We start from the raw sequence: 1,153,433 nt of genomic DNA on the forward strand, positions 1-1,153,433 counted from the left end.
GTATACGAGTGGCGAACCTGTAACTATTGACACATCCCTATGAAGCCCTTAACGACATGGCTGTACTAAATACACTCCTGGAAATGGAAAAAAGAACACATTGACACCGGTGTGTCAGACCCACCATACTTGCTCCGGACACTGCGAGAGGGCTGTACAAGCAATGATCACACGCACGGCACAGCGGACACACCAGGAACCGCGGTGTTGGCCGTCGAATGGCGCTAGCTGCGCAGCATTTGTGCACCGCCGCCGTCAGTGTCAGCCAGTTTGCCGTGGCATACGGAGCTCCATCGCAGTCTTTAACACTGGTAGCATGCCGCGACAGCGTGGACGTGAACCGTATGTGCAGTTGACGGACTTTGAGCGAGGGCGTATAGTGGGCATGCGGGAGGCCGGGTGGACGTACCGCCGAATTGCTCAACACGTGGGGCGTGAGGTCTCCACAGTACATCGATGTTGTCGCCAGTGGTCGGCGGTAGGTGCACGTGCCCGTCGACCTGGGACCGGACCGCAGCGACGCATGGATGCACGCCAAGACCGTAGGATCCTACGCAGTGCCGTAGGGGACCGCACCGCCACTTCCCAGCAAATTAGGGACACTGTTGCTCCTGGGGTATCGGCGAGGACCATTCGCAACCGTCTCCATGAAGCTGGGCTACGGTCCCGCACACCTTTAGGCCGTCTTCCGCTCACGCCCCAACATCGTGCAGCCCGCCTCCAGTGGTGTCGCGACAGGCGTGAATGGAGGGACGAATGGAGACGTGTCGTCTTCAACGATAAGAGTCGCTTCTGCCTTGGTGCCAATGATGGTCGTATGCGTGTTTGGCGCCGTGCAGGTGAGCGCCACAATCAGGACTGCATACGACCGAGGCACACAGGGCCAACACCCGGCATCATGGTGTGGGAAGCGATCTCCTACACTGGCCGTACACCACTGGTGATCGTCGAGGGGACACTGAATAGTGCACGGTACATCCAAACCGTCATCGAACCCATCGTTCTACCATTCCTATACCGGCAAGGGAACTTGCTGTTCCAACAGGACAATGCACGTCCGCATGTATCCCGTGCCACCCAACGTGCTCTAGAAGGTGTAAGTCAACTACCCTGGCCAGCAAGATCTCCGGATCTGTCCCCCATTGAGCATGTTTGGGACTGGATGAAGCGTCGTCTCACGCGGTCTGCACGTCCAGCACGAACGCTGGTCCAACTGAGGCGCCAGGTGGAAATGGCATGGCAAGCCGTTCCACAGGATTACATCCAGCATCTCTACGATCGTCTCCATGGGAGAATAGCAGCCTGCATTGCTGCGAAAGGTGGATATACACTGTACTAGTGCCGACATTGTGCATGCTCTGTTGCCTGTGTCTATGTGCCTGTGGTTCTGTCAGTGTGATCATGTGATGTATCTGACCCCAGGAATGTGTCAATAAAGTTTCCCCTTACTGGGACAATGAATTCACGGTGTTCTTATTTCAATATCCCGGAGTGTATGATGCACAGGCATTGAAGTTACTGCCTATGTTGAAATATCCTGATGACTTTTTCCGTCGATGCGTCGTCAACTGATATTTAATTATAAGAGACCCTACCATTGGTGTTCCCGGCAGAGGTTCGAGTACTCCCTCGGGCATGGGTGTGTGCGTGTTTGTCCTTAGGATAATTTAGGTTAAGTAGTGTGTAAGCTTAGGGACTGATGACCTTAGCAGTTAAGTCCCATAAGATTTCACACACACTTGAACCTACCAATGGTGATATATTTGTGATAAATCTTCAATACGCCAAAACAACTTTAGTAAGAAAGCGAATATAAACCTGCACGGGGGTGAAACACAGCATTTTCCAATTGGCTTTCCAGTTCTGACTTTTCAATGGTCGCTTGGTTATAGCTGGTACGACGTGGTGTGGATAGTGCGACACTCCGTGTCGTTTCAGTTCTCACTACACGGAGCGGAAAGGGTAAAGGAAACTAAGGACCAGGAGACGCCTGCCTTCACCTTCGCCACCAAACCGACACTCCCAGCAACCAACAACCATGTCACTACAGTCACAGAGAGTCAAACAGTGCATAACATCCAGTGGAGGCAGCATGTCATGATGGACGATGTCTGCGGCAGAATACTTCAGCGGTGTGCGGACATTTGCCACCCCGGGCATTTGCCACGCAGGATATTTGCCACGGTTTTACCTGCTCCAAAGGGTTGGGTCCCTTGTCTCCCCCTCCTCCTCCTTCTCCTCCTCCTCACCTGCCGCCCAACCCGCAGTAAAGGTACTTACTGATCCTTTCCTCTGGTTTACTTAACATAGAACCAGACTCTGTTTGTATTTTCCGCCACATGTCTAGAGAGAGTTCCGTTGTGAAAACTATTAAATGCATCTCGCATTGAAATCCGCACCAACTTTCGAGCCTCAGTAAAACTTCGCCAATCTTGGAGATTTTGCGTTCGTCTAAATTATACTTGCCTTTTTCGATGCTCCTGCAGCAGCTTTCTGTCGTGTTTTGTGTACCATGAGGGATCAGTTCTGTCTCTTATTAATTTATTTGGTACGAATCTCTCGAGTGCTGTCGATACTATTTCTTTGAACTTAAGCTACATATGGTCTTCACTTACATAGTTTGGAAGGATTGGAGTCTGTCTCTTAGAAACACGTCAACCGAATTTTTAATTGCTTTTATAAATAGATATATTTCACGATTAGTTTTTGTGAATTTCTTTGTTATGGAATTGAGCCTCGCTACGACTGTGTGTTCACTAATCCCTGTATCCGTCGTGATGCTCAGGATTATTTGTGACTAAGAGGTCAAGTGTGCTTTCATAACCATTTACAATTTGAATGACCTCATGAACTAATTCTTCAAAATAATTTTAAAAAAGCATTTAGAACAATTACGGAAGTTTTTTCTAGCTACAATAGGGTCTGAAAATGTATTTCTGACAACATACGGAAGGTAGATTGAAGTCACTGCCAACTATAATTGTATGAGTCGAGTACCTATTTGTGATGACACTCAAGTTTTCTTTAAACTGTTCAGCAACTGTTTCTTCCGAGACCGGCGGTTGGTAAAAGGAGCCAATTATTAATTTATTCCGGTTGTCGAATATAACCTCTGCCCATACTAAGTCACAGGAACTATCTGCTTCAATGTCGCTTGTGAGCTGGAACACACATTACATTATTTTTCCTTAAGTTGTGCTTCTTGTTTCTGTTGTAGTGCAGATCATTGCAATTACGGCTCTTCTCTCCAAAACCTAGAATGCTTTCTCTGTGACCCTGTAAATACCAGAGCTAAACAATGTAGAACAACAACGTACGTTACTAGCATAGCATTCTGTATTACTTCATTTCCTTATTTCTAACATTTTAAAATTGTATGTCGACTTTAGGTGACATGTCAATCATAAATATTCTTATCTCTATTTAGTGAACGTATTTTCAGTCATGTTTTGAGCATTGTCCCGCTACACTTTACTAACTAATGTTTCAACGCAAGGGATATCGCATTTTAGAGAGTAAATTAATATGGAGTATGTCGTTCTTCTTTTCAAACATTCCCATACCCATTTCTTCTTTCCTTGTCTTTTGGGCATGCAGTTGTAGTAACTAAAGTAGGCACAAATGCAGTGATCAAAAAGAAATGATCAGCGTACATTCGCATTCTGTTTACATCGTTCCTTTCTTGTTGCTCCCATGGCGATGGACTGTTTCTATCACAATCAGTAAGGGTGAAAGGAAGCTACCGTACAGACAGAGGTATCTACACTCCTGGAAATTGAAATAAGAACACCGTGAATTCATTGTCCCAGGAAGGGGAAACTTTATTGACACATTCCTGGGGTCAGATACATCACATGATCACACTGACAGAACCACAGGCACATAGACACAGGCAACAGAGCATGCACAATGTCGGCACTAGTACAGTGTATATCCACCTTTCGCAGCAATGCAGGCTGCTATTCTCCCATGGAGACGATCGTAGAGATGCTGGATGTAGTCCTGTGGAACAGCTTGCCATGCCATTTCCACCTGGCGCCTCAGTTGGACCAGCGTTTGTGCTGGACGTGCAGACCGCGTGAGACGACGCTTCATCCAGTCCCAAACATGCTCAATGGGGGGCAGATCCGAAGATCTTGCTGGCCAGGGTAGTTGACTTACACCTTCTAGAGCACGTTGGGTGGCACGGGATACATGCGGACGTGCATTGTCCTGTTGGAACAGCAAGTTCCCTTGCCGGTCTAGGAATGGTAGAACGATGGGTTCGATGACGGTTTGGATGTACCGTGCACTATTCAGTGTCCCCTCGACGATCACCAGTGGTGTACGGCCAGTGTAGGAGATCGCTCCCCACACCATGATGCCGGGTGTTGGCCCTGTGTGCCTCGGTCGTATGCAGTCCTGATTGTGGCGCTCACCTGCACGGCGCCAAACACGCATACGACCATCATTGGCACCAAGGCAGAAGCGACTCTCATCGCTGAAGACGACACGTCTCCATTCGTCCCTCCATTCACGCCTGTCGCGACACCACTGGAGGCGGGCTGCACGATGTTGGGGCGTGAGCGGAAGACGGCCTAACGGTGTGCGGGACCGTAGCCCAGCTTCATGGAGACGGTTGCGAATGGTCCTCGCCGATACCCCAGGAGCAACAGTGTCCCTAATTTGCTGGGAAGTGGCGGTGCGGTCCCCTACGGCACTGCGTAGGATCCTACGGTCTTGGCGTGCATCCGTGCGTCGCTGCGGTCCGGTCCCAGGTCGACGGGCACGTGCACCTTCCGCCGACCACTGGCGACAACATCGATGTACAGTGGAGACCTCACGCCCCACGTGTTGAGCAATTCGGCGGTACGTCCACCCGGCCTCCCGCATGCCCACTATACGCCCTCGCTCAAAGTCCCTCAACTGCACATACGGTTCACGTCCACGCTGTCGCGGCATGCTACCAGTGTTAAAGACTGCGATGGAGCTCCGTATACCACGGCAAACTGGCTGACACTGACGGCGGCGGTGCACAAATGCTGCGCAGCTAGCGCCATTCGACGGCCAACACCGCGGTTCCTGGTGTGTCCTCTGTGCCGTGCGTGTGATCATTGCTTGTACAGCCCTCTCGCAGTGTCCGGAGCAAGTATGGTGGATCTGACACAACGGTGTCAATGTGTTCTTTTATCCATTTCCAGGAGTGTATATACTTGGCTGAACTAATTACATACTGACATAATCGTTGGTATTGCTATCGTTTCCCAAAAGTTATAAATATTTCGATTTCGGAAAAGAAGCTCTACATTTGGCCAAGATGTCGAAGAAGAAGGTCCCTTACGTAATGGTTGTATCGAGTAAGATGTGGAGACGGCAGTTTGAAAGCGGACAGAAGAAGTACGAGGAAGGGCGTCCCTTACCTGAGGGATCGCTACCTCGTGCAGGGGCAAGTGTGGCAAATGTCCGGCGTGGCAAATATCCGGCATTCACTCCGGCACGTCGAACAGTCGCCCAAGGTGCCGTCTCGGAAGGATGCCGACCCACTCCAACGGAGTTCCCCCACCAAATCGGCCGCCAGCGACGGAAGGGGAGCTACAACCAACCTAGGCCTGTTGCTGTGCCCGGTCAACACTGACAAAGCACAGCACGAAGGCCACCAAGTAGGCCAAAAAAATTACAGTTCTGCCTTCCAGAATTTAGTGGAATTTTGGAAACTGTTTTATTCACTCAAGGAGGCCTCTGTTATTAATAATCAGAGTTTGCCACGATTTCTGAGCGGAGCTTTAGCCGTGATGAAAAGAAAACTACAATATTTTCAGACTTTTTGCGGCTTTCTCCAAATTCTACCGAAACTAAGCATTTAATTGGGAAAGCAAAGGCAGAGCATTAAATTTTGCATAGATTACCAAAACTTTGTATTTGATTATATTTTCCTGCAGAAAATCTGTGTCATAAAACGATAATTTTTCACACTCATTTCGAAAAATACTTGTTTCGTAGCTATAAAGCATGCAGCATTTGACACTTGGCCATTTTAAAGTATAAATTCTTAGGAGAAAAGTTGCAGAGCAAACAAAAGTCAAAGAAAGTGACAAAAAAACCTAGCTGGTAAGTAAATGTGGTTCTGAGCTAAGTAACATATTAAGCTATCTGTGTAACCAGTCATTTATCAGTGGAATATTTCATGAATGGCTGAAATATGCTGAAGTTAAGCCGCTGTTAAAGAAGTGAGATAAAGAAATAGCATCAAATTTCCGTCCAGTTTTACTGTTGCCAGCATTCTCAAAAATTTTCGAAAAAGTAACATACAGTCGGCTTTATAACCATCTTATCTCAAATAACATACTGTGAAAGTCACAGTTTGGATTTCTAAAAGGTTCTGATATTGAGAAGGCTATCTACACATACAGTGAAAATGTGCTTAATCCATTAGACAAAACATTGCAGGAAACTGGTATATTTTGTGATCTGTCAAAGGCATTTGACTGTGTAAATCACAATACCCTTTCAAGTAAATTAGAGTATTATAGTATAACAGGAAATGCTGCAAAATGGTTCAAATCTTATATCTCTGGCAGGACACAAAGGGTGTTATTAGGAAAGAGACATGTATCAAGCTGTCAGGCATCATCCAACTGGGAACTAATTACATGTGGGGTCCCACAAGGTTCCATTTTGTGGCCCTTACTTTTTCTTGTGTATATCAATGACCTTTCATCAGTAACATTACCAGTTGCCAAGTTCGTTTTGTTTGCCGATGATACAAACATTGCAATAAATAGCAAATCAAGCGTAGTCTTAGAAAGATCAGATAATAAAATATTTGTGGACATTAATCACTGGTTCCTAGCCAATTCTTTGTCACTAAACTTTGCAAAAACACACGACATGCAGTTCAGAACTTGTAAGGGGTGTCCCACGAGTATAGGTCTAACATACGGTGACAAGAAGATAGAAGAAGTGGACAGCTTGATAATAAATTAATAAATTCAACTGGAAGGAGCACACCACAGAACTGCTGAAGCGCCTTAACAAATCTCTGTTTGCAATGCGAATTTTGTCAGACATAGGGGATATAAAAATGAAAAAGCTGGCATACTACGCTTACTTTCATTCCATAATGTCATATGGGATTACTTTTGTGGTAATTCATCAAGCCAAGCTAAAGTTTTCTGGGCACAAAAACGTGCAGTAAGAGTTATATGTGGTGTGAACTCAAGAACATCCTGCAGAAGCCTGTTTAGGGAAGTAGGGATACTAACTACTGCTTCCCAATATATTTATTCCTTAATGAATTTGTCATTAAAAATATATCACTTTTTCAAAACAACAGCCCAATTCATGGAATCAATACTAGAAATAAGAATAATCTTCACAAGGATTTAAAGTCTTGTACAAAAAGGTGTGCATTATTCAGGAACACACGTTTTCAATAACTTGCCAGCAGCCATAAAAAGCTTAACAACCAATGAAATTCAGTTTAAGAGAAGCCTAAAGGATATATTGGTGGTCAACTCCTTCTACTCCATTGATGAATTTCTCAGTAAAACCAACTGATTTGTGTATATATATATATATATATATATATATATATATATATATATATATATATATGAATATGATAGAGGGAAACATTCCTCGTGGGAAAAATATATCTAAAAACAAAGATGATGAGACTTACCAAACAAAAGCGCTGGCAGGTCGATAGACACACAAACAAACACAAACATACACACAAAATTCAAGCTTTCGCAACAAACAGTTGCTTCGTCAGGAAAGAGGGAAGGAGAGGGAAAGACGAAAGGATGTGGGTTTTAAGGGAGAGGGTAAGGAGTCATTCCAATCCCGGTAGCGGAAAGACTTACCTTAGGGGGAAAAAAGGACAGGTATACACTCGCACACACACACGTATCCATCCGCACATAAACAGACACAAGCAAAATGTCTGCTTGTGTCTGTTTATGTGTGGATGGATATGTGTGTGTGTGCGAGTGTATACCTGTCCTTTTTTCCCCCTAAGGTAAGTCTTTCCACTCCCGGGATTGGAATGACTCCTTACCCTCTCCATTAAAACCCACATCCTTTCGTCTTTCCCTCTCCTTCCCTCTTTCCTGACGAAGCAACTGTTTGTTGCGAAAGCTTGAATTTTGGGTGTATGTTTGTGTTTGTTTGTGTGTCTATCGACCTGCCAGCGCTTTTGTTTGGTAAGTCTCATCATCTTTGTTTATATATATATATATATATATATATATATATATATATATATATATATATACAAGTACAATATAACTTCTGCACCATTTCAGTGCAGTAATGTGTTCATTGTAAATAAGTATTATAGTAGTTGTATTACATGTTTATTACCTTATAAATAAATAAAAAACTTTTTTATTTTAAATTCAGTGCATTAGTATTTGTAAAATGACTTTCATATAGTGTTCATTAAAAAATGATGATCATTCCACTTGGGACCTGTGGAATGGTACATTAGCTTATTTGTATTAGTTGTAAATATTTGTCATGTATTGTTGTTTTTCTGACATGTTCCACATCCTGGGGGACCTCCTCACTACGGATCAACTGGAATGAAAGTAAATCTAATCTAAATAACGCCGTTATTCATTTATATGTAAATCTCCTGGTTAACGACTTACTTCAGCTTTTTGTTTTCTATTCAATGGCTTTTTCCAATATTCACTTTCTTTTATTTTTGTTAATGGTGTATGATTCCTGTCCTACACATTATCAAGATAACAGTTTGGAAAACTGTGAAATTAGCAAGACAATAAAGGACAAAAGATTTGTTTACTGAGGTATTGGTGAAAAGAAATGTGTCACGTTTATTATTGTTTTATTAAGAGTAAAGAAACGGAATTCAAATAACTTGTTCTTGAGTTACTTACGATTATATAAAATTGCATTAAAGTAACACAATAGAAGTATATTGACTCAGCCTAAAATTAATTTTCGGCTATGTACAATGTTCTTTTCAATTTTACAGTATCCCCTCTTTACATACTTGGAGGATGAGGATCCAAATAACACAACTGTAGTTCTTTAATTTCTTCTGTGTCCACATCCTTTGTGTGATCTCTTCTTCCTTCTTCCAAAACGCCATCATCTATGTCACAGTCATCAGTGTTAGTAACACGGGCTTTCAGCTGAAACATTGGTACAGCATTAGCCTTTGCATGTTTTGCAAATGATATTACACTTAATGCCGTTTTTACTTCAGGAACAACCTCCATTGTATCCTGTCCCATACGTGCAGTAAACAATTTCCAAAGAGTTCCACTGGTGCAGCTTGTATAGACAGTAGTAGATTTGCAAAAGGCCGTATTTTTAAGTCTTCCAGCTCCATTATAGTAGGTTATTTTTCCAAGCTTGCACTTGAAATACGTCCTCACGGAATGCTCCCGGGCAGGTGCTTATGTAGGTGGCAAAAAGGCGATGCCGAATGATGATTTTGAAATACATTTTTCAAAGATGTGATAGCGATGCACATTTAATGGTTTCGTTTATCTTCGCAGCGTCATCAGTCTCATCGGCGGTAACACTGGAATTGCTGAATATCTCTGCTGCTCTGTGGATTGTTTTTCGTCCCCAATGCCATGAAGAGCTGCAGTTTTCCTTTGCTGAAAAACGTCGTAGGAACAGAATGTTGCCTTTCGAAACTCGAGGAAACTTGAAATTTAGGAGGCTGTGAACAACGTCGCGTTATCTGCCTTTTCCTGACCTCAGCAGAAAAATGTTGAGGGACAATGAGGCTACTTTTCCTCGTGCACATTAAGGTTTGTTCAGTTGTCATGTCAGACCAAATTCCTGCTCAAACGGACATGAGTGAACACTGAAAAAAAAAAAAAAAACTGAAAGTAAAAAATTGTTATTGGTGAAACTTCCTGGCAGATTAAAACTGTGTGCCGGACCGAGACTCGAACTCGGGACCTTCAAGTGCTCTACAACTAGAGCACTTGCCCGCGAAAGGCAAAGTTCCCGAGTTCGAGTCTCGTTCCGGCACACAGTTTTAATCTGCCAGGAAGATTCATATCAGTGCACACTCCGCTATAGAGTGAAAATTTCATTCTGGAAATTGTTGTTGGTCTTTAACCATGTGATTTACATATAAATGAATAAGGAAAAATTAATTTCCAGCTAGGTTTTTTGTCACTTTTTTTAACTTAGTGAAAATACAGTTTGAAGTTCTACAATTTTTATGTTGAAATTTTGCATTAAATTAGCCAACTGTCAGGTACTGCTCATTTAATAGCGACAAACGAGTATACGAGGTGCATTCAAGTTCTAAGGCCTCTGATTTTTTTTCTAATTAACTACTCACCCGAAATCGATGGTTCAAATGTTCCTGAGTACTATGGGACTCAACTGCTGAGGTCATTAGTCCCCTAGAACTTAGAACTAGTTAAACCTAACTAACCTAAGGACATCACAAATATCCATGCCCGAGGCAGGATTCGAACCTGCGACCGTAGCGGTCTTGCGGTTCCAGACTGCAGCGCCTTTAACCGCACGGCCACTTCGGCCGGCCCCGAAATCGATGAAACTGGCATTACTTCTCGACGTAATCGCCCTGTAGACTTACACATTTTTCACAACGCTGACGCCGTAATTCCATGGCAGCGGCGAAGGCTTCCTTAGGAGTCTGTTTTGACCACTGGAAAATCGCTGAGGCAATAACAGCACGCCTGGTGAATGTGCGGCCACGGAGAGTGTCTTTCATTGTTGGAAAACGCTAAAAGTCACTAGGAGCCAGGTCAGGTGAGTAGGGAGCATGAGGAATCACTTCAAAGTTGTTATCACGAAGAAACTGTTGCGTAACGTTAGCTCGATGTGCGGGTGCGTTGTCTTGGTGAAACAGCACACGTGCAGCCCTTCCCGGACGTTTTTGTTGCAGTGCAGGAAGGAATTTGTTCTTCAAACCATTTTCGTAGAATGCACCTGTTACTGTAGTGCCCTTTGGAACGCAATGGGTAAGGATTACGCCCTCGCTGTCCCAGAGCATGGACACCATCATTTTTTCAGCACTGGTGGTTACCCAAAATTTTTTTGGTGGCGGTGAATCTGTGTGCTTCCATTGAGCTGACTGGCGCTTTGTTTCTGGATTGAAAAATGGCATCTACGTCTCATCCATTGTCACAACCGACGAAAAGAAAGTCCCATTCATGCTGTCGTTGCATGTCAACATTGCTTGGCAACATGCCACACGGGCAGCCATGTGGCCGTCCGTCAGCATTCATGGCACCCACCTGGATGACACTTTTCGCATTTTTAGGTCGTCATGCAGGATTGTGTGCACAGAACCCACAGAAATGCCAACTCTGGAGGCGATCTGTTCAACAGTCATTCAGCGATCTCCCAAAACACTTCTCTCCACTTTCTCGATCATGTTGTCCGACCGGCTTGTGCGAGCCCGAGGTTGTTTCGGTTTGTTGTCACACGATGTTCTGCTTTCATTAAACTGTCACACCCACGAACGCACTTTCGACACATCCATAACTCCATCACCACATGTCTCCTTCAACTGCCGATGAATTTCAATTGGTTTCACGCAACGAAAATTCAGAAAACGAATGATTTCACGCTGTTAAAGTAAGGAAAACGTCGCCATTTTAAGTATTTAAAACAGTTCTCATTCTCGGCGCTGGCGGTAAAATTCCATCTGCCATACGGTGCTGCCATCTCTGGGACGTATTGACAATGAACGTGGCCTCATTTTAAAACAATGTGCATGTTTCTATCTCTTTCCAGTCCGGAGAAAAAAAATCGGAGGCCTTAGAACTTGAATGCAGCTCGTATTTCGAAAAGTGTGAAAAATACCGTTTTTGATGTAGCTTTTTTATAGGAAAATTTAATGAAACAGCAAAAGTTTGCTACTCAATCGATGGAGGATTTAACGCTGTACATTTTCGGTAAGCTCGTTTTTTTTCAGTTAAACGCTTGGTTTCGGAGAAATTTGAAAAAGGCCAAGAATTTTGTGGTTTCTTGTTATCACTGTTGAAGCTCTACTCAGAAATCGAGGCAAACTTAGTTTATTCGTAACAGAGGCCTGCTTGGGTGATTAAAATAGTTTCCAGGATTCCACTAATTTTTACAAGGCGACTCCCTTTTTGGAGGTAATTTTACTGGCCTAATAGCGGGGCATAGAGCTGCCACATCGATTCGAACTGTCATCTTTATGATGAACGCGGTCAATGACACTGACATCCGTCAATTGCGCGACACCTGCTACTAACATAACCCTATCCTTGCATGATGTCACAGACGGCGAGCAAATCTTCCAACACGCCCTGACAGTGGCAGACGGTTTTTCTTTCCTCGGCGCTTGCCATGATACTTTTTTCCTTCTATCCTTAAACCACTATCCTTCAAATTCTATCTGCTATCTCTCGATGAACCAACATTAGTGGATGATCTCACCCAGACGTACGGACAAAGTCACAGACCCTCATTCTGCAACTCCTCGATTGAAACACCATACTAACACCTTTTTCAGAGGTGACAGAAGAAATTTTTGCTATGGTCACAACACTACTGTGGTCTTGGGAAGACTCCTTTCTTTCCTTCTCTCCAAGTGATCAGTTCGTAAGAGCTCCTGAAGATCAACGTGGTCGCTTACCAGTAACTGTGCCTGTTCACGCGTGAACTGTTCCATCATGAAGTACGCTAGGAGAGGCTAAGGAATCACAAAGAGTACTTCTACATCTACATCTACATTTATACTCCGCAAGCCACCCAACAGTGTGTGGCGGAGGGCACTTTACATGCCACTGTCATTACCTCCCTTTTCTGTTCCAGTCGCGTATGGTTCACGAGAAGAACGACTGCCGGAAAGCCTCCGTGTGCGCTCGAATCTCTCTGATTTTACATTCGTCATCTCCTCGGGAGGTATAAGTAGGGGGAAGCCATATATACGATACCTCATCCAGAAACGCACCCTCTCGAAACCTGGACAGCAAGCTACACCGCAATGCAGAGCGCCTCTCTTCCAGAGTCGGCCACTTGAGTTTGCTAAACATCTCTGTAACGCTAGCACACTTACCAAATAACCCTGTGACGAAACGCGCCGCTCTTCTTTGGATCTTCTCTATCTCCTCTGCCAACCCGACCTGGTACGGATCCCACACTGATGAGCAATACTCAAGTATAGGTCGAACGAGTGTTTTGTGAGCCACCTACTTCGTTGATGGACTACATTTTCTAAATACTCTCCCGATGAATCTCAACCTGGCACCCGCCTTACCAACAATTAATTTTATATGATCACTCCACTTCTAATCGTTGCGTTCGCTACTCCCAGATATTTTACAGAAGTAACTGCTACCAGTGTTTGTTCTGCTATCATATAATCATATAATAAAGGATCCTTCTTTCTATGTATTCGCAGTACATTACATTTGTCTATGTTAAGGGTCAGTTGCCACTCCCTGCACCAAGTGCCTATCCGCTGCTGATCTTCCTGCATTTCGCTGCAATTTTCTAATGCTGCAACTTCTCTGTATAATACAGCATCATCCGTGAAAAGCCGCATGGAACTTCCGACACTATCTACTAGGTCATTTATATATATTGTGAAAAGCAATGGTCCCATAACACTCCCCTGTGGCACGCCAGAGGTTACTTTAACGTCTGTAGACGTCTCTCCATTGAGAACAACATGCTGTGTTCTGTTTGCTAAAAACTCTTCAATCCAGTCACACAGCTGGTCTGATATCCCGTAGGCTCTTACTTTGTTTATCAGGCGACAATGCGGAACTGTATCGAACGCCTTCCGGAAGTCAAGGAAAATGGCATCTACCTGTGAGCCTGAATCTAATATTTTCTGGGTCTCATGAACAAATAAAGCGAGTTGGCTCTCACACGATCGCTGTTTCCGGAATCCATGTTGATTCCTACAGAGTAGATTCTGGGTTTCCAGAAATGACATGATACGCGAGCAAAAAATATGTTCTAAAATTCTACAACAGATCGATGTCAGATATATAGGCCTATAGTTTTGCGCATCTTCTCGACGACCCTTCTTGAAAATTGGAACTACCTGTGCTCTTTTCCAATCATTTGGAACCTTCCGTTCCTCTAGAGACTTGCGGTACACGGCTGTTAGAAGAGGGGCAAGTTCTTTCGCGTACTCTGTATAGAATCGAATTGTTATCCCTTCAGGTCCAGTGAACTTTCCTCTGTTGAGTGATTTCAGTTGCTTTTCTATTCCTTGGACACTTATTTCGATGTCAGCCATTTTTTCGTTCGTGCGAGGATTTAGAGAAGGAACTGCAGTGTGGTCTTCCTCTGTGAAACAGCTTTGGAAAAAGGTGTTTGATACGCGTATAAAGGTGTTTACTTGTGTCTTATACCTTCTTTGTTTCGTTATACCATTTACTTTCTGAGAGTGTTTTACATTTTGTAACAGTACGCATGTCATTTTAAATTGCGGGCAACCGCAGTCAAACTTCCACGATTTTGATGAAACGATCCGCAGTGGCTGCAAAATATTTTTATTAAAAAGTCACGACCGGGTTCGCGTCAATTGAAGACGCATCATCAGGTGATAGAGATTCTATTTAACAACTCATATTGTAATGGCAACTGCCTTACAGCCACTCGCTATCATTCACGTCCAATTATAAAAACAAGAACGCTAAAATCGATAGTCCATACTTAAAATGCAGGGAACGGCCTGGAACTGTACCATGAGCAGAAACGTGGCTGAGTGGTGGTAGGCAAGGTAGTTCTGACCGTTCTGTATGTTTTACTGGTGGCGTCAGAGGCGATGGAAACAAAACCGCCGCTGTAGAAAGCCTGAAGGGTGGGGGGCGGCTGAAGATGAATTAAAATACTTAAAACATATGTAATTTTTATGGAATATTCCGTCGTTTCTTGAAGGAACAAAGACATGTTAATAACTTGAAGGCACACAATAATATTTATTAAACAGTTTCTTATCAGCTGCCTTTCGGCTTCTTAGGCCATCGCCAGTTAACTCAATATTAAACAGACAGTTCACACAACTTTAGCGAGAATTCGTAGCTGTATAAAGAACGTTGTGTACAGATATATGACATTTTATGACTATATCGATACAAAACACAAGCATAATGTAGAACCTAAGGAGAAAGTGAAAAAATAAATTTTATATTATAGTATATTCAAATGTTAAAACTATAACACCTTTGTAGAAAATTACTAGACTGACTGATCATGAAAAAATGGTTCAAATGGCTCTGAGCATTACGGGACTTAGCATCTGAGGTCATCAGTCCCCTAGAACTTAGAACTACTTAAACCTAACTAACCTAAGGACATAACACACATCCATGCCCCAGGCAGGGTTCGAACCTGCGACCGTAGCAGTCACGTGGTTCAGGACTGAAGCGCCTAGAACAGCACGGCCACCGCGGCCGGCTGAGCATGAAAGGAATTGGAGACTCTGAAAGAAAGATTCCACCTTTGCTGAACATGCTCTGATATTCATATGATGTGAAATGTGATGTTCTCTATAAAGGCAGAAGACTAACATTACTTGAAATTCTGGCCATTAATAAACACCAATCAAAGAATCCTGACCTAGTCCTTAATTACCAAACACAGTTCCATTACTCACCTTTATTAGAGCAGCAGCAGCCAGTCATTATTTCTCTCAACACTGGATATAACTGTTCCACACCCACATTCCTTAGACTCCCCCCCCCCCCCCCCATCAGTTTGTCGATATGACATAGCAGCCTGTGCCATTACTCACTAGTACAACAATGTTTGCCTATACATTCATATAGTTTTAATATTTGAATATACTGTAATATAATATTTATTTGTCCAGAGTCTATTCAGGTATATGAATTCTCGCTGAAGTTGTGTGGTCTATCTGTTTAGCATTAAGTTATCTGATGATGGCCTAAGATGCCGAAAGTCGGTTCATTACGAACCAGTACATAAATATTATTGTGTACCATTAATACTGTGTGTATAAGTTGTTAAGATCATGTAACAGTATAGAACAAACTGAGACCCGTTTATAGCACTGGAAGTGGATATTTAAATTGTAAAATATTAATGAAGCCTGAGTGGTAATTCAAATTCCGTCTTTCACAGATATAATACCATGTTAGTGGAAAGACGCAACAGGATAGTCTGGGAAGCTAAAGACCTATGATAATAAAATAGTGCCTATTCTACTTAAACAGTCAAACTTCGCTAAAAGACCCTTGCGTAGCAGGTCTGTCTGCGCATTCAGGGTAGAATAAGGGGATCTTTTTAGAGCACGACAAATCTCAACCTCCTCCAAAACAAGTGAAGTGCCTTTGCTTTCGAAATGTGGTACGTGTATATTCTTTCGGATGTCGGTGATCAGGTGGCCAGTTTCGCGGAAATATTGTTATTATCCGAGAACAAACTGATTTCAGTAACGGTGTCACAAAAGGCTCATTCAAAACGCGCCAATGAAATCGGCTTACAGCAGAAACCAGTTTTGTTGTTCTATTCTTGAAATGTTGCTCACCACTCTTACCTCAGACTGCACTGAACTTTTTTTTTTTTTTTTTGAGAAATTTTAATTTGTTAAGAAATGTTAAGAAATTGGAACCAGATACCTTCTAATCTGTTATTGTGCTGATACTGGGTCATGTCATCAAAGCTTTTGGGCTGAAGGAATCGGTTTCACTTGGAGCCTTGTCTTCCCTTCAAATCGGAAGTGCACGTCAGAAGCAAGTACTGAACATAGAGTGTAGCGATTGCTGATTATTAAATGCTCTTAGAAATTGTTCCCTATATTTTCGGATTCTTGTGCACATTTGGAAGAGGAACAATTTTAAAACTGCAACGTGGACCTGAAGTTTAATTTCTCATAACTCTGGTACGTCATTGGCTTCCCAGTAAAAGTTAGTTAGTTGCTCCCCCCCCCCCCCCCCCCCATACTATAATTGCAGTCACATACAACATTAAGCTTTAAAACACAAAAAAATTATATTGTATATTCGTATCTTATTGTTAGAAATGTCTTACGATACACAGTCCTTACACTGCCTTCTAAGGATTTATGCCACAACATACGGAAAGTACGAACTTCTTCGGTGAATAAATTCTTTGTCTATAACGTGAAACAATAAATTATTGCGTCTAGCCAGGAGCAGCTACCGTTACGGCCATACGAGAAAAATTACACATTGCATTCTGAAACCAGTTTACATCGTACATCCAGCTTTTTTTTTTTTTTTTCTACCGAAATGAATAGACTGGTCGGAACTAACAACAGGACTTCAGGATTGTGTCAGCTTGTTTCGCACATTAAATAGCGTATGTCTAATGAAATTCGCTATCGCTGTATGCTGCCCGCTGTGTACCTCGACTTATCACAACAAGACATTACGGCAAAAATCAGTAGTCAAGCAGTTAAATCGACTGGTAATCTAAAATTCCATTCATGAAATCTTACAGGATTTTTTTTAAGCGTTAGTGCTACTCGAGAGATCTTGACGAGATAAGCAGAACAACTAAATGACATTGGACGAAAACCTTTAAAGCAGAATAGGTTAACAGATTCTAGTAATGCAGGACGTACTGTAGATGACCCGATAATTTGATGGGCAGTGGGTCTAAGGATTTTAACGTCAACGTTAATAAAATTGCTGCCGTTTTCCGTCCGCGGTGTTGGCAACCCTATCCCTGCTCTGTGACGTCAATAGCGGCCGTATTTCGTCAGATTTGAAGAGCAAGCCGTCTCAGTGATCCGGGGAGCGCAAGCCAAGGCGGTTGTGCGTTAACGCCGCAGTTGGTTATTGTGAATCTATAGTGGTCTGTTGAACAGGAATGGCAACTGAAATGGAATCTGCTTCTGATATGAATGATGCTGGCACACAGCTTTTGGAAGAAGAAAAACGTCCTACAGTTTTGCCGTTAGAAACAGCAAAAAAAGCGAAACCAGCTGGCGCTGAGCAAGAAGATGGAGCGACGGAAAAGCTAGTCTCGAATGAAAAAATTAACTCCAATAAAGATGCTTCCGAAGTAAAGTTCTTGTCGGCAGATTCACAGAATGGAGACGCGAAGATTGACATTGAAAATCTAAAGCTAGCTTTCACTGGGATGACGAAGGAAGAATTAATGAAATTTGCAAATGACCCTTTTTGGATCCGTTTGAGATGGCTGCTTTTCGTCCTGTTTTGGCTTTTATGGGTAGCTATGCTAGCAGGTGCGATTGCGATTATTGTGATGGCCCCGAAGTGTGCACCACCGGCTCCACTGAAATGGTGGGAAGAAGGTCCGCTGTATGAAATTTACGTCAGGTCATACAAAGACGGTGGCGTGGACCAGGATGGTATAGGGGACCTCAAAGGTAAGTAAAAAAATTGAAATAAATTCCTGAGGACTAACGACTTCTATTGCATATCATATGTTAGAATAGGGGCGTGTCCCCAGGCTTTTAATGGTTGGATTTAGTAAATGTTTGTGCCTAATGAACACCTGTATCACATTGCAGGTGTGACTTCAGAAGTAAAGTACGTTGACGAACTGGATAGCACAGGCATAATTTTATCATCTATTTTAAAGTCAGATAATCAGGATCCCGATGCTGTTGAAAGTTTCACAGAAGTAGATCCAATATATGGGTCACTGGAAGATTTTAAAGAACTCCTATCAGCGGTTAAGAACAGGAGTGAGTACTAGATTTATGGTAGATTTCTTTTGTAATATAAAAGACTACTTTCATAATGTGCCACTCCACTGACTAATTGATTTTTTCAGGTTTGCACTTGGTACTAAATTTTATACCAAATCACACCAGCAAGAAACATCCTTGGTTTATTGCATCAGAAAATGGTAGTGACATCTACAGTGATTATTACGTGTGGGCTCCAAGCAAAGGACAGAATGATGATGGAGAAATACCACCTAATAATTGGGTTAGTATCAGAAGTTGTTATCTAGTTGTGTGCAAATGATTTAAGTGTGATTCATGGCTTTCCAAAATTTTACATTAGTTCCTTACCTGTAATATTTACATCCCTTTTACATTGCTGTTGGAAATTAGAAGTAACTTACATTAACTGATGATCCTGTAATATTTTATTTTGTGTCCAAAAGCTGAAATGTTTCACACGGTTCTTTGTGTGATGTGTAGCTACAAGCAGCACATAGTTTCAGATATTGCCCTATAATCATGGGTGAGATTTTTCTTAGTGTACTATAAAAATTACTCTAAATTACAGATAAAATGGTAGATCTCTTCTTAATGACATACTTTGTAGTAGTACAACAATATTTGTTTACGGATAGGTCAGTGTTAATGGTGGATCAGCATGGGAGTGGAGCAGCAAACGAGGGATGTTTTACTTGCATCAGTTTGATAAAGATGAGCCGGATCTAAACATGAGGAATCCGAAAGTTGTTGCTGAAATAAAGGTAAGGTCTAAATGGAGTAAAGTAGGCTATATTTTGTACAATACTTAAATTACACAACTTTGCCTTCTTGCCTTGCTTAGGGCCCAGTACAAATGTTTGCATTTGTGGGAGTGAGTGAGGGTGGCTACTTTTTAAGTAAGTTCTTTCATCAGTTACATATGGTGAACAGGCAACACAGAAAATTGTCGTGTGAAATGTTTTATAAATAACACTTCAGTCATTCCCAAGGATGCTCATTATGTTATTGTACAGATGTTTTTCAGCTGTAGTTTATATACAGCTTCCTGCCCCCCCCCCCTTTTTTTTCTCCTCTCCTTCCTTTCTAAGCAGATAAGTGCCCCCCCTCTCCCCCCTCCCTTCCCCCCTCTCTTCCCCCCCCCTCCCCCCCCCCCTCTCTCTCTCTCTCTCTCTCTCTCTCTCTCTCTCTCTCTCTCTCTCTCTCTCTCTCTCTCCTCTCTCATGTGCCCCCATTTTGTTGTTTGTGATTAATTTTTGTTCTTACGGTATGATGATTCCATCTCTGTTAATTCACCCGTGCCTCTTATCCCTCCTCTGTTTTCGCTTTTATGCATTTACATCACTAATTTTATTTGGATCTCACGTTTCTTCAGTGTAGTTCCACTTTTACTTGTGTGTCATAACAGCTAAGGGTTGGTATCATTCTATAATTTGGATATTTGCTTATAGCTGCATATTTCTCTGCAACTTGTATCTTGCTGTTGATCTAAACTATGGTACTCTTAATGATTGTTACTCATAGAATCACTGTGAAAGTTGTTACTTTGAAGCCACAAATTGTTTTTTTTTCCCAGAAAGTGCTGCAGTTCTGGTTGGAACTTGGTGTTAGTGGATTCCAGTTAGAAAAGGTGGAGTTCTTGCTAGAAGATGAAGAGCTGAAAAATGAAACTCCATTACCTGTTCCAAGTGATGCCACCCATTTAGATTGGGACTTCTACACACATCTCCATACAACTAATCTTCCTGGGATAGTAGATATACTCACTCAATGGAAGGAAGTCATTACAAGTTATGGTGATGACAGGTATTTATTACGCCTGTTTTGATTTCTGTGCCCTTGTTCATTGTTAACCTATTATAAGATTGTTCCCATTTTTACAATGCTGCTGTTCACTCAGTTTCACTTTATGCATTTTTCTTTGAAACTAGTAACATGTGGTGGTGGTGGTAGTGGTGGTGGTGGTGGTGGTGGTGGTGGTGGTGGTGGTATTGTTGTTGTATAAGGATTAATGTACAAAAGATACCTGGGAATTGCAGTGAGCATGGCATAGTTGTTTTGCACATCTACCTCAACCAATCGCGTATCACAATTTTGTATATATGGTATGGCAACAGTTTATTTGCACTTCTAAAGACAAGTATGGTATTGTTTTTGCCCATAGCTGTTAGCACTTGATAGTTGAAAGCTGAAAATCTAGTTAGGGGGGAACACTGGGGACTGAAACCTGAATCGTTAGTCTGTAGTGTGTGTTGGTGTATTTTAAAGTTGAGTAATCTTGGGTATTATATCCTTACTGAGTCTGTTAGATCAGCAGTCCAAAACTGAAGCACCCCCCCAGATGGTAGGTATAATATGCAGTATTATTGTGGTTCAGAATATTGGACATTAAAGATCCTTCTGCTATGGTAATTGATGTTTCATTGCAAGCAGAAAAAATTTGATTGAAAAATTGGTTCAAGGAGCGACAAACATTACCCACATAAACTTGAGAGAATTAAAACTAAAGAAAGACTTCCATAATTTTTACACTGATCTGTAGTGTAGGCCTTATTCAATTTCACTTTGCCATATTTAATGCACTTCATATCCCAAAACCTAAAACTACATGGGAAATTCAGAAAATTTATATTAGATAAGTGCCAAAAACAGATAATTAAGAAAAGGCAATCCATGGAATAAGTCATTTGTATTTAAAATAAGGGAAATGCAACAACTCACATATAGTGGACTGATGTGTGGAGTAGAGAGAAACAAAATGGGAAACAACATTCACACTAGCTTTACAACTCTTGCTCTTTTCCAAGCAAAAGTTGCTCTACTCTCACACTGAGCAATTCTCTTCAGTTGTCATTGGTTCCATTCCTGCTGGATCTCTTTCCGTCCACAGCGATGTCGAAGCTCTGATGTTTTACTGGATTCCTGATGTTCACAGTACACTCATGAAATGGTCGTACAGGAAAAAGTTGTCTTATGTAAGCGTTGCCAACCACAGTGCCATATCTGCCTGTTTACATATCTCTGTATTTGAATAAATACTAACAAAGAGACAGAGGGGCTGGCCAGTACTTAGCTCAGTACAGCCGATAGATACACAAAACAGAACAGAAAATTTACGTATCATAGCTTTCAGAACTTTGGGGGAGAGAGGGGGGGAAAAGGGGAGGAAGGGAAAGTGGATTCAGTTACTCACAACCCAGGTTATGAAGCAACAGGGAAAGGTAAACAAAGAGGGTAGTAAAGATGGAGGCATGGGTGTCAGAGGGAAGCCAAAGATATTCTACTGGAACTACTGTGCCAGATTCAAACCAAAGAGGATGCATACAGAAGTAAAGAGGTATATAGTATAAAGATAAATACAACTATGTAGGATGAAAAGTAGTGTGAATGGCTGAAGAGAAAAGGGAAAGAAGAGAAGACTGAAGAGTAATGGGAGTGAGGTTGGTTAACGTAGGTTCAGTCCAGGGGGATGGCGGGATGAAAGGATGTGTTGGAGTGCAAGTGCCCATCTCCGCAGTTCCAAGGGACTGGTGTTGGGTTGGAGAAGCCAAATGGCACATACGGTGTAGTAGGTTCCTAGAATTATGCTGGAGGGCATGCTCCGCTACTGGGTATTGGACATTTCCTAGGCGGACAGTTCGTCTGTGCCCGTTCATGCGCTCAGCCAGTTTAGTTGTCGTCGTACCAATGTAAAAGGCTGTGCAGTGCAGGCATGTCAGCTGATAAATGACATGTCTTGTTTCACATGTGGCCCTGCCTTGAATTATGTATGTTTTAACAGTAGTGGGGCTGGAGTAGGTGGTTGTGGGGGGGGGGGGGGGGGGGATGCATGGGGCAGGTTTTGCAGCAGGGTCGGTTACAAGGGTAGGAACCGCTGGGTAGAGAAGGTGTTCTGGGAATATTGTAGGGTTTGACAAGGATGTTATGGAGGTTGGGGGGGGGGGGGGCGGCAACGAAAGGTGTTGGGAGAATATTGTCAAGGGATGATCTCATTTCAGGGCTTGACTTGAGAAAATCATATCCCTGGTGGAGTAATTTGTTGATGTATTCGGGGCCAGGATAATATTAGGTGACAAGGGGGATGCTTCTGTGTTGTCTGGGGGTAAGAACATTGTTGTTGTACAGGGAGGAATGTATTGCTCGGGAGATCTGTTTGTGGACAAGGTCTGTAGGATAGTTGAGAGAGAGGAAAGCACTGGTCAGGTTATTGGTGTAATTGTTGAGGGATTCGTCACTGGAGCAGATACGTTTGCCACAAATACCTAGGCTGTAGGGAAGGGAGCATTTGATGTGGAATGGATGGCAGCTATCAAAATGAAGGTACTGTTGTTTGTTTGTGGGTTTGATGTGGACAAGGTGTGGATGTGAACTTCAACAAGATTAAGGTCAACATCCAGGAAGGTGGTTTGGGTTTTGGAGAAGGACCAGGTGAAATTCAGATTCGAAAAGGAGTTGAGGTTATGGAGGAAATTCAGGAGTGTTTCTTCGCCATGAGTCCAGACCACAAAGATGTCATCTATAAACCTATACCAGGCCAGGGGAAGCAGTTGTTGGGTCTTCAGGAAAGCCTCTTCCATGCAGCCCATGAAGAGGTTGGCATAGGATGGAGCCATCCTGGTTCCCATGGCTGTTCCCCTGATTTGTTTGTAGGTCTGGCCTTCAAAAGTGAAGTAATTATGGGTGAGGATGAAGTTGGTAAGTGTGATAAGGAACTAGGTTTTTGGAAGATCTTCGGGTGGGCATTGGGAGAGGTAGTGTTCAAGGGCAGAGAGACCATGGGTATGTGGGATGTTTGTGTAAAGGGATATTGCATCCATGGCGACAAGAAAGGTTTCAGGTGGGAGGGGAGTGGGGATGGATTTGAGGCGTTCTAGGAAGTGGTTTGTGTCTTTGATGTAGGATGGGAGTCTGCGGGTGATGGTTGGAGGTGTTGGTCTACCAGAGCTGAGATACATTCTGTTGGGGCTTTGAAGCTTGTCACAGTGGGACAGCCGGAATGGTTCTGTTCGTGGATTTTGGGAAATAGGTAGAAGATAGGGGTACGTGTCTCAGGTGGAGTGAGGAGGATTGTAGAAGCTGTTGTGAGGCCTTGTTAGGGACCTTGGATTTTTAGGATTTTCTGCAGCTCAGTCTGCTTGGAGGGAATGGGATCCTGGGTGCAGCTTTGTAGGTGGAGGTGTCAGAGAGTTGACGCAGTCCTTCTGCCACATACTCCACACGGTCAAGTATCACAGTTGTGGAGCCTTTATCCGGCAGGAGGATGACAATAGAGCAGTCTGTTTTCAGCTCCGTAATGGCACGGGATTCAACTGGGGTAATATTGGGGGTTGTCGGGATGTTCTTCAAGAGTCCATCTCCCCCCCCCTGCCCCCCCAACCTCTCTCTCTCTCTCTCTCTCACACACACACACACACACACACACACACACACACACACACACACACACACCTTTTATATGTTCCCCAAAATCCAACAATCCTGGACAGCCCATTGTACATCTACGTGGATACTCTGCAAATCACATTTAAGTGCCTGACAGAGGGTTCATCAAACCACCTTCACAATTCTCCATTACTCCAGTCTCGTATACCATGCTTCCATACAAGCTGATTTCCATTATTTTATCATAGTGATCATTCCTCCCTATTTAGGTCAGTGTCAACAAAATATTTTCGCATTCGGAGCAGAGAGTTGGTGATAGGAATTTCGTGAGAAGATTCCGTTGCAACAAAAAACGCCTTTCTTGTAATGATTTCCAACCCAAATCCTGTATCATTTCTGTGACACTCGTCCCGTATTTCGTGATAATACAAAACATGTTTGAACTTTTTCGATGTACTCAGTCAGTCCTTTCTGGTAAGGATTCCACACCCCGCAGCATATTCTAAAAGAGGACGGACAAGCCTAGTGGAGCGAGTCTCCTAAGTAGATCTGTTGCATTTTCTAAGTGTCCTGCCACTAAAACGCAGTCTTTGGTTAGCCTTCCCCACAACATTTTCTTTGTGTTCCTTTCAATTTAAGTTGTTCGTAATGGTAATACCTAGGTATTTAGTTGAATTTACGGCTTTTAGATTAGACTGATTTATCATGTAACCGAAGTTTGAGTTCCTTTTAGCAGTCATATGGATGACCTTACACTTTTCGTTATTTAGGGTCAACTGCCACTTTTGGCACCATTCCGATATTTCTTCTAAATTGTTTTGCAGTTGTTTTGATCTTCTGATGATTTATTAGTCGATAAACGACAGCATCAATAGCAAACAACCATAGATGGCTGCTCAATTGTTTCCCAAATCGTTTATGTAGATAAGGAACAGCAAAGGGTCTATAACACTACCTTGGGGAATGCCAGAAACCACTTCTGTTTTACACGATGACTTTCCGCCAATTACTACGTACTGTGACCTCTCTGACATGAAATCGCAAATCCAGTAACATAACTGAGACGATATTCAATAAGCACGCAGTTTCACAACGAGCCGCTTATGTGGTACGGTGTCAAAAGCCTTCTGGAAATCAAGAAATATGAAATCGAGCTTAAATCCCTTGTCAATAGCACTCAACACTTCATGTGAATAGAGCTAGTTCTCCAGAATGAGATTTTCACTCTGCAGCGGAGTGTGCGCTGATATGAAACTTCCTGGCAGATTAAAACTGTGTGCCCGACCGAGACTCGAACTCAGGACCTTTGCCTTTCGCGGGCAAGTGCTCTACCATCTGAGTTACCGAAGCACGTCTCACGCCCGGTACTCACAGCTTTCCTTCTGCCAGAACTAGCAAGTTCTGCAAGGTTCGCAGGAGAGCTTCTGTAAAGTTTGGAACGTAGGTGACGAGGTACTGGCAGAAGGAAAGCTGTGAGTACCGGGTGTGAGTCGTGCTTCAGTAGCTCAGATGGTAGAGCACTTGCCCGCGAAAGGCAAAGGTCCTGAGTTCGAGTCTCGGTCGGGCACACAGTTTTAATCTGCCAGGAAGTTTCAGAGCTATTTCTGTTTCACAGGAACGATGTTTTCTAAACCCATGTTGACTGTGTGTCAGTAGACCATTTTCTTCAAGGTAATTCATAATGTTCGAACTCAAAATATGTTCTAAAGTCCTGCTGCATATCGACGTTAACGATATGGGGCTATAATTTAGTGGATTACTACTACTACTACTACTACTACTAATCTTCTTGAATATTGGAGTAACCTGTGCAACTTTCCAGTCTTTGGGTATGGATCTTTCGTCGAGCAAACAGTTGTATATGATTGTTAAGTATGGAGCTAATGCATCAGCATAGTCCGCAAGGAGTCTAATCGGTATACAGTGTGGACCAGAAGACTTGCTTTTCTTAAGTGATTTAAGTTGCTTCACTACTCAGAGGATATTTACTGTAGCTGGCTATTGTGCTCCCACTCAAAGAATTTCCACCTTGCTGACAAACACCCCCATTCAGCTACCCAAAACCTAGTCTTGCACTTCAAAGATATTAATCATTTCGCTGTGAAACTGTAGCTCTCCCAGTGCCCTTTCAACTCCAAAGCCACTATTTCTTTCCTTACACAACTTAGCAACTATCTCCAGACACACAACTACTTTTACTTTGAAAGGTAGTTATGGAAACAAACCCACAGCACAGCCATGGGCACCCACAAGGCACCCTGTTTATGGGCCATGTAGAGATAACCTTCCTAGCCTTCCAAAAATCCCAGCCCATAAGCCCGGTCCACACGCAACGATCTGTCTACGCAGACATTGGCGCAGATGTCTGTACATGCAAAAGATCGCTGCAAATGTGGTGTGTTCACAAGACACGAACCCCAATCTACTACTCGCCCGCCATGTGTCGGTGTAGAAAAGAAAAATCCGTGGCAAGTGACTACGCTCCCTGTAAACATCAAAAATTTATTTCAGTTATTTTGAAATATAGAAATGGAGGAAGTTCTGTTGTGGTCTGTGTTCGCAACTTGTGTTGCAAAAAACATTCAGACCAACCGCAAGAAACAGAGAAGGCGGTCAAAATGGTGTAGACAGTGGTTGCTAAAGCGAAAGCAGTTTTCTCACGTACATTTACTGCGAGAGTTGCAGGGCGAACCTCGTGTTCCATTTCCTGGCACATTGACACTCCAATTTCATCTTCAATTGTACCCCTGCTTGGTCTCGGCATTTCTTGATCACTAAGAAAGCCAAGCAGATCAAAATACCATAACGTTGGCTGGTACACTTGATCTAATCTTACACCATATCTTCTAGATTTCTGAACTTTGGATAACTCTTTTTGGTAAACAGTTCGCTGACAGACTTAATTTACTTAGCTTGCCTTCATGAACTCATCCTTCAGGACAGCGTAAATAGCTTCACATGTGTTGGGTATTATTTTACTCAACGCTTGTTTCGATATTGCAGTTGAAAATTCCAAATCCTTGTAGCTCCTTCCTGTTGCTAGGAATCTTAATGTTACCGCCAGCCGTTCATGAGGAGAAATTGCCCTTCTCATACAAGTATTTTTTCTCATAATATGAGGGGTTACAAGCTTTAAGAGATAATTATAAGTTTCGACATCCATCCGCAAATAATTTCACCAGTTCGCAACAAATAATTTTTTTATATTTTTTTTTAATTTTTTTTTTATTTATTTTATTTTTTTTAACTGTTTCTCTGTTTGCCGAGGTGTCAACTGCCCGCAATTTTTCAATTAGAGCATTGTATGCTGCTGCCTTTTTGTCTCTGTCACTATATTCTTTACTTTTAATCTTCCACAAACATGGGTGGTTTCTATATATTTCAATGAATTCACTTACAAACTCTCGAACACTGACGAGTATCAGCCATTTTAATACCCTAAGCGCACAAATACAAACACTAGACTGAGCAAACAGCTGTTTCGTGCCAGATTTGCGGCGCTCTCCTGTCCACACGCTCCAACTTGTCTGCGCAGATGTGGTTTGAACCCACAGATTTGAGAAGTTTCGCTCAAACCTCCAACTCCAACTTCCAGGTTTGCACACACCTCAGGTTGGTGCAAATCTTCTGTCCACACGCAACGATCTGTCTGTGCAGATGTGATGTGCGCAGACACTTGCGCAGACAGATCGTTGCATGTGGACGGGCCTATAGTCTGGCTCAGGTTCATTGATGATATCTTTGTCATCTGGACTTGAAGCCAAGAGATCCTATCCTCATTCCTTCACAATTTCAACACATCTCCCATTCTTTTCACCTGGTCCTCCTCAATCCAACGGGCCACCTTCCTGGATGTTGGCCTCACACAACTCAGTCCTCCGACCACCCCCCAGAATCAGCTACAAAGGAGCTCTCTTGTGCTACCCATTATCACCCTGGACTAGAACAACTGAATCATATCCTTTATCAGGGCTTTGATGGTCTCTAATCATGCCCTGATATGAGGGGAAACCCTACCCAAAATCCTTCTCACCCCTTCCTAAAGTGGTGTTAGTTGCCCACCCAATCTGCACAACATCCTAGTCCTTCCCTAAACCTCTCCCATTCCCAACCCCTTGCCACAGGGATCATATTTCTGTGAAGACAGTTACAAGACCTGCACAACCCACTCAAGCATTTCCTGTTCCACTCCTATCACAGGCTTATCCATCCTACCCCATCAGAGGCTGAACCACTTGCAAATGCAGCCATGTCGTATTCCAACTCTGCTGCAAATGTTGCACATCTCTTTAGGTCTGTACGACTATCATCCATCTGTCCACCAGGATGAATGGTCATCCACCAGACTGTTGCCAAGAACAAAACTGACCACCCTGTGGCACAACGGTAGCTGAGTGTAACATGCTCCATTTCAATAGCTGCTTCACAACTTGGGTCATCTGGATCCTTCCTTCCACCACCAGCTTCTCTGAAGTACACAGAGTTCTCCATGGAACGTATCATTCACTCCCATAATCGTCGTGGCCTCAATCTCCAGTAGCCCCGTGTCTCCACCCCTTCCAGTCAAGTTTCCCCTTCTTCCAACCTGTCACCCCCTCCCAAATTCATGTCACAGTGCCACCTTCAGCATGCACTGCTTACGAAGGTTCCGACAACCATGCATCACATGCTTAGCCTGTGCACGTGGCACCCCTCCCTTCCCGCATTCCTAGCCAGAAATCTGGCCTCCTGCTAGCCACCCAGGACTCCTCACCGGTGACTGCAGAGACGGTAACCTCACTTGACACAACGTATTTCACCTGCCAAAATGCCTCAAAGGGTGTGTGTGTGTGTGTGTGTGTGTGTGTGTGTGTGTGTGTTATGCCTTTCAGTGAGTGGTCTCCAGTAATCCAAAAGTATGTATGCAATTTTTTTTATTTTTATTTCGTAGTTTGTTTGGATAACAGAAAGTAAAATATTCTCGCTAATTTTTTTGCTATTGTAGGTTATGTATGCTTGTATATTGATTTATCAAGTCAGAATCTGATAATACAGCTAGATTCTCAAAATATTGAAACAAGTAGATACCAGAAACAGAATCAAACACCTCATTTTGGTCTTAATATGTATTTAATAAGCAACAGTACGTTGTATAACTTTTTTTATTGGACAGTACAGTGCAGCGTCGCTCGTTGCCTACTATAAAAATTCATCACTACAATTTGCCATCTGTTCTTCTTAATTATGTTCAGTAGGTGACATATGCTGTACCTGGTTTTCCATTGGGTTATTGGACAAAGATTGAGTATAACCATCTCAACTGTGGGTTTTTCATAAAGTGTGATATTGCCCCTCCCCTCTCCTGAAGCCTAGAATGTGGCGACACTGAAATATTACATAGAAAAGTACTAGATTTGTCATTGCCAATGTTCACTCTGGTATTAGTTATTTTCTTTTCTTTACCTTGCAATTTTAGTTATTTGTAAATTCAGGAATGTTATGTTATATAAGAGGAAATTTGGGTGTTTTGATCACTGTTACGTGTATATACTATATGCCAAAGTATGAAACATACTAGGACTAGAGGAAACTATAATGTAACCATTTAGAGCTTTCAATGGTAGCTTCCTGAATAATATATGAATGCCATAGTAGTTCTATAATTGATCTGTTGTCATTAGTGAGTTGACAGTAATCTTATTTAACTGTTATTGTTGTCGAGAATTTGTAACACAAAGTAGTGTATCACAGATTTGTATATCCAGTCTCTTTCAAACACTATCTTTTAACAGGATTCTTATGGTCAAAGGAAATGCGTCAAAGAATGCACTGCATCAATACGCTAAAAATAATGGCACAGATTTAGTGGATTTGGTACAGCCGACAGAAACTTTCACTCTTCTGAAGGAAGGATTTACTGCTGATGATTTGAATGACATTGTGAAGAAAGTTTTGGATAGCAGTAACACCGGAAATACCGGACGTCCTGTCTGGCAGGTACTGATAATTACTTTATAGATGGTTATTTTTTTCTCTGAAGTTAATAATCTGAAAGATATCTGCATGAATATAATAAAGCATAATATCTGTGTTTCTCAAGTCAAATACTGCTGCAGCTTTAATGTAATATTATCAAAGCATATATGAAACATCATCTATGACATAGCTAATTATAAGGTTTTTCTCAGCTCATAAGATGTCGGCAACAAGTTGTTTACTTGAGATAGTACTATACGACAGGATACACCCTTCCATTTCTTTGACTTGAAGTTACCAGTCAGCTATTGGAAGACCTACTGTTTCACGTGAACTTAAGTCCATTATGCTCCTTGGCATTTTTTACATGCACAATACAGCAAAAAATTCTGAAGTGACAGGAAAAATTAGAAAAACAAATCATGTGGTGTATACCAAATCTAAATTACTGTTAACCATATAGCCAATTCATGAAGAGCAAGGAATTTTATAATAGGCAGAAATGTTAAAAATATTTACTGTCAAAAACAGTCTTGATCACAATTTATTTATTACGGTGACCGGTTTTGCCACTATTGCGGTCATCTTCAGACCACAGTAGTGGTTGAAACCGGTCCCCATGATAAATTATCAAGACTGTTTTTGATAGTAAATACTTGTAACACATTGATCATTGTTCGCTCCCACAATGTGTTTAAAAGTAAGAAATGTTAAACCTTTTTTCGTGGTGAAGGATGTGGGTGCTACTATTCGGTGTGACAGTGGTCCAGAGGTATCCTGTTTGTTTTATTGTTAAATATCATGTTTATCTTTTGGTAATTTTCTATTTGTGTGAAGGCTTCAATATTCATCTTGTATTTAAATCTTGTCTAAAGTGAGGTGATAACTATCATTTAATTGTAACCTCACAATGGAACTGTCTAGTCACACGTCAAAACCTGCCCTGAAATTAATATATTTATTTGTTGTAAATATTTGCCAAGATCATAGTTTGTCAGGCAGCTGGATAACTGTACACCCGCGCCATAGCTGTAGCAGACAATGCATTCGCAACTCGGTGGGCACATATCTTTGGTTGATGGCATATCGGGAAGCAGATAACATGGCAAAATGTGATGCTAATTTATAAAGTGGATTTCAGTTTCTTTTAGTACTTCTTGTCTTGGGCAAGTACAGAAAGGGCAACAGCCTCAACGGGTGCGGGGCAAAGTCAGGACATGCGGGGACCAAGCAGCAATCGGTATTGTAATTGTCAACTGTCGAAGCTGCGTTGGTAAAGTACCAGAACTTCAAGCGCTGATAGATAGCACCGAAGCTGAAATCGTTATAGGTACAGAAAGCTGGCTTAAGCCAGAGATAAATTCTGCCGAAATTTTTACAAAGGTACAGACGGTGTTTAGAAAGGATAGATTGCATGCAACCGGTGGTGGAGTGTTCGTCGCTGTTAGTAGTAGTTTATCCTGTAGTGAAGTAGAAGTGGATAGTTCCTGTGAATTATTATGGGTGGAGGTTACACTCAACAACCGAACTAGGTTAATAATTGGCTCCTTTTACCGACCTCCCGACTCAGCAGCATTAGTGGCAGAACAACTGAGAGAAAATTTGGAATACATTTCACATAAATTTTCTCAGCATGTTATAGTCTTAGGTGGAGATTTCAATTTACCAGATATAAACTGGGACACTCAGATGTTTAGGACGGGTGGTAGGGACAGAGCATCGAGTGACATTATACTGAGTGCACTATCCGAAAATTACCTCGAGCAATTAAACAGAGAACCGACTCGTGGAGATAACATCTTGGACCTACTGATAACAAACAGACCCGAACTTTTCGACTCTGTATGTACAGAACAGGGAATCAGTGATCATAAGGCCGTTGCAGCATCCCTGAATATGGAAGTTAATAGGAATATAAAAAAAGGGAGGAAGGTTTATCTGTTTAGCAAGAGTAATAGAAGGCAGATTTCAGACTACCTAACAGATCAAAACGAAAATTTCTGTTCCGACACTGACAATGTTGAGTGTTTATGGAAAAAGTTCAAGGCAATCGTAAAATGCGTTTTAGACAGGTACGTGCCGAGTAAAACTGTGAGGGACGGGAAAAACCCACCGTGGTACAACAACAAAGTTAGGAAACTACTGCGAAAGCAAAGAGAGCTCCACTCAAAGTTTAAACGCAGCCAAAACCTCTCAGACAAACAGTAGCTAAACGATGTCAAAGTTAGCGTAAGGAGGGCTATGCGTGAAGCGTTCAGTGAATTCGAAAGTAAAATTCTATGTACCGACTTGACAGAAAATCCTAGGAAGTTCTGGTCTTACGTTAAATCAGTAAGTGGCTCGAAACAGCATATCCAGACACTACGGGATGATGATGGCATTGAAACAGAGGATGACATGCGTAAAGCTGAAATACTAAACACCTTTTTCCAAAGCTGTTTCACAGAGGAAGACCGCACTGCAGTTCCTTCTCTAAATCCTCGCACAAACGAAAAAATGGTTGACATCGAAATAAGTGTCCAAGGAATAGAAAAGCAACTGGAATCACTCAATAGAAGAAAGTCCACTGGACCTGATGGGATACCAATTCGATTCTACACAGAGTACGCGAAAGAACTTGCCCCCCTTCTAACAGCCGTGTACCGCAAGTCTCTAGAGGAACGGAGGGTTCCAAATGATTGGAAAAGAGCACAGATAGTCCCAGTCTTCAAGAAGGGTCATCGAGCAGATGCGCAAAACTATAGACCTATATCTCTGACGTCGATTTGTTGTAGAATTTTAGAACATGTTTTTTGCTCGAGTATCATGTAGTTTTTGGAAACCCAGAATCTACTATGTAGGAATCGACATGGATTCCGGAAACAGCGATCGTGTGAGACCCAACTCGCTTTATTTGTTCATGAGACCCAGAAAATATTAGATACAGGCTCCCAGGTAGATGCTATTTTTCTTGACTTCCGGAAGGCGTTCGATACAGTTCCGCACTGTCGCCTGATAAACAAAGTAAGAGCCTACGGAATATCAGACCAGCTGTGTGGCTGGATTGAAGAGTTTATAGCAAACAGAACACAGCATGTTGTTATCAATGGAGAGACGTCTGCAGACATTAAAGTAACCTCTGGCGTGCCACAGGGGAGTGTTATGGGACCATTGCTTTTCACAATATATATAAATGACCTAGTAGATAGTGTCAGAAGTTCCATGCGGCTTTTCACGGATGATGCTGTAGTATACAGAGAAGTTGCAGCATTAGAAAATTGTAGCGAAATGCAGGAAGATCTGCAGCAGATAGGCACTTGGTGCAGGGAGTGGCAACTGACCCTTAACATAGACAAATGTAATGTATTGCGAATACATAGAAAGAAGGATCCTTTATTGTATGATTATATGATAGCGGAACAAACACTGGTAGCAGTTACTTCTGTAAAATATCTGGGAGTATGTGTGCGGAACGATTTGAAGTGGAATGATCATATAAAATTAATTGTTGGTAAGGCGGGTACCAGGTTGAGATTCATTGGGAGAGTGCTTAGAAAATGTAGTCCATCAACAAAGGAGGTGGCTTACAAAACACTCGTTCGACCTATACTTGAGTATTGCTCATCAGTGTGGGATCCGTAGCAGATCGGGTTGACGGAGGAGATAGAGAAGATCCAAAGAAGAGCGGTGCGTTTCGTCACAGGGTTATTTGGTAACCGTGATAGCGTTACGGAGATGTTTAATAAACTCAAGTGGCAGACTCTGCAAGAGAGGCGCTCTGCATCGTGGTGTAGCTTGCTCGCCAGGTTTCGAGAGGGTGCGTTTCTGGATGAGGTATCGAATATATTGCTTCACCCTACTTATACCTCCCGAGGAGATCACGAATGTAAAATTAGAGAGATTAGAGCTCGCACGGAGGCTTTCAGACAGTCGTTCTTCCCGCAAACCATACGCAACTGGAACAGGAAAGGGAGGTAATGACAGTGGCACGTAAAGTGCCCTCCGCCACACACCGTTGGGTGGCTTGCGGAGTATAAATGTAGATGTAGATAAAATTGTTCGGTTACAATTTGCTCTAATATGCTACTCATTAAATGTCAGTAATAATTAGCAGTTGCCTTTGCAGTATTGCAAAGTGTTAGCACATGGGATTCACATTCAGGAGGCTGACAGTTCAAATCCCTGTCCCACCATGCAGATTTAAATTTTCTGTGATTTTCCTAAATTGCTCCTGGCAAATGCCAGGATGGTTCCTTTGAAACAGGCACAGCTGATTTTTCTTCACCATCCTTTTCTAATCTAAGCTTCTGATCAGTCTGCAATGATCTGGTTGTTGACAGGAAATTAAACTCCAATCTTTCTTCCTTTAATTTTGTTTCTGTTCCCGTCGTTTATGCTTCATAATAGCATCTGTCTTTGTGCAAGTTCCAAAGTTTCACAATAATCTGGGATCCAATAATGTTTTCAACCTTGCAAAGATGAAATACAATGAAACATGGTATGCAATTGAAATTGCTTAATTTTCCATAAGACTTATATATGTGTTCTTTACTAGTTAAGTTCTTGGACATTCATTCCAATGAGGTTAACAATTTCATTAGAAATTGTAGAAATGTTAGAAGAAACAGGAAATAATTCAGATGATTCCATGAGTTGTGATCTCTACAATGATTGTTGTGCTAATTAAAGTCAGGAACAACAATACAATACCTTCTTAGCCAAAGAAAACATGTACATTAATAACTTTCTGTGAGAAAAAAGATTGTAACGTTTCGGTTAAATGAAGAAGAGAGAAAGCACTTAAATGTGCAAAGCCAGTTACATTTAATAAAATCTGAATGTTTACATGAAGTAAAAATATGTGCCATAATGAAACTTGAAAAAAAAAAAAAAAAAAAATGTGAAAGAAAAACTATTCAAAAGCTTTATAAGTGCTTGTGATAGTAAATGCACCATACCGAGGGAGATCTAGGAGACTACATGATCTGAATTGTATGTGATATTACCATTTCCAGGCTTCCTCGACCTCATTAAAGAGATTCAGGAAATTATCGAGAAATTCGTAGCTGACATAAAGCTGAAGCTTCTTATCTTCTAAAAGCTGTGTATAAAACCAATCAGTCAGCTTTTGTGCAGTTCACACTTTTATGATTACGAAATAAGTCAGCTGCTTTGCAGTCGAATCCTGTGACTCATTGGTATACATGAATGCCACTGATAAACATCCCTGGATTACTGTTTCTGCAGCACTCTCTCTCTCTCTCTCTCTCTCTCTCTCTCTCTCTCTCTCTCTCTCTCTCTCTCTCTCTCTCTCTCCAGGAACATCAAGGTAAATTAGAAGCAAAAATTAAAACAAAGGATGTTTGTACTTGCAAAAATTGTGTAACTGATGCAGCAAAACCTGGAAAAATAGGATAAAATGATTGTCAATGTTACATCCAAAGGTCTTCATTAAATTTTTCAGCAGTGTAAGGCATTTTTCAGAAAATTGTCAGTACAGTTTCCAATAGCTCTTTCTCATTTCAGTTTATAGCAGAACAGTATTTTTAGATTTTAGTCATTTCTGATTTGTCAGTTTGCATCACCACATTTTATAAAATTGATAAAGTATGCTTAGTACACAGCACAATATGCAGAACAGTGACCATTGTCATTCGTAACTGCATTCATGATCTCTCTAAATAAAACTTAGTTACTGTGAAGTGCCTGAATGCATTAATTTTTCTTTTATCAGATGTGCCTGACACAAGGAAAATGTTTGTTTTTATCACTCAATAAACGCGTAGCATTTTTGTGGTGACTACTGGGAATAAACAAGAAACTTCTTCATTGTTAGTAAAATATACATTAGTGAAAAATTATCATAAGAACAGTGCTACAGGAACTGTTATGAAATATTTAATGTCCCCAACTTAGTCCTGACTGATGGAAGTCGTTTGTAATGAAACATCATAACTGCCTTGATTTTCTTTCTTTCTTTCCCCTGCTATTCACATGTATAACAATTACATCTGCTGCAGTTTAGCTGTTGATATGAAGTGAAAGTTATTCTAAAAATTAATGATTTGAGACATTTTCTGTATGGTTTAAGTGCCTAAAATCCACATGTGTGCACTTGGGACTTTATGCTACATGGCATATGCCCTCTTGTCATGCCTGCATCTGCTTATTCGCTGATTTATGTCCTAGGCAGGAACGGCTGTACAAGCAATTGCTATAACTGATCCTTCATGCAGCAAAAACTAGTAACTTTAACATCTTTTCTTAACAGCTAAAATGTTGACACTGTATTTCTTTCGGTGCATTCGTCCTGTGTGAAAAATTTCTGGATAGGTTTCGACATATGGGATTGAACCATTCTCTTGTCAGACTTTAGCAGAAGATGCAGTTATCTGTATAAAGTGCTATCTGAAAAAAGCTGCACAGATATTAAGTCAGAACTTGATAAGATTTCAAACTGATTGAAAGAGTTGCAACTTCCTTTAAATGTACAATAATTAAAAATTGTGCTCTTCACAAAATAGAAATCCTATGATGGCAAGGTGGGAATTTAAGGAGATGGGACCTGGATAAACTAAAAGAACCAGAGATTGTACAGAGATTCAGGGAGAGCATAAGGGAGCAATTGACAGGAATGGGGGAAATAAATACAGTAGAAGAAGAATGGGTAGCTTTGAGGGATGAAGTAGTGAAGGCAGCAGAGGATCAAGTAGGTAAAAAGACGAGGGCTAGTAGAAATCCTTGGGTAACAGAAGAAATATTGAATTTAATTGATGAAAGGAGAAAATATAAAAATGCAGTAAGTGAAACAGGCAAAAAGGAATACAAACGTCTCAAAAATGAGATCGACAGGAAGTGCAAAATGGCTAAGCAGGGATGGCTAGAGGACAAATGTAAGGATGTAGAGGCCTATCTCACTAGGGGTAAGATAGATACCGCCTACAGGAAAACTAAAGAGACCTTTGGAGATAAGAGAACGACTTGTATGAATATCAAGAGCTCAGATGGAAACCCAGTTCTAAGCAAAGAAGGGAAAGCAGAAAGGTGGAAGGAGTATATAGAGGGTCTATACAAGGGCAATGTACTTGAGGACAATATTATGGAAATGGAAGAGGATGTAGATGAAGATGAAATGGGAGATATGATACTGTGTGAAGAGTTTGACAGAGCACTGAAAGACCTGAGTCGAAACAAGGCCCCCGGAGTAGACAATATTCCATTGGAACTACTGACGGCCGTGGGAGAGCCAGTCCTGACAAAACTCTACCATCTGGTGAGCAAGATGTATGAAACAGGCGAAATACCCTCAGACTTCAAGAAGAATATAATAATTCCAATCCCAAAGAAAGCAGGTGTTGACAGATGTGAAAATTACCGAACTATCAGTTTAATAAGTCACAGCTGCAAAATACTAACACGAATTCTTTACAGACGAATGGAAAAACTAGTAGAAGCCAACCTCGGGGAAGATCAGTTTGGATTCCGTAGAAACACTGGAACACGTGAGGCAATACTGACCTTACGACTTATCTTAGAAGAAAGATTAAGGAAAGGCAAACCTACGTTTCTAGCATTTGTAGACTTAGAGAAAGCTTTTGACAATGTTGACTGGAATACTCTCTTTCAAATTCTAAAGGTGGCAGGGGTAAAATACAGGGAGCGAAAGGCTATTTACAATTTGTACAGAAACCAGATGGCAGTTATAAGAGTCGAGGGACATGAAAGGGAAGCAGTGGTTGGGAAGGGAGTAAGACAGGGTTGTAGCCTCTCCCCGATGTTGTTCAATCTGTATATTGAGCAAGCAGTAAAGGAAACAAAAGAAAAATTCGGAGTAGGTATTAAAATCCATGGAGAAGAAATAAAAACTTTGAGGTTCGCTGATGACATTGTAATTCTGTCAGAGACAGCAAAGGACTTGGAAGAGCAGTTGAATGGAATGGACAGTGTCTTGAAAGGAGGATATAAGATGAACATCAACAAAAGCAAAACGAGGATAATGGAATGTAGTCTAATTAAGTCGGGTGATGCTGAGGGAATTAGATTAGGAAATGAGGCACTTAAAGTAGTGAAGGAGTTTTGCTATTTGGGGAGCAAAATAACTGATGATGGTCGAAGTAGAGAGGATATAAAATGTAGGCTGGCAATTGCAAGGAAAGCGTTTCTGAAGAAGAGAAATTTGTTAACATCCTGTATTTATTTAAGTGTCAGGAAGTCATTTCTGAAAGTATTCGTATGGAGTGTAGCCATGTATGGAAGTGAAACATGGACGATAAATAGTTTGGACAAGAAGAGAATAGAAGCTTTCGAAATGTGGTGCTACAGAAGAATGCTGAAGATTAGATGGGTAGATCACATAACTAATGAGGAAGTTTTGAATAGGATTGGGGAGAAGAGAAGTTTGTGGCACAACTTGACCAGAAGAAGGGATCGGTTGGTAGGACATGTTCTGAGGCATCAAGGGATCACCAATTTAGTATTGGAGGGCAGCGTGGAGGGTAAAAATCGTAGAGGGAGACCAAGAGATGAATACACTAAGCAGATTCAGAAGGATGTAGGTTGCAGTAGGTACTGGGAGATGAAAAAGCTTGCACAGGATAGAGTAGCATGGAGAGCTGCATCAAACCAGTCTCAGGACTGAAGACCACAACAACAACATGATGGCAAGATCAGTGAGTCGCAGTTGGATATAGGCAACACATATGACGTCATGCTGAAAAGTACTGCCTCCAAATGTTTTATTGAAAACTCGTACAGCTTTTCAAATAAATGAGTTAACATTCTGCACATTCATTCTTCAAGTCCACATATTTGCATGCAGCCCTCTGCCACTCTGAATTGTAGCATATAACATGGCAATGCGTAATACATGAAATAGCATCTACATCTACCTCTACACTCTGAAAACCACCGTGAGCTGCATGGCAGAGGGTACGTCCCACTGTACCAGTTATTAGGGTTTCTTCCTGTTCCATTCACATATGAAGTGCGGGAAGGATGATTGTTTGACTACTGCGTCTGCGTGTGTGTGTGTGTGTGTGTGTGTGTGTGTGTGTGTGTGTGTGTGTGTGTGTGTGTGTGTGTGTGTGTGTGTGGGCGCGCGCGCGCGCGCGCGCGGTAATAATTATAATCTCATTCTTACACTCGCTATGTGCACGATATGTAGGGGATTTTATTATATTCCTAGAGTCATCATTTAAAGGTGGTTCTTGAAACATTGTTGATAGACTTTCTTGGGATAGGTTGTCTATCTCAAAGTGTCTTCCAGTTCAGTTCCTTCAGTATGTTGTGACACTCTGCCATGAGTTAAACAAACTTGTGACCATCCGTGCTGCCCTTCTCTATATACGCTCAGTATCCCCTGTTAGTCGTATTTGGCACTGGTCCCACACACTTGAGCAACATTCTAGGATAGATCGCACAAGTGATTTGTACACTGATTGCCCTTCTCCAGTATTCTACCAATAAATCGAAGTCTACCACCTTCTTAACCCATGACTGAGCCTGGGTGCTCATTCCATTTCATATCTCTACTGTGCGTAACACCCAGGTATTTATGAGTTGACCAATTCCAACAGTGAGTTATTAATATAATAATCATAGGATACCTTACATATATAATGTACAATTTTATGTTTTTGAGCATCTAAAGCAAGTTACCGGTCTTCGCACAACTTTCAGATCTTATCAAGATCTGACCAAGTATTTATGCAGCTTGTTTCAGATATTACTTCATTATAGGTAACTGCATAATCTGCAAAAATCCTGATGTTACTACTGATATTGTCTGCAAGGGTTACTTCTGATATTGTCTGCAAGGTCATTAACATACAGCATGAACAGCAAGGGTATACCCGAAGTTGCTTCTACATCTAACAATGACTCTCCATCCAAGATAACATGCTATATTCTCCCTTCCAAAAAATTGTCAAAACAGTAACAAATATCACTTGATACCCCGTATGACTGAACTTTTGACAATAAGCATAGATGTGGTGCTGAGTCAAATACTTCTTGGAAATCAAAAATACTGATTGTCTTGATCGAAAGCTTTTAGTATGTCATGTGAGAAAAGTGCAAGTTGGGTTTCACGTGTTCGATGTTTTCAGAATCAGAGCTGATTGGCACTGGTATCGTGTAGTTAAAGATATCTCATTATGTTTGAGCTCAGAGAATGTTCTAAGATTGTACAACAAATAAATGTCAAAAAGATTGGACAGTAGTTTTGTCGATCACTTCTACTACCCTTCTTGTAGACAGGTGTAACCTGAACTTTTTTCCAAAAACTGGACACTCCCCCCCCCCCCCCCCCTCCCAAGGGATCTAAGATAGACTATTGTTAAAAGAGGGGCTAACTCAGCCACAAATTCAGTATAGAAGCTGACAGGGGTTCCATCTGGCCCTGGAGCTGTGTTCAGTTTTAATGATTTCAGTTTTAATGATTTCAGCTGTTTCTCAACAATACTGACACCAATACTTATTTCATTCATCTTTTCAGTGGTACAAGGATTAAATTGGTACACTTCTGCTGGGTTTTCCTTTGTAAAGGAATATATTTGAAAATGGAGTTTAACATTTCAGCTTTTGCTTTGCTACCTTCAATTTCAATTCCTGTCTCACTTGCTTGGGACTGGTCACTGACTTTGGTGCCACTAACAGTTTTTAAATATGGTTAGAATTTCTTTGGGTTAAATGGAAGATAATTTGACAGTGTTCCACTACACTTGATCATGCACTTTAGTGGTTTGTAGAGTATAGACATAGATTTATTGGTCAGTAAGACTAAAATGTTAGAAAAATCAAACCTTGCGCCTTTCATCAAAACAAAAATTTAAATATATCATTGGTAAAGACATAGACAAATTTATTAACAATTTTTTCTCATATTTTTGAGTGTGTCACTCATTTAAGTTGCTATAAGTTTGTGTTAGCTCCATGCTGCAATTACTAGTTGCAAGGCATTTCTTTCTATTGAACTTGCTCCTCTGTTAGGGACTGTAAAATAAATATAATAACCAATGTGTAGGGGCAGGAAAATTCTATGAAAATGATACCCATGAAATTAATGATTTTTAGCAAAATAACACAAAATCAGATTTCTGTCACAGTGCTCCACATAACACACTTCATCTTTCATAACAACTACTGACTATACCCTGATGTGGACTTGCTCAAAATAGCCTGCACATCATTTCAAACAATTTTTTTGTTTCAGTTTTAGGCTTCTGTAAGATGTGGCGAGGCCATTTGCCGTAGCTTAATTGTCGCTAGTTGTTTCCAAATGTCCTTGTTTCACTTAGCTCATCCTGATATGGCTGAATATGGAATAGATTCAGTACTAATAACCAGGTCAGTTTCCCCTCTCCAGAGACTGTTAATATGAAATTGTAAAGGCATGTTGTCATGTATCCAACTAGAAAAAATGGCTCTGAGCACTATGGGACTTAACATCTGAGGTCATCAGTCCCCTAGAACTTAGAACTACTTAAACCTAACCAACCTAAGGACATCACACACATCCATGCCCGAGGCAGGATTTGAACCTATGACTATAGCGGTCACGCGGTTCCAGACTGAAGCGCCTAGAACCGCTCGGCCACACCGGCTGGCTATCCAACTAGAGCTCCCTTCCTCTGATGACTAACACATGAAGGTAAATCATTAGCACATGCTTATGGATTATGGATTCTCAATAATACACAATTAATAACAAGTAAAAATTCAAAAACATAGTGTTCAGATCTTGATGCATCTGGCATTTAGAAAATTACCTGCAGCCAATCCAACAAGTGTTATGTAGGTTAAACAGTCAAAGATTTCAGAACTCTGTATAAAGAACACATGGACTGGATAAATGTAACAAATCAGCAGTAGCAGAATACAATAGACGCAGGCCATCCTTTGAAAATCGATGACAACCTGGAAATTTTGCACAAAATCAGAAGTAAAACAGTGGATGTCATGGAAAAAATGGAAATATTTTTTAATAATAAATAATATTCTTAACGTGATAATGGAATTCAAAAACTCAGAAATCTTCAGCAGTCTTAAGCCAGTTCTAATGCTGTATATTTAATGTACCAGTGCAAAATTTCACTGTAAAATGCAACAGTCGATACTCGTGCACATGCTGCAAGGCGACTGACCACCAGGTTAGCCGAGAGCGCTAATGCACTGCTTCCTGGATTCGGATCGAATCTGCCCAGCGGATTAACGACGAGGGCCTGGATGTAGTTTTTAGGCGGTTTTCCACATCCCACTAGGTGAATTCTGGGCTGGTCCCCACGTCCTGCCTCAGTATATGACTCTGTCATTTGAAACACGTTCGCACTATTTCATGATTTGCACTAGATGCAGACAGCTGGGGTACATTGATTCCGTGCTGGGGGAGGGGGGGGGGGGAGGGGGTTCCGGGTTGGTGGCGCAGGAAGGGCATCCTGCCACCCATTCTAATTAACCATGCCAAATCAGATTGTAACCATGCCGACCCTGCGAAAACTGGGGGACTAAGGCACAAGCGAAAGAATGCTGCAAGGCGACCATTTTGTGTTAAGTGTATAGTGTTTACATGCATGTAGAAAAATTTGTGCAGTGAATTACATCAAAAAACAATACCAAATTTAATAGTGCTGTCTTACACAACAGCTCCATCTGTGTACGTATGCCATAAACAGAACTATGTTATGCCAAAATCTTGAGGAAAAACCATCATGTATATAAAAAGTGTATTGCACAATTTTCACATCAAGTGATGTAAAGCTATCTGCACCCCATACAGGATGAGGTGTCAATCATTATAGAAAACAAAAGGCAGATTCACACCAACAGAAGACATAAATTTCTCAGTAACTTGTTGCAGAAAATAGAAACAAATAATAATATTCAGTATTCACAAATCACAAATGTATGAAATATGAAAGAGAGATTTAACATAAGAAAGTGTTTATCCTTTAACATAATTGAGAAATTAATTTCTCTTTGTCTCTTGAATTGGTAGAATCTGTTATAGCAGTTTTATCTCCCAATTAGATATTGTCTGTGAAGGGGCGGTGATTGTTTCTCTGTATTTTGAGGCAGACCTAATGGGTCATTTTTGATCAATTCCACAGGTTATCCTTAGGGGGAAAGTGTTCTGGAATGTCACTGCCCGACCATCATTTATTTTATCTCCACTTATTTGCACCGAGATGCCAACATGTGCTGAATAGTAAGGTTTTTTGGGAAATGATTTGTAACATTCTAAGTTTTATAGGCAATGTAGCTATAATGAGTAGCTGCACAGTGATACCATCTCTCAACTGTTTCTCACACTCTCTAGTTTTCACTAGAAAAGGGACAACTGCAAAAAGTACAAACTAAACCAATACTACTTAGAGACAGCAGCTAGTGATGGAAGCAACAGAGTGAAAACAGATTGTCGGTTGTAGTTTTACTTATAGTTCATTCATTTCTTTCAAGTGAAAATGGTAGACACTTTCTTCTTGAGTGAAACCAGTCTGTAGGTCTTCTGTCAGTTGAACCATGTACTGTTTGCCCTTTAAGCCGATACCATTCTTTAGTGCTGTACTGTAGCAATTCCATTAGCTGTTGGTATACAGCTGGGGTTCATGTACCCTAGAGGTTAGTTAGAAAAACACACACACACACACACACACAGGCATCTGTGGGGGTATGATAAAGTTAGTATAAGCATATTCATTTGATTATGTACTGAATATAATAGTTGTTCTTGTCATCAGTTAAAGCTGATTAATATATTGCTGTGGATTATGTTGTTCCAGGTGCAATTAAAATGTATCTAATTCAGCTGATGTATCAATGGGAGTATGAAGTTGATCAAAAAGTTTCCTTAGGAATATGTGAAAAAGAAAGGAACAGTGCCAACTTTTTGTGATTAATTTTACTGAAAAGCTGTGATGATGCCCCTTAATTAAAAATCATTTAATTTAGCCCTTGAACACTTACTCAGCCTTTTTGTGTGTGTGTGTGTGTGTGTGTGTGTGTGTGTGTGTGTGTGTGTGTGGAAGGTAAATATGGTGCAGAAAATTGCATTACCAGCTACATTCGCACAATTCATACCCGTGCGCATGAATCTGTTTATGTTTCAGAGCCTTTGAAAACTATCACATATAGTATTTACCAGTCATGAAGAAGTACTATTCTCCTTCACACACTGATACTCAAATTTCACAATTAAGCCTATCTCTAGCCATCACTGTAAGCAGTATGTAGCCACATTTTCATCCCTCAGGACAGCTGGGAGGACAATTGTAGTTGACTGGCCCCTGTTGCATTCAGTTCTGTGCAGAAGTATTTCGTTGTTTAGGCATTGTTAATTCATTATTGCTGACTGCCCGCTGTTATCGCCTGTTGCCACTGCTATTGTCATTTGGATATTTGCTTTCTTATTTAGTTCCAATAAGTGTCTTTCAGTTCAGTTATTGTCCATGTTTATAATTAGCATTTACTTAACAAAGAACTTTGTGTCTGGATCAAAATGCTAACAAGTGTAAGAATAGAAAAGAGAATGTGACTGAATAACGATTTATCCTAAAGAGAAATTCAATGTGGTGTACAGTATCTGCAAGGGTGATTCACAGTATGAAAATACATTAATTACAGAGCAAATAAAATTAATGAATGATGAAAAATATTTCTTGGGAGAAAAAAATTGTGACAAGTGACAGTACATGCTTAAAAAGCAAGTGATTTAAATCACCAAAAAATTAAGAAAGTTTATCTGATAATCTTTATGTTCACATCACTGAGTGTTTACCAAAAGAGAACCATTGGTGATGGATGCAAACCAGTGGGAAGAGAAAGATGGAGCTTCAATAAATTTAAATAAATAAGTTTTTTCAACAGTTCAAATGTGTTACAAAATAATTTGTTTAAAAGTAAGAAATAACATTCAACACACATTTAAATGAAGCAAGAAATCTTGTACAGCAAATGAGGTGCCATTTGAGAATTTATAGTTCAGTATGAAAGAATGCATGATCTCAGTTGGCACCTTATTTTCCTTAGATGGTTTTGAGCATCATTCTTACTTTTATACAAATGATTCCAAAAAACATTTACCATCTTTCAAAACAAGTTTTGTTCTTGAGCTTAACACTTGATTCGAAGGAATCAATTTTAGAAATCTAATGTCACAAGAGTGTAACTTTTTATGCACAAAATGTGTAGGCCTTGAAAGGAGACTCTTTGACACTTCATTTACATAGCTATCACCAGCTGTTGGTAGAAAGATTTCAGTTTTTCCTCAAATTACTCGTTAAGTTTTTCTTAATTACCCTGATTACTTCAAGCAAATCCCCCCCACACACACACAAAAAAGGAAAAAGAAACTAGACATCACGCAGGTCAATTTGACTCGCCTGTTAGTCCATTTCCCACTCTTCATGTGGCTATGAAAATTCAGGCAAAAACCCATTGTGTAATTTATAGGAAGTCATGTTTTTGTTATGCTCAAACACTTGATCAAAAATTGTTTGATCATTTATTTAAATATAAACTTATATGTAGCATCAGTTATTAACCTTTTAGAAACAACTGATTATCCGTCTTATTGCCAGAAGTACAAAAATTCTTATTTAAATAAATAAATACTTCGACAGTATTTACTTTATTTAGAAATATACTTTTTTGTACCTTTCCTTGAAATAATATATGTTGTTCATCTCTAAAAAAGTTCGGCAACCCTAATTACGGTTTATGTGTAACATAAAGGCTGATGAAGTATGCAAGTGAAATCTATTAAACCCAAAGTGAGCTTGAAAAACTGTCATGATTGAAGAGACTAGGTTAATTTGATTATTACATTTAACTGGAAAAACAGACTGAATGAAAAAACAATTGTCTGGCCAATCAGTTATTAAAACCAGTTGGTTGTCCCATCACTAACTGCAGCACTATGTCTCCTCAGTCCTGGCTGACAGTTTCGTGTGCAGTCTTGAGATACTATCCCCTCCCCTTCTCTCCCCACTTAGATTAAAATTACTTTGTGATTGATGTTTCAGTAAATCAAGTGGTACGGGCCACCCATCACCCATGTGCTCGTTGTTACCTGTTCTGTACGTACACGCAGTGCCTTATGAAGCATGGCTGCCCTCCATGCCAGCAACATTGCTCCCCACCACTCCAATCTGCCAATCATATTGTAATTTTAACTGGACTACAAGCAAGGGAAACTTTCTGATTACTTTTATGGAACATTGGTTGGTGTTATATTAGCATTTAATGTTAGGAGCTGAACTGCAAAAACAGCATGCTCTTTGCTTAAGGCACACACATTCACAAGTCAAAGATACAGTATAGCAAAAGTTAAATCTGACTAACTTTTTATTCAGTGTCAGAGTAAAACCATATGTTGATATTGATAGTTAACATTGTCATAATATTACACGCTCACACATTTAGAATAACTCTCAAAAATTACTATAGTAAATATATTGCTGCTTTGAGTATTTATTCTCAGCTCAGGAACATATACTGTAGATACACAAGCTGATGATCAAATTATGGAATCGATAATTTACACTGATGAAATGCTATGCATGTGGCAAATTTGTACCTTAGGCACACACATACAGAATTTTGCAGTCTCTAAGCTACTCAGGGTGGCTTAAATATCATTCTGTGTTTAGGATGTTGGGTACAAATTACTCTAAAACACACAATAAAATAGTATAATTACATGTATGTTAAGAAATAAATACTCAGAATAAGAAGAAACACCTAAATTCTTAACATACAATATATTTGAATTGATTGATTGATATGTAGTTGTGCACTTCGAGCAAAGCAATTAGTTTTTTTGAAGTGGAGTACTGAACATTACATGCCGATATAATGTGAAGGAATATTCCTCTCAGCTGTGCTGGTAAGTCTCTCTTGCTTGCTCATGTTAGTCTTCTTTCTGTTTCCTTTTATTCAAGAGTTTAAAATTTACTTAATACTTAACATTCTTGTAACAAGAATGCAGTTCTGACAACCTCAACTAGTTAAAGTGCAAGAGAATCAATATACAAATAAAGTTACACCTCATCATGAGTGCCACAGGGACCTAAATAGATTAGATAACTTAAAAAGAAAAAATAATTGTGACTAAAAGGGTTATTTATTATATTTCCTGTGCATCCAATAACCATGTATGCAATTGTGAATTATGGATAGTATTCTTTTGGAGGAAATTGTTGGATTTTATTCCTTGTAACATACTGCTCTGTAGTCTACAAACTACTGTAGAATCTTTCAAATTTGCAAAATACTGCTTTCTTCAAAAGCTGTAATATATTGTTCTTGTAGCCTTTTTAGGCCAAAGACAAAGGGTATTTACTTTTGAGTAAAGCCTAATAATTTTTCAAATATTTCTTCAGGCTATGAATATAATAGATGTTAGCAGGTGTTTGTTTGTTGCCCTCAGAACTGGATTTTACATACTGCTGATAACATTGTTTAAAATGTATGAAAATGAAAATTTCTTTGGCAGTTATCGGGTGGACACAGCGAACGTATTGCTACACGTGTTTCGAGAGAAGCTGTGGATGGCCTTACCATGCTTGTTATGCTATTGCCGGGAACACCAATTACCCTGTATGGAGATGAATTAGCAATTGAAGGAGCAAGTAACGTATCAATGCCCTGGAACAACTCGTCACAAACCGGTAAAATTACAAATAATGTATATTTTTAATTTTATCTTTGCGGTGTTTCATAATTAAATCCTTCCTTTGTATACCAAATAATACACACAACAATTATTGTGAAATTCTTATTTGCTGGTTAAATTTCTATGCTATCTTCTTTAACCCAAAAGTTACGAAACTCAGTCCCCACTAGTCAGTCTTATTTTATCATCTCATTTGGTAAGTCTCTCCTGACATGGGGTTCTGGGCAAGTTTTCCATAAGTCTCCTTATTTTCTAAAAGTTCCTTCTGCTTCAACCTTTCTGCTCATAAAGCTTGCCCATTTCCTTAACTCTTAGGTGTTTTCTCCTGCCATTGCTTGATGAGTAGATTTTTTATCCATCCAATTATATTTTCAAAAATTGATTACTTTTGCTGATAAACTGCACTTTTGGCTGAGTACACCAAGACAGAGTGACTTGGCTTCACAAAGCATTTGTTGAAGTGGGCTGGGCAAATACTGTGCTGAGTCTATTCCACTGTGTGTGGTCAGTAGTGAACAAAGAATCTAAATCTGAACTGTAGTATCTTTACTTTGATAATATGACCAATGAAATTTTAGACAGGCATTATACACCACATGAAACACACATTGCAGTAATTGTAAAATATTTGTCTCCTCTTTAAATATTGCAGAAGTAGCTCAAGTCAGTAGCAGCCAAAGACATTTTGCAAAAAACGTTAAAAGCACTGTGCTTTGTGCCATACAGTTCTGTTTGCAATGAAATTATTTAAATTGTTATTGCTGGATTGTTGTTAAATACATAAATACTTTCCTTCACACAGGGTCTTCACAGGCACCTTCTGCAGGTGATACTGGTAGCATTAGTTTTGATACCATTGCATCATCTCAGCTGACTGATAGAAGTCACTTGAACCTGTATAAAGACTTAGTGAAGCAGCGTGAGTCACCATCTATAATGTATGGCTCCTGTGACACGTCAGTCATAAATGGCACAGTGTTTGTCATGACAAGGTATGTTAACTTATTTTCACCCTTTTGATCTGAAAAGCATTTATTTAACTTGAACTATATTAACATAGGTGTTTCTTTCATTTGTTGCTGCATTAGGATACGGTACGTACTATAATTTTTGAAAGTTTATATTTGCTTTCACTTCATAAGATAAAGCTGCTCAAATTTTAAATGCCAGTTAAAGCAGGGCCAAAATTATATTTAAATTGAGAAAGATAACTGCTTGAGTTGTGTAAATGATATTACTTAGATATCTACTCATCATATAGAGAAGACATTGAGGCGCAGACAGGCACAAAAAGCCCTTTGTGCCTTTTAGCTTTCAGTCCAGAGACCTCTTCTGAACAATTTGCATGCAGATGACCACAGTCTCTGCCCATTGTGGCCAGAGTCATAACTGTGCTTAATGGGAGCAACAATCAGATTTTGGGGACAAAGAGGCAGCTTGAATCAGGGGGGGTGGGCGGGGGGGTGGGGGGGAAGGGGTAGTATTGCTTCTCAGAGCATGCAGGGATGAAGTGGGACAGCATAGGGACTGCTAGGTACTTTCAGGAGGTTGGGGAGCAGATCAGAAAAGGAAGGGGAAAAGGACTAGAGGGTGCGTTGGTGGAATAGAAGGCTGTGTTCTGCTGGAATGGGAGCAGGAAAGGGGATAGGTAAGCAGAGGACAGGGACTAGCGAAGGTTGAAACCAGGGGGATTATGGGAATGTAGGATATATTGCAGTAGAATAATGACAATAAACAATATGTACAAAGAACTCACAGAATCCACAGGAATGACTTTTTCTCCTTAAAACAGTAATTACATCTCACAATTTAATACATGGCTGGATCGAGAAATCGTTCGACAGTAACTAAACAAGAGATACAATTCTTGTGAATCTATTGACAACCAAGGGATAAACAACAGTCCTTAACTTGTGGGAAAGTGGGTTTATGAACCATAATATTGGTATGGTATTAATTTTACAAATGGTAGGTCCTTCAGTGCACTTGGTGGCTTTCTCTTTGTAATAGCCCATATTTTGACCCTTCTGCTTCGTATAACTTAAGATACTTGCAACATGAACCTGATAGCACAGGCCCATCAGTGAATTAAGCCAATAGATAGTTACTCCCTCTCATACCAAATTAACAACTTGAATAACTTCGACACTCCAAGAAAAAAGTAACTATTTGACTAGTGCAAATAAGAGCTTGACTTTATGAAACAGTTCTGGATTAACAGCAGTACTAACAGTTTAAGCCAGGTACTCATATTCAACATGCGCTCAGTATGTCAACAGCTAGTTCACAAACACCTTAGTTCAAGAGAAACAACAGGGTCAGCCTTTTACTCATACTAGAATTATAAACAATTCAGTGATCATCCACCCAACTAATCTTTACATAATGGTAGAGTAAAAGAAACTCTGATTAAATCTCAAAATATCTAAATACTGTAACCCAGCTGTAGTTCACACGTATGCTTCAAACAGCCTTTGCTGGCCGAAGTGGCCGTGCAGTTAAAGGCGCTGCAGTCTGGAACTGCAAGACCGCTACGGTCGCAGGTTCGAATCCTGCCTCGGGCATGGATGTTTGTGATGTCCTTAGGTTAGTTAGGTTTAACTAGTTCTAAGTTCTAGGGGACTAATGACCTCAGCAGTTGAGTCCCACAGTGCTCAGAGCCAAACAGCCTTTTAGCCACCAAACTAAAAACAGTCACCACTGTTTGTGAATACCAGTGCAAATAGGTCCCTCAGACTCATACTCGGTGACCAAGCTGGCTCCACACAATCACTATGGACAACACGTTCTATGCCAGTGTGTGAAATCTTAACAATTCAAAGTTTTACAGTTCTGAGGGAAAGTATACTGTTGCTTAACACAGAAAAAGTGTGTTTCAGCAGGGGAAGAGTGTATTTTTAACTAGGAAATCTGAGGGCAGGAATTTTTTTCCTTGTCTGTGTATACAACCTGCAGTGGTTGTGTATGTGATTTGTGCTAGTGTGAATGAGTTTTGTACTTCAGGAGGAGGCCTTTTCGCAGGAAGCTAAAATGTACAGCAGTCTTTCCATTGTGCAGGTCTAAGACTCAATGTCTCCTCTATATGGTGTGTAGCAATCTATCCTTTTATGATATTGTTGTTTTTCTGTCCTGTACTTTCCATTGTTTAATATGACTTAGTGTGCTAATGGAAACCAAACACAACTAAAATATTGCAAAGTTTGAGCTGGAGGAGAGGTATGAGCAGCGGAAGGGGACAGTTAACAGCTTCACAGCATTTCTGCCCATAGCAAAAGAATGTTTAAAAACTATATGCTATGATTTTGAGTGTTCAAATGAAGTTACTGTAATTTGATACTGGTTGGTAGATTTATTTTTAACATATGATTATGCAGTAATTCAACTGTTAACAGTATGCTTGATTTGTTTCTATGTTTTTGCTGTTTCAGAATTAAAAGTGGCAACCCGGGAATCTTGGTTGCCTTCAACCCCAGCAGTAACAATGTTACTGTCAATTTGAACAGTATTGATAACATATCAGAAGAATTGACTGTGCAGTTACAAAGCTCTAATTTTGTGCATGATACCGTCAGACTGAAGTAAGTAACGCCTTGTCATTATCTTAAAGTTATCATTTTACTAATGAGGATGTGTCTGTCCATGGTTGGGATGTAAATGTTCCTCCAGTCACTGTAGGACTGCCTTATATTTGGATTAAAATAACATTGACTGCAGCTCCAGTGAGTCAAGTAGTATGGATTAGCCATCAGCTAGTAAGCTGTAAAATTTGAAATTTTCCTGGCGAATCAGCTGTTCAAAAAGATTTCAGGCTTGCAGCAAGTCGTCGTAAACTTCATTGCGTGATATTTTGGCTGGACAACTGCCAGCCATCTTCAGGTGAGCCGAACAAGGATTGAGGAAGACGTTCTCCGCTCCGTCGTATGTAGTGCGCTGATGGTACTGCCGCACATGCGTTGCAGTCGCGGAGACAGAAGGACCACACCGCCCAGTGACAGCGCACTTGCTGGTGGAACTGGAAGACTCAGCTGCTGTCGGTATTGTTGCTGGTTGCAGCTATCTAAGTCTTCTGGTGTCTTCGTCTCAGCAAATTTCAGAGATGACGGGATTCCACGCGTTATCCAATTGGTAACAACTGTCACGGTTCATTAGATTTCCCGTGATGCATATTTCAACGGATTCTTTGATAATGGAGTCCCAAAAAGTTGTTGCTGTGGCCAAAATTGAAGTTTTGTCGTACTCCGTTGAATGTCTGTCGGAAATAAAATGTTCCGCAACTGCAAACTAACTGGGTTGTAGTAGGGGAGTGCAATGTTGATGTTCCGTAAAACGCTCTTCCACTGTACATGTTGTCTGTCCTATATAGGCCATACCACATTGGCACGGTATTTTGTAAATTCCCGCCTTCCGCAGTAACAAATCATCCTTCACCGATCCCAGCAAATCCTAAATCTTAGAAGGTGGACGAAAAACCACTTTCACATGAAAATTATTAAGAATCCTCACTATTTTGAAGGAGATATTTCCAAGGAAGGGAAGAAAAGCTAGGGACTTGGCTGGCGTGTTCTCCTCTTTATCCACTTCCCGGTTCCTGGCTCTAGTTGAGAAGGCCCTGTTAATTTGCTGGGTCGAGTATCCATTGTCTCTGTACACTGTCCTTAAATGGGGAAGTTCCTTAAGCAAATTCTCTGTATCAGACACAGTATGTGCCCTTTGCATAAGGCTTTTAAGTACACTCATGGTTTGGGATGGGTGATGGAACCTTGAAGAATGCAAGTACAGATCAGTGTGAGTGGGCTTACGAAAAACAAAATGTCCCACTGAGCCATCACTCTTCCTTTTAACTGAAACATCCAGAAAAGGAAGGCAACTATCTTTCCCTAGTTCCATAGTAAATAGAATATTCTCATGGATTGAGTTAAGATGATGAAAAAACTCCATTACCTTTTCTTCTCCATGGGGCCACATTAGGAAAGTATCTTCGACACATCTCCAAAAAACAGTTGGTTTACAGACCGCTGATTCAAGTGCTCTCTCCTCAAAATCCTCCATAAAAAGGTTAGCCACCAGAGGAGACAGAGGGCTGCTCGTGGCGACACTGTCAGACTGTTCAAAATATTCCTGGTTAAACATAAAATAAGTTCAGGAAAGAGCATGCCAAAACAAAGCAGTGATGTCTGATTCGAACTGTTGACCAATTAGTGTCAAGAAATCCGCAAGAGGTACTTCTGTGAAAAGGGAAACTACATCAAAACTCACTAAGAGATCCGAACTACTTACGTGGAGAGCCCCCAGTCTGTTGATAAAATCAGCGAAGTTCCATATATGATGTGAACATTTGCCAACAAATGGTCTCAGCAAAGAAGCTAGATGTTTGGCTAAATCGTATGTGGTTGTATCAATATTACTCACTACAGGTCGTGAAGGCAGACCTTCTTTATGTACTTCAGGAGAATATTCGATTTACCATGGAACTAGAGAAAGATGGTTGCCTCTCATTCCTGGATGTTTTGGTTAAACGGAAGCATGATAGCTCAGTGGGACATCCTGTTTGTCATAAGCCCACTCACACTGATTTGTACTTGCATTCTTCAAGGTTCAGTCACCCATCCAAAACCATAAGTGTACTTAAAACCCTTGTGCAAAGGGCACATACGGTGTCAGATGCAGAGAATTTACCAAAGGAACTTGCACATTTAAGGACAGTGTTCAGAGACAATGGATACGCGACCCAGCAAATTAACAGGGCCTTCTCAACTAGAGCCAGGAACTGGGAAGCAGACAGAACGTGTCAGCCAAGTCCCTAGCTATTCTTCCCTTAGTTGGAAATATCTCCTTCAAAATAGCAAGGATTCTTAATAATTTTCATGTGAAAGTGGTTTTTCGTCCACCTTCTAAGATTTTGGATTTGCTGGGATCGGTGAAGGATTATTTGTTACTGCGGAAGGCAGGAATTTACAAAATACCATGCCAATGTGGTATTGGCTATGTAGGACAGACACGCGTACAGTGGAATAGTGTTGTACGGAACATCAACATTGCACTCGCCTACTACAACGCAATAAGTCTGCAGTTGTGGAAAATTGTATTTCCGATGGACATTCAACAGAGTACGACAAAACTTCAATTTTGGCCATGGCAACAACTTTTTGGGACTCCATTATCAAAGAATCCGTTGAAATACGCATCACTGAAAATGTAATGAACGGTGACAGTGGTTACCAATTGAATAATGCGTGGAATCCCGTCATCTCTGAAATTTGCTTGAGACAAAGACACCAGAAGACTTAGATAGCTGCAGCCAGCGACAATATTGACAGCAGCTGAGTCTCGAAGTTCCACCAGCGAGGGCGCTGTCGCTGGGCAGTGTGGTCCTTCTGTCTCTATGACTGCAACTTATGTGCGGTAGTATCATCAGCGCACTATATAAGACGAAGCGGAGAACGTCTTCGTCAGTCCTCATTCGGTTCACCTGAAGATGGCTGGCAGTTGTCCAGCACGAAATATCATGCAATGAAGTTTACAATGACCGGCTGCAAGCCCGAAATCTTTTTGAACAGCTAGTAAGTTATTTCTCAAGTGAGCTATGCCCACTGTGTTGCCTGTTCTTTTAGTTTCACCCAAAGACTGGTCAGGTGTGGCTAGTTTAACAATGGCCCCCACCTCATCCCATCCTCAACCACTGCAATCTGTCAGTCCCAAAGTTATTTTATTCAAACTGTAATGAGTAACTTCTACATCCGAATGTTTGTAATTTATTGAAACTGAACTGACAGATGCGAATTAAAACAAACTTGCAACATTTCCATATGATAGGGCAGCAAGAACATGTTTATTTTAAAAGAATGAAAGTGTGAAATAATTATAACCAACTCTAGAATACATTAGCTATAGTGCAATGGTTGCTGCAGTGTATAACTAAATGACAAGTGGGAATTTTAATAATGTCATAAAGAGCGTTTGATACCATTTTTGCCTGTAGCTGTTATCAATAATGTTCACTGTATACTAAGCAAACAAGTTAGAAATTTAAATTCCATTTAATGCACTAGCACCAAATGTATGGTGTCCTGAGGTAGGCATGTTCCACAAAGATTATCGCAGGTATATATCCAGGTTAAAAAATGCCATAAAAAGAACCAATGGTAATAATGTGTGGATTTGGCTGCATTGGTGTTTGTCTTCTATTGGATAAAACTTGTCATTAGGAGGAAGAATTGTTTGCAAATTAAATGTTGAGTTCACCTTCAGGCGCAGATTTTTTTTAATTTTATTTTTTTTAAATTAGTGCAGAATGCATTTGAAACCACATGGTGATGCTTAATCACAGCATATTCTTGCATTAGCCTTCTGGTAAATTTATTTTTAGGCTTTCTTAAAGCATTTACTGTGGGTTCAGAGCTGTTTGTTTCAATTTATATAAAGGCAACAAGAGCAGTTTAATGGACGTTTTGGTACAGCAGCAAAAGAGTAAAGGTAATTTCCAAAGTGAATTCTCTTTGTAAAAGTTGATGGCAACATAAGATCTGAATCAAGAGTGACTGTATGTACCTGCAACAACTTGTTGCTACGTAAATCTGACACCTTTTCTCAGTGTTGCTTGTTACTGCGAATATGTATATATAATCTCTAGCCAATAAGAGTGCACAAAAATGTAGCTGTCAGTCTTTGCAGTAAGTGTTGCATTCTGATATTCTTCTAACTTAATTTTAAATCCATGTGAAAAAAAACAGTAATTTATGAATATTTTTATGTCCGGTACAAAAATGACCAGAGAAGTTAATGTTTTGTGCTACAACTGAAGCAGCACACGAAAGTAGAACCCAGCATTTTAAATGTATAGTACAGTGTGTTCCCAAAAAAAGTGTATATTTATGAAACTTGGGAGACACATTTAAGAATCTCTCCCGTTTCAATTACAGATGTTCAGTATGTTCTCCACTAGCAACACGAACAATATCACATCGATACTCGAATTCCTTATGGTAGAGTTAGTGCATAAATCTTATCCTTAATGAAACTGCGCAGAAAAGAGTCAAATCCGGTGATGGTAGAGGCCAGCTGAGAAGTACTAAGTCACCAGCTGTTTGATGACCAATCCTATGGCTCGGCAGTGTTTCGTTCAGCTATTCATGCACATGACAACTCCAGTGAGGTGGTACCCCAATCTTGTAGAAAAATGAAGTTGTCCTTGTTCAGGCTAGGAAACGAAAAGTTTTGTAACATAGCAAGATACTGTTGACCGTTAACTGTGTGGAGTAGCTACTTTGCTGCAGGTGGCAGTAACCAAGCAAACAGAAGTCAGTGACATCTAGTGGCAATGAATATAAACTAGACAATGTACAGGGCTATTACAAATGATTGAAGCGATTTCATAAATTCACTGTAGCTCCATTCATTGACATATGGTCATGACACACTACAGATACGCAGAAAAACTCAGTTTTTTTTCGGCTGAAGCCGCACTTCAGGTTTCTGCCGCCAGAGTGCTCGAGAGCGCAGTGAGACAAAATGGCGACAGGAGACGAGAAAGCGTATATTGTGCTTGAAATGCACTCACATCAGTCATAACAGTGCAACAACACTTCAGGATGAAGTTCAACAAAGATCCACCAACTGCTAACTCCATTCGGCGATGGTATGTGAGGTTTAAAGCCTCTGGATGCCTCCGTAAGTTTCACACGTAGCCCGCGGAAGTCGACGAATAAAGCAAGCAGGGAGCTAAACGTACCACAGCCGACGGTTTGGAAAATCTTACGGGAAAGGCTAAAGCAGAAGCCTTACCGTTTCGAACTCATTGATGTGGAGATGCTGCGCCGAGTGTGGGAGGAACTTGATTATCGGCTTGATGTCTGCCGAATCACTAAAGGGGCACATATCGAACATTTGTGAATGCCTAAAAAAACTTTTTGAGTTTTTGTATGTGTGTGCAAAGCATTGTGAAAATATCTCAAATAATAAAGTTATTGTAGAGCTGTGAAATCACTTCAATCATTTGTAATAACCCTGTATTTGTTCCTCCAATAACCAAGCTGTGGTGCAGCAATCTAAGTTTTGCCAATATAATACTCTGTAATACATATATTCCTTTTGAAACACCCTGTCTATTAGTACACATTTTTTTGTTTTGCTAAGATACACATGTACAGAACAGTAAGTATTGTGAGAAATTGTGCATTTTTTTGGTAGTACAATTCAAACAAATTAATTTTATGGCCACAAAAACTGGTTCTAAAGACACTCCAGTGACTCTTTGTCCAACTCAGGTAATGTTCTAATATTGTGGTGGTTTCAAATGAAGTTGTGAAGAAAATTTCTGGAGTATCCTGATCAGCTAAATGAGATCTTTTTCTTTTTCAGGTCAAAGATAGATACTGATGAAGTTCCATTGCCTGCAAAAGCTGCATTGGTTCTCAGTTTTGTTCCGAAGCTGACCTCCTAAATGCACCCTGACAACTGTCATTAAAACAGTGGATTTTAATTTATTTGTACGCTAGCATAGTATTTAAAATTTGACCTGCTCTCAGTATTTTAATAACTGTAACACACATGGTGAATGATTTCATGTAGGCACTTGAGATTATCCATAAACATTGGCATTTTTCAGCTTGGCAAACTAATACAAGACTGCAGTTGTTTTTTATTTCACAAATCATTTATGAAGTTGAGGCAAAGCAAGGTGGAATACGAAATAATAATGACCTACGTCTAATTATTTTCAACATCCATCTTTTGACTAAGATAATGCCATTAGTGTAGGTTGCTGCAAACAAAACTTGATTTTAACAGGGCACTGTGAGGGGGTCCTCTGTTGGCTGTTGGAGATATCCATTCAAAGCTGTGGATCAAGGGGTTCCATTTACCATCAGTAGTGACAATGCATTGGCTGAATGAGTAATGTGTGCTTCCTTTCTAATGTCTGATCAGTTGTTGTTGATGTGCATTTAGTGCACACTTCAACATTCACACATCAAGTCCTGTTCTGACTTTCAATTGTTTTGTGGGTGGGCACACTCAGGTAAACTGGAAATGAACAAAGGAGGCTTCTTTACCATGGCCCTGAGGCTGCAAAACATTGGAGCAGTTATTTCTGCAATCACCTCTGAGTTTGGAATACAAGGATGCAGTTGATCGAAGCTTTCTGAGCGTAAAGGTGCACTAGGATGCAGCTGATAAAGGCTTTCTGATCATTCTAAGAGATGAATTGACCATCCGAGTTTCTACCCATATAAATTGTCTGTGATGGGCAAGAACTCGGTGAAAGAGATTTTATTGCTCGGCAAAATACATGTGAATAGCAGATTGAAAGTTGTATCATGACACACTGGTGTTATTCAGTGCTAAGGCACATTATCTGTCTGACTGTGTGAATATACAAAACTTGTTGTACTGGTGTGCTAGAACACCACAAGAGGCCTCTGTGTACCAGCTGGGTGTGGATTGTGAAGAGTGTGAATCATTGGTCCTCAGCCATGTGCCAACATGATTGAGAACTTTCTTCCCCCAATATTGAACAAATTGATGTTGAGGATGTATAGCATCAACAAGATGGGGTCACGACACACAGTGTGAACAGCAATGAGTATTCGGTAGAAAAGTTCCCAGCATACCTGATCTTGAGGGGTGAATGGAACACCCACCCAATTTAGCTACGTGTTACTTTTTTCTGTATGAGTATTCTAAAATCGAGTGTTTATACTGATTGTCCAAAGATCCTTTACACTTGACGGTGTATTCAGCACCAGTCATGCAGAAACAGTAAGGAATTAAAATGATAAATAAGAGATTTTGTTTTATTGACTTTTGACATCAGCAGTTTCAGTTGCCATATCTGAATCCTACTTGATAACGCTGGATGGAATGCAAACTACTAAATGTGTAAAGGTATGTGCTCGTGCACAAACTTAACTCTTCTGGTGCTGTGGCTTTATTTTTTTTTTATGAGCAAGGGTCAAAGACTGGATCTGGAATGGATTCTTCTGTTGTGGAGTGCAACTAGGGATGAACACTGGAGATGAGGCCCAGAAATAAATTGATTAATTAATTAGATCACCATATAAGTAAACTGATGATTGGTGAACAACATTTTAAAGGAAGAAAGAAATTGAAAACTTTCTTTTGATAGTATGGAGATAGGATCCTAATGCTTTCTCTTTGAAAATATTTTGTAGTGCACCGCACCTGCAAAAATCCATCACTGTATGCCACCACTATACAGTGAGTGGTTGTCTGTATCACTTTCATCCCATTTTTGAACCTTGCGAAAGACATTCCTGCTGTGGAGAGTGAGTCACTGTCATTGCTGAAAGCACAGAAGCTGCAGGTAATACAGTGGACAAAGTGTTGTGTGCAGACAAGCACCTTTTGATACACTAGTCAGAATATGACAGTATTGATGAGAAAGCATGATCTTCCTACCATAATATGATAAATGCTGTTCACATGTGGGTGTAAGGCTACCAAAAGGGGCCTATCATAGCATAGCCTTAAGGATATTAGCATAGCTTAAGCCATGGACATTTAGTGTGATGTGGATGATCAGCAATCTATCACATAATACCAAGCTATCTGGATTCCTTACTAAGTAATATCTTGTGGATGTGGATATATCAGAATTCAGGGTAAGGAGCCAGGGATGGAACAGTATCTCATCTGCTCTGACTTGTGGCCTGCAATCTGTACAACAAATGTATCCAGTATAAATAATTATAATTGTCTAAAATTACTTAGAGTAGACCAAAGGTAAAGCAAATATGTGATATTCTGGCAGGTACCAGGACATGATACGGGGAAAAGATGTAGCAGATGAAGTAGCCTAGGAAGCATGTAGAAGAGGAAATGGGATTTGGTGTGCTGTTACACCTCATTTGTGCATGACTATTGAGTGAACACATTTTTCTCTTGATGGTCATTAAAAGTTAATGGGACTTACTGATAAAACAGCTACTCCCAGGGAAGAGGGAGGATCACTAGTGAGTACAAACACACCAGAAATTCAGACAAGAAAGCAGGAGTAACAGGACACAAGTGTCTCAAATGTATTTTTTGCTATAAAGTGAGTGAGAGAGTCATATCTGGATAGGTTCAGAGGTATTTGATGGGAATCTGGGAGACCCCAAGGAACTCCTATTTTGCATAAATTGCTCTAGTCATTGCTCAGTGTAGAGCAAGGATCATCCTATTTGTACAGTTAAAATAGAAGTAAGATTTCAAATGAATAGTGTGTACCGAAATCCTCGATGTTTGTCTCTGCCCTCAACATCAACCATCAAAAGTAGTACATAGTGGTACACAGACACAAGGAAATACTACAAATTACAAAAAAAGTTACTCAAATAATAAAAGTATCTTGCATAGAACATTCATCAAATTACAGCAGTATGTCACCACTTCAACTGTTCTCCAACAAAAGGAGAGTGTAGACTAAAGAACTGAGAGTATGGAAGAAGAAATCTATATCGAGCAGATGCATCCCCGAAGTGGAGTTACGTATATGTGATTTGGAAACATTGTCTCATAGGACACTTTCCAACAGCCTGGACTTGCCATAAAGAATGGATAAAGACAAATCTTGCAGCTATAATACACTGATAAGCCGAAACAATATAACCAACTGCTTGATAGTGTGTCACTTCACCCTTGGAACACAATACAGCAGCAATTCTGTGCAGCATGAATTCAGGTCTTTGGTAGGTTTCAGGAGGTCCGTGGCACCAGATGTCTGCGCACACATCACACACATTTCCTATAAATTACAGGATGATGGTTTTGGGGTGGCAGACATGGCATCTGACTGCATCCCCAATGTTGTGCCTTAGATTACTAACACACATCCCATGGAAGCCCAGGTGAATGTCCCACATTGTGTAATACTGTCCCCCACCAGCCTGAGTTTGTGACATGTTGCACATTTTGAGCAGCTTTTTGCCAGTATGACTGTATCCAGACATAATCATGGACCTGATGTAACAAGAAACGTGCCTAATCTGACCAGGCAACACATTTCCATTGATTCACAGTCCAGTCTTGATAATCGTATGCCAACTGCAATCACAATTTACTGTTGCTTTTTTTTTTAAGCACCTTCTTAACATCACTGCTTCACGCAAATACACTCTTAGTGTTGCATAATGTGTACAAGATCCAGAGTGGAGAGGTTTTAATTGCTAATTGAAGAATGAGGAAACGTGTAACCACTTTTTCTCCATGAAATATGATCTGTTCGTGGCATGAGAAACAGTCCCTGGACCATAACAAATAGATTGTGGCATACATGCTCAAGTACTAACAATCTTTTTTAATTGTTACAATAAAATCCCACTTCAGGAACAGTATCGTGACCCTTGAAGAGACATCATGACTTTTCTACTGCAACCTGCACAGATAGTCCCAAATTAAAGTTACCAGAGTGCAACCAGGTATAAAGACTTGAGCAAATGGTCAACCACTGTTTCAATATAGGTTCACAAATCCATTAACATCCTGAGCCCATACCAATGTGGATTCGAATGGTATCCCTCAAACCTCATTAATGTAATCTTACTAGTGATGATCTTAAAAGTGTTTCCTATGTTATCATTTGGCAGGTGTTTTTTCTCACTTGGAAAAGACGTACATCACCATTTGGATATACTGCATCCTTTGTCAACTTGCAAATTTGGTTTGAGAAGATGTCTGCATATTCTTATTAAGTCCTTCCTTGGAAGAATTTTTTCCACTACCTAGTCAGTCATTCCCTATCAAACTAGTTCATTCAGGAAAATCTGGTCCTCCAAGGCAATGTTCTAAGTATACTCAAATTTGCAACAGTGATCAACACAATTTCATATCCATAAGGATTTATTCTGCATGCATGGGTTAAATACCACAAGTTTCTTTTTATTCTGTTAATTAGTGCTTTACTAAAACAGGTTTTAGACTGTCTACCTCAGGTTAAAATGTGAGCATGAAAGTACTACTTTCAAATATTTGTAGACCATCGCAGTAACCAGTGCAACCCTAAAACTATTTGTATAGTAGTTACATTCTTTAATCTGACTTAAATCCATGAAACACACTTTTATTCCACTATGTTTATGTAGGTCAACAACAGGGGCGTGCCAAGCACCATACCTCACGGGGCACCGTTTTTAATGTTTCCCCTTCTGAATTTGTCTTGCTCCTGGTGTAAAATTTAGTGATGTAACCCTCTGATTTCTATTGTTGAGATCCCATCCATTGAAGGGAAATGCCATAGCATTTTAATTTCTCCAGTAAAACTTCATGATCTATACAGCAATGACAAGATCCCAAAAAATGCCAAAAGGGTTATTTTTACTATTTAGTTTACCTGAACAAAGCTTGAGAGGTAATAGGGTTGTTTGTTCATATGGAAGCTGTAATCAAAACCTGTCTGCTATCATAAAAGGCAATTCTTGGATAGCTGGATCAATATTCTGTTTTAGGTTACCTTCTCAAAACTTATGAGAGCACATGAAAGGGGTAAAGGAGATGATGCAGTTATCTGGAATGAGGGCAAACATTCCACGTGGGAAAAATATATATAAAAACAAAGATGACGAGACTTACCAAACAAAAGCGATGGTAGGTTGATACACACACACATACACACAAAATTCAAGCTTTCGCAACAAACGGTTGCTTCATCAGGAAAGAGGGAAGGAGAGGGAAAGACGAAAGGATGTGGGTTTTAAGGGAGAGGGTAAGGAGTCATTCCAATCCCGGGAGTGGAAAGACTTACCTTTGGGCGAAAAAAGGACAGGTATACACTCGCGCGCGCGCGCACACACAGACACAAGCAGACATTTGTAAAGGCAAAGAGTTTGGGCAGAGATGTCAGTCGAGGCGGAAGTAAAGAGGCAAAGATGTTGAAAGACAGGTGAGGTATGAGCGGCGGCAACTTTAAATTAGCGGAGGTTGAGGCCTGGCGGATAACGAGAAGAGAGGATATACTGAAGGGCAAGTTCCCATCTCCGGAGTTCTGACAGGTTGGTGGTAGTGGGAAGTATCCAGATAACCCGGACGGTGTAACACTGTGCCAAGATGTTCTGGCCGTGCACCAAGGCATGTTTAGCCACAGGGTGATCCTCATTACCAACAAACACTGTCTGCCTGTGTCCATTCATGTCAATGGACAGTTTGTTGCTGGTCATTCCCGGCCGCCCCATTGTAGCTGGTTACCAAGCCCCCACAGAACGTATCTCTGCCTACGTAGATCAACACCTTCAACCCATTACATGCAGTCTCCCATCTTTCATCAAAGACACCAATCACTTCCTCGAACGCCTAGAATCCTTAACCAGTCTGTTACCCCCTGAAACCATCCTTGTAACCATTGATGCCACTTCATTATACACAAATATTCCGCATGTCCAGGGCTTCGCTGCGATGGAGCACTTCCTTTCACGCCAATCACCTGCCACGCTACCTAAAACCTCTTTCCTCATTACCTTAGCCAGCTTCATCCTGACCCACAACTTCACTTTTGAAGGCCAGACATACCAACAATTAAAGGGAACAGCCATGGGTACCAGGATGGCTCCCTCGTACGCCAATCTATTCAAGGGTCGCTTACAGGAAGCCTTCTTGGTTGCCCAGGCCTGCAAACCCATAGTTTGGTACAGATTTATTGATGACATCTTCATGATCTGGACTCACAGTGAAGAACTCCAGAATTTCCTCTCCAACCTCAACTCCTTTGGTTCCATCAGATTCACCTAGTCCTACTCTAAATCCCATGCCACTTTCCTTGACGTTGACCTCCATCTGTCCAATGGCCAGCTTCACACGTCCGTCCACATCAAACCCACCAACAAGCAACAGTACCTCCATTATGACAGCTGCCACCCATTCCACATCAAACGGTCCCTTCCCTACAGCCTAGGTCTTTGTGGCAAACGAATCTGCTCCAGTCTGGAATCCCTGAACCATTACACCAACAACCTGACAACAGCTTTCGCATCCCGCAACTACCCTCATAACCTGGTACAGAGGCAAATAACCAGAGCCACTTCCTCATCCCTTCAAACCCAGAACTTCCCACAGAAGAACCCCAAAAGTGCCCCATTTGTGACAGGATACTTTCCGGGACTGGATCAGACTCTGAATGTGGCTCTCCAGCAGGGATACGACTTCCTCAAATCCTGCCCTGAAATGAGATCCATCCTTCATGAAATCCTCCCCACTCCACCAAGAGTGTCTTTCCGCCATCCACCTAACCTTCGTAACCTCTTAGTTCATCCCTATGAAATCCCCAAGCCACCTTCCCTACCCTCTGGCTCCTACCCTTGTAACCGCCCCCGGTGTAAAACCTGTCCCATGCACCCTCCCACCACCACCTACTCCAGTCCTGTAACCCGGAAGGTGTACACGATCAAAGGCAGAGCCACGTGTGAAAGCACCCACGTGATTTACCAACTGACCTGCCTACACTGTGAAGCTTTCTATGTGGGAATGACCAGCAACAAACTGTCCATTCGCATGAATGGACACAGGCAGACAGTGTTTGTTGATAATGAGGATCACCCTGTGGCTAAACATGCCTTGGTGCACGGCCAGCACATCTTGGCACAGTGTTACACCGTCCGGGTTATCTGGATACTTCCCACTACCACCAACCTGTCAGAACTCCGGAGATGGGAACTTGCCCTTCAGTATATCCTCTCTTTCTGTTATCCGCCAGGCCTCAACCTCCGCTAATTTAAAGTTGCCGCCGCTCATACCTCACCTGTCTTTCAACAACATCTTTGCCTCTTTACTTCCGCCTCGACTGACATCTCTGCCCAAACTCTTTGCCTTTACAAATGTCTGCTTTTATCTGTGTATGCGCGGATGGAAGTGTGTGTGTGTGTGTGTGTGTGTGTGTGTGTGTGTGTGTGTGTGTGTGTGTGTCTATATATATATATATATATATATATATATATATATATATATATATATATATATATATATATAAAATAGAGGGAAACATTCCACGTAGGAAAAATATATCTAAAAACAAAGATGATGTGACTTACCAAATGAAAGTGCTGGCAGGTCGACAGACACACAAACACAAACATACACACAAAATTCAATCTTTCGCAACAAACTGTTGCCTCATCAGGAAAGAGGGAAGGAGAGGGAAAGACAAAAGGATGTGGGTTTTAAGGGAGAGGGTAAGGAGTCATTCCAATCCCAGGAGCGGAAAGACTTACCTTAGGGGGAAAAAAGGACGGGTATGCACTCGTGCGCGCGCGCGCGCACACACACACACACACACACACACACACACACACACACACACACACACACACACACATATCCATCCACACATATACAGACACAAGCAGAGATATTTGAAGATCTGTAGGTGAAGGATTAGGTGGGTGAGGGCAATGGATTGTTCAGTTTGGAACTGGTATAGGGACTGATGGAAAGAAGGGTTGCAGCCAGAGATGGGAACTTTAAGTGTGAGGCCTTTGGGGGTAATGCCAAATGTCAGACAGGCCTGAGAAAATAGAATATGGGAGCATAATCTGGCTAGGGCGAAGGCATGTTTGCGGAGGGAATGTAAATAAAACTTAATGGGGTCGTTGTGGGGGTGTTGTGAGGGTGACATGGTATTAGAAGGTGGAAAGTGTAACACGAGACTGAAATGAAAATGAAAATAAAAATATATGGGGAGAGATAAAGGTGAACTAGAAAGCAACTGGAGATCTGGTATGAAAAAAGGCGAAAAAGTGTTGGTTAAGTTGATCCTGTGGTGAACTTGGGTTGGTAGATAGCGATGTGCATAAAGGTTAGGTGGTTGTGTTGCCGCTAAAACACGTTAAAGAACGGAGAAATTCGGGAAAATTTCGAAAAAAAACGTGTAAATGTATGAAAAGGAGTGGTGTTGTGGTGAAAGATTACGAAAATGGGGCTAACACTTGTCTGACGAAGAAATAATGAAGTTAAAACCTGTGGGGAGCGGCTAAAAATGATTAGTGATGCGCGAAAAATGGAAGTGGAAATAAAGTGAAAGTTATTAGAACTAGCCGAAATGGTTGTTAAATACGTGAAAGCAGCTGTTATTGAACTAGAAGCGATGGATTTTATGGCGGCAGTAGTGTTGAAAACGGAAAATGAAATTTTTTTGGTTATGGTTTGGAAGTAGGTTACGTATTATTGAGTATATATAGGCGGGATAAAATTGTATAGTAGATTACGGTAAAAAGGCGAAGGTGAATAAAAAGTGAGACTACTGGTAAAAACAGAAAGAGAAAATAAGACGACAGGAAAGATTTCGAAATGCAACAGCGACAATAACAAACGTGATTGTTGGGTTCAAATTAATGATATGATTATAATAGAGGGAAACATTCCACGTAGGAAAAATATATCTAAAAACAAAGATGATGTGACTTACCAAATGAAAGTGCTGGCAGGTCGACAGACACACAAACATACACACAAAATTCAAGCTTTCGCAACAAACTGTTGCCTCATCAGGAAAGAGGGAAGGAGAGGGAAAGACGAAAGGATGTGGGTTTTAAGGGAGAGGGTAAGGAGTCATTCCAATCCCGGGAGCGGAAAGACTTACCTTAGGGGGAAAAAAGGACGGGTATGCACTCGCGCGCGCACACACGCATGCGCGCGCGCACACACACACACACACACACACACACACACACACACACACACACATATACAGACACAAGCAGACATATGGTCTTTATATATATATATATATATATATATATATATATATATATATATATATATATATATATATATATATATATATATATATATAAAATGTTTAAGTATTCATAAATAGACAACTGAGCACTTCACAAAATACAAAAAAAAAGTTATGCTTAAAATAGAAACAAGTCACCATTTGAATCGGTCAGCCCATACAAATACATGGATTAGTGGGAATGGATATGAAATGATCACTTAAGACATTGGCTGTGACACACACAATGATTGATGTCAAATGTCAGGCCACGCCACAGCCTGAGAATCTGCAGTGGCCACTGCAGGCCATGTGACAGTCAATGTGTTAAGCTCAATTATAGGCAAAGTAGGTGGCACACTTTGGGTCACTGGTAATACACTAGGAAAACATTGTCAGATTACATAAAGAAATCACTTATAATGCACTCACATGGCCCATTGTATAATAGTGCTAAAGTGTGCAGGACCTATATCAGCTGTGCAGGATTAGCCGAGTGGTCTAAGGCGCTGCAGTCATGGACTGTGCGGCTGATCCCTCGGGCATGGGTGTGTGTGTGTGTGTGTGTTCATCCTTAGGATAATTTAGGTTAAGTAGTGTGTAAGTTTAGGGACTGATGACCTTAGCAGTCAAGTCCCATAAGATTTCACACACATTTGAACAACCTATATCAGAAAGAACTATTTCTTGATAGTGAGTGTATACAAAGAAGAGTGGCACAGCTGGTCTCGGGTTTATTTGATTTGCAGCAAAGTGTAAAGGAAATTCTGAGACATCTAAACTGGTAGATAGTTAAAAGATGTCATCTTAAGAGAGTCTATTTAAAAGTCTTAACCAGTATTAAGTGACAAATATTCTAAAGCCTCCTACTTATTGCTTACATTGGGATTGGAGACAATAATAGACTGATTGAGCACATACATAGGCTTTTAAGCAGTCTGCCACCATCGGTGCAAAACAGTTAGTGGATTAATAAAAAAGGAGTTAAGATGGTGACTTTAATTCTTCAGTTGTTCTACATAGTCTCCCACACCCACCAACTTGAGTGGAATGCACAGAACATTCATACAACCATGTGAAACAGTCAGAAAAGTCCTTTGGGATGATATTAAACTCGCACGTCACATTGGCTTGAATGCCCAGTTAAGTCATCAGTGTGTTGACCCTTCATGTGAATTTCTGCACCTTTGACGTTTTTAAGGTAGGTTCTCATTGATAATACCAAGTCTGTCAGGAGTCACAAGTGTGCGGGACAAACATTTTTCTCCTCTTCGAAATATTCTGGTGAGTGTCCCTAACAGTTGATTTAGAAATTTTGTGATGATGTGGAACAACAACATTGATTCACTGCAGCTGCATGTCCACTACCAAACATTCTCGTCACAACTTACTTGGCTGCTGTTAGTTCAAGCTGCCTCTATAGTCACTGCGCTGATGTCTCCTATACACCACGAATAAAATGAGTTTTGGAACTTTTGGGATTGGTAGGTATTCTTTGCACACTCCATACGAGCTACATGGGAAGAAATCCAAATATATGGTACTATGGGAAGTTCTCTATCCCATGCACTTCGTCTACACATGTACTCAAGCAAGCCATCATATGGTGCAGGGCAGATGGTTCCTTGTACTACTGTTAGTTGCTCCCTTTCTTATTCTACTTGCAATGGAGCAAGAGAGAAATTACTGTCCATATGCCTCCATACAAACCCTAATTGCTTTTGTCTTGCATTCACTCGTTTAGCAAGATGTCATTTGTGATCGGAGGCTTTCCCGGCATATGTGTTGCTTCCAGGGCTCTCGGGTGTCCAGCCAGATGCGATCGTTGAAGTCCCACGATATTTCGGCAAATAACCTTTCTGCCATCATCAGGTGGTTCTGATGGAATGGTCTGTCTGCTCTTTCTCAGTGTTATTTATGTCCGTCAGTCGGGCTTTGACTCCCTGTGCTGACAGTCCGATTGCGGCTGCCGACATTCCGTTTTCGTGCGCCGACACTCAGATTGTGGCCGCCGACCAAGGTCTGCGCGCACCCCGGCATTGCTCCAGGTGGAGGAAGATGCAGAATCCCGTGGAGTGTCTTCTGTGGCCATCATAGAAGGGTCTTGTGTCCGCTTGTGGCGTGACTCCTTGATGGAGTTAAGTAATGGTTGCCATGCCTTACTTAGTTGAAAACCTGTGTCTCGGTTTATGAGACTGTCCATTATGTAAATTTCAATGGCCTCCTTGAAGATGCTGTCCCAGTAGAAACTGGTAGGGGCCAGAATCTTAATCTCTTCGTATTTCGCGTTGTGTCCAGTTTCCAAGCAGTGTTCTGCCTGTGCCGATTTAGTGGGCTGGCCTAGGTGCGTGTGGCGTTGGTGTTCTTTGCGGCGGTCTTCAGCTGTTCGAATTGTTTGACTGATGTAGGATTTGCCGCAACCACATGGAATATTATATACGCCTGCTTTCTTGAGGCCAAACGCAAAATACGAAGAGACCAAGATTCTGGTCCCTACCAGTTTCTACTGGGACAGCATCTTCAAGGAGGCCATTGAAATTCGTGTAACGGTCAGTCTCATAAACAGAGACACAGGTTTTCAACTAAGCAAGGCATGGCAACCATTACTCAACTCCATCAAGGAGTCACGCCACAAGCGGACACGAAACCCTTCTACGACGGCCGCAGAGGACACTCCACGGGATTCTGCATCTTCCACCACTTAGCGCGACGCTGGGGTAGGTGCGGACCTGGGTCGGCAGTTGCAGTTTAAGTGTTGGCACTCGCAAACTGAATGTCGGCGGATGTGACAGGAAGTTTGGCAGCTGCAATTGAACCGTTGCCGCAGGGATTCGAAGCCCAACTGATGGACATAAATAACATTGACAATGAGCAGACAGACCATTCCACCTGAACCACCTAATGATGGCGGAAAGGTTATTCGCCGAAATATCGTGGGACTTAAACGATCGCATCCGGCTGGACACCCGAGAGCCCGAAGATGTACATTGGTGGTAGAATCATTCTGTAATCAGTTAGAAATGCCAATTCTCTAAACTCGCTCAATAGCATTTCATGAAAAGAACATCTCCATCCAGTGATTCCCATCTGAGTTCATGAAACATTTCCAAAAGATTTTCATATCGATTGAACATACCAGTAACAAATCTAGCAGCGTGTCTCCAACTTTCTACAATGTATTTCCTACTCTGACTTGTTGAGAATCCCAAACACTCAAGTTGTGTTCAAGAATATGCAGTCTCCTTTATAGATAACTGCACTTTCATAAAATACTCCAAATAAACTGAAGTTGGCCATTCACCTTTCCTAACCAAATCTTATGTGCTGGTTTTATTTTGTATTGCTTTGCAACATTATTCCAAGGTAATTGATGTGACTGTACTGAATTATTCCAGGATTCCTTTTTCCACTCATCTGCATTAGCTTACATTTTTCTACATTTAAAACAACCTGCCATTCATCACACCAAACGGAAATCCTGTTTCCTCCTGTGGTCACTCAATAACAAAGCTATCCTGTCCACTACAGCATCATCAGCTAACAGCTGCAAATTTCATTGGAAATTGCTGGGCTGATAGGCTGTGATCGATGTCTAAAACCTTCTCCTAACGCTTCATCTCCAACTGTGGGAGACATCTTCAGAGGTAAAGTGACAAACTGTAAATAGATCTTGAGGGAGCACCAAATATACAGGGTGGTCCATTGATGCCAAATATCTCACGAAATAAGTGTCAAACGAGAAAACTACAAAGAACGAAACTTGTTCAACTTGAAGTGGGAAAACAGATGGTGCTACGGTTGGCCCGCTAGATAGTGTGGCCATAGGTCAAACGGATATCAACTAGGTTTTTTTAAAATGGGAACCCCCATTTTTTATTATATTTTTGTGTAGTACGTAAAGAAATATGAATGTTTTAGTTGGACCACTTTTTTCGCTTTGTGATACATGGCGCTGTAATAGTCAAACGTAAGTACTTGGTATCACGTAACATTCCGCTAGTAATTGTGGAAAAGGTCCATATCGTGTTGATGTATGGCAGTCAAATTGCGCAAGAATCAGGAATCTCAAAAACACTGGTGTCTAGAATGCTACATCAACATCAATTGCACCCGTACAATATTTCTATGCACCAGGAATTGCATGGCGACGACTTTGAACATCGTGTAAAGTTCTGCCACTGGGCACAAGATAAATTACGAGATGATGACAGATTTTTTTGCACGCATTCTATTTAGTGACAAAGTGTCATTCACCAACAGCGGTAACATAAACCAGGATAATATTCACTATTGGGCAACGGAAAATCCATGATGGCTGCAACAAGTGGAACATCAGCGACCTAGGCGGGTTAATGTATGGTGCAGCATTATGGGTGGAAAGATAACTGGCCTCCATTTTATCGATGGCAATCTAAACGGTGCAATGTATACTGATTTCCTACGTAATGTTCTACTAATGTTACTACAACATGTTTCACTGCATGACAGAATGGCGATGTACTTCCATCATGATGGATGTCCTGCACATAGCTCACATGTGGTTAAAGTGGTATTGAATAGCACATTTCATGACAGGTGGATTGGTCATCAAAGCACCATACCATGACCCGCACGTTCACCGGATATGACATCCCCAGATTTCTTTCCGTGGGGAATGTTGAAGGATATTTGCTATCGTGATCCACCGACAACACCTGATAACATGCGTCAGCGCATTGTCAATGCAAGTGCGAACATTACAGAAGCCGAACTACTTACTGTTGAGAGGAATGTCGTTACACGTATTGCCGAATGCATTGAGGTTCACAGACATCATTTTGAGCATTTATTGCATTAATGTATTTACAGGTAATTACGCTGTAACAGCATGTGTTCTCAGAAATAAGTTCACTAAGGTACATGTATCACATTGGAACAACCGAAATAAAATGTTCAAACCTGCCTAAGTTCTGTATTTTAATTTAAAAAACCTACCTGTTACCAACTGTTCGTCTAAAATTGTGAGCCATATGTTTGTGACTATTACAGCGCCATCACAAAGCTAAAAAAGTGGTCCAACTAAAACATTCATATTTCTTTACATACTACACGAACATGTAATAAAAATGGGGGTGCCCACTTAAAACAACGCAGCTGATATCAGTTTGACCTATGGCAGCGCAATCTAGCGGGCCAACCATAGCCAACCATCTGGTGTCCCCCTTCAAGCTAGAAAAGTTTTGTTCTTTGTAGTTTTTTGTTTGACGCTCATTTCGTGAGATATTTGGCCCGGTCACGATCAATGGACCACCCTGTATAGGTGGTGTAGGGGGCACCACATTCCATGACATTATCTCTGTTAATGCCAGCATTCTTACTTGAAAGAAATTATCATTCTTAAAGTGCAACACTGACATCCAAATTTTATCTAATGTCACAAGTTCCTCTTTTCTCTTCAAACTATTGTGGTGTTTACAAATCTCTGTAGCTTCTTTATACATCAATACATGCATGCATAATAATGCAATGTTTTTGAGAATACACTCCTCTCGCTGAATTTTATTTCATGAACACCCTCTTAGTAAACATGTTACACTACAGCCGATTTATCCAGTACCAGTATGAGCCAGTCCACAACTACAAGGAATATTATCTACACTCACCGTTACCAAAGGGTGTTTTATATCTTTTGCTGATGTTGAACATTCTTTTATCTTGGTGGGGGGTCTGAAGGTAGTTTCCACACATACTTGCTCAACGCTTTCCCAATGCGCTCTATAATCGTACTAGCGAATGGAAGGAAAACTTTCCCTTTGGGCAGCCATTATTCTTTATTGATTCTTATTTTGACTGTAGGGCACAGTGCTCGCCAGGCATCGACCGTCTTTTGTCAGCCCAGAAGTTTCAAGTGAAGTCAGTGCTAGCTGTGAAAGCTCATATTGTATGATTGGTCAAAAACTGCTGCTTGTCCTATCAGTCAGATCGTTCATGTGTGTAGAGTAAAAGACTGATCCTATCACACTTCCCTGGGGTACTCCTGATGATATCTTATTCATGCTGATATGCAGAAAGAAGCCTAATATTTGAACTTAGAATGTGTGCAATAATTCTGCACAAAACTGAGTGTTATTGCTTCGTAATTTTGTAGGTCTGTTCTTTTACCCTGCTATACATGGGACACACTTGCACCTTTTTTCCAGTTGCTTGGGACCCTGTGCTGAACAGGACACACATGATACAAACAAGTTAAGTAGGGGGCCAGTGTCAGTGTACTCTGTTTAAAATTGGGATTCCAAATCTTTTAATCACTCCTCAACATAAGCAATGCCTATTTCTATGTCCTCCATATGTGTGTCTGTGTAATGGTCAAACAATGGTGTGTGTACAATTGTTCTGCATGAGCAGTTTTTAATGCTGAATTTAAAACTTCAGCTTTTCTTTTGCTTTCTTCTATTGCCACTCCAGACAGGTTGCCAACTCACTGAATGAAAGCCTTTGACTTGCTTAGGGATTCTGCACAGGATCAGAAATTTTTGGTTTCTCAGAAAGATCTTTTGCTAACGCGTCATGTTGGAAGTTATGTATGGTTCATGTACCGATCTTTTATACACACATATTTCTACTAACTTTTGCATTTCAGCATTTCTGTACTTGCTTTTTGTAAATAGAAAATGCAACTCTCATTTCCTCGGTATTTTCTGAATTTTTTTAGTAAGTCACAGTGGGTATTTTCTGTGCTTAATCCACTTACTCAGCACATACTTCTCCAGAATGGACTTAAAATAGTTTAAACTCTGTCCTCAATTTCAATACACCCATCATACTGAAACTCAATTATCTCCATAAAAATTCTCCTAGCCTTATTGATGCATTTATTACTCTAGTAACCAATGCTGCTATGGTTTGCAGAATATGGACTTATGATGTAGATATAAGCACTATGAATAAGTTTTTGTTCTTTAGCAGTAAAATTGTTAGTCCTGAGATACGATGTAAGTAAAAGACTGCAAAGCTGGGTACAAATTATTGACAAGTTAAGTCAGCTAAAAAGTGGGTAACCTTTACATACTGACAGCTAGCAATGAGACAATTTTGCTTGTCTCCGGTATTTATTTCGCATTTCAACTGTTTCTAGATCTAAGATAATTCCTGCTGTTTGCAGTGCCATAAATGAAGCTTTCTAAGCTTTCATTAAGGTAAATATAAGAAATAATATCAATAAAAATTACTGATGTAATGTAAAAATTTATAAGACCTCTGTTATAGCAAATGGAAGATCCAGGTTCTGGCTCAGACAACCCAATCAGGGGCTACTAACCGCCATGTCATTCTCTGCCAATGGTGTCATTTGGATGTATTATGGAGGGTCATGGGGTCAGCACACTGCTCTCCCAGCTGCTGCTGGATTTCTTGACTTTGGAACCATTACTTATCAATCAAGTAACTCCTCAACTGGCATCACAAAGCTTAGTGCATGTTGTCCCTGTCCTCCCACCAAGGAAATATCCCTGGCAGTACTGGTGATCAATCCCAGGTCTTCCGCAAGACAGCCAGATGCACCGAGTTGTGGAGGCACATCGTCTTACAGGTTATTTGATATCACGTGCTTTACAGTTTGTTAGATGGGTGGTAGCACAATGGAGGGAATGATTTTTATTCATTTCATTAGTATAATGAAGTCTCATAAAATGATAGCAAAAATGTGACATAATTACAAACACTTGAAACATATGTCATGATGATGATCAGATCTTTAACATATTCTAATTTCGTATTAATCAATATTACCTGTTTACTCTCAAAGACATTTATTTTCTGTCTTCTCTTAAATAAATTAAATATTGAGTATATGAAAATATCTATAGTTGGAAATAAAAACTATAGCAAAAGTGTGTGTACCACAGTATTGGAATGTTTTGTATCGTTTGTGTCAATAGTTACGGCGGAAGAAGATGGAGAGGGCTGAATAATTTCAGTTTGCTGGTTTGTTGTGGTAGAGGGGCTGTCAAAATTGCCCATATCTGCCTGGAAGAACACTTCATGAATTTTAAACTGCACTATGTTCTGTACATGGTTATTGTAGGTTTTCAATTTAAATGCCACATAATCAGAAAATATGTCACGTGGTGACTTTTTTTCTTGTTTCTTGTTGTTTGTAGCTTGTTTTTTGTTTCTGATGGTGTCAATTATATTTATGATCATGTTCAGATCAGCAGCAGCTTCATCATATGCATCTCCTTTTCTACACTTATTCTTCTTTCTTGGAGGTTCTTCTACATCCCCTACTTGTACTTCATCTGATGCAGGATATTCTGTTTGTAGGACAATGTCATTACTTGTTCCCTCATCTTCAGACCCTTCCAAACTTGTCACATCTATATCAACCTCTTCAACTGTGTTCTCCTGAGAATGAAAAGAAAAAAAAGCTTACAAAATCTGTGTAATTTAAAGCTAGAAGCATTATTTTCTACATAATATTAACATACCCATAATATGATGCAGCTGTGGCACCCCACAATTAGTGGATCGCTTTGCTAGAACATATTTAAGATTTGTAAAGAATTTACCTAGTCATTTATTTAGAGTAACATTAACAAATATACCTTGTTCCTTCAGTTTCCCTAACATGCAAATAAACCACTAAAAATTGCACATGGCACTGCAGAACTTCCCAAAATGCCTTGGAGTTGTGACGGGAAGCACTGTGGAACAAATCTGTGGTATTATGAATTAAGTTTTCCACAACAGTGCTATTACGGGTTGCCAGTGCTTTTTATCGTTTTCTGTACACAATTGTTGGTTTGAAAAAAACTAATTTCAGATGGTAGGGATGAAAAACAAATCTTTTTGGAAACCCATAGAGTGCTACATTTTAGGTATATTACATGGAGGCCTGACTGAAAAGAAAAGGTAATTTACCCGATGTATTCATCAGCGAGCACTCATTTGATTTCTGCTAACATTTATCAACTCCATACCCTGGAGAACATCAGTGAAGTTGTGACGAGTGTGTGTTCAGCTATGGAATGAGAAGAGTGAGCACAGTGATAGAGGAACATTTAGGAAACAGGAGATGGAAGATGGAGAAAATCTGGTTTCCAGTAGCTGTCAGGAAGGAAGATGCTCTAATGGATCATTCTTGCCTTCAAGATCTGTGCCTCACAGTAATGAAAAAATGAAAGCATTCACATCCCATTGTTCATGTAGAATAACTGTATTTAATAGAACTGAATACCACAACCAGAGATGTTATTTGGTAAACAAACAATATGGGGTGTCCTTCCTAAACTATATGTATAAAAGGATTGACTACATTACCCTTCTCCAAAAAGCAAAGAAATATTCTGTACTGGTTGGGGTCACACAGATGGCAATAAGTTCTAATACATACAAAGAAAATTATAATGTACATTGTTATAAAGACAACATTAGTACTTTGTAGGGATTCCTCCTCTATGTAATGCTTCTGTTAACCTCTTTGGAATAGTGTTTAAGCTGTTTTGGTAGTCTGAGGTAATATTCTGCCATTCATGGTGTAGACAATATTTCACAGAATTCTTACTTCATGTTGTCTGACCATTTGCAGGTGTATTCCAAAGGTATTCAAGTGGATTAAGGCCTGCATTCTGTGCTGGAAATTTGAGAATATGAGGAGTATGGTACAACAACCACAGATGCTGTATGCTTAGGGCCACTGGCTTGCTGAAAGTAGAAATAAGTGACTAAAACCAAGGTAGCAACGCTATTTTTTGCAGATTTGCCTTTAGGATATTTAAATACTGACATGTTACCTTCAACAAAAACAAGTTGTCCGCCACCAGATGCAGCCATACATCCCCATACCGTAATTCCTCACCCATCATTCTTTTCTGTGGGTTGATTGTGTATGGGATCCTCCTCCACCGTTCTTTACTGTGTGTGGGATCCAGCTCAGTATATGGTCATCTTCCCACCAAAAGTCTGCCATCATTTGTTGGTAAACGATGCAGACTTCGGTGTGGAGACGATCAAGTACTGAGCTGTAACCCAAACACATCCAACCCACAGTAGCACACGATGATGGAGGGATATGATATGGCTACATCCGATGAGTTGGCCAACTTGTTTTTGTTTAAGGTAATATAAATTGATATCAATATTTAAATATCCCAGCAAATCTACAAAAAAGTGTTTTAGCTTGGACTTAGCCGCGCTTACTATTTTCAACAAGACACTGGCACTAAGCATACAGCTCGAATTTTTCGTCTATGGTTGTTGTACAGAATGCCCCATGTTTTCACCTTCCAGCTCAGAGAACAGACCTTGATCCACTTGAAGATCTCTGTAATAAGATAGAAAGACTGGTCAGAAAACATAAAATACGAAGTATGACCGGCCTGAAATAACGACACCACAAACGCAAAGTTATGTAATGGGAAAATACTACCTCCGAGACCGCTAAACAGGTTTAACTCATTCCAAAGAGGATAATAAAAGTGACACATAGAGGAATAATACTTTCAGAGTACAAACATCGTCTTTATACTTTTTATGTGCGGTGTATTTTTCTTTGTATAATGAATACTTTTTTGCCCACTGTTTGACCAAGAATATTTAATTACTTGGTGCAGAAGGCTAATTTAGTTAATCCTTTTACATGTGCAGATTGGGAAGGAAACCCCATACTGTTAGTTTGCCAAATAACATCTCTGGTTGTACACTTTAGCTCGAAAAATAGTTATTCTAAGTGAACAACAGAGTATCAACTTTTTTTTTCTCCACGACTGTATATCGTCGAAGACATTTGCTGTGATAACTAATTCACACACTGCTTTAACTCGTACAATGGGCGGGTCAAATGACAATGGAAGTACTGCTGAGCATATACTCTGCTGCTGACGTTTTAAATGCATTTATAATTCTGTAATTAAAGAAAATAAACACTAGAGTACTGTTCGTACAGATTAATGAATTCCCTCACCTCTGAGCATCTGCCTTTTGTCCATCCAACTTTATCAAGCAGGAATGACATCGATTTGAAGGCAAACCAGCCGGAACGGTATTTCTTGCCTGCAGGCATTCCCGAGGTTGTGGCCTCTTTCCTTCTTTCTCTCCTAAAGGAAGCAAGTAGGGAGTTAATTTTCTTCTTCACTTCCTCAGATGGCACTTTCAGTGCTTCCGCAATTTCTTGCCAAGCTTCATTTTTTCTGGTGTGCATTTTAAATTCTGGATCTCTTGGATCCCACAGGCATCTGTGGTGTCTGTACTCTTCAATTAATAGCATTACATCGTCTTCTAACCACTCCATCGCTAACATCACTCACGTTCAATAACGAAAACAAAGGAACACCATAGCACGCGCGAAAAACAACAGACTGCGAATGTTGTCAGTCGCAGCCGCCCGAGCGCCGAAGTGGAGGACGTGTAAACTTCCTGTTATGACTCCCTGAAAGACCGATAACTAGCCCTAACACGAGAGAGCACATCGAAATTCGAACCTAGCACGTCCGAAACTCCTAATGCCGTTTGTTCCAGCTCGCCTATTGTTTACACCCAAGAGAATGCTCGGATGTAAATGAGACATCAGTCTGACGGAATACCCGAACTTGTAATGTAACATTTCCATCTGCACAAATTCAGTTATCTGTGATATCTCATTCTGATGGCAAACATACTCGTAATAATGACGCGTTTTGCTTAACTTCTGAGCGCATGGACGTATAGCACATCGTCACATACAAGTCATTCACTGTCCTGACTTTTGGCAACATAGTATATTTTTGTATGCGAAATTTAGCCAGATCTGAAGCTGGATCGATAACTTACTTACAGGCAAAATATAGCACGTTAATGAGGACAAACTTACAAAAACGCACATGTAATTGCAGCTGTACTCCAGGGAATTTTGATAAGATTACGTTCCTCAGTATTGGATGTTAATGACTTGTCTGGTCCCCTGCCCATTCTTGGATTTTTGTAATTATTTACCACGCGTTCCACCACTGACAATATTTGTTAATGTGATAAATGCTGAGCCTCAATGTCGTCTGGACTTTACATTAAACTTTAGGTCCCCCTACGACTGGCAAGGTCAGTCAGTTAAAAGGTCAAAGGCTGGAAAAAGGCAAATGCATATCACTTGCAATGGGACTTCTCTTAATAAAGTACTAGGGCGCTAGAGCTATCTTGGTTGCGACTATAATTTAATCAAAGTCTCATCTTTTAAGATGATTCACACTAAAATAGTTCAAGAGAAATATATAGTTTTTGCCAGACAATTCTTTCTACAGTTTGTAATGCAAGTAGCCTCTTACTAGAAGCTTTTTTATGAAGATCTACTAGTATATCTACTAGTATAAGCAAAATCAAACTTTTTGTAAAAACAATCAATGAAAACTACAGATTGGAATATCAACAATATAAGGAAAAAGATAAATTGCTACTTGCTCCAAAGGTAACATGTTGAGTTCCAGACAGGCACAATGAAAATACTGTTACACATTTAGCTTTCACGGGAAACCTTCTTCACAAAAAGAAAAGACACACACATTCATTCAAAGAAGTAAGCATACTTGTTGTGCCTGTCTGCAACTAAATGTGTCATCTTTACAGTGAGTAGCAACCTGCCATTTTCCTTATAGGCCTATTGTTTTTATAAATACATTAATTTATAGACTGAACTTCGAGTCAGATCTCTAAATGCCACAAACGGACTGTTCACTTTTGTCACAGTGCCACAACAAAGCATAATTTCATTTGTAGTTTACAAGGAACGTTGTGTACATGCAAATACACTATCCGCCACTGCCCAGCAACACTTTTAACTGTTGTCAGCAGCAGTGGGCATTAAAGCATTTTGTCTCTACTGGGAAATCACTCTCGGCTGCGACATGCACAGCTGTCAATTGATGCGATAACACTTTAGTCATATGGTAAATGATAAAGAACAAGCTGCTTTAATCAGAATGTAGGTTTTGTCATACCATTCATAGAGGTGTGTTCTTTAAGCCAATATGAGGATCTTCCCATTTGTTGTACTTGATATCTTCATCAATTTCACAACAGAGATTGTGGTCCAAACTGAACTATTGTATAATGAGAAGTGACAGCTTTTAAATAAATGATGAAAATATTTGCACGGAGCACTAACAGGAAACAGAACAGGCAATGAGTCGGTGCATCATGCTGTGAACAGAATAGGAATTATGTACTAAATTTGAAAATACTGAGGCCAGAAAAGCTGCATTAGACATGCTGCTAAAAAGAACTGATCCATTGTTTCATGTATTGTACTGGATCGACAATGTGACAATACTGATGGGCTTCTCATATAGTTCACTGAAATTCAGTAGATGGTATTGTGTGCTTGTGGGGAAACTGGATAGTCCTTCCAAAGAATTGACCAACATGGATGTGAGGTGTTGGTGCTTGTGGTCCACTTGCTATTCGTCTTGGTTCCCAGCAACTGCAACATATAAATTCATGCCTGAGCCACTGCATCAGCATGCAGCAACTGTTGATTGGCAACTACAGCACAAATTAGGAACAATGCTGGGCACAGAGTGTTGACTTCTCCATTAGGAACTGTTTGCTAGACATGGTCTGCAACCAAGGGTACTATTCACTGTGCTTTTCCCCACAACACATCATACTGCAGCCACTGATGATATAGTGAAGGACATATCTTGAGAGCTGAATAAAGTAAAGTAGTGTTTAGTGATGAGAGCAACTTCTGCTCAGCATCAGTGATGGTTGTTTATGACTGCAGTGTCGGCTAAGAGTGAGTCAACTACTTACTTTTTTCAGGTGGCACCAGTCATTCCTGAGTCTGCATCACAGTACAGGTAGTTACACTCTACCCTCTTTCCTGAGGAAACTTTGCATGGTGGAGCTTATGCTCCAGAGCACCATCTATTCAACTCCATTGCCATTCTCACAACAGTGAGAAGTGTTCATGCATCCCAATAGCCTAAGGGGTGCTCATCAGTGTCCTTGGTCAGCATGGTCATTAGAGGTGTCCTCTATAGAGCATCTGCAGAACATGATGGAACAGCATATGTTCTAATCTTCTTCACTCTTGACGAAAGGCATAAGAATCTGTAAGCGCAAAAGATGATGTCATCAAACACTTCTATGATCCAGCTATATCTCTTGATCACTGATGATATCAGTCAACACTTTTGTGGTACTCTCTAAATACAGCTGGAAAAGTAGATTGTTGTTTGAGGAACCTTTATAAGATTTTGAAATTGTCGTCCAGTACAGTGGAATACAAATATGGGGATAATAAACTTATTATTTAAAGCACACACTCTTCTCTCTCTCTCTCTCTCTCTCTCTCTCTCTCTCTCTCTCTCTCTCTTTCGTAATTTTTCTCACGTGAAGTGTATGATACTTGAATAAAACTTCATATTTTACCATAATTTTAGGTTGTTCATTTTTATTTCTACTAGTTTTTTTCCCCTCAAATGATGTTCTTGCAGCATGATGTTTTGTATCAAATCAATTCCACTAGGTGTCTGAATCATTTGACATCACTGATCCCTCCACTTAAAATGTTTTACCTTTCATTCACTACATCTGCAGGTTTGTATGAAATCTGTCATGCTATTTCAATGATTGCCACTTAATGGTAACATATTTTTGGTCTCCTAATTGTTTATTTAATGACTCTTAACATACTTTGTATTTATTACCAGACTGCTTTTGATTTTGATAGGGTGGCTGTTCACTTTTAGGCAGCCTCATGGAATTTAAATTATTTGTGCTTTCAAGACCAAAGTTAGATTTCTAGTGCCTTCTATATGTTTTTGTTGATCCAAAAGCCTTACTTCAGTCCAGTCATAGGATCAAGTTCTAAGGTGAATGCTGCAACTTACAGCCTTCACTTTCATTAATTGTTTGTGTGGAATCAGCTTGAAATCCTAAGATTAACCACACATTTCTGTAATAGCATAGTGATATTGGAGATGACTGATGGGGAACAATAAAGGCAGTATCAAAAAATATCACTCTCTCTATTCTTAATAAAGAACTTTCAAATATAGCATTTGCCCGTACTCGGTGTTATTAACTAAACTAGACTGTATCTGGTTATTTTCAGCTGAGAGTATTGGGTGTATCATACAATTTTACAAGTAGACAGATTAAGACTGATGCAACATCTTTGTTCTGACTGCGTTTATCCTATTACATTATATCAGGACTTAAATACTACATACATACTGATTGGTTATAATTAAAGTGCAGCTACTCACAGAGATCCAGTGTAGCTGCAACTATCATATGACAGCGGAACTTTGCAGATTTTCTATGCGTTAAAGGGACCAATTTATGCTGGCAAAAAAATCATTCCAATTTTGTCCACCAGGTGCAAATTTGGCACTGTGAATGCAAGAAAGACGTATATAAATGTTTCCATATTAGGACTAGGACATGGGCAGAAAATGTCAAACAAATGAGAAAGGCATAATGTTGATTCTATTATTAACCACCACTTACATAATTTGTTCAGTACGAGCACCAGAGATGTCGGCGAGATTCTGCACCCGTGAAACGATGTGAGCAGCAGTTGCTCGCAGCAATTCTAGTGGAATCTGAGCAATGTTTTCCCATATACTGGCCTTCATATCAGGTGGAAATCAAATGTGTCCCCAGTAAATGCATTCTTTCAGATTTTACCAGAGCCAAAAGCTTCATGTGTTCAGATCAGGTGATCTTGTGGGCCATGCATCTATAAAACCTCTGGAGATAACACGTTTGTGGAAGGTTGCATTAATCAGATCTTTCATTGGGCGAACAACATGAGGTATTGCCTCATTTTGCATGAAAACAGTGGTTTCTACACAGTTGCCCTCTTCAAAAGCAGGAATCGCATCCCGCATCTCGATAATGTGCAGATGTCATGGTACACCAGGGCCTCTGTTTGTATTTTCTTCAAAGAAGAACAGACCAACAATAAAGGTGCTTGTGAATCCACACCACACAGTCATATATGGCGAGTACAGAGACTCTTTGTGCACAACACGTGGTTGAATAGTCCAGCAAATTTGGCAGTTCTGTGCCTTCATTGCCTCTGAAGTGTAAAATGTGCCTTGTCACTCCATAGAATATCATCCAGCCCCATGTCATCAACCTCACCCCATGCCAGAAGCTGAAGAATAATTTCAGAACATTGGTGTGGATCGTGAGATATCAGTTGCAGCATGTCTAGATCTTGTATAGATATCAATATAAAACAGAATGAAAACTTTCAGTACTGTTGACCAAGGAATGGAAAATTCTCGTGACATTGCACAAATGCTAGCATTACCCAGTACACATGCTTCATGGTCAGTTCAGCAACTTCGTCAGTAACTTCCGCTGAGATAGGATGCCTTCCTCTTCCAGATGCCACACCCAGCTCATATGTTTTCAAGTTTCCCTATCATAATCTTTAAACTGTTTAATGACATCGGGTCTCTCCTAAGATCTTCCAGTTGGTGATATTCTCTCAATGCAGCACTATAATTGCTGATGCTCACATATAACAGTTTCGTTAACAATGTCCAGTCTCTCTTCTCGATAGCCATGCTGTTCACCCATGTTATGGCTTGCCAAATGACAGTGTGGATGCAATACCATCATGCAGGCAGTGTACACTGCCAGATTTGCACATGCTGGCCAAAACTTGAACTAATTTTTTTTCAGCACAAATTGGTTACACATTAATGCATTAAAATATTACCAAGTTTATCTCCCATACAACAATTATGGCCAGCATTGGATGCTGTGAGTAACTATACTTTAATAGCCATCTGGTACAGTAAATGCACCACAAAAGATAACAGCATACGCTTTACAGGTACATAAGAGTGCATTATACAGGGTGAAGCAGCTAAGTCATAACACCCCTTGTATCTCCCCAACTGTAATAGATACAAAGATGACATTTGGACAGTGAATTGTAGGGACAGGGGCTACTTGAATACATCACATTTCATGTATGTGCTATTTTTTATTACAGAGATATGAGGCCATCTTTGTTTTTTTAAATGGAACCCTATGTTAAATTTTAGCATAACATGATGGGCTTAAAAATACTGTTTCAAATATGTGTATCATAATACACTCCTGGAAATTGAAATAAGAACACCGTGAATTCATTGTCCCAGGAAGGGGAAACTTTATTGACACATTCCTGGGGTCAGATACATCACATGATCACACTGCCAGAACCACAGGCACACAGACACAGGCAACAAAGCATGCACAATGTCGGCACTAGTACAGTGTATATCCACCTTTCGCAGCAATGCAGGCTGCTATTCTCCCATGGAGACGATCGTAGAGATGCTGGATGTAGTCCTGTGGAACGGCTTGCCATGCCATTTCCACCTGGGGCCTCAGTTGGACCAGCGTTCGTGCTGGACGTGCAGACCGCGTGAGCTGACGCTTCATCCAGTCCCAAACATGCTCAATGGGGGACAGATCCGGAGATCTTGCTGGCCAGGGTAGTTGACTTACACCTTCTAGAGCACGTTGGGTGGCACGGGATACATGCGGACGTGCATTGTCCTGTTGGAACAGCAAGTTCCCTTGCCAGTCTAGGAATGGTAGAACGATGGGTTCGATGACGGTTTGGATGTACCGTGCACTATTCAGTGTCCCCTCGACGATCACCAGTGGTGTACGGCCAGTGTAGGAGATCGCTCCCCACACCATGATGCTGGGTGTTGGCCCTGTGTGCCTCGGTCGTATGCAGTCCTGATTGTGGCGCTCACCTGCACGGCGCCAAACACGCATACGACCATCATTGGCACCAAGGCAGAAGCGACTCTCATCGCTGAAGACGACACTTCACCATTCGTCCCTCCATTCACGCCTGTCGCGACACCACTGGAGGCGGGCTGCACGATGTTGGGGTGTGAGCGGAAGACGGCCTAACGGTGTGCGGGACCGTAGCCCAGCTTCATGGAGACGGTTGCGAATGGTCCTTGCCGATACCCCAGGAGCAACAGTGTCCCTAATTTGCTGGGAAGTGGCGGTGCGGTCCCCTACGGCACTGCGTAGGATCCTATGGTCTTGGCGTGCATCTGTGCGTCGCTGCGGTCCGATCCCAGGTCGACGGGCACATGCACCTTCCGCCGACCACTGGCGACAACATCAATGTACTATGGAGACCTCACGCCCCACGTGTTGAACAATTCGGCGGTACGTCCACCCGGCCTCCCGCATGCCCACTATACGCCCTCGCTCAAAGTCCGTCAACTGCACATACAGTTCACGTCCACGCTGTCGCGGCATGCTACCAGTGTTAAAGACTGCGATGGAGCTCCGTATGCCACGGCAAACTGGCTGACACTGACGGCGGCGGTGCACAAATGCTGCGCAGCTAGCGCCATTCGACGGCCAACACCGCGGTTCCTGGTGTGTCCGCTGTGCCGTGCGTGTGATCATTGCTTGTACAGCCCTCTCGCAGTGTCCGGAGCAAGTATGATGGGTCTGACACACCGGTGTCAATGTGTTCTTTTTTCCATTTCCAGGAGTGTATTTAGGCAAATAGTTTTTGAGACACAGATATGTTCTCGTATCGTGTTCATCCGTTGAAGTGGCGTTGTCCAATGCGACCTTTCCTGTTGTGCAGAGTCCATGATAAATGTTGCGAGTCTGTCCTTACACAAACACGGCCACTTACTCGACAATAGTAATATATACTGTGATATTTTGTGCAAAAGTTAACTGATGATGTCGGGCAAATATTATTCAGTTATTTGACAACTGTGATACCAAAATAGTAGACAACATATAGTATTAAAATACTACAAGATGTTAATATATTTTAAGTAACAGAAATACAAATGTAAATGAGGAGGCCCTTATTGGTCACAACTGTTTTGTACGAATTTGTTTTTTATTTGCAAATATTTACTATTGATCGCAATACGAATCAAATACACACAAAGATGCAAAATACATACTGTACACGATACAAAACTTTACTGAAGCATGTGCTGAAAATGCTTCCCCTCTGCTGCAATGCACATTTTTAGTCACTGTTCGAATGATTTGTGAACGGCTTTGAGGTTGTCATGTGAGATATCAGCACACGCTTCGATGATATGTTGCTTCATATCATCTGGTGTAGTTGGTATTTGAACATACACTTTATGTTTGATTGCTCCCCACAATAAAAAAATCAAGAGGGGTCAAATCAGGAGACCAGGATGGCCACTTTACTTCAGCATGTCGTCCTATCTAACAATCTGGGAACTTCTCATTTAACAGCTCTTTAGCCACACGGGAAGAGTGAGTAGGACAGCCATCATGTTGGAACCACAAGCACTGACGCGTAGTTAGTGGTACCTCTTCCAGCAAAATGGGCAGAACGTTTCGCAGGAACTGTGCATAGTTATTGCCATTTAGTATACCCGGAATGAATTACGGCCCCACAATGACATTTCTGATAATGCTGCACCACACATTAACACTCCACGGTTGCTGGTGCTGTAGCTGTCAAAGCCAATGAGGTTTCTCTATTGACCAGTAATGCATATTATACAAATTCACATTACTGTGGTTGGTGAAAGTCGCTTCATCAATAAAAAGCACCTGTTGAAAAAATGTTGGATCATCTTGTAGGCGCTGCAGAGCAAACCGGCAAAATTCCTGGTGCCATTCAAAATCCACACCGGAGAGTGCTCCATGTAATGAGAGGTGAAATAGGTGAAATCTATGCCGCTGCAATATGTGTAGAACACTTATCTGACTTATACCACATTTCGAGGCGATACGTCATGACGAAGCAGTAGGCTCATTATGCGCCAACACTAGAATGCCCTCTTCATGTACCTCACCAGTTGCAGTTTTCTGCCTTGTCCTCTGTATGGCATTCCATGATCCCGATTCAAGTAGTTTCTTGCAAATATGTGCAAGAAGCTGGCACATAGGGCACTCACGATCAGGATACAGCTCTCCATGTCGCTTTATTGCTCTAACAGCATTTCTTCTGCTTTCACCATACACTAGAAGCATATCTAACTTTTCTCCGTTGGTGTACATGTCTGCTCCAAGAAACTGTGATGGAAATGCAATGTCTCAGTACCCCAGCAGCACATCTATACCCTTCTCTCCAGCTACCTCGTGCGTCATCTTGTGGCGTTATCCAGAAGCAGGAAAACAATGCCTTCCCTGTTAAGTTCCTCAGTGGTCAACAGGAAAGGTTGCATTGAACAGCGCTGCTTCAAAGGATGAACACGATACGAGAACATATCTGTGTCTCAAAAACTATTTGCCTAAATATTATGATATACACATATTTGAAACCATCTTTTTAAGCCCATCATGTTGTGCTAAAATTTAACATAGGGATCCATTAAAAAAAAACAAAGATGGCCTCATATCTCTGTAATAAAAAATAGCACAAACGTGAAATGTGTGTATTCAAGTAGCCCCTGTCCCTGCAATTCACTGTCCAAACGGCATCTTTGTATCTACTACGGTTGGGGAGATACAAGGGATGTTATGACTTAGCTGCCTCACCCTGTACATTTTATGTTGCAATTTAACATCTAACAATACTATGAAAAGGGAAGTTGGTACTCACCCCAACTGTCACAGTATGTTAATCATCCACGCTCCACATCACTGGACATTCCACTCACAAAATCCCATATAAGAAGAGTCTGTGAGTGAGTGTGGCAGTACTTTCTGAATTTAGATGTAGCAGACCTGAAAAATCTTAAAAAGTGCATACAAGAGAAACTTTACCAGAGACTTGGCCACAATGTTTTGAGGAAACCCATATTAAGAGCACTGAGAAGATATTTACAGAGCAGAAAGTAATAATGAATAATTAAATCCTTTCTTAAATGTATTTCTTCAGCCTTCTAAGACCTGTTTCCCATAGAAACAAACAAGAACACTACTGAAGAAAAGTGGAGACAATGGACAGGTGTACATAAAAGACCAGATGTAACCAATAGTGTAACTCCATTATCACAGGTATTGTAGGTATAGCTCAAACAAAAACCTTAAAAGTGCAATAAAATTACTGAAAGTGGTACTATCAGTTTCTTAGTTGACAGGAGTTATCTTTGCGTTGCAACAAATGACCAATGGTTGGCAGCCTCTTGTTGCAGCACAGGAAAGGAAGTAGTGTCTGTGCAAAGATGCAGTCACTGATTTGTCGACTTGCACCGCATAGTAGCAGTGATAAGTGATACTTTTTTTTTGAGCAGTGGAGCTGTTGAACCTTTGGAAATGTATCACAGGATGAAAGCACAGTATATTGTTTCATGTGAGTCGCTGCACCAAGTGCATTAGTTGTCGAGATGCTCGGCACCTGAGCCAGGTACATCAACAGTGATGAACAAAACCAGTGCCACAGTGGAAGAGCTCGTGAAGGAAAACAGGCATATTACTGCAAACAAAAGAGCCACTGTTTTGGATACTGGTGTTGGTTCAGCACACAGTATTGCCCATGATGGGCTACAATTCAGTAAAGTGTCCTCAAGATGAGTGACATGTCAGCTGACTGTTGAATTAGTGTCCGAGAAGAACTTTTGCATCATTTCCAGGTTGAAGGTAATGGATTTCTGGACAGAACTGTTACAGGTGATGAAACCTGAGTGAAATATGACCAAACTGAAATGAAAAGATTGAGCAAGATGTGGCACCATAACTCTTTGCCCAGAAAAAAAAGTTTCACATTCAGCCATTGGAACAAAAAGTTAAGCTCATTCTCTTTTGGGATAAAAGATGGGGGTGGGGAGCCCTGGGGGAGGGGGAGGGGGAGTCCTAGACCTGGACGTACAGAGTACTTCTAATATTTTGGAAGATGAATAGCAATGTGTAAGTAGTCTTAAAAAAGTTCCAGTTCCAAGGCTGTTAAAAACCTGCATAGTACTGACTTTTAAATCTTTTCTTGAAAGAAAAACCCTGACAACACTATATTTTTTCCTTTCCCTGAGAGCTGGGGAGGGCAAGCATGGCACCTCCTTGCCCTGGAGCATGGGCACCCTTGCTTCTGACTGCAGCTGTTTTGTTGCAACATGACAATACTCATTCCCATACTGCCTATTCAGCCATAGTAATAATACTGGAGATGAAATATGACTGTTTCAAACACCCACCTTACTCATCAGCCTAGCCCCAGGTGACTTTTGTGTGTTGAGGTGGCTCAAATAAGTGCTATGAGGCAAGCATTTCAGAAGTAATGAATAAGTGAAAACTGCTTTGTACGAGTGGCTACATTTACACCCAAAAGAATTCTTCTCATGAGGTATTCATGCATTACACTTCATGGGGATAAATTATGTATCTATAATTTTTATAGATTGCCTAATTTCCATAATAATAAATAGTTAAAGTTTAATTTGAATAACTCTCTTACAAACATCCAGTCTGTTACATAAAAGGCAAAAGATATTTACCAAGCAAAAAGGAAAATAATCAAGAAAAAAGCAAAACAACACAGAACATTTCAACAAAGCAAATAGAATTGTGGTCTGAAATATCAGCAGTGGTAGAAGTGCTGACATGTGAAAATTATTGGCAGTCAGTTTCAAATACTATTCCCTCTCACTGATAGTAAACACTGCTTCTATCATTAAACAATCAAATTGGATTTACTCTGACCCTGATTACACCATCAACAAAAATATTGTTCTCAGAACTATAAGTCCTAAGGAGATTTAAAAAATCACTTTCAATTTAAATAAAATTGTAATTCTTTGGCTAGTATGATAGTGTTTCTAGATGACTGACATGTCAAATCTATCCTTGAGATATCTTTAAATGCAAACTTTATCCAGTGTGTCATCAGCCAGTCCCTGATTCTCAACAAAATCTACCAGAATGCTCAATTAATCTTCCAGAGAATCACCAACCAATTAGGATCTCAGTTAATCTTAGACAAACTAGTCACTCTTAATACAAGCATTGGGAATAAAGCAGAAGCTGAACCTATGGAGACTTTAAAAAGACTTACCTGCTTCAGGTGTATTGAATTTATTGGCCAATCATCTCAAAAGTGGAACTCTGGAAAACTAGTTCCCCAAGCAAGAATTTTGAATATGGGTATAAAAATTCTACAGTGGAATGTTATATCTCTCAATTCAAAAAGAGAACACTTTTGTGTGTGTTACATGACAAAAAATTTCCGTTGGCAGTAGTTTGCAAAATCAGGCTTACACTAGACGTGGATTATACAGGATGAAGAAAAAATGCAGCACTTGGAGGTTGGTATGCGATTCCTTATCCCAGTTCAAGACAGAAGTGTATGTAGCAAAACATAGTCCCACCAATAGGTTTAATAGGAATGCAATTTAAAAAAAGAGTCTATGGCAATGCTGTCACTGCATGGTCAAGAATAGGTAGCATGAAATCTGCACTATGCCAGAGGTGTCCCATTAGCCCAGAGAAACAAGGCAATGGTGTGGATAATGGATATACAATCTTGCTGATGTTCGCATCGTGTTCGTGGCAAACTGTTACCCCCCCCCCCCCCCCCTCCCTCTCTCCGCAGCATCAAATTATATACAATTCACACTTTCACAGTGCAGTATCTTGTGTATTTCTTTCTGTTACTGTTACCACTACTTAAACATTAAGACATAACATGAACTTCTTACGGATGTAAATGACTATTCATTTTGACTATGACACAAGTACAGTCATTAGGAAATGATAGTGTGTATAGTAACAATGTCCGTATCCATTGGGGTACAAAAAATGAAATAGGTAGGCTACACTTTTATTTCACATTATGCTGCGCACAATAATTCCATTCTCTATGTTTGATGTCCATGCTTAACTTCACAGAGCTGGTACACATATGTACGAGCAACGTTCAGTTTAGTGAAGATGTTCAAAGGGCCACCTTGCATTTGCAAACTCTTCACCACTTGTTGGATCACACTTTGCTAGACCCTATGCAACACACCTGCATCTACCATTGCATGCAAGCTATTAGGTTGTGTACGTTCATTGGTGGACTGCTATAACCTTGTTCACTTAAGTGTCTCAATAAATATAAATCTAGTGGATAAAGGTCCAGGGAATGTGGAGGCCAGAACATTGGATTTCCATGCTCAATCTATTTCCATTGAAATGGTTCATTTAAATAGCTACACATATTCATTACAAAGTTTGACAGTGTGCACCATGATGCTGAAACCATTGCTGTCATCAAAACTCCAAGTGAAATGTTTTCTAATGCGTCAGGCAATATATTGCAAAGAAACATAGGATGAAGGGGTGCATTCAACTTGTCTAGCAATAGGTAAGGGCCTAAAGGCACTCCTTCCGAGATTCCAGCCCATAGGTTTATACCAAAGTGTACCAGAGAGCCACATTCATGAGTGACATGTGGGTTGTGTTCCAAGCAATAATGGCTGTTGTGGAGGTTCAAAATATCTTTGCAAGTGAAGCTATATTCATCAGTCCGTATCACATTATTTATAAAATGTTCATTATATTCCACTTGATGCAAAAGCAAGTCACAAATCTGCATTTGTCAAATGCAGTCTTCTAGCTGCTGGTGTTGAATTAACATGTGATGACATGGATGCAGTTCCTCGTCATGCAACACTTCAGCAACTAGTTTTTAACACATCTGGAACTGACTTGCAATATTACAGGTACTTAGCTAAGGTAATTGGTGAATGGTTTCAAGAATCATGTCTTCTGTTTGTGGAGTTCGTCTAGTCCTTGGACATACTCTGTCCATTACTTGTGGAAGGTGTTGCTACAAGCATCAAAACCATTCTTATCAGTATGCCGTCTTTGAGGGTACCATGCAGCATATGCATGAGCAGCAGCAGCTTGGTTATCAGATGCACCCGGCAGCAAAGGTATATTGATGTATTCATTGTTTGTGTACTCCATCAGGAAGCCACCCTACATGAACTTGACGGTTAGTTGTGATTGTGCACTGTGTGGTTAGTAAACACATGCATGTATTTTACTGGATCCCACTGCCATGTGATAGGCTATTGTCATGTGACAAAATGAATCCTGCTTATAAACAATGAGAATTTGGGAATGATCGCCTAAAAAATAAAAAAGGAATCTGACAATGATTCATATATCCATGGCTGATGTGGGTTTGACGTCCCATCAGTCTACTGAGTGAGCTGCAATTACTGGTAAGGTAGTGCGGGATGATACACATTCCTCTGTACATTCCAATGCACTGCACGATGTGACAGTTTTGCCAGATCCTTGTTTTCATAGATTTTCCAAAATGCTTCTGATCTGACTTTGCTAGATAAACTTTTGTCTTTAATCTGGATGAGAAATCAGGAGCCGACCTCAAAGTGCGGCATTTTTTCTTCACCCTATACATATAAAGGAGATATGATTATTTGCCCCCCCATGAACCATGGACCTTGCCGTTGGTGGGGAGGCTTGCGTGCCTCAGCGATACAGATAGCCGTACCGTAGGTGCAACCACAACGGAGGGGTATCTGTTGAGAGGCCAGACAAACGTGTGGTTCCTGAAGAGGGGCAGCAGCCTTTTCAGTAGTTGCAAGGACAACAGTCTGGATGATTGACTGATCTGGCCTTGTAACAATAACCAAAATGGCCTTGCTGTGCTGGTACTGCGAACGGCTGAAAGCAAGGGGAAACTACAGCCGTAATTTTTCCCGAGGGCATGCAGCTTTACTGTATGATTACATGATGATGGCGTCCTCTTGGGTAAAATATTCCGGAGGTAAAATAGTCCCCCATTCGGATCTCTGGGTGGGGACTACTCAAGAGGATGTCGTTATCAGGAGAAAGAAAACTGGCGTTCTACGGATCGGAGCGTGGAATGTCAGATCCCTTAATCGGGCAGGTAGGTTAGAAAATTTAAAAAGGGAAATGGATAGGTTGAAGTTAGATATAGTGGGAATTAGTGAAGTTCGGTGGCAGGAGGAACAAGACTTCTGGTCAGGTGACTACAGGGTTATAAACACAAAATCAAATAGGGGTAATGCAGGAGTAGGTTTAATAATGAATAGGAAAATAGGAATGCGGGTAAGCTACTACAAACAGCATAGTGAACGCATTATTGTGGCCAAGATAGATACGAAGCCCACGCCTACTACAGTAGTACAAGTTTATATGCCAACTAGCTCTGCAGATGACGAAGAAATTGAAGAAATGTATAATGAAATAAAAGAAATTATTCAGATTGTGAAGGGAGACGAAAATTTAATAGTCATGGGTGACTGGAATTCGAGTGTAGGAAAAGGGAGAGAAGGAAACATAGTAGGTGAATATGGACTGGGGGACAGAAATGAAAGAGGAAGCCGCCTGGTCGAATTTTGCACAGAGCACAACATAATCATAACTAACACTTGGTTTAAGAATCATGAAAGAAGGTTGTATACATGGAAGAACCCTGGAGATACTAAAAGGTATCAGATAGATTATATAATGGTAAGACAGAGATTTAGGAACCAGGTTTTAAATTGTAAGACATTTCCAGGGGCAGATGTGGACTCTGACCACAATCTATTGGTTATGATCTGTAGATTAAAACTGAAGAAACTGCAAAAAGGTGGGAATTTAAGGAGATGGGACCTGGATAAACTAAAAGAACCAGAGGTTGTGCAGAGATTCAGGGAGAGCATAAGGGAGCAATTGACAGGAATGGGGGAAATAAATACAGTAGAAGAAGAATGGGTAGCTTTGAGGGATGAAGTAGTGAAGGCAGCAGAGGATCAAGTAGGTAAAAAGACGAGGGCTAGTAGAAATCCTTGGGTAACAGAAGAAATATTGAATTTAATTGATGAAAGGAGAAAATATAAAAATGCAGTAAGTGAAACAGGCAAAAAGGAATACAAACGTCTCAAAAATGAGATCGACAGGAAGTGCAAAATGGCTAAGCAGGGATGGCTAGAGGACAAATGTAAGGATGTAGAGGCCTATCTCACTAGGGGTAAGATAGATACCGCCTACAGGAAAATTAAAGAGACCTTTGGAGATAAGAGAAAGACTTGTATGAATATCAAGAGCTCAGATGGAAACCCAGTTCTAAGCAAAGAAGGGAAAGCAGAAAGGTGGAAGGGGTATATAGAGGGCCTATACAAGGGCGATGTACTTGAGGACAATATTATGGAAATGGAAGAGGATGTAAAAGAAGATGAAATGGGAGATATGATGCTGCGTGAAGAGTTTGACAGAGCACTGAAAGACCTGAGTCGAAACAAGGCCCCCGGAGTAGACAATATTCCATTGGAACTACTGACGGCCGTGGGAGAGCCAGTCCTGACAAAACTCTACCATCTGGTGAGCAAGATGTATGAAACAGGCGAAATACCCTCAGACTTCAAGAAGAATATAATAATTCCAATCCCAAAGAAAGCAGGTGTTGACAGATGTGAAAATTACCGAACTATCAGCTTAATAAGTCACAGCTGCAAAATACTAACACGAATTCTTTACAGACGAATGGAAAAACTAGTAGAAGCCAACCTCGGGGAAGATCAGTTTGCATTCCGTAGAAACACTGGAACACGTGAGGCAATACTGACCTTACGACTTATCTTAGAAGAAAGATTAAGGAAAGGCAAACCTACGTTTCTAGCATTTGTAGACTTAGAGAAAGCTTTTGACAATGTTGACTGGAATACTCTCTTTCAAATTCTAAAGGTGGCAGGGGTAAAATACAGGGAGCGAAAGGCTATTTACAATTTGTACAGAAACCAGATGGCAGTTATAAGAGTCGAGGGACATGAAAGGGAAGCAGTGGTTGGGAAGGGAGTAAGACAGGGTTGTAGCCTCTCCCCGATGTTGTTCAATCTGTATATTGAGCAAGCAGTAAAGGAAACAAAAGAAAAATTCGGAGTAGGTATTAAAATTCATGGAGAAGAAATAAAAACTTTGAGGTTCGCCGATGACATTGTAATTCTGTCAGAGACAGCAAAGGACTAGGAAGAGCAGTTGAATGGAATGGACAGTGTCTTGAAAGGAGGATATAAGATGAACATCAACAAAAGCAAAACAAGTATAATGGAATGTAGTCTAATTAAGTCGGGTGATACTGAGGGAATTAGATTAGGAAATGAGGCACTTAAAGTAGTAAAGGAGTTTTGCTATTTGGGGAGCAAAATAACTGATGATGGTCGAAGTAGAGAGGATATAAAATGTAGGCTGGCAATGGCAAGGAAAGCGTTTCTGAAGAAGAGAAATTTGTTAACATCGAGTATAGATTTAAGTGTCAGGAAGTCATTTCTGAAAGTATTCGTATGGAGTGTAGCCATGTATGGAAGTGAAACATGGACGATAAATAGTTTGGGCAAGAAGAGAATAGAAGCTTTCGAAATGTGGTGCTACAGAAGAATGCTGAAGATTAGATGGGTAGATCACATAACTAATGAGGAAGTATTGAATAGGATTGGGGAGGAGAGAAGTTTGTGGCACAACTTGACCAGAAGAAGGGATCGGTTGGTAGGACATGTTCTGAGGCATCAAGGGATCACCAATTTAGTATTGGAGGGCAGCGTGGAGGGTAAAAATCGTAGAGGGAGACCAAGAGATGAATACACTAAGCAGATTCAGAAGGATGTAGGTTGCAGTAGGTACTGGGAGATGAAAAAGCTTGCACAGGATAGAGTAGCATGGAGAGCTGCATCAAACCAGTCTCAGGACTGAAGACCACAACAACAACAACATGATTATTTGATCAGACAGATGGCAATTTCGTTCTTCTCATCTACAATTGGATCCGATAAAAGTATGTGCAGTTACAGAATTTAAACTATGCTGAGGGGTGACAGCTAATATTAAAATAAATAGAACTTTTTTCCCCTGTATCAGTCTAAAGACCACTGCATAGCCACCAATACTGTGAAGGTTTATGTGTTTTAATAAGTGTATTACCAAAACCAATCACCATATGTGATGACAGATGCTCATGCTACAGTGTGGGGATGTGTAACTTCAGATAAAGTTGTGTGCAGATGGATAAAAATCATGGATGACTGTAAACTGGTATTTCTTAACAATGGTTTCCCAACTTAACACATCAGCTCCCTGGAGGAGAAGACTTGCCACAGATGTTCCCTTTGGATCTGGCTGTTTCAGTTTAGTATCATTTTGTGCAGTTAAAAACAGTACTCTGGGATCAGATCATTGTGCTATAGATATTTTGTTAAAGCTAAAAACAGAAATTAGGGCCACTGTCTATATAAATACTATATGAAAAATTGACAGACCAGACAAGACAAAATACAAAAACATATAAGTAAATTAATTTAGAGTAATAGTCTCTGACCAACAGCTGACAGCTCTCTAAAAGTACATCACAAATGTTATCTACTATGCAGCAGAGGACTGTGTACTTAAACAAAAATCAGTCAAAGAAGTTAAAAAACTATCTTTTGTCTGATGGAATGAGGATCTACACCTATACTCTGCAAAGCACTGGCAAATTTATGGCAGGAGGTATCTCCCATCAGATCACATATCAGCTTCTTCTCATTCTATTTGCATATGGAGTGTGACAATAATAACTGCTTAAAAATCTCTTTGTACTCTGCAGTTAATCTAGTCTTGCCTTCGTAGTCCCTGTGGGAGGGATGCATAGGGCATTGCAATACATTCCTAAATTACTTACTTAATCCTGATTCTTGAAACTTTTTAAACAGTCTTTCACACGATAAATGGAATCTATTTTCAAGCATCTTATAGTTCAGGTTTTCCAACATCTAAGAGATACATCCTATGTATCAGACAAACCTCTGACCATACATGTTGTCCTTCTTTGTAGAAGTCCAAAGTCCTCTGATAGTCCTATTTACTATGGGTCATACACACATCCAAGGTGTGTCACACACGTATTTCATAAGGACTCTCCTTTATAAACTGGCTGCACTTTCCAATATGCTATCAATGAACTGAAGTCAGCCACCTGCTTTACCTATAGTTGAGTCATGTGATCACTTCATTTCATATCCTTGTATGAGTTGACTGAGTGTAATTGTGACTTATTGATTCAGTAGTCATAGCACACAATGTTGTTTTTTTCCCCTTTCATTTTCTGATGAGCACACTTTCGCTTTTCTGAACATCTAAAGCAGGTTGCCAATCATTGCACCACTCTGCTATCTCATCAAGATCTGACTGAATATTTGAGCAGGATTTTTTTGGACAGTTTTTCATTTTAAATAACAGCATCATCTGCAAAAAGATGTGAGGTTATTATGAGTGTCATTGCAAAGGTCATGGCAACTATTTTTTGTCTCAAAAATGGTAATGAATTAAAAAATTCTGTAATATGCAAATGGAAGGTCAGTTCATTTGTAAACATTACGTGTAGGGAGATGGATGCGCACCACCATAAAGATACAATACAGCTTGAGAAAAAAAAACGAAAAAATGCTTGTTGTTGCAAATGTGTTTTACTGACAATTGCAAGAGGACACAATAGCAAATTACAAACTATGCCCATTCCATGGCATCAGGAGTCTCCCCAAGAAGCCACAGTAACATGACATGGTGCTAGATGGCAGTCCTTTCCAGGAGAACAAAGCGTGAAGAGAGACAACAGTGTGAGTCGAGCAGCCATTCGGGATGGATGTTACCTGACTTGAACAGCAATGTTAGATAAAGACTGCAGTTCGTCATGAAAGGAATGTGCAACAATACCATGAGGAGCTTGTGGAAGCAGTAGGAAATACTGCTATACCATACCAAACAGTTACTCCCTGAGTGGATGCATTCAAGCGTGGCAGAGCTGCACCAACTAATGTGCACCGATCCGGGCAGCCTGTCAGTGTGTGTACGGTGTTTGCTCATACCCAGATCATCCAATGCTTGGAGAATGACAGAAGATGGATGCTGAAGGACTAAGTGGACATGTTATGAAACTTGTCATGTGAGAATCGTTGCCATAAATGAATTTTGGGCCAGGGCCTATGAGCCACAATTGAAATGCCAGTCCACGGAATGGTGTCATCCAGGTTCACCAAATAGGCAGAAATTTCATCACAATCCCTCTCTTGTCAATCTAATGGTCATCATAGCCTATGACATTAGAAGAGTGATTTTGTACAATTTCGTTTCACATGGACAAACTGTTGATGCACTGCACTGCTGTTGCACCTTCTTGCAACGACACCCACAACAGGCTATTTGGGAGAAATGTCCTGAACGTCTACAAATGCATTAATTCTTCAGGACAACATGAGAATGAATATGGCTGTGTTTGTGCAGAATCTGTTCGTGTGATGGGGATGGAAAGTATTGGAGCATCCACGATATTTGCCAGACTTTTCAGTTTGCAGCTTCGACCTCATACCAAAACTGAAAAAGCCATTGTATGAAATATGCTTTTGAACACATGAAGATAATGCCAGAGCAGTGACATGTGAGATTAGACAATTCACCTTCTACAATGTTGGTAGTGTGTGATGGATTTGTTAGGAAAGTATTTTGAGGGACTCTATGGTATCATAGGTTCATGTTGCTGCCCTGTACTATTGTCAACTGTTGCAGTCAACAGTAAAGCATTTTTGAAATGACAGAATTTGTTTCGTCTTTTTTCTTGTGCTATATCTTTATGGTGGTGTGTGTCTGTTCATCCATCTCTGTGCATGTAATTTATGCATATGAACCAACCTAGCATTTGCATATTGTTTAATTTTTTATTTGCAAGGGTCACAACATATTCTCTGGGCATGCCTTAAGTTACATCTACATCTCTCAATGACTTCCCATCAAAGATAATATGTTGTGTCCTTCTAACCAAGAAATCCTCAATCCAGTCACAAATTTCATTTGATTCCCTATATGACCTTACTTTCATGAATAAGTATTGGTATGGTAGTGAATCAAATATTTCAGAAATAAAAAACAAAATACTATACCTACTTTGACTGCCTTGATACAAGGCTTTCTGGATGTAATGTCAAAAAAGTATGCATTGGGTTCCTCATGACTGATGTTTACAGAATCCATGCTTGTTGGCATTGAGGAGATGTTACTGTTCAGATATATAATTAAATTTGAGTTCAGAACTGTACAACAAATGGATGTCAAAGATATTGGATGCTGCAGTTGTGATTGAGGAACAGAAAGCAGCACATATGGAAAACTGCCACCACTTGAACTTTACCTTTTGTATGCAATATGAGCAAAAAGCTGTGAAACCAAAAGGTGCTCACAAAAGTGTATAAAATCAGCTGAATCAACTTTTGCAGTTCCCTAGACAAGACAAGCTTTAATATGAAAATATGGAAAGAAGGTCAACAAATTCCTAAATTGGAATGGACTGGAGAGTTTGTGGATACTATCACTCCTAGTAGCATACAATCGAAGCCTTTATCATCTCTTCTGTTGTGTGGTGTCACCGCCAGACACCACACTTGCTAGGTGGTAGCTTTAAATCGGCCGCGGTCCACTAGTACATGTCGGACCCGCTTGTCGCCACTGTGTGATCGCAGACCGAGCGCCACCACAAGGCAGGTCTCGAGATACGGAATAGCACTCGCCCCAGTTGTACGGACGACGTAGCTAGCGACTACACTGACGAAGCCTCGCTCCTTTGCCGAGCAGATAGTTAGAATAGCCTTCAGCTAAGTCAATGGCTACGACCTAGCAAGGCGCCATTAGTATCATTGCATGTATTTAAAGAGTCTCACTTGTATCGCCACAATCTCCAGATGTACCAAAAGGATGGATTAAAGTTAAGTATTCCAGAAGCTACGAACTTTTCTTTATAGCATTCATTACGTACCCTGTTTCAGACCTCACGCACCCTGCTTTGGCTTAGCGCGTGCCTTTTCGGCTTCCTCTCATTGTGTCTAGGCTGTCTTGTCTAGACACAACATGTTGCTATAGGCTCTTTGTCATGTCCTACTAGTGCCTATTAAGATGTCACTTCTGTCTTGGATTTGCTTTTCTGACAGTGTTAGTTGTAATTTAACAGTGACACATAGGAGTACGGTATATGATTACTGATGTATGAGTTCACTTAATGCGATAACAAAGTGGCATGATTATGTTATGCCGAGTTGTCCTTGCAGTGACGGCAACATCACAGTACTGTTGCATCTGTACACAAATCTGTATTTTCTGTTTTATATTTTGAGAATTGCGTATTACAGGTTTTTTTCACTGCTACAAAACAATTTTCACAAAAACAATTGTAATTGGAGAAATAAACCAAATAAATCATAATTACATTATTACCCTGTAACAAGCAACTGGAGACCACAAGTCAATTACGCCAAAATACTCAGAAAATATCCCTGAACAATCTTCATACTTTGTCAGTGGAGATTGGGTTCACTGTATATGGTAATGCCAGAGTTTAAAAACTTGAAATGGTACACAGAATGCAGTTTCAGTGCATCAGAACATTGGTTAAGGCCATGAAATCCACTCCTGCCAAATTCCTATTAATGGAGGCATGTGACATGTCTTACACATTAAAAGAAATCAAACAAAGGAAAATGCGGGATGCAATGTAGCAATATTATGAAAAGGAAAGTGGCCATTCACCATATAATGGAGATGCTGAATCGCAGATAGGCACAACAAATGGGCTCTCACAAATAAAGCTTTTGGCCTGTAATCCATTCGTCAAAAATAGATGACAGACACACACTCATGCAAACACAACTAACACACGCATGACTGCAGTCTCAGGCAACATCAAAAGAAAGATGCTTATGGCATGTTGCATTCTAAAACAACTTTCATATAATAATCACCTTGTCTTCCAACTCTATCACTCTTTGCTGACAGTAAGTACACCAAACAAAATCTGTGATCTAATAATTTATGAAAACTGCAATAGTATAAACTCTTATGTCTATAGAACAAAACTAATGCCCATTTATGAATGCAACTATTTGCGCTTTTGCAGCCAATAGCCTTTTCTGAATCTAATATCTGTAATGCTCATGACATATTCAACTCCTGTCTCTATGATCTTCTTAGTTCAAAATGGGAACAGTCATGTCCTGAGCAAAACAAAGAAGCTAAAGCACAGATGAAAGAGACAGTCTCAAGAGTGGCCACCCTTAACATCGACCAACCCCTCTCAGAATGTTAGAAGATAAAAGTAACTTGTTCAGTCTGTACAAAGGTTGAGGCTACGCAAAAATACAGAACCAACTTTCAGTGTAAAGCAATTACCACTACCATCTGAGTAAGATTTAACCAGGGCAGGTTGAAAACTTATTTACATAAACTTCATCTAATAGATTCCCCATTCTGTGATTGCACTTGTATCTCAGAAGACATTAGCCACGTATACTCTCATGTTCCAAGCCACGTATACTCTCATGTTCCAAATACAAGGTGCTGTAAGAACTTTTCTTCAGAAGATGCTAAAGAATGACATTCTGCAATCAACCTCTATCAAAGCTCTCTGCAATATGTTCAACCTTTGAGTATATGGTGTGACTGAAGAATTTATAATGACTTGTCAATTAATCTAACTCTTCTCCACATTTATGCTGTTCTAGCAGAATGTAAATGATTAACATTTGTTACTTGTTAATGGAGCCCCCATCCAAAGCCAAATAATTAAAAGAGGAACAGTTCCAGACAATCTAAGCAATGGTTATACTGATAATTTTCACATTAAAAATGTAATTTGAATAAACACCAATAGTATCATTTCAGTTTTAACAGCTGTTTCATTTCTTATGTGTACTTTGACTCATTCCACATCCCTGAAGATTCTCCATCATGATTTGATGCACACAACACAGCGAATAAATGACTGAAGTTAATGCAGCTCTGAACTAAACCTTAGAACTAGTCATTATTCGTTGTCCCATAAGCTATTGAATCTGGTGACTTTCATAGGCCTTCTGCCTCTGTCAACAGAAAAGGAGATATTTGTTTTGGTACACAATTTGGCTGTAGCTTAATATTGGGCTACTCTTTCCATTATAGAAAAAGTCATGCTAAAAGGTAGATAATACTTTATAATAAAGTATATATATATATATATATGTTCACTGATGGATTAAGCAACTCAAGTTCTGTATCTTCCATTTTCTCTGATTATGCTTTTGTAATTCATTTTGTAAATGAATTCACTATGTGAGACATTACAATCTAGAAGATGAGCATGAAATATTAGTGTACAGAATTCGTACACCACCATTTCCCTCATACTATGTTTCATACAGCAAATGGGTTCACCCCTTACAATGTTCATATACAAGGAACCTTTCTCATTTTACAGTAGTATGAAGTAATAGTGCCCCTTTTCCACACTAAAGAACAGTGTAAGCTGAGAAAATAAGGATGGCTCCAGCCAATGTGCAGCTCTGTGCTAAAACAGTTGGGAGTTTTTGAAGCTCAAGGTTAATTTGGAGAGTAAGTCCTTGGGATGGGTAAGAAGATGTTAAAAATGAATCCTGTAAGAGAATTCTGTGATTATACAGTACATTTTCTGGGTTGGAATATTCCACATTGAGTTAAACTTGGAATACCCTCTGTTTTTCTTCCAGTAAGTCCCTATGGCAGGAGTTGTATGAGTTCCATAATTTTCTTCTGTGTGAGCAAATTCCTCCACATCCACGAAAATGGAAGGAGAGCCTAAAGCTCTTAGGGACAATAGATATATTGAACTTTATGTCACTGAGAACTTTCTTTTGTGGATCTATTTACCACATTCTTTCCTAAAATAATCCAAAGGAAAAATTGGGGGCACTTTCAATAATTAAAATTTTATTGTATGTGTTAATATTACTCTGGATTAACCTCTTCGGTTCCCAGGTACCATATATGATACCTCACTTTCAAAATTTTCCATATGCTCAGAGCACATATGTCACATATGTCTCAGGAACCAACAATGTCACAAGTGGTACTCCATGCAGAACTTGACTGATAATTGCTCCAAATGTTACCACTTTGCTGACAGATGTCAGCTCAGTGTAAAATGTAGCATGTGTGCTTCTGCCACGCTGCAAGGGGAAACGAAGGTACACAGAATGTTATTTCTTCAGTGAAGCTAAGTGAAATTTTGGCTCTAATAAAGTGGATACATCCAGAACTCTCTGATTTTGAGTTTGAAGATAGTGAAGACAAATTTGAAATAAATGTCAGATGTATTCAGGAAAATAGTAACGCTTCTTGGGGAACTCCAGATGCGAAACATCTTAGTCAGCTGCAGCAACATTTTAAACCACAAGGGAGAAGAAATGAATAAGCTTCTTGCAGGTAGTTTAGAACTCTTCCAACACTTTTTGTTTTAATAATGATGAACTACACTGTTGAGATAATAGACTGTAGAAATTAAGGATATTTTTTCTTTAACAGCTTTTCACAAACACAAGTTATTACAACACAGCCAATGCCTAATCATAACCTTTTGAAGCTATTTGAATACTTTTAAGACCATCTAAAAGACATTCTTTTGTGAAAGTAGTGAGTTTGCTAATTTAGGGTTGTAGAACATCGAGGAAAATCATTTGATACCGATTTGGGTGAATACATTCAATGCATGAGAATTCTGAAGGTAGCAGACGTTTCCAGAAACAGGTTCTTCCTTCTTCAAGCCATACATCGACATATACACTCTGCAAACCACTATGAGGTGCATGGTAGAGGGTACGTCCCATTGTACTGGTTATTAGGGTCTCTTCAAGTTCCATTCCCACATGGAGTGCAGGAAGAATGACTGCTTAAATGCCTTTGTATGTGCAGTAACTATTCTAATCATATCCTCACAATCCCTAAGAGAGCGATACATTGGGGGAATATTCTTACAGTCATCACTTGAAGCTGATTCTTGAAACTATTAATAGAATTTCTCAGGACAGTTTACGTCTACCTTCAAGAGCCTTTCAGTTCAGTTCCTTCAGTACCTCTGTGATGACTCTCCCACGGATTAAACAAACCTGTGAGCATTTGTGCAGACTTTCTCTGTACACGTTCAATATCCCTTGATAGTCTTTTTTGATAGGGGTCCAACACAATGAATAATATTCTAGAACCAGTCGCACAAGTGATTTGTAAGCAATCTCCTTTGTAGACAGATTGCACTTCTCCAGTATTCTACAAATAAACTGAACTCTGTCACCTGCTTTACCCACTACTGAGCCTATGTTATCATTCCATTTTACAGCCCTACAAAGTGTTACATCCGGGTAACCGTATGCGTTGGCCAATTCCAACAGGGAATCATTGATATTATAGTCGTAGGATACTACATTTTTTCATTCTATGAAGTGCACAATTTTACATTTCTGAACATTTAATGCAAGTTGCCAATCTTCAAGCAACTTTCAAATCTTATTGAGATCTGACTGAATATTTATGCAGCTTCTTCCAGATGGTACTCCATTTTAGATAACTGCATCATGTGGAATAAGTCTGATTTTACTATTAATGTTGTCTGCAAGGTCATTAATATACAATATGAACAGCAAGAGTCCCAACACACTTCCCTGGGGCATACCCAAAGTTACTTCTACATCTGACTATGACTCTCCATCTAAGATAACATGCTGTGTCCTCCCTACCAAGAGGTACTCTATCCAGTCATAAATTTCACTTGGTATCCTGTACGATTGTACGTTTGACAATAAACATAGGTGTGGTACAGTGTCAAATGCTTTTCAGAAATCAAGAAATAAGCATTTCAGCTTTTGCTTTGCTATGCTCAGTTACAGTTCCTGTCTCATTCACTAGGGACTAGACACTAACTTTGGTGCCACTAACAGCCTTTACATACAACCAAAATTTTTTTGGGTTTTCTGAAACATAATTTGACAATATTCTGCTACAGAAGTCATCGATTGCATCACACATTGCTCCAAACATGCTTCATTCAGCGTCTCTCTATCCACAGCCCTAAGCTTTGTTTTACACCTGCTATGCAGCAATGCTGACTCTCATACGGATAGGCAATATGATTGCTTCTGTAATGTGAGACCTATGCTAAATATTATTTGAGACTCTTCTTTGAAGACCCCCACGATCTATCTTCATTTGCACTGATGAACAAATTATAGCATGTCACCAGTTGGTTTCAGAGAAAAGGTGTTATGGACTACATTGTTTAGAGTAGATGTGAAGAACATCATCTTCATACAAAAGCTGATTCCTCAGTTCAGACTGATTCAGGGGAATAGACTATTCAAATGGAAGCTGCACAAATGCCAAGACAGAGAACAGTGGCCCCAATGCCACATATGGCTGCGAGAAAAGATTGCAAAGCATTTGCCTGCAGATATGTCAAAAAAGCAGAAAAACAGATGAAAGTGCTGACTCTCAGGCTGCAACTCAACTCACTGACACTTGTGAAATATTTCATTGTTTTAACAATGGTATAAATTGCTTCAGCAGATTTCACACACAGCTGTAATTGTGCATATGTATGGTAAAGTATCACATATGACACTTCCTATTAGGACCTTGTCACAATTAAGTTTTTTTTTTCTTTTTTAATACTGTACCTCATTTCTTGTATCTCTAAGACAATAAAATATGTTTTGTTTTCATGTGTACGTGTGTGCAACTATTGGTGTGAAGAGGTTAAAATCTGTCATTATTTACGCAGTGTGTTGGTAGCTATTTAATTTTCTAATAAAGTTTTTTAACCCACGAAGCAGCAAAACAATTGAGAAGGTAATTTGTGGTGAAATAATTCAACACAACACTAGTTTGAAACAAACAATTTTTGAGGTTCAAATGGCTCTGAGCACTATGCGACTTAACTTCTGAGGTCAGCAGTCGCCTAGAACTTAGAATTAATCAAACCTAACTAACCTAAGGACATCACACACATCCATGCCCGAGACAGGATTCGAACCTGCGACCGTAGCGGTCGCTCGGCTCCACACTGTAGCGCATAGAACCGCACGGCCACTCCGGCCGGCCAATTTTTGAGGAACACGGGCGGGGTTACGGTGTGAATTTTCTGAATAACTTTTGTGATGATTATCGTTTATTTACTTTCATTGTAAAGGACCGTACTGACACACAGGCAAAGAACATGTCATTCATCAAGTGAATAATTCGCTCTACATCAATTATTGGAGTTGTATAACTAAAGTAGTTCCATGTATTCCATTTCACAATGGAAGCCACTGTTTTATAATTTAAAGTTACGTAGAGTCAAAACAGACGAAGACACGAAGTCCTCGCTTTTCCGACCCTCCCCCCTTCTCCTGCTCCCACAGATGCAATGGCAGTCAGAGATGTACTTCACGAAGCGTCCGAAAGGAATTTATTTGTCTCTTTGGCTAAGAATCTGAAAAAAATGCATTTTCGTGTCTTGATAAATGTTTCTCGCACTACAAAATAATGTAAACAATTCACAACAATTTAATATCTGTGGTCACTGCCTTCTTGATAGGGCGAAGCAATTGTAATCATCTCGCGGGCAGTGATTTTTCGAATGCCGCTAAAAACGAATGGTTCGTCTGCCATGACGTCACATTGCAGCATGTCGTTTAGTGATGGCGGACGGATGCAGCGGAAAGGCGCATCTAAGTCCCCGAAAAAGTCGCGGAAAGTCGAGGAACGAACTGTGAAGCAAGACTATACATCTGTCCATAAAAGAAATTTATATTTTGTGTCTTTCCCTTTAATATTTTTATTCAACGTCGTCCGGTCGTTAATTTATCAGCTGTTCGTAATATTTAAGTACTTATATGTCAATACATCCAAACTAGTGCACCGTCCAAAGACAAATTCGAACTGCAAAGTAGAAATAGTTGTCGCGACAAGTGAAACAGAAGCACAAGACAACCCACAAGACATGTCGCAGCTTGCACATAAACATCCAACAGGACCGGGGCCTGGGCCAGGAGATCCTCTGTTAGCCAAGCAGAAGCATCATCATCGAAGAGCTTTCGAGTTCATCTCCAAAGCTCTGAAAATAGACGAGGAGAATGAAGGTAAGTGATAATTTTATAGCGTTTCTTAAAATCCCAGTATAGTGTTTAGTAATTTGCTCACTTTTGCCGCGAGTGTCAGAAAGTTAGGTTAAGTGTCGGTCAGTGTTTGTTTACGCTGAACATATGACAACTGTAAACGTCATGCCATGTCTTATCACATGGCAATCCAGACAGCGTACCTTCTCCCCCCTATTTATGCATGTCCAATACGGAGGTGTTTCTATTTATCCAATATTTGGAGTATAATTGTTTAATCGCACTTCGGTGTAGTTTTTAACTTCAGACTTGCGTAACGTTAGACTTATGGCAAAATATTGCTGATAATTGTCATTGGTGTTTCTGTGTTTGTTTACCTTGTAAAAATTCTTGTGCATGTTAAGGGATACCGTGCGATGTTTTTGGGGAAAAGTATTTGCACGAACAAGTACTGTAATTTTATAACTGTTTTGTGATATATCAAGTGCTTTTAAACGCTGTTTTATTTTATTTGTTTGTAGAGCAATGTATGTCCAGAGACAGGTTTATTATGGGGATCCTCTGTCCCGAATGAGACTCACATATATTTGACAATACAAATTTCGTTGTACATTGTTGATAACTACTGCCTTTAATGCAATGAATATACTATATAATTGACTGTAATAAACTTTTGGGATATATTCATATGGGCTACGAAGAGTAGCCACCGATTACGATGTTTCTATTGAAGTTGTGTATGTGTTTGTACATAAAAACGTTGCAGTACTTTGACATTGTCAACGAACTATGCCACTTCTTCCGCAAATTTTCTGTTTTTTAGCCCATAAAGTAATTCAGTAAGTCTGTAGAGACAGAGCGGTGTATTATTTCCTTCGGGAGTTTGACTGTAATCACACTAAGGATTTATATTGTGTATTAACGTACGCTGTACTGACAATGAGGTTCTTTCCTTGTTAGTTACATTCACTCGTGGTAGTTCCAGGTCATTTTTGATCATCTTGGCTTTCATCGTACTTCGTTTTTCTGCACGAAATGACACAAAGTAGGCACTGTAGAGTTGCGAGTGACGGTTCAAAAACAATATTTCGAGAATATGGTAGCCTTGGTAGGATTAAAAAGACAGCCGCGACTGGAATATAAATTTCCACGCAGTCTGTTGCGTACAGGTTTGAACAATCGTTAATTTTCAAATGATACGAGCGTGAAGCAGTGAAATGTAACCGTGAACGGCGAGGAAGCATTTTTGTGTGAACCAGAACATGGATAGCGAGCAAGTCCGCATTAAATGACTATCAAAAAGCTGTGTTTACTTCTAAATGTTTATTTTACAGTTGACCAACAGTTTTTTTTTCCACAAATTGCGTTACTGGTATACAGTAAGTCATATGATACAGAACTCGGACGAGGGCTTTCCAGAATACTTGTCCAACGTGCGCCGCAACTGTCATCACAGTTTATCTCGTTTTCTGCTTGTATCATTCACTCACTCACTTTCTTGAAGAACGCGTGGTTTGGAAATTCTGTTTTGAAAATCCAGTACTTGTGAGCTGCTTTTCATTGAGCCGCTATGAAGGCGTGCTTGGATCTTCGGATGCGAAAAGCAAACCGAATTGTTGCGCCAGAGTTAAGACTATGAGATTATACATAGAATTTATGATGCATCACACACATTCTGCGCTGAGAGACGAATTTGTATTGGCAGGTGCTTAAATGATACTTAAATGACAAGTGACATGTAGTTATAAATGTTTAAGTTAGTGTTTACTATAGGCTACAAACATCCTTTTTAATTTCTTGTACTTCACTAACTAAGGAAGAAAATGTATTTGAGAGAAGACAGTTTTTATATAAAATTACTTTGCCCGCGCCAAAGATTTCAGCGAGAATAGTAGAGGAAGAGGAAAATTGTTAGGCATTTGATATAGGTCTACGAATTGGCGAGGCATTAAATATTTGGGTGATTTTTAATGCATAAATGGGAAATAAAGAGCAGAATTGAGTATTGGAGTCCTTATTATTCAGTGCAATAGCCGATGGCAGCATCGTTTGATTCCCGAACTAGTCATAACAAGAAAACCAGTGGTTATCAGTCGAGGCTCGAATTTATTTTTGTTAAACCCGTTTCGTCGCTTAAATCATTCTCAATAGTTACATCACTGCTTGCCTGTGGCTGTGTCAGTATGCAGAAGGACCTGTTTGAGAATGGATTTAAAGTGTAGCAGCTGGTTCAGCGACTACAATGTACATGAGCTTTGATGGCCTCTGTTGTCAAATTAAGTGTGCTCACTTGTGCCAACAATATGGCAAATGTAAAGGTGCAGGATCAGACGCAGTCGTTAATGGGTTACATCAGCAGTTCATTGGAAAACAAACATGGTTAATTACGAAAATAAGCAGGTTTGTTGCAGTAGCATGATACTGTCAGTGTCAAATTCGTCGTGCTTATGGAACTGAATATACGCACGACAGTCAAGGTAACACTGCGGTAAGACAAAATTAATTAGTGACTAATTTCCGCGCTGACGGTGTCGTCAGAATGGTAAATCAATGTGAATGTACTCGCATATTCTGGAGCACGGCGGTTCATATATCTGTTCGACAGTTCAGATCTAGCTTTTCCGTGGTTTCCCCAAACCACTCAAGTAAAATGCCAAGTACTATCTGCTTTCTTCCCAGTTATAATTCGTTCTTAAACCTTGTCTTTTTGAAGTCTTAAAAATCAGAGTAGATTAAGAGATTCCGACTTTTTTGGCGATAATTAAATGCAATCTCATAAGCCATTTGGAACAATTTTCCAAACCATTGCAGTTTGTAAGGCAATGCTTGCAGCACCGTTCATTGTAACTCATTTGACAACTTCGTGAAAGAAGTTTCACCGATATTTATGACATAGACAGTAGAGCTGTGCTACGAAGTTTACTATTAGTTGGCTAACAAATATTTTTTTCTGAAAATGTATATGCCGGAACAAGTGACTTGTTTACACGTACTGCCCGCGCAAAACCAAATTGACACTGGTGAGGTGGCTGACGGGAGTAAACCTAAATGGGAAATGCCTTTACGATAGCTTCTATCAGCCACCGAGGTTTTGGTTTTAAGTAGTTTCTCTAAATTGGCGAAAGCAGAAGCAAAGATCATCTGCTTACTCTGTAAATGACATGGCAAGTTTCCTTCGCTATCCTTGTTCAAACCCAGCTTGTCAGCTATACGACCAGTCACGTTAATCTGACCACAGCTTCTAAAGAATGTCGTGGAGGGGGGGGGGGGGGTCTAACAGTACAGTTCTTGTAGGGATCGAAAAACCAGGTTTCGGGTTTTGGGTTTTTCAACGCCAGTTTAATCGGACTCTTAAAACCGCTCAAAATAACCGGTTTCTTAAATAATGGATTTTCGGTATTTTATTCCTATGATTTCCTGTAATAACGTAGAAATCGAGCAAAGATTGGAAAATTTTGATTGCTTCAGTTTAAAGATAAATAGAATCACAATATTAAATAAAATAAGCGAATAAAAGAAAATTTAGTCCATCCACGGTTCGCTGTTTTTTCCGAAAAGTAATAAGCCCTTTTCAGATGAATCACGTTTTATGCTCCATCGGACGGATCGCCGTTATCGTGTACGACGTGAAACATCTGAAAGCGTACCCTGCAACAATCGTCGGAAAGGTCCAAGATGGACGGCATTCCCTGAGTCATTTCGTCGTTCTTGAAGGCACCATAGAGTGACCCAAGTATGCAGCGCGGACAGATGAGAAGCGTGCAGGAAGTGTGGCAGTGAGGTTCTGGAAGGTACCAACAAGAGGGTGGAGCCATGACGACTCCGGCGCCGTGGCCAGCCGACCAAGGTTTCTCGGTTGAGAATCCATGGCGCGAACAGCTCGATCGAAGTGGTCACATAGATTTTCGATTGCGCTTAAATCCGCGGAGGTTGGTGGCCACAGGACTGCGACAAGTTCATCCTAGTACTCTTCGAATCACACATTTACACTGCAAGCTGTGTGTGACGTTGTATTGCCCTGTTGGTCGATGCCATTGTGCCGAGGAAAAACAAACCGCATGTAGCAGTGGACTTTGTCCCCAAGGAAGGCTGCATGCTTACGTTGATCCACTATGTATTCCAGAATGACGAAACCATTCAGGGAACGTTCTCCGGCCTGTATCCCTTTGACTATTGCTGCAGGGTTGTTTGCTTTCAGACTTTCACGCCGCAGACGCCAACGGTCATCTGTCCCATGTAGTATAAAATATGCTTCATATGAAAAGGCCACGTGACAACAAACAGTGGACGTCCACTTGCGGTACTGATGTACAAATTCCAGCCTTCGTCGCCGATGGACAGCAGTCACAGTCATGAGGCCTACGTTCGCGGAGCGGTTGTTGAGGAGACACTGTCGGTTCATCTGGACGGTCAGTTGCTCAACAGTTGCACGTTTATTCGCCAGTGCACATCTACGCAGCTGTCGTTCACCTCTGTCGTATATGGCCCTTGTTGCACCACATTTTCACCGGTTTTGGATTGCGCCATTTCGCCATGCGAGAACAGTTTACAAACTTATCCGTTTCGGAAGTGCTTCAACTCTTGGCTCGAAAGCCAGTGATCATGCCGTTTTGGACATAGAGAAATCGCTCCTTTTCCACATTAAGACAACGACTGCAGTGTTTTCTGCTTCCCAGCGCCACTGTTAATGCAGCCACCTGCTGTCTGTCACATTAATGTGACTGGACCGTGTAGTTCCTTCGAACAACGAATTGGGGGCAAAAAAGCAGGCCATTCTCGTTTTCAAAAAGGGTCGTCAGACATGCAAATACCTATCGGCTATCGTCGATGTCAGTTTGTGGCAGAATTGTGGAATAAGTTATATACTAAAGTGTCATGACTGTTTTGATAAATGAAGACCTCCGTGAAAATAAACATGGCTTTCCCAAACATATACAGGGTGTTACAAAAAGGTACGGCCAAACTTTCAGGAAACATTCCTCACAAAGAAAGAAAATATGTTATGTGGACTTGTTAGAGCTAATTTTATTAATTCTCTTCAAATCACATTAATCATGGAATGGAAACACACAGCAACAGAACGTACCAGCGTGACTTCAAACACTTTGTTACAGGAAATGTTCAAAATGCCCTCAGTTAGCGAGGATACATGCATCCACCCTCCGTCGCATGGAATCCCTGATGCGCTGATGCAGCCCTGGAGAATGGCGTATTGTATCACAGCCGTCCACAATACGAGCACGAAGAGTCTCTACGTTTGGTACCGGGGTTGCGTAGACAAGAGCTTTCAAATGCTCCCATAAATGAAAGTCAAGAGGGTTGAGGTCAGGAGAGCGTGGAGGCCATGGAATTGGTCCGCCTCTACCAATCCATCGGTAACCGAATCTGTTGTTGAGAAGCGTACGAACACTTCGACTGAAATGTGCAGGAGCTCCATCGTGCATGAACCACATGTTGTGTCGTACTTGTAAAGGCACATGTTCTGGCAGCACAGGTAGAGTATCCCGTATGAAATCATGACAACATGATCCATTGAGCGTAGGTGGACGAAACTAAAATGAGTTCTAACATGGAAATTAAGCGTTTCCGGACACATGTCCACATTACATATTTTCTTTATTTGTGTGTGAGGAATGTTTCCTGAAAGTTTGGCCGTACCTTTTTGTAACACCCTGTATATTGCAAACTCAGTCCGCTCTGTTCGTCCACAGAACTCAGATGAGGATAGACATCGGTGCCCAGTTTGATACCGTATTCCTTGACTTCCGAAAGGGCCTTGATACAGTTCCACACTATCGTTCAACGAATAAAATACGAACTTATTGAATGTCGGACCCAAGATGTGACAGGATGGGGGACTACCTCTCCGATAGGAACTAGTCGTTCTTAATAAGACTAAAGCAATACATGCAAAGATAATTTCAGCAATACCCCAAGGGAGTGTTATAGGACATTTACTGTTTAAAATTTGTATTGGTGATGTAGTGATCAGAAATGTAAGGACTGTGGTATGAAGATTAGCATCTCCAAAACAAAAGTAATGTCAGTGGGAAAGAGGTATAAACGGATTGAGTGCCAAATATGAGGAACAAAGTTAGAACAGGTGGACGGTTTCAAGTACTTAGGATGCATATTCTCACAGGATGGCAACATTGTGAAAGAACTGGAAGCGAGGTGTAGCAAAGCAAATGCAGTGAGCGCTCAGCTACGATCTGCTCTCTTCTGCAAGGAGAAAGTCAGTACCAAGACAAGTTATCTGTACACCGTTCAATCTTTCGACCAACTTTGTTGTATGGGAGCGAAAGCTGGGTAGATTCAGGTTACCTTATCAATAAGGTTGAGGTTACGGATATGAAAGTAGCTAGGATGCTTGCAGGTACTAGTAGATGGGAACAATGGCAGGAGGGTGTCCACAATGAGGAAATCAAAGAAAAACTGGGAATGAACTCTATAGATGTAGCAGTCAGGGCGAACAGACTTAGATTGTGGGGTCATGTTACACGCATGGGAGAAGCAAGGTTACCCAAGAGACTCATGGGTTCGGCAGTAGAGGGTAGGAGTCGGGGTAGGCCAAGGAGAAGGTACCTGAATTCGGTTAAGAATGATTTTGAAGTAATAGATTTAACATCAGAAGAGGCACCAATGTTAGCACTGAACAGGGGATCATGGAGGAATTTTATAAGGGGGACTATGCTCCAGATTGAACGCTGAAAGGCATAATCAGTCTTAGATGATGATGATGATGATGATGATGATGTAGTAACGAACGTGAGGATCTTAGTGAGACTTACCAGATGGTGCACTTGTCAATAAGTAGGTAGCAATGCCAGAAGACTAGCGAATTACAGGAAGCTCTGCGGAGGGTCGATGACTTGCAGGGACTGCCAGTTGACCCTGAACGTAAATCAATGTAATTTTTTTACACATGAATAGCCCAAGAAATCCGTTACTGTTATATTATGAAAGGATTCAACTGTAAAATACCTAGAAGGAACCCTAAGGAACGATATAAGGTTGAATTACCCAGTAAAACTACTAGTAGGCAATGGATATCACAAGCTGAGAGACAGAATGTCAATCCTAAGGGCCCGGGTTCGATTCCCGGCTGGGTCGGAGATTTTCTCCGCTCAGGGACTGGGTGTTGTATTGTCCTAATCACCATCATTTCATCCCCATCGACGCGCAAGTCGCCGAAGTGGCGTCAAAGCGAAAGACTTGCACCAGGCGAGCGGTCTACCCGACGGGAGGCCCTCGTCACACGACATTATTATTATTATTATTATTATTATTGTTATTATTATTACAAGCTGAGATTAATTGGAAAAATCGTAAGGAAATGTTATTCATCCATGAAAGAAATGCGTTACAAACAAATTGTAAAATTCTTGCGTATTGTTCACAAGGCTGCGACCGTTACCAGGTTGCTTCACTAGAAGACAGAGGTTCAATGAAGAGCGGCATGTTTAGTCACGGGATCGTTCAGCAAGTGCGAGAGCATTACAGAGATGATACAGTAAAAAAAATTGAAATAGACGTTGACATCACGGAGAAGTTCACTGTTGAAATACCAAGATTAGTCGATCAACATATTACGCCAGTGACCACTGCGAGGAAATCAGAAGTTATAGGCCTACGCAGGTTAATGGACGGTACTCCTTCCCACACACCATTCATGAGTGGAACAGAAATACCTACTGTCACAGTTCTCAAGGTGGCTTGCGGACTGTACATGTAACTGTGGTTGGTTGGTTTGGGAGATTAAAGGGACCAGACCATGTAACTGTGGTAATGTCTCTGATGTCAAACGCTCGTATCATTTTTATACTGTTTTTGTGGTGCTTGAATCAGGGATATTATTCCACCTCCCGTAAATTTTGTATTATCCACGCAAGGATGCCACCGTGACACATATTGGGCGCCTACGGTTTTTAGACACACTTGCACTCGTTCATGAACTTTTCTCATCATTGGCTTAAGACCTGTGGGTAGCAGAAATGAAGTCGATGATCCAGGATGATAAGACTGCTTACATATTTAGCATTGAGTGCCAAGTGACACATTTGACCGATGTTACAATTGGTTAGCTGACGATTATTTGCTATCCTCCCATAAATGACGTGGCAGACGCGTTATTTTGATATTCGAGACAGTGAAAAAAAGATGACTTTCAGTTGAAAAAAATTGTATCTTCGAATTTAAATTGTATTAGTCTAATTTAAAATGCCCTTGAAACTTCTTGACAGATTAAATCTTTAGTGCGGACCTAGACTCGGAACTCGGCTTTAAACTGCCAGGGAGTTTCATATCAGCGCATACTCCACTGCAGAGTGAAAAATCATTCAGGAAATATCTCCCAGGCTGTGGCTAAGCCATATCTCCGCAATATCCGTTCTTCCAGAAGTGCTGGTCTTGCAGGTTCGCACGTGAACTTCTGTGAAATTCGGAAGGTTGGAGATGAGGTACTGGTGAATCATAATGCAACGAACAAAATGAGATTAAAAAAAAGTCGGTAAATCGCTTGCTCGGAAAAGGCAAAGGTCCCGAGTTCGAGTCCGTCTGCACCCTGTTTTAATCTGCCAGGAAGTTTCGTATCAGCCCACACTCCACAGCAAAGAGAAAATTTCATTCTAAAATGCCATTGTTGACACCCTTGGTGACAGTGAATAAAATTTGTAGTTACTTACTTCCCTGGCATGGCTCTAAATGACTATTATCAAAGACCAAATAAATAGAGAAAAGGAAAAACAAAAACACATGGCGGAAAAATACTAGATCCGAGAAAGGCATGTTGAAAGCTGGTATTTTTTTTAATTCACAATCCTGGTTGTGCCCAGAATAGCCGCTGTCGCTACCATGAAATTAATAATTTAACATTTCTGAGCATTTAGAGCAAGTTGGCAGTCTTGACACTACTTCGAAATCCTGTCAAGATATGAATAAAAGTTTATAACAAATTGCAATAGTTCACGACGTCGTCATAAGATCACGTGAGACGATTATGTGAAATCTGACGAGGCGTAACAGGTGGGACGACGTTAACTGTACGAGTTTTGGTGTGTGGGCGCTGCTTTCCGTTACCTCATTGTTCTGGTGGTGGGACACGAACTACGAGCGGACATCCGGACGGCGGCTTTTATTTTCCGTTTCTGGGTTGATGACCGCTAGCAAAATTTGACTCGAAATTCAGATAACACACACAATGCTTGTAACACACAGTAATTTTCCCTTGCTGCAGCCATAAAAGGATTACTACAGGAAGTCACCAATATTAGTACAAGTAACCCTCCATTCCACCACCATGCACTATACTGTGACTTGCTTTGTTGTTGTTGTTGTTGTTGTTGTTGTTGTTGTTGTTAGGCTTATCTCTGTGTACAGAACTACTGCAGCCTACATTCATTTGAACTGTCTTACTATGGTTCAAGTGGTCTGAGCACTATGGGACTTAACATCTGAGGCCACCAGTCCCCTAGAACTTAGAACTACTTAAACCTAACTAACCTAAGGACATCACGTACATCCATGCCCGAGGCAGGATTCGAACCTGCGACCGTAGCGGTCGCGCGGTTCCAGATTGTAGCGCCTAGAACCGCTCGGCCACCCGGCCGGCTGTCTTACTATGATCAAGCATTGGTCTTCCTCTACAATTTTTACTCCCAGCACCTCCCTGCACTAAAAATTCATGAATATTTATTGTCCTAAGATGTGTCCAAACAAAATGGTTCCAATGCCTCTGAGCACTATGGGACTTAATATGCATCCAATCAACTGAAACCTTCTTTGAGAGGAGTGTCATACATTTCTTGTCTCTACTTATCCAATCCACACACCTAATCTTCAGCGTTATTTCTAAAGCTTCTATTCTCTTCTTTCTTGAGCTGTTTATCCGCGTTTTACTTCAGTACAAGGTTACACTCTAAAGAAATACTTTCGCAAAAGACTTCCTAATACTTAAATTTGTATTCGACAAATTTATCTTCTTCAGAAACTTTGTCTTGTTATTACCAGTCTACATTTTGTGTCCTCTCTACTTCGGCCATCGTCAGTTATTTTGCTGCCCAAATAGCAAAACCTATCTACTACTGTCTCGCTTCTTGATCTAATTCCCTCAGCACCAACTAATTTAATCCGAATACATTCCATTACCCTTGATGTTTGTCTTACACCATTATTTCAAGATAGTGTCCATTCTGTTCAGCTGCTCTTCCAGGTCATTTGCTGTCTCTGACAGAATTGCAGCGTTATTGGCAAACCTCAAACTTTTTATTTCTTCTCCTTGGACTTCAATTCGTGCTCCAAATTTTCTTTGGTTTCCTTCGCTGCTTGCTCAGTGTACGGAATGAATGACATCGGGGACAGGCTACAACAGTCTTACTCCCTTCTGAACCACAGCTTCCTTTTCATGCCCCACGATTCATAACCGCCGTCTGGCTTCCGTACAAGCTGTAAATAGCCTTTCACTACCTGTATTTGATTCCTGCTACCTTCAGAATTTCAAAGAGAGCATTCCAGCCAACATTGTCAAAGTTTTCCTCTAAAACTAAAAAGGGTATATAAGTATGTTTGCCTTTTCTTAACATATTCTCTAAGAGAAGTCATAGGGTCTGTATTGCTTCGCGTGTTCCTACATTTCTCCCGAACCCAAACTGACCTTCCTCGGGTCGGCTTTTACCAGTTGCTGAATTCTTCTGTAAATGAATCGTGTCAGTTACATATTAAACCAGTTCAATTAAAAACTCACTCATGTTCGCAACTGCCTTCTTTGAAGTAGGAAACGCTATAGTCTCCTCAAAGTCTGAGCGTATTTCAGTTGTCTTTTAGCAAGTGGAAAAGTTTTGTCAGTGTTGGTTCTCCCTAAGATCGTCATTAATTACCAGGGAATGCAGTCTCCAGTCTGCTACTCCTAGCGAGTACCCCATCCTGCCGATATATCGACAAGTTTTCTTGCTGTAGATACTCAGGTTTCCAGTCGATTAAGCAAACTGAATGCGTTCGGTGTTCAGTTAGCAGATCTTCCTTCTGGAGCGTTAGGTCCTGCGGGAAGCTCCATTGTTGGTGTTGTAGATAAAGTATTCGTTTCAGTAAGGTTCAAAGCACACAAATGGTTATACACTGAGCTGACAAGTCATGGGATATCTTCAAATATCGTGTCGGAACTCCTGTCTCCCGGCGTAGTGCAGCAGCGCGACGTGACATGGACTCATGAAGTCGTTACAAGTCCCCTGCAGAAATACTGAATCATACTGCCTCTATAGCTGGCCATAATTGCAAAAGTCTTAACCGGTGCAGGATTTTGTGCACGAACTGGCCTCTTGATTATTTCCCATAAATGTTGGATGCGATTCATGTCGTGCGATCTAGCTGGCCAGATCATTCTCTCAAATTGTCCACAATGTTCCTCAAACCAATCGCAAACAATTGTGGGATGATGACATGGCGCATTGTCACCCATAAAAAATTCATCGTTGTTTGGGATCATGAAGTCTGTGAATGGCTGCAAATGGTCTCCAGGTAACCGGACATAACCGTTTCCCGTCAGTTATCCGTTCAGGCGGACACGAGGACACAGTCCATTCCACGTTAACACAGTTCACACCATTATGGAGCCAGCACCAGTTTGCACAATATCTCGTTGACAACTTCGTGGTGTATGAGGCACACTCGAACCCTGCCATCAGCCCTTTCCAACAGAATTCGGGACTCATCTGACCAGACCACGGTTTTCCAGTCGTTTAAGGTCCAAGCACTATCGTCATGAGCCCAGGAGAGGCGCGCAGACTGTGTGCTGTTAGCAAAGGCAGTCGCGTCGATCTTCTGCTGCCATAGCTCATTAACGCCAAATTTTGCCTCAATGCCCTAACGGATATGTTCTTCGTACATCCGACATTGATTTCTGTGGTCATTTCACACATTGTTGCTTTATATCAGCAATGATAGCTCCACGCAAACGCCGCTGCTCTCGGTCGTTAAGTGAAGGCCGTCGACCACGACGTTGTCCGTGGTGAGAGATAATGCTGAAATTGGGTGTTATCGGCACAATCCTGACACTGTGGATCTCGGAATATTAAATTCCCAAACTATTTCCCAAAATGGAATGTCTCACTCCGACTACCATTCCGCGTTCAGAGTCTCTTAATTTCAGTCGTGCTGCTATGATTACATCGGAAACCTTTTCATATGAATCACCTGAGTACAGGTGACAGCTCCGCCACTGCACAATCATTTTATACCTCACGTACGCGATACTACGCCATCTGTATATGTGCATAATGCTGTCTCATGACTTCTGTCGAATCAGTGTATTATTACGCGGGAACCTCGTTGCGCTAGCGCTGACATCTGGTTGTGATTCCATGAACTTTCCAAATAGCTCTCTCACTTGTATTATTGCTTTAAACCTTTAACGTAAGATTATACATCTTAAAGAGTAGATTTCGACAGCATTTCATTTTTTTTAAAATTTCGTCAACAATTATATGAAATATTGAAAATAAAATTTTGGTTTACCTTTGAAGCCTTTAGATAGGCAGATGGACACGGGGACGTGCATTGTGCGCTGGGGTAACCGTTTGGTAATATGGATAGATGTCCACTGGGCGGCAGGGAAGTCTGATGTCTGAACAGTATATTTCCTGCTGTTGGCGGCCAAATACAGACGATGAAATTTTCGTCCTCTAACAAGATTCCAGGGCGGTTACCTCCTGAGTTGCGCGCCACCGCTCAAGTACGTTATCAGCGTGTGCTACGGAAGCTGGTGGCATAGTGATAAGACCGTGGGTCTGATTTAAATTAACTGGCGTTTGGCGTTTTAAGGCGACGAGTACTGTCTATAAGCAACCGTCGCAGCGCTCTACTCTTCGGGACGATAGAAAATCACAATCTCTATCTCCTACAACAATTACGTAAAATTTCTGAAATTTTACTTCCGTCGCCGTTTGTAAGGTACATGAAACTAAACGTTCCAGTATTGCAACTGCTTACTGGCAATTGGTAGGTACAGTGCTTTACGTAGCGTCGCTGACAACGCAGTGGACGTCGACAATGCTGGGCTTCCGTTGCTGTGTCGGTGTACGCACACACTAACTCTTAGTGACAGTGCATATTATGTTCGTAAACCACGACTGTGCCAGCGGAAAATAGTTATCATATGATGAAAAAGCAAAAATCGGAGCGTAGAACGAAATGAGACACTCTAATCTTCAACTAGCAAGAAGTTGAATCGTTCAAGTAGAGTGATTTATAGATTTGGCGCACGAACGGACAGAACGGAAAGTATCCGCTCGGTAGAAAATTATGTGAGACATCGAAACTGTTACTTTGGCGCAAAGCAAGGGCCACAAACTGTGTTTCGTGGTAACTTGTTCCTGGTTTACGGTTTCCAGTAACTGCGAGACGTGTACGACAATTTTTGTCAAATGACAGGTATCTTGCATTCGAGAAACAATTGCAGAAACTTGTTCTAACATATAAATAGGCTAAATTGGAATTTGCCGAAAATGTCATGGACTTGAGAAGAAGTTTAGTTTAGATGATTTCAGTATTATTGACATGAGCTCAGAAAAGAGGAGCAGGTAAGAACGAGCAGAAATTTGGTGGTGAAAGTGTTAAGATTTGGGCAGCCTTCTGCAGTATAGGTAAATCAGGCATTGCTTGGGGAAACGCTAGAATGAAATCTTAACACGCACACTGAGATATAATATACAGAATGGATTAGTATGTATGAGGACCTAGTGGACGAAAGTATGTTTCAACAAGATAATGCATCTGTTCATGTTTTTGCTACAACAAAAAAGTGATTTGAAGATAAATATATTGGTGTCTTGCCCTGGCCTCCACGTATCCTGGATTCAACTACGTGGAAAACCTTTGGGGAATACTTGCAAGGCAATGTAAAACCGTGTGTGAGCTGAAGAGCGCTGTACGAGAAAAGTGACAGCAATCGACAGAACGTTAAACTCGTCCTTTATTTGGTCTCGCTGTAGATTCTAATTTGATAATTTCTCACAGAAATCCATTTTGATAACCACCTTTTGGAGTTAATTGCCTAATTGACAGTGAAATAATGAGATGGCTCTTATGTTGACATATATACCTGAGGGTTTGATTACGAAAAGAGCACCTCGCAGCACATGACCTCCTGAGATTTCTAACAGCTGATGTGTGCCTTACAATCTGACTGGCTTTTCTTAGTATTTTTTATGGGCTCACTTAGCGCATTAGATTATATTGATGCTTAGTGAAAACCGGCACACGCGGTAGTGTCAGGGTCAGATGTAAGACAGGAAATCGCGAAATTTTTTGTTTTTTTTTTTTGGGCCGGGGGGGGGGGGGGGTTGGGGGTTGGAGGGGGTTGAACTGGCTACATTGGCGCAAATCTATAGCGCCTGTGGGAATTGGCAGTGTTTCCGTACTTCATTACAGGTCTGTAGTCTCCATGTGGTACAGGAGACAAATTGTGGTCAGTGAAGCTAGCGAGCTAGTCGGCCGTGTCATTCTCCCCTCCGGTCACTCAGCCGAGATGAAGTGCTTTTATGATGCGCCACAAGATAGAGCGCAGCCGTGTGCTGTATGCTTTCTTTCTCCGCTGGAAGGACTCACCAGTGTGCGTGCTTGTGCTGTACATATTTGTTATTCGTGTCTAAGTGGCTGGCTCATCCGTTTATTTTGCAACACATGGGCCAACCTCATTTCCTGGGATATCGATTTAGGTTTAGTGAGCCGGCTTTTCACAAACATATTTTAAAGCAAATACTGTATTAACAATTTTAGGATATTTGTGGCTGTGAGAAGAGTGTACGTGTGAACGCGAGACTGTTTATAAGGGAGCCTGTTGATTTTGTAACGAAAGTTTTCTATTATAAGTTACAGAAATTCCTATTTCAACATAATAAAGACTGGGTTTTTCTACACTCATGCTCTTAAATTAAGGATAATGCTAATACGTGGTGAAACAACGCTCAGGTGGGCGATTTGCGGGTTTAAATCACCTCGAGGTATGACCATGCGGTGCATTTGACCTGCGGTCGTCGCACGGTGGCGCTGGCAGCAGTCCACATACGCAGAGGTGTGTTGGTTCATGTCAGAGTACGGTGCAGCGAGTAAGTGAGCAGACGTTTTCAGACGTGCTAATGGTGACTATGTGTCGAAAGTGGCTCAAATAACACATATTTATGACGTTATGAGGGGTAGAATATTAGGGCGACTGGAGGTTGGTCAAACAGCAGGCCGTAGCACGGTCCCTCCGTGTGCCACAAAGTGTGATCTCAAGATTATGGCAACGATTCCATGGCAACGATTCCAGCAGACAGGAAACGTGTCCAGGCGCTACGGAACGGGATGTCCACAGTGTACAACACTACAAGAAGACCGATATCTCACCATCAGTGCCCGCAGACGGCCAGGGAGTACTGCAGGTAGCATTCCTCGGGACCTTATCGCAGCCACTGGAACAGTTGTCTCCTGACACACAGTCTACAGACGACTGAACAGACATGATTTATTCGCCCGGAGGCCTGCAAGGTGCATTCCACTGACCCCTGGTCACAGGAGAGACCGTAAAGCCTGGTGTCAAGAACACAGTACATGGTCAATGGAACAGTGGTCTCAGGTTATGTTCACGGACGAGTCCAGGTATAGTCCGAACAGCGATTCTCGCCGGGTTTTCATCTGGCGTGAACCAGGAACCTGATGCCAACCCCTTAATGTCTTTGAAAGGGACCTGTATGGAGGTCGTGTTTGATGGTGTGGGGTGGGATTATGATTGGTGCACGTCTTTGACAGAGGATCTGTAACGGGTCTGGTGTATCGGGACGTCATTTTGCTCCAGTATGTCCGCCTTTTCAGGGGTGCAGTGGGTCCCACCTTCCTCCTGATGGATGATAACGCGCAGAATGGCCTACCTGTTCTCCAGATCTAAACCCCTACGACGCTTCAGGAGATCCGACAGGCACTGGTGCAAGAATGGGAGGCTATACCCCAGCATCTGCTCGACCACCTGATCCAGTGTGTGCTAACCCGTTGTGTGGCCTGTGTACGTGTGCATGGTGATCATATTCCATATTGATGTCGGGGTACATGCGGAGGAAACAGTGGCGTTTTGTAGCACATGTGTATCGGGACGGTTTTTTCAAATTATCACCAATACCTTGGACTTACAGATCTGTTTCGTGTGTGTTCCCCATGTGCCTATGCTATTAATGCTTGTGTAGTGCCACGTTGTGTGGCACCACATTCTGCAGTTATCATTAATTCATGAGTGTAGTTACGAGTATGCGTTATGTAGTGCAAGACCGGTGGTGTGTAAGAGTTAGTTAAGACTGTCGAAAGTAGGGGCATATGATAAGAGGCCCTCCGTTACACTCACTTGGAAGGTACTATGTTCCTCATTCACCTGCTCCGTCCCACAACCCCCTTCCCCCAGTCCTCATCTAATTTTTTATGTAGTTTTTGTTGACTTAAGATGTAAAAGGAAGCAACATAATCGAAAACTCGATATGTGGTGACAAGATCTTAAGAGATATGAAAGTACTTAGTAGCTGAACCACGCAGGTTGTCGATTTTTATATCCAAGGGGGAAAAATTAGTATTAAACATTTTCGATGAAAATTTTTACTTTCACATGACTCGTTAACAGTGTAGCGAAGCATGAAGTGCCCTGAAACTTCACGACAAATTACAGCTGTTTGCCAAATCGCGACTCGAACGCACGAAGTCATTGTCAAGGACGATGCTTTAAAGTTGCGTGTACACTAGCGAACCAAGCGGTCCATGTTCCAATTGGCTATATGAAGTGTGTATTACGAAGTCTGTTCAAAAATTCCGGAACATTCGTAATTTTGTGTTTGAGCGCAATGCGGTTGGCATTCCTGCACACATCTGTTTTTAGTGTGTAACTGCCGGAAGTTTCATTGTCATATGTCTGTTACTTATTGTTCAGTGCTGTATTGAGTTGTGTCGCACAGTTTGCGAATTTCGAGATAAGAGTTACCGGAGGAGGAGGTAGAGGAGCAACGCGTTCGCATTAAATTCTGCGTGAAACTCCAGAAAATCTTTACAGGAACACACCAAATTATGCAGGAAGCCTACGGTGTTGAGCGCTTAAGCCGTACCAGATGTTGTTATAGGAATTGTTCACGCGGTTTAAAAATGGCCGGAGGGAAGTTAAAGATAACCACAGTTCAGGACGCCCTTCGTCGTCTATGGACGACACTCATGCCAGGAACGACAACGAAATTGTGCGTGCCAATCGAAGACTGACTGCCCGAGAGTGTCCACATCAATGTAACTTTTTTGCGGACTATGTCATGAAATCCTGACCCAACATCTTGGAGTGTGTCGTGTTGCCGTTAAGTTCGTCCCATGGCGCCTGAATCAAGACCAAAAAGACTTTCGCTCGCAATCTGTGAAGAGCTCTTGGATTTCGCAAGTGAGGACGAGATGTACCCCAAGAGCATCATAACTGGTGAGGAGGCATGGGTCTACGGTTATGATGTTGAGACCAAGGTTCAATCTTCACAACAGGTCGAGGAACGTTCTCTCTCAGGTCAGGTCAAAAGCCAAAGCCATGCTGATAGTTTTCTTTGACTTTGAAGGATTAGTTCATCGTGAATTTGTGACACAGGGACAAACTGATAATCGATTGTACCATCGGGACGTGTTGCGACGCCTGCGAGAAAATGTGGGAAGGGAACGGCCTGAAGTGTGGTGAGGCAATTCCTGCATGGCTCCTTGCATCACGATAACGCATCCGCATACTCATCCCTGTTGGGGCCTGACTACTGCACAAAAAGCTCCCGAGACCGGACCCCTTTTATTTCCAAAGTTGAAAACCCCTTTGGAAGGACGAAGATTTGCAACGATAGACGAGATCAAAAAAATTTTGCAGACGGCGCTTCGCGCGATCCACTAGCTACCGTACCAAAACTGCTTACGGAAGTGGAAACGGCTGTACGGTAGTTCCAGTTCTACGCGATCTCATAAGATCAGATTTACTCGATCGGTGTTTACATACTACACTACTGGCCGTTAAAATTGCTACACCGCAAAGATGACGTGCTACAGACGCGAAATTTAACCGACAGGAAGAAGATGCTGTCATATGCAAATGATTAGCTTTTCAGAGTATTCACACAAGGTTGGCGCCGGTGGCGACACCTACAGCGTGCCGACATGAGAAAAGTTTCCAACCGTTTTCTCATACACAAACAACCGTTGACCGGCGTTGCCTGGTGAAACGTTGTTGTGATGCCTCGTGTATGGAGGAGAAATGCTTACCATCACGTTTCCGACTTTGATAAAGGTCGGATTGTAGCCTTTCGCTATTGTGGTTTATCGTATCGCGACATTGCTGCTCGCGTTGGTCGAGATCCAATGACTGTTAGCAGAATATGGAATCGGTGGGTTCAGGAGGGTAATACGGAACGCCCTGATGGATCCCAACGGCCTCGTGTCACTAGCAGTCGAGATGACAGGCATCTTATCCACATGGCTGTAACGGATCGTGCAGCCACGTCTCGATCTCCGAGTCAACAGATGGGGACGTTTGCAACACACAACCATGTGCACGAACAGTTCGACGACGTTTGTAGCAGCATGGACTATCAGCTCGGAGACCGTGGCTGCGGTTACCCTGCATCATAGACAGGAGTGCCTGCGATGGTGTACTCAACGACGAACCTGGTTGCACAAATGTCAAAACGTCATTTTTTCGGATGAATCCAGGTTCTGTTTACAGCATCATGATGGTCGCATCCGTGTTTGGCGACATCGCGGTGAACGCTCATTGGAAGCGTGTATTCGTCATCGCCATACTGGCGTATCACCCAGCGTAATGATATGGGGTGCCATTGGTTACACGTCTCTGTCGCCTCTTGTTCGCATTGACGGCACTTTGAACAGTCGACGTTACGTTTCAGATGTGTTACGACCCGTGGCTCTACCCTTCATTCGATCCCTGCGAAACCCTACATTTCAGCAAGATAATGTACGACCGCATGTTGCAGGTCCTGTGCGGGCCTTTCTGGATACAAAAAATGTTAGACTGCTGCCCTGGCCAGCACATTCTCCAGATCTCTCACCAATCGAAAACGTCTGGTCAATGGTGGGCGAGCAACTGGCTCGTCACAATACGCCAGTCACTACTCTTGGTATCGTGTTGAGGCTGCGTGGGCAGCTGTACCTGTACATGCCATCCAAGCTCTGTTTGACTCAATGCCCAGGCGTATCAAGGCCGTTATTACGGCCAGAGGTGGTTGTTCTGGGTACTGAATTCTCAGGATCTATGCACCCAAATTGCGTGAAACTTTATCACATGTCAGTTCTAGTAGAATATATTTGTCCAATTAATACCCGTTTATCATCTGCATTTCTTCTTGGTGTAGCAATTTTGATGGCCAATAGTGTATGTTTGACGTCCTTGGCCGTAGTGTAAGGCCGCGGTTCTCAACCTTTTTTCCTGTGGTACATGCCATAGTGCGTTATAGATTTTTGCGACACCTACGTCTGATTTTTTCCTAGATGCAAAAAAAGGAAATATACACGTTTTTTATTATGGAACTACTATGAGATAGAGTTTTAAAACTTTATTACTCAAAGAAACTATTGCCGATAATTGTTTTGATATTTTATGTATGCAAGATAAGAAACACACCAATGTGTCGCGACACATTTAACGATGTCTGTGGTATGTATCTTTTCTGCTAGGGTATGTACCTTTTCTGCAGGAAAAGTCTTTCTCCACCACAACGCCATCGTCCCTCTGTCATTCCCCCACCACGCTCCTTCGACTCCTCCATAAAAAGTTTTTATCACCAAGGGTTCTTTGACTTTGGGTAAGTACTCAACTCTGAATTCATCTTTAAATGGTCGTAAAACGAAAACGTACTGTAGTAGTTGGTTTTAGACGCCATTTACTACAGGGCTAAGGCGCAGCAGATGGTAAAGTGCGATATCGGCGCACGTGTCCACTGCAAACGGGGCCTTGGCCCAAGTTGTCCACTTATCCTAATGACCCGTGACGTCGTCTGCAAGTAAAGCGCTCCCAGCGGTGGGCAGCGCTGAGCCTCTTCTGCGCTAGGGGCGTAGTCTGTTCAGGGTTAAAAACGGCGCGCGTAACTCAACGTACTCCATGTTGAAACACGATGGTTAGTGAAACCAGCTGCAAGAATGTTTCAAAAACTACTAAAGTATTTTTAAAGCTGCATCTATGAAAATTTGTGTTTGATTCACTGTTACAAATTTTAAAAAATGCGTTTCAGTGTTTCTGGAAATTCAACATCCGAGGGGTGAAGTTTTTTATGAAAAATTTCATTGTTAAAGCATTTTTAAAGCTAAACGTTTGAAAATTGGTATTTGGCATTTCGGCCACAGATGAAAACATACGTGTTTTTTGGAAATTCAGCTCCTAAGGAGGTATTTCACTGACTCATCATCGCCCAAGCCACATAGCTAAGGGCAGAAACTTGAAATTTAGTGTGTGTGTGTGTGTGTGTGTGTGTGTGTGTGTGTGTGTGTTGCTTTTATACTGTAGTCATAGTTTGACTCTTTATTGGAAGCGCGTGTTGATTTCTGTCCACGTGCGTGATTCATCGCATCCTGACGCACGCCACCTGCCATTGTTTACATTTTCAGTACCTCCCCCCACTCTTCACAGCAGCAAGCCATCAGTGTGTTTCCGTCGCCCTGCCAATCACCATCTCGTTATCTACATCTACGTGATTACTCTGCTATTCACAATAAAGTGCCTGGCAGAGGGTTCAATGAACCATCTTCAAGCTGTCTCTCTACCGTTCCACTCTCGAACGGCACGCGGGGAAAACGGGCATTTAAATTTTTTCTTTGCGAGCCCTGATTTCTCTTATTTTATCGTGATGATGGTTTCTCCCTATGTAGGTGGGTGCCAACCGAATGTTTTCACAATCGGAGGAGAAAACTGGTGATTGAAATTTCATGAGAAGATCCCGTCGCAACGAGAAAAGCCTTTGTTTTAATGATTCACGTATCATGTCTGTGACACTATCTCCCCTATTTCGCGATAATACAAAACGAGCTGCCCTTCTTTGTACTTTTTCGATGTCATCCGTCAGTCCCATCTGATGCGAATCCCACACCGCACAGCATTACTCCAGAATAGTGCGGACAAGCGTGGTGTAAGCAGTCTCTTTGGTAGACCTGTTGCACCTTCTAAGTGTTCTGCCAATGAATTGCAGTCTTTGGTTTGCTCTACTCACAATATTATTCATGTGATCGTTCCAATTTAGGTTATTTGTAATTGTAATCCCTAAGTATTTAGTTGAATTTACAGCCTTCAGATTTGTGTGACTTATCGCGTAATCGAAATGTAGCTGATTTCTTTTAGTACTCATGTGAATAACCTCACACTTTTCCTTATTTAGCGTGAATTGTGGGGCTCGCAAGACATTTTGACCCCACGCGCCTATCTAAGGGTCAGGTTAGAAAGGGAGTGTTCGTAATTCCACTCCTTAGGGGCTGATATAAAGGATGAAAGGCTTTCTGAAATATATATCGCTATTAAGACCATTTTGAAGCTAGAACAACGAAAATTGGTATTTAGTTTCTCAGGTAGAAATGAAAAAAAAATGTTTCTGCGTTTTTGGAAATTCGACCAATTAGCAGATAAAATAGCGAGTAAAGCTTTTTGAAAATAAATCCTTGTAAAAGAAGCACTAAAGTATTTTTAATGCTACTTCTATGAAAACTGGTGCTTGATTTCTCGATTAGATATTAAAAAAAAGACACATTTCACTGTTTCTGGAAATTCAACCCCTGGTGAAAAGTTTCATGAAAGCATATTCAAAGCTAAATCTGTGAAAGTTTGTATATGGCTTCTCTATTAGAAATTGAAAAAAGTGTTTCGCTGTTTTTGGAAATTCAACCCCCAAGAGGTTAAATATGGGATGGAAATTTTTAAGAAAATAATTCGTTATGTTAAAAGTTAAATCGATGAAAACTGTTATTTCATTTCTCCGTTAGATGTAAAGAAATATGTGTTAATATGATGAAAATTTCTTTGGAAATACCACAACAAGAACGTGAAAGGCAGAATTAACAAAAATCATGGACTCCAGTTACAAGAATCGCGTTTTGTTATAAGTGAGTTCGGAAAAGACTATTCTTCTATGGCCTTAATTGGCTGAAAAGTGTAGAATGTGTTGCGGTTTGTGAACAACATAAAAATTCGATTAAAGAGAAAAAGTCTGTGCAAACCATACAGTCCATGAGTTCATGTACGAGATCCAGTCTTGTGATATCGAACGGGACAACATTCCTTATTTCTGAATCATGTCTATAAATTTCGAAATTCAAGGTGAGCGCTGTTCTGCTGGCAAACTGTTTCCAAAACCTGGAGGTGTACTTTAGACCCCGTATCGTTAGAGTGACTACATTTTATTGAAATGAGTGTAAAAATAGAAATATGCTAATTATAAGTAAATACTTGGTATCTAATTGACTGTTGTGTTGTAGTAGTTGCAACTCGCTGGAATAAATGAAAAGCAACAGAGAAAAACGTTGCTGCCAGGGCAGTTCAGATTTGTTTTCCTGAACAACTATTGTTGTGCATAAAAAAATTCCATCGGAACAGACGTTGAAGGCCCAATGATACCGATGGGCGTGTCATGCTCAGCCCCTAGGCGTCATTGGGTACGGATATGGAGGGGCATATGGTCAGCACACCGCACTCCCCGCCGTTGTCAGTCCACGTGACCGAAGCCGATACTTCTGTCAAGTAGCTCTTCAGTTTGCCTCACAAGGGCTGAGTGTACCCCGGTTGCCAAGAGTGCTCGGCAGACGTGGACAGTCACTTCTCTACCCTTAGCCAAGCCAGACAGCACTTAATTTCGCTGATAAGACGGGAACCAGTGTTACCACTGCGGCAAAGCCATTGATTGGTTTGTATGATTCTTCCCACCTTACTCCCCGCAAAGGCGGAGATAGTTCCATAAAACGCTTACATTCCTTGCCAGTCATGAAGATGTGTATAAAAAGTAAGTAAAAGTTAATCGCGAATGTTTTGTCCTTGTCTTCAGTCTGAAGATCGGTTTGAAGCATCTCTCCACGCTCTTTTCTATTGTGCAGTACTACTGTAACTCTATCCCGATTTACTCTAGTCAACCCTTCGTCTCCTCCCATAATTTCTACCCTCCACGCTTCCCTCCATTTGCCAAGTTGCTGATTCCTCGATACCTCAGGACGTATCCCAACAACCGATCCCGCATTTTAATAACGTTGTACCATAAATTACTTCAGTGCCCAGTTGGATTCCATAGCACGGATCAGTTGTCCGATCACCCCTCTGATCTACGGCTTTCTTCGATTGCACGATATTTATCTTCTATTCTCTTCTTATCTGAACCGTTTACTGTACACGTTTCACCTCCGTACAAGACTACACTGCAGAAAAATACCTTCAGAAAAGACTTATTTTCGATGTTAACAAATGTATCTTTTTTAGAAATACTTTCCTAGCTATTTCTAATGTGCATTTTGTATCCTTTTTATATCAGCCACCGTCAGTTATTTTGCTGTCCAAATAGCAAAACTCATCTGCTATTGTGTCTCATTACCAAATTTAATTACCTCAGCATCGCCTGATTTGAGTCCTTCTCTTATTCTTCCAATGATACTCATCCCTTTCTAAGACGCTCTCCACTCCGTTCAACTAATTTTCCAGGTCCTTTCCCGGTTACAATATCAGCGGACCTCAATTTATTTCTTGTTTCTGAGTTTTAACTCCCATTCCAAATTTTCTTGGTTTTCATTACTGCTGTCTCAGTGTGCTGATGGAACATTTCAGTTATTGCTTCCCTTTCATTTCCACGAACTAATCGTTGCTACCTTCATAATCGCAAAGAGTGTATTCCACTCAACATTATCAAAAGCTTCGTTTAAAACCACTTTTACACTATCGAGAAACGAAATTGCGAATGCGTCAGTGACGTCAATGATCAACTGATAGTGCCGATTGTGGAGCTATAAAATACTTTGTATGATGAATACTGCACATGCCCAGAAAGAGGGGTGGGTGGCATAGTCTGCTAACATTGGAAGTTACGCAGTTCTCGCCGCGTTTACTCACGTTGTAGAGATGGACTTTATCACTTCTTAATATTTCTTTTGTTTGATTTTTTTCGTAACACATAGCGAAGGTTGCATGACGATTTGATACTTTTCCTGCTAGTTTTCTCCCATAGGAAAGACCAGATATCTGAGAACAAAAAGCTATTTCAGTTTTAAAATGCCTGGACGAGGAAAAAGCCAATACTGTGCATAGATGTGAAGATAAATAGATAAGATTTTAATGAAAGTTTGTTTAAAGTAGTGAAAAAGTCAGCTCATTTGAAGGAAAAAAATAGGTGGTTTCTGATGTTGTTTGGCACTTGCCAAGAAAATAAGACACCGACGATAAAATAAAAAGTAGCTTTATGTACTGCCTTGTAAATACGAGGCGTATTAAGGAAGTAGGTGTAGCATATTTTTATAGTTTCTAGAAAAAGAACATTTCGAAAAAAATTGATACTGTTCATACACTTAACGTCTTCCATATAATCGCCATCCACTTTATTGCATGTGGTGAGCCGTGGCTCAAACTTCTTTATGCTCTCCTGGAAGAATTCTCCCGCTAGTTCCTTCCCCCATTTTAGAACCACTCCTGTCTCTGCTCGTCTGTTCAAAATTTTAATTCCACTTGTGTGTGTCTTCAGGGAGGTGAATAGATGATAATCTGAAGGCGCAAACTCAGGGGAATACCGGGGGAGTGGGGGAGGTTTCAAAACATCCCAACCAAGCGAGTCCAAGAGTGCCCTAGTGGCCAAGACTTGTGTGAAGGCGGGAGCCGCTGTCGTGCAACAAACGTATCATTGTGCACTGATGGTCTCCCCTTGAGGCAGAAATTCGACCAGAATGATGCATTTTCGGTCCCAAAACACTGAGGCCATGACTTTTTTTTGCCAGAAATTGTGGTTTTGAATTTTTTGTCAGATGGGGAATTAACGTGACGCCATCTCTGACGACTGTCTTTTTGTGTCAGGCATATGACGAGCCACCCACGTGTCAACTCCTGTCACAATAGAGCCCAGAAAATCTTCAGCTTGTAGTTAGTCACTTAAGAAATTCGTGGGGGACTACCAACCCGATTTTTCTTGTGCTACTCTGCCAGCTGTTTTGGGAACCATCTTGCGCACGGTTTCCATTATCCCATTGGTTTTGGGAGTGTCTCGTATAAGTGTTCAAGAGAGTTGTGGAAACATCGCAGAAAACATACACTTGCAACCGGCGGTCTTCGAACAGATTTTTTGCACGAACTCATCTATCAAAAATGGTTGGTCTTCCACTCAGTTGTCCCTCCACTAAACTCCCTACGTCACCTACACATTAGTTCTGTTCATAACACCACTGTAGTCCGCCCCGATAGCTGAATGATAGCCGGCACGGTAGCTCAGCGTGTTCGGTCAGAGGGTTAGTTGCCCTCTGTAATAAAAAAACTGAGATAATGGATCAACTACGAACTGAAACGGGTATCTTGCGACGTCCGCACCGAGCAGATACAAAACGAAAACGAACAAAATGAGACTAAAAAAAAATAGTTAGCGTGACGGACTGCCGTCCGAAGGGGCCCGGGTTCGATTCCCGGCTGGGTCGGGGATTTTCTCCGCTCAGGGACTGGGTGTTGTGTTGTCTTCATCATAATTTCATCCCCATCCGGCGCGTATGTTGCCCATTGTGGCGTCGAAAGTAGTAAGACCTGCACCAAGGCGGCCGGACCTTCCCCGTAAGGGGCCTCCCGGCCAATGACGCAAAACGCTCATTTCCATAACACCACTGGAGACTGTTTTGATTCGCGAAAAAATTTCGGTGTTATTCCTTCTGCGAATAGGAAGCACTTGTCGGGATGATTACCGACATCTTTCATGCAACTGGACAATTACAACATGAGTTTCCGTACTACCGTATTCCTGTGGTGCTCGCTCTAATCAGGGGATCCCCTAATACCATTCATTGTTGCCAACCTTCAAAAAACAAATAACCACAGCCTTTTATGGTCATAGTAGTAGTATATTTCAGAATATGCCAAGTATAATTTGATGTGTTTCTGTATATTAACTTGAGAAATTAAATGTTTCGTAATATGACAGCCAGTTTCCCTATTCTTTCCATTTACAGCAATGAGGACGACTTACCATACGCCTATGTCAATAATGTCCACAATGAATGTGCCTTTGGTTGTTAACAAACTGTATTATCGCTGCTAATTCTTTAATGTTGTTAACTTATTGCAGCATTTGTATGAAACACGGTTATTCAGAACTTCATTTTAACTGCAAACAGCACTCCAATACAGCTCGATTTTGGGACCGATCTTTAAACCAAAACATTACTTGTATCCCCGTGTTCGATACTTTCAGAATTCCATTCATATCACCAATCAATCTGAGCAAAAGCTAACCAAGAAATGTTGGAACGAAATGAGGTTGAACGAAATAAATGAAAGAATGAAGCTCCCGTAGTCACCCGAGAACCGAAGATGATCTCGAAACTGGTTTGACTACGAAAGCTCTCCTTTCAAGATTTTCAGGTTCGTAAATGTACGAGTAACTCCTACCTATTAAAAATATGTGGAAGCACGGTAGGTGGTGGGTATTGAGAAAGACATTGATAAACATGCTTTATGCGAAAAGATCTGTGTGCTAAATGAAACTCTGGAACTGTTACAGAGTCAAGAGTTCTACATCCTCAAAAACATTTACGTGGAAAACGTTTTCAAACGGAGAAGTAATGCCTAACAAAAAATTATCCAAAGGGTAACGGCGCTTCCATGTCGAAAGAGTCTTGGTACATGAGTCATTTATGGGCTAACGCTGGAAACAAACCGATTGTGAATGTCGATACGGTGAACGCAGAAGTACTTTATGCCCGCCTTTTGAAAATATTGCAATCTAATCAGTTACTTTATATTTTAAAATTTTGAAAAAAATATTTGTTTATAATGAATTATTCTGCCAGATTAAATAAATGTTGTAAATTTTGCAGTTAAATTTAACGAAAAATTTAAGTCACAATAGTAGAGGGTACATTCCCCATTGTATGTCAAGTTCAAGGTTTCCAGGTTCAGAGCCTTACTTACACATCAATGTCTCTTTTAAACGCTAACGGCCTTGCCGCAGTGGTAACAACGGTTCCAATCATATCACCGAAGTTAGGCGCTGTCGGGCTAGGCAAGCTCTTGGATGGGTGACCATCCGGTCTGCCGAGCGCTGTTGGCAGGCGGGGTACAATCAGCCATTGTTAGGCAAACTGAGGAGCTACTTTATGACCCAGCTGATGTGGCCGAGCGGTTCTAGGCGCTTCAGTCTGGAACCGCGCGGTCGCAGGTTCGAATCCTGCCTCGGACATGTATGTTTGTGTTGTCATTAGGTTAGTTAGGTTTTTAAGTAGTTGGAAGTTCTAGGGGACTGATGACCCCAGATGTTAAGTCCCATAGTGCTCAGAGCCACATGAACCATTTTTGAGCTACTTGTTTGAGAAGCAGCGGCTCCGGCCTCGGAAACTGACCTACAGCCTTGAGAGCGGTGTGCTGACCACATGCCCCTCCATATCCGCATCCAGTGACGCCTGTGGCGTGAGGATGACACGGCGGCCGGTCGGTGCCGTTGGGCGTTCATGGCCTGTTCGGGAGGAGTTTAGTTTTAGTTTTTAACACACAACAGAGTAAACGTCAACATTAATTAGCTAAATTTCCTTTTTAAAATTTATTGCGGCTGTCAGAAATTCGGCAATATACGATATTGAAAGTGGGTTGATTGTGCTAAGTGCGTGCTGAAAGGTATTTTTAGGTTCTCGACTTAACTTACACATTAGTATCGCCTTAAAAAGTATGTTACTAATATAATTCACCAGCAATTTTTCTTTTACAATTTGTTTTCGTGTGGTCATAAATGCGCGTTATGAAAAACGCCTTGATATTACTGGAGTTAATACTTTGAAATTGCTGGAGTGTTGTTCGTCGTTGTTAACACCGCCCAATTCAGTGCAAGGCTTTGCTCTCCAGGCAAAGTGCCCAACCACACCATCAGGTGTTTATAATTAATAATGGCTCGTACGTCAGTTGGTGGCGTGCTGTAGGATGGAAACGCCGGCGTTAATGACATCACCGTCTGCACACCTGCGCTCCACACGACACTCACTCCTTCCTCCCGCGTCGGTTCGTTCCCTGCGGCGGCTTCCACGTGAGCATCGTGTGTTAATGAGAGCGCGTCGGCGGTAGGCTTCCCGGGAGGGCGGATCCGCAATTTGCGGAATTTGTTAGCCGCCCCCAGTGCGAAATCCCGCGTCGTATATCAGCGCGTGCGAACCTTTGTGCGGTCGCTGGAAATCTGCGTTGGGGCTGTGGTGTGGGAGCTGTTATTTCCGGGCCCTGCCGTGGTGGGGGCGCGCGCGCTAGCTAGCTAGTCGCTCGTTATACTTCTGTGGTGGCCGCCGGCGGCGCATCTGCACAGGGCGCCGCTCGCCGGAAATGGTGACCCGAAATTACCGAACGGAGAGCCCTGCGGCGGAGCGGAATAATTTGTGTGGCGTGGCCAGTTTCGCTGTCGAGAGGAGGCTACACGTATAGCATCCATTTAGATGCCCCTAATTTTATTACAAAACTATTTACATTACGAAATGTTATCTGTGTAATTAACATCACGAGTCGTGATGCTGCCTAGCCCATGTCCCAGTGCTTGTTTTAAATCCATTATTCAATTAATAGTTGTTTGGATGATAGCCGCCCGCTGTGGCCATGCTTTTCTAGGCGCTACAGTCTGGAACCGCGCGACCGCTACGGTCGCAGGTTCGAATCCTGCCTCGGGCATGGATGTGTGTGATGCCCTTTGGTTAGTTAGGTTTAAGTAGTTCTAAGTTCTAGGGGACTGATGACCAAAAGAAGTTAAGTCCCATAGCGCTCAGAGCCATTTGAACCATTTTGTTTGGATGATACACACTGAGGTGACAAAAGTCGTGGGATACCGATGTGCACTTACACAGATGGCTGTAGTACCGAATACACGAAGTATAAAAGGGCAGTGCGTTGGCAGATCTGCCATTTGTGCTCAGGTGATTCAAATGAAACGGTTTCCGACGTGATTGTGGCCACACGACAGGAATTGAGGCCTCGAACACGAAGAGGCAGTTGGAGCTAGAAGCATGGGACGTTCCGCATCGGAAAACGTAAGGGAATTCAATATTCCGAAATCCACAGGGTCAAGAGAGTGCCGACATCCTTCACTTAAGGGGAGGTTTACTATCTTTTGGTTCAAAAGATCTATTTTTAGTTGCATTTTTGAATCCATATAAGTGTTTAGAATCCACCCCTGAAACAGTTTGTCCGAATACGGAACGGAAATGTTTGTTATTCGCAGTTGAACAAAAAAATGCACCTGCCTGAAATCGACCTTTTTCACGCACAATTTTTTTGTATTTCTGGGGACGAGTTATTGTACTGGTGCTTGGGAGGAAACACACAAAATTCAAATGAAAGCTTGAACGCGTGTGTCTGGAAGTTAGCCCCAAAGCATTTGCATTCTGGTGCGAAGACTGTGGAGATTGTGATTTTCCTGGCAGTGAGCAGCTTCAACGAAGGGTATTCCAGCAATTCTGAAGACTATGACAACGATGGACGTCACCCCGGGACTCTATTCGACGCAGTTCGCCAAGCATTCGGACCACCGGATTCAAGGGGCCGAAAACCGCTTGTCACCGGCCGTACGAGCGGCTCTGGAGCAGCGCAGGATGGCCCAGATCGAGCAGAACGCCCTCTATGAGGAAGAGGAAGGACTAGTTTACGGATCCGGAACAGCAGATTGAACGTACGTTGCATAATATTGCATTTATATGCAGTCAAAACTTCAAATGCGTTTTTCTCGAAATGACATTTTTTTGTATCGCGCGGTATGGTAAATTCAAATCTACTGAACCGCCCGATTGGCATGATTCTTTGTTTCCGACGAAGCTAACTAAATTGTCTTGGAGTTGTCACTTTTCCGCTACGGTGGCAGGTTCGAATCCTGCCTCGGGCATGGATGTGTGTGATGTCCTTAGGTTAGTTAAGTTTAAGTAGTTCTAAGTTCTAGGGTACTGATGACCTTAGATGTTAAGTCCCATAATGCTCAGAGCCATTTGAACCATAAGCTCTCTCCCAGTGCCAGTATGCATGCATGATATGAAGGACCAGTTAGGGCAGTTACGGGCCAGCTTGTCTCAGAAGATACGGCTTCGACAGCCATCCCAGTCGACCCAGTACATGTACCAAGGGCAGGTGGGGCTGAAGAGTCAAATAAGTAGGCTCCTAATGCCAAATTTTTTGTAAATCTGACTGATTTTATAATCACTGGAATAATATCACATGCTTAATATAACACGCCATCTGAACCCATGAGGTTTCGTTTCATTTCCTCTTGCCCAAAAGGGTGTTTCACGTAGTTTGCCAAGCAGTTACGTTCATCCTCGTATGCGAGCTTGTACACGTTGTAGGCCTACGCTTGCAGTAAACATTTAGTATGTCATCCAAATATTTATCCCTTTTTTTATTGGTCCTTCAGTTAGATTAAAATTCTTTGCGTACTTTTTTTGTTATTAAAGTCGTCACACACTGCACTGCGCAAGCAGTTTGCGGCGTCTACAAATATACTTCAAATTATTTGCTCGCTAAAATCTTTCAAATATCACACGAGTTTCATAAAGTGGAACTTTTTATTTTTAGCGCTGGAATAATATTCGGAAATTTCTGTTACAGAGAAGTATCTGTGCGGTACTAATTCTGAAAGAAAAAAAAGACCATTTACACGGTCACTGGAAATAGACATATTTATGTAGGTCTTGCCAAGAACCCAAGGAAAGGCAACTAATGCCAGAGGACAGCGGGGGGGGGGGGGGGGGGACTAATGCGCCACTTGTGTGGAAAAAATGCTCTCGAACCGGCACTGGTGGTTGTGTGTCGGTCAGTTCAGAAGTCTGAGGTAGGCAAGGGTAAATAACGCTGTCAGATGGTTCTAGTAAACGATTACGGTGCATGTCCCAGTCTTTGGACTGAAGACAGTTTTCCCTTACCTAATATTAACCTATACACGTGGAGGTCGTTGTTCCTTAGAACTAACTGTTGTCCGAAGCAAAAAGAAAAACCTTACTTTGTCAGTTTGTTCATAGAATTCCGAAATATTCGCTATTAAGAGGAAAGTTTGTCTTTACTTTCACGTACACCGCTACTTCCATAATTAAGACCTGCACCAGTTGTGGCAGATACTTATATTGAATCTATTGTGCAGGAGTTACCATTTTATATTCCCCCGCCACATTCCCCTCTTTAACTGGGAAATGCTGCGCGATACGATTGTAATTCAGATCAGCGTCCGTCTTCGAGAAATGCTCGCAACTCACAAAGTTTCCCATTCTTCTGTGGCTGTCAAACTTTTGTTGAATTCAATTCACATTTCAGTAGACTTGCAATATTGGTTTATCTAGCCGGCCGAAGTGGCCGTGCGGTTAAAGGCGCTGCAGTCTGGAACCGCAAGACGGCTACGGTCGCAGGTTCGAATCCTGCCTCGGGCATGGATGTTTGTGATGTCCTTAGGTTAGTTAGGTTTAACTAGTTCTAAGTTCTAGGGGACTAATGACCTCAGCAGTTGAGTGCCATAGTGCTCAGAGCCATTTGAACCATTTTTTTATTGTTTATCTCACAAAGGCTGCTGAAGGCGCAGAGTGTACTACTCTGCAGACACGAAGTAGTTGGTTGGCGTAGGATATAGAAAGAAGACCCGTCATACGGATGGGAAGAGTAAACACAAAAGAACTGCATGTTTTGCATGCGATAAATGCAGTCTCTCTTTCTCTGAAAAACCGCTAATTTCGCAGGTAATATGTGCATTCTCTCTCCCTCTCCCTTCTTCCTCCCTATCTCCAATGGGAGACAGCAGAACTTTCAGGAACATACATTTAATTTTTGAAATTTGTCATTGGGGCCTCGACATCCATTTCAGTTTGGTTGAAACCAGCGCAGGACGTACGTTTTATAGGTTGTCTGGTGAATTATTCTGCCAGTGAGTGAACTTAGAAGATAGCATTGCTGGTGCCATAAATCTCAGTGTTTCTTATATACAGTTGCGTTAGAGATAAGTTGAATACTCGCAGCTTGTTATTCTAGCGTCAGCTGTAGGTGGGATTGCAAGATCTGCGCGACGTTTGCGATAATTTTCTAGGTCGTCTCAAGCGTATGAAGATAAAGGAGTCTATTTTGTTCTGTGTCGCGTTCATGTATTTTCGTTATATACTCGTTGCCTAGGGAATTTATGTGTTAACATTACAGTCTGTTGGAATCGCACGAGTTAGTGAAATTTTCAGGCGGCGTGATGTTACAGATATGAGAATTTATGTGAATACTTTAAAGGGAGGAAAGTTTTCAGCAGTGTAGTAGTTAGAAAAATGACTGTGTCTGGATTCTTTGATTACTTGTCGACACTGTGCTGTGAACCTATTAGGTCTACAACTTTGCTTCCGCCGTTTTGCAATAGACGGCAGTAGCGGCAAGTGGGGTTCAGGTGGTGGTTGGTCATAGGTGTGATACAATAAGCTTAGGCATCTGTAAACATAATGCCATAAAAATATTAGTCGATTTGTATTGCATCATAAGGTTATGCTCGATTAAGTACGTCAACTTAAGTACCCATTTCACGCCATTTACGGGAAGTTGTAATTTAACATGAAGAAATCTGCCGCTGTGGCTATTAAAATGCCGTGTAAGACCAATAGTGAGGGAACTATTAGTGGAAGAACGTGCAGAGAATGTTTTCAACGCCTTAAGAACGATGATTTTGATGTCGAAGACCGTCATGGCGGTGGAAGACAAAACGTTTTCGTAGCTACTGAAACAGACGAAGACAGTCACAGGACATCATTATCGAAAGGAATTGATGCGTTCGAGCCCAGTACTGAAATACAAACGGCCACAATACAGCGACATGCACGTGAAGGTAATTTTGCAGCAGGCCAGTACTCGACCCCATGTCGCAAAACGCGTCAAAATATACATAGAAACGTTGAAATGAGAAGTCCTATCCCTCCCGCCGTATTTTCCATACGTTGCTCTCTCTGACTACCACGTTTTTCGATCAGTGGCATACAGTCTGGCTGACCAGCACTTCCGATCATATGAACAAGTACAAAATTGAATCGATTCATGGATCCTCACAAAAGACGCCCAATTCTTCCGCCACGGGATTCATATGCTATCCGAAAGATGGGAGAATGTAGTGGCCAGCGATGGGCAATACTATGAATCATAATTTTTTTTGTAAGTTTTTCACAAAAAAGCTCCGAACTCCGAGGAAAAAAAAAAGGGCGGAAGCAAAGTTGTAGACCTAGTATACACGAAGGTCGGAACTTTAATAGTGGCAACTATTTATTTACAGCCCGTACAAAACAGATTCGTGTTTCAAACTTCACCAGCATTGTGTATAACCCGTTGCCAGCGATGTGGAAGTCGTAGGATACTCTTAGCAGTGCCAGTTGTGTTGACAGTTCGAGCGGCGCTGTCTATTGCTCGACGAATTTGTAGCAGTACTGAAGCGAATGCCGAGAAGTGTTTCCTTCACTTTAGAAATAGAGTTGAACGCACGAGGGCTTAAGCCAGGGGAGTGCTTTATTTAAATGGCATAGCACTTAGGAGCCCTACCAGTCAGACAAGTCAGTAACAGCTTGCAGTGTACGTGCTTCAGCATTGTCCTACAAAATTATGAGCAGGTCCTGCAGAAAGTGTCGTCACGTCTGTGTCTATGCTGTTAATTTTTGGAACACAACCTACGACGAATTAGGTGTGACAGTAAGCTGATCGTTAGTCAAACCATAGGGCGCTGTATGGGCACAGTACCAGCTTTCACGACATGCAGTTCCGCAGTATGTTGCTTTACGTAGTAATTAATGTCTTTAGTCGGCAACGTTTAGACGAAGCCTCCCAGCCATGTGCTACAGAGTCAGTGCAGAGCCCAGAGACTATCCAGAGCGGCCTCCAAGGCGGTCTGGATTCCGTTCTGGATTCGGCTATTCTAATTTAGGTATACCGCGATTTTCCTGAACAATGGCGAGCCACGCCCCATTCTTTTTCGAGGACGCCTCCCAATATAGCGCCGTCTCAAATTACCAAACTGTCTCACATCGTTGGATGCCATGATGAACAAGTAAAAAGAAGTATAAAACTATAAGCAAATGTCAGTTAATTGACGAGAGAGGTTGAGACATTCTGACAACGTCATGTTAGAAGCTTTAAGAAATTCTCGGAGGAACAATTCTGTACAGATAATTTTCAACAATGAAACTCGCTTCTTTCTCCAGTGCTAGGAAGGCCGATGCGGTTCTGGGTACTTCGGTTTCGGGACATAATACTGCGGGTATCATAAGAGTTTCGTCTTTTTCGTGTTTACAAACTAGTCATTGACGGCGCTATTCAGAGATGAAAATTCTATTGTTTTAAAATTCATTACATACTGACCCCACGACTATCTTAGAAGCCCGTCCCCGATGTTATTCAATCTGTATATTGAGCAAGCAGTAAAGGAAACAAAAGAAAAAATGGGAATAGGAATTAAAATCCACGGAGAAGAAATAAAAACTTTCAGGTTCGCCGATGACATTGTAATTCTGTCAGAGACAGCAAAGGATTTGGAAGAGCAGTTGAACGGAATAGACAGTGTCTTGAAAGGAGGGTATAAGATGAACATCAACAAAAGCAAAACGATGATAATGGAATGTAGTCGAATTAAATTGGGTGATGCTGCGGGAATTAGATCAGGAAATGAGACGCTTAAAGTAGTAAATGAGTTTTGCTATTTGGGGAGCAAAATAACATGATTGTCGAAGTAGAGAGGATATAAAATGTAGACTGGCAATGGCAAGGAAAGCGTTTCTTAAGAAGAGAAATTTGTTAACATCGAATATAGATTTAAGTGTCAGGAAGTCGTTTCTGAAAGTATTTGTATGGAGTGTAGCCATGTATGGAAGTGAAACGTGGGCGATAAATAGTTTGGACAAGAAGAGAATAGAAGCTTTCGAAATGTGGTGCTACAGAAGAATGCTGAAGATTAGATGGGTAGATCACGTAACTAATGAGGAGGTATTGAATAGAATTCGAGAGAAGAGAAATTTGTGGCACAACTTGACTAGAAGAAGGGATCGGTTGTTAGGGCATATTCTGAGGCATCAAGGGATCACCAATTTAATATTGGAGGGCAGCGTGGAGGGTAAAAATCGTAGAGGGAGACCAAGAGATGAATACACTGAACAGATTCAGAAGGATGTAGGTTGCAGTAGGTACTGGGAGATGAAGAAGCTTGCACAGGATAGAGTAGCATGAGAGCTGCATCAAACCAGTCTCTGGACTGAAGACGACAACAACAACAACGTATTGTTAAAACAATGACAGCTCAAAAATTGTCAGAGTAGTTCGTTAACAGCAAATGTTTAATCTTCAAAATTTTCGTTGAATAATTCTTTACGATTTTCGTAAGTGCGTAACTTAACAACACTGCCTTGAATCATTTTTTTCACCTTCGCTCCAGCGTTCAGGAGAGACAGTTCACAATTTGTTTGCAGAATGTTGTCGTGCTTTCGTTAAGAAAAACATAAATGCCATTCTCAACATGATCAAAAGGGCTTGAAAGTGGAAGAGATGCATCCTTAGGGATAACAGAGGCTACAGTTGTTTATTTTTCATGTACATTTAGTTCTGAAAAAGATCACTTGTTCGCGTAATCCAAGATCAATAGAAGCTAACAAGTGCTCGTTCGTGAAGCACTTCCCAGGCTAAACTGCCCGCTTCTTCGATTACAGATCGCAACTATTGCCTTAGAGGATGGAAGAAACTGTTAATAGTAAATGACATACAAAAATGTGCCTTAAGTCATTGATGAAAGCTAGAAAAACAACCTAAAAGGCGAACAGTAATCTACTTCTGTGGGTTAAGTAGTATCCTGCACTCTACGGGGTTTGATTGTGGTGAGTCCCCAAACCATCGGAAGCCTTTGACTTCGGTTGCCGCCGTCGAACCCCGTCATGTTGGTGACTGATTTTGGTGTGTGCTTTCGTCCAGCTGCCGTAATTCTTGCGCTGGCCGCTTCGTAGCTACCGGATGGACACAAATAACACAACCATTGTAATACGGTAAAATTTCCATGAAGTGATACTGACTTGCGCACCTGCGGATACATACACGTCCCCACCACGCGGCACGCCCCACTGAAGCGCCGGGGCCGGCCGTTGTGGCGGAGCGGTTCTAGGCGCTTCAGTCCGGAACCGTGCGACCGCTACGGTCGCAGGTTCGAATCCTGCCTCGGGCATGGATGTGAGTGATGTCCTTAGGTTAGTTAGGTTTAAAAAGTTCTACGTTCTAGGGGACTGATGACCTCAGAAGTTAAGTCCCATAGTGTTCAGAGCCATTTTTTTGAAGCGCCGGGGCCTTTATAAGCACGAACGCCGAACATCTCGGCACCACACCTCTTTGCAGCTTGTTCTGGACCAGCTGGCGTAATGGCTGTTGCATCTCTCGCAGGGAAGATCGAAATAATTTGAATTTATTGTGAGCCTGCAAGAAGCGCCCCAGTAGTGAGAGGCCAGGAGACGCACCCAAATCAAGCACCGCAATAGTGAGACGCAAGGAGATACAACGATATCAAACAGTCAGATGGGAACAGAAAACCATACATCCACGTCTTTGTTCATGAATCGCGCTAAACGTGGTTTCTCATCAGACACTGAAACAGCTAACCATGTACTGTACAATCAAATTTGTAACACTAAGAAAGATCCTTTATCATTTAGCTACAATATAGCAGGCCAGCAACTGGCAGCAGTTAATTCCATAAATTATTATCAGGGAGTAGGCATTAGGAGTGATCTAGAATGGTATGACCATATAAAATTAATCGTCGGTAAAGCAGATGTCAGACTGAGATTCATTGGAAGAATCGTAAGGAAATGCAATCCGAAAACAAAGGAAGTAGGTTACAGCACACTTGTTCGCCCACTGCTTGAATACTGCTCACCCGTGTGGGATCCGTACCAGATAGGGTCGATAGAAGAGATAGAGAAGATCCAACGGAGAGCAGCACGTTTCGTTACAGGATCATTTAGTAATCGCGAAAGCGTTACGGAGATGATAGATAAACTCCAGTGGAAGACTCTGCAAGAGACGCTCACTAGCTCGGTATGGGCTTCTGTTGAAGTTTCGAGAACATCCCTTCAGCGAGGAGTCAAGCAGTATATTGCTCCCTCCTACGTATGTCTCGCGAAGAGACCATGAGGATAAAATCAGAGAGATTGGAGCCCACACAGAGGCGTACCGACAATCTTTCTTTCCAAGAACAATACGAGACTGTAATAGAAGGGAGAACCGATAGAGGTACTCAAGGTACCCTCCGTCTCACACCGTCATGTGGCTTGCGGAATATAGATATAGATGTAGTGATGTCGCAGCCTTCGTTCATTGTAACGGAGAGATCAACCAGGCAATGGGCTAGAATGTCGCAATATACGTGAGGTAAAAGCTTCGGAGAATGCGCTGGTCACACGTCATTCCACCTTCCTTTTGGTCGAGTGTTATGGAAAAGTGCCAGTGTTTTTTTCTGTTGAAGGGAACTTGTCCGGAATGTTGGGCAACACTCCAGCGAGGAGTTTACGTGGGCATCGGCGACGCTGTGCTATGCTCCGCAATCTGCATACGTTAGCTCACGTTAACTGCCGCTGGTCCCGTGTGATTCTGGCAACTACTAAGTGAATTTGAGTCTCGGTGTCTGAAATATGTTCCTGCTTCAGGACTTTTTGCACAGCTTTGAAACTCGTAGATTTACGGGACGGAGCTGTGGCAGGATTTATTTGCACTCGGGCGTAAACTAGGGTAATTTTAATGACACGCCATTGTACAACTGCGCGCAGTGTTCAAAATTGCTACGTTCCTATCAGAGTAGAAATAAGTACGTGAGGAAACAGTGTTTACAAATTGAGATTTATTGCTTTAGCAGTGGTTTAATACATTAGTGGATCTTCTAAGCTAGGGAATGCAGAACACTGGAGCATGGAGAATTAATCTCCAAAGGGCTGTGTTGATTATTCAATTGAAACTAATTTCGGAATAAAATTACAACGAAATGAATACCCTTAGCTGCGTACAGGCGTTGATATGTCATCGGGGACAGTTGAAAATGTGTGCCCGACCGGGACTCGAACCCGGCATCTCCTGCTTTCATGGCAGACGCTCTATCCATCCCCCCCCCCCCCCCATTTTGTTCGGTATTGTTCGTTACTTTTAGTCTGGGCGGACGTCACAAGACATCAGCCAGGTTGATCGTTGATTCCTTCACTCACAAGGGGAGGCCGCCAATTGTGAAATTCAGATTCGATTCATACTGCGCATAATAAAAGCTCATGGCCAGAGGTGTAATGTGGCAAAGCACCAAGATGCACTTCTCAGCCGTTGTCGAGAAAATCGACAGTTAAAAGAAACCGTTGCGGTGAAATACTCTCTACGATTAATAATTTTCTACAGCGTCGTGGCGCAGCGGTAAGCGCTCGGGTTCGTAATCCGAAGGTCGCCGGATCGAATCTCGCGCCATGCAATTTTTTTATTATTAGGTTTTTGTAATTATATATATAAAGTATTAATGAATTGCTTATGCATGTTGGTGAAGGCGGATCGCTCTCCAATTGTACCGCCTCCATTTTTCCGTTTTTTTTAACAGGGTGTACCAAAGCTCTCCCGTCCGCACTGATTTTCGACAATGTTTTAAGTTGCGCTAGGGACCGCATCTATCTTCTTTCGAAGTTAGCAGGCAACTACGCTGTTATGCGGCGGCTCGTTTGGGCCCATTCAACATCTGTCATTCAAGTGTAACGAGCGAGTAACGGAGTTTATATTTCATACCTGCCACAGCAAATTTGTGTTCGTGGGGTCTCTATTCTAATTCGAACGTTTGACTTACGCTATACGTATTCGTTTCGGAATATCGTTTCTACGTCTTCCGTTAACTATACGTGGTTAACATTATGAAGACAATTAATAACATTTGTGAAATACAACTTTGTTTGCGGAAAACATAATGATGTCGCCAGTTTTTTCCACGACAAACGACTTTCAACAACTTATTATATGCATAATTGTTGCAACTGATTGCCGGGAATTTTTTATATATATATATATATATTCCGAAACGAATACGTATAGCGTAAGTCAAACGTTCGAATTAGAATAGAGACCCCACGAACACAAATTTGCTGTGGCAGGTATGAAATATAAACTCCGTTACTCGCTCGTTACACTTGAATGACAGATGTTGAATGGGCCCAAACGAGCCGCCGCATAACAGCGTAGTTGCCTGCTAACTTCGAAAGAAGATAGATGCGGTCCCTAGCGCAACTTAAAACATTGTCGAAAATCAGTGCGGATATATATATTTGAATTATGAAAAACAAATACTAAAAAAAAAAGTGGTTGCATAGCGCGAGATTCGATCCGGCGACTTTCGGATTACGAACCCGAGTGCTTACGCTGCGCCACGACGCTGTAGAGAATTATTAATCGTAGAGAGTATTTCACCGCAACGGTTTCTTTTAACTGTCGATTTTCTCGACAACGGCTGAGAAGTGCATCTTGGTGCTTTGCCACATTACACCTCTGGCCATGAGCTTTTATTATGCGCAGTATGAATCGAATCTGAATTTCACAATTGGCGGCCTCCCCTTGTCAGTTTCTTTTATTACAGAGGGTGAGCAGCCCTCTGACCGAACACCGAGGACACAGCGAATAGTGCGACTGCAGGGACTTATCCTTGGCACACCTCCCGTGATACCCACATTCGCAACTTATTGTCCCGCACTATATTCATAGTGCCTTTGCCCATTATATTCATTATTCGCGGTTTTACTGCCGATTCCCGTCAGCGTTTGGACCCTGTGCATCCGCACAGAAGGTGATGGTCAAATGGCCGGTGAGCCGTATGAAGATCGTATCTGTTCTTTTGGACACGTCCGAAAGAACAGATACCATCTTCATATAGATTTCGGAATGTGTAAAACAGCCATTTGCCTCTATCACTTATAGATTTGTCAAAGGGCTTTTGCTTTTTATTTTGAAAGAGAAATCGGAAAACCTCCAGTTGTACGTAGTTCATCTTTTTTGAGTCTGTATTAAGTAGCAGAGAAAGCAAAAGCAACTCTACCGGAGAAAATTTTTTTCATTAGTGTCCTGTTACTGCATGAATTTGACTTTCCTTTAAATAGTAGTATGGAGCCGCATCGTACACTGTGGTTCAAAGTGTTACGGAGAAATAGAAGTAGCCGATAGTGGGATGTCCTAGTAAAACTGATTTTGACTAGGAACTAATAGTGTAGGGCAGAGAGTGAAATTGAAAGAGTATTACTTGTTTGCATTTATCATTTTTGCGCGTTTATGGTACTAATTTGTGTTGTGTTCCACAGTACTGAGCATCCAACTGTATGCTCTAGCATAATATATGCTTCCTCTGTAACGAAGCAGTTGCGTTAACTGCATTTAGTGTACCGGAATACGGTGGACCAGTTTTTTAAAAGAAGACTGTATCTGATGTCGAAGTTCTTTGGGTTTTTCATTTAAGATCGAGGTAAAGTAATCTCGGAATTCAACAATACAAACTCTTAAATTTAATGACTTGTTAATGACATGAAAACCCTGATTCCACCTTAATACAATAAGTGAGTTGGAGGTATATTCAATTTTTTGGCATAGTTATTTCAGGATTAATAGGGAAAAGTATTTGACCCACCTATCACTTTTGCTATCTTTGATTAAAACGTGGGGCACAACCATGATAGAAGCTATAACACCACACGAAAAAATTGAAAGCAATATTATCATTTCTTGGGAGCTGAAGGGCCTATGAAGACCTCAAAAATGTTACCTGTACACATCTGCGATAAGGGAGTATCTCAGATTAATAAAAGCGTTGCCTTTATCTCCTGCAGTTGGTTCTGGTATAATATATCTTCTTCGTACAGGCCTGTTTGTGTATGACAGGATCAGGTACTTCGTCCGTGTATCGTTAAAAGTGCAGGCCTTCATATACTCTATTAAACTTTTCCTACAGTTTGTGACCGATTTGCTTCACATCGCACTACACAGTGCTGTTACAAAGATTGCCGTAGAACTTGAGCATTCTTGTACAATCCTGCAAATAATCGGTGCGCACACTCGAACATGAGCACATTTATACGCTTGCACAAGCTACAGACCGTCAAGCATGCTTGCACAAAGTATATGATGACACATACTTGACAGTCTTGCAGTTAGCTTTTTCCTATGAAACCGTTGACGGTTACAAGAGCCGACATGGTTGAGCTTCCCCCTTCCGGGCGAAGAAAAATCTTTCGGGAATAACGTTTGTCGTGAATCCTTATCTTTTTTAACAGTTTAATCATCACGTTTTCCAAAGATGATTAATCTGCCTCATTTTGCTGTCGGCAGTTAACTTTTCCGGAAGATTTCAGTATATGTTCCGAAAATTAATGAAACTGTACTGGACTTTGATATTCTCTGAAAGAAGGCCTTATTCGAGATTTATAGAGCCCCTAGGCTGGACTTGTGGTGCTGACGTTACCAGTTGATATTTTGTGGTAAATGACCGGAAAAAATAGCAGTTTATCAGTTTTCGAACTAAAAGTCTATGAAGCAACTGTTGTATTCACCATATGCACTTGACGTCAAACATATAAATGTGGCAGGAAGTAGTTGCTATTACGAAATGGCTAGCTTGAACGCAGCAGTTATAAAGCTCTGTCACAAGGTCAAAACAGATACAGGTAACATCGATGGCAACAAAGATTCACAATAGTTTACAGTGGTACACACTTAAATTTTCTCTTTGCAGAGTAGGGTCCGCTGATTTGAAACTTCCTGGTAGATTAAAACTGTGTGCTGCACCAGAACTCGAACCTAGGAGCTTTGCCTTGTGCGGGTAAATGCTCTCCCAACTCAGCTACCCGGACACGACTCATGAACCATCCTCACAGCTTTATTTCCGCCAATACCTCATCTCCTACCTTTCAAACTTCACAGGAGTTCTCCTGCCTGTCAGTAGGTAGAGCACTTGCCCACGAAGGGCATAGGTCCCGAGTTCGAATCCTAGTTACAACCTGCCTGGAAGTTTTACAATGATTAATTCTGTAATACTTAAGTGGAGTATGAAGATTATGTATGGCTATATAGACCATTATTCCCTTTCACTATTCTGTCCTTGAACACTAGTTTGATCGTAGGTCCAGTGAATGACGGCTACAATCACTTGTATGCTCTCCAGTTAGGTTCCTCTTGGTGGTGATTGTGGAAGAGTCCTGTGTTGAGGCACTGTCTGACAGATTGCTGAGTGAGTGGAGCTGTGTATCTGCTTATATTTATGTTTAAAGGTGGGTTGTCCACTGAGAACTACTTGGGTAACATCAGACAAATGCGTAACTTAAACTTGGAAATTCGACAGTTGTTTATGGTCATCTTCAATTTCGGAAATGCGAGTTGTCCATTGCTGTTCATGATCATAAGTGACACGTACGTTCTTAGAGCGACGTCAGTTTAGGAAAATGAAATGATCGTATGGCATTAATTGGCCGGGATACCCCTTCGGGGTTCGGCCGCCGTATTGCAAGTCTTTTTAGTTGACGCCACTTCGGCGACTTGCTTGTCAATGATGATGAAAATGATAACGATCTCTGGCGTTTTGTGTGTCCAGATTTGGATGAAATGAGGTATGCAAGAAATCGGTTTTCCGCGTAATCGTAGCCATTTCGAATTGCCGAAATCCCGTTAACTATTCATTTAAAAGTCATGGCAGTTTTGCCAACCGAAGTGCTACATGTTTGACCTGGTGTCACTGAGCTCGAGGTTTGAGATGTGGATGTTGACTAACTCTTGTCAGCTGTCCATTAAAAAGTTAAGCAGAATGAGTCCGTATTTAAATAATTACGTCTAAGTCTTTAACGATTATAAGGTGGCGCGGACCACAGCATTAAAACATGTTTAATTTTTAATTTTTCTGGTGCGGGATCTGTATAGACTGCAGCGTAGATAGCCTGCACGTAAATGCAGCCTTCCTCGTAAATAAAGCTAAATTACATGCCCTTAATTCCTTTTCGAAGCACTGAAGCGTAAGTCGGCCGAATGCGGAGTCCGTTTTACGATGAAACTGCCTGCAGCTGCTGAGGCAGTGCCAAGATGACTCAAGCTGTGCACTGGGAATATCTTCCTGTAAACAGATAGAGCAACAAGACTCTTTTACGCCACTGTCAGCAGAGGTGGTAGAGGATGCTTACACAACTGCATTTTCAATCTTGAATGGAGAAGTAGAGTGTAGGGTAGGAGTCAGTTTTTCATTAAGCTATGTACACATTAGTGCACACGTTTCTTTCCTAATTAAGACTGTTTCATTCTTAGACGCGACCTCGTAGCCCTAGATCTTGATTATGCTGCGACTCTTAACGTGCAGTCTGGCGCAATAGGTATTTGTCGCAGACGAATGTGCTGATCGGAAAACTCTCCAGTAAACGAAACTAATGCTTCTCGCTCTCCCTGACGCTCTTGCCTTTTTTTTTTTTTAAAAAAAAACTATGAACTAGTTCTCTCAAGTTACAAGAATTTGAAGGAGAAAGAAAATTAATGTTACAGGGGCAGTCAGAAAGTAATGCCTCCTTTTGTATTCTCCTTAATTAAGCTACATTCACAATAAAGACTTAGGCCCACTTCCGCAAAGATTCTTCTACAGCCCACTCCAGTGCAGCGTTCTATATCAGCAGATGGCAGCACTGCAACAAGTTTCGAAAATAGTCGACATTGTTGTCCATATAAGACAGCATCCCTTGCTTAAATTCCTTACCACTAAGGTGAAACGCTCAGCCGCATTCATGAAAGGGAGGAGTTTTTGGCGAAGTCTGTGACTGAATACGAGACTGTCATCTTTTTGAACTTGAATCCGAGAGGGGTCGATGGGTACCGTACGGATATACAGGGTGATTCAAAAAGAAAGAACAGATTTCAGTTGTTTATTACAGACAGACTGTGAAAGATAGAAACACACTGCACATGTCAGTGGATGGAGGAAGGTTCAAAATACACATCGTATGTTCGCACAGACACTATACTATATACTCAGCATGAGCAACTTGCGTTTCTGGAGAGAGATTGAACAGTAACCCATTTTATTCCACGCCCGAATCAACAGGTCCGTGTGTATTGAACCGACAGCTTCAGCAATTTACTTGGGAAGCCTAAAGCAATGAACAAGATCCTGTTCACTTCTTCGAATCCGAGGTTGTGGGATGGTGTTAAGATAAAACGCCGTACGGTGAAAGTGAGGCGCGGAGTCGCCATGCATAAAAATGAAATCATTGCAATCTTCGTAAAGTTGAGGAAACAGCCAGTTTTGCAGAATGTTCAGACATTCGTGCCGAAGAAAGCTCCATAACCTTTGTTAATAATAACGGCACAAAACACATTTAGTTTCGGTGGGTCACTTTCATGTTTGACAAAGACGCCGTGGTTTCATGACCCCAAATTCTTACATTATGGCGGCTTACTGTGTGGGATGGTGTTAAGATAAAACGCCGTACGGTGAAAGTGAGGCGCGGAGTCGCCATGCATAAAAATGAAATCATTGCAATCTTCGTAAAGTTGAGGAAGCAGCCAGTTTTGCAGAATGTTCAGACATTCGTGCCGAAGAAAGCTCCATAACCTTTGTTAATAATAACGGCACAAAACACATTTAGTTTCGGTGGGTCACTTTCGTGTTTGACAAAGACGCCGTGGTTTCATGACCCCAAATTCTTACATTATGGCGGCTTACTGTATGCGATAGACGATACGTGTCTTTCAGAAAAAGTGTCCTCTTTACTATCCTGGAGAGCTGAAGTGCAAAAACCATACCTTCTGTTACGGTCATCGGGACGCAATTGCTGCAGTAGCTACAGCTTGTAAGGCTTGATATGCAGGCGTCGTTTTAAAACACGTCACACCGTGGTTTGAGGATATTTTAAGTTCCTGGCCTAACCGTCGTGTGGACTTCCGGCGGCTCCATGTAATTGCATCTCGAATACGCTCGACATTTTAATCGGACGTGCGTGTTCGACCAGTGCTCTTAGTTTTGCACATGTAGTCAACTTCAAAAAACTTTTTATATGCCGGAAGTAAATCTCCCGGATGGCTTCTTGTTGAACCGACGGCGGAATGCACGTTGCACTTGAACAATGGATTGACTTCTCTCAAATTCCAACACACAAAATGATTTCTCTTGTGGTGTAGTTGCCATGTTGCTACAAACAACACCGCAGTTGTGTCAAAACTTTGAACCGACCTCTATCGAGTGACACGCGCAATTGTATTTGTTTTTTATAGTTTGTCTGCAATAAACAATTGAAATCTGCTCTTTCTTTTTCAATCACGAGGTACACGATCTTGTTTCAAGGTGGGAAAAAGTGGACAAAGTTAGTGATTATATTGAAAAGTGACAAATTAATGTTGAATGTTGTAACTGTTATCGTATGTAAATGGTATTTACTTGTACTGTAAAAAAAATAAAAAATGGGAGGCATTACTTTGTGACTGACTCTGAATTAGTAAGTGAACACTGCGCCGTGAAAAAGTTGCTTTGAATTATCGCTACATAAATCCGTAAGTCTGGAATTGAATCATCTGTGGGTGGCAGCATTCTTACTGTCAACTGTTACTTCTTTCACCTCTGGCATTGCATTCTGTGAAAAAGGCAATTACCACCACAATTCGGAGGTCTCGTTAAACCCTGTAACTGGCTGAATTAGTCAGTACAAGTTTCAGGAGGTGGCTAAGGCTGCCTCTTCAAATAGGACAATTTCCAGTCAAGACTGGAGATGTTCAAACCGGGACAAATTTTACATTTTTTTTTACGTTATCGTGGGAGTTCTCTTGCTGGTTCAGATAATGCGTGAAGCAGCAATCACAAAAAGGCGTACAGCTTCAGCGCCCACCTGTGGGCTTTTCTTGACTGCTACAGTCTTCCCAAGGCTGAAGCAGTACAAACGCCTTGGACTGGCCCGAGGTTGACGTTTATATTCTCATACAACTTGGCACTTTCCTATGTTTGCCATCCGGTTTGCGTAGCTCGGCGAAGGACAACTTGCATAACACTGGGTCCCAGTGTAAGCAGTTCTGACTCCAAGCTGGAGAGAGTTTCGGATGTTGTTAATGAACTATAGCTGAAGTTGAATCCATTTTTAACTGAAGGTACGTAAAGGGCGTAAAAATTAAATATGCAAAATTTTAATGTTATGAGGACATAACAAACATTTTATGTAACAAAACGGTTACAGGTGCACTGCCCATGAAGCTTTTGATGCTTGTCATATTCGAAAACAGTGTTCTGATTTCCGCTTGATGAATATTGTTTTATAGACGTTGCTGAAAATGTCCGTTTATACACTCCTGGAAATTGAAATAAGAACACCGTGAATTCATTGTCCCAGGAAGGGGAAACTTTATTGACACATTCCTGGGGTCAGATACATCACATGATCACACTGACAGAACCACAGGCACATAGACACAGACAACAGAGCATGCACAATGTCGGCACTAGTACAGTGTTTATCCACCTTTCGCAGCAATGCAGGCTGCTATTCCCCCATGGAGACGATCGTAGAGATGCTGGATGTAGTCCTGTGGAACGGCTTGCCATGCCATTTCCACCTGGCGCCTCAGTTGGACCAGCGTTCGTGCTGGACGTGCAGACCGCGTGAGACGACGCTTCATCCAGTCCCAAACATGCTCAATGGGCGACAGATCCGGAGATCTTGCTGGCCAGGGTAGTTGACTTACACCTTCTAGAGCACGTTGGGTGGCACGGGATACATGCGGACGTGCATTGTCCTGTTGGAACAGCAAGTTCCCTTGCCGGTCTAGGAATGGTAGAACGATGGGTTCGATGACGGTTTGGATGTACCGTGCACTATTCAGTGTCCCCTCGACGATCACCAGTGGTGTACAGCCAGTGTAGGAGATCGCTCCCCACACCATGATGCCGGGTGTTGGCCCTGTGTGCCTCGGTCGTATGCAGTCCTGATTGTGGCGCTCATCTGCACGGCGCCAAACACGCATACGACCATCATTGGCACCAAGGCAGAAGCGACTCTCATCGCTGAAGACGACACGTCTCCATTCGTCCCTCCATTCACGCCTGTCGCGACACCACTGGAGGCGGGCTGCACGATGTTGGGGCGTGAGCGGAAGACGGCCTAACGGTGTGCGGGACCGTAGCCCAGCTTCATGGAGACGGTTGCGAATGGTCCTCGCCGATACCCCATGAGCCACAGTGTCCCTAATTTGCTGGGAAGTGGCGGTGCGGTCCCCTACGGCACTGCGTAGGATCCTACGGTCTTTGCGTGCATCGGTGCGTCGCTGCGGTCCGGTTACAGGTCGACGGGCACGTGCACCTTCCGCCGACCACTGGCGACAACATCGATGTACTGTGGAGACCTCACGCCCCACGTGTTGAGCAATTCGGCGGTACGTCCACCCGGCCTCCCGCATGCCCACTATACGCCCTCGCTCAAAGTCCGTCAACTGCACATACGGTTCACGTCCACGCTGTCGCGGCATGCTACCAGTGTTAAAGACTGCGATGGAGCTCCGTATGCCACGGCAAACTGGCTGACACTGACGGCGGCGGTGCACAAATGCTGCGCAGCTAGCGCCATTCGACGGCCAACACCGCGGTTCCTGGTGTGTCCGCTGTGCCGTGCGTGTGATCATTGCTTGTACAGCCCTCTCGCAGTGTCCGGAGCAAGTATGGTGGGTCTGACACACCGGTGTCAATGTGTTCTTTTTTCCATTTCCAGGAGTGTATTACTGCACAACTGGAATCTATGTTAATGATGTCCAACACCCTCAAAATAACCAAATGTTACGAGAATGATGGCTGGAGCTTCATCCAAATGGGGGGGAACATGTCTTATGGTATGTCTATCGATGTAACGAGCACCAAACTCTTCATCTTCCGACACAAAAAGAATTGCATAGGAGAAAGTTCGCGAGATCGTGATGGCTGAGATACTAGACAACCCCTCACAATCCTAAAATGGCGGAAACGTTGTCTAAATGTTCTCCGAAATCAGCGGTATCATTTGATGGGGCCCAGTCATGCTGGAACTTCACGATCCAGTTACATTGTGAGCACCGCCTATGTTCGACGAAAACGTGCAAGAACCACCCAGATGGCAGATGGTAGCACTAGCAGTGGAGGGGTGTATAAAGCGTGTCGGGGGGACGCAGTTATTGTCGTAATACAGAAGCGAAGCTAGTTGCCCGACGTCCGAATGGGCATGATCATTGACTTTCAGTCAAAGGGTGGAAGCATTTCTGAAAATACTAAGTTTGTTAACCGTCCGCGTGTCGGAGTGTTTAAAGTACATGGCAAATTGGCGCTATCTAAAACTGGTGCCGAGGCAATAGTTTGCACCACGGGCCATAGATGACGGGGGCAAATGACGGCTGCAGAGACATACGCGATACGCGCGAATAGACGTGCAGCTGTTGAGCAACTGGCAGCCCAGATGAACCAAGCTGCTAACAACAGTGTCACGTCAACGACCGTTCAGCGAACGTTGCTGCGCATGGGCCTCCGTAGCAGGCACCTTGTTCATGCACCAATACTGACTGCTGTGCATACGCGACGAATTTCCACGTCAGCACCGCAGCTACAGGTCCACTGAGTGGCCTTTCCAGCTGAACCACGTTTCATGCTCCGTAGGACAGGAACGTCTGAAAGCAAACACCCTGCAACAGTCGTCGGAAGGGTTCACCCTGGAGTACGATGCCTTGTGGTCTGGGGAATGTTTCCGTGGCATTCCCTGGTGACCTCGTCATTCTGGAAGGCACATGGGACGGACACTGGTATGCATCTGTCCTTGAGGACCATGTCCACCCATTTTGCTGTTTGTTTTTCTTCAGCACTATGCCATCGACCAGCAAGGCAATGCAACATGTCACACGGGGCGCAGTGTCCGTGCATGGTTTGAAGAGCACCGGGATGAGTTTACCTTACTCCCCTGGCCACCAAACTTCTCAGATTTAAACCCAGTCGAGAGTCTTGTTGCCCTTCACAGCAAGCCAGGCTAGGCTTACATTTCAGCGAACGGCGAGAGTTTCTACTGCTTGTCTTCGTGCTTGCCAAACCCTACGTTGGCCAGCAAAGTCATCGAGTCTCCCTTCAATTGGGAACGTTTGAAGTATAATGGGCAGACCCCTCCAACCAGCTCCGGATTTTGACGATCTAACGCGTCAGTTAGACAAAATTTGGCACGATATACTTCAGGAGGACAAAATTGAAATTCAAATGGCTCTAAGCACTATGGGACTTAACATCTGAGGCCATCAGTCGCCTAGACTTAGAGAACTATTTATACCTAAATAACCTAAGAACATCACACACATCCATGCCCGCGGCAGGATTCGAACCTGCGACCGTAGCAGCAGAACGGTTCCGGGCTGAAGCGCCTAGAACCGCTCGGCCACAGCGGCCGGCTCAGGAGGACATCTAACAACTCTGTCAATCAATGCCTTGCCGAATAACTGCTTGCTTAAGTGCCAGAGGTGGACCAATGCGTTATTGACTTGTTCAGTCCGTGAAATTCTTTCTCTTGAATAAATCATCCAGTTTTTCTGAAGTTGTAATCATTTATATGACTGTAAATGTACGTTGCATTTATCGGTTTCTGTCGCTTCGGATATTTCCTTCGTGGTGCGTAGCTTTTTTGGGCCTTAGAGTGTTTGTGATTAACCGGAGGATAGTTATCCAAGTTTTCTTCCTCACCCATTTGGAAGATTATAGCAGCACTTAAGCATTTCTCCACTCTTCTGGATGCAAATGTATGTTCCAGTTTCATTAGTTTCTTCTCATAGTTACTTGCTGATGGCCATACCGCTCACACAAGATGATTGGGCGATATAAATCCCCTCTTGAACTTAAGTCTCACGAAACGAAAACTAGTGAAACGAACATCATTCATTGCTGTTTCGCGTATAAGTTGTAGAACGGTGTTGATAACCTGCTACATTGCTCTACAGTGCCAACAGATGAGATTTTCACTATTCAGGACATGGCGAAAGCATCAACTCCGTTTGGTATCGTCACTCCTGAAAATCGTCGTTTTGGAGTCTTTATTTGCCTCCAGAATATTTGTGGCGTCACAATAATGTGGGCTAAGAAAGGACTTTATGTGGAGGACATCAGCAACTGGGTAACATCTGCATGTACTTCTACATCTACATGGATACTCTGCAAATCACATTCAAGTGCATGGCAGAGGGTTCATCGAACCACCTTCACAATTCTCTATTATTCTAATTTCGTATAGCGCGCGGAAAGAACGAAAATCCTATATCTTTCCGTACGAGCTCTGATTTCCCTTATTTTATCGTGGTGATCGTTCCTCCCTATGGAGATCGGTATCAACAAAATATTTTCGCATTCGGAGGAGAAAGTTGGTGATTGGAATTTCGTGAGAAGATTCCGTCGCAACGAAAAACGCCTTTCTTTTAATGATTTCCAGCCCAAATCCTGTATCATTTCTGTGACAGTCTCTCCTATATTTCACGATAATACAAAACGTGCTGCCTTTCTTTGAATTTTTTCGATGTACTCCGTCAGTCCTATCTGGTAAGGATCCCACACCGCGCAGCAGTATTCTAAAAGAGGACGGACAAACGTAGTGTAGGCAGTCTCCTTAGTAGGTCTGTCACATTTTCTAAGTGTCCTGCCAGTAAAACGCAGTCATTGGTTAGCCTTCCCCACAAAATTTTGTGTGTGTTCCTTCCAGTTTAAGTTGTTCGTAATTGTAATACCTATGTATTTAGTAGAATTTACGGCTTTTAAATTAAACTGATTTATCGTGTAACCGAAGTTTGAGTTCCTGTTAGCACCCATGTGGATGACCTCACACTTTTCGTTATTTAGGGTCAACTGCTACTTTTCCCACCATTCCAATATTTTTTCTAAATCGTTTTGCAGTTTGTTTTGATCTTCTGATGACTTTTAGTCGATAAACGACAGCGTCATCTGCAAACAACCGAAGACGGCTGCTCAGATTGTCTCCAAAATCGTTTATATAGACGAGAAACAGCAAAGGACCTATAACACTACCTTGGGGAACGCCAGAAATCGCTTCTGTTTCACTCGATGATTGGTAGATTCGAAAAGTAAGAATCCGATTCAGCATGAATGAGAATCTATTAACTGCACGACCAATTTCGGAACCGCTTCTTCAGGTCCTAACGATTAACTAAAAACAATCAAACACGCGTGGCTGTCGGTGACGCGCTCCGCTGGCTTTTCGTAGCTATCTCACACACACAGCGACATGAGCTTCACTTTCCGTACTGACTGACCCGATTGCCAAGCATTTACGATTTTTTAAATTAATTGTTAGCTCCTTTGGATGGAGCTGTAATGCTCTGAAACCGGTGGTGCAGATAATAAGTAAATTCTCCTCACAACTGGTGCGGACTCTTACTTTAAGAATCCGAAGCATAACGTGAACACCCGGGGAACAGAAATTCAGCGCAATCCACCCCGATGATTCCCTTGTATGGCATTAATTTCTTAGATTTTATGGCCAACGATGTATACGACACGACTGGCAGTTGATGTGCACTCCTTGGTAGGTATTGTAGCAAAGTTTCACTGAACGAGAGATAAATTACAGTCAACGGATCTGGTTCGCCAGTAAACAGGAATTTCATGTTTGAGCACGAGACAGGTGATAGTGCTTGAGAATATCTCCTCTTTTGAAGTAAACTTCACGACTGCTGACAGGGGATCGTATCACGGGAAATGCGGCACCGGACACGGCACGGCACGGCAGGGCGTGTTGCCTGTCTCCCCCTCTCGCCATCCATTCGCTACACGTCTCACGTGCGGAGACACAACACGGCGTATTGATCTGCGCACGCACGCACGCCACGCGGGGGCCCGCACTGCCGCACCTGTTGGTCCCGCCACAATCGGAATCACGCGCTTGCTCGCAACAGCCATACGACGATCGAGTGATAAATATCGTGTAGACGTAAACCTGTGTATCACACTCCACTAAAGCCAACATCTGTGGCCCCTGTATCATTATGTTGTCAAATTACACTACTGGCCATTAAAATTGCTACACCAAGAAGAAATGCAGATGATAAACAAGTAATCATTGGACAAATATAATATACTAGAACTGACAAGTGATTACATTTTCACGCCGTTCGGGTGCATAGATCCTGAGAAATCAGTACCCAGAACAACCACCTCTGGCCGTAATAACGGCCTTGATACGCCTGGGCATTGAGTCAAACAGAGCTTGGATGGCGTGTACGGGTACAGCTGCCCATTCAGCTTCCACACGATACCACAGTTCATCAAGAGTAGTGACTGGCGTATTGTGACGAGCCAGTTGCTCGGCCACCATTGACCAGACGTTTTCAATTGGTGAGAGATCTGGAGAATGTGCTGCACAGGGCAGCAGTCGAACATTTTCTGTATCCAGAAAGGACCGTACAGGACCTGCAACATGCAGTCGTGCATTATCCTGCTGAAATGGAGGGTTTCGCAGGGATCGAATGAAGGGTAGAGCCACGGGTCGTAACACATCTGAAACGTAACGTCCACTCTTCAACGTGCCGTCAATGCGAACAAGAGGTGACCGAGACGTGTAACCAATGGCACCCCATACCATCACGCCGGGTGATACGCCAGTATGGCGATGACGAGTACACGCTTCCAATGTGCGTTCACTGCGATGTCGCCAAACATGGATGCGACCATAGTGATGCTGTAAACAGAACCTGGATTCATCTGAAAAAATGACGTTTTGCCATTCGTGCACTCAAGTTGGTCGTTGAATACGCCATCGCAGGCGCTCCTGTCTGTGATGCAGCGTCAAGGGTAACCGCAGCCGTGGTCTCAGAGCTGATAGTCCATGCTGCTGCAAACGTCGTCGAGCGTTCGTGCACATGGTTGTTGTCTTGCAAACGTCCCCGTCTGTTGATTCAAGGATCGAGACGTGGGTGCACGATCCGTTACAGCCATGCGGATAAGATGCCTGTCATCTCGACTGCTAGTGATACGAGGCCGTTGGGATCCAGCACGGCGTTCCGTATTACCCTCCTGATCCCACAGATTCTGTATTCTGCTAACACTAATTGGATCTCGACCAACGCAAGCAGCAATGTCGCTATACGATAAACCGCAATCGCGATAGGCTATAATCCGATCTTTATCAAAGTCGGAAACCTGATGGTACGCATTTCTCCTCATTACACGAGACATCACAACGACGTTTCACCAGGCAACGCCGGTCAACTGCTGTTTGTATATGAGAAATAGGTTGGAAACTTTCCCCATGTGAGCACGTTGTAGGTGTCGCCACCGGCGCCAACCTTGTGTGAATTCTCTGAAAGCTAATCATTTGCATGTCACATCATCTTCTATATATACGAAGACAGTAACTTGTTCTCGAAAGAAGTTACTGTTGATGACCGTGCAGCTTTTCCCTGGAATAAATGATGACTAACTGAAAACCTCAGCTGCCGACAGGTGTTGTTGATATACCTCGATGTGGACAGCTGAAAATGTGTGCCCCGACCGGGACTCGAACCCGGGATCTCCTGCTTACATGGCAGACGCTCTATCCATCTGAGCCACCGAGGACACAGATGAATAGCGCGACTGCAGGGACTTATCCCTTGCACGCTTCCCGTGAGACTCACATTCCCAGCTGTCCACAATTCTACATATGTAATGTACCTTATAGACATTTTCCCAACCACTCACCACGGGAGGCGTGCAAGGGATAAGTCCCTGCACACACTTTCAACTGTACACATCGAGGTATATCAACAACACCTGTCGGCAGCTGAGGTTTTCAGTTAGTTATCATTTACAACATCTTCCTGTCGGTTAAATTTCGCGTCTGTAGCACGTCATCTTTGTGGTAAAGCAATTTTAATGGCCAGTAGTGTAGTTTCTTGCAAAGGTTAATATTTGTAACGCATTATTATTTGAGTATTAATGGAGACATTTCGGAATATTTAGTGTCTACATCTACGTGATTACAGTTCACAGTTAAATGCGTGGCAGAGTGTACTTTGAACCACCTGCAGACTATTTCTATACCATTCCACCCTCGAAGAGCGCCTGTGAAAAATGTAAACTTACAGCTTCCTGTTCGAGCTCTGATGTCTCCGATTTTATTATTATCATCATTTTTCTCTATGTAGGTGGGCGTTAACAAAATAGTTTCGCTTTTGGAAGAGAACGTTGGAGACGATTTCCCGGTAACATCTCGCCTAACGAAAACCCATTTGTTTAAATGACTGCTACTCCACCTCGCTATCACATCTGTGACACACACAACCATGTTTCACGATAAAACGAGCTGCCCTTCTTTGGACTTTCCCTATGCCCTCCGTCAGCGCCGGCCGGATTGGCCGAGCGGTTCTAGGTGCTACAGTCTGGAACCGCGCGACCGCTACGGTCGCAGGTTCGAATCTTGCCTCGGGCATGGATGTGTATGATGTCCTTAGGTTACTTAGGTTTAAGTAGCTCTAAGTTCTAGGGGACTGATGACCTCAGAAGTTAAGACCCATAGTGCTCAGAGCCATTTTTTTTAAACCTAGAACTGCGTGCAATCGCTAACTGAGAGGCCACTGCCTAGCGAAATAATTACAGAAGAGGAACAGGCAGACAGTCAATGCTCCTTCGCCCCGCCCCCGGTTAATCCCCTCCGCTCTCATACCGTGCGCGTCGGCAACAATTAAACTACGCAAGCTGTTAGTCGCACGTCCTTTGTTTCAGCTTAGCTTTCTGTTTACTTGTACATAGCTGAACGTGTTTACGACATGTGTAGTGTGTAACGTGTTGTGTGCCATGCTGCCCGAAAAAAAGAAACGTCGTTTCGTGGATAGCTGACAATCCTCGAACATTTACATATGACGGAATTGTTTTATATTGTCGACTTCGCGAGAAAAACGTTTCGTGCAAAAAAAAAAAAAAGTTTCAAATAGACGAGGATGTCAAGCAAGTCTTCATATCGCAGGAATGCAGAAGAAGGGTCCACGACAACAACTTCTGACAACAGCTAGTTGGAGTAGCAGGGATTTGTCCAAAGGTAACCAAAAAAGTCGGTTTAACATGGGTATGGGTATATGTGAAGCATTCATTGCAAGCAATATTCCTCTTCACAAACTCACAAACCCTATCCTCAAAGGCTTCCTGCGCAAATATTGCTTAAATCAAAATATATCAGATGAATGAACATTGCGTAAAAATTACATAATGAGAATTTACGTACCTGTTCTGGAAGAAATACGCAGTGAACTCAAGAACATTATTTGGATTTCAGTTGATGAAACTACACACACTTGAGGCCATTACATTGCAAATTTAATTGTTGATGCTTTAAAAGAAGAGCATTTTTCTTCTTATTTAGCGGCCTACAAAGAACTTCAAAAAGTAAATTTTTCTACCATCGCCAGATTTGTGAATGAGGGTATAAGAAAAAATATTTCCTGAATCTTCTGCAGATGAAAGGGTGGTTGTGTTTATTTCGGGTGCTGCTCCCTATATGATCAAAGCAGGGAAAGCCCTCCAGTGTTTTATCCCAATCTGATTCATGTGACGTGGTTTGCTCTTGGAGTCCATCTTGCTGAAGTAGTACGTTCCATGTTTGTGACTGTAAATAAACTGATTTCATCCACAAAGAGAGTGTTTCTAAAGGCTCCTGCTCGCATCCAGACCTACAAAGAAAAACTACAAAATGTGCCTTTACGTCCCGAACTAGTGGTAACTCGTTGGGATACGTGGGTCGAAGCTGTGTTGTTTTACAATGAAAATTTCTAGGCCATTATAGGGCAAATAAACAGACTCTGGCCGGCCGAGCGGCTCTAGGCGCTACAGTCTGGAACGGCGCGACCGCTATGGTCGCAGTTTTGAATCCTGTCTCGGGCATGGATGTGTGTGATGTTCTTGGTTTAGTTAGGTTTAAGTAGTTATAAGTTCTAGGGGACTGATGACCTTAGAAGTTAAGTCCCATAGTGCTCAGAGCCATTTTTTTTAACAGACTCCTATAGTGCAGTGGCTTTGTCAGTTTGCCAGTGCAAGGAAGCTTTTAATGATTCCGGTGTTAAAAAGACATTGCTATGCTTAGCACTCATTTTCCCATGTCATTCTCAATGGAGAGAAGTCTTCTGAAGTAAGAGTGATTTCAGGTGTGCCGCAGGGGAGTGTCGTAGGACCGTTGCCATTATATACACTCCTGGAAATTGAAATAAGAACACCGTGAATTCATTGTCCCAGGAAGGGTAAACTTTATTGACACATTCCTGGGGTCAGATACATCACATGATCACACTGACAGAACCACAGGCACATAGACACAGGCAACAGAGCATGCACAATGTCGGCACTAGTACAGTGTATATCCATCTTTCGCAGCAATGCAGGCTGCTATTCTCCCATGGAGACGATCGTAGAGATGCTGGATGTAGTCCTGTGGAACGGCTTGCCATGCCATTTCCACCTGGCGCCTCAGTTGGACCAGCGTTCGTGCTGGACGTGCAGACCGCGTGAGACGACGCTTCATCCAGTCCCAAACATGCTCAATGGGGGACAGATCCGGAGATCTTGCTGGCCAGGGTAGTTGACTTACACCTTCTAGAGCACGTTGGGTGGCACGGGATACATGCGGACGTGCATTGTCCTGTTGGAACAGCAAGTTCCCTTGCCGGTCTAGGAATGGTAGAACGATGGGTTCGATGACGGTTTGGATGTACCGTGCACTATTCAGTGTCCCCTCGACGATCACCAGTGGTGTACGGCCAGTGTAGGAGATCGCTCCCCACACCATGATGCCGGGTGTTGGCTCTGTGTGCCTCGGTCGTATGCATTCCTGATTGTGGCGCTCACCTGCACGGCGCCAAACACGCATACGACCATCATTGGCACCAAGGCAGAAGCGACTCTCATCGCTGAAGACGACACGTCTCCATTCGTCCCTCCATTCACGCCTGTCGCGACACCACTGGAGGCGGGCTGCACGATGTTGGGGCGTGAGCGGAAGACGGCCTAACGGTGTGCGGGACCGTAGCCCAGCTTCATGGAGACGGTTGCGAATGGTCCTCGCCGATACCCCAGGAGCAACAGTGTCCCTAATTTGCTGGGAAGTGACGGTGCGGTCGCCTACGGCACTGCGTAGGATCCTACGGTCTTAGCGTGCATCCGTGCGTCGCTGCGGTCCGGTCCCAGGTCGACGGGCACGTGCACCTTCCGCCGACCACTGGCGACAACATCGATGTACTGTGGAGACCTCACGCCCCACGTGTTGAGCAATTCGGCGGTACGTCCACCCGGCCTCCCGCATGCCCACTATACGCCCTCGCTCAAAGTCCGTCAACTGCACATACGGTTCACGTCCACGCTGTCGCGGCATGCTACCAGTGTTAAAGACTGCGATGGAGCTCCGTATGCCACGGCAAACTGGCTGACACTGACGGCGGCGGTGCACAAATGCTGCGCAGCTAGCGCCATTCGACGGCCAACACCGCGGTTCCTGGTGTGTCCGCTGTGCCGTGCGTGTGATCATTGCTTGTACAGCCCTCTCGCAGTGTCCGGAGCAAGTATGGTGGGTCTGACACACCGGTGTCAATGTGTTCTTTTTTCCATTTCCAGGAGTATATGTGACCTTGTGGATAACATCGGAAGTTCACTGAGTCTTTTTGCGGATGATGCTGTAGTATATCGAGAGATTGTAACAAATGGAAAATTGTGAAAATTATGAAGTGCAGGTGGATCTGCAACGAATTGACGCATGGTGCAGGGAACAGCAATTGAATCTCAATATAGACAAGTGTAATGTGCTGCGAATACATAGAAAGAAAGATCCTTTATCATTTAGCTAAAATATAGCAGGTCAGCAACTGGAAGCAGTTAATTGCGTAAATTTTCTGGGAGTAGGCATTACGAGTGATTTAAAATGGAATGACCATATAAAATTAATCGTCGGTAAAAACAGATGCCAGACTGAGATTCATTGGAAGAATCCTAAGGAAATGCAGTCCGAAAACAAAGGAAGTAGGTTACAGTGCACTTGTTCGCCCACTGCTTGAATACTGCTCACCGGTTGCTTGAATACTGCTCACCGGTGTGGGATCCGTGCCTCTTTGATAGAAGAGATAGAGAAGATCCAACAGAGAGCAGCGCGCTTCGTTACAGGATCATTTAGTAATCGTGAAAGCGTTACGGAGATGACAGATAAACTCCAGTGGAAGACTCTGTAAGAGAGACGCTCAGTAGCTCGGTATGGGCTTTTGTTGAAGTTTGGAGAACGTACCTTCACAGAGACCATGAGGATAAAATCAGAGAGATTAGAGCCCACACAGATGCATACCGACAATCTTTTTTTCCATGAACAATACGAGACTGGAATAGAAGGGAGAACCGATAGAGGTACTCAAGGTACCCTCCGCCACACACCGTCAGGTGGCTTTCGAAGTATGGATGTAGATGTAGATAGCTGCAAGTATTAAAAAGCTTGAAACTCAGGGTTTGCTGTTGAATGAATCTGTTCAGATAATGAATAAAATTATTCTAGTTAACTCCTCATTGCTAGAGGTATTACAAAGAAAGGGTTTGAAAACATTTTAATCAGTAACCCAGGCTTTGAACCCTTGTGCCAAATTGATAGTTTTATTAATGGGACGAGTGAACTTCAACCAGAAACAATAAGTGCTAACATAGCACCCAAATTCAAATACTGCCCAGTTACCTCAGTTGATGTAGAACGGTCCTTTTCTGCTTACAAAAATGTTTAGAGTGATCGAACGCACAATCATACAACCGAACATTTGGAACAGTACGAGGTCGTTTATGTTTACAATAGTAGGAAATTGTAAAATTAATTGTAATGATGCTTTGGCCCAATAGTATTTAATTAAAGTTAATGCTGTTCAAAAAACTGATGTTTGTATGTTGTTTTTTAAATAAAATATTACAGATTTTTCCAGCATGGCCCTGTACGAGCGATACATCTCGAAGCTTGTCCTGTACATATCGATTGTTACGCTGTGACTCACTCGCAACGGGAGGACGACGGTTCAATCCCGCGTCCGGCCATTCCGATTTAGGTTTTCCGTGATTTTGCTAAATGGCTCCAGGCAAATGGCGTGATGGTTCCTTTGAAAAGGCACGGCCGACTTCCTTCCCTAATCGGATGATCTCACTGTTTGGTCTCTTCCCTCAAACAACCCAACCAACCCAAAAATGGCTCTGAGCACTATGGGACTCAACTGCTGAGGTCATTAGTCCCCTAGAACTTAGAACTAGTTAAACCTAACTAACCTAAGGACATCGCAAACATCCATGCCCGAGGCAGGATTCGAACCTGCGACCGTAGCGGTCTTGCGGTTCCAGACTGCAGCGCCTTTAACCGCACGGCCACTTCGGCCGGCCCCAACCAACCCACTCGCAACGCATGTTTGTTACCGACAACAACAGCAAAGAAGGAACAATTCTTGAAACACGATATGCGTCCCCATTTCGCAAATTTTTAGAAAATTATCCCAGAAAGGATCCCTTCTTAACATTTAGCAGAAAGTATTCAAAAAATTCTATCAACGTTCTGAATATACCGATTTTTCGCGTGGCCGGCGCTCTTCCTTTTAATTGACATGCACAGGTTCGACTTCAAGATATATTGCATGGTAACTGCAATGTTCATTTATCATTTGATCCTGCATATTTCGACACTTTTCCTGCATATTTTTAAGGTTTTTATGATGCATATAATCCGATCTCTACTCATCACTACATAGTTCAGAGTTTTTGTGTGTGTGTGTGTGTGTGTGTGTGTGTGTGTGTGTGTGTGTGTGTGTGTGGTGCGCATTCGTGATGCAAGGTTGTCTAATGACCAGGAAGGCGCTTCGCGTGCCGCTCGTGTGGTTTGATGCTGTTTGGCCGCGGGCGTGGCGGAAACCGCTACGCTGGCTGCATCCTGTCCGCGGGCGGGGCCCTGTGTGCGCATTCATCAGAGACGCCGCAGGCTGGTTCCCATCTCGTGGCGCCAGGACAGCTTCCTGCGCGAAAGAGGAAACCTTCCTGTGCGGCCGCGATCTCGCTGAGTGGTCGTGCGTGAAAGGGGGCGCGACGAGGCCGTCACGGGCGCTGCGTCTGTTTAGACCTTAGGCGCTCAGCTGTAGGAAGGAATGTTCCCCCCTCGTCGATATCTACACTACTGCCCATTATAATTGCTGCACCAAGAAGAAATGCAGATGATAAACGGGTATTCATTGGACAAATATATTATACTAGAACTGACAAGTGATTACATTTTCACGCAATTTGGGTTCATAGATCCTGAGAAATCAGTACCCAGAACAACCACCTCTGGCCGTAATAACGGCCTTGATACGCTTGGGCATTGAGTCAAACAGAGCTTGGATGGCGTGTACAGGTACAGCTGCCCATGCAGCTTCAACACGATACCACAGTTCATCAAGAGTAGTGACTGGCGTATTCTGACGAGCCAGTTGCTCGGTCACCATTGACCAGACGTTTTCAATTGGTGAGAGGTCTGGAGAATGTGCTGGCCAGGGCAGCAGTCGAACATTTTCTGTATCCAGAAAGGCCCGTACAGGACGTGCAACATGCGGTCGTGCATTATCCTGCTGAAATGTAGGGTTTCGCAGGGATCGAATGAGCCACGGGTCGTAACACATCTGAAATGTAACGTCCACTGTTCAACGTGCCGTCAATGCGAACAAGAGGTGACCGAGACGTGTAACCAATGGCACCACGCACCATCACGCCGGGTGATACGCCAGTATGGCGATGACGAATACACGCTTCCAATGTGCGTTCATCGCGTTGTCGCCAAACACGGATGCGACCATCATGATGCTGTAAACAGAACGTGGATTCATAAAAAAAAATGACATTTTGCCATACGCGCACCCAGGTTCGTCGTTGAGTACACCATCGTAGGCGCTCCTGCCTGTGATGCAGCGTCAAGGGTAACCGCAACCATGGTCTCCGAGCCGATGGTCCATGCTGCTGCAGACGTCGTCGAACTGTGCGCGCAGATGGTTGTTGTCTTGCAAACATCCCCATCTGTTGACTCAGGGATCGAGACGTGGCTGCACGATCCGTTACAGCCATGCGGATAAGATGCCTGACATCTCGCCTGCTAGTGATACCAGGCCGTTGGGATCCAGCCCTGCGATCCGTATTACTCTCCTGAACCCACCGATTCCATATTCTGCTGACAGTCATTGGATCTCGACCAACGCGAGCGGCAGTGTTGCGATACGATAAACCGCAATCGCGATAGGCTACAATCCAACCTTTATCAAAGTCGGAAACGTGATGGTCGCATTTCTCCTCCTTACAAGAGGCATCACAACAACGTTTCACCAGGCAACGCCGGTCAACAGCTATTTGTGTATGAGAAATCGGTTGGAAACTTTCCTCATGTGAGCACGTTGTAGGTGTCGCCACCGGCATCAACCTTGTGTGAATGCTCTGAAAAGCTAATCATTTGCATATCACAGCAGCTTCTTCCTGTCGGTTAAATTTCGCGTCTGTAGCCCGTCATCTTCGTGGTGTAGCAGTTTTAATGGCCAGTAGTGTACGTTATTAGAGGGCTACATTGGCTCAGTTGAAAAAGAATGGCGAAGCGAACTGAATTGCGACCCGTTGAAAGGAGCACTTGCACGAGGTGCTGTGCGGAAGTGACTGAGTACATATTATCTGCGTGGTTGCTCGCAGTTCGACGGAGCTATTCCTCATTTCTCTCTCTCTCTCTCTCTCTCTCTCTCTCTCTCTCTCTCTCTCTGCCTGCATCCCACGGACACTTACTGCGCAGCACTGCCGTGCAGCCGGCGTTGGTCGAGCACCGCGCTTTCCTCCAATTCGGTATTGTGACGTCGAGGTCAAGTGCAGGTTGACCACATGTACCTCTGCTGTAATTGCCGTAGTTGGCATGGGGCTTAGATCGCCACAGCAGCCCTACTGTCCTACTCGCATTGTGTTGTACTGCATGGAAACTACCGAAAACGATTTTCTAGCTCTGTAGGCATATACGTGCGAATTTTGAAAACCACTGTGAAGTGCGGGGCAGAGGGCACTTCCTATTGTAGTATATGTTAGGGTTCTTAAAGTGTGGAGCGTGGGAAGAATGACTGCGTAAATTGCTGTGCGTGCACAGTAATTTGCCTAATCTTGTCTTTACTGTACCTACGGAAGCCTGCGTTGGAACATAGCCTTCCACAGGGGTGGGGTACAAGAAAGGTCGCCTGACCTGCCCTGGAATCTGGGATACCGAGTTCTTAGACATTACAGAATTCTCACACACTTCGTGAAATGAATGGACAACGATCAAATTCCCCGAGATAAGAGTTTCTTGTGTCACTTAAAATATTTAGATCTTGTTACATGACACGTCTTAAAACTGAAATTCATTTATGTCAAACTAGCCTCTTCCCCACAGCTTGACAAGTGTACACTTTTGGCGCATATGTACCACAGATCCCTTTTCCCCCTCTGTGTACTCTCCTCGCCACCCCACTACCCCATCTCTCTGTCCACCTCCTCCTCCTACTTCAATCCGTCAATCTCCCCCCCCCCCCAGCCTGTATGTCCATATGCCCATCTCCTCCTCTCCCTCTCTGCAACTGTATCTCCCTTACACCTCTTCGTTTTCTACCTCTCCACTACCCCTCTACATCTCTGCCACTTGCATCTCCCCCTACGCCTTTCTCTCCGTGTCCATCTCCTCCATCTCATTCTCTCTCTTCATCAATCTTCTCCTCCCCTTTTTCACTCTTACTGTCAATCTCCTCCTGCACCGATGTCCATCTTTTCGTGCGCCCCCCCCCCCATTCATCTGCTCATGCCCTCTCCACTTAAATGTCATCCCCCCCACTATACCCTTTTCATCACCTCCTTTCTCCCCCCCCCCCTCCCGATCAATCTCTTCCTCCCTATCCATCTCATCCTCATCTATATCCCTCCTCTCCTCATCCTCGCTGTCTGTCGATCCACTCCTGCCACAGCTCCCTCACAACACGGCCATTTTATTGGGCAGTGTACACGTCAGGTTCTTGAATACAGTTTTTTCACTTTCGTGTAGACTGTACAGCGAAGTAAATCGATAGGACAGGCTGATATTACACTTAACACAGCGTGCCCGTCGAGAAGGGCAGCCTATATATTGGGTTGTAAAATGGTTTCTTCACCCTGACATGTAGGATGCCTGTCAAAGTAGGGTGGTGAGGCACATACTATTCCCACACAATCTGCCTGTCATACAGTGTTGCCTATATGTCAGGGACTGGGAAAGAAATACATTTTTGCACATATCTCTGCTCCTATTGGTGCTAGGAGGTTATAAACCCCACAGTGCTGACACTCGTGGGGCCTGCTGTTTCTGTGCTGTATTTGGTTGAAATAGGTACAGGGGTTTAGAAGGAGATCCTGTACACACACACACACACACACACACACACACACACACACACACACACACACACACACACCTACTTTTTGCAAATTAGGCTTTTGCGGGATAATTGGCCTCTGTTGTCAAGTGCATGCGATTCAAATTTTTCATTGTTTGTGTGACACACTGACAAACCTGTGACCATTTGTGCTGCCCTTATATTTGTACATTCAATATCCCTGTTAGTATTATTTGGTATGGATACCCATACCTGTGAGCTATATTTTAAGATCTGATGCGCAAGTGTTCTGTCAACAGTCTCCTGCATGTGCAGTGACTTTTCACGAGCTAGTTTCAGTGCAGGACACACTTACCTGCAGAGAGGAAGTTTAATTCTGGAAACAGCTCCTGCCTGTGGCTAGACCACTTCTCTGCGACATCCCTTTTCCCAGGAGTGTCATTTATTGTAAACGTGTACTCCACCGACAAAATTTCCCAGGTTATTCAGTTTCGTTTGTCAGGATTTCAGTGTAAATGACCCGTGGTCTCGTTGACTTGGTACTCCCTTGATTTTCTATTCTCGTTGATCTTTGCATGTGTATTGCACTGTATATACCTGCACAGGAATCTAAATCTCAACAGTATGTGAGTTTTCTATGGCAACAAACTTGTTCCATTCACTCCCAGTAGTTCGTGCTGGAACAGTAATGCCTATTTTGCTCTTCACCCTCAAGCTTGCCTCCAGTACTGCTTGGGGTTTAGCCGGCCGAAGTGGCCGTGCGGTTAAAGCCGCTGCAGTCTGGAACCGCAAGACCGCTACGGTCGCAGGTTCGAATCCTGCCTCGGGCATGGATGTTTGTGATGTCCTTAGGTTAGTTAGGTTTAACTAGTTCTAAGTTCTAGGGGACTAATGACCTCAGCAGTTGAGTCCCATAGTGCTCAGAGCCATTTTTTTTGCTTGGGGTTTGTTTTTCCACGTTGACAGTGATGACCAAGAGTTGGCCACAATGGGCCGCCTGTAGTGGGTTTACTGTACGTAGTGGAAGAGAGGCACAGGATTTTGTTATGAACTGTTACCGCAGTAACAGCAATCGCAATACAGTACTTTCACATTTGTCTGGTCGTTGTTGTACTGTTACAATATTTTGTGTTCTGCGAGGTACATTTTGGTGATTCCATATTAGACATTTTCAGTGTTGTGGAGGTATTATCACTGAAGCAATACTAAATGAGATTACACCATATAATTGTAATTAGATTATTATTTTGCAACGAGCCACCGGAGGTAACGGATCGTTTATATCAAAATAGTCAGAAAATAATCCTGAACAACCGCAAAAATTTTGTCACTGGAGCTCGAATTTACCCTGCGTATAAACACGGCATGTAGCAAATATTCAGGCATGAAAATATTTTGAATTCGATCCGGTTTCACTTTAAGTTGTTGTACCAAGAACTATTTAAACTGAGTATTTAAGTTACTATAGCCTTATTGATACTTCTTGGAAGACATAAATTATAAACAGAACGTCAGCCATTAAACATCCACTGCCTGTGTATTCTGTTTTATTATTATTATTATTATTATTATTATTATTATTATTTATTAATAAAGTCTGCTTTGGTCTTTTTCTTAGGTTCGTCAAATTTTTATGAGAGGACTAAAAAACAATTTAGCTAGAGATAGTCTGTGACTTTAAATAATAGTTAACCAATAGTTAACTGATGTAACTAGTCAGAAAATTCAAGTGATTTTTACCTCATCTTTTATTATACATCTCGCGTTGGCACACGTAGTATGTTGGTGCAAGTGTGTTGCGTCCTTTCTCCTCTAATGGCTGATGGGAAGTTAAATAAATAGTCTTCTTTCTCATGAGTAAGAAGACAGTTGCTAGAGGACAGTCAGAGATATTTATTACGTAATATGGTCGGTGATCGGAACTAAATTTATCTTTAATTGTAAATTTACTATTCAAATGGGAAAATTATTCCGAGGACGTAATACGGAACAATCATCGCTATTTATAAATTTCGTCACCATATAAAGGTCACCTCCAGGATTCTATGTGTCTAATGGTCTTAAGCTGTCACTTATCCACGAGAAATTGGGTCAACCATGTCAAGCAAGATAAGGAACATCATCTGAAGTGAAATGAGAAACTGATAAATCATTCAGTAGAGCAGGCATTTTTTTAAAATTAAGAACAGCCTACAATGGTGACGCTCGGATGGTGGAGGGGGGGGGGGGAGCGGAGAGAGAGAGAGAGAGAGAGAGAGAGAGAGAGAGAGAGAGAGAGAGAGAGAGAGAGAAGGTGGCAAGCGATTGCAATGCAAACAGCGAAAAACAGATAAGTGCCCAAGGGGCTAGTGGGAAAGCTGCCTCGATATCGTGAGAAACGTAAATTATAAAATTGTTGAAGTCGCTCAAGTGCGGGGAAGCAGCGTGATCCTGCGAATACCGTTGCCACCTTGAGAGTTTCTGAGAAATGGACAGAAAACTATCAATCTGTACTGATCTATAAAGACAAGTTGTAATTTAACGATGTAACCAAACATTTTGAAAAGTTCTTGATCGTTTTACTTCATATTTTTACACGATACTGTAATAAACGCTCGGACCAACACAGGCTACACATTATATATATATATATATATATATATATATATATATATATATATATATATATATGAACAGGCATAGGCTACATATTTTTAATGTATGTGGTACATAAATGTGTGATACATAGTGATAAAGTAGAAACCTTGTAAGTAAATACCAATATTTTCCTGTTTCTACACTATCACCAGTAAACTTTCAGATGGACGTAGGCTACATACTCTTTAAATATATGTGGTATATAAATGTATACGTAATACATAAAAGAGAAACGTTGTTTGTAAATGTCTCGATATTTATTGGCCAATTTATTTGAAATTTTTTCTTGACGCTCCAGACGGACATTGACTGGATCTGGAGACATACATCCAACCGATGTCCGTAAAAGGCGAAATGTTGTTAGCAAAAATAACGAGAAGTTCTTGGCCACTTTACGTCAAATTGGTATACGATACTCTACTAACATTCAGATGGACTTAAGTAGGTTACGTATATTTAACAACAGTACACAGACTTTCTCTTAAGACTATTGCGAGAAAGAAAGTGCTGTGCTTTGAAAGTATGTAATTACCTTTTCTTTCTCGCAATCAGTTTTAACTTAGATGTCAGGGCATTTAAACCATTAGACTGAGTGTTTTTTCCACATATAGATAACAAAATTTCTATCCCTCAGTTTTAAGAGGAAAAAGGAATGTTGTATTTATGGCTTATCGACTTTTAGAATGCTACTGTACTATGGAATCTGCATCACTAGAAATTTTGCAGTCCTACCCCTCCGCAGATTGAAACTATGAGAAATACAGTCATGGAAGCTACTGTCCCTACAGATTCACCAACTGGAGAGATCTCTACTGTGCCCCTTATATTAGTGATACCAATTTATCCATTTATTGGAAGTGAGTTAAATTTCCCAATCGAGGTTTCATTTGCAGTAACAAGGCTTAAGGGCAGATAAAGTGGGAAGAAGAGATGGACAGAGAGAGGCTAGAAGGTAAGGAGGGCGAAGGAGATTGGGGGAGTAAGAGGAGGAGGGCATGGGCAGAGAGAAGGGGGAGCAGGACATTGGGACGTATATACAATTCCCATATATAATATTCCCATATATAATTAGTAATTGCGAGCCATTGCTGGATTCACTAGTCTAATGTACACTGAAGAGCCAAAGTAACTGGTACACCTGCCTAACATCGTGTAGGGCCCTCGCGAGCACGCAGAACTGCCGCAACACGACGTGGCATGGACTCGACTAATGTCTGAAGTGTAGCTGGAGGGAATTGACACCATGAATCCTGCAGGGCTGACCATAAATCCGTAAGAGTACGAGGGGGTGGAGATCTCTTCTGAGTAGCACGTTGGAAGGCATCCCAGATATGATCAATAATGTTTACGCCTGAGGAATTTTGGTGGCCAGCAGATGTTTTTAAACTCAGTGTTCCTGGAGCCATTCTGCAGCAATTCTGGACAAGGGGTAGGAGGGTGGGGGGGGGGGGGGGCATTGTCTTGCTGGGATTTCCCAAGTCCGTTGGAATGGACATGAATAGATGCGTGTGATCAGACAGGATGCTTACGTACGAGTCACCTGCCAGAGTCGTATCAAGACGTGTCAGGGGTCCCACATCAGCCCAACTGCACACGCCCCACACCATTACAGAGTCTCCACCAGCTTGAATGGTACCCTGTTGACATGCAGGATCCATGGATTATGAGGTTGTCTTCATACAATTTGAAACGAGACTCGTACGACCAGACAGCATGTTTCCAGTCATCAGCAGTCCAATGTCGATGTTGACGGGCCCAGGCGAGGTGTAAAGCTTTGTGTCGTGCAGTCATCATGGGTACGCGAATAGGCCTTCGGCTCCGAAAGCCCATGTCGATGATGTTTCACTGAATGGTTCGCACACTGACACTTGTTGATAGCCCAGCATCTGCTGCAATTAGCGGAACGGTTAAACTTCTGTCACGTTGAACGACTCTCTTCAGTCGTTGTAAGCATCGTCCTTGCAAGATGTTTTTCCGGCCGCAGCGTTGTCGGAGATTTGATGTTTAACGAAATTCCTGATATTTACGGTACATTCGTGAAATGGTCGTACGAGAAAATCCCCACTTAATCGCTGCCCCGGAGATGCTGTGTACTATCACTCGTGCGCCGACTATAACACAACCTTGAAACTCACTGAAATCTTGATAACCTGCCACTGTAGCAGCATAACAGACCTAACAACTGCGCCAGAAGTTGTCTTATACAGGCGTTGCGACTGCAGCGCCGTATTGTGCCTGTTTACGTATCTCTGAATACGCATGCCTATACGAGTTTCTTTGGCGGTTCAGCGTAGAAGCTACACCTTCCAGTTCCTTGCCAACGTAGTCGTCGCTCCGGTATAGCACATGTGTCGTAGCGTTGTACCAAAATTTCCAATGCCCTCGTCATATAAGGCAGCCTCTTGTTCTTTCCAACAATTTTCGGTGCTGGACTGCAGCTCATTGTCTGTGCCAAAATGTTATTCTTCATAGCCAGCGGTTCTTGTGAGCAATGAAAACCAGAGAGAGCCAAGTCCGGGCTGATCAAACGCTTCCCATCGAAAACTCTGCAGGAGCGTCTTCATTACCCCTGCACTGTGCGGTCGAGAATAGTCATGAAGAAGGAAATGCATGACAGTAATGTTTGTGGGGTTGCATGAAATGGGCGAAATTGCTCGGCAGGCACACATCGTTGGCGGGAGACAGTATTTTGTAGTCACGTTTACGCGCTCACTGTGCGCTCAGAAATGGGAAAAGCGACGTGATGCTATCTTTGGACATACTGGTCACTACCCGCCACATCTGTACAAAACTCCATTGGACCGTGGTTTCCATTTCGCGACCGATCTTTCCTTACTTTCCGAACAAGCTTTTGGCGATCTTACGCCGAAGGTTTAACACAATAAGCAGCGAGTAAAATTCAATAACTGTATGACTTGATGCAGCATACTTAACGACGCGCAAGTTATCCAAACTGTATTCAGCCTATGTTTGAAAATGGGAGCATGTAGCTACTTCCAATAAACTTTGCATGTTTTTTCAAAACTTTTCGAAACATTTCTCGATGATAGCTGAACAAGTTAATGAAAGGAAAAGAAAAAAGATCGCTTGCTACATTTTTGCCGTTCATATAGTAAAACTTCGCCACCGGGATTGATGATTTAATTTATTCTCGTTACTGCAAACTAGCGACACATTTTGTAGACAGTATCAACATACACCACCGATTGCAGATGCCAAATTATATCATTTCCTTATACGTAGTTCAGGAGATGTGATGTCGTACACATTGAGATGTGTGAAAAACTTTTTCTTAAAACGGAGGGCGAGTATCCCAGACTATACCCATCCAGTCTGAAGGTGTTTCATACATGGGAGTTTAATTAATTAGAATCGGTGCTGGGGTTACTGGTTATCATTAATCAGATATTTAGGTTGTACGTGAAATTGCTCTCGTATTTAATTTTAATTTGGTTTTGGGGGAAAAAAGTTAGTTTTAATTTTTGCGTGCAGGAAACAGCTGGCGGTGCTGTTGGCCAGACTTGTCGGCAGCTGGTGTAAAATGAGACCGCTCCCGGTTTTTGCCGGGCTTTGCTCGAAATGCGCCACGTGCTCGCAGGGAATATGCGGGGGAGTGTTTCTGGCTGGGCCCCGGGCACTGTGTAATTACTGTGGGGTGGGGGGCAGCAGGGGGGGGAGTGATTTTGCGCCGGCTGGAAATGCACAGCGGAACGAGGCTGCTACCGCCTGTCCGTCACCTGCTACATTTCAAAATAGCGGCCTGAACGTTGTGGTAATCACCAGAGATGTGCTGCGAAGGCACTCCTTCTATGACCTGCTAAGAAGGGGATAGGCAAACAAAATGCTGCTGATCTCGGAACTAGCGATAGTACGAGCTCTTCTGGTGCACATCCGACACTAAGTTTTCGTCACGTGTGGACAGAAAGCATAGCGCACAGCTCTGTACAGCACCCCGTATGTATTTTATTCGGTTTTCCGTTGTCCTGTTGAGGCTAGGTTCTTGGTTCTGGAATGAGAAATTACATAATTGTGTGAATTTGTTTAAAAAAATTCTCTAAAACGAAAATAATGAATGCGATATTGTAAGAATTGCCATAGTATGTGACATGGCATTGAATTCTAATACGGGCTTGCTTTCCGATTTACTTAAATTTTTTACACTTTACTGTAATAAATCTGTAATAATATCTGGGTAGCAGAATAACAAAAGGGTCTAGCTTTTTCCTCCAAGTACGAAATCTAATCTGGGACAAGGAAGTCCCTCAAAGAGCCAAACAGACCATGTACAAAACTTACCTCCTGCCAATAATGATGTATAGTCTAGAGGCCTGTCATAAATAAGAGGGAAGAGAGTCAAGTACAAGCATGTGAAATGAAGTTCCTTAGGTCCGCTTTACAAAAACCTAGGAGAGACAGAGTCAGGAATGATTATATAAGGAGAGACCTGCAGGTGACATTGACTACAGAGGAGAGGATGAGTGCTTTGAGATTGAAGTGGTTCGGTTACGTGAAGCGAATGCACCCGACTCTGACTCCACGCCAGTATTTGGAGATGGAGGTACCAGGAAGAAGACCAATTGGGCTGCCTAGAAAGAGATGCACAGACCAGGTTAAGGAAGATCTCAAGAGGAGTAACATGGGATGTAGTGGAGAGGGAAAAGCTATACCAGGACAGAAACCAATGGAGGCATATCGTTCACAAAGTTCCTACCCGGCTCGCTGGAAGGAGATGATGATGATGATGATGATTGTAATAAAAATGTAGACACACTAGTTATACATTGTTAGCAAACAGGAAAGTTGTATGTATCGCTTATTTGTTTATGATTAGAATACTGCTACAGCATCCCTCAAGGTCAGAGAGAGAGGGTCATATTGATTGGATGAAATGGACAAAGAAAGGGAGAGGAGGAGATGAAGAGTAGGACGTATATCCAATTTCCATACATATTAGACACTTGTGCTTTCTTTTTTCTTTTTCATTTAAGCAGACGGACCCACAGCAAAGCGTGGCTGGGTACAGCTGGAAGACAAATACAACAATACAGCTAAAGTCAGATGTCAGGGTTAAAAGACTGCAGCAGTGTACACAGACATCAGTGAGTGGTCGCATGCGTTTCACTAAGACTAAAACATAATGCGCTGCGTAACATTTGGTAGCGCTAGACCCAGCCTACCGATTACAGTGCAAAGTCCACGGAACCAAATTACAAGGGGTTTAGTAGATTGAAATATCTAGGATCAGTATATGGTGGGAGCTTTAAACGAGGAAGTTACCCATCGGCTAACCGTATAACCATTGAATAAATCGCGGACGCTCACTGGAATCTTGTATGCTAGCTTTAGAAAAGTGCCTGTTTGAACCTAAGGCAAAGTATAAAAAGCCTTCATTAAGTAAACAGTGACAATGGCAGTGTGTTACGGCCTGGGAAGAAGACACATAATCAAAGAACCGCATTCAGTAGGGTTACGAATGTTGCGATTTTCGCGTGGAGTTACCGTTAATGACAGAATTGCCTGTTCTTTTTTATGTCAAATATTCACTAAGTGAACATTTCAGTAATTTTGAATGAGTTACAGGTTGTTAACCACAAGTTCCACGAGCGAGGACATGGTATGGACGGCAGTGCTCGACGTCACAGAAACTTTGACGCCGAATTCCGCAAAGTTTGCTAATTTACAGAGCAGATATAAAGGCTAGGAACAGTCGTTAAATACGCACAGCGTTATTCACAAATATACCATATAATAGTCAAAATTGGCAAAGTAAACAAGCTTTCGTATTGTAGTGTCAAAAAATGGTTCGAATGGCTCTGAGTACTATGAGACTTAACATCTGAGGTCATCAGTCCCCTAGAACTTAGAACTACTTAAACCTAGCTAACCTAAGGACATCACACACGTCCATGCCCGAGGCAGGATTCGAACCTGCGACCGTTGCGGTCGCGCTGTTCCAGACTGAAGCGCCTAGAACGGCTCGACCACACCGGCCGGCTATTGTACTGTCACTGAGCCTTGTGCACTAGGAGTTTGACCAATAAAAACATAAAGCTAATGTCTGTGACTGATTGTAGCTGCATGCATAAGCCGTCTGTAACCCCATTAAGTTTGATTTCCAAGTTTCGTGCATGAATTTATAATTTATGATAATCGCATTTTCCTAACGTGTACCAAAACGCGATTTACAGCGGTAGGAGCACATAAGGGACAGTTACAAGAAGACAGAATATATGCTGCGTCACAGGAATAAGGGAGAGAATTCATGTGGATGCTGCCTCTGTGTGCCTGACCCGGCCGCGCCACTGTACATTGATTTACCGAGGGGACTTATTCATTCCATTGTTTATGTTTTCACGCAGCTGTCGAAGAATACCACTGCCACTGTTTCAATGATGAAATTGTTTAGTTTTTAACAGTAACATCTCGGGGAAAAGATGCTTCTTTCGTGACACAAGCTGTGTCAAAACAATCATTTTTCATCTATCTGTAGACCGTCCGTGCGTTATTCAGTCGTTTTGCTGTGGTGTTTTCTTGCAATACAAGTGCTTCTTGCGTTTATCGTGAACTTCGTGTCTTAAGGTTACCAGTGAACTGATACTGAAAATCATCTGCAGTAGCCCAGCGGTAAGAGGCGCCTTGTCACAGTTCGCGCGGCTCCCCTCGTCCGTCCGGTCGGCCAGAGTGGCCGAGCGGTTCTAGGCGCTACAGTCAGGAACGGCGCGACCGCTATGGTCGCAGGTTCGAATCCTGCCTCTGGCATGGATGTGTGTGATGTCCCTAGGTTAGTTAGGTAGCTGTTTTTACGGATGGGTCGAAACAAGGGGATTCTGTTGGTTGCTCAGTTTTTCCATATCGTGTCCTCAAGGTCCGACTGCCTCAGACTTTTACTGTCTTTGATGCAGAATTGTTTGCGATCTTGCGGGCACTGGAGCACATGAGACATTCTTCCTCTCCTAAATTTCTTGTCTGTTCCGATTCACTCAGTGCCCTTCACTCATTGCAACGTTTGTATCCGGCAGACAAAATTGTCCAGACCATCCAGGATGCCCTCCTCCGACTACAGCGACTGGGGAAGGTTGTAGCTTTCTGCTGGGTTCCGGGGCATGTTGGCATTGCTGGGAATGAAAGGGCAGATCTCGCAGCCAAGGAGGCGTGTCTTGCCCGACAAGTATCTCAGTGTGCTATCCCCTTGCACGCACTCACCTCGCTGTTGAGCTCACGGGTCATGCGTCGGTGGGAGGATGAGTGGCTGGAAGTGACTGACAATAAGCTCCGTATAGTCAAGCCCACAACGCGTGTGTGGTGTACTTCCTTTCAGCCCCATCGACGGGACGAGGTTCTCCTCACTCGGCTTCGAATAGTCCACAGCCCTATGACGCACGGCTTCCTGCTCCGGCGAGAGGACCCTCCAATGTGTGGTGCTTGCGGCATCCAGGTCACTGTGCGCCACGTTTTATTGGATTGCGTTTCATTTTCTGACCAGCGGGTCGCGGCTGACTTGCCAGCGGACCTGCCATCTCTTTCAGGCGACACTCGGACGAATGTGATTAAAGTTTTAAAGTTCTGTGCCCTGTCAAATGTTTTTACAAAGATTTTAGGGAGAGGATTTTAATTTGCTCACTGTGTGACAAGCTCGCCCATATTTTATGTAAGTGGCCAGCCAATAACAATTTCCTGTCACATTCTTGTTGCTATGTTTCCCCTTTCCTTAGGTTTTACTTTCTTGTGTAGCATTTTCCTTCTTTTCCTGATTTCTTTGAGTGTGTGCTGTAGTTTTCTTAGGTCTGTCCACATTCGTTCCTTTTAATGTGTGTCAGGGCGCTGATGACCTCGATGTTGAGCGACCATAAGCCCCAACACACCACCACCACCAGGTTTAAGTAGCTCTAAGTTCTAGGGGACTGATGACCTCAGAAGTTAAGTCCCAAGTCGCATGAGCCATTTTCCCCTCGTTGGAGGTTCGAGACCTCCCTGGGGCATGGGTGTGTGTGTTGTCCTTAGCGTAAGTTAGTTTGAGTTAGATTAAGTAGTGTGTAAGCTTAGGGACCGATGACCTCAGCAGTTTGTAAAACAATAAACTGGTAGCCAAGATCGCAGTCCGGTATCATCTCATGCCGATGCTGCTACATAATTTCAAAGGTCTTTTTACGAATACATGGAGATGAAATTTCTTGGACATAATGCGCTACAGTTAATTCTTTGCTCTTGTTTCTGATTGGAAACTGGCAAAATGGTTACCCGGGCAGTGCCGGGTTTCTCATCTGTAGTTCATTTAAAATTACTTCATATTTGACGTCTTTCACTTGCTGCTGTGTTGCCACATCGGCTGTTAATGTGTCAAGCGGGGCATGCTGGAAGTGGCCACCGCAAGGTATGTCGGAAATGCGAGATGCTCTGTAGTTTTAAGTGACGAATGACTGAACTGAGGCAGGAGACGCATTTTGTAGCCCTGAATTTAAACTCGTGTCCTAAGTTAACCACAACCTCGTCGTGTGTTTTGTATCAGAGAAAGCGGTGGTCAAGAAACTGCTGCGGAACTAAAATCACGATTTCTTTGTCCACGGCTATTAAAGCTAACCTTTACGAGCGTACCCAAGACAGAAAAAGTTCAGTTTCAACGCTAAAAGCGAACTGTAATTTCTTGCTGTCATTGGTTACCTGAAATTATCCTCGCACAGGCTAAAAGAGCTGCCGCGTTACCAGCCGATGAGCAATTCTCGTTGGCACCTGGTTGCAGATTACAGGCGACAAAGGCAGATTCCAGACAAAAAAAGAGTGTTAGAAAAATAAGAGCAAATAAAAACTTGATACGATGATGAAAATGACGTGGCAATGAATTACAAACAAAAAGCTACGTTTAAACCAGTAAATTGAATAAAAATGATTATCAAACTCATTTGATTAGATTTAGAAATTAAATAAAAAAAAGTTCGCGACCTTAGACGAGCTTCGGACCTATGACTTTCAACATAGCTGGTTAATGCACTAAGCAGTGCGCTGAAGTATGGCGCTCAGCCGACTGTTTTTGACTATAATCACCCAGTCGCGGTGATAAATTGCAACCTTCAGTAATTCGTTTTCACGCAGTGTCGTGCGAAGCTTGCCTGACGTAAGCTGATCTCTGATATTTTGATAACCCCATATGTAACGCTGCAACGCGTCTTGTGCGGAAGTATTCCGTGGTATCTAGTTAGTGTGTGTGTGTGTGTGTGTGTGTGTGTGTGTGTGGTACGGTTATCACGTATTATGCAGTATGAAATAAAAGTGCTAGATCCATGGTTTGGGATTCAAACAAATCAAGAAATAATGCCGGACAGGGAACTAGTAATGAACTGTTCGATTCTTGTGGCAGTCTGGCATCGACGAACAGTTCGGGCATGACGGTGAGTGCTCTGATCGGAGGAAACTAGCTCCAACGCGGAAAATATCGACTATCAAGTAATTTTAATCAGACTTTAGTACCATATAAGATACTGAATAAAATAGCTTTTGTGCGATGTAAGACCTATGTAAGAAATCACGGACAAGTTGATAGCTTTCAAGGACACTTACCAATAATTCATGTAAGTGATTCAGGTTAGTTTTCGGTAAATTCTAAAATAAAGTTTTCCTCTTTTGTGTTTACATTCAGTATCCAAGCGTAAAGTTGTTGTTCCCCTAAGCTCACCATACCGTTTTTTATAGTGTCGTCTTGTTCAATGGATAACAGACTCCAGGAAATGTACCAAAATTATACGAGGGTGAGTCAAATGAAAACTTTAAATATTTTTTAAAATATTATTTATTGTGTAGAAGTGGTATAAAGCTGTATCACTTTTCAACATAATCTCCCCCACGCTGAATGCAAGTCCTCCAACGCTTACAAAGTGCATAAATTCCTTTATAAAAAAATTCTTTTGGTAGTCTGCGTACCTCTTCGTCAAACGGAACTTCTTTCCTCCCATTGCGTCTTTTAGTCGTCCAGACATAATGGAAATCACTTGGGGCAAGGTCTGGTGAGTATGGTGGATGAGGAAGACACTCAGAATGCAGGTCTCTGATTGTTGCAACTGTTGTACCGGCAGTGTGGGGCCTTGGATTGTCATGTTGCAAAAAGAACACCTGCTGACAGCAATCCACGTCGCTTTGATTTGATTGCAGGCCGCAGATGATTTTTTGTAGGTGAGCTGTGTATGATGCGCTGGTGACAGTGGTCCCTCGACGCGTTTTTCGTCCCAAAAGAGTCAGCATAACCTTCCCTGCTGATGGTTCTTTTCGAAACTTCTTTGCTTTTGGAGATAAGGAATGGCGCCATTCCTTGCTTGCTCTCTTCGTTTCCGGTTGGTGGAAATGAACCCAGTTTTCGTCCCCAGTAACGATTCTTGCAAGGAAGCCATCACCTTCTCGTTCAAAGCGCCGAAGAAGTTCTTCACAAGCGTAAACATGTCGTTCTCTCATTTCAGGAGTCAGCTGCCGTGGCACCCATCTTGCGGACACTTTGTGAAACTGGAGCACATCATGCACAATGCGGTGTGCTGATCCATGACTAATCTGTAAACATGCTCCAATGTCATTCAGTGTCACTCGGCGGTTTTCCTTCCCTATGGCTTCAACTGCTGCAGTGTTCTCTGGAGTCACAACTCGTTGTGCCTGACCTGGACGAGGAGCATCTTCCACTGAAGTCACACCATTTGCGAACTTCCTACTTCATTCGTAGACTTGCTGCTGTGACAAACATGTATCACCGTACTGAACCTTCATTCGTCGATGAATTTCAATAGGTTTCACACCTTCACTACGCAAAACCCGAATAACAGAACGATGTTCTGCCCTGGTGCAAGTCGCTAGTGGGGCGGTCATCTTTATACTGATACTGCGACTGTATGTGTGCATCTGCACTATGCTGCCACCTACAGGCCATTCTGCATGCTGTTTGTAGCACGCTTACCAACTTACAGGATAACGGCGCGAAATTTCGATTTGTTATTACAAATTTAAGGTTTTCATTTGACTCACCCTCGTATGTTCCGGAGGACAGCAGGTAATAGCAGCATGTAAAGAATTCCGCTACGTCTGGTAAGTGTTGCAGCTTTTGTGAAGGCTTACGAAGAAAAAACCATCCAGTGTTATTAAAATCATGCGGTTGGATTTGGAATTAAGCATTAGCGAATACGAATCGGAGCGACAGGCCATTTACTGCCGTCGCTGGCGTGCTGCAGCCTGGCTCGTAATGAACAGCGAGTCGATGAGATAGTCCGTGCCGATAGGCGGATTACGACCGGGGAAACGGCTTAATGTCTGCTGAATTTCAGTGGAAACAATGTTCGCAACTCTGGGTTATAACAGTTTAATTCCTGCGGCCGTTTACATGAAGACGGGGAGAACATGTAATGAAAGTCTGTCGGTTCCGACAGGATCAATATGAGAGTCAAGGTGAAGCTGTTACTTTAACTGGCCAATGTCGTTTGCAGGCATGGGACACAGTGCCGCTACTGAAGTCATAAATTTGCTAACAGTGTATGGAATGAAATTTCCTGCCACATTATAACTGTGCCGGACCTTTGCCTTTCGCAGGCAATGCCCTTACCGTCAGAGTTATCAAAGTAAGACTAAAGACTCGCCCTCACAGCACAGGTTTACTTCCTCCAGTCCCTCTCTCCTGCCTTCCAACGTGTCAGCAAGAGAGGGCACTTGCGTCACGCTCCCCCACCCCTTCCCCCCTTCCATACTGCGCTCTGCAAGATGACGATGACGACGACGATGTAGTAGTAGTCCCATACTCCGTGACAGAGCGTAGAGGAATAGTGTTTTTATTATTTTCAGAATACTCGCAAACTCCTAGAACTGCATTCGTAATTCTGTCAGAAAGAAGTAAAACAGAAGTGGTGACATCTGGCGCTTCCCAAGGAAATGTTATACACCTTTGGTGCCCCTGATGTACGTAAATGATTTAGGAGACAATCTCAGCAGCCCTCTAAGACTGTTTGCAGATGTTGCTGCCATTTACTGTCGAGTAAAGTCATCAGAAGATCAAAACGAACTGCTAAATGATTTAGACAAGCTAGCTATAGGCTGCGAAATATGGCAATTGATTTTAGATGGTGAACAATGTGAGGTCACTGTCATGAGTACCAAAAGGAATCCATTAAATTTCGATTATACCGATAAATCACACAAATTTAAAGGCTGTCAATTCGACTAAATGTTTAGAAATTAATGACGCACAACCTAAGTTGGAACGATTACATAGATAATGCCGTGGGGAGGGGGCGCCAAATTGTTTTCCGCGAACACTGGCGTTCTACCGGAAGTGAATAAGTGCTCCGCAAAAAAGTATTAACATGATTTTTTCTTCCTTTTGCCATTTCGAAGATTTAAAATTTTACTATGATTTCTTCGTTGTTAATCATGATATAAAATTGAACTAATCACTGAATAAAAGAAGTTTCCTTATTTTTGAAAATTTTACTAACATTCAGAATAAACAAGGTGTTACAGAAAAGTACCAGGATTCTGTGTTCCGCCAGAGGAAGCGTTTTGCAACCCCCTGCGGTCTAGATTATTGCAGTGCGGCATCGATCCTTACCAGGTAGGCCTGATTGAAGACATTCAAAAAGTTCAGAGAACTCCAGCGCGTTTTGGGGAGTGTGTGTCACGGATATGATACGCGAGTTGGAGTGGCAATCATTAAACAAAGGCGTTTTTTTCGGTGCGTCGAAATTTTTTCACGAAATTTCACCCGCCAAATATCTCTTTCGAATGCGGAAACACTTCGTTGGCGCGCATCTACATAGGGAGAAATGATCATCTTAATTAGAGAAATCAGGGCTACCACGGAAAGATTTAAGTGTTTGTTTTTCCTATGCTTTGCTAGAGAGTTGGACGGTAGAGAAATAGTGTGAAAGTGGCCCGAACCCTCAGTCAAGCAGATAGGTGTGAACAACAGAGTAGTCATGTAGATGCGGGTGTAAAAGTGAGCTGATTCCCATCAATTCTCAGTGATATAAGTGTTTTGACTGTACTATAAAATTTTTCCAAGTGCAACTCGAGGACGGCAGTTATGTAATGACGAGACACAGTATACACAGTGTTCCATTTACTTGCGTCAGATGAATCGCAAAAATGCCCCGTAACACAGTGCAGAATCATTACCCGGCTTCGACCATTTAACGAACGAAACGATAGGCCGGATTCGGGTTTAACGTCCCGTCGATGACGCTGTCATTAGAGACAGAACACAAGCTCCGATGTGGAAGAAAATCGGCCATGTCCTTTTGAAAGGAATCATTCCGGCATTTTCTTAAGCAGTGTAGAGAAACCACAGGAAACGCAAATCTCGGTGGTCGGGCGGGGATTTGAGCGGTAGACCTCCAGAATGCGACTATTGTCTTTCCACTGCGCCAGCTCGTTCCTAGTCACAGAGCGACTAGGAGACCGAATAATAAGCAACGAAGAACGCGGACTAGAACCTGTCCGGGTGTCCTCGATGAGGATTTCTATGTATTTCTGAATTATTCCTGACGAGTGCTGCTCTGTTTCTTAGTGTCCAGGCGTGATAATACCGAGAGACTTGTAAAACTTTATCGTACCTTCAACTACTGATGCTTCTTATATATTCAGTCGGTACTTCGCACCTACACTTGTTTATATTACATACTAAATTCGCCACGATATGCAGGTAGTAACCACGCCCCTTTGGAGTCACCAATCTGGTGACGGGTTTGATGCGGCCCAGCACGAATTCCTGTCTTGTGCCAATCTCTTCATCTCTGAGTTGCACTTGAACCGTGCGGTCTCGTTTATTTGTTGGATGTATTCCAATCTCCGTCGTCCCCTATAGTTTTTACCCTCTGCAGATCCCTCTAATATCATGGAAGTTATTCCGTGGTGTCTGACCACACATCCTGTCATCCCGTCCCTTCTTCTTGTCAGTGTGCTCCATATGTTCCGTTGCACGCCGAATCTGCGGAGAACCACCTCATTCCTTGCCACCCCATCTAATGTTCAACATCGTTCTATATAACCACACCTCAGACGCTTTATCATCTTTTCCGGTTTTCCCAAAGTTTACGACTCACTACCATACAGTACTCTGGTCCCAACTTACATGAATGTTGGAAATTTACTCCTTCGATGAAGCACGCAGACGTTTTCGACAAAGAATGCCCTCTTTGCCTATGCTTATTTGCGTTTAATGTATTTCTTACTTCGTCCGTCATGAGCTATTTCGTTTCCGAGGTAGCATAATCCATAACTTCACCTCTCTCTCGTGGTGCCCAATTGTGATTAATTTATCGCTAACCTCATTTCTGCTATCCTCGTTACTTTAGCCTTTCTTTGGTTTTTTCTCAATCCGTATTTACTCATTAGACTCTTCATTCACTTAACATAAGTCATATTCACTTTCACTTAAGATACCGATGTCATGAGTGAGACACACCTAGCGCGTGGAAATTTACATTCACAACGAGAGAGAAAAAAATACATTGTGTGGAGTATAAAGGCTTCGTTCAAATATACGGGGCGCGACCATTTTTGATGTCTAATTAAAGTAAGAATATTGAGGCCCATTTTCACCAGTTAGTCTCTAATGTCTTCGTCGCTATCAGTCGTTAAACCGAAATCTTCCTCGGCCCCCCCCCCCTTTCACTTTCAAGAAATAACCGACTAGGTCTGCTGCTCGTAGCGACCTTCCTTGCCCAACCTCCGCCTGTCCCATCACACCTTCCTTCCTGCGGATGGTGTATCATGTCGAAAGTTCTCTTGAGAAACCAACAATAAAAGCACTTTAATTCCAAAACTTGTAAGATTTTTCTTTTTATATGCCGTACTGACTACATAAGGCTGTGATACGCTAGAAGCCCATCATAGCGTATCGTTTGCACAGAGCCTTATTCACGAAGGCGTCTTTATTCTAAGACTGACGTAATTCACCCGTGTTGGTAAAAGTGAACTTGTTTTTCAAGAGTTTACAGTTTCTGCTTTACGAAAGTCACACGACTTTGAAGGTGATACATGTTGGCGAAATGGTCTGCCCTGCGCATCTAAACGTTCACTGCGAAGATATCTACCCTGTGGCTAATAAACTGGTAATGGTAACTGGCCGCGCAGAATAAAGTGGCACGGGTGCAGAAATGCATTCTCGGTGAGAGAGCAGGGCATTTGCTTCCTGATGTCCGGGAGGAACGGCCGCCTTGGTGGCTGTCGCTTAGCGACGCTCACACAAGGTAAATAACCGTAGTGATAACGTAATGCCGCAGACAATAATGAAACATAAAACTCTGCCTACCTTCTTATGCTTCCCCTCCCGTAGAGGAACACTGTGTAGCCATTTTTTGGAGAGTTCGACCCACCATTAATGAGAAGTGCATGCAAATTGTCTACAGTCCCCAATTCATCGAGATGCAGAATGAAGCTCGTCAACTGGAAATTCATTACGACTGATTAAATTAATTATCAGAAGATCTAGAGTTGTAAAAGATGTTTTTCTTGAATAATTAGACAGCGCATTCTCAAACACTGTTTGCGCGCGTCTTTGATAAGAATAAAATGAAACAGGAGTACAAAATAAAGCTTTTTTTACAGATAGTCCTAATTTTTAAATGCTATGCCCCACATTTCACTGCCTTTCCTGTGGTGTACGGTCAGAAATTACTCTTATTTCATGTTAGCAATGAATGATCTTATATTGTCAAGATTCAAGTCCCGATGTAGCCGAGGTTTAACTTTTTCAAAAATGATCTACAAAGCCTATGCTCCGCCCGCTAATAAAAAAAAAGGATTTCTTTGAGAGTTAATTTCCGGTCAGGTATAACAACTGGATAAAATTTCGAATCCAATTTAAGCGCAGTACTGTAATATATAGAGCACTTATGTATAAATGCGATTTTCGTTTATGAACAGCCTTATAAGATTCCCAACTCTTTCATTTGTTATTCGTGACGTTGTGTCCCACGTTTCGTACTGAAGCTACCTTCTGATCTTTAGACGAAGAGCGCAACCACAGGTCGATACCCGCAGTACCACATTTCTTCTTCGATGCATTATCTACAGCATCTACATCATAGTCCGCAAGCCACCTAATGGTGTCAGGCGGAGGGTACTTTTGGTACCACTATCTGTTCCCTCCAATCCTGTTCCACTCGCGAATAGTGCGTGGGAAGACTGACTGTCGGTAAGCCTCTGTATTGGCTCTAATTTCTCGAATTTTCTTCTCGTGGTCAATACGCGAGATGTAGATGGGGGGAAGTAATATATTGTCTGACTCCTCCTGAAAAGTGCTGTTCCGAAATTTCCGTAGTAAATCTCTCCGTGATGCACAACGTCTTTATTGTAACGCCTGCCAGTGAAGTTTGTTTAGCATCTCCGTAACGCTCTCTCGCCAGCTAAACGATCCTGTGACGAAACGCGCCGCTCTTCGTTGGATATTCTCTATGTCCTCTTAGTCCTACCTGACAGGGATACCACAAAGATGTACAATACTCAAGAATCAGGTGAACAAGCGCCTTATAAGCCACTTCTTTCGTGTTTGAGTTACATTTCATTAAGATTCTTTCAATGAACATGAGTTTTGTGTCTGCTTTTCCCAGTATCTGTTTTATATGGTCATTCCACTCTGGATAATTACGCCTAGATATTTTACGGAACAGAGGATTTCTTTTCATATGAATGGGAAATGCGTTACGTTTATTTACGTTCAGGATAAACTGCCAGAGTCTGCACCATTCATCAGTTCTCTGCAGGTCGTTCTGCAAATTCTTACTATCTTCTGGCCTTGCTACTTTGGTATAAACAACTGCATCATCTGCGAATAGGCTTGTAGAGCATCCAACGCTTTCTACTTGGTCATTTATATATACTGTGAACAGCAACGGTCCTACCACACTTCCCTGTGGTACTCCGGATATTACATTTACATCTGTCGATTTATTTCAGTTAGTTATCCCGTTAAGTGCCTCAGACTCCTGGTGAGTTTACACCTGCCATCTGTGCGGAGTGACATTCATGCAGATATGAAATGTGTTGACATTTATGCGGATCCCAAGAACACTTCCTGCATTTATTTGCTTTCACATTCGCTGGCATTGCCACCTCATTGCTTCCAACTGTCACTTTCCAACCCAACCTCTATCGGCATAACTAATTCCATAACTAAGCCGCTTGTCTCACCAAGAACTCAAAGTTCCGCAGAAGAGTCACTCCGCAAAAGTTTCTCAAAACTCCCCCCCCCCCCTCTTTCTCCTGGTTGTGTGCACGACGTAATTAAGGCGACTGCTCGTGGTAATCACGAAATCTGGATGCGAATACCTGTCTAGCCCACATTTTGTCAAACCGTCTTTATGCGATGAATACATACTTTTTTTAACTTATCTCTAAGTATTTATCACTTCTAAATGGGCATACGGGCTGAAATCAGCTGATTGTGGGAGACACACAGACTTCTGTCTCCTCTTACAGATACATTAAGGAAAACGGCGTAAACTGATGATTTTACTCCAGTGAATTTTAGTTGATAATCTTAACTACAACCTAAAATATTTGCGGATACATCAGGAGGGGAGAAATCGCGTGGGCATTAGCCAGGAAACGTGGCAAACCGTAGACAGGCTCCGCTTACGCCACAGGATGTACGCTCTGCTGGACGACATGAATGGAGCTTTTTACCAAAACGTACGCATTTCACTCCCGATTCAATGCGGATGCGGGAACAACGCACAAAATAAATGGTGGCGCAGTAGTGCAGAGGACAACCATAGTGGCGACAGCTCCGCTGTTGAACGACAATGGCATGGTGTAGTGGCGGTGCATATCGGCAGCCTGGAGCCTATGCACAAAAATTTTTCTCGTCTAACTTGTAAGCTACAGCGAATAATCCGATTAACAGGTTATGTCAGAATGACAAATAATTTGACAAATACAGACTTTCAAACACTACTGTTTCTCGCTACAGTACCTTCAAAGAGTCGCTCAAACAAAAGAGTACCCAAAGCAAAACAAGATCGATCACACACTGTACGATCGAAATAATACCTAAAAATAAAATTCTCCGCTCCTCCTCCTGGGTCTTCTCAAAGTAGTGAAAACTTGTAAAGTACTTATAGCTATGCTTTGTTATCTTTATTGACAACAACCGCAGCTACGGAAGTACATCTTGTGCAATGAAAACCGCAAATCGCTGTAAGATATTTCATTTGGGTACACAAATGGTTTCGTAGCTTAAAGCCACATCTTCAGGTTTGTTTAAACATGGTGTTGGTGGAGCTCATGCGGTGCGACGAGAGCTTGTCCATGAATTTTGAATCCAGTTCTGTTTTCGGGGGTTGTCGATGCCTACTTACAATTTGACAGTAAGCTCACTTGGCGTATTACTATTATTTGGACACTAATGCAGGGTCTTCTATCCATCTCCACATTTGGCTATCATCATCGTCATCATCATAGTAATTGTTGATACCTTCAGTCCAAACACTGGTTTGGTGCAAGGGCTAATCTATCCTGTGCAGGTCTCTTCATCTGCTACTGCGCCCTACACCATTGAAACCTACTTACTGTACGCATCTCTTTGTCTTCCTCTACAATTTTCGCCTCCCACGCTGCCCTCCAGTACCAAATTGGTGATTCTCTGATCTGACTGTGTCGTATCAATTTATTTTAGTCAAACTGTGCCACAAATTTCTTTTCTCCCCCTTTCCGTTCAAGCACCACCTTATTAGTTACGCGATTTAGCCACTTAACCTTCAGCGTTCTTCTGTAGCACCACATTTCGAAAGCTTCTATTCTCTTCTTGTTTTAACTGTTTATCGTCAAATTTCACTTCCACACAAGGTTACATCCCGGACAAATACCTGCAGAAAAGACCTGCTAATTCTTAAATTTATATTCACTGTCAACACAGTTATCTTCTTAAGAAACGCTTTTCTTTCCAAGTCTACATTTTATATCCTCTCCACTTTGGCCAACTTTTTTTGTTTATAGTGCCCATATACCAATACTTTCTGTAGTATTTTTTGTGTCTCATTTGCTAATCTAATTCTCTCAGCACCGTCTGATTTAATTCGATTACAGTGCATTACCCTTTCTTTGATTTTGTTGATGTTCACCTTTTATCCTCCTCTAAAGACACTGTCCATTCCATTCAACTACTGTTGTAAGTCCTTTGCTACCTGTTACAGAACTGCATTGCCATCTGCAAACCTCAAATCTTCTATGTATTCTCACTGACTTAATTCCCACTCCAAAGTATGTTTGTTTCCTTTACTGCTTGCTCAATGTACAGGCAGAATAACATCGGAGATAGACTACAGCCATCTTTCACTCCCTTCTCAACCACTACTTCCCTTTCGCGCCCCTAGACTCTTTATAAATGCCGTCTGGTTTCTATAAAAGTTGTAAATAGCCTCCCTGTATTTTACCCCCGCCGTATTTTACCCCTGAATTTCAAAGAGTGTGTTCCAGTCAACACTGCCAAAGCTTTCTCTAAGTAACAGATGCTGTAAACGTTTGTTTGACTTTCCTTAGCCTATATTAAAAAAGAAGTCGTAGGATCAGTATTTTCCCGCGTGATCCAAGATTTCTACGGAATCCAAACTGATCTTCTATGAGGTCGGCGTATACCAGTTTTTCCATTCTTATGTGAAAAATTCGTGTCAGTATTTTGCAGCCATAACTTATTTATGATAATTGGGCAACATTCACACCTGTCAGAATTTTTTGGAAATGGATTATTACATTCTTCTTGCAGTCTGAGGGTATTTCGCTGGTCTCATACATCTTGAACGTCAAATGGAATAAGTTTGTCTTGGATAGAACTCCCAAGGCTATCAATGTAGTCTACTCCCGGGGCCTTTTTTCCGACGTATTCTTCCCGCAGTATCATATCCCTCATCTCTTTTTTCATCTACGTCCTCTTCCATTTCTGTAATATTGTCTTAAAGTTCATTCCCTTTATGTAGACCTTCTATATACTTCTCTTAGCTTTCCTTTTTTTTTTCTTAGGGCTGGTTTTCCATCTAATCTTGATATTCGTACAGCTGCTTCCCCTGTTTGTAAAGGCATCTTTAATTTTCCTGTGGGCGGTCTCACATGACATAATTTATATACCCAACTGCAGATGTGGCTCTAAGCTACGAAACTAGTTGTAGACCCAAATAAAGGATCTTACTCACAGCTGTTTGCGGTTTACATTCCATAACATGTCTTCATAACTAAGCGACTGAAACAGGTAGTGGTTCGTGCAATCCACTTAACCTCAATTTTTAATGAGATTTTTGCTTCCTCATTTCCTTCTTACATGGCATTGGATGTAATCACTCGGGCCTGATTATGAATGGCTTTTCTTGTACTTGACGGTTCACGAAGTCCATGATGCCGCTCTGTGTAGAAAAGATAGCAACGAGATGAAAAAGTTAGCCATTGCGGGAGTCTCATTAAATCCCTATAAAATAAAAATAAAAAGTGAACTCTGTCCACAGACCCTGGCTGGCCAATCGGTACTGACAGCCGCCGTGACCGTCTCTGTTCAAAAATGGTTCAGATGGCTCTGAGCACTATGGGACTTATCATCTATGGTCATCAGGCCCCTATAACTTAGAACTACTTAAACCTAACTAACCTAAGGACATCACACACATCCATACCCGAAGCAGGATTCGAACCTGCGATCGTAACGGTCGCGCGGTTCCAGATTAAAGCGCCTAGAACCGCTCGGCCACATCGGCCGGCTCCGTCTCTGTTAATGGCGTTGCTGGATGCAGGACGGAGGAGCGCGGTGCCATCACACCGCCCTCCCGGCAGTTGTCAGTTTTCATGACTAAAGCCCCTACTTCTCAATCAAATAGCTTCTCAGTTGCACTCAGGAGGCGGAGTGGACCACGTTTTAGTCCTCCCACCAAGCAAAAATGTCTGGCGGTACTGGAAATCGAACCCGGGACCTCCGCACTGACTACTCAGCTGCCGCGGCGGACCATTTACTCACACTATGGCATAAGAAACAAAGATAACATGTTCCCCACCTCATGGCTGACGACTAACACCAATATTTCTGTAAACATTGGGGTCGAGTTGGCAGTTGATGCACCCGATTATCACAGTCGTCATAACAGACACTAAACATGATTTACGAGTTGTAAGTTTTTGTGGGTGCGTTTTTAAATGTTTTTATTTTACTTACCTCGACTGATAACGGATGCTTAATAATTCTCACTATCAACGATAATGGTGTAGGTCGAAACAATGATTTAAAATTTGTATCAGCATCAGGATTCGAACCTGAGTCTCCTGCGTACCAGGCGGATGCGCAAGCCATTATGCCACACTTTTTTTTCTGTGTTTGCTCGTTGCGGACGTCACATGACATCCGTTCAAGTTCGTTTTGTTAATCCTATTTAGGTTCAGAACTGATGACGGCAGTAGACGAAAGGTAGTAACGATAGTATACGATGCAGACAGCTTTATACACAAAGCTTAACAATGATAGCAGACTCGTTCGGGGAATTAACGTCCTTTATTGAGAAACTGCTGTGAGCTTGTTACAAATGATCATCAGTAGGTCAATTTTTTTCCCCAAACATTGCTTCCGCACGCACCGGAGATATTAGTTCATTGGTTTGCCCACAACTGACCAAGAGACCGTTAATTAGTTAAATTAACAAAGCTAACACGTCGAGTAACAGATAACTTTCAAGTTAATTTTAAAAAAAATATTATTGGACTTTTTAACTTCCGTTAACTTTCTTTGAGTGTGTTAATCGTTAATTAGGTGCCTATTACTGTATTTATGATAAAAATGACGCCGCGGAAATAATTTTCTGGCAAGTTCGGGCCATGTAGGTGTGTGGGGAATCAGAGATCCGCGATTGATGTGAACAATGGAATGCGAGCGATGATAATTAAGTGTTGGCTGTACTTGTTGATTGTTTACTGAGTTCGCATTAAGTGTGGTAAGTTCCTGTGGGATCAAACTACTGGGGTCATCGGTCCGTAGGACTACACACTACTTCATCCAACTTAAAATAACTCACCCAAAGGACACACACACACACACACACACACACACACACACACACACACACACACGCCGGAAGGACGACTCGAACCTTATACGGGGAGAGCCGCGTGAACCGTGGGAAGGCGAACCGCGCCGCTACTCATCGCGGCTCGCATTAAGTACGGCTTTCTTTTGGTGAATTGACTGTAGAAAATAAATCTTGGGAGTCTGATTGTAGCTATAACGACAGTCTAAAGAAAGTATAGTAGTAACACATGTGAAAAAATTAAAACTCATAGTCTAGTCAAAATATGGCTGGACATGAAATCACAAAAGTCATTAAACGATGCAGTATGTCGTGGAAAAAATGTTTTAGTTAATTCAATTATGAAATACAAATGCCCTCGAGTGCTGCATTCAAACAGCCCTTTTTCTGTACGTAGGTAAATTTGTCTCCTAAACGAGCCTCGCTCTCGGGTGGAAACTTTAACATGTTGATGTTCATCAAGGGAAATTGCATCTTGCGTCAGATACTGATCTCCTGTATTTTTATTCTTCCGTGATTTATCATTGATAACTACATGCTTATAAAACTAAATGATTAAACCATGTTTATTTATCTTCGATGTGCTACATAAATTTCTGCAAACAAAATATTTTTATATTTTATTCGTATTTTATTTGTTCCAGAGGCCTTTCGCTCTTTACTTTAATGCATCTTCAGTGGAATAGTTCTTCGCGTTTATGATTGGCATCTGCGTTTTCTCTCATCTGGTCACATGCTGGAGGTCGCACTGTAATTTCACTTCCGAAACATAAGCATTTTTTCATGCTACCAACTATTTCCTTCACAATTTTCATATTTTTTGTCTTCATTACTGTAGAGCACTGTTAGTCTTCTGTCAAATAGCTGTAGATATTTTACCGAACACTGTGATTTGAAGTCACTACCACCGTGTGTTCACTTTGTTTCATTCTCCTGCCAACCAAAAATGCGAACTGTTCCGCCGAAGATGCCTTAAAGTAAAAGCCGAAACGCTTCTGGAACAAATAAAATATCTTGCAGCAAGGAAAGGCGGTCTTTATTTATAAAACTAATATTTCTGTGCTTGCTGCGGATGATGCGCACGCAAACGAACTTGTTAAAACATTTTTTATCTAAGCAGCGGTAATACGTTTGATTCACGTCCTCATTTCACTAACCCACAATGTAAAATTTACTATTACGAGTTAACGATTAACTTCCGATAAATCTCGTGTAAAGTAAAGCTTTAAAGTTTAACGAAGTAAACTTTTGTAGCAACGGATTAACGATTAACGAAGTTGACTTTTTGATTAACGTTGCCCAGCTACGGTTTCACCGCTACTGTTATTGGTTTACCGCAGTGCTCAGAGACGGTTATTGAGAAACAAGGGCTTAGACGGCGCGGCGCAGTTGAATGGCGAGATAGCGATGTTACCGGAAGGCTTAGCCGGTGAGCAGCGAGTATGAAAGGAAGGTGGACACAAAGCGTTCCCTCGGCCAGGCAGCAGCCCCCCACCCCCCACACCGGGTCAGCAAACAGCGCGGCTGGGCCCCACCCCAGCCCCGCATCGATCCCAGGCCCCTGGCGCCGGCGCCGCCGCTATTTGCACACCGGAATGCGCTTTGCCCCGGGCGCTGCCTGCGCGGCCCGCCTCCGCGGTTTCGTTCGGCCCAGATGGTCGCACCGCAATTTCTATGATGAGCTTAACTTCATCACGTGGCTCCCTAGCGGTTCACTGAACATGTTGATAAACACTCCCCCCCGTCAGCCCATCTCTCTCGCACGCCTCTAGAGTGCGCACAAAATAACTCAGCCCGTACCTGCGCAGATGGTGCGGCAGGGGAAGGAGAGACGATAGTGGTGGGGGCTGCCTTGTGAACGGCCATTGCGCTGTAGGGGAAGTGCATGTTGACAGCTGAACCCTACACGCACACGCATGTCTTGCATAACTTGGGAGTTGCAGCTGACGAGTCTGCAAAAGATCATACCAGCGTTGCATGTAAGGAAAATTAGAGACCTTTGGAGAAAAGAGAACCACTTGTATGAATATCAAGAGCTCAGATGGAAAACCAGTTCTAAGCAAAGAAGGGAAAGCAGAAAGGTGGAAGGAGTATATAGAGGGTCTATACAAGGGCGATGTACTTGAGGACAGTATTATGGAAATGGAAGAGGATGTAGATGAAGATGAAATGGGAGATATGATACTGCGTGAAGTGTTTGACAGAACACTGAAAGACCTGAGTCGAAACAAGGCCCCGGGAGTAGACAACATTCCATTACAACTACTGAAAGCCTTGGGAGAGCCAGCCCTGATAAAACTCTACCATGTGGTGAGCAAGATGTATGAAACAGGCGAAATACCCTCAGACTTCATGAATAATATTATAATTCCAGTCCCAAAGAAAGCAGGTGTTGACAGATGTGAAGATTACCGAACAATCAGTTTAATAAGTCACGGCTGCAAAATACCAACACGAATTCTTTACCGACGAATGGAAAAACTCATAGAAGCCGACGTCGGGGAAGTGCAGTTTGGATTCCGTAGAAATATTGGAATACGTGAAGCAGTACTAACACTACGACTTATCTTAGAAGAAAGATTAAGGAAAGGCAAACTTACGTTTCTAGCATTTGTAGACTTAGAGAAAGCTTTTGACAATGTTGACTGGAATACTCTCTTTCAAATTCTAAAGGTGGCAGCGGTAAAATACAGGGAGCGAAAGGCTGTTTACAATTTGTACAGAAACCAGATGGGAGTTAAGAGTTGAGGGGCGTGAAAGGGAAGCAGTCGTTGGGAAGGGAGTGAGACAGGGTTGTAGCCTCTCCCCGATGTTATTCAATCTGTATATTGAGTAAGCAGTAAAGGAACCAAAAGAAAAATTCGGAGTAGGAATTAAAATCCATGGAGAAGAAATGAAAACTTTGAGGTTCTCCGATGACATTGTAATTCTGTCAGAGGCAGCAAAGGAGTTGGAAGAGCAGTAGAACGGAATGGACAGTGTCTTGAAAGGAGGATATAAGATGAACATCAACAAAAGCAAAACGAGGATCATGGAATGTAGTCGAATTAAGTCGGGTGATGCTGAAGGAATTAGATTAGGAAATGAGACACTTAAAGTAGTAAAGGAGTTTTGCTGTTTGGGGAGCAAAATAACTTATGATGGTCGAAATAGAGAGGATATAAAATGTAGACTAGCAATGGCAAGGAAAGCGTTTCTGAAGAAGAGAAATTTGTTAACATCGAGTATTGATTTGTCAGGAAGTCGTTTCTGAAAGTATTTGTGTGGAGTGTAGCCATGTATGGAAGTGAAACATGGACGATAAATAGTTTGGACAAGAAGAGAATAGAAGCTTTTGAAATGCGGTGCTACAGAACAATGCTCAAGATTAGATGGGTAGATCACATAACTAATGAGGAGGTATTGAATAGAATTGGGGAGAAGAGGAGTTTGTGGCACAACTTGACTAGAAGAAGGGATCGGTTGGTAGAACATGTTCTGAGGCATCAAGGAATCATTAATTTAGTACTGGAGGGCAGCGTGGAGGGTAAAAATCATAGAAGGAGACCGAGAGATGAATACACTAAGCAGATTCAGAAGGATGTAGGTTGCAATAGGTACTGGGAGATGAAGCAGCTTGCACAAGCTAGAGTAGCATGGAGAGCTGCATCAAACCAGTCTCAGGACTGAAGGCCACAACAACAACATGTAAGGACGACCACTGGTTTGATAAATAGTGACATCTACATAGATACTTCGCAAGCCACTGTACGTTCAAAGCCGGCAGTTTCTCACTGAAGTTCCTAAAAAGAAATAGTCATACTAACAAAGGATCAACTAAAACTAACAATTTCGACCATAATCTGGTAGAAGGAAAATATCACTAAAAATGGGTAAAAATGTTTCATAGCAGTTACAGCTTACAACGATACGGGTAGTGTAAGAATAAAGCTCATGTCAAACTTGAAAATTGGGTGTCAGTCGCCAGTCAACGTCTTCGTCAATTCTACCCAAATATCCAGGATCTCTCTCCTAAGACTTGTGACACACACGTTCTCTAGTCCTTTGGCAAATGTTTGCAGTGTTTCTGCAACATCCATGCCCGAGGCAGGATTCGAACCTGCGACCGTAGCAGTCACGCGGTTCCAGACTGAAGCGCCTAGAACCGCACGGCCACAACGGCCGGCTTTGATGCGACATCCACAGTCGATGGAATGTATCGGCTTGTTTCCCGTATAAAACAAAATAATTTTCAAAGTGGAATTTTATGTACCCATTCTACAGATCTGCCCAAAATGTGTCCAGTGTGATATTCGTTTTGCAGACGTGTATTAACGGGACCAGAGACGCGAAGAATAACTGCTACTTCATCAGTGACCGCACCGCCCTGACCGTCGCTGACTGCTGCCGCCAAGCGGAAGTGCGCTGCTCGGTCGCTATTGGAGTAGCAGTTATTCTTCGTGTCACTGTTCCCGTTAATGCATTACTGGCCATTAAAACTGCTACACCAAGAAGAAATGCAGATGATAAATGGGTATTCATTCGACAAATATATTGTACTAGAACTGACATGTGATTACATTTTCACGCAATTTGGGTGCGTAGATCCTGAGAAATCAGTACCCAGAACAACCACCTCTGGCCGTAATAACGGCCTTGATACGCCTGGGCATTGAGTCAAACAGAGCTTGGATGGCGTGTACAGGTACAGCTGCCCGTACAGGACCTGCAACATGCTGTCGTGCATTATCCTGCTGAAATGTAGGGTTTCGCAGGGATCGAATGAAGGGTAGAGCCACGGGTCGTAACACATCTGAAATGTAACGTCCACTATCCAAAGTGCCGTCAGTGCGAACAAGAGGTGACGGACACGTGTAACCAATGGCACCCCATACCATCAAGTCGGGTGATACACCAGTATGGCGATGACAAATACACGCTTCGAATGTGCGTTCACCGCGATGTCGCCAAACACGGATGCGACCATCATGATGCTGTAAACAGTACCTGGATTCATCCGAAAAAATGACGTTTTGCCCTTCGTGCACCCAGGTTCGTCGCTGAGTACACCATCGCAGGCGCTCCTGTCTGTGATGCAGCGTCAAGGGTAACCGCGGCCATGGTCTCCGAGCTGATAGTCCATGCTGCTGCAAACCTCGTCGAACTGTTCGTGGACATGGTTGTTGTCTTGCAAACGCCCCATCTGTTGACTCAGGGATCGAGACGTGGCTGCACGATCCGTTACAGCCATGCGGATAAGATGCCTCTCATCTCGACTGCTAGTGATACGAGGCCGTTGGGATCCAGCACGGCGTTCCGTATTACCCTCCTGAACCCACCGATTCTATATTCTGCTAACAGTCATTGGATCTCGACCAACGCGAGCAGCAATGTCGCTATACGATAAACCGCAATCGCGATAGGCTACAATCCGACCTTTATCAAAGTCGGAAATGTGATGGTCCGCATTTGTCCTCCTTACACGAGGCATCACAACAACGTTTCACCAGGCAACGCCGGTCAAGTGTTTGTGTATGAGAAATCGGTTGGAAACTTGCCTCATGTCAGCACGTTGTAGGTGTCGCCACCGGCGCCGACCTTGTGTGGATGCTCTGAAAAGCTGCTCATTTGTAAATCACAGCATCTTCTTCCTGTCGGCTAAATTTCGCGTCTGTAGCATGACATCTTCCTGGTGTACCAATTTTAATGGCCAGTAGTGTACATATCGAAAATGGAATATCGCACTAGAGACATTTGGGACAGCTCTGTCGAATGGGTACATAAAATTCGACTTTGAAAATTATTTTTTTTTCGAACGGGGAAACAAACGGACACATTTCGTCGACTGTGACTGTCGCATCAAAGACGTGATGAGCAGCATTTATTTGCGCTTACTCCAAATACAAGTTGCAGAAACGAAATTTCAAGTATCTACCGATACATTAGACACAAAGCGCCTGAGGACTTTCAGAGGGGACAGCCGGTATATTTTTTTCTCCTTTTTCTGCATCTTTCCTGAAATTGTATCCCTTTTTGAGATACATGTAGCAATTTTTTTCTCTCTTTCTTTATTCTCTTTACTGTGCGGTTGTAATAGCTAGTGGTTCCGTGAGAGACGAAAATTCAGACGGCAACTAATTGTAATCTAAATGAAAGTTACCTGTGTCCGGTTTTCAATGAGCCTCTCTTTCTTTCTGAGTTTTCGAACTCTTAACAACCGTGTAATATTTATCATGTCTAGATTTCATCCATTATCCACTTTCTCCGATTACTAGAGCTTCTCAATTCTACATTTTTAATACTGTATTTCGTATTAATCTTGATATGTCGGTTCATTACTCGTGTAGTGTTATTTGAGCAAATAACTTCCACCTTTTTTTTTTAAATAATGAACTTTTATTACGTGTATATGAGTAGAGGCATATGATACGAACAAGGGCTGTGCTTGAACCTCACTGTTTTGCATAAATTCAGATTTCATTTTCTTATTGTCATTCTTATTGAACACATGCATGGCATGTAGTATTGTGCGTATCTTACCGGACTGCTAATTAGAAGTATATTGCGGAGTACTGGGTAAGCCAGTCACAGGGTGGCCGATCGTGAGTCGTGTCAGGATAGCTCAGCCGGTAAGAACATGCCCACGAAAGTCAAGGTCCTGGTTTCTAGTCACGTTACAGCCCACACTATTAGTAGGCCTGGACTGCAGCATAAAGTTGTCAAAGTTTCCTAGACGTTGCCTGTTTCTTCAAACATTCGTTCCATATCATAACGCTTCTTTTCGGGTTCTTCTTAATTGCTGCATTCAGTGTAGGTTGGTCTCCAATGAAACGGCTTGGTATGATACTGCGTCGTTAATAATGTAACGAATTAGAAATACTCTCGTTTACTGACTGGCATGTAGTTACAGCGTATCTAATATAGGTAGCTGTATTTTCCGATAAGAAGAATGTGTATATTGGGCCGTAAGTTGCCTCTAGTTGATGTCTAACACTACTATAATTATCGGGCAAAAAGGTGTGGAAGTCTCGGGAACGCTGTTCAAAAGTTTGCCAGTTTTATTGACCTGCTCTTCAACCAGAGCGATATGCACTCCACAAATTATATTAGAAGTGTAACAGAGCCAAACACTCGGCGAAGTAAGGAACCAGAAAAAGAAATGTCGGGTACGGCCTTTCTGCCATACATTCCCAGAGTGACGGACAGAATCGGCCGTATATTGCGCAAACATGGCGTAAAGACGATTTTCAAACCGACAAGGAAGATCAAAGAGTGTCTTAGACCGGCGAAGGAGAAAAGAGACCCACTTGTAATGTCGGGAATATACCGTATACCATGCACATGCGGAAAAGTTTATGTCGGAATGACTGGACGATCCATCAACACCAGGATCAAAGAGCATAAGTGACATTGCAGGTTGGGGCAGGTGGAGAAATCGGCCGTGGCAGAGCACGCACTGAATGAGACCGACCACGTAATAAAATTCGCCGACACGGAAGTTCTGGCTGTAGAGAAGCACTATCACACGCGCTTGTTCAGAGAAGCTGTAGAAATACAGAAACACGCGAACAGTTTGAACAAGAAAGAGGAAAGCCTTAAGGTAAACGGATCCTGGCTTCCCGTACTGCAGCGAACGACCGTCGCAGGTAGCAAGAGTAGAACCGCACCGGAAATGACCGCAGAGAAACCCTCGGACGTTGGCGCGCCAGGTACATATAGTCTGCGCCCGCGAGCTCGGCTCCAGTTCACCACCGGCAATGGAGGGTGAAGCCTCGACAATGCCAGCCACTCGTGCTGGCGAAACATCAGAAAAATCATTAAATGAACATCGACTGAAGAAGCCAATAGGCAGTTTGTCAACTAGTGGCCACGAAAGTCTTAACAATTTTGAACTAAGGGTAATACTTAGGAAATGAAAATATTGGGGCTGAAGACAGAATATTATTAATAAAATATACCCGTAACATCAAAGTTACAGTCACATACAACCCACGACTTAATGTCCATTAGTAACCTAAAAATGAACTTAAATTGGCATGGCGTTACATTAAAGAAGGTCCATTTGTGAAGGGAAGAGAGATTTTCCTCAAAATTTTAAAGCACTGAGGATTAAATTTCGGTGACTTGACATAGCTACTTACAAGCTACTATCCCTTGCATATTCTCGAAAATTTGAAGAAAACTGAGAAGAGGATCTTTCCCATACTTTTGTAGAGATTTAGCGCTCTTGTTAGATTGTCATGAATACTACTGGAGCAAGAAAAGTGAAGGTGTCGTATCGCGACGGTTTCCCGATAAAGTAAACGTCCTGGATGTGCCTCGACACGTCATAACTTCAGTATTTTGCGGATAGTCGTATGGCATGCGGCATTTGGCGAAAGGTTTTTAGACACAGCTCATCGACATTCAGGACGTATCCGAGCTGGGGGCTGTAGCGAGTGTGGCCGTGCCATTGATTTCCCCCTTCTGGGAGAAAGTAGCGCGTAACCGATCGCTCCTGGGGGAGCGAAGTGGCCACCGGCTGGTCCCACAGGAGCGATCCGGGCAGGCGTCACAGGCGCAGGTAGCAGCCAGGCGACCCGCGAGCACTAAACACGGTTCTGTGGTGTCAGAGGGTGGCCGGACTGGTTTATTCAGCCGCTCCAACTAGACTAGGAAAGCAAAAGTACAATTATTACATTCTATATGAAGATAGTAACTGTTCCCGAAAGAACAGATACCATCGATGACCGTGCAGCTTCTCTAGAATAAATGATAATTAATTGAAACCCGGCGCTGCGGACAGGTGTTGTTGATATACCTCGATGGGGACAGCTGAAAATATGTACCCCGACAGGGCCTCGAACCCGGGATCTCCTGCTTACATGGTAGACGCTCTATCCATCTGAGCCACCGAGGACACAGATGAATAGCGCTATTCATCTGTGTCCTACTCCACACGTCTGAGTTCGGACCATACTTGGAAAATAATTCAGGATTCTGCTGCTTGGCTAGTAAGAGGAGGACACCATAACAGTCTCGGCTGTCAGAGTCTTTACTCTCCATGGCAAGCGAGAGCGATCGAAAGGTGACGGATTTTTTCGGTTTGATGCGGATAGAGAATCGACAGGGTTAAATGTGCTGATTTCCAGCCGAATGCCAATTATGTATTGGCGGGATGAGAAAAAGTTGAAAATTAAGAACTGGATTTGTTTCCTCTACAAGCGAAGACCTAGCCAGCAGTGTCATAAGATTTCGCTGTCCTATAAATACTGAGAAACCGAGAGGGGTTGTTTTAAGGCTTTTAGGTGACTGTGTGTGTGTGTGTGTGTGTGTGTGTGTGTGTGTGTTGTTAGGGGGGGGGGCGGGGTGTTACGCTGGTATATCTGTAAGAAAATCAAGCTGTATGTTGTTCTACAGACAGCCTCTCACTTGCTGTGTCCCAGTGTGCCTATTGCAACAACATAGCTGCCCAGCGGTAACAGTTAACAGTGTGTGACAGCTAGATAGCTAGTCTAAAGATGTTCTAGTCTGAACCACTTATCCGTAGATTCTGATCTAACCAAGGTGTGGGACGTAATCTACGAAAACATCCTTTGAAATTTTTTTTTCCCTACCTATGTGACGTACAGACCTCGACCGTAATTGTCTATCTGACTCTGTTTGATCACATTTCGAATGAATTTCATGTTTCCAAGGTAGACCTACCTTATTAACAGTAAGTAATTTCTAGTTCGATCTGTAACATGAATCTTCAATGCTGTCAACTCTTTTGTAAAAACGCTCTCGAAAGTTATAATTCTCAAGTAGTTTGTATATAATACTGTCCTGATTTTCCGGCCGCATTCAATATCTTCGCCTCAGTGTTCACCGTGGTGTGATCGCGTGAGGACTTGTTGGTAAGAGAGGAACTCTGAATATAGCAGTTGTAATGAAAATATGTTAGGAACTGTACTGTCATAATTCCCGAATTTGTGTACATGGTAAAAAAAGTTGGATGCCATTACGTAGACGAATAATTTCAATGAAGGTCAGTACCAGCTTCGCGCACAGAGCAGTATACACAATTTCGAGGGAACGAAAGCAAAGCCTAGAAGACTACGGCAAGCTCTACCCAGCCGCAGAGTTGACCTAGTTCGTAACACTTTTGCATACTAGCCTCACTCTATTATCGCATGACTTTCCTGTTCAAGTGGAATAACTGCCTTGGGACGTACTTCATTTTGAGAGAAATGTTTTAACTATATTTTTTTGTACTGTTACCTAACGGAAATTGTTGTTTTAAATGAGTAATTTTTTATGTCTTTTCTCCTTAAAATTGTCGGGAAATGTGGCTAGTTCGTAAGGAGGATCGGGGCCATTAAAGATGAAGCACAATGTCGGATAGGCAGCATTTTCAAAGCCATTAGTGATCTAGGGAAACCGCTTAAAACGTAAATGTGAATGGCCGAACAGGGTTTAGAACCGCCGTCATTCAGAGTGCTCCACGCTACACGGTTTTAACTTTTATATGTTCTCATAGTGCACAGGATCCCTGGGATGTCATTCATGCCACTTACTTGGGAGATAACGTCAAGTAGCCTGTTTGAGAATACTTAGCGTAAGACAGAATCAAGGCGTTCGTGTACAACGTAACTGCCGAGAAAAGAAGGATCTCAGAAGCAAAGATAAGAGGCGAACTTTATGATATTCGGAGTACGGGAGCTGAGGAGCACTAATACTTTGATGAGTAGTAAGATAGCTAGACCAGAGTTATGTGCCTGTTCGACTCCGCTCATAAGAAGGTAAAAGCAGAACATATATCATAGACTATTATTTAGAGACTGTAACTTGCAGCAGTGAACTGTTTTTGTGTCATAGTACATCAGGAGGCTGTTGTAATATACTTTCGATGTGAGCGTAATTCTCTTACATAAAATCTTTCCCCTTTTGCAAGATACCCTTTCTTCATACTTAATATTTACCAGGGGGTCGTTCCTCTCACCGGTTTGATTCATACTGATAGTATGTGTAGGACACGACTAGGACTTAATATGTAAACAGGGTCACGCAATTTGCAACCTTTTTCAAGAAAATAGTCACAAAACTTCAGACTTGCTTATATACGTCGTACGGTCGCTTGAATTCAAGGAGTTCCAGCGTAACCAGTAAGCGGTTAGTTTCATAATCGCGGTATCTCTGGAACGAATCTAGCTTCCGGTACTTTTTTTTCTTTCCCTGTAATACTAACAATAAATATGCACAGTACCCGACAGAATTACTTGACGATAGAGAACCGTTTGGGAATGTAAACCAAGTTTATTTTGCAATACACATATTGAAGAAAAAAACACATGCAAAAAATTCGGCCTTTATTACATGCGTTGTATGTCGCAATAATTATTGGTTGCCATATTTCTACGAACAGCATCAACCTGATTCGTGCAGTGCTCTATAGGTTACACATTATACTTTTCACAAACGTAGATAGAATAATATAAATAATATGGGTACACTGATGTAATTGAAAGTTATCGTGTATCTTACTTTTGTACCCAATTTTCTTACGAAAAATTTGTTTCTCCTTCTTCCAAGAGAAGGATTTTGAAAATTACAAACAAATCATTAAATATTGATCATCTGTACAGTCATAATAAAACTTCTTTTAGAATTACGTGGAAATGAAAAAAATATGTACTGGCAGTGAGATACGATCCAGAATTCTCACAGCCGCCTCTTGTGGCCGAGCGCGCTTCAGTCTGGAACCGCGCCACCGCTACGGCCGCAGGTTCGAATCCTGCCTCGGTCATGGATGTGTGTGATGTCCTTAGGTTAGTTAGATTTGAGTAGTTCTAAGTTCTAGGGGACTGATGACCTCAAATATTAAATCCCATAGTGCTCAGAGCCATTTGAGCCAGAATTCTCACGCTTATGAAAAATCGCTTACTTGATCGTGCGATCATACAAAGTACATAAGCACGCGTAAAATTTTCAAACTCGATTTTCTCAAAAACGGTTAAGAGTTGCGTTTTTCTGTTTCCTCGTGATGAAGTCGTAGTCCTGCTCTGCACACACAGTCAATATGAGTCAAATCGGTGAGGGGAAATTCGTACGATCCCCTTGTTAGCTACAATACTTCATTCAAATAATGATATACAGACGTACATAAAGTCCGGGAACACTTTAAATTATTTATTGCACAAGAACCAAACGTTGTACAGATATAATACATACGTCATTTTGAAGAGAAACCCTGAAAGGTCTTTTTTTCCCATGTGTACCGCCACAGCGTAGCTTGGTAATATACGTATAGTCAGCGCTAGTCGCAAACATGGCGAATTCAGGTGCGGAGCGAGCTTTCTGTGTGTTGGAGTTCGACAAAAACAAATGAAATGGCCTCCCCGATCATCTGTGGGGACACATTAAAGATCTGGTGTATGTAGCGCCTCTACCACGTGATGTAGCAGACCTCCAGGAGAGAATATGGGAAGTGACTGCCATATTCGACGATGGGTACGGCAAGAATTCGATTACCGTATTGACATCTGCCGGGTCACTCATGGCTCGCATATCGAAAGTTTCTATGACATCTGTAAAATGTTTAGTTCTTGTGCAATAAATATTTGAAAGTGTTCCTGGACTTTACGTACATCCTGTATTTTCTGTAGCCCATTAATTACAAGAAAATTACGGATGTCTTCTATTCGTAATTACGTAGTCTGTTCTGTCTAAAGTAGCATAAAAGGATAAAAGGAATGGTTTGGGTAAAGTCCTCTAAGGCTGTAATGTATGTGAGCGTGAGATTGCCACCTCGTCACAATTTGGACTGTGCTGAATACGCTTGTGAACCTTTGCGTGCGAAAGTTTCCAAGGCCCCCTACATCGTTAAACTTGGCGGTAGGCAAGAAGCGGAAAATTGTTGCTTGGAGGCATTCAAAAGAATAAACCGACATAGAGGACCTTGCTCACAGCTGCGACTGAACACTGGGTAACACGTAGACCTTAACATCATTTCTGCATTGTATCTAAGCAAAGTCATTGTTTCCTTAGCTGAGAAGGCAGTTTAACATGAAGCAGAACAAACGTGTTAAAGCAGCGTTTTTTCAAGCACGACATTGACTTTGTGGGGTACATTTTTAATGTTTGGCTCGTGGGCTCGTGAAACTGCTTCACAGTTAGAAAAGCTAAATTTGAAATTCCTTCTGGGCGACTCATCGTAATCCAGAGAAGATTGTTTTGTGTGTAACACTGTTGGGTATTATGTCTAAAACTACTGCACGTTTATTCCTCTTATTAAGGGGACCTAGGCGTCATGAAGGTCCAAAAACTGGAAATATTCTTTATTTAATAAAATTGCAATTTTTCGTAATTCTGTAAATATTTACTTTAATAAAAAAGTCAGTAGAAATTTGAAAACTGAATAAATCACGGAATAATGTAGATAGAGAGGTCCAAATTGACACACATGCTTGGAATGACATGGGGTTTTATTAGAACCAAAAAAATACAAAAGTTCAAAAATGTCCGACAGATGGCGTTTGATCTGATCAGAATAGCAATAATTAGCATAACAAAGTAAGACAAAGCAAAGATGATGTTCTTTACAGAAAATGCTCAATATGCCCACCATCATTCCTCAACAATAGCTGTAGTCGAGGAATAATGTTGTGAACAGCACTGTAAAGCATGTCCAAAGTTATGGTGAGGCATAGGCGTCGGATGTTGTCTTTCAGCATCGCTAGAGATGTCGGTCAATCACGATACACTTGCGACTTCAGGTAACCTCAAAGCCAATAATCGCACGGACTGAGGTCTGGGGACCTGGGAGGCCAAGCATGACGAAAGTGACCGCTGAGCACACGGTCATCACCAAACGACGCGCGCAAGAGATCTTTCACGCGTCTAGCAATATGAGGTGGAGCGCCATCTTGCATAAACATCGTACGTTCCAGCAGGTGTTTATGAAACAGGCTGGGGATGATGCGATTCTGTAACATACCAGCGTACCTCTCACCCGTCACGGTAGCAGTTGCTGATGTTTTGCTGCCCAGCGCCATCTGTCGGACATTTTGTGAAATTTTTTTTCTAATAAAATCCCATGTCATTCCAAGCATGAGAGTATTTTTACCCCTCTATCTACATTATTCCGTGGTTTATTAAGTTTTCAAATTTATACTGACTTTTTGATCACCCCATATATATTACCTCATCATTTTCACGTTTAAATGCCTCCCTAAAGCAGATGCGGCGCGTGAATGCCTAGTGCCACACTATTTTCAAACACAAAATCTTGCCTGCAATGTCTCAATATTTGATTTTGACACCTAATATTCCATAGCAACTCGTTTTTGTAATGTCCTTGAACATATTAACCATACTATGAGCAGGGATTTATTGTAATCGATCTTTCTGTCGGTAGAAGTAGATTACTTGAGTCTGCTTACGTTTTGTTGGCTTGTCAGCTTTTTAGATTGGTGCGATGGACGCCATAATACGTTTTAATGATGGAGTGGCAAGCAAATTGGAAGCCATAAGCAGACAAGGCATCAAAAATTAGGACAACATGAAAAGTGGGCTGCTACGACTAGACAGGCAACGTGTCGCTGAAGCTGAAAAAGCTGCTAAAAGCCTGAGAAGGGAGGCCAGAATAACAAAGAAAATAAAAAAAACTAAATAAGATAAAAAGGATACTCAGTCAACAGGATTATGGAGTTGGAATGTTTTGACATGTTATCATAGAGAAGTTTCAACTGCAAACCGGAAATGGTTACAGACAAAACGGTAAAGCTATGAAAAGGAGTTGCCATATGGACGTTTACAAAAAAATTTAAATACTGTACTTACGACATTTGTACGTTACGCATATTCCATTGTACGACTGTTTGATAATTTTAATGGTGCTTTCAGGAATGTGATGAAATAAATTTTTTCGATATTACCTTACAATCACTGTTCATGTTTTGTTTTCGTTTCCCAAAGAAAATCGGTAAAATAAAGACCCTGTCCGCTCGTAATTCAGTAAGAGCGCAAATGAAGTAATACTTAGCGATGTAAACATGTAATAAAAATTATTTTCTTCCAGATGAACGATCGTCTGCGGGTGATCGAAGGAAAGAAAAGAAAAACAAATAAGTTTCTTGTGGTTGACTAGAGCCTTGAAAATTGCATTGATTTGAAAACTGCATTGTAACGTAAGTTTGTCTGGTGGGTGGTATGCTGACAGTTGGGTGTATTTTTTCATGTTTATCGAAGCGACCGAATTTTTTGCCACGTCATTTTAATCATGCATTAACTTTTACATTTGCTTTCATTTCTTACTTCCTATTATTTCTTTTTCATTTGGAATCTTTGTGCATGTGATTGTAAACAAATTAATTTATTTATCAATATTTCAGCGTTTGAAGGTACCGACCTATCGAACATTATACGAAGGACGAAGTAATCTAGTTATATTGGCTGTGCATTGATGTCAAACATTTATCTTTCCTTACACGACGAAATATTTAAAACATAAATTTTCGCACCGTGGACAAAATAAGGAAGACGGAGTTTTAAACGAGGGTGTCATAAATAGATCAAAATTCAAGCAAAATGAGTAATACAATATAAATACCGAATAAAATAACGTGAACAAAAAGAAATCAAATCGAAGCTAGGAAAAAATTTTATTTAAATCAATTAATTAAACAGAAGTAATAATCGCCGTCGTTTCGATAAAAATGTAAAGAAACACAATCAGTGGGATTCGAATCCACAACCTTCAGCATATTAGACAAATAACTTAACCGTTGCGCTACAACTCCGTTTTGAAGGCACTAGTAGATCACAAATTTTGAATTTTTGTCGATTTTTCGCAAAACGAGGGTAAATGGCTGCAGGATGTGGCACCTGGGATCCTAACCTTCACCAAGGTATAGGTGGTTTTAAAAAATCGATCCTATCCTTGGGGAAACTGTCCTTGTTACTAGGCCATTAATAATACACTCCTGGAAATGGAAAAAAGAACACATTGACACCGGTGTGTCAGACCCACCATACTTGCTCCGGACACTGCGAGAGGGCTGTACAAGCAATGATCACACGCACGGCACAGCGGACACACCAGGAACCGCGGTGTTGGCCGTCGAATGGCGCTAGCTGCGCAGCATTTGTGCACCGCCGCCGTCAGTGTCAGCCAGTTTGCCGTGGCATACGGAGCTCCATCGTAGTCTTTAACACTGGTAGCATGCCGCGACAGCGTGGACGTGAACCGTATGTGCAGTTGACGGACTTTGAGCGAGGGCGTATAGTGGGCATGCGGGAGGCCGGGTGGACGTACCGCCGAATTGCTCAACACGTGGGGCGTGAGGTCTCCACAGTACATCGATGTTGTCGCCAGTGGTCGGCGGAAGGTGCACGTGCCCGTCGACCTGGGACCGCACCGCAGCGACGCACGGATGCACGCCAAGACCGTAGGATCCTACGCAGTGCCGTAGGGGACCGCACCGCCACTTCCCAGCAAATTAGGGACACTGTTGCTCCTGGGGTATCGGCGAGGACCATTCGCAACCGTCTCCATGAAGCTGGGCTACGGTCCCGCACACCGTTAGGCCGTCTTCCGCTCACGCCCCAACATCGTGCAGCCCGCCTCCAGTGGTGTCGCGACAGGCGTGAATGGAGGGGCGAATGGAGACGTGTCGTCTTCAGCGATGAGAGTCGCTTCTGCCTTGGTGCCAATGATGGTCGTATGCGTGTTTGGCGCCGTGCAGGTGAGCGCCACAATCAGGACTGCATACGACCGAGGCACACAGGGCCAACACCCGGCATCATGGTGTGGGGAGCGATCTCCTACACTGGCCGTACACCACTGGTGATCGTCGAGGGGACACTGATTAGTGCACGGTACATCCAAACCGTCATCGAACCCATCGTTCTACCATTCCTAGACCGGCAAGGGAACTTGCTGTTCCAACAGGACAATGCACGTCCACATGTATCCCGTGCCACCCAACGTGCTCTAGAAGGTGTAAGTCAACTACCCTGGCCAGCAAGATCTCCGGATCTGTCCCCCATTGAGCATGTTTGGGACTGGATGAAGCATCGTCTCACGCGGTCTGCACGTCCAGCACGAACGCTGGTCCAACTGAGGCGCCAGGTGGAAATGGCATGGCAAGCCGTTCCACAGGACTACATCCAGCATCTCTACGATCGTCTCCATGGGAGAATAGCAGCCTGCATTGCTGCGAAAGGTGGATATACACTGTACTAGTGCCGACATTGTGCATGCTCTGTTGCCTGTGTCTATGTGCCTGTGGTTCTGTCAGTGTGATCATGTGATGTATCTGACCCCAGGAATGTGTCAATAAAGTTTCCCCTTCCTGGGACAATGAATTCACGGTGTTCTTATTTCAATTTCCAGGAGTGTATTTATGTTTTTCTTGCAATTTTGTCGTTAGATTAACTGAAGAAAAGGTAAATAGTTCTGCTATGATTACCAGAGCGTGTGCTCGAGATTTACGTCGTTGCACCAGAAGCAATGTTCTCCGTTGTTGTGGGCTGTGAAGTGTATGACACTGAGTAACCACGGTTCGCCTACGCCGCGCCTAGCGTCGTCCTTGGTATGTGTCGTGTTATGAGTCTTCGCTGAGGTGCCATGACGCGCAAAAGCGCACTGCGGAAACGTAAAAGCACTTGTTACAGACTTACGCGCAGCTTACACTCATTTTTTATGTTTACTGCATGCTAGTAAAGAATCTTAAGTTTTGCGTCGAACATTCCGCTGTGTTACTACCTTTATCTGCTGTACAAGTACCAACAATGCTCCATTGTTTAACTACGTGTCAGCGCTCACATCGCGTGCATTTGAAGCATTTCTGGCGGACAAGTTGCTTTCTTTATTATTCTGTATTTATAAATTCCTGCGCACCCTATAATAAGGCAGTGCTATCACGAATTTCGTCGTGTTCCATTGTTGCTTTAGTATATTTATATATAGTATATATAAGTATATCGCTTTTTTAACGAAATTTTCAAAATTGCATTCGCTAACAATGAAAAATAGGAACGCTGTGGAATACAGTCGTTGAGGTAGCCTGTTGAATGAGATTATGATCCACGGCGTTTGTTAATTACATATCCTTGTAGCCCCCGATGCACTGTGTAATATGTCCAATGGAAGTATCAACAAGAAATTTTATTGATTCCCGTTAAGGCTGGCAGTTAAATTCTTACCTAAATGTTACTGTGAAATTGGAGTGCTATAAAATTCTCGTGATAATGGATTTTAAAGTGTATTAAAAGCTGGGTAGCAGACCAGTCCTTTGAATGAATACTTCTCCTCATTGCTTCGTAAGTAGTACGTTATTTACATAAATAGTAGCAACCGATTGTTTTGTTGATTGTGAATATGTTTCCGTGATATTTTTCAACCTCCACCCGCTCTGCTCTTTACCCATTTCTTGTCCGTTATCACGATGACTGAACAAAAGTACGACCCATTCTCGGACAAACTGATGCGTATTTCTAAATAACCGAAAATAATTAAAACTATTGGCATCCGGCGCAGAATGTCCGATCACTTTAAAGAACAATGGATGTATAGCAGGAAAGGTTTAGTTAAAAATATTGAAGAATCCAGCGCTGTGAGTTCGTGAACCTTGGCAATAGCTGTTGATGCTCCGACTCCGTGCCATTCGCGGACTCGACGTCAAGAATAATTACAGCAAAATACGCAGTGCGGCACAGGTGGTGGTCGGTTCAATGGACCTTGCTTCCTGCCATCGCCTGCCAGCACCAGTCGATACTCCCGTTTCTCATACTGCGAATTACTGGTTTCTTTTGCGTGGTTGTACCTTCTTTTCTTACATGCAGAAAACGTCATTGATGAACATCAGCCAACATTTGCTATCTATTTTAGCTCGCTTATTGATTGTCGACTCCCATTGTTGCAGCTGTGTTGGGTTAAATCTTCCGATATTGATATTCCTATCTATTTGACAAGAACAGAATGGCATCTCTCTCGTCATGTGACGCCTAAAGAAAACTCTTCACGGAAAAAAACTGCGAGGAGACTTGGTAAATTACACATCTCGTCCATCGCTAAGACCATTGCGTAAAAAGTGTGTTGCGTTGTCAGAAGAGATTCTGGATTTTCTGTAGACACAGTTCTGCCGCGGTACTGATACCATATACATAACAGTGTGGGAGTGAAATAGCGCAGCAACTGGAAACGTAATCACATGTTAGGGCACGTGGGACAGTAAGATTCTTCTGGAGAGGACGTCTAAATTCCATACAGGTTCACAGTGAAATTCGGGCCGTATATGGACCAAATGCTGTGTCGCCTCTTGCCGTAGCGAAATATTGCCAACAATTTGACGAAGAACAGATGTGGGTGATAGTGATTGCAAAGGAAAGACATAGACAGTGACCGCAGACGGAAATCTTCAGGCGATTTGTAGGAATCGCTGATTTTCGGATGACGACGACGTTCACACTGCGTTTCTCCAGTGCTTCAGTAGTCAAGTAGTGGGTTTCTGCTGTCGAGGGACTGAACGATTGGTAGAACGTTCAGACCGTAGTTTATGTAAATTTCCACATCTACACCTACGTAGATACTCCACAAGCCACCGAACAGTGCGTGGAGAAGGGTACCCTGCACCACTATTTCCTTTCCTGTTCCATTCGCAAACAGAACGAGGGGAAAACTACGGTTTATATGCCTTCGTATGAGCCCTAATTTCTCGTATCTTACCTTCGTAGCCCTCACGCGCAATGTACGTTGGCGAAGGTAGACTCGTTTGGCAGTCGGCTTCATATGTCGCTTCTCTAAATTTTCTCAATAATGTTTCTCGAAAAAGGACGTCGCTTTCCTTCCAAGGTTTCTCATTTCTGTTCCCAAAGCATCTCCGTAACACCATTTATGTGTCTCCGTAACACCACTTATGTGTCTCCGTAACACTTACGTGTTGTTCGAATCTTCCGATAACAAATCTAGCAGCCCGCGTATCAGTTGCTTCGATGTCTTCCTTCAATCCGACCTGGGACTGATCCCAAGCACTAGAGCAGTACTCAAGAATAGGTCACACCGGCGTCCTGTATGCGGTCTTCTTTACAGGTGAACCACGTTTCCCTAAAATTCTTCCAATAAACCGAAGTCGACTATTCGCCTTCCCTACCACAACTGTCATACGCTAGGTCCATTTCACATCACTTTGCAACGTTAAGCCCAGATATTCAAACGACTTGACTGTGTCAAGAGGACGCCAGCAATAATGTATCCAAACATTAAAAGTTTGATATTTCTATTCATTCGCATTAACTTACATTTTTTTTCTTTCCACTTGCAGGGCTACGTGCTATTCACATCAACTGAAAATTTTGTCTAAGTGGCTTTATATAGTCCTACAGTCACTCAACTTAGTGACCGTACCGTACACCAAAGACTGCTGCCCACTTCATGGCCAAATCATTTATGTATATACAGAACAGCGGCGGTCCTGTCACACTTCCCCGAGACACTCCCTCCACGATTCCCTTGTCTCTGATGATCACTTGCCGTCGGGGACAGTACCGGGTTCTGTTACTTAAGAGTCCGCAGCTCGTGGTCGTGCGGTAGCGTTCTCGCTTCCCGCGCCCGGGTTTCCGGGTTCGATTCCCGGCGGGGTCAGGGATTTTCTCTGCCTCGTGATGACTCGGTGTTGTGTGCTGTCCTTAGGTTAGTTAGGTTTAAGTAGTTAAAAGTTCTAGGGGACTGATGACCATCGATGTTAAGTCCCATAGTGCTCAGAGCCATTTTTTGCTACTTAAGAAGTCTTCGAGCCACTCGCATATCTGTGAAGTTTTCATATGCTCGTACCTTCATTAAAAGCCTTCAACGGGACACCGTTTCAAATGCTTTCCGGAAATGTAGAATCTGCCTGTTGCCCTCCATCCATGGTTCGCAATATATCATGTGAAGTATTGTATCTATATTTTAGATAGTGTCAGATGTGTGTCTGTCTGAACTGTAGCGTAGCAGTCAATAAATTACTCGGCCTGCCATAGTAATATTTGACTACGTTCCGTTTTTGAAGTCGCCTTGTAACAGTGAAGTGATTGAGAATTGTGTAAGTATATTTAAAAACACTGTTTCCACTCAAAGGAAGTAAAATATCTCAAAGCGACATTTTAGTTTGTAATGGGGTCGCGCTGTTAAATGTCGTAAATACTGTTCATTAAGAAATAAATACAGACCCACAAAAAGGGGCATGTAAGTGTACGGAAGATGTCTAGAGTTATGTCACATCTGTTGATGTGATTATTTTAATGCAGATTTCCTGCAGTTTCTCCAAAACCATTCCTTGAGAGTACTGCTGCCATGCTTGGCACAAGGCCACGACCGTCGCAGTGCGTCCTTTTCAGTACTGACCTATCTCACCCTACATGGTATTTTGAACCATCCATCACACGTTCCCCTCCAGAGAGGGGTCCAATGCCCTGGGGCTGAAGCAATGCACGTCCCATCTCCTCCCCCCCCCCACCCCCACTACTCCACCCTTTATCCAGTGGCGGAGAGGCAAGGAAGGGGGTGCTTCCCAATAGATTTATTGCATTGGACTACCTGATACAGTGAGACCGTTACGGATAACGGTTATTTTAATCTCGTAGCCAGGCAGGAGAGGAGCGAGAAGCGCTCAGCAGAGTAATGCCACTCAGTGCACAGGTCCATTCTGGCACATTTATAAGTAGTGCCGTTAATATTCTACATCTACATATATACTCTACTAGCCACCAGCTGTGTGTGGTGGAGGGCACTATTGCCCCCCCCCCTTCCCCGTCGGAGCTTAGAGTCCTCCCTCGGGCGTGTGCGCGCGCGCGCTCGTGTGTGTGTGTGTGTGTGTGTGTGTGTGTGTGTGTGTGTGTGTGTGTGTGTGTGTCGCCATCCATAACGTTTGAGGCATGAAGTTTTAATTGTTTACCGCTTTACTACTATCATGGGCGTGCGAATATTCTAAGAATCGGCGGTAGCGGAAGTATTGGTTGTTCACAGTACTGCAGAATTTGCTGTCGAACTGCTAATTTAAATATGCTCAACGAAATATTTATTTTTTGCGCTTGGCCACTTTCTGTTTGCAGTAGTTATTTAAAATCCCACCCCATTCAGTGTCGTGTCCCTCCCGCCGTAATTTGCACCCACTGGACGTACTCAGCTTTTAACATTTTGCCCCTTGCATGTTCCGTCAACTTCTTCGACAGCATTGTCACTCCATTGCTTTTCTCATCGTCAGGAAAGTTAATAGCGTTAACGTCCACCCTTCACTCTTGTCCGCTAAGGCAGTTTGCGTGATCACTTCAAATGCTTGACTTCGAGATAAGAACTGGCCCTACTTTCAGGTGTGATATGAGTGTTACTAGCGACGTGATGAAGTTAGTTCCCGGATCTATGATTCGCTTTGTCAAGTTGTTGTCGAAGTTGTCGAAGACAGTAAAAAAAATTGGGGGAGGGTTAGAGAGAGAGAGAGAGAGAGAGAGAGAGAGAGAGAGAGAGAGAGAGAGAGAGTGTTTTCGTTTCATGTCTATATTCCCTTCAATGTGGTGATAAGATTAGAATTTTATTTGATGCGTTGTCAGATTTATAAAGGATAACTAGATCACCTTTCAGCGTCAGTAGTCTGGACTGTAATGTATTCAGCATCGTTGAAGCAAACTGAAAACACGAAATACGCATCACAGAATCCGCATTTATCAGGACGCTGTAGATATTATCGTTCAGATGCTTTTTCGAAAATTGAAATCCATGAGTTGTGAAGTCCTTTGATGCGTAGTTGTATGCGAGTACATAATTCCGGTAATGTATGGACGTTCGGTACCCACAATTTGTTCCTCCCCTTTGCCGTTTGTCTTCTTCATCCCATAAAGTCCACGGAAGAAGGAGGGAGGGGGGGGGGGGGGAACTGCCTGCTCTGAAATACTGCTGTGCGAGAGTGGTTTTTACGGAAGAGTGCATCCGGGAATCCGCGCGGCTGGCTGCAGCTCATCCAGCGGATTGTGGCCAGAGCCTGGTCTACTTTTGGCGCCGCGCGGTCGCGCCATCTCAAATATTAACCTCTGCCTCTGGCGGCAATCGATGCGACTTTCAGCGCCGCCAGCTGCGAGCTATCTCCGCTGCCACCGCAGTTACCTGTCCTCAGTCGAACAAAAGCTTGCGGAAGCCAAAGCCGCCTCGGGAGGGAGGGCTGGGGAAAGGTCCAACAAGTCGTAAAAACTCTGCGAAATGTACAGAAGCACAAAGCGCGGGAACGTTTGAGGGCTCTCATTGTTTCACTGTGATTGTGAGACACTCTCCGGGCGTTACTCACGACCCTTAATTTGCTAACTGCTTTGTTCCTTTTCATACCTTCTTTTAATAAGTCATGTTTAAGTGGGAAGTTCGGGGGCCCAGAAATAACTATAGGCAGAGCAAGTTCTCGCATTCCTGGTCGGTTATCTTGTAATTTAGCTGCAGTACCCGTGGCCGAGCGGTTCTAGGCGCTAAAGTCTAGAACCACGCGACCGCTACGGCCGGAGGTTCGAATCCTGCCTCGGGCATGGATGTGTGTGTTGTCCTTAGGTTAGTTAGGTTTAAGTAGTTCTAAGTTCTAGGGTACTTTTGACCTCAGATGTCAAGTCCCATAATGCTTAGAGCCATTTGAACCATTAGCTGCGGCAAATAGTGGCGGGAAGCTCCTTTCACACGTGTGTTATAATAACAGCGTAAATGGAAAATGTTATTCCGCGATTCACCATCAGTTGTTTATCATACTTTGTGGAAATGTACATTTCCACAAATTTCATTCAGAACTGATGTCTGTCAACGGTACGAGATATGACCTTGAAAATCATGAACGCACTTTTGTAATATTTGTGACATGAAAAAAAGCAGTCTCCGAATGTCATTCTGAAGAATTTCGTGCCGTGCCTGACTTCAGGCATTCACCGACTCCCCAAGGTCTCATCCTAATTATTCTGACCCACTTCCACTTTTAAGCAGTTGGCCCCGCTGCCGTAACAAGTGTTGTTGTTGTTGTTGTTGTTGTTGTGGTCTTCCGCCCAGAGACTGGTTTGATGCAGCTCTCCATGCTACTCTATCCTGTGCTAGCTTCATCATCTCCCAGTACCTACTGCAACCTTCATCCTTCTGAATCTGCTTAGTGTATTCATCTCTTGGTCTCACTCTACGATTTTTACCCTCCACGCTGCCCTCCAGTGCTAAAATTGTGATCCCTTGATGCCTCAGAACATGTCCTACCAACCGATCCCTTCTTCTAGTCAAGTTGTGCCACAAACTCCTCTTCTCCCCAATTCTATTCAATACCTCCTCATTAGTTACGTGATCTACCCATCTAATCTTCAGCATTCTTCTGTAGCACCACATTTCGAAAGCTTCTATTCTCTTCTTGTACAAACTATTTATCGTCTATGTTTCATTTCCGTACATGGCTACACTCCATACAACTACTTTCAGAAACGACTTCTTGACACTTAAATCTATAGTCGATGTTAATAAATTTCTCTTGTTCAGAAACGCTTTCCTTGCCATTGCCAGTCTACGTTTTATATCCTCTCTACTTCGACCATCATCAGTTATTTTGCTCCCCAAACAGCAAAACTCATTTACTACTTTAATCGTCTCATTTGCTAATCTAATTCCCGCAGCATCACCCGATTTAATTCGACTACATTCCATTATCCCTGTTTTGCTTTTGTTTCCTTTCAAGACACTGTCCATTCCGTTCAACTGCTTTTCCAGGTCCTTTGCTGTCTCTGACAGTATTACAATGTCATCGGCGAACCTCAAAGTTTTTATTTCTTCTCCATGGATTTTAATTCCTACTCCGAATTTTTCTTTTGTTTCCCTTACTGCTTGCTCAATATGCAGATTGAATGCAGTATAATAGCGCAAGTGAGCCGAACTGTAGAAGGGTATATGACATCACGAACTATTTCGCAACAACACCTAAGCTCTAGTGGCTGAAGGTCTAGGGTTAGATCCCCAGCATATGCAAAAAATTTAATTTTCATGTAATTAATGGAAATTTCGCAACAGTGTAGGCAATTGCACGAGCTACTCTCGGCCTTAGGTTTCAGTTCCAAGGCCCCCTATTCCACAGGTCCCTCGTCCTAAGGCCTTAGGTTCAAGCCGCCTACCGCATGGCCTAGGTTCAAGCCTCCTACATCCAGGCCCTAGGTTCGACCCCTGCATATGTAAATATCGTAAATTTCACAACGACGCCTAGCCTCAGTTGCCACAAGTAACTATCATAATTTCTCGTAACAAAACGACATAATTGTCTCAATTTCACAACAGAGTTTAACCTTCACAACTCTGAGGCATGTAATAATAACGCTAAAGCTCGAGGTCTCCGAAGTTACCTAAGACATCATTCTGGTGCGGAGAGGTATATAAATCCTGCAGTGAGACCATGTAGTTCATTTCAAAATGCTGCTCCGTAACAGTAGGTACATGCTAAAAGCGTATGGTTGCTAAGTATAAATGTCGGTTTAGCTTCAGATAATGACTGCAAGGTAACACTGGGAATTGGAAATGTTCGTCGTAATACGTAAGTGCAATTTACCGAGATGGAGTGTGTTCAACTGTGCGGGGAAATGAAGTACATCAGTAAGTTCATAACAGAGTATGCTCCATCCATTCTTCCTCCAGATATCATCTTGGGCAAGGCGGCCACTATGATTGCCATCTAAGGACCTCCTATATTGAAGTCATCGTCAGAAGACCCATTGCTGTCTGTATAAAATTGATTTACGCTAATTTGTTGTAACATTTACATGAAATTACAATATTTACTTGCAGCATTAGAGCAGAAGCATTGTTGTGAAAATTGTGATATTTATATATGGAGGGGTAGAATCCATGACCTGGAGGGCAGATGGCCTGAGGTTAGGGGGTGTGACTCTAAGGCCTAAGAGGGGGCAGTGATGGGGGGGGGGGGGGGGGGAGGAGACTGGGGCCTCGAACCTAAGACTTGGGAGCTGTGAAGCTGAGAGTAACTCGCACAATTGCCAACATTAAAAGTTTCTGCGAAATTTCAGTTAAATTACGTGAAAATTAAAATATTCGGACATGCTCGGGGGTATAACCCCGAACCTTCAGGTTCCAGAGCTTAAGTGTTGTTGCGAAACAGTTTGTGATTTCATATGCCATCGGCCGTTTTGGGCTACTTCCGCTATTACATTACTTAACACTTGTTATGGCAGTGAGAGGGGGAGGGCAATGGAAGTGGGTCAGGGTAATTAGGATGTGACTTTGGGGAGTGGGTGAATGACCTTTCCTCCTAATCACGCTGAGTCAGCTCAAGAGATCGATGGCAGGAGGCTGCTGTTAAAGTATAAGTCTTCCCATCGCATCCAGGTCTTTATCTATGGTTGAAAAATCACGGGATAGCTCGTGCCAATCAAGAATCTGTAAATTCCACAAGATGTGTGTGGTGTGAACTCGAGTGTTAGGTCTTGCATTATGCTTCTGAAATATGCCATTTTGTAACCTGGTCATGAAGGGTATGACAACAGGAATTGGAGCGGTATGTGTTAAGAGGATTGCTACTTTCCGTGACCCACAACCAGGTGGTCTATGGACAAGTTAGCGTCGATCTAACCGCCACAGACAGGAGTGATACTCGTCACAGGAAACCAGAGTGCCACTCAGTATCCGTTGAGAGATTTTATGGAACATTGCACTGTTGTCTGTGCTGTGACTTCAGCGGTGAACTACAAATGGCAAGTCGAGGTAGCAACCTAGTTTCCAGCAATCCATACATGACGGTTTTGGAGACTCTCTGCCTGTAACCTCTACCCGGTTTTCAGCTGTTATCATACGTCAATTCGTCGTGTTGGAGGCCTTCTGGAAGTGCATATTGTCTAATCTTCTCGCACTTCTGTCATCGTCACTACTCGTCCTGCAGTCATAGAACTATAGTTAACTGCGTGTCCTTATGATACTCCCATGTCTCTCTCACTAGAGCTGTGACCTGTCTGAAGTTTCCGAAAGACAGCGATACGCTGCAAGTGCGCAGTGTTTCGGTTGTGTTGTTACCATGTCCACCTGAAAACTTCGATACTTCAGATGCATTGATTTGCTGTCATGTGTTGTAGAAATAGCGGTTTTCTGCACTAAAAATAAACTTCCATACGGATGAAATCCTAGTCAACGTACCCCACAGGCATTAGAATACTGGGTTATCGGTCTGGTGGAATTCGGCCAAGGGGTTCTTGATATACGACATTCAGTAAGTAATGCAACACACATTTTTTCCCGATCAATTTCGGATGAAAAATTGCGGAATTGGTAGTGGGACATTGGAGAATATTCCCGCTCCTGCCGCTATAGTTTCATGTAGTTTCAATATGTGGCGACCGAGCGAGGTGGCGCAGTGGCTAGCACACTGGACTCGCATTCGGGAGGACGACGGGTCAATCCCGCGTCCGGCCATCCTGATTTAGGTTTTCCGTGATTTCCCTAAATCGCTCCAGGCAAATGCCGGGATAGTTCCATTGAAAGGGCACGGCCTACTTCCTTCCCTAATCCGATGAGACCGATGACCTCGCTGTTTGGTCTCTTCCCCCAAAAAAACAACCCAATATGTGGCGGGCCTTACGTAGCCTTCAAAATGGCGCCTGTGACGGAGGTGCGTTCCACGCAGAGAGCTGTCATTGAGTTTCTTTCGACGGAAAACCAGAGCATCGCAGGTATTCATAAGCGCTTGCAGTGTGTCTACGGAGACCTGGCAGTCAACAAAAGCACGGTGAATAGTCGTGCGAGGCGTGTGTCTCCATTGCAAGAAGGTAGCGCTAATCTGTCCGATCTCCTGCGTGCCGGCCAGCCGGCCGCACACAGTTGTGACTGCTGCTATGTTAGAACGTGCGGACACTCTCATTCGAGGTGATTGATAGATTGCAGTAAAACATCTCGCTGCACAGCCTTACGCCTGGGTTACTAGTGCTGACACACCAATCGAAGGTGTACGCCCTCTGGGTTCCTTGCCGCATAACGGAAGACTAAAAGAGCATCGGAGGACCATGTGCGCGGAATAGCTTGCGCGTTACGAGGCTGATAGTGACAATTTTTTGTCGTATTTAGTCACAGACGATGATACATGAGTTCATAACTTCGAAAGAAAAGGCAATCAGTAGAGTGGTACCATACGGACATACAGGCCCTTGCAGTAAGGTGGCGAAAGGCCGTCGCATTGAACGGATATCATGTTGAAAACTGGGGTTTTATTACCAGAAGAACGGGGAATAATATAAAGTATGGAATTATGAATGAAAGAAACTAGCTTTCAGAAAGTCTTGCATTGTATTGTACTGCATTGCATTGTATGGAAGCGGGGGTCTAGAAACGACGGTGAGGCTTAGTCCCCGCCGTAGCCCCCACTGGTTCACAACCCAACACGCTACTGCAGTCCACTCACTCCACCGCCGCCCCACACCGAACCCAGGGTTATTGTGCGGTTTGGCCCCCAATGGACTCCCCCGGGAACGTCTCACACCAGCCGAGTGTAACCTCAATGTTTGCGTGGCAGGGTAATTACAGTGTACGCGTAAGTTTTGAAAGTTTTTGCGCAGCAATCGCCGACGTAGTGTAAATGACGCCGAATAAGGGGATCCAGCACGCATTCGCTGAGACAGATGGAAAATCGCCTTAAAAACCATCCACAGACTGTCCGGCCCCCCGGACCTCGACACTAATGCGCCGGCCAGGTTTGTGCCGGGGACCGGCACGCCTTCCCGCCCGGAAAGCAGTGCGTTAGACCGCACGGCTAACCGGGCGGGCTAAGTGTAGCTATGAGACTCCGTGAAGAAATAAATACGTGTTTTTTGTCGAAAATTGACTTAGTGAGATTTTGGCTGCGTAAAATAGGATTTAATTGTAACAAATTATAATAAAAACAATATTAACAGTGGCTGGTTGCTAAATAGGATTTAATTGTAACAAATTATAATAAAAACAATATCAACAGTGGCTGGTTGCTAAATAGGATTTAATTGTAACAAATTATAATAAAATGCAGTATCAACAGTGGCTGGTTGCTATTTTTACTTCTTTGTGAGACTTAACCAGCAAATATCAAAACAGAAGCTATCCAGCAACACACGGCACGGCCCGATTTGGTCACGTGTGTGCGTTTCTATGTGATAATTGAGTGTGCTACTTGGACACGTTTGCCGTTAAGAGCTTTATTGGTAAACAGCTTTTGGAGCATTGTGTTAACTGAGACGACTTAATTTGCGTCAGATTTCAGACGCCAAGGGCCATCAGAGACAGCTGCTGTCGCGTGGACGTCAATAAATGTGAGCAACAGTAGATATCAAGGCTATTCGGCAAGGCGTTGTAGCACGGAGCACTGGGCAGTAAGAAAGAAGGATCGTAAAAATGTAGCCGAAAAACTGACAGAAACGGTTGGGAGAGTAAAACTGGGTCTTTTTGCCGATCCCATTCACTCTCGATCTATTCAGAGCAGCTATCTATATTCATTCAGTTACTCATGCCACACTCGTACTTAAGGACTATCGTACAGCAAGACATTAAGGAAAGTTTCCTTCTTTTAAGATGCTGGAAAGTATTGAAGAGTCATTAAGGCGTGGAAGACCGACCTTAAAGCAGAGTAGACTCGAGGTTCGGCATTATCACGGGGAGTTATGCTAGTGACGTAGTCAAAGAGCTCGGCCTTAATTACCATGTCACCGTGATTAATTATCCCGAGAGAGAATTTATAATCCCACCTTTATACTGTTGTGTAAAATTTACGAGCTTTGACGTACTTTAGTTGGCTTTAATCAACCAACTTGTTAATATTCATAACATTACTTTTGTCGTGTCCCGCGGCTGTATTCAGTATGACTGTCAGGGGTGTGTGTGTGTGTGTGTGTGTGTGTGTGTGTGTGTGTGTGTGTGTGTGTGCGTGCGCTGTTGCTTTCGAATGTCCGTCGTTCTAATCGTTCTAGTGCAAACAGTGGCATTGTGCACACGATGGTACGCCCCTGACACACACACACACACACACACACACACACACACACACACACACACACACACACACACAATGTCATATTAACAAATGTAAATCTACCTGATGATGGAGGTTTAAACCTTTGAAACGCGTCGTGGAGATCAATAAACAGCGACTGGTAACAGTAAACTTGTTGTTTCATTTAATATCATTATATTATATGGAACAAGTTTTTAATTATTTAGCGCTCGAATAGACCCGCCAATTTGAAGCAGACTTCGTACATAGGCTTTCCATAAGGAGGAGGAAAAACACTCGTGGGCGAAAGACTTCTTCCACCTCTTTACATAGCTGTTAGTGTTCGAGCTCAAGGGATCTTAGAGCAGTTTCAATCAAAGTTAGTAGTGTAGGTTTAAGGGACGTCTTAAGGCGGAAAGGGGTGAAGTGCAAAAAATAATCTGAAAGGAGCAATATTAGTGACAAATGCACCGGAGTCGCTAGACTGATTACTAGTACCGATGAAATTTAAGCCAGTGGAACGAGAAGAACTTTTCAGAACTTGAGAGAAGCTAATACAAGCGACGAACAGCTCAAGTGTTGCTAACTGAAAGGTGTGTTCACACAAGATTGTATGTATTCTTGCTACTAAGAAGGGATAAAGTTTTGCGGTGATGAAGTATTTTACTTTGCTTCTCGTTACTGTATGTCAAAAAATGTTTGATTTTGCACTGCAGTATAAACAGGTCTCATTCATTTTCGTATGTAGTGGAAAATTGGGATAAACACCGCCAGCGTGCAAGGCACGGTAATCCACTAGTCGACTGTGAAAACCCTGATTTCCAACATAGCTGATTGCAGTAACATTGCATGTTGCCCCTACATTGTAACCTCCACTATCCTTTCGTTGTTTCGCCATGCAAACTTTGAGGGGAAAAGTAATAGTTTTCGCTGACGACCTCAGGGTGAAGAAGTAAACTCTCGAGTGTTTCTATCACTGAGCCTTTGCTGATTGCGGTACGATCTTTCTTCCAAAGGTGAAACTGTGAGCGAGCAGTCGTGAGAGGAAAATGCTGCGCTAATTGAAGAGGAAAATAAGCAGCAAATTGATGGAGAGAGTGAGAGTTGGCTGCAGTTAGGATCACGTGATCTGTAATGAGAAAAGTTTTTTAGATAGTTTCTCACGTGAAATGAGAACAGAATTTTGTTACACTAGTAATTGCACATTCACGAGAAACTGAAATGTTAATCGGCTAGGATTTTAACGATCCATGGAGACCTTACAGTTGGGCATGATAGTTAAAAAATCTGTTCCAGATGAGGACGCGTCGTCTTAAACACTAGAATTAGATAAACATTGTTCCATGTTTGATTCAAACCATTTTTCTCTGTCACTGGTGTTTCCATGTAGGTTCTTTCGATCAGCGCTATCAATGATGATTGCATTCCTTAAGGTAGCGTAAGCAACGGTCCCTCCCTTTACAGTCCGTTCTCCCAGGGGCAGTACTTCCACATCCCCTCGGCTGAAATTCTGGAAATGGTTCTCGGAAATCATACGTTGATATATCAGTAATGATGAAAATATGAGTTGGATCTAGAGACGTGCTCAGGCAGATCAAGAATCAACGCAACTGCTAGCGTTAAACGGAAACTTCAGGTCTGGATACACATCTGACACAGATTTTGTGTTACGGCTACAATCTAGGTTCAGTAACTCTGAACCGTGTGCACTGATATCATTTAATCTCTTTGCATTACTATTGATTGTATTACATTCAATCATTAATTTCATTTTATCGCATTTCTGTATTTGCTTAATGATACCAAAATTGCTGATACTGATAATTTATCTCGTCTTCGCTCTCGTACTTTAGAGTCTGTAACGACATCGAGTTTGTACAGATCATTAAGTTAAAAGAAAATCATTTTGGTATATGTTTTCTTCGAATGCAATTTCTCTGTAAACAAAAGACTGGTAAAGCATATGAGTGGGTGAAGCCGTATCCAGAGTTAACGCCAGCCACGACGGAAGGAACTACCCAATGTTCTCCTGCCGCCGCCATAACTACAGAATTTCTTAGCCTATTGTAATAAGTAGTTGTGTATTTAAGCCCGTGACAAGTAACAATTTTCGATTTAGATGCAGTTTGTGTTCTCATCTAGGACATTGATGGCTGGCTGCTGGCGTTAGACCAAGTGTTCAGGATGCCTAAATATCGTACATAATACCGTCTTTGCTCATAAATACTTGCAAAGCACCTCTTGTCTTTTCGTATATAATTTTTAAAAAAAATTGTTATTAGACTCTATGTTTGATACGCCGTGCACCAGCTTTGCTTGAATAGTCGTTTCTTTTCTGTTTCAGGTAATACACATGCAGACACCAAGTTGCTTAGTTTGTGACGGAAAGTTTTTTTTTTTTAAACAAAACCGTAAGTACTTAACATTTATGAAATTACACTCTTCATGTTTAACAGTTAAACTATGCAAATCACTATGCACTGCGGATAGTAGATACCCTACCCTCTTCTCATTATCATCGTTGTAATCATTTTAATTAGTCACCGTATGAAGACACCCTCATGACTACAACCGAGCGAGGTGGCGCAGTGGTTAGCACACTGGACTCGCATTCGGGAGGACGACGGTTCAATCCCGTCTCCGGCCATCCTGATTTAGGTTTTCCGTGATTTCCCTAAATCGTTTCAGGCAAATGCCGGGATGGTTCCTTTGAAAGGGCACGGCCGATTTCCATCCCAATCCTTCCCTAACCCGAGCTTGCGCTCCGTCGCTAATGACCTCGTTGTCGACGGGACGTTAAACACTAACCACCACCACCACTCATGACTACATCCTGATTTCTAGGGCGGCGACCCTTCGTTCTGTTAATACAGGTTTCTGATCCATTACGGTATTCATAAGCTAGCTCTCTCTCTCTCTCTGTCTCTCTCTCTCTCTCTCTCTCTCTCTCTCTCTCTCTCTCTCGCTCTCTCTCTTACCAAAATCTTAAAAGATTTCATTACTGGGAAGAATGATTCGCTGATATTAAACTCTGAAGAAAGTAGTCGCTGGAAGATAATACGTGAATGTACTGCTTCCAAGTAGTAAAGTCGGATATATAAAGTAAATATAAAAAATTGTTTGGCTTCCCAGGGCAAAGAAAGGTCTTCTTCGCACCTCTCTCTCTCTTTATTTTTACACTCCAGTAAATTGAAATCGATGTCTCGCTCAAGGAAAATGTTCTCATTAGTGGAATCGTAATTCAGTTTCGCAGGTCAAACAATTTTGCAGATGGTGAGACAATTGAGGTGCAAGTCTGGCGCATACTTTTCCCTTCTGCTTCGGTCTCCACGTTGTCGTCCACGTACACGTAACGCGGCTCTACAGCAGACAGTCAAATCATTTCTTTTTCGTTCCAACTCGATAATGAACACAGCAGGATTCTTTCGTCGAAGAAAACTTCCTTCAGTCGGACCAATTAAGTTACGATGCCCTCCTTACTGCAGTCCTTTTAAGTAATCATGCTTCTTAGTTAAGTCTTGCGCTTCTTATTCTATTGTGTCAGGGTCATTAAATAAATCAGTTTTGTCTTTCCTACTACTGTTCTCACTTTCTTCTTGATTTATTTTTTAACCCGGTGTATGATAGTCCGTGTCATTAGGCTAGAAAGAGAATGTTATCTGCTCCTCTTGCAATTTTATCTCTGTCTAGAATTTTTCTTTGTTTTATGCATATTTCGAAAAAGCAATGAACTAATTAGGTTTAGCTGCAGTCCTTCCTTAAGCGGTTCTTAACACCATCGTACGTTTTTTGATCTCCCCGTTCATTGCCGTCTCTTACTTACTGTGGAGGAGTAGATCTTCATGGTTCAAACATCTTAATCAGTTTTACGATCTGGACGACTTTCTAAAGGTCTGCAGATTACACGAAAGTATCCTCATCTTTCATTATTTTTGAAGCTATTACTAGTGCCTTTACTCTTTTTGAATTTCTCACATTTGTCCACCAAGCGAGATGGTTTTGTGGTTTAGGTAATAATGAATTCGGAAGGAGAGAGGTTCAGATCCCCGCCCATCTATACTCCTATGAGTTTTATACAAGAACTGTATTTGCAATTTAGTGAGAGTCCAGCTGCACAATGTATTGGTGACAATGAAAGTTGGGACCGGACCGGGACTCGAACCCGGATTTCCTGCTTTATGCGAGCGGTCGCCTTAACTTCTTTGCTATCTTATAGTCGCAGTTGTTCATATTCCTTCAGACATGCATTCATGCATGTATGTGCGGTATTTCACTCCTAAAGACAAGGGTGGGAGTTTAATCATACATCTGTACAAGAATCACATTATGTATGCGAGTATAGGATGTAGACATAAACGGTGACTTATGGAAATTGGGGTCTGTCTGGCGAGCTTGTTGGGATAGCTGAAGCTGCATGGATGCACACGGAAATGCTCTGGAACAATGTGCATTGCTTCGATCCTACTTCCTGAGTTGGACAGCAATGGTGACTGTGGATAAATTACAATGCTGCATAAAGGGTGGGTGTTAATAACACACAATTTATAATTGTGTCAGTGTGCGAAAGAATTCATGAACACAGCATCGTGGTAAAAGCTGTATGTATTCTTGACTAGTGGCCCACCCCACCCCGTATTCACATGTGTTGCACTAAGTATCTACAGGTTGACACCTTTTCTGGCATATCTGTAATTTTCTTTTCGGCCATTGCGTAGAGTTAGAATAAAATTCAGAGAACAACGTCAAGTAACCAACCACTTCAATAAACCTCAATCGATATCACACCCAGTAAACGTTAAACCCTTGCCAATAATGTGTTTTTATCAACCTAATGTGTGGTAAGTTCTGCATCATGAGTTGTTTAGGAAGTCTTTCCCCGTCCTCCCAGTAGCAGCAGCTCGCGCCAGCCTAGCGCTGCAGTTGGGAAGCGTGTGTATGGATGATTCCGAGGAGTTCTGCCAGTCACCACTAGATCGCAATGACATCGTTTTCACAGCGATGGGAGACATTAGTTCAACATAGTTCAGCCTTTTTACTCAAAATATTTGTAAATTATAAACACAACCCTTCGTCGTGAAACAGTGTCTGTTAGTATAAGGGGTGTTAAAAAAGAAACGAGCCGGAGTCTGGAATGCGCACACCGGTGACAGGAGGGCAATATCGTGGTGTGTGTAAGGTGTGTGGTTCTGACCAGAGCGTGGAAGTTCACAACCAGTCGCTAGAGGGCACGCGTGCACGTCACGTGACTATACAGAGCTAGCAGCAGCAGCAGCAACATGCATTAACAACGCTGCCTGTCGCATTGCGAACGTGTTTGTTCGCCAGAGAATATTGAAGCAGTATGATGGTCGAAGTAGAGAGGATATAAAATCTAGACTGGCAATGGCAAGGAAGGCGTTTCTGAAGAAAAATTTGTTAACATCGAGTATAGATTTAAATGTCAGGAACTCGTTTCTGAAAGTATTTGTTTGGAGTGTAGCCATGTATGGAAGTGAAACGTGGACGATAAATAGTTTAGACAAGAAGAGAATAGAAGCTTTCGAAATGTGGTGCTACAGAATAATGCTGAAGATTAGATGGGTAAATCACATAACTAATGAGGAGGTATTGAATAGAATTGGGGAGAAGAGGAGCTTGTGGCGCAACTTGACAAGAAGAAGGGATCGCTTGGTAGGACATGTTCTGAGACATCAAGGGATCACCAATTTAGTATTGGAGGGCAGCGTGGAGGGTAAAAATCGTAGAGGGAGACCAAGAGATGAATACACTAAGCAGATTCAGAAGGATGTAGGCTGCAGTGTAGGTACTGGGAGATGAAGCAGCTTGCGCAGGATAGAGTAGCATTGAGAGCTGCATCAAACCAGCCTCAGGACTGAAGACCACAACAAAAACAAACGAGTTGCTGTACAGAGAAGTCCCGGGAAATCGTGTAGAAAGGCAGCAGTGCAACTGGGAATATCCAGACGCTCCATTCAACGCATTCTTAAGTGACCTCCATACGTACCCATTCAAGATGACCTGTGTACAGAAGCTCACTGAAGAACACAAGCAGCAGAGACTACTGTTTCCTCAGTGGGCGGAGGATAGGGAAGAAACTCTCAACAACGATTGGTTTTCAGACGAGGCGCATTTTCATTTAGACGGTGTGGTTAACAAAAAAAAAGTACGCTTTTGGGCCACTGAAAACCCACAAGTGCTTCACGAACGACAACATTATGCTCCGAGGATTACAGCGCGGGCAGCAATTTCCAGTCACGGACTTATTGGACCCTTTTTCTTTGAAGAAACTATGAACAGCGGGCGTTATTTGAGCATGCTTCGCAATAGCTTCATTCCACCGCTTCTTGCCACTGCCTTGCCCTTCAACACGCAGTGGTTCATGCAAGATGGAGCAAGGCCACATACTGCAAACACTGTGTTGGAGTTTTTACACGAACATTTCGACATGCGGATCATTTCACTCGGGTTTCCAGGTCGCTTCAATGGCGGATAAAATTGGCCCCCCAATAGTCCAGACCTCAATCCATGTGACTTTTTTCTTTGGGGGTACCATTGGAGCTCAGAAGACTTATTCTTCAAGCTTGCCGTGAAATTACGGAAGACATATGCCGTAGGGTAACCACTAACTTCAGTGTTCGTTTGAAGGAAGTTAGGAAACGAAATGGTGGACATATTGAGCATGTGCTGAGTTAGAACAAAGCTCCATGGACGGTTCTGCATTGTAGTGTATGTTCCTTTCAGATTGTATTGACAATAAAGTTTATATTCAAAAACAAAATGCGCCACACTGTATTTGAAGCGTGGAGGGTGGCGTCGCAAGACGCCCATCTTTTGCACCATTACAGAGGAAGTTTGTAGGCATCTAGTAGACAAATTTCAGATTTCTGCGTCGGAGTCGATGACAGTGAGGTGATTTCGAAAAACTGATACTTTAATTCTGTTCCACAGCGGGGTTAGGTAGCTTGTGCAGGTTTTTGAATTTAACCGTGTCTCTCGAGTAAAAGCAAAACTGGCTAGCCTGATTTAGACCAGTTGATATTGTAGCAGAGCAGAGAATTAATGTAGGTCAGCCAAAATACGTTTACGATTAAATAAATGTTCTGATCAGTGTGTCGCGTAATTTGTCACGCGCGCTGCACAGCACCAACAGTGCGAGGATTCTGACATCGCGCCACTCGACGCCACGGAAGCTCTCAGGCGCACACTAAAGGAACGGTTCAGCGTGTTGCAGAAGGAATTGTGATTGCAGTGTAAGGTTATATAAATATAGGGGGAATAATTAGAATGTGCCGCGTAGGACGGGACGTTCTACTTACTTTAGTAATTCAGGCTAACGAAGAGAAATTTTCGGCAAATTATGGTACGCTAAGCGACACGTTATGTTATCAACCGAAATATTGAAACAGGTATGGTTTCTTTTAATGGAGCAACGTAAATTTGCAGTGATATTCGAGAGCTCTTGAAAATGCGAGTGCAGAGTTATAACGCTTGTTAACACTGGCTTTGCACAAAAAGTAGCGAAGTGTAGTTTGTCAAATAGCGATACGAATTATAAATGTCGTGTTTCTAATTAGCTTTTTATTGTTTCAAATGAAGTCTGGTCATAAGTAAACAACTTTGGTTACACGTGGTAGAAAATAAAGCAGAATGTGATTACTTCTGAGTGTAAAAAAATGTTGACGTTATAGCTCTTCGAGCATCTCCAGTCCTCTCCATCAGTAAACTACGTAAGGGGCCCCCCAGCAGTTCTTGGGCAAGTAGCGGAGTTGGGAGAGGGGGATTAGTGGATCCTCCACCATTTTATTTTCTAGGCGCAAATTTCACTGAGCACATTTTCTAGAATACCCGTGTAGACACTGTTCATCGCGGCTTCGCAGACACACAAGCCTAGAGTGCAATGGGAGAGCCATCTGACGGGGTATTATGTTCAAACACGCACTCGCGGTCACATACCTATTATACCCCGACTAGGTGACAAACCCGCCATTGCCTGGGTAATTACTCTGCCAGTTTTCCGTTAGAAAAGGAAACAAAACATGAACTGTATTTGTAGTGTAATGTCGAAAAAATTTCATTTCCATGTATTCGTGAAAAGACATCTGAAATTATGCAACAATCGTACAAACAAATACTCCTGATATACGGACGTATAACTACAGTATGCAAAATACAAATTCTCTGTAATGTTTACTCAACTCTGATCTAGATTATAAACAGTATTTCTACTTACATGTCAAGGCAGTTGGGCGCAGCTGCTTCACGTGCCCATAACGCGATTTTGTAAACGTATCTAAGACAATGACTCTTTATAGCTTGTAGAAGGCTGTTGTTTTCGCCTACTGCCTTTTGGGCTTCGCAGTTCAAAGCTACCAGAAGCGCTGCCAAGTGTCAGGGAATCCCTTAAGGTAACTCTAATATAGACGTGACTTAGTAGTAAAGAATAAATCTATTAAAACTTCACGCGTGATTGGTTGGTTGGTTTGGGGAAGGAGACCAGACAGCGTGGTCATCGGTCTCATCGGATTAGGGAAGGATGGGGAAGGAAGTCGGCCGTGCCCTTTCAGAGGAACCATCCCGGCATTTGCCTGGAGCGATTTAGGGAAATCACGGAAAACCTAAATCAGGATGGCCAGACGCGGGATTGAACCGTCGTCTTCCCGAATGCGAGTCCAGTGTCTAACCACTGCGCCACCCCGCTCGGTCTCACGCGTGATGGCGGCACTTTTCCACGCGTCTGTGTGTTTGTGACGTCATATCTTCTGAACTAGGGGACACTGGGGCACATTCAGTAATTGTTAATATGAAATTTTGGACTGCCATGATTCCGTCTAGTTCTGTACATGTAGCCTACACACCCTGAGCATTTAGAAGGCTGTGAAAACTAAATGGCTGATGATGCTGGAGTATTGAAATTGTGGCTCTTATATTTTACCAACGTCCTCTGCAAATTTTACCACGCCTTTAGTAAAGATTTGTACTTCTATCTGCAGTCTATCTGTGGATTTTTTATATTGTTGCTCACTGTGTCCCTTGCCAGTGCTCAGTTTTCCCCATGGGGGTGGCGGGGGGGTAGAGTGGGCATTTTCGCAATACTTTACTGTCAGTTATTCTGTTTGTGAAGTTTTTATCAGACGAGAACATAGAAACAATATAGACACTGTATGGTATATGCTTCCTACATCACAAAAAAGAATCTACAAATATTATCTAATTTCATCTTAAATTCTTCTAAAACAGGAAATGTGCCCACTATGCCCTAGTGCCCCCCTATGTGTCGTCCAATGATGCATTTTTGTCGGTATATTCAGCGGCATACGTGGATAATGTTTGCGAAATACGTTGCGAATAGAGTTAGTAGCAAAGAAGTAATAAATTCAAACGTCATGCGTGAATCGGCAGTTTTTCACGTATGTCAGTGTTCGTGACGTGTCTCCTGAAGCCTACACAGACGTAAGCACTTGGGCTGTGTTATGTCGGCAGTGTAATGTTCGTGGTGAGAGAAATACTTACTAAAGCCGCAGGCATACATCTGTCTGTATCAAAGCCCTTTAATCAATTCTTTGTCAGTGTAGTAGGGAATCTCTTAGGAAAATTTTTGATAAGTTAGAATGGAGCCATTGTTTATGTCGCTTCGCTTGCTTCAGTGCATTTAAGCTGTAAAATGATGAAGTAGAGGGTGGGACAAGTAAAACTGGCCTGTAGAACAGTTCCAGCGTACAAAGAAACACGGCAGAGGGAAGGAAACATAGTACTAACGCGACCATAGCAGATGTTGAAAGTGACTACCATTCATGTCTTGTCACGTTGGGCCCTGGTCAGCAGTTTGCTGAAGACGGATCGAAGCTGGACTGCTGGAATTGCTGCAGTCTCATCCGAAATATTCTCCTACAAACCATTGAGTTGCGAGACACGTTACAACCGAGGGCTCCCCACACCAAGCAATCGCTCACTGACAGATCAGGTGGCCAGTTAGCGCCGCCACCAGACTGATCTCCACTAACAGCCCTGCCAGGCGTGAAGATTGTGTAAATGTGCTCAAAGTTTCGGCCGTTCCACCCTGTTGGGACGTGGTTACATGCATACGCACACGTCCAATCATATTCACTCGTCCGGGCCACTTTTATTTGCCCCACTTCGTAATTTGGTGCGTGGCTACAACCACAGCGATTGTTGGAAAATACGAAAGAACGAAATTCTTCATACCACGAAGCACGCTGACTACAAAAACCATATTAAGTGGTTGCAATCGCACAAAACAGTAGCTGCAGCAATCAGCTGCATTCGAATTTGCTGCACTGTCGATGGTATTAAGCGGACATATAAAAAGAAAGGATGTGAAAGTAGATGGAGGTGTCTTCAGAGTGTACGTAAGTGAAATAAATGTTTATTTGTACTCCAAATAACTTTCATGAATTCCTCATTTGGGGATTTATGTAGTGGTTCACATGTTTCTGGAATAAAACGTAAAAGGGTACGATGTGGGATTAGAATACTATATTGAAAGCTGGAATTGGTCTCGCCTGTTACTAAACATCTTAAATCAGCCACGAGACCATCCTTAGCAGAAATAGAATTAATGAGTTAGAGTGAATACTGCACCAATTACGTATTTTTTCACGATTTGCACAATGCATTGCAAGAATTTATTTTTATGATTAAGTACAAATATTTACATTGGTATTCTGTGATGCTTCGGAAAACCGCGCAAAAAAAATCTGTCCGGTTGCAGTTGGCCATAATAACATAACCGCAGGGCACACATAACAAACACCACATAAAATACTTCTGTGCATATTTCCTTACGATAATGAGAATAAATTCTCTAAAAGCATCAAAAAATCATTAAAACGCGTAACTAGTGCAGTGTTTCATTATTTAAATCAAGACTAACACAGCTGCAGGCTTTCCAAAAACAACGATCGCGGTGAATGAAATTAAGAAATAACATTTCTTAAATGAGTATCGTGTTTACAAATATGAGGGGCGACTTTCATGGGGGTAGACTGAAATATTTGTTCGTTCCTTCTCAAATAATTTTCATTCTTCTCCGCGTCCTTGCACTGTAGCTCACGAAGCAAATTTTGGAGAACACTTTGAGCTTCTCCACTCACTATCCATGGATTCACCCACATTTCCGTTTCTCCCTTATCCGGCAGTGCGCTCGCCACCAACATACTAGGTTGTTAACTGTTAAGCATCCGCTCCCGAACAACTATGTCGAAAAATTTTATGATTGCGTAATAACTCTAGTGAAGTAGTTTGATCCAAGAAGTTTCACGAAATCTTTGACGAAGCACGCGTTTGTGTCTGCCAGCTGTTAACACTACATTGCTGACGTCATACACACGTGCGCTTAGGCCTGTATTTATCCTAGGCCACGTCCAGAACTTTGTTTGGTATCATGACATAATTTTGTAGGTGCATTTAGCAGCATATGTGGATACTTTTTGTGAAATTTATTGCGAGCAAAGCTAGCAGCACAGAAGTAACCAGTTTAAACGTCGTGTATGGCGCGGCAGTTTTTCAGGTGTCTCATTATTTATGACTTCATATCACCTGAACTATAAGTAAATGGTTCTTACATCCAAAGCGATTGTTGTCAGAGTGCGAGGGATGTCTGTACAAAGTTCCACTGAAATCCGCCGTCCAATCGTAGTTCTTTCTCGAGCGCCACTCGCACTACGTGTTGCCTGTTCAGTAGTACGTGCCGCACCTTGTGAAGCGTGGTCGGCTGCACGTCGGCGATATTGCATGCCGCCACTGCTGTCTGTTAATCAGGAAGGACTTCCAATCGTAGTATACCAATAGGATTTCGCAGACTACACTATTTGATACTTCTTTCGACTATTGCTTATGTTAAGAGTTTTTCTCGTATGGTATTCGCTCTGGACTGAATTTGCTTACCTACAAGGACCTTATTACACTGAAAATGCAGAACATTATGACCACCCACCTACTATCGATATATACCCGTCCAGGCGATGGCAGCGTCAACTGTCGAGGAATGACTGCTAGTCAGACATACGCACGGTGCATGCATCAGTGAGCTTGTTATCCGTGTATAGAATGGGGAAGGCGCGCGATCGATTTGATGTTGACTGAAGGCATATTGTGAGGCTCGGCACGAGCATTTCGGAAACTGCACGGCTTGTCGGGTGTTAGAGGAGTGCTGTGGTGTGTTAACACATGGCGAAACCAACGTGAAACGACGTCCAGACGTCGTGCGGCTGGGCAGCCACCCCTCATTGCAGGTGTCGGACGTTGTAGGCTGGGCAGAGTGGTAAAACAGGAAAGGCGGCGAACTGCGGCGGGATTAACATCACACTTTAATGCTGGGCACAGTACAAGTGTGTCCGAACACTCAGTGCACCGAACACTCCTTAACCATGGGCGTCCGCACCCGACGACCCATGGATGTCCCAAAGTTAAGACTAAGACATCGGCAACTACGACTGAAATGGGCACGTCACCATCGACGCTAAACGTCGATAAGTGTACGAGCCCAATGGCTGAACATTGGATGGCGTGATGAATCCCGCTACGTTCTTCTTCATGCCGATGGGAGAGCGCGAATCCGTCGTCTTCTAGAGTAACAGCTCCTTGAAACCTGTCACATGTACGAGGTGGATTCAAGTTCTAAGGCCTCCGATTTTTTTTTTCTAATTAACTACTCACCCGAAATCGATGAAACTGGCGTTACTTCTCGACGTAATCGCCCTGCAGACGTACACATTTTTCACAACGCTGACGCCATGATTCCATGGCAGCGGCGAAGGCTTCTTTAGGAGTCTGTTTTGACCACTGGAAAATCGCTGAGGCAATAGCAGCACGGCTGGTGAATGTGCGGCCACGGAGAGTGTCTTTCATTGTTGGAAAAAGCCAAAAGTCACTAGGAGCCAGGTCAGGTGAGTAGGGAGCATGAGGAATCACTTCAAAGTTGTTATCACGAAGAAACTGTTGCGTAACGTTAGCTCAATGTGCGGGTGCGTTGTCTTGGTGAAACAGCACATGCGCAGCCCTTCCTGGACGTTTTTGTTGCAGTGCAGGAAGGAATTTGTTCTTCAAAACATTTTCGTAGGATGCACCTGTTACCGTAGTGCCCTTTGGAACGCAATGGGTAAGGATTACGCCCTCGCTGTCCCAGAACATGGACACCATCATTTTTTCAGCACTGACGGTTACCCGAAATTTTTTTGGTGGCGGTGAATCTGTGCGCTTCCACTGAGCTGACTGGCGCTTTGTTTCTGGATTGAAAAATGGCATCCACGTCTCATCCATTGTCAGAACCGACGAAAAGAAAGTCCCATTTATGCTGTCGTTGCGCGTCAACATTGCTTGGCAACATGCCACACGGGCAGCCATGTGCTCGTCCGTCAGCATTCGTGGCACCCACCTGGATGACACTTTTCGCATTTTCAGGTCATCATGCAGGATTGTGTGCACAGAACCCACAGAAATGCCAACTCTGGAGGTGATCTGTTCAACAGTCATTCAGCGATCTCCCAAAACAATTCTCTCCACTTTCTCGATCATGTCGTCCGAACGGCTTATGCGAGCCCGAGGTTGTTTCGGTTTGTTGTCACACGATGTTCTGCTTTCATTAAACTGTCGCACCCACGAACGCACTTTCGACACATCCATAACTCCATCACCACATGTCTCCTTCAACTGTCGATGAATTTCAATTGGTTTCACACCACGCAAATTCAGAAAACGAATGATTGCACGTTGTTCAAGTAAGGAAAACGTCGCCATTTTAAGTATTTAAAACAGTTCTCATTCTCGCCGCTGGCGGTAAAATTCCATCTGCCGTACGGTGCTGCCATCTCTGGGACGTATTGACAATGAACGCAGCGTCATTTTAAAACAATGCGCATGTTTCTATCTCTTTCCAGTCCGGAGAAAAAAAATCGGGGGCCTTAGAACTTGAATGCACCTCGTACTGCGGGACAGAGACAAGCCGGCGTCGGCTCCATTATGCTCTGGGTAAAATTAACGAGGGCATCCATGGGTCCAATGGATCTCGCGCAAGGAACCACGGCGGCAGGGAGTATCGTACACTAGTTGCAGAATACGTACATCCTTCCATGACCCCCGCGTCCGGCCATCCTGATTTAGGTGTTCCGTGATTTCCCTAAATCGCTCCAGGCAAATGCCGGGATGGTTCCTTTGAACGGGCACGTCCGAGTTCCTTCCCCGTCCTTCCCCAATCCGATGAGACCGATGACCTCGCTGTCTGGTCTCCTCCCCCAAACAGTCCAATCCAATCCTTCCACGACGATCATGTTTCCCGACGGCAGTAGCTTTCGGCAGCAAGGTAATGCGCCATATCACAATGCCAGGAGTGTGATCGAATGGTTCGAGAAACACATTGGCGAGTTCCAGTTGATGTGCTGACCTCCCAAGTCGCCAGATCTGAAACAGGTCGAACACATATGGGATGTGACTGAACATGGCATTAGAGCCCATCGCCCCGTCCCTGGAATTAACGGGAATTACGTGACTTGTGTGAGCAGATGTGTGGGGGGCCAATTCCCTCCAGCGATCTACCAAGGCCTGATTGCTTCCATGCGACAATGCACCGCCGTTGTTACCCGTGCCAAAGTTGGACATACCAGCCATTAGGTAGGTGGTCATAATGTTCTGGCTGATAAGAGGACGAGTCAGCTGTACACGTGAACTTACTCGTTACCGACTCGCGTCGCTGCTGAGTGATGCTGTACTGGAGAGACAGAGGGAAGGGGGGGTCATTCACTGAGAAAGACTGCTCCGTTGCAAGCCTGCAGGCATTTCAGTTGCGTGAGGTGTGTACCCTTTCCTCCCTCCCTGGCGTGGTGAGAACATGAGAACCTGCACAGGCCATGGGTGGAGCGGTGCTCGGATAAAAGGCTTCTGCTTCACACGCGATCGCCCTGGCAGCGGAGGGTGCGCTCCCCACGTAGCGGTTCGCACCGGCTGCTGGGAACACCCGTCCACGTGGTGACAGCCGCCCGTTGCAGAACACAGAAATTTCGTCTAGTCTCAAAGTTCAGCCGATGTAACTGATTATACCGCGCAACCCGCATCGTTGTAAACGATTATCGTATTACTTTCCATCTTCCAAAATATACACAGGTTAGACACGTTGATACATCGTTTATAAAGAGGTATCCATGTCCCGCTTTTTTCAGAGAATGCTGCCAGTTAAAATTGTTCGTTAACTTGCTTAAATTATTTAATATTACAAGATGTCTCGACTCTGGGGTATCTGATGTGGTGTTTTATACATACACTACTGGCCATTAAAATTGCTACACCACGAAGATGACGTGCTACAAACGAGAAATTTAACCGGCAGGAAGAAGATGCTGTGATATGCAAATGATTAGCTTTTCAGAGCATTCACACAAGGTTTGCGCCGGTGGCGACACCTACAACGTGCTGACATGAGGAAAGTTTCCAACCGATTTCTCATACACAAACAGCAGTCGACCGGCGTTGCCTGGTGAAACGTTGTTGTGATGCCTCCTGTAAAGAGGAGAAATGCGTACCATCACGTTTCCTGCTTTCATAAAGGTCGGATTGTAGCATATCGCGATTGCGGTTTATCGTATCGCGACATAGCTCCTCCCATTGGTCGAGATACAATGACTGTTAGCAGAATGTGGAAACGGTGGGTTCAGGAGGGTAATACGAAACGCCATCCTGGATCCCAACGACATCGTATCGCTAGCAGTCGAGATGACAGGCATGGCTGTAACGGATCGTGCAGCCACGTCTCGATCCCTGAGTCAACAGATGGAGACGTTTGCAGGACAACAACCATCTGCACGAACAGTTCGACGACGTCTGCAGCAGCATGGACTATCGGCTCGGAGACAATGGCTGCGGTTACCCTTGACGCTGCATCAGACAGGAGCGCCTGCGATGGTGTACTCAACGACGAAACTGGGTGCACGAATGGCAAAACGTCATTTTTTCGGATGAATCCAGGTTCTGTTTACAGCATGATATGGTCGCATCCATGTTTGGCGACATCGCGGTGAACGCACGTTGGAAGCGTGTATTCGTCATCGCCATACTGGCGTATCACCCGGCGTGATGGTATGGGGTGTCACTGGTTATACGTCTCGGTCACCTCTTGTTTGCATTGACGGCACTTTGAACTGTGGACGTCACGTTTCAGATGTGTTACGGCCCGTGGCTCTACCCTTCATTCGATCCCTGTGAAACCCTACATTTCAACAGGATAATGCACGACCGCATGTTGCAGGTCCTGCACGGGCCTTTCTGGATACAGAAAATGTTGAACTGCTGCCCTGTGCCAGCACATTCTCCAGATCTCTCACCAATTGAAAACGTCTGGTCAATGGTGGCCGAGCAACTGGCTCGTCACAATACGCCAGTCACTACTCTTGATGAACTGTGGTATCGTGTTGAAGCTGAATGGGCAGCTGTACCTGTACACGCCACCCAAGCTCTGTTTGACTCAGTGGCCAGGCGTATGAAGGCCGTTATTACGGCCGGAGGTGGTTGTTCTGGGTACTGATTTCTGCACCCAAACTGCGTGAAAATGTAATCACATGCCAGTTCTAGTATAATATATTTGTCCAATGAATACCCGTTTATCATATGCATTTTTTATTGGTGTAGCAATTTTAATGGCCAGTAGTGTATATACAGGGTAAACCAGAACTCAGATGACAAACTATGAGAGGTTTTTCAGACTTACCTTCTGAGAACCACGGTCTATGGCTCTCGTTACATACTTATCGCATTTCGTTTGGTTTCTTGCCCCAGTTACCTTTGCATCTTGTCGTCTTGCTTGGGATTGCACTACAGGATTCAGGAAAAAGGAAGTAGTCGGCTGACCTAAGTGAGTAGGAGAGGCCACAAACAAGTAACAGAGGGGCAGAGAGGAAGTTATGTTTTGTGTGTATTAGCCTGCAAACACACACAAAATGTAAGAAAGCCTTCGCAAATCAGGGACGCACCTGTACATAATACTAGGCTGTTCATAGTAATCGCCTTTCCTCCACGGCATTATGAATTTATTAAGGAAGAAGATAAAGAACAAATAGAAGTTTCGTCGTTCAGCCGCTGTGGGTTCTTCTTCGTAAAAAGTGTGGGGAAACAGCCCTGAGAGAGAGGTGAAACATTGTTGTTCATGAAGGTGAATCAGATTAGAATACAAAGGGCAACGTGTTCAGCAGTTCTCACCGAAATAGTGTATGGTATGCAGCCGACACGCAGAAGGATCCGAAACCAAATAGCATTGAAGAGAGCCTGCGTCGTAGTACGCTGCAGAGTGTATCTACGTTAGTTTCATTGAATGGATGGTATGGCTTCACATATAAAAAAAAAAAATGATTCCTGCAGTCAACCTTACAGGGAAGGCTGCACAAACCTCTCCTCCTGCTTGATATTGTGGACTGGGGCGACTTCCACGCTCTTGGGTTGTCCACTCTGGCGCCACGATCAATTCTGTCTTGTGTCGTTTCTATAAACTATATGCTTGCGAGGCACAAACATTATATCGACTTTACCATCCGATGGTCCTGTGTTTCAGCAACGTATCGGTGCGTCAAGAATTGCGAACAGAATTGATTGTAAAAGGGGGATTTGCTTATTTAGCTTTCCAATTCATTAAAACTCCACGCAATCAATCCGTGATTGCGGTCATTGGATGCTTAACTCCCCTCCTATATGATTTTGTGATTGGATTTTGTATCAGTTGAATAACTCGGTACTCCTTCGTTGTAAAGGACGGATTAGTTTCCTATCCTGGCATGCGTTGTGGCGTTTCTACGGGGAGAAAGGTATAACCCATTTGGTAAAGCGTTTACTTAGTCTGCTCGTCTGCTGCTAACACACAGAAAGCGGTGTTTACTTCCAAATTTGAATAATTCACATAAGATTCTGGGATAAGCGGACGTAAATAGTAAGGGTACAGATATCGATATCGCTACGAGATAATTCAGTTTCACCCTACCCATCTGTGATGAATCCAAAATCACATGTGATGCGGCGACGCCCAGTCGCTAGCGAGTGGGGTTCGTTTTTGGCACGTAGCTAATAACTTGCAAGATCGGTCCATGGAGTGAGCTAGAACGAATCGGGTCGCGGTGCCTGGTGGCGCGAATAGGGGCACGAAGTATTTATTTCACGATGAATTTTGTGCAACGTAATATTAGCTTTGTGTTATTTCGATAAAAAATTTATTGACCCACATCGTTCTCTTCATAAGAGTGTCAAGCCCTGCTGTAGCGGGGAGAAGAAGGGAACCAGGAAAATGAGAATATGCTTCTGCTTATTAAAACACTCTGATTGGGTACTAGCTGCCCCATCCTACTTTCCCTAGCCCTTTTAAAAATTTTTCGAAAACTTTTGGTGTGCCGGAGTACCCTTAAAAATGATTCTAAAAATTTTGGCTTGCGAACATATTTGCGTTTTTTTTATACTGAGAGAGGAGGAGACAGTGGCAGACACAGTGGGAAAGGGACGGAAAAATAAGTACTGGACGATAGCAGAGTGTGGTTGTTGTATAGAAACATCGAAGGAGACAGTGACAGTGTGAGAGAAAGAGAGTGGTCACAGTGGCAGTGAATCATAATTGACAGTGACAGAACAGTGCTAGGAAGAGAATGAAGGAGACAATGCCAGTGGGAGAGGGGTAAAGATAAGGAGAAGTGGAAGAATGCCAGTGGGAGAGGAGTAAAGATAAGGAGAATTGGAAGTGAATGAGTGCCAGTGATAATGAGATACAGGCGAGGAAGAAAGGTATAGTGACAGTGAGAAGAAACTGCAGCTGTAGGAGGGAATGAATGAGGTGGTAGTAGTAGTAGGACAGAGCGAGAGAGACTGTGAGACAGGAGGCAGTGACATAAAGAGATGATGACATTGAGTTAGGCTAAACGAGTGAGAATGGACAAGTGGAAGTGGATGGGTATGAGCGACTTCCAGCGATGGAATAGTGGGCGTGATCGAGTTACAGTTAGGGGAGCTTGCATGTTAAAATTAGTGAGAATATGTTCGCATGCCAAAATTTTTGGAAATTTTTTTAAAGATGCTGGGAAAGTTAGAATAAGGCAGCTGGCACCTTACTTTTCAATATCATCCAAACAGGAACATATTTGCCTTCTTTGATAGGAGCATTTTCCGGTGGTTATCATATGCTTGTATGTCCTTGCCATTAGTAAATTGTGTCAGCGATTTTTCTTATTGGGTACTGTACACAGCATTAAATTGTGCTGGAAATTTTAATTCTGGACTTCATAGTAGTTTTAAACTGATCAACGCTTTGAGTCCACACAGGCTACATTTAGAATTCTCTCCCGCTTTCGTTTTTGTGGAACGCCTCCAGTTTTTAGGATCTACTAATTGCTGAAACAATTAGTCGTCTGCGAAAGGCAGGGTATGTGTGTAAACCTAATTACTGGAAGAGATCGAAGAAGTCTATTATAGGAAGGGGTCTCCTGACCTCACGTGTCTGGATTTCTTTCTCTGGGGGCATATGAAGCAGCTGGTGTCCGAAACCGTTGTGGAAACAGAAGACGTCCTCGTTACTAGAATTGCCATCGCTGGTACCTTTGCGGACATTCCCGGAATATTCGAACGGACGCGACAGCCAATGGTCCGACGATGTAGCGTTCGTTCATAGTCGCGCGTTCGAGCAGTTCCTGTGATCTCCACTGCTGTAATTAGCACATCAAACAACAGTCTCTGGAAATCGTTTCTAGCGCCATAAATTGACCTCAGGGACCATATATATCACAACGAAATATATTTGTTTTTTGATGCGTTCTGCCTCCTATATTAAATTGAACCAATAGTTTCGGAACACCATGTATATACACTCCGGATAGATTTTATAAGTGTCGATTGGCCCTTCATTGACTTGGGTAGCCTGGAAGATAAGACATTTGAAGACTTGATCTGTCAGGGTTGTGGCAGTCATTGACGTCTCACCGCTCTGAAGGTAGACGAAATTTAGTTCTGTAAAAAATAGCTCATCATTCATGAAACATACACACTCTTCGTAGGTCGTGCCCGTCGTTTCTTTTAGGAAAGCCATTTTCCTGCGTAGGGATCTCTTACATTTTTGAGTTAACACTCTGTTTCATAATTTAGGAACTACCTAATTTCTTTCCCTTGGATACTATCAAGCTACATCACAGTGTTGTGTTTATAGCGTGATATATTCCACAAATCCGTATGGGAAAACAACGTGCGATGGCGTCCCTAATAAATGTTTCGCACAAAAATAATAAATAAGAGTACAGTTTCATTAGTCGTGAGCTCTGTGTAAAAAGGAAAAAAACGCAAACATCACGCAACGCATCAAAATATGTGAAAGAAAGGAAAGTAACTAATAATGTGAAAACACACATGGCGTGTTTGTGCCAAACTGTTTATTAGGGATCCAATCACATATTCCTTCCCCCACCCCTACTCCCCAAGGATTTGTGGAATATATCGCGCTTTGTACATACCAATTTTTACAGTGGTGTAGCGTAACGACCAAGGGGATAAAATTAACTAATTGCTAATTATGAAGTAAAAGGTTTATTCCAAAGTAAAGCAACAGCCTACGCAGCGGCTGTTGGAGTACAAAAGACTGTTCTTACAAGGGAACATCCCCATCGCACCCCCCTCAGATTTAGTTATAAGTTGGCACAGTGGATAGGTCTTGAAAAACTGAACGCAGATCAATCGAGAAAACAGGAAGAAGTTGTGTGGAACTATGAAAAGAATTAGTAAAATATACAAACTGAGTAGTCCATTCGAAGATAAGCAACATCAAGGACAGTAGGAGTGAGGGAGCGACGTGATCCCGTGGTTAGCGAGAGCAGTTACGGAACGAGAGGTCCTAGGTTCAAGTCTTCCCTCGAGTGAATCGGTTTAATTTTTTTGTCAGTTTATGTGACAAACTCTTATGTTTTCATCACTCTTTTGGGAGTGATTATCACATCCACAAGAAAACCTAAATCGGGCAAGGTAGAAGAATCTTTTTACTCATTCGCTAAGTGTACAAGTTAGGTGGGCCGACAACATATTCCTGTCATGTGACGCACATGCCGTCACCAGTGTCGTATAGAATATTTCAGACGTGTTTTCCTGTGGAGGAATCGGTTGACCTATGACCTTGCGATCAAATGTTTTCGGTTCCCATTGGAGAGGCACGTCCTTTCGTCTACTAATCGCACTGTTTTGCGGTGCGGTCGCAAAACACAGACACTAAACTTATTACAGTGAACAGAGACGTCAGTGAACGAACGGACAAATCATAACTTTGCGAAAATAAAGTAAGTAAAATTTTCGGTCATGGGAGGACTTGAACCAAGGTCCTCTCGCTCCGCAGCTACTCACGCTAACCGCGGGACCACGACGCTCATGAGCTCATATTCTCCTTGATATTGCCTATGTTCGCATGGACTACTCAGTTTGTATATTTTATTAATTTTTTTCATAGTTCCACACAACTTCTTCCTGTTTTCTCGATTGATCAGTTTTTCAAGGCCTATCCACTGTGCCAACTTATAACTAAATCTGAGGGGGGTGCGATGGGGAGGTTCCCTTGTTAGTTTCCATTTCTGCCGCCGGTAAGGATTCGTCCGACTACGTACGTCAGATAGTCAGCTTACTTATTTGTCCTGCGACCTACTCCCAAAAACTTGCTGGTGTGACCTTGAACATGTTACTGTTGTACCGCTAACGAGTGTGGTGCTATATACAATACACCAAAATTACTTAGATTACTGTTGGCTTCGCCTCTGTGCTGCTACACGAGTGCGTGAGTAATAGGAGGTTTTATGTGCAACAGAAGTTCGCTCGTTCGGAATGCATCGGTGTTATCAAGAAATAACGATTCCCAGATGTTGCCAGATTCTGTGGCAGTGCTGAATTTATTTGGGGAAACTGCCAGCAAAGCTCCCGTGAAGCTTTTATTTTTAGTAATGACTGTGAAAAGGAAAATGGATCCATACAGTTTCGATGAGTTACTGTTTTAATATCTGGAAGCTCTGCACAGAAGGAGACGAATTTTTTCGGGAACTGTGGGACGATCGCCAGCATACGCTCATGTGTGACGTGGCAGCGTGATGAGTTGGCCCGGAAAGACCATCCTTTCCTGGAGAAGAGGTACGAACAGAATGGAAGAGGTGCGAACAGAAGGAAAGAGGAGACTACGCCTTGAATGCCCCGTGTCTGCTCGTCCGCCAAGCCGCAGTATCGACCTCCTCCGACGTGTGTGTGTGTGTGTGTGTGTGTGTGTGTGTGTGTGTGTCCCACTGCTGCTGCCCAGACGCTCAGCTGTTCGTTAGCGGCCGCGCAAGCCCAGACTTGCGTCTGACTCACCACATGCACGGTCAACAGCTGTTCACAAGAGACAGCGCCTAGGGTCAGTGTCGGGTGATTGCCCGATATTTCTGCATTCACTGCTGATAAACTTATATTATTTTCGTTCTTCCACTCTTCGGTTGCGCATTATTTAACATCTCCAGACAAAATACTGGGCGTTAGTTTCAAACCTCCCACATTTCGAAGGTCCAGGGCAGAAGCAAGAAAAGAAGAAAAAAAAAAGAACTACAGGCGAGATGTTCATGAAATTGCACCAAATGCCGCGGAAGAGCATGTGAAAGAATTTATATTCTGCATCAGACGTGTCAACTATTGCTGCCGTTCTCTATCCTGGAGGCAACATGTATTACGCGGAAGCCACCGCAGTTACAGAAGCAATAAAATATGGCGGATTCTCTAGACGAAACTGTATGCTGATATTAACAGATTACCTGAATATATTGTCCGCCTCCGTAGCGTAGCGGTAGCGTTACCGCCTACCACCCAGGGGGCCCGGGTTCGATTCCCGGCAGGGGACTGGGTGTTGTGTATCCATCATTTTCATCATGATTGACTCGCAAGTCCTAAAAAGGACTTGTAATACGGCGAACTACACCGAATGGGGCCTCTCGGCCAACAATGCCATACGATTATGGGTCTGCTGATTGGAATAGGAGCAGACGATTCGTAATGATTGCAGCCACGCTCTTAAAATCTTGGCTGATTCTCATCCTACCTGTTCAGAGTAGGATTGAAGAAATCTTATTTATGTAGTGAAGGAGGATAAGTGAATCATCTATTGTTCTCGTGTACCACATACAGTTCAAAAATCCTTCATCACCGCATTGGTTAACAGCAAAGATCCCTCTTGCAACGTCAGATGCAACGGTCTTGTCACTGATCCCGGTTGCGGGGAGCCTATCTAACAACTTTAAGAGCAAAAAATGTTTTTTTTTTAGTATTTCAGATAATTACTAACCGAATCTCAAAATTTTAAACGCTGTATAATCTATTCATTACATTAAAGTTTTGACAAAGCAAGTGAAGTATTAAAATTGATAACTATATATATGTTTTGACACAACGTAACTCACGACGCGCAAATTATCCACAATATATTCATCCAATACGTGAGAATGAGAGCACTAAATGACATGCAGCAAACATGATACACAATTTGAAACACCTTCGAAACTCCCCCCCCCCCCCCCAACCCGTCCCACACACACACATTAAAATGTTCAAACGAAAAGTGTTTGTCGCCTATATTTTCACTATTCAGGCAGCAAAACTTAAGAATGAGTCATGATCTTTTATTTTATGTCTTCTTCGCTACCAACTCCATTCGCCATACGTTTTGCAAACAGTATCCACATGTACCACCGAATGTACCTGCAAAATTGTAATTGTATGACAGCTCACGTGAGACCAGTTTTGGTATTGTCTTTTTCAGTAGTCTGTGGGCGAGTGAGCCGAAACTAATACAACCAACATAATTAAAGTTTTGCTTCTTCAATCGTAAATGCTTTACGCACTTAAAGCCGAATATTTAACACACTAACTCATTTTTTAAGTAATCAGACGTTCGAAGCTGTTGTGGGGATAAACGATTGTTTAAAGAAAGGAGTGGGAATTATTGGTCATTATTATAAATCAGATGCTCGTGTCTGAAAGTGGCGTTCTTTAAAAATGTGCTTGGTGCAAACCTAATGTTTTTTCATGCTTTAATGAAATGTTATTGACAAACCCGATATTGCTGGGTATTCATTTTGACCTTTGACCAAGACGGTCGTCTTCCTTTCGTTTATTACCACATTATATGCATTGCTGAAGCAGACTGGGTGTGAGATGAGTCCGAACAGTTCCTTTATTCTGGGTACATCTGCCTAGTGTGTCTACAAAGTGATTTTTTTAAACGTCTCTACGGCAACGGCTCTCAATAGCTCTACTGACGGCTACTGTTTTCGCCTACAGCCATTTGCGCTTCGCAGTTAAAAGCTGTCAGAAGCTCTGCTAAATGTAAGGGATTTCCATAGCTTGTTTCGTCTGTAAAGAGTATCTTAGTAATAAAAAAAATTATTCAAACGTCATACACGATGCACCATTTTCTCACGCATCTCAGTGTTTATGAAGTCATATCTCTTGAATTATATGCCGAACAATGATACATTTGTATAAATACGTTCAGCGGCACATGTGGCTACTATCTGCGAAATATATTGCGAATAGTTAGTAGCAAAGAAGCAATAAATTTAAATATCATGCATGAAGCGGTAGTTTTTAACGCATCTTGTTGATTGACGTCACATCTCCTGAATTATGATAGGTAGGTGTTTTACCCCCACAGCGATTGCTGCCTGACAGTAAGGGTTGTGTGTACCATGTTTGGTTGAGTTCGGTCCAGTAGGGTAGGAGGAGATGGGGAACGTAATGCACACATACATTTGTGTATTAAGTGTGGATGGATACGATCCCAAGTACAGTCGGCCAGTGAGTTACGACGAAAATTTAAACGTGTAGGCACTTCACTGCGTTAAGTTTTTAACACGTGCACCGATGCATCGATAAATAAACGTTTTATCTCGCTTCTTTATTATACTTCGCCACGATGTGTAAATTTCTGTGGTTGCGCGTTTTTGAAGAAACATGACTCCTTATAGCGACACAAACGTTTTCTAGAAGATCAGAAGAAAAGAAAATGACGAGACCCTAACGCAGTCGGGACTGCTCGGCTGCCGACGCTGTTATGATATTCAACAGGCTCTTAAAAATTTAAAACTCGGCTTCTCGAACACACTCCAAAATCGCATAGTACTAAAGCAAACATTTTTTACTTCTGCGTATGTACTATAATTGTGCGCATGTGTTGTTCGTTGCGTATATTTTTCCCTGTGGAGTGTCGGGCAGTTCTTGTTTCACTCTTGACCATTATCCACTAACCTGAATGTTATCATACACACTATTCCGCAACAACTGCGGAGGATTTGGTGCGAAAATAGGAAGAACAAATATGAAAGCGGCAGTCAAAACATTTTCTTTCTAGAAGATGTAAATAGTTCTGTTGTGTTCATCGTTTGCTACACTACTGGCCATTAAAATTGCTACACCAAGAAGAAATGCAGATGATAAACGCGTAATCATTGGACAAATATATTATACTAGAAATGACATGTGGTTACATTCTCACGCAGTTTGGGTGCATAGATCCTGAGAAATCAGTACCCAGAACAACCATCTCTGGCCGTAATAACGGCCTTGATATGCCTGGGCATTGAGTCAAACAGAGTTTGGATGGCGTGTACAGGTACAGCTGTCCATGCAGCTTCAACACGATACCACAGTTCATCGAGAGTAGTGACTGGCGTATTGTGACGAGCCAGTTGCTCGGCCACCTTTGACCAGACGTTTTCAATTGGTGAGAGATCTTGAGCAGCAGTCAAACATTTTCTGTATCCAGAAAGGCCCGCACACGACCTGCAACATGCGGTCGTGCATTATTCTTCTGAAATGTAGGTTTTCGCAGTGAATGAAGGGTAGAGCCACGGGTCGTAACACATCTGAAATGTAACGTCCATTGTTCAAATTGCCGTCAATGCGAACAAGAGGTGACCGAGACGTGTAACCAGTGGCACCCCATACCATCACGCCGGGTGATACGCCCGTATGGCGATGACGAATACACGCTTCCAATGTGCGTTCACCGCGATGTCGCCAAACACGGATGCGACCATCATGATGCTGTAAAAAGAATCCGGATTCATCAGAAAAATGACTTTTGCCATTCGTGCACCCAGGTTCGTCGTTGAGTACACCATCGCAGGCGCTCCTGTCTGTGATGCAGCGTCAAGGGTAACCGCAGCCATGGTCTCCGAGCTGATAGTCCATGCTGCTGCAGACGTCGTCGAACTGTTCGTGCAGATGGTTGTTGTCTTGCAAACGTCCCCATCTGTTGACTCAGGGATCGAGACGTGGCTGCACGATCCGTTACAGCCATGCGAATAAGATGCCTGTCATCTCGACTGCTGGTGATACGAGGCCGTTGGGATCCAGCACGGCGTTCCGTATTACCATCCTGAACTCACCGATTCCATATTCCGCTAACAGTCATTGGATCTCGACCAACGCGAGCAGAAATGTCGCTATACGATAAATCGCAATCGCGATAGGCTACATTTAGACCTTTATCAAAGTCGGAAACGTGATGGTACGTATTTCTCCTCCTTACACGAGACATCACAACAACGTTTCACCAGGCAAAGGCGGTCAATTGCTGTTTGTGTAGGAGAAATCGGTTGGAAACTTACCTCATGTCAGCACGTTGTAGGTGTCGCCACCGGCGCCAAACTTGTTTGAATGCTCTGAGAAGCTAATCATTTGCATATCACAGCATCTTCTTCCTGTCGGTTAAATTTCTCGTCTGTAGCACGTCGTCTCCGTGGTGTAGCAGTTTTAATGGCCGGTAGTGTATTAAAAGTTTGAATACAAATAACCGTACGGGCAGACAAGTTATTAGTGTGGAATATTAGCCGGCCTCCTCCTAGCAAACAGATCTGTGTTCTCCGGAGTCTATGAACTGTAGAAGCAGCAGTACACTTGAGCAGTCTGTGTGTTACCGGTAATGGGTTTCTGTCATGGTCACTTTCGCGAGGTGTGAAATGTCAGAGGGAGCTAATATTCCCCTCTGAAGAATTGTAGCGTTCATTTAGCCGGCGTGGGCGGAGCATCAGCCGCGCCCCTGAGCCGCGGTCCACTGCGGAATCGGATTACGTCGCTAACGAGCAGCTCCAGTGGCCAATCTCAGCCTGCCGCCGGCTGTCCGAGTTTGCGTCCCCCATTAGTCCTGCTCCCTGAGGCACACCTACCTAATGCACCCGTCCATATACCCCTCCCGCCGTTGAGCGTATGCACGGTCTGTATTACCACACGATTAAAACAATCACAGTTGCAGGTTCCCTGTCTGAATGCTTTCAGGAGCAACAAAAACGCGATTTTTCATTATATTATATGAGTGACGGGATTAAAAAATTTAAAAATCTGTCATCTACTCATCGGTAGGTATAATCTTCCGGTAAAGGTTTAACACCATTGCTATAGTTCGAAAATACCGGGTGATCAAAAAGTCAGTATAAATTTGAAAACTGAATAAATCACGGAATAATGTAGATAGAGAGGTACAAATTGACACACATGGTTGGAATGACATGGGGTTTTATTAGAACCAAAAAAATACAAATGTCCGACAGATGGCGCTTCATCCGTTCATAATAGCAATAATTAGCATAACAAAGTAAGACAAAGCAAAGATGATGTTCTTTACAGGAGATGCTCAATATGCCCACCATCATTCCTCAAAAATAGCTGTAGTCGAGGAATAATGTTGTGAACAGCACTGTAAAGCATGTCCGGAGTTATGGTGAGGCATAGGCGTCGGATGTTGTCTTTCAGCATCCCTAGAGATGTCGGTCGATCACGATGCACTTGCGACTTCAGGTAACCCCAAAGCCAATAATCGCACGGACTGAGGTCTGGGGACCTGGGAGTCCAAGCATGACGAAAGTGACGGCTGAGCACACCAGACGACTCGCGCAAGAGATCTTTCACGCGTCTAGCAATATGGGGTGGAGCGCCATCCTGCATAAACATCGTACGTTCCAACAGGTGTTTATCAGCCAGGCTGGGGATGATGCGATTTTGTATGATATCGCCGTACCTCTCACTCGTCACGGTAGCAGTTACAAAACCAGCATCACGCATTTCCTCGTAGAAAAAAGACCCGATAACGGTAGATGTGGTACATCCAACCCGTACCGTGACTTTCTCGTCGTGCAATGGAGTTTCCACGACAGTTCTAGGATTTTCGGTAGCCCAAATTCTGCAGTGTGGGCGTTGTCAGACCCTCGGAGCGTGAAATGAGCTTCGTCGGTCCACAACACGTTACTCAACCAATCGTCATCTTCCGCCATCTTTTGAAACGCCCACACCGCAAATGTCCTCCGCTTCACTAAATCGCCAGGTAACAGTTCATGATGCCGATGGATTTTGTACGGATAGCACCGGAGGGTACGCCTCAGTGCCAACCAAACAGTAGTGTGTGGAATGCCGGTGCGACGTGCGACTGCACGAGCGCTGACTTCCCCGTGCATAGACGAACCCTCTACAGTCTCCATTTCTTCCTGAACTGAACTGTCTCAGCAACATTACGCCTTGTGCTCGGTCGGCCACTACGGGATCTATCGGCTACACAGCGCGTGGCTTCGAACTCCGAAATCATTCTCGCCACAGCTGCATTTGTCAACGGACCTTTACCCGTTCGAATCCCCATCCTATGGCGATAGGATCGTAAAGCTGAACTAGCACATTCCCCATTCTGATAACACAGCTTCACTAAAAGCGCCTTCTCAGGTAACGGTAACGTTAACGTGCTGCGACTGCTGGCGCATCTGATTTTTCTCTCTCATTACAGCTCCTTTTATACACGATTGTCATGCGCAGTCACTGACGTTTCACTGTCCAGCGCTATCTGTCGGACATTTTGTGAACCTTTTTTTTTTGTTCTAATAAAACCCCATGTCATTCCAAGCATGCGTGTCAATTTCTACCTCACTATCTACATTATTCCGTGGTTTATTAAGTTTTCAAGTTTATATTGACTTTTTGATTACCCGGTATATACACGGTGGTCAGAAACAATCCGAAAATCTTGTAACGGTGTTGCTGGGTAGGTTGTGCTGAGAAATAATTGTTAAGGAAAGAATTAGATACATTGCGTCGTTTCCGAGTTTATTACTATTGAAGCTAGCCAATCAGGCTGTTGCACGCGCAAATTCAAGCGGCCCGCCATGTACAATTAGTGTCAGTTGCTCTCATAGCGTAGATGACAGCACACGAACCTTCTCAGCGTTTGGCTCGGGTTCGATCCTTACTACCATCCCATGTCCAATTTTTGTATCGTTCTCATTTTTGGTTTTAAGAAACCAAAAGAGGAACACGCCTTGCGACAATCTCTGGCGGGCCACTTGAATTCGCGCGAGCAATGGGCTGGTTGGCTAACTTCGGCGCTAATTAACTCCGAAACGGCGCAGTGTGTCGAATTTTTTTAACAGTTATTTCTCAGCACAGCCTAACCTCAAACTCCGTTACAAGCTTTTCAGACCGTTTCTGACTACCCTGTATGTGTCTCGAGGCAGCATAACCCACGACACACGAATTATACAAACTGTACTCACTTAGTATTTGAGAACTGAGAGCACTTAGCGACTTTCGACAAACTTAACACTGAATTTAAAATCTTATGGAAAAACTTTTTCTGGCCGACACAATCCACAAAATAATGAAAGAAAAGCTGTTTACCGTCTACTAAATTTTCGCTGTTCATGGAGTAAACTTCAGCATCAGGAGAGACGTTTCAGTTTATTACTTCGTTACTAATAAGTTTGCAACACATTTTCCAGATAGCATCCATGTATAGCACTGAATGTACCTGCAGAATTTTACTATTGTAAAACACACAGTTCCGGACATGTGAGGTCATAAACATGGCGATTTGTGACACTACACACTCGCATTTCATAAAACAGAGCTTCTATACTTGGATACATGGGACTCCGGTTCCTTTCTGATACGCACTAAGCTAGGCAATCATTCGTGTCAGCATAAATGGATTGGTATATCTTTATTGTAATTGCCTTCATCTTCTGTCTCCCTTTTCCCCTTCCATGTTATTTGCCATAAGTATCTTATCGTTTTTTCGTTCGTGTACATTTACATCCATACTTCGCAAGCCACCGTATGTTGCGTGGCGGAGAGTACATTGTACCACTACTAGCCATTTCCTTTTCTGTTCCACTCAGAAATAGAACGAGGGGGAAACGACTGTCTATTTGACTCTGTACGAGCCCTGATTTCTCTTATCTTCGTGGTCCTTAACACGCGAACAAAACTCAACAATGTGTCGGGCTACTGTCCTATATGTAACCTCCTGTACAGATGAACCACACGTTCCTAAAATTGCTCCAATAAACCGGAATGGACCATTCGCCTTCCCTACTACAGTTCTTACATGCTCATTCCATTTCATATCGCCCTCCAACGTTACGCCTTGATATTTGACGTGACTGTGTCAACCAGCACACTATTACTACTGTAGTCGAACATTGCAAGAGTGTTTTTCGTACTCGTGTGCATTAACTTACATTTATCTACGCTAACAAGGGGACCTTCCATACTGTACCATAAATAACGGATTTTGATGCGCTTCAAATATGTTGTAGATGCACTTACCCTGGGTACCTGGCTATCGTGTTTTTTAGCCACGGGCCATGATTTTTGAGAAAATCGATTTTGAAGTTCATTGCGCGCTTTGCGTACCCCTAACATTACATATATTCCGAGCAAGTCAGCGTAGCGCAGCGGTAAAGATTCACGGAGATACCGTGTTCGAATACTGCTCGAGGTTTTCTCTCTTTTTTTCCAAAATCGACCGAATTTTTCCATTTTATTTCAAAGAGTATCAATAAACAGTGTAAGGTGTGCGAAATTATAAAGATGTATTCAGTTATTAGTTTTTAGTGTCATACAGTATTACAAAATCTTAGTTTTCGTCGTCCACATTGCTTGATGTGCCAGAACAATATTGTGAGTGATACTTATCATAGAGACAACCGAAGCACAAATTTTCACAGTACCACGCCCATTTTATGAAAGCAATCGTCTTGCAGGCGCACGGTTTCTTCGTGAGCGATATCTGGAAACACAATTCTTTTGCATTCAAACAGTTTTCTCTTTCATCCGCTAATTTCGATGCGAAGCATGGGTATCTAATCATGCTTTCAAAATTAGGTGAGCTGAACTGATGTAGGATTAGCGAATGTAATTTTATCGAATCTTCCATAGAAGCGATCTCTCTATTGTCTTTCATCAGGTCGGAAGCATTCTGAATAATTTTCGTGAAGATTTTCACCTGTCTGTAAAAATAAACTACGTAGGGCTGGCAATAAGGAGTGCACTTTGGTGGGACCACTTTTAGGGCGCAGGTGCTCGCTTTCCTTTCATCAGTGAATAGATGATCGTATAAAGAGCAATCGGTTTTCCCTCACCAGGAAGCAATAATGTACAAAAAAAATTTCTGTCCCACCTATGGAAGAAATACAGAACGCAAAAATTCTTCGTACACCAGATTCGTGAACTTCCCGGATTTCGTGCAGGACACTACTACATTTTTGTATTTCCCAGTTAATTCGTCTACTCGTTTTTGAACGTTAGGGCCAAATTTTTCGGACAGTTCTTGCATAAATAAAAACATATGGGAGCAGGATTCGAACACGGTACCTCCACCGCGGTAGCCGTGAACCTTTACCGCTGCGCTACGCTGACTTGCACGGAATATATGTAATGTTACGGGTATACAGAGAGCGCAATGAACTTCAAAATCGATTTTCTCAAAAACCAAGGCCCGTCGCTAAAAAACTGTATAGCCAGGTAGGAACTCAGGGTTAAGTGCCTCTACAACATATTTGAAGCGCTTCAAAATCCGTGATTTACAGTATAGAGGGTCCTCTTATAAGAGCTAGCTGCCATTCATCACACCAAGTAGAACGAAATTTTATCGAAGTCGTCTCGTATTCTCCTACAGTTACTCAATGACAACATCTTCCCATAACCCTCAGGATCATTAGCAAGCAACTGCAGACTGCTGCTTTCACCGTCCGCCGGACCATTTATCTATGCAGAAAACGACAGTGGTCCTATTACAAATCCCTGGGGCACTCCTGACGATACCCTTGTCTCTGATGAACAGTTACCATTGAGGACACCACACTTTCATATGTTACTTAAAAGTCTACGAGCAACTCACATACCTGGGGAAACTATTCAAGAAAAACGCATTTGAAGGTAACTTTTGTACGTTTTCCATTTATAACTAGAAAACGGTGGCCTCCAGCAATATCGTGTCTCAGGACAGAATTTAACTACATTAAATTTCCTACAAAATGGTCCTGTTCATTTTTTCTGTAAGACTAATAGTTCGCATGTAGTGAGCGAGAGAATCTGAAAATCCTGCGCATGGTATTTGAAGGTGTTGCGGGTTGCATAAAACTCAGTAGTAGGGGCAGCTGAAATGCCATGTATATGACCTGTGGCTTGCTACAAGTACTATAATTCCATTCTGTTAGTCCTTACCTCCATTTATGTTTGGACCTGTATAACTGAAAATATTTGCAAATGCGGATAGCGTGTGTTGTGAGTGTTGTTTGGAAAGAAACTTGCTCTGTTCACTAGCAGTTCTTGGTGTTACCAACAGTCATGTCTACTTTACTCTTTACCTTCAGAATTCATTCAGCTCTGCTCGGTTCTGTTTCGGGTTTGTTTTGCCGGCGGTGTTATTATAGTTACACGTTGACTATGATACACAGCAGTGGAGACAGATTTACTGATGAACACTTGGAAAAGTTGCAGGCGAAAAGAACTGTAATGTGGTTGCAGTCAGCACAGTAACAGCGCAGCGTACAGACACTGTGCCGCTCCTTCATTGCAATCACTGAATCCATACAGGAGACTAATATCGGCCTATCCATACTGCTGTGTCTTATTATTAGCGTACAACAAAAACTGCCGGAAAAGTAGACTAGAGACTGGTCCGATCTTTAATGAATGCAAGCGTGAAGGCGAAGAGTAAAGTGAGAATTATTGTCTCCAGCAATTACCGTGAGCCAACGGCCTTGCTGCAGTGGTAACATCGGTTCCCGTTAGATCACCGAAGTTCAGCGCTGTCGGGCTGGGCTAGCACTTGGATGGGTGACCATCCGGTCTGCTGAGCGCTGTTGGCAAGCGGGGTGCATTCAGCCCTTGTGAGGCAGACTGAGGAGCTACTTGATTGCGAAGTAGCGGCTCCGGTCTCGTAAACTGACATAGGGCCGGGAGAGCGGTGTGCTGACCACAAGCCCCTTCATACCCGCATCCAGTGACGCCTGTGGTCTAAGGATGACACTGCTGCCGGTCGGTACCGTTGAGCCTTCCAAGGCTTGTTCGGACGGAGTTTAGTTTTTAGTTTTCTTTTAGCAATTACCGCGAGCGAATGAAACATTTATTTTCAAACAAGCCACACGAAGCACACCGTCGACATGTGAAATGCTATGTAGGTTTTGACCACTGCGCGAATTTAGTTAACTCTTTTGCAATCCTTTCCATATAGACTCAACATTTACATTTTCTGTGGATCCCTGCGGAGTCCGTAATTTCGCCCTTTGCAAACTTATTTAGTAGCACAATTTCGTAGAACAGGTGTGAGTTGAATCGGCAAGAATACGATGGCCAAAAACTTTATAGCACTAGCATTTTGGATGTGAAGAAAACGGGGTTTCCCACAAATGCCTTCAACCATCTTTCGATACGGCGGCCGTTAAAGGGCTTAATGTCGCCTCGATTGTTTAATACATGACAGACTTTTAAAATCTTAATGGTTTGGTTCGATCATTGCGTTCTCATCTTTTTTGATTTCCATAGTTATACATTATGACCAGTTTCTACCATTTGTTTCCTAGAAGATCGGAATCTACTCTGCATTTCCTCTATCATTAGTAGCGAGCACAGTATTTATTATACGTAAGGTATAGATGAAAAACAAGACGTTCCCATGACATCATTTAAACTTAAAACAACCCAAAGCATCGGCATCGGAAACATCACATCATCTGCCCCTCCTAAAAGCCATGACCTGTGTTTCTTTAGAGTTTCTAAAAAGTGTGCAGGTTGTTTGTATGTGATATGTTTCGTGAAATCAGTGCAGTCCGAGATTGCGTGTGCGGCGTGTCTTTCGGCGTCCATTGTCAGCGAAAAACTCGTTTTGGTCCTCGTTAAAGGCAAATGTTGTCGGTAATACGTCCCATATTCAAAGCGTAACCTCAAATTAGTCGGGTGCAACATTCATTTAAAATTTATTGGCGATTTGCTGTCAGTTGTTTAAATATTAACAGCGCGGCTATTTGGCAATAGTCGTAGCTGATGAAGACCTTCATTAGGTCTGATTTTCAGTTGAATACATCACCAGAGTAATTTGAAATTGCGCTATGGATTAGGAACATAAAATTAATATTTTGGCTCCATAGTTGTTTATAACGAGAACCAAAAAATTATCTGTTTCGAAACAGTTTTTCTTTTTCCTCTCACGCTTTCGAAACACTGGAATTATACGGCATTCTTACTTGCGCAGTAATCTTCGTATTTTGGAGGCTAAGCTGTAACTGCACCACACTTTTCGGTCACCTGCTTCATTTTTTCATCGTTGATGATTTTATCGTAGTACTTTCTCTTCAGGAGTGTGAAGAAAGGTCTCTGTTACCCTCTTACCCAGTAAAGCTGGAAAAAACTGCTTGCAATACATTCGTGATGTTTCAGTACACTTCTTCTTTTGTGTTTTCTTTCTTCATTTATTTTTATATTTCTGAAAATGTCTCTGAGCACTATGGGACTTAACTTCTGATGTTATCGGTCCCTTAGAACTACGTAAACCTAACTAACCTAAGGACATCACACACATCCATGCCCGAGGCGGGATTCGAACCTGCGACCGTAGCGGTCGCTCGGTTCCAGACTGTAGCGCCTAGAACCGCTCGGCCAATCCCGGACGGCTTGTAGTACTGACTGACTTGAATTTTCCCTGGGTGCAACTCGTTTTGATGGCTGCTGTATATTAATATATTCTTCATTTCTGTCTGCTTTATACAGGAATTGTCATAAATAATAACGAAAACTGCTACAAGCGAATGTATACCGTCAGATCCCTTAATCGGGCAGGTAGGTTAGAAAATTTAAAAAGGGAAATGGATAGGTTGAAGTTAGATATAGTGGGAATTAGTGAAGTTCGGTGGCAGGAGGAACAAGACTTCTGGTCAGGTGACTACAGGGTTATAAACACAAAATCAAATAGGGGTAATGCAGGAGTAGGTTTAATAATGAATAGGAAAATAGGAATGCGGGTAAGCTACCACAAACAGCATAGTGAACGCATTATTGTGGCCAAGATAGATACGAAGCCCACACCTACTACAGTAGTACAAGTTTATATGCCAACTAGCTCTGCAGATGACGAATAAATTGAAGAAATGTATGATGAAATAAAATAAATTATTCAGATTGTGAAGGGAGACGAAAATTTAATAGTCATGGGTGACTGGAATTCGAGTGTAGGAAAAGGGAGAGAAGGAAACATAGTAGGTGAATATGGATTGGGGGACAGAAATGAAAGAGGAAGCCGCCTGGTAGAATTTTGCACAGAGCACAACATAATCATAACTAACACTTGGTTTAAGAATCATGAAAGAAGGTTGTATACATGGAAGAACCCTGGAGATACTAAAAGGTATCAGATAGATTATATAATGGTAAGACAGAGATTTAGGAACCAGGTTTTAAATTGTAAGACATTTCCAGGGGCAGATGTGGACTCTGACCACAATCTATTGGTTATGACCTGTAGATTAAAACTGAAGAAACTGCAAAAAGGTGGGAATTTAAGGAGATGGGACCTGGATAAACTAAAAGAACCAGAGGTTGTACAGACATTCAGGGAGAGCATAAGGGAGCAATTGACAGGAATGGGGGAAAGAAATACAGTAGAAGAAGAATGGGTAGCTTTGAGGGATGAAGTAGTGAAGGCAGCAGAGGATCAAGTAGGTAAAAAGACGAGGGCTAGTAGAAATCCTTGGGTAACAGAAGAAATATTGAATTTAATTGATGAAAGGAGAAAATATAAAAATGCAGTAAATGAAGCAGGCAAAAAGGAATACAAACGTCTCAAAAATGAGATCGACAGGAAGTGCAAAATGGCTAAGCAGGGATGGCTAGAGGACAAATGTAAGGATGTAGAGGCCTATCTCACTAGGGGTAAGATAGATACCGCCTACAGGAAAATTAAAGAGACCTTTGGAGATAAGAGAACGACTTGTATGAATATCAAGAGCTCAGATGGAAACCCAGTTCTAAGCAAAGAAGGGAAAGCAGAAAGGTGGAAGGAGTATATAGAGGGTCTATACAAGGGCGATGTACTTGAGGACAATATTATGGAAATGGAAGAGAATGTAGATGAAGATGAAATGGGAGATACGATACTGCGTGAAGAGTTTGACAGAGCACTGAAAGACCTGAGTCGTAACAAGGCCCCCGGAATAGACAATATTCCATTGGAACTACTGACGGCCGTGGGAGAGCCAGTCCTGACCAAACTCTACCATCTGGTGAGCAAGATGTATGAAACAGGCGAAATACCCTCAGACTTCAAGAAGAATATAATAATTCCAATCCCAAAGAAAGCAGGTGTTGACAGATGTGAAAATTACCGAACTATCAGCTTAATAAGTCACAGCTGCAAAATACTAACACGAATTCTTTACAGACGAATGGAAATGCTAGTAGAAGCCAACCTCGGGGAAGATCAGTTTGGATTCCGTAGAAACACTGGAACATGTGAGGCAATACTGACCTTACGACTTATCTTAGAAGAAAGATTAAGGAAAGGCAAACCTACGTTTCTAGCATTTGTAGACTTAGAGAAAGCTTTTGACAATGTTGACTGGAATACTCTCTTTCAAATTCTAAAGGTGGCAGGGGTAAAATACAGGGAGCGAAAGGCTATTTACAATTTGTACAGAAACCAGATGGCAGTTATAAGAGTCGAGGGACATGAAAGGGAAGCAGTGGTTGGGAAGGGAGTAAGACAGGGTTGTAGCCTCTCCCCGATGTTGTTCAATCTGTATATTGAGCAAGCAGTAAAGGAAACAAAAGAAAAATTCGGAGTAGGTATTAAAATTCATGGAGAAGAAATAACAACTTTGAGGTTCGCCGATGACATTGTAATTCTGTCAGAGACAGCAAAGGACTTGGAAGAGCAGTTGAATGGAATGGACAGTGTCTTGAAAGGAGGATATAAGATGAACATCAACAAAAGCAAAACAAGGATAATGGAATGTAGTCTAATTAAGTCGGGTGATGCTGAGGGAATTAGATTAGGAAATGAGGCACTTAAAGTAGTAAAGGAGTTTTGCTATTTGGGGAGCAAAATAACTGATGATGGTCGAAGTAGAGAGGATATAAAATGTAGACTGGCAATGGCAAGGAAAGCGTTTCTGAAGAAGAGAAATTTGTTAACATCGAGCATAGATTTAAGTGTCAGGAAGTCATTTCTGAAGGTATTCGTATGGAGTGTAGCCATGTATGGAAGTGAAACATGGACGATAAATAGTTTGGACAAGAAGAGAATAGAAGCTTTTGAAATGTGGTGCTACAGAAGAATGCTGAAGATTAGATGGGTAGATCACATAACTAATGAGGAAGTATTGAATAGGATTGGGGAGAAGAGAAGTTTGTGGCACAACTTGACCAGAAGAAGGGATCGGTTGGTAGGACATGTTCTGAGGCATCAAGGGATCACCAATTTAGTATTGGAGGGCAGCGTGGAGGGTAAAAATCGTAGAGGGAGACCAAGAGATGAATACACTAAGCAGATTCAGAAGGATGTAGGTTGCAGTAGGTACTGGGAGATGAAAAAGCTTGCACAGGATAGAGTAGCATGGAGAGCTGCATCAAACCAGCCTCAGGACTGAAGGCCACAACAACAACACAATAGGAACAAGGACACATGTTCCGCAAACGAGCTGTTTGCGAGATAATTGCGAATAACTGCATATTAGCGACCACCGAAATATTGTCCTAGTTACTGCAGAAGTAATTGAAATTCAAACTTTTCGATTAAGTCTCCATTTAATTCGGCTCAAATTTCACAAATTGCCTGCGGTTGGGGAATGTGGATTGTGCCTGACGGGCGACACGCACATGCTACTGCTAAGGTAAGACGACATGGACATGTAACGCACGGTATGGTTCAAGGTGGTTGAACAGGTCTGTACCTTGACCCCCTAGATCATCTGATATTCGAATATTTCAGTCAGGGATCATTTCAAAAAATGTGGTGCTCAACACTCCGTTCTATATAATTGAAGAACTGGCGCAACGAATTATGTTGTCTTGTCAAGCTTTTCTAGATGATCCGGCTGTTGCAAAGAATACGTAACTGCAGAGACTAGTGTTAGTTGCATTGCGATGACAACACGTGGAACACCACCTTTAGCAGGTACGAGAGCACAGCAAATAGTAATGTGCTGAAGCAGTAGTATACTTCTTGTTAAGGTTGGCCATTTGATGTGAAATTAATCTAAAGGTTTACATCTCATTTAAAACTAAGACGATATTCCAAAGTGATATTACGGGGAGCTTGTAGCTATATATTAGCAACCATCTCCTTTCCGGTAGCTTGCTTGTGGACTCACATTTACTGGAACGTTTTTGCTTCTGCGAGGGCCGTTCGATAAGTGATACAACAGTTTTTTCCGCCAATTAAAAAAAAATTCAGAATTTTTTCTGGGGCATAGTGGAATATTCGCACTTCAGCCCCTGTTCTGTAATGAACTTCCGATAGGTGGCGGCAATATACGTAGCCTTCAGAATGACGCCTGTAACGATGGTGCGTTCCAAGCAGGGAGCCGTCAGTGACTTTCTTTTGACGCAAAACCAGAGCATCACAGATATTCATAGGCGCCTGCAGAATGCCTCCGGAGACCTGGCAGTGAACAAAAACACATAGAGCCGTTGGACGAGACGTCTATTATCGCAACAAGGTCGCACAAACCTGTTCGATCTCCTGTGTGCCAGCTGGCCACAGCCAGCAGTGACTCCCGCAATGTTTGAACGTGCGGACACTCTCGTTCGGATAATCAACGGATTACAATCAAACACTTCGCCGTTCAGCTGGACGTCTGACAAGTTTGCCCATCCGAGAGGAGCTCACAAAACTTCATTGGACTGTTCTTCCTCATCCACGCTGTAGCCCGGCTCTCGCACCTTCCGATTTCCACCTGTTTGGCGCAATGAAGGATGTATTCCGCGGGAAGCAGTACATGGATGATGCGGAGGTGATTGAGTCGCTGGCTCCGACGTTGACCAGTATAGTGACATGCGGGCATATAATCCCTCCCAGTAACGTGGTGTAAGTCCGTCGCAGTGGACGGAGAGTGTGTTGAAAAATAAGGCTTTGTAGCCTTATAAAATCTTGTATACAATCAACAACTTTCAGAAAAAAAGTTGCATTTCGTATTGAACGCTCCGTGTATTAAGGGGGGGTAGGACGTCAAACGGGCCGACTTAGAGCACGATAGGCACCACAGGACATTTTAATTTGCACTGTCTATACTTTTACAAATAATTTCATAAAACTTTGTCAGCATGACCAGGAAGGATTCAGAATTCACACTCAGCAGGTACACTTTTCTTCATAAGTAAGAGAAATTCTTCAATGAATTTTGCACAGCATACAAACCATACTTAAAGGTGTATGAAACTCTAGAATTTTCCAAATCTATTAAAAACTGTGGTAAAATTTGAGGTAATTAATTATAAAATTTGTGTTTTTCCTAAACATGAAGTTCAAAATATAACAGCTCATTCGTTTTTTCATATATTAAATAAATTCTAGAGTATGCTGTGCAAAATTCATCGAAGAATCACTCTAACTTACGAAGAAAAGTGTACCTATAGCAACAAATGCAGCCATTAGTAAATGAAACAATAATGAAATTTCGCACGTAAAAAAGAAAATTATTTTGTTATGTTTTCGAGCTTCCACTGCAATGAGTGTGAATCCCGAATCCTTCCTGCTGATGCCGACAAAGTTTCATGAACTTATTTGTAAAAGTATAGACACTGTAAAATGTCCTGTGATGCCTCTCCCGTTCCAAGTCGGCCCGTTTGACGTCCTACGCCCCTTAACATACACCGTTACTGGCGTCGTTCCTTTGCCTCGTTGTGTAAGAATTTTTAAGGAAAGAATCTACCCTTACAGTGCAACGCATGTTTCTCTTTTCTGGAATATTGTCTTTAAAAAATACTTCTTAGTAAAACTGGTTCACCTGCGACGTTTGCAGTGAAATGCTACCCTCTTTTTATGCTGTTAAGTTCTTTTATTTGATAACTATTGTGCAAATGAACACACGAATTAAATAAAAATTACCAGATAAACATTTTCTTCGGATTAGGCTCGTTCAGTGGTGACTAGAAATTTACGCGTCGCATCGGTTACCTTTACAGAATGGTTTGCTGCTGTCGATTCGAACGTAAGCATTTATTTGTGTTCGACACAGTGAACCAGTGGCCGAGTCGGAGACGGATGTATGACAGCGCAAGCAAGAAATGAGGAGCTACAGGATGCCGGTAGATGAAAGGCGGGCTCGCCGCTTTCAAGGCTTCGATCCCCTTCCACGTCCAGTTCGCTGACTCTATCTGGGCCAGGGCCACGTTTACTGGTCCACCGTGTCAATGACTTATTTTAAGTTTACAGTAACAGCTGCACATGATGCAATCATCATGTCTGATGACTGACTGCGACTGAACAGTGACATACGAGGGGCGTTGGAAAAGTGCAAAAATAAAAACTACTTACGTTTTTGGGGTAAACCTTTTTTTATTTTTCGACATAGTTTCCTTTTAGACTTATACACTTCGTCCAACACTGTTGTAATTTGTTGATCCCTCCCGAATAATAGGAACTGTCCAAGTCTTCAAAATAGCTGTTAGTTACTGCAGTCACCTCCTCGTTTGAATAAAGCCTTTGTCCCACCAGCCATTTCTTCAAATTGGGGAACAAATAGTAGTCCGAGGGAGCCAAGTCTGGAGAATAGGGGGGATGTGAAATGAGTTGGAATCTCATTTCCATTAAATTTGCGACCACAACTGCTGAGGTGTGTGCTTGTTAATTGTCGTGATGGAAAAGGACTTTTTTGCAGTCCAATCCCCGGCTTTTTTCTTGCAGCTCCGTTTTCAAACGGTCCAATAACGATGAATAATATGCACCTGTAATAGTTTTACCCTTTTCCAGATAGTTCATGAGGATTATCTCTTGCCGGCGGGGGTGGCCGTGCGGTTCTAGGCGCTACAGTCTGGAACCGCGTGACCGCTACGGTCGCACGTTCGAATCCTGCCTCGGGCATGGATTTGTGTGATGTCCTTAGGTTAGTTAGGTTCAAGTAGTTCTAAGTTCTAGAGGACTGATGACCATAGAAGTTAAGTCCCATAGTGCTCAGAGCCATTTGAACCATTTTTTGATTATCCTTTGCGAATCCCAAAACACAATCCCCATAACCTTTCCGGCCGCAGGAACGGACTTCGCCCTTTTTGTGCAGATTCTCCATTGGTATCCCATTGTTTAGATTGTTGTTTGATGTCAGGCGTAAGGTAATGTATCCATGTTTCATCCACAGTGACGAAACGATACTTGAAGTCCTGGGGATTCTTCCTGAACGGCTGCAAACCATCCTTGCAACACTTCACACGATTCCGTTTTTGGTCAAGCGTGAGCAATCGCAGAACCCATCTTGCGGATAGCTTTCTCATGTCCAAATGTTTACGCAAAAGATTATATACCCGTTCATTCGAGATGCCCATAGCGCTAGCAATCTCACGCACCTTAACTCTTCTGTCATCCAAACCATATCATAGATTTTATCAATGATTTCTGGAGTCGTAACGTCCATAGGGCGTCCAGAACGTTCAGCATCACTTGTGCCCATATGGCCTCTCCGAAAGTTTTGAAACCACTTATAAACCGTTCTAATCGAAGGTTCAGAGTCACCGTAATGTTTATCAAGCTTCTCTTTAGTCTCCTGAGACGTTTTGCCTTTCATAAAGTAATGTTTAATCACTACACAAAATTCTTTTTCGTCCATTTTTTGACACTCGATTTCCTTGATTCACACAAATGCCAAACACAAAGAAATAGACCAATATGGTTGAAACTTGCTGTGCGTTCTTTCCAAAGATACTACTAACTAAACATGACCTCGATACGCGCCGGTGGTGCCATCTCTCGGACTTTGCACGGACTTTTCAAACGCCCCTCGTCTACTATGTGATCAGAAGTATCCAGTCACCTGGCTGAAAATGACTTAAAAGTTCGTGGCGCCCTCCACCGGTAATGCTGGTTGGCCCACCTTTACCTTGATGACAGCTTCCACTCTCGCAGGCATACGTTCAGTCAGATGGTGGAAGGTTTCTTGGTGACTGGCAGTCCTTTCTTCACGGAGTGCTGCATTGAGGGGCGTATCGATGTCGGTCGGTGAGGTCTGGCACGAAGTCGGCCTTCCAAAACATCCCAAACGTGTTCTGTAGTATTCAGGTCAGGACTTGTGCAGGCCAGTCCATTACAGGGATCTTATTGCCGTGTAACAACTCCGCCACTGGCCGTGCATTATGAACAGGTGCTCGATCGTGTTGAAAGATGCAATCGCCATTCCCGAATTGTTGAACAGTAGGGGGCAAGAAGGTGCATAAAACATCAGTGTAGGCCTCTGCTGAGATAGTGCCACGCAAAACAACAAAGGGTGCAAGCCCCATCCATGAAAAACACGACCACACTAACACCCCGCCACCTACGAATTTTACTATTGACACTACACACGCTGGCAGAGACGTTCACCGGGCATTCGCCAGAACCACACCCTGCCATCAGATCGCCAGATTGTGTACCGTGATTCGTCACTCCACACAACGTTTTTCCACTGTTCAATCATTCAGTGTTTACGCTCCTTACACCAAGCGAGGCGCTTTTTGGCATTTACCGGCGTGGCTTATGAGCAGGCGCGCGACCATGAGATCCAAGTTTTCTCATCCATACTTGTAGTGGATCCTGAAGCAGTTTGGAATTCTTGTGTGATGGTCTGGACAGATGTCTGCCTATTACACATTACGATCCTCTTCAACTGTCGGCGGCCTCTTGCCAGTCAACTGACTAGGTCGGCCTGTACGCTTTTGTGCTGTATGTGTCCCTTCACGTTTCTACTTCACTATCATATCGGAAACAGTGGACCTAGGGATGTTTAGGAGGGTGGAAAACTGCCGTACAGGCGTCTGACACAAGTGACACCCAGTCACTTGACCACGTTCAAAATCCGTGAGTTCCGCGGAGCGCCCCCATTCTGCTCTCACGATGTCTAATGACTGCTGAGGTCGCTCATATGGAGTACCTGGCAGTAGGTGGCAACACAATGCACCTAATATGAAAAACGTATGTTTTTGGGGGTGTGCGCCTTTGATCACATAGTGTAACAGGAACTAAAATAAGACTGTTGAGTATATCTGTTTAAAGTATTATTTTACAGGGACGCATACACCAGATAACATTAAACTGTGAGGAGGACGCATACGCCAGACGCTGATTCTGCATAATTCCTGAACTACCTTATCACTGCAAGACTAAAAAGAAAGGGATCATTCAGTACGCTCTAGACTACAGAAAGTGAGAGTAATGTAAAAACGCAAATTAATATCTGAAAACAATCGTGCGTAACAATTAATTTTTCAAACACTTTGAATGACAGTCAGGCTTATGATACTTCAAGGTAAGAAAATTACACACTTAGGCGTGAAAAGCAAACAAACATAGTCTTGTTCAGCGATACGCATGTGTGCCCCAAGAGGAAAGGTCAATATTCTGGAATATGACAGGAAAGATCACTACAAGCAAAAAAGTTTAGTAAACATGGGACTTCAGTAAGGGAGATGTTTTGACAGTAGCGAATATGAAGAAGTGCTCCTAGCTCTTAAGGTATGCATTTTAAAGCCCACGATTAATAAAGTTTGTTTTGCCTCGAATGATCGTTCCTGTCTTATCCTTAAATATTGACAATTCCTTCTGGGACATGCTGTATGTTTATACCAACAAGTTTTCGCATAATTGTACCCTCATAGGGCAACAACTGACTAGCATTCACGAAGACGCTAGTATGAGAGGAAAATAAGGGCACCGTCTAACATTAACAATGCCAAATACTATAATAACCATGCCGGCCCTGTGTAGGTACGGTATGAACGCAAAAGATGAAGAGTCTTACCCTTTTCCCTATGGCTTGTTAACAACTCGAACTTGCTGCTAATAATGTCGTGCATGTTATAATAACAAGTTTGCTCTTGAGTATCACAGCAATACTCAAAGCAACTCAGTAAAACCCTCATATACCACGAAGCAGAAATCACTTCCACTCAAAATGGTTCTGCGCAGGACCACTACTGCGCACCGGAACTAATCTGAACTAAACCCGATCCAAATATTATTCTCTTCACAGCAATAAAGTTACATTCCAGTTGTTGTCAACAATTAGTTGAGTTAAGATCATTGGAGGTTTTACCAACCCAACATACTTCTTATACAGTAACCTTGAACTAACAAATAACTTGAATTCCTTTCATTATCAAATGGTAAACGAACAGTGTACGGCAGCAGCTTTAGGGAGCCGCAAAAACTTGATTTAGGTAACTTGTTTTAAACCAACCTGACGGCCTTTCAGTAGTAACCTGAAGCCGAAGTCACAGGCTTCTTCTTTTTTTCATGTTTTATTTACAAAGTGTATAAATAACAGGTGATTAAAAACAATTTATTTTAAACATGCCAACCCTGAGTAGTATTCTGGCAGACGACACACAGACAGAGGGTCAAAAAGACTTTGCGAAAATAGCTTTGACGGAGCCGTATCAAATTGACCTTTTATTGGTATGTTATATGCATTAAATTTTCATTGAACGTATACTTGCTTTGCATATGAAAGACAGCGTTCTTTCCAACTTCCTTTGAACGGTATGATTACGTAGCTTTTCACTATTTCGTCTTATCTGATCACTAAGAGAATTCTTGTCGGTGAGCTTCAGCGTAGCTTCTTCCAGAGTCAGCCAATATTTTGCTCGCACTTGTGTTTCGACTTGCCATGATACCGCTTAATATACTAATTGTAAAAGTTTTGATACAGATTCATGTCGAACATAACGTCGGCTTTGTACGCGTTGCAGAATATCACGACTCATTCCGGCACTCAAGTGATTTCGACCTGCGCAGCAGAGAATTCCTCGAATTAAATCTAACACTTGCACGGAACTTGTTCCAAATCGGGGAATCTCGAGCGTGTATACATGTAAAGTGTTGAATTCAGAGGGGCCATAACGATTGTTTTACACATTTAATAATGTCTATGCTCGGGATAATTGTACAAAACAATGTTCTCCATATTCTCTGAATTAAAAAGTTGACTTGATATCCACCCCCTTCCCTTTTAAACGAGTCCCATGAAATTTTGCTCTCCCCCCGCCCCCCCCCATTTTGAACTCACATAATTAATGGACGCCCCCCTTACGAGGCGCTTCTCAAGCTGACTTAACAAAACCTCGGTTGGGCAACTCGACTGTGCCGAGATAGAAACCGTACTGGTCTCGCTCCGGTAATTTGACTAAGCGTAGATCAAAACCTTGCTGCCTTAAGACCCGTACTAAAGATCGGGAACCATTAAAACTCGACAAACAAACAGTGCTTTATAGCAATTAATTCACTGCGTCCGACGCTATATGCTCTTGGCCGGAACAGAGTTTCAGCGCAGCTGTAATCAATTAGCACCAACAGCTCGCGGCATCCCCCCCCCCCCCTCCTCCTCCCCTTCTTTCTATCTGTAACAGTTTTGTACAATTACATCAAGAAATCACTAAGAAATTATATGAATCTTAAATCCGTATTCATATTCTTTTCTCCTTACAGTTGATCGGTAAATAAGATTGGGCGTGATCTGTTTCCTCTCCTGGTGACAAACGCTTTCTAGAATGAGATTTTCACTCTGCAGCGGAGTGTGCGCTGATATGAAACTTCCTGGCAGGTTAAAACTGTGTCGCAGGAGAGCTTCTGTAAAGTTTGGAAGGTAGGAGACGAGGTACTGGCAGAAGTAAAGCTGTGAGGACGGGGTGTGAGTCGTGCTTGGGTAGCTCAGTTGGTAGAGCACTTGCCCGCGAAAGGCAAAGGTCGCGAGTTCGAGTCTCGGTCCGGCACACTGTTTTAATCTGCCAGGAAGTTTCAAACGCTTTCTAAATTTTGGCATGTTACATGATCTTCAAAGTCCTTTGCCTTCTGTGAGAGAGATATGTCATCGGCAAACCGCAAGATTTTTATTTCTTCTCCTTGAACTTGATAATACATTATCCAAATTTCTCCTTGGTTTCCATCAGAGCTTACTCATTGTACTCATTGAATAATACTGAGGAACTCATGCAACACTGTTCTCAACTACAGCTTGCCTTACATGTCCTTAGACTTCCACGTAAGAGCAGTCTAGTTTTTGTACATTTTGATGATAACTTTCTGCTTCTTGTATTTTACTCCCTTGTTTTTCAGAATGTCTGAGAGTGTATTCCAGCCAGCATTGTCAACAGCTTTCTGTAAATCTACTAACGCTATGTACGTACGTTTGCATGTCTTCTAAGATAAGTCACAGAGTCAGTACTGTTTGGTGTGATCCTGCATTTCTCTGGAACCCGAAATGAGCTTCCCCGTGTTCGGCTTCTAGCTTTTTTAATTTTTTATTCTTCTGGAAAGTAATTATCTGCCCTTATTCCGCAAATGTAGTAATTATTTGGAAACCAATTTGGTTTTTTATTACCACTACTTGTTTGCGCCGCCAACGCCATTTTGAAACAATTACGAGATTGCTTCCCTTCACGACGCAAGCCTCATAGCCACTTAAAAATGTCCTTGGTGGTGGAAACCGGTCGAGGTATTAGAAAACAAAATTGAAACTGGCGCTGTTTTTGGTTTGAGTGTCTTAAATATCTTTTCCGTCTTCCCCTCTTCTCGTAGTAGTGGCCTGCCGCCTGAACTCTTAATATCCATAACGGATGCTTCTCTTTTCTCAAAAGGTTTCTTTAACTTCCTTACCGGCGGCATCTATATTCCAATAACCATGCCTGCTTCTACAGTTCAAACTTTTTACTCTAGCCTTCTCTGCCTTGCCATTTTACATTTTTTTGGTCACTCTCATGTTTATTTGCGCTTTATTTACTGCATTCTACAAATTTTATTCTTTCGTCAGTTCACCATCTGGCATGTTATCAAAAACTTTTACTAGCCTCTTCTATTTTTGATTGCTTGTCAGCTGCCTTCACTAATTTCTTATTGCATAATATGTGCCAGCGTAAGGAACAATGATTTCATTAATATAGGTGCCGCCACATTACACAATATCTAAAATGGAAAGGGCATTCTTTATGACAAATTATACGGAGTGCTCTAAAATTCCCCGAAACTTCTAGAACCTGTAGAGGTGACTGAGTAGCTAATATTTTCAATTGAAACCCCATCCGACGGCGATACAGAGCGTCAAAGTGATGTATGTATATACAGGTTGATTCCGTGTGACGTAACAAACATTCTACGATGATTGAGAAGGATGAATCTTATCAATTTGAGGTAGGGATCTCTGTACCGGGAACGAACGAGCCGGAAGTTAGAACCGGACATTGTTCTCATACCTCTGACAGTAGAATTCATGTACCAGTACGGTTGTTGCTAAGTTTGTAGGGTAGGCAGCTTTCGGAGGTGGTAGTATGGACCAAAACAAGAAAAAATGTCAAACATGGCCTCTAAAAACCAAAGATAGGTTTCACAGTAGCGAAGATGAAAAAGTGTTAATAGTTTTTTTTAAATCTCATTTTGTTTGTTTTTGTTCGTTGCATCTGCTCGGGGCGGACATCGTAAGACATCCGTTGAAGTTCGTTGTTGATCGATTACCTCAGTTTTTTTTATTACTGAGGGCAGCTAACCCTCTGACCGAACACGCTGAGCTACTGTGCCGGCTACGCTGAGCTACCGTGCCGGCAGAAAGGCATGCCTTTTAGAGCCAGTGTCTACTGGACGCTTTTCCCTTGTTTTGCCCCATACAACAAAGTCTGAAAGTTTCATAGCGTACTTTTAAGCAACGACAGGAACAATACATGTATTCCACACTCCGAGGTATCGGATCGGTTTTCACTTGTGGTGTTCGGCTCGATGGTTTCGGAAACAGGGAATCACGCTGATCAGCCAGAGCATTGTTACAACTGATGTAAATCCGTCCAGGCGATAGTAGCGTCGCCTGGCGAGGAATAACTGCTAGTCAGACACCTGAACAGTGTCTGTAGTATCAGTGGGCGCGCTCTTGGTAGGTTGTGATGGCCCAGAGATTAGACACAGCACAACTTGTCAGGCGTTCGAATAGTGCTGTGGTGAGTGTATTAAACACGTGGCGCAACCAAGGTGAAACCACGTCCAGAGGTCGTGTGGTTCGGCCGGCACCCCTCATTACAGATTGTAATGTCCCCACAGAAAATACCCTCTACCACGCACCAATTAATCATTGTCAATCAAACCATCCACATTCATTCACTTTGGAAAAGTATCTGATCTGATTTTCTCGTAATATATACGGCGACAACTCGTCGACGCCAAAGTATTTTCTAATACGTTTATTCTTTGAAATAACAGAGATGCATATATGCATTCTCCATGTTTGTTAGAGTGGTAACTAGGACAGCTTCTGGAATAGGGATTGAGGGATTGACGTATTTGTGAGAGATACATATTCTGATTTTCTTCTCGCTAAATCGAGCGAATTAACTTTTGTGCCACTAGCGGTTTGTTTGGATAGAAAGAGAGTGTAAACGGAAAATAATTAAGACGTGGAATCACCGGAGATCTGGGCATGTAACGGAGATGAATTTAATACACAATTTCCTTCATAAATAAGGTTTGTGACTTTTTGTTCCGGAATGAATGAACGAATGAGTTTTTTCTGAACCATTTGATGATCACGTTGGCCCTATAATTAGTCGGGAATTTTCAGCTGTGTCGAAGAGAGCCTGCAATCACTGAGTCTGTGTTAAATCGTCCAAAAAGGCTTCGTACACATCTGGAATTCGCAATCTTTCGTAAAAGGAACAAATTGTCCACACGATTGATTCTCCCGACTGAATACAGTGTTTAACAGTAATAATAAATGTAAAGATCTCTTACAGCAAGCCAGCCGCTGATTACCAAGACGAAGGACTCCACCAAAGATCCTATTTGGCTGATTTCACGTAATGAAATATTATATTAAAAACTGTACATAGATAAAGGAGAGAAAGAGAGAGAGCGAATGAAAATAAGAGATAATACTAATAATCCTCCATTAGTCTAACCTTTCGCCTGTCTTATCACGGATCAGCCAAGACACGGGAGGCCCTTACGGTACTGTATAGATTTATGTGTGAAGGTGAAAGGGTCTTAAAGGCAACAGATACACGTCTATACAGACAAGACATTACACAAAGTTAGCGGCTAGCTGCATTCATCATCTATTCATAGAGAAAGAGACGACAACTTATTATCTTGTTAAAAGATGTCGGACGTCGTAGGGTGGACAGATAGGTAAAACAGGCGAGGCGGTGAACTGTGGTGGAACTAGGATCAAACTTTTAAGGCTGGGCAGAGTACAGGTGCGTCTCAACACACAGTGCACCGAACACTCCTAACGGTGGGCCTCCGCAGCCGACGATCCATGGATGTGCCAATGTTAACCCCACGATATCGGCAACTACAACTAAAATGGGTACGTGCTCGTCGGCAGTGGACGTTGGCACAGTGGCAGAGCGTTGCGTGGTCTGATGAATCCCGACACCTTCTTCATCGTGCCGGTGGGAGGGCGTGAATCCGTCGTCTTCCAGGGAAACAGCTCCTTGGCACCTGCACAGCGGGAGGGAGACAAGCTGGCGGCGGCTCGATTGCGTTCTGGGGAACATTCACGTGGTCATCCATGGGGCCAGTGGAGCTCGCGCAAGACACCGTGTCGACCAAGGAGTACCGTACACTGGTTGCAGACCACGTACACCCCTTCATGACGATAATGTTTGCCATAGACAGTGGCATTTTTCAATAAGATAATTCGCCATCCGAGATCGCCAGGAGTGTGATGGAGTGGCTAGAGGAACACAGTGGCGAATTCGAATTGATATGTTGGCCGCCCAACTCGTCAGATCTGAACCCGATCGAACATATCTCGGATGTGATTGAACGTGGCGCAGAGCTCATCGCCCCCCCCCCCCCCCCCTGGAATTTACGGGAATTAGGTGTCTTGTATGTGCAAATGTGATGCCTTCGCCCTCCAGCGACCTACCAAAGCCTTACTAGTTCCATGTCACGAAGCGTCGCCGCTGTTATCCTCGCCTATTGTGGACATAGCAGCAATTAAATAGGCCGTCATAATGTTCTGGCTGATCAGTGTATATTTACAGGCGCATATGACTTTGACGCTCTGTAACATTGTTGGATGATGTTTCCAGACATTTGTCCAGTTTAAATCATAGCCTACTCAGTCCCCTCTACAAGCCCTAGAATTTTGTAAGGGGAATTTTAGAGCAACCTATGTAACAAAGATCTCTGTCTTAGAACACAAAACTAAGTCACTATCAAACTATGGTAGGACTCGAAACGTTGCATACAGCTGGTTCAAATAGCTCTGAGCACTATGGGACTTAACATCTGAGGTCATCAGTCACTTAGAACTACTTAAACCTAACTAACCGAAGGACACCACACACATCCATGCCCGTGGCAGGATTCGAACCTGCGTCCGTAGCGGGCGCGCGGTTCCAGACTGTAGCGCCTAGAACCGCTCGGCCACCCCGGCCGCCCTATACAGTAGCAACGCTTAAACTAACAAAATTTGGGAATCTTTGTAAAAGCTGGAAAAGTTGAAAGAAGAGCCCTAAGGAAAATATTGAGACCTAGAGCTCGAGAAGTAATAGCACTATTAAATACAAATCAAAGATCAAACAGAGCTCTATTTGAAAATGGAAAAGCTAAGTGGTGTAATGGGGAAAAGAAGACTACAGTTCGAAGGACAGACATACCGAACAGGTAGTAATATACTAACCAAATCAACTTACTAAACAGCTACAAATCCAAATCCACGAGGTTCACTGAAAATGGCAAAGATATGAGGAACTCTGGAATTAGAGTCGGCACAATACACAAGAGAATACTCCTTACAGAAGCAACACAACTGGCAGCATTTCAAGAAAGGAAGATGGGTGCAAAAGGAAGGGAGTAGATCTACCAAAAAGAAAAAGGAACGAGTCACACTGCGGAGGGAGGAAACTGGGAGCAGCGAAATTTAAACAGAAAGAAGCCAAGCCGAAGCTGATTTATCGTACCCTCCAAAAGGATTATACGACCCTCCAAAAGGATTATACGAATAAATGAATAAGTAAATAAATAAAAAATAAACCAATCAGCGCCACCTACGGGGTGTCTGAGAAAAGTAATGCGACTGGAAACACTGCTAGGATCTGGCAACACCTGTGTTCTACTTGTGTAGACCGGTGTGTTTATCACTTCCATATGATCAGCCCGAGTTTCAGCTACGTACAGCCGTCACGTGATTTTTGAGAACGATATCAGTGTAGTTGTATTTATGTTTTGTGTTAAGAAAAGGAAACAGCGGCATTTAGAGCAACGTTATACAATCATGTTTCGTATGAAACCTGGGGAATTCGCAAGTGTGTCCTTTGAAAAGTTGTAACAGGCCTATAGGGGATGTTCTTGACCAAGTGCACAATTTTTTCGCTGACACAATTCATTCTTGGAAGGCCGGGAACACGTTGAAACTGAACCTCGCTTAGGTAGACCTTCAACCTCAAAAGTTGACGAAAACGTCGAACGTGTGCGTGCTCTTTTTGAGATCAGAACGACGTTTAACAATACGGGTGATGGGTGACCTGTTAAATTCAAAACACTTCCACTGTACATTAAATTTTGCCGAAGATTTGCACATGCGAAAGGTTTGTATCAAAATGATGCCGAAAACTCTCACAACTAAGCAGAACGACAATCGAAGAAAATAGTACGTTGATCGTCTTGAGAGGATTGCAAATGACCGCGAATGGTTCAGTCGTGTCATCACAGGTGATGAAACCCAGATTTTTTTGTACAGTCCTGGGACGAAGTGAGGAATGGCATATTGAGACATCTCCTGCACCGAACAAAGCTCGAGTGAGCAAATTAAAAAATGTGTGTGAATTCCTAAGGGACTAAACTGCTTAGGTCATCGGTCCCTAGACTTACATACTACTTAAACTAACTTAATGCTAAGAACAACACACACACACACACACACACACACACACACACACACACACACACACACACACACACACAAGGGAGGACTCGAACCTCCGCCGGGAATGGCCGCGCAGTCCGTGACATCACGCCTCAAACCGCGCGGCTAACAAATTAAAGATCAAATCAATGCTGATTTGTTTTTTTGACTGTATAGGGATCGTGTATAAAGAATTTGTTCCTCCACGACAAACTGGATATAAAGTGTTTTACCAAGCTGCCCTTCAAAAGCTCAGGAAAAGGATAAATCTACTGAGAGCGGCAGGTGAATGTATGCTACATCATGACAACGCCTCATGTCATATGGCCACTTCCATCATTGAAGTTTTGACCTCAGAAGGCATTCCTGTTTTCCCAGTCCCCTTATTCATTTGATCTGAGTCTTTGTTACTAAATTGGAAAAAAAATCTTGAAAGGACGTCATTTTTGGACGCTTCAGAACATTCAAAAGAATTTGACCGACGTGTTAAAGGCCCTACCAGTGGAGCCATTCAGCGCTGCTACGAAGACTGGGGAACAAAGACTCCGCCGGTGTATAGCTGCCAAAGTGAACCACTTGGAAGGGGACAATATTGTTTTTTTTTTTTCCCACTTTGGTAGATAAAACATGTCTCATTACGTCTCTCGTACACTTTGTATGTGCCAGGCTGAGTAGGTTGTTTCGCTCTCAGGAGTACGTTTAACATCCGTATTAGTAGAATGGGAAGTGAGTAGTGCTATGAGGAGAAAGAGCCACTGCTACTGTGTCGTTAGGGGGCCGCGCTTTGTTAGCGAGAGTGAAAAAGGCGCTGCGCAGCGCGCTCGTGCGATGTGCCATCTCGGGCCCGCTTTTGAGGAGCCGGCACAAAGCGCGTCAGCTGGACAATGGCGCCCTCCAGTGTGCGGTGCCCGGGGCAGGCACCGCTCTGTCTTCCCGACGACTGATGACCACCAAGTGGCGTCCGCCCACAGCTCAGAGCTCTTTCTGCCTGAACCAGCTGCTGGAAGCACGTGCCGGCGCTTGATCTGAATGCCGGTCAATGAATGTTACCTGCAACCTCTAACAACGGCAGTAAATTAAGCAGGATTTCACGTAATACGTCAGCTTACCGGCAAAATATTGGGTACCATACTCAAATGAGCAAGCTGGACGCTTCGGAGTGCTGTAGATGGTGTACTTGGCGATCGTGTGATCCTCCACGTGGTTGGACAAAAATATGGAGGCACCGAAAACACATTACCATTACCGTCCTTAATACTGTGTAGGAAAACCGTTGACATTGAAAACAGCTTCCAGGCGTCTCGCAATCGATAAATACAGCTCCTGTATGGTTTTCAAGGTACTCTTTGTGGTGTCCGTAGAGCGAGGTGCCAAGGCAAGGTTGGGTACCTGTATCTACATCTACTGTACATAGGTACAACGCAAGCCACCGTACGGTGCGTGACGTAGGTTACCCTATACCACTACTAGTCATTTCCTTCCCTGTTCCACTCGCAAATTGCAACAGGAGAAGAGACTATCTATATGTCTGTCTATGAGCCCTAATTTCTCGCGGGGTAGCCGCGGAGTATGAGGCGCCTTGCCACGGTTAGGGCGGCTCCACCCGTCGGAGGTTAGAGTCCTCCCTCGGGCTTGGGTGTGTGTGTTCTCCTTGGCGTAGGTTAGTTTAAGCTGGATTAAGTAGTGTGTAAGCATAGGGACCGATGACCTCAGCACTTTGGTCCGATAGGAATTTACCACCTACCTACCAGTTTCTCATCTTATCTTCGTTGTCTTTACATGCAGTGTATGTTGCCGGAAGTAGAATCATTTGGCACTCAGCGTCAACTGCCGATCCCCTAAACTTTCTTTCTAATGTTTCTCGGAAAAAGAAGTCGCTTTCCTCCGGGGATTCCCATTTGAGTTCCCGAAGCATCTCTTTACACTTACGTGTTGTTCGAACCGACCTGTAACAAATGTAGCGGCTCGCCTCTGAATTATTTTCATGTCTTGCTTCAATCCGACTCGGTGCAGTTCCCAGACACTAGAGCAGTACTCAAGAATAGGTCGCAACGTCGTGCTATATGCAGTCTCCTTTACACATGAGCCATCCTTTCCTAAAATTCTCCCAATATACCGAAGTCGACCATTCGCCTTCCCTACCAGGTCCCCCTGCAATTACCTGCTTATGGAGCTCCCTTTGTGTTGTGCTGCTAACAGGGTTCGCGAGTGCTACATTCAGATCTCCAGTGACTTTTGCAGCTGTTGTCCTCTTACTTATCGTCACAATCCTCTTTTATGAGTGCCAGCCGGCCGATGTGACCGAGCGGTTCTAGGCGCTTTAGTCCAGAACCGCGCAGCTGCTATGGTCGCAGGTTCGAATCCTGCGTGGGGCATGGATGTGTGTGATGTCCTTAGGTTAGTTAGGTTTAAGTAATTCTAAGTCTAGGGGACTGGTGACCTCAGACGTTAAGTCCGATAGTGCTCAGAGCCATTTTTTTATGACTGCCCGTCATGATCACTCGGTACCTATTGTCGCCCGCGTTGTGACAGCGGTTGATGTTTTTCCACTTTCACTGTGTGCGGTACAAATCTTCGATATGGTGCCTCTTGAAAGACGACACACTTCAGCTACCTTCGCTACGGAAGCATCCACCTTATTAACGCCAGTAATTTTCTCACGTTCGAATTCGCTTAGATCCTACATAATACGCTCACAACTACAGAGAACAGCGTTATGATCACGACTGACACTTAAAGCATGTTAAGAACATCGTACAGCTGCCGTTCTTGGCCAAATGCAATATCGGCTCCTTACCTACTTGCAGGGGATCCTTGATTAATTAGGACATGGAAGGATATGGATAGCTGTTCGATTAAAAATGGGATATATTCTGAGAATAGCGCTACAAACGTAAGCCGACAGCAACCTTCATTTACAGTAAATCGAGCAAAACAAAGTATATCAATAGAGAACTGAACCAGAGATGTTAAGTCTCCACATAAACACTTAGAAAGAGGATTTTAACTAAACTTACATTAATACTGGGCCGCAGACAGTGTGTGCATAAATAGTTAGCCATACTAGAGAAAAAGAGAGTGCTGAACCCATGAGACCGTGATCGAGATGACAAAGAGGCTAAACAAACGTAAACGTAAAATGCCTGGAGGGCCCATCGGTAGCGACCTCCTCCTCTACCACCATTGGCGTCATTAGATGCGGTATGGAGGGGTGTGAGGTAGGCATACCATTTAGTTTCCTCTGTAAGTCGCGGTGGTAACCTCTCGTCTCGCATATTCCACAATTACCCATTCTCAATTGTCAGTCTAGTCCCATTTCACTGGGATCCGCCCGTCGGTCGGCTGTGTATGACCGTATGTGGCCGACTAGTTCGTGTGCTGTTGACGCTTGCCAGTTCCGCTATGTGTCTTGGGATTTGTCGTTAGCGTGTGGTCGTATACTGCCGTCCAGCTAGTCGGACTAATAAGGTTCCAGTGGACGCTTAGCCTGAGATGGTGACAGCTGTGCTCCAGACTTTAATGGCCTCAGAGACGCTGCGCTTAAATGACCTTTCGACCTCAAAAAGTAGTGGCATTGCCGACAACGGCGAGGAGCAGAGGACAAAGATTGTCTGTAGTGGCATAGCAAACTGACCACGGCTTTTGCAGACAGAGGTTTCTTTTTCATTTCTAATCGTGAAGACTGTTGTCCCTGTATTCCTGCGCTCCCACAGCGTGGAAACATGAGAGAATGGAAGAAAAAAGCTAATTGACCTATTTGTTAGTGTATAGATACTGTCCGACGTCACTACCGGAAATGGTGTACTATACTAGTCGCAACCCTGTAACGGAGTATAAGATCAGTGATCGTAAAAAGATCCCATGCGATAGAGGCGGGAGAAGAATGTCGCGGCGCGTCAGTGACAGTCGGCTTCAAACCTCAGGAGTGACTGCTGTCCATCTCAACCAGCCCGCGAGTAACATTTGTGAAGGGCACATAAATCTGCACTCTTCACTACGTAAAACAGCACAGAAAGTGGGCCGTAGCCAACTGGATGGATCTAGTGTGGTCCAACGTGTCTCGATTGTGTCTCAGTTCAAATGAAGCAGGGTGTCGACTGCAGCGATAGCCTAGTGAAGCGTTTATCCCATCGTGTGTGCAGTGTTTACTTCAGGCCAGGGATGGTTCTGTGATGTTTTGGTAGTGTTCTTCGCTGTTATTTCTACGTTCTCGGTGGCAAGGTGTTGCCCTTTTTCTACACTCCCCTTTTCAAATTTGAAAATAGCCGTGTTAACAGGGATGTATATGAATACTCGCGCATCCTATTAGACCTCAACTCAGCCACTAAATCCACTCTTGCCATAACCCCATGAAAAATGTTTGGAATACACTCATGCTCATAAATTAAAGATAATGCTGATACATGGTAAAACAACGCTCTGGTGGGCGGTTTGTGGGTTTAAATCACCTCGGGGTATGACCATGCGTTGCATTTGACCTGCGGTCGTTGCACGGTGGCGCTGGCAGCAGTCCACATACGCAGAGGTGTGTTGGTGCATGTCAGAGTACGGTGCAGCGAGTAAGTGTTCAGACGTGTTAATGGAGACTGTGTTGAAAATGGCTCAAAGAACACATATTTATGACGTTATGAGGGGTAGAATACTAGGGCGACTGGATGCTGGTCATACTCAGCAGGTCGTAGCACGGGCCCTCCGTGTTCCACAAAGTGTCATCTCAAGATTATGACAAAGATTCCAGCAGACGGGAAACTTGTATAGGCGCTACAGTACGGGACTTCCACAGTGTGCAAGACCACAGGAAGACCGATAACTCACCATCAGTGCCCGCAGACGGCCACGGAGTATTGCAGGTAGCCTTGTTCGGGCCTTAACGCAGCCAATGAAACAGCTGTCCCCAGACACACAGTCTACAGATGACTGAACAGACATGGTTTATTCGCCCGGAGACCTGCAAGGTGCATTCCACTGAGCCCGTAAAGCCTGGTGTCACGAATACAGTACAAGGTCATTGGAACAGTGGTCCCAGGTTATGCTCACGGACGAGTCCAGGTATAGTCTGAACAGGCCCCCTGCGGGTTCGGGGATCAGAATAGGCCCGCGGTATCCCTGCCTGTCGTAAGAGGCGACTAAAAGGAGTCTCAAATGTTTCGGCCTTATGTGATGGTCCCCTCTCGGGTTTGACCTCCGTCTTTCTAAATTATTCCGAAGAGCGAGCCAATTGGGGAAGGGCGCCTTACATGGTGCACTGTATCCGTCGTGCATTGAGACCTTTAGCCAACTTTTTCGTCGTTGCAATGGTGTCCCGCTCGTTTTCCGTCTCTTGGGCGGTGATACGTCACTGGGTGCGATTACCACGCTGCACTCTGCAGTGTTGCTTTTAACTGCGACGACGACCTTGGACGTTTTTGCACCTAAGATCCAGCACGGTAGCCAGTCCGTTGTGGTGGGGCCGCCATGTACCCTATTGGTTGTAGCCCCCTGACAACACAGGGATCGCTCTACTGATGCCTGCGCCGTTAACTCCCCACGTATGCCAAGGAGTAGATGCCCGTCTCCCTGGGGCATCAGGACTCCCGGCAATGGACATCCTGCCAGGTGGCTATTGCTGCGGCTGGGTGGCGCCCGTGGGGAGGGCCCTTGGTCGGAGTAGGTGGCATCAGGGCGGATGACCCGCAATGAAGCGTGGTACATCATCTCGCTGGCGGCCAGCCACCAGCAGTCTCTAAGCGTTCTCGGGCTCAATTTAATGCTCAAAAGTACGATCCGAAAACGTTCCCCTCTCTGGCCACGCCGTGGGAGGAGCGTAAGTCTCAGGATGGAGGTAATGGTTATTCGCCCCGATTCTTAGTCTGCACGAGAGCTGATGGGGAGTCTTTTCTATCCACAAAGCCTCAGTTCTTCGTCGAGCATTTAGAGGACAAGTTTGGGGAGGTGGAGGGCTTGTCCAAAATGCGCTCTGGGTCAGTACTGATACAAACGGCATCCTCCGCCCAGTCACTCAGGTTACTTGCTTGTGACAAGTTGGGGGATGTTCACGTTACCATTACACCACATAAGAGTTTAAATATGGTCCAGGGAGTTATTTTCCATAGGGACCTACTTTTGCAGTCTGACGACGAGCTGCGCGCCAACTTCTAACGTAGAGGTGTTCATTTCGTCCGGCGCGTTCATCGGGGTCCGAAGGACAATCAGGTTGCTACCGGTGCCTTCATCTTGGCCTTCGAGGGTGATACATTACCGGAGAAGGTCAAGGTGATGGTCTACCGTTGTGACGTCAAGCCCTACATCCCTCCCCCGATGCGGTGCTTTAAGTGCTGGAAGTTCGGGCATATGTCCTCTCGCTGTACTTCTAACCTCACATGTCGAGATTGTGGACGCCCATCTCATCCCGATACTTCATGTGCCCCGCCTCCCATCTGTGTCAACTGCGGAGAGCATCATTCCCCTTGCTCGCCTGACTGCAAAGTTTTTCAGAAAGAGCGCAAAATCATGGAATATAAGACCCTGGACCGGCTGACCTATACTGAGGCCAAAAGGAAATATGACAGACTCCATCCCGTGAGAATGACATCTTCTTATGCAGCTGCTACAACTGTGCTAGCCCCATCAGTTTCGAGACTTCCAGCCAGCTCGATAAGCAGTAAGACTCCTCCTGCCCCCTTGCCCGTGGGGGGCTCTACCCAACCGGTTGCTCCTGCACCACCTACCTCAGGAGCAACCTCCTCCCACCCGTCGGGGACGTCCGTCCCCGCTTCTCAGCCGGAGAAGCGTCTAACTTCTTCGGCTACTCTCGCCCGTAAGAGTTCCCTTGGGACCCTCCCTTCCCATGGTTCCACCAGCGGGAATGATGACGGCCGCCAGTGGCATAAGTCCTCACCAGCGGCCGGGCGTAGGGCTTCACAATCCTCCTCTCCCGGAGACTGAATCGGTGAAGCCTTCCCAGCCGGTGAAACCCAAGGTTCAACGAGAGAAGTCCAAGAGAAAGACCTCTAAGGCCAAAGAACTTGCGGTGGCACCAACCCCACCGCACCTTTCGCGCTCTGCGTCTGAGGTTGAAGTCGAGATTCTGGCGTCCGCTGAGGACCTTGATCTCGCTGGTCCCTCAGACGCCTTGGATGCCTCTCGTACGGGTACTGAATCGGTGGCAGTGAGTGAACAAGCGGCTTAAATTGCCTTCCCAGTCCTTTCACGCCTTTCTCAGCCATGGACATATCATCCTCCAGTGGAACTGCGGCGGTTTTTTCCACCATCTAGCTGAGCTCCAACAACTTATCAGCCTTCGCCCTTTCTTCTGCATTGCTCTTCAGGAAACTTGGTTTCCAGCAATGCGAACCCCTGCCCTCCGTGGCTATCGGGGTTATTATAAGAACCGGGCAGCATATGAAAGGGTGTCTGGTGGCGTCTGCCTCTATGTCCTTCACACTCTGCACAGCGAGTCTGTCCCTCTCCAAACACCTTTAGAGGCTGTCGCTGTTCGGGTGTGGACGCCCCAGGCCGTTACCGTCTGCAGTCTTTACCTTCCACCGGATGGTGATGTCTCGCAGCATGTCCTGGCTGCGCTGATAGCCCAATTGCCGCCACCTTTCTTGCTATTGGGCGACTTCAACGCCCATAACCCTCTGTGGGGTGGGTCAGTGGCAACAGGTCGAGGCGCCATCGTTGAGCATTTATTGTCGCAGCTCGATCTCTCGATTTTAAATGATGGTGCCTTCACACACTTCAGTGTGGCGCATGGCACATACTCCGCCATTGACCTTTCAATCTGTAGCCCTAGCCTCTTACCGTCTGTCCAATGGAGTGTGCATGACGACCTGTGTGGTAGTGACCACTTTCCGATCTTTCTGTCACTACCACAGCGTCACTCTTCTGGGCGCCCTAGCAGATGGGCTATGAATAAGGCTGACTGGGACTTGTTCTCCTCCACTGCCGCTCTTGAGCCTCTCTCTAATGACGACATTGATGTGGTGGTTCAATCGGTCACCACCGGCATCGTTACTGCCGCCGAATCTGCCATTCCCTGCTCCTCTGGGTCCCCTCTGCGGCGGACTGTGCCTTGGTGGTCGCCTGAGATCGCTACAGCGATTACAGATCGCCGGCGGGCGCTACAGCGTCACAAGCAACATCCCTGCATTGAACACCTGATCACCTTCAAACGGCTGCGTGCGCGGGCCCGCCGCCTTATCCGCCAAAGCAAGCAGGAGTGCTGGGAGCGGTACGCGTCCACCATTGGCCTCCATGTCACTCCATCGCAGGTCTGGGCCAAGATTCGACGCGTCTACGGCTATCGGCCACCTGTCAGCGTCCCTGCGCTCTCACTGAATGGAGCAGTTTGTACTGACTCCGACGTCATTGCAAACCACTTAGCAGAGCATTTTGCTATGAGTTCCGCTTCTGCGAATTACCCTAAGGCCTTCCGCTCCATTAAAGAGCAGATGGAACGTCGGAGCCTTTCGTTTCGCACCAACCGACCAAAATCGTACAATGTTCCATTCAGTGAGTGGGAATTCCGCAGTGCCATTGCCGCTTGTCCTGATACCGCTCCTGGACCAGATAGCATCCACTGCCAGATGCTGAAACACCTCTCAGTGGACTGCCAGCGACGGCTCCTCGACCTTTACAACCGTATTTGGGTCGAGGGTGAGTTTCCGTCGCAGTGGCGGGCAAGTATCGTTATCCCCATTCTGAAACCAGGCAAGAACCCTTTGGAGGTGGACAGCTACCGCCCCATTAGCCTCACCAACGTTCTTTGCAAGCTTCTCGAGCGGATGGTGAGCCGGCGCTTGACTTGGGTACTGGAGTCTCGGGGCCTTCTGGCTCCATCTTAGGGTGGGTTCCGTAAAGGCCGCTCCGCCGCCGACAATCTGGTGAGCCTGGAGTCGGCCATCCGTACTGCCTTTGCCCGCCGTCAGCACCTGGTCGCTGTCTTTTTCGACATGCGGAAGGCGTACGATACGACATGGCGTGATCACATCCTTTCTACGCTTCATGGATGGGGTCTTCGGGGCCCTCTGCCGATCTTTATCAGAAATTTTCTGTCGTATCGTACCTTCCGCGTGCAAGTCACAGCCTCATATAGTTCCACCCACGTCCGGGAGAACGGTGTGCCACAGGGTTCTGTTTTAAGTGTCTGCCTGTTTTTAATAGCCATTAACGGGCTCGCTGCGGTCATGGGAAATTCTGTCTCTGCTTCCCTGTATGCTGACGACTTCTGCCTTTATTACAGCTCTACTGGCATTGCAGCTGTTGAACGTCAGCTACAGGGTGCTATCCGCAAGGCGCAGTCTTGGGCTGTAGCTCATGGGTTCCAGTTTTCGGCAGCCAAGACCTGCGTAATGCATTTCTGCTGGCGACGCACTGTCCACCTGGAGCCGCGGCTGTATCTTGCCGGCGAACTTCTTTCAGTGGTGGAATCACACAGGTTTTTGGGGGTGGTTTTCGATGCCCGGTTGACTTGGCTGCCTCATATCCGGCAGCTTAAACAGGCGTGTTGGCGGCATCTAAACGCTCTGAGATGCTTCAGCCACACCCGCTGGGGCGCCGACCGATTTACCCTGTTGCGGCTCTACCAGGCGTTAATCCAATCCCGTCTGGATTATGGGAGCCTGGCTTACGGCTCGGCATCCCCCTCTGCGTTGCGGGTGCTGGACCCAATACTACACAGCGGGATCCGACTTGCCACTGGTGCCTTCTGCACCAGCCCTGTGGACAGCATCCTTGTTGAGGCAGGTGTCCCTCCACTGCGGGTACGACGCCAACAATTACTGGCTGCTTATGCTGCCCATGTTTTTAGCTTGCCCGGGCATCCAAATTACCGTGTCCTGTTCCCGCAGTCGGTCGTCCATCTGCCGGACCGTCGGCCCCGGTCGGGTTGTCCGATCGCCGTACGCGTCAAGGAGCTTCTCTGCGGGCTTGGGTTTTTCCCTGTTCCACCTCCTTTCCAGGCGCCTCTGCGTACACCCCCGTGGTGTGTTCCTCGCCCTTGCCTTCGGCTCGACTTGGCACAGGGCTCGAAGGACTCGGTCCCTCCAGAGGCCTTCCGCCGCCGCCTTTATTCCATCCTGGCCACGTATCAGGGCTCTGGAATTGTTTACACCGACGGTTCGATGGTTGCTGGTCGTGTCGGGTATGCGCTAACTCTAGGGGACCATTCCGAACAACGGTCCTTGGCGGCTGGCTGCAGTGTCTACACTGCTGAGCTAGTCGCCATCTTTCGAGCCCTAGAGTATATCCGCTCCTGCTCAGGTGAGTCCTTCGTGATCTTTAGCGATTCCCTGAGCGGTTTACGAGCTCTCGACCAGTGTTTTCCTCGTTCTCGTCTGGTGATGGCTATCCATGAGTCCCTGCATACTCTTGCGCGTTGCGGCCGCTCTGTGGTTTTTGTGTGGACCCCCGGTCATGTCGGTATCCCGGGCAATGAACATGTTGACCGCCTGGCGAAAGAGGCCACGTGTAAACCATCTCTGGATGTTGGCCTCCCGGAGACTGATTTGCGGGCAGTCCTCCGCCGAAAAGTTTTTGCGCTTTGGGACGCTGAATGGTGCGATCGGATCACACACAATAAACTCCGTGCCATTAAGGAGACGACGACTGTGTGGCGGTCATCCATGCGAGCCAACCGCAGGGACTCAGTCGTCCTTTGTCGGCTCCGCATTGGCCACTCCCGGCTAACACACAGTTATTTACTGCGCCGGGAGGACCCTCCTGTATGTCGCTGCGGGGTGGCTTTGACGGTGGCCCACATTCTGTTGGCCTGCCCCCTTTTAGCTGTGGTCAGGCAGACATTTGCACTGCCTGATACGCTCCCTGCCGTTTTATCTAATGACCCTGTTATGGCTGCCTTAGTTTTACGTTTTATCAGGGCAGGGAGTTTTTATTCTTTAATCTGAGTGTTTCTGTTTTATTTTATTGTTTTGTGTTGATTCTGGCCTTTGGCCTACGGTTTTAAACGAAGTTTTTAATGTGTTTTCGGTGGTTAGCTTTTCCATTTTTTTTGTTCCTATGGTCGGCCAACCACCGTCACACTCCGTGTGATTTTATTTCGTTTTGTCTGGGCCTTGTCTATGTTTCTTTTGTTCTGTGTCGTCTGTCTCCTATTCTGTTGAACATTTTTTATTCTCTGTGGGTATTTTTAGTATTTTGGAAAAAGGGACCGATGACCTCTGCAGTTTGCTCCCTTTAATCCTTAAACCAACCAACTATAGTCTGAACAGTGATTCTCGCCGGGTTTTCATCTGGCGTGAACCAGGAACGAGATACCAACCCCTTATTGTCCTTCAAAGGGACCTGTATGGAGGTCATGGTTTGATGGTGTGGGATGGGATTATGATTGGTGCACGTACACCCCTACGAGTCTTTGACAGAGGAACTGTAACAGGTCAGGTGTATCGGGACGTCATTTTGCACCGCCTTTTCAGGGGTGCAGTGGGTCCCACCTCCTGATGGATGATAACGCACGGCCCCACCGAGGTGCCATCGGCGATTAGTACCTTGAAGCAGAAGATATCAGGCGAATGGAGTGGACTGCCCGTTCTCCAGACCTAAACCCCATCGAGCACGTCTAGGATGCTCTCGGTCGACGTATTGCTACACGTCTTCAAACACCTAGGACACTTCACCGAAGCTCAGACAGGCACTGGTGCAAGAATGGGAGGCTATACCCCAGCAGCTGCTCGACCACCTGATTAAGAGTATGCTAACCCGTTGTGCGGCCTGTGTACGTGTGCGTGGTGATCGTATCCCGTATTGATATTGGGGTACATGCGCGGGAAACAGTGGCGTTTTGTAGCACATGTGTTTCGGGACTGTTTTCTCAACTTATCACCAATACCGTGGACTTCCAGATCTGTGTCGTGTGTGTTCCCTTGGTGCCTATGCCATTAGAGCCAGTTTTGTGTAGTGCCACGTTGTGTGGCACCACATTCTGCAATTATCCTTAATTTTTGAGCATGAGTGTATTTAAGGGGCAGAAGGTGAAATGTAGCCATGAACCTCTCTTCAGGATCTCATCATCGATGAGTGGCTGCAGCTGGATACGGCAAACCTCAAGAAACTTGTTGACTATTTCACACGGAATTGAGACCATTCTCAAGGCTAGATGTGGTCCTACATGGTATTCTTGTGGGTTGATAAAATTTTTAATCGGATGTGCTTAATAGCGCACATGATAGCGTACGTTGAAATTGTTGGCAAGACTATCTTCAGTGTGAAATGTGATGAATGTGGCGTGCGTTTTAAGATTTGATGTTGTCTGAGCTACCTAAACTGCGGCACAAGAGATCTTAATGTGCTGGAGGACATCTGGCTCATCAAGTATTATGAAAGTGATCAGCCAACCACCATTTTTGAACTTACTGTTTCGTGTTGTTTTCAGTCTGATATTCGTAATTTAATATTGACAGTTTAAGAGACATGATGCGTTAGAAGTCTTAAGTTTTGTTCACTTGAGAGTGACTGTGTATGCTAATCTGAGGAAGAGTGAGCAAACATGATGAAATCTCTCTTTTCCGGGTTTTCTGCATTTTATGTATTTTAACTACATCCAGCTCATAAATCAACTAAGTGCGCTGGTAATCGTGTTGAGCGCTTTAAGCTAATAAAACAAAAGCAGAAATGTTAATAACAAAGCTTATTAATATCCAGAAACAAACAATATCCTGACAATCTTACCCCTATCTTACTGCATACATTTTAACAAGTAAATAGTTATTGGCTACCTCAAGGATGGCCAAGCCTGTACTAATTGTGAGTACGTGTACTTTTTAAACTGCTGTGTCGTTGCTGTTTCATATGTAGATGAACTTGTAGTTATTGTTTTTCTTCTGTAGCGTCATATTGATATTGGGTGATGTGTAGAGCGCCCACTTCGCCGTGAATACAGGTGGTACAACTACTTCTTTGAAATGCGATTTTACACAATATTTATAGCAAATTTGTATCTACTTCAGCTGTTTGCAGATGCCGATCACTGGAAACTGGGACTGATCAGATCCACATGCCCTGGAGCACCTTCTCCTCCCCATTCGCAGATTGATATTTTCATTTATACCACTAGGCTGAGATATTGGGAAGTGGCCCCTATCAACGGAAGCACTGTATGTCATAATCGGTCGATATCACACTTGAAGAGTAGGTTCTAAGAGGAATAATACTGTAAACTTGCTTAACAGAGCTCCCAGGCGGACTATCTTTTTTTTGTTCTCCACATATGGAAGTGTCTGTCCTCACGTGGGTTCCAGTGATGTGCTATAGTCGACCATATTGTTCACGGCGTGACTAATGTCGCTAATCCGTAGATTTTCAGTATTTATCTATCGGATACAGCCTGAGGATCAGCATACCTAACATGTATTTTCCTGAAGACTCATGCTACCAAAGGAAAACAACAGAGTCGGAAAGGCTAATTTATTTAATATTTATCCACCAAACCACAGCAAAGTAAGTAATTATTTATCACACACCACACTAACAGACGCATAACTTGGGTAACGCATAATGATACATAGGTGAAAATGGTTCAAATGGCTCTAAGCACTATGGGACTTAACATCTGAGGTCATCAGTCCTCTAGTCTTAGAACTACTTAAACCTAACTAACCTAAGGACATCACACACATCCATGCCAGAGGCAGGATTTGAACCTGCGACCGCAGCAGCAGCGCGGTTCCGTACTGAAGCGCCTAGATCCGCTCGGCCACAGCGGCCGGCGATACATACTTGAAGCACGGAATATTGGTCAGAAATTGGTTATGGCGTGAATAAGAAAGAAATTATACACTCCTGGAAATTGAAATAAGAACACCGTGAATTCATTGTCCCAGGAAGGGGAAACTTTATTGACACATTCCTGGGGTCAGATACATCACATGATCACACTGACAGAACCACAGGCACATAGACACAGGCAACAGAGCATGCACAATGTCGGCACTAGTACAGTGTATATCTACCTTTCGCAGCAATGCAGGCTGCTATTCTCCCATGGAGACGATCGTAGAGATGCTGGATGTAGTCCTGTGGAACGGCTTGCCATGCCATTTCCACCTGGCGCCTCAGTTGGACCAGCGTTCGTGCTGGACGTGCAGACCGCGTGAGACGACGCTTCATCCAGTCCCAACATGCTCAATGGGGGACAGATCCGGAGATCTTGCTGGCCAGGGTAGTTGACTTACACTTTCTAGAGCACGTTGGGTGGTACGGGATACATGCGGACGTGCATTGTCCTGTTGGAACAGCAAGTTCCCTTGCCGGTCTAGGAATGGTAGAACGATGGGTTCGATGACGGTTTGGATGTACCGTGCACTATTCAGTGTCCCCTCGACGATCACCAGTGGTGTACGGCCAGTGTAGGAGATGGCTCCCCACACCATGATGCCGGGTGTTGGCCCTGTGTGCCTCGGTCGTATGCAGTCCTGATTGTGGCGCCCACCTGCACGGCGCCAAACACGCATACGATCATCATTGGCACCAAGGCAGAAGCGACTCTCATCGCTGAAGACGACACGTCTCCATTCGTCCCTCCATTCACGCCTGTCGCGACACCACTGGAGGCGGGCTGCACGATGTTGGGGCGTGAGCGGAAGACGGCCTAACGGTGTGCGGGACCGTAGCCCAGCTTCATGGAGACGGTTGCGAATGGTCCTCGCCGATACCCCAGGAGCAACAGTGTCCCTAATTTGCTGGGAAGTGGCGGTGCGGTCCCCTACGGCACTGCGTAGGATCCTACGGTCTTGGCGTGCATCCGTGCGTCGCTGCGGTCCGGTCCCAGGTCGACGGGCACGTGCACCTTCCGCCGACCACTGGCGACAACATCGATGTACTGTGGAGACCTCACGCCGCACGTGTTGAGCAATTCGGCGGTACGTCCACCCGGCCTCCCGCATGCCCACTATACGCCCTCGCTCAAAGTCCGTCAACTGCACATACGGTTCACGTCCACGCTGTCGCGGCATGCTACCAGTGTTAAAGACTGCGATGGAGCTCCGTATGCCACGGCAAACTGGCTGACACTGACGGCGGCGGTGCACAGATGCTGCGCAGCTAGCGCCATTCGACGGCCAACACCGCGGTTCCTGGTGTGTCCGCTGTGCCGTGCGTGTGATCATTGCTTGTACAGCCCTCTCGCAGTGTCCGGAGCAAGTATGGTGGGTCTGACACACCGGTGTCAATGTGTTCTTTTTTCCATTTCCAGGAGTGTATAATAGGACTGTTCCCGCTTTTTTTTTATCAACATACACGAGTACAGAAGTTACAGAAATTGGACATAACGAATCGTCGTCGTTTTGATATAAACTGCTGGATGCAGGCGTCGGGAATTCGTCTTTCCCCATACGTAAAGTTCATTTGTCTACAGCTGTCGTCTGCCCGTCTTCAATTAGGTCAACGATTCATTTCGTACTCGCCTCTTGGAAACCAGCAAAAAATAAGTAATAGTGTCTCGAGCTTCACAAATGTCAGTTGCAGTTACAGTAAAAGGACTGAAACCGCTACGAGGCTTTTGAACAATGCTACTTCCTTTCGTGTTATTTGCGGTTTCATTGCAAAGAGAAAGTCGGTGACATTTTGTCAGAGAAACCGGCGAAACCGAAACAAAGTTGCCTTTCCGTTGGCACTTACATTAATGTTTTTGTGTAGTTATTTTGCCTCGCTGTTTTTATAATTTCATCATCGAATGGAATTCGATAGATGGGTCACTCATATGAAACTGTGAGCTTGTGGCATATGTTTACTGTACCACCAAATATTTTACATTTTTGTGTGGATGCACGTAAATGCTACAGTAATGGAGATATTAAAGTTGGAACGGCAGTATAAATTTGTCTAAATGCGTCCTTACGCACGGTATTTCTGCCACAGATGACGGGAGCGCTGGTGATCTCCTGGACTCCAGCCTGACTCGACATGCTGTTAGCCTTATGCCACAATTTGATCGTGGCCTTTTATAACATTTAGTAATATTATCGATGAATTTTACTCAATAAAGAGCGGTTTGTCATAGACAAGAATCGTGTTTAAAATATCTTGAATCTTTCGTCACTATCTGGATAAGTTTCGCATTATTATTGTTTTTCAGTAGCAGAAATTGGACCCGATCTCTACGGTTGAGACGCGCGAAATTTATGCTCTCTCTCTCTCTCTCTCTCTCTCTCTCTGTGTGTGTGTGTGTGTGTGTGTGTGTGTGTGTGTGTGTGTGTGTGTGTGTGACGGAATCGTAATTACCTCAATGTCATTATTCATCTATTATGAGGGCTAGATGAAAAAGTTTTCATTTGAGTGCGTTGTTGTAGCGTATTATCAACCCAGCGCGACTCCGATTTGGGTGGGGGTGGGGGGTATACAACCATCGACATGCGGTCTTGGTGTTATTGTAGCCTTCGAACGGAAACTTTTGGATCGCGCCTTATATAAGAGAGGAAACGGCCTTGCTACAGTGATAACACCGGTTCCCGTCAGATCACCGAAGTTCCACGCTGTCGGGCTTGACTACCACTTAGATTAGTAACCGTCCTGAAACTTCCTGGCAGATTAAAACTGTGTGCCAGACCGAGACTCGAACTCGCAGTTTTAATCTGCCAGGAAGTTTCATAACAGCGCACACTCCGCTGCAGAGTGAAAATCTCATTCTAGTAACCGTCCTGTCCGCTGAGGGCTGTTGGCAAGCGTGGAGTATTCAGCCCTTGTGAGGGCAATTGAGGAGCTACTTGATTGGAAAGTAGCAGCTCCGGTCACGAAAACTGATAACCGCCGGGAGAGCGGTGTGCTGACCACATACGGCTCCATATCCGCATCCGGTGATGCCAGTTGTCAGAGGATTACCCGATGGTCGGTCGGTACTGTTGGGCCTCCAAGGCCTGTTCGGAGTTTAGTTCTTATATAAGGGAAGTGCTCATGCTATGTCAGAGCCTTTCTTGTCGTGTATGACAGCGACTGCATATATGCGCGGCGGGCTGTTTATTATCTGCTCGGGCGATCTGCTGTGAATGGCAGTTGAGGAGGATGATAACAGATAGCTGGCTTTGTTCATGCAAGGTAGTCTAAAAAGTTCGGTGAATTGTCTCTGAAAATTAAGGAAATAAGAGTTAGAAATAAAATTCTTTTACTGACTCCAAAGTAATCACTATTAGCTGCAACACACTTCTGATACCGGTTGTAAAGCTTTTTGGAACTGCCAGCAAACCATTCTTGTAGAATCGCGCGAAGCGCCGCGGATAACCGCAACGTTCTCGACTTCCCCGCTCAACGCTAGGTGACTGTTCACCACCCACCGTATTCTCCAGCTCTGGCGCCGGAAGACTTCTTTTTCAAGATTTTAGACATGGCTGAAACATCAACTGTTAAAATTCTTCACGGTAAATGATGACAGCCAAAACAGTTGCAGGATAAAGATTTATTAAAATTCTTGACCACGGTTTCGGTATATATAAATAGACCTTCATCAGAAGTAAAATATCTAAAATTACACCCTGCAATGGAGATTAATAAAACATTTGTGCCAAAGGCGTCGTCAGTAGTTAAAACATCATCTCCATACATATAAAACATTTGTGCCAAAGGCGTCGTCAGTAGTTAAAACATCATCTCCATACATACAACATGATTATGGATAGAGGGTCGGTGCGAACACAGTTTAGCAACAGTACTTCGCCTATGAACTATAGTTTTTTAAGTACTGACGATGCCTTTGGCACAAATGTTTCATTTATCTCCATTGCGGGATGTAAATTTAGATATTTTACTTCTGATGAAGGTATATTTATATATACCGAAACCGTGGTCAAGAATTTTAATAAATTTTTATCCTGCAACTGTTTTGGCTGTCATCATTTACCGTGAAGACTTCTTTTTATTTCTGAGCGTTAAATTAGCCCTGAAAGATCTGTGTTTCGCAGATGTTGCGCGAGCTCTTCGGCAGATTCGAACAGACTAGCAGAAGGGCTGATAGTGAGGTATGTTGGCCGCAGTATTTACTTCTGAAAATGTCTTCACTACTTCTGAAGATATTCAACAACATCAGAGGAAATCCGACCGAAGAATTTCAACAGATACTGGTTTGAAGCTTTCCAGCGCTCATACAATACTGAGAAGCAGTCTACAAAAGTCGTCATTCAAAATCGAGTCACCAGATTATACCGGTACATGATGTTCACTGCATCTGGTTCATAACTGAGGCACACTTCCAGCTGAACGAATTCGTGAATAAAAAAAAGCTGGCGATTTTGGGGATTCGAAAGTCCTCCTTTGTGTGAAGCGAAACCACTGGACTGTCCCAAAATTACAGTTTGGGCTGCGGTATGGAGCAGACACATCATGAGCCCTTTCTTAGGCTCCAATTTGTCGCCCCCCCCCCCCCCCCCCCAGCAGTTGTTGAAGAATCGGGCAGGCACATAGATTCATGGGAGATAGAGCCCGAACCAATTTACTGGCACAGGCGTTGGTTGGCTTCCATATTTACCCGATCTGGCTTCTTGAGGCTATTTTTTGTGGACACATTTAAATACACGCTGGACGGGATTGAATAGTTGAATAGTCAATCTGTGTGGCAACTGAATCCACCTTTTGAGTTGAGACGCCACAAGACGTAGTGGTAAATTTCACTGTTAGTATGCAGCACTCAAGGATAGTGAAGAGCAATAGCAGAGAACGACTTTTATGCTTGCTGATACGAGCTGCACAGCTTACGATACAGTATGTAAATCAGTAAGCAGCTGTTTCGAAACTCCTGTATAAAATTCTTACCGCTTTCGCAATATTCAAACCGTTTGTTGCATTCTTTTGTGAATCTTTCCACGTTATTTAATTTTAATATCACTAGGCATATATGGCTTTTTTTTTTTAATACGTTTACGCTGATTCATTCATAGCGATTTTGAATTCGAGCAATAACGGCATATTAATAGAAGCACTGGATGCAGCTAAGATTTTCCAACGGGTATGCAAAGCCCCTCGGAACATTAGTGAAGCATTTGCAGTGGGTGCTCGTAATTTTTAATTAAAGGCGGCAGCTGGGGATGCAAAGGGCTGTGCCGATATTGAAATTTAACTGAAGCAGATAGCTGCACCACGGCACTTGCTATTATTTAATAAGGTCTTTTCTGTCGAGGGGTATACAAGTTTCTGGCAGATCTGATAGAAGGAAAGACTGCCAGAGTGCCGCTGAATGTGTGCCCTTGAGACCAGCCTTTCCACCGCGTGGCTGTACTTTTGTCACAATATAACTGCCTCTCGACGAAACAGAAATCCCTGTCGGCACCCGCTCAGTTGCTTAGCTGTGTTCCCTGCTGAAGTTCAGTTGAATGAATTGCCAACGTGAAGCGAGCAATTGGCCAGGTGAAGTTGTAGCTCGTGTCACCGTCCGAGCAACACAAACCAAATCGACTTTGTGCGCAAGAATCCTCTAGAAAGGGATAAAAATATCAGAAGTCCTTAATTATCCTTCTTTCACGTTCACTATATTTAGCATACATGGTAACAAATCTGAAGCATGCTCACGTTTGTGCTCGAAGTTACTGACAAACCGCTGCGACCAGGTTCGTAGATATGTAGAGAAAGACCTTGGACACACTTATTAGTGCAAAAAAAAAAAAAAAAAAAAAAAAAAAAAAAAAACTCGAAACACTAGACGTTGAGAACTATTTCTGATACGTTGTATTAGGCACGTTTGTCACCTTGTCACTGGAATTAAACATTCTCTTCACATATGACAATGCCTGCCACTAATCGTTACTACATCTTATTGCAATTGGAAGCGCTTTTTCGAGATTTTTTGTAGGCACTCCTTTTATAAGAGGATCACTCCGTGCCATATCAACACAATTTTGATTGAAAATTTACATTGACCTCTTAAAATGCTCTTGACTATTCTGTTCTACCGGCAGCGGACATGATATACCTTTGTAGATGTATAATTCTGCTCTACTGTCTGTCTCCCCACTTACACTCGCAACTGGAGTGGCGCAACCGAGGATCCCACCCGGCTGTTACTTAGCCACCATAATTTTTTTTATTATTATTCCGATCTGTGGACACCTTCCAGCAAAGGAGCTCCCCCTCCCCCAGCTCTCACGAAAAGGAAAAAATACAGTGCGATAAGGCGTTTTTCTTTCAAGAAAACCATTTGAAAGCCGGTATTACGCTGGTTTTAACGGGGTCGTAACTGTAACATTTTATGGCTACTTACAAGTCGTCATTCTTCTTCCAAAATAATAGAAATACTGCATACCCCTGTTCTACCATACCTCCCCCTTCCCCGCCTCCTTACAAGCTATCGTATGGATGCACTGTTTTCCAGATGTACTGTTTACGTGACCCATCGCAAAAAACTAAATCCTTTGATCACTTAGTATTTACGGTAGAGTTCGATCTTTTGTGACTGCAATAAAGTACGTAATTGTAACAATTTTGTATTTGGTTGTGAGTCAGCGTGTCAACTGGGATTCCCACTGCATTAGAACACTTACTTCCGCGACTGCTGTTTATTAACAAAGCAGCAGTGGTCAACTACCATAGACTAAAACTTATCGCGTCTAACGCACGCTCAGAGAAAAACTGAACTGTACTTCCCGAATTGCTTCACATAAACTTGTAAGTAATAGTCCTTATTAATCGTTCGACTTTGTGCTAAGAATTCATGGCGTACTATGCCGCCGAGAGGTATATAATAAACATTGAGAGGCTACCCGTGCGTTGCAGAGCTAAGGCTAGCAGTAACATTTTGTAATGTCAGGTACACCAAACTATAACATACGTAGATGCAACAGATGCTGGAAAACCGTGTTTATCTGATAGAAATTAGGTCAAAAGATAAGCCATTGCAAATGTAAAATGCTGGTACACTAATAACCGGTGTAACCGTCAAAATGTTGAATGCAAACGTGCACGCATTGTATTGCACATGTGCCCAATGTCAGTATGTGGGGTGGAGTCCCATGCCTGTTGCAGCTGGACGGTCAGTAGAGGGACGGTTAATGCTGACGCTGGAGTTTTCTTCCAATGATGTCTCACATGTGCTCCATTCGAGACAGACCTGGTGATCGATCTGACCAAGGCAACGTGTCGACACTCTGTAGAGCATGTTAGGTTACAACAGCGGCATGTGGGCGAGCATTATCCTGTTGGAAAACACCCCCTGGAATGCTGTTCATGAATGGCATCACAAGAAGTCGAATCACCAGATTAACGTGCAGGGGTGCATGGGATAACCACGAAAGTGTTCCTGCTGTCATACGAAACCGGTATGGTAACAGGCATTCATCTGGCCTTCCTGTAACCAACACACGGCCATCACTGGCACAGAGGCAGGACAAGCTTTCATCAGAAACCACAGCAGACCTCCACCCTGCGATCCAGTGAGCTCTCGCTTGACACCACAGAAGTCGCAAATGGCGGTGGTTTGCCGCCAGTGAAATGCACGCTACAGGGTGTCTGGCTCGGAGCTGTCCTTTAAATAACCGATTTGGTACAGTTCGCTGTGTCACTGTGGTGCCAACTGCTGCTCATATTGCTGTTACAGATGCAGCATGATGTGCCCAATACGATGGTCTTCCCTCTCGGTAGCCCACGTAGCTGTCCAGAGCCCAGTCATCTTGCGACCGTGCATTCTCGTGACCACCTACCAGCAATCATGTACAGTGGCTACATTTCTGCCAATCTTTCTGAAGTATCGCAGATACGCATACAGCTTCTCGTAGCCCTGTTATCCGACCTCGTTTAAGCTAAGTGAGATGTTGATAATGGCGTCTTTGTTGCCTCAAAAGCATTTTTGCCTAACCGCATCTCAGAGGTAACTAACGCTGACGATCATTACGGCCTGTAATCAGAGTAAACCTGATTTGTTTCCTCAAAAGGCGCTACTAGCAACTGCCACGAAATTTTAATTGACGTAATCTTTCAGATTTAGAAACACACAAACCTACTTTCGTTTATGTGAAAAAGTAATAAATGACCAAATTAGTATAATTAATATAAATGACAACTCACTGATAGTCACTAAAACAACAAAAAACATAATCTCCTCATTACTGACATTTCCATTAAAAAAAGCTCCTCCACTACTATTCCCCCTTTCACCGCTGAACATCTCTCACCATACAGAATAACAGACGCACAGATATAACAGTCGAAAGAATATCGAATTGCATACAGACAGCTCAGCATACACAAGAAACGGCCGAAAAACATAGAGCGACAATTGGCAACAATGTCAACAGTAAATTACACGCAATCAGTACGGGTTTTTTGAAAATCTTATAGCGAAAGAAAAACATTCATGTGAAATTCGCAAACGCCGAAAATCGGACACCCTGGTGTACGCAGGGCGACGAGATACAATTGGAGGGGTACACCTATGTGATAACATCACAAAAAAAATCGCAAATAGAATTAAACTGTAATTTAACCTTACAAATCTTGTTTTCCAGAAAGTTCTTACCTAAGACTAAGAGAAAAATAAAGAAATTACAATGTGTTTCAAAAAGAATGACCTGATATCAAAACTCCACATTTATTGATAAAAGCATTCTACAATCACGGGATACTACAGTGTGTGGCCACCAGCAGGAGCGGCACCAACATCTAGACGATAGCTAAATTCGTCGTAAACTTTACACAAAGTATGTGCTTTTACCGAAGTCACGACGGCTGCTATTCTGTTCTTCACTTCTTTAATGTCACGAGGTAAAGGGGAGATGAACACACTTTCCATCAGATATCTCCAAAAGAAAAATGAAAAAAAAATCGCATCGGGTCTTGTATACCGATCTTAGAGGCTAAGAATGCAAAGTAGACCGTCATTGAGTAACTGATGTACGTTGTTATGCCCATGTAGTGGTGTACCATCCTGCTGGAAAATGAATTCACAGGAGTCCTCCTGTAGTTGTGGCAAAACCCAGTTCTTCAGCATCTGAACATACGTAGCTCATTCCACTCTCTGTGTTTTACTCAAAAAAAAAAAAAAAAAAGGGACCGTCCACTTCATCAGAAATGGCAAGAAAAACGTTGAAATTAGGCGAGTCTCTTTCATGCTCAAAATGTGACGAAAGTGCTGTAGTCCCCATATGCGCACGTTATGTCGGTTTACTTCACCGCTAGCATGAAATGTTGCTTCATCACTGGTTAACCGCGGTAAAAACGTACCGTCTTCCCCGTCCTCTAGTAAAGCATTGCTGAAGTCAACTCGTTTACTTTTGTCATCAATCTGAAGGACTTCCACTAATAGTGCCGGCCGCTGTGGCCGAGCGGTTCTAGGCGCTTCAGTCCGGAACCGCGCTGCCTCTACGGTCGCAGGTTCGAATCCTGCCTCGGGCGTGGATGTGTGTGATGTCCTTAGGTTAGTTAGGCTTAAGTAGTTCTAATTCTAGGGGACTGATGACCTCAGATGTTAAGTCCCATAGTCCTTCGAGCCATTTGAAGCATCTGATTTTGCACTAATAGTAGTCTGTATGATTTATAGACCAAAAGACGCCTTAACACTAGCCAGACAATCCTATGAGGCATTGCCAATTTTCTGCATGCGCGTCGAGTAGACTTTTGTGGCGTTGAAACATTTGCCAAGTTCCTTCCACCATGCCATCAAAAGTGCGGGGTCGACCTGGACTCCTACCTTGGATCCTGCCTCTTCAAATTGGAGATACCAGTGACGAATGTTGGTGGATGCAGGCGTATCCTTGCCAAAACTCCGTTGAAAAGTACGCTGGACCAAAATCACTGACCCACTGTTTACAACGTCTTCTGTTGAGCGGACGCCGTCTTACTTCTGAGTGACTCCGAACTGAGAAGGCGCCTTGACGGCGATTGTTTGAAACTCTAGGCTACGCCCATTCAAACAACACCATTTCCTTGTTGGCGGGTCCCATGTTCCGTAATTATTAGCATCCAGAATCAGGTCGTTCTTTCTGAAACATGCTGTACAGTGAAGTAATATATATTATATGCACACAACAAACATATACACTGAAACGTCCCCTTAGAGAAATTAATGAATTACTGTGCTAATAAACCTCTACGTTATTTGATTTTCAAACAGCTGAGCAAAACTGAACGTACTCGGACATTACTCTCTTTACTTATTCTGATCATCACTAAACTGACACACACTATTTTTAGCGCAACGCGATCTGACTTTCAAAAATCCCTACAGAAGAATGGCCCTGACTAACAATAACTTATACATTTCATGAATCACTTACCTCACAAAAATCTTCGTTACTCGAACTACTGCAGTACAGCGGGCGCCACTACTGCCAGCTAAATAAAAGATTCTAACTACTGGAGACACCAACTACTGATAGGCATAGTTAGCAAATGAAAGATTTTGATAGAGAACAAACAATGTATTTACCTTAATAGTGTTCAAAAGTCCCAATATATATATATATATATATATATATATATATATATATATATATATATATATATATATATATATATATATATAAAGTTCATGATATCCAGTCATTTATTTTCATTTTCCGTGTCCAGATCAAATTTTATTTTTCCAATAGTTAGCCACCGCTACGGCTTTGTCGTTGGCTTGTAGCAGGTCACTAAAACTGCAGGGCTCCGACAGTAGTCGGCACATGAGCAGATGTGCCTCGTCTTGTACCTCTCCACATCCGCAAAGAACGTCGTCATCGTTAGTCAGCAGTTCCCACTTGCACAGATTAGTTTTGCATCTGGATACACCAGCCCTCAGCCTATTTAGTGTTCTTCACACTGTATAAGGAAGTTTGTTTCCAGATGCCATTTGCTCTTTTGGTATTATCTGCAGTGCGGTTTGTTCATTCTCCCATTTACGGACTCTATTATCTTCCTGTGAACCGTCAAGGATCTTGGTTCTTGCAATAAAGCTATTTCTAGACTTAAGCCTCCGAGCCTGAGTGATGTGCCCATTCAGTTTGTGTCGGAATCTGTTTCTTTCTTTGTTCTCTCAGCGTCTGCTGCCACCTGCCTTCTGATCTTGGATGGGTCAATTCCAGCAAGTAGGTACAAATTAGCCGTTGGTGTGGGTCTGAGGCAGCCTGTAACAATTCGCATTGTCTCATTTATACTTACATCAACCTGTTTAGCATGTGCAGATGCTTCCCATACTGGCGCTGCATAGTCTGCTGCAGAAACACACAGAGCAAGTGCTGGTGTTCTCAGTACTGATGGTTGAGCTCCCCATCCATAGTTTGTCATCCTGCGGATGATGTTATTCCTGGAGCAGACTTTAGCCTTGGTGTTTTGGCAATGCTGCTTGAAGGAAAGCGTTCTGTCCAGTACAACCCCAAGGTATTTAGGTGTTGGACAGTGCTTTAGCTTCTTACCTTGCCATGTAACGTCGAGCTCAACTCCAGCATCTCTATTCCGCAAATGGAAAGCACATACTTGGGTTTTGTCAGGGTTTGGCTTTAGGTAAAATGGAAATGTCGTGTGGCTAGGGCCTCCCGTCGGGTAGACCGTTCGCCTGGTGCAGGTCTTTCGATTTGACGCCACTTCGGCGACCTGCGCGTCGATGGGGATGAAGTGATGATGATTAGGACAACACAACACCCAGTCCCTGAGCGGAGAAAATCTCCGACCCAGCCGGGAATCGAACCCGGGCCCTTAGGCTTGACAGTCTGTCACGCTGACCACTCAGCTACCGGGGCGGACTGGCTTTAGGTGATTGGCGTCGTAGTATTGAGCCAGTTCTTCAAGCGCTCTAGAGAGATTTCCAGATGTTGCATCAAAATTGGTCCCCTGGACCACCACAGCTGTGTCATCAGCATATACGAAGTCTTGCATCTTGAGGTATAGGTTGGTCATTAGTGTACACATTATAAAGGCTGGGAGAAAGTACACTTCCTTCTGGTAAGCCATTCTTCTGCAGTCGCCATCTACTGTTCTTACCATTTAGGGAGACATAAAATCTTTGATTCCGCAGAAGACTACCAACAACCATCGTCAACCTACAGTCCCCTGTGAGGCGATATAATTTACGCAAAAGCTTTCTGTGGTTTACCGTGTCGTATGCAGCAGTAAGATCTATGAAAGCTGCTCCAGTTATTAATTTTTTTTTTCAAACCCATCTTCTATATGTTGCGTCAGATTAAGTATTTGCCCACAACAAGATATTCCTGGTCTGAAACCGGCTTGTTCCTTTATGAGCTTTCCATCTATAGTTTCTGCCATCCGGTTGAGAATCATCCGCTCCAGTATCTTATAGAGATGGCATAGAAGTGACACTGGTCTGTAACTTTTGGGGTCCTTTATCTCCTTGCCAGGTTTTAGTAAAGCCACCACTCTCGCCTGCCGCCATAGTTTTGGAATATTCAGCTCTTTAATACAGGTGTTCATCATTTGTAGTAACCAGTCTTGAGCTTTGGACCCAAACTGTTTTATCTGATACGATATCCAGTATTACAAATTTACTATTTCTGGCGGACACACGTCCAGATCGTCCGCTCTTAAAATTCTGCCATCTCTCCCCCCCACATCCACCACTGCTGGCGGCTCACCTCTAACTGCGCAACGCTATGCGCTGTTCACATCCAACTGCCTAACAGTACAATAGCGAATATTTCAACAATGCCAAAACATATCAAGGATTACATACAGGATTTGTATCAATTGGATTACGATGAGGAATAATCCTATTTATTGCATCAGAAGTATTATTCTTTGTATTATTCTTCTGAGCCTTCTTTAGAACAAGACTAGCACCAACAATTGAGCTGGGAATATTAAGACTGTACACAGCACAGTCAGTGATTTTCATACAGAGCGCTACGTGGTGTTACCAACATAAAAACCTAAACAGCCGACTTACAACACGGTGAGCAAAACAAAACTGGCCCGAAAAATATTTCATGCACCTTAAAATAGGCAAAATAAATTCAAATGATCATTACCTGGGGCAGCCTATCTTATGGTACAAAAAATATTTTCTGGGTCCGTTTTATTTTTACCACATTGTAGTAGGGGCCACTGATGATGCTTCTTAAATAAAATGAAAGCGAAACGTAGGTGGCACAAAAACAAATATTTTATTTGCTTGCATACATAATACACTCCTGGAAATTGAAATAAGAACACCGTGAATTCATTGTCCCAGGAAGGGGAAACTTTATTGACACATTCCTGGGGTCAGATACATCACATGATCACACTGACAGAACCACAGGCACATAGACACAGGCAACAGAGCATGCACAATGTCGGCACTAGTACAGTGTATATCCACCTTTCGCAGCAATGCAGGCTGCTATTCTCCCATGGAGACGATCGTAGAGATGCTGGATGTAGTCCTGTGGAACGGCTTGCCATGCCATTTCCACCTGGCGCCTCAGTTGGACCAGCGTTCGTGCTGGACGTGCAGACTGCGTGAGACGACGCTTCATACAGAGCGCTACGTGGTGTTACGCTTCACGTCCCAAACATGCTCAATGGGGGACAGATCCGGAGATCTTGTTGGCCAGGGTAGTTGACTTACACCTTCTAGAGCACGTTGGGTGGCACGGGATACACGCGGACGTGCATTGTCCTGTTGGAACAGCAAGTTCCCTTGCCGGTCTAGGAATGGTAGAACGATGGGTTCGATGACGGTTTGGGTGTACCGTGCACTATTCAGTGTCCCCTCGACGATCACCAGTGGTGTACGGCCAGTGTAGGAGATCGCTCCCCACACCATGATGCCGGGTGTTGGCCCTGTGTGCCTCGGTCGTATGCAGTCCTGATTGTGGCGCTCACCTGCACGGCGCCAAACACGCATACGACCATCATTGGCACCAAGGCAGAAGCGACTCTCATCGCTGAAGACGACACGTCTCCATTCGTCCCTCCATTCACGCCTGTCGCGACACCACTGGAGGCGGGCTGCACGATGTTGGGGCGTGAGCGGAAGACGGCCTAACGGTGTGCGGGACCGTAGCCCAGCTTCATGGAGACGGTTGCGAATGGTCCTCGCCGATACCCCAGGAGCAACAGTGTCCCTAATTTGCTGGGAAGTGGCGGTGCGGTCCCCTACGGCACTGCGTAGGATCCTACGGTCTTGGCGTGCATCCGTGCGTCGCTGCGGTCCAGTCCCAGGTCGACGGGCACGTGTACCTTCCGCCGCCCACTGGCGACAACATCGATGTACGGTGGAGACCTCACGCCGCACGTGTTGAGCAATTCGGCGGTACGTCCACCCGGCCTCCCGCATGCCCACTATACGCCCTCGCTCAAAGTCCGTCTACTGCACATACGGTTCACGTCCACGCTGTCGCGGCATGCTACCAGTGTTAAAGACTGCGATGGAGCTCCGTATGCCACGGCAAACTGGCTGACACTGACGGCGGCGGTGCACAAATGCTGCGCAGCTAGCGCCATTCGACGGCCAACACCGCGGTTCCTGGTGTGTCCGCTGTGCCGTGCGTGTGATCATTGCTTGTACAGCCCTCTCGCAGTGTCCGGAGCAAGTATGGTGGGTCTGACACACCGGTGTCAATGTGTTCTTTTTTCCATTTCCAGGAGTGTAGTTGTGGTGGTGGTGGTGGTGGTGGTGGTGGTGGTGGTAGAATGTGCATGCTGATAACTAAGTGTTAAAGTACCTGTGCGCCTCGCTACGTGTAACGATCAGACAGAAAGGGAGGAAAGCCTTACCTGAGCGTGTGTGTATGCGCGTGTGTGTACTACAGAAGCAGCTACCGCTGCTGCATACCTCCGTCCTGCAGCGGTCCGGCCCTCTGTGTTGAGCCCCCATTAGCCAGAGCCGGGGGTATTCCTATGCGAGAGGCGGGAGCCCCGTCCTCCTCATTAATCGCAACCGACCGGGCGACCACCGTCGCTTGCGACTTCCGGATAATTAAACGCCACGATTTGTGCCTCTCCCTGCGGCCGAGTTCGCTTTGCGGACCAGGGAATCGCTTCGACGGCGATCCCATAAAGCCTGGATTATCTGACGGCGCTTTCTGAATATGCCGGTCGTTAGCATTGACGCCCCGCGTTTCTATCACTGCAGAGTTACTTCTGCTTGGGAAGTAGAGCAGTGAAAGAGACTAAAATCAGATTCACATGTATTTTGTACTGACAAGCCGCCTGACCTTAGCGGTTTACGCTTTTTTGCTAGTCCGTTTCGGTATTCTGCGTCCTTCTATACTGATGTTTTATCAAGGATACCTGTAGATCAGTTTTTCGTTAGTGAATGCTTTTAGGGAGGGTAGGACGTCAAACGGGCCGACTAGGAGCAGGAGAGGCATCACAGGACATTTTAATTTCCACTGCCTATACTTTTACAAATAAATTCATAAAACTTTGTCAGGTTGACCAGGAAGGATTCAGAATTTACACTCACAGCATTGGAAGTTCGAAAACATAATAAAATAATTTTTTTTTTACATGTGAAATTTCATCATTTTTGTTCCACTTACTAATGGCAGCATTTGTTGCTATAGGTCCCCCCTTTTCTTCATAAGTAAGAGAGATTCTTCGATGAATTTTGCACAGCATACAAACCATACTCAAAGGTGTATGAAACTCTAGAATTTTACAAATCTATTAAAACTGTGGTAAAAATTGAGGTAATTAACTAGAAAATTTGTGTTTCTTCTAAACACGAAGTTTAAAAGATAACAGCTCATTCGTTTTTTCATAAATTAAATAAATTCTAGAGTTTCATACGCCTGTAAGTATGGTTTGTATGCTGTGCAAAATTCATCGAAGAATCTGTCTAACTTACGAAGAAAAGTGTACCTATAGCAACAAATGCAGCCATTAGTAAGTGAAAGAATGATGAAATTTCACACGTTAAAAAAAATTATTTTGTTATGTTTTCGAACTTCCACTGCAATGAGTGTGAATCCTGAATCCTTCCTGGTGTTGCTGACAAAATTTTATGAATTTATTTGTAAAATTATAGACACTGGAAATTAAAATGTCCTGTGATGCCTCTCCTGCTCCACGTCGGCCCGTTTGACGTCCTACCTCTCTTAACTTTCCTAGTCCCACCCTGAACCGATCTATTCGTATCCACTTCTGCTTCAATTTATGACCCTTCGTTGACCATAGTTTACGTGCGTCGTTCGAAAAGTGAACAAAAATTGTTTCTCCAGAAAATTTTGATCACATTTCATTTCAATCAAGATAGTAAAAGAAAAGTATTTTGTAACACATTTTGGTATCTCAGCTATTGTTCTTCGTAGTTGACGTTCAGACTGAAATATTTATCTTATTGCTCCACAAACTTTCCTACGCATTCAGCAAACTCAGATTTGGACCAGCCACAAACGTTCTCTTTCAGTTCGTTGTCGTTTACATAACACTTCCCGACAAAAAAATCCTTCGATTTGGGAAAAACAGTGTGATCACTAAGGGACAAGTCCGCGCTATAAGTGGATGTTGAAAAAAATTGCCACTTAAACTGCCAAAGCAAATCCTTCGTCAACACAGCAGAAAAGGGCGAGCGTTGTCGTGAAGAAACAGAGCCACTGGTCAACAATCCACACCGTTTGGGCTTTGAACGGCACGACGCAGTTCGTGGGTCTGACACTACGTCGCTGCAATCATTGTCTCTACTGTAGGCATAAAATTTTGGGAAATTTGTGGTAAGATCTTTCGGGACCAAATTGCTGAGGTCATCGGTCCCTCGTACCCGAAAAACTGCGGCTATAACTTTTTTGGTGCTGACAGTTTTGTTTGGCTGCTTTGTTTTGTTGGGAGACGTGAATGATGCCAGCCATTCGCTGGCGTTTTGTTTCTGGACTTTCGTTAGGTGAAACCCCGTTCTCGTCACTTGTGACACTGTGATGAAGAACATCGCCAACCGTGTCGAATAGAGTGTGAAATGTCAGTGCAACTCCCATTCGTTGCTGTTTGTGTTCAACTATCAAAATTCGAGGTGCTTGGCACACACTTTACTGTAGCCCTATTCGCCACTAAAGCCTATCGTATACATGTCTGCACCAGCACCCCGAGCTTATAAGTGCGGAACTGTCAACTTTTTCGTTAGCGCTGTTACACGATGCACCTAACGTGTGCAAATCTCCATCCAGCGTCCCAAGGGAACAGCAGGCTTGTTTACGTCGCTGAGTGGAAAGTTGATATTTAGCTAAAGCTGCTATTTATTCAACCAACTTTCTCCTCCGAATGCGAAAATATTTTGTTGACACAGACCTACAGAGGGAGAAACGATCACCACGATAAAATAAGGAGCGGCCGATGTGGCCGTGCGGTTCTAGGCGCTTCAGTCTGGAACCGCAGGACCACTACGGTCGCAGGTTCGAATCCTGCCTCTTGGGCATGGATGTGTGTGATGTCCTTAGGTTAGTTAGATTAGATTAGTTTTTCGTTCCATAGATCCGTACTGAGGAGATCCTCGTGGATGAGGAACATGTCCCTTTTTTTTATACTGAAATAATACTAATAGTAGGAGTATATACAATACATCATTTGTTTCTATTAAAAAATTCGTCAGTGGATTAGGAGGAGTTGGCCACTAGTAAGTCTTTCGGGCTCCTTTTAAACTAATCTTTATTTGTAACTAAATTTTTTATGTTTGCTGGCAAATAATTGAAGATGAGTGTTCCTGAGTAGTGGACCACTTTTTGAACTAAAGTAAGTGCTTTTAAGTCCTTGTGCATATCATTTTTGTTCCTGGTATTGTATATTATTTAGGACAAATTTCCTTAAGGAGTAAATATACTGAGAGGCAGTAGTTAGTATATCCAGTTCTTTGAAGAGGTTTCTACAGGACGTCCGTGAATTTACAAATAATACATATTACACGCTTTTGGACTCTGAAGACTTTTGTTTGACTTGAAGAGTTACCCCAAAATATGATACCATATGACATTATGGAATGAAAGTATGCAAAGTATGCAAGCTTTTTCATTTTTATGTCGCCTATGTCTGCTAACACTCGAATTGCAAATAGAGATTTGTTAAGGCAGTTCTGTGGTGTGCTCCGCCAACTGAATTTATTATCAAGTTGTAATCCCAGGAATTTAAGACTGTCAACCTCTTCTATCTGCTCTTCTTCATACTTTATGCGTATGCTGAGTGGAAACCTCTTACAGGTTCTGAATTGCATATAGTGAGTCTTTTCGAAGTTTAACGTCAGTGAGTTGGCTTTAAGCCATTTATTAATATCCATGAAAATATCATTAGCAGATCTTTCTAGAACTACTCGACATACTATTTATTGCAATACTTGTGTCATCCGCAAACAAAACGAACTCTGCTTCTGGCAGTGTAACTGATGAGAGATAATTAATGTACACAAGAAAAAGCAATGGCCCTAAAATGGACCCTTGTGGGACACCACATGTAATTTCTTCCCATTCTGATGATGACTGATGACTTAATTCTAGTCCCTTGCACTGACAGCCTTTGTTTCCTGTTGGCGAGGTATGACTTGAACCATTTTGCAGCGCTGCCCGTGACACCATAGAATTCTAATGTATTTAAAAGGATGTTGTGGTTCATACAATCAAATGCCTTTGACAAATCACAGAAAATACCTGCTGCTTGTAATTTGTTATTTAATGAATTAAGTACTAGGTTTAAGTAGTTCTAAGTTCTAGCGGACTGATGACCTCAGATGTTAAGTCCCATAGTACTTAGGGCCATTTGAACCATTTTTTGTTAAAATGAGGGAAATCAGAGCTCGCACGGAAAGATTAGGTGTTCGTTCTTTCCGCGCGCTGTACGAGATTGGAATAATAGAGAATTGTGAAGGTGGTTCGATGAACCCTCTGCCAGGCACTTAAATGTGATTTGCAGAGTATCCATGTATATGTAGATGTTACACCTTCTGAGGTTTTCTAGTTTGATATTCAATAAGCAGTTAAAGCTCTCTTGTGAGCTGACATGAAATTATTTTTATGATTATACAGAATTATGGACTTCAGTGTTCGTTTTATGTCGTGCTGGTACAAGCAAAGGGTTGTCTTTGTTTACTTTTCACGGCATTGTGGATGTGGAGGACGCAGCTATCGAAGCTAGCACTTTCTGTGACACTGGCCGTCGTAATCGATACGAGAATGCCAGGGGAAGGAATTGGGTTCGATCCTGGCTGGGAAGCAGGGATTAAAGCAGGGACTTATACGCCGTGTTAATGAGGGGTTGAGGTCCGAAGATCTTTGTTTTGATAAAATGCTGTCGATTGTACATGACAGGATTCGACGTGACTCAGTAATGAGGGACCTAGCAAAAGCTCGGTTTATGCACTCTCATCATGCCTGTGCCACTTCTCTCTCTCTTTTATCTTTTTTCAACGTGGGAAAATAGTGCGACCGCGGAGATGAAAACGACTTTCACAGTCCTTACCGGTCGAACCGGTACAACAGCTGTTCGGACTCTTGTGACTAATCTCTCAACAGTATTATTCCTGGCAAGCTTAAATAATACAAAAGATACAGTCAAATCAAACAAATGCGGTACTAGCATCAGTTGAGGTGATGCGCGCACACATGGAAAGTAAAATTATATCCACATTTACATAAAACGTATAAACTCAGAATTAAAAGCTTGTAGACGTACATTTTTACGGCACAGAGTATTATACGATCATATACACACACATTTCTTTGCCGTTTCCCTCAATAGGCACTTTTTTTTTTTTTTTTTTTTTTTTTTTTTTCTCCATTTGTACTATAAGAAGCTGCCAGTAGACAAACGGCTATACAAAAAAGAGAATTTTCTTTTGTTATATTACTGAAAAAGTGTAGAAAATCTCGCATAATAGGCAAGAGCCCTCGAAAGCTCACGTATTGTCTCGTGTGCTGATCACAGGTGAAAACAATAACAAGCAGAAGTTCGAAAAGCTGCGTCCTGCGCATGCGCGTGTACTCCACCTCCATTGCATATGCACGAATTCACGCGGAAGAGAACGGCTATTTCTCCCCAGAAGATTAACTATGTGCTAAAATTGTACCTTTAACCGTTCTCCCCTATATGGCAGGCCGTCTGCAGCTGACTTGTACACTTTAGGTGCGCCCTGTAATATTGGTTTGACAATATGATAACGAGCTGATCCTGGAATTTAAGGAAAGCAAAAGCTCAATACACCACCAGAGGAGCATGTATACTCCTCAATTTTTCCCGCGAACCTTGGTCTGAGTTTGTCAGTCACAACTAAAGGTCGGCCGGATAGTCCATCATCATGAATATTCCTTCGTCCGCCAATGAAAGTGACTCATTTTCGAACTGAGCTTCGTACATCACATTTTCATAAACATAATATATGTACGTGTAAATTTCGATAGGGCGGAACTTTTGTTACATTCAGAAACTGTGTTACACGACGAACCTCATTCTTTCCGCGATCGTAAATTTCTTTTTAAAGTCGCACAGACAAACAGTAAGCGACCATCCCTGCTCGCTATTAGCGCCATTCTGGCGCCAACGATTAGAAAGGTCTATGAACGGCGGCGGCGGCGGCGGCGGAGGAGGAGGAGTGTGTAAGGGGAGTTTAGACGAGTCACTCGCATGATGATGATGATGATGAAATGATAACACTAACACCCAGTCCCCGGACAGAGTAAATCCCCAACCCGGCCTGAAATCGAACCAGAGACCCGAGATCCAAGGGCAGCAACGCTAGCCACTAGACCACGGGCTGCGGACTCGCATGACATTTGTCAAGTCGATATGATAATCATCACATCCGTCATTTTCATTAGCGTTATATATCGTATATAACAATTGGGCATCTTCGTTCAGTCGGTCATTTTCTTGCCTAGGCATTAACGTGTGCATGTACAGTGCTTGGCTTCCACGTCCGGTGTTTGCGTCCTGGGTGATTTCTGTTTTGTGGGCTTTAGGTCGTGGTGTAATGCATGTTCTGTGCGCTGCGTGCCATCTCCTAATGCTGAAGTCGCCCTAGAAGCTGTAATGACGTACTTACGTGAATTTCAAACTCACTTTTGTATAGTTACTTATAGAAACTTGGATTTGCTGTGCTTCTTTATTTTTGAAAACTAACTTATTGCGTCACCATAGCATCTAATACGTATCTCTTAAACACTGGAATACTAAATGATCCGCACATAAGCAAGCCTTAGAACAGAGTCCAATTCCCATAAAACAGAAAGCTGCAAGTGCGTCCTTACGATGCGTAATGCTAATTCTTCTAATGCGTAGTGGGCTTAATGAGTCTTACGTCGACGTGATATGGTTATGTGAGAGAAATTAAAGTTCTGTGATAGTCATGAAGCACTTGGTGGTTGTTCCAGCATGTCGAAGTTGTGTTGAAGTAATACCAATTTTCTGGTACTGAATTCTGACCTGCTGCCTGGGGACTGTTGCAGGTCGTGTTACATCTATTACTACCAATGTTTAAGTGAATGCAGATGTATTCTGTTCAACAAACTAAGGCTATTGTCGAGCTATCTTATGTTAGCATCTTAGTAAACAAATACGTTTCTAACGGTAATATGGTAGTATATTACAGGGTGTTGCAAAAAGGTACGGCCAAACTTTCAGGAAACATTCCTCACACACAAATAAAGAAAAGATGTTATGTGGACATGTGTCCGGAAACGCTTAATTTCCATGTTAGAGCTCATTTTAGTTTCGTCAGTATGTTCTTCCACCTCCAATGGAGCACGTTATCATGATTTCATACGGGATACTCTAGCTGTGCTGCTATAACATGTGCCTTTACAAGTACGACACAACATGTGGTTCATGCACGATGGAGCTCCTGCACATTTCAGTCGAAGTGTTCGTACGCTTCTCAACAACAGATTCGGTGACCGATGGATTGGTAGAGGCGGACCAATTCCATGGCCTCCACGCTCTCCTGACCTCAACCCTCTTGACTTTCATTTATGGGGGCGTTTGAAAGCTCTTGTCTACGCAACCCCGATACCAAATGTAGAGACTCTTCGTGCTCGTCGTATTGTGGACGGCTGTGATACAATACACCATTCTCCAGGGCTGCATCAGCGCATCAGGGATTCCATGCGGCGGAGGGTGGATGCATGTATCCTCGCTAACGGAGTACATTTTGAACATTTCCTGTTACAAAGTGTTTGAAGTCACGCTGGTACGTTCTGTTGCTGTGTGTTTCCATTCCATGATTAATGTGATTTGAAGAGAAGTAATAAAATGAGCTCTAACATGGAAAGTAAGCGTTTCCGGACACATGTCCACATAACATATTTTCTTTCTTTGTGTGTGAGGAATGTTTCCTGAAAGTTTGGCCGTACCTTTTTGTAACACCCTGTATAACTAAGTTACACTTACAATACAAATGAAACTTACATTAACGTAATAAAATCATCTGTTCCAGTTAATTATGTTTGCGACATTCGAAAAATTTTTGACGATTTGTTTCATATTATTTACTCTCTGACATTTCAAGATTTACGCGACAGTACCTCCCGCACGCGAGAGACGTGAAAAGATATACAGACAATTTCTTAGCCTCTCCCGGCGATTCGTTGTCGTCTCGTAGAACTGGGCGTACTTAGTGGTCCGCGTCTTCCCAGCGCTGTGTTGGGGGACCGCCTATAGTGTACCCAATTCTAAGAGATGACAAGGTATACAGTTGTACTACACCACTCAGATTGAGCTCCAAACCAGCTGATATGGACTTGGTCTCTATGCCATGAGACAGTTCTCACTGAACTGTGAAGCCATCAGATGAGGATGTCTACCTCTGGTGCAGAGCAAGGAATCTTCGTCCATACCTTCTATTCTTGCAGCACTTCAGTCCATTGCTAGTTCACCCCAAGCTACTTCTCCTTGTGGTTACGGTCTCGCTGAACTACTTGTGCTGGGAGTCCCAAACTCTGCAAGTGTAGGGACGGTTGAGAATACCAAAGGTATTGTTTCTCGTGGTACAAGGTCTGGTTTGGACAATGCGTGTGTGGCAACTTACGTTTATCTTGGTGTGATTATCTTCATGAGTTGTCTGCTGTACTTCAATAATATACTGTTACTGAATAATCGATTCAGCTGTTTTATTTTGGTATTCAATTAACATGATCGATTTAAAATTGTACAATTTTATCTTCAGACTTGCTAATGGGAGTCGAGTTCAAACGAAACATTTTAGTGGTGCAAAACGAAACTACGCCGAAAATTAGTAGGATTACTGTAAACCTAAAATATACCAACGCTTGTCTCTTCCTAGTGAGAAGAGCGCACACACACAGTGACCCAAGTTATGTCTTTCAAACAAAAACGTACATCGAGCTCAGCATATTCCTAGACTTGCAATTAGACCGCAGTAAGCAATGTATCCAAGTGGATGGGCCGACAAAGACAATCCTATCTTTCTCCCCGTTTTCTTACGGGTGGTGCAGGTTTAACTGTAATATATATTACCTTTGTAGCCCAAATGAGCGTTCCGTGTGGTAACGAACAGTCTTCCAGCGGCCCAGATGGGCACTGGCTCAGTGCTAGCGTGTCGTCATCTGGCCGCTTCCTCTTGCCGCCCAAGTCTTCGCGATAAGGACACGGTGCGCGCCGGCCGCGCCAGGATGAAAGGCCAACTCTGCCGACGGTTTCTTCCGCTCACGGCGAAACTTGAAGCTCAGAACTCGAAGTAGTTGTCGAAGTAAAAGTATCGGCGTTTTGTTCAATGTAACTGTGGAACCGAAACCGATTCACGTTGTCTCGATATTTTACACGTATTACTTTCAGCTAATACTGGCGTTTTGCAAATGATTGACGTAATCATGTGTAACCAAGGGTAATTTGTTAATTCACTCTCATACGCACTGTACGGAATACACAGTCGTTTAACGTAGAGAGAGAGAGACACCTCAGGAGCTGAACCATCTAACAACACTACATCGATGCATAACCTGAACGTACTGTGGAAGAGCCTGACAAAAAGTTCCGGTAGAAATCCCATGTTAATATTACGCAAACCGTAGCTATATACAAAACTGTCTGCATAGTTCACTCCCGAATTTGATGTCGATAGTTCTCGAACATCTTTCACGTAATAACTATTACATGTTTGGTATTCGATACCAGCTGTCGTGAATATCTGTTCCCAGCACCGTCCGCCAGTCTCAGAAACTCTGAATTCGGTTGAGTGTATTGATAAAATGCTGTTCCAGGGATAAAGATTACACTGCGCAGAACTTTCGCTGTCGCCACAGAACCATGACTTCAATTCTAGAACTTGTAAGGGTACCAATATCGATACTGTTGCACTTTATCGAATCTTAGAATTACCTGTCTCTTTTTGGTTCCGGTATCACCGGTGGCTGGAGTGTATGGGTGAGCGCCTGCAGTCTCAGAGATCCGGCTAATGGATTGAAGAAGAACGAATAGGGGCGAGGTCTCCGTTGGGACGAATAGAGGCGCGAAGTACACGACTACTTTGAATAATTCATTCGTTTTCGAAGTTACATATTTCCCAAAATATTAAATGTACAAATGATGGATGCATGAACAGAACCTAAGCACAGTGTTTTCATCGTGCTCATCAGTTGGCGTCCAGAAAGCAGTGCCTTGACGAAATGGCGACAAAGCAATAAAAAGAGATTTCGTATGTTGGAATATGACAGATATTTTTACAACAGTGCAGCGTGCATTCAGAAGGAATTATGGTAAAGAACCGACTTGTAAACAGATCATTTTGAGTTGGTATCGACAATAAACAGAAAAGTACCCGATCGATCAAGTGGACCGGAGGCAACTGTGGAAGGGGTGAGGGAAAGCGTCATACAGATTTAAAAAAAAAATAAAATAAAATAAAAAAAGGTGCGGTCCGCGCAAGCTACGGGCCTGAAATACCAAAGCAAAGTGTGTGCAAGATTTTGCTACGGCAGTTACATCTCAAACCATACCGTCTGCACCCCGTGCAACAATTAAAACAGGAAGATTATGGTCGGCACCTTTTACATCACAATGAAGGAAGCACTTAAAGGTTGAACATTTCGCGACGAAACTGAAAACTGCAGCCTTCCAGTTGTCTATAAAGGTTAATCACAATGTGAGTGCGTGCTGCACTGACCTTCCTCATGAAATTGCGGCACATGGACAAGATTCGCCGAAGGTTAATGTTTCCTGTGTGCAGGCAGGTCTCGTATGGGCCGTTTTTCTTCTGTGGCAAGACTATGACGGTTACTTTTTACCTTCATATGTTGCAATTGTGATTGTTTCCGCAACTGACTGCCAATTCCGAGAATTGCATCTTTCAACAAGACCGGAGAACCCCTTATTTGACAACAGATGTTCGTCGCTACCTAAACGACTAACGTCCGTATTGCTGGTTTGGGTGCAGTGGTCTCGATGATCCGGCTCTGTTCCGTTTTCTCCACAGGTCATATGACTTAACGCTTTGTGACTTTAACCTTTGGGGGCACATTAAAGACCGTGTTTACGTAGCCCCACGGCTAAGAGCACTGGAATACTTCGCAGAACGCATCAGTGCTGCTCTGATGACCATTAACAGGATGTTGCTACGTAAGGTATGGAACGAACTTCACTACAACTGACGTGTGTCGTGTAGCCAGAGGGCCACTCAAACGATTTGTGAAGTGCAAAATGCAAACTTGGTGTTTCCGATTCTATTCGTGTATCAGTCATATTTGTTCTCGTAATACTTTGGAGAACATATACTATGAAAACGAATGAATCATTTATAGTAGCTCTGTAAACGGCCACTGGATGGAGTTTTGGAGTACAGTGGATAGCTGCAGTGAAAATATGAACAGTGAGTGTTCATGTACTGTGAATGTGGATCTTAGATCGACATAGGGACATTTTCCTGAGCTTAAAATAGAATGAATCCTGCGCTAATTATAAACTGTTCAATTTCGAGGTCACTTTGTCAGCGCAGTGCATTTATTTGAGTTAATTACAGTGAAGAGTGGAAGTAATCGATAGAGAGGGCACCTGTCTCTTAGGCATAAGGTTATGGACTTCATCACAGTGATAGAGTACTTCGGGACTAAGTTGCCCGGATATGCAGTCTACCCATAATCCGATGCTGAATCAAATGGACAGCTAACAGGTCGAGCAATAGAACATTCCTTTGCAGTATATGGTAATGATGCAGCTAATAGTAGTGTCGGATGACGGATAAAGAGAGCTAAAGCATCGGGAAGTGCAGAAACTGAGCACCATGATCGGCCACACCCAGCCTCATACACCCAGCTCGGACCTGTCGCCCTCGCATTTCCGCCTGTTTGGGCCACTTAAGGATTCTGCATGTGAAGAGACACTTCGAGGATGAGAAGGGCGTAAATCATTCAGTTAGGACTTAGCAGCGAGCACAGAACAAGAGATTTTGCCAACAGGAATACATGCTTTTACACAACACTGACGTTAAGGTCATAAAACGTCATGGACACTACATAATAATAATAATAATAATAATAATAATAATAATAATAATAAATCCCGTGGAGGCCCGGGAAAAGAATATGCCTCCGGTATGTTCTGCCAGTCGTAAAAGGCGACGAAAAGAACAAACCACTAATAGGGCTAACCCCCCTTTTAGTGTGATGAGTTGGTTCAGGACAGAACTAAAGAAGCCTCGGGCAAGCGCCGTCATGGTCGGGGACGACACTTGAACCCTATGCCCGCCCACAATGGTAACAACACTGCTAGCCAACTGGAAAATGATTTAAATCCAAATAGAGGTGTTTTGTAGGATATGCTTCCTGCAACCACCCTAGAAGGAAAACAAAGACAGAGGATGAGATGGTCAGATGAAGTTAATCGACACCTCATGTTCTGTTATTACCAAGCAACAAAGCTAGGAACCAACACAACTGGATACAGATCACAAGTATACACAACATTTATTACCAGATACCCAGAATTAAAATTTTTAACAGAACAACGACTAGCTGATCAGATCCATGTAATAATCAAAAATAACAGGATACCTCAGTCAGAATTAGGAAACATCAAACAACAAGTACAACAAATACTGGAACAAAATAATGTGCAATCAGAAGAAGAAGAAGAAAATACAGTAATGGACTCAAACATCCCATAGCAAACAAACAAAGAACGACACGCATCAATTAAACAGTCAGAGGAAAACGAAATCTTAAGACAGCCCACAGAACAAGCACAAATAGAACACAAAGTGACACACATGTTAGATACAGAAGAAAAATTTCAGCTGACATATATAGAATACAAAGACACAAATACAGACATTAGACCATTCTTGCATAGACCGCCAAATAACCCACAAGTCGAAACAACAATAAAAACTATCAACACAATCATACACAACAAAATAAATGAAAACACAGCTATGGAAGAGTTACAACTACTGGTTTATATAGGAGCACTCCCTACACTAAATAACCAACCAACACACAGAAGAAACCCACAAAACCAGCATGGCAACCCAGGCTACAGATCAGAATAGAAAAACTGAGAAAAGACATCGGACAGCTAACACAATTTATAAGAAATGAAATGTCAGAAAAAAAACGAAAAAGGTTAGGTAAAATCTTACAACAAGAAGTGCAATTAGATGAAAAGAAGCAGAAATTACAAGCATTGGCTAAACGACTTAGAAGATACAAAAAAAGTGAAAATAGATGGAAACAAAACCAAACATTCAACACAAACCAAAAGAAATTTTACCAGACAATAGATAACACGCATTAAAATAGACAATTCACCAAACATAACAGACATGGAACATTTCTGGAGCAACATATGGTCAAACCCGGTACAACATAACAGGCATGCACGGTGGATACAAGCAGAAACAGACTCATACAAGATGATACCACAAATGCCTGAAGTGATAATTTTGCAACGTGAAGCCACCCAAGCAATTAATTCTACTCACAATTGGAAAGCCCCTGGAAAAGATAAAATAGCAAATTTCTGGCTAAAGAAATTCACATCAACACATTCACATCTAACTAAATTATTTAACAGTTACATTGCAGACCCATACACATTCCCTGATACACTTACACATGGAATAACTTATCTGAAACCTAAAGATCAAGCAGACACAGCAAACCCACCTAAATATCGCCCCATAACATGCCTACCAACAATATACAAAATATTAACTTCAGTCATTATTCAGAAATTAATGACACATACAACACAGAACAAAATTATAAATGAAGAACAAAACGGCTGTTGCAAAGGAGCACGAGGATGTAAAGAGCAACTGATAATAGATGCAGAGGTGATATATCAAGCTAAAACTAAACAAAGGCCGCTACACTATGCATACATTGATTACCAAAAAGCTTTTGATAGTGTACCCCACTCATGGTTACTGCAGATATTAGAAATATACAAAGTAGATCCTAAATTGATACAGTTCCTAAACATAGTAATGAAAAATTGGAAAACCACACTTGATATCCAAACAAATTCAAATAATATCACATCACAACCAATACAGATTAAGCGTGGAATATACCAAGGAGACTCATTAAGTCCTTTCTGGTTCTGCCGTGCTCTGAACCCACTATCCAACATGCTAAATAATACAGATTATGGATACAATATTACTGGAAGGTACCCACACAAAATCACACATCTGCTATACATGGATGATCTGAAACTACTGGCAGCAACAAATCAACCAATGACTAAAGATAACAGAAGTATTCAGCAATGATATAAATATGGCTTTTGGAACAGACAAATGTAAGAAAAATAGCATAGTCAAGGGAAAACACACTAAACAAGAAGATTACATATTGGATAACCACAGCGACTGCATAGAAGCGATGGAAAAAACAGATGCCTATAAATATCTAGGATACAGACAAAAAATAGGAATAGATAATACAAATATTAAAGAACTAAAAGAAAACTATAGACAAAGACTAACAAAAATACTGAAAACAGAATTGACAGCAAGAAACAAGACAATAGCTATAAATACTTATGCTATACCAATATTGACCTACTCATTTGGAGTAGTGAATTGGAGTAACACAGACCTAGAAGCACTCAATACACTTACATGATCACAATGCCACAAATATAGAATACATCACATACATTCAGCAACTGAAAGATTCACATTAAGCAGAAAGGAAGGAGGAAGGGGATTTATCGACATAAAAAACCTACATTATGGACAGGTAGACAATTTAAGAAAATTCTTTATAGAACGAGCAGAAACTAGCAAAATACACAAAGCAATTACTCATATAAATACATCGGCTACACCACTGCAATTTCATAACCACTTCTACAACTCTTTAGATCACATAACATCAACAGATACGAAGAAAGTAAATTGGAAAAAGAAAACACTACATGGCAAGCACCTGTATCATCTAACACAGCCACATATTGATCAAGACGCATCCAACACATTGCTAAGAAAAGGCAATATATACAGTGTGACGGAAGGATTCATGATTGCAATACAGGATCAAACAATAAACACCAGATATTACAGCAAGCATTTTATTAAAGATCCCAATACCACAACAGATAAATGCAGATTTTGCAAACAACAAATAGAAACAGTAGATCACATCACAAGTGGATGTACAATACTAGCAAATACAGAATACTCCAGAAGACATGACAATGTAGCAAAAATAATACATCAACAGCTTGCCTTACAACATAAACTTATAAAACAACATGTTCCCACATACAAGTATGCACCACAAAATGTACTGGAGAACGATGAATACAAATTATACTGGAACAGAACCATTATAACAGATAAAACAACACCACATAACAAACCTGACATCATACTCACCAATAAAAAGAAGAAATTAACACAACTAATCGAAATATCCATACCCAATACAACAAATATACAAAAGAAAACAGGAGAAAAAATTGAAAAATACATCCAACTGGCTGAGGAAGTCAAGGACATGTGGCATCAGGATAAAGTTGACATTATACCAATTATACTATCAACTACAGGAGTCATACCACACAATATCCACCAGTACATCAATGCAATACAGCTACATCCAAACTTATATATACAACTACAGAAATCTGTAATTATTGACACTTGTTCAATTACCCGAAAGTTCCTAAATGCAATGTAACATATACCGTACACTTAAAAGGAAGTCACGCTTGATCAAGGTCTGCGTCACCTTCCATTTTTAACCAGACATAACGTCTGAGACAAGAAAGAAATAATAATAATGTGTCCTGTCCTAGGGCGGGTAATGTAGTAGATGTAAAAGAAATATCGATTGATATCGTCACCAAACGCCAACTCTTAAGAATAAATACAGTTTGAGCGAAAGTAAATGAATTCAAAGCAGCCAACCAGTGGCAACGAAAGGTGGTTTTATCCAACCTTTTACCATGGTTTCGACGTTTATAAACACGTCTTCTTCAGAACGACATACAACAAAATTTCACATTGGAAGTTGAGATAATCAAGCGATCTGACAATGTTTTGACTATTTTCAGTTTGATGTCCATGTATTTAGAAGCAGCCTGAGAAAAATATTGCATGACATTATGTACTGAACGACCGCCGTAGAGCATCTGATAACACATCCAGTTCGGTACTCGAAATACTTCGGTCGATTAAGAAGTATTACTCAGTGCGTGCATGCAACGGAGATGGAACACCAGCTCTGTCTAGTTGTCAGTCTTCTCGTGTATAAGGAGACGAAAAAGTAGACAACTGTAAACATCGCGGACTCCGAACTTGTTAAAATACACACATCCCTATGTTACGTATACAGGATTGCTGTTACAGACGGTCTACAGGATGCCTTTAAAACCCATCGACCCTCCTGCACTGAACAGTTCCATCATAATTTTGCCGTCTAATCATACGAGCGTAAGAGACGCTGTTACTAATAGCCGCGATGTCTGGAAAGATACGAAGTTAACTACTGACATTTTTGTTGCTTAAATCATCATTGGCAAATTGAGGCCCGTCGTCGGAGTTTTAAATAAAGTGCGCTACTGGTTTTGGCGTAGGATGTTGTTCACATTTTATGCAAGGAATCCGCTATTTGCATTAGAGTTGGTATCACCTTTTAAACTCTTGTTTTTCGTGTGTTCCTGCTACACTGTCGGTGGCGGAGGCAGACAAGAGGTAACGCTTCTATCGATGTACCGTTGGCCAAGCGGATTTGTGGAGCGGCGATATCGACCCGAAGCGCTGCCCCAGGTCACGGTTGGTCAACTAGGCACGACAGGGCGCCGGTCCCCCTGTAACGTCACAGGGGGCGAGCAAGGGGTCGCCTCGTAGAACTCAACGAAATTGTGCAAATTTACTTGTTCCGCCAGTCCGGCCCGTAGGAGGATGGCAATCCCAGAGGCGGGGTTCAGGGGAAGCATGCGTGTCTGGGATATAGTCTCAAAGAGCAGTGCCAGCTCCACAGCTGCTGTATAGGAATAAAGTGCTGGTCTACCCTAGTGTCGAGAACTACTGGGATAATTGATGTGTGCTGCTCGAACTGCACCTGATGATAAGCATCTCGTTCTGTTTGAAAGCAGTCGTTAGGTTTGTGCATAAGTTCGTAGCGTTTTTGTTTTGCATGTTGGCATTCCAGTTGCTATGGGATAATTTATCGTTTATTTTTTATTTGTAGTTCACTGTTGCTGTCTGAGTTTACATATTGTAAATTTATCTACATCTACATGATTACTCTGCAATTTACATTTAAGTGCTTGGCGGTGGGTTCATCGAACCACAATCATACTATCTCCCTACCATTCTATTCCCGAACAGCGCGCGGGAAAAACGAACACCTAAACCTTTCTGTTAGAGCTCTGATTTCTCTTATTTTATTTTGATGATCATTCCTACCTATGTAGGTTGGGCTCAACAAAATATTTTCGCATTCGGAAGAGAAAGCTGGTGACTGAAATTTCGTAAATAGATCTCGCCGCGACGAAAAACGTCTTTGCTTTAATGACTTCCATCCCAACTCGCGTATCATATCTGCCACACTCTCTCCCCTATTACGTGATAATACGAAACGAGCTGCCCTTTTTTTTGCACCCTTTCGATGTCCTCCGTCAATCCCACCTGGTAAGGATCCCACACCGCGCAGCAATATTCTAACAGAGGACGAACGAGTGTAGTTTAAGCTGTCTCTTTACATCTACATCATCTACATCTATACTCCGCGAGCCACCTTACGGTGTGTGGCGGAGGGTACTTATTGTACCACTATCTGATCCCCCCTTCCCTGTTCCATTCACGAATTGTGCGTGGGAAGAACGACTGCTTGTAAGTCTCCGTATTTGCTCTAATTTCTCGGATCTTTTCGTTGTGATCATTACGCGAGATATATGTGGGCGGTAGTAATATGTTGCCCATCTCTTCCCGGAATGTGCTCTCTCGTAATTTCGATAATAAACCTCTCCGTATTGCGTAACGCCTTTCTTGAAGTGTCCGCCACTGGAGCTTGTTCAGCATCTCCGTAACGCTCTCGCGCTGACTAAATGTCCCCATGACGAATCGCGCTGCTTTTCGCTGGATCATGTCTATCTCTTCTATTAATCCAACCTGGTAAGGGTCCCATACTGATGAGCAATACTCAAGAATCGGACGAACAAGCGTTTTGTAAGCTACTTCTTTCGTCGATGAGTCACATTTTCTTAGAATTCTTCCTATGAATCTCAACCTGGCGCCTGCTTTTCCCACTATTTGTTTTATGTGATCATTCCACTTCAGATCGCTCCGGATAGTAACTCCTAAGTATTTTACGGTCGTTACCGCTTCCAATGATTTACCACCTATGGCATAATCGTACTGGAATGGATTTCTGCCCCTATGTATGCGCATTATATTACATTTATCAACGTTTAGGGAAAGCTGCCAGCTGTCGCACCATGCATTAATCCTCTGCAGGTCCTCCTGGAGTACGTACGAGTCTTCTGATGTTGCTACTTTCTTGTAGACAACCGTGTCATCTGCAAATAGCCTCACGGAGCTACCGATGTTGTCAACTAAGTCATTTATGTATATTGTAAACAATAAAGGTCCTATCACGCTTCCCTGCGGTACTCCCGAAATTACCTCTACATCTGCAGATTTTGAACCGTTAAGAATGACATGTTGTGTTCTTTCTTCTAGGAAATCCTGAATCCAATCACAAACCTGGTCCGATATTCCGTAAGCTCGTATTTTTTTCACTAAACGTAAGTGCGGAACCGTATCAAATGCCTTCCTGAAGTCCAGGAATACGGCATCAATCTGCTCGCCAGTGTCTACGGCACTGTGAATTTCTTGGGCAAATAGGGCGAGCTGAGTTTCACATGATCTCTGTTTGCGGAATCCATGTTGGTTATGATGAAGGAGATTTGTATTATCTAAGAACGTCATAATACGAGAACACAAAACATGTTCCATTATTCTACAACAGATTGACGTAAGCGAAATAGGCCTATAATTATTCGCATCTGATTTATGACCCTTCTTGAAAATGGGAACGACCTGCGCTTTCTTCCAGTCGCTAGGTACTTTACGTTCTTCCAGCGATCTACGATAAATTGCTGATAGAAAGGGGGCAAGTTCTTTAGCATAATCACTGTAGAACCTTAAGGGTATCTCGTCTGGTCCGGATGCTTTTCCGCTACTAAGTGATAGCAGTTGTTTTTCAATTCCGATATCGTTTATTTCAATATTTTCCATTTTGGCGTCCGTGCGACGGCTGAAGTCAGGGACCGTGTTACGATTTTCCGCAGTGAAACAGTTTCGGAACACTGAATTCAGTATTTCTGCCTTTCTTCGGTCGTCCTCTGTTTCGGTGCCATCGTGGTCAACGAGTGACTGAATAGGGGATTTAGATCCGCTTACCGATTTTACATATGACCAAAACTTTTTAGGGTTCTTGTTTAGATTGTTTGCCAATGTTTTATGTTCGAATTCGTTGAATGCTTCTCTCATTGCTCTCTTTACGCTCTTTTTCGCTTCGTTCAGCTTTTCCTTATCAGCTATGATTCGACTACTCTTAAACCTATGATGAAGCTTTCTTTGTTTCCGTAGTACCTTTCGTACATGATTGTTATACCACGGTGGATCTTTCCCCTCGCTTTGGACCTTAGTCGGTACGAACTTATCTAAGGCGTACTGGACGATGTTTCTGAATTTTTTCCATTTTTGTTCTACATTCTCTTCCTCAGAAATGAACGTTTGATGGTGGTCACTCAGATATTCTGCGATTTGTGCCCTATCACTCTTGTTAAGCAAATATATTTTCCTTCCTTTCTTGGCATTTCTTATTACACTTGTAGTCATTGATGCAACCACTGACTTATGATCACTGATACCCTCTTCTACATTCACGGAGTCGAAAAGTTCCGGTCTATTTGTTGCTATGAGGTCTAAAACGTTAGCTTCACGAGTTGGTTCTCTAACTATCTGCTCGAAGTAATTCTCGGACAAGGCAGTCAGGATAATGTCACAAGAGTCTCTGTCCCTGGCTCCAGTTCTGATTGTGTGACTATCCCATTCTATACCTGGTAGATTGAAGTCTCCCCCTATTACAATAGTATGATCACGAAACTTCTTCACGACGTTCTGCAGGTTCTCTCTGAGGCGCTCAACTACTACGGTTGCTGATGCAGGTGGTCTATAGAAGCATCCGACTATCATATCTGACCCACCTTTGATACTTAACCCAGATTATTTCACATTCGCATTTGCTAATAACTTCACTGGATATTATTGAATTCTTTACTGCTATAAATACTCCTCCACCATTGGCGTTTATCCTATCCTTGCGGTATATATTCCATTCTGTGTCTAGGATTTCGTTACTGTTCACTTCCGGTTTTAACCAACTTTCCGTTCCTAATACTATATGCGCACTATTTCCTTCAATAAGAGATACTAATTCAGGAACCTTGCCCTGGATACTCCTGCAGTTTACCAATATTACGTTAACTTTTCCTGTTTTTGGTCTCTGAGGACGGACGTTCTTTATCAACGATGATAATGCCCTCTCTGGTAAGCCGTCAGGTATTTTATCGTTTCGCCCAAGGGGGGGTCCCTCTAACCTAAAAAACCCCCGTGTGCACGCCACACGTACTCTGCTACCCTAGTAGCTGCTTCCGGTGTGTAGTGCACGCCTGACCTGTCTAGGGGGGCCCTACAGTTCTCCACCCAATAACGGAGGTCGATGAATTTGCAACCATTATAGTCGCAGAGTCGTCTGAGCCTCTGGTTTAGACCCTCCACACGGCTCCAAACCAGAGGACCGCGATCGACTCTGGGCACTATGCTGCAGATATTAAGCTCAGCTTGCACTCCGCGTGCGATGCTGGTTGTCTTCACCAAATCAGCCAGCCGCCGGAAGGAACCAAGGATGGCCTCAGAACCCAAGCGGCAGGCGTCATTCGTTCCGACATGTGCTACTATCTGCAGCCGGTCACACCCAGTGCGTTCAATAGCTGCCGGAAGGGCCTCCTCCACATTACGGACGAGACCCCCCGGCAAGCACACCGAGTGCACACTGGCATTCTTCCCCGACCTACCCGCTATTTTCCTGAGGGGCTCCATAACCCGCCTAACGTTGGAGCTCCCTATAACTAATAGGCCCGCCCTCTGTGACTGTCGGGACCTTGCCGGAGAATCGGCCACTGGCCCAACAGGCGAGGCATCCTGTGGTGGCTCGGAAACGATGTCATCACCACTAGGAAGCACCCCGTACCTGTTGGAAAGGGGTAAGGCAGCTGCCGCGCGGCCAGATCCCACCTTCGCCTTTCGGCCAGGCACGCGCGAGCCCACCACTGTCCGCCATTCACCCTGGAGTGATGGCTGACCGGTAAGATGCTCACTGCCGGAAGACGCAGCGACATCAGGGGTTCCATGTGATTCCAAGGCCACCGAAGTAGGCATAGGTCTCACCACAGTTGCCCCAACGCCACTACGAGCCGATGCCTGCGCCTCGAGCTCGATGAGCCTAACAGACAAAGCCTCCACCTGCCCCCGAAGAGTGGCCAATTCTCCTTGCGTCCGCTCACAACAACCACAGTCCCTACACATGACTGTGTTTACCCTACTCTATACGGTGACAAATTCCCAAGATAATCTTCTGATGAGCTACTCTGATAATCAAGAAACACTCACTGAAATACGAGACGCGAAAACTACGCTAGGTTTTCCCAGAAAAACTATTTAAAAGCTAAGCGCAGCAAATAAGTACAAAAACGCTTTATACAAACAGTACTCGCTGCTGCTGGTGCTCTCGCTCTGGCTGTCACAAGACAACTGCTGATTCAAGTGACTAGTGGCTAACGGCCGCGAAACAAACAAAAGACGGTTTTAGGGCGCTTTCTGTTTTACACGATCAAGAAAACACTAAGAAATCTAACACGAAAACTACGTAAAGTTTTATCAAGAACTGTTAGTTACTATGCAGAGCAGATAAACACAAATAGAATCCCTTCCTTAGTGGAAGGTCGTAAACAAAATGCAAAATAAACGCTTTATACAAACAGTACTCGCTGCTGCTGGTGCTCTCGCTCTGGCTGTCACAAGACAGTGGACTTGTTGCATCTTCTAAGTGTCCCTATGTGTCCTGCCAATGAAACGCAACCTTTGGCTCGCCTTCCCCACAATATTATCTATGTGGTCTTTCCAACTGAAGTTGTTCGTAATTTTAACACCCAGGTACTTAGTTGAATTGACAGCCTTGAGAATTGTACTATCGAGTAATAGAATTCCAACGGATTTCTTTTGGAACTCATGTAAATTTATCGTTTGGAGATTGTGAGTGGAGCTGTGAACACTAGAAAATCGAGTGCCAAGTAGAGAAATCGGAACATTTCCGACATGTTCATCTGTTTGAGTTCTGTAGAGCAGTGACAGCAGCGTAGGTAGCCAGAAGCATTTGCCATTGGACAGAGCACGGAAAAATCAATTGCTTTCGCGTTTTAAGTGGATCCTTTTGACATCAGTGACTCTCCGCGTTCAGGAAGACCTTCGGTTAAACTCGTTAATCAACATCGAAGCTCGTTTGTGTACTCGAGAACTGGCAAATGTGGTAAACTGTGATCATCCCACCATCGTGCGACATTTGCATTCAGTCGGGAATGTCCAAAAACCGGATGTATGGGTACCGCATGCTTTAAGCTAAAATCACAAAAATGGATTGTGGCCCCATGTGCATCTCTGCTGGCTCGTCATCAGCTGGCTCGTGAAAAACACCGACCATCCTATCCTGTATCGTTACTGGTTGTGAGAAACGGTATCCTTAATCTCTCTCTCTCTCTCTCTCTCTCTCTCTCTCTCTCTCTCTCTCTCTCTCTCTCTCTCTCTCTCTCTCTCTCCCCCTCCCTCCAAGCATTTATCCAGACTGCCGGGGTCTGCTGTAATGGTTAACCAGATTTGGCGTGTTAATTTTAATGGGTGGCCAGATACCATTCCTGTCGCCATCCCGTACCCCCTTGGGGCGGAATGTGTGCACCCCAACTGTCTGCGTCTAGTGTAATCCATGGAAGAGTGCAAACGTGTTTCAAATGTCTGCGAGTCGTGTAACTGAGGCGGAACATGGTGACCAGCCCGGTATTGACGTAGCGGGATGTGGAAAACCGCCTAAAAACCACATCCAGGCTGGCTGGAACACCGGCCCTCGTCGGTAATTTGCCGGGAGGATTCGATCCGGGGCCGGCGCGCCTACTCGAGTCCAGGAAGCAGCGTGTTAGCGCTCTCGGCTACCCTGGCGGGTAAATGGTGTCTTTATGCTGACACGTAAGGAGAATAAAGGAAAGATTGAGCCCATAAAAAGCAGCATTCCCCTTACAAAGACCTGCGCTGATCAACAAAAGATAAGTTATGCCTATGATGGAACGAGTTTGGTGTGGTGTGCTGCGAATTGTTTCGCCCGGGTGTCACCATCACTGCCGACGTTTATCATCAACAATTGGGACGTCTTGTAGACGCAATCCAATGACGTAATGTTGCTCCACAATAACGCTACTATGAGACTAACAAGAAACACAGTATAAGAGTTGGGTGGGAAAGTCATTCGGCACACGCCAAGTTACTTATCTAGCGCCCTCAGATTTTCACATTTCCACTTTCTATCGAACAATCTTGAAAGAAATCCGTTTCTGAATGAAAATGCGCTCCGCACATGGCTCGACAAGTTCTTCGACTCAAAACCACGCGATTTCTACAGTCGCTAAATCGGAACGGTGTTGGCAGACTGTCGTAAATAGTGAAGGAGAATATACTATTCGCGACCAAAGTCTCTGTTATATGTATCTGTTGTGTTTATTAAATTTATGGACCAACGCTACGAACTTAACGCAACAACCCAATATATTACTAAACAGCTGGTTTTCCATGACTTCCGTAAATCGCTTCAGGCAAATGCCGGGATGGTTCCTTTGAAAAGGGCACGGCTGACTTCCTTCCCTAATCCGATGACCTTGCTGTTTGGCCCCTTCTTCAAATCATTGCTGGCCGTTGTGGCTGAGTGGTTCTAGGCGCTTAAGTCCGGAACCGCGCTGCTGCTATGTCGCAGGTACGAATCCTGCCTCGGGCATGGATGTGTGTGATGTCCTTAGGTTGGTTAGGTTTAGGTAGTTCTAAGTCTAGGGGACTGATGACCTCAGATGTTATGTCCCATAGTGCTTAGAGCCATTCGAACCATTTTGAATCCAAATCAATCAACCAATCAGCCAAACAGCTAGAAGATGCACGGGCTCCGTTACAGGTTGCATATCCAGCGCCTCGTAGGGGCAACAAAAATTTGACTATCAGTGTATAATTATTGTCCGAAATTTAAAACTTAACCTGCTGTCACAGTGTATTCTTTAAGAGGTATAACCATACATTAAAGGTTTAACACAGTAAGTGAAGCAAAGAAATTAGAAAGTGTAAAAGTGTCTTCAGGCAGCGTAAGTCATTGTTCGCAAATTATACAGATTACATTCAACCTGTATTTTTCAAACCCACTTTTTTTTTGTGAACACCTTCACGTAATAATGAAGGAACAATGTTTATCACATATTATATTGTACTTTGTAGTGCAGTAAAACTTGAGCGTCGGGCATAACGTTTCGATTTAATGCTTTTTCACTACTAACTCTGTTCGCGACACATTTTGCAGATCGCATCCACATATACCACTGAATGCACTTGCAAAATTATATCCTTATACGACACATAGTTGTGAAGGTACGATCTTTTATTTGCGGGAATTCGATTCTGTAAAGAATCGGGGAGTGAGGGTTATTGGCATTGTTCAACAACTCACTTGTAAATTTCATGAACAAACGTACTCGCCCAATACGAAAATAGATGACGCTGACGTAATAAGTTGAGAGTGCAGTGTGTGTGTGTGTGTGTGGGGGGGGGGGGGGGGCATGTGTTTATCGCGCTGCAAGCACGGTCCCAAACAGGTATGTCGAAGTTAAATGCCAGTGTACACGCTAGTAACAGATTATACGTGATTGTGAGTGTTAAATTTCCTACCTACCATCAACGTATTAAGGATCTGTCTTGGTGTTTCAACTGAAAGATGTGATTTTTGTAGCACAAAACAGGTTGTCACGGTTGTTAAAGTTTTTGTGTTTGCTAAGTAATGGAAATCGTGGTCTGTCGATTATATTTTATCCAGTCTTGTCTTTGGTTTTCCCGTTCACCACGTACGCAGCACTTAGGTGAGACGAACAGTGGCTGTATCCTAGTAGACCATATTTTTAACTTACACTGACTTGGCCCTCTATTACAGAAGACGACAGGAAAATTATTAGTGTGCTTATTATGCTGACTGTTGGAGGACGATCTTGACATTTTATGCTGGCCAGTATTACATTGACAAACGTCAGAGGTGGGCTAGATTTACAGACCATGTCGCGTCATACGATGATGCGTCATACCATAGCGCGTAGAATAGCTTCTGTAGTTGTTGCTATCCTATAAGATTCCAGTTTGTTTTTGCTCTGTTGCATCGGTTTTGCTACCCAGCACTTAGTTGCGCTCCTCTTTTCTGCGACTCTCGCCTCATTTTTCTTTCTTTCTTTCTTTCTTTCTTTCTTTTACTCCGTTAGAGACGGGCTGCACCGGTAAGATACGTGAGAAGCAGCCCGTCAGTAAGCACCATCGCTCGTAGACAAACTTCAAGCAAAGATATGCTGCTTTCCCTGACTGACACAGTTGGTCCTCCGCGCGATGATCAGTGGCTATTGGTATGCAACGGCAGTTAGAGCGTGAATTTGTATTCCGCTGCCGTCCGGAACCATGACGACGACGACGACCATTTTTGCAAGTCACGTCTGCAGAGGTGTTCATTTCCCAGTTTTTGCTAGCATATTTCTCGCAGACAGCGAGTGCTTCAGTAGAGGCAGTGTTTTGTACACTGGCGTCGTTCACTTCACGTTTAGACTTCCCACAAAGTGAACAGTGTGACCTATTAGCCCTACTTACTTTCCATTTGTGCCAGTTGCAGATATGATGAAATAACGAGCACAAACTCTGGGGCGTTGCAGCTGCACATTTCGGTTGAACATAACATCTTTTATTAATTATATAATATTAGTCGTATTTATTTTTTGTATTTGTGTTAAAAGTTCAGCGCTCTATAGCTAAATCTGCTGATTCTTTGCCCGTTTCAGATGTTTCAAATTTTACTGCTCACGTAGAAATCGTCTGTTCAAATGGTTCAAATGGCTCTGAGCACTATGGGACTTCACATCTATGGTCATCAGTCCCCTAGAACTTAGAACTACTTAAACCTAACTAACCTAAGGACACATCACACAACACCCAGCCATCACGAGGCAGAGAAAATCCCTGACCCCGCCGGGAATCGAACCCGGGAACCCGGGCGTGGGAAGCGAGAACGCTACCGCACGACCACGAGATGCGGGCAAATCGTCTGTTGCAGGGGTATCTACACTGATAAGGTACTTAACGATGTAAACAACAACCAAGACACTCAGTGTTACTTCAGTTGTGCGCTACTTCTCTTAAAATATTATTTGAACTGTTCCGAAGTGCTACCGAGTTCCTTATTTACATCGGCCTTGTGTTACGGAAAAGTAACCAATTTATCCATAGTATAAAATGAGTTCTTAAGAAAAATTCCAGAGGCTTGCACAAAATCCTGTTCATTGTATTAAATGTTTGGAAGATCCTGGATTGAAATGCTCGGAAAGTCCAAAGAAGAATGAACTGCTCCGTCACAGATAGGTTTTGTAAGGGCGGGAAGGTCGCGGAGATGCTCTTGCAGACGCTACAAGGGAACGGTTATGCAAGGAGGCATGGTTCGACCGGCCGCGGTGCCCACGCGGTTCTAGGCGACTGCTACGGTCGCAGGTTCGAGTCCTGCCTCGGGCATGGATGTGTGTGATGTCCTTTGGTTAGTAAGGTTTTAAGTAGTTCTAAGTTATAGGGGACTGGTGACCTCAGATGTTAAATCCCATAGTGCTCAGAGCCATTTGGAGGCATGGTTCACTGTTAAAATTACGAGAGCGCACGTTCCTATAAGTGACAACCAATAAATAGGGTGTATCAAAAAGAATCATTCGATTTAAAAAAAATAACTATTATTTTACTTGAGATATGTGCGTGAACAACGTGCTGTTGGAAAGCACAAACTCTTAAGAGTTTACATGGTTCCTGTTAGGTAGCACCAGTGTGTCACCACTTCAATTCTAGGAAAAATGGTGTCGGGACAACAGAAAGCGTTTTGTGTTCCACGTTTTGCGCAGTGCGGATTAGTGATAACTGTTCAGCGTCACTTTCTTACTAAGTATGATGTGGATCCTCCTACAGCATAGAGCATTAGATGACGGCATAAACAATTCCAAGAAACAGATTGTTTCTGCAAAGGCAAGTCGCCGGGCCGTCGCCGAGTGTCTGAGACAGACGTCGAACGCATCTACCATGCTTCCACAAGGAATCCGCAGAAACACGTTCGCCGTGCAACTCGACAGTTCAACATGCCCCCGTTGTTCGTCTGGCGTGTGTTGCGTCGAAGTTCATACATGAAGTCATACAAAATTCAGCTACTGCAAGCTATTCATGAAGGTGACAAACAACAACGTGTGGAGTTCTGTAATGTCGTTCTTGGCAAGATGGAGGACGACAGTTTTCTTCAGTGTTTAGTGACGAAGCAACATTCCATTTAAATGGAAAAGTGAACCTTCATAATGTGTGAATATGGAGTACGGAGCGACTACATAAAGTTGTACAACATGAGAGGCAGTCTCCAAAACTTAATTTTATGTGTAGGTGTACGATCCATTTTTCTTTGCCGTCAACACTGTAACGGGAAGCACATATCTCGATATGCCTGAGAACTTTCTTTTCCCACAGTTGGAGATTGATTCGAACGACTTCATTTACCAACAGGATGGGGCACCGCCACACTGACATCTGGAAGTACGGGAATTTTTAAATCAAAGGATTACTGAAAGATGGATCGGTCGCACTGGAGCAAATGGTTCAACCTTACATTACTGGCCTCCAAAATCACCGTACCAGACTGTATGTGGTTATTGCTTGTGGGGATTTATTTTATGTATCTCCGTCACCACCGCCAACTACAACAACAACAACAACAACGAATGAACTGACACATTGCATAACAGCAGCTGTGTATGCTATAACTCCGGACATGCTCGCTGCAGTGTAGCAACAGTTTGAATGCCTCATTGACATATCTCTAGGGGGGGGCGGCCGTATTGAACGGCTATGAAAAGGTATGAAAAAAAACTTTTTGAGTTTCCCGTTCATCAAAAAACAAAATTAATTGTATATATTTATTAGTTTCAATATAGTCGAGCCAAATCTGATGATTCTTTTTGATACAGCCTGTATTATTTGGTCTTAAATATGTATCGCGTAAAGACACTGAAGTTAAAAATAGAGACTGGAGACTAGAGCCCGTAGGGAGGATAAGCAATAGTAGTCCTTTTCGCACTCTGTTCGTTATAGGAAGAGGAAAGGATTAAGTGACAGTTGTATTCGCTGTACCCTCCGCTAAACACCGTAAGGTGCCTTGCGGATTGTAGATGTGGAAGACTATTGCGGTCTAGTGATTCCTCTCGTCCTTACCATATTCAGTTCGACACAGTAAGTCAAACGCCTGCCTTACGTTAAGGTGTACTCGATCTAAGCTCTCTGCCTTCACGCCGGAGCTCACACATTCAGGATCAACACACATTCAATTGTGTGTGTTTACTGACGGATTACCTAGCATTGACCGGTTACTTACTCTCTTGATCTCGGCATTTATAAATGTCGGTGGTCGTATACGCATGAGGAAATGATTTCTTACAGCTTATGGTTCTAGAAGGTACTGCGTACTTCCATTTGTTTCAAATATTCCAGGAGTGTTTCAGAGACTATTTGTGTTCTATTTGAGTAAATTTGGACCTAAATGTTATCGGTACGCTGACAATTGTTGGTACACTCAACACCAAAACTATGTATTCGGAACCGTATCGGTCGTGCATGGTTATTATTCCATTCCGCGTCCTCGTCGTCGTCAAGCGCTTACAAGGACCTTTCGGATCCTGACCGAATGTTTAAACGGCCCTGACATGTCTAACGTTTTGAGCTGACCTTGTTGGTCGAACATGCAGTCCTTGCCCCAGTGGCGCGCAGTTGACACACAGATTCGCTTTCTGTCAACTTCGGGGTGTGCGAAGAGCCTTTTGACACGACGACCTTGTCATTTTCGCAGTCGAAGCAGATATTCCGAGTGTGCTAGAGCGGATGGGCGAGTGAATGCAAACAGGTGTGGGCGTTGCGCCACGGAAGGGACCTCTCCCTGGAAATTGCCGCCGCAGCTCGGTCCACAGTGGCGCGGTCAGCGTGTGCGCGTGATTTGGTGGCCTCACGGACTCGCAAGGCAGACGGCAAATATGAACAGGTATGGCGCGTCGCAAGGTGAAGCTCTTGCGGCAACAACCCACCTCTCCGTGCGGAGTTACGCAACGCCTTCATGGATATTGTAATTCAGACCGCCATTTGCAACTAAAATATTTTTTGAAACTTGAAACTTCCTGGCAGGTTAAAACTGTGTGCCGGACCGAGACTAGAACTCGGGACCTTTGCCTTTCGCAGACAAGTGCTCTACCAACTGAGCTATCCAAGCACGACTCACGACCCGTCGTCACAGCCCCACTTCTGACAATACCTCTTCTCCTCTCATTCTGAAAATATTTTTTATTATCAGTAAGTAATAAATTCCAAAACAAAACATTTTTAATTAGTAGTAAGTAAGAAAGTAGTTCACATAGCGGACAAAGCACGATACATGGAGGTAGTAGTAGTAGTAGTAGTAGTAGTAGTAGTAGGAATAGAAATATGCGCCTTCATTGGCCGATACAAGTTGTCTTTTCAGTGAACAAACTGAACTCTCACCCAAACTTCCAGATATCAGACACTCAGATCGGTATCAAATGTTGTGTGTCGATAGAGCGTCAATCAAAACTCCAATTTAGATCGTGCTGTGTGCTGTCATCCAGTAGAAGGAGCGTAAACTGCAATTAAAAGTGATATCAGAACTACAGAGTACAGGAGAAGCGTAATTGTGAGTCCTCAATGTAAAGATTTGTGGTGGGTGAGTTGGTAGAGCGTCAAACCGTCTACTGGCGATCTTTTTTAAGTTAACGCGTGCAATTGTTGTATAGGAGAATATTTTTCTGACATGCAAGAGGACGTTTTGGAGTTTGTTGCAATATTATTCTGGCAGCATGCTTTCGCTTCGTTAACTGAAAGTAGCAAAAATTTAGAGTACATTTGTATAGATAGTTGTGGTGTTATTCATACAAATATACGCTATAGGTTTGCTACCGCCAAACAGCGAAGCGAAAGCACGCTGCCAGACGAACATTGCTTCAAACTCCGAGACGTCCTCTTCATTGTCAGAAAAATATTCTCCCATACAACAATTTCACGCGTAAACTATTGAAAAGCATCACTTGTAGCGGATTTAGAACTCAGGACCTTTTGTACGACGATCTGACGCTCTACCATCTCATCTACCAGAGATGTATACATTCAGTGCTCACATACATGCTTTTGCTGTACTCCGTAATTCTGGCGTTACTTTTAATTACCGTTTACGCATCTTCTGTCCGCCGCATTAGCTGAATGGTCAGCGCGTTGGATTGCCACACACGGGGGCCCGGGTTCGATTCCCGGCTGGGGAGGGAGATTTTCTCTCCCCTCAAGGGCTGGGTGTTGTGCTGTCCTCATCATCATTTCATCCCCATTGTCGACGCCTAGGTCGCCCAATGTGGCGTCGCACTCAATATTTCAAATTTTTTTTTTTTTTTACGCATTTTCTACTGGGCGACCCACACAGCACTAACTAAAGCGGGGTTAAGGTTGGTACTCTATCGACACACAACATTTGGGACTGATCTGAATGTCTGACATCTTGAAGTTTGGATGTCAGAAACGAGAAATTCATAGAAAACTTCATCGGCTTTATAATACAGAGAAATTAATGAAATGAAATGTGACCTCTCCATAAAGTACGTTTAATGTAGCTGTTATCCGCTGCTGCTCTCGTATATCAGTAGTTCTGTTAGGACGACTGATGGTGAGTAAGCAAGCTAGTAATTTCACGAGATGTCAGTGCATATAGTGACGCAGAGATGTATGTATAAAAAATATATGCAGTGTAGGTATGTAAGTACATAATGAATGTGTTTCTATTATTTTGCTCCATGTAGAATCTGTTAGCACGCATTATATTTTTTTAAAAAAGCATCGATTCATTACATTCCTGCATAAATAGAGTTTTTAGGTATTGCTCTGGCTCACCTAGGACTGGATGCGTGATTTTGCCATCAGAGCAACACACACCAACCGTGTCTTCTTTCCATTTTAATTCATTACAATGCATACATTTTTGATCCATATCCTTATGATGACTAATTTATGATTAACATATGTTGTTGTTGTTGTTGTGGTCTTCAGTCCTGAGACGGTTTGATGCAGCGCTCCATGCTACTCTATCCTGTGCAAGCTTTTTCATCTCCCAGTACCTACTGCAACCTACATCCTTCTGAATCTGCTTAGTGTATTCATCTCTTGATCTCCTTCTACGATTTTTACCCTCCATGCTGCCGTCCAATACTAAATTGGTGATCCCTTGATGCCTCAGAACATGTCCTACCAACCAATCCCTTCTTCTGCTCAAGTTGTGCCACAAACTTCTCTTCTCCCCAATCCTATTCAATACTTCCTCATTAGTTATGTGATCTACCCATCTAATCTTCAGCATTCTTCTGTAGCACCACATTTCGAAAGCTTCTATTCTCTTCTTGTCCAAACTATTTATCGTCCATGTTTCACTTCCATACATGGCTACACTCCATACAAATACCTTCAGAAATGACTTCCCGACACTTAAATATATACTCGATGTTAACAAATTTCTCTTCTTCAGAAACGCTTTCCTTGCCATTGCCAGTCTACATTTTATATCCTCTCTACTTCGACCATCATCAGTTATTTTGCTCCCCAAATAGCAAAACTCCTTTACTACTTTAAGTGCCTCATTTCCTAATCTAATTCCCTCAGCATCACCCGACTTAATTCGACTACATTCCATTATCCTTGTTTTGCTTTTGTTGATGTTCATCTTATATCCTCCTTTCAAGACACTGTCCATTCTATTCAACTGCTCTTCCAAGTCCTTTGCTGTCTCTGACAGAATTACAATGTCATCGGCGAACCTCAAAGTTTTTATTTCTTCTCCATGAATTTTAATACCTACTCCGAATTTTTCTTTTGTTTCCTTTACTGCTTGCTCAATATACAGATTGAACAACATCGGGGAGAGGCTACAACCCTATCTTACTCCCTTCCCAACGACTGCTTCCCTTTCATGTCCCTCGACTCTTATAACTGCCATCTGGTTTCTGTACAAATTGTAAATAGCCTTTCGCTCCCTGTATTTTACCCCTGCCATCTTTAGAATTTGAAAGAGAGTATTCCAGTCAACATTGTCAAAAGCTTTCTCTAAGTCTACAAATGCTAGAAACGTATGTTTGCCTTTCCTTAATCTTTCTTCTAAGATAAGTCGTAAGGTCAGTATTGCCTCACGTGTTCCAGTGTTTCTACGGAATCCAAACTGATCTTCCCCGAGGTTGGCTTCTACTAGTTTTTCCATTCGTCTGTAAAAAATTCGTGTTAGTATTTTGCAGCTGTGACTTATTAAACTGATAGTTCGGTAATTTTCACATCTGTCAACACCTGCTTTCTTTGGGATTGGAATTATTATATTCTTCTTGAAGTCTGAGGGTATTTCGCCTGTTTCGTACATCTTGCTCACCAGATGGTAGAGTTTGGTCAGGACTGGCTCTCCCAAGGCCGTCAGTAGTTCCAATGGAATGTTGTCTACTCCGGGGGCCTTGTTTCGACTCAGGTCTTTCAGTGCTCTGTCAAACTCTTCACGCAGTATCATATCTCCCATTTCATCTTCATCTACATCCTCTTCCATTTCCATAATATTGTCCTCAAGTACATCGCCCTTGTATAGACCCTCTATATACTCCTTCCACCTTTCTGCTTTCCCTTCTTTTCTTAGAACTGGGATTCCATCTAAGCTCTTGATATTCATACAAGTCGTTCTCTTATCTCCAAAGGTCTCTTTAATTTTCCTGTAGGCAGTATCTATCTTACCCCTAGTGAGATAAGCCTCTACATCCTTACATTTGTCCTCTAGCCATCCCTGCTTAGCCATTTTGCACTTCCTGTCGATCTCATTTTTGAGACGTTTGTATTCCTTTTTGCCTGCTTCATTTACTGCATTTTTATATTTTCTCCATTCATCAGTTAAATTCAATATTTCTTCTGTTACCCAAGGATTTCTACTAGCCCTCGTCTTTTTACCTACTTGATCCTCTGCTGCCTTCGCTACTTCATCCCTCAAAGCTACCCATTCTTCTTCTACTGTATTTCTTTCCCCCATTCCTGTCAATTGTTCCCTTATGCTCTCCCTGAAACTCTGTACAACCTCTAATTCTTTCAGTTTATCCAGGTCAAAAATGGTTCAAATGGCTCTGAGCACTATGGGACTTAACAGCTGTGGTCATCAGTCCCCTAGAACTTAGAACTACTTAAACGTAACTAACCTAAGGACATCACACACATCCATGCCCGAGGCAGGATTCGAACCTGCGACCGTAGCTGTGGCGCGGTTCCGGACTGCGCGCCTAGAACCGCGAGACCACCGCGGCCGGCTTATCCAGGTCCCATCTCCTTAAATTCCCAGCTTTTTGCAGCTTCTTCAGTTTTAATCTACAGTTCATAACGAATAGATTGTGCTCAGAGTCCACATCTGCCCCTGGAAATGTCTTACAATTTAAAACCTGGTTCCTAAATCTCTGTCTTACCATTATATAATCTATCTGATACCTCTTAGTATCTCCAGGGTTCTTCCATGTATACAACCTTCTTTCATGATTCTTAAACGAAGTGTTAGCTATGATTATGTTGTGCTCTGTGCAAAATTCTACCAGGCGGCTTCCTCTTTCATTTCTTAGCCCCAATCCATATTCACCTACTATGTTTCCTTCTCTCCCTTTTCCTACACTCGAATTCCGGTCACCCATGACTATTAAATTTTCGTCTCCCTTCACAATCTGAATAATTTCTTTTATTTCATCATACATTTCTTCAATTTCTTCGTCATCTGCAGAGCTAGTTGGCGCATAAACTTGTACTACTGTAGTAGGTGTGAGCTTCGTATCTATCTTGGCCACAATAATGCGTTCACTACGCTGTTTGTAGTAGCTTACCCGCATTCCTATTTTCCTATTCATTATTAAACCTACTCCTGCATTACCCCTATTTGATTTTGTGTTTATAACCCTGTAGTCACCTGACCAGAAGTCTTGTTCCTCCTGCCACCGAACTTCACTAATTCCCACTATATCTAACTTCAACCTATCCATTTCCCTTTTTAAATTTTCTAACCTACCTGCCCGATTAAGGGATCTGACATTCCACGCTCCGATCCGTAGAACGCCAGTTTTCTTTCTCCTGATAACGACATCCTCTTGAGTAGTCCCCGCCCGGATATCCGAATGGGGGACTATTTTACCTCCGGAATATTTTACCCAAGAGGACGCCATCATCATTTAATCATACAGTAAAGCTTCATGCCCTCGGGAAAAATTACGGCTGTAGTTTCCCCTTGCTTTCAGCCGTTCGCAGTACCAGCACAGCAAAGCCGTTTTGTTTATTGTTACAATGCCAGATCGGTCAATCATCCAGACTGTTGCCCTTGCAACTACTGAAAAGGCTACTGCCCCTCTTCAGGAACCACACGTTTGTCTGGCCTCTCAACAGATACCCCTCCGTTGTGGTTGCACCTACGGTACGGCTATCTGTATCGCTGAGGCACGCAAGCCTCCCCACCAACGGCAAGGTCCATGGTTCATAGTAAGTCAATATTGTACGCCTCTTCGTTTGTTGTACAGCGTTTAAAAGATGCCGTCGTTGTGAATCTTAAAGTATCTTGGAAGCTTTGAGACAGTGACGCTCAGCGTCTAAAATGCGACGGGCATGTGAGAGTTCTAGTGTCTCTGTAGCTCTTAAGGGCACCTGACGTTCTGCGTCCAAGATCCGGCGGACGTGAAACAGCTGTGACGTTTGTTGCATTCTAGTAACTTTAACGCAGCCTGAGGTCTCATAGAACTATGCGTTAAATCTGGCTTAACGTGTGCGAGGTTTACTGTAACATTTTTAAATATGTTGTCGTATATCCACCAAAACGCTCCAGGTGGTATAGCAACTCAATATCATAAACCACGCGCACAATAATATTGGATTTGCACTGTTGCGGAATAATCCACAAAGACTAAGAGTCGCCGACCATCAGGACAGAGTCGTCTGTATTCCACTCACATACAACGTAGTTAAAAAATGTTAATACCCAAAAAGATATCAGTTTCTAAAGTTGCCTGTGCTGTTTTTCAGGATTGAAGCATCCACATTTAATCGGAGTCGGTTGAGCTGTACAGTTATGAAAATCCTATCAGGCAGAGCTACTTTCGCATTTATATCCGTATGGATACAATGGGTGGTTGTTTACAGGCCGCCACTAAAAAAATTTTTCAGAACCCATCGTAGGTTTTTATAAAGTTAGAGAAAATGTCTTTTCCGATTGTTCGTTTATTTTAATCACTTCACATTTTGTTTCTGTGACACATCTGAACAGAGCTAATTTTCAGAATGGCAGAAGTAAAGCTGTGAGGACGGGGCGTGAGTCGTGCTTGGGTAGCTCAGATGGTTAGAGCACTTGCCCGCGAAAGGCAAAGTCCCGAGTTCGAGTCTCGGTCCGGCACACAGTTGTAATCTGCCAGGAAGTTTCAGAGCTAATTTTGTTCTACACTTTTTTCAGTGATCATACTTCTGATTTATTTGATGTGCTCCGCCGCGAATTCCTCTCCTGCGCCAACCTCTTAAGTCTCACAAGGAACCCCTTGAGTGCGAGGTGGCAAAAGGGCAGTGATTTTTATGGCATTCGACGCCCCGCATATTGTCTACCATGCAGCCACAATATTGGTAATTAATGGTAACAGGTTTGCTGGACTGAAGGTATCCAATGGTGCACGCGGCTAGATGCTACGGAGCGCAGTTGAAATGCTTATTAGACGAGTAACTCGCAACAGTTCTAGTGGTGGTGATACAAAGCAGAACAGTGGCAACGATAAAAAAGTAAACATTGCATTATATCCATAAAAACAGTTGCCAAAGTTGACATTTCGTCAGAAAGTTAACCAAGGAATTTCGCAGAGTGAGAAAGTGGCAGATGAAATATTAGTGTTTCTATAAGATGAGTCAGTGGAATGTGTTGTCGTATACGCTCGACGGTGCGGACAATGTACGTGAGGAGTACAATGATGATGATGATGATGATGATGATGATGATGATGATGATGATGATGATGATGATACGTGTCCAACACGTGAAATTAATATTGAAACAGTTGCCGAGCCGTGTAGTTCATCATCCTTGTTGGACAGTGAACCATAAATCCGTCTCGTGTGAAACGTAGTAAATGACAGTCATTTTATAAGGAGCGGGTACTAAACGTAATTACGTACATGGAAGATCATTCGCAGCATGGTAAAAAAAAATTTCTCGCTTTTTTCGTGCCTATAAAACGTATTATCGCACTGTCTGCTGCTGCTACTTAAAGGAAGGCCATTTTCACGATAAGCTCCATGACAGACTGTTTCTCATTCAGTTGCATGCCATCACATTCCATCGGTTTTATCGCACCGTCACACCAGTATGTTTCCTATCAAGACTGTAAATACAGCACTTTCAAATTAGCTTTACTGAAGACTGAACTTACGACCTCGCACTCGAGGGGTTTCTTGTCAGTGTAGCACTTGCAACCTACATCCTCAGTTACTTGCTGAATGCATTCCAGTCTATTTCTTCCACTGCAGTTTTTACTCTCTACATCTCCCTCTCGTGGAAGTTATTCCCTGATGTCATAACGCAAGTCCTATCATCCTGTCCCTATTGCTTGTCAGTGCCTTCCATATGTTCCTTTGCCCGTCAGTTCTGTGGAGAACCACCTCATTTCTTACCTTATCAGTCCACCAAATTCTCAACATCTTCTATAGCACCACATCTCAAACGCTTCGATTCTCTTCTGTTCCGGTTTTCCCACTGTCTGTGATTCACTACCATACATTGCTGTGCTCCAAACGTACATACTCAGAAATTTCTTCCTCAAATTAAGGCTTGAATTTGTTACTTTTCCTGGCCAGGAGAAGTGCCTGTGCTGGTCTGCTTTTTATCATCACTTCTTCCGTCATGCGTAATTTTGCTTCTAAAATAGGAAAATCCTTTCACTTCTACTGCTTCATCATCCTCATGTTGATAACTTTATCACTAATCTCATTGCTGCCATTCCGTATCACTTTTGTCTTTCTTCGGTTTGCGTATATTTTGTGCTCAGCATAATGTTCATTTCGTTCTGTATGACCTGTAATTCTTTCTTTCTTTTGCTTGTGCCTTTTTTTTCCTGCGGATACGCGGGGTCGGCATGGTTAATCGGATGTGGCAATGTTAGTGGAAGGGGTGGCCGGATGCCCTTCATGCCGTCACCCCGTACCCTCCGGAACGGAATTAGTTTACCCCAACTGTCTGCGACTAGTGTAATCCATGGAATAGTGCGAAAGTGGTTAGATGTCTGCGAGCCGTGTAACTGAGACGGGACGTGGGGATCAGCCCGGTATTCACCTAGGGAGATGGGGAAAACCGCCTAAAAACACATCCTGGCTGGCCGGCATACCGGCCGTCGTCGTTAAGCCGCTGGGCGGATTCGGTCCGGGGCCGGCGCGCCTACCCGAGTCCAGAAAGCAGCGCGTTAGCGCTCTCGGCTAACCTGGCGGGTTACCTGTAATTCTTTCTCGCGTTCTCTAATTATGGCAACGTCATCACCTTATCTTATCGTTCATATTATTTCAACTTTAATTTTAATTGCGCTCTTGAAACTTTCTTTTATTTCCGTCATTGTTTCTTCTATGTACAGACTGAACAGTAAGAGCGAAAGACTGCAACTACCTCTTACACTATTTTTAATCGGATTACTTCGTTCTTTGCCTTCCTCCTTTTGTTCCTACGTGGTTCGTATGCATATTGTATAGTACCAGCCTTTCCGTATAGCTTACACCTATGTGTCTCAGAATTTCGAACACCTTGCTCCATTTCACATTGTCGAAAGCTTTTTCCGGTTCTATACATTGAACAACAAAGTTGTAAGCTGCAGTATTTGTAATACTGACTCGTGCTCGCTGTATGATACGCATATAGTACTGCCATCGCTTGATGTTTACCTCCGCTTATTTTAAGCTATGTGATTTTTATCAGCAAGTAGCTTTCAAATAGTGTGTAACACGTATTAATTCCCACTGTAAAAGATCATACGCTACGTTCTGTGACAGAGGTCGTATTACAATCTATAGGCAGTATCCTCTTTGAAATGCATGTGTTACTAACACCGTTGTCACTGCCCCCCAGGGGGTCCACAAGTCTTTCGTGGATACGTGCGTGGCGAGCACGGGGCCCCGAGCCATTGCAGCCTTCTTTCTCTCCCGGGCTGCATTTCCTTTCCTTTCCCTTCCCCTCCTTTCCCCTCCATACCCCTTTCCCCTCGCCCTCTCCTCTCTCTCTATTGGTGTCCTTGCTTATGTTGGCCCCCGCTATCCTCCTGGTTCTGTTGGTTCTACACTCCGGCTTTTTTTGCGTAATCATCTCCTCCTTTTGGCGTTCCTTGGTCCCCCTCTGGGGTTTGACCTCCATTCCAAAATTTCTCTTCCGTAGTGTGAGCCATTTGGGGAAGAGCACCTTACCTAGTGTCTCCGACGTGTGCCCTCATAGTACATTCCACCTTTTCTTTTACGTCGTTGTCTGATGCTAGGGTGCATAGCCAGCACGGTAGCCAGCCCGTGTGGTGGGGTCGCTATGTACCCTTTTGGTTGAGCCCCCTGAACACACAGGGATCACACTTCTGATACCTGAGCTGTGACCTCCTCATGCATGCCTTGGAGTGGTTGCTCGTCATCCTGGAGCATCGGAACTCCCGGCAATGGCCGCCGTGCCAGACGGCCCTTGCTGTGGCTGGGTGGCGCCCGTGAGGAGAGCCCCTGATCGGAGTGGGTGGTATCAGGGCGGACGCTATGCAGATGAAACGCATACGGGTCCAAAACTCTGGCCGCTCTTCTGCGGCCGTCTCTCTGCGTGGTACTGATTCCTCAAGTGCTGCTTCTCTTGCCCCTTCGGCCTTCCCTTCCGTGGCTACCCCCTGGGAGGAGGGTCAGGCGCGTCGTCTAGGGGCGAAACCTTTCCCCCGTTATCTAGTTTGCACCAGGACTGATGGAGATACTTTCACCAGTGTCAAACCTTTATTCTTTGTGGAACACATTGAAGACAAGTTCGGCGAAGTGGACTCCCTGAGCAAGATGCGGTCGGGTTCGTTACTGATAAAAACTGCTTCGGCTGCCCAATCTGCGGCCCTTCGTGCCTGTACCCATCTTGGCACAATTCCCGTGTCCATTACCCCTCACCAGTCTCTAAATATGGTACAAGGTGTGATTTTTCACAGAGACCTCATCCTTCAAACTGATGAGGAACTTCGGGACAATCTCGGACGGCGGGGTGTTCACTTTGTTCGGCGTGTTCAGAAGGGTCCTAAAGATAATCGTATTGATACTGGTGCCTTTATCCTGGCCTTTGAAGGGGATACCCTTCCTGAGAAAGTTAAGATTATGGTCTATCGCTGTGATGTGAAGCCGTACATCCCACCTCCTATGCGGTGTTTTAAGTGCTTGCGTTTTGGCCACATGTCTTCTCGCTGTACCCAGGACCCTCTCTGTGGTGACTGTGGACGTCCACTCCATGAGGGGAGTCCCTGTGTTCCCCCTCCTGTATGTGTAAATTGTCGTGGTAGTCATTCTCCTCGTTCAGCAGATTGCCCCGTCTATAAGAAAGAAAAAAAGATACAGGAGTATAAGTCTCTTGATCGTTTAAGCTACACAGAGGCCCGTAAGAAATACGCACGATTGCACCCTGTGTCCATGACATCTAGTTACGCCTTGGTTACATCTTCATCCCTTCCTCCCCCTTCCTTACCCCCATCCCGGACCCCTCTCCTTCCCCCCTCCCCTGCGGCTCCCACACCTTCTCCTCTGGGCGCTGCTCCCCCTCCCCAGCCGGAGAAGTGTCCCACTCCTTCGGCGTCTGCCGGTCAAGGGCGCCTCTCCCGGGATGCCCCTTCCCGGCACCTTCCAGGTCAAAGGTCTGCTGCAGCGCGGCGACCGCGAGAGCCGCGGTCTATCGGCCCCCCAGTCGCCCGGTCTCTTTCTGTTCCTGATCTTGCTGCAGCTGGCTCCATTATGCCACACAGCCCTCCTCGATCTCAGCCTGAAAAGAAGAAGAAGAAACATAAGTCCCGGGACAAAGAGCCTCTGGTGTCACCAGAGGTCCCTTCCCCGGCTTCACAACCGGATTCTGACCTGTCGTTTATGGATGTCGCCCCCTCCTTGTCGGTGACGGGTGGGGACCCGGCGGTATGACTGGATTTAGCGTGTTCAGCCCTCATTTAAACCATCGTTCTGTGGTTCTCCAGTGGAATTGTAATGGCTACTATCGTCACCTTCCGGAATTGAAATCCCTTCTTTCGTCCTACTCAGCAGCTTGTGTGGTTCTCCAGGAATCTCATTTTACTGATGCTCACTCACCGACCCTCCGTGGGTTCCGTGTTTTCTGTCGAAATCGGGTCGGACCCTTGCGGGCTTCTGGTGGCGTTTGTACGTTGGTCCGTACAGACATTGCTAGCACGTGGATTCCTCTCCACACTACATTGGAAGCGGTTGCTGTTAGGGTCCACTTAGACTCTGCAGTCACAGTATGCAATCTTTATCTCCCTCCTGACAGGACTCTTACACCTGCTGCCTTAACCACCCTTCTTCAGCAACTTCCTCCTCCCTTCCTCCTCCTTGGGGATTTTAATGCTCATCATCCTTTGTGGGGCAGTGCCTTTCCATCTAGACGAGGTCTTCTTATAGACCAATTTATTGCAGACCACGACCTATGCCTTCTTAATGATGGCTCCCCTACTCATTTCAGTGCTGGTCATGGTACCTTTTCTGCCATTGATCTTTCTCTTTCTTCTCCCTCTCTCCTCCCTTCATTACACTGGTCGCCACACGACGACCTTTGTGATAGTGACCATTTCCCGTTGATTATCACGCTCCCTTCCCGCTCCCCGATGGACAGGTTACCTCGTTGGTCTTTCCACCGCGCCGATTGGCCTCTATATACTGCACAGGTCGAGTTTTCTCCCTCTTTGTTGGGTTGTATTGATGACGTCCTACGTGACGTGTCTGCCGCGATTGTTCGCGCTGCTAACCTTGCTGTCCCGCGCTCATCTGGACAATTTCGTCGTCGGCAAGTCCCGTGGTGGAGTACGGCCATTGCCATTGCCATCCGTGATCGCCGTCGAGCTTTGCAACACTTTAAGAGGCACCCATCTGTAGCCAGCCTTTCTACCTTTAAGCGCCTTCGCGCTAAAGCCCGTTATTTAATTAAACAGAGCAAACGGATATGTTGGGAACGATTCGTTTCTTCCCTTGGTTCCACTGTCCGTCTGTCACGGGTATGGGCTACACTTCGCTCTCTCCAAGGTTGCCATCGGCAGTCCACCCTCCCAGGCCTTCACCTCCCAGATGGCATTTGTACGGACCCATTAGTTCTCGCAGAACATCTTGCGACCCATTTTGCAGTGGCATCAGCGTCGGCCTCCTATCCAGCTGCTTTCCTTCATCAAAAACAGCAGGCTGAAGCTGTCACCTTATGTTTCACCACTTGTGAGTCAGAATCTTACAACGAACCTTTCACTGAATGGGAATTTCTTTCTGCTCTATCTTCTTCTCATGATACGGCCCCTGGCCCAGATTCCATTCATAACCAGCTGCTTCAACATCTCAGTGCTCCACAACGGCACCATCTTCTTCGGGTGTTTAACCGTATCTGGCTCCAGGGTGACTTCCCTTCTCAGTGGAGGGATAGCATTGTGGTTCCTGTCCTTAAGCCTGGTCAGAACCCCCTATCTGTTGACAGCTATCGGCCAATTTTTTTGACCAATGTTGGTTGTAAGTTACTTGAACGGCTGGTAGCCCGTCGGCTCACTTGGGTCCTCGAATCTCGGGATCTATTGTCCCCTTACCAGTGTGGCTTTCGAGAGGGACGATCTCCAATCGATCATTTGCTTCGCTTGGAATCCGCAGTTCGGCAGGCTTTTTCCCAGCGCCGCCATTTGGTTGCAGTGTTTTTTGACCTTCGCAAGGCCTATGACACGGCCTGGCGCCATCACATCTTACTAACCCTTCATCAGTGGGGTCTTCGGGGCCCACTCCCGATTTTTATCCGCCAGTTCCTGATCCATCGGTCATTCAGAGTTCGAGTTGGTACGGCTTTTAGTTCTCCACGGACCCAGGAGACGGGCATCCCACAGGGTTCTGTCTTGAGTGTCCATCTTTTCCTCATTGCTATCGATGGACTTGTGGCCTCTGTCGGTCCCTTGGTCGCCCCTGCCCTGTATGTGGATGATTTCTGCATTTGGGTTAGTTCCTCCTCGATGCCATCTGCAGAACGGCAGCTCCAGGTGGCTATACGGCGTGCCTCTGCATGGACCCTCTCACACGGGTTTCAATTCTCTCCTTTAAAATCGCGGGTGGTCCACTTCTGTCGCCGTACTACGGTCCACCCTGATCCAGAGCTCTATCTCGCTGCACAAAGATTGCCTGTGGTTCCACAGTTTCGTTTCCTAGGTCTTCTTTTCGACAACAAGCTCACTTGGCTGCCCCATATCAGACTCCTGAAGGTAGGATGTTTCCGAAAACTCAATGTCCTTCGCTTCCTTGCCCACTCCTCTTGGGGTGCGGACCGTTCCCTCCTCCTCCGTCTTTATCGTGCTCTAGTTCTGTCACGTTTGGACTATGGTTGTCAAGTTTATGGTTCAGCTGCTCCTTCCACGCTGCACGTGCTGGATCCAGTCCACCATCGTGGTATCCGTTTGGCCACCGGTGCATTCCCTACGAGCCCTGTTGATAGTCTCTTGGTTGAAGCTGGGATCCCCCCCCTTTCTGTTCGGCGGTCCCAGCTTCTGGTGTCTTATGCCCTTACTATCCGTTCTTCTCCCGCTCATCCTTCCTATTCTATCCTATTCCCAGACCATGGACGTCGCCCGCCTGACTCCCGCCCTCGGGCGGGTTTACCGGTTGGGCTGCGCCTTGCGTCTCTTACCCGTGATTTTCGGCTTCCTTCTTTGTCCTGTCTTCCTCGCTCCCTCCCCTCCACCCCTCCTTGGTTAGTTCCTCGGCCTCGAATTCGGATGGATCTCCGCCGCGGTCCGAAAGATTCCATCCCCCCGGTGGTGTTCCGTTCCTTTTTCCGCCAAATTTTATGGGAGTTTCGGGATGCTGTTGTTTTTTACACTGATGGCTCTAAATCTGCTGATCATGTTGGGTATGCCTTCACGTCCTTTGTTGGAACGGAAAATCATCTACTGCCACCCTCATGTGGGGTGTTTACTGCGGAATTGATGGCAATTTCCCGGGCCCTTACCTTTATTAAACAATCCCAACACAACCGCGTTTTGTTATGTACGGACTCGTTGAGTGGCCTTGTTGCTATTGACCGGTGTTTTTCGCGCCATCCCTTGGTCTCTGCCATCCATGACCATCTCGCTGATCTTCACCGTGCTGCTTGTTCCATTGATTTCCTATGGGTCCCGGGCCATGTGGGTATCCCGGGTAATGAGCTCGCTGATCGTTTGGCTGGGGGAGCAGTTACTTACCCCCCGTTTTCTGTAACCCCTCCTGCAGCGGATTTACGGCTTCACATCAAATCCCACTTTGCACAGTCATGGGCCAATTCTTGGGAGGCTACTCCACTGTCTAATAAACTTCGTGCCATTAAGGTGAATCCAGGCCCATGGCGTTCTTCCTTTAGCCTCTCCCGCAAGGACTCGACCACACTGTGTCGTCTCCGCATTGGCCATACCAGGCTGACCCATGGTTTCCTTTTGCGTGATGAGCCACCCCCGCTATGTGGTTGTGGAGCCTTCCAGTCAGTGGCCCACATTTTGGTTGAATGCCCCCTTCTTTTGGCTCTGCGTGCTAAGTACAGACTCCCCCACACTTTACCTTTGATGTTGGCTGACGATTCCCGGATGGTCTCTCTGGTTCTAGGTTTCCTCCGGGAGAGTGGTTTTTATTCTCAGTTTTAAAGTTTTTAATCTCCCTCTGGTGTTGGGGCGGGGCGGTGAGTGTTTGGGTGTCTCCCACTGTAGGCAGTGTTCAGAGATTCCCGATTCACCTCCCTGACCGGAATCCTCTTTTCTTTCCCTTTTACTCTGTTTTTACCCCTTCTTTTTAAGGCTTGGTTAGTTTTTCTATTCCCATCCGTACTTTCTGCATTATAGCAGTTTTACCTTTTAAGACACAGGTGGTCTTGCCTATGCTGCTTCAGCATAGTGTTGGGTCCGTTCTCTTGCCAACTTCCTTCATTTGTTTTTACTAATGACAACGTGACTGCCCTTTTACGTTTCCCCTTTTTCTGTTTTCTTTTTCTGACTATACTGAGATGTCCCGTTAGCAGAATGGAGTCTATTTGAAACAAGGGACTGATGACCTTGCTGTTTGGTCCCTTTAACCTCAAACAACCAACCAACCAACCAACCGTTGTCACTGTTGACAGTACCGTTACGGATTTATTGCAGGACGCTAGCCGAGTGGATGTATGAATTTATGTGGATTCGTTTGCCTTGCATATGTGATGCAGTACATACATATGCCGGCATCCGAGCGGTGTTTTCTTTGAGATTTAGCTATAAATGACGAAGACAACTGTAAAGTTGAAGTGCCACTCTGCGTGACTCCAATCATCTAGTGATTCTTGTACTCTTAAACCATGCAACCGTTCGAGGTGGCACATGCAAATTGTGATATTAGAGTACAGAGCCTCATTCAGCTATTTGTATTCAGGTATTCCGTGCTTTCCGAAATCACTTCTTCCAGTATGTGCTTTCCGAATCACTTCTTCCAGTATTACGACTGCGTCTTAAGAAAGATTCCCGACCGCATCTTTGCCCAAATTTTCCCAAAGTAATTCGTTGTCGGTAGGGCAGTCTACTCTTATTTTCAGCCGGCCGGAGTGGCCGTGCGGTTCTAGGCGCTGCAGTCTGGAGTCGAGCGGCCGCTACGGTCGCAGGTTCGAATCCTGCCTCGGGCATGGATGTGTGTGATGTCCTTAGGTTGGTTAGATTCAATTAGTTCTAAGTTCTAGGCGACTGATGACCTCAGAAGTTCAGTCGCATAGTGCTCAGAGCCATTTTTTTCCATACCGCTCACATAGTTCAGACTGTACTTTTTCTGCCCCTGCATATCAGACCCTTCATGCAGACGCAACAGTTTGCAGATGGCAGTACTACCTCGTCTATGTAGGAGTAATTACACTGCTCCCACTAATGGGCTCGCCGTCGACATGATCCATTACGTGTGATTACGTTAAATCTTCCTTAATGAGATCGTCGCCTACGTGACGTTAACGACTAAGAGGGAGTGATATATTTGAACATCTCATTTCCTAGAGTGTCTGTGTGCTCTTCCTTCAGCCGTTGTCTACAGCAGGATCAGGTTCTCAGGTTCTTGGAGGCGGCGGCTTTCTTCAGCGCGGCGCTGATGAGCCTGTATTTCTCTAATCCTTCTAAATGGGTTGTGGCCGCGAGCCTACATGGCTGCCTTACGGGGCCATGAATTTCCACATGACAGCCGGTGTTCCCACCATCGAGACAGACAAGTTTCTTAAAGTCCTGCCAGGTGGCAGCGCCTTACAGAAGCGCTTTAAGCAGAAATGGGAAGTGGCCAACGAGAAATTCCACATTCTGGTCCTAATTCTGATTGGCTGGAATGTGTAGAGGTTAAATAATCCCGGGGATTGGTCTGGAGATCATAAAGTCGAGTAGTCGGCCGTAAGTTTAGGGTTGGTAATCCTTCGTGATCTCTAAAGCGCACACTCCGCTGTAGAGTGAAAATTGCATTCTAGAAACATCCCCCAGGCTGTGGCTAAGCCATGTCTCCGCAGTATCCTTTCTTCCAGGAGTGCTAGTTCTGCAAGGTTCGCAGGAGAGCTTCTGTGGAGTTTGGAAGGTAGGAGACGAGGTACTGGCGAAATTAAAGCTGTGAGGACGGGGCGTGAGTCGTGCTTGGGTAGCTCAGTTGGTAGAGCACTTTCCCGCGAAAGGCAAAGGTCCCGAGTTCTAGTCTCGGTCCGGCACACAGTTTTAATCTGCCAGGAAGTTTCATTTCAGCGCACAGTCCGCTGCAAAGTGAAAATCTCATTCTTATGGGACTTAACTGCTAAGGTCATCAGTCCCTAAGCTTACACACTACTTAACCTAAATTATCCTAAGGACAAACACGCACACCCATGCCCGAGGGAGGACTCGAACCTCCGCCGGGACCAGCCGCACAGTCCATGACTGCAGCGCCTTAGACCGCTCGGCTAAACCCTCGCGACCGTTTTCAATTGGTGAGAGATCTGGAGAATGTGCAGGCCAGGGCAGCAGTCAAACATTTTCTGTATGGGCTACAATCCGACCTTTATCAAAGCCGGAAACGTGAAGGTACGCATTTCTCCTCCTTACACGAGGCATCTCAACAACGTTTCACCAGGCAACGCCGGTGAACTGCTGTTTGTGTATGAGAAATCGGTTGGAAACTTTCCTCATGTCAGCACGTTGTAGGTTTCGCTACCGGCGCCAACCTTGTGTGAATGCTCCGAAAAGCTAATCATTTGCATATCACAGCATCTTCTTCCTGTCGGTTAAATTTCGCGTCTGTAGCACGTCATCTTCGTGGTGTAGCAATTTTAATGGCCAGTAGTGTATGATGAACTGTGATCATTCCACCATCGTGCGACATTTCCTTGCAGTGGGGGAAGTTCAAAAAGCGGGTGAATGAGTGCCGCATGCTCCAAGTCAAAATAAAAATTAGCTGTTGGCCATATGTGCACCTGCGCTCGTTCATCATCGATTGGTTCATGAACAACATCGACCATTCCTATCATGTATCGTTATTGGTGACGGGAAACGGTGTCTTTATGCTAACATAAGGAAAAGAAAGGAGTTGTTGAGCCAAAACACAGCAGCAACTCCCATACAAAGACTTGCGCGCATCCACAAAAGATAAAGTTATGCATCTGGTTCATTAGCGACGGTGTAGTGTACTATGAATTGCTTCCTTGAGTTGCAATCAGAGAAGACTGCCGTTAAGTGATGCTACTCCACGATAAGGCCCGCCCGCATTATGCTACAGAGACAAGAAAAAAAGTTGGTTTGGGAAGCTGTTCCGCACCCACCTTATTCACCTGATGTAGCGCCCTCAGATATTCACCTTTTCCCCTCTCTATCGAACAACCTTTAAGGATAAAAATACGCTCCTAACATAGCTCGATGTGTTCTTCGCCTCAAAACCACATGATTCGCTGGATCGAAAAGTTACCCCAGCGTTGACAGATTTTTCTAAATAGTGAAGGAGAATATTGTATTGATAATAAAGTCTCTGTTAAATGTATCTGTTGTGTTTATTAAACTTACGGGAAAACGCTACGAACGTATGCACCAACCCAGTAATATCGTTTCTCGCCGATGTGACGCGCCCTCTATGTAATCTGAAACCCCGATTCGTTAATGACTCGGTCCCACTTTGGAAATTATTTAGTGGGAAAGGTTTTCGTAACTTTTTAACTGCTCAGGGGCAATGAACTGACCGATCGGGCTGCCGAGGTGGCCTGCAGAGAGCAGGATGTGGTCCAGTGTCGTATTCGCTTGCAGTCTGTCATCTCTGCACTCCACAAGAAGTGCATGGAGTTGTGGGAGGAAGAATGGCTGGCGGTGACGGCCAATAAACTGCGGTTGGTGAAGTCAGCAACTCGGCCGTGGCGTTCCTCCTGTCGGTTGCTCAGGCGGGAAGAAGTGACCCTCACGCGTCTTCGGATTGGGCACTGTCCTCTCACACATAGCTTTCTATTACGGCAGGAGGATCCCCCGTTTTGTGATGCTTGTGGTGTGCACATCTCTGTCCGCCACATTTTAACAGACTGCATTTTATACCGTTATGCAAGGGCAGAAGCACAAGTTGAAGGGGATCTGCCCTGTGTTTTAGCTAATGATGAGGCGTGTGTGTCTAGTGTTTTAAAGTTTTGTGATGTGTGGACTCTGGCCTAATCTTTTAGGCTGGAGGTTTTAGTGTATTGCAAAGCGGTTGGCTCCTCTCTTTTTTCCTTGCGGTCAGCCAGCCACTTTCATCTGCTATATTGTTTTAGCTCCGTCTACCACTTTCTTCCTGTGTTGTTCATGTTTTACTGCCGGCGGCATGCTTCGTCCCACGCTTCGGTGTGGGTAGGCACATATTTTTCTAAGATTGTTACCTGTGTTTTACGTTCTCTTTTATCTTACTGTTCTGAGTCTTTTCTTGACACCCGTCTCAATCTGTTACTGAGCGGGCGCTGAAGACCTTGCGTCGTGCGCACATACAACCCTCTCCATCCATCCATCACGCATATAGCGGGCGTTACCATTTCTCGGCGACTGATGAGGATTAGCGAGCGTGAAATGTTTCGGTAAAAAAGAGGCCTCGTAGCAGGGCGCGGACCCTTCAGTTAGCCAGTGGTGGTGTTCGCTAAAAGTAACGGACTTGGCTGAGGTTAATCGAAACAAATAAATGTCATTTGTTTCTTTGCAAATTTGAGTGTAGTGTTTTTGTGTGACTTTCTCTCTATTGGCTTCGAACTGCGTTGTGTTGTTGTTGTTGTTGTTAATATCGGCGTCGGTTGCTAGTAATGACTTGGAGGCTGTGTATTGAGCTGTTAGGTGGACGGATCTCGGGGCTGTTCTGATAGTGGTTAGGTAGCTACAGGGCTCCTAATGATTGACTTTGGAGTTGCGTGTAGTTTAACCTTGTCCGCACTTCAAAGCGAAGCTGCCTACCCTTATTTAGACCGATTTGATAGCGCAGCATAACAGAGAATTAATTAGGGCCCGCTACTAAGCGTTTCTGGTTAACCGGCGTAGCAGTAAATCCCGGAATTTGGCCCTCGCGCCGCACGTTGCTAACAAGAAGACAGTACGAATTACCCCTCGCCGATTTCATTAATAGTGAAAAGTGTGTACGGAAGACTAAGACTTAATCGTGGTGTAAACAAAAAGACGCAACTCTCAACTGTTTTTGAGAAAATCGATAATGAAACTTTCAGGCTTGGTTATGCACTTTGTATGGTCACTTGCATTTAAGGAGTTCGCAACCGAGCGAGTAAGCACGTACTTACATAAGCGCGAGGTTTCTAGATCGAATCTTGCTTCTGGTACTCTTTTTTTGTAATTCTAGCAACAATTTTATTATTACTCTGCAAATTATCTTTCAATAATGATTCATTTATAATTTTCAAACTCTTTACAAAGAAAGAGGAGAAAGAAATTTTTTGTAAGTAGATTGGAAATAAAAACAAGTTGCTTGAAACGTTTAAATCAAATCAGTTTCCTCATTTCGTTTATATTATTGTATCTACATTTGTGACAAGTATAATTCGCAACTGCGCTGCACGAATAATAGAAACATCGAAAACAATAATTATTGCGACATACAGCTCATGTTTATGAACGTGTGCGTGGTCTTTTTCATGGGCCTGTTGTAAAACACACTCGTTTTACATTCGTAAACGGTTCTCGGTCATCGCAAAATTCTGCGGCTTATCACGCATATCGAAGCACATCAACGAATATTGGTGCAGACGACTGATGGTCTACAATTGATTGAATTTTTGTGCAGTATTCTGTACAAGCGATCTCTCTCTTCTGTTCGATGATGTAAGCGCAACTTTGTAGTCGTTTTATGAGCTACTTCACCTGGCTGCAAAAATAAACATCGCAGAGCTGCACCAGCGAATACCGGTTCCTTTTGGAGTTAGTGCTGCACATTTGCTGACCCTCTACATCTTAAAAAGTTCCGTGTTAGCTACACGGGTTCGTTTGACCTCCCAATGAATCGAAGAGCAAAACAAATTGTTCTTCTCCCACGTATGGGTTCAAGGCGTCGATTAAAAAATTCTTGCCGCGCGAGATTACCCGAGCGGTCTCATGCGCTGCAGTCATGGACTGTGCGGCTGATCCCGGCGGAGGTTCGAGTCCTCCCTCGAGCATGGATGTGTGTGTGTTTGTCCTTAGGATAATTTAGGTTAAGTAGTGTGTAAGCTTAGGGACTGATGACCTTAGGAGTTAAGTCCCATAAGATTTCACACACATTCGAACATTGTTTGAAAAAATTCTTAATGCTGTTGCCGGAGGATGTTCTGCCCAGTGTAGTGCAGCAGTTCGACCTGCTGTGGACTCAGTAAATCGTTGAAGCCCCTGCAGATATATTGAACGTTTGTAGCCTATATTGCGTAAGTCTTGCCGATGCAGGATTTTGTGCACGGACTGCCCTTTCGATTATGCCTCATGAATGCTCGACGGAATTCATGTCAAGGTGTCTTCGTGGCCAAGTCATTCGCTCGAATTGTCCAGAATCTTCTTCAAACCAGTCACGAACAATTGTGGCCCTGTGATATGGCGCACTGTCATTCATTAAATTTCCGTAGTTAAACTGCTGCAGATGATTCCCAAGTAGCCGAACATAAGCATTTCCAGTTGGACCAAAGGACTCAGTTCATATAATGGAAACTTAGCCTACAGTATTATGAAGGCCACCACCAGCTTGCACGGTGCCTTGTGCACAATCTGGGTCCATGGCTTCGTGGGGTCTGCCCCACGCTTGAACCCCGCCACCAGCTCTTATCAACCGAAATTGGTACTGATATGACCAAGCCGTGATTTTCTAGCCGTCAAGGGTCCGACCATTAAGGTCACGAGCCCAGGAGAAGCGCTGCAGGCGATGTCGTGCTGTTAGCAAAGGCACTCGCGTCTGTCTGCTAACGGATACGTTCGTCGACCGTCCCACATTAATTTATGCGGCGATTTCATGTAGTGTTTCTTGTCTGTTAGCACTGACGACTCTACGCAAGCGCCGTTTCTCTCGGTCGTTAAGTGAAGGCAGTCCGTGGTGACGGATGATGGCTGAAATTTAATGTTCTCGGCACACTCTTCACACGTTGGATCTCGGAATATTGAATTCCTTAACGATTTCCAAAATGGAGTGTCCCTTGTGTCTAGCTCCAACAACCGTACTGCGTTCGGAGCCTGTTAATTCTTGCCATGCGGCCGTAATCACGTCCGAAACCTTGTCACATGTCTCACCTGAGTAGAAATGATAGTTGTACCAGTACCCCGCGCTTTTGTTCCTTGCTTAGTCGATACTACCGCTATGTGCATATCGCTGTTCCATGAGAGTGTACACCCATAGCGCTTATGAAACTAAGTGCTTTCTCGCGCAGCTGCGGACTCGTCCCTAGAATGTTAGCTGTCGTACACAGTAACTTCTTTTTAAGTCTTCTGGCTGGTTTGATGCGGCCCGCCATGAATCTCTCTCCTGTGCCAACCTCCTCATCATCTGAGTAAAACTTGCAATCTACATCCTCAATTGAATCTGTTACTATGAAAAGGTCATAAAACATGATTTTGATATATTCAAAGAAAACTGTTTTATGCTTCAATGGTACAAGATGTGATGTACTTTGACTTTTGTACTCTGGTGTACCTGGAAACCATTAAATCTACATCTTCCAATCATCAATTTTTATTTCCACATTCTCCGAATTATTTATTTAATCTTAGACTCATGACCTTTTTGAACCAAATTAAAACAAATAATACTAAAACTATAGAATTTTGAGAATTTATTAATAAACACAAATTACAAATAGTATTTTAACATAATCACCATTTCAGATAAGCATTGTTGCAACATTTTCTGTAGGTTTCATACATTTTCATCATCTTCAGCTGTTGCAGGCCAAGTGAATATATCAATATAAAAGTTTTTGTGCTCCTCTGGGATGTACTGTTCATTTTTTTTTATATCGTTTACCTTAACTTTGTTTATAGGACATTTCACTCTGCGTGCTAAGGTTGTTGGGAGTCTGATATTTGCTACGGGTTTTAAAAGTCTGTAAGAGTTCTGAGTCAGTCTATCAGTGAATGATCGGGCTACTAATACCCCTAGGTTGTGGCTGTCATACTCAAACATATTGTTCTGTGAAACACCGACGGTGACTCTCATTGAAATGTCTTTTCCCATTGTTTCTATACTCTGGGAATTGCATTTAAAAAGATCTGGCCACCAGTCCTTATAGTTCTTAACAATGTTGTTATCCTCAAGCTGGTTGACAATGAAATAGTTCTTTTTATTGGCAGAATGAAGAATAAGTTCAATGTATTCTTGCACAGTGTAAACACTATCAGTTTGTAGTAACTTTCTTCTTGTACCCCCAAACACCATATCACAAGGTAGGAAAGAGTGCCCCTGGACAGGAAAGCATTGAAAAATTTTTTCAAACATACCAGTTGCAGGAATGTTTTGTCCTTTGTAGTCAATGTACGCTTCTCCTCATAATGTAGCCTTCTTTACTATGATTTGTGTTTGTATTTATCATAACACCGTATGCCTTTCGCCTTGTTATGGCTGTTACCTTCTTCATTTGAGTCCATGCTCTCTTTTCTGATTAAATTGCCACTACTAATGAAAGATTAGACAACAACCACACACGATTTGTCTTTCAGTGTGGTGCCAACAACAGATCATGAAATCGGTACTGGTATTTAGGAACATAAACCGTAGGCTACTTCCGGTGATTTAAAAAATATTGCATAAAGCTAATAAGAAAATGTAGTATGAAAACGTCATGAGTCCTGGACTCGTGACATTTTCATACCAACTACAAATTTTGGCAACGATTTTCTTGGCTTTAAAGGTAGAAATTCATGACGTTCTCGTCACAGATACATGCGTCTACACATGGAGAACGCAAAAGTACTGAAATCTGAATTTGTGAAAAATGGGACTCGTGACCTTTACGTAATAACTGATTCAATTACATGCATGCCTAAATTTTCAGACTCGACTTTCTTGAAAACGGTTGAGAGTTGCGTCTTCCTGGTTACATGGTGATGAAGTCATAGTAGTGCCCTATACACCCTGTCAATGTGAACCAAATCGATGAGGGGAAGTTCGTATGGTCCCCTTGTGAGAACGCATGGTTTCTAGCCGCGGACGCGAGTGTGACTTGGCTCGACGCTACGCAGGCTCCGAGGCACGGACGAAAGGAGCGACAGCTGGTAAGTGGACGGTCGTCTACTGCTGAAAGCGACCGTGCGTTGAAGATCTCTAATCATTAATGCGTGTCGTCGCGTGCTGGAAAAAGCGGTTACTCTCCTTGAGCGCCGAGGCTTGATAGTGGCACCCGCTGCGTCCAGAGAGACACTCGGTGATCTGATTTCTCATCACGAGCTGATAGTTTGGCAGCGCGGCGACCATGTCGTGCGTGGAGACCTGGATAGCCGCTGGAACACGCCACGTTGCGACTCCATGTCGGTCATACCGAGGAAATCTGGCAGCATTTCGATGAGGAGAAATTCAGTGCAATGTACGAGGGGGTTCGAAGAGTAAAACGTGTTCGGTCATAAAAAAATATATTTGTTAGAAAAATTTATTAAAAGGGCACCTTCTAAACACTATGAGCTGCACTTGAAATGTTTTGTTTGCAAAACCGGTATTAGAGTATACAACACACCGTCAATGGAGTCTGATACACAGGGAAAACAATTGAGTTGTTATATACACAGTTGTGTTGTAGAACCTGATGTACGTAAAGTTGTTTATCCGTTTGTATCAGATGCCACTGACAATGTGTTCTAAGCCTGACTACAAATGGCTCTGAGCACTATGGGACTTAACATCTGTGGTCATCAGTCCCCTAGAACTCAGAACTACTTGAACCTAAGTAACCTAAGGACATCACACACATCCATGCCCGAGGCAGGATTCGAACCTGCGACCGTAGCGGTCGCTCGGTTCCAGATTGCAGCGCCTAGAACTGCACGGCCACTCCGGCGGTCGCCTGACTACAGGTTTGGCAAATAATCGTTTGAATTGCGGCTCATGGTGTTCAAAAGTTGTTCTTTAATAAATACCTTTTAGAAAAATATTTTGTTGTTGTTGTTGTTGTTGTTGTGGTCTTCAGTCCAGAGACTGGTTTGATGCAGCTCTCCATGCTACTCTATCCTGTGTAGACTTCTTCATCTCCCAGTACCTACTGCAACCTACATCCTTCTGAATCTGCTTAGTGTATTCATCTCTTGGTCTCTCTCTACGATTTTTAACCTCAACGCTGCCCTCCAGTACTAAATTGATGATCCCTTGATGCCGCAGAACATGTCCTACCAACCGATCCCTTCTTCTAGTCAAGTTGTGCCACAAATTTCTCTTCTCTCCAGTTCTATTCAATATCTCCTCATTAGTTATATGATCTACCCATCTAATCTTCAGCATTCTTGTGTAGCACCACATTTCGAAAGCTTCTATTCTTATCTAAACTATTTATCGTCCATGTTTCACTTCCATACATGGCTACACTCCAAACAAATACTTTCAGAAACGACACCCTGACATGAAACTTCCTGGCAGATTAAAACTGTGTGCCGGACCGAGACTCGAACTCGGGACCTTTGCCTTCCGCGGGCAACTGCTCTACCAACTGAGCTACCCAAGCACGACTCACGCCCCGTCCTCACAGCTTTTCTTCTGCCAGGGGCGTGAGTCGTGCTTGGGTAGCTTAGTTGGTAGAGCACTTGCCCGCGACAGGCAAAGGTCCCGAGATCGATTCTCGGTCCGGCATACAGTTTTAATCTGCCAGGAAGTTTCATATCAGCGCACACTCCGCTGCAGAGTGAAAATCTCATTCTGGAGACTACCTGACACTTAAAATCTATACTCGATGCTAACAAATGTCTGTTCTTCAGAAACGCTTTCCTTGCCATTGCCAGTCTACATGTAATATCCTCTCTATTTTGACCTTCATCAGTTATTTTGCTCCCCAAATAGGAAGACTCATTTACTACTTCAAGCGTCTCATTACGTAATCTAATTCCCGCAGCATCACCTGATTTAGTTTGACTACATTCCATTATCCTCGTTTTGCTTTTATTGATGTCCATCTTATATCCTCCTTTCAAGACACTGTCCATTCCGTTCAGCTGCTCTTCCAGGTCCTTTGCTGTAGAGACAGATCAGCGAACCTCAAAGTTTTTATTTCTTCTCCATGGATTTTAATTCCAACTCCGAATTTTTCTTTTGTTTCCTTTACTGCTTGCTCAGTATATAGATTGAATAACATCGGGGATTGGCTACAACCATGTCTCACTCCCTTCCCTACCACTGCTTCCCTTTTATGCCCCTCGACTCTTATAAATGCCGTCTGGTTTCTGTACAAATTGTAAATAGCTTTTCGCTCCCGGTATTTTATCCCTGCCACCTTCAAAATTTGAATTTTGTTAGTGGTGTTAATTACTTAAAATACCGAACTCCTGGCCTAAACTCGCCACATTTTGACCTTCTTAGTCCTCCTGCCAGTTTCCCGATGTTCCCCATGTGAAGTCTTCCAGACGTTGTCTCGGGGCCATGTTGTTGTGAAGAACACCGCCACAGTTCACAGTAACTTCTCGCTGATTGGCACAACTGTGTCGTGTTGCGGGGCCAGCTCCATCAGGGGCTACAGTCGTGCTGAGCTCACGCCATTTGACGCCCAGATTTCGTGCTAGACTGCAAATCATATTGTGTCATTATCAACAGACAATAGAACGCAAAACAAAATAACTGACCAAGTTACTACAGCTAACAAAGAATAGACGTGATAGTTGCCATTGACTTTAATTCACAGGGACAAATCATGAAAAGAAAAGTTTGAAAACGTGTTAGGTAAGTGTCGAGGAAAGGACGGAGAAAGCTTTCGCACGTGACAAGGTATAATTTTAAGAAGCACTTTACAATTAATTGATTATATTTTTATGTAATTACGCGTGCTGTTTGAATTGGAGCAAAAACCGTGTTAAAAGTTGTCAAGGTTGAAATGCATAAAACTGGAGGCGGTGATTTCGTCAGACATACTGTTACGGAAAGTGGCTAGAAGCACCTGCACCCCTAAAGCCACAATTTATTCGTGTTTGCGACCCTGAGACGACGACGCAGATTTTCATTCCGAGATTCTGATATTACGTGCTGTGGCTTGTTTTTCAATACGTTCAGTTTTGGATACACATACGGGTTGCGTCCAAAGTGAGTAAATTCATCCCGACCACTACTCGTCAATCGATTAGATCGCATGCTTTGTTCGACTTGTGTCGTTCGTGTTCATTGATATGGATCGCAAGTGGATTCCTTTCCAATGAAATTCCAGAAGGCTTTTGATATCGTTCCTCACAAGCAGCTTGTAATCACAGTCCTTTGACTGGATTAGTGATTTTCTGTCAGAGTAATCACAGTTCGTTATAATTAACGGGAAGCCATCTAATAAACCAAAGTGATATCTGAGGTTGTCTAATGTCGTGGGGAAAGTGAACCAAAGACTGTACCTTCTTGGCAGACAGACATACTATGCAACAAATCTAGTAGACTGTTCAAAAAGATTTCGGGCTTGCAGCCGGTCTTCGTAAACTGCATAGCACGATATTTCGGCCGGACAACTGCCAGCTATCTTCAGGTGAGCCGAACGAGGACTGACGAAGACGTTCTCCGCTCCGTCTTATATAGTGCGCTGATAGTACTGCCGCGCATGCGTTGCAGTCGCGGAGACAGAAGGGCCACACCGCCCAGCGACAGCGCCCTCGCTGGTGGAACTGCCAGACTCAGATGCCGTCGGTATTGTCGATAGCTGCGGCCAGCTCGTGTATTTATACGTGGATGACCGTCGATATCACGTCACTGAACTTACGCTTCACGGCGATAATAAACTGCTGAAACATAAAATTCATACAAACATGTAATCAAGGATACAGGACAGGTATGTCTGAATAACATTAACTCACGATATGTGAATATTATAATTATAACATTGAATTGAAGACTACTGCAGTAATCATCTTACATGTTAAGCGTCCGAAGGAAGAAAGACGAGTCGGAAGGACTCGAAGTTTTGGTTATTTATCTTACTAGAAAAGACGATGAAATTCTATCAAAGGTACACAAGTTGTTCTCTGTGAAGTGAATCTACACAAAATCGATCTTTTACATTAGTCATGATAATGTGTCGTGTTTGTTATGTTTCCATTTTTTTGTCCACCGCCAGTACTGTTTCGTTGTCACTATTCCCTCTTCCAGCTAATGTTGATTTTTGGCCACCCACACGTCAGTGGTTTAGGTAATTGAATGCCTGTGTTGTCATTCGTCTATTACTTTCCTTTGCAAATAAAAGGGTTTAGTTGAGTTTACATAATTTATGTGAGACGGCGTTTGATGCAAGGCAAACAGTTATACTGATGTGTTTGTTTTCGTTCTGTTCCAGGTAATATACACATACGAAAACCCCACACACAGTTTGCTGTGCCTGGGACTGTAAATTTAGCGGGGTAAGTACTGAGCATTAATGAAACTAGTAAAAACGCCACACTTAGTGCACCAGAGGAAGGGGGAAAAAAAGAATTGAGCGAAACCTTTGTGCGTTATAGCAAAGAGAAGATTTTAGACGTAGACCATTCATTAATTCAACGAGAATTTTGCTGTAGGTACCACAGTTACGATAAATTGAACAGCTCTACAGAAGTCGTTGCAAATGGATTCTGCCCCTACTCTGCTGTCAGTTTCTAGATAATGACGTCAGGCGCGATCTATATCCTCCATGGTCCCATTCCAGATCTGTTTTACCAATGTTCCTACTCCCTTATACCGCATGAGAATATTAGAATCAGATAGCCTAATGGTTGAGAGAACTTCTGGCGATAACCAGGTTGAAGGCCCCCGTCTGGTACGAATTTTCAGTTTGTCACTACATATTCAACGGTAGATGAGCCTAAAAATAAAATATACAACCCCTACAAAAGACACAAATCGCGTTCAGAAGAATGTAAAGTTTACAATACGAAAAGAAAAAGAAAACACACTCAACTTTCTGGACATATGCATAAGAAAAGACAATCAAATTCATATTTGATATATACAGAAAATCCACAAGAAGTGACACAATCATAAATGCAACCTCAAATCACTCCGAGAATCAGATACATTTTAAACAGCTAAACACTCTTGAACCAAAAAGAGCTATTCATTATAAAACAAATAACATTAAAACTGTACACAAAGAAACACTGGTAGACAAACTAAACAGAAAAGTAAACACACAAACAGTGAAAAAAGTAACCAAACTACATCAGCACACACAACCTACACAACCATAAAAAAGTTATTCCGTCACCCAACATTACAAATTCACTCATAAAATATGTAACATATTCAAAAAACAAGGCATAAACATTAGTTAGAAAACAAACAACTCAATACAAAGGCAAATCACAAAACTGAACTCAGAACCAGACAGATACCAACAATGTGGTATCTATGACCTCAGTTGCAGAGACTGTGAGAAAATATACTTTGGAATGACTGGCAGGACAGTTGACACAAGATACAAAGAACACATCAGAGCATTGAAATACTACACGAACAATTCAACATTTGCGGATCATCTTAATCATGAACATCATAGACCGGACACCTGTGAAAAGATCTTCACATCATAAGAATCACCAGTAAAGACAGACGCCTCCTCACTTTTCAAGGAAATCTCTTTATACAGAAAGCATTAACACAAAATGAGGAGCTGCTCAAAGACTAAATAAATATTGGAAACCAGACACTATATAAAATAATTAAAGGAATTACGTGAAAAGGAAAAGGACATTTTCCATCCTTCACCCTCTCTCATTCAGTTTCTACACAACCCCCCCCCCCCCCCCCCAATTTCATTTCACTTCTTGCCCTCACCATTTTCATTCAATTCACTATCCATCAGACTACTAAGCACTTACGTCCGTCCACTCATCTTAATTCTCACTCGCCCACGTACTCACAGAAAGAACCTGTCACTATTGCTTCATAACTCCTGCTCAGTATATTCAGGGTTACAATTATTGAACTATATGAAATAAAATCGTCATAACTTCTGATCGCTTTGCGTTAGGACGTTCAAACTGCACGCTTGGCCGCGGGGCATGATGGGAATTAGTATGCGCATGAGCGCGCGTCTTTTTGTTGTTGGCCCATTTTCATTTGGAAAGCGGAAGTGGCGCATTTGGGGAACTGAGAATCCGCATTTCGCGATCGAGGAGTCTCTTCATCCTCAACGAGTGACACTGTGATATGCAGTTTCCAGTCACTGAATAATCGGTGCGATATTCCTCGATGGCACGGTCACTACCGAACGGTACGTGAAGATTTTGGAAGATGATTACATTCCCATTATCCAAGGTGACCCTGATTTCGACAAGATGTGGTTCAAGCAAGACGGAGCTTACCCAATCGAAGCAGCTGAGTGATGTCTTGGAGGAACACTTTGGGGACAGCATTCTGGCTTTGGGGTACCCAGAGACCACTAGCATATTATTAGCTGCCATATTCTCCGGATCTGAATACACGTGACACCTTTTTGTGGGGCTATATTAAAGACAATGTGTGCAGCAATAACCCAAAAACCATTGCTGAGCTGAAAACAGCCATTTAGGAGGTCATTGACAGCATCGACGTTCAAACACTAAGCGGGTCATGCAGAATTTCGTTATTCGTCTGCGCCATATCAACAACAATGATGGAAGGCGTATCGAACATGTCATAACCTAAATCCGAATATCTGTAGTGACGTTTATAAGTTGAATAAAGTGTGTGCACGCCGCAGTTTGTAACTAATTTATTTATTCATATTGTTGAATAATTGTCACCCTGTAAATACACAATTATCTACAGGGAAAGAAAAAAAAAATAGATCAAAGAACAACTAGTAGCAGTGTTGGCAACATTACAAAACACAGTACACCCACGGAAGTGAACAGTGGTGTACGAAACTGTGCTGTGAAAAAAAAAAAAAAAAAAAAAAAAAAAAAAAAAAAAAAAAAAAAAAAAAAAAAAGCGTAGTTCTGCAGATCAGCACAATTATCAGCGCGTAACGAAGAAAGAAACTAAAGATGTGCTAGCAGACGGAATTTCGTGACGTAGGTGGAAAACCAAGTAGAAATTACCCTAAGTAAAAACCAACAATTTGTTAAAGAACTGTTTTTCGATGTTGTTGTTGTGGTCTTCAGTCCTTAGACTTGTTTGATGCAGCTCTCCGTGTTACTCTATCCTGTGCAAGCTTCTTCATCTCCCAGTACCTACTGCAGCCTACGTCCTTCTGAATGTGCTTAGTGTATTCATCTCTTGGTCTCCCTCTACGATTTTTACCCTCCACGCTGCCCTCCAGTACTAAATTGGTGATCCCTTGATGCCTCAGAACATGTCCTACCAACCGATCCCTTCATCTAGTCAAGTTGTGCCACAAACTCCTCTTCTCCCCAATTCTATTCAATACCTCCTCATTAGTTCTGTGATCTACCCATCTAATCTTCAGTATTCTTCTGTAGCACCACATTTCGAAAGCTTCTATTCTCTTCTTGTCTAAAATATTTATCGTCCATGTTTCACTTCCATACATCGCGTTTTTCGATGTAGAAAACAAATCAAATTGTAAATATCTTTATTTACAGACGACTAATGATGCCTTATTTCAATAAAGCGAAACACATCTGGTGAGAAAAACATTCATTTTGTTGTAATTGTTACGACGGAACAAAAGCACCCCACGTATAAAGAAAACACAGAGAAGTAGGGCGGATGGGTCAAGACTTAAAAGGAGCCAGGTACGTAATACGGTAAAATCGAGGTGGTCCGTTGTTTACAGCGGAGTGTAGGTAGCCTCGTTGGAGCCGTTCACGGGCAAAAAGCGCGCGGCCAGACGGCGTGCGGCGGCTGACCTAGACTCTGCAGCCGACATTGGCGGCTGCCCTGACCGGCGCAGCATGGCGGCACGCGGACGTGACCCAGGTACAGCGGCGGCCACACTCGCTCATTAAACCGCGCGCTTCCCGCCGACACGGGCTCCTCATTAAACTCGCTGCGCTGCGCAGTGCCGCCGATGTAGGTCGATCACTGCGCTCGCTATCGTGCCCATCTCGAAATGGCTATTGTGCCCGAGATTGGTGTACTCCAGTGCAGGCGGACGGCGCGTTCAACTACAGTAATTGCCGTGGTTACTGTGAGGCTTAGATCGCTACTGCCGCCGTATTGTCCTGATCGTAAAGCACTGTACCACGTGGAAACTGTCACAAGTTTCGCCGTTTTTTCTGTTCTAAGGCTTCGTTCTCACTCGGCGAACCACTAACAAGGGAACCTCCCCATCGCACCCCCCTCAGATTTAGTTATAAGTTGGCACAGTGGATAGGCCTTGAAAAACTGAACACAGCTCAATCGAGAAAACAGGAAGAAGTTGTGTGGAACTATGAAAAAAAAAATAAGCAAAAATATACAAACTGAGTAGTCCATGCTCAAGATAGGCAACATAAAGGATAGTTTGAGCTCAGGGGCGCCGTGGTCCCGTGGTTAGCGTGAGCAGCTGCGTAACGAGAGGTCCTTGGTTCAAGTCTTCCTTCGAGTGAAAAATTTACTTTCTTTGTTTTCGCAAAGTTATGATCTGTCCGTTCGTTCATTGACGTCTCTGTTCACTGTAATAAGTTTAGTGTCTGTGTTTTGCGACCGCACCGCAAAACCGTGCGATTAGTAGACGAAAGGACGTGCCTCTCCAATGGTAACCGAAAACATTTGATCGCAAGGTCATAGGTCAACCGATTCCTCCACAGTAAAACACGTCTGATATAAAACTTCCTGGCAGATTAAAACTGTGTGCCGGACCGAGACTCGAACTCGGGACCTTTGCGTATTTCATTCTAGAGACGTCTGATATATTCTATACAACACTGGTGACTGCATGTGCGTCACATGACAGGAATATGTTGTCGACTCACCTAACTTGTACACTTGGCGAATGGGTAAAAAGATTCTTCTACCTTGCCCGATTTAGGTTTTCTTCTTTAGGTGTAGCGTCCACATACTACGACGCAGTTACCTCGCATCGGACGGACGGATAATAATTGTCTGAAAATAAAAAAATTAAACTTTTCACTCGAGGGAAGACTTGAACCAAGGACCTCTCGTTCCGCAGCTGCTCACGCTAACGCTCCTGAACTCACACTATCCTAGATGTTGCCTATCTTGCGCATGGACTACTCAGTTTGTATATTTTGCTTATTTTTTTCATAGTTCCACACAACTTCTTCCTGTTTTCTTGATTGATCTGTGTTCAGTTTTTCAAGGCCTATCCACTGTGCCAACATATAACTAAATCTGAGGGGGGTGCGATGGGGAGGTTTCCTTGTAAGAAGTGCGTAGCAAAGACTACGTAAAATTGTACAACACGTTAGGGTTTCGTCCCATTCCATTCGCGTCCCAAGAACGGGGACAATGACAGCTTAATTGGTTCTGTATGTGCTGTAATGTAAGAGTTTGTATATTCCTAGATTCCCCACTTAACAATTGGTTCTTGAAATTTTGTAACTAGTAGGCTTTTTGTCTTTAGGCGTTACAGCCAATTCAAATTTGTCAGCATTTCCATGACAACCTTCCATGAATCAAACAAACCTGCGACTACAGTTGTAAAACTACTGTAGGCTACTGTAAAATACCATAAATGGGCGCAGACTATGGTAGTTTACATAGTAGCTTTGGTCGTTTTTAAGGTCGTACCGGCGTTACCTGTACGTTAGGTGTGTTTCATACCTGTCGGGCGTTACCTCACAACGAATGCTTTCTTTATGCATGCAGTCAGTGTCTTACTAGGTTCCCATAAAAACCAGAAGCGATGATTTGTAGAGAAACTGAGGATATATAGAAGGGCCAGGTAACCTAAAAAACATTTTAGTTCTACATAGTTTTTCTCTTGTCTGTTACTGAAAAATAAACGGTAATTAAAGCAAAATTAAACTTGTCAATGTTTATTTCAGGTTTTATTCGCACATTGTCGATTTATAACGTGAAATAGAGGGATTATGCAGTAAAAATAAAGAAAACAGATTGATCATATAGTGCTGGAAAACGCAATTTCCTAGACAAAAAGGTAAAATAAAAAAATCGCAAAACCAAAATGTATCAATCACTTCAGTACTTCGTCGCACTGATGTAAAACAAGTTTCTGTCATTCATAAACAAATTTCGCATTTGTCAATCATAGCAGGAAACTCTTCTCTTGGATCACAATGAAGACAGTTCTATTCAGCAAAAAATAACTACAATATTTATATATATCTATTATATTTCTGCATGTAAACTATACTTGCATCAAAACGATATGCTTTGGGTTACATAGAAGTTCACAAGTGAAGTGATCAACTAATCATTATTACTTGTAAACTTATTGTAAGGACCTACAATACACAGTGAGCTAACACTGAACAATGTGTGCTTTTAATAATGTTCAAAATAAGCAAAAAACGAACAGAAGTTGTCGTCTCCCAGTTTCTCTCTTACACATTCATTTAACTTTCTTTCCCTACCAGTGTTACCAGTACTACAGGTAATCCTACCATTAATTAGGTCGTTCATGTAGTGTTCCGAAATTACGGAACTGTAATTTTGGTAGAGTGCAATTCCGCTTCTGATCGCCTGTTCTCTGTACACATTCAGTGTGCCCTCTTAGTCCAATTTCGTATAGGACCCACACACTTGGGCAATATTCTAGGACAAGACATCCAAGAGATTTTTAAACGGTTTTCTTTGGTTATTGACTACATTTTTCCAGTATCCTGCCAGTGGATTGTAGTCTGCTACCTGCTTCACCCACGTGATCATTCCTGCTCAAATATCTCTGCCTCGTGGTGACTGGGTGTTGTGTGATGACCTTAGGTTAGTTAGGTTTAAGTAGTTCTAAGTTCTAGGGGACTGATGACCTTAGATGTTAAGTCCCATAGTGCTCAGAGCCATTTGAACATTACTGTTCATACACCTACAGATGGTTGCTGCCATGTATTTGTACGAGTTGTATGATTCTAATGGTGACTTACTAAATGTTTAGTTATTGTACACACATTTTCTCTGTTACGAGAAACCAGGACTTCAGTCGCCTACACCTATTGACATAAATCAATGGTAAAGTTTGAAAATTTGTGCCGAACCCGGACTTTATCTCGGATACTCTGTTTCTCTAGAACGGATGTCTTCACCGCCTCGGCCATCTTGATACGCTTTCCGTCCAACCCAAATTCTCAACCTGTCGCGCAAGTAGCGCCCCCATCCGTTATCCTCAGAGCTCGTAGTATTCGTTGAGTCCCGCATGGCTTCGGAAGATACGGTGCATCCGCGCTGAAAGTACCTGGAGCCGTCCTTGCTCATACTGTATGTGTATGTGATGTTTGTGTTCTGCCGAACAGAACGGATACTACATATCACTGTAGATGTAGAGAGGATTTTGGTTCCAGCACGATGGAGCCCCAGCTGACTTCAGTCGAGAAGCCAGCAGTGGATAGGACTGGGCGGCCCAGTTCCCTGGCCACCGCGCTCACCCTATTTAACCTGCGTGGATTTTTTCTTTCGGGGTCATGTGAAAAGCCTGTGAGTCCCGTCACATCTGAAGAAGATCTAGTTGCCCACTTGTATGTTGCTGCTGGACGTGTGCTGGACATGTCTGACGTCATTTCTGATGTCATTTGTCTTTACATTCCTTTTCAGTTTCCTGTGATTCACACTGCTGTACAAGCTAGCGCTGTAATGTGTCATTACCGCATACACATTCCTATACGAAATGTACTTAGTTAGATCCCGTCTACTTGCCATTATATTTTTGACATATAGTTTAGGACCACCCTGCCTGCAGTCTTTCTTTTTGTAAAGTGCACAGTTTTACATTTCTGGACATTAAAGCAAGTTGATAACCATCACAGCACTTCGAAATCTTCCCAAGCACTGACTGGATATTTTCCAGACAGCATTTCGTTTTGGATAACCGTATCATCGACAAAAGTCCGACATTACACATAGCTGAGTTGAACGACTTCTCGTGTTGGTACTAACACACCTATGTATTAAAAAAAGTGTGTGGGGGGGAGGGGGGGATGCGAGCACTTTTCACGAGAAATTTTTAAAACAGCGCACATTTCACTGTCGAGTATAAGACTCATTCTCTAACCTTCGTTTTATGCTGTGGCTAAGCTTTTCTCCGCAACATTCCTTTTGCCAGGAGCGCTATGTCGTATAGCAAAGTATTCAAGACAGCTTCGGTGATGTTTGTGACGTATGGTACATGTAGAATTGAAGCTATGTCGAAGGGAGGTGAGCCATAGCATTGGTAGCTCAGCTGGTAAGACCATTATCTGCAAAGGCAAAGGTCTGAGCTATTCACGGTCCAGCACACAGTTTTGTCAGGTATTTTCAAAAACCTTTGCCTTTTTTCTATCTTCTCCATTCTACGAAGTTCCACGAAGTTTCGTGTTTCCGTGTTGAACAAACCGGACGTTCTGAGAAGAATAAGTCATTCAGGAACGATTGAAAGCGACAAAGAAAACAACAACAAAAAAATTACGATCCAAAATAGTCAAATAAATTACTAACGTAATTGTCACAGCCACTTTTGTGGTAAGCAGTTAACAAACAGTTGGCATGATGTACCTGTGCAGTCAGGTGAATGATCACGAAATACGAGTGTCAGAGCCCTATGAACGAAAGAGAACTCTGTTGGGAAACCAGTATGAAACAAACAAGGGAAAGTTGAGAGTTGAAAGGAATGAACAGAGGGGCTGTATAAGGGAAATTAACTTCGATGCAATATTATAGAAAGTGAAGAGGAAATAGATGATCATATCGAAGATATGATAGACACGGCCAGAATAATTCGACAGAGCGCTGATAGTCGTACGTAAGTCGAAACAAGGCCACCGGAGTAGACAATATTCCGTCAGAACTACTGATATCCTTGTAAGAGTCAGCAATGACAAATCTATTCCACCTGCTGTGCAAGATGTTTGGGACAGGCGAAACACCGGCAAATTGCAGGAAGAATGTAAGAATTCGACTCATAGATTCGTGCAGGAGGGAAAATTATATATCTGATGACTGAAGTCACGGATAGATTGCGTGAATATTTAAAAGAAATTGGAAAAATTAATATGCAGTTTTTAATAAAATCAATTTTTTTCGGTATTCTGCACCGCCTATGTGCTGCTGAGCTGCAGGAGCATTGGATAGAGGGGAAAGTAATTTTAATATCTGCCGATCATATTGTTTAAGAAAGTCACAAGATGACACTTCTCATGAAAGAAATGAGACGTTTCTTTCAGAACAACTTAGCAAACGCACTGCCATAGGGTTGTTTCCAAGAGGTGCCATCAGGGGACAGCTGACCCTAGTGCCAGCGGGTCTTCCCCCACCACTGCGCCTAAAAATACGGGAGTGGTCAACGCAGCCTCTCCAGTAAAGTTGGCTATAGATACTACGTTTTAATGGTATAGACACGTCATTGTATCTCCACGGGGGCAATAAAACCACGGAGACACGTTCTGCGGGCCCATTGTTATGCTGGGTGTCGATTGTTTCGTTTGGTTGTTGAATAGCTAGAAAGAATTATTGCGGAAGTCGCCGCAGTTTTTGCGCATTATGTGCTGACCTCGATTACGTTGTTCGTAGAACGACAGTGATTAAAAGTCCGGTCGTGCCGCGAGAGATTGCTTGCGTCCACAGCGATCGCAGTAATTACTCATGCACGCAGTTTTCTCTGGGAGCTGAATGCACACCACACAACGATGGTGCTTGGGTAGGAGTTGCCGTTCTTTGTACTAGAATCTCGTATCTCTCATAGCCAAAAATATCTCCTATCTTCTTTTCAGTGCGGTTTACAACGTTTCCAACATTATGTTTGTTAGTTCTCTCTGGGCGCTGGGTGAAAGTTTATTTCTGGTCTAATATTTTTCTCTTTTTGCTTCTAATTTCCGTACGAGTAATCCGGATTTGTTGTTCTGCGTAGTTTAATTCTGTGAGGGCTACCTCGCATTCTATTGTGTTTCAGTTGGTCAGCCGGCCGGAGTGGCCGAGCGGTTCTAGGCGCTACCTTTACGGTCGCAGATTCGAATCCTGCTTCGGGTATGGATGTGTGTGATGTCCTTAGGTTAGTTAGTTCTCTAAGTTCTAGGGGACTGATGACCTCAGAAGCTAGATCCCATAGTGCTCAGAGCCATTTGAACCATCAGTTGGTCGGTATTCAGCGTGAGCATTAATAAAGCCGACAAACTGCAGGAACAGAATCTTGAGTGGAAATGGAGGAGAAAAGGTACTGTGAACACATGTCTGGAAATGCATGGTTGCAAAGGTTCTTCCTGGCAGATTAAAACTGTGCCGGACCGAGACTCGAACTCGGGACCTTTGCCTTTCGCGGGCAAGTGCTCTATCGTCTGAGCTACCCAAGCACGACTCACACCCCGTCCTCACAGCTTTACTTCTGCCAGTACCTCGTCTCCTACCTTCCAAACTTTACAGAAGCTCTCCTGCGAACCTTGCAGAACTAACACTCCTGAAAGAAAGGATATTGCGGAGACATGGCTTAGCCACAGCTGGGGGATGTTTCCAGAATGAGATTTTCACTCTGCAGCGGAGTGTGCGCAGGAAAGCTTCTCTAAAGTTTGGAAGGTAGGAGACGAGGTACTGGCAGAAGTAAAGCTGTGAGTACGGGGCGTGAGTCGTGCTTGGGTAACTCAGATGGTAGACCACTTGCCCGCGAAAGGCAAAGGTCCCGAGTTCGAGTCTCGGTCCGGCACATTTTTAATCTGCCAGGAAGTTTCAAGCCAAGGTGGTGTTTGTGTACGGCCAAGTAGATGGAAACGGTCGAGAGGCAGCACGGCTATACCAAAACATGTACCCTCACAGACACCAAACATATCACACAATATTTCAAACCCGTTTCGGGCGTTTGTGTGATCACAGTATCCTTTCAGACAGACAATCGTGCAGGGAGCCGGCGAACTGTGCGTAGACCAGATTTTGAGGACCAGGTTCTACAGAATATTGGGACGAACCTTGTAACAAGCTCCAATTGGCCCGTCAACGTACACCGAAGTACGATTATGTGTATACTGCATGACAACCGCTACTATCCCTGTCACCTACAACTAAAGCAAGGATTATCAGCAGCCTATTTCCCTTTATGGGTAACAATTTTGTCGATGGTTTTTGCACCAGAACATCACAATTAAGGGATTTCTGTGATCAGGCCTCTTTGCCGATGAAGCTGCCTTTACCAGAACTGGCATCATCAATCTGCATAATCGTCATGTGTGGGCTACAGGCAATCCTCGGGGAATGATTCAGCATCGTTTCAGCATCAATGGGTGGACAGGGATTCTTCACGGCCACATATGTGGACCTGTTGTTATTCCACAACGCCTCGACGCAGGAGCGTACCTGGACCTCCTGGGGAATATTTTGCCTGCGTTGCTTAAAAGTGTGCCTTAGGCAATACGTGATATGTGGTTTCTGCCTAACGGAATACCGACCCACTTCCGCAGTACAGTTCGCTGAACCTCAATATCTTCCACGGATGTTGGATAGGACGCACAGGCCCTGTAGTATGGCTTGCTAGATCACCAGACTTCACCCATTGGATTTTTTCGTCTGGTGGCATCTGGAAAGCGCTGTGTATGCTGAACCGGTTCCTGATGTGCGGACCCTTCAAAAGCGTGGTTGCGACGCCTGTGACGCCATTCGGAGAGAGACCAGAACGTGCGAAAGAGCGCGACAATGATGGTGCGTCTGTTGTGATATGGATGCGATGCAGCTCTGTACTATGACCGGCAACGATTTGTCGTCGTTTCAAGCACACCTTCCATTTCCGGACACATGTTCATCACACCTTTTTTCCTCGTGTTCCAGTCGGCAATCTGTCCCTATCGGTTTTTTTAATGTCACCCTGTATATTCAGTTGCTTTTCTGCTTCATTTTATGGCCATCCATGTGACCCTTATTCTGTGACTTCATACGACTAAAGTACTTGCTGTAGGCTCGATCTCTGATACAGGCAAGGAGACAGAAAGCTAAATTTTATTTGGAAACGGGGAAGCAGTAACAGAAAGAGCTGCAGGTTTATTAAGTCTGTATTTGCCTCATCAGCGATGCAGGTCTAAGTGTACGGCGGACTTTCCAGGCAACGTTTCGAGGCCTTCCTGGGGTAGATATGCTTGCTTTTTTTTTCTGCAGCCTTATGCAGATTGGCTCGCCTTCCATTATCCAATTATAGTGAGCTGTATGTATGTATGTTGGCTATTGTTGTCGGAGGTCAGCTGAGTTTACTGAAAAGCCAGACTTTGGAGTGACTGCCGGAGTTATTCCAATAAAGTCACTGGGAAACAATAATGCGAGAAGTCCTCCCAGGAGGCAGCACTTACAGACAGGTGCCATTAGTGGGGAAAAAAGAATGACAAATGTGAATGCACGCGTTTAAAGCAAAACCACCCCCTCCACCGATATCTCTCTCTCTCTCTCTCTCTCTCTCTCTCTCTCTCTCTCTCTCTCCGGATGGCCCACAAATGTCTGCATGAATGAATCTTCATCGCATCACTAAACGTTCTTGTACGCCCATGTCTTCACATTTGGAGTTTTTAATCTAAAGATATCAACGGCGATGGCTCCGCTTGCCATGCGTTTCTATTTCCTGTATTTCTCTGCGTGCCTGCCTACTGTGCTGCAGTAGTTGACATCTCACACCGACAGGAAGAAAAGTCTACAATTTCTTGCTAGCGGCTTTGTGTTAATCGTTCTCGGAAAATCGATTGAACTGAAAGTTTTCTAAAGTTCAGGTAGTGGTTCATTGGTATTTGAAGAATATCATCATCTTGATGAGTGGGATAAATGAAGCAGCTGTTTTTATTGCAGTTATGGATATTGCGCGTTTTCTATCCTTTCCGCGTCCACGCAGCTAGACAGCTCGTTTCTCTTATTTTTTCAAATCGAAATTATCTTAGGATCCTGACATGTGTCGGCTGCAATCAATAGTGTTGTCTAATCGATCGAAACAGCAAAAACACCAGGAAAGGAGCGCAAAGGATTTACTGTCGCGAAACTTGGCTGATAGCCTCAAGTCCGTTCCTCCATCAGGGGTGATGGTATAAGTATAAAATTTGAAACATCCCACATTCTAACAAAATAAGCCATCTTTTGTGTCACCTTTCTTTCCACGGATCTTTCCATTAAATGTGCCAAATAAAATTTGATGTTTTTGCTGTGCATTTTGTGCCGATCATTGTGTAATATATGTATTGTGAGTATATGGTGTCTCCGAGCCTGAATAAAAATGAAGCTAACGTTACGTATATCAGGTCGGTTGTTATGAGTGAAATATTTCATTTCTCGCAACACAGGAAGGTATGAAACTAAATTAATGCTGTTAAGTGTTCTGTAGCCATTGGATCTGGGCGTACAGTGGCTGCGAGTTCTATTACTGCTGTTGCCAACTGCGGGTAGGTACTGATTTAACGCTTTGTTGCATAATTACGCGGAAGGCGGACCAGGACTGTGACAGCGTCCGCAGTTAGTGGCTTACCGAAACACTTTCTCTGTAACATTTCGCTTTTAAGTTCGTTCATAATTTTCTTTAATGGATCTTAATATTTCGCTTGGAATCTGCTGGCATACAACCATTACCTTTTGCAGCACATGCAGTGGATGTAGGACGCTTATATAGAACGCGAACAAATTTTTGCGTTGAACATTGATACGATCCAATGCACAAGCCAGGAGCTATTACAACTAGCCCTTTATCAACAGACACTCAAAATTACGGTAAAAATATGTGCTTGGAGGGGAATGGAATTTGCTGTCACATCTGTCTCATGCATATGTCGTGCCGTCGTATGATGCACTCATCTTCTGAAAAACCTTATTCCAAGCTAGTACTTAAAAACTTATGTCACAGTTTAAACAAGAACAAAAATAGTCACAAAACCTAACAGTGTTAAATTAATAGTGAATGTATAGGGTATAGAAATACATCGGCAGAAACACACAGATGACGAATTAGTGTTGATAAATGAAGCTAGGAAGAATACTTCATGTTTTCTGGGAGATTTTCCGGGTATGGACGCAGGTGTAAAGATAGTTTTCCGAAAGAACGGGTGGAAATAGGAACTGTTATATTCGCAGAATGATTTACTTTTTTATATTTCACATATATATTTAGATATGACATGGTTTTCTGATTACAAATAAAATGTTAAGCAGTGATTAGCTGAAAGAGGTTTTAGCGTGACACGGAAAAAGACAATTGATATAGGTTTGATTTGTCTTGCCACGAAGCAAAGCAAAACATGATTTCAGCGTGGAAATACATCTCTACTTGGGTGCGTTTTACGTGCAACGGTAACAACCTGAGAATGTTAAAAACTTATGCCTTGTAAGAAACTAAACTGCAAAACTTAGCGTTTTTCCAGTATACCAGTAACTGAGTCACCCAAACACGCGTCACAAACTGATTCAAATCTTCACAGAGATTTATCTCCATACTCGTTCCACAGGCTGTGTTCGTAAGATGGCTTAATGAAAAATCAGAGTAATCCCATGGAAACCTGTTACTTACATTCCATATCAGTGACGTACTGAGCGTCACTGAATTCGTTTTGGTGTATATGCACTGGAGCGTAATCTCGCTCCGATGGCAAAACAGCTGTGAGGTATACTACAGACGGGTGAACATTAGTGGTGCGCCAAGTCTCGAGTTGTAGCCTTGACCGACTCTAACCCAAAGGACATAACCACAGCAAGGCCGTATTTGCCATCTGTCCATCTGACAACTGTTGACAGACGTCTAGAGCTCTTAAAAGTTTGGGATGTTAAGGTAAAACAGCTGTCATATTATGACAGTAGACAAATGTCAACATGCTTTCAACTCGGGAGGTCGTGTGTAATAAAAAAAAATTAAAAAAAAAAACATTTTTGTCGAAATACCACAGTGTTTCAACGACATACTGCTGTAGGGCGCAAAGAGATATTTCGCCGCCGAAATCAGTTATTTTGTGACGAATTGTGGAATAATTAGCCATTTGTCGGTGTAGGATCTTATTAGATCAGCACACAAGGGATTCTGTCTGCGGCCTAGTATTGCTACTTCAGAAGATTTTACACTAAATCGAAAAAAAATACCTGTAACGTAGCGTTGTTTATAGTGGCTAGCGTGTGTTAACACTAATATGTTGAAGGCAGTTAATCAGGTAGCAACATGCTTTTCCCTTTTTATAGCGTGAGTTAAGTGAGACGAGAAGAAGGCAATATTGGCTATAGAATATCTGCACATACTTCCTTTGGACATGGACAGTCTCACCGTCCTGTTATGCTAATACTGAGTAAGATGTTGACAGTAGTAGTAGTAGTAGTAGTACGAATACGGGTTTGTCCCGCGCGCAGGCTCCTCATCTCTGTGTAAATATTTACTTAAGTTTCAACTTCCTTAATGTAGTCAAATCTTGCACTCCGCAGTTCTTACTCCTAATACTCCCTTCAAGTAACAAATTAACTATTCCGTGAAGCCTTAGAATGTGTCTTTATCAACTAATCTAGTCAAATCACGCCATAAATTCGTTTCTTCCCCAATTCGATTCAGCATTATCTGCTCCTCAGTTATGGCGACCTATTGCTACTTCTGTAGCATCATATTTCAAAAACTTCTATTCTCTGCTTGTCTGAACTGTTAATCTCTGCCGGCCGGAGTGACCGAGCGGTTCTAGGCGCTACAGTCTGGGACCGCGAGACCGCTACGATCGCAGGTTCGAATCCTGCCTCGGGCATGGATGTGTGTAATGTCCTTAGGTTAAAACTTCCTGGCAGATTAAAACTGTGTGCGGACCGAGACTCGGAACTCGGGACCTCTGCCTTTCGCGGGCAAGTGCTCTACCAACTGAGCTACCCAAGCACGACTCACGCCCCGTCCTCACAGCTTTACTTCTGCCAGTATCTCGTCTCCTACCTTCCAAACTTAACAGAAGCTCTCCTGCGAACCTTCTGGAAACGTCCTTAGGTTAGTTAGGTTTAAGTAGTTCTAAGTTCTAGGAGATGGGACCTGGATAAACTGAAAGAACAAGAGGTTGTAGAGAGTTTCAGGGAGAGCATAAGGGAACAATTGACAGGAATGGGGGAAAGAAATACAGTAGAAGAAGAATGGGTAGCTCTGAGGGATGAAGTAGTGAAGGCAGCAGAGGATCAAGTAGGTAAAAAGACGAGGGCTAATAGAAATCCTTGGGTAACAGAAGAAATATTGAATTTAATTGATGAAAGGAGAAAATATAAAAATGCAGTAAATGAAGCAGGCAAAAGGGAATACAAACGTCTCAAAAATGAGATCGACAGAAAGTGCAAAATGGCTAAGCAGGGATGGCTAGAGGACAAATGTAAGGATGTAGAGGCTTGTCTCACTAGGGGTAAGATAGATACTGCCTACAGGAAAATTAAAGAGACCTTTGGAGAGAAGAGAACCACTTGTATGAACATCAAGAGCTCAGATGGCAACCCAGTTCTAAGCAAAGAAGGGAAGGCAGAAAGGTGGAAGGAGTATATAGAGGGTTTATACAAGGGCGATGTACTTGTGGACAATATTATGGAAATGGAAGAGGATGTAGATGAAGATGAAATGGGAGATAAGATACTGCGTGAAGAGTTTGACAGAGCTCTGAAAGACCTGAGTCGAAACAAGGCCCCGGGAGTAGACAACATTCCATTAGAACTACTGATGGCCTTGGGAGAGCCAGTCATGACAAAACTCTACCATCTGGTGAGCAAGATGTATGAGACAGGCGAAATACCCACAGACTTCAAGAAGAATTTAATAATTCCAATACCAAAGAAAGTAGGTGTTGACAGATGTGAAAATTACCGAACTATCAGTTTAATAAGCCACAGCTGCAAAATACTAATGCGAATTCTTTATAGACGAATGGAAAAACTGGTAGAAGCGGACCTCGGGGAAGATCAGTTTGGATTCCGTAGAAATGTTGGAACACGTGAGGCAATACTAACCTTACGACTTATCTTAGAAGAAAGATTAAGAAAAGGCAAACCTACGTTTCTAGCATTTGTAGACTTAGAGAAAGCTTTTGACAACGTTAACTGGAATACTCTCTTTCAAATTCTGAAGGTGGCAGGGGTAAAATACAGGGAGCGAAAGGCTATTTACAATTTGTACAGAAACCAGATGGCAGTTATAAGAGTCGAGGGGCATGAAAGGGAAGCAGCGGTTGGGAAAGGAGTGAGACAGGGTTGTAGCCTCTCCCCGATGTTATTCAATCTGTATATTGAGCAAGCAGTAAAGGAAACAAAAGAAAAATTCGGAGTAGGTATTAAAATTCATGGAGAAGAAGTAAAAACTTTGAGGTTCGCCGATGACATTGTAATTCTGTCAGAGACAGCAAAGGACTTGGAAGAGCAGTTGAACGGAATGGACAGTGTCTTGAAAGGAGGATATAAGATGAACATCAACAAAAGCAAAACGAGGATAATGGAATGTAGTCAAATTAAATCGGGTGATGCTGAGGGGATTAGATTAGGAAATGAGACACTTAAAGTAGTAAAGGAGTTTTGCTATTTAGGGAGTAAAATAACTGATGATGGTCGAAGTAGAGAGGATATAAAATGTAGACTGGCAATGGCAAGGAAATCGTTTCTGAAGAAGAGAAATTTGTTAACATCGAGTATAGATTTAAGTGTCAGGAAGTCGTTTCTGAAAGTATTTGTATGGAGTGTAGCCATGTATGGAAGTGAAACATGGACGATAACCAGTTTGGACAAGAAGAGAATAGAAGCTTTCGAAATGTGGTGCTACAGAAGAATGCTGAAGATAAGGTGGGTAGATCACGTAACTAATGAGGAGGTATTGAATAGGATTGGGGAGAAGAGAAGTTTGTGGCACAACTTGACTAGAAGAAGGGATCGGTTGGTAGGACATGTTTTGAGGCATCAAGGGATCACAAATTTAGCATTGGAGGGCAGCGTGGAGGGTAAAAATCGTAGAGGGAGACCAAGAGATGAATACACTAAGCAGATTCAGAAGGATGTGGGTTGCAGTGGGTACTGGGAGATGAAGAAGCTTGCACAGGATAGAGTAGCATGGAGAGCTGCATCAAACCAGTCTCAGGACTGAAGACCACAACAACAACAACAAGTTCTAGGGGTCTGATGACCTCAGAATTTGAGTCCCATAGCGCTCAGAGCCATTTGAACCAATTTTTGTTAATCTCTGACATTTCACTACCGTACAAGGTTACACCGCATACAAATACCTTCAGAAAAGACTTCTCAACATTTAAATACATAGTCGATATATTTTTCAGAATCAGTTTTCTTGCTATTGTCAGTCCGTTTGTTATATCCATCTATCACCATAAGTTATTTTACGCCCAGTATCTCATTTCCTAATCTAATTCCCACACCATCAGTTAGCTACGGTACGAAGGTCGCAGTAATTAGTTGTGGGACATCTTGGAATTTCCCGCTTCAGCCCCTATAGTTTTATGAAGTTAAAATAGTTCCGGCACTATGCGTACTCCTAAACGGCCTTTTACTCCTAAACGGCCTTTGTAATGGAGGTGCGTTCCAAATAGAGATATTGTGTTCTTTTGATCGAAAACCAGAGCATCGCAGATATTTATAGGCGCTTGCAGAAGGTCTACGGAGACCTGTCAGTGAACAAGAGCACGGTGGCGATGTGTCTGTCATCATCGCAGCAAGCTCGCACAAACCTGTCAGATTTCTCACGTGCCAGCCGGCTGCACACAGATGTGACTCCTGCAATGTTGGAACGTGCGGACACTCTCATCACAATCAAGCAACTCGGTGCTTTGCCATGACACGAAAGTCGGCGCACCAGAGAGGAGCTCACAAAACTGCGCTGGACAGTTCTTCCTTATCCACCCTGCAGTTCGGATTTTGCACCTTCCGGCTTTCATCCATTTATCACTGTGAGGGATACACTTCACAGGAAGCAGTATGTGTCTGTTATGGGGATGTTATTGATGCAGCAAGACGTTGGCTCTTGCAACGACCAGTAGACTTGTACCATGCGGACATACAGGCCTGCCCAGTAAGGTGGCGTAAAATGTCGTTGCATTGAACCGAGATTGAAAATAGGATTTTGTAGCCAAAAAGAGCGGGGAATTATATGGTATATTGTAATTCCTGCTCTCAGGGAAAAATGTACTGTATTACAAATTGAACGTGCCTCGACCATTACCAATGCTTTACTTTTATTATTATGTTGATCTTGTAATTTCTTTTCAAGGCGATGTACATTCCATTCTATTGTTCTTCCATATCCTTTCCCGTCTCTAAGGGAATCAACTGGTCATGGGTAAACCTTAGAAAATTCTCCCAGAATTTCATTCCATTTCCAGATTTCTCTTCTGTATCCTTTATTGCTTGGTCAGCATGTAGACACGACAGGACCGTTAGAATAGTGCTCACACACTGTGCTGTAAGTTATTGCCTGCCTGTCTCGCTCATCGAGTCTTATGCCTGCAGTGTTGCTTGTGTACAATTTATAATCTTCTTCGTCTCCTGTTTTATTCGTGATAAGTTCAGAATTTCAAAGAGTTTATTCGCTTCACCATAGTGAGAAACGGATTGTAGCTCTTCTTTCATCTTGTTTAAAATATTTAATACAGGAGAGTCGTCCTTGTATCATCGCTTAGCGTAATTTCCTTTGTGTCACACGTAATTTACGTATATTTCTTGAGCACTTTAATTCAGCTGCTGTGTGACACCTGTCTGTCTGCCTGCCTGCCTGCCTGCCTGCAGAGTTACGTTGCCCTCATAAATGCTTTTAATAGTGGGTTGGAAATTATTCCTGTACGCATTATATGTGACGTACCCTTACACTCGTGGATAATGTTAAGATACTTGGCTTTACTTGGATTCCTTAAAGAGGGTATTGGAGAATTCCGTGCCGTAATTGCAGGAGATGCTCAAGACATCAAACGACGCTTGGTGCTATGTACGCTTGAAGTTTCCCTCAGTGAATATGAAAGCGCAACCTACTTGTATATTGATTCGTTTCCTAGACTTTGGAGGAGTCTTTCACGTCGCTGACTGTACGTCTTAGGAATGCAGACGGGAGAGCGGATCTGAACTATTAACGAAGGATAACGAGAAAGTTTTTTGCCACCATGCTGAAATGAATAGAAGCCTTATGTATGATAACTTGTACCCTACCGACACGCGAAAAGCGTACTTAAACTAATACGTATAAATCTTCGACGTTTAATGAAAATACCATGGAAGGCCGTTACTTAGAAAATGAACGGCAACTCTGTTATTTGTTATAAATGCGAATGGAGTTTTAATCCGAGCAACGAAATTAGCTCTGCGATAAGAACATACTATTACAGAAAAATAGAGAGATACGGCCATAGAGAAACCTTTTTTAAATAATTTTTATTTATTTATTTTTACTTTAGTGGCACCTACAGTTTTACTGAAGTCTGTTGTATCGTGTTATCTGGTAGAGGTAGCTTTTGTGATTTCAGGGGTCAAGTATCATCTATTATATCAAAGTTAGTACGTGCGATCTCCTGATTGACCTCGTATTTTATTCCTACTGTTAACGCGGCATTCAACTTGGAAGATACTCATCACATATGAAAGTCGAAGAACGGTTTGAATCAAAGTTAAACTGCAGGTCCTGGTAAGTTATCTGGTTCGTGTGGTTGGTTAAAGTGAAAAATGTACCATAGGACAGTCCTGCTAACGGCTTTGCGGCCATTACGCTCATGTTTGTTTGAACACCATCTAGATTACTTAACTTTTAAATTGGTCACAGTTTTAGGTGGCCTATCTAAGGGATTGCTCAGGCAACACAAATTTCATAGCCAGTATTTTATATAATTATTCATCAAATGTAAAAATTCAAAATTCCGTCATAATTTTCTCATAAAGAGATATGTTACGTTAAACGATTGACACAATAAGTATTAAAGTTAGAAACTGTGTATACGTCACGTGACAGCGTAACTAAAGGCGCGCAAATTACCCAGACTATAGTCATCCAGCATTTGAGAATGTGAGCACTCACCGACTGTTAGCTAACTCCATGTATAATTTCGAATGTTTTCTAAAAATTTTTCGCCTGTAGCCCCATAAAATGATGGAAGGATTATAGGTTATCGCTTACTAAATGTTCGTCGTTCATGGGGTAAAAATTCATCATGAAGGGTTGACTTTTAATTTGGTACTACCAATATTACAGACAGTATCATTATACAACACCCGTTTTACGAGAAACTGACTTTCAACAAAAATGTTAATAGTTCTCACTGTCTGAATAGAATTTTTTTTTCTAAAAAGGTGTGTTGTAGTCTTCATGTAAACGTATGGTGAAGGGGTTCGCACACTTTTGTTTTTGTCTCCTGCACTAGTCTAGGGATGATTAATCCGGAACTATGAACTAACATAATAACGAGAATAAAATTTTCACTCTACAGCGGAGTATGCACTGATATGAAACTTCCTGGCTAGTTAAAACTGTGTGTCGGACCGAGATTCGAACTCGGGACCTTTACCTTTCGCGGGCGAGTGCATTACCGACTTTTTGGCATTTTGTTTGGTATTGGTCGTTGTGTTTGGTCGTTGCGGACGTCGCAAGAAATCCTGTTCAAGTTCGGTGGTTGATCCTTCCACTCAGTTTTTTATTACGGAGGCCAACTGACACTCTGACCGAACACGCTGAGCTACCGTGCCGGCATCGACTGAGCTACTCAAGCACGATTTTCGACTCATCCTCACAAATTGATTTCCACCAGTACCTAATCTCCTGCGAAACCTGCAGGACCAGCTCTCTGGAAGAAAGATTATTGCGGAGACATGCCTTAACCATGTTTCCACAATGGAATTTTCTCCCTGCGAAAGGCAGAGGTCCCGAGTTAGTCTCGGTCCGGTTCACAGTTTTAATCTAATTACGGTTTTACATCTTCAGCTATAAAAGTTTTACATGCGTAACGTCTAATATTTGTATCAGTTGTAAAGTAATCAGACTTTTGATCCGTTTTATAGATTTGGTTTTATTGGAAGTAGCATGACTTCGCAGTCATCTGCGCTTCTTTTGTGATGAACATCTACTGTAAAGAATAGCCCTCTGGGAAGCCGTTTTGTGAAATTAATACTGTACCGGGAACAGAAAGCCGTACGTCCAATGCCTCCTATTGTAGGTAGACTCTGTATCTGAATATCTTAACACCGAACAAATAAAGCAGTACCAGACTTAGTATGGTCAAGCTGTAGAGAGCCTAAGTCACCTGCCACGACAACGCACAATTTCTTTAGACCTTTGACCCTAACATAGCGTAAATTTAATCAGGAAGCCTAACGAGCAAGGACGTATTTACGAATTGTTTTACAATCTCGAAGTAGGTGGGCATTCTTGCACACCGTAGAGATTCAAAGCAGAAAAGCACGCACAGAGGTCCCGAAGACTTAGACATTTCCGTAGCATTTGGTTCCATACTGACCACAAATGCTGAAATGCTGTTACGAGGAAACAAAACTAACAATGATGTTTGCGCTACGAAATATCTCAGTGGCTGTGAATGCTGTTATCGTTACAAGTTCATATTAAATTGCTCATCCACTGCAGTTGAGTTTAGTTAAAGATCTACACTTTCAGCGATTGATATTGAACACCGTGGAGGCGGCTTAAAAATGTTTAAAGTTGTTGTATTCAAACATGAAGCAAAATGAAAGGGAAACATGTACATGAAACTAGCGGAAATAGTATTTAACAGAAACAGATACAGGCAAGAATGAAATACCACAGAAATAAATGTTCTTACAAACGTCTTATATATTTCAAATTCTCTCTGTATGCTGACCATCACTCTCGGCGAAGAGTTGGAGGTTGAAAGGATTGTCTTTCACCCAGATATAAACATTTCGAGGTCGAGAACTAAGATACGCAAATCGAGAACTAAGATACACAACACGTTCATCTGTCATCACAACCTTACGGCAAGCCGCTAATGTTGGAAAAGCTGCTGATAACTTTTCGCACTAATCACTTCACTTCATTGATGCCGTCGGGTCGAAATGAACGGTAACCGTCTTTCTTCATCCAACTACGCATGGAGGTTGTGGATATGGTCATTTCCGCCGACGGCTTTTCTCTGTTGATTTTGCTGACGAACGATGCAATGATGCATTTAACCGTTCAGTGGCTTCGTTAACGTTGTCATGTTTCTTGGGTTTTCCACTCCGTGGTGCATCTGTCACAGATCCAGTTGCGAAGGCTTTTCTTTCCTGTATCCGAAGATTGAGTGACCTTTAGGGATTCTTTCTTGAAGCGATTAAAAAAAGGTTTTCCATGATTTCACTATATGTCTCCCCCGTTCGTTCCTTTCCGTGCGCCCATACGCTAAGAAGAGGTTCTTAAGTTGAGAATCTGCTTATGTCTGCCAGTAAACATGAATGTTTACAATGTACCACTTGGTAGAAACGCAGAGCACGATCACATGGTATAGTATTCGCTAGAACCACAAGAAAAACAACACAATCAGGTTCTGTACTTTTATAAAGTGACTCTTGCATTGTTGTAATTTGACGCATAGCAGTTATCGCATTTATTGTTGTAATTTGAGTGACCTCTACCAGAAGACAGACCTGCCACGGGCAGGGAACTGTTTTCAACCCAGAATACATTGCAAGATCCATGTAACTGCGAAACTGTACGTTAAGTTACTTGAATACTTTCCAGTCCTCACTTCTGGCCCGCCCTTTCCATGCTTGAATATGCAAATGACAAGCATTTGAGCGTACGCACACGAAATAGGTAGGAGCAACTTTATCTACATTCTGTATACAATCAAAGAGTAGACACAGCGATTCTCGTTCAGAAATGAGTCGTGGCCTGCCTCGATACCCAAGTTGTTAAGACAGTTGATCTGTTTAGCGCCATCTGTAGCATGCCACCGCTCACCAGTAAAGACGACTCATGGACTCTAGGGCAAACGTGAAGAAACTTGAAGCAGGGTGGAGTGACGTGCAATGTACGAGCACAAAAAGTAAAATTTAGTTATTTGTAGTCTTCCCGATATTGCAGTTTCCTTGGCCAGTAGTGTAAAAAGACACGTGCAGAAATACATCATGACAAATAGTATTACTGCCAGGTGCGAAGAACCCGTAACGATGTGGATGACAGCCCATCCTTTTTCGACCTTTGTTTGGTCGTGTTTGCAAACTGCGTTTTTGTATAAAAAGTGGAGTGGCACAGGGAATAAACTTCATTGTAATGTTTTCAAGGAACTCGCACAACACGAACAGATTTTCGGCTCATCAATGTTCAAATGTGGGTGAAATCTTATGGGACTTAACTGCTAAGGTCATCAGTCCCTAAGCTTACACACTACTTAACCTAAATTATCCTAAGGACAAACACACACACCGATGCCAAAGGGAGGACTCGAACCTCCGCCGGGACTAGTCGCACAGTCCATGACCGCAGCGCCTTAGACCGGTCGGGTAATTTTCCGCTCATGCTTTTAACGTATTTGTTGTGCGCTATCACTGTTCATATTTCACTAACCACCTACAGATTACAATTTCTTTTGCGCTGAGATAAAAGCGAAAGTCTTTCAATGGTTAACTCTAAACCTGCGCTTCGATTTGCGTACAGGCCGACGAACCGGATTGTTCTAAACAGTCGACATATATTTTCCTTAGAATTTCGAATAGAAAATAATAATCTCCCAATTCGCTAGGCCGAAACATCTGAACATCTTTGCATGAGTTCGCCCTTGCCGCGTGTAAGTTCGTCTCTGCTTGAGCGCGAATGGAGGAGGCCGTGGTTTTGACTCAATTTCTTCTTCTTCCCCCCCCCCCCCCACCCCCCCCCACCCTCGGTTCTCTCTTCGTCGACGGGGTGTTAAATGCTGATGTTCCTTCCTTCCTTGTCCTGGGTTCTCCACCTGTTGTTATGTTCGCTGAGCGGTGCTCGGTCTTCCCGAGTTGAAAGATAATCCGCGAGGTATTGTCAGCAGAAATTAGTACGGCACGGCGGCCGCAGAGTCAGCGCAGACAGGGCCCCATTAAACGGTCGCGCCGCGCCGAGTCTGCCCCACTCCACTCCATTCTACTTCGCGTCGCCAGCGGCAGCAGCGGGCGACAAGTGGCGACGCGCTGCAGCCGCGGGCCCCGGCCGCCGGCGCCGAATTGAATTTCCGGCCGCGGCGCCTACTCGGCTGGCCGCTAATAATTGCGCTAATTGCCGCGCGCCGCGGGTCGATCGCGTCGCCAGGGGGGCCGGCGCGTTTAACGGACACTCTACTGTCCCGCAGGCGCCGGTCACTCGTACGTAAAACAGATATTCGTCCCGTGTTTCCTTATCAAACTGGCCAACAAGAGGGTGTTTTCAAATTGTGTAACATATACCTGCCCAATCTTTTACGGAACACTGCCATGGTTACGATTTGTCATCCACACACTACAGGTTTTAGCCAACGCACCCCATAGTCTCGCAGCGTGTCCCAAACGGTACTTGGTCGGTAGCGTAACTTGTTGGCCAACCCGTTCTACTCGTGTCCATGGCACGTTGCGTCCCCTAGTCCGCCGAGTTGGGTTCTCGCCCAGCCAGCCTGTATAGGGTTGTCAGGTGTCCACCTTTAGCCGGACATGTACTGGTTTTTACGATCGTGCCCGGTCAAATATACAGGGTTATTGCAAATGATTGAAGCGATTTCACAGCTCTGCAATAACTTTATTATTTGAGATATTTTCACAATGCTTTGCACACACATACAAAAACTCAAAAAGTTTTTTTAGGCATTCACAAATGTTCGATATGTGCCCCTTTAGTGATTCGGCAGACATCAAGCCGATAATCAAGTTCCTCCCACACTCGCCGCAGCATGTCCCCATCAATGAGTTCGAGAGCATCGTTGATGCGAGCTCGCAGGTCTGTCACGTTTCTTGGTAGAGGAGGGTTAAACACTGAATCTTTCACATAACCCTACAGAAAAAAATCACATGGGGTTAAGTCGGGAGAGCGTAGAGGCTATGACATGAATTGCTGATCATGATCTCCACCACGACCATCGGTTTTCCAATCTCCTGTCTAAGAAATGCCGAACATCATGATGGAAGTGCGGTGGAGCACCATCGTGTTGAAAGATGAAGTCGGCGCTGTCGGTCTCCAGTTGTGGCATGAGCCAATTTTCCAGCATGTCCAGATACACGTGTCCTGTAACGTTTTTTTCGCAGAAGAAAAAGGGGCCGTAAACCTTAAACCGTGAGATTGCACAAAACACGTTAACTTCTGGTGAATTGCGAATTTGCTGTACGAATGCGTGAGGATTCTCTACCGCCCAGATTCGCACATTGTGTCTGTTCACTTCACCATTAAGAAAAAATGTTGCTTCATCACTGAAAACAAGTTTCGCACTAAACACATCCTCTTCCATGAGCTGTTGCAACCGCGCCGAAAATTCAAAGCGTTTGACTTTGTCATCGGGTGTCAGGGCTTGTAGCAATTGTAAACGGTAAGGCTTCTGCTTTAGCCTTTTCCGTAAGATTTTCCAAACCGTCGGCTGTGGTACGTTTAGCTCCCTGCTTGCTTTATTCGTCGACTTCCGCGGGCTACGCGTGAAACTTGCCCGCACGCGTTCAACCGTTTCTTCGCTCACTGCAGGCCGCCCCGTTGATTTCCCCTTACATAGGCATCCAGAAGCTTTAAACTGCGCATACCATCGCCGAATGGAGTTAGCATTTGGTGGATCTTGGTTGAACTTCGTCCTGAAGTGTCGTTGCACTGTTATGACGGACTGATGTGAGTGCATTTCAAGCACGACATACGCTTTCTCGGCTCCTGTCGCCATTTTGTCTCACTGCGCTCTCTAGCGCTCTGGTGGCAGAAACCTGAAGTGTGGCTTCAGCCGAACAAAACTTTGAGTTTTTCTACGTATCTGTAGAGTGTCGTGACCATATGTCAATGAATGGAGCTACAGTGAATTTATGAAATCGCTTCAATCATTTGTAATAACCCTGTATAAGCATAAATGTCCTGTCTGTCGGCGTTTGTTAGGCTCTCGACGAAATAGAAAACGCATAACTAAGGCTCGTTCCAAGTGAGGTTGCCAGGTTCAAGAATAGAAAAGCCGAATCAGATCTATATTTAACTGTAAATATTGCCCTAAAAGCTGGACTACCTACTTTAAATAATAAGTTGTGTATTTATAATCTTTTGTTAATTATCAGTTACAACTAGCTTTTTGCTAGAGATACCTTCAACGGGCCTAAACTTAAAATAATCGCTGGTCAGCCGAATAACGTGGCAGTAATGATAGCAGAGCAGCGCAGACTACCTGCGGTTCGCACTTGCGTGCCACCACAAGGGTAGGAGCGAAGCGCGAGCGCAGAGAAATGGCGGGTTGGCATCGGCTAATCGCCACACACTACTTCGCCTCGACCACCGTGCGCACAGCGTGATTATGCCATTGTGTGTTGAGCTAGTTCGGCCTACGAAGAAAAACATATGACACTGACATAAGAATAGCATTGTTTGGTATGGCTATATATCCATCTCCTTTTTCCTCAACACATTTATTCGTCGCGCTTACGTCATTGTTTGGGAACGTGTGTTAGTAGTGGATTTTTTATTTCATCGCTTAAAAGTCTAACAAAAGCCGAACAGGCCGGACTTGTATGTACTTGGATGGAAACGACTTTAAAAAGCCGGACGCTTGGCAAGCTTTGTTCCAAACTAATAACTAACGTGCGAGGAATATAGTTAGGATATATAGATTTATCTACCAACGCTATTCTTATGTGTTTCTCCTACGTTTTTCTTTGTAGACCGAACGAGCCTAATACACATGACAACCATGATACGCTTAGAGCCACCGAGGCAAAGCAGAATGTGGCGATTAGATGATGCCAGCTCGCCCTGCCCCAAGACGCTCGCGCTTCGCTGGTACTAGTATCAAGAGATTATCCAACCAAGAGCGCCACAAAATTATTTCCAAGAAAAATAACGTCCTTTATAAATTAGATTCATATGAGTAGTGTGAATACTTACCTTTACTAAAGATTATTTCTTTACAGTTGAAAGACGTTAAGTTTGGGAATATCTTTCGCCTTCCATACCAGGAGAATAGATAATTGTTTATTTCCCATTTAATGAAGAACTTTTAGTTTGATATAAGATAATCTTATGAAGAATGAACAATTAAGAAGACTGAGAACTTAGTTACTATTATGATTGCCAGATTATAAGGTTGTTTACTGATTGTGTTTTTAGTTAAAGCACGTTTATGGTTGATTTCGCTAAACCCTGACCAATTGGTTATTAATAATCGATAGAGAATAACCAACTGACTATCTCTGTTTAAAATAGGTAGTCCAGCTTTTAGGAGAAAATGTCCGGTTAAATATAAAGTTGCGACCGATTTTTCTATTTTTGTACCCGGTAACGGCCTGCACCTCTATTGAGTTCCGTTCCAGAAAACCGTGTATTTTGCCTCCATTACTGTCTTCCCGATTAACTCAAGGATTTCAATAATTTTTTCGAGCCTGCGTGCCTCATCGTACCGCTAGTTTATAGGTTCAGGTTTAACCTCCAGTCGGTTTTAGTACCCACATAGAAGCTTTGGTTATATTTAGAACTGCGTATGTGACAGCAGGTGCATAATACCTTTAGTCTGGATAGATTCTTCTAATTGTAGTCTTAATTTCCAGATAGCCCAAATCAAGCTCATATTGACGGGAGTCAATAGGATGGAATTAGTGATAATCAGAATATTACAATCCATTGACGATTAGTAGGCTTCGTGGAGGACACGACGTTATACTTTCTCCCCTTAACCTTAGCAATACTAACACATTTTCCATAACGCACGTTACCATGGGCAGGGAGGTACTAATACGCACTCTTAAAAATGTTAAAAAAATTGAGTAATTGTTGTTCACTTAAATTTACAACATAGCTTTTAACGAGGTACCGTGTATAAGTAAGGTCCTGAATCTTAAAAACATCAAATATGGTAACCATTGTCGGAGAAGTGACGTCTACTACTAAGAGTTAACCCAAAAATTTAAGTGAAAAATTCAAAACCCTTATGGAATCTAGCAGAAGAATTCATTGTATACAATATTTTTTTTTCGAAATTAGAAAATATAAAGTAATTGACTACAATGTTCTCACGTTGTGGAAATAAAACAAAACACACTTCGGTATTGCGAGGGCTAAAGGGCTTTGAAACGGACGGGAAAAGTCGCCACAGACAGCTTGTCAGTAGACTATTGTTCGCACAGTGCACTGTGATGGGGTCGAGTGCTAAAAGGAAGTCAGCAATTCTTGTTTTCTTTGCGCCGATGCATTATGTGCCATGGCCGTGAAGAAACGAAAAGAAGAAACCATTAATTATGGGCGAATAAAGCGGATGAGCAGATGGGAACCAATTACAAGTTTGACATGTATTTCTCGTCAGCGCTGTGAACAGAGTTTTTATTTTCTTTCATTTCCTCCACTGTTGTCTGCGTCATTCAGTTTTTTACCGTGCAGTTTATTTCGTTTAATGATGCATCACGTTTGTTTCTGTTGTGATATTCTTTACTTCTGGCATCATAAAGACGCATCTTCAGTTCTTATACTGCCAGTTACAACACTGAAGTGCTCTTTGCATCAGGTCGCCATAGTTTTGTTTCCACTCGAAAGGACTTTGTGAGAGGACCACGGACCTATGAAATGGAGACCTACAAACGTGTTGAAGGCACACGCGTTGTTAAGTGCGTCACAGCCAGACTTAACGAATTTTCCCTCGTATGAAGAGAAATAATTGCTAAATGACGGCGTCTAGTACACTGAAGTGAAGCAATATTTAATTTTTTTGATTCTAATATCTATGTCATGCAGTGATGGATGAACCTTGTAGTGGTAACGAGATAAAAAGTACGCGAAGATAACACTAGTAGAATATTATAAAAGGACATGTACGAGGGAAAAGATCTTTTGCGCTATTGTTCTCTTTTATTAGGTCTTGAATGGAATTGAGCTGCATTTGCGCGTGTAGACTGAATGCCCATCAAAACCGTAAAAAGTATTTTGTGGCATTAAGAGTACGTCATTTGAAGAACCTCTTCCATTATGGATAAAAAGAAAAGATAAATTTCATTCTATGTTAGTGAGACAACTAAATACGGAAGCTTTTTGTCTGACTCGTGATTATTTCAGAAGCCATTATGCGCCTAATTACTGGTTGAATAATACATTAATTAGAACCTGCAGTCATTTATTTTTCTCGAAGTCCGCATTGTCATCATTCGCAACTTTTACGAAAGTAACCGAGATCCAACAAAACATGAAGGCCACACTTACCATAACTTTACAGCCAAAGATGATTTTCAGAAAATATTACGTAACATTTGAGGCTCTGGATTATGAGATTCAGAACATAAAGTTAATTTCACGCTATCACAGGCGGTAATGTTATAAGTAACTGCTTCGGCTTTATCGGTGGAACATCGTATGCCCTTTCACGCACGGACATACTGTAGACTTCAATTTCGTGCAACATTAAGCAGCAGGGTGGGTGTGGCGAGTTCAGGCAGTCTGCGCAACTACGCGGACTCTTGCTGTGCGCCAAAACTAACGTGTAAATATGCATTTACTACCCGAGGTATGCTTTGCAGTTTCGACAGGTTCTGAATATGTTGTACTGTACAGCAAAAGAAGAGAGATTTTTATACATGCCCATACGGCCGTTACGTGGGCAAAACGTCCCCTTGAAGAAAAAAAAAGGTAAGTTTGATATCTATGAATGAATGATGAGACGGTAACAAATATATTTAAAAAAAAAACCACTTCGAATAAAATTTCTATGCTTTTTAATGTACTTTCGATCGGCGCACCAATATTTGTCGAAAAATTTATTTTTTCCGGAATGCCCATATATTTGTAAGCATCATAACTTAAAGTTTTAATTCCTATAGGTAAAGCTTTTTGTTTAAGATAAGATGTGAAGTTCTGCCCACCGTGTTAACACCATATTCGTATAAATGACGATACCCTCGGAGATTGGGTCAGTCGGTTGTCTCACAATAACTCAGACCTGCGTTCGTATAGCTGACGTGGCGTAGAGAATACATACAGTTGTTCCATTTGTCTAATCGACTGAATGAAATAAACAATCGAATGGCCAATAGGTTCTTCAAACCAGTCAGTTGTCCCACCACTAAGCAAAAGTAACCAATGAAACGAGGAAAAACGTATGAAAGTTTCCCATTATTCTTCGTATGACAGTCCTAGCTGTCACACAAAGTGTAACTGTTGCTGACAGTAGAATAGCTAATGGATACCGAAAAAAACATTAGATTAATATCTTCTTGCCCGTATTCACAAGATCAACCGTCAAATGACCCCTTTTAGTTCATTTACGTAAAAGGAAAATTCGACGACAGCAATTTTCATCAACGAAAGAAGCTGTTGAACCCTTAGGAAACCATTTTTTGAGGTACCAACAATAGAATGAAAAAATGCATGTAGAAATGCTTCGAAGTCATACAGAAGTGTATCATTTTAAAGGCAAATGTTTTGAGAGACAGTGAGAAACTTTTGTAAAAATGTTAAAAGCAATCTACGTAGTGTGTAGGTCAGCTGTTGGTCTTGTGGAATTGCTTTCTTTGGTTCATTTTTTATAAATTAGTTGTCTACACATCACTATTCACGAACTTAGCACTTTATTACAAAGCCTTTTTAATACGAAAGTTTTGAGTACGGTGAAAAATCTTCACTTACTGTTGGTGCCAGTATCTTTGTCACCTCTAGCGTTATATTTTAAAGAAATTATTTATTGTTCAGTTGGTATATCGTGTTTCTTGTTGCTGCTTTAATGTCTGAGCGGTATTCCTCAACAGAATTTCTTCTGTCATACTAATGGGAAATTCCAGAGAAACAGCATCGTCAGCATGTGAAGCGTTGGCGGGGAGAAGGCGACGTGGGTGTGGGGCGGAATTACGACTCGGCGGGATGCCCAACGTTGAAACACTGAGTCACTATTGTGTGAACCAAATTTATAGATAATATATTTGCTGCGCATGTTTGTACATTTGGTCAGAGGTGATCTTCCACAAATACTTAAACACTATATGGTACCGCTTTTCTCCGTGTAATTTGGCGTGATCAAGAAGCAGATCAGAAGTCAAACGAATCGATTAGGTAGCCTGGTTGTGTACAGACACTAAAGCGGTTTTGTTAGACTGACATTCTCTCTCTGTTAAACAAATGGAAATAGCGTATCAATATGTGTCTTTCTGCACCTGCCCCTTCTTTTAAGCACAGTAATAAATGTGTACTCCGTTGTAACATTTTGGCATGGCTCACTTTCATTGAATTCACATTTATGCACTACATTGAGATACCGGAGCTGGTCACGACCAGGTCGAAGGAGTACAAAACATCAGTATGAATCCTTGGTTGTGTGTTAATTGCATCTGTGTTTCTTCAGTCTTGGTTATTATGCAAACGTTATTAACGTAAAAATACGGTGGCTACGACATTCACAGCAGAGCCCTGAACGCTCTTTGGGTGTCGGAGAACGCGTGACGTAGATGCTCAGAATCAGCCTGAACACGGCAGCCATAGTTCCTGACTCGACTCCAACGATAACATCCGTCTGATCCAAATCACCACACCAGCTGCTGTTGCAGGTTGCCTATCTACTGTCTTCCAGGGGCAAAAAAAGTTTTATTTTCAGTATTTTATATAATTACTGAGCGATTTCAAACTTGTGAAGTGTTTCCAGAATGAGATTTCCACTCTGCAGCGGAGTGTGCGCTGATATGAAACCTCCTGGCAGATTAAAACTGTGTGCCGGACCGAGACTCGAAGTCGGGACCTTTGCCTTTCGCGGGCAAGTGCTCTACTTGCCCGCGAAAGGCAAAGGTCCCGAATTCGAGTCTCGTTCCGGCACACAGTTTTAATCTGCCAGGAAGTTTCATCTGAAGTGTTGCCATAAACTACTCATTTAAGAGTTAAAAATCTCTCGTTACAGTTTTAACAGAAGTAGTCACGTGTTACAGTTAGAAAACATGTATTACGGTAACGTAACTCGCGGCGCGCAAATTACCGAGACTATATTAATTCAGTAGTTAAGAATGAGAGCACTAAGCTACTTCCAGCGAGCTTGAAACTAGTTTAAAATCTTTTCGAAACTTTTTCTGCCGACACCCCTCACAAAATAATAAAAAGGGTAAACTTCATCGCTTACAAAATTTTCGCTGTTCATGCAGTAAAACTTGATCAGACGTAATAGTATATTTATGACTCTTTATTACTAACTCCATAAACAACACATTTTGCAGACTGTATCCAAATATACCACCGAACAGCATAAAGAATATCATTGAACAAAACATAGTTACGAAGATACGACGTGATAAACTTTTCTTCTCATCAGATATTTGAAGCTGTTTCATATGTGGAATTTCTAGGGTGGGCGGTGTTACTGGTTGTTAATACTAAAGGAGTTTTGCTATTTGGGGAGCAAAATAACTGATGATGGTCGAAGTAGAGAGGATATAAAATGTAGGCTGGCAATGGCAAGGAAAGCGTTTCTGAAGAAGAGAAATTTGTTAACATCCAGTATTGATTTAAGTGTCAGGAAGTCATTTCTGAAAGTATTCATATGGAGTGTAGCCATGTATGGAAGTGAAACATGGACGATAAATAGTTTGGACAAGAAGAGAATAGAAGCTTTCGAAATGTGGTGCTACAGAAGAATGCTGAAGATTAGATGGGTAGATCACATAACTAATGAGGAAGTATTGAATAGGATTGGGGAGAAGAGAAGGTTGTGGCACAACTTGACCAGAAGAAGGGATCGGTTGGTAGGACATGTTCTGAGGCATCAAGGGATCACCAATTTAGTATTGGAGGGCAGCGTGGAGGGTAAAAATCGTAGAGTGAAACCAAGAGATGAATACACTAAGCAGATTCAGAAGGATGTAGGTTGCAGTAGGTACTGGGAGATGAAAAAGCTTGCACAGGGTAGAGTAGCATGGAGAGCTGCATCAAACCAGTCTCAGGACTGAAGACAACAACAACAACAGTAGTATTGGGGAACACGAGCAAGCGTTGGTAGTTCAGGTTTCTTACACTCTTGCATCCATCGCGGTGTACCTACGAGGTACTCCTATAGTTTGTACGTGGTGGTCATCAGCTGATGGTGTTGACGATGCCCAACCACTAAGAGACAGATCTTCAGTCTCTGTGCCTGATGGTAGTGGATGAATGTTAGGATGACGCCGCTGTAGTGTCCGCCAATGCTTTGGTCAATCTCCAGTCCTGGCATAGCTTCTTGCCATAAGTGACAATGCGCGCGGACTGTTGGCTTGAAATGACCCTCCGAAGTCACACTGAACAGCCTACAGAAGCGGCGTAGTCCCGTTCACGAGTGAAAACACAGCGCTTTCTACGGAACTGCTTTCAGAATTCAGCTTGTATTTTACCTCGATAACACCAGTCGCCTTACATGGCGATTTCCTGTGGTCAAAACGATGTTGAGAAAGAGATTTGCGGTATAAAAAGCGCAGATACATTTGTTGGACGGTACTCACGCTCGGTACGTTTTTGTAGGTGGCAGCCCTTCATTTGTCCGTAGTTTCGTTAGCTATTCTGTTGACCTCCTCGCGTAGTTCAATGCGCAGCGCGCATGAGAAAGAGACGAGCCAGCCCTGTATCGGACCACTTTCGCGACTGGATTCCGTGCACAGAGAACTCAAAACGTCGCTCTTAACGGAACAAAATCTACAGATGTAATTTTCAGAGTACCCCAAGGGTACTACAAAATACTAACGCGAATTCTTTACAGACGAATGTACAAACTGGTAGAAGCCGACCTCGGGGAAGATCAGTTTGGATTCCGTAGAAATATTGGGACACGTGAGGCAATACTGACCCTACGGCTTATCTTAGAAGCTAGATTAAGGAAAGGCAAACCTACGTTTCTAGGATTTGTAGACTTACAGAAAGCTTTTGACAATGTTGACTGGAATACTTTCTTTCAAATTCTGAAGGTGGCAGGGGTAAAATATATGGAGCGAAAGGCTATTTACAATTTGTATAGAAACCAAATGGCAGTTATAAGAGTTGAGGGGCATGAAAGGGAAGCAGTGGTTGGGAAGGGAGTGAGACAGGGTTGTAGCCTCTCCCCGATGTTATTCAATCTGTATATTGAGCAAGCAGTGAAGGAAACAAAAGACAAATTCGGAGTAGGTATTAAAATCCATGGAGAAGAAATAAAAACTTTGAGGTTCGCCGATGACATCGTAATTCTGTCAGAGACAGCAAAGAACTTGGAAGAGCAGTTGAACGGAATGGAAAGTGTCTTGAAAGGAGGATATAAGATGAACATCAACAAAAGCAAAACGAGGATAATGGAATGTAGTCGAATTTAGTCGGGTGATGGTGAGGGAATTAGATTAGGAAATGAGACACTTAAAGTAGTAAAGGAGTTTTGCTATTTGGGGAGCAAAATAACTGATGATGGTCGAAGTAGAGAGGATATAAAATGGAGACTGGCAATGGGAAGGAAAGCGTTTCTGAAGAAGAGAAATTTGTTATCGAGTATTGATTTCAGTGTTAGGAAGTCAATTCTGAAAATATTTGTATGGAGTGTAGCCATGTATAGAAGTGAAACGTGGACGATAAATAGTTTAGACAAGAAGAGAATAGAAGCTTTCGAAATGTGGTGCTACAGAAGAATGCTGAAGATTAGATGGGTTGATCACATAACTAATGAGGAGGTACTGAATAGAATTGGGGAGAAGAGGAGCTTGTGGCACAACTTGACTAGAAGAAAGGATCGGTTGGTAGGACATGTTCTGAGACATCGAGGGATCACCAATTTAGTATTGGAGGGCAGCGTGGAGGGTAGAAATCGTAGAGGGAGACCAAGAGATGAATACACTAAGCAGATTCAGAAGGATGTAGGTTACAGTAGGTACTGGGAGATGAAGAAGCTTGCACAGGATAGAGTAGCATGGAGAGCTGCATCAAACCAGTCTCAGGACTGAAGACCACAACAACAACCCAAGGGAGTGTGATAGTTACGTTGCTGTTCACAGTGTATATACATGATGTACTAGAAAATGTAGGAAGCTGTACAAGATTGTTAGCGGAAGATGCGGTTTTCTGGAAGAAAGTAGCAGCGCTAGAAGACAGTATATATTTGGGGAATGAAGTGCAGAGAATTGATGAATGGTGCAGGCCCTGATAGTTAACCCTGAACGTAAATAAATGTAACACATTGCGCATACACGGGAAAAGAAACGCGCTACTGTACAACTACACTAACCATGACAAATTGCTGGAAACAGTAACTATAGCAAAATATTTAGGGGTATGTATGCAGAGCGACCTTAAGTGGAATGACCATGTAAAACAGGTGCTAGCCAGATTCATAGGAAGAGTCTTAAGAAAATATAATTCATCCACAAAAAAGTGGCTTACAAGGCGCGTGTTCGACAGATTCTTGAGTGTTGTTAATGTACACTGAAGCGCCAAAGAAATTGGTAAATACAGAGAGAGATATGTAAACAGGCAGAATACGGCGATGCGGGCGGGAACGCGTATATAAGACAACAAGTGTCCGGCGCAGTTGTTAGATCCGTTAATGCTGCTACAATGGCATGTTATCAATGTTTAAGTAAGTTCGAACGTTGTGTTATAGGAGGCGCCCGAGCGATGGGGGACATCATCTCGGAAGTACCGATGAAGTGGGGAATTTCCCGTACGACCATTTCACGAGTGCATTGTGAATATCAGGAATCCGGTAAAGAATCAAATCTCCGACATCGCTGCGGCTGGAAAACGATCTGCAAGAACGGGACCAACGACGACTGGAGAGAGTCGTTCCAAGTGCAACCCTTCTGCGATGAAACATCGTCGATATTGGTTTCCGGGGCCGAAGACCCTCTCGTGTATCCTTGATGACATCACGAAACAAAGTTCTACCCCTCGCCTGGGCCCGTCATCACCGACATTGGACTGTTGATTACTGGAAACATGTTGCCTGGTCGGACGAGTCTCGTTTTAAGTTGTATCGAGTGGACAGACGTGTACAGGTATCGAGACCACCTCATGAATCCATGGAGCCTGCATGTCAGCAGGGGACTGTTCAAGCTGGTGCAGGCTCTGTAATGGTGTGGGGCGTCTGCAGTTGGAGTGGCATGGGACCCCTGGTACATTTAGGTACGACTCTGACAGTTGAAACGTACGTAAGCATCCTGTCTGATCACCTGCATCCATTCATGTCCATTGTGCATTCCGACGGACTTTGGCAATTCCAGCAGGACAATGCGACACCTCACACGTCCAGAATTGCTACAGAGTGGCTCCAGGAGCACTCTTCCGAGTTTAAACACTTCCGCTGGCCACCAAACTTCCCAGACATGAACATTATTGAGCGTTACTGGGACGCCTTGCAACGTGCTGTTCAGCCCTCCGCCCCCTCTTACTCTTACAGATTTATGCACAGCCCAGCAGGATTCATGGTGTCGAGTCCCTCCAGCACTATCTGGGACATTAGTCGAGTCCATGCCATGTCGTGTTGAGTCATTTCTGCGTACTCGCTTAGGTCCTACACGATTTTAGACAGGTGTACCAGTTTCTGTGGCTCTTCAGTGTATCTAGTATATCGGACATCTACGGAGAAGGGAGCGGCAACCCCTCTAGCAGCTCGGACATGCGTATAGTCTATGTGATTCCTGCACGCCTCAGCATCACGAGCTGTCCATGTCGCAGACACGACTGGACATTAGGCGGCGGTAGCAACGCTGGCAGAGGCCGCCACTTCCGAGGGATCTATTCCTCATTAGTGAAGTGATCCATCCATCTAATATTCAGCATTCTTCTGTAGCACCACATTTCGAAAGCTTCTATTCTCTTCTTGTCTAAACTATTTATCGTCCACGTTTCACTTCCATACATGGCTACACTCCATACAAATACTTTCAGAGACGACTTCCTGACACTTAAATCCTTACTCGATGTTAACAAATTTCTCTTCTTCAGAAACGCTTTCCTTGCCATTGCCAGTCTACATTTTATATCCTCTCTACTTCAACCATCATCAGTTATTTTGCTCCCCAAATAGCAACACTCCTTTACTACTTTAAGTGTCTCATTTCTTAATCTAATTCCCTCAGCATCACCCGTGTTAACACAACTGCATTCCATGATTCTCGTTTTGCTTTTGTTGATGTTCATCTTATATCCTCCTTTCAAGACACTGTCCATTCCATTCAACTGCTCTTCCAAATCCTTTGCTGTCTCTGACAGAATTACAATGTCATCGGCGAACCTCAAAGTTTTTATTTCTTCTCCATGGATTTTAATACCTATTCCGAACTTTTCTTTGTTTCCTTTATTGCTCGCTCAATATACAGATTGAATAACATCGGGGACAGGCTAAAACCCTGTCTCACTCCCTTCCCAACCACTGCTTCCCTTTCATACTCCTCGACTCTTATAACTGCCATCTGGTTTCTGTACAAATTGTAAATAGCCTTTCGCTCCCGGTATTTTACCCCTGCCGCCTTCAGAATTTGAAAGAGAGTATTCCAATCAACATTGTCAAAAGCTTTCTCTAAGTCTATAAATGCTAGAAACGTAGGTTTGCCTTTCCTTAATCTTTCTTCTAAGATAAGATTAAAATTAAGCAAATATTTAAATGTTACTGTATCTGTATAAATTTTTGTTTGTTATTAGGCAGGAAAGCTGGTCTCTTCGGAAGCTCTTAACGTTAGTTTAAGATTTTGGGTTCGCTGTTAGGTGCTACATGCATATTATTATAAAACGAGACTGAACACGGCAGGCCGCAGGAACGCTTTATTTTGGCCGCAGTTTGACGACCACTGCTTTAAAAGAGATCGTAACCGCTTGCCTTCCAGATCCTTGTACCACATGCGTTATATGTCCCCCCCCCCCCCCCCCCCCCGCCTTTCCCTTCTTCTTCCCCGCTACTCATCTGTGTAGCGTAGGAGATTTTTTGCTTGACTGCAAGTGCGCAGGCTTATCGCGTGCCCTATTTGACACTGAACTGAGTGCAGAAGCGGGAACACCACACGTTGGGCCGCCAGCACCGCTGAGCTCGGCCCTGCTTGAGATGATAGCACGGCGACCGGGATGGCCTCTCGAGGAACGCCTTCTCGCCTCGGGAGTGGATTGCTGTTGCAGCACACGTCTCGTGGGCGGGCCACTACTGCGCAAGCGCCGACACGCGGCAGCGCAGGGCAGGGTTGGGTTGGGCTGTGCAGGGCAGAGCGGAGCCCCATGGGCTAGCCGCCGGGTTACACACGGCCAACTGGTTTATCGACCCACCTGTTGGCGGCGCGGGCGACTTGACGTCTGGACCGCACTGAACCAGCCTTCTTGAAACCCGGCATGTTGGCCGTTTCATGCTGCTTCGCCACAGGACAGTTTACTGCAACTGTTTTCCACGGCCGTAGTCGTCTGCGTGCGCAGCACGCGAACGGCTGCTCGCGAAGATTCACCTGTGGACGGCTTCGTCAAACCCTACCTGAAACAGCGAAGGAATCTGTGATGTCGACTGTAAACAGAAAGAAAATACTAAAACTGTAAGAGTACCATATGCTTCGCTGCCTTCCTCTAACCAGGACCGTTATTTGTTGTGTGATTCAAAGTTAATGGAGAAATTTGCGAATTCTGTTTTCTTTCTTTGCTGTTTAGAGCTCAGACTACAAAGTGCAACTTAAAATAAATAGTTATATACATTTTCGTGTTTTGTACCTCAATTTCAAGTACGTATTCAGTCGATTTTCCACTTCCTGCGTTTTGAAATGTTCCCGCTACCTTGGGGAAACATTCCAATTACTATCGATGTTAAAGATTGCATCGAATAGTAATATCGACACTTAACGAATTAAGCACACGGTTCTTTGTTGCTGGTTAAGGAATACTTAACCTAAATTGCTTTGGATGTAGGTTTCTCCAATAGGAAAGAGAATCCTTGAAATTACTGCAGCTAGTATTCCTATATGTGTATGTTGCAGTAATAAACTGCAGAATTATTGAGTCATCGATGTTCATTCACGAAAAATACAAAACTCTCTCATTGTCCAATCGTTCCATACGCACACGCCACGTGCATTCAACTGCCGTTAGAACTTCCCTCCAAAACCCATCTCCTCCAAAGAACAAACAATTTACAAAAACATAAACATCTCTGGAAATGGAACATTAATGATTTTGCCACTAAAATTAATATCGATAATTCTGTCACAATAGAAAATGCATAAGATTTGATTCACAATTGGCATAAAACAAAGTAGACACTAAGATCTGCACATAGTAATGGGAAGGTGGTTCCATTTCAGTTAGCAGCCAAGTTAACAGTGGAAAGAAAGTAATAACAATAACCTCAAAGATCAGCTCTTGAGTTCTTAACTCCTTTGGCCCTTCTCCATAGAAGTTTTTCCCTTTCTTTCAGGGAAGCACTTTTATGTGGACGAATGACTGAAAGTGGACAATTCATTGGATGGATCTTCAGTTATATCTTTTCTCCCTACACGGCCCAAGCACGTAAATTCCTATTCTGTTACAATACGGACCTCTTTCCAGGACTATCTATTATCTAGGTTCGCGTAAGGAGGTGCTTCGGTACCAGCTCCACGTCGCCGCTGCTGTTAGTTGCCAAGATGAATCGGGGCGCATGCATTCATACGCGGGGTCCACAACCCACGTTGCGCGCGTGGAACACCACTGCTAACCTTCAAAGTTGGCTTCCAGCTTCTCGCAGCCGATGTGCGATGGATTGAGTCGACCCGGAAGCGAGAGATTAGCAAGGGATCGGATTTTGTCAATTATATTCCTCTCAAGGTAGTTTTAAACCGGCTGAGGTGGCGAAGTGATTGCCACATTGGACCCGCATTCGGCAGGACAACGGTTCCTATCTCCGTCCGGCCATCCAGGTTTAGATTTTCCATATTTCCCTAAACAGCTCGAGGCAAATGCCGGGACGATTCTTTTGAAATATTCCAAGCTTGTGCTCCGTCTCTAATGACCTCGATTTCGACCGCACTTTAAACTGTAATCTTCCTCACTTCCTGAAAGTTTTAAGTCATCCCCAGTTTGCATAAATATACGAGATGCTCGATGACTTTCATAACATGAAATCTAACGAGGCAGTCAAAGATGACAGAAGGTGCACTAATCGGAGAGCCGTTCAACAATATGCCATTCAGATTTTTGGTGCAACACATTGTCAGGGCTGTAAAACTAATCGGCCTCCTTCGGCCATGCGTCCTGTTTCGTGCGGCGTTTATGTAGTGGTTCTGAATCGGAACAGGAGAAGTCTTCATCACTTTTAGTTTGCCGGCGAGGGGAGGAAAGGCATTAGGTGATCATCTGTCCAAGGTGAAATTCCAAAACTTTCCTCAGTGTTTGCGTGAGGGCATGGCAGGTATGGAAAGTGGTGCGTCGAGTGAATAGAAATGTTAAGCTATCGCCGTCCATCTTGGTGGAATTCGAGCAGGCTATTTTCCAAGCCTGGATTCCACTTTTTCCACAAACGCTATTAACTGTTAATTTATAAAAATTACTTTCCGGTTTGTTGATTTACAGTATAGTATTTATTCAATAATTCTTTCAAATTGACTTCACATTAGTTTTTAATGTTTATTTGCATTATCAATAGCAAAACGGAAGTGTTTTCTGCACGCTCCGCGTGTTCCTTCCTTTTTTCAGTTAGCGATTTGGACTAAATGTGTGGAGGATACGTACCGGTTGTTCCTGGGGCAATATTATCCGGCTAGCCAAGAGCCTTTACTAATGTTCTTGAGGGACTGCTGGGTCAGATTGCTTGACTCCTGTTGTTTGACTGTGTAGCGGTCGTAACTGTAATGAACTGTTGGAAAGTAGAGCGTTTTGTTTATTACAAGTGATCACGCAGCGAAAGAAAGGGAGATGGTGGAAGCCACTGCAGACCACACCCTGCGTCTAGGGACATGAAAGGTGCCGCTGGGGTTTACTCCCTCATACCACCACCCACCACCACCACCACCACCACCTCAGTTCCCTTGCTTAGAACAACATAGCTGACCGGCTTAGAATTCAAGCCACACACTTGCGCATAGGCCATTTTTGCTGACGATGTAGGAGACGAAAATTTCTTCTACGGGTCCATTTGAACAGGTCACCGCCGGTTCTGGTCACGAATTACTAGAATTTATTGCTGTGTGTCACGGATATAGGAAAGTATTGTCTTTTAATGCATGCATTAACACTACCTCCTCTGCTGTTAATAAAAGACAGTACTGGCCATTAAAATTGCTACACCACGAAGATGACGTGCTACAGACGCGAAATTTGACCGACAGGAAGAAGATGATGTGATATGCAAATGATTAACTTTTCAGAGAATTCACACAAGGTTGGTGCTAGTGGCGATACCTGTAACGTGCTGACATGAGGAAAGTTTCCAACCGATTTCTCATACACAAACGGCAGTTGACAGGCGTTGCCTGGTGAAACATTGTTGTGATGCCTCGTGTAAGGAGGAGAAATGCGTACCATCACGTTTCCGACTTTGATAAAGGTCGGATTGTAGCCTATCGCGATTGCGGTTTATCGTATCGCGACAGTGCTGCTCGCGTTGGTCGAGATCTAATGACTGTTAGCAGAATATGGAATCGGTGGTTTCAGGAGGGTAATACGGAACGCTGTGCTGGATCCCAACGGCAGTCGAGATAACAGGCATCCTATCCGCATGGCTGTAACGGATCGTGCAGCCACGTCTCGATCCCTGTGTCAACAGATGGGGACGTTTGCAAGACAACAGCCACCTGCACGGACAGTTCGATGACGTTTGCAGCAGCATGGACTATCAGCTCGGAGACCACGGCTGCGATTACCCTTGACGGCGCATCACAGACGGGAGCGCCTGCGAAGGTGTACTCAACGACGAACCTGGGTGAACGTCATATTTTCGGATGATTCCAGGATCTGTTTACAGCATCATGATGGTCGCATCCGTGTTTGGCGACATCGCGGTGAACGCACATTGGAAGCGTGTATTCGTCATCGCCATACTGGCGTACCACCCGGCGTGATGGTATGGGGGTGCCATTGGTTACACGTCTCGGTCACCTCTTGTTCGCACTGACGGCACTTTGAACAGTCGACGTTACATTTCAGATGTGTTACGACCCGTGGCTCTACCCTTCATTCAATCCCTGCGAAACCCTACATTTGAGCAGGATAATGCACGACCGCATGTTGCAGGTCCTGTACGGGCCTTTCTGGATACAGAAAATGTTCGACTGCTGTCCTGGCCAGCACATTCTCCAGATCTCTCGCCAATTGAAAACGTCTGGTCAATGGTGGCCGAGCAACTTGCTCGTCACAATACGCAAGTCAGTACTCCTGATGAACTGCGGTATCGTGTTGAAGCTGCATGGGCAGCTGTACCTGTACACGCCAGCCAAGCTTTGTTTGACTCGATGGCCAGGCGTATGAAGGCCGTTATTACGGCCAGAGGTGGTTGTTGTGGGTACTGATTTCTCAGGATCTGTGCACCCAAATTGCGTGAAAATGTAATCACATGTCAGTTCTAGTATAATATATTTGTCCAATGAATACCCGTTTATCATTTGAATTTCTTCTTGGTGTAGCAATTTTAATGGCCAGTAGTGTACTTTACTTTCTGCTAAAGGCTAAGTTCATGGAACATCCTCAGGTGACAGGTACCTAGAAGTTTGCGGAGTGCTTTGGTGCACATAAAGACAGACAACAGAAGCATAGGATCTTGCGGACTGCTTTGATGCATTGGTTCACATGAAAACATATAACAGTAGCATTCAGTTTTATGCTAGGTTACATGATAGAACACTGCCAAGTACAAATACCGCTGCAGCATAAAGAAGGGCTAAGCCTAAGGTAGCGTGTTACACCTCATACTGTCCACAAGCAAGTGTCGTACAAAACTTAAAGAGTTCGTGTACGTAGCGGAAAAGCTCACACAGGCGAAACTGTTTTCATGTGTACGAAAGTACTTTGCAACCTGATGGTGTCCAATAAACATAACCTATAATGGAAAAAAAAGCATTTCTTAACAGTAGCTGATAAGTTGTAGTTTACACATACATTAAAGAGTTAACAGCTGTGGCAGCACATGCACAACATTATTAAATATTTGAAATGTATTCGCAGTTTGCGAATATGAATAACTAACAGCTGCATAAGGAAACGGAGGCAGTGAAAATTTAGGCAGGCGGACTCGAACCCAGATTTCCCGCTTCATGCAAAAGGTCGCCTTTTCTTTGTCCCTGCACGAATCACGCCAGACCCAGATTTCCCATATGTATCATAACCTATACTTGTACCCTTGTTATGTAATTCCCGTACAGATGATGACATTTTAATTGAAAGGCGATGACCTGGCATCGGCGGGTAAAGGCGATATTGCAGTGCCTAGGCATGTACGTCCGAAGGAACATCGCATCGTTGTTCTAACGACACAGGCAGTGCAATATCGTAATTATTTAATACTGTTCGCAGCCGTCAGCGATAAGATTTTCGTGGTGTATTGATCAGTGAAAGATATTACGAATCTGTAGTCGATTTTAGATGATTTTTCTCCACTCAAAAATATTAGAAGCGAACTAAGTAGACATCGTCCAAGAGAGTATTAAGACTTCACTGTGAACTTTTCCGGTTATGCTTGTTAATCTTTCCACTGCATCAGTGAAACTAAATGCTCATGAATGAAGTGAGTAAGCCGGCCGGTGTGGCCGAGCGGTTCTAGGCGCTTCAGTCTGGAACCGCACGACTGCTACAGTAACAGGTACAAATCCTGCCTCGGGCATGGATGTGTGTGATGTCCTTAGGTTAGTTAGGTTTAAGTAGTTCTAAGTTCTAGGGGACTGATGACCTCAGATGTTAAGTCCCATAGTGTTCAGAGCTATTTTAGAAGGGAGTAAAATAGATTAAAATTGTTCCATTCTGTTACAGAGGACGTGGCGTCTTGAAACAACAATATATGAACTCAGTTTCATACTAGATGGGTTATATGCGGAGGAATACTTTGTTCAGCAACAGCAATAGAGACGCGAACATTAACTTCGAACTTACCAGGTCAGATTTAAAAAAGAAAAAAAAAATTACACAGGCTTGTTCAATTTCGTGGGCTGGTTTGTTTTGTTGTGCTCCTATTCTTGCCCATTTATAAGTTTGGTACTGACGAGTGATTCGAACGTAAAGTTTCTCTTTTGATATATTACACCGTTGAAAGTTAAGAGTATAGTAAGTTCTTGCCATCTAATATGGCCAAAAAAGGAATAATACTAAATTTTACATGAAGCAGTCCTGCGGAACGCCCGTAGGTATGTCAACAGCATTCACGGTAAGCCTATACCTTTTCGGCACTTTGTAGCTTGTTCGTGAAATTATAGCCTGTCCAAAACCATTAGGATTAACCAGCATCTACTAAATTCTCTCTACAAATCCTTGAAGTCTGTAATAGGAATATTGAAACACCCTGCGTAAATTTAATTAAATGTCCAGCGAAGTCAGTGTGACATTTGCTCCTGGAAATGTACCTAGTGAGACCGGTACAACAAACCAAGAAGTCACGCCATGGAGCAAATAACCATTTCACCGCCGAATGAGCTCATTACGGCGTCTCCTAAATTGTCTCCTGAGACCGAGGTAGTTTCCGGTTGTAGTTGGCCGGATAATTAAAGGTTCTGCGTTTGGTAATCGGGCGACTTTCACTGGTAGTGTAAACAAGTCGCGTCTGCTAATTAGAGACTAGTACGCTGCACTCCGTTCCTACAGAGTTGGGAAATTTCGCGAAGTTGGTTGTCGTAGTTTGCGTGTTTCTGCGGGCAGAACTCTCCCCACAATGTACGCCTTTGCGAAATAACGCTTTTATGACCCGTAAACCTGCCCTGTGTTAACTTCAGTTAGATGGAATACGTAAAGGCCATGCTGCCTCCCCAATGAAGCAAAGTTGGACAATACTTCGCAGCGTCTTATATATTTACAACAGTGGCGTAAACGAGGAAAGTATACGATGTGCTGTTTCGTCAAATACTGACGATATCGGAAAACTGCGGCTGTTATTTGATACAGAATGTTGATAGCATACGGCAGCGACCAACCGCAATTTGGATTTGGTTTACTTAATTGAAAAGGTTCCAACATCGATTCGAATTTATACGTTAATCATCAGACGCGTTACTCGCTTTTATAAAAGCACGTGGACGTTGGTTTAAAGGTGATTTGCCGGGAAATGATCGCCTGAAATATTGGTTTTTATCATTTTTGCGAACGATTATTCATGCTTTCGCTGACACTTGCTGTGATACTCGTTACTACTCACCTAGAGGTAATTTTATAAAAGATCTACGAAATAACATCGTATGATTATTTTTAGCCAGCATTGCCAGAAACGAAACTATACACTATGTGTGCCATGTTCTGTGACCTCCGTAAATTGTTTTCTCGTCCTCCATATAATGGAAAAAATTATTTGCAGGCATTCTTGCAAAGCGAGACAAGGATGCTGCTTTTTATCACGCACACTTCTCTTTGTTAGATTGACGACGCTGTTAGTGGGAAACAAAAGTTAAGCCGAGGCATTAAAATAACACCAGATAAATGGATAAACACTCTCATATTCGCTGACGACCAAATAATTTTACAAGAGAGCGAGGGCTATCTGCAAAGAGCGGATAGATACGTAAAGACTAAAGTTTTTAACATTTCTTACAAACACACAGAGATTATGAGTTTTGAAGGAAAAGAGCATGGGCTTTCCAGATGGTCATGTTTTTAGGAAAAGTTTTGCACGGTAATCTCTTCGGTTGTGACATATTTTATGTCGCCTCCAATCTGACAGCTTATAAGTTGCATAAATATTGGTGCAATACACAGAACACTGAGTAAGTGCGTATAGAAACAAAAATAAATTTTTATGGACATTCGTGGACATTACGAAACCAGGACGAAATACGTGTTCTGAAGTTAAGTCTACAGAGTGATTAGACATAGAGTGGGTTGTACATAGAAATAATTATTAAGAAAAAAACTCGATGCGCTCCGTCGTTTTCGAGTTAATTAGCATTGAAGTTAGCCAGTCAGGCCGTTGCGCATGCAAATTCAAGCGGCGCGCCTGAATCGGTGTCGCGTAACGTGTTCTTAGTTTGATTTCCTAAAAGTAAACAAGAAAGCGATATAAAATTGGACGTGAGACGGTAGTAAGGATCGAACCTGAGCGATCACGTGCGCTGTCGTCTACGCCATGAGAACAACTGATACTAGTTGTATCTGCCGGGCGCCCAGTGGTCTGATTGGCTAACTTCAACGCTAACTAACTCGGAAGCGGCACAACGCATCGGAATTTCTTGGCAGTTGTTTCTCAGCACAAACTACCCTGCAACAGCTTTACAAGCCTTTCAGACTGTTTTCTGACCACCAAGGCGCACGAAAGGTTGCAGCTTGAGGGATGAGCTGAGTTGCAAGTTCATTATATTAACCTGTTAGAAAAGAGTAAAATGGCAAGAACTTACCAACAGCATGTCAGACGGAAGATTAATAAAACAAGTATTGAACTACAATCCATAAGCAAGGTAGCTGTACGTGGTACGGCGAAAGAAGAGTCCTGGCAGTTGAGTGAATGCTTCGCGTCACCCACAACCAACCGCGCAACGCGATTTTGTTGACGTATCTATGGCAGCGCCTCGGTGTTACTGCAACTTTATGGACCACTACAGTCACGTAGCTTCCGTACTGTCGGCAGCATTTTGCTCTTCGCAGTTGAAATCTGGCAGGGCTCTTCTTTTGCTGTGCGAAATACAGACAGAGATCGGAACAGGGGAGGAGCCGACTCGTTGAGGTGAAAAAGAAAGAGGAGAAAGAAATAGATGCCACATTGGTAGTATCAGATCTGTAACGTTATGAGACAGTCAAATTCTTTTGAAATGAAGACTTCACTGACACCGAAATGCGTCGCTTCGTAACCGTAAAGTTGGGGCTGCCTCACACTGCTGTGTGTGTGGTGTGCTGTGCTGTGTTCGCTCTTAACAGTTCGACTCCACGTGTATCGTCCGTGTGCGCGTTTTGTTTAGCCAGTCCCGGGCTTGGGCGTCGAGGACGCCGGACGCTTTGGAGCCCAGTTGCCATATGTGACAACGGTCACCTCTGGAACTGGTCTCGCCATATTAGCTGGGAGCGGCACGGTTGAGAGTCAGCTAGCGCGGCACGGCATCTCCAGAAGTCCGCCGAGCTAGGTGGCATACTGAGTAAGACACTGGACTCGTATTCTGGAAGAGCGTTGATCTAACCCTGTCCTGCTTTCATAATGCTTGTTTACTTGGTTCCCATGTATCACACCACGCATCTGCCTGGGTTATTCATTCATGAAAGCTTCGACGGGTTTTACACTCTAACGATTTAGACGTCATTGGCGTCTTGGCGTATCGAGTACATTCCTTTCTGTTTCACAAAACATTCGCAACCTACAGGATCAGCCATACGCACATACCATAATAGGGCAATGCATCCCGAAACACCTCTTGCACCATCTCTACGAACTCTGCAACAATTGCAGCATACCTTTGAAATACAGTGAGCACATGTCCGGGGAGGTGGTTCGATGCTTTATCAGCAACATCTACGTGAAACTTATTGATTGTATGTGTGATTATACTTCTTACGAACTTTCGACTCCAGCATAATTGTTCTACTTGCCTCCTTAACAGACACTGAAAATGGGTGCTCACCCATGCGGTACCGAGTCCGAATGCTGACGTTGGTAATAGTTTTCATTACTAGAATTAGATCGGTAAGTAGAGTAGATGTGCTCTGATCATCTGATTGTGAGCATCGGCAGACTTGAATGAAATTTAAAACCTCACCACAGGTTATTAGGGTCGAAGGCATAATGTACTTGTTAAACCTATATTATCATTCCGTAGTTCAAGCTCAAGTGCTTGGGATAAACAGCACCTAAATACTTGTATTTCCACGATAGTTCTTACTTTTTCTTGTTTTATCACGTTCGTCCTCCTGTAAGTGGCAGGAAACAATTCGGATGTAACTCCCTGTTCCAGGGGAATCATTACGTATGCATCAGCAAAACAAACGCAACACTGCACAAAGTCGTGATTTTCGTATGGGGAATCTTGATTTAGTTATAACTGAACCATGCACTCTACTACTACATGATTACTCAGTTTCATTATAGGAATTATACAAAACTATTCCAAGTAGAGTTTAAAGACAGAACTTTTCTTCATAAAGCCACAGTCGGTTTCTTCCAATACCGTGCCAATGATAGATCTTCAATTCGACTTAAAGTTAGAACAGGAAAACAACCTTTACGCCCGCCTAGTTGCTTAACATCCCACCCCTGTACGATGCATAAAAAACATAGAAGGCTTTTTTCTTTCTGAAAAAGAAAAAGGCGAGGCGGAAATTGGAAACTGGCACTCACAATTCATGCGCATTGGACTGCGCATAAAACCGGTGCATGCCAGACATTCTGGTATCTTCGGTATGAAATACACGAAGCTATTCGCAGCGGATCTACAGGTATCCGGAGTAGCTATGTCTTCTCACAGTTGAATTCGTCTGAACTAACACGTAATATACTGGGTTATTCGAGTACAATGGCACAAAAATAAGCTGATTTATTTTTCGCTTGAAATGTAGCACACGCGTAAACAACAGTATGCCGCGATTGAGGACCATAAATCTTTTTCACTGCCCAAGACAGATAGTTGTTGCTTCGTGTGATGTAATGTGGTAGACAGAAGTTGGAATTGCCTGCTCGTTCTCCATTTTGCAGACCTATGAAGGAAGAAGTGACACAATCTGGCGACCTACCTTCCACCACGATTCTAACCTCCATTCCGCGTTTCCTTCCTTTAACACCCCAGAACACAATTTATCCCGTAATAAGGCTCTACTGCAGTTGCATGTAGTACATAGCTTTAATATCTGTTTTTAAAACATGTTAATCAATAATGTACATTACTGTTTTTAATAATCAGCCATTTTTCCGCCACCTGCAACGCGGGAATTGTTAGTCCTAGAGGAAAAATTAGTAGGACATTTTTGTAGGAATTAAAATTCATTTAATTCTATACCGGGAAATATTTTCGCAAGAAGCCGTGTTTTTGAAATGGTCAAGAAACACCCTAAAGGGTGACCTCTAACCGCCTCCACATTCTCACGTTCACAGACCACCGGTCACGATGTTTAGCATGTTGTTCATCACTCTCCCCTCTACCACAGTACAAAAATTTGCGGCTACACGTGTTTTTATCCTAGTTTTTCTTCGTTGACTGGTTGAGAAGCTGTTATGTGGGCATCGGCTCGGTGATTATGAATTCTGTATTGCTAGTTTTTTTGATAGAATTTATTTGTAATTTGTATGTGTAAAATTTCTGATTCATAATTTTGTTTGCTTTGCAAAATTTGTGATTTGGAACTTGCAGATCTTAGTTTGCTACACGACAAATAAAGAACTGGCACAGCAATGAAATGTTTCACAAAAATAACTGGTTTTAGCTGACATCTTCAGGTCATTGTGAGAAACGGTGCTAAGTTATACTTCAGTGTTAGATGTAAGTTGAAAGTGCGGTTAGTTATATGTAACATAGATATATGCCACAATGTCTCATCGCGATCTGAAGACGACGCATGACGGCTTCAAACGTTCATTCCTATGAAATGCCTCATTGTTACAGTAAATAAATATTTAAAAATTTTTTCAGTTGATTTTTGTCACCACTATAACAAGGTGAGGCGATGCACCATCTGACTACTGTTATGGAGCGTGAAATATCCTCACTAAAGAGGAATAAATTTGAATTTTTCTATCTTTTCGGTACCGCTACTGTCCATTTTCCCTGAAGATTGTTAGTTTCATCAGCACCTCTACAGCTGCATAAAACTCTGTGTTCCAGTCCATTACAACTTACTGGCTATCAGCCGTTTTCAAGGGGATTCAGTGGAAACAATTCAGTTCAACTCTAGTCAGTCATCTACCGCTATGCCAACACCCTACACGCGTCTGGTTATCTTGGATCGGTACCCAAGTGCGTTTCTGGAGGGAAGTCATTTGCCTGAGTAGGCTGTTGTTTTATTTTGAAATAAACACTTTATCTAGTCGCTGAATTATGAAATAATTTCGCCTCCTTGGGCACTGTCAAACATCATCAGAGTAAAAATAGTAATGCATAGAGCGTGACGTGTTCCACAAATCCTTGTGGAGAAAGTAACATACAGTAGCGTTCCTAATAAGATTTTCGCACAACCATAGAAGTTATGGGCTCGACTATCTAAGACGTAAAATCCATGTGTAGAACGAAAAAAGATGCGAACATTATGAGTATTTTGTCACTGTGCCTGCATACAACATACAAAAATATTAGTGTAACGGGGTGTATACGCCCCAAAAAAACGAGGGAATCTGGGAAAAACACCGGAAATTTTTTCATCTGGGAAAATTATGGGAATTTTTTTAGAATTCGGGGAATTTTTCATTGTTTTAGTTTCCAGTTAAATTTTTGTAATTTTGTCTGGTAAGAACTGATACTCTTAAGTATTGTACTTTAGGACGATACTGCAGCAATGAAACATAAACGAGAGAACAACAGCAATGTAAAATTATAATTGCAAAGAAAATGTGCCGTTTACAACAACAAAATACAGCGCAAACAATAGTCTGCGGACAACAAAACGTGTCTAAGGCTTTAAAACGAAGACTGTGCAATACTTAATAACAGTAAACTGCTGTCATTGAGCGTGACGTCATTACTTTATAAAGGGCCCCACACACGGGCGACGGATCACAGCGTGGAAATCCCACACAATCTGATGGATCGCAGTTTGGCTGCCTGGCTGGTTAGTAGAGGTGCGTGGCATAACGGCAATGACCTGTTTCTCTGTGGCTGTGCAGTTTTTCTTTTTTTTCGCTTTGCCCACTTTGAGTAAGAAACTTACGTTAGAATTTAAAGTTATGCAAGAACTACGAAGTAATCTGAGAAGTTCAGTGGAAGCCGAAGTTGCCATTTATATTAAGAAGTAATACAATATAGGCCCTCCGATTTTGCAGTGATTTAACATTTCGATGCTTTTGCTACAGAAGTAGAATTGATGGAAAGTTCATAGTCTTGATACAGTGGGTTCCCTCATGATTTTGAGAGTTATTTATGAAATAATTATATGCACTATTAAAGTTCAACTTCTAAAGAGAGTGACATAAGCATCTACTGTAATGTCAAGAGGATATTTTAATTTAAATGTTCAGAGAAAGTCTATTACGCAGTTATACTAAAATCCCTTGTCATTTCATACAAAAAAATCCTCCTGATATAGTTTATAACCAGAGTATCGGTAATCAGTAGTGCTGCTATTGACATCTCTATAGACACATCGAGTAAACTGTGTAAATACTTCCAGTTGAAATTATAAGACTAATGAATAAAAAGGTATTGGGGGCTAATAAACGTAAAACGAATTGTATTGGCGCACTGGAAAGATGTACACATACCATATGGCGTCAGTGAAGAAAGTAATATATTCCATAAAGCAACTTACAGTCGCCAAGAAAAGCGTTTCAAAACAAGTTTACGAAATTACGTTCATTTATAATAAATTTACACAGTGGCGATCATAATACTGATTGAAATTACTTGGCAAATTGCTCGTGTGTGGGGGTTTCAAGGCGATGTCGCATTCGATGGATCGCTGCCCATCAGTCGCTTGTCTGGGGGCCCGTAACAGGTTCGCGGAAAAAATTGTGAATGGTGGTTTGGGAAGCGTTACTTTCAAACTACCTTTCCGTTTACGAAAGATGAATTATATTACGCATCACGGAGCTTTTTACTCTCGTTGAAAACTTAACACTTTGAGGACTAACCATGTACGAAAAATTTCGGATCCAGAAGACCAGCCATTTATGCCATTATTTAAAATTTAACAGACACGCTTGTGTTTGATGTATCTTAAAGGGTAACACACGCTTGTATTAATTTAAACCATTAACGTTTCCTGTTTGTGTGTTTGCGAAGTTCAACAGTGAAGTTACTCGGCTGACGGTCATGTGTCCTACGCTCTCATTATTTGTTGTCATTGGCTGGCAAGCTCATGTGGCTCGATGTATGATTGTCTGACAAAAGCGCAACGCAATCTCTATATCAGTGCTTCAGAAGCTACCGTGCTGTATTTGGTGGGATTCGTATTTGTACTTTCGCAATACAAAAATACGCAGTTTACATGCTGCCACACATCAAAGGTCTTCCCAAAATGCCTTTGTTTTTTGGTGGGTTCCATTTCCTAAAGTGCCGGTCAGTTCCTTGCCGGTGTATAACACCTTTACTATGCACAGGATTGATAAGTTTTACAGCTCTGAGGGAACATGGAAAAATTTTCTTTCACTCTGGAAAAAGTGAATTTTCACCCGGGAAAGTGTACTTTTAACTGGAAAATACGGGAATTTTATCTTCTTGTCCACATATTCATCATGTGTAATTTAAATACAATTTCCAGTAACTCCTAAACGTTGTGTTTCTGTTATAATAATTACGCTAACGTATTGTAATGTGTAGTATGCTGGCACAGTGACATAATTCGCGTGAGGGTTGCATTTTGTTCCATTTTACTTTCGACTGAAGGTCTGAGGTGTAGCGCCCGACATTTTATACGAGATTTAGATCAGAGTATTCACAGCATACTTATCCTGAAGATGTAGACAGGATATGGTGGCCGATGAGCTGTGAGAGTTCGTTCATTTCTTTGGAAGGGCAGGCCATCACTGCCCGCCTTCGCTCGGTTGGCGACATGCTGCCGAGGACAGAGTCTAGGTGCATGCCCTACAGTATTTCTCAAACGATTTACAGAAACTATCCGGTAAAAAAAAAGAGTCAGCGTCATCATGACATGCCTATCATTCCGTTACTGTCATAGTTATTGAGATATTTGCAATCAAGTAAGCCACTACGCGAAGTTCGAAGAAGTTAGTAATGAAAAACAGGGGTCCCTGTGATTTTGCGTTTGTGCATATTATATATGTTGTTGCGTATGAAATTTAATGTGTTGAATTTTTCCTTAGATTTGGGTGGAGTTCTAGCTCTGTCACCAATATCGAGAAAACTGATCATATGTGGCACAGTCATTTGCGATTGCGTGCGCCAGCCATAAATCCAGCATGAAATATCCATAACGTTGCTCGTATTTCATTAGCGGTATGAGCTATAAAAACGAGGTTTTGCAAATAATAGCACACAGAGAGCAGTGTGTGTTGCCAATGGTTATTATTCATTATGCCTTACCTACCGTGTTATTCCATTAACTACAGACTTTTTCGGAGAATGTAACTTTTAAGGGTTATACATAGCTGGTGAAGCGAGAAGTGCTGAGGGTTTTAGAACAACATAAGTGAAGACATTAGACGTTTATTTTTGTACCGAGGATGTGTTTTTTCGTGAGCTTTTTACCTTACTTGTCCTCAGTTATTCACTTAATAAACCACTGTTTCAGAATTCTCTCACAGTTGCGTCTGGACACGATAGCGAGGTGACTTGTGTACACTCCACTGTGATTTGGCGAAAGAAGAAAGTTTTAATGTGGCAAAAAATAACCCTGGGTTAGGTGTGGGGCGGCGGAGGGGTGAAGTGGACTGCGGTAGTCGTCGTGGAGCTGTGGACCACTGCGGATGGGACGGGGACGGAGTCTCTCCGTCGTTTCTAGGTCCCTGGTTAACAGATAATACAATGTGGCAACAAGAGAAATCGAGGTTTAAAATAGACGAAAATAAATAACTGCTTTTGGTGGATTCTCAACAGAATTCTTTTTAGATGCTAACCAAAGCAGAGTTGACAATAGATCTTTATGGATGGTCGCCATGCAGGTTTGTCCATGGAGTGGGTCCACTTAATGTTTACAGAAAATACAATCGTAGGCTTCAGTATAGAACGGCACTTCCCCTTCAGCACCTGCCCACAACCCCCCACCGCTACCGCTCTCTCCAAGCTTACCCTGCCGACTGCGCGTCTACCGGTCACGTTGTTCTGAGCCCAATCTACCAATAATATTGAAATAAACACCTTGGTTCATGTTCATAGATACTTGAATATGGCTCAATTCGAAGAAGTTTGTAATGAAAAATAGGGGTCGACTTTGCGTTTGTGCATATTACATAATACGGTACTGCATATGAAATTTAATTAATATGTTGAATTTCACTTTAGACTTTGGTGGAGTTCTCGATCTGTCACCAGTCTCGAGAAACTGCTCTTATGTGGCACGAAAAACATCCCCGAAAATCAGACTCACATCCGGCGTGAACTACATCATCCAAACATTGCGGCCGGCTGTGCACTCGACACCTTGCATCACTGGAACAAGGCCGTATCGCGAGTGCTAGGACCACTCAACTCGCCTCCAATAATGTCAAGTTTCTGTGTTTGACCAATTGAAGGCATGCAGCTTCTATGTGCTACCCTGAGAAATGGACTTTTGCGAGGTATCTGAATACGAGTAACCATTGCGTGCATTTTCCTTCGCAATGTTCGCTCGGCAGCTGTCTGGCTGAGATAGAAATGGATTCACCGACGGGAGCAATTACTGTCCGCTTAGAAACCGATTGTCGTCGATTATGTGCGACAATCGTCTCCGATTCATACTAGTTAGAATCTTTTTACGACCGCTGTTATGACATGGTGTTATGTGGCCGCGAGCGGCACACCATTCGTTGTAGATACGTTGGACAGCGCACGTTGGTAAACCAACAAATCTGACAGCTTCATTCACGGTGTGGTCGTGGGCATGTTCAGACATGGGAACTCCTTGCCTCCTCAAACCATCTTATTGCCCCGATAGCGCAAAAAAAAAAGTGGCAGATCTGCACTAGCTAGCCGGCCGGTGTGGCCGTGCGGTTCTAGGCGCTTCAGTCTGGAACCGCGTGACCGCTACGGTCGCAGGTTCGAATCCTGCCTCGGGCATGGATGTGTGTGATGTCCTTAGGTTAGTTAGGTTTAAGTAGTTCTAAGTTCTGGGGGACTGATGGCCACAGATGTTAAGTCCCATAGTGCTCAGAGCCATTTTGCACTATCTACGGCGGCCAGTATTCTCTTTTAAGGGGCGCCAAATACACTCTAAGCCGAAAAGATGATGCACCACGGAAGAATTATCTGAATGGAACGGAAATCGGTCTTCAGTCGGGAACCTCATCGACTGGAGTAAGATTGTCTTCAGTGCTGAGCCCCACTTCGAATCTAACCCCAATGACCAGGAAAACGTATATGGAGGCTCCCCGGATAGCAGTGGCATACCAGTGTGATTGTTGCCTGCCATACGCACCGACAACCAGAACTGGTGGTCTGGTGTGCCATTTCATTTCTCAGCAGGACATCGTTGGTTGTGATCCGTGATACTCTTACAGTGCAGCGATGCGTCGACGATATTCTACGGCCCGTTTTGTTGCCTTTCATGACAAGCCATCATGGGCTTTCATTTCAGCAAGATAATGCCCACCCGCACCAGGCGAGAATGTAGGATGCTTGTCCTCGTCCGTGCCAAACTCTACCGTGGTCAGTGAGATCACAGGCTCTTTCCGCAGCTGAGAACGTTTGGTGCCTTATAGCCAGGGCGTTCCAACTAACTCGGGATCATGGCGATTTAATGCACCAGTTGGACAGAATTTGGCACGATATCCCTCAGGAGCGTATCCAACGACTCTATCAATGCCAAGCCGAATAACTGCTTGCATAAGGCCCAAAGGTGAACCAGCGCAAAGTGAATTTGCTCAATTTATGAAGCTCTTCCTCGTGAATAAATCACTGATTTTTTTCTGAAATTATAATCGTTTGTCTGTCTGCACATGTACGTAGCATCTACTGATTTCCGTCCCAGTAGGATAAATACTTCGTGGTTAAGTGTGTTTTGTCGTGTGAGCTTATGGAATACCTGTAATACCGAGATGTACTTCACCACTTTTGGGGTTAGTGCATGCCACACACAGTTGTCAGTGTCACGTAGCATTGCATATCGTAGCAGAGCGTGTACGTTATTTCTCAAAATAAATTGTTTGAACAACTCTGTACTTAAATTATTGAGCTGATATATCGATAGCAGCTGCTGCAGTAATAGTTGAAAGTTGAAGTTTGTCCGTGTCGATAACGAAAACTGTATAAACCTCACTTCACGGAACGTCGTCTAGGGTCCAGTGTCGTTGCATATATATAGTTTTTTTCTTCCTTTTTTTTTTACCGCGGTAGTTTTACAGTCAGACGTTAATCTCTGTACGTTTCACGTAACTGCTGTGTTGAAACACTTGGAACCTCTAGCATGGGGATAGAATTTCGTGCGACCTTGAAACAGCAGTGAACAGGAACCCTCCGTGTTGGAGCTAATTACATTACCCGGTGTGCGCCTCGTTTCGGTGCAACATCGACTCGCAACTAGCCTTGATTAAAGCAGTATTCGTCAGTATACGATTGAGCGGCTAATCTGCTGATTTGATCGTACCTCGACGATTACCGCGCAAACTTGTAATTACAGCGCTGACGATAGTAGTCGCTAAGCTGCAGCTACCAGTAATAGCAACACGTGTTTAGCATCGGTGGCAATTATTATTGCCAGTAATATGTGTATATACATATGTTTTTTATAGCCTTGAGTCAATCTTCATAAGTGCATAAGTGTAATGGCCCCATTGTGTAGAGTAATGTGGAAAGCGTACAAAGTTTGAAAAAGAAGTCGGTGATGGGCTAATACGAATCTTTTGAGGTACAGAAAAACGTCTGGAGTAAGTTTTATTGTGCAGTCATATCCCAATAAAACTTTTACAGCAAATCGGTTTTCAGCAGTTATGGCGCCTTGGGATGGTTCAATGGCTCTGAGCACTACGACGTCATCAGTCCCCTAGAACTTACAAGGGAACCTCCCCATCGCACCCCCCTCAGATTTAGTTATAACTTGGCACAGTGGATAGGCCTTGATAAACTGAACACAGATCAATTGAGAAAACAGGAAGAAGTTGTGTGGAACTGTGAAAAAATAAGCAAAATATACAAACCGGTCATCAGTCTTGGCCACATAGGCAACATAAAGGAGAACATAAGCTTAGGAGCGCCGTGGTCCCGTGGTAGAGTGAGCAGCTGCAGAAGGAGAGGTCCTTGGTTCAAGTCTTCCCACGAGCGAAAATTTTACTTTCTTTATTTTTGCATAGTTATTATCCCGTGGTAGAGTGAGCAGCTGCAGAAGGAGAGGTCCTTGGCTCAAGTCTTCCCACGAGCGAAAATTTCACTTTCTTTATTTTTGCATGGTTATTATCTGTCCGTTCGTTCATTGACGTCTCTGTACACTGTAATAAGTTTAGTGTCTGTGTTTTGCGACCGCATCGCAAAACCGTGCGATTAGTAGACGAAAGGACGTGCCTCTCCAATCGGAACCGAAAACATTTGATCGCAAGGTCATAGGTTAACCGATTCCTCCACAGGAAAACACATCTGATATATTCTATACGACACTGGTGACGGCATGTGCGTCATATGACAGGAATATGTTGTCGACCCACCTAACTTGTACGCTTGGCGAATGGGTAAAAAGATTCTTCTACCTTGCCCGATTTAGGTTTTCTTGTGGATGTGATGATCACTCCCAAAAAAGTGATGAAAACATAAGAGTTTGTCACATAAACTGAAAATAAAAAATTAAAGTTTTCACTCGATGGAAGATTTGAACCAAGGACCTTTCGTTCCGCAGCTGCTCACGTTACCACGAGACCACGGCGCTGCTGCGGTTCCAGTGTCCTTAATGTTGCCTATGTTGCCATGAACTACTCAGTTTGTATATTTTGCTTATTTTTTCACAGTTCCACACAACTTCTTCCTGTTTTCTCAATTGATCTGTGTTCAGTTTTTCAAGGCCTATCCACTGTGCCAACTTATAACTAAATCTGAGGGGGGTGCGATGGGGAGGTTCCCTTGTTAGAACTACTTAAACCTAACTAACCTAAGGACATCACACACATCCATGCCCGAGGCAAGATTCGAACCTGCGACCGTAGCAGTCGCTCGGTTCCGGCCTGGAGCGCCTGGAACCGCTCGGCCACCCCGATCGGCTTTTGTTGATCATTTTACCTTCATATTTTCTGTGATGTGAATATATCTCTAGTTTTTCTATAAAATCCATTTTGTGTCCTTCATTTTTTCGGTTGAGTACTTCGACATTTTGCTCTAATTTTCCAAGTAGGTGTTCTGTATTATGTATGTGTGTGGCTATTCCTGGTATCGTGTGCCTGTTACGTGTGTAGGCTTTAATGTGTTCTGCATACCTGGTGTTGCAATTTCGGCCTGTTTTTTCTGTGTAGAACATAGACACAATCTGTTGGTACATATCATTCACATAAATTGATGATGATGATGATGATGATGATGATGATGATGATGATGATGATGATGACAGTACAACACCCAGTCATCTCGAGGCAGGAAAAATCCCTGACCCCGCCGGGCATCGAACCCGGGACGCCGTGCGCGAGAGTTATGATGCTGATTTTAAGGTACTGGTACATATATTCGTTAACATAATTATTAAACAATCTACCAGATTTTGAAAGTAATAAGTTTAGTAAGCTTTGACAAAATGCTCCTCGTGTGATATTGTGTGTTCTAAAAGTATCCAGCAACATCCTGATCAAATTCTTGATATAATAATCGAAGAAAAAAATACAGATTATACCCAATAACATAATGACAAGAAGTTCAAAATTTGGTTCAGTTATTACTGAAACAGTAAAAGTTACAATCATCTTGTGGTGCAGTTCTTCTTGTTATGTCCGTGCTTGCTACGAAAATAGGATGAGAAGTTCCTCCCTATGCAAGACACTTTTTTCTGTTTTGTTTCACCCATACATATTTCAGCACTTTCGTGCCATCACCAGTGGGTTTAATTTTTATTTTTAACTTACATAATGCTATTGTCCATTTAGTCTGTTAGCTGTTCTGCTACACAATATACAACTTGTCATAGTTTTGAAGTTGTGGTGCGTTCGCCTGTGTTGTTGGCGAAGTAAATAGGCTTACTTCGTGACCTATGTTCGCTTGGCACTGCACTTTTCGATTTCTCAAAACATGGGTGGAGTTTTCGCTGCAACGCACCACAACTTCAAAACTATGACAAGTTGTATACTGTGTAGCAGAATAGCTACCAAAATAAATGGACAATAGCATCATGTAAGTTAAAAATAAAAATTAAGCCCACTGATGATGGCACGAAAGTGCTGAAATATGTATGGCTGAAGCAAAACAGAAAAAAGGTGTCTTGCATAAATGAAAACCTTAAATATTTTTTAAATATTATTTATTTTGCATAAGTGGTACAAAGCTGTATCACTTTTCAACATAATCTCCCCCATGCTCAATGCAAGTCCTCCAACGCTTACAAAGTGCATAAATTCCTCTAGAAAAAAATTCTTTTGGTAGTCCGCGCAACCACCCATGCACCGCGTGGCGTATTTCTTCATCAGAACGGAACTTCTTTCCTCCCATTGCGTCTTTGAGTGGTCCAAACATATGGAAATCACTTGGGGCAAGGTCTGGTGAGTATGGTGGATGAGGAAGACACTCAAAATACATCTCTGTGATTGCTGCAACTGTTGTACGGGCAGTGTGGGGCCTTGAATTGTCATGTTGCAAAAGGACACCTACCGACAGCAGTCCACGTCTGCAGGCCGCAGATGATTTTTTAGGAGATCTGTGTATGATGTACTGTTGAGAGTGGTCCCTCTAGCCACGTAATGCTCCAAAATGACGCCTTTTTCGTCCAAAAAGAGTGTCAGTATAACCTTCCCTGCTGATGGATCTGTTCGAAATTTCTTTTGTATTGGTGATGAGGAATAGCGCCATTCCTTGCTCGCTCTCTTCGTTTCCGGTTGGTGGAAGTGAACCCAGATTTCGTCCCCAGTAACGATTCTTGCAAGGAAGCAGTCACCTTCTCGTTCAAAGAGCCGAAGAAGTTCTTCACAAGCGTAAACATGTTGTTCTCTCATTTCAGGAGTCAGCTGCCGTAGCACCCATCTTCCAGACACTTTGTGAAACTGGAGCACATCATGCACAATGTGGTGTGCTGACCCATGACTGTGTAAACATGCTGAAATGTCATTCAGTGTCACTATGGCTTCAACTGCTGCAAAGTTTTGTGGAGTCACAACTCGTTGTGCCTGACCTAGACGAGGAGCATCTTCCACTGAAGTCACACCATTTGCGAAGTTCCTACTCCATTCGTAGATTTGCTGCTGTTGCAAACATGCATCACCGTACTGACCCTTCATTCGCCGATGAATTTCAATAGGTTGCACACATTCACTACGCAAAAACCGAACAACCGAACGCTGTTCTTCCCTGGTGCAAGTCGCAAGTGGGGCGGCCATCTTTATACTGATACTGCGGCGATATGTGTACATCTGCGCTATGCTGCCACCTATAGGCCATTCTGCACGCTGTTTGTAGCACGCTCACCAACTTACAGGATAACGGCGCGAAATTTCGATTTGTTATTGCAAATTTAAAGTTTTCATTTGAGTCAACCTCGTATATACCTACGTATTTCCTCATATGGCCACGCTTAAGGGGTAAGGCCGGTATTACACTATCAAATTTCTTTGTCAAAGTTTGATCAAAGATGTGATCAAATATTCCGTCAAATATATTTGACAAAGATCTTTGACATAGCGCTAGAAGGGGTGTTACACTGTTATCATATTTTTCGTCAAAGTTCAAGATGGCTGACAACAACAACTTGTTATTAACCGCAGCAATTGCATGTACCACAATTGCATTGTATGCACATGCGGAAGAGAAGCGGGGGAAAAAAGGAAACTTACCTGGGTGAAGCCGTGGGTTTTACGACGACACGATAAAAGCATTCAACAAAACTTGTTACGTGAGCTTATAGTGGCGGACGTCAAGTCGTACATCAATTACTTAAGAATGGATGAGAATACATTTCTGTATGTGCTCAATGAAGTGTATCCTCATATCACAAAGCACAATATTCACTTAAGAACTGCTACATCTGCAGAAGACAGGCTCACTGTAACACATTACAGGAGTGGCTTGGGTTAGGTTAGGTTCGGTCTCCAATCTTCGTAATCTTGTTGTAAAGCGCCTCATCCGCTTCATACATCTCTATTAATTTTGTAGTTGTCGGCACACACCAATTGTATTTACCGGCAATGTTTATAAAAACACTGCAGACGTCAGAATGCAGCGATGCTAGTGCTCCATGTGGTAACATGTCACGTTGCAGTCAACAGAAGACAAGCGACTTCTTTGATCAAATCTACAGCGAGGCTCTAGATTTGATCAAATATTGGACGACATTTGACAAAGTTCCCTATTACACCATCAAGTATCCTTGACAAAGATATTGGACAAAGAAATTTGGTAGTGTAATACCGGCCATACCTACGTATTTCCTGGTATGTCCACGCTTAAGGGGATAGGAACAGTAATAGCAGCCTCCCCGCGACAGAAAGACTGGTTGGAGTGCTGCAGGCGCGGGTAATGAAGCGCGACCGCTATGCTGCAGTCAACAATGGCGGGCCAGGCCCCCAAACCCGCGCCAATTAGCGGCCGGTCGTTAGCGAGCCGCCTTCTCTGACACCGGGGCTGACGGGCTGCCGCACACGCTCACGCCTCATCACCAAAGCCGCGGCCGCGGCCGCACAAAAGCCCCGCCCACACAACGGACTATTCACCACTGCAGAATGCCAGCTGGGAGTCACGGACCGGAAAACTGACGGCCAATTACCTCGCATGCTAAGGCCCGAGTTCCAGGCACAGTTGGAACAAAAATTACACGGCCGGCGTGATTACAGCTGCGCCAGAGGTTTCGAGTTTTGAATAGCACCAGTCTACCCTGAGTGGCAGACGTCATGTGATACCTCCTAATATCGTGTCTGACCTCCACTTGCCCGGTATAATGCAGCAGCTCGATGTGGCGTGAACTCATCAAGCCTTTGGAAGTCTCGTGCAGAAATAATGAGCTAAGTTGCCTCTACAGCTTTCCATAATTCTGAAAGTGTTCTCGGTGTAGAATATTGTGCATGAACTGGCCTCTCGATTATGTCTCATAAATGTTCGATAGGATTCATGTCGGGCGATCTGGGTGGCCAAATATCTGGGTGGCCAAATACACTACTGGCCATTAAAATTGCTACACCACGAAGTTGACGTGCTACAGACGCGAAATTTAACCAACAGGAAGAAGATGCTGTGATATGCAAATGATTAGCTTTTCAGAGCATTCACACAAGGTTGCCGCCGGTGGCGACACCTACAACGTGCTAACATGAGGAAAGTTTCCAACCGATTAGTCTTACACAAACAGGAATTGACCGGCGTTGCCTGGTGAAACGTTGTTGTGATGCCTCCTGTAAGCAGGAGAAATGCGTACCATCACGTTTCCGACCTTGATAAAGGTCGGATTGTAGCCTATCGCGATTGCGGTTTATCGTATCGCGATATTGCTGCTCGCGTTGGTCGAGATCCAATGACTGTTAGCAGAATATGGAATCGGTGGGTTCACGAGGGTAATACGGAACGCCGTCCTGGATCCCAACGACATCGTATCACTAGCACTCGAGATGACAGGCATCTTATCCGCATGGCTGTAACGGATCGTGCAGCCACGTCCCGATCCCTGAGTCAACAGGTGAGGACCTTTGCAAGACAACCATCTGCACGAACATTTCGACGACGTTTGGTGCAACATGGACTATCAGCTCGGAGACCATGGCTGCGGTTATCCTTGACGCTGCATCACAGACAGGAGCGCCTGCGATGTATGCTCGACGACGAACCTGGGTGCTGGGTGCACGAGTGGCAAAACGTCATATTTGTCGGATGAATCCAGGTTCTGTTTACAGCATCATGATGGTCGCATCCGTGTTTGGCGACATCGCTGTGAACGCACATCGGAAGCGTGTATTCGTCATCGCCATACTGGCGTAACACCCGGCGTGACGGTATGGGGTTCCATTGGTTACACGTCTCGGTCATCTCTTGTTCGCATTGACGGCACTTTGAACAGTGGACATTACATTTCAGATGTGTTACGACCCGTGGCTCTACCCTTCATTCGATCCCTGCGAAACCCTACATTTCAGCAGGATAATGCACGACCGCATGTTGCAGGTCCTGTACGGGCCTTTCTGGATACAGAAAATGTTCGACTGCTGATCTGACCAGCACATTCTCCACATCTCTCACCAATTGAAAACATCTGGTCAATGGTGGCCGAACAACTGGCTCGTCACAATACGCCAGTCACTGCCCTTGATGAACTATGTTATCGGGTTGAAGGTGCATAGGCAGCTGTACCTGTACACGCCATCCAAGCTCTGTTTGACTCAATGCCCAGGAGTATCAAGGCCGTTATTACGGCCAGAGGTGGTTGTTCTGGGTACTGATTTCTCAGGATTATGCACCCAAATTGCGTGAAAATGTAATCACATGTCAGTTCTAGTATAATATATTTGTCCAGTGAATACCCGTTTACCATCTGCATTTCTTCTCGGTGTATAAATTTTAATGGCCAATAGTGTAATTCGCGCGAATTGTCCAGAATGTTATTCAAACCAACTGCGTAGAATTGTGGCCCAATGACATGGTGGGGAACATGAATTCCATGAAAGGCTGCAAGTGGCCTCCAAGTAGACGAACATAAGATTCTACTAAGTGATCGGTTCAGTTGGACCAGAGGACGCAGTCCATTTCATGTAAGCGCAGCCTGCACCATCGTGGAGACACTACCAGCTTGCACAGCGCCTTGTCAGCAACTTGGGTCCATAGCTTCGTGGGGTCTGCGGCACACTCGAACCCTAACATCGGCTCTAACCACCTGAATTGGGGATTCGTCTGACCAGGCCACGGCTTTCCAGTCGTCTAATGTAGTGGTTCTCAAACTTATTCCTCTACACCCCTTTTCATGTAGAAAAATAGGATGAGGGCTCTCGAGGCTAAAAAAAAAAATGTTCAAATGTGCGTGAAATATTATGGGACTTAACTGCTAAGGTCATCAGTCCCTAAGCTTACACACTACTTAATCTAAATTATCCTGAGGACAAACACACACACACCCATGCCCGAGGGAGGACTCGAACCTCTGCCAGGACCAGCCTTGCTGTCAGCCTGTTACGTCGTGCGTCCCCATAAATGTGACACTTGTCACCGAAATAGGTTAGAGTGTAATCGGCCCATTTGTGAGCATCAGTAGAAACTTCATGCAGATGCGGTGTAATATTAACCGTAATAATAATAATGATGATGGAATTATTTAGCCACAGTCGTGGACACTGCTAACACTAATGAAAACTTATCGTTCCTAATAGTAAGATGTAGTTGTGTCGCAAGTCAGACTCCGATGCCACGTGTTGCGTAGAAGCAGTCATAACAACTGTAACCGTTGATTCTAAAGAAGACCAAAGCCAAACCCTTAAAGGAAAGCTAGTGGGGAAACGGTGTACCTGTGACACTTGAGTCACATAACGAAAGTGTTTCTTTTTACCACCTTTAATAACTTTACAAATTTACATTCGTAGTTTCTCATATGCAGTACACGCCGTTCGAAAAGATGCAGAAAGAAAATGGTTGCTTAAAGCTGAGAAGCAGAAGGCGCGTAAGTCAAGAGACTACCTTCATCTAGCAAGTGGATGGTGCTGTTGGTATTTTTTTATTATAACGCTGATATGCAATCTTATGCTTTCACGGTGTATTTATAACTTGGAGAATTCTTGTGAGTTTGCAAGGGGTATGTTGTAAGTTCTCCACGATATTCCGGCAAAAAAACTTGTTGCCATCTTCAGGTGGTTGCTGATGAGTGCTGTTCTCCTCGGATCAGTGTCCTGTATACGTTGGCCGTTACCCCTTAATCACTACGTGTAGGTCGCTCTCTGTGGTGGTGGTGGTGGTGGTGGTGGTGGTGGTGGTGGTTTGGCGACGCCCGGCTGCGAACAAGGGTCTCCAGTCTTCGCACTATCGCCATCGGGTATGGACCTCGCTGTACGGGAACTCTTCGCTTTTTCAAAAAATGGTTCAAATGGCTCTGAGCAGTATGGGACTTAACATCTATGGTCATCAGTCCCCTAGAACTTAGAACTACTTAAACCAAACTAACTTCAGGACATCAGACACACCCATGCCCGAGGCAGGATTCGAACCTGCAACCGTAGCAGTCGCGCGGTTCCGGACTGAGCGCCTAGAACCGCGAGACCACCGCGGCCGGCTTCGCTTTTTCTCCGCTCAGTGCAGGGTTCCAGGTGTAGGCAGCTATAGTTGTTAATGAGATCGTCTTGTACCCTAATTACAGTTGTCTTTAATCACGCAATTCTAGAAGGGGTAGCGTAATTCAGCGTTGCCTCTATGATCTCTGCACCTCTTATTCTATGATGCTTACAGTGTACTCAACATATGCCTTGCCTCATTGGCGGCACATTTGGTGGACCCATGGTTTGCGTAGGGTGTGCCAAGTATTGTGAAGATCTTATGGGGGTCATGGTATGTGTACGTGACAGTAACACTATAAACTTCCAGCACCAGTAAACATACGTAACTTAAGGTTTTCCCTCTTCAACACATTCATAGGGAGTACACGGAAACCCGCCAGGGTAGCAGATAGCGCTATCGCGCTGCTTCCTAGACTCGGGTAGGCGCGCCGGCCCCGGATCGAATCCGCCAGGCGGATTAACGACAAGGACCGGTGTGCCGGCCAGCCTGGATGTGGTTTTTTAGGCGGTTTTCCACATCCCGCTAGGTGAATACCGGGTTGGTCCCCACGTTCCGCCTCAGTTACACGCGGCGCAGACATTTGAATCACGTCCGCACTATTTCACGATTTACACTAGACGCAGACAGTTGGGTACACTGATTCCGTCCTGGGGGGTACGGGGTGGGGGCAGGAAGGGCATCCGGCCATCCCTAAAACTAACCTTGCCGAATCCGATATAACCACGCCGACCCTGCGATCGATGCGTGACTATGGCGAAAGCGAAAGAATATAGGGAGTACACGGAAAACCTCCTCAGTCCCAAATACGTATTTCCTTGCGATACGCTGCGCATTTGAGGTTCCGTGTGTAACATTTTCACGTACAATTTGCCTATTTACTACATGTTTCCTTGCTTGCGCCACGTTCCTACAAGGATCCTTCTGCGCATTACCGCACCCAGGGAGCTTCGCGCGTGAACAAATGATGTTAATGTAATCGCTGCTGAGCGGACATTGAGAAGTAGCAGCGCGGCCGCTTTGTAGCCGCTACGCTAGTGCGTGACGTGAGCGCTGCGGCGCATGCAGGTGTATCGTGTCAGCCAGCAGTAACGCGAGCCGCAGCCGTAGCGGACACGCGAGAAACCCGCATGCCTCCCCGTCGCCTTGCGTCACTCCTTAGCGACCTTCTCTAGACTTTTGCCAGAGGATGGCGCCTCACCCAACACACCTGTTCCACCTAAGCATTTCGAGTTTCACCATTTATTTTTTTAGCCAAATTCTTATAAAGTGAAGCGAGCATTTCGCCTTACACTGAGGTGACTAAATTCGTGGGACACCTAATATCGTTACGTACCTCATTTTACACAGCGTATTGCAGTAGCTCGACGTTGCATGGACTCAAGTCATTGGAAGTCCACTGCAGAAATATTGAACCATGCTGCCTCTGTAGCCGTCCATAATTGCGGGCGAGGTGGCGCAGTGGTTAGCACAGTGGACTCGCATTCGGGAGGACGACGGTTGAATCCCGCGACCGGCCATCCTGATTTAGGTTTTCCGTGATTTACCTAAATCGCTTCAGGCAAATGCTAGGATGTTTCCGATGATCTCGCTGTTTGGTTTCTTCCACCAAATCAACCCAATTGCGAAAGTTTTGCCGGTGCAGGATTTTGTTCCTTAACTGAAATTTCGGTTATATCCCGTAAATGTTCTATGGGTGGGCAAATCGTTTGTTGGAATTGCCCAGAATATTCCTCAAACCAGTCGCGAACAATTCTGGCCCGGTTACATGGCACATTGTCACCCATAAAAATTTCGTTGTTGTTATTTACGACCTCTGAATCGCTGCAAATGGTCTACAAGTAGCTGAACAAGACCATGTGCAGTCAGTGATCGTTTCAGTCCAGTCCATTCCATGAAAACACAGACCACACCATTATGGAGGCGCCACCAATTTGCACAGTGCCTTCACACTCGAACCCCACCATCAGCTCTTACCAACTGAAATCTGAACTCAGCGGACCAGCCACGGTTTTCCTGTCGTTTAGGATCCAACCGACATAGTCACGAGCCCTGGTGAGGCGTTGCAGGTGATGTGATGTTACAAAAACACTCGCGTCGGTCGCCTGCTGCCATAGCCCATTAACGCCAAATTTCGCCGCACTGCCCTAGTGGGTACATTCGTCGTACGTCCCACATTGATCTCGGCGGTTATTTCACGCAGTGTTGCTCGTCTGCTAACACTGACAAGTCTGCGCAAACGCAGCTGTTCTCGGTCGTTAAGTGAAGGCCGTCGGCCACTGCGTTGTCCGAGGGAGGTGAGAAGTAATGCCTGAAATTTGGTTTTGCCGGCACACACATGACACTGTGGACTCAGGATATTGAATTTGCTAAAGATTTCCGAAATGGAATTGCTCTTGCGCCTAGCTCTAACTATCGTTACGCGTTCAAAGTCTGTTAACTCTCGTCGAGCGGCCATTATGACGCCGGAAACCTCACGTGATTCACCTGAGCACAAATAACAGCTCCGCCAATGCACTGCCCTTTTATACCAAGTGCAAGCGATACTACAGACATCTGTATATGTGCGTATCGCTATACCATGAGTTTTGTCACCTCAATGTACGAATTTCCACTGTCGTCTGTCACCGAGCTCCTGCTTAGAGTAAAAATACTGTACGAGAGTCAATCAGTAAAAACTCAACCACAATTTTTTCTCGTAAGAGTTAGAATTTGGTGACAATATCAAGTCGACTTTTTTTTTTCATGTTGTGTTTTCCTTCGTAGTCTCCATCACCTTCTGTGGCCTTATGCCAACCTTATGTAAAAGTATATTTTCAATGCACGACTTCCGCTCTTATGCTTTTGAAAGCTTATCCCACGTAGAGAATCACTAAGTAACCCAAACAGATGGAAGTCGAGGGCGCCAAGTGTGGGCTGTGGGGTGGATGAGGCAATAATATTCAAAGGAATTTGACGTTGGGCTACCGGGTTCTAATACTAGTCGTGCTAGATCGAACACGTCGGAAAGTGTTCTTGAGTTGCTTCTTGGTCTTCACCTATGCCTTGGAATTGTTTTACCCTTTCGGCAACACATACAACAGACTGACACCGTCCCTTCCCCAAAATACTGTCCTCAAGACTTTGCCAGCTTAGTGAGTTGCCTTGAATTTTTTATTTTTTGGCGATTGCGGATGGTGCCGTTTATTGACAGTTGTTTTGTTTTCGACGCAAAGTGATGGAACCAGGTTTCGTCGTATCTAACGACCTATGAGAGAAAGGCATGTATTGACCTCAAACTACTCCCACAGTTGAAGTGTGTAAGGATACAGATATCGATAGTATACTCTTAAGGATCGAATCTGCCATTGCGCTTCCTTGCTACAGCGCCTGTGGATCGTATGGTGCGAAGGCGTGAAAGTTGAGCATGAGCAAGCCTGCTGGGAGGATCCCTGGAGCTCGTGCTCGGGGCATCGCACGTAGGAGTGAAGTGTTTTGTGGAAAAATTTTCTGGTAAGTTCGTATGGGACCAACCTGCTGAGATTATCAATCCCAAGGGTTACACACTACGTAATCTAAAACTACCTTACGCTAAGGAAAACACACACACACACACACACACTGTATTCACTAAAGCAATAAAATAGAGAGCCGGCTTACAGGCGAAACAGCTTTTCTTTGAATTTAGTGGTCTGTTCTAAGCTTTGGTGAAGCCCATTTTGAGCAAATTTTTCAGTATCCAAGGATCTGTCATTGTACACTCACTTCCTGTTGTCACGGAAGTCAGTTTTTGAGTCGTGACATACCTGTATGCACTAATAATGGCATCTGCGCGAACCACCAGGGTTTGAGACGACGTCCCGAACGTCGCCGGTCAGGGGACTCATTCTGCAAACTTCCTGACGCGTTAACACTGTCTAGCCAACGCCCAACACTACTGTAAACTGCGCACAGAATTTGTAGATGTTTACCACGCTTTCATTTTCGGCAAACAAACATTCAATTACAGCACGTTGTTTGTAACAACTGTTTGCGTAGACCCCATGTCGATAGTTCACTACGACTCTGCCATATGCTGGAAAGGTTCGAAGCCTCGTACACGTGCAGAAACAGCGTCCGTTTTGAAACACCTAAAATGAAGTTTCCCTGGGTATACAGGGTTTCCAAAAAGATGTTATCACTTGTATGGGATTGACACTTTAGTTTATTGTTTTTGTTATTTTGTATTCTTTTATTTTATTTTAATACAAAAATACGCGCTATGTACAGGAACCCGAATGAAGCTGGTGCACTTCTTTGATCTGTAGTCCTGCGTTGTCAATGCATATCTAAAGTCTTTTCACCTTACAGACCATAGCTCGTTCATACATTTCCGTAGCTGTAGAGCGGACAAATTGTGTTTCTCAGTTTTTAAGGTTATTAAGGTCATTAGGTCCTATAGCATACACGAGTTCTTTCACCATTCTCCACAGCCAGTAATCACATGGGCCAAATGGGATGACCGCGGTGGCCATGCCAAAGGTCCACGTATTACAATCCAGCGTCTACCAATTGTTTCATCCACATGGTGTCGAACCTTTAAATAATAATGTGATGGTGCACCACGTTGTTGGAATAACCTGGTGTTACAATACGGAAGGTTACCAACATCAAAATTCTGCAACATAGCTAGGTAAGACTCTCCCGTTACACGTACTAGTAGTAATAGAACAAAATAAATAAAAAATAGTAAAAAGATGGATCAAGTGCTTCAAACTTCGAAATAACGCAACACACCTTACGAGGGCCGTTAGAAAAGTCGGCTCGTATCGAGGTCATGTTTAGTCAGTAGTATCTTTGGAAAGAGCGCGCACAAAGTTTCAGCAATATTGGTCTATTTATTTGTGTTTGGCATTCGTGTGAATCAAGGAAGTCGAGTTCTTGTCTAAAAATTGACGAAAAAGAATTTCGTGTGGTGATTAAACATTACTTTATGAAAGGAAAAACGCCTCAATGAACATTACGGTTACACTGCACCTTATATTAGAACAGTTTATAAGTGGTTTCAAAATTTTCGGAGTGGCGATATTGGCACAAGTGATGCTGAACGTTCTGGACGCCCTGTGGAGGTTACGACTCTAGAAATCACTGATAAAATTCATCATATGGTGATGGATGACCGAAGAGTTAAGGTGCGTGAGATTGCTAGTGCTGTGGGCATCTCGAATGGGCAGGTACATAATATTTTGCATAAATATTTGGACATGAGGAAGCTATCCGCAAGATGGGTTCCGCGATTGCTCACGCTTGACCAAAAACGGAATCGTGTGAAGTGTTGCAAGGATGGTTTGCAGCTGTTCAGTAAGAATCCACAGTACTTTAAGCGTCGTTTCGTCACGGTGGATGAAATATGGATACATTACTATACTCCTGAGACTAAGCAACAATCTAAACAATGGATTACCTAGGGAGAATCTGTACGAAAAAAAAGCGAAGATCGTTCCTTCGGCCGGAAAGGTTATGGTGACTGACTTTTGGGATTCGCAAGGGGTAATCCTCATAGACTATCTGGAAAAGGGTAAAACTAGTGCAGGTGCATATTATCAATCGTTATTGGACCGCTTGAAAACCGAACTGCTAGAAAAACGCCGGCGATTGGACCGCAAGAAAGTCCTTTTCCATCACGACAATGCATTGGCACACACTTCAGCAGTTATGGACGCAAACTTAATAGAAATAGGATTCCAACTAGTTTCACATCCCTCCTATTCTCCAGACTTGGCTCTCTCTGACTAGTATTTGTTCCCCAATTTGAAGAAATAGCTGGTGGCACAAAGACGTTATTCAAATGAGGAGGTGATTGCAGCAACTAATAGCTATTTTGCAGACTTGGACAATTCCTATTATTCGGAATGGATCAACAAATTAGAACAGTGTTGGACGAAGTGTAGAAGTTTAAAAGGAGACTATGTCGAAAAATAAAAAAGGCTTACCCCAAAACACGTAAGTAGTTTTTATTTTTTCACGGACTTTTCAAACGCCCCTCGTAACTGCAGGAGAGGATCGAGTGTGCTGCCTTAGTTCATGGGGACGGTCTGTACTCCAAAAGACGCAATTGTGCTTGTTCACGTTGCCGCTGATATGAAATGCGGCTTCAACCGACGCAAACGACACAACACTAGGGTCTACGTGCGTCGTTTCTAAAAACAGTTCTGCAGCTCGTACACCAGCAGTTTTATCAGCATCAAATACGAGTAGAACCTGTATCACTTGAATGTAGTATGGCTTCATTCCCAGATCGAGGCGGAAAATTCTTAAGACGCTTCTCCGTGCGATTCCAGTTTCAAATGCTAATTTCGGAGTTGACTTTCTTGGGAACATAACCATTGTGCCTTGAACATTTATGATATCTTCCGTTCGAATACTACTTGGACATCCATTGTTGTCTTTACAGTCATTGGTCACAGATCCAGCGCGCACATATTTCTCATGCAGTCGACGGATAGTTAAACGGCTTGGAGGATCCTTATGAAACCACTGCTGAATTTTTTTGCCATTGAGGATGGCCGAGATACTTCCAGGCAAGTTGCTACAATCTCTCTCTCTTTTAAAGTAAGTCGAGTGGCCGTATCTAGTCTGCAACGGAAGTTGAAAACTACGTATATATGCCATATGAGTGGTAACATCCCTTTGGACAAGTCTGTATTAACGGCTGTAAAAAGAAAAGTCGGGGTCACTATTTAATGAAAGACCCTCATATTTTCATATTATTCATGTTGTATTGTATGTTAACCGAGGACCTAGAAACGACGGAGAGGCTCCGTCCCCGCCGCAGCCGCAGTGGTCCACAACCCCACGACGACTACCGCAGTCCACTTCAACCCTCCGCCGCCCCACACCGAACCCAGGGTTATCGTGCGATTCGGCCCCCGGTGGACCCCCCAGGGAACGTCTCACACCAGACGAGTGTAACCCCTATGTTTGCGTGGTAGAGTAATGGTAGTGCACGCGTACGTGGAGAACTTGTTTGCGCAGCAATCGCCGACATAGGATATCTGAGGCGGAATAAGGGGAACCAGCCCGCATTTGCCGAGGCAGATGGAAAACAGTCTAAAAACCGCCTAAAAACCATCCGAAGACTGGCCGGTTCACCGGACCTAGACACAAATCCGCCGGGCTGATTCGTGCCGGGGACCAGGCGCTCCTTCCCGCCCGGAAAGCCGTGCGTTAGACCGCACAGCCAAGCGGGCGGGCTATTATTCATGTTACGATGCCTATCCACCTGGATAATCAAATCCCTTTTCTCCATTTTTCATTTTCTGCACCGAGGGCAGGGCGGACTAGCCTCGTTTGCAGCCAAATCCCACCAAGCGGGACAGCGATAAGGGAAGGTTCCCACACGTAACAAAGGCCACCCTGTACATTGTACGGACGTTTACCACCTACATAAAAGCGGGATTTATATTGCTCAGAAATTTTTTTTCTTGACTCCCATTTTTGTACAGGTGGTTTGGCGTCCGTAGAAATTGCAAGGTGGTCTTTGTTACGTGTGGGAACCTCCCTTAATCGCTGTCTCAGGCTGCTGATGAGGCAGGTCTTGCACAATGCATTTAGATGTGTACCATCAAACAGTCCAACCCACATGGTATGGATGGGAAAAACCGGTCGATTTTTCTCATCCCTACACTGGACGTGTACTGGGGAGAACAGCAATTAAACTCCCCGACCAGCCTGTCAGATTTAGGTTTTGCGTGATTTCCCTATATCGCTTGACGCGAATAACGGTATCATTCCTTCGAAAGAGAACGGCTGAGTCTCTTCCCCACTCAGAGTTCGTAATTCCTCATTTGTGATGACCACGTATCATGGATGTACCAATATTAGTTGTAAAGATGTGTGTCATACTCTGATGTGCAACAGGACTCTAGATTAGAGTTCTTTTCGTTTCAGTTGATACATAGTGAGATCCTCCAGAATGTAGATATGTCAGAAAAACTAGAATGTACAACAAATAGTTACAGTGAAAAACAAATACGCTAATGCACCTTCCACAGATATCAAATGAAATTATCGTCATTGATGTGGAATGAGTCCAAAAATTTTAAAAGCCTTTTTATTTAAGAGGTGATAAACGCTAAATAGAAAAATAATTTGACACCACTTCTTTACAATAATCACATTATTGCGCTGAATTATTGCAGAAGTGAGATTGTCCTAGTAATAGAATTATTTGGTGTTATTAATAAAACTTCTACTAAGGAATTAATTGGTGGAGTAGGTTGTGGTGGCTACCAGTAAATCCTTTAAGCTCATCTTAAACTGAACTTTACTTGTAGCTAAACATTTATGGCTGCTGGCAAGTTACTGAAATGTGTTCCTGAAAATGGACACGTTTTTGGACCAAAGTAAGTGACTTTGAACCTTTGTGAAGATTATTCTTATTTCTAGTATTGATTCCATGAACTGTACTGTGGAAAGAGATATATTTTTATGAAAAAATTTCGTTAAGGAATAATATTATGAGTAAGCAGTAGTTAATATCCCAAGTTCACTAAACTTGCCTCTGCAGGATGTCCTCGAGTCCACAACACAAATGGTTCTTTTTGGACCGGCAAAACGTTAGTGTGGTTTGACGAACAACACCAAAAAATCCCATATGATGGAATGAAAGTAAGCATAATACGCCAGACTTTTCATTTTTACATCTCCTATGTCTGACGACATTTGTATAGCAAATACAGAATTTTTTGGCACTTCAGCAGCTCTGTGGTGTGCTTCTCCAAATTGGATTTATTAGCAAGCTGAAATTCCAAGAATTTAACTCTGTCCATTTTTGTCTGTCAGTCATCGTGTTTCAGGCATACGCTAGGGGCAAACCTCTCACAAGTTTTGAACTTCGTATAGTGTGTGTTTTCAAAGATTAGTGACAAAGAATCGGTTAGCAATCATTTGTCTATGCTCATGAAAATTTCATTAACCGATCTTTCTAAGATTAAACTTGACTTGCTGTTTAATGCAATGTTTGCATCATCTAAAAAACAAACTTGGCGTCTGTTAGTTTACTGATGAAAGATCATTAATACCCAAAAGAACAAGGTAAGGGCGCTAAGATGATACAGTGCGGGACACCACATGTAATTAGTTGCCGGTTGGAGGATGCCTGACTACTTAATACATTTATCTTTCGTAATGACACGCTTTGTTTTTTGTCAGAGATAAAGTATTTGACCATGTTGCAGCAATTCCTGTTACACGGTAATATTCTAATTTACTTAAAAGGATATTGTAATTTACACAGTCAAATGCCTTAGACACATCACAAAGTATCCCAGTAACCTGAAATTTATTGTCTAATGGAAATAAGTACATTTTCGGTTCGGGACGAGCAGGGTTCAAAACAGCTTCTTGGTATCCAGAGTTACCTTTTCTGTGTTTCTCTTGACACAGTTCGTACGAAAAGGACTGGATCGATTTTTTCCCGATTCTCAGCCAATCCGAACCATTCTTTTAATGACTTCGTTCTGGACAGGATGTTAATAAACTAATCTCTGACGTTACTTCTCAAAGTAAATTGAAAAAAAAATATAAAAAGAATTCACAAATATATTTTAATTGTAATTTCCCCCACTACTATTCTCAGAAAAGCAATATGCAGTAGTTGTTAATTTTACATTTATCTCTAGAGCTTTCGAAGCGAACTTTAAAAAAAAAATCAATATTTACGTGACCCCAGAGTATGAGTACACCAGTTCCCTTAGACCAGAAAATGGAACACTTTGATCTCATGTACACAGCTACACGCATCTCAGTTTTAAATTATGTAAATTTTCAGCGGTAAGTCCTGTGATGCGCGCTCCTGAATTACTCATTGCCTCAAAAGCTCGTAACAGGACCCTTGAGCTTATTGGCAGCCTTTGATATACTTTCCTGCGCTTCACGATCCGCCTTTGCTGCTGACAGCGTACGCCCTTAAAGACCGTGTCTCCCTCCACTCATAAATAAAGAGCGTAGTCGTATTACACGTAATCAATTATATCTGCAACTAACCAAAGCTATGAGAAAACGTATTTACATATACGAGGGCAATCCCAAAAGTAAGGTCTCCTTTTTTTATTTTTTTATAACTACATAGACCTGTTTATTTCTACAATGGTGAACATTTAGCTATTTTTAGACATAATCACCATTTCTGTCGATGCATTTTTGTAGACGCTGTGGTAGTTTTTGTATGCCCACGTCATACCAGCTCGCCGCGTTGGCGAAGAAGGATGACGCCACTGGCGTGATTGTTGCTTGGTCTCAGGTGTAAAGTGGTATGCCCAGGTTTCGTCACCCGTGACAATTGAGTCCAGAAAGTTGTCCTGTTCGGGTGCAAGACGGTGAATAAATGCGCGGGAAGCGTCAACTCGTTGCCGCATGTGGTCCTCAGTCAGCATGCGTGGCACCCATCTTGCGCACACCTTCCGGTTGTTCAATGATTCCGTTAAAATTCTGGGAGCGGTGCTGCGGGAAACCTGAGGAACCAACGTGCAGAGATCATACAGGGCGATCCGCTGGTCATCACGCATGCTTTGCTCAACCTTAAGCACCGTCTCCTCAGAAATTGACGGTCTCCCGCTTTGTTCGTCGTGAATTTCGGTCCGACCAGCTGCAAACACTTTACAGCACTTACGAACATTTTTGACATCCATGCACGACTCACCATACACTACCGTCAATCAGCGATGGTTTTCAGTCGGCGCAGTGGCCTTTGCATGTTCAAAAACCGAATAACTGCGCGCAATTCGCACTTGGCGGTAACATCCAACGGTAGCTCCATTCTGAACGGCTACCAACCCAAGATTGAGCCTCACCGCGACGTGTGCATGTTTACACACAGCGCGTGAAGCACTCTTCATTGACAGTGTGGCCAACTGCCACACAAACAGAGTTCTGTACTTATAAAAAAATAGGAGACCTTACTTGTGGGATTACTCTCTTATTATGATTATTTTATTACTATGAAGACAAAAACTAACACCACCACCACCACCACTGTCAATTACCATGGTCATATGTTGGAAGCAGGAACTGGCTGGATGAGCCGTATGCCACGAATTACAATATAGTACGTCATTCTTATTTAATTGTTTTTCTCCGTGCAGCGGCCTGTTTGACTGCACTTGGTGTCCTTTTGTTGCGTTACTGGACGTCCATTCTTTGTATTTCCTGGAACTTAGGTATGAATGCAGAAGTTCAGCTCCCTTCAACTGTTAAACGACGAGGATTTTGTCTAGGCCGTAATTGTTGCTGGCAGACAAGCGTTTCACAATAGCAACAGCGAGCGAATACTTTTTTGCGACATGTTTCTACGGTGTGAGAGTCGGTTTTTAGACTTCTATGTAGTTTTTATTTTTCCGTTGTACCTGGCTGAAGTAACAAAGTATTGATAGTCTTTAATTTGATTTATGGCGTATCATAAGTCATTGTCGACCAATATGCGTTGGTGGTTTTCTGTAATTATATGTTCTGCTCTTTTTTTTTCTTCTTTACGAATAAGTAGTGACGATACAAATTCGTATTCGAGTGAAGAAGCGTTCAGATCGACATCCACCAACATGATTAAGGTTTTCCGAAGGCCTTAAGCCCGGTAAAGGTTACGAATCAGTGGTTTCCTACTCCCTTTCCCATTCTTGTCCAACTGAACTAGCGTCCGGCCATGTGGATGTGACGATATGCTCTCGCCTTTCTTTCCTAATTCTCAGAACGTACACGCAACTCGTTCCAAGCTGTGGGCCACTGTCTTGTCACATTCACAGGTATCTGTAACTCCACTTCAGCTGACAGGCAGATTAGCGTGCATGTTTGCATTGCCCAGCTCTCTGGCCAAGCACATGTTTTATTTTGTTAATTATAGTAGACAGCAAATAAAGTAAGTGCGCAGTTCTATATTCACTCTGTGGCTGAATTGACAGCTATCGCAGATGACCCAACTTAGATTCAGTGCCTGAATTCATCTAGCGCAAATTATCTGCACTGGTGGTGATGAAATGTTGGAGTAATCGGTTACATGTTGACTTAGAAAGAGCGTTAATGTGCAGCACTGTACACACTATGTATTTATGCAGTCTCTCTTTCAATGATGTTGCATGTACCAGCTTCCCTGCGGTTGCTGACGGTTAAATACATTTCACTGAGAAAATGGACTGTTACTGTAAGAGACCTCATTATAATGACACACTAGTTATGTAATAGGGTGGAGATCTATTTCGGCAAAGCATGAAATAGTTTGGTATATCGGGAGGAAAGGTTAAGAAAGGTTGAACTAGGTATTCAATAGATGAAAAGTTCTTTAGAGAATGATCGCTGGCTGCTGTGGCCGGGCGTTTCTAGGCGCTTCAGCCCGGAACCGCGCGACTGCTAACGCAGGTCCGTATCCTGCCACGGGCATGGATGTGTGTGATATCCTTAGGTTAGTTATGTTTAAGTAGTTCTAAGTTCTAGGGGACTGATAACCTCAGATGTTAAGTCCCATAGTGCCCAGAACCATTTGAAGAGAGTGATCAGCAGCTTATTGGAGGAGAATTAGTTGAAAATAGCACTTAAAGCGATTGGTGTTCAAGGAACCAGCTCCTCATTCACCAGAAAGCAAACACACTCGATCTGAGGAGACAGTGGGAAGTCTTAACCATGATGACCATGTCTAATCATTCCGATAATTTTGCCATTGTGTTGACAACGGAGTCTTGTTACTAGGAGGACAGTATTTTCTTCCGTAGAGTTGATATTAGGTTTTCAGATGGGCTGTTTTTCGTTTTCTGTACATCATTACTTTTTTCTTTAAACAGTTATTTCAGATTACAATTAAATATAAGCGTCCGCAGTTGCGATGGCTGCTGAATCTATACCTGTGTGAAATTATCAATACTGCCGAATTACGCTTCACCAAATCTCAGAAGTGTGAGCATATTTTCGAAGTAAGAAAGCTGATGGAATGTGATACTAGCCGCGGGCTAAGTAATCTTGAAGCACAACAGTTACAAAGAAAACACCAGTTACCTACAAAAATTAGAATACACTTGTCGTACAGTGAGCTTAAAATGGCTTGTGTATGCATGATCATACAGCCAACTCATAATCTTAAATACATTTATTTGGATGACATATTCGTAACACAGATGTGACATTTGTTTTGTTTGTTACACTTAAGGGTAGAGTCCCTAACGGTGCAACTCAAAACCCACATTCATGGCCAAGGCAGGACACGAAACGAGCGATTTCTGGGTAGCGATGTACATACTAAGCTTTGGCGAGACAGAAAACAAAAGGAGCAGCACTTTAGGAAGTAGCGGTGTCCGGAAGCAATCAATGGATGAAAAGTTCTTTAGAGAGTGATCAGCAGCGTATTGGAGGAGAATTTGTTGAAAATAGCACTTGTAGCGATTAGTGTTAAAGGAAACAGCTCGTCATCCACCGAAGTTAAACTGGGTCTACGCTCGTAACAATAAAAACGCCAATACTGCCTATTGAGGTAAACGACCATTTAAATTTAGCAAAATTACATATGCCACGAGAATATGAAGTAGAAAAAAGTACACCAATTTATAGTCTTCAGTAATGAAATAGTAATTCACTTAATTTTAAGTTTTGGTTGTTTTCGTCACCAGCTTCAGTTTTTATCACTCAGCATATAGAGCACAGTCTGACTAGAAAATACTTAAATGAGACGTAACCTATAGTTACATTGTAGTTGATTGCTGCATGTAAGCACTGACATAATAAAAGTGCTAATACAGTAGACTTAATAAAAGTCTACGTCTAATCGTGTGATTTATCTGTAAAGTATGGGAAGCGTAGCTTACGGCAGCAGTAGCTTATCATATGACTAACAGCGAATTCAGCTTACATTTCTCTTATAGGCAAAGCTTGCGATATTGTGTTTTCGAACTTCTATTTACAATTTGTACAGAAACCAGATGGCAGTTATAAGAGTCGAGGGACATGAAAGGGAAGCAGTGGTTGGGAAGGGAGTAAGACAGGGTTGTAGCCTCTCCCCGATGTTGTTCAATCTGTATATTGAGCAAGCAGTAAAGGAAATAAAAGAAAAATTCGGGGTAGGTATTAAAATTCATGGAGAAGAAATAAAAACTTTGAGGTTCGCCGATGACATTGTAATTCTGTCAGAGACAGCAAAGGACTTGGAAGAGCAGTTGAATGGAATGGACAGTGTCTTGAAAGGAGGATATAAGATGAACATCAACAAAAGCAAAACAAGGATAATGGAATGTAGTCTAATTAAGTCGGGTGATGCTGAGGGAATTAGATTAGGAAATGAGGCACTTAAAGTAGTAAAGGAGTTTTGCTATTTGGGGAGCACAATAACTGATGATGGTCGAAGTAGAGAGGATATAAAATGTAGGCTGGCAATGGCAAGGAAAGCGTTTCTGAAGAAGAGAAATTTGTTAACATCCAGTATTGATTTAAGTGTCAGGAAGTCATTTCTGAAAGTATTCGTATGGAGTGTAGCCATGTATGGAAGTGAAACATGGACAATAAATAGTTTGGACAAGAAGAGAATAGAAGCTTTCGAAATGTGGTGCTACAGAAGATTGCTGAAGATTAGATGGGTAGATCACATAACTAATGAGGAAGTACTGAATAGGATTGGGGAGAAGAGAAGTTTGTGGCACAACTTGACCAGAAGAAGGGATCGGTTGGTAGGACATGTTCTGAGGCATCAAGGGATCACCAATTTAGTATTGGAGGGCAGCGTGGAGGGTAAAAATCGTAGAGGGAGACCAAGAGATGAATACACTAAGCAGATTCAGAAGGATGTAGGTTGCAGTAGGTACTGGGAGATGAAAAAGCTTGCACAGGATAGAGTAGCATGGAGAGCTGCATCAAACCAGTCTCAGGACTGAAGCCCACAACAACAACAACAATCCAATTTACTGGATCTAGTCATAGAACGCCGTTTTCTTAAAGTGAGTTGCTTCTGAATAACAAATTTTCCCTTTTAGAGGAAAACGCCAGTGCTGGCGGGGTATTTCTTTTTCCATTTACTCTGTTATTTTTTCCGTTACTAGCGCGACCTTCTGGAAGGCAGGGCTGCTATCTCATTCTTTCCGTTACGCTACTGAACTTTCGCGGGCGCTGTGTGGAGAGAAATCCAATACTTGAGTGGTTCGCGACGGGTTGGTGGCGCAGCTGCGGTGGGACGTGAGTAGCGATTGAGACTGGATCCGGAGACCACAACTTAGCGACGTAACGCCGCCCGCTCCAAAGACAAACAAAGATCTCGATACGGATGGCTGTCAGGGGCGCCTGGCTCTTATTTCTGGCCGTTAGGCGGAGGAGATTTCCGCTGTGTGGCCGCTGGGCCTGGCTAACACACCGGGGTCCCAGGAGACAAGCAGTATCGGAAAATAGCTTGTTGACGGAAATGGAAACGACGTTGCTAGGTACGTATCCCTTCTCTTGAAATTAACACAACATCCTCCCGTTGCATCTGTAATTCAGTAATGTATAAGGTAAGATATTTCATCATCAATAACAGTACAGTACGGGGGAAAGCTAATAGGTAAAACTGATGGTTCAAAATTTCTGTAAAAATATGACATTTCAGTCTTTGATAGCTATTTTTTATATACAGTGTGATCAGAAAGTCAGTATTAATTTGAAAACTTAATAAACCACGGAATAATGTAGATGGGTAAAAATTGACACCGACGCTTGGAATGACATGGGGGTTTTATTATAACAAAAAAAAGTTCACAAAATGTCCGACAGATGGCGCGTGAAAGATCTCTTGCGCGCGTCGTTTGGTGAAGATCGTGTGCTCAGCCGCCACTTTCGTCATGCTTGGCGTCCCAGGTCCCCAGACCTCAGTCCGTGCGATTATTGGCTTTGGGGTTACCTGAAGTCGTAAGTGTATCGTGATCGACCGACATCTCTAGGGACGCTGAAAGACAACATCCGACGCCAATGCCTCACCACAACTCCGGACATGCTTTACAGTGCTGTTCACAACATTATTCCTAGACTACAGCTATTGTTGAGAAATGATGGTGGACATATTGAGCATTTCCTGTAAAGAACATCATCTTTGCTTTGTCTTAATTTGTTATGCTAATTATTGCTATTCTGATCAGATGAAGCGCCATCTGTCGGACATTTGTATTTTTTTGGTTCTAATAAAATCCCATGTCCTTCCAAGCATGTGTGTCAATTTGTACCTCTCTATCTACATTATTCCGTGATTTATTCAGTTTTCAAATTTATACTGACTTTTTGATCACCTGGTATATAAAAAATAGCGATCAAAGACTGAAATGCCATTTTTATTTACCGTAAAGAACGATCGCGGCAATCCCATTAAGACAATCATATCTAGTTTTGACAAAATTTCTGTGTGTGCATATTGGTCAGAACATTAATTGGAAATAGCATATTATAAACTATCGAATAAAAAGTATCAGGAACTGAGCAAGGTGGCTCAGTGGATAGCACAAAGGATTCACATTCGGAAGGACCACGGTCCGGCCATGCAGATTTAGGTTTTCCGTGATCGCCCTAAATCGCCCTAGGCAATTGCCAAGACGGCTTCGTTGAAAGGACACTGTCGATATTCTTCCACAGCCCAAAAAAAGTGCTCCATCTCTAATGATCTCGTTGTTGACGGGACGTAAAGCCATAATCTTTCTTCCTTCAAAAGTATCCGAACACTTATTAGTGGAGATTTGTGTGGAGTGTGTCCACTCTCCGCCTTTATGACGGCTTAAACTCAGCCTCCGTGAGGTGTCTGAATGAGACAGCTCGTTCTTCCTGTAGACACGAAACTAGAGAAGGTCGTGATGTTAGTCGCTGGAATCTGGAGCGAATTCGGCGCTCTGGCTCATCCCAGAGGCGTCCCATTGGGTTCAGATTGGCTTTCTGTGCAGACCAGTCCGTTTCAGTAATGTTATTGCCCTCAAACAGTTGGCTCACAGATGCTGCTTTATGACAGGGTGCATTGTCATGCTGATAGAAATAATTAACAATTCCTCTGGTGCATGCACTACACATTGCTATAAAATGTGTTCCTATCCGTCTGTATTTAGCGTATTTTTAAGCACAATAAAGGGACCACATTGCAGCCACGGAAAACAGCCCCATACCGTAACACCACCTCCTCTCTATTTCACTGTTGGCTCTTCACATAATGCAGGAAACGTTCTCCAGGAATTCGTCAAACCCAAACCCTCCCATCGGATTGCCACAGGATATATCTTGATTCACCACTCCAAATCATTCACTTCGTCATCCACGGCCCAGTGGCGTCGCTCTTTGCACCACTTGAAGCGTCGCTTAGCAGTAACTGCAGAACCATCCGCTGATTTCGTGCCATTTCTTACAACTACCGTCCAAAGTCACCGATCTCTCTTGTCCCATCCATTCTCCTGTTACTGCTTATCTGCTAACAACACGATTCCCCCTGCCTCCTTTTATCCTGGCGATTCTGCTTCTTGTGAAATCTAGTGGCCAATTTCGACATTACGTATAAGTGCCAGCGTAGCTTTGAACAAATAATGTATTTGCCTAAGTGCTCGAGTACAGCATCATTTGCTTTACCAGTAACCGCTGATTTTACTACTAAAACCATCAGACGACTTAATATGCCTACTTCCATTGACTGATGCAATATGCAATTACTTTCTGGAGCAATTCGACTCCTAAACACAAAATATTCATCACACACAAACTTCTTGTACGGATAATAGAGTAATCAGCCAAAACATTATGACCACTTCCCACAGCGTGTTTCGATGCCGTCTGATGGTGTAGCGGGGGCGTGTTGAGGTAAACTCCTCCCGCTCAAGCCATGAAGGCTCAGGGGCACGACTGGCCGCCGTGTCATCCTCAGCCCCCGTGTGTCAGTTTCCGAGACCGGAGCCGCTACTTCCCAATCAAGTAGCTCCTCAGTTTGCCTCACAAGGGCTGAGTGCACCCCGCTTACCAACAGCGCTCGGCAGACCGGATGGTCACCCATCCAAGTGCTAGCCCAGCCCGACAGCTCTTAACTTCGATGATGTGCGGCAAGGCCGTTGGCCGTTTTGAACTAAGGAAAGTGTATAAGCGGAACGTAGACGAATGGTGAGTAATTCCAGCGACGATACGGCTCGCAAAAGAAAGAATCGGCAGACATAAGCGTTTTTGATAAAGGGCAGAGCTTTGCCCTTTTTCGCCTGGGAACAAGGATCTTAGAAACGGCGAAGATAGTTGGCAGTTTGCTTGGTACTCTGGTGAGCATCTATGGAGTGTGGTTGAATGACGGTGAAACGAGTAGGCGATAGGGTAATGGAAGTCTACGCCTCACAAAGAAGGTAGAGTTCGGAGGCTTGCTCAATCCGTAAAGTAGAACAGGCGGTGATCGGTCTGACAGTGCTGGTGTAGATGTCAGTGTTTCGGAGCACCTTATTGAGCAGGGCACACTGTAGCAGACCACGCCTATATCTTCCCCTGTCGATCCAACTACATCCTCAAATAAAATTGCAGTGGGCTCGGGATCATGAAGATTGGATCTTGGGTGAGTGGAAACGAGTCGCCTGGTCGGATGAATGTTGTTGCGCCAGGTAGATTGTCGTGTCCAGGTACGCCGTCAGCCAGGCGACAGCTACTCGAAACATACACCAAGTCTCGGACGTAGGTTGGCGGGGGCAGTATTACGTTACAAGTGACATTCACCTTAGCTCTCATGGTGTCTGGGTCAGCTATTGAAGCCGCCACGGCACTTTTGGACGGCGTGAACATTATTGCGCACCGCCTGCAACCATTCGTGCCTCATGTCTTCGCTGACAGTTGCATCTTCTAATAAGATTACTGCCTTTGTCACAAGGCTAAAATAACGATACAGTGGTTTGAGAGGCATGATAGATAATTGAGGTTAATGTCTTGGCCAGATAATGGGTCGTCAGCTCTGCACCCACAAATCATTGGCACGTAGAAGAGGCGTTCAAAAAGAAACGAGCAGTAGTCTGGAATGCGCAAACCGTTGACAGGAGGGTAATATCGTGGTGTGTGTAACGAAGTGTGGTTCCGACCAGATCGTGGATGTTCAGTCCGTCGCAAGAGGACAGGCGTGCACGTTACGTGACTTGGAAGAGCAGTTGAACGGAATGGACAGTGTATTGAAAGGAGGATATAAGATGAACATAAACAAAAGCAAAACGAGGATAATGGAATGTAGTCGAATTTAGTCGGGTGCCGCTGAGGGAATTAGATTACGAAATGAGACACTTAAAGTAGTAAAGGAGTTTTGCTATTTGGGGAGCAAAATAACTGATGATGGTCGAAGTAGAGAGGATATAAAATGTAGACTGGCAATTGCAACGAAAGCGTTTCTGAAGAAGAGAAATTTGTTAACATCCAGTATTGATTTAAGTGTCAGGAAGTCATGTCTGAAAGTATTCGTATGGAGTGTAGCCATGTATGGAAGTGAAACATGGACGATAACTAGTTTGGACAAGAAGAGAATAGAAGCTTTCGAAATGTGGTGCTACAGAAGAATGCTGAAGATTAAATGGGTTGATCACATAACTAATGAGGAGGTACTGAATAGGATTGGGGAGAAGAGAAGTTTGTGGCACAACTTGACTAGAAGAAGGGATCGGTTGGTAGGGCATATTCTGAGGCATCAAGGGATCACCAATTTAGTAATGGAGGGCAACGTGAGGGGCAAAAATAGTAGAGGGAGACCAAGAGATGAATACACTAAGCACATTCAGAAGGATGTAGGCTGCAGTAGGTACTGGGAGATGAAGAAGCTTGCACAGGATAGAGTATGATGGAGAGCTGCAACAAACCAGTCTCAGGACTGAAGACCACAACAACAACAACTACTACAATTATCGTCCAACGCTGCCAGTAGCATTGCAAACAGTGACACGGAGTCGTCAGACGAAGAGCAAAGAGGGGTTGTTCGTTTTCTGACAGCAGAAGTAAAGTCTGTCGGTAAACTGAAGAGCGAGCGAGCGAGTCCCCACTCTGGCAACCCAGCTACGTCACAGGGCGCTTCTACAGGCTGTTTCACAACGTTAGTACCGGTCCTGCCGCGGCGCGCGCTTTAAATACGTGGCGACGCCGTGTACAGACAGATACATCTCGGCTGCGTTTATTTTTATACAAATGCATTAAGACTATAAGGAATACAAAAAAACGATAGCTTCTTCCGAAACACAACATTGTAGAATAAATAATATTAACATAAGAACGAAAGTCAGGATCCTACTACAAACATTGAACCAAATGCCTGTTCATCTGAATGTATGTTCCTCTGCTGCTATTCGTAAAACGGACCCCATATATTGTAATCAGCCTGCAGAATTTAAGGCTTGTTCTTACTCTGTGTTCCTACTAAAAGGTAAAAGTTTTCTTGGAAGGACTGCATTGAAACATAACAATTCTTGCAACATGAAGAGTGCTCAAAAAGTAAGCAGAAATTTATAATTTTATGTGTTGTATTAGTCAGATTTCCACTACTTCTTTATCACTGTCTTCATAAACATGCCTCAAAAGTATGTTACAATGTTATCCATATTGAGTATTTACCCTGTTGTCAGCTGTCAGAAGGTTACATGTGTTTTGGTAGCATAAACGTTTATTGTTTTGTATAAAAATAAATTAAAGAATCTGTATTAAATTTTGTTATAAGAATGGAATAAAGTGTATGAAATTTTTAGAAATGTTAAATATTGCTTTTGGTGTGCCTGTTATGGGTAAATCAAGGAAAGACAAGTGGTACAAACATTTCAAAGCAGGCCTTTAAAGACAGCAGTTTTACAAGCATGCATGAGATTAAATGGACAGTTAAGAGACCTATAAACTATCCTGAAGAAACAGTTCCTAAAGTGTTTCGGGAATTGGAAAAAGCTCTGGCATAAGTGTACAGTATGTAATGAGGAATATTTTTAAGAGGATAATGTTGCTGTAGATTAACAAATAAAGTTCTTGCCAAAAAATAAAAATTAATATGCGAACGTACCTAGTATGTCAAGCTTTTTTATTAGAAGTTCAGAACCAGTGTACATGTTTAGTAGGAAATTTGGCCAGTGTTTAGAATAGCTATTGCGCACATGTTCTAAGCACTATGTCTTAGGATCAGGTGAATAGTGACCGAGATAGTGATTTAGTATTCTATAAGCATCAAAGGTTTAACGTGATTTTGAAACTGTATATAATGATGGGTTTCCTCCCAAAATTATTAGTTTTCCTTCGTGGCGATTCCAGTAAAGCATGCAGCTTATTTTTGCGTTCCTTCGTTATGCGTCCTATTGGGCGAGGCTGACGTTTGCATAAATTGCAGCTCTTTGATTGGGACTGGTAATATTAGCCTCTTTAATACACGTTATAATAATATTAGAGACGATCGAACGCTCGTTAGTCCGCAAATACGTCCTCTTCTTAGTATTCTGCACATTCTCTTGCAATGCTAGACTATTATTCACCACTTTCGGATATCGAAGTATATCAGTTAGTACACAAAGATTACTTACTGACACTGGCAACAAAGATCCCACGAACAGAAACGACGTATATCACTGCACGTCGATCTATAACGCTAGACAGATAACAGGCAACACATTTTGGGTGCCCCTGTACGCCGGTGGCAGGGCTCTTCCGGGAAAGGCCGCTTCCCCCACCAAAAGCGCTGCTCACTCTTGAGTTTACAGACAGACTATAGTAGGAGGGACGGATACTCATCGACGGATGTCACACGTGTACGGCGAACACTGCATGTCCCTTGCAAGGGTGAAGGCGTGTCACAAGCGCTTCAAGGGAGGGCGGGTGTCGTTAGCCGATGATGCACGGTTTGGAGCACCACACTGCATTACGGATGACACCGTCCAGCTGGTGGATGCACTCATTATCCAGGACCACCGTGTGGCAGTGAAAGCCATTATAACTTACGGGAATTGCACGATCTGTGCGTGGACAGTTGGTTCCACATGCTTTCGGAAACCTATCAGGGACTTGCCGAGGCCATGCCACGTAGAATCGATGTGCATTTCGTTCAAAGGTGGGCCAACATGCTATTAAGCAGGTGGTCGTAATGTTTTGGCTCATAAGTGTCACGGTGGCCACTCTAAGAACGCCATGTAGGCAACTGTTCAATACTTTACATTAGGTCGTGGTCCATGAAACTCTTCAGCTCCTAACGTTTCGTCCAGGGCTGCGCTGGACATCTTCAGAGGGGTGTTTCTCCTCCGGTGAGTCTTGCCGACAGTCGGCAAGACTCACCGGAGGAGAAACACCCCTCTGAAGATGTCCAGCGCAGCTCTGGACGAAACGTTAGGAGCTGAAGAGTTTCATGGACCACGACCTTACATCCCGGAAGGTTTACCAGAAGATATGTCATCCGGTCGTGAAAGCTTTCATACTATGACTTTATATTAGGTTGGTGCATAAATTCGTAGCGTTTTTGTTATGCAGTTTGGTACTCCTGTTGGTATGGGTTTATTTATCGATTGTCGTTATTCTATTTGTATTTCACTGTTGCTATTTGAGTTTACGTATTGTCATTTTATCATTTGGAGATTGTGATTAGAGCTGCAGATGCTAGAAAATGGAGCACCAAGTGGAGAAATCGAAACATTTCCGACATATCCTTCTGTTTTATTTCGATATAGGTGTGACAGTAGCGGAGGTAGCCAGAAACATTTGCACCATATGTGGAAATAGTGTCATTGGACAGAGCACGGCAAGAAAATGGTTTTCTCGTTTTAAGAAGGATTGTTTTGACATTCGTGACCCTCCACGTCCAGGAAGACATTCGGGGTTTGATGAAGATCGTTTAAACCCATTGAAGCACGATGATCCATATTTGTTTACTCGAGAGCTGGCAAGTGTGATGAACTGTGATCATTCCACCGTCGTGCGACATTTGCATGCAGCGGGGAAGGGTCAAAAACTGGGTGTAAGCATGCTCCAAGTCAGAATAACAAAAATCAGCGGGTGGCCATATGTGCTTATTCCGTTTTCTCATCTGTTGGCTTGTGAACAACACCGACCATTCCTATACTGTAACGTTACGGGTGACGAGAAATGGTGTCTTCACGCTAACATACGGAAAAGAAAGGAATGGTTGAGCTCAAACAAAACAGCAACTCCCCGTGAAATGACCTATGCGCATCCACAAAATATAATTTTATGCATCTGGTGGAACAGCGACGGTGTAGTGTACTACGAATTCTTTCTCCGAAGTGCAAGCATCACAGCTGACATTCACGTCAACCACTGAGGCGTCTTACAGACGCAACCCAAGAACGACGACAAAGAAAACTGCGTGAAGTGATGCTACTCCACGATAACGCCCGCCCGTATTCTGCTAAACTGACAAAAAGCACGATAGAGGAGTTAGGTTGGGAAGTCATTTCGCACCCTCCTTATTTAACTGATCTGACACCCTCAGATTTTTCACATTTTCCACTCTCTAACGAACAACCATCAAACAACTTCCTTTCCGGGTGAAAATGCGCTCCGAACGTGGCTCGACGAGTTCTTCGCCTCAAAACGACGTGATTTCTACAGTCGTGGTATCGGAAAGTTACCCCAGCGTTGGCAGACGGTTATCAATAGTCAAGAAAAATAAATTATTGATCACTAATGTCTCTGTTATGTGTGTGTCTCTTGTGTTTATTAAACTTCCGGAAAAACACTACGAACTTTTGCAGCAACCCAATACGTAGCCTACTAATAACAATATCAAAACACATTTTCTGTTTAACAATGCTTGTTGAGAATCACGCACAATTTGCAAATATAGTAGCATTCATCACTAGTATCGAAGATGTTCTCCACTGTCAGCAAGTTAATTTGGTCCTTGCACGGAAAGGAACAAAGCGTGCAGGCATAAAAATTTTTGGCCACTTCCAGCATGAATTAAACGTGCTGGCAAATAATTAAGGTTTTAAAAACTAATTGAAATAATTTATGCTTGACAGTTTGAAGTGCCGAGTAAATAAAAAATGCATTTCGTTTTGTGGATAGTGTTTTGTGGATAGTGTTTTGTGGATAGTGTTTTGTGGATAGTGTTTTGTGGATAGTGTTTTGTGGATAGTGTTTTGTGGATAGTGTTTTGTGGATATGGATATGGATAGTGTTTTGTGGATAGTGTTTTGTGGATAGTGTTTTGTGGATAGTGTTTTGTGAATAGTGTTTTGTGGATATGGATAGTGTTTTGTGGATAGTGTTTTGTGGATATGGCTAGTGTTTTGTGGATAGTGTTTTGTGGATAGTGTTTTGTGGATAGTGTTTTGTGGATAGTGTTTTGTGGATAGTGTTTTGTGGATAGTGTTTTGTGGATATGGCTAGTGTTTTATGGGTATCTTTAGTAGGAATAAGAATGAAGTACCCTTAAGTGATGTATTTTGTAATCATAGTGAATACATATGACATTTACACCGATATATACAGGGTGTTCTAAATGTCTTTCCCTGATTACATAAATTGATAACTCAGGCTAGAAGTAAGACATAAATATGGAAATGGTGTCTAACTGTTTACAAACTATCAAAGTTTTTTTCACACATCAGTAAACTTCCACAGGAGCACCCTTGGTAGCACGTAGCGCATCTAGGCGATATTCAATTTCCGTCCAGACATTAGCCGACATCACTGGAGGGATCGATTCAACGACTGTGGTTATCCGTTGCCGCAGGGTTTCAAGATCTGGTACACGTGTTCGGTAGACCTAGTCCTTGACATAACCCCATAAAAATAAGTCTAATGGGGTTATGTCAGGAGAGCGTGGAGGCCAAACAGTTGGCCCATCACGATCAATCCATCGTCCAGGAAAGGTCATATCGAGATAGGCACGGACGTCCAAACCCCAATGAGGCGGTGCACCGTCTTGCTGAAACAAGACATCAGGGTGATACTGAAGCAGCTGAGGAACAGCATACAGTTGCAATATGTCCAGATACACTGCAGATGTGATGGTAGCCTCAGCAAAGAAGAATGGTCCGATAATTCGAGCCGGCCGGAGTGGCCGGGAGGTTCTAGGCACTACAGTCCGGAACCGCGCGACAGCTACGGTCGCAGGTTCGAATCCTGCCTCGGGCATGGGCGTGTATGATGTCATTAGGTTAGTTAGGTTTAATTAGTTCTAAGTCCTAGGGGACTGATGACCTTAGAAGTTAAGTCCCATGGTGCTCAGAGCCATTTCAGCTTTTTTGATAATTCGATCGTGCAATAGCGCGCACCAAACATTCACCTTTGGACTGCCTCTGGTGCACTCCATGACCTCACCAGGGGGTTGTGAACCCCCAAATGCGCACATTATGGCGATTCACTACTCCACAGACAAAAAAGGTCGCTTCGTCGGAAAAGGCAATTCGCTTGAGATAACCATCATCGTCCTCAATACGTTATAGCATTTCGACCGCAAAGTCATATCGACGTGTACTGTCATTAGGCAACAAGGCCTGAACGGTTTGCACTTTGTATGCACGAAACAATAAACGTTTGTGTAAAATGTCATGGAGAGAGCTTTTTGGCATCTGTAATTCACGCGAGGCCCTACGCACCGATTTCTCCGGACTTCGCAGAAAAGACTGCCTTACAGCTTCCACCCTGTCTGCTGAGGTTCTTGGTCGACCAGACGTCGGAAGGTCAGCAACCAATCCTGTGTTCTTGAACTTCTCATACCAGGCTTTAATACTCTTTACATCAGGTGGATTGCTTCCAAATGTTGTCTGGAAGTGAGTCTGCACTGTGGTTGGTGATCGTGTCTCATGGTACCACAGGACACACTGTGCCTTCTCCTGATTGGTTAACATGGCTTCTTGGGCACTGCACCTCATCCACTACTTACGTATTGCAAACCTAAAACAGAAAAAAAACTTTGATAGTTGTAAACAATTCGACGCAAGTTTCATATTTGTATCTTACTTCTAGCCTGAGTTATCAATTTATGTAATCAGGGAAAGTCTTTTCGAACACCCTGTACATTAGCCCTCGTAATCGCGGATGGGGGAACGTGCTCACGTTAACGGCGGCGTCAGAGCCAGCGTGACGATTAATGATTGTCAAGTCGTTATCTTGCAATAAATCACCTTTAATTTATTGCTGGATTGTGGGTTCTTGATTACTCTCTACTTCCGTATGATTGTGGACAAGTGAAATTCACATCTTAATAAATACTACCACCAAAGATAATGTTCATAGACAATACTGCGTTGCTCGTTAATAATGGCACAATTTTGTGCAAATATTATAGATGCTTAATAATCTGTTCTCATTTTAAACAGGAACTTTATAACCTGCTTCTATTGATAGACGCAATAACATAAAAATATGATTACCAGTGAATCAAAGGAAAGATAGTAATATATTTATTACAACAGAGTTGGGCATTACAGTAACAAACGGTATATTTGTTAAAACAAGTAACTGAAGAATATAAACTTTCATTCGACTTTTGACATTAAACCAGATAGTCTCTTTGACCTATTCTAAGAAAGGGCAGGAAGACAGGAGTGCGCTAGCGTTCTCGCTTCCCACGCCCGGGTTCCCGGGTTCGATTCCCGGCGGGGTCAGGGATTTTCTCTACCTCGTGATGGCTGGGTGTTGTGTGCTGTCCTTAGGTTAGTTAGGTTTAAGTAGTTCTAAGTTCTAGGGGACTTATGACCACAGCAGTTGAGTCCCATAGTGCTCAGAGCCATTTTTGTAGGAAGACAGGAAACTTAAAGCTGCAGTGGAAAATGATCATACAGGTAACAGAGATGAAGAAATACAGTGTGATGGTTTCACTCACGGAATTTGGATGATCGAACCGTGCACAGATTCCGCAACTGTTAAATTCCCAACAAGTACCCACAGACGTGAGGAATTCCTCTGTGTTCATACCAGCTTCGGTAAACGCGGCAAATCAGGACACACATTGGTCAACGATCTACAGGTCTATGATTATGAAAGTATCAGCTTATGATGCACCTAACAGAATTACTCTCAAATCATTCAATGTCTTTTCGTTTAGATATATATTCAGAACTTACTTACAGAAAAACGTGGTTAAGTCAGTAACAATGTCAAGCAGAAGGATGACAGATATTCAAATAATTACTCTCAGAACAACGAGGACACTGTTCTTAAAAACCAAAATGGCAGACCGATTGCCACGTTTTTGTTTCGTTGTTCAATCTTTTAAATTCACAAAAGTTTGCTAAAAAATTTGTATGCGAAGTGATTCGCAGCGTACGATGTTCAAAATAGACGTCGCAAATTAAATTTCTGAATATATCAGTTTCTGAATGGACGATCTCTAAGTAATAGGGGTAAAAGTAGTCAGATTTCGTTGCAGATTGAAATTTTAAAAGAATTGAACGGTCAGAGTGTAGCCATTTTTTCACAGGCATGACTCCACGGAATATGTAAAAAAGTGAACTAACGTAGCGGATCACTTTTGTAATTTTAAAGCACTTTCTCGCATTGAGTTGAGACGATTTTATGGTCGTTACGCGTCCCAAGTTTTCATGTCTTTATATTAATTATACATTTGTGCTCGTTTGATGTAATTTTCGAGGCAGATAAAATCGAAAAATTAAAGAAAAAAACTGTTTTTACCGGTTTGTTTGTTACAGCGAAATGGCGTTTAGTGTTCATGTTGTTTGTAGAGCGTTTATGATAATGGTCAATCATAGTCCGCCTGCTTAGCTGGGTGGTTGCGTGCTTGCCTACCGTGCAGAGGGTCCAAGTTCGATTCCCGTCCGGATTGGAGATTTTCTCCGCTCGTGGCTGGGTGTTGTGTTGTCCTCATCATCATTTCATCCTCATCACCGACGCAGGTTGAAAATTATGTCCTACATTAAAGTTTACAGTCCCTCGGCAACGTAAAAAATTACTCCTAACTCAGTGCTATCGAGAGATACTGTCATTTCTGTCACATGTGTTGACATTAACGCACCCACTTATCAGACCCTACAGCGTACTTCCCGTTGGCGTAGAATCATGAAATTTGGGAAGAAGCAAGTTTTTCCACATTGCAAGTAAAGGGAAAAAAATCAGATAAGTGTTAACATGTAATAATGTCATGCGAAAAAATGTCATTTTGTTGGGACTTCAGATTTGAAATTAAAACACTCTCGAAAGTCGTGAAATTTCCGGGATCTATATCGTGCCAGTATCAATGACGATAATAGGCAAAAATCTTGAGATTCTCGATTGCTGAAATGGATGGACTGATCTGTCTGTGTACATAATTGTGTATGGAACCCTCAGAATGCGCGTTCTACTCGCACCTGTCCTGTTGTTTTAGTTACATTTTGTGTGTACCAGTAATGGCCTTATATTTAGATAAAGTCGACATTTCATTGCTATTTTAGTTTCCCCTCTCATAAGCTTAAAAACACACACACAGCGCAGCTAATACAGGCCCCCAAAATATATCCAGAATGACCCAATAGCTCGAGGTATGGACACACACACACACACACACACACACACACACACACACACACACACACACACACACACACTTTTTTACTATATACTTTTTCTGTCGCACAGGACAAGGTGTTATAATACGAGCGGAATTTGATTAAATAGGTGTAAGAGAACAGCACCGATACATGTTTTGGATTACAGCAGAAGCGTATGTCTTCCATTTACAAACAGTTCGCGATCGTCCCTCAGCATTGCACAGCAGTTTCAGTCTTCGATGAAATTCGTAATTCATGATGTAGAACTTTTCTTGACAACTGTACATCAGTGATTGTGTCGTGTTCAGTTTGCAGCTGGTGATGGGATCACACAGTGTTAGGATACGGTAGAATGTGTTAAAAGGTTGAGATAGGCGCCTCGCGTAGGCAGTCGCCTCTTATATTGGGTTTCGGCGGTCTCAGACAGGTCGTAGAAACGGCGGGCCGCGTTAGCGTCAGCTCCCGACTCTCGACAGCGCGGCGCGGCGTGCTCGTGAGGGAAGCCGATGATCCCGTCGGGAAATCCGCTGACTTGGAAATGGGCTCCCCAGCCAGGGATGCGCCGCCTAGAGGCGAGGTCTGGAGGATCTAGGCTCGCGGTGACACACCGCTGCTAGGGGGCGTAACTCGCGCACCGAACTACAGCGCATGTTCACCAAGCAGCAGAGGGATCCCATCAGTACATACTGTGATCTGGTGCTGCGACTACATCTGTTCTCTGCAAACTACTGTGAAGTACATGGCGGAGGGTACTTACCATTGTATCACTTCTTACGGCTTCTGCTCGTTCCATTCGTTCGTGGAGCACGGGAAGAATGATTGCTTAAGGGTTGTTTTTTTTTTTATCATAATTAGTCTAATCCTGTTTTTGTGATCGCTACAGGAGAGATTGGGAATTAGAGGAACAGAGGGAATTAGATTAGGAAATGAGACACTTAAAGTAGTAAAGGAGTTTTGGTATTTGGGGAGCAAAATAACTGATGATGGTCGAAGTAGAGAGGATATAAAATGTAGGCTGGCAATGGCAAGGAAAGCGTTTCTGAAGAAGAGAAATTTGTTAACATCGAGTATAGATTTAAGTGTCAGAAAGTCATTTCTGAAGGTATTTGTATGGAGTGTAGCCATGTATGGAAGTGAGACATGGACGATAAATAGTTTGGACAAGAAGAGAATAGAAGCTTTCGAAATGTGGTGCTACAGAAGAATGCTGAAGATTAGATGGGTAGATCACGATAACTAATGAGGAAGTATTGAATAGAATTGGGGAGAAGAGGAGTTTGTGGCACAACTTGACAAGAAGAAGAGACCAGTTGGTAGGACATGTTCTGAGGCATCAAGGGGTCACAAATTTACTATTGGAGGGCAGCGTAGAGGGTAAAAATCATAGAGGGAGACCAAGAGATGAATACACTAAGCAGATTCAGAAGGATGTAGGTTGCAGTAAGTACTGGGAGATGAAGAAGCTTGCACAGGATAGAGTAGCATGGAGAGCTGCATCAAACCAGTCTCAGGACTGAAGACAACAACAACAACAGGAGAGATAATAGGATAGCTGGAGTATATTGCCAGAGGTCTCACTTAAAGATCGTTGATACTTTGTAAATAGACTTTCACTGGATAGTTTCCATCTGTTTTCGTGCATGACCCAATTCACTTTTTCCAGTATCTCCATGATTTTCTCCCGTGGGTCAAACAAACATGTGACTATTCGTGCTCCTCTTTTTTTGTAAATGTTCAACATCCCTTCTCCTGTGCTGTACAGGTCACTCAAACTCGAGCTGTAAATTCCATCCTAGTCGTCAAATATTATGTCTCTGTGCTCGTTGTCAAATATGTGGAGTGTAGGAATCACACATACTCGGTTCGTTGGACAAACGATTCAAACAAATCGTATTAACGAGTTTTATTACAAAAAAGTAAATGACAATACTTAACTTTGACAATTACACTGATGTGTTGCATGCAAAGGGCGACATACAAAATAAGCAATCTCTTCAGTATAACAATTCCCAAGCCTGTTTTACGTAGAGTGTACAAGCGAAGTAACGAGAGTCGACGCTTCTATCCAACTCGCTAGTCTTGAAGCGGCTATTCAACTGGGACATCACCTATCGGTCGCGGCTCTTATTTCCTCTTCACATAGGGGCCGCTGCTGTCACGTTGTCGTCCTGGAGAACGGTCGGTCAGTGTGCCATTGGCTGACGTCTTATCACAGCTCTCCCTTCTCTATCGTTCTCGACTGGCGTGCCGGCGCTTGACTGTACGCCGTAACATGAGCAATATTTTATGACGGGTCGCACGAGATTTTTGTAAGTAATATCTCAGTGCTAACGGCGATTTTGACTGATAGGCTTACCGATTCTGGACTGTACGGCCTTTTTGGTTGTCATTTATAGTTAATGAAGAAACTAAGAGCTTTTTGTAACACTGGGTATGGTAAGTTGCGGTTGATCTTTACTATCTATAAATTCGCTCAAATCCAGATTCAGTGCAGAACATACGCCGTCTCCTCAAATCTTACTAATATTAATACAACGTAGCCTGCGGTTGGGTTTAGTTTTCAGTTATAATCCAGGATTACGAAAGGGAGAAGCATCAACTGTTTGACATCGGCATTGTTGCATGTGGTAAAAATTACAGTGATATAATGGTAAAATAGTTACTCATCCAATAATCTAGGACATAGATATAACAAGATTCTGTTAACTATTACATGTAGAAAAACTTTAGTTTTCTCCAATAACAACTCTGACCCTTATTCATCAACAGTCTGAATATCATCACTGATTACTACACGATCTCACATTGAAATTAAGTCCTTCAGATGAACAATAATAAAATCAACTTAGCACTCGTAATTACTTCGAAAAATAGTTAAGACCGTTGAACATTATTATTAATAACAAATCACTAATTGTCTTTAAAGTACGACTTCTGTCCGTTGTTTATCAAAGTCAGTTTGTATCGATCACTAGGAAGACTCTTTCGGTTTGCTACTGAAATAGGAGTATGTAAAACAGTTAAACATGTATTTTCATTGAACACAAGTTTCACATCTTTGATAATTCTTGTCAATCAGCTAGCCCATCATTCATATACAGTGAATAGCTGTAAGAGTATGCTCGCTAATACCATAGTATCAGCAACGTAATCAATACTGTCATCTGCTATTACTATCAGTCTGGACATTGATCTGCATAAGATTCCGATCAGCAAGGTAGCAAAGGAAACGAAGAAATGAAAAATAAACGCATTATAACAGTTTATTATATGCTAACACAGCTACTGTCGTTACGTTAACATTCTATCATAGAACTCGTGCCTCTATGTGGTACTTCTTTACCTACATTTACTTGTATTACATTTGAAAACGGTCATCATCGTGGTATCTAAATTGTTCACAAACGTTCTTGTAATTACTTATTTTTGTCGCAAGATATGCTACGAACATATACTAATAGTTTTTCAGATTACGTAAATGAGATCTGAAATAGATACAATTTTTGCAATGTTATTCTTTATAAGTTACTCCTCCATGTACGGTTTTCTTTCCTTTCTAATGTTAAAGGAAGGAAACTTCGCACAGAGGCGGCGTTCATAAAGAACAATATTGCACAGGTGTTTTCCATCTTAGGTCCCGCTGATAATAGAAACTCGCCTATCCTATGTATAGATTTTTCGTTACATCTGCTTCCTCTGTAAACTTGGATATAAAACTGCTCTGACTTGGAAGTTTTTCCTTCAGTGATGCCAGTAAAGTTTCCCTTTAACTACGAGCCAACAGAAAAATATTTGCGAAACCACTGTGCTTAGTGTACTGAAAGCGTTTTAGAATACTGGCGGTGCACTGTGACTGTCATTTGACTTAAGACACATACACAAAAACGAATCCGCTTGTTAATCATGCAGTAACTGTCAGGACACCAACAATGATAACAATTTTACTTGAATGTTACTGTACGGAAAACAAAGATACGGTACCCGCTCTGAAAATGTGCAAACGAGACAAGGTTACGTGTATAGTATTGATTTATCGAGATGAACTGTAGAGATCGCAGTCTTTGTCAAGTTTTATGTGAACAGATAGCTGGCTTCCGGTTTATCGCCATCATCATATACTGAATCTCCCCCTCCCCCCCCCCTCTCTCTCTCCCCCTCCCTCTCTCTCCCTGTGTGTGTGTGTGTGTGTGTGTGTGTGTGTGTGTGTGTGTGTGTGTGCGCGCGCGCGCGCGCGCGCGCGCGCGCGTGTCAACAACAGCCCCAAGATAAAATTTACTACAAGATACGTAAACTATACATTAAATAAAGAGTTGTACGTCTCACTATGTCAACAGATTCTGGGCAGAATGGTCATTTTTATAATGATAACTAAGTGCTCACCAAAATGGTCATTGTCTCCGAAAACATCTGACCGTGCAAGACGAGTAAATAAGATGGTATCAATGGCTTCACTTACTTCGTCCAAGCTGTCGATCCTGCTATTACGAAAATAGTACGTAAACTTTAGATACTAACGGAAGAAAGACTTTCTAAAGGCAGTGGAAGTAGTGTTACAGCGTCCCTCTCGTTAGCAAAGATTAGATAATATAAAACAGGTAACGTACCAGTTTCAATTTTCGGCTTGGAGTGTCTCCTTATGCAACTGCACAATAATGAGCATCTACACGTACATGAACAGTCTCCAGTACATAATATAATTGTGTACTTGTGAAGTGCACAATACATAAGTGTTTTTTAGTTCTGTGAATGAACCGAACTGGCTGCTTTATTAGCCCGAACGTCATAAAGTGTGTGTAAACTGTGGTATAGGCCAATCTCAGAGAGAAATTACCCCGGGGACCTAATAAACTTCTGCGGTAAGCAACTGTTTGCTAAACCCTTGTGCAATATTCATCTGCACACACGATCGACTAAACAGTTTCCCCTTATCCTGTATGCCTATATGGCACTTCAGTTGCATTTCATCATATATCAAGACTAAATAAATTGCAGCTTAACATCACATACTTACAAATTTACCTTCCAGAAATGCTGTTGGGATAGCAGGTGCGGATGCCCTCCGTCGATACACACGAAAAATGAATGGTGACGGAAAAACTCTTTCAAAATTTTTGTTTGCTCTTATATTTATTCTGAGTTTCGGCGCTGTTAAGGAAGACTGTCCTGTAGGTTTTCGTAAATCATCCCAGTCGAATGCCAAGATGGCTCCCTGAGGAAGATCTCGGCCAGTTTTCTTCCAGTTTCTTGTCAGTCTTGAGTTTCTCTTCTCAAATAATTGCACTGTCATTGTAATGTTAACATTTTTCTTCTTGCCAGGACAAAGACTGGTTTTAGCCGTAGCTCTATGTTGGGAACAGATTGTAATGTCGTGAAGTTGGCTTTCGTTCTTAAAACTTTGATTTTTTTAAAAGTCGCCTGAATATCTCTAGTTTCTAGGTTAGGTTAGTGTGTTTTAACGTCCCGTCGACAACGAGGTCATTAGAGACGGAGCGCAAGCTCAGATTAGGGAAGGATGGGGAAGGAAATCGGCCGTGCCCTTTCAAAGGAACCACCCCGGCATTTGCCTGAAACGATTTAGGGAAATCACGGAAAACCTAAATCAGGATGGCTGGAGACGGGATTGAACCGTCGTCCTCCCGAATGCGAGTACAGTGTGCTAACCACTCCGCCACCTCGCTCGGTCTCTAGTTTCTAGTAACTGTGAAATGAAGCTGTTTTGACACCACTCTCGGCGGATAATAGAATGTCATATAAACTTCACAGTGGCACGCCATTCTAACGACCCAACAACAGCTTGGAAATATCCCTATTCAATGTGTTTTTATTCCACCAATTTATTTTGAAATCTACAAAAGATTTACTCCACTCAACTTGTGTCATGTAGATATCTTAGTCTGGTGGCGCAAAAAAAAAACCTCTTTAAAAAATGTTCTCGGCATCATGAGAAGGTGGGATGTTCATCGGAATACACCCTTCGGAATATTAAGTTGTGAGGGATAAAATACGGGGAATGAAAGGTAGGTTAGATACTATTTGCGCTGAAAGCAGACTGTGAATGAAAGAGTTGAGAGAATGAGAAGTAGGCAGTAGTTTCGAGGCGAGCACATCAATGTTGTAGCCTATCCTCAATATTGTTCATTCAGTAAACTGAGCAAACAGTAAAGGAAAACAGTGAGAAATTTGGAAAGGGGAATTGCAGTTTAGAGAGAAGTAGAAACTTCGAGGATTTCCAGTGACATTGGAATACTGCCAGAAAAGGCGAAGGACTTGGGAGAGCAGTTGATTGGAATGGATAGTGTCTCGAAGAGAGATTGTAAGATCAATGGCAACAAAAATAAAACAGAGGTAGTAGAAAGTAGTCGAATCAGATCAGGCAATGTTGAGTGAAGTAGGGTAGGAAATGCCACTAAAATATCAGATGATTTTTGCTATTTGGACAGCGAAATGACTGGCGATGTCCAAAGTAGAGGGGGCATAAATGGTAAGAAAAGCTTTTCTGAAAATGAAAAATTTGTTGAGATCGAAAATAAATTGGTGCTAGGAAGTTTTTTATGAACGTTTTTTTTCTGGAGCGTAGTGTCGTACGAGAGAGAACAATACTTTTTGAAATATGGTGCTACAGACGAAATCCTGTGAAACGGTGGGATTAAAATGAAGAGGTACCGAAATGGAGAGAGAGTAGCTTCATGGTGCCACTGGGCTAAAAGAAAGGGCAGATTGATGGGATAAGTCTTGGGACATCAAGGAATTGACAGATTTGGCAATGGAGGGTAGTGTTTAGGGTGTAGGGGAGGGGGGGTTAAACATTGCAGAGGGAGAGCAAGGACTGAATACAGTAAGCGGGTTTAAGTGGGTGGGTGTTGCAGAGGCTTTTACAGGATAGAGTAGCGTGGAGAAACCAGTCTTTGGATTGCCGATTCCAACAACAAGCAGATGGGTGTTTAGAATCGATCAGTCATCGTGTGAACCGATTCCTTGTCACTTTAGAATTAAAGTAGCCATTGAAAAATCCAGAGCTACGTGGGGCAGCTTTTATTTGAATATGCTTCGGAGTTGCACTGTTCGTCCAGTGATGATGCAACGCAGTGTCGCGTGAGCATCGAACACCAGTCGCTTGTCAGTCTGACCCTTTATACTGCCTGTAGCTCGCCTACTGCCACACTTCCATCGCAATCTGCGTGGGACTCTCAAGCAACCAACTCCGATGTAACTGCTTTGGCTGTTGCGTCATGTCTCTGAAGCGACTCTGGCGCAACTCTCCTCGCGTTTTGTGTTGTTTCATAGTAATGTCTGATTAAGACCAAGTGGTTTGCGGCAGACTGGCTGAAGCAGTGGGGAGGCATTCGTGTTCGTATACTTCTTGGTGAAAAATTATCAAATGAACATAATCATCCAGAAATACTTCACATCAGCCATTCCCGCACATTATTACATCCCAGCCTACGCCTGTATTTCCCGACTTGAAGACCAGGTACACTGGGAGGAAGGTAACATTCCATTTGCAAGTATCTGCAGTCCACAAGGCTTTTATCGACTTCTGTAGTCAGCAGAGTATTGTCATAGAAGACAGTCGAAAGAAACATTTTTTATTAAGTCCGCTGCAAAATCGATAAATAATTTCGTCGGCTCAGAGGCGAAGTGCACCATTGTTTGATGGTACTCTAGAATCTTCCAACTCGCCAGTCATCACCGTGCCCACAGATAACTTCATATGCGACACCTCACACGTGAACGTGTAACCCTAATTAGGATGGCATTTCGCACAAATCATACATCTCCCAAGATTACCAACATTTATTAGTTAATTGATGCTGGCAGTCCTTACATCTGAGTACTCCCATCATTTTTCATTTTTTTAAATGTAAAAAGATGTTGAAATGCAGTAGAAATATTTATTATGTAATGAGTCTAAATTTGTTCTCTCTCTCTCCCCCACCCTCTTGCCATTTGCCTTTGTGGAAAAAGTTTAGATGAACGTCCTTAGGCAATGTTTATGTAAGAGCTACATGTACGTTGGCGTCTCACGGTTGTCAAAAGGGGTTTTCTTTCCACCTGCAAAATAGCGATATCTAGCGTCTGCCCCAAAAGTCACCTTTCTGCATCCAATTGACAGTGGTGCCTTTCGCTAAAAATTCTATGTCACTTGTAACGGAACCTATTAAAGGCTTTACTTTACCGAAGTATGCGATACCCTCCAAATTCAACCAGTTTAACGAGTATTTATGATTATAGAAAAGTTATTGTGTATGTTAACAATGATTGCATAACATGTCTCCATAAAAAGTTAACCCATTAAATTATAATGAATAACTGACCCACACAAAAGTTAATATCACTTGATCACTGATACAGCAAATGTCATCACGTAAAAACACTAAGTTCATCTTAAATAATTAATATGATGTACGAAAAATAGTGGCCAACTTAGGTATTTTGGATCTCCTTAAATAAAAATCATCAAGTGAAACCTATTTGTTCACTAGGACCGTTTTCACTCAGTATTCACGTAAGCACTCCTGTTTTAGACGAAAACCAATGTAATTCTTAATAATTCATGTTATTTACTTATTTATGCAAATTAGAGAAGTCAATTGACAAACTTCTAAAGTGTATGTGTGTTATTGTTCGAGGTGGATAAACATTGCAAAGAACATGTAAAATAAGTGCTACTTTGTGTTGTCATTGTCTTTGGTGGACAGTGGAATTAAGATGGCCACCAGAGTAATAAATATTTGAAGTTTAAATATTTGTTGGTTTCGCTCATTATTTATCATCAAAAGCACATCAAAAACACGGGACCTCATCTTTTTACCCCTAGACAACCAGATTTAGAGCCAGCATTAGCATCGAGACACAGCAGCGATCCAGCAAGCAGCAGCGATTACCACAATGCATTTTAATGGCGCCAACCTAACATCAAGTGCTAACAAGCTCCGTAAATGGGAGTGAAATAGTGCGATTATAGCAATATCTACGACTACGCGACCATTATACACTCGACCTCGTGAAAACATTTGTGCGAGCGGTCGCTGCAGGATATCGTAAAAACTGTCTCGTAACATACTCTGTGTGCGGACGGCCTTTGTGGACAAAGAACGTGCAACGCGGCCGGCATCCAGCTGCAACCAAAAGTCGCATCGCGTTGCGGTGGACCAGCGGACAACCAACCTTGGTGAAACCGGGCGTCATCCCCCCGGTAGCAAGCCGCTCATTGCTCGGTCGCTTTTTTAATTACGGCTGTGACGGTGACGCTGAGGTGTCGGGCGGCTCTGCTGAGTGGCGTCTCCTCTCGTGTTAAACAGACGCTCGCCCTCTTTCACGGCGTCCTCGAGACTCGGGCGATAGCCGTTTGGCTGAGTGCCTCTAGTGAGTGTGGAGACGAGGCGCGCTGGCACCCCACTCGTAGCCCCTGCACTAGAGATACGCAGACCCGCGCAGCACACAGCAAGAGGGCAGATCCTCTCCTCCACTACACTCCGCGCACGCCGCCTTCCGTCCTTGCTTCCGCTTTGTCCCGCCGAGCGCGGTTCGCGTTGCTATTGTGCTGCGGTGGCTCTCACAGAAAAAAAAAGACATACTAGAGAAACTCGCTGAAAATAAAAGGCCTTGTCGCATTCCCTTTTGTTACGGAGACGGGCCAATAAAGAACGCCAATGAAAATTGTATTAGCGTGGGCACACTACTTGCTGTGGCATGATTTTATGTAGCTGACATTTTACAGCTTAAGTGATAGATTTTGCCGCAACCAATACACCACTTGATGCCCAGCATTCTACTGTCATTACGACTTCCGCTGCGTAAAACATTGTGTCTTCAAGTAGGAACCTTTCCAATGGCAACATTTTTCTGTTTCAAGAAAAATGGGGCCGGCCGGAGTGGCGGAGCGGTTCTAGGCGCTACGGTCTGGAACCGCGCGACCGCTACGGTCGCAGGTTCGAATCCTGCCTCGGGCATGGATGTGTGTGATGTCCTTAGTTTAGTTAGGTTTAAGTAGTTCCAAGTCTACGGAACTGATGACCTCAGATGTTAAGTCCCGTAGTGCTCGGAGCCATTTGAACAACTTTTTTTGAAAAATGGGATCTCTAGCCTAATTAAAATAAAGACGAATTTACTGAGATGCTTAGAGACACTACAGATATCTATTTCATTTGCGAATTTTAGAATTTTTGTGGCAGATAGAGACATTAAACTCTGTACTTGTCACGATTTAATTATTCAGAAAATTATCAGAGTTTTAAAAACTAAGTTTTACGTGGCAAACGCAGTGTGATACGCAAGTTGGTAAAGATCCGTCGCCGAGTCAGGTATTTTATTTATCAACAATCGGAAACCATCACTCGTTATAAAAATAGCTCTGGTCCCAATTTTAAACAATGTTTTGACCTGCTCATGGACACCATAGAAAAGTACACTGTTTGGGAGCTTCACATTTCCCACGTGCTTTTTCATGAGCTACAGACACTTTAAAACATTTTTCTACCGCTACGGGAAGACAAACTTTGTGGCGGCTGTCTACAGACAGTACTTAGCACGTCAACGTCGCAACTTCGGACCTTTAACGTGAAATGCCAACTAATTTAAATCAGACTGTAAGAGAGTTCAAAGGCTGGCGTTTAACGCTGGTCTTATCTATATCATTATTCTGCAATACATACTTACGTGTTTGGCAGAGGGCTTATAGAACCACTTTGTTTCTCGACCCTTTTATTCTCCAATAGCACGTAGGAAAAATTAATTAAATCTTTGCGTGCGGGCTGTGATTTCTCTAATGTTATTACGAGAGTCATTTCTCCCTATGTAGGTGGGAGTAGTCATTTTCGCATCTGGATCAGGAACGCCTGTGCTTTAATGATTTCCACCACAATTCGCAGCTACTCGAATGACTTACTTGCAGCATAACTCTGCTAAATAAGAAAACTGTAAAGGGGTGAATTTGCATTCACGGAAAGTTTAGTTAATCAGTGTGGAGTGTGTGCACTGAAGACCATAGGAGAGCGAGCTTATCTTTGAAGAGATGGGGGAAGGATTAAAAACGTGTTATGGGCAGTTTCTTCAAGTTTTATTGTCATGGAGGTCTCTTCATCGCAGTGTGGATGGTGATCCTGACTCGTTGTCAAAGGATTTTTGTCAACAGAATTTTTTAGTAAGATTCATCTTATTTAACAAGACTATAACTTTCTTGTAAATCAAGGTACAGTCTTGGGGTATATTTTTAACTTACATGTGGGTCTGCAGATGCTTTAATTTCAAAACAACCTTTCCATTTTACTGGTTTATCTTCACCTTGGTTGCATACACAACATATAGTTGATTTTTAAAATTATGTTTAGGGCCAAAGTTTTCATTTACCTTCCACATATGCCCAATGTTCCCTCGACCGGCCGTACGACTTACAGCCAGGCGTCAGTCGAAGTCGTCCCATACATGTCTGACTTACTGCATTCATCGCTGATGCTGTGCGGCTTAAAGTTGATGCAAGCAGAGCCACATAGACAGTCTTAGAGAAATTTCCACAACGAAATAGCTGAGACAGCAAATTTTTTCAAAGAAATACTGTTATGTGTAGGCGTCAGTGCGTTTTTTGCTCCATCCTGTAGAAACACGAAATTTTCGACATTATCTTGCAATTGTGGAAAGCCAACACTGGGTAATGAACAAGCGACCGACCTAAAGTCTACATTACTGATGCATCATTTGTTCCTAAGTCTCTCAGTTATTCGTGTGCAAAACGTTGTGGAGTAGAAAGATGTTACAGTAGTTTTGTAATATATCAGTGTTGCAATATTCCTGTCGTATGAGCTATACATTACCGATAAAGCCACAAAAGACTGATACCAGATATATGTGCTTCAGAGAACAGAACCCATGTCTCAGGACAGGATTCTGTACGCCCCAATCCCATAGCGCGAGCGAGGGCGCGCGCGCGCGCGCGCGCACACACACACACACACACACACACACACACACACACACACACACAGAAGCGCGCGCGCGACGGTTGGCCATGAGTTAAACGCTCGCGTACTTGGAATTTCTCTTCAGGCACACATGCAGTACGAAGTTTAGGAGTTGGTTGTAAGGCAGTAGAACATAGGAAGAGATGATGGACGATGCAATTAAATCAGGGGAAACAGTGAAACTAATTTTAATTGATGCGCTTCGAAAATTAAAGCACGCGGCGATTTAGTAGAAGGCAGTGGAAACGCTATCCTCGCTGCCTCTTTGGAAGATCTGTGTAGCATTGCATTCTGCGTCTGGTGATTTCCGCGATGTCCTTAAATCACTTGTGAGACATTTATTTACCAACCATATCTAAAACAGTTCAAAAGTCTGATTACTACAGTTATGTCATAAACATCTTAATGTTAATGACATATCTCCTGAACTATTTGTCGTACAAAGATTTAATTGTGCTGGTACATCCAATGGTATATGTGGATACTGTCCGCAAAATGGGTTGCGAATAGAATTAGTAGTAAAGAAGTAATAAATTAAAACGCCATGCCTGATGCTTAAGTTTTACTGTTTGAACAGCAGAAAAGTATTCAGCAATAACGTTTTCCCTTTTATTTCTTTGTGTGTGGTGCCACAAGGTGTTTAAGGTTTCTTGAAGTCCCTGAGTGGTCCCATTCTTTAATACTGGCTGAATATAATGCGAATAATTTGCGCTCCTTGTGTTACGCAGTCGCACGACATACATACAGCTTCCCCTACTGATGTCGTTTTATGCAACCAGCACTACGTCTCCATCGGGAACATTCGCCAGACAGGCGACAGCCTCTTAATCCATGTAAGTTTCAAAACGTAACGCAACTTCACAATCGTTAAAAACATATGTTTTGGCAGACCACAGAGAGATTGTGTAATTGTGAAACTGTCGCGTTCATTTGTTGTAGCTTGTGTGGCAAACTACTGTGTGTTCGTCATTTCCGTGGGAGTGATCACATTCACATTCATACGAACACCTGAATTGGGCAAAGAGGCAAGTCTCGCTCACCAGGCGTACAAATTAGGTGCGTCGATAAGAGATTCCTATCATACGACACACGTACTGTCACTAATTCGGTGTACGACATACCAGACGTGTTTCTCGGTGGAGGATTCGGTTGGCTTGTCGCCTTGTCATCAAAGGTTTGCGGTTCCCACTCAAAAGCCACTTCCTTTCGGCTGCTAATGGAGTAGCTGTGCAGAATCAACTGTCCTTACACCTTCCTGTTGCAGATGGACGTTACTCCACAATACAGACACAAACTTGAATACAGCGAACTGCGAAAAAATAATAAAGATGGTGATGGTGGATGTTGATAAAGATGGTGATGGTGGATGTTGATAAAGATGGTGATGGTGGATGTTGATAAAGATGGTGATGGTGGATGTTGATAAAGATGGTGATGGTGGATGTTGATAAAGATGGTGATGTTGGATGTTGATAAAGATGGCGGTGATGGTGGATGATGATAAAGATGGCGGTGATGGTGGATGATGATTAAGATGGTGGATGATGATTAAGATGGTGGATGATGATTAAGATGGTGGATGATGATTAAGATGGTGGATGATGGTGATGGTGGATGATGATTAAGATGGTGGATGATGATTAAGATGGTGGATGGTGGTGATGATGGTGGATGGTGGTGATAGTCACGAGGGAAATTTGACAAGGCTCACCCATTTGGCAGTCCAAAACCATGACCACTTAACCAGAATGACGTACTGTTCCAGGCTGCTCTATATTGTACTTCTTGTTCTTGGAGTGTCCACTGTTCGTTTTGCTTTTTTTTTCCACAGTACAGTAGAGTACACCTTCTTCCGCTTTCATGCTTGATCTGTGTTCAGTTTTTGATGGGCTATCCACTGGGTCCCTCTTGCCACTAAATCTGAGCCGGCCGGTGTGGCCGAGCGGTTCTAGGCACTTCAGCCTGGAACGGCGCGACCGATACGGTCGCAGGTTCGAATCCTGCCTCGGGCATGGGTATGTGTGATGTCCTTAGGTCAGTTAGGTTTAAGTAGTTCCAAGTTCTAGGGGACTGATCGCCCCAGAAGTTGAGTCCCACAGTGCTCAGAGCCATTTGTACCACAAAATCTGTTGGGGAGTTTCCCTTGTCAGTATTCCTGTAGGGGACCTCCAACGACTTGTCGAGTCCGTGCCACGTCGAGTTGCTGCACTAAGCTGGGAAAAAAGGAGGACCGACACGATATTAGCACGTATGACTTGACTTCGTCACATCTTTGCATATGGCAGAACTGATTTGATGCTTTCAAGACCTGACTATCGACTTCACGGCAGGGCCGGTCTAAGATAAGTTGGAATAAAAATTTCTGATAACATATTTTCGCGCAGTGTAAATTGGTGGGAGGTTGCGAGGTCCATGACAACGTGGGACACACAGTGTTCTATAGTGATGAACTGTTTCTGATTTAGGAAGTTGCCCTTCTGTATCCTGATGGAAAATGTTGTAAAGAGCGAGACGGGAGCGAGGGATTTTTCCTTTAGGAGGGAGTAGCAGTAATGTGTTGGGTCCCTCCCTACCTGGGTGCGGCCGCTCTCCTAGGGGAGCGACCGGGCCGTGGCTGATTCAATAAGCGGCCCTACGCCGGTAGGAGCCGTGAATTATGCATGCACGCAGCGCCTGCTGTTTGTGCGCGCGCCGCCCCTACACCTGTTGTCGGAAGCACGCGGTGCTCACTGCTACGAGCCTCTTGTGCCCCACCGGTCCCTACCCATTGCTGCTACCAACCTAAACCACGCCCACATACGATACAGCATGGTGAAAACTCCCCAGCTTACATGTTATGTCAGAAACGATTTTGATACTCCGATCAATTATCGGTTTTTCGAACTTAACGTATTGTACACGAATACTCACTGTAAATCCGCTCTTCTGATTTCGTCAGGTCTCTAAGCGACATTATCAGTGCCTTCGAAATGTTTTAAATAGAGAGAGAATATTCAACAAGAGATTACACGTGATCAATAGCTGAACATTCTAACACTCCGACGTTTTTGAGAGATTTAATGACTACAATCCCTCCGAATGTATAATGACACGTTCCTATTTCTATGCACAGAATTAGGGAATATTTGATCATCTACCATAGATTACGTAGAAGAGCTTTTGCCAATAACAGTGTGAACCGAAGTTTGGGCTGTTGATAGTCGAGGGGGTGAGAAGCAATGTGGAACAAGTGATATTTCCCAGAAAAGCGAGATAAGTGCATCTACGATGCTTGGAACTTAAATAGTGGCAACTATTTATTCACAACCGATACAAAAGAGTTACATGATTGCATCTGTTAGTGTCCTTCGAAGTAGTCACCAGTGTTGTGGAGAACCCGTCGCCAGCGATGTGGAAGGCGTGGTATACCGTTAGCAGAGCCTGTTCTGCTGATGATGCGAATGGCGCGGTCTACTACCTGTCGAATCTCTGCAACAGTTCTGAAGCGAATGCTGCGAAGTGGTTCCTTCATTTTCGGAGTCAAATCAAGCATCACGATGGGTTCTGCATGATTTGACGGAAATGCAGAAATGGATGCGTTACGACGCTGCTCAGACGCACTTGGAGCGCTATGAGCGTGAAGGAGAGGCTTTCTTCCGCCGTATCGTAACACTGGATGAGACATGTTATAATGAATTCTACTCTGCTTTCGTAAATGATGAAAGTCTATGTGAATGCAGCTTGCCGCTAACTTGTTGTAATGTTTTGTCTGTACAGAAGTGTATCTGTCGCCTTTATCGCTCTTTCCCTCTCACACATAAATCGGTACAATAAAGTCAGGGCTTCGTGTTTTCTAGTTAGGCTGATCCGTGAAAAGACAGAGAAACAATTATGCTAATGGAGGATTCTCTCACTCTCTCTCTCTCTCTGTCCTTTATCTGTGTACAGTTTAAATATATTATTTACGTGAAATCAGCCTAGTAGAATCTCTGGTGGAGCCCTTCGTCTTAATATTCAGCGGCTGGCTTGCTAGAAAAGATCTTTACATTTGTTATTATTATTAGGCGCTGCATTCAGTTGGGAAAATCGATCGTTTGAACAATTCGTTCAGTTTACGACAGATCTAAAATTTCAGATGTGGAGGAAGCCTTTTTGGACGATTTCAAAAAACTCAGACATTGCAGGCTCTCTCCGTCACAGCTGAAACTTCCCAATTAATTACAGGGCCCAGACAATCATCAATGGTTCAGACAGAGAACTCATTCGTCATTCACTCTAGAATAAAATGGTCACAAACCTTATTTCTCAGGAAAATTGTATATTGAATCCATTTCCGTACATGTTCCGTTTTCTGTTGGTTCCAAGTCTCATGTAATTTTCTTTTACAGGTTTTTCTTTCTCTTTATCTATCACGCTAGCGGCACAAACTTTCCTAGCTCGCTTTAGCGCGAAGAAGAGTAAATAAATCTCCTTTAGCAATCCGACAATCTTCCAACCGATACTTCCGAAGCTGTTCCTCTCTCTCTCTCTCTCTCTCTATAATAACCATGGAGCATACATTTCTGTACCTCTTTTGTTCCAAAGAATAAACGTACTAGAAAAATACCTTGGCGTCGACGAGCTGTCGGCGCATATATTACTAGAAAATCTGATCAGATACTTTTCAAACGTAAATACATGTGGATGATTTGGTTGACCATTATTAATTATTGCGTGGTAGAGGGTAATTTTCCGTGGGGAGATTACAATGTGTCACATCGTACGAGCCACAACTGAAACGCCTGTCCGACGAATGGCGTCATTATGGGTCGCCGCGAAAGTCGAAAGTGCGTCAGAGCCCCAGTTATGATGATTCTCGTGATCGACAGTGATGGTGGTATCCTAACGCATTACGTTTCTCCGCAGCAGACCGTCAGTACACAGTATTACTTTTCGTTTTTGGAGCATCACGTGAGACTAACTTTGCGGAAGAGGCCACGACACTTTCTGCGCAACCCATCCATCATTTTGCACGACAATGCGTGGGCGCATACAGCGCAACCTGTTGTTGCTCTGTTCGGTCGATGGGACTGGAAGTACTGTACCATCATCCATCATACTCCCCGGACTGAGTCCTTGTGACTTTGATTTGATTCCGAAGATGAAGGAACCACTTCGTGGCATGCGCTTCAGAACTGTTCCAGAGATTCGACAGGCAGTAGACCGCTCCATTCGCACCATCAACAGAACAGGCTCTGCTAACTGTGTACTACGCCTTCCACGTCGGTGGCAACGGGCTCTACACAACGCTGGTGACTACTTTGCAGGGCAGTAACAGGTGCAAACATGTAACGCTTTTGTATCGGTTATGAATAAATAGTTGTCATTCCTTAAATTCCAACCCTCGTAGAACATGGTGAGACGTGTAAAATTGTTGTGCCGAAGGGACACAAGGGCAATATCATTCTATGGTGCCCCATGGTGAACGAAAGAAAAGTAGCTACAATATGTCGGTAAAAGCTAAGTTCATGTAGGCTTTGTTGTATATTGTCCAAATAATCTTTTTATGATTGATGAGAATAGGGAATTCACCCAGGTTGCGAAACATTTTCGGTAATGGGATAATGCATTAAACAGTATTCTTTCTTATGTTGTTTCACTATTGTAAGCCGCAAAAGGCATGGTGTCCATGCGGCAGAACATAAATGTTTTTTTATAGCTCTAAATAACAATTTTGTTGTAAATAAATTGACAACAACCAATAATAATGTATTATAGAAAAAATATAAATCACATTCTCCTTAACTCTCAATATTTTGTAAGCAAAGGGATACAAGAACATCCAGCCTTTTAGGAATTGTGGTATAAAACTGATACTAAGATTGTCCTGTTATTCCAGCATGCGAACAGAAAATGCTAAAAAGTATTTCTATGCCTTAATATACAGAAAAATAATTTGAAACTGCATTTTGCAAACCAAGTTACTTCTGAAACCTTGTGAACTTCAGTTTTCTCAAAATCACAAGAAGTGTACTTAAATCTCTTTGGTTCTGACCCGCCATTTTTTATTATAATTTACATTTGAATGCGGCATTTTCATAATGATTGAAGACACTGGGAGCACCAGTCGCAAGAACGAAGTTGGCCTGCCAGAATAATTAATTTTGGCAAATAAAATTATTTTGACAAACAGAAATATATGGGAACACAGCCACAAGTAACTGACAAATATTACAAACTCTAGATCTCTTTCTGTTGCTACCAATGAAATAAAGTACCGGGAGGTTATAATTAAAGTGCCGTTACCCACGGAGATCCAGTGTGGGCTGAAATTATCCTGTGACAGCAAAACTTGGTGGATACCATAATGCATTAATGCTGAACCTATTTACGCTGAAAAGAAATTCGTTCCAGTTTTGACCACCAGGTGCAAATCTGGCACTGTATACTGTTTACATGGCGGTATAACATCCACACTGCCATTTGATTGACAAACCATAACGTGGGTGAACTGTACGGCTTTCGAGGCGGGAGGCCGTGCATTGTTTGTCAAACTTGTATGTGAACGGCAGCAACCCAGTGCTGCTCTGAGCGAGTAGGACCGACCGAAAAACCTGAGAGGAGACTATGTCATTAAATGGTGTAAAGGAGATGATAATGAAATTCGAACACACGGTTGAGGTTGGTGTGGCAGTTGGAGGAGGAACGCGTCCTATCCCTGTGGAAGTTACTGTCAAGGTTGCAGCTGCTGTAACTGACCATGCAGCACATGCCCCATGGTTAAAAGTACGGAAATTTTGCGCTCTGTTTCACACTGGTACCTGTACAAGATCCAGACGGTGCAGCAACTGAAACCCCATGACATTATGAATTTGCTCCTTGGTTTCTAGCTGTGATCGAAGTTGATGACATGTAGCTGGGCAATATTCTGTGGTGCAATGACACCCATTTTACCCTGCAGGGTGCACTGAATACATAGAAATGCCGAATATAGGTTACTATTATTGTGCACGAAGAGCCAGTACAATCGCTGTGTATGACTGTTTGGTGCGGATCACAGGCAACTTTATGTTCTCGATCCTTTCTTCGTAAGAGAATACGCCCAGAGGGCCTGTCGTGTATACCGTGATATCTGCACGTTATTGAGACTTTCTGATACAGCACGTGATTCCTGCTTTGGAAGAACGGCAACTGCATGGAAACCACTGTTTACATGCAATGTGGATCAACAACATACGTCGCTTGCCCAGTGAAAGATCTGTTTAATACATCCTTCCACAAGCGTATTATCTCCAGGGTTTTCCAGATGAATCTGAATGCATGTGACTTTTTGCTCTGGGGATATCCTGAAACGCGTTTACCAGCGACACGTCCGGGCTCTACCCGATCTGAAGGCAATTATACAGGTACATGTTGCTCAGATTCCACTGGAACTGCCGCGGGCATTTGTTGATGACGTCATTTTACGGATGCATTATCTCGTCAACGTCCTCGGCGCCCATCTTGAACAAGTTGTATAAGGGCCGGTTTATAATAAAATCAACATTTTGTCTTTCTCAATCGTTCGAACGTTTCTGCTCAGTCCCGTTGCTAATACACTGCATATGGAAATACTTTTATACGTCTTTCTTGCATTCACAGCGCCAGATTTGCAGCTGGTTGCCAAAATGGGAATAAGTTTTTTTTCAGCGTAAATCGGTCCCGCATTAACGCATTAGCATATCTACTAAATTTCGGAGCCATAAGATCATTACAACTCACATTAAATTGTAACCACTCGATAGTAATCCTCTCTTCAAGCAGGGTTTTTCGCGAGTTGGAAAAGACGAGTAGACTTCGATGGGAGAGTTGTGGTGCAGTCATTTTACCGAATGATCGTCAGGCTTCTGGCGGCGCTGCCGAATGCGCTCTGCAGTCGTCCGGCAGCGTCTCCCGGCAGGATGGATACGGCGAGCGGTGAGTGTCCTTCGGCTGCAGAGATGGATATCCGGCGCTAGCGGCGGTGGCAGTAAGAAGTCGAGTCTCATGGCCATGTTTAATGTCGCTTCTCAGGTGAAGTGAATTCTCTACTATACAGTCTCACAGCGAAGTGTGTCCTCTGCTGTCTCAAAGTCAACTCTCTCTCTCTCTCTCTCTCTCTCTCTCTCTCTCTCTCTCTCTCTCACACACACACACACACACACACACACACACACACACACACACACACACAAAATCATGACGATCTCTCCTTGACCGAGACCATTCGGTCTGTAGGCGACGTACACATATCAAAACACATTTTGCATCACCTCGGTTCCGAGAATTCCGGAACCTGTACAGAAAACTGGAAAGAGATCAACATAAAAAAATTATTTCCTCCATTTTTATTGCTCATGAAAACCGTACATTGCATTTTGTACCACTATACAGCGAGACCTTCAGAGGTGGTGGCCCAGATTGCTGTACACACTGGTACCTCTAATACCCGGTAGCATGTGCTCTTGCATTGTTGCAGGCCTGTATTCGTCGTGGCATACATCCAAAAGTTCATCAAGGCACTGTTGGTCCAGATAGTCCCACTCATAACGACGATTCGGTGTAGATCCCTCAGAGTGGTTGGTGGGTCACGTTGTCCATAAACAACCCTTTTCAGTCTATCCCAGGCGTGGTCGATGGGGTTCATGTCTGGAGAACATGTTGGCCACTGTAGTCGAGCGTTGGGGGCGCGAATTGTCGTCCATGAAGACAAATGCCTCGCCGATATGGTTGCACTATAGGTCGGAAGATGGCATTCACGTATCGTACAGCTGTTAATCGGCGCCTTCCGTGGCAACCAGCGGTTACGTTGGCCCCACATAATGCTGCACTCGCTGCACATTGTGTCTAAGGCATTCTGCCTGACTGGGTTGCCTCCAAACACGTCTTCGACAATTGTATGGTTGAAGGCATATGCGACACTCTTCGGTGAAGAGAACGTGATGCCAGTCCTGAGCGGTCCATTCGGCATGTTGTTGGGCCCATCTGTACCGCGCTGCATGGTGTCGTGGTTGCAAAGATGGAAATCGCCATGGACGTCGGGAGTGAAGTTGCGCACAGTTTGCGTCGTAACACGACATCCTGTGGGTGCACGAAAAGCATTATTCAACGTGGTGTCCTTGATTTCAGGGTTCCTCCAAGCCATAATCCGTAGGTAGCGGTCATCCACTGCAGTAGTAGCCCTTGGGCGGCCTGAGCGAGGCATGTCATCTACAGTTCCTGTCTCTCTGTATCTCCTCCATGTCCAAACAACATCGCTTTGGTTCACTCCGAGACGCCTGGACACTTCCCTTTTGAGAGCCTTTCCTAACTCAAAGTAACAATGCGGACGAAATCGGACCGCGTTATTGACCGTCTAGGCACGGTGGAACTACAGACAACACGAGCCGTGTACCTCCTTCTTGGTGGAGTGACTGGAAATGATCGGCTGTCGGACCCCCTCCGTCTAATAGGCGTTGCTCAGGCATGGTTGTTTACATCTTTGGGAGGGTTAAGTGACGTCTCGGATCATTTAAAGGGATTGTGTGTGTGATACAATACCCACAGTCAACGTCCATCTTCTGAGTTCTGGGAACAGGGGTGATGCAGAACTTTTTTTGATGTGCGTGGTATTCAGTGTGTCAGTAGGGATTATGTCACAGAAATGGATAAGTGTTTTTCTCTGAAAGTACGTGTGACATATTGTGCAGGGGTGGAGTACAATGGATTTTTGAGGAGCAGTTCATGTAATGGCGCTATGTCTGATTGTTGAAGCACGCAGACTGGCAATTCGTCGGCTCAGATTCGATTTCTGCTGTTGCCATTATTTTCTTTATTCCTTGTAGTGTTAAATTATTAATTATAAAATTCAAATATACTTAAATCATGTGTTGGTTGTGCAGTTGTATACATGACTACAAGGTTTGTAAATAGAGGCTATAACATATGGCGTGTCCCATCCGTCGTTTTCACTGGATAAGCATGCACCCAGGATACAACACACTTAACACTGTCTCTAACCTTGACAACATGTCCACAAATTTCTTTAGTAACGGCTTATGCAGCTGAAGCAACTTGCTGATAATTACATTCTGTAGAGCTACCAAATTGCGGGGATGTTGATTTCTATGTTTGACTCACAGTTCCAAATAATACCAGACTTTTTCTGTTGGTTAGGATCGGACGATTCAGTGGACAGGTTGAGATGTGATTGATTACCTGAGTGTTCTTCGTAGCAGGAATCATAGTTGCAGCCCTGTGAACCCAGATGTTACCTTGGAAGACTTGATTGCACATCATTAAGTGCCACCGTGAGTAATGCTCTTCTGCGAGGTGCCAGTCTCCAGTTCCCTATTGCAAGCAGTTCCCTTCGCAATTAGTACTCAGAAATTGATTTGAGATGCGCCTGATTTCACTAACATCAACAGTTCTTGTCGGATTGGAAACCGATCGTCTTTGAGAAGGCCCATTTACGATCTGTTTTGCGTCTACTGTCCTCAGGCAGTGTTGCATTCTGCAAGTGGTACACTATTCCTTCTAGACACGTTGGACAGTCCCCACTGATACAAGGACAAATTCAGTTACATTGTGGTCAAGGGCACGTCAAAACAAGATTCCTCCTTGCTGCCATTCTGCCACGTCTCAACGTCGATCCATCTTACTACGCCGATGTGATACGTCTGACCTGCACATACAACTTCACTGCCATGACATCCATCGGCGGTGGAGGACCACGTGATTACCTGGTACCAGTTTGTCAAGATCTACAGATTATCAAGGCGACCAGAGTGCTGTTTTAAGAGGGGAGACTAATACACACATCAAAAAAAGTTTTGCATCACCCCGTTTCCCAGAACTCCTGAAGAAGATAGACGTTGATTGTGGATATTGTATCACAGACACATTCCCTTTGACTGTTCAGAGATGTCACTAAACCAGCCAAAAGATGTAAACAAAAATGTATGAGCAGCGCCTATTAGACGGAGGGGGTCAGACAGCCGATCAGTTCCAGTCATTCCACCATGAAGGAGGTACACGGCTCGTGTTGTCTGTAGTTAAACCTTGCCGGGGTTCGATCGCATTGTTACTTTGTGCTAGGAAGGGCTTTCAACAAGGGAAGTGTCCAGGCGTCTCTGAGAGAATCAAAGCGATGTTGTTCGGATATCGAAGAGATACAGAGAGACAGGAACTGTCGATGACATGCCTCGCTCAGGCCGCCCAAGGGCTTCTACTGCAATGGATGACCGCTATCTACGGATTATGGCTCGAAGGAATCCTGACAGCAACGCCACCAATCTGAATAACGCTTTTCGTGCAGCCACAGGATGTCGTGTTGCGACTAACTGTGCGCAATAGGTTGCAAGATGCGCAACTTCGGTCCCGACGTCCATGGCGAGGTCCATCTTTGCAACCCACGACACCATGGAGCGGGGGAGTGCTCAGGATTGGCATCACGTTCTCTTTACCGATGAGTGTCGCATATGCCTTCAACCAGACAATCGGCGGAGACGTGTTTAGAGGCAATCCGCTGCTGTTTTAGGGTGGCATTATCTGGGGCCGATTTGTGCCGCTGGTGGTCATGGAAGGCGCCGATTAACGGCTGTACGATACGTGAATGAATGCCATCATACGACCGATAGTACTACTATATCGGCAGCATATTGGCGAGGCATTTGTCTTCGTGGACGACAATTCGCGCCCCGATAGTGCCCATCTTGTGAATGGCTTCCTTCGGGATAACGAAAAATCTCGACTTGAGTGCAAGCATCTCCAGACATGAACCCTATCGAACATGACTGGAATCATTTGAAAAGGGCTGTTTATGGACGACGTGACCCACGAACCACTCTGAAGGATCTAGGTCGAATCGTTGTTGAGGAGTGAGACAATATGGACCAACAGTGCCTTGACGAATTTGTAGATACTATGCCACGACGAGTACAGGCAACCATCTCATCAATGCAAGAGGACGTGCTACTGGGTGTTAGTGTGACCGGTGTGTACAGCAATCTGGACCACCACTTCAGGACGTGTCGCTGTATGGTGGTACAACATGAAATGTGTGGTTTTCACGAGCAATAAAAATGGCGGAAATGATGTTTATGTTGATCTCTACTCTAGTTTTCTGTACAGGTTCCGGAAGTCTCGGAACCGAGGTGATGCAAAACTTTATTAGATGTGTGTATTTTGACCAGTGAACTTAGTATGAGGCAGGCAGAGCGCTGGCTAATAATGTCTTCACATCAGTCCCGAGCTGCCTAGTGCCCGATGAACCTATGTCGCCATACAGTCGGCGAGATACGGCCCACAACCATTGCGCTTTGTGCAGTCCACTACACATTTGCGAAAACTATCTGCGCCAGTACAGCAGAAAACCGTTCGCTACCTTGTATTTCTACTTCTGTCTCTGAACGTATGTATTGGTAGTGTTCTTTGTGTTTTGTCGTTTCGTTTGTAGTTCTCCAAAATCACCTTCATGATGGAGACAGTCTCATACAGTACAATTTCTTCATGAAAAGTCCAAGCCAGCTAGTGAAGCACGACATATAGATATCTATTGTATTAATGGGTGATAAAGATACTAGTGTCGTAAGGTGTTACAAATATTTGCAAAGATATTCCTTTATTTGTGTGTTCGAAAGAACAGAGACCACATACATAATAAAGGCAACGACGACCAGTGATCCCTTCGGTGCTGATACATACCAAGGTCGAACTTTTATGGGAATCGGCGAGATGCCGCGAGTAATGAAGTTAAAAAGCAGGGGCTCTGTATCAATAGTGTGTGGTATAAGTTGAGAATTTTGGTGCGCTAGGGTAGTCCGTGTGGTTCTGGCGACCACTGTATCTAGATGGTGTAGTGGGCAGCGCATCTGTCTAGTAAGCAGGAACCCTGGTCGGGCAAAAATTTTCAACTTGCCGCATTGATATAAATGAATGACCACCTACAGCTAATGTCTTTAATCATTTTAGTTCTTCATATGGCGTAAAAGAGGCGATACCTCTGTCGCGTGTTGTTGCTGCCTTTGCTTCTTACAAATTCTTAACACAGAATTTTTTGAACCATGACAAATTCAGAAGACAGGAATCGTTGAATTATGTACAATCAGAGGATTGTCTTCGTATTTCATGTACTGAATCCAAGCAAATATCAAAGACTTACTGGGAACGAAACTATGCCAAATATATTCACATAGTGTTAAGTGATCTCAGAAATTGAAGGTAGAAAAGAATCTGTAATTGTGGAACCAAGCACTGAAATGTGTGTCTGGAAAAGTAAACTTTACCAAGTGTAAATTATACTAATTTATTCTTGTGTAAGACTACATTGCTGTTAAAGCAAGGAATATTAATGCTGGAATGAAAATAGTGAACTGTTGTTGTACGTCGGAATTCTTTTTCAGGATGCTGTGTCCTGGGAGCACCATTTACTGTATTGAAGATTCCGTGCACAATGCGACTGAGTCAATATCGGTGTGCTTTTGTGCGGGTTTCCACACCCCTCCTTCCATTGTGCTCGCTAGCTGATCGATGCAGCCGCATCATGTCTCTTCTCCACCCCTCCCCCCACGTCAAGGAGCTGGGGATGAACGTTGCTTGTCTGCGGGGGCGGTTGGTGTTTCTGATAAGGAAAAATTCTTCAACCGGGAGAAACAACTTCAGTCTTTCCTCGAGGTCAGCGCTCCCCTTTATCCAATATAGGAGGATAGCATGCAGTTCCTCCTCCTCCTTTGGTCTAAAAATTGCGGCACACTGGAAAACCGTCCAGAGTACTCGGTTAGTAACATTTAGGTCACTTTTTTATTTTATTTCGTGTTGTGGCATTTGGAATACAACACACCTACTGCTACCACAACTGAAATATCTTTATTAACGCATTCGAATTTGGAATATGCTATTTCATGTTCAGGCGTAAACGCACTATTACAATATTTACCACATGGCACAACTCAGCTGTCTAAAAGTGTTGGCCACTCGCTCCATAAGTAAATCAGCTGCGGTCTTGTCTTTCCTGCTAAAGTAATTATCGTGTTTCAATCCACTTCTACCCGCGAAATAACTTGCAGCGAAGATAACAAATCTTGATTTCATAATGTTGCTACGCACAGCATGAATACTAATTGTTCAAACATTAAAAAAACTCAATCCTATATTTTTAGGTGCGCGTATTACACTGAAATTGTGAAATGTAACAATCGCCAAGTGCGTTGATAGGCGTACATTACATTTGTAACTTTAATATTTCTCGCATTTTTTAAAAATATTTTTCGCAGCATGATATTCAGTCTAACAACACCTTTTCATTTGATACTTCAGCAAATATTTCTTTCGTGCAGGTGTTGTAAAATCAGACACTTTTTCGATGTAACGTTTTTCCCACACCAACTTAAACATCTATGAGCAAGACCAGCTGTCGTAAGACAGGCGTTGAGATTTCGCGTCCACACCCACGTAAATATTTGTTTTGTAAACAGTTAACCGAAATTGTTTACATTATTAGAAAAGTAGTTGAAGTTACATCGTTACTTTAGGGAGATTTTTAGTAGTATCTCACAAACATTTGTTATATATCTTTTCGTAACTGATAATATTGCAATACCGTATAAATCCAACATTTTCTTACACAAATGCGATTTTTTTTGCATCAGTTACACATTACATTTCTCGCTCAACTTCCCTGCTTATATTGGAAATTTTTGTGGTAAGGTCTTGTGGGACCAAACTGCTCATATTGGGCTTATAGTAGATATCCACATGGATTAATTAAGTATCACAGTTCACTTAAGTTCAACCGTGTTTCTTTCAACAAATATTTTACATAATCACGGATTTACTATGCACAGAACAATATAGCATCTGCGTATAACAGTCATCCAAGATAACAAATTTGCGCATTGACGCATAGAACTTCCAAATTAAGCAAATAATATCTCATTTACATCCAGTAATGTCAACTTTCTACCAGTCAGCATATTGAAAAATTATGATTGAGATTACGAGAAATGCTGGTATTGTAGTCTCCATTAAATCATGGTATCAAATACTATACTATTCCCTTGTGAACTAAGTTACGTTTAAATATCTGTCACTTACTCAAAATGAAAAGCGTTTTTCTGTACGTTGTTCTTGTGTGTCCGTTGGGTTACGTTGGGTTGATTTGGGGGAAGAGACCACTGCGCCCTCGTGGTCGTGCGGTAGCGTTCTCGCTTCCCGCGCCCGGATTCCCGGGTTCGATTGCCGGCGGGGTCAGGGATTTTCTCTGCCTCGTGATGACTGGGTGTTGTGTGATGTCCTTAGATTAGTTAGGTTTAAAGTAGTTCTAAGTTCTAGGGGACTGATGACCATAGATGTTAAGTCCCATAGTGCTCAGAGCCATTTGAACCATTTTGAACCACTGCGCCACCTCGCACGGTTTATGTCGAACACGAATTCGTTTCTTCACAAAATGTTTTGATTGACGAGGGAATTTCTTAAATTTTTGGAGATTGTATGTAGCCAGAACACTTTGTGAAAAAACAGACTTCTGCCAAGCAAGAAGAACTCCGCATAAATAAAGGCTTTTCATTTTAGATACGTGATTGATATTTAAACGTAATTTAGTTAACAAGGGCGTAATATACTGATACCATAGTTTATTAAAGTGTACAATACCAGCGTTTCTCGTAATCTCAAGCGCTGAGTTGTTGGAAGAATAATTTTCCAATGCGCTGATTGGTAGAAAGTTGACGTAACTGGATGTGAAGGATAGACTATTTGTATATTTTGGAAGTCCTGTTTGTGATAGTGAAGTGCAAGCAAACAACGAAGTTAACTTTTATCAGTTCCCCAGTATGTATCTATGATGCTGTAAGAGGTTTGCTTAGTAAAACATGAGCGTCAGTTATTTGAGAAACCTTTTTACAAAAATCAGGACACCTATCCGATGAAAGCTAAAGACCTCTTGATTTGCTGTCGCAACACACGTCGACTATAATGGCAACGTATTCCTCGTAGCATACTCACAAAGAAGATGAGTTTTCTCCCTAAATGCGAGTATTCTGCGGGCGAACGAGAAACTGAATGCGTGCTTATTTACGCAGGGAACTACAGTAACCTGTGCTGATTTCTACATCTATATCTACACCGAGATGGCAAAAGTCATGGGATACCTCCTATTATCGTATCGGGCATCCTTTTGCCCGGTGTATTGCAGTAACTCGACGTGGCATGGACTCAAGTCATTTTGAAGTCCCCTGCAGAAATACTGAGCTATGCCGCCTCTGTAGCCTCTCGATTACGTCCCATAAATGTTCGATGGGATTCATGCCGGGCGATGTGGGTGGCCACATCATTCGCTCCAATTGTACAGAATGTGCTTCAAATTAATCTCGAATAATTGTGGCCCGATAACACGGCGCATTGTCATCTGTAAAAATTCTGTCGTTGTTTGGGAACATGAAGTTCATGAATGGCAGCAGATCTTCTCCTAGTAGTCGAAGTTAACCAGTTTGTAAGTGATCAGTTCAGTTGGACCAGAGGACGCAATCCATTCCATGAAACGTAGCCCACATCATTATGGAGGCAGTACCAGCTCGCACCTTGCCTTGTTGACAACTTGGATCCATTGCTGTTGTGTGGGCCACACTCGAACCATAGCATCAGCGCATACCAACTGAAACCGGTTTTCCAGTGTACAGGGTCCAGCCGCCATGCTCACGAGCCTAGGAGAGCTGCCGCAGGCGATGTGTTGTTAGCAAAGGCACCCTCGTCGATCTGCTGCCAGAGCCCGTTAACGTCGGATTTCGCCGCACTGTCCGAACGGATACGTTCGTCGTAGGTCCCACATAGATTTCTGAGGTTATTTCACCCAGTGTTGCTTGTCTGTTTGCACTGTCATCTCTGCGGAAACGCCGCTGATCTTGGTTGTTTATCCCTTCGGCTACTGCGTTGTACGTGGGACTTAATGCTTGAAATTTGGTATTCTCGGCGCATTCTTGACATTCTGACATCCTGGATCTCAAATTGTCGAATTCCCTAACTATATCCGAAATAGAATGCCCTATGTGTCTAGCTCCAACTACCACTGCGCTTTAGAAGTTGTTAATTCCCGTTGTGTGGCCATTACAACGTCGAAAACCCTTTCACACGAATCACATGAGTACAAATGACAGCCCTGCCAGTGCACTGCCTTGTTATACCTTGTATACGCGATACTAACGCCGTCTGTGTCTGTGCATGTCGCTGTCCCTTTACTTTTGTCTCCTCAGTGTATATTTATTTACGTTCGAGAGTGAGCTGCCGATCCCTGCACCAGTCACAGAGTCTGTGCAGGTCTTACTGCATTCCTTTGCAGTTTCTTCAGTTTTTTAACTTTCCTGCAGACAAAATTAAACAAGAGACCGAAACGCAAGATAATGTAATAGGCCCTCTGCTGTTCCTGATGTATATAAATGATCTAGGTGATAATCTGAGCAGCCTACTCAGATTGTTTGCAGATGACGCTGTAATTTACCGTCTAGTAAAATCATCAGACGATCAATTCCAATTACAAAATGATCTAGAGAGAATTTATGTATGGTGCGAAAAGTGGCGATCGCCACTAAACAAAGAAAAGTGCGTGGCCGTCCACACGGATACTAAAAGAAATCCGATAAATTTTGGAGCCGGCCGGAGTGGCCGTGCTGTTAAAGGCGCTACAGTCTGGAACCGCACGACCGCTACGGTCGCAGGTTCGAATCCTGCCTCGGGCATGGATGTGTGTGATGTCCTTAGGTTAGTTAGGTTTAAGTAGTTCTAAGTTCTTAGGGACTGATGACCTCAGATGTTAAGTCCCATAGTGCTCAGAGCCATTTGAACCATTTTTGATAAATTTTGGGTGTACGATAAATAGCACAAGTCTAAGAGCTGTCAATTCGACTAAATACCTAGGAATTACAATTACGAGCAACCTAAATTGGAAAGACCACATAGATAATATTGTGGGGAAGGCGAAACTGAGACTGCGCTTTGTTGGCACAACACTTAGAAGACGCGACAAACCCACTAAAGAGACAGCCAACATTGCACTTGTCCGTCCTCTGCTGGAATACTGCAGCGTGGTGTGGGATCCTTACCAGATAGGATTGACGGAGGACATCGAGAAAGTGCAAAGAAGGGCAGCTCGTTTCGTGTTATCGCGCAAAAGGGGTGAGAGTGTCACTGATATGATACGCGAGATGGGGTGGCAGTCACTGAAACAAAGGCGGTTTTCTTTGCGGCGAGATCTATTCATGAAATTTCAATCGCCCATTTTCTCTTCCGAATGTGAAAATAGTTTGTTGATACCCGCCTACGTAGGGAAAAAAGATCATAATAAAATAAGACAAATCAGATCTCGAACGGAATGATTTAGGTGTTCCTTTTTCCGACGCGCCATTCGAGAGTGGAATGGTAGAGTAGTAGTATGAAAATGGTTCGATGAACCCTCTGCCAGGCACTTAAGTGTGAATTGCAGAGTAACCATGTAGATGTAGAAAATTAGAATAGTACACTACTGGCCATTAAAATTGCTACACCACGAAGATGGCGTGCTACAGACGCGAAATTTAACCGACAGGAAGAAGATGATGTGATATGCAAATGATTAGCTTTTCAGAGCATTCACACAAGATTGGCGCCGGTGGCGACGCCCACAACGTGCTGACATGAAGAAAGTTGCCAACCGATTTCTCATACGCAAACAGCAGTTGAGCGGCGTTGCCTGGTGAAACGTTGTTATGATGCCTCGTGTAAGGAGGAGAAATGCGTATCATCGCGTTTCCAACTTTGATAAAGGTCGGATTGTAGCCTATTGCCATTGCGGTTTATCGTATCGCGGCACTGCTGCTCGCGTTGGTCGAGATCCAATGACTGTCGGCAGAATATGGAATCGGTGGGTTCAGGAGGGTAATACGGAACACCGTGCTGGATCCCAACGGCCTCGTATCACTAGCAGTCGAGATGACAGGAATCTTATCCGCATGGCTGTAACGGATCGTGCATCCACGTCTCGAACCCCGAGTCAACAGAATGGGACGTTTGCAAGAAAACAACCATCTGTACGAACAGTTCGACGACGTTTGCAGCAGCATGGACTATCAGCTCGGAGACCATGGCTGCGGTTACCCTTGACGCTGCATCAGACAGGAGCGCCTGCGATGGTGTACTCAACGACGAAACTGGGTGCACGAATGGCAAAACGTCATTTTTTTCGGATGAATCCTGGTTCTGTTTACAGCATCATGATGGTCGCATGCGTGTTTGGCGACATCGCTGTGAACGCACATTGGAAGCGTGTATTCGTCATCGCCATACTGGCGTATCACCCGGCGTGATGGTACGGGGTGCCATTGGTTACACGTCTTGGTCACCTCTTGTTCGCATTGACGGCACTTTGAACAGTGGACGTTACATTTCAGATGTGTTACGACCCGTGGCTCTACCCTTCATTCGATCCCTGCGAAACCCTACATTTTAGCAGGATAATGCACGACCGCATGTTGCAGGTCCTGTACGGGCCTTTCTGGATACAGAAAATGTTCCGAATGCTGCCCTGGCCAGCACATTCCCCAGATCTCTCCCCAATTGAAAACGTCTGGTCAATGGTGGCCGAGCAACTGGCTCGTCACAATACGCCAGTCACTACTCTTGATGAACTGTGGTATCGTGTTGAAGCTGCATGGGCAGCTGTACCTGTACACGCCATCCAAGCTCTGTTTGACTCAATGCCCAGGCGTATCAAGGCCGTTATTACGGTCAGAGGTGGTTGTTCTGGGTACTGACTTCTCAGGATCTATGCCCCCAAATTGCGTGAAAATGTAATCACATGTCAGTTCTTGTATAATATATTTGTCCAATGAATACCCATTTATCATCTGCATTTCTTCCTGGTGTAGTAATTTAGTGGCCAGTGGTGTATGTAAATTGCGCCAAATGCAAAATCATAGCGACACGCTGAGCTACCGTGCCGGCTCTTTTGTTCGTTGCATCTGCTGGGGGTGGACGTTGTAAGACATCCGTTTAAGTTCGTTGTTGATCGATTAACTCACTTTTTTTATTGCAGAGGGCAGCTAACCCTCCGACCGAACACGCTGAGCTACTGTGCCGGCTCCATCTGAGCCACCGAGGACACAGGTGAATAGCGCGACTGCAAGGACTTATTCCTTGCACGCTTCCCGTTAGACTCGCATTCCCAACTGTCCACAATCTGCATACGTAATATTCGTAATAGATATTTGCCCATCCACTCATTATTCGCGTACACTAAGGTGACGATTCCCGTGGGTCTCACGGGAAGCGTGCAGGGGTAAGTCCCTGCAGTCGCACTGCACTATTCATCTGTGTCCTCGGTGGCTCAGATGAATAGAGCGTCTGCCATGTAAGCAGGAGATCCGGGTTCGAGTCCCGGTCGGGACACACATTTTCAGCTGTCCCCATCGAGGTATATCAACAACACCTGTCGGCGGCTGAGGGTTTCAATTAATTATCATTTAATATGCGGTTATCTGCTTGTAGCCCTTGAAAATAGACAAACAAACATGAAAGACAATGTTATTCAACCTCAGTTTTCGCCCTTTACCACTGACCTTTCGTAGTGCCCAAATAGTAGTAATATTTCTGATTACAACATGATTTTTGAAGTGTTTCCAAAAATTAGAATCAATAGGAGAACACCGGCGATTTTTTGTAGCATTCAACCACTTGTCACTTTCCAAGAAAAGCAGCGTGCAATGAACGGAGTAAGTTTTCTTTTATTGCTCTATTAATTTAATATTCTGATTCTACTTATCGTGAAACGGACACAGTAAAATGTTTCAATTTTTGTTCTGTTTCTAACCTTATCACAGGAAATAACAGGAATAAAAAACCGAATATCCGTTATTTCAGAACCCGGTTATTTTAGGCGATTTTAACAGTAAGCTTAAACCGGCGTCGAAAAAAACGCATAATCGAAAGCCGTTTGTTACAGCCATAACCGCCATCCCTATTCGTGGGCCGCCGTAAAGTACAACAGCGGCCTTCGTCGTACAACGGACGCTCAGCTGTCGGGGTCCGTAGATCGAGCCCAGCCTTCCAGCATCGCCTGATATGGGCCTGAGCTATACTACAAACTACTGGAGGCAACAAAGGGTTTTACAGCTTCGGAATGGCTTCTGATTCACCGAAACCCAGCATCTTCCACCAGAACCCACCAACACCTTCTGCAGACCTGTTGTGTGATAGCTGGTACTGTCATGACAAATGGTGAGAAGTTTGCTGTTGTTTATCCTGATTTCATCGATTGCTCATTGCTAACAAATTGCTATAAATCGTTCAGAAGATCGGACGACGAGATCGGAGGCAATGTTGAGTTACACTGTAACGATGATCGAATCTTACGTGAAAAACTTCCAGGTGGAATTTCCATTTTTGCCACGTGAAATTGCCACTTAAAAAATTTTGAAACAGTAATACCTCCCCTCAAAAGCGCCGTCTAGTGTTCGTTTGTCAAAGCCTCGTACGTAAACAAAACGGCAAAGAACGAAAATACACTCCTGGAAATTGAAATAAGAACACCGTGAATTCATTGTCCCAGGAAGGGGAAACTTTATTGACACATTCCTGGGGTCAGATACATCACATGATCACACTGACAGAACCACAGGCACATAGACACAGGCAACAGAGCATGCACAATGTCGGCACTAGTACAGTGTATATCCATCTTTCGCAGCAATGCAGGCTGCTATTCTCCCATGGAGACGATCGTAGAGATGCTGGATGTAGTCCTGTGGAACGGCTTGCCATGCCATTTCCACCTGGCGCCTCAGTTGGACCAGCGTTCGTGCTGGACGTGCAGACCGCGTGAGACGACGCTTCATCCAGTCCCAAACATGCTCAATGGGGGACAGATCCGGAGATCTTGCTGGCCAGGGTAGTTGACTTACACCTTCTAGAGCACGTTGGGTGGCACGGGATACATGCGGACGTGCATTGTCCTGTTGGAACAGCAAGTTCCCTTGCCGGTCTAGGAATGGTAGAACGATGGGTTCGATGACGGTTTGGATGTACCGTGCACTGTTCAGTGTCCCCTCGACGATCACCAGGGGTATACGGCCAGTGTAGGAGATCGCTCCCCACACCATGATGCCGGGTGTTGGCCCTGTGTGCCTCGGTCGTATGCAGTCCTGATTGTGGCGCTCACCTGCACGGCGCCAAACACGCATACGACCATCATTGGCACCAAGGCAGAAGCGACTCTCATCGCTGAAGACGACACGTCTCCAATCGTCCCTCCATTCACGCCTGTCGCGACACCACTGGAGGCGGGCTGCACGATGTTGGTGCGTGAGCGGAAGACGGCCTAACGGTGTGCGGGACCGTAGCCCAGCTTCATGGAGACGGTTGCGAATGGTCTTCGCCGATACCCCAGGAGCAACAGTGTCCCTAATTTGCTGGGAAGTGGCGGTGCGGTCCCCTACGGCACTGCGTAAGACCCTACGGTCTTGGCGTGCATCCGTGCGTCGCTGCGGTCCGGTCCCAGGTCGACGGGCACGTGCACCTTCCGCCGACCACTGGCGACAACATCGATGTACTGTGGAGACCTCACGCCCCACGTGTTGAGCAATTCGGCGGTACGTCCACCCGGCCTCCCGCATGCCCACTATACGCCCTCGCTCAAAGTGCGTCAACTGCACATACGGTTCACGTCCACGCTGTCGCGGCATGCTACCAGTGTTTGCGATGGAGCTCCGTATGCCACGGCAAACTGGCTGACACTGACGGCGGCGGTGCACAAATGCTGCGCAGCTAGCGCCATTCGACGGCCAACACCGCGGTTCCTGGTGTGTCCGCTGCCGTGCGTGTGATCATTGCTTGTACAGTCCTCTCGCAGTGTCCGGAGCAAGTATGGTGGGTCTGACACACCGGTGTCAATGTGTTCTTTTTTCCATTTCCAGGAGTGTATTTTCCACCGGTATGGGTCATGACTGAAACTTCCCATTTGAAATTCTACCGAAAATTAAATCCGCGTGTGGTTGCTAAAAGCGCTATAGGCGCTTGGGATTCATTTTTGATCCTCGAAAACAAGATGTCATTCTTTGCAACAACGGCATTTCATGGCATAGTGGAATACTATTTACCAATAAAAATAAGTTAATATGTTTAATATTTGATGTTCAGCATATATAACCGTTGTAGTTGGAAACGCAAAACCTTAATACGTTTATCTTATTAGTCTCAGATTATTCATTCACAGACTAATGAAACAACCGTTATTAAGCTATAAAAAGCGATAAACCTTTCCTTTAAACGAGAATTATTAAACGATAAAATTTATCTTTCATTATGTGTAAAGCTTGTTGAAATTGACTAAGTGCCCTCACCCCTCAAATACTGCATGAATCAAGTTTGTGTAATTTCCGTCGCGTAACTTACGCTTGCGCAAGGCATAGACAGTTTCTAACTTCAATCCGTAACTCATTAGATCAAAACTGTAACGGAAGATTAGATTCTATCATTAACTACATGAAATACTATAAATCAAATATTTGTTGCCCCCCTAGAAACTGTTGGATAGGCAACTTGCAACTTTGTTTTTGCACTCTTTTAGGCATATAGTAATACGGACATGACACTGTGTGTGTGTGTGTGTGTGTGTGTGTGTGTGTGTGTGTGTGTGTGTGTGTCCCTTTCCCTTCTTCCCCACATTTGCACAGTACAATTAACGAGCTACAGCCGACATATTTGTCTTGTGAAACTCAGTAACTGTATTGATATAACGTAATTCTCATTCTTTGTTCGGTCTTCGTTGCACACTTTTTAATTGGATTACATGTTTCGATCATCTTCAGATCCAATACGAAGTAAAACTAAATGTGTACCATCTGATATTTACAAAAAGCAGAAAAAGGAATTGTACGTAAATGTAATATTTGCGTAAGTAATTTCATCGGCAGCCAGTCTTGTCTACTCACAATCGCATATTAGAATACTGTGTTTTACACAGATTATGTTGGAGGTAAGGAGGAGGGCCGAGGGGAGGGGAAGGGGAAATGAAGTGACGCTGATTAGGGAAAAGGAGAGTGAGGGGTGATGGGGATGCCCTGAGTTTCACGTAGGGGTTTTGCCGAAATTACAGACCATGTAATTACGTAAAAATCCTCGTTAAAATAATAACAGCGTAGAGAAACGATACGTCAAATTTAAGTGCCATAAAATAGTAAAATTATAAAATGGTGCGAGGCGGTTTCGGAGAGAGGAAAGAAGGCAGGGGAGGGGTGATACTGGTAGGAACTCTGTGGATTCGAAAAGGGAGGGCCTTATACTAAAAATTACAAAATGTCAAAAAAATGGCTCTGAGCACTATGTGACTTAATTTCTAAGGTCATCAATCGCCTAGAACTTAGAACTAATTAAACCTAACTAACCTAAGGACATCACACACATCCATGCCCGAGGCAGGATTCGAACCTGCGACCGTAGCGGTCGCGCGGTTCCAAACTGTAGCGCCTAGAACCGCTCGGCCACCTCGGCCGGCGCAAAATGTCAATTACGTAAAAAAAAAAAAAAAAAAAGAACCTTCTGATAAAATACCAGTTCCACTTTTATTTTTTATTGTTTCATACTTTATACGGTTTATATTTTCTATGTTTTTATATTTTTAAAATATTTAATGATACTCACGCAGTTCTAGATCCTGCACGTAATTCCACCTCTGTAGTTTTACGATCTTTATGTCTTTTAGTACTTATGGATCCATTGTTCTGGGCCTAAGCTTCAATATTTTAACGAAAAAAAAACTGTATGCTATTTTTAATACTCGCAGATTAAGAGATTATGGTTTTATACCTTCAAATTTTCCTACTTATTGTAAAATATTAGATGGTACATATTTAGTCTTCACGGGTTTGCCGCCGGATCATGTTGTGCGATTTCCACAACGTGACCCGGCGGCAAACCCGGGAAAGCTTGAAGAGTCGTATCTGGTACATATTTAGTTTTACTTAGTTTTAGATCTCAAGATTATTCTGAGTGATCGAAACATGTGCCGGCCGGTGTGGCCGAGCGGTTCTAGGTGCTTCAGTCTGGACCCGCTACGGTCGCAGGTTCGAAACCTGCCTCGGACATGGATGTGTGTGATGTCCTTAGGTTAGTTAGGTTTAAGTAGTTCTAAATTCTAGGGGACTGATGATCTCAGATATTGACTCCATAGTGCTCAGAGCCATTTTTGATCGAAACATGTAATTATGCATGTGTAACTGAGACTAAACAACGTATGAGATTTATCTTACAATTAACAAAATCTGTTTCTCAAGTAAAATTTGTCCGTTCGAAAGACGGAGTTACGTAAGTTTTTTCTGTAGTTTAGAGCAAAGAAGTAACCGGGAAAGAGGCATGTACGTAAGTTCCCCAGCCCCATTCACTCGCGAATGGATCTACTGTGTTGCAAACTTGAGGCAGCTGCTCGAAACTAAAGGTACTTCTGTGCGACGACTTACCCCTTAGTTGAGAACGGAGCTAGCAGGGCTCGCATGAGAAAACCCCTTCGAGTTGTAGAGCCCTTCAACTTCCCCGCAACACACTGGCGTCCCAAGGAGCTGGTGCCGCCTCATTACGCCAGCCAAGAAGCGACTGCGAGGCTACGGCAGCGGGTATATTATACGCCAGCTCGAGGAGCGCTCTTTATTCTGCGTGCAGATGAGCGTTACCTAACTTGATGGAGTAAGTTGTCACTTATATCGGCAATAAAGTAGCTCACTACAGCGGAACTACTTCAGTCAATAATATACACTACTGGCCGTTAAAATTGCTACACCAAGAAGAAATGCAGATGATAAACGGGTATTCATTGGACAAATATATTATACTACAACTGACATGTGATTACATTTTCAAGCAATTTGGCTGCAAAGATCCTGAGAAATCAGTACCCAGAACCACCACCTCTGGCCGTAATAACGGCCTTGATACGCCTGGGCATTGAGTCAAACAGAGCTTGGATTAATTTTTTACTGATACCATAATTTCGTTCCTATTCTATTATTTCATAGAAATGGCAGATAAATCTTTAATCTTTTAAGGAAATGAAGTATTGTACTTCATTGCTACGTCACTTGGTAAAAATATTTATAAACTAGGGTTGGTGCCATTCTGCAATACAACGGATGTTCGGCGACGACAGCGAGAAGCTAGCGTATAGACCACGTTGGGGCAGAGGCTTCTGTTACCTCAGATTCCAGGTGGTGGTCCTCCCTTGCGGACGCCTATGCCCGTGAGCGTCGTGGCGCAACGTTGGCTCAGCGTATCGCCATAAGCGGGTTTGCTTTGCGGCATCGAGCTCATCTGTCTAAGTTCGAGTCGTTGCAGACCAAACCATTGGAGTAGCCGCTCGGTCTTGGGCGTCTTGTCACGGTCCGCGCGGCTTCCCCCCCGTCGGAGGTTCGAATCCCCTTCCTCGGGCGCGTCGTCCTTAGCATAAGTTAGTTTGTTAGATTAGGTAGTGCGTAAGCTTAGGGACCGGTGACCTCAGCAGTTTGGTCCATACGTCCTTACCACAAATTTCCAGTTTTTCCAAACCATTGATTATTTGCCGGAGGAAACATCGACTCATCTTTCATCACCAGTTTTCACGTGATTTATCGCCTAACGACACCTTTTTGTTCCCTTACGTCAAGTAAAAATGCGTGGATAGAGATTTTCACAATCTCGAGAGGCTATGGAATCTTCCCAGAACTTTTTAAGGCACGATCATCAGAGCGGAAACAAAGTTTCTGGAGTAGACTCGAAAACATGCAAAGTGTACACATCAGTTTTAAGGCGAATATTTTGAAAAGCAATTTTTATGATTTTTATTTACAAAAATGGCTTTGTTTGTTCTTAACCTTAGGAGGCAGTGGGCATTCCTAGTATAGGCATGGATTTTTCGTTTAAAATTAGTCAATTTCTCCGAAATTTTCAAGTGTACCTTGTAGACAAGCGGCGATACTAGCCACAGAACTTCCCTGTGCAGTGGGCAAAACAAAAACATCTCAGGGGCAACGACGACGGGAGAAGGAAGAAAGGTCTTCCCTAAAACGATGCGAAATGATCGCAGTTTCCAATCCGAAGTATCAGCGCCGTTCCTTAATAAGCGTCAATTGGAGACTAAACGAGAGCACTAAGGGGCAAAGTTCCACAACGGGATCAAAGTTGGAGGGCTGCCCCTTACCCTTTTCTGCAGTTTATTACCCCGCACTCTGGAAAGGCGATACGTCTGCAGCCGTCTCCCTCACCCTTCCATCACGACCAACCTTCCGCAGCTCGTAAACGTGAGCAAGCTAAACTACTTCGCAGACCCACCTCTACGACAAACAAATAAAAATAATGAGACTGCCAGAAAATGACTCGTGCAGTAACCATTAATCCCTCGAAAGTTTTTTTATTTATTTATTTATTTTTTTTTCTCCGGAAACGATATTCTCTCCTCGTAAGGTAGTTTATGAAATAATTTCTGCGACATTGTTAAAGAAGATTGTGTTTTTCATTAATTATGTTGAAATTCTTTAATCTTTTGATAGTACGTAACGAACTACTAACTAAACCTGGTGTGGCATGAAATAGGAAGTGCCACAAGAACCTGTAATTTTTTTTATGTGCAGTGTCGTCGTAATAAAAATGATGTTGAAACTTCTCAATTAAATGAATTTTTTTTACTTAAATTACAATAACTGAGACGGTGAAACTTCTACATTATTTAATTCTGAAACTGCTGAGTGAAACTGAACATACCGAGCCTACTTTCTCTCTACATATTCGTATTTCAAGACTGACTCACAAAATTATTCCTGACAAATACAGCTCTAACGCAATCTGACTGCTCAAATAATTAACACAAAAGAATGGCCCTGAATAAGAAGAAATCCTAACAATAACCCATACATTTCATAAGCCACTTACCTCACAGAAAATCTTCATTACACGAACTACAGGAATGCAGCAAACACAATAAAACCAGCTAAATAAAAGATTCCAACTACTGTACGCTCTAACTACTAAAGGCGTGTGGTTAGCAAAGGAAAGATTTTGTTGCAGAGCAAACAATGTATTTAGCAGATATTATCCCAATCATGTGACAACCAGTTCAGCCGGCCAGAGTGGCCGAGCGGTTCTAGGCGCTGCAGTCTGGAACCGCGCGACCGCCACGGTCGCAGGTTCGAATTCTGCCTCGGGCATGGATGTGTGTGATGTTCTTAGGTTAGTTAGGTTTAATTAGTTCTAAGTTCTAGGCGACTGATGACCTCAGAAGTTAAGTCGCATAGTGCTCACAGCCATTTTAGATCGCTGCTACCTCTGGACCACAGGGTCCCGGGTTCGATCCCCGGCCGGGTTGTGGATTTTCTCTGCCCTCATCATTCGTGACAGTGAATAGATTGGACTACGTACAAAATTGGGACTCTGCACGGGCGCGGATGACCGCGCAGTTGAGCGCCTCACAAACCAATCATCATCATCATCACGATTTCAGAGCGCGTACTTCGTGCACGACATTGTCCATGGATCTTCGAATTTTTTCTGTAGCTACACACCACTCTGCTATGAAACCAGTGGTTAATAACGAGTTTCACACGCGGATCACTCAACAAAATAGGTTTTTTCTCTTGGATAACACTCAATTAAGCAAAAGTCAGAAATTCGGAAAGGCTTCCTTTCGACCGCTCCATTTATTTTGTAAAAAAGTTCCTCGCAGTAATTTCGAATTTTTGCTTTCATTTTTTATTTCTTTATATGTAGGCTACTATCGCTAACGTTCTATTTTTTAAACATTTTACAGTGTCTGTGGAACATAATAGAGGAGAAACTGGAGGAGGACAGTTTTCTTGCGACTGTGCAGTGGTACAAATACTCACAAATAACTTTCGTGTAGTATTTATAGACCAGCATACATTACTTTAACTACAGCATATAATTGTAAAGGACGCTGCTGCCCACTGACAATACGAACAAACGGGGAGCCACAGTAGTCAGCGACACTAGATATTCGTTTGAGGAAAGACGATTTCCAGTAGCCACATTAATATCCTGATCAAGGTTTCCCATGGTTTCCCTGAATAAATTCAGGACGACTAGCCCGGAGGTTCCCTAAAAGAGGGCGCGTCCATCCCAATTACGTTGAGCTAATGATCTCTCCCACTAACGTCCTTTTCGTAATAATGATTCAGTACCGGGAATCCGACAACACGATCATTAACACCAGCACTATTTTAAAGGCCCATTGTAAATCGAAACTGACGATAAAGCAGAATTATTATTAAATTATAAGAATTAATAGGAAAGTTTATGTGAACGTGTTGTAAATAGTAGAGCAAAATTTGGAAAGTGTTTGATACATTCCGCAACGCCACGCGACATATATGACGAATATCCACACTGATTAGCAAACTGCTGCCTTCTTCCAATCTACGGCGTACTCGCTGGAGTAATCCATGCGTCGGATGGTAGTGTCTAACAGCAGCGAAGTCACTGCATGCAAAGGGAAGTCGCAATTTTGCACGTTAGGTAGCAAATCATTCCACATTGATCTATCGAATTCAGAGAGCATAATTATATTCCAAGAACAGGCGGGCAACACTATACTTATCTCGCGAAATGATTAGAGAAATTAGAACCTCTACGGAAGATTTTCGACTGCCATTTTTTCGTTCATTCGGGAATGGAATAGCGAAGGGTTTAATAAGATGGTTATACCAAAAATACTTCCGCCACACACCGTAAAGTGGCTTTCGGTGTATATGCCTACGTATTAATGTAGATGAAACATAACAATCAGTATATTTAATATTACATTAACTCTTTGATACATTCAAGGAAACGTAACATGGCACTGCCGTGGCGTGATATTGCCCTTCCCATGTGCTCTTCAGTGCGTCAGTCAGTGCCCATCGATTAGCCAACGTGCGCCTCCACTTGGATCGTATTGGAATGTACCAGTCAGCGTCAGATACCACTTTGAAGCTTACAAAAACTTTCTCTAACGGAGGAGCTCCCTGTCTAGGAGTACCATCTGTTAGATATGTTCGGCGTGCCACGCCTACCCCAGCAGGCGGTGCCCACAGGGGTGTAGCAAGTCGAAGGGGGTCACGTTGCCTAGTGGCTACCCCCTGGCGCGGTGGTCGACAAGTTTTAATTACGGCTAACTCTCTCTCTCCCCAGGCCACACAGCGGGGGCGAGATCGACCGGCGGTCGCCAACCCTTGATACCCGAGCAACATCGCCAATGAGTTGGAAAATCGAACAACAGTTTCTTCTGTCTCAGCCACTAACTCGCACTGATTTACGACGCGCGGACAGAAACCTTGCTCTCGTTTCTTACTCCCCTGTTGTCCGAAACGGTCATTCGAAAACCGAGTACTCTAAATCACAGATACCAGCACACACTTTATCGCTGGGCTTCTTATACACTACTAAGCCAAAACCACTGGCAACTAGTACATTGACAGTACACGAACACATGTTGCACTCATTCGGTAAAGATGCACGCCGTTGAGTGACTGAATGTGAACTGCTGTAGCAAGTTCTCGTTGCAAGTGATTTACCATTCGATCTGTGAGTATTACATCACGCAGATGTTTGCGCAATGTAGAAACGAGAATGTGTATCCACGGACGGATGTTGACCTAGGTTTTTCAGGAGACACCAAATGAAGCCTGTTTTGCTACGTATGACACTGTCTGTCATCAATTTTAATGCATACATACATAATTTCAGTAATAACTAGAGTTGTGATCCACCGAAACTATGATTGAGTAGTTTTGGTGCAGTACATAAATGACGCAGTAAATGGCAGAATTACGGGTAGTATTAATAGGAAAAGAACAATGAGCTTATGAGAGAAAATGGGAGCAAACTTCTTTAATTTTTTTGTTTGTTTTGCACATACTTAGAACCACACATCATTCAGCATTAGTACATTGTATATTTTAAATCCTCACAAAATACAAGTAATAAAAATCAGCGTAACTTTTGCGGTCTTATGTAACCAAAGTAATTGCTTTTGATGCAAGTACAGCTGATACGCACAAACATAAAAAAATCTTTATTATTGTTTCTTTGTACTCAATAGAACATTTATAATCATGATCAAAGATAATAGTTTCTTGTTATTATTGATGAGTGCGAAAGCTGCTTCTGAATAACAGAAACACACAGTCAGCGAATTATTGGAGTAGTGTTCTATATGTTTTCGGGTTCTGTTACTGTAAATTATACTTTTTTTTGCGGAAATTGTGTTTTGTAATGGTTCAAATGGTTCTGAGCACTATGGGACTTAACATCTGAGGTCATCAGTCCCCTAGAACTTAGAACTACTTATACCTAGATAATCTAAGGACATCACATACAGCCAAGCCCGAGGCAGGATTCGAACCTGCCACCGTAGCGGTCGCGCGGTTCCAGACTGGTGGCCGTCTGTTTTCTAATGCTTATGATTAAAGTTTCATTGTTTTTTCCTTTTACTACTACATCACTCTATAGAACGTTACAAAACAACAGTTTTTGAATAAACCTTGAATTAAACATTGGCAATTTAAATTTTGGTGTAAGTACTGTTTATTTTCAAGTAACAGACAGGAAGATAACAATGTAGAACAAAAATTTTGTGTGGGGTACACAACCCTTCATATATCCTCACTCCGCTTCTAGATGGTTCACCACTTCCGGTTTGTAGTGGATTCTAGTAAGACACAGAACGCTTTCGTGAACAAGCGATCTAGCCGAGCGGTCTAAGGCGCTGCAGTCATGGACTGTGCGGCTGGTCCCGGCGGAGGTTCGAGTCCTCCCTCGGGCATGGGTGTGTGTGTTCGTCCTAGGATAATTTAGTCTAAGTACAGTGGAAACTCGATTAACCATCATCTTCGGGACCGTGGTCGTGACGGTTGAGCGAATAGACGGATAACAGAAACACTGTATTCCTCCAAAACATAACCTCGATCAATTATTTTATCTAAGACACATATCACTCTCACAGTAATATAATAATATTTCGGAGCGAAAACTAATTAAACACGATTGTAATAGCAAATAAAACTATTTATTACATGATAAAAACATCCGTACAGTAGCTACAAATGTTGCAAAAAAGGTAATGTACAGTACTGTAATGTACTATAAACTTACAGGTGAAATTGTTTATCTAGCTTGGAAATAGTCAGTCAGTTTCTTCTGCCTTTTTTGATGTTCGAGATTTCATCGCAGCAGTATTTCGTATTTTTCGGAGCAGTAGTGCCTGCGTTGCATTAGCCTCTTTTTTACTTTCAAACCATTCTATACACTTGGGTTGTATTGTTTCGGCCTCTGAATGTCTAATAGTTTGTTTTTCTTCATGGTTTGAACACTCGTCTTCATCAGCCCCTTCTTCTTCTTTGTTGGCACTTACGCTGGCAACAAGTTGTCATCACTCAAAATTTGAAAACCCCCGTCCACTTTGTCACACTCTAACCCATCTCGTCAACTGTCACACACTCAGGTTCCTCCGATTCTTCACCTCTAGGTTGAGGCCAAAGTTTCTTATGCTGTTACAGCAGTGACGGTTAACAGAAACTGACGGTTTAAAGAGTGGCGGTTAATCGAGTTTTTACTGTAGTGTGTAAGCTTAGGGACTGATGACCTTAGCAGTTAAGTCCCATAAGATTTCACACACATTTGAACATTTTTGAACAAGCGATCGAAATGAGGTAACGCCAGGTAGGTATGCAACACACCTAATATACAAGTAACGCTGTTACGATCTTAACTGACCGATAGGTACGCAACACACTTACTGTATAGGTAACGCAGTTACGACCTTAATTGACCAAGACTGCTGGGAAAACTACCTTAGTTTACGCTTACTTTTGATAGTCTACGGTAGTGCACGAAAAAGAAAAGCCCATAGGAGATACATTCCGAATGAATCCATTTACAGCAGTGAATTTGACGTGCAATTATAGCTACGGTGAAAACCAACATTAGTCACAAAAAAAAAGAAAGTTCGGCTGAGGATCGCTCTCCCGCCTCCCCATCCACACGCTATTTGGTACAAGTTGTCGGGTACTGAAATAACTATGTTATTGGTCACTTATAAAAGATGTTGTCGTTGTATATGCTTGCTTGTTTGTGCAGTTTCATCCTCGCAGTGCTAATTTAGTTTCAAGCGGGCGAGTATGTTCAAATAGCGGACTACAGTGTCGATGTCCCTCCTAGAGACATGCCGGCGTGTGCATGTAACTGCCACACCACCTGCTGGCCAGACAAAGAGCTGTGCTTACGATGCAATTACCTGCGCCATTAGGTTGCGTGTACAGGGTCGATAGGTCGCGAAATTACCTGGCGTGCTGCCGATAGTATTCGCCCTTTTGTTGCTTCACATTGGTACGCTGCCCTGGCTTGCATGGGTAGTGGGATTATTTCGCATGTCGCTTATCCTATTTGCCCTTCGTCCTTGGTGTTTTCCACGCTGAAAACCGGCATTGTCTTCCCAATCATTGATTCCATTTATTCGTTGAGCGTCTGAATGTAGTCTGGCTTGTGTCGTAAATCCCAGTAGCCGTTTCATTGGTGCCCGGCTTACTTTGAATTGTTTCCCGTGCGGCAGCAGCGTTAATCGTATTAGTAGACGGGTAACTGTGTGACTCTCTTTCGAATCCGTGTCATGTAGCTTATGCGATCTGGCATAAAAGTCTGACGCGCTTTGCATTCGTTGCTTAATTCTTCATCGCGCCGCAAAGTTTGATACTCGTTGCAACTGACAACAGTTCTTCGGTCATTTGACTTCGGTTACATTCTGCAAATGTATAGCGGAACAACAGCAATTTTTACGTTTGAAGAGATTAGTATCCCTTCAAAATGTGGAAATTACCTTTTTACGTTTTAGTATTAACTGAGCAACTTACCGCCTCACCTCCAGACTAGAGTTCGTGTGGTTTCAACTCGTTACTTCAAAGCCAAACTCAACGCACTTCGCCGTGAAGAAACATTTGAACCTTAGCGAGCTAGAGGGAATATAGTAGTCGTCACTCCCTCAGAGAAGATCCACAGAAACATTTGTGAACAGCCTAAACCATTAACCCTTAAGTACACGCACGTGGTCTATGACACCACGGAGAACATTTTCACGTTAACACAATGTCTGACAGTTGTTTTGAAAAAGCTACTTTGTCAGTACCTTTAAGCGATCATAATAGGAGTCGTTTGGTATAATGTGCGTGGTATTTTGACAAGACCATTTCCGGTTACCTTACAGCAAACAGTTTTAAGGTATCACGGACCAGCCGCGTACGCTGGAGTCACTTTGTTGTTAGTTCCGCAAATGTTATTCCCCTGTGTGTATGTGTACAGTAGTGGATTGGCTAGGGTTTGAACAGACGTTTTCTTGCTTGGTAACTTGTTGTATTATTTTGAGAGTCTTGTTACTACATCATGGCATATTCTTACAACCCAGAAGTGGAGAGAATTAGATGCCGCTGTGGCCGAGCGGTTCTAGGCGCTTAAGTCCGGAACCGCGCTGTTGCTACGTTCGCAGGTTCGAATCATGCCTCGGGCATGGATGTGTGTGATGTACTTAGGTTAGTTAGGTTTAAGTAATTCTAAGTCTAGGGGACTGATGACCTCAGATGGTGTCATAGTGCGTAGAGCCATTTGAACCATTTAGATGCCGCTATTATTTTGAACACAAATAAGAAAGAACAATTGAGAGGTAGACAATTCTTGAGGGAACTTTGTTTTGCGCTTCTGAAATACCATCGTCAACAAGGGCAACGTAAAAAACTTTGCCCAACAGGTTCTGAAGTGGAATCAACGGTGATCTCATGATGGTGCACGGACGGCAAAATCGAAAACGGAAACACCAGATATGTATTTAAAAACTGTGAGAAATAATTTTCATTGAAGATTCCTTTATTGTGTGCCAAGACTTTATCGACAAAAAGTCCCACTGAATACGTGTATTACTGTGATAGCAGCTCATATTTATGTAACTCCATTTTGTGTAAAAGCTTTTGACCAAAATATAAAATTTTTCGTCTAACTGGATGTATTAATCCGTTCACTTATCAACACTTCCCTCTACAACAATGGTTCCCAACCTTTCTTAGACCATTGTCCCTGAGTGCGACTGCGTTAGACGTTAGCTAACATCCCCGCCCCCCGCCCTTGATCCCCCCTCACCCCACCCACGCCCTCTGCATTACCCCTCTCCATTGCGGCACTTCCTTGACCTCCACATTGCCAAAAAAAAAAAAAAAAAAAAAAAAAAAAAAAAAAAAAAAAAAAAAAAAAAAAAGGTTCAAATGGCTCTGAGCACTATGGGACTTAACTTCTGAGGTCATCAGTCCCCTAGAACTTAGAACTACTTAAACCTAACTAACGTAAGGACATCACACACATCCATGCCTGAGACAGGATTCGAACCTGCGACCGTAGCGGTCGCGCGGTTCCAGACTGTAGCACCTAGAACCGCTCGGCCAACCCTGCACATTGCAACCTCATTTAAAATCAACCAAGTTAAAATGTGTGCATTATACTTACTGATGGTAAATTACTTGATTACTGCAATCCTTACTTCTGAACTGGCAGAAACTGGAAGACTTCAGACTGTAAATGCTTTGTGTCTGACCACAGACACTGGTGATACAACAACAATAATAGTATGTGCAGCACTGTGGAAGCCATTACATAGTTACTACTGTGTCGTGCTGTCAATTCATTAATCTGTTCTTAAGCGAGTAATGAAGCAATTTCTGAACTACTGGCAGTTACTATCTACAACTGGGAGAAGACGTTGTCTTGAGATATTTAAAATTTGTTATGTATTTGCCTTACTTTTATCATCAGCGATGGAAGGGGCAAAGCACAACGTATGTGTGTATTAGTTGGACTATGTTAGGAACTATAAACTCCTTCACACTAATGCTACGAATTGAGAAAAAGTAATTGTTGCTGACTTATATGATCAGTATAAGAGTCGCACAAAATTGCTCTAATAGTAACGATCTTTTGAAAATCTTTTAGTTTTTACCCCTCAGGCGGTAATTACCCGAGATTGTGAACCACTGCTCTACAATGTGTACAGCAATGCAAATTAAAAGCAGTGGAAACTGTAAGGGTCTACGATAGGGTGACCAAATTATTTTCGGTGAAAACCGGGACACATTCACCTGGGTGCCAATGGACACCTAATTCCACATGTACCCAGGTTTCTTAATTTTAAATATTAATGTTTTGTTGATACATTTTGTTAACCCGATTATTATAACTAATAAGAGGATACAAAAGATTGATATAATCTAGATTATCTGTATAATTAATGACATTTAATAAACGTATACAGTAATAAAGAAATGTATTACGATTTTACAAAATTTTACAGCCATTCAACTTTTAATCAATTAATATTAACATGAGCTTTAATATTACTGAGCACTTGTAGATGGAATTGACTGTCCTTGGAGAAAATCATTCCACTTGTGAAGACTTTCTTCAACAAAATTTGTCAGTATGCCGAAATGATCAAAGAGAATGGAATCATCAATTTCAATCTCTTTACTCTTCAAATAAGAAACTGTCTCTTCAACACTTTCCCATTTTGGCACTCTCTTCAGTAACATCCAATCAAACACCGGCGATGAGGGTAAATATGAGCCGCTCCACTTGCTGAGATATTCTACACAAGTGTCATAAAACTTGTTAACTTCTTCTCTAAAACTCCTTTCCGCTGCTTCTGATACTTCCGCTCTTTTAAGGACAGATTTAACATTAAAACAAATGAACTGCTGTTCTCTCCTCTTAGTAACAGTTTCCAGAGTATTTTTCAAAACATCATTTACCTCTATTACACTTTTCGTGCTTCCCTCAATTTCCTTTATCCCATGCTGCAATGTGCCAAGTTGACTGTGAATGAACCATAAGTAGGCTTCACTTAAAGGGTTACTGAAAAACTGAACCAATATTTTGGGGGCTTTGTCTTCATTTAGGAAAAAATCTTTTAACGGTTCAAACAGGCGGATTACTCTTCCAACTGCTGGAAACAGTGATACCCAGCAAGTTTTCGAGTGACACGTTATATTCATATATTCAGTTCCCACATAATCACAGAACTCCTTAAGCCTCTCTGTTCTAATAGTATATATGTAAAAGTGTGAGTATACCTTCATGACGATAGTTTCAACATCACAGCTTAAACTGTCAGCAGATGCCTGCACGCTATTGTGTAAAACATGTGCAGGGCACCCTATGCCTTCAATGTTTTCATGCAATGTTGCCTTTAATTTGGTAAATACGTTGCATTTGCCTTGTCTTTTTAAACCACCTAAGTTTGTGTTGGTGTTGTCTCCACAAAATGCCATACATTTATTTTTCTCAAGATCAGACATTTCGATAGTATTCATACAAAATCTTGAAATTTCGTCAGATGTTTCATTAGATAGGGAACTAACCTTCAAAAGTTTGGTCTGAATTCCCTGATTAATATCGAAAAACTGAACAACAAACGGAAATATTTTAGTGGTCTTATGATTGCTGGCATCAGTGGATATCCCGTAGAAAGAAGACTTTTTGATGTATTCAAGACTTTCCTTTACACTCAGGGGAGCAATAACTCCTTTCACTAAGGCTGACACTTTAGTTCTTGCTGAACTAAACTTTTTTGCAATGGAAGAATCATCAAACATAATGCTGTTAAGCTTATTAGTACAATCTCTAGATCTATAAGTTTGGTGATGTTTTACCGTGTGGTAGCCTAATGTAAGCTCGGCTGTTCGAACTTTCGTCTCTTCACTTGACTGATGTTTCACAAAATAATTTTGTAGAGTTTTACTGCAGCTCGGTGCACTGTATCTGTTAATGTGTTTCTTTGACCTGATGTGATCAACTATGTCGGAACGTCCACCATGACTTATACTAATAAAACAGTTACATACGGAACACTCTGCTTCGTAATCAAAACGACCTTTCTTATTGAAATTCCATTCCTTGGAATAACAGTCACTGAACTTGCAGGCACGTTTCGGCATTGCGTTTCACAGTACTGCAGCAATAATACCACTAACATGAGATAAAAACTATTGCAGTTCGACTGACAAAACAGCTACTACACTGTTCTGACAAAGAGTGTGTGAGTAAGTGGCGCGACAATCGGACGGTTTCATAGCTCTGTTACAATAATACAACTTACTACTTGTTGGCCAAAGTACTGCTCAAAGTAAATTATTGCCCGAGTGTATCAATACTGATACTGTGATCACTAGTATGGGACAATGGAGGTTTTAGACAAATAAGCTAAAGTATATTAATTTCTTGTGTTGTATTTCCTTTAATATAGCGAAATACCAAAAATTTGAGAAAGTTTCACGAAATGTATTTAAAAACTGAATTCCGGGACTTTTGAGCGTCCCGAAACAAATTTTCGGGACACCGGAACACAGAGATGAAAACCGGGACAATCCCGGTTTTCCGGGACGTTTGGTCACCCTAGTCTACGAGACCAGTTGTATGTACTGAGTTGAGATTCCAGGCGTGCGCGCACAGCGGGTTAGTAATACTGAGATGAAGGTACATATCCAGCATTTTTCCAAAGTACTTTTTATCTCATATTGTGCCGCTAATTTGGAAATTTTTCTGCCGCCCGTTGTGGTAGTAGTGATAGCGAACTTTTGATAACTAATAGAAAATAATTAGTTAACTGTATGCCATTTTAGGACGAATGGTTTTTGTGCGTATAATGGAGAGAAGATGGGAATTACGGGCCGTGCCCTTTCAAAGGAACCATTCTGACGTTCGCCTGAAGCGATTTAGGGAAGTCAGAAAACTTAGATCTGAATGGCAGCATGGGGATATGAACCGTCATCTTCCAGAATAAGAATCCAGAACCTACTGGTTCGGTTTGCTAGGTGTACAAGGCTGTATTTAAAAGATACCGTCAATGCTGCTAATATGCACAGGCTAAAAGTGAAGTTTACCCTTTCCTTTTTTCCATCCAGGGCCTCGTATGTCTTTGTGCGAGATTTTATTATTCTGTGAGTGTTACATGTCATCCGGAATTTTTTCCCCTGTTTACTGCGGCTATAACAGTTAAGAGAAATCTCGTTAATAGTATATAAGAGTCTCCCATTACTGTAGCCCAGCTAAGACATTTTCTGTGGCTCTTCTTTCCTCCCACTTTGGGCAATGATTAGTGTGTGGGAGTAAATATAACGTTCCATCGTTGTAAGCACATCCAATAGGACTTGTCTTATACCGGCATTACTACTTGTTCTGCTTTTAGTCCTCACTGGGCCACTTTAGTCAATCATTGTCTGGTCATCTTCTTCAGTAGGTTTTACTTCCGACCTGCCCAGTGTCTTTTCATTTTTTCTTATCTTTTTTGTTGTTCCTCGTTTTTAAATGCCCTTTATATTGTTGCTCATTTGTCCATTTTAGGTTTAAATCTTATTTTTGTGTTTCAGTTTCTCCAGATTTTGTATGTGTTTTCCAAGTAGTCCAGGATTGATTCTAGCTCTTTCATACCATTCCTGATTTCATTTATCCATCCTGCTTCTTTCTCTATAGTTTTTCGTCGTAATCGGTTTCTGATGTGCCCATAATCCTTTTTTGTATAGGAATGGGCTCCAGTTTGCTGTACACATCATCGTTTGGCACTGTCGATTATTGTCCAGCTTCTTGATATTTCTTGTTTATGCATATTCTATATATTCTTCTCTCTACTTTTAGGATTTCGTCGATTCTGTTCTTTTGGATGACATCTAGTTGAACCACCGTCTTGTAATGATTTAATTTTAACTGGTAGACATTTTTGTTTGTAGACCATGTTCATTTTTCAAGTGTTGTAATTTTGTTAGTTCTTTCTTGCCCTGGAGGTTACAAGTTCAAATTGTATGTTATAATTTTTCCTAGGTATTCAAATTGTTTCGCTTTTTTTTGCTTTCTTGTTTTTTACTGTTTTTATAAATTCCATGGAATTTATTGCTGTTTTGAAAACGAATTGCGCGAACTGTCCCACTTTGGAATTCACCTCTAAATATTGGCGGAGTCAGAAATAAATAACTATTTACCTATGTATAGTTGCCTACGTGACGCAACTCAACCATGCTACTCACATTTATAATTAAATCCTTTGCAATAGTTTATGCGGTCGCAGGCGATGCAGATTGTTTACTTCAGCTTCTGCAAACGTTAAATAAGTGTCAGAGTTCATAACTCACAAGCTGAGGGTTAGGTTCACACGTATTGGATTTTCAAAATGCAAGTACAGCAATCTGAAGTTACAGTATGTATAACAGTAACGTGCATTGTGTGACAATTGTAGACAGGGAAAGTTGAAGAATGCGAAAGCAGTCCTGTAGGAAGATATTTAAAAATATATTCGAAGAGTGAAATGGAAAAAGGCCAAGTTCAGGAGCCTCTTTTATTAGAAGAGGGAGATATTAATTCGGGTTAATTATTCCAAGATACCTTAGTGACTTTGGAAGCAGCAGTATGGAGAGGGAAACTACTGAGTCAGATGAAGATTAGAATAAGTAAGATAAACACAAATAATAGTAAGGCATGGCTAATTGAGTGTAGTGGATTTGAGTCAGCTGATGCTGAGGGAATTACATTAAGAAGTTACTCTGGGATTGGTAGACGAGTTTTGTTATTGGAGCGATAAAAGAGCTGACTACAGGAGAAGCAGGGAGGAGACATGTGCAAATTGGTAAAAGTAAGAAAAGCATTTTTTCCTTAAAAATGCAAATATATAACAAGTAATATAAAATTAAATCTTTGGAAGTGCCTTGGGAGAATATCTGCTTGGAGTGAGACCTACGAGGGCAGTTCAATAAGTAATGCAACACATTTTTTTTTCTGAAACAGGGGTTGCTTTATTCAGCATTGAAATACACCAGGTTATTCCCCAATCTTTTAGCTACACAACACTATTTTTCAACGTAATCTCCATTCAATGCTACCGCCTTACGCCACCTTGAAATGAGGGCCTGTATGCCTGAACGGTACCATTCCACTGGTCGATGTCGGAGCCAACGTCGTACTGCATCAATAACTTCTTCATCATCCGCGTAGTGCCTCCCACGGATTGCGTCCTTCATTGGGCCAAACATATGGAAATCCGACGGTGCGAGATCGGGACTGTAGGGTGCATGAGGAAGAACAGTCCACTGAAGTTTCGTGAGCTCCTCTCGGGTGCGAAGACTTGTGTGAGGTCTTGCGTTGTCATGAAGAAGGAGAAGTTCGTTCACATTTTTGTGCCTACGAACACGCTGAAGTCGTTTCTTCAATTTCTGAAGAGTAGCACAATACACTTCAGAGTTGATCGTTTGACCATGGGGAAGGACATCGAACAGAATAACACCTTCAGCGTCCCAGAAGACTGTAACCATGACTTTACCGGCTGAGGGTATGGCTTTAAACTTTTTCTTGGTAGGGGAGTGGGTGTGGCGCCACTCCATTGATTGCCGTTTTGTTTCAGGTTCGAAGTGATGAACCCATGTTTCATCGCGTGTAACAGTCTTTGACAAGAAATTGTCACCCTCAGCCACATCACGAGCAAGCAATTCCGCACAGATGGTTCTCCTTTGCTCTTTATGGCGTTCGGTTAGACAACGAGGGACCCAGCGGGAACAAACCTTTGAATATCCCAACTGGTGAACAATTGTGACAGCACTACCAACAGAGATGTCAAGTTGAGCACTGAGTTGTTTGATGGTGATCCGTCGATCATCTCGAACGAGTGTGTTTGCACGCTCCGCCATTGCAGGAGTCACAGCTGTGCACGGCCGGCCCGCACGCGGGAGATCAGACAGTCTTGCTTGACCTTGCGGCGATGATGACACACGCTTTGCCCAACGACTCACCGTGCTTTTGTCCACTGCCAGATCACCGTAGACATTCTGCAAGTGCCTATGAATATCTGAGATGCCCTGGTTTTCCGCCAAAAGAAACTCGATCACTGCCCGTTGTTTGCAACGCACATCCGTTACAGACTCCATTTTAACAGCTCCGTACAGCGCTGCCACCTGTCGGAAGTCAATGAAACTATACGAGACGAAGCGGGAATGTATGAAAATATTCCACAAGAAATTTCCGGTTTTTTCAACCAAAATTGGCCGAGAAAAAAAAAATGTGTTGCATTACTTATTGAACTGCCCTCGTATATGCAAGCGCAACAATGACGACAAGCAGTATAGACAAGAAAATACGACCTATTGAAACTGAGAAGAGCTGTCGTCGTCATTCTTGTCGTGGTCAACAGTCCGAAGACTGTTTTCATGCGGATCTCTGTGCTGATCTATTCTGTGCAAGCCTCTTCATCTCTGAATAACTACCGCAACCTACATCCATTTGAACCTTCTCATTGTGTTCAGGCCTTGGTCCCCCTCTACATGCCCCCATCCCCCTCCAAACATACACACTGCCCTCCATTACGTAGTTGACTATTTCATGATGCTTCAGGATGTGTCCTTGGCTTAGTCTAGTACGCAATAATTTTTTTTTCGCCAGTTCCATTCAGCACCTCATTATTCGTTACATGATCCACCAACTTATAACACTCTGTAAAAGAAGGAATCGATTGAGGTAGCAAGGACTCGTAAATTTATTAATGGCGGGAAACGTGGGAGTCACAATTGTGGCAGGTTTAAACGGTTGTAAGTTGCAGTAAGAATGCACATACAGTGGTCAGAATAAATATTCCGTATTGTCGAAACTTCAAGACTGGACGTTGAGATCCAGAAACACATAATGATATCAATACACTATTTTCTTTGCAATGTAATTCTGGGGGAAACAGTACGCGTCCCTACAGTGAGGGGCAGTATGTGCAGTCTATGGCAATTGTGTCACATGTAAAAGTTGAAGTACATGTGCTGTGTATGATCACGGAAACTGTGTTGCTTCAGCGTGGTTTGGACAATAACGTACGATCAGAGGCTCCGTATAGTCGCTCCAATGACGCAGCGAATGAGACAGGCGGACGTCGCAGCAAATGTCGTTGTAAACCACGATAATGTCTGTAGAATCTGGAACAAATTTCTAGCGACATGATGAGGTGTGCAGGACCAATGTGTGCGTGTAAGAGCAAATAGACACCCGCAACATAACGTGACAGGTCTACGGCGGCAGTTCCAAACAGCTACAGGTATGCAGTTGTCAACACAAATGATACGAAATAGGCTCCATATGCAGGAATTACGTGCCAGAAGACGTCTCAGAGCTCATCCCCGAAATAGTGTTCGGAGAGTGGCTCGTGTCATATCGACACGAAACCACTCTTTGTGGGCTAGGCAGCAGTGGAAAACAACACTCTTTTCCCGATGAGACCCGTATCAGTCTCCACCCTACTGATATTCGAGTGTGGAGGCAACGAGGCCAACGTTCACATCCCAAATGTATCGTAGACCGCCACCCGTATCGAGGCGTTTGTCATGTTTTGCGGTGAAACCATGTATGGCCTCGGGAAACCCCTTCTGCCAATACATGGGAAGATCGACATTCTTGCTCGCATTGTGGCTCCGTTTGGTGAACATATTCAAGTAGTATTTACGCTGATGGTCAACAGTGCACGCTCCCATCGTCACAACCTTGTTGATGATTGGTTTGTGGGACGCTGAACTGCGCAGTTATCAGCGCCCATACAAAGTCCCAATTAGTACACAGACCATTTAATTTTCAAAATCCAATCTCATCACTCTCACAAATGGTAGTGATGATGAAATGATGAGGAAAACAACCCGGCCGTGAATCGAACCCGGGACCCCGTGATCCAGAGGCAGCAACGGTAGCCCCTAGACCATGAGCTGCGAACATCACAACTTTTTGAATACCGTCCTAGTGAAGCATAACAACAATCTGATGGATTAGCCCCCATATTTTCCAGTTGCATTGAGAATGTATGGACGATGCTAAAACGAGCGGTTGACAACCGTCCTGTCCCACCAGAAACCACATAGAGGCCGCTGTGGAGGAATGAAATAATATCCCAAACGCTTACCCGGACAAGGAGTATGCCTAACCCCAATGAAAAGGGTCTCCAGTTACGAGTAGAGCCAATTGGTTCGTAAAAAATTAGGTATGCAAGATGACAGCGAGAAGAAGCCGTAAATGGCTCTGAGCACTATGGGACTTAACATCTGAGGTCATCAGTCCCCTAGAACGTAGAACTACTTAAACCTAACTAACCTAAGGACATCACACACATCCATGCCCGAGACAGGATTCAAACTTGCGACAGTAGCGGTCGCATGGTTCCAGGCTGAAGCGCCAAGAACCGCTCGGCCACACTGGCCGGCAAGAAGCCATAGTGTCTGCGGTGGGATCATTCGTAAAGTGGTTGTTGATTTTTGTGTTTACCGAGTGGAAATGTGTTTACCTTATTTTATTTTTATTGTGGCTGTATACAGGATGTTGATCCTTCTGGAAAACCAGGATTCTCAGGCAATTTCATTTTACCTGAAAAAATGGGGAAGCTCCTCGGAAACTTTGAAAAAAATTTGAGGGAATTCTGCATTTTTAATCTGTCACTGAAATTGAATTTTAGTGAGTTTTATTAATTACAAATTTTAAATACTTAATATTTCAAAGTGTGTTGATTATATTTGTGTATTCCATTTAAATGATCGATGTTTAAAAACTGCACGTAAACTGCTGCTTATGGCTGGTATATAGCTCAGCTGAGAGGAAAGAAGACTCATTATTGTGGTATACCTCCCTGCTCATCATTAATTTATCAGGGGACACCATCTTCCCCTTACACCTGGAATTCTCAGGTAATTTTTTTTTTTTTCACGTTTGAGCACCCACGAGGTATCTGACAGAACAAACCCAGTTTTCAGAATGAGATTTTCACTCTGCAGCGGAGTGTGCGCTGATATGAAACTTCCTGGCAGATTAAAACTGTGCCGGACCGAGACGCGAACTCGGGAACTTTGCCTTTCGCGGGCAAGTGCTCTACCAACTGAGCTACCCAAGCACGACTCACGCCCCGTCCTCACAGCTTTACTTCTGCCATTACCACATCTCCTGCCTTCCAAACTTAACAGATGCTCTCCTTTCTTTCAGGAGTGCTAGTTCTTCAAGGTTCGCAGGAGAGCTTCTGTAAAGTTTGGAAGGTAGGAGGCGAGGTACTGGCAGAAGTAAAGCTGTGAGTCTCGGTCCAGCACACAGTTTTAATCTGCCGGGAAGTTTCAAACCCAGTTTTGTTTCCAGTTATGTCCAATATTGACAATAATGAACATTCAACACTTATTTTGACTACTGTTTGAAAAGACCACCATTGAAGGCTGCTACATACCAGTCTTCGGGCTAAAGAGTACAACAGCAACGGTAAAAAATGAGCGTATTCGTTACTTAGAGATGAAGAGGTTGTCTCAGGAGAAGGAAAGTCAGATAACAGTTGGAAACCAGTAGTAACACTCCGGAATGTGCACTCTCTGCAGCTGCAAGTAATTGGTGCCACAGCAACTGCAGGACTGTAGAAAGAAATGGGTCATTCGGCGGGAACAAAGTGGAGGCGCCCACGGTCGAAAGTACCCTGTCGCGCTGGCAGATGGGCGCGTCGCCAAATGTTAGCGGATTCGAGAAGCGCGGAACTTGCACTCCCCCGGCGACGAGGGGCTCGGGTTTCGGCGCGGCCGTTGTCCCGGCAACTGCAGATCGATCCTGGCTGGCGGCCGACGGGCGTAGCGTCAAGTCGCGTCGCGCCGCGGCGTGGACACGTGACCGCGCCACCTGCTCCGCCCGCACTCTCCTTGTCTGGGACGGGGGAGCCTTTGTCTCGGCAAATTGCTACTCCCTCTACCCGGACACAGCTGAGCAACTTACTTAACACTGCCCCCTTCCTTAGAAGGGGTGGAACAAAAATACGGAAACACCGCGAGAAATGCATGCTTAAATATGGGGACATTTGTAGACTTGGAGAAAGCTTTTGACAATGTTGACTGGAATACTCGCTTTCAAATTCTAAAGGTGGCAGGGGTAAACTACAGGGAGCGAAAGGCTATTTACAATTTGTACAGTAAATTAGCTTACTACGCCTATTTTCACTCATTGCTTTCGTATGGCATCATATTTTGGGGTAATTCATGACTGAGGAATAAAGTATTTATTGCACAAAAGCGTGTAATGAGAATAATAGCTGGAGTCCACCCAAGATCATTCTGCAGACATTTATTTAAGGATCTAGGGATATTCACAGTAGCTTCTCAGTATATATACTCTCTTATGAAATTTGCTATTAACAACCAAACCCAATTCAAAAGTAATAGCAGTGTGCATAACTACAATACTAGGAGAAAGGATGATCTTCACTATTCAAGATCAAATCTAACTTTGGCACAGAAAGGGGTGAATTATACTGGCACTAAAGTCTTTGGTCACTTACCAAATGGTATCAAAAGTCTGACAGATAACCAACAAGTATTTAAGAAGAAATTAAAAGAATTTCTGAATGACAACTCCTTCTACTCCATAGAGGAATTTTTAGATATAAATTAAGAAAAAAAGAAAAAAAAAACAAAAAAATATTTAAAAAAACAAAAAATAAAAAAGTTGTTATATTAACTTAAGGATGTTGGTTCAAATGGCTCTGAGCACTATGGGACTCAACTGCTGAGGTCATTAGTCCCCTAGAACTTAGAACTAGTTAAACCTAACTAACCTAAGGACATCACAAACATCCATGCCCGAGGCAGGATTCGAACCTGCGACCGTAGCGCGGTTCCAGACTGCAGCGCCTTTAACCGCACGGCCACTTCGGCCGGCTTAAGGATGTTGTTAAATTAACTTAATTATGTAATGTATTGGAAAATTTGACTCGTTCCACATCATTACGAAATATCGCATTCATGATCCATGGAACTAGTATTAATCTAATCTAATCTAACAGAAACCAGGTGGCAGTTACAAGAGTCGTGGGACACGAAAGGGAAGCAGTGGTTGGGAAGGGAGTGAGACAGGGTTGTAGCCTCTCCCCGACGTTATTCAATCTGTATATTGAGCAAGCAGTAAAGGAAACAAAAGAAAAATTCGGAGTAGGAATTAAAATCCATGGAGAAGAAATAAAAACTTTGAGGTTCGCCGATGACATTGTAATTCTGACAGGGACAGCAAAGGACTTGGAAGAGCAGTTGAACAGAATGGACAGTGTCTTGAAAGGAGGATATAAGATGAACATCAACAAAAGCAAAACGAGGATAATGGAATTTAGTAGAATTAAATCGGGGGATGCTGAGGGAATTAGATTAGGAAATGAGACACTTAAAGTTGCAAAGGAGTTTTGCTGTTTGGGGAGCAAAATAACTGATGATGGTCGAAGTAGAGAGGATAGAAAATGTAGACTGGCAATGGCAAGGAAAGCGTTTCTGAAGAAGAGAAATTTGTTAACATCGAGTATAGATTTAAGTGCCAGGAAGTCGTTTCTGAAAGTATTTGTATGGAGTGTAGCCATGTATGGAAGTGAAACATGGACGATAAATAGTTTGGACAAGAAGGGAATATAAGCTTTCGAAATGTGGTGCTACAGAAGAATGCTAAAGATTAGATGGATAGATCACATAACTGATGAGGAGGTATTGAATAGGATTGGAGAGGAGTTTGTGGCACAACTTGACTAGAAGAAGGGATCGGTTGGTAGGACATGTTCTAAGGCATCAAGGGATCACCTATTTAGTATTGGAAGGCAGCGTGGAGGGTAAAAATCGTAGAGGCAGACCATGAGATGAATACACTAAGCAGATTCAGAAGGATGTAGGTTGCAGTACGTACTGGGAGATGAAGAAGCTTGCACAGGATAGAGTAGCATGGAGAGCTGCATCAAACCAGTCTCAGGACTGATGACCACAACAACAACATGCATGCTTGAACATAAATACAGTTGCTAGCGAAGCCTGCGGGTTGTGCTGTTGTACACTCCTGGAAATTGAAATAAGAACACCGTGAATTCATTGTCCCAGGAAGGGGAAACTTTATTGACACATTCCTGGGGTCAGATACATCACATGATCACACTGACAGAACCACAGGCACATAGACACAGGTAACAGAGCATGCACAATGTCGGCACTAGTACAGTGTATATCCACCTTTCGCAGCAATGCAGGCTGCTATTCTCCCATGGAGACGATCGTAGAGATGCTGGATGTAGTCCTGTGGAACGGCTTGCCATGCCATTTCCACCTGGCGCTTCAGTTGGACCAGCGTTCGTGCTGGACGTGCAGACCGCGTGAGACGACGCTTCATCCAGTCCCAAACATGCTCAATGGGGGACAGATCCGGAGATCTTGCTGGCCAGGGTAGTTGACTTACACCTTCTAGAGCACGTTGGGTGGCACGGGATACATGCGGACGTGCATTGTCCTGTTGGAACAGCAAGTTCCCTTGCCGGTCTAGGAATGGTAGAACGATGGGTTCGATGACGGTTTGGATGTACCGTGCACTATTCAGTGTCCCCTCGACGATCACCAGTGGTGTACGGCCAGTGTAGGAGATCGCTCCCCACACCATGATGCCGGGTGTTGGCCCTGTGTGCCTCGGTCGTATGCAGTCCTGATTGTGGCGCTCACCTGCACGGCGCCAAACACGCATACGACCATCATTGGCACCAAGGCAGAAGCGACTCTCATCGCTGAAGACGACACGTCTCCATTCGTCCCTCCATTCACGCCTGTCGCGACACCACTGGAGGCGGGCTGCACGATGTTGGGGCGTGAGCGGAAGACGGCCTAACGGTGTGCGGGACCGTAGCCCAGCTTCATGGAGACGGTTGCGAATGGTCCTCGCCGATACCCCAGGAGCAACAGTGTCCCTAATTTGCTGGGAAGTGGCGGTGCGGTCCCCTACGGCACTGCGTAGGATCCTACGGTCTTGGCGTGCATCCGTGCGTCGCTGCGGTCCGGTCCCAGGTCGACGGGCACGTGCACCTTCCGCCGACCACTGGCGACAACATCGATGTACTGTGGAGACATCACGCCCCACGTGTTGAGCAATTCGGCGGTACGTCCACCCGGCCTCCCGCATGCTCACTATACGCCCTCGCTCAAAGTCCGTCAACTGCACATACGGTTCACGTCCACGCTGTCGCGGCATGCTACCAGTGTTAAAGACTGCGATGGAGCTCCGTATGCCACGGCAAACTGGCTGACACTGACGGCGGCGGTGCACAAATGCTGCGCAGCTAGCGCCATTCGACGGCCAACACCGCGGTTCCTGGTGTGTCCGCTGTGCCGTGCGTGTGATCATTGCTTGTACAGCCCTTTCGCAGTGTCCGGAGCAAGTATGGTGGGTCTGACACACCGGTGTCAATGTGTTCTTTTTTCCATTTCCAGGAGTGTATTTAATCGCGAACGTCGCCTGTGCAATGTCCTCAGTACGTTCCAAGTGTTAGTCGCGAACAGAGCAGTGTCCTGTGTAATTCTGAGTCCATTATGCCAGAGCTCAATTGCTTCTTTAAAGTCAGTACCGCTATTAGACTGTTGTTTATTTGCAGTGTTACATTTACACTTACGCTATCATGATTTCGGTTTCAAAGTGCCATTACCAAGTGTTTTAAGTGTTATACAGTGCCTAAGATAGCATACTCTCGTATTTAAATTACAATCAAGATGGTATACTCAGCGTTGAAACAAAGCAGTAGGCTTTACCAGAAATATCGACCCTTAGACAATGTGTCTAATCGTGTATTTTAAATACGCGAGTATGCCATCTTAGACACTGTATAATACTTAAAACACTTGATAATGCCACTTTGAAGCTGAAATCATGATAGTGGATGTGTAAATGTAACACTGCAAATAAACAGTCTAATGGCGGTACTGACTTTAAAGAAATATATTTTGACTGTGGCCCCGCGTTATGAAAAAAATATTAAGAGCTCAGTGGATTCGAACGTGGGCAAATTATTGTTGCTCGTGTGGTAGGTGCTTCCGTAACCAAGGTAGTCCATATGTTTGGTGATTCAAGAGGCGTCTTACCGCAGATTTATACCGCATACAGGGAAACCGGGTTAATACCTTACGCCAAGTCACAACGCGGACGAAGGCGTGTTGAGTGATTCGTGACAGACGGACATTCAAGCGGGTTGTAACGAAAAACAGGACAATAGCTGCAGAAGGCACTGCAGAAGTGTGTGTCGCACTCGCGAAGCCTGTCATCACCAAATCGAACGGCCGGTCGGAGTGGCCGAGCGGTTCTAGGCGCTACAGTCTGGAACCACGCGACCGCTACGGTCGCAGGTTCGACTCCTGCCACGGGCATGGATGTGTGTGATGTCGTTGGGTTGGTTAGGTTTAAGTAGTTCTGAGTTCTAGGGGACTGATGACCTCAGCAGTTAAGTCCCATAGTGCTCGGAGCCATTTGAACCAAATCGAACACGAAGGGAGACCCGTAAGGAAGGAATTGCAGACCAAGCTGGAATTCCAAAACCACTCATCAGTGATGCAAATTCTTGTATTAGGAAAATGCGATGCCGAAGCCATAAAGCCTGGAATGTGAAGCAGTGTAAGAATTATTTTATCCATTTTGGTTGGAGAACACCGCAGCCGTTTTCGAAAATTACACTGTAGGAAACACTGCAACCAGCGATAAGTTCTTTTGAAATGATTTTTATTGTACCATTACTGGTATCGGACCGACCAAGCGTTAACTTGTTTGAGACTTACATTTGTGTCCTCAAATATAATTTTTTTTTTTTTGTGATGCATAGTTTACAAAAGATTTTATATTGGTGTTCTAAATTATAATAAAGTTTTTACGCTTGTGTATTCTCTATACATTGTACTAACTTCCTGAAAATACATCCTTTACGTATTACAGGAAAAACAGGATGATCGGTGTAAAGAAATGTGTCGACCATCTTGTGTTAGTTCAATTCATGGCGGTTACATCTCGGGGAGGCAATTCGTAGTACACAACATCGTCGCTGTTGCACCAGACGAATAAATTTGTGGATACCCGCAGGGCTTTATACGGGGAGTTGCTGTTTGTCTGGGCTATTTTAATTGTATCAGCATAACGACACAATTTCTCGTCGTCAGTAACGACTGAAGATAGGAATGGTCGGTGCTATTCACGAAGCAATGATGAGTAAGCAGAGGTGCACACATGGCCACCGGCTGATTTTTTTATGATTTTGGCTTAGAGCATGCGGTACCCATACACCCGATTTTAACCGGAAACATTGCATGTAAATGTGAGATGATAGTGAAATGATCACAGTTCATCACATTTGTCGAGTACACTGACGTGGATCATTGTGGATTAAGGCGCGTAAACGATCTTCATCAAACCCTGAAGGTATTCCTGGACGTGGGATCACTAATACCAAAACGATCCTTCGTCAAAGGAGAAAAGCATTTTCTTGTCGTGCTCTGTAAAGTGGCATTACCCCATACATGGCGCAAATGTTTCTGACTGCCTCCGCTGCCCCTCTATTAAATTCAAACCTAAGAATAAGTCGGTAATGTTCCTATTTCTCCACTCAGTTTTCCATTTCCTAGCGTCCACAGTGCCACTCTCTGTCTCCAAATGATAAGATGACCTAATCTGCTAATCTCAAGAGCTTTGAAACTTAAACTAGTCTCAATTGCAACGAGTCACACAATTAATTTGTAATTCCTCAAGCAGAAAAGAGCTATAAAGAAGTATAATTCTTCTATTTTTTGTGTCTGTTTGGACGTAGTATTTCGTCGGACCAATTTTCAAATGGTTCAAATGGCTCTGAGCACTATGGGACTCAACTGCTGAGGGCATTAGTCCCCTAGAACTTAGAACTAGTTAAACCTAACTAACCTAAGGACATCACAAACATCCATGCCCGAGGCAGGACCAATTTTCAGAGCTGCTTCGATGCACGATGAAGGTTTTCGAAGACGGACGTAATGGAGACACTACAGAGATCTATACCGTACGCGAATTTCAGGCTTTTTACTTGATTTTTTAGGAACCAGAGACATCATAGTATTTAAGAGTTAAATCTTGAAGAAAAAATGCAAAAGAAGTGATATTCCGAAGCTTAGACACATCTATCTCAAAGTAATACGTAATTATGGCTAGGTCCTGTGCCGATGCGAAGTATATTCATAATCAACGGAAGTGCGTTTAGTAGTTTTCTATATAGCTACACAGATGTGACGAAACTCGTGGGATAACGATAGGCACATACGCAGACTACGGTAGTATCGCGTACACAAGGTATAAAAGGGCAGTGTATTAGCCGCTGTCATTTGTACTCAGGTGGTCCATGTGAAAAAGTTTCCGACCTGGTAATGGCCGAACGACGGGAATTACGAACTTTGAACGCGGAATGGTAGTTGCAGCTAGACGCATGGACATTCCATTCCGGGAATCATTAGGGCATTTAATATTCCGAGATCCACAGTGCCTAGTGTGTGTCGAGAATACCAAATTTCTGGCATTACCTCTCACCACGGACGACGCAGTGGTCGACGGCCTTCACTTAACGACGACAGCAGAGGTATTTGAGCAGAGTTGTCAGTGCAAACAGACAAGCGACACTGTATGAAATAACAAATCTATTTGGGACGTACGACGAACGTATCAATTAGGATAGCGGGGAGTAATTTGGCGTTAATGGGCTAAGGCAGCTGACAACCATCGCTAATAGCATAACATAGCCTGCAGCGCCTTTCCTGAGCTCGTGATCATATCGGTTGGACCCTAGACTACTGGAAAACTGTGGCCAGGTCAGAGGAGTCACGGTTCCAGTTGGTAAAAGCTAATTGTAGCATTACAGCATGGTGCAGACCCCACGAAGCCATGGACCCAAGTTGTCAACAAGGCACTGTGCGAGCTGGTGGTGGCTTCATAATGGTGTTGGCTGGATTTACGTGGAATGGAGTGGGTCCTCTGGTCCATCCGAACCGGTCGTTCACTGGAAATGGTTATGTTCGGCTACTTCGAAACCATTTGCGTTCATGGCTTTCACGCTCTCAAACATGTCACAGGGACGCAATTTTCGGTGTTGTTGTGGTCTTCAGTCCTGAGACTGGTTTGATGCAGCTCTCCATGCTACTCTATCCTGTGCAAGCTTCTTCATCTCCCAGTACCCATTGTTCGGTCTTCACAGCTGAGCTCTTTGCCCTCTACCAGGCTGTTCTTTACATCTGCCGCCACCGACATTCTGCATATGTCATCTGCTCCGATTCCCTGAGCGCCATCCAGAGCCTCAGTGATCCGTACCCGGTTCACCCTTTCGTGCACCGGATCCAACGCTCTCTTCAGCAGCTGGTGGACGTCGGTTCTCCGGTTAGCTTTATGTGGGTTCCTGGCCATGTCGGTATCCCTGGGAACGAAGGTGCAGATGCCGCGGCCAAGGCTGCGGTCCTCCAGCCTCGGACAGCTTCTTGTTGTGTCCCTTCGTCAAATTGTAGCAGGGTCATTTGTCGGCGCATTTTATCGCTGTGGCATGCCGTTTGGGCTGCACTTACAGACAACAAGCTTCGGGCCTTGAAACCTCTTCCCGCGGCTTGGACGTCCTCCTCACGCCCTTCTCGGCGGGAGGAGGTAGTTTTGGCCCGGTTACGAATTGGACACTGCCGGTTCAGCCATCGCCATCTGCTGACGGCTGCGCCGGCGCCGTTCTGCCCATGTGGGCAATTGCTGACGGTCCGCTACATTTTAACGTCCTGTCCGGGTTTTAACACACTGCGTCTTGATCTTGGCCTGCCATGTACTCTAGATGCCATTTTAGCGGATGACCCACGAGCAGCTGCTCACGTTCTTCATTTTATCAACTTGACAACCCTCTCTAAGGACATTTGATAATGCTGTTTTTTTTTTTTTAATAATCTTATGCCAGTCTGTCTTTTATCGTGTTTTCCGTTTCGTTGCTGTTTTAAACTTGTGACTCGCGGTGCATTTCTAACGTAGTCTGGGCGCTAATGACCGTTGAAGTTGTGAGCCCTAAAACCACAAAAAAAAAAAAAAAAAAAAAAAAAAATCTCCCAGTACCTACTGCATAAGATTCTGGACAATTAGAGGGAATGATTTGGCCGCTCAGATCGCGCAACACGAGTCCCATCGAACATTTATGGGACATAATCGAGAAGTCAGTTCGTGCACAAACTCGTGCTACACTTTAGCAATTATGGACGGCTGTAGAGGCAGCATGGCTCGGTGTTTCTGCAGGGGACTTCAGACGACTTATTGAGTCCACCCTATGTCGAGTTGCTGCACTACGCCGCACAAAAGGAGGTCCGACATGACATTAGCAGGTACCCCATGACTTTTATCACCTTAGTGTACTGTTGTAAGCTTAAACCGTATTCCCTAATTAAAATTGGTAATTGCTTAGGGAAACAGCAAGGACGTATGCCGTAAGCGAATAATTTTTTACGACATTTTGTAGGAGGCAGAGACTTAAGGAATGACGACGGCACTGACCAGAAGAGGTTTAGGGAAGTGATGGAAAATCTAAATCTGAGGATGCACTGCCCCACTTTGCTCGTCGCCTGCGATGGAGAATGCTTTGCACGGCCTGGCTATAGCAGTCTCGTGTTTCTGTAAATACTCGCTTCAACTTAGTGACGAAATTATCACTGAAACAAGCGGTTTTCGGTTATGTCTGTTTTTTTCAACGCCAGTTTTTCTGGGGTGTTAAAACCGCTCAAAAATGGTTCAAATGGCTCTGAGCACTATGGGACTTCTGAGGTCATCAGTCCCCTAGAACTTAGAACTACTTAAACCTAACAAACGTAAGGACATCACACACATCCATGCCCGAGGCAGGATTCGAACCTGCGACCGTAGCGGTCGCGCGGCTCCAGACTGTAGCGCCTAGAACCGCTCGGCCATTCCGACCGGCCCGCTCAAAATAGCCGGTTTTTTAAATAAGCGAATTTCGCTATTTTATTACCCTTTTTTTTTAAAAAAAAGGAACGTTTATTTAAAAAGAAAAAAGATTTAACACTGCCGCAATGGCTAATTGATACTTCGGTTTTAAAACCTGATTATTAATAAAAAGTAAAAAGAAATTGTTATAACGGTGACCAAACAAGTACTGAAAAATACCAGTTATTCTGGAATAAAACACCGATATCAGTTTTAACCGGTCGTATTTTTCCCGTCCTTGCTTTAACTCCCACCCACCTTTCGTCTTTCTCAGTCGACGTGCATACGTAGACGCACTCAATTTGTTTGTTTGTTTATTTACAGAAATGGAGTAGTGAACAAAGAAGATAACAATGAATTTCATAAATGCGATGCGTCTACGCCCAAAGCTTGTAACATGCCATTCTCTAGCCGCCTGTTCGTTATTGCAGTTGCCTGGACCAGTATCTGGCTGTCTGGTGAGAGAGAGGGGGGGGGGGGGGGTGTTCTCTTTAGCCTTTAACTCATGGGCCTGTCTTTCCCTAATCCTCCGTGGGTTGTGGTTGGAGCCTACACTACTGTTTAAGCAGGACCAAGAAATGGCCAATGAGAATGGCTACATTCAGCGCCTGATCTTCATTGGCTGGGAGGCCTATAAGTTAAATAATTTCTTGGCGATGCTGTGGATCTCGAGAAATTAGGCAGTTGGCCGGCAGCCCTCAGGGGTTTTTCAGGAGTCGCCAGTGGGTGATTCTTACACATCGACAAAGTTACTGCGTGAGTGCAGTGCAGAAGACTGAGACAATCCGAAGTGCGTGCCTGAGCATAGGCGTGGATTTTTGCGTTGGCACTTCCTGATTTTCCTGCCAAATGTTTCGAATTAGTGAGCGTGGACTTGTTCGGTAACAAGAGGGACATCAGCATGGTACGTAGTCATTATCTAACTAGAAGTGATGTTGGATAAAAGGGACGTACCTCGGTAGGGTTAATTCATGCCACTAAATTTCATTTGTTTCCGTGCGAATTTGAGAGTGATGTTTTTATGTAACTCTATCGATATTCACTTTGAACTACTTTCCTGATTATATGGTGATGAGAGTTGCTAGGAGCCATTTGGAGGAGGTATAGGTCTGTTAGCGGTGAACGTGTTCCAGCCCTGGGTTGGATCTCGGAATCTTACCTGAAAGTGGTTATACAGTTACAGAGATCATAATTAACGAGTTTGGAGAATTAGAATTATGTCTCTGAGGTTAAAGCAAGGATGGCAACCGTTCTTTAGGTTGGTTTTTATATATTTAACAGGTTTCTGATTAAATGGAGAGCAGGGCGTCGCGGAATGTGTATGGCGCACCAAACATTGCCAGGAGTCTGTGTGATCTGGCCACGACTGTGATTTCGCGCGACGCCACAGAAACTTCGAGGACGGACGAAAGGAATGTTTCAAGTTATCGGACGTAGAAAATAACGTGTATAAAGACCTCAATGTGGGAAAGAATATTTTCGCCGATGACAGCGTGTAAGGTTATAATCTGCAGCAGCTAGCCATAATTAGGTTCTGTATAGGCTCCTAAGCATTCTAAATGTTTTGTAAGCTCCATCACACGCGTTACCATGCTGATTACCAACCACTTACGAACTGTCCTTTCTTTGTTATGGCCTTCATGTGTAAGTTACGCCACTTTTCATGTCCCATAGATGTATCGCACTGATGAAATTCGTAGTTCTGGTAAACCAAAATAAAATATTAACAAAACATTTATTTCAAACTAACCTTAATTAATTACTTGAGTCATTCTGCCAAAACACCAAGTTGCATATCGATGACAAATGTATTTCAAAAAGGTACATAAAACTTCCGTATGAACATTAGTTGCCAAAACCCGAAGGGTGATAGCCAGTATTGTTGTAAATAGTAAACAGTGTCACTTATTCTCGGATCAATTGCTTTTACTATATATTCAAAACCGCGTTTAGACATTCTGCTGAAATTCTGGAAAGCGCAAGGGAACGCGTTTGTAAGGACAGAGTTCTTTCCTACAAAAACGGGAGTGCCGCACTCAATTCAGTTAATTTACTTTCGTCCATTCAGCGACAATGCTATGGGACGGAAGAATACTGCCGCAGACATTGCCAGGCAGCACCAACTGGGAATGGCCTGTGGTTGCAATTCGTGTGGCCGGCAGTGGTGCCAGACAATATTGTGTGGCCATATTTTTTGTCGGTAATATTTCGGAGAGCCCGTACGTTGTGTGTTCAGTCACTCCCTAGTTTTAAATGTCCATATTAATGAATATTTGGACGCGGAACAAGTTGTCGACGGTTCTCAGGAGCAAGAGAATATGTGTAGTACACTACAGTTCAACATATGCGAACTTAGGCGAATATGAATCTTATCAGTTGATTTCTGCAGGAAAGACTCGGGTATATTTCCGAAGACAACTGTGATCCTCTCCTCGAATTCTTCCTGACTGCCTGGGTTTGTTCGGTACACCCGTTCTGTGGCCAACAGCACACGAGCAGATGACAACGTGTAAAGTCGGTACTTCTCGGAGGCCATTGATGGGGTCCTCGCCGTCCCAGCGAACGTTCTGGAAAGCGTTCGTTCAGCCAGTGACGAACGATGCCGTCAGAGTGAGGTAGTGTCAAGTCTTGATGAAAAAGAATGTCTGCAGCATTGTTCCAATGTGATATCGGTGGTCGCACACAATCATGCAGCATCTGACGATACCAGTCGCTGTTCACGGTGTCTCGCAATGTGAATGGACCAGTGAGGCAACCCGCGGTCAGACTGCCGGTTTGGTTGACTTTGTGATTTTTCAATTGTCATTCCTGGATTTGTTTCTGCCCAGTAGTGGCAGTTGCGTCGGTTGACGAATCGGAAGTTGTGTCGATTGACGAATACCCCATCATGAAACACCGCCTCATTGGTCTAAATAATGTTCTTGAACAAATCCGTCCAATCGTTATGCTATGACAGCATAATTTCCCCATATTTCATCCGCCTATCACAATCCTCCAACGATAACTCCTGCACATAATGAGGCTTCCAGGGTTTCCAGAGCAGGTACAACACGCACTGTGTGCATGTTGATTCCGCTCTCACGAGCTGCCTGGCAGGTTGCTTTACCAGAATTGCTCGTGAGGAGATCTCACTGCCGGTGCATTTTCTGGAGAACGCGCCACAAAAGGTCGTCGTCCTCGTGGTTTATTCACAACTGATCCAGTTGTCTTTACCTTGGTGTAACAATTCCTAATGGCTTTAGTATCATGTTGTGGCATGAGTGCAGTGAACTCCCCGCCACCATCGCTGAACAAGGGCTAAAGATCGCCAGACTTCAAACCGCTGTTGTAAAGCCTTTTGCCCCATCTCTTCTGTAAGAAGATGCTACGGTCGGTCCAGGTATTCTCAGGGATCCTGAAAACACAACAACATTCATTAATAAGTATCAACAATCGCAAAATTTACGAGCATTTACCACCATTCTGCAAAACAGACATATTTTTAATTTCAAATTTCTGTGCCTCAAAGCACTTAAAATAGTTTGAACAACAAAAAAGTTGGCATGTTATTTGGCATTTACAATTAGAAAAAAAACGAGACACGAAGCTTAAAGTAAAGAAGCTTAAAGTAAAAAGGCACCTGCGCAATATTGTTCCATATATTTCTTTGTACTCTCGAGTGAATTGTGTTCCTGAAAAATATGTCAGAACATCGTATTTTTCATTCTTTCAAAGTATAATAACATATGGAATTATTTTGTGGGGGAACTCTAGCTGTGTACATGACATATTAATACTGCAAAAAAAAAAGCTATTCGGATAATTATTGGTTCTGCATATAAGGCACACTGTAAACCATTGTTCTGTGAACAGAAAATCATGACTGTTATAAACTTGTACATATACTATGTTCTAATTTATACGAAAAAGAAATTACCAGAAACAAAAACCAGAGAAAATGTACATAGCCACAATACAAGAAGGAATAGGTGCCTCTATATTCCTTACCACAGATTGTCAAAGTCACTCAACAGCTACGAAATCATGGGGTACAAATTATTTAATAATCTTCCTCAATCTGTTCAAGAATTACCTGAACAATTATTCAAACAAACAATTCATGACTGGCTAGTCCTCCACCCATTCTATGACACAAGAGAATTTATCAACTGTAATATAATACTATAATGTTAACAACAAACCTGTTGTTTCTTTCAAACTATTAATTGTATTTTAGTATGTATATGACGTTGTCTATTGCTGTAATGGCCGAATGACAATAAAATTATTATTATTATTATGAATAAATATTTTCCGCAGTTTGGACGACACTTTTCCTATCATTTCAGTTTTCATACGTTCCTTGTGTTCGTTGTCAAGAACGATCCCTATGGATTTGGCTTTGGTTGTTAATAAGCAGTAGTCTCGATACAGGAATGATAAGCGAGGGATTGTGAATATGTCTTATCACTGGCATTTAGCTGGGACAAGAAAGCCGTAAAAATGGCTAAGTCTGGAAAGTAGACTGGGCCTCCGCAGATTGTCTGAAGCACTGGCCGTGCCATTTGTTGTTCACGACAGATATATAGCAGCAGTCGGCCTGATTCTGACGTGAGCTATCTGGACACGGGGCGCCGAATTAAGGTTTAGATAGAGAAAGACGAATTGAGCGCCAGCGCGGCACGCTGATACCTGTAGCGCTCCGTGGCCAGTCGGCGTACACGTTCCTCGTGGCGCCGCACGGCGGCGAAGAGAGGAACTTCGATTTCTCCAGCCTAATGTCAACAGATACCAAAAGTCTAATGTCCTCGACTACGGAAGCATGATGCATAAGGCGACATCGGGAACGATCATTATTTCGAAAATTAAATTGAAAATGTTGATACGACTGTTTAAATCAAGCGTCTACTCAGTGATGGTGAAACCATATAGTTCCTATTCTGTAAGAGGCGCGGCTGCTACATGTAATGACAACCATACGTACGGAGGAGACGTAAAACCACGCAAGAAGATTGAGTATGAAACAAAGTGTTGATTAGAACTTTACCTTAAACTGGAAATTGAGAGCTTCCAGCTCCGATCCTCGCGTCGTCGTTACGGGATTCGCATCTGCACTGACCGAGTACCTCGTCTTGGATGAAACACAGAGGTGTAATTCGAAAATTTCAACCAAGTTTCACAATCGGAAAAGACAATAATCTATTCTAACTTAAAACTTTTCATCTCATTGCTTTTCAGGAGCATATATTTGACAAGAGGAAAGGATGACATTTTCGCACTAAGGACCGATGCAAACTTAAAGCGTACGTATTTTCTGAAAACAGAAGGTTGTTGTGCTGGTAGTTAAGATCGTGAGACCTGTTTCGCCGGCAATGGCTTGAGGCGCCATCATAATTTTCTACTTGAAATCAATTATAAGAATGATGCTGAAGCTTGTACAACATCCGGCTTCGAATATTCAAACATTAATTGTTGGTAGGGATTTAGTGGAGTGATAGCAAATCGCGAAAACGGGTATCCAGTCCACCAGCGCATATATCAGTGCGGTTAACCGCCTGAAAAACAAATTGAAGTTGACCAGCAGAACCGATTCGGAACAGTATGGGTGTTCATCAAGACGGCAATCGCCTGCGATTCGGCAGTTATGCCACGTTACTGAATAGCCACCTGCCGGCCGGAGTGGCCGTGCGGTTCTAGGCGCTGCAGTCTGGAGCCGAGCGATAGCTACGGTCGCAGATTCGAATCCTGCCTCGGGCATGGATGTGTGTGATGTCCTTAGGTTAGTTGGGTTTAATTATTTCTAAGTTCTAGGCGACTGATGACCTCAGAAGTTAAGTCGCATAGTGCTCAGAGCCATTTTTTTTTTAATAGCCACCTCTGCGAGATACCAGCTTTCTTACAGGGAAAATATACAAAATATGCGGTAATATTTTACTATGTATTTGTCTAAAAAAAAAGTGGTTTTCCATGCTATATGAATGGTGCTAACAAAAGAAAATGGCTCTGAGCACTATGGGACTTAACATCTGAGGCCATCAGTCTCCTAGAACTTAGAACTACTTAAACCTAACTAACCTAAGGACATCACACACATCCATGCCCGAGGCAGGATTCGAACCTGCGACCGTAGCTGTCGCGCGGTTCCAGACTGTAGCGCCTAGAACAGCTCGGCCACACCGGCCGGCCACAAAAGAAAATCTTGACGGGTAGTTCTCAGTATGTTGTTCAGATAAGGTTTCGAAAATCGAGCTTAAAACAGCATCTGTATGTGCTAAAAATAAAATTTTATTGTACGTTCACTTCAGATGAAAGGTGACAGTTTTAAAAAATGAATGCATATGGCTAAAAAGGGACTCTGCGGTACGTCAGTACTGCCCGCGCAGAATACCGCCGTGGCCGTCAGATGTGCAGACGGCAGGGCATGCGTGGGAAGAGCGTTGTGATGGGGGCTGCGGGCAGGCGCTGTAGGGGAAGTGCCGAGTACTGGAAGAGAAGCGCCGTCCTAAACTAGAGCCTGCACTCGCGCATTTTGCAAACATTAAGTGGAGCCCCTCCACACTTGCATGGTGACCATTAAAAAAAAAGTCACCTTTGCTTTGGTTACTGTCTAAAAAGAATTCCACCGAAAGGGCAACGGTTTATTTTCGCCTGGCGTGTTAACCATTTATAACTTTCGGAGAAGTGTCGCGAGTGGCGAATTTCGAGTAAAACCTACACATTTCTTCTGTTTCCATGTTAAAATTGGCTTCTTCTGCCAAGACACAGCAGAGTTTACTCAGATCACCTCACTAACATATGTGCAGATGCAGTTGCGAGAGAATTCTGAAACAGTGGCTTATTAAATTTATTAAGTGAGGAACTGAGGAAAAGTAACATCAGTAGCTTATGAAAAAGCACATCCTCGGTACAAAATGAACGTGTAATGTCTTCACTAATGTTGTTCAAAAACCCATAGCATTTTTCTTTTCACCAGATATTGATGGCCCTTAATAATTAGCCTTTCATCGAAAATGTGTGTAGTTCTATACGGTGAATAGTGAAGTTTTGCATAATAAGCACACAGAAAAATATACTCTACTCTTCGCGCCCTGTCATTTGCCAAAACTTCATTTCGATATCTCAAACCGTTTATGAAACATGAGGAATCTTCGCAATAACATATTACACTACTGGCCATTAAAATTGCTACACCACGAAGATGACGTGCTACAGACGCAAAATTTAACCGACAGGAAGGAGATGCTGTGATAAGCAAATGATTAGCTTTTCAGAGGATTCACACAAGGATGACGCCGGTGGCGATACCTACAACTTGCTGACATGAGGAAAGTTTCCAACCGATTTCTCATACACAAACAGCAGTTGACCGGCGTTGCCTGGTGAAACGTTGTTGTGATGCCTCCTGTAAGGAGGAGAAATGCGTACCATCACGTTTTCGACTTTCATAAAGGTCGGATTGTAGCCTATCGCGATTGCGGTTTATCGTATCGCGACATTGCTGCTCGCGTTGGTCGAGATCCAGAGACTGTTTGCAGAATATGGAATCGGTGGGTTCAGGAGGGTAATACGGAACGCCGTGCTGGATCCCAACTGCCTCGTATCACTAGCAGTTGAGATGACAGGCATCTTATCCGCATGGCTGTAACGGATCGTGGAGCCACGTCTCGATCCCTGAGTCAACAGATGCGGACGTTTGGAAGACAACAACCATCTGCACAAATAGTTCGACGACATTTGCAGCAGCATGGACTATCATCTCGGAGACCGTGGCTGCGGTTACCCTTGATGCTGCATCACAGACAGGAGCGCCTGCGATGGTGTACTCAACGACGAACCTGGGTGCACGAATGGCAAAACGTCATTTTTTTCGGATGAATCCAGGTTCTATTTACAGCATCATGATGGTCGCATCCGTGTTTGGCGACATCGCGGTGAACGCACATTGGAAGCGTGTATTCGTCATCGCCATAGTGACGTATCACCCGGCGTGATAGTATTGGGTTCCACTGGTTACACGTCTCGGTCACCTCTTCTTCGCATTGACGGCACTTGGAACAGTGGACGTTACATTTCAGATGTGTTACGACCCGTGGCTCTACCCTTCATTCGATCCCTGCGAAACCCTACATTTCAGCAGGATAATGCACGACTGCATGTTGCAGGTCCTGTACGGGCCTTTCTGGATACAGAAAATGTTCGACTGCTGCCCTGGCCAGCACTTTCTCCAGATCTCTCACAAATTGAAAACGTCTGATCAATGGTGGCCGAGCAACTGGCTCGTCACAGTACGCCAATCACTACTCTTGATGAACTGTGGTATCGTGTTGAGGCTGCATGGGCAGCTGTACCTGTACACGCCATCCAAGCTCTGTTTGACTCAATGCCCAGGCGTATGAAGGCCGTTATTACGGCCAGAGTTGGTTGTTCTGGGTACTGAATTGTCAGGATCTATGCACCCAAATTGCGTGAAAATGTAATCACATGTCAGTTCTAGTATAATATCTGTGTACAATGAATACGCGTTTATCATCTGCATTTCTTCCTGGTGTAGCAATTTAGTGGGCAGTTGTGTATGTAGTTTGCACCAAATGCAAAATCATAGCGACACCTGGTCTTCGTTGCAAACTTTTTCGAATTTCGTGCAGTGTCAAATCGCACTGTAACTTAGACCGTTAACGAAATGATGGGCAGATTATAATGAATCAGTAATATAAAACTACAAGTAAAGCCAAAATGAATTTTTTAAGCGAATAGTTCCTGTAAAAATCTTTTGAGAAAGATGCAGGGCGTGCGCCTTGATTCTGGCATCGTCGACCGGCCAGGTGGCAGATAGTGTTGGCCTCCCTTTCCGAGAAAACGAATGAACTCGCCTGGTGTTTTGGACGAAAATCGGTCACTGCGCAACGGCCACCGTATACTGCGCAGACTGTACACTACGACAGTATCTTCAAAAACTGGAGGATATTTGATAGTAATTGGTATCGTGAGAATACCAGACACGAGAGATCTTAAAAAAGGATTACTTTCACAGGAGAGTGTAAGTGGATAGCCCTGTTCGTTATCATCATTCGTTCCCACCTCCATGTTCGAGTATAATGACTTTTCTGGAGACTAGAAATCTACTCAGTAGGAATCAGCATGGGTTTCGAAAAAGACGATCGTGTGAAACCCAGCTCGCGCTATTCGTCCACGAGACTCAGATGGCCATAGACACGGGTTCCCAGGTTGATGCCGTGTTTCTTGACTTCCGCAAGGCGTTCGACACAGTTCCCCACAGTCGTTTAATGAACAAAGTAAGAGCATATGGACCATCAGACCAATTCTGTGATTGGATTGAAAGTTCCTAGATAACAGAACGCAGCATGTCATTCTCAATGGAGAGAAGTCTTCCGAAGTAAGAGTGATTTCAGGTGTGCTGCAGGGGAGTGTAGTAGGACTCTTGCTATTCACAATATACATAAATGACGTAGTGGATGACATCGGAAGTTCACTGAGGCTTTTTGCGGATGATGCTGTGGTATATCGAGAGGTTGTAACAATGGAAAATTGTACTGAAATGCAGGAGGATCTGCTGCGAATTGACGCATGGTGCAGGGAATGGCAATTGAATCTCAATGTAGACAAGTGTAATGTGCTGTGAATACATAGAAAGAAAGATCCCTTATCATGTAGCTACAATATAGCAGGTCAGCAACTGGAAGTAGTTAATTCCATAAATTATCTGGGAGTAGGCATTAGGAGTGATTTAAAATGGAATGACCGTATAAAATTAATCGTCGGTAAAACAGATACCAGACTGAGATTCATTGGAAGAATCCCAAGGAAATGCAGTCCGAAAACAAAGGAAGTAGGTTACAGTACGCTTGTTCGCCCACTGCTTGAATACTGCTCAGCAGTGTGGGATCCGTACCAGATAGGGTTGATAGAAGATATAGAGAAGATCCAACGGAGAGCAGCGCGCTTCGTTACAGGATCATTTAGTAATCACGAAAGCGTTACGCAGGTGATAGATAAACTCCAGTGGAAGACTCTGCAGGAGAGACGCTCAGTAGCTCGGTACGGGCTTTTGTTGAAGTTTCGAGAACATACCTTCACCGAGGAGTCAAGCAGTATATTGCTCCCTCCTACGTATATCTCGCTAAGAGACTATGAAGATAAAATCAGTGAGATTAGAGCCCACACAGAGGCATACCGACAGTCCTGCTTTCCACGAACAATACGAGACTGGAATAGAAGGGAGAACCGATAGAGGTACTCAAGGTACCCTCCGCCACACACAGTCAGGTGGCTTGCGGAGTATGGATGTAGATGTGACAGGGCCTTCCATATTCGTACGCAATGTCCGCAGCGTTTCTTGCAATGTTTCCGCTTCGGTGGAACTGCACAGCTGCAGCTACAGTAGTTCCGGTGCAGTGCGAGATCTGACATGCGATTCGGCAGCCAGCCACCTGAGAGTGGTCGCTGGCAGGGTCGCACACAGCCTGGGCTACCGTTGCATTGCCACGGGGTCCCGAAGACGGGGTGCCTAAATCGCCCGAAAAAGAAAGAAAAATTTAAGATAAAAAATAGTAAAATCGACCAGTCAAATAATATCTTTCCCGTATAAAAATATTTTAGCACCCGCTGCTTCGCTAGCGTACACTGTATGGTCTGCACAAATTTTTATGTTCACAAATTGCAACGTCTAACTTTTCACACTAATTACGGCTTTAGGAACATGGTGTTTTCCGAACGTACTTCTGACCAAAAGGCGATTCTGGCAGCTATGGTCGGAGGAGGCTTCGTCAATCCTGTCTTTCTGAATTCTTTTGGTGGTGTTTCCATAAAGACTTTCATCCCCTGACACACATTTCTTTGGAAGTCAAATTTCATAGATTTACCTTTAAATATGTTTAAATATAACGAAATATTTTCATAAAATTTTTCGTCCCATATTTCATCCACTGGGTTAAATAAAAAAAACCTCGTGTTTTTTTTAATTTCTAACAAAGAAACGAAATAAAATTTTCAGAGATTTAGCTTTTAAAAACACTACCATAACGAAACCTTACCCTAAAAAAAATCATCCCCTATTTCACCCCCTGGGGGTTGAATTTTCAAAAACTCTGAACCACGTATTTTTTATTTCTAACCGAGAAGATGCAGCTTTAAAATATGCTTTAGTAGTCCTTTAATAAAGATTTATTTTCAAAATAACTTTCACCCACTCTTTCACTCCCATACAGGTTAAATTTCCAAACAATGTTAAAAACACTTATTTCTTCATTTATAACCGAGAAACGAAACACCAGTTTTCGTAGTTCTAACTTCAAAATTACCTCAATAGCGACATATCTTCAAAAAGCGTTTCATCCCCAGTGTCACCCTCTTAGGGGTGGAATTCCGAAAAATCCCTTCTTAAATGATGCCCACAGTACCTCTGTTTAATGCGCCGAATGACTCATACACGAAACGATCGTAATGCGGGGAGTTAAAGATCACAGAAATGTTCTATGTAATTAAATCTGAAATGATTTAAATTTATTGAATCGTTAAAGCTAAGTTGGTAGCGACAGGAAACAAGTGACTATAGTGAATGATTAATAACTTATCAGTTATAGAATGAAAATTTCACGCTACAGCGGAGCGTGCGCTGATATGAAACTTCCTGGCATATTAAAATTGTGTGCCGAGTTTGAGTCTCGGTCCGGCACACAGTTTTAGTCTGTCAGTTCTTGGGGGCACACATGCCGTGGGAAGTCATGTACGAAAGATACTGTTACAAATTTCTTATCACCGAATTGAACACAACATTAAACAATGAGGACTACAGTGTAATAATAGTACGATGCCACTTTATCGCCAAAGTTTCCAGCGAGAAGAATCAACATAATAGCAGCTCGAATTCCAGCTACTTCTACCGATTCAGTATTAGGAAGACGAGAAACCAAGAAAATAATGGTGCACTGCACTGGGATTGATGAGAATTGCAGTGGCACAAAGACGAAAGCTAACCCACATAATTTAATTATACATCAGCAGAGGCAAAGAATTCAAATAATAATTAGAACTTACTATAGAAATGTATTATTTCGTATTATGTGTGCATGGAAAACGTGTGTTTCAAGACACCACCGTGATACACTCTACTTGCCGAGCGGTGGCTAACGAGCGAATAGAGAGATCAGTTTACATGGAAGCTTCTCGTAGTGAATGTATAGTTTCTAGTGTTCCGATTTTCCCAAAATTACAAGATCTAGAAAATTCATACTCCTCGAAGGTTATCTGCCTCAGACAAACGTTGATATACAGACTGGGTGACTGGTTTACAAACCCAGATTACCATTAAATATACATAGACGTGAGAATTGATTATGCGTCCACAGAAACGTATAGTCGATTTGAAGCCTGAGTTTTGGGCGCCACTTTTTGGCGGAACTCAAGATGCATATTGATGACTTACCTTTTGCTCTGTGGTTGTTTCGTATTTCGCGGTTTTCTTAAGATTTTGCTAACGGGAGACGAATACATTCATGCTGATGGACTGTCGCTCTCTCTCTCTAAACTTATGCTGAGCAACGGCGTTGGCAACTTCAGAGAGAGAGAGAGAGAGAGAGAGAGAGAGAGAGAGAGAGACCCGTGTAGTGTTGAGGACTGCGTCACGTGGGGACAAGTTGTCGAATCTCAAGGAAATACGCAGAAAGCAATGACTGCAGAATTAAGGAAACAATCCAGCGACACTAGTAGGAGCGTATCGACACTGGGACGAACAGCGCACGAAGATAAAGTGCTGCTGGAATTATAAAAAGAATTGGCCAGGTGCGAGTAGAATTTTCGCACTGAGGGTTCTGTGCGAGCTGTATATGTAAACTGTTCATCCATTCCGGAAATCGAGGATTGCTACGATTTTTGCCGGTGTCGACAATGATACTGGCAAGATATTGGTCTCAGGAATTCCAAGACTTCGGAGAATGTTGTAATTTTAAATTTGAAGTCTCATGAAAAAGGCAAAATAAATATTTTTTCGTATAACTACAAATTAAAATTTTTCTGACTTTTTTTTTTCCCTGTACTTGGAAAGTGAAACCGTGCTTCCTGCTAAATTTCATGATTCTAGACGAACGGTTTTGATGAATGAATTTGCAAACATCAAAATATGTGGCATAAACAATCGGATATTTGATTGCTTTGACTTAGAAGCTTCACTTTTCTACATCGCCAGGGACCATAGACTTTAATATGTGACATAAATTTCAACATGATACACTCACCTGTTCCTCAGCAAAGGATTTTGAACACCGAGACAGACAGATGGACAACTTGTTGTTGTGGTCTTCAGTCCGAAGACTGGTTTGATGCATCTGTCCGCTACTCTATCCTGTGCGAGCCTCCTTATCTCTGAATAACGACTGAAACCTGCTGAATCCGGTTACTGGATTCATCTCTTCCGTCTTCCCCCTACTGTTTTCTCCCCCCCCCCCCCCCCCCCGTCCCTCCAGTGCTTAATTCGTGATCCTTCAATGTGTCCTATCAACCGATCCCTTATTTTAGTTGTGTCACTCCGAAATTTTATCCAGTACCTCCTCATTAGTTATGTAACCTACCCACCTCATCTTAAACATTCTCTGTCGCAAAACATTTAAAAAAACTTTTATTCTCTCTTTGTCTAAACTATTTATCATCTATGTTTCACTTCCATACATGGCTACATTCCAGGCAAATACCTTCAGAAAAGACTTCCTAATACTTAAATCTAACCGGCCGGTGTGGCCGAGCGGTTCTAGGCGCTACAGTCTGGAACCGCGCGACCGCTACGGTCGCAGATTCGAATCTTGCCTTGGGCATGGATGTGTGTGATGTCCTTAGGTTAGTTAGGTTTAAGTAGTTCTAAGTTCTAGGGGAGTTATGACCTCAGAACTTAAGTCCCATAGTGCTCAGAGCCATTTGAACCATTTGAACTTAATCTATATTCAATGTTAGCAAATTTATCTTCTTCAGAAATCCATTTCTTGCCATTGCCATTCTACAGCCATCGTCGGTTATTTTGCTGCCCAAATAGCAAAATTCCTCTACTACTTTAAATGTCTCATTTCCTAATCTAATTCCCTCAGCATTTGACTAAATTCCATAATTCCTTGTTTTGCCTTTGACAGTCATCTTATATCTTCCTTTCAAGACGCTGACCATTCTGTTCAACTGCTCTTTCAGATCCCTTGCTGTCTCTTGTCAGAACTAAAACGCCATCGGCAAACCTCAAAGTTTTTATTTGTTCTCCTTGAACTTTAATTCCTGCTCCAAATCTGTCTTTGGTTTCATTTACGGACAACTAAGTGATCCTATTGCGGTTCAGCTTTACCGATTGTGGTATTTGGGGTGGGGGTGGGGATTAAGTACGAAGGGAAAATGGAAAATTTGGTAAAATTTCACAGTCAGGAGAAAGATTGCTTTGAAAATCGTTCAGTTGTAAAAATAAGCTGTCGCAGATCAAAGATCAGTCTGTATTAGAATATAACCATGAGTTAATTGAGTATACCCAACGAAAGGGACTAAATGTGACTGTTTCGGCTAAAGCTAAGTCGGAGAATCAGTCGTAAGTGGCATATAGAATGGTTTGCAAAAGCGAATCAACTTGCAATTTAAATTTATTCCTTAAAGGTGCTGTAGAGACTGAAAGACTAACCAAGAAACTGGCCTGTGTTTTGAAACGGTTGAGAACATGTACAGATTTTTTTTGCTAGCAGCACACTTTGGTGGTATGGTTTTTCTTGTTACCTGAGTTGATCTAAGATAACATACAATCCAATGTGTTAGGCTGGCAGATAGAAACCATCTATACACTCAAGAGATTCATTAACGTTCTTAAGGCTCTGACAAACATAATTTTTAAGAATAAGAAATATAATAAACAAAGTGTGGCTGTAGGTCTTTAAACATGGCCTTCTCCTTTTTGAGATTCGATGTAAACCATTAGAAAGAAGTAATACACCACCTAAGGCCTTGCAGTCCGACATTATGGACATTTGCAGCTGCATATGGCATTTTTCAGGAATGGCTTTGACAGAAACAAAGATGGAAAATTGGGGTTTAACGCCCCGCCGTCGACAAGATCATTAGAGACATGTGTCAACTTGGATAGGAAAAGGATGGGTTAAGGAAATCGCCTGTGTGGATTCCAAAGCACTATCTCAGAAGTTACTTCACACCCAATTTTAGTGGAAATCTCAGAAGATCCCAATCTAGATGGTTGGATGGATGGCTGGAGATTCCAATTGCTGTCATCTGGGATGTGAAACCAGTGTCTTACCACTGTGACATACCACTCGGTTGCTCTCAGAAGAGACTAGCATCGAAGGATAGTGCAAAAAAGTACTTGACAAGGCTGCCAACATCTGTGAAAGATGGGCCTTTGAGTGCAAATTGCTTAACCAAGTAATTAAAGCAGTAGAGAAGCACTTTGACGAGCTTTGTGAGGACGAGCTGACAGAGCCCGTAATGGGATGTAAATTACTAGTAACACTTATTTGCAAAAACACTGAAGAGCCAAAGAAACTGGTACACCTGCCCAATATCATATAGGGCTCTTGCGAGCACGCAGAAGTGCCACAATGTGACGTGGCATGGATTTGACTAATGTCTGAAGTAGTGCTGGAGGGAGTTGACACATTGAATCCTGTCCATAAATTCGTAAGAGTACGAAGTGTTAGAGATCTCTTCTGAATATCACTTTGTAAGGCATCCCAGATATGCTCAATAATGTTCATGTCTGGGGAGTTTGGTGGCTAGTAGAAGTGTTTAAAGTGAGAAGAGTGTTCTGGAGCCACTTTGTACCAATTCTGGATGTGTGGAGTATCAAATTGTCTTGCTGGAATTGCCAAAGTCCATCAGAATTTGCAATGGACACAAATTGATGCAGGTGATCAGATGGGATGCTACAAAGTGTCACCTATCAGAATCGTGTCTAGACGTGTCAGGGGTCCCATATGAATCCAACTGCACACGCCCCAAACCAGTACAGAGCCTTAACCAGCTTGAACAGTCACCTGGTGACACGCAGGGTCCATGGATCATGAGGTTGTCTCCATGCTCAACACAATTTGAAATGAGACTCGTCCGACCAGACAACATGGTCCCAGTCATCAACAGTCCAATGTCAAGTGTTGACAGACCCAGGCGAAGCATAAATCTTTGTGTTGTGCAGTCATCAAGGGTTCACAAGTTGGCCTTCACCTCTGAAAGCTCATATCGATGACGTTTTGTTGAATGGTTCATACACTGACACTTGTTGATGAACCAGCATTGAAATCTGCAGCAGTTTGCGGAAGGGTTCCACGTCTGTCAAGTTGAATAATTCTCTTCAGTCGTCGTTGGTCCCTTCTTGCAGGATCTTTTTCCATCTGCAGAGATGTCGGAGATTTGATGTTTTACTGGTTTCCTGATATTAACGGTACACTCGTGAAATGGTCGTACGGGAAACTCCCCAATTCATCGCTATCTTGGAGACGCTGTTTCCCATCGTTCATGCGCTGACTGTAATACCACATTCAAACTCGCTTAAATCTTGACAACCTGCCATTGTAGTAGCAGTAACCTATTTAACAATTGAGCCTCTTTTTTTCCATTAATACACGCTCACCTGGAAATAGATCGGGTAGAAAGTTGAATGAAGGGTAGCGGTTTTAAGGGCAAAGGGAAAAAGTGCCAAGGCAAGAGCCAAGGGAAAAAAAAAACCGCTGTGATAGTTGGGTTGAATTGTAAGAGCAGTAGTGGTTTTCTTGCTGTCTGCGACAGGTCATGCAAGCATAGGCTTTGTTAGTAATTCGTGTAATGGGATTATGCGAACGGATACCTTCAACATTGTGCAGTAGTGTTATTCGGCGACTGCTGTTCGGTGCCGGTGTTGGCTTCTGTCAGTGTCAGCAAACCTGTAGCAGTTAGGTTCATTGTCGTTTAGTGTCTGATAGGTCACATATATCGGATTCGCAGTGTAGGGTAGTGTTGGTGGTTTGTTTGTGTGTTAGCGTGTGAGCTTGTCTGTTTTCCTGCTGTAGCCTGTTTGTCGGCTTCAATAACAGCTGACATGTTCAGTCAATGTAGCTGATATGCAGGGGCTTGCCTATGTTGTCGCTTGTGGGTATATGTTAGCTTGCCATAGGTAGTTATGCCCTAGCTAGTAGAGTCTGTGCCAGACATAGTCGTCTTATATAGGCGTTGTCGACCGCAATGTCGTATTCTGTCATTTATGTATCTCTGTATGTGAATACGCATGCCTATACCAGATTCTTTGGCGCTTCGGTGTAAATACCTGGTTTTAAGGAATCAAGTATGTTATCCACTCGTACGTAGCAATATAAACTTCTCTCATATCTGCCACCTGTGTTGAAGTTTTTAAAAATGAAGTACTAAAGTTTTCTTGCCAGCTTTATTTAAAGCCATCTTGATGTCTTAAACAGGATCTATGGCTGAGCATTCTTTTTCCAAGCTAAAAATATTTTTTAAAAAGTTATTTACATTCACCGGTGAGTCAGGAATGGTTGTCTAGTTTGGTAATACTCTCTGTAGGATAAATGTGCTGTGAATGATTACAGGCTTGTTTAATTGGCAGGAGAGTGTAACACAAATGTTGGAAAATGTTAACTGGCATAATTCGAAGCAGTATACCATGTCTCTCCATAAAACATGCTCTGAAAACTAACTCATCTTTCAATGTAGAAACCACAAATGTTCTTCAGCCTGCTACATGATATCCCGTAGAGATCGTGCTAATAAAATTATGGAAGACTGAATTGCACTCGGGTGCAGAAGCATTCAAGTTATGTAAAAAAAATGAAAGAGCAGTGACATTTATTTTTTATAAAATAATGGTCCATTTTGCACCTACAAGAATGAAGGAAAGCCCATTTAAGTAATATAAGAATTTGGATCATTAAGCAAATATTGTTTATTGGCAGTTTACTGCTTTACATGAACACTGAAACTTAAGTACTTCTTCGAAACCATCTATTCAGTATTGCTTTGTCTTCCAGTACTGCATTAGATATTATTTGACTTTCTGTGACATTATTCAGGTTTTTAATTAATTAGTTTTTTGTGGTTTTTTTTCTGAACATAATATTGCCATACTAGGTAAATAATGATTATCGTAAGAAGTAATTCGATTTGTATTTAATCACAATGTACCTTGGATAGTGTGAAGTATTTGTTATGTGCAATGATGTAATGACAAATAGCTATTTCACATAAGGATAAAGTGGGGAATTTTGTCAAATGTTACGTTTTGCTTCAACAAAGTATTTTTAAAAAAATAGTGCGTTTTAAATTTTTCTTTCGTATACCAGAATTTTGGTTTATGTCTCTGCTGACAGGCTTTCACGACTGTACTTATGGCCCTGATTGAAGAATGAGTGGTTTTGTGACAAGATGATCTACTGGGATCCACTTGAGTTATGGTACTGAGAAGTTCCCGTTGTAGCTTTACTTCCCAAAGCAAAAAGTCAATTCATACTTTACAGAAAACATTTCACAGAAAAAAGAGGAAAAAAAATTAAACTGAGAAGTTAAATGGAACATTAAAAAAGTTGGACTCAGATGTTAAACAGAGCATTAGCAGTTTGATTGGCTTTATCGTCAGTAGAACTGATGTACAATTTTTGAAGTAATTGTAAGAATGAAGGGAAAGGCAGGTAATATACAATATGTAAAAAGAGCCAAGAGGAAACCAATGCCTGGATTTAAAAGGAGTAAGGAAGGGTGCAGTCTTTTTTCTCTTCTGTTCGACCTGTACTTCAAAGAAGCAGTGACAGAAAGAAAAGAAAGGTTGGGGACTAGAATTAAAATTAAAGATGAAATAATATCAGTGATCAGGTTACCTATGGCATTGCCGTCATCAGTGAAAATGAGAAAGAATTACAGAAACTGTTGAATGTAATTAGCAATTTGCTGAGCACAGAGTAGGGATTGACGTTTAAGGAAAGAAAGAAAATAATGATAAGTAGCACAAATGAGATATGTGTCACCTTCAACATTAGAATTGGACCTTGAAGCAGGCTAAGCAAGAGGACTTTTTCTGCCTGGACTGTTACTAAATGTATTTACTCAACATGATCACGTCTGTCTGTTTATTATGCCATTCTCAAGTGATAAGTGTAATACACTCTGTTCTCAAAATATTGACAAAATGATTTTCAAAAGATCAATAGCAGCCCAGGGGGGAGAAATATTGTCCCAAATAATTGCAAGACTGAATGCAAGTAAATATAGTGGAGAAATTCTAGTCATAGACTAGCATTGATACTTAATGTATTCATTTATTTGTTTGCAATATTCAAAGTTCTATCTTCCCCTACAGTTTTTACCCTCTACAGCTCCCTCTAATAGCATGAATGTTAGTCCTTGTTGTCTTGACACTCGTCATATCTCCTGTCCCTTCTTCTCATGTTTTTCACGTTCCTTTCACAGCCAACCCATGAATCACTTCCAATCATGAATCACTGTCCTAAATCATAATAAATTAAGTCCATAAATTTCAGTATATTGTGCTTCACTAGTTAATGTCCTTTCTCTGTACATACGAACCGTAACTTCCCGTCTCAGACATTCCCACTGTATTTCTGAGTGTAGAATTGTCAGCAAAATAGCTGTAAACAAAGAACTACCACCTAAAGGTTCATACAGAGAGATGAGTAGTAATGACTGAAATCTTCAAATACCAAATGAAGCACAGGAATGTCTCGTTACAGTGTTTGAAAATGTACTATTCAAATGAGTAGAGGCCTGCCTATATTCAGTGCACCATCCACATTGAGACATTACACAGATTTGGTCCATATATTTCACCTCTCTTTGACAAATATGGTTTCTACATTCAAGAATTTGTCAAATGAAACATTCTCAGAAACACCCCTACAAACTCACCCATACCATACTATTGTGATGCCTCAAATAGCCATTAATGATCATATACTAAAATAAAGAGACTATATTTAGACTTAAAAAATGTTCACTAGAATAATTTCTTAGGAGGCTTGGTTTGGCATGTATTGAACTTGGAACAATCTCCTTGCACTGACGTGAAGACTAAGCCAGCCTCTTTAGCCGAATTTTTCTGCTGTCCTGTGGAAATATATTCTGTGATAATGCAGCTAATGGAAATGTTGTGCGATGCGTACAACACACTCACTTAAAAGTTACTGCTTAGTGGGACTAAATTGAAATGCAATTTATGGAGTAACAATATGAGATAAAAATATGATTTCTGCATAGATCTTACCTCATAATCTTGATCCAGAATTAGGCTCTGTTCCAGTTCAAATGATTTGAACAGGCTGCCAGCAGGCATTAACAAAGAAATATGTCTCCATCACTTCTTATCATGGCATATTTCAAGTTAATGTCAGTACCATTGAGCCTTTATGGCAGAAAATACACATCTGAAAGGCACTACTTGGATTTGAATGGCCATGTCAAGTAAATTGTTTTTTTCTGTAGTAAAGAATACATAACATAAACGAGTAATATGCACAGTAATGCCTTTCCATTTGGTGTAAGAAGCGAACTAAGACTTCATTCAATGAAATTGTTTTAGACAGTGGTTGTTACCCAATGTACTGCATTTGAAACTAACAAATGGTGAAAACACTTGAGAGTTGTAAGAGAATAAACACCCTCAATAATTTAAGAGTAGTGTTCATAGGAATATAAACTTTCAGGTTTTAATATGAATTCAATTTCAGTTGTATGTGCCTGTTGAATACTTCCAGTTGTTGCATGTGAATGAATTTAACGTATTGTGAAGAGCGTAATGTGGTATGATGAATATTGTGTAAATACTATATGTGCATGTCCACATTTTTTACATTCATGTTTCTCATGTTCTAGGTCAGAAGGAGGTAGCAATCGAGCTGTACAAGAAGGGCATATCTGAGTTGGAGAAAGGGATAGCAGTAGACTGTCTTGGAGGGAAGGGTGAAGTGTGGGAACGAGCACAGAGACTTCATGAAAAAATGAAGACCAACTTGGCTATGGCCAAAGATCGTCTTGATTTCCTGGGTATGTTTACAAACAAATGTTATGTTATATATATAACTGTGAAGTGACAAGTATTCAGTCCTCCTTAAGAATTGTGTGACACATACTGTTCCTGTCCATAGTGGAGTCTTTAAATGTAGTGTTCATTTAAAATTTTGAAAACGTTGTTATGTAAAACTACTGTTTTTTCCCTATCAGTGATTTTTATAACACAGCAGTGAGAAAATAAACGAACTCACTAAAATGGTTTTTTGTTGTTGTCTTTGTCAAATTTCGGCACCAAAAGGACTTATTTTTGATGTTGTATAGCCTTGCCAGTCCTGGACCAGTTTTGATTTGCCTTGTCCGCTTTGTGATATCAATATTTTGTTATATCTGTTCACCCATAATATTTAACTATTTGTTTCATGAAGTTCATCTTTTTAAATTGACAGTATAACATGTTTGTATTATTGTCTCCTGGTTGCTTCTTAGTTTGAATGGTTTCTCCCTGACTATCACTTGCAGAATTTTCATAAAATTTCTTTGTTCTCTGTTCCTTAAACTGATGTTGAACAGAAAGCCAGATGTGAAAATTACCTTTATGCACTACATTTTACTTACAATTTTTGTACCTAAGTTATTTTTTTGTCCCCAACCCTCACCCTTTTCTTTAAGTTGCCTCTCTGGAATAATTTCATAGGTTATTTACATTGTTTAACCTATAATATGATTTTACCGTGTGTGTGTGTGTGTGTGTGTGTGTGTGTGTGTGTGTGTGTGAGGGGGGGAGGGTGGTCCACCTTTTGTTGTAGGCATTGGAATGTCTCATTTTTTTAAGATTTTAAGTAAATCCCAGTGACCAAAGGTTTGTGCAGTTCCTTTTAACAGAGCAGTCTGTACAGGAAACTTAGCCAAACTGGGCTATCAGGAGTAATCTATGAATATTTTATCGACCATCTAAATTTTCTTTCATGTTTGAAGCTGCAACCAAGCTATCAATCCATGTTTCCAGTGGCATACATTCCTGATGGAGGCTGTAAGCGTTAGTATCATGCCACATTCCCTGTTGTTTGCTGAATGAACTAGTGTCATGCCATCGCTATGCTGGATTGGCCAGCCACATGTTTCCATAGGTCACCCATAGGAGCCATGGGGGGCGGGGGGGGGGGGGGGTGTCACATGTTGGTTACTGCTGGCCATGCTTCAGGGAGTAGAGGACAGTTTAGTCATTTTAGAAAGTGACTAAACCTAAGCTGTCCAGCTTTCAGACCAGGCAGACACATCATCGCCACCTCCTCCTGTTTCTACTCTCCTTGATTGGCCACCAAGTAGCTCAAACCACCTACTCTTCTTCATTTGTTCAGCTACCACCAAGATGGCAGATGCCTCCAAATTCTGGCCTCGACAAACCCTTACATAAGCCATAATATCAGAATAGGATCAAAGTTTACACGGGCTAAATTTCTTACGCCTGTGCAATTGGGTGTGACAATAATTTTTACAAAGAGTTTAATTTCATCGACTGACACTACCCATCTTTGTAATAGTGGAAAAACATATCTTGGAGATCAATTAATGTAAATTTAAGCGTGCAAGACATTTCTAGTCAAGTAAGGGAACTTAGGCATTGACATGGTGGCATTTTGCTGGTACAGTGTAACCAATTTTTACTTGCCTTCACATTCTCTTAAACACACAAAAACAATTATTCAAGTGTTCGTATGTATTTATTGGTACAGTGTGGTACTACACGACTCAAATGGAGCATTTTAGTGGGTATTCAAATTATTTGAATTTCATTTCTGTTTTTATAAAAGAATACTGAAATTTAAGAAGGAAAAAGCATGTGTTGAGCTGCATAATTAACGATTTAAGATGATTTCCAGAACAGTCAAATAAATGAGTCAGCTTATTTAATTTAATTAGAGTATCTTAGTATAATTCTGTTTTTATAATGTTTTATTTCTTTCCTTGTTTCTTCATAATCCTCAGAGTTTGTGATTTTTGGTTAGGAAGTTAGGTTTGTTCCTTCAAATTCTTCAGGCAGTAAACTGTTAACTCTGAGGAAGTTAAAGAGTTTCTTTTTGAGAGCCCCCTACATTTTTCTCCCCATACTGAAACAAAATTTTCAGTTTTTATTGTTTCTTTTCCCCCTCATTGTCGAGAGTCTTGACTTAAAAAGAAATTGTCGAATTTGTTTGGAAATGTAATTATTATACATTTTTAGTAGTCTGTAGACCACTCTGTTTGCGAGAGAGATCCTTTACAAATGTGTAAATATATATTTATAAACAAAAAAGATAATTTGAAGTTAATATATGCTAGAATGTATGTATTTTCAGTTACACTCTCCAAAGTACCTCTGTACAGAGTACTCGGATGTGTGGAAAGGGAGGCTGTCAATTTAAAATCAAATTGTGAGATTGTCTGCATCACTATTCAGACTCATCAACATTGTAGGTTCCTTTTCTTTCCCCTGTCCCAACCCCTCCCTCATCCATCCAAAATTACATTACTCCTATGTATGTCAACTCCTGCATACCGTTGTTGTTGTTGTGGTGGTATTCAGTCCTGAGACTGGTTTGATGCACATGCTGCATGCCCTCGGGAAAAATTACGGCTGTAGTTTCCCCTTGCTTTCAGCCGTTCGCAGTACCAGCACAGCAAGGCCGTTTTGGTTAGTGTTACAAGGCCAAATCGGTCAATCATCCAGACTGTTGCCTCTGCAACTACTGAAAAAGCTGCTGCCCCTCTTCAGGAACCACACGTTTGTCTGGCCTCTCGACAGATACCCCTCCGTTGTGGTTGCACCTACGGTACGGCCATCTGTATGGCTGAGACAGTCAAGCCTCCCCACCAACGGCAAGGTCCATGGTTCATGGGGTATACCGTCTGTTAGTTTATTTAAAAATGATTTTCTAGTACATGGAAAGATTTGGGTATAATAGTTCAGGGGATAATACTACAGTATGATAGAAATGATGACAATGACAACAACAAATTACTTATTGTTCAGCTACTTCTCACTCTGTGCACCAGCAAATTGTAACTTCTGTCGTCACATTTAGTTTTTGTCTCAGATGACCTACCAGCATTCTGCTACTCACTATAAATAGTGTTTATAATTTAATAATATGTCTGACAGTTTTTGCTGCTCACTTATTTTCAGCATCTAACCATGTAGTTGTCTTACAGTTACAGGCAACATAGCAAATATATATGGAATTTTGTTGTGAATACATTAAGTGATGATACATTATTACAGTGTATACTGTTATATATAAATTTTTTAAATTGTTCAGCATTGAATTAATATTGTCACTGGTACAATTAATATGCATAAAAAAGGCATGAATTATTTTCTTGACAAAATAAGTCAATGTTTGGCATACCTGTATGTTCTAGAAGAAGAAGATGAGAATTATGACCACCCTGCAAGTTGGTGCACTACAAGAAAGGTCAAGTATGGGCAGTTGTGTAACATATCATTGGGTGTTGCCCATAGGGCTCTGTTTAGTTTAGGAAATGACCATATAGATTAGTATAGTAAGTGGAATAGCTGATGATTTTTCAGGCATAACAACATTTCAACTGCTTAGTGATTAGTTTGCATAAGTGATGGTGTTTCAAGCTTTCTAGTTTAATACTTGCTTTTGTTGTTCATACTTTCCCCATTCCTGACATGCAATACACAGAGAATATGGTGTTTCAGTTAAGTTATAATCAGTTAATAATGTTTTAATCTGTGTTATAATATTTCTTTCAGAATGTTATGATGAAATGCATTTTTATACTCTTTGTAGAGGTAAGTAGGTGACATTTGTAAAGCAATTGGGTACTGTATGATTTTCAAAGAATTTAGCAGTTTTCTAGAAAGCTATGTTATTTCAGTCTCAATCCAGTTGGCTTATACCACACAATGCAAGTTTCAGTGATAAATCGGGATGCATGGAACAGCATGCATACCTAATATGTTAAAAAACGCGACATATAAAAATGCAATTTTCTGGTGCTCATACCTCGGGTTCTGTTGGTGATAAGAAAGTAGGGTCATATGTTTTGGGTAGCCCTTGGGCTAGGGACCATTTGTAAAACCAACAGAAGGATCATCTTTTTGTAAGTACCCTACATCACAGTGCAAAGTATGAATATTGCACACTTCCCCTAGCTTAGGTGAATCGAGCAAATCAGTTGGTTCTTTTTGTGTTTGATGTGGTCTTTGGGGCACCATTAGTTCATGGCCAGTTTGTTGGAAAATCCCAGGAAAGAGTTTGTACTATGTTTTTGCCTTCACCAGCGGGCAAAAAACACAGCTAAGAAGTCCAACAAGATTGCTGTGCAGCAGATGACCAAATTTTTTGTGATATATTCTTGAGAGCTCAGCCTCGAACAATATTGAAAATTTTCTTTATATCTCTACCCATTTCCAAGATAAAGAGGTTCAAATTTACCCTACTTGTACATATAAAATATTTGCCTAAAATCCAGTGTTGGGCAAAAATGTAGCTACAGGCTGATGTAGCACAAAGAAATCATCCGGGAACCCCATGCTGTAGTATGAAGCACATGCGTTTTGTTTTGTTGTTGTTGTTGTTGTTTTAGCATATAAAATCCAGTCTGAGAATAAAATTGATTTTGAGTGATTTCAATTTCACATGTATAAACTGCTAAATTTTAGTGATCAATGCAGTTTTTTTCATTATGAGTTACCTGCCTATCTGCAGCAAGGAAAATCAGGGAACCACCAAAAAATGCTCCTATCGAGCACAAAAATGTGAATATGTTCCTTTTTATTAAAAAAAACCTCGACTGAAAAGCGGGGTGCCAGCTGCCTCATTGTACCTACCTCAACACATTTAAAAATTTGCCCAAAAATTTTGGCATGCAAACATATTCACACTTTTTTATGCCAAGAGAGTGGCAGTGGCAAAGAGACAGGAATTTAATAGATACTGGAATATAGTAGACAATGGTTGTTTTATAGAAAGAATGAAGGAGACAATGAAAGTGTGAGAAAAAGAGATGGACACAGTGGCAGTGGAGTATAGTTCACAGTGAGAGAACAATGCTAGGAAAAGAGAGAGAGAGAGAGAGAGAGAGAGAGAGAGAGAGAGAGAGAGAGAAACACTGCCAGGGGGAGGGAAGAAAGAGGAAGTTGAAGTGGATGAAGCAAGTGATAATGAGATACAGAGTAGAGAAAGCAGCATTGGGAAGGGACGAATGAGATAGGAGTAAGAGAGAACAAGAGGGAGATAGTGAGAGATAGTAGAACAGATGTAGGGGATTGGGGCTATGACGTGGGAGACAGTTACAGAGATATATATAGAGAGATAAGACAATGAGTTCAGCTGAATGAGTAAATGAGAAGGGCAATTGGGAGTGGATGGGTATGGGAGACTTACAATGATGGACCAGTGGGTGTGAATGAATTATAGTTACGGGAGCTTGTGGAAGTTTGAGGTGAGTTTCATGTTTGAAAAAGTGTGAATATGTTTGCATGCCAAATTTTTTCGGAGAAATTTTAAGGGTGCTGAGGAAAGTAGGATGAGACAGCTTGTATACCACTTTTCAGTCAGTATTTTAAATAATAATAATAATAATAATAATAATAATAATCATCCAATTCAATCACTAAATGATGTGGCCTCTGCAAGTCGTGGATTCAGGTAGGCTTTCAGCAGTCCTCTCCAAGTGGAACGGTCTTTGGCAGTTCTCTGCCAGGTGCTACCAGTGATCTTCTTGATATCTTTGTCCCATCTATCCGGTGGTCTTCCTCTAGGCCTCCGATGCTCTCTTGGACTCCACTCCAGTACTAGCTTCATCCATCTGCTGTCTTTTCTTCTCACGACGTGGCCAGCACACTGCCATTTCAAGGAGCCTACTGTCTCTAAGACGTCCATAACCTTCATCACAGACCAGATGTCATCTGCCCTTTTCCTATCCTTTCTTGTATAGCCCAGCATTGATCTTTCCATGGCTCTCCGTGCTGTCCTAAGCTTCCTTTTTGTAAATGAGTTCAGTGTTCATGGCTTGCAAACATACGTCAGCACAGGAAGAATGCATTTATCAAATACTGTTTTCATCAGATTTACTGGCATTTTTTATCTGAATACTGTTGAGTTCCTTCCAAATGCTTGCCAGCCACGCTTGATGAGTCAATAGATTTCTGGCCTTACATCTCCCTTCATATTTTTCATATTTATAATCTGGCCAAGGTTGATATATTCACTGACTTCTTCTAATGGACTGTCCTTGACTTTCACATCTTATAAATAAATGGGAACATACTCACATTTTTTTGTGCTTCGGCAGCAGCATTTTCCCCGCAGGTTCTTTTAGACTCTCATCTTAGTTTGAATACTATTATAGCAGAGAAAATTTTCAGAATAATATGTTATAAAAATTTTCAATAACCATGTTAAATGGTTTTGTGTAGCTTTCACTGTTGCAGTATTTCATTATTTCCTATATAAGCACTTATTTGACTCTCTGCTCTGTTCTCATCATTGAGTCAGAATTGGAAGACTATGGTCTGTCGATGTAAATTACTATCACTCTTTGCAGTCGACCACTTAACAGTAGTTTAACACTAAAGCAGTTACAATGTCATTTCTAGTTTTCTTTTTTTTTTGGGGGGGGGGGGGATATCAATACTGAAGGAATATAAGCCGTTATGAGGCTCTGTCAATTTGTATACAAACCTGATCAATGATAGCTTGAAAATTTTCATGTATTTGTCAGTTCTTCAGTTATTTATCAGGAGTTGTACTGCGGAAAATTTATCGGTATTCTGATGACAACACAACATCAATAAAAATGGACATATTCTCTGTTTTTTTTCTCTTTGTTACACTCTTTGTAGGGTAGATGGAGGTTCATGACTCCATTGCCTAAACTTCCTTTTCAGAGAGGCAAAGAAAGGGTGTGTTGTTAGTCAAAACAGAAGATGCATTACCATTAATTTTTGTATGTATGTATGTATGCTACAGTTTGTTACCCAGAATTCGTATAGATCAGTGAAACACCTTGAGGCTTCCGGATTGTATATTTTTATCTGTTAAGGAGTCTTGACAGGTGTCTCTTTGGGCACATATGTGTACATTATGTATGAGAGTGTTTCTGTTCTGCTGAAATCCCATGTTACAGATCATTCATGTAAAGTACCTTCCAATGGTTTTTATTTTAATAACCTTGCCAAGCATGCAGAGTGAAGTGTATCTACAATGAAGGAAATTAAAAAGAAAGTGGAAAAGAATTGCTTTGTATAACACCAAAAAAAAAGAGGTGGTGCATTTCATCTGTTGGATGAGAAATATGTTGTACAAAAATTGGAAAAGATTGTTAACCGAAAAATCGCTAAAGATATTTCCTTTTGTAAATTAAGAAGCTGTACGAAGTTTCTTTCTGTAACTGAAATCACTTGCTGTGAAAGAATTACTTTGTGCTGTTTGGTTTTGAAGCATCACCCTCTAAAGTGTTCAAACTGTTGAGTTGCCTAACCAAACGTTGTTTTTATATTTTGTGCAAAGATGAGTCTGATGCAGCTCTCCATGCCAGTCCATTCTTACTGTGTCCAGCATCCACTTACCAACAAGGCTGACTGCCATGCGGAGGACCCAGGATGAATTCCCAGTACTTTAAGGGGCTAGTTGACTGAGTAGTAATGGCCTTGGTCACAAAAACTGACAGTAGCCAGGAGGGTGATGTGCTGACCCGTAGCCCCTCCATACTGTATCCATTGACACCATTGGCAGAGGATGACATGGCATTTGATCAATACTGCTGGACCTGCCAGGATCTGTGAACAGCTTGTGGTTACAGACACTGAAACCACTTCTGCAATCAAACCTGGGTCTCCCTCAACAGTTCCTTCCCCCCATCCTTCCGTCAATACCAATATTGACTAAGCATTAAATAATGAAGCTCTAATGATATTCTGTTATTAATATGGCCATGCTTCATGCATGTTCATTATTTTTAGATATTAACTTCACCAAAATACTTCTTTGCATACAGTAGTAATTCATTTCTATGTTTCATCTGCAGAATACATGGCACCTGTGTTAGTCAGTCAGCTAATTCCATTACCCTTGTAATAGTACCCATTGCAGATAAGATAGATTTTTATGTAAAACACTTTACCCAGTCACTATATGCAGGTGCATATATTAGGCTATGCAGATTACACAGAAATAATAGGTGACAATTTTTTAAAATTTACTCCAACATGATGCAAATTTTCTGTAATGTATCTCGTCTGTGGTCACTCGTAAGTATTAATGAGAAAAAAATGAGGTGTGTTTTTACTTTCTTAGGTTTGCTAGTTAAATTTTTCTCTCCGTTTTATTTATGCATGCCATTTTTATTTATCACCATAACTTTACAGACAGTGTCGATGATAACACTTTTTGATGTCACCAAACTCTTTTATTATCTTATTATTCTTATCACTAATCAATTATGTTATCATCTTAATTTTTTGTATTTCTTTATTTGCTGTTTGCATGTTTACAATAACATTTCAGTTTAAGTTTGATTTTCATTTGTCTTTTTAGTTGGGCTGGTACATCTGAAACAACTGGCAGTAACGCCAGCCACCACAGCTACCGAGAGGCCAGGTCGCAGTCCCCGAACACGGTTGGCCTCCCATCCTCCTACCACAGCTTTGGCCACTCCTGCCCTAGAGCCTCTTCTCAATGGAGGCCCTGGCATTGCCACAAGAGTCAAGCCCCCCATCGCCAGTCCCTCGCTGCCTCCCTCTTCTGGCAAGCCTGCCCCCTCTGAAGGTACACGTCTGACTGAGGCAGAGCACAGTTTTACCAGGGCCACACCTCACGCTAGTGGAAATGTATAACCATGCTTAATATGCTTGTGCCACTAACTCCTGCATAGCCTTTCGTACAGCAAAATTCATTTAATAAATACCCAAAAGTTGTTGCTGGGCTGTAAATAGTCACTTGAATGCAGCTAAGTCTGATGTGTCATTTGATATTATACAAATTAAAATGATACATTAGAACTTCTTTGAGATGGTACTCTGCTTGTCAGATACTCCAGTATAATTAGGCAGTGATGTAGCAAGGCAATACTTCATCTGGTTGGCAGCTGTCTTTTCCACCATTTTTGAATGCCCAAATCCTTTTTTATAATTTTTACTTTCATAATTTAATGTTGTGTAATAAAGTTCATTTTGTTTTTATTTTGGCATGTATTTATCTTCACACATGTGGCTAATAGTAACTTACAACAAAGTTGCATCAGTTGAGAATTTAGGATGAAATATAATATGCACATTAGGATATATCAATATGTCACCCAACAGAAGAGGTGCAGACAAACTGACAGGAGCATAGAAAGAAGGAATGTTGAATAACTTAGCTTTTAGATAGGCTCCTTCTGCAGAGAGTGCACCCCCCCCCCCCTCTCGCTGTCTTCTGGATTTGAATATATATAATCTCCCTCCCTCCCTCCCCACCCACCTCCCTAAAGTGTGTGTGTGTGTGTGTGGGGGGGGGGGGGGGAGGTGGGGGGGAGGCGTGCGCGCGCCTTCTCTACACACAATAATTTAGCATAGTCACTATGCTTTTGTGCCATATTTGAACCCAGGTATCAAAACCAGTGCGGAAATAAATCTGGGTTTTGCTTCTCGATTTTAAAGCTGTTTCAACCTCGTCCACGTGGAAAGAGTATTGGGTGAAGAAGTCTCATAATGAAGAAATGGACACAGTAGACAAACTGTGCAGTGTGTGGCAGACAACATCTGTCACAGATGCCAGTCTAGAATGTGCTGAGGAAGTGGTTTGAGGGGAGGCATGCTACAGTTCAGTCAACAATTTTAATCATTCTGAGAACAATGTGTCCAGAAGCAAGACCTTGCTTTTTTTCAAATTAGTTTTGATGCCAGGGTTCAGCTATGATGCAAATGTGCACAAATGCTTGGTGACTGTGTTGAACGATAATGTTGTATAGAGGACAGTTCAGCTAGGATCAGTACCAGTCTCTCTCTCTCTCTCTCTCTCTCTCTCTCTCTCTCTCTCTCTCTCTCTCACTCACACACACACACACACACACACACACACACACACACACACACACTGATAAAACAAAATAATAATTTTGTTTGTTACAGGGAAGCAAACTGATATGTTCTGTTGAAACTGGGTGTCCCATCATGAAAGATGTGATAAGAAGTATTTGTTTGGGCACATTCTTTTTTTTAAAAAAAAAGGGGGGGGGAGAGAAGAGAGAAGAGAGAGAGTGAAATACCAGAAAAATGTGTCTAACAACTTGTAGGAGGGGCCCTCAGTATATGTAGTACTCGGAAGGAGTTTCTGTTTCAAAGCTAGGCAATTTGTTTCTTTCTATGCACCTGTCCACTGCTTGGTGCCTTCTCTGTTTTGTGACCAATGAATTATCCTCACATATGTATTGTAACCAATGACTTATTTTGAAGCATAAAGTTTCACAATTTGCATGTATGAAACTTTGTTACCACTATACTTCTTTTTATTGGTGTTGATATTACTAATTATTTATTAATTTTTATTACTGTTGCTGTTAACTGCTATAAAACCATATCCTTCATGTAACTCAATATTTGTCACAGACAGAAATGCACTGAAAACAGTGCTCACTTATATTTTGTTGTAAAAACAGTCTTAGGTTTCAGATTTATAATTTATTACATTTCAACTTGGCAGAATTTCATTAGATAATCTGAAAGTGCACAGGGAGGACAAAATTATAGATACTATCAAGACAATGTAGCAGATAAATTCAGAAAAGAGAAAAAGTATAAAATCTTTGGTATTCACATTAAAACTAATGCCATCAGTATAAGTCACATTGATAGGAACACAAGAACATAATATTTTGGAAATTAACAATAAATAAACGTCATTTGGGTGATGAAAAAACAGAATGAAATAAATGTGTAAGAAATATGAGAGAGATGCAGTTCACTTAGCTACAATGACTAAAGCAGTCATAGTAGAAGAGAATACAATCATGCCTACGTGAAAATACGTGGGCCCCTCCATACAAGGCAGTGTCGCTGCTCCTTCTACTCTGGTAGATGTAGCTGTGTTGACTAAGAAGTTAGTTAGTGCAGAAGGAAGGAGAGGGCACTGCACAGTGTGGCATGATAAGCGGAGTTAGTGATTATGGTTGAACAGAGAGAAAAAAAGAACATAGTCAAACTAGCATACATCCAAATACCATAAAACTGGGTAACCAAATATCTAAACTATATGAATGTAATAAATCTAAATAAAAGAAATAAGTTGTACAGCAGATATAGTGAACTGAAAAGGGTGAAGGGTGGGACAATATTATCAGTATTGAGATATGGAAAAGTACAAATAGAGAGAGAATGTGGTCAAACTGTATGCACGGGAAAGTAAAGTTTCGCTAAAACAAGGCAAACAGAAGTAAAAGAAAGTAAGGGCATTTGAAAGAAAGGAATCATCTAATGGTAAAAACTAGACTCTGAAAGGTGGAGCACAGTTGTAATGTTCTAAATATATAAAATATATATAGGAACTTTGCTGTACTAGTCCGCCACCACATATGCTGTTGGCATAAATTTCAAAGTGACAGATGCACCAAGCATTAATTTTAACATGAGTACCTAGATTTCATACTTCATCTCTTTTCTGCACTTACACTGTTACATTGTCTTGGTCGTATGGAATATGACCATGCCAGTTATTTATAACTTTGTCCTCCCTGTGCACTGACAGATTATCTGATGAAGCCCTACCTGCGCAAAAACCATAATAAATAAAGTACAAATCTGCAACACTTGACTGTTTTTACAATCAGCTTATAAGAAGGTTGTTGTACCAATCTGTCACCATGGAACAGAATAGTCTTTATGCTTAAATATAGTCTTTGGCAAGTGTTCTTTCATCAGTAATTGGAGAAGGAAGGCAAGGGAAAGATTTTTCAAAATTTATACTTTTCCTCCATGTTAAGTTTACTTGGGCAATATATTCCTCCACTGCATTATATAATGCAGACATTTTATCTTTCACTTCATAGCATCTCCTGATTTCTCTATACCTACATCTAGAGCTACTCTTCGCAAGCCACCTTATCGTGTGGTGGAGAGTTCTTTGTGTACCACTTCTGCAGGTAGTTTTTTCTGTTTCGCCACTCTCCCCTCAAAGGATGTAGAGTTGCAGAACCGTCAAGTGAGATGACTAGGTTAAAAAAAGAAATTCACAAATTGACTTGCCATCATCACAGTCATAAGATGTGTTGCACCAAGGTTGTCCGTGAATTAACTTACCATAATGTTTGTCTTCCAAATTCCCACTCAGCTGGTCCTGTTATGAGTGAATGTGCTATTCTTTAATGAACATTAAATCTGGAAATAGTGAGGATGGTTCAACGTTGCCACATTGTGTGGTCAGTTGTGACAAATACAACCAGTCAGAATAATCATAAAAATGCATTCTATTGTTCATTGGTTCATTTTGTCACCTTGAATCTATCACCAGATAATTCTTCTCAAGTGATAATGCCACATGCAGACTTGATTGAGCATTGAAACACACTCTTAAAAGGAATATGGCAAACTGTTAATTGTTTAGTCCCCATGTTAGTTGTTAGATAGCACTAATTTGATTAAGTAACAAAACATTTGAACAGGTATTGGCTAGTTCAGATATGGTAGGCACCCAATGTTGATAGTGAATAAGCTGAAATACATATCTAAGGTACAGAGAGAAAATCGCTAATCTAAAACATCACATTGTTGTTCATAATGTACAGCTTAAAATAAAGCATAGAAATAGATATTTGGGAAATGGTTTTTTAATTAGATTGAGGTGAGTACATTTGGCTGGTGTTAAATCCACAGCTTGTTATTGATGTACTCATTTGGTTCTCCATTGATCACCAATTTATAGTTATCACTTCATTCATGTAGCTAGTTGTGCTAGCTGCAGCTCTATTCAGCATGAGAGTGTAAAAACTCATGTAAAGTATAGCATCAGAGTTGTGTCTGGGAGAAATTATAATTTTGATTGAGTGCCCGTATCACACTCCTTGGCGAAGTCTGCTGCTAGCTGCGAACGTACCATGCCATTCAGATGGCACTGGATGTAGATTTTCACTGACTTTTTAACCTGCAGAACCAAGCTTTTCTTTCAGAACATTCTAGTTGTACTAAATTGTCCAGTCACTATCATCCTCGAAACTTTATTAAAATTCATAATTCTGGTTTTAACTTATTTCACAGGTATCCAAACTTCCATTTTGCTGCAGTCTTTTACCAATTCGTAGTCGTTATGCACATAGTTTTGGTGTGTCAGTTGCTATTCAGTGTTCTGATAAATACATGTGCATCACAGATTTATGTGCTAGTATCCTTACTCATAACTGACCACTGTCTATCATTCTTTCTGTGTGCGATACAAACCTTTTGTTTTTCTCAGATCTAGCATTAATAATTTTATGTGAATGGCTGAACTTCTGAACTACTGGTTACACTACTACTAAATGAAACACTTGAAAATGTTGCATTAGTTAGTTGGTGACATGGGTGCCAGGTGAATACGACAGAGGTATGTTTAACACTTAAAGATCGGATTACCAAGGAAGTGTCCCTTCTTGACAAATCCAGGAAGTTAATTTGTGTGTTTACTAGATGTATATAAGCATGTTTGTTTTGTATCTCTATATGTTTGGGTTTAATTTTTTTGTTTACCCTATGTGTTTACTTCCATTCGCAAAACCTACACGCACCACTTACTAATGTTTCTGAAGGCTGTGGAAACATTACCTGACTCTTTAACATAATTATCTAATGCAGGTTGCGTGTTGATGCTTTTCGCGAAGAAGCTGATTCAAATCATGGTGGTGCAAGAAATACTGATGAACTGTGTTCTGCAAACAAGGCATGAAAAGATGGTGGTTACGAGTCAGTCCTTAATCACATAATTGTGAACCAACATTTTGGATTCAGTCCTAAACTTGTCAACTGTCTGTTATTGATTGAGATTACAAGACTCTTCTGGTGATCAGTTGTCATTTAAAGGGGGCATAAAGCCCGGTTGCCCTTTCAATTTTGCTAGAGAGCTGTGTGTTAAGAATAGCTTTTTCCCCTAGCTTCCATACATTATTATACTTGTCTACAACAACATAGAGTAAAGCTAAACTATAAAAAGAACTTGTCATGTGTGCTGCATGTAGGTCATTTTTAAAAAGTAACTCTGCTATTCTTTTTATAGCTGTGTCAGGGGACTTGAACTTGTTTATATGGTCATTCAAAAATAACTATGACATTCACTTTTTTAATACCATACAGGGAGGCAGAGTTAATGTTTAGTTGGATAACAGTTACTAACCATCAAGAGTTTAATTTTCAATGGGCTTCCAGCAGAACTGGAAAATCTGAAAGACAAATCTCAGATTTTAAAATTGCGAGGGAGAATTACTGTCCTATACTTACCTTCAGAAAGTAACTGACTGTCATGTGGTTGCTGCCCTCATTCTTACACAGCCATGTTGTGGCATCTCCAGTGCTCAGTCAGCAACTGTATAAGACAATGTTTCTGTCTTGCGACAGCCAGGTCAACTTCAACATCACAATAGTCATGTTCCACGCTATGTTCAGCTGCATCTTGTTAAAACACATTTTCATCTATATAGTGTCGTTGTTGTTATTAGGCTATCCCAAATCTGTTAGCCTTCGTGATCATAGAGGTGTCATTGAATGCCATTTTATATCCGTTTTCAAATGCATGTTTACCTACCACAAATTTCTCTGGGTAGCTTAGTTTCAGGCACCTCTGCTGTCGTGAAGTCTAATCTTTTCGTGGATAACGTAATTAAAGAAGCTATAGAGACAAAAACTGTGAAAGCTGCAAATCACTTTCATTCTTCTAGTGCTGAACACACTGTGGAACCTGATCATACTGAGGTTAAAGCTGGTGCAGCACATGAGAGAGGGAAACATTGCCTTATATGTTGGTGAATTGAGTCCTGATGATGTCATAGCCAGTACCGCAGCAGTCAGCCAAAATCTCATGGGTGTGTAACCAGTTGACGTGTCTGGAAGACCGAGGAGATTTTATTCACTTGTCTTCTTTAAAAGGATCTACACTGAGGTGCGAAAAGTCATGGAATAGCAATATGTGCATATACAGATAATGGTAGTATCACGTAAAAAAGTAATAAAAGAGCAGTGCATTGGTGGAACTGTTGTTTATACTCGGGTGATTCATGTGAAAGGATTTGTGATGTGATTATGACTGCACAACAGGAATTAATAGATTTTGAACACAAAATGGTAGCTGGAGCTTGATGCACGGGACATTTCATTTCTGAAATTTAGGGAATTCAATTTTCCAAGATCCACAGTGTGAAGAGTGTGCCAAGAATACCAAATTTCAGGCATTACCTCTCACCATGGACAGTGCAGTGGCTAATGGCCTTCACTTGTGACAGAGAGCAGCAGCATTTGTGTAGAGTTGTCAGCGCTAATAGACAAGCAACACTGCATGAAATAACTGCAGAAATGAATGTGGTGCATACAGTGAATGTATCAGTTATGACAGTGCGATGAAATTTGGCGTTAATGGGCTATGGCAGCAGATAACCCAACGCGGGTACCTTTGCCAACGGCACGACGTTGCCTCTCCGGTTCCTGTGACCATATCGGATGGACCCTAGATGACTGGAAAACTGTGGCCTAGGGTTGGATGAGTCCAGATTTCATTTAGTAAGAGCTGATAGGTTTAGAGTGTGGTGCAGACCCCACGAAGCCAAGGACGTAAGTTGTCAACAAGGCAGTGTGCAAGCTGGTGGTGTGGTATGGTCTTTTTGTTTACATCAAATAGACTGCGTCCTCTGGTCCAATTGACCCGGTCATTGACTGTAAATGTTTATCTTCAGCTAGTTTTTCCCAAACCACTATGGAATTTTTAAGGACAACAATGAACCATGTCACTGGGCCACAACTGCTTGCGTTTGTTTTGAAAAACATTCTGGACAATACAGACGAATGAGTTGGCCATCCAAATCGCCTGAAATGAATTCTATCAAACATTTATGAGACACAGTCAAGAGACCAATTCATACACAAAATCCTGCACCAGCAACACTTTTACAATTATGGACAGCTGTAGAGGAAGCATGCCTCAGTATTTCTGCAGGGAACCGCCAACAACTTGTTGAATTGATGCCATGTCGAGCTGCTGCCCTATGCTGGACGAAACAAGGTCCGACACTACGTTAGGAGGTGTTCCGTGACTTTTGTCAGCTCAGTATACAATCGGAAAAGTGTGTTTCTAATACTGCATCTCTTGGAATACATCAGATATAACCTTCCTTTAATTTATACAATGGCTAAGTACTGGAAAATGAAATCTGAATCCTGAATTTTGTGGAAAGGTATGCTAAGGAATGTAGATTGAAGGGAAGCTGGCAGACATGAAGATCAAAACACAAGAAGGCAGCAATAGGAAATTTGTTGAAACATGAACTTGGGAACTGGTAATGGAAGAAAACTGAGTTGTGGTTCATTGTCTGATTCCAAAAAGACTCACAATAAGTATACATAATTCCATCTAGTGTTGCAAGCTTCAACAATGTCAGCTTATTTAGAATAAGTGAAATTATTGTATTGCTCTGGCATTTAGTTCCTGTCAGCAACGAATGTGAAATGGTAGCATTTCAGTGCAGTCTCCCTGTGCCCCCAACCCCCCGCCGGCAAAGAAAAAAAAAATCCAAATGTGAATTTGATTTGGAATGTGGTGATTATTCTCATTCTGTTGCTATGAGCTGTTATTGGTTCAGTTAATTCAGACACTAAAGGAATCCTCCGAAGATGAAAAATGTTTCTGCCACACACAGTGGCTGCCCCTTCAGGAACCTATTAGTGTTTGAAGAGGACATCTGCATTATCTTGCACCACTTGTGAATTTTTGGGATTGGCCGGCCCCAAAGATACAAGGTGGTTATAGTTAAACTTTACCTATTTAACACTTTATAACGTGGAAAATAATTACCGTACAAGTACCCAACTTGGTAGCATTAATGTGCAGAGTGTGGGTTGCGTGATTTCCAAGCGTCACAGCACCACCGTCAAGTTCCAACTATGGCCACCAGGTGCTGTGATCAGTCATTGTGATTCTAAGTTTCACACATCTGACCAGTCGCAGTGCACTTGTTGACATGTCAACGTGAGCTTGGACAAAAGAAGCAGAAAATTATTGGTGCACACTGGACTCGCATTCAAGAGGACGACAGTTCAATCCTGCGTCCGGCCATCCTGATTTAGGTTTTCTTTGATTTACCTAAATCGCTCCAGGCAAATGCCGTGATGGTTCCTTTGAAAGGGCACGGCTGACTTCCTTCCCTAATCCGATGAGACTGATGACCTAGCTGTTTGCTCTCTTCCCCCAAACAACCCAACCCAACCCAACCATTATTGGTGAAGCTATATTATCAAAACAACAGTAATGCTGCAGATGCAATTCGAGAGTGTTGTCAACTGAAAGGATTACAGAAGGGTCCTCTTTCTCCACCTTCTGTGCGGAACATGATGAAGTTGTTTGAATCAGATGGAGAACTGTATGTCGCTCTGGGAAGAGGCCGACTACCAGTTGCACCACAGGTGGTTGATGAAATTGCTGTTGCTATAGCAAACAATGCTGTGTGCAATTCCCGATCGTCAGGCAATCCACGTACTGTGTCACGACAGTTGAACATCCTGTAGCACACTGAACGGAAGGTGCTTCAAACCGTTCTCAAATGGTATCTGTACAAGATGCATATCATACAGCAGATTGCAACACACGATGCACAACGATGTGTTGACTTCACTCTCCACATTCTCGCAAGGTTTGAAGTTGACGACTATCCTATGAACAGACAGAGCTAATTTTTCTCTGACAGGTGAGGGGAACACACAGACTTGCTGAGTTTGGGTATCCTCACCTCTAAGTCACTGTGCATGGAGCTACTCTGTATGGTGAACATATCACCGTATGTTGCGGCTTCATGGTTACGTTCAACATTAACCCATTGTTTTTTGAACAGGTTGGTGCTCAAGGACCACAGATGTACAGTGTGACTGGCCAGTGTTACTGTGATGTGCTTCACCAGCATGATGTCATACCCATCCTACAGGAGACACACATTGAACTCAACAGTTTTCATGCATGTTGGGGCCCCATAGCATATTGCTCGTGAAACTCACCTGCTTCTCCGAAACACATTTGAAAATGATTGAATTATTGGCCAGTCGTTTCCAAATGCTTGGCTAGCATGATCATGTGATCTCACTCCCTGTGATTTCTGGTTGTGGGGCTACCTGAAGGACAGGGTGTACCAGGGGAACATTCACACATGTACTGATCTGAAACTGAGCATATCAAGAGGGGTAGCCAGCATATCTACAGACATGCTTCCATCTGCTGTGCGGAATGCAATCTTGCACTTTCTGACTCTTCTGGACACTGATGGGTGCCATATTGAGCCCATTTTGTTGCAGGAGTGGCACCGGTATTTAATAGTATGAGCACCATAGTAGCACATCAAAAGTGTTTCAGTTGAATTGATTCTGCCTTATTTCTCTTCCTCATGTCCTTGACATTAATGCTTCCAAGTTTGGTACTCGTATGGTAATTATTTTCTGCATTATAACATGTTTAATAGGGAAAGTTTAATCATAACCATATGGTATTATGCACATTACCTTTATCTCAGAAAGGTAACACACATTCAACAGATACTTAATGGTTTTAATTTATACTGCCTAAATTTCTTGTTCACCATTGTGCTTGGTGATTAAATTTAGCTATGGCAATATAACTTGGAGACTTATGACTGGAGCTTTCAAGAAATGCTTGCTAAACATTGGTGAAGGAAACAGAAAGTACAGGCAATGCAATGATACACTCATCCTGCAGATACACCACAATCACTTGGAGAGGGTAGGAGTAAAATAGCAGATTGAGATACTGAAACATGACTATCAAAGCTCTTCATAAGAGTAGATGAGAAACAACTGAACACTGTAATAGCTGGTGCAGTTATTTGTGTTAGGTGGTTGTTATTCTTATGCAAACAAATATTGTTAAGCAGCTTTGGATACTGTAATAGCACAATATAGGTAGGCTACTGTTGTTTATAATAGAGTTTGTATGGTAACTCTCTACCTTTGAAGTGCATGTAATGTTAGGAAGTGGAAGGGAACAAAATTTAAAGAATACATCGTAGGACTACAGTCATAAAAAAAGGGCAATTGTGGATAAAATTTGCTGCTGTCTGAACTGTAAACAGAGCAGAGGATGGGGAAAGGTGAAAGTAGCTATCTAAACATGAATAATCAGCAAGTGGAATGATTGCCTTCACATATTGGTCTTAATTCAAAAGCTGTGAACAGCTATTTTTTTGTGCCAGACTGAGGCGATATGTGGGAGCCACCCACATCACTTGCTCCTTGTGACTACTGTTACAATGAAATGAGTGGTTCCAACACCACCTATGAGGTACCTCAGATGAAGTTAAAAATTGGTCACCATCTACATACTTGCAAATTGCAATTATGTTAACATTAGTGACACTCAACTATCATTGCTGTTTGTGAGGTTTGGTTGACGCATCATCATGGTCATGGCAAAATTGTTAGAGCAATTGAAACACTTCACCTTGTAGTCAGTTTATCCAGAATTTTACCAAGCTTGATATCCTCTTTGATGAGAAAATGAATAATAATGATTTGTGCAACAGGTGGCTGCACTTTGTACTCTTTTTTTTCTTTTCTTTTAAGAAACAACTGCTACAGAATGAAACTAATGCTTGCCACTTCCATATTTATCACATACCCACATCTGATGCATACCTACAGTGAGCACCCCCACACCATTATTGGCTCTTTCCATATCCATAGCATGCAGTTCTGGTCTAAATTCGAATGATATTTGTATGCTGTTATTCTGTTTATCATATCTTTGTAGCAAAATGTGTTAAAGATTTGTGTAAATGACTTATTGAATTAGGTTAACTGAAGTAGAATTAAAATGAGGTAAGACAACAACAGTTCTAATGCTACAAGCTTCTCGCCACCACTCTTCTTTTTATGGTTACCTGTTTTTAAGTCAATGAGTAATTACTGGTATTTAGATTGTTATCTTCAAAAGTCTGAAGGATGTTACCCCAGCCCCCTCCAACTTCAGTTTTGTTGAAATTTGATTTGTTACTAGCTGCTATTTTGCACCTAAATCATTAAAAATAGGTTTATTGAATGAGTTTTGAAATCGACAATTTTGTCATTCCTATTTTTTATAGTAATTTTATTTTGTATTTGTTTTATACTCAAGTTAACAATTTATAATAAAAGAAGAGGAAGAAATGAAGTAATAGATATTGCTGCTCAAGAAAGCTTATACTGTGTTACAGCTCTCGGGCGGAAGCTCACCATACCTGCACGGAGGACAATTGGGTCTTCAGCTAGTAAGAGTCAAACGTTACCCAGAAGTATGGGGTCACGTTCACAGACATCATTAGGTTCATCAAGACCTGGGAAGCCTCAATCCACACCACCTGTTGTCAAAAGACAACTTTCAGTAAGTATACAAATTAAAGAAATAAATTACTTTATATTCCATTGAATTTGATTCTTAATTGTGACTTTATGTTCTATGGCCAACAGCAAAGTGAAACATTGTGGATCAGCTTTTTTTCTGTCTATGCAATGCTGATAACTGTGACCAGTTATTTATTTACATGTGTGATGGATTATAATTGTGGTCTCCTGCTGAGATGTGGAACGACTCAGTTAGTTTACAGCTATAACTACAACGATAACAAATGGAATATGCTATCTGCTACGGAGTGAAACTTCATTTTGATGAAACCAGTAGATGCGTCTGATGTTATCTTTCAGCAGTGCAATAGCTTTTTCACGTGTCCAAGTATCAATTGTGCCTCACCTTGTTTGAATATATTTATATAAATTTTGCTTTGATGAAAACGCTTACCATAATATACTGGAAGATTTTCTTCAACATCAGCACCTGGACTTCAGAGGACACAGATTCTTAATTAGTGTGCACCACAAGTGGTGTAGAAATTGTAACTTGGATTTGATTAACATGGCACTGCAGTTGATCATTCAAAAAGTGCATTTTAATGGCTTCATAAAGGAAGCAAACATTCAAACAACCTAACTGATACAGTCAGTTGACTATTGTCACATCTTAAGCAGATGTCTACAAGATGATTGTGGGTGAGCACCACATAACATTCTTACAGTCTGTTTTTGAGCAACAAAGTCTTCTTTCTTAAATATAAGTTACCCGAGAACATTATTCCGTACAACATTATCGAATGAAAATATGCATAACATGTCAGTTTACTGATTTATCTCTTCCCAAGCTTTGCAGTGAGCAAATGTGGTTGAACTAAGTTTCCACTGTATTTATTATACCCTATCCAAGTGCTGCACTTCTCATTGGCGTAGTACTCGTAGATGTGCAGAACTGAATATGTTGTGAGTTTTTGAAACTGAGGGCGAGACCATTCACAAAAAAACCACCAGTGAAGATCTTTGTATACCATTTCTTCTGTTTCTTTATGTAGCCTTGGATTGATTACAACAGTAGTGGCATCTGCAAAAAGAACTAATTCTGCTTGTTGTATATTAGACAATAGATCATTTACATACATGAGGAACAATAGTGTAACTGAGATGAGACTGAGCCTTGGGAGCCCCATACGTGATAGCTCCCCATTCAGAATTATGTCGCCAGACTATATTGGTTGTATTATTAAGTACAACCTTCTGCATTCTTTTTGTTGGATATAACATTATCCATCTGTTGGCTGTACCATCAGTCCCATAATACACTGATTTGTATATGGGAGTAGTGTGATTCACTCAGTCATATGCCTTAGACAGTCACAGAAAATACCAACTGGTTCCATTTTATTATTTAATTCTTGTAAAATCTGGTGAGTGAACTTGTAAATGACATTCTCAGTAGTGCAACTCTATTGAAATAATAAATCACTTTCTCAAAAGTTTTGGAGAATATCAGCAATGAAACATATCGGTAGTTACTGATATCTGTTTTATGACATTTCTCGATCTTTCCAGAAGTGTTTTTTTTTTTTTTTTTTTTTTTTTTTAAAGGAAGGAAAATTTTTTATGCTCTGATGTCTATAGGTGATTTTTATATGATTTTAGAAGCATGATTTATACAAATATATGTAACCATTTTCAATAAATACTAGGAACATTTGGCTCCTTTTTATGGACTAAAATAAATAATTTTGAAGTCTTCACTGTTGTAATAAATCAACTAATAATTTAATAATTAACATGCAAAATAGCAATATTAACATTCAGTTATAAAGTAGAATATAACTAACCAACAACTTCCATGAATTCTGGTGGTCTCAGACTGCTGTGCACTGCTACATTCACTTGTTCATATTTTTACAGTGATGCTCAACAGTTGGGAGTGCTTGTGCGTGATGAAAAGATTGAACATTCACATATTGTATATGACTTTTCCATTGAGGAAAAATGTTTCTGTTGCAGCTAAATATTAATGTACACAATTGTAGCCAGAGGGTCTGAAAGTGTTAAAGAGGAGTTTAACGCTGGCATCTTTCAGTCTTTCTGGAAAAATGCCTTGAGTTAGTGATGCACAACATACCTCAGATAAGACTGAACTTACCATATGGGAACAAATCTTTAGTATTGCATTGGAAACACCATAGAAACTAAATGAGCTTTTATCTTTGAGACATTGCATAATTTTCTTAATTTCAGGAAAAGAAGTTGGTGATACAGTCATATGATTGAATTTTATGAGGATGTTCTTTCATTATTTGAAATATAGGGTCCAAGTAGCTCTCCAGTGCGACGATACAGTGGAAGTGGTAGCGGCCCATCAGGTGGAAAGAGCACTCCGTCACGTAAAACACCACCCCAATCCCTGAAGGGTGTTGACCCTAAATTAGCACAGATAGTGCTTGATGAAATTTTAGAAGGTGGTACATCCGTCCAGTGGGAAGATATTGCTGGTCAAGAGGTAAGATAAATGTTCTGAACCAAAATTTCCTTTTTTTCTAAAATTATGTACCGTTACATAAGAAATTGTGTCTCCAGGAAGTCTGTCTCTACTATTTTTTGTTGACGAGTTGTTTTGTTGCATGTTTAAATTGTGATAAAGAATGATGATTAAAAATTTCAGTCATACTTTTGTAGCCTGGATTTTTTTCTGTGTGTGTCATTTCTTTTTTGTCATTTTAGTATGTTGGAAATTGTTTTGTTATAAAAGAACCAATATAAACTGCTATTTTTCAAAACTAGATTGAGATTAATAATAATAATAATAATAAAAATAATAATAATAATAATAACAATAATAATAATAATAATAATAATAATAAACCCCGTGGAGGCCCCGGGAAAAGAATGGGCCTCCGGTATGTTCTGCCAGTCGTAAAAGGCGACGAAAAGAACAAACCACTAATAGGGCTAACCCCCCTTTTAGTGTGATGAGTTGGTTCAGGACAGAACTAAAGAAGCCTCGGACAAGCACCGTCATGGTCGGGGACGACGCTTGAACCCTATGCCCGCCCACAATGGTAACGACACTGCTAGCCAACTGGAAAATGATTTAAATCCAAATAGAGGTGTTTTGCAGGATATGCTTCATGCAACCACCCTAGAAGGAAAACAAAGACAGAGGATGAGATGGTCAGATGAAGTTAATCGACACCTCATGTTCTGTTATTACCAAGCAACAAACCTAGGAACCAACACAACTGGATACAGATCACAAGTATACACAACATTTATTACCAGATACCCAGAATTAAAATTTTTAACAGAACAACGACTAGCTGATCAGATCCGTGTAATAATAAAAAATAACAGGATACCCCAGTCAGAATTAGAAAACATCAAACAACAAGTACAACAAATACTGGAACAAAATAATGTGCAATCAGAAGAAGAAGAAGAAAATACAGTAATGGACTCAAACATCCCAGAGCAAACAAACAAAGAACAACACACATCAATTAAACAATCAGAGGAAAACGAAATCTTAAGACAGCCACCAGAACAGGCACAAATAGAACACGAAGTGACACACATGTTAGATATAGAAGAAAAATTTCAGCTGACATATATAGAATACAAAGACACAAATACAGACATTAGACCATTCTTGCAAAGACCGCCAAATAACCCACAAGTCGAAACAACAATAAAAACTATCAACACAATCATACACAACAAAATAAATGAAAACACAACTATGGAAGAGTTACAACTACTGGTTTATATAGGAGCACTCACTACACTAAATATACACAATAGGCAGAGATCAGAACCAACCAACACACAGAAGAAACCCACAAAACCAGCATGGCAACACAGGCTACAGATCAGAATAGAAAAACTGAGAAAGGACATCAGACAGCTAACACAATTTATAAGAAATGAAATGTCAGAAAAAAAAACGAAAAAGGTTAGGTAAAATCTCACAACAAGAAGTGATAGAGCAATTAGATGAAAAGAAACAGAAATTACAAGTATTGGCCAAACGACTTAGAAGATACAAAAAAAGTGAAAATAGAAGGAAACAAAACCAAACATTCAACACAAACCAAAAGAAATTTTACCAGACAATAGATAACACATACATTAAAATAGACAATCCACCAAACATAACAGACATGGAACACTTCTGGAGCAACATATGGTCAAACCCGGTACAACATAACAGGCATGCACGGTGGATACAAGCAGAAACACACACATACAAGATGATACCACAAATGCCTGAAGTGATAATTTTGCAACATGAAGTCACCCAAGCAATTAATTCTACTCACAATTGGAAAGCCCCTGGAAAAGATAAAATAGCAAATTTCTGGCTAAAGAAGTTCACCTCAACACATTCACATCTAACTAAATTATTTAACATATATCTAAAAACAAAGATGATGTGACTTACCAAATGAAAGTGCTGGCAGGTCGACAGACACACAAACAAACACAAACATACACACAAAATTCAAGCTTTCGCAACAAACTGTTGCCTCATCAGGAAAGAGGGAAGGAGAGGGAAAGACGAAAGGATGTGGGTTTTAAGGGAGAGGGTAAGGAGTCATTCCAATCCCGGGAGCGGAAAGACTTACCTTAGGGGGAAAAAAGGACGGGTATACACTCGCACACACACACATATCCATCCACACATATACAGACACAAGCAGACTGGGGTATCCTGTTATTTTTTATTATTACACGGATCTGATCAGCTAGTCGTTGTTCTGTTAAAAATTTTAATTCTGGGTATCTGGTAATAAATGTTGTGTATACTTGTGATCTGCTTGTGTCTGTATATGTGTGGATGGATATGTGTGTGTGTGCGAGTGTATACCCGTCCTTTTTTTCCCCCTAAGGTAAGTCTTTCCGCTCCCGGGATTGGAATGACTCCTTACCCTCTCCCTTAAAACCCACATCCTTTCGTCTTTCCCTCTCCTTCCCTCTTTCCTGATGAGGCAACAGTTTGTTGCGAAAGCTTGAATTTTGTGTGTATGTTTGTGTTTGTTTGTGTGTCTGTCGACCTGCCAGCACTTTCATTTGGTAAGTCACATCATCTTTGTTTTTAGATATATATTTCCTACGTGGAATGTTTCCCTCTATTATAACCTAAATTATTTAACAGTTACATTGCAGACCCATACACATTCCCTGATACACTTACACATGGAATAACTTATCTGAAACCTAAAGATCAAGCAGACACAGCAAACCCAGCAAAATATCGCCCCATAACATGCCTACCAACAATATACAAAATATTAACTTCAGTCATTACACAGAAATTAATGACACATACAACACAGAACAAAATTATAAATGAAGAACAAAGAGGCTGCTGCAAAGGAGCACGAGGATGTAAAGAGCAATTGATAATAGATGCAGAGGTGACATATCAAGCTAAAACTAAACAAAGGTCACTACAATATGCATACATTGATTACCAAAAAGCTTTTGATAGTGTGCCCCACTCATGGTTACTACAAATATTGGAAATATACAAAGTGGATCCTAAATTGATACAGTTCCTAAACATAGTAATGAAAAATTGGAAAACCACACTTAATATCCAAACAAATTCAAATAATATCACATACAGATTAAGCGTGGAATATACCAAGGAGACTCATTAAGTCCTTTCTGGTTCTGCCTTGCCCTGAACCCACTATCCAACATGCTAAATAATACAAATTATGGATACAAATATAATAGAAGGAAACATTCCACGTGGGAAAAATTATGGATACAATATTACTGGAACATACCCACACAAAATCACACATTTGCTATACATGGATGATCTAAAACTACTGGCAGCAACAAATCAACAACTCAACCAATTACTAAAGATAACAGAAGTATTCAGCAATGATATAAATATGGCTTTTGGAACAGACAAATGTAAGAAAAATAGCATAGTCAAGGGAAAACACACTAAACAAGAAGATTACATACTGGATAATCACAGCGACTGCATAGAAGCGATGGAAAAAACAGATGCCTATAAATATCTAGGATACAGACAAAAAATAGGAATAGATAATACAAATATTAAAGAAGAACTAAAAGAAAAATATAGACAAAGACTAACAAAAATACTGAAAACAGAATTGACAGCAAGAAACAAGACAAAAGCTATAAATTTGGAGTAGTGAAATGGAGTAACACAGACCTAGAAGCACTCAATACACTTACACGATCACTATGCCACAAATATAGAATACATCACATACATTCAGCAACAGAAAGATTCACATTAAGCAGAAAGGAAGGAGGAAGGGGATTTATCGACATAAAAAACCTACATTATGGACAGGTAGACAATTTAAGAAAATTCTTTATAGAACGAGCAGAAACTAGCAAAATACACAAAGCAATCACTCATATAAATACTTCGGCTACACCACTGCAACTTCATAACCACTTCTACAACCCTTTAGATCACATAACATCAACAGACACGAAGAAAATAAATTGGAAAAAGAAAACACTACATGGCAAGCACCCGTATCATCTAACACAGCCACACATCGATCAAGACGCATCCAACACATGGCTAAGAAAAGGCAATATATACAGTGAGACGGAAGGATTCATGATTGCAATACAGGATCAAACAATAAACACCAGATATTACAGCAAGCATATTATTAAAGATCCCAATACCACAACAGATAAATGCAGACTTTGCAAACAACAAATAGAAAAAGTGGATCACATCACAAGCGGATGTACAATACTAGCAAATACAGAATACCCCAGAAGACTTGACAATGTAGCAAAAATAATACATCAACAGCTTGCCTTACAACATAAACTTATAAAACAACATGTTCCCACATACAAGTATGCACCACAAAGTGTACTGGAGAATGATGAATTCAAATTATACTGGAACAGAACCATTATAACAGATAAAACAACACCACATAACAAACCGGACATCATGCTCACCAATAAAAAGAAGAAATTAACACAACTAATTGAAATATCCATACCCAATACAACAAATATACAAAAGAAAACAGGAGAAAAAATTGAAAAATACATCCAACTGGCTGAGGAAGTCAAGGACATGTGGCATCAGGATAAAGTTGACATTATACCAATTATACTATCAACTACAGGAGTCATACCACACAATATCCACCAGTACATCAATGCAATACAGCTACATCCAAACTTATATATACAACTACAGAAATCTGTAATTATTGATACATGTTCAGTTACCCGAAAGTTCCTAAATGCAATATAACACATACCGTACAGTTAAAAGGAAGTGACGCTTGATCAAGGTCCGTGTCACTCCATTTTTAACCGGACTTAACATCTGAGAAAGTGAAGGAAGTAATAATAATAATAATAATAATAATAATAATAATAATAATGTTAAATAGGAATTAATTTCTCCCTTTTGAATTTCAACCAATTTCTGAATGTGTGATAGAAACATCTCAGGAAAGAATTAATCCAGGAGGTGTCCTGAAAAGATGATCCCCTATCACTTTAGGCAACGCAGTTTGTTCTGCAGATTCCAATGAGCCCAAATCTACATGCAAAAGTGATTCTGGGCATTCTGAAAACCCCATCAAAATACGGACCCAAAAAGGAATGCTTTCTTGGAACACTGAACACACATTCCTTTTTAAAAACTGGAAAAATAAAACAACTGTCAAAAGCTTTAGATGAACAAACAATATCTGTTTCGCCATTACAGGAAACACTGTTTCCATATGACAATACTGTGGAATACAAGAACCATCACATCTTTAAAGGTAAACTTGTAAATAGTTACCAACAATGTATTCCACATCTAGGAATGGCATTTGCCATCAGTTGTTAAATGATGGACTCGGTGACAAATTTTTATTCTCTGTCAGAGAGACTGGCACTTCTATTATAGCAGTGTGGAAACAAAAATTACATGCTGATTAACTGCCATGCTCCCATAAATAAAGACAATAAAAAGAACCCAGATAAAGTGGAATATTTTTGGGAAACCTTACAAATTGAAGTATCCAAAATCCCAAATGAAAATGGAAAAATATTATTTGGAGAGCTTAAAGCTCAAATAGGGAAAGGCAAAAAGAATTTTGAAAAGTTGTGAGGCTACCCAGCACACGAAAGAACCAACAGAAATAGTGAAAGATTGTTTGCGCAAAACTTCAACTTAAAACTGACATCCACATATACCAGAAAGTTCCCCAGGAAAGAAAAAAAGCTTGGAGATCACCAGATACAGATTTAGGAGAGCTCCAAATTGATCATGGTAGGATTTCAAATAGGAACATTAAAGAAATGGTGTACGTCAAGGGGAAGAAAGGAGAAAATACTGAAATAGACTACTGCTTGAGGACAGTTAAGTTAAAATTTATAGCCAAACTCAAGTATAGGATACAGAGAAATAAAATATTTAAAACTGACAAAAAGAAATTACATATTTTCCATGACAAACTAAACAACTTACAAACTATAGATGGGACAAATGACAGTGCCAGAATAATAGATGCTGCCATGTAAAAACTCCAATGGAAAAGAACAAGAAACGTGGGTGGTAGACTAAGATTGAAAGCATGGAAAAGACGGCATTCCATAAAGAAATAAGTTCATTATTTGGAATTCATAAACCAAAGCAATCAAATGACAAAGATTTGGGATCTGCTAAGAGAAATTTTGAAAATTATCTTCTACATGATATTCAGGGCAACTTAAAAACAACACAAGAAATTTTAAAAACTAAATTAGTGAAGTATGGACTGTTAAGTCTTATCTTTTAAAAAAGGAAGCAGCTAACTTGGCATTAATAATACAGAAAACTGCGGATTATTAGCTGAGAAGATTAGGAAACCCCTCTATTGCAAGAAACCATTGATACCTTTTGACAAAGTAGAATCTGAAAATGTTTTTTTCTAAATTCAAAACCACCAGATAATACAGAAATTCAGAATATAATTAAAGCACTGAAAAGTAACAAGGCTTCTGGAAACGATTCAGTTGTGATGGAAATGTGAAAAAATGCCAGTGATTACATGATTTTAAGTTTTTCAAAGATTAGAGAAACTGAGAATATTCCAGAAGAATGAAAAAAATGCACTCTTACTTCCTTTACACAAGAAAGGAAATACGGTAGATGTCAACACTTAGAGGAATATGTTTAGTGGCTGTTACATATAAAATCTTATCCAAGACCCATCAAATCATTTGGAAGAGTAATTATGCAATCAGCTCAGTGAATAACAAGGGAGGGTTAGAAAGGATCGGTCTTGCGTGGAACGAATTATGAATTTGAAAGTGATTGTAAGGAATTATTGTCAAAGAAGCAAAAATCTTTTTATAACTTTGGTAGACTTCAAGAAAGCCTAAGACTGTGTAGGCAAAGAAACATTCTATACATTGGAAGAATTTGGTAGAGACAGAGGAACTGTGGAAATAGTTAGAGAAACATTGACAAAAATAAAAGCGTAAAATGAAATTCCGTGGGAAAATTTGAAACAAAAACTGGTGTAAGGCAAGCTGAGGCCTCTCATCATTGTTATTCAATTATGTTTTGGAAAAGGTAATAAGGGAATGGACTCTTAAGACTTAAGTAAAAAATAATTCAGAAAATCAAATTGGGATCCAGTAACTTAAATGTCAAACTCAACTTCCAATCTTTGCTGGTGATTTAGCAGAATTTTCCAAAAACTGTGATACAGCAACTCAGCAAGTAAACAATTTTGAAAGAAATGGCAGAACTTAAATTCCTGAGCACCAGATATGGTAGAATCAACAGAGTGAATATATTTATGTATTTAGGGGGAATAATGCAGACAAATGGTCTAGGTAAAGAAGCAAATATAAACAGTGTCCAGAAAATGGAAATGTCGTATCAATTAGCAAAGGACATTACAATAAAAAAATCACTCTTAGTAAAACAAAAATCCAACCCTACGACACTGCCTTTATGCAGTGGAATGTTCAGTCCTCAGGGAAAAGGGAGAAACCTAGGAGTTGGAGAAAAAGGAAATACGTGGTCCGAGCAAAGTTGGCAGTATGTGAATGAGAAGTAGTGAAGAAGTCTACTCTCACTATCTGCTGCTGTCGGGGGAAAGAGGAGGATTTAATTTGATGATCTTTCTGTTCAAATGAACCCGGAAAGGCGTACTAGTTACAAAAGCAGCAATTCTAGAAAGGCCAAGTTTCTCAAAAAAGGATTAGGAAGTTAAGGTATTTCCAGAAAAAGCTCAGAAAGCACATCAGGGTATGGGCAGATGAAAGCAGAAAAGAACACAGAGAGAATGAAGAGATACTGGAAAGATGGAAATTATTTCACAAGGTCCCTAGATGGCCAAAAGTGAAGAAGAAGAAGAAGAAGAAGAAGAAGAAGAAGAATATTAAATAGGTATTTTGTATGTCTTCATTGCATACTTTGACCTTGTCAATACTTTGTGTTTTTATCAGCAGAGAGTAAAATATATTTCTGGATTGAGAAAGTTTACAGTCATATTTTTGCTCAATAAATTGCATGTGGCAAGTTTATATTATCATAGATTTTCAAAATAACACTTTTTTCTGCATTGTCAACAGGTGGCAAAGCAGGCTTTGCAAGAAATGGTCATTCTTCCCTCGTTGAGGCCAGAATTGTTCACTGGACTGCGCACTCCAGCTCGAGGTCTGTTGTTGTTTGGGCCTCCAGGCAATGGGAAAACACTTCTAGCTCGAGCTGTTGCCAATGAATGCAGTGCAACATTTTTCAGCATCAGTGCTGCAAGCCTCACTTCTAAATATGTTGGAGAAGGAGAAAAGCTAGTGCGAGCCTTGTTTGCTGTAGCAAGAGAGCTTCAGGTATAAATATCAAAATATTCGTGCTTCAGATTAAATTACAAAATGTAATGCTGTGTAGTGATACTTCTATGACACTGTTTTATATATAAAACCGTCAGTTCTGGAATTAGGTTAAATACTTAATACTTATCATGAATCTATTGTTGGGCTGTTGTACACTTTGAAGTAAGCTTTATCAGAAGTTACAAAAAATTCAGTGGTACTCACTGTACTTGAGAAGTACTCAGTGAAAGATCAACTTAAAATTAACTTAGAATTCCACCTTCTTTAGAATTTGAAGATTATTGTACATAATTTCTTTCTCTAACTGTGCCTAGCTCTTTTCTTTACCCATTATCGACAAATATGAATGCAGTTGTTTACTAAATTGCTTGTTACAATCTGTTGGGCTCACCCTGATAATGAACAGTGTGGATGCTATTCACATTATCAGTTCATTCTCCCTCATACACCAGACTGTTTGATGTTTTACTGTGCAGGCTTAAGGATATTTAGCAATGATCTCATGGTTTATGGTAGGCGTATCAATTGGTTAACTTCTCCCAGCAGGCAACACTGCAGTTTCACCGTTGTGTTAATATTAGAATACAAATAAGAGCTCCAAATTGAATGGTACTTAGTATTTAAGTTTTAAATATTTGTGTAGAAATCTATTAAACGGAATCACTATTGTCTCGCAAAACTTTATCCTCTCCAACATTGTTTTGTTACTGGTCAATTTGCAACAGAAATTCTTTTATAATACTATATTAAATATCTTTTTCAAAGCTCTTTGCAGCACTTACTTGAGACATAGACTTCTAGCTCAGTTCATTAGCTAATGGGAGATTTTTGTCACCGTTCGATATGTTGGTCATATTGAAGTCGTACAAGCCAAAATATGCATGATGCTGTGGTCTATCCATTAGTTCACCACTGATTATATAGTTATTACCACAGAATAATTCCAAGGTGGTACCACAATGGACATCTTGTAGAGACTTTCCAAAAAGTCCCCTTGATGAATGTGGAAAGTGGTAGCGTCTGCCATCGTTAAACCAAAATAAGTCTTCCAGAATACCAAAATTGTTGGGAACTTGGAGTAAAGCAGTAGGTAATTTTAAATATGATAGTATTTAATGATGTCAAAAAATGTAGTTCATTAAAGGCTACACAAAATACCAAGTAAGTCAATAATCGTCCTAATATAGCAACTGTAGAAATGCTGTGTGCTTATTAACAATAAATTCACTTTGTGTGAAAAACCACTATTATCATCATCATCACCACCACCACCACCACCACCACCACCACCACCACCACCTTTTCTAGTGCAGTACCAGTAGATGGTCAGTTAGAAAGGCCATCACATTTTAAAAATGTTTTAAACAGCTATATCATATCTGCCAGTCCAGATTTCTAGGAAATTCAGCAGTGGGAAATAGTACCAACAAAAAAGATGTACTTTTATAATGAAGTCACTGAACATCATCACACAGAACAGCTTTCAGCAGTGCTGGACTGCATTTGTGCTTTTTAGTACAATTTTCTAGACAGGAACTGACTTTAACCTGCTGTAATTTTTTTTCTCGAAAGTTTTTAGTTTGTATTGCCAGATTTAAATAATCTATGATTTGCACTTCTTCCTTTCTTTTCTAAAGTATTTTAAGATTTTGGTATGTTCTAATAGAATATGTTGTTGTTGAATAGACAAAACTCCACCAACATCCCAGGATTATGAAGTAAAAGGTCACCACTGTGTAAAGATTTTCCACTTTTGTTTCATAGCAAGGATTGAGTTGATATAACCACTTCAATATGTTGAGATATAACTGCTTTGATTCTAGTATTAATTTTGGTGTTCGGTGATCTGTCTCAGTAATCACATAACCAAATGATAGGAGTTTTCTGTTTGTAAATGCTAAGAGGCTCTTTGGAAGCCTGTACTCATAATTGTGAATTTTTGGCTTCTACTGACACTTAAATGATGCGGAGACAGATTCTTGAGAATGGTGGCAATGTTGCTTGTATGGCACATAATCCTGCTTTTGGTTGCCATGACCCCATGAGTTTCAGCAAAGGTTGCTGTTGACTCTCTAAGGGAAATAAACAGCCATCTGGCTAATGGGCCAGCAGTTCGTATATTGTTACTGAAACCTCCCTATGCTTATTATTTTTCTTTATTTATTTTTATTCATCCAAGGATTATTTCACAATGATACAGGAATTGTGTTGGTAATACAATAACAATCAACAGCTCTAAACATAAACAGAATACATGAATTTTCTCTATAAGGATAGGTGGTTGGCTGTGGCCTTGATGAAGGAACCACTGAAGTGATTTAGGAGGGCAATGGAATACCCAAATCAGGATGGCCGGACAGAGCAAACCTCGTCCTCCTGAATATGAGGTCATTATCTTAACAGCTCGAGTGCTACATGTGATTGGTCTCTATTATGCAATTGCCACATGTGATTGGTCTCTTTTATATGACAGTTTACAAACAGTTTACTTCAGATGACTTGTAATGTAAAACATAGTTTTCTCTTCATTGCCAAACACACACACACACACAAAATAATGACACCCACTGATGACTTCAGGGCCATGAAGATGCTGCTGTGCTCCTTGCACTAAGCCCAGTCTGTTTGGAAAACTGACTGCAGGTTCACCAACATCCGTCTATGGTCCATTGGTCCATGTTTGTCTCCCTGTCCTTCCTGCTGTCCATCTGAAAAACTGAGTCTGCCCCCCCCCCCCCCCCCCCAACCCTCCCTTCATGATTAGTGAGATGAGATGTTGAACTCAGGAGAATGACAAGACATAACATGTAATTTTCTTGTAAGAGCAGTAAACATGTATTGAAATGTAACAAGGTGTTGCAATTAAACCCTTTCATTATTATCCACTACTCTGAGTCCTCAAAGTAATCTTTAACTGTGTAGTACGCACACTTACTAAGAAAGTTTTAGTTGCCTTTTTCAACAGATTTAGTTTAGCAATCAGTTTCATTTCCACAGACAGTCAATTACAGAATTTTATTACATGTTAGAAAATGCTATTGTGAGTCTTCTGTTTGTTTGTCTTGGTAAATGTAAGCCCAAACTCTCCGTCTTCCATGGTCATGTGTAGAACTATTACTGAAATACTTATACTGTAGTGTGATCAAAATTACTTGATAGTTGACATCTCTCACTTACTGCTACAGTGTTGCCACATCCACTGGTGGCAACTGCTTGGTTACAGGTGGAGCATTGTTAGAAGCGGCTACCAACGTATAGGAGCTGCTCTGTCGACAGCTGACTTTAAGTGACCAATGACTAAACTGCGGCAGACGATGTGTTTTAAAGCTACAAAATTAAACTCTTGTCCTATCCTAACCACAACTTTGTGATGTGTGGTGTATCTGTGAGAAAATGGCAATCAAAAGTCTACAGCGCAACTAAAATCATGATTGCTGTGTTTACGCCATTTAAGGCTAAACTCTACAAGCAAATGCAAAACACAAAAATTTCATAACATATTCATTTGCATAGCCATCTCCCACAGCAGTAAAATAAAACTGTACTTTCTCACTGTCATTGGTTACCTGAAACTATATCCACACTGGCTACACAGGACGCCACGTTACTAACTGATGAGTGCTCGTGGTTGACATTTGGCTGCAGATTATAGGTGACACAAGCAGATTCCAAATGAAAAAAGAATGATAAGAAGAAAAATAAGAGAAAGTAAAGTCAATATGAGGATGAAAATGATGTGGAAAAGTATTAGAAATGAAATAAAATAAAATAAATATTTACGTCAGTTGATTGAAGAAAAATAATAATCAAAGTCTTTCGATTAATTAAAATTTTAAAAAAATCCACTGACTCTGACAAGATTCAAACCTATGACCCTACACAAGCCAGGTTTATATCTCTTCAATAGGCTATGCCATAACTTTTCAGAAAGTAATTGTAGAATTCAAAAATTTAACTTCACGCAATGTCTTGCGAAGCTCATCTAACATATGCTGATCTCTGTGATCACAATAACTGTATGTGATTTGGCATCACATAATGTGTGGAAGGGTCCAGTAGTGTTTGGTTAGTGCTGTGTATGACGTCTTTGTATTTTGTTAGCTTTGTGTGTGTGTGTGTGTGTGTGTGTGTGTGTGTGTGTGTGTGTGTGTGTGTGATACAATAAGAAATATATTAGTCAGACCAAGAGTATTTGGGATCCAAAAACATCAAGAAATAGGCCAGAATAGGAATCTGAAGTGAACAGACTAATTGTTGTGGCAGTTTGGCAACAGCAAATTGTTCAGATGTGTAGTTGAGCACTCTGATTGGAAGAAACCAGCTACGACACGTGAAGTGTCAATTATCAAGTAATTTTAATCAAAGTATAGTAATGTTTTAAAAAAGATGCTGTTACTTACCAAACGGGAAAGCACTGGTAGACACACACAATGAAAACCCCACACACACACACACACACACACACACACACACACACACACACACACACATATCAAGCTTTCGCAACCCACAGCTGCCTCATCAGGAAAGAGGGAAGGAGAGGGAAAGACGAAAGGGTGTGAGTTTTAAGGGAGAGGGTAAGGAGTCATTCCAATCCCGGGAGCAGAAAGGGACAGGTATACACTCTCTCGCAGGTGGCCCCCCTCCCCCCCCCCTACCACACACACACACACACACACACACACACACACACACACACACACACGTTCATGCGAATGGACAGTTTGTTGCTGGTCATTCCCACATAGAAGGCTTCACAGTGTAGGCAGGTCAGTTGGTAAATCACGTGGGTGCTTTCACATGTGGCTCTGCCTTTGATGGTGCACACCTTCTGGGTTACAGGACTGGAGTAGGTGGTGGTGGGAGGGTGCATGGGACAGGTTTTACACCGGGTGCGGTTAAAAGGGTAGGAACCAGAGGGTAGGGAAGGTGGTTTGGGGATTTCATAGTGTTTTCCTTGATATGCATCACACTTTGGTAGATATATTCACTTGGTACAGTAAATATGCCCTGTTTTTTAAAATAGTTCTTTACAATGAGCCTGACTACTACTAAGCTTTGTCATTCTTACGGCCATGTCTTGTTGTTTAAAAACTGTATACATGTTTTGCGCCTTCAGTTCCCAGAAAAGAAACCCTTAGCTAAGAAGGGAGTATACATAATAATAGTACATCACAACAAGACAATGGCTGCTATGAACTGATGATTAAACCCGGAGAGCATAATGTGCTGATGGGATATTTTCTGCCAGTATCTTTGTGTGTTCATTCCATGTTAACCAACAATCAGTATTCATCCTTAAAAACTTCGTGCTTGTTATGCAATGTAGACTTACCCTATATGCTTACTGCAGCAGTTGTTTTCCCTCTTTACGTTGATGTGCTTACTGTTTGTTTTCCTTGTGTTCAGAGTTAATTTATTATTTACTGCCCAGTCATAAACATACTTGCAGATTTGTATTTTCTAATTTTCTGCTGTTTTATCAGTGACTATGATGTTGCTGTCATCAGCAAAGAGAACTTTTTCTCCATACTTATACTGTCTGGAAAGTCATTGATATACGTTGAGAATAGAATTGGACCCAATACACTACTCTGAAGAACACTTATGTTTGTGTTTCTTGCCTGACAGTTGCTTTACTAAAAATTTAACATCAGTAGATATGTGAACTATCTCTATCGTGTGCATCCTGTTGTTTAGATAAGAGTGAAACCACTTGTTCTTTATTCCTCCTACACCTAGTGCTTCTGGCTTCTTAAGCAGTATTTGAAGGTCAACGGTGTCAAAAACCTTGGGCAAGTCGAAGAATGTGCTTGTAACACAGTCTTTCTCTTCAAGAACTTGAAGAGCAACTTCTGTAAACTCTATAATGACTGATATTGTACCTCCCCACAACAGAAATCAAACTGTACTTCATTAAAAAGGTTATATTTATTAATGTAACTCATTAGTCTGTCATTTATGATGGACTCAATTATTTTTGAGAATGAAGATAGTTGTGAAACTGACCTTTAATCCTCAATATTTTCTGCACTGCCTTTATTTAGTAAAGGCACAACTTGTGCATGCTGTAGATACTATGGAAAAATAACTGAAGTGAATGGCACAATTATTATGTTTGTTAATGACGGCTTGTATGCTGTCTGTGCACCCTTTCAGAATAAACTGGAACCTCATCTATGCCTGCTGACTTCTTATTTTTTTGTGACAAATAAAGAAAAACACCTATTTTTTAATTTTTGTATGTCTTGCTGAACCCAAGCTCTTTTGTGGGGGAACATTATAATTGCACTCACTATGTAATAGATTGTAGGTGCTACATGTGTTTCCGGAAGATTTTGCTGCAACTTCTCCACAATACAAGAGAGGGGCATTTACAAATTTAGCTAATTCCTGAGAATTTCCTGTTCTTATGCTCCCATATTTGATGTTATTATATACGTGTCTATCTTTTTCCAGTTTATCATTTTATGACATTCCAAACTTCTTCGGCTTTATTTTCTGGAAAATATATATATATATACACACACACACACACACACACCTAAAAACAAAGATGTAGTGACTTACCAAATGAAAGTGCTGGCAGGTCGACAGACACACAAACAAACACAAACATACACACAAAATTCAAGCTTTCGCAACAAACTGTTGCCTCATCAGGAAAGAGGGAAGGAGAGGGAAAGATGAAAGGATGTGGGTTTTAAGGGAGAGGGTAAGGAGTCATTCCAATCCCGGGAGCGGAAAGACTTTCCTTAGGGGGAAAAAAGGACGGGTATACACTCGCACACACACACACATATCCATCTACACATATACAGACACAAGCAGACATATTTAAATAAGTCTTTCCGCTCCCGGGATTGGAATGACTCCTTACCCTCTCCCTTAAAACCCACATCCTTTCGTCTTTCCCTCTCCTTCCCTCTTTCCTGATGAGGCAACAGTTTGTTGCGAAAGCTTGAATTTTGTGTGTATGTTTGTGTTTGTTTGTGTGTCTATCGACCTGCCAGCGTTTTTGTTCGGTAAGTCATCTCATCTTTGTTTTTAGGTATCGTATTGCGCTCCTCCTCTTTTCTCTTCTGCCAATATGTCTTCATCCTCTCTGTGTGCTGCTCCCTTCGGTCTTCTGTCCACACTGTTCCTCCAGTTCTTCTCTTCTTCACTTCAAATCCTTCAAAATGTTGAATTTTGTCTCTCATTAAGTCTCTGTTGGTTATATCATCTTCTCCTATACCCATCTCCTCTAAGTCTGCTTTGACTTCTTTGAACCAGGTAATTTGGGTTCTGGGGTTCTTGTCAAAAAACATGAATATTTTCTTTGTCAGCCTTTCATCATTCGTTCTTTTCAAATGGGTGTAAAAGCTTACTCTTCTCTTCCTCATAGTATCTCCCACTTTCTCAATTTTGTCATACACTTCTCTATTACTTCTAAGCTTCCAAGTCCCATTCTCAAACCTCGGCCCAAGTACTCTTCTAATGATTTTTCGCTCCTTTTTTGCTATAGCTTCCATTTCATTGTTAGTGTTCATTGCTAAACAATCAGATGCATACAGACACTGGCTTAATCACAGTGTTGTAGTGCCTTATTTTTGCGTTAATTGATACTGACTTCTTGTTGTACACATTCTTTGTTAGCTGGAATGCCATTTCCATTTTTCTTGTTCTTGTTTTATTTCCTTCTTTATCTGAAGCATTGGGCTGGATGATTTCCCCTAAATATTTGAAATTAGAAACCTTCTTTATCTGGCCATACTTTGTAATCATATTGTTCGGTGCCTCTTTTACATTGGTTAGGTACTCTGTCTTTTCAAAGGAGATTTTCAGTCCTGCTTTTTCTGCTGTTTCATTCAGAATATTGATCTGTTTGACTGCTTCTTCCAAACTTCCTGCCAGAATCGCTAAGTCATCAGCAAAAGCAAGGCAATCTACTTCTAATCCATCCTTTATTCTTCCTAATCTGATTTTTTGTATTCCTTCTTCAGTCGTTTTCTTCCTCCACTCTCTAATAACTTTTTCTAACACACAGTTGAATAGGGTAGGTGACAACCCATCTCCTTGTCTTAATCCTGTTCTGATTTTGAATGGTCTGGATACCTCACCACGGAACTTTACTTTTGCATAGGTATCCGTAAGTGTTTCTTTGACGATTGCGACTGTTTTCTTGTCTGCTCCAAACTCCCTAAGGATGTTAACCAAGGTTGTTCTGTCAACGGAGTCGTACGCCTTCTTGAAGTCAACAAACGTGATAAAGATGTCTTTTCCTCTTAATCATCTATATTTAATAATTAACTTCAAGTTTAAAATTTGCTCCACACAAGATCTTCCCTTCCTAAAGCCTGCTTGGTATTCACCAATTTCTTGATCAAGTTGTTTCTCCAATCTGTTTTGTAGGGCCTTAGATAGAATTTTATACGTTACCGGAAGTAAAGATATCCCTCTGTAGTTATTTGCATCGGTTTTATCCCCTTTCTTGAAGATGGGGTGGATTAATGCAGTTTTCCATTCTTCCGGTATGCGTTCCGTTCTCCAAATCTCATTGATTATTCCCAGTAGTTTTTCTTGAGTTGTATTATCCACACTTTTCCACATTTCTGCAATTATCATGTCTTCCCCTGGTGCTTTATTGTTCTTAAGGTTTTTAATGATTTCTCTGATTTCTATGAGGCATGGGGGTTCAGAATTATTGTTTACTGTGTTTGGGGTGTTGGCTGGTAATTTTTCAATAGGTCCCTGACAGTTGAGGAGTTGTTCAAAATATTTTGCTAATATTTCACAATTTTCTTCATTATTCATTGCTAGTTTTCCACTGGTATCTTTAAAACACAGATTTGGTGCTACATATTTTTGTAGTTTCTGTCTGAACGTGCTGTAAAAGGATCTGTTATTGTTTCTCTTAAAATCTTTATCCATTTGTATAAGTTGGTTCTTTTCAAATAGTCTTTTTACTGATCTAATGAGTTTTGCTGTAGAAGATCTTTGCTGTTTGAACTCCAGGTAGTCCTTATCACTTTTGGTTGAGTGCCATTTCTTCCATGCCTTCATCCTTTGTTCGATTGCTTCCTCACATATCTCATCCCACCATTCGTGTTTCTTTTTCATTTTTGTGACTTCTTGAGCAGATCTTATCATTCCTTCTTTTATATCTTCCCATTTATCCGAACATATAACTATGTTTTGACAGAATTCTTCTCTTTTCTCTTTCAAGACGTTTGCGTCTATCTTTTGAGTTTTCCTGTTTTGTATTTGTTTCTTTCTTTGTGCTATGACATTTAATTTGATTGTCGATAAGTAGTGGTCAGTTACAATGTTTGCCCCTTTCCGAACTCTCACATTCGTTATTTCTTTTTGATTGTAGTGCGTGATGGCTATGTGATCTATCTGGAACTCTCCAATACTTGTGTTTGGTGATTTCCATGTTTTCTGTTTCTTAGGAGGTTTTTTGAAATTTGTAGACATTAATTTTAAGTTATGACCCTTGCATAGTTCTATTAATCTTTCTCCATTTCTGTTTGTCCTTTTGTGAGCCGGGTAGTTTCCTACTGTTTTTTTGTATTTTTTTTCTTGGCCTATTTATGCATTGAAGTCCCCAAACAGTATTTTCACATTTGATGTTGGGATTTTAGAAAGTTCGTGGTCTAGAGATTCCCAATATGTATCTACTTTCTGAGGGTTTTTCTTATTGTCATTGTTGATGGGTGCGTGGCAATTAATAAGTGTATAGGTTTTATTTAGGGCGCGGAATGTGAGAAAAGACAAGCGTTCATTAGGTGACTGGAAGTCGGTTATTGAGTTTACCCAGTTAGATTTCACGATGAAGCCTGTTCCAAGGTGGGGAAGGCCTCTTCCACATGGGTTCCAGCCTTTCTTTCCTTTAAATATCCTGTATCCTTCATAACCCATTAAATCTTCATCTGTAAATCTGGTTTCCTGCAGCGCACATATTTGGATTTTATATACCTTCAAGACTTTGGTGAGCTGCTTCAGTTTTCCCGGCTTCAAGAGCGAGTTAATATTTATGGTTCCAAAGAAATGTACGTTGTTTTTCTTCAGTTTAGAGGATTCTGAATTTCTTGAACGACATGATGCTTCAGGCTCTCCAGAATCCTTAGGCCTGATTGCGCTGCTGTTAGTGGTGGAGGATTGGTTACCTCCTGGAGTAGTTCTATCTAGAGAAATTGACATCATGCATAGTTGTTTGAAATTCAGGGGGGAGATGGCTTTCTGGGCCATTCCGAGGTTAAAACTGGGATTGTAAGTTCCAGAGTGTGTGTTCAGCCGCTCCTAACATGGAGAACAGACGCTGTTTGTAGCCGCTCCCCTAGGAGTTCAGACGCTACATTTCGTTAGTTTTTGGTCCGCCCTGGGTATTTGATTTCCCCAGTACCACCTATATCTAGGAGGCATTCCCCTATCCGCCACCTGGGGAGGCGCCCGATGGGGGTACTAACAACCCCACACGGGGTTTATCATTAAATGATTATTTTGCAGCAAGGTGCACCATCATCTATATTTTTATACCTGTGATAGTAATTTAGGAACTTTGAAGTGGTGTGTTGCTGGGAGAACTTTCTAATACCAGTAGCTACCCATTTACATTCCTTAGCTGCTGCTGTAGATGGTGACTATTTTTGAAAAGTCCCCTCAAAAATTATTTTAAACCATGTGTAGTATTTAAAGGACTTGGCATCTACATTGTTTCCCTACACATTTCATCCAAGTTTTGATTTGCCAGTTCTCTAAAAAAAGTATGTATTTTCCATTCTCAGAACATCCATTTTTAGGCCTGCATTTTGCTAGTTCTACAAAGCCCTTTTTAGCTTTGTTATGTGACAGTACTGAGCAGAAAAGCTAATTTATATTATAAATGCTTTACCATTTTCCATGCCAGTATCTGTAAGTAAATTATCTAAAATTGATGGTGAATTTTTTGATACCCTTGTAGCAGTGTTTATCATTTGTGCCACACCAAAGGTGTTTGAAATGTTTAGAAACTTATTATTCATTTCACACTCACCTTTGTTAATATTCATGTTCCCACATACTATTATGTTAGTTTTGGAAGCTGAGGTTCTTTCCAGGACTTCAGTTAATTTGGTACAGAAATTGTGTACGTTACCTCAGCTGCAAATCCAAAATGTTGATCGATACTAATTGTTACCAGATCATCTCTAGCACTAAAATATGTGCCACCTCTGATATAAATATGTCATACCCCACACTTAAAGGTAGTTCTACAACATTCATATGATGATAGCACTATATGCTGCAATTCATTATGTCTTCACAATGCTCCGCCACAGTGCTCACGGTTCTTTTGTGAGTTAATGCTTGGCGCTCGCACTATCCCAAGTTCTTGCAGCCCATTATTCCTTCCCGGGCCACATTTCCTTCATCGTGCCGCTCCCACCCCATCCTAACTCCTTCCCCACTCCCCCTCCTTCCCCTCTCTGTGTTCTGATTTATGTTGACCTCGCTATTGACCCTGTATTCCTTGCAATTTTGTTCCTCCTGCTATCCTCTTTCATCTTTTTTGGCGTTTTGGTCCCCCTTTGGGGTTTGACTCCCACTTCTAAATTTTCTGTAATTAGTGTCAGCCATTTGTGGAAGAACTCCATCCCTAGCATCTATGGCATGGATTCCTTCCCTCCCCCCCCTTCCTTACCCACTGTAGCCCCCCACCACCCCTCTAGATCCCCAGCACATATAGCCAGTCTGTGTGGTGGGGCTGTTATGTACCCATATGACTAAGCACCCTGACAACACAGGAATTGCACTACTGATACCTGAGCTGTTTCCTCCCCATGTACCGTATTTACTCGAATCTAAGCCGCACTCGGATCTAAGCCGCACCTGAAAAATGAGACTCGAAATAAAGGGAAAAAAGATTTCCCATAAGCCGCACCTGAAATCTGAGACTCGAAATTCAAGGGGAGAGAAAAGTTTTAGGCCGCACCTCCAAATCGAAACAAAGTTGGTCCATTCTAATATGAGACACAATTTAGGTATAATGAATGACGATACAGCTACAGTAGTTTGGTTCGAGTCGTAAGCTTAGCAGTTAAGCTTTACCACGTAGCCATTGCTATGCGTCAGGCGCTCCGTCCATATTTATACGGGTACCCTTCCTTTTTCACGTGCTTTGTCTGGTTTGGATCGATTGCTTATTTTGCTTTGATCTGATAAGTGCCGTTTTCTTTGTTATAGGTGTTTACATCACTCTAAGCTGAAAATGCATTACTGCACTGTGTCATACATTGTTTGTCGCATTCTGATTGTGCGTGTTTACGGCCTGTCGCCGCTCTCGGCATGGCTTACTTTTGCGCGCTACCGCCGCTTACAATTAAAAACAAGAGAGAGGAATCGTCTCATTAGCAAAACAATGGCAAGAGACTGCTATTTGTTGTTACTTACACTGCTGCTTTCTTTGATAATGATCAACAAGAACCAAATAATAGACTGCGTATGATAGAATATGTTCTGAACGAGAGTTAGGCGAAAATTTTTCCCCGTTTGAAAATCTTTGCGGCCGCTTCTTTAGTACGTCAAATTCTGCACAGAAATTAGAGTCGTCTTAGATTTAAAAATCTAGTCAGTTGCCGTGCTTCATTTCTGACGTATCACTATTAGGCATAAGCATAATATATAAACATGATACATATATTCTTCCGCGTTCGCTGTTGTCTCTAGTTTTGTAGTTTATTAGGCAGACAGGATTTAAATGAGATAGCAGGAAACACGAAAGAATACCTGGTAAAATGTTTATATTCGTATTACTCTTATGGTGAAGAGAATACTGCATGTGATTCACATTTCATCAGTTTCCTATTAGTAACCATCTCTTCTCACAGGTAGGAAAAAATTCAGAACTTAGAGTTGGCCATATTGACAAACATCTCAAACAATCTTGCCAGTCGGATTTTCGTAGTACATTGAAATTCTGCTACATTCGAAGATGAACAATTCGGAATTTGTATTATTTCGTTGGATAATGTATGAAAATGCAGTGGTCGAAACTCGGGGCGGAGGAAAAAAAGCTCGTCTTCCATCTTTTTTTTTTTTTTTTTTTTTTTTTAATTTATTTACTGACGCATTGGTTTTGGCGTCAGTATTTACCTTTGTGCCTACAAAGCATGCCTGTGTAGCGCTGCATATATTCGACGGCAGAAGTTAGTTGTGGTGGCACCTACCAACATTTTTCAGAACTTCTGCTTGCTTTGCACTCGATTCTAAGCCGCAGACAGTTTTTTGGATTACAAAAACCGGAAAAAAAGTGCGGCTCAGATTAGAGTAAATACGGTATGCTAAAGAGTGGGTGCTTGTCATTCTGAAGCACTGGAACTCCCAGCAATGGCCGCCATGCCAGACAGCCGTTGCTATGGCTTGCTGGTGCCCACGGGGGAACCCCTGACCAGAGCAGGTAGTATTAGGGCAGATGCTTGGCACATGAAGTGTATCACACTGCAAAAATCTGGCTGTTCCTAATTGGCTGGCTCTTTGATGGTAACATATCATTGAATGCTACTTTGTATGACCCTACTGCCTTCCCTTTCCTGGCTAAACACTGGGAGCCGGGCCAGGCTTGATGTCTTCAGATGAAACACTTTCCCTGCTACCTGGTCTGTACTAGGACAGATGGGGACACCCACTGCCACAAAACCATTGTTTTTCTTTTTTGTGGAGAATGTCAAGGTCAAGTCTGATAAAGTGGAGTCTCTCTTTAAGATGTGGTTGGGCTCACTGTTGATCAAAGCTTCTTCTACTGCCCCATCTTCAGCCCTTCATCCTTGTGATCACCTTGGAGATGTCCCAGTGTCTTATTACGCCTCACCAGTCTCTGAATATGGTCCAAAGAGTGATTTTTTATATGAGCCTCATCCTGCGAACTGTTGAAGAACTCCAGGCTAATCTGGAGTGATGTGGCATTAATTTTGTTTAACATATACAGAAGAGTCATGAAGACAACCACACTGATACTGGTGCCTTTACCCTGGCTTTCTCGGGGGATACACTGGTTGTGTGTTACCAATGTCTTCCCACCGTATAGCGGACCCTCTGTGTGGTGACTGTGGTCACTCACTCCATGAGGGAAGCCCCTGTGTTCCGCCACCTGTGTGTGTCAACTGTCACGACAGCCACTCTGCACACTTGCCAGGTTGCCCAATTTATATGAAAGAAAGCAAGATCCAAGAGTAAAAGTCCCTAGATCGTCTGTCTTATGCTGAGGCTTGCCAAAAATATGACTGTCTGCACATAGTGTAGATTTCTTCAACTTTTGCCTCTGTTACACCCTTGCACTTCCCGCCTCTTCCTAACCCCAGCCCCATTCCCCTCTCATATCCCCCTCACCTGCAGTTCCCATGCCCTCCCCTGCCAGGTGCCGCCACCCTCCTTGGCAGAAGAAGTGCCAAGTGCCCCCCTTCTTTGGCACCCTCCAGTGATGGGGCTCCCCCCCCCCCCCCTCCTCCTACCCTCCCAGCATCTCTCAGGCGGGAGGCCAGCTCCCACAACTCAATCACAGGTTGTTTGCTCTCTTACAGGTCTGGATCTTGCAGAAGACTGCTCTCCCTCTGTGTCCTGCCTTCCTCGACCTCTGAAAGGGAAGAAGAAGAAGAAGAAGAAGTCACAGGACATGGCCTCCCTGGTGCCCCTGGGGGTCCCATCTGTCCCTTTGCAAACAATGTCTGACATCTTATTTATGGATGTCACCCCATCCTCATCGGTGACGACCACTGACTCGGTGACATGACCTCCCCTCAGCTTGTTTACGTCTAACCTGGACTCTTACTGCATAATAATACAACAGTTTGTTTCCTCTTATTCTGCATTGTTTTATTCGTAAAAAAACACAGTTCTGTGATGAACACTCTCCAATGCGGTTACTAGATGTTCTTTCTGAACTTTGCCGGCCCTGGGATAGCACACCAATGTCACCTGTGACTGGATCCCCCTTCATACCAACCTAGAACAATAGCGGTATGAGTGCGAATGACACCATCAATCACCATTTGCCATGTCTGCCTCCCTCTAGGTAGGTCACTTCCTTACGTTTAGCTGCATACCTTAATTCAGCAACTCCTGCCCCCAAACCTCATCCTTGGGGACTTCAGTGCACACCATCCCTGTGTGGGAGAGTCACTTCAGCAGCTTGGGGTCTTCCAATTGCCAACTTTTTACAGTCTTCGATTTGTACCTCCTCAATGACAGTTCCCCTACCCACTTCAGTGCCACTCGTGGCACCTTTCCTGCTATCAATCTCATGATCTCCTCTGCTCTCAAGGCTTCCCTACGTTTGTCAGCCTATGGTGATCTTTGCGACAGCGACCACTTTCTGGTTATTCTGTAATTTCCCTGCTGCCACCAGGCAGACAGTCCCACCCCCTTTGGGCATTCCGCAGAGCCAATTGGGCTTTATGTATATCTGCTGTGCACTTAAACACCTCTCTCTCAGTCTGCATTGATACGGTCATGCAAGATGTCTCTGCCACTCTTCTTCATGCCACTGACTTTCCTGTCCTCCTATCCCCAGGTCATTGACCAGTACTATGGTGGACCAAGGACACAGCAGTCACTATCCAGGATTGCCAATGATTGCTGCAGTGATTTAAACGACACCCTTAACGGACCAACCTTATCGCTCTTAAGTGTCTCCGTGCTAAGGCTTGCTGCCTTATTGAGCAGATTAAAAGGAACGCTGGGATTGCTGTACTTCCTCCTTGGGGGTGTATGCCTCTTCATTGCAGATTTGGTCCAAGATCCATAGCCTTCTGGGCTGCCAGCAACAATCAGCTGACCAGAGTCTTGTCCTAAAGGGTGCTCTGGATTAATGATCCATCGGTCCTTGCAGAACACCTCACGACACACTTTGATCGGCATCCTCTTCCTATACTACTACCTTCCTTCAGCAGAAACGATGAGTTGATGAAACCCCTCTCTGTTTCAACCCCCACCAAGCTGAATCCTATAATGAAACCTTCAATGAATGGTTATTCTTGCAGGCTCTTACGTCTTCACATGACACTGTTCCAGGCCCAGATTTCATCCACGACCAGATGATCCGACACTTTGTTGTTACCCAGAGGCAACATCTACTCTGGATCATCATCGGCATTTGGCTCACATTTGCTTTCCCCTCTCAATTGTGAGACAGCATGGTTATCACCATCCTTAAGCCCAGGAAGAACCGAATGCCTGACCAACTACACGAGCAGATGGTTAGCTTCCGATTATGTTGGGTACTAGAATCTCAGGGCTTTATGGGCCTCTGCCTGGGCCCTCTCCCATAGCTTCCAGTTCTCTCCCTCTAAAACGTGGGGTATGCATTTTTGCTGTCGACCTGATCCAGAACTTTATTTGTTCTAGCGCAGGCCCATATCTTGTGCCTTATTTTTGATAAAAAGCTGACTTGGCTGCCCCATATTTGCCATTTGAAGACGGCACAGAAGCCTAATGTTCTGTGGCCCACACGTCTTGGGGTGCAGACCTTGCTGCTCTTCTCTATCGTTACCATGCTTTGGTTTTGCTCAGACTAGAGTATCATGTAGTGTGTTCACAACAGAGCTGTTAGCCATTAACAGAGGCCTCAATTTTGTTACTCAGCCTCCCTCCATCATATTTTAATGTGTACCGACTCAATAAGCAGCTTGCAGGCTATAGACCGATGATACTCTCGCCACCCTTTGGTCTCTGCGATCCATGGCCTTCTCTCTTCCCTCGGCCATGCCGCCAGCTCCATTGCCTTCCTCTGGGTTCTGAGTCATTGAGCAACCCGAGGAATGAACTGGCTGACTGTTTGGCTAGAGAGGCAGATACCTACCCCCATTCCATTTCATGATTCTAGCTGCAGATATGTGGATGCACATCAAATCTGTCTTTGCCCAAAAGTGAAATGGCATCTGATGCGCTTCTGTTCTCAGTAATAAACTCTGCACAATCAAAGAGACTACTGCAGTTTGGTGCTCTTCCTTCCACTCTGCTTGGAAAAAGTCCACTGTCTTACGTCGTCTACACATCAGTCATATTAGGTGACTCATCTGTTGTTCTCTCTTGCATAATGAGCCACCCTCACTGTGGGGCTGTGGAGCCAGACCGATGGTATCCTATATATTGATGGAATGTCCCGTTCTTTTGGCCCTCTGTACTAAGTATAGCCATCCAGATTCCTTGTCTTTAGTATCTGCAGACGATTCACTGGAGGTTGAACTTGTCCTCAGTTTCCTCTGTGAAAGAGGGTTTTATTTCAGTTATAATGTTTTGCTTTACTCCAGCAACAGGGGCAGGGAGGTTGTGGTTGGAACCTCTCTTTGTGTTTTCTAGGACTGGGACCCATGACCACTCCTCTGTCCAAAGACTGTTCTTTTATCCCTCTGTTTTTCCAGTTTTAGATTTTGCCTACCGTTTTATGCCTTCTACTGTGTGTGTTTTAATTTACTTGCTTTATAGTTTGACCCCTCTGACTGGATCCACCCACTTTTAGCGGACACACTATCTTATGCAAGTAACTTTTGTATCGCGGGACTGACAACCTTGCCATTTAGTCCCATAACCCCCTTCAATCAATCAGTCAGTCTTCACAAGCACTCTGTAATGCATAGCACCCCACTGTTCAAATACGGTAATTCAACTTCAGTCTGGTGTACTTTATTTTTAATGGACTGCACATTTTGAGGAATAATAGATAATTCTAAGCAAATTTCCATCAGAGTTTGTGCACTCTGATGTCGATCACTCAATATTCTGTGCACACAATCTCCAAACTGGTTGAGATACTTTAAATGGAGGGGAACCTGTTGTCACGGTTTAACCTGAAAAAGGTGTAGTTCTCCTACCCATGAAAACAGATATTTGACCTCGTGTAACTGTTACCTTGCTTCATGGACCTGAAATTCCAACTATCTGTGATTGTGTATTGCTATTTAAGATGATTCTAGTGTTCTTCATTGGTATTGATTTGAGTTCTGGTTATTTGCTACGGTAGTAATAAGTGCATTTTCGGTCATTGATTTAGTGGATTTGGTTCCCATTTGCTACATGATTCATAGCAGTGACCTGCTTAGATAGACAAAATCAATGGCATAAAACCTTGAAGACAATATTGTGAACTTGCAGTGTTATTATGTTACTGCATTAGTCCATACAATTTCTTCAGCCTAGTCAAACTTTGAAGCACAGTTGGTATTCAGAGATGTGCATACCTCCATGTATAGAAAGCAAATTAGGTTTGATTTTATTCTTGAGTACTGTGAGCACAGAAATCAAATTGAGTAGAAGATAAGTTTTTGCTTTGTGGTCTGTTCGAAATATCTGAGCTTCTGTTTCCACCTCATGTATTTTCATAGATCTTGTATCCTGAATTGCAGGAATGTTTGCTTTTATAATTACATTGGTTGATTGCTGTATTGTTCACAGCCCTCTATTATTTTTGTGGATGAGGTGGACTCACTTCTGTCTGAACGCCGGGAGAATGAACATGAAGCTAGCCGGAGATTAAAGACAGAGTTCTTAGTGGAATTTGATGGGCTGCCATCCAATCCTGAAGAAAGGGTTCTTGTTATGGCAGCCACCAATAGACCACAAGAGCTGGATGAAGCAGCTTTAAGGTAAATTCATTTAAACATATTAGTCATATAATTTTATCATGTGTCAAAGCATTTCAGTAGTTGTATACACAAGGGACTCTCATAAGACCATTCTATGCATATTTGATGATTAAGAAAGTGATTGCAATAAACATTATGTAGAATTATGTGGAATGATGTATTTTGGAAGAGATTCTTAAATGATGTAAGTGTTGAACTGAGGTCTTGTACACAGTGACAGGGTCCTAAGGCCATGACAAGCTGCCTGTTAAACTTCATAATTTTTTGAGTAGAGTATTAGCAACAAAACTTTAGCATCAAAGGCATTTGTGAAGATACGCAATTGGCAATAGCTTAAAACACCATATGCGATATGAGAACACAAAAATGGAAATAATATATGTGAGATGCAAAGGGCACATTGATGTGAGAGGGGTTGGGGGGTGGGGAAGGGGTGCGGGGGAACGGGAGGAAAATGGAAATAATATATGTGAGATGCAAAGGGCACATTGATGTGAGAGGGGTTGGGGGGTGGGGGAGGGGTGCGGGGGAACGGGAGGAAAGGGGTGTGGGTGTGAGCAGTAGTACTAGTAGAAATGAGAAACTGAAAACACCAGTAGCTTATAGTATAATGGTCTGGGAGATAAGACACACAGCTTTCTGAGTGTCTCTGTTCAATAAAGGTACAATTACATAGTGCAATAGTTATCAGAATACCACCAGATTAAGAACTGTATCGGGAATTAGGAAGAACATAATTTGTTGTTGTTATGCTTGTAACTAAAAAAGTAAGTTCACTCATCTGTTTGCTTCATCTGCTTCAGGAACTGGCAAATGAGCCAGATGCGTAGTCATCGTTCTTGGTATGTACACAAAGACTATCTGTGGAAGGTATGACAAGGCTGTCTATGGATCATAAATTACCTGTTTAGACATCACATACCTGCTATGACAGCTGAGAATTAACCAGTTTGGCAATTGTACTTTCCGAACGTTTAATGAAGAGAGAAATTTTGGAAACAGTCCTAAAAGATCCAGAATGAGATTTTTCACTCTGCAGCTGAGTGTGCGCTGATATGAAACTTCCTGGCAGATTAAAACTGTGTGCCGGACCGAGAATCGATCTCGGGACCTTTGCCTTTCGTGGGGCACTTGCCTGCGAAAGGCAAAGGTCTCGAGATCGATTCTCGGTCCGGCACCCAGTTTTAATCTGCCAGGAAGTTTCAGTCCTAAAAGATGTTGTCTGTAGGCGTTGCAATCTAATTTGCCCTTAAACTTGTGGATCTGTCCACAAAACCCTTGGTATATGTGGAGGCAATCAATGCAGCACTCAACACTTAGATTTGCAAATCCAAATTTAATGCTATACTTGACAGTTTTTTATTTATATGGTGTCTAATGAGCATAATTGCCCTTTTCTCCATTTTTTTTTTCATGCCTCGCTGTAGTTGAGTTGTTCTCTGTTGTGTATCTCATAGTATTCTCATATCTTTTGATATCCTCTCATAAACATATCTGACTAGTTTTTGTAGTTCACTTAATTTTATCTAACTTACATCATCATTTAGTTTTAGATCTTTTCCCTTCATCAGCTGTCTGGTGTTCTCTGAATTTTTTTCCTGTTTGTTCATCATTGGCCGTGCAAAAGCTCAAGCTGTTTACAGCATAAATTTGTAAAAGCCTGATTTCTCATTAAGTTGATAGTTACATCATTTGCTAGAACTTGAACACATTTGTTAATTTTAATTGGTATTAATTCTCTTGTACCGCAATTTTGTAGATAACTGGAACTGGATTCATGCCAAATAAGGTTTTTCTAAACTTATTATGGTAATCTCCCACTGGGATGTAGGCTTCCTAGGTGTGTAAAAGAACCACACGTATGAAATGATGAATATAGTGCGTCCTGAAAAAATGTATTTCCTGCCGGCAGTTTGTTCACTTCCGAGTACATACTCTGTGCATAATTTTTCTGAATGCAGATCGTCTTCATTTCTTTGTACCTCTGATACTCCAACAATTTCCCATTTATTATTATTTAGTTCTGCTTTCAGTTCCAGTAGCAAATCTACAGTACTAAGCATTCTATATGGGCTTTGGAGGAAGCATTTAAATGTTCATTATGATATTTGGTTCTAACCAAACTGAATTTACCAAGGTACCATACCCAGTGTGATGAATGCACAGCCAATGTTATTACAGTCCACTACTTCCAATATGCTTTAACCCAATTAGAGATACAGACATTCAAGAAACTGCAGCAAAGCATTAGAGCATCAGACAACCCTATCCATGACACACTAGCCTGTCGGGCCCAGGGTTTAGTGACACATTTGCCTCAGCTAAATCATGGCAGCATGGGGCCCATATTAGTTTATGCTTATCTGCAATTATTTCAAAATGTAAAAGGCAGATATCCACACAACCAGTTGAGACTGCGCTTGTGTTAGCAGTGGGTCAATATTAGTCAGTTTGTTTTGTGTTATAGAAAGTTTGCAGATGTCTACCATGTGGACTGCAGAGCTGCCTGTGTCTGATCACAAAACTGAAGTCCCCTTGGATTGCAGTTACTTGCATGATGGTGTGAAGAGTTAAGGTGCGCAGGATGGGACATGAAAGTGATGGCACATTGTGGGACTCACTTCATCTGGTTCATCTGCTGAGATCTGTCCTCCTTAGAAGGGCCTACCTAAGTCTTCCCCATTCTGATGTAGCTACAGCTTCATGAGATTATACAAACCTCTCTACATACAAATTAAGAGCTGTGATAAACTGAAGTCCACTGGAGAGGTATATGTGAAGACACAGTACTTGATGTTTGTTGGATGAAGGATAATAAAATTTCTAGTACAGTTTTCCCTATATGAACAGTTTGCTACAAACTTGACAGTACTCTATCAAATAGCTTTTTGCATGAGAACAGGGTACCTCTTAAGGGTGAAGAATAGTGTTAAAGCTACAGTAAGTAACCTAGGTAAAAACTCTTCATTTGTGGGCAACTTCTGAATTACCTGTTATCAATCTTCAGCTTCTGTGTTGAAGAGAGAGCAACAGTTTGCAGCAAAGATGAGTATAGATATTTACTTCTCAGCTTGAATATTTCTTTGAGGAACCGCATGACTGCTACGGTCGCAGGTTCGAATCCTGCCTCGGGCATGGATGTGTGTGATGTCCCTAGGTTAGTTAGGTTTAAGTAGTTCTAAGTTCTAGGGGACTGATGACCTCAGATGTTAAGTCCCATAGTGCTTAGAGCCATTTGAACCATTTTTTTTTTTTTAATTCTTTGATAGTAAATTAACATAGATGTCCCATCTGAAATAAAATAAAAGATGTCTAAGCACAGAACATCCTAAAGTGTCATACAAAAAGAGTGTGAATACAGGTTGACTACTTCACTTACTGCACTGAATGTAGTTTTACATTGTACAGATCAACAAAGCAGATTTGCTTAAAGTTATTAAATACTGTGTTCAGTGAGAGGATTAGTGTGTTGACTACTGCCTACTGAAATAGCTTCCAAAAGTTTGTGCTCATGGTACGGTAGTCTCTGAGGGTCCACATTATTGCCATGGAAGTTGACATTTTGTGTTATCCGTGCATCTCATGAGTGGCTATACACGTACAACAAAATAATTTTATTATGTGAGCTTGGAAAAGTATCATCTGCTTATGTGGCAGAGGTAAGATTTTCATTTGTCAAAAGAGGAAATCAACACCTAGGTTCAAATTGGTTTTACAGGGAAGAAGAGAGAATAAACTGTATGAATTGAAAAGGTGTTTTTAATAATAAAATTATATCATTGTATGAAATTTATGTTTTTGTTCTAGTAGTTGAATACAAGGGGTATACCCTTTGATGGTAACCTATTTTCACTAAGCTAGTCCCCATTTTTTTTATGTTCCATATGCATCTACCATGCATGATGGGGAACCTTTCTGTTACCCAGAAGACACTTGGCAGATTAGAAAACAGTAATTTGAGAATTCTTGCATCTGATATCCTTCTTCAGTGAACAATCTTTTAGCCACGGAGACAAAATTAATTATAAGACTTGGAGAAGCAATGATGTAGAATTACTTCCTATATTAAGAGGACCTCATACTTCCCAATATATGAGTTAAGAATTTATTTCCTAACAAAGAACTAGTTTTTAGATGTGCAGATCCTGCAGTCAGTTTCAGCTGATGACACTGTGTTGTATATGCTCTTGAAAGCTGGATTACACTCTACCATGAATGCTGTTGCTAAACCACACATAAATGGGAAATAGTTTTATAGTTTTCACAGAGTTACTATGTGAAGCTGCAGCTAATATGTTCCTACCATGTACTTAAAATTTTATCATATAAACAGCAGTTTTTTTTACTGTGCTGGTTTATAGATGAGTCAGAGTAAGGTGATCCCTGACAATTGCAGTGGGCTGGGTGCAGCAGCTTTGCAGGCCCACATCAGCCAATAATGTAATGTGATTTTATAAATGTTTCTATGACAACACCTCAATGCTGTCACTGCTTTGTAGACAGTTATTGATTTTTGCCTGCAACTGTCAGTGCTTCACAGTTGAAAGTTGGCAACAGTGCTGTGAGCTGTCGGGGATCATCTTATGCAGTCTCCACTATAGATGTAGTGCTTTCATAACATTGTAATGTACACAACAGAGTGTAATGTTCCAGACGTTTTACGAAGCGCATCTACGTGTGCCTGCCGGATCAGGAGACACGTGTTGTATTGCTGCGGAGGTTGCTTAGTAAGCACGGCAATCCACTGCGTGACGATGAGCTGCAACGATTGGCTACTATGACTGATGGCTATTCTGGAAGTGACCTTACTGGATTAGCAAAGGACGCTGCCCTTGGTCCAATAAGAGGTACAAATGTTATTACAACAGTTACAGTGCATATACACAGAGAGAGTCATGAAATTTATTCATACATCATAATTTTTGTAAATATTATCTTTAGTAGCCTGTGAGTGGATCAAGGTGAGAGCTGACACTGTTTCCCAGTTATGAAGTTGCCCATCCAACTCGTAATCCTGGTTCCTCAGAATACAAGTTGGATATTATCAGAAAAGAAACTCAGTGGAAAAGGACAAAGAACTCTGATAAATAACTGAGAGTGAAAAATTATGTAGAATAAGAAATTACTATTGAATCCCACAAGGTACTAACTGTATTTTGTGCAGTTGTGCATGTAACCTGTGCAGCTAAGTGCCATGAGAATATAAGTCCCGCACCTGCTGCAGAGTAATACAGCTCCAGCTTCTAGAAGCTTCCCTGTCACCAGTCACTTAGCCATACTACCATGACCCCGAAAACACATTCTCTCCCACTACATAGCATCCCAGCTGCCGTTAAGTTACTCTTTGAAGCACACACATTGTGCAGTGTTAAAACTCCAACTACTTGCTCTTAATACTCATGCAACTGATTCATGACATCTCCCTACCCGAGAGAAAATTTTGTGGTCTTTGTCCTTGGAGGCTGCAGAATTTTTCTGTCAGTTATGTTACTATGCTCCTCATGAATTTGTTTCTTTTTTTTTCCTCAATGAAATTAAGTACTCCATGTTTTCTTATTCTTAGTTCATGGTGTGCTAAATGTCCAATTAGACTTTGGGATTCTTCTATTTTATCCATGCATCGTCGTAATGCCTGTTCCACCCTCACACACTCTAAAACACTCATACTGAGTAGAATGAATTTTCTCTGACAGAATTCTACAGTGCTTGCAACTCGTACATCAGTGTCTTCGAATTTATTGTTTGAGCCTACTAATTTAAAATAACTTAAGATTTCTCATGTCACATTATAAAGACCTACATTCTCCATATTGTTTTAGTGTAATCCGGTGGATGATTGGAATTTCATAAGTTGTAGATCCAGATGATGTACCACTGTCTGAACTGAAGTAAACCCAAATATTAACATGGTAATTTGCATTACCATATGTGTTGTCACCATACTGTAACTAAAACAAACCTTTCAGGCTATTGGCGTGTACCATCATCCAATTATTCCCTTTTAAATATCCTTTGGTGTGTTGCAGTATACAGGTCTTGTCACGAACTTTTTCTCCCTGTTGGAACTCATTTGGAAGTTGGGTCTTATCATAGCTTTCCTCATTCTATGATTCAGACTGAGCACGAAAAGTTCTTGCACACTGGTGGAGAGGTCTCATTTGATCTTTCAAGTCGAGCACATAATCACAAATACAACTGCGGGGGTCTTTTTAAGATTCACAGTTTGTAACACACTCTCTCAAAGAACAGCTCATGATATGTTGGAATCGAAGTATATAAATCAATATGTGCTCTGTCTATGTGATACCAATGTTCCAGTTAAGGTTCTGTGTCTTTTTTCTTAAGTTCTATTAGTCTGCAGATGGTAGCTAGTTCTTTGAATTTTCTCTATATGTAGTGTGGATGGTATGCCAAATTTTAAAATAATATTTTCTTCTAGCACTGTTGGTACCGTTTCAGCATCTTATTCCATGATTAGAAACTTTGTCAGCATATCCTAAAAGGGAAAATTATATGTTTGTCTAAGGGGATGCATAATGTCTATATCACATCTTTGAAAGATATGTTTAGGAGTTGCCATTTTTTTGTGTAGTCATTGTAGTTTTACTTGTGTAATTTTATTCTTTGACAGATTTTTACCAGTGCTGGTGAATATACTGTTGTATTTCAGCTTTCATGCCTTCCAAAATGTAATATTTCTTTATTTCTACCATATGTTCTCCCTGTCTTGATGACCACCAATTGTTGAATCATGAACTGCTTCTGCTTTTTCTTTTGCCTTTGCTCCACTTCTGTGCATGGTTGTTACTAGGTTTTGGCATGGTTAATTTAAGGGGTGGCTGGATGCCCTTCCTGTTGTCACCCCATTATGCCCCTGGGAGGGAATACACATATCCCAAGTGTGTACAGTGTAATTGTGTGAAAGAGCGCGAAAATTTTCTGATTTTTTTTTTTTTTTTTTTTTTTTTGTGAATAGTGTAACTGAGGTGGGAATTATGTACCACTCCAGTAGTCACCTAGTCAGATATGGGAAACTGCCTAAAAACCATTTCCAGGCTGGCCGGCACATTGACCTTCATTGTTAATCCGCTGAGCCGATTTAATTTGGGGGTGGCTCAGCTCTTCATCCAGCATGACGTGCTTTAACACATACTACTATTTGGGTGGATTGAATCGTGAAACTGCTTCAAAATTGCTTTGTCTTCTAGACTCAAGCTAGCAGCTGGTTCCTGCACAGATGTGCATCCTGTTACTGCCCGTGCATCATGATCATGCAAATGGCCTAGGGAACTTGCTCGCCCACATCTTATCTCCCTTTTTCCAGTTGGTTTATTATCTCTGTCACATACAACATCAGGAGTGACTTTAATGAATACATTTTCCCTGGCTACCATAGCTGTTTCGGCGCTCTCTCTCTCTCTCTCTCTCTCTCTCTCTCTCTCTCTCTCTCTCGGGTCTTCTTCCTTCGTGTCTTTTTCCGCTGTTCTTCATTTCATTAGTAGTATTCCGAGGTTTCTTATTCTAGAGAAAGCACCTGAAACTTGATTTTTGAGTATACTGTGAAATTTCGGGCAAACAAATACAATCTGAAACTATGCTAGGTTTCTCACTTGAGGATCCATGGTCACTTGAGGATCCATGGCAGAACAGCTTAATCGAGATGGTCCCATAGATTCTTGATAGGGTTTAAATTCAAGAAGTGTGGTGGCTAGGGGAGTACAGTAAGGTTATCTGGTGCTCCTCGAACCATTCACATACGCTGCTGGCTGTGCAACATGTTGCATTATCCTGCTGGTAGATGCCATCTTGCTAAGGAAAAGCAAACTGCATGCAGGGGTGGATGTGGTCTCCGAGGATAGATACTCCTGGAATCCTGTCAAGGACTTGAAAAATCTACGTCAGGCAGAACCTCTCTTGTACTCGGTTTGAAAAGTGGAATAACTTGCTATTAAACAGGTGATTATAATTTTTGGCTCATCAGTGTATGTCATTGTATGTCATGCATATTTCCATTATTGCGTTTCTTTCTTCATTATCAACATGCTTAACTCTGAGGTGGTCGTTTAACTTACTGGCCCTGGATTTTCTCTTTCTGTACTGTCATCACTTGTTCCACTTCAGATTCCTTTGTGAGTGGCACTACTTCTGCTATCAGCACTTGACACTTTATCACTATACTTTCTTCTGTTATATTTAGCACACTCATTTTACAGGTGCAATTTTTTTAGCACTAGCAGTGCTTTGGGTACACAATTTCCTGGTCTTAGTTCTGTTTTGTAGTGATACCTTTCAACACTTTTCTTACATTTACACACACTCAAAAGTTTGTTCCTCTCTGAAACCCATTATCAGTCCTTGCTCTCTTCCCATTTAGTCTCTCTTGGTATTCCTCACACTACGATATTTCCATGGCTTCACAGCTCCAATGGCAACCAAATTAACATTGTCTGCCTGTGGCTCCTATTGCCATTGAACCGGCTCTTGTTTTTTCACAGCTCCTACCCCTTCCACATTAACATTTCACTTCTCAGCAACTACTACTGCACTTTCACTAAAATCTTTTTTTTTTATGAAATTCTCTTTCTGGGAGCTATTGTTACCATCCTGTGTGTAACTCAATTTGCTTCCCATGAATCCATAAGCTTTTTGCACCATAATCTATTTAGTTAGAAATCTCTTTGTAATGGACTCTCAAATGACAGATCTACATTTGCCCCAATAGTATGAACTCTGTGCTTCACTCCTTGCTACCTGCAGTTCAGTATCTACAGCACCTTACATCTTAGCAAAAGTATTAATGATTGCTGTTGCACTAAAACCTTCATGTGGACCACACATCCAAATGTTCTCCACAACTTTTTTTAAACTAGACTTATTAGTATTCCACTATCTATCAGAAACCTGATAGGATTCCATTTTCTATTTCTGCACTACAATTCTATTGTTCTTGTTCATGCAGTCAACAAGAAATACTTTGCCCAACAAGGCACGATGCGACTACCCCATTACGATCCCTTTCAGTTTTATGGCCTCTTATATTTCTTTTTTGCCGACAACCCACACTCGTTACATGGTCTTGCATAGTGGCCCCTCTTATTAAACATAAAACACGCACTTATGTGTCTTGACTCTGAGCACAGTGTGCTGCTCCCCAACAAGGTAGGTTGTGAGAATTTTACTGGTATTAGAAAGTCTGTTTCATTGTACCACCCTTCACATTCTCATTCTATCCATCTGCATTTTCTCATTCTTATTTTGATAGCCCATCCATTTTTTTTTCCAGGCACTGCTTCAAGACCCTGTTCCCATCAACATGTATGACAGTCATCACTACTTGCCCTAGCTTTCCACAGATATAACATTTTAGGCCATTTATAAAGGCTCACATTGATGCACCTCCCATGTGATCACATGTTGTCCTTCTGATGTTGGCTCTTTCTAGAAGCTTCTGTTATCAGTCACGTAGCCATGCTACCCTGACAACAAAAACACAGTCTCTCCTGCTTCCTAGTGTCCCTGCTGACATTGTCACTCTTACAGGTGCACATATTCTGCAGTTTTACAACTTCAGCTACTTGCTCTTAATACCTAAGGACTCATTCACTACAGCATGATGTATAAGAAGTTTCTGGAGAATTGCAAATTGTGTCTGTAAGTTACCAAGAAACATTCTTCTGGTTATAAACTTGTGTTTGGCAAGGTTTCATAAAAGGCTTTGTGTGCGTTGTGATTCATTCTTCTACGTAATTGTTATGAAAAAGGGAGAGGAGTGCCTCTCTCTAAATACTTAACTCTCGCAACACCGTGAGGTAGCGTTACTTTGTGCCCAACTTTTGAAAATATTATAACCTAGTCAGGTACTTTATATTTTAAAATTTTGAGAAAAAATATTTGTTGTTTTCAGTGAATTACTCTACCAGGTTCCATAAGTTTAAATTTTTTTAGCTAAACGTAACCCAAAAATTTGTCTTATTAATAGACGTCACTTTTCCCAGTGCATGTCGCATTCAATATTTTCAGGTTCAGGACATTATTTATACATTAACATATCTGTTAAAAATCAGACAGTGAAAACTCCAGGTAGGAATATCAACAATGCAGGAAAAGACAGATTGCTACTTACCGCAAAGAAGACATGTGAAGTTGCAGTCAGGCACACTTAAGACACAATGTCTTTTTTAATTGTGCTTGCCTGCAGCTTGACATTTCTCCTTTATGGTAAGTAGCAGTCTGTCTTTTGCTGTATTGTTGATATCTTTAAAAAGTATGTTCTGAGTAAATGTAAGCAAGAATTAACGAAATTTGCATTTTTAAAAATTTTTTGGTGGTGGTCATTGTACTACATGTTATTGAAAGTGTGATGATATTGCCAAGTGTGTGCTAAAAGATATTTTCATGTTCTGGACCATATTTACACATCACAACCGTCTTAAAAAGTATGTTGTTTATATAAGTTGACAACAATTAATGAATTTGTGGTGAGCGTAAACTGTGCATTATTGAAAATGTGTTGGTATTTCGAGGGTTAATGTCTGGGTTGTTAATTCCCGTTACAGTCTTTTTACCTTGAAATTTCATTCAAATACCAACACAAATCCTGTCTGCTTACAAAACAAGAACACCACCTTGCTGTGCTATTGTTCTCTTCCTAACCTAGAGCCACAATTATTTTTTATGTAATCTGCAAATAATCTTCTTCCCTCCATTTGTGAATAAAGAATGTCTTCTTCTTTCTTTGGTATATATTTTTTGGTACTCATATCCACATGAAAGTTGACAAGATCTGTATTTTATTAGGTTACATTCATTTTAGATATCCTCAGTCTTATAATATTTTCTGGCTGGTTCCTCTGTAATCAGTACTGAAATGTGCAATGTGTGCATATTTATTTCTTGTCTAATTATTGTAAGATCAATAATATGTTTCATCATTTATCAGTTTAAATGAAAATAAAGAATAGCAGTTAGGATTTACAAAATTTTGAATAATTTTTTTTTTCCAACCATATGATGTTTATTTATTTATGCATCCAAAATGAGATTTTCACACTGCAGTGGAGTGTGTACTGATATGAAACTTCCTGGGAGATTAAAGCTGTGACAGACTGTGACTCAAACTCAGGACCTTTGCCTTTTGCAGGCAAGTGCTCTAGCAATTGAGCTACCCAAGTACGACTCATGACCCATCCTCGCAGCTTTACTTGCCAGTACTGGCCTGCTGCCAGCAAAAGGTAAGTCCTGAGTTCGAGTCTCTGTCTAGCATATAGTTTTAATCTGCCAGGAAGTTTCACTGGATATGTATCTTACAGATTGTGCAGTTTTGTTGTGGGACTATAAAAGATTAAAATAGGTAACAGCATGAGAGTTATCCAAAGTGCCAAAATGTAGTAACTGCAATGCTGCCCAAATGTTGGAAGAATTCTTACAACTACTGATAAGGAATGAATTGTGGTAACTTAGGAAAATAACTAAATTGTGCAATACCTTTATTTCAGAACTTAACCCTGAGCAAGTCCGGTGTATGGACCCTAACAGTGTACGGAACATAAATTTTCAAGACTTTGTTGACTCTCTGAAGAGGATTCGACGCAGTGTTTCTCCTTTGAGTTTGTCAGCTTATGAACGATGGAATGCTGAGTACGGTGATGTTAGTCTGTAACAGATATATGCAATAAATGTAACATAGCTTGCTTTAAATGTCACTTGGGATTTTAAGAAATCTTGATTATACTGCAAGATGTACAGGTGCATCACTGAAAGCAAGTACACATTCACGTCAAAGAGTTCCATATGTTCATTCGTATATTGTTGTTGCTGCTATTAACTTAAACGTGAATGGTATGAAAAATGAGAATTGTTAAGAATACACTGCTTTGTGTTAAAAACTATTTGAAATACTGAGAACTTGCCTGTTTTGTGATTGCCTTTTTTTAAAAAAAGTGTAGATTTAAGTTTACAGTGAAGACATTCATTTATAAATCCGTTGTACATACCTATTCATTTGTATATTTCATTGTTTGTGTTTTATTGTTGCCCAAGGGGAATAGCATATTTCTGAGTGGTGAAATAGTTACATGATGATCTGATAGTTGATTCTATAATATACTCAGTTTTTCTGTACAGTATCAGTACACACTTAAAACATGTAAAACTTAAGATTTCATTTACATCTCAGTTCTGAGTACTGTGATCTTGAATGTAAGTCTGATAATTTTTATTTCTATAATGTTGCCAGTGCTGCAGTTTAAAACGCAATCCTTCCCAAGTCACATGAAAATTTTGTCATGTGACTGAAAAATGCTTTGGACATAACTGAAGGATAAGAGAGGGTCTTAGAAATTAACAGCATAATGTCTTAAATAACTTCTTTGTTTTACAGAAGTCTAATAAGTTATAGCAATAGCAGCTGAAATGTGAGGCCTTGATTATACAATGACAAAATGTTAACTTTTAATGTTGTTACAAATATAGACTGTGATTTTTGAATTCTAAATTTATGCACAAATTAATGTAATTTGTGTTAGTTGCAGTTTACTTAGTGTACAATTTTAGTTAGCTAGGTAATAGAAAATCAGAGTTTTAGTCATTAATAACTTACTAGGCAAATATAATCTTTTTATGTAGTTTTATATTTTTATGTTGTGTTTTGCAGTGATTACTACTAAATTTATCACTTGCTGTCCAAATTGTTGTTTTGGTAACTGTAACAGCGTTACATAATACTGAGTACAAATGTCCCCCATTTCCACTGTGAGAAACTACTGTTGCGCTGTCCATACAAAGCACCAAGTGTTCAATAACATATTTCCATATAATAATAATATTTTGGTGTAAATCACTTTGCCAGTCTTTCTTTCCCTTTCTTAAGTGAAGTGTAAATTTAAATAACAAGAAAATGCCATTTGTGGGTGGGTGGATGTATGAAATAGGTGAAGAAAAATGAAGATTACTAAGTTTTTGTGTAACATATTGGTACTTTACAATTTTGTTTCTACTGTTTCCGTTGCTTTTTTATACAGTAAAACAAATGGAACTAACGGACTGAGGAACTGTGTAGTTTTAGTGGTTATACTTATTGGAAAGAGTTCAGTTAAGGAAATTATTCATTGTTCTGACACTGATTAAACTAACCAGCCCTTTATGCCCCCCCCCCCCTCCAACCCCCCATCCCCTTACAGAAATGTATATTGTGGAGATGTTAACAGACATAAAAATAATCACTAAATAATGTTTATAGATGTAATTATTCTGTCAGTTGAAGATGATTGATTCTTTCTGTCACTGATTTGTTAAATTGTAACTTCTGTACATATGAGAACCTAATCCTTTGTGTTTCTGTACTGATGGAAGTAGTAGTTCACCACATTTCATGATATGTTAAGTGAAGGACTGACTAACTCAACCTCCTGCACACACCATGGTAACAAAAAAATTCAGTGGTTGTCAAAATGAAAAGTTCAACTTCATTAAAATTTTGTAGTACTTGTTCGTTTGTTAAGAGTGAGTCTGCAACTAAACATATTATGACAAATGTTGAGAACTGTATGTGTCACTGTTCTTTTGCAGTCAAGTTCACATCTCATACTGTTTCATTCTTTTACTGTGGTGTAATTGAACACAATTCACTTGCTCAATATATTAAATGTAGAATAGTGGTGCTTAAATAACTGAAGTGAAATAATGTCAAATACTTCAATTAAAATTGCATAGTTTTTCTATTGCAAGAAAATTGATAAAACATTAATTACTTCGATACATGGAATATACTTATGGATGTGACATTTACCTAAAAATGTGCAAGGAGATGCTGTGTGGAATCATTTGTCATACAGCCACTTCTTAAAATTTTTTGAAGTTCCAACTCTTAAAGTTACAGTGCAAGCCTCTTACGATGCTTATGGTGTACTCCCTTCGTAAAATTCTTAGGTTGATGAAGAAAGATAAAATAAATTGAAGCATATGTAAGATGATAATCAAACAAGAACTAATGGAATGAACCGGTACTTGGTTGAATATGTTCGTTAGATATTTTCAGTAAAAGACATAAATTTTTACGGGTACTTAAAAGATACTTTCACTTTGCATGTATTGCTAAATAATTTCCATGTATTCTTACAACTCTGTGATGCTGTGGTGCGCAACTACTAGATGCGCTATGCAGCCGTATATAACAAAATTGCCTGGGCCTGAAATTCTAGTTTTTTTGTTTCAAGGAAGACCTTTCTTTTGCAGTTTCACTATGCACAATGTCTGTCTTTGTGATGTTTCTCACATAAATGATAATTCTTCTGCTGCCAAAGAATTTGTAAGGCAATTGCATATTTGTTTAAAAATCTTCTGTACTGTCTGGTAATGATCTCAGACAAATCAGAAATATCCAATAATAGGTCTAAAAAGAATTGTAGAGCTTAATTTTTTTTATGCAACAGAATGAATGAAAGGAAACTTAAAATTTGAGAAACATAAGATTGGGATGGTTGTGCAATAAGGGAAAAAAGTAAAATCAGCCATTATGATATGCAGTGCACATGATATGCAGTGCACAGAGTTGCTAAGTGAGCCAAAGCTTTTCCCGTTTAGAACATGTTCTTAGATAAGAGTTGGGCATTGTTTTTACCCCACAGGTGAAAGGAAGATAAGTGACATGAAAAGTCAAGTCATTAGCAAGTTACGTGCTTGCAACTGTGAAATTTGTTACTATTTATATGTCTTTATCATGTTCTTTTCATCTGTAACTTTAGCCGTTCCATCCTGTAGTTATTTTTCTTCTGTGATGTAAAATGTCTTAAATTTTAATGTGTTTGTTAATACCAACCCTCACATAATGCTCCCTCACTAAGAAATGAGAAAAGTCATTGCATTGTTGTATGGATACTGTGAAGCTAAGTACTAACCTCAGTCTAATGTGCTCAATCTTTCTTCCAAATTGTTATGTAATGTACAGACTTCCCTCATTTGATCAGAATTGAAAGATAACATACACCTGGATAGAAATATACCTTACGGTGGAGAAACGAAAGTTAAATTAGTAAGCTTTTTTATGGCATAATATTTTAGTCAGTAGTAGGTGGGCATTTTTAAATGATTTTGTCACTGATGTTAACAGTGGATTCCGTATGCTCAGTCAAGAATCTATTCTCAAGGCTTTAATGGATGTCATACACATGCATATAGTTTATAACTGTATTTTGACGTCAATGGTGGATGTGCTGTGCTGGAATTCAGCATGTAAATATGTATTGTAATCATTTAACATTATTTTCACATGTTCTCCAGATGCATAAAAATGGAAAAAAAATAATTTGCTGTTTACAAAGAAAAATGTGTGTTTGTTCTTTTTGCCCAATTGATGTTAATATTGTCATAAGTATTTATATCATACAAGTATACATGACTTTATTGTTGAAAACCGAACAAAAAATTATAAATTTATTTTAATCAAGTTAGAAAATAATATGTCGTATTACTCAATTTTAAAATCACTCTGGTACTTTTCAATTTGGTCCTCTTCAATGCTGGGTAAGTCCATCATCACATATAAGGTAATACATAGCTACAGAAGTTTAAGGTAATCCAGTGAAATGTAGAGGTTTTGGGAGAGTAGGACCCTGGTTTAGCTGAAAATGACAGGAAGTCGTAAAGATTTCATAAATTAATGAAATACTTCAGGAGCAAAGACTTATAGGATCTACGAAAGACAAAGATTTGCTTTCAGATAAAAGAAAAATTCAGCGGCTCTCTGTTGTCGTTATAAAGCCTGAACAGAAATTCAAATCTACCAAAAAGTTATGCCTAAATATAGAAAGTTTAAGGAAAATATGGTATGACAAAGAGGTGTTTTAGTGAAGGGTTTTATTTTAAGAGATTTTCCTTAAAATTTTTACATTTTGGCATAGCCTTTCTGCAGTATGTGAATCTGTTGACTGTACTATTGTTTAACAGCACCAGAAGATAATCACTGAGGCAGCCTGCAGCTTACACCAGTCATAGTTTGGTTGAGCCCAAATATAGTGCAATGAAATCTGCATTTGATATGTACTTAATACAACCCGTGAGGCATTCGAAATACTGGAAAAACCCGCTGCAAATGGACAAACTTGTGAACCTGAAATTTTGACTGAAAGTCTGGATGATCACATGCTAGGTAAGGATTTTTAGCAAGTATTTAGGAAAGGCTCAGTGGGTAGTACAAGTAAACAACAGCACAGCAGTGCTACTAGATAACATTCATCAGTTTCATTAATATCTTGTTTTGTTCTGGAACATGCTGATTAGTTTATAAATTAAATGCAATTTCACAGTGAGGTTCTATTTACAGGGTGAATCCATACTCCGTCACTGAGGTAGAGGGTTTTTGGAAAGGAGGACCCTGACGTACCTGGCAAATGAGTCATAAAGATGTTGTAAATTAATGAAATACTTCCAGGAGGGAAGATTTTAATGGCATTATAGATCCTGTGAATGACTCGGATTTCCTTTGAGATATTTCTACATATTCTGGTATGAAAGGCACCTGGTATCTGGCACTCCTTACAGAGTAATTGCATATTGTTAGATTTCCTGGCCCTTATGACGCTGTGAAGCCAACTACACAGTGTTACTTTTGCATATGAGGGTTCTTACATTACTCTGTGTTTCGTGTTGTATTGGGGATTGCATATTAATAAAGTCTTTTTCACTGTTGTGAAGGTATTTTCACATTAATAAACATAATTCAGGTAAAACATCCAATCGTGATGTCGTTTGTAATGAGCCCCTGGAGACCAAGGGCCCCTTATACCAAAATTCTCAGAACTACTTCAGAAATTTTGTCAGTTGAGTTTGTCATGTTCGTTTATGACAGACTTAACCTCCTTGCTTAGTTATTGTTGTATGGAAATGTAATAGTGCTGCTTTACTTGTCTTCAATAATATAGGAACGTATTTATGAAAGAAGCAGAGATGCCGAGTTGAAATAGGCACAGCAAAAAGATTGTCACAAATAAAGTTTTTGGCCAGTAGGGCCTTCATCAAAAATATACACTCACAATATCTCTCTCTCTCTCTCTCTCTCTCTCTCTCTCTCTCTCTCTCTAGCGCAAATGCAAATTGCACACACGACTGCAGTCTCAGACAAATGAAGCCGCTCATTGCATCCTGGACTTTATTTTCCATAAACACATACAATTGAAATGGATATCGAATTTCTTTTTAAAATCTCTATGCAGACATATTTCAAAAGAATGAATAAATCTGAATGATACTTCATTAACATTTCATTTCTTTGAGTAAACATCGTAACTGTAGCCAACAAATACGTACTGTCAAAGGACTTCAGGCTTATCCAAAATAGGCCGTTGGTGCTAAGAGCACCTATATTTGTGTCTGTGCAAGGAAGCTGCTAAGAACATTGTGAAGACATGCACTGTCCCTCAGCACGGTTTTCAACATGCAAATGAAATAATGAATATGCACAATATTTATGCTTTCCTCTGTTATTAGTCATTTAAAGTTGTTTACCTGCAAGTATCATTGACTGGTAAGAATACATAAGGATTCACATCATTCCTTTGGAGTGGTATGTAACACCAAAAGTTTGGGCTCACCCTGTATATATATGGACACGACTGGCTTAATCTTAAATGCATATTTAGTTATTGGACTCTGTTGCTGGGGGTGTGAATTGCGAAGCAAAATTGACTTCAGTTTCTTTTTAAAACAATGGTTTAAAATTGAAACAGTTTCAGACTATTAATGTTGTGAGGGAATGAGATTTTCCAGCTGCTTTGTAGCCAAAATTTTTAGAAACAAATCATGTAATTGATTGAGCATGAAATCTTGTACAAATTTTGAATATAAATGAGCAAGCTCTATTAACAGAAGCCCTGTTCATTTGTTACCTAGGAAATCATCCAGAACATAAAAAAGTTTCTTTATTATAAGAGGACTTATTAAGGAGCAAGTCTTGTTTTGTATGTTTTTTTATTTGTCTGAGGTATTCAGGGTGGGCTCCATGCTGTCCCAAGAAAATTAAAGCTGTGCTTGGTGTCCTGATCTGCAAAGAAATCAGAGGTGGCAAAGACTCTTCTGAAAAAGCCACGGGGTCAAGGAATACCAATGACCATAAGACTATAACAATAATGATACTTAACATCTGATCAACTTTTATAATTAAATACACAATAAAAGCCTTCCTATAAATCAGATTTAATATGAACAACAGGAAGACTCTCAGAATTATAGTTTCTGTTAATTAAGGCCTTCGTCAACAATACACACACACTCACACTCACGCAAATGTGACTCGCACACACGACTGCAGTCTGTCGTGCCTGTCTTGTGACTCAGCATCTCCACTATATGGTGAGTAGCAACTGTCCTTCTCATAACATTGTTACATTCCATCCTGAATTTTCCATTGTTAGAATTAATATATTCTGGTTTTGGTAGAAGTTGAACTCTTCTACAGAATTATCAATGAGTCAGGGGTTCAGACTTCTTGCAGCTGAAGACCAGCTTCAAGGTAATTTATAAGTTAACTAGACCCTCACTTGCGGCAACCCCAGTGTGTGATCAACTGGCAGAAGTTTAAACAATACTGGTACATCAAACCAAAAACTGATAGCAAGATTTAGCATCAATGAGGAAGATTTAGGCATCAAAAGAACAGTACTATTACTGTAAGTCATAATGAACCAGGCAGGACTTAAATAGTTCAGGCTCTCCAGAAGTATTGATTTTAAAGAAGTAAGTTATAGTGCTGGCATTACTATTCAGTGCCCAAGACAAACAAATGTATGATGCTGAAACATAAGGAAGCTGTGCAACCAAAGGCACAAAAAGTGAAATGCAACAAATTTGAGTAATACGAGGGCGGTTCAGAAAGTAACCTCCGATTGGTCACAGTGCGGGTTGTGGGGGGAGTAGCGACGCCATCTGTGCGTTCACGCACTCAACAGGTCAGTTGGCATCAAGCCGTGGTCGAGTGAACGTCGTACCTGCGCTAGTTTAGTTTTTGTGGCAGTTTGAAATGTGTGCTGCAATAGAAAACCCCGCCAAATGTGAAGTGCGTGCTGTCATAAGGTTTTTTACAGCCAAAGGATATTCTGCAGCAGCTATTCGTGAGCTTTGTGCCGTGTACGGACCAAGAGTTATGAGTGAAGGAGTTGCCCATGAATGGGTACGTTTATTGAAAAGTGGACGAGAAAACGTTCATGATGAAGAGAGGAGTGGTAGACCATCATTGGTGACTGACGAACTCGTTCAGACAGTTGATGCAACAGTTCGTGAAAATCGACGTTTCTCAATGTCGGAGTTGTCTACTGGTTTTCCACAGATTTCTAAGACACTCTTGTACGAGATAGTGACAGCAAGATTGGGTTACCGTAAGTTCTGTGCACGATGGGTGCCCAAAATTCTAACCGACCACCACAAAACGCAAAGAATGGCCTCTGCATTAGACTTTCTGTCACGTTATGAGGACGAAGGAGAACCATTGTTAAACAGAATCGTGACCGGTGACGAAACCTGGATTAAGTACGTGAACCCTGAGACAAAAGAACAATCAAAGATGTGGGCACATTCAAATTCGCCTACCAAACCAAGAAAAGCCTCGCAAGATTTTTCTGCCAGATAACTGATGGCAACGGTGTTTTGGGATGCCAAAGGGGTGTCGTTGGTTGAATTCATGGAATGTGGTATGACCATTAATCAAGACGTGTACTGTGAAACAATAAAAAAGTTACGACGGGCTATACAGAACAAACGCCGTGGTATGCTGACTTCCGGTATCGTTTTTTTGCACGATAACGCCCGTCCTCACTCTGCTCGCAGAACAACGGCCCTTCTTGAGTCCTTCAAGTGGGACGTTATCAACCATCCACCTTACAGCCCAGACCTGGCTCCAAGTGATTATCACCTCTTCATGCATCTGAAGAAATGGCTCGGGTCACAGCGGTTTGATGACGACGAAGAGCTCAAAGATGCGGTCACAGGCTGGCTCCAGGCACAAGCGGGTGATTTTTATGCAGAAGGAATTTCAAAGCTTGTGAAGAGATACGATAAGTGCCTCAATCGCTATGGAGACTATGTAGAAAAATAGTGCAAAGATGTAGTTGCAAGATGTATATATTAAAATATTTTTATTTGACTTGGTGTATTTTTTTAAATCAACCGGAGGTTACTTTCTGAACGGCCCTCGTATATACTTTCAAGCTGACTTTTTCGTGTACTGTGATTTCTGTTCGTAAATAACTCTTCTTATAGCAACATCATTGGAATTTTGTTTCTAATGAACTAAGCAGCCATGGAATTATGAGATGACATTGTATAACCAGGGTTCATTTTATCAAAAGTAAAAACAGAATTTGAACCACAATGAGTAATACATATTCGCAGTGTTTATATTGAGAACTTCAACCGAGTTAGCAAGCGGCAATCAAGAATTTTGGCTACATCTACCAAGATACAATGGAAGCACCCTTGATGAACAATCCTATGTATCGTTTAGAAAATAGGTCGGCAACTGTCCGTACATATTACCATCTCATGTCCTGCAAGTAGGTATTTAAATTCCTTAGAGTTGAAGACCAGCAATGAGGTAATTTATAAATTAACTGAATTCTCACAATGTGTTATGCAGTTTTTAGCTTTTTAAAAATAGTTTCTAGATGAGATTCCATGGTGTATATCTGTTCAGCATACTTATACCACATTAACTGATCCTTCTGTCGCTTCATGGTTGAAAGCTCATAATTGTAAATGAAAAGCACAATACTGTGTATTAACCAGTTTTCGGGTCAAAAGGCCATCATCAGTATTTAAGTCTGGGATGCAGCAGCAAAAAAAGTTAAAATTACAGCTTAATCTTTGTGTTTCACTTTAGGTGAATGTTAATCCTTTTTGGTGTAATTCTGCCCACACTAATTACTGGATGTCTGAAACTTACACTGTGTGGTAAAGTCTACCATTTAGCTGGAATTGCCCCTCCAGACTTCAGGCATGAGATAGCTGCATGCAGAGATAGGTATAAGTCCTCTACATCCAATAAACACAACAGATAACTGATGTGTTCCTGATTATGTATGTGGAAGGTGAGGTCTGAATACCATTGGATGACACAATTGGAAAATACAGGTGTTGGTTTTACTCAAGAAAGGCCCATTTGAAGAAAACTAAACAGGCTCAGAGCTTGGGTCACAAGGACAAAAGACAATCTGTAGAAATGGGGTTATCTCACATTATCAGTTCAGCACACTACAGAGCAATTATATCACTGTAGAATATGTCCTGCAAGATGCTCCATTGATGACCTGATTACTGCATTGTGATTGCCAAATACTGGGTTAAAGCTGCTTAGATTGTCATCTGTGTCTTCATTTTTGTTTAAACAATGAAAAGTCCAGGTTGAGATAGGAACAGTATTCTGCATTCTGGCAGCAGTGGCCAGAGATAGCAGTTGTGTGTGCATGAAATGTTCCTGCTTCGTATGTGTGTTCTTTCCTGAAGAAGGCTTTGGCCAAAAGCTCATTGTGTAACACTTTTTTTCATTTTGCCTGTCTGCAACTCAATGTGTTTTCTTTTGTTTAACATTCTTTCAATGTATATTAACGTAAAATTAGCAATTGCTTTATAATTGTTGTTATGTATATATCTTGAATACTGAAGTTTGATGCTTTGACGAATGAATGAATAAATAGATAAATAAATAAATCAGTGTTTAAAATTTGACAACCATACATACAGACTTTAAAGCTGAAACTGGTTAACAGAGTAAATAGATACTGTAGAACAAACAAAGTATTGTGCTTTTGATTTATAACTTTCAGCATATTTGTGTGCAACGAATAATTCCAAGTAGCACTGAGTGAATGCACTCAGTAAGCTAGCACTGTTAAATTGCTGACTGCCGCACACATGGTGATGGGCATTTCACTGCCAGGACCGGCTAGGTCAGAAAAGGCCATAGCATACCAGTTGGTACACAATATCAGTCATAAGCTCTGCTGTGACCGGTGGCAGCCTTATCATAGTCAATGTGGTAATCTTTTCATCACCAAAATAGGTAGTTAGTTACAAAGCAAATGTTACTGGATCTTAGTATTCCCATTCAATTTAGTGATATTTTGAACACATCAGTATTTTGTTTCAGCCTTGCTCTGTGATTACTGATGATTATATCCTGCACTGAGTAGAAATGAATTAAATGTATTTTGCACAAGTGATACAAAATAGAGTTGTTAAGATTCTGTAAGTAAGAGGGGTTAGACCCATAGATTGACATTACTTTCATAACAGTTGAATTTCACCTTGAGCAACTTGTGACTTTGTTCAGAACAAAAGTGCAAAAAGAATTTATATTATGTATAATTGTTGGTTGGTGGTTTTGGGGAAGGAGACCAGACAGCGTGGTCATCGGTCTTATCGGATTAGGGAAGGATGGGGAAGGAAGTCGGCCGTGCCCTTTCAGAGGAACCATCCCGGCATTTGCCTGGAGTGATTTAGGGAAATCACGGAAAACCTAAATCAGGATGGCCGGACGCGGGATTGAACCGTCGTCCTCCCAAATGCGAGTCCAGTGTTGTGTATAATTAAATTCAGATAAACAATAATACCTGGTCATTTGTTAGATGAATAATGTGACTGTGTATCTATAACGCCTACTTTAAAGCAGTGAAACACTCATACGTAATTTCAATTCGCTATCAGCAGTAATTTTTCACAGATAAATAACACTTCAAAACTAGATGGCACACCCAGAAGAAAGGGTCAATATTCAGTGATATGACAGGAACAGTGCACATAAACTCTCTGAGGTATGCATTTCAGAGTCCCTGATTAAAATGATTGTTCCTGTCATATCCCTGTATATTGATCATTCCTTCTGGGGTACCCTGTATACAGAATGCGTTTACTCACTGAAAATCTTAAATATTGAGTTTGATTAAAATGAACACATCTGGGACAATTCTGAATCTCAGCTTTCGTGATCGAGGGCTTGTAGACAGATAAATACGCCCCTTCACAACTCCAAGTTCAAATCAAAATAAGATGTGTAATGTAGTGTCAGCTTGTGATTGTTGGCAGTTTACAGACGTGTAATGTAGCATCATCTTGTGATTCTTGGCACTTTACAGACCAGTATTCAACATTCTTGAGGATGGCTGTTCCAATATGCAGATGCTGAGGTGGTCACTAAATATAATTAGTATCTGCTAACTGGTAGTGAAACCAATTTATTTCATTAGTTGTTTTGATGCTTCCACATAAAGTATTGTTGTTACATTATATATTTTTATTTAACTTTCTGGTCAACTGAAAGTAACTGCATAACCCAAACAAAGCCAGTTGCACCTGGCTGACTGACAGCTATTTTTGTAGATGTACTGCTGGCTTTCACTTTACTTGTTGCATCATTATACACCAGTTTTTTGTGCTCTCTCTCTCTCTCTCTCTCTCTCTCTCTCTCTCTCTCTCTCTCTCTATATATATATATATATATATATATATATATATATATATATATATATAAAAATAAATTAATGATATGGTTATAATAGAGGGAAACATTCCACGTAGGAAATATATATCTAAAAACAAAGATGATGTGACTTACCAAATGAAAGTGCTGGCAGGTCGACAGACACACAAACGAACACAAACATACACACAAAATTCAAGCTTTCGCAACAAACTGTTGCCTCATCAGGAAAGAGGGAAGGAGAGGGGAAGACGAAGGGATGTGGGTTTTAAGGGAGAGGGTAAGGAGTCATTCCAATCCCGGGAGCGGAAAGACTTACCTTAGGGGGAAAAAAGGACGGGTATACACTCGCACACACACACACATATCCATCCACACATATACAGACACAAGCAGACATATTTAAAGACAAAGAGTTTGGGCAGAGATGTCAGTCGAGGCAGAAGTGCAGAGGCAAAGATGTTGTTGAATGACAGGTGAGGTATGAGTGGCGGCAACTTGAAATTAGCGGAGATTGAGGCCTGGTGGATAACGGGAAGAGAGGATATATTGAAGAGCAAGTTCCCATCTCCGGAGTTCGGATAGGTTGGTGTTAGTGGGAAGTATCCAGATAACCCGGACGGTGTAACACTGTGCCAAGATGTGCTGGCCATGCACCAAGGCATGTTTAGCCACAGGGTGATCCTCATTACCAACAAACACTGTCTGCCTGTGTCCATTCATGCGAATGGACAGTTTGTTGCTGGTCATTCCCACATAGAATGCGTCACAGTGTAGGCAGGTCAGTTGGTAGATCACGTGGGTGCTTTCACACGTGGCTCTGCCTTTGATCGTGTACACCTTCCGGGTTACAGGACTGGAGTAGGTGGTGGTGGGAGGGTGCATGGGACAGGTTTTACACCGGGGGCGGTTACAAGGGTAGGAGCCAGAGGGTAGGGAAGGTGGTTTGGGGATTTCATAGGGATGAACTAAGAGGTTACGAAGGTTAGGTGGACGGCGGAAAGACACTCTTGGTGGAGTGGGGAGGATTTCATGAAGGATGGATCTCATTTCTGGGCAGGATTTTAGGAAGTCGTATCCCTGCTGGAGAGCCACATTCAGAATCTGATCCAGTCCTGGAAAGTATCCTGTCACAAGTGGGGCACTTTTGTGGTTCTTCTGTGGGAGGTTCTGGGTTTGAGAGGATGAGGAAGTTGCTCTGGTTATTTGCTTCTGTACCAGGTCGGGAGGGTAGTTGCGGGATGCGAAAGCTGTTGTCAGGTTGTTGGTGTAATGCTTCAGGGATTCCGGACTGGAGCAGATTCGTTTGCCACGAAGACCTAGGCTGTAGGGAAGGGACCGTTTGATGTGGAATGGGTGGCAGCTGTCGTAATGGAGGTACTGTTGCTTGTTGGTGGGTTTGATGTGGACGGACGTGTGAAGTTGGCCATTGGACAGGTGGAGGTCAACATCAAGGAAAGTGGCATGGGATTTGGAGTAGGACCAGGTGAATCTGATGGAACCAAAGGAGTTGAGGTTGGAGAGGAAATTCTGGAGTTCTTCTTCACTGTGAGTCCAGATCATGAAGATGTCATCAATAAATCTGTACCAAACTTTGGGTTGGCAGGCCTGGGTAACCAAGAAGGCTTCCTCTAAGCGACCCATGAATAGGTTGGCGTACGAAGGGGCCATCCTGGTACCCATGGCTGTTCCCTTTAATTGCTGGTATGTCTGGCCTTCAAAAGTGAAGAAGTTGTGGGTCAGGATGAAGCTGGCTAAGGTAATGAGGAAAGAGGTTTTAGGTAGTGTGGCAGTGATCGGCGTGAAAGGAAGTGCTCCATTGCAGCGAAGCCCTGGACGTGCGGGATATTTGTGTATAAGGAAGTGGCATCAATGGTTACAAGGATGGTTTCTGGGGGTAACGGATTGGGTAAGGATTCCAGGCGTTCGAGAAAGTGGTTGGTGTCTTTGATGAAGGATGGGAGACTGCACGTAATGGGTTGAAGGTGTTGATCTACGTAGGCAGAGATACGTTCTGTGGGGGCTTGGTAACCAGCTACAATGGGACGGCCAGGATGATTGGGTTTGTGAATTTTAGGAAGAAGGTAGAAGGTAGGGGTGCGGGGTGTCGGTGGGGTCAGGAGGTTGATGGAGTCAGGTGAAAGGTTTTGTAGGGGGCCTAAGGTTCTGAGGATTCCCTGAAGCTCCGCCTGGACATCAGGAATGGGATTACCTTGGCAAACTTTGTATGTGGTGTTGTCTGAAAGCTGACGCAGTCCCTCAGCCACATACTCCCGACGATCAAGTACCACGGTCGTGGAACCCTTGTCCGCCGGAAGAATGATGATGGACCGGTCAGCCTTCAGATCACGGATAGCCTGTGCTTCAGCAGTGGTGATGTTGGGAGTAGGATTAAGGTTTTTTAAGAAGGATTGAGAGGCAAGGCTGGAAGTCAGAAATTCCTGGAAGGTTTGGAGAGGGTGATTTTGAGGAAGAGGAGGTGGGTCCCGCTGTGACGGAGGACGGAACTGTTCCAGGCAGGGTTCAATTTGGATAGTGTCTTGGGGAGTTGGATCATTAGGGGTAGGATTAGGGTCATTTTTCTTCGTGGCAAAGTGATACTTCCAGCAGAGAGTACGAGTGTAGGACAGTAAATCTTTGACGAGGGCTGTTTGGTTGAATCTGGGAGTGGGGCTGAAGGTGAGGCCTTTGGATAGGACAGAGGTTTCAGATTGGGAGAGAGGTTTGGAGGAAAGGTTAACTACTGAGTTAGGGTGTTGTGGTGCCAGATTGTGTTGCTTGGAATTTTGAGGTTTTGGAGGGAGTGGAGCTGGAAGTGGGAGACTGAGTAGATGGGAGAGACTGGGTTTGTGTGCAATGAGAGGTGGTTGAGGTTTGCTGGAAAGGTTGTGAAGGGTGAGTGAGTTGCCTTTCCGGAGGTGGGAAACCAGGAGATTGGATAGTTTTTTTAGGTGAAGGGTGGCATGCTGCTCTAATTTGCGGTTGGCCTGGAGGAGGATGCTCTGAATAGCCGGTGTGGATGTGGGAGAGGAAAGATTGAGTACTTTTATTAAGGATAGGAGTTGACGGGTGTGTTCATTGGCTGAGTTGATGTGTAGGTGAAGGAGTAGGTGGGTGAGGGCAATGGATTGTTCGGTTTGGAACTGGTATAGGGACTGATGGAAAGAAGGGTTGCAGCCAGAGATGGGAACTTTAAGTGTGAGGCCTTTGGGGGTTATGCCAAATGTCAGACAAGCCTGAGAAAATAAAATATGTGAGCGTAATCTGGCTAGGGTGAAGGCATGTTTGCGGAGGGAATGTAAATAAAACTTAATGGGGTCGTTGTAGGGGTGTTGTGAGGGTGACATGGTATTAGAAGGTGGAAAGTGTAACATGAGGTTGAAATGAAAATGAAAGATAAAAATATATGGGGAGAGATAAGGGTGAACTAGAAAATAACTGGAGATCTGGTATGAAAAAATGCGAAGGGTGAGTGCCCTCTCCCAATCTGAAACCTCTGTCCTATCCAAAGGCCTCACCTTCAGCCCCACTCCCAGATTCAACCAAACAGCCCTCGTCAAAGATTTACTGTCCTACACTCGTACTCTCTGCTGGAAGTATCACACAACCACCTAACCTTCATGCACATCGCTGTCTACCAACCCAAGTTCACCACAGGATCAACTTAACCAACACATTTTCGCATTTTTTCATACCAGATCTCCAGTTATTTTCTAGTTCACCCTTATCTCTCCCCATATATTTTTATCTTTCATTTTCATTTCAACCTCATGTTACACTTTCCACCTTCTAATACCATGTCACCCTCACAACACCCCTACAACGACCCCATTAAGTTTTATTTACATTCCCTCCGCAAACATGCCTTCACCCTAGCCAGATTACGCTCACATATTTTATTTTCTCAGGCTTGTCTGACATTTGGCATAACCCCCAAAGGCCTCACACTTAAAGTTCCCATCTCTGGCTGCAACCCTTCTTTCCATCAGTCCCTATACCAGTTCCAAACCGAACAATCCATTGCCCTCACCCACCTACTCCTTCACCTACACATCAACTCAGCCAATGAACACACCCGTCAACTCCTTTCCTTAATAAAAGTACTCAATCTTTCCTCTCCCACATCCACACCGGCTATTCAGAGCATCCTCCTCCAGGCCAACCGCAAATTAGAGCAGCATGCCACCCTTCACCTAAAAAAACTATCCAATCTCCTGGTTTCCCACCTCCGGAAAGGCAACTCACTCACCCTTCACAACCTTTCCAGCAAACCTCAACCACCTCTCATTGCACACAAACCCAGTCTCTCCCATCTACTCAGTCTCCCACTTCCAGCTCCACTCCCTCCAAAACCTCAAAATTCCAAGCAACACAATCTGGCACCACAACACCCTAACTCAGTAGTTAACCTTTCCTCCAAACCTCTCTCCCAATCTGAAACCTCTGTCCTATCCAAAGGCCTCACCTTCAGCCCCACTCCCAGATTCAACCAAACAGCCCTCGTCAAAGATTTACTGTCCTACACTCGTACTCTCTGCTGGAAGTATCACACAACCACCTAACCTTCATGCACATCGCTGTCTACCAACCCAAGTTCACCACAGGATCAACTTAACCAACACATTTTCGCATTTTTTCATACCAGATCTCCAGTTATTTTCTAGTTCACCCTTATCTCTCCCCATATATTTTTATCTTTCATTTTCATTTCAACCTCATGTTACACTTTCCACCTTCTAATACCATGTCACCCTCACAACACCCCTACAACGACCCCATTAAGTTTTATTTACATTCCCTCCGCAAACATGCCTTCACCCTAGCCAGATTACGCTCACATATTTTATTTTCTCAGGCTTGTCTGACATTTGGCATAACCCCCAAAGGCCTCACACTTAAAGTTCCCATCTCTGGCTGCAACCCTTCTTTCCATCAGTCCCTATACCAGTTCCAAACCGAACAATCCATTGCCCTCACCCACCTACTCCTTCACCTACACATCAACTCAGCCAATGAACACACCCGTCAACTCCTTTCCTTAATAAAAGTACTCAATCTTTCCTCTCCCACATCCACACCGGCTATTCAGAGCATCCTCCTCCAGGCCAACCGCAAATTAGAGCAGCATGCCACCCTTCACCTAAAAAAACTATCCAATCTCCTGGTTTCCCACCTCCGGAAAGGCAACTCACTCACCCTTCACAACCTTTCCAGCAAACCTCAACCACCTCTCATTGCACACAAACCCAGTCTCTCCCATCTACTCAGTCTCCCACTTCCAGCTCCACTCCCTCCAAAACCTCAAAATTCCAAGCAACACAATCTGGCACCACAACACCCTAACTCAGTAGTTAACCTTTCCTCCAAACCTCTCTCCCAATCTGAAACCTCTGTCCTATCCAAAGGCCTCACCTTCAGCCCCACTCCCAGATTCAACCAAACAGCCCTCGTCAAAGATTTACTGTCCTACACTCGTACTCTCTGCTGGAAGTATCACTTTGCCACGAAGAAAAATGACCCTAATCCCACCCCTAATGATCCAACTCCCCAAGACACTATCCAAATTGAACCCTGCCTGGAACAGTTCCGTCCTCCGTCACAGCGGGACCCACCTCCTCTTCCTCAAAATCACCCTCTCCAAACCTTCCAGGAATTTCTGACTTCCAGCCTTGCCTCTCAATCCTTCTTAAAAAACCTTAATCCTACTCCCAACATCACCACTGCTGAAGCACAGGCTATCCGTGATCTGAAGGCTGACCGGTCCATCATCATTCTTCCGGCGGACAAGGGTTCCACGACCGTGGTACTTGATCGTCGGGAGTATGTGGCTGAGGGACTGCGTCAGCTTTCAGACAACACCACATACAAAGTTTGCCAAGGTAATCCCATTCCTGATGTCCAGGCGGAGCTTCAGGGAATCCTCAGAACCTTAGGCCCCCTACAAAACCTTTCACCTGACTCCATCAACCTCCTGACCCCACCGACACCCCGCACCCCTACCTTCTACCTTCTTCCTAAAATTCACAAACCCAATCATCCTGGCCGTCCCATTATAGCTGGTTACCAAGCCCCCACAGAACGTATCTCTGCCTACGTAGATCAACACCTTCAACCCATTACGTGCAGTCTCCCATCCTTCATCAAAGACACCAACCACTTTCTCGAACGCCTGGAATCCTTACCCAATCCGTTACCCCCAGAAACCATCCTTGTAACCATTGATGCCACTTCCTTATACACAAATATCCCGCACGTCCACGGCCTCGCTGCGATGGAGCACTTCCTTTCACGCCGATCACCTGCCACCCTACCTAAAACCTCTTTCCTCATTACCTTAGCCAGCTTCATCCTGACCCACAACTTCTTCACTTTTGAAGGCCAGACATACCAGCAATTAAAGGGAACAGCCATGGGTACCAGGATGGCCCCTTCGTACGCCAACCTATTCATGGGTCGCTTAGAGGAAGCCTTCTTGGTTACCCAGGCCTGCCAACCCAAAGTTTGGTACAGATTTATTGATGACATCTTCATGATCTGGACTCACAGTGAAGAAGAACTCCAGAATTTCCTCTCCAACCTCAACTCCTTTGGTTCCATCAGATTCACCTGGTCCTACTCCAAATCCCATGCCACTTTCCTTGATGTTGACCTCCACCTGTCCAATGGCCAACTTCACACGTCCGTCCACATCAAACCCACCAACAAGCAACAGTACCTCCATTACGACAGCTGCCACCCATTCCACATCAAACGGTCCCTTCCCTACAGCCTAGGTCTTCGTGGCAAACGAATCTGCTCCAGTCCGGAATCCCTGAAGCATTACACCAACAACCTGACAACAGCTTTCGCATCCCGCAACTACCCTCCCGACCTGGTACAGAAGCAAATAACCAGAGCAACTTCCTCATCCTCTCAAACCCAGAACCTCCCACAGAAGAACCACAAAAGTGCCCCACTTGTGACAGGATACTTTCCAGGACTGGATCAGATTCTGAATGTGGCTCTCCAGCAGGGATACGACTTCCTAAAATCCTGCCCAGAAATGAGATCCATCCTTCATGAAATCCTCCCCACTCCACCAAGAGTGTCTTTCCGCCGTCCACCTAACCTTCGTAACCTCTTAGTTCATCCCTATGAAATCCCCAAACCACCTTCCCTACCCTCTGGCTCCTACCCTTGTAACCGCCCCCGGTGTAAAACCTGTCCCATGCACCCTCCCACCACCACCTACTCCAGTCCTGTAACCCGGAAGGTGTACACGATCAAAGGCAGAGCCACGTGTGAAAGCACCCACGTGATCTACCAACTGACCTGCCTACACTGTGACGCATTCTATGTGGGAATGACCAGCAACAAACTGTCCATTCGCATGAATGGACACAGGCAGACAGTGTTTGTTGGTAATGAGGATCACCCTGTGGCTAAACATGCCTTGGTGCATGGCCAGCACATCTTGGCACAGTGTTACACCGTCCGGGTTATCTGGATACTTCCCACTAACACCAACCTATCCGAACTCCGGAGATGGGAACTTGCTCTTCAATATATCCTCTCTTCCCGTTATCCACCAGGCCTCAATCTCCGCTAATTTCAAGTTGCCGCCACTCATACCTCACCTGTCATTCAACAACATCTTTGCCTCTGCACTTCTGCCTCGACTGACATCTCTGCCCAAACTCTTTGTCTTTAAATATGTCTGCTTGTGTCTGTATATGTGTGGATGGATATGTGTGTGTGTGTGCGAGTGTATACCCGTCCTTTTTTCCCCCTAAGGTAAGTCTTTCCGCTCCCGGGATTGGAATGACTCCTTACCCTCTCCCTTAAAACCCACATCCTTTCGTCTTTCCCTCTCCTTCCCTCTTTCCTGATGAGGCAACAGTTTGTTGCGAAAGCTTGAATTTTGTGTGTATGTTTGTGTTCGTTTGTGTGTCTGTCGACCTGCCAGCACTTTCATTTGGTAAGTCACATCATCTTTGTTTTTAGATATATATATATATAAAGTCATATTTCCTGTCCTGTTTTGTGTCTTGATCAACTGCTGATGAGTGCACTGTTTCCACTTTACTTTTTGTGGATATGCAATAAAATAGGAAGAATACTTTAGTATTTTCTACATGATTTAAGGGCTGTGATCAAAAAGTAATATGAAGTTTTTTAATTTTGCAGGTTTTATACATCTGATTTTCAAAAGTTTTTATCATGTTGGTGGCACACTTGTTTCTGATGTCTGTCTGCATTTTCAGCTGTTTTGAATATTTAGTCTATTTATTGTTGACAGTCAAAGATTACATGTGTTTGCTCGGCGAATTTATACTGCTGGAAAAGGTGGCTCAAAGAATGTGCATTAAGTATTGCTTGAAAAGTGGAATTAAGTGCAGGACCCATTTGAGATATTGATTGTGCTTTTTGGTGAATCTATTATGAGTAAGACAAGAGTTTACGAGTGGTATAAATGTTTCAAAGAGGGCCGAGAGATGATGACGACTGTCCCTGATGCCCTAGCACATCAGTTACTTATGACAATGTGGAAAATATCCGAATCACCATCAGAGAGGTTGCTGATCATGTTGGAATATCATTTGGCTCAGGCCAAGCAGTTTTTTTCAGATGTTTTGGACATGAAATGTGTAGCTTCAAAGTTTATTCCGAAACCATTGAATTTTGACCAAAAACGACATTGAGTAGACATCGCTCAGAACAGAATGATGCCAAAGAAGGTTCTATAACATGTGACAAAACGTGTGTTTGGGTATGACGTTGAAATCATGGCCCAGTTATCCTAATGGAAACTGCCTGAAGAGCCACAACCGTAAAAAATTCAAGTTTGGTAACTTCTGAAGGTCCTTCTCACTGTTTTTATCAATTACAATGGGATAATGCATCACGAATTCCTGGCTTATGGTCGTATGGTCAAAGAGCAGTCTGAAGTAAATGACCAGAACTGCTTCAAAATCACTCATGGAAACTGCATCCCGATAATACTCTTTCCCACACATCAACAATGCTTGTTTGAGATTTTTTGGCAAAATACAAAACCGTTATTTTGCCTCACTCACCATGTTCACCGGATGTGGCCTCCTCCTGACTTCTTTCTATTCCTGAGGCTGATCAGAACCATGAAAGCATATAATTTTGCCTCCGTTGATGAGATAAAAACAGAATCGCTGAAGGAACTGAACACCATAATGAAAAGTGAGTTCCAGAAGTGCTTCCAAGATTTGATACAGCACTGGCACAAACATGATCTGAGAGGAATTACATTGAAGGAGACAAAGTTGGAGTTGATGAGTAAATAAAGATTCTTTAAGAGAAACCCCTATTACTTTTTGAGCACCCCTCATTGAAAGTGTGAAAATTAGTACACAGATCTGTGGCAGCAACTAATGGCTTGAAGTCTTCTTAAGTAATAGAATCCAGTATGGTGTCCTTGATGGCAAGTGTTTCATCGGAGACAAGGTATCACCAGCAGTGCCCCAGGAAAGTGTTACAGGACCAGTCTTGTTCTGAATATACATAATGAACATATGGATAGGGTGAGCAGCAATCTGTGGCTGTTCACTGGTGATGAGTGTCTGGATTTTATGTAATATTAAATTGAGTAATATGTACATAAATACATAAGCAAAATTGGTGAAATATGAAATGAAGCAATTACATGCAAAATTCAAAATTTTATTTTTGTTTTATTTTTTTGCTAGAAAAGATATTTGACTAGCCTACCTATGACATTAGATATTTAATTCTTAATAAGTTCATATTTGTTACAAAATACTGAAGTACTAGCGTCTCCTATTCCAGCACTTAAGTCACATTGTAATGCAATGCACAGTTAATTATAATATACATGCTTTTCCAAATGTTCTTTCTATAAATAAACAAACATCACTCAACTTTGCAAGAAGTCATTGGTGCAAATTTATACAGAGGTGTTGTGCTAGGGATAATATTCTCAGTGGGTTCTACAATTTCATCATTAAATAAGCAAGACAAAATAACAAGATTTGAGTACCAGGAGTCTTATTTAGCACAAATCCCAGTGTGCTGGAAACTACAGCACCTACTTCATCTTGTACAATACTGATCTCCCGACCTGCATTTTTCATTATTCCCACAGCCGAGATACTTGAGATCTCCAGTTTTTTGATAATTTCGGGAAGCCAGCTGAAGTGACTAGCAGTGTATGAAACTGAATTGAGTACTTTAGAACTGTTGAATGCTGACAAGGATTCACTCATAGTCACTGCACAATCAAAAGAAAAGCCCTCCTTCACTGACTTCACAGCTTCAAAGTGCTTACTGTAAAAAATTGCAGCTTCACTCTATGTTGCCCACCTTGTTATCACAGGCTTCAGAGGCTGAGGTAAATCAGGTAGCTGCTACTGTTGCTTATAGTACTGTACACAGTAAGGACATTTCAGAAAAATCTTCTTCACTGCTGATATCATTGTATTTACTTCTTTGAATTGATGTCTGTCCCTGCCACTCATTGCAATGTGTGAGCCAAACATGTAACATGCACTAAGTTTGTATAAAATACATTAAGTGATGTCTTTGCTATCAACATGTATGGAGCTGCATTTGTGTACATCAGTAGGACCCTCTCTTCTTTTATGCCATCTGGCCATAGTTCCTAAAGTCCATCATCGATGAATCTACCAAATGTTGAACTGTTTGTTGCCTCCAAAAGTTTACAATACATTAAATAGAGTTCAGATGCAGTCTTAAGAGTCCAACTTGCCACAGTTAGATTAGTGATGAAACAGCCTGCAGCATCCATTGTCTCGTGATCAGAAATCCATGCAAGTGATTTGCCAATGTCAGCCCTAATTTTCTCTAAAATATCAACATAGCAAGAATCCACATAATTCACCTGGGTGGACTCTTCAGGAATTTTGAGGCTGCAGTATTCCTGTAAGAAATATTTAAGTTCAGGTCCTGAAGTCTGTCCCAGGGTATGTTCCCCGCAGCCATTGCAAAACACATTTACTGCAGCTGTGTAAGAACAACTGTTTCTTTGAAGAAATCTGTTGTTTATTCCTAATATGTTGATTGCTTCGTAAACATTCAATTTGAGATTTCACAGTATATCCTACATGTTTATCACAAGTTTGGCAAATGGCTATTTTACTGTTTGTGGTTGAAGAACTGGCAGTAGAAATCCATGTTTTCAGCTTTGATGACAAACTGTTGCCATTGTTAACTTAAATGCAGTTGACAGTTATACATTGTGAAGCATTTGAGAACAAAAAAGAAAATGGTTTAAAATGATCATTGTTGTCCACATCAAACTCGCGTAATTTATATTTGAGTGTATGGGGTTCAGAAGAGTATGACACACACAGAAACTTTCTCCCCTTTTTTGCTATGTAACAAAAAGTAAAATTAAAAAATGAAATTTACGTAGTGTAGTGTGAAATATGTATTATACCTCAAAATATGTAATTTAAAACTTTGAATAAGGTTTTTTTTTTTTCCAGTGTAATTTATCAATATTTTAGTTTTTCTTATAACTACACACAAAGGAATAGAATATGTAACTACATAAAATCCAGGCTTTACTGATGGCACTGTGATGTATGGGAAGATGTCCATGTTGAGTGACTGTAGGAGGACACAAAATTATTCGGACAAAATTTCTAGTTGTTGGGATGACTGGCAGATTGCTCTAAATGTAGAAAAATGTAACTTAATGCGGATGAGTAGGAAAAACAATCCCATAATGTTTGAATAAAGCATTAGTAGTCTGTCTGACACAGTCAAGTCGATTAAACATATGGGTGCAATGTTGCACAGTGATATGAAATGGAACAAGCATGAAAGGTTGGTAGTATGAAAGGCAAATGGACAACTTTGATTTATTGGGATTATAGCTCATCTGTAAGGGAGACTATGTATAGAAAACTAATGTGACATGTTCTTGAGTACTGCTTGAGAGGTCTGGGTAAAGGAAGACATCAAAGCAATTCAGAGGCAAGCGGTTAATTTCATTACTGTTAAGTTTGATCGACATGTTAGTATTACGGAGGTGCTTCGTGAACTTGAACAGGAATCCCTGAAGGGAAGATGACTTTCTTTTCATCAACAACTATTCAGAAAATGTAGAAAACTGGCATTTGGAGCTGACTGCAGAACAGTTCTATGGCTGCCAACATATATTTTGTATAAAGGCCAAGAAGATAAGATATGAGAAATTAGAGCTCTTGTGGACTCGCAATAAGTCATTTTTCCCTTGTTCTATTTGTGATTGTAACAGGAAAGGAAACAGCAAGTAGTGCACTGTACAATGGCTTGTAGAGTATGTACGTAGATGTAGAACCAACTAGGCACAAAGTCAGACTAAGCTTGGATGACGATAGGGGTTTGTCATTCCATATTTTCTCATGCCATATCATAAACTGTAAGTAGCTGGCAAGATGTGCATGCCAGTTTCTCGGCATCCTATGACCAGATGTTTTAAATGGGAGTGAGATATGAAGAACATGTTGGCTAGGACGATACTGAAAAATCCTCTGTATCGAAGTAGATCAGGACAGCATGACAACATCTGGTTTCGTATTATCTAGTTGAAAGATAAGATTGGGTGCAGCCACCATCCTTAACACGTGAGAAATGTAACAACTACAGTTCAAATTAGCGGCTATGTGAATAAGAAGTGATCATGGTGTGTACCCAAGAGCACACCATACCGTCACATAAGCCGCTGGGTACGTATCACAATGACTAATGCAATCTGGCAACATTTGTTCCCCTTGCAAACTCTATACACACTGACACATCCATCATGATGCTGTGTGCGGAACCAGGACTCGTCCAAAAATATGATGTGGTGCCACCTTTCTAGTGTTCTTGTTAGGCACACTAATTGGAGAGCCTCTTTCTGCTGCTGCATCGAGGGAAGCCACAACAATGTAATCTGTGCTGATAGATAGTGTCGTTCTAGACATTGTTGCACCATCTGTATGGATGCTTATCTGGTAGCTAATGTTCTGTACGACGTTGTACACAATGGTAAGGAGAGGTCAACTAGGAGAGTGGTGAACCAACTGTTCTCGCAAGAAAGCTGGACAGGAGCAGAAACGATTAGCGAACAAGTTAACACAACACACATAAGATTTACTAACTTGTATTTCTTCAAATGTATGAAGACTCATTGCAAATAATGCAACAAGTAATAAGAGTTTAGCTCGTACAATAGCAACAACAATAATGCCGAAGCCGTGATTATGTGGCGTCCTACAGCAAAATGGCTCCAAGCAAGTGTCGGCTGAGAGGCTGCCGCTGGCTGTTCTATATTGTGATGGCACAGGGCACTTGAAGTACAGAGCAGCAGAAGGTGTGTGGCTCAGTTGATGTGCACCACTGGGTCTGCAGGGTTCCGCACTACTGCTATTGGAGTTGGACGGAAACTTGTTATTCCATTGTCAACTAGATATGCCATGGATGGTATCGATACATGATACTGCACTGACAACCCAATTTCTTGATTCAAGGTACATGGCATGGTTTTACAATTCTGCACAGTGAACAATATGTCTGTCCTGTATGGCACAAGTATAGCCCTCCTAACCCATCAATTCCGTAACTGCACTACTAAATCAATTGCTAAATCTAAAATCACTTGATAATTAAATCAAATTACTGCAAAAAGAACATTTTGTGCTATCCAGATCAGTGCGAGCAGCACCATTGCACAATGATGATAGCAATTTCGATAGGCCATGATACAGCTGCCATTGGATTCTGACAGATGCTGGTAGAAATTTCCCATCATTAAAATAGGAACAGTTAAAATTCATATGCAGTTTATGAATGAGAAACCTGCTGCATAATCTTTCCTTAAATACAGAATGTAGACAATGATACTCCTGAAATGCCCATAATTTGATTTTCCAGGAATCCCAATCTGACATTCGTTGCATGCCACCTTCATGTTTGAGAAATTTAAATGGCCAGAAATGTAGATGTAACTTCAATACCCATCAGTAAAGCTCTAAGTAAGGGGTATACTGACACTTCACTTCGGTAAATGACTATTGAAATGAATGGTGGTAGTATCCATGTTGATCTGAGCTTCAGTGACCGAGAAACTGTCCATCAGTTCAGTTGTAGACGACTGTTTTCCTTGCATACGGGCAGTCTAATGTTAATGTAATTTTTATAAAGTTTATTTAGTCAATGCTCACATAAATTAATGCCTCTACCAGTTTACTCAGTATAAACAGGGCCAGTTTAAGACACAAGCAATATAAGCCGCTGGTTTGGGCACCAACTGAGAGGGGTGCCAGAGGCACCACAACTAAGATTTCTGTTCAGCATGTGTCACAATTAGTAGCAGCCACTTGGGGTGCCAAGCTGAAAGGGCCACCCAAGTGCAAGATTTGTATTCAGTGTGATACAAATTAGTAGCAAAAATGGACAAGGATGTGTGTGGTAAAATGATCTCAAACTGGCTCTGATTGTATATATTCCATAATGACTTTTGGCTGAAGGCTGTATCAGAAGTACTTATGGGTTTTTGATAATAACTAGCCAGCTGAAACCAATACACCCATTAAACAATGCCTGCCTGAGTGAAACGAACTTTTTGTTAGAAGTAATGTGCCAACTGATTCTTTCTGCCAACAACAGGGCTAATGGGACAATGTAATTTATGTTCCATCATGCACCAAAGCAAACATCATTCAACAATAATAATCACTTCATACTTTTAATACTTCACGTACCACTTTTATACTGATATCCAACATGGCAAAGAAAGAAGCATGAGAATACATTCATAAGCAGTCTGTGGCACATAATATTGTAGTCTTACTTCTCTAATGTTTAAGATCAACTGCTGTTGTACACAGGACTTGTTTAAGACCACAAGATGCCTCTACTCAGGTATATTTTTAAATTTATTTTACTATCATACAAATGTGAAGATAACATCTAATACAACTTTATTTGATTAATTGAAGCAGCAGCTTGCCTCATGCATGTAACGAATTTCTTCATCATAACAATGACATGAAATTTTTAGACCATAACATACTTAGCCCTTGTACACACTGAAACTGACGAAGTGCCCAGTGCATTCCATTGGTAGGGAAGAGCAAGGTAACCACTGCTCCATGTTTTGTACATGGCTTGGCATGCAGGATACTCGCATAAATTTCAGTTATCACATCGAAATAATCAAGTTGTGCTTGTGAACTGGTTATGGTGTTAGTTTTTCTCTAAACCTTCACCAATCAAAGTGACACATTTTTCCCAGCAATGCATAACTTGGCAGAATCTGTATTTTGAATTTGTAGATAATGTTTCACCGCCTACCATGCTATGGTTTCTTAATTTCTCCTAATTTTATATCCTCAGCACTAAATTTCAGCTATTTAGCATGATGCTTGATGTTGATCTTTCCCCAATACATTTTTTACCCTTTCTGCACACTGCACTTGCATCTCTCACATATGTACTTGACAAAGTAAAGACTATACTGAAAGAACTTAAGTCAATACATCAATTTATCAGAAGGTGGAAGAGGTGAACTGGATAATTTTTTTTTTAAAAAAAAATAAGTAAACTTGGCACATACTGCTTTTTAGGCCAAAAATGCTATTTGTGCAAGCAGAGGAACAAAATGCAGCAGGCATCCACCACAGGATAAATCTAGAATATGGTTACTACTTTGAGTGTGGTGCTGGAAATTTAGTGAACACTAAATGTATGCCATGAACACCATACAGAATTCAATGGAATGTGGGTCACGTTGTGCAAGATGAGCAGAGGAAAATGATTCTGAAGTCACAAATGATACATGGAAATTTCTAACACTCTTTGGCGTTGTTACAGTGTCTCAGATATTGGAAGCTTTGTGTATGTTGGGTACATTTTAATGAGGTCACATTAATATTTCTGCTGCATGTGGAGAAAGAAGGTGGGGACTTTAAGCATAAGTGCCACATGATTAAACATCAATTTACACCCTACAGAAACAAAATGGCATTACTACAAAGGAGAAACAACCACACAACCCAAACATGTTTAATATTCAGTCACACCGCAACAAAAAGTTTATAGCTTCTGCTGTTTGGGGCAGTGTCGTCTTACTCAATTTCTTGCACCTGAGACTTCTTGTGATATCACATTTTGCTACTCTGAGATTGTCGCAGGCTGCACCAAACCATAAGGATGCTGACTAGAAGAAAAATGTGAGGCATTATCAAGGCTATGAATTACATCCAAAACAGAGACATGCTGCCTCAGGTATCTCTCTGCTATGTGACAATATCCAATTGTGTCCTGTCAACTCTACAATTCAGATTAGAGAAGACCCTACAGTCTGAATGTCATGCCTTTTTTTTATTATTTTTTTTTTTTTTTTTTTTTTGGAGATAAAGAACTGGCTAAGAGGATGACATTTAATTTCAGATAAGAAGCCTAGGAAACTGACAACATGACACCACAGGCAGGCACCAGATATTCTTGTACAGGGGAACAGGAAACAAAGTACACTGTTCTGTCTCAACAGCCATGGAGATTTTGTTGAGAAACAATCAATGTAGCATCTGCACATAAATCTCTCTGATATTCAACTTGTTTCAATTCCTGGCTGTCATGGATGATGGGGGAAGGCAACACTTACGTCAACCGCTTGTAACCTGCTATCTGAATACAGAACTGCGAAGGACCAGCAGATTCCTGTCATGTGCCATGTTGTAGAAAGGAAAAACATTTCAATTGATCTATGAGTGCTTATAACCCTTGTATCATGGGCTATAGCACTGATTGAACCCGGTAATTATTAGATCAGCAAGAGATTGCAATACTTCATTATGAAATGTCTATATAAGCAGAATAATTGCTTCCTTTAAATAATCTATGAACTTTGCAATCTGTTCCATGGATTTGTTCCTGCAAATGTCAACAGGAAATTTATAGACTTGATAACTGGCGATATCCTGCAGGAAACTGACAAGCATTGTAACACTATTCCTGAAATTAATTATCTTCCATCTTGTACGTGTGTTTTCAAAATAGATGACCTGCAGCACCCATAAGTACATATAATTTCCCTGAAAACTTTATATTTAATGCTCTGTGGAAGGAAATACATCGTCACATATGCAGTATTGAAGACCTCCCTCAAAGAAGGTTGTATATCAGATTTTTGACAAAGCTGGGTTTTCAATACAAGATTAGCTATTTGTAGTTGTAAAGTTGACTATCCGGCAAGAATGATAGATATTAATAAATGTGATGGAAGTGGATGATGTACTTTTCACTCCAAAGGATACTGTATCATTAAAAGCATAGAAAGGAAAATAGGTCCATCAAATTGGTAGTAGAATGCCTAGGAAAGTAGGGGGAATGGAAAATCTTAGGTTTCTGCAACTGGTAAAAATTGCCTAAAAAAGAAAAAGCTACATTAAAGGTGATACATACATGAACATTGTATATAATGTTAATGTAAAAATTGTTCACTGGAATAAGTTGTTTGGTCTGGCCACTGATTTGGGCAAAACAACAACTCGACAATAATACTTTTGTTCAACTACCTGGTTTTGACAGAGTTTTTTTTACAACAACTGAACATAAGTTTATTCTTTCGAGGCATAGGTTTCTGTCTTGGGACCATACTTTTGCATTAATTGGAAAAAAAGAAGAGTAGAGATGTCGTGACTACATATGAATGGAAGTATGTAATATCTAACACTTGTTTAAGTCCACCTTTCATTACAATGGAAATGAGACAGAATGACTGTTGCTGTCAATGTTCTTGAAGGAATTATGGCATTTGATCCGAACTTGAAAAATAATAGTTACTTGCTTGTTAATCATAATGTCATCAGGTCTTGTTTAAAGACAGAAGAGAAATTCAGCTTAAAGTTAACATCCCTGTACCTGTTATTATGTTCCCTTTATTGCATAAAGAGCTTCTTCTTCACACAAAATGAGATACTTGAATATGTGTGATTATCTTGATGCACAATACAGGGAATTTTATGTGAACTTACCTTCTTAGTGAACAGTACAACTATTTTTTCCTCTGTTCACTTTTTTCTTTGTTATTGTTTCTTGTCCTTTGCAGAATTAGTTTTATTTTCAACTTGGGTATTAATTAAATAAATACTCTATTTTTTGTATGTCAGATAATATATTTTGTTAATACTTTCCACTTTTTTTTTGTCAATGTAACAGAAAATCAATTCTTTTTTGATATACAACATTATTTCATGATGTACTTTTACAGAATATGCATTGCTCTTACACAGACAGCTACAAAAAAAATTTAAGATAACTTTCTAAATATTGCAAAATATGCTAAATACATGTTACTGTTCTGTAACACATACTGCATCACTTGACCATACATAATAAAATTTATAAATAAATTGTATCAAAGGAAAACAACCATTATTTTTACTTTCTGGAAAATTATGAAATTGCGATATACAACCTTCTTTAATGGAGGTCTTCATACGTCCATAAAAGTGAGTCCCAACTTAACACAACACGTCCTTTCAAGAAGCAAGTATGTAAAATTGTGCATTGAGGTGTAGGTGGTGTTGAACATTTTAACATCAGTTTATGCTTAATAATTACCAGTTGGTTATAATTAAAGTGGAACTACTCGCAGGGATCCAGTGTGGGCTGTAATTATTGTATGACAGTGAAACTTGGCAGATATTCTAATGCATTAATGTGGAACCGATTTACAATGGAGGAAAAAAAAATTCCCAGTTTTGGCCACCACGTGAAAATCTGGTGCTGTGAATGCAAGAAATACATACAGAAACATTACCATATATAAGACATTAGGAACAGAGTGTGAGCAGAAAAGGTTACACATGTGAGAAAGATAATGTTTATTTGATTATTAACCACCACTTATACAGTTTGTTCAATATGAGCACTGGAGATGTTGATGAGGTTGTTTACAGTGCCAGATTTGTACCAGGTGGCCAAATCCGGAACTAACTTTTTTCTCGCTAACTTTTTTCTCGTGTACATCAGTTCTACATTAACACATTACAATATCTATCAAGTTTTGCTGTCACTTTGAGTAGCTTCATTTTAATTACAACTACCCAGTACTTGTTTGTCCATATGTAATATTTATCAGTAGTAACATACCTGAGCAAATGAAATCAACTTTATTTGGGAAGTATCTGCATTCTCTCAATTTTATAAATAATAACTATTTTAAAATTTGGCAAATATATTACCTAATTTATTGGTTTCTGCTGCATCTCATTTTGTTGCTCAGTATTGCAACAGGTATAAATGAAGTAATGCAGAACCAATATCTGGATCTCACAAGATCTTTGAAATTATACAACAGAATTATCACCATTTTCTGCAACAGTCTTGAAATAGTTATCTTCTTCAGAAATCTGGAACATACAATGTAACAGGCTAACATGAGTGTACAACTGAAAATTATTTTCTTTTGCAGTCTAATGACATTTCATGGCTGCCATTTAGTTGGGTAAGATACAAAGTAAGAGGATCTTTAGCTAGCACACTTAGAAAGCTAAAGCTGGATTTGATATCCAGTTTAGGTAGAGATCACTGGCTGCTATCATTATGTGGTATACACTTGCCAAATCATGAACGTAGTGTTTGATCCCAAACAATTATAACAGAAACTGCTATGACTGACATCTCTTTTACATATTTGTCTTGAGAGACCTTAATACAGCAAAATGAGGCATTAGCACTATTACCCTACCTATTACATTACATCAAAAGTTCTCTGGTTTCTAGCTGCATCAGGTCGTTAAAATTACATGAGATTTCGGCCAAGCACTTCTTGTCCATGGTCAAGTGATATGACTGCCAGAGGGCTGCTGATATGCCTCTTATATACATCAGCTCCTGACTGTGATGTCACTGGTGCTTACAGCATCTCCATATATACGTTGACATGGTGTTCGGTGTGCTTGCTTCAACTGCGTGATTGCTGGATTCCATGCTGTGGCTGCGGGCCACAGTCTCTATTTAGGGTGTGGCCTGCAGCTCAGCGCAGCATGGGACCCAGCAGCAAATGCGTGGCTGAAGCAGGCACAATGAACACTGAGCCAACATATGCCCATATAAGGAGATGCCGTGAGCACCACTGACATCACAACCGGCACTTACTTTATATAAGGGACATACTAGCCGCCCACTGCAGTTATATCACTTGACCATGGCCGGGGAGTGCTCGGCCAAAAGCTCATGTAATTTAAATCACTTGATGCAGATGGAAACCCAAGAACTTTTTATTCAATCCTACCGTGGCAATACTCTGCTTTCTTACAGTCCATTACAGTATATAAGCTAAGTATGTTAAGCAATACATTTTTGCATGGCTTGCTGACAATATATACGTGTTAAATACATTGCCTGATGTAAAAAATGAAACATTTAGGAGGGTTGATTATATAAAATGAAACTTTATTGGTTGAGAGGATATGTAAAGTTATTTCAGTGATTACAAAATCGAGCCAACTGTACAAAGAATTTGGCAGTATAAACCCACTTATCAGTATGTCATTGCACCTTTTCTGGCCTGGATGCATGCACAGGTTTGGTTGGGAAGGGTATCATAATGCCGTTGTCTCCTGTTCTGAGGCAAGCTGGTCCACAATTGTTGTAACTGGTCCTTTATACTCTGGATACTGGCACTGGGGCAGAGCTGACATCTGAGCTGGTCTCACTCACACGATCTGTTGGGGAGCAGGTCTAGGGATCTTGCTGGCTGTGGGAATGCCTCAACATCACACAGACAGTGCATACATACACACACATACTATGAGTGAATGAGCACGTCTTGTTGAAAAATGGCACCGTGATACTGTTGCATGAGATGTAACATATCAGAACACAGGATGTTTGTGAGGTACCATTGTGCTGCCTGATTTCCCTCAACAATTACCAACCATGACATGAAATCATGAACTCATACCCAATGGTTTTACAAAACCTAATGCCAGGAGTAACATCGCTGTCTCTCTCCAAAATGTTGGAAGAACGGGATATCTCCCCAGATCATTGCCGTACTTGCCGATGATGGTCATCTGGGGTAGTGCACAACCACAATTTATCACTGAAAACAATGCCACTCATCAGCAGGTCCTGTTTCCTGATCATAGCACCATTCCAAATGCAGCTGTTGGTGGTGTATGTTAATGACAATTTATGCATGGGATGGTAATTCCCTAGTCTGGCTGCTGCTTGTCTCCAAAAAACAGTGTGGTATGACACAGAATGGTGTGAGATGACAGAGAAAGTGGCAGTGTGTCCACTACTTACTCTTCGATGGCAGGCATATATGTGAAGGGGGTTGCAATGTGTGTGGTGCACAATAGGGTGGTCCTCTGTTGTGGCAGTCAGAATCTTGATGATGAGTATGCCTGCTCTCGCATTTCCATGCAGTCAAAAATAGGGCCACTTTCACACTAGAATGCCCCACAAATCAGAATGTGACATGATTCGACCAGCCGGTCAAATGAAGACCCACAATTGGGCCTCTTTCAAAATCTGTCACATGCTGACACTGCAGTCTCACACATAATCTCCTTGTCCTTCACAGTGATTACTCCACAAATGATGCTTTTCACATCCTTTACATATCCTAGCAGGTCTGATAACACAAAACACTAACAACTGTAAAACACTCTGGTTGCCATTGTACCTGTCTTTTACATACATACTGGTGATGTGTATGGTACTTGTATGAAATTACACTGACACCCAACGACAACTTCTGGATGCTTCACTTTTTTTTGTCAGGCAATGTATAATCAAAATATTTCAAGAAAAAAGTGGCATGTGCTAGTGTTCTTGTGGCTGACTTCCAAATAACAGACCAGTAATTCACAAAGCAGACCTATTGCACTACACTATGCAGCAGTTTTTCCAAGCACTCTATCTGTTTCTCTGTACTATTTGTATGTTCTGTATGTCATACATTTGGAACTGGGATTCTACAACTACTGTCATAATCATACAGTTAATGACTTAAACTCTAACAGATCTAGTGTAAAATAATGTTTAGAGAACATAAAATTTGCAAAACTTTTTTGCTTGTTATCAATAATATTGGCAGCAGGATAAAAGTTTACACAACTTTCATTTGATGAGGCTAACTGATTATTTTTATAACACAGGAGGTTTTATTGTTAGTGAGGACAAAAAGTAGCAGATCAATCCTGGCACACCCACTGTCTGACTGGGTCCAGAAAGTGAGGTTTTGGACTATTCAAGGAATAAAGGAAAAAACAGAGACCCAAGCTTTTGTCAATGAATTTTTGACTATTTTATAAAAAACAATGCTTACATTTACATCAGTGTCAACCAATTGTGTTGTCTGCATTTACAGTAGTTTACACATTTTAACATTTTCAAACTACACAGATTTCAATATGAGCAACTAATATATTTGTCTTTTATTGATTTTTATGATTATCAAAACTTAGAAGCTATCCATTTGGTTGTTTACAGCTCTGTTCTGTAAGCAATTTCTTTGTCGCCCAGACATGTTTTTGAGTATTTAATGTACATTCTGCTGTCCAGCTACGGATTGAATCTGCTTCACAGATTAATGATGAGGGTTGGTGAGCCAGCCATCCTGGCTGTGATGTTTAAGCAGTTTCCCTCATCTAACCAGTAGCGTATTTACATATACGGTAGGCCCACTAGGTATGGGCTTAGGGGTGGCGCCTTAAGTGGAGTGGCATTTTTTGCTCTGTACTCATTTTAACTTTTTACATTTTAAAATAATAGCACTTACAAATGACAAAAATTATTAATATTGTTAAATAACTTGCTACTTTCAATAAGCCTTAAGAACGAAATTTGACAATACAATCTTGGAAATATACATAGCTTACTTGGTGACTGAATGGAAATTTAACATTGGGTTTCTTCATGATTGTTGCAAATATTTTGAAGTAAGCTGTCAGGACAGCAATCTATAATACAATGCTTGAAATGTTGTTATTCCTAGATTTTTGTCAGCTTCTACTTAACCCTACCATATTTTCCCCGTGAAAATACCAGGACCCCTGAGAAGCTGTGATAAACTAATCAGCAGTTTCTTAAGTACTGTAACATGTGTGGGCCTCAGTATGTAATACCTGACTCTACTTAAATTTCTTGTAGAAATTACGGGTAAGTATAAGTCACCCCTCCATTACTGTAATTAATGTGAAAGCTCTGTGGTCTTCAACATATGAGCTTTGATTTAATGACACCTGTTTAACAAAACATGTTGATACTGAGAATGTTTTACATTTTTGAACACATTTATATGAAAAAAACATAAGCAGAATGTCTAATAATGTATGAAATACACTTCAAAACAGTTTAAAAATTTTATTTATTTATTTACTTAGTTATTTTTTTTGGCAAAAAAAGAAGAAGAACCATCTTTCCTTTGTCTCATTTACTGTGCTGCAGTCTGCACAATATCAAAGTTCCCACTCTGTGCAACTGAATAGTACGTGGCACTGAAAATTTCATATTCAACTTCTTAAATAAGCTTTTTTTCTTCGAGGGAATGTTATTTTTATTTTATGTTGGAAGAAAAGGTGCATTTGCACGTAGACATAACAGCAGTGTTCACACAAATGACCACACACCACATCAACTGCCAACAAGACTACTTAAACTTTGTAGTCTGTCTTCTCTGCCCACAGAAACCACTAAAATGTTATAAGAATAAGTAGGATAAGAGTCGATACAGCACACCTCACTGGAAGAAATTGCAAAAATTATTTGCTTTTTAAAATCAGAAAGACAGTGTTAAGAATATTCAGAACATATTTGCGTCCCAGCTAAAATTCTGGCGACATGGGAAACAGAAGCCGGAATATGGACTGTCCCGTTTCCTTTACGAGACGAATTCCAGCTGGCAGGTATGCTTCTACTATTCACTGACAACAGAGAAACAGGTGACAATGAAATCAAATTATTCTGCATTGTCGTTCTTTCATAGCACAGTTACGTCGAGTAATCCGAGCTGGTCAGTTCATCGCTCCATGTTTATCGATCTGTTGTAGAATTTTAGAACATGTTTTTTGCTCGAGTATCATGTCGTTTTTGGAAACCCAGAATCTACTATGTAGGAATCAACATGGATTCCGGAAACAGCGATCGTGTGAGACCCAACTCGCTTTATTTGTTCACGAGACCCAGAAAATATTATATACAGGCTCCCAGGTAGATGCTATTTTTCTTGACTTCCGGAAGGCGTTCGATACAGTTCCGCACTGTCGCCTGATAAACAAAGTAAGAGCCTACGGAATATCAGACCAGCTGTGTGGCTGGATTGAAGAGTTTTTATCAAACAGAACACAGCATGTTGTTATCAATGGAGAGACGTCTACAGGCATTAAAGTAACCTCTGGCGTGCCACAGGGGAGTGTTATGGGACCATTGCTTTTCACAATATATATAAATGACCTAGTAGATGGTGTCGGAAGTTCCATGCGGCTTTTTGCGGATGATGCTGTAGTATACAGAGAAGTTGCAGCATTAGAAAATTGTAGCAAAATGCAGGAAGATCTGCAGTGGATAGGCACTTGGTACAGGGAGTGGCAACTGACCCTTAACATAGACAAATGTAATCTATTGCGAATACATAGAAAGAAGGATCCTTTATTGTATGATTATATGATAGCGGAACAAACACTGGTAGCAGTTACTTCTGTAAAATATCTGGGAGTATGCATGCGGAACGATTTGAAGTGGAATGATCATATAAAATTAATTGTTGGTAAGGCGGGTACCAGGTTGAGATTCATTGGGAGAGTCCTTAGAAAATGTAGTCTATCAACAAAGGAGGTGGCTTACAAAACACTCGTTCGACCTATGCTTGAGTATTGCTCATCAGTGTGGGATCCGTAGCAGATCGGGTTGACGGAGGAGATAGAGAAGATCCAAAGAAGAGCGGTGCGTTTCGTCACAGGGTTATTTGGTAACCGTGATAGCGTTACGGAGATGTTTAACAAACTCAAGTGGCAGACACTGCAAGAGAGGCGCTCTGCATCGCGGTGTAGCTTGCTCGCCAGGTTTCGAGAGGGTGCGTTTCTGGATGAGGTATCGAGTATATTGCTTCCCCCTACTTATACCTCCCGAGGAGATCACGAATGTAAAATTAGAGAGATTAGAGCGCGCATGGAGGCTTTCAGACAGTCGTTCTTCCCGCGAACCATACGCGATTGGAACAGGAAAAGGAGGTAATGACAGTGGCACGTAAAGTGCCCTCCGCCACACACCGTTGGGTGGCTTGCGGAGTATAAATGTAAATGTAGATGTAGATGAAAGGAAAAACCTTTGTGCTCGTGTGCCACGTTTAAAGTAAAAAGCTTTGTGTTCATGTGCGGTGTAGCATGATTGGAACTGGATACAGTCTTTCTTTCTTTCTTTCTTTCTTTCCTTTTACATTTTTTTCCCTTTTGTTTTGACTGTTGGTTGACAATTTTATAAGTGCCTTAACATGAATAACAGTGAAAAAAGCAAACGTGCAAAATTAAATGGGGCGGCATTTCAGAAACTATCAAAGGAAAGGTTAGAACAAGAAGCCAATGTTCTAAAAACACTTGGCAGAGTAGATAAATTTTTTGCAAAAAATGTTGTTGGTTCGACTTCGAGTTCAAGTAGTATGGATGATATTTCTGTCACTGCAGCTGTTGTAAAAGAAGTAAATACAGACAAAACAAAAGTTAAAAATGAAGAAAAGCAAATTGTTCCAGATTTCGAGTTTCACAAAAACTAAGTGTTGAGTCAGACGTTAAAAAAAACAAATAATCTTGTTAGTATATGATCCTGCAGAACGGTGTGTCAATGAATCAACAGTCGACATTCTCTTACAATGTGGCATTAATCAAAATTGTAATGGTGATTTTTCTAATTCGAGAAGATCAAAAGGTGATAAAACCAGATATTTGTGCAAAAATGTATTTTACCTTAAACTTTTAAATGGTGAATCAACTTTGCGTGATTTTCTAGTATACTCCTGCAGCAACGGCACTGTTTTTTGTGCACCATGTAAATTGTTCAGAGGTAAGGCCCTGACTGCTTACTAATGGTATTGCAGATTGGAAAAATATTTCTAATATTTTATCTCATTATGAGAATTCACTTGAACACAAAAATTCTGAGTTATCACTCTTAACAAGAAAAAAGTCACTTGGAACAATAGATAACCATCACATGTTGAGGCAGAAAAAAATGTACTGGCACAGTGTGTTGAAAAGGGTGTTTGCAGTAATGAAGAAGCTAAGAAGTCGTGGACCTCTCCTACGTGGATACGTTGAACGATTCCATTCATTACATAATGGTCAATTTATGATGTCTCTTGAATTTATAGCTGAGTTTGATCCCTTTCTTGCAGTGCACATTGAACGATATGGAAATCCAGGACAGGTACATACAAGTTATCTTTCTTCAACAATCTGTGATTAAATAATAGAGCTTCTTTCTGAACGATTAAAAGGATTATCATAAGTGAAATAAAACAGGCCAAATATTTCTCTGTAATAGTAGATTCTGCTGCAGGCATTTCACATATTGGTCAATTATCTTTCATGTTAAGATATGTGAAACAGAATGGTGAACTTGTTGGACATTTCCTTCTGTTTTTACCAACCTGGAACACAAGTCCGAAAAGTTAGCTGTGGCCATACTAAAAGTCCTGTCTACAAATTCCACTGATATTACTGACTGTAGAGGCCAGTCATATGACAACACAAGCAATATGTCAAGAACCTACACTGGTTTGCAGGCACGCATTAAAGAACAAAATCCGAAAGCGCATTATGTGCCTTGTGCAGCACATTCTTTGAATTTAGTCGGCACTAGTGCTGCAAGCTGTTGCTGGGAAGCATGTTCATTTTTAAATGTAGTGCAAAACCTTCACAATTTTTTCTCTGCTTCTACACAGTGCTGGTATAAACTTCTTTCTTTCAAGAAACCAAGAAGCAAAATGGTAAAAAGTTTATAAAAAACACATTGGTCAGCAAGAGAGGTAGGGTGTGTAAGTCTATATGAAAACTGGGAGGGCATTATCAATGCCCTCGCACATATTGCCAATAATACACTTGAAAAACCACTTGTGCAATATGAGGTTTCAGCTTTATTGAATCAACTCAGTAGATTAGAAACAGTATTCATGACAACAGTTTGGAAGGACATACTCCAGAGATTTAATAGTGTAAATCTGAAATTGCTAAGTGTAAATATTGATACTAAAATAGTGCACGAATTATATGAATCTTGTAGGATTTATTGCATCTATTCGTGGCATGTTCAACTATTATGAAAATAAATTCATAGAGATTGTGACTGGTATAGACTATGAATGCACCTATGAAAGATCACAAAAATGCAAACTTCATGATGACGAAGAAGTGGACTCTGAAGAAGTTTTTCTGACTGGAAGGGAAAAATTTAAGAGTCGAAACATTTCTCCAAGTACTCGACAACTTGTACGCCGAATTAGTGAGGAGGAAGGGAAGCTATAGAACACTATTGGACTCCTTCACAGTTTTCAGTAACCTTACGAACAGTTCTCCTGATGATATTGCTGAATGTGCAGCAAAACTCCAAGCGACATATGACAGATTTAGAGCCTTCCTTCCCTAGTGAATTTGTACATTTCACAGAACTTTTGAAATCTTCTGAGCTTAGTAATATACCAGTCGAAATGAGTATATTTTTACGAAAACAAAGGTTACAGTCTGTGTTTCTGAATGTTGACATTGCTCTTAGAATATTTCTATGTGTGGCACTTACAAATTGTTCAGCAAAATACTTGTCTTCATCTCTTAAAAGACTGAAACCATACGTATGTTCTACGTTGTCCGAGGAGAGATTGAATGCCTTGTCCATTCTTCACATCAAAGCTGACCTCCAGCTGATAACCTTCTGAACTATGAAGAAAACCTATAAATCAGTGACTAAAGGAGATGCCATATCACAAAAAATGTAGCAACAAGCCGCATTCCAAATTTAGGAGGCTCTTATGTGCTATAGGATATCTTTGTGTGCTGTGAAGCATCTTACTTTCAAACACTTGGCAACAATAGTTGCCTCCGCTGGTGTGCTTAACCTCGATAGTGAAGGAGAGTCGGCCATTAAGTGAACTGCTGCAAGTGGCCGATAGAGCACATACCCTGTGCAACTCGCATGCTGTGTTGGCCGCTGCTGAATCCCACCAAAAAATGGCTGAATCCGGCTGACATGGTGGCCTTGGCCTGCGTTGCCAGACATGAATGAAAATCTCTTGACCCCACACGCACAATTTTGTCACACGATGCTGACCCCAAGGTGTTTAAAAAATGAAAATGATTATTGATATTTCCAAAAGCACTTTGACTCTCAAGCTACCAAGTGCAGGACACCATGTTTGTACCCAAAAGCCTCTCACAGCCTGGCTTAGGCACAGCCGACTGTGACGACCACCATCTGCTCCTAAACTCACAGAAGAGCAAGACACGCCTGTTTCAGTATGAGCCAATATTATGCAAATTGACTTCAACAGCTGTCAGACACACAGCTTCACAAAGGCTGTTCTTCTCTGATGGCTCTACAGGATGAACATTTCTAGTTGACACCAGATCAGAAGTCAGCATCCTCCCTGTTACTTCCTTCCCTTCAGACAATGCACAAACGAGGTTCAATTGAAAGTAGTCAACAACTCAGCCATTCAACATATGGATGAAAAACACTGGCGACTGACATTGGACTCGCAGAGAAATGTAGGCGTACCTTGGTGCTGGCCGTCATCGACCAACCTATATTGGATGTCGATTTCCAGAAGAAACACGCATTGACCAAGGAATTACACAACACATGCCTCATCCATTCCACCAACAGCAGCATTATCCACAGAGTACAGGGAACAGCTAACATCTCACACCTGCCCGAGCTCAGTGCACCTATCTTGAAGGGTGACAGAAGCTGGTGGGAGCATTGTCACTGCAACCTGCAAGTGACCATTCATAGTTTGGAGGAGGAGACTGATGCAAAAAGGAGCATCTCTAACAAGTTACGTACAGAAAATGGAAGGCTGAAGACTGCACACTGGAGGAGTCTGACCTGCAGACAGTTCAACTGATGTTAAAACAGCTGATGGTGCAGCAACAGCCCCCCCCCCCCCCCAGCACTTCCCCTGTTGTGGCAGCACCTGAGCCGAGCCACAGTGGTACAGAACAAAAAGAGGCATAGTTAGGCACTAGACGGTGCACCACATTCAAACACCAGGCACACCGGTCTCCCATGTTCGCAGACTCACACTTAATTGCCTACGTGAAATGGAGGATGTTTTCGACGAGAGGTTGCAAGGAGGTATCACTTGACCATACATGGTCCCCCCTGCAACACCACGTCTGTAGGAAAAACGGTTTGTGGCATTCGTGTGGTGGCTATCGGGCACTGAACACCTGAACTCTTCTGGACAGATATCCCATGCCACACATACCAGACTTCACTCATTTGCTGGTCAGGGGGACCATATTGAATATGTCAGATTGCCGTAAGGTTTACAAACAGATTCCCACGGCCAAACCAGACATATCTAAAATGGCAGTGACAGTCCCTTTTGGGCTGTTTGAAGTTTTGTTAATGCCATTTGGACTCAAAACTGCTGCTCAAACTTCGCACAGGTTTTTGGACATTGTAATGTGAGGGTTACCTTATTGTTTTGCATACCTAGATGATATTTTGGTGTAATGGAACTTTTCTTATTATTAGTCTTACTATATGTACCAAGAGCGAATTAGTAGTGCTTGGCCTTACATTAATTTCAATCGCAAACTACTGCATATTAATTTCTGTCTGGAACTATGGCTTATATTAATTTTCATCAAGAACTATTATTGTTTATTTTTGTGGACTAATAGATGAAACTGTCTGTTGTTACAGAAGTTTATCTGTTGTTGCATCTAAAGTGAGGATTACAACAGTTTTAGGTAGCATAATGACAGTGAGGAAGAGTTTCTGAAGTGGAGAGAACTCAAAAACCAATAAACAAGAACCAAGAGTCAAGAAAAAAGAAAGAAGAGCAAAGATATGATACAAAACTTCCCAAACTACGTTTTGTTCTCTTATTCATCTACACAATCTTGGCGTCATTAGTACCATTTTTGATCTGCAATGCAAACAAAGAGATTTTGCAGGGATGTCTGTATCTGACTGTGGCAACCCATAGATACACATCAACCCTAGCAGTCCCACACATTCCTAGATCGCTATGTCCATCCGCTAAGGCAGTGAGTTTTCCTCAGGGTTCTGCCGTGAAAATACAAAATAGAAAATCTGATTGGGTTTTGAATTTTGATGGAATAAGTTACGGATAAGGCGGACTTCGTATTATTGATTGAGATAGTGCTGTAATTTGACCGTGCATGGCAGACCGGGTCGGCAACACTACAAAAAGCAAATGTATGGAAACAGCATCAGAAACTAGTTGAAATTTACCTTATAATCTTGTTAGAAACACAATACTAATTACAATATAGTCTTCATGGCTGTCCTCCTAATTCTCTTGTAGGACGACCCGTCTTTCACTTTTCTCCGTCTGTTGAAAACTTCTTCAAGTTGTCAATGTCAGGATCAATTTACAAATTCGGCGATAACCATTTCGAATCACTATTAGTTTTAATTTCCACCCAAAAGCATATTTAACACAGCGCCGAAAAATACACGTCTTTTGTATGAAGACAAGAGAGAGAGTGTAATCAATTAGTTGTTAAAAACAAACACTACGCAAAAGTTAAAAAAAAAAAAAAAAAAAAAAAATCAGAATTATTTATAAAAATCGGTTGCTGGCGCAGCGCTCTTCCGCATGCGTGATCGTAAATTATATCTTTGTACTGGCAGGGGCGCGGTAGTCAAAGTACCACTACAATGCCGTTGACTCTGCCGTGTGACTGTATACCAGGATACTATGGTTGCTGGCTACTGTTTCAAAGAAGGTAGCTCGGGTTCCAGCACGGCTTCCCGCCAACCTAGCTTTGCTCTCAGTCTGGCTCATCTCCTAATGGCATCAACATTGGTTTGGTCCTGCACCTGCGCTGTGATGGATACAGCACATGGAAACATGCTTGATATCAAGACACTCAACGTTAAAAATTCACGCACATTGTTTCCACATCTGCTCTGGAGCCCAGTGACTTACTGAAAATTCTCACTGCAAACATTCTGACAGGCATGCGTTTTGCGCCCACGTGGGTACTATCCAAGTCTGCGTGTCACCACTGTTAACGTGTGTGGTGGCTGTGTGACCTTTGTTCCTGATCTTGCGTGTCAATATTTGCTGCGAGACAAAATTAATCCAACACCTCATTATTGTGTTGGTGGATAGTCTGGGATGAGGTGGCAACTTCTTGCAGTGACTCCCACTCTTACCACAAGCTCCTTTATTTTCCTTAAAAATCAGCAAGTGACTTTCTCCAAGAACCGTTAATTTTTGACACTAATTTATGTTCCTTTTGTGTGGCAATTCAGTGTTAAAAAGTGTCATTTTTTTCTAACCATGGTAGGCACTGTTCCTGCAGCACTTAACATGCCACATCTTGCTACCAAGTATTCAGTTTAGTAAATCAGGTAGGTAAACATTCCTACAAGATGAAGACCCAAGCTGATTCAGATCAGCCAGTGTCTACATGAACTTTTACACGAAAATTTCAATGCACATTCTATTAGATGATAGCACCTAGCACTTACATATAACTGCTACCAGAATATTCTGCATAGGTGACATGAGTCTTGCTTGGGCCAGAGCCAGAGTTTGATAGCAATTTCCATAACTGATGCTGCTACTAAAGTAATGACCAACCATATTCCTGGTATACCACCTAGTTAGCACAGTTGAAAGAGCATGTAACAGTAGTCAAAGCAACTTTGACATGTTTCAATCACACAATAGCTAGCCTTGCACGTAATGAGGGAATAATTAACAGAAATGTAAAACAGTTTCATAGATACATGACAGACTAGATAAGAGCTCTAATCACAAGAGACAGCACCCAACTACGATCACAACCATTAACAAACAGTAATACTTTTAGTATCAATATTTACAGGTTTAGAAAGAGAATATCAATTGTTAATTTTTGTCATAGTAAACGCACAGAAAGGAATACTGGAACCTCACATAATTAACCCAGTAGATTCAGTTAAACACTTAATTCAGGATGACATTAAAGATAAGAAGTTCCCAATGCTCTTGCAGAATGGAGAGGATATCAATTATTCTGCATAACTGATGTTGATGTGTTTATGTTGGGCCATATATTGAACTATGTATTAAATGTCCCATTGGCTGCAAACAAACTGTTTAATTTGTACAGAGTATCACCCCTAACTTCTTTAAAATGATGGAAGTTAAAAATTATTCATGTTGCAATGTAACCAAGCTAATGATACATTAGGAATCCTACATCATCAGTGGCATCGATCTCTTTGTTCACATAAAGAAAAATTCATAAAAAAGTGTGTCCACAAAAATCAATTATTTCATACCAAAGTTTGTAAATTCAGTTCTATTAATATTACTAAATATGTACCAGCAATTGTCTCTGACAACAAAGACATAAACTCTTCATTTTGTAAAGTACCTCTATTCTTCTTCATTGTGCAGAGGCATGGCAGCAAGTAGTGTTTTCAAGAAACACTGTTAAGAAAATTTAGAGAACTGGCATTTGAAACTGACAGCAGAATGATCCTACTGCTGCAAACATACAGTTCACGTAAGGCCCACAAAGATACGAGAAATTAGGGCTCATACAGAAGCATATAGACAGTCATTTTTCCCTTGCTCTATCTCCAATTGGAACAGGAAAGGAAATGATTAGTAGTTGTACAGGATACACTCCCCCACGCACCATACGCTGGCTTCTGGAGTATGGATGTAGCCATAAATGTAGATGTAAATGAAGCTGGATCGTTTTGCGCGGCTGCAGAAAGCAAATATATTTTTTGTTTTGTTTCTTCCAATTGCGGTGCCACAACACAAAAAATGTTGCAGAATACAAACATTTAAAAGTCCAGATACCATACTTCACTTAATATTTTGAGTGTGACGCAATTTTTACAACAATTCCATCAGTTAATTTTCTCCATACCAGAAGAAAACTTGCGGACATTATCATGCCTCCACAGAAGACAACGAAGCCAACATCAAGATCATCAGCTAAGCAAAACTTCATAATTTCATACGTGGATATGCCCTTTGATGCAACTCACGCCAATAATGACTCTTGGCCAGTCTGATAACAAGTCATTGACTCTGCAGCACAGAAGAGGCATATTACAGCACATGGCTGGATTTAGGGGAGGGCAAACCAGGGCTGCAGGCCTGGGACCTCCTAAAGAGAGAGGCTCCCCACAGCCCACAAATGAACTAATGATACCAAACAATATATAAAATTATATTTGGGTAAAAAATCTTAGTTCATTTGTCCTACATCACTGCATTAATACTGCACCTGCTTGACTGATTATTATATTAATATGAAATTTGTTTCAATTACATTTCCATTTTATAGTTTATAATAAGCATGGGCAAGTGAGATGGGGGCCAGATCAGGTGAAAAAACAATTTAATCATACTTCTCTAACTACTCCATAAGTCTTTACTATTTCAAGCAGCCCTGATAAGCATGTACCACCTTCCACTGACATTTTCGCGAGTATCCCAGTGGAAAGTTGGGGCAATATTCTACTCCCGTCTCTGGTGATGAATCCTGATATCATATTTAAAATCTGACTTTGAAAATACAGGGTGTGTCCGTAAGAGCGTGCAAAATGTAGGATGACATAGAGAATGCTCCAACGAACAATTTGAGGTAGGGAACCTGGGGTCAGAGAAGCCAGCTTAAGGAGATACGGAAGTAAACTTCTCTACCACTTTGTCTAGCATTGCTGTTTTTGCAGCTTATTTACAACTAAGATGTGTGCAAGTTTACACATACCATGCTGTTTATTTACATACACAGTCTTCACTTCCTGTAAGGAAACAAGGAGGACAAGCTGATTACTAGGAAGTTATGATGCAGGTTTTGTTTTCTTTATTTGTCCATAAGGTGGCTCTGTTGTATCATATTTACATTCTCCCACAACAGAATGCACTATGAATCAATGACAGACCCATTCGTTACTCAGTGCTATTCAGAGACATACAGTACAGTACGATGGAGCAGTACTGGTACAATTTGACGGAACTCAATGACATGCCCCTTGTGTATGGGGAAGTACGTTGCAACGCTCTCACTGCTTGAAATACTGTACAGGGAACAATTTCCTTGCAGGCATCATCCATCATGATGCGTGTTTATTTCTCTTGATCAATGAATGTGGGAGACTGGTTCATTGGAAAGAAGAAATGAGGGACCTGGCAACACGAAGACCACTCGCATAACCCGATTTTGAGGAGGAGGTGCTGGAACATTTTGCAGCAGACCCCACTACAAATACTCATCGCATTGCACGTGAAATGGGTGCTGCACATACTAGCATGCAGTGAGTACGTTGTGAACAACAATTACACCCATGACACCCACAACAAGTCCATGCGATGCTTGTGACTGAATTTGCACCAAGGCCGCATTGTATCAGTGGTTGCTGCAACAATAGACTAATCAACCAGATTTCTTCCAAATCGTGCTGTTTATTGACGAGGCCTCATCTGATAGTATGGTATTTCGAACAGCAAGAACACCTTTGTGTGGGATGAAAAAAACCCTCATGCTCTAGTAAAGTCACATAATCAAGTACATTTTGCTGTGGACATCTGGGCCAGCAATGTGGGCGACAATCTCAATGGGCAATATCTTCTACTTGGCCAGCTGAATGGCCACCTGTACTTGAGATTCATGAGTTGTTGGCGAATGTAGCCCTGGCTGTTTGTAAGAGGATGTGGATGCAACATTACGGTGCACCACCTCACTTCAGTGTGGATATCTGAAACCATTTCAATGCTGTATTTCCTGGTCACTGAACTGGAAGGGGAAGTCCTATTCCACAGCCTGAAAGGTCACCTGACCAGAATCCCCTTGATTATTTCCTATGGGAATCTCTAAAGTCACTTGTGCATGAGAGCCCAGTGGATATGGAGGTGGAATTAGTTGCCAGAATTGCAGCTGTCTTTGATGTGATTTGAAACACACCAGGGAAACCCGTCAGGGTGCGTCAGACTCTTGTTCACCAATGCCATGTTCCCACTGAGGTTTATGGCCGTCAGTTTCACCACATTTTGTAAGATACGGTATCAATGGTACATTCATGGTGTCAGTTGTGTCAATGATAGTATTTGCAGTTAATTGTAACTACTGTAAATTAAAAAGTAAACAGTAATGTGATTTTACTCCTATTATCTCCTTAAGCTGGCTTGTTTGTCCCCAGATTCCCTACCTCAAATTTTCAGTGGAGCATACTCTATGTCCTATTAAATTTTTGCATGCTTTTGTGGAAACACTCTGCATAATGTAACAGGATAGTTTAAAAAAGTCTACTCATCAAGTAGCGGCAGAACACAAACACAAAAAGGTGCTGCCACTTGGTGATGAGAAGATTTTTTAATCTATCTAGTTACAATAAATTTTCAAAAACTGAAAATTAAATTCTGCCTTGTAATACAAACCTATCATACAGTACAGAGCAATAGGTAAATATAAATACGGAACCATGTTAGCAAATAAAACACAATAAACTACAATGTTTCATTCTGACAGTGGTAAGTTGAACACAATAGATTCGTTGGTCCTGTTGCGAGATGGTACTGTGCATCAAAGGAAAGTAGCCTATTGAAAACTATCCAGCTTAAAAGTAAGAGAAGAACTTGATTGTGTTGTGGATCAAGAGACCTAGTTCCAGGGTTAACAGCTAAGATCAAGTCAGAGAGCCGCTAATTCTATGATCAGCTGTCTGCTGTTTGATTGAGGAGAGATCTGTTCATTTTCATGCCAGTTAAATCCTCACCATAGTAACTGGGAGACAAATCCTGATATCACAGAATATTTTGAAACCTGTCTTGCCCTTTCTAACTCACACCTAAAGGGTAGGACCTGTCTGTTTCCAACATACATCCACAGTAGAGGACCATTCCTACGTATATGTAGGGATGTGTTCTTTTTAGCAAGTAAAAGCTAAAAAATTAAAGAGCATTGTTTTGACAGTGGTATGCCACAAGCACCATGTACTGATTGGTCCTGTTGCCAGAGGAGGAAATAGTGCATCACCATAAGTTGCCTATTCCAAATCATCCAACATGCAAGTGGAAGAACAGTCTCAAGAAGATCTTTAGAGGCCTATTGCAATTGCAGTGTTGAGGTTGGTTTGATTTGGTGGAAGAGATCAAACAGCAGTCTCATTCAATCTGGGAAGGATGGGGAAGGAAGTCAGCCATGCCCTTTCAAAGGAACCATCCTGGCCTTGCTCGGTGCAGGGTTGAGTGGCAATACAAATGAAGTTCTACAACTGATTCTTGGCTCACAGACACATAGTGAAATTGTCATATTGGAATGTGAGGATCTTGCAGGAAAAGGCACCAATACAAATGCCGCTGCAGACCCGAGCAAATCCCTGTCTTAACAGGCGTCCAATATAAAACTTAAATCAGAACAAAAAGAGGTAGTGGACAAACAGCAGCCATACAGGGCCAGTGGTATTGCATTGGTTCAGTGATAGTGTCAAGGAAGTTCCACAGTTAATTCTTGGCTCATTCTCATCTAGCACAGAAGTCAAAACAGAAGATCAGAAAAGACTGGGTCATCAGGTTCAAAATGATCCAGTGGTGATCCATGGATTCAGAAAAATCTAAGACAATCAAGAGGTTACTTTGGTCAGAACTAAATGAAAATAGCATTTTTCATATTGAGCCGCGATAGGCTCAATAAAAAGATTCACACAATCATAGCTTTCAGCCATTAAACGCACACACATTTGCAGTCTCAGAGAGCTGAAACTACAGTTCTCTGAGACTACAGATGTGTGTGCAAGTTGCACTTGCACGAGTGTGTGTGTGTGTGTGTGTGTGTGTGTGTGTGTGTGTGTGTGTGTGTGTGTCTACTGCTGACAAAGGCCTTAATGGCCGAAAGCTATGATTGTGTGAATCTTTTTATTGTGCCTATCGTGGCTCAGCATCTCCACTATACAGTGAGTAGAAACTTTCCTTCTCTCATATTGTTACATTCCATCCTGGATTTTCCATTGTTTGATTTCTCATATTGGGGAGATAAACCATGGAGGCACTGCCTGATGAGTGTGATTTCCCCCCCCCCCCTTTTCCCCCTACACACACAATATGAATGTAGAAACATGTCTGGCTGACAAATAGAAAACAAATATTTTATTTAATTGATGCAGATCTGGAAGATCTTTCTTTTGCAAAGAGTTAAAAATGAAGCCAACAGACTATAGAAGTTCTGTTTTTCTTGTTATCACCTATACACTACACTGAAGAGCCAAAGAAACTGTTACATCTGCCAGATATTGTGTAGGGCCCCTGCAAGCACGCCGAAGTGGCGCAATACAATATGGTATGGACTCGACTAATGTCTGAAGTAGTGCTGGAGGGAACTGATGCCATGAATCCTGCAGGGCTGTCTATAAATGTGTAAGAGTACAAGGGGTGTTCTCTTCTGGACAGCACATTGCAAGGCATCCCTGATGTGCTCAATAATGTTCATATCTGGGGAGTTTAGTGGCCAGCGGAAGTGTTTAAACTTGGAAAAGTGTTCCTGGAGTCACCATGTCGCAAATCTAGGCGTATGGGTGTCGCATTGTCCTGCTGGAATTGCCAAGACCATCGGGATGGACAATGGATATGAATGGATGCACGTGATCAGACAGAATGCTTACGTACATGTCATCTGTCACACCAACTGCACATGCCCCACACCATTACAGAACTTCCACCAGCTTCAACAATCCCTGCTGACATGTGGGTCCATGGATTCCTGAGACTGTCTTTATAACCGTACACGTCTATCCACTTGTTACAATTTGAAACGAGACTAGTCTGACCAGGCAACACGTTTCCAGCCATCAACAATCCAATGTCGGTGTTGACGGGCTCAGATGAGGCTTGTGTCGTGCAGTCATCAAGGGTACATGACTGGGCGTTTGTCTCTGAGGCACCAAAAGCCCATATTGATGATGTTTCATTGAATGGTTCGCATGCTGACACTTGTTGATGGCCCACCATTTAAATCTGCAGCAATTTGCAGAAGGGTTGCGCTTCTGTTATGTTGAACAACTTTTTTCAGTCGTCACTGGCCCCATTCTTGCAGATTTTTTTCCATCTGCAGCGATGGTAGAGATTTGATGTTTTACTGGACCCCTAGTATTCATGGTACAATCGTGAAATGGTCGTACAGGAAAATCCCCACTTCACCACTACCCCAGAGATGCTGTGCCCCATTGCTCGTGCATAGACTGTAACACCACATTCAAACTCACTTAAATCTTGATAACCTGCCATTGTAGCAGCAGTAACTGATCTAACAACTGCACCAGACACTTATTGTCTTACATAAGCGTTTCCGATAGCAGCACCTTATTCTTCCTGTTTGAATATGCATGCCAATACCACTTTCTTTGGCGCTTCAGTGTAGTATCTAATACGCACAGTGTCTATATCAAGTCTGTCATAGTACTGCAGTTTAAATATTTCACAAAACTAGTTGATTACAGTTAAATTTAGAGTGACTTGTCTCCAATTTTAGAAAATTTGCAGTTTACACACAATAACTATGTGCTGGTCTGATGATCTCTCATGACATGTGAGCAGTGTATGACACTTCTGCTTTCTGTATCTTATATAGAAACAGAAGCAGATGCCATCATACTTGTATTTCTATTTTTTTAGTTTCAGGATATGAATTTGTACCATTTAAAAGAATAATTATGCATTTGTACTTTAGAAATCTTACTTTAGAAATGTGTCATTGCATTTCAAATAATGTACATTTCACATAAATTATTATTTACTTACATATCTAAAAGAGATAATTAATAAAATTCAGATTAAGCAAGGTAATAGATGCACCAGAATATTAACCACAGTGTTTCAGTCTACTGTTAACTTGGGCATCTTTCCTGCATCCTGTGTGTATTGATCTAGAATTTGTATTGCTTTCCTTCCTATCCATTCCTTAACATTTTAACTTACTTTTCCCATTCCAGATATTTCCTTTTTACTGACAAACTGCCTTACATTACACACTACTGCACCTATGTAGTCACTCTCATTACACTTCATTATTGAACACTTAATTGTAACACAATCGTCAAGTTTACCAGTCACTCTATGATATTAATAACTGTGAAGGTAAAAGTCCTGTAAAACTTCTAAAAAAATAACTAAATGGCTTCCTGTTCTCAATAAGGAAAAATAGCAAATAATTCAAATTGTAATATCAAAACATGGATAAAATTGCATCATATTTCTGATGCAGCAAGGAAAATAATTAATTTCACTCTCCCATACCAAGATTCTGTGCAGCAGCCAGAAGAACATCATGGATTTCCTTTGTATAACCAACTTGAGCTCGCACGGTTGCCAGATACTGTGGATATGTTAGGGAGCCAACATCCTGTGCTGGCAAAGGCTCTGTTCGTGCCGTAGCCACTGGTAAGGGAAGGTATCGCTGGCTACTGGACAGCTGGTTTAGGCATTCTATTGATGTCTTCTGTCAAACATAAACATTAATGTCTTTTACTAGCTAAAATTGAACAGTGCATTCATTAGAGAGTAGCAAATCTAGCAGCAATCTATTTCACAATATTCAGTACAAACTAGGTAGTCACTTTATCCATAATTTTCTTTCTCACAACATTTAAATAAAGTGAATATAATAGAGGCAAACATTCCACGTGGGAAAAATATATCTAAAAACAAAGAAGCTGTAACTTACCAAACGAAAGCGTTGGTACGTTGATAGAGACAATGAAAACAATAAAAAACACACACACAAATTTCAAGCTTTCGCAACCCAAGGTTGCTTCATCAGGAAAGAGAGGGAAAGACGAAAGGATGTGGGTTTTAAGGGAGAAGGTAAGGAGTCATTCCAATCCCGGGAGCGGAAAGACCTACCTTAGGGGGGAAAAAAGAACAGGTATACACTCACGCACACACACACACATCCATCCGCACATATACACACACAGGCAGACCCCCTAAGGTAAGTCTTTCCGCTCCCGGGATTGGAATGACTCCTTACCCTCTCCCTTAAAACCCACATCCTTTCGTCTTTTCCTCTCCTTCCCTCTTTCCTGATGAAGCAACCTTGGGTTGCGAAAGCTTGAAATTTGTGTGTGTGTTTTTTATTGTTTTCATTGTCTCTATCAACATACCAATGCTTTCGTTTGGTAAGTTACAGATTCTTTGTTTTTAGATACATTTAAATAAAGTTATATTTAATTTGTAAAAAAGATCAACATGCAATAAGTAATATAAGGTACGTACTGAATATGAAAAAACTGGAAAAAAGGCTCCACAGTCAATAGTACAAGCAGCACCAAGAACTGTATGTGTGAAAAATTAACCTACTTTACTACATACAGAAACAAGTTATATGAGTCATGCCCTATTCTGACAGCTCTGTCCTTTGTATACATACTATCACAGCTGCTTAGGGAATCTTCTGGTGCAGCACATAATTAGATATGAATCGTGTAAGTATTTCTGTATGTGAGAAGTCGGAAATGTATGATTCTTATGCTTGTTTCTACTGCTGATCAGTGCCTTTTTCCCTATGTTCACGATTGCTAGCTACCTTACTTACCTTATTTTCTCGTGTCACATATAGTGAACATAATTTGGAATGTACCATTCCATTTATGACACAATTTATTTCACATATTCTACAGCTTGCATGCCACCAGCAAGGAGCTGGGCAGGCTTGGTCACAGGTGGGCAGGGGTGAGCAAAGAGCTGACATGAGGGCAGTCTAGCAAATGGGTCATATTCTATGTGATACTATTGAATACACGTGGGCAGGGCTGTGCTGCCTGTGATTGAGCCACCTGGCAGATAGCTTATACCAGCTGCATCCAACTAAGGGTGAGCTGAGGGGTGCCCCCACCCTAGGAGGTATCACTGGAAAAGCCTCCTCCACAGTTTTGAGAATGTTTAACATATAGTGATATGATGTGTGATCAAAAAGTAATGATAATTTTTGTTTTTCTTAGAGAGTTTTTATTCATCCATCAACATCAACTTTGTCCCCTTCAAAGTAATACCCATACAATAAACTTGTGTCAGGACTTTTTCCAATGTCGGAAGCACTTTTGGAACTCATTTTTTGTATGGCGTTCAGCTCCTTCAACAACCGTTTTTATCTCATCAATGATGGCAAAACGTCCTTTGAAGGTTCTTTTCAGCCTCAGTAACAGAAAGAAATCGCAGGGGGCTGAGTCCAGTGAATAAGGTGACTGAGGCACATAACAGTTTTGTTTTTTGCCAAAAAATCATTGGGACGTGAACAGGAGCATTATTGTGACACAATTTCTACAAGTGGTTTTGCCATAGTTTTGGTCATTTTCTACAGATTGCTTCATGCAACTGGTGCATAACTTCTAGGTAGCATTTCTTATTGACTGTATAAGCATAAGGCAATCGTAAAATGCGTTTTAGACAGGTACGTGCCGAGTAAAACTGTGAGGGACGGGAAAAACCCACCGTGGTACAACAACAAAGTTAGGAAACTACTGCGAAAGCAAAGAGAGCTTCACTCCAAGTTTAAACGCAGCCAAAACCTCTCAGACAAACAGAAGCTAAACGATGTCAAAGTTAGCGTAAGGAGGGCTATGCGTGAAGCGTTCAGTGAATTCGAAAGTAAAATTCTATGTACCGACTTGACAGAAAATCCTAGGAAGTTCTGGTCTTACGTTAAATCAGTAAGTGGCTCGTAACAGCATATCCAGACACTCCGGGATGATGATGGCATTGAAACAGAGGATGACACGCGTAAAGCTGAAATACTAAACACCTTTTTCCAAAGCTGTTTCACAGAGGAAGACCGCACTGCAATTCCTTCTCTAAATCCTCGCACAAACGAAAAAATGGCTGACATCGAAATAAGTGTCCAAGGAATAGAAAAGCAACTGGAATCACTCAATAGAGGAAAGTCCACTGGACCTGACGGGATACCAATTCGATTCTACACAGAGTACGCGAAAGAACTTGCCCCCCTTCTAACAGCCGTGTACCGCAAGTCTCTAGAGGAACGGAGGGTTCCAAATGATTGGAAAAGAGCACAGGTAGTCCCAGTCTTCAAGAAGGGTCGTCGAGCAGTTGCGCAAAACTATAGACCTATATCTCTGACGTTGATCTGTTGTAGAATTTTGGAACATGTTTTTTGCTCGAGTATCATGTCGTTTCTCGAAACCCAGAATCTACTATGTAGGAATCAACATGGATTCTGGAAACAGCGATCGTGTGAGACCCAACTCGCTTTATTTGTTCATGAGACCCAGAAAATATTAGATACAGGCTCCCAGGTAGATGCTATTTTTCTTGACTTCCGGAAGGCGTTCGATACAGTTCCGCACTGTCGCCTGATAAACAAAGTAAGAGCCTACGGAATATCAGACCAGCTGTGTGGCTGGATTGAAGAGTTTTTAGCAAACAGAACACAGCATGTTGTTATCAATGGAGAGACGTCTGCATCGCGGTGTAGATTGCTCGCCAGGTTTCGAGAGGGTGCGTTTCTGGATGAGGTATCGAATATATTGCTTCCCCCTACTTATACCTCCCGAGGAGATCACGAATGTAAAATTAGAGAGATTAGAGTGTGCGGAGGCTTTCAGACAGTCGTTCTTCCCGCGAACCATACGCGACTGGAACAGGAAAGGGAGGTAATGACAGTGGCACGTAAAATGCCCTCCGCCACACACCTTTGGGTGGCTTGCGGAGTATAAATGTAGATGTAGAACTCATTATGCACTATCCCATTGTAAGTGAATAAAACAGTGAGAAGAACCTTCACATGTGATCGAACTTTACTTTTTTTTTTTTTTTTTTGCCTTGGCTCTTCTGGTTGTTTCCATTGGGACGAGTGGGCCTTTGTTTCGATGTCATACCTATATACACATGTTCCATAATGTTATAATCATTTTTAGAAGTTCTGGATCATTGTTGATTTCATACAGTAATTGTTGAGCGATGTCCACACTATGTCATTTTTTGGCCAAAACGCAACAATATCGTAGAAAAATACATGTTTCATGCCCAACACATCTGAAAAAATTGCTTGGCATGACCCAAAGGATATGCCAACATCATTAGTAACCTCTCAACCTCTCTGATGGTGAATCAGTAATTTCCTAGAACCATTCTCTCTCCTTCTTCCACATTGTAATCAGTAATTGTTGCGCTAGGGCCTCCAGGGCAGTCACTGTCTTCCGCGCCCTCTTGACCCTCTTTGAAACAACTCTTGTCTTACTCACAGTAAATTCATCAAAAGCCCCAGCCAACATTTCAAATGCATTACTGCACTTTATTCCACTTGTCAAGTAAAATTTAATGCAAATTCTTTGATCCATCTTTTTTGAAAGTAATAATTTGCTGAGTATAATCTCTGTATCTGTCAACAATAAACCATTTAAAACAGCTGGAACATGGGAACCAACACAATATTGTTTTTTTAAAATCGGATGTATAAAGCCCATTAAATTAAAAAATTCCTGTTATATTTTGATCGCGTTTCTTACATAATGGGCCATCACATGAAAATGAGACAGATGGAAATAGCTTAGTAAGCTGTTTATTATTTCAAACGTAATTGTTAATACACTCCTGGAAATGGAAAAAAGAACACATTGACACCGCTGTGTCAGACCCACCATACTTGCTCCGGACACTGCGAGAGGGCTGTACAAGCAATGATCACACGCACGGCACAGCGGACACACCAGGAACCGCGGTGTTGGCCGTCGAATGGCGCTAGCTGCGCAGCATTTGTGCACCGCCGCCGTCAGTGTCAGCCAATTTGCCGTGGCATACGGAGCTCCATCGCAGTCTTTAACACTGGTAGCATGCCGCGACAGCGTGGACGTGAACCGTATGTGCAGTTGACGGACTTTGAGCAAGGGCGTATAGTGGGCATGCGGGAGGACGGGTGGACGTACCGCCGAATTGCTCAACACGTGGGGCGTGAGGTCTCCACAGTACATCGATGTTGTCGCCAGTGGTCGGCGGAAGGTGCACGTGCCCGTCGACCTGGGACCGGACCGCAGCGACGCACGGATGCACGCCAAGACCGTAGGATCCTACGCAGTGCCGTACGGGACCGCACCGCCACTTCCCAGCAAATTAGGGACACTGTTGCTCCTGGGGTATCGGCGAGGACCATTCGCAACCGTCTCCATGAAGCTGGGCTACGGTCCCGCACACCGTTAGGCCGTCTTCCGCTCACGCCCCAACATCGTGCAGCCCGCCTCCAGTGGTGTCGCGACAGGCGTGAATGGAGGGACGAATGGAGACGTGTCGTCTTCAGCGATGAGAATCGCTTCTGCCTTGGTGCCAATGATGGTCGTATGCGTGTTTGGCGCCGTGCAGGTGAGCGCCACAATCAGGACTGCATACGACCGAGGCACACAGGGCCAACACCCGGCATCATGGTGTGGGGAGCGATCTCCTACACTGGCCGTACACCACTGGTGATCGTCGAGGGGACACTGAATAGTGCACGGTACATCCAAATCGTCATCGAACCCATCGTTCTACCATTCCTAGACCGGCAAGGGAACTTACTGTTCCAACAGGACAATGCACGTCCGCATGTATCCCGAGCCACCCAACGTGCTCTAGAAGGTGTAAGTCAACTACCCTGGCCAGCAAGATCTCCGGATCTGTCCCCCATTGAGCATGTTTGGGACTGGATGAAGCGTCGTCTCACGCGGTCTGCACGTCCAGCACAAACGCTGGTCCAACTGAGGCGCCAGGTGGAAATGGCATGGCAAGCCGTTCCACAGGACTACATCCAGCATCTCTACGATCGTCTCCATGGGAGAATAGCAGCCTGCATTGCTGCGAAAGGTGGATATACACTGTACTAGTGCCGACATTGTGCATGCTCTGTTGCCTGTGTCTATGTGCCTGTGGTTCTGTCAGTGTGATCATGTGATGTATCTGACCCCAGGAATGTGTCAATAAAGTTTCCCCTTCCTGGGACAATGAATTCACGGTGTTCTTATTTCAATTTCCAGGAGTGTATATTTAGCTCACTGTGCAACAAGATGGAACCAAGACTGTACCCATGTGTACACCTCTTCATCCTAAGCAAATCAACGCCCATGAATGTCTTTCTTCTGGGCTCTGAAAATATGGAAATTGCATGGGAAGAGACTGGGACTGTATGGAGGATGTGTAATGGCTTCCCCAACAGAACCACTGCAATATAGTTTAAACAACCTTGGCAATACATGGGCCTGTCTATATTTGTGGCTGCCGATTTGCTTCAGACTCCCAAGCCCTCACCACAGTGATCATATACTGTAGATGAACCATGTGCATGACCTGTCCAATCCAGCCACTCAACACTTCCTAGAACAGTCCCATCAAGGGCTTATCATATCCCACCAGAGGCAGGGTCACCTGTGGAAGTTCATATTCCATATATCAACTCTGTTGCAGTAACTCCACGGCTTTTCATGTAAGTACAACAACAAATCTGCTGTCCACAAGAATGAATGGCCACTACCAAACTATGGCCAAGAACAAAGTTGAACACTCAGTAGCGTAATAAGCAATTACTGGTAGGTGCAACACGTTCGATTTCAAAGACTGCTTCACATCAAGGGCCACCTGGCTCCTTTCCTGTGGTACCAGGTTTTATGAGCTGCGTTGATGGGAGTTGAGCATGCACCATGACAGTTTTAGACTATTAACAGCAAATACTGTGAATTTGTAAATGTATTGTGCAAGATTAAAAAAAGGGTTGTAATCTGTGTAACGGGCATAATTTTAGAAATGAAGGCACAGCAGAAGTACCTATCAGATAACATCACAGTGTGCTCTAGAAATGCATATTACATATTTCTTTCCCTGTTGGCAAAACAAGTTAAAGGTAACAGAGAGCCAGTAATGTTGGAGGAACAGATGTTATGATGTGACAGTAACAACAGAACAACAAAGTTTCTGCCAAATTAGTGGATCGTAGTGATAAATTGGATTATACACTACCCAACCAGTTTCGGTTGTTATGAATCAGTAACCCCTGTCCTCCATTAATGGTTTTGTGTACTATCAACTTTCTATGGCACTTAGATACTACAGTAAATTCTGATAAGTTACACAAGCCTTTGTGTCTAAAATAACTCATAGTTCACATGTACACTGTGTACACCAATGTAGGCCTGCAAATACTGCGAGGTCACACTCCAATATTGGAAACTAAAGACAAACATGATGTGTCACAAGTAATGTCTGATATTCTGCTTGTGTGCCTGTCTCACACAAAAATATAAAGATACTTAACACCTTCACCACAATTGGTACGTGTTGTATTTAGTTGTCTAACTGAGATATTCACTAGAGCTTAAATTTGCCCACCCTGACAGTATTTTAATTGTTCATTTAAATTATCCTTTATAAATTACAAAATCTTATCAATTCAGAAAGGGATCTTCAAATTCAAAAATTCAAATATAGCAGGAGAAAAAAGGTGAAAGCATTCAGAATTGAAGGTTCCTCAATCCTCCAAAGATTGGAAACAGTTCAGGAAAACAATGCTGAATCTGGACTGTTGTACAAGAGTGATGTGGTGAGAGAGGAGGAGAAAACAAATCTGTGCTACAAGTACATCTCAAACAAAATTCACTGTTATATTAGAAAACTTTCAACATTAAAGAAACAAAACATTATATCTTTTAACTAATTAGTCACATAATAACAAACATACCAAGTGGAGTTCCATCTGATCACATATGGAATAAAATTCTTCTATACTCTTATCAAATCTTGGGGGCTGAACATCCACAGCTTTCCTGAAAGGATACAATATATTACAAAAATGTGTTAACACTACTAATAATAATTCTTTATTATTATATTCTACACTTACTGTGGCCCAACATCCACCAAATAATTCTGATGAAGAATTTGTGCTGCACTCTTTATTGTGAGCTGTGATAAACAGAAAAAAATCAGATGATTATGACTCTTGCCATATGAAGCAGTAACAGATTTTAACATTTTAATTAAAGTAGTTGATTTTGCAAGTTCTACTAACCAGTATCTATCTACATAAGCTACACACCTGTGAACTGATATTTTACTGCTTCAGATGATTGTTTGAGAAATTATAAATAGTAGAACATGTCATGGTGCAAGAAATGAGACACACCGTGAATAGGCAATCCATTAATTTTTATGAATGATGTTGAAACAGTTTTATTGTATAAGACCAGGAGATAAATAGTATGCATATATGAACCTTTGAGAATGGCGAACAGGAGTCATGTCAGTTTAACAACAACAAAAAAATTTGTTTGTTTATGGACATAACATAGTTACCAATCACAACACCAGACATTATGTATGCCCTTATCAATTTAGAAAGGTGAGGGGAGGTGCTTATCAATTATGTGAACTTGAACAACTCACTAAATAGTGGAGATACTCAGTTGTAAATAGACACACAGCAAGATTGAGAATATTTTTACTTTGGGGTCCTGTGCAATGAAAACCTGGAGGACTAACACAAAAAAGTAACCCAAACTTTTCCTGCACTCTAAAAATCAGTGGACGGTATAACAAAACTGTCACCAACTATTCTTCCCAATGTAGCTGCTCTCCTAAGTGCACTACCCAAACAATTAACAGAAGAACTGATGTAGGGATTAGTACAGTGAAAGAGCGTTACTAGCATCGACAATACAGTCAGCTGGTAGGGTAATATTCACAAAATCTGGAGATCTTGGTTTCAACCCCTAACAGTGTACAAATTTGGAAGTCAAAAGTGATGTCACAACACAGGCAAATGCAGAATGATTTACACCTTCTACAGTGAATCTGCGTAACATCTTCTCAGTTATCATGCAGCATTGGGTTGAGTAATATATTTTAGGAATCAACAGCTACTACCACTAAAAAGCAAACTGCTTACTAATAGGATTTGTTTAGTGTCTTCATTTTATGGGGGAGTTTGCTGGAAAACTAGGCATATGACAGGAGGTACAATGACTCCAAAAAAGCAACTTATAACAGGAGTCAGAGGGGTCGGCATCATGCTTGGCAATTCAGTTCCCAGATATTTTGTTTCCAGTGAAGACAGTGTTTACAACAGACAGGAGTGCAGACAAAAGTGATAGTATTTTCATTGTCCTGACTGCTTCAAAATGTGGGAGATTTTATCTATATCAAGTGCCATGAGTCAGTAATGAAGAGACATTATAATGTACCTCTCTGGAAATAAATTTCTGAGCACAGCTGCAAGTAAAGGAAGTGTTGCTGAAAAAGATGACCAGAAAACTATGAAACACACAAAGTAAAGAGTGTAACACTGCATCAATGACAAGGACATTTGATACTGAAAATTAACTATGGAAGAAAACTAGCCACAGACTACTCAGGCACTTAGCAGAATCTGTTTACACTGGACACACATTGCCATATACACTGCTCTGCCCAGTACTGCTACTTATACACAAATGTTCAACAAGGCCCTTAGATATTACTTCATGCCACGCTGTGGCAATGAAGTGTTATTTCAGACTGACTACAAATCAGTTGTGTGTGACAAATCTGCTTGTATCACTCTTACAAGGAAATGATGCCTCTGCTAAAAATCATGCTCCACTGCAACAACCATTATTGAGATACTGTTAGGACTATCAGACGAGGGGATTTCAAGCTAGAAGATGCCCTGCATCAAGGCACATGCCTCATCTGTTACAGACTACCCTACAGCTACTGTCACCATGATGCTCAGAAAAGACAGGCTTGTCTCCCATCTAAAAGGCGGGAAAATTTTCGTACTCTTGTGCAGACATTTTAGGGCATCCGACATAAGAAAATGACTAACCTCTCACTGCCTCAGGGTGTACCTTATGAGAATATGACATTAAGTGCTGAAATGAGTTTTTTTGCAACACTGTCATGATTTGCAATTGCTATTTCTTTTTAATTTTGTTAATTATTTTTCAGAAACCGCATCATAGAACCTCTTACTACCACAGAAAAGTGCAAGTACTGCCATCTATGTAACAAAAGTAAAAAGTAAACCTGCAGTGTCATGGTAGTTCAGTCTGACATGTCAGATGGTTCATTTCATTATTACAGCAAGAAGGGGTGTTACTTTGGAACGTTGCCCACTGCAAACAACTGTGAGGCCATTGGAACATTCAGTATTTACTGTGAGACATAAGACCTTGAAGATCAGATGTGCAGTGATCGATCACAGTCGTCCACACCAGCTGATGATCACTATCTGCAAATTACTGCTGGCAGTCACCCAAAGGAGAATGCAACAGAACTGTATGCTACTGTTTTACAGTCAACTGAGAAGGCTGTGTTTGGTCTCTCAAGCCAACAACATACAAGACCAGCACCATTTTGTATGAAATAGGTGGAAAACCAGAACTGGAACTTCGATCAGTGACAACAGGTTCTCTTCACCAGCAACTGTAGGATTTGCCTGACAACTGATGATCACAGCAGAGGACCACTGAGATGCTGAGGTACTAATATGTGTCTCATAGGGTAATCAGAGATGTGAATCCAGAAATGGTCTTACGTGTGGATGCTGGACACTGAACAGTATTGAGGGCACTTTTAAGGCTGCTCCATGTCAGCATTAAATTTACTGTGGAGGTAGAAAAAGATCAACAGCCGCTCTTTCTAGATGTGGTGGTTATGACGAACGGTGAGAGTCTGGCCCACAGAATGTATTGAAAACTGACACACATGGGCCAATACCTGCACAAACTTTCAAATCATCAGCCACGTAAGAAATGAGGTATGATTAACACACCTATAATGTGTGTAAAATGAGCATGAAAGCCACAGCACAATGGATGTAACACCTGGAATTCGTTCTAAAGACCAATGGGTACTCCACCAGTTGCATATGAAGAGTCATGAAATCTAACATACAATGAAGTGACACATTAGAAGAAATGTGGAGTGTGGCCTTTCTACATCCCACAGGTAACAGACCTCACACTGTGTGCACGTGGAAAATTCTATGTTGGAATGATCAGATAATCCATCAAACATAAAAGATATTGCAGACTAGGACAGGTGGAGAAATTGAGTCAATGGAAGCATCTGATTCCACCCATTGGCTTTGACCCGTAATGTAATGGTGTTGTGGTGTGTGACGTCACTAGGGTGCAGAGTTTTTGAGCTGGTTGCGTTTGTAGATGTCATGTTGATTTTGATGGTGCCCTTGGGTGGTGCACAAGTACATGTTGAGTTTAATGTGTCATACTGGGTTCCCTTGAGATTTGGTTGTGATTTTATTAACGTGGTTTTGAGTTTACATAGTTGGTGCAGTAACGTGGGTTGTGGAAGTGTTTTCAGTGAGTTATTAACGTTTTTTTGTTTATATGTTTGGCCTTTTTGTTAGGTCTAATTAGTTTGGTGTCTAATTTGTTTTACTGCATTTTTGTTAGGTATGGATATGACAGTGAAGTTCACAAGTGTATCATTAAGTTTTGAGATAGGTGGTGATATGATGTCTCTCATAAACTTTCTGCAGATGTTTGGTCTCATGTTAGGTGTCACATTTGTGTCGACAACATGAGAATGGCAAGAGTTTGAGCAGCTTGGACCAGGGACGTGTATATGTGGCACTGTTTTGCGATAATATCTGGCAGGTGATAAGATGTGGTAAGTGAATCACGAAATCTGGGTTGGCCACAAGGAATATTGTCTAGCTCACTTATTATTTTTGTTTTCAGTCCTCTGTAAGCTTTTGTGCGTAAGAGATTGGTGTGAGTGAGAGAACTGTTTTGGATTGGTTTATTTTTGTCAAGAGATTTGTTCAGGTTATGCCAAGTATAGGGGGAAGTTGGGTGGGCTGGGGGTGGTTGCTGAAATTGATGAGTTACAGTTTGGTAGGAGGAAGTAAGGGAGGGGCAGAGCTTTGGTTTGTAGATATGGGAGGCTGTTATTTCAAGGGGTGGGGTATGCTGATTGAGTGACATTATTGTGTAATTTTTATTTCTTTCTGCATTTGTTGGCAGATGTATGTAGTGATATTATTGTTGCCATTTTGTATACACTGGAAGTAGTCATTTCCACCATGTTAATGATGTATGGGTCAAAGCAGATGAGTGGAATCAGACGCTTCTTTAATGCCGTGAAATTAGACATGGTAGAGAGTGCGCAATGGGAGGCAGACCACATAATGAAACTCACTAACATGTATGTTCTAATTATGGAGAAGAACTACAATGCTTCTTTGTTCAGGGAAACCAGAGAAAATTGTAACTGTGATGATAATGTTAACAAGAAAAAAGAATGCCTCAATGTAAATGGATCCTGGATTCCTGTGCTGAAGCAAGTGGCCATTTCATGTAACAAGGAGAACCACAGTGTGATCCTGGAAGGCCAGCAGGCATTGATGTGACAGTTAGATATAATCTCCAACTGTGAGCTCAACTTCAGTCCATCACCAGCAACAGGGAGTGAATTTTTGGTATTGGCACCCACTCATGCTGGCAAAACCTCAGAAAAATCAAAAAACATTGACTGAAAATCCTAAGACAAATGCCAACAGGCAATGCATCATGTGATCCCGAAAGCCTCTGCAGCTTTGTAAGAGCACATATTTCTGGAATTATTTTCCATTCTTCCCTGAAATGCAACAAACTAGAAAGAGGTTTGTCTGGCAGGTTCAGTCTTTCGCTGGCACTTAAACCACTCTGACGTAATATGTTTGTTGTTTACAGTAGCGAACGTACAAAAACAATTGGTAAAGAGTAGGTAAAGAAAGTGGCTGCATTTTTGGACTTGGTATGCCTATGAGGGCATACAGAGCATATGAAAAAAATGGTATATTACACAGATTGTACACCTAGCAGTTTGATTGAAATAGTTGTTTTGCAATGTTTCTCTAGGATCTTATAAAGAATGAACATAAAGGGAATTCCATTTCAAAAAGGGTGTACAGGTAATGGGAGAGAAACATACTGGTTAAAGACCATCTCTGTACAATGCATGAAGTACAAACGTTTCTGCTAATACTGTGCTTCTATTGCCCAAAACAATGGCTTTAAGCAGAATCCACACACAAATAATTCCATGACTGCCCTGTGCAAAGAAATACGATTCTAACTGGAGCAGATTAAGAATTGTGGGTTCTCATTTAGATAAAACAACAAACTGCACACTTCTGTATGAAATAGAATTTGGATTATGTAGGATGTGTATTATGCAGGGACGACAGACACTGCAGTTTCTACTAAGCAAACAAAACTGATACAATGAACCACCACAGAAAAGGAAAACTGTAGTTTGATTAAGAATGTCTGTTTGCATGTACTAAAATTTCATTTATCCAATTTACACCATGACTAAATGAATGAAACCTAAAATCTCAGGTATGTTGTTTTGATCAAAAATACAGTATTGTATTTCAAGGTATCTTTCAATATACGAAGTACTTGTTAGTTCTGTTACACCCTACATACCTTCACATTTAATGAAAAATAAATAAATACAAAAATAAAACATTGAGATGCCCACTAATGGAATTCATATTTGATACAGCTACATGTACGTGAAATTATGTGAACACTGACATGCTCATATCTTTGGCAATACCTGAAAATTAATGAAGCATTAAGGGTAGCTAATGTAATTTCCTTCACAAAAAGCTCAAGAATTTGAGAATCACCTAACAATAATAGTGTTTATTGTATGAAACATGATGTGATAAGAACGAATTCAGCACCTTAAGTAGTAAGCAAATGTACTTATAATCAATTATAGCACAGACAAAAGAGTTTGGTAGTCATAAAAGAATTACACGCACTCCTTGTAGATTCTACCAATTTTCGTAATACAATACATAAACTTTAAGATGTTCCAAAGGCAAATCGATTTTCATTTACTCTGCAGTGTTTAGAGTACAGGTGTCCTTTTTGTACATATAACAGTACCAAATGCAAGTGCTGATCTCGAGAAGCCATGTGATATTATAGTGTTCCATATGATTTTTTTATCATTTAGCTGTTCATGATCTAACAGCAGCTACGTTAATTGCATACTCCGGCGGAAACCAATTCCTGTAACATATATTTGTGACTGCGATGTAATACTTTATGCTGCTTTTTATTATAGTAAATAATGACAGTTTCACTAGTAACACAAGTCCGTTAACAACGGAGAAAAACTTACGGCTAGAAGTGTTTTTGAATACCTGTGCGGTTACAATACCTCCACAACATAATCATAATATTAAAACATAATAAGCTTTACACGATGGGGAAAACGTCTGAATGAGTCTGTAACTATAGATATTATACAGTTGCCTTACCGAAAGTGAATCTCTTAGAGGACCGATTAACATTTTCACTTTGGAAATATTATCTAGCCTTTCCTGGGGTTGTGTCAAAGATTGGGGTATTTGCTGTACTACTTGTGGATTCCCAGGCTGCTGTGGTCCCATCTGAGACATAGCTCCTGGCATCTGTGGTTGCATTGGTTGCATAGGCTGCATTTCTATTTTGAAAATATTTACTAATGGTTAGCAAGATTTCCTTCCTCAATATCTGTAGTATTACTAGTGGCAACAGCTGAACATCCACATTCACCGCTTCGAATAACGAAAACAAACACACCAAAGATATTGTTAGCAATTATAACCAGTGATCACTGCTTATAATGGATGATAACAAAGATGATTTTGTTCAACCCAAAACAAGGACGTTGACCCAAACACGATGTCTTGTTCTCGAACATGATTCCGTGAAAGAATATTTCGATAGCATTTCTTGTATGTTCCATCCACTTTTAGAATTTTGCTTTCATTATAAGTAAACTTAAAAATTTAAGTACCATTCTTAATTCCTTATAGATGAATTTACGGTATTTCGCAGCACAGAGAGCGTTTACTTTTAATTTTTGGTCAAGTGTGAGAGGAAAATAAAAGAGAGAACACCTGCTAATGGAAATAATTTTGATTACGTTGAGTCGTGTTTCTGGAACAGCACAACTATCTAACGACAAAGCTATCCAATACGAATTGTAATGAGTAAAAGTAAATTATAACTACGGATTTGTATGAAAAGTTACTCAGGTACAGATGGTTGTTGCTACTCTTATTAGTTAGAGTGCAGGATGTTTTTACAGTATTTTATTTTAACTGAATCTGAGAAGAATATTACAAAACCAAAAAATGCCATTTGACAGTATTATTAACACGTTCATAGAAAAAAAAATTAGTGAAATTCTGGTTTGTCTTTTCCACTTACAAAAATTATGTAGTAATTGTGGTCGATTCATTTGTCCTTTGCTTATTTTTCACTTTAGTACTAAACACATTATGCCACTAGAACAAAATCTGGATACAATATGAAAGATAAGTCACAGAAGTGTAAATCAGGCTCATTCTAATAATTTAAAAGATTTAATTTTTACACAAATAAGTACTATAGCTCGAATAAAGTAACTTAGTGGTTGACAGATTGCAGTCCTGGTGTACAATTTTGCCAATGTGTTGCCAATCACACTTGCCAAGACTCTACATGTTCCCCCAAAATAGGCAACACACGAACGATTTGCTGGCTGCTGGTCCCTACTACTTGAGTTGCTGAAACGTCAATCAGTAAGTTATCAAAATGAAGTATAATAACCATAATCAAATACATACCACCATATAGACATCGACACAAGCACATAAATAAGTTTTTGCGCTTAAGACACATTACATAAAATCTAAAGTAAATCTGGAATAACTTAGGTTACTAATTTTTGAAACTGATAGATACCAAAAGACAACAGCCAAATTAAAGCAGCTTTTCTTCGAACTATATGTTTGTAATCAAGCTGATACCTGTCACTGCTCTTCCTCCTTAAACGCACTTTCAACTGGATGGCAGTTTCGATTGCTACTTTAAACTTATATATGTGACTGAAACCAGTAGGAATAGTCTCGAGCAGAAACAAAGAGCATGAGTAGATATTTTGATAAGGAAATGAATTTCTTGTAATTTTCTGTAAGAAGTGTGATACACAAAATACAATCTGCATTTATAGGGATGTATCAATTAAATGAAGTCTTTTTGTGTAGGCCTATGGAAATATTTCTTTCATTTTACATTATGGTTATATATCTCCCTGTTTAAAAAAGCTGCACAACAATTTTATATGTAGGTGTGAGGAAATAGATAATATATTTCATTATGTAAACAATCTTCTGCAAAAATCTCTCACTGGTTCATTTGGAATGTTCCTAATCACACTCAGGCGTATCTTCACAACAATTTTTTATTTGTACTTATTCTTAAGAAGCTTTTATCATCATCAAAACAATAAAAATTTGTAACAGTTTAACTCAGTTATATATAAATAAATGTTCAGTTTTAATGCAGATGCTATTTGACTTACCTATGTGATTGCTTTGCATGTATGTTTTTCTTTAACATGTATACATAACTATATTATTTTCACTGAAGTATACATTTGCACAATTTATATTTCGAAAATTCTCTCTTTTATATATTTAGTTGGATCAGTGTTTACTACACAGAGTGCCACCTGTGTACAGTATTATATTGTTTGTAACTGCAGGAGGCATATCGTTTACTTATGAGATCAGCAGAAGTGGGCTCACAACTGATCCATTTGGAACACTGTGCTTCTCTAGGTTAAAATTAGAGCACACACTCATGACTTTATTGTAAATATTATTCTTCATCTATAAACACTGCTCTATTTTTCACATACGGTTTTACAATGTCAGGAGGTTTGTATCTCATACTATTGTTCCAAGCTGTTGTAAAAAGTTGTTATGAAATGAACAGTCAAACACCTTAACAAGATCCAGAAATAATGTTGCTACTATATAATCTATAAGGTTTGTTATTGTTGTGTTGATAGATGTGAACTTCTACAGCGATTCTGTGCCTTAAAACAGACTGACACTTCAATATATGAAACTTCCTGGCAGATTAAAACTGTGTGTCCGACCGAGACTCGAACTTGGGGCCTTTGCCTTTCGCGGGCAAGTGCTCTACCATCTGAGCTACCGAAGCACGACTCACGCCCGGTACTCACAGCTTTACTTCTGCCAGTATCTCGTCTCCTACCTTCCAAACTTTACAGAAGCTCTCCTGCGAACCTTGCAGAACTAGCACTCCTGAAAGAAAGGATATTGCGGAGACATGGCTTAGCCACAGCCTGGGGGATGTTTCCAGAATGAGACGAGATACTGGCAGAAGTAAAGCTGTGAGTACCGGGCATGAGTCGTGCTTCTGTAGCTCAGATGGTAGAGCACTTGCCCACGAAAGGCAAAGGTCCCGAGTTCGAGTCTCGGTCGGGCACACAGTTTTAATCTGCCAGGAAGTTTCATATCAGTGCACACTCCGCTGCAGAATGAAAATCTCATTCTGACTTCAATATATATTTTATCACCAGCTGAGGGAGACTTTCGAGCTGTTTCCCAGTAGTAGTAGTGCTCTGTTTGAGAAAGACCTGAACTGCTTGAGTAGTTTTCGTCACAGTTCGAGAAATCTCAGGCTCTGCTTAATTTTTCAATGACCCCACGATCTAGGGACTTCTGTTGATACCATCCTTATGATTTGACTTACGCCCAATTGTACAAACGTTGCTGAATTTGACATTAGTTCAGAAACTGAACTCTCTTCAGGGCTCCGCTCTCTTGTATAACACTAACCTTGGATCCACCAAAGGCAGATCAGTGTTGATCTAAGACAGAAAGAAACTTGCTTGGCAACACCACAGAAATTGGGCATTGACACGGTTATCATGCTTCGAATGCAGACATTAATTGTACATTGTAGATACCTAGTATGTATTATCGATAGTGTCGTATTTTGAAGATGGAGGACAGTAAACAGAAAAAGAACCAATCTTTGAAATTCTCCTCATACAAAATAGATTTTTTACTGTAAACCGTATTGAGCCAGTATAATGACAATAAAAAAATCGATGAATTCACTACAGCCAACAAGAATAAGGTGTAGCTGTATTTTTATAAATACATTGTTAATAAATTCTGCACTCATTGCACTGTAACTCCTGTTAGCTTCATTTTCAGTTGGCTTTGAACTTTCTTTATAGCAAGATTTTCATCCCAAAGTTATGTCGGATTCGTTAACACATTTTAATTCACTTTGGTTAAGCTTAGAATCTGAGACTGCTTGCACATTTAATGAAAACCTTCAGTGAAGATTCTTAAATATCTCTGCACTTTTGCCACCAGGAGATATAATAAGGATATGGGTACAGTTCACAATGCCCAAAATACCAGGAAAATGTGATATTTGATAAAATCCACACTGCATTTTCGGCACGTTATTTTCTTCTATAGGTATTTCGATGAATACTTTCTTCAGTTAGGCAAAGCAGGTCGGTACTGTGAGGACAACTGTGCAAGCTGTTGCTACATATGTTTGAAGAAATCGCCAATCACCATCTGAAAGCTTTCTGTAGCACAAAAGACCGGCCAGTGTGGCCGTGTGGTTCTAGGCGCTTCAGTCTGGAACCGCGTGACCGCTATGGTCGCAGGTTCGAATCCTGCCTCGGGCATGGATGTGTGTGATGTCCTTAGGTTAGTTAGGTTTAATTAGTTCTAAGTTCTAGGCGACTGATGACCTCAGAAGTTAAGTCGCTTAGTGCTCAGAATCATTTGAACCATTTTGTAGCACAAAATCTTTGTGTTAAAAGTAGCATGCATATTAGAGTCAGTGGCTGGTTTCTTTTCATGGTTTCAGCAGATTTGTATTCTTGTAACCTTAGTTATAAAGGCTACACAGTATTTTTTTTTCAAGCTTAGATGATTTATTACTTAACGTCAAGAATTAGTTCGCCCTTTGTTGTCTTCAGCAGACACATTGGAATACTCAGATATCTAGATATCTGCAAAGTAAATGAAAGAAAGCAATATACTGTAATTTACACCATGTAAGTTTCTTGCACAGAGAATGCTGCCAAACACAATGGCCCCGAACACTCGGAAAATGGAAAGAGTGATGTTGTTTCAAAGTGTATCGTTGTTATAATTATCTTTATGGCCCATAGAGCGGAGAAAGTAGTATCAAATGGAAAAAAATTCCTAGTATTGACCTGGATTTGATCATGAGTACCTTTATACAGGAGACCAAAATGCAAGCTTTGAGCTACCAACACAGTTGCACAAATTGCACATAATGAATGACAGCTTGCTGAACAACTTACATATCCTTGCTTATTTCTCCTTCATTCATCAGTGCTCATGCAGTTGCCATAGCAGTTTAGTCACTTGTTCGATATTTCAAAAATTAATAAGCGTTGTGTGGTTATTGCTACTAAAGCCAAGAGAGCATATTAATAAGAGACTTCAGTCATTATTGGTGATTGTCAGAATCAACATAATAATTCTTCATAGCAAATATTTCGAATTATCCTTCCTTACTCTGCTGCTGAGTGTCTGTAAAATGCCTCGAAATTAATCACATGAATTGAGAGACGTCTCTATGAATTTATTGTGAGATAAATTGTTATCTGCACTCATTATGTATATAGCCAATAAGTTTTTTAACCTAACCTTATAGATAAAAGAAAATATTTCGCGCTTCAGCAGTGTGAGAATGGTGCAGCTACACATTTATGCGTTAATAACGACTTCTTCAGTATATCCATTTGTATTTATGCATAACAAAAGCGTTGTTTTGTAATGCCACTACATTGTAAACTGACGACACAGTCAGTTGTATCTTCTACGACGGTACGGCATGGCTGTGTGCTTCGTGCGGCTGCCTCGAGTCGAATAAACATGCTGCTGCCTCTCGACACAGTTATCAAGCACCATAACGTCAGAACTTCCGGCCCCCACTCGCGCTCACAGAGCCAGCGCGCCTTATCAGTGTTGCACAATCTTGATTTTCCAGCAACACGGGCCTAGTAATACTAGGGCCCGTGTTGCCCGACAGCCTCGCTCAGCGGCTAAGTCCGCCTCAAGGTCACACGCCTTACACAGCGGCATAAGGCATATTCACACAGCCATGAAAAAAACCCACCCACCTTCCCAGGGGTCGTAACCCCTGCAACCCACACAAGAGAAAGATGCTTCAGTAGCTGATAAGATATTTTTTTAGGATAAGGATCTTTATTAGGAATGGTAATACAAAGTGATATCTCCTTGTACAAGAATATATTTAGTTAAAACATGTTATCAACATGTTAAAACAGAGTGCCCCAGAGAGCATCCAGAGTCACACAGACAGCATCGCAGAGTGCCCCAGAGAGCATCCCAGAGTGACACAGCCATGGCTGTGTGAATATGCCTTATGCCGCTGTGTAAGGCGTGTGACCTTGAAGCGGACTTAGCCGCTGAGCGAGGCTGTCGGGCAACACAGGCCCTAGTATTACTAGGCCCGTGTTGCTGGAAAATCAAGATTGCGCAACACTGATAAGGCGCGCTGGCTCTGTGCGCGCGAGTGGGGGCCGGAAGTTCTGACGTTATGGTGCTTGATAACTGTGTCGAGAGGCAGCAGCATGTTTATTCGACTCGAGGCAGCCGCACGAAGCACACAGCCAGCCTACAATGAGAGGGACATTATTTCTTATCGCACTTTTTTCATGGCTGTGTGAATATGCCTTATGTCGCTGTGTAAGGCGTGTGACCTTGAAGCGGACTTAGCCGCTGAGCGAGGCTGTCGGGCAACACGGGCCCTAGTATTACTAGGCCCGTGTTGCTGGAAAATCAAGATTGCGCAACACTGATAAGGCGCGCAGGCGCTGCGCGCACGGGTGGGGGGCAGGAAGTACATCCTGTTCTGAGGCAGCAGCAGGCTCATTCGACTCGAGGCAGCCGCACGAAGCACACAGCCATGCCGTACCGTCGTAGATGATACAGGAGGAGGAGCACACTTCCAGTGTGCAAGACAGTGGATACATTTTCAATTACACCAAATGAGACTGGTCAACAGGAGTTATTGCAAGGACCTATTACTTTTGTTGGTTGCAAGATTCAATTTTCTTGTACTACAACCTGACTTCGATTCGTGAATTTTCGCCATTTGAATTTGATCCTGCTTCACTGTGATGTAATCTGGGATTAACTTTTGTGCAATGCATGTTTCTGAGTTAAGCTAGATATGAGGTCATTTCCTGTGTTAATGCAGTGTTCTAATATACTATAGATTGTAATAATAAAAATAGCTGTGAGAAACAGACTGCAGTAACTAATAAGTAAATAAAATAGTGCAGTCACAGTTTAGTCCTATACTCAAAGTTTTCGCTATCCCTATGATCCAGTGACATCCATTGGCACTATCTCCACGATGGGTCTTGCCAGATTAATTGATTCTCATGCTAGCAATTCCAGTCAGCTTAAAACGATTTATTTCATTTATTAGGTATTTAATACTTGATTAACTTCCTTTCTTGTTTCATCTGAATTTTATAGTCTTAAAAGCTGGTAAAATTTTGATGTGTTATTTTGAGATGTAAACAGGGACTGTTTAAGCTAGATATGAGGTCATTTCCTGTGTTAATGCAGTGTTCTAATATACTATAGATTGTAATAATAAAAATAGCTGTGAGAAACAGACTGCAGTAACTAATAAGTAAATAAAATAGTGCAGTCACAGTTTAGTCCTATACTCAAAGTTTTCGCTATCCCTATGATCCAGTGACATCCATTGGCACTATCTCCACGATGGGTCTTGCCAGTTTAATTGATTCTCATGCTAGCAATTCCAGTCAGCTTAAAACGATTTATTTCATTTATTAGGCATTTAATACTTGATTAACTTCCTTTCTTGTTTCATCTGAATTTTATAGTCTTAAAAGCTGGTAAAATTTTGATGTGTTATTTTGAGATGTAAACAGGGACTGAAATGCTCATTTGCAATATCCTTGGCAAATCATCACAGTCAATTACTGTCCAGCTTGAGAGTCAAGTAATCATTTTTAGGATAACATTTTCGCCTTTGATGGTTCGCTTTACTTAGTTATCACCACAAATGTATATATATATATATATATATATATATATATATATATATATACACATGCTGGCAGTGTGTGAGAACTCTTATTGGAAATTTGTTCAAATACAATAAGAGTTTGTATGATGGTGGCATTTGATGCTATTTCCTCCTGTGTTTCATGTCACTGTTAAGTTTTAACCAGAGTTACATCTCATTGTTGTGCCTAGTTTCTTGCATATCTCATTCATTCACACTGTGTGATTCAAATTTTGCATCATAATTCAAGCAGGCTCAATACTGTATTGCGCACTATGGCACCATGTCATATCAGGAAATCTTGAGTGCATTTGATTCTGAGTATCATTTGTCCAGCCCTTCTTTGAGACTAGTACTTACAAAGAACAGTGAGTATGAACAACATGATTCTTATCAACTAATTCTGAAGCTTCAGTGTAGTACAACAGTTATGAGGGTCTTGTCCCTTTGGAAAAATACCATACCTCAGAATCAGTTCTAAGACAAATGTGAAGCTCAGAAGCAAGTAGTATGGTATGCTGGGTTAGAATACTAAGAGCACAACAGACTGAAGGAGATAATTATGTTTGTGAGGCAGTGAGTGCATACCACATCAACTGAAAATCAATAATAACAATAATTTCTTTGTTTTTCATGTGGTTTCGTTTCTTTCATTCTCCATCTATAAAATGGTGCCATTTTCATTTCAGATAGCATAAAATTTGTACTATTTGTCTTTTTAATATTGAGAGATAAATTATTGGAGTTTTCAATCCGTGAACAACATTTAATAATGCAATTTTATTTTTGTGAAACATTTAGCCCCTGTATGGGTTCTGCTTAAACCAATGCCCACATATAGACTATCAGTTGCGAATAACCCCCATTGGCCTTTGTATATTTCCCACACATCTTCAGAGATGTTCCTATAGTTAGCCTATTCCATGACAAGCTATTCTTGGCTTTATCTGGTGGTTAAACAACTGCCTCTAATAAGATAATCTTCAGTGCAGCACAGTGCTAAGACAATAATTTTTTAACAAGAATACATCTGAATTTTTTGTGCAATACCAAAACAACTGTATTACTATGTTGCACAGAAGCTTATCGTATATGAGCCAGTTGTTTATGTTGTGTCTAGACAAGACAGCCTAGACACAATGAGAGGAAGCCGAAAGGTACGCGCTTAAACTCATGCAGGCTGGAATGAGGTCTGCAACAGGATACGTAATGAATGCTATAAAGAAAAGTACGTAGCTTCTGGAATACTTAACTTTAATCCACAATCGGTGTACATCGCTCTTGTACAGATATAATCTCCATTTCACTATACAATGGTACGGCGCCTTGCTAGGTCGTAGCAAATGTAGCTGAAGGCTATGCTAACTATCGTCTCGGCAAATGAGAGCGTATTTGTCAGTGAACCTTTCCTTGCAAAGTCGGCTGTACAACTGGGGCGAGTGCTAGTACGTCTCTCTAGACCTGCCGTGTGGTGGTGGCGCTCGGTCTGCGATCACTGACAGTGGCGACACGCGGGTCCGACGTATACTAATGGACTGCGGCCGATTTAAAGGCTACCACCTAGCAAGTGTGGTGTCTGGCGGTGACACCACAGTTTAAGCACCAGATAAAGCCAGGAATAGCTTGTCATGGAATAGGCTAACTATAGGATAACTGTATATACTGTGTGACACCATTTTATTGCCCAATTATTTATTACTGTATAGCATTCCTACTCCAAGAGGCCTGTGACATATTGTCAAAAATCTTTGATAAATGCATAATAAGAGATGGGACCACATTCTAACTTTTATAAAAGACGTATTAAAAGTACTCTAGGACATCAGAAAAGATTCATAAAACGTTTTATATAAAATATATTTGATTGAATTGTAATATGGGCCTTAGCTTTGACCATACTAGTCGAGCTTTGGGAGTATTTTTACATGTGAAAGTCACAGTATTTAACTGAATTTGGTGTCTCTTGAAGAAACATTTAGAAATATGACTGAGAAGCATTCAAAGTGTCAGAATTACACCCTTGAAGACACTGTGAGACTAATGGGAATCGTGGTAGGCCTCAAGAACATAGTCATATCTACCATAGCGAAAACGATTAATGAGAAATATTTTACCAAACTTGAAATGTTATGCCCATCAAATTTAACAGAGGTTGCAAACTGGTGGTAGTCCATATGTGGAGCATAAATTGCATATAATGTGTAGCAGAGAATGGCAGATGATGAAGTTTCAAGGTAAGTAAACAAGCATTGTGTGGCATGATGCAACAGCTTCTGTAATTATTATAATTCTTCATAACACAATAGTGATACTGAAATGGTAATTACTTTGATAAAAAGTAATTATGTGTTATGGATGGCACTCACGAGTTATATGATATTGTCCTGCAGTCTCTGTCAACATAGAGATCAGTGAGCAAAATGTATAGCTTTTAATTTTGGGATACTGGTCACTGGTTAACTTGTTGTACTGCTGTAGACTAAAATCATTGAATGATTAAATAATGGAGGTAGTAATGGCTGGTTTAAAGGAAGAAAACATATAAAATCTTGGCTTATGTTTGTATACCTAAGCTACATCCATTTTTGCAGTTCTTTCACTTATACAGATCGAATTTTTATTATATGGTTGCTATTAATAATTACATCGAGACATATGTATATGGAGAAGAGTAACTGATGACATTATTTGCAGTGAACAACCATTATTATTTTTAAATTTCTGTGGTAGAATTACATATTGTCACCGCATAACCATAAACAAGTGAAAATCCTAAAGCAGGACCGTCAATGAAGTACAGCTCTTACCACTGAAAGCACTTTTATTATGAACAGCCAGAAGAGAACTGAACACCTGGATGCAGAGTGCTGTTATTTATACAAATACTGAATATAAGAAATTTCTGGAATCTCCCAGAATTGATAATATTAAATAACACTAATTGCTGGTTCTCGGGTTTGAATTTGCAGACTGTAGCAAGCCAGTCACTGCCTTTAACTGAAACACCACACTACATACAACATGGCTTGCGACATTGCTCTCTCTCCTGAAGAAATTGCGACCCACTATTTCAAAAAACTCTCATTGGAGATGACTACACCCCCCTGGCCCTACCCTTGCCAATAGTCCTCTGTATAGCAGCACTTGTGGATCCTCATGCTCTGGTCACATTGTCACAACCTCTTCACTATGATGAGCATCGAAGGTTGCCCTTTCCGTTTATGCATCCCGATCATAGTGTGGGTTGTCAGTGTTGTTGACGAGATGCCCCAATCATTGGTCTGCACCGTATTGTAGTAGGGCTTCATAAGGATAACACGGACAACTTCTCAGCACCTCTGTCTTCTTGATGAAGGGTCATAATGCTGCTTGACTTTGTGTGTAAAGTCTGATAAATGATGAAGGATATATGTGGTGCAAAGTAGCGCTTTAGTAAGTTTTCTGATAGTCCCATTTTCTGCATGGATGTAAAACATTATACCAAGTCTCTCAGGCTGAATCTCACTGGCTAGTGGTTATGGAAGTCCCTGTCTTTTTCTGTATGTGAGTCAGCTGTCTTGCTTCTTCAGTCCTGGTGATTAGGTGCTTCATGCAATCATATTGAGTATGCTCCAATTGAAACAGGAAAAGTATATTCATTACTGAGGTCCGAAGGTTCGAAGTTACAATCCTAATGCATGTAAAATATGCACATAATATCCTGCCTGAGACGTAAATGAAGTTTTAACTGACGCAGTGGACACATGACAAGACTTCTAGTTTCATTGAAGGGTTCTGTGGCAAAAAGCTACGTTTTTAGCCAGCATTTTTCACAAATATAGCATTATGATGTGCAGTCTCTGTATAGTGTGCACCTCACGCCTACACAGATATCCTGAAGTGGCAATGAAGTGACAAAAAGGGCTAAAAAAGATTGTAAACCTATCTGAAAAGAACTTGAAATGACTGCCAAAAATACATAAAAATGTGAAAGACTACAAATTCAGTAACATATTACTAACAGCATGTTTGCTATTTTAAGATACAAGTCACAAGTCAGGCGTTTTCGATTAATTGCGATCGATGAGCAAAGTATCCAGAAAAAATATCAAGTAAACGATTTTTTTATTAACCTTATATTATGTGTATTTATTTGTTGTTTATACGTGTCAAAGTAGATAAATGTATCGAAGTATGTAAATAAATGTCAAAAACACTTGATTTTGTAGATAAAGCTGTCTTTTCTTGCTGCAACTTAATTTATTTTTCCCAGACATGTTTCGCCTTTTTCTGGCTCTCAGACATCTTCTGTGGGATATACAACGAAACAGTTTTGTTATTTTTAGATTATCAAACAGTTCAGGATTTTTTTTATATAAATAAGTAATTGTTTACAGTTTTCTGTGATCTGTGTTTCCTCTCATGTGGTCTGGAGGTCGCACTAGCACTTTATTACCGAAAAATAAGCACAGTTTTGTATTCCGAACTTTTTTACACTGTTTACCATGTTTCTCCTTCTTTTTTGTGGTGTACTATTATTCTTTTTCCACTAGATATAACTATTTGTTAGAATGCTGTGCTTTTAAGAACATAAATATTGTAACGTAATTTTGTGTTTCCTCCTCTTTGGTTTGTTTGCCTATATGTTGCCAACCCAACGAAGGATATGTTCAAAAACAACTTCTATTCATGATGTTTATATCTGTGTATGTGTGTGTATGAGAGAGGGAGAGGGAGCCGAAGAGTGTGTATATGGTTTTTTTAAATAGTGTGTAGGGGTTGTGGTTTTTTTTTGTAGTATGTGTGTGTTGAATATGAATGTTATAGCTGTTAGGGAGTGCTTGAAAGCTTTGGTGGTAGCTGATTTGACTTTTGGTGTCAGTGTTCCGTGGAGGGGTTCATGGATAAGTGAGTTAAAAGGTGTTTGTTAAAGTTTCAATTTAACCAGAAATTCTTGGTCACAGAATTCATTATTATTATTTTTAAATTTCTTCATTTCGTTGTATCTCAATTTCACGTGTCCATCTCCAGAAAATTGAAAATTCCACTTAGTTGATAATTTCAAATACGTGTCTGTTAAAAGAATTTTAAACTCGTTGTTAAGCTCTATACAAAGATTTTCTCCATATCTAGTATTGAAATATTTGCATCAGTAACATTATACAAAATATTTCCCTCCAGCTCGCTAATTTTTTAAACAAATTAGAATTACTTACATGATTGAGTTTCTTGAGTAAGGGCTCCATTTATACAGTACAAATTTATATTAATAAAATTTAAGTTTAGTTTGAAATAGCAAAACTCCAGCTCATGTTACAGAAATCCTGAGCGGTTTTTCCTTGATATTTCTTTCTTGCTTCTTATTTTCACACTCCAGTTTTTTTTCTGATGCTGCTGATGCATCACTTTTTTCTGTGATACTGTTGCCAGGCCATCTTTTTCTGCTCGTAGTCTGATGAGCTGCCAAAGTAGCTCACAGAGTTCTGATGTTCTCAAACAATACAGGACACCAGATGATTTAGTAATATCTGTGCAAACCATTAGCTAAAGAACCAGCTTTGTCTGTATGGGCTAGCAAAAACCGTTTACAGATCGTACATATAGTTGATATTTTGAGTGACAAAGTTGATTCAAGAACAAAAAAGAGACATCTGTTAACAGTTTCCTGAACTAGCACTGTGTGACAAGTTTATCTTTTGTGGAACAGAGACAGAGAAAACTGGTTTGATAGAAGCACAACACATAAATTCTGGGAAGCATGATGAGTGAGCTCAGACAGCTCTGAGGCTTCCTAGAGGCAGGAGTTATGGAATAGCTTCTGATTGCTAGCATACAGTAGCAGCTGAACAGATTGAGTTTTGTTTACTTATCAGCATAATCTAACCAATTTTAAAATTTCATCTGCATGAAAAGTACTATCGAGTTAAATAATAATAAATAAAATCGAATTGCACCTAAAACTCACAAGCTAACTTTTTCCTGTATACTTCTTAAAACGCCTTGTGAGGGAAATGTAAGAATTCCATAATTTTTTAGATATTTTCATAATTAAAAAATTTTCAATTAATATCCTGTGCTGAACATCATATGTCACCTTTTCTTTCCATATATGATAACATACGCTATAGTGCCTGCAGGAATTTTATCATCAAAGGTTCCACAAAGTTTCATCTCTTTTTTTTTTAATGGTAGCTATGTTCTTTCTTCGAGACATAGTTATGACAGAAGTTGGACAACTTGTTATAGAATTATAAGGATTCATATCAACATTGTCTTTCAGTTGTGTAACCAGTTTAATATCTAAAAAAGGTTTTTAACCCCTTCAAATAATTATTTGATGGACCTAAGTTTCACATTCCTTAAGGAAAAACTTAAAGTCATCTATTCTTCACATAAAGTGTGTGTAGCTTAAAATGTTCATATAATGATGAATCAGACAATTGATTACTTTTTCGATTTGTCTGAAATGTAATGAATATGAAGTAATGCATATCAAATTCTACTGACTTATAGAAATTTGGAATATCTAACTCAAAATTCTTCTTCTCTCTCAATGCAGAGAGTTCCGCAGTTTGTAATTCATAAGAAGATATAAGAATTTGTGGATTTTTCAGAATATTATCTCATTGTTCAAACTCATAACTAGGTTTGTGTTGAACTGTAGGTACACCAATTTCCATAGATTCTACAACAATTCTACCTTAATTTGGAAGTGATCTTTTATTTCAATTCCAGCATCTTGTAATAAGCCCATCTAAGAATAGCATATCCAGCACTTGAAAACCATGTAAAAATCACAGGATGATCTCCCTCCTATATGACCTCTTTATGATATTTCAAATTTCCAAGCTTTCAAAGCACTTAATTTTTTTGCTCTTAGTTTATGCATTGTTAAGAATATTTCCTTCTCTGCTTATTTTTCCAGCAAGAGAAGAAGTTGGTCTCATCAAAACTGATACTGAAATAAAAAGATGTTCAGTTTTAGATAAAACATTATCTCCTTTCTGTATGGTTGTAAAATCAAATAGTTTTGCCACATAATTAGCAAGTAATTTTTTATTGTATTTTTCATCATACATTAGGTAATCTGATCCTTTGATTTTAACAATCCTAAAGCTCATGTACAATTGGGTGTAATTAAGATGATCCTATTGATCACCAATATGGAGGTTAATTTCACTAACCTTGTAAGGAACACTAAGGTTATTTTTAGTTTTCTCATTCACAGGGAATGAGTAAAACTGATAGTTTTAAGTCTTGTTCATTTAATAAGGATAAATTTTATTAAGCCATTTCCAAAACAACTGTCACACTAGCGCCATTGAAGTCATTCACATGACTGTTTTCATCAGTTTAGTTATTTCTAAATCATGAATTTTGTTGTGAACTGGAATATGTATGGGATAATGTGGTTAATGAATTAATGGTCCACCAGATTCAGCATTAGTCTTGAATGAAACAATAATATTAGTTTCTTTATGAAAGTGATCAATATGCTTCAAGAACGTTCTATCAGCTTTACTAAAATGTATAGTGATTAATTCAGATGAAATAGTTTTACAAACACTATTAGCAACTATCTTTTCATTAGCAAGAATAATTTGGCCACTAAATCCAAGGACACTTCCAATAGTATCATTTATATCAACATACAATTTACCATCACCTTCATGTAATGTATTGCGAATACATAGAAAGAAGGATCCTTTATTGTATGATTATATGATAGCAGAACAAACACTGGTAGCAGTTACTTCTGTAAAATAACTGGGAGTATGCGTGCGGAACGATTTGAAGTGGAATGATCATATAAAATTAATTGTTGGTAAGGCAGGTACCAGGTTGAGATTCATTGGGAGAGTCCTTAGAAAATGTAGTCTATCAACAAAGGAGGTGGCTTACAAAACTCTCGTTCGACCTATACTTGAGTATTGCTCATCAGTGTGCGATCCGTACCAGATCGGTTTGACGGAGGAGATAGAGAAGATCCAAAGAAGAGCGGTGCGTTTCGTCACAGGGTTATTTGGTAACCGTGATAGCGTTACGGAGATGTTTAATAAACTCAAGTGGCAGACTCTGCAAGAGAGGCGCTCTGCATCGCGGTGTGGCTTGCTCACCAGGTTTCGAGAGGGTGCATTTCTGGATGAGGTATGGAATATATTGCTTCCCCCTACTTATACCTCCCGAGGAGATCACGAATGTAAAATTAGAGAGATTAGAGCGCGCACGGAGGCTTTCAGACAGTCGTTCTTCCCGCGAACCATACGCGACTGGAACAGGAAAGGGAGGTAATGACAGTGGCACGTAAAGTGCCCTGCGCCACACACCGATGGGTGGCTTGTGGAGTATAAATGTAGATGTAGATGTAGAATAACTAGTTTAAAATTTCACCTACTTTCATGGAATATTTGGTTTTTCTGAAGGAATAAATTTTTCTAACCTTTTAAAAGTGTATTGACCAATAAGACTTTCTAGTGTCTCACCATCACATTATAATTTATTATTTTTCAATCATTTGTACAGAGGCCAACTAGTGCAACATTACTATAGCCAACTGATGTAGGAACAGTCAATCTTTTTCTGAGAACAGATGACTTACCGCTCAACTGAAATAGGTAACTCTTTTATTACTAATAAAAATACCAATTAAATGAAAACTTATTGGGAATCAAAAATAAGAATTCCAGAGAAGAAATAAAAAAGAAGCATGGAAAGCTCTTGCCTAATTCTATTCAACATGCAGTAATAGGACCAAGCAGATGTGGAAAAACAACATTAATTACTGACAATTACATTCTAGCTTCAGTACACTTCAATTTCAATAAAATCAATCAATTATAAGTTTACTCTACAAATTTAGATGAGCTAAAATATCAAGAGTTTATAAAAATGTGTAAGAAAGAGTAACACAAAAATAATGGGAAGATTACTACCTTAATTGAAAATGATGATGAAATCATACAACTGAATGAATGTCAAGATGAGTGGAACCTAAATATCTTTGAACCAAGTACCTAAATTTAACTGATAGTTTTTATAGTGAATGAATAAAGATATATTCACTGAAGATGCTTCTGAAGAGCAAGCAACATTAGATATATTTGGGATTGCCACCATTTATAAAGAAATAAAATTTAATAGGAGAAAGTATTTTGTACTCATATTTTTAAGCAAGAGGGCTATTGTGTTGTATTTCAGTATATTTTAGACTGTAATATTTTTATGGCAACTAAAGTCTGTGTTTTTTAGGTTGTCCAGTTCATGATTCCTTGGAAACCCTCATAATTACGAACACAAAATATCAGATGCCAGGTGTTGTTTACTTATAAAAGGCCTAAAAAGTCAGAGCCAAAGAAGTAAGATATGGAGCACATTCTAAAACGAGAAGACAGCAAGTTACAGATCTTATCAACAATGACTACAATAACGTCTATGTCCACCCCTGGTAGCTGAGTGGTCAGCACGATGGAATGTCATACCTAACAGCCCAGGTTCGATTCCTGGCTGGGTCAGAGATTTTCTCCACTCAGGGACTGAGTGTTGTGTTGTCCTTATTATCATCATTTCATCCCCATCGACACGCAAGTTGCTGAAGTGGCGTCAACTCGAAAGTCTTGCACCATGTGTATGGTCTATCTGATGGGAGGCCCTGGCCCCACAGCATTTTACTAACAATGAACTGATGAATTCTACTGTACAATAAATAAAACATGATGCAAAGAAACCAGGAATTTAGGATACTCCAAAGAAACAACAAGTTATTTGCCTCATTAACAATAAAGTCAACAGCAGCAGTAGCATCAACAACAACGATAACAGCAACAATAAGGTGAATGAATTAAAAGCTAAAGAACAACAGCTTTTTCAAGTGATTCATATTATGTGTGAAAATTTAAATTTTGAGGAATTATATGAATTGTATTTAACAAATGAAACATATTTGTGTACAGCTGTTCATTAGATTAAAAAGAGAAATCTATTCAATGACTTTTGTTGGAAACATTTAATATGAAGATCTTACAAATTACCTGAAAACTTTATGAAAGAATTTCAAGTAGATTTAAAATACATTCAAGACATGGTAATTTGTCTAAAAATTTCATAACAGACTGTCTAGATGGAACAGAGTGGAATAATATATCAATGTATCAAAAATTATTTGAACATTTTGTTAGAGAATTTCAAGATATAGTTAAATGAGATAATATATGAAGATGTAAAAAATTGTCTGAGGATTTTGTAAGGGGATTTGAAGACAAAATGTACTGGGTCATATCGACAAAAAATTTTATAAGAGGATTTGAAGAAAAAATAGTTTGGAGTGATGTATCAAGTGATGAAAAATTACCTGAAGATTTTGTGAGAGTTTCAAGAGAAAATACACTGGGATCAGATATTAGTTGGACAACAATTATCAGAAGATTTTATGAGACGCTTTCAAGACAAATTGGAATGGCATACTATGTAAGTGTTCCTAAACATTATCTGAAGATTTTATGAGGGAGTTTCAAGATAAATTAAATTCGGAGGATATCAAGTATTGTCTGAAGATTTTATAGTAGAATTTAAAGATGAAGTTGACTGGATACCATACTCAAATGTCAAAATTTATCAGTATCATTTATTCAAAAAATAATAATGCCTTGTGAAATAATGGAACAGCTTGAAGGTGGCGACTGTTCTATTTGTTTAATCGATGAAAATGTTCAATTTGTGAAAACGAATTGTAATCATACATTTCATAAAGAATGTATTGGTAAATGGTTAAAATAACATTCTTCTTTTCCGATGTGCAGAAAAGATATTAACAGAATATAATGCTCAAAGTACATTTCTACACTAGCACAATCTAATGAAAAGTAATTATATCGTTAATCAGTCATTCGAAATACGGAAATAATTGCGACAGGAAACAGTTCGTATATTTCCTCTCATCCTCTGGTATAAGTTTATTGCATTCTGATCATAATAAAATATTAAATGTTCTTCAGAATCAGGATGTACACTTCTAATGTTACTCAGTTGTTTTTGTAGATATCACAGTCACCATCGAACAATCTTAATAGGATGAAGGTTGATCTTTTGTCTAAGGTACAACATGAGGTAATAATCCACCTATTTCTCCATATTTTTCACGTATTATTCCCATCGTACTGCGAATAGTATCTCTGAAGTCTTGTACACTTTGATATTCGGTTTTGTTAAAATGTTTCTAGTGAGTTATTCTCTCTTTCTTTTCATATTTTCCATGTTTTCAAACTGATGGTAAAACTTCTACATTGCCCAATTTCATGAGTTTTCAGCTAGTTTCATTTTTTATTTTAAAATTATAGAATATAGTCCTGATTCATTGGCAAATACTGTGTTTGGTTACATATTTGAAGGAATAAGCGAATCGTTTACCCGAATGTCACTGCATGTTTTTCCATGTTTTTACTAACATGGCCATGAATTGCTTTTTTGAGGATTGGTAAAATCAATTTCACCAACATTTTTAACTTTAAACCAAGGATTATTCTTTTCATCAATTATCGCAAACACTTCTTTATTATTACATGTAAGCTTGTAGTTGATGAAGTGCCTACTGAAGGAGCCTCCGGCTGTGCCAGCTCTATGATTATAAACTATTTTAATTCCATCATATAATATTTTAACTGTATATAAATGAAGGTTGTTCTACTATCATTGTTTCCGAAAATAGTAGCAGCAATGCCAGATGAGAAGATTAAAAGAACAAAATTTTGAACGATATTGGTTATTTGGGTATTCCATCAACAGGTGAAGCAACTCAAGTGAGTGATGATGTATTCTGAGAAAAATTAAGATAATACCTATTAACATGTAATCTTTACCTGAATGGTGAGTTAAGTGAAGACATTTTAAACTTTATGAAGAGTTCTAGATGTGGTATACATTAAGAAATTCTATAACCAGTATGTGTAAACAGAATAGAAAAATATGAAATGGCACTGCAAAGGAGCAAATAAAAAAGCATTACAAGTAATAGAGCCAGCATTTCGTATATGCAAAAAATGTATTGATACTCAGTTTGTTTGTGATAGCAATAATCCTGATATTTTAATTACAAGTAAAAGGTGAATACAGAGAAATGGAATATATGCAAACTAATGTTCAAGAGATCTAGATGGAAAACACAAATGTTATATTATGTGATAATTTTTAAAAAAATATGAAGAATGATCCAGCAGTAATACATTTGGATAGAAATGATGTATGTTACTTGGAGATTGATGGGAATTTGCCAAACTACAAAACAAATCTATTTTAAGTTTTAGTACATGGAATTGGTCATAGATTAGGTTTGCAACATTCAGATGTTTATGGAGAAATAACATATCCCTATTATAATGCTTCAAGATGATATCAGTGCTATTCAAAACTTGTATTTTGAAAAAAATTTCAACAACACAGCCATTTATGCCAAAAAGAATACCAATTGTTCCATTATGTCACATTAAGAAGCTCAATCACTTACTATTCATGAGTGAAATTTTATATTTTTTTATCAGAAGTTGTTATGGACAGGTAATGTTATGAAATCACAATTAATAACTAATTAACGTTTTTACCACAAGATGTACAGAAGACAGATGGAACATACCAAAGACCAAGTAACAAAGCTGTGTTATTTGTTGGCAATATGATATATATAACACATTTATATTCATCACAATTAATCTCAGAATATTCAAAGCCACCATCTAGTACAGGATTACATAAATACCTTGTATTAAATGGTAAAGTAAACAAATATCAGGTAGAACATACATATTCTTTAATGACTTTACTATGCAGCGATGGGAGCATGTAGTTTTTAAAATAATATGCACGACACTATAAACAGACGATTTACTGGATTGCCTACAAGAATAAATTCGATGGTCAGATAAATTAATGGGGTGTTGTATTTTTCAAAAATAGTACATTCTATGTAACTGTGTATTTACATTGGTTATATGTTGAGTGGCTTACTGTGGACCTTACTAAGGTCTGAACTGTGTTTTGTTCCTCCATTTAAGTACAGCAAAGTGCAACATAAATAGAGTGTACATTCACTGTAATCTTTTAGTTAAGCATTTCCAAGACAGTTTAGTGCGGTTAATCTAATTTAATCAGAGTTCCTTTTCACTGTAATCATTTTAGTTAGGTATTTGTAAAACATTAACATTCTGGTGGGGTTGTTAGTTAACCCTGAGATTTTTTATGGGAAATTCTGCTAAAGTTAGAATGTACTTTTCCACAGTAGTTGTTATGGGCTGCCTGGTAAACCAAGTTGACATCTGAGATTTGGTTGGTTAGCTGTTGGAAATAGTGGAGTTTACATTAGTAAGAGTGGCATGATCTGTTACTTATGGCTTATATAAATATTGTGGACTTTAGATCTCAAACACAAACCTATAGAATCAAAAGTGGAAGAGAGTTAATTAAAAAATTACCAATGGTAAGCAAATATTTTCTCAAAAATATCGAAATTTCGAGGACGAGAATCAGGTTCATCTTTAAACAGAATTTCTGGCTTGCAAATAGGAGTTAATAGATATGTTCCATTAAGAAGCTCATCTTATATTGACTAGCCAGAAACAAAAGCCGAAGAAAACTTGTATTAATATAAAAAATAATGATAAAAAATGTTTTCTATGGGTTATAAAATCTCCTTTGTTTCCTGTAGATAAAAATGTGGATAGTAACAAAAAATAATAATGCTGGTATTGGTATTGTTCACAAACTTGAAAATTTTGAATTTCCTGTAGTGGCAGATAATATTAAAAAATGAGACTAAAATTAGTGTATCTATTAATGTTTGTTCATTTGATGACAAATAAAGTGTATCCTTTAAAAGTTACAAAATATAAGAAAGAGAAACATACAAATTTGCTATATTTCAAGAATAGGATTAATTCGAAGTATTGTTGTATCAAACAATTTATTCAGGCTTGTTTCTGGTCAAATTACAAAACATGAAGAACTAAAATTTGTTTGTCATATGTGTTTACTCCACTTCAGTAAAGAAGAATTAGATACTCAGCTACCAAATTATGTAGTTAACAAACCATTAAAAGAAGAATTACCAGACATAATTTTAATTAATTATTGTGTTTATACTGGTCGCTGGTGACAAGGAAAGTTAGTTATTAGTATTTTATTAATGATCTCATTTATAACCAGACATATCACAGTCATCAGAGTCGCTCAAGAAAGTTATAATTAAGCTTTATTTGTTTAATCAGAATCGGACGATGATTCTCCTTTCCCGGAGTCTTGATGATTCAAAGCGATCTGCAATCCTGTGTAAATAAAATATCTCGGTTTTCTTGCATTGCTTAGTCAGTCGGAAACCCTCAGATCAAGCGCAAAGTTTGCTTTGATAGAGTTTAATTATCCAATTAAATACTGGAGCTCTTGGATCTAATAATTGCAGGTTCGTTTCCAATTTATCAGAAGTTCCCTTCTGATTACCAACGAACCGACACCTCCAAGCAAATTTCCAATTAGAGAATACATATATAATGAAATTCCTTACACACCTTTGATGTAAATGCTCAGTACATATTTTCTTGAGTAACATACAATATATTTTCAATCTCTTTCTTCCAGTAATCTTGATAGCAAAATTACAGTTATTCAATACAGCTATTCGGCATGGAGAAGATTCTAGAAGTACCTCAAGATGCCAGAGAGAATATTACAAAGAGTAATTATGCGCTCATTGTATAGTAATAGCGTTATACTACTTTGCGCACCGATTCTGCGAGTATATAGATACTCAAGTAGGAAACGTAATTCACTCATAGAATTTTGCAGGGATAATTAGTAGAATAGAAAGAGATATTACACAGAGAAAGGTTCCTATGTAAGTTTTAAAAATAATCAACATACACCTGAAAGTTCCTTTTGTTATTTATGCAGAGTTTGAAAGTATGCTTGCAAAATTGTTTAATTGTCAACCAATTTGAAAATGATAAAAGCATTCAAATTAATTCAAAAATGTCTTGTATTAATAGAGTATGATTTTCATAATTGTTTATACAAGGAAATATTAAAATACTGACATAGACTTAGCAACAAAAAGACAGTTAATAGAATTAAAATTTAATGATGAATGTTTTACTATGAACTATCAGAAACATCAACAAAGTGGTTTCTATTACTATATCAAGCACATCGATGGAGACTGTAAGGTTCCAGTCACGTATTAAGGATGAAACTGTCATAAAAAATTCACTGAATGTATGAAGAAAGAGGCTGAGGAGATTGGAAGAACTTATTCATAAACTGAAGAAATGAGATCACTAACATCTGAAGAGTAATCAAGACATGCAAGATCTGAAATATGCAATTATGAAGACATTTTATAGAAAAATAATAATAAAGCTAATCTCGATATTCATTTAACAGGAGAATATATAAATCCATTGTGTGAAGCATCTTAATTTTGTGTCAATTTGTTTAAATAATCTTTTGGGATATAATTCTCATTTGTTCATAAGAGAACATTGTTATGATAATAAAGAAATACATTTAATACATAATAATGAAGATAGATACATTAGTTTTGGCAAGAAGAGAGAAAATTTGAAGATGAGGTTTATTGATACATTTAGGTTCATGGTTTCAAACCTTGAATAACTTTCATCAGATTTGAAAAAGGATCAAATGACCAACATAAAAATTTTTTCCAGAAAATCTAGACAATATAGTAGTGAAGAAAGATGTTTATTCATACGATTATATGGATAGTTGGAATAAATTTGAAGAAATATAGCTTCCATCAAGAGAAGAAATTTATAGTAAAGTGAATGACTGAAATAAATGATGAAGATTTGATCTATGAAATATTAATCTGGGAAAATATTAACATCAAAAATCTTAGTGAATATCATGATTTGTATCTTCAAACTAATGATTTGTTATTGAGTGATGTGTTTGAAAGTTTTAGGAAAACTTTCATAAAAGCATATGATTTGGATCCATCTTGGTACTTTACTGCACCTAGGTTATCTTGGGATGGAATGGTAAACAATGACTGTACAATCACTAGAATTATTAGATGATTACAATATACTGCTAATGGTGGAAAGAAGTAAGAAGTGGTATATCCCAAAGGAAATAAAAGATATGTGAAGGTGAATACTAAATATATGAACGATTATGATGTAGAAAGGTATCAAATTATTTATCTTATTTGGATGCCAACAATTCTGAATGATTATGATGTGACTCAATATTTACCACACAGTGGATTTGAATGGGGAAATCCAGATTCTTTTGATTCTACAAAAAGAAGTGAGATGTCAACTGATTCTAAAACTGCATATATATTTGAATTACATCAAGAATATCCTAGAGAAATGCATTAACTTGAATACGTAAATGAGAATGAAAGCAATGAATGATTTTGAAAAAGATTTCTACAAATTTATTATTTGCAAAAAGACGGAAAATATTGAAAGAAAGTGTATATAAAAGTAGTTTCAGATGGAGATAAATTTGAAAGACTTGTGAGAAAGCCAAACATCAAAGGAAGAAAAAAATTTTATTAAAAACTTGTTGCAATTAAGATGAATAAAACTGAAATTATATTTAATAAACAAATTTGAATTGGTATAAGTATACTTGATTTATCTAGAGAATTAATGTATGATTTTCACTACAGAGTCATGAAACCAAAAGATGGTGAAAACATTGAACTTTGCTATGGAGACATGGACAGTTTTATCTATAAGATAGAGACCAAGATTTCTATGAAGACATGAAATCAGTGACTGACAAATTTGATACTAGTGACTATCCAACAGATAATACACACAATGTTCCATAAGTAAACAAGAATGATGTAGGAAAACTGAAAGATGAATATAATGGAAAAATATTGGAAGAATTTTGTGGTCTGAGAGCAAAAATGTATAGTTATAAAGTTTGTGACAAGGAGGAGAAAAATCAAAAGGAGTCAAGAAATCTGTTGTTAAAAATATAATAAGCATAGAAGATTATAAAAATTGTTTGTTTAATAATATTGATCAATACAGAACTACAAAGTTAATATTAAGCTTTAAACAAAAAATGTATTCAGTCAGGGTAAACAAAAAGCATTGAATTCTGATAATGATAAAAGACTTGTTTTGGAAAGTACAACAGGTACATTGCCATATGGGCATTATCAGCTGCCACTATAGTCTTCTTCATTATGGGAATCTTAATCCTCACCTTTAAAAAGTGACTAATGTACGAGGGTAATCCCAAAAGTAAGGTCTCCTCTTTTTTCATTAGTAGATAGACCTGCTTATTTATACAATGGTTTACATCAGTTTACAGCTTGAACATTTAGCTGTTATTCAACATAATCACCATTTCTGTCGATGTATTTTTGTAGACACTGTGGCAATTTCTTTTATGCCCATGTCATACCAGCTTGCCGCCATGCTGTTCAGAAAGTTATGAACCTCTTGATTCACCTCGTTGTCGGAGCTGAATCACTTTCCAGCCAAATATTCTTTTAACCTAGGGAACAGGCGATAGTCACTGGGCACCAAGTCAGAACTATAGGGTCGGTGGGTGATTGTGTTCCACTGAAACTGTTGCAGGAGGGCAATGGTTTCCCGAGCCACATGTGGGCGAGTGTTGTCATGGAGAATGTGTACACCCTTGCTCAACATTCCTCTTCTCCGGTTCTGAATTGCTCGTTTGAATTTTGTCAGAGTCTCACAGTACCTGTCAGCATTAATTGTGGTCCCAGCAATTCAGCTCTGATGATGAGGTGAAAGTAGAGGTTCATATCTTTCTTAACAGCATGTCGGCGACCTGGTATGACATGGGCATACAAAAACTGCCACAGCATATACAAAAATGCGTCGACAGAAATTGTGATTATGTCGATAAATAGCTAAATGTTCAAGCTGTAAACTGATGTAAACCATTGTAGAAATAAACAGGTGTATGTACCTTACTTTTGGGATTACCCTTGTAATTCAGGTTTATTACATATCATTTCTGCTATTTCTTCAACAGTGTAAACCATTACAGGTTTTTCATTGTTGTTTTATGAGTTGTCCATTTATAAATCATAAAATTCAAATTTTATTAATAAATTTTTTTACTGTCTAAATGGAGCCCCTGATGAAGAACAATTATCACTCTATTCTAATTTGTTTAAAAAATTAGTGCATTACTGGTAAATGTTGTGTATAACAGTATTGGATGGGAATATATCAATACTAGGTATGGAGAAATACTTGTATGGAACTTAATAATGAGTTTAATGCTCTTTTACCAGATAGATATTTCAAATTACGAACTAACTGGAAATTTCAGTTTTTTGAAGATGGACAGGTTAAATTAAGATAAAATGGAAAGAAGAAATTGAAAAATAATACTAATGAATTTCATAATTCCAATTTTCTATTGTTGTAGCTCTTAATCACTGCTGTGGTGTCAGCCTGGTCATTATTTTTACCCTGAGGGATGATAACCTTTTTCTCGCCCAAGTGCACTCAACTGTCCTGTTACTACTAATAAAATATCAAAATATATAAATAAAATAGAAAATGTAAAATTATATGCAAATACCTGAAGTGGTTCATTTCCCTGCTCATTTACGTATTTATTTTTCTTAGTGTTGAGGTGAATGATTTGAAAGAAAGTAGAATCCTTTTGTAGGTTCTGGGTTGCTTCTTGCATAGAAAAACTGTCATAAATCACGAAATTATGAGGGATTTTGTGATTTATGAGATTTTTTCATAAATGAAAATGAGCTAGAATCTACAAAGAGATTCTATTCACTACCACTTTCACATAATTGGTTGAAGAGGTTGATACATAATTGCTGAGATGGTTGACATCTATTGACCTGTCTTGCCCCATACACCATACATCAATGAACTGCATTCTTCCTGTTCTCCCCACAGACAATGCTCATGTCCACATTTTCTGCATAGGTAAATCCCATTGTCCACTCAGGACCTGCTCCTTAGATCGTCACACACTAATTGACTAGCAAGTCGCAATGCACTCAAGGAACACTCAGGTAAAATGTAAGCAGATGTAACATCATATCTTGCAACTATGCAGGGTGACTGCTACAAACAAGTGTCGGCCTGGAAAATTTTCAAAATATAATATCTTGTGAACGACTCGCACTTGAATCCTGCAACAAAACACCACTAACATTCCAGTTTACACTATTTTGAGTTTATTAATGTCAATAGGCATTGTTCCATTTGAAAAGGGTATGTTCGCTCAAAAATATACTTTTAAAGTATTGTTACAATCTGTTTATTTGGTAACAATACAAGCCCCTGACTACCAACCCATTCTGTAAAAACTGCACATCAATAGTAGTTTCCATTTCCGAAATATTTGTGGTGCATGTCTTAGGTGATTCACCTTGTACAATCAGCACATCCTACAATAGCAGGGAAAAGAATGGACCCACAAAAAAAAATGCTCCTGCTGGAGAACAATAAAGGTGAATAAGTCCCTTTTTAAAAGATTCTGACAGAAAAGTTGGTAACCAGTTGCCTCCGTCGTCATTCCTCTCCAGAAACTTTGGCATGCGAACATATTCACGCTTTTTTGTGCTGGAAGAGAGAAGCATACAGACAAGGATGGTGGAAGAGAGAGGAGACAGTGCCAATGGGAGAAAAAGAGAGAGGAAACAGTGATGGTGGAAGAGAAAAAGTGGTAGTGAAAGAGAAAGAGAGATGTCAAAGAACAGTAGTGGGAGCCAGAGTGAGAGCAGATATTGATGAACAGTGAGAGTGGGAGTAGCAGAGAAAGAGAAATGGATGGAGATAAAAAAAATGTGAGTAAAAGAGTGAGGGCGTAGTGGAAATGAGACATACAGATGAGAGGAGACTGTACTAGGCTTAGAGGTGTCTGAATCCCTGCAGAACGATGAACTTTACCGTATGGGAATGGGGGAATGCGCAGTTTGGACCGAAATTTTAATCACATGGCTATAGGAGAAAAATAAGGTGGACCTCTTAGAATTTTTGAATTGCCAAATTATGGTGGAGACAGTAGCAGTAGGAAAGAAAGAAAAAGAGACAATGTACGTGAGAGAGGAGATAGGGGCAATGTGATGTACTGTACTGTAAATCAGTGGGAAAGAAAGAAGATAATGGGAGAGAGACAAATATAGACAATGGCAGTGAGAGGGAAATGCTGAGTATGGAAGTTTAAGCACAAAGAGAGACTGAGTGAAAGAATTTAGAATTTTCTTTCTGTGTTAAAAGAGTACGAATATGTCCATAAGCCAAAATTTTTGGTGAGAAATGCCAAATGAGGCTTGAGACAGCTGGTTCTCCGCTTTTCTGTCAGAGCGTTTTATAGAGGAACATAAGCGCCTTTTTTGTATCCAGACGAGAGTGGTTTTTCGCTGATACTGTATGCTACAGTCATGCCATAGTAGTTAGTGCTCCAAGCTATCTCTGTTAGGGAGATCTCATAGCTATTTGTACTTCTTACACTTCTCAGGGAGAGCTCTATAGAGAGTACCTCTACTTGAAAAGTCTATCTAAACTTCTCAGAAACATACTTCGCCACCTAAATATTTGTGAACGTGTGTAGACGGAACAGGGGGTGAAAGAACAAGCTCTTTTTAAGAGAAAAAGGAAAAAAAAGATAAAGAGATGAGGCACTGGCGGAAGTACAGCTGTGAGGACGAATCGTGAGTCGGGCGTGAGGAGCTCGGTAGGTAGTACATTTGCTAGAGAAAGACAAAGGCCCCGAGTTCGAATCTCTGTTCGACACACAGTTCTAATTTGTCAGGAAGTTTCATTACAGCGCACGCTCCGCTGCTGAGTGAAAAATTTCATTCTGAATACTGTAGGTAGCATTTCGAATGTGTACACCTTTGCACATCTGTAAAATGAAAATCTGGTGCTGGGTAATATTCAGTACTGCGTTGTTCCAGCCTGTGTATTGTAACTTACTTGTATCCTCCTTGGCGTGTTGTCCACAAAGTGGTCGAGACATAGCTTCTCAAAATATTCCTATTCTTCGATTGTGTTCTTCCTGTGGTCATTCAGTATGTGGAAGTTTTAACTGTTCTGAGCATGCTCACTCTGGTTCATGTCAGGTGACATCGCAGTCTATACAATTTGGTTTTCTATCGAAGGAACGTATTCACGAGATGGGAGCTACGTGCTCTCGGATTAACGTCCTGATAGATGAACATAAGGTCGAAATTTTGACGGTAAGAGTGGACAACAGGCTGGAGAATAAAATCCCGACATTCAATAGTCCTCAAGTTACCATTGATGCAAGTGGGGGGCGTTTGTCATCCTTAGGTGATACCGGTTCAAAATATGACTGTCTCACCTCCATCTACATCTACGTCTTCATCTACCTCTACGTCGTAATTTGCATAGTAGGAGGTATTTCCCACTGAATCAGTTATGAAGGCTTCGTCCTGTTTATTCACGTATGAAGCACAGGTAGAACGGCTGTATAATGCCTCTGTGCACGCTCTAATCAAGCTAATCCTGTCCTCACGATCCATATGGCCCGATACGTAGGGCGTTGTATTATATTCAAACATTCATCATTTAAAGTTGGTTCTTGAAATTTTTAAATTTTTATCGGGATACTTTCCGTCCTTCTTCAAGCGTCTGGCAGCTCAGTTTGTTTAGAATCTCTGTGATGGTCTCCCACACACCCAACGAACATGCGGCCCAGAAATACTGCAGCTACCTGATTGTCTCGATCAGGATGTGATATGAGAAAAGTGTAAGTTGGGTTTCACAAGACCGACGTTTACGCAATCCATGCTGGTTGGCATGGAGGAGGTCATTCTGTCCGAGATATCTCCCTGCTGAAACTGTGGAAATGCATGCTTGAGTTGTCTATTGGTATCTGGCAGCTTCCACGTTCTTCTAAGATGATCTTCATTTGTCTGACAACTCCGAAACGCTGTAGTGAAGAGAACATGATCGAAATTCCCCTTCTTGTGTTCCCTTGCCCATGGTGTATTACTCGTTTGAGGAAGTTCCAATGATAATATTGCTACTTTTACGTATGTGTACCGAACGATGACAGAGAAAAGACCAGGAGTTCTGCATATTCCTGTTATCATCGTTTTCTGCTCTAGGGCTGTTTCAGAACGGTAATGAGTGCTTACGCCGGAACTGTGGCCGAAATACAAAGGGCGATCAAAAAGTTTCTCTTTGAGGGCCTTGCTGCAGCGTGTACACAACGTAATGCGCCTCTGATACCGGTATACAGGGTGGTCCATTGATAGTGACCGAAATAAGCATCAAACGAAAAAACTACAAAGAACGAAACTCGTCTACCTTGAAGGGGGAAACCAGATGGCGCTATGGTTGGCCCGCTAGATGGCGCTGCCATAGGTCAAATGGATATCAACTGTGTTTTTCTAAATAGGAACTCCCCTTTTTATTACATATCCGTGTAGTACGTAAAGAAATATGAATGTTTTAGTTGGACCACTTTTTTCGCTTTGTGATAGATGGCGCTGTAATAGTCACAAACGTATAAGTACGTGGTATCACGTAACATTCCGCCATTGCGGACGGTATTTGCTTCGCGAGACATTACCCGTGTTAAAATGGACCATTTACCAATTGCGGAAAAGGTCAATATTGTGTTGATGTATGGCTATTGTGTTCAAAATGCCCAACGGATGTGTGCTATGTATGCTGCTCGGTATCCTGAACGACATCATCCAAGTGTCCGGACCGTTCGCCGGATAGTTACGTTATTTAAGGAAACAGGAAGTGTTCAGCCACATGCGAAACGTCAACCACGACCTGCAACAAATGATGATGCCCAAGTAGGTGTTTTAGCTGCTGTCGCGGCTAATCCGCACATCAGTAGCAGACAAATTGCGCGAGAATCGGGAATCTCAAAAACGTCGGTGTTGAGAATGCTACATCAACATCGATTGCACCCGTACATATTTCTGTGCACCAGGAATTGCATGGCGACGACGCTGAACGTCATGTACAGTTCTGCCATTGGGCACAAGAGAAATTACGGGGCGATAACAGATTTTTTGCACGCGTTCTAATTAGCGACGAAGCGTCATTCACCAACAGCGGTAACGTAAACCGGCATAATATGCACTACTGGGCAACGGAAAATCCACGATGGCTGCGACAAGTGGAACATCAGCGACCTTGTCGGGTTAATGTATGGTGCGGCATATTGGGAGGAAGGATAATTGGCCCACATTTTATCGATGGCAATCTAAATGGTGCAATGTATGCTGATTTCCTACGTAATGTTCTACCGATGTTACTACATGGTGTTTCACTGCATGACAGAATGGCGGTGTACTTCCAACATGATGGATGTCCGGCACATAGCTCGCGTGCGGTTGAAGCGGTATTGAATAGCATATTTCATGACAGATGGATTATTCGTCGAAGCACCATACCACGGTCCTCACGTTCACCGGATCTGACGTCCGCGGATTTCTTTCTGTGGCGAAAGTTGAGGGATATTTGCTATCGTGATCCACAGACAACGCCTGACAACACGCGTCAGCGCATTGTCAATGCATGTGCGAACATTACGGAAGGCGAACTACTCGCTGTTGAGAGGAATGTCGTTACACGTCTTGTCAAATGCATTGAGGTTGACGGACATCATTTTGAGCATTTATTGCATTAATGTGGTATTTACAGGTAATCACGCTGTAACAGCATGCGTTCTCAGAAACGATAAGTTCACAAAGGCACATGTATCACATTGGAACAACGGAAATAAAATGTTCAAACGTACCTACGTTCTGTATTTTAATTTAAAAAAACCTACCTGTTATCAACTGTTCGTCTAAAATTGTGAGCCATATGCTTGTGACTACTATAGCGCTATCTATCACAAAGCCAAAAAAACAACAAAAATTTTTACGATTAAACCATTTCTGGCTTAGTAAATACAACTCTAAGGGACGTTTAGTTGAAACATTCACGGATTTCGGAAACTACACATAAATAAAAAAAGTTTTGCATCACCTTGGTTCCGAAAGTTCCGGAACATGTACAGAAAATTGGAATAGAGATGATCATAAACATCATTTCAAATGGCTCTGAGCACTATGGGACTTACCATCTGTGGTCATCAGTCTTATAGAACTTAGAACTACTTAAACCTAACTAACCTAAGGACATCACTCACATCCATGCCCGAGGCAGGATTCGAACCTGCGATCGTAGCGGTTGCGCGGTTCCAGACTGAAGCGCCTAGAGCCGCTCGGTCATAGCGGCCGGCCAGTGATGCATGCCTGCTTTCGCCGTGGCATACTATCCACATGTTCATCAAGGCACTGTTGGTCCAGATTGTCCCACTCCTCAACGGCGATTCGGCGTAGGTCCTTCAGAGTGGTTGGTGGGTAACGTTGTCCATAAACAGCCCCTTTTCAATCTATCCCAGGTTCATGTTTGGAGAACACGGTGGTCACTCCAGTCGAGCAATGTCGTTATCCTGAAGGAACTCATTCGTAAGATGTGCACGATGGGTGCGCGAATTGTCGTCCATGAAGATGAGTGCAACGCCAATATGCTGCCGATATGGTTGCTCTGTTGGTAGGAAGATGGCGTTCACGTATCGTACAGCCGTTACGACGATTGTCTGGTTGAAGGCATATGCGACACTCATCGATGAAGAGAAGCCGGCCTTGGTGACCGAGCGGTTCTAGGCGCTACAGTCTGGAACCGCGCGACCGCTACAGTCGCAGGTTCGAATCCTGCCTCGGTCATGGGTGTGTGTGATGTCCTCAGGTTAGTTAGGTTTAAGTAGTTCTAAGTTCTAGGGGACTGATGACCTCAGAAGTTAAGTTCCATACTGCTCAGAGCCATTTTTGATGAAGAGAACGTGATGCCAATCCTGAGGGGTCCATTCAACACGTTGTTGGCCCCATCTGTACCGAGGTGCACGGTGTCGTGATTGCAATGATGGTCTTCGTCATGGACGTCAGGAGTGAAGTTGCGCATCATGCAGCCTATTGCGCAGTTTGAGTCGCAACACGACGTCCTGTGGCTGTACGAAAAGCATTACTAAACATTGTGGCGTTGCTGTCAGGGTGCATCCAAACCATAATCCGTAGGTAGCGGTCATCCACTGCAGTAGTAGCTCTTGGGCGGCCTGAGCGAGGCATGTAATCGACAGTTCCTGTCTCTCTGTATCTTCTTGTCCGAACAACATCGCTTTGGTTCACTTCGAGACGCCTGTACACTTCCCTTGTTCAGAGCCTTTACTGGCACAAAGTAAGAATGCGGACGCTTTCGAACCACGGTACTGACCATTTAGGCATGGTTGAACTACAGACAACACGAGCCGTGTACCTCCTTGCTGGTGGAATGGCTGGAACCTATCAGCTGTCGGACCCCCTCCATGTAATAGGTGCATGGTTGTTTACGTCTTGGAGCGGGTTTAGTGACACATCTGAACAGTCAAAGGGACTGTGTGTGTGATACAATATTCGTTGTCAATGTCTATCTTCAGGAGTTCTGGAAACTGGGGTGATGAAAAACTTTTTTTGATGTGTGTATTAAATAATATTTTCGTAGGTGTAACTAACATCTTTGGATCTCAGTTTACAGGGTGACACTAATTTTTTTAGTGCTAATTCCGCAGGAGAACTTGCGTGAAGTGTGGAAAATTGGAAAGAGGTACTGTGGAAATAGAGCTGCGAGGACAGATTGTGGGGCATGACTGGATAGGCTGGTGGGTAAAATTAGTAAAATACTAATCACTTCGATTTCGATTGGGTGTTTGTTTGATTGGTATGCTGTGTCATACTCAAGTGATATGCAAATATGGCATTTCATGAATAAAGTTATGTATTCCTAGAAACCCAAAACTTGTTTGTCAGCAGCGGAAAGAGGCGTTACCTGTTGTGCAGCATTTGAAGTTTTTCACCATTGCACTATGAGCCGAAAGTATTTTCTTGCGATTTCCTTATCGATGTGTGATCTGACTGCTTGTAGCTCTTTCACAGAAGGGATAAAAACGTTACAGTCAGCAAGACTGGAACCGCAAACCATAACAGATGCCTTCTCTCAGGTTAGCACGTTTCCACAGAACTACCGAAGAGGCATGCATCTCGGTCTCCTCTTACGAGACCAGTAGTGGCTAGAACTCGTAAACTGCTATTTAAAGGACGAGATTAGATGCGATTTTCATGTGCAACGACTTTCCTGGCCTGAAACCGTAAATTTACAATCTTTTGTTACAGCTCAAGCGTTAATAATAACTCAGATTATTCAATGCAAACGACAGGAAAAATCAAGTGAACTTCGAGGCTTAATTCCGTGCACACCAGGAAGTAACCACAGAGTTGCCAAATATATCTTGTCTTGTTGCCAAATCTCAGTTACATTACCAGCAGGAAGAAGACGAACCGATGTGATCCTACAGTGGGCTGGGAAGTGACCATAGCTGACGTCTCAAAGACGCGGCTGCTACGGCCTGGAATACGTAATCCGTCTGATTCACATTTCTGTAACTGGGTTTAGGGACTGGAGCGTAGTTACTAATAATACTCAGAACTGGCTGCAAACTAAGCTTCATAAATCAGTAACTCTCATAGTTGTTTTTATATATCTTTCATATCTTTCATAAATGTACTCAAAACTAAGAAAATCATTGACGAACGTTTTCGTGCCTCGCCGATAGTCGAGCACAACAAACAAATAAAAATAAAAAAAGACTGTGTGTGTGTGTGTGTGTGTGTGTGTGTGTGTGTGTGTGTGAGAGAGAGAGAGAGAGAGAGAGAGAGAGAGAGAGAGAGAGAGAGAGAGAGAGTGAGGGAGAGAGATAAAAATAAAAAAGAATGAGAGAGAGAGAGAGTAAAAAATTATTGCAAAGAAAATGAATCATGGTATGTAAAAAAATCTTTCAATAAAATGACACGTTCTACGTCATTACGAAATGTCGTATTTATGATCTAGGGAACAAGTATTAATCTAATCTAATCTAATCATATCATATTGCTGACTAGTCATGAAGAGGCACGAATTACAGAAATTATCGCCAATATCAGTAACCAAATCTAAACTTTAAAAAAAAAAGGGCGACAGTTTTTGTAATAAACCGGGTCTCCTTTAAAGACTCTTTCGTCCCTGTTAACCAACCACGAAAGATGTGTCATATACCTCCATTAAGAAGGAACAAAGTGTTCATGCATTTAAAGATGGAGCGCATGATGTGAAGTTCTGTGACGGAGATACGAATCCAGCATGCAGTCGGATTGTTAACTAAGTAAAATCAAATCTTACGTAACGGTTTTTCTTACCAGCTGCTAAATGTTTGAATCTAAAATAAGGATACAAATTTTTGTGCCTGAGCGACAATCGAACCTCACACCTACTGTCCTTCTTTATCATCCACGAACATAGCTTAAGTAACACTTTCTTACTCACTAACAGTAAGATGTGCGCGTGTTTGACCAGAAATAACGACACCTATTGCGATTGTTGGCAACACATGAACAGACATTAAAAATGCACGTTAATTTTCACTAGCAGTCTGGTATGCACGTGATAGGGCTTGAAATGAAATTATGAATATTTTTGTACTGGATCAGAATCGGACCCACATACTTACCTTTGGAGGAGACCTAGAGAAGATTGCAGTCTTGGGAAAAGGAACGCAATGATTGAACTATACTGTTCCGAGAGATTCAGATCCTCTAAAGATGAGATACGAATTCGAATCACAGTCCAGCACCAAATTTCAACGTCTCTAGTTCAATCAAGTACAAGAAAAATTAGAGCCCCGTCCTTTTAAATGGCTATCGTTTCATCAAATAAAATAAAATTTTCTAATGTAAGTAAGTTTACTGCAGACAGTATTTCTGTTTACCATGACTTCCGCCTATATCAATTCCCAACGTAGACCGGCTCTGCCCAATTGGTAATGAAGGAACGTGATGTTTAATGCGGATTGTGGATTATAACGTCGTTCTCTTGAGGTTACCAGAGGTAAAGTAAATCTGTTTGTGTCTCTTAAAAGTAAATGCCTGAACCCACGCATTGCACCTGTGATAGTTCGTTCCACCAGATCATTGTGGCCACATTTCCCAGCCCCAGGACTGTGCTGTAACGGATGATATGCTAAGCTTACAAAATTAGTCACGGTGGAAAAAATGCGAGTATATTAAATGGTTAAGTAGAGGCAATCTTCTGACGTGGAGATTATGCTATTCTCATGTCAGCAGGATGTAAAGACTCTTCTAGGCATCACAGCCTCGATGTAAAGCCATTTTGAAATATTCACTAATTCAGCAAATTTCTTAGTTCGAGAAAATCCACTGTGAAGTGTGAAGTTACCGGATAATTCGATTATTACCGTCGTTGTTACTATCATTTTCTTCATACCGTTACTGGAACACTTGTGCTTGAAGATCATTTAATGGCTTTTGGTCGTTATAGAAGTACTTGCCCAAGAAGAGGTTCTTTCTGTGTCTACGGAGTCCTTTTCATGTTAATATCAAACATCAGCAATTATTCGCAGATTACATTAAAACTAAAGTAATTGATGAAGACGTTACTTGGTAACAAAAACGCGCTACCTTTCTTAATTTACTTGCGCCTAGAAATGGCTGTCGAATACTGCCAAGCCAAAAGCCAAGGGATCTTTTTGCCTTCCGTTATACGTCGCTGTCAGTTCTTCCACAAGATTTGGTCGACGTGACCTGTATGGCAGAGAATGTTTTAAAAAACCAATTGTTTTCCCTTGCAATAAACATTTTCGCATTATTTTCGCAAGATTTTCGCAAAATTTTCGCATTATTAGTTCAGATTTAATATTCAGTTCTATGATGTAGGAAAGTATTTCACAGTTGCAAAACCCGCATCCCACTCATTGACCTTATACTTAGTCGCTGACCATAAATTCTAGCTCAGAGGACACCAGTTTAAGTAACCTAATGTAGATAAGATTGTTTGCCAGTGCTCTTTTTCACCGGAAAATATGCAATTCACTCATTGGGCTCTAATAGTACACTGTAACAGTAATTTCTGTGTGTATGCAGTGCAGACGGATTGTGGAATTTAGTGGTGCTCTCTCTCCCACTTCTGTATACAATATGCCTGACCTAAACGGGCCCTTTATCATTACAGGTCCTGAGCAGTGCAACATCATTCTGACAACAGTAATGTGCTTATACTGACAGCCTCACCGTTCGTTTTAGCTGATTTTGTAATCATTTAAATAAAACAACATGACCTTCCCGTGAGAGACATTTCGTCCCCCCTTTTCCTTGTGTGAAATTTGTCAGTAAGCTTTTTGCCTTCCAACCAGCGAAATGTGGCAGAGTACAGCCAGTAAACGATTCACATAACACGATTTAGTGCCGTTAAGACGATTTCTTTAAACATTGTCGTAACTGAAGGAATTTAGTTTCTTCTTAAATCGTCTTATGCAGCAACGTTCACAGATATCTCAAATAGGAAAAGCTCTTTATCCATGTACGAAGGTTTTGAGACAAACTTCCAACAGTTTGCGTCAGGTTGATCTTTTCGTCTGGTAGCACTGCATAAGTATTTTGTCTACGAGGTATCACAAGTAGTGTTCCTGTAGCTGTGGGAATCATTGGTTGAAAATGAGGTTAACACCAATGGGTACAGCACTGCCAAATATTCAAAATGATTATCAACCTAAGTCTGAGTGCATCCACAAACTGAGGCGTATTTATAATACTGTAGCTAGACTGTGTATCCTTGTCTTCTTTGAGTGGGCATTGGAAGACATTTACACACACGTATACAATACTATGAATACTTCGAACGCTGTAGCTATCGTTGCTCTCAAATCTAATTTTACTAGATCGGAGGACACAAAGAAACAATCAGACCCATGGGTGTGGACAGAAACTAAAGGGCAGACGCGGGCACTGTGCAGATCTGCGCTTTTTCTTCTTCCGATCTATACAAATAACGTATACAAATCAGCGTATGCATTGCTAGTCTTCTAATGTTGAAGTGGATCCACACCCATGAGTCTGATTGTTTCTTTGTATCCTTACATCTACTATCTTTGTGTGTTACTGCTCAGTGTTCAAAGAGCAATAAATTATGCCTGCTCCCACGAGGTATTAGAACGAGGTCGCAAGAAGGCTAACGAGTTATAATCAAAATACACTGAGACGCCAATTTGTCTGTCGTCATGGTGTGTTATGGTGAGTAAGAAAGTGTTACTTAAGCTATGTTCGTGGATGATAAAGAAGGACGGTAGGTGTGCGGTTCGATTGTCGCTCAGGCACAAAAATTTGTATCCTTATTTTTGATTCAAACATCTAGCAGCTGGTAAAAAAAACCGATACGTAACATCTGATTTTACTTGGTTAACAATCCGATTGCGTGCTCGGTTCGTATCTCCGTCACAGAACTTCACATCATACGCTTCGTCTTTAAATGCATGAACACTTTGTTCCTACTGAATGGAGGTATATCACACGTCTTTCGTGGTTAGTTAACAGGGACGAAAGAGTCTTTAAAGGAGACCCGGTTTATTACAAAAACTGTCGCCTTTTTTTTTAAAGTTTAGATTTGGTTACTGATATTGGCGATAATTTCTGTAATTCGTGCCTCTTCATGACTAGTCAGCAATATGATATGATTAGATTAGATTAGATTAATACTTGTTCCCTAGATCATGAATAAGACATTTCGTAATGATGTAGAACGTGTCATTTTATTGAAAGATTTCTTTACATACCATGATTCAGTTTCTTTGCAACAATTTTTTAGTCTCTCTCTCTCATTCTTTTTTATTTTTATCTCTCTCCCTCACTCTCTCTCTCTCTCTCTCACACACACACACACACACACACACACACACACACACACACACACACACACACACACGCACACAGTCTTTTTTTATTTTTATTTGTTTGTTGTGCTCGACTATCGGCGAGGCACGAAAACGTTCGTCAATGATTTTCTTAGTTTTGAGTACACTTATGAAAGATATATAAAAACAACTATGAGAGTTACTGATTTATGAAGCTTAGTTTGCAGCCAGTTCTGAGTATTATTAGTAACTACGCTCCAGTCCCTAAACCTAGTTACAGAAATGTGAATCAGACGGATTACGTATTCCAGGCCGTAGCAGCCGCGTCTTTGAGACGTCATCTATGGTCACTTCCCAGCCCACTGTAGGATCACATCGGTTCGTCTTCTTCCTGCTGGTAATGTAACCGAGATTTGGCAACAAGACAAGATATATTTGGCAACTCTGTGGTTACTTCCTGGTGTGCACGGAATTAAGCCTCGAAGATCACTTGATTTTTCCTGTCATTTCCATTGAATAATCTGAGTTATTATTAACGCTTGAGCTGTAACAAAAGATTGTAAATTTACGGTTTCAGGCCAGGAAAGTCGTTGCACATGAAAATCGCATCTAATCTCGTCCTTTAAATAGCAGTTTACGAGTTCTAGGCACTACTGGTCTCGTAAGAGGAGACTAAGATGCATGCCTCTTCGGTAGTTCTGTGGAAACGTGCTAACCTGAGAGAAGGTGTCTGTTATGGCTTGCGGTTCCAGGCTTGCTGACTGTAACGTTTTTATCCCTTCTGTGAAAGAGCTACAAGCAGTCAGATCACACATCGATAAGGAAATCGCAAGAAAATACTTTCGGCTCATAGTGCAATGGTGAAAAACTGCAAATGCTGCACAACTGGTAACGCCTCTTTCCGCTGCTGACAAACAAGTTTTGGGTTTCTAGGAATACATAACTTTATTCATGAAATGCCATATTTGCATATCACTTGAGTATGACACAGCATACCAATCAAACAAAGACCCAATTGAAATCAAAGTGATTAGTATTTTACTAATTCGTGCCGATAGAGGCACGCTTGTGTACAGAAACTCAGTGTTATTGAAACAGACTTTCGTCGTAAGGTTATCGTGGGAAGTTTTATTTCATTTCTTATAATACAGTGCACAATTTTCGTACGGTTTCTTTTAGTGTTGTTAAAACATTAGTTAACATGAGAGAGAAATTAACCATCAACGATGTTATCTATAACAGTCTAATAATGCACATGCAGTTTATTGATTACATGCATGTAGAAAACTTGTTCTGCGTTAAAGCTGTCAAACAAGGTTTTATGAAGAATAAAATGCCACTGCCGCACGACAGCTACTGTAGAAAATACTTTTCTGACGTATTTTGGCACGATGCGCTCTCCCCATACATAATACAAAAGTTTCGAGATGCATCTGCAGCCTGGCCATCTATTAAACCTGAAAAGAACAAAATGTCACATAAGTTAGCCCTTTTTCCACATGCGTCTATTTTGGGTTGAGAAGTGAAGGGAATTATGTTCAAAGTTCCATTAGATAGATAACTTCCGCAGTCAGCAGTATGGCGTTTTAAAAAACGTAGCAGTGAATGTACTCAAACTCGCGACGTCTTATCAACAGTGCGTGACGCTTACCGTTACGCTACTAGCTGACACATAGCTACAACACCTCCAGAACTCAACAACAATTCCTCCAGAACTTGCGCATTGCACAGTGCTGTGAGGTAATGCATATGGTCGGATCTAGGCTTCTGAGAGACAGACAGTTACAGCTTTTCTTTTGCACTGCACGACGTTTTTAACAAACAGGTAGTGCAATAGAGTAGCTCAAGTCGAAAGGAACACTTCCTGTTTAAATTTCTGCATCCTACACTGTTGGCAGCTCTGTGTAGGTGTCAGTTACGTGATTTTATTTCGGTGATTACAAAATAGAGTGGAATGTATGCACTGGGTAGCCGAGGCAGCTAGTTCATGGCGATTCGGTCAACCAAGTAAATGAATGTACTGAACATGCTGCAAACCACTACAGGGAGTCCGTGTGTCAGAATTCTCATCCAGTGTGGCGCAACATTGTTACGATAGAAAAATGAGTGATAGAGCAGAGACTTTGGTGGTCTCTTGGAATGATGCTAGGTTCTTATACTTTTGGTCTGGGTTCGATTCCAACTTCTGCTGATGATTTTTGATAGTGAGAGACAGATTCTATTCTCTTCTGGCTACGCCAAGTGAAGAAGGTATAACCGCATTGTGGTCCATAATTCATGTTAAACATGATATTCTTTCTCTACCAAGTAGACGTTAGGTTGAACCACAATAAAGTCAGGAGGCGCCACACGTAGAAACTCTATCAACAGTAACCTTTCTTATACTAGTTATTTATTTCGAGTGACGAAACAAACGCTATGTAGGGTCACAGAACAGTTAATCCATCTTTTATTTGAGATTCTGTATGTCGATAAAATTGGTTCTGATCTGGGAATGCAACTCAGACCGCCCTTAACGCGGAATTAGATCCCTTCGTGACAATACAGCTCAACTGCGATTTGTTGTTTGTTCAAAACTGCAGATTCCTCAACATCTCCACATATTGCGCGTGAAAGTGTTCGAAATCTGGCCCGGCACTAAAGCTTTCATTATGTATCATCAAGATCTAGCATGAGAACACCTATCTGCTGGTGGGTAATAATTTTGAATTTTAATGTACTTTCATTCGTTGTCAACACTAACGGTATCTGACGTTTTTGAGTCCTAGTGAGACACAGAACTGTTTGCGAAATCATTGTAAATTCAAGGATGAAATTAAAGGATGTTATGCCGAGCTGCTGGTGGAGAAAAATTCTGTAGCTGACGTCTCTTTGTGTGCAGTCCACAACGATATGTGTGTGGCTCGATTCCCAGTCAGCACTGAACTCTTCGTCATATTATTTCTAGTTCAAACATGCTCACATGTCGCTTCTGGTGTAACAAACCCATTTTTAACGTTCGTTTTCTCAAGAATATAACAGCGATGGGTTCCAGGTTGGAGTCCTGGGAAAGAAAAAATTAATGCTTCGTCTCGTCATTTCAGTTAAAACATCTAGCTACTGCCAAAAAAATCTGATATCTCACAGTTGATTGTGCTTCGACAGCAATCCAATTAGGTTCTGGGTTCGAATCCCTGTCCAACACAAAGCTTTACCTCACGGCATTTCAAGTAAGTTACTTGTGAAGAAGCAATATTTAACATCTCTCGTAGTTCGTTAACAAGGACAATAGATGCTGGGTAGGAATTCGCGTCCGTTAACAATGTTTACGTTATGTAATTTAAAGTTGATATTTGCTAACTGATACTGTCTAAAATCGAGGTATATCACTCTCTGTGTGCCTAATCAGGAATGACTGTTAGTTTCCGTCAGTCACGAAAACTTTGCTTAGTCTGCATGACCTGGATTTTAACCCATATGCAGAACGAGACAGTTCGTCGTGTCATTTGCAGTTCATACATATTCTCAACTATCTGCTCGTGAATAACTTAAATTTTTAATGTCATTTTGTGTTAAATAATAAGTACGGTATGTTATTTTGAAGAGGAAATCATGACTACGACGAACGTACTACGTGAATTACCTATCTGACATAATAATGAGAGTGGTAACATTTCATGTATGTCATTTATTGCAATAAATGTGAGCTTACAAGCCTGAAGAACCGTCTTATCTCTGATAAGATGTTCGCCGCTATTTGTAGTACCTTGGTATTACTTTACATCTTTAGTTACTGCAATACAGAGCAGTGTTTTCTAGTGGTGACTTGTTGGAACCATTTTCAATAGTCAAACGACTGTACCGAAGGGCGCTTAGACCTGCTAGACAGCTACGCTATGTGGGTTGCATTCGAATCAGGCGAAATGCAATTCAGGTCGTTCGGATACTTTCGAGCACGACTGCACATCACCGATTTACGTCCCATTCGGATCGTCCCTTCATGATGCATCGTTCTCTCTTTCTCTCTCTTTCTTTTTTAGTGTATCTGGATTGCGAAGTGCAGTCTGGAGAACAGAGACACTTTCGCCATTGTATGCTGTGAGGTGCAGGCATGATTTTTGTATCTGAGGGCATCCCGATTCCTCATACGTACTCTGATTAATTATTGTCAGTGAAGTATTGAAAAAAAATGGTTCAAATGGCTCTAAGTACTATGGGACTTCATCTGAGGTCATCAGTCCCCTAGACTTAGAACTACTTAAACCTAACTAACCTAAAGACATCTCACACAGCCATGCCCGAGGCAGGATTCGAACCTGCGAACGTAGCAGCAGCGCCTAGAACCGCTCGGTCACAACGGCCTGCTCACTGAAGTATCCATATCTAACTTAAACGGTACATTTCGATTGCAAATCTGTGCCGCGCGGGATTAGCCGAGCGGTCTTAGGCGCTGCAGTCATGGACTGTGCGGCTGGTCCCGGCGGAGGTTCTAGTCCTCCCTCGAGCATGGGTGTGTGTGTTTGTCCTTAGGATAATTTAGGTTAATTAGTGTGTAAGCTTAGGGACTGAGGACTTTAGCAGTTAAGTCCCATAAGATTTCACACACATTTGAACATTTTGCAAATCTGTAAAGATATAAACGGTTCGTGATTATTTCCCTGAGTATGACAGTCAACTCTACTTTCGGAAGAATTTGTTAGATTTGCGAGTGACAGAGCGTTTAGCTGCTCATTTATTCGAGGTGGGCGGATCTGATTGAGCTAAATTTGCACTTAGCGTATAGCTTTGCGGGTCTTGCGCTTGCGTCTACACTTTATGGGAATATTTCCGGGAGGAGCAGACGAGGATTCTGAATGTGAGATGATATTGATTTACATTTTCTCAGCCGGTCGGTGTGGCCGAGCGGTTCTAGGTGCTTCAGTCTGGAACCGCGCGACCGCTACGATCGCAGGTTGGGATCCTGCCTCGGGCTTGGATGTGTGTGTGATGTCCGTAGGTTAGTTAGGTTTAAGTAATTCTAGGGGACTGATGACCTCAGATGTTAAGTCTCATAGTCCTAGGAGCCATTTGAACTATTTGAGCATTTTCTCAAAAATACTTTTTTGTAGGACAGAGTTTACCTTGGGAATCTTTTGCGGGTTCACTTGCTGTGTGTGTTGTGACTAGTGGCAGGGCCCACGTAGAGATATCCGCTGCCAGCTGTGCAACAAGAGGCACATTACACCGAGGTAACAAAAGTCATGGGTTAGCGATATGCACATGAACAGATTGTGGTAGTATAAAGTACACGAGGCCTAAAAGGGCAGTGTAATGGCGGAGCTGTCATTTGTACTCGGGTGATTCCAGTGAAACGGTCTCCGCTTTATTATCGCCGCACGATGGTAATTAACAAGACTTGGAACGCGGAAAGATAGTTGGAGCTAGACGTTTGGGAGATTTCAGTTCGGAAATCGTTGGGGAATTCAGTGTTGCGAGATCCGCAATGCAAGAGTGTGCCGAAGTACCACATTTCCGGCCATTATATCTCATCACGGATAACGCCGTGCCCGAGGGCCTTTACTTAAACGACCGAGAGCAGAACTGTTTGCGTAGAGTAGTCAGTGCTAACAGACAAGCAACACTGCGTCTAATAACCATAGAAATGAATGTGGGACGTACAACGAATGTATCCGTTAGAACAGTGCGGCGAAATTTGGCGTTAATGGGCTATGGCAGCAGATGACAGACAGGAGTGCTTTTGCTAACAGCACGACATCACCTGCACCGCCTCTCCTGGGCACGTGGCGATATCGGTTGGACCACAGACGACTGGAAAACCGTGACATGATCAAATGAGTTCCGATTTCAGTTGGCAAGAGCTGATGGTAGGGTTCGAGTGTGGAGCAAACCCCACGAAGCCATGGACCCAAGTTTTCAACGAGGCACTGTGCAAGCTGGTGGTGGTTCCATAAGAGAATAGGTTGTATTTACATGGAATGGACTGGGTACTCTCTATGTGAACCGATATTTGACTGGAAATGGTTATGATCGGCTACTAGGAGACCATTAGTAGCCTTTCACTGACTTCGTGTTCCCAAACAACGGTGGAATTTTTATCGGTGACAATGCACCATGTCACTGGGCCACAATTGCTTATGATTGGTTTGAAGAACGTTCTGGACAGTTCGAGCGAATGATTTAGCCACCCAGGTCATCCGATATGAACAACATCGATCATTTAAGGGACATTATCGAGAGGTCAGTTCGTGCACAAAATTGTGCACCGTCAACACTTTCGCAATTATGGACGGCTATAGAGGCAGAGCGGCTCACTATTTCTGCAGGGGATTTCCATCGACTTGTTGAGTCCACGCCACATCGTGTTGCTGGACTATGCCGGCAAAAGGAGGTCCGTCGCAGTATTATCATAGGAGGTACCCCATTCTAGCGTCGCGAAGGCTTGGAGTTCCTGAGATTCAGTCAGTTTTAACACATCAGTGAGAGTAGAGCTGCGATGCTTTAAAATTTGACCCACTATTCTGTTGCCAGTAAGATTCTGAATAATTGCCTGGCTAAGCATTTTCATCTTGATATGAAGGGTTATAAATGCAATTAATATTCAGTACCACATCATGCACTTAATATCAATGATCCATTCCTTGCAAGTCTGATTACTATGAGGACTTGTACGAAACATCAGAAACGAGCAACAGCTGCGTGATTTGAGCGTCAAAAATTCGTCTAATTTCCGGACCAGCTCATCACACGGTAGAGCGTAGGGCACAGCTCGCGTCACTTCCTAAAAATAGACGCTCCATTTCAAGGAAAAAAGGAAGGACGTCGTGAGTCATCTGTGAGTTAGTAGGTTGCATAGTGTTTTTCGAGCTAGGCTTTGTATTTCGTCCGCCATCTTATTTTTCATCAATGGAGCGGGACCTGGCCTCCAGAATACTGTACTTAGGTTACATTGTGCTGCTGGGCTTACTGTGCATGTAGCGTTCTGGCTATTGCCGTTAATAATGTCTGAATTTGTTGGCTCTGAAACTGAATAAGTGCAGTCAGTGGTTGCTCTTCTGTAGTTGCTATTTAATACACAAAAATGTTTTTCAATATACACTATTAGACAAAAAAAAGAAGACTCACCGCGAAGGAACTTCGCAAATTGATCACAGCCGCGCGGTGTAGCCCCCGGTCTAGGCGCGTTGTCACGGTTCGCGCGGCTTCCCCCTTCTGAGGTTCGAGTCCTCCGTCGGGCATGGGTGTGTATGTTGTCCTTAGCGGAAGTAAGTTAGATTAAGTTAGATTTTAAGAAACTGTTAAACGCTGAGGAGCAGGTACACGAGGAAACAAGAAATAATGGAGAAATTGGGAGAAGCTGGGAAGCAGAATTAGGACAAATTACACGGGAAGAAATGGAAACAGCTGTGAAGAAGATGAATGGGGGGAATGCCCCAGGACCTGATGAAGCATCAGTGGACATGATAAGAGCAGCAGGCCCAGCGGGAATGCAGTGGCTGTATAGAATACTATCAAGTGTGTGGAGAAATAGTACAATACCTGACGATTGGAGAAGAGGAGACATTGTTCCCGTCTTCAAAAAAGGCGATAAGAGTCTTTGTAAAAACTACAGAGGAATAACCCTCATGAGTCACACAGCCAAGATTTTTGAAAGAATTTTACTAAGTCGGGTAAGTGAAAAGATAGAAAAGTTGACTGAAGAACAGCATGGTTTTAGGAAAGGAAGAAGCATAATCGACCTGCTATTTTCTATCCGTTAACTAATGGAAAAAAGTTGGGAGTATAACAAAAGGGTGATAATGGTTTTCATAGACATAGAAAAGGCATATGACTCAGTTAATAGGGAAAGACTCTGGGAAGAAATGAAGAAAATAGATATAGAAGATGGATACATTAATATAATAAAGACAACGTACAAAGGACACAATTGTAGAATTAGAACATCATTGGGGAACTCTAAATACTTCGAAATAAGACATGGACTTAAAGAAGGAAGTATTCTATCTCTTGCACTTTTTAATGTTGTGATAGAGGGAATGAATAAGGCAATTAAAGATATAGTAAAAGAAAAAGACAAAAAGATGATTTTTGCAAATGATATGGTAATATGGGGCAATAAAGAGGTAGATGTACAGTTACAACTTGATGCGTGGAAGGAAACAATGAAAAGGTATGGATTAAAAATAAATAAAGATAAGAGTGAAGTAATGGTATTTGGAAGAGACAAAGGGATCAACGGAAATATTTCTTTTAATGGAGAACCCCTCAAAGTGGTAGGCAGCTTCCCTTATTTAGGCAGTGAAATATCTAGTGATGGAAGAATAACCAACGAAATTAATAGGAGGTTACAGAAGGGAGGCAATTTCTACCAAACAATAAAACAAATGATTTGGAATAAGGAAGTTTCAGAAAAAGCAAAACTCCTGATGTATAAGAGTTATTACCGCCGTATTGTCACCTATGGAGGAGAAACATGGACAATGACAGAAAGGGACTGGAGCAGGCTGCAAGCAGGGGAAATGAAATTTCTCAGAGCAGTTAAGGGAAAAACAAGAATGGACAGACAAAGGAACGTAGATATCAGAAATGACCTTAAACAAGAAAGTATAAGAGAAGAAATCGAGAAAAAGAGACTAAGATGAAACGGGCATGTTAAGAGGATATGTGGGCAGAGACTCCCCAAAATTATGGAAGAACAAAAGATGGATGGAAAAAGATCCAGAGGGCGCCAAAGAACACGGTGGAAAACGGGAGTGAGAATATCTGTGGAAGCCGTCGGCGTAGACGACAAAACGTGAGGACCGAGCAAACATCAGAGAGGCACTCAGAGCCCCCCCCCCCCCCCCCCCCCCCCATCCACCAGTATCATCGATCCGACGTGTGACTGGTGCTTTAGTGATCACAAGGTCCATTAACACGTGGCTCACAGAAAGGGGGCAAAACTCACGGCGCCCCTGGCGCCGACTACCATTAACCTCTGTACACCAACAAGCCAGTTTGCAGTGGTGTCTGGCAAATTCGACCTAGAATCTCATTGACTGGAGGCTGTCTTCAGTGATGAGTCCTGCTTCGAACTGAGCCCAGATGCCCAGCGAAGATGGGTCTGGAAACTCCCTGGACAGCGGTGGTACACCAAACTGACTGACGCCCGCCATACGGCTCGGCAACCAGGAGTCATGGTCTCATTTCATAACAGGACAGCTTTGGTTGTCATCCGCGGCACCTCTGTAGCACAACAGTAGACCGGCGATATTCTGTGCCTCGTTCCGTTACCGTTCATGGCAAGCCAGCCTGGGCTTACATTTCAGCAAGACAATGGCCGCCCACACACAGAGAGAGTTTTTTTTTCACTTGTCCTCGTGCTTACTAAATCCCACCTTGGCCATCAAGGTCGCAGGATCTCTCTCCGATTGAGAACTTACGGAATATTACGGTCGGGGCAGTCCACCTATCACTGGAGTTTGACAATCTAATGCGCCAAATGGACAGAATATCCTTCAGGAGGACATCAAATAACTCTGTCAATCAATGCCAACATGAATAACTGTTTGGGTAAAGGTCAGAAGTGGACCAACTCGTTATTGACTTGCTCCATTGGTGAAGCTCTATTTCTTGAATAAATTTTTTCTGAAACTGTAATCATTTGTTTGTTTGTACTTGTACATCACATCTACCGACTTTCGTTCCATTTGGATTATTCCTTCATGGTGTTTCATTGTGTAGAGTGTATAAGGAAAAGAAGTAGTACAGTTCAAAATTGTGATTCTGCTGGAAAACTTTTTGATTGGGTTGATGTATAGTCGTGGTCCATTGAATCGTCTGCCGTCCCCGTCTTGTCGTGAGAAATGTCTGTTTTGTCCGAAGGTGGACGAGGTGGCAGAGACAATTCATTATTAAAACACGAGTACGTTTGTTCACATTTTTTGCAATACATACACATGAACAAGGTAAATACATACACAACAACTTCATTTATCCAGAGTAGGGGGGAAAATCAGGATACTCCAGAAATGCTCTGCTAAATGCAAGAATAAAGCACTTGTTTTGCAATTAAGGGACTTGTATTTGAATGGAGTGTTAAAAAATCATTTTTTTAATTTTCGCCGTAAGAAATTTTCACTAGCTTTCTGAACAAGAAAAAGTTTACTCTGAGGAAATTGAATCGAAGAAAGCCCCAAAATTAGAGGAATTTAAGTGTCTGCACACACGACAACGACCTCATGTCAAGCAGACAGCTCTGTTAAAAACAGGTATTTGTTCATACTTGTTAGTTATTTTTATGGCTTTTTCGTCTCTAATGTCTTAGTGACACAAGGTTATAATAGATGTAATTACATGGTACGACTCAGAGTCCAAATGAGAGTTTTAACAGCTGTGTATGGGAACGGATACCAAAACCTGTTCTGGTAGGACAAACTACTTTGAAAATAGGTGTGCTGGATGCTCTGCTACGTTTCAATGATGGTGCAGTATCAGGGTTTAAGATTACGGAATTGATGGGTGTGCCTAGTGAACTAAATATGTAAAAAACTTTCATTGCCACTGACCGCAGGAGACTCTTCGAAGCAGAGAAGTCAGTGTTGAAAGGCACCAAAGTAGTAAGGGTAGGAATAAGTTGTCTCAAAAAGAGATAGGAGGCAGAACACCAGACATGAGATGAATATCGACTGGGATACATTAGTGTTGTGCAAATATGTAGAGGAACAAACTTTAATTTCAACTCATCCGGAAGTTCACTTTGTTTTTTGTTCTCGTACACGTTGATTAAAAATTATTAACGATACAGGGCTCGAATTTTGTGTACTGTCTTAAAAGATAATTAATTAAAAAGTGGAGTATTCTTATGGTTCAAATGGCTCTGAGCACTTAACATCTGAGGTCATCAGTACCCTAGAACTTAGAACTACTTAAACCTATCAAACCTAAGGACATCTCACACATTCATGCTCGAGGCAGGATTCGAACCTGCGACCGTGGCAGTCGCGCGGTTCCAGACTGGAGCGCCTAGAACCGCTCGGCCACCACGGCCGGCAGAATTCTTATGACTTAATTATGAAAATTAAAGATTTTTTTAAAGAGAAACTATAAGTTGATTACCGAAATTTTTGACAATCATTATTAAAAAAATTTAATTTATTAAAGTAACGTCTTCTTAATGGTGTAAAGAACTTCCAGAAAAAATCAAGCTTCTACTTTGGTTTTATTTCGAGACGCTGTACATAAATAATTAACGTGCTTCATTTCACTTGCAACACAAAATACAATTTGGAAAAAAGTATGAGACCAAAAGCCGTGCTTCATATATCAAAGTGTTCTCAAAAAAAAAAAAAAAAATAATTAAAACATGGTAGGCTTTACAGAGGCTTAGCGTCTGAACTGTACTACCTAGAAAACTCACAAAATTTTCAAGATTTCCGATTGTGTTCACGAACCAGTCCCTTTAAACTCTAAAGTTATTGTAGTCTACTCACCTTTAGTGGATGTTCTAGGTAAATCATTAGCCTCCGAAAGAGGCGTGATTTCTTCCACCTGAAACATCACTATCGTCGTCCATTCTACCACCAACGTCGTTCTCAGTAGTACAACAGGAGGCGATACAAATTTCGTCACCGATCGTCATGTCCGCCCCTGGTAGCTGAGTTGTTGCCGACACGGTAGCTCAGCGTGTTCGTTCAGAGGGTTGGCTACCCTCTGTAACAAAAAACTGAGTGAATGGATCAACGTAGAACCTAAACGAGTGTCCTCGGACGTCCGCCCTGAACAAATTCAACGAATAATATAGATCAAAATGAGATTCAAGGAAAAAGTGGTCAGCGCGACGGAATGTCATATCTAATGGCCCGGATTCGATTCCCGGCTGGGTCGGAGATTTTCCCCGCTCAGGGATTGGATGTTATGTTGTCCTTATCATCATCATTTCATCCCCATAGACACGCAAGTCGCCAAAGCGGCTCAACTCGAAAGACTTGCACCAGGCGAACGGTCTACCCGACGGGAGGCCCTAGCTGCACAGAATTTCCATTTTTACCGATCATCATTCCGTAACCAGCATCTCTGTCATTATGCGATCAGCCATCTATGTCACTATCATCCACATCCCAACAACAGGCAGGGTTTGCTGACATATCAAGGAATTCAGAGGTGTTGTCAACTTCACAAACTTCAGTTCAGCTATCGATTTCAATACATAAATCACACCAACTTCTCATTCTTCTTCAACGAATTTAGCCAGTGCCGTCTTCTGGATACATTTTTGATGTTCTCCATCAGTTGTACAAAGCGTGAGAGCGTTAGGTTAAGAGGGAAGAAATTCACTATGATGTAATCACTGACTAGCTGCTCCACTCCCGGATGTAACAGTGTATTGTCAGCAAACGATGTGGCCTTTGGCGGAAGACCATCTTCCTCCAAATATCTTCTCACATTTGACAGAAAATCATCATGAAACCAGTTTTTAAAATGCTACTGTCCGTCCATGCATTATTTTGTAATTTGTGGATAACCCGTAAACAGGACTGATTAACATGTTTCAGAGCGCGCGGATATTTTGATTTTCCTATCAACAGGAAATGGAATTTGTATCTTCTGGATGATTTGCTACAAGGCTTATTTGTAACTCGACCTTTAGACCTCTTAAAACTCCCTGCAAAGCAAAAAGTGAGTCAGGGAAAAGAAATCAGAAAATTGGGGAAATTCCTTTATAAGTAAATAATGCAGTTATTAAAGATAGGTCCCAAATTGCAGACAGCTTTAATAAGCTTTTTTCGGCAAGTAGCAGATAATTTGCTGATCACTTACGGTGGCTAGTCAAGAATGGCATACAAAAAAAATTTAGATTAATTTCAACACTCACTTTTTTGGTTTTTGTCATCTGTGCGTTGGTCGACTTGCGGGACATATGGAAATCAACTGCTACTGATGCTAATCATAGCAGTTGATTCTCTATGGAAAAACTCGACTACACGGTGGCGTTCGAAATAATGGTTGAAAATGTGAGTGGCGAAACCGCTAGTGGCGGGGTCGAAAAGAGCGATTGATTACTGGCGATCTTGCTGCCCAGGTCGCCAGCGATATGTCGCTCGTGTGTTACGAGTATGCTGGCATGTGACCGTGACATCAGCAAACAGTGATCGGGGCTAGTGAGATACACGGGCCGTGTGGCATGCATCATAGCATGTGACACGAAAGCTTTTACGAGCTGCAGCGACCATCTCTGGTAGTGAGCGAGTTACTGTTTTAGGACAGTTTTAGCTGTGCAGTTAAATGCACTCACCCTCTCGATAACACATGACAGAGTTGTAGACTTTAGTGGATATCTTTCCACTGACATACTGATTTCCCGCCTGGCCCCGAACGTAGCCGAGGGTGTGCGATGTATGTCGGGCAAGTGTGATGTCACGAGTTCGTCGCAAGGGGGGGGGGGGGGGCTGGTCCGTATTTCCCGTGGGCCCCGACAGCGGCGAGGGATATGTGAATGCTGCTCACGATCTGCACCGAACATTTCACGCTCGAGAAATTCTCGGTGCGCTAGAGTCGCTACGTCTCGATTTTAAACGCTGGCCCCCCTCCGCTACCCACCCACGATCGACAGATGGCAGCGATCCGTCACAAGCGATGTACTACGGTCGGTTGCTCACTTCGACCCCGCCTTGCCCGTGCGATTTGCCAAGCAATTTCGACCAGTATTACGAACGCCACTGTACCGAGAAATTCCGCTATGGAAAAAGAAAAGCTACGTTTAGCAGCAGTGGCAGCTGATCTCCGCACATCCGTGAATATTTTAAAAAAATTAAAAGAAATGGGAATTATAATTTATTAAGCTTGTTTTGAAGCGCTTTTCTTTGGAACTGTAGGTCACTTTACAGAACATATTACATTCTTCACTGATGCCAACTGAGTTGTGTTTATCTATGCAGTGTGCTAAAACAATCCGTTTTTCATTTATTAATCCACGACTCCTTTTTCCTTCATTAGTCTTCTAGTTTAACTGCGGGTATTCATATGGTTTGTTTTGCATTCTCGGTGCGTATATTGAAATGTTGTCAATAGCAGTGCTGGTGATTATCGTAGGTTTTGTAATAAATTGATGGAAGGAAAGGTTATGAAATGAATGAGCGGCTTGAGTATAACTATATAATGGATTTGTTCTGAGTATTTAAACTGTAATGTCCACTTGATATTGCAGTACGTCAATGTGTTTGGAAATTCAAACCTTTACTAATGCCTGTAGTTGTTCCATTAATAACTAAAATTCATCAGATGGAGCCTGTGTTTCGTGACTATTACTATGCACTTCCCATCAGTTCTACTTCTACAGCACAAGCTCCAAAATGCTACTCACTTCAAAATCGGGGTGTGTATTTTGTATTACTTCTAATGTAAATGGCAACGTCAGCCTCAACTTCACTTCCCAGAGAGGTTCGTGGTTCCTGCATTACTAGAAATTCTACCGTGCCGGCCAGGGTGGCCGAGCGGTTCTAGGCGCTACGGTCTGGAACCGCGCGACCGCTATGGTCGCAGGTTCGAACCCTGCCTAGGGCATGCATGCGTATGATGTCCTTAGGTTAGTTAGGTTTAAGTAGTTCTAGCTTCTGGGCGACTGATGACCTCAGAAGTTAAGTCCCATAGTGCTCAGAGCCATCTGAACCTTCAAAGTCTAACATAAAGTTCTCACTCAATGTGGACAGAGCGAAACAAAACCAGGCTTGATAAATAGACAAGCAACTTGCAGCCAGGCAGCCATATTGGTGCACATCGCATGCGATTCATCAGTTTGCGTGAGAATTTCAAGCAATCAGCGATTGATCGCTGCGATCTGCAATCAGCTCATTTCGTAACAGGACCCCTACGGGCAGATTGCACTACTTGGCGACTGATCGCTGCGATCCACCGCTCGTATGTGGTATCCTTTACACTTCTTGGAGGATGGTGTGAGGTGGGGGGGGGGGGGGGGGAGAGCGTTCGTCGTCTCCTCCACTGTCGGTTAGGGAAGCGTCTCCAGTAACCTGTCGTCCTTCGCATGCAGGACTTGTCGCTCTCCTGTCGCAATACGCTATTCTGTCCCTCCGTCAGGCGCTTCCGTCTCATCTCATTTTTCACACACGCGGACGCTTCGTCGTTGCATCTGCAATTATTCTAGAGCCCTCAGACGTTCGTTCTTTGACTATGTTTGTCGCGTGTTCTATCTTCTTGATGGTGTATCGCCTACAAGTGTCCACTGCTATAATTTTCTAGCAGAATCGATTCAGTACCACTTCCAAGAAGAGGGCTCATAAAACACGGCTCCAGTAATGACTTCCCAAAACAAAGCAATGCTGTATCTCTGTGCAGATATCTGTAAACAGAACCACAGAGTACAACAGGGGCCGCATTATTTCGTTGCACTCTGTGTCAGTTTTCCGTTTTGTCTACTGAATTTGTTGTGAAATGTGAAGCCAATTAAAATAAAAGAAATTCCCTCCTTTATTCTTACTAGTACCTAAGGTCCCAAGATTGGTTTGACGCAGCTCTCCACGCAAGCCTACCCTGTTCAAACCTCTTCATCTCTGCATAACTACTGCAGCCTACGCCTATGTAATCTCGCTTGCCATAGTCAAGCCTAGGACTTCCTCTACAACAGTCTTCCCCTCCCCCCCCCCCCCGCCCCCACTTCCGCACATATATACCGCTCCCTCCCTCCTTTGTCAAAATGACGATTCGTTGATGCCTCAGGACGTCTCCTATTAACTGATCCTTTCTTTTAGTCCAGTAGTGCCACAAATTTTTTTTCTCCCGAGTTCAATTTAATAACTCTTTGTTAGTTATGCGATCTACCCATCTAACCTCCAGCATTCTTCTCTAACACCACAAATCAAAAGTCCTATTCTCTTCCTGTCTGAACTGTTTCACTACCATACAGGGCATCAACACAAATACTTTCACAAAAGGCTTCCTAACACTTAAATTTACCTGCGATAAGGACAGAAACTAGATAATGAATTAAACCTGCGCCTATACTGGGTCTTGACTCCGGGTCTTCTGCTTATAAGGCAGATCTGTTGTTCACTACACGACCCTGACCTTCTAGCTAATACCGCTGCACGGACTACAATGCCCTCCCTAACACACATCTAGACTAGCATGGCTGCTGATTCCGCATGATGTCCGAAAGAAATGACACCACACATTCATATATAATAACCGAAGGTCGCAGGAAAATCCACACGATATAGCCGGCCGAAGTGGCCGTGCGGTTAAAGGCGCTGCAGTCTGGAACCGCAAGACCGCTACGGTCGCAGGTTCGAATCCTGCCTCGGGCATGGATGTTTGTGATGTCCTTAGGTTAGTTAGGTTTAACTAGTTCTAAGTTCTAGGGGACTAATGACCTCAGAAGTTGAGTCCCATAGTGCTCAGAGCCATATGAACCACACGATATAGCGTAAACCAATTTCCAAGTTCGTTTTTCGATCGGTGTTTGGTGTGGTACGATCGATAATATGGTGATAGATCCAGTCATTCAAGAAGAGCGAATGATGAGACGTAATTACTTGCATTTTTGTTTTGGAAAAACCATTTTTGAACACCTTGATGACGTTCCTTTGATCACGCAGACTGCAATGCACTTCCAGTGTGACAGAAGTAGTCTGTCACTCCCAGTTCTGGCGGAGATAACGATCTTGTCGCCCCCGGTGCAGGTTACACAGTTGATGTCACGTTACACACCTGGGCTCCTTATATTGAACGTCATCCCTCCACTGCCCTCCCACTGGGGAACCACCGGAAGTTGATCAAAGTCACCAAGGGGAATCCCCCACATAGCTCAGGCAATTGATGATGATGATGTTCGGTTTGTGGGGCGATCAACTGTGCGGTCATCACCGCCCATAGAAAGTCCCAATTTTTACACAGTGCAATTTTTTACACAGTTCAGTCTAGATGATGATGATGAAATAATAAGGACGATACAAACACCCAGTCCCCAGGCAGAGGAAAATCCCCAACCCGGCTGGAAATCGAACCCATTTAGTCAATTGAGTTATCAGTATTGGTCACGTGGTATAAAATCGTCCGGAAGGCCCCCCTTCCCCCCCCCCCCCCCCCCCCCCCCCCTGCTACCTCTCTCAGCCATAGGTAGCGCAATAAAATGGTGGGAAACCCAATGAACCAATAGCAAACGAGCTCTCCCATTTCGCTCAACTAGCTCTTCATTTGAGATCTGAGCACCATGAGGGAGAGGTTCAGGTTTTTTTTATAAACAATAGCAATGAAGTACTAGATTATCAACATTTCTCTCTCTCTCTCAACTATTACACGAGCCTAGTCAGTTGTACTCTGTAGTGGAAGGGTTTATAAATGAACTGACGGAAAAAACGCAACACCAAAAGGTAATTAGTGTAGAGTAACGAAATTCTGGGAACGCATTTGTCTAGGAAACAAATTTCTGTGATCAATACCGCAACATCACAGGTTACTGTAAGTACGAGATAAGCCATTGCAAATATGCAATGCTGGTACATTAATAACCAGTGTAACCGCCAGAATGTTGACTACAACTATGCAAACGTACGTGCATTGTGATGTATCGGAACCAGATTTCAGTTCATGGGATGGCGTTCCATCCCTGTTCCACTAGGTCGGGGGACGAATAATGGTGGTTGAGGATGACACTGGAGTTCTCGTCTGATGATGTCCCATTTGTGCGCGATTGGAGACAGATCTGGTGATCGAGCAGGCCAAGGCAATATATTGACACACGGTAGAACGTGTTGGACTACAAGAGCGGTATGTAGGGTAACGTCATCCTACTGGAAAACACCGCCTGGAATGCTGTTCATGAGCCGGCCGCTGTGGACGAGCGGTTCTAGGCGCTTCAGTCCGGAAGCACGCTGCTGCTACTGTCGCAGGTTCGAGTCCTGCCTCGGGCATGGATGTGTGCGATGTCCTTAGGTTAGTTAGGTTTAAGTAGTTCTAAGTCTAGGGAACTGATGACCTCAGATGTTAAGTCCCATAGTGCTTGGAGCCATTCGAAAAAAAAAAAAAAAATTGTTCAAATGTGTGAAATCTTATGGGACTTAAATGCTAAGGTCATCAGTCCCTAAGCTTACACACTACTTAACCTAAATTATACTAAGGACAAACACACACACCCATGTCCGAGGGAGGACTCGAACCTCCGCCAGGACCAGCCGCACAGTCTATGACTGCAGCGCCTATTTTTCAGTAATCTTTACTGAACAAACTAACAGTACATATATATACACTATCCAAGAGTTCTTCAAGGTACCATTTAAAACATATACAAATGACTGTTAGTTAAACAAAAAATATCAGGAAAACATTAAATACAACGAAAGATAACATATTCTGTCTTTTTTTTTTTTTTGTCGATGCATGAGAACGTGGATAAGGATGTTGCATCATGTGACGGTTAGGCATGGCACACCCCAACTTTGAGGGGGTCAAGGAAGACGCTGCGGAGATAACCCGCAAATGTTTGTCGGTAAGATGGTTTTCGGGTGAGGGTGCTATGCGCGGTCACAACTTTCTACCAGAAGTCAAGGACTGTATGCGGACCACTCTGAAAGAGGTATTCTAAAGGCTGTCCTCGAAACCAGATTAGGATATGGTGCTTGGCAAGAGGGTAGTGAAATGTCTGGGGCAACAACAAGAAATCCGGGGTTACCGTCGTTGGCGGGGCACGGAGGTAAAAGCCCACGATTCGTTGGATGGGAGCCATACGTTTCGTTTCAGGGGGCACGTAAGACGGTGCTCGTCGGTATCTTCGAGCTGACAGTCAGGGCAGAGTGGGGAGGTGGCCAATCCTATGCGCTAAAGTCGACTACTAGTCGGGAATTTGCCATAGACTAAAACATACCAGAGTGCAGACACAGACGACGGTAAAAAGGGTGCTTGCACACACCCCCAAACCGTTCGCCAGTTAATATCAGGGTGCTGTAGCCTAAGACCGCTCGGCTAATCCCGCGCGGCGGAGCAATTTGTTTTTGAATGCTGTTCATGAATGGCAGCACGGCCGTTCGATTCATCAGACTGACGTAGAGTTTTGCGTGAGATAACGACGGGAGTGTTCCTGCTGTCATACGAAATCGCACCCCAGACCATAACTCCAGGTGTAGGTCCAGTGCGCTTAGTATGCAGACAGGTTGATTGCAGGCCCTCAACTAACCTCCTTTTAACCAACATACGGGCATCACTGGTACCGAGTCAGAACCAGCTTTCACCACAAAACACGGCAGACTTCCGCCCTGCCCTCCACTGAGCTCTCGCTTGACACTACTGAATTCGCAAATGGCGGTAGGGTGAGGTCAGAGCGTCTGGATTGGAGCTGTCGTTGAAGTAAGCTATTTGTAACAGTTCGTTGTGTCACTCTGGTGCCAACTGCTGCTCACGTTACTGCTGCAGATGCAATACAATACGCCAGAGCCATATGAAAACACGATAGTTTTACCTCTCTGTAGTGGCACATGCAGTCTGGTGCCTGGTCTTCTTGTGAGCGTACATTCCTGAGACCAGCGCTGCCAGCAATCATATACAGTGGTTACTCTCCTGCCAAGTCTTTCTCCAGCGTCTCGTAACCAAAATACAAGACTTCGTTCAAACTCAGTGTTGTGTTGATAATGGCGTCTTTATCGCCTTAAAGGCAGACTAACATCGACTCACCACGTCCAGTTTAGAAGGTAACCAACGCATACTACCGTTACAGCGTGTATTTAAAGCAAACCTGATTTGCATCCTCATAGTGATGCTACTTGCGCCACCCTTATGTGGCTGGCGAGAAATCTGAATCGACATCATTTTTCAGATGTAGAAACACGCCTACCAACTTTCGTTCATGTCGCACAACTCCTTCTTGGTGTTGCGATTTTTTTCCCGTCACTGTAATAACAATGATGCATTAACTTTGTAATTTATTATTAACTATCTATTTTTTGCAATGAAATTTTACAAAATTTTTGTTGTTATCAATATTTTTCTTTGACTTACAAAATTACTTGTTTCTCACAGTATTTTTTGCATAGCTGTTTTTTTCTTATACACAATAATTTGCGAAGCTAACTTTTTTTGCAGTGTTCTTGTTGATGTATTTGTACAGCTATTTTTTCTTTGAAATTATTTTTTCTGGTGTATTATGACTAACAGATACAAGTATTTACAGTAAAGCTAGAAGAAACTATACACTGCGTTCCCCATATAATTATTACTTTCAATGCATACAGAATTTACATTTCTTTCATTATATCACGTATTTAGTTCGTTTCTATTAACAAGATACATAAACTATTTACATTTCTTTCATTACGTCGAGCATTTAATCAATGACTTCTGAGCATGTATTTCTCCATGTACAATACATTCATAAGAAAAGGGGAGTAGCTCACCAGGTGAAGAAACAACCACACACATACACTCGTACACGTAAATATGTACACGATATTTTACTAGCACACATAATGTTCAGACGTGCACATGCTACACACACATTTACAGATAAATAGACAGCCACACAGTCAACACTCCAATGAATCGTGTGAATCTGGGAGGGTTCCGGTCCCATCCCCGCAGATGAATCGTTTGTCATCACGACGGGACAGCCCTATTTTTATCAGTATTATCGGCCGCATCTCCAAACATGTCGAATTCTTCGTGATTGGTTACTTCTTACGGATCGCAGCCTTTCACCCCGTAGATGACTCTCTCTGTATCCGTATAAAGTAACCTGAGATCAGCGAATTTCGGCTTCACAAAGTCATAATGAAATCGGTACATGTGAAGTTTGGAGAGATCAAATGGTTCAAATGGCTCTGAGCACTATGGGATTTAACATCTATGGTCATCAGTCCCCTAGAACTTAGAACTACTTAAACCTAACTAACCTAAGGACAGCACACAACACCCAGTCATCACGAGGCAGAGAAAATCCCCGACCCCGCCGGGAATCGAACCCGGGAACCCGGGCGTGGGAAGCGAGAACGCTACCGCACGACCACGACTTGGAGAGATCCAGAACACAGAAACCGACAGACATTTCGGGAACCGCACTGAAACCTTAGCCCTTAGCCATCTCCACAGCGATTATTCAGATGAAATTTGACCTGACAACGTAATCTCTTGCGCCATAACGCCCATCCCACTGGTAAACAAAATTAATTTCGCTGTATTCTCTAACATTCGCCATGATTTTTCCGAAAATTGAATTGTTCATTAAATCGTAGAAATCTTTTTTAAAATCTCCCCTCGTGAGAGGCCTCTGTTCGGTGTCTAAATCGATGTACTCCTTCAACAAGGGACGCTGCTTGTAGGGGATTCCGCGAGTAATACTTACGAGTTACATCCTCAACCTAAGATATTGTTGGAAATTTCTATAATGGATAAGATGACGTTGTTTATCCACTGGAGTTGTCAACAACTTTGGGATGGAACTATTCCGCAGGACAGGCGCTCAGGACATAGAGGCAAGTCTCTGTGCTGATCAAGCGAACTCCACATGCAGAACATATCCATCACCAGCATCTTCAGTCTTATTTTTGATCTTTTCCTTCAAACTGGCGATTTCCTCCTCAGGCAGCCATCGGAACCCTCCAAATGATGGACTGTGTTGCATGGCTTGTCCATCGACGTTTATAGCCAGGTAAAGGACGTGATTTAAATCGTCAAATGGCCTATACTCCTCCTCACTCATTCGCAGGTTATTTTCCTTGGCGTACCTGCCACGCACTGGCCAAGTGCGCACGAATCCTACATTCAAAGAAGAGCAATGTATCAACATTGGTCAACAGTTCGATGTTGTCTTGTGTTTTCCTTAACACTGTGTCTTCCGAAAGCCCTGGTGCGGCTAAATAAAATGCAGGATCCAAATATTTAGTGTGGTGTCACCGCCAGACACCACACTTGCTAGGTGGTAGCTTTAAATCGGCCGCGGTCCATTAGTACATGTCGGACCAGCGTGTCGGCACTGTCAGTGATCGCAGACCGAGCGCCACCACACGGCAGGTCTCGAGAGACGGACTAGCACTCGCCCCAGTTGTACGGACGACTTTGCTAGCGACTACACTGACGAAGCCTTTCTCTCATTTGCCGAGAGATAGTTAGAATAGCCTTCAGGTAAGTCCATGGCTACGACCTAGCAAGGCGCCATTAGCATTATACTGCATTTATCTAGAGAGAGTCTCACTTGTATCATCAAGAACGCTGTATACAAATGATGGATTAAAGTTAAGTATTCCAGCAGCTACGTACTTTTCTTTATAGCATTCATTACGTATCCTGTTTCAGACCTAACGCCCGCCTGCGTGAGTTAGCGCGTGCATCTTGGCCGCCTCTTTCAATTAGTGTGTGTAGTGTTGGCAAGTCTGCCGACACTACATATTTGGCGACGAGTCTCAAAAGAGGAATTAGCGTTCGCATTGCTCTAATTTACTTGTGTCATGGCTTCGCCACAATCTCCAGATGTACTGTCCGAATTTTATCGCTTGCAGAATCAGCAGACGCAGGCGTTATTGGATGCCCTTGGACAGCTCATCCAGGGTCAACATGCAATGCAAACCGATGCGGCAGCCGCCGCTTCGCCGCTACCGTAGCCACAACATGCTGTTGCACCCCCGTTCTGGCCATTTGACCCGGCAATGGAAACCTGGACGGAGTGGTCACGTCAATTTGGATTCCATCTCGCCGCCTACAGAATTCAAGGTAACGAGCGGCAGCCTTTTCTTTTGGCCTGTGTCGATGTGTCCACCTACCGTGTGATAGTGAAATTGTTTCCCCAACGCGACGTAGCAACTCTGTCCTACGAAGAAATTTTGTCGGCATTGGACGCATATTTCAAAGAAACGGTCAATGTCGTTGCAAAAAGGTATACGTTCTTTCATACAAAACGTACGGCTGGTCAGACTAATAGGGAGTGGGTTGCAACATTGCAAGGCCTTACTCGGGATTGTGCTTTTCAGTGCGAATGTGGACTCCCTTATTCAGATACTATGGTACGTGATGAAATTGCACAGAACGTTTCTGATGTTCGTATACGGGAACAGATTTTGAAGCTAGTCAATCCCTCCCTTCAACAAATGATAGAGATATTGGATAGGCAAGACACACTTGACTTTGCTCGGGAATCATTTGCAACTTCGCCAGCCGTGTGTCACATTAACCGGCCCACCGGGCGCGCTGCACGGAACGGCAAACAGCCCTCTCGCACGTTCGCGCAGCTGCCGCTACGCTCTAAACCAGGTGTGCCGCGCAAGCATGCAAATGCAGTGCAATCATGTCCGCGGTGTGCAACTAGACATTCGCGTGACAATTGCCCGTCACGCCAAGCTATTTGCTTTTTCTGTAATAAGAAAAGACATGTTCAAAGTGTTTGCCAGAAAAAGCTCAGATCAGACACTCACAACCATTCCAGGCCCTTTGCTTCGCGCCGGAATCGAACCACGGACACACGGGCTCGTGAACCTTCGCCCATGGAGATTCATGTAGTTAATTCCACTCCGTCCAGTGCCACTTTCTCTAACAGTGCCTGTGTTCGTCCCACAACTAGTGTGTGTCGACGTCACCGGAAATCCCGTCAAGTCGCGAGTGCTTCTGTACCAGTATCGGTTCCAATTGCACGAGATAGTCGCTCTTGTCGTCAGCAGGACAATAAACTTTTTGTAGATTTGGACATTCATGGCCACGTGATACCATTCCAGCTAGATACCGGCGCTGCAGTTTCATTGATCAATCACGACACGTACAAACAGCTGGGCAAACCTCCGTTGCGTGCCGCAAATGTTCAGTTAACTAGCTATTCCGGTCAGACTATCCCTGTGTTAGGACAGTGCAGCCTCCTTGCAACATACAAGGGACAAACAAAACTTGTGTCATTTTACATCCTTCGTTCTTCTTCTGCAGTGAACTTGTGTGGTTTAGATTTATTTCAGTTGTTTAACTTCTCTATCGTAAATCAGGTCCTATCAGTGAATCAGACTGTGCCTTCCACCAGTGTTTCTCGTCTATGTGAAGAATTTGCAGACATTTTTGCACCGGGCTTTGGTTGTGCTAAGAACTATGAAGCACATTTGGAACTGAAAGTCAACGCGCAACCGAAATTTTTCAGAGCGCGCAATGTTCCCCACGCATTGTGTGATGAGGTCGCAAGAACGTTAAACGATTTAGAATCCCTAGGTGTCATTGAACGTGTGCAGGCTTCTCTCTGGGCCTCACCCTTAGTAATTTTGCCAAAACCTTCCTGAAAATTGAGACTTTGTGTGGACTTCAAGGCAACTGTGAATCCACAACTAGTGATTGCAACTTTTCCTTTACCCCGCCCAGAAGATATTTTTGATAAACTGTGCCCGGGTAAATACTTTTCGAAGTTGGACCTAGCAGATGCGTACTTGCAAATACCAGTGGACGAAGAATCCCAGCGCGTCTTGGTGGTTAACACGCATCTTGGTTTGTACCGATTCAAAAGACTGCCATTCGGGTGTGCATCCGCCCCTGCATTGTTTCAGCAATATTTACAAACTGTTTGTGCGTCGGTTCCTACTGCAGCGAACTATCTGGACGATATTGTGATCTCCGGAACGACAGAAGACGAACATTTAGCAAACCTCCGGGCATTATTTCAGGTCTTGCGACAAAATGGTCTTCGCTTGAGGAAGGACAAATGTGTGTTTTTTGCTCGTGACTTACCATATCTGGGTCATGTACTCAATGCCCAAGGTATACATCCGAGTCCAGAGCACCTCCGTGCCATACAAGACTTGCCTTCGCCGCAGAATTTGAAGCAGCTACAGAGTGTGCTGGGAAAAATTAACTATTATCATAACTTTGTTCCCCATGCCTCTTCCATTTCAGCTCCGCTTCATCGCTTACGCCGTAAAGGTGTTCCGTTCGTCTGGACGACGGAATGCGAACGCGCTTTTCGCCAGTTAAAATCGGCGTTGCTTTCAAATACTTGCCTTACGCCATTCGATCCCCAGAAACCCATTTTGTTGATGGTAGATGCATCGGATTTCGGGATCGGTGCTGTGCTTGCGCACAAAGATGGATCGCATGATCGCCCTATTGCCTTTGCGTCCAAATTGCTCTCATCTGCGCAAAGAAATTATTCACAGATAGAGAAAGAAGCTTTGGCTCTCGAATTTGGTGTTACTAAGTTTCATGATTTCTTGTATGGTCGTCACTTTACCATCATCACAGACTACAAACCTTTGACATCGGTTTTTCATCCGAACAAGCCTGTACCTCCACGTACAGCGCAGAAATTCATTCGCTGGTCTATTTTCCTCTCGCAGTACCGCTACGATATCTTGTATCGGTCCACTGCTAAGCACGGAAACGCCGATGCGTTGTCCCGTTTGCCTGTTGCTGAGGATAGAGCATTCGATTCTTCCGAACTTGCTTGCATGTTCATTGATTCGGAAACCGATGACGTGGTCGAATCGTTTCCGATTGATTTTCGTCGTGTAGCTACCGCCACAGCTGCTGACCCTGTCCTTGCTACCGTTTTGCGTTTTGTTGCTACTCAATGGCCCTTGTCAAAGTCGCGGATCGAGGATCCGTTGGTTCGCCAATTTTTTGCTCACAAGGAGAGACTTTTTGTACGACGTGGTGTTTTGCTGTTGCGCTCTGATCATGATCAGTCCAGAGTCGTGGTCCCACGTTCGTTACAGTCCTCTGTCTTACGGCTTCTCCACCAAGGACATTGGGGTATAGTGCGAACGAAACAACTTGCTCATCAGCACTGTACTTGGTTCGGAATCGATGCTGCGATTACGAATATGTGCTCTTCTTGCATGGCGTGTGCCGAACAACAATCCGCACCACCGCGGAAATTCTTTGCATGGCCCAAAGCCACTTCCCCTTGGCAACGCTTGCACATCGATTTTGCTGGTCCATTCTGGAATGCTCGATGGTTGGTTGTGGTGGATTCTTTCAGTAATTTTCCTTTTGTTGTCCGGATGTCTTCCACGACGTCAACTGCCACCATCCAAGTGTTGTCTGCTATCTTTTGCATTGAAGGTCTTCCTCAGACTATTTTTTCCGACAATGGCCCACAATTCATGTCCGCAGAATTTCAGTCATTCTGCAAGGCCAATGGTATTCAACATCTGACGTCCGCGCCGTTTTCGCCTCAGTCCAACGGTGCCGCTGAACGATTGGTCCGGACTTTGAAGTCACAGATGTTGAAGTTGAAAGAGTCGCATTCTCGGGAGGACGCGTTGTTGCTCTTTTTGTCTTCGTATCGCTCTCAGCCCCGAGATGGTCGCTCGCCGTCTGAGTTGCTCCATGGTCGTCCTCATCGAACCTTGATGTCTTTGATGCATCCGCCACACCAGGTTCCTGTGCAGCGGCAGACTCCTGCTTTTGCTCCAGGCGACGTTGTATTCTATCGCAACTATCGAGGTTCACGGCGTTGGCTCGCAGGGCGTATTCTTCGCTGCCTCAGCCGCGCGATGTATTTGGTTTTGGGGGCCTCTGGTGAGGTGCGTCGGCATCTCAATCAGCTGCGCCTCTGTCGTCGCCTGGGTTCTGCCGCTCCCCGTCTGCTTTCAACGACGGTGGCGTCCGGTCAGCGCCCTGGGGACCCATCTACTGGCTCGCCTCATCCCCAGGTGTTACCGACGCTGCCTTCCATTTTGCCCCATGGCGACGCGCCGCCCGCAGTGGACGCTTCGCTGCAACCGCCAAGCGCCTCCCTGGGTCACGCGCCGCTGATTGCTTCCCGTGACCAGCTGTCCTCCGCCATGGAACTCTTACCCGCTCCGGAGCACATGGCGTCTTCGCGCGTCGGGTACCCCGACGCAATGGAGGTCGACCCTTCAGCCCCTCCTGTCACTTTACGGGCGCATACACCGCATGTTGACGTGCACCCTGGACTAGGTTTTCAGGCGTTTCCTAGCTCCCCTTGGACCGAATGGCTGGGTGCGGGTGGCACAGCCTCGCCTGTTGTTAGGCTCCCCACCTCATCGCATACGCCAACATGGGGTCCTCCCCACGGCGGGCGGAAGCCTTATCAAACGACCGTTCGCCGATTTGTGGGGGAGGAATGTGGTGTCACCGCCAGACACCACACTTGCTAGGTGGTAGCTTTAAATCGGCCGCGGTCCATTAGTACATGTCGGACCCGCGTGTCGCCACTGTCAGTGATCGCAGACCGAGCGCCACCACACGGCAGGTCTCGAGAGACGGACTAGCACTCGCCCCAGTTGTACGGACGACTTTGCTAGCGACTACACTGACGAAGCCTTTCTCTCATTTGCCGAGAGATAGAATAGCCTTCAGCTAAGTCCATGGCTACGACCTAGCAAGGCGCCATTAGCATTATATTGCATTTATCTAGAGAGAGTCTCACTTGTATCATCAAGAACGCTGTATACAAATGATGGGTTAAAGTTAAGTATTCCAGCAGCTACGTACTTTTCTTTATAGCATTCATTACGTATCCTGTTTCAGACCTAACGCCTGTCTGCGTGAGTTAGCGCGTGCATCTTGGCCGCCTCTTTCAATTAGTGTGTGTAGTGTTGGCAAGTCTGCCGACACTACAGTTAGTAACCACACACTCCGGAACTTCTGGAATGTGTTCGCAGGTGTACATCTGTACTCATATATAATCTGGCATATTCACCTAACTCAGGGATGCCGTAGGTAAAGGCACATCATTGTCGTTGTGGATACATATCAAAGCCCGTTTTTGCGAAAAAGTCAGATACACTAATGAAGCTGTTGGTCCTGTTTAATTAGCAAAATGGGTATATGATAGAATATTCAAACTGAAATCCCTGTTTTAACGACAAATCCTTTGTTGTGACAGATGATCGAAAACTTTTGACCGTTTGTGTATTTTTACTTGATCGTGACTTGTTACAGTGCAGCTGAAAGAGAGATTTTGAAGATGGCAATTCTATAGTTGAAACCGATAATTCTGTTAAAAAAACCTTCCAATGAAAAGAGTTAAATAAAAATTATTCAGTGAATGCTCTGCAACGTGCATGCCACAAGGTTGCTAAGGAGTTGTTGTGGTTGGGCGTATCATTCCTGCCGGCCGGAGTGGCCGAGTGGTTCTAGGCGCTACAGTTCGGAACCGCGTGACCGCTACGGTCGCAGGTTCGAATCCTGCCTCGGGCCTGGATGTGTGTGGTGTCCTTAGGTTAGTTAGGTTTAAGTAGTTCTAAGTTCTAGGGGACTGATGACCTCAGATGTTAAGTCCCATAGTGCTCTGAGCCACTTGAACCATTTGAACCGTATCATTCCGCCACCAGTGCGGTTGACAACTGGCGGACGTGCTGCAATACGTCTGCACAATGGATCCCATACGTGCTCGATGGGATTTAAGGCAGGGCAACGGGCAGTTCGCCGAATATCCTCTCGTTCCAAGAACTGCTCCACCTGCCGTCGCACATTGTCGACCGAATGCACCCCTGAAAAAACGCATCTTGGGAAGGGCTACAGTGTCATAGTAACGTTGACCACTGAGTGTACGCTTGAACTGTGAATTTACTTTCAAAACCTTTTCTTAAGAATTTACTTTATTTACTAGCGATTCATCAAGAACATTAATACATTTAATCACACTATGTGAGCGTGGAAATAGTTGCCAGTGGATAATTGATGAAAACAAATTAAATTTCTTTCAACAAATGGAAATTTTATTCCTAAAACCTTTTTTTTGAAACAGATTTAAAATTATAATCAGAAAGCACCCTCTAAAAATCAAGTTACAATTTATTCAGAGGCAGAAAGAGCAAATATTGACAGTATGAGCTTTCGGGCTGAGAAGCTTGCCGCTCCCTTTTAACACGGCGTAGTCACGACCGCTCACAACAACCTCTGAAAGACTACACTGGTGCAAATCTGCAACACACCAGATTACTTTAAACTAAAAATTTTAACAACTCACACAAGCACATAAACTATGCACCCCGTAGGAGGGATGGAAATGGTACAAAACACTAACATTAAAAAAAATTAACTTGCCACCGAAGGTGCAACTTGATTAAAAAAAATTTTTTAAAGTGGAAGGGTGGCAACTTTACATACTGAAATGACCATTTAAATAAGAACCCATGAAATGCAATCTTACATAAAATATACAACATGCTCTACATTACACATATACCGCCTCTCAAGATGATAGGCAAGATAAAAACATATTTCAGGAATTCGGCCGTTACACTTCAAGCAATAAATTCGTTAACACCGAATCCGACAAACATGACAGAGGCAGCTATTAACGTACGGCAGACCGACAGACAGAAAGACAGACACCAACTGCCTAACAAATGCGGACGGGAGACAGACGAGCAAGCTGGGGACGAGAGACTGACCAAGAAAACAAGTAGAATTTAACAAGTAAATGAAACAACATATCACGAATCACTTAACTTCTAATAAACTGCGATGTCTGGCGAAGACCTGGCGCAGCACCCCCGAAACGCTCTCCCGAACCCTCCGCTGCCAGCCGCTTCAACGGACGCAGGAAGGCGCGCCGACCCCTCGTCTCACGGCGTCGCAGCTCGTGCCGGCCAGACCGACGTCGTGGGTTGACTCCTGTTGCTCTCGTGTCCTCCGCGAAGCCACTACCCCTCGCTATACGGCGCGGCCCACTGGACTCACGTGGCGACCTCACATGCACCGACGCTCAAGACGGACAAGTCATCTTGTGTCTCAGTGCGCGACCGACCAACCGATCGATCCAACCGCCAATGACCATTGCCTGAACAAACTCGAGCAGACTGGCGGCCTAACGCATACTAGCACTCAGGACGACAGACAGACACTGACTGCCCCACTCTGGCCCGGCTGACCAACTCACCAGACTCGCCGCCTAGCGAGCCTTTTTTTTTTTGTTTTCCTTTATTGTAATTTTAATCACCTATACAGGCGGGCTGGCAGCAGCACATTACGCTGCTCTTCAGCCTTAAGTGGAACAATAACATGACATAGAGGTGATACAAACAATACAAGAAACGGCGGGCAAAAAATGGAGGTACAAAAAAACAATAAACATGCAGCCGTTCAAGTTGGACGATAAAAACACTAACACTTGTGGACACGGCGCACAAAACACGGAGAACGGCGATGGCACATGTGAACAGTGGAGTCGTAACTGCACGAAACACAAAACGAAGCACACACACGAGATACTGATGTCGATGATCTCCAGCGCGCGAATGTTCACTATGCGTGTGCGAGTCCGGGGACCTGCCAAGAGAGGAGGAGGAGGAAGGGGAGTGGGAGAGCGAGAGGGGAGAGCAGAGATGCCACGGGCAGGGGAGAAAGGAGGGAGGGAGGAAGGGGGAGGGGAAACACAGGGAAAGAGTGGCGGAGGGAGGGGACGTGGGAAAAGGAAAGAGAAGGGAAGGGAAGAGAAGGGAGGGAGGGTGCCCAAAAGAAAGGACACCGGAAGTGGGGGGTGGGGCAGGGTCGAAGTTGATAGGAGGGGTAGATGGAGGGGAGGAGGATATCATCAGGGAGGGGGAGCTGGCGGAAGCCACCTTGGGAGAGGATAAGGAGGGTGGAGAGATGGAGACCGGGTGGGACGTGCGAATACAGGCGCGGCAGCGGGCGGGGGTGGGAGAGGATCGGGGATACGAGAGGGTGAGGAGGATCGAGTTTGCGGCAGGTGTACAGGATGCCGCCTAGCGAGCTCATAGCGCCCCTTAAATGCACGTGAACAGGCTACCTTTCTCCTTTCCCACCAGAGGGAGACACCAAAGTTGCAATTGCCACAGTGGTGCCACCGTCAGAAACGGAGGGCGACTGCTTCACACTACGCGCTGCGGCGCGCTCTTCAAAACAGCAAATTTTACCACGGCTCAACGGTATTCAAAGATTTGGATGTCAGTACACCCGTGCGACTTTACGTCTCCGTACACCATAACTCATGGATCACCAAAACGATCATGTACGACAAGGCTGGCCGCTCCCTCACACGGCGAGATCTGCACAGCTGGAGGATATCTCCCCGAGAGGAATTTCGGCTAATGGACTGGTCCTACCCGTTCTCTCGACTTAAATCCGATCGGACATGTGTGGGCTGCGTTGAGAAGACGTCCCCATGTACCAACACCGATCCAGAAAGTGTCAGCCGCACTGGTGGCGGAATGGAACGTCTTACTACAAGAACTCCTTACCAAACTTGCGCCCAGCAACGGACCACGTTGAAGAGTATGCACTGCACATATTTTATCTATGAAAACATGCGATGCATGTTAGAAATGTATTCTGAGACAAATCTAAAGTGCTCATTGATACAAATTTATGTGTGCAACGATAAGAATGTAGTGAGAACTACGAACATCATTTGTTGGACGAAAACTATGAAAACAAATACTCCAGGCCGACATTTCACGACAACTGATCAATAAAAAAACACAGCACATGTTCTAATGAAAGCATGAAAGCCGTCTGACGATGAATTGCGTAAAAGATGAGCCAGACAGTAGGGGATTTTACTTTATTATATGAGCTTCCAAACGGTAACTTCATTTTTCCATTGTGGCCAAGCCACGGCCGGCAGTGTTAGCTGCCTGTAAATTCTTTCGTCCTATAGTCTAGTAACAGGAAGTCAGCACCGAGGAAGGGCACCTTAATCACGCACCTCCCTCATGTGCTTACGAGGTAACGACATTCCAGGCGTCGCTTACAGACAACGCTCTGGAAAGTTCCATTGCCGCACCCGCGGGTTTCTCGGTCCCGACCAATCATGGCGGAGGAAGCCACGTGGTGCGTCGAATATACCCGGCCGCCCGTCGCCGCGCCCGCTCTCTTGTCTCCTTGTGCTCCTGGAAGCGCGCCCTGTAGCAGTAAACATCTTCCGCTTCTCCCGGCGCTCAGTCAACCGGCATGCCGCTCGGACTGGCCCGATTGGTAGACGCCAGCTTTCGTTATCTTCGCGAACTATGTTTCGCCAAATTTTACGCGCTGGCTCACCCTCGCCTCCCTAGGCCTGGCTATTTGACCCATTTTTAACATGCTTTTGCCAATAAATGGCCTTTGTCTAAATATTATCCTATTGATTCCATAATGCCCATCGCTTGCCCACACTCCCATCCTGTACAGTTGTAATGATTCGAAACTGGTAATACTACCTTTTGAATAAAGGAACTTAAAATAAATTTGTGGCTGGTTGCCGTCCCAACACCATCAACATTTGTTTTCAAATAACAACCGCGGTCTCCAACCATGTCATCATGTGACAAAATTGCATCCCTATTTAGCCATGACCACTTGTTGGCCTTGCTTGAGCGAAGTTCTTATTTTGTTAATTAGTCCAGTTCTTAGTTGCTGTTGAATTTAATGTAAGTGAGCCGTGCTGCGGCTTGCGTTGGTACCATTGCTAGATTGGCGTCGTTTAGTTGGCATAGTTACGATTGTCGTCTTCTTCTTGTGTTCATTGGCGCCAGTGCGTTTGCAAGTGAATGCAACGCTTGGCTGCCTGTCTCATCAATTGCGAAGTTTTGAGGGACTTCCGACTTCCCCAGGTCGATCCTAGGAGCAACGTCTGCACCCCCCCCCCTTCTTGATTTGGTCAGATTTGATACCTGTTTTCCAAATATATATATATATATATATATATATATATATATATATATATATATATATATATATATATATTCCAATGACTGTAATTTCAAGTTTGAAGATGTTTAACTGGTTCTTAAAAGAACGCTATTCAGGCCTCAGCCGAGAAATAGTTTTTAAATTATTACTATTGGGGCCTTCAGCCGGGAAATATTTGAATTTGTTGTCATTAAGGCTTTAGCCGTGAGTGTTAATTGTCTTAAAATTTTAATTAGACAATTGTATTCTAGCAGAGAGGTTTTGATGATTGTCCTTTAAAAATATTTTAATAATTGTAATTGCAAGTTGAAGATGTTAACTGGTTCTTAAAGGATTGCTATTCAGGCCTTCAGCCGTGAAACAGTTTTTAAATTATTACTATTGGGGCCTTCAGCCGAGAAATGGTTTGAATTTGTTGTCATTAAGCCCTTCAGCCGTGGAACACTTATTAATTTATTGTCACCTTTTATTTGTTGTTGTTTCCCAATAATGCGTACGTGATTGAAAAGTAAACTAACCAATAGTAATTGATTATGGCGCCGTCCACAATCGCAACCCAATCGTGCCTTCCTTGGTACCAAGTCTCAGTAAGTGATACTTTTTATTGTTTTTGTGCTGGGTGTGGTTATGACAGTTTCTAATTATGAATTAGTTTGTAACAAGAAATGAGAGGAGAATCGATTTTGATCTGTCCGACAGATTTATGGTAAGTAAAAAAATGTACGCATTACTATAACAGCCTAATTACCTATCTACGGCAGTTTAGCGTCAGCATTAGCGTCCTTATTTGTAGGCTGCTAGAACTCTGTGGTAATAGTTCAATATTTCACAAGGCCGCAGAAGGCAAACATTAAATTAAAATCAGCGCATAAAAACACATTTGGATTTGTCTGTGTCACCAAAAAATCGCATTGATCAACAAAAATACGAGGGCTATCCACAAAGTACAGTACGTTTTGGAATTAAAAATAAATAAAGTATTGGAAGTTTTTTTTGTTATATACAGATGAAAGCCACACTTAAATACTACTTTTCTACATAGTTGCCATTTAAATTAAGGCACTTACCGTAGCGATGGACGAGCTTGGAAATTCCTTCGTCGTAAAATTCGGCCGCCTGCTCCTTCAACCACGTGGTTACCTCTTCTTTTGGGACGGAAAAGGTGTGATTTTTGTGGATTTCCTGGAAAGAGGCACTACAATAAACTCTCAAAGGTATCGCCAAACTCTGCACAACCTCAGAAGAGCAATACAAAACAAGCGCAGGGGAAAGTTGGGCTCAAAAATCTTGCTGATTCACAACGCCCGGGCCCACACGGCAAATGCCACTCGTGAAGTTCTCGAATCTTTTAAGTGGGAGTTGTTTCCTCATCCGCCGTACAGTCCCGACCTGGCACCGAGCGACTTCCGCTTATTCCCAGCAATGAAGAAGTGGTTGGCTATGCAGCGTTTTGATGACGACGCACAGCTTCAAGAAGAGGTAACCACGTGGTTGAAGGCGCAGACGGCCGAATTTTACGACGAAGGAATTTCCAAGCTCGTCCATCGCTACGATAAGTGCCTTAATTTAAATGGCAACTATGTAGAAAAGTAGTATTTAGGTGTGGCTTTCATCTGTATATAATAAAAAAATTTTCCAATACTTTATTTATTTTTAATTCCAAAACGTAATGTACTTTGTGGATAGCCCTCGTATCTCGCAAACGGCGATGGTTGCATTTCTTTGAAAACATTGCTCAATATTATCAATCATTATTAGGCTAAATGGGAAAATATCACCCAATCTGGTCACCCAGGTGGTACTCAATTATGAAAACCGTTCCGACAGCCAACGATGGGGAAGGCTTTGTGTAGAGCGGAAGGGGTATGTGACGACAGGACATTCAGTTCGCTCGTTTCTAAAAGATTTTTTTCACTGCTTGGATTCGTTCACGCCGAGTGCGCCCTGCATCCCTCCCTCTCCCGTTCGTCCAAAATCTATTTACGCTATAATAAGTGAAGCCATCAATTCCATGCACAATTTAAGTCTTAAAATATGCATGCACTCATGCACTATCAAATAACTAAACAATCAAAGCTAAAGGAAAAACATGCAATGTCAGAATTCAATATTTTGTTGTGATGCATTTTATTTTATTTGAAAAAAAGTATAACAGCCAGTTTTTCCAAACTCTCTACCGACTTGGGGTAGCTCTGCGTGTTGAGCCGCTGAGCTAATAGTCCTTGGATTCGGGAGGCGATGTGGTTTGAATCCATCCGCCTGCAACGTCGATAAAGGCTTTTTGTAGTTTCCGATTTTCAATTTAGGCAAATGCCAGGATTGTTCCCTTACTATAGGCCATAGTCAATTCCTTCAGAATCCCTTTCTTTCGAGACGGATTCCAATTTCCTTAAAGATGCAGTCTCTATGCTTAATTGAAAAGAGCCGCATCGAAGATGAGCCGAACACCTTTTCGGAGACCCCAGGCAATAAAAGCTGTATGATAAATAAACATAGATCCAAATTCTCCTCATTTAGGCTCGAGCATTTGTCTACTGGGAAATTCTTTAATGCAGAAAATGAGCTTTCTTACACTGTAAGAAATGATAAGTGCATACTTAAATGAGGAAATTTGGGGAGTGTAGGGCTGAATGATTTCAGATACATTGCATTTTCTCCACCAAAAATTGTTTTAGCTTCTCTGCCGAACATAGATCTCTTAATTCCAAAAGCCCTGTCGGTAGTAATCGTGGTGTCCCGAAAATTAGCATTCGTCCATCCTGATCACTTTCTCAGCTCAAATCCAGACTGAAAGAAGTGTGAAGGGAGATTGGAGAATGAGTGCTTCTTAGTGGTTTGCCAAAATACGACACTCGTATGTAAGGAGTTTATATTGCGCTTGGTGAAAACTCTCAGATCATTGTCGAATAAAATGGTTTATCATTCTTCATGGAAATTTTCAGAATAAATGAAAAACATGAATCTTATTAAGTAAGGTCTACTTTAACAAATCAGACGCCGTCTTTTACAAAATCCTCACTACGTCCTTGTACACGTGTGGAGTTTGATTGCGCTCCAGTGATGAAATACTGGAATGTACACTATTAGTAATTCCCCCTCCTTATTTCTGGGACGTAAGCAAGACATTTCGGCCTCTTTGAGGTGTAACGAAGTCGTAGTTTGTCATGTATTGGGGCACAGCAATGCTTTCGATTGTCAGTTCCTAGTCAGAGTAAACGGATGCCGACAACGGAGTAGTAACGCGTACTCTACCAGGGCTACGAGTACAGTGTGATTTACGAAAATGTTCACGTCCGTTAACAAATAAAAAATCGGCGCGTTGCGGTCAGCCTGTGGAGTCTGCAACCCGCGCTGCGCCGCAGCTGGGCCTTGCCGAGGCCGGCAGCGACCGCGCAGGAAAGTTCTGGAAGGGCGCAGAGTGGTGGGGGCGGGCCGCAGTGGTTGCAGCAGCGGCAGGGGCGGCGGCAGGGGGTGGGTGGTGGGGGCAGCCGGCGCGGCAGGGGACGCGTATCGACCCAGCTTGGCGCGGCGCCCCGGCAGCTGCCCGCACCCCCACCTCCAACCCCGGACGCCCCGAGCGAGCTAACGCTTTGCACCGTGCGCCGCACCGCAGCGGGCGCGGCAACTTGTCAAAAGGCGCCGAACGGTCATCTGGCACACGGATTTATGTCGCACCGCCTGTCCAAAAATTCGTGGCGCACCACATCGCAGGCGCCCTGCAAGGGCACTACACACGCGGATATGTGCCTTGGCACATCGTCAATGTTTAGTAACTTATAAAACAATAGTCAGGAGAGGGCAAAGAAGTGTATTACTTAGGATGTCGGGAGCGTTTAGCACAACACCTGTTGAGGCCCTGTATGTGGTCCTAGGAACATGTCCAATAGACCTCACGATTCGCTGTAGAGCTGCCTCATATTGGTTGAAAAATGATGACTTCGAAACGGTTTTCCAAATAACAGGAGAAAACATACAAACCAAGCAACAGCTACATAAATGGAAGTTAGACACGTGGCAAAGAGAATGGGAGACATCAGACAAAGGGCGGCGTGTCTTTTCCTTTTTTCCAAATGTATCTGAGAGGTTAAAGCTAAAACATGTGGAGCCAAGTCGTGGCATGGTTCACTACTTGACTGGGCACGGACCATATCCAACACATCTACACCGTATGGGAGTAAGGCAAACCGAGATTTGCACATGTGGCATTCTTGGAACGCCTGAACATGTCGTGCTAACGTGTAACCTACTGGACCATGCACGACCTGCAATAAGAGATGATGAGGTCAGTGCGGTTCTTCGGGACCCAGATAAATGGAACACCTTAAATAGTCTGGCTGACTCAGTGTCAACGACACTGCTTGACATATACAAAAATCAACATCCTACTGCCAGAACAAGAATACAGACAGTAACAGAACCTCAACACATTACTTGGGAAGATACAAGCACTGACAGTGACACAGTCAATAGAACAGACAGTGATTAATTCTGACGGAAGGTGTAGAAGGGCTGCGAAATAGATATTGATCAATACTATATGGATGTAGATGGGCCTAACTCACAGTGATTGTGTCACACATACTGATGATGTACTTCATTCAACATACACTGTAGGCTCCCAGTTTTTTCTCACAGAGTAACAGAGATCTCATTGGACATTCATGCAGATTCCCCTTCCTGGCTCACAACCTTGTCACTTGTCTTGCTACATACACTGGATTTACTTGTATTAATTTAAGTAATTTTACACTTAAATTATCACAATTTAAACTTCTATGTAACTTATTTTTGATTTGTGTAATATAGTCTCCTAGCTTTTATGTTATATTAACATTGTTTTTCTGTTTTTGTAATCTACTGCCCAAAATAAAACCGTGTATAGAGGAATTGATTATGTATAATCTTCAGCTATCTGAATATTTCTGTAATTTCATTTGTGTTGGGGATAATTTTGGTATCATTTATGATTAACAGTCTGCAAGATAAAATTGTATTGCTAAATGTTAATATTCATATTGTTTTATTATTCACATGTAATTTGAAACCTCATTTTCAATGTCACATAGAGGAATCTAGTTATGTTCAGTCTACAGGCACATACATAGCCTCCACATTCAGGAATTGCATGTGAGAGAATCAGACACTTATTTCCTTTTACTCTAAGTATAATCATATTCTTTTTATTAATTATATTAACTTTGGTAATCACTTATTTTTAATAATTGATGATTTGTATGTTATCTCATACTTTAATTTTATTTTATAATTTTTGAATAGAGGAATCCTATTATGTTTATACATAGCTACTGAATACCTCCTGTATCTAAGATTGTCTATGCAAGCTATTTCAGTATTCATTATGCTACTATGTTTCATGTGAAATTCTAATATCATTTACAATCTTACATAGAAAAATCTAGCCTAGTTCAAATTTTGGGAATATGTTTAAATTGTACTCTAAAATTGCATTAGCGAGAACTCGGTTCTCTGTAGACACTTTATAGTTTAGAATTCTTTTTCTTTGTTTTCTTTCGTGTATATTTCTTTTTTATATCTTTTATGTTTCATTTTATATTTAAATAATTTCATTAGTTTTTATCAATTAGTTTGCAGATAAACGTCACTCACTGTATTAATTAGCGTACTAACGCACAGAGCAACAGCCAGGGCAGAAACTTTAGAAAAGGTCCGCTTCCACGTGGCAGGGACGGTAACGGAATGGGGACTTGTCAAGCTGACATAACTTGCAAGCAGCCATTTCGGCTAAGAGACCAAACACTGCCTGGCTTGTTACTTGTTTTAAGTAGCACACGGCCCACCTTAGTAACCCAGGTGGTGGGCTACTCTGTAGTGTTTAAATGAAAAAAAAAAGCCTATGATTAGCAGTTCAGTGCAACCGCGAGAAGTATGCAGGAATAACATCACCTGCGGGTACATCTGTCCAGTGGAGTGAGCACTCGGGTTTGTAGAACGAGAATTCTGTCCGCAACAGATGTTGCAGCTCCAGTCACGTGATTTTGGGACCGCGTATTTTAGCCTGTATAACACTTTCAGGATTATTACTTCGCTGTTACAGATAGATCATCTTCAGAAGTATCTTCAAATTTTGTGTTTCTCAGACACCTTAACATTTTCATACAAGGCAGTGAAGTTGGCTTATAGATGTGACGAGCAATGGTATTGTGCTTTTCCGCCGTAGTATCAGAGCTCAGATTCCACTTTATTTACGGTTTTTCGGTAATGGGATAAGAAGTGACAGCCAGAAACATTTTTTTTTTCAATTGGTTCTAATGACTCTAAGCACTATGGGAGTTAACATCTGAGGTCATCAGGCGCCTAGACTTAGAAGTACTTAAACCTAACTAAGCAATGGACATCGCACACATCCATGCCCGAGGCAGAATTCGAACCTGCGACCGTAGCAGCAGCGCGGTTCCGGTCTGAAGGGCCTAGAACCGCCAGGCCACAGCGGCCGGCCAAACACTGTTTTCTTACGTTTATTGTTGCACAAAGGCATATTGTCGAATCTCTGCTCTAATTAAATACATACAATGAAAGTGTATAGAAACTGTCTCATGCTAAAATACTTAGATACAAACAAAGATTTGAGAATATGCATAAATTTTAGAAAATTAAACAAGATTGCCATGTATAAATTTTATCTGCACGTCAACGTAATACCAACACACATACAGTGATTGACAGTTTACTCAAATACACTTGTCTCGCAAACACACGGCCATAAAATCGCAGAAATTTTCTCTGCAGTTCAGGATCTTATACTACTGTGCCTCGATATTTTTCAACAGAGACAGTGCCTTATAACAACACGACATTTACAATTATTCATTTGCAATACATACGTATGAAAACTAGCTGGTCCTCCCCACATGCTTCGTTTTACATCTGTAGCAATGAGGTACTGCACAATAGCTGTTACTAAATCTCAAACGTGCAGAAACATCCATAAAACAAGACGAATGCTTGTAATATTCAAGTTTCGCTATTACCCCAAATAGTAGGGTAGCAGCATAGTCCCAAAATCACGTGACTAGCCCGGTTTGATGTTGAGAACATGGGCAGTAGATTATGCTCACTTCATAGCTATGTACTGTATACTCTATGGCAATACTGTACAAGGTAATAAGTTGTTTAACGTTGTTACCAAATATCTCAAAAAGCAATTGACCGATTTAAGCCACGTTTTCAAACGATACTCTGGTATATATCGGACGGACATATGTTATACGTTTTTAAAAATGTATGTAATACATAAATATCTCTACAAGACAGTCAGAAAAAGTGTGAAATGCTTCTAAGGGTTTTCATCGTATATTGTGCTGAGAAATAATTGTAAAGAAAACAGTTCGATACATTGCGCCGTTTCCGAGTTAATTTTACAATCAGTGTCCGTTGTTCGCACAGTTTGGATGATACCACATGAGACGGCTCAACCTTTGACTCATATTCGAACCTTACTACCGTGTCCAGTTCTCGTACCGCTTTCACTATCAGATTTAGGAAACCAAACGAAGGATATGTTTGGCGACCCGCTTGAATTTACGCGTGCAACCGCCTGATTGGCTAACTTCATCGCTAATTAACTCGGAAACGGCGCAACGTATCAAATTTTTTTCTTAATGATTATTTCTCAGCACAACCTGTCCTGCAACTCCCTTACAACCTATTGAGACTGTTTCTGACCGCCCTGTATATGTAATATATGAAGGGGAAACGTTGTTTCCAAAAGTCTCGAAAATTTCTTGACCGATTTACTTCAAATTTTTACACGAAACTTTCCTAACCATTCGGATTCACGCAGCCTGATAATATTTTTACAATGTATAGCATATAAATAATACACGTTATTAGCAAAGATTCGAAAAGATGTAGACTGAAGTACTTGAAATTTTTAAATGCTACTCTAATAAACATAATATGTAATAGGGGCACGTTGTTACAAAAGTCTCCAAAAGATCTTGGCTAATTTACGTCATTTTAACTACGATATCAGGGCATTTAAAGCATTGTTTTTCTTAACAACAATTTCTCAAAATAACCTACCCTGCAACACCCTTACAAACTTTTCACACTGTTTCTGACCACGCTGTATATATAAATATATGTTTCATTAGAAATATCATTCCGAAAAACTTAACCAGCAAGACAGACAAAGGATCACATAAATTTTCATGCTCCGAATCTATGGTAAGTTTATTTTATCCATTCGGCGCTTAATCGTCTTTTCTCTACCCTAATTCATATTGCTGCTTTTTGGGTATGTTCATAATTTTGGTTATATTTACTCACTGCTTTCATTACAACTCTTTTGTTATTCTACTACTTGTAGTGACATAATTTGTTTTTAAAATTATCTGTAGTGTTATCATCCATCGTTCGTAAGAGGCTGGGAGAATAAACTTCTAGTTTGTGATGAGGATCAAACTGATATGACGGATTTGAATCATGTAACACAGACATGCACTAAGTTCAAGGAAGCACAAGAAATGCTGTACAGGAAACTGATCTGGTTGCAAGGCGTTTTCCACTGCATACAAGTGGTACTTCCTTAATCTATCGATTTAAATAAGGACAATTTGGTAGCATAAAAATTACTGATAATCAGATTTAAACTTGGTGCTACAAATCCACGTGAATCAAGTTTCCTTATGGAGACAGCCCCGTTAGAATAACGTATTGTACTTTTGTGTGCATATTTATTGTAACTAAGACATATATTTGCGTATGAAGACTCAATTAATTGTTCCTTCGTACAATTTTTAAATTACGATCTGTTATGTGGATGCGAAGACTCAAACTGTGTTCCATAATAACAGACTTGTACGTTATGTAATCTTCTTCGTATACTGGCTATCCCCAACGCTAAGCTTACTCTGTCATTTAACTCAAAAGTTTTTCTGTTAACTTTGTAGTTATAGCTATTGTTGGCTGTATAGCCAGTGTTATCTAAAGCTAAAATAAATAAATAAATAAAGTGTAGTGCTACACCATGTAATCACGTAGGAGCGCTAAAGACCTTGTTGTCTCGTGCTCCTAACAACAATACTACGAGGGGCACTTCAGAAATAATGTACAGGTAGATATTACTGTGGACTGTTTGATGCAACAGCAATGAAGATTATGTCAGATGTAGTTGGAAGCTTGAGGAAGAAGCACATGTTTTTACTTTTTCGCTGTGTACTCTAACAAAAGGTCGGCGAGACGTAAAATGAAGCCTGCAGGTATTTCAAGTACTGTGACTGTTCAAGACAAGAGGTCGCACATCAAGATCGAAACTTTCGCGGCTAAAGCCCGACAGAAATCCACAGTGCGTTAAGTGAAATTTGTGGTGAGTTTGCAGTGGACCGTTGGCTTAATCGTCTTCGTGGTGGCCGCATGGGCATAGACGATAATCAAAGACTCGAAGGGCTAAAGACATCAGCAGATGAACGAAGTGTGAAACTTGTGGCAGATATCTTTGAAGAAGATCGCAGATCTGAAGCCACGGGAATTGCCCCAACATCAGTATTCCGTATTCTGACAAATGATTTGAAGAAGCGAAAAATTTCCGCGAGATAGGTCCCACACTGTTTGACTGCTGAAGAGAAGCAGAAACGGTTGGACATTGCAGTCTTGCTTAATCAACGTTTCGATCGTCAAGGTGAAGGAGTCTTGTGTCGAATTGTCGCTATTTGTGAAGTGTGGGGTAGAGACTTTGAACCGGAATTGAAATCACAGTCCAATAAACGGAGAGCTACTGGAGAGCTACAGACCTAGTACGTCCCTGAAATATATATATATATATATATATATATATATATATATATATATATATATATATATATATATATATATAAATAAAAAAATCGACGCGCTTAATGAAAGCTCAAGCGAATGATGATATTTGCTTATGATCACCAAGGAATCATTATGAGAGATAGAGTCCCAGGCGGAACAAGTGACACAGCAGTGTATTAGCGTTGTTGTTGTGGTCTTCAGTCCTGAGACTGGTTTGATGCAGCTCTCCATGCTACTCTATCCTGTGCAAGCTTCTTCACCCTCAGTACCTACTGCAACCTACATCCTTCTGAATCTGATTAGTGTATTCATCTCTTGGTCTCCCTCTACGATTTTTACCCTCCACGCTGCCCTCCAATACTTAACTGGTGATCCCTTGATGCCTCAGAACATGTCCTACCAACCGATCCCTTCTTCTGGTCAAGTTGTGCCACAAATTTCTCTTCTCCTCAGTCCTATTCAATACTTCCTCATTAGTTATGTGATCTACCCATCTAATCTTCAGCATTCTTCTGTAGCACCACATTTCGAAAGCTTCTATTCTCTTCTTGTCCAAACTATTTATCGTCCATGTTTCACTTCCATACATGCCTACACTCCATACAAATACCTTCAAAAACGACTTCCTGACACTTAAACCTATACTCGATGTTAACAAATTTCTCTTCTTCAGAAATGCTTTCCTTGCCATTGCCAGTCTACATTTTGTATCCTCTCTACTTCGACCATCATCAGTTATTTTGCTCCCCAAATAGCAGAACTCTTTTACTACTTTAAGTGTCTCATTTCCTAATCTAATTCCCTCAGCATCACCCGACTTAATTAGACTACATTCCATTATCCTTGTTTTGCTATTGTTGAATTTCATCTTATATCCTCCTTTCAAGACACTATCCATTCCGTTCAACTGCTCTTCCAAGTCCTTTGCTGTCTCTGACAGAATTTCAATGTCATCGGCGAACCTTAAAGTTTTTATTTCTTCTCCATGGATTTTAATACCTACTCCGAATTTTTCTTTTGTTTCCTTTACTGCTTGCTCAATATACATATTGAACAACATCGGGGAGAGACTACAACCCTGTCTTACTCCCTTCCCAACCACTGCTTCCCTTTGATGTCCGTCAACTGTTATAACTGCCATCTGGTTTCTGTACAAATTGTAAATAGCCTTTCGCTCCCTGTATTTTACCACTGCCACCTTTAGAATTTGAAAGAGAGTATTCCAGTCAACATTGTCAAAAGCTTTCTCTAAGTCTACAAATGCTAGAAACGTAGGTTTGCCTTTCCTTAATCTAGCTTCTAAGATAAGTCGTAAGGTCAGTATTGCCTCACGTGTTCCAATATTTCTACGGAATGCAAACTGATCTTCCCCGAGGTCGGCTTCTACTAGTTTTTCCATTCGTCTGTAAAGAATTCGTGTTAGTATTTTGCAGCCGTGACTTATTAAACTGATAGTTCGGTAATTTTTACACCTGTCAACACCTGCTTTCTTTGGGATTGGAATTATTATGTTCTTCTTGAAGTCTGAGGGTATTTCGCCTGTCTCATACATCTTGCTCACCAGATGGTAGAGTTTTGTCAGGACTGACTCTCCCAGGGCTGTCAGTAGTTATAATGGAATGTTGTCTACTCCCGGAGCTTTGTTGCGACTCAGGTCTTTCAGTGCTCGGTCAAACTCTTCACGCAGTATCATATCTCAAATTTCATCTTCATCTACATCCTCTTCCATTTCCATAATACTGTCCTCAAGAACATCGCCCTTGTATAGACCCTCGATATACTCCTTCCACCCTTCTGCTTTCCCTTCTTTGCTTAGAACTGGGTTTCCATGTATCGTACCTCCATGCAAAACCTCCGCAGAAAAATGCACAAAACCCGACCTCAGTTGCCCGATGCTGGGCCGCTCATTCTCCACGACATTGCGTCCCCGCATATCGGCAGTGTTGTAGCCCAAAAACTGAGCAAATACGGATGGGAAGTGTTACAGCATCCTCCCCACAAACCCGACATGAATCCACAAAATTTCGACTTGTTCCCGAAGTTAGAAAAAACGTGTGCATGGACATCGTTATCTTTCTCTGGGAGAGCTTTCTACCATTGCTGCCCGGGCCATTCGTTAGGTGAACAGATATCGTGTCCTGGGTGGAATAACAGAACTTCCGAGACTTTGGGACTCAGCAGAGAGACTATACTGAAGGACTGTAAAGAGATGTTGAAAAAAAGTGTAAGTAAAGGAAATTAGTGTGCATTATTTATGAAATGTCCCTCGTACTAGAACATCAACAAATCTGCTACAAGAAGTACACTGTGCTTTTAAACAATACTTTCCCCTTACTTTACAAGTTCTGCTTTGGTAGGACGCAATTACTTGGAGGCTATTAATTAGTGTATCTCCTACCAAGCTGGTTGAACATCTTCATTAGTTGCATATGGATACCTCTACGTAGATTAATTAACTAACGTATGTTTCTCAGTATTATTTGTAAACAAAACGTCAGAAAGTACAGGAGTGATATCATAGTAGATGTGCCATGCACTGTCACGATTGCACAAAATGAATATCCGATTTACGTGTGGTTACTTTCCATCTCGCTTGTTCTTTGACAGTTATGCAGAGTATAATAACGCCGCTGTTTACCCGATCGTAACAGCACGGTGGCACGCCATGGCAGATCGATACTACACGCCTGTGTTGCTATTTATGGATGTAACATTCGCTATGATCCACTGAAAACTGGGGCTTCTCACGAAATCAGTTCGTCGTAATAAATTAGTAACAGTAATACCAAATGGTCACGAATCCACACCAGTACCGACTGATGGAAAGGTGGTGCTGAAAAGTATTCGTGTTTGTGGAATATTATAAGCAACTAACGTGTGTTACAACCTGTTGCGAGTTATTATTTCGTTGAGTCACCCGTTTCAAGCTGTTTAGCTCATCGTCAGGCATTAAGAGAGAAAGGAATCTCTTCGAAACTTGTTTTATGCTGTGTTCATCGTAATCTAAAGAATCGTCCGCTCAACATCCTTAGTGATGGGTCGTCGGGCAGAGTGAATCTGCACCAGATGTAGGGCCTGCTTGTTTGGCAGCTACTTCATTATTACTCTTGCATGAATGACACAATGAGGCACATTAAAGCGCTGGAGATGTTCGCTGTTTTTGCCAGTCAAATGGCTCAAATGGCTCTGAGCACTATGGGACTTCACTTCTGAGGTCATCAGTCACCTAGGACTTAGAACTACGTAAACCTAACTAACCTAGGGACATCACACACATCCATGCCCGAGGCAGGATTCGAACCAGCGACCGCAGCGGTCGCGCGGTTCCAGATGTAGCGTCTAGAACCGCTCGGCCACTCCGGCCGGTTTTGCCAGTCACCGCCTTAAATGTTTAACTCATGAAATATCACTGGTCAGTCACTTTCTCTGTCATGCCTGTCGTGCTCATGAAGTCTTGTCTATAGTATGTGCTATGGAAATGTACGAAGTTGCTTTTGTAGTGCAAGGTAGGCGCGTAGAACCGTTAAAAAGTACTGAGAAACAGATTGTACCTCCTGTCTAACGAGTGGTATTTAGAAGAACGAAGTCCATCGTTACCGTTACGGCAGATTTTAGAGATAACATCTGAGTACACTTGAGTTAATGTGTCGAGAGCGCTAGGAGGGCGTAAAGAAAAGCAGAACACAGTCAAATTGCCTTCTCCTTGGAAGAGGAGGAGACGACAATCTTGAGTCTTCGGAGATTGTGAAAAGTTTTATGCGGTCGAATGTACATCCAAGACAAGTGGATGGCTTCATTGATGCGGTTATTGATCGGTTCCTCTTCAATGTACAGGGATATTACAAATGATTGAAGCGATTTCACAGCTCTACAATAACTTTATTATTTGAGATATTTTCACAATGCTTTGCACACACATACAAAAACTCAAAAAGTTTTTTTAGGCGTTCACAAATGTTCGATATGTGCCCCTTTAGTGATTCGGCAGACATCAAGCCGATAATCAAGTTCCTCCCACACTCGGCGCAACATGTCCCCATCAATGAGTTCGAAAGCATCGTTGATGCGAGCTCGCAGTTCTGGCACGTTTCTTGGTAGAGGAGGTTTAAACACTGAATCTTTCATATAATCCCACAGAAAGAAATTGCATGGGGTTAAGTTGGGAGAGCGTGGAGGCCATGACATGAATTGCTGTTCATGATCTCCACCACGACCGATCCATCGGTTTTCCAATCTCCTGTTTAAGAAATGCCGAACATCATGATGGAAGTGCGGTGGAGCACCATCCTGTGGTACGTTTAGCTCCCTGCTTGCTTTATTCGTCGACTTACGCGGGCTACGCGTGAAACTTGCCCGCACGCGTTCAACCGTTTCTTCGCTCACTGCAGGCCGACCCGTTGATTTCCCCTTACAGAGGCATCCAGAAGCTTTAAACTGCGCATACCATCGCCGAATGGAGTTAGCAGTTGGTGGATCTTTGTTGAACTTCGTCCTGAAGTGTCGTTGTACTGTTATGACTGACTGATGTGAGTGTATTTCAAGCACGACATACGCTTTCTCGGCTCCTGTCGCCATTTTGTCTCACTGCGCTCTCGAGCGCTCTGGCGGCAGAAACCTGAAGTGCGGCTTCAGCCGAACAAAACTTTATGAGTTTTTCTACGTATCTGTAGTGTGTCGTTACCATATGTCAATGAATGGAGCTACAGTGAATCTATGAAATCGCTTCATCATTTGTAATAGCCCTGTAGTAATGACAACTCCAGTAGTGAGCTGGATTTCCGAATATCTATATTACTGAACGGCTGAGGGCATTACGTCATACCGTATCTCGCCATATGACAGCTTTGTCGAACGTTACGCTTCCCACACCATCACGTCTGCACTACCAATATGATCATGTTCAACAATTCTCGTGGGTGCATTACATGTTTCCACCTCCCGCCTTATTAGGGTACATCCAGAATTGTCGAATATGATCGTTTTGGTGATCCAAGTGTTAAGCTGTGAGGAGGCATAATGCTGCATGGGCGAACTGATCTCCAAACCAGTGAACACAGTATGCTCGGGAGTCAATGATATTGAGACTCTGTACTCCTTCGACATGTGCGTCTTTTCAGGGGTGTATTCGGTCTTGACTTCATATTTAGGTATGAAAGTGGGCAACCGCATGGAATAAAGAAGGTGCAGGAGCTTTTTGAACTACAGGACATTCGGTGAATGGACTGCCCTGCCCATTCCCCCAACTTAAATCCCATCGAGCACATTTGGGATGCATTGAGAAGACGCATTGCTGTAAATCCAAATTCAACAATGACCTTCCTGCACTTGTCAAAAGTTCTGATGAAGGAATGGATCGCCGTGTCACAAGGCCTCGCTATCAAATCCGTTATAAACAAACATGTGTTGTAAACCGCCTCACCTTAAGTATAAGTCGCACCCTGAACTGAAATATTTTATAAGCATAAATCAAGAAAGGCCGGCCGGGGTGGCCGAGCGGTTCTAGGCGCTACAATCTGGAACTGAGCGAGCGTTACAGTCGCAGGTTCGAATCCTGCCTCGGGCATGGATGTGTGTGATATCCTTAGGTTAGTTAGGTTTAAGTAGTTGTAAGTTCTAGGGGACTGATGACCTTTGAAGTTAAGTCCCATAGTGCTCAGAGCCATTTGAGCATAAATCAAGAAAATTATAACTCTAGAAAGATTTTCTGATAACGGATGCAGATAAACAAATAAATTAAGTAGAGGAAGTCTTATATTATCAGTCACGGAGTAGGTTCCTCTGAATGGAATGAGATACCGCCAAATTTCTGGGTTTAAAGACCTTAACTAACAGCATCCTGGGAAGAATAATTAACATTTAAAATAATAGGGTATCTAACGCTAGTTTATTATTTAAATTTCGTAGATTCATAAAAAGAACCATAAAAAATTTTCACCCCCGCCGCGTGGCTTCAGATTCAAATTTGTGTATGCGAGATACCACGCGCGCGTACCGGTCAGCTGCACCAACGCTCAACCAATCTTTACCCACTGTATGCACCTGCGAGTCGCGCATGTGTAGAAGCATGGTGAATGACAACACATAACACATGAAATGTGAATATTTTAATTATCTGTTGAAAACAGGCGTAAATCACGATACTTGTTTGGGAAGACTAATAAACATTCGATGTGTAATACATGGTATGCAGTGACTGTTAATCATCCTTTGAAGATAGGCGTAGTACTCGATACTAGTTCGGTTCGGCAATATTCGAATATTACGCAGGACCAGTCGATGTTATTATACTGAAAATGACCTGCAGTTTCCAGTAGCTTGTTGAGACTAGTTGCAATGGAATGGCTCCAACAAAAATAGGCTAATACTGTCGCCTATAGGACCGTATGAGGGAAGTATTGTTCAGGAACCTTTCTTTCTCACATACGTGATTCTTCATGGACAACAAAAATGGTTCAAATGGCTCTGAGCACTATGGGACTCAACTGCTGTGGTCATAAGTCCCCTAGAACTTAGAACTACTTAAACCTAACTAACCTAAGGACAGCACACAACACCCAGCCATCACGAGGCAGAGAAAATCCCTGACCCCGCCGGGAATCGAACCCGGGAACCCGGGCGTGGGAAGCGAGAACGCTACCGCACGACCACGAGATGCGGGCCATGGACAACATATTGTCTCATTTCTGTGTTAGTGTTAAACAGAGAGACGCAGTTCCATGTGGGATAAATTCATTCTGGCTGAACCCAAACACATTACACATATAGGCAATGTAAACTTGGCTGCAGTTCTGTCAGTGCCTGGGGACTGCTTCTCTTGCTAAGTGGTCTGCCCAATCCATGAAAACACGTTACTTTTCAGAGCGACCTGCTATTACCCTGCTGGAGTTCTGACATGTGACAAGTTAACGCCCCTTCGTTATATTGGTTTGATGCACAAATTCGTAGCGTTTTTCCGAAAGTTCAAAAAAACACGACAGATACACATAACAGAGATTTTAGTCATGAATAATATATTCTTCTTCACTATTTACAATAGACTGCCAACGCTGGGATAACTTTTAGATTCCGCGACTCTAGAAATCACGTGGTTTTGAGGCGAAGAACTCGTCTAGCTATGCTCAGAGCGCATTTTCATCCTGAAAAGAAGTTTCTTGAAGCAGGTCCGGTAGAGAGCGGAGAAGGTGAAAATCTGAGGGCGCAAGACTAGGTGGGTGCGGAATGACTTCCCAACCCAACTCTAGCAGATTCCGGATGGGCATTACCGTGAAGTGGCATCACTTCACGCAGTCTTCCTGTTCATTGTTCTTGGCTTACGTCTGCAAGACGTCTCAGTTGTTGACAAAAAATGCCAGCAGTGATGGTTACATCTCGGCGATGCAGTTCATGGTACACCACACCATCGCTGATCCACCAGACGCGTAAGTACCGTTTGTGGAATCGCTCTAGTCTTTGTATGGGGAGTTGCTGCTCTGTTTGTGCTTAATCATTCCTCTCATGTCCCTATGTTAACACAAAGACACAACTATTCGTAACTAGTAAAGATACAGGATAGGAATGGTTGGTGTTGTTCACGAGGCTACTGGTGACGAGCAAACAGAGACACACCCATTGACTTCTGTGATTTTGGCCTAGAGCATGCAGCACACAACAACCCACCTTTTGAACCTTCTCCTTTGCGTGCAAATGTCTCACGATGGTGGAATGCTCACAGTTCATCACGTTTTCGAGTTTTCGAGTGCATTGATGTGGATAACTGGATTAATGCGTTTGAAAGCTCTTCACCAAACCCCGAGGGTCTTCCTGAACATGATGAGTCACTAATGTCGAAACGATCCTCCTTAAAACGAGAAAGCCTTTTTCTTGGCGTGTTCTGTCCAATGGTATTATTCTCATACACGATGAAAACGTTTCTGGCTGCCTACGTTGCTATCACCCCTCCACTGAACTCGATTTCTCCACTTGGTACTCTATTTTCTTGCGTCCACAGCTCCATTGACTGTCTCGAAATGACAAAATGTCAATATTTAAACTCAAATAGCAACAGTGAGTTACAAATAAAAAATGACAGTCGATAAACAAACCCATAGCATCCGGAATACCAACATGCAAAACAAAAACACTACGAACTTATGCACCAACCTAATATATGGGTTGTAGCGACCGTTCTGTTCAGAGCCGCTACGCTACACAATGGGTGAGAGAGATGGTGTGGGAGAGTGCTGATTTGTGCGGAAGCGCAGAGTCAAACAATGGCAGCATTAACAACCGTAGGTTTCCAGCAGCACTGATCAGCGCAATGGCCATCCTCTAGGCCGTCGAGAGAGTGCGCAAGTGAAGCCAGTTGCAGAATGCACTGATGCCCCGACAGAGCCTGTGACGTCCGTTGCCCTGTATCGTTGGCGGCTGCTACCAGTGTGCCATGTTGCCCAAGAGCAGGCGAAGAAACGAGCATGGCCCAATCAAGAGCCACGGAGTTCGGCCGGCTATGCACCCATGCGCTTATTCGTGGTAACACATGCCTTGCACTTTGATGCGATAGCCGACACCAATTGTTCGATGTTGAGCAGGATGGCCTCGGTCACCAACCAGGGGTCAACCAGGGCGATGGCCTATGACGCCCAAGTGGCTAGGAGACCGCGAGGATGGGATTGCCCCAGATAGTTTGCAGAGTGTCGGCTGAGGTATCTCAGAAAGCAGTGGCTGGCCGCACACCACCGTCTTGCATTGATAAAGATTCCAAGTCCAGTAGGTACTAAGCCACAGGTGTGGAGCACCTCGGGCCGGAACTTGACAAGTTCATCAGAGGGCATGCCGCTAGCCAGTCGCTGTTTCTCTGAAACTCGACAGACCATCTTTCTCTCCTGTTCAAGGTTCAGACAGAACGGCGGCACAACTGAACACCTCCAGGCTGGATTATTTACACACTTATGGCTACATACATTTCTGACTGGGGGAAGGGGGGGGGGGCCGAGGGCGGGTGGGGCAAGGGCACGAAGGGTTTTGTTCCACATTATTCGTCCTGTCAGTTTTTCCTGCCTCGTTGCAGGGCTCCGCATCCAGCAGAGGTTGCTAGGAGCTGTCATAATTGCGGTGTTTGATTTTTCGGCAGCACGGATATGCGCCGAGTTACAAGATGCTACTTCTCTCTTGGGCACAATGTGCCGTGGCGTAGGCTGTTCAGCGCTTCGCCGCTGGCATCGTCGCAGACCCGGACGGCTGGAGTGTGTGAAGTACGAGGTGCGACAATAAAGTAATGAGACTGATGTGAAAAAAAAGTTGCTTACCGTTTTAGTCAAGTTTAGTGTTGTCTCCTTCAAAGTAGTTCCCTTTTGATTGCACACACTTTTTCCAGCGCTTCTGCCATTGATGGTAACATTTATGGAACTCGTCTTTTCTAATATCCTCGTCACAGCTTTTTGGACATCTTGTGTTGTTTGAAAATGGTGTCCCTTGACCGCCGTTTTCAGTTTTGGAAATAGAAAAAAAGTCGCATGGAGCGATATCTGGTGAATAAGGTGGCTGTAGCAGTACTGAAATTTGTTTTGAGGTTAAAAATTGCTGTACTGACAGAGCAGTATGAGATGGCGCATTATCGTGATGCAGAATCCAATTATCAGTAATGGTGGCACGGACACGAAGAACTGTTTCACGAAGTCTTTCTAAAATTTCTCCGTAGTAATATTTGTTAACAGTTTGTCTAGGAGGCACCCACTCTTTATGAACAATTCCCTTGGAATCAAAGAAGCACACAAGCATGCATTTTACTTTTGACTTTGACATGCGAGCTTTTTTTTTTGGTCTGGTGATCCCTATGACCACCATTGCGAACTTTGGCGTTTTGTCTCTGGATCGTACTGAAAAAACCAACTTTCTTCACCAGTGATAACATGGCTCAACAATTCTGGATTTATTTACGTTTGTTCTAACAGATCGGCTGCCACATTTTTCTGTGTTTCTCGCTGTTGTGGTGTGAGATTTTTGGGACAATTCTTGCACAAATCTTTCTCATACCAAGATCTTCAGTTGTTATTAGACGAACCGTTTCTCGATTGATGTTCAGTTCTTCTGCAATCATTTTCACGGATAATCTTCGATCAGATCGTACGAGTTCACGCAACCTGGCCAAGCTGACATCCGTCCATGATGTTGATGGTCGTCCACTGCGGTCTTCATCTTCAACATTCGTTCTGCCTTCACTTTATGTCAACGAAAAACTTGAGCTATTGACATAACCTCCTCTCCAAAAGCCTTCTGAAGCTTACCGTAAGTTGTCGTCGCGTTTTCATCCAATTTAACGCAAAAAGAAATGGCATACCGTTGCGCAATATTATGCGGTTCCATTTCCGTGACGAGAGACACAAACACGTGTTAACTTATTACAGCACAACTCATGACTGAGCAGTTGCATCGATGTGACGCTTGGACTAGAAGCAGCTTATAGACCAAGGTCAAAGATATTGTGCCTACGCAAGCCACATCTTGCAAAGTAAATCAGTATCATTACTTTATTGTCGCATCTCGTATGTCAGGAGTACTACCCAGTGGTCTGCTTGATTAGCATATTGGGCAGAACTGGCCTCCACTGCCTGGCAGCGGCCGAAACAAAGCTTTAAAAAAGTTGGAATTCGCACACCAAACATATTCGGGGTGCAGCAGTCATGAAGCTAATAACTTTTCTCTTGCAGCAAATCAGGTGACCCGAGAAGATTTCATCCAGCCACGAAGACAGTGGAAAATAAGCTACGAATAAAAACAAATTATTAGAAGCGCGTGCTGAAGTTAATACTGTAACGGTCTAGTTACATACATTTTCTTACGCCCGGTAATACATTAACTTCAAATACAGAGCTAGTAAAATGAATATTAAAGTGTTGCTGAGTGATGGGAAAAGGACAACAATAGGGAAAAATCATTTTGTACACGATTCTGATAAACATAATTCCATGTAATCTGCAAAAGACGTCCGAGCCACCATTCAGCTTGGGGCACTGGGGAATGCACTAGCCGAAAGAATTACATGATTGTGGTGGAGGCTCTGTACAATGGTCTAAGAGACTAGACATCCACAACTCGCCTTCGTCTCGTAAGAAACAGGAAGAGCATGAGGTTGTATTAGTCAGTTACTGTTTGGATTCATTCTGGACAGTCTGTTATAGAATTGCGCCAGAGTCATTGCACCTATTATCTATATTATTTTAGAGGTTGTTAGAAAGTTACTTCTATGAGGAGTAGTGCCTGTATTTATTATTCGAAGAATGTACGAGGGTTGGAAATTAAAGAGTGACAACTATTTATTCATAACCGATGCAAAAGAGTTACATGTTTGCAACTGTTACTGTCCTTCAAGGTAATCATCAGCGTTGTGTAGAACCCGTTGCCAGTGATGTGGGAGGCTTAGTATACCATTAGCAGAGCCTGTTCTGTTGATGGTACGAATGGAGCGGCCTTCTGCCTGTCGAATCTCTGGAACAGTTCTGAAGCGAATGCCACGAAGTGGTTCCTTCATCTTCGGAATGAAATCAAAGTCAAAAGGACTTAAGTCCGGGGAGTATGGTGGATGGTACAGTACTTTCCAGTCCCATCGACCGAATAGAGCAGCCACAGCTTGCGCTGTATGCGCCCGCGCGTTGTCGTGCAAAATGAAAGGTGGGTTGCGCAGGAAGTGTGGCCGCTTCCTTCGCAAAGCTGGTCGCAGGGGATGCTCCATTAAAAGACCGGTAATACTGTGCATTGACGATATGCGTGGAGAAACTTAATGCGTTAGGATAACACCATCACAGTCGTGCACGAGAATCACCATAACTTTAGACCGCTCCATTCGTACCACCAACAGAACAGGCTCTGCTCACGGTATACTCCGTCTTCCACATCGCTGGCAACAGGTTCTACACAACGCTGGTGACTACTCTGAAGGACAGTAACAGGTGCAAACATGTAACTCTTTTGTGTCGGTTGTGAATAAACAGTTGCCACTATTTAAGTTCCAGTCCTCGTATACTGAAATTTTAATTAGTGAATAATGCTTTAATTGTATGTTGTATGTAGTGAACGGAAATGACAATATTCTCGTTTTTTTCAGTAATTTTACGCAATGTGCAGTTCTTTTAAATCGCTGCTTGAAGATGAGAGAAATATTTACCCTTTGTTGTTCCATTTGGTAATCTTTGGTTTTGTTAGCGGCACCCATAGGGGCGAAACTTTATTGAATGCTGTCAGATCCGAATTCTTGGGTCACAGCTATGATTCTTATACTGGCAAGTCAAATATATCTCGGGGTAATTGTGGTGGTTCATCCGAGAGAAATTGCTGAACTTTAGCTCTCGGGTTTGAATAATAACTAATTAAACGCAAAAATCAGTTTTATGAACGGGAGCCGCCACATCATCCAACGACTACTTGCATAATGCGGAGATTGCCATGTTGACTAATTACCGTCTTTGATTTGTTTGCGACAACAAGCAAAAATAATTTCAAAATGCAGTTACCATTTCCGACCAGTCAGAAGCACTCATAGACTGTTTACATATACAAAAGACGATCCGACGAGAGCCATTATAGGATTTATATAGCCTGTCAAGTGACTAAAAAGAATAAAATTGTATCTAAATGCACTTTTTTGAAGCAGTGACGTAAAGTACCCACTGCATAGTCAACATACAAAAAATTATGGAAACACCACAAGCACAGCATATTCCCATGGCTAATACGGTCTAGGGTAAAAAGCGTTGACACTAGATAAATACAGATCGTGTGTGGTTTTCGAGGGAATCGTATACCATTCTTCACGCAAAATAGCAACAAATTCAGGTAACGACGTTAGAAGTGCATAGCGATCACGCATCCTTCTCTCCAAAGTAGACTTCAGAGGTTCAATAATATTGAGATCTGATGATTGTGGTGGGCAGGATACATGTGACAAATCATCCTTGACACCCGAAACCAGACTTGCACAATGCGAGCTCTATGAGCAGGAGCTCTGTCGTCTTGGGAAACAACATCATATTTGGGGAACAAAAACTGTACCATGGGACAGACCCGATCAGCCATAATGGTCACATAACCCTTGCCAGTAACGGTAACTTTGAGAATAACCATGGGGTAATACCACAATATGGCTGTCCAAATCATCACCGAACCCCCGCCATGTTTCACTCTTGCAACGTAATCTCGGTCGGCAGCAGGAAACCAGTGTGGAGAAAAAAAAAAAAAAAAAAAAAAAAAAAAATCATCCGACCACATGAATTTCTTCCATTCCTTCACCGCCCAGGTTGTATGGCTTCAGCACAAAGTTTTCTTCTTACGGGCTTCTGCATCTCTGATGAGTGCTTTTGGAATTCCAGTTCCTGCGCAATTTCCTACTTCTGGAGCTCCCTTTGTGTTGTTTTCGCGCTGACAGAGTTCGCGAGTGTGACATTGACTTTTTCGGTGACTTTTTCAGCTGTCGTCCTCTTATTTTACGTCACAGTCTTCAATGACCGCCCGTCACGAACACTCAACACACATTCACGTCCTCGTTGAGACTTCGAGGATAATACATTTCCACTTTCTTTGTATACGGTAAAAATCTTAAGTGGTAAAAAGCGCTGAAACTGGTTGTTGGTGTGGCAGTTGGTATGGCAGCGGCACTGGTATACTAAAGTCGTCTCTGGAAATAATGGCTCTTGGAAAACAAAATTATCCAAAATTAATCTATGATGGAATCTTGGTATATCAAGAAAATGGCTACCGCAAGTGGCGTGGTAGCAATATATTAACTCCATCTTATTGGATAGGTCAAGAGCCCCATTTCTCATACTGCAATGTATGACTACAGCACTACGACCGTGACGGTAACTAAGACAAGAATTTTTTTATTGAACCTATGAGGATAGGATTGTTAATGATTGTTACATTCAATTTCTCATGTGTTCATTTTCTGAAAAGGAATTGTGACTTTAGAAGTTCTGTTTCAGGTTATTTCACTGTCATTTCCAAAAAGGATATCCTCATTTCTTTGTCAATAGTTTTAAATGATTTTAGGTAAATTCAAATTATTAAAATGTCGGTAGAAAATGTTACAAAATCACGACAATACAAGATTGTCGTAATTTAGTGAAATTTAGGAAAGCCAGTACAAACAGCTTCAAAGTTATAGGAATATTAAACATAAAAACAAAGGCCGCTTTGCTAAAGTATTTGCTAAGAATACCCTTGAGATTATTTTCACTTATTTCAAGTCATAAAATTCTCATTTCTTAATAACAGTCATATTTGAAGGTGGTAGCCATTGTGCTACGTTATAATCTCACAGCTTACATCCACCTTGATTCCAAGTAAGACAATTCAGACAAATTTTATTGAAGTTAATTCAGTATATACCGAAGTAAAATAATTTCATAAACAGTAAAACAAAGTTAAATTGCTCCTTCACATCTGGCGACTGCAAACCTTCGTGGAAATAATATTTTTTACAGGGGGAATGTCGTAAGGTAAGATAAGAACCAGTCTATAATTCAATGCTTAGCTGTGGATAAAGCTATAAGGACGGCAGTGAGGTGATTCTACAGTGTGTTTCCCTTCGCTGTGAGTCGAAATAAGTGCAAATTGAGCCCCGTTATCCCCATAAGCATAATAAATTAGCAGCATTAAAATTACATTCTGTTAGGTTACGCTTGGTCACAAATAATTAAACATCATTTAAGTCAGTATAAAATGCAGAGTGCAGAGTAAATGTCGCTAATCAACTGAGCGGTAAAAGCTTTCTTCGCTAGGAGAGGGGAGTCGTTTTTTGCTGATAATGCGGAGGATACGGGATCGGCCCGCTAGCAGCTTGGTTGCCACAGGAAGGGGCCAGGGTCAGAAATTTTCGGTCGACGAATCAAGTATTCTCCAGTGAAGTAAACCGTTATTATGGATGTATCAAACATTTCAAGAGTGAACACAGGTTTCATATAAGGTAAAAATTGCGATTTTAGTAGTTAAAAAGAAATACTCTCCCTGCTATGAAAATTTTTAAAAAGTCCGATTAAACGTGATTCGTGTACTCATAATTTAATATGCGAATCCGTCACACGTTGCTATCGGTGGGTCCGGTTACAGGCTTTTCACGAATGATGCAGTCGTATTCGGAGACGTCGCGACGCTAGAAAATTGTAGCGGAATGCAAGAGGACTTGCAGAGGACCGACACTTGGTGCATGGAGTGGCAGTTGACCCTCAACATGAACAAGTGTAGCGAACTGCGAATACACAGACAGAAAGACCTCTTACTGCACGATTACGAAATTGCAGAGCAATCACTGGAAGCACATAAAATATCTATGAGTATGCGCACGGAAGATCTGAAGTGGAGCAATCACATGAAACTAATCGCGAGTAAGGCAGATGCCAGATAGATTCATTGGAAGAATACTCAGGAAACGTAGTCCTCTAACAGAGGGAGAAGCTTACAAAACACTCGTTCGATCAATACTAGATTATTGCTCGTCAGTCTGGGATCCGTACTGGATAGGACTGATAGAAGAAATAGAGAAGATACAAAGAAGAGCAGCACATTTCGTTACAGGTTCCTTTAGTAAACACGAAAACGTCACGGAGATACTCAGTCAACTTCAGTGGCAGATGCTGCAGGAGAGGCCTTCTCCATCACTCCTACAAGAGTTAATCAGTATATTGTTTCTTCCTTCGTATGTCTCGCGAAAAGACCATAAGATAAAATAAGAGGGATTCGCATCCACACGGAGGATAACCAGCTATCGTTCTTCCCGCGAACCACATGCGACAGGAACAGAAGAAGGGGGAAGTCACACTGGTACACGAAATACTCTCCGTCACACAACATAGGCTGGCTTGCAGAGTGTTGTTGTAGATGTAGATGTGTGTGTATAATTTTACTCCCTGTTTTATCATTACATAGATAGTTACTTGGTATTTTCTAGATATTCTGTAACTGTTCATTTTTTTCCTCCTTTTCTTTATATGTAGACAGTGTGATGATTACCCCGGCTGGTTGAGATCGGTTAGCTGCATTTTGAAGTTATTTTGTGGTTATTGTCGCAAGAAAATAAGCGAAGAAGGAGCAAAACAATTTTTTCCATTTTTTCTGCGAAATACTACGAAAAATTGAATAAAAATGTGCCATACGCTGTGATGACATTATGTGCCGCAGTTTCACGTTGCGGGTCTGGTGGCCTAATTGGAAATGAGTGACTAATGTTATTACAACACGCGGACCTCAATTTACAACCGAGGTGTGAAATGGATTGCTCGTTCACGTGTTAAATTATCATTTTCGTTTTAGCCCTTCCATTTATTTAGCGTGCGAGGAGACGTATGAAACTACCACTGCTCACTCACTATTAGGCGTTCGATCGGAAGAGCAACACAACAGGTAGGTTCCAGTAATGGTCGTTTCATATAACATGTGGATGCACGAATGCCGACTCTTGGAACGATAAATTCGGGCGAGGAGGGTCATAAAGCGATGGACTGTTTATTCATTATAAGAGAATTTTGAGGCTAATTTCCCAAAAGCTACAAGTTTCTGTAATGTAAGTTTTGTAGTTAAAATAATGGAAGTGAATGATGATGAAAGACTGGTTCCCACTAAGATACATGTAAGAAAGTGCTGCATCTTATCGCCACTATTTTTTTAACATGTATATCGAAGAGGCACTGAAATACGTTTCTATAAAATCAGGACAAAAAAAAGTGTTTATGAAACAGATTTAGCCTGCATAGAGCTCTTTTGGCCCAAAGTAAAGAAGAATCGGGAAATTGAAGAGTGGTTCAAAAATGGTTCAAATGGCTCTGAGCACTATGGGACTTAACAGCTATGGTCATCAGTCCCTACAACTTAGAACTACTTAAACCTAACTAACCTAAGGACATCACACAACACCCAGTCATCACGAGGCAGAGAAAATCCCTGACCACGCCGGGAATCGAACCCGGGAACCCGGGCGCGGGAAGCGAGAACGCTACCGAACGACCACGAGCTGCGGACAAAATTGAAGAATGGAATTAGCATTATATTTGACGTACAGTAGGAGTTAAATACAAACAAAGCTAAGACAAAAGTGATGAAGTAGTAAGAAGAAAAAACTTTTTAATCTTCAGTACTAGGCAGACAGAGCGGTACAATAGTTGAAGAATCTCCTATCTATGACGCTAGATTACACTAGATGAGCCAAAAACAGGAGACTTGATTAGTAGAATGGATCTAGAGGAGGAAACTTTGTCTACTGGCATCAAATACACAACTGGCCATTAAAATTGCTACAACACGAAGATAACGTGCTACAGACCCGAAATTTAACCGACAAGAAGAAATTGCTGTGATATCCAAATGATTACCTTTTCAGAGCATTCACACGAGGTTGGCACCGGTGGTGACACCGACAACGTGCTGACATGAGGAAAGTTTCCAACCGATTTCTCATAGACAAACACCAGTTGACCGGCGTTGCCTGGTGAGACGTTGTGATGCCTCGAGTAAGGAGGAGAAATGCGTACCATCACGTTTCCGACTTTGATAATGGTCGGATTGTAGCCTATCGCGATTGCGGTTTATTGTATCGCGACATTGCTGCTCGCGTTGGTCGAGTTCCAATGACTGTTAGCAGAATATGGAATCGGTGGGTTCAGGAGGGTAATACGGAACGCCATGCTGGATCCCAACGGCCTCGTATTACTAGCAGTTGAAATGACAGGCATCTTATCCGTATCGCTGTAACGGATCGTGGAGCCACGTCTCGATCCCTGAGTCAACAGATGGGGACGTTTGCAAGGTAACAACCATCTGCACGAACAGTTCGACGACGTTTGCAGGAGCATGGACTATCAGCTCGGAGACCATGGCTGCGGTTACTCCTGACGCTGCATCACACACAGGAGCGCCTGCCATGGTGTACTCAACGACGAACCTGGGTGCACGAAGGGTAAAACGTCATTTTTTCGGATGAATCCACCTTCTGTTTACAGCATCATGATGGTCGCATCCGTGTTTGGCGACATGGCGGTGAACGCACATTGGAAGCGTGTATCGTCGTCGCCATGCTGGCGTATCACCTGGCGTGATGGTATGGGGTGCCGTTGGTTACACGTCTCGGTCAACTCTTGTTCGCATTGACGGCACTTCGAACAGTGGACGTTACATTTCAGATGTGTTACGACCCGTGGCTCTACCCCTCATTCGATCCCTGCGAAACCCTACATTTCAGCAGGATAATGCACGACCGCATGTTGCAGGTCCTGTACTGGCCTTTCTGGATACAGAAAATGTTCGACTACTGCCCTGGCCAGCAGATTCTCCATATCTCTCACCAATCGAAAACGTCTGGTGAATGGTGGCCGAGCAACTGGCTCGTCACAATACGCCAGTCACTGCTCCTGATGAACTGTGGTATCGTGTTGAAGCTGCATGGGCAGCTGTACCTGTACACGCCATCCAAGCTCTGTTTGACTCAATGCCCAGGCGTATCAAGGCCGTTATTACGGCCAGAGGTGGTTGTTCTGGGTACTGTTTTCTTAGGATCTATGCACCCAAACTGCGTGAAGATATAATCACATGTCAATTCTAGTATAATATATTTATCCAATGAATACCCGTTTATCATCTGCATTTCTTCTTGGTGTAGCAATTTTAATAGCCAGTAGTGTACTTACTTACTTTACTTTACGCGATCAGGCCCAGAGGACCGCGCGCTGGTACAAGGTTCCTCCTCCAGTGGGTTCTGTATTGTGCCTCCTGGCGCGAATCATTCTCTATTCCAACCTGCTGCAAGTCCTCTTGGGTTCCATCCTTCCACCTCTTCTTTGGTCTTCCTAGTGGGCGCCTTGCACAGGGAGTATAATCCATAGCTTTCGAAGACCATCGACATTTATCCATCCTACTGACATGTCCTGCCCATACAAGGCGCTTGGTTGTCATCAGTCCTACAATGTTTGGTGTATTACACATTTCGTCTAGTTCACAATTATGTCTGATCCCCCATTCTCCAGCGATCTCCTCTCGTACCGGACCAAAGATCTTCCTTAATACTTTCCGCTCAAAAACAAGATTGTTCAAGTCTTTTCTCTGCACACTCCAAGTTTCACAACCATACAGTACTACGAGTTGAATCATTGTTTTACACAGATGGAGTCTGAACTTCCTGGAGAGACCACGTGATGCAAGAAGTTGACTGAGACCAAAATATGATCGGCTGGCGGCTTGTATCCTCGCTTTGATTTTTGCTTCACATGCTGCGTCTTCTGTAAAGATTACCCCAAGATATTTAAATTCACGAACCCTTTTGTAGGACCGGTTTCCGACTGTCAAAGGATGGAGTGGGTCTCTTGAATAACCGTTTTTGATTCATTCACAAGGAGTCCACTTTTACTTGCTTCCGCCTCCACGCTTTCACTCATCTGCATTAGTTTCTCCTTGAATCTGGATAACAGGGCAACATTATCAGCAAACGCGAGATGTGTGATTTTCTCACCCTCTACCTCTACACCCTCGAAACTTTTTCGAGAGACTTCTCTCATTATTAAGGTTGAAAAATACCGGTGACATACCATCTCCTTGTCTCAACCCAGTGTTTATGTTAAAGCTCTTCGTGTGTTGGTTCCCGAGCTTCACTTTGCTTTTTGAATCAGTGAGACAAATTCCAACTAGGCTGACGAGTTTCTTAGGTATTCCAAACTCCGTTGGCAGTTCCTCAGGCTCTCCCGGTGGATGAAGTCATACGCCTTCTTAAAATCTATGAAGAGTGAGCTGTGCTACAGCTCGTGTTTGTGCCGTTGACAGGTTGGCGTCGTGTATTCGGATAGTGACCTCTCGTTTTCTTAGTCCGATAACTGGTGCCACTACGTTTGCTCGCTTTATCTGTCCGTGAGTGGCAGCAGTGGCGTTTATCGATAGCGAGTAGTGTGGAGCGACCTCTAGTATTTGCGGGTGGTCGTGTGTCGGAGATCAGTGGGGACGGAGCAGCAGTGAGATCCGACAGCGCCAATACTCGGCGAGGCAGCTGGCGATGTATGCACTGCCCCATGGAGAGATGTGGTCTCGAGAGTGCACAACCACGTCGAGGTCCGGACTCAGCGAGTTTAAGTTGAATGGATCGTTATATTCGGGTAGTGCAACTTCCACTTGTGTGTCCATCCGTCCGTCGAAGTGACCTCATGCCATCAAGCCTTCAGTTGGCGGTTTTTATACTCCAAAGTTCCCCTTGTCTGTCTTGACTGGCAACGACCGATGGTTGGTCGTTCAACCTGTCGTCTCAGTGGACGACGTGTATCTGTTCTTAGCGTTCATGTCTACGTGCAGTTCGTCTTGTTGCTGTATAGTGACTGTTTTAGCATTGTTTGAGTTGTTTATGGAATTGTCTTTTGCGGTTCCATGTGCATCTAGTCAGATTTTGAATAGGCAGTTTGGTCTTAACCCTGTCTGCGTAGTAGGATTTGGTGGAGCCAACTTGTGTAATTAAATACTTGTCATTTGACGATGTTAACTGTTATTCTATCGTGGTATTGGTTATGTTAGGTGGATTTTGCGAGTGGGCTTTTAAGCTGCCCTAGTTTGAGTTGCCATCCTGTTAAGTGAGTATAATTCTTGGCTGCCTGTCTCACCGCTTACCCAGCTATAGGGACTTTTTTTCTCAGGTCGATCCTTGGAGCACTGTCTGTGGATCGCTCCCTTCTTTATTTGGTCTGATTGTGTCAATTGTTTAAATTATTTCTATTGCTTGTAGCCTTCAGCCGACAAATAATTTGAATTCTTTCTTAATAAGACCTTCTGCCGTCAATGTAGATTGTGTTATAGTCAATTTTTTAAAAAGATTGTTTAAAAAATTATTTTGGTATTTTTAACGTGTAATTATTTTCCTCATTTGTTATTCAGGCTTTCAGCCGTTAATTGTGTGACAAATAATTTTGAATTTTCTCTTAATAAGGCCTTCAGCCGTCAGTGTAGCTTGTGTTACAGTTATTTTTTCAAAACGATTGTTTTAAAATATTATTTCCTTAAATAAAGTGTATGTGTTTACTGTGCAACCAACGGTAACTGATTAGGCCCCGTCCACACCTTTTCCTGCTTTCCCTAAGTCCCACGTTTCAGAGCACATACTCCCACAACTTTTCGGTCAGTCGTCGCAGCACAAAGATGTTGTTGACGGTTGAACGGCCCTTTCTGAATCCCCCCTGGTATTCGCCAATCACTTCTTATGCAAATGGCTGTAATCTATCCAGTATACAGTTGGACAAATTCTTGTAGTAGATATTCGGTAGGGCGATTCCCCTGTAGTTAGTGCAGTTCATTTTGTCACCTTCCTTGTGTATAGCACATATGACAGCTGTCTTCCAATCTTCTGGGATCTCCTCCAAAATCCAGATTCCCTTGATAATTGGTGAATTTTCTTGTGGAGTCCCTCCCCTCCAGCTTGAATGATTTCTGCCTGGATTCCATCTTCTCCCGGGCTTTTTTCTTCTTTAACTTCATTATCTGATTCTTTATTTCCTCCAGTGCGGGTGGAGGATAGTCTAAATGTGCTATGTCAGGAAATTGAAATTCAGACAGATCTTTAGGTTCATCACAGTTGAGTTCTCTGAAGTATTGCTTCCACCTTTATGCAATGTCAAGCTCACTGTTGAGTATGCACCCATTATTGTCCTTGATGAATTTTTGCGGCTTTGGTATCACTTCTTGAAGAATTTTACTTTCTGGTACATCTTTCGTGCCTCTTTCCCCAAGAAATCTTGTTGAGCCTCATCTATCTGTCCTTTAACGTAGATTCTCTTTGCTCGTCTCAGGGTTGCTAGAGTAGTTTCCCGAACTTCTTCGAACTGTGCTTTGCCTTGTGCAAAATCAACCCCTTGTAACCAGCTCTCCTTGGCTTCTCTTCTCTTGGCTAATGCCTTAATGCATTCATCCCCAAACCAAATCTTTTCGCTTCTGATCCGCTTCTTGATAACTACTTTCGCCACCTCGTTTACTGCATCCTTAACTTCTTTCCACATTTCATCTGGGTCCTCTTGTGAAACGTCTTCCTGCAGATTTTCAAAGCGGTTTTTGAGCTGGAACTGAAAATCTTCTTTCTTTGTGTTATCTTTCAGCTCATCGATACGGTAGCGTACAACTTCTGTAAGGTTGTTTCTAACTTTGGTTTTGGGTTGAACTTTTAGCCAGCTGTTTACGAGGAAATGATCACTTCCACACTCTGCACCCTTGCTGTCTTTACATCCCTCACCCAGTTCTTCGCTTTGATATCTATTGCAACGTGGTCTATCTGATTAACTGTTTTACCATCTGGCGATACCCAAGTTCCTTTATGTATATCCTTCCGTTGGAAATTTATGCTGCTTATGAATATCCCTTTGGATGTTGCAAAGGTTATGAATCTGATGCCATTGTCATTGCTGAGTTCATGAAGACTATGCCTTCCGATTGTTGACTGTAATACGTTCTCTTTCCAACTTTAGCATTCATATCTCCCAGTAGAACTTTACAATTATTATTTGAGATTGCATCTATGACTACCTCCAGTTCCGCGTAGAATTCATCCTTCACTTGGGATGTACTTTCTTCTGTGGGTGCACGACAATTCACAAACGATATTTTACATCTCTCTACGTCTATTGTTAAAACTGCTATTCTAGGGCTCACAGCTTCAAACCCAGATGCGTTAGCAGCCAGAGCCTTATTCACACAAAATGCCATATCCAGTTTGTGTCCTGCCTCACAGCCTCCATTAAAGATTGTGTACTTCTCGATATCTAGGATACCAGTATCCTCCCAGCGGACTTCCTGCAAAGCGACAAGATCCATCTGGCACCAAATACTGTTATAAATTTTACGAAGAAGCACTCCATTTGTGTCAGTATGAAACTGATGGAGAATACGCTAGAAATTTTTGAAATGTGGTGCCATACAATGATTTAAAAATATTGTCGGGTATGTTCTCCCCATATTAGACTCCTTTGGCTGATTGTTGCTCCCATAGGGCCTAAAAGACTGAGAAAGCATGTGCCCTATTGATGGCGTATGCCATGTATCACGCTGTTGCTTTGTATGTTTTAAGATACCTGTGGGCACAGAGGAATAGTCGAACAGTGAAGCTGTGACCAAGTTTATGCATCTAGAGAACACATCACGTCAGCTGCATAGCTCTTACATCAACATTTTGAGGCGAACGTTTCAAATATAGACAGAAGACAGTTGCAAGCTTGGTGACTTTAAATCGACATCATACTCTGAGGAGTTTCCACTTGGCTTAGTGAGTACTTAGTGGTACTTAAAGCACATTCGGTATTCTCATAGGAAGCAAGCATACTACTCGTCATTAGAAAACTCATTTACTAATAGACATCTTCACGCCTGGTAACTTAAGACAGGGCGCACTGCCGCTAGGTTGGGATTGTCTCTAGTTTCCCCTACATACTGTAAATTCTCTGTTCAAATGCAGTAGACGGAACGAGGCGGTGCAGTGCTAAGAAACTTGAGTCTTAAGGATGCATATGTTTGTTTGTAAGCAGCAGTCACTCTCAGATGTAGTAATGTACAGGTCCTAATATTATACTGATAAACAAAAGAAAATTATAATGATCGCGAAAGAATTACCAACCCAAACTGACTCGTAGTATTGTCTCAAAAAGTAGGTATATAGCAGACACTTCCATATAATTGAGGACAACGGGTTGCAAAGGACCTACATGTTTCAGTATAAGAATACGTATTCCTCTTCCGTAGCCTGAACCAGAGAAGGTTTACGTTGGACGTTGGGGTCTAGAGCGAGGGTGACGTTCTAACTCGTCCCAAAGGTACACCATTGGGGTCAGGTCGGGACTCTGCGTTGGCCACTCCGTTTCAGGAGTGTTGTTGTCTACAAATCATTGTTTCACTTAGTAACATTCTCCAGGAATTCGTCGAAGCCCAACCCAAATCCTTCCGTCAGATTGCACACAGTGTACAACATGATTCATCACTCAGGATGACTCATTTCTAAACATCCATTGTCGGGTGGCGAGGCTCTTTATAACACGTCAAGCGTCGCTTTACATTGATTACACATAAGTGTGACTTACGAGGAGCTGCTCCATCGTTAACCCCATTATTTTTCACTCCCTATACTCAGTCATTGTAGTAGCTGGACTACTCGTAACACTTTGGAACATTCAAGTAATTCCTTCCGCTAAAGTTAGCGGAAGAAATTTTTGAAATGTGGTGCCATACAATGATTTAAAAATATTGTCGGGTATGTTCTCCCCATATCAGACTCCTTTGGCTGATTGTTGTTAGTTAGCGGAAGGAATTACTTGAATGTTCCAAAGTGTTACCAGTAGTCCAGCTACCACAATGACTGAGCACAGGGAGTGAAAAATAATGGGGTTAACGATGGAGCAGCTCCTCGTAAGTCACACATATGTGTAATCAATGTTAAGCGACGCTTGACGTGTTATAAAGAGCCTCGCCACCCGACAATGGATGTTTAGAAATGAGTCACGAAAGAATTACCAACCCAAACTGACTCGTAGTATTGTCTCAAAAAGTAGGTATATAGCACACACTTCCATATAATTGAGGACAACGGGTTGCAAAGGACCTACATGTTTCAGTATAAGAATACGTATTCCTCTTCCGTAGCCTGAACCAGAGAAGGTTTACGTTGGACGTTGGGGTCTAGAGCGAGGCAATGCACTACAGTCCCTGCCAGTCACTACAGGTTTAGCTGTGGTTGTTCCATCCTTCACAATCACAACACCAACAGTCGACCTGAGCAGTGGTAGAAGCGTTGAAATGTCCTTCATGAATTTCCTACACATTCCACATCCAACGACTAGTCCACGCTCGAAGGCACTGAGCCCTCCAGTCCGACCCAGTCTGCTGTTACTGCTTCGTAAGACTCTCTGCCTCATTTTATGGAGAAAGCAGGGCAAAACCGAGTACCTTAGCTTTGAGTTTCAATGATCAGTGCGTTGGCAAATTAAGGTTACTCAGGTCTCTTTTACAGAGTGTTCAGGTGTAAGCGCAAATACGAGGGTCACTCCAAAAGAAATGCACACTATTTTTGTAAAAATACAGTTTTCATTCTTCGCGTGTGAAAGTTTTACAGTGTGTAGATACATCCTTCCCGCTTGTTTTAAAACTTAGTTCAACCTGTTCCCGTGAGTGGCGCCTTCACAGCATGTCTTCAAGATGACTGCTACAATTGACATTCGTCAGAAGCAACGTGCTGTCATAGAATTCCTGTGCTGTGGAAACGAGACAGTGGGAAACATCCACAAGAGGTTGAAAAAGGTGTATGGAGATGCTGCTGTCGATCGCAGTACAGTTAGTCGGTGGGCAAGCAGGTTATGTGATGAAAGCGGGCACGGCAATATTGAGGATTGTCCTCGCAGCGGCAGGCCTCGGACTGCACCCACTCCAGACGGTGTGCAGAGAGTTAACGAATTGGTGACTGCTGTCAGACGCATACGTGACGACACTGAAGAAACTTCAAGCTCGACTGAGTCGTGTTGGACCACATCGACAAAAGCAGAATGTTTTCTTGTTGCCCGACAATGCACGGCCACATGTCAGTCAAAATACCATGGAAGCGATCACAAAACTCGGATGGACAACACTAAAACTCCCGCCTTACAGTACTGACCTGGCTCCATGTGACTATTATCTCTTTGGGAAACTGAAAGACTCTCTTCGTGGAACAAGGTTTGAAGATGATGACTCCCTTGTGCACGCTGCCAACCAGTGGTTCCAACAGGTTGGTCCAGAATTTTACCGTGCGGATATGCAGGCGCTGGTTCCAAGATGGCGTAAGGCAGTTGAGAGGGATGGAAATTATGTGGAGAAATGAAAATATTGTTCCTAAAGGATGTATCTACACACTGTAAAACTTTCAAATATGTAGAATAAAAGATGGATTAAAAAAAATAGTGTGCATTTCTTTTGGAGTGACCCTCGTATTTTTATTGGTTACTGAGGACAGTGTACAGAACAACATTAAATAAGTATTCACTTTATCTGAAGACTAACACTGTACCCATCAGGATCAGTAGTTTTTGGTCGGTTAGTATCTCCAACCACTTGTCGTAAGAGCGAGCCATTAGTGCTGGGCAGCGGATCACGTGTTGAAGTGTGGACGCGTGGACGCAAAATGGTAAGTCTATACTGGCAGGCATAGTCCACTTTCAGCTAGTGGTGCAGTTATGACCAGGTAGTAAATTACGTGACTTGCTTGCAACATCCTGGATGTTGAACAACGTGATACTAGTCTGGTTTCAGCTTAAAATAAACCATATCAGCATAGAAAATAATAACCTAGTTAGATGCAAAACATCCGGTTTCGCCCTGCTTGTGGGATAGAATGGGATACCCATTTAAATGAATGGAGGAAATACGAGAACAGCAAAAAAGTTTTATCCTACGCAAAAAAATCATCAAAATATATAGAAATCCTTAAAAATCTCTTTTAAGTGTCAAAACTGCTTTTCGACAAAGAACTTCAGATTTTCAAAATATTACAATAACATAGGCAGATTTCTCACTAAATGGTCCTAACAAAAAATAAAAATACACAATCTTTTCTTAACTACAGAAATCGCAGACGAAGTAGTTGTTTCTTCCTAAGTATGGGAACATTGTTCATGGGCCCAGCCACGACAAGACAGTGGATCCACACGCCCTCAGATAATGAGTATTAATATAGCCTGCTACAAAATATGCATGCTTCGTCTGGGTCTTCTTCGCCCGATGATGTCGCAGACTCTTGCTTTTCCGATTTTTTTAAGCCGGTCTGATCTTTCCAAACGTCGTTTTCTGCTTCTTCACGTTCTTTACGGCTTGACCCTTTTGATACTCCCTATAAAAAGTTTTCTTTTTTAGTTTTTCTTTTCTTCTTTGTCATTCCTGTTTTTTTTTTCCTCAGTTTCAAAATTATTTTGTATGTGAAGGAGGTCAGTAATACGGTTTTGACCTTTTTCCTATTGATGATTTTTCTTCAACCATTGAAAAAAGCATTAGAAACTTTGGTGACACGGAGAAAGACGACCGCACACCATAACTTGTAGCAACCGCAACCGGTCTGTCCGATATCATTTCCAAAGTCCAGGACCAGCTACCAGTTTATCTTGTGGTTGTAGAAATTTTTCTGTTGTAGAAGACTGATAAACTTTATCTTGGAGCTCACTGGCGTCAGGACCATCATCTTGAAATGTCTCTGCTCCTGATATTTCCACTAGTGGTGCTTTGCCTTATCGTCCTCTTTTTCCCTTAAAAGTGCGGTGCACTATCGGGTTGGCCCAGTTTTACCCCACCTAATATACTGGGTTTTGCTCCGTAGTACCAAACTGAGGAAAACTTGGCGCTGGAAAGTTAAGATTCACATTATGTACTTCACCTAAACATCGAAACGCATTGAAAACATGATTAAACGAAATAATTACTTTCCTATTTCTTATCAGATAATATTTCTCTTCAAAGCACTGCTCCAAAAGCACCAACATAGCAGGAAGTTTTGAGCAAAAACATTATAGAATTTTAGAAGGAAAAGGAATAGGCATCCGCTAATGACAGTTCTCTATAACTCCTCACAACGGCGGCTGCTAGCAGTTCTGAGTGTTATCAAGCTGACGTCATCACCAGTCACGAAGATCTAGAGGTGCCTGGTTTGACCTGCATACACAGCTTTACCCAACTCTCCTCTACTGTTAGTCCCCCTCTGGTGACATCTATTGGTCAGATCCGCATTCTCGCTTACTGAGATATTTAAATGGAGGTTTCTCAATAAGTGATACAACAGAGCATTGAGTAATTAAAAATCGCGTCGAGGAAGTATGTCCCAGTGACGATGGTGTAAGGTTTCTTTCAAAAGGCACTGAGCGCTACAAACCAGCTGATGAGTGTGATATTTTGTTTTTTAATTACTTTAAGTCAACATCGTCTAAAATGATTGTATCGGGGCTTGTATCAAGCCAGCGAGTATATTGGCTGACGTCATTGTTCAGTAATCATGACCGATCAATCTAGAGCAATTCTTACGCATGAAATTACGTGTCGTGAAAGAAATGATCGGTAAATGAATGGTATCAGTTAACAAAAGAACAATCATCATCGAATAATCCGCTTCCAACCTCTCAGATTCAGTTCCCGACAAATTCTCAAAACAAAAAAAAAAAAAAATTACTTGCATAACATGAAGATAAGGTAGTTAAATTAAAAGTGATTAACACGAATATGTTCAATGAAAATATTCTTATTGACCAGTTAGCACTGCAGCCCATACGTAATGGAAATGTTTTGGAACTTGTAACTACAAATAGGCCGGACCTCATCGATAATGTCAGTATAAAAAAGTTCAAATGTGTGTGAAATATTATGGGACTTAATTGCTAAGGTCATAAGTCCCTAAGCTTACACACTACTTAACCTAAATTATCCAAGGACAAACACACACACCCATGCCCGAGGGAGGACTCGAACCTCCGCCGGGACCAGCCGCACAGTCTATGACTGCAGCGCCTGAGACCGCTCGGCTAATCCCGCGCGGCTGTCAGTATAGAAACGGGGATTAGCGATCATGATGTTATTACAGCAACTATGATTACGACAGTTAATCAGTCAAGAAGGCTAGGAGAGCGTTTCTGCTAGACAGATAAACAGTTGTTAGTCTCTTACTTAGACAGTGAACTGACATCACTTGCCGCCTTGGGTGGCCGAGCGGTTCTAGGCGCTACAATCTGGAACCGCGCGACCGCTACGGTCGCAGTTTCGAATACTGCCTCGGGCATGGATGTGTGAGACAGGTTAGTTAGGTTTAAGTAGTTCTAAGTTCTAGGGGACTGATGACCTCAGAAGTTAAGTCCCATAGTGCTGAGAGTCATTTGAACCATTTTTTGACATCACTTATTTCCAGTAAGATGGATGTAGAGGAATTACGGACAAAGTTAAAGCAGATTTTAAATCGTGGTCTGGAGGGTTATGTGCCTAGTAAGTGGATAAACGATGGAAAACATCCGCCATGGTTTGATAGCGAAATTCGGAAGATGCTGAGGTAGCGTAGGCTGTTGCACTCTCGGTTCAAAAGAGAACGCAGAAATGACGACAAGCGAACGTTAACAGAGATTCTTGCGTCTGTGGAAAGATGTATAGGCGAAGCATACAACTACCATCATCACACCTTAACAAAAGATCTGGCAGATAACTCGATAAAATTCTGGTCCTACGTAAAATAGCTAAGCTCATCTATTGCTTCCATTCAGTCCCTTGTTGACCAGTCTGGTGTGGCAGCTGAAGATAGCAAAAGGAAAACCGAAGTTTTAAATTTCTCGTTCAAGAAATTGCTCGCACAAGAGAATCGTGCAGATATACTGTCATTTGACCATCGGAAGGACTCTCGCATGGACGAACCATACGCGACTGGAACAGGAAAGGGAGGTAATGACAGTGGTACGTAAAGTGCCCTCCGCCACACACCGTTGGGTGGCTTGCGGAGTATAAATGTAGATGTAGATGTAGACATAGTAATAAGCATATCTGGCGTAGAGAAACAATTGAAAGATTCGAAAGCAAATAAATCACCAGGTCCGTATGGAATCCGAACTCGGTTTTACAAAGAGCACCCTACGGCATTGGTCCCTTACCTGGCTTGCATTTATCGTGAATCTCTCGCCCAGCACAAAGTTCCAAGAGACTGGAAAAAAGCACAGGTGACACCAGTGTGTAAAAAGGTGTAAAGGAACGGACCCGCAAAATTACAATATACACTCCTGGAAATTGAAATAAGAACACCGTGAATTCATTGTCCCAGGAAGGGGAAACTTTATTGACACATTCCTGGGGTCAGATACATCACATGATCACACTGACAGAACCACAGGCACATAGACACAGGCAACAGAGCATGCACAATGTCGGCACTAGTACAGTGTATATCCACCTTTCGCAGCAATGCAGGCTGCTATTCTCCCATGGAGACGATCGTAGAGATGCTGGATGTAGTCCTGTGGAACGGCTTGCCATGCCATTTCCACCTGGCGCCTCAGTTGGACCAGCGTTCGTGCTGGACGCGCAGACCGCGTGAGACGACGCTTCATCCAGTCCCAAACATGCTCAATGGGGGACAGATCCGGAGATCTTGCTGGCCAGGGTAGTTGACTTACACCTTCTAGAGCACGTTGGGTGGCACGGGATACATGCGGACGTGCATGGTCCTGTTGGAACAGCAAGTTCCCTTGCCGGTCTAGGAATGGTAGAACGATGGGTTCGATGACGGTTTGGATGTACCGTGCACTATTCAGTGTCCCCTCGACGATCACCAGTGGTGTACGGCCAGTGTAGGAGATCGCTCCCCACACCATGATGCCGGGTGTTGGCCCTGTGTGCCTCGGTCGTATGCAGTCCTGATTGTGGCGCTCACCTGCACGCCGCCAAACACGCATACGACCATCATTGGCACCAAGGCAGAAGCGACTCTCATCGCTGAAGACGACACGTCTCCATTCGTCCCTCCATTCACGCCTGTCGCGACACCACTGGAGGCGGGCTGCACGATGTTGGGGCGTGAGCGGAAGACGGCCTAACGGTGTGCGGGACCGTAGCCCAGCTTCATGGAGACGGTTGCGAATGGTCCTCGCAGATACCCCAGGAGCAACAGTGTCCCTAATTTGCTGGGAAGTGGCGGTGCGGTCCCCTACGGCACTGCGTAGGATCCTACGGTCTTGGCGTGCATCCGTGCGTCGCTGCGGTCCGGTCCCAGGTCGACGGGCACGTGCACCTTCCGCCGACCACTGGCAACAACATCGATGTACTGTGGAGACCTCACGCCCCACGTGTTGAGCAACTCGGCGGTACGTCCACCCGGCCTCCCGCATGCCCACTATACGCCCTCGCTCAAAGTCCGTCAACTGCACATACGGTTCACGTCCACGGTGTCGCGGCATGCTACCAGTGTTAAAGACTGCGATGGAGCTCCGTATGCCACGGCAAACTGGCTGACACTGACGGCGGCGGTGCACAAATGCTGCGCAGCTAGCGCCATTCGACGGCCAACACCGCGGTTCCTGGTGTGTCCGCTGTGCCGTGCGTGTGATCATTGCTTGTACAGCCCTCTCGCAGTGTCCGGAGCAAGTATGGTGGGTCTGACACACCGGTGTCAATGTGTTCTTTTTTCCATTTCCAGGAGTGTATGTAACTTCTCTTTGCTGCAGAATCCTGGAACATATTCTTAATTCGAATATAATAAACTTTCTTGAGACTGAGAAGCTTATGTCCACGAGTCAGCATGGTCTTAAAACGCATCGCTCGTGCGAATCTCAGCTTGTTCTTTTGTCACATGATATAATGCGAACTATGGACGAAGGGCAGCAGGCAGATTCCATATTTCTGGATTTCCGGAAAGTATTCGACATGGTACCCGACTGCAGAGTGTTAACGAAGGTGCGAGCATACGGAATAAGTTCATAGATATGTGAGTGGCTCGAAGACTTCTTAAGTTATAGAACCCAGTATGTTGTCCTCGACGGCAAGTGTTAATCAGAGACAAGAGTATCGTCGAAGTATCCATGGAAGTGTGAGGAGACCGCTGTTGTTATGTATATAAAGAAATCATTTGGCGGACGGGATGGCCAGCAATCTGTGGTTGTTTGCTGATGATGCTGTGGTGTACTGTAAGCCGTCGAAGTTGAGTGACTGTAGGAAGATACAAGATGACTTAGATAAATAGCATCTAGCTCTAAATGTGGGAAAATGCACATTAGTGCGGATGAGTGGGTAGAACAAACCTTGAATGTTCGGATACAGTATTACTAGTGTCCTGCTTAACACAGTCAAGTCGTTTAAATTTCTGGACGTAACGTTGCAAAACGATATGATACAGAACGAGCATGTGAGAATTGCGGTAGAAGAGGGGAATGGTCGACTTCGGTTTATTGGGAGAGTTTTAGGAAAGAGTGGTTCACCTGTAAAGCAGACCGCATATAGGATGCTGAGGTGACCTGTTCTTGAGTACTACTCGAGTGTCTGGGACCCGTACCAGGTCGGATTGAAGGAAGACACCGAAGCAATTCGGAGGAGGGCTGCTAGATTTGTTACCGGTAGGTTCGAACAAAACTTAAGTGTTACGGAGATGCTTCGGGAACTCAAATGGGAATCCTTGGAGGGAAGACGACGTTCTTTTCGAGAAACTCTACTGAGAAAATTTAGAGAACCGGCATTTGAAGCTAGCTCTCAAACGATGCTACTGCCACCAACATACCAGGAAGATAAGATATGAGAAATTAGGGGTCATACAGTTGTTTTCCCATCGCTCTGTTTGCCAGTGAAACAGGAAAGGAAATGACTGTTAGCGGTGCAGGGTACCCTCCGCCACACACCGTACGATGGTTTGCGAGTTATCTATGTAGACGTAGATGTAGAACAACAGGTTGCAATCTTACATCCTATCTCGAAGGGATCACATCGGCGAAAGATACGAATGTAAAAGGTTTTTAACGTGGCTGTCAATCAGCGACTGTTGTATAACACAAAATTTTGAAAAACACAGCCCTCAGTCGCGAACACAATTAATTTGTATCCTAGGTTTCGGTGTGACAAGGGACAATTTCTTCGGACAAAATTAAAACTAATTGTTAAAGCATAACGCACGTCTGTTGCATTTTATTTTAATTCTAACTATCTGACGCTGTCAGGTATGACCGCAGCTTTCGTATTTTTTGGTACGTTATGCTGTAACATTTAGTTTTAATTTTGTCCGAAGAAGGTGTCCCCTGTGACACCGAAACCTAGGTTACAAATTAATTGTGTTCGCGACTAAGGGCTGTGTTTTTCAAAATTTTGTATTACGAATGTAAAAGTAAGAAAAATGATCTATCTTTTTATTTGTTGGCTGAGATATGGAATTCGCGTTTAATAGAGTTCCAGAGGCTTCGCTGTGAATGAAAATGCTTTCTGCGATTACAGGAAAAAAGAGTTTGCTGATCTCTTAGTAAAACAGAAATATCTTACAAATTATACTCATAAAATCATTGTCCTTGCTTTACCCACTGGATACCTTTTAATATCACTTAGGAAAAATAATGCTGTAATGCTTTTGACCAGTTAGTGTATGCATTAAATTATCACCATTTTGTAGTGTACCTTATCACCTATATCATCTGGTAAAATATGTTTTACATTAAAACTGTATTATATAACAATGCTATGGCTGAAGAGTGGCAAATTGGCCGCTGCCAGCACGGCCCCGGTAGGGGGAACGTAAATGCCTGGTAAACAGTCAGAAAGAAAGGAAGGCGGAGCGCAGCAGGTGCTTACGTGGGAGGTGACCAGATGGCAACAGACGGTGGCATCCTGCCAGCGGAGCCGCATCTGCAGGGCACAGGTCTGACTGCTGCCTCGGGGATCGATAAGGCGGGAGTGTGTTAGTGCGGGGACCTCCGGCAATAAACAAGAGAACCAACGACTTCTCTCGGCGGCGTTCTGTAAGCCGAGGCCACACTCGGCTCTCCCCGAGGCTTTCGATGGCTATGGAGGCCACAGGACGCACACACGCCCACTGGGAGCGGTGAGCTGGATTTCCGTGAGAGCAGTACGCTCTAAATCATTAGAGGTGTCGACGAACGTAGCGTCTACTTGCCTAACTGAAGAGTGTTACTTCGCAATTCTACTTCCCTCCAGTTACACTAGTTTACAAGACATTATCATACAAGCTCCTAAAACCAGGTATGTTATGTGGTGTTACAGGGTCCCATTATATTCTAATTCGGTGTGACTCCATCTAGTCTGAAAGGGAACTATCCCTCCGTAGAAGCGTATTGATGCAATTTTGCTAAGGGATTGTTAAACAGCTACTGAGGTGATAGACGTCATGTTAGATACTTTGCAAGAGAAAGATAAATTTAGCGTTGTTCACATGACTTTGTTGTTTGTTGTTGTGGTCTTCAGTTCGAGGACTGGTTCGATGTTCTCCATGCTCCTCTATCCTGTCCAAGCCTCTTTATCTCCAAATAATTACTGCAACCTACATCCATCTGAATCTGCTTACTATATTCATCTGTTGATCTCCCTCCACGATTTTTACCCCCTTCCCTCCCCCATTCTTCTCTCCAGTACTAAAGCCTCAGAAAGTGCCCTACCAACCGATCCTGTCTTCTAGGCAGGTTTTGCCATAAATATCTTTCCTCTGTAGTTCTGTTCACCACCTCCTCATTAGTTACGTTAATCTTCAGCTTTCTTCATTTCAAAATCTTCTATTCTCTTTCATCTAAAATGTTTATCAGCGATGTTTAACTTCCATAGATAGCTACCCTACATACAAATAGTTTCAAAAAGACTTCCAACAATTAAATCTATTTTCGACGTTAACATATTTCTCTCTTTTGGAAACGATTTTCTTGCCACTCTCAGTTCACATTTTATATCCTCTTAACTTCGGCCTTCATCAGTTATTCTGCTGCCCAAATAGCAAAATTCTTCTATTCTATAGCTTTAAGTGTATCGTTTCCTTATCTAATTCCCTCAGCATGCCTAATTTAATTCAAATACATTCCATTATTTTTGGGTTGGGTTGGATTGTTTGGGGGAGGAGACCAAACAGTGAGGTCATCGGTCTCATCGGATTAAGGAAGGACGGGGAAGGAAGTCGGCCATGCCCTTTCAAAGGAACCATCCCGGCAATTGCCTGGAGCGATTTAGGGACATCGCGGAAAACCTAAATCAAGATGGCCGGACACGGAATTGAACTGTCGTCCTTCCGAATGCGAGTCCAGTGTGCTAACTACTGCGCCACCTCGCTCGGTCATTATTCTTGTTTTGCTGTTGTTGATGTGCATCTTATATCCTCCTTTCAAGACATGTTCATTTCGTTCAGTTGATGTTAAAGTCCTTTTCTGTCTCTGACAGAGCCGCGCGGGATTAGCCGGGCGGTCTCAGGCGCTGCAGTCATGGACTGTGCGGCTGGTCCCGGCGGAGGTTCGAGTCCTCCCTCGGGCATGGCTGTGTGTGTTTGTCCATAGGACAGTTTAGGTTAAGTAGTGTGTAAGCTTAGGGACTGATGACCTTAGCAGTTAAGTCCCATAAGATTTCACACACATTTGAACATTTTTTTTTCTCTGACAGAATTACAGCGTCATCGACAAACATCAAAGTTTATATTTCTTCTTCTTGAACTTTAATTTCTACTCCAAATTTTTCTTTTGTTTCCTTTACTTCTTGCTCAATATACCCGTTCAATAACATCCGTAATAGGCTACAACCCTGTCTCACTCCGTTCTCCACCACTGCTTCCCATTCATACCTATTGCCTCTTCTAACTGCTGTCTGGTTTCTGTAAAAGTTGTAAATAGCCTTTCGCTCCCTGTGTTAGACTCCTGATACCTCCAGGAATTCAAAGAGATCACTCCAGTCAACATTGTCAAAAGCTTTCTTTAAGTCTCCAAGTACTATAAACGTAGGTTTGCCTTTCCTTAACAAGTCTTCTAAGCCAGGTCGTAGGGTCAGTATTGTCTTGCGCGTTTCCACATTTCTCAGGAATCCCAACAGATCTACCCCGAGGTCACCTTCTACCAGTTTTTCTACTCCTCTGTTCAGAATTCGTGTTAGCATTTTGCGACCATGATATTTTGAACTGAAAGTTCGGTAATATTCACAACTGTCAGCATCTGCTTTCTTTCGAATTGAAATTACTGTATTCTTCGTGAAGTATGAGGGTATATCAGCTGTCTCATACACGTAGCACACAAGTGGAAGAATTTTATCATGCCTGGCTTTCCCACAGACATCAGTAGTTCTGGCGGAATGTCTACTACTCCCGGTCCCTTGTTTTGACTTAGATCTTTCAGTGCTCTGTCAAATTCTTCTCGCAGTATCGTGTCTCCCATTTCCTTTTCATCCACTTCCTCTTCCATTTCTATAATATTACCTTCAAGTGCATATCCCTTGCATAGACCCTCTATATACTCCTTCCATCTTTCAGATTTCACTTCTTTGCTTGGGAACTCTTTACATTCGCACAGCTGTTTTTCTGTTTTCCAAAGACCTCATTAATTTTCCTGTAGGCGGTATCTATTTTTCTCCTTGCGATATATGCTTCTAAATCCTTACATTTGTCCTCTAGCCATTCCTGCTTAGTCATTTTGCTCTTCCTGTCAATCTCATTTTTTAGACATTTCTGTTCCCTTTTCCCTGCTTCTTTTAATGCACTTTCATATTTTCTCCTTTCACTCATCTAATTGAATATCTCTTGCGTTATACAAGGATTTCTACCAGGCTTTGTCGTTTTACCTATTTGATCCTCTGCCGTCTTCACTATTTCATCTCTCAAAGCTACCCATTCGTCTTCTTCTGTAATCCTTTGCCCTGTTTTTAGCCGCGGGGGTAGCCGCGCGGTGTGAGGCGCCTTGTCACGATCCTCCTTCCGCCGGAGATTCGAGTCCTCCCTCGGGCATGGGTGTGAGTGTTTTCTATAGTAAGTCAGTTTAAGTTAGATTAAGTAGTGTGTAGGGACCGATGACCTCAGCAGTTTGGTCCCATAAGATCTTATCACAAATTTTTTTCCCTGTTTTTTGTCAGTTGTTACCTGATCCACTCTCTGAAACTCTCAACCTCTGATTCTTTGAACTTTTCCAGGTCCCATCTTCTTAATTTGCTACCTTTATGGAATTTCTTCAGTTTTAATCTATAGCCAGACACCACATCTGTCCGTGGAAATGTCTTACAATTTAAAATCTGGTTTCGAAATCTCTGTCATCTCATGATATAGTCAGTCTGAAATCTTCTGATCGCTCCAGGTCTCTTCCTCATATACAGCCTTCTTTCGCGATTCTTAATCCAAGTATGATTACTGTACGGTAAGCTCTGTGCAAAATTTTGCCAGGCGGAATCCTTTTTCATTCCTTTACCCAAGTCCATATTTGCTTCAAATGGCTCTAAGTACTATGGGACTTAACATCTGAGGTCATCAGTCCCCTATACGTAAAACTAATTAAACGTAAGCAACCTAAGGACATCACACACGTCCATGCCCGAGGCAGGATTGGAACCTGCGACCGTAGCAACAGCGCGGTTCCAGACTGAAGCGGCTAAAACCGCTCTGCCACAGCTGTTGGCAGTCCGTATTTACCTACTGTTTTACCTTCTCCTCCTTTTCCTAATATCGAATTCCAGTCCCCCGTCACTATTAGATCTTCGTCTTCCTTAACTACACTCCTGGAAATGGAAAAAAGAACACATTGACACCGGTGTGTCAGACCCACCATACTTGCTCCGGACACTGCGAGAGGGCTGTACAAGCAATGATCACACGCACGGCACAGCGGACACACCAGGAACCGCGGTGTTGGCCGTCGAATGGCGCTAGCTGCGCAGCATTTGTGCACCGCCGCCGTCAGTGTCAGCCAGTTTGCCGTGGCATACGGAGCTCCATCGCAGTCTTTAACACTGGTAGCATGCCGCGACAGCGTGGACGTGAACCGTATGTGCAGTTGACGGACTTTGAGCGAGGGCGTATAGTGGGCATGCGGGAGGCCGGGTGGACGTACCGCCGAATTGCTCAACACGTGGGGCGTGAGGTCTCCACAGTACATCGATGTTGTCGCCAGTGGTCGGCGGAAGGTGCACGTGCCCGTCGACCTGGGACCAGACCGCAGCGACGCACGGATGCACGCCAAGACCGTAGGATCCTACGCAGTGCCGTAGGGGACCGCACCGCCACTTCCCAGCAAATTAGGGACGCTGTTGCTCCTGGGGTATCGGCGAGGACCATTCGCAACCGTCTCCATGAAGCTGGGCTACGGTCCCGCACACCGTTAGGCCGTCTTCCGCTCTCGCCCCAACATCGTGCAGCCCGCCTCCAGTGGTGTCGTGACAGGCGTAAATGGAGGGACGAATGGAGACGTGTCGTCTTCAGCGATGAGAGTCGCTTCTGCCTTGGTGCCAATGATGGTCGTATGCGTGTTTGGCGCCGTGCAGGTGAGCGCCACAATCAGGACTGCATACGACCGAGGCACACAGGGCCAACACCCGGCATCATGGTGTGGGGAGTTATCTCCTACACTGGCCGTACACCACTGGTGATCGTCGAGGGGACACTGAATAGTGCACGGTACATCCAAACCGTCATCGAACCCATCGTTCTACCATTCCTAGACCGGCAAGGGAACTTGCTGTTCCAACAGGACCATGCACGTCCGCATGTATCCCGTGCCACCCAACGTGCTCTAGAAGGTGTAAGTCAACTACCCTGGCCAGCAAGATCTCCGGATCTGTCCCCCATTGAGCATGTTTGGTACTGGATGAAGCGTCGTCTCACGCGGTCTGCACGTCCAGCACGAACGCTGGTCCAACTGAGGCGCCAGGTGGAAATGGCATGGCAAGCCGTTCCACAGGACTACATCCAGCATCTCTACGATCGTCTCAATGGGAGAATAGCAGCCTGCATTGCTGCGAAAGGTGGATATACAGTGTACTAGTGCCGACATTGTGCATGCTCTGTTGCCTGTGTCTATGTGCCTGTGGTTCTGTCAGTGTGATCATGTGATGTATCTGACCCCAGGAATGTGTCAATAAAGTTTCCCCTTCCTGGGACAATGAATTCACGGTGTTCTTATTTCAATTTCCAGGAGTGTATATGGATAATTTCTTTTGACTCATCATACATTTCTTCAGTCTCTTCATCATCAGCGGCGCTAGTTGCCATATAAACTTGTACTACTATGGTGGGCGTGGGCTTCCTGTCTATCTTGGCTACGTTAAGGCGTTGACTACGTTGTTCTTATTAACCTACTCCTGTATTACCCCTCTTTGATTTTGAGTATATAAGTCTGTATTCAACTGACCAGAAGCTCTGTTCTTCCTGCTACCGAACTTCACTAATTCCCACTACATATAAACCTATCCATCCATCCCCCATCTTAAAATTTCTAACCTACCTTCTCGATTGAGGGATCTATAAGTTCACACTTCGATCTGTAGAACCTCAGTTTTTTTTTCTCCTAATGACGACGTCCTCCTGAGTATTCCGCGCCCAGAGATCCACTGGGCTGAATTCTAAGCAGTACTCATCAGGTAAGACATTTCTACTCCATCCAATGAGATGACAGGCAGAAAACGTGTCTGGGACTGCCCTGAACAGCGGTGCTATACGAACCTGACTGTTGCCCGCCATCGGATCTGGCAACCGGGAGCAATGGTCGCCCTTTATAGTAAGCCATCCTGGGCTTACAGTTCAGCAAGATTACGCCCGTCCGCACACGACGAGAGTTTCTACTGCTTGTCTTCGTGCTTGACAAACCCTAACTTGGCCAGCAAGGTTGCCGGATCTCTCCACAACTGAGAACGTTTGGAGCACTATGGGCGGAGGCCCCCAACCAGTTGGGGGTTTTGACGATACGACGCACAGTTGGGGAGAATTTGTAAAGATATCCCTCAGGAGGACAGCCAACAACTCTGTCAATCAATGACAAGCCGAATAACTGCTTGCATAAGGACTAGAGGTGGGCCAAAGCGTTACTGATCTACTTCGAAAATTTTTGAAATTGTGAGCATTTGTTTGTCTATACACGTATATGACATCAATCGACTTCCATCCCAATCGCAAAATTCTCTCATGGTGAGTCGTGTTTTTCTTATTCCTTTTTGTTTTAGAGTGTACAACTAGTCTCATACGAGTAAGAATGTTTCGTGAACCAGAGGAAACCCAAAACGAACAAAAGGTACATACACTGGCACTCCAAGAAACAAGACTGATTGGGAACTACAGACTTTTCGAAAGTAAAACTGACAAAGGCATACTGAATACACGTCAATTTCAGGGTCACTTTTGCAGTTAATAAATACAAAATCACTTCCATAACAAATGTAAAGTCTATAAACAATAGACTAAAACAATCGTCCTCAAGTGTGGAAATAAAATATACATATTAATATGTGCACGCATGCCAATTAACGGTGGAAATAAAACCAACCGCTTAAAAGTCGGCAAATGATGGGGAACGCTAGAAGAAATAGTAGCTAAAATTCTACAACATTCTGTCAGAATGATACTAGGTGATTTCAATGAATAGCTAGGCAAAGAAGGAAAGTACAGGAAAACACCTGGAAAGTTACCAGCACATAAATGGACCAATCAAAGTGGACGAAGATTAGTTGAACTCTGCAGGATATTCAGCCTTAAAATCGTGACAACATACTCAAAAAGAAACCATCAAAACAGATGAGACAAATGAATTCCAGATTGAGCATGTAGCAATCTCTCATTCAAAACACAGAGAAATTATGAGCGTCCAAGTAAGGACCATTAGCTGACCAGAATGAAACTAGGTTTAAATCTCAGAGATCCATCAAAAAGAAAACAAAAATCCCTAAAACAGTATCCAACCATCTCTCACGGAAGAAGTAGAGAACAAGTAGTGCAAACAATGGAAAACAACTCAAAAGCAAATTGATCCAAACAGCACAAACACTAACTCTTATGCAGGAAAGGAGGAAGCACACTTGGTGGAATGAAGAACGTAAGTACGTAATTAATTCTCTAAAGGATACATACAACAATTGCAACAGCAATAAGACAGAGGACAACTGCAAAATATTCTTGACAGTAAGGAAAGAGGCAGCTAAATTAATCAGAAAGATCGAAAGGCAATAAAAATGATAAACTAGTTCAAATCGAAAAAGTTCGAAAGAAACAAAACAAGAAATTTCTATAAGGACTTCAAAACTAAGTCCATAGCGTATCAATCACAAAATTTCTGCTTCAGGAAAGAAAATGGTCAGTTGCCTCTAAGTATTTAAGAAAATTACTTGGAACTTTCAGATGTTTCAAAGAACTACTTAACTGCCCAGAATTAACACAAAGATTCCCACCACAAGAACCTGAGGAAACTAATCAAAATTCATTACCAGTAGGTTAAGAAGAAACTGCCAGACTGATCAAAACATTCAAAACCAATAAGGTATCTGGGGAAGATGGAATCATAACAGAGATCTTCGAATCTGGAGGCTCAAAGGTCACAAAAGAAATCACGGAAGACATTTGGCAAATAGAAGGAATTTCAGCAGACTGGAAAAATACGTTAATTCACCCATTACATAAGAACGGAAACATGACAGATCCAGATAACTACAGGATTCTTTCGCGAATATCAGTTGCATACAATAGTCCACCCAGGGTGTACTCGATAGAGCACAGACAACTAGAACGAAAAGCTGGATAATACAGGCAGATTTCAGACCAGACCGTTTGTATCCAGAGCAATTCTTTACCCTAAAGGTAATCCTAAGACATCAGAGAAATGGTAGCAAAATTTTAGTCTGCATATTTGTCGATTTCAAAAAAGCTTATGACTCAGTTGACCACAAATCACTCTTCCAAATATTAAAAAAACAAGGTCTAGAACTGAAAACACTTGCAATCATAAGACAGACGCTGACGGATACAAACTCCAAAGTCAAATTTATGAGGGAACTCTCAGATCCGTTGGACATCAGAACGGGAGTAAGACAAGGAGATGGGCTGTCTTCATTACTTTTCAACTGTGTCCTTGAGAAACTGATACAAAGATGGGGCAAACAGAAATCAGTCCCCAAAATTGTCCATCCAGCCACTTTAGGTAGAGGCAAGTTATCCATAGATTGTCGAGCACTTGCAGACGATTTAGCAATATTAGCTCGCGGTGTTTCCTCAGTCCAATATCAGATTGAACTCCTGAAAGAAACTGCAAAAAGAGTCGGTCTTCAGATATTTTTTGACAGGACAAGTACATGAACTGCAAAAAACTCCAAAATTCAAGGAGACGAAATTTGGCAAAATTAAACGAGTTCCACAACTTAAGTATTTCGGTGAAAGCATTCAGAAATATGGAACTGAAACAAAAGGAAACGAAATTAGATTGCAAAAGATGGAAAGTGTACAACGACTTATCCGAAGCACCTCCAACAAGAAATGTATCTCGAAGGGCACAAAATTAAGATGTTACAATACAGCAATTAAGTCAGAATGCCTTTATGGACCAGGGACGCTAATTCTGGCTAAGAAACCAGACACAGAAAACATTGAGAAAAACGAACGCAAAATAGTAAAGAAACCGGAGCTCAAAACTTATAGATGAACAATACAGACTTACAAGCACTCAGGAAATGGGACAATACACAAACATCCTTAGTGACATCTGAAAACGTAGGTTAAGATTTCATGGACACATGAAAAGGATAAACTCACACAGACTTACAAAACCAATAGTCGGTTTTTATGACGACAGGAACAAAACCAAAATGGACATGATTAAATATGGCTTGGCCAGATCAAAAGCGATCTGAAATTGGCAGAAACTACTCCGGAAGATGTCCAAAAGCAAGAAATCTCCAGGTCCAAGTTTTATTAAAGGCTAGATGAGCAAGAGGAAAAACCGAAGTAGAAGACTGGGACAACATTGTCTGAAGAGAGAAAGTAAGCCAATAGGAAGAGACTGAAAGAAATATGGGCACAATGGAAGGCAAATGCTCATCTCTAAGTAGGTTGTGTAGCCCTAATGGTCTTATACACAAATAATAATAATAAATAAGTTGCAGGCTGCATCCATTCGACAACAATATTCCACCAAGCTGAGCGTCCAGCCAGTCACTAGATGCCACCATGCAAGAAAACCGTTTAGATCCGATCCAAGGAAGACTTGGTGCGGAGTAGATTTAGGTACATTTGCATCAAATCTTGACGTTTACCGTGACGCCAGTTGCAAGTTGCCAGTTTGTGTGATGTGGTTGCCGTTAGGAGACTCCCTGGTGCAGGACGGAGCAACGTCGCATTGGCATCTGCTCAACAATGAGCTGGCTCAACCACGGATGGGCCGGAAGGGGCTTGCGCATCTTGCATTCCACCATTGGACTCCCAGGTCATCTGATATGGCAGTACCAGTACGTGATTTATTGTCTGTGAGCGTCTTCTTGGAACGCCACATAGCAACCGCAGTGAACTCAATAACTGTAGACATCCTCGCAGAAAATAAGGGGCAAGTTTGACTGTCGTGTGAGGCAGCGTCCAGTGGATGGAACATTGAACATTTGTGATAGGTAAATGAAAACTTTGATGCTAAACGCTAATGTAAAAAGAATCCCAGTGTTGTACATAAGTTAAAAATAAAGTTCCATTTTCTAGCCCTAGATGAGCCCGATTCTTTCTGTGAAGGCGGTGTCTGTCTGAATATGGTTTTCATTGTGTCAAAGGTACGATATGTTGTTATTCTTTTGTTGAGTCCTGCCTTCAAGAACTGTAATGGGCTGCAATTTAAGTTCTATTTTGTTATTATTTCTATGTTGTCAAGAAGAATATTTTAAGTTTAATAAATGCCTTGTACAACAGGCCACACATGGACAAACCATAGCCTGAATCCCACTTGGGAAAATAAAGTAACATGAACAGTAAGAGTTTTGAAAACGGCAGGGAAAATTACAAGCTGTGTTTAACACAGGATGCTTTTATTACCCAATCATTTTTCCAGAAACAGTCATACAAGATATGCAGCTTCATAATGAAAGGACTATTTGATCAGAATATTTAATTGATGTTGAGTAATATGATAAACAGCTGCATTAGTGATTGCTGGTAACTGACCAATGTAAACTCTTTATTTACGCTTAATTTGGTTTTTCATACGTTGTAGAAGCGAGAGAGTGTGGAATGCATTCAAGATGGTATAGAGGCAGTGAGAGTTGACTGCTACACTTAAAACCGATTTACGGATGGCCTCCCAAGGGAGAGGTGGGTGTCAATAGCCCGTGACCAGGAAGTTCTTTGTGGCGTCTCCCTGGGTCACCTAAAGCTTCAGGGACATACAGAGGATTTCTTGTGGTGCGAGCTTCCACCGCTGATATTTTACAACCCAGAAATAGAGAAATGTTTTAACTAAAACCACTATTGCGCGCAAAAGTAAAAAGTAGATTTTTTTTTCACCAGACAGCACTGAACACTACAGATAAGCATCTTGAAAATGGGATGGGACCTGCAGTTTTAGGCTTCTGAAGATATGGTACACAGGTGGATGTGTTAACTCCACAAAAAACGAATGTCAAAGTGGTATAAGAGTTGGTGGCATTGGCTCTCTTAAATAAACTACAGGTTAGACAGAGAAGTTCGGCTGTGCCAACAAAGACTGCCTCACTGGTCGCAGAAACAGATAGAGAGAAAATGAAGCGATAATTATGTGTAAGATGGTGGGACCAACGTTATTGTTTAACCAAATGGAGGAGAACCCAGGGAAGGAGACTAGTATGTTCTTAGGAGCATTTTTATCAGTTTCTTTCCATACGGCACTGGACATTACAGATAAATATCTTGAAAATGGAAAGGGGACCTGCCGATTTGGGTCTCTGAAGATCTGATACACCGCTGGATGTGTTGACTCCATGAAAAAACAATATTTACGTGGCATAAGAACTGCTGGGATTGGCTCACTTAAATAAACTACAAGTTAGATAAAGAAGTTCGGCTGTGCCAACAAAGACCATGTTATTGGCCACAGAAAGAGATAGAGAGAAAGTGAAGCGATTTTTTTCTGTGTAAGATGGTGGGACGAACATTATTGTTTAATCAAATAGAAGAAAGCCCAGGGAAGGAGACTAGTGTGTTCTAAGGAGCATTTTTATCAGCTGACACTCAGAAAATCTAGAGCTCGGGCAATCTGAATTCAGTAAGAGCTGCTAAATGCGACAACACAAGGTTTCCTTACAGTAAACATTTGAGCAGAAATCCTTTCATCTTCATCTTCATTGTCAACTACATCCGAGCCTCTGTCTTCCACTTGATCGTCACCCAGTGCTGCCGAAAGAGCCGACGTATAGAGGGACTTAGAGAAATGTTGCGGTGATTTGCACTTTGCCATTGGAAAAGTGGCTGGTTCTGTCAATGCCTGATTTTGCAGCCACTTCAGCTTCCAACTACAACAATATAACGAGACCGAGCTGCAACTGTGAAACAAGGTTCAGGGAAGCTAAAGCCATTTTATAACATTTTGATCACTTCAAACTTCACTTTGAAGACTTCCGAATTACTGAACAGTCTGCTTTCAACTCCAATCACAGGGGAAGCGTATTTTCATCTATAGTATTATCTGTTTTCAGTTAACATTACGACAAGCACTGAGTGCTTTGCAGTTGCAGTTAATTCACATGCGCAAATATTAGTATCTTTCCCCTTGACCCCTATATCAGATATGTCAAGGCTTTATTATACTGATGTTACCACTGTTTGTCATTTGTTTTGTCAATAATTTTATCAGAATAAATCAAAGTAATTGTGATTTGTGTCTCATTTAGTAGTCAAAATTTTCTTATTCACTATCTTGGAGGGCACCCTAATTTTTGCTATGGCTGCCAGGCTTACAATTCATTTAAATCCAGATCACTTTGGAATGTCCAGTTTCTTGTATGAGAGCTTACTCATGTGGATATAGACTTGCGGCCGGACAAGCTGCTAGTAAAGTCGAATAGTCACAGGCTGACCATTCCTACTGCCAACTAACCCTATATCCTTTGTGAGCTTTCAGGTAGAACTGGGAAATCACAGGTAACTGAGTATGGCGAGACACGAAGGGCAAGACTCTCCTCTAGGAAAAAAATAAGAGTGGCTGACTTCCTCAAAGGTAGGGAGGGGGAAATGACTGAAAGTCACAGCATTTCACTCATTTACCAGAGGTTTATGCATTCCGCTTTTAACCTACCCATGCTTGCCTGTTAGCCAGGCAGGCAAGCTGCCACACTTTATCAGCAGAAAGGTCCGGCTGCTTTTCTCTCACGCAAGCCAAGCTGTGTCCAACTCGAGCTGTGCCCAACTCAGGTTATGTCCAACTCAAGCAGAGTAAGGAATCTTGCTTGCCTGCTCATCTTCCCGCTGTGCTACGTTACATAGCTATTTACTTTGTACACTTTCATTGCAGTCTTATGAGTAGTGAGTGAGGCTCAGTGAAATATACGAGGTGTGGCTAGAAAAAAACCGGACTAGTACTGGTGAAACAATAAAATGAATGCAATAAGGCTGAAAGTCGCGTGGCCTGTCACGTGACTCTCGCTCCGCCTATTGCTCGAGTTTCATCTGCCTCCTGCACTCAGTCTGCCCGTGGCGTCTGTTTTAAGTAGTTGACGTTTTGTCTGTGCGTCGGAAAATGTTGAGTGTACAGAGAGAACAGCGTGTTAACATCAAATTTTGTTTCAAACTAGGAAAATCTGCAAGTGAAACGTTTGTAATGTTACAACAAGTGTACGGCGATGATTGTTTATCGCGAACACAAGTGTTTGAGTGGTTTAAACGATTTAAAGATGGCCGCGAAGACACCAGTGATGACACTCGCACTGGCAGACCATTGTCAGCAAAAACTGATGCAAACATTGAAAAAATCGGTAAACTTGTTCGACAAGATCGCCGTTTAACAATCAGAGCAGTGTCTGAGTTAACAGGAGTTGACAAGGAAAGTGTTAGGCAGATTTTTCATGAAAGTTTCAACATGAACAAAGTGTGTTCAAAAATGGTTCCAAAGTGTCTCACAATTGAACAGAAGGAACGCCGAAGAATGATTTGTTCTGACATCCAGGAAAACATTGAAAGTGATCCCACCTTCTTACAAAATGTTATAACTTGCGATGAATCGTGGTTTTTTACTTACGATCCCGAAACTAAACGCCAATCGATGCATTGGAAAACTCCTGGTTCTCCACGACAAAAAAAAGCACGAATGTCAAAATCGAAATTCAAGGTTATGATGATTGTTTTTTTTTTTGACATCAAAGGGATTGTGCACATTGATTGGGTACCAGAGGGACAAACAGTGAATCAGCATTACTACATTATTGTCCTGGCTACCCTACGTGAGCGAGTACGGAGAAAACGGAACGATTTGTGGAGAAAAAAGTCATGGATCCTTCACCAAGACAATGCCCCAGCTCACAGTGCGTTGTCAGTGAAGACGTTTTTGGCAAAACACAACATTCCCATCTTAGATCATCCACCCTACTCACCTGATTTGGCCCCCTGTGACTTTTTTCTTTTCCCTAAAGTCAAGTCAGCTTTGAAAGGAACTAGATTTGAGACTGTTGAAGCAGTAAAAGAAAAAGCGACGGAAGTAATGTATGGACTTACCGAAAATGATCTGCAGCATTTCTATGAACAGTGGAAAATTCGTATGGAGCGGTGTAGAGACCGAGGAGGAGAGTGCATTGAAGGAGATAACATGAAATTGTAAATAATTGTAAATAAATGTTTTTTCCAGCATCAGTCCGGTTTTTTTCTAGCCGCACCTCGTACAGGGTGTATCAAAAAAACCATTTCTGAAACTAATAAACATATACAATGAATTTTGTTTTTTGATGAACGGGAAAACCAAAAAGATTTTTCATACCTTTTCATAGGTGTTCGATATGCCCCCTTGAGATGCACGGCAGAAGTCAATGCGGTATTCAAATTGTTCCCACACTGCAGCGAGCATGCCTTGAGTTACAGCTTCCACAGCTGCTGTTATGCGGGTCTCAGTTCATTCATTGTTGTTGGTAACGGAGGCACATAAAAAGTCTTTTATAAGCTCCCACAAGAAATAATCACATACAGCCAGGTCCGATGACCGAGACCAGTAACGTAAGGCTGAATCATTTGGTCCAGTGGGACCGATCCATCGTTCAGTAGTCCTCTGATTTAAAAATTCCCACATTCCAGATGCCAGTGTGGCGGTGCCTCATCCTGTTGTAAATGATGTCGTTCGAATCGGTCTCCAGCAATGGAAAAAGAAAGTTCTCAAGCATATAGAGATGTGTCCTTCCTGCAACAGCGTTCTCGACAAAGAAAAATGGACCACACACCTTTTCCCGTGAAACTGCACAGAACACATTAAATTTTAGAGAGGCCCTCTCATGTCGTACAACTTCATGTGGTTGTTCCGTAGTCCATATTCTCACATTATGACGGTTCACCTTTCCATTCAAATGGAATGTTGCCTCGTCACTAAACACTAAGTGTGGAAGAAAACTGTCAGCCTCCAGCTTGAAAAGAACGAAATTACAGAACTCCACTCGTTGTTTGTCACCTTCACGAAGAGCTTGCACTAGCTGAATTCTGTATGGTGTCATGTGTAAACGTCCACGCAACACACGACAGACGGACATCGGGGGCATGTTGAGCTGTCGAGCTGCACGGCGAACGGACTTCTGCGGACTCCTTGTGAAACTATGGAGGATGCGTTCGACGTCTGTGTCAGACACTCGCGGACGGCCCGGCAAATTGCCTTTACACAAATAACCTGTTTCTCGGAATTGTTCATGCCATCACCTAGTGCTCTATGCTGTAGGAGGATCCAAACCATACCTAGCACGAAAGTCAGGCTGAACAATTACTGCTGACCCGCAGTGCGCATAACGTAGAACACAAATCGCTTTCTGTTGTCCCGACACCATTTTTGCTAGAACTGCAGTGGGCGCACAGCTGTGGAACCATATAAAGCTCGAGAGTTTGCTCTTTCCAACAGTACGTTGTTCCCGCACATATCTCAAATAACATAATAGTTATGATTTTTTAAAACCGGATGATCCATTTTTATACACCCTGTGTAATTATTACGGGTCATTTTAGGCCGGAAAATAATTTATTTCATTTGTCTTTTTTGCATTTTCCTGGCTTATCTATTTATTTCGTTATGAATGGGTTCCCTGCAACATAGTCCTCTTTCGATTAGTACTGGCTGTTCTCAATCCGAACTATCATCTGGTCACCTCTAACACATGTTTTCTGTAGTAAGCAGAACCATCTCTAGAGTCGAGATCCTTTGCACTTAAGAAACTGAAGGTGTCTATTATACTGCAACGCCAACTAAAGTAAGGTTTTCTAAGTCTAGTTTATGTAGCCTCTGTGTGTTCTAGCCAAATATGACCCCAGTTACATCAATTTTAATTACTTTTTCCCGGATGTGTATTGTGTGCTCGGTGAATTCATTCTGAGCGGCCAAGAAAGTTCGCTCTACATTCCCCAAATGCATTTAAGCGAACACGAAGTTCGTTTTCCATAATATGTGAATCCCCCCCCCCATGAACCATGGACCTTGCCGTTGGTGGGGAGGCTTGCGTGCCTCAGCGATACAGATAGCCGTACCGTAGGTGCAACCACAACGGAGGGGTATCTGTTGAGAGGCCAGACAAACGTGTGGTTCCTGAAGAGGGGCAGCAGCCTTTTCAGTAGCTGCAAGGGCAACAGTCTGGATGATTGACTGATCTGGCCTTGTAACAATAACCAAAACGGCCTTGCTGTGCTGGTGCTGCGAACGGCTGAAAGCAAGGGGAAACTACAGCCGTAATTTTTCCCGAGGGCATGCAGCTTTACTGTATGATTACATGATGATGGCGTCCTCTTGGGTAAAATATTCCGGAGGTAAAATAGTCCCCCATTCGGATCTCCGGGCGGGGACTACTCAAGAGGATGTCGTTATCAGGAGAAAGAAAACTGGCGTTCTACGGATCGGAGCGTGGAATGTCAGATCCCTTAATCGGGCAGGTAGGTTAGAAAATTTAAAAAGGGAAATGGATAGGTTGAAGTTAGATATAGTGGGAATTAGTGAAGTTCGGTGGCAGGAGGAACAAGACTTCTGGTCAGGTGACTACAGGGTTATAAACACAAAATCAAATAGGGGTAATGCAGGAGTAGGTTTAATAATGAATAGGAAAATAGGAATGCGGGTAAGCTACTACAAACAGCATAGTGAACGCATTATTGTGGCCAAGATAGATACGAAGCCCACGCCTACTACAGTAGTACAAGTTTATATGCCAACTAGCTCTGCAGATGACGAAGAAATTGAAGAAATGTATGATGAAATAAAAGAAATTATTCAGATTGTGAAGGGAGACGAAAATTTAATAGTCATGGGTGACTGGAATTCGAGTGTAGGAAAAGGGAGAGAAGGAAACATAGTAGGTGAATATGGATTGGGGGACAGAAATGAAAGAGGAAGCCGCCTGGTCGAATTTTGCACAGAGCACAACATAATCATAACTAACACTTGGTTTAAGAATCATGAAAGAAGGTTGTATACATGGAAGAACCCTGGAGATACTAAAAGATATCAGATAGATTATATAATGGTAAGACAGAGATTTAGGAACCAGGTTTTAAATTGTAAGACATTTCCAGGGGCAGATGTGGACTCTGAGCACAATCTATTGGTTATGACCTATAGATTAAAACTGAAGAAACTGCAAAAAGGTGGGAATTTAAGGAGATGGGACCTGGATAAACTAAAAGAACCAGAGGTTGTACAGAGATTCAGGGAGAGCATAAGGGAGCAATTGACAGGAATGGGGGAAATAAATACAGTAGAAGAAGAATGGGTAGCTTTGAGGGATGAAGTAGTGAAGGCAGCAGAGGATCAAGTAGGTAAAAAGACGAGGGCTAGTAGAAATCCTTGGGTAACAGAAGAAATATTGAATTTAATTGATGAAAGGAGAAAATATAAAAATGCAGTAAGTGAAACAGGCAAAAAGGAATACAAACGTCTCAAAAATGAGATCGACAGGAAGTGCAAAATGGCTAAGCAGGGATGGCTAGAGGACAAATGTAAGGATGTAGAGGCCTATCTCACTAGGGGTAAGATAGATACCGCCTACAGGAAAATTAAAGAGACCTTTGGAGATAAGAGAACGACTTGTATGAATATCAAGAGCTCAGATGGAAACCCAGTTCTAAGCAAAGAAGGGAAAGCAGAAAGGTGGAAGGAGTATATAGAGGGTCTATACAAGGGCGATGTACTTGAGGACAATATTATGGAAATGGAAGAGGATGTAGATGAAGATGAAATGGGAGATATGATACTGCGTGAAGAGTTTGACAGAGCACTGAAAGAACTGAGTCGAAACAAGGCCCCCGGAGTAGACAATATTCCATTGGAACTACTGACGGCCGTGGGAGAGCCAGTCCTGACAAAACTCTACCATCTGGTGAGCAAGATGTATGAAACAGGCGAAATACCCTCAGACTTCAAGAAGAATATAATAATTCCAATCCCAAAGAAAGCAGGTGTTGACAGATGTGAAAATTACCGAACTATCAGCTTAATAAGTCACAGCTGCAAAATACTAACACGAATTCTTTACAGACGAATGGAAAAACTAGTAGAAGCCAACCTCGGGGAAGATCAGTTTGCATTCCGTAGAAACACTGGAACACGTGAGGCAATACTGACCTTACGACTTATCTTAGAAGAAAGATTAAGGAAAGGCAAACCTACGTTTCTAGCATTTGTAGACTTAGAGAAAGCTTTTGACAATGTTGACTGGAATACTCTCTTTCAAATTCTAAAGGTGGCAGGGGTAAAATACAGGGAGCGAAAGGCTATTTACAATTTGTACAGAAACCAGATGGCAGTTATAAGAGTCGAGGGACATGAAAGGGAAGCAGTGGTTGGGAAGGGAGTAAGACAGGGTTGTAGCCTCTCCCCGATGTTGTTCAATCTGTATATTGAGCAAGCAGTAAAGGAAACAAAAGAAAAATTCGGAGTAGGTATTAAAATTCATGGAGAAGAAATAAGAACTTTGAGGTTCGCCGATGACATTGTAATTCTGTCAGAGACAGCAAAGGACTTGGAAGAGCAGTTGAATGGAATGGACAGTGTCTTGAAAGGAGGATATAAGATGAACATCAACAAAAGCAAAACAAGGGTAATGGAATGTAGTCTAATTAAGTCGGGTGATGCTGAGGGAATTAGATTAGGAAATGAGGCACTTAAAGTAGTAAAGGAGTTTTGCTATTTGGGGAGCAAAATAACTGATGATGGTCGAAGTAGAGAGGATATAAAATGTAGGCTGGCAATGCCAAGGAAAGCGTTTCTGAAGAAGAGAAATTTGTTAACATCCAGTATAGATTTAAGTGTCAGGAAGTCATTTCTGAAAGTATTCGTATGGAGTGTAGCCATGTATGGAAGTGAAACATGGACGATAAATAGTTCGGACAAGAAGAGAATAGAAGCTTCCGAAATGTGGTGCTACAGAAGAATGCTGAAGATTAGATGGGTAGATCACATAACTAATGAGGAAGTATTGAATAGGATTGGGGAGAAGAGAAGTTTGTGGCACAACTTGACCAGAAGAAGGGATCGGTTGGTAGGACATGTTCTGAGGCATCAAGGGATCACCAATTTAGTATTGGAGGGCAGCGTGGAGGGTAAAAATCGTAGAGGGAGACCAAGAGATGAATACACTAAGCAGATTCAGAAGGATGTAGGTTGCAGTAGGTACTGGGAGACGAAAAAGCTTGCACAGGATAGAGTAGCATGGAGAGCTGCATCAAACCATTCTCAGGACTGAAGACCATAACAACAACAACAATATGTGAATCTAAAAAGTACATGTCTGGAAGAAGAAACTTTTCTTTCATACTAAGCTTTCTGCCCACTACGTTGCATACCACCAGAATGTGGTTTTTAATATACTCGGAGTCATATTTTTTCCTATTTTATTGAATGATTGCCCTAAATTTAGAGAGCCGATATACTGCTAAACGGTCTCAAGTTCTTCGCACACATTTGTCAGCCACTAAGTCTTGTTCTCAAAATATTTATGGAGTGAGGAAAGTGCTGGGCAAAAATTTACAAGTATGTCGTAACATAATCGACTTTCCAGAACGAGTGTTTAGTTACTTTTTACACAATTTGGATTGCGAGACACCTACCACTTTATCTAAAGCTGCCTCGTAAACGCGCGACAACTTTTCCACTGCTAGACTTGATCTTTGTTTCGTGAGTAGTATATATTTCCCATTTGTTAATTTCTCCTAAATCTCCTTTAAGTTTGATCTGTTCATTTTGCTGCTCCCACCGTTATGATACATGATCTGCAGTGAAACTACCTATGGAAACATGTAACTGGCTAGTCACGTTGGATTGATAGCACAACTTGGTGTGGGTTGTAGTAGGCGGAACAGGTCCCGTGAAGCTTGCCAAGCTTGTAGAAATCCAACCTGGCTCGCTTTAAACAGTGCACATGTACTCTTGTGCCTCCGTTGGGCGGGCTTAGCTGCTTTAATGGTTGTGGCAGAGATGGGGGCAGACAGACTGGAAGAGGAATTTGTACACCTCTGCCATTTACACGCTCACTTAGCCATAGACTGCTGAGCTGTTTTCATTATTGTAGAGATTACTGAAATACTGATAATACAGAAAGCACACTTTGATTTTATATTGTACAAAATTTCATAAAAATGAAATATTTGTTGGTGCAGGTAAATCAACTAAAGAGTTGTTAATAATTTTAATTAAAGGATGTCTTAATCGTAAGGGAAGTTGTAAGAGGTTGTTCCTATTATGGTTCTTAAAAGAACTGCACAACACATATAGGTCTTAATTTTTCCGACGAATGCCTTTCGAATTATGTATCAATTTCATTTTCTTAAAAGATATGTAACAGCAATGTACTAAGGACTGATCTAAGCAAATTATTATTATTGTATCAGTGTACTTTTTATATAGGGTATTCCATTCATATTGAATACCCAAACCGACTTGTTGTCCAGAAACAAAAGAAAAAATGAATGATACAAATGTTGGTTAGATACCAGGGGGACTTTAACCAGTATGACTGCCTTTCTTGTAACTTTGTTCTTTAAGAAGCTATGAATAGCAGTACGTTCTTTTTAAACAGAATCCTATACTCTCTAATTCAGTAACTGTCTTCCTCTTTCGTTCAAAAATGTGTCAATAATTTCGTCATTAAAAACATAATGTAAAATCGACTTTGACTCTCTTCACTGGCACACAGTGCAATACCCAGTGTAACATAACATGTCCATTTGCTGGAGTTGACAATAAACGAATGGTAATTCTAGGAAACTGTTCACCAATCATAACGTCAACAGTATAGAGTTGAAGGTTTCTGACTACAATATACAACAACGAAGATACAGTAGAAATGCTACTCATGTGTGTATGTAAGTTAGCAGAACAATAATGAGATGTACAAATTTTCCTTGTGTTTCCATCGTTGTACTCTCGATTCCAGCAAATAGACGAGTTACGTTACCCAAATACCTGTAGCGTTTATTAGCACAGGAGCGTCAAAGTCACTTCTGTGTTAATAGCGTCATGTTTACGTGTATGGTAGACTGCGATATGATTTTTAACAAGTCTTCGAGAGAGTAAGTGTTATTTAAAAAAAAGATGTACTGCTGTTCACATCTTTATAACGAATAAAATTACAAGAAAGCCTGTTGTGCTAGTCAGTCCTTTTAGGGCAATGTTGCTCTCAAGCAACACCGAGATTGAACTGTGTGTCGCCGGCCGATGTGGCCGAGCGGTTCTAGGCGCTTCAGGCCGGAACCTCGCTGCTGCTACGGTCACAGGTTCGAATCCTGCCTCAGGCATGGATGTGTGTGATGTCCTTAGGTTAATTAGGTTTAAGTATTTCTAAGTCTATGGGACTGATGACCTCAGATGTCATGTCCCATAGTGCTTAGAGCCATTTGGACCATTTGAACTGTGTGTCCTGCGACATTTTTTAGGTTTTGTCCTTGGATGGGCAATGATGTTTATGAGCAACGTTTAGAGTCTCTGACCCAAAGATGTTCCGTTCTTTCTGCCGCGAAGATTCTGCATAGTGTCTATCTTTGGTACATGTTGTGCTAGGTTATGTTACTATCGGTTACCAGAGAGGCAGTTTGTTTCGAGTTTCTGGTGCTGTTTTATTTTATACAACGAAAACTGTATATAAATGGAAACAGAAAGTCTTGAAGGTGAGTTATTACACAGATGTGTTAGCGAATTCATATCTGAAGCTCATAAAAACCAAACGAGATGAGAGTATTGTCTTTAGGTAACATTGCCCCTATAACGAACTTGTGTAATGTTTCAAGTACTGTCATGAAATCTCAATTACAGGATACTGAAGATGGAAGCAAACACATTTTCTGGATGAATCAAAGGACCAGCATTATTTTACCGCTAGAAGACTCTTGTACCATAGGTGGTTGACTACACTAGTAACGAAGATTTAAAATATGAACCACAGACGGTTCGCGATAGTAGCTTCCTGGATATTCCAGAATCTGATGCGGAGTCTGACGAAGAATCGACGGTTTTCCACTCACCAATAACCGAATCGTCACCGAGCAAGGTGGCGCAATGGTTAGAACACTCATTCGGGAGGATGTCGGTTTAAATCTGCGTCCAGCTTTCAGGACTCAGGTTTTCTGTGATTTCCTGAAATCACTCCAGTTCCGGGATAGTTCCCCTCAAAGGGCACGGCCAATTTCTTTCCAATCCTTGACGCATTCTGAGCTCATGCTCCGTCTATAATGATCTCGATGTCGACGGGACATTGAACCCTAATTTTCCTTTCTTCCGTCCATTCACTAGAATCGTTGTAACTTGGACACTGGCAGTGAAACGCAAAATAACAGCACAAACGCCAAACGCAGTAACAAGAAAGGCACTGCATTCATCTCATGAACGGTGGAAGGGGTTCCAATTATATTTGTAAGTACCGATGTGTAACACATTGAGTGCGAGTTTATCCTTGTATAGGCGAAGGAATGCTCCCAGATGTTACAGAAAATGCAGGTGGGTAGGATGCACAAGAGTCCGCAAGAAAAATAAAACGGGAGCTCTTCTGTCAGTGAATGAGGTACAATATGACAGACTTGGTCACTGCCCAGAGTGTGGGCCAAAGAGATGATGTCGGCATTGCCCTCAGGGACATTTGACGCAAAAATGTGAAAGCATTCTGTGCGTTATTGCAAAGAGGGATTGTTTTAAGACATTTCACGTGCAATAAATCAAAATGCAACCATCTTTTCATCCACAGGAACAATATTGTGATATTTCATATTGTAGCATCCATGCCACCTTTTACGGAAAATGTTGCTTACAAGCAGCATACTGTATTTGCAAAGAATAAATGTTATAAAAACTCAGATGCATGTACAATTGTTCACTTGACCAAATAAATCTAACTTAAGTAGCAAAATATTATTTCTTCATAATATTCCTGTGTGTGAACAATAAAGAGTTAATATCTCCCTGGTAGCTAAACAGTTGCTTTCCTTCGTTCCTTTTTCTATGTTGCTTCTAAACAAAAAGTTATTTGGTGTGGTCAAGGTAAATGCGAAACTGAAATCCTACATTTTATTGTTGCTGTTACTAAAATCGTAACTCTTTGCGGCTCGTTAAAAATAAATGTGATGGCAAGTTGTATTGGGAGGGCGTGGAGCCAGTAGCAAAACGTGACGCCCTCCCTCGCCACACCCACATTCCCCCACCTCGGATGCTAGCCTCGCCACAGTGACAGCGCTCCCGATAAACCTGGCAGACCATTTGTGCTTTCAAACGTAAAGGGAAATTAAGCCCGTTTTTCACTAACGACTTTCTTGTCTCAATTGTCTGCTCGAGACAAATAAGACTACTGCTGCGCCCCTGGTGTTTTATTACTGTACTGAGTCTCGTTTGTGTCTAGTGGTCATTTTCGTTTACACGTCAGCACAAAAATTGTGTGTGTTGCGAGACCTGTCTGTTGTGAGAGTTGTCTCTTGTGCAATTTGGCACCAGAACGGTGAAAGTGAGGTTATGAGGGACGATCCTTTCCACGAAAAAGTCGAAGCATAGTAACAAAATGTAGGAAATGCAATGGTAATAGAGTTTATTAATGGCTCTGAGCACTATGGGAGAGTTTATTAATGGCCAAAGGAAGATTCATAGTGGATGTTCTTGTCAATGCCGAGTAGTAAATTCTCCACACACCTGAGAACTGAAACAATAGGAAAAATGTCGTCCAAACATTGCAAAACGTACACATTTATTTGCTCGAGAAAACGTACTTGCAAACACATTGAACAATAGCTTGAACACAATAAATAGCGCCTTTTTTACTTTATCATTTGTATCTTCTTTGCTTGGTAAATAGTAAATAACATCGATAATTATTTTTCTCGTCACATAATTGTGACTTTTTCACTGTTGAAATAATTTTCATACACGTTTACCTATTTACATACTTGTTTATGCATAGTGTAGACGTTTTCTCTGTAAAACGTAAATACCTTTTGCCTGCAGATATTAATTCACCCTCTCTTGTAGTAGAGCCCAAGTAGGAAAAATAGCGAAAATATCACGGAACATGCGAAAACATTCTCGGATCTGATCCAAAGCTTCGAAATAAATAAATAAAACAAAGCAAATAATCCAGTAAAGATTACGAAGACATGAAAGCACAAAATCAATTTCTGGAAGAGAAATGATGACTGCCAGAACAGATTAACTTCCGCCACAGTACTTTGTTTCTGCCGATGTGCAATATGCAACATATTCGGAAATTTAGAGCTCCATACTCGATGCACTCTATTACGGGTGAAACTCATAGAAGGACTTCCACGGTACTGATTTGCTGCAAGTTTATCAATCCGTCATCGCGGTTCCTTATATTCTATATCTGTTTTGCCCTTTTTAAGAACACTAGTTGGTTTCATCTCATTATATTATGATTGAGGTTTCTTGTGTATATCGCACTCTCTGAATTTTCAGTATAAATATGTTGCTCACATTTTGCTGGATTTTGATTCTATATTTATTTTTGTTTAGTTTAAAGCAGAAGCTGGTTGCGTTGCATCATGTTACTGCTTACATATACGTGTGTGAACTGCTCGATTTAAATGGATTGGAAGTGTACTGATTTTCTTCTACTTCATTTTTGATTTAAATAATGAAAAATTGCACTAGTTACTTGTTGTTTCATACTTAGCACAACGCGTTTCGAGAATTTATTCTCATTATCAAGTGCATTTGTTTTTCTAAATATTTTTGTGATGTCCGCATGCAAAACATGTTGTGCTAAGCATGCAAAAGTAAGTAACTGGTCTAGTTTTTTATTATTTAAATGATAAATGAGACAGTTGCAGGCTTTTCAAAATATCGATTATGGTGAATGAAATTAAGTACTTTATTTCTGTTTGCATCTGTATTTTGTACTTTCTCGCATTTAATGAAGAACTCTGCGTTAGCAGCTATTGACAGAATTGGTACTCAACTTTATGACGTCTTTCCCCCGGGTGTGTACGTAATCCTACCTTGAATAATGTTGTTTGTTTCCACTGAGCGCCATGCATTTGACAGCGGTTTGTGGAGTATGGATGTAGATGTGGATAGGCATGCTTTGTAGTGTTAATGACTTCAGTAGTCTTCTATGCAAGTACTAAAAATGCAACAGTAGTTACGCAAATGTGTTCACACGTTATTAACAAGTACTTCAAAAAATACATAGTAGCATGAATCAATGTACTAGAGTCATACTCTCCCCTATAACAATGCGAGAAAATACGAAAAACGTTTGCGAACGAAAGTAACGTTGAATACGAACACTATATTTACAATACCTTTAAACGACCTGTTCACACACGGATTCGTAAGCTGTAACAAATAGACATGTCTCCAAAGAATACCATGTGACGAAACCATCTTTTGTTTCATAGGAAAGAAAATTATGCACAATACAAGCAACACATTTACAATGCAATTCAGGTACTATAATACCTACAAGAAAATCGTAACTAGGAACACAATGCGATGAAACCAGCTTCAGAGACAAATCGTATCAGATGATTTTTAGGTTTTGACATCACTAAATTGCAATTATTTCCGCTTGATATTGACCACACTTTTGAAACTGTAATATTGGGTTTTATAGTCAAAAGGCGACCATGGTATCATTTACAAAATTTTACATGACTGTGAACACCAGGCTATGAGAAGTTAAGCTTTAATTTTTGATTGATGTTTCCGAATAAATCATTTTGCAAGGTAACAAAAACATTTCAATGTACACAATTTATCATTAGACTGCCAGGCCCATACACAAAGTGTAAATGAAAAGTATCATCGTATAACGCTCGTGTGTCCCAAAGCAAGAATACCAATTTTCGTACCATACTTTCTCGTATTCGAAGTTCTTTGCCAGACCACTAGGAGCGCTGTTGCCGCTCTTTGTTGGTCTTTTATAACATGGGCTTTGTACTTCTTATAATTTGGGGTTCTGTACAGTCTATAGATTTCACGTCATAGACACACACTCAACGTGGCGGGTTGCTGATTTACACGCAGGCACAAAAGGCGCACTCACAGTAGTCGATTTTGGCAAGAAGGTCGAGCGTGTAAGGCGGGCTTAAGTTCGTAGTCTTAAGGGGAGACTCCACCCAAAGACTTCAACTTTTATCAGGAAAATTTTAATGGCGTTTAACATCTTTTGGATGTTTACTCTGAGGTTCCTGAACGAACTGGCTGTATTCGAGTTACAAGTATGTCTAAGAAATGTTTGAAATACGGATTGAAGTAGGGGCTGAGCTTCGAAAGTGATCAAAATAGTACCCGTCTATCAGAGACTTTGCATCTGATGCACAACTGTTAAGATACACTGATGGCAAGACACGAAATCCAAATGAAAGTTTACTCAGTGTCATTTGTACCAAGTGGCCCAAAAAAAGTCCTTTTTGGTATTGTAGAAGCTGTTTCTAAGTTCAATATGAGCTGTCTCAACTGTCTGAAGACTGAAGAAAGCAAGGGTCCCAGTACTCATTTATCACCGTCCCATAGGAAGATTTGCTTATCTAGAGTTCAACGACAGATTAAGCAGTCCACAAGATAGTGACTGGAGAAGAAAAAATTCAAGAAAAAGGCTATTTTGGTCTTCAAATTACGAGAAGAAGAAGCCTTGCAGTAATAAGAAGGGGAAACTCATGTTTCTTGTACTAGCATTCATTTTTTAATAAAATTTTAAAATCCATTTTCCCTTATGTTTGTTTCTCTAAGTTCAGTGCGAAGTTTCTTGTCTTAAATGTTAACCAGTCTCAACGAAATATTTGCAGGAAGTAGTCTTGAGGTACTGACATACTTCTACGTATTAATACATTGACGAAAAAAAATCGCGACACCAAGAGGGACTTAAGCGACGTAAACGAATGCTGGTAGGTGTGTTTCTACATCTGAAAGTTTCTGTCTATTCAAATTTCGCGCCAGTTGCATAAAAGTTGCGCTAGTAGCTCCACTATGATGATGCAAATAAAGTTTGCTTTAAATGCAAGCTGTAACGGTCGTGAGCGTTAGTTACGAGATTTGATGTGATGAGTTAATGTTACTCAAGAATGCCTGTAAGGCAACTAAGGCGCCACTGTCAACACCTCTCTGAGTCTGAACGAGGTCGCGTAATAAGGGCTCCGAGAAGCTGGATGTTCCTTCTGCGACACTGCAGTAACACTTGGCAGGAATGTAACCACTGTAATGGTTGCTGGCAGCGGTGCTCACGAGAATGAACAGTAGCAGGAAGTACGAGTTCCGGACGCTCACGTGGCACTGCCGACAGGGAAGACGACCGCGTTCGGTATATGGGCTCTGCATCTGCAGCAGCAAAATGAACAGCAGATGGCACCACAGTGACACAACGAACTGTTACAAATCGGTTTTACAGACACAATAGTACCCTTCTTAGCAATCATATACACCCACTCACTTGACGAAAGGTCTGTTCCTAAAGACTGGAAAGTAGCACAGGTAACACCAATATTCAAGAAAGAAAATAGGAATAACCCATTGAATTAGAGACATATCACTGACCTCAATTTGCAGTAGGATTTTGGAACATATACTGTACTCGAACATTATGAATCACCTTGAAGAAAATGACTTATTTATGCATAACGAACACGGATTCAGAAAATGTCGTTCTTGTGCAACACAGCGAGCTCTTTATTCCCACGAAGTAATGAGTGCTGTCGACAAGGGATCTCTGATCGATTCTATATTCCTAGATTTCTAGAAGGCTTTTGATACCGTTCCTCAAAAGCGACTATTAATCAAACTGCGTGCATATGGAGTATAGTCTCAATTGTGTGACTGGATTCGTGATTTCCTCTCAGAGAGGTCACAGTTCGTAGTGATAGACGGTAAATCATCGAGTATAACAGAAGTGATATCTGGCGTTCCGCAGGGTAGTGTCATAGGTCCTCTGCTGTTCCTGATTTACATAAATGCTCGAGGTGATAATCTGAGCAGCCCCCTTAGATTGTTTGCAGATGACGCTGTAATTTACCTTCTGCTAAAATCATCAGAAAATCAATTCAAATTACAAAATGTTCTAGAGAGAAATTCTGTATGGTGTGAAAGTGGCAATTAGCACTAAACAAAGAAAAGTATGATGTCATCCACATGAGTACTAAAAGAAATCCGATACATTTTGGGTATACGATAAATCGCACAAATCTAAGGGCTGTCAATTCGACTAAATACCTAGGGACTACAATTACGAGCAACTTAAATTGGAAAGACCACTTAGATAATATTGTGGGGAAGGCGAAACAAAGACTGAGCTTTGTTGGCAGAACACTTTGAAGATGCGACAAACCCATTAAAGAGACAGCCTACATCACATTTTTCCGTCCTCTGCTGGAATATTGCTGCGCGGTATGGGATCCTTATCAGGTAGGATTGACGGAGGACATCGAAAAAGTGCAAACAAGGGCAGCTCGTTTCGTGTTATCGCACAATAGGGGTCAGAGTGTCACCGATATGATACGCGAGTTGGGGTGGCAGTCACTGAAACAAAGACGGTTTTCTTTGCGGCGAGATCAATTTACGAAATTTCAATCACCAACTTTCTCTTCCGAATGAGTAAATATTTTGTTGTCACCTACCTACGTAGGGAGAAATGATAATCATAATAAAATATGAGAAATCAGAGCTCGAACGGAAAGATGTAGGTGTTCCTTTTTCCCACGCGCGATTCGAGAGTGGAATGGTAGAGAAGTAGTATGAAAATGGTTCGATGAACCCTCTGCCAGGCACTTAAGTGTGAATTGCAGAGTAACCATGTAGATGTAGATGCAGATGTAGATGTACTTTAAGGACAGCTCCGAGCGAGACGCCCAGTAGCGGGCGTTCCACTGATCGCAAACCACCACCACTTGTGTCTTCAGTGGCGTGAAACGAGAGCTCATTGGAGGGGAGGGTGGAGGTCTCTTGTGTTTCCTCATGAAAGTTGCTTCTGCCTTCGTGCTAGTGATGGCCGTGTGTGGGTTAGAAGGCACCAATTTGAGGTCTTGCAACAAACTTTTTGCGTGCTAGACGCACTGGACCTACACTTGGGGTTACGGCCTGGTGTTCAATATCGCATGACAGCAAGAGCACTGTCGTGGTTATCACACGCACCTTGACTTCAAGTTTGTTCATAAATCTGGTGATTGTGCCGCCATTCATGAACAGCAGTCCACGGGGTGTCTTCCAACAGGATAACGCTCTTCGTGATACAGCTGCTGTAACCGAACATGTTCTACAGTGTGTCGACATGTTGTCTTCGCATGCTCGATCAGCAGATCGGTCTCCAGCCGAGCATATATGGGACATCATCGAAAGACAACTTCAATTTAATACACAAACAGCATTAACCGTCCCTATATTACTTTCAGTTCCTTTATTCAAAGGGTACCGTTACCGGTTTCGAATCGTTGTGATTCATCCTCAGACGGTTTACACGCTTTCTTTATGACATGTGGTGTGTTTTTTACAGATTAATTGTCCTAAAATATAAATAATACATAATTATGAACACGCCACACACAGATGTTTGCGTTACAGATTTTCGTTGCATGTGACTTACGTGAAATGTCCGTTTGGAGTGTTTGTTTTCATAACATTCGTCCAACAGATGTGAATACATTCCCACTGCGTTCTTATTGTAGCACACGTAAATTTTTATCACTGTACACTTTAGATTTGTCACTGAGAAGATTTCTACCACACACCACATGTTTTGATACATACAAAGAGCATATGAGTATCAAAGATGCTATGATACATCATAACATTTGACGATGATGTCCTATGTTTGGAAAGGATCATATATTCATTTACGTAACTGTAATGCCTTTTACACTAGTACAGAGACATTGATTTTTTTTGAGTTGGTATTGTTACATTAATTATAAAGTTGTTTTTATACATATGTGTATAGTACTGTATAGGTAAAATAGTACATTATCTTATTACATTTAGCATCATGAGAGTTACAGTAACACATACATTTGCTACTTGATCTGCAGATAGGCGTACTAGTATTATTTGCTTTGTAGGTTGGAAAATATTTTTTGGAAATTTTTCAGGAAAGGGGTGTTAGCTAACTCTGTTTGTTCATTAAGGATATAGTCTGGGATGCTGTTTTTGTGTGTGTGTATTTCTATTTCTTCTAATATACTCATAGTGGCTCCTTTATGTAAAATTTTTAAGTTGTCCTCAATGTTTCCCACTGAATGGTTTTCTTCAGCAATATGGGCTGCAAATGCAGATTTGTTCAAATTACCAACTCTGAAAGCATCAATGTGTTCCTTGTATCTAATATCAAAATTTCTGCCCGTCTGTCTGATGTAGAATTTTTGGCATGTATCGCATTTGAGTTTGTATATTCGTGATTTACGGTAGGGACTCTTGAAGGTATTTACATCATGGATTACTTTTTGTTGTAATTTATTACTTGTGAAAAGCTGATTGCAATATTTTTCTTTTTAAATAAGTTTGCTATTTGGTATGATAGTGAGCCTATGTATGGGAGAGTGGCATATTTAGGTTTGCCTTCTGTGGCACACTGATTTGGTTTGAAGTGACTGCTGTGAAGTGGATCTGTGGTTTTTGTGTGCATTTTGTTGTGGAGTTTTTCTATTATTGTGGGTTTATGTCCACTATTATGAGCAATCTGTAACGCAAACATCTGTGTGTGGCGTGTTTATAATTATGTATTATTTATATTTTAGGACAATTAATCTGTAAAAAACACTACACATGTCATAAAGAAAGCGTATAAACCGTCTGAGGATGAATCACAACGATTCGAAACCGATAACGGTACCCTTTGAATAAAGGAACTGAAAGTAAATTTGTGGCTGGTCGCTGTCCCAACACCATCAACATTTGTCTGCAAACAACAGCCACGTTCTCTATCATGTCGTCATATGACAAAATTGCGTCCCTATATTGACCGACCAAATGCAAAAACAGGCATGCAACTCCAACATACAAACTGAATCTGGCACCTGTACAATACAATGCATGCATGTTTGCGTGCTTGCATTCAACATGCTGGGGTTACACCGATTATTAATGTACCAGCATTTCACATTTGCAGTGACTTATCGCGAGCTTACATCTCATGTGATCTTGCAGCGTTAACTACTTAAATATGTTACCTAAACAAATGTATTCCCGAAATTTCTTTACTGTACACAATTTTTTTTTTTGATGTTGCGATTTTTTCCGTATTATCGAAAATGTAGTTTGTCAGTTTTAGTATCACATTTATGTGACGATGAAAGTCTCGAGCTCTTTCTTCTTATCTCGTGTCTTCTACTGAAAATCTCGTGCTTGAACTCTTGTTAACTTTACTATTACAGAGATCTCCTAAACTTTATTTTTTTATTGGTCCTGTGCGCAACAAATAACTTACTTGGTCTTTCTGCTGCCACTGCTTGATCTGCTGCATTCCATTATTTAAGAAAAACATAAAAGAACCTATTATTCACGCTGAGTGCAAAGCATGTTCTGTATGGCGGCTCCTGCTGTTGCTGCGGCTGCTGCTGCTTACTACAACTATATATAAATCAAGAGAAAGGGTTTTGTCAAATCTAAACTCGATAAATGATAAGCCAAACCAGTAATTCTTTTTTTCAAAAACTATATTCTGAAAGCGATTCTTTCTCATTCAACTAACAAAACCCTAGAAGCTCTTTGAACAATCGCCTCCAGTAGCACTAAAGCAATATTACAAATTAATCAAACTCTTGAGACAGACTGAAATACTTCTCAATTAAATACATAGTGAAACAATTCCCTGACAATTACAAAAGAAATCAATGACAAAAATCAATACTTAATCTATACGCCTAACAATGGTTTCCCTTAAGAATTCAACTCCTATCATTATCAAAATTACCGCCTGCTGCTACACACATACACAAACCCTTTTCTTTAAATTAATAAGCGTGCTCCAAATTATAAAAAAATATCAACTCAATACCAAATCCTGCGTCGCTGCAGGCGGACACGGCAGTACGGCAGCTCGGCGACGACCCCTCGCTCAACACACGTGCGCACCACAGCAGGCTGGCTCCTACACTGGCTTCCTATCTACCACTAATTAATCCGTGCGCTGCGAAGCGCGACAACAATATCTTAGATTCCAGAGCTTGTGTATGTGCGCTGTAGCCAACCTTTAAATCCTAAGAGAGTATTGCCTACTCTCACCGATGGTTAAAGAAAATTTCAGCTTGAAACCTGAAAAAATACTAAAATTAAATTAATAACGTTTGTCATAAAATGAAGACATGGAACTGTTGAACAGTGTCTTGTTAATGGTCCTAAAGAATCTGGAATGTGAGAATCGAGGTCTGAGTACCAAAAATTGGTTTTTCAAAAACAGCATTAAAATTAAAAAACAAATGATATTCTGGGCTTCAAAGCATACATATTTACATGGTAGATTAGATTTTAAAGTTAAACTGAAATTGGCAAAGTAGAAGAGAAGTTAAATTAGTGAGTGTAGTGTGCATAAGACCAGCTAAACAGTGATTCAGGGAGACAGCGTCCTCGCAGAATTTTTCCGTTGCCACTGGGACAGGAGAGGCGGCCAGGAGCTTAAAGGTGCCGCCTCGAGAGCATCACGTCCGCCAGACGGCTCCGGAAAGGCTCAAAATCATGAAAAGTTCAATTTTTACTTTTTTGCGTTTTCTGAATCTGCAGACTATTTCCTTTTAATAGATATATACTTTATTCAATTCCGAAGACTACAACTATTTTTAATTTTTTTTTGAAATGTGTTCTACATGGGCGTGACCCACTGTGGCGCTGTTAAACTGCTGTCAGATGGTGTTATTATTAACGTCCGTGTTCATCAGGTACATTTTAGTGATGTGAGATAAAGTATGTGTTGTGGCTAACCTGTGATGGTTCAATATATATCGCTGGTGTGATTGTCGATTGTTTCATGTTTATTTACTCTGTCGTTATCTCGAAAATATTCGTAATTAATTCTGTTTCTTGAGTGTTTTGTTGAAGTATAATAATGAGTAAAAGTAAAGTTATTAGAAATCCTCTGAAGGCTTTTAAGAAAAGGAGAAATGTTGGAAAGCCAAAGGTATGTGTTATTACTGTAAACAATAAAGACGATAACCAAGTGAGTGAACCTAACCTCTCAAGTACACCTGCCCATAGCAGTCAAAGTGGGAAAGAAAATACTTCACAGAAGAAGCTTGGTTCAATGAGTGAAAACTATGAATGTTTTCTGGGTGAATCGGATGTGAATGAAATATTTGATATGTCGGTTCTCAAAGGAATTTTTTCAAACTGTGTAAGATGTATTCATTGTAGTGAAGGTGGTCTGGAACTCTCCATAATAAAGCACGTAGGACTTGCTAGTGAAATACAACTGAAATGTGATAAGTGTTCATACATGACCACCTTTTGGAACAGTGTTGCAGTAACTGCAACTGAAGAAAATGGTAGCAAAATCTACGAACACAACATTAGATTTGTTTATTCCTTGCGTTCAGTTGGTAAGGGTGCTACTGCAGGTGCAATTTTCTGTGGCATCATGAATCTTCCAAATCCCCCAACCAAGTTTACGACCTATAATAAATTAATAGGGTCTAAAGTAGAAGATGTCTGTATAGAATCTATGAAGAACGCTGTGGAAGAGGCAGTAATGGAAAATAATGGTAACAGAGATTTGACTGCAGCGTTCGATGGTACCTTGCATAAACGGGGACACACATCTCTTCATGGTGTAGTATCTGCCACCAGTATGTATACAGGGAAAGTTTTAGATGTAGCAGTAATATCAAAGTATTGTAGATGTCCACAAAAATATAAAGGTACACATGAAAATAATTGCAAAGCTAACTATAGTGGCCGTAGTGGAGGAATGGAAGTGGCTGGTGTTGCCAGTATATTCCAGCGTTCTGAGGCGTGTGATAAAGTGCGATATGTTAATTACCTTGGTGACGGTGATTCTAAAAGTTTCAAACATGTTCAAGGACTGAAGCCCTATGGTGATGATGTTGTAGTGCAGAAATTTCAGTGTATTGGACACGTACAGAAGCGAATGGGAACAAGACTTCGGCGACTGAAAGCTTCGTACAAAAAACAAAAACTCAGTGATGGTAAAGGGTTGGATGGGAAGGGAAGGTTAACTGACAGTGTAATTGACAAAATACAGAACTATTATGGAATGGCTATTAGGCAAAATACACAAAGTGTCGACGAAATGAAGAAGGCTGTTTGGGCTCTTTTTTTTTCATACTTCTTCAACCGATGAAAATCCCCAACATAGCTTGTGTCCCAAAGAAGAAGACAGTTGGTGTAAATATAAAAAAGGATTGCTAACTGGTGAAGTCTACACTCATAAGCATAGTCTGCCTCATGCAATAATGGAGGTGATAAAACCTATTTTCAGAGACTTAGCAGCACCTGAACTGTTGAAAAAGTGTATTCACGGAAAAACTCAAAACCCCAATGAAAGTGTAAATAGTGTTATATGGTCGAGAATCCCCAAGACTGTATTTGTTGGAATAGAAACACTTCACTTTGGTGTGTATGATGCTGTTGCGACTTTCAATGATGGCAACATTGTAAGGTGCAAGGTATTTAGAAATATGGGAATGAAGATAGGTTCTAGCATGGTACGAGCGATGCTTGCTTTAGACAAGGAACGCCTTCGGGCTGCAGACAGGGCTGTAAAGAGTCTAGAAATACAAGCAAGAGTAAACAGGAGGAGGAACAAGAGGAAGGGTGGAGGAGGAGTTTGCAGAGGATGAAGATAATCCATCCTATGGACCTGGAATGCACTAAAAAGTTAATCCAATCTTTGTCGCTCGATTCCCAAAACTTTTATTTTCTCATACTAATTACATGTTTTCTAAGGATCTTCCAAACATATTTGTTTCAAACTTTCAGTAAATGTTACACAGTACCTTCTGCATAATTTAACACAGCCTTTTTCCAAAAAACTGTGTATTTTTGAATATATAAATAAAAAATTGCAAAAAAATGTTGTGAATTTTCATTACAATTGAAAAAAAATCATCTTTAATAACTGAACTAAAATTTTGTAAAATCCCTGTGTTAAGTTGTAGCCCATATTCCAATAAATAATCTGTAAAAAGTTCAACTTCCTACCTCAAATACTTTGTGAGGAAAGATGTAATTTATAAGCGTTATTTTAACATTGCAAGTATAGGGCGTTCCGGAGCCCCTTAAAGGTGCCGCCTCGAGAGCATCACGTCCGCCAGACGGCTGTGGCGGCGTCTGTGGGCCGGTGGAAGGTTGCCAAGTAGGTGGCGGGCAGAAGGACGGCAACAGGTGCGCGGCCCGTGGCGTGCAAACAAGGCAGCCGCGGCGAGAGGGCCGGCCAGTCACTGGCTGAAGGGAGGGGGCTAAACGCAGGACCAGCTGCCTCGTCAGCGGCTCTGCTCAATGGCACGGCGCCCCCTTCTGGAGTCCTCTATCTTCCTTCGTGTCAGAGCCAGACGGCATAGTGGCGATGCAGCAGTACCAGCCACCCGGAAAGGTATACACTACTGGCCATTAAAATTGCTACACCAAGAAGAAATGCAAATGATAAACGGGTATTCATTGAACAAATATACTAGAACTGACATGCGATTACATTTTCACGCAATTTGGATGCATAGATCCTGAGAAATCAGTACCCAGAACAACCACCTCTGGCCGTAATAACGGCCTTGATACGCCTCGGCATTGGGCCAAACAGAGCTCGGATGGCGTGTACAGGTACAGATGCCCATACAGCTTCAACACGATACCACAGTTCAAGAATAGTGACTGGCGTATTGTGACGAGCCAGTTGCTCGGCCACCATTGACCAGACGTTTTCAATTGGTGAGAGATCTGGACAATGTGCTGGCCAGGGCAGCAGTCGAACATTTTCTGTATCCAGACCCGTACATGACCTGCGGTCGTGCATTACCCTGCTGAAATGTAGGGTTTCGCAGGGATAGAATGAAGGGTAGAGCCACGGGTCGTAACACATCTGAAATGTAACGTCCACTCTTCAAAGTGCCGTCAGTGCGAACAAGATGTAACCGAGACGTATAACCAATGGCACCCCATACCATCACGCCAGGTGATACGCCAGTATGGCGATGATTAATACACGCTTCCAATGTGCGTTCACCGCGATGTTGCCAAACACGGATGCGACCATCATGATGCTGTAAACAGAACCTGGATTCATCCGAAAAAATTACGTTTTGCCATTCGTGCATCCAGGTTCGTCGTTGAGTACACCATCGAAGGCGCTCCTGTCTGTGATGCAGCATCAAGGGTAACCGCAGCCATGGTCTCCGAGCTGATAGTCCATGCTGCTGCAAACGTCGTCGAACTGTTCGTGCAGATGGTTGTTATCTTACAAATGTCCCCATCTGTTGACTCAGGGATCGAGACGTGGCTGCACGATACGTTGCAGCCATTCGTATACGATGCCTGTCATCTCGACTGCTAGTGATACGAGGCCGTTGGGATCCAGCACCGTATTACCCTCCTGAACCCACCGATTCCATATTCTGCCAACAGTCATTGGATTTCGACCAACGCGAGCAGCAATGTCGCGATAGGATAAACCGCAATCGCGATAGGCTACAATCCGACATTTATCAAAGTCGGAAAAGTGATGGTACGCATTTATCCTCCTTACACGAGGCATCACAACAACGTTTCACCAGACAACGCCGGTCGACTGCTGTTTGTGTATGAGAAATCGGTTGGAAACTTTCCTCATGTCACTACGTTGTAGGTGTCGCCACCGGCGACGACCTTGTGTGAATGCTCTGAAAACCTAATCATTTGCATATCACAGCATCTTGTTCCTGTCGGTTAAATATCGCGTCTGTAGCACGTCATCTTCTTGGTGTAGCTATTTCAATGGCCAGTAGTGTATTAAAATACACTTTTCTACGATCTATTTAAGAATTTAAATTATCAGGAAGCACTTCGATACTTTCCTCGCGGATTTGAATACTAAGTGAGCTTTGGTCAGGATTGTTGATATCGTGTGATGTTTTTCAAACAGGCAGCAGTTGGTCTTAAGGTTGCGTCTTGAAATGGCGGTTAGCTCCATGCAGCAGTGGTTTGAGACGTGACTTTTGTGGAGTACAGTTGTTATGGCCTTGTAGACCATTAAACCTGTTAAGATACGAATTTTTATGAAACTTAGATGTGTTGTAGAGGGATCTGTCCTGAATATATGGCTAGCAGCTTTTCATGAGACGGTTCCAAGTTTCCGAGAAAATCGATGTTGAACCTACTGTATCCACAACGTTAGCGATATTTCAACCAAACGACCGCAGCGCAGTGGCTAAGTTTCACAGCCACCACTATAGTGGTACTAGATCCACATCTACAGGGTGTTACAGAAAGGTACGGCCAAACTTTCAGGAAACATTCCTCACACACAAAGAAAGAAAATATGTTATGTGGACATGTGTCCGGAAACGCTTACTTTCCATGTTAGAGCTCATTTTATTACTTCTCTACAAATCAAATTCATCGTGGAATGGAAACAAACAGCAACAGAACGTACCGGCGTGACTTCAAACACATTGTTACAGGAAATGTTCAAAATGTCCTCCGTTAGCGAGAATACATGCATCCACCCTCCGTCGCATGGAATCCCTGATGCGCTGATGCAGCCCTGGAGAATGGCGTATTGTATCACAGCCGTCCACAATACGAGCACGAAGAGTCTCTACATTTGGTACCGGGGTTGCGTAGACAAGAGCTTTCAAATGCCCCCATAAATTAAAGTCAAGAGGGTTGAGGTCAGGAGAGCGTGGAGGCCATGGAATTGGTCCGCCTCTACCAATCCATCGGTCACCGAATCTGTTATTGAGAAGCGTACGAACACTTCGACTGAAATGTGCAGGAGCTCCATCGTGCATGAGCCACATGTTGTGTCGTACTTGTAAAGGCACATGTTCTAGCAGCACAGGTAGAGTATCCCGTATGAAATCATGATAACGTGCTCCATTGAGCGTAGGTGGAAGAACATGGGGCCCAATCGAGACATCACCAACAATGCCTGCCCAAACGTTCTCAGAAAATCTATGTTGATGACGTGATTGCACAATTGCGTGCGGATTCTCGTCAATCCACACATTTTGAATGTGAAAATTTACAATTTGATCACGTTGGAATGAAGCCTCATCCGTAAAGAGAACGTTTGCACTGAAATGAGGATTGTCACATTGTTGGATGAACCATTCGCAGAAGTGTGCCCGTGGAGGCCAATCAGCTGCTGATAGTGCCTGCACACGCTGTACATGGTACGGAAACAACTGGTGCTCCCGTAGCACAGTGACGTGGTCAACGTTACCTTGTACAGCAGCAACTTCTCTGACGCTGACATTAGGGTTATCGTCAACTGCACGAAGAATTACCTCGTCCATTGCAGGTGTCCTCGTCGTTCTAGGTCTTCCCCAGTCGCGAGTCATAGGCTGGAATGTTCCGTGCTCCCTGAGACGCCGATCAATTGCTTCGAACGTCTTCCTGTCCGGACACCTGCGTTCTGGAAATATGTCTCGATACAAACGTACCGCGCCACGGCTATTGCCCCGTGCTAATCCATACATCAAGTGGGCATCTGCCAACTCCGCATTTGTAAACATTGCACTGACTGCAAAACCACGTTCATGATGAACACTAACCTGTTGATGCTACGTACTGATGTGCTTGATGCTAGTACTGTAGAGCAATGAGTCGCATGTGAACACAAGCACCGAAGTCAGCATTACCTTCCTTCAATTGGGCCAACTGGCGGTGAATCGAGGAAGTACAGTACATACTGACGAAACTAAAATGAGCTCTAACATGGAAATTAAGCGTTTCCGGACAGATGTCCACATAACATCTTTTCTTTCTTTGTGTGTGAGGAATGTTTCCTGAAAGTTTGGCCGTACCTTTCTGTAACACCCTGTATACAGGGTGAGTCACCTAACATTACCGCTGGATATATTTCGTAAACCACATCAAGTACTGACGAATCGATTCCACAGACCGAACGTGAGGAGAGGGGCTAGTGTAATTGGTTAACACAAACCATTAAAAATGCACGGAAGTATGTTTTTTAACACAAACCTACGTTTTTTTTAAATGGAGCCCCGTTAGTTTTGTTAGCACATCTGAACATATAAACAAATACGTAATCAGTGCCGTTTGTTGCATAGTAAAATGTTAATTACATCCGGAGATATTGTAACCTAAAGTTGACGCTTGAGTACCACTCCTCCGCTGTTCGATCGTGTGTATCGGGGAGCACCGAAATACGTAGGGATCCAAAGGGAACGGTGATGGAGTTTAGGTACAGAAGAGACTGGAACAGCACATTACGTCCACATGCTAACACCTTTTTATTGGTCTTTTCACTGACGCTCATCTACATTACCATGAGGGGTGACGGGCGTTTCATAGGACGTGGAGGACGCATAAATTGGCCAGCCCGTTCTCCTGATCTTACACCTCTGGACTGCTTTCTGTGGGTACGTTAAAGGAGAATGTGTACCGTGATGTGCCTACAACCCCAGAGGATATGAAACAACGTATTGTGGCAGCCTGCGGTGACATTACACGAGATGTACTGCGGCGTGCACGACATTCGTTACGCCAGAGATTGCAATTGTGTGCAGCGAATGATGGCCACCACATTGAACATCTATTGGCCTGACATGTCGGGACACACTCTATTCCACTCCGTAATTGAAAACGGAAACCATGTGTGTACGTGGACCTCACCCCTCATGGTAATGTAAATGTGCGTCAGTGAAAAAGACCAATAAAAAGGTGTTAGCATGTGGTCGTAATGTGCTGTTCCAGTCTCTTCTGTACCTAAGCTCCATCACCGTTCCCTTTGGATCCCTACTTAATTCGGTGCTCTCCGATACACACAATCGAACAGCAGAGGAGTGGTACTCAGCGTCAACTTTAGGTTACAATATCTCCGGATGTAATTAACATTTTACAATGCAACAAACGGCACTGATTACGTATTTGTTTATATGTTCAGATGTGCTAACAAAACTAACGGGGTTCCATTTAAAAAAAACGTAGGTTTGTGTTAAAAAACATACTTCCGTGCATTTTTGTATGGTTTATATTAAACAATTACACTAGCCCCTCTCCTCACGTTCGGTCTGTGGAATCGGTTAGTCAGTATTTGATGTGGTTTACGAAATATATCCAGCGGTAACGTTAGGTGACTCACCCTGTATACATACATCTCACGCCACCGCACATTGCATGGCAGAGGGTACGGATTCCCATTACAAGTAATTTCCCTTCCTGTTCAGTCGAAAACAAAGTGAGGGGAAAACGAGCCCTAATTTCTCGTACGAGCCCTAGTTTCTTTTATCTTATATTCGTAGACCTTACGTGATATGTACGAGGGTGAGACAAATGAAAACCTTAAATATTTTTTTAAAATATTATTTATTGTGCGGAAGTGATACAAAGCTGTATCACTTTTCAACATAATCTCCCCCACGCTCAGTGCAAGTCCTCCAGCGCATACAAAGTGCATAAATTCCTTTAGAAAAAAAATTCTTTTGGTAGTCAGCGCAACTACTCATGCACCGCGTGGCGTACGTCTTCATCAGAACGGAACTTCTTTCCTCCCATTGCGTCTTTGAGTGCTCCAAACATATGGAAATCACTTGGGCAAGGTTTGGTGAGTATGGTGGATGAGGAAGACACTCAAAATGCAGGTCTGTGATTGTTGCAACTGTTGTACGGGCAGTGTGGGGCCTTGCATTGTCATGTTGCAAAAGGACAGCTGCTGACAGCAATCCACGTCGCTTTGGTTGATTGCAGGCCACAGGTAATTTTTTAGGAGATTTTTGTATGATGCACTGGTGACATTGGTCCCTCTAGGCATGTAATGCTCCAAAATGACGCCCTTTTCGTCCCAAAAGAGAGTCAGCATAACCTTCCCTGCTGATGGTTCTGTTCGAAACTTCTTTGGTTTTGGTGATGAGGAATGACGCCATTCCTTGCTCGCTCTCTTCGTTTCCAGTTGGTGGTAGTGAACCCAGGTTTCGTCCCCAGTAATGATTCTTGCAAGGAAGCCATCACCTTCTCGTTCAAAACACCTAAGAAGTTTTTCACAAGCATCAACACGTTCTCTCATTTCAGGAGTCAGCTGCCGTGGCACCCATTTTGTTGGCAATTTGTGTGAAACTGGAGCACATCATGCACAATGTGGTGTGCTGACCCATCACTAATCTGTAAACATGCTGCAATGTCATTCAGTGTCACTCAACGATTTTCCTTCACTATGGCTTCAACTGCTGCAATGTTCTGTGGAGTCACAACTCGTTGTGCCTGACCTGGACGAGGAGCATCTTCCACTAAAGTCACACCATTTGCGAACTTCCTACTCCATTCGTAGACTTGCTGCTGTGACAAACATGCATCGCCGTACTCAACCTTTATTCGTAGATAAATTTCAATAGGTTTCACAACTTCACTACGCAAAAACCGAATAACAGAACGATGTTCTTCCCTAGTACAAGTCGCAAGTGGAGCGGCCATCTTTACACTGATACTGCGACGGTATGTGTGCATCTGCACTATGCTGCCACCTACAGGCCATTCTGCACGCTGTTTGTAGCACGCTTACCAACTTACAGGATAACGGCGGCGGATTTCGATTTGTTATTGCAAATTTAAGGTTTTCATTTGACTCACCCTCGTATAAGGGGGACAATCAAAAAGTTTCCGTTTGAGAGCGTTGCTGCATTGTATACGGAAAGTAGCGTAACTCCGATGCGGTTATACAGGGTGGTTCAATGATAATGACTGGGCCAAATATCTCACGAAATAAGCATCAAACAAAAAAACTACAAAGAACGAAACTCGTCTAGCTTGACAGGGAAAACCAGACTGCGCTACGGTTGACCCGCTAGATGGCGCTGCCATAGGTCAAACGGATATCAACTGCGTGTTTTAAAATAGGAACCCCCGCTTTTTATTACTAATTCCTGTAGTTCGTAAAGAAATATGAATGTTTTAGTTGGACCACTTTTTTCACTTTGTGATAGATGGCGCTGTAGTAGTCACAAACGTATAAGTACGTGATATCACGTAACATTCCGCCAGTGCGGACGGTATTTGCTTCGTGATTCATTACCCGTGTTAAAATGGACCTTTTACCAATTGCGGAAAAGGTCGATATGGTGTTGATGTTTGGCGATTGTGATCAAAACAACCAACGGGCGTGTGCTTTGTATGGTGCTCGGTTCCTGGACGACATGATCCAAGTGTCCGGACCGTTCGTCGGATAGTTACGTTATTTAAGGAAACGAAGTGTTCAGTCACATGTGAAACGTCAACCATGACCTAGAACAAATGATGATGCCCAAGTAGGTGTTTTAGCTGCAGTCGCGGCTAATCCGCACTTCAGTAGGAGTCAAATTGCACGAGAATCGGGAATCTCAAAAACGTCTGTGTTGAGAATGCTACATAAATATCGACTGCTCGCGTACCATATTTCTATGCAACAGGAATTGGATGGCGACGACTTTGAACGTCGTGTACAGTTCTGCCATTGGGCCCAAGAGAAATTACGGGACGATGACAGATTTTTTGCACGCGTTCTATTTAGCGACGAAGCGTCATTTACCAACAGCGGTAAAGTAAACCGGCATAAAATGCACTATTGGGCAACGGAAAATCCACGACGGCTGCGGCAAGTGGAACATCAGCGACCTTGGCGGGTTAATCTAGGGTGCGGCACTATGGGATAATTGGCCCTCATTTTATCGATGGCAGTCTAAATGGCGCAATGTATGCTGATTTCCTACGTAATGTTCTACCGATGTTACTACAAAATGTTTCACTGCATGACAGAATGGCAATGTACTTCCAACATGATGGATGTCCGGCACATAGCTCGCGTGTGGTTGAAGCGGTACTGAATAGTGTATTTCATGACAGGTGGATTGGTCGTCGAAGCACCGTACCATGGCCCGCACGTTCACCGGATCTGACGTCCCCGGATTTCTTTCTGTGGGGAAAGTTGAAGGATATTTGCTATCGTGATCCTCCGACACCTCCCCCCATGAACCATGGACCTTGCCGTTGGTGGGGAGGCTTGCGTGCCTCAGCGATACAGATAGCCGTACCGTAGGTGCAACCACAACGGAGGGGTATCTGTTGAGAGGCCAGACAAACGTGTGGTTCCTGAAGAGGGGCAGCAGCCTTTTCAGTAGTTGCAAGGGCAACAGTATGGATGATTGACTGATCTGGCCTTGTAACAATAACCAAAACGGCCTTGCCGTGCTGGTACTGCGAACGGCTGAAAGCAAGGGGAAACTACAGCCGTAATTTTTCCCGAGGGCATGCAGCTTTACTGTATGATTACATGATGATGGCGTCCTCTTGGGTAAAATATTCCGGAGGTAAAATAGTCCCCCATTCGGATCTCCGGGCGGGGACTACTCAGGAGGATGTCGTTATCAGGAGAAAGAAAACTGGCGTTCTACGGATCGGAGCGTGGAATGTCAGATCCCTTAATCGGGCAGGTAGGTTAGAAAATTTAAAAAGGGAAATGGATAGGTTGAAGTTAGATATAGTGGGAATTAGTGAAGTTCGGTGGCAGGAGGAACAAGACTTCTGGTCAGGTGACTACAGGGTTATAAACACAAAATCAAATAGGGGTAATGCAGGAGTAGGTTTAATAATGAATAGGAAAATAGGAATGCGGGTAAGCTACTACAAACAGCAGAGTGAACGCATTATTGTGGCCAAGATAGATACGAAGCCCACGCCTACTACAGTAGTACAAGTTTATATGCCAACTAGCTCTGAAGATGACGAAGAAATTGAAGAAATGTATGATGAAATAAAAGAAATTATTCAGATTGTGAAGGGAGACGAAAATTTAATAGTCATGGGTGACTGGAATTCGAGTGTAGGAAAAGGGAGAGAAGGAAACATAGTAGGTGAATATGGTTTGGGGGACAGAAATGAAAGAGGAAGCCGCCTGGTCGAATTTTGCACAGAGCACAACATGATCATAACTAACACTTGGTTTAAGAATCATGAAAGAAGGTTGTATACATGGAAGAACCCTGGAGATACTAAAAGGTATCAGATAGATTATATAATGGTAAGACAGAGATTTAGGAACCAGGTTTTAAATTGTAAGACATTTCCAGGGGCAGATGTGGACTCTGACCACAATCTATTGGTTATGACCTGTAGATTAAAACTGAAGAAACTGCAAAAAGGTGGGAATTTAAGGAGATGGGACCTGGATAAACTAAAAGAACCAGAGGTTGTACAGAGATTCAGGGAGAGCATAAGGGAACAATTGACAGGAATGGGGGAAATAAATACAGTAGAAGAAGAATGGGTAGCTTTGAGGGATGAAATAGTGAAGGCAGCAGAGGATCAAGTAGGTAAAAAGACGAGGGCTAGTAGAAATCCTTGGGTAACAGAAGAAATATTGAATTTAATTGATGAAAGGAGAAAATATAAAAATGCAGTAAGTGAAACCGGCAAAAAGGAATACAAACGTCTCAAAAATGAGATCGACAGGAAGTGCAAAATGGCTAAGCAGGGATGGCTAGAAGACAAATGTAAGGATGTAGAGGCCTATCTCACTAGGGGTAAGATAGATACCGCCTACAGGAAAATTAAAGAGACCTTTGGAGATAAGAGAACGTCTTGTATGAATATCAAGAACTCAGATGGAAACCCAGTTCTAAGCAAAGAAGGGAAAGCAGAAAGGTGGAAGGAGTATATGGAGGGTCTATACAAGGGCGATGTTCTTGAGGACAATATTATGGAAATGGAAGAGGATGTAGATGAAGATGAAATGGGAGATATGATACTGCGTGAAGAGTTTGACAGAGCACTGAAAGACCTGAGTCGAAACAAGGCCCCCGGAGTAGACAATATTCCATTGGAACTACTGACGGCCGTGGGAGAGCCAGTCCTGACAAAACTCTACCATCTGGTGAGCAAGATGTATGAAACTGGCGAAATACCCTCAGACTTCAAGAAGAATATAATAATTCCAATCCCAAAGAAAGCAGGTGTTGACAGATGTGAAAATTACCGAACTATCAGCTTAATAAGTCACAGCTGCAAAATACTAACACGAATTCTTTACAGACGAATGGAAAAACTAGTAGAAGCCAACCTCGGGAAAGATCAGTTTGGATTCCGTAAAAACACTGGAACACGTGAGGCAATACTGACCTTACGACTTATCTTAGAAGAAAGATTAAGGAAAGGCAAACCTACGTTTCTAGCATTTGTAGACTTAGAGAAAGCTTTTGACAATGTTGACTGGAATACTCTCTTTCAAATTCTAAAGGTGGCAGGGGTAAAATAGAGTGAGCGAAGGGCTATTTACAATTTATACAGAAACCAGATGGCAGTTATAAGAGTCGAGGGACATGAAAGGGAAGCAGTGGTTGGGAAGGGAGTAAGACAGGGTTGTAGCCTCTCCCCGATGTTGTTCAATCTGTATATTGAGCAAGCAGTAAAGGAAACAAAAGAAAAATTCGGAGTAGGTATTAAAATTCATGGAGAAGAAATAAAAACTTTGAGGTTCGCCGATGACATTGTAATTCTGTCAGAGACAGCAAAGGACTTGGAAGAGCAGTTGAATGGAATGGACAGTGTCTTGAAAGGAGGATATAAGATGAACATCAACAAAAGCAAAACAAGAATAATGGAATGTAGTCTAATTAAGTCGGGTGATGCTCAGGGATTTAGATTAGGAAATGAGGCACTTAAAGTAGTAAAGGAGGTTTGCTATTTGGGGAGCAAAATAACTGATGATGGTCGAAGTAGAGAGGATATAAAATGTAGGCTGGCAATGGCAAGGAAAGCGTTTTTGAAGAAGAGAAATTTGTTAACATCCAGTATAGATTTAAGTGTCAGGAAGTCATTTCTGAAAGTATTCGTATGGAGTGTAGCCATGTATGGAAGTGAAACATGGACGATAAATAGTTTGGACAAGAAGAGAATAGAAGCTTTCGAAATGTGGTGCTACAGAAGAATGCTGAAGATTAGATGGGTAGATCACATAACTAATGAGGAAGTATTGAATAGGATTGGGGAGAAGAGAAGTTTGTGGCACAACTTGACCGGAAGAAGGGATCGGTTGGTGGGACATGTTCTGAGGCATCAAGGGATCACCAATTTAGTACTGGAGGGCAGCGTGGAGGGTAAAAATCGTAGAGGGAGACCAAGAGATGAATACACTAAGCAGATTCAGAAGGATGTAGGTTGCAGTAGGTACTGGGAGATGAAAAAGCTTGCACAGGATAGAGTAGCATGGAGAGCTGCATCAAACCAGTCTCAGGACTGAAGACCACAACAACAACAACATCCTCCGACAACGCCTGACAACACGCGTCAGCGCATTGTGAATGGATGTACGAACATTACGGAAGGCGCACTACTTGCTGTTGAAAGGAATGTTGTTACACGTATTGCCAAATGGATTGAGGTTGACGGACATCATTTTGAGCACTTATTGTATTAATGTGGTATTTACAGGTAATCACCCTGTAACAGCATGCGTTCTCAGAAATGATAAGTTCACAAAGGTACATGTAGCACTTTGGAACAACCGAAATAAAATGTTCAAACGTACCTACGTTCTGTATTTTAATTTAAAATCCTACCTGTTACCAACTGTACGTCTAAAATTGTGAGCCATATGTTCATGACTATTAAGTGCCATCTATCACAAAGCGAAAAAAGTAGTCCAACTAAAACATTCATATTTCTTTACGTACTACACGAATATGTAATAAAAATGGTGGTTCCTATTTAAAAAAACGCAGTTGATATCCATTTGACCTACGGCAGCGCCATCTAGCGAGCCATCCGTAGCGCCATCTGGTTTCCCCATTCATTCTAGACAAGTTTCGTTCTTTGTAGTTTTTTCGTTTGACGCTTATTTCGTGAGATATTTGGCCCGGTCACGATCAATGGACCACCCTCTATAAGCACCGACATGCAGGCAAGGAATGAGTGTGAGATTCGTGTCTTTCGTAATTCGTGCGGTAAATGCGGAAACGTGAACTATGGCGACGTATTTACCAAAAGCTCCCGAACATGCTGCCGAGGGACAAACATCGGGAGACATCCATCAGAGAATGAAGAATGTGTATGGGGAGCATGTCTGTCGAAAACCACAGGGGCGCTGCTGCTTCATTACAACGCACGTCCCTAAGTCGCAAACATCGTAAAGCAGAAGTTCGGCCAACTCGAGTCGGAAACACTCGAGCATCAGCCCTGTAGTCGTGATTCCCTCCCCAAGCGATTATCACCCCTTCGGTCTCTTAAAAGAAGGCCTTGAAGGTTCGACAATTAGTGTCGCACGATGTGCAGAAGGCAGTTCTGGACTTCTTCACGCAGCAGGACGCGGCGGCTCACCAAATAAGTGTCTTCACCATGGTGCTCGGTGGGAAGATTGCCTCAATGCTCACGGCGATCTTGCCAAGTGGTTAAAAAAAATGTTCAAATGTGTGTTAAATCTTATGGGACTTAACTGCTAAGGTCATCAGTCCCTAAGCCTACACACTACTTAACCTAAATTATCTTGAGGACAAAAACACACACCCATGCCCGAGGGAGGACTCGAACCTCCGCCGGGACCAGCCGCATAGTCCATGACTTCAGCGCCTGAGACCTCTCGGCTAATCCCACGCGGCTGCCAAGTGATATTCCGATTCTGGACTGTACGGCCTTCGAACGGAAACTTTTTGATCGCCCCTTATACGTTGTCGGCAGTAGGATCGTTCTGCAGTCATCTTGAAATGCAGGTTCTCTAAACTTCCTCAGTAGTATTCCCCGAAAAGAACGTCGCGTTCCCTCTAGGAATTATCACTTCAGTTCCCGAAACATCTCTGTACTACTTGCTTGTTGTCCGAATCCACTGGTAACAAATCTAGCAGCCCGCCTCTGAATTGCTTTGACGTCTTCCTTTAATCCGACCTGGTTAGGCATTCCAAACACTAGAGCAGTGCTCAAGAATGGGTCACACTGGTGTTAGACCTGAGTTTCTCCTGGCGTGTACAACTTTCAAATAACTTCCGGGAATTCTGCCATGTAACACTTTCAGCGACCGCCGATATTTCGGCGAGAGAACACCCCAGTTTTCAAGGCAAACTGCAACGAACAGGCGATGTACATGCCAATTTAAAGCCTCGGTTCTCGGACTGATGCAGGAAAGATAACACACACACTGAACACTAGTGCCACCAAAGATGACCAAAGTCAGAGCTATCGATAGTGAGACTACGAACTCGCAGGTGATGTTGCGAGGTGCCGGAGTGGAGAAGAGTTTGTACCTCTTCAATTCAGACGAATTTTGCATGAGAACGAGACATCCACCCGACACCCTCCTTATCTACCAGCTAATTAATTATGAGCACAAAGATAACGGAAGAAAATGATGGTGGATCCTGCTAGTTGGTAAAATAAGGAGTTCACACTCACAATAATTTAATAAAAATTGTAATCTACTCAAAAAAAGAGAACCTTATCATAATAAACAACAGGAAATGGGATTCTGCCTATATCTACGAAATGATATGCGGATTAAATATTACAATGAGATTTATTATACATCAGAGCATAAATGCACATGATTGTCGACACACACAGTAAGTTAAAGGATAGGGTATACTGGAATATTATGAGAATACCAGTTGGCTCGAGAACAAGGGGCTCCTAATCTTTGTGATGCAATAGATTGACGATAATGACTGGAGGTCCTAATGGATCAGATATTAATCTCCCGACTGTATAGCAGTACCGCAATTAGTAGTGAGAGCTCAAATGGGATCACATGGAGAAACAAGCAAGGTGGACTTGTAGCAAAGCGAGCGCGCGTGCTGCTGAGGGATTCAGTATAAAATTGATAAAATACTGTACCAGTACCGAAATCTGCAGCACGACGTCGGTACGCATCGTCCTGATGATGTAGGCGCCGACTTCTGCCGTGCAGCAGCTCTGTGTCAACCCCGTCCACGAAGGTTGCCGTCCGTCTCCGAGGATGATCAGATCCCGACTCAACTGCCCGCGCAACGCAAGAGCGAAGCCAATATTGCTCTACTCCCTACTCTCCTCGAAAAACCGCGAATCAGCATTCAATTCTGATTCCAAAATTCCCCCACCCTGTCTCAGAACATCATTCGCGCCAATAGCGACCGTTCCCTCCAATTTCAAGCAGGGCTTAATGACGTCAACTAGCCTCAGTTTAAGTTGACAAATCATGCCTCTGCTATTCAACTGAGGGCACTGAACTTGCCGTTTGACCGGCTACGAAAACAACCTGCCTAGACCACCAGCCAACCGATGAGAGACAGTCGCACTCAGCAGGGCACAGTCCACAAGTTTTCTCCGAATCAAGAGGACAATGCAGTCAGCTGGTGCCAGGAATCTTCGTTCTGGACGTGCCGGAACGGTAAACACATAAACTTTGGCGATACTCAGCCGTCCCGCAGGTCATAAACTTCGGCGGTATTCAGACGTCTCGCAGGTCATATTTTGACAGTTGAAACGTAATACACTTTCTATTTAAGAAGCAATGTTTAGTAAAGAAAAAGCTTGAAAGCCGTCACTTGAAACTTGGAAGTACTGACAATTGTTAAAGCATTTAACCTATGACCAGTTACTTTCCAAGAAATTAAGATTATTACCTTTTGGTTTCAGAAAATATAGATCACACTGTCATTACTATGTAACTGTTGCTCAATTGTGAGCAGTTAACACCAAGTATTGTCAAAGTTTCGACTGTTTCAAACTGGTCCCAAAAAATGTTATTAGATTATTATTTACTCATTTTAATAAGTTTCTGTCTGTTAATACAACCCAGAATTTAAGTTACGGGAAGGAAGGGTTCTATCATCAAAAATGTTCAGGTTGAAACATAACAATTGCTGTCACGATGAAAAACTATTATTTGAGCTTCATCAGTTCCAAACGCTGGAATGTCTGTACAAACCCGTATGATAAACTGGTTAGATCTTACTTTGTGTTGTATCTTTCTAGCGGCTTCGGCTGATAACATTATGCAGCAATAAATGGTACAGGCTCTTCTTGGGGTCGATTCACAATATGTAGCACTGGGCCACAGAGCGTTTTGTTGCCAGTTACACTCTTAAAGTTTTGCACTGTGGCCAGACGACTCCAAATACTGCCTGTCCATATAAAATCTTCTCACTGTAGCATAACGACGAACATTTCAGCGCCTTCATAAGCACACACAAACCTCAGCACACTTTGACTGTAATATATTTTACGTCTGAACCAGAAGCAGTCTAGTAAGGCAAAGCGTTGACTGCCTCTCCAGCAACTATTTGGCTCGCAGGCGCGTCCAAAGACATTAATGTAGCCTACTGATCGATATTCTTACGGATAATGTTACACCCTTGACTATTCCAGTGTGTCTACATACACTCCTGGAAATTGAAATAAGAACACCGTGAATTCATTGTCCCAGGAAGGAGAAACTTTATTGACACATTCCTGGGGTCAGATGCATCACATGATCACACTGACAGAACCACAGGCACATAGACACAGGCAACAGAGCATGCGCAATGTCGGCACTAGTACAGTGTATATCCACCTTTCGCAGCAATGCAGGCTGCTATTCTCCCATGGAGACGATCGTAGAGATGCTGGATGTAGTCCTGTGGAACGGCTTGCCATGCCATTTCCACCTGGCGCCTCAGTTGCACCAGCGTTCGTGCTGGACGTGCAGACCGCGTGAGACGACGCTTCATCCAGTCCCAAACATGCTCAATGGGGGACAGATCCGGAGATCTTGCTGGCCAGGGTAGTTTACTTACACCTTCTAGAGCACGTTGGGTGGCACGGGATACATGCGGACGTGCATTGTCCTGTTGGAACAGCAAGTTCCCTTGCCGGTCTAGGAATGGTAGAACGATGGGTTCGATGACGGTTTGGATGTACCGTGCACTATTCAGTGTCCCCTCGACGATCACCAGTGGTGTACGGCCAGTGTAGGAGATCGCTCCCCACACCATGATGCCGGGTGTTGGCCCTGTGTGCCTCGGTCGTATGCAGTCCTGATTGTGGCGCTCACCTGCACGGCGCCAAACACGCATACGACCATCATTGGCACCAAGGCAGAAGCGACTCTCATCGCTGAAGACGACACGTCTCCATTCGTCCCTCCATTCACGCCTGTCGCGACACCACTGGAGGCGGGCTGCACGATGTTGGGGCGTGAGCGGAAGACGGCCTAACGGTGTGCGGGACCGTAGCCCATCTTCATGGAGACGGTTGCGAATGGTCCTCGCCGATACCCCAGGAGCAACAGTGTCCCTAATTTGCTGGGAAGTGGCGGTGCGGTCCCCTACGGCACTGCGTAGGATCCTACGGTCTTGGCGTGCATCCGTGCGTCGCTGCGGTCCGGTCCCAGGTCGGCGGGCACGTGCACCTTCCGCCGACCACTGGCGACAACATCGATGTACTGTGGAGACCTCACGCCCCACGTGTTGAGCAATTCGGCGGTACGTCCACCCGGCCTCCCGCATGCCCACTATACGCCCTCGCTCAAAGTCCGTCAACTGCACATACGGTTCACGTCCACGCTGTCGCGGCATGCTACCAGTGTTAAAGACTGCGATGGAGCTCCGTATGCCACGGCAAACTGGCTGACACTGACGGCGGCGGTGCACAAATGCTGCGCAGCTAGCGCCATTCGACGGCCAACACCGCGGTTCCTGGTGTGTCCGCTGTGCCGTGCGTGTGATCATTGCTTGTACAGCCCTCTCGCAGTGTCCGGAGCAAGTATGGTGGGTCTGACACACCGGTGTCAATGTGTTCTTTTTTCCATTTCCAGGAGTGTACAATACTTTAAATATTTATCGTTAATCTGGTGAGCAAGATGTATGACACGGGCGAAATACACTCAGACTTCAAGAAGAATATAATAATTCCAATTCCGAAGAAAGCAGGTGTTGACAGATGTGAAAATTACCGAACTATCAGTTTAATAAGCCACGGCTGCAAAATACTAACACGAATTCTTTACAGACGAATGGAAAAACTGGTAGAAGCCGACCTCGGGGAAGATCAGTCTGGATTCCGTAGAAATGTTGGAACATGTGAGGCAATACTGCCCCTACGACTTATCTTAGAAAATAGATTAAGGGAAGGCAAACCTACGTTTCTAGCATTTGTAGACTTAGAGAAAGCTTTTGACAACGTTGACTGGAATACTCTCTTTCAAATTCTGAACGTGGCAGGGGTAAACTACAGGGAGCGAAAGGCTATTTACAATTTGTACAGAAACCAGATGGCAGTTAAGTTATGGGAGTCGAGGGTCATGAAAGGGTTGCAGTGGTTGGGAAGGGAGTGAGCAGGGATGTAACCTATCCTCGATGTTATTCAATCTGTATATTAGCAAGCAGTAAAGGAAACAAAAGAAAAGTAGGAATTAAAATCCATGGAGAAGTAATAAAAACTTTGAGGTTCGCCGATGACATTGTAATTCTGTCAGAGACAGCAAAGGACCTGGAACAGCGGCTGAACGGAATGGACAGTGTCTTGAAAGGAGGATATAAGATGAACATCAACAAAAGCAAAACGAGGATAATGGAATGTAGTCGAATTAAGTCGGGTGATGCTGAGGGAATTAGATCAGGAAATGAGACACTTAAAGTAGTAAATGAGTTTTGCTATTTGGGGAGCAAGATAACTGATGATGGTCAAAGTAGACAGGATATAAAATGTAGCCTGGCAATGGGAAGGAAAGCGTTTCTGAAGAAGAGAAATTTGTTAACATCGAGTATAGATTTAAGTGTCAGGAAGTCTTTTCTGAAAGTATTTGTAGGGAGTGTAGCCATGTATGGAAGTGAAACGTAGACGATGAATAGTTTGGACAAGAAGAGAATAGAAGCTTTCGAAATGTGGTGCTACAGAAGAATGCTGAAGATTAGATGGATAGATGACATAAATAATGAGGAGGTATTAAATAGGATAAGGGAGAAGAGAAATTTGTGGCACACCTTGACTAGAAGAAGGGATCGGTTGGTAGGACATGTTCTGAGGCATCAAGGGATCTCCAATTTAGTATGGGAGGGCAGCGTGGAGGGTAAAAATCGTAGAGCGAGACCAAAAGATGAATACACTAAACAGAATCAGAAGGATGTAGGTTGCAGTAGGTACTGGGAGATGAAGAAGCTTGCACAGGATAGAGTAGCATGGAGAGCTGCATCATACCAGTCTCTGGACTGAAGACCACAACCACAACAAAAAATGTATTGACATGTAGCTCCGAACTAAATAACGTTAATAAAAATATTCACAGCGTAAACATTACAGAAAAAATATACACAATCTTAACGATCCATTAAAGCCAAAAATCGATGATCCACTGTGTTATGACATTACAGACTGTCTGTGACTTAACGGCTGCCACGCGAGCCTTCCGTGACACGGCCCAACTGCCGGGTGACGCACTCTTGTTGCTGCTGACTGGGACCACACATCTCTGGCCTGATTGAGATCTACATCTATATCTACATCTACATTTGTACTCCGCAAGCCTCCCAACGGTGTGTGGCGGAGGGCACTTTACGTGCCACTGTCATTACCTCCCTTTTCTGGTTCGCGGGAAGAACGACTGTCTGAAAGCCTCCGTGAGCGCTCGAATCTCTCAAATTTTACATTCGTGATCTCCTCGGGAGGTATAAGTGGGGGAAGCAATATATTCGACACCTCATCCAGAAACGCACCCTCTCTAAACCTGGCGAGCAAGCTACACCGCGATGCAGAGCGCCTCTCTTTCAGAGTCTGCCACTTGAGTCTGCTAAACACCTCCGTAACACTATCACGGTTAACAAATAACACTGTGACGAAACGCGCCACTCTTCTCCTAAACTTCTCCGTAACGCTATCACGGTTACCAAGTAATCCTGTGACGAAACGCGCCGCTCTTCTTTGGATCTTCTCTATCTCCTCCGTCAACCCGATCTGGTACGGATCCCACACTGATGAGCAATACTCAAGTATAGGTCGAACGAGTGTTTTGTAAGCCACCTCCTTTGTTGATGGACTACATTTTCTAAGGACTCTCCCAATGAATCTCAACATGGTACCCTCCTTACCAACAATTAATTTTATATGATCATTCCACTTCAAATCGTTTCGCACGCATACTCCCAGATGTTTTACAAAAGTACGAGTAACTGCTACCAGTGTTTGTTCCGCTATCATATAATCATACAATAAAGGATCCTGCTTTCTATGTACTCGCAATACATTACATTTGTCTACTTTAAGGGTCAGTTGCCACTCCCTGCACCAAGTGTCTATCCGCTGCAGATCTTCCTGCATTTCGCTACAATTTTCTAATGCTGCAACTTCTCTGTATACTGCAACATCATCCGCAAAAAGTCGCATGGAACTTCCGACACTATCTACTAGGTCATTTATATATATATTGTGAAAAGCAATGGTCCCATAACACTACCCTGTGGCACGCCAGAGGTTACTTTAACGTCTATAGACGTCTCTCCATTGGTAACAACATGCTGTGTTCTGTTTGCTAAAAACTTTTCAATCCAGCCACACAGCTGGTCTGATATTCTGTAGGCTCTTACTTTGTTTATCAGGCGACAGTGCGGAACTGTATCGAACGCCTTCCGGAAGTCAAGGAAAATGGCATCTACCTGGGAGCCTGTATCTAATATTTTCTGGGTCTCATGAACAAATAAAGCGAGTTGGGTCTCACACGATCGCTGCTTCCGGAATCCATGTTGATTCCTACAGAGTAGATTCTGGGTTTCCAAAAACGACATGATACGCGAGCAAAAAACATGTTCTAAAATTCTACAACAGATCGACGTCAGAGATATAGGTCTATAGTATTGCGCATCTGCAGCACCTGGGGCAGACAATGCTGTATTTATGACTAAGTAATGTTTCGTTCTGATTAATGTTTTCTTGAGGCTCTTGAGCGTGAACAGATCTTCCTCATCGCACACTGCTCGGCAGAATTCTGACAACTGTATGGGTCTTGGACTGAGCCTCTACAGTTTACCACTTATCACAATCGGTTCCTCCTCGTTCAACATCGTCTTTCCACTGATAGAGTGTTCATTTGTATATCGATCGAGAGACTGGGTGGCTACAAACTCTTTAAGGTCCATTTTGGAATCGCTGCTGCTAGAGCGACTGCTCTTTCTTTTCTCGCGTCCGTCGGCCGTCGTAATTTAATATATTGTTATGGTTATTATTATTTTTTGATTGTTGCCGACTTACGTGGTGGGCCTTAATAAAAATGATATTCCATTTAATTTTGATTTTACGATTAAATGCTTTCCTGAAGTTCTCCTTTTTAACAATATTAATTTCAAATTATTCGTTACGTTAATGAATGTTAGACTCGCTGAATCTTAAAACATGAGCATATAAGTTGTACAATGTAATAAACTTTTCATATTAATTTCCTCGGCTAGTCAGTTCACTTTAAAGCATAATATCTTTAGTTATTAATTAAAATTGCGGCCCACACACGCGCGAGAGTATTTTTCTTACCTCCGTTAACCATTGTATTGTAGTCAGAGTCCTGGCTCTGGGTCTCGGCTATGGTACTGAAAATAAGAATCTTGAAGCTAAGTATTTTCTGCAACGTCGGGCGGCCGTGGAGAAAAATTAATATTATGTTAATAGCGGGCGAGTTTTCCGCTTCCGCTAATTTTTTATAAGTTAATATCGCCACGTAATGGCGTCGTTGGCTGCATCGGCCGCTGCGATTGTTGAACTGTAAATTACTTGAATGCAGGTTAATTCAAGGAATGCGGACATGAAATCGGGATCACCTCTTACAAATTAAAAGTGCACAATAATATTAAATCAGTATATTATATGCTTAACTCATACAAATATGCTTACATTTGCCAGCACTCGCAAGATGTCCCTCTATACACATTCAAGACAAAAGAGGAAGTCCAGACGACTAAAAAAATTATCAAAAGAGCGTATCTTGTCGTCTCTTTAGATCATTTTGTCATAAATTATTTCTTTGCATTTGAAACTTGGACAGAGAGATTATTATTTTACGGCTACATGATAAAAATATATTATTCAATTTATAAATACTGTTTTTTAAATCTTTTCGTAATATAGCACTGGGGACGCTATATTGCCCCCCGAAATGTTTATGTCATAAAAAATGTTCGTGTTTTTTGACATAAATATTTCCTCTTTCATGTCCACAGTGTCCACACGCAGATTTTTCTTTCACAGTCTACATATGTCACATCGTATGTTTAAATCGTTAAATTACTGAGGTGTGTTGCCCACAAAGTGTAATACAGATGAAGTTCAAGGTATACAACCACGAGTTAGTCCGGAATATTTGAAGTCCCAGGGGTGTCAACTGTTCGGTCCCCATTTGACGCGGCCGTAGGGAAACCTGGGGAAAACCTCGGCGGAGCGACAGACTAACTGCTTGGGTCACTTTCACTTAAATGTTTCTGGGATGTCATTGGAGTACAGGATGTGCATACATTACAAAAAATGTTTTATTGCACTACGCAAAGAAATGAGGTCATTATAACAATTGATTGCGGTGTCGTTGATGATCTACGCCGCGGCGTTTAGCTCGCGACGGCGTCGGTTGGTGTGTTCGGTGCTCGGCGGTCACGGCGGCTGCGGAGAGGTCAACGCCCGCTCGACGCCAGCGTGTCTCTCGCCGTCGCGGAACGTCAGAATCAGCTGATCGGCTGCACCGTTGGCGATGCGCTTCTGTCTCGCCCGGGCGTGGCGGAGTGGGATGATATTCGCCCCCCGCTCTTGTTGGCAGGAGTCAGCTCTGCTACGCATCTCCGACGTAGTACATGAAACATACACACAACCAACGTAATATTTGTTTCCCGCTGCAGATGGTTACGCTAGTGGGAAACAAGCATTTATTAGTGCGGCAGTTGTTGTTAAGCTTTCGTCAGTTTCCGAGTGTCAAGCCAGCACTGTCTTGCAGAATACATGACATCGACCTTCTCCCGTGAATGCAGTTTTGATGCAATACTGTTTCCATTACACGTCAGTTTTTGTTTTGACAAAATTATTTGTTTTCGCCGCACTCGCAGGCACTGGTGAGTGTCCCAATACGAGCTTACCACAAACATTCGCCGTTACTGCGGTCGCTATTTTGCAACAGTCCACGCATTGCATTCCAATCTCGCATTGTTGTACTCACTGAAATTACAGTCTGTCCCAAAAATATTTACTGTGGGTTCACTTCACGTTAACAGTTCACATTTATAAGCAAATTCACAGTTTTTCGTGCGTAATATTGACGTTTGGCGTCTTCACCGCTGTTGAACGTTCGATACTAGCACTTCACTGTCCGTAGCACAGTTTCACCTTCACAATTTTTCACACTGTTTACAGTAACTGTTTCGATTAGTTCACAAACACTAATGTATTTCATTCAGTCTGAACTGGATTTTGGCTCGTGCTGGATTTTACCAGTCTCTCGCACTAATTATCTCTTTTCATTTTCCACTTAGAGCCGTATTTGCCTTCAGATTTTTTGACTATACAATTGTATTTCCGTCTCATCTGAGGTAAGTCCCCATGTCATGTCTGCCCACTCATTGCGTACTTGCCCTCCAGAGCCAGGCTCGACTTTACAAAACTTTGCCTCTCGCATTATCGTACACATTTTATAATCTAGGCCTAGCGTGCAAGTTCCTAGATTAGTGTTAGATTTGTGACTTTTGTTTACACTACAAATTCGTGCAAATCTCTGCCTTAGCAGATGGCAATATATTTTAACAGTGCTTAGCGGTATCGCATTTACTGATTTGCTTTGTACCTTGTCCACAACACATGAGGTACCTTGGGTGATGTACACCCTGCACTGATATTGTTAAGTAAATTATGATTGAGCATATTTCAAGATCGGTATAGACATAAATACATAGAACAACGTACACACTATAATATTGAATTTCATAAGTTGCGTTACTACTACAGTCCAAAAATATCCATGACACACTAATGAAAAATTCTTTCATCATTAAATGCTGTTGAATTTTTTTTAAACTTTTTTTAAAGCATTTGTAAACATGAAATTTGTAAAATATTCTTAAACCTACGTTCATTTTTTTTCTTCAAAATGCAATTGCTTAAAAATACTATTAATCCTTAACATCTACAAAATTGAATCGCACTAATCTTGTGTGCCTCATTGTCTATAAATATTACACTAAAATCTTAACATTTACACACAGAAAAAAATACACTATAAACTTAACCTACTACACACAAATGTAAACGTTGCTCTACTGAGCGAACTTCTTTAAGTCCTTGTAATTATTTTTCTTGTTTCTTTCGTAACTGCCTCCTTATTTGACCACGGGATGGTGTAGTTTGCGTGACAGAAAGTATCGTGAGGTACCACTTCGATGTTATAGGTGTAGCCCTCGATAACACCAGGTTTTTTCGAAAACACATTCTCATAATCTGTAAGTAGCTGAGTCAATTCGTTTTGTTGTGCTTCAGTCAAATGTTCAGACTCCCTAACTTTCATGGCTATCAGTTTCCTTTTTTCCTCTTTGTCTTCAGTAATAAAATCTTTAAAATATACTTGTCTTGTACTTAAGTCAGAATATAAATTCATTACCTGTATTCCTTCGAATCTCGACTGAAAGCTCCGGCAATATTTACCGTGCACTTCCCGTGTCCTCAACAACGGCAAAACTACACGTGTACCCTCATTCATAAGGCTTACTTCCCCGCACAAGAGGTCGATTTTTGCGTCCCTCTGGCGTAAAAGTTCCATCCCCAGGATGCAAGCAACACCTAATCCCTTAACTACTAGGAACGAGCTTTTCATTGCTTCATTTCCTACCGTAAACTCGACTTGCACCTGGTGCTTTATGATATGAGATTGTGCACCTATTGCACCTGTAACACGACAATTCTTCACTGGCAATACTGGTATTCTATTATTTTGACTCAAGTACTTGTAAAAATTTGCGCTCATGACATTGGTTGACGCACCGGTATCGACTATTATGTGTATTGGTGCTCCATACATATCTCCTTGCAATATAGCCTGCACAACACTTTTGTCGGTTCGGTTACATTTCTGCGGTGTGTCTACAAGTTACTTTTCTATTTTTGTTCCTTCATTGTATCTCAGCATACAAAATTTATGGCTGTCATCCGTGAATGTGCCCTCACTACACCATCCTGCAGCCAACAACGGAGAGCGTATTGCGACTGTCTTTAGTTTGACGGATGAGCATTAGTGGGTTGACAGTTGTGTGTCACTTCCACTAACCTCACATTGTGGTTCTGGTTGTTGTTGTTGCTGCTGTTGGGTTGGCCACCCTGCCTCCCCGATGGTGTAATTTGATATTTTGTATGGGTCTGGTTTTGCGGTGGTCGGTTGTAACTCCCTGACATGTCCTGTGACGGACCTGGGTTGGCGTTCCATTGTGGCGCTGTGTTTTGTTGCCACTGTGGTGTTAGTTCATTACAACCACGCCACTGGTTTCGGTTGTTCCGCCATTGCGGATTGCCGTTACCATTATATCCATTACTCATGCGTCCATCATGATGTCTCTTTCGATTTTGACGATTATAACCGTTGCCGTTATAACCTTTGCCATTGTTTGTGCCTCGATTCTGTTGCCGGTGCTCTTGCCTATTCCCGTTACCATTTGGTACTAAGTTACTACCGTTACTGTGGCTGCTATTGTAATCGGCTTTTTGTTGATTACAGCCTGCATGGTTCCACTTGTTTTCGGTTTTCATATCTTCGATCAATAAGTCAACAGAATCCACTATTTCCATGAATTGTTCTATATCGTATTCCGGCACATTGATGAAATATCTTTTAATTTCACTGGGCAACTTCATTTTTATCAATCTGATTATGTCACGATCGGACATTGGCTCGTCCCAGTACCTGGTTTTGTTTATATACTTTTCGAAATATTTGCGTAACGTTCCCATCTTAGGATTGTACATTTCTGGACTGTACAACTCCTTTCGTAGTCTTTCTTGGACGCTATCGGACCAGAATTTTTGCAAGAAAGCACCTTCAAACTGTTGCATCGTTAGACATTTTTCGGACACGTCGGTGGCCTACAGTGCCTCGTCACCTTGAATAAAGGAGACCACGAACTGTATTCTTTGTCTTTCCGTCCATGTCCTGGGAAACACATTCCTGAAGCTCTTAAGAAATACAACAGGGTGGACATTTCGTTTTTCGCTATTGAAGGTTTGGAATGTCCTGTGTTTTATTACATTGTCCTCTTTTTTGCATATCTGATTGCTACATTCTGGGACATTCATCACTTCGTGATGTGCGCTGCACGGTATCGCATGTTGTTCGTGCTCATAATTCGCATTAGGTTGCGGTTGCGCACTCACACCCTGCCTACCGTCAGCGTTATTATAGTAATCAGTACGCGGAGTCGGATTCATTATCTGTCCGCCACTGTTTACATTTCTTTCCAACGCAGACAGTCTCCGCGCGACCTCCTGTTGCCAATTTGGCAACTCCGCTGTCACACGGGATTTGATCTCTGTTAATTCGGCATGTAGTGCAGCAGCGCTAGCGTCAATATTTACACTCGCGGCCGCAGTCGCTTGTTCTACAGCTGTTTTTACGTCGCTTTCAATCTTTGCAGATATCTCGCGATCCTTTACTTCTAGCCATTCATTTAATTCTTTTTCTACTTTTTGAGCTTGCACTTCCAAATATGCGTCAATACTTTTCCGTGCATCTATCTCCACATTATCCACGCGGTTGGTTAAAGGATAACCTTTTACATGATCTCAATGTCAGTCTGGACATTGTCTTCAAGCCTAGCCTGCGATATCTGTAATTTTTGCATCTCGCCGGCTAAGCTTTGCACAAGATCGGGGATTTCTTTGCAAGCGTCCCGCATCTCGGCAAGTTCACTTTGGATACTATCTAGTTTCGCTTCATTGCACTGCTCTTGCTCACGTAGCATCTGAGCCAGTTTTTCGTCTCTTTCCCTATCTCTTTCTTCGAGCCTACGCAGAAATTCTGCAAATGAGTCTGCAATCAGTGAGCATACTGGTGCCCCGCTTAATCTAGCACTCGATTACCCCCCCTTGCCCAGGCAGTGGAGTTGTTACTCTATTCCCAATCTGCTGTGGAGCGTCATTCACCGTCCACAGATCCTCGCCCCCCGCTCCGGAAATTATGTTATCCGAGGCGGTGGCTTGGGATTCGTTTACGTATTGCAAATGATCCTCACTTTCCATATTAACAGAATTTTGTTCTTATGGTACGGATGCTTTAGGTTGTCCTATCGTACCCATACAAAATTCACTTTAAGCCACTGACGAATCTTTAACACTGATACACACACGATTAATTATCCCCTCCAATAATAAACACATAAATACACAAAACACCGAAGGTATCTCATGTGCACATGGGTTCGATATTCCGCACAGAGCTACACAGGATGCTTGCACAATAGGCCTTACCTTACTTATTTTTCTTTCTCGCAATCCTTTTTCTTTTCTACACTTTTTCCTCTCCAGATCTCCTCAGGGTGTGGTTTTGTTGTTGTACATGTAAAAGAATTCATACAAGCATTGATATTTTACAACAATTAGACACATACATAATTACATTCATTACAATAGAGTCAGATTTAGTAAATTTCGTATTTTCTTTAATCGGGCCCCAAAGTTGCGGCGCCAATCTCGCGTCCGTCGGCCGTCGTAATTTAATATATTGTTATGGTTATTATTATTATTTGATTGTAGCCGATTTACGTGGTGGGCCTTAATAAAAATGATATTCCATTTAATTTTGATTTTACGATTAAATGCTTTCCTGAAGTTCTCCTTTTTAACAATATTAATTTCAAATTATTCGTTACGTTAATGAATGTTAGACTCGCTGAATCTTAAAACATGAGCATATAAGTTGTACAATGTAATAAACTTTTCATATTAATTTCCTCGGCTAGTCAGTTCACTTTAAAGCATAATATCTTTAGTTATTAATTAAAATTGCGGCCCACACACGCGCGAGAGTATTTTTATTACCTCCGTTAACCATTGTATTGTAGTCAGAGTCCTGGCTCTGGGTCTCGGCTATGGTACTGAAAATAAGAATCTTGAAGCTAAGTATTTTCTGCAACGTCGGGCGGCCGTGGAGAAAAATTAATATTATGTTAATAGTGGGCGAGTTTTCCGCTTCCGCTAATTTTTTATAAGTTAATATCGCCACGTAATGGCGTCGTTGGCTGCATCGGCCGCTGCGATTGTTGAACTGTAAATTACTTGAATGCAGGTTAATTCAAGGAATGCGGACATGAAATCGGGATCACCTCTTACAAATTAAAAGTGCACAATAATATTAAATCAGTATATTATATGCTTAACTCATACAAATATGCTTACATTTGCCAGCACTCGCAAGATGTCCCTCTATACACATTCAAGACAAAAGAGGAAGTCCAGACGACTAAAAAAATTATCAAAAGAGCGTATCTTGTCGTCTCTTTAGATCATTTTGTCATAAATTATTTCTTTGCATTTGAAACTTGGACAGAGAGATTATTATTTTACGGCTACATGATAAAAATATATTATTCAATTTATAAATACTGTTTTTTAAGTCTTTTCGTAATATAGCACTGGGGACGCTATACTTTGTACGATAAAGGCTCATAATCCATCGGTTCCGGTGTGAATTCTTTGGCGACGAAGACGTTTTCCCCTCTCTACTCCCGAGCACTGCAGAGTAAATTGTTTTATACTGTTCAGTATGTCCGGAGAAGAAACTAACCACACAAAGATAGAACTAACCGCCTCATTTTCTGGTAGTTCGTCTTTATCATTAACGTCTGTTAAATCATTGCCGGCCGGTGTGGCAGAGCGGTTCTAGACGCTTCAGTCTGGAACCGCGCGACCGCTACGGTCGTAGGTTCAAATCCTGCCTCGGGCATGGATGTGTGTGATGTCCTTAGGTTAGTTAGGTTTAAGAAGTTCTAAGTTCTAGGGGACTGATGACCTCAGATGTTAAGTCCCATAGTGCTCAGAGCCATTTGAACCATTTGTTAAATCATTGACATTGGTGATACGTCTTTCAGGCAATAGATCTTATATTGCGCTGGATATCGCATCTCCAATTGGAATGGAATTACCGGAAATCGTGCTCAGAGATATATTTGGAAGAAGGTTTAGAAGGTGAAGCAATTGTCGGTATATCTGTGAGTTCGACCCTCGGTTGCTCATCATTTCTCGATAACTGATGCATTTTCGTTTGCCTGTCTTTCTAAAGAACCGCTTGCTAATTCTGTTTCACTGTACTGTTTTGGTACACAGTCCACTAACGATGCGTTGCTAATAATTCTGGTGACAGTTGCTAGGCTGGCAGCTTACGGGGGCTGTGAATTCTGTTTTGGTCTGTGAGGCAGTGGGGAGGAATTCATTTCTAGGAAAGACAGGAATAGAGCGTTATCCAAATATCTGGAATTTTAACTGCGAGCCACCAACTATGAATACGAATGCACATTTGTAGAAAGTTTGCTGTAATGCTTGATTTATTAACGAAATTGATAAGACAAAAACTATTTTTGAATAATTTTGTGTCATTTATAGTACTTAATGATATTCTGTACGATGAAAAGAAAAAAAAAATAAGAAAAGTGTACGGCCAGGAACCGAACGTCACCTCCAGCGTGATGGTCGTAAACTTCAGCCGCAGCGCTATGGCCGTCTCAAAAATGGCTGGGATTAAACATCCGAGGTCATCAGTGTGGTGTCACCGCCAGACACCACACTTGCTGGGTGGTAGCCTTTAAATCGGCCGCGGTCCGTTAGTATACGTCGGACCCGCGTGTCGCCACTGTCAGTGATTGCAGACCGAGCGCCGCCACACGGCAGGTCTAGTCTAGAGAGACTCCCTAGCACTCGCCCCAGTTGTACAACCGACTTTACTAGCGATGGTTCACTGACAAAATACGTCCTCATTTGTCGAGACGATAGTTAGCATAGCCTTCAGCTACGTCATTTGCTACGACCTAGCAAGGCGCCATTATCAGTTGCTATTAATATTGTGAATCATGTAACTGCAAGACCGACGTTCACCATTAATGGATTAAAGTTAAGTATTCCACCAGCTTCGTCCGTTTTTCTAAAGTCTAAATTCCTTGTCCTGTTCCAGACCTCACGCCAGCCTGCGTGAGCTAAAACGCGTGCCTTTCGGCTTCCTCTATTAATACGGGTTGGCTCTCCTGCCAATCCACAACAATCAGTCCCCTAGAACTTAGAACTACTTAAACCTAACTAACCTAAGGACATCACACACATCCATGCCCGAGGCAGGATTCGAACCTGCGACCGTAGCAGTCGCGCGGTTCCGGACTGAAGAGCCTAGAACCGCTCGCCGAAATATGACTAACGTTGTGTGTTCAGAAGGGAAGTCGTCGCTTGAAATACTGCTAGCCTGACACTCAGGACATGTCCCTCTGCAGCATATCTAAGGCTCATCAGAATCCGCGATTAGCAGTTCTGGTGGTCCCCTCGTAAGTCTAAAATGGCAGTCGATATTACAGCGCAGTAATATTGTCGGTAGATTGAGAGGTTGGGAGATAATACTGAACACATTAAAAATGTCAGAATATACAGAACTGCGGCACCTGAAAATATAGTGTCGGCCTTGGGCAGTACTGACAATATCCTTAGCGTTGTCTCTTGTGCTTCAGTCTCTGACACTCTTCGTGTTCGCTGTAGTTACCGTGTTGAAAAGGAACGCAAAACATGAAGATGGAGCTTTTGTGTTACAGTGCATCGAATTGTATAAATAATTACCGGCATGTTCGCGCAGTTGATTACGAAAACAGAAATATTGAGAATATATCGTCTGAGTTGTAGTTCACGAAATACAGGAAATGATACCCTTCAGCCACGATGAAAGACTTTTTTTAAAAACTTAACTAATACATAGTTATGAATAACAGTAAATACTCTTATTTATTTGCATGTATACGTTACCAAAACGAATACAGTGCAATCCTTCAGTGCGTGTATTATTGCATCTAACGTTTCCACAACTGTAGCTTGTAAATTTCAAATCTTTGAAAAAATTGCCAGTAGCAAGGCATCGTAGTGTAATATATTAGCACTGACTTGGTGGAAATGCGTCTCTCATTGCATTGATTCGTTTTGGATAATGGTTCAAAAAATGTTTCAAATGGCTCTGAGCACTTAGGGACTTAACGTCTGAGGTCATCAGTCCCATAGACTTAGAACTACTTAAATCTAACTAACCTAAGGACATCACACACGTCCATGCCCGAGACATGATTCGAACCTGCGACCGTCGCGCAGCGGTCGCGCGGTTCCAGATTGAAGCGCCTAGAGCCGCTCGGCCACAACGGCTGGCTTGGATAATGGAACCATCAACAAATAAGAAGTTATGATCTTTTGTTTTAAGAAACAAAGGAATTAAAGAAATTATCTGAAAGTGGGCATTGATTTTTATCTATGGCACAAGTTGAAAACGGGATTCGAAGCCTGGTTTCCCGCTTGCTGGGCAGATGCGCAAACCACTACGCCATCCAGACACAGTGGTCAACACGGCCGCATGGATTACCCTAGCACACCTCCCACCTTTCTGACATGTCCTTCCTTTATGTCGTGATTCATACTGGCTACAGTATCAAAGATGCGCGTGTCCAAAAGAACAGACACCACATATAAATCTTTCGTTTTGTTCAAATTTAAATCTCTTTAAATCCCTCAATCTTTGACGCTCCTTATGCCAAGTATATTTTATTAGATTTTTTTAATGGTTGTCTCGAAGTGGAGCAATCACCGCAGTAGCAGCGTCTTCATTGTCCAACATTCCAAACGAGAGTAATTATTGCACAATATTAGCGCATAGTCTAGGGAGAACTCGTATAATATTGCACAATATAATTGTGCAATAATACTGGGGCCGCTTAAGGGAGTTGTGCCAACTGTTACATAATTTTCATGCTACTCTGCTTACAATGAGTGGGATTCAGCACAGTGGCTGTACATTTCCTCTCAGATCTGTGTATCTCTCCATCGCTCTATAACAGTATGATGTCATTAATAGATCTTTACTATTGATGTTTCGATAGTGTTAAAATACTTTTTGTGTTATTGCACTGACAGAACGAAAATGGATTGCTTTAAGAGCATACTAGATTTTTAAATGTAATGTAAGCGTCACCGCCTAGCGAGAGCTTCATCAACGATTAGTTGAAATAAGATACGATACGTGTGTCATTACTTTTACTTGCCAATAACCTCAGTGCTTGGTAATGCCGTTCACAAGTTTCTTCAGGTGCGTTTTGACCGTTATCCCAACGTTTTCATTTTACAGTATTTCCAAAAATACTGTTTTGAGAAACAATTCTTTATATGTAAATGAATACGGAAATTTGCCCCTCAGCCTCGTGCCCCTTTGATGCAGCTGTTCGATTATAAAAGTGCCATACAAATTGTCCAGAAGACTCTTAAGTTCGTCTGACGAGCACGTGAAAGGCGCGTGTTTTGTTGCTTTATTGGCATCAGGCCCTGTGGGCTGTTCACATAATTGCGGCGTGCAGTGCAGGTGAACGCACCAGCGGCAGCTGCCGCCAACTCATTGTGAGCCGGCGGTAGCAATGAGCCGACCGATGGCGGATGGCACGGAGGAGTGTGCAAAAACAAATTAGCACATGCGGCAGAACACCCAGCGTGCAAGAAAGACGCGGTTATTGCAAGCAGAATAATGAAACAGCTAACCACGCACCAGTCACATTAGTGTGACTACCACCTGTGTCCGATGTCAGCATACATAACCACGCACAGATGGTAAGTGGCAGCTCCAGAAGTAGACAGTAGATGAAGTGTGTCCGGGAGACAGCGGAAAACAGTGTAGATGTTGCCGTAATGCGGGAACGGAACGATTTAGCTGACGTCCAAAAGAGCAGAGGTTGGAGCATTTCCGAAACGACTAACAAGGGGAGGCCGCCAATTGTGAAATTCAGATTCGATTCATACTGCGCATAATAAAAGCTCATGGCCAGAGGTATAATGTGGCAAAGCACCAAGATGAACTTCTCAGCCGTTGTCGAGAAAATCGACAGTTAAAAGAAACCGTTGCGGTGAAATACTCTCTACGATTACTAATTTTCTACACCGTCGTGGTACAGCGGTAAGCGGTCGGATTCGTAATCCGACGGTCGCCGGATCGGTTCTCGCGCCATGCTACTTTTTTTTTAGTATTTGTTTTTTGTAATTCAAATATATACACACACACACACACACACACACACACACACACACACACATATATATATATATATATATATATATATATATATATATATATACGAGGGCCGTTCAGAAAGTAACCTCCAGTTGATTTAAAAAAATACACCAAGTTAAATAAAAATATTTTAATATATACATCTTACAACTACAGCTTTGCACTATTTTTCTACATAGTCTCCATAGCGATTGAGGCACTTATCGTATCTCTTCACAAGCTTTGAAATTCCTTCTGCATAAAAATCACCCGCTTGTGCCTGGAGCCAGCCTGTGACCGCATCTTTGAGCTCTTCGTCGTCATGAAACCGCTGTGACCCGAGCCATTTCTTCAAATGCATGAAGAGGTGATAATCACTTGGCGCCAGGTCTGGGCTGTAAGGTGGATGGTTGATAACGTCCCACTTGAAGGACTCAAGAAGGGCCGTTGTTCTGCGAGCAGAGTGAGGACGGGCGTTATCGTGCAAAAAAACGATACCGGAAGTCAGCATTCCACGGCGTTTGTTCTGTATAGCCCGTCGTAACTTTTTTATTGTTTCACAGTACACGTCTTGATTAATGGTCGTATCACGTTCCATGAATTCAACCAACAACACCCCTTTGGCATCCCAAAACACCGTTGCCATCAGTTTTCTGGCAGAAAAATCTTGCGAGGCTTTTCTTGGTTTGGTAGGCGAATTTGAATGTGCCCACATCTTTGATTGTTCTTTTGTCTCAGGGTTCACGTACTTAATCCAGGTTTCGTCACCGGTCACGATTCTGTTTAACAATGGTTCTCCTTCGTCCTCATAACGTGACAGAAAGTCTAATGCAGAGGCCATTCTTTGAGTTTTGTGGTGGTCGGTAAGAATTTTGGGCACCCATCGTGCACAGAACTTACGGTAACCCAATCTTGCTGTCACTATCTCGTACAAGAGAGTCTTAGAAATCTGTGGAAAACCAGTAGACAACTCCGACATTGAGAAACGTCGATTTTCACGAACTTTTGCATCAACTGTCTGAACGAGTTCGTCAGTCACCAATGATGGTCTACCACTCCTCTCTTCATCATGAACGTTTTCTCGTCCACTTTTAAATAAACGTACCCATTCACGGACAACTCCTTCACTCATAACTCTTGGTCCGTACATGGCACAAAGCTCACGATGAATAGCTGCTGCAGAATATCCTTTGGCTGTAAAAAACCTTATGACAGCACGCACTTCATATTTGGCGGGGTTTTCTATTGCAGCACACATTTCAAACTGCCACAAAAACTAAACTAGCGCAGGTACGACGTTCACTCGACCACGGCTTGATGCCGACTGACCTGTTGAGTGCGTGAACGCACAGATGGCGTCGCTACTCCCCCCACAACCCGCACTGTGACCAATCGGAGGTTACTTTCTGAACTGCCCTCGTATATAATCAGTTGCAACAAAATTTTGTTAATTATTATTAATTGTTTGCCATCATGAGAGGTGACAACTAAATCAATAATAGACACTTTCTAAATAACAATTATAAGTATATTTTACTAAATTACAATCAAACTTACATTAAATATTATCCAGCGCTACAATGGCGGCCTACCTCTAGACGAAACAAAAACAGAGAGTTTTCAATAAAGTAATAGTCTCTGGTCATCTTCATTTTCATTACATAGATAAAAAGAATGTTCTTTTATTTTTATATGTCATCGCTGTTTGTGATTTTTGGTGGTATTATTTAACTTTTTTAATCTTTCTTATACATTGCGCATACGTACACAGTCTTGGATAATTTATGTTTCACACGTGTCATAGCTAAAACTTCTTTTCTCTTTCTCCAAATGTCCATTTATGTGACGTACCGCCACAACGCTCATCTAGGTAGTGGCTGCTGAATAAGCTTTTCCGCTTCATTTATCCTTTATGCTGACAGGAAGAAAACTAAGACAAAATATTTAGACGAAACATGCACAAAACCACGCTTATAATATAAAAAAATATGTCGGGCACTGAGTCTCTGTAATTTCTGTCTTATTTTTCAGCGCTGCTATGAGGGGTTAGCCCATACTCCCACGCAACACCATATCCTATCGCCGTTGCCCCAAATCCCTTTCCGAAATTAATGTTTAAAATTTTAAAGCTTTGTGTTGAAAGAATCTGTGAATCATTATTATAACAATTGATATTAAGTAGAAAATTATAATGGCGACTCGAGACAGATTGTTGCCTGTTTCTTCGACAAATAGTGCAAACACAACTTATCTCAGTACATCCGCGATTTACATAATTTCATAGCAAAGCGGATCTTTCTCTGTTCACCACACAGCACAACAGTGTTCTAATTTGACAAATTAAATGTACTAATAGTACGTAATAGGCTTTTGAGATTGTTTGTTCTGGAGGAGATAATCCGAGGCAATGTCTCAGAATACGTCAACTCCCAGGCGCTGCTTTCACTAGGTGAGAAGAGAAAGGTAACAGCTGTATAAGGGCCGGCCAGTGTGGCCGAGCGGTTCTAGGCGCTACAGTCTGGAACCGCGCGACCGCTACGGTCGCAGGTTCGAATCCTGCCTCGGGCGTGGATGTGTGTGGTGTCCTTAGGTTAGTTAGGTTTAAGTAGTTCTAAGTTCTAGGGGACTGATGACCTCAGAAGTTAAGTCCCATAGTGCTCAGAGCCAAGCTGTATAAGGTTTCCCCCATCGTTCGTATTAGCGGCAAGCAGAACTGACTGTTGCTGTTGACCCGACTCTTTCAAAAAACGTAAGAGGGTTGTTCAACAAGTAATACCACCGGTTTTTTTTTTTTTTTTTTTTTTTTTGGAAAGCAGGTTGGTTTTATTCACGATTACAATACATCATGTTACCCCAATGTTTTGGCTACAAAACCCTATTTTTAAGCATGATTCCGTTCAATGCGTCGGCCTTATGCCACCTAACTGGGAAAGAGAATAAGACAGCGATACGAAAATTGGACATGCAACGGTAGTAAGGATCGAAACCGAGCCAATGAAAACAACCGACAGTGTATCTGGCGGGCCGCTTCAATTTGCGAGCGATTTCCTGATTGACAAACTTCAACACTAATTAACTCGGAAACGGTGGAACTGTCGAATTTCTTTCTAACAATTATTTCTCAGCACGGCCTACCTTACAACACCCTTACAAGCTTTTCAGGCTGTTTCTGATGACCCTGCATATTACTACGTAATTCATGGACGCTTCAATGTTCAAGCCATAGTTTCTATTGGTAACTACTGTCGATATTAGAGACTGGTAGAGGGGTGGGGAGGAGGGTGCCCTACAGGTTCGCCCCACGCTACATTAACTGCTCTGCTCTTCTCTAACTTGCGGTCCGTTCGGCAATTCCTTTAACATTCCGAATATGGAATCTGATGACAGCCTTCGTGGAATACGATTGCCTCGACTAACGACTGTAATTTCACCTGAGTGTTAATCTGGCGCGGAAAGAATTGTGGACGGAGAGCGCAATTACTGACTCAGCATCTAGTTTCCAGCCAACGTCAAAGACAATGGGATGCTCCAGGCGCCGTGACTTGCATAATGAACTGGCTGGTGTAACTAAAGTTACAGAGGATCCATACGTCTCCTTCTACTTACGTATTTAGCAAGTTACTGTACATTCCATTTCCCGTGTTACTTGCAAATGGAGAAAGTGAAGAAAACTGAATGGGTTGGCGGAAGAATGTGCTGATTCTTAGCTTAGTGAGAATTAGTCTGATAACGCTGTCTATCGTGGTTTCAGCAGCACTACATACTAGTAACAGTTCTATTTGAACTCCTAGAAACAGTTTGTGTGCTATTTTATTTATTTACATGTCAAGCTCCGTAGGACCAAATTGAGGAGCAAATCTCCAAGGTCATGGAACGTGTCAGTACATGAACTTATAACATAAAAGTAATAACAGATAAAAATAAATGTTCATGAACCTGAAAGAAAATCAGTCCATAAGTTTAAGCAAACGCTATCAGCATTACAATGAGAATCAGCTTAATTTTTCAAGGAACTCCTCGACAGACTAGAAGGAGTGACCCATGAGGAAACTCTTCAGTTTCGATTTGAAAGCGCGTGGATTACTGCTAAGATTTTTGAATTCGAGTGGCAGCTTATTGAAAACGGATGCAGCAGTATACTGCACACCTTTTTGCACAAGAGTTAAGGACGTCCGATCCACATGGAGGTTTGATTTCTGCCGAGTATTAACCGAGTGAAAGCTGCTTATTGTTGGAAATAAACTAATATTGGTAACAAGAAACGACAATAGAGAATATTTATATTGAGAGGCCAATGTCAAAATATCCAGACTCGTGAACAGAGTTCGACAAGAGGTTCGTGAACTCACACCACTTATTGCCCGAACCGCCCGTTTCTGAGCAAAAAATATTCTTCTAGATTGGGAAGAGTTACCCCAAAACATAATACCATACGACATAAGTGAATGAAAATATGCAAAGTAGACTAATTTACGTGTCGAAGTATCACTCACTTTCGATACCGTTCGAATAGTGAAAATGGCAGTATTAAGTCTTTGAATAAGATCCTGAACGTGGGCTTTCCACAACAGCTTACTATCTATCTGAACACCTAGGAATTTGAACTGTTCAGATTCACTAATCATATGCCCGTTCTGTGAGATTAAATCGTCGGGTTTTGTTGAATTGTGTGTTAGAAACTGTAAAAACTGAGTCTTACTGTGATTTAATGTTAGTTTATTTTCTACAAGCCATGAACTGAGGTCATGTACTGCACTACTTGAAACCGAGTCAGTGTTGCACACAACATCCTTTACTACCAAGCTAGTGTCATCAGCAAACAGAAATATTTTAGAGTTACCCATAATACTAGAGGGTATATCATTTATATAAATAAGGAACAGGAGCAGCCCCAACACTGATCCCTGGGGCACCCCCCACTTGACAGTACCCCACTCAGATCCCACATCACAGCCGTTATTGTAAGTAGGATGTTTAGGTTTTTTTACTGGTAACGCCACCTCTGTATGAAAGTCACTGGCTGTGCTGTGTGCAGTCTGTGGCTGCTTTGCATTGTTGTAATACTCGCCATTGTAGTGTTGGGCAGCGGCAGCTGGATGTGAACAGCGCGTAGCGTTGCGCAGTTGGAGGTGAGCCGCCAGCAGTGGTGGATGTGGGGAGAGAGATGGCGGAGTTTTGAAATTTGTCATGAACTGCTATATTTATATATGATGATATCAAGGTAAATACATTGTTTGTTCTCTATTAATATCTTTCATTTGCTAACTATCCCTATCAGTAGTTAGTGCCTTCCATAGTTTGAATCTTTTATTTAGCTGGCAGTAGTGGCGCTCGCGGTATTGCAGTAGCTTGAGCAGCGAAGATTTTTGTGAGGTAAGTGATTTGTGAAAGGTATAGTTTAATGTTAGTCAGGGCCATTCTTTTGTAGGGAATTTTGAAAGTCAGATTGCGTTGCGCTAACAAAATATTGTGTGTCAGTTTAAGCACAGTCATGTATAATTGTTCAAAGGGGACGTTTCATTATCAACATCGTGAATAATGACCTTTTGCTGCCTGTTGCTAAAGTAAGAGGTGAACCCATTGGAAGCTACTCCCCTTATTCCGTAATGATCCAACTTCTGGAGCAATATTGTGAGATCAACACAGTCAAATGCCTTTGTTAAAACAAAAAATACGCCAAGCGTTCGAAATTTTTTATTTAGCCCATCCAGTACCTCACAGAGAAAAGAGAATACAGCATTTTCAGTTGTCAAACGACTTCTAAAGCCGAACTGTACATTTGATAGCAAATCGTGTGATATAAAATGATCAATAAACCTTACATACACAGCCTTTTCGATAACTTCTGCAAACACTGATGGCATAGAAATAGGTCTAAAATTATCTACATTATCCCTTTCTCCCTTTTTATAAAGCGGCTTTACTACTGAGTACTTTAATCGCTTAGGAAACTGACCATTCCTAAAGGAAAAATTACAAATATGGCTAAATACAGGGCTAACATGTGCAACACAGTACTTTAATATTCTACTAGACACTCCATCATAACCATGAGAGTCCTTAGTCTTCAGTGATTTAGTTATTGACTCAATCTCCCTCTTGTCTGTATCACAGAGGAGTATTTCAGACGTCAATCTCGGAAAGGCATTTGCTAAGAAATTTATATGATTTCCTGTAGAAACTAAATTTTTATTTAATTCACCAGCAATGCTCAGAAAATGGTTGTTAAATACTGTACATATATCTGGTTTATCAGTAACAGAAATATTATTACTGCGAACTGACTTTGTATCATCAACCTTGTGCTGCTGACCAGACACTTCCTTCACAGCTTACCATATGGCTTTAATTTTATCCTGTGAATTAGCTATTCTATTTGCATACCACATACTTTTTGCCTTGCTAATAACATTTTAAGCACCTTACAATACTGTTTGTAATGGGCCACCGTAGCTTGATTGTGACTACTTCTAACATTTTGATATAATTCCCGCTTTGTTCTACATGATATCCTTATCACACTAGTCAGACAACAGGGCTGTCCATTACTGCTAGTACCCCGTTTAGAATGTTCTAATCGAAAGCAACTCTCAAAGGGCATGAGAAATGTGTTATGGAAAGCATTGTATTTATCATCTATATTACCGGCACTATAAACATCTTGCCACTCTTGTTCCTTGACAAGTTTTGAAAAACTCTCTATTGCTGTTGGATTAACTTTCCTACGTAGTTTGTAATTAAGTACGACGTTGGTTTGAGTACAAAAACCTTTTAATGTTAAAATTATGGATCATGGTCTGAAAGGCCATTGACCCTTTTACTAACAGAATGCCCATCTAGTAATGAAGAATGAATAAAAATATTGTCTATGACTGTGCTATTATTCCCCTGCACCCTAGTTGGAAAAAACACAGTTTGCATCAGATCATATGAATTTAGGAGATCTACCAACATCCTTTTCCTTGCACAATCATGTACAAAATTAATATTGAAGTCACCACATATAACTACTTTCTGGTACTTCCTACAAAGTGAATCAAGAACCCTCTCTAGCTTAATCAAAAATGCTCTGAAGTCGGAGTTAGGGGACCTATAAACAGCAACAATTAGAAGTTTAGTTTCACTTATTCAACTAATGCTGCACAACTTTCAAATATCTGTTCAGTGCAGTGTCGTGATACGTCTATGTACTCAAATGAAATACTGTTTTTTATGTACAGAGCCACTCCCCCACCCCGCAAGGAACTCCTTGAGAAACAGCCAGCTAATCTGTAGCCTGGTAAAGGAAGCCTCTGAATTATCAAATTATTTAAGTGGTGCTCTGATATACCAATAATTTCAGAGTTAACATCTATTAGCAGTTCACTAACTTTATCTCTAATACCTCTTATATTTTGATGAAATATGCTAATTCCTTCTCTACTTGGAAACATTACATCCTCTGGAGGTGAACCCTTAGTTAGAGGCACTTCCTTTTTAGCAGGTATACCTATCAGCTGACTTCAGTCTAAAAAAGGTGCAGCTCTAACACCAACTGCTACAGGAATTTTTCCACGAGTGATACCACTACCACCACCACCACCACCCACTACACTGTCACCTATAAGCTTAGCCAGCCTCCCTTTCCCATACCTATTGAGGTGCAGGCCATGCCTAGTGAAACACCATCTACTGATAGACCCAACTGGCACCACTGAGATGTGATCCATGCCCTCCGCCATCAGTGCCCTCCCCAGCCCCACATTCACGCGCCTAACAGCCGCATTAAGGTGAGGCCGATCATGACGCTGAAACAGTTGCACGAAATTGCACATTAGTGCCACCAGTTTGAGTAGCTATCTTAACCAAGTCACCACTGACATCATATTCCCCGTCCCTATCGAGACTGTTCCCTGCTCCACCCACTATCACTACCTGATCCTCTTTCGTAAAATTCTTACATAACTCCCCTATGCTTTCAGTCACCTGAGCCAACCCTGCACTAGGCTTCACAATGCTGGTGACTTGGTACTCACTCCCCAACACTTCCTGCAACTGCTGGCCTACACCTCTACCGTGGGAACTACCTAGCAGCAGAACCTTATTTCTGCTAGACTTTGCAACTAACCTAGGCCTCCTAATTGCTGAGGACTGCTGCAAGTTACCTACATCTACGGCTACACGAGGCTCCTCTCCGCTCAACTCTGACAGTTGGTCGTATCTATTGCATGTATGCAAAGTAAAACTGTCTGAATACCTCCTCTTCCTAGCTACCTTCTTGCCAACTGCCAGTTCCCATTCCCCACCACCCTTCACCCTCCTCAACCTATCTAGTTCCTCCTTTGCGCATTGTAACTGCACCTGAAGGGCACAGATCTTGCGCTCCTGCTCCTGTATTAACTTGTTTCCACCACAGATTCTACATTCCCAGGAGAGGATCTCCCTAAAATGACCACTGGCTTCCCCACTGCATTCCCCCCAATGAAAATACTTTGAACAAATCCCACACCGTAATCCACTACTCACAAACCTACGACAGAGCCCACACTTTTCACTCATGGTAAAAATTTTACAGTTACTCAAAAAAAACTATACGTCTACGTTACCAAAGTTAGTTACACCAGTAGAACTATTTAAGAACTAACAATAATGGTCTCGAAATTCTCTGCCTACGAAGAAAGCAGCTACTTGTATTAATACTACTACAACACAGCCGATACCAATACCAGCAAAACTTCACAAAATTATTAGCTAAAACCAAAAAATTAAAACGACCACTGTAGCACTAAGCGAAGTTAAAACACTAAATGAAAATTTTACTGAAATATTTCACTAGAAAGAATAATAAACGTCAGTTGAAAACCAAAGCACGAAATTTACTAACGACTTCAACACACTGAAAACTATAAAACACAGCGAGCGAACGATTACAAAAGTTTATTAAGTCGTTATTTCGCCACAAACGGCACGCAACACCGCTGAAATCTATTAAATTTAATAACTGTATTACAGAGCACAAATAAGTTTGTCAGTACTTAGCTTATATCCGCTACAGCTGCAGTGCACGCCGCATTGTTTCTCTTACCGTATTTATACTCTTGTCTTTGGATGAAAACAACGCATTGCCATGGTCTCAGCTTGGCAGAGACGTCGAAATCTTGTAATCGAGTAAATACATGGACATTTAGCGATGATGTTAATGACAACAGTGATCCATTCGTGATGACAGTGCTACAGAACCTGATAACACGCAAGGAAATCCATCAGATTTTGAAAATGCCGTAAGGGTTGCTTATCATTCTACTGCCATCAGCCTAGCCTTAAAAATTTTAGATAGAGTATTTGCTAAAATTTTAGGCATTTCTTTAATGTTGATAGCATGCGACATAAACTTAATGTATCAACGAACGCCTGCAAAGTCATTATAGTCACTGGTTCATTTTACCTTGTAGCAATAGACATATCTATGACAACAATGTTAGACGGTTAGCATTATTTTGGCCCAAACATCAAACAGTATGGGTTAGCACTATTTTTTCGTGTTTTATTTCTCTACAAACGTCTGCGTGTGTTTTCAAGGTCTACTTTTTTGCAAGGCCCGATCGGTCATGAAATTAAATCACGGCGAAAATCCGATGAAACTTTGGGCAAATATGTTGCGCAGTGTCTCTAGTATATCCGTCGATCGCGTCACGTCGCAATTGTCAATTCTGAGAGCGCAACGACCACATGTAGAAACCTAAAACAGTATAGTCTCCCGCCAAATGTGAAATGCGTGCTACCATTCGATTTTTGCCAGCTGAGGTGTGCAATGCAGCCGAAATTCATCGACGAATAAGTAATGTATACACTTTCATGAGTGACAACAATGTGCTGCAATGATGCTGGAACTTCAAAGCAGGACATATTGACGCTCACGTCGAAGGCGGTTAGGGAAGGAAGCGATTGTCAGCCGATGATCTTGTTCAGCGAGTGTGTCAGGCGATTCGTGAAAATCGTCAGTTCTCAATTGTAAGAGATTCGTTCCCTGAAATTTCAAGGTCAAATCTTTGTACTATTGTGAGCGAAAGACATCAGTACCGGAAACAGCGAACCACCGAAACGAACCACACAAACCGCTACTCAACTTTGACGTTCCGATGGTAGAGCATGGTGGCAAGGAATTCGTTTGTCGGTCGGTCCGTGGCTGTCCCTTGGTTCGGTTTCGACGGATCAAGTGTAGTTGAGCTCACCACCTGTCTCACCTAAGTGAACGAGGGCAGATCGACCCCCGGGAGGCTTCTGAGTGCTGTTGTCTTTGCTGTTTTCTCACTGCTGTTTAATTGTCTGTTTATAATCTATCATAGCCAATGATAAAAAAATTCTTGGTTTTACTGTGTTTTATGTAAGTAAGTTTGGATTCCGGCAAGTGGATATTTGCTGAAAGGTTGTTGCCATGTTGTCTTTTCTTTTAGTCCGGTTTCAGCTAGTTAAAACGTAAGGTTTATGGTAAGTTCTTTTTTAAATTTTGGAAAATTAATTGTGGGCCTTCAGCGTTGGAACTTATTCTTAAATTAACCTTTCAAGCTTAAACATTGTGGCTTGAAACCTTATTCTTAACATTACCATTCAAGCTTAAACATTGCGGCCTTCTGCCTTTAAATGGTTATGGTAATTTATTTTGAAATCTTGGAATTTACGTTGTTGATTTTTAAGATTTCTTATTTGGAGGCCTTCAGACTCGAGAGATTTGCAGCTTGAAACTCGTAGTTGTAAAAGTTCGGCTATGTGCTGCTTTTGGTTGTAAATGTGTTATTAAACTACAATAAATTACAATTTTAAGGTGCAACTGATCCCAACCTTATTTGACCCTTTCCACAATCGTAATCACCTGTTATGCCCAGCTGGTTTAGCGGGCGTCTCATGTTCGTTCGTTCGTATTGGGTCAGCACTACCCGAATGACGGGAATCATTGTTTCTTATCATGATTAAACCTTACATCCTAATTACATTAACAACCTGCAAATATAAATTAACATATTTTCTGCTCATATTATATGATTGGTGGCATAATTAAAGAAGAAAACAAAAATCACTCACAACATAACGGTTTATACAGTCTTGCATGGCAGCAATAATAGTAGGGCAAAGTTGGTTTCAGTCCATTTTGTTAGTGTGGGTTACCTACATCAGGGGCATGTATGCACTCAGGGGCACATAATGTTCTCCTTTGTTTGATAGGTACTTAACCTATTGTTCTCCTTTGATTGACAGGTACTTAACCTATTGTTCTGCTAAAAGGATCCTTCCTCTTGAATGACAGGCATTTAACCTTTGCTCCCCCGCCAACTCGCCCCTACCGACAACCCCTCCTCCCCCCTCCCCCCTCACTGCTACAGGTACACTTTCAGGTCTGAGTTATTGGAATAGGCCTCTCTCACTCTTATCGATTTTATTGACTACTTAATTAAATTGATCAATTAATTAACCTCTCCCCCTCTGGTAAATCCACTCCCTTCCCACCCTCCCTTCCATAAAATGGTGGGAAAAAGACTCAATTGATCGCACATTTGGAGAGAATTCGATTGCAGTGTATGGAATATTGTTTACAAAATTTAGACATGGAGTGGAATATTGTTTATTTAAACAATTTAGGGAATTCAAGGCAGTGTAAGGAATATGTGGAAATTGGTGGAGAGGAAGGATCTCATAACAGGAAATTCAAGGGTATATTGTCTATTTATACAAAATTCAGTTTGTGGGGTTTGATTTCTTTTGTTCATCATTATCTGCTGTTTGGAAAAATGTAGGTCTTGTAAGAAGCATTTACATGGGACAAACATGTTGCTTAACCTAATATTTGACACTGTACTCTAGGTGTCTTAACCTAATGTTTGGGCATTTATCAGCACTTAACCTATTGTTCTGTTAAGTGGTTTTCCATGTCACCTACGTTTCCTTAAACTATTGTACCGCTTTTGATACCAAATTAAGTAATTAATTATGTCCTCCCACCATTTTCTGGTACGGTTTTCCAATTTCACATGCTTACGAACGCCATTTCTGGCACATTCTTCTTTGTCACCCACCCCCTTAAACTACTGTACTGCATTTTATATAAAAGTTATGCAAATGAACCTAGTGTTCTGCACTTAACCTGGCATTCTGCTCCATGTCATCCACTCATGCACACACTCTCCTTAACGATTGTACTGCTAACACCATGCTGACATAAAAAAAAATTTCAAATTAATTAAATCGGTGTTCTTCATATGTATGGGGTAGTTTTTGTTAGTTTGCAGCATCCTGATGGTCATTAAATTGATGGAATATAGTTTAAACAAAGGATCGCCAGTAAAAAACACGGCCACGCGATGTCCGACGCCGACGCCGGAGTTGGGGTGCGTGGGCACGCCCCACGATGCAGCAATGCGGCCGTCAGCTGCCTAGAGACACACAGGTGTCTGTCTGAGTATCGCAAGCATGAGGTGGTGGCAACCTTTTCATACTTGACACCTGAGAAATTCCTGATGGAATACATGTGTTCACCCAGACACCGTTGCTGGCACGATGACGCATAGATGAGGTGTGGGTCCAGTGCCGAGAGATGTTCCATTGCTTTCCAGATAAGAATAGGAAGAACTCTTCCTAGCAATCCTAATGGGACAGCCCATTCACCACTGAATTTACCTGTCAAACTGCTGCTGCTGCCAGTGTGGAAGCATTGCCCAACATGGATTTCTGCAAACAAGACTTTCAGTGCCAAAATTATTCCGTACAGATCGCTACATTGCACTGGCAGTTAAATACCAAAAAAGTTGTATACAGATCATCAAATACATACAAGACTCAGAAGAATATTGGGAGCCAGGAACATATTTACCAGTGTAACAACAATTAAACATTGGGATTGCTGCTACAGTCTGACACCGATAGATGTACAGGTAATGTCTCCTCTTGATGAATGTGGTTCTGGAATGAATATCAGTATCAATAGCGTACATAATTTTCCACATAAAAATCTCCCTCATATCTTCATGCTTATCGATGTGCTGAATCTATACATCCCTCACAATAGGACACACACTCTTCTTCTCTGATCATGCCACGACATAAGCCACAGTAACTTTACACTGCTACATATATGCATTTCAGACAAACAGTGCAGTTATCTTTTATATCTGTAAAGAGCCCGAAAAAATTATGGTACTCCTACACTCGCACCAGCTATATATCTCGATTCTCCTCAGTCCTAGGAAATTATCTGTTAGTAAGACGATTACACCTCTCTTTCTAAGATACGGCGATAGCACTCACAAGAAAAACTTATCAGACATGTCCACCCATAATTGATTTTAGGTCAGTATCATTTCATATCCCCAGCAATCAGTTATTGACGAAGTATTATACTTAATAGTAGGGGGTGCATGATCGGTTTGCCTTGAGCATCAGGATTATAAAGTATGTGTTTGTGTTCCAACATGTGCAGAGGAAATGACAATGTCCAGTCATAAGGAAGGTATGAATATGACGTGGAGCACTGTGATAGCAAAGGGAAGAGTATGTCAAGTCACAAGAATGGTACCAATATTTCTATTTCCAGAGCCATAGGCGTCAGCATAGTGTATTTCCGATACTTTGCTCATTTTCTAATGTTGTTCAACTGAGACTGCAATCGTAACATTTAGTTGTAAGTACAGGGAGAAAATATATATGAGGCTGGTTTTTTCCCTAGGACGATTCTGTATAAGCAAGCTTGGCATGCAGCGCCAGTGACCTGTGGTGGGAATGATTCACGTTTCCCTTTAACGGTAGGAGCCGTCAGAATGCGGAGGCCTATTGACGTGTAGAAATGTAGCTGACTTAACGGTGTTGTCCTCTAGATGGCCGAATAGCGAACTAATACTTAGTATGTATTGGATAGCTTCCGTGATCGCGTGGAAATTTGAGAAGATTCAATACGGACGTGTGTTTGCTTTGGTCCGTTATTTCCTTCCACATTTCCTTGCACATTTCGCGCCTTTATGTAGTTGAGGGAGCATCGATTGCGGTGTGTCCATCTAGCAGTTGAAAGACGGGTGGAAGACATGTTTGCTGGTTCCCTAGACACGAGGAGCACCTTAGTTGACTTTAAAATTATAGGGATGATTTGGAACCTGTTACATCACCGACATCAGTATTCGCGAGCGGAAATATCAGTTTCCTCTATTTTTTTCGAGTTCTTATTGTTGTATCCACGGACCTAACCAACCAACCAACTCAGGCACGCGCACCCTGACCGTGACATCGCTGGCCACAGTTCCTGTCACGGCCGGCGGCGTCTCAGGGCGTTACCGCCGGCGGAAGAGGTCGCGCCATGGCTGAGATCGGGTCCGCAGCGCCCTCTGCCTTCTGCATATAAGGAGGAGCGCTGGCCCCGAGACGGACAGTCTATTGTCGATTGTTTATTGCTAGCCTTTCATGGAGTTTACAGCGGAGCCATTGCAGTGTGATATTTGCTACAGTAGTCGACTAGGCTCAGTACACGGATTACTCTTCGATATTACTTGGATTTGTATTTCTGGTGCACGTTTCATAAGAAACTACCTTCACTATATACAATTTGTGGTGGCTGCCCCAAAAGTACCGCCGAGGACCTTGGGTTTGGGAGCCATCACAAAACTTATGTAAAGGTCTTTGCAGATGGGATAAGTTTCTAGTTACTCAGTGGTTTACAGCATGCTCCACCTCGCTAAAGTTTCAGGTTTGTAAAGAAATAATTTCCAGTCTATATCCTCGGAATTATGTTGCATGAGTAATTGGTAGGATAATGCTGTGTGCTTGATATCGAGAAGTACTGTGAAAATGGCATAATATTATAGCAAACCTTGCAAAAATACTTGTGTTCTTGTAATCCCAGAGTCTGGAGATGGGTATAGAAAAGCAAGCAAGCAAGCAGGTCTGGACCAGAAACAGTAACTCATTTGTGCTGAGGGGAAACGAGCCTGAATTTGTAGAACCGTTCTGAGAGTGACTTTGGTCCGCTGAGGGCGCACTGGTCATGTGTCAGGAGTGGATGACTTGTGACAGTCAGCTGTGGGAAAATATCTAGCGCTGTGGGGAGTATATACTGTGCTGTGGGTCTTTGCAGTATATATACGAGTGTCTGGTGGTCCATAGCTATATGAATGCTGTAAAAGGGGCGATTTGTGTAAGGTGCAGGATACAAATTGTATGTTTACTACATTGGCCCGGTATGTGGTGATATATTGCTGGGTTGTAGATCGGTTTCACGCTCTAATATTCAAGCTCCTGTACTCAGTGGCAGAGCAGTGTAATTGAGTAAGAGTCTTTCCATATTTGATGATCTGTGGGCCACTTTGCAAGGTTTAATTGCCAGTGCACATGCTGTTGCTAGAACGTAAAGATACTGTGGCTTATGTTCCCACATACATTTGTGAGAAGTAATCAAACTACTATTCACATAAAAACAAAAAAAAAATGTATGTCTAGTTGTAATGGAAGGATAGATTGGACATAGTAAATTGTGATTTTAACGCACTGAGGAGTGTATCCAAATGTAAGTGGTGATGGATTCATTTTGTAAATGGCTGCACAATATAGCAACGCACGTGTTCAACAGGACGGCCAATACGACTGTAACAATATGTCCGCTAATCAGCATCCGTAAATGCACCCTCGCATTTTCCTTGTTGTTCTATCAATAGTGATGTTGATTATGCTACACCAACTCAAGTCGGTGACGTCTTTCCAAGCATTATGTCCACGGGTGCGGTATTCATTATCACGCATACTGCTGGACGCCTGTCCTTCATAACACTTGTTGAATGGTAGAATGCTGCATGCTGGTTCAAAGACTTTGTCAGATAATTTCCTAGGACTGAGGAGAACCGAGACATATAGCTAGTATGAGTGTAGGTGTACCATAATTTTTTCAGGCAGTGTACAGACATAAAAGATAACTGCACTGATAAAGTGCCTGTCAGTCAAAAGGAAGGATCATTTTAGCAGAACAATAGGTTAAGTATCTGTCAATCAAAGGAGAACAATAGGTTAAATACCTTTCAATCAAAGGAGAAGAATAAGTTTGTCCCAGAGTGCATACCTGCCCCAGATATAGGCAACCTGCACTAACAAAATGGACTGAAACGAACTTTGTCCTCCTACTACCAACTACCAACACCACTTTTACACAGTAGTACCACCACGGAAAAAAAAAACCTGAGGATCTGTTAGGTGATGATCATTTTGGGTGTACGAGAGGTAAAGGCGCCAGAAAGGCAGTTCTAGCGTTGCTTTTGATATTGCAAGCAAGAACATATGAAAAATAGAGATACTTTCCTAGCGTCCCTGGAAAAAGCGTTCGACAATGTAAAAGAGTGAAAGATTTAAAAAATTCTCGGGAAAATAGATTAAGTTATAATAAAAGACGGATGATGTACAATATATTCAAGGACCACGAGTGAACAACAAGAATGGATGATCAAGAATGATATACTCAATTTAAAAATCTCTCAACAGTCGAAGGAACTGTGTCTGTGATACAGTATCCCCAGTCAACATCTATCTTCAGGAATTCTGGGAACCGGGGTGATGCAAAACTTTTTTTGGTGTGTATATAAATATGTCAGTTAGACAAGTAGTAATGGGTCGGGGTGGTACTATTGAAAAAGGATGCTATGCTGTCGATATTTCTGGCGCCAAGCAACTAGATATGCTATCTGTCACATCCACAACTCACTACGTAAACTCACTATAGTCATCTGCACTAATAATGCATGTAACATAATATTCAAATTTCACATAGAAAATATCAGAAGTGACGTTGCTAATTAGGCTGTGAATCTGTTTCATATCCCATTAAACATTTCTGTATGAATTAGCATTTACTGGGCCGTGGAAAAGTTTGAAGAAGATCAAGCCATCCTGTGTGACACTTCTCTGCATCTGTTCTAGATAATAGCTTTTCATAACTACATTCATATTCACCTTCTGTGTTTCATATGTTCAGCGGTTTTAATTTAGAAATTTGCATACTGCTACCAAATTCTGTCAAGGTGTGTTTATATGGGCCATATTTTACGGCAATATTCTGTCGCAGTAGCGTTGTCGTTAACATTGCTGCGATGTCTCTGCGATAGGTGGCAATTTTGCTTATGGCTTGGCAGTGTTTCTGACGTAGCGGGCAATTGCTGCTCACATTTTGCTAAGAGGTTGCTGGCGTTATCCATCAAGGGTGGAGGATATTTCGTATTGCAGGGTAACATCTCTCTGTCTCCTTGTATGTTACTGCTCCCCTCTTGTTCTCATCTTTGTTCCCTACTTCTCTCGTTGACAGCACTGCAGTCACGAGTCTTTTCGGTTTTGTTCGAAAGTTCGCACAGTTACATGCAGACACATGTTCTGTAGGTGTTTTTTTTTGTCGGGAATTCATGAATACAGCAATGGAGAAGTGATCAGACGAGAGAACTATAAATATTTTAAATACTACTCATCTACGACTAGAAGTATAGCACGCTGAAATTACTACCTCAAAAAAAAGGTAAATAAAAAAATGTTGGCAAGCTCTTGCCAATTGGCTCGGAATCACACTTGATGAAGCGCAAAAAAAGTCTGTGGATTTCGAGCCTGTGTCAAATCCGTGGCAAAAAGTTGTAACGAAGAGTGGAAACACAGATGGCTCTCCATCCACATGGTTTCCATTTGATTGCAGAAGTTTCATACTATCTTGAGACGTAGCTGAAGCACATATTGATGTAAAATTATTTACTATTAATGAAATCTTTGAGTCATAGCAAAGTATTGCATACTTCTGGCGCCATGACACCTTCAGTTGAACAGTGAATTTTAGAGGGGTATATTAAACTTGTGTAACAGCGGCCTTGCCGCCGTGGATACACCGGTTCCCGTCAGATCAGCAAAGTTAAGCACTGTCGGGCGTTAACGGTTCTTGGATGGGTGACCATGTGGGCCGCCATGCGCTGTTGCCATTTTTCGGGGTGCACTCAGCCTCGTGATGCCAATTGAGGAGCTACTCGACCGAATAGTAGCGGCTCCTCTCAAAGAAAATCAACATATCGACCAGGAGAGCGGTGTGCTGACCACACGCCCCTCCTATCTGCATCCTCAGCTGAGGATGACACGGCGGTCGGATGGTCCCGATTGGCCATTCGTGGCCTGACGACGGAGTGTGCATATTAAACTTGTGCTAAAAACGGAAGGACAATCGCCAATCGTACTGTAACCAGTATACACTCTCTCATATTTGTGTCGGTTTTAGCAACTCTCGGACCAATTGCTTGCACGCGACATTCAAATCGTGTTTCGACATTCTGGAACAGGTATGTATCAGTTCACTAGTTAAATTCTCTAACTCAATCCACAAAGTCCGATTTCGTGCATTCTTTCCAACTTTAGTCCTTGTGTGAGTGATGTGCTGGGTTTGGTTATACACTCCTGGAAATGGAAAAAAGAACACATTGACACCGGTGTGTCAGACCCACCATACTTGCTCCGGACACTGCGAGAGGGCTGCACAAGCAATGATCACACGCACGGCACAGCGGACACACCAGGAACCGCGGTGTTGGCCGTCGAATGGCGCTAGCTGCGCAGCATTTGTGCACCGCCGCCGTCAGTGTCAGCCAGTTTGCCGTGGCATACGGAGCTCCATCGCAGTCTTTAACACTGGTAGCATGCCGCGACAGCGTGGACGTGAACCGTATGTGCAGTTGACGGACTTTGAGCGAGGGCGTATAGTGGGCATGCGGGAGGCCGGGTGGACGTACCGCCGAATTGCTCAACACGTGGGGCGTGAGGTCTCCACAGTACATCGATGTTGTCGCCAGTGGTCGGCGGAAGGTGCACGTGCCCGTCGACCTGGGACCGGACCGCAGCGACGCACGGATGCACGCCAGGACCGTAGGATCCTACGCAGTGCCGTAGGGGACCGCACCGCCACTTCCCAGCAAATTAGGGACACTGTTGCTCCTGGGGTATCGGCGAGGACCATTCGCAACCGTCTCCATGAAGCTGGGCTACCGTCCCGCACACCGTTAGGCCGTCTTCCGCTCACGCCCCAACATCGTGCAGCCCGCCTCCAGTAGTGTCGCGACAGGCGTGAATGGAGGGACGAATGGAGACGTGTCGTCTTCAGCGATGAGAGTCGCTTCTGCCTTGGTGCCAATGATGGTCGTATGCGTGTTTGGCGCCGTGCAGGTGAGCGCCACAATCAGGACTGCATACGACCGAGGCACACAGGGCCAACACCCGGCATCATGGTGTGGGGAGCGATCTCCTACACTGGCCGTACACCACTGGTGATCGTCGAGGGGACACTGAATAGTGCACGGTACATCCAAACCGTCATCGAACCCATCGTTCTACCATTCCTAGACCGGCAAGGGAACTTGCTGTTCCAACAGGACAATGCACGTCCGCATGTATCCCGTGCCACCCAACGTGCTCTAGAAGGTGTAAGTCAACTACCCTGGCCAGCAAGATCTCCGGATCTGTCCCCCATTGAGCATGTTTGGGACTGGATGAAGCGTCGTCTCACGCGGTCTGCACGTCCAGCACGAACGCTGGTCCAACTGAGGCGCCAGGTGGAAATGGCATGGCAAGCCGTTCCACAGGACTACATCCAGCATCTCTACGATCGTCTCCATGGGAGAATAGCAGCCTGCATTGCTGCGAAAGGTGGATATACACTGTACTAGTGCCGACATTGTGCATGCTCTGTTGCCTGTGTCTATGTGCCTGTGGTTCTGTCAGTGTGATCATGTGATGTATCTGACCCCAGGAATGTGTCAATAAAGTTTCCCCTTCCTGGGACAATGAATTCACGGTGTTCTTATTTCAATTTCCAGGAGTGTAGTTAAATTTTCGCTACTTGGGAGGACCCCCGTGAAAAAGGGTGATAATAGGACAATGAAACTTTTAAAGAACTTTCGGAAGAGAAGGAACGAAAAAATTATTGAAATAAACACGTTTTAATTTCCTCGTCGGAGGGTAACGTTTGTTAATTGCGTACCACGTGCGTTTCAGGTTACAAACGTGGCTCAATGTGACGACCATTTGCATACACGGAACCGCGCTACAGATACCATTTCACAATCGTGCGCGGCACTTTTCGAAAGGTGGACCACAGACTGTTCAGATGTCGTGACACAGCACGTGCATGCACTACTTGAAGAACGCACATTGCGTCCAGAATTCTCAGGCATGGCAAAAATACAATATGTCCCTCCCAGCAGCAATTCCCAAACCGCCAGTTAACCATGTTCTTTAACGCCTGTGCGGAAAGAGGACCTCTCCGTACTCCTTCAATGCTTCGATGCTAGCGAAGAGTAGCACCACTACGGCTGTTGTTTCGATAAAACAGCTTCACGACTAAGGCCCTGCTTACCTTGTCCAGTCCCATGCTGACGCTCTGTTGCCGTACCAGTACCGGCCCTAACGGTAAGTCATGACAGTAACACTACAAACAACACAAATCCTGCATCGCAGGGTCTGAGAACCATGCCTATTAAGTTGGCGACGCATACGGTAAGTACTTCGTCGCCCACAATGGCTCAGGTAGAGCAAATGCAGTAGAGCCGCATTCATTTCCACTAACTCGCGTTCGTCCATTTTGTGGCAATAGTGTGCCCCCTTGTAAGCACTTCTGTTGACGGACAGCATTGTCGGGATATTTTGTCGACAATATAAAATATTTATGGGCCATGTGAACGCATCTTTAGAAGAATCACATGAATCAATAGTGCAACTACATGAAATGTACTCGCAGCTGCGAATATGGACAACTATCATCAGTATATGACGACAATGGAAATTTATGCTGGACCACGACTCGAACCCGCATTTCCCGCTTATCGCTAGCGGTCACCTTCCTCTTAGGCTATTCGAGCACACTTCACGGCCAGGCACAAACTTCCATATGTTGTCACCCACGTGTCTAGAGCCTGCACTCGTACATCCGTTATATATACAGGGTGGTCCATTGATAGTGACCGGGCCAAATATCTCACGAAATAAGCATCAAACGAAAAAACTACAACGAACGAAACGCGCCTAGCTTGAAGGGGGAACGCAGATGGCGCTATAGTTGGCCCGCTAGATGGCGCTGCCATAGGTCAAACGGATATCAACTGCGTTTTTTTTTAAAAAAATAGGAACCCCTATTTTTTTATTACATATTCGTTTAGTACGTAAAGAAATATTAGTCTTTTAGTTGGACCACATTTTTCGCTCTGTGATAGATGGAGCTGTAATAGTCACAAACGTATAAGTACATGGTTATCACGTAATATTCCGCCAGTGCGGACGGTATTTACTTCGTGATACATTACCAGTGTTAAAATGGACCGTTTACCAATTGCGGAAAAGGCCGATATCGTGTTGATGTATGGCTGGCTATTGTGATCAAAATGCCCAACGGGCGTGTGCTGTGTATGCTGCTCGGTGTCCTGGACGACATCATCCAAGTGTCCGGACCGTTCGCTGGATAGTTACGTTATTTGAGGAAACAGGAAGTGTTCAGCCACATGTGAAACGTCAACCACCACCTCCAACAAATGATGATGCCCAAGTAGGTGTATTAGCTGCTGTCTCGGCTAATCCGCACATCAGTAGCAGACAAATTGCGCGAGAATCGGGAATCTCAAAAACGTCGGTGTTGAAAATGCTACATCAACATCGATTGCACCCGTACCAAATTTCAGTGCACCAGGAATTGCGTGGCGACGACTTTGAACGTTGTGTACAGTTCTGCCGCTGGGAACAAGAGAAATTACGGGACGATGACAGATTTTTTGCACGCGTTCTATTTAGCGACGAAGCATCATTCACCAACAACTTAACGTAAACTGGCATAATATGCACTATTGGGCAACGGAAAAATCCACGATGGGTGCGACAAGTGGAACATCAGCGACCTTGGCGGGTTAATGTATAGTGCGGTATTATGGGAGGAAGGATAATTGGCTCCCATTTTATCGATGGCAATCTAAATGGTGCAATGTATGCTGACTTCCTACGTAATGTTCTACCGATGTTACTACAAGATGTTTCACTGCAGCCGGCCGCGGTGGTCGAGCGGTTCTAGGCGCTCAGTCCGGTATCGCGCGACTGCTACGGTTGCAGGTTCGAATCCTGTCTCGGGCATGGATGTGTGTGATATCCTTAGGTTAGTTAGGTTTAACTAGTTCTAAGTTCTAGGGGACTGATGACCTCAGACGTCAAGTCCCATAGTGCTCAGAGCCATTTGAACCATTTGTTTCACTGCATGACAGAATGGCGGTGTACTTCCAACATAATGGACGTCCGGCATATAGCTTGCGTGCGGTTGAACCGGTATCGAATAGCATATTTCATGACAGGTGAATTGGTCGTCGAAACACCAAACCATGGCCCGCACGTTCACCGGATCTAACGTCCCCGGATTTCTTTCTGTGTGGAAAGTTGAGGGATATTTGCTATCGTGATCCACAGACAACGCCTGACAACATGCGTCACCGCATTGTCAATGCACGTGCGAACATTACGGAAGGCGAACTACTCGCTGTTGAGAGGAATGTCGTTACACGTATTGCCAAATGCATTGAGGTTGACGGAGATCATTTCGAGCATTTATTGAATTAATATGGTACTTACAGGTAATCACACTGTAACAGCAGGTGTTCTCAGAAATGATAAGTTCACAAAGATACATGTATCACATTGGAACAACCGAAATAAAATGTTCAAACGTACCTACGTTCTGTATTTTAATTTAAAAAACCTCCCTGTTACTAACTGTTCCTCTAAAATTGTGAGCCATATGTTTGTGACTATTACAGCGAAAAAAGTGGTCCAATTAAAACATTCATATTTCTTTACATACTACACGCATATGTAATAAAAAATGGGCGTGCATATTAAAAAAAAAACTCAGTTGATATCCGTTTAACCTATGGCAGCGCCATCTAGCGGGCCAACCATAGCGCCATCTGGTTTCCCCCTTCAAGATAGACGAGTTTCGTTCTTTGTAGTTTTTTCGTTTGATGCTTATTTCGTGAGGTATTTGGCCTGGTCAGGATCAATGGACCACTCTGTATTTATTGACGAACAGGGGAGACATTTCAATTGAAAGCCGCTTGCCCGGTGTCGGAGGATAAATATGATACTACAGCGCCTGAGTTGTTCACAAGTACGATGCACTATTTCTTCGGAAATGCGTGCGTGATGGTCTCCATATTTGCAACTGCGAATACATCTCATATATGCTATAACGGCTGTAGTCGCCGCAGTGCCTTTTCCTTCGGACATGCATGCATGTCTGAAGAAAGATTGCGTCGTACTTCTGAACGACACAGGCCCTGCAGTATCCTGTGTAACGAACAAGTGGTGAACCGAATTGCCCTGCAGCCATTACTTTATTTTGGCATAACTCCTATCGAAATTGTTGAGATCACTGGCCATATTCCGGCCGCCGCAGTTACTGTTGGTGTAAGTTATCCCGACCACTGTTTACGTTGTCAGCGCGCCAGGGGCACATATGCTCGTTGCTGGCTTACGCAAACTTCCCCGGTTTTTGTCTTTGAAATATTGCTTCCTCTCTAAGCGCTTACGTGACTAACTGCTACACATACCGCATGCTACGTTCAGTACATCAACATGATTCTGTGCGCTCCGTCTGAAAACAGCACGTGACTCGGAGAAGGCGGGATTCCCTTCTTGACTTTCTGATTAATAACTTCAGCTCTGTGTTAATTTCCATTTTTGTGCATAAGGTAGGAACACATTTTATCATCAGTTTTATGAATTTTTAATTGTACAACGGCACCAACTTTCTTTACTCACAGTCGCACTCTCCCCTCCGCACTCACCCCTCCTTCTATAGTGATGGGTCTCTGTTGTGACATCCAGTTCAAATGGTTCAAATGGCTCTGAGCACTATTGGACTGAACTTCTGTGGTCATCAGTCCCCTAGAACTTACAACTACGTAAACCTAACTAACCTAAGGACATCACACACATCCATGCCCGAGGCAGGATTCGAACCTGCGACCGTAGCAGTCCCGCGGTTCCGGACTGCGCGCCTAGAACCACTAGACCACCGCGGCCGGCTGACATCCAGTGATCAGTTCGGCATTACATAGGAATATACGGATACTTTTGATCAGATATTGCCAGAGTAAGACATGGATCGTCAGTGAAAAATTATCTGCTTGTCATTCGTGAGACAGGTTAAGAATTGCAAATGACAATGGAGAGTTCGCTTTCACGCCAGTAATATAATCACCTGCTGGAACACGGTAGTTGGGAATGTCGTTGAAGCTACAAATTTGAAATGGAGAGTGTACTCAGAATACGTGTGTGAGTCAAAGGTGATGAAGTATTTTTCGTGTTTTTTTTTATTTTTTAGAAGTGAAACCGAAGAAAATGATTTTTTTACAGTTCACGTCTAATTTTTTGTGATAAAACATAATTTTTTAAAAAAAAATTGGACAAATGACTTTCAGTTACAACAAATTTCAACAAATTATTGCTATCACTAACGTAAGTATCACATGACTCCCTTTTAATGGTTCAAATGGCTCTGAGCACTATGGGACTACACATCTGAGGTCATCAGTCCCCTAGAACTTAGAACTACTTAGACCTAACTAACCTAAGGACATCACACACATCCATGCCCGAGGCAGGATTCGAACCTGCGACCGTAGCGGTCGCGCGATTCCAGACTGAAGCGCCTAGAACCGCTCGGCCACACAGGCCGGCTCCCTTTTAATACACATGAAATTATTATTTTAGATGAAAACATCTATGCCAGTTTAATTTCTCTAATATACAACAAAAGGTAGTTCAAACAATGTATCACCATATTACTGAGAAAATATTGAGTAAGAAATGTTAATATCAATTATGTTGTTAAACATATACACTTCCATGAAGAAAAATTAGTACATCCTTCTAGAGGTTTCCAGTTTACTCGAGATTTGTTGTTACAACTGTGCATATGAAGTACGTGAAATGATTTCTTTTACAGATCAGTAGCACAAGCTGTTCTGAGGTATCAGGTAATGACCCACCCAGAAATACCCACGTCAGTATGTGGTTTAGCCTCCACAGGGGGCTGTGGCTCTGGTGTCCAGTCGATCGTACAGGCGGCGAATATTGTTGTGGGATATGTTACACCACGCCTACGGAGATAACAATAATGGTTAAGCTTTGCATCAGTATTTGTGTAATGTTGTATTTTATTTTATTCCAACTTAATAAATAATTTTTAATTAAAAAGATAGTTCAGCCCGTAACAGCATTGTCCGAAGCGAGTCGTGTTCGAGTCCCAGTTTGGTACACCATTTTAATTTTTCGGTAAGGAACGAACTATTCATTCTGGAAGGCCTCGTACGTTTATGTGTATCTCTTAGTGTGTGTAACAGTATAAAGCCAATGCCTTGCTAGACACGTGCTCGGCGTGGCAGTTTCGTGCCTTGTTCACGAAACACAAGTGCCGGCTGTGAACCGCGTGAGAAGTTGTTGGCGGGCGAGGTGGCTGCGGAAGTGAAGTTATGCGCGAGGGCGTATGTACGGCCGCGTCTTCAGCCGCTCCTGACCTCACCTGCTGTACGTGTTACATTATGCAAGGCGCGCGTTGCGAAACAGCGCCGCGTTCCACTTACACCTGTGCTAACGCCGGCAGTTAGGAGGGGGCTATTTCCTGGCGCCCAACTACCTCTGGCGAGCGAGCAGCGGCTCCCCCCGCCACATTAAAGCAGAACGCGCCACCAGTCTCCGGGAGAAATCTCCCACTGTTTTCTGGTTTCTTACACCGTCTGCTGCAACTCCAACGCCCGTGCATTTAATTTTTCTTGGTTCTTCATGAAGTGTAAATCAGCGCGGCGTCACACCGTTACACCTAATTGTACATAGTGAACTTCAATCATTCTCTTTCTCTATCTCTTTTTTTTTCGACTACTGTCCTACTTGTTTAAGTTTTAGAAAACCTTATACTGGGTGCGATTGGTTTCGTCCTTACCAACAGTAAAAGTGTCAGTGCCACTGCTGTTTTTCTTTTCTTTTTTGCCGTCTTTTGTTTTCGTTGACTAGTTTAATGCGATCTGCCACGACTTCCTACATCTACCTCTTTACTCAGAAAGCCACTTTGCAGTGTGTAGTGGAGGGTACTTGGTACCACTATTACTTCCCCGTTTCCTGACCCAGCCGCGAATGGTTCGCAAGAAGACTGATTGCCGGTAAGCCTACGTGAGGCCTCCAATGTCTCTTATTTTATCTTCAGAACCTTTTCGCGGGGTATACGTAAGAAGAAGAAAAGTATTTGTTAACTCTTCCAGGAACACACTCTCTCACAGCTTTAACAGTAAGCTACACCTTAATGTGGAATGCCCCTGTTTCAACATATGCTACTAGAGTTGGTTGAACATCTCCGTGACGCTGCCGTACTAACTAAATGCACCTGTAACAAAAAAGCGCTGCTCTTCTTTGGATCTTCTCTAATTCCTCTATGAATCCTATCCCCTATTCAGTCACTCGTTGACCACCGAAACAGAGGACGACCGAAGAAAGGCAGAAATACTGAATTCAGTGTTCCGAAACTGTTTCACTGCGGAAAATCGTAACACGGTCCCTGACTTCAGCCGTCGCACGGACGCCAAAATGGAAAATATTGAAATAAACGATATCGGAATTGAAAAACAACTGCTATCACTTAGTAGCGGAAAAGCATCCGGACCAGACGAGATACCCTTAAGATTCTATAGTGATTATGCTAAAGAACTTGCCCCCTTTCTATCAGCAATTTATCGTAGATCGCTGGAAGAACGTAAAGTACCTAGCGACTGGAAGAAAGCGCAGGTCGTTCCCATTTTCAAGAAGGGTCATAAATCAGATGCGAATAATTATAGGCCTCTTTCGCTTACGTCAATCTGTTGTAGAATAATGGAACATGTTTTGTGTTCTCGTATTATGACGTTCTTAGATAATACAAATCTCCTTCATCATAACCAACATGGATTCCGCAAACAGAGATCATGTGAAACTCAGCTCGCCCTATTTGCCCAAGAAATTCACAGTGCCGTAGACACTGGCGAGCAGATTGATGCCGTATTCCTGGACTTCAGGAAGGCATTTGATACGGTTCCGCACTTACGTTTAGTGAAAAAAATACGAGCTTACGGAATATCGGACCAGGTTCGTGATTGGATTCAGGATTTCCTAGAAGAAAGAACACAACATGTCATTCTTAACGGTTCAAAATCTGCAGATGTAGAGGTAATTTCGGGAGTACCGCAAGGAAGCGTGATAGGACCTTTATTGTTTACAATATACATAAATGACTTAGTTGACAACATCGGTAGCTCCGTGAGGCTATTTGCAGATGACACGGTTGTCTACAAGAAAGTAGCAACATCAGAAGACTCGTACGTACTCCAGGAGGACCTGCAGAGGATTAATGCATGGTGCGACAGCTGGCAGCTTTCCCTAAACGTAGATAAATGTAATATAATGCGCATACATAGGGGCAGAAATCCATTCCAGTACGATTATGCCATAGGTGGTAAATCATTGGAAGCGGTAACGACCGTAAAATACTTAGGAGTTACTATCCGGAGCGATCTGAAGTGGAATGATCACATAAAACAAATGGTGGGAAAAGCAGGCGCCAGGTTGAGATTCATAGGAAGAATTCTAAGAAAATGTGACTCATCGACGAAAGAAGTAGCTTACAAAACGCTTGTTCGTCCGATTCTTGAGTATTGCTCATCAGTATGGGACCCTTACCAGGTTGGATTAATAGAAGAGATAGACATGATCCAGCGAAAAGCAGCGCGATTCGTCATGGGGACATTTAGTCAGCGCGAGAGCGTTACGGAGATGCTGAACAAGCTCCAGTGGCGGACACTTCAAGAAAGGCGTTACGCAATACGGAGAGGTTTATTATCGAAATTACGAGAGAGCACATTCCGGGAAGAGATGGGCAACATATTACTACCGCCCACATATATCTCGCGTAATGATCACAACGAAAAGATCCGAGGAATTAGAGCAAATACGGAGACTTACAAGCAGTCGTTCTTCCCACGCACAATTCGTGAATGGAACAGGGAAGGGGGGATCAGATAGTGGTACAATAAGTACCCTCCGCCACACACCGTAAGGTGGCTCGCGGAGTATAGATGTAGATGTAGATGTAGATACAGATTCCATACTGACGAGTAGCACTGAGGTATTGGCCGAACCAACATTTTGTAAGCTACCTCCTTTATTGATGAAGTACATTTCCCGAGGAGTCATTCAATGGATCTCTATCTGGAATCTGCCTTTCCTGCGACAGTTGTATTATGTAGTGGTTCCACTATAAATCGATCCGTACGCGTACTCCTAGATATGTACTCTTACAATAGAGAGTCCTCAGTCTGTGTATCCGCAAAACATTTCATTTGGTTTATCTTAAGGATCAGCTCGCGCACCTGCACTATGCCTCTGCAGGTCTTCCTGGATTTCTCCACAATTTTATAGCGTTGTGATTTCTTTGTATACAACAGCATCATCCGTGTAGAGTACCACGCGGGGTGGCCGCGCGGTTTAAGGCGTCCTGTCACTATTCGCGCTTCTCCCTCCGTCGGAGGTTTGACTCCTCCCTCGGGCATGAGTGTGTGTGTTGACCTTAGCGTAAGTTCGTTTAAGTTAGATTAATTAGTGTGTAAGCTTAGGGACCGATGACCTCAACAGTTTGCTCCCATAAGATCTTACCACAAATTTCCAGCACCGTGGAACTTCTAACATTATCTGCTAGGTCATTTACATATACTGTGAAAAAGTAAGGAACCGATTGACACTCCCTTGGGGTATGCCCTCCCTTGGGGTATGCCTGAAGTTATATTTTCGTCCGAAGGCTTCTCTACATTGCAAATAACACGCTGTGTTCTGTTTGTTAGAAACTCTTCAGTCCAGTCACGCGGTTGGTCTATATTCCGTACGCTCCTATTTTGTTCACTAGTTCGCGGTGGCAACCGAAGATATCACAGTAAAATTCAGCGTTCTTGATAGTTCCTTACAACTGGAAACATTCCAGTTTCCGTCTTTCCCTACAGTTTTTACTCTCTACATTTTTCCTCTTGCACCATGGAAATCATTCCTCGACGTCTCAATACGTGACTATCATACCATTTCCTCCTCTTAAAATTAGTGCTTTCCACATATTCTTTTCCCGTTCGATTCTGCTGAGAACCTCCTCATTTCTTATCCTATCAATCCACTCAATTGTCAGCATTCGCCTGTAGCCGGCCGCTGTGGCCTAGTGGTTCTAGGCGCTTCAGTCCGGAACCGCGCTGCTGCTACGGTCGCAGGTTCAAATCCTGCCTCAGGCATGGATGTGAGTGATGTGCTTAGGTTAGTTAGGTTTATGTAGTTCTGAGTCTAGGGGACTGACTACCTCAGATGTTAAGTCCCATAGTGCTTAAAGCCATTTGAACCATTTGATTCGCCTGTAACACTTCATATCGCTTTGATTCTATTGTTTCCCGGTTTTCACACAATCCAAGATTCACACCCACTGAACATCGTGCCCCACACCTATATAATCAGAACTGTTTTCATCAAAATAAGGGCAGTTTTTAATTCTCGCAAGACTTCTCATAGTGAGAAGTGTCTCTTTGCTTGTGATAGTCTGCTACATGTGTCTTAGTTTCTTTAGTTTCGCGGTTACTGACAAAATACTTTAGAAATTTCACAGTAAATGGCGCCGAGCGCACTTACTGGCAATCAGTATCCATTAATGTTCCGGCTGTGGTGTCACCGCCAGACACCACACTTGCTAGGTGGTAGTTTAAATCGGCCGCGGCCCATTTAGTACATGTCGGACCCGCGTGTCGCCACTGTGTGATCGCAGACCGAGCGCCACCACAAGGCAGGTCTCGAGATACGGACTAGCACTCGCCCCAGTTGTACGACGACTTTGCTAGCGACTACACTGACGAAGCCTTTCTCTCATTTGCTGAGAGACAGTTAATAGCCTTCAGCTAAGTCCATGGCTACGACCTAGCAAGGCGCCATTAGCCTTACATAGTTTGATAGTTATCGTATGAAATGTCTCATCAAGAATGCTGTATTCACATGAAGGAATAAAAGTTAAGTATTCGAGGAGCTGCATACTTTTCTTATTAGCATTCACTACTTATCCTGTTCCAGAATTCACGCCCGTCTGCGTTAGATAGCGTGCATTTCGGCCTCCTCTATCTACAAGGTGTTGGCACATTTGCCAACACATCACCGGCGTTTTTCAATGTCTGTTTTTTTGCGGTGCGGGATGCGAGTTCTGTTTTCGAAGATTCTTTTCTTGAGAGTGGGGAGTGGGGGACGCAGCTGATCTTTCCTGCCCCTCACTGGATGCGTCCTTACCGCCTTTCTTCGATCCGTCGTACGTAATTTTCTTTGGAAAGGTAGCAGGATACCTGTCCATAACTTTGCAAAGTGACGTGAAATGGAGCGAGCTCGTAAGGCCGCTTGTTGGGAAAGCGAATGGTCGACTACCGCTTACTACGGGAATTCTAGGAAAGTTTAGCTCATCTATATAGAAGACCGGGTAGCGAACACTTGTGCAACCCATTCTTGAGTGCTGCTCTAATGCTCGGGATCCCCATCAGGTCGGATTAAAAGAAGATACGAACTCAAATGGGAATCCCTGGAGTGAAGAAGAAGTACTTTTTGTAAAACATTACTGAGAAAGTTCAGAGAATCGGTATTTGCGACAGAGTTTAGTACAATCCTACCAACGTAACTACATCTCACGTAAGAAATGCAAAGACAAATCAGGGCTCATGGTTCAAATGGTTCAAATGGCTCTGAACACTATGGGACTTAACTTCTAAGGTCATCAGTCCCCTAGAACTTAGAACTACTTAAACCTAACCAACCTAAGGAAATCACACACATCCATGCCCGAGGCAGGATTCGAACCTGCGACCGTAGCGGTCGCGCGGTTCCAGACTGTAGCGCCTAGAATCGCTCGGCCACTCCGGCCGGCGGGCTAGTACAGGGATCCTCGCCATACACCATATGATGGCTTGCGCAATATGTGTGTAGATATAGACGATTGTGCAAGCTTCCTCGTAAACTAAAAGCCAATATATCTTTCACGGGAGCTGTGCAATTAAACTGACACTGCATTCGTCCCCTCAACATATAAAGTTACGCCTCCGGAAAAGTTCTGAGGTGAGAAAGTTCTACTTGCGTGGCTGTAGATGGATGTGTAGGTAGCAACTCGCGTTAAATGGTAGTTCAGGATGCCATTACTGTGCATTTGTTGCTTCGCAAAATAATAAACAGTTGCTCAGTGTAACAAACACAGTTCCGTATACTGCTGGTAACTGAGAGCACGACTCACAATGGGGTCAGATCAGAGTACATCCTAACGCCGACCGACTTACTTGGCTCTGAGCACTATGGGACTTAACAGCTACGGTCATCAGTCCCCTAGAGCTTAGAACTACTTAAACCTAACTAACCTAAGGACAGCACACAACACCCAGTCATCACGAGGCAGAGAAAATCCCTGACCCCGCCGGGAATCGAACCAGGGAACCCGGGCGCGGGAAGCGAGAACGCTACCGCACGACTACGAGCTGCGGACCGACATACTTGACGCCCAACAAGAACCACTACGAGACATCGTACGACATCGGAAGGATGCGAGTCGGTGTAGCCTCCACATCATTAGTTTATTATTTAAATTAGTTTACTGCGAAGTGTAATAAAAGTTAAGAAGCTTCAGGGATTCTGAGCTGCCCCTTGCATGTATTACGTTAAAAGTGGATTCTGGTAGTCAATGTTTGATACAGAGAAAGTAGCTCTTTCGCATCTAAATGTCGGTCTGCCACCGGAGTCTAAAACTGCACCGCTACATACGCTCTCAGACACTAGTTGATTCCTCACCTACGGAAACACATGGCGCGACTGGAGTTGGCAGATTCAATTATAGAAAAGCCGTACTTGGCCGTTTTATTTAGATCGACATTTTGCCCTACAGGCCAGACTACCTGTTTTTAACACATAGACAGCTACCTGGTTATTTTCAGTTATTTGTCAGTAATCAATTACAGTTCTTTTAAAATAAAAATAAAAAAATAAAAAAAACAGTAGAGGGCCTTATACGAGGGTTGCAACTTTAATAGGGGCAACTATTTATTTACAGCTCGTACAAAATAGATGTTTGTTTCAAAGTGTTACTGACCTTCAAAGTAGCCACTAGCATTTTGTATAACCCGTTACCAGCGATATGGAAGTCGTAGGATACTCTTGGCAGTGCCTTTTGTGTTGACAGTTCGAGTGGCGGTCTATTGCCCGACGAATTTGTAGCAGTTCTGAAGAGAATGCCGTGAAGTGTTTCCTTCAGTTTAGAATTCGAGTTGAATTTCCGGGGGCTTGAGTTAGGGGAGTGCAGTAGGTGGTATAGCACTTAGCAGCTCCATCAGTCAAACAAATCAGTCACAGCTTGCACTGTACGTGGTTGAGCATTGTCCTGCAAAATCATGGTCAGGTCCTGCAGAAAATGTCGTCACTTCTGTCTCTAAGCTGGTCGTAGGTTGTGTTCCAAAAATGAACAGCACAGCGTGATCGTAAAAGAGGATCAGTTTTTTCGAGATTGATTACAGAGAGAGACCACCCAAGTCTAAAGAAAAGTTCATGTCGTTAGCTAAATTTCATACGCAGCAACATGTTATGTAATATGCACCAAATCATAGCGACCCCTATTTTTCATTACAAACTTTTTCGAATTACACGCAGTACCTTACATTCATGTAAATATCATAGTAACTATGACCATTAACGAAATGATGGGCACATCATAATAAACCTGACATATAAAGCTAAAACTAAAGCAATTTTTTTTTTACCTAATAGTTTTGTAAAATGGTTAGCGAAAGATTGCAGGGCGTGCGCCTCGATTATGTCATCTCCGACGGGCCGAAAGGTAGGGGAGGGTGTCGGCCTCCTCCTCCAAACAAATGAGTGAACTCGCCCAGTGCGTTGGACGAAAATTGGTCACTGAGCATGGGCCACCGTATCTTGTGTGCTTGTATTCACTGTAATCTCTGCAAAATGTTCTTATGTTACAGAAGTCGGTTTGTATACATTTATTTGCTTGTCCTCTGCATCAGATGTCAACACCTGTTTGGCAATTAAATATCTTTACATGCACATCATCGTGTCCAGTAAAATGTCTGTTAAAAAGTACTTACGTGCTCCGGAGAAACAAGCATACAAGTGCCGAAATAATTTTGCCATCTACGCTTGAAGTTGGTGTAAATCTAGTAAGTTACGGACGCTCCAGAAGAAATGGTTTCGGATGGGACAACGGTCACTCTGTAGGAATCAGCATGGGTTTCGAAAAAGACGATCGTGTGAAACCCAGCTCGCGCTATTCGTCCACGAGACTCAGAGGGCCATAGACACGGGTTAACAGGTAGATGCCGTGTTTCTTGATTTCCGCAAGGCGTTCGATACAGTTCGCCACAGTCGTTTAATGAACAAAGTAAGAGCATATGGACTATCAGACCACTTGTGTGATTGGATTGAGCAGTTCCTAGATAACAGAACGCAGCATGTCATTCTCAATGGGGAGAAGTCTTCCGAAGTAAGAGTGATTTCAGGTGTGCCGCAGGGGAGTGTCGTAGGACGGTTGCTATTCACAATATACATAAATGACCTTGTGGATGACATCGGAAGTTTACTGAGGCTTTTTGCGGATGATGCTGTGGTATATCGAGAGGTTGTAACAGTGGAAAATTGTACTGAAATGCAGGAGGATCTACAGCGAATTGACGCATGGTGCAGGGAATGGCAATTGAATCTCAATGTAGACAAGTGTAATGTGCTGCGAATACATAAAAAGAAAGATCCCTTATCATTTAGCTACAATATAGCAGGTTAGCAACTGGAAGCAGTTAATTCCATAAATTATTTGGTAGTACGCATTAGGAGTGATTTAAAATGGAATGATCTTATAAAGTTGATCGTCGGTAAAGCAGATGCCAGACTGAGATTCATTGGAAGAATCCTAAGGAAATGCAATCCGAAAACAAAGGAAGTAGGTTACAGTACGCTTGTTCGCCCACTGCTTGAATACTGCTCAGCAGTGTGGGATCCGTACCAGATAGGGTTGATAGAAGAGATAGAGAAGATCCAACGGAGAGCAGCGCGCTTCGTTACAGGATCATTCAGTAACCGCGAAAGCGTTACGGAGATGATAGATAAACTCCAGTGGAAGACTCTGCAGGAGAGACGCTCAGTAGCTCGGTACGGGCTTTTCTTGAAGTTTCGAGAACATACCTCCACCGAGGAATCAAGCAGTATATTGCTCCCTCCTACGTATATCTCGCGAAGAGACCATGAGGATAAAATCAGAGGTTAGAGCCCACACAGAGGCATACCGACAATCTTTCTTTCCACGAACAATACGAGACTGGAATAGAAGGGAGAACCGATAGAGGTACTCAAGGTACCCTCCGCCACACACCGTCAGGTGGCATACGGAGTATGGATGTAGATGTAGATGTAGATGTAGGTCACATCAGTAGTATGGCTGCGCCGCGGGATGTCCGCTGAGAGGCAAGGACCACGACAAGAGGAAAATGCGCATGCGCAAAATAAGTATCGAAGTCCTTGCTAGAAAACTTCAGCCGTATCGTGGTAAGCGTGGTAAGTGGGCAAATGTTGGCAGTTGAGGCTATAGCGTCGGCGCCAGCTGACACGCTTACAAGCTTCTGCGACTTCCCTCTATGCACGTACAGTAGTTTCACAGCGGCTCGTTCTCCTGTTGTCGAGACCAGCGCATTGCAGGCAGGCAGGCAGGCAGGTGCAAAATTCCGGTGCGTTTCTCGCCTTGTAGGCCACAGCCACGCGTGAGGTGCGCTTCGTTCCGCCGGGATGAAGAAGACACGGCTGGTATCCAGTGACTCGCTGTCTGAGATGTCTCACTGGATTCTAGCCACAAAGGTGATCGAGGACCGGCAGCACTGAGGAGGAAGATACTGTAGGTATCCGGGCTCGAACCTATTTCTGGAATGGTATTTGACCTCTCGCAACAGTTCCGTAGTCAGATAGAAAGACCAAGCGTTGGCATAAACGTGGTCGCTCCTACGTTTATTTGGCTGAAGATGGTGTATTTCGGTTCTCCAGACAAGTTGAAACGGAATCGTCACGAATCTCTAAAACACGTTACTAAACAGTCACACTGAGGAGCTGTCAGAACTTACGGCAAATACTGTCATCCACGAGACCCCAATTCCTCCCCATCATACTCTCCCTGGAAGTAATTTACGTAACTGATTAACTTTTTTTCTGGCTCAATTTCACAATCTTGTAATTTTTTAAAAAGGTTTCATAGTTGCCTTTCACCATCTAAATTACTTGCTCATAAAATCCACTACTGCAATTTCGGCTGCGTAGCAATAGTCAAGTATAGTGCCGAGAAAAGTGTGCTTCATGAATATTACATATTAGAAAATTTTAAATGTTTTAAAATTTTAAAATGTGCTGAAGCACAGTTTGTGCAGTACTCCTCTTGATAATAATGACCACATGGCCAAAAACGTAGTAGTCGGTTTTATGAATAGATTGTTTTTACAGTCAAGCATTGCCATGTTGTCATTTAAAAAAAAACTGAATATCATTTTAGTAACATAAGATGTTTTTGTTAATAAGAAGACATCGTTTCAGGATGAATTTAGTGTGGGTACAAAATAACTTATCTCCTACCTGTATTGATAGCGTAGTAGGGGAGGGGACAATAGCCATGGTGAGGGTTTCGTTGAACACCGGCGGGCACTACCCGTGGATTAGGACAAGTGCAGTTCGCCACGCGGGATTAGCCGAGCGGTCAGCTGGCACGGTAGCTCAGCGTGTTCGGTCAGAGGATTAGCTGCCCTCTGTAGTAAAAAAAAAAAAGAAAAAACTGATTTAATCGGTCAACAACGAACTAAAACGGATGTTTTACGACGTCCGCCCCGAGCAGATTTAACGAACAAGAGCGAACAAGGAAAAAAAAAAATCGGTGGCATGGTAGCTCAGCGTGTTCGGTCAGAGGGCTAGCAGCCCTCTGTAAAAAAAAGAAAAAAAATGAGTTAATGTATCGATAACGAACTGAAACGGGTGTCTTTCGACGTCCGCCCACAGCAGACACAATGCGAAACGGAAACGAACAAAATGAGACTAAAAAAAAAGCGGTCTAAGGCGCTGCAGTCATGTACTGTGCGGCTGGTCCCGGCGGAGGTTCGAGTCCTCCCCCGGGCATGGGCGTGTGTGTTTGTCCGTAGGATAATTTAGGTTAAGTAGTGTGTAAGCTTAGGGACTGGATGACCTTAGCAGTTAAGTCCCATAAGATTTCGACAACTAAGGCATTCGCACAAATGTAAATCTCACAGAGACGAATAAATATTTGGCACGAATACGTATTTAAATGATAAAAGTTTGTTTGTTATCTGCATGTGCTACAATGAGATGTTGTCCTTTCGAAAGAAACACTTTTCCTCCTTCCCTTGATCCATCTGACTATTAATTGGGTCTAGTGTGAAAATTATGAATATACGTTTCATTCACATACAGGATATTCAGCTGCCCCTACCTATGGGTTTTATGCAACCCTTAATGTCTTCAAACACGACATGCACAATTTTCCTTTTTCTCACTCACTATGCACAAAATGTAAGTTCCATAGAAAAATGAAAAGCACCTTTTTATAGGAAATTTTGTATTGTGATACGTTTTCGCTAGAGGCCACAATTCTCGAATTATTCAAGAAAAACGTACAAAAGTAACTTTCAAACACAGTTATGTCGAATAACTCGAAAACCGGGGCCTCCAGCAAAAACGTAACCTAGTACAAAAACTACATTTAATATCGTACAGAAAGGTCCTGTTAATTTTTTTTCTGTAGGACTGTTTGCGTGTAGCAAGCGAGATCATCATCATCATCATCATCAGTGCTCTGCCAAAAGGCAGGTTTTCACATGGTAGTTCTCCAGGCTGTCCGGTCTTCTGCCATCCTCTTCAGGTCTGCGTAATTTCCTCTTCCCTTTATGTCGTCTATCATCTTGTATCTCCTTCTTCCTCCCAGTCTTCTCTCACAAACCAATCCTTCCAAAGCATCTGCTAGCAAGCACTCCCTTCTCAATGAATCTCCCAGCCAGTTCTTTTTCCTTTCTCTTACAACCTTCAGCAGACATCTTCTCTCACCAACCCATTCCGATACTCTTTCATTACTCACTCTTTCCATCCAGCGTATTCTCTCCATTCTCCTCCACATCTCAAATGCTTCCAACCTTTTTTCATCCTCTCGTCTCAGCGTCCATGTTTCTGCCCCATATACTGCCACTCCAGACAAAACATTTGCCAAGCTTTTTCCTTAGTCCTTTATCTAATTTGCCACATAAGAGTCTCCTCTTTCTGTTGAATGCCTCCTTCGCTATGGCAATTCGAGTTTTCACCTCCTGGTGACATCTCAAGTCTTCAGTTATTGTGCTTCCAAGATATTTAAATGCACTTACTTGGCTAATGGTATAGTGGTAGATTGTCCTATTTTAATATAGGACAGCCTGCGTCTTGTACTGATAACTGTACTCTTTGTTTTTGCTGTGTTTATATGCATCCCATATTCCACACAAGCTTCATTCAGATCTTTCAGCATGCTATTCACTGTCCACTCACTTTCTGCCACTAATACCACGTCATCAGCGAATCTTATACATTCTATTCTCTTTTCACCAATACATATTCCTCTTTTCCCATCTAAGCCTTTCGCAATAATCTCTTCACAGTATGCGTTTAACAACAGTGGGGAAAGGCAACAAACTCGTCTAACAGCTCGTCCAATGCTGCTTCCTTCTGACATTTCATTTCCAATCCTTATCCTTACTTTCTGGTGTAAATATACACTCCTGGAAATTGAAATAAGAACACCGTGAATTCATTGTCCCAGGAAGGGGAAACTTTATTGACACATTCCTGGGGTCAGATACATCACATGATCACACTGACAGAACCACAGGCACATAGACACAGGCAACAGAGCATGCACAATGTCGGCACTAGTACAGTGTATATCCACCTTTCGCAGCAATGCAGGCTGCTATTCTCCCATGGAGACGATCGTAGAGATGCTGGATGTAGTCCTGTGGAACGGCTTGCCATGCCATTTCCACCTGGCGCCTCAGTTGGACCAGCGTTCGTGCTGGACGTGCAGACCGCGTGAGACGACGCTTCATCCAGTCCCAAACATGCTCAATGGGGGACAGATCCGGAGATCTTGCTGGCCAGGGTAGTTGACTTACACCTTCTAGAGCACGTTGGGTGGCACGGGATACATGCGGACGTGCATTGTCCTGTTGGAACAGCAAGTTCCCTTGCCGGTCTAGGAATGGTAGAACGATGGGTTCGATGACGGTTTGGATGTACCGTGCACTATTCAGTGTCCCCTCGACGATCACCAGTGGTGTACGGCCAGTGTAGGAGATCGCTCCCCACACCATGATGCCGGGTGTTGGCCCTGTGTTCCTCGGTCGTATGCAGTCCTGATTGTGGCGCTCACCTGCACGGCGCCAAACACGCATACGACCATCATTGGCACCAAGGCAGAAGCGACTCTCATCGCTGAAGACGACACATCTCCATTCGTCCCTCCATTCACGCCTGTCGCGACACCACTGGAGGCGGGCTGCACGATGTTGGGGCGTGAGCGGAAGACGGCCCAACAGTGTGCGGGACCGTAGCCCAGCTTCATGGAGACGGTTGCGAATGGTCCTCGCCAATACCTCAGGAGCAACAGTGTCTCTAATTTGCTGGGAAGTGGCGGTGCGGTCCCCTACGGCACTGCGTAGGATCCTACGGTCTTGGCGTGCATCCGTGCGTCGCTGCGGTCCGGTCCCAGGTCGACGGGCACGTGCACCTTCCGCCGACCACTGGCGACAACATCGATGTACTGTGGAGACCTCACGCCCCACATGTTGAGCAATTCAGCGGTACGTCCACCCGGCCTCCCGCATGCCCACTATACGCCCTCGCTCAAAGTCCGTCAACTGCACATACGGTTCACGTCCACGCTGTCGCGGCATGCTACCAGTGTTAAAGACTGCGATGGAGCTCCGTATGCCACGGCAAACTGGCTGACACTGACGGCGGCGGTGCACAAATGCTGCGCAGCTAGCGCCATTCGACGGCCAACACCGCGGTTCCTGGTGTGTCCGCTGTGCCGTGCGTGTCATCATTGCTTGTACAGCCCTCTCGCAGTGTCCGGAGCAAGTATGGTGGGTCTGACACACCGGTGTCAATGTGTTCTTTTTTCCATTTCCAGGAGTGTAGATTGTGTATCAGTCGTCTCTCTTTCCAATCTACTCCTTTCCTCTTCAAGCTTTTTCCATATATCTTTCCCCTATAGTTTTTACCAATAGCATCTCTTGTTCCTTTTGCTGTTCTAAATCCGAACTGCTCCTCTGCAATCCCTCTATCCAGCTTGCCATATAGCCTTCTATTCAACACTGTCAGCAAGGCTTTAGCTGCATGAGATATTAGACAGATGCTCTGATGCTATTCACATTTTTTAGCGTTTCTCTTTTTCTCTATTGGTGTCATAACTGTTGCAAGGAAGACCACAGGCCATTCCGCTTTGTCATATATCTCGTTACAGAGGTAGACTTTTTCTTTTCTTGCCTTGTTTCCCAGACTCTTCAACAGTTCTGCTGGCAAATCATCAACTCCTATTCTTCATCTCCTTCAGCGCCTTTTCTACTTCTGCTTCCAAGATGGTGAATCCCATCTTCCGGCACATATTGCTCCTCTTCAGCCTTAATTTCGCTTTGCATTTCATCCCATTTATAGCGAGCGAGAGAACATGAAAATCTCCCACGTGGTTTTTGAAGGCATTTTGGGTTGCATAAAACCCACAGGTAAGGGCAGCTGAATCACCTTGTATATGATAGATCTTCCTTGTAATAGCACTACCTCGCACACTTCGTTTACATCGGACGTTGTGGCCTACTTTGTTTACATATGTGATATCACAAGCCATACTCCTTTACCTTTGATGTCATCCTCATGATCTCATAGGCCACGCCCATTTTTCAGTGACATCATCAAGATGGAGGAGATGGGAAACTTAAAGATTGCAGATCGCAGGAAATTTTAAAATCGAAGATGGCGATGGGGTAAATTTAAAAAGTTCATGCTGGCACTGTCGGGAATTGTTTTGCAGCCAATCATAGCACACGATGGCGCTGGTGGGAAAATTTTTACAGCCAATCATAAAATGCAACCTCTTCAGTACTCATTTCCTGTTTCCATACCTCACCAATGTTTGTACCAAATACTTTACAGCCTCATTATCACTAAGTTTCATGTGCCTCTGTTCAAGAGAAATATTGCGCTGCCTACTGCCTAATCATCAGTAAATTTTATGTCTCTCTTTGTAAAATATTACAGAGGCAATGGGTAAAGCAAAAATCTGAAACAAAAAATGAACTGTAATTGTGTCGGCGTAAATTGATCCCTTAATGTTGCTGTGAGCTGGCTGCAGCAGCTTTGCACACCTAACTCAACCATTTGGTCGTAGGTCTATAGATGGCTTCTGTTTCTTTCAAAAATATTTCAAATGGCTCTAAGCACTATGGGACTTAACATCTCAGGTCATCAGTACCCTAGACTTAGAACTTCTTAAACCTAACTAACCTACGGATATCACACACATCCATGTCCGAGGCGGGATTCGAACCTGCGACCGTAGCAGCAACGCGGTTACAGACTGAAGCGCCTAGAACTGCTCGGCCACAGCGGCCGGCTTCTATTTCTTTGCGCAGCCGTTTGCGCTTCATAGCTGAAAGCTGGCAATTGTGCTGCGAGCTGTCAGGGATCTTCTTGTGCTGTCTCGACAGTAGATATGAAATTTATAATAAAAAAAGTTGGCTCGCTCTGTGAGGGTTCCGTATAAAGTCAATTAATTATTCGTCCATTGTGGGACTCGAGATTCTTGACGATTTTTGACTGTTATCGACATTAATACCGGCAAGTTATCAGTGCTGGTTTGCTTTGGTTTATGGTTAAAACTCACAATCGATTTTTCGCTACCGTTTAACACATATTCCAAGTAATTATCAGTGCTAAGTTATGTTGCTGATTTGCATTTCAAACACACACACACACACACACACACACACACACACACACACACACTCTGATGCAATCTCCAAGCATAGCGTATTTCACCTGCTCGACAAGTCAGGACCAGTCGAGGCTTGTTCCAACATACTACTTCACGACTGCCGACGCCCAATAGGCGGGTGTATCATATTAGTCCGAATCAAGAGTCAAATGCATTGAATGTCACAGCAGTAGAGGACTTGCCAGAACAAGCAAAATGCTCAGTCAGTGAATTAAGTGTGGTTGGTGTAAGCCTAAAGGAATTGGTATGGCCACACGGAGTGGCTGCGCGGTTGAGGCGCCATGTCATGGATTGCGTAACCCTTCCTGTCGGAGGTTCGAGACCTCCCTCGGGCATGGGTGTGTATGTGTTGCTCTTAGCGTATGTTAGTTTAAGCAGTGTGTAAGTTTAGGGACCGATGAATTCAGCAGTTTGGTCCCTTAGGAATTCACACACATTTGAACATTTGATTTCATATGTTTGTCCTATTAAGCGAAGCCGAGAGTCAAATGCATTGATCTCCATCACCTATCTATAATCATTATTGAGGAGCACTTACACATTTTACATTGGGGCTTTAATAACAGCATTCACTTTAGTTTCAACAGGCATTGTAAATTTCAGTAGGAGGTTGAAATGCATGCATCTTGAAGTGCATACTCTCATGATATTCTCTGTAAGCTCTTTATGTGAACGTATGGTACATGCTCCCTCATTGGTTCCTTATCAGCAGCACTGCATCTTGTTAGTCATTGTCTCTGGTATTCTCTGTGTAATGCCTGGGTGTCTTTCCAAAAACAATTGTATCCACTTCATTCCAAGTTTCCCATCTTTGAATGCCCTTTATAGGGCGTGGTACAATAACGTATCACCTTTCTTTTAAAAAATTCTATTTTCCAAACGTTTGCCGTATAACAGTGTACCGCTTACTCAGCGCCTTCTAAACACAATATAGTATCGATTCGACAACATTAAGCGCTCTTGGAAACGATATTATAGGTGGCGCAATGACTAATGTCTTTGATCGGTACACATGTGTACCACTGGCCGTTACTTCCGCTGCTGCTTTGCAACTGTTATAACTTTTGTGAATTTTCCGGCAAAAACAAGAAGAGTGATTGCAGTTCAGCATCTGTAAGTACAATATAATAATGTGACAGTAAAATAAGTTACGACCTTAATTTTCGACTATTTGATAGTTTCTCAAGAAAAATAAGTTTGTATCACAACGAGGTACATGAAAGTGGGGGCTTTTTACTTGCATTTTTACCATTTCCGCTTTTAGTTTGAAAGAAATTTCACATATTGCCGAGAGGCATAGAGTTTTGGCTTTGTACTTTGATAATCAGTTGTTTGGAATATGTTTCCCGTAAGATAATACTGAAGCAGTTTCAATAACACTACGAAAATTTCGCGCCATAACAGAAATCTCAGAAGTATGTGTCCGCTAGAATTTTTACTTTATCTTTATTTCATCTTTTCAATTATCTTTCAAACTATTTATTTCTGGTTATACAGTTTGACAAACAGTTACAACAAAGAGTTTGACGCTTGATAATACAGGGTGATTCAAAAAGAATACCACAACTTTAAAAATGTGTATTTAATGAAAGAAACATAATGTAACCTTCTGTTATACATCATTACAAAGAGTATTTAAAAAGGTTTTTTTTTCACTCAAAAACAAGTTCAGAGATGTTCAATATGGCCCCCTCCAGACACACGAGCAATATCAACCCGATACTCCAACTCGTTCCACACTCTCTGTAGCATATCAGGCGTAACAGTTTGGATAGCTGCTGTTATTTCTCGTTTCAAATCATCAATGGTGGCTGGGAGAGGTGGCCGAAACACCATATCCTTAACATACCCTCATAAGAAAAAATCGCAGGGGGTAAGATCAGGGCTTCTTGGAGGCCAGTGATGTCATGGGCTACCTGGCGGCCGATCCATCGCCTCGGGTAGTTGACGTTCAGGTAGTTACGGACAGATAAGTGCCAATGTGGTGGCGCTCCATCCTTTTTCGTAGGACTCTCCATACAGTTGATTGTGGAATTTGTAGCTCTCTGCTAGCTCTGCGAGTCGATTTTCCTGGGCTGCGAAGAAATGCTTGCTGGATGTGTGCTACATTTTCATCACTCGTTCTCGGCCGTCCAGAACTTTTCCCTATGCACAAACACCCATTCTCTGTAAACTGTTTATACCAACGTTTAATACACCACCTATCAGGAGGTTTAACACCATACTTCGTTCGAAATGCACGCTGAACAACTGTCGTCGATTCACTTCTGCCGTACTCAATAACACAAAAAGCTTTCTGTTGAGCGGTCGCCACCTTAGCATCAACTGACGCTGACACCTAGTCAACAGCGCCTCAAGCGAACAAATGTACAACTAAATGAAACTTTATAGCTCCCTTAATTCGCCGACAGATAGTGCTTAGCTCTGCCTTTTGTCGTTGCAGAGTTTTAAATTCCTAAAGTTGTGATATTCTTTTTGAATCACCCTGTATTTGGTACTTCAGATAATGAAGGGACTTATGATAAAGAAGTGGAAGATCTCCTCAGTTCATTTACCGACAATCAAGTTTACGACTCAGAAGAGGGAGGCGATGATGACGCCGAAGATTTACTGCCAGTGACAGTGCATGGATCATCATGCAAAACCCGCACGTTAGCATCTCCATCCACTCCATCCATAGCAACTGGGCATTCACAGCAACACAGAAAATCTGCACGTCTATCAAACTTCACAGAAATTGTAAACGAAAGTGATGACGATATGTCGCTGAACTATTCAGTTACCTATCTCAATTGTTTTTTGCGAGACGAGTTAGTCAGCCAGGAAGAAATTCGAAGTTTTCAGAATAACAATTTTCCCAGCTTTGATTCAGACTCAAATTCTGATGAAAACACTGACGAACTGTTCTCTTGGTCCAAGCATACGTCTTTGACCACTAAATTTACAATTTCAAAAACCTTATGGTCCGAAAATAAACACAGATAATAAAACACCAGGTGAAATATTTTTGTCACTTTTTACATCTGATGTTTGGGAAGTTATCGTGGAACAATCCAATCTCTATGCCAATCAAACAGTGGGTACAAATCTCTGTACTACAACATAAGAGATGAAAGCTTTGTGTGCCATTCTTGTAATAAAGGGCTTTCATAAATTACCAAGCATGAGGCTCTATTGGTCAAATGATCCAAATTTTCACTTGGAAATAGTTGCCAGTGTGATGTCAGTGAAACGTTTTTGAAACGTATTCGATGTATTCATCTAAACGATAATTCGAAAGCTCCAGCTCGTAACATACCATAATTTGATAAATTGTTCAAAATAAGGCCCCCCTAATAAGCTTTTTACAGAAATCATTCTAAGGTTCATTCTATCCATCTAGACACATTTCTAAAGACGAAAGCATGATCAGATTCAAGGAAGAAGTACCCTAAAGCAATACATGCCTATGAAACCTATTAAGAGGGGCTCCTCTTGTGCTCGCCAGACCCACCGTCAGGAGACTCGAAAACTAGTCTCACTCACGTTTCTGACTTCGCCCATACTACTGCAGTTGCTTGCCACACTTTGACTCGTGAGGATCCAGTCGCTACTTGCAGTCTTGACTAGTGCCAGCTTCCTAATTTAAAAACGTAAAAAGTAGTTATAGCAAGTGCAGTTTGCTTGTGAAGCGCTTGTTACCTGAGGATCAAGACACAAGAAAATGCAACAAAGACGCAAGAAAACGCACTACTCAAGAAAACGTAGGTGATCGATGCCCAGTTTTCAGAAGCACAGAAAGATATAGTGGTGGGTAAGATTTGACTTGGCTGTTAAGTTTAATAGGTTATTTTCTTGTTTTCTCAATATATATATATATATATATATATATATATATATATATATATATATATATATATATATATATATATATATATTAATTACTTCGATGTCGATTATCTTCCGCAATTGATATTTGCAGTGCAGAAATTCAAACGCTTTGAAAGGGAACCAGTATGGAGCGTCAGACTTCCCAGGCTCATTTTTCTTCTGACGGATTTTTCTGTAAATAACTAATAAGCTAGTATTTTATTTTAATTCGTCCACATCCACTCAGAGTTTTGTCGTGATGGAATTCCACGCGCTTCACTCTTTTTGGATTTTATTTCATCCCCGAACACAGGCTATTCTTCAGAAACTGAAGAGTCAAAGAAACTGCTAGACCTGACTAATATCGTGTAGGGCCCCCACGAGCACGCAGAAATGCCGCGACACGACGTGGCATGGACTCGAATAATGTCTGAAGTAGTGCTGGAGGGAACTGACACCATGAATCCTGCAGGGCTGTCCATAAATCCGCAAGAGTACGAAGGGGTGGAGATCTCTTCTGAGCAGCACATTCCAAGGCATCCCTGATACGCTTAATAATATTCATGTCCAGGGAGTTTCGTGGCCTGCGGAAGTGTTTAAACTCGGAAGAGTATTCTTGGAGCCACTCTGCAGCAATTCTGGACTTGTGGAGTGTCGCTTTGTCCTTCTGGAATTACCCAAATCTGTCGGAATGCACAATGGACATGACTGGATGCAGGTGATCAGACTGGATGCTTTCGGACCTATCACTTGTCAGAGTCGTATCTAGACGTATCAGGTGTCCCATATCACTTCAACTGCACACGCTCCACACCATTACAGAGCCTCCACTATCTTGAACAGTTCCCCGATGACATGCAGGATCCATGGATTAATAAGGTTGTCTCCTTAGCCGTACACGTCCATCCCCTCGATACAATTCGAAGCGAGACTCGTCCGACCAAGAACATGTTTCCAGTCATCAACAGTCCAACGTCGGTGTTGACGTGCCCAAGCGATGCGTAAAGCTTAGTGTCGTGCAGTCATCAAGCGTACACAAGTCGACCTTCAGCTCCGAAAGCCCATATCGATGACGTTTCATTGAATGGTTCACACGCTGACACTTGTTGATGGCCCAGCATTGAAATATGTGGCAATCTGCGGAAGCGTTGCGCTTCTCTCACGTTGAGTCGCTCGTGCGCCCTTCAAACTCACTGAAATCATGATAACCTGCCATTGTAGCAGCAGCAACTTATGTAACTTCACCAGGCGTCTTATATAGGCGTTGCCGACTGCAGAGCCGTATTCTACCCGTTTGCATATCTTTGTATTTAAATATGCATGCCTATACCAGTTTCTTTGGCGCTTCAGTGTAAATGTTTCTTAATTCAATAGTAAAATCGTCAGTCCACAACATTTTAAAAGAAAAACTACAACAGAGAAAAAAATGGAGACGAGTGCAGCGAGCCGACTGATCAAGGCTTGTTGCCGTCCACAAAACTCACTCAGCTCACCGCGCATCCCTTTGATGTACCGACAACAGTCGGAGCCAGACAAGCCATAGGCTCGGGCGAGTCGCAAGCCCGTCTCGCGCACAGTCCTCGGAGCCCACCTCCGTCGACATAACTCATGAGGCTTGTGATTCTCACAAGCAGACCAGATCCCTCGAGTAGTGCGGACGCACCTCGAAGTAAACGTTCCTACTGCTATTGGCTTGTAAAACACTATTACCACACCTGTTCAATTCAATATCAAACAAATGTTCGTTGGAAATAACGTCCCTTTAAAAATCTTGTGTTGCAGTCAGTGCCATATACACTCCTGGAAATTGAAATAAGAACACCATGAATTCATTGTCCCAGGAAGGGGAAACTTTATTGACACATTCCTGGGGTCAGATACATCACATGATCACACTGACAGAACCACAGGCACATAGACACAGGCAACAGAGCATGCACAATGTCGGCACTAGTACAGTGTATATCCACCTTTCGCAGTAATGCAGGCTGCTATTCTCCCATGGAGACGATCGTAGAGATGCTGGATGTAGTCCTGTGGAACGGCTTGCCGTGCCATTTCCACCTGGCGCCTCAGTTGGACCAGCGTTCGTGCTGGACGTGCAGACCGCGTGAGACGACGCTTCATCCAGTCCCAAACATGCTCAATGGGGGACAGATCCGGAGATCTTGCTGGCCAGGGTAGTTGACTTACACCTTCTAGAGCACGTTGGGTGGCACGGGATACATGCGGACGTGCATTGTCCTGTTGGAACAGCAAGTTCCCTTGCCGGTCTAGGAATGGTAGAACGATGGGTTCGATGACGGTTTGGATGTACCGTGCACTATTCAGTGTCTCCTCGACTATCACCAGTGGTGTACGGCCAGTGTAGGAGATCGCTCCCCACACCATGATGCCGGGTGTTGGCCCTGTGTGCCTCGGTCGTATGCAGTCCTGATTGTGGCGCTCACCTGCACAGCGCCAAACACGCATACGACCATCATTGGCACCAAGGCAGAAGCGACTCTCATCGCTGAAGACGACACGTCTCCATTCGTCCCTCCATTCACGCCTGTCGCGACACCACTGGAGGCGGGCTGCACGATGTTGGGGCGTGAGCGGAAGACGGCCTAACGGTGTGCGGGACCGTAGCCCAGCTTCATGGAGACGGTTGCGAATGGTCCTCGCCGATACCCCAGGAGCAACAGTGTCCCTAATTTGCTGGGAAGTGGCGGTGCGGTCCCCTACGACACTGCGTAGGATCCTACGGTCTTGGCGTGCATCCGTGCGTCGCTGCGGTCCGGTCCCAGGTCGACGGGCACGTGCACCTTCCGCCGACCACTGGCGATAACATCGATGTACTGTGGAGACCTCACGCCCCACGTGTTGAGCAATTCGGCGGTACGTCCTCCCGGCCTCCCGCATGCCCACTATACGCCCTCGCTCAAAGTCCGTCAACTGCACATACGGTTCACGTCCACGCTGTCGCGGCATGCTACCAGTGTTAAAGACTGCGATGGAGCTCCGTATGCCACGGCAAACTGGCTGACACTGACGGCGGCGGTGCACAAATGCTGCGCAGCTAGCGCCATTTGACGGCCAACACCGCGGTTCCTGGTGTGTCCGCTGTGCCGTGCGTGTGATCATTGCTTGTACAGCCCTCTCGCAGTGTCCGGAGCAAGTATGGTGGGTCTGACACACCGGTGTCAATGTGTTCTTTTTTCCATTTCCAGGAGTGTACATTGCGTAGTTTTATTAAACACATAACTGTTCATAAATCTGGAAAAAAAATCTTCTTTCTGCTAAAGATAATAAGCGTTTCCTTGTAGAAGATAAATTGAGCACTATTGCATGAGGTCACTGCTGTGTGCACAATTGATTTAGCGGTAGCCCAAGTGTCAGCAAATAGCGGCGCGTGGTCTGCATGCAAGCCGCTAGTATTTCTTATCAGGCCCGCCAAGATAGAATTTTTATGTAACAATTTATACACTTTCTGAAACGCAATGTTAACTAACGCATGCAATCATTTTTAAAGGTGCGGCCCTCAGCTAAGCTCTGCTTCTACAAAGTGGACCCCGAGCCAAAACTATTGCCAATCTCTGCTGTAGCCTACTGTAATGCGGAAATACGTACACGTGAGACAATATACATTTGTGCTCTACAAGTTTTGTTCCGAACAAAGTATTTCTCATAGCATTAAATCACTGTCTAACATACTCTCTGAACATAATTCATTCAAAGTCCTATGTGGTTTCTATAGTGAAACAGCACAATCTAGGTTTATCACCACAGTATAAGAAACCTTCTGTACTTGGGATAAGGTGAATACGTTAGCTTGGCGCCACTACTGTCTGAAAAATGATGGTGACTGATTTTATTGTGTGGGTGAGTGAATCCTGTGCAGAATATCCCTATCTCCCATTAATCTGAGGAGGAACCAGGACTCGAACCCCAGTTCTGCTGCACCAAAGGTAGTGACGCTAATCAATCGGTAATGGAGGTGGTCGATCTTCCTGTGTTGGTATGAAAATGTAATTGAAACATGATGTTCACTAATTTTGCTCTGTGTGTGTGTGTGTGTGTGTGTGTGTGTGTGTGTGTGTACGCTCGCGCGCTTAATAACGCTAATTTACACATTTTAGGTGAAGACTTTCTGTAATTGTTTTGGAAATACTGTAGCGCTCTTTGTTGCTGTTCTGATTATGACAATGCAGTACATTGATTAGGCAGAATTTTAGATGCTTATGAATTTTAAGTGTGCATGAGCAAGAAAATGTGGGATGATGAGTAGAGAGAAGACGCAGAATCGCAGGATTTTGGGTGCTTACTTATTTTTGACAATGGAAATGCTGTTAGAGAGAATACTTTTGAACATGTCGCTAAATTCAAGTGTGTGTGTGTGTGTGTGTGTGCGTGTGATGAATAGCAATAGTTTACACAATTCTGGTGAAGAAGCGTAAGTAATTGTTTGGAAATACTCCTGTAAAGTCAATACTTTGTTTGAACGTGGTGTGTGTTCAGGTGAAGAAACTTGTGGAAATGCTGTAGTGTAAATGGATAGTTTTGAACATTATAGGCTTTGGCAAATATATGCTGCACTGCGACTGGATGTAAAAAATTTGCTGCCAGCAGCATTTTGTACTGTGACTGGCAGACAAATATTTCCCGACAGCGCCATCTTGCATTTGTTAAATTAACCGCCATCTGTATCTTGGATTCCCGCGATCCACCAAATCTCGGACAGTTGACAGTTCCGTTCTCCTTCTGCGTACGTTAATAAAGCAGTTAACACTCTGAGTATCATCATCCCAAACAGCGAGCAAGCCACTGACCAAATTGTGGCTCGGCTTCTCGTGTGCCAACTTCATTTACTCTTCCGAAATAGAGCATACACCATAATCACTGCACTGTGGTGGCTCATGTCACTACAGAAGGAACACACTCTTCACGGGACAGGGTAAAACGTGGGGTCAATGGTTGGAAGTAGTTGACAAGGATAATATGCTGCACTGCCCCAACAAGGATATCAGAACATCACTGAGAGTGCCTTAGCGGGGAAATACGGAAGAAATGTTGAGTCAGCTCGCAAAGGATGTGCCCTACATTAAGAAACCTCCTGCGGAAGTTGTGTTTCTATTACCACATCCTGTTCCTGTGACCATTTCGACCGCCGATTCCCTAATGGCACATTTCAGCCTCGTCCGCTGGAAAACGGCTTACATTGCCGACAAATGTTAGCTGTCGTCTGCTCCTCAGAACGTCAAGTGTCTCTCCTCTCGTTTCCAGTACCTCGGTTCGTTACCAGCGGGATCGCTCAGATATATCTGCGTAGCTATTTGTACTTTTTCTGTTGCGAAGAATGAGAAGAGGTAACTGGGCGTTGCAGATTATCATCACATTACCTCGCATTAGGAAACGATTTTCGTATGGTGTATACACTGACGGTTTTCTCACGGCTTGAATAAAAAAAGTCTCAATACAAGATTAATAACCGTATAACGCAATCCTTCATTTCTTTCTTTACATCTTCTGAAAGCTATTAATTCTTAATACTTGTATACCATATCCGATTTCGTCCAAATGCTATGACGCGTATACCAACCTTTGTTGCAGGTTTAGATTTTAACTTCTCATGAAAGCTAACTTGTCTCTACTTCTTATAAACGTTTTCTACACAGGATGTATCATAATTAATAGCGAAAACTGAAATGAATGACAATATATGATAACAGAAGCACACACTTTCCAGTAATCTGGGTCTGCAAACGTGACGTAAAGAGGTTACTGCCAATGCGTAGTTACGAGCTGACGTCAGTATGAAATGTTGTCCTAGTTGGCGCAGATGTGCTTAATATGTAAACTTTTCGATTAAGTCTCCTCCATTTGTTGTAATAAATAGCCTTACTAACAGTGGCTTGGTACTGTCTTTTACTTTTCGCAAGAATTAACTTGTATCTTTGCAGAGCCATGGTCTCACCGTGCAATTTTCAGGAAAATAATAAGAAATACTTTAATACAGCTTTTACCATACATTCCTATTAAGCAGTTCACTGTCACATATGTGACTCGGAAACCTGATACTTCCAGTATCTATCACGAATCCATATCTTTCGTATAAAAGTCCTTATAATTGGTTGAGAAAACATTTATTACTAATTTCTTTATTGAACGGTTTTGCTCATCTAACGAACAAGAGCATCATTAGAATATACACTGTAAAAGATACAAATTGAGATAATACGGAAAACCTACACTGACATTACGTGAAGTACATATTCTGCTTCCAGTTTGGTGACTTACGTTTAAAGTTGGCTAACAGCATTAAAGACTTCCTTTAAAGTTGGCTGACAGCGCTATAGATTAAACTGGCTGTACTGTAGTAAAATTATGTGTTATTATGTAAGATTTAGAAGAAATATTTTTAAAACCGGTAGTTTTGCATTTTTGTATAGACATTTTAAATGTGTCTTTCTTATAATATATTTTGAAAGATATTTTAATTTTTACAGATTAGTCGTATTTTTTGAAAGATAAGCAGATATCTGGTGATGCTAGATGTCTAAACACACGCACGTAAAAGAGGCGATTAAAATGTAAATTTCTTTTTCTGTAGTTGTAAATTATCTTTGTATACAATAAAGAGGCGATTAAAATGTAAATTTCGTTTTCTGTAGTTGTAAGTTATCTTTGGATACGATATATCATTGACAAGTACTGTTGTACAGTCCATTTCATCTGTTACGATGTCAATGTCATCATCTACTACTGTACTTCAAACGTAAGTTTAAGTACTGTAGTACAGCAAGTTTAATTTTTAATGCTGTCAGTCAAACGTAAGTTTATGTACTATAGTACAGCAAATTTTATTTTTAATGCTGTCAGTCAACTTTAAACGTAAGTTACCATACTGGAAGTAGAATATGTTGGTTGGTTGGTTGTTTTGGGGAAGGAGACCAGACAGCGAGGTCATCGGTCTCATCGGATTAGGGAAGGACGGGGAAGGAAGTCGGCCGTGCCTTTTGAAAGGAACCATCCCGGCATTTGCCTGGAGCGATTTAGGAAAATCACGGAAAACCTAAATCAGGATGGCCGGACGCGGGATTGAACCGTCGTCCTCCCGAATGCGAGTCCAGTGTCGAACCACTGCGCCACCTCGCTCGGTGTAGAATATGTACTTTACGTAGTATCAAAGTAACTTTTCCGTGTTATCTCGATTTGTATCTTTTATAGTGTATGTTCTGGTGATGCTCGTGTTCATTTTAAGGGCGAAACCGGTCACTAAAAAATACAAAGTGCAACTTGTAGCTGTATTCAAAATCCGGGCGCGGTGGCCGAGCGGTTCTAGGCGCTTCTGTCCGGAACCGTGCGACTGCTACGGTCGCAGTTTCGAATCCTGCCTCGGGCATGGATGTGTGTGATGTCCTTAGGTTAGTTAGGTTTAAGCAGTTCTAAGTTCCAGGGGACTGATGACCTCAGATTTTAAGTCCCATAGTGCTCACAGCCATTTGAATCATTTTTTTTAAACTTAATTTTAACAGTCGCTCCGCCTGCAGGCACTGCCTCCTTTTGCTAATATTTATTACGTAGCAGTGGTCTCATGTCTTACAGGACTGTGACTATACTGGTCACAACAATTATAGGACGAGAAAGTAACAAAACTTAGAGGAAGTGTATTTTTATAACATCCTCGTCAGGGCGACTAGCGTGGCCTGGAGTGAAATCGCTCATTATTCCTGGAAGAAGATAACAACGCAGTTTACCACACTTGTACACACCAGTTAGACACTTGACTCCTTAACTAAAGGATTTCGAACAACCGTCGTTGACCGGTACTACTGTCGATCTCTACAGGAATAAAAGTGGTGCGATTCTTCAACATCATGTACGGTAACGAAATCACGAGTCAATAGAAGGGATTTTCTTCTTTGGGATATTTGTCATGAGACAGGTGCCCTATCGCTTCTTTAATCAGCTAATAACTTCGTGCATTTTTAATATCATCAAGTATTCCATATCTTTTTCTTCCTCGTCTCTCTTCTTCTTCTTTTCTCTTTCCTTGTCTTACCTCCAATCTTTCCTTAATTGACTCTTTGCAGCAATCAATTTTTTCCCAGTCAACATGTTTCCTTAATTTTTATTACTTCCGTTAGTTTTCTTTTCTTTGTAATTCATAGAATTACATCTTCATTTGCCATTCTGTCTGTCCATTCCTCTTTAAGCATTTTTCTACAAAGCCATACATAAAAGCCATAAAAATATTTTTCTTTTATATTTTTGATTGTCCATGATTTACTGCCATACAGTTCTGCACTCCATATGTGACGAATCTGTTTCTTAGTTCCATCAGTTTTCTTCTGGCTGACAACAAAAATTTCAGATTTTCAAAAGCTCATTTTTCCACAGATATTCTAATTCTTACTTCCGCTACACAATTTTCATTTTCTGTCACCAAATTTTGTAAGCACCCAAAAGTTTTTAGTTGTAACGAGATCTTCCCTCCCGGATATTAGGACATAATCTTCATATTTGGTGATTCTCATCACTTTGGTCTTTCCTACAATTACCAATGCTTGAGTACCTGCTTACTTAATTGTCGTTATACTTTTTCCTCTTCCTGCTATTTCTAACACTGTCTCTGTTAGCTATTCACCATAACTATTGAAAAGCGTTGGTGACAATCAACACCCTCATTTAACACTTCGCCAGTATCCCTCTCATTCATTTCTCCATCCCCAGCCCGTACTACCACTCTTTGTCTTGTGTACATCCCCTTTATCAGTCTTCTGTTCACCCAGCCTATACTAATATCTTTGAAAATCTTCAGGACGACACTCCAGTGAGCTCGGTCAAACGCCTTTCCAAGATCAACAAAATAAATGTACATATATTTGATAACTTCTAGCATTTTTAGTACATTGCACCTTAGCTAGTCGGAGCGTTAAGCCTAGCCGAAAATGTGATGTACCGCCTGTCAACAAGTATTGAGAGGGAAAGGATATCAGGACATCAGAACATGTTCGTAGATGAGTAAAGGCGAGTAAATAAAAACGAAGATTAAATCTCAGAGTCTTTTATTTAAAAATAGAAGGATGGTTCGACGAATGATTCGTACAGTGTCACTACTCGAAGCGTTTACTCTGGAGAGTTATTTTCGCCATATCTTCATTTAGCGTGCCCATTGGACTTGTTACAACATATGTTGTGGAAAGGAACTAATTTTGCGGGGACAACGTTTTCGTCACTTGAAGGACACATACAACTGCATATGTTTTGTAGAGGTACATCGACGGCTGTGGTCTATGTGATGACGCGTGGTAATTGAATCGGTCGTCTCTAAAAGTTTCTTTCCCAAATGTTTTGGTAAAAGTATTTTATTTCGGTTTGCGATTCTTCAAGAGCAGATCCATTATATTACGCTAAAGAGGCCTCTCTCCTCTAGCTGTTCTTGACACAGGAAGTTAAAAATATTTTCATTCGTTCTCTTGGAGAAGGGGTAGTTTAACAGGGAAACTGGGATAATTCTCATTTATTTTTTCGTCCAGTTGCACTTTTTTAATTAGGTTACACGTTTCGATCATTCTGGCTCACCTTCAGATCTAAGTAGTTGCATCAGAAACCCGTCTTGTCTACTCAGAACCACGTATCAGAGTACTAATTTTGAGCAGACAAGACGGATTGCTGACGCAACTACATATATCTGAATATGATCCAGAGTGATTCATTCTAAGTAAAACTGTGCAAGTAAGACAGAACAATAAATGAGAATTATCTTAATTATGTAAACAGTTGCTGAATCTATCAAGACGATTATGTCGACTATAGTGAATAATAGCAAACTGTGCTAAGAACAGATACTTTACAGTCCTTATGGAAAACACGGAGGAAATTCCAGATTCTAGGAGGTGGTGGCCGATTTTCTATGAAGAATGTGCTCTCCCGAGGAAGAGAAGTTGGGTCCTGCTAATTACTTAGCATTTAAATATAGCTTAAATAATTCGAATATGCTAACTTTCTTTGATATCACTATGCACTTCTAAGGCCGTGCGGTTCTAGGCGCTACAGTCTGGAGCCGAGCGACCGCTACAGTCGCAGGTTCGAATCCTGCCTCGGGCATGGATGTGTGTGATGTCCTTAGGTTAGTTAGGTTTAATTAGTTATAAGTTCTAGGCGACTGATGACCTGAGAAGTTAAGTCGCATAGTGCTCAGAGCCATTTTGCACTTCTAATCCACACTTCAGACTTAAGTTTGCCAATAACAAAAAAAATCTGACTTTCCTCGGCGTTCAGTCTATAACTAACATGATAAAACAGAAGAGATCAAGAGGATTATGAAATTCAAGTATGTACATTGTTGTACTCAACGATGTATATCGACGATGTACTCATCGTACATCATAATAACAGCAAAACGATGTGAACAGTTTGGTACGCTGGAGCGTCATCCCTACTCTCTGTTAGATTCTATATCTAGCAGTATTCAGTTTCACTTCACGCGCTTTGGTACCTCCCCGTAACAGGTGTCAGTAATTTCGGGACAGCTGTCGCTCTCGTAGCTCGCGTGACTGTCTCCGGAACAGCTGCAACAGTTGACACACTTAGTCCTTATTACGCTCACCCCTTGCAAAGTTCACATGCTGTCGCCAGTGTGTGTGCAAAGTATTTCCTCTCTGGGGGACAAAATAGAATTTTAGTCGTTGCTTAGTATGTCAATTGTCTAAGGGTCGAAACTGGAATGAAGCTCTTATTCGAGTTTTCTTATTTCTATCGTTCAGTCATCTTGATGTCACTGGAGCACTGTATGGCGGTGGAGTTCGATTGAAGATAGGAATTTCAAATCCAGGTTGTGGAAGAATTTGGCTCAGCGATAAGGGAGAGGCAGTTTTTAATCACCAGATTGTGCTCCGAAGTCTTGTATTAAATTCAGAACTTCTTGCCAGTGTTTAGTTGTTGTTTTATATCGTCTTCAGTCCGAAGACTGGTACGACGTGCTTCTCCAATATAGTCTATAATGAGCAAGTTCCTTCATCTCTACGTAACTACTGACACCATTTGAACAAACATACTACAGTTAAGCGTTGATCTCCGTATACAAATTTCACTGCTCATACGTGCCCCGTAAACAAAATGTCCATTTCTTGATGCTTCAGCATGTGTAGACTTACTGTCATCCAATCCCTTCGTTTAGCTAAGTTCTGTCACATATTTATTGCCTTGCTGAATCTCTCAAGACGATTATGTCGACTCATTAGCTCAAAAATGGTTCAAATGGCCCTGAGCACTATGATGCTTAACATCTGAGGTCATTAGTCCCCTAGAACTTAGAACTACTTAAATCTAACTAACCTAAGGACATCACACACATCCATGCCCGAGGCAGGACTTGAACCTGCGACCGTAGCAGTCGCGCGGTTCCGGACTGAAGCGTCTAGAACGGCTCGGCCACAGCGGCTGGCTCTGCATTAGCTAACCGATCTATCCATCTAATCATCACCGTTTTTCTATAGTACTGCATTGCAAAATATGCTCTCATTTCTCAACAGTTTAACATATATTTTTTACTTCCACATCAAATACTTTCAAAAAAGAATTCCTAAAACTTAAATTTATTTCGATATTTACATACGCTGGCGGATAAAAAAGTAACACAAAAAAGTTAACGCAGAGCAATGAAATTTCGGGAATACATTTGCCTAAGTAACATTTTTAGGTCATTAACACCGCAAGATCACAGATTAATGTAAGAGCGAGATAAGTCATTGCAAATGTGAAACGCTGGTTCATTAATAGCGGTTTAACGGTCATAACGTTGAACGCAGGCATGCAGACATGCATGCATTGTGTTGTACAGGTTTCATATGACAGTTTGTAGGATGCAGTTCCACGCATGCTGTACTTGGTCAAGACATGGATGATGTCCCATATGTACTCAATTGGACACGGATCCGATGATCGAGATAACCAAGGCAACATATCGACACCCGCACAACATTTTGGGTTACAGCGATGGTACGTGCATGAGCGTTATCCTGTTAGAAAACATCCCCTGCAATCATTTTCGTGAATGCCAACACAAAAGGGCGAATCAGCAGACTGACATACAAATTGGCACTCAAGGAGCTTGCGATAGCCACGAGAATGCTCCTGCTGTCAGACAAAATCGCTCACCAGACCATAACTCCAGGTGTGGGTCGGTCTAAGGCGCTTCAGTCATGGACTGTGCGGCTGGTCCCGGCGGAGGTTCGATTCCTCCCTCGCACATGGGTGTGTGTGTGTTTGTCATTAGGATAATTTAGGTTAAGTAGTGTGTAAGCTTAGGGACTGCTGACCTTAGCAGTTAAGTCCCATAAGATTTCACACACATTTGAACATTTGAACAGGTGTGGGTCCAGTGTGTTTAGCATGCAGAAGGTTGGTTATAGGTCTTCTAAGCAACAGACTCCCGTCACTGTCACCGAGACAGAACCAGCTTTCATCACCCTCCAATGAGCTCTCGCTTGACACACTGAAGTCCCAAATGGCGATGGTTTGGGGTCAGTGGAAAGTATGCTACAGGGCATCTGTCTCGGAGCTGTCCCTAAAGCAGCCAATTTGTAACAGTTCGTTGTGTCACTGTGGTGTCAACTGCAGCTCAGCCAGCTGCTGCAGATGTAGTACGAAGCGCCAGAGTCGTACGCCGGACGGTAGTTTCCCGTGGCCGTCCGGAGCCCGTTCTTCTTGCAAACGTAAATTCTCATGACCACCGCTACAAACAGTCACGTACAGTGGCTACATTCCTACCCAGTCTTTCTGCAGTATTGCAGAAGGAACATCCGGCATCTCGTAGCTCTATTACACGGCCTCGCCAAACTTAGTGATGCTTTGATAATGGTGTCTTTGTCGCCTTTAAGGAGGTCTTGACTAACATCAACTCACCACGTCTAGTGTGGAAGGTAACTAACGTCGAGGACCATTACAGCGTGTATTTAAAGCAAATGTCTTTTGCATCCTCATGATGGTATTACTAGTGCCACTCTTGCGACAAGACATCTTCCAGATGTACACTACTGGCATATAAAATTGCTACACGAAGAAGAAATGCAGATGATAAACGGGTATTCATTGGGCAAATACATTATGCTAGAACTGACATGTGATTACATTTTCACGTAATTTGGGTGCATAGATCCTGAGAAATCAGTAGCCAGAACAATCAACTCTGGCCGTAATAACGGCCTTGATACGCCTGGGCATTGAGTCAAACAGAGCTCAGATGGCGTGTACCGGTACAGCTGCCCATGCAGCTTCAACACGTTACCACAGTTCATCAAGAGTACTGACTTGCGTATTGTGACGAGCCAGTTGCTCGGCCACCATTGACCAGACGTTTTCAATTGGTGAGAGATCTGGAGAATGTGCTGGCCAGGGCGTCGAACATTTTATGTATCCAGAAAGGTCCGTACTTGACCTGCAACATGCGGCCGTGCATTATCCTGCTGAAATGTAGGGTTTCGCAGGGGTCGAATGAAGGGTAGAGTCACGGGTCGTAACACATCTGAAATGTAACGTCCACTGTTCAAAGTGCCGTCAATGCGAACAAGAGGCGACGGAGACGTGTAACCAATGGCACCCCATACCATCGCGCCGGATGATACGCCAGTATGGCGATGACGAATACACCCTTCCAATGTGCGTTCACCGCGATATCGCCAAACACGGATGCGACCATCATGATGCTGTAAACAGAACCTGGATTCATCCGAAAAAATGACGTTTTGCCATTCGTGCACCCAGGTTCGTCGTTGAGTACACCATCGCAGGCACTCCTGTCTGTGATGCAGCGTCAAGGGTAACCGCAGCCATGGTCTCCGAGCTGATAGTCCATGCTACTGCAAACGTCATCGAACTGTTCGCGCAGATGGCTGGACGTCTTGCATACGTCCCCACCTGTTGACTCAGGGATCGAGACGTGGCTGCACGATCCGTTACAGCCATGCGGATAAGACGCCTGTCATCTCGACTGCTAGTGATACGAGGCCGTTGGGATCCAGCACGGCGTTCCTCCTGAACCCACCGATTCCATATTCTGCTAATAGTCATTGGACCTCGACCAACGCGAGCAGCAATGTCGCGATACGATAAACCGCAATCGCGATAGGCTACAATCCGACCTTTATGAAAGTCGGAAACGTGATGGTACTCATTTCTCCTCCTTACACGAGGCATCACAACAACGTTTCACCATGGAACGCCGGTCAACTGCTGTTTGTGTATGAGAAATCGGTTGGAACCTTTCCTCATGTCAGCACGTTGTAGGTGTCGCCACCGGCGCCAACCTTGTGTGAATGCTCTGAAAAGCTAATGATTTGCATATGACAGCATTTTCTTCTAGTCGGTTAAATTTCGCGTCTGTAGCACGTCATCTTCGTGGTGTAGCAATTTTAATGGCCAGTAGTGTAGAAACACACCTATTAACTTACTTTTGTCTCGCACAACTCCTTCTTGATGTTGCGAATTCTTTTTTTCGTCAGTGCTTTTTTCATTTTTTTTTTTTTTTTTTTTGTCATCAGTCTACTGACTGGTTTGATGCGGCCCGCCACGAATTCCTTTCCTGTGCTAACCTCTTCATCTCAGAGTAGCACTTGCAACCTACGTCCTCAATTATTTGCTTGACGTATTCCAATCTTTGTCTTCCTCTACAGTTTTTGCCCTCTACAGCTCCCTCTAGTACCATGGAAGTCATTCCCTCATGTCTTAGCAGATGTCCTATCATCCTGTCCCTTCTCCTTATCAGTGTTTTCCACATATTCCTTTCCTCTCCGATTCTGCGTAGAACCTCCTCATTCCTTACCTTATCAGTCCACCTAATTTTCAACATTCGTATATAGCACCACATCTCAAATGCTTCGATTCTCTTCTGTTCCGGTTTTCCCACAATCCATGTTTCACTACCATACAATGCCGTACTCCAGACGTACATCCTCAGAAATTTCTTCCTCAAATTAAGGCCGGTATTTGATATTAGTAGACTTCTCTTGGCCAGAAATGCCTTTTTTGCCATAGCGAGTCTGCTTTTGATGTCCTCCTTGCTCCGTCCGTCATTGGTTATTTTACTGCCTAGGTAGCAGAATTCCTTAACTTCATTGACTTCGTGACCATCAATCCTGATGTTAAGTTTCTCGCTGTTCTCATTTCTACTACTTCTTATTACCTTCGTCTTTCTCCGATTTACTCTCAAACCATACTGTGTACTCATTAGACTGTTCATTCCGTTCAGCAGATCATTTAATTCTTCTTCACTTTCACTCAGGATAGCAATGTCATCAGCGAATCGTATCATTGATATCCTTTCACCTTGTATTTTAATTCCACTCCTGAACCTTTCTTTTATTTCCATCATCGCTTCCTCGATGTACAGATTGAAGAGTAGGGGCGAAAGGCTACAGCCTTGTCTTACACCCTTCTTAATACGAGCACTTCGTTCTTGATCGTCCACTCTTATTATTCCCTCTTGGTTGTTGTACATATTGTATATGACCCGTCTCTCCCTATAGCTTACCCCTACTTTTTTCAGAATCTCGAACAGCTTGCACCATTTTATATTGTCGAACGCTTTTTCCAGGTCGAGAAATCCTATGAAAGTGTCTTGATTTTTCTTTAGCCTTGCTTCCATTATTAGCCGTAACGTCAGAACTGCCTCTCTCGTCCCTTTAGTTTTCCTAAAGCCAAACTGATCGTCACCTAGTGCATTCTCAATTTTCTTTTCCATTCTTCTGTATATTATTCTTGTAAGCAGCTTCGATGCATGAGCTGTTCAGTTGATTGTGCGATAATTCTCGCACTTGTCAGCTCTTGCCGTCTTCGGAATTGTGTGGATGATGCTTTTCCGAAAGTCAGATGGTATATCGCCAGACTCATATATTCTACACACCAACGTGAATAGTCGTTTTGATGACACTTCCCCCAATGACTTTAGAAATTCTGATGGAATGTTATCTATCCCTACTGCCTTATTTGATCGTAAGTCCTCCAAAGCTCTTTTAAATTCCGTTTCTAATACTGGGTCCCCTATCTCTTCTAAATCGACTCCTGTTTCTTCTTCTATCACATCAGACAAATCTTCACCCTCATAGAGGCTTTCAATGTATTCTTTCCACCTATCTGCTCTCTCCTCTGCATTTAACAGTGGAATTCCCGTTGCACTCTTAATGTTACCACCGTTGCTTTTAATGTCACCAAAGGTTGTTTTGACTTTCCTGTATGCTGAGTCTGTCCTTCCGACAATCATATCTTTTTCGATGTCTTCACATTTTTCCTGCAGCCATTTCGTCTTAGCTTCCCTGCACTTCCTATTTATTTCATTCCTCAGCGACTTGTATTTCTATATTCCTGACTTTCCCGGAACATGTTTGTACTTCCTCCTTTCATCAATCAACTGAAGTATTTCTTCTGTTACCCATAGTTTCTTCGCAGCTACCTTCTTTGTACCTATGTTTTCCTTCCCAACTTCTGTGATGGCCCTTTTTAGAGATGTCCATTACTCTTCAACTGTACTGCCTACTGCGCTATTCCTTATTGCTGTATCTATAGCGTTAGAGAACTTCAAACGTATCTCGTCATTCCGTAGTACTTCCGTATCCCACTTCTTTGCGTATTGATTCTTCCTGACTAATGTCTTGAACTTCAGCCTACTCTTCATCACTACTATATTGTGATCTGAGTCTATATCTGCTCCTGGGTACGCCTTACAATCCAGAATCTGATTTCGGAATCTCTGTCTGACCATGATGTAATCTAATTGAAATCTTCCCGTATCTCCCGGCCTTTTCCAAGTATACCTCCTCCTCTTGTGATTCTTGAACAGGGTATTCGCTATTACTAGCTGAAACTTATTACAGAACTCAATTAGTCTTTCTCCTCTTTCATTCCTTGTCCCAAGCCCATATTCTCCTGTAACCTTTCCTTCTACTCCTTCCCCTACAACTGCATTCCAGTCGCCCATGACTATTAGATTTTCGTCCCCCTTTACATACTGCATTACCCTTTCAATACCCTCATACACTTTCTCTATCTGTTCATCTTCAGCTTGCGACGTCGGCATGTATACCTGAACTATCGTTGTCGGTGTTGGTCTGCTGTCGATTCTGATTACAACAACCCGGTCACTGAACTGTTCACAGTAACACACCCTCTGCCCTACCTTCCTATTCATAACGAATCCTGCACCTGTTATACCATTTTCTGCTGCTGTTGATATTACCCGATACTCATCTGACCAGAAATCCTTGTCTTCCTTCCACTTCACTTCACTGGTCCCTACTATATCTAGATTGAGCCTTTGCATTTCCATTTTCAGATTTTCTAGTTTCCCTAGCACGTTCAAGCTTCTGACATTCCACGTCCCGGCTCGTAGAACGTTATCCTTTCTTCGATTATTCAATCTTTTTCTCATGGTAAACTCCCCCTTGACAATCCCCTCCCGGAGATCCGAATGGGGGACTATTCCGGAATCTTTTGCCAATGGAGAGATCATCATGACACTTCTTCAATTACAGGCCACATGTTCTGTGGATACACGTTACGTGTCTATAATGCAGTGGTTTCCATTGCCTTCTGCATCCTCATGTCGTTGATAATTGCTGAGTCTTCCCCCTTTAGGGGCAATTTCTCACCCCTAGGACAAGAGAGTGCCCTAAACCTCTGTCCACTCTTCCGCCCTCTTTGAGAAGGCCGTTGGCAGAATGAGTCTGACTTCTTATACCGGAAGCCTTCGGCCGCCAATACTGATTATTTATCAAAATTTAAGCAGTGGCGGGGATCGAACCCGGGACCGAAGACGTTTTGATTATTAATTAAAGACGCTATCCCTAGACCACGGGTGTATTAATTGTTTACGGACAAACTTTTCTTACTACTGTCAATATACACCTACCAACCGAGCGAATTGGCGCAGTGGTTAGTACACTGGACTCGCATTCGGGGTTTAGGTTTTCCGCGATTTCCCATTAGGCAAATGCCAGAATGTTTCCTTTGAAAGGGCACGGCCGATTTCCTTCCTCATCCTTCCCCGATCCCATGGGACCGATGACCTCGCTGTTTGGTCCCCGTCACACGAACCAACCAACCAACACTTATCATCTGTACACAGGTCATAGGCAGTTCTTTTATTGCCAAAACATGAAAATTCTTCTGCTTGTTTTAGATTTTTAGAGTCTCTTTCTCTTATCTGATTCCCTCATCATCACCTGATCCGTTTCCGCTCATCGGCAAACATTAACGTTTTTAATTTTTTCTACCTGATCTATAACTCCTTGTGTTTTCTTGGTGTACTTTATTGCTTCTCCATGCTACAGACTGGCAACATCAGGAAGAGTCTGCAAACATTGTCAATTATTGAAACGCTTACGTGTCATTCGGTTATTATAAATGCAGATTGGTTTCTGTACAAGTTGCAGATACAGGTAACCTTTCTCTCTTTTTAATTTATTTCCACTATGTTCAGAATTTGAAAAGAGCCATTGTCAAAATTTTACAAACATTGGTTTGCCTTTCTTTGGTCTCTCTTCCATGATGAGTCATAGGGACAGTATTATCTCGCAAGTTCATTTTCCTGGAATCAAAGTGTACTTCAGCCGGCCGCTTTGGCCGAGCGGTCCTAGGCGGTTCAGTCCGGAACCGCGCTGCTGCTACGGTCGCAGGTTTGAATCCTGCCTCGGGAATGGATGTGTGTGATGGCCTTAGGTTAGTTAGGTTTAAGTAGTTCTAAATCTAGGGGACAGATGACCTCGTATGGTAAGTCCCGTAGTGCTTAGAGCCATTTGAACCATTTGAAAGTGTCCTTCACGAAGGTCAGCTTTTACTAAGTCTTTCCATTCTTCTGTAAATAATTCGTGTTTGTATTTTGCAACTAACTGGAATTACTACATTCTCCCTAGTATCTTGTTTTCACTTAGATCTTTCAGTGCTCTGTCGAATTCTTTCTAGAGTATCGTATTACCCATCTTGTCTGCAGCTTGTTGCTCTTCACTTTCCATAATATTGTCTACAACTTCATATAGTTCTTCTAGTTATACCTTCCACCTTACAGTCTTCTCTTCTTTGATTAATATTGGCAGACCACCTGAACTATTGATATTCAGAAAGCTTCTTCTTTTTTGTCCAATCATTTAACTGCTCTGTGGGTGGCAAATACCTTTTCCACAGTGACATATGTTTCTTCAAATTCGCATTTCTACTCTAACAATACCGGTTTGTCATTTTGCATTTTATGTGAGTCTCTCACTTTAGAGCCTGTATTCCCTTTGCCTGCTCCAGTTGCTGCATTTTTATATTTTTTATTTTTTACAGTTAAATTCAATGCATCTTGTGATATCCAATTTTTTCTATTGAGTCTTGTGTTTTTACCTAATTGGTCCTCTGCTGCTTTCACTATTTCATGTCTAAAAACTACCAGTTTGTCTGCTATTGTGTGCATTATCCCTGTTTCAGTTAATAGTTGTCTAATGCTCCTGTTGAAACACTCAACAAGCAGTGGTTCTTTCCGTTTATAAAATTTCAATCTCCTTAATCTCCTAACTTTCTAAAATCGTTTCATCTATCAATTGCAGTTCATATCCAATAAACTATAGACAGAGTCCATATACAGCTCTGAAAATATTTCGCCGTTTAAAATCTGGATCCTAATCCTCTGTTTTATAATTAATAATTTATCTGAAACCTTCCAATGTCTCCATATTCCTTCCACATACAAAATCTTCTTTCATGATTTTTAGCTCAAGTATTATTAATATAAATAATTAACTTGTGCTATGTGATCTTCTAAGAGGCGTCTTTCTCTTTCATTCCTTTAGCCGCGTGCATGTTCCGCTATTTTTCCATTTTTCTTTATTCTACTAGCGAATTCTCTTCCGCGTCACAATTACATTTTTGTCTTCCTTAACGATCTGAATAATTTCTTTTATCTCCGACATAGTTTCAGCTTCTTCATTATCTGCGGAGTTAGTTGGCATACATACTTGTGCAACTGTGGTGAATGTTGGCTTTGTATCTGCACTGGAAACGAGAACGGGTTCACTACGCTCTTTACAGTAGCTCTTCTGCATCCTTATTTTCTTATTCATTATTACACCTAGTCTTGCATTGAACACTATTTGATTTTGTGTAGATAATACCGTACTCACCTGAGAAGAAGCCTTGTTATTTAACTAATTATTACTACACCTGCCGGCCGGAGTGGCCGTGCGGTTCTAGGCGCTACAGTACGGAGCCGAGCGACCGCTACGGTCGCAGGTTCGAATCCTGCCTCGGGCATGGATGTGTGTGATGTCCTTAGGTTAGTTAGGTTTAATTAGTTCTAAGTTTTAGGCGACTGATGACCTCAGAAGTTAAGTCGCATAGTGCTCAGAGCCATTTGAACCATTACTACACCTAACACTGATTTCTCTTTTTTAATTCTCTACTCTATTTAGCAGACTGAAGGATATTATATTCGACGTTCCGCCCATAGAACACCAGATACGTTTTTCTAGGTGATGTCATCCCGTTGAGTAGTTTCTGCTCTCCGGAATATTTTATCCAAGAGGATGTCATCATTCTTAAACTATACAGTAGAGCTGCATGTTCTCTGGAAATATAACTGCTATTGCATTCCCTTGCTTCCGGCTGTTCGCAGTACCATCACAGTAAGGCCATATTGTGTAATGCTACAAGACCAGGACCCACATGTTACTCTGGCCTTTCCACAGATACCCCCCCTCATGTTGTTGCACCTATGCCACAACTGTCTGTGTCATTGAGGCACGAAAACCACGGTCTGTTTAAAAAAAAAAAAAAGTACGTATATACAGGTTGTCCCAGAAATATTGCGACGAACTTTGAGGAGTTGTAGAGGGTATCTTGAGGAACAAATCGAGGATAGGAACCCGTGTTCGGAAACGTCATCCAACGATGCTACAGAGCTACGAAATCATAGGTTTCGGCGCCTATCACTAGGCCAGCAAACGTGGCTTTGTACGCCGATGCACTGTAGGCGGAACTGTTCTCAATGTTGTTTGTTACTCAGTGATCGCGACTGATTTCACGATAGCCAGAAGATAGAGCTAGCTACTGCGTAGACAGGCCTCGTCTCCTATGAGTGCGATGCTCTGTTGCCTCTGTGGATGAGTGTTTTAGACACGGATTTTTTCTCATGTATACCGAGAAACATTATAGATTTTAGAAGGTTGTAGGAGAAAAGTAAACTGTGGATGGAGCTAGCTACTGCGTGGACAGGCCTCGTCTCCTATGAATGCGATGCTCTGTTGCATCAGTGGATGAGGGTTTTAGACACGGATTTTTTCTCTTGTATACCGAGAAGCTTTATAGATTTTAGACAGTTGTAGGAGAAAAGTAAACTGCGGATGGAAATGCGTGTCCAAACCGTCATCCACTGAGGCAATGTCTTTCTATGCAGCAGGCAGCTCCATTTTCTCTACTGCTGATCGTGGCCGTCAGTAGCGATCACTGAATAGCAAACAAAATTGCCAGACGTTCCGCAGCGTACAAAGTCACGGATGTTGACGATGCGGTGGTCTAGTGGCGGGCGCCGGTGCCTGGATGTTCTGTAGCGTTGTTGTTTGACTTTTCTGGATACGGGTTCCTTGTCCTCGATTTTTTCCTCAAGACACCCTCGACGACCCCTCGAAGTTCGTGGCAACATTTCTGGGGCACCTGTATATATTTCCGAAACTCAAAGAGAACTGAAATTAGAATTATATATTAATTAATATTAATACTTTCAGCTGCTGACGGACGTTGATATATATCAACGGAGACAGATGAAAATGTGTGCCCCGACCGGGACTCAAACTCGGAATCTCCTGCTTACATGGTAGACGCTCTATCCATTTGAGCCACCGAGGGTACAGAGGTTAGTGTGACTGCAGGGACTATCTCGCGCAAGCCTCTCGCGAGTCCCACATTCTCACCTTATATGTCCACACACTACATGTCCGAAAGAACAGACACCATATCCATATAAGCATATAGTTCTGGCAATGCCGGCCATGACCTTCTTCTTCTGTGCGGAAGCACAGATATTAACTGGACTCTTACGGGACTTGGTAAGAATGTCTTCCACGAGTTCAAATGGTTCAAATGGCTCTGAGCACTATGGGACTCAACTGCCGTGGTCATTAGTCCCCTAGAACTTAGAACTACTTAAATCTAACTAAGGACATCACACACACCCATGCCCGAGGCAGGATTCGAACCTGCGACCGTAGCAGCAGCGCGGCTCCGGTCTGGAGCGCCTAGAACCGCACGGCCACCACGGACGGCTCTTCCACGAGTAATGAGTGTGTAGCGTAGGGAGTCTACCAACGTAGTGTGTGGGCATATAAGGTGAGAATATGTGTCTCGCGGGAGGCTTGCGCGAGATAGTCCCTGCAGTCACACTATCCTCTGTGCCCTTGGTGGCTCAGCTGGATAGAGCGTCTGCCATGTACGCAGGAGATCCCGGGTTCCAGTCTCGGTCGGGGCACACATTTTCACCTGTCCCCGTTGATGTACATCAACGCCCGTCAGCAGCTGAAGGTATTAATATATAATCCTAACGTCGTTCTAGACAGCTGCAAGTCATGTCCGAAAGAACAGACACCATATCCATATAAGTATAAAGAGAATTGAGGTTGACCTCCTTACTGTGAAACGTACTGGTGTGGTATGTTAGAGGGCGTTATCCGTGAGGCAGCGCAGGAGGTCCGCCGTTTTTGCATTCTCATGGAGCCCACGTCTGTTGTAAACTAGCTCAAAATGGCTCTGAGCACTATGCGACTTAACTTCTGAGGTCATCAGTCGCCTAGAACTTAGAACTAATTAAACCTAACTAACCTAAGGACATCACACACATCCATACCCGAGGCAGAATTCGAACCTGCGACCGTAGCGGTCACGCGGTTCCAGATCGAAGCGCCTAGAACCGCACGGCCACACCGGTCGGCTTGTAAACTGGTTTTGATTTCTTTGACCCAAGATCACACATTTTCGAATATGTCCAGCAGCAACCGGGTAGGAAATTCTCAGTAGGTCCACTAAAATTTGTTGGTGTTATTTGTCGTTGCTGCATTTCTTTTGCAGCTCATTGTAAAAATGTTCTGTTCCTGGTCAGCTGTTCAGGTGTGCACTTTCCATCCGCCTAACTGTTCAGCGATTACCTTTAATTCCATTACATTATAATCTTTCATTCTTTATGTTCGCTCTTAAGCATAGACACCACCTCACTTGCTCTCTTAGCTTACTTACCTTACTTCCTTTGAATCTTCCAGTGCCTTTATTATTACTGATGTTAACACTGTATACATGTCCGTTTCAGTTACGGTTTTCTGCAGTTCTTCTTCATTTCTAGTTTGCTTCCAGATGTTTCATACTACTATACTGAAGGCTCTGTTAACACAAATCGCATATACGGAAGATGTTACCGTTTTGCAGTACCATCAGAGTCGATCGTCCAGTTTTTATAAATCTTCTTCTGTAATTATGTGTGGAGTATTTTATTTATTTAGGGGAAAACAGCGTTCTGTGAACGAAGAAAAGAGACTGGCATGTTACGTACATCTTTTTATTTTACATACACTAACATAATATCACAAAAATCATCCTCGGGTTCTGTATGTCACGGGCGGCATTTGGTAAACAAAGGGTCCACGAGATCTGTCGAGTATGACAATCTGGATATTAATCTCAAGAGGTCAACGTATGTTTGAAATAAATTATGATTGTTGCTACACACAGTGTTTCAAAAAAATTCATTCGATTTCACAAGACTGTATCTTCTTCCTGATAAAGATAACCGCCGGCCGCGGTGGCCGTGCGGTTCTAGGCGCTGCAGTCCGGAGCCGCGGGACTGCTACGGTCGCAGGTTCGAATCCTGCCTCGGGCATGGATGTGTGTGATGTCCTTAGGTTAGTTAGGTTTAAGTAGTTCTAAGTTCTAGGGGACTGATGACCTAAGATGTTAAGTCCCATAGTGCTCAGAGCCATTTGAACCATAAAGATAACCACCTTTCGTAAATTTTAAGATTTACTTAGAACAACGAAGTTTTTATTTTGAAAAGAAGCATTCCATTTTGTGTCTTTTACACGCACGCACATACAAACGTGTTGTGCTTTCTACAATTACATTTCGGATCAGAAGGGCGACAAGAAGGTCATATGACCATCTCTTAATCCGTTCCTAACCATGCCAACCCTGCGCTGATGCGGGACAAAGGCACAAGGAAAATAATAAGAAGAGGTTCGTCGCTCTTAGAAAATTTATTGTCCGAGCACGCGATGACATGTGAACTCACGTTGCCTTACTTATACGTTTATCGTTGAGCCTCACCAATAGCGAGAAAGTGGCAAGTTATTGAAATACTCTGCTGCCTTCCCCATTAAAATGATACCAATAACGATCGAGATAATTTAACATCCAAGAAATTATCTTTTGAGGACTCTGATTGTTTTTTTCGAATATTGACTTTCCTTTCTCCTCTCGTTTTCGCAGTTAAGCACATCTGTTTATTGGCTTGTGGGTTCGTTTTGTATTTATTATCGTCGCTGGGAGTCCATAATATTCTATATTGTACGTCAGCTAATCTTTGATGAGGAATTCAGTTTGCATTCATGATGGATTTCTTGACTCTAAAAAAACTATAAAAACTATGAACGATTATGTTTGAAAAGCGGATGATATATGGTCGAAAGAGCAACGCTAGCAATTTAAGAGAAAATAAATCGACCCACAGATGAGCGCGGCAGATACGAGAAATTACATCATTGAGTATAAATGGTTAACGGAGTACTGGCACGCAATTTTCTACTAAGTTATTTGAAGGTCCCTCGCGGCGGAAGCATAATCGAGCACGAGAGGGACTCTCAAAACTTTCATGTGTTTGCGTCATTTCTGCTGGAGATATTTACGGCCTGGTCTTTCCTGCGGAAAAGACGGTTACAGGAATCGCTTACCGGGATATATATATATGTCCCGCTACGTGATAGTATATATATGACACATGTTTGCACACGTATTTCATGTATATCTGTAACGAAGTTCGCCGTGCAGTTTCATCTGAATCCTGAAGAAACTTATAATTCTCTTTGGGCAAGAAGTTTGCAGATAGTCGTGGACAATGGTTAAACTTTTACGGTTTGAAAATATGGACAACAGCCTTTTAAATTTTTCATGGGTTAAGCATTTCATCTAATTTCTTCTCATTCAGTGATAGACGCACTTTTCCAATGGAATATACCTGAAGCTTCACGTTTGTGCTTCTTAGCAAGACGGTACTTAAGTGATTTGATCCGTTGCTTGCAGACGACGTTTACATCGTGCCTCAGATTCAATACCTCACGATGTGCTGGCTCATTTCTTCCATCTTTGTAAGCTTGTTCGTGTCGTACCTGAGATTCAACAGACCGTGATGTGCTTCCTAGAAACCTCAATCGTTGTAAGCCACATTCACGTTGATCTAAATATTTACCAACTCGCACTGTGGTGACATGTTCCCGCGTAGCCTGAAGTCGATAGTGTCGTTGATAACATGTTTAATTTATTTTCAGTAGTTTCGCTTCTTTCCTTTCCGGTCAGTGGATTTCCGTTTCGTTTCAGGTATACTGACAGCAGTAACTGATTGTCGTTTCGATAACAGAGACTATCGCTTGATTTTCCGCTGTTTTCTACTGTGCGACTCCATCAGAGAGGCAATAAATGCATCCGTGACATTCAACGATATGGTATGATCTTTGGCCCTAGAGACGTTGACAAAAATTGTTGCCGGCCGCGGTGGCGGTGCGGATCTAGGCGCTTCAGTCCCGAACCGCGGGACTGTTACGGTCGCAGGTTCGAATCCTGCCTCGGGCATGGATGTGTGTGACGTAAGATGTTAAGTCCCATAGTGCTCAGAGCTATTTGAACCATTTTTTTTTGTTATGTTTCGAGTCACTCACACGCTAAAATACTATTCAGAGTAGTTAGAAACAGTATGAAAAGCTTGTAAAGGTGTTACAGGGGGGGAGGGGGGAGGTTGTGCTGATAAATAATTGACAAAAAGAATTCGACATGTCCGATTTATTTAGTCTTGAAGATTGCTTCACATACAGCTTCAAACTCCATATCTACGTGCAGTAATCACTTTGGACATCTGATGATGGATAAATTCCCAGGCGCGTCATATGAGCATTAAGGTCATTCCTTTCCCGATGTCTGACTTACCTGTGAGCCAGTCAGACTGAAAGCAGAACTGCTAATTGTTATAATAACTGTAGCCTGGCTCTTGCATGATTTTATGTCGCATTTATTATACTGAAATTAAAACATTCTCGAATATCTTGGAATCCATGGGACTGATATCTTGCCAGCATCAATGTTGATAACAGGCAAAAACGGCCGACATCCTCGATCCCCAGAATGGATGAACTACATACATACATACGTAAACGATTGAAAATCCAGGATGGAATGTAACAATTTTATGAAAAGGAAAATTGCTTCTCACCATATAGCGCAGATGCTGAGTCGCAGATAGGCACAATAAAAAGCCTCTCACAATTAAAGCTTTCGGCCATAGGGCTTTCGTCAACAACGCACGTGAGTGCGTGTGCGTGTATGTGTATGTCTGTCGTCTATTGTTGACGAAGGCCTTACGACCGAAAGCTTTAATTGTGAGAGTCTTTTTGTTTTGCCTATCTGCGACTCAGCATCTCCGCTATATGGTGAGTAGCAAGTTTCCTTTTCATAATAATCTTACATACATAATTAGATATGTAAGGAAACCTCTGTGTGCGAGTCCTACTCGTACATGAATAAATGTTATTAGTATATCCTCGATTCTTTAGAGAATCGAACTCCCACGTATAAAACAATTTCAAAAGTGTGATTACTTTACAACTGAGTTAATACACTCCTGGAAATTGAAATAAGAACACCGTGAATTCATTGTCCCAGGAAGGGGAAACTTTATTGACACATTCCTGGGGTCAGACACATCACATGATCACACTGACAGAACCACAGGCACATAGACACAGGCAACAGAGCATGCACAATGTCGGCACTAGTACAGTGTATACCCACCTTTCGCAGCAATGCAGGCTGCTATTCTCCCATGGAGACGACCGTAGAGATGCTGGATGTAGTCCTGTGGAACGGCTTGCCATGCCATTTCCACCTGGCGCCTCAGTTGGACCAGCGTTCGTGCTGGACGTGCAGACCGCGTGAGACGACGCTTCATCCAGTCCCAAACATGCTCAATTGGGGACAGATCCGGAGATCTTGCTGGCCAGGGTAGTTGACTTACACCTTCTAGAGCACGTTGGGTGGCACGGGATACATGCGGACGTGCATTGTCCTATTGGAACAGCAAGTTCCCTTGCCGGTCTAGGAATGGTAGAACGATGGGTTCGATAACGGTTTGGATGTACCGTGCACTATTCAGTGTCCCCTCGACGATCACCAGTGGTGTATGGCCAGTGTAGGAGATCGCTCCCCACACCATGATGCCGGGTGTTGGCCCTGTGTGCCTCGGTCGTATGCAGTCCTGATTGTGGCGCTCACCTGCACGGCGCCAAACACGCATACGACCATCATTGGCACCAAGGCAGAAGCGACTCTCATCGCTGAAGACGACACGTCTCCATTCGTCCCTCCATTCACGCCTGTCGCGACACCACTGGAGGCGGGCTGCACGATGTTGGGGCGTGAGCGGAAGACGGCCTAACGGTGTGCGGGACCGTAGCCCAGCTTCATGGAGACGGTTGCGAAAGGTCCTCGCCGATACCCCAGGAGCAACAGTGTCCCTAATTTGCTGGGAAGTGGCGGTGCGGTCCCCTACGGCACTGCGTAGGATCCTACGGTCTTGGCGTGCATCCGTGCGTCGCTGCAGTCCGGTCCCAGGTCGACGGGCACGTGCACCTTCCGCCGACCACTGGCGACAACATCGATGTACTGTGGAGACCTCACGCCCCACGTGTTGAGCATTTCGGCGGTACGTCCACCCGGCCTCCTGTATGCCCACTGTACGCCCTCGCTCAAAGTCCGTCAACTGCACATACGGTTCACGTCCACGCTGTCGCGGCATGCTACCAGTGTTAAAGACTGCGATGGAGCTCCGTATGCCACGGCAAACTGGCTGACACTGACGGCGGCGGTGCACAAATGCTGCGCAGCTAGCGCCATTCGACGGCCAACACCGCGGTTCCTGGTGTGTCCGCTGTGCCGTGCGTGTGATCATTGCTTGTACAGCCCTCTCGCAGTGTCCGGAGCAAGTATGGTGGGTCTGACACACCGGTGTCAATGTGTTCTTTTTTCCATTTCCAGGAGTGTATATTGAATATTTGATGTCTAGCATGTATACTAGAAAAAGTTTGGAAAAGATTCGACATGCGTAAGGTTTGCTGGAACTGGCTAAGTGTTATCATCCTGAAACGTTGGATGAATATAGTCTCGTTAATTTGCGCCACACTTTAAGCATCAGCTACCTTTCCGCGCATCTCAGTGTTTGTCATCATATCTGTTGAGCTATATATTGTACAACTGTATAATTTTGCAGGTACATCCGGTGATATACGTAGATAATGCGTGCAAAGTTAGTAGTTATCAGAGTGCAGTTACAACACGCAAGCGAGAAACTAGATAGGCTGAGGAGGGTGGAGGGTGCTGGGGAATGGGAACTGACAGTTGGCAATAAGGCAGCTAGGAGGAGGAGGTATTCAGAAAGTTATACCTTGCGCATATGCAACTGATTTGATCCGCAGTCAGAGTTAAATGGAGAGGAGCTTCTTGTAGCTGTAAGTGTAGGATACATGCAGCAGTCCTCAGCAGTTAGGAGTCCTAGGTCAATTGCGAAGTTTAGCAGAAAGAAGAAGGTTCTGCTGCTGGGTGGTTCGCTTGTGGGCCAGCAGTTTGTAACACTCCGGTTTAATCTACTGACTTATCCCGCTCGATCGGGATCTGATAGCAGCCCAAATAGATAATAACTAATGTGACCGTGTACCTAATGGGGCTGGCAATCGGATTGGACTGCTACGGAGATGTTACATTCCATTTTGTCCTTCTCAAATGCTGTAATAATGAAATGTCTGGTGCCAAGAAGAACGACAACACAGCTTCATTAATCAACAACCTATATTCATCACAAAAACACAAGGTAAGGAGACAGCCACTGCCTTCGTCGTACAGAATTAATAAAGGCTAATCTCAGCACAGGCCCTTTCGTTATTCATTATCATCACACGCAATTTCAATCGCTGTAATCCAACACTGCAATCCAACACTGCAATCCAAATAATGCCGGCGCGGTAGACGCGTAATTACAAATATCGGCACAAAAATATAACTGATCACTCTATTAATTATACTTTTCCACTTTCCCGTATATTTCTAACACAAAGGGGTTAAACCACGGCGATGGCCACTCCCTTTGTCGGTACGGTCTTGCATTCCAGCAACAGACCTCCACCCGGCTCGGCCCACAGCGCGTACCACACTCTACTCTCTCAACACCCGCTCTCGCTCTCCCAACCCGACACACACTATCGATTGTCTGTCCTGTCGACCTGTGCTGTGGCAAAACTTATAGTAAGGGCCTACGGACCCCTTACAAGTTGCAGGAAGTGTTGGGGAGTGAGTACCAGGTCACCAGCATTGTGAAGCCCAGTGCAGAGTTGGCTCAGTTGAGTGACAGCATAGGGGAGTTATGTAGGAATTTTACGAAGGAGGATCAGGTACTCAAAGTGGGGAATATGATATAGGTGGTGACCTGGTAACGATAGCTACTCAAACTGGTGGCACTGATGTGCATTTCGTGGAACTATTTCAGCGTCATGATCGGCCTCATCTTAATGCGGCTGTTAGGGGCGTTAACATGGGGATGAAGAAGGCACTGATGGCAGAGGCCATGGGTCACATTGCAGTGGTGCCAGTTGAGTCTATCGAGTTTCACTTCGCGTGGCCTGCAAGTCAATAGGTATCGGAAGGGAAGGCCGGCAAATTTTGTAGGTGAAAGTGTAGTGGGTGGTGGTGGGATCATTCATGGAATAATTCGTGTAGTATTTGGTTTTAGAGCTGCAGCTGTTTTAGATTGAAGTCAGCTGATACATATACCTGCTTAACCCTGTGGTGCATGAATTTCACTGCAGTGGACAACTTATAATGGTCAATTTTCTGGCGTTTTCAATCAGTCATGAGGCTGCAAATGCATCCAGGACACAACACCAGTAGGGAGTGCCCACTGCAGTGAACTGTGTGCATTTGCAGCCCGAGGACTGATTGAAAATGCCAAACAAGTGACCATTAACAGCTGTCCACTGTCGTGGACACCATACGTCACAGGGTTAAAGGAAGCCCCTCTGACTAAGGACTCATCTTCAGAGGACGTCATGTTTTCAGGTAGAGAAGGAATCAGCATATTTCATCAAAATACAAGGGTTGTCCAGAAAGTAAGTTCCTATCGGTCGCAAAATAGAAACCACTGGGAAAATTCGGTAAAGCTTTGCACAGATCTGTTGGGCAGTGTCTCTACTATGCCTGTCAATCGTGTCGCGTCGCTCTTTCCAGTTTCGAGTGAACAGTGAGCACGTAAAGATGCGTAGGGAATAGCGTCTCCTGCCAAGTATGAGGGCCTGGTTAGAGATTTCGCATGTGTCATGCAGCCCACATAACACAACTGTCGAGCAGTTCCGTCTTCATGTCAATTCTCGGCCGCACACTGCAAGGGCAATGAAAACGCTCCTGCGGCGTTTCCGATGAGAAGTGTGTGATCGCCCACAATACTGTCCGTAATTGTACCCCCCTGAGTCTCGTCTCTGCTCACAAGAACCGTTGGCTATGAAGACAAAATTTTTCCACAGATAACGAGCTGCAGACCAGTGCAGATAACTGGTCGAAAGCACAGCCGGATGCTTTCTATGACGAGGATATTGGAAAGTTGTTACAACACTACGACAAAACTCGAAGTTGGAGCGGCAACTACACTCCTGGAAATTGAAATAAGAACACCGTGAATTCATTGTCCCAGGAAGGGGAAACTTTATTGACACATTCCTGGGGTCAGATACATCACATGATCACACTGACAGAACCACAGGCACATAGACACAGGCAACAGAGCATGCACAATGTCGGCACTAGTACAGTGTATATCCACCTTTCGCAGCAATGCAGGCTGCTATTCTCCCATGGAGACGACCGTAGAGAAGCTGGATGTAGTCCTGTGGAACGGCTTGCCATGCCATTTCCACTTGGCGCCTCAGTTGGACCAGCGTTCGTGCTGGACGTGCAGACCGCGTGAGACGACGCTTCATCCAGTCCCAAACATGCTCAATGGGGGACAGATCCGGAGATCTTGCTGGCCAGGGTAGTTGACTTACACCTTCTAGAGCACGTTGGGTGGCACGGGATACATGCGGACGTGCATTGTCCTGTTGGAACAGCAAGTTCCCTTGCCGGTCTAGGAATGGTGGAACGATGGGTTCGATGACGGTTTGGATGTACCGTGCACTATTCAGTGTCCCCTCGACGATCACCAGTGGTGTACGGCCAGTGTAGGAGATCGCTCCCCACACCATGATGCCGGGTGTTGGACCTGTGTGCCTCGGTCGTATGCAGTCCTGATTGTGGCGTTCACCTGCACGGCGCCAAACACGCATACGACCATCATTGGCACCAAGGCAGAAGCGACTCTCATCGCTGAAGACGACACGTCTCCATTCGTCCCTCCATTCACGCCTGTCGCGACACCACTGGAGGCGGGCTGCACGATGTTGGGGCGTGAGCGGAAGACGGCCTAACGGTGTGCGGGACCGTAGCCCAGCTTCATGGAGACGGTTGCGAATGGTCCTCGCCGATACCCCAGGAGCAACAGTGTCCCTAATTTGCTGGGAAGTGGCGGTGCGGTCCCCTACGGCACTGCGTAGGATCCTACGGTCTTGGCGTGCATCCGTGCGTCGCTGCGGTCCGGTCCCAGGTCGACGGGCACGTGCACCTCCCGCCGACCACTGGCGACAACATCGATGTACTGTGGAGACCTCACGCCCCACGTGTTGAGCAATTCGGCGGTACGTCCACCCGGCCTCCCGCATGCCCACTATACGCCCTCGCTCAAAGTCCGTCAACTGCACATACGGTTCACGTCCACGCTGTCGCGGCATGCTACCAGTGTTAAAGACTGCGATGGAGCTCCGTATGCCACGGCAAACTGGCTGACACTGACGGCGGCGGTGCACAAATGCTGCGCAGCTAGCGCCATTCGACGGCCAACACCGCGGTTCCTGGTGTGTCCGCTGTGCCGTGCGTGTGATCATTGCTTGTACAGCCCTCTCGCAGTGTCCGGAGCAAGTATGGTGGGTCTGACACACCGTTGTCAATGTGTTCTTTTTTCCATTTCCAGGAGTGTATGCAGAGAAGTAGATGGAAGGTGTACCTAACTGTTGCAAATAAAACGTTTCTGGTTTTCACTGTGATTTCCATTTCGCGACCAACTTACTTTCTGGACAACTCTCGTATAACAGGTATTAGAGATAAAGTTAGTGAACCGATTATACATGTTGACTCTGAAGTTATTGGTATATCGGAGCACCACTTAAATAATTTGACAATTCAGAGGCTTCGTTTACCAGGATACAGATTAGCTGGTTGTTTTTCAAGGAGTTCCTTGAGGGGTGGGGGACTGGCCATGTGCGTAAAAAAACAGTATTCTATTTGAGTCCATAGACGTATCACAACACTGCACTGAACAGATATTTGAATGTTGTGCAGGGGCAGTTGAATTTAGTGAAATTAAACTTCTAATTGTTGTTGTTTATAGGTCCTCTAACTCTGACGTCAGAACAGTTCTGCTCAAGCCAGAGAGGGTTCTTGATTCACTTTATAGGAAGTACCAGATATTAGTTATATGTGGTGACTTCAATATTAATTTTCTATATGATGGTGCAAGAAAAAGGATGTTGGTAGAGCTCCTAAATTCATATGATCTGACACAGACTGTGCAGGGGAACAGTAGCACAGCGATAGACAATATTTTTGTTCATTCTTCATTACTTGATGGGCATACTGTTAATAAAAGGGTGAATGGCCTATCAGACCTTGATGCACAAATTTTAACACTAAAAGACTTTTGTACTCAAACAAGTGTCACATATAATTACAATCTATGTAGGAAAGTTAATCCAACAGCAATAGAGAGTTTTTTAAACCTTGTAAAGGAACAAGAGTGGTAGGATGTTTATAGTGCCGATAACATAGATGACAAATATAATGCTTTCATTAACACATTTCTCATGCTCTTAGAGAGCTTGCTTTCCACTAGAATGTTCTAAACGGGGTACTAGCAGTAAAAGGCAGCCTGGGTGGCTGACTAGTGGGATAAGGATATAATGTAGAACTAAGTGGAAATTATACCAAAATGTTAGAAGTAGTGACAATAAAGCTACAGTAGACCATTACAAACAGTACTATAAGGTGCTTAAAATGTTATTAGGAAGGCAAAGAGTATGTGGTGCACAAATAGAACAGCTAATTCACAGGATAAAGATAAAACCATATGGTCAGTTGTGAAGGAAGTGTCTGGTCAGCAGCACAAGGTCGACGATATAAAGTTAGTTCATAGCAAAAATATTTCTGTTACTGATAAATCAGATATATGTACAGTATTTAACAATCATTTTCTGAGTATTGCTGGTGAATTAAATAAAAATTTAGTTTCCACAGAGAATCATATAACTCTCTTGGCAAATGCTTTTCCGAAACTGACGTCTTAAATACTCCTCTGTGATACAGAAAGGGGGGAGATTGAGTCAATAATTAAATCACAGAATATTAAAGTACTGTGCTGCACATGTTAGCCCTGTATTTAGCCATATTTGTAATTTTTCCTTTAGGAATGGTCCGTTTCCTGAACGATTAAAGTACTCAGTAGTAAAGTCGCTTTATAAAAAGGGAGAAAGAGATAATGTAGACAACTTTAGGCCTATTTCTATGCCATCAGTGTTTGCTAAAGTTATTGAAGAAGCTGTGTATGTAAGGATAATTGATTATTTTACATCACACGATTTGCTATCAAATGTACAGTCGTTTAACAGATGAAAATTCTATATTCTCTTTTCTCTGTGAGGTACTGGATGAGTTAAACAAAAGGTTTCGAACGCTAGGCATACTTTTTGATTTAACTATGGAGTTTGATTGTGTTGATCACAAAATATTGCTCCAGAAGTTGGACCACTACGGAATACAGGGAATAGCTCACAATTGGTTCACGTCTTACTTTACTTTAGTAACAGACAGCAAAAGGTCATTATTCACAGTGTTGGGAGTGGCTGTGATGCGGGGTCTGTGTGGGGTACGGTCAAATGGGGGGGGGGGGGGGGGTTGCCCCAGGGATCTGTGTTGGGGCCACGCCTGTTCCTTTTTTATATAAACGATATGCCCTCTAGTACTACAGGTAACTCTAAAATATTTCTGTTTGCTGACTACACTAGTTTGGTAGTAAAGGGTGTTGTGTGCAACATTGACTCGGTTTCAAATAATGCAGTTCATGACATACTTTCATGGCTTGTAGAAAATAAACTAACGCAAAATCACAGTAAGACTCAGTTTTTACAGTTTCTAACACACAATTCAACACAACCTGACGTTTTAATTTCACAGAATGGGCATATTATTAGTGAAACTGTACAGTTCAAATTTCTAGGTGTTCATATATATAGTAAACTGTCGTGGAAAACCCACATGCAGGATCTGTTCAAAGACTTAATGCTGCCATTTTTACTATTCGAACGGTATCTGAAGTAAATGATCGTTCGACAAGAAAATTAGCCTACTTTGCTTATTATCATTCGCTTATGTCGTATGGTATTATATTTTGGGGTAACTCTTCCCATTCTAAAAGGATACTTTTGGCTCAGAAACGGGCGGTCTGGGCAATAAGAGGTGTAAGTTCACGAGCCTCTTGTCAACTCCTGTTCACGAGTCTGGGTATTTTGACATTGGCCTCTCAATATACAGTGTGTTTCAAAAATGACCGGTATATTTGAAACGGCAATAAAAACTAAACGAGCAGCGATAGAAATACACTGTTTGTTGCAATATGCTTGGGACAACAGTACATTTTCAGGCAGACAAACTTTCGAAATTACAGTAGTTACAATTTTCAACAACAGATGGCGCTGCGGTCTGGGAAACTCTATAGTACGATATTTTCCACATATCCACCATGCGTAGCATTAATATGGCGTAGTCTCTGAATGAAATTACCCGAAACCTTTGACAACGTGTCTGGCGGAATGGCTTCACATGCAGATGAGATGTACTGCTTCAGCTGTTCAATTGTTTCTGGATTCTGGCGGTACACCTGGTCTTTCAAGTGTCCCCACAGAAAGAAGTCACAGGGGTTCATGTCTGGCGAATAGGGAGGCCAATCCACGCCGCCTCCTGTATGTCTCGGATAGCCCAAAGCAATCACACGATCATCGAAATATTCATTCAGGAAATTAAAGACGTCGGCCGTGCGATGTGGCCGGGCACCATCTTGCATAAACCACGAGGTGTTCGCAGTGTCGTCTAAGGCAGTTTGTACCGCCTCAAATTCACGAAGAATGTCCAGATAGCGAGCTGCAGTAATCGTTTCGGATCTGAAAAATGGGCCAATGATTCTTTTGGAAGAAATGGCGGCCCAGACCAGTACTTTTTGAGGATGCAGGGACGATGGGACTGCAACATGGGGCTTTTCGGTTCCCCATATGCGCCAGTTCTGTTTATTGACGAAGCCGTCCAGGTAAAAATAAGCTTCGTCAGTAAACCAAATTCTGCCCACATGCATATCGCCGTCATCAATCCTGTGCACTATATCGTTAGCGAATGTCTCTCGTGCAGCAATGGTAGTGGCGCTGAGGGGTTGCTGCGTTTGAATTTTGTATGGATAGAGGTGTAAACTCTGGCGCATGAGACGATACGTGGACGTTGGCGTCATTTGGACCGCAGCTGCAACACAGCGAACGGAAACCCGAGGCCGCTGTTGGATCACCTGCTGCACTAGCTGCGCGTTGCCCTCTGTGGTTGCCATACGCGGTCGCCCTACCTTTCCAGCACGTTCATCCGTCACATTCCCTGTCCATTGAAATTTTTCAAACAGATCCTTTATTGTATCGCTTTTCGGTCCTTTGGTTACATTAAACCTCCGTTGAAAACTTCGTCTTGTTGCAACAACACTGTGTTCTAGGTGGTGGAATTCCAACACCAGAAAAATCCTCTGTTCTAAGGAATAAACCATGTTGTCCACAGCACACTTGCACGTTGTGAACAGCACACGCTTACAGCAGAAAGACGACGTACAGAATGGCGCACCCACAGACTGCGTTGTCTTCTATATCTTTCACATCACTTGCAGCGCCATCTGTTGTTGAAAATTGTAACTACTGTAATTTCGAAAGTTTGTCTGCCTGAATATGTACTGTTGTCCCAAGCATATTGCAACAAACGGTGTATTTCTATCGCTGCTCGTTTAGTTTTTATTGCCGTTTCAAATATACCGGTCATTTTTGAAACACCCTGTATATATTCCTTACTGCCATTTATTTTAACAACATTAGCTTATTGCCAAAAATAAGCAGCTTTCACTCAGTTAGTACTCGGCACAAATCAAACCTGCATTTGGATCGGACTTCCTTAACTCTTGTGCAGAAAGCTGTGCAGTATACTGTTGCATCCATTTGCAATAAGTTACCACAAGAATTCAAAAATCTTAGCAGTAATCCACGCGCTTTCGAATCGAAACTGAAGAGTTTCCTCATGGGTCTCTCCATCTATTCTGTCGAGGAGTTCCTTGAAAAATTAAGCTGATTCTTGTTATATTGTGGATTACGTTTACTTAAACTTATGGATTGACTATTTTTGGGTTCATAAACACTTTCTTTTTATCTGTTATTACTTTTACGAGGTATTTTCATGTATTGATTCGCTCCATAACTGTGGAGATTTGCTCCTCAACTTGGTCCTACGGAACTTGACGTGTAAATAAATAAATAAATGTTAGTGGTAAAGAAGCAACATATTAAAAGTCATCCCTGAATTTGAAGTTTTACTGCGTACCATTTTAAGCAGAATCTAGTTTTTCATGCATCTAAATGTGTATAACGACATGCCCTCTGAACTATGTGTCGTACAATGATATAATTTTGCAGATACATTCACTGGTATATTTTTGATACTATCTGCAAACCGTGTGTCGAATAGAGTCGTAGTAAAGAAACACTAAATGAAAACGTAGTCTCTGACGCTGAAGATTTACTCATGAACAGCGAAAATGTATGCAGAGACAAGCTTTTTTCCTTTCTTTGTGATATGCACTACCCACTCTCACAATACTGGACACTTTTCAGCCAGATCTCAGAGTGTATGCGTTTACGGACCCATGTTTATTGGACATTTTTGACTTTATTTGTTGTGTACTAACGATTCTCCAAATATTTAACACTTTTTTGTAACACCTTGAAAACATACATACTTAGGTAGATAACCATATGTATTTCCGAAAACCATCTGCTAAGCTTTTTCTCATCAAGTTTCTACATTTTCGTTTGTTTTATTTCTTTCTCTTTTGAATAATTGACGTACTAAAGAGGCGATAATTTATTTTAAAAAATTATCTGTGACTGTCACCGATCTGTTACCAAAAAAGGTCTGGTATCAGGTCTAAGCCAAGAGCAAAGTTCTCTCTGCTGAAGAATGAATGTAAAGCATTAGAACAACAATAAATTACAGTTGATAGCGCTGGGATAATCCTGCCAGAGTGCTTTGAAATCCCAGAGGAGTATAGGGCGCCCCTAGAAGCACACGTCAATAGAATGTCCTTCCAGCTATATGGTCAAGTATCAAAGTTACGTCGAGTGCAATTAGATACTGCGCCTGTGCTGGGACCACAGCTCTCTGTGATTCGAAGCTAAAGCAAATGGAATGGCACGGCAGCGTTAGTTGCAATCGCCAGGACAGCTAGAAGTACGTATGCAAGCCAAGCCTGCTAGGCCGGAGTCTCACTTGTCGTCACAAATAACTGAAGAGCACTCCTTCGTAATAGTTGACTTCAAAGGAAAAATTTCGTGAGATTTCCTGGTATTATTTTAATGGTACTGGATTTAGATATGATTCCGTCATAGACCGTTACAGCCAGGTATTAACATGCATGGTTGAAATCTCTGGATCCTATGAAGAACGTAGGGAGAATCACCAGAAACATTCAAATTCTGAGTCTGCACGGAAAAGTCTTAATCAAAAGATTTTCTTTGAAATATTCGAGAAAAGCTGTATGTGCATCCTTCGGTGAACTATGTAAAATCGTTCGTCTGCCACCATTACTAGCAGAGGATATATGTCGACGTAACGATCCCTTCCCATCCCTAGCGATGAGCATCAAAGCCTTCTGAAAATTCATTTTCTGGGTAATCATGAAGCTGATACTAATTTCAACTGCCGTATCAATCCCTCCGTTTGATCTGACTCGTTTAAATAATTGCAGTAGTTGCTTCATTATCAAGTGGAGACCTGTTGCCTACAGAAAAAAAGCTGCAAGTATTGTGTACAGGTCTGTTTCCTGAATAGTTTTCGGTTAGTTTCTACACGTAAGCACGTAATAAAATTAAAAAAGAAAAGAAAATTAGAGAGAATGTATTACAACTGGTAACCAGTGTAACATTATGTGTGTCCATCGGCCGAATTTAACTGAATGAGTTCTCCAGAGAATGAAAGACTGAGTGAATTGTGAACTGTGTGGCTGGTCCCGGCGGAGGTTCGAGTCCTCCCTCGGGCATGGGTGTGTGTGTTGTCCTTAGGGTAATTTAGGTTAAGTAGTTTGTAAGCTGATGACCTTAGCAGTTAAGTCCCATAAGATTTTAGACACATTTGAGCTTTTTTTTTTTTGATTTTTTTTTTTTTTTTTGAAATTGTAAAAGTCGCGTGATATGACGTGACGTGTTCTGGCGCAGAGCGCCAAAGACTACTACTGCGATCCGATATACTCAAAAGCAGTCAAATACATTTTTTAAGCCCGACCGCGGTGAAGCAAAATATGAGATACAATGTGAAAACAAAAAGTGTATTAAATCCTAAACCACTTATGTTTTGTCTGTCTGTTATCTGTAGACGCATGTTATTACAGTTCATTGTAATTTATAATTAAAAATATGTAATGTGAATAGTTTCGATGTGAAACGTCTCAATATATCAAGAAGTACGACATATAAAAAAAGCAATGGATATTTGCTTGTTTCTGAGGAACTGTAATTATTAGCACAAAAGCTGGTTTATGTGGCATTGTCAGCCACGATAATGTGTGAAAAAATGTTTAAAGTAAGTTTCTCTTTAGCTTATTAAATATTAATTCTAAACTGAATGCAGTTATTTGACTTGTTATTTACATAGGTATCACCAGTCAATTTCTCATGCTCTATGTTCATAAATGTTTGATTGTCATTTTATTACAAATGTTCACAGAAATTATCGACTGTTCCAGAGGACGAAGGAACTTGAAAGAAGTTGTCGTAATCAGGAAACTACTATTCGTCACTGAATGGTAATTCGCTGTACTTTATTTCCAAACGTAGGTCCTTTCGGTAATCTTGTTGAAATCCAGGCTCAGAAGCCATCCGGCGAAAATCTGATTACAATTCCCGTTTTTGTTTTCTACAAAAGTGTATCAAAATTTTTGATCGCTTCTTTCAAGTATCCGATACGTCATTGCACGGAACAAGGTGCGCTTATGTCGAAATCCGGCGTACTCGCACGAGGCTAAAAAACATCTAAAACATCAGGTACAATAGGTAACAGCAAAATTCTCTATCCATTTTCCCCATTCAAAATATTTATAATAATATGCCAACTAGTACAGGTAGGTGACGATATATGAGTCTTCTGTTTTTCTCTTCGGATAAGATTTAGTACGTACTGCTAGGGCAATATCATTGTTAAAGCTTGACATTCTCGTAATAAGGGTCGTCGTTGTTTCGAGTGCAAAGATCGAATAGCGTGAGTGTCGATCCGGACTGGCAGTAACCGGAGCTGGCTACTGTCCTTCGTAACCTGAGACCCGTATCTGTAGCCGTGCGACAAGCTCTGGGCTAAATACTGTCTCCGTGGGTATGGCGAAGTTCCAACACACTCAAACTGGAGACCAACCGCGTTTATTCAAATTTATTTGACCTCGGCAGAGTAGTCATGCCACAGTCGTGGTAAAATACAGGAAGTTTACATTACTAGTTTTGGTGAGGCTCAGTCACCATTATCAAACTTGACAAGTACGAAATAAGTCAGCTATTAATTATGAGAACCTGAAAGGTATGTGACATCTAACCACAACTACTTTGTCATAGGAAACAATAACGTAAATTTATCATGTTAAATTAAATCTCATTATGCAGTAATAGTAAAGAGGCAACATCATTGACATTGATCGCTGTGAAGCCTTTATCTGTATAGAACATTAAAATCTTAATGTCGTATATGTTGGATTAGGATCGACATTGCCCAACTACTTGCATAACGAACCTGAGAAGTGAAAATCTTGTCTTATTAATCTTAGCAATTCTGCTGTTATTTTGTAACATACACGGCTCGAGTATCAAAGTGAAGACCTCGAAGGTATTCTTTAACCTTTTAAAACAGGTAGAAATCGGATGATGTCAAGTCGGGACTGTATGGAGGGTGATCGGGGACAGAGAACCCAAGGTGTCGGATTGCAACAGCGATCGCGTGTGGTCTGGCATTGTGATTCTGAAGGAAAGGTTGCTCTGTGTGTGAACGAACTCTTCGAATTCTAAACTCAATCACAGCACGAAGTTTATCGGGCACCAACATAGCCTCGTTAGTACCGCCGTGTAACTCACTACAATTCGGAGCCCTCTGGCGGTAGACGGCTGAAGTATTTACACATGAAGAATAAGGGGGAGAATGTTAATAACGTTTATTTTATTTAAAAAGCCTTAAGAGTTTGCACATAAGAAATTCACATAATTATTTTTCGGCACGCCCTCGCACTTTCTTGATAGACAAGTTTAAAACAGCTTTTAAATCATGAGGCAAGACCCAAAATCCTAAATTCTTCTAAACAGATTTTGATACCTGGGTTCGAAGATACGCATGGTGGTTATGTTGAATGGTTTTGTACTAATTCCACTGTTATATGGTTATTATTAATTTTTCTATGTCGCGACAGGAGGCATTACTTTTTGATCCACCTTCGTATAAATTCTGTAGTCCCGACGATCAGTAGTGTGATATTCACAAGGCAAGACTCAGTCTGAAAAATTCAGTTTAGGATCAGTTTTCATGTGATTTAATAAATCGTTTTCTACACAAAAGATATATCAAATACAAAAAAATAGCGAAATGTTGTAGCGTCTCTCCATACGGAATCAATCAAATAAACATGTTTTGTTTAATAGCTAGTGAGAGATAAATGAAGATAAATATTCTCAGAACAGAATTTTAAAAAATTTTGAACTGATATCAAATCAATTGAATCATTTACTTGTGTCTGGACTGTGGTGCAGGGACTTTATTCGTAGCAATGCGGCTGAATGGCGAGCACGTTCATACCATTAGCTTTTCTTAATACTTCTCTCATTTCTTCTGGATCAGATGTAAATGGCACGGGACGCCACAACATTTAATCGGACACGTCGGTAGAAGGGGAGCCATGATAACAGGCATGGTGTTGGAGATGAGTGCTAAAGATTTCATGGACAGACAAAATAGACAACAAAGAGCTTTTCAGTAACACAGGAGAAAACAGTTCGTTGTGTGAGATTACTGTACCAAGGAACGGAGGGATCGATGACTTGGACATCTATACAGACAGCTCTTTCGTTGTGAAATTAATAGAAGGAAAAATGGCTGAAGAGTATGCACGAGGAAGACCTAGGCTTCAGTACGTAAGGCAGATAAATTACTGTGTGAAACTGAACAACTTATACTGAACTGAAGAGAGTTGCGGAAGATAGGGGAAAATCGGGAACGAGAATTACCGCCGACAAATCTACGAATCGAGAACAAATGGATAAGATGCATTATGGGAGATGATCTAAAGACAGTATAACCTTATCACGAGTGTTAGATTGTAGGTTACAGTAGGAATGGTACGAAAATATGTTCAAAATGTACTCACGCTGTATTCAAGTACACAGGTTATAGAAATACACTATGAAGAAGATGTGCTCACAAAGGGGCGGAAATAGTGCAAGAGGTACAAAGTACACTAAAAGAATATTTAGGATGGTTCATAAGTTCGTAGAGTTTTTCCACAGGTTTAATACACGGATTAGATAAACACGACAGAGACTTTAGTCATCACTAACGTATTCTCCTTCACTGTTTAGAATAGTTAGCGGTAACTTTTCGTTTCCACGACTTTAGAAATCAAGTGGTTTTGAGGTGAAGAACCCGTCGAACCATGTTCGGAGCTCATTTTCATCTGGAAAGGAAATTCCTTGAATGTCGCTCAATGTTGTTGTTGTTGTCTTCAGTCCTGAGACTAGTTTGATGCAGTTCTCCATGCTACTCTATCCTGTGCAAGCTTCTTCATCTCCCAGTACTTACTGCAACCTACATCCTTCTGAATCTGCTTAATGTATTCATCTCTTGGTCTCCCTCTACGATTTTTACCGTCCACACTGCCCTCCAATGCTAAATTTGTGATCCCTTGATGCCTCAGAACATGTCCTACCAACCGGTCCCTTCTTCTTGTCAAGTTGTTGCACAAACTCCTCTTCTCCACAATTCTATTCAATACCTCCTCATTAGTTATGTGATCTACCCATCTAATCTTCAGCATTCTTCTGTAGCACCACATTTCGAAAGCTTCTATTCTCTTCTTGTCCAAACTATTTATCGTCCATGTTTCACTTTCATACATGGCTACACTCCATACAAATACTTTCAGAAACGACTTCCTGACAGTTACATCTACACTCCTGGAAATTGAAATAAGAACACCGTGAATTCATTGTCCCAGGGAGGGGAAACTTTATTGACACATTCCTGGGGTCAGATACATCACATGATCACACTGACAGAACCACAGGCACATAGACACAGGCAACAGAGCATGCACAATGTCGGCACTAGTACAGTGTATATCCACCTTTCGCAGCAATGCAGGCTGCTATTCTCCCATGGAGACGATCGTAGAGATGCTGGATGTAGTCCTGTGGAACGGGTTGCCATGCCATTTCCACCTGGCGCCTCAGTTGGACCAGCGTTCGTGCTGGACGTGCAGACCGCGTGAGACGACGCTTCATCCAGTCCCAAACATGCTCAATGGGGGACAGATCCGGAGATCTTGCTGGCCAGGGTAGTTGACTTACACCTTCTAGAGCACGTTGGGTGGCACGGGATACATGCGGACGTGCATTGTCCTGTTGGAAAAGCAAGTTCCCTTGCCGGTCTAGGAATGGTAGAACGATGGGTTCGATGACGGTTTGGATGTACCGTGCACTATTCAGTGTCCCCTCGACGATCACCAGTGGTGTACGGCCAGTGTAGGAGATCGCTCCCCACACCATGATGCCGGGTGTTGGACCTGTGTGCCTCGGTCGTATGCAGTCCTGATTGTGGCGCTCACCAGCACGGCGCCAAACACGCATACGACCATCATTGGCACCAAGGCAGAAGCGACTCTCATCGCTGAAGACGACACGTCTCCATTCGTCCCTCCATTCACTCCTGTCGCGACACCACTGGAGGCGGGCTGCACGATGTTGGGGCGTGAGCGGAAGACGGCCTAACGCTGTGCGGGACCGTAGCCCAGCTTCATGGAGACGGTTGAGAATGGTCCTCGCCGATACCCTAGGAGCAACAATGTCCCTAATTTGCTGGGAAGTGGCAGTGCGGTCCCCTACGGCACTGCGTAGGATCCTACGGTCTTGGCGTGCATCCGTGCGTCGCTGCGGTCCGGTCCCAGGTCGACGGGCACGTGCACCTTCCGCCGACCACTGGCGACAACATCGATGTACTGTGGAGACCTCACGCCCCACGTGTTGAGCAATTCGGCAGTACGTCCACCCGGCCTCCCGCATGCCCACTATACGCCGTCGCTCAAAGTCCGTCAACTGCACATACGGTTCACGTCCACGCTGTCGCGGCATGCTACCAGTGTTAAAGACTGTGATGGAGCTCCGTATGCCACGGCAAACTGGCTGACACTGACGGCGGCGGTGCACAAACGCTGCGCAGCTAGCGCCATTCGACGGCCAACACCGCGGTTCCTGGTGTGTCCGCTGTGCCGTGCGTGTGATCATTGCTTGTACAGCTCTCTCGCAGTGTCCGGAGCAAGTATGGTGGGTCTGACACACCGGTGTCAATGTGTTCTTTTTTCCATTTCCAGGAGTGTATATTCGCTGTTAACAAATTTCTCTTCTTCAGAAACGCTTTCCTTGCCATTGCCAGTCTACATTTTATATCCTCTCTACTTCGACCATCATCAGTTATTTTGCTCTCCAAAAAGCAAAACTCCTTTACTACTTTAAGTGTCTCATTTCCTAATCTAATTCCCTCAGCATCACCCGACTTAATTCGATTACATTCAATTATCCTCGTTTTGCTTTTGTTGATGTTCATTGTATATCCTCCTTTCAAGACACTGTTCATTCCGTTCAACTGCTCTTCCACGTTCTTTGCTGTCTCTGACAGAATTACAATGTCTTCGGCGAACCTCAACGTTTTTATTTCTTCTCCATGGACTTTAATACCTACTCCGAATTTTTCTTTTGTTTCCTTTACTGCTTGCTCAGTATGAAGATTGAATAACGTCGGGGAGAGGCTACAACCCTGTCTCACTCCCTTCCCAACCACTGCTTCCCTTTCATGTCCCTCGGCTCTTATAACTGCCATCTGCTTTCTGTACAAATTGTAAATAGCCTTTCGCTCCCTGTATTTTACCCATGCCACCTTCAGAATTTGAAAGAGTCGTATTCCAGTCAACACTGTCAAAAGCTTTCTCTAAGTCTACAAATGCTAGAAACGTAGGTTTGCCTTTCCTTAATCTATTTTCTAAGATAAGTCATAGGGTGAGTATTGCCTCACGTGTTCCAACATTTCTGCGGAATCCAAACTGATCTTCGCCGACGTCGGCTTCTACCAGTTTTTCCATTCGTCTGTAAAGAATTCGCGTTAGTATTTTGCAGCTGTGACTTATTAAACTGATAGTTCGGTAATTTTCACATCTGTCAACACCTGCTTTCTTTGGGATTGGAATTATTATATTCTTCTTGAAGTCTGAGAGTGTTTCGCCTGACTCATACATCTTGCTCACCAGATGGTAGAGTTTTGTCAGGACTGGCTCTCCCAAGGCCGTCAGTAGTTCTAATGGAATGTCGTTCGATAGAGAGCGGAAAAAGTTAAAATCTGAGGGCGGAAGATCAGATGAATAAGATGCGTGTGGAATGACTTCCCAACCCAACTCCTGTGCAGTTTTTATCGTCAGTCTAGCAGAATGCGGTCGGACGTTATCGTGGAGAGCGTCAGTTGAGGCAGTCTGTCTGGTTGCTGTTCTCGGATTACGTCTGCAAGACGTTTCAGTTGTTGACAGTAAATATCAGCAGGGACAGTTACACCTCGGCGAAGCAATTCGTAGTGCACCACACCATCGCTGACCCACCAGACGCATAACATTACTCACTGTGGATTCGCGCAGGTCTTCGTACGGAGAGTCGCTGCTTTGTTTGGGCTTAACGACTCCCCCTTTTTCCTTATATTAGCATGAAGACACTATTTATCGTCACAAGGAACGATGCAGGAAGGGAATGGTCGATGTTGTTCACGAGCCAATCGATGACGAACAAACAGAGATGCACAAATGGTCAACCGCTGATTTTGATTTTGGCTTAGAGCATGCGGTACGCATACATCTGATTTTTGAAGCTTCTGCAATGGACTCAAATGTTGCACAATGGTGGAATGGTCACAGTTCACCAAGTCTGGCAATTCTCAAGCACACTTAAACGTAGATCATTGTCTGTTAATGCGTTTAAACGATCTTCATAAAACGCCGAAGGTCTTCCTGCACGTAGAAAGTCACTAATGTCAACACAAGAAAACCATTGTCTTGCCGTGATCTTTCCAATGGCATTATCTACTTACACAGCGCAAATGTTTGTTGCTGCCTCCGCTACTGTCATTCCTCTACTGATCTAAAACACGAGAATATGTCGGAAATGTTCCGATTTCTTCACTCGGTACTCCATTTTATAGCATCCGTAGGTCCATTCACTACCTTCAAGTGACAAAATGACAATACGTAAACAGTGAGCTACAAATAAAAATCCATAAATAGACCCACAGCAATCGGAACAGCAATATGCAAACTTTAGCCACTAAACTAATATGAATCGCACTACAAACAACAACCACTTAATGTAAGCCTACACAAAGGAGGTGGCTTACAAAACACTTGTTCGACCTATACTTGAGTATTGCTCATCAGTGTGGGATCCGTACCAGGTCGGGTTGACGGAGGAGATAGAGAAGATCCAAAGAAGAGCGGATCGCTTCGTCACAGGGTCATTTGGTGAGCGTGATAGCGTTACGGAGATGTTTAGTAAACTCAAGTGGCAGACTCTGCAAGAAAGGCGCTCTGTATCGCGGTGTAGTTTGCTGTCCAGGTTTCAAGAGGGTGCGTTTCTGGATGAGGTATCGAATATATTGCTTCCCCCTACTTATACCTCCCGAGGAGATCACGAATGTAAAATTAGAGAGATTCGAGCGCGCACGGAGGCTTTCCGGCAGTCATTCTTCCCGCGAACCATACGCGACTGGAACAGGAAAGGGAGGCAATTACAGTGGCACGTAAAGTGCCCTCCGCCACACACCGTTGGGTGGCTTGCAGAGTATAAATGTAGATGTAGATGTAGAAAATATGTGAAAACTACATTCAAGTCAATTATCAACAGCACTGCTTCAGACATTAGTCGAGTCCATATCACATCGTGTTGCGGAACTTCTGCGTGGTCGCGGGGGCCCTACACGATATTAGGCAGGTTGAAACACGTATGTAACATAGCAGCGATGGCGAGGCATTGTAGCATCTGTGACCAGAGAGTATGCGCTTGTCCGCGCGAGTGTTGCGAGCAGTTCGCTAGTTGTCGCTATGCAGAGCAGTAGTCTGTCAGTAGTCGTCGCGAGCAGTAGCTCTGTTCAGTTGCGGGTAGTCGGTCGGTAGTAGTCGTGCAGTGCAGTACGCTAGTAGTCGTCATGCAGAGCGGTCGGTCAGTAGTAGCAGCCCAGTGCGGTTGTGTGATGTAGGTGGTCGGCAACACTGGTCAAGATGCTGAATGAGGTATACTGTTAATTAATATAATCATTAGACAATGTAAAACTTATTTATTGTAATCAATCTCTAACAAGTCCCCCAATAATAATTTTGATTTCAAAAGCATTTTTCAAAAAATTTTATTTTTTATTGAACTCAAGATTTCGTTGCACTTCCCATTTCATTCCACTTCTTTTGAAGAAAAATTTCAGTAAATTCACAGAAAAAAGGAATATTATTATTTGCAATGCAGTTGCTCCAAGCCGTGCGCAGAAATAAGAGCAGAAATTTGACATCCAGTTATTCTGAGGTAAGACTTTAATTCTGATTGTTTTACACAGGGCCAAAGACCGATGTTTCGGTTTAATTGAATTTTTTTATCACTGAATAGACTTTAAATTTTTTGTGAGGAATTTATATTTGAGTCAGATTGCGAATTTCACATTTTTGTTGCCATTGTCAGTACATTTCATTGTGGGCAGGTTACGCATAGAGCAATGTCCATTAGGATTCATAATTAAATATTGTCATATTTCTTTCTTTCAAATTATTGTGGGGAGGTTACAAGGTGTACCATTTTGTTTGGCTCTTCAGTGTAGCTGGTCCTTGATATCCTGGGTACTGTCACTTGGACGGAGTTGATGCCCGAGCTGGTCCTATCCGTGTTCTATCGGGGACAGATCTGGGGTCTCGCTGGAGGGTACCTCCACATCACAAAGACGCTTCATAGAGATATATGCCTTGTGTGGACGTGCATAATGCTGTTGAAAAATAACATTACGAAATAGTCACATGAGAAGTAACACCTGAGGAGGACGCAGGATGTTTGTAATGTACCGTTGTGGCTCAGTCATTGCGGGCTTTGACCCGAAGTCATACCAAACGGCTCCCCACACCATGACGCCAGTAGTGACACTATTGTACTTCTTTAAAGCATTCGAAGAAAGGCACCTCCCCCCCCCCCCCCCCCCCCAGATCACAGCTACACTCTCCGACAAGTGTCGTTTAGAACAGCGATTCAACGCTGAACACAATGCTACGCCATTCACCAGCAGCCCATGCATACCGGTCACGAAACTGCTGTTATTGCCTGCCTATGCATGAGGCTGTAAGTCCCTACCCCGGCTGTTCCTAGTCTACGACCAATAACACCGGATGACACAGAATGTTCCATTGAGTCCATTACTTGTTCTCGGACGGCAGGCATTGCTGCGCAAGGGTTACGACGTACTTGGTGCACACTACAACGGCCCTGCCTTGAGGTGTCAGACGTGGTCGACGGGAACGTTGACTATGAGCTTGGGTGCAGTCCAATATCGGGCCACTACCGAATCCGAATTATCGACAAATTTCGGTATTTCATTGTTCTACCAGCCGGCCAAATGGATCTCCACGATGGGACGCTTTCAAACCATGTCGGGTGCTGCTAACGCTGTCTCCCTCGCAGTGATCAGCCAACATCTTACGCTGTTCACGCCACCTGTGTACCGTACCAGGTCCGGTAACAACATGAATGCAGTCTGAAGGCTGCCCTGTCACAGAGAATTTTCAACTCTTATCAACAACTTACCCGTGGATTGTGGCTCTGTGTACAAAGCTGCACTGACATCCGATCATGTCTTCTAGGTATTAGATTTTTCTTTTTTTTTCGGGCAGTGCATGACGGTGGCATTCCACCTGTTGGGGACTAACCGCCGTTTCTCAAGACATCGCCTTGACGTTCCATTTACGTCCAGTGTGACACGACTTTTGTGCCTCACTATAGGAGATCGACAGCTACAAACGAACTCACTTTAAAAAAATGGCTCTGAGCACTATGGGACTTAACATCTGTGGTCATCAGTCCCCTAGAACTTAGAACTACTTAAAGCTAACTAACCTAATGACATCACACACATCCATGCCCGAGACAGGATTCGAACCTGCGACCGTAGCAGTCGCGCGGTTCCGGACTGCGCGCCTAGAACCGCTAGACCACCGCGGCCGGCGAACTCACTTTATCTTGCCACTGAACTGTGATACTGATTTTTTCCCCTATCAGCATGACTGTAAACAGTTCGATCCAGCATTGAAATCTGCAGCACTTCAGTCACGCCGGCCGCGGTGGCCAAGCGGTTCTAGGCGCTCAGTCCGGAACCGCGCGACTGCTACGGTCGCAGGTTCGAATCCTGCCTCGGGCATGGATGTGTGTGATGTCCTTAGGTTAGTTAGGTTTAAGTAGTTCTAAGTTCTAGGGGACTGATGACCAGAGATGTTAAGTCCCATAGTGCTCAGAGCCAGCCACTTCAGTCACGTTGAACGATTCTGTATAGTCGTCATTGGTCCTATTCTCGCAGGATCTTGTCCTCGCCGCAGCGGTGTCGGAGATTTGATGTTTTACCGGATTCGTGATATTCACGGTACACTCGTGAAATGGTCGTACGGGAGAAACCTCACTTCTTCATTACCTCGGAGATGCTGTGTCCCGCCGCTCGTGCGCTGACTGTAACACCGTGTCCAATTTCTCTTAAATCTTGGCAGCCTGCCATTGTAGCAGCAGTAACCTATCTAACAACTGCGCACCCACGGGGTCGTCATTGTGCTTAGCTTCTACCCGCTTGTGTATGGAGTGTCCAGCCTTGCGGCTTCTCCTCCCTCGTCTGTGTTGGAGAGATATGTGGACGTCTTGGCCTGTTTGTCGTCTGGTTGATCCGTCAGTGGGATGCTTCTCTGGCTAGCCGATCCTTTCGACTACCAGGTAACAACTGCGGCAGTCACTTATTGTCTTATATAGGCGTTGCCGACCGGAGCGCCGTATTCTGCCTGTTTACATATGTGTGTATTTGAATACACATGCCTATACCAGTTTCTTTGGCGCTTCAGTGTGTAATTAGGATAATTTCGTTGACATATGAAATGTTGAAATATGCATGTTAGTTCGTTGTTATACGACATACACTACTGGCCCATTCAAGTTCCTGCACCACGGAAATGAAGTGCTACAACGCGAAATTTAACCGACAGGAAGAAGAACCTGTGATATACAAATGATTCGCTTTTCAGAGCATTCACACGAGGTTGGCGACGGTGGCGAAACCTACAATGTGCTGACATGAGGAAAGTTTCCAACCGATTTCTCATACACAAACAGCAGTTCACCGGCGTTGCCTGGTGAAACGTTATTGTGATGCCTCGTGTAAAGAGGAGAAATGTGTACCATCACGTTTCCGACTTTGATAAAGGTCGGATTGTAGCCTATCGCGATTGCGGTTTATCGTATCGCGACATTGCTGCTCGCGTTGGTCGAGATCCAATGACTGTTAGCTGAATATGGAATCGGTGGCTTCAGGAGGGTAATACGAAACGCCGTGCTGGATCCCAACGGCCTCGTATCACTAGCAGTCGATATGACAGATATCTTACCCACAGGGCTGTAACGGATCGTGCAGCCACGTCTCGATCCCTGAGTCAACAGATGGGGACGTTTGCAAGACAACAACCATCTGCACGAACAGTTCGACGACGTTTGCAGCAGCATGGACTATCAGCTCGGAGACGATGGCTGCGGGTACCCTTGACGCTGCATCACAGACATGAGCGCCTGACATGGTGTACTCAACGACGAACCTGGGTGCACGAATGGCAAAACGTCATTTTTTCGGATGAATCGAGGTTCTGTTTACGGCATCATGATGGTCGCATCCGTGTTTGGCGACATCGCGGTGAACGCACATTGGAAGCGTGTATTCGTCATCGCCATACTGGCTTATCACCCGGCATGATTGTATGGTGTGCCATTGGTTACACGTCTCGATCACCTCTTGTTCGCATTGACGGCACTTTGAACAGTGGACGTTACATTTCAGATGTGTTACGACCCGTGGCTCTACCCTTCAATCGGTCCCTGCGAAACCCTACATTTTAGGAGAATAATGCACGACCACATATTGCAGGTCCTGTACTGGCCTTTCTGGATACAGAAAATGTACGACTGCTGCCGTGGCCAGCACATCCTCCAGATCTCTCACCAATTGAAAACGTCTTGTCAATGGTGGCCGAGAAACTGGCTCGTCACAATACGACACTCACTACCCTTGATGAAGTGTGGTATCGTGTTGAAGTTGCATGGGCGGCTGTACCTGTACACGCCATCCAAGCTCTGTTTGACTCAATGGCCAGGCGTATCAAGGCCGTTATTAAGGCCAGAGGTGGTAGTTCTGGGTACTGATTTCTCAGGATCTATACACCCAAATTGCGTGAAAATGTAATCACATGTCAGTTCTAGTATAATATATTTGGCCCGTTTATCATCTGCATTTCTTCTTGGTGTAGCAATTTTAATGGCCAGTAGTGTATTATCTTTTTGACGACGTAGAACAGGGCGGAGGGCTGTACAGTCTGCTTTCGCCGCGGGGTTGTCTCTCTGTGGCATTCTGTCTGGTTGATAGTGGCTCCGTCACGTGTTCGCGGCGGCCCGACGCGCGTGCTACCGCTGTGCCCCAGTTGCAGGATGGCCACCCGCCGTGCTGCCATCAGCCGCCCACGCTCTGCCATTAGCGGGGCGACACCTGCTGCGCCGTGACCCGCACGCGACCCACTACCCACCACACAACACCCACTGCAGCGCCGAGCCGCTTCCGCAATTCAATTACAGCCACTGGCGCCGACTCCTGTGGAGCACATTCGCGCGTGACACCCCAAATGAGCCCGCATCTGGTTGTTCTCTAAGATACGAGGGTCACTCCAAATGAAATGCACACTAGTTTTGTAAAAATGCAGTTTTCATTCTGCACGTGTGAAAGTTTTTTTAGGCTAGGCGCAAATTGAGAAGTGTATAGCACGTGTGACGTGACACGACACTACAGCGCGACACGCACGTGCCGCACGAGTCGCGAGGGTGCAGCGCATATTGCGACGTGTACACCATACTTCGCACGCGCCGACTGGCGACTCTCTGCGCTGACTGAACCGAAGCGCGCGCAATCTCTTATCTTTCTCAAACGATTTTACAGAAACTATTATCTGAAAATATATGATTTTTGCCTTACTTGTTGCGTTATATGTCAGCTTCGTGGCCATCACCTCGCTAATGACCATTCTTATTGTGATGTACACATTTTAGTAAGACACTACGCAAAACTCAGAAAGTTTGCAACGGAAATCAGGGGTCGCTATGATTTTGCGTTTGGTGCGTAATACACCATATGTTGCTGCATATGAAATTTAGCTAACATGCTGAATTTTTGTTTAGACTTGGGAGGAGATCTGTATCTGCCTCCGATCTCGAGAAAATGGATCCTATGTAGCGCGTCACTTCCAATCTCACGCCCGCGCGAATGAAATACTCGCAACATCTCTCGTATCTCCTAAACCGCTCGAGACATCGAAACGAAAGTTTGGTGAATGATAGCACACAAGGAGGAGAGTGTTTTGCCAATTATTAAACACCCGGAACTTTCTTATCTATGGCGATATATCACTACTTATACTTCTTTTTTTATTTATTTCACTCCAGTGACTGTAATTTTTTAAGAGTTATCGTCAGCTAGCGAAACAAGAGCTTCCTAGTATGAAAATAAACATGAAATTTCTTTTTTTATGTTACTGCAAACCGATACTATGAGGTTTTCCGTAAGCTATTGAGACCTGTAATTGCCAATTACTTGTTTAATGAGGCCCTACGTTTCGGAATTCTGTCTCAATAGCTGCCGTGAGATGAGTTTGGCAAATTACATTGTGACAAAGGAATTACAATTAAACCAGTCACCAAGAGAAATGTGGCCTTTACTCATAAATGGTGATGCTTCTTCGAATGAGAAAAGGTTAACAACTCACAAAAACAGATTCGCAATTCTGTTGGAATTTTGGTGGAATCCCCGTAACCCATGGTATTTTTAACACTGAGCGACGGGAATGGAAACTTACCAAAGGATTTTATTCCTTCTCTTGATCTGAGCAGTATTAAAATAATGACGAGCGTTCCTTCAGGCGGAATGATAGGCACATGCGCTTCTCAATTTACGCGTAGCCTTACAGTGTGTAGATACATCCTTCCCGCTTGTTTTCAAACTTAGTTCAACCTGTTTCCGTGAGTGGCACCGTCACAGCATGCCTTCAAGATGGCTGCTACACTTGACGTTCGTCAGAAGCAACGTGCTGTCATAGAATTCCTGTGCTGTGAAAACGAGACAGTGGGAAACATCCACAAGAGCTTGAAAAAGGTGTATGGAGATGCTGCTGTCGATCGCAGTACAGTTAGTCGGTGGGCAAGCAGGTTATGTGATGAAAGCGGGCAAAGCAATATTGAGGATTGTCCTCGCAGCGGCAGGCCTCGTACTGCACACACTCCAGACAATGTGCACAGAGTTAACGAATTGGTGACCGCTGACAGACGCATCACAGTGAACGAATTGTCACTCTACGTTGGGATAGGGGAAGGAAGTGTTTGCAGAATACTGAAAGTGTTGGCGTTAAAAAAGGTTTGTGCCAGGTGGGTTCCCAGGATGTTGACAGTGGCTCACAAAGAAACAATAAAAACTGTATGCAGCGAACTTTTGGAACAGTATAGAATGGTGGAGATGAGTTTCTTGGAAGAATTGTGTCAGGTGATGAAACATGGCTCCATCATTTTTCACCAGAGACGAAGAGGCAATCAATGGAAAGACATAATGCAAATTCACCCAAGAAAAAGAAAATTCAAAACAACACATTCTGCTGGAAAAGTTATGTTTTTCGATTCCGAAGCACTATTGCTTGTCGACATCATGCCAAATGGAGCCACCATAAATTCTGATACATATGTGACGACACTGAAGAAACTTAAAGCTCGACTGAGTCGTGTTCGACCACATCGGCAAAAGCAGGATGTTTTGCTGTTGCACGACAATGCACGGCCGCATGTCAGTCAAAAAACCATGAAAACGAAAACAAAACTCAGATGGACAACACTGGAACACCCACCTTACAGTCCTGGCCTGGCTCCATGTGACTATCATCTCTTTGGGAAACTGAAAGACTGTCTTCGTGGAACAAGGTTTGAAGATGATGACTCCCTTGTGCACGCTGCCAAACAGTGGCTCCAACAGGTTGGTCCAGAATTTTACCGTGCAAGTATACAGTCACTGGTTCCAAGATGGCGTAAGGCAGTTGAGAGCGATGGAAATTTTGTGGAGAAATGAAAATATTGTTCCTAAAGGATGTATCTACACACTGTAAAACTTTCAAACATGTAGAATAAAACATGGATTTAAAAAAAATAGTGTGCATTTCTTTTGGAGTGACCCTCGTAGTTCTTACAATGGGAAATTAATATGAGAGTGGACGCGGTGGGTCGAACTTGAGAAGTATTGTTTTCTACGAAACAATTAACCATCTGTAAAGTCGCTCAGTGATCCTCGGGCGGCTATATGTTTCCTTCTTTCCCTTTCATCGGTTTGTTGCTACGACTTGTTAGCGTTGTCAGAGATTTTCACAGCAGTGTTGGCGACGGAATGGAGTCGATGTTTTGCGTGTTGGGTTGGTGCAGAACGTTACAGAAGGAGAGGTGCGAAAATATGTGCAAAATGTATTCACACTTTATTCAAGAATATAGGTTGTTGGGGTATACTACAAGGGTTGGAACTTCAGTAGTGGCACCTATTTATTTACAGCTCATACAAAGTAGATGCGTGTTTCAAAGTTCTACTGACCTTCAAAGTAGTCACCAGCATTGCATAGAACTCGTTGCCAGCGATGTGGAAGTCGTAGGATACTCTTAGCAGTGCCAGTTGTGTTGACAGTTCGAGCGGCGCGGCCTTGCCCGACGACTTTTTAGCAGTTCTGAAGCGAGTGCCGTGAAGTTTTTCCTTCAGTTTAGAAATCGAGTTGAACTGACGAGGGCTGAAGCCAGGGGAGTGCAGTCGGTGGTATAGCACTTAGCGGCCTCATCAGCCAAACAAATCAGTAACAGCTTGCACTGTACGTGCTTGAGCATTGTGCTGAAAAATGATGGTCAGGTCCTGCAGAAACTGTCATCACTTCTGTTTTTAAGCTGGTCGTAGGTTGTGTTCCGAAAATGAACAACATAAAGACAGAAGTGATAACACTTTCTGCAGGACCTGACCATCACTTTGCAGGACAATGCTCAAGCACGTACAGTGCAAGTTGTTACTGATTCGTTTGACTGATGGGGCTGCTAAGTGCGATACCACCTACTGCACTCCCCTGACTTCAGCCCTCGTGAGTGCAACTCGATTTCTAAACTGAAACCGGCTGGGGTGGCCGAGCGGTTCTAGGCACTACAGTCTGGAACCGCGCGACCGCTACGGTCGCAGGTTCGAATCCTGCCTCGTGCATGGATGTGTGTGATGTCCTTAGGTTAGTTAGGTTTAAGTAGTTCTGAGTTCTAGGGGACTGATGACCTTATAAGTTAAGTCCCATAGTGCTCAGAGCCATTTGAACCATTTCAGTATCAAAGTTCCAACCGTCGTATAAAGGAGATCTGCTTATAAATGGACGGAAATAGTGCAAGAGGCACGAATTACACTTCAAAGAATATATTTGTTTGGTGCATAAGTTCGTAGCATTTTCCTATAAGTTTAATAAACACAACAGATATACATAACAGATACTTTTAGTCCCCTGTAATATATTCTCCTTCACTATTTACAACAGTCTGCAACGCTAGGCTAACTTTTCGATAAAGCGACTGTAGAAATCACGTGGCTTTGGGGCGAAGGACTCGTCGAGAGCGAGCGAGGGGGTGCAGTGGCTAGCACACTGTACTCGCATTCGGGAGGACGACGGCTCAATCCCGCGTCCGGCCAACCTGATTTAGGTTTTCCGTGTTTTCCCTAAATCGCTCCAGGCAAATGCCGGGATGGTTCCTTTGAAAGGGCACGGCTGACTTTCTTCCCCATCCTTCCCTAATCCGATGAGACCGATAACCTCGCTGTTTGTTCTCTTCCCCCAAACAACCAACCCCAACTCGTCGAGACATGTTCGGAGCGCATTTTCATCCAGGAAGGCAGCTCCCTGAAGCAAGTTCGATAGAGAGCCGAAAAGGTGAAAATCTGAGGGTGCAAGATCATGTGAATAAGGTGGGTGCGGATTGATTTCCCAACCCAACTCCTGTATAGTGTTAATTGTCAGTCTAGCAGATTGCGGGTGGGCGCTATCGCGGAGTGACATAACTTCACGCAGTTTTCCTGGTCGTTATTCTTGGATTACGTCCTCAAGACGTCTCAGTTGTTGATGATAAATGTCAACAGTGGTGGTTACACCTCGGCGAAGCAATTCGTATTACACTGATCCATCGCTGATCCACCAGATGCATAACGTTTTTCAAATAGTGTCATCAAAAATCGACTACAAGTTAACTACTTATTTTTTCTTCACATATAACGCACAACTACGCTGTTAGTGCCTTAGACAGAGCTGACAAAAGTCATGGAATAGCGATACGCACATATACATATGGTGGTACCATGATGTACACAAGGTATAAGAGAACAGTACTTCGGCGGAGCTGTCATTTGTATTCAGCACATTCATGTGAAAAGATTTCCGACGTAATTATGGGTGCACGACTGGAATTAACAGATTTTGAAAGCGGAATGGTAACTGGAACTAGAGGGACGGGACGTTCCATTTAGGAAATCTTTAGGGAGTTCAGTATTCCGAATTCCGCAATGTCAACTGAGCCGAGAACGGCAAATTTCGGACATTACTTCTCACCAAGGACAACGTAGTGGCGGACATCCTTTACTTAACGACCGAGCGCAGTGCCGTTTGCGTAGAATTGTCACTGCTAACAGACAAACAACAGTGCGTGAAATAACCACAGAAATCAATGAGGGACGTATGGTTATGTTTGACTACTTGGAGGCCATTTGCAGCCATTTAGGAATTTCATGTTTCCAAATAACGGTGCCCCATGTCATTGGGCCACAGATGTACGCGATTGATTCGAAGAATATGCTGGACAGTTCGAGCTAATCATTTGGCCAGGCAGATCGTCCGACATGCATCTCATCGAACAATTTGGAAATTTGCGGTAGGTTCCTATGGGACCAAACTGCTGAGGTCATCGTTCCCTACGCTTCCACACTACTTAGTCTAACTTAGACTAACTTACACGAAGTACAACACACATACCCATGCCCGAGCGAGGACTCGAACTTCCGACGGGGGCAGCCGCACGAACCGTGGCGCGGCTAACCCGCCTGGCCATCGAACAATTGTTGGACATAATAGAGAGGTGAGTTAGTGCACAAAATCCTGCACAGGCAACACTTTCGCAGTTATAGTCGGCTATAGAGGCAGCATGGCTCAGTGTTTCTATAGGGTCGACGTGTTAAACCCTGCCCACTTCGAGTTGTGCACAACACAGAACAAAAGGAAGTATCCCACTTCAGAGTATGTTGAGAGATGGCATGAGCCCCCTCTCATATTTCTATCTTACGATTTTCCTCTCTAATTGCATGCAGTGTAAAGTCGCTATTCCTCCACACGCGGACTTCCCACACAGCGTCTCTCGTCACCCGGGTGGTCCGGTGACAGGCGGGCTCTTCTGATCTGGAAAGGGTTAAGCCGATGGGTGTGAGGAAGTCGAGTGAATGCTTTGCAGACGCCGACATTGTCAAAAGACATGCCCAGACGGGTCTGAAGTAGCGGCTGGGCTAGAGGTTCCGTTACTTCGGAGAAACTTAGCGAAAACACTTTCTGGTGGGCTACCAGCGAGGCGTGGGAATGACTTGTGTACCCAGGCAGTTGTGGCGGGAAAATTCCCGCGCTTTCTGCAAAATAGTAACTGTGATTGGCTTGCTCAGGGCATAGCTCCGTGACGTAGCAAAATCAGCGCAGAAATTGGCGCCAAGAATCTCCATTGGTGGAATGGTAGTACTCCGGCAATAGAGTGGAATTTTCTGCCGTTTTCGAGTTGCTGATTGGAACGTTTAACCACGGCCACTGTCGTGGGGGCGGGAATGTTGTGTGTTCGGCCTGTACGGGTGCTCTAGGTAGTCGGCTCTCGCTTTTCGGTCGAGGACGTCGAAGCAACCAGCCATCGCCTCCGGTACGCCAAATCGTGTTCTTGCAGTTAAGAAGACAGATTGGTAATGTATGTCCACAGCACCAGCAGACAGGGACTTTCCTAGGTGATAATCAGAGCTCCGCAGAGCGCGCCTGTTCGTCTTTTTCTAACTTTGTTCTGTCTTGGGTAGCAGCAATTAATGTTGGGTTGGCTATGTTTTTCGCTTAAGATTTGAGTTGCAAGGAATTGGCTCCACATACTACTTCGTCATAATCCTCACAATCTAGTTTAGGGACAACTTCACATTCAAAGCGTTTGTTTGAGTATCCAATTTGAGCCAATTTGATGTATTGTAAATGTTTCATGTGTTTTTGTTTATTATTTTGTGTTTAGTCTTAATAAATCATATTATTATTTTGGACAGAACTTTCATTCTGTTAATCGGTAGAGCAACCCTATCATTCATCACGATGTTAATGAAACAATGAAACCTTCGTTTATTCAACTTATTTATCAAATTAAATTATTGCAGGTGCCAAACTCTCTTCTACTCCACTGGCAGGGTTGATTAGAGTCAGTTCGCGTATTTTTTTAAATCCTTGTGCAGCAGCAAAAGTCGGAGTTAGAATAAGGGGGGCTTAGAGCATCATTTACATATGTAGATTCTAGAAGATTTAGTGTTAAATACACTGCTAGCCCTGGCACCTCGCATAAAATGGCGACCCTTAGCCTCGGATCTTTCCTGTGAATCGCTGATAAGCAAGTATTATTAGTAGTAGGGACATTCAGAATTTTTTTTTGCTTAATTTTTTTTATTGATTAATACCCATGTTTTTTTTGGTAGTTCCACGTTTAGTTTTAAGAAGCGGCGCATGATTACAGTTTTTGTTTTCAGTGTATATATTTTTTGTTTGTTCATTGTTTTTTTGTGTTTCTTTGATGTGGTGTCCGTACCTCATCACACTTTGCCGGGTTTGTGTGCAGTTTCTGTACCACAACAAATCGTGCTTGTAGTTACAGCGTTGGAACGGCGTTGTTGAAATTTTATGTCTATGTGGAAAAATATTGGGAGTAGATGATTTTTATTGTGAATTTTGGATAAATTTGTTTTTTCATGAATGATCACGAGAAGTAAGGCACAACTATTATCGAGCGAAACTAAAACAAAAGAGGATAGCATAATGGACAAGAGGCAGGTTACTGACGAGGATAGGTTCGGAGATGAGATGGGCACATTTTTAGCAGCACAGGACGACAGGGTCATTGATGAGGAAGGTGATTTGGACGCGATCTTAGAGCAACGTCGCGACCGTGATTATGATAGTGAAGTGGAGGATGGAACAGAGACAGGCACACAGGTCGAGACGGTAGCAGAAGTTTATAGTCAAACGAACGAGTGCAGACAGAGGCCTGCTCGGTCACGTCAGAGCTCTAGCGCCCAGGTGTCCAGAGTTACAACGCCCATGTTTGAAGAGGATCAAAAAGATGACGTAAACCCAATACTGAGCTTCCTACGATCAATGAAAGAAGAAGCTGACGAACAACGTAAGAAGGAGAAGGAAGAAGATGAGAAACAACGTAAGAAGGAGAAGGAAGAAGCTGACGAACAGCGTAAGAAGGACACTCAGGCAATAATTTCGCATATAGGAGAAATTCGAGAGGAATTACTAACAATAAAGAAAGAATGTGGAGAAGTAAAACAAATGTCAATGGCTGCGCAAAAAGGAGCAGGCCTAGCCAAAACGGCAGCAACAGGGGCAATGAAAAACGCAAAAGTAACTTCTCAACTCGTACGGCGCTTGCCACGTGCGACACAAGCTCACTCAAAATCCCTAGCATTCTTAAAAACCCAAGGTAGTATCGCGGTTACGAACATCACGAAACGAATGAAAGAAGTAGAGAGTCGAATAGCACAACTAGAGCGAAACGGGCACACGAGTACTGCGCGTTCGGATACCAATGATGGAGTACACAGAATTGTGTCTCCGAGGAAAAGCCCGCCGTGCTCCAGCCCAGTGACAGAGTGCGGAACTAACAATGCATACACAAAAAACAGCGAGTAATAGCTCCAATAACTGCAGCCCACTTAGAAGAGTGAATGCTGAATGCCACTCCCAGTGTGATACAGAGGTAGCACATCACAGTTATCAGAAAGATAGATCAGGACACTCAACAGACGTGCAAGTATCGGAAACGAGTGACAACACCAGTGCGAGGATCAGACAGGATTTTGATCACAATCACTTCCTGTCGATACTAAAATTCCAAAAGTTCAAAGAAAATGGAGGGTCGATGCATCCGAAGAGCTGGGTGATGCAGTTTACAAATTCATTACCGTCATCGTGGCCAACCCTGGCAAAATTAGAATTCATGTGTGGACACATCGAAGGCCAAGCCGCGGAAAGGATGCGGGGTGTGGCAGCGACGTGCCAGACTTATCAGGAATTTGTTGATGCGTTCCTCCGGATCTACTGGTCAAAGGAAACGCAAGACAGGATTAAAGAGGAAATAATATTTTGTCCTGAACTGGAAGTGTCCGGGCAAAGGAGCGCAACCAATTGTTTGATGATTGACTCAAGAAGAATCAATTTTTAGACAGTCCATACAGCAAGGGAGAAATCATTAAATTTTGATTTTCCAAATTGCCAGTTAGGTACCAACAGACACTTGTCGGGAAGTGTGGATCTGACACAGAAGCACTCAAGAGTCTATTGCGCGAACTCGAAGTTGTCTTTGATAAACAAGACGCAAAGGACAGGAAGAACAGGCAAAGTAACAAATACCACGGGCCAGGAAGGGAAGACGACAACAGATCGCATAATCGCACTGGTCAGTTAGGAAACCAGGGTTACGGAAGTCAAGGTTACGCTATTCAAGGTTATGGAAACCAAAGACACGGAAACCAGAACGTCAGCGAGCAGGGTCAATCTAGACAAGGAATCTGGCATAGGAGGAATAACGAACGGCAAAGCGACCGTAATTGGAGAGAGCGAAACCAAAGACAACAGTGGAACCAGGAGATTGAAACTAGACCCGCAAATCCTAATGCACGTCAGAGGAGGGGGAGCTTAACAAGGGATTGACGCCAGACTAGTGCGAACACAGGCCGCCGGAATTTCGCACGTAATCTCGGACCTGGCCAACTACGGATGATACACTACGAAGATTTATCAGAAATCCTGCTCGAGGAACATAAAGCAACTCCTCGACAAGATCGGCAGCCTCTTATCACAGTAGCAGTAGCTGAAAAGAGGATGAATGCGATAATAGATAGTGGAAGCTACATAACAGCAATATCTGAGGCAGCATACAAGAGGTGCTCTCAGGATATGGACTGGCCTGTTCTATCGATTAAGAAAACCAAAATAAAAGGGGCAGTAGCGGGTAAATGTACGGAGGTCATCCAACAAACAAGACTGGAATTCTACTGCCAAGGACACAAAATAGAGTCTAACTTCTGGATCGTGCCAAATCTGGCGATCGACATGATAATAGGAACGGACTTCCTAAATGAACATGAAGCGATAGTTGATCTAGGACGAGGTGAAGTGGTTTTGAGGAAAGGGAATCCCGTCCACCTTAAGTTCGACGACCAGCTGATGCCAGCTCAACTACCGTCTAACTGTGTACGGATAAACTATGCGTGTCTGAAAGACAGAAAGGAAGAACAGGTCGACGTTGCGGGTAGGGGAGAGGACACGGATGAGAATGAAGTCGGAATAATGGGAGAAATAAAGGAGAAAATAGGAGAAAAAGTGGAAGCAATAAACAATATAAGGTGCGACCACCGCAAAGAACTTACTAGTAGAACATGCGGCGGTCTTCCTTCCCAAGACAGGATCAATAAAGAACTTCCAATATGAATTTCGTGTACGTCCGCACAACCAGTTTCGTGTGCCACCCTATCCAATCCCCTTGGCATATCGACAGAAAGTAGCAGCTGAAATTACGCGAATGCTGAGTGAAGGAATAATAGAACCTACAGCTTCAGCCTATAATAACCCGTTAAGAGTAGTCGAGAAGGCAGATGGTAGTATTCGTTTAGTCTTGGACTCGCGACAAATTAATACCATAATAGAACCCGAAACAGAGACCGGAACGATTAGAGGAACTCTTACAAAACTTCCATGGAATATCAATCTTCTCATCAGTTGATCTAAAATCGAGTTTCTGGTAGATCGAGCTCCATCCAAATTGCAGACAGTACACAGCCTTTTTAGCATTTGGAAGATGTTACCGGTTTCGTCGTCTACCATTTGGTTTGAACGTTTCATCTGCCGCATTCATTCGGGGGCTGGACGGCATACTAAGCGATAATTTGAAACGTCATGTCACCAGCTATGTGGACGATTTTCTGATCGCGGAGAAATCTTGGGGAGAGCACAATGCGGTCCTCGGTGAACTCCTTGCGACATTCAAGGAATACGGAGTGACTATCAATATCGAAAAATCGAATTTTGGGACGTCCTCTGTCAAATTTCGAGGACATATCATCACGGGTGAGGGCATTGCGCCAAATCCCGAAAAGATCGAAGCGATTGAAAAGTTTCCCATTCCTACGACAAAGAAGCAGTTAAGGGGGTTCTTGGGGATCATAAATTTTTACAACCACTTTATACATGTCAAAACTCAGAGCAGTCCTAGGTTGCATCAACTTACAGGAAAGAAGATTCCTTGGGAATGGGATGAGGCGGCCGAATCCGAATGGAAAGCATTAAAATTCGCATTATTACAAGCACCCATCCTATCACACCCTAATTTAGCAGAAGAGCTTTGCTTAGTAACGGATAGTTCATACTCAGGTCTGGGTGTCATGGTGTTCCGAGACTATGTACATGAAGGAAACAGGGTGTGGAAGACAATTGCGTTTGGTAGCAGAGTACTAGCCAAGAGTGAGAGGAATTGCTCAGTAGCCGAGTTAGAGGCGCTGGCTATTGTATGGGCGTTTTAAAAATTCAGATACCTTCTGTTTGGTCGCAAGACGAGGGTCTACACAGACCACAAGTCACTCGAGTTCTTGATGACTGCAAAGCTTAATCACAGGCGGCTCATTAGGTGGGCATCATATCTGCAGCAGTACAACTTTTCGATAGAATATATCCCCGGCAGTCAGAACATTATTGCAGACGCCTTATCACGGTCACCGATCGGATTTGAGCACAACATTGAAGAAGATCTGGAGGAAAATCACTACTGCCTTTTTTATATGCAGAAAGTAGCCTTTGAAAATTTTATTACCTGTAGTATGCAGGACATCAAGAAGGAGCAAGAAAAGGACCCTGCCCTAGTGTTATTGAAACAGAAATGGATAGACAGAAGACACGCCACCATCAGGCAGTTCTACCTCTTGCGGAAAGGCATAATTTTCCACCGAAATTATGCAAATGACACTGAATGGGGGGTATGCATCCCTGAACACCTAATAAACAAGGTTATATGGCATACTCACCTCAGCTATGAACACTTCGGACAACGCAAGTGAAATCTCAAGCTAAGGACCATGTGTTACTTTCGAAACATGGAGCGTCGAATTCGGAGGGTACTGTCGGTGTGTAAAGACTGCCAAAAGGCTAAGCACACCACTGTGAGCATGCAGGCACCATTATACCCAATCGTACCGACCAAATTAAGACAATTAGCAGCAACAGATTTGATGGGACCTTTGCCAAGAACAAGAAGAGGATATACTTACGTATTAGTGTTTGTTGAACTAACGTCCAAATACGTTACCTTTACGCCACTGAAGAGGGCGACAGGACGAACTGTATCACGAGCCCTAATCCGGGATTTCCTACCACAGGTTGGTCATGTGAGTAGAATTATTTCTGATAACGGGCCACAGTTTAAGTCAAAAACATGGAAGGAGACGTTGCGCCGATGTAAAATTGATCCCATTTTTATATCTTCACACCATCCGAGCTCGAATGCTGCAGAACGGGTTATTAAAGAACTCGGAAACTTGTGCCGGTTGTACTGTAACAAACAGCACATGACATGGGACGTTTTCCTTAAAGACTTCCAGGAGGTGATCAATGAGGCACCCCATGGGATAACAAAATTGGCACCCATTACAGTACTGAAAAACCGGATTCCTAAGGACTTGATAACCGAGGTCGTAAGCTTCCCACCAAGGGCGCGAACGCAGCACCAAGCCATAGTGGATTTGGCTCTCAAGAGGATACGGGCTGTAGCAGAGGTCAGGAAGAGACGTGCTGACAGGGGAGCTCGTCTACGACACTTCCAAATTGGACAAAAGGTGCTCGTTAAGTCTTTCCGACTTTCGAACAAACAAAAAATGAAATGCCAAAAATTCTATTCTGTTTACAACGGCCCGTACCGTATACGGAGAGCAGCTCACCACAATGCTTATGAATTGGAGACGCTGAAAGGAAAGAAGTCCATAGGACTCCACCACATCTCTCACATAAAGGAGTTGGTGGAATAGTAGTAGTGTAAGTGGTGTACATAGCAGATTGGGCAAATACATGAACCTTGCTATAGTAGTAGTGTAAGTGGTGTACATAGTAGAATAGGCAAATATATGAACCTTTCTTCGGGGAACAATAATCGTTGCATTAATAGATTAAGATTGTTAAAGTATTAACACGCTGCGTTTTCTCGCATAAGAATTTACTGCTGTTAACTTTTTTTGTCTATGTTCGCGATCTCCTCTGTCGTTGCGATAAGAGGCACTACCTTTCCATGAGCAATGTTTTTGTGCTTTTCTATCTGGTGTCCATGTTAAGGGATAAAGATGAGTGGCGAGATGTCACACAAACGGGCGCATACAAGAACGTGCTCTTAGAAGCGTTCTGAGAAGTCGTGATACACTCCATAGCGGCCACAACCAGTTCGTGAGACGTTCATACCAATGCTTGCAGGCACGCGTCAGTGCACTGCAAGATTGTGGTATATTGCGTGATTTCGAGGATGAATATGGGCAGTATAGTTTTTGCAGAGCTGCGCCAGCATCGTTGTCTTGCAAGTCGGGGTGAACCTGTGAGCGTTTGACTCCAATGGTGCCCTAGACAATAGAAATGCGGACATAAAGTGTTGTGTCGGTAGCTGGGCCGACACCGTGAAGTTGATATGGCTGAAAATGAACGCTAGACTAACGCTGTAGCCGATAGGGCACGCAAGGCTAACGCCGACGGGCGTGAAGTCTGGAACATGAGAACTTATAAATGAATAAGAAGAAAAGTATGTAGATGCTTATTACTTATCTTTTAATTAGTCCTTGGAATACATCTCTCTTGAATACTCGTAAGCTATAGGCACGGATACAAATGGCGCCTTGCTAGTTCGTAGCCATTAACTTAGCTGATGGCTATTCTGTCTCTCGGCTAATGAGAGAGAAAGGCTTCGTACATCTGGTCGGTAGCTAGGTTCTCGTACAACTGGGGCGAGTGCTCTCTCGTATCACGAGACCTGCCTTGGTGGTGGCGCTAGGTCTGCGATTACACAGTGGCGACACGCGGGTCCGACATGTACTAAATGGACCGCGGCCGATTTAAGCTACCACCTAGCAAGTGTGGTGTCTGGCGGTGACACCACATTCCTCCCCCGCAAATCGGCGAACGGTCGTGTGATAAGGCTTCCGCCCGCCGTGGGGAGGACCACATGTTGACGTATGCGATGAGGTGGGGAGCCTAACAACAGGCGAGGCTGTGCCACCCGCACCCGGCCATTCGGTCCGAGGGGAGCTAGGAAACGCCTGAAAAACTAGTCCAGGGTGCACGTCAACATGCGGTGTATGCGCCCGTAAAGAGACAGGAGTGACCGAAGGATCAACCTCCATTGCGTCGGGGTAGCCGACGCGCGATGACGTCATGTGGTCCGGAGCGGGCGGGAGTTCCATGGCGGAGGACAGCTGGTCACGGGAAGCGATCGGCGGCGCGTGACTCTGGGAGGCGCTTGGCGGCTGCAACGAAGCGTCGAATGCGGGCGGCGCCGGCGGGAGAACAAGCGGCGGCGGCGGCGGCTGCTGCTGCTGCGGCGGCGGCGGCGGCGCGTCGCCATGGGGCAAAATGGAAGGCATCGTCGGTAACACCTGGGGATGAGGCGAGCCAGTAGATGGGTCCCCAGGGCGCTGACCGGACGGCACCGTCGCTGAAAGCAGACGGGGAGCGGCAGAACCCGAGCGACGACAGAGGCGCAGCTGATTGAGATGCCGACGCACCTCACCAGAGGCCCCCAAAACCAAATACATCGCGCGGCCGAGGCAGCGAAGAATGCGCCCTGCGAGCCAACGCCGTGAACCTCGATAGTTGCGATAAAATACAACGTCGCCTGGAGCAAAAGCAGGAGTCTGCCGCTGCACAGGAACCTGATGCGGCGGATGCAGCAAAGACATCAAGGTGCGATGAGGACGACCGTGGAGCAACTCAGCCGGCGAGCGACCATCTCGGGGCTGAGAGCGATACGAAGACAAAAAGAGCAACAATGCGTCCTCCCGAGAATGCGACTTTTTCAGTTTCAACATCTGTGACTTGAAAGTCCGGACCATTCGTTCAGCGGCACCGTTGGACTGAGGCGAAAACGGCGCGGATGTCAGATGTTGAATACCATTGGCCTTGCAGAATGACTGAAATTCTGCGGACATGAATTGTGGGCCATTGTCGGAAACAATAGTCTGCGGAAGACCTTCAATGCAAAAGATAGCAGACAACGCTTGGATGGTGGCGGAGGACGTTGTGGAAGACATCCGGACAACAAAAGGAAAATTACTGAAGGCGTCGACCAGAACCAACCATCGAGCATTCCAGAATGGACCAGCAAAATCAATGTGCAAGCGTTGCCAAGGGGAAGTGGCTTTTGGCCACGCAAAGACTTTCCGCGGCGGTGCGGACTGTTGTTCGGCACACGCCGGGCACGAAGAACACATATTCGTAATCGCAGCATCGATTCCGAACCAAGTACAGTGCTGACGAGCAAGTTGTTTCGTTCGCACTATACCCCAACGTCCTTGGTGAAGAAGCCGTAAAACAGAGGACTGTAACGAACGTGGGACCACGACTCTGGACTGATCATTATCAGAACGCAACAACAAAACACCACGTCGAACAAAAAGTCTCTCCTTGTGAGCAAAAAATCGGCGAACCAACGGATCCTCGATCCGAGACTTTGACAAAGGCCATTGCGTAGCAACAAAACGCAAAACAGTAGCAAGGACAGGGTCAGCAGCTGTGGCTGTAGCGACACGACGAAAATCAATCGGAAACGATTCGACCACTTCATCGGTTTCCGAATCAATGAACATGCAAGCAAGTTCGGAAGAATCGAATGCTTTATCCTCAGCAACAGGCAAACGGGACAACGCATCGGCGTTTCCGTGCTTAGCAGTGGACCGATACAAGATATCGTAGCGGTACTGCGAGAGGAAAATAGACCAGCGAATGAATTTCTGCGCTGTACGTGGAGGTACAGGCTTGGTCGGATGAAAAAGCGATGTCAAAGGTTTGTGGTCTGTGATGATGGTAAAGTGACGACCATACAAGAAATCATGGAACTTAGTAACACCAAACACGAGAGCCAAAGCTTCTTTCTCTATCTGTGAATAATTGCTTTGCGCAGACGAGAGCAATTTGGACGCAAAGGCAATAGGGCGATCATGGGAGCCAACTTTGTGCGCAAGCACAGCACCGATCCCGAAATCCGATGCATCTACCATCAACAAAAGGGGTTTCTGGGGATCGAATGGCGTAAGGCAAGTATTAGACAGCAACGCCGATTTCAACTGGCGAAAGGCGCGTTCGCATGCCGTCGTCCAGAGAAACGGAACACCTGTACGGCGTAAGCGATGAAGCGGAGCTGAAAGAGAAGAGGCATTGCGCACATTCACTCACACCTTGTGATTCTACATTGTGCAATGTTCTTGCGACCTCCTGACGCAATGCGTGGGGAACATTGCGCGCTCTGAAAAATGTCGGTTGCGCGTTTACTTGCAGTCCCAAATGTGCTTCATAGTTTGTAGCGCAACCCAAGCTCGGTGCAAAAATGTCTGCAAATTCGTCACACAGCCGAGAAACACTGTCTGTAGGCACAGTCTGAGTCACTGATAGGACCTGATTTACAATAGACATGTTAAACAACTTAAATAAATCTAGACCAAACAAGTTCACAGCAGAAGAAGAACGAAGAACGTAAAATGACACAAGTTTTGTTTGTCCCTTGTATGTTGCAAGAAGGCTGCACTGTCCTAACACAGGAATTTTCTGTCCGGAATATGTAGTTAGCTTAACATTTGCGGAACGCAACGGAGGTTTGCCCAGTTGTTTGTACGTGTCGTGATTGAGCAATGAAACTGCAGCTCCGGTATCGAGCTGGAATGGTATCACTTTGCCTTCAAAGTCTAAGTCCACAAAAAGTTTATTGTTCTGCTGACGACAAGAGCGACTGTTTTGTGCAATTTGAATAGACACTGGTACAGAATCACTTGCTAATTGACGTGATTTCCGGCGACGTCGACGCACAGTTTTTGTGGGACGAACACAGTCACTGTTAGAGAAAGTGTCACTGGACGGAGCGGAATTAACGACATGAATGTCCATAGGCGAAGGTCCACGAGCCTGAGTGTCCTTGGTTCGATTCCGGCGCGAAGCAAAGGGCCTGGAATGATTGTGATTGTCTGATCTGAGCTTTTTCTGGCAAACACTTTGAACATGTCCTTTCTTATTGCAGAAAAAGCAAATAGCTTGGCGTGACGGGCAATGTTCACGCGAATGTCTAGTAGCACACCGCGGGCACGATTTCACTACATTTGTGGGCTGGCGCGGCACACGTGGCTTAGCGCGCGGCGGCAGCTGCGTTTGTTTGTGCGATGGCAGTTGTGCGGACGTGCGCGAGGCCCGGTTACCGGGCCGCGCAGCGCGTCCAGCGGGCCGGTTAATGTTACACACGGCTGGCGAAGTTTCAAAAGATTCCTGAGCACAGTCAAGTGTGTCCTGTCTATCCAATATGTCTATCACTTGTTGAAGGGAGGGATTAACTAGTTTCAAAATTTGCTCCCGTATGCGAACATCAGAAACGTTCTGTGCAATTGCATCACGCACCATTGTATCTGAATAAGAAAGACCACAGTCACATTCAAAGGCACAGTCCCTAGTAAGTCCTTGCAATGTTGCTACCCACTCCCTATTAGTTTGACCGGCCGTACGTTTTGTACGAAAGAACGTATACCGTTTGGCAACCACATTAACTGTTTCTTTGAAATAGGCATCTAATGCAGACAAAATTTCCTCGTAGGACAGAGTTGCTACGTCGCGTCGGGGAAACAATTTCACTATCACACGGTATGTGGACACACCGACACAAGAAAGCAAAAACGGCTGCCGCTCTTTACCTTGAATTCTGTAGGCTGCGAGATGAAAGTTGAACTGGCGAGACCACTCGTGCCAGGTCTCATCGGCTGCCACGTATGGTCGAAAGGGAGGTGCAACAGCGTTTAGTGGCAGCGGTAGCGAAGAAGCGGCGGCGGCCGCATCGGTTTGAATGGTACGTTGACCCTGGACGAGCTGTCCAAGGGCATCCAGTAACGCCTGCGTCTGCTGATTCTGCAAGCGATAAAATTCGGACAGTACATCGGGAGAATGTGGCGAAGCCATGACACAAACGAATTAATACAAACTCTTTTGCTCGTCGCCAATGTTGTGTCGGTAGCTGGGCCGACACCGTGAAGTTGATATGGCTGAAAATGAACGCTAGACTAACGCTGTAGCCGATAGGGCACGCAAGGCTAACGCCGACGGGCGTGAAGTCTGGAACATGAGAACTTATAAATGAATAAGAAGAAAAGTATGTAGATGCTTATTACTTATCTTTTAATTAGTCCTTGGAATACATCTCTCTTGAATACTCGTAAGCTATAGGCACGGATACAAATGGCGCCTTGCTAGTTCGTAGCCATTAACTTAGCTGATGGCTATTCTGTCTCTCGGCTAATGAGAGAGAAAGGCTTCGTACATCTGGTCGGTAGCTAGGTTCTCGTACAACTGGGGCGAGTGCTCTCTCGTATCACGAGACCTGCCTTGGTGGTGGCGCTAGGTCTGCGATTACACAGTGGCGACACGCGGGTCCGACATGTACTAAATGGACCGCGGCCGATTTAAGCTACCACCTAGCAAGTGTGGTGTCTGGCGGTGACACCACATAAAGCCTACCATGCCAATGTGCTGGTTGGGGATTTAGCGTGCTGCTCGTGACTGTCACAGATGAATAACCAAGGAATTATACTTGGAGATTCGTGACATACTCTGTAGCTGGCGTGTCTTGGACGACTGAATCCGCAACAGGAACCAGTCCTGGCTTGGTCATATTACATTGCCTCTGGAAAGGTGTGCTTTGATCGCGAAAACCGCATCACATAGAGAAGGAAGTTGCAACTATAAATTTATTGTCGTGTATAGCCATGGCTAACCCAGTCTCTGGAGTTTCAGTGAGGCGTAATGAAAACTCGGAGGTCGTGTCGTACGGTGCGCACATCACTGTCGTCAATAGCGGCGAGCAGCGAGACATCTCAACGTAACAGGAATTATGTAAGAGTATTGTATAAGGTAAACAAACAAACAAACAAAAAAAAGGTACGATATACTAGGATAAGTTAAACCTTAGGATTTAACAATAACTAGATTAATAATTGTGGGGGTTTTCTACCACAAGTGATTGGCGCGCGCCTGTTGGGATGTTATTTTTCAGGTCATCAAATCACAGATCCGAGATGGAGGGACGACCAGCGAGCGAACGTAGAATAGTTGCATGTTCTTTATAGCTCAGTAAAACTTCAGCCTGCATAATAACATAATTTATTCAGAAGACATAGAATGTAGATCGTTGGCATATGGTAGTTAATTCTTGAGCATGTCTACTGTCGATCTATATAAGTAATAGTAATATTGGTGCAGGCCCACACATTTAGTTGTTCATCCATTACATAGCATCAGTTATCACACACCATGTACAATACTGAGATCGGTCTCTACACAAATATCAAAATAAATTATTTCCATGTCTAGATTAGATACACCAAGATTTTGTTATAATGATAGCCATAGGTTAATAACTATAGAATTAAAATAGGAGTGTCTGAAATGACAGACCATCAATGTATCATTATGTAAATTTATTATAACATAGAAGGTCATGGGGAAAAGTTAGGCATAAGATTTTTGTAAGAATTGTGCAGATGACGGGGATCGTGGCAATGCAGAGGCCAGCCGGAGCAAAAACAAGAGGTCATCGGCTACCTGCAAGAAGAGAGCATCAGCGCGCCACCTGACGTGGCGCGAGAGCATCCGGTCCTACAAGCTGACAGTCACCGGGCCGTATACCTGAGGGATTAGGCGGGATCCTCGCCGGGCCACAAGCGAAAGTGGGGCTGGCCGTTGACACTGACATGCGACCCACACGCGACAGCCTGCTAGCTCTCCGGACGCGGCAGTCGTTTGGAGGGATTCCCTGCGGCAGACCACGTTGTCGTGAGTACACGAAGAAGATCACATATTGTGTCAGAACCTGTGCCTCATTTGCCTCAGGACAGAAAGGGACGATATGTACTCACCTGTTTGGGTTTTTACAACTCACTAGCATTGGCCGATCTGCATACACAAAGCAGTATCGTGCCACACTAACAAATGTATGGTCTCATTTGTAACTTTCCTCTCTATTAGAGAGCAGTTTTAGCAATCGTCGCTCCTAGTTCGATCCTGTATGGATGACCTCACACACTTGTGGAGTCACTCCATGTGCCATCATCCCTCGTCGAACTGCAATATTGGGAAACGTAAAGTACTGTCCAGCGAGAGAAGAGACCTAGACTTGTGATGTATCCCAACAAGTAGACCTCAGAGACAATTAATCGACGTGAGGAGAGCCTATCACTGTGTCTTCCTACCATACTGCCATGATCATATGCATGGGTCTTGGTGCAATCTCAACAGAGTACTGCAGATGCTCCAGCACACCCTATTGCCGTTGCAACAACGTAGCAACAACACCCGACGTTTAGCCCTATGTGATGTCAGTACTGTGGAATTTGTGAAGTGCTTCGAATATTTCTAACAATGTGATTTAGTGCCTCATTCTCAGCACAGTCGTGAACTTTGTGCAATGTGCATGCACAACTTGATGCCCCATGAACCTTGTTTTTTTTCTTAAATTTCTTTCTCTAGTGTTGTTTTTGTAATGTATGTTATACCTTGTACATGTTTGTGTTTTGCACTGTAATTCTTATTACAAATTACTGTATTGTTCTCCACACCATGTTTTTTTTGTATTTTGTATTTATTGTTGTGTGTATGCAAACAGTGTGCCTGAAGTCCCCATGAACTGAAGCAGATACCACCACTGTCATTGTGAATGGGCCATCAGTTCAGGGAACATTTTGTAAAGGTTATTCTTGCTGCAGGGAGACAGAATGAAGCAGAGATTGTAATTAGATTCTGAAAGCTCACAAAGAGATTGTTAACTTAAATAGTATCATGTGTGAGTGAGTTCAGATTAGTTTAATGATTAAAATTGTTGTAACATCTTGGGCATTTAATTACGGAGCACTCCAACTCTGATTGTAAAGAATAAATTGCTCCATATTTGGCTCACATGCCCGGGCCATATTTAGAGAGTGAATGTCTGTGTAAATCGGTGTTTGGAAAGGGCTCCCTGGGTATGGATGTGTGATGTGAGTGTTAGTGTTCCATATTAAGAAGGTGAAGTTGGCTACATCATAAATAATCCTCCCTCTATGAGCTGCATTTTTCAGTTGCAGTTATTTTCTTTATAGAGTGCGGCATGTGCAGCCAGTTTGCGAGATTGTTCTTGGGCGATTGACTCACTACCTTGCTCCTAAGTGAGCCAACCGCTCACCAATTATAATCTAAAATGGCGTAGGGACTATGAGAGGTGGCATGAGCCCCCTCTCATATTTATATCTTACGATTTTCCTCTCTAATTGCATGCAGTGTAAAGTCGCTATTCCTCTCCACGCGGACTTCCCACGCAGCGTCTCTCGTCACCCGGGTGGTCCGGTGACAGGCGGGCTCTTCTGATCTGGAGAGGGTTAAGCCGACGGGTGTGAGGAAGTCGAGTGAATGCTTTGCAGACGCCGACATTGTCAAAAGACACGCCCGGACGGGTCTGAAGTAGCGGCTGGGCTAGAGGTTCCGTTACTTCACAGAAACTTAGCGAAAACACTTTCTGGTGGGCTACCAGCGAGGCGTGGGAATGACTTGTGTACCCAGGCAGTTGTGGCGGGAAAATTCCCGCGCTTTCTGCAAAATAGTAACTGTGATTGGCTTGCTCAGGGCATAGCTCCGTGACGTAGCAAAATCAGCGCAGAAATTGGCGCCAAGAATCTCCATTGGTGGAATGGTAGTGCTCCGGCAATAGAGTGGAATTTTCCGCCGGTTTTCGAGTTGCTGATTGGAACGTTTAACCACGGCCACTGTTGTGGGGGCGGGAATGTTGTGTGTTCGGCCTGTACGGGTGCTCTAGGTAGTCGGCTCTCGCTTTTCGGTTGAGGACGTCGAAGCAACCAGCCATCGCCTCCGGTACGCCAAATCGTGTTCTTGCAGTTAAGAAGACAGATTGGTAATGTATGTCCGCAGCACCGGCAGACAGGGACTTTCCTAGGTGATAATCAGAGCTCCGCAGAGCGCGCCTGTTCGTCTTTTTCTAACTTTGTTCTGTCTTGGGTAGCAGCAATTAATGTTGGGTTGGCTATGTGTTTTCGCTTAAGATTTGAGTTGCAAGGAATTGGCTCCACATACCACTTCGTCATAATCCTCACAATCTAGTTTAGGGACAACTTCACATTCACAGCATTTGTTTGAGTATCCAATTTGAGCCAATTTGATGTATTGTAAATGTTTCATGTGTTTTTGTTTATTATTTTGTGTTTAGTCTTAATAAATCATATTATTATTTTGGACAGAACTTTCATTCTGTTAATCGGTAGAGCAACCCTATCATTCCTCACTATGTTAATGAAACAATGAAACCTTCGTTTATTCAACTTATTTATCAAATTAAATTATTGCAGGTGCCAAACTCTCTTCTACTCCACTGGCAGGGTTGATTAGAGTCAGTTCGCGTATTTTTTTTAATCCTTGTGCAGCAGCAAAAGTCGGAGTTAGAATAGGGGGGGCTTAGGGCATCATTTACATATGTAGATTCTAGAAGAATTTAGTGTTAAATACACTGCTAGCCCCGGCACCTCGCAATGTTCAACACTATAGTGTAAAATTAGAAGATTTTTTTGTATTTCTGTCACCATTTTCCGATGGAAAGTGAAATAATTTGTGTATTACAGAATTAACAGGTTCCATTATTAAACTAAAAAGTAACACACATTTTATAATTTCATTCCTTCCACTCTGTTTAGTAGAGATTGCATTTTATTGAAGCTAATACAATACTGCAGATCTAGCTATTTCTCCTTTCACTAAAAACCTTGAAAGACCTTAGTAATCGCCTTAAATGGAAATGAATTGTTTCTTTTTTTATCGCTGCAATAAGATTCAGAAATTACTTATTCTTACAGAGGAATGCTATGCAGTACGTATTATAAAAGAAAAAAATTACACCATCACTAGACTACATTTATTTTTAAAAGCTTTAACCTACAGCCCAAGGAAAGGCAAGTGACGTCTGGAAAGGTGGGAATAATGGGTGGAGGAGGGTGCGCTGGACGATATATCGCTTGTGGGGGTTCTCCAACCGGTCCTGCTTCCAATGTGGCACAGTCGACAGCATATCGTAACGCGGTAGAAGATCGAACTAAAGTCCTTTCTTTTGCGAATACACTGTCCAAACTCATCAACAGAGAGAAATAAGAAAAAGTATGCATCTGCAGAAAAATTAAAAAAGAAACATAAAGAAAAATATTTATCGGAGACGGAAGTTTAATGCTACAAGGTTACCACGTACGTAGTTAATAAAACGGTGAGAGTTTTTAAAACCTCTCCAAAAAGGTATTAGTATTCTTTAACAAAAAAGAAAGTAACTGAAAAATTTAAAGAATGAATGGGTTGTGGTCTGACTGTCTATGATTACAATTTAAGAAATTTGACTACTATTTCCCCCAAAATATACAATTGTAAATGTCTTGCGTGGTAAACTTTTGTAGACATGCACTAAAGAGCCAAAGTAACTAATACACCTTCCTAATATCGTGTAGAGCCCCCGCGAGCACTCAGAATTGCCGCAACACGACGTGGCATGGACTTGACTGATGTCTGAAATAGTGCTGGAGGGAACTGACACCACGAATCCTGCAGCGCTGTCTATAAATCCGTAAGATTACGAGGGGGTGGAGATCTTCTCTGAACACAACCTTGCAAGACATCCCAGATGTGCTCAGTAATGATCATGTCTGGGGAGTTTGGTAGCCGGCCGAAGTTTTCACACTCAGAAGAGTGTTCCTCGAGCCACGCTGTAGCAATTGGGGACATGTGTGGCGTGGCGCTGCCCAAGTCCGTCGGAATTCCCAATGGACATGAATGGATGCAGGATGTCAAATTAAACACCTTTCAGCTATCAATTTTCAAGCATTTTTATTAGGCAACCAGATTCAGCGTGTTACTACGCCATCTTCAGGCCCCTGACAGACGTGTGGGAATAATCTACCTCACTGAAAATGGTTGCCTAATAAAATAAGGTTGAAAATTGACGGCTGAAAGGTGTTTAATTTGACACCCTCTATCAAACAGCCGAGTCCCGCAATCATCGCTAAAAAATGGACATAGAGGGTGACGGAATGGATGCAGGTGACCTGACAGGATGCTTATGTACGTGTCACCTATCAGAGTCGTATCTAGACATATCAGGGGTCCAATATCACTCCAAATGCACACGCCCCATACCATTACAGAGCCTCCCCCAGGTTGAACGGTCCCCTGCTGACATGCAGGATCCACGGTTGTTGGGTTGTTTTGGGGGAAGAGACCAAACAGCGAGGTCATCGGTCTTATCGGATTAGGGAAGGATGGGGAAGGAAGTCGGCCGTGCCCTTTCAAAGGAACCATCCCAGCATTTGCGTGGAGCGATTTAGGGAAATCACGGAAAACCTAAATCAGGATGGCCGGAAGCGGGATTGAACCGTCGTCCTCCAGAATGCGAGTCCAGTGTGCTACTACCACTGCGCCACCTCGCTCGGTAAGCAGGATCCACGGTTTCATGAAGTTGTCTCCATACCCGTACACGTCCATCTGCTCGATACAATTTGAAACGAGACTCTTCCGAACAGACAACATGTTTCCTGTCATCAACAGTCCAATGTCAATGTTGATGGGCCCAGGCAAGCTTAAAGCTTTGTTTCGTGCAGTCTTCAAGGTTACACGAGTGAGTTTTCAGCTCCGGGAGCCCATATCGATGATGTTTCGTCGAATGGTTCGCACGCTGACAATTGTTGACGCCTGCACCGAAATCTGCAGAAATTTGCGAAAGGGTTGAACTTCTGTCACGTTGAACGATTCTCTTCAGTCGTCGTTGGTCCCGTTCTTGCAGGATCTTTTTCTGGCCGCAGTGATGTTGCAGACTTGATGTTTTACCGGATTCCTGATATTGACGGCACACTCGTGAAACGGTCGTACGGGAAAATCCCCACTTTATCGCTTCGTCGGAGATGCTGTGTCCCATCGCTCCTGTGCCGACCATAGCACCACGTTGGAACTCACTTAAACCTTGATAATCGGCCATTGTAGAAGCAGTAAGCGATCTAACAACTTTCGCAGACACTTTGAAAGGGTACAGTACCGCCCGACATTGAAAATAGGTACAACATACTTCATTATTTTTGCCAGAACAACACATTTTTTTGTAAAATAACTCAATTTCAATTAATACAGCGAAGTCGGATACCAGTGTGGGAAAGAGTGACAATTTATTTATTTAATTGTGCACTCCCTCAAAATAAATCCCTACATCCAGTTTGGTGAGATCTGTGAAATGAATGAATGTATGGTCGTCTGCTAACTGCAGATAGTGAATGTGAATATATGATCATCTTTGAGACGATCCTTTGGCCACCTTTGGTGGGACCAAAGAGATGAAATTTACCTGAGCTTTGAGCGCCTGAAATGTGGCTGACCAATACAGTAGCAAGGTGCTCCCCCCACTTCGACAGAGGTGCGAGAGGACCTGAAGAAAAGCCATGTTTCAGCACTCTGCCACTGGATCTTGTGCTGTTACGACCTGTCTTAGTTGTGCTCCGTAAAGACAAAAGAGTGGAGACATGGTATGCATGTGGAATATTTAAGAGTAGTTTGAAATAATAATTTCTCTATTTCAGGAACTTTTGTGGGGAGAATTAAATGTCAGGCAGGTAATATTAATGGGATCGTAGTAATCTTTGGAAGTGACCAACGGTCACAATGAAACCACATGTAGCAATAAGTTGAAATACTTCCGTGTGCTTAAGTTAAGCTGAATTACTAGCATGTGTACAATAAGTTGAAATATTTAAGAAATAGCGTGTGTACCATAAGTTGAAATATTTAAGAAATGGCGTGTGCAGGACTTGAAATTAGAGACGAGTACTTCCACGTGGTGAGTACTGTGTGAGTCTCAATCTGTGTATGAGACAAAGGATAAAGAGAAGTACTCGTCCATGGTATCAGTTGAGGACTCGTGTGTGTGATGAATATGTTCTTAATATTACTTTGCGTGATATGATTCCGTGTGACGCTAGATTCAAACTCTGAGAGAGAAGCAAGGTGAGTCGGCCGTCTATCCAGCAACGCCACTTGGCTTGCATTGCACAGGAAGACGTGCATATATCTCCAGAGTTCATAGTAGGAAAGTAGAATTACAAAGTGGGGCAGTGTCGTGTGAAACTGGGATAAATACTAATTGAAGTGGGAAAGCTGAAAGTGATAGTGTTGTGACTATTTATTGTATTGTATTCCATGTTGTAGTGTGGTGTATGTCATATAATTTGGGTATGTGTGGTTTGCATGGGAGAGTAGCAAGGTAGTTTCAAAAGATTAGTGGGTTATGCTTGTTCCTTCTGTACCGCTCGATCTGGAGGAAAATTTTGTGATGATGATTGTGAGAGTCGAAGTGTGAGATATAATAAAAGATCCACCATCCTATCCAGAAAGTGCACTGTAGCGTTAAATAATTACGAGACCATAATATAGAGATTCACCAACGTAAAGCCATGCCCACTGGGCGGAATTTCTCATGTGTTATTGTTGTAGGTTATAGAATTTGTGTGTTTAGGTTATAGAATTTATTGGAATAAATTAGATAGTGAAAAGAAAAAGATTGGTGGACTTTTCCTTCGAATTGTATGTTGTCATGATGTCCCGAATTTATAATGTGTGCGCCATTCATATTCAGTGCGGTGGCCACGTGTTGATAAAAGCCGTTAAATAAAAGACAAAAAGAAAATGTGGTATTGCCAGTGCGTAGAGAACAGTCAGAGTTCTGTAAATTACTCATAGTCAGATGTGCGTTTCCGTTGCGTATTATTCATACAGGAGGATAATTTGTAACTTAATTGAGAGTACGAGAGTTCATATTACTCGATAAATAAGAATGAATCCACTCGCTTGGCAGACCACTCATCTTGCAGGCCTGACTGCTTGATGCCACAGTATGAGCAAGGTATGTGGGTGCCTCTCAACTTGTTGCCGACCGCAGCGCCGCTTTCTGGCTGTTTACATATCTCTGTATTTGAATACGTCAGTTTCTTTGGCGATTCATTGTATTTAAAAGAGATAACCGCATTCATTCCCGAAAAATAACGAGATTTGTTTCTGCAAAAGAGATGAAAGGCGAAAAAGAAATAATGCAATCTGCTGCAAGATTGTACACAAAAGTCAACGCCATAACCGAATTCGAAGGGTACAGTGTAAACAGTATTTTCAATACAGACCACTCAAGATTTGATTATGAAACGCCAAGCGGACAACCACATCAGATGTAGGACAAAAGGACACGTATAGAGTGGTGAAATCTATTTCATCTGTAACATGTTCCTACACCGTCCAACTTCATACGCCACATACTGGATTTCTTGGTACAAAGATGTACATTTGTTTTCAAGAACAAAATGGACAATTTGGACCAAGGAAGAGATCCTGCACTGAATTTGCCGCTCCACCTGTACGATGCAGTGCGACAAGTGTGAACTTACGCATCGTCCATACATACAATTGGACGAAACCCACGTTTGCACTTTCGGACTCTTTTTAAGTAAGCAATTCGCTTTACCCCATTACTACTTTGTTCCTGGAGAACTTTACGGATATTCGCCTTCTTCTTCCAACTAATCCTTGAGTGCGAAGAATTTTACGAAGTGTGCTTATACATTCTTCAAAATTTATTTAAGTCTGTGACCTTTAATGGACTTAATTCAAAATGGTCTTCCTTATTTCTAACGAAATTGTTCGCCACTTGTCAAACGACTTTGTGCATAAAATTGCTTAAACTTTCCTTCGAAGATCTCCTGGGTCTTTCCTTATTAGGTCTTGATATTGTCACCTCTTCACCTCTTCCTAGTTCTCTATTGATTCGCCGAATACCAGCTGCTCCGACCACTCGTTTCAATATGGATTCCAGTTTCAATGGAGCGCCTAGCACAGCTTCTTTCTTGATACACAGGCGGATATTTGCAACCACTTCGCTTGTTCCACTATGAAGAACTTTGCCCTTTAACTTGATTCGTACATGTAGCGTCTACAACTTGGAATGTGTTTTCCCTAGTGGAGCGCTCCGGTTGACTTGATTACAACAAGTCCGAAGCTGACGATCGACCGAGCTGGGTCTACCGCACATCTTGTTTACTGTTCTCGCGTCTGTTTGCATGAACTGTACCTGAGTTACGCGTTTACTTGTATTTGGCTCAGTAGGGCGCTGTTATCTTGTCAACACACTACTGGTTCAAATGGTTCAAATGGCTCCGAGCACTATGGGACTTAACATCTGAGGTCATCAGTCCCCTAGAACTTAGAACTACTTAAACCTGACTAACCTAAGGACATCACACACATCCATGCCCGAGGCAGGATTCGAACCTGCGACCGTAGCGGTCTCGCGGTTCCAGACTGACGCGCCTAGAACCGCTCGGCCACACTGGCCGGCCCACACTGCTGGCTTTAAAAATTGCAACACTTTGAAAGCAACGTAACATCAAATATTAAATGGCATGATGTGTGCTGCTTGGTTGAATATACGACAAGATTTTAGCGGAACCTGACAAAATAGGTAGGAGTAAAGTCAGCTACATTTTCTGTATAAAGATAGATTGCTAAGCGGGTTTATCATTCAGATATTGCATGTGAATGTTCGTTCTTATAGAGAAGATTGTGTTATGCCTCATGTAAAAAGGAGAAACATCGACAGCGGAAGAGGGGGGGGAGGTTGTGGTCTATCGAGGCTGCAGTTTATCTTTCTGCGATATTGTTGTTCGTATTGGTAGAGATCCCAAAGTGTCATGCGAATAAGGGTTTGACGGGTTCAGCACAGAAACACTATGTGATCAAAAGTATCCGGACACCTGGCTGGAAATGACTTACAAGTTCGGGCGGCCTCCATCGGTAATGCTGGAAGTCAATATGGTGTTGGCCCACCCTTAGCATTTATGACAGCTTCCACTCTGACGGGCATACGTTCAATCAGGTGCTGGAAGGTTTCTTGGGGAATGGCAGCTCATTCTTCACGGAGGAGAGGTATCGATGTCGGTCTGTCAAGCCTGGCACGAAGTCGGCGTTCCAAAACACCCCAAAGGTATTCTATAGGATTCGGATCAGGACTCTGTGCAGCCCGGCCCATTACAGGGATATTATTGTCGTGTAATCAGTCCGCCGCAGGCCGTAAATTATGAGCATGTGCTCGATCGTGTTGAAAGATGCAGTCGCCGTTCCAGAATTGCTCTTCAACAGTGGGAAGCAAGAAGTTGCTTGAATTATCACTATAGGCCTGTGCTGTGGTACTGCCACGCAAAACAACAACGGTGCAAGCGCCGTTCATGAGAAACACGACCACACCATAAATAACATCATCACCTCCGAATTTTACTGTTGGCACTACACACGCTGGCAGATGACGTTCACCGCGCATTCGGCACACCGCCACCCTGCCATCGGATCGCCACATTGTGTACCGTGATTCGTCACTCCACACAACGTTTTCCACGGTTCAATCGTCCAGTGTTTAAGCTCCTTACACCAAGCGAGGCGTCGGTTGGCATTTACCGGCGTGATGTGTGGCTTATAAGCAGCCGCTCGACCATGAAATCCAAGTTTTCTCACCTCCCGCCTAACTGTCATAATACTTGCAGTGGATCCTGATACAGTTTGGAATTCCTGTGTGATTGTCTGGATAGATGTCTGCCTATTACACATTATGACCAACTGTCGGCGGTCTCTGTCAGTCAACAGATGAGGTCGGCCTGTACGCTTTTGTGCTGTACGTGTCCCTTCACGTTTCCTCTTCACTATCACATCGGAAACAGTGGACCTAGAGATGTTTGTGACTTTGGAAATCTCGCGTACAGACGTATGAGACAAGTGACACCCGATCACCTGACCACGTTCGAGTTCCGCGCAGCGCCCCATTCTGCTCTCACAATGTCTAATGACTACTGAGGTCGCTGATATGGCGTACCTGGCAGTAGGTGGCAGCAAAATGCACATAATATTAAAAATGTATGTTTTTATGGGTGTCTGGGTACTTTTGATCACATAGTGTATGTTGAATGTCATACAGCATCTCAATAGTCTCACGCGGCTAGCGCCTAGAGGAACAAACTTAATGTTCACTCGCTCTTGTATGAACGTACAACTACTCCACTTTCTTCATGCCAGGATATGTGCTTGTTTGCAGCAGGATACGTATCCACAAGAACAGTGGGATGACGCCTGCAGCACCACGGATTGCCAATTTCTGTGTCCGGCCTCTGAGAACACGGAAGTGTTAACTTTCAGCTAGATAACGGAAGATTCTGTATTGACCGTGCTGTCTTGACCAACCTCGATACTGAAGCTGTTCTACAGCTACACTGGCCAGCACATTCTCCAGATCTCTCATCCACTGAAAACGTCTGGTAATGGGCCGTCGGAACATGTCACACCAGCACTCGCCAGCCACTATGGCTGATGAACTCTTGTACAGAGCTGAAGCAGCATGGAATGACGAACCTGTATCGCAGCACAGATCGACCCGATGCGCAGCCAGGACTAGATGCATTATACTTGAAAGAGGCGGCAACTCTCTTTACTTATTTTGCATCCTATACAGAGTGGTCAGAAATTCCAGTTACAGACTTCTACGGCTTGTAGAGGGGAGTGAGTAATTCGTATTTTGAATAGGAACCCATGTCCAGAAACGTCACCCAACGTGACTACAGAGCGTCAAAGATATAGGCGCGGGCGTCTGTAAATGTAGGTATACACGGGGTGATTCCGTGATGATGTTACAGACTTTCTAGGATGATGAAGAACGATAAATGTATTAATTTGAAGTAAGGATCCCTGTACCGGAAACGAACGAGTCGAAAGTTATAAACGAAAACCATTCTTGTGTTGCGAGGAGTGTAGGGCTGGTAACTTTCAGAGGTGGTAGTATCGACAAAAACAAGAAGAAATGTCCAATGTACGTGGGCTCTAAAATGCATACCTGAGGAGCTATGACCATTCGTTCATCTTGACTAACGTGAAAGACGTCTCCTCTATTGAGGAAGTCTTCATGGCTGTTAAGGTACGCACTTCAGAGCCCACGTTAATTGGACATTTTTTCTTGTTTTTGTCCGTACTACCACCTCTGAAAGTTACCAACCCTACACTCTTCGCAACACAAGAACCGGTACATATATTCAACTGTCAGATCTATCAGAATGGTTTTCGGTTATGACTTTCAACTCGTTCGTTTCCGGTACTGGGATCCGTACTTCAAATTAATACATTTATCTTTCTCCATCATCCTAGAAAGTCTGTAACGTCATCACAGAATCACCCAGTGTATACCTACATTTACAGACGCCCGCGCCTATAACTTTGACGCTCTGTAGTCTCGTTGGGTGACGTTTTCGGACATAGATTCCTATTCAAAATACGATGTACTCACTCGCCTCTACAAGCCCTAGAAGTCTTTAACGGGAATTTCTGACCACCCTGTATACCCGCAAATCACCTAAAAATTTAGTTATATAGTCTTGCTACAATGCTATATACAGTAGTACAATAAGTAAAATTTGATTATTTTATATTTTAATGGCCAGTAGTGTTATTCGGTCTTCTTACCTCTGTAACCGTGCTGTACATTCAATAAACACTGACGAAAAAAAAGCAAGAAGGAGTTGTGTGTCATAAACGAAAAATAGTAGGCGTGTCTATTCAAATGTCTCTGAGGACGCAAATCTGGTTTGCTTTAAATACACGATGTGACGGTCGTAAGAGTTAGTTGTCTTTGAGATTGAACATGATGAGTTGGTATCAGTCAAGAACGCCTTTAAGTCGACAAATACACCATTGTCAACACCACACTGAGTTTGAACGAGGTCATGTAATAGGGCTAAAAGAAGCTGCATTTTCATTCTGCGACAGTGTAGCACGACTTGGCAGAAATGTATCCGCTGTACACAATTGCTGGCAGCGGTGGTTACGAGAATGTACGGTCGGAAGAAGACCGGGCTCTGTAAAGCCACGTGGCACTACTGAGCGGGAAGACCATCGGGTTCGGTGTATGGCCCTGGAGCATTGTACAGCATCTGCAGCAGTAATCTGAGCAACAGTTGGTATCACAGTGGCACAACTGAGTCGTCCTCACTTCCAACTATGCGTTTTCGTAAACTTAGCTGTCTATCTCTGTTTGGTTTCCCGCCCTTGTTGCAGTTACAAAAAATGGTTCAAATGGCTCTGAGCACTATGGGACTCAACTGCTGAGGTCATTAGTCCCCTAGAACTTAGAACTAGTTAAACCTAACTAACCTAAGGACATCAGAAACATCCATGCCCGAGGCAGGATTCGAACCTGCGACCGTAGCGGTCTTGCGGTTCCAGACTGCAGCGCCTTTAACCGCACGGCCACGTCGGCCGGCTGTTGCAGTTACACCATGGTTCTTCTTCCTTCTACGTGTGGCAGCAGTGATGTGTATCGATATTTGCACCGTGTACCATCTGTGGTTTTGTGCATATAGTTTCTGGCTAGGGGGTCTGGGCGCAGTTGGTCAGTTGCTGAGGATCAGGGAAGTTATCTCCGTGCGGTGCAGTCGGCTGGGTCCGCTGGCGGTGCCTGCGCAGTGTCGGAGCGTGTGTGGAGCTGTCCGATCGCTACGAGCTTCGTGGTTCGCCGACCCAGGACGTCAAAGTTGAGTAGTGGTTTCAAGTACTCAAGCCACGCCCATTCATGTTGTGTGGTTCGCTTCGGTGGTTCGCTGTTGGGGTGGTTTTCCTATGAACAACACCGAGTGTTCGTATTGCTGAAATTTAGCCGCCATGCGGTGGAATTAACTATATTGGTTGACTACAATTCAAGTGCACCGGCGGAATTTTTTGGCTTGTGGCCGTTGGTGTTCCCGTTACCTGCCCTGGCCACTAACGTAATTTCAGGCAGTGTGCTTTCCTCATCTGTTGTTGCTGTCCAACACGATGTGTAGTTTTGACAGCTTAATAAGTATACATATTTGATTTTGGATAATCACGTCCGTAACATTTTGTGTTTGAATTCTCATTTACCGTTTGCTGGGAACCAAGTCGTTTGTCTGTCGGTCCGTGGCTGTCCCTTGGTTGGGTTCCGACGGATCAAGTGTGGTTGGGCTCACCACCTGTCTCACCTAAGTGAGCGAGGGCCGACCGACCCCCTGGAGGCTTCTGAGTGTTGTTGTCTTTACTGTCTTTCTCAGAAGTGTTTAATTGTCTGTCTGTAATCTATCATAGCCATTGATTAAAAAAACATTCTTGGTTTTACTGGGTTTTATGTAAGTAAGTTTGAATTTCGGCAAGTAGATATTTGCTGAAACATTATTGCCGTTGTGTTGTCTTTTCTTTTAGTCCGGTTTTAGCGACTTAAAACTCACGGTATTTTTTTAAAATTTTGTAAAATGAATTGTGGGCCTTCAGCCTTGGAACTTTATTCTTAAAATTAAATTTCAAGCTTAAACATTGCGGCCTTCTGCCTTTGATAGGTTATGGTAATTTATTTTAAAATCGAAAATTTTACTGTTGGCCTTCAGCCGTTTGTATGCATCTTGTTTATGTTTGTCTATCCACCCTTGGCTTGAGGCGACCAGCCTAGCTATTATTTTATTTACAATTTTAACATCAAATTTATCTTGTTGCTTTTTAATATTTATTGTTTGGAGGCCTTCAGCCGTGAAAGATTTGAAATTCGTAGTTGTAAAAGTTCGGCTATGTGCCGCTTTGGTTGTAAATGTTATTAAATTACAATTTTAAGGTGAAACTGACCCAAACCTTATTTGGCCCTTTACACAGTCCTAATCACCTGTCCTTCCCTGCGGGTTTTGCGGGCGTTTCAACGACGAATGTTACAAACCGATTACTTAAAGGACAGCTCCGAGCGAGGCGCCCAGTAACGTGCATTCCACTGATCGCAAACCATCGCCATTTGCGACATCAGTGGTGCCAAACGAGAGCTCATTGGAGGGCAGGTTGGAGGTCTGTTGCGTTTTCTCGTGAAAGCTGGTTCTTCCTCGGTGCCGATGATGGACGAGTGTTGTTTAGGAGGAGATCATTTGAGGGCCTGAAACCGACATGACCGCGTGCTAGCACACGGGACCTACACCTAGAGTTATTGTCTGGGGTTCGGTTTCGTGTGATAGCAGGAGCACTCTCGTGGTTATCCCACCAACCCTGACTGAAAATTTGTACGTCAATCTCGTGATTCGACTGCCATTCATGAACAGCATTCCAGGGGATGTTTTTCAACAGGATAACGCTGGCCCACATACTACTCTTGTAACCCATCAAACTCTACAGAGTGTCGACATGTTGCCTTGGCCTGCTGGATTACCACCTCTGTCTCTATTCGAGCACATATGGAACATCATTGGACTAAAACTCCAGTGTCACCCACAAACAGCAATATTCATCCCCGTATTGACCGACCAAGTGCAATAGGCATGGAACTCCATTCCTCAGACTGATATTTGGCACCTGTACAACACAATGCATGCACTTTTGCACGCTTGTGTTCAACATTCTGGCAGTAACACCCGTTATTATTGTACCAGCGTTCCGCGTTTCCAATGGCTTATCTCGCCATTACATTGCCATGTGATCTTGCAATGTTAATCACTTACATATGTTATCTAGACAAATGTATTCCCGAAATTTCTTTCCTCTACATTAATTATTTTTGCCGGCCGAAGTGGCCGTACGGTTCTCGGCGCTGCAGTCTGGAACCGCGAGACCGCTACGGTCGCAGGTTCGAATCCTGCCTCGGGTATGGATGTGTGTGATGTCCTTAGGTTAGTTAGGTTTAACTAGTTCTAAGTTCTAGGGGACTAATGACCTCAGAAGTTGAGTCCCATAGTGCTCAGAGCCATTTTAACCATTTTTTTAAAATTATTTTTTGCTGTTGCGATTTTTTTCGTCAGTGTAGTTTCTGGTGTACACTGGGGTTCCCAAGCCTTCTAGCTACCCTCCTCGCTTAGATGCTGATGTCAACGTATTCTGGGGAACGACGGTCTAAACTACTGTCAGACTATCCTAATTTAGGTTTTCCCTGTTTTCCGTAAACCACTCTCGTCGTTCTCCCACAAACCCTGACCTCAAATTTGTACGTCAGTCTCGTGATTCGACTGCCATTCATGAACAGCATTCTTTTGAAAAGGACATTAGCGATTTTCGTCCCCATCTCTCTTCAATCCGATGTTATTCATCGTCTCTAATGGCCTCGTCGTCGGCAGTACGTACAAACCTTACCTTCTTTTCTTTCTCCCAACATCAAAGATGTTTTCCCCACGTGTAAAGAAGGAATCGCATAGTCACATATATTTAGCTCCACGTCCCGAAAACAGATTTACGGCCCTTTAGTTTTGCACAAAAGACTGCAACAGGAATTATGTATCGGGTATTTTCGGTATCTGGCTTTGTTCACAAAGATGACAACAAGCCAAAAAATTCATTGTTCGCCGGACGTACCATCAGGCATTGGGACCTGCACGTAAGAGCGTTTCTTAACAATGAGATGCCTCATCGATGGATCGGCCATAGCGAAGTACGAATCTCGTGTTTCAACATTGCCCTCCAAGGTCGCCTGATATCACGGTATTTTTTGGGGACGGAGAATGGGGGAGTTGTAAGATTCTTTCTGCCTTTGCTTTTCATAACTTTCGATACGATGCTGCACACTGGCAACAGTAAATACAACTTCATACCCACTCGCATAAGTATGGAACTAGTTTGACGATCATATGGTTGTTTGTCCGTTGGTGGACACATTGATCGTTCATGAAAGGAAAATTAAAGTTTGATTCTAAATATGATGATAAAAAGTGCTTGCATATGCAACCATGCTATCTGCATGTACATCAACACATGCAGAGTTTTTCAAAGTTTTTGTATCAGACGTCTAGGGGTGATACACTACATCATGGAGAGCAACATTTATTAAAGGCAGAATGTTCGTTGACGCTTCCCGACGTTTCATCATGAGTTATGCTCCTGAGAGGCGGCAGGGCGTAGGCATCTGCAGTTGCCTCTGCAATGTGTGTCGCCTATAATCCAGTCATCTGCTCCGCGTCAAAAGGGGCACGTCGAGCAAATGCTTCATTTCTTACATATATATCCCCACTTAGAGAGAGTCATCCTTAAGGTTTTATCTTTGAAAGTCACTCTTTTAATTTACTGGGGTAGATAGTATGCAGCACACCTAGTTGGTGGGCCCTGCTAGATTTGTAAAATATCGTCCTCCCAGGGCGTATGAATTGGATAGAAAGACGCCTACCGCCGCCGCGAAGCGTCGGCGAACATTTCGTCTGTGACAAAAGATTTTCTCCATGACGTGATCTGTCAGTCCTAGAAGTTTGATGCAAACACTTTGAAGCACCGAGTCTAGTCTTCAAACCACCATACGGTGCATGGGAAAGAGTACATTGTACCACAGCTAATCAGTTCCGTTCCCATCCCGTTCTCAACTGGAGCGAGGGACAACCGACAGTCTGTGTGACTTAGTAGAAACCGTGATTTCTCTAATCGTGTCTTCGCATTCCTTACTCGGGATGTCCGTTGGTGGCAGTTGATCGTTCAGCAGTCTGTCGCAAATGCCGGTTCTCTAAACTTTCTCAATAGTCTTCTTCCCTCTAGGGATTTCCATTAGATTTCATCTCTTCTTTTAATCTGATCTGATATGGATCCCAAACATAACAGAGGTCAAGACTGGATCGCACAAGTGTTCCGTAACCGGTCTCCTTTATAGATGAGCTACACTTTCCTAGAATAGACCATTCGCTTTCCCACGACCGATCTTACGTGGTCGTTCCATTTCACGCAGCTTTGCGACGTTACGCCTAGAAACGTAACAGACATAAGTGTGTCAGGTAGCGCACCACCAATACTGCACTTCAGTGATGTATGAGCATTTATCCTGCTCACCTACATTAAGTCAGAGCAAGCTGTCATTCATTACGGAAGATATAAATTCTATCGAAATCATCCGATATCTTCTTACAGTCACTTAAAGACGATACTGACCCGTACACGACAGAATCATCAGCAAACAGTCGCAAACTGCTACTCACCCTATCCGTCACATCATTTATGTATAAACAGAACGACTGTGATACTATCTCACTTTGCTGGGGCAATGCTGACGATACTTTCGACAGTCACTGTCCAGGACGACCTAATCGGTTCTATGACTTAAAAAGTCTTAAAGCCACTCACATATCTGAGAACCTATTCTGTACCTTCGTTAACACTGTGCAATGTGGTACTGTCTTAAACACTTTCCAGACATGTAGAAATATGCATACCCTAGTAAAACTGGATGGTTGTTTCGAAAATAAGCTGTGTACTCCTGTGTACAAGTTAAAGTTTGCCCCAAGTTTCTGTCTTCATTCATGTACAACATATTTAGTCTTGTGAAATCCGATAAATCTTTTTGATAAACCCTGCTCTTCTTTCTTCATAGACAGTACACGGTACACGTCAGGACTATAAACTGTTTTACTAAAACCTATATATATTTAAGATAAATGTTATTTTTATGTTCCACGACAATCAGCACACGAGTGGTGGCGATTTCAGAGAGCCTTCAAGCATCTTAACTGGCAGACAGTCGAAGGAAGACGTCATACCACCTAACGAAAAAGGGAATGGGAAACTTCAAGAACCGTCTTTCAAGACAGAAACGACGCATGTTCTTCCGTCTTCTACATGTCGCCCGAGAAGCGTATAAGTTCGGTGTTGCACTGTCGATGTGCCGTCCACTTGCATGCCATCATCTCATTTTCTCACAAAAGAATCGTGCTGCAGTGGTAAACCGATTGGTTGGACGTGGGGAACAAATATCTCCGGTCACTGGAATCGAGCGCGCAGGCATAGTTGATTTCAAGCCAACTACACCAATGGAAGGAAATGCTGCTCTCCAGATTGTGCATGGGAGATTGCCCTTTAACATACGGTTTCCTCCTCCAGTAGGAAGATCTAACACTCTGTGAAGTTTGTGACGTGCTACTTTCGGGAGCGGTTCTAGGCACTTCAGTTTGGAACCGCGCGACTGCTTCGGTCGCAGGTTCGAATTCTGCCTCGGGCATGGATGTGTGTGATGTCCTTAGGTTGGTTAGGTTTAAGTAGTTCTAAGTTCTAGGGGACTGTTGACCTCAGATGTTAAGCCCCATTTGAACCATTAGAGCTACTTTCGGTTCGGTGTGTTTTGACTACGTGTGTTTTGTATTCTGACATGAAGGCAAGGGTTAGGCTGGAGATAGGCCCACTCTCCTCGCCGAAGCGGAACTGGTATAATAAGCGTTTTGAAGTTTTGAGAACTCTCGGGTCTCATCCCTAAAGTGCTGGTGAGGATAGGTCAGCGTGCTCTGAATGAACACCTTGTACAGGGAGTCTAGCATTTTTATTATTCGATTTTTAACTGCATAATTCAATATATCATGATGGCATCTTCTAATAATTGATAGGCGGACTTTAATGCACTTTAAACGAATCCGCCTGTCGGGACAGTTTTCGTCCGCCCCTTCCCCCGCCTCCCTCACCCCATTGAGACTGATATGCTGATACTTCGTAAGGATGTTAATGACCATGCTTCATGTAATGACAGCCTGATGTACGTGTGGAGTAATAAATCCAAGATCGTTTAGTGAATTTACTTGTTTCTGAATTGTGAAGAATGGATGAAGTAATTACTTCTTGTTGGGAAGCGGGAAGCATGATTTTTTTTAAAAAAAGAGAGAATTCAATGGACTTAATTTTTTGTGTGTGAAGTGAAAGAAAATATGTTTAATAACTCGAAAACCAAGAAATAAGTTTGACTTTCTTTGCACGAATTTGTTGCTAGTGCAAGCTTTTTTTTTTTTTCACCTAGAACGTGGGCTGTAGATAACCAGTGTATATAAGACACCTCATTTTTTGAGCAGCACTACAAGTTCAAATCATTCCACATTTGTAAACGTAGGCCGGCCGTTGTGACCGAGAGGTTCTAGGCGCTTCAGACCGGAACCGCGCTGCTGCTACGGTCTCAGGTTCGAATCCTGCCTCGGGCATGGATGTGTGTGATGTCCTTAGGTTAGTTAGGCTTAAGCAGTTCTAAGTCTAGGAGACTGATGACCACGGATGTTAAGTCCCATAGTCCTTAGAGCCATTTGAACAATTTTTTGTAAACGTACTCTTCCGCGACCGTTGTCACAGTCAATAATATTCTTCTAGGCTCGAGGTCACATTGTCAACCATAAAATTCTGACGTCGGAATTTTATAGTTGACAATACGACCTCAAACCCAGAACAATTTTATTGCCCATTCCAATTTCTTGTCAATATGATCGCACCCTATATTTACCACTGCATGCTTGTCTGCCCTAAAGGAAGCTCACTCGTTGCCTATGTTTGTAAATGGGGCATCGCGTACAGAAGAGAGTGCCCGAAACAAATGCAGACGTGTGCTGCAGTGAGAATGGGAACAGCGTGTGCAGTCAGCGCGGACTCGTTTCCATCCAAGGCCGGACTTTCTGACGTAACGAAAAATCAGCGGGCGTGACTCAATACCTTACAGCATAACCGGTACAGACAAGCGATCGAAACTGCTAGGCTCGTTCGTATGGAATAATTAATGGACAATAAACTGCGCTTGTTTTCATTAACATTTCATACAAAGTTACCTAGATGAAGGCACCAGAATAAACTTTGTCAGTTGGGCGTCCTTGAGCACTAAACTTGGTGGCATTCGAACTGGAATTAACGGGTTCGTATGGTGGCAATCAAGCTTCAGAAAGGGACGTTCCTATGATGGTAATATATTTATAATAAGACAAATTATTGAAAAACGTCGGGAATGTGGCTCAGAAACGCATTTTGCATTTATTGATTATGAGGAAGCCTTTGAAACGGTGAAAAGACCTTTTTTTGGAAAATATTAGGTGTAAAAGTTTTCCTAAACACTGTATTAATATAGTAAAGAGTCTATATGTAAGTACAAAAATAGTTGTAAGTTTAGGTTCGAAAATGTTAGATGAAATTTTAATAAATCAAGGTGTTCGACAAGGACGCAGTCTATCATGCACTTTGTTTAATTTATGTATTGATGACCTAGTTATAAAATGGAATTAAAATAGGATCTAGCGTACCACTAAATAATCTGTTGTATGCTGATGACCAGATAATTATACAGGAAACAAAAGATAATTTACAAAGAGTTACTTAACGGTATCTGCAAATAACACAAAGAAAATAATCCAGTCAGATCGAAAAATAATAAATCAGAAAATTTTAGAAGAAGTAACCCACTTCAGTTATCTAAAACGTAATATCACTTTTAACAATGAAGAAGACATTGAGAAAGAGGTTAATAAATTTCAAGCTACTATCGTAAGAATTAGAACTTTGGGAAAAAAAACAAGAAAGAAAACACAAATGAAATTCTACAAAGTTATGGCTGTACCTAGTCTTGTACGTGGTTCCGAATCATGGATAGTAACAAAAGAAGAAAAATCAGTATACAGACAGCAGAGATGAAGTTCATGAGATATGTTACAGGCTGTAATAAAATGGATAAAATAAGGAATGAAATGATAACATCAGATTTAAAAATCTTTTCAGTTAATGACAAGACGGAGGAGAATAGAATGAAGTGGAAGGATCGTGCTGATGGAATGGTAGAAAACAGATTGCCAAGAAAGATGATGAATTATCGTTCGACTGGGAAGAGAGAACTAGGTAGACCTCACAAGGGGTGGGTGGATGATGGAGACGGAAAGGGATGATGATGATGATGATGATGATGCTGGTGAAGTATAGTGGCAGCTATAGAACAGGCTGATATTCTCAGAGACGGAAAGCGTCACTCAAAAAATTTGTGTGGTTGAGAATCTCAAACTATATTGGTCACAAACAATATAGTGCTAATGTAAGACGCAGACATACACACAGATTCCTTATTTCGATGTTTTCGAATGGCGTTTAAGATCACACCTGAATTATCGATTGATAATAAAGGTAATGGCAAGCAGGATGTATTTACAAATATATCTTTGCCTCTAAGATTATTGAGTACTAGAAATCAGTATGTCATTTGAATTGAAGAGAGCTTATCAGACGTAAGCCCCACATCGGGACTACTCCAAGCAAGGGTCCATGACGACTCTTACCCCAAAGTTTATAAACGACATATCTCACAGAATAATCTACACACACTCTTTTCCCAGGAAATGGAAAACTGTAAACACAGAAGAAGGGAAGCGCAACTACAGGAGGTTAAATAATGAATTAAGAAGGGAGACAGAAAAAGCAAAGGAGAAATGGCTGACAGAAAAGTGTGAGAAGATAGAGAAATTAGAGAAAGAAGGAAAATATGATCTTATGCACAAAGAAGCAATGGATTTGACATTCAGGGAAAAGAGAAACAACAATGGACTAAAGGAAGTAGAGGCAGCAGACGATAAAATGGTGCGTGAATCACAAGAAATAGTGAGAAGATGGGAAGAATATATAGAATGGCTATACGCTGCAGACAGCCGACCAAGTGAAGAATACCTTGGGATTGAAGAAGAAGATAAAGTTGCAGATGATGACAAAGGAAATACAATACTAGCTAGTGAGAATGAAGAATCTATGAAGGAGATGAAAAGTGGAAAGGCAATGGGAATTGATGAGATTCCTGCGGAACCAGAGAGCAAGACTAAGAATAGGAGGTGTGATAAGTGAAGAAATTGAACTGGGAAGAGGTGTAAGACAAGGTTGTTGTTTATCACCAACACTGTTCAATATATATCTGGAGGAAATTATTAGTGAAAGTTTTGAGGGTAGGAGAGGAGTTTGTATAGGGGGTCGAAGAGTGGAGAAAGAAGGGAAAAGGGCGTTGATTGAATTGTGTAATCAAATATACATGCCAGTAAAATGGCCAAAGGACTTTACAGAAAGTATCTTACTATCTATAGAAAAGAAAAAGAACAGCAAAAAATGTGACAAACATAGAACAGTGAGCCCGATATCGCATGCAGTCAAAGTCTTGCTGAGGACGCTCAACAGAAGTTTATATGGCAAGCTGAATTGCGTAATAGGAGATGAACAATTTGGTTTCAGGCGAGCAGTGGGAACTAGAGATGCCATTGGGCTACTGAGAGTGATATGAGTGAGGTACATGGAGAAGAAAAGGAAGGTGTATGTTGTGTCCATTGATCTTGAGAAGGCTTTTGACTGTGTCAGATGGGACAAACTGATGGAAATCCTAAGGAAACATGGAGTTGACTGGAGGGATAGACGGCTAATTAGAAATTTATATTTGAACCAGAGAGCAAGACTAAGAATAGGAGGTGTGATAAGTGAAGAAATTGAACTGGGAAGAGGTGTAAGACAAGGTTGTTGTTTATCACCAACACTGTTCAATATATATCTGGAGGAAATTATTAGTGAAAGTTTTGAGGGTAGGAGAGGAGTTTGTATAGGGGGTCGAAGAGTGGAGTGTATAAGATTTGCATACGACATGGTTGTGATGACAGAGAGTGCAAGTGTGATGGAACATGATCTAAACACAAAATTAGAAGAATATGGAATGAAGATTAACAAGAAGAAAACGAAAAGCATAGTAATTCGAAGAAAGGTGAGAAAATGCCGTATGAAAATTGGGGGAGAGGGAATAGAGCAAGTGAATAGCTTCAATTACTTGGGAAGTGTAATAATGGATGATATGTAGTGCTCAACAGAAATTAGGAAAAGAATTGCAATGGCAAAAGAAGGATTCAAGAGGTAACAGAAATTACTTTGTGGACCACTAAACAAAGATCTGAGGAAAAGACTTGTCAACTGTTACATCTGGAGCGTTGCACTACATGGTGCGTAGACCTGGACATTGAGGAAGGAAGATGAAAGAAGATTGGAGGCACTAGAGATGTGGATATGGGGAAGAATGGAAAAAGTGAAATGGGAAGACCGAGTAAGGAGTGAAAAAGTATTAAGAAGAGTTGGAGACGAAAAAAACATGCTGAAAGTCATCAGAAAGAGAAAACGGAACTGGATTGGACATTGTTTGAGGAGGGACTGTTTATTGAAGGAAGGAATACAAGGAATGGTGGAGCGAAAAAGGCGAAGAGGAAAAAGAAGATATCAAATGCTGGACAATATCAAAGGAGACAAATATTCAGAAATGAAAAGACTGGCTAAGGACAGACAAAAGTGGAAGAGGCTTAACCCATGACAAGACCTGCCGTAAGGCAGAATACCATACTACTACTACTACTCCTCTTTTCTGATGATTCAGTGGGGCACAGGTTATTATAATTTCACTTCTGCGAAATTCAGAACAACGTAGAAATGCTATTAAGCTTGTACCTAAAATGGCAGCTTATCTCAGATTTAAATAAATCTGTAGCCTCTGAACTGCATAAAAACTTATTTTTAAAGGATAATGAGGACAGACACATGTTACATGAGGAGGTGCTTAAGAGACCGTTTCCTGGAGAAGCCGTGAAAGAGGTACAGCATTTGCGGTTTCGTGACGCGCGTCTTCGCACCATCTCTACCGCGAATGCGAGAGCCCGACATAGACAAACAAACGGATGCTGGTGCTGTATCTCGCGCAAGCTTTCATAGCGCAGCTCGTCTGGCTTCACAAATATTTGCACACGCACGTTGTCACACATTTCAGCAGCCGAGACGTGGCGCTACTAGAACCTCAACAAGCCCCTCTTCCAAGACTGATTTCTAAATTTTCATACTGTGTCGAACCAAGGGGATTTTTCCAGCGTCTTGCAGTAACGTTCCCGGTCATTCGAAATACTCGGTGAAGAAACTGCCAATTTCTTTTCTTTCTTTTCTTTCTTTTTTTTTCATAGCTTCTCCATCCGGTAACATTGACGCACATTCACTCTTCAAAGGGCTTCATACAGCTACCAACGTTACTTATTGGCATTACCCTGCGTGTCTCTGGTACAGTTCAATAAAATTGAGTGCATAAAAAACAGACTTGTATGTTCAGTTCCTGTTTTCCATGGTCGTAGCAAAAACATTGCTTTCGACGATAACCTTCACCATCTTCGGCGAGAACAACTCACTATCGTAATTGTTTCTGTAGTGATTTCATATAACGAATATTTAGCCTATGACTGGTCGACCGATGCCATGGTGACGTCATACTGCCAGAGATCATGTTGTCTGTGATGTTAGTGCCGCCTCCGCTACCACTGAAACGTCAACAAATCAGCGAATTTCTGTACAGTCTCTCAAGATCGAGAACCCCGTTTTATCATATTACACCTCCCTTGACTGGGATGTAAATTGATGCTCCTTATTTCGTGATTTGTAGTAACGTATATATTTTTCCCGTCTAGTGCGTTTTCTCTCCGATTAGGAGCTTGCTTGAGTCCTTATATGTCTTCTACTGCCACATAAAAAGAATATCTATGAAGTGAGCGTAGTGCGGATAATGCTTGTTTCACAGCAGTTCCCGCAAACGTAACGTCATTTTAACGTCACACGCAATATCGACGACAGAATGATCAGCTGTCGACTTTCTTAGCGTTCAATACGGGCCCTCCACAAGGCTTAACGCACGGTTACCGGAGATTAAAGAAAAAACCATATTTTTCTTGGAATGATTTATCATAATTATTGCAATAATAAAATGTTACACAATGATTGATCGACGGTTAATGCCTTCATATAATAGTGCTGTCTCCGGAGTGAGTTGTTATAGTCAATAATTTGCAAATTAAGAATGAAACATACTTGTTATATGAAGGGCTTATTTAAATAGTAGTACAAGTCCATTTTTGTTCATTCTGAGATACAAAAGTTAAAAGAGCATAAATACTTGAATATTTCTGGTATCTCAACTGCAGATTTTTCAGCGCTCTTTTAACTTTAGGACTCTGTATCTCAGAATGAACAAAAATGGACTTGTACCACTATTGAAATAAGCCCTTCATATAAATTTTAGTATGCCGTTTCAAGGTAACGGAACATTGAAAATGTATCACAAACACGACACCATTAAATGTCATTTAATGACTCAACAACGATATAAGCACTTAGAGAGAATATGAGAACGAAGACAGGAGATGAACATCGTGTGATTAAGTCCTAGCATAGGTTCGCATCTCACCACATGCAAATATTTTTTCATGTTAGCGTCGTTAAAACATTCTGGGACTTTGTTATGAATGTAATACAAGTTTCTCTGCAATATTCAAAGTTATTTATATCCTGTCTGATGTGAGAACGAAAGATGAAATAAATATTAAGCGATTTCCGAGTGTGTGGTTAGGGAGGAACCTGAGAGGAAAGCTTAAACTGTTGCGACTGAAACTAGCAACAATAAAATTCATATAGGCTGGAACCTAAAAGTACAGCTATAAATGCTGCGACTAAAACGAGCTGTAGGAATATTTGAATTTTTTCTTCTCACAAATATTTTTCTTTTTATTACCGAATATGTGGCTACTTTTTAGTGCGTGGTTAGGCAGGAACCTAAGAGTACAGCTTTAATTGCTGCGGCTGAAACGAGCAACAATATCGAATATGTAGCGACTCTCGAGTGTGTCGTTAAGCAGGAACCTAAGAGTTCAGCTTCAATTGCTGCAAGTGAATCGAGGAGCAATAATATTCATATTCTCCCATGTCACAAAGTCGATAGCCGATCATGCGGTCGTCGCTATTGCGCCTGACGTCAAAATGACGGCACATTTGCGGGAATTGTTGTGAAACGAGCATCACCCTTATAGTACACTGCGCGTGTCGCTAACACGTGACTTTCGGTATAACGCTACTTGTTTACATTTCGCTCGAAACTTTAATATTACACAAATCTGATCTTTTTCTGCTCATTTATTCATTAGTAACAGTAATGGCGAATAACTGCTACTATTACAGGTGTAAAAAAGTAATCGTGACAAGAGGAGCAGTTACTTTTCGTTGATAAGTCCCAAAAAGTCACGTGATTTTTTGAGGCAATCTGTGTTCGCGACAAAGACTTTGTTCTGATCGTCTTAATGCTCACTCATAGATATTCCTATTCTGTACTGTCCCCTCCGTGTTGTATATCAAAAACAGCAAAAAGAAGACATGTCCAATGTGCAGTCACCGCAAAAAATTGAGCTACTCTTGTGGTAAGCGTTCATACGAGCGAGAAATCCGACGCCCTTATAACATTTACGAGATGCTGATGCTGATTCGCAACGCAACAGACAGGTTTAGTGAGTCTCCCTTCTCTTAAATGAAGCCATACTGAATCATTAGAACAAGTAAAAAGCATTTTGCCAAATTCTACCTCGACTTAGCCTGGCTGTATAGATGAATGAATGCTGGAGAATGGGAATGCGCCACGAAACTAAGCGAAAATATGGAGTACAAGTAGATGAGAAAAAACGAAAATGTAGGAATAGTTAACTCCTGTTATAGATACTGTAGTACGCCAACAACGTGATTTCGTACACTGCCGAATACCTCTCGCATAGTGCATAATAGTACTGTTCCACGTACTTCTGTAACTCGCACAAGAAGAGTTGGTTCATCATTGATAGGTGTATAAACTGCCGACCTGACATAGTCTCCCTGTTTCCGATCTAAAGAATTAATATAATTTCTGTATGAATGGGACCACGGCTCAATGTATCGTCTAAATGATAGAACTATTGTAACCACCGTAGGCTATCAGTTTTATCATGAATGCATAAAACTTTTTATGTGAAAATTCATGAAGCTTTTTCAATAAAACAAATGTTTGTTTTGTAAATAAAAACCGCCTTTTCTTGCTGCACTGTATTTTATTTCTGCCAGACACGTTTCGCCTTTTTCACTTTAAGGCGTTTTTGGTTGGCATCTGCGTTTCGTCTCATATGGTCACTCGCTGGAGGTCGCAGTACAGCTCTGTTTACGAAACATAAACAGGTTTTTATGTTCAGAACTTTTTTCTTGCCTCTTTTCATCTTGTTTTCCCTTATTGCTGTGATGCACTGACAGTATTCTGTCACAAATTACAGATATTTGATCTGAAACTATGATTTCGAGATGTAACTGCAGTGGGTTCACTATGTGTCTCATCCTGGCACAAATAAAATTCAGTGCAGCAATAAAAGGCGGTTTTTATTTACAAAAAAAAGTACTGTGTTTGTTGCGGAGGATGACCACGCAAGCAAACTTATCAAAACAAATGTTTTTGTCATCTGTATTCTTTCTGTCTACATACAGAGGAGTCCAAAAAATGTATCCACAACTGGCAAACTAATTGACGAAGTTGTCTCATCTTTGGTAGTGTAATAGTTTGTAGTTCCGGCAATCGCCACACAAGCGTTGTATTGTGTTGTTTTGTTTTGTCAGATGACAGTCGCCAGATAGTCAGTGTTTTGTTCTTAGTTGCACCTAGTTACTCGAGTAAACATGGCTGGCGCAAGGCTTACATTGGATGAAAGAAAGTCAGTTTTGAAGTGTTATTTTAAGTACGAAAACATTAATGAGGTTAAACGACAATGGTGAAATGAGTATCAAACAGAGCCACCGACACGTTTAACGATTCATCGCATTCGAGACAAATTTGAAGCCGAAGGCTGTATTAAAGATGTACATAAACAACGATCTGGACGACCTGTAACAGTAACAAGTCCAGCTAACTCCCGTCGTGTGTTACAACAATTCACTCGCTCGCCACAGACGTCTGTGAGACAGTGTGCCCGTGAAACTGGAGTGAGCTCAAGTGTTCGGCGAATTTTGAAGACAGCAAAGTGGAATTGCTACATCCCACGACTGCTACACGCAATAAACGAGGACGACCCAGATCGTAGAATGGGGTACTGCAAGTGGTTTACTAACATGGTGCGCAACGATGAAGAGTTTGCAGAGATGATTGTCTGGTCTGATGAGGCACAGTTCAAACTCAATGGTACAGTAAATCGCCACAATTGCATCTACTGGGCCGCCGAAAATCCGAAAGTCCATGTAGACAATGCCGTGAATTTGCCAGGAGTAAATGTGTGGTGTCTGTTGTCTTACCGGGGCTTGATTGGGCCATTCTTCTTTGACGGCACAGTTACCGGTGAGGTGTACCTTCAGAACCTTCAGACATCCATTTTACCTGCCACCCGAGACTTGTGTGGAGACGGAAGAGTTTACTTTCAACAAGATGGTGCCCCAGCCCACTACCAAAATTGTGTTGGGGCGTATCTCGACGAAAATCTACGAGGAAGATGGATAGGCCGTAGAGGTGCTGTGGAGTATCCACCACGTTCCCCAGACCTAACTCCTCTGGACTTTTACCTGTGGGGATCACTAAATGACGTCGTTCATCGACAAAAGCCACGCACATTGGATGAACTTCGAGAATTCATCGTACATTCATGTGCAAATATCCAACTGGACACGTTGCAGTCAATAGTTCGTGCTGCAGTTGGGTGGCATCGTTTGTGTGTGGATGTTAATGGTGACCATTTCGAACACCTACCGTGATATCTTTAAGTTGGACTTTAAGCTACACTTTCACCAAAAATGAGACAAATCCGTCAATTAGTTTGCAAGTTATGGACTTTTAAACAGTGGATACGTTTTTTTAGACCACTCTCTATTTATTTGTCAGCATAGGCGACGAACACATTTGTTCCCCAAAGATAGACCATTTTGTTGACACCGGCACTGTAGAATGTCTGATTTTTTTTACGTAACCACGATGTCACCTCTGCCTGCACCGCTTCATCTCTTTCAAAGCGAAATCCTCGCAGCTGTTCTTGAACTTTTGGACACATATGAAAATCGGATGAGGCCAAGTCGGAATTGTATGGACGATGATCAATGACAGCAAACCCAAGGCGACGGACTGTCGCAGCTCTCGTGTGTGCTCTGACATTGTTATCGTAATGCTGACGGAGACTGTGCTCCGCGAGTGGACGAACTCTTCAAATTCGAAACTCGATTATAGCTAGCTGGTTCATACGCACCGACATAGTTACATTACACACCGCCTTGCTTCGCGTTACAATTGGCAGCCTCCTAACGGCAGAGGCCTACAAATGTGTGGACACGAAGAATAAAGATGTAAATTGTTAATAAAGTTTGTTTTACTTAAAAAGCTTTAAGAGTTTTGCATAAAAAATTCGCAAGCGTTACCTTTCAGCACGCTCTCATATATTAGCGGTCAGTTTCGGCCTTAGATAATTTTCAGATGTCTGCAAAATACACTACTGGCCATTGAAATTGGTACACCAAGAAGAAATGCAGATGATAAACGCGTATTCATTGGACAAATATATTATACTAGAACTGACGTGTGATTACATTTTCACCCAATTTGGGTGCATAGATCCTGAGAAATCAGTACCCAGAACAACCACCTCTGGCCGTAATAACGGCCTTGATACGCATGGTCATTCAGTCAGAGCTTGGATGGCGTGTACCGGTACAGCTGCCCATGCAGCTTCAACACGATACCACAGTTCATCAAGAGTACTGACTGGCGTATTGTGACGAACCAGTTTCTCGGCCACCATTGACCAGACGTTTTCAATTGGTGAGAGAGCTGGAAAATGTGCTGGCCAGGGCAGCAGTCGTACATTTTCTGTATCAAGAAAGGCCCTTACCGGTCCTGCAACATGCGGTAGTGCATTATCCTGCTGAAATGTAGGGTTTCGCAGGGATCGAATGAAGGGTAGAGCCACGGGTCGTAACACATCTGAAATGTAACGTCCACTGTTCAAAATGCCGTCACTGCGAACAAGAGGTGACAGAGACGTGTAACCAATGGCACCCCATACCATCACGCCGGGTGATACGCCAGTATGGCGATGACGAATACACGCTTCCAATGTGCGTTCACCGCGATGTCGCCAAACACAATGCGACCATCATGATGTTGTAAACAGAACCAGGATTCATCCGAAAAAATGACGTTTTGCCATTCGTGCACCCAGGTTCGTCGTTGAGTACACCATCGCAGGCCCTCCTGTCTGTGATGCAGCGTCAAGGGTAACCGCAGCCATGGTCTCAGAGCTGATAGTCCATGCTGCTGTAAACGTCGTCGAACTGTTCGTGCAGATGGTTGTTGTCCTGCAAACGTCCGCATCTGTTGATTCAGGGATCGAGACGTGGCTGCACCATCCGTTACAGCTATTTATTTATTTATTTATTGTTCCGTGGGACCACATTTAGGAGAAGTCTCCATGGTCATGGAACGAGTCAATACATGAAATTATAACACGATTGTAGAAACAGATAAAATGAAATATAAGAAACATATTCAGGCGACAAGTCGTTAGTTTAAATAAAGAAAATCAAGAATGTAACACTGGAATTTGCTTAATTTTTTAGCTCTTCCAGGAGCTCCTCGACAGAATAGAAGGAGTGAGCCATGAGGAAACTCTTCAGTTTGGACTTAAAAGAGTTTAGGCTACTGCTAAGATTTTTGAGTTCTTGTGGTAGCTTATTGAAAATGAATGCAGCAGAATACTGTACTCCTTTCTGCACAAGAGTCAAGGAAGTGCATTCCACATGCAGATTTGATTTCTGCCTAGTATTAACTGAGTGAAAGCTGCTAACTCTTGGGAATAAGCTAATATTGCTAACAACAAACGACATTAAAGAAAATACATACTGTGAGGGCAATGTCAAAATTCCCAGACTATTGAATAGGGGTCGACAAGAGGTTTTCGAACTTACACCATACATAGCTCGAACAGCCCGTTTTTGAGCCAAAAATACCCTTTTTGAATCAGAAGAATTACCCCAAAAAATAATGCCATATGACATAAGCGTATGAAACTATGCGAAGTATACTACTTTTCGTGTTGAAATGTCACTTATTTCAGATACTGTTCTAATGGTAAATAAAGCGGCATTTAGTTTCTGAACAAGATCCTGAACATGGGCTTTCCACAACAGCTTACTATCTATCCGTACGCCTAGGAACTTGAACTGTTCTGTCTCGCTTATAACATGCCCATTCTGTCTGATTAAAATGTCAGTTCTTGTTGAATTGTGAGTTAGAAACTGTAAAAACTGAGTCTTACTGTGATTTAGCATCAAATTATTTTCCACAAGTCACGAACTTATATCATGAACTACATTATTTGATAATGTTTCAATATTACACACAAGATCCTTCACTACCAAGGTGGTGTCATCAGCAAACAGAAATATTTTTGAATCACCTGTAATACTAGAAGGCATATCATTTATATAAATAAGAAACAGCAGTGGCCCCAGCACCGACCCTTGGGGAACGCCCCATTTAACAGTGCCCCATTGGGACTGAACATCATTACCACTCTCAATATTGCGGAGGATTACCTTCTGCTTTCTGTTCTTAAAGTAGGAGGCGAACCAATTGTAAGCTACTCCCCTTACTCCATAATGTTCCAACTTCTGCAGTAATATTTTGTGGTCAACACAGTCAAAAGCCTTCGTTAAATCAAAGAAAACACCTAACGTTCGCAACCTTTTATTTAATCCGTCCAAAACCTCACAGAGAAAAGAGACTATAGCATTTTCAGTTGTTAAGCCATTTCTAAAACCAAACTGTACATTTGACAGCAAATTATGTGAATTTAAATGCTGCAGTAACCTTGTATATACAACCCTCTCGATAACTTTAGCAAACACCGATGGCATAGAAATAGGTCTACAATTGTCAACATTATCCCTGTCTCCCTTTTTATAAAGTGGCTTCACTACCGAGTACTTTAATCGGTCAGGAAACCGACCACTCCTAAAGGAAAAGTTACAGATATGGCTAAGTACTGAGCTAACATACGTGGAACAATACTTCAGTATTCTGCTAGATACCCCGTCATATCCATGAGAGTTCTTGGTCTTTAGTGATTTAATTACTAACTCAATCTCCCTCTTGTCAGTATCATGGAGGAGCATTTCAGGTAACAGTCTCGGAACACTTTTTTCTAAGAGCGCTATATGATTCCCCGTTGGGACTAGGTTTCTATTTAGTTCACCTGCTATATTCAGAAAGTGATTATTAAGTACTGTACATATATGCGACTTATCAGTAACACGGACATCCCCACTACGCACTGATTCTATATTCTCTCTGCAGACCAGCCACTTCCTTTACGACTGACCATATGGTTTTAATTTTATCCTGAGACTTAGCTATTCTATCTGCATACCACATACTTTTTGCCTTCCTAATAACTTTTTTAAGCACCTTACAATACTGTTTGTAATGGGCTGCTGCATTTAGATTTTGACTGTTTCTAACGTTTTGATATAATTGCCACTTTGTTCTACAAGATATTCTTATCCCTTTAGTCAGCCACCCAGGCTGCCTGTTTGTGCTAGTACCCTGTTTTGAACGTTCTAACGGAAAGCAACTTTCAAAGAGCACGAGAAAAGTCTTGAGGAAAGCATTATATTTATCGTCTACTGTATCAGCACTATAAACATCTTGCCACTCTTGTTCCTTGATAAGGTTTACAAAAGTCTGTACAGCAACTGGATCAGCTTTCCTAAAAAGTTGGTAACTATATTTAACATGTGTTGCAGCACAAAAATCTTTTAGACTTAAAATTTGTGCATCATGATCTGAAAGGCCATTCACCTTTTTGCTAACAGAATGCCCTTCCAATAATGACGAATGAACAAAAATATTGTCTATGGTTGTTCTACTGTTCCCTTGCACTCTCGTTGGAAAGAATACGGTTTGCATAAGATTATATGAATTAAGGAGGTCTACCAGCATCCTTTTCCTTGCACAATCACTTATACAATTAATATTGAAGTCACCACATATAACTAACTTTTTGTATTTCCTATAAAGTGAACCAAGAACCTCCTCTAGCTTTAGCAAAAATGTTGTGAAATCGGAGTCTGGGGATCTATAAATAACAACAGTAAGAAGTTTACCTCCACTAAATTTAACCACACCTGCACAACATTCAAACACCTTTTCAGTGCAGTACTTTGAAACATCAATTGACTCAAATGGGATACCGTTTTTCACATACATGGCTACTCCCCCACACCGCAAAGAGCTCCTAGAAAAGCTGCCAGCCAACCTGTATCCTGGTAAAGGAAGCCTCTGAATTATCTCCTTATTTAAGAAGTGTTCAGATATACCAATAATTTCAGAGTCAACATCTATAAGCAGTTCACTAACTAACAGTAACGAAACTGAAAGCAGTTCGCAAAAATTTCTTCTGAAGTTATTTCACCGGAAAACACCAAGAACACCGGTTGAAGACTACTAAAGTTCCTAAATAAACTACTAGACACAAACAATTAATTAGTAATTAGCTTTCGATGCGCCGCTACAGCTGCTATGCGGATAAGATGCCTGTCATCTCGACTGCTAGTGATACGAGGCCGTTGGGATCCAGCACGGCATTCCGTATTACCCTCCTGAATCCACCGATTCTATATTCTGCTAACAATCATTGGATCTCTACCAACGCGAGCAGCAGTGTCGCGATACGATAAACCGCAATCGCGATAGGCTACATTCCGACCTTTATCAAAGTCGGAAACGTGATGGTACACATTTCTCCTCTTTACACGAGGCATCACAACAACGTTTCACCAGGAAACGCCGGTCAACAGCTGTTTGTGTATGATAAATCGGTTGGAAACCTTCCTCATGTGAGTACGTTGTAGGTGTCGCCACCGGCGCCAACGTTGTGTGAATGCTCTGAAAAGCTAATCATTTGCATATCACAGCATCTTCTTCATGTCGGTTAAATTTCGCGTCTGTAGCACGTCATCTACGTGGTGTAGCAATTTTAATGGCCAGTAGTATAGTTCTAAGTTCTAGGGTACTGATGACCTCAGAAGTTAAATCCCATAGTGCTCAGAGCCATTTGAACCATTTGAAGAATAACGATGTTAATTGTTAATAAAGTTCGTTTTATTTAAAAAGCTTTAAGAGTTTTGCATAAAAAATTCGGAAGCGTTACCTTTCAGCACTCTCTCACATATTAGCGGTCAGTTTCGGCCTTAGGTTATTTGCAGATGTCTGCAATATAATATCTAAAATACAGTAAATAGGTAAGACACATTAGTGTACGACATTATGCTTGCGTATTATAATTGTTGCTTGAATTACTTACATGATATTGGTTATATGTGTGTGTTTGTTACATTTAAAAACTTGTTTCGTGTTAAGAGTGGACAGGCACATTCCCACACATACTGTACATATGTCGAATATTATAGATATAGTCTTGCACATACCAAGGAGTTTACAAGCAAAACTTTCGCAACATGTCAAGCGGGCAAAAACATTATGATAGCTGGCCTATTAATCCTTAATGTGAAAGGGCTAGTAAGCTAATTAACTATTTTATAAAAAGCATTTAAAATCAAAGTAACCATAAACTTTTTCTATAGATACATTTTAGGAAACAATTAACACGTCATTTCGGCTGCTACTGCCGGATAATGATTCCAGGTTTCAAGATGGCCAACCGTCTCAGTATATTTTCAAGCGCTAGTATTTTTCACCGTGGCCGCTAGATCGGAGTCTAGAACTTATTTGCGGCGATAGTGTAGGTGTCGCCCCGTGACCGACAGAGAAAAGAGGTCACAGTGCATGCATGCACGGTAAATAAACAGTTCTCCTCTCCACCTGTTCGAAAATAGGCCAGCTGTGTGTGGTAAACAGAGCGGGTGCTCTGGTGCCGCCCACGCTGAATGGAGACGGTAGGCGCCGGCGTCTTCCGCGTCTTGGCGGCTATTTCGGCGGCGCGGCCCACCACAGGGTCTATTTCGGCCGGCGGTGGTCGTCGCAGGTGGGCAGACGCCGATGAAGGCGCCATGTCACGCGCTGCCCGCCCAAGGGCCTCGGATGCGAGTGGGCTGGGCGCCCAGTCCCTAGATAGCTCGTGTTTGCGAGTGCTCTCCGTCGACTGCACACTTTGCATGCCATTCCTCTCAGGCAGACCTTGAATCTGATCTTTTAGTTTCCAGGCGGGATGCTTTACACTGCCCGAAAAAAACCTAATACGCCCTTTTAGGGGTTTACAATTCGCTAACGATTTATTTTTGCAACAGTGCTCATGGAGTACATGAAATGATTGCATTTATGGAGCAACAGCACAAGCGGTTCTGAGGTACCAGGGATCAACCGATGCTGAAACACCCATATTGGTACGTGGTGTAGCCTCTGTGACCGTCAGTGCAGGCGCTGACTCTAGCACTCTGTCAGTGGTACAGATGGCGAATACATCCACATCTACATTTATACCTCGCGAGCTACCCAACGGTGTGTGGCGGAGGGCACTTTACGTGCCACTGTCATTGCCTCCCTTTCCTGTTCCAGTCGCGTATGGTTCGCGGCAAGAACGGCTGCCGGAAAGCCTCTGTGTGCGCTCGAATCTCTCTAATTTTACATTCGTGATCTCCTCGGGACGTATAAGTAGGGGGAAGCAATATATTCGATACCTCATCCACAAACGCACCCTCTCGAAACCTGGACAACAAGCTACATCGCGATGCAGAGCGCCTCTCTTGCAGCGTCTGCCACTTGAGTTTGCTAACGCTATCACGCTTACCAAATGACCCTGTGACGAAACGCGCCGCTCTTCTTTGGATCTTCTCCATCTCCTCTGTCAACCCGATCTGGTACGGATCCCACACTGATGAGCAATACTCAAGTATAGGTCGAACGGGTGTTTTGTACGGCACCTCCTTTGTCGATGGACTACATTTTCTAAGGACTCTCCCAATGAAAACCTGGCATCCGCCTTACCAACAATTAATTTTATATGATCATTCCACTTCAAATCGTATCGTACGCATACTCCCAGGTATTTTACAGAAGTAACTGCTACCAGTGTTTGTTCCGCTATCATATAATCATACAATAAAGGATCCTTCTTTCTATGTATTCGCAATACATTACATTTGTCTATGTTAATGGTCAGTTGCCACTCCCTGCACCAAGTGCCTATCCGCTGCAGATCTTCCTGCATTTCGCTGCAGAGATACGTTATGCCACTTCTTATAATGAACTGCCACGTCGTGAAAGAAAAACAAATTAACTTGACTTTTGACTTTGACACAGATAAGAAAGATACTGCATTTAAAACTCTCTTTTTTATTTGTTTGCCTAGATGCATACATTTTAAAAAATTTGTACCTGTCTAATACAAAAATCTGCGAAAAGGTTCGACTGTAGATGAATATGTTTTTTTCGTGGCTGCTGTAAGGAGAGAACGGGTTAGGTATAGGATGAGTTGGCGTTCTTAGAGAACGCTATGCGAAGTCGGAGAAAACTGCTGCAACCCCGTCTCTCGTGACAGCTAAAATACAGTCACCGTAAGATTTTCTGGAAAACACTTTCAGAATGAGAAGGATGAACAACAATGGAGGTATGATATCTTTGACTAACAAAATGGTCGCGAAATACTGCGCGTCCTTCGGACCGTGATAGTAGCAGATTCGCCCAGTGTTGTTAATTTGCGAAGAAATCACTATGCACTGCACTGCTTAACACACTACTCCTTTGATGAAGGTCCAGGGGATCCATCACCGAATAACAGTTCGTAAACGATATTTACCTTCTTTTTCACAAATTAAATTTTTTTATTGTTGATAATTGCGATTACAAGTTGTATCTCCTCTGCCCTCAAAAGAGCACAATGTCCAATCGGCATTCCTTATCTCCAACAATTACAAAAACAAATAAATGCTTTTTTTACCACAGCATAGAGCGTGATCGTCTCAATTACGGTAGCTCATAATCGCTGTCACTCGCAGCCGGAATATTACAATAATAATACGTTACGTAGGGACATTGCAGCATCTTTGTCTATGCCGCCTAAACTGTGGTACTGTATTTTACTAATAATCATAATTATCATCAACATTCTTATTGGGGGCGTCTGGGACTCGTGGTCCCAAGCTGCCAATCTCTGGGTTTGGCTGGATAAGAAAGCCTTCATCCACCGCTACGCAGAATACATTTCCCATTAAGGGACAAAGTTGACAAAAGCTTTGTACTCACTCTCCTCCAGCAAAGAACTGACTCTTGATACCAAGCTCCGGCTGTATCACGCCGTTGCCCTGACCGCACTAACATATGGTTCCTCTGCGTGGGCCACGATTAGCAACTCCCGGATGCTGACGCTCCAGCGCCCATAGAATAAAGTTCTCAGGTGGAGTCTTCACGCCCCTCCGCTCACCAGGATTGTCACTCTGCATGGGGAGACAAATACGGTCCTTCTCAAGACGACCATTCGCCGTAAAGCCGCGCACACAGCTAGCAACAAAAGTCGCGGAACACGTGTCCCGAGACAGGGCTCAGTGTTGTTCCGAGACATTTTCTCGTGTTGCGAGACCGTCGCTATACAAAAGTCTCGAGTCTCAGGTTCCCCGTTAAAACGGGTAACATGATGTAATGTCGCGCGACATTTCGCAGTCTGTACGCGTACTTTGACGTGTGTGCGTCATTTTGTACCTGGCCATAATGGATACAACAATGAAGATAATTGAAGATTTTCAAGCTTGCCCTTGTCTTTGGGATGTGACATGTGGGGAACATAAAAACAGAAAGTAGCAGCTGTAGTAACTGTTGTGGCGTAACAAGCTTGCTACGCCACACTGGGAAGGGAGCCGAAAGAAAGGCACGCGTACACACACGCCGACTGGCGTCAAGTCTGGAACAGGATAACTATTGAATGGTAGCAAGAAAAGTACGTAGCTGCTTTATACTTAACTTTTATTCTTTGATGAATACAGCGTTCTTCTTGTGACATTTATACGATAACTCTCAAACTAGGTAAGGCTAATGGCGCCTTGCTAGGTCGTAGCCATGGACTTAGCAGAAGGCTATTCTAACTGTCTCTCGGCAAATGAGAGGAAGGCTTCGTCCGTATTGTCGCTAGCAATGTCGTCCGTACAACTGGGACGAGTGCTCTATCGTATATCGAGACCTGCCTTGTGGTGGCGCTAGGTCTGCGATCACACAGTGACGACACGCAGGTCCGACATGTACTAAATGGACCGCGGCCGATTTAAGCTACCACCTAGCAAGTGTGGAGTCTGGCGGTGACACCACAGTAACTACAGCAGAAAATAAATTCCTCGTCCAGTACCGTTTAGGTTTACGCTTTTTACTTCTTAACAACATTAAATTATTAAACAGAGATGAACAGCACAAACAGCTATTTCTTGTGACATCGCGTTCTGATTTCTGTATCGCAACTGGCTTCGTACATGTGGACGCGTGACATTGTTTAGCGACAGTCTCGAGACATTGTATCACGACTGTCCCCATACAAAGTACCGCGACTTTGTTGCTAGGTGTGTACGCGGCTTAAGGCTCGCCAACTATACAGTAAAGTGGACGCCCTCCGTGGGACGGTCGCTGGATTACAAACCATCGGCACCACAGTTCCATGGTGCTGGCAACGACATCCCGTTCCGCTCACCATCCTGGAGGACTCGGATTCGGGCTATGACTGACGATAGGCCCAATAAGACCACGTTTTTCTGTCCGTTTCGTACACTCACCAGCAGTGGCCTGTTCTCGTCCAGCCACTTTTTTCCTTCACCATAGAGTTGGTGCATTACTGCACCCCTCCACTGTACTTCAATTATCAGAGGGTGGCACGGAACTTAAAAGTTCCACCGTCACACCTTCAAAGTGCTCGGCCGTTGGTTTGAGTCTCCTCTCACTTGCCCACCAAGACAATTGGACCGGATCTGAACCAGTGACGCTGTGTAATAGTACACTGCCATAAATAAAAGGCCTCATCGACATGCTCACTTCTGTAAAAGTTGTTGGTTGACGTGTCGCACGAGTCACTACTCGTCCCATCATACCCCACACGTGATCGATTGAAAACAAATACTGAGATCGTGTTGGCCAGAAGGGTTGCTGCACGTCTTTCAAAGAACGTTGAGGTTCACAGACAGCGTGTGGGCGAGCGTCATCCTTCTAGAACCACACGTTACCTTTCTGTTGCAAGAAAAGGAAAAGAACGAGTCGAACAACACTCTGCTGGTTAGCGTCCCATCCAGAAACACCAAAGGTGAACGAGATTTGTAGCTTATCACAACCGACACCGTAACGCTCTCTACGAGACAGCGCTCGCCAGGTCTACGTCGTAAGCGCAAATGACCTACTGCTAACAACCGGTTCGCATTTTGTGTTCGCGCGATTGGGCTCGCAAGCACCTCTTATCTGTGGCAGCTGTACTCACAGATGGCGCTCTGGCAGCCGTACCACATTGCTGTCTGTTGGCGGACGACCTTGAAACCGTTATTAGTACATATAATATCCCCCAGGTGGCATGTGACGTCATCAGATCACAATCGACTTCGTCTTTCCAGGCGCACTAGTTATTTTTTCCGGAAGTGTATGTGAGATAGCTACTCATCTGAAGTTGTAACATTATGTGATTGCCTTACCATTTTAAATCATTCACTAACCGAACAGTCGTTCGGCAACAGTTACAGTTAACAAACAACGTTGCGAGAAGGTAAAAAACGAACGTCCTGCAACGTGACGTGTTTATTGTGAAAGCGCCGTCAGAAATGCAGTGAGCTATAGACTTTGAAAGCCGCTGCGTGAAAAGCGGACAAAAGAATACTTTTACACATTCTTTTGATGTACGAGATATTCTCGATGAATAGTTACTCACTTTTCTGCCTCTTGTAATTTATGTCGGACACGCATGTCTTGCCACCGTATTCTTATTGTTTAAAAATATTATTTTAGTGTAATGTGAAAGTGCCATACTGCACGGCAGTAGATTTATATGAGAAGCTATATTGTGCGACGTGTATCTGGAAATGTCAGAGGATTTATTTTCATTATGAGAAGTGCCAGTCAAAACGATATCCATGTTAAATCCTTCAGAGCATAGTTCGTTATCTATTGAAATGGTTCAAATGGCTCTGAGCACTATGCGACTTAACTTCTGAGATCATCAGTCGCCTAGAACTTAGAACTAATTAAACCTAACTAACCTAAGGACATCACAGACATCTATGCCCGAGGCAGGATTCGAACCTGCGACCGTAGCGGTCGCTCGGTTCTAGACTGTAGCGCCTAGAACCGCATGGCCACTCCGGCCGGCGTTATCTATTGATTGCCATAAATTCAAAGTTAAATCGAACTTGTGTATGGACTATTTATTTAGTATAAACCTATGTCTAACTACTTCATGAGCATATGTATTTGATTTTCTTTTACGTTTCTGCAAAGGTTGATGGTTCACAGTCACGAATTGTTTCGTCGAAATCGGACGGAAGTTGCGTACGGCGAAATATTTTCTCCGCACCTTATTCTACTGGTGCATAATAAACTTCGGTCCCTTAGGAAATTCAGGTTGAGCTATCCAAAAACATATTTTCAGTAGTCATTTACCCTCCTCTGTAAAGCAATTTCCGACTTATCAGACGATTCACGAAGAAACAGTCGCACACAGTCGGCGTAAGATTCCTGACCAGTGAAGGTAGGCCAATAGACATAGCTAGTTATTGTAGTGGTTTCAAAACCACTACAGTAACTAGCTGTGTCTATTGGCCTAAAATACAATATATATCATTATGTGCTTTTCTCTGCAAATATATTTCACTGCCGATTATAGCTGTATGTTAATGCACAAAAGTAAACATATTGTTACGAAGTACAGTCAGTTCTACAAGGAAGTGTACGCCTTTATCTGTATGAAATAAAAGACACTATCATAAATATATGGTTACAAGAAAATACATGCTATTACTCATTGCACAATTACCTAATAGTTAATCCAATCGCCGCCATTACCGATTATAGCTTGCCACCTTAGCCCTCTCTCCGTTAAATCGCCCACGTTTCCAACCTCTAACCATCGTTTGACTTATTTCACAACGGATTTCTTTGACTTTCTAAGAATTTTAGCAGCAGCTCCATATGAAACCTATGGTACTCTTGGATGATTTACAACGAAAACCGACTGTGACGCTTTGCACTCATTTTAGACTGCAACCGACGAAACAAACCATTCACCTCTCACACTGTTTATCTGTACGCTGTGCAAAAGCGCATTGATTACAGATTCGAAACCACAACTAGAGATGTCGCTGCGGACATTACATTTAAAATTATGGCGTGCACTTTCTTGTGGAACTTACTGTTTATGTTGAAAAGTTATTTGTAGGATATGCTCAATTGAGAAAGAAAACTGGTGTTCTACGGATCGGAGCGTGGAATGTCAGATCCCTTAATCGGGCAGGTAGGTTAGAAAATTTAAAAAGGGAAATGGATAGGTTGAAGTTAGATATAGTGGGAATTAGTGAAGTTCGGTGGCAGGAGGAACAAGACTTCTGGTCAGGTGACTACAGGGTTATAAACACAAAATCAAATAGGGGTAATGCAGGAGTAGGTTTAATAATGAATAGGAAAATAGGAATGCGGGTAAGCTACTACAAACAGCATAGTGAACGCATTATTGTGGCCAAGATAGATACGAAGCCCACGCCTACTACAGTAGTACAAGTTTATATGCCAACTAGCTCTGCAGATGACGAAGAAATTGAAGAAATGTATGATGAAATAAAAGAAATTATTCAGATTGTGAAGGGAGACGAAAATTTAATAGTCATGGGTGACTGGAATTCGAGTGTAGGAAATGGGAGAGAAGGAAACATAGTAGGTGAATATGGATTGGGGGACAGAAATGAAAGAGGAAGCCGCCTGGTCGAATTTTGCACAGAGCACAACATAATCATAACTAACACTTGGTTTAAGAATCATGAAAGAAGGTTGTATACATGGAAGAACCCTGGAGATACTAAAAGGTATCAGATAGATTATATAATGGTAAGACAGAGATTTAGGAACCAGGTTTTAAATTGTAAGACATTTCCAGGGGCAGATGTGGACTCTGACCACAATCTATTGGTTATAAACTGTAGATTAAAACTGAAGAAACTGCAAAAAGGTGGGAATTTAAGGAGATGGGACCTGGATAAACTAAAAGAACCAGAGGTTGTACAGAGATTCAGGGAGAGCATAAGGGAGCAATTGACAGGAATGGGGGAAATAAATACAGTAGAAGAAGAATGGGTAGCTTTGAGGGATGAAGTAGTGAAGGCAGCAGAGGATCAAGTAGGTAAAAAGACGAGGGCTAGTAGAAATCCTTGGGTAACAGAAGAAATATTGAATTTAATTGATGAAAGGAGAAAATATAAAAATGCAGTAAGTGAAACAGGCACAAAGGAATACAAAGGTCTCAAAAATGAGATCGACAGGAAGTGCAAAATGGCTAAGCAGGGATGGCTAGAGGACAAATGTAAGGATGTAGAGGCCTGTCTCACTAGGGGTAAGATAGATACCGCCTACAGGAAAATTAAATAGACCTTTGGAGATAAGAGAACCACTTGTATGAATATCAAGAGCTCAGATGGAAACCCAGTTCTAAGCAAAGAAGGGAAAGCAGAAAGGTGGAAGGAGTATATAGAGGGTCTATACAAGGGCGATGTACTTGAGGACAATATTATGGAAATGGAAGAGGATGTAGATGAAGATGAAATGGGAGATATGATACTTCGTGAAGAGTTTGAAACAAGACCCCCGGAGTAGACAATATTCCATTGGAACTACTGACGGCCGTGGGAGAGCCAGTCCTGACAAAACTCTACCATCTGGTGAGCAAGATGTATGAAACAGGCGAAATACCCTCAGACTTCAAGAAGAATATAATAATTCCAATCCCAAAGAAAGCAGGTGTTGACAGATGTGAAAATTACCGAACTATCAGCTTAATAAGTCACAGCTGCAAAATATTAACACGAATTCTTTACAGACGAATGGAAAAACTAGTAGAAGCCAACCTCGGGGAAGATCAGTTTGGATTCCGTAGAAACACTGGAACACGTGAGGCAATACTGACCTTACGACTTATCTTAGAAGAAAGATTAAGGAAAGGCAAACCTACGTTTCTAGCATTTGTAGACTTAGAGAAAGCTTTTGACAATGTTGACTGGAATACTCTCTTTCAAATTCTAAAGGTGGCAGGGGTAAAATACGGGGAGCGAAAGGCTATTTACAATTTGTACAGAAACCAGATGGCAGTTATAAGAGTCGAGGGACATGAAAGGGAAGCAGTGGTTGGGAAGGGAGTAAGACAGGGTTGTAGCCTCTCCCCGATGTTGTTCAATCTGTATATTGAGCAAGCAGTAAAGGAAACAAAAGAAAAATTCGGAGTAGGTATTAAAATTCATGGAGAAGAAATAAAAACTTTGAGGTTCGCCGATGACATTGTAATTCTGTCAGAGACAGCAAAGGACTTGGAAGAGCAGTTGAATGGAATGGACAGTGTCTTGAAAGGAGGATATAAGATGAACATCAACAAAAGCAAAACAAGGATAATGGAATGTAGCCTAATTAAGTCGGGTGATGCTGAGGGAATTAGATTAGGAAATGAGGCACTTAAAGTAGTAAAGGAGTTTTGCTATTTGGGGAGCAAAATAACTGATGATGGTCGAAGTAGAGAGGATATAAAATGTAGGCTGGCAATGGCAAGGAAAGCGTTTCTGAAGAAGAGAAATTTGTTAACATCCAGTATTGATTTAAGTGTCAGGAAGTCATTTCTGTAAGTATTCGTATGGAGTGTAGCCATGTATGGAAGTGAAACATGGACGATAAATAGTTTGGACAAGAAGAGAATAGAAGCTTTCGAAATGTGGTGCTACAGAAGAATGCTGAAGATTAGATGGGTAGATCACATAACTAATGAGGAAGCATTGAATAGGATTGGGGAGAAGAGAAGTTTGTGGCACAACTTGACCAGAAGAAGGGATCGGTTGGTAGGACATGTTCTGAGGCATCAAGGGATCACCAATTTAGTATTGGAGTGCAGCGTGGAGGGTAAAAATCGTAGAGGGAGACCAAGAGATGAATACACTAAGCAGATTCAGAAGGCTGTAGGTTGCAGTAGGTACTGGGAGATGAAAAAGCTTGCACAGGATAGAGTAGCATGGAGAGCTGCATCAAACCAGTCTCAGGACTGAAGACCACAACAACAACAATGCTCAATTACCTGACAAACAACAGAAGTATGTAACTGTGTGTCTGATTTTTTAATATTTTATTTTGCTATATTGTTTTAAGCGAATTGTAGTTTTTGGATTTGCAGAGCTCACCCACATTGCGCGCCGATTACGTAGCGACCCTCCTGTCCTACTGACCATTTAAATGATTGCTGAAGGTAAGCCAATAGCTGTCAGATTTATATGTTTGGGTACAGATTACGCGATGGATATGGTTCAAATGGCTCTGAGCACTGTGGGACTCAATATCTGAGGTCAGCAGTCCGCGAGAACTTAGAACTAGTTAAACCTAACTAACCTAAGGACATCACACACAGCCATGCCCGAGGCAGGATTCGACCCTGCGACCGTAGCGGTCGCGCGGTTCCAGACTGAAGCGCGATTAATAGAGTACTACGTACATGGCCTTGCGGTAGCGCACGGGGCCCCGGGTTCGATTCCCGGCGGGATCAGGGATTTTTTCCTGCCTCGAGATGACTGGGTGTTGTTGTGTCGTCTTCATAATCATCATTCATCCCCATTACGGTCGGAGGAAGGCAATGGCAAACCACCTCCACTAGGACCTTGCCTAGTACAGCGGTGCGGGTCTCCCGCATCGTCCCCTACTCTCCTCGCAGTATGGGACATCTTCATCATCACATACATTAAAACAAATAATTGCATTGCTATTTGTACAATGAGGTGACAAAGTAATGAGATAGCGATATGCATACACACATATATGGGTGGTACGCGCACACAGGCTATAAAAGGGCAGTGTGTTGACTGACCTGTCGTTTGTACTCGGGTGATTCATATCTAAAGGTTCCAGACGTGGTTATGGCCCCACGATGGGAATTAACAATCTTTGAACGCGGAATGATAGTTGGAGCTAGACGCATGGGACAGTCCATTTCGGTAATCATTAGGGGATTCAGTATTCCGAAGTTCACAAAGTCAAGAGTGTGCCGAAAATACCAAATTTCAGGCATTACCTCTCATCACGGACGAAGCAGTGGCCGACGGCCTTCACTTAACGACCGAGAGCAGCGGCGTTTGCGTAGAATTGTCAGTGCTAACAGACAAGCAACACTGCGTCAATTAAGCGCCGAAACGAATGTGGAACGCGCAACGAACGTATCCGTTAGCACAGTGCGGTGAAATGTGCCGTTACTGAGCTATGGCAGCAGACGACCGACGCGAGTGCCTTTGCTAACACCACGACATCGCCTGCAGCGCCTCCCCTGGGCTCATCAGCATCTCGGTTGGAGCCTAGACGACTGGAAAACCGTGGTATGGTTAGATGAGTCCCGCTTTCAGTTGTTAAGAGCTGATGATAGAGTTAGAGAGTGGCACAGACTCTACAAAGTCGTGGACATAGGTCGTCAACAAGGCACTGTGCAAGCTGGTGACGGTTCACAATGGTGTGGGATGTGTTGGTCCTCTGGTGCAGTTCAACAGATCACTGAAAATGGTTATGTTCAGCTACCTGGAGACCATTCGAAGCCATTCAACGATGGAATTTTTATCGATGACAATGCGCCATACCACCGGGCCAGCCGGCCGATGTGGCCGAGATGTTCTAGGCGCTTCAGTCCGGGACCGCGCAGCTGCTACGGTCGCAGGTTCGAATCCTGCCTCGGGCAGGTTACTTATGTTTAAGGTGTTCTAAGTCTAGGGGACTGATGACCTCAGATGTTAAGTCCCATAGTGCTTAGAGCTATTTGAACCATCATCAGTCCACAGTTGTTTACGATTGCTTTGAAGAACATTCTGGACAGTTCGAGATAATGATTTGACCACCCAGATACCCTGTCATGATTCCCATGAAACATCTATGGGACATAATCGAGGGGTCAGTTTATGGATAATATTCTGCAACTTTTTATATAGGATGGGGCCCCTCCACGCCCACACTGACGTGGTGACCAAACCAAAAGTTCGACTGTCACCTCCGTATATCTTGTTAGTTTTCGAATCAGGAGTCACAGGATGTGGGCTGTGATGTTGTCCATGCGTCTGGGTAGGATTACTCATTGACATGGTCCAGCAGGAGACAGAAAGTGGACGAAAGCGACGCAGGGTAGCGGTTTGTAAGGTCAGAGACCAAAAAAGTACCGGGGCAAGCGCCAAGGGAAAAAAACCTCTGCGACAATAGGAAGGGTAGTAAGGGCAGTAGCGGCTTGCTAGCTGCGACAGTGCGTGCAAGGTGTGGTTACATTAGTGCGAGGTATCGTGCATCGCTACCGTTGTCGCTGCGGGTGCTCGTTGTAGATGGGTCAGCCCGGACACTGCAGCTGGGCTCCTGTGAATTCTCCCGGGCCGGCTGTAGCAGCTTCGTCCCTGTAACAGGCATGTTGCTCCGGCAACGCTTTCGCAGTTGAGGACAGCTGTAGATGCAGTGTGACTCAATATTTTTGGACTTGTCGAGTCCATCCCTCTTCGAGTTGCTGCATTACGCCGGACAAAAGGAGGTCCGATATGATGTTATGTATCTGATGACTTTTGACTCCTTAGTGTATTTTCAATGATATAAGAATCCCCAGAATGCCCAGTACATTTCAAAGCGTTTGCTCTGCGAGAAGTATCTACTGTACCTTAATTATGTCAGGGCGCCACAGAGTGTCTGTTGTATGATACATGACAGTTCCCTGAGCCTGTAGCCCAAACACATACAGACTCATATTCACCTACTTTACGGTGATTATAAGTCCTTAGAACAAGAGGCATTGTAGAGATAAAATGGGACGATCCCATATCTCTGTTAAAAACTTCAGGTATATGACATGTACGATAGGCAATAATGCCTCTATCATTAAAAGCCTCAAGTCCTTCAACCTTGGACACTTTGTCCCCTGGGTACCGTACAATTGCTACGGTCACCCATCCATTGCCAGCTCTATTCTGATCATTAATTTTGTAGAGTGAAATTAAACACTCCTCCACAAAAAACAGATGGGCATGTACAAACACCTGCCCATTAACATTACGAGCATTAATGTCAGTGTTGTCGCCATCCTTATAAACTGTGTGGGGTGAACACCTGCTTCTCCTGTAGTAACGCGGCATCTCTGTGGCTCCGTGCTGCTGCTCGTGCGGCTGCACGACGACTGAAGCCGTCTTGTGACAAATCCACCAGGTTCGAATCAGCTTACCCCGGACCGAGCGGCACCGCACAAGTGGGCATTAGCGACCTCAGCCAAGGAGGCGGATCCTTCGCTTCACTCAAGCAATATATTGCTGAATGAGATTTTCACTCTGCAGCGGAGTGTGCGCTGATATGAAACTTCCTGGCAGATTAAAACTGTGTGCCCGACTGAGACTCGAACTCGGGACCTTTGCCTTTCGCGAGCAACTGCTCTACCAACTGAGCTACCGAAGCACGACTCAGGCCCGGTACTCACAGCTTTACTTCTGCCAGTACCCCGTCTCCTACCTTCCAAACTTTACAGAAGCTCTCCTGCGAACCTTGCAGAACTAGCACTCCTGAAAGAAAGGATGTTGCGGAGACATGGCCTAGCCACAGCCTAGGGGATGTTTCCAGAATGAGATTTTCACTCTGCAGCGGAGTGTGCGCTGATATGAAACTTCCTGGCGGATTAAAACTGTGTGCCCGACCGAGACTCGAACTCGGGACCCTTGCCTTTCGCGGGCAACAATGTTAAGTAAGAGCAGATATATTCGCCGTTTTTATTGATATAAGAATTTTTGCCTTTTTATTCAGAATGACCTTACAGGGCCATGACGCAGCACTGCTGTCGTCCTAAAATTTACCAGCTTACTGAATTTTTTTTTTTTTTTTTTTTTTTTTTTTTTTTTTTTTTTTTGTATTACGAGGTTTAGGAATTTTTCTGTTTCGAGCTTACATTAAATGTGAAAAGAATTTTGTGGGTACATTAAATGTGAATGCATTTGTGCACGGAGATTATAAATGGGAACCAATTTTGTTCTGAGGTCACACAAAATTTAGAATCGCTATCTTTAATAATTATTACAAATTCCAATTTAAATAATTTTGTGGGGAGGTTACAACCCTTACACCACCTTACCGTGAGGGCCTCTATGTCCGCATGGTATCACTCTACTGGTCGACGTCGTAGCCAACGTCTTGCTGCAGCATTTGCCTCCCCATCAACTACATACTGCTTCCCGTGGAGTGTTCAAAATGGTTCAAATGGCTCTGAGCACTACGGGACTTAACTTCTGAGGTCATCAGTCCCCTAGACTTAGAACTACTTAAACCTAACTAACCAAAGGACATCACACACGTCCATGCCCGAGACAGAATTCGAACCTGCGACCGTAGCGGCCGCGCGGTTCCAGACTGAAGCGCCTAGAACCGCTCGGCCACAACGGCCGGCCCCGCGGAGTATATCCTTCTTTGATCAAACAGATGGAAGTCGGGAGGTGTGACACCTGGGCTGTAGGGTTAAGAGGAACAAGAGTCCAATGAAGTTTTGTGAGCTAACCTCAGGTACGCAAATTTGTGTCAGGCCTGACGTTGTCATGGAGGAGTACAAGTTCGTTTGCATTTTTTGCGACAAACACGGAGTAGAAAGAAACATCCCCTAGGCTGTGGCTAAGTCATGTCTCCGCAATATCCTTTCTTTCAGGAGAGCTAGTTCTGCAAGGTTCGCAGGAGAGCTTCTGTAAGGTTTGGAAGGTAGGAGACGAGGTACTGGCAGAAGTAAAGGTGTGAGGACGGGGCGTGAGTCGTGCTTGGGCAGCGCAGTTGGTAGAGCACTTGCCCGCGAAAGGCAAAGATCCCGAGTTCGAGTCTCGGTCCGGCACACAGTTTTAATCTGCCAGGACGTTTCGAACACGGAGTAGTTTCTTCCATTTCCTGAGGGTAGCACAATACACTTCCGAGTTGATTGCTGCACCATGAGAGAGGACATTAAACAGTCTAACTCCTTCAGAGTCAAGAAAATCATCGACATGACTTCATGACTTTACTGCTGAGGGTGCGACTTTGAACTTTTCCCTCGGATGATAGGTGGCGCCACTCTATGTCTACATCTACATTTACATTTTCTAAGTGTCCTTCCAATAAAACGCAGCCTTTGGGTAGACTTCCACACAGCATTTTCTATGTGTTCTTTCCAATTCAAGTTGTTCGTAATTGTAATACCTAGGTATTTAGTTGAATTTACGGCTTTTAGATTAGACTGATTTATCGTGTAACCGAAGTTTAACGAGTTTCCTTTTAGTACTCATATGGGTGACCTCACACTTTTCGTTATTTAGGGTCAACTGCCACTTTTCGCACCATTCAGATATTTTTTCTTAATCGTTTTGCAGTTTGTTTCGATCTTCCGATGACTTTATTAGTTGATAAACGACGGCGTCATCTGCAAACAACCGGAGACGGCTGCTCAGATTGTCTCCCAAATCGTTTATATAGATAAAGAACAGCAAAGGGCCTATAACTCTACCTTTCGGAACGCCTGAAATCACTTCTGTTTTACTCGATGACTTTCCGTTAATTACTACGACTGTGACCTCTCTGACAGGAAATCACAAATCCAGTCACATAACTGAGATGATATTCCATAAGCAGGCAATTTCACTACGAGCCGCTTGTGTGGTACAGTGTCAAAAGCCTTCCGGAAATCCAGGAATACGGAATCGATCTGAAATCCCTTGTCAATAGCACTCAACACTTCATGTAAATAAAGAGCTCGTTGTGTTTCACAGGAACGGTGTTTTCTAAACCCATGTTGACTGTGTGTCAATAGACCGTTTCCTTGCTGTTCTGTTTCCATTCGAAGTGATGAACTCATGTTTCATCGCCTGTGACGATGTTCGGCAAAAAATGGTCACGATCTGCTTCGTAACGCGCAAGTAATTCCTCACACATGGTCCTTCGTTGGTTTATGGTCTTCTGTTGGGCAGCGAGGAATATTTGAGTACCCCAAGTGGTGGACGAATGTGTCAGTACTACCAAAAGAGACGTCCAGTTGTGAAGCGAGGTGTCTGATTGTGATCCGTAGACCATCTCGAATGAGAATGCCCGCACGTTTCAACATTGCAGGAGTCACACGCGATGTCGGACAGGTATGCGCCATGTCAAAAACCTACAACGAACGGTTACAACGCATGCGGTGTTATCTATATACGCTGTAACTGTTCGCTGCACGGTTTTGACATGGTTTTCACATCTTCGGAAATGCCATTTTCGACTATGTTACGATGATTTGAAAATCGGTCTCGGCCCGAAAGTAGCCATCGAGTGGATGAAAAAGTAAAATTTGCAACTTTGGACTGGTTTTTCGTTCTACTAATTAACGGAAATTGCTGAACCACAGCTATTCCAGCACGCTGGAAGTTCGTCACCGAGCTTTTGTTCACTGCCATGTCTCTGTAGAAATTCCGCAGGCGTCTATGTATATCTACGATGCTCTGTGTTTCTGACAAAAGTAACTCAGAGCTATCTCTTTGGAACGCACCTCTGTTACACACGGCATTTTGAAATCGACGGGTAACGCCACCACTCAACTATAAGCGCTGTAGCGGGAATATTCTTCGATGGCCCACAACGAATACCACATTGTTTTCATCCGAAACTTGTCGAGGAAAAAAGTGTGTTGCATTACTTGTTGAACGCCCCTCCTAGCTGACCCGCAGAGACGCGAGAGCAGCTAGCGCGACACGCGGACGCAGAGGCCGTCGCTCCCTGTCGTGTGATTTGGTGCATGGCCAGTGCTTGCACAAGCCGCCAGTCCGTGTTGTGGCATGCCTGCCAACGGCGGCAGTGGCGCAATTCCGCCGTCTGCGACGAACCCGCCAGTACGCAACCGGGCGAGCTACAGCTGTTTTGCTTCTGTTGTGATCAACCAGAGGATTGTTACCTCGGCAGCAGATCTCCACTCTTCACGACTTACCCAACTCCCCTCATTTCTTCGTAGATCTTTATCTTCATACTTTTGTGTGTACAGGATGTTACCATTACAGGCTTCTAAGAATTGTAAAGGGGACTTCGTAGATAAATTATTTATAAGGAATTACTGACCAATACCACTGACGTCGATTTGCAGAAATATTCTGTAACATATTTTCGTGTTTGTATTACTAGCGCGCAGCGATTTCACAACAAATTATGACGCCTATTAGTACTTCAAAATTGAAAGGCAGAAAACTGAACAGTCAGTCTTGGGATATTGAAGATAACATTTTAATGTTCATGAAAGATGAGTCCCCTCAGGAAAGGAACATCCCGCTGCAGCAACCTCAACTGAGAGCTCAAGTGGCCAAACGTGTTTCGCTTAGTTGTATCCAGGTAATTAAAAGGCAAGGCAGGCTGTAAGAATCCGCCAGAGGAAGGAAATTTGTTACTCCAGGTAGAAACGCAAACGCAAAACAATTATTGATAGTCTACAAGCTTCAACATTCGCGAATAAAACAGTGACCCGTATATACTGGGTGATCAAAAAGTCAGTATAAATCTGAAAACTTAATAAACCACGGAATAATGTAGATAGAAAGGTAAAAATTGAAACACATGTTTGGAATGACATGAGGTTTTATTAGAACCAAAAAGAAAACAAAGTTCACAAAATGTCCGACAGATGACGCTGGACAGAAAAACGTCAGTGACGGCGCATGACAAACGTGTATAAAAGGACCTGTAATGAGAGAGAGAATCAGATGCGCCAGCAGTCGCAGCATGTTGACGTTACCTGAAAAGGCGCTTTTAGTGAAGCTGTGTTATCAGAATGGGGAAGGTGCTAGTTCAGCGTTACGATCCTATCGCCATAGGAAGGGGATTCGAATGGTTAAAGGTCCGTTGACAAATGCAGCTGTGACGGGAATGATTTCGAAGTTCGAAGCCACACGCCGTTTAGACGATAGACCCCGTAGTGGCCGATCGAGCACAAGGCGTAATGCTGCTGAGACAGTTCAGGAAGAAATGGAGACTAGCGGGTTCGTCTATGCACGGGGAAGTCAGCGCTCGTGCAGTCGCACGTCGCACCGGCATTCCATACACTACTGTTTGGTTGGCACTTAGGCGTACCCCCCCCATGCTATCCGTACAAAATCCATCGGCATCATGAACTGTTACCTGGCGATTTAGTGAAGCGGAGGGCATTTGCGATTTGAGCGTTTCAAAAGATGACGGAAGATGACGATTGGTTGAGTAACGTGTTGTGGTCCGACGAAGCTCGTTTCACGCTCCGAGAGTCTGTCAACGCCCACAACTGCAGAACTTGGGCTACCGAAAATCCTAGAACTGTCGTGGAAACTCCATTGCACGACGAGAAAGTCACGGTATGGGTTGGATTTACCACATCTACCCTTATCGGGCCTTTTTTCTTCGAGGAAATGCATGGTTCTGGTTTTGTAACTGCTACAGTGACGGGTGAGAGGTACGCCGATATGTTACAGAATCGCATCATCCCCAGCCTTGCTGATAAACACCTGCTGGAACGTACGATGTTTATGCAGGATGGCGCTCCACCCCATATTGCTAGATGCGTGAAAGATCTCTTGCGCGCGTCGTTTGGTGATGATCGTGTGCTCAGCCGCCACTTTCGTCATGCTTGGCCTCCCAGACCTCAGTCCGTGCGATTATTGGCTTGGGGATTACCTGAAGTCGCAAATGTATCGTGATCGACCAACATCTCTAGGGATGCTGAAAGATAACATCCGACGCCAATGCCTCACCGTAACTTCGGACATGCTTTACAGTGCAGTTCACAACATTATTCCTCGACTACAGCTATTGTTGAGGAATGATGGTGGACATATTGAGCATCTCCTGTAAAGAACATCATCTTTGCTTTGTCTTACTTTGTTATGCTAATTATTGCTATTCTGAACGGATGAAGCGCCATCTGTAGGACATTATTTGAACTTTTGTATTTTTTTGGTTCTAATAAAACCCCATTTCAGTCCAAGCATGTGTGTCAATTTGTACCTCTCTATCTACATTATTCCGTGATTTATTCAGTTTTCAAATTTATAATCACATTTTGATCACCCAGTACAATAAGTTTCCTTTAATTTACGACTATGGTCACAAACTTTCTGTTACCAGATTACCTGTTTCGGTCTATAATGACCATCATCAGATATGTTTCATAAAAACAAAGTCCTAATGTATTGCACTGACGATGCCACTATGGCTGCAGAACATTAGGACTTTGTTTTTATAAAACAGATTTGATGATGGTCATTATAGACCGAAACCGGTAATCTGTAACAAAAAGTTTGTGGCCATAGACGTAAATTAAAGGAAACGTATAGTCTAGACATTGATAGTGTTGATGAGGCCGTTGTTAATGAATTGTTTATAAGTTTTTTACGTTGATGAAACATTGATTTTATCGTCACACGTAAATGAGAAGTCATGGAGTGATAATATAACTCATGTCTCCTCAAACCGATAGCAAATGGATAAATCCTGTTAATAACTCATGCAGGGGGTAATAATGGCTTTGTTTGTAATACGCTTGGCATGTGGACGTCAAACGAAGCAATGGGAAATTATCACTACCACACTAATAGACAAAATTAGGAAAAGTGGTTGACAGAAAATGTGATCCCCAGTTTAAAACCTAACTCTGCACTAATTTTCGACACTGCTCCATTTCACAAAGTTAAACGTCTAATTCCACTACAGACGGCATTAGAAAGTGGCTAACAAAGCGTAACATGCTGAAACCTGTTCTGTATGAACCAGAACAAAGAACAAAGCCAAGGATCGTCGAGTATTCCGTCGATAATATTCTACAGGCTGCTAGTCACTTTGCTTTACAATTCCTCCTTACTACCCAGACTTATCCAATAGAGAATATTTTGTCTATTGTGAAGGTTACGTAGTTTTAAGCAACGGTCTCTGTAACTTAGCATCTGTAAAACATTTGTACGAGGAGAAATTTAATTCAGCGAATAAAGAAGATAGAATTCTGTTGTGCGAACACACTAAATAATCTGAGCGAAATCTCTTTCGGTGATGAAATAGATAAAATAATACTACGTTTAGGTGGGGTATATAGCGACAGCGTAAGTGATTACGGTGATTCTCACTCTGAAGATGATGAAGCCTCACAAGCCAGAACATTATGATCACCTGCCTAGTACCTGTAATATCCAGCTTTTCCACGGATAAATACTGCGTCGCATCAAGGCATGGAAGCAGGGAGGCATTGTTAGGTCACAGGAAGGAGTTGGCATCACATTCGCACAAGCAAGATACCTGATCCCCTAAATTCCGAGGAGGGATACGATGAGGTCTGATACCACGTTGAAATACATCCCAGATGTGTTCGATCGGGTTCAGATCTGGCGATTTGAGGGGCCAGCACATCAACTGCAGCTCGCTATTGTGTTCCTTGAACCACTCCATGACACTCCTGGCTTTGTTATGTGGCGCATTGTCTTGCTGAAAGCCGCCATTGCTGTCAGGGAACCTGATTGACAGGAAGGGATATACGTGGTCAGAAACCAGTGTGCGATACTCCTTGGCCGTCATGATGCCTTACGCAAGCTTCACTGGACCTATGAATGCTCATTGAATGTTTCCTGGAGCATAACGGAGCCGCAACCAGCTGGTATCCATCCTGCAGTACAGATGCCAAGGAGCTGTTCCCCTGGAACACGACGGAATCGCGCCTTACCATTGGCATGATGAAGAAGGTATCGTGTTTCATCAGACCATGCAATGCTCTGCCACGCACCAACATCCAGTGCCAATGGTCATGTGCCCATTTTAGGCATAGTTGCCAATTTCGTGTATTAACATTGGCACATGTATGGGTCGTCAGCTACAGAGGCCCATCGTTAAGAGTGTCCGGTGCTCTGTGTGTTCAGACACACTTGCGCTCTTGCCAGGATTAAAGTCTATTGTTGGTTCCGCCACAGTTCACCGCCTGCCCTGTTTTACCAGTCTACCCAGCTTACGACGTCCGACATCTGTAGTAAGGGGTGGTTGGCCAACCCCACGACGACTGGAAGTGGTTACACCTTCCTTTCGCCACATGTTGAAGACACTCAACACAGCACTTCTCGAACACAGGACAAGTCATGCAGATTGAAGGCTTTCACGACCGGATGACATTGCTGTTGATATACTTTTCGGGATGTGAGGTCGTGGTCCAAGAACTTTTCTGCTCCTTACGTTTCGTCCAGGCTGCGCTGGACTTCCTCAGAGGCGCTGCTCCGCTGAGTCTTGCCGACTGACTGGTCGGGTGTCTGAGAGCGACTTATATATTGTAAGAAAGGGGGCGTGGTTCAGGTGACACGTGATGAGCAGTGATAATCCATAGCAAAGATAAGGTTGACTATCGATTACCACCTTATCAAAGATAAAATTTGCTAGCAATTTTGTAGAGCCACTGTCCATATATCGCTAAGTTTCATAGCCTCCTCTTTCCTATTAAAATTATCGTGATGTTTATAAATTTCAATAGCTTCTCTATATAGCCGTGGATAGTAATTTAACGTTGTAGATAAAACTTCGGTATCCGAAAACTTCACTGGGTGGTTGCCTGGTTGAAGAGCATGTTCCGCTACAACTGATTTTTCTATTTTTCCAAGTCGACAAAGACTTTTATGCTCTTTCAGTCGTGTGTTTACGCTTCTTTTGGTAGTACCAATATAAACTTTACCACAAGTGTGTATAAAATTCCATGTACCTGTGGTAAAGTTTATATTGGTACTACCAAAAGAAGCGTAAACACACGACTGAAAGAGCATAAAAGTCTTTGTCGACTTGAAAAAATAGAAAAATCAGCTGTAGCGGAACATGCTCTTCAACCAGGCAACCACCAAGTGAAGTTTTCGGATACCGAAGTTTTATCTACAACGTTAAATTACTATCCACGGCTATATAGAGAAGCTATTGAAAATTATAAACATCACGATAATTTTAATAGGAAAGAGGAGGCTATGAAACTTGGCGATACATGGACAGTGGCTCTACAAAATTGCTAACAAATTTTATCTTTGACAAGGTGGTAATCGATAGTCAACCTTATCTTTGCTATGGATTATCACTGCTCATCACGTGTCACCTGAACCACGCCCCCTTTCTTACAATATATAAGTCGCTCTCAGACACCCGACCAGTCAGTCGGCAAGACTCAGCGGAGCAGCGCCTCTGAGGAAGTTCAGCGCAGACTGGACGAAACGTAAGGAGCAGAAAAGTTCTTGGATCACGACCTCACATCCCGAAAAGTATATCAACATACAAGTCATGCAGTTTTCGAAATGCTCGAGTGAAGCCTCCGAACCATCACAATCTGTCTTCGGACAGCACACTCACTGATACTACATGCACCATGCGTGTGTCTGACTAGAAGTCATTCCTCTCCTGGTGAGGGTGCTATTGCCTGGAGGTATTTATATCGACAGTAGGTCGGTGGTCATAATGTTCTGGCTGATCACTGTAGCCAGTTCATCCATCCTGGGAACCGAGAATCTCAGCAATTTTTGCCTTTTATGAGTATTACTACTGTTAATGTTTTGGTCTTGGGAATCCAAGACCATATCAAAATCTCTATAGTATTTCCTGAGAATAGCCCAGACATGCAAAAAGAAGTGAGGATTGGACTACGGTTTATACATGGTCCAGTCACATTTAATGTGACCACTGCGTAAGCTCGAAGCCAACATGGAATAGTCATTCACAGATGACAGTTGGAAGACTAGCAATGGATAGTATATAACGTGAGTTGGTGGGAGCGGTTGGGACGTAGGAAACAGTGCAGTCATTGTCATAACGCGGAAATGGAATGATTTACCTGGCGTGCAAAAGGCCATTGTGCCAAGGATGGAAGCATTTATGAAATGGCTAAGTTTGTAAACTGTTCAGATGCTGCTGTGGTTAAAGAATATTGCACATGGTAAATTGGCGCTATCCAAAATCGGCGCTGAGGCAACTGTGGTACCCATATGACGGAAGGGGAGGGGGGGGACACGCCTGTGAAGATCCGAAGGGGTGAGTAGACTTGGAATTGTTGAGCAGTTGACCTCCCAGATGAACCAAGGGGCTACCAGCATTGTCTTTTCAAGGACCATTCAGCGAATGTTGCTGTGTATAGTCCTCTGCATGGTTCATGCACCCGTGTTGACTGGTGTTTATGGAGCCAAAGAGTGGAATTTGTACTTCAGTAGCGCTAAAGTATGTCCACAGGTGGCCTTTTCAGATGACTCACGTTTCATGCTCCATCAGAAAGGTGGTCGTTGGGGTGTCTGGCCCTGCAACAATCGTTGGAAGTGTCCAGGTCGGAGGAGGGAGCGTTATCGCCTAGGGAATGTTTTCGTTGCATTCCCTGTGTGATCTCGTCATTCTGGTAGGTGAAATGGATCAACATAAGAATGCATCTGTCCTTGGAGGCCTTCCCCCCCCCCCCCCCCCCCCCGCATGCAGTTTGTTTTTTCTTCAGTACAATGGTGTCTACCAGTGGTACTACCCAACATACATGTTTTGAAGAGCACCAGGATGAGTTTACCATACTCCCCTGGTCCCAGACCCCACGGATTTCAGCCCAACGGAGAACTTGTGGGACCACCTCGATCGGGCTGTTCACTCCATGGACTCTCAACCGAGAAACCTATCACACCTGGGCACGGCTCTGTGGTTGGCATGGCTCCACATCTCTATTGGTACCTTCAAGAACCTTACTGACTCTCTTCCTGCATGTTCGCAACTTTCGTTTGTCCTAGAATGATTGAGTGACCGAAATAATGAAAGCACATCTCCAGTTCAATACTACCACTATCTTAGGCAAGACAATACCACAGATCCACTCCCGCCCCATTTCAGCGCATACCACTTCCTGCCGATCATGTGTGTTCACGGCATTTTGTTGCTTTAGAAATACATCCTGTGATGCCTCTCAAGCTGTCGATTTTAAACGGAGAAACACGAAGCACAGTGAGTAATTGCTGCGCTAACTCTGCTGCTGTCGAATATAGGAATGATGAGACAGAATTTGTCGTACTTAGCCGTCAGCTGCCCTCAATATATTCGCCAGTCTGCACCATAGCTTCCTCCACTGTATTTGACTGAGTCCCACCTTCGTACTTCACTGTACATTCTCAATTTGCACTATAACTTTGAGATTGTTATCGGCTGCTGTCCTGACGTTAACATGCATGTTGCAGTTAAATGATACGTCCTGGTGAACAGTAATTTTGATACAATAGCTCGACACTACATAGTCGCTGTCTACCTATCCTGTGAAGCTACATCTGTTCGATTTACACGACTCATCTGAGAAGCGAAGTATCATATTGATGTTGCTAAGTCTGTGTAGGTTGGCATAACCCATTCGAATTTGTGACAGAAAAAAATGTCTGCGAAAGACGACGTATTTATCCCAAAAACATAGGGGTGCATACGGATGTACGCTCCACCATGCGCTGTATAGCCGCTTGCAGCGTGTTTGTTTTAGCTGAGGGATGTTCATAGGTGATGGAGTTGTCTGCAAGTAGACCTGTGGTGGAGATGGTTTTTGACCTGAACTACCTAAGTCTATTGCACATTAATAGAACCAGAAATCCTGTGCGTTGTCATCGGAAGCGTTAGCTGCCGCAAAATGCCTAGCAGTAATCATCTGGAGCGAGATGACGTAGAATGCATATCTCGAGCTCAGATCCATTTCCTGGAATCTTAGGAAAGCAACCCAAGCACCAGGAGCTGACAAGTCGGTGAGCTAAAGCAGAAGAACATGTCAGGCTCAAATTCATGTGCATGGATTTTTAAGAAGGGTGTGATTTACCCACTAAGAAGTGACCGTCTAGGAGGTGAGCGACGGCAAATCCCGTCGCTATTTGACCTACACACTGTGGTACTACAATTCAGATGGAAGTGTAAGAGGAAGTAAGATGACTGCTCTTGCTGGAGCAAAAATTGACATTGGTTTCTTCCTTCTTGTAGTTGTTTGCTAATTGTTATTTCTCTAGGCACTGGATTTGATTCTAAATAAATTATTACCACTAAGCATTTGCATACTATCAATGTATATAGTCTGCTTTAGACAGGATACAATATCATTGTCGGTTCACTATCGAACAGTGCGTGGGGGTAAAAAACGAGCAACACTGTGGTTAAGTCCCGAATCTCCCACTACTCTTGCAGCAGCTCCAAATTATGCATGGAAGTGTGAGGTTGTTGCACTAATGTCAATGATACAGTGGATAGTGTATTGGAATGTCTGTCATACTTTTAGATGTTTACTCAGTCACTGTGAATATGAGGCTGGGTTAAACATTTGGGAATGGGTTGTCAGCAGACAGGTATTTCGCTACTGTGCACAAGGCAGGCATGTTTTGGTTTGCAGAAAGCATTTCCTCTCAGCACATAGGGATGTCTTTGAAGTCAAAATCCTTAACACACATATAAATAAGCTATTTTTCTAGGGCAGCACCGACTTGTGTATAGAATGGAATTTACTGGACAAACCAGTGCGAAGATTAGAGGGGGGAGGGAAGGAGGGAGGAGATCTGTGCGCTTCTAAGTAACGTTTTCGACATTATGTGTGTCTACTTCTTGCTTTGGCCTACGGAGACTATCGTGCAAGAGCAACAAACGTAAATAAAAGATGTGAGGGCTTTTCAATTGGAATTATGCGCTTTATTCCTTGACAAGTATGTGATAACAACGATGTGGCTGGAAGGTTTTGTTATTGGGAAGTTATTGTATCCCGTGCGAAACGACACCCAGCTGGTGTGAGTGTGGACATACCATAATTTTTCGGACGCTATACATATATACATGATAATCATGTAACTTGTCGGGAATATTATGCTCTTAGAACGTAAAGTTATTGTGGTTAATGTTCTGACATATCACCAGACGTGGGTGGGAAGCGATCAGACTACTATTTCCATAAAAAAATTACGTATACCTAGCAGTAAGGGGAGGATAGATTTGGCGTGGGGAATTGGGATTTCAGCGTATTGACTTGTATATTTGACTGTAAGGGGTGACATTTCGTGAACACCTACACAATATACCAACGAAAGGGTTCAACTGGATCTTCCATAGTGTGCAAACAGTGCAGCCAGTACGGCTGTGACATCACGGACAGCAGAATGCCCTTTCATCGGCTCTCGTAAGCAGATCCCCACATGTTATTTGTCACAGTATCGACTGCAGTGTTTATAACAAGTGCACCAACCCATATCAGCGATGTCTTTCCAACCCTTTCATCCATGGGAGCACTGTTGATTATCACATAATTTTTGATGCCTGTACTTCACAATACCAGTTTGAGAGAGCACTCGCTGGACAGTGTGTCTAAGGCGTTCAACCTTACCGGGTTGCCTCCAAACACGTCTCCGACGATTGTCTCGTTGAATGCATATGCGGCACTCATCGGTGAAGAGAATGTGATGCCACTTCTGAGCGGTGCATTCGGCATGATGTCGGGCCCATCTGTACCGCGCTGCATAATGTCGTGCTTGTAAAGATGGACCTCGCCATGGACGTCGGGAGTGAAGTTGCGCATCATGCAGCCTGTTGCGCACAGTTTGAGTCGTAACTGTACGAAAACCAACATGGTGGCGATGCTGTCAGGGTTCCTCCGAGCCATAATCCGTAGGTAGCTATCATCCACTGCAGTAGTAGCCCATGGGCGGCCTGATCGAGGCATGTCATCGACAATTCCTTTCTGTATCTCCTCCATGTTCGAACGGCATCACTTTGGTTCACTCCGAGACGCCTGACCACTTCCATTGTTGAGAGTCCTTCCTGGCACAAAGTAACAATGCGGACGCGATGGAACCGCGGTAGTGACCGCCTAGGCATGCTTCAACTGCAGACAACACGAGCCGTGTACCTCCTTCCTGGTGGAATGATTGGAACTGATCGGCTGTCCGACCCCTCCGTCTAACAGGCGCTGCTCGTGCATGGTTGATTACATCTTTGGGCGGGTTTAGTGACATCTCTGAACGGTCAAAGCCAGTGTGTCTGTGATACACTGTCCACAGTCAACGTCTATCTTCAGGAGTTCTGGGAACCGGGGTGATGTAAAACTTTTTCTTGATGTGTGTATATAGGAGGTTTGGATTCGGCTGGAGAGCGTGCGAAGTTGAAGGCGACCGCTCACGGTAAGCAGGAAATCCGGGTTCGAGTACACAATGCGGCACATATTTCCATCTGTTTCAGTGGAGTAATACATACAGGGTGATCCATTGATACTGACCAGGCCAAATATCTCACCAAATAAGCATCAAACGAAAAAACTAAAAAGAACGGAACCGGTCTAGCTTGAAGGGGGAAACCAGATGGCGCTATGGTTGGCTCAAATGACTCTGAGCACTATGGGGCTTAACATCTGAGGTCATCAGTCCCCTAGAACTTAGAACTACTTAAACCTAACTAACCTAAGGACATCACACACAACCATTCCCGAGGCAGGATTCGAACCTGCGACCATAGCAGTCGCGCGGTTCCGGACTGACGGGCCTAGAGCCGCTCGGCCACCGCGCCGGTGCTATGGTTGGCCCGCTAGATGGCGCTGCCATAGGTCAAACGGATATCAACTGCGTTTTTTAAGATAGGAACCCCCATTTTTTATTACATATACTTGTAGTACGTAAAGAAATATGAATGTTTTAGTTCGACAACTTTTTTCGCTTTGTGATAGATGGCGCTGTAATAGTCACAGACGTATAAGTACGTGGTATCACGTAACATTCTGCCAGTGCGGACGGTATTTGCTTTGTGATGCATTACCCGTGTTAAAAGGGACCGTTTACCAATTGCGGAAAAGGTCGATATCGTGTTGATGTATGGTTATTGTGATCAAAGTGCCCAACAGGCGTGCGCTATGTATGCTGCTCGGTATCCTGGATGACATCATACAAGTGTTCGCCGGATAGTTACGTTATTTAAGGAAACAGGAAGTGTTCAGCCGCATGTTACACGTCAACCACGACCTGCAACAAATGATGATGCCCGAGTAGGTGTTTCAGCTGCTGTCGCAGCTAATCCACACGTCAAGGTGGGCAACGGAAAATTCACTATGGCTGCGACAAGTGGAACATCAGCGACCTTGGCGGGTTAATGTATGGTGCGGCATTATGAGGGGAAGGACAATTGGCCCCCAGTTTATCGATGGCAATCTAAATGGTGCAACGTATGCTGATTTCCTACGTAATTTTCTACCGATGTTACGACAAGATGTTGCACTGCATGACATAATGGCGGTGTACTTCCAACATGATGGATGTCCGACACATAGCTCGCGTGAGGTCGAAGCGATATTGAATAGCATATTTCATGACAGGTGGATTGGTCGTCGACGCTCCATAGCATGGCCCGGATCATCGGATCTGACGTCCCCGGATTTCTTTCTGTGGGGAAAGTTGAAGGATATTTGCTATCTTGATCCTCCGACAACGCGTAACAATATGCGTCAGCGCATTGTCAATGCATGTGCGAACATTACGGAAGGCGAAGTACTCGCTGTTGAGAGGGATGTCGTTACACGTATTTCCAAATGCATTGAGGTTGACAGATATCATTTTGAGCATTTATTGCATTAATGCGGTGTTTGTAGGTAATCACGCTGTAACAGCATGCTTTCTCAGAAATGATAAGTTCACAAAGGTACATGTATAATATTGGAACAACCGAAATAAAATGTTCAAACGTACCCACGTTCTGTATTTTAATTTAAAAAAACCTACCTGTTACCAACTGTACGTCTAAAATTGTGAGCCATATGTTTGTGACTATTGCAGCGCCATCTACCACAAAGTGAAAATAGTGGTCCAACTAAAACATTCATATTTCTTTACACACTACACGAATATGTAATAAAAAATGAGGGTTCCTATTTTTTTAAAAACGCAGTTGATATCCGTTTGACCTATGGCAGCGCCATCTAGCGGGCCAACCATAAGGACATCTGGTTTCCCCCTTCAAGCTAGACAAGTTTCGTTCTGTGCAGTTTTTTCGTTTGACGCTTATTTTGTGACATATTTGGCCTGGTCACGGTCAATGGACCACCCTGTATATAGCCACTGCACGAAATTCGTATTCAGCGAGTAATTTGGAATAAAGCTCCCTTAAGGGGAAGTGGAATCTTGCCGCTGCCGTGTCTGCGAGTACTACCATCGCCGGCGTTAAACTGCCGAGACCGGTGTTCTGATACGTCTGCACGTCGACTAGTGCCGCCGTGCAGACTGTGCGTTGGGAGCGCGAGCCTCGCCACGCCGGCGTGTGACACAGCGGCCGACGCGACATTGAGGCGGCGGCGCGCCGTACTACGGCTGGCGAGCGGCCACGCCGCATTCCGCCCCGGCTGGACCTGCCAGCGGCGCGCCCGCTGTGGCCGCCGGAGCGGGAGGGTCGCAGGCGCCACACCCCTGCGCCGTGGCCCGGGCCGGCCGCGGCTAATACGGACACACCGAGCCGCAGAAGGTCGCGGCACCGTACACATCTGCCCACTCACAATGGCAGGGGGCCGAAAGTAACTACACTACTGGCCATTAAAATTGCTTCACCAAGAAGATGACGTGCTACAGACGCGAAATTTAACCAACAGCTGTGATATGCCAATGATTAGCTTTTCAGAGCATTCACACGAGGTTGGCGCCGGTGGCGACACCTGCAACGTGCTGACATGAGGAAAGTTTCCAACCGAATTCTCATACACAAACAGCAGTTGACCGGCGTTGCCAGGTGAAACGTTGTTCTGACGTCTCGTGCAAGATGGAGAAATGCGTACCATCACGTTTCCGACTTTGATAAAGGTCGGATTGTAGCCTATCGCGATTGCGGTTTATCGTATCGCGGCACTGCGCCTCGCGTTGGTCGAGATCCAATGACTGTTAGCAGAATATGGAATCGGTGAGTTCAGGAGGGTAATACGGAACGCCGTGGATCCCATATCACTAGCACTCGAGATGGCAGGCATCCTATCCGCATGGCTGTAACGGATCGTGCAGCCACGTCTCGATCCATTGAGTCGACAGATGGGGACATTTGCAAGGCAACAAGACGTTTGCAGCAGAATGGGCTATCAGCTCGGAGACCACGGCTGCGGTTAACCCTGACGCTGCGTCACAGACAGGAGCGCCTGCGATGGTGTACTCAGCGACGAATCTGGGTGCACGAATGGCAAAACGTCATTGTTTCGGATGAATCCAGGTTCTGTTTACAGCATCATGATGGTCCCATCCGTGTTTGACGACATTGCGGTGAACGCACATTGGAATCGTGTATTCGTCATCGCCATACTGGCGTATCACCCGGCGTGATGGTATGGGGTGCCGTTGGTTACACGTATCGGTCACCTCTTGTTCGCATTGACGGCACTTTAAACAGTGGACGTTACATTTCAGATGTGTTACGCCCCGTGGCTCTACGCTTCATTCGATCCCTGCGAAACCCTACATTTGAGCAGGAGAATGCACGACCACATGTTGCAGGTCCTGAACGGGCGTTTCTGGATACAGAAAATGTGCGACTGCTGCACTGGCCAGTACATTCTCCAGGTCTCTCACCAACTGAAAACGTCTGGTCAATGGTGGCCGAGCAACTGGCTCGTCACAATACGCCAGTCACTACTCTTGATGAACTGTGGTATCGTGTTGAAGCTGCATGGCAGCTGTACGTGTACACGCCATCCAAGCTCTGTTTGACTGAATGCCCAGGCGTAACAAGGCCGTTATTACGGCCAGAGGTGGTTGTTCTGGTTACTGATTTCTCAGTATCTATACACCCAAATTGCGTGAAAATGTAATCACATGTCAGTTCTAGTATAATATATTTGTCCAATGAATATCCGTTTATCATCTGCATTTCTGCTCGGTGTAGCAATTTTAATGGCCAGTAGTGTAGCTCATTACATACCGTCATCTGTCCAAAAGTTACAACTCAGTGTGTGTTCCTGTATTTTCTACACGCAGTCTCAAACTAACTGATAAGTTTGCTACGTCATTCCTCAAGAACTCAACAGGAACACGACTTGCGACCCCACAGCTGTTATTCTAGAGTTCGCTAAGTGTTTCTGGTTTGCTTCGCTCGAGCATATCCCTCAAGTTTTCCTCTGATATCGAAGGCGAGAACGTCTCATATTTCTTCATATCCACAACACATTGCATAGTCATTAGTTTTGTGCGGCAATATTTTATTGTTTGTTCATCCAGAACGTCTTGGCTCCCCAGTCTGGAACCGCGTGGCCGCTACAGTCGCAGGTTCGAATCCTGCCTCGGGCATGGATGTGTGTGATGTCCTTAGGTTACTTAGGCTTAAGTAGTTCTAAGTTCTAGGGGACTGATGACCACAGCTGTTAAGTCCCATTGTGCTCAGAGCCATTTGAACCATTTTTTTTTCTTGGCTCCCTTGTTGTTCCCTCCACCACCGATTGACCTGAATTATAGACTGCCGCACTTCCTACCTTGCTGTATTTTTGAAGCTCTTCTCAATGCTTAATCATCCGGGCTTTAAAAGAACATAAACTTTATAGGATCTGAAAAAATATAAAAAACATTATTTTTAGTCCATGAAACAAAATATCTTTGATTGCTGTCTACACATAACATCAATAAAAATCCAGAACTCCAAACAGAGTTACGTTCCGCCCACACTGTAGGACCTATACACGCTCGTGACACCGCTCTGCAACAGAGCGCTTGTTGTCTAACTGACGAACTATAACCTCCATTCACAAACATTTATTTTGCCACAACTGTTCCACCTTACCTCTGTCATATGCTAATGTTTTATAAATACAAGTGGATACAGGTAACACACACACACACACACACACACACACACACACACATACAGACACTAATTTTTGTCTTAGACAATTGATAGCATTGCCTCACAAATAAACTGAAATATTTCCAATCCCTCGGTTCCGAGCTAAGTTTTCGGGAGGTTTCCATTATCAGGCGAATGCCGGGAAAAATGGTTCAAATGGCTGTGAGCATTATGCGACTAAACTTCTGAGGTCATCAGTCCCCTATAACTTAGAACTACTTAAACCTAACTAACCTAAGGACATCACACACATCCATGCCCGAGGCAGGATTCGAACTTGCGACCGTAGCGGTCGCACGGTTCCCCACTGAAGCGCCTAGAACCGCTCGGCCACCCCGGCCTGCCGAATGCCGGAAAAGAAGGTCCCCTCACAAACATTCCCTGTTCGGAATTCCTGAGCCTCACTGCCAGCCTGCCAGGACAGTTAGCTGAAACGACTTTATAATCGGCAGGCTCTCTAAAAACTCGCTCGGCTTCCTGCACTGGAGGGAGAAAAAGTAATGTCTTTACTGTAGTCACCGATAGCTCATTAAGGCTAAAAATCGCGTTCAGGTGCAAGCAATCATCCCACAACAACACCTAAAATACCTTGGAATTCACCTGAACGAACTTTTTAAACTGCCGAAAAAAAATCGAACATGCAAAATAAGACAAGCAGAGAATAAACTAAACCGAGTAGGACTTGTGAAATATAAACGGTCCAGTCAGTTTAATATAACCACCGCCAATGTTCAACGTCAATGTGCAATAACAACTCACAAATGGCAGGTGGCAGCACTAGCATTGGAGGATATACGAAGCACGTTGGGGAACACGGAAAACAGTGCAGTCGTTGTCATAATGTGGAAACGGATCGATTCATCTGACTTCGAAAAGTGTATTTGAAATGCCTAGCCTAGCAGGACAGAGCGGATTAGGTTGTGGAAAGGGGACAAAATGAGCTCCTGTCAGTTGCACTCAACATACAAACTTTATTTATCAACACACAATATTACAACAAAGATGAAAAACACTTAAAACTTTAATCGACCTCCCTTGATTAACTTTAGATCGGCTGTAGGCCACACTCAAAATCCAAGACACAAGAAATTGAATTACAAGGTTCTTCTGGAGGTATCAACCAAAAATATTTTCTACATCTTCAATCTAAACAGGCTGAAGGCCTTAGCAATTTAACTTAAGTGGAACTTGGCTGGAGTACCCAGTTAAGCAATAAAGAGAGTTATAATCAAAAGACAGAAGGCCCTATCTTCAAACATTTCATGCAAAAGGGGAAAACAAGAACATTAATTTAAGAAATATTAAAACTCGGCGCCGGCCAGAGTGGCCGAGCGGTTCTAGACGCTACAGTCTGGAACCGTGCGACCGCTACGGTCGCAGGTTCGAATCCTGCCTCGGGCATGGACGTGTGTGATGTCTTTAGGTTAGTTAGGTTTAAGTAGTTCTAAGTTCTAGTGGACTGATGACCTCAGAAGTTAAGTCCCATAGTGCTCAGAGCCATTTTTTTTTAAAACTCGGCTGAAGGCCGCACTTCAACCAAATAACTAAAACCAAAACAGGAAAATTACTATGTAGCACACAAGGAACGGCGCTCAGACGTTTCCAAGGGTCGGCCTGGGATCGTAACACTAACGCCCGTTTAGGTGAGACAGGCAGCCTGTGCAAGGACTGCTTAAACGGAAGGCAAACCAACCGACAGACAGCCGACGAACCAACCAACTATCTGCTTAAGGCCACCAGACCAAAAACACTACAACCAAAATGGCAGCGAGGCACAGAGACCAGTAATACTCGTCTTCAAATATTGGTGTGTTAATAAGCCAGATCACAATAACTACTGACATACGAGGGCTGTCCAGAAAGTAAGTTACGATTGATCGCGAAATGGAAACCACATAGAACATCAGAAATATTTTATTTGTAATAGATAGCTACACCTTCCAGCTACTTCTCTTCGTAGTCGCCGTTCTCACTGAGACATCTGTCGTAGCGTTGAACCAACTTTCCAATGTCCTCATCATAGAAGGCAGCCGCCAGTGCTTTCCGCCAATTCTCTACGCTGGCCTACAGCTCGCTGTCTGTGCAAAAATGTTGTCGTCATAGCCAGTGGTTCATGTGAGCAGAGATGAAACTCAGAGGGAGACAATTACGGGCTGTACTGTGGGTAATCAAACATTTCCAATTGGAAACGATACAGGAGCGTCTTCATTGCCCCTGCAGAATCCGGCTCAGAATTGTCTTGAAGAAGAAACAGCACGACGGTTATGTAATGTTGGCTGCATAGCTTCAGGCGAAATTTCTCAGCAGGCCCTCGTACTTGGCGGTACACACTATTTTCTAGACATCTTTACGCGCTCACTGTGAGCTCAGAAATGAGAAGACCGACTTGATGCTACCTAGGGTCATATTAGAGACACTGCCCAACACAGCTGTGCAGAGCTTTATCGGATTTTCATATTCGTTTCCATTTCGCGATCAATCGTAACTTACTTTCTGGACAGCCCTCGTACATGAACATCGCAACGTCTGTGGAACTACACGCCGTGGCGGCCAGCATCAACACGGTAAGAAAACACTCACTCGCTGCTCTGTCGCAACCGACCAACTGGCTACTGCAGTACATAGACAGCATTACAGCATTTAAAGTATTGCTCAGTCGAATTGGCACCGGGTACAGAGTGTTGCACGAAACACTGCCACAAGAAACTGGAACACTCGTAAAACGAATCACTGATGAAGAACTAGAACAAATAACCGGCGGACACACACACACACACAAAACCGGAGGCCCGCCGGATTGGTCGTGCGGTTCTAGGCGCTACAGTCTGGAGCCGAGCGACCGTACGGTCGCAGGTTCGAATCCTGCCTTGGGCATGGGTGTGTGTGATGTCCTTAGGTTAGTTAGGTTTAATTAGTTCTAAGTTCTAGGCGACTAATGACCTCAGAAGTTAAGTCGCATAGTGCTCAGAACCATTTGAACCATTTTGAACAAAACCGGAGGACGGTCGGTGACGAAACACACGTCGTCTGACCAGACGACTGACCAACATCCAACCAAGGTCGTTGGCACTCAGACCATGTATGTGAGCAACGGTCGGGCGAGTCTTGCCTATCTGGAGCTCACTGCAGCTCCAACTCGACTCAACCCGATGTCCGTCGGAAACTGGGAGACACGGCGATCCGGGCACACTGGCTCGGACCCAATCATGCAGATGTAACTCTTGCCCATTGGCCACGACGTCTCCGCACAAGAAGGAACAGAGCCACATCCAGGAAGATGACCCAGTGACGAGGCCCAGAAACGGCCAAAAGACCAAGCACACGTCGCCAAAAGAGGCGACCAACTGAACGACCGACCAATGGTCGACCCCGCTACCATCTCCGTCCGTTGGACAGTTCGTCCTGTATCGCGAGCGGTCGGCGAGTACTGGCTGTCGGCGCCTCCCTGGCGCTCCGTCCCCGACTACTGCTAAGTCCCGACTGCACTTCTGCTGTGTTCCAACGCCAACCTTTCCAGGTCCTATCTCCCCCTACGACACACGACGACCGGGGAGTTTTAATATTTTTTTGTGGGATCTGAAATTTAAAAACCTGTCTCACACCGGCCTGATTTAGCTCCACTGATCAGGATAGTAAAAAACATGCGTATATTAAGTGAATTTTCATTCACAAAGCAGGCTTATCACATTCACACAGTTCAATACTGTTCTATCCAGATTAAATTGAGCTTAACTTAAATTCCACAAGGCAGTGGAGCAATTTCTCCTGAAAACATTTGTAATAATTATTAACTTTCGGTGATCACATGGGGAAGACCGGAGATCTGCTGGTAAGACCGTTTATTGCCATTTATTAAAAGTAATAAACTGGATATCTTGAGCGTACAAAACGGCAGGTTCGTCCAGTGTAAATCAAACGTTCCCCACTTATCCCGTGTAACACAGCCTAGTAAGCAGACACTGTCAATAATAATCAGTTAAATAATACGCGAACACACTTACTTTAGTTTAGTTCATGTATTAAATTCCTTCTCATACACAATCTCATCAAGATGGCGACTAGCTCAACAATACATACATATACAGCTTCGTTCTTTCACGGCTAATCGGCAAGATCTCAATCATTCTTTTCATAAGAGAAAACATAGATAGCACAGAAGCTATTTCATGGAGTAAATGCATGCTCCAAGGAATAATTGGGCTTGAAACTACTTTGCATTGATAATCATCGTATATTAAAGTTTAGGAATCGGTAAGATAAGAAGAGATATTTCCAGATATGTACTGAGTTATATAATTTATAAAACATTCTGAAAATATCTCGGAGAGACCGCTGCAAGAGACATTCCAGAGCTATAGCCGTCCAGCAAAGATAATACGGCAGCGCTAATATCAATACGCGCTGCTGCTGCCACTCACGGGCGACCCCGACAGCAATTCAGTGACACCAGTAATTGAAATTAAAATGACGAGGCGGCCGTACGGTCAAAACAAGATGTTAAACAATAGATGGCACGAACATGAGCCACGCACGGCTCAGTATCATCATTGGCTTTCGGGCCAAGGGTGGAAGCATTTCCGAAACAGCTACATTCGTAAACAGTTCGCGTGCCGCCGTGATGAAGTACACCGTGCACGGTATCGAGGCAACTGTGGTTCACTACGGGAATAGATGACAAGGGTGATCGACGGCTGTGGAGGTATGTACAGACCAATATATGTGCAACGATTGATCAACGGACAGCCCGGGTGAACCAAGGGGCTACCAACAGTGTCATTAAAGACCATTCAGCGAACATTGCTGCGTATGGGTCTTCGCAGCGTGCGCGTTGTTCATGCACCCACACTGACTGCTGTTCATTGGCGGCGAATTTATGCTCCATCGGAAAGATGGCCCTTGGCGTGTACAGCGTGAAACGACTGAAAGAAAAGAGCCTGCAACAATCATCGGAAGGGTCCAGGCCGGAGGAAGGAGCTTTATATTTTGGGGAATGTTTTCGTGGCATCTCGTCATTATGAAAGGTACAATGGATCAATACGGGTTGCTTCTATTCTTTCGGACCATGTCCACCCCTACATGCAGTTTGTTTTTCGTCGGCAAGATGGCATCTACCAGCAGGACAATGCAATGTGTCGCATGGCTCACAGTGTACGTGAATGGTTCTAAGAGCTTTGCCATACTCCTCTGGCCACCAAACTCTTCCGATTTAGCCGGCCGTGGTGGACGAGCGGTTCTAGGCGCTACAGTCTGGAAACGCGTGATTGCTACGGACGCAGGTTCGAATCCTGCCTCGGGCATGGATGTGTGTGATGTCCTTAGATTAGTTGGGTTTAGGTAGTTCTAAGTTCTAGGGGACTGATGACCTCAGAAGTTAATACCCATAGTGCTCAGAGACACTTATCTTCCGATTTATACCCAATCTAGTCGCGTTCTCGCTTCCCGAACACGGGGTCCCGAGTTCGATTCCCGGCGGGGTCAGGGCTTTTGATCTGCCTCTAGATGGCTGGGGGTTTGTGCTGTCCTCATCATTTCATCCTCATTCATGAAAGTGGCGAGACTGGACTGAGCAAGGGTTGGGAATTTGTACGGTCGCTGATAACCACGCAGTTGAGTGCCCAACAAATCATCATCATATACCCAGTCTAGAATCTATGGACCACCTCGATCGGGCTGTTCGTAACATGGATCCTCATCCGAGAAAAAAATGGTTCAAATGGCTCTGAGCACTATGGGACTTAACTGCGGAGGTCATCAGTCCCCTAGAACTTAGAACTACTTAAACCTAACTAACCTAAGGACATCACACACATCCATGCCCAAGGCAGGATTCGAACCTGCGACCGTAGCGGTCGTGCGGTTCCAGACTGCAGCGCCTAGAACCGCTCGACCACTTCGGCCGCCCCATCCAAGAAACCTAGCACAGCTGCCCATGGCAGTGGAGTCGGCATGGCTCCACATCACTATCCGTACCTTTCAGATCCTTACTTACTCTATTCCTGCTCATCTTGTAGCAGTCCGCGCTGCAAAAGTTTGTTATTCAGGCTTTTAACAGGTGGCCACAATAATGAGACTGGACAGTGTATAGTGTGTTATGCAGAGCGTCCAGTCTCATTTTTTACGCAAGGTGTAAAAGATAACTCTTTACAACGCACCACAGTGGTGTAGAGGAATTCGAGACGAACAATTCTATACGGAACACTTGTGGTATATCGAGTTGGGAATGTACCTAAAACTATCCTACAAAAACAACCTACACTATAGCGCATGCGGGTCGCGCAAGATTTTCATATTCTCTCGCTCCTAGAGAAAACGGAAATAGGACCTATTTGGTAGGAAATGTAATCAAATTTAGTGCTGAAATATGTTTTCGCCTGAGGCCGCGGTTTTCGAATTGTACAAGGAAAAACGTACAAAACAGACCAAAGGCACCCGCATCCCCACACTCAAAGCCTACGGGTCGGGAATTTTAGTATGTTTTTCACACACTTCTTCCTGCCATTGTACAAAAGTTTGCAGCTACAATAATTTATTATTTGCCATACTCAATCTGCTTTGGTTCTCATTTACTGTGCTTTGACGCACCGGATTAGTCGGCTACTTCGTTAACATTACTAATTTAAATGTGGACCTGACGCTAATAAAAGAAAAACGACTTTTTGTAAACGTTTCGCAAAACCTAATTGCCTTGACAATTCGATCCAAACTTAACCCTATAGGCACAGTAGTTTCTAGTCAGAAAACAAGGCGAACACAAAGATTTGTTGCAAGTAATTTTATGGTGCTGAAGTGTACAAAACTGTTAGCTAAAATTTACACAAACGTCTATTTTAGGATTTATAAGTGCACAACTAAGCCGGTGGCGTAATAGGCCTAGACAATAAAGCCCGAAAATATCGAATACAGGAAATAATTCGTGTAGTCGTAAATTTTTGTACAGTTGTATGAAGGAGTGCCACGAACAACAAAGTAAAAAGCGAGGGGCGAGCGCGGCCGCCAGGTTGCGTTTGAAGCTCAGTTTTGTACGTTTTTCTTGAATACCTCGAAAGACGCGGCCTCTAGCGAAAATGCATCTCAGTACAAGCTTAAATCACATTAAATTTCCTAAAAAACTTTTGCTATTCATATTTCCTCTAAGATGAGAACTTTGCACATAGAGACGTAGAGGATACGAAATTTCGCGCGACGCGCATGCATTGTGGCTTAGATGGCTCTTTTAGGCTAGTCTGGCATACTTATCCCACTTGATGGATCACAAGTGTCCTATAAAACTGTTCGTCTCGACGTCTCTTACAGCACTGAGGGGTGTTGTAAATGACCCTGTATACAAAATATTCGTTTGCTGAGTACTTGCATACGGAATGCGAGCCTGGATACTGTCATCCAGCCAAACTAAGAAGATCACGTGCAGCACTAGGGTCATGCTAAGAATAGACTGGCACCTAGCACGATTTTCCTACTCCACCATTACATCAAACTCTCAATACCATAAAAAATAAAGTACAGATACAAGCAGCAACCGTTTGATGTTGGTTTAACAGATTGAAATACCCTGTATCCACGAAATCTCTACTTCGCATCAAACGTAGAACCTTCAACTACCCACATTTCAAATATATTTGCAGCTTGCACTTCATTCTCAAAACGCACCAGACAATACCAACAGTCACTTGTAAACAGTGACCAAATACATGAGATTCTTCATAGGTCGACTGCACCAGCCGGAAAATGTGATTATCTAGCATAGAAAGAAAGAACTGGCAACAGTACATTAGCTAGCATGGAAAAATTATGACTCCAAGGCAACAGGAATTATATAAATCAGACTATACAAAGCAACAGGACACAAAATGCTATGACATACTATTAACAATCCCTGCTGAGTTTGTTTTCCAGAGAGGTTTTTCCTCGTGCGTAATATGAATGCCAGGAGTAAGTAATAAGAGCATCCTCCTCCCATTTTCCCTTTCACCAGTCTTACATACTACGTCCCAAGATTAAAAATAAATAGTGCCACAACTGCATTAACTACCAAGTGGTTATAATTAAAGTGCTGCTGTTTACAGAGGTCCAGTGCGGGCTGTAATTATCGTACGGCAGCGAAACTTGATAGATATTCTAATCCGTATGTGCGAAACCGATTTACGCTGGAAAAAAATTAGTTCCAGTTTTGGCTACCAGGTGTAAATCTGGCGTTGTGAGAGCGAAAAAGACGCATAGAAATGTTTCTATAGGTAATTAGGAGCGGGACGTGGGCAGAAAAGGTCAAACAAGTGAGAAAAGCACCTGCTGTTTTTATTATTAACCGCCGCTTACACAATTTGTTCAGTATGAACACCGAAGACGCAGACGAGATGCCGCATCCGTAAGACGGCATGATCAACTGTTGCTCGCAGCAGTTCCGGCGGAATTTGAGCAACGTGTTCCTTTATCCTGGCCTTCAGACCAGGTAGAAACCGAACATGTCTTTAGTAAAAGCGATCTGTTAGATATCCCCACAGCCAATAGTCGCAGGGTTTCAGATTAGGTGATCATGCAGGCCACGCATCCGAACAACCTCTGGAGATACGTTTGTGGAAGATTGCGTTCAGCAGATCTTTCAATGGGCGAGCGACCTGAGGTGTTGCCTCATCTTGTATGGAAACAGTGGTTTCCACTCAGTTCCACGCCTCCAAAGCAGCAACCACATGCTGTACAAGGAGGTGTCGATAACGAGCAGACGTCAAAGTAACGGGTGATCAAAAGTCAGTATAAATTTGAAAACTCAATAAACCACGGAATAATATAGATAGAGAGGTAAAAATTGACACACATGCTTGGAATTACATGGGGTTTTATTAGAACAAAAAAGAAACAAAGTTCACAAAATGGCCGACAGATGTCGCTGGACAGCAAAACATCAGTGACTGCGCATGACAATCGTGTATAAAAGGAGCTGTAATGGGAGAGAGAAAGATGCGCCAGCAGTCGCGGCATGTTGACGTTACCTGAAAAGGCGCTTTTAGTGAAGCTGTATTATCAGAATGGGGAATGTGATAGTTCTGCCTTACGATCCTATCGCCATAGGAAGGGGATTTGAACGGATAAAGGTCCGTTGACAAATGCAGCTGTGGCGAGAATGATTTCGAAGTTCGAAGCCACGGGTTGTTTAGACGTCAGACCCCGTAGTGGCCGACCGAGCACAAGGCGTAATGCTGCTGAGACAGTTCAGGAAGAAATGGAGACTAGCGGGTTCGTCTATGCACGGGGAAGTCAGCGCCCGTGCAGTCGCACGTCGCACCGGCATTCCATACACTACTGTTTGGTTAGCACTTAGACGTACCCTCCGATGCCATCCGCACAAAATCCATCGGTATCATGAATTGTTACTTGGAGATTTAGTGAAGCGGAGAGCATTTGCGGTGTGGGCGTTTCAAAAGATGACGGAAGATGACGATTGGTTGAGTAACGTGTTGTGGACCGACGAAGCTCATTTCACGCTCCGAGGGTCTGTCAACGCCCACAATTGCAGAATTTGGGCTACAGAAAATCCTAGAACTGTCGTGAAAACTTCATTGCACGACGAGAAAGTCACGGTATGGGTTGGATCTACCACATCTACCGTTATAGGGCCTTTTTTTCTTCGAGAAAATGCGTGATTCTGGTTTTGTAACCGCTACCGTGACGGGTGAGAGGTACGCCGATATGTTACAGAATCGCATCATCCACAGCCTAGCTGATAAACACCTGCTGGAACGTACGATGTTTATGCAGGATGGCGCTCCACCCCATATTGCCAGACGCGTGAAAGATCCCTTGCGAGCGTCGTTTGGTGATGATCGTGTGCTCAGCCGCCACTTTCGTCATGCTTGGGCTCCCAGGTCCCCAGACCTCAGTCCGTGCGATTATTGGCTTTTGCGTTACCTGAAGTCGCAGGTGTATCGTGATCGACCGACATCTCTAGGGATGCTGAAAGACAACATCCGGCGCCAATGCCTCACCATAACTTCGGATATGCTTTACAGTGCTGTTCACAACATTTTTCCTCGACTATAGATATTGCTGAGGAATGATGGTGGACATATTGAGCATTTCCTGTAAAGAACATCATCTTTGCTTTGTCTTACTTTGTTATGCTAATTATTGCTATTCTGATCAGATGAAGCGCCATCTGTCGGACATTTTTTGAACTTTTGTATTTTTTTGGATCTAATAAAACCCCATGTCATTCCAAGCATGTGTGTCAATTTGTACCTCTCTATCTACATTATTCCGTGATTTATTCAGTTTCGAAATTTATACTGACTTTTTGATCACCCGGTACATCTGACATATCCTCTGGGTGTATTATCTTCAAACAAGAACGGACTGAGGGTAAAGATGCCCGTAAACCCACACCACAGTCACATATGGTGGGTGCAGTGGCTCTATGCTTTTCGTGCACAGCACGGGGTTAAAAAGTATATCAAATTCGGCAGTACTGTATATTCACTGCGCCCTGTAGTGTTAAATGTGCCTCGTCACTCCACAGAATGTTGCTCGGCCACATGGCATCAACTTCGAACCGCGCCAAAACCGAAGAGCAAACTCAGAACCACACTGCGGATCATGAGGTTCAGCTGCGGCACCGTCTGGGTCTTGGACTGGAACTATGTAAAATAACCGCAAAACTCTCTCTACTGTTGACATGCGATGGACAATTCTCTTGACACTGTAAGAGCACTAGCGCTACCCAGGACACGTTCTGCATGATCAGTTAGAGCAATAGCAACCTCGTCAATAACCTCCACCGGGATAGGACACTTTCCTTTTCCAGGTACCACACCAAGCTCATCCTAGTTCTCAAATTTCATCTAAAACAGTTTCACTAACAGCTCACACTCTTTCTTTCCGATAGCCATACTGTTTACTCACATTATGGCTTGTCAAATGATAGCGTGGACGTCATAGTGTCATACAAAGCGTGTACAGTGCCAAATTTGTACCTGGTGGCCAAAATTGGAACTAATTTTTTTCCAGCGTATATTGGTTCCGCATTAACGCATTGCCGCGTCTACCAAGTTTCGCTGCCAGCCCACACTGGTCCTCCGTGAGTATCTGCACATTGGTTATAATCATTCGGTATAAATGGCTGAAAGGAAGCTGCTCGCCATCGAAGTTCCCCACCACTACCATGTCTACCAAGTTTCGCTGCCATACGATAATTACAGCCCACACTGGTCCTCTGCAACTATCTGCACGTTGGTTATAATCATTCGGTATAAATGGCTGAAAGGAAGCTGCTCGCCATCGAAGTTCCCCACCTCTACCATGTCTACCAAGTTTCGCTGCCATACGATAATTACAGCCCACACTGGTCCTCTGCAACTATCTGCACGTTGGTTATAATCATTCGGTATAAATGGCTGAAAGGAAGCTGCTCGCCATCGAAGTTCCCCACCTCTACCATGTCTACCAAGTTTCGCTGCCATACGATAATTACAGCCCACACTGGTCCTCTGCAACTATCTGCACGTTGGTTATAATCATTCGGTATAAATGGCTGAAAGGAAGCTGCTCGCCATCGAAGTTCCCCACCTCTACCATGTCTACCAAGTTTCGCTGCCATACGATAATTACAGCCCACACTGGTCCTCTGCAACTATCTGCACGTTGGTTATAATCATTCGGTATAAATGGCTGAAAGGAAGCTGCTCGCCATCGAAGTTCCCCACCTCTACCATGTCTACCAAGTTTCGCTGCCATACGATAATTACAGCCCACACTGGTCCTCTGCAACTATCTGCACGTTGGTTATAATCATTCGGTATAAATGGCTGAAAGGAAGCTGCTCGCCATCGAAGTTCCCCACCTCTACCATGTCTACCAAGTTTCGCTGCCATACGATAATTACAGCCCACACTGGTCCTCTGCAACTATCTGCACGTTGGTTATAATCATTCGGTATAAATGGCTGAAAGGAAGCTGCTCGCCATCGAAGTTCCCCACCTCTACCATGTCTACCAAGTTTCGCTGCCATACGATAATTACAGCCCACACTGGTCCTCTGCAACTATCTGCACGTTGGTTATAATCATTCGGTATAAATGGCTGAAAGGAAGCTGCTCGCCATCGAAGTTCCCCACCTCTACCATGTCTACCAAGTTTCGCTGCCATACGATAATTACAGCCCACACTGGTCCTCTGCAACTATCTGCACGTTGGTTATAATCATTCGGTATAAATGGCTGAAAGGAAGCTGCTCGCCATCGAAGTCCCCACCTCTACCATGTCTACCAAGTTTCGCTGCCATACGATAATTACAGCCCACACTGGTCCTCTGCAACTATCTGCACGTTGGTTATAATCATTCGGTATAAATGGCTGAAAGTAAGCTGCTCGCTATCGAAGTTCCCCATCTCTCAAAGTTACAAAATGTAACAGTTTCTCGATTACAACTGTTACCTTTTTAAGACGATTCTGGCTTTCGTTCATCACCTTGTCCCCTGATGTCTACAGAGAAACTCCTTTCTTTCAATACCGTGATCCGACCTCTTCTTAGGAAGGGAATGAGCAGCATATCAACATCTGCATCTACATGGTTACTCTGCAGTTCGCACTTAGGGTCTTGGCCGATGGTTTGCAGAACCATTGTGAGACTATTTCCCCACCGTCCCACTCCTGAACAGCACGCGGGAAAAATGAACACCTAAATCTTTCCGTGCGAACTCTAATTTCTCTTAGTTTTCGTGCGAACAACGATTTCTCCTTTTTTTGATTGTATATCAAATGGTTCTGAGCACTATGGGACTTAACTGCGGAGGTCATCAGTCCCCTAGAACTTAGAACTACTTAAACCTAACTAACCTAAGGACATCACACACACCCAGTCATCACGAGGCAGAGAAGAATCCTTGACCCCGCCGGGAATCGAGCCCGGAACCCGGGCGCGGGAAGCGAGAACGCTACCGCACGGTATGTATGTCATTTCTCGCTGTTACAGATAACTTGTCTAAATCATTTTGCAATCAGTTTGATATTAGATGACTGTAGTTGAAGGTAATTGACAGCGTCATCTCCAAACAATTTAAGAAGAGGACTAAATTTGTCTCCTACATAGTTTATACTGAATAAGAACATCAGAGGAGCTGTGACACTACTTTGGAGAATCCAGATATCACTTCGGTTTGCTTTCCCATCAATTACTACGAACTTTCGCTTTCTGACAGGAATTTATGAATCCAGTAGTACAATTGAGACGATACTCAATAGGTCGCAATTTGACCAGAAGCTGTTTGTGAGAGAAGGTGTTAAAAGCCTTCTGGAAACCTAAAAATACTGAATCAATACGAGGATCCCCTCGCGGTAGCATTCATTACTTCTTGTGAATAAAGAGCTGGCCGGTGTGGCCGAGCGGTTCTAGGCGCTTCAGTCTGGAATCGCGTGACCGGTACGGTCGCAGGTTCGAATCCTGCCTCGGGCATGGCTGTGTGTGATGTCCTTTGGCTAGTTAGGTTTAAGTAGTTCTAAGTTCTGGGGGACTGATAACCTCAGATGTTAAGTCCCATAGTGCTCAGAGCCATTTAAACCATCTGAATAAAGAGCCTGTTGAGTTTCACAATGGCGATATTTTCTGCATCCGTGCTGGTTATGTGTCTATAAATGCTTTTCTTCGAGGTATTTATATTGTTGAAACACAGTATGTTTCCAAAATCTTCCTACAAATCAATGTAAATGATATAGGTCTATAATTTAGCATATTATTTCTGTTTTCTTTCTTTGGAGTAGGTGTGGCCTATGCAACTTTCCGATCTACCATATAGCAAGCGTAGATCTATCCCAGTGGTGGTTTCCAATGGAGGCGGTACATGCCACTAGGCCACTAGAGGGTACTGAAGATATCAAAGAGATAATTGCATCAGCGCAACCCCTCACATCTAGGCAGTGCTAGTACGATTGCACTATTACCAGTACGTGTGGTGAGTGAAGCTACATTCGTCAGCCAAATGCATAGATGAAGTTTATCAGTAGTTTCCAATCCTAAACATCCCTCCACGAAAATCTATTCAACTACAAATGAAAACTGAGTACCCTTGACGCCTGTAAGTAGTATGAGACGAAATTAAAAGTTTTCTGTTCTTCCTGCTATACCACATCTAACAACACTGTTTCCCGGTAACAACAATTGATTTTATGTACCAAGTTGTTCAGATACGACGTGATTAAGAACGCCCAAGTCAATCTTCTCTTAGGACCTTCTAATATCATATTCGCTTTCGGAGTGTTACCAGACTCTTCGCACCAAGATCTGTTTAAGTAATAATATTTAACTATTATTGTATGTTTACACAGATGCTGGTTAAGTGACAGAAGTTTTCACCAAGCGAGGGTACTGAAACACATCAAATCATTTATGGAAGCAGTGAAAGAGGACCACAAGCTTGATGTTCGAGTGTTTGCAGCTATCTTAGCATCACGAGCTAAGAAAGTGAAATAAATTTCGAGGGATCATTCTTCCAGAAATCCAGTTAATTGCATGAGATGGTTCGAATGGCTCTAAGCACTATGGGACTTAACATCTGCGGGCATCAGTCCCCTAGACTCAGAACTACTTAAACCTAACTAACCTAAGGACATCACATACATCCATGCCCGAGGCAGGATTCGAACCTGCGACGGTAGCATCAACGCGGTTCCGGACTGAAGCGCCTAGAACCGCTGGACCACAATTGCATGAGACGCAGAACTTTTTAAAAAATTACCAACGAGTTGATGGCAAGTGAAGTTTGTAATACGTAATTCAAAATTTCGAATGCCCATCCATCCACTGTAGTACAGTTTCGCACTGGTTTCTACAAGATACTGTTGACTCACACTTTCGTTTGCACCTCTTCACAGGCTCCATTCCCGAAGTTCGCTAAATATAATCCTTGTGAATGGAACGATGTTATCTCAAAAGAAACAAAGCAAATAAAAGGGAATTCACTGAGTTAAGAAGAAACTTCACTTCATTTGTTAGAAATGTGAGCCCCGGTAAACTGGTATACGAGGAAGTTCTGAGAGAGAGGTTAGAATCTGGGCGTTTGTTACGTATTTTATTTGCATTCGTTATTTATGAAGCCATTAACGTAATATTACCGTCCGGAAACGGCGAGGGACGGAAGAGGTTCTTCAAGATATAATCTCTGCATCTCCGGTCCAGACACTTCAAAGCTTTTAAGGCAATTCGTTACGGTAAGTACAACCTCCTTTTTTGTCTGCGGAACGATTGGTGTTCTTAGTCCGTATCTAATTATCTTCTCTGGAATATGTTCTCAGCTCTATTCGTCTCTCGAGATGATCAAAAACCTTTAATAACAGTCTGCTGGCGTCATTCAACAATACTCAAGGAAACTATTATTGCGTCATCAGTTTTCTGACTCGTTTGATGGGACTTGACACGACTTCCTCTACCGCATCAACCTCTCCGTCTCAGTCCAGCACTTGCATCCAACGTTCTTGGTTATTTATTGGACGTACTCCAATATATGTCTTCTGCAGCTTCCTGTAGCACCACGGAAGGAAATTTTCTTTGCCTGCCCTAATATGCTTCTTATATCCTCCTTGCTTCGCCTGTCATGCTTTATTCCGCTTTTAAGGCAGCAGAATTGCTACACTACATCTACTACGTCGTTCCTAATGTTGATGTCAAACTTGTTGTTAATGCCATTTCTGCTACTCCTCGTTACTTTCGTCTTTCTTTGGTTTAATCTTATCCGTTATCTTACATTTTATCTGCTCATTAGAGCAAGTTGCATGAAAAGAAAAGACCCAGTGAGTGTTTCCATTCATTGATAAACGAAAAGAATTGAATGAACAAATTCCCTAACCGCCGATATATTTTGCAAAACTTTTCATGATGATAAAAAGGGAATACCGAACAGCAAAAAAGAACTGAATGCCAATTTCATAGCTACAATGAAGAATTTTATTAAAATACGTTATGAAGAAAATCCAAAAAACATTTATTCTGTAGTACATCTTCTGTACTTGCACTGTATACAGCGGAAGATACTTTCTTCTACCGTAATTTTTGTCACATCCTGTTCCATTGCTTGAGAAAAATGCTTACCTAACCTTCTGTATTTGTCACATTTAATGATAGAAATGGAAGACTGATATTTAGCGAGACATATGAGACGTATAATACATTCTTACAAACATTCATCAGAACTAGTTAAATTTCATATGATGCCCTTCTTATGATGTAGACTAATCCATTCCGCTATTTTGAGTGTCCATTTTGTCCGGCTCTTATTTTTTTCCATTTTTTAATTCGTGTTCGGTCGATGGGACTGGGATGTTCTGTACTATACACCATACTCCCCGGACGTAAGTCCTTGTGAGTTTGATTTGATTCCGAAGATGAAGCAACACTTCGTGGCATTCGCTTCAGAACTGTTCCAGAGATTCGACAGCCAGTAGACCGCTGCAATCGTACCATCAACAGAACAAGCTCTGCTAACGGTATACTATGCCTTCCACACCGCTGGCAACGGGTTCTACACAACGCTGGTGACTACTTTGAAGTGACAGGTGCTGACAGGTGCAAACATGTAACTCTTTTGTATCGGTTGTGAAAAAATAGTTGCCACTATTTAAGTTGCAACCCTCGTATACATACCGTGTAAAGAAAACTTACTTTAAACTGAGACGTTCCACATAATTACGACATGTCGCGTTCATGATCTATGGAACAAATATTAATGTAATCTACAATTTAAGAAGATACCGATCCAGTGTTTCAGTGTCAAGAGCCACCTGTATCGTTTACAAAATAATAAGGACCAATAACATGCCACACAGTAACGTTTGTGCTACGAAGTGGTTTCTAGTGCGTTAGATGTAGCTTGGTCGGTGCACAGTAGTAACTAAAGTTTCGTTTGTTGACATACCCCGACAAATGAAAATGGGCCCCCTCAGTCATAATGAAATAGTTGTGAAAATCGAGCAGAGTATAGGTTATCCCCGACGCTGTGTACAAGACTCGTGAAGTGCTTGCTGATCTCTGGGCAGTAATGATGCACCACTTCGAGCTTGTAGGGATGAAATTGAATGTCCAGATGCAGTATTGGTCGCACATTTCTGTCCGACATGTTAAGCGGTTGAGAATGCCGATGAACTCGCTCTGAACTTTGTTGAAAAGCAGCTGTTACTGCTGCAATGTGTTCTGAGAAGACAACCGTTCGTGGTCTTCCGGGTCGCAATTTGTTCGTTTGCACATGCTGTTGCTCTGAACTGCTGAACACATCCCGTAATCGACTTCTGCGACGGAAAGATGATTACGACCAATGTCCAAATGTTGCCGAGAAAAATGGTTGCGTAATAGTGACAAATTCATCACATCTGAGAAGAATTTCAATTGCGAGCGCACGATGTTCGTTTGGCCAACAACTCATCCTTGAGTATTGTTCGATCGTTTGGAATCCGCACAAGGGCGGATTAAAGAAAGAGCCGAGCCGCTACATTTGTTACCAGGTAGTTCGATCAACACGCCGGTATTTATGGGATGCATCGTGAACCCAAATGTGAATGCATGGAGAGAAGACGACGTTCTTTTCGCGAAACACTGTTGAGAAAATTTAGAGCGCTGGCTTTTGCTACTGACTGCAGAATGATTCTACAGCCGCCAACGTACATTTCGCGAAAACGCTCGAAGATAAGATGAGAAGAATTAAGCCACGTTAGGAGGTACATAGGCAGTCGTTTTGCCCTCGTTCAAGTTCCGAGTGGAACAGGTAAACAAGTGACAAATTTTGGTACGAGGTATATGTATTTATGTAAATGTAGAAGTACATCTGACTGGTAATACTTCGAACTATACTACGTTTTGTATCGCGCCTGGGAGGCGGCGCGTGAGTGTGCTCCTGAAAAGTGAAGGGTAGGCAAATGTAGGATGCTAGGAGGAAGAGGTGAGGTAGAACACTTGGTACTGCAATTAAAAGTGGTTTTACTTACCTTTGGCTGAGATGAGCACGTAGGTGCGAAGCTGTACATCAAGTTACAAGGGAAGATTTTTAGTGGCTCCCCCACTATGAAGTAGAAACAGTGTTGCTTGGTCGTCTACTCGGAATCAATTGGGCTGAATCTGGAGCGGCGCTCGTAGAGCTGCACAGCGCCGGCTAGAGGGCGCTGTCGTCGGTGTCGGTGTCGTAGTGTCAACCTAGTAGAGCGCACCTACGTTGCGGCATCGTAGGTATCGATACCACACTACGCACTGGTACGAACATCAGCTCTCTACCACGAAGCCGTGTTCAACAATAGCGCGCAATTTACAACAATTAACGACGCACCTCAAAGGAATTACCTGAATGGCACGAAAATCGGTAGATGATAACAGTTTCAGAAAAAGTGGATATTTATTCAAGAGAAAGAGCTTAACAAATTGAGCAACTCACTTCTGACCCTAATGCAAGTACACTCCTGGAAATGGAAAAAAGAACACATTGACACCGGTGTGTCAGACCCACCATACTTGCTCCGGACACTGCGAGAGGGCTGTACAAGCAATGATCACACGCACGGCACAGCGGACACACCAGGAACCGCGGTGTTGGCCGTCGAATGACGCTAGCTGCGCAGCATTTGTGCACCGCCGCCGTCAGTGTCAGCCAGTTTGCCGTGGCATACGGAGCACCATCGCAGTCTTTAACACTGGTAGCATGCCGCGACAGCGTGGACGTGAACCGTACGTGCAGTTGACGGACTTTGAGTGAGGGCGTATAGTGGGCATGCGGGAGGCCGGGTGGACGTACCGCCGAATTGCTCAACACGTGGGGCGTGAGGTCTCCACAGTACATCGATGTTGTCGCCAGTGGTCGGCGGAAGGTGCACGTGCCCGTCGACCTGGGACCGGACCGCAGCGACGCACGGATGCACGCCAAGACCGTAGGATCCTACGCAGTGCCGTAGGGGACCGCACCGCCACTTCCCAGCAAATTAGGGACGCTGTTGCTCCTGGGGTAACGGCGAGGACCATTCGCAACCGTCTCCATGAAGCTGGGCTACGGTCCCGCACACCGTTAGGCCGTCTTCCGCTCATGTCCCAACATCGTGCAGCCCGCCTCCAGTGGTGTCGCGACAGGCGTGAATGGAGGGACGAATGGAGACGTGTTGTCTTCAGCGATGAGAGTCGCTTCTGCCTTGGTGCCAATGATGGTCGTATGCGTGTTTGGCGCCGTGCAGGTGAGCGCCACAATCAGGACTGCTTACGACCGAGGCACACAGGGCCAACACCCGGCATCATGGTGTGGGGAGCGATCTCCTACACTGGCCGTATACCACTGGTGATCGTCGAGGGGACACTGAATAGTGCACGGTACATCCAAACCGTCATCGAACCCATCGTTCCACCATTCCTAGACCGGCAAGGGAACTTGCTGTTCCAACAGGACAATGCACGTCCGCATGTATCCCGTGCCACCCAACGTGCTCTAGAAGGTGTACGTCAACTACCCTGGCCAGCAAGATCTCCGGATCTGTCCCCCATTGAGCATGTTTGGGACTGGATGAAGCGTCGTCTCACGCGGTCTGCACGTCCAGCACGAACGCTGGTCCAACTGAGGCGCCAGGTGGAAATAGCATGGCAAGCCGTTCCACAGGACTACATCCAGCATCTCTACGATCGTCTCCATCGGAGAATAGCAGCCTGCATTGCTGCGAAAGGTGGATATACACTGTACTAGTGCCGACATTGTGCATGCTCTGTTGCCTGTGTCTATGTGCCTGTGGTTCTGTCAGTGTGATCATGTGATGTATCTGACCCCAGGAATGTGTCAATAAAGTTTCCCCTTCCTGGGACAATGAATTCACGGTGTTCTTATTTCAGTTTCCAGGACTGTATTTATTCGGCTTGTCATTCGTTGATAGAGTTACTGAATGACCTCCAGATGGATATCATGCCAAATTCTGTCCAATAGGCGCTTTAGATCGTCAAAATCCGGAGCTGGTTGGAAGGCCCTGAGCGCATTGTTCCAAACCTTCCCAATTCGGCGAGATCCGTCGACCTTACTGGCCAAGGTAGGGTTTGATAAGCACGAAGACAAGCAGTGCAAACTCTCACCATGTGTGGGCGAGCATTATTAAAAATGTTCGAATCTGTGTGAAATCTTATGCGACTTAACTGCTAAGGTCATCAGTCCCTAAACTTACACACTACTTAACCTAAATTATCCTAAGGACAAACACAGACACCCATGCCCGAGGGAGGACTCGAACCTCCGCCAGGACCAGCCGCACAGGCCATGACTGTAGCGCCCTAGACTGCTCGGCTAATCCCGCGCGGCTGAGCATTATCTTGCTGAAATGTAACCCGAGGACGGCTTGTCTTGAGGGTAGCAAAATGTGGCGTAAAATATCATCGACGTACCGCTGTGCTGTGAGGTTGCCGCGGATGACAACCAAAGGGGTGTCCCCCTATGAAATGAAATGATGGCACCCGAGACCAACACTTGTGGTTGTAGCGACATATGGCGGCGACAGTCAGGTCTGTGTCCCACTGTTGTCCAAGACATCTCCAGATGTGTCTTCTCCGGTCATCTGGACTAAGTTTGAAGCAGGGCTCATCACTGAAGACAATTCTATTCCAGTTAGTGAGGTTCCAGGCCGAATGTGCCCGACACCATAGGTCAATGGTAGTCGGCGCAGGGGGCACCTTGAGATGTGACCCCTTTCTGTGAGCCGCTTGTTAATGGTCCTTGTGGTCAATGAAGCACCATTTGCACAGCGGATCGATGATAATGATGATTTTAGGGCTCTGAGTGTCTATCTGGCGATTATTCGGTTTCACACTACATTTGTAAAAAGCTTGAGCTTATAATTTGCGTCGTTCTCCTCTTTCATCTTCTTCTTGTTCACTTCAAGGAATAGGCCGCAACCCTGTTCCGACCTCCGTCTAGCCTTGTGATTTAAAAACAAAACACGAAAATAAAATTCATCCTATCATCTTTAATGTTGTTGATCTGTCAATTCTATTGCTATTAACACTATATTAATGATTTTTAGATTAAGACAGTCCAATTTAATCTGAATAAAGGCAACATTTGTTTTGCGTGACTCGTTTGGACTCAATTTGTTTGGGGGTCATCAGTCGCTGTGTCGTTGATATTTTTCTGCATGCGCTCTGGCTATACTGCTGGTTGAACTGTTGTTCTGCCTGTATTGCTAAACACTCAAAACAGGGCACAAACTGCACGCAAACTCTTATGGCCGGCCGGGGTGGCCGAGCGGCTCTAGGCGCTACAGTCTGGATCCGCGCGACTGCTACGGTCGCAGGTTCGAATCCTGCCTCGGGCATAGATGTGCGTGATGTCCTTAGGTTAGTTAGGTTTAAGTAGTTCTAAGTTCTAGGGGACTGATACCTGAGAAGTTAAGTCCCATAGTGCTAGAGCCATTTGAACACTCTTATGTAATGTTAATTTGTTTATGACGGAAGGAAGGATGATTGGGGTTTAACGTCCCATTGATATTGAGGTCAATAAAGACGGAACACAGGCTCGGAATGTTTCTAGGATGGGGAAGGACATCGACCGCGCCCTTTCGAAGGAACCATCCCGGCAATCGCCTGGAACGATTTAGGAAAATCACGGAAAACCTACATCTCGATGGCCAGACGCGATTATTAGCGACATTACCCTGTGGGGGGGAATCAAGACAACAATCGTAGCCCCTTTTACACCTGACTCACGTCGTATTAATTTTTTATACAATACAGGGATTAATGAAAAGTAAAGTGGGCCGCTGTGGCCGAGCGGTTCTAGGCGCTTCAGTCCGGAACCGCGCTGCTGCTACGGTCGCAGGTTCGAATCCTGCTTCGGGCATGGCTGTATGTGATGTCCTTAGGTTAGTTAGGTTTAAGTAGTTCTAAGGGGGCTGATGACCTCAGATGTCAAGTCCCATAGTGCTTAGAGCCATTTGAACCATTTTGATGATAAGTAATACACACATAGTCCTCGTAGGTAGGGATAGTTTAATAAGTGTAATAGAGAAAGATTCGCCAGAATTGCATCTTGGGTTAAACATTTTCGTGTTTCAACATTGTTACAAAGTAAAAGAATTTAGGAGATAACCGTACATGGTCTCTCGTCGAAGATACACCATCCCATCATTTTCATTGATTCAGAATCATGGGGAACCTTGTCGGACGGGTGTTCTGAACACTGCTCTTTTAGAATGCTAGTGAAGGCTCTTAATCACTGCATGATCGTTCGAAATGAAGACTCTGGTATAACCGTCCGTTGGCGTTCATCAATCGGATTTGCCAAGAAATGAGAATTAGTAACAGTTGCAGGTGTGGCATAGAAGTGGTAGGTAGTAAATGTTTGCGGAGAACACTCGGAAGACAACAGGGTAGTGCCCAATTGTTCAACAAATATGTTGTTGAGTTGAGTGTTGCAAAGATGTGGTCCTTCGTGGTGTGCCGGGCGCCGGTTCGTGGTCCCATTCGGCGTATGGCGGCCCGGTCGGCGCTCCGGGACACCAGCCGATTTCACAACCGGTTATGAAATACGGGCCTTATATGTATTGGCGTCCGGGCCGTACTGCGCGTTCTAACAACGCGAAACGCACCGCCCCTCACGATCGCGAGATAACGCACCGAAAGCACTATTTCTCGGGCAGCTACAACTTATTCGCTTTCTGTAGCCGTGATTTCAAACGCACGTCTGTACGGTACCGATGGACCCGGAGGTAAGCCGGTTCAAATGCTGGTGATGGAAAAGTGCTCACTGTCACTTTTGGTCCGCAAGTGCTGGAGTGGTGGTGGCAAAAAATGTTCAAATATGTGTGAATTCCTAAGGGACCATACTGCTTAGGTCATCGGTCCCTAGACTTACACACTACTTAAACTGACTTAAACTAACTTATGCTAAGAACAACACACACACCCATGCCCAAGGAAGGACTCGAACCTCCGGCGGGAGGGGCCGCCCAGTCCGTGACATGATGCCTCAAACCGTGCGGCCACTCCGCGCGGCGAGGTGGTGGCAGAAAGTCTTTACGCCGTCCTGGATTAAATTCCACACCTCTCCGCAGTGTCTCATGAAGTGAGGGCATCTGAAATTTTTGATATGCTATCTGTCCGTGGGATGGGTGCGCTAAGTTCGCCGGCTACCTTGACACTATTCGGAAAAGACTAAGTGCTGGCACTGCGTTTCATCCTCTCCTTCCTCTCATCATCATCGTCAGACAACACAAAGATGTTACTACTTTGTAGCCGCGAGGGATTAGCCGAGCGGTCTTAGGCGCTGCAGTCATGGACTGTGCGGCTGGTCCTGGCGGAGGTTCGAGTCCTCCCTCGGGCATGGGTGTGTGTGTTTGTCCTTAGGATAATTTAGGTTAAGTAGTGTGTAAGCTTAGGGACTGATGACCTTAGCAGTTAAGTGCCATAAGATTTCACACACATTTTGAACTACTTTGTACGCACATCCACTACACTCCTACAGTAGAAAAAAAAACTCCGTCCTACAGATCTTGAATACCCAATGGTACCGACCGGCTGCCGTGTCATCCTCAGCCCTTAGACGTCACCAGTACACCACTCTCCCGGCGTTGTCAGTTTTCGTGACCAATGTCGCTACTTCCCATTGAAGTAGCTCCTCTATTGGCCTCACAAGAGCTGAATGCACCTCGCTTGCCAACAGCACTCGGCGGACCCGAACGGTAACCAATCCAAGTGCTAACCAAGCCCTACAGCGCATAAACTTCGGTGATCTGACAGTGTCACCATTGCAGCAAGGTCGTTGGCATTCCACCATCGTCAAAACTCTCGCGTAGCCACAAGGAAAGAGGACAACGTACACGGCGGAAGAACATTATTTCACCTCGGCGACTGAACCCACACCTAGGGGAATCCACGCCAAAAATGCTATACGACATTTCTATAGTTTTTCCTACAGCCTAACTCTTATTCCGACTGATACGCAGTGCTTTGCAAGAAAATAGCGTCTCTGTGTTGAAATACCCGAGATGTATCTCAGTTACAGCAGTGCAGCGAGTATTCAGAAGGAATTATGCAAAGGTACCGCACCGCACGCTGGTAGCGAGAATTTAGGGACACTGTTTGTTTCTGGAAACAGAAATGTACCCGTCGTCGAAATGTGTCACGTGCAACCGTGAAGAGGGTGAGGGAAAGTTTCGTAACCAATAAAAAAAAAAAGGTCTGTGCAATGCATGAACTTGGAATGCTGCAACAAACTGCGTGGAAGATTTGCGACGGTGGTTACATTTCAAATCGTACATTCTGGACTTTCGCAACAAATGAGATCCTACCTACCATTTACCTGGAAATCTTATTCGCCACACTGTGAGAGCGTGTAGCACTGAACATCCCACGAAATTCCGGCCCATGAACGAGATTCGCCGAAGGTTAATATTTTCTGTGCAGTGTCACAGTCCGACCTGTATGGAACGTTTTTCTTCCTTTAGCAGACTCTGACGAATACCTCTTACGTCGACATGTTACAGTTGTGGTTGTTTCCACAACTGACTGCTGATTCCGAGAATGTAATCTCCCATCAAGAAGGGGGAGCCACTCATCAGAACTTCGATTTTTGTCGCAACCTAAGCGACGAACTTCTGCGTCGTTGGTTTGAACGTAGTGCTGATGATGATGTGGCTGCGTTAACTTGATCCCCCCGCCCCCCCTACCCTCAGCTCTCCGGACCTAATGCCTTGTGACTTTTTTCCTTTGGGTATACATTAAGGAGCGTGTTTACGTACCCCTACTGCGAAGAGCAATGGAACAACTCAGAGGACGGATCAGTCCTGCTGTGATGACGATTGATGGGATATTCCTACATATGGTATGGAACGAACTTGACTAATGCTTGGACGTGTATCATGTGATCCGAGGAGCAGTCATGATGAGATTCTCCGTAACACTGATCTCGATGGATTATTTTATGAACATATCAATACAATTCTTGCCTACACACTGAACCAGATTATTCAACAGCCCATTTAATATTTTAAGCTGAAGCATGTCATATGTTCTTAATTTACTAGGAGAGAAAATTACCATTTTTAACACACAAAACGTGACATTTGTAACTGTTCGTCCTTCGATCTTTTAACAAGTTAATACACTACTGGCCATTAGAATTGCTACACCAAGAAGATGATAAACGGGTATTCATTGGACAAATATATTATACTACAACTGACATGTTATTACATTTTCACGCAATTTGGGTGCATAGATCCTGAGAAATCAGTACACAGAACAACCACCTCTGGCCGTAATAACGGCCTTGATACGCCTGGGCATTGAGTCAAACAGAGCTTGGATGGCGTGTACAGGTACAGCTGCCCATGCAGCTTCAACACGATACCACAGTTCATCAAGAGTAGTGACCGACGTATTGTGACGAGCCAGTTGCTCGGCCACCATTGACCAGACGTTTTCAATTGGTGAGAGATCTGGAGAATGTGCTGGCCAAGGCAGCAGTCGAACATTTTCTGTATCCAGAAAGGTCGTACAGGACCTGAGACATGCGGTCGTGCATTATCCTGCTGAAATGTAGGGTTTCGCAGGAATCGAATGAAGGGTAGAGCCACGGGTCGTAACACATGTGAAATGTAACGTCCACTTTTCAAAGTGACGTCAGTGCGAACAAGAGGTGACCGAGACTTGTTACCAGTGGCACTCCATACCATCACGCCGGATGATACGCCAGCATGGCGATGACGAATATACGCTTCCAATGTGCGTTCACCGCGATGTCGCCAAACACGGATGCGACCATCATGATGCTGTAAACAGAACCTGGATTCATCCGAAAGAATGACGTTTTGCCATTCGTGCACCCAGGTTCGTCGTTGAGTACACTATCGCAGGCGCTCCTGTCTATGATGCAGCGTCAAGGGTAACCGCAGCCATGGTCTCCGAGCTGATAGTCCATGCTGCTGCAAACGTCGTCGAACTGTTCGTGCGGATGGTTGTTGTCTTGCAGGCGTCCCCATCTGTTGACTCAGATCGAGACGTGGCTGCATGATCCGTTACAGCCACGCGGATAAGATGCCTGTCATCTCGACTGCTAGTGATACGAGGCCGTTGGGATCCAGCACGGCGTTCCGTATTACCCTCCTGAACCCACCGAGTCCGAACCGAGCTAACAGTCATTGGATCTCGACCAACGCGAGCAGCAATGTCGCGATACGATAAACCGCAATCGCGATAGGCTACAATCCGACCTTTATCAAAGTCTGAAACGTGATGGTATGCATTTCTCCTCCTTACACGAGACATCGCAACGACGTTTCACTAGGCAACGCCGGTCAACTGCTGTTTGTGTGTGAGAAATCGGTTGGAAACTTTCCTCATGACAGCGCGTTTCAGGTGTCGCCACCGGCTCCAACCTTGTGTGAATGGTCTGAAAAGCTAATCATTTGCATATCACTTGCATCTTCTTCCTGCAAGTTAAATTTCGCGTCTGTAGCACGTCATCTTCGTGGTGCAGCAACTTTAATGGCCAGTAGTGTAATCAAAATAATTAAATTTGTTTTGATCTCTTATTTTGAATAGTATGGAAGTACAGTGAATGCAGTATGTAATATACAGATCAAGTTTCAGTAGGCAGAATTTAAACTATTGTCACACAGAGGTCACAACATACTAATTATTGGGTAAAGTTACATTTCAATATCTGTTAAAGTTTTTATGTTATTAAATTTCAAAATACTAATAAAAATGCAGACCGCGACGACCAGATTCCCTTAAAGTCTGTGCGGTGCAGACGGCGACTGCTTAAGGCACTGGACCGCACAGATCTTCTGTGCTGATCCTTGCCACGGGGTTCTCAGCAGCTTAAGGGGGGACGTTGATGAAAAATACACACTATTTCAAAAATGCACCAAATCCACAGTTTTGGAGACATGGCAATGAAATTTTGTACCACGTTTTACATGAAAGTATCACATTTATAAATAAAATCCTTTGATTATATATATTCAACTTTTTTTGGAATGAAATATGTAGTTTTATTTTCCAAAAATGTTGTATGTTCCTCTTTCTCAGGAAGTATTCAAGAGATTTCTACAAAAATTTCTCTATTTCATCTCTTTATATATTTTTAGCTTCTCTCATGAGGTTTTTGGGTCAAATAGGAGAATTTTCGTAACATTTTAATTATAATTCCACAAGCACAATTTTAAATTCAGGCAAAATCCCAAGCACTTGGCCCCATATCTCAGCTTTCAATCAGAATTTCAAAATTTGCTCTTGAGACAACGTTTATTTGGTTTACAGAAATATGTTTACAAAATTTCATAATTATAGCATTAATAGAATCTGACGAAAAGGTACATAAACTTTAAAAAACAAACTGTTCAGGAACCACAATTTAAAGTTCAACCTAACTTTTTTCCTCATGTCACTTCTTCAGAAGGCACCAAATTTGTACTCTAGGTCGTCTTTCCCTTCAAGGCTTCTCTTCTAGTTTCTTGTTGTCTGTCTTCTTTCCTTTACCAGGTCTTCAACAACTTTTCAGCTGCAGAACACACTTTTCGAGGAAGTGCAGGATCGATCAGAAACCTGTAAGTGGGCTTGACAAGATCCAGGATACGATTTGGAAGCCTCTCCTTGTGAATGTGCGGGTGGTTATCCCACTGAGCTTGGCGTGGCAGGGAGGCCGCCTCACACTTTTAATTAATTTTCAGGCACTTCGGATGCGATATCAACATTGAACCTTTGGGAACTTGTTGTCCATGAGTTGTACTAACAAATAAAAAATAAATCGAAAATTAACATTTTTGGTCAATTTCATTAACGTCTCCCCTTAAGAAATGGGAACTGCGACATCGTGCAAGTTGAGTGCGCGTGCCGAGTCCGGCGCTGAGTGACGAACCCGCGGAAACCGCTGAGCCGATAGCACAGTCCAGCGATAAGCTGCGAGCCTGCTTAGCTGCCGCCAAAGATTGGTGCAGGTCGCGGGAAACACCTTGCGTCGTGTGGCGCCCGTTTAGCCTACACTGCAGGCGTTCACCGTAGGGCCGGTTGAACTCTGCTCGCCGTTGCAGTCCTGCCACGTACCAAGTAGTGGGTCGACTCTGAGGCTGGAGAAACGCGGCGCTTTCAGCATTAATATTGCCGGGCGTTTCAGTCTGTTTAATGTAGGGGTTTATAGTTTTTTAGAGCCAAGCTGTTTTTTAAACATGTGGTTCGGGCACATTAAAGAAATGTTTTAAATATTTTATTCAGAAAGCTAAATCAAAATCTGATAAATTATAAATGCATTGACGGGAAAAAATCGCAGCTGTAAAAAATAATTACTGTAGAGTAATGAAATTTCGGTAATACATTTATACACGGTGTTACAAAAAGGTACGGCCAAACTTTCAGGAAACATTCCTCACACACAAAGAAAGAAAATATGTTATGTGGACATGTGTCCGGAAACGCTTACTTTCCATGTTAGAGCTCATTTTATTACCTCTCTTCAAATCACATTAATCATGGAATGGAAACACACAGCAACAGAATGTACCTACGTGACTTCAAACACTTTGTTACAGGAAATGTTCAAAATGTCCTCCGTTAGCGAGGATACATGCATCCACCCTCCGTCGCATGGAATCCCTGATGCGCTGATACGGCCCTGGAGAATGGCGTATTGTATCACAGCCGTCCACAATACGCGCACGAAGAGTCTCTACATTTGGTACCGGTGTTGCGTAGACAAGAGCTTTCAAATGCCCCCATAAATGAAAATCAAGAGGGTTGAGGTCAGGAGAGCGTGGAGGCCATGGAATTGGTCCGCCTCTACCAATCCATCGGTCACCGAATCTGTTGTTGAGAAGCGTACGAACACTTCGAGTGAAATGTGCAGGAGCTCCATCGTGCATGAACCACATGTTGTGTCGTACTTGTAAAGGCACATGTTCTAGCAGCACAGGTAGAGTGTTCCGTATGAAATCATGATAACATGCTCCATTGAGCGTAGGTGGACGTAACTAAAATGAGCTCTAACCTGGAAATTAAGCATTTTCGGACATATGTCCACATAACATCTTTTCTTTATTTGTGTGTGAGGAATGTTTCCTGAAAGTTTGGCAGTACCTTTTTGTAACACCCTGTATAGCTAACATATATAAGGATTAACAAGGCAAGATCACAGTTGAATGTAGGTTCGGGATACGACATTGCAAATTTAATATGCTACTACGTTAATACACGGTGTAACAGGCAGAATTTTGAATGCAAGCATGCGAACTTGCATGCGTTTTGTTGTACAGGTGCTGGATGTCAGTTTGCGATATGGAGTACCACGTCTGTCGCATTTATTTGTAGACGACGCTGAAGTTGTCGTCCGATTATGTCCCATATGTGTTCGATTGCAGACAGATCTAGTGACCGAGCAGACCAAGACAAGATGTCGATTTTCGGTAGAGCCTATTGGCTTACAGCAGCGGTATGTGGGGGAGGAAGGAAGAAGGAAGGAAGATTGGGTTAAACGTCCCGTCTATATCGAGATCATTAGAGACGGAGCACAAGCCCGGATTGTGTCAAGGACAAGGGACGCAACCGGCAGTGCCCTTTCAAAGAAACATTCACGACATTTGCGTGGAGCGATTAAGGGATATCACAGAAAACCTAAATCTGGATGGTCGGTCGCTGTCGTCCAGAATGCGAGTTCAGTGTACTACCCAAGACTGACGTACAAATTTGCAATTAGGGTGCGTCGGATAACCACGGAAAAGCGTCTACATATCATAACTCCAGGTGTGGGTCCAGGCCTCCTTCTGACCAACACACAGGAATCACTGGCACCGAAGCAGAATCATTTTTCAGCACAAAACAATAGACCTCCTCCATGCCCTCCAATGAGCTCTCGCTTGACATCACTGAAGTCGCAAATGGCGGTGGTATGGAGTCAGAGGAATGCACGCTACAGGGCGTCTTTCTCGGATCTATTTTTCATGCTTTCGAAGATTAGCTCAAGGAAATGTTATGAATTTAGAACAGTTAGCTGTGTTTTATATGCGGCAGATGTGATGTTAAGAATCTTGAAAAAAAGAAGGATAATAAATAAGAAGAAAATCTAATTGAGGAATAAACTCGATGCAGAAAGCAATCGGGACTGCAAATCTGCTAGTATCGTATGGGCTTGAAAAATAAATCTGACTAACACTCTGTTTTTGAACAAGAGACAAATTAGAACGAAATGGCAAGATTCCAGCAAATGGGAAAGGAGAATATGGTGTTTGCTATTTATATCCCGTGTAACTGTTTAAGGAAACCATGAAAAACAACTTCAGGAAATAGTGGGAACAGTAGATTTTTCTCAGAATGTCTATGAACTGAATATTAATGAAATGAAAACAGAACCATTGCACATAACGGGAGGAAAGCTAGTGAAATAATGTTGAACAGAGGAACACTAGAATATATTCCAGAATACAAAAGTCTAAAAAATATCAATTTGTTCACACTTCTGAAATTTTTAAAACAAGCGGTTGTTTTTTGTATTCGTACGATTAATGATAGTTGTAATATAAAAAAATGTGTAGTAGGTGAGGAGGGTTGTTGGAGCGACATAGTTGGATGTGGGAAGGAAGAAATGAGGAGGACCCTCAATCAAGCTTTTGGAAAGGTAGGACGAAAATGGTGGATAGGGGAGGGAGGAGAGGGAGAAGAGCTTTGGTACGGAGAGAAAGAGGAGTTTTCTGTTAAAGCTGGAAGGGCGAGTACATCTCCGAGCGGATTTCGTGGTCGGTTAGGGGAGGTAGTTAAAATTTCGTTACGTCAGGACTTGGAAAGTGGGTTGGTGTAAGTTTGTGGGGATGTGTTGGTACAAGCGTAGCGGAGTACAAGGGTTAATTTTCTGGGATCAAACAGTAAGATGGATGACTTCTAGTTTGCGGGAAGTTCAGGAAATCTGAAGGTGTTTAATGCGAGGGAGCACAGAGAGGTAATTAATAAGTTCATACAGCATCCTAGTGGGGGACTGAAGACGGATACAGAAGACAATGGGGAGTGCATGGCGTTCCACGATTTGACAGAGTCGTAACGGTTTTATTGGAGCAGAAATTCTGGTGAAATTGGCACAATGGAAGATTGGTTAAATTAACGCTTTATAGGTATGGAGCCTGGTGAAGGGATTCAGTCCCCATGTTCGGAGCGTTCGAAGTTTCAGTACTGACTATGTGGTTCAGTGGGTCCGATTGCATATAAAAGTCTCGGGGTTCGATCCTTGGTTGGTCCTAGGATTTTGTATGTATCACTTATCACTTTCTTTACCTGCGTCAGTGTTTGATGACATGAAAAGTACTGGGATGTACTGTAGTTCAGAGACCACGTCAAATTGTAGGTATCTCTATAACAGGTTGGGTAAGTCATTTCTAAGGCCAGAGGGATGTACAGGCTTACCACTTGCGTTTAGTGGAGATCACTGCCTGACAAAAAGAGTGAAGCAACTGGAAGATATGGTCGGATGTCAACGTCACGTTGTACGCAAACACACCATCGGAAGGTATGTGAATGATTAGAGTAGCACTTGTATGTGACGGGTAGAACGGTCTTTATCTGAAAGCGTCGAACTGCCGTCACCCCTCACAAACTACCGGCGCCCTTAGAATGTTCGTGCACCAGGCTCATGTTGTTTCTGATGGAGACGGCCTTACAAAGGAGCTAGAACACCTACAGTCGGTATTCAAAGATAATACTTACTCTCCACATCAGATTAGTACAGCGCTAAGGAGGAAGAAACGTGACCACCTACAATATCAAGAAGGAGCTGTTCAAGTCCAGGATATTCTTTCCATACGTCAGTAACCTTTCGTTTACAGTAGACAGGATCTTAAGGAAACATGAAGTAATCTTCCAGCCACCGGCAAAGATTAGTGTCCTTCTCGGTTCGGTAAAGGACGATCTGGGTCTGCGGAAGGCCGTGATTTACAAAACTCCTTTCCAGTGTGGCAAAGCTTACATAGGTCAGACGACACGCAGAGTACATGAGAGCTGCGTTGAACAAGAGCGCCACCCTCGTCTTTCACAGTCCCGTCAGTCAGGCGTAGCTGAGCATTGTATCACCAAAGGCACTCTATGGATTATTCTGCCACAAAAATCTAGGCTCTAGAGAGATCTTTTGGAATTCAATAATTAACGAAGCTGTGGAAATACGTCTAGCACAAAATCTTGTAAATCGTGACGGCAGCTTTAAATGGGACAAAGCTTCGGACACGGTGATTTCTTTAGTTCCTTTTGAGAGAAATCATGTTATTCATGATAAAACGTGTGGCCACCTCTGACATTTGTTTTTAGCGACGCGAGAGCGCATTCCGACTGAGGGCGCACATGTAGTTTCGCTTCTATGCATGCGTCTGCGCGCCACAGATGGAACAGTATTTGTAGAGGGCGCAGACTTCGATAGAGGACGCTCCCGTGACCGCTGCCATGCGCATGCGTTTCCGCATCAATTTTTGCAATAAAGCCAACACCATGGACTAGCAGTCTCTCTCCCCCTTCCCCCCCCCCCTCATCTGTCCGGGTCCTCTCACCCCCTCCCCATACCCATATACCTTCGTATTCTATAGAGCAGTGTTTTCCATGAATGTTCATTGTTGTGCGTCCTCTTTTTACAGTGCTGCGAACAGAAACCAGACTGCCGCCATGTTTTTTTTTAATTGTGCCTGTCTATTTCCTAAGTGTTTTTAATCATAATCATTGAGCTCCTTGTTTTTTATGTTTTCTCCACAACTTTTTCGCCATTTACCAGTTTTAAACAGTCCGTTTTATCATCTCTTTTTATTGTTATATCCGCTCACTGTTTCTTTATCTGTAGGTTGCAGAGCGGTGTATTACACTGCTGCCATCCCGCCCCCCCTCCTCCTCTGGGGGAGGAGGGGATGGAAATATAATAAAGGAAAAAAAAGTAGCAGTCTCTCCTCTCCAACCCCCACCTCCTGCTGCGCCTTCTCCATTGTGTCCCTCCTACCCTCCACCTCTACACCCTTCATATCCTTTCCTGAGGCGGCTTCCATCAACTTCCCCTCCTGGATGGTGCCCTCTCTCCCTCCATTTATCCCTCCTATCAACTATGACTCTCATCTCCCCCTCCCTCCCTCCCTCCCTCTGTACTTTTACCAGGTTCCCTCTCCCCACCTTTCCACCCTGTTTTTTTTTTCCACTTACCCACTCCTTGATTCCATTCTCCCCCTCCCCCCCCCTGAGTCCTTTTTCTTTCCCCTCCACTATCTTCCCCATTTCCTTTCTCTTGTCCACCCTGCTTCCCCCTTTTCTGTGCCCTCTCCTTCCATCAGCTCCCCCCTTTCCATCTCCCCCTCATCTGTCCAGGACCTACCCCCCCCCCCCCATACCCACATGCCTTCATACTCTATAGTGCAGTGTTTTTCATGAGTGTTCAGTGTTGTGCGTCCCCTTTTTACAGTGCTGCGAACAGAAACCAGACCGTCGCTGTGTGTTTTTTAATTGTGCCTGTCTATTTCCTAAGTGTTTTTAATCAGCATCACTGACCTCTTTGTTTTTTATGTTTTCTTCACAACTTTTTCGCCATGTACCAGTTTCAAACAGTCGCCGTTTTATCACCTCTTTTTATTGTTATATCTCCTTATTATGTTCTTTAACTTTGTCTGTATGCTGCAGAGAGGTTTATTATGCTGCTGCCACCGCAACCCTCCCACTGGGGGGGGGGGGGGGGGGGAGAGATCGAAATCCAATAAAGAAAAAAAAAAGCTAGCAGTCTCCAGTGGCAGACACTCACCTGAAGATGGCTAGCGGTTGCCAGTCGAAATATTGTGGCAAAAAGTCAACACAATCCGGCTGCTATCCCGAAACTAGAGAATATTCAGCATGCTGGGAAAACCTCAAGAATTGTATTAGTGTTGTTCGTAATTTCTGTTGTTAACAGGCCTGATAACATACATAAAGGGCACGAACAGCGCCAGATGTGGAGTGATCACTGTGTGGTACAAGGAGAAACACTGCACTAGCAGCAACTGACGGCCTTGAAAGGAGCCTCACTGTGGGTCTCCATTTGGCTAGCTGGTCGATTCGTGCAGTATCCAGATTTGTGAGGCATTCGAATGTGAAAGTGGCCCAGTGTTGGACTAATGGAAATATTAGGGCAGGTATACTCACTGTCAAGGTTTTGGTAGATCATGATTAACTACAATAAGGGGCTATTGCCATATTGTACAAGAAGCACATCGTTGGGCCTTCTCATCTCCAGCTGCCATCTGAGAGAAGTAATGGACTCCCTCCAACATGCTGTGTCACCTTGCACCAACTGAACCCTTGGTGTGAGGCTAGCAGCAGTCACACTAGGAAATAACCGTCTTCTGTGTAGGTCGTCGTTAACAAACGGCTGCATCTGGACAATTACCACAACTGGACTGCTGATGACACGCATCACATTGCGTACAGCAATTGTGGTGTACTGAGGTACCACACAAGAAGAGTTTGCGACAGCTGGTACCAGAAGTACCATCGACGTCTGTCCGCAGCAGGAACATGGCTGCGTGCAAACAAATCACGCTTTCCACAAGAATCATGTCCTCTCCAGCGGCAGCCTCGCCAGGAAGAAAGATGCGCGCTTGAGTAACCGTACACAAACAGAAGTTTTCGGTTGCATGTTGTAAGTCAGGCTGAGTCTTGCTAGCGAGTTCCTGCAGAATGCTCGTCGTGTCTTCAAGTCTTCATATCGTCGAGCGAGATAGAAACAATGTTTCGTCTTCAGTATAAACAGAACAGTGAATAGAATTATCTTTTATGGACAGAGACCGCCTGCCTAGGGATTTAATCGAGTACTGTTAGTTTGGAAATGTTCTTCGTATAGCACAAAACACAAAATTAGACTTCTTCTGACTTTAGTTCAGAGAATGTTATTTAGTTTGTGTTCATGGAATTGTTCTCAACGTAGGACAGATAGGCTAAACCTATATTCTACAAAGTTGAGAAACCAAAGTTGAGTATGCGCAAATAAAAGTGACCCGGAAGAGCGGCACCGTTAACAGAGGATGAAAAGACCTACAGTTACTTTCAACAGGATGGTACAACTGCTCATCCAACCGGTCGAACCTTGGAGCACATTTACGCAATCTTTACGCCTGACAGAGTAGTTATCAGAGGTCACTCTGGACACGGCCCTAGCTGATCACCCATGTCACTTATTCTGTCATTGTGCAGTTACTTTATGAGGGTAGCCCCCATTTCCAAGGTGTATCGCAACAGCCCCCATAGTCTTTAAGAACTGCAGCAGAACATTTCGGATGAAACTGCAGCAATTCAAACAGTCCAGCTTCGACTCGCCTTCAGCAACTTGCTGGCCAAGTCCAAAGAAGTGCCAAGAGATGAATAGCGGTCACTTCCAACGTCTACCATAATCAGGTTAATGCTGAATTTCCTTTCTTCTGCTGTGTTTCTTTATATGCTGGAATGCTTTTATGTGGGCTACTTTTACACACATCAAAAACAGATTTGCATCAGCTCGGTTCCGAGAGTTCCGCAACCTGTACAGTAGCGTGGAATAGAAATCAACATCATTTCCGCTCTTTTTATTCTTCATGAAAACCACACATTTCATTTTGTATCACCGTACAGCGAGGTGGAGGTCCAAATTGCTGTTCACACCAGTACCTCTAATACCCAGTAGCACGTCCTCTTGCATTGATACATACCTGTATTTGTCGTGGCATGCTATCCACAAGTTCATCAAGGCACTGTTGATCCAGTCACTCCTCAAAGGCGATTCGGCGTAGATCCCTCAGAATGGTTGGTGGGTCACGTCGTCCATAAACAGCCCTTTTCAATCTAACCCAGGCATGCTCGATAGGATTCATGTCTGGAGAACATGCTGGCCACTCTAGTCGAGCGATATCGTTATCCTGAAGGAAGTCATCCACAAGACGTGCACGATAGAGGCGCGCATTGTCGTCCATGAAGAAGAATGCTTCACCAATATGCTACCGATATGGTTGCACTATCGCTCGGAGAATGGCATTCACGTGTCGTACAGCCGTTAAGGCGCCTTCCATGACCACCTGCGGCGTACGCCGGTCCCACATAATACCACCCCAAAACATCAGCGAACCTGCACCTTGCTGCACTCCCTCGACAGTGTGTCTAAGGCTTTCAGCCTGGCCGGGTTGCTTCCAAACACGTCTCCGACGACTGTCTGGCTGAAGGCACATGCGACACTCATCGGTGAAGAGAATGCGATGCCAATCCTGAGCGGTCCATTCGGCATGTTTTTGGGCCAATCTGCACCGCGCTGCATGGTGTCGTCGTTGCAAAGATGGACCTCGCCATGGACGTCGGGAGTGAAGTTGCGCATCATGCAGCCTATTGCGCACAGTTTGAGTCGTAACACGACGTCCTGTGGCTGCACGTAAAGCATTAGTCAATATGGTTGCGTTGCTGTCAGGTTTACTCCAAGCCATAATTCGTACGTAGCGGTCATCCACTGCAGTAGTAGCTCTTGGGTGGTCTGAGCGAGGCGTGTCATCGACAGTTCCTGTATCTCCTCCATGTCCAAACAACATCGCTCTGGTTCACTCCGAGACGCCTGGATACTTCGCTTGTTGAGAGCCCTTCCTGGCACAAAGTAACAATGCGGAGGCGATCGAACCGCGTATTGACCGTCGAGGCATGGTTGAACTACAGACAACACGAGCCGTGTACCACCTTCCTGGTGGAATGACTGGAACTGATCGGCCGTCGGACCCTCTCCGTCTAATAGGCGCTGCTCATGCATGGTTGTTTACATCTTTGGGCGGGTTTAGTGACATCTCTGAACAGTCAAGGGACTGTGTCTGTGATACAATATCCACAGCCAACGTCTATCTTCAGGAGTTCTGGGAATCGGGATGATGCAAAACTTTTTTTGATGTGTGTATTTGCCCCACCCTGTATTATACTATTGACTGTGTTACTTTCATTGTGTGTGTGTTGCCCTAGAACCCACAAATCCATCATAGAAGAACATCTGTATTAGTCTTCTTCTGCGGTAGAGAGATTTTCATCAAAGTGGACGCAAGCAGTCCACAGCAGCGATGAATCGCTTGTCGGCACTACCCCGGACGATCATTGCCCTTCGGTATGACAACGAACTTGGAGAGCCCCATTCTTCAAAAAAATGGTTCAAATGGCTCTGAGCACTATAGGACTTAACATCTGTGGTCATCAGTCCCCTAGAGCTTATAACTACTGAAACCTAACTAACCTAAGGGCATCACACACATCCATGCCCGAGGCAGGATTCGAACCTGCGTCCGTAGCGGTCACGCGGTTCCAGACTGAAGTGCCTAGAACCGCACGCCACACCGGCCGGCGCCCCATTCTTCCAAGGATCTCAAGAGACATGGTAGTTTTACTACTTTAGTCATGGTATGAGGAGCCATTGGGTATGACTTCAGGTCACGCTTGGTAGTGTCTGGCGGAACTCTGGCAGCACAAAGCTACACCACTGACGCCATGCGTGCTCATGTATTACCTCATATGCAACAGTATGATGGTCCCATTCCTCAACAAGAGAATTCCCGTCCATACACGGTTCGTGCATCTATAAACTGTCTGCATGATGCTGAGACACTCCCATAGCCAGCTAGACTCCCATATCCGTCCCTGACAGAATGTGTGTCGGACTCATTGCCAATATCCAAGATCTGAAGAAGCAGATACAGTAGTTGTGGACCAGCTATCCTCTCCTGACTCCATTAACAACTTAATTAGTGCGTGGATACAGGCCAGTGGGAGTGGAATGTCTTACTGATAGGAAGACTCATACTACCAAGTTCTTTGTAAATCTGACTCGCTACTGTAATTATAGAAATCAGATGGCAGTTATAAGAGTCGAGCGGCATAAAAGGGAAGCAGTGGTAGGGAGGGGAGTGAGACAGTGTTGTAGCCTATCCCTGATGTTATTCAATCTGTATATTGAGCAAGCAGTAAAGGAAACAAAAGAAAAATTTGGAGTAGTAATTAAAATCGATGGAGAAGAAATAAAAACTTTGAGGTTCGCCGATGACATTGTAATTCTGTCAGAGACAGCAAAGGACTTGAAGGAGCATCTGAACGGGATGGACAGTGTCTTGAGAGGAGGATATAAGATGAACATCAACAATAGCAAAACGAGGATAATGGATTGTAGTCGAATTAAAGCGGGTGATGCTGCGAGAATTAGATTAGGAAATGAGACGCTTAAAGTAGTAAATGAGCTCTGCTATTTGGGGAGCAAAATAGCTGACTATGGTCGAAGTAGATAGGATATAAAATGTAGACTGGCAATGGCAAGGAAAGCGTTTCTGAAGAAGAGAAATTTGTTAACACCGAGTACAGATTTAACTGTCAGGAAGTCGTTTCTGAAAGTATTTGTACGGAGTGTAGCCATGTATGGAAGTGAAAGGTGGACGATAAATAGTTTGGACAAGAAGAGAATAGAAGCTTTCGAAATGTGGTGGTACAGAAGAATGCTGAAGATTAGATGGGTAGATCAAGTAACTAATGTGGACGTATTGAATAGAATTGGGGAGAAGAGAAGTTTGTGGCACAACTTGGCTAGAAGAAGGAATCGGTTGGTAGGACATGTTCTGAGGCATCAACGGATTGGCCTGGGTTGTTTGGGAGAAGAGACCAAACAGCGAGGTCATCGGTCTCATCGGATTAGGGAAGGATGGGGAAGGAAGTCGGCCGTGCCCTTTCAAAGAAACCATCCCGGCATTTGCCTGGAGCGATTTAGGGAAATCACGGAAAACCTAAATCAGGATGGCCGGACGCGGGATTGAACCGTCGTCCTCCCGAATGCGAGTCCAGTGTGCTAACCACTGCGCCACCTTGCTCGGTGCATCAAGGGATCACCAATTTGGTACTGGAGGGCAGCGTGGAGGGTCAAAATTGTAGAGGGAAACCAAGAAATAAATACACTAAGAAGATTCATAAGGATGTAGGTTGCTGTAGGTACTCTGCACAGGACAGAGTAGCATGGAGAGCTGCATCAAACCAGCCTCTGGACTGACGACCACAACAACAACAACTCTCTTAAACCGTGAAGTTTCGTTTCGTTTCCCGCCCCCTCGTGAGTACTTCTTGTTTTAGTCAGGCAGCGTGTGTAGAGTGACTTGATAACTTCCTGCGTATCTCTGACTTCCTGAATAAACTATTTTTCGCAGGGGACTTGCTTTCAAACCAGCATTGTAGAACAAACAGTTGAGGACGTTGAGTGCTAGAACTACTGAACAGATCAAACCAGTGAGAAGACGAGGGGGACGGATAGATGAACAGAGAGACAGAGAGAGAGATTCGACGAGTTCTGCACGACCTCGAACATGTGGCAACAGAAGTAACCAGCTGTCATGCTACACCTGGACGTCGGTTTTTGCTCGACAGCCGAGAAGCAGTGTAAGTTTTTGTGTGGCTCGTATAAGAGAAGCGCAAGATGAGGCCCCGGGCGAATTCCTTTCCGCTGCAGCGAGACCGCTGGGAGAGAGACGGGGGAACCTGTTGTCGGCGGGCCGTGGGTCACATCGCGTCCTCTGCGCTATGCGGTGCCGGCGATAAGGGGCTGGGCTGACGTAAGCCCTATCTGGAGAGCGCGGCTATCGGTCGGGCGCAGAACGCCCATCTAGCCGATAGCGAGCGAGCCAAAACGTGTTGCGCGCTATCAAACGCGACGCCTAAGTTAATAAACTCTCCGCTTGCAGCGATTGGAACTAATCGAGCCTGCAAATACTCCGTATAATATGCATGGGGAAGTTTTGCGTCGATACGACTCCAATAAACCCGGTGTCTGCAGGGCTAAACTCAATCTCCTCAACATATCCTTAAATACACTCCTGGAAATTGAAATAAGAACACCGTGAATTCATTGTCCCAGGAAGGGGAAAATTTATTGACACATTCCTGGGGTCAGATACATCACATGATCACACTGACAGAACCACAGGCACATAGACACAGGCAACAGAGCATGCACAATGTCGGCACTAGTACAGTGTATATCCACCTTTCGCAACAATGCAGGCTGCTATTCTCCCATGGAGACGATCGTAGAGATGCTGGATGTAGTCCTGTGGAACGGCTTGCCATGCCATTTCCACCTGGCGCCTCAGTTGGACCAGCGTTCGTGCTGGACGTGCAGACCGCGTGAGACGACGCTTCATCCAGTCCCAAACATGCTCAATGGGGGACAGATCCGGAGATCTTGCTGGCCAGGGTAGTTGATTTACACCTTCTAGAGCACGTTGGGTGGCACGGGATACATGCGGACGTGCATTGTCCTGTTGGAACAGCAAGTTCCCTTGCCGGTCTAGAAATGGTAGAACGATGGGTTCGATGACGGTTTGGATGTACCGTGCACTATTCAGTGTCCCCTCGACGATCACCAGTGGTGTACGGCCAGTGTAGGAGATCGCTCCACACACCATGATGCCGGGTGTTGGCCCTGTGTGTCTCGGTCGTATGCAGTCCTGATTGTGGCGCTCACCTGCACGGCGCCAAACACGCATACGACCATCATTGGCACCAAGGCAGAAGCGACTCTCATCGCTGAAGACGACACGTCTCCATTCGTCCCTCCATTCACGCCTGTCGCGACACCACTGGAGGCGGGCTGCACGATGTTGGGGCGTGAGCGGAAGACGGCCTAACGGTGTGCGGGACCGTAGCCCAGCTTCATGGAGACGGTTGCGAATGGTCCTCGCCGATACCCCAGGAGCAACAGTGTCCCTAATTTGCTGGGAAGTGGCGGTGCGGTCCCGTACGGCACTGCGTAGGATCCTACGGTCTTGGCGTGCATCCGTGCGTCGCTGCGGTCCGGTCCCAGGTCGACGGGCACGTGCACCTTCCGCCGACCACTGGCGACAACATCGATGTACTGTGGAGACCTCACGCCCCACGTGTTGAGCAATTCGGCGGTACGTCCACCCGGCCTCCCGCATGCCCACTATACGCCCTCGCTCAAAGTCCGTCAACTGCACATACGGTTCACGTCCACGCTGTCGCGGCATGCTACCAGTGTTAAAGACTGCGATGGAGCTCCGTATGCCACGGCAAACTGGCTGACACTGACGGCGGCGCTGCACAAATGCTGCGCAGCTAGCTCCATTCGTCGGCCAACACCGCGGTTCCTGGTGTGTCCGCTGTGCCGTGCGTGTGATCATTGCTTGTACAGCCCTCTCGCAGTGTCCGGAGCAAGTATGGTGGGTCTGACACACCGGTGTCAATGTGTTCTTTTTTCCATTTCCAGGAGTGTATTTGCCATACAAAGGGTAATGAGCGCGACAATACCACCGAGTGAGGTGGCGTAGTGGTTACCACACTGGACTCGCATTCGGGAGGACGATATTTCAAACCCGTGTCAGGCCATCCTGATTTAGGTTTTCCGTGATTTTCCTAAATCGCATCAAATACAGGGATGGTTCCTTTGGAAGGGCACTGCCGATATCCTTTCCCACCCTTCCATAATCCCACCTTGTATTCCGACTCTATTGACCTCGATGTCGACGGGACCGATATTTCTGTGGGGCTAAGGCTTGTGGAGTAAAGGTTCGTGACTGTGTTGCGGGTCTGTTTAGGTTCCGGATTCTGTGTGCTCTGGTGGGAGCGAGTTTTGGAGGGTGTGGTATATGTAGTAGGGTTTTTCAGCTATGAGGGAACGAGGGGGAGGTTTGGAGGATGTTGTAGAGGTTGTGCACCATGGTACTTCAAGGCAGGAGTAGGAAGTGAGCGTGGTGGAGAGTTTTTTGAGGTGGTGTTGTGCATGTTGCTCTAGTTCCTGGAGGGCAAAAGGTTCAATGTGTGTTATGGGTTCCAGGAATTTGGGATTGCATAGCAGTAGAATTTTGTGGATGGAAAGAAAGTATTGTAAGGAAGTTTGGGCTTGGTTGATATTTTTCTATTCTCTCCCTCCTCCTCACGACTATACCGCGTAGACTGTCTTTGACAGTGGTATCAAACCGGCGAGGAAGGGAGTCATAAATTTAGTCCGGAATATCATATCTAGGTGAAGACATTAATCGGCGATCAGTGCAGCAGTGGTGTATGTCGATAGTTTATGCTGCACCTACCTACACTGGAAAATTCCTGACTGCATGAAACAAGACACTCCGAAAATATCTATTACTCTGTGGTTTGTGAGAAACACAACAAATCGTAACGACCTAAAACACATTTCCCCTACATTTGACTGCTTTTACATGAATTACATCTACTACATCTACTTCTACATTTATACTCCACAATCCACCCAACGGTGTGTGGTGGAGGGCACTTTACGTGCCACTGTCATTATCTCCCTTTCCTGTTCCAGTCGCGTATGGTTCGCGGGAAGAACGACTGCCGGAAAGCCTCTGTGCGCAGTCAAACGTAGAGCAAATGTGTTTTAGGTCGTTACGATTTGTTGTGTTTCTCACAAATCACAGAGTAATAGATATTTTCGGAGTGTCTTGTTTCAGGCAATCAGGAGTTTTCCAGTGTAGGTAGGTGCAGCATAAGCTATCGACACACACCACAACTCCACTGATCGTCGATGGATGGCTTCAGCTGGATATGATATACCGGACTAAACATGTTGACTCCCTTCCTCTCCGCTTTAGTACGTGAGTAATCTAATCTGAGGTGACAAAAGCCATGGAATATCTCAAAATATCGTGTCGCACCTCCTCTTGCCTGGCTTAATGCAGCATCTCGACGTGGCACGAACTCAACAAATCGTTGGAAGTCCCCTGCAGAAATATTGAGCCATACTGCCTCTACACCCGCCCATAATTGCGAAAGTGTTGCCGGTGGAGGATTTTGTGCACGAACTGACCTCACGGATATGTCCCTTAATTGTTCGACAGGATTCATATCGAGAGACCTGTGTGACCAAATCATTTGCTCAAAATGTCCAGAATGTTCTTCAGACCAATTGTGATCATTTTTGGTACGACGACACGGCACATTGTCATCCATAAAACTTCCATCGTCGTTTGGGAACACAAATGGCTGCAAATGGTCTCCAAGTAACAGAACATAACTATTTCCAGTCAGTGATTAGTTCAGGTGGACCACACGACCCAGTTCATTCCATGTAAACACAGTCCATACCATTGCGGAGCTACCACCAGCTTGGACAGTGCCTTATTGACAACGTATGTCCTACCATCATCTCTTACCAACTCAAATCGGGACTCATCTGATGAGGGCGCGTTTTTCCAGTCGTCTAGCGTCCAGCCGATATAGTCACGACCTCAGGAGAGGCAATCCAGGCGATTTCGTGCAAATAGCAATGGCACTCACGTCGGTCTTCTGTTGCCGTAGCTCAGTAACGCCTAATTTCGCCGCACTGACGGATACGTTGGTCGTACGTCCAACATTGATTTCTACGTTTATTTCAAGCAGTGTTGCTTGTCTGTTAGCATTGACAACTCTACACAAACGTCCAATATTGATTTCTGCGTTTATTTCAAGTTTTGTTGCTTGTCTGTTAGCATTGACAACTCTACACAAACGTCCACCATTGATTTCTGCGTTTATTTCAAGTTGTGTTGCTTGTCTGTTAGCATTGACACCTCTACACAAACGTCCAACATTGATTTCTGCGTTTATTTCAAGTTTTGTTGCTTGTCTGTTAGCATTGACAACTCTACACAAACGTCCAACATTGATTTATGCGTTTATTTCAAATTGTGTTGCTTGTCTGTTAGCATTGACAACTCTACAGAAACGTCCACCATTGATTTCTGCGTTTATTTCAAGTTGTGTTGCTTGTCTGTTAACATTGACAACTCTACACAAACGTCCAACATTGATTTCTGCGTTTATTTCAAGTTTTGTTGCTTGTCTGTTAGCATTGACAACTCTACACAAACGTCCAACATTGATTTCTGCGTTTATTTCAAGTTGTGTTGCTTGTCTGTTAGCATTGACAACTCTACACAAACGTCCACCATTGATTTCTGCGTTTATTTCAAGTTGTGTTGCTTGTCTGTTAGCATTGACAACTCTACACAAACGTCCACCATTGATTTCTGCGTTTATTTCAAGTTGTGTTGCTTGTCTGTTAGCATTGACAACTCTACACAAACGTCCACCATTGATTTCTGCGTTTATTTCAAGTTGTGTTGCTTGTCTGTTAGCATTGACAACTCTACACAAACGTCCACCATTGATTTCTGCGTTTATTTCAAGTTGTGTTGCTTGTCTGTTAGCATTGACAACTCTACACAAACGTCCAACATTGATTTCTGCGTTTATTTCAAGTTTTGTTGCTTGTCTGTTAGCACTGACAACTCTACACAAACACCGCTGCTCTCTGTCGTTAAGCGGAGGCCGTCGACCACTGCGTTGTCCATAGTGAGAGGTAGTGGCTGAAATTTGGTATTCTCGGCACACTCATGACACTGTGCATCTCGGAATACTGAATTTCCTCACGATTTCCGAAATGCGTCCATCTCCAACTACCAATCCGCATTCAGAGTCTGTTAATTCCAGTCGTGCTCTTATGATCACACTGGAAACCTTTCCACATGAATCACCTGAGTACAAAAGACAACTCCGCCAATGCACTGGCCTTTTATACTTCGTGTGCGCGATACTACCGCCATCTGTATATGTGCATATCGCTATACCATCACTTTTGTGGCATCAGTGTATGTTACTAAGCGATTATGCTGTAACGGTTATCACAGCACAACTTGCATGTTACCTGTCTTGCGGATTCCATGCGCAGCAAAAATATGATTTTCAATATTTCGCCTAATTACTGACCAAATTTAAAAATTTAAAATGCTATCATAGTATACTTGTTAAGAGATAATATACGTAGGTTGGAACTTAAATAGTGGGAACACTGCTGTGGAGACACTATGCAATGGAATATACTATTGTCCCTGATAGCACACGTTGTTGACACACCTACTTTACCTCCGAAGAAATGGACTCGCTCGTCCCACGTCAACGGCGTGCGCAAGATCGAGGGAAACACAGTCACTTGTCAGCGAGCAGTCTAACGTAACTGTGCCACTAAGTTTTCGAAGCAGTATCAAAAGAGTTGGATCAAGATTGAATTTTCCAGTGGGAGGGCAGCACGACAGTGTCATCAAGGTCTTCAAGAGACGTGCTGAGAGTCGGCATTGCCGTACAGAACAGTGGCACTTTGGGTAAAAGCCTTCAACGAAGCTCAGAAAACTGTGGGAAACATGCATCGGGCAGGTCGTCCTAGCGTCTCCGAAGAAGAAGTGCATGCTGTTACCATGTTAGTGGACAGTGATCGACGCCATACGATTCGTGAGCTCGCCCACGAAACCGGATTTGCGCATACGACTGTGCTTCGCATCCTGAAGGAACGCCTGGGCATACGAAAAATTGCATCACGATGGGTTCCACATGACTTGACGGAAATGTAGAAATGGATGCGTACCCTCCGCCCCCAGTGACCGAGCGGTTCTAGGCGCTTCAGTCCGAAACCACGTGGCTGCTACGGTCGCAGGTTCGAATCCTGCCTCGGGCATGGCTGTGTGTGATGTCTTTGGGCTAGTTAGGTTTAAGTAGTCTAGGGGACTGATGACCTCAGATGTTAAGTCCCATAGTGCTGAGAGCCATTTGAATCATTTTTGGATGCGTTACGACGTTCCTCAGACGCACTTGGAGCGCTATGAGCGCGAAGGAGAGGCTTTCTTACGCCGTATCGTAAAGCTGGATCAGACATGGTCCACATCGTACGAGCATAAACTAAAACCTCTATCCAACGACTGGCGTCATTATGGGTCGCCGCGAAAGGCGAAAGTGCGTCAGAGTCCCAGTATGGTGATTCTCGTGTACGACTGTGATGGTGTTATCCTAGCACATTACGTTCCTCCACGGCAGACCGTCAGTGCACAGTATTACTGTTCGTTTTTGGAGCATCACCTGCGACCAGCTATGCGAAAGAGGCTGTGACACTTCCTGCGCAATCCACCCATCATTTTGCACGACAATGCGCGGGCGCATACAGAGCAAGCTGTGACTGCTCTGTTCGGTCGATGGGACTGGGAAGTACTATACCATCCACCCTACTACCCGGACTGAGTCCCTGTGACTTAGATTTGATTCCGAAGATGAAGGAACCACTTCGTTGCATTCGCTTCAGAACTGTTCCAGAGATTCGACAGACAGCAGACCGCTCCATTCGCACTATCAGCAGAACAGGCTCTGCTAACGGTATACTACGCCTTCCACATCGCTGGCAACGGTTTCTACACAGCGCTGGTGTCTACTTTGAAGGACAGTAACAGGTGCGAACATGTAACTCTTTTGTATCGGTTGTGAATAAATAGTTGCCACTATTTAAGTTCCAAATTTCGTATTATTTTGAAAGTTTAACTACAATAAGACAAGTATTTCAGTTAGAAACTGTATGTTTGTCTTGACGGTGCGCAAATACCCGGACTTTATTCATCCAGTATTTGAGAATGAGAGCACTTTGCCGCTTCCAACAAACTTTACACATAATTTTGAACATTTACGAGCTTTTTTGCTCCTTGAGACTCCACATTAAATGATGAAACGAAAAACGTCGATGGCTTATTATGAAACATTTTCGCCGTTCAGGCAGTAAAACTTCACCATGGCTCATGAGGTTTTAATTTCTTATTTTTTGGTACTAACTCTGTTCGCAACACACTTTGCAGACAGTATCTACGCAAAATTCTACCATTGTACGACAGATGTTTCAGGGGATATGACATCATAAACATTGAAACAAAAACTTGCTTTTGCTTAAAATGCAGCTTAAATTACCCGCACTATGTGCATCCAGTGTTTCATAATAAGAGCAGTTAGCGATTTCCAACAAACTAACAGCATAATTTTCCCTTTTATAAACTGATTTTCGCTTATATGCTAAACGCCAAATATTTAACACATTAATTCATTTGTGAAGTAATCAGACGTCCGGAGCTGTTTTATATATGGGAGTTCCATACTTGAGCGAATCGGGAGATTACTGGTATTGGTATAATCAGAGAAATATGTGTTGTTCACATGATTTTTGAACTGTAATCTGTCAGACACACCCAACAAAGTATCAGCGAATGTGAAAATGGACAGCGTAAAATGTTAATGTATAAATGCTTTTCTACTAGAATGACAAGTAAAGATTCAGTCACTAATGCGCTAAAACATTACGACTACCTGTTTAATTGTATGTTGATCCACCTTCGGAACATAGTACAGCAGTGACTTGCATGGTATGGATTATACAAGTCCTTTTTTAGGTTTTCAGAGGTACGAGGGTTGAAAGTTTAATAGTGGCAACTGTTTATTTACAGCTCGTACAAAATAGATACGTGTTTCAAAGCTTTGCTGACCTTCAGTGTAGTCACCAGCATTGTGTATAAAAATGGCTCTGAGCACTATGGGCCTCAACTGCTGAGGTCATAAGTCCCCTAGAACTTAGAACTACTTAAACCTAACCAACCTAAGGACATCACACTCATCCATGCCCGAGGCAGGATTCGAACTGTAAGTAGGCTGTCTATGTTTTCTCTATGTAAGTAGGCTGTTTAGGTTTTTTTATTGGTAACGCCACCTCTGTATGAAAATCACTGGCTGTGCTGTGTGAAGTCTGTGGCTGCTTTGCATTGTTGTAATACTCGCCATTGTAGTGTTGGGCAGCTGGATGTGAACAGCGCGTAGCGTTGCGCAGTTGGAGGTGAGCCGTCAGCAGTGGTGGATGTGGGGAGAGAGATGGCGGAGTTTTGAAATTTGTCATGAACTGCTATATTTATATATGATGATATCAAGGTAAATACATTGTTTGATTCCTATTAATATCTTTCATTTGCTAACTATCCCTATCAGTAGTTAGTGCCTTCAGTAGTTTGAATCTTTTATTTAGCTGGCAGTAGTGGCGCTCGCTGTATTGCAGTAGCTTGAGTAGCGAAGATTTTTGTGAGGTAAGTGATTTGTGAAAGGTATAGTTTAATGTTAGTCAGGGCCCATTCTTTTGTACGGATTATTGAAAGTCAGATTGCGTTGCGCTAACAAAATATTGTGTGTCAGTTTAAGCACAGTCCTGTACAATTGTTCAAAGGGGACGTTTCATATGTCGACCCTTAGCCGAGGATACCTCACTGGAATCTTCTGATTTTTTCTTCTAGTTTGTGTAATTAGTGTAGATTTTGTTTACTGCTAGCGCGTAATTGTAGAGAAAATCTCCTTTGTAGTTGCAGTCTTTCATTGTTGTACAGTAAAACAGTTGTGGCATGCATGTAGATTTGCACCAAGTATTTCGCAGCTGCAATTAACTAGATATTATTTTCAGTGCTATGTTAATGTGTTCTCTTACTTTTGATCTTCAAATTGTGTTTTTCTGTGTTGTCGTGTGAAATACTGTGACAAAATTTTAGCTTTTGACCAACATTGTATCAATAAGTGTGTGCATTTGATTTCTTTGTTATTGTAATTATGACAAATTTTATCAAATCATTATTGGCCACTGCCCAAAAAAAATTTGTAAAATTTTTTGTGGGGAGCATGGGGGCTATGTAAGTAGGCTGTTTATGTTTTCTCTATGTAAGTCGGCTGTTTAGGTTTTTTTATTGGTAACGCCACCTCCGTATGAAAATCACTGGCTGTGCTGTGTGCAGTCTGTGGCTGCTTTGCATTGTTGTAATACTCACCATTGTAGTGTTTGGCAGCTGGATGTGAACAGCGCGTAGCGTTGCGCAGTTGGAGGTGAGCCGTCAGCAGTGGTGGATGTGGGGAGAGAGATGGCGGAGTTTTGAAATTTGTCATGAACTGCTATATTTATATGTGATGATATCAAGGTAAATACATTGTTTGTTCCCTATTAACATCTTTCATTTGCTAACTATCCCTATCAGTAGTTAGTGCCTTCAGTAGTTTGAATCTTTTATTTAGCTGGCAGTAGTGGCGCTCGCTGTATTGCAGTAGCTTGAGTAGCGAAGATTTTTGTGAGGTAAGTGATTTGTGAAAGGTATAGTTTATTGTTAGTCAGGGCCCATTCTTTTGTACGGATTATTGAAAGTCAGATTGCGTTGCGCTAACAAAATATTGTGTGTCAGTTTAAGCACAGTCCGGTACAATTGTTCAAAGGGGACGTTTCAGAACCTGCGACCGTAGCGGTCACGCGGTTCCAGACTGAAGCGCCTAGAACCGCTCGGCCACCCCGGCCGGCAGGACATTGTGTATAAACCGTTGCCAGCGATGTGGAAGTCGTAGGATACTCTTAGCAGTGCCAGTTGTGTTGACAGTTCGAGCAGCGCGGTCTATTGCCTGACGAATTTGTAGCAATTCTGATGCGAATGCCGTGAAGTGTTTCCTTCTGTTTAGAAATCGATTTGAACTTACGAGGGCTTAATTCAGGGGAGTGGCAAAGGGTTATACACAATCCTGGTGACTACTTTGAAGGCCAGTAAAGCTTTGAAACACGTATCTATTTTGTGAGAGCTATGAATAAATGATTGCCACTATTAAAGTTACAACTCTCGTATAAGGAACTATGTGTCTACGGACAGGTAACGCACTTCCCGTAAATTACGAGCTGGTGATTCGTGTGCGTGAAATTGGCGCCCGGTTGCACTCCAAATTTCATCAGACGGGTTCAGGTCAGGCGAATTCGGTGGCCAAAACCTCAACATGAGCTCTCTGTCACGCTCTTAAAACCAATGTGTCACGTTTCTGGTCTTATGACACGAACTGTTATCCTGTTGGAAAACGCCATCGCCGTCAAGCACGAGTAGATGTAGATGTTCAACAGTTCACACCGAGCAAGGTGGCGCAGTTGTTGGCAAACTGGACTCGCATTCCGGAGGACGACAGTTCAAATCCACGTGCGGCCATCCTGATTTAGGTTTTCCGTGATTTCCGTGAATCGCTTCCGGTAAATGCCGAGATGGTTCCTTTGCAAGGGCACGACGACTTCCTTCCCCATCCTTCCCTAATCCAATGGGACCAATGACATCGCTGTTTGGTCCTCTTCCCCCCAAACCAACCAACCAACTAACGTTGATGCAGTTCACAGCTACCACGGTGGCTTCGGGCACCACCACAGGCTCCACGGAATCCCAGGTGAATTTCCCTCATAGCATGATACTGGTATCACTGGCCTGCATGTGTGGTACGGTGCATGTTTCGACTTGCCATTGTCCTGGATGGTCACCACCCACTTGGTATAACAGGAAACGTGATTCATCTGACAAGGCGACAAATTTCCATTGATCCACGGTCCAATCTCGACTATCTGTGCCAACTGCTGTTGTAATTAAGACACAAAGGATTTATAGACATTGGCTGCGAGAGGCATTGATTCAAATCAGTGAGAAAGGTTGAAAATTTCGGAACGGAATTCGAACCCGACGCTCCTGCTTACTAGGCAGATGCGCTGACCACTGAGCCATCAGGACACAGGGGCGATTCTAGGCCCCACAGTATGGAACCGCGCGACTGCTACGGTCGCAGGTTCGAATCCTGCCTCGGGCATAGATGTGTGTGACGTCCTTAGGTTAGTTAGGTTTCAGTAGTTGTAAGTTCTAGGGGACTGATGACCTTAGAAGTTAAGTCCCATAGTGCTCAGAGCCATTTGAACCATTTGACACAGGGGTCATCGCAACTGCACAGACTACCCTAGCCCGCCTGCTGTCAGACCCAAATTCTCAACCTATGCACACACTACAAATGCAGTGACCCTTGGCCATTGTCCTCGTTACGCGCGGAATTCCCTGATTCCTGTAAGATTTCGAGTCTGGTGTGCATCCGCACTGAAGAAATCACTGGCCGTCTTCACCTCAATTATATATACGCAAGTGTAATTGACAATGCCTTTGGCTCAACGTGGGAACACGTAGGGGTCGTCTGTTGTAGAGATGCCTGTTCAAGAATGTGCACTGAACGGTATGCTCCGAAACACTTGTGCTTGCGCCAACGTTGTACTCCGTGACCAGATCCGCCAGAGATCTCCACCAATCCTATTTTATAGAGCGGGTAAAAGTCTTCGACCTTCATGTGGCGAAATGAGACGTGAACATCCAACACCTTGCTGCCCACTCATGGTTCCACTGTCCTTCAACTGCTTTCTATTGATACTTACGTCAGTAGCACATGAACCGTCGATAACCACGGCATTTCGAGATATTCGTTGCCATGGACCACGCCACAATCGTATGCCCTTTTTTTTTTTACGATGTCTTTTACTTCAGACATGCATGTCTGAAGGAACAGACGTCGTAAAAGAGAGTACGTATTACAAACCTCGGCTGCCAAAAAATGACGATAATAACATTGGTCTAGATCCATTGTAGTTTCTTTTTCCTTGTTGAGGGAACCACATAATCTGCGACCAATAGCTAGTGTAAAGAATGTGGATCAATCTGGGGAGCCGAAGTGGTTAAGGCGATCTTTCGCAAAAAGCAGGAAATCTGGGTTCGATTCATAGTCCGACAAATTTTCGAATGTCACGAATTGGTGTATACTATGCTAATGATAAATACTATACTAATGATAAATATTTAAAACCGTCGTATCTGTGTGTTTGAAACGAAACTGATAAATGAATTTTCATGGGGTTTTCGCAGATAATCTGAATATAGTTTTGGGCACCGTACATACTTTATGTCATCGAAGTCGGATCAAAAGAAGAAAAAGATACCCATGTGTATATGTATATATGTTCCTAATCTCTTCCGAAAGCACTTGACTGACTTCGACAGAACTTGGTACAAACATCGCTTACTGCCTAGAAAGAATCGCTGTGGGAGTACCTATCAAATGGGTGGGGCGAGAACGAGAAAGTAGTGTAGGTCACGACACGCTAGTGCCCATATTTTATCCGTCCACTGTTTGAGAACAAGTACACTTAATGATCTAGAACAACCTTTACACGTAATTTCAGACCTTTATGAAATTTTTTCTCGCTGCGCCCCCGAAATGATGAAAGGAAAAAAAATTATCGCTTACTACATTATCGCTGTTCGCGCAGGAAATTGCTTGATCCATTGTACTCTCTTTTTCCCTGTTGAGGGAACCAAATAATCTGCCAACAGTAGCTAACGTAAAAAATGTTGCATATGGAGTTTTGGATCAATCCGGGGAGCCGAAGCGATTAAGGCGACAGTTCGGGTTTGCTACTAACTGTGCTTTCGGCACATTAACAGTGTTGATATATACACTGAATATACCTGCAAAGTTATACCACTATACGACAGGATATATGACGTCATAAACAATGAAATGCATGTAAAACTGCCGTATCATGCATGACGCTTAAATTTATTATTATTAACCCGGTGAACCGATTCTCGATGAAATTTGGTAAGGAGATAGCTCGATCTCTGAGGAAGAACATAGGCTACTTCATAAACCGAGTAGGAACTTAAACTTTGTGTTCTGCCTTACGGCAGGTCTTGTCACGGGGGAAACCTCGTCAGAGTGGTCCACCGCACGAGAGTCTAGGGAAGTGATTCCAGCAGTGGTTTCCCGTCCCTTGCACTGGGGATGATGAAATTATGATGATTAGGACAACACAACTCCCAGTCCCTGAGCGGAGAAAATCTCCGACCTAGCCGGGAATCGAATCCGGGCCCCTTGGCGTGACAGACCGCCACGCTGACCATTCAGCTATCGGGGTGGACAACCTATTAGTACAAAATACTTATTGATCTCAAGAATATAACGCGAATTACAGAAAAATATTTAAACTTCATCATAGAACAATATTTTCACTCTGCAGCCGAGTGTGCGCTTATATGAAACTAGCTGGTAGATTTATAGTGTTTGCCTGACTGAGACTCGAATTTGGGACCCTTGTCCTTTGCAGGCAAGTGCTCTCCCAACTCAGAAAGCCACCCACGACTGACAGCCAGTCCTCAAAGCTGTACTTCTGCCAGTACCTCGTCTCCTACCTTCCAAACTTCAAAGAAGCTCCCCTGCGAAACTTGCAGATCTAGTACTACTGGAAGAAAGAATATTGCGGAGACATGGCTTTGCTACAGCCTGGGGGATGTTTCCAGGATGAGATTTTCACTCTGCAGCGGAGTGTGCGCTGATATGAAACTTCCTGGGAGATTAAAACTGTGTGCCAGACCAAGACTCGAACTCGGGACCTTTGCTCTATCAATTATTTTTTGCTTTGCCTACTGCGTTATTGATTCTCGCAGTATCTACAGTCTTCGACAAATTCAGACGCAGATAAAGATTTTTCAGTATTTCCCCGCTCTTCGTCACGCCACGACGCTCCATAGCGTCATGTCGGTGCCACCAGCCGATACAAATACTCCATTCAAACTAATATATTGTGGACTTGGATTTTAAAATGGTGTCCTTAATTAAGACTGAAACATAATGGAATATTGGTTTACGATATTAGGAGGCATTAAATGTTGTGTGGTAAAGAACAGTAATCAGCTAACAGCTTTAAAGAGCCAAGTAATTGCAATGGCACGAACAAACATGTGTAGACCAGTAAGATTGTTAGTGGTACCCTCACTGGAAGCAACTAACATATTCTCTAGTAGTGTTTTGCTTATTGGTTTGGACGCTTCATGTAAGGGATGTCCTTATTTGTTTGAACCTAATGTGGGTTGCGCACAACACTTTGAAACAAACATATAATTAAAACCTGTTGCTACTTGTCGGTTTTTCTGGGCTAAGTAAATGCCCTTTGCTATGAAATAAGTGCTTAAAGCAGGCGAAATGATTACAAGCAGACTGAATGTTTAAAGTACCGGGTGTTATGACAACAGTCGCATATAGTCAGACAGAGCGAATGGTTACGAGAGGGTAGGCTTATATTTAATAAGCACAGTTGCAGTATTTGGATTTGTGCCGACATTAATTTGTTTGTAAACCGATTGTGGATGTTTACCTGATCCTGTGTGGAATCGTTACCAGGTCTATTTTACAATAAATGTAGCTGTTATTTACCTGCATTTACCCTTATATGCAGATTCAAAGTGGTTGACGATACCCAGAGCACAAAGAAGGAACTCCAATCGTTCGTGGGCAAGATAAATTATGATGGCAAATTTACATCTAGTGTTGTGTAGAAAAATTTCATCAGCCCACCGCTTGTCATACAGGGTACCTGGGCCGGCCGCGGTGGCCGTGCGGTTCTGGCGCTGCAGTCCAGAGCCGCAAGGCTGCTACGGTCGCAGGTTCGAATCCTGCCTCGGGTATGGGTGTGTGTGATGTCCTTAGGTTAGTTAGGTTTAAGTAGTTCTAAGTTCTAGGGGACTTATGACCTAAGATGTTGAGTCCCATAGTGCTCAGAGCCATTTGAACCATTTGAACAGGGTACCTGAAACTGAAAAAGTGTGTGAAGTCTGCTTCCTGAATAGCTCCATTTACACTAAGCAGACATGTACTCCTTGCAACACGGAGCTGGAGCCTTGTTGTCAGATAAATTCCCAAACGGCATCCGGCAACTGTATACAATCCTCTAAACCACAAATATCGGTAAATCTGAACGACAGCAAAAAAAGGAAGTACTGGCTATTATTTACAGTATTAAGAAATTGCGTGTTGTCTTGCACGAAACAAAATTCGGTAATTTCCAAAAACGCCTGCAATCGATATATATCGAACGCCCGACTGTCGCGGAGAAGGATACCGATTTTGTTTACAGCGATCGGAATTACTATGACAAAAGACGAACGATATGGATTTCGGTTATAACGATGGCAACGTCGGAAACAATACATGAATATTATCGAATGACGACTTTAAATTAATTTCACTTACCTTACTCGTCATCGGTATCTTCGTGCTGGACAATTCTGCGTGATGTTTATACTGTACGTAGAAGTCCTTATTTTTCACGGCCGGGGTACACTCCAGCAACATCTCTTAAGAAAACTGACAAAATCTCACAGGAAAGTTTTATATCACGTAAGCGCAAATTGTGCAAGTGGATGTACTGAAAAATATACAGTTCATCTCGGTCTCCCGGTCATCCTTTTTTGAGGATGATTTTCAGAGATTTCCATAATCGTTCGATATTCTATGTGTGCACAGACGGATCATGAGAAAACACCAATTCGACGAAATGGTTTACAATCTCGTGGTCAAATCCCTCTTCCTTCAAAGTGTTGTACGATGTCCATCCATCTGTAATGACTTTGGTGTCAGGCAAGATGAAGTTCTTAATAACAGGCACTAAAGTTTGTTTAGTATTGGAATACACTTTCACAATGAAACATTATCTTGAGCCTCTTTCTATGCCTTATAGCATCCAAATGCGTTCAGTTACGTTCTGAAGTAGTCATTTCCCGTATTTTCTAGTTCTTATGTGCAACTCATCTATTTGCACAATCTTGTTGACACGACCTGTTGGACCATTATCATTAGTCACACGAACACACTTCTCACAGAAACCGTAAAAGTCGCCAACGGTATTAATCGACAGCCCAGTTTCCAACACTATGTTTTCCAGTATATGATGTTTAATCCAGCAGGAAACCAAGATGATAATCTGTTGTCAGTTTAGAATTATCAAACTATGTGTTTTTCCTTATTCTTGTTCTTTTCCTACATTTGCTACTACACAACTATAATGGTAACTCCCAATCGCTACTTTTTTATTCAAGTTTGACGCAGTTCTCCCCATAACAATCCAACTTCTAATGTCGTGATTCGCCAGCAGATGGTACTCCCAAAAGAAATGTAAACAATTTTCGACATACTTAACCTAGGAATCAAATCACGTCATGTGAGACTAACATTACTGGAAGCTGTAGCTGCTTCGGTCATCTCTACGAGACTACTGAAAATAAATATTCCTTACCACTCATTATGTGTCTATGCTCTCGCTCGAAGCGAGATCCTTCGCCGCCGATTATGTGTCATCGCCGTAAGCAAAATGTATACCCCGCTCTGCGACAGTCGCGCATGCGACACATATCGTTTGCAGGCATTGTTGGAGACTATCCCAAATTCTATTAGTTTAGTGAATACAGCCTACTAATTTCACCCTCTGGCTCGTAGTGAATGTACATATAAAATAAAATTACAGCACAACCGCAGTAGTTGCTGTGTCCAGTCGGTCCAGCGCTAATGATGCCACGACAGTCATGTTTGGGCTAGTACTCTCAGCCATACACCAGGATTGACTCAAGGAGGTGTAATTAGTCGTTGGAGGTGTCAGACATTTGAAGTAATAGCTGGAGAACTTCATGTTAAATGGCAATCATCTCCAGCTGCAATAACTAAATGGTGTTATGTTCCACTCTCAAGTCGCTAATCGCCGCTCCTACCTGGACATTACCGTCACTATGGGCGGATTAAATGGGCGGGAGGAGTTGGAGGTACCTAACATTCCATCACTCCAGAAAGACTCAGTGAGTGGGGGCAATATTTGTACCGCTCCTGATTACACTAGTTGCGTTTTCGATGGGAAGAAGTGCAGGGGGCGCGGCAAGCACATTAAGTGGGATTAAACAATAGTTCATATATCGCTACTGCAGCTACAGTAAGCCCTCTTGAATACATAAATGCTGATTAAGAACTGTGTTTTGTCTACGATGATTCTGACTTTGTTCATCAGTACTGATTTTACCTCGTGTTACTTGCAGTCTTAACGTCAGCTCTCTACGGCATTGTCGGTAAACGGTTTTGGTTTCTACACGTTGCGTGGTATGCGGCTCTGATATGTGTAGTTTATACGTGTTTTGGAAGCAGGAGTCCCACATTTAAAATTTATTATTTTATTTGATTTATTTGTATTTCAATTCTTTGCGACTAGGGTTCAAATGGTTCAAATGGCTCTGAGCACTATGGGACTTAACATCTGTGGTCATCAGTCCCCTAGAACTTAGAACTACTTTAACCTAACTAACCTAAGGACATCACACACATTCATGCCCGAGGCAGGATTCGAACCTGCGACCGTAGCGGTCACGCGGTTCCAGACTGAAGCGCCTAGAACCGCACGGTCACACCGGCCGGCTTTCGACTAGGGAACGCAGCCACTGTTTTCGCTGTGACCAATAATAGTCCCAGGTTTCATCCCGAAAGTTGGACTGCTTACGAGAACGTGCGCTTGAAAGTGGGGTTCCACCCTCGAAACCAGTCGCAAGTAAATGAAATGCATACGAATAAAATGGAAGCAGTCAATTATAGGCGTGTAAATTCCATTTCAGAAGCAGTTTATAGGTTACGGATCGGGAAATAAAATTCTCTTTCGAAAATATGCCTAGTTTAATGTCAGGCTATAACACTTACCTTAGTCTGTCCTCCTCCTCCATAAAACCTTTCCTTGAAATTTTTCGCTAAAAAAATTGATGTTTTTCATCCGCCTTTGTTACGTTCAAAGTCTCGGTTTCCCTTAAAACTATCTGAAATACTATCGTCTATAACGACTTAATTTTGTAAACTTGTGTAGCTGGTGAAACTATGGTCACTATCTTTAGTGACACTAGTTTGAAATTCAAGGTAGTAGCTGAAAATTTTGAGCTATCGAGACTGCATGTTGTACTAATAATTTTGTCTGTAGACATGTTTAGCAAGTTTAAATAAAGAGGGAAGGGTAAGCAATACAATAAAACTAATATATATCCAGTCATTTTTTATGTCTGAAACATCGACGGCAGTAAGAGCAAATGCGGAAGTTTTCCTGCGTGTAAATGTTTCACTAACAGACAGAGGTGTGTCGAGACGATCCTGTACCCCTGGTAGAACTGCCAAAGCTGCGTCCCCAACTTGTAGAAGTTTCATGAAAACGATTTGTTTTTCAAAAATTTTTCTTTAGGAACTATACTGAGTAAAATGCTACACACAGTAAACTCTATGCCTCATTGTAGTAAGTCAATTAGAAATCATATCAATTTTGTGCAAAAATTGAAAATATAGCTTATGGCAGCTGCTGTACGTTGGTTTTGGTATCACGCATAACAAAGAACAGATTTTATTCGCTCCTCGTAAATTATTAATAATTAGTAAATTATTGATTAAAAATAAAAGAAGAAAGCTACATATAATGAATAACGAAGAAAATATACTTTTCCAGAAAATTAGTTTTATTGTAGTTTTGCTTTGCATTTCCTTGTTTTGAGTGAAGGAAACTCGTAGATTATGTCACTGACGTCAAGTTTAGCAACTGTTCATAATATTTCGACACAATGCTGAAATTTGACGATCTGCTTTCATCTACACTTGGTCGTCAGTAATTTGTATCATTTAATTTCCTGGAAATTCATTCAAAAGATACTACAGTCTCTAACATTTTCATAAACATCCTCAAAGCTGTTTCGATGTTTAGATAAACATCTCTTGACATCAACTTAATTCTTTCTTTGTTTCTTTTTCTGATCAGTTTTTGCGCCCCGTTTGTACCTGCACAGTTGGCTGTGACCTCTTACTAGATCGTGGGTGAAAAACAAAAGCACAGAACCAAATTGAAAGCATTAATCCGGTATTTAGTCCTTAAAAACTGAGATTTTACTTCTGAAACGATTCTGCTGCTGCAAAATCAGTAAAAATACATTGGCTGACAACGAGAATGGACTGCAAAAACTGGGCATCGGTATGAGGTGTCGGGCGTGCAGAGGCGAAGAGGCCAAGTGGTGCGGAATATAATTTTTTAGGAATATGCATTCGCTGATTGTTACATGCATATGCATGTGTGGAACCGAAATAAACAGTTTTGCATACAAATGGTTTTGCACATCAGCAGACCGTGAGGGTAGTTGCATGCGGTGACATTTAAGAGGCAGACCCATTACTCTACCTAGATTATCTCTGACGAGCTCATTTCCGATGCAGTTCGTAAATGTACCCAACGGCGTTCTAAATTTCAACACAGTGCTCTCACTTCATTAACGGACAGCTGTAGCTACTGGTAAGAGCAAAGGTTTCTAATTATAAAATTTCACTGTCATAGGGAGCGGACAGTAACAAAGGAAGTGAATGTGATATGAAAATGAGTGTAGGTCCACTTGTAGAGCAAAACAAAAGGCACAAGTTGTGTCGATGTCCCTAAAAAAATTTTGGGATGGGAACAGTCAGTGAAAATCGGGAATTGCATGACGGTATGTACACAGAGCAGCATCTATATATACGAGATGTGGCCATATAGGTTTCATTACCATCTTGAAAAAACATAGACGTATGGCTTTTAATAAATTCTTCTTCATTGTGGGGCCCATATTCACATATACGTAATTAATTTTTTGTTTGTTTCCAGGCACGTGTGCACTTACTGTACACTTTGGACTGCCATGTCACAGCAGTGTAACATGTGCCCTGTCACGCACATCACAACAGATGACACTATAGGTCTATGAATTGTAGCAATCGTCTCCAGCAGGGATAGAGTTACTATTTGAGATCACTTAAATACTTCACAGCTTTGTGTTTAAACATACACACGCTTTCGACGTCATACGACGAAGTTAAGGACTTTTTTGGGTACCTTGTCATTGACATACTGATCTTGCACCTGGCCCAAGGTGTAGCTACGTGTTCGCGATGTATATCAGGCAAGACAACTAGAATTACGTCACAAGTTCGCTGTAGGGCCCATATTTCCCGTGGGTATTGGCTATAATAGATCGCTAGAGGGCCAAAACAAAATGGCGCGGTCCACTGATAAAATAGTGTTGTGAGATAATTCTGTTCTTCATCTGAAGTGGAACAGCACTGCAACAATCCACGATCAGTTATCAGAAATATATGGAAACAATGCACTATCGTATGCCACAGTGATTGGGTGGCGAAGATACTGCCAGTGAGGTCAGACAAGTCAGTATGATGAAGAACAAAGAGGCAGATGTGTTCTCTGAAGAACTGGGAATCACAAGACCGGTATATAACAACCAAGACGAGTGGCAAAATGAAGGGTTTCCAGAAATAACTAAAAGAAGTCGCCTTTTATGAGTCGTCAAATTTTGTTTTCAATGATCGGTATATAATTTCCTAGCGACTTATCATTAGATGGTAGACACTGAATGTTTGGAGCATTAGAGGGTGTCATGTAGCTGTGGCAAGATGTAAAAACGAAACAAGTGAGTACAGACTGTGGCGAGACTATTTACATTATGAGATCGACTTAAAGACATTATTTACAATTATTATCAAACATTGGTCAATTCCTGGTGCGCATATTACTCTGAAAAATGTAATATATATTTCCCAATAACGTTAAATCTATAGCGCAAAACAACCTTTGCCATAGGTAGCAACCCCCGCGTGCGTTACAGAATATAAATAAACTAAAGGGCGTGACTGATGTTATGTTCACAGAATTTGCAATGGGACAGAGACTTTCTTTCCTCAACACTCACATTGTGTGGTGACTGTAGTAAGTATATATATCGATTTATATTAACACTCATTATTACAAAAGTAACATGTATCTTTGCTGCAAAATTGACATGTGATGTTTACAAAGTCTGTCAAACTAAGAATTTAAATGATATTGCGTCTACAGTTTAGTGTTGAAGTTACATTTGATATGTCTCCTTTCTTTAATGTTACAGAATTAAGTTTTACTACATAGTTATTTATTAATTTTTATTAGATTTTGCATCATATTTTGGATAACCTGTTCCATCAGTTGCAACAATTTTAAAATTTATGTAATGCTGAGCATGATTTTGATGTTAGTATTTATATTAATTTCTGATATTTATTAGGAGCATTTCGATTATTTTAATTTTCACATTCACAAGAAAAGAATAAACCTGATAGCTCTCAATCTTGTTAATTTATGTACCATAAATGTTATTAACTTATTTCTAAAATAACAGTTACAGTTGCACCACTAAAGTCAACCAAATTAATATTTGTTGCAGTTAAATTTTTTTATGAATTCTGAATCTAATTATGAATTGCAATAAATAAAAGAAAACTTGGATCACAAACTGTTGTTGTGCCAAATTCAACATTAGTCTAAATGAGGCAATAATATTACTTTCATGATGAAAATAATCATCTTTCCTTACAAACATTCCACAGCTAAAATCAAATACTTCCTGGAATTTTATTAGTAAGAAGTTTTTCATCAGCTGGAATAATTTGATTGTTAAATCCCAACACATTTACAATACTATCTTTTACATTTATACCCAATTGAGTATTACTTTCAATAACTGCTCTATTTAAAATTATATAATATATTATGTTATTTTGTATGAAAAAACTTTTCAAAACTTTTCAAACTATATTGACCAACAGGAACTTCAATCACTTATGCTTCACAATAAAGTTTACTGTATTTGTATGTAACATTTGGACTTTAAACTTTTGTATAAAAACCAATTCGTGCAGCTTTCCTTATAACTCTCTCTTACAGGTACTTTTAATGATTTTTTAAGAACTTATGAATTACTGCTTAACTGAAACAACCAACTTATTTATTATTAATCAGTTTTTACTAATTTAATGAGCAAAACAAAATGGAATCCAAAAATAAGATTTTGAGAGAAGAAATCAAAAATAAACATGGTAAACTTTCCCTGACTTAATTTCATGCATGGTAATTGATCCAATCAGATGTGGAAAAACAACATTACTGATGAATAATTATATTTTATATCCAGGATGGCAAAATTGGAAAATATTAGTCATGTGTTCACTCAAGGAGTTTATATCAACAAAAATAAGAATTTATGAAAATGTGTAAAAAGGTTGAAGAGAATATTGCTACTTTTATTGAAAACAATGATGACATTTTATCATTGGATGTTATTTTTATGTGATGATTTCATTCTTGAAAATCACGATATAGTTGGAAATATTTTACTGACATAGATATAAAGGAATAGATTGTTTTTATTTAGATCAGACACAGTCAAAAACACCTAAACAATTAGTCAGAGATAATCTCAATGTTTCAAACACGTTGAGATAAGATGATAAAAATTTAAATTATACTTACCATGAGTTTGTTGGCGGAGATTTAAACCTCAATGGTTCTAAGGAAAAACATAGTAAATGGTGGAACGAGTATCAGTTCGGTTTTTTTTACGATGCATAAGGCAAGAAAAATTAATGATGGAAAACATCAAAATAATAGTAAAAATTAATTGATAATACGCAATAAAATTAAATTGACTTAAAAATCTGTCAAAATGTCTTGTTCGACTATACTTATCGTGTATTACATGAGCATAAAAAGAACTTACATAGGCTATTCACTATTTAGAAAAGTCATCTAGAACATCAGTCTGGAAGTAAGGAAACGGTTGTGAAAGCATTTTTTAGTGTGTAGCGTATGCGGATGAGAAACCTGAATAACAGAAAAACAAGAGAGAAGACGACTAAAAGCATTGGAGATTCGGTACTATAGAAGGAAGGTCAAGATCAGCTGGAGAGAGAGAGTTACCGATGAACAGGTTCTGAGAAGAACATAGGAAGCCAGATCTCTGTGGAGCCACATCCAAAGAAGAGAAACTCACAGAAAACATTTTAAGAGTCAGTAACATCACTGGAGCTACTGAGGGAAGAAATCGCCAGGGGCGACCAAGGATTTCCTATATGTAGCAGGTTATTAATGATGTGGGAGGCACTACATACGCGGAAATGAAGAGGAAGGCAAACAGAAGAGGCGAATGGGGAAGTGCTGCAAACCAGTCTCAGGGCTGTACATTATATGAAATGATCGTGTGGCATTGTTGGCCCGGAGGCCCCAACGGGGGTAGTTCGGCCGCCGGGTGCAGGTCTTATTTCAGTTGACGCCACATTGGGCGACTTTCGCGTCGGTGATGATAATGAAAGAATGTGAGGACACCACAACACCCAGTCCACGAGTGGAGAAAATCCCTAACCCGGCTGGGAATAGAAGCTGTGCCTTCTGCATGGTAGGTAAACACGTTTCCACTCAGCTAAGCAGGCGGACTGTACACTAGAGAGAGAAAGAGAGACAATGCGTTTGGACTTCGTGAATTCATTTTCCTACACATTTATTTTGTAAAAAATTTGACTCGTGCACGTTGCCTCCACGTTTGAGTAGTCAAGTTTTCTTTCATGCGAAAGTATACTTTCTACTTACGTAGAGTTTTGCTCAGGAGATACATTGTATATACCGTACTTGCCACGCTTACCTTTTTTTTTTTTTCGTTAGACGCTGATGCAGATTTCCGAGACGTATAGCGACGGAGATGTCATAGTAAATTATTGTTTTCACCACACAAACTCTTTTTTTTCAGGTTATTAAGAAATTTAAGCAACATACGACAAAGATGCTTGTCCCTGCATAACTCGGACCTATAAGGCGCAAATGGCTACACTTTTAGGCCCTGTAGTATGAGGTTTGTAGCTAATGATCTGGTTAAATACTCAGCATTCCTCCGAATTCAATTACAAAGTCATATCGCGGTATTGGGGATATATTTCAGGGCATAAAATGGGTTCGTCATTTTTTTTATTAATATTCGGGTATAGTTTAGAAAGGAGTGTCAGAGCAAGTTTTTCAAGTTATTCGGTTTGGAATATTTGTCAGTTTGTCAGCAATTTGTAACAAGTTCACGATGTGCCTGTAGATTAACTTAAGCACTCAATCTGCTTGAGACCAGTGCATTTCCAGCTACCAATACATCTTCACACCGAGGACAAACTTCGAGACAAGGAAAGTACTCTCATAAGCGCGAGGTTTCACAAGTGAAGCCGATATTGAAGAGAAAAATGCTTGGCCTGACAATAGCGGAAGGAGACCCCTATAAAAAAATAAAATTAAGAAAATCGGTAAGAAGTGAGTAAATACCTGATTACAGATCCAAATGTTCACGGTTCCACCCCCATCAGATCTAGGATTTTTCTATCATTTATCCGTTATTTCACCTTTGGCAAAGACTTGTTAATGGGACAAATCCCGAGCTGCACTGTGATTCGGAATCGACATTAAACTCTAGGGTCCACTGCAACTGGATGGATACTACAGTTAAAATGGCGTATTATCTGCAGTAGGATACTGCTGCTTACTGTTATTTAACCTTCGAATTGATACCAGGTTTAATACAGTATGGCTCAATAGCTCTCAACGTTTAGAGAGCCAGGGCAAGATGTACGTAGAAATGGCGTCCATGACTGTTCCGGATGCACGGACATACTCTGAGATGGTGGAACAGATGCGAGCCGTGTAATTTCATCGATCGACTACACACTGATGACACTACCCAAACTATTTCGAAAGCATAGACGTTTCGCAAGCAGTGAGATATGAAAGTTCTAAGGAATGAGGAGACGCGCTTTAAGTTCTCTAAGACTATAGATAGTGCGATAATGAATAACTGAGTAGGTAGTTCAGTTGAAGGGGAACGGACATCTAAGAAAAAGGCAGTAACAGAAGTTGGAAAGAAAAAGTAAGTAACTGCGAAGAAATCATGGGTAATAGAAGTAATACTTCAGCTGACCGATGAAAGAAGGAATTACAAAAACGTTCAAACAAATTCAGGAACACAGAAATACAAGTCACTTACGAATGTAATATACAGGAAGTGCAGGAAAGCCAAGGGGAAAAGGTAGCATGAAAAATATGAAGAAATCGAAAAGGAAATGATTGTCAGAAGTACTGACTCAGCATATAGAAAAGTCAAATTACAGGCTATGGCGGTAACGTTAAGAATGCAATGGGGATTCCACTGGTAAATGCTGAGAAGAGAACGGACAGGTGGAAAGGTTACAGTACTGAAGGCTTCTGTGAGGGGAGGCGACTTGTCTGGCGACGTGATAAAAGAAGCACGAGTCGACAGGAAGAGAGAGAGGACCTAGTACTAGAATCAGAATTTAAGAGCTTTGGACTACTTAAGATCAAGTAAGGCAGAAGGAATAGATAACATTTCACAGATATTTCTAAACTCAGTGGGTGAAGTGACAACAACACGACTACTCACGATGATGTGTATAATGTATGAGACTGGTGATACAACATCAGACTTTCGGAAAAACAACATACACACAATTCCAAAGACAGCGAAAGCCGACAAGTGAGGGAATTAAAGTCATCTCTTGCGTCCAAGCTGATGACAAGACTAATACGTAGAATAATGAAAGAGAAAACTGCGGATCTGTTAGATGACGATCAGTTTGGCATTAGGAAAGGTGAAGGCACCCGAGAGCCAGTTCAAACGTTGCGGTTGAGAATGGAAGCTAAGAATGAAGGAAAACCAAGACACGTTCATACGATCTGTCGACCTGGAAAAAGCGTTGGACAACACAAATTGGTGCAAAATGTTGGATGTTCTAAGAAAAATAGGGATAAGCTATAAGGAAAGGCAGGTAGTATACAATATGTACAAGAACCAAGTGAGAACAGTAAGACTGGAAAACCTAGAACGAAGTGCGCGGATTAAAAAGAGTGTAAGACAGTGATGTAGTCTTTCGCCGCTACTGTTCAGTCCATATCTTGAAGAAGCAATGATGGAAATAAAAGGAAGGTACAAAAGCGTGATTAAAATTCAATGTGAAGTGACATCAATTATAAGATTCGCTGATGACATTGCTTTCCTCAGTGAAAGTGAAGAAGAATTACAGGATCTGTTGTATGGAATGGTCAGTCTAATGAGTGCAGTATATGGACTGAGAGTAGGTCGAAGAAAGACGAAGGTAATGAGAAGTAGCACAAAAGAGAACAGTGGGAAACTTACACTGAAGCGCCAAAGAAACTGGTATAGGCATGCGTATTCAAATACAGAGATATGAAAACAGACAGAATACGACGCTGCGGTCGGCAAAGCGTATAAGGCAAGAGTGTGTAGCAGTTGTGAGATCGGTTACTGCTGCTACAATGGCAAGTTATCAAAATTTAAGTGAGTTTGAACGTGGTGTTGTAGTAGGCGCACGAGCGATGGGACATAGCATTTCCTAGGTTATAGGTGATTTTCCCGTACTATCATTTCACGAGTGTACCGTGAATATCAGGAATTCAGTATAACATCAGTCTCCGTCATCGCTGCGGCCGGAGAAGATCCTGCAAGAACAGGACCAACGACGAAGTGCAACCCTTCAGCAAATTGCTGCAGATTTCAATGCTGGGCCATCAACAAGTAGCGTGTGAACCATTCGACGAAACATCATCGATATGACCTTTCGGAGCTGAGGCCCACTTGTGTACCCTTGATGACTGCACAACACAATGCTTTACACCTCGCCTGAGCCGGCCAACACCTACATAGGACTATTGATGACTGGAAGCGTTGTCTGGTCGGACACGTCTCATTTCAAATTGTATCCAGCGCATGGAACGTGCTCGAGTATGGAGACATCCTCAGGAATCCATGGACCCTGCATGTCAGCTGAGGAGTGTTCAAGCTGGTGGAGGCTCTGTAATAGCGTGGGCCGTGTGCGGTTGGAGTGATATGGGACACCTCATACGTCTATATGCGTCTCTGACAGGTGACACGTACGTAAGTATCCCGTCTGATAACCTGCATCCGTTCATGTCCATTTTGCATTTCGGCAATTCCACACATCCAGAATTGCTACAGAGTGGCTCCAGAAACACTCTTCTGAGTTTAAACACTTCCTCTGACCACAAAACTCCCTAGATATGAACATTGTTGAGCATATCTGGGATATGTGATTTGATCCAGTATAAATAGTTCTTGAAAGCTTGCGATTATGAAAACAATAGGTTTGTTTACAAATCACATTGTAGGTCTTATTTCTGTGAACTACTTGTAAAAACATCTTTGTAATTGTTTTGTTTACGTAAGATATTTTCGATGTTTAAAGTGTACAACAATTTGTGTGTGATGTTTAGTGTGTGTGAGACTCTGCACAAATGGACCATTAGAAATCAGTAAGTACAAATTCTTCTAAATTTCGCCACTAACTTCACAAAGGGATCGATTACCAACTAAAAAATCGCGTGTTTCTTATATACCCTCCGTCGGAGGTTCGAGTCCTCCCGCGGGCATGGGTGTGTGTATTGTCCTTAGTGTAAGTTAGTTTAAGTAAGATTAAGTAGTCTGTGTGCTAAGGGGCCGATAACCTCTGCAGTTTGGTCCCATAAGATCTTACCACAAATTTCCAATTTTCTTATATATTGCAGTAAAGTCAAGTTAATGAAGCAGACTCTCACATATAGACATCAATAGAATTGGCATAATATACACAAAAAACGCACTTGAAAATGGGAATCATTTCCCGAAACGCGTCGTGTGAAAAGTAAATAAAGAAAATAGTGACTTGTAGTAGAAGTTTTATTTATAAACAAACCTATTATACCTGGGATACGGCGGCCGGTGTGGCCGTGCGGTTCTAGGCGCTTCAGTCTGGAACCGCGTGACCGCTACGGTCGCAGGTTCGAATCCTGCCTCGGGCATGGATGTGTGTGATGTCCTTAGGTTAGTTAGGTTTAAGTAGTTCTAAGTTCTAGGGGACTCATGACCTCAGATGTTAAGTCCCATTGTGCTCAGAGCCATTTGAACCTGGGATACCTTGCAACGTGCTGTTCGGAAGAGGTCTCCACCGCCTCTTACTTTTACAGATTTATGGACAGCCCTGCATTATTCATGGTGTCAGTTCCCTCCAGCACTACTTAGACATTAGTCGAGTGCATGTCATGTAGTGTTGCGGCACTTCTCCGTGCCCGCGGGGGCCCTACACGATATTAGACAGGTGTACCAGTTTTTTTGGCTCTACAGTCTAATACTATAGTTGGGGATCACGAAGTAGACGAAGTTAAGCAATTCAGCTGCCTAGGCAGCAACATAACCCATGATGGATGCAGGAAGGAGAACATACAAAGGAGTCTATCGCTGGCAAAAAGGGAATTCCTGGCCGAGAGAAGTCTACTGGTATCAAAAATACGCCTTAATTTGAGGAAGAAATTTGTGAGAATATACTTTTGGAGTACAGCACTCTATGGTAATGAAACGTGGACCGTAGGGAAACCGGAATAGAAGAGAAAGTACTTGAGATGTGGAGCTACAGAAGAATGCTGAAAATCAAGTGGACTGGTAAGATAGAAAATGAGGAGTTCACCGCAGTATCGGCGACGAAAGGAATATACCGAAAACACTGACAAGAAGAAGGGACAGGATGACAGGACATGCGTTAAGACCTCAGCGAATAACATCTATGGTCTCGCGGTTAAGGGGATCCGGAAAGGCTCAAAATCATGAAAAGTTCAATTTTTACTTTTTTGCGTTTTCTGAATCTGCAGCCTATTACCTTTTAATAGATATATAATTTATTCAATTCCAAAGACTACAACTATTTTTAAATTTTTTTTGAAATGTGTTCTACATGGGCGTGACCCACTGTGGCGCTGTTAAACTGCTGTCAAATGGTGTTATTATTAACGTCCGTTTTCATCAGGTACATTTTAGTGATGTGAGATAAAGTATGTGTTGTGGCTAACCCGTGATGGTTCAATATATATCGCTGGTGTGATTGTCGATTGTTTCGTGTTTATTTACTCTGTCGTTATCTCGAAAATATTCGTAATTAATTCTGTTTCTTGAGTCTCTGTTTTGTTGAAGTATAATAATGAGTAAAAGTAAAGTTATTAGAAATCCTCTGAAGGCTTTTAAGAAAAGGAGAAATGTTGGAAAGCCAAAGGTATGTGTTATTACTGTAAACAATAAAGACGATAACCAAGTGAGTGAACCTAACCTCTCAAGTACACCTGCCCATAGCAGTCAAAGTGGGAAAGAAAATACTTCACAGAAGAAGCTTGGTTTAATGAGTGAAAACTATGAATGTTTTATGGGCGAATCGGATGTGAATGAAATATTTGATATGTCGGATCTCAAAGGAATTTTTTCAAACTGTGTAAGATGTATTCATTGTAGTGAAGTTGGTCTGGAACTCTCCATAATAAAGCACGTAGGCTTGCTAGTGAAATACAACTGAAATGTGATAAGTGTTCATACATGACCACCTTTTGGAACAGTGTTGCAGTAACTGCAACTGAAGAAAATGGTAGCAAAATCTACGAACACAACAACGAGCGATGCTTGCTTTAGACAAGGAACGCCTTCGGGCTGCAGACAGGGCTGTAAAGAGTCTAGAAATACAAGCAAGAGTAAACAGGAGGAGGAACAAGAGGAAGCTGGAGGAGGAGTTTTGCAGAGGATGAAGATAATCCATCCTATGGACCTGGAATGCACTAAAAAGTTAATCCAATCTTTGTCGCTCGATTCCCAAAACTTTTATTTTCTCATACTAATTACATGTTTTCTAAGGATCTTCCAAACATATTTGTTTCAAACTTTCAGTAAATGTTACACAGTACCTTCTGCATAATTTAACACAGCCTTTTTCCAAAAAACTGTATATTTTTGAATATATAAATAAAAATTGCAAAAAAAATGTTGTGAATTTTCATTCCAATTGAAAAAAAATCATCTTTAATAACTGAACTAAAATTTTGTAAAATCCCTGTTTTAAGTTGTAGCCCATATTCCAATAAATAATCTGTAAAAAGTTCAACTTCCTACCTCAAATACTTTGTGAGGTAAGATGTAATTTATAAGAGTTATTTTAACATTGCAAGTATAGGGCGTTCCGGAGCCCCTTAAGGCGCTCAGTCCGGAACCGCGCGACTGCTACGGTCGCAGGTTCGAATCCTGCCTCGGGCGTGTATGTGTGTGATGTCCTTAGGTTGGTTAGGTTTAAGTAGTTCTAAGTTCTAGGGGACTGATGACCACAGATGTTAAGTCCCATAGTGCTCAGAGCCAATAACATCTATGGTACTAGAGGGTGTTGTTGAGGGCAAAAACTGTAGAGGAAGACAGAGATTAGAATACATCCAACAAATAATTGAGGACATAGGTTGCAAGAGCTACTCTGAGATGAAAAGTTTGGCGCAGGAGAGGAGTTTGTAGCGGTCACATCAAACCAGTCAGATAACTGATGACTCAAAAAAGACGTTTCGTGTTAAAGCGGGAGCAGGTGTGAGTGACAAGGGTACCAGGAAATATGAGACACTCGTGTACTCAATAACTGCCCAATCCCTTTCTTCAGTAGTGACATTTCCCAGTAGCTGTCTGCTACTTTGGCTAAAACGAGTGCATGATGATCACAATCTTAAATAAAAGCTGCTTTTTTCCTAATCTTATCTGCTATCAATGTGGCAAATGTTTGATAGACAGGAGAGTTTATGAAATCTCTCCGCTCTTATCGGTATCACTTTGCCGTCAAGATAGTATGCACTACAGCCCGTCTATTACGTGCGACTGAATTAAAAAAAAAAAAATCCTCTGATATTGTACTGATAGCAGGAATTCTGTTGCTTGTCACCTTCCAGTTTCTGGTAATGTCCATTTTTTTCTTAGCGACCAGTTTATGGCAGCGATGAAACGAGTAAGCAAAGACCAAATTTATACACTCCTGGAAATTGAAATAAGAACACCGTGAATTCATTGTCCCAGGAAGGGGAAACTTTATTGACACATTCCTGGGGTCAGATACATCACATGATCACACTGACAGAACCACAGGCACATAGACACAGGCAACAGAGCATGCACAATGTCGGCACTAGTGCAGTGTATATCCACCTTTCGCAGCAATGCAGGCTGCTATTCTCCCATGGAGACGATCGTAGAGATGCTGGATGTAGTCCTGTGGAACGGCTTGCCATGCCATTTCCACCTGGCGCCTCAGTTGGACCAGCGTTCGTGCTGGACGTGCAGACCGCGTGAGACGACGCTTCATCCAGTCCCAAACATGCTCAATGGGGGACAGATCCGGAGATCTTGCTGGCCAGGGTAGTTGACTTACACCTTCTAGAGCACGTTGGGTGGCACGGGATACATGCGGACGTGCATTGTCCTGTTGGAACAGCAAGTTCCCTTGCCGGTCTAGGAATGGTAGAACGATGGGTTCGATGACGGTTTGGATGTACCGTGCACTATTCAGTGTCCCCTCGACGATCACCAGTGGTGTACGGCCAGTATAGGAGATCGCTCCCCACACCATGATGCCGGGTGTTGGCCCTGTGTGCCTCGGTCGTATGCAGTCCTGATTGTGGCGCTCACCTGCACGGCGCCAAACACGCATACGACCATCATTGGCACCAAGGCAGAAGCGACTCTCATCGCTGAAGACGACACGTCTCCATTCGTCCCTCCATTCACGCCTGTCGCGACACCACTGGAGGCGGGCTGCACGATGTTGGGGCGTGAGCGGAAGACGGCCTAACGGTGTGCGGGACCGTAGCCCAGCTTCATGGAGACGGTTGCGAATGGTCCTCGCCGATACCCCAGGAGCAACAGTGTCCCTAATTTGCTGGGAAGTGGCGGTGTGGTCCCCTACGGCACTGCGTAGGATCCTACGGTCTTGGCGTGCATCCGTGCGTCGCTGCGGTCCGGTCCCAGGTCGACGGGCACATGCACCTTCCGCCGAACACTGGCGACAACATCGATGTACTGTGGAGACCTCACGCCCCACGTGTTGAGCAATTCGGCGGTACGTCCACCCGGCCTCCCGCATGCCCACTATACGCCCTCGCTCAAAGTCCGTCAACTGCACATACGGTTCACGTCCACGCTGTCGCGGCATGCTACCAGTGTTAAAGACTGCGATGGAGCTCCGTATGCCACGGCAAACTGGCTGACACTGACGGCGGCGGTGCACAAATGCTGCGCAGCTAGCGCCATTCAACGGCCAACACCGCGGTTCCTGGTGTGTCCGCTGTGCCGTGCGTGTGATCATTGCTTGTACAGCCCTCTCGCAGTGTCCGGAGCAAGTATGGTGGGTCTGACACACCGGTGTCAATGTGTTCTTTTTTCCATTTCCAGGAGTGTAGTTGGTATGGCGATTGCCAGCTAGCTCTAAATGTGGAAAAATGTAAGCTAATGTGGATGAGTAGAAAGAACAAACCTGTACTGTTCGGATACAATCATTTGTAGTGTCCCGCTCGGCAGAGTCAAGTCGTTTAAATAACTGGTCATAACGTTGCAGAGCGATATGAAGTGGAGCGAGCAAGTGAGTACTGTGGTAGGGAAGGTGAATGGTCGGCTTCGGTTTGTTGGGAGAATTTTAGGAAAAAGTGGTTCACATGTAAAGCAGAGTATGCATAGGACGTTGGTGCGACCGGTTCTTCAGCATCGCTCGAGTGTTTGGGATCCGTACCAGGTCGGATTGACGGAAGGTATCGCTAAGTTCAAACAACACGTAAGTGCTACGGTGATGCTTGGGAAGTCAGATGGGAATCAGTTTATAGAAGGCGACGTTCTGGCTAGAAACACTACTGAGAAAATTTAGAGTACTGGCGTCTGAAGCTGGCTGCCGGTCGATTCTACTGACGCCATCTTACGGTGCGGTAAGGACCACGAAGATAAAATATGAGAAATTACAGCTGATAAGGTGACATGTAAGTCGTAAGGACCACGCAGATAGAATATGAGAAATTACAGCTCATAGGGAGGCATACAGACAGTGTTTTTCCCTCGCTCTATTTGCGAGAGGAATAGTAAAGGAAATGACCAGTAGAGGTACAGGGTACACTCTTCCATGCATTATACTGTGGCTTGTGGAGTATCTATGTAGATGTAGCTACAGAACTGAAGAAAACTCGAAGAGGTGCTCAGCAAGCAGGACTAATTTTCTTTTCGGTGACAATGGTTTCTGGAAGCTCAGCAATGTTATTGATGACAGTATTTCCCTTGGCAGCACACTTGCATCTCGTTATCTCAGAACGGATTGCAGTAAAGCTGAAAAGCAGACTTCGAAAACGACCCGCTTCGAATTCTAGCTCCATCCCTGTTTTGTTTGTATTCTGTCTCAAAAGACCTTGACGTCGACCTTACGTTAAACCTCAACTTTTTTTTTCAATTTGTGCTGTGTATTAGGTTTTTCTCCGATAATATGGGAACACTGTGAAATGATAAGCTATTTGTTGAATTTTTTTTCCACGTCACTCACTGCAGGTGGACAAAGACGCAAAATTCCTTTGGCTGTTGCATTGCACACACATTAACAAATCACATGAAGTGCATGACGGAAAATACTAGTATAATATCCATCCCCTTGTAATGTTCCATCTGCCTACAGAATAAGACCAAAATGGCTGTAAGCTTTTATACCCGCCCTAATCTCTTTTATCGTTTGCTCATGATCCCTACACGGCATATACGTCGAAGAAAAGAGAATGATTGCGCAATCTACCGGGAGTACCCGTTCACTGGTTATACTCAAGTTTTAGCGAGAACAACGCAGTCCTTCCCATTTTAAGTTTCCTGGCACCTCTACTGCAATTTATGCGAACTACACCAACCTTTTACTACCCTAGGAACGAATTTTCGGTTTCATTTAATGTTTGTTGTCTGACTTACTTCATAAGTACCAAAAATATCTGGAACAAATAGCAGTAACAGTTTTAATGTGAGCTCTTAACAGTTTATATGCATTTTTCCAAAATCCGCCCAAAGAAACTGTCTTCCATTCACCTCCTCAGCTGAAGTGGTGTGAATATCCAAAGATGTTTGTGAAAAGAATACTATCAGCGTGTTAACAGTTTTTAACAGCCATTGTCTTTCACTTACACACTATTTATACGTACTCCCACTTCTTAGCTATAATATTCTTTTCTAGAGAACAAATGCACAAAATATGAACATAGTTTGCAAACGAATATCGATAAAAAATAGCAAAAGGGTCATCGTAAACACCTGTTCAAAATACTGAGTACCGTATGAGTACATATACCAATCAGTTATTCATATCAAAAACAAAATCGGTAAATATTGCTCTGTCTGGAACCATGGCCCAAGATCTAGACTGAATTTACATTCATCAAAAAGAATAAACGTAACACTCATAACTATATGTTCTACAAAGGAATAAAACTGAACAAGAAATTCACCATTGAGATTTAACAAATTGTAAAATCAAATTTATTTCGAATAGTAGTTACATCATACAGGACAGTGAAGGTTTACTTAGATAATAGAGAGCGAGGGTTTGATGAAACGTAATACGGGTGAATAATAATAATAACAATAAATATGCCATTTCACACTACACTTTCGCACTGTTTTCTTCTCTTTTCTGGAAAACCACATTACCAAAGCTCTGCAATACACAATACTAATATCTTCTCCTCATCCTGAGCTCAGTATTTTACTCATTATAGAGAGAGCCGACCTATGTCTTCAGGCAAGCAAATAGGAAGTTGCGGTATACAACATGGAAATCACCACCTAAGGACACATTATCAAACTATGTGTGTATAGTATGTATGCTGCGTGCAGTGATAGGCACTGAAAAATGAAAGAACAGTGTAGCCCCTATCTTTTTGTGTTGTTCAATAACTTCTTCGCAAAACAGTATCGTACACAGGGGATAAACAGAATGGGATTGCGCAGTTTTAAACAGATTGGCTCTGTATTAGGGGGTGTCGAGGCTTCATTCTCCATCCGGTCATCCTGATTTAAGCTTTCCATAGCTTCCCTAAAATACGAGGATAAATCAATTACTATCCGTGAAGTAGTTATAAAATTTTATTGTAATCAAATAGGAAACTTACAAGAACATCACTATCGATGTAGTCTCCTTCCGTTTCAACGCATTTGGTGCATCGTTGTACAAGCACTCTTATGCCCTCATAAAAGAAGGTTCTCGGTTGAGCTGCGAGCCAGGAATGCATCGCTTCTTGCACTGCTTCGTCCGAGGCAAATGTGCGGCCCCTTAAGCCCTGTTTGAGTGGACCAAAAAAATGATAGTCAGAAGGGGCAAGAGCGGGACTATATGGAGGATGATCCAGTACTTCAGATTTGAGTTTCAGCAGAGTGGACAGCAGTATGCGGACGGGCATTGTCGTGCAACAACACAACACTTTTTGACAGCAATCCTCGGCGTTTGCTTCGAATTGCAGGCTTTAGCCTGGCAGTAAGCATTTCACCGTAACATACACTGTTTATTGTTGTGCCCCTTTCCCCATAATGTTCCAGTACTGGACCTTACAGTCCCAAAAACCCGCAAGCATCAGTTTCCCTGCGGACGGTTGGGTCTTGAACTTTTCCTTGCACGGAGAATTTGGATGTTTCCATTCCATACTCTGCCGTTTAATCTCCGTCTCGTAATGATAGATCCATGTTTCGTCACCAGTAATGATCCTGTCTAAGAGATTGTCCCCTCCGTTACCATAGCGACCCAAATGGTTTTTGCAGATGTCCAAGCACGTTTGTTTATGCAACTGTGTGAGTTGTTTTGGGACCCATCTTGCACAATCTTTATGAAACCCAAGTCTGTTGTGAATGATTTCGTAGGCAGAACCGTGACTAATTTGCAGACGATGTGCCACTTGGTCAATATTTAATCGCCTGTCTAAAAGAATCATTTCACGTGAACGCTCAATGGTTTCTTCATTTGTGGCGGTAAACGGTCGTCCAGCTCCTTCATCGTGCGTAACATTTGTGCGACCATTTCGGAATTTTTCAGTCCATCTGTGTACTGTACCGAAAGCCTTCGATGAATTTCGGCCCCTGGTACGCCTTCCGGCCACAAAAAAACGGATCACTGAACATTACTCTTTTTTGGTCCAAATAGACAGCGGAGCAGCCATGATTAACAGCACGGCAGCGATAACGAAACTAATCTAGCAAATTGAAAATTCCAAAGATATAACAACAAATAAAGCATGCGTCATCAATGTAAAACTACAGTACTACAAAATAAACAAAAATATAACTAAATTGCGGATAGTAATTGAGTTACCCTCGTACTTATGGCAAATTCCAGGACGGTTCCTACAATAAGGCCACGACCATTACCTGTCGCATCCTTGTGAACCTGTACCCTTAAGTGTGTAACTGCTTGTATATATGAATTCATGTTTCTTTTGTTCTAAAAGTATGCTGCCATGACATCTCCAATATACTTTTAAAAGCAATACACACATGAGTAAAATTACAAACTACTAATGCTACTACGGATTTCAAATGTTTCTTTCCATTGCGTATCGCTTCATAGTACTACCTTCTGGTATGTAAACGGTGCGACGGGTTCCCGAAGTTTCGCAATAATTTTATAAACGTTTGCTATTAGGTTCACTGCTTTGATTGTTTTCATTAAAGTACACTTACACTTATTGATGGAGAAATTACATTAAGTGCACCAAGTGCCAATACAGAGACGTGACGGAAGCGAAGAAACAGCGCTACGCAAGTATACGGGTGGCGTAGTATCGCGTACACAAAGTATAAAAGGGCGTGTGTTGACGGCGGTGTCAGTTGTACTCAGGTGAAAAGGTTTCCGACGTGATTGTGGCTGCGCGACAGGAATTAATAGTCCCTGAACGCGGGGTGATACGTGGAGCTTGACACACGGGACGTTCAGTGCCGGAAATCGTTAGGGAATTCAATGTTCTGTAATCCACAGTTCCAAGAGTGTGCCGAAAATACCAAATTTCAGGCAATACCTCTCACCATGGACAACACAGCGGCCAACGGCCTTCTCTTAACGACCGAGAGCGACGACGTTAGCGTAGAGTCGTCAGTGCTAACAGAAAAGCAACACTGCGTTAAGTAACAGCAGAAATCAATGTGGGACGTACAACGAATGTATCCGTTAGGACAATGCGACAAAATTTGGCGTTAATGGGCTGTGGCAGCAGACGGGCGAGGCGACTGCCTTTGCCAACAGCATGACGTGGTCTGCAGCGCCTCTCTTGGTCTGTTGACCATATCGCTTGGGCCCTAGATGACTGGAAAATTGAGGCCTCGACAGATGAGCCCAGATTTCAGTTGGTAAAAGCGGATAGTAAGGTTCGAGTTTCGAGCAGACTCCACGAAACCATGCATCCAAGTTGTTCAAATGGTTCAAATGGCTCTAAGCGCTATGGGACTTAACATCTGAGGTCATCAGTCCCCTAGACTTAGGACTACTTAAACCTAACTAACCTAAGGACATCACACACGTCCACGGCCGAGGCAGGATTCGAACCTGCGACCGTAGCAGCCGCTTGGTTCCGGACTGGAGCGCCCAGAACCGCTCGGCCATATCGGCCGGCTCCAAGTTGTCAACAAGGCACTTTGCAAGCTGGTGATGGCTGAATAATGGTGTGCGGTGTGTCTACATGGAATGGACTGGGTCCTTGGTGAACTGAACTAATTCACAGACTTCGTATTCCCAAATAAGGATGGAATTTTTGTGAATGACAAGGCGCCATGTCAGTGGGCCACGCGATTAGTTTGAAAAACATCCTGAACATTGCGAAAGAATGATTTGTCATCCAGGCTGCCCGAAATGAATCACATCAAACATTTGTGGGACATAATCGAGAGGTCAGTTCATGCACAAAATCCTACATCGGCAACGCTTTCGCAACTACGGACGGCTATAGAGGCATCAGGGCTCAACATCTTTGCAGGGGATTTCCAACGACTTGTTGAGTATATACTACGTCAAGTTGCTGCACTCCGCCGGGCAAAAGGAGATCCGACACGATGTTAGGAGGTGTCCCATAACTTTCGTCAGCTCACCATAGGTAATGAACGAAACAGAATTTATCACCTGCATTCAGTAAGTTGTTGAATGAGTTGCATCTCTCCTTTTACATGTTACAACCAGGTAATTCATTTGCTGTCGAATAGATCCATCAATGTTTCGTTGACAACAGCTTGATCCAATACATTACCAGCGCACCACGTCAAACGTTAGTTCCAGGACAGCTGAGTATAAACATGGCTTTGCAAATACTACCGAAGCTCTGACGGACGTTTGCCAGTCACACAATACTATACCACCCTTCTTAGCTTATAGTACTGTGGCACACTGTGTTTCTACACGCTAACCGCTTGCCGAAATGAATTCTTTCTCCGTAAGGCGAACTTTCCAGTACAGACGCCAATGTAAGACGGCCAACCTCCTCGGTTTGGCACATAGGACGCCATTCATAACCAGAGACCACGCAATAGCTGCTGATACATTTCAGTGTCGGGCGCTGTTTCGACTTCTGAACAGATGGGGTTTGCCCACTGACCTGTGTCTACTGTACTAGAGACACCGTGTACGTACAAAGAGCGCCCCATTTCACACATATCCTATCAGAGGCGTTCAATAAGTAATGCAACATCTCTTTTTTTCTGCCAGTCGCGATTGAAAAAATGCAAACTTTGATGTGGGACATCATGGAATGTTCCCGCTTCACGCCCTATAATTTCATCAAGTACCGAAAAGTGGTGGCGCCATACGTAGCCTTGGCGTCTGTGAAGGAGGTGCGTTCCAAGCAGATATCTGTCACTGAGTTGCTTTTGGCGAAAAACCAGATTATCGCAGATATTCATAGGTGCTTGCTGAATGTCTACAGGGATCTGGCAGTGAACAAAAGTACGGTGAGTCGTTGGGCGAGGCGTCTGTCATCATCGCAACAAGCTCGCGCAAACCTGTCCGATTTGGGATCAAATGCCAGAGAGCAAGAGGGAGAACAGTAACAGTGAGAGGAGACAGTAGTAGTAGGACAGAACGAAGGAGACTGTTGCTGTGAGACAGGGGACAGTGACAGTTACAAAGATACGAAGAGATAGTGACAGTAAGTTGGCCTGAATGAGTGAGTGAGAATGGACAAGTGGGAGTGGATTCGTATGAGCGACTTCTAGTGATGGACTAGCGGGTGCGAGCGAGTTACAGTTATGGGAGCTTGTGGAAGCGAGAGGTTGCATGATGAAAACGACGCGAATATGTTCGATGCTAAAATTTTTGGGAAAAATTTGAAAGGCACTGAGGTAGAATGAGGCAGCTGCTGGCTCACTTTTCAATCAGAGTCTTTTAAACATGAGCATATTCGCCTTTTTTGAGCTCCGATAGGAACATTTTTCCCGCAGGTACAAATTATTCCAACTCTGTAAGTGCTATATTTATTTTACAAATAAAAGCCGCCCTTTTCTTGCCGCACTGTAATTTATTTCTGCCAGACGCGTTCCGATTTTTTTTTCTAAGGTATCGTCAGTGGGGTACAGAACGATACAGTTTTGTTTTGATATGTGTTATTTTTACATTATCAAACAGTTCACGTCGCATTTTTATGTAAATAAGTAATTACTTACAGTTTGTTTGCATCCAGAAATAACACATATCAAAACAAAACTGTATCCTTCTAGATCCCACTGAAATTGCCTTAAAAAAAAAGAAAAAAAAGGTCGAGACGCGTAAACGCTTCTGGGAGGAATAAATTACTGTGCAGCAAGAAAAGGCGGCCTTTATTTAACAAGCAAATATTTCCGTGCTTGCTGCGGAGAATAGCCACGCAGACAAACTTTTCTGAAAATGTTAATTTCATTTCAATATTCGATATTTCTGAATTTCTGCTGCTGTTATACGGTGGGAAAGTTGTAATGTCATGTAACTATGGTTTTATTCATTTTTTGAAATGCGCAATTGAACATTTCCAGTTTCTCTCTGTTTCTTTCTGTTTTGATACCAGACCGAGATGCATTGATTGACTTTACATAGGATATAAAATTCGAAGAATTTCTCACTGGATATTCCTACAAGACTTATTTTAGGTCTTATGCATAGCTCTTCTTAGTGGTGCACGAGTTCCTGTTAAGTTTCCTCTGTCAGTTTTCATACTCTCTTGAAGGAATATTGAGTATTCATACATAGAGTGTTTCTGGGAGAGCGCGGCAAAACTACATCAGAATGGCCATCGATCCTCTTGATTGGAAATCCTTTGTTTTAACCACTGCGCCACATCATCATCATCATTTAAGACTGATTATGCCCTTCAGCGTTCAGTCTGGAGCATAGTCCCCCTTATAAAATTCTTCCATGATCCCCTATTCAGTGCTAACACTGGTGCCTCTTCTGATGTTAAGCTTATTACTTCAAAATCATTCTTAACCGAATCCAGGTACCTCCTCCTCGGTCAACCCCAACTCCTCCTACCCTCTACTGCTGAACCCATGAGTCTCTTGGGTAACCTTGCTTCTCCCATGCGTGTAACATGACCCCACCATCTAAGCCTCTTCGCCTTGACTGCTACATCTATAGAGTTCATTCCCAGTTTTTCTTTGATTTCCTCATTGTGGACACCTTCCTGCCATTGTTCCCATCTACTAGTACTTGCAATTATCCTAGCTACTTTCATATCCGTAACCTCAACCTTATTGATAAGGTAACCTGAATCCACCCAGCTTTCGCTCCCATACAACAAAGTTGGTCGAAAGATTCAACGGTGCACAGATAACTTAGTCTTGGTACTGACTTCCTTTTTGCAGGAGAGAGTAGATCGTAGCTGAGCGCTCACTGCATTAGCTTTGCTACACCTCGCTTCCAGTTCTTTCGCTATGTTGCCATCCTGTGAAAATATGCATCCTAAGTACTTGAAACCTGTTCTAACTTTATTCCTCCTATTTGGCACTCAATCCGTTTATATCTCTTTCCCACTGACATTACTTTCGTTTTGGAGATGCTAATCTTCATACCATAGTCCTTACATTTCTGATCTAGCTCTGAAATATTACTTTGCAAACTTTCGATTGAATCTGCCATAACAACTAAGTCATCCGCATATGCGAGATTGCTTATTTTGTGTTCACATATCTTAATCTCACCCAGCCAGTCTCTTGTTTTCAACATATGATGCATAAATAATATCCATAAATAAAATCCACTGCACCACTTGTTAGACAAATTTTCATATTAGGAGATAAATGGAAAATGGAGCAGAAAGACTGTTCACCGCCCAGCGTGGCATACTGAACGTACACTAACACTGAAGTGGCCTTTCGAGGTGAGCGCGGGACTGTCTTCACTGCACGTCGCGGCTACTGGGAACTTGAGGGCATTTCTTACGCAGCGGGAACGTTTTCCTAACAGACTGATAAACCAGTTCCAGTGAGGAGGAAACTGATAAGTTAGTCTTCCACATTACCACGTAGGTAGGCTGACTCACACTTCATGCACAACACCATGAATCTTATGATAAACAGTTGCAGAACGGATATAAATCAGTCAAAGACCTCAAACAAGCATAGTCTACGGCAGAAGTACATGTTCAAAGCTTGGCATAGGGGCCACTAGCCCTCCATCAATATAAGCAAACGCAATATAATACGTTTATTCGTGTTCCACACATCGGTACTGCCGTTGTTATTGAAACTGTTTTGGTGCGGTACTTGATAAACACGGAAGCTTAGCTGCTATCTCCGGTTAACACTCAGAGTACGGAGGCATCTGGATAAATGGTTACTGCCCTTATCTGGTGCTGGATCTCAGTTTTTCCTGTTTTAGCAACATTTTTCGACCGCTGAAATTACGTGCAACAATTCCTCATCTCCTCTCCCATTCCTCCATGATCTCACGTCGTTCTAGTGAACGCTCGTTTCTGACACACTGTGAGGATGCTCTCTGGAGCAATTACATGGACTCATACGCGCTGGCTACATGTCTTCGGCAACGTTATGACTACAAGAGTGCGGAAGTACGAGTTAGTGTAGAATCTTTTTGGCCCGGACGAAAGAGACAACAGCGCAACAGTTTATTGTCATGTGACAAATTCGTTATCTAGTATTTTTTAGAAAACAAAGAGATTTATTTATGAATCAGTATTTCACAAGTCATTAAGGTAAAGATTTCGACAAACAGCCTTCTGGAACAGGTGTGAAATACACTATCACTTTCGTGCCAAGAGATGCAGCGATCGAAACAGCATATCCAGACACTCTGGGATGATAATAGCATTGAAACAGCGTAAAGCTGAAATACTAAACACCTTTTTCCAAAGCTGTTTCACAGAGGAAGACCACACTGCAGTTCCTTCTCTAAATCCTCGCACGAACGAAAAAATGGCTGACATCGAAATAAGTGTCCAAGGAATAGAAAAGCAACTGAAATCACTCAACAGAGGAAAGTTCACTGGACCTGAAGGGATAACAATTTGATTCTATACAGAGTACGCGAAAGAACTTGCCCCCCTTCTAACAGCCGTGTACCGCAAGTCTCTAGAGGAACGGAAGGTTCCAAATGATTGGAAAAGAGCACAGGTAGTTCCAGTTTTCAAGAAGGGTCGTCGAGCAGATGCGCAAAACTATAGGCCTATATCTCTGACATCGATCTGTTGTAGAATTTTAGAACATGTTTTTTGCTCGCGTATCATGTCATTTCTGGAAACCCAGAATCTACTCTGTAGGAATCAACACGGATTCCGGAAACAGCGATCGTGTGAGACCCAACTCGCTTTATTTGTTCATGAGACCCAGAAAATATTAGATACAGGCTCCCAGGTAGATGCCATTTTCCTTGACTTTCGGAAGGCGTTCAATACAGTTCCGCACTATCGCCTAATAAACAAAGTAAGAGCCTTCGGAATATCAGACCAGCTGTGTGGCTGGATTGAAGAGTGTTTAGCAAACAGAACGCAGCATGTTGAGAGGCGTCTACAGACGTTAAAGCAACCTCTGGCGTGCCACAGGGGAGTGTTATGGGACCATTGCTTTTCACAATATATATAAATGACCTAGTAGATAGTGTCGGAAGTTCCATGCGGCTTTTCGCGGATGATGCTGTAGTATACAGAGAAGTTGCAGCATTAGAAAATTGCAGCGAAATGCAGGAAGATCTGCAGCGGATAGGCACTTGGTGCAGGGAGTGGCAACTGACCCTTAACATAGACAAATGTAATGTATTGCGAATATATAGAAAGAAGGATCCTTTATTGTATGCTTATATGATAGCGGAACAAACACTGGTAGCAGTTACTTCTGCAAAATATCTGGGAGTATGCGTACGGAACGATATAAAATTAGTTGTTAGTAAGGCGGGTGCCAGGTTGGGATTCATTGGGAGAGTCCCTAGAAAATGTAGTCCATCAACAAAGGAGGTGACTTACAAAACACTTGTTGCGCCTATACTTATTGCTCATCAGTGTGGGATCCGTACCAGGTCGGGTTGACAGAGGAGATAGATCCAAAGAAGAGTGGCGCGTTTCGTCACAGGGTTATTTGGTAAGCGTGATAACGTTACGGAGATGTTTAGCAAACTCAAGTGGCAGACTCTGCAAGAGAAGCGCTCTGCATCGCGGTGTAGCTTGCTGTCCAGGTTTCGAGAGGGTGCGTTTCTGGATGAGGTATCGAATATATTGCTTCCCCCTACTTATACCTTTCGAGGAGATCACGAATGTAAAATTAGAGAGATTTGGGCGCGCACGGGGGCTTTCCAGCAGTCGTTCTTCCTGCGAACCGTATGCGACTGGAACAGGAAAGGGAGGTAACGAGAGTGGCACGTAAAGCGCCCTCCGCAACACACCGTTGGGTGGCTTGCGGAGTATAAATGTAGATGTAGATGTAGATATGATTGTCTAGTTTGAGATTCAAATCTTGTAGCAATTATTTTAAAATTGGGTTGAGGCTGGTGAGATTTTTTTCAGTATAACCTGAGGTATGTCGTATACTGTGCCATCGAGGGATCGTTAATTTGTCTGTAGTAGGTATAGGATAAACACAAATTGTAAAATAAGATGTCACAGTATACGATGACTATGAAGATAATGGAGAACAGTGACTGAACAAGATACAATAATAGCTCGCTATTAAACACGAGAAAGCAGAGAACTGAATTAAAACAACCGGCAGATTGATGAGTCTGAAAAAAGAAAAAAAGCACTCAAGAGGAAGTACTTCGGTCCACGGGTAATTATAAAACAAACACTGGCTAAATGAAGTTTGTCAAGAGCACGGTACACAATTACGCGAAAGAGGAGGCGGAAGAGAAAGGAGGAAATACTTCATCGACATTTTGTTTGCTGCCTTGTACAAAATGCGACTTTGAAGGTAATCTGTTTTATCTGTCTGAGACGTCTCTCCTGTTAATAAGGAGAACACACTTCGCTAACATTTCAGTTTCTTATGAACCATTGCTTCCCAAGGTGGGCTCTTTTTAGCAAACTGTTTTCCGACAGGAAACGCTTCGTATAGTGTCCAACAAGAACAGACTGCGTCTCAGACAAGGCAAGTTTTATGCTTAATGCATTTCTACAAATGATGATGGGATTGTAATAGATACTATACTGAACCATTCACAGTTGTCGATGTTCAAAAAAATGGTTCTGAGCACTATGTGACCTAACTTCTGAGGTTATCAGTCCCCTAGAACTTAGAACTACTTAAACCTAACTAACCTAAGAACATCACACACATCCATGCCCGAGGCAGGATTCGAACCTGCGACCGTAGCGGTCGCGCGGTTCCAGACTGTAGCGCCTAGAACCGCTAGGCCGCCTCGTTCTGCAGTTGTTGATGTTTTTAAAGGCTGGCAAGTATGATTGAGTTTCTGGTACTAGCACGCTTTTACACTATAATGAAGGAAATAACACTAACTGAATTCTGCGCCGGTCTTTTGCAGAGTATGACGTTAAAAGCATAATGGAAACAAATCGTGTTTCTTTCAAAAATGAATTGATGACTAATACGCCCGCTAAACCCGCAGGGCAGAACAGGTGATTAGGATTGTGGAAAGCGCCAAATAAGGCGTCGGTCAGGTTCACTCAAAATTGTAATTTATTATACACTCCTGGAAATTGATATAAGAACACCGTGAATTCATTGTCCCAGGAAGGGGAAACTTTATTGACACATTCCTGGGGTCAGATACATCACATGATCACACTGACAGAACCACAGGCACATAGACACAGGCAACAGAGCATGCACAATGTCGGCACTAGTACAGTGTATATCCACCTTTCGCAGCAATGCAGGCTGCTATTCTCCCATGGAGACGATCGTAGAGATGCTGGATGTAGTCCTGTGGAACGGCTTGCCATGCCATTTCCACCTGGCGCCTCAGTTGGACCAGCGTTCGTGCTGGACGTGCAGACCGCGTGAGACGACGCTTCATCCAGTCCCAAACATGCTCAATGGGGGACAGATCCGGAGATCTTGCTGGCCAGGGTAGTTGACTTACACCTTCTAGAGCACGTTGGGTGGCACGGGATACATGCGGACGTGCATTGTCCTGTTGGAACAGCAAGTTCCCTTGCCGGTCTAGGAATGGTAGAACGATGGGTTCGATGACGGTTTGGATGTACCGTGCACTATTCAGTGTCCCCTCGACGATCACCAGTGGTGTACGGCCAGTGTAGGAGATCGCTCCCCACACCATGATGCCGGGTGTTGGCCCTGTGTGCCTCGGTCGTATGCAGTCCTGATTGTGGCGCTCACCTGCACGGCGCCAAACACGCATACGACCATCATTGGCACCAAGGCAGAAGCGACTCTCATCGCTGAAGACGACACGTCTCCATTCGTCCCTCCATTCACGCCTGTCGCGACACCACTGGAGGCGGGCTGCACGATGTTGGGGCGTGAGCGGAAGACGGCCTAACGGTGTGCGGGACCGTAGCCCAGCTTCATGGAGACGGTTGCGAATGGTCCTCGCCGATACCCCAGGAGCAACAGTGTCCCTAATTTGCTGGGAAGTGGCGATGCGGTCCCCTACGGCACTGCGTAGGATCCTACGGTCTTGGCGTGCATCCGTGCGTCGCTGCGGTCCGGTCCCAGGTCGACGGGCACGTGCACCTTCCGCTGACCACTGGCGACAACATCGATGTACTGTGGAGACCTCACGCCCCACGTGTTGAGCAATTCGGTGGTACGTCCACCCGGCCTCCCGCATGCCCACTATACGCCCTCGCTCAAAGTCCGTCAACTGCACATACGGTTCACGTCCACGGTGTCGCGGCATGCTACCAGTGTTAAAGACTGCGGTGGAGCTCCGTATGCCACTGCAAACTGGCTGACACTGACGGCGGCGGTGCACAAATGCTGCGCAGCTAGCGCCATTCGACGGCCAACACCGCGGTTCCTGGTGTGTCCGCTGTGCCGTGCGTGTGATCATTGCTTGTACAGCCCTCTCGCAGTGTCCGGAGCAAGTATGGTGGGTCTGACACACCGGTGTCAATGTGTTCTTTTTTCCATTTCCAGAAGTGTAATTTAAAAACATCTTTAAACCAAAACGGCACGTAGCCGAAGCTTTAGAACTACGAGTTTCAAAAACGCAATTATTTCACAGCTGAGGGCCTCCCAACAAGAAATCTTAAAATTCAACAAAATGAAAAAAATGCAGTTAAAATAGCGAATAAAATAATTAGAATATATATGGTATCATAGCTAGGCTGGAAAGCCTCAAGGTAAAATGGATAGAACAAACATATCCAAGGTGCAACACAAGCGGCTGAGGGCCACAATTAAATTTGAAAATTTTAAAATATATTACCATACTCCTTTAAGGTAGAAGGGTAATTTCAAGAATAAGGTTTTGAGCGGTTTAAGGGCCACAATTAATTTTACAAAATTCAAAAAATTCATAAAGACCAGTAAAAACAAAAATTTTTAAATCATTGGCTATGATAGATCATAAACAGACAATTAAGCACCGGTGAGAAGAACAATACAGAAAACGGCACTCAGAAGGCTTCCAGGGAAGTTAGTCAGCCCTCGTTCACTTAGGTGAGACAGGTGGTGAGCGCAACTACACTTGATCGGTCGGAACCCAACCAGGGGACAGCCAAGGACTGACCGACACAACGACTTGCTTGCCACCAATCAGTACATGGGAACGCAGACACAAAAGGTTACGAACGTGATTATCCACAATGAAATATGTATTAGCTGCCAAAACTACACAGCATGTTGGACAGCGACAACAGATGAGGAAAGGACGCTGCTTGAAATTACGTTAGTTGCCACGGCAGGTAACCGGAACACTAACAGACGCAAGGCAGAAAATTCCGCTGGTGCACTCGATTTGTAGTCAACCAATATAGTTAGTTGCGTCGGATGGCGGCTAAATTTCAGCAATAGAAACACTCTGTGTTGCTCACAGGGAAACCTCCCCAACAGCGAACCACCGAATTGAACCACACAGCATGAATGGTTGGGTAGTTGAAATCACTAATCAACTTTGACGTCCTGGATCGGTGAACCACGAAGCTCGTAGCGATCAGACAGCTCCACACACGCTCCGACACTGCGCAGGCACCGCCAGCGGACCCAGCCGACTGCATCGCGCGGAGATAACTTCCCTGGTCCGCAGCAACCGACCGACTCCGCAGAATGCCGACAACATCTAAAATAGTCGTCAGTGGAACTAACGCCAACTGCACACACAACCTGACAAACACTTGTACGAAGACCTGAGCGATACCCAACAGTAACGAAGCACATATGAAGACAAATCGGGAGTCGATGCACACACACACACACACACACACACACACACACAGCCGACTCATGAAAGATTGGCGAGCCAAAACGCATCGTCCGGTAGGACGACCGACCAACGATCCACCAAAGACCGTGGCCCGGCTCAAGTGATGCGTGGCGGCAATGGTCGGGGCGAGCCATGTCGACGCAGACCTCACAGCTCCAACTCGACTGCTGTAGTGCCGCATTGCAACTCCCTGACTGGCAGGTCCGGACTGCGCTCCAGACGAGCTCCATTTGACTGGCAGACCCGACTTCCCTTACGACAGACAACGACCGGGAAGTAATCGCAGTCGAGCAAAGATACTACGAGAGGGGATATACAGAGACACGTTGCTAGCGCAGGTCACGGTCAGGCAAAGCAGTAACTCAGTGACAGTAGTAATTCAAATTAATGTAGTGAGGTGGAAGTACATTAAAAAGAGGGTGTAAAATACATGATGGCGGGAACACGAGACATGCACGGCTCAATGACCTCGTATGAAAAGTGTAGTCAGTACATGAGAAAAAGCATTGAACCTTATCAGATCGGTGACGAGAGTGTGAAGGGAAGCTCAAGTCATATTGTTACTTCATACCGCGCGTTGATACGTTCCCGTATAGATTACAGGAGCATGGTCTATCACAACGCTGCTAAAAATACCTATTGCAGTACAAAACCTTACGTATCTGCATAGGAACTATGCTTTCTTCCCCAACTGACGCCCTCTTTGCGGAGCAACAGAAACGCCTCTACATATTCGCAGAGCAATGCTGTGTGATCGTTGTGTTATACAAAGAATGGCAGATACTAATCATCCACTGAAAAAGTGCGAAACGCTTACTCAAATTGGATACTGCAGAAAGAGAGGAAACAATAGTTTCACATCTACAACCGCTACGAAATCTGGAAATATCTGTTGGTACGTCTCCTGCGATTTATTGATTGTTCAAGAATTGAAAGGACTGGACTCAAATGCTAATTAAGCACCATTCATAAAACACATAATACAATTTATTTAAAACCATGGAACAAGTCAAATATTATCTTTAGAGAATATTTAAAACACCTACCATAAGATTTAGTAGAGCCTTCAGGCCTAGGTAGAGCTTCGAAATAACAATTATTCTGAAATGCTAATGACAAATCAACGCCCAAATTGAGTGTAAGAGCAAGTTCACATGACAAGCCCTTAATGCGCGTTTTGATAATGCGCGTCTATAACTAGATATCTTTTATGCATGCCGTACACATGCTAACGGGCGTTTTAACAAAGCGCGCGTTGAACGCTGCGCTAGCGCTCGACTGTTGTCAGAGCGCGTCAACGCGCGCTTTGAGATCATTGATGAAATAATTTGTTAAATGAACTCGAACATTGTCCGCCTGTCGTACAGCACGCCCGCTATAATGTGACACTAGATTTTCCAGCGGTCGAGTGTGAAGAGTATCTTCATAATTGTAGTCATCCCTCATTCTGACACATTTGTGAAGTGTACATATCGATTTTACGATCTTTTCTGCAAAACGGGTGTTAAAATCTAATGGCCTATGTCAAATATGTCATTTACTGCACATTCTACCAAAAGTACATTCGACATACCGGCGTGCTAACGTCAAACGGTTATAATTTTTTTTTTTTTTTGCATAAATTAGTGGCCTTCTCCCATAAGGCCGCATTAAATTCTCCATCTTCCCAAATGCTTCATTAGCCACTATCACGTATGGCAACACTATTGGTCTATTTTGTATTAACAATGCCTTTGGTTCAGGTAGGTCTAATGACCTTCCTGTCAGCTTTTTGTACAATAAAGAATTCTTGAATATACCTGAGTCACTGTTTTTACCGTAGGCACCTTTGTCAACCCATACAAAACAACGGTTTGCATCCACTAGCGCCATTAAACTAGCGAAAAATAATTTTTGTAGTTATAATACATTGAACCCGTATATGTTTCCAGTCCAAAGTTCCCAAACAACTGGGAAACTTTGAGTGCTTTTCAAATATAGTGGATATTTCATACCACTTTTCTTTTGTTGGTTTGCTCATAACAATGAGTCTCAATTTACTCCAAATCGCTTCACATACATGTCGCTGCACTAGATCTGCCAATTCTATGGTTCAAATGGCTCTGAGCACTATGGGACTCAACTGCTGAGGTCATTAGTCCCCTAGAACTTAGAACTAGTTAAACCTAACTAACCTACGGACATCACACACATCCATGCCCGAGGCAGGATTCGAACCTGCGACCGTAGCGGTCTCGCGGTTCCAGACTGCAGCGCCAGAACCGCGCGGCCACTTCGGCCGGCTGCCAATTCTATAATTGTAGCTTAATGTCCCAAGTGAACATCCTGTGACCAAATATCTGAAAAAAAACATAAAACCTTAATATAAATATTTGAAAAGAGGCTAAGAGACTGTTCTATTACTAAGTTCTGTTGTCATCCCTGCAAAAAAAAAAAAAAAAAAAAAAAAAAAAAAAAAAAAAGTGGAAGAGTTTATAAGATAATAAAGACTTAAATCTGGATCAGGAGCTTCGAAAAATTCGCCATATATTCATTATAATAGACTACGATTTCTACAGGCATCTATAGCTAACAAATATACAGAATGTGGTTTCGATGCAGATAATACATCAGCTTCGTCAGACGTTGCTGACGTGGGAGTAAGTTCTGCCTCTAAAAAGAGTCCTAAATCTAGTCCAAGAAAAAACAAAAATTAAGTTCTGCTGACGAAAGATTTGCAAGCATTAGAGCAAAGTTTAGCACAGAAAAATGTTTCGGAACCAAAAGAAGATGACGATGAAAACAAGCTGTTTTGTTTGTCACTCGTTAAAGAGATTAAAAAAATCCTGAATATAGACGACTTCATACTAAAATTAGCATTTATAATTTAATCTTGCAAAACGAAATTTTCCTTCAAGGACTGTAACATCAGTCATTTGAAAATCAAGATTATCATAACCCGTAACCACAATGAATAAATTATTTTTTGTCACAAGAGCAGCATAGTCAAGCTTCTGCCAAAGGCTTTCAATATCATGATTATAGATCACAGCAGTCTAGTGTGCCAAATAATTTAGCACGTGATGGTTATACTATAGCAATGTGTGGTGTAACTGCCAGACACCACACTTGCTAGGTGGTAGTTTTAAATCGGCCGCGGTCCATTAGTACATGTCGGACCCGCGTGTCGCCACTGTGTGATCGCAGACCGAGCGCCACCACAAGGCAGGTGTCGAGATACGGACTAGCACTCGCCCCAGTTGTACAGACGACGTAGCTAGCGATGCACCCTGACGATGCCTCGCTCATTTGCAGAGCAGATAGTTAGAATAGCCTTCAGCTAAGTCAATGGCTACAACCTAGCAAGGCGCCATTAGTAACATTGCATGTATCTAAAGAGTCTCACTTGTATCGCCACAATCTCCAGATGTACCAAAAGGATGGATTAAAGTTAAGTATTCCAGAAGCTACGTACTTTTCTTTATAGCATTCATTACGTATCCTGTTTCAGACCTCACGCCATCCTGCTTTAGCTTAGCGCGTGCCTTTCGGCTTCCTCTCATTGTGTCTAGGCTGTCTTGTCTAGACACAACACAATGGGACCTCTATTGCCAATAACACACACTCCATCGCCAGCACCAACCAGTGCCAGCAATGTATCGGAGTTACAGTTATTCTGCGAGTAACAAAACGATATTTTTTCTTTAAATTTTCTTCCCTAAACAAGTATTGATTTATAAATAAGGGTGTTGATTAATAAAAGACTTACCTCAATGCAATTGCGAGTTTTTCTTCTGGTGAAGTACAATATCGCACATCTTTTATGAGAGCCAGTAAATCACCAAATGATTTGATGCACATTCTGAAATAGTTAAAAAATTTTCGTCCCTATTCCTTACCTTAGGATACTGGCTTTCAGTCAGCCTGTATGAAAAAAATGGGTGGTCCCAATATCTCCATCTTCTGTCGTGTCGTTTTTGCCGTCGGTATAAAATCACCGTTAAAACTGTTTCTACGTCCATCTTCGACAAATGTAGAACTCAAGCTGAACCAGGGCGGCCGCGGCAAAGCGCATTCAACGCCTGAGAAGCGAGTACCATGCGAACAATATACAAAAATTTTGTGCGCGTTCAACGCGCGTTAAGCGCTTGTCATGTGAACCTGCTCTAATGATATAAGAATTATTAAGCAGTTTTTTTTTACTTTAAACGAACAAGAAATAATTTTACTAATGGGAGTCCCAAATGGAAAGATCAAGTGCTCTAGGAGCTATACCAATGTTAAAATAAAATTTTGCAAACAAGAAAAATTACAGAATAACAGCATTATCATAAATACAGCAAAGCATAAGAATTGGTCTAAATCACCCCAATCGTCCAGGCAGGAGTGAAGTGGCACGTCCAGCACTGACATTCCATCTGACCCGCCACACTGACCATTAAGCTAAGCATGGTAGCAAAACATGTCTTTCTTTCAGCGATCGCAGGGTCGGCGTGGTTAGATTGGATTTGGCAAGGTTAGTTTTAGGGGTGGCCAGATGCCCTTCCTGCCGCCACCCCATTCCCCCAGGGACGGAATCACTATACCCCAGCTGTCTGCATCTAGTGTGAATCGGGAAATAGTGCGAACGTGTGTCAAATGTCTGCGACACGCGTAACTGATGCGAAACATGGGAACCAGCCTGGTATTCAATTAGCGGGATGTGGAAAACCGCCTAAAAACCACATCCAGGCTGGCCGGCACACCGGTCCTCGTCGTTAACCCGCCGGGCTGATTCGATCCTGGGCCAGCGCGCCTACCCGAGTCCAGGAAGCAGCGCGTTAGCGCTCTCAGCTACCCTGGCGGGTAGTAGCAAAACATGTCTATGACATACAAAATACTCTCTTAGAAATACACATAACAAGCTTACAGTGTGGATTCAGCTTAGGACAGATCGATGAAACAAAATCTTCAGTTAAGCGATATAAAAACGCAATGAATAATCTGTGTTATGTTTATATCTGTCTGTCCTTCTCCAGCAGTAGTAAACGACTCCAGAGAAGCTCCAGGAAGAGGTTAGGTTAGACCAATGGCTTAATTTAATACGAGAGAAGACAGCCCACAAGAAGTAGCACAAAGTGCCTGAACATTTAAGCAGGCGTTGGTCCCGGCGGAGGTTCGAGTCCTCCATCAGGCATGGGTGTGTGTGTTTGTCCTTAGGATAATTTAGGTTAAGTAGTGTGTAAGCTTAGGAACTTATGACCTTCACATTTAAGTCCCATGAGATTTTACACACATACATACATAAGCAGGCATCAAAATCTGTCGTACATAGAATACCCCAGAATGGACAGAAGTGCCGCTAATCAGGGGACACTTACAATACAGGGAAGCTGAACAAAACTACTCACGAGAACCTAGCCAAAGATCGGGTACAATCAGTACAACTAATGACCGTTCTGGCTGGAACCGTTACTGCGAAGCCATGAACGAGCCGTCGAATTAACCTGCATCAAGCACCACTCAAGTGTTGCACAGATGTTCAGTTAAAAGATGTTCCGGGAACGTTGAACTGGTTGCTCTTAGTCTCCAGGAAATAATGTCGTGTCTCACATTTCGTGTTTCGTTGCGATAACAGTCCTTGCTTTTTACGAGTCATTGTTTTGCGCAGTCAAGCTATAACATAAGCTGCAGTTCTTCCGCAAACAAAGCCCAATTTGCCGTCGAAATCTTTTATCTTCTGGTGTCACAAATATTCTGCGTACTAGTAAAGCAATGGCTGATGTACACTACAGGAATATCTTTTTCTTATTTCTTTGTCATTATTCCATTTTGTGTAGAAAATGGAGTAATTTAATTTTATGTTATTTCCAGATTTAGTTTAGTTTTTCTTTGAAAATAAGAAATTTAAGTTGAGTGAAACATAACACCTTCTAAATGCTATGCCTTATTGCTGTCCCCTACTTCGTACTTTCATTTTCATACCTTGATAATTTTGTCCCTTTAACACTTCCAATACATCTTCAGCTATTTTCTTTCTTGGCCTCCCTTTTGATTTTCTTCCTCAGAATTTTTCTTTCGGATATGTCACAAACTTACTCTGTCCTGTGAGTTAACAGCACTTAAATACCGGGTGATCAAAAAGTCAGTATAAATTTGAAAACGGAATAAATCATGGAATAATGGACACACATGCTTGGAATGACATGCGGTTTTATCAGAACCAAAAAAATACAAAGTTCAAAAAATGTCCGACAGATGGTGCTTCATCTGATCAGAATAGTAATAATTAGCATAACAAAGTAAGACAAAGCAAAGATGATGTTCTTTACAGGAAATGCTCAATATGTCCACCATCATTCCTCAACAATAGCTGTAGTCGAGGAATAACGTTGTGAATAGCACTGTAAAGCATGTCCGGAGTTATGGTGAGGCATTGGCGTCGGATGTTATCTTTCAGCATCCCTAGAGATGTCGGTCGATGACGAGACACTTGCAACTTCAGGTAACCCCAAAGCCAATAATCCCATGGACTGAGGTCTGGGGACCTTGGAGGCCAAGCACGACGAAAGTGGCGGCTGAGCACACGATCATCACCAAACGATGCGCGCAAGAGATCTTTCACGCGTCTAGCAATATGGGTTGAAGCGCCATCCTGCATAAACATCGTACGTTCCAGCAGGTGTTTGTCAGCCAGGCTGGGGATGAAGCGGTTCTGTAACATATCGGCGTACCTCCCACCCGTCACGGTAACAGTTTTGCTGTACAGCGCCATCTGTCGGACATTTTGTGAACTGTTTTTTGTTCTAATAAAACCCCATGTCATTCCAAGCATGTGTGTCAATTTTTACCTCACTATCTACATCATTCCGAGGGTTATTAAGTTTTCAAATTTATACTGACTTTTTGATCACCCGGTATATGGCCGAAAGAGTCAGCCTTCAGGAATTGTGAAACGAACTGTGTCAGCCAGGACCGGGTGCCACAAAGAGCGCAGATTCTACACGAGAAGGGGAAACTCACAGACGTCTATTATCTATTGAGGCCAAAGCGCTGTAGTGTGCGAGTGAGACACACGAGAACTTACGTCATAGAGTAACCCAGTAGAAGAACTTTGTGACCAGGGAGATGTAGCAGTGTTAAATGTGGCAGACCTAAGATCTGCCATAAAGGGCAACATTTATGAAAACTATTTAATTCTGTAGTAATGCAGGGAATGAAGGCACAGTAGTTTTAAACTACCACCCTCCATAAATCTTCATGGTGATCCCACTAAAACTTGAATATTGATCATATCTATAATATTTAGGTTTTGCTGTTAAAGTGAAATTAACAATTTTTGTAAAAAAGACCTGAATGCTAAAATATGAACGCTTTGGTCAATCTTCACGATCGACATTTCATATAGAAGCGCATCATTAAAATGACCAATGTTGTAAATATCAACTTTGTAACTTTATTTGTTTAAAAGATATAATAAATTTAAATTATTAGTATTTTCAGTTAAGCATCAGGTCATCATTTCCTCCATGCAAAACACATTGAACGATGACAGCATGACACCTTATTGAATCATTAGGTAACAGAACATTTGTTGTGAAGTTGAGTGCATCATAATTACTTTTGTTCTTTATTTATTTATCAGAAAGCACATTGGTGCAAGGCTACTGGCCGTGGCATTCAAAGCTAAGATGGAAATTGTATTGGTTTTATGCAAAAGAATTTAACGTTTATTATGTCATGGATATTATTGTTACTGTATTTAGAACGTGAAAGTGGTCAAGCTTTGATTATTTAAATATGTCAAAATGTAAAATAATGCAGAATAAGCTGTAGCCAATCAGATGGACGGCTTCAGGAAGGGGAACAGCACTAGTCAGTTGAGCGAGAATATTCGGCGAGCGAGAAACGCAGCCGGGGACGGGCAGAGGGACAGTGCTGGCGCAGACGCGAAAGCGGACAGTTCAACTGGAGACACTAAAAGGTACAATTCGGATTCAGACGCGAAAGCAGACAGTCAGTCTTTAGGCAGCTGGGAAGTGAAACGACTTAGAAAATTTCGCGTTGTGTGGTATCGCGGGACTTAATCCCTGAGCGGTGAGCAGCCGCGAGTCTGGTGCGAACGCTAACTTTTCGCGTAGGTAACTTGTATATCGCGATGAGATTGTGAATGATCGAATTGTGTCAAATGGATATGCGCTCGAATGTAACAGTAACTCTAAATACGACCACTTTCGCTCCTAGTTTGCTTTCTGAATAACATTATTCTAACCAAATCGCAACTGTGTGGCCTACACCATTTATGGGTCGTTAATTTAGCTCCCTATATTATTATTACTGTTATTGTATGTTACGTTAACTTTGTATTTCGAAAACTTGCCACCAGACAGACAATTTAACCAAAGGATCACCAGTGTCTAATTTAGCTCGTTAATGGGACACGTGCGGTTCAACACCTAGACGAGTTTGAGCCAAGACATATCGAATAAGAGGAACCGCATGTGTGGCCGAACATATCTGGGATGTTAGCTCGCAGTCTCAATAAATCTCCAAAATTTTTGTTTACCTTCTTTGGATAGTTGCCATGAAGTTCCTCTGCTCGCTGATCTCTTTCAGAACATCTTCATTGGCTTTTCTTTCCGAGTAGTTAGTCCTCGTTACCTTCTTCAATAGAGTCGAAAATCTATGGAGTGGAAAGGAATTACTGTTGTCAAGATACACAAACTCCGTGCCTATGGTACGACGTAAGGTTTGCCCGCAATTGCACTACTGATTTTGATTAACATCAGACCGCTAATGGACACCGCTAATGGACACAGATCCCGTTGAAAAGCACCGTGAGTTTTGCGCACGCTACTCATAGGCATTTTAAAAATTTGCATTCGACATTGGAAATGAACTTGGCAGACATAAATGCTAGGGCACGTCACTCGAGTGTGACAAGCGTCGCAGCTCAGGCGTCGCTAATTTCTTTGTTACAGCAATAGAAGAAATGGCTACCACTGTTTTTTAGGCTTTTTAGTGAACTTTAGCTATTGACGAGTCTCAGTTATCATAAATTATGCTCAGATGGCACTGCGAAGTGGCTTCCTAATGTGCCAGTTTGAACGTGTTCCAAAAGACTTCCAATTTGGAGCTATGACACGCAGCAAATTAGCTACTTATCACACATTGCCATGTTTCAGAAACTATGTTCGTCGGTTTTTACTTTCTGTAATCTTTGTTCATCCTGAGGGAAATTAAAAAGTTAAGCTTTCATAATCGTTCACCGCGTGGCAAGAACTAAATGCCTACTGTGAAATAAGCACATGGTCTTGAGAGGTGATTAATATCACGAAAATGACAGGCTGACATAGCCGCGCGGGATTAGCCGAGGGGTCTAAGACCCTGCAGCCACGGACTGAGCGGCTGGTCCCGACGGAGGTTCGAGTCCTCCCTCGGGCATGGGTGTGTGTGTTTGTCCGTAGGATAATTTAGGTTAAGTAGTGCGTATGCTTAGGAACTGATGACCTTAGCATTTAAGTCCCATAAGATTTTACACACATTTGAACATTTTGAACAGGGTGACATAAATACAGGTTAACTACATGTGAAAACGGCTCTAACGGTATTTTCATTCGCTGGCTCAGTGGCAGCACACCACATGCTACCAAATGTATTCAGCACTTGTCTCACAAATATATGGCGATGCTCTCAAAATAAATTATCCCTATGATTTTATGCCTTCATTAAATTTTGCGCCTCTAATCATGATAACTATAACTACATTTTCGAGGTAGTAGCCTATGAAAGGAACTTTTCCTCCTTTAATGAATTTAGATTGGCATCGATGAAGCAACAGTTTTTCATTATTGCTGTTGCTAATAAATAAATGTGTGAATGTAGATCAGATGCATCTAATATCAAACTTTGCTCTTAGCGCAGATTGTAAACATGTCATATCAGCGCCAATTGACTATTTCGTCTTGCTGATGGCCTCATGTGCAGCGTGCTATGCTCGTTCCATAGATCTTTCTGCTCTATAGCCTTCACCGAAATTACATTCCTATCGCTTCAAAGCGCTTTCTATCTTCGGTAGTGTCTACTTTTCCCAGCAATATAGGAGCACAGTCCATGTGAAGGTCTTTATAAATAAATGAAACAAAATCAATAAATCATAGAAAGTTACTAGTATGTGATTATTTTATTTAACCATTGTATATCGATTTGCAAAGGAACAGAAAATAGACTCTCCCTACATTTTGGAAAAACACACTGTATTCATTTGTGTACAACAAATAGTGTCATACTACTAATTGATGTAGCACATGAGTAGTGTAAGGTGGCAGAATAAATTAAGGTCAATTTCGCACCTTACATAAGAGTTTTATACATCGTAACAGGAAGGTGAATATGACACCTAACTTACTTCGGCGGTAGTGAGCAGATTAGCCTATAAGTACGAGGGCAGTTCAATAAGTAATGCAACACATTTTTTTTCTCGGCCAATTTTGGTTGAAAAAACCGGAAATTTCTTGTGGAATATTTTCAAACATTCTCGCTTCGTCTCGTATAGTTTCATTGACTTCCGACAGGTGGCAGCGCTGTACGGAGCTGTTAAAATGGCGTCTGTAACGGATGTGCGTTGCAAACAACGGGCAGTGATCGAATTTCTTTTGGCGGAAAACCAGGGCATCTCAGATATTCATAGGCGCTTGCAGAATGTCTACGGTGATCTGGCAGTGGACAAAAGCACGGTGAGTCGTTGGGCAAAGCGTGTGTCATCATCGCCGCAAGGTCAAGCAAGACTGTCTGATCTCCCGCGTGCGGGCCGGCCGTGCACAGCTGTGACTCCTGCAATGGCGGAGCGTGCGAACACACTCGTTCGAGATGATCGACGGATCACCATCAAACAACTCAGTGCTCAACTTGACATCTCTGTTGGTAGTGCTGTCACAATTGTTCACCAGTTGGGATATTCAAAGGTTTGTTCCCGCTGGGTCCCTCGTTGTCTAACCGAACACCATAAAGAGCAAAGGAGAACGATCTGTGCGGAATTGCTTGCTCGTCATGTGGCTGAGGGTGACAATTTCTTGTCAAAGATTGTTACAGGCGATGAAACATGGGTTCATCACTTAGAATCTGAAACAAAACGGCAATCAATGGAGTGGCGCCACACCCACTCTCCTACCAAGAAAAAGTTTAAAGCCATACCCTCAGCCGGTAAAGTCATGGTTACAGTCTTCTGGGACGCTGAAGGGGTTATTCTGTTCGATGTCCTTCCCCATGGTCAAACGATCAACTCTGAAGTGTATTGTGCTACTCTTCAGAAATTGAAGAAACGACTTCAGCGTGTTCGTAGGCACAAAAATCTGAGCGAACTTCTCCTTCTTCATGACAACGCAAGACCTCACACAAGTTTTCGCATCCGAGAGGAGCTCACACAACTTCAGTGGACTGTTCTTCCTCATGCACCCTACAGCCCCGATCTCGCACCGTTGGATTTCCATATGTTTGGCCCAATGAAGGACGCAATCCGTGGGACGCACTACGCGGATGATGAAGAAGTTATTGATGCAGTACGACGTTGGCTCCGACATCGACCAGTGGAATGGTACCGTGCAGGCATACAGGCCCTCATTTCAAGGTGGCGTAAGGCCGTAGCATTGAATGGAGATTACGTTGAAAAATAGTGTTGTGTAGCTAAAAGATTGGGGAATAACCTGGTGTATTTCAATGCTGAATAAAAACAACCCCTGTTTCAGAAAAAAAATGTGTTGCATTACTTATTGAACTGCCCTCGTATGTAATACAAAAGGGATGACATTAAATTGACGGTATTAACACACCACTCCTATACAATGCATGTCAATGAGCAGAAGGTGAAACAAGTAGCGAGAGGAAACGTTTTGTGTGGAAGCCAGCGTGGGCAGCTGCAGAGGCCGCAACTCGGGAGGCACTACGGAAAGCTCGTAAGGGGGGCGTCCCGCAGCAGGAGTCAGTGGCTGGACAGGTGACGCGTACCGCAGAGCGAGTAACGGGCCACCAGAAGTAGGACAGAAAGAAGGTTTAGAAAACTGCGTTTCGGACTTCCAAATGGATGCGAACAAAACCAGTGATGCAGTTGATCACGTGAACAGCGAATGGTACACACGTGAGCGGGCACGAAACGTCCGATTGGCGGGAACTAACTAGGCAAAATAATGTGCCGAGATTTCGACGCAGTTCAATGGTAGGGCCCTTGCAATTCTTAGAGAGAGTTTCCACAAAATAAGAGGAATGCTCCGTTGGTCGAGAAAAACAGTGACGTGGAGAACGAAAGAACCTAGGAGGGGAGAGAGTTCGGCTAAGAGAAGGACGAGAGGGAAATTTTCGTGGACTCTTCTCTGAATTGGCGTCAAGTGCAGAACGGACCGCATAGTGCTCTGTACGATGCGTTCACTGCGGCTGACATTCAGCTAGATATTGACTGTAGCACCGTTGAGCTCCCACTGTGGAGAAACGAACCAGCCAGTTAGTTAATTGTCCTTGCGAGGACTGAGAGGGCATTTTAATATGCATGCTTTCATAACATTGTCACATTGTAAACTGTGTAAATGCGTGTATTTCTGTGATAAGTCTGCAACATTAAACCAATTTTTTTTACAGCTTACACAGTCGTTGTTCATCAGACACAGGCCTTACAGTAGGGTAGATATGTTCCAAATTTTTGGGTTTACATAGCGATGAAAACTTGAATTGGAAAAAGCATATTACTGAATTTCTCATACAATTAATTTCAGCTACTTTTGCTCTTCGTATAATTGCTAATCCTAGAAATTAGGGAATCGGCCTCCTGGCATTCCTTAAACATTTCCATTTTTTATGAAACGATTTTCTTGGGGAACTCATCAAATGGAAGGAAAGTATTGATTGTACAAAAGCGAGCGATAAGGATAATATGTGTTTATTCACGGAAGTCATGTACGTTTCTTCATGGAGCTAAGCAATTTAACTGTGCCGCAGTACATACAAGGTGATACAGGAGGAAAAATGCATACTTTGAGGAGTGGTAGCGTCCTGAACAAAATATCTCATATGAACATTGTCCTGTTCTTAACAGTTTCCGAGGAAACAATGGGGAACTGAACAAATGCAAGTAATAGTAAATGAAACATTGTAATCTAATGTTTTTTTTTTAATTGCACACATTTCCTCACAAAAAATGTTCAATAAGTGCACGCTGAACTGCAGTACATTTTGCAGCTCTGGCAGACAGTTGCTGTGTTACTGATCTGAGTTCATACGGGGAGGCGAGTCCCGTATCGAATCCCCCTCTACTTGAGCACAAGCATGTAAAATACGACCGAGAAGTTCGTCCTTTGTGTCCACTCTGCGCTTGTAGACTTCGCTCTTAAGCCAACTCTACAAACAGTAATCTAATGGAGCAAGATCGGGTGACTTCGGTGGCCAAGAAGTGACTCCACATGTTCGTCGCTAATCCACGCGCACGTGAAGTGCGCACTGAAATGGTCAGTAAAGACAACACTACGAAGACTAATGTCGTTGCGGTTGTGTCCGCATCAGAGGTGAGAGAGGACGAGCGCCTGACACCCGCGATTTTCGAACAGCTGTATGTCGGATATGGTTAAGGAAAGGGCATGTGTTTGTCTGAAGTTTTTTCCTTGAGAATCGGCAATACTATCTCCCTTCAAAGCATGTACCTTTCCTTCTACTCATCCTGTACGTTGTGATAGATCTTATTTCCTTTACCCAAAGTATATATCATTTAATATGTGTTGGAATTATGTGCGGGGCAAAGATCCAGTATATGCGAGCATGCACCAACAAGAGACGTATGCGAAAAGAAAAATGAACATATACACTATGTGACCAAAACTATCTGGAAACATGAATGACTTACAAGTTCGTGGCGCCCTCCATAAATACAGCTGGAATTCAACATGGTGTTGGCCCACCTGTAGCCTTGACTACAGCTTCCACTCTCGCAGGCATACGTTCAGTCAGGTGCGGGAAGTTTTCTTGGGGAGTGGGAGCCCATTCCTCACGGAGTGAGGAGAGGTATCGATGTCGGTCGGTGAGGCCTGGCACGAAGTCGGCGTTCCAAAACATCCCAAAGGTGTTCTATAAGTTCAGGTCAGGACTCTGTACAGGCCAGTCCATTACAGGGATGTTACTGTCGTGTAACCACTCCACCACAGGTAGTGCACTATGAACATGTGCTCGATCGTATTGAAAGATGCAATCGCCGTCCCCGAATTGCTCTACAGCAGTGGGAAGCAAGAAGGAGCTTAAAACATCAATAGCGCCACGCAAAACAACAAGGGGTGCAAGCCCCCTCTATGAAAAACGCGACCACAACATAACACCACCACCTCCGAATTTTACTGTTGGCACTACACACGCTGGTAGATGACGTACATCTGGCATTCGCCATACCCACATCCTGCCATCGGATCGCCACCTTGTGTGCCGTGATTCGTCACTCCACACTACATTTTTCCACTGTTCAATCGTCCAATGATTACGCTCCTTACACCAAGCGAGGCGTCTTTTGGCATTTACCGGCGTGATGTCTGGCTTATGAGCAGCAGCTCGACCATGAAGTCCACGTTTTCTCACGTCCCGCATAACTGTCATAGAACTTGCAGTGGATCCTGATGCAAATTCCTGTGTAATGTTCTGGATAGATGTCTGCCTATTACACATTACGACCCGCTTCAACTGTCGGCGGTCTCTGTCAGTCAACAGACGAGGTTGGCCCGTACGCTTTTCTGCTGTACGTGTCCCTTCAAGTTTCCACTTCACTATCACAGCGGAAACAGTGGACCTAGTGATGTTTAGGAGTGTGGAAATCACCTGACCAAACTCGAAGTCCGTGAGTTCCGCGGAACACCCCATTCTGCTCTCAAACAATGTCTAATGACTAGTGAGGTTGCTGATATGGAGTACCTAGCGTTAGGTGGCAGCACAATGCACCTAATATGAAAAATGTATATTTTTGGGGCTGTCCGGATACTTTTTATCACATAGTGTATGTATTTGTATTCTAATGTTTCCTTAACCCGATATCAAATTTTTTCGCTTTTCAACTATCGGCCTCTTCTAGTCCGTGATACTGGGGGGACATATTGCGTGTATGTCAGAAAAAAGAATATATTTTTGTAATTGTTTTTTACAGTGAGTCTTCTGGAAAAGGAGGCAGTTTCATTAATTTCTAAATTCTTTCATTCTAAAAATGATGCCTTGATGTACCGTAAGCTGCAAACTTCGGAACACATGGCGACATTATTTAGGAGTGTACTACATTGCATTCTTTATCATGGAACTGGACGCTGCATCGTCTTCTTCAAGAAAGAAGAGATAAATATCACTCTGTTTAAAGGGAAGTTAATACTTTGCATATTAATCAATTTAGACTGTTACAGCGGCAATTGTAGCGAGAGACTGTGGAAGAGCGAACTTAGACGCGTGTATTGCTGCTGGCTGCTGGTGAAAGTATCCGGCAGCCACACACCTCGCACCTGCTTACGGCGCCAGTACTTAAATACCGGTATAAAGTTCGCTAGTGTTATTCTGTCATAAATAATCCATCACAATTTCAAAAGGGCAATGATGTCCATACCTAAAACACTAGAATAAAAAATTAATTTTATTATCCATTATTGAAGCTGTAAGTAAATGAAAGTGGAATTCAGTACGCAGCAGCAAAGATTTTTGAGAATTGCCCCGTTCCATAAAATGTCTGACAGATAGCAAAGCAAGTTTTAAGTCTAGCTTAAAATCATTTCCCCTGCATAACCCGTTCTATTCCACTGACGAATTTCTACTAAAAAACTGGTATAAGAGCACTTGATTTAAGTGTAGTTGCATGACTAGGACTAAAATGATAATGGGATCATTATTATGAATACATATCCTGTAAACTGACTCGTTCTACTTACACTACTGGCCACTAAAATTCCTACACCTCGAAGATGACGCGCTACAGGCATGAATTTTAACCGACAGGAAGAAGAAGCTGTGATATGCAAATGATTAGCTTTTCAGAGCAAACACACAAGGTTGGCGCCGGTGGCGACACCTACAACGGCCCGCATCTCGTGGTCACGCGGTAGCGTTCTCGCTTCCCACGCCCGGGTTCCCGGGTTCGATTCCCGGCGGGATCAGGGATTTTCTCTGCCTCGTGATGGCTGGGTGTTGTGTGCTGTCCTTAGGTTAGTTAGGTTTTAGTAGTTCTAAGTTCTAGGGGACTGATGACCATAGGTGTTAAGTCCCATAGTGCTCAGAGCCACCTACAACGTGCTGACATGAGGAAAGTTTCCAACCAATTTCTCATACACAAACAGCAGTTGACCGGCGTTACCTGGTGAAACGTTGTTGTGATGATGCCTCGTGTAAGGAGGAGAAATGCGTACCACCACGTTTCCAACTTTGATAAAGGTCGGATTGTCGCCTATTGCGATTGCGGTTTATCGTATCGCGACATTGCTGCTCGCGTTTGGTCGAGATCCAATGACTGTTAGCAGAATATGGAATCGGTGGGTTCAGGAGGATAATACGGAACGCCTTGCTGGATCCCAACGGCCTCGTATCACTAGCAGTCGAGATGACAAGCAGCTTATCCGAATGGCTGTAACGGGTCCTGCAGCCACGTCTCGATCCCTGAGTCAACAGATGGGGACGTTTGCAAGACAACAACCATCTGCACGAACAGTTCGACGACGTTTGCAACAGCATGAACAATCAGCTCGGAGACCATGGCTGCGGTTACCCTTGACGCTGCATCACAGACAGGAGCGCCTGCGATGGTGTACTCAACGACGAACCTGGGTGCACGAATGGCAAAACGTCATTTTTTCGGATGAATCCAGGCTCTGTTTATAGCATCAGGATGGTCGCATCCGTGTTTGGCGACATCGCGGTGAACGCACATTGGAAGCGTGTATTCGTCATCGCCATACTGGCGTATCACCCGGCGTGATGGTACGTGGTGCCATTGGTTACACGTCTCGGTCACCTCTTGTTCGCACTGACGGCACTTTGAACAGTGGGCGCTACATTTCAGATGTGTTACGACCCGTGGCTCTAACCTTCATTCGATCCCTGTGAAACCCTACATTTCAGCAGGATAATGCACACTGCATGTTGCAGGTCCTGTAAGGGCCTTTCTGGATACAGAAAATGTTCGACTGCTGCCCTGGCCAGCACATTCTCCAGATCTCTCACCAATTGAAAACGTATGGTCAATGGTGGCCGAGCAACTGGCTCGTCACAATACGCCAGTCACTACTCTTGATGAACTATGGTATCGTGTTGAAGCTGCATGGGCAGCTGTACCTGTACACGCCATCCAAGCTCTGTTTGACTCAATGCCCAGGCGTACCAAGGCAGTTATTACGGCCAGAGGTGGTTGTTCTCGGTACTGATTTCTCAGGATCTATGCACCCAAACTGCGTGAAAATGTAATCACATGTCAGTTCTAGTATAATAAATTTGTCCAATGAATACCCGTTTATCACCTGCATTTATTCTTGGTGTAGCAATTTTAATGACCAGTAGTGTAATTTCGATAAAAGAATCGTTCACATGATCTCTGTAACAATTAGCTAACTGGCAGCTACAAGTTTTGTCTCGTGCAGAGCACTGCCAATAACGGAGGTTCAACAGCGCTAGCCTGTTGTCGGCGTTTGGAGCGGCACAGCTGTCTGCGACCGCACCTCGCACTGAAATAGCCTTCTTGGGACCTGAGGACCAACAAGTCGTAAAGCGGCTGACTGGGAGGCGGCGGCAGTGAATTATGCAGAGAGTGTCAGGGGGCGCCGCCTCCCCGTCCTCGCTGAACTCTGATCGGCCACGCGGCCGTGTGGCAACAGGCCAGGACACGGTGATATCGCACCGGCTGTGACCGCGCGGCGCGTATAAAACTGGCGTGACCGCAGTTTCAGCGGAGTTAATCCCATTTTCAGCTCGTTAAAGTCAGTGCGTAACAGCCGCAATAAAATAACTCTACCTTTGTGTTGCGGAAACCAGAGCGCTCTACGTCATGGAAGATGCTAGCTGTATTTCTTGTGTCACGACCATCATACTATTTCTCCTAGTAAGGGTGTTCCCTTTACTTCTTATCTCACATATTTTTTCTAACACAGCTTTCTTCCGTTATTTATGTCTTGAATTTTTAACGTCCTTCTATAGGAAGGAACTATGATAGGACACCTTTTGTTCTCCAAACACATAAATCATCTTACGAACAGCGCGAGCAGCAATCTGAAGCTGTTTACTGACGACGCTGTGGCGTACAGAGAGCAGTCGTCGTTGAGTAACTATAGGGAGATACAAGATGACTTAGACCAAACTTGTATTTGGTGTTATCAGTTTTACCTTGCTCTAATTGCAGAAAAATGTAAGTTAATGTAAACGATTAGGAAAAAGAGTCCCGTAATATTCGAATACAGCATTAGTAGTGATTTCAAAAAATGGCTCTGAGAACTATGGGACTTGACTTCTGAGGTCATCAGTCCCCTAGAACTTAGAACTACCGGGTGATCAAAATTTCAGTACAAATTTGAAAACTGAATAAACCAAGGAATAATGTAGATAGAGACGTACAAATTGACACACATGCTTGGAATGACATGGGGTTTTATTAGAACAACAAAAAAAATACAAAGTTAAAAAAAATGTCCGACAGATGGCGCTTCATCTGATCAGAATAGCAAAAAGTAGCATAACAAAGTAAGACAAAGCAAAGATGATGTTCTGTACAGGAAATGCTCAATATGTCCACCATCATTCCTCAACAATAGCTGTAGTCGAGGAATAATGTTGTGAACAGCACTGTAAAGCATGCCCGAAGTAATGGTGAGGCATTGGCGTCGGATGTTGTCTTTTAGCATCCCTAGAGATGTCGGTCGATCACGAAACACTTTCGACTTCAAGTCTTTCACGCGTCTAGCAATATGGGGTGGTTCTAATAAAACCCCATGTCATTCCAAGCATGTGTGTCAATTTTTACCTCTCTATCTACATTATTCCGTGGTTTGTTAACTTTTCAAATTTATACTGACTTTTTGATCACCCGGTACTTAAACCTAACTAACCTAAGGACATCACACACATCCATTCCCGGGGCAGGATTCGAACCTGGACCGTAGTGGTCGCGCGGTTCCAGGCTGCAGCGCCTAGAACCGCTCGGCCACCCCGGCCGGCTATTAGTAGTGAGCCGCTTGACAGAGTCACATCGCTTGAGGACAGGGTCTCATGCAAAATGATCGGAAATTCGATTTTTAATTGCATTCTTTGTAAGGTACATGTGTCTAGAATGTGGGGACGAAAAGGTTTTTTTAATCCGTGCGATAAAAAAGTTTCTATAGCCCATTGTTGGAAGCAGTGTCACGGCCGCCGTGGGACGCTTTCAGCCGGAGACGGCCGACTCAGGTAGAAAATTTGTAGCGCCATGACGCACGTTCACAAAATGATTTATATTGCAGTATGTATGAGAATATATTCCTCGAAAAAGCTGACGAACAACGTGTGCTGTCTGCCGAACGCAGCATATCCAGCTCAGCTCAGCCATATCGACAGAGAGATATGAAGTGGAACGAGCAAAGAAGGATGGTGGTAAGGAACGCGAATGGTCGAGTTCAGTTTACTGGGAGTATTTTAGGAAACTATGATTCATCTGGAAAGGTGATCGCTTATAGAACACCAGTGTGAACAGTTCTTCACTGTTGTTCGAATGTTTTGGATCTCCACCAGGTCGGATTAAAGGAACCCATCGACGTAATTCAGAGCCGTGCCGCTAGATTTGTTACCGGTAGATTAGATCAACACGTGAGTGTTACAGAGAAGCTTCCTGATCTGAAATGGCAATCGCTGGAGGAAAGACGATGTTCTTTTCGTGAGCCACTGTTGAGAAAATTTAGTGAATGGTCATTTGAAACTGACTACAGAACGGTTTTACTGCTGCCAAAATACATATCGCTTAAGGAGCAAGAAGATAAGATAAGAGAAATTAGGACTCGTACAGAGGCATACAGATAGCCGTTCTCCCCTCTCTCTATTTGCAAGTGGAACAGGTAACGAAATGACTAGTAGCGGAACAATATACCCTCCTCCATGCAGCATACGGTGGTTTGTGGAGCATGTATGTAAATGTAGATGTAGATTTCTGTACGCTCCTAATTTGTTGTTCTCAAAATTTCACAGTCCACTTTTCATTTCTATACACATTGTCTGTTGACGTAGACTGTTTGGACCTTCTTCCATGTCGAAATTTGGAAACGAATTTTCAAATTCTGTCTTCATCTACTTCTGATATCTGCTTTGTTTCAGTGACGATATTTAAACTGTTATTTACAAAAGAATGGAAAACGCGAAAGTTGATCTCGGGGAAGATCAGAACGGGATTCGGACAAATGGCAATACTGAGCGTGCGACTTATCTTAGAAGAAAGACTGAAGAAAGGAAAACCTACGTTTGTAGCATGTGTAGGTTTGGAGAAAGTTGTTGACTATGTTGACTAGAATAACGAAATAGTTCGCTGATGACGGATGTCAGTGTCCAACAAGTGCAACATTTCGGGGAGCGGGCACGTTGCCATGATCAGTGGCGCCCATGAATTGACTGCTGAGGGACTGGTGTGGCGCTTTTGCTATTCCTCCATTCCCTCCAACCTGCCACTCTATCTGTAACACGACTGTTCAGCTGTTCCTTTACTCGAATCTCGACAGATTCTGTAATGCCACAGTCCCATAAGTTAGACGTATGCGCCGGAACATTATTATCGTAATCGATTCCTTGTAACTCTGACAGGCAGCGTTCCGCGACTGCCGACTTGTTAGGCTGCTACAGTCTGGTGTACCCTCGGTGTACTCGGCAATGATCTGCGACAATATGCGCCATCTGAGCTATATATGTCTTTCCACATTAGCAGGGTATCTGAGAGACCCGGAATTTCATGTCCAAAGTCGTGTTTGACAATACCAAGCAGTGCCCGTGTTTTAGCTGGTGACTGGAGAACAGTTTTCACGTTCTGTTTCCGGAGAATTCGTCCTATCTTTCCAGATTTTGTGTCACAAAATACACTACTGGCCATTAAAATTGCTACACCAAGAAGAAATGCAGATGATAAACGGGTATTCATTGGACAAATATATTATGCTGGAACTGACATATGATTATATTTTCACGCAATTTGGGTGCATAGATCCTGAGAAATCAGTACCGAGAACAACCACCTCTGACCGTAATAACGGCCTTGATACGCCTAGGCATTGCGTCAAACAGAACTTGGATGGCGTGTACAGGTAAAGCTGCCCATGCAGCTTCAATACGATACCGCAGTTCACCAAGAGTAGTGACTGGCGTATTGGGACGAGCCAGTTGCTCGGCCACTATTGACCAGACGTTTTCAGTTGGTGAGAGATCTGGAGAATGTGCTGGCCAGGGCATCTGTTGAACATTTTCTGTATCCAGAAAGGACCGTACAGGACCTATGGTTTCGCAAGGATCGAATGAAGGGTAGAGCCACGGGTCGTAACACATCTGAAACGTAACGTCCACTGTCCAAAGTGCCGTCAATTCGAACAAGAGGTGACCGAGACATGTAACCAATGGCACCCCGTACTATCACGCCGGGTGATACGCCAGTATGGTGATGACGAATACACGCTTTCAACGTGCATTCACCGCGATGTCGCCAAACACAGATGCGACCATCATGATGCTGTAAACAGAACCTGGATTCATCCGAAAAAATGACGTTTTGCCATTCGTGCACCCAGGTTCGTCGTTGAGTACACCATCGCAGGCGCTCCTGTCTGTGATGCAGCGTCAAGGGTAACCGCAGCCATGATCTCCGAGCTGATAGTCCATGCTGCTGCAAACGTCGTTGAACTGTTCGTGCAGATGGTTGTTGTCTTGCAAACGTCCCCATCTGTTGACTCAGGGATCGAGAGGTGGCTGCACGATCCTTTATAGCCATACGGATAAGATGCCTGTCATCTCGACTGCTAGTGATACGAGGCCGTTGGGATCCAGCACGGCCTTCCGTATTACCCTCCTGAACGCACCGATTCCATATTCTGCTAACAGTCATTGGATCTCGACCAACGCGAGCAGCAATGTCGCGATACGATAAACCGCAATCGCGATGGGCTACAATTCGACCTTTATCAAAGTCGGAAACGTGATGGTACGCATTTCTCCTCCTTACACGAGGCATCACAACGTTTCACCAGGCAACGCCGGTCAACTGCTGTTTGTGTATGAGAAATCGGTTGGAAACTTTCGTCATGTCAGCACGTTGTAGGTGTCGCCACTGGCGCCACCCTCGTGTGAATGCTCTGAAAAGCTAATCATTTACATATCACAGCATCTTCTTCCTGTCGATTAAATGTCGCGTCTGTAGCACGTCATGTATGTGGTGTAGCAGTTTTAATGGCCAGTAGTGTAGAATAAAGATGATGGACGCCCATCTCTAAGGTTCCGCCAGCAGTCACGGAAAATTTCCAGTCGGAATTACACGGAATGGGTTGTGACCACATTAAGGTTCTGACACAGACATCTCACTTCTGGGATTCTGTCGTTAATGCCTCTATCGAGATTCGAGTAAGAGAACAGCTGAGAAATCATGATAGTGGCTACATCCTCAGTAAGACCTGGAAACCCACACTTGTGAGGAGAACACGGCAGGTACCATAACTCATTTTCCCAGAAACTTCGTGTGGTGTCACCGCCAGACACCACACTTGCTAGGTGGTAGCTTAAATCGGCCGCGGTCCATTTAGTACATGTCGGACCCGCGTGTCGCTACTGTGTGATCGCAGACCGAGCGCCACCACAAGGCAGGTCTCGAGATACGGACTAGCACTCGCCCCAGTTGTACGACGACTTTGCTAGCGACTACACTGACGAAGCCTTTCTCTCATTTGCCGAGAGACAGAATAGCCTTCAGCTAAGTCCATGGCTACGACCTAGCAAGGCGCCATTAGCCTCACATAGTTTGATAGTTATCGTATGAAATGTCTCATCAAGAACGTTGTAAACCAAAGGACTATATAAAAGTTAAGTATTCGAGGAGCTGCATACTTTTCTTATTAGAATTCACTACTTATCCTCTTCCAGAATTCACGCCCGTCTGCGTTAGATAGCGTGCATTTCGGCCTCCTCTATCTACAAGGTGTTGGCACATTTGCCAACACATCACTTCGCACAGTGGAGGACGGGTCAAAATAATCGATCACCTGTCTCGTTCGCTTCTCCGTAGATACTCGATCGTTTCTGAGAAAATTATGTTCAAAGTTTTCGATTTACTTTGTATTCCTTTTAGCGAGTAAATGGTTGAACTGACGTGGTGGCACCGTTGCTGGCGTCGCGGTTTCAAACTTCTGCGGCCCGTATTCTAAAGACGACTATTGTTTTTATTTTTGTTTTTCATTTATCTATCAATAGACGTAGAAGATTACTACGCCAACATTTTCCAGTGTATATTGATGTAATGTTGTCCTCATTCGTCTACTAATCTTATGTCTGGTGAATGAACAATAAATGAAGGAGAAAATTATTTCGGTATTCCTGTAGTGTACCTTGATTCGTAATCAGTTGATTGCGCCAGTATTAGGTCAAGTGATCCGTTACTGCGTGATTTGACGCTAAATTACTGTCAACGCGTGAAGTCTTCAGCAGTGCTAAACGAAGCTTCTTTCCTGAGCCAGATCCGTACAGAGAAATATCACTGAGGCAAATCTGTCATTGTGCGATGCTCGTGGTATTCGACATTTCCATGTTTCGAACGTTTCTACGATCAGTATCATCGAACCGAATCCCTGGACCTTCCTGAAGAATAAGTATAAGAATAAAATGTAAGAATGAGTGTAAGTATTGATAAAAGAATGAAATATAAGAATATCGGAATTTAGAAAGATTATAACCCCTGAAAATATCGTAAAAACATATATTATATTATAAATGCATGAGATTGTGAAACACAGTTGTAATTTTATAAATATGTAAAAGCTTTTTATCCCCCAATATCCTCTAACTTGATAAGAAAAATACGTGTAGTAACCTCTTACGGACATGCGATCGATAAAGAAAAAAAAGATAGTAAAATAAAATAAATAAAAGGAATAGTAATCACGTTTAGAATATGGGACGCAAAAATGAGACACCACAAAGCTAGCCCTGCACCACCATTCCAGACGAGATTATCGCGAGCTGAAAGACATCTAAATTACTTCGAAAACTTTGACCGTCGTTTCCTCATAAATGGTCTCGTATCTACGGATAAGCCAAGACAAGTGATCGCTTATTTTGACTGTCTTCCACCGTGCGAAGTTCCTGAGAAATCGGGTTATGGAATTTGCCGTGTTCTTCTCGTAAGTGTGGCTTCCCAGACCCTATTGAGGGCGCAGCCACTATCATGGCTGATCAGCAGTTCCCTTACTCGAATTGCGATAGAGACTTTAATGATACAGTCCCGAAAACTAGATGACTGTGTCAGAGCATTAGTGTAGTCATAGTCCATTCCGTGTAATTCGGATGGGCAATTTTCATCAATAGTCCAATGTCGGTGTTGACAGGCCCAGGCGAGGCGTAAAGCTTTGCGTCGTGCAGTCATCAAGGGTACATGAGTGGGCCTTCGGCTCCGAAAGCCCATGTCTATCATGTTTCGTCGAATGGTTCGCACGCAAACACTTGCTGATGGCGCAGTTTGCGGAAGGCTTGCATTCCTGTCCCGTTGGACGATTCTCTTCAGTCGTCGTTGGTCCCGTTCATGCAGGATCTTTTTCCGGCGACAGCAATGTCGGAGATTTGATGTTTTACCGGATTCGTGATATTGACGGTACACTTGTGAAATGGTCGAAGGGGAAAATCACCTGCTACCTCGGAGATGCTGTGTCCCATCGCTCGTACGCCGGTTATAACACCACGTTCAAACTCACTTAAATCTTGATAAACTGCCATTGTAGTAGCAGTAACAGATCTAACAGCTGCGGAAGACACTGGTTTTCTATAGGCGTTGTCGACCGCAACGCCGTATTCTACCTGTTTACATATACCTGTATTTGAATACGTATGCCTATACCAGATGCCGTGTCATCCTCAGCCCACAGGTGTCACTGGATGCGGATATGGAGGAGCATGTGATCAGCACACCGCTCTCCTGGCCGCAAGGCAGTTTCCGAGACCGGAGCCGCTACGTTTCAATCAAGTAGCTCCTCAGTTTGCCTCACAAGGGCTGAATGCACCCTGCTTGCCAACAGCGCTCGGCAGACCGGATGGTCACCCGTCCAAGTGCTAGCCCAGCCCGACAGCGCTTAAACTTCGGTGATGTAACGGGAATCGGTGCTACCACTGCGGCAAGGCCGCTGGCCGGTTGTACTTAGGGCGGTGGACAAATAGTATTTTCACTATTGAATTGTGATTCGCAAATTAATTTTTTTTTACTTTCCGGGTAGCAGTGAATTACTTGTACGTGGCGTCTTCCAGCGTACGCTCACGGAACTGCGTCAGGCGACTGCTTTTATGGATAAAATAGAACGTCGCAAAGAGCAACTACATTTCACTGCTCGTTTATTTCTAGCTAGGGGCCGTTAATAAAAAGGGAACTTCTGTGAGTGGGCTTAGGTCACTACGCTTCAATTTTAAGGAAAATAATGGTCAGAGGTCATGATGCGGAATACATTTCACACTAGATGTAACTGTTAGAACACTAAAAAATAACGAAATTTTTATAACATTTCTTCCATTTCATCGTTGCTGGTGGTACAGCAATTGGTTTAAGATATGACATAAAACTACAGTCTTGGTTGAGGAGGTTTTTATTTTCAAATTTCAGTGATCTGTTTCGCCTGTGGTAAGCGTCTACAGATTATAAAAACCGGTCACGGCGCATCCCGTTCATAAAAGTGATTGCACTATGCGAATACATGGGTAAAATGAGATTAAGGTATCAAAAAGATGAAAATCCCAAACACCTGTCAAGTGATTTCCTTACTTGTTGCTACGAAGCTCTGTTGTGCGTCTGTTCCTAACTTGTGTGGCGTCCTTTATACATGGCAACGAGTAGGGAACCGACTTGACAGACGTTGGGAATTTTCAACTTTTTGATATCCAAATCGCATTTTGCCGATGTATTCGCTTCATGTAATCATTGTCACGAACAGCTTTCGCCGTGACCAGTTTCTATAATGTGAAGATGTGTACTTCTGCAACAGACTACCTAAACTTTTATTTAAACATATCAACTCCGCATAATGCCAAATTCGTATGTCCCAGTCGAAGGTTGCATATTTAACGGCTTCCAGGAGAGACAAAAATGTCATTTTCTTTTTTCATGTAATTATTGAGTGAATTTAAAAAAGTAAAATACTATAATACTGTAATTATTAAGAGATATATTCTTACGCCAAGGGCTTGACACAATGAGTCAAGTATTAAAGTTAAATACTGTGAACATATCTTGAGGCAGTGTAACTCATGGTTCGCAAATTACCCAAACTGTGTTCATCCAGTATTTTATAATAAGAACATTTCCAGCAAACGTAATTTCAAACCTTTTCAAACAAGTATAACTTCTGAATTTTTCACTGGTCTATGAATGAATGATCCGGAACTAATTAAACCAACATAATTCGTGTTTCGCGTCTTCTATAATAAAGGTTTTACGTACTCATCGTCAAAAATTAACCGATTTGTAAAGTTATCAGGCATTTGGTGCTGTTTTATATATTGGAGCTCGATTCTTTAAATAATGGTGGGGGGGGGGGGGGAATGGTCAATGGTAAGGAATCTCAAGGTAGCACTCTAAATTCTCTTGAAATTATGTACTGCATAGCTGCCGTATTGCCCTTGGAACACCAGAGAGCGCGCAGGTCATAGAGTAACAAGTGAGATGTTTCATGTTCTTCACGTATCGGTACTGTTTCACTGTGAAGCCACGCATCAGTCGGACAGGACGTGGGAAAAATGCAACAGAGTGCAAAGCCGTGTCCAATGCACCGGGCTTCCCTCTGCATACAGGTCCGAATTGAGGTGTTCGGTTCTGGTGTTGTGGGGGGCAGGAGGGGTTCGCCGTTTGCTACCTACCACCTCGCTCCCCCAAATATACCTAACTTACACTTTCATTTTAACGATCCAAAATCGTCCAAGATTTTGATAATAATAAACATTGAGAGGCACCCACATACCTTGCTCATACTGTGGCATCAAGCAGTCAGGCCTGCAAGATGAGTGGTCTGCCAAGCGAGTGGATTCATTCTTATTTATCGAGTAACATGAACTCTCGTACTCACAATTAAGTTACAAATTATCCTCCTGTATGAATAATACGCAACGGAAACGCACATCTGACTATCAGTAATTTACAGATCTTTGACTGTTCACTACGCACTGGCAATACCACATTTTCTTTTTTTATTTAACGGCTTTTATCAACACGTGGCCATCGCACTGAATATGAATGGCGCACACATTATAAATTCTGGGTATCATGACAACATACAATTCGAAGTAAAGGGCCACCAATCTTTTTCTTTTCACTATCTTATTTATTCCGATAAATTCTATAACCTAAACACACAAATTCTATAACCTACAACAATAACACATGAGAAATTCCGCCCAGTGGGCATGGCTTTACATTGGTGATTCTCTACCTTATGGTCTCGTAATTATTTAACGCTACAGTGCACTTTCTGGATAGGATGGCGGATCTTTTATTATTTCTCACACTTCGACTCTCACAATCATCATCACGAAACTTTCCTCCAGACCGAGCAGTACAAAAGGAACACGCATAACCCACTACCTCTGCAGACTACCTAGCTACTCTCCCATGCAAACTACACATACCCAAATTACATGACATACACCACACTACAACATGGAATACAACGCAATAAATAGTCACAACACTATCACTTTCAGCTTTCCCACTTCAATTAGTATTTATCCCAGTTTCACACGACACTGCCCCACTTCGTAATTCTACTTTCCTACTATGAACTCTGGAGATACATTCACGTCTTCCTGTGCAATGCAAGCCAAGTGTCGTTGCTGGATAGAGGGCTGACTCACCTTGTTTCTCTCTCAGAGTATTATAGTTCGAATCAAGCGTCACGCGGAAACATATCTCGCAAAGTAATATTAAGAACATATTCATCACATACGCGAGTCCTCAACTGATATCATGGACGAGTACTTCTCTTTATCCTTTGTCTCATACACAGATTGAGACTCACACAGTACTCACCACGTGGAAGTACTCGCCTCTAATTTCAAGTCCTGCACACGCTATTTCTTAAATATTTCAACTTATAGTACACACGCTAGTAATTCAGCTCAACTTAAGCACACAGAAGTATTTCAACTTATTGCTACACGTGGTTTCATTGTGACCGTTGGTCACTTCCGAAGATTACTACGATCCCATTAATATTACCTGCCTGACATTTAATTCTCCCCACAAGAGTTCCTGGAATAGAGAAATTATTATTTCAAACTACTCTTAAATATTCCACATGCATACCATGTCTCCACTCTTTTGTCTTTACGGAGCACAACCTAGACAGGTCTTGACGGCACAAGATCCAGCGGCAGAGTGCTGAAACATGGCCGTTCTTCAGGTCATCTCGCACCTCTGTTGAGGTGGGGGAAGACCATGCTACCGTATTGGTCAGCCACATTTCAGGCGCTCAAAGCTCCGGTAACTTTCCTCTCTTTGGTTCCACCAAAGGTGACCAAAGGATCGTCTCAAAGATGATCATATATTCACATTCACTATCTGCGGTTAGCAGACGACCATACATTCATTCATTTCACAGATCTCACCAAACTGGATGTAGGGATTTATTTTGTGGGAGTGCACATGTGACCAATTAAATAAATAAATTGTCATTCTTTTGCACACTGGTATCTGGCTTCGATGTATTAATTGAAATTGAGTTATTATTAGAAAAAATATGTTGTTCAGACAAGAATAATGAAGTATGTTGTACCTATTTTCAATGTGGGGCGATACTGTACCCTTTCAACATGAACTATACAAAATGCCTTAATACAAAATTTTTCCTGGATTTTGTCTCGTATCTGCACAGGATTGGTTTGTAAATTATTGGACTTGGTAATGGCAGTGGTAGGTGGTAATCAGGTGCCCTTCCTGTCACCCCTGTGACAGACGACAGTTTGTTTTACCCCATCTCTCAGCGTCTCAGTCATCCAGTGTGAAAGTTGTGGACGTTTCTCTAAATGTTTGCCAATCGTGTATATGGGGAGAGACATGGGGACCAGCCCGGTATTCACCTAGTCGGATGTGGGAAACCGCCTAAACACCACAGCCAGGCTGGCCATCGTCGTTAAGCATCCGCGTGGAACCGATAGGGGGCGGCTCGTCTCCCCGAACACCAGAAGTAGCTTGTTAACGCGCGCGGCTACTTTGGTAGGTTAGAACGTTCTAATATAATAAAAGTGATAATTTCTTAACAACAACGCTGAATGCATCACTTTAGCATAACATCTAAAAAAATACAGTTCAGAGAGATACCGACCTGTGACCTGAAAATCATTCATCCAAAAATTTAAGAAATACATTTGTCATGAAACTGATTTACGAGATACAAAAGGAACATAATTTCACATCTTCGACAACTTCGTCATATGTAAGGGTTAATATCGAAATGTGTGTTATCGACATTTCGCTTAGTATTAAGACTGTGAACACAAGCCTGCACAGTCTGTGGCTATGCGAGCTTGTAAAGTCTTTCTGTTTCAGTCGTTTGCGCCTACGGTCGCGAAAATCAGTCTTTCTTTTACCATTCCTTAGTGGAGAGTCTACCCCTTTTGCCTTGCCTTTCTCATCAACCTGTGGTTTTCCGCTTCTAATTGTCGACTGATGAATCGTGTTGAATTTGTTGTTAGCAACAGGCATGGCCAAAACGTGAATGGACGCTTTTTCCAGACTATGCTTTCTATAGCTGGTCAGGCAGAAAGACAGTCCCTGACGGAAGCAACTGAGAAGTATTCTTTGTTAAATGAAGCCTGTAATGTTCTAAAATTTCTCGCTACTTTCGGGACTCGATTTTCAGACTGCTTTATTTAAATGAACAATTTGGTTTAACCATATTTAGTCTCTCTCTCTCTCTCTCTCTATCTTTGTCATTCACACACACATTACACATTATATTACTATACGTTCAGAAATTCGTATAGCGAACATCTAAGTCTACATGTATATTCCGAAGAACTTTTGACACAGTACCACAGCTACGCTTACTATCATTAGTAGGTTTATGTGAGGTATTGCGACGTCAGACCCCTTTTTTGTTGTTATTTAAATATACAGCACCAGTAATATTCGTACTTAACACTTATTTGAAAACTTTCTATCAGGTATAACAAATAAGCTGGACCGTTTCAGACTTCTTTTCCAGAAGGACTCGCCACAATCTGAATTACTTCAATGAAATAGTTAGATTAACTTTCTGCAGGGTCGGAGGTAGAGAAAGACCAAAATTTCAGTCGTTACTGTAGTATCGCCAGTTCCATAAAAGTTCCGTTGTTTCTCACGTATTAACAATTGGTGTGTTATCTCAGCGTATGTTATTATTTTCATGGTAAACGGCAGGAGACATAGTGTAACTGTCTTGGTTTTTTGTTACAGTACTGTATCAAGCGAGATCTATTGCTAGATAGAGTAGTTCGTGCTAGGAAGGACGCAGCATGTTATCTTGGATGGAGAGTCACCGACAGATGTAGAAATAACTTCAGACGTGCTGCACGAAAGGTTGTTGGGACCCATACTACTCATGCTGTGTATTAATGAACTTGCAGACAATATCAGTGGCAACGTCAGACTTTTCGCAGAAGATGCAGTTATCTGTAATAAAGTACTGTCTGAAAAAATCAGCACAAATCGTGATAAGATTTGAGAATGGTGGAAAAACTGACAATTTAAACGTTCATAAATGTAAAAGTGTGCGCCTCTCAAAACGAAAAACATAGTATCCTATGATTGCAGTATCAACGCGCCACAAATGGATTCGGCCAGCTCAGAGGACAACCTGGGTGTACGTAGGAACATGAAATGGAACCGTCACATAGGTTCAGTTGTAGGTAAAGTAGGTGGCAGACTTCGGCATATTCGTAGAATTAATATTATAAGCAAGCTTACTAACAGCGCATAAGGCCTGGCCAGACAGAATCCGGCCTGCCGCTGAGAATGACGGCGCAGCGGGAGGCAGGGCCGGTCAGTGGCCAGGGACGCCACACAGGCAACGGCCGGCCGCAGCGAATCTTGATGCGTCAGCTGTTACGCTGTGGAAAGGGCCGAACCCCATTATTAAGCCTGCATGCGCAGCGCGAGTGTTTGGCGTTAGACGATTTGGAAGCTTCACGCGGGACACGTTATCTTTGTGCGAGGAAATGGTAGCTCGCACTAGCGATATGAAATGTGACCAAGAAGAGGAGATGTTGGGTGCACGACAATAATAGCAAGAGAGAAAGCTTGGGAGAATACCATCGTCTGTGCATTGATTTAGAGTCTGACGAAGATAGGTTCTTCAAATATTTTCGT

At 42.7% G+C, this 1,153,433-nt stretch overlaps 4 protein-coding genes and 2 non-coding genes across 10 annotated transcripts; 2 read left to right on the forward strand and 4 right to left on the reverse strand.

Annotated features, from left to right (window-relative positions):
- The first annotated feature begins 17,689 nt into the window (after window positions 1-17,689).
- On the forward strand, window positions 17,690-57,225 carry LOC126468060 (probable maltase). Its single transcript, XM_050096520.1, has 10 exons — window positions 17,690-18,313; window positions 18,458-18,634; window positions 18,724-18,881; window positions 19,255-19,380; window positions 20,193-20,422; window positions 29,770-29,974; window positions 47,424-47,598; window positions 48,406-48,595; window positions 51,032-51,181; window positions 56,961-57,225. The coding sequence occupies exons 1-10, from the start codon at window positions 17,791-17,793 to the stop codon at window positions 57,040-57,042; spliced, it is 2,016 nt and encodes a 671-aa protein (XP_049952477.1). The 5' UTR covers window positions 17,690-17,790; the 3' UTR covers window positions 57,043-57,225.
- Window positions 57,226-74,070: 16,845 nt separating this feature from the next.
- LOC126468102 (transcription factor Adf-1-like) lies at window positions 74,071-77,681 on the reverse strand. 2 transcript variants are annotated; one of them, XM_050096523.1, is made up of 3 exons: window positions 77,240-77,681; window positions 74,766-74,813; window positions 74,071-74,682 (listed from the first exon to the last, which is right to left on the reverse strand). In XM_050096523.1, exons 1-3 carry the CDS (start codon window positions 77,573-77,575, stop codon window positions 74,158-74,160), a joined length of 909 nt encoding a protein of 302 aa, XP_049952480.1. In that variant the 5' UTR covers window positions 77,576-77,681; the 3' UTR covers window positions 74,071-74,157. The 2 variants fall into 2 exon arrangements, with proteins under 2 accessions (XP_049952480.1, XP_049952481.1); XM_050096524.1 differs by lacking the exon at window positions 74,766-74,813 and having other exon boundaries at window positions 77,240-77,672.
- A 27,975-nt stretch (window positions 77,682-105,656) lies between these two features.
- LOC126468076 (spastin) lies at window positions 105,657-609,699 on the forward strand. Of its 2 annotated transcripts, XM_050096521.1 has the most exons (9): window positions 105,657-106,103; window positions 544,233-544,403; window positions 552,920-553,150; window positions 564,780-564,946; window positions 567,230-567,421; window positions 575,518-575,775; window positions 594,187-594,377; window positions 599,031-599,224; window positions 605,873-609,699. In XM_050096521.1, the coding sequence occupies exons 1-9, from the start codon at window positions 105,674-105,676 to the stop codon at window positions 606,034-606,036; spliced, it is 1,998 nt and encodes a 665-aa protein (XP_049952478.1). In that variant the 5' UTR covers window positions 105,657-105,673; the 3' UTR covers window positions 606,037-609,699. The 2 variants fall into 2 exon arrangements, with proteins under 2 accessions (XP_049952478.1, XP_049952479.1); XM_050096522.1 differs by lacking the exon at window positions 552,920-553,150.
- Trnat-ugu (transfer RNA threonine (anticodon UGU)) lies at window positions 159,768-159,841 on the reverse strand. The gene has a single exon. It is a non-coding gene; the product is annotated as a tRNA-Thr (tRNA).
- Window positions 359,545-359,619, reverse strand: Trnap-cgg (transfer RNA proline (anticodon CGG)). Its single transcript has one exon. It is a non-coding gene; the product is annotated as a tRNA-Pro (tRNA).
- On the reverse strand, window positions 605,847-671,612 carry LOC126468129 (mediator of RNA polymerase II transcription subunit 29). Of its 3 annotated transcripts, XR_007585994.1 has the most exons (6): window positions 671,304-671,612; window positions 664,881-664,942; window positions 664,719-664,803; window positions 657,302-657,503; window positions 637,047-637,214; window positions 605,847-606,030 (listed from the first exon to the last, which is right to left on the reverse strand). XR_007585994.1 is itself a non-coding variant. In XM_050096526.1 (5 exons), the coding sequence occupies exons 1-5, from the start codon at window positions 671,484-671,486 to the stop codon at window positions 637,207-637,209; spliced, it is 540 nt and encodes a 179-aa protein (XP_049952483.1). In that variant the 5' UTR covers window positions 671,487-671,612; the 3' UTR covers window positions 636,024-637,206. The 3 variants fall into 3 exon arrangements, 2 of the variants coding, with proteins under 2 accessions (XP_049952483.1, XP_049952482.1); XM_050096526.1 differs by lacking the exon at window positions 605,847-606,030 and having other exon boundaries at window positions 636,024-637,214; XM_050096525.1 differs by lacking the exons at window positions 605,847-606,030; window positions 637,047-637,214 and having other exon boundaries at window positions 657,288-657,503.
- Between the last annotated feature and the right edge of the window lie 481,821 nt (window positions 671,613-1,153,433).

This window comes from Schistocerca serialis, chromosome 1 (genome assembly GCF_023864345.2).
Source record: "Schistocerca serialis cubense isolate TAMUIC-IGC-003099 chromosome 1, iqSchSeri2.2, whole genome shotgun sequence".
Lineage (NCBI taxonomy): Eukaryota > Metazoa > Arthropoda > Insecta > Orthoptera > Acrididae > Schistocerca > Schistocerca serialis.

Bases quoted from the DNA above. Each gene is read 5' to 3' on its own strand.
- LOC126468060 (XM_050096520.1), top strand. From the start codon at position 17,791: ATGGCAACTGAAATGGAATCTGCTTCTGATATGAATGATGCTGGCACA. The intron at 19,381-20,192 runs GTAAGGTCTAAA...TTTTTTTCCCAG, and splicing joins AAGTTGTTGCTGAAATAAAG to AAAGTGCTGCAGTTCTGGTT. The intron at 29,975-47,423 runs GTACTGATAATT...TTTCTTTGGCAG, and splicing joins CCGGACGTCCTGTCTGGCAG to TTATCGGGTGGACACAGCGA.
- LOC126468102 (XM_050096523.1), bottom strand. From the start codon at position 77,575: ATGTTAGCGATGGAGTGGTTAGAAGACGATGTAATGCTATTAATTGAA. The intron at 74,814-77,239 runs GTGAGGGAATTC...AATATGTTCTAG, and splicing joins CAAAAGGCAGATGCTCAGAG to CAAAGCGATCCACTAATTGT. The intron at 74,683-74,765 runs GTATGTTAATAT...TTTCATTCTCAG, and splicing joins ACAGCTGCATCATATTATGG to GAGAACACAGTTGAAGAGGT.
- LOC126468076 (XM_050096521.1), top strand. From the start codon at position 105,674: ATGCAGCGGAAAGGCGCATCTAAGTCCCCGAAAAAGTCGCGGAAAGTC. The intron at 106,104-544,232 runs GTAAGTGATAAT...CTCATGTTCTAG, and splicing joins AATAGACGAGGAGAATGAAG to GTCAGAAGGAGGTAGCAATC. The intron at 594,378-599,030 runs GTAAATTCATTT...GTAATGTTCCAG, and splicing joins CTGGATGAAGCAGCTTTAAG to ACGTTTTACGAAGCGCATCT.
- LOC126468129 (XM_050096525.1), bottom strand. From the start codon at position 671,486: ATGCAGCCTATGCAACCAATGCAACCACAGATGCCAGGAGCTATGTCT. The intron at 664,804-664,880 runs GTAAGTGTAGAA...GTATCCTTTCAG, and splicing joins TTGGTGGATGTTGGGCCACA to GAAAGCTGTGGATGTTCAGC. The intron at 657,504-664,718 runs GTATGTTTGTTA...TATGTTTGACAG, and splicing joins ATCAGATGGAACTCCACTTG to AAGACATCAATAGAATGCCT.